The 1,153,433-nt window shown below is 47.2% G+C and overlaps 4 protein-coding genes, 2 long non-coding RNA genes, 3 other non-coding genes and 5 pseudogenes across 17 annotated transcripts; 7 read left to right on the top strand and 7 right to left on the bottom strand.

Moving 5' to 3' along the window:
• Positions 1-69,145: 69,145 nt before the first annotated feature.
• On the bottom strand, positions 69,146-77,798 carry LOC146187745 (uncharacterized; annotated as a pseudogene).
• A 12,668-nt stretch (positions 77,799-90,466) lies between these two features.
• Positions 90,467-95,759, top strand: LOC146187744 (uncharacterized). The gene is made up of 3 exons (XR_014707144.1): positions 90,467-90,748; positions 93,150-93,235; positions 95,603-95,759. It is a non-coding gene; the product is annotated as an uncharacterized LOC146187744 (long non-coding RNA).
• Positions 95,760-134,241: 38,482 nt separating this feature from the next.
• LOC146187743 (uncharacterized) lies at positions 134,242-135,587 on the top strand. The gene has a single exon (XM_084603048.1). It carries the CDS (start codon positions 134,337-134,339, stop codon positions 135,585-135,587), a length of 1,251 nt encoding a protein of 416 aa, XP_084459174.1. The 5' UTR covers positions 134,242-134,336.
• A 53,137-nt stretch (positions 135,588-188,724) lies between these two features.
• On the top strand, positions 188,725-189,710 carry LOC146187742 (uncharacterized; annotated as a pseudogene).
• An 82,009-nt stretch (positions 189,711-271,719) lies between these two features.
• Positions 271,720-273,618, top strand: LOC146187741 (uncharacterized). The gene has a single exon (XM_084603047.1). It carries the CDS (start codon positions 271,780-271,782, stop codon positions 272,710-272,712), a length of 933 nt encoding a protein of 310 aa, XP_084459173.1. The 5' UTR covers positions 271,720-271,779; the 3' UTR covers positions 272,713-273,618.
• Positions 273,619-281,383: 7,765 nt separating this feature from the next.
• Positions 281,384-282,551, bottom strand: LOC146187740 (uncharacterized; annotated as a pseudogene).
• An 8,500-nt stretch (positions 282,552-291,051) lies between these two features.
• Positions 291,052-1,000,250, top strand: LOC146187733 (beta-hexosaminidase subunit alpha-like). 6 transcript variants are annotated; one of them, XM_084603515.1, is made up of 15 exons: positions 291,052-291,247; positions 404,648-404,778; positions 437,492-437,780; positions 463,249-463,364; positions 546,625-546,735; positions 591,914-592,015; positions 612,124-612,232; positions 720,925-721,129; positions 794,407-794,493; positions 799,906-799,978; positions 875,298-875,469; positions 901,621-901,711; positions 931,930-932,034; positions 965,298-965,413; positions 999,966-1,000,098. In XM_084603515.1, the coding sequence occupies exons 1-14, from the start codon at positions 291,067-291,069 to the stop codon at positions 965,401-965,403; spliced, it is 1,878 nt and encodes a 625-aa protein (XP_084459641.1). In that variant the 5' UTR covers positions 291,052-291,066; the 3' UTR covers positions 965,404-965,413; positions 999,966-1,000,098. The 6 variants fall into 6 exon arrangements, 3 of the variants coding, with proteins under 3 accessions (XP_084459641.1, XP_084459640.1, XP_084459642.1); XM_084603514.1 differs by lacking the exon at positions 965,298-965,413 and having other exon boundaries at positions 999,934-1,000,250; XM_084603516.1 differs by lacking the exon at positions 965,298-965,413 and having other exon boundaries at positions 291,100-291,247; positions 999,966-1,000,250.
• On the bottom strand, positions 396,797-397,797 carry LOC146187739 (bifunctional polynucleotide phosphatase/kinase-like; annotated as a pseudogene).
• Positions 474,627-474,699, bottom strand: TRNAK-CUU (transfer RNA lysine (anticodon CUU)). The gene has a single exon. It is a non-coding gene; the product is annotated as a tRNA-Lys (tRNA).
• On the bottom strand, positions 642,614-642,686 carry TRNAT-CGU (transfer RNA threonine (anticodon CGU)). The gene has a single exon. It is a non-coding gene; the product is annotated as a tRNA-Thr (tRNA).
• TRNAT-CGU (transfer RNA threonine (anticodon CGU)) lies at positions 645,372-645,444 on the top strand. The gene has a single exon. It is a non-coding gene; the product is annotated as a tRNA-Thr (tRNA).
• LOC146187735 (uncharacterized) lies at positions 955,408-960,510 on the top strand. Of its 4 annotated transcripts, none has more exons than XR_014707412.1 (4): positions 955,408-957,824; positions 958,058-958,123; positions 959,894-960,073; positions 960,191-960,510. It is a non-coding gene; the product is annotated as an uncharacterized LOC146187735 (long non-coding RNA). The 4 variants fall into 4 exon arrangements; XR_014707413.1 differs by having other exon boundaries at positions 959,894-960,037; positions 960,191-960,508; XR_014707410.1 differs by lacking the exon at positions 960,191-960,510 and having other exon boundaries at positions 955,413-957,824; positions 959,894-960,185.
• LOC146187734 (uncharacterized) lies at positions 960,919-965,977 on the bottom strand. The gene is made up of 3 exons (XM_084603517.1): positions 965,848-965,977; positions 963,132-963,333; positions 960,919-962,757 (listed from the first exon to the last, which is right to left on the bottom strand). Exons 1-3 carry the CDS (start codon positions 965,889-965,891, stop codon positions 962,692-962,694), a joined length of 312 nt encoding a protein of 103 aa, XP_084459643.1. The 5' UTR covers positions 965,892-965,977; the 3' UTR covers positions 960,919-962,691.
• A 29,229-nt stretch (positions 1,000,251-1,029,479) lies between the features above and the next one.
• Positions 1,029,480-1,030,581, bottom strand: LOC146187732 (uncharacterized; annotated as a pseudogene).
• Between the last annotated feature and the right edge of the window lie 122,852 nt (positions 1,030,582-1,153,433).

Raw genomic sequence — 1,153,433 nt, 5'->3', positions numbered from 1 at the left:
GGTATCGCTCAAGAGGAAAGTATACAACAGTTGCATCTTGCCTGTACTCACCTATGGAGCTGAAACGTGGAGGCTAACCAAGAGAGTTCTACTTAAGTTGAGGACAACCCAGAGGGCTATGGAACGAAAAATAGTAGGGGTAACATTAAGAGATAGAAAGCGTGCAAAGTGAGTCAGAGAAATAACTCAAGTTACCGACATTCTAGCAGAAATTAAGAAGAAGAAATGGACATGGGCAGGACATGTAGTGCGAAGAGAGGATAACCGATGGTCTCTAAGGGTAACAAACTGGATTCCAAGGGAAGGAAAGCGTAGCAGGGGCCGGCAGAAAGTTAGGTGGGTGGATGAGATTAAGAAGTTCGCAGGGGTCAAGTGGATGCAGCTAGCACAGAACCGGGTAAATGGAGAAATTGGGAAAGGCCTTTGCCCTGCAGTGGGTATAATCAGGCTGATGATGATGATGATACCTAATCATGCGGTTAGCCTTTCAAGTGATGTGCTTGATGTGACAATTCCAAGAAAGATTATAAGATATGCTAATGCCAAGGTATTTGTAGGATGATATCGATTCGAGACGAGTACTGTTAAGAAAGTAGTCTGGATCTGTTTGTTGGTGAGGAGCGACACGCATGCATTTGCATTAAGATGTGCTTAATTCCATCGTCCATGATTGGCACCAGTCATATATTTTGTTTAAATCAGTTAGTAGGCATGCAATGTCATTCATGTTATTAATTACTCTCTAAATTACGCAGTCGTCGGCAAACAAGCAGATATTAGATGAGATGTTAAGAGGCAAGTCATTTATGTAAATCAAAAATAATAATGGCCCAAGAACCGATCCTTGTGGCATGCCTGAATGCACAGGGGCTGATTGTGAGTCGTGATTGTTTACACAGACGAACTGAGTGCGCTTACTAAGGAAGGCACGAGTCCAATTGAGTATGTTAGGATCAAGGTTAAGGTGGCTTTTGAGAAATCTAATAGGCAATCGGTTGTGAATCCAGAGTCTAGAGAGGCATGAAGGTCGTTAGTGAAGGCCATTAACTGTGTTTCACACCAAAAGAATTTGCGAAATCCATGCTGCTTTGGAGTAAAGAACTGGTTAGATTCTAAAAATTTAACAACATGACTAAATATATGTGCTCAAGAACATTAAATGGGACGGCAGTGAAACCGGCCGATAATTATCTGGATCATGAGTATCTCCAGATTTATGCACTGGAATGACTTTTCCGGTAAGCCAATCATAGGGAAGGATGTGATGATTTACGTTTTGCGAGAAGAGACATTGCAGTGTAATAAAAGAATACTCAACAGTATTTTTAAGGAATTTGATGCTGACGTCATCGATGCCGCATGAGGATGACACTTTAAGTTGGTTATTGACACTCCGAATTGATGATGAACTGATTTTTTTGGCGCAAGGGCACCTTAAACCAAAGAGCGCCAAACACAAGGTGAGGTATCGACGTAAGTTAATAAAATGTATGTGGTGTCCTTAAACAACAGTGGTGTATAGGGCCTAAAAGTTCTTTCGGAGTTTATAGTCTAAAAAAGTGGTGTATATGGCCTAAAACATTGAATTGCGGTGTATAATGGTCTGAGTAAAAAGAAAAAGAAAGCTATCAAAGTAAAAGAAACGGGCTTACACCCAAGTTGATGAATAATTCCGTATAAAGAGTCTATTTTAATAAGCATTTATAAACTATATCTAAAGGGAACATTGCATCATCACCAAGGAAGATGGACGGATGCGTGGGTATATGTTGCTTGTGTAATTCGGGAAAATGATGTCTCCTTTGCTGTTGAAGTCTCGGACATTCAATTAAAACATAGATCACTGTTAGTTGGTCACCGCATCTCGAACAATGTGGCGCAGGAGAGTTTGTTAAAAGGTATGAATGTGTTGTATAATTCGGGAAAATGATGTCTCCTTTGCTGTTGTAGCCTCGGACATTCAATTAAAACATAGATCACTGTTAGTCGGTCACCGCATCTCGAACAATGTGGTGCAGGAGAGTTTGTTAGGAGGTATGAATGTGTTGTATATGTGTGACCTATCCTCAGCCTGCACAAAGCTACTTCTTGGAATCTGTTTCGTTTTTCATTAGTGTACTTTCCTATCCTTGGTTTCATTGTGTGTATTTTATTCTCAATTGCTGTATCCCACTCCTCTTGTTGTCGAATCATGCAGGGTAGCAAACCGGAAGCTTTCCTGGTTAACCTCTCTGCCTTCTCTCTCTCTCATGTTTTTGATGTGTGGCTTGAGGTCCTGATATGTTGTCAATGTCTGTAGTGTTTCGAAGGGCAGCTGATGCTGCAAGCCTATTCTTTACCTGCTATACAGCAGTGGCCTGGTACCCAACACAGTGTAATTATAAGTTCCAGTTTATGGGCAGACATAAGGGTGTTATAAAGGGAATTCAGGACTTGGTCCTTCCAAAAGGATAGCGACGTTAAAACACTGAGCGAGTCTGCGTAGATGATCAATGTCTGTATTTTATTTTCTATAATTTGTCTCACAGCTAAAAGGATACCATGCCATTCAGCGGTAAATATACTTGTATGTCTGTTCTATGTTTTTGACTCTGAAAACTGTGGTCCATGTGCTGCGCAAGAGACTTGAGCAGACTTTGAAGCGTCAGTGTAATACTCATTGCATATGTACTTTGCCTGAAGTGACATGAAGTGCTGCTCTATGACAATAGGGGACGCATGTTTCCCGACTTCAAGGAATGATAGATAAGAATTAACAGCGTGTATTTCCCAAGGAGGAAATAAATCTTTCATGGAAGTTGTATGAAGACTGGTAACCGGAATGTCCAGATATTCAATATGCGTGGCAACTGTGACTGGGTATGGTGGCGTTAGTGATGGTTTTCCTGCGAAAAGTTCTGTGCTAGTTGTGTCAAGCAGAAGCTGGCGACATGGATGATCCAGTTGGCATAGTACCTTCGCTGCATAAGTTACACAAGAAAATTCTCTTCTTCGTTGCAGTGACCGTCGGTTCGCCTCGACGTAAAGGCTAGCAATTGGGCTAGTTCGAAAAGCGCCCATGGCGAGGCGAAGGCCAAAGTGGTGCACGGGATCGAGCAATTTTAGAGCAGAGGATGATGCTGGCCCATAGACCATCGAGCCAAAGTCAATACGTGATAGAACTACACAATTCAGAAGACTCAGAAGGCAGTCGCGGTCTGTGCCCCATGATTGGTGAGAGAGCATTTTTAGCAGATTCATTGTTTTGAGACACTTCAGTCGCAACTGTTTTATGTGGGCAATGAAGGAAAGTTTTTCGTCAACAACTGCGCCAAGAAATTTATGTTCCTTTTTAAAGGCAAGGCTCTGACCATTCAGTGTAATGTTATGGTCAGGTCTGATGCCACGCTGCTTAGAGAAAAGTACGCAACCACTCTTTTCAGAGTTAAATTAAAACCCATTGTCGTCAGCCCACCTGGACAGTTTGTTAACACTTACCTGAACCTGGCATTCACAGATGGCCAGGTTGCAAGATTTGAAGCTTATCTGGACGTCAGCAATATAAACAGAACAAGAAATGGTTTTTGGGAGCACGGTGTTTAGCGAGTTCATTTTGACTGTGAAAATTGTGCAACTGAGAACACCACCTTGAGGGACACCATTTTCCTGTATGTACTGCTTTGAGTATGCATTGCTAACACGAACTTTGAAGGTCGGTTCAGACAAGTAACTTCGTATTGTATTCAACATGTTCCCTGTGATACCAAGAGAGAAGAGGTCGCGGATAATCCATAGCGCCAAGTGGTATCATGTTTTTTCAAGATCGAAAAAGACAGATAAACAATGTTGTTTGCGTACAAAAGCATCCCTTGCATACGGCTCAAATGCAATGAGCTGATCAGCTGTTGACCGCCCAGCTCTAAAACCAGCTTAGTTTTGATGAAGAAGAGCATTGTATTCAAGGAAATGTAGAAGGCGACGATTTATCATTTTCTCAAAAAGCTTGCATAAACAGCTGGTTAGAGCAAGAGGCCGATAACTGGCAGCTAGAGTGGGTTCTTTTTCCGGGTTTTAATATCGGGATAATGATCGCTTCCTCCTATGCTTTAGGAAAGCGTCCTGTGGCCCATATTTTATTATACAGACAAAGTAGGGTTTCAAGCGTGTCCATATGCAGGTGCCTGACCATTCGATTTGTGATCCTGTCAGGACCTGGTGCTGTGTCTAGTGCAATCTTCAGCTCCTGCATGGTGAAAGGGCTATTGTACGTTCCTGTGCACGGTCTTTTATCACATATAGTCTTCCTCTCCTCAATTACCTTGTGCCGGAAAAAGGCATCTGTATAGTGCCCTGAGCTGAATGTGTATTCAAAGTGTTGCCCTAGTGTGTCTGCTTGATGTTCAAGAGAGTCACCACTAGTGCTGACAAGGGATGTTGGGATTGTACTATATCCTTTGAGTGCTCTTATCCTGTTGTATACTTTGTGTGCATCAGAATAAGATTTCACGGAAGAAAGGAATGATGACCAGCTTTCTCGCTTGGAGATTCGGAGATTCGTCGAATACGCCTGCCATTTGCCTTTGCGCGCTTAAATCCTATTAGGGTTTCAGCCGTGGGGTATCGGCGTAACTTTGCCCGTGAAACACAAAACATGACACGGTCGGTCTTACATTCTGCATTCCACCAGGGCCTTCGTTTGTTTCGTGGCTTACTTGATGTTTGTGGAATGTATTTTTCTGCAACATCTATAATGTGCAGCGTGATCAAGAGTTGAGATTCGCCCACGCCTAAGGCAGTAACTGATGAACAGGGCAGAGCTGAGTGTTCCCTGAACCTCTCCCAGTTGGCTGCATATTCTTTAAATTTCCTGGGACTAGACACATTTACATTTTTACTTGCCAGTGTACTTCACAGAGATGGGAAAATGGTCGCTTCCATATATATTGTCAATAACAACCCACTCTGTAGCTGCCAAGAGCATCAGAGAGCAAATGGTTAAATCAATGGCTGTGTACGTATTATGAGCTGAGCTGTAGTATGTTGGCTGTTTTGTGTTGAGCAAACATGATCCGGAGGACAACTTTTCCATTAGTGCACCTCGGAAGTCTGTTCTTGTACATCCCCATAATAGGTGGCGGGCATTAAAGTCTCAAACCAGCAGCCACGGTTCTGGAAGTTGGTCAATCAGCTTTTCAGAATTTTTGTTCCATAGTCTATGATCTGGCGGAATATACAGCGAGCGTACTGTTGTTATCTTACCGAATATTAAGACTTGTATTGCCATTGCTTATAAGTCTGTGTTAAGTGAGATGTTTCGACAAGCAATTGACTTCTGAGTTACAATGGCAACACCACCGGAGGGGTGAGTACTGCCTTGCCTATCTTTCCTGAATACATTATATTGCTTGAGAAAACTTGTGTCTGTTGGTTTCAAATGCGTTTCTTGCAGACAAACTATGTTTGGTTGGTGTTCGGTGAGGATTTCATATACGTCTTCCAGATTTTTTAGGTGTCCTCAACAGTTCCAATAAATGATGCTCTCGGTAGCCATTTTGGTAAGTGTGGAAAGAATATAGAGTAGGATTAAGGCTCTACGCCCTTATCGGGTGGCTTAACTGGTGTATGTTTTTTTATTTGAAGCGGTCCAGCAGGCCCCGCCTCTCGTTGGCGGACTCCCTAGGCGCCACTGACGCTGCGTAGTCTATGCTCACCTCCATCGCCTCTGGTGAAGGCAAGGAGGCAGGAGATTTTTCAAGAGGAACCAAGTTCCTCTCAGATGTCTTTGGTGTCCCGGGCGTCTGGGAGAAAGTGACCTCCGGGACTGCAAAGATTGGTGCAGCCGGTGGCTGCTTAGTGAGGAGCAGTGGTGGGAGCACGTCCGCAGCATTTCATTGCGTGCCCACCGTTACTAGACGCGGCCTGGCCCCTCTACGGGCTGCGTCAGCATAGGGAGCGGAGGAAAGCATTCTGTGTTTTTTCGCGCCTATCCGTATCTTACCTTCTACGTTGCCTTTATATTGATTGCTTCCTTTTCGGCCTGAAAGGCCGCACAGGACCGTGAGTATGCAGGGTGGGTGCCCTCACAGTTCACACATTTGTAGTCAGTTGCCCTGCAGTTATCTGTTGTGTGGTCGTGTGCGCTGCATTTTGCACAGGTAAGGCGCCCTCGGCATGTCTGGCTACCATGCCCGTACCGCTGACACATGAAGAACCTGCGGGGGCTTGGTATGTACGGGCTAACTTTGCCTCGGATGAATTCCACATTGATGAATTCAGGAAGTGTGCTCCGGTTGAAAGTGAGAACAATATATTTCGTTTTTATTTCTTCATTATTTCGCCTGATTGTTATTCTTCGTACTGCTGTTACACCTTGGTTCTGTAGGCCCTCAAGGAGCTCTGATTCTGGTTCGTTTAAGAGGTCTCGCTCAGAAACCACTCTCTGGCAGCTGTTAAGACTGCGGTGGGGCTATACCTGAATGTCAAGGTGAGTAAATGTCTTTGTTATGAGGAGCTTGTCTGACTGGCTTTTGTCTGATACCTCTATTAGTAGGTCACCAGATCCTAGTTTTTGGCTTTATAGTTTGCCCCAATGATGGCCTTCAGCGGGTTGGCAATCAGAAAAACTGATAGCTCGTTTACAGGTTTAGACTGTTATAGAGCGCAGAACAAGAAACTTCGGGAAGTTATCAGTTGGTGCCATGATTTGTTGCGTAACTTCGGTGCGACTCCTTTTCGGAGGTCGATCATGTTTTTTGAAGAGAGTTTTTCCATACAGTATGTATAGTCTAAAGGGTCCTAATATATGTCGCCTATGGTTCATCCTTATACGCAGAGGAAGGTCCCGGAGCCCCTCACCTGGTAGACAGGCGAGGAGCCCATCTGCCGAGACTTGACCACGGCCTCGACCGCCACTGTTCATGGTTTCCTCCCTCGACCTCTCAACCTTTCGCCACGGTATGGATGGCAGCTTCGGTATGGGGCCTCAGGGTCCGTGGTGGCGCCAAGGACCAACACCTCGTTACGCAAGGTGCACCTGCGGGGTGACACTCCGAATTCCTTCTGACGAAATGATAATGGCGTCCATTGGTAAGAAGCGATATGCTTGCTGTGAAGGTAGCGTTGAAGGACCGGCGGAGCTGGACAAAACCTTGATGAAAGTGTAATTGAAAACAGTTGCGCCCAGTGGGTCAGGCACTGGATCAGCCTGCTCAGTAACTAGTACTATGGTGCTAATTCGGTTGCCTTTTACTGTGTTCCAAAACTGTTTTGGATTATTTTTAAGCATAGCTGGGAGAGTCGCATTGAAGAAGGTAAACTTGGTTAACTTTAATTTTTTTGAATAAGCTGTTGAAGAAACTTGATACGCAGACCACCTGATAGCAGACTGCGTTTTGCGAGCTGCCCGGAATAGTCTTTTTTTCTTACTGGGGAGACCGTTAATATAGCGGTTGTATCACGGAGCAGCAGAGTTAGTATATACTCTCTTTAGAGGTATATGCTTCTTTATCAGCTCAGAAACCCTGTTTTTGAATAATTCCCAACTACAATGAACACTGCAGTCAAGGTACGTAGGCAAAACTTTATATAAAAAGGAGCCCAAAATAATGTTATTAGCATGGAAGTCAGCCTTACCGTAAACTCTGATGTGTTTGAAACGCCTACGCGAACGTGTTACTGGCAGAGAGAGAGAGAGTAAAGTGGATTATCTTGTGATCGCTTAGACCAGGTAAGATGATAATAGGGGACTCAATGTTTTCCGACTACGTAAGGACGAGATCAAGAAGGGATGACGTAGAGGGAGTGACATGCGGTGGTAGTTCAACAAGTTGCGACAACCCAAAATCAGAACATATGAGAAGGAAATTTTCAGAATGCGAACATGACGAAACCAAGACTGATTTGTCTTGATTCCATTGAAGGTCTGGGTAGTTGAAATCCCCTAACAGAAAGACAGACATATCCAGAAAGCGAACAGATTTGATTGATGCAATCGTGTAAATCATCACAGAAGCTGGCTGGGCAAGACGGTGGTCAATAGCACACACTAAAATAATTTGTCTGAAACATAATCTTATACAACACACACAATTTCTAAACATGTTGTTAAGGTAACACAAAAGTTCTCAATTTGTTGATTAATAGCACTTAATACGCCGTCACCGTGCCTCTCAGATATGTCGCATCGGAATATGTCGCATCGGAATAGAAACCTCTACCTCACCTCAAACCCAAAAAATATTTGGTGACCTCACTCAACCTAGGCGACCTCACCTCACTCAAACTCAAAATGTGAGGTCGAAGTCGGGCGCTCAACCCCCCCAAAAAAAATGAATCATTAAACAAACCGTGACTTAAAGCAAATATACATTTTTTGGTAATCCTGGGATACATAGGCAAGCCAGAATTTTGTCTAATGAAGGCTGTATTTTACTATTAATTTTATACAAGAATTAATATCCCGGATAAAAGCAGAAAAACTCCGGAGACTACATGTCCACTCTGCACTAAAGTGGCAATCCTCTACCCCTCCTCGCCTACCTTTTTGTGGTCGGTTTCATTCTAAAGCCTGCATGGGTACCACTGTACTACGCAGAGGACCATAATGGAATACAAAGAGTTTATCCCCTCTGACCCACGTGAATAAGATCAGTATTAGAAATAAAACAAGCCAGTTCTTACTATATACTGAAAAGACAAATGCTGTTGACGCTAGTGACGATGACAACAATGACGATATGCTCTTTTTCTTAATTTGAAAAAACAAATTGATGATTGCCAAGCCTTTTTTAATACACTGTGCATTGTCTTGCGACCGAATACATTAAATTAGGAAAACAATAGGAATACAGCCGTGCCTCTTTAGTATGGATGTTTTGGCTTCCAACCAAAACTGTCCATAAAGCGAGTCATCCATAATAACGAGTCATATTAATAAAATCGAAACATATATAATTGAGAAAAAAAAATTAAAAATAATGGCTGCGGTTTTCATTAAATTTGAAATGTAAAACAGCCGAGCTGTCGATGCTACCCCTTCTCCAAGAATCCGTCGACCCGAAACGTCATGTCTGTTTTTATACCTTGTTAGCCATTCTCTTGAGTAGCTAAAGTCAATAATGCCTAGACAGAGCGTAGAATAGTATTTCTCAGTAAACATCACCCTTTTTTACTGAACATAAATTCCATAAGTCATCACAAGTAAAACCTATCAAGACGGAGGAGCAGGAACGGTACGCACCCATAATGTTGCCGAGGCAGCGAGCCTTCTCTTGAAGCATTTCATCGCTCATGACAGCACAATTCGCGCGCACATTCCCGAACCACATTAACAAGGCTGGCTCCATTTCTTCGAACTGTGCTGGGCGCTGTCAGACTGTGGCTTACGCTGTGATGCCGAAGTTGAGCCATTTATCGGAGCCCTGTAGTATAGATGCTATCGTCGACCTGGCGAGGCTGAGGCCTAGCTGAACTTGGGTCCAGTCCCTCACGGCTTGGATTGACTGAGATGGCTTTTGCCGCTTGTATTCACAGATTTCCCGCTTCGCGCCTAAGTTCAGCTCCGTTCTTTTGCGTTTAACTCCCGCCATGACAAAAGTCAGACTAAAGTTGAGGATTACAGGCTCCTGATTCGTTGCACTCTTTTTGCCTAGTTAACCTCCCTGACTTTCCGTTCTTCTGATTCTCTCTTTTTTTTCCTTGTACTGTTTTGTAATGAAGCGAGGAAGTCAAGTTGGCAGGCTACTATACAGAGGGCTATCGAGCAGGCCTTTCCTGTGCCGTTTGTATGTGTTCCTATAAAACAAACACTGCAAACTGAAGTACAGTTTAGAACGACGGCTAGCCGACTGTGAAGAGCTCAGACCTTGTCAAGGCCGCATTGTTGACTCAAGGCGAAGCTGACATGCGGACCGCCTGGGGCACAAAATGTGGCAGTTCGGCTGCGCAACAGTGACGAAACCCAAGAGCATGAAAAGGAACGGCGTCCAGGACGGGATGCCCGGTCCTGGTTGAGTGCTCGTCGACATACTTTTGACGCTCTACTTCGTCAGTGTGTCTTAATCCTGACCGAAAAGCGTTAACGGCTTCATGGAACACACAATTTGTGTTCTGGGATAGAAAATCTTCAGTTCACACCCCCACTTTTCGCGCTTGTCTTTCTTCCTATTCTTTCTTTCACGCGCTTTTACCGGCCTCTCTGTTCACGTTCACAGAAGTTATTGCAACCACATGTTGCTGTTTTCCCGATTGCGGCGCTGCCACTGCACCCAGAAATCTCCCGGTTCCCTCCTTTCGGGATCTTTCTTAGTTAGCTGATCCTCGGTTTGCTGTGTATGATCCCTGCCTTCCGCTCTCCTTTTCTCCTCCTCCTCCCTTCCTTTACGCTCTTGCCCCCCCCTCCCCCTCCTAAAATGACGGCACGCCCGCTTTGGTTCTTTCCAAAAGTGGCCCACTTGGCACTCTCATCGCAGCGGGAGGCCTCAACCCAGAAGGCCTCCCGTACACCCATTGAAAGTTTGAGAATAGGTTGAGGACGTTTCGACCCCAATGTCTCTAATCATTCGCTTTACCAGGTGTGACTGCTCTCCCATCGAGCGCCAGCTATCCTGAGGGAAACTTCGGCGGGAACCAGCTACTACATGGTTCGATTGGTCTTTCGCCCCTATACCCGGATCGAACGATTGATTTGCACGTCAGAATCGCTTCGGACCTCCACCAGAGTTTCCTCTGGCCTCGTCCTGCCCAGACAGTGATCCCTTCATGAATCACTGCCTTGTCGTGGCGGAGGGGCTTGCGAAACTCGTTGAAGTCGTGAGCTCTGCTGTGTAGGGCCACCCAAGATAGACAGGTCACGGCAGAGAGTTCTGACAAAATGTGATTCACTGGAGAAGGTAATGGCAACCCACTCCAGTATTTCCTGCCAAGAAAACCCTATCAGAACTAGGCATGGTCTTACTGATTGGTTTCCGATCGAGAAAGGAGTGAGGCAAGGCTGCATACTGTCGCCCTGCCTATTTGACCTATGCAGAGTGCATCATGAGGAAGGCCGGTCTTGACGAGTCTTCAGCTGGAATGAAGATTGCTGGAAAACGTATCAACAACCTTAGATATGCGGATGATACCACTTTAATGGCAGAAAGTGAAGTGGAGCTCAAGAGACTTCTGATGCGCGTACAAGAAGAGAGTGAGAAGTTTGGGCTTAAACTGAACATTAAAAAGACAAAGATCATGGCGTCTTGCCCTATCAAGGCCTGGAGCATCAATGGACAAGAAGTGGAAGCTGTGACAGATTTTTTGTTCTTGGGCTCCAAGATTACCTCGGAAGGAGACTGCAGCCATGAAATTAGGAGACGCCTGCTTCTGGGAAAGAGAGCAATGGTTAGCCTTGACCGCCTAGTAAAGAGCAGAGACGTTAGTCTGCCAACCAAGATCCGTATAACTCGTGCTATGGTCTTTCCAGTTGTGATGTATGGATGCGAGAGTTGGACTGTGAAAAAGGCTGACCGCCGAAGAATTGACGCGTTTGAATTGTGGTGCTGGCGAAGATTCTTGAGAGTTCCTTGGACTGCCAGAATATCAAATCAGTCGATATTGTCGACCATAAACCCTGACTGCTCATTGGAGGGTCAAATTCTAAAGCTAAAGCTCAGCTACTTTGGTCATCTGATGAGAAGAGAGGAGTCGCTGGAGAAATATTTGATGTTGGGAAAGGTTGAGGGTCGCCGGAGAAGGGGTAGGCAGCGAACGCGATTGTTAGATGGCATCCTTGAGGCACTGCAGATGAAGTTATGTGATGTTAGGAAGATAGTGAGATACTGGAAAGCGTGGCGTGATATGGTCCATAGGGTCACGAAGAGTCGGACACAACTGAACGACTGAACTGAACTGAACTGAACTCCACAGGACTCGTTTAGGCATCCGGCCGTATCAGCTGTCGAACAGGTTCCCGGCCTGCGCACCCTTCTTTAACTTGCTTTCGGGCTCCTCTGCTTTTTTCAAACGATGTCCATATTAACGAGACAAAAATACATGGGCCGAGTGGACTGTGTGCATTCTTCCCCTGTGCATTGTTCAGACAGCGGGTTTGTATATTAACAAGGCATATATACATTGAAAAAGTTTTGCCCCCAGAAAAAAACTGTCCATAATTCTGATCGTCCATATTAGCGGATGTCATATTAACGGTGCACGAATTTTCCATAACAGCCACTCATGAAACGACTTGTCGTGAAGACTAAATCCCCAACAAAATAAATAAAAGAGGAAAAGACAGCAACACACCAAATAATCATAAAACTCGTCCAACGCCGAGCAAACAAATGTACCTTCAGAAAATTTCGAAGAGGAATCCTGTTTATGTTATCAGGTATCAACCGACCACTCCTAGGTGTTTGTCTTTAACTTTGTGATCCCGTGGCGTATTGCAAGATTTGGCAAAATTGCTTGTTCGAACATCACGCTTACATTAAAACATTACAGGGGTCGGAACTGCTAGGAAAGAGGGTTAAACGTGAACCACTTTGCTGTCGCGAACATCGGCTCGCCCGTCAAATTTCGCCGGAGCAAAATGTCCAACTCTCACCCGCCTCAAAAAAAAATAAATAAATAAATAAATAAAACCGATATAAATACCTGCACGTCCGAACAGAATACAGGATACCATTTCGCCAAAAAGTCTGAGACGAGCTTCTTTGTGTTATTCACTTGTTTTAATTCCTTTAAAGACTGAACTAATACATTACACGGTGGTGTCTCCGAAGCTGCTTCGCCGCATCCACCGTACGTGCATTCAGAGAAACCATTTGCCCGCTAGTGTCGTATAGTTACAGCACATAAACGTAAAATAAAGACAAGAATAAAAGAAAGTAGGTGAGCAAGCAGCCCGGAGGGACCGCGCTCCCTGCTGTGCACGCGCTCCCCCCTTCGCCGTCCGTCTCCAGGCATCTGGTTTTCCTCATGCGGTGAATGCCGAACTGTCACCAATACACACCAAAGGCAGTGGCGTATGTGTGTCAGCTCTGAAAGCGGAGCTGACACACATACGCCACTACATCGCGCTTTCCAATACTTGCCAAAAAAAAAGCGAAGAGAAAAACTAAATGACTGCGCCGGTAAGTGGAAAGGAGGGTTGTGCTATGGGCCTCTGAAAATATGTCAAAGAAAGAGCCAAATGTGAGGGAGAAGCCTGCTCTCTGTTCGGCCGTGTACGAGCTTAAATGACATACGAGAAAATTTATATAAAGAAATACCATGTTGACGAAAGTAATAACAAATGTCACACACTAAAAGCAGAAGAGAACCGCGCTTCCCAATGCGTATAGAAGGTTTGAGACATCTACTTAGTACTGCATTCCTCAGTGCTATAGCATGTAATTGGTTTTATTCACGTATATCTAAATTGACGTTTAGAGAAAAAGCGAATCTCTGAAAATATTATTCCGACATCTGACCACACATCCGATTGATTTGTCCGTCTCGAGCAGACGGCAGCAGAAAAGATACACGCTCAGTTCGCCACACCAATTGATCTGTCTAGATACTAAAATGCCGAGCCGGAAACCATCTCAATACTTTCTAGCTCATAAAAAGATCTAGGAGGACGCTTTTCTCTTTTTTTTTTCTGCGCCTAAATAAGAGATTTCAAGAGAGAACTGATATTATGAAGTTGAGAATCTCTTACTCTCCTCCTTGCTCCTGCATTGCTTGATTTCACTAGAATTTGAGAGAGAATCAAGCAGCCTTAGCGATGCAAAAACATTTTTTTTTCAAAGGGCTTGCCCCTCCTGCCTCTTCTATCTAGGCAAATGGTCAACATGCGCAGGCTTCTTTCCTCCATACCAGCTGCGTCTTATAAGCTGTGCCGTCCGTCTCATCCTCTTGCGTGTTTTACCGCTATATTGGTTATGTAAGGAACGCTAGCACCTTAATCCCATGCTGCAATGATTTGGCGTTGTAGTTGTTCAGGGAAACCTGGGAATCTGTTGGAAGGAACAAGCAGCACAAGACCAAAGAGAGGTTATTCTGGGGAATATAGGAATATAAATTTACAGACCGGGATATAGAACGATGGCGTACAATTCGAAAGGGAGCACCTCGATAAAATGCTCAGACGGTATTGTGCGATTTTCCTGTTTTGTTCATGTTTTCCCTTCTTTGCTATCTGTCAGTATTACGTTCCCTAACAACTTCGCTGCACCATTTTCTGTTAAGTTTTCGTGTATTGTACAGCGGGGTCCTTTATCGAATATAAGGCAGCAGCCGTGACATTAGCGCCTGGAAACGGGCATGCACAAGAAAAACAGTTCTGCTCCGCGCCGTCTGCGCAATGACAATTTGCTTCGCCTTTTAGTTTCCATGTTTGTTTGCGGCATCCGACAAAAGCACAGCGGGTGACCGTGAGTTATGTGCTTTGCGCGCTCCTGGGAGTTTGAGCCGGCGGCAAGCATCCGCACAAACAAGTCAGACGAAACGGGGATGGCTGGCGGGGGGCACGAGGAGTTCGTGAAGTAAAAAAAATAAAATATCTCCTTCCAAGAAGACCAGAGGGAAGCTTCCTCGGTCTGCGGGCATAACGGTGGAATATCGAAAGATGGGCAGGGGCTGCGACTTCCGGTTGTCCGAACGGGGGTAACCCAACACCAAGAGTCGGCGGCCACACCGCGGCAGTACGCTTGAACTCTGCGGCAAAAGGGGCGCTCTTCGAAGTAAGCTGCGGCAACAGCAGAAAGCCTGGACCTCACAATTTAGACCTCCGACAATGACGACCTCACTCAACCTCAAACTCACGCGTGAGGTTGAGGTCCAATTTCGTGACCTATCTAAAAAAATTTCGAGCTGTCGCCGACCTCACCTCAACCTCACCTCACTCCGTGAGGTTGAGGTCATTATGAGGTTAAGGTCGACCTCATGAGCTCGAAACCTCATGAGGTTGCCCACCTCTGTGGAATACTGCGCTACTTGATATACAGAGACAAATGGACGACGACACACGAATGAAGCGCAAACTTACAACTATTTATTTTTATCGACAAAACACGTACATATATACAAAAGGCATCCTTGTCAAATCACAGACACATCATTCATGCATGTGATCACGCACGTTATCATTTCGACCACAACTCCGCATCTGCACAGCTATCATATCTAGCTCCTCTTTTGTGAATGATCAACCAACTGGCCCCCGTGTTTGCATTATTGCCCACCTCTGCTTGAGAGTATTGAAAATAAATAAATAAATAAATAAATAAATAAATAAATAAATAAATAAATAAATAAATAAATAAATAAATAAATAATTGGGGGCGAAATCGGGTTTAGTAGTCCTGCTGGTCTGATCGGCGGCGTCTTGCGCCGTTGGCACTCACGACACGTCTTCACGTAGTGGGCAACTTCGGCAGGCAGTCGCGGCCAGGGGTACTTCTCCTGGATTCGACGCAACGTGCGCGCAAATCCGAGATGGCCTGCTGTGGGCTCACCGTGCAAAGCGTGCAGAATTTTCTGCCGGAGGTTTCTAAGTGTTGTAAGCGCCACTGACGACAGCGCCCCAAGCGGCAAGCTAACCAGGCGGACCGCCGGGAGACCCCGGCATGGGCCATCGCGCCATGCAGAGCGAAAACGGGCGCCTTTACCTGATGTATAAATAAACAGTTTTGCTTGTTATATCGGCTACGTCTACCACATGGTGGCAGCGGCGGGATAACCAACGCAGCTTGACACCCAGAAGGACAGCGAGCCCAACGTAAGCGGCCGCAGCGTCATGCCAGACACTCGCGGCGCGAACGAAGAGTGCGCGAGCGGCACTTCGAGAATGACGTTCAACCCGCTCGCCGTGGAACCGCCGACAAAGCTCGATTTTCGCAAGCCCAGAGATTGGACACGATGGCACCGCAGGTGGGAACGCTACCGACTCATCTCCGGTCTGACAGGACAGGGCGAGACGACGCAAATCAACACATTACTCTACGCCATGGGCGAAGAAGGGGAAGACGTGCTCGCTGCTTAGAAACTGACAGACGAACAGATGGCATCATACTCCGCCGTGGTGAGTGCTTTTGAAAAGCATTTCCTACCTCGAAAGAATGTCATCTATGAGAGAGCGCGATTTAACTCTAGGAAACAAGAGCAGCACGAAAACTCGACGCATTTGCGACTTAACTGTACAAGATGGCTGAAAGATGCGATTACGGAACTCTCAAAGACGAACTGATTCGGAACAGGCTTGTGGCCGGCTTGCGAGACGTAAACCTCAGCGAGAGCCTGCAGCTTGACGCAGACCTCACTCTTGAAAGAGCAATCACAGCTACCCGCAATTCAGAGAGCGTGAAACTTCAACACAAGGAAATTCGCTCCATCGAACAGCCAGCTCTCGACATGGGAGAAGTTCGCGGCCAGACAAACGTCAAAACTCGCCGGAACAAAGCGACGGCGCCTTTCAAGTCGCGCCCTCAACGTACACACAAGACGGGAGACGAACGCTGCAAGTGGTGTGGCGATGTGCGTGACCACACGAAGACATAGTGTCCCGCGATAGACAAGACGTGCAACCAGTGTGGGAAAAAAAACCACTACACCCGCGTCTGCATGTCTAAGCCGAAGGACGAGACCTCGAGTATCCGGCAACGACCAAAAGATCTCGGAGAGCTATATCTGGCGAAATCAAAGTGGGAGTGAACACGCCGTGGAGGATTACCGCTACCGTGAACAACTTGTCTTTCACCTTCAAGGTCGACACCGGCGCGGATGTGACTGCAATCGCACACGTCCAGTACGACAGAACCGTCATGGGATCCATCAATCAACGCAACAGCTGTTTATAGGCCCAGGCCAGACAGCGATAGCCACTGTTGGCTACATCGATGCAACACTCATCTGGCGCAACACTGAAGTCCAAGAAAAAGTCTTCATCATCACAGGATTAAAAGAACCGCTGCTCAGTCGACCAGCTATAGAATCACTTATCATTCTAAAGCGCCCTCTTGAGCTAGACGAAACCCTCGCCAAATCAACTGATGTCCCCAACTTCTTGGCGTCATACCCAAAGCTAACGTCTGGGCTTGGAGTCATGAAGAATGAGTACCGCATCAAAGTCAAAAACGATGCTGAGCCATACGCAGTCAGTCATCCTAGGCGCGTGCCTTTTCCACTGCTTCCACTCGTGAAGAAAGAACTAGAAAGGATGGAAGACTTGGAAGTCATCCAGAAGATCGAGCGAGCAACCGAGTGGTGTTTTCCAATGGTTGTCGCACGAAAAAATAACAATGAGCTGCGCATCTGCGTGGACTATGGTCAACTCAACCAACAATTAATACGCGAACGTGTGCTCATGCCTACGGTGGACGAGCGTCTTGCAAAATTAGCAGGTGCCACAGTTTTCAGCCGCCTAGATGCACGAGCAGGGTACTGGCAGGTGCCACTGCCCAAGGACTCTCGCGAATACATAACCTTCATCACACCAGTTGGCAGGTTCCAGTTCCTGAGGCTTCCCTTCGGAATCTCCACAGCGCCAGAGTTCTACCAACGAGAAATGTTCCGTGTGCTCGAAGGACTAGATGGTGTGAGTTGTCTACAAGATGACATCATTGTCTCAGGGAAGACAACTGAGGAACACGACACCAACCTACTGCTGGTGCTGAGGAAGCTGGGAGATGCAGGTGTTACCCTCAACATCGACAAGTGCTCCTTTCGACAAACAGAATTAACATTCTTAAGACACGTCGCAAACTCAACAGGAGTCAGCGCCGACCCGGAAAAGGTCAGGGCCATAGTCCAGCTCGTCCCACCATGTGATACGTCAGAAGTCAGGTCCTTGTTGGGCTCTGAAAACCACCTAGCGAAATTTCTTCCAGAGCTAGCAGACTTTACGAAGAGTCTCAGAGACTAACTCGACCAAGACGCCGACTGGCACTAGGGCCCAGCAAGCACGGCACAAACTTCACTAAGTTATGCCCCCATCTATATTAAAGGGCAGCTCAGCAGCACTTGGAACGCGTCCACAAAATTGAAAAACGCATTTTCAAAACATCACTTTAAACAAAGATAATACAATGTAATATGTTCAAAATCTTATGTCAGGAAGAAAACACCAACAAGTGAAAAGTGAGGCTTCATGGGCTCCGCCTTAAGCCGCCTTTACCGTTGAGATCACCCTTTTCACTAAAGCTTCGGCTGTTCGTTTCACGGAACAACCTTACCTTCCTCTATCTGTAGAAAGAAACACATGGGCATAAATCACTCACTTTTCTGAACAACCTATCCCTCTCGTTACGGGTTGCGCACCAGTCACGCATTTTCTCAGCACGGGCGCATTTGTGCCGCTGGGATAGTCGCTTGTTTTCTTTTTCACGATAGCTTCAATTTGCTCCATTCTTTCTCGCGCCTGCCTTCCTGCTTTTTTCTGCGGCAGCACTGGAACACAGGCTTTCGTTTGAGTTTGCTCTCCTTACGATGGCAGCAATCTTTCTCGCGCCTGCCTTTCCGCGTTTTTTGGTGGCAGCACTTGAATACTAGCGTTCTGCTTTCGTTTAGCGCCATCTCTGACAAGCTAGCGGTAACCGTTCTAGCGGTAACCGGAGCTAGTAGGGCACGGGTGTCGTCGAAGCGGTCAAAGTGCGGCGTCGCGTCTGATTCGCGGCCAGCAGCGCATGACTCACTTTCAGTCAAGTGTGAAGGACAACTGCTCCTGTCAGTCCCCTTGCTAGGAATTTGATCTGGCGGCTCGCCACTCAGTGTGTCGTCTCGCTCAGCGCAAAACGGCGCACGATCAGGCTCCTTCGACAGCTGGGGCGCTTCGGATTGCGCGAGGGCCATGTGTGCCACATATGCGTTCGCACTGGGGTTGCTTTCGCGAATACAACCTAGCGTGGTATTGGGGCATGAACGATTCTGACTCTGCTCTGGTCGCTCGCTGTCGCCTTCGCAAGTCTCGCTCTCTACAGCGGACGCGCACTCCTCGTCGGTCTGCCCTGGCGGATCACAACTCGCGGGCTGCGGTTTCCCTGATCAGCACTTCGTTTTTCTGTGTGCCCTGCTCTACCACACAGTCGATTTCGGAAACCGCAATTTTCTCATCTCCTAGCTTGTTTCCATCTCCGCCGCGATCTACACAAGCTTCTGCTTTCGACTCGAGGGGCGGTTCAGTTACTGATAGTTCCCCATACTCATTTGATGGAACTGTATCTCCTACAGCTACTTGGGTTGGCGTGCAGTTCACCTCGCTTAACGGCGTCACTTCGGACGTCTCGCCGTTGGAGCCGGCGTTAACCTTCTCAGCTAGTGGCTCGACCAAGGTAACAGGATACTCTTCTGTTCGAGGCTTGGCCAGCTCGCCACTGCGGTCACCTTGCTCGGCCGCTTCCCCAAGCTGTAGTTCTGATAGCTTTGACTTTTCAGGCTCACTTGTGTCTACAGCATTGTACGTGGTCTTAATCTCAGCGTGTTGTGCCTTCGGTCCTTTCTCATTGCTTTACCACCTTTCCAGTACTACCACCGTTGCAGCGATCTCTCGAGGTTAAGGCTAGTACGCTACCCTCTCCAAACACAAGCCCCTTTTCGCGCAAGAGGTTATCGGACTTGTTTGAAAATACGTACGGGTACTGAGGAGGAAGCACAGATGACACTGCCTCTTCTGTCTCAAGTGCCCCGAAAGGTCCCTAAATAAGCACTTTGGCTATTGGCAAACGCACACAGCGTGCGAGCCTCCACGGCCTGTTTGATCCACGCGCACTCATCCGTGAACATCTCTGGTTCTACGCATGAGGGGTGAGCCACATCCATGGTAGCCGCAGAATCGCGAAGCACTCGACACTGCTTCCCGTTCACGAGGAGGTCTCGAGTGTACGGTCCGAGAAGCTTCATGTTCTCGTCACTTCTGCATAATGATAAAAACACGATCTTTGGTTTTGTCTCTGGACACTGCGCCGAAAAAGGACCAGGCTTCTGGCACGTATAACAGACGCGCGACTGCCTGCCTCGAACTTCTTTTTCCGTTCGGTTTCGGCTACCACCGTCGCTTTATCGTCGGCCGGAATTCTTTCACTCGCATCCGCACCACGTTTATTCTCCTTGGCTTTAAAAGGCTTGAACTTCGGCCTCTCAAACTTATAGCCAAATTCCCCCTGTTGACTTCCACGAGCCGACGCGTCACAAACTCTTCAGCTCGCTCGGCGTTTCTATCCACCGTACTAACATCTGGCCTATCCATGATCCAGTACCGCACGTTCTCGGGTAACCGACTGTAAAGCTGTTCCAGCCCGAAACACTGCAAAACCTTATCGTGGTTACCATACGCTTTTTCTTCTTTGAGCCACTCATACATGTTTGACATGAGCTTGTAGGCAAACTCTGTATACGACTCAATTTTGCTTTTCTCATACTCCCGAAAATTCCGACGGAATGCTTCTGCTGACAGCCTGTAGTTTTTTAGCAGACTCGATTTCACTTTGTCGTAATCCTCTGCTTCCTGTTTTGTCAAGCGAGCGATTACGTCTGCCGCCTCACCGAGTAACAAAGTGAGCAAGCGCTGTGGCCACGTTTCCCGAGAAAACCCTTGCTTGTCGCACGTTCGTTCGAAGTTAACCAAGAACAAACTAATGTCCTCTGCAAGCTTAAACGGCCGCATCAGGTCACTCATTTTGAACGATTCCCGTTCTCCTGCACCGTGAGCCTGACTTGCACTACCAGCGCGTCCCGCGTCTACTTCGAGACGTTTCATTTCCGTAGCGAGTTGTCGGTCTCGCTCCTCTTTCTCTTGCCTTTCCTTACGGTCACGTTCTTTTCTCTAGACTTTCGTGGTGTTCACGTTCCTCTTTCTCTAGCCTTTCCTTACGTTCACGTTCCTCTTTCTCTATAGCCTTTCCTTAGGTCCAAGTTCCTCTTTTTCGTGACGTTCATGTTGCTCTTCCTCGTGACGTTCGTCAATGATCTCAAGGCATTGCAAGAGCTCGTCATCTTCAGCTTTAAACGCAAGAATAGCCTATAACACTTCTGGTTTTAATAAGTTTGTCTGACAAATTCAGACCCAACTCCTTCGCATGCTCCAGCAATTTCGGTTTGCGCAACGACTCCAATTCCAAATGGCGGTCGCCGAGATGTGTGGACGTGATCCCATCGACTCCGTCATCTTCACATGATTCCGCAGTGATTTCTGTCGATTTTCACCGAAGTTCTTGCACCAGCAGTTTTGTGAAGTTGCAGGGAATTCGTGGATACCCGATTTTGAGGTGGGTCATCATTTTTGAAGAATCTACAAGTACTTTTCTACCACGTCAACGCCGCCGTCGAACTAAGCCTAGGCGTGCACGCCAGACGCTAGCCAGAAACGCGCCAGCTCGGCGAGACGCCAGCCGCCCTTCGAGCTGGGCGCAACATGAAGAGAATGGCAACTTCTACCGATGAAGTTAATGGACAAGAAGACGACACGTTAATGGAAGCTAATGCACAAGACAGCGACACGGGTTGGAAAGTGGTGACCAGCCGGAAAACGAAGAAGGAACGCGCTCAACCTACTGCGCAACTTTCACAGCAAGCACAATATGGGCTTGCTGGAGCTGAAACGTGGAGGCTACCCAAGACAGTTCTACTAACGTTTAGGTCAACCCAGAGGGCTATGGAACGAAAAATGGTAGGGGTAACATTAAGAGATAGGAAGCGTGCACAGTGGGACAGAGATTGGATTGGATTGGTAAAACATTGGTGGCCTGCTGTAGAACGCGCGCTCCGGGCGGGGCCTACGTCGTCCTCTGGGCACCGGCCGCGCGGCCTGGGTCCCCGCTCGCCGTGGCCGGCTCGCTGGTTCCCTGCCGGGCCAGCGCCTTGATGACCTGCTGGACGGCCCAGAGTTGTTCCTCTTGATTGTAGCTCCCTGCGGCTGCTTCCAGTCGCGGCGGGATCCTCCCAGACTTAGCTTCTTCCTGGTACTTGTTGAAATTCCACAGAATGCGTGCGAAGCCAGCCGTCTCAGTTCGGCAGACTCTGCATATGTCTGTCGGGTGTGTCTCGGGATACATTCGGGGTCAGAGAAAATAACTCAAAGAAACAACTAAAGTAACCTCTGGGGTCCCTCAAGGATCGGTTCTTGCTCCGTTACTGTTCCTAATTATCATAAACGATTTGCCATCTGGTATTTCATCATCTGTCCGTCTCCTGAGTCATTTATCGCCGCATCATCAATAGCAGAGATCAGGAAATAATACAAGATGACCTAACCCGAATTCAGATGTGGTGTTCCGACTGGCTAATGCAGCTCAATGTCTCGAAACGTAAATTCATGCACATCTCACGTAAACGTTCCATTCTTCATTTCTCGTACTCCCTGAGCTCCATAGCGCTCTCTCAAACCAATTCATACAGGTACCTCGGCACCGAGATACCTACTTGGGCTGACCACATCACCAAACTATGTGCTAGTGCTTCCAAATCACTCGGATTCATCAGGAGATCACTTTCCATGACCACCGCAGCCACCAGACGACTAGCACATGAAACGTACATTCGGACTAAACTAGAATACGCCCCAAACATACGGAATCCTCACCAGACCTACTTGATAGATTCACTCGAAGCCATCCAAAATCGGGCAGCACGTTTCATCACCTCAGATTATAAATCGCAGTTCAGCATCACAGTCTTGAAATCATATCTCGGTCTCAAGTGATTAGCTTTCCGCAGGAAAATTTCTATTCTTTGTCTTTTTCACAAACTGTATTTTAACTTTCCAGCACTTCGAGAAAACCGTCTACGAGCTCCGGTACGATCATCTCGCCGTTTATTTAACTCTTTAAGCATACAGCGTTTGCACGGCTCCACGAATTCTTCCAATAAATACTTCCTTCCCAGTGCGATAGAAAGCTGGAATAACCTACCCGAACACATTGTCATTGAGGCTAATCCTTCTAGATTCAGACAGCTCCTAATCGACTATCTCAATGAAAAATAATCTTCCTGTACCTTATGTCAGCTACCAAGCCCTGCAAACTGACCAGCCGGTTTTACTTCCTTAGCTGTAATTTGATTTTGTTTTATATTTTTGCCACTCTGCCATGATTTAACTGAATTTGTTACTCTTGTCTTTTTTCACCTTGTTTTACCTGCTGTTTCTATTTTGTGTTTTAATCTTGTTATTTTCTATATATTTTTTCCATACTTCTATATTACTTTTATATTTATGATCACGTATGACTGCTGAACAAACCTGTACCACTCCTCTCTTATGTAATGTCCCGAACGGCACCTTTAAGGGTTATAAAATGATGATGACGATGAAAACAACTGGTGCCGCCCAGGGGCTGTTCGATGGCTGGATTACGTCATCACGCAGCATTTCCCCAACTTGATTGCGTATGGCCTGGTGTTCTCGCGGCGATACACAATAGGGGCTTTGGCGCAGAGGTCGGGCGTGTTTGTCTGTTATAATGCAGTGCTTGGCCAGTGGTGTTTGTCGTGCCTTCGATGATGACGAGAAGCACTCCCTGTAGCTTCGAAGAAGACTGCAAATCTGGTCTTTCCTGCTGTGGGTCAATGCCGGGTTGATGTCAAATGTGGGCTGAAGGGATTGGTTCGGTGCGTCTTCCAGGGGTTGGTCGTAGAGGGCGAATACATCTTTGAGGTCCGCTAATTCGCCGAGAATAGCGATCGTCGTGCCCTTGTTGAGATGCCGGTATCCTTCGGTGAAGTTGGTTACCAGCACCTGAGCTTGTCCTCTCCGGAATTTCGCGATGCCTCTTGCGATGCCGACACCTAGTTCCAAGAGCAATTGGATATTTCCTTCGACGATGCCTTCAGCGGTTTCGACGTCTGCGCTACCTACGCAGACTGCGACGCTTGATCGGGGCGGCACGGTCACGTCGTAGTAGGTATGGCTTTGTCTGCAGAGAGCTTGATGAGCTTGGATTGGAGGTCGATGATAGCCCTATGTTCTTTTAGGAAGTCCATGCCTAAAATCACGTCTCGGGAGCACTGCTGCAAGACTACAAAGCTGGTGGGGTAAGTACGCCTATTTACGATTACTCTTGAAGTGCATCGTCCCGATGGAGTAATCAGGTTGGCACCTGCGGTGCGAATTAGCGGGACATCCCAAGCGGTCGTAACGTTCTTGAGCTGAGCGGCTAACGGTCTACGTATGACTGAATAGTCAGCTCCGGTGTCTACTAGGGCGGTGACTCTGCGACCGTGGACATCAACTTGCAGGTTGCTTGTTCGCGTCCTCGCATTGCACGTGGGCCTTGGTGTCTTGATCTCGGCTCCGTCGTTTCTTCAGGTCATGGCTGGGGCATACCGTTGTTACTTCGCTGGGCGGCGGAGTCGGCTTACGCTCTGGTCGTGTTGTCGTCGATGTCGTCGTGTCGAGTGGCAATGAAATGGCTGTGTCGTCGTTAGTGGTCGTCGGTGGCGGAGGAGCTTCAGCTTTTCGCCTTTGAGGAACCTCAGCTCCAAAGGTTTCTGCCTTTATTTCCCCTACTGGGGCTAGGAGACCGTCCTTGCAAGTGACCGCGGCCCGGTGACGCAAATCGGGCATTGTACGGCGAGGGGGAGCGTGACAGACGCCTTGGCGACGAGTGATCTCCGCTGCGCAGGAAGTCGTTTATTTCCTGTGGTTGGTCGCCAGGACGAGGTCGTGGGCCGTCGACAGCGTAACCACGGAGGCCGATCCGCCTGTACGGGCAGTGACGGAGGATGTGTCCTGCCTCACCACAATGGAAGCAGAGCGGTCGGTTGTTAGATGTCCTCTAGGCGTCGCATTTGTCGCATTTCCTGGGGCTTGGAGATCGTTGGTAGACTTGGCGGGTGGGGGCCAAGGGGCGGCTTTCGGTGGCAGGATGGTAGCGACGAGGGTTTGGGAGGTCGCGTCAGGGTGCAGGACGACATACTGGCTTCTGCTTCTACTGGCTTTTTGCCGGCGCACCCAACATCCTCAAGATGTTAAATAAACATTATTCGTATTCTTATTCTTATAATGCAGCCGCAGAGTTCATGGCTGCTGCTTCTTGCACAGGAACAGTCGAAACGGCCACCTGGGGAACACAGAGTGCCTGCTTTACTTCTTCACGCACGATGTCCTCGAACATCGCCACCTACGGCTGTTGCGATGATGGCAGCAATCGGCGGAGCTCCTCTCGCACGATCTTCCGGATGAGGTCCCGAAGGTTCCTTTTGCTTGCAGATGCGATAGGGTAGTGGGCTGAGTAGTCCGGTTGAAGTGGTCGCTCGTAGTGGCCCATCCGGATGTCCAACGTTTTCTTGATGGTCGGTGCTTCACTTTCAAATTCGCCCACAGTTTTCGGCGGGTTCCGGACAAATCCTGAAAAAACGCGGCTCTTTAGCGCCTCGCATTAAAAATTTTTCGCCCTCACCTTCGTTCATGTTAAAGTCGGCGCGGCGGAAGAGGCGCTTCATCCGCTTAGCTTACGCCAATTACAGGCTCGTTAGGGAGTTGAAGTCTTCATTGGAGTAGGGCCTGAGCTCTTTCTTTTCGGACAGAACTTGCAAAGGCCATCAAAAACTCTGCTTTGAATGTCTCCCAATCCTTTAAATAAGTCTCGTGATTTTCGAACCAAACTCGGGCATGTCCATGAAGAACAAAGTAGACTTGCCTGAGTTTCGCAGCGTCGTTCCAGCCGTTGAATTCTGCCACACGGTCGAAAAGGTCCATGCAGTCTTCCGCATCCTCACTGGTCAGTGCTTGGAAGATGGAGGGCTCCCGGAGCTGCAGAAACACGACTGGGGCTGTTGACTGCGCCATTTCCAAAGTTGATGCCTTCCGGAGTCGAACGGGGGTCAGGCAGCAGACCGTGTTTGGGTTATAAGCATTAAAGTCGGCGGATGGCTCGGTGACCTGTAGGCTGGTCCTCCAGGGCGACAGGACCAAGGCTGAGGTCTTCGCTTGAAAGATCGAGGGCAGTGCCTCCACCAGATGTCACTTGGTGGTGACAATGTCGATGACACAAATGAAGAGTCGGTGATTGCACTGAAGAAACTCTTTGTTGGGCCGACTTGCGCCCGCAAAATAACTAAGCAACTCGGCGGCGGCGGTAGCAACAAACGTGCTCGTCGATCGTCGGCAAAGCTCAATTTAAAGGCTGCTCAGAACAATTTAGATAACGTCGCAAACTGCTATTAGCATAAGGTGGAACATTGTAGAAAGACACACGAGTGGCTGGAATCTTGGAGACATCTCGGTGCATCTTGTGCTACAACGAAACTGATAAAGGTGCGTTTCGCGACATCGAGCATTAACAAACTAAGAATACAGAACTGATACGCGACCCAGAATCAAAGTGATAAGGCCGCATGCCGGCAGCTGGTAAAAAAACAACAAATACAGTTTTAAAAGTTTCGCGGCAATATGCCACGTGGATGCTTCTGGTATGCAGAACATTTTGACGTGCACGATATTCACAGATTCACAACATCACGCAGTGCTACCGTACAAAGAGAAGATCACCGCCACTTCGGCACTCAAAACTCACTGATACCAAAGGTGTGGCACATGGCCTCCAGCTTCAGACTCACAGATATAATAACCTGTTCAGCAACTACCTATTCTTCCCCACCCGCTACAGAGAGAAATTTCCCATCTACCAGAGAACCGACCAGCGTTATATCGCCCTGTTTGGGCCTGCCAAAAGCCTTCCGGTGGTGTTCCAACTCTGCCCACTCCCATCTCTTGGCAAGATGCCTTGTTTGCACAGAGCTGACTGACCAACACCAGCTGATCGAGCGGGCCGAGCGAATAGCTCTAGCCACCGGGGCTATGGACTAAGTGAATACAATACTTCCTGAGACCGCTCTAATCAGAAAAAAAACCAATCACAAAACCAGCGACAGCTGCTCTGGCAGGCCTGCATGATCTTTGCGCCACATGGAGGCCTGGACTGAGGGTTCCACTCAGGAATCCAAGGAAAAAAGACAAAGCTTTTCCTCCTCCTCCACTCGTCTCTATAACGTGAGTATTGTTGGTGGAGGTAAGAAAAAGGCTCAGGGGATATCTTCATCACCACCTGTACCGCTTTGAAGTTAGTTTCCTTACGCAGGGTGCTATAGCACCGGCTTAACTCGAGAACGTTGTTTGTGGTTTTGGTGATTTAGCCGCTCATGCCCTCCTGGAAGACGCCTTCCTTCCAACGCTGGTTAGGCACACGTGACACAGGCACGACGCCACTTTGGGCACAATCCACTATTTTGTCCATAGTAGTCCAAAATATCAGTGTCGAATAGAGGTAAGCCTGTAAGAGTTAAAGGAACCTATTTAGGAAAATGCAGGTGGGATTCTGAAACGACACTGGAGCTTGGTCTTCAATAGGTATATGCTGCAGAGGTTGAAGAACGCTTGTTTCCTTTCATATGAGAGTTTTTTCACGTTTCTTAACACCTTTTCCTCCTGGCAGTATCCTTATTGCCTGCTATTGATTTATAAATTTTTATAATCTGTTGCTTCTGCCTCTTTTTACACTACGACGATGCTGCTTCCAAGAAATCCCTGTTATCCGTACTGTCTTCATGTTTTTTCTGCGTATGTCAGATTCTTTTTAAAAGTGTTATTTGGTTCAGTCGTGATCTGCTGGAAAATATGTCCTTGGTTGTTGTTATATTGCCCCTCTGCTTGGCCTTCGGGCTGCAGTATTTTCTAATAAGTAAACAGATACAAGGCAGCGATGGCGTAGAGGTAGAGCGTCCGCCTCGCATGCAAGAGGACCGTGGTTCGAATTCCTGTGCCGCGCAACTCTCTACATGATTGAAAAACACCGTGTGCTGATGGAATTGCGTAAAAACAGGTTTGGGGTGCGACCAGGTTCAGGTGAACACCTCCGGCTACGCACTTCCTATCGAGAGCAGGAGTGCAGTAATTGGCCACAACCTAACATAATTAGTCCTACCAAACCCCGGCCCTAAGTCACCAGCGGCTGCAGAACAACGAACCTCTGACACAGCTGGGGGTGGCAAGCATTTCTGGCTCCGAGTACAGACCGCATAGTAAAATGACCTTGTCAAAGTTTAATGCAATAACCCTAGCTAGTTAGGCTAGTTTAGCAGTGCTGTTAGAGGAACTAGAGTGTATGCAATGGGATATCATAGGGGGCTTAGTGAGTTGAAGAGGCCAAATGAGGCATGTACCGCTGAAGGGCGGGCATGTACTGTGTTATAGAGGTTTTCGGAGAGACGGCAACTAGGTCTATAGCATTATGAAGAGGGTAGCTGGCATCGTAATTAAGCTATATAAGCGGTTTAAGCTGAAGTCTGTACAACCATATGAACCTCCATGTAGCCATGATAACCAGGCAGTATAAAGCTTCTATGAAGATGTAGAATCGGCTATGGGGAAAGTATAAACACATTACACTCTACTGATGGGCGGCATCAATGCCAAGGTAGGTAGAAAGCAAGCTGGAGACCACGCAGTTCGCAGATATGGCATTGGATTAAGAAATAGCAGGGGGTAGTTTCTAGTTAAGTTTGCTTACCGCAATAACTTACGAATCATGAATACCTTTTTCGGCAAACTGAAGAACCGGAAGTGGACATAGAAAAGCTCTAACAGGGAGACTAAAAATGAAATTGATTGTATACTGTGTTCTAACCCTGGTAATATGCAGGATTTAGAAGCAATCGGAGAGGTGCGATGCAGTGACCACATGATAGTAAGGTCTCGATATAATCTGGATTTGTAGAGGGAGCAAAGCAGATTAGTGAGCAAGAAGTCCATCAACGAATTAGCGGTAAGGGGAAATATAGAAGAATTCAGGTTCTCGCTGAAGAATAGAGACTCGATGCTAAGCGAGAAAATGTGTATACGAGCAGCGCAGTTAACAGGACACACGAAGGAAGGAGACACACACGGGTGCGCTGTGTGTGCGTCTCCTTCCTCCATGTGTCCTGGTAACTGTGCTGCTCGTATACAGATATGCAATATGCCCGTCACATCGCTATTGTAAGCGAGGAAGACGACCTTAGCCTAGAAGAAGTGAACAATAATTTCAAGAGATATCATTACAGAGTACGCGGTAGCAGTAGGCGGTTGAATTGTTAGAGAGTATATACCCGTAAACTGTCGAAGAAGAAGAAAGATTTGATTAAGAATTACGTCAAACTATGAAAGCCTCCATCCCAACAAACCGGATAGAACTGGCAGAGATATCAAAGCTAATCAATTGGCGCAAGGTGGCCGGCATATGAAAGTATAACTTGGGAAAATTGAGCATGCTCTAAGAACGGTCACAGCTGAAAGCGATAAAGAGATAATTAGGCATAGGCTAAAATCAGATGAATGCGCTGAGGGAGAAGACAGGCAATGTAATTACCAACATGGACAAGATAATCAAGGTAGCCGAGGAGTTCCATACGATCCTCTACAGTAGCTATGGTGGTCACAACAAAAATGAAATTGGCTGTAAATGAGCAATTCGACGTTCCACAAGTACGAAAGGACGAGGTTAAGAAAGCCTTAGAAGCTATGAAAAGAAGGAGAGCACCTGGGGAGGATCAGGTAACTTCAGATTTGTTGAAAGACGGATGGGATATTGTGCTAGAAAAATTACCTGTATATGCAATGCCTGATAACAACTAAAGTACCGGAATGGTGGAAGAACGCTAACATTATCTTAATTCATAAGAAAGGGGACGCTAAGGACTTTTAAAGAATACAGACCAATCAGCTTACTATCAGTTACGTATTTACCATGGACCAGGACAACCTTATACTATAATCAACTCAAAAAATCAAGCAGGACTTCGGAAAGGGTACTCTACCATCGATCACAACCAACGCTATCAACCAGGTAATGGAAATATGATCGGAACATAACCAGCCCCTATACATAGCATTCACTGACTACGAGAAAGCATTTTAATCGGTCGAAACCTCAGCACTCATGCAAGAATTACGAGATCAGGGTGTCGGTGAGCCCTATGTATACTGGAAGATATCTATAGTGGCTGGTAGCTGCACAGCAACCATAGTTATTCATAAAGAACATGATAAAATTCCAATTAAGAAAGGTGTTCGATAAAGAGACACGCTCTCTCTCGTGCAGCTTGCTTAGAGGGTATTAAAAGGCATGGAAAGGGAACAGTTAGTCGTCAGGGTCGATGGAGAATATCTCAGTAATGTGCAATTGGCTGATGACATTACCTTGTTAAGTAACTCAGGGGACCAACTACAACTAATGACGAACGATCTGGACAGGAGAAGCAGAAAGGTAAGCCTAAATATAAATCAACTAAGGTAATGCCTAACAGTATGGGAAAGGAACAGCAGTTTAAAATAGGTAGCGAAGCATTGAAAGTGGTAGGCGAATACGTCTACTTAGGAGAGGTAGTGACTGAAGATCCCGACAATGAAACGAAAACAGCTGCGAGAATAAGATTGGGGTGGTGCGCATTTGGAAGGTACATTACGTCTAGCAGCTTATCAATATCACTCAAGACGAAAGTGTACAAGAGTTGCATCCTACTCACTGTTGCATCGTACTCACCTATAGGACTGAAACATGGAGGTTAACGGATAGAGTTGTATTTAAGTTGACCCCAATGCAAAGGGCCATGGAATGGAAAATGGTAGGTGCAACATTAAGAGATAGGAAGCGTGCAGTGTGGGTCACATAAATAACTCAAGTTACTGATATTCGAGTTGAAATTAAGAAGAATAAATGGCATGGACAGGACATGTAGTACAAAGAGAGGATAACCGATGGTCTATTAGAGTAACGAATTGGATTCCAAGGGAAAGTATGCAAGGTATGCGTAGCAGGGGGTGGCAGGAAATTAGGTGGGTGGACGAAATTAACAAATTCGCAGGGGTCAAGGGGACGTAGCTAGCATAGGACCGGGTTAATTGAGGAAAATGGGAGAGGTCTTCACCTTGCACTGGGTATACTCCGGCTGCTGCTGCTGATGATGATGAGCTGATGATGATGAAATAGATATTTGAGGCTCGTAAGACTTTTGCGGATGTCACTCTAGTTGGATTTTAGGTAGTGTTCCGATGAAGATTGATGACAAAGATATTCATACATAAATAATAATACAACTAGCGGAACAAACCCAGACGAGGTGAAAAATAAAGGAGGGCATATCACCCTGTAAAAGAAATAAGTAACTATTGGCAATTTTGAAAGCCTGCCTACAAGAGTTACCGTTAATTCGTCCACTTCTATCTATTTGTTGCGAATATTAGTAAGGACGACATTAAAGCTGGTACTTTAGCTAACGATTTTAGTGATCATCTTCTCATGGGGAGGTCTTCACCTTGCACTGGGTATACTCCGGCTCTGCTGCTGCTGCTGCTGCTGCTGCTGATGATGATGATGATGAAATTGATATTTGAGGCTCGTAAGACCTGTGCTGATGTCACTGTAGTTGGATTTTAGGTAGTGTTCCGATGAAGGTTGATGACAAAGATATTCATACATAGATAATAATACAACTAGCGGAACAAACCCAGACGAGGTGAAAAATAAAGGACGACATATCACCCTGTAAAAGAAATAAGTAACTATTGGCAATTTTGAAAGCCTGCCTACAGGAGTTACCGTTAATTCGTCCACTTCTATCTATTTGTTACGAATATTAGTAAGGACGACATTAAAGCTGGTACTTTAGCTAACAATCTTAGTGATCATCTTCTCATAGGGAGAAGTCTTCACCTTGCACTGGGTATACTCCGGCTGCTGCTGCTGATGATGATTAAATTGATGTTCGAGGCTCGTAAGACCTGTGCTGATGTCACTCTAGTTGGATTTTAGGTAGTGTTCCGATGAAGATTGATGACAAAGATATTCATACATAGATAATTAATACAACTAGCGGAACAAACCCAGACGAGGTGAAAAATAAAGGACGACATATCACCCTGTAAAAGAAGTAAGTAACTATTGGGAATTTTGAAAACCTGCCTACAAGTGTTACCGTTAAAACGTCCACTTCTATCTATTTGTTACGAATATTAGTAAGGACGACATTAAAGCTGGTGCTTTAGCTAACGATCTTAGTGATCATCTTCGCATACCTTTAGTCAATAAGAAGCTCACAAAAAGGGCAATGCCTTACATCTCAAAACGCCATACTTTTTTCTGAGAGCCCTGCATAACTTCCGTCATAAAATAATGAATGCATCATGGACACGCCGTCGCATTTGATAATTTTCTTCGCATTTTTAAGCAAATCTACGATGAAAACTTTGCTAACTGAGCTACCAGTCTAACTGAGCTACCAGTCTGGCAGTGCTAACTGAGCTACCAAGAGCGAGGCGAACGCGCTCCCCGCTGTGCGCGCGGCCCCCTGGGGAGATGCATCACGGGTCGCGGTCCACGCCTCAGAGCGGCCGCGGATTTTAGGAACGGCCGCACGTCTTTATTGAATAAGGTGGAGCTTGGAGCAAGAAGTAGGATGGACAGTTGGGCGAGTTGGTACAATTGCACAGTGGGTGAAACAGCGCGAAAAGACGAACACAAGAAGAGACGCACAACAGACGAGCGCTGACTCGCAACTACTTTTTTTATTAGGAAGAAAGCGGATTCTTATACAAAAAATATGTCACATGATGTTACAAAGAACGAGACAATTCAAGAGATATCTTCTTCCTTCAACAGCCACGTGGAAAACCCTATCAAGCGAGACCAAACATACACCCCCCCCCCCCTCCCCCTCCTCCCCAACGGCCCGTTTCACAAATTATAAATTATCACCAAACATTATCCAGAAAAGAAACCTCTTTCTCGATAAGCACCAATGAAGGCTGGCTGACACACTGCGACTGATTCTTGCTGATGTAATATGCCTCAGTAATTTCTCTCGTAGTTTTGTCCCTATGGCGAAACAAAATCTTTGTTTTTGAAACCAAGGGGCGACAACTTTTATTATTCTACTTTCCTTCTTTCCCACAAGCCCTACAATGATCTTTCAAGTGAGAATATCGTGTGTCCGACAATGAATTGAGGTGTTCACGCAGACGAATATTTATGCACCGACTCGTTTGACCTATGTATACCTTTTTGCATGACAGTGGAATTTCGTAGACGACACCGCATGCGCACTTTACTAATCTCGACCTATGCGAAACCTGGCATTCAAACGGGTTACTCTTCTTTAGCTTTTCCTAGCGGTTCCCGATAGCGCAGCAGAGCCCGCCCAACTTATGCGGCGCCGAAAAAACATTAACTTCGAATCGCCCAGCTACATTTTTTAGGTTATGTGCAATCTTATGCATGTAGGGAATCACTGCTAGTTTTTTCTTCTTCTGTGCGCTGTCCCTTATTCTGACCGGAAAATCCTTTCTAACCATCCGCAAAAACTTTTCACATGTTGCCGATTGATTGATTGATTGATTGATTGATTGATTGATTGTTGGTTCACAGGAAGGGAAAGGCGCTGTATCTGTGACACTTGCTCTGTAGACACCTGAAGGGAAGGGAGGAAGGTGGGAGTGAAAGTGGAAAGAGAGAAAGGGGAGCTGTAGTGGAGGGCTACGGAGTAATTTCGACCATCTGGGGATCTTTAACGTGCGCTGACATCGCACAGCACACGGACGCCACTTCGTTTCGCCTCCATCGAAACGCAGCCGCATGTTGCCGAAATAACGAAATCCGGGAATCCTGCAGTTTTTAGCCTACGAACCTGTAGCAATACACTATCATGAATGCAATGATGACATGAGCTAGGCAAGCTTGAGCGAATGCAACTACTATTCCATTTTTTACAATTTTTGAGTGTCCAGAAGAATAGCTTGTAAAGAAGATGAAGATGGTGTCGTGCCCCAGAGAGTGGTCATTTGCCATAGAAGCATGCGAGGAAACTGTGCAACATTGTTTAAGTAGTTCACTTTTAATTATTTCCGGGATGTGGAAACAAACCCCGGACCGGACTCTGCTGACACCCTCGCTACTGTGGTGGAGACCGTGCAAAGCACAGAATCCGCCTAAGATGGCACTCGAAGTCATATGAGAGAGTTGAAGCAGTGGCAAGCGTCAGCAGACTTTGAACTGAAGCAGTTGTCTTCTAGGCTTAGCAGTGTTGAAGTGGACGTTTCAGGTCTAAAAACAATCCCGTTGAGTCTTCGGCTGATTCTCCCGGTGCAGTTTCCAGTCATCTCCGACCAGCTTAGAACTATTCAATCGCATTGTAATGACGCGGAAAACTAGCTTAGACGCTGCAACTTGTTTTTTTTTTTTTTTTTTTTTTTTTGGCATTCCGATTACATATATGAGACATGGTAAAGTGCTGAAACAAAGTGATTGACCGGTGCAAGAATGAATTGGAAATTACATTACATTCATCGCAAATAGAGCGGGCACACCGCCTTGGTAATTACGACCCGGAAAAGTGCAGGCGAGTGATGGTCAAATTCTCATTCTTTAAAGAAAAAAAACAGATCATTGGGAATGGCATCGAGCTGAAAGCAACAAACGAGATTTTTCCTTTCAGACACGACTGGCTAGAAAGAAGTTGATCGAATTTTCCAAGCATAAAAAGTTCCGTACAAGCTGAATGTCGATAAGCTGAGAATAAACGATAGCGTTTACGTGTACATACGCCGCTACCTTAGAGCTATCTTCAGCATAGGTAAGGTGTTGCTCGGCTACACTTGTCATGAGGAAAGAATTGACGCCTTACCCAATAACACCACGCAATCGCAGCTCTCCTTCTGCTTCACTAACATACGCAGCATTGAGCTTTGTTCATATCTTGACAAGTGCGATATTTTAGTACTAACCGAAACGTGGCTGCATAAAGATATTAGGAATATTGCCTGATATGAACAGTTTCACTTCACTTTATTACCTTAAAGACCCCACATTGGGGGTATTACATCAGGGGTGGGAGTACAAACATTGAATATGATTGCCTACATGATATTTATGAAGTGCATATTTAAACTGTTTACAAAACTTGATGGGCAGGTGATGGCATCAACATCGTGGGGAAGGCCATTCCAGTCTTTTGCAGTGCGAAGAAAGAATGATGAAGAAAAAGTGACGGTGCGGGCGCGCTGGCATGAAAGGATGGCCGGTGCGATGAGATACGCGAGCAGGCGGTGTGATGTAGGGTGGTTGGCCGAGGGAAAAAAACTTAAGGAACAGATTAAGAGAAGCAATGCGACGACGAAGGGCAAGAGTTGATAAACCTGATTGCCGTTTAAGTGACGATACACTGATGTCATACGAATAGGAAGAATGAATGAACCTCGTGGCGCGATTTTGGACAGATTCTAGTGAACTGATGAGATATGCTTGTTGCGGGCTCCAGATAGCAGATGCGTATTCTAGTTTGGGTCGGATGAGCGATTGGTAGGCGAGAAGTTTAATACTTTGAGGGGCGTGCCGTAAATGGCGTCTCAAAAAACCCAATGATCGATTAGCTGATGCGACGATGTTCGTTACATGTGAGCGCCAGGAGAGATCCTGGCACAAGGTGACGCCTACGTACTTGTATGAGCATGCAGATTCTAGTGGAGTGTTAGCAACCGAGTAAGTGAAAATGTGGGGGTTACGCCGGCGGTGAAAAGATAAGAGTTTACATTTATTAGGATTAAGCGACATTAGCCAGTCATCGCACCAGGCATCTATTGCGTTAATGTCGTTTTGGAGCTGTGATTGGTCAGAGGTGTTGGAAATTGTGCGGTAAATAACGCAGTCATCTGCAAACAGACGAACATTGCAAACCAGGTTTGAGAGTAAGTCGTTTATATAGACTAAGAATAGGAGGGGAGCTAATACAGAACCTTGGGGTACGCCTGATGTTACTGGAAGAGGGTTAGAACTGTGTCCATTAACGAGAACAAACTGGGAGCGGTTAGAAAGGAATTCTTCGATCCATAATAAGACGTTAGGATGCAGATTTAGCATGGTTAGTTTCAGCAGTAAACGCTTGTGGGGAAGTTTGTCAAATGCTTTAGCGAAGACTAGAAAAATAGCGTCAGTTTGTAAGTTTAGGTCGAGGTTGGAGTGAACGTCATGAAGAAAGATGGCCATTTGAGTTTCACATGACAGACCCTTGCGAAACCCATGCTGTGAGGGATGAAAGAAGTTGTTACTGTCAAGAAAGTTCATGATTTGAGAATAGATGACGTGTTCCATGATTTTGCAAGGTGTGCTGGTTAATGATATCGGACGGTATTTTAAAAGAGTATCTTTCTTGCCTGATTTATAGACGGGAATGACCTTCCCCACTTTCCAGTCATCCGGAATGCATCCTGTAGAAAGCGACTGTGAAAACAATAACAATAAGTACATTGCAGAAATGCTGTTAGTATTGCCAAGTATTTTGGAGTTAATTTCGTCGACGCCGGCCGATGATGAAGTTTTAAGGTGTTCGATTAGCGAGGAAATGCCAGCTTCAGAAAACACGACAGCAGGCATGTTGGACTGTATATTGGCGGTGGAAGGCGCAGTTGGTGGGTGAATTTCACTAGTGAATACAGATGAAAAGGCATTATTAAAAATCTCAGCGCATTCTTTGTCATCTGCTTCTTCGCCAGACTCCTTAGTAAGAGTGATGGTATGTGCCGGGTGCTCACTTATTACCTGCCAGAACTTTCTGGGATTGGAAGTCAACAATTTTGGGAGGTCTTTGTGAAGGAAAGAGTATTTTGCGTTGTGGATTGCGGAGAGGTACGAGCGTTCGGCTGCATAGTATTTTTCCCACGCGAAAGCGTCGTATTGCTTTAATTTTGCCGCACGGAAAAGGGATTTCTTTTTATTGTCGAGCCTTTTCATTGTTTTGGTATACCATGGTTTTTGGTGGTCGGAGTGGAAGCTTATTTTAGGGATGTATCTGTCTGTTAGTTCGATAATTTTGCTCTTAAAGAGGGACCAGTTATCATTTACTGAGCGATCGTGAAAAGATACTTCCAATGTTGTGAGATATTGGCTTAATTCGAGATTAAAGGCTTCATAGTTTCCTTTGTCGTATAGCCGAATAGTTTTGTTTTGATTTTGGCGTCGTGATGGGTGGAACTCAAATGTGGCGTGGATCACTTTATGGTCGCTGATTTCGCGTAGATAAGGGATAGATGAGAGGGCTTCCGGGTGGGTAGTTAGGATTAAATCGAGGATGTTTGCACACCCTCCTGCAACGCGGGTCGATTCGGATACCACTTGTGTTAAGTTTAGGCAGACCTCAATGAAGTCGTTCGCTTCCCTGTTGCCGACTGCTGTCTGTGTCTGCCAGTTGATTCCTGGAAACTTGAAGTCTCCAAAAACGATGATATGTGCTTTTGCGTATTTTCTCGATAGCTTACTGATCACGTCGTTAAGTATTGGGGAAAAATCAGAGTTTGTATTTGGCGCTCTGTAACAAACGCCTAGCAGTACTGACGCGACAATGTAGCCATACTATCTCGAGGTCTGATGGAATATTTATAACTCTACACGAGAACTGATTGTGAACTGCGATGAGGACACCTCCGCCTCGAGCGGATGTGCGATATTTGCGAAAACGGTTAAAGTTGGGTAAGTCAGCAAGAATTTCAGTATCAGTGACGTCATTAGTGAGCCATGTTTCGGTAAGAATCAGCAAGTTACTAGAAGATGAACACACAAGATTGGAGATGATTTCGCGTTTCGGAAGAAAACTGCGTATGTTAGGAAAAATCACCGAAAGGGAAAGATTAGACTGCATTCACTATCTACCGAAACGATAGAAGCGACAGAAGGGGAGGAGGGGTGCTGATTGCTGCTAAAAAGCGTATAACTTCTTTTCCCGTTGATATTCTTAGTAAACTAGAAATTTTGTGGGTTTACATCACATCGCGATTTTCCAAACATCTTCTTAGTGTTTGTTACAGACCACCAGATAGTCCGCAATCATTCGTCTCCAACTTACATGAAAACGTAGCTGAAGCAAAAGATAAATTTCCAAAAACAAGTATTTGCCTACTTGGTGACTTCAACTTTCCTGAAACTGACTGGCTAGAATCTAGAACACGTGATGGCACTAATTTTGTTCAACTAACTCTCAATTTCTCTTTGTTTCAACTAGTCGTAAAACCTACCCGAGGAAACATTAAGCTTGACCTTATCTTCTCGTCAGTCCCAGACAATATAAGTCCTATCTCTTATTCTGATGGCTTCAGTGATCACGCACTGCTTAATTTCTCGATGTTCACGCCTTCATGCGCACGTGCACGAACACATAAACGTATTTTTGATTATAATCGCGCTGACTACAATGACATTAATATCGGGTTACAATCTTTTTGTGACACATATCTTCCAACTTTTACTCAGGGTTCAGTCAACGATAACTGGGTTTTGTTCAAAATCGTGCTGCGCGTTTTATCTCCAGAAATTATGACCGTCATTCAAGCATCTCAAACTCAAAATTATCGCTCTGTCTTTATATACCTTGAAATCACGAAGATTAATTGCCCTAGTCTGCTTATTTCACAAGATAGTCTATAGTACTAATAATTTGACTCTGCCTCTTGAGCAACATCACCGCACTTCGCGCTGTTTAAACAACTACTTCAGCTTCCAGCGCCTTTCAGGTAAAACCGTTGCATTCAATTCATCCGCTTTGCCGCAGGCTATTGTTCACTGGAATGGTCTTCTGGAACACATCATGAATATTCGTGAACCAGCTTCTTTTAGGACTGAAATAACAGCCATTTTTGTAATTAATGAGGCGGCAATAACTATTGTATAATAATGTTCTTATTGTTTTATGATGAGTACTAACAGTCAGTTAGTATTGTATAATGTTCTTACATTTAAATTTATTTATTTATTTATTACACATACCGACAGCGCCCATTGAGCATTATCGTAGGGGGTTAGTTGCAAACATAAAGAAAAAAAACAAACGGGATGCGGAAGCATACAATCAGTTCTAAAAAAAACAAAACAAAGAAACAGTTTTAACAAAAAGAATGGAAGCATATACAATGCTAAGTGTAAAAGACACACCGCCTGTAATGTAAAACAAATTCATATATTGTTCTCGATGGCAGGTGAAAAATTGGGCGCAGATACGACCTCATCCGGGTGTAAATTCCGGGAGTAAATGAGTACTAACAGTCATTAAGCATTGTATAATCATGTCATTCATGCTCCTGTTTATGTAATCCGCCCCTCACACAATACTCCAACGCTTGGAGCCTGTGAGGCAATACGAATAAATAAATAAGTATAGACAAGCGACTTGGCAAAAACAAGGCGCGAGAAATGCGACTCGGCTGCCGCGCAGAGAGGCCGCACTCTGAAGATGCCCAGCCTTTATTTAGCTTGCATATATTGTAAATAAATGTGTTTTGTACATATCAAGTTGTCGTATACGTGGTCCAGTAGATTCGGGAGTGAAGAAGAAGAAAAAACAAAGAACCTCGTTAGAACTGATGCTTGGGCGAGTTGGTATGACATTTTCTGAAGAACAGCGCGACTTCGACAAGGACGGAAGGAAGACAACACGGACAGGCGCTGTCCGTGTTGTCTTCCTTCCGTCTTGTCGAAGTCGCGCTGATCTTCAGACAAAGAACCTCGTTTTGTGGAACTGGCGCAATCGACACGGATGCCGATTGGAAGCAGACAGGCCATAGCACGGTGCAGACGCTTCTCGGACGCTGACTGGCAGGCCAAGCCAGCTCCCAGTGAGGAGGCAGTGGGATCGGCAAAGGCAACACTGGATAAGGAGGCGAGTTCCTGACCGGGACCACGCGGCAAAGAGACAACCTTCCCTGCCAGTTCGCCCATGCTGGGGCCCCGACAACCTCGTCACCTCGGAGCTACGCTAGCAGGTGAGTGCTTTTCTGTTTCTGTCCGGCTCGTGCTTATGTCAAAGCCTTGGGTTTTAAGGAGTGATAGGAATAAACAGGGAGAGAAGGAGAACGGAGGGGAGGGGGGAAGCGGAGAGTTGGAGAGAGCGACTATGCCTCCTACAGTAATGGCGTCTGCGCAGCAAATGACAGAGCTGCAGATGCAATTACGAATTGAGGAGTTACAGGTAGAAATGGAACGGTTGGCACGGGAGAACGCAACACTGCGCTCCAAGCAGAGTGCAATAGCGAAAGGGCTTGGCGCTAGCGCGGAAGCAAAAGGCAGAACGGATGAGGACAGATTGAAATTTGCACACCTTTTGAACGGGGTCCTCGCACCGATGCCGCTTCAAGAGGATAAAATCGCGCCTCGCACGCAGTAAGCTAGAACTCTTCTGGTGAAGGAGACCGGGAATAAAGATTGGGGAAGAGACGGGAGGGGATTCTTCCGTCAGAGGCAACGCATACACGGCGACGGCCTTTCCCTCATCCCCCCTGCTAGTGTGGCATCTTCAGGGCAGGAGGGGAGGGGGGGGGGGGGGTGTCTCTTGATGCTACTCGCATTGATGAGCGGCACAATAAATCGCGGGCGGGGTCAAGCTCGGGTACAGATTTTGTTGTTAATAATTTTACCCGACCTATACCTTGTACTGTTTACCTATCATTGCTCTCTTTTGTTTCCTCTTACTGTACACTCACTCACTCTTACTGCCAGCCGCGGATCTTGTGCTTGAGGCCGTGGCTCGCACAAAATTTCTCCTTCCCTTTTGCCTTATTGTTATTATAGTATAACCTCTTGCTGCAACTACTTTCCAGCGAAAATGTACAGCTCAGCCACCTAAGTGTCTCCAAAACAGCTCCAAACACTCGCTTATATGTGCGGCCGTGTGCTATCGCCTCTTGGTTCATGGTTGAATAAGAAGGGTATCCAAAAACACACATTATTCGTAGCAAGTTTTAAAATTATTTACTCGCGATTCGGTATACGGACGACTTCCGCACTTTGCTTAGGAACCAAAGTGTAATATATTAAATAAGCATATGAATAACAGCTGTACAATAATTAGTGGACGGCAGAACCGAAGCTTGCGGCTACAGCGATGCCTATGAATGCGTCTGAATGCCATTCTCCACAAATACCTTTGTCAGAAAAATTTTGTGACATAGCTTCTCGAGGCGTGTTAAAATACAGATGTCTAAAAGCCTATTTTGACTTGAAATCATTGCACAATATCTCTTTTATAACTTGTCATAGCCAGGTTTTTAACACAGTACTTAATATATCGGAGCACAACCTACTTGGGCCATCGTCAGCGGTTTTTTTAAAACAGCATGGCCGGTATCAGAAGAACCCGAGACATACAGTTTCATGTAGCCTGTTTTTAGAAACGGCACAGCCGATATTGGGAGGACACGAGACAAGTTGGTGCAATATCACCAATCCCTAAAAGCGGCTGTTCTGATATCAGGAGGAAAGATGACAAATGGTCCAGTATTGCCAGTTTATAAATATTGCTAGGCCAATATTGGAATGACACAAGACAAACTGGCCCAATGTTGACAGTGTCTAAATATGATTGTAGGAACAAGTTGCGCACAGAAAGACACACAAAGGAAAAATAAACACAGGTAGGCAGAAAGGCTTTATCGGCCTACCTGTGTTTATTTTCCTCTATGTGTCTTTCTGTGCGCAACTTGTTCCTACAATAGTATGCACCAACTTGCCCAACAAGAAGTTCTTTTAAACTACCTGTCTAAATATGAATTGCCCAATATCGCAAGGGCACGGGACAAACTGGTAAAATGGTGCCAGGTTCTAAATACGGTTGTCGAATATAGGGAAGGCACAGGACAAGCTGGACAAATGGTAACAGTTTCTAAATATGGCTAATTCATTATCGAGAGAACACAGACCAAATTTGTCCAATCTTGCTCGTATTTCAGAACGGCGTTGCCAACATGAGCAGACACGTGCAACTTGGTCCATTATTGGATGTGTTGTGCCGAACCTATCTGGGAAACCGCCGGAAATCTTGGACCATTGAAGGACCGCCGTTTGCCACTGCATTTTCAATATTCAAATATATTCAAATTGTTAAAACGCATGTTTCCGCATAAGAAATAATTTAATGGAATGCGTTTAATAGAGTTGCATTACATGCACTGGGAGATAACGGAAAAAGTCGTTTTAAGGCACGTTGAGGGCTTCTTAGCCTCCTCATCTAGTGGCCTTGAAATCACGTAAATCCAAATGAGTGATGATACCAAAATATTGGGTATTACCTATTTAGTATCGAGACCCACTCTAGTGTAATAGTGTAATGAAGATCCTACACTAACTATACGTTCCTTGATTATACTTCATTTCGATCATGGTACTTACAGGTCGAACAGCATCATTTTCTTGTCGGCGTCACATCGGTGTGCCTCGCACGGGTCACTGCTCCGGATGGTAGCGCCGTGGTCTATTTTCTTCCCTTCGTGAAAGCATTTTCCTGGAAGCGTTACACACCACATTTATTGCAACAGCATAATTAGTCGGCAAATTCTTAAACGTTGTTTGGGTGAATCATGAAAAAATAATGTATTATAAAAAAAGTTTGTTTCGTTGCTAAAAACCACAGCGGCAGCAAATAAATTGCATTTTGAAGAAAAGAATAATTTCTAAATTTCGAACACCTAAAGTAACAAAAACATACGTCTCTTATTCCATGCGGTCAGCTGTTCGTTGAAAACGCCGCTTCAAATTGACACGCAAGGAGCCCTGCCGAACAGAAAATAAGCTGTCGGCACGCAGCGTATACGAAGCAGACGCAGCCACCTATGGGAAACGGAGCGAGGCAGGCGGCATATGGTGCGCTAGTTTATTCGGAAGAATCAAAAATTCGCGAGCGCTGCCGAATCTGCAGTGGGGAAAGGCCCGAGCCCTGCTGCTACACCGTGTACATCGCGGGCCCCTTGTCGAATAAACCAGCATATCCCCTGAACGCATCAAAATTCATCGGCGTTGTATAATGGGTTTACAGGAAATGAATGCGCAGTACTTGTCACGCGCAATATCGCGGACACACCTGCCGACGCAAGCTTTTCAGTTGTTGTTGTGGCTGTAGGAAGAAGGAAAATAAAATGCACGGGCCTGCTATTGGCTCTGTGGCTGAGCCACCTCATCTGCCTCGTGCGGACAGAAGAGAAAATAGAGAAGAAAGAAAAAGAAGAGGCAGAAAAAGACGCGAGCCGTCGTCCACCACCTAAGCGGTGGCGGGTGCAATGACGGCCTACAACAGATAAAAATTCGGTGGCTGGCTAGTCCCCGCCGCCAGCGGCCTACCATCCCAGCCCCGTAGGGCCAGGAAAAGCCACCGATGAGCCTAAAAAGGCTGGCGCCTTGAAAAAAATTAAAGAGCACTGCAGAATCTACATCGGAGTAATGCGAAAGCCCGAATGCTGCTGCTGGTTGCTTCTGGTTGTTTTTAGTAGCTTAATTCACTTATTGTTTGCCCAATTTAGTCTTTGGTACTTTCAAATTGCCCGCCAATTTCTTCCTATAACCGTTTTCGGCTCTACTTACGGTAGCGCGATGTCACATCCTCCACCTCACATTAATTCACTTCTTGTTTACCCCTTTTAGTCTTTAAAACTTTCAAATTGCGCGCCACTCCCTCTCTATGCCCTTTTTCGGCTCTACTTCGGGTTGCGTGACGTCAGATCTCTACCTCAACAGTTCCACTGTAGAGCACATATTAGTAGAGGTCCTTCCGAGAGAAAGAAATGATAAAAGCCTTTTCATACTCAATATATACAGCTCTCCAGGGGACAGGAAAGCGGACTTCGAAATAATTATTGAGCAGACTCGGAATATTGCAGGAAAGAACAGGCTAGTTATAGCGGGGAACTTCAACACGTCACATCAGCCATGGGGATACCGACAAAACACCGTAAAGGAACTATCCTACTAAAAGCAACGGAAAGGGCCCAGCTGAAGTTGCTAACCGACTGCGGCATCCCGAAGCGACAGGGCAACAGCCTAAACAGAGATAAGTGCCCAGACCTCGCATACGTGACTGAAGAAATAGAAGCGGAGTAGACCAACACGAACCTCAACTTCGGGAGTGACCACTTCATATGCGAGACACTGGTGAACGCAGGAAGGCTGCACAGTGCACTAAGGAAATCCAAAGTAACGGAAGTTCAGGAAAGACCTGGGCGAACAAACGGCAGAGAAACTAACCCAATGAACAGATCAGATTCGAGCCAAACATAAAAAACACACAAACACGATCTCAACCCAACAGGAAGTAGACCGACACCTACTCAACCTATGGGACGCGAGAAAAGGGCTGACCAAACGATGGGAAAACCAAAAACATAACAGGAAACTCAAAATTCGGATTGCAAAGCTCAACGACAAATTTCAGAGCTACGCGCAGACGGTGGCCAGCAACAGCTGGAACCAATTCTGCAACAATCATAACGGAAATCTATGCAATGCTAAGAGCTGGAAACTAATTACACACCTAATTGACCCAAGTCAAAGCAGGAACAAAAATGACAAGGCAATAGAGAGGATGCTTCACCTGAACCAATCGACAGACTCTGAGATCGCGGATCAGATCTGGAATAGGTACATCGGAGAGCCAGATTGAACAGTCAACATCGATCAGAAATACGCAGGAATACCCAACCCAAAGCTGGACGCGGACATTTAAGTAGCGGAAGTATACGCAGCGGCTAGATCCTTCGTCAAAAACACTGCACCCAGCAGAGACTAAGTGATCAACTAAGTCATTAGAAACCTGAGCGAGCAGAAAATGGAGGAAATAACGAAGTTTTTCAATAAAATTTGGTCTAGCGGAAATCTACCGGAGGAATGGAAACATGCGGAAATTGTAACTATTCCCAAACCTTGGAGGAGCTAGGCCTGGACAACTTACGCCCTATCTCGCTTACATCTTGCATAGGAAAATAGCTCGAAAGAATAATCAATAGCCGACACACAGACAACCTGGAAGACGTAGAACTACTGCCAAACTTGATGTTCGGCTTCAAGAAGAATCTGTCTACACAGGACGTGATGCTGCCAATCAAGCACGACATCTTGGACAGAATATCAGCCAAAAACGAAGGTATCCTCAACGCGGTGGACCTATAAGGTGCCTTTGACAACATCAGCCACAAAGAAATTCTCGATAGCATATCGGAAACCGGGTGCGGGGAGAGAACGTACAATTACGTCCGGGACTTTCTCAGGATCCGGACAGCAACCATAAGTGTCGGCGGTATCAGGACCTACAAAAGAGCAACTGCCAGGAAAGGAACCCCGCAGGGATCCGTCATCTCGCCCCTTCTCTTTAATCTGACCATGGTGCCGATAGCGAGGAAATTGGAAAACATACCTGGAATTCGTCACGCACTCTACGCCGACGACAGCACGGTGTGGACGACGACAGGATCAGCGGGAGAAAAGGAAAACAAATTGCAATGAGCCCTGGATGGCACTGAAGAAATTTCAAGAAGAAACGCCATGCAATGCGCCCCTGAAAAAACAGAGTTCATTAGAATCCGCAAGAAAAACTTCCAGGCGGAGCCGATTCAAATACGACTTCCAAGCGAAGAAATCGAGAGAAGTAAAAAAATTGAGGATACTAGGTATGTGGCAACACAGCCACGGGGAAAGAACGCACACAATCAAGCTACTGACTCGGGCCATCAGTCAGGTCTGCGGCATGATTCGAAGATTAGCAAACAAGTACGGAGGGTTAGAGAAGGACGCGATCAGAATATTAACGGCGATGGTAGCCCCCCGCTGGATCTATAGCCTCCCGTACCACAACGTCACCAGAACGGAATCGCAGAAAATTGATGCGCAGTTTCGGAAAGCGTATAAACTAGCACTCGGATTACCAAGCCGTGCATCCAACGAGGCTGTTATGGCAATGGTCATCTCGACTACCTAAGAACAACACAAAGAAGCAATCCTGGTCTGGAACGAACGCAGACTAGAATGAAGTCGTACTGGTAGACACCTACTGAACATCATTGGACGAACCATCGACGAGAAAACTGACCCCCTGAGAGTAACACTCACTGCCGAAAGCAGAGCTGAATATCAGGCCCTTACAATTCCCAAAAACATGGACCCCCTACACAACAGCGAAAGACGAAAAGCGAGAAGTCGCCACACACAAAACAACGTCGTCAGAAACAATAGCGACAGCCGCTTTTCTTCCCAGATATGGACTGGCTTCTACATAGAGAGGTAGAAGCCAGTCCATATCTGGGAAGAAAAGCGGCAGTAGCCACCACACATCACACTTGACCACACCGGAAGAGAGGTGACCAGCTCATCGATCAAGACCAATAACTACATAGAGGATGCAGAGGAAGTCGCAATCGCTCTTGCAGTTAAACACGCCAGCAGCCAAGGTAGAAAACATATAATACTAAGCGATTCCCAAAAGGCCTGTCGTGCCTTCCTCCTGGGACGCGTGTGCAAACAGGCACGCCCAATAATGGAGCAGGAAAAAAAGACGGGTAATATGACGCACACAATCTTGTGGATACCGGCACACGAGAGAATCGACGTCACCGAGGCTGCCGACAGGATAGCCAGAGGGCATACTTTCCGGGCACTTGCGCCAGCTGCCCCAGAGTCTTCAACCCCTCTCACGTATGGCGAACTAATACAATACTTGAAATTAAAAAGAAAACGATACGCAAAATCACACAGAGACCTCAGCAGACAGGAGGCAGTAACCTGAAGGAACATAAATGCAAGAAAATTTGCAAACCTAGCAAAGTATCACGAAATCTGGCCCAAAAATTCAAAAATAACGCATGCACTGCATGAGGGGAAGTCTAGAACATCCTTCACATGATATAGAACTGCAAAGAGCAAATAGAGAAATATAAAGCTCATCCAAGCGGAGTGGGAGGCAGTGCTGGTCCACACGGGTCTCTCTGAGCCGCGCAGCCTGCTCACTAGGGCCTGGGAGGCAGCCCAAGCCAATGGACTGAGGAAACCACCATTCCGTTAAACAAATGAAGTTTACTCTCTCTATCTCCGCTGCCTCGTGCGGACAGAAGAGAGAAGAAAGAAGAGGGAGAAACAATAGCCATCGTCCACCACCTAACCGGTGGCAGGCGCAATGACGGCCTAGCACAGATTAAAATTCGGTGGCTGGCTATCCCCTGCCGCAAGCGGCCTACCATCCCAGCCCCGGAAAAGCCACCGCTCCGTAGGAGCCTAAAAAGGCTGGCGCCTTGAAAAAAATTAGAGCACATTGAAGTAATGCGAAAGCACAGATGCTGCGGTTGGTTGCTTCTGGTTGCTTAATTCACTTCTTGTTTACCCATTTTATTCTTTGGTACTTTCCAATTGCGCGCCAATTCCTTCCTATGACCTTTTTCGGTTCTGCTTCCGGTAGCGTGATGTCACATCCTCTACCTCATATTAATTCACTTCTTGTTTACCCCTTTTAGTCTTCGGTACTTTCAAATTGCGCGCCTCACCTTCCCTATGCCCTCTTTTTGCTCTATGTCCGGTTGCGTGACGTCACATGTTTGACGTCATATCTACAATGGCACCCGTTTATTTCTCTCTTTCCGCTTTCTCTCCCACCTTCCACCCTTCCCTTACAGCGCGGTTCAGGTGTTCACAGAACAAGTGTGGCAGATACTACGCCTTTCCTTTCCTGTGAACCAGTTATTCTAATTAATTACCTAAATAACTTATTGGCGTGATTATTTTTTCTGCAGCAACAATACGTCAGCCTCTATCGACTGACACCACTCATTCAGAGTTGCTTTGTAACTGCTCTGAAAAATAAATGAATTGAATTGAATTAACCTCTGCCACTTCTGAATTATCCGCAACTGCTGCGGACACGGTTTTGCGGATACGGTCTGCGGACAGGGTTTGCCGACAGAAATCTGTGAACATAGCGAAGTAACGCTTTCGGGTTAATAAACATTAAGACTGCAAAGATTGAAGAAAGCCAGACATCGTGGCTACATGGTTTCGGGGACCGTGGGCTCACCAACTAATGGTACTGGGAAGATATATGGGCGCACTGTGTTGAAGATTTTAGCCTGATAGTTGAGAAGGACGAAGAGGAAGCGCGAGGGCGTTGGGCTCGAGAAGTGGGTATGCCCCAAATATCAAGGAAGAAGAAGAAGAAGAAGAAGTGAGCGCCATGTTGGGACCGTAGTAAAGAACGGCTATTAGCGGCTAGTGTTCTTTCCTTCTACAATTTATGGTGCCGAAACCCGGGAGGCCGTCGTGAGCTCCGCCATCGATCCTTTCTGGAGGTTACCAGGAACAACGCATCGACCCTCCAGGAAGGCTACCAGCTGAGCTCTGCTAGCCAACCTCCAAGACAAGAGGAACGCCCTTCTGACACCAGCCGCATTTGGGACTCCAGATGGAGCGCGTCAAAGCCAAGCGTATCGCCCAGCGTGCTTTACATACCCGGCTGCGGATTGAGGTTGTTCAATTCATCGAATCCGGCTTTGGCACTCTGCTCGTCTTCAGGCAGTTTCAGGAGCGCCCCAGAGTATGCAACGATGGCCTGCGATCCCTCAACGAACAGCTAGAGACATTCCTTTCGGACGAAGAGGCGGGACAAGAATTTGCTTTAGTTTTACAGTATGAAGACTCAGCCGCAGAAACTTTGACTCTACTCCGTCACCACATCGAGGGTTTGCAAGCGCCACCTCCTGTTGTCCATGTTCCTAGTCATACTACCGACAATGCTAGTGAGATCCCGACGGCAGACAGTGAACCAACTGCCATGGGTGCTGTTGAACGAGTTGGGTCTCGCCTGTCAAAGCTCGACTTGCTTCACTTTGATGGCAACGTGTCCAACTGGCCAGCTTTTTGGGACATGTACCACCAGGCCGTCCATACTAACGCAGACTTGAGCTATAGAGATCACTTCCATTACTTGAAGAGCCTGTTCAGTGGAATGGCGTCACAAGCAATCGACGACATTCAAGTGTCAGAAACCTCGTACAGCGACGCCATCAGCACATTAATGACCCGCGTCGGAAATCAACAGATTATTATTCAGTGGTACTTGGCCAACCTCCGAGCACGTAAGCCTGTCAATTCTTCTGCCGATGTGGTTGCGTTACGCAGTCTCCTGGACTACGTCACCATCAATATCAGAGGGTTGCAGGCGCTCGGTGTGCATGAGTTATCGTACTCTGCCATGCTGGTAGAGATTCTTGTAAAAGTAATACCGCGTGAAGTCGTGATAGACTAATACAAGCCGCGAAGCATCCAACCAAGAGACAATGAACAACAGTCGGCAGAAGCGGAGCTTCGCCGGATTCTGGATCACCTACGCATCGAGGTGGAAGGTCCAGAACAAGCTGGATACATTGGGCGATCGAACTGTCCAAAGAGGGGGGCATAGCTCACCAGTCGTGACCACCCGCACTGATAATGACGAAACACGCGGCTGGCGTCGGGACTCCTTGTCGGCTTCTGTGCTACACAGCGCCACGTTTAGTCAAAGCGGTGAGTGCTTATTCTGCCGTTCGACGTCGCACAGAACACAATCTTGCACTTTCTACATGAGTCTACAAGAGCGGAGAAGCCTCTTAGCCAGATCCGGCCTTTGTTTTAGATGCACGAATCCAGGGCATAGGTCGAAAGACTGTCGTCGTAACATTCGCTTTTTCCAGTGCAAAGGGAGGCATGCGCCTTCAATGTGCAAGTATACTGATACTTCACGGCAAACAGCTACCCCTGAAAACGACCTCAACTTGATTGCCGCGGCTAATGATGCAACAAGTTACGTACAGACACAAGCGCTGTTACAAACGTTTAGAGCATGGCTGATCACAGAGAGCCACTCCATGTACATCAGAGGCACTTTTGATAACGGCAGCCAACGGATGGAAGGATGGATGGAATATAGGAGCGTCGACGCTCCTATATTCCGGCCTTTGAAACGGGGTGGTAGCAGTAGCTATCATGCCCATTTTTCTCCCTATACCATAATTATTGCTTTAGATTGGTTAACTAAACCATCATTCTATTTCTTAAATCTTTTGTTTCTACATTACTAACATTATTTCACTTCTCTGCTTTTAAGCCACCAATCTTCTAGTCGTTTTTTGCTAGTTTCCACCGCCGGTTTATTCACCCGGCCACAGGTATCTCTAAAAAACCCCAGAGCTTCAGGAACAGTTACTGCGCCTGCATCAACTTCCGGGTGGATACCATTACATTCGAGTATATTATGGTTAATTGTTTCACTGGAGTTACCACATACAGCAAATGCGTCATCTTCATTGTTAAATTTCTTTTTGTAGCTGCGTGTTCCAAGGCACCCTGATCTAGCTTCAAAACCTAGGGCACTGCCTCTTGAGTTATCAAAGAAAGCTTCCTTCCTGATCCGCATTTTCCACTTTCGGTATAATTCCACACTCTGTTTCATTTCCATCGAATTTATCCAATTTTTACCTTCAATGTTTTTCACCTGTTGCTTAATGCTCTTTATTTCTCCGTCCTTGTCACTAACATACTTACTAGTTAGTTTCCTAGTTATTTTTCTCCATTGTGAGTCAACGCTTTTTAACGCTTTAGCTGCCCATCTGTTACTGTCCAATTTCCTCAGGCGATCCTCATATAATATTTTACTCTGAGCTTCCCGTACTTCGAAAGATGCCCAGCCCGTATCTCCTAGCTTTTCCGCAATGTTTCAAAAAGCTTTTGGCGCCCCCGCTTTTGAAACGGTACTTTACCATATATAACATAGATGGCAGCAGGGTTCCCGTTGTTGTCGTTTTTCTTGAATGCGATTTTGAACACTAGATGGCGGAATTCCTGCATCCCGTTCCTAGACACCAGGCAGGCGGTGGAATTAAGCATGGGTAGAAAGCAACAAGATACTTGGAGAACTTCAGAACGGCTTTAGAAATGGTAGGCGCTGAGATGATAGCCTGTTCGTGCTTACCCAATGCATCGAAATATCTAGAGTGGAAAATAGACCTTTGAGTTTGGCCTTCCTGGACATAAACGGGGCGTACGACAACGTTAGCAGGGAACTCCCGTGGAACATATTAAAAGAAGAAGGTATCGGTTATGAGATAACAGAGTTCCTACAGGCAATATACCGGGATAACAAAGTAGAAATTACGTGGGAAGGGATAAGAAGTACGGAGGATGTCAAAGTATGCAAAGGATTAAGACAAGGCTGTCCTCTATCACCTGTGCTGTTCATGCTTTATATGATAAACCTGAAACGGAGGATACAAGGCAGTAACCTAGGTTTTAACCTGTCATATAGATTAGGTGGAAAGGCGGTAGAGCGGCGCCTCTCCGGTTTGATGTATGCAGACGATATTGTGCTGCTAGCTGAGAGTCTGGAAGAATTGCTAATTCTAGTTAAGTATTGCGGAGACGAAGGGGACGCTCTAGGCTTCAGTTTCAGCGCAGTTAAGTCGGGTCTGATGATTTTCAACGGCTCAACTGATCGGAGTCTTAAAATACAAGGCCATGAAATAGCTAGAGTAGCAGAATATAAATATCTGGGGGTATGGGTAAACGAAGGATTGGCATACATTGGAAAGCATGAGCAATCACTTAAGACCAAAGGGCGAAGGAATGCTGGGATAATGAAGCATAAGGCATTGTGGGGATACAATAGGTATGAGGTTTTGAGGGGTATTTGGAAATGAATTATGGTACCCGGACTTACTTTCGGAAGTGCGGTTTTGTGCCTAAAACCAGAGGTACAGTCGACATTAGAAATAAATCAGAGATCCGTTGGACGATTAGCACTAGGTGCCCATGGCAAAACTACAAATATGGGCTGGGCATCTTTCGAAGTACGGGAAGCTCAAAGTAAAATATTATATGAGGAACGCCTGAGGAAATTGGCCAGTAACAGATGGGCAGCTAAAGTATTTAGATACCTGTACTTAAAAAGCGTGGACTCACAATGGAGGAAAAGAACTAGGAAACTAACTAGTAAGTATGCTAGTCACAAGGACGGAGAAATAAAGAGCATTAAGAAACAGGTGAAAAATGCAGAAGGTAAAAATTGGATAAATTCGATGGAAAAGAAACAGAGTGTGGAATTATACCGTAAGTGGAAAATGCTGATCAGGAAGGAAGATATCTTTGATAACTCAAGAGGCAGTGCCCTACTTTTTGAGGCTAGATCAGGGTGCCTTAGAACACGCAGCTACAAAAAGAAATTTAACAATGGAGATGACGCATGTGCTGTATGTAGAAACTCCGGTGAAACAATTGAACATATTATACTCGAATGTAATGGTATCCATCCGGAAGTTGATGCAGGCGCAATCCCTGTTCCTGAAGCTCTGGGGTTTAGAGATACCAGTGGCCGGGTGAATAAACCGGCGGTGGAAACTAGCAAAAAACGACTGGAAGATTGGTGGCTTAAAAGCAGAGAAGTGATACAATGTTAGTAATGTAGGAACAAAGATTTAATAAATAGAAAGATGGTTTACTTAACCAATCCAAATCAATAATTAAGATATAGGGAGAAAAATGAACATGATAGCTACTGCTACCACCCCATTTCAAAGGGGACGCTCCTATATTCATCCATCCATCCATCCGTTCCCCGCATTTTCTAAAGCATGGCATCATGCGTGCGTGGATCTAGTGCGGGAGGATTATTCTGCGTCAGATGATAGCGCAAGTGAGGACGATGCCGTTTTTTGTTCTTCAGGTGAAGAGGATAGTGATGACATTTTTACGGACAGCGAGTCAGAAGCGGAAGACAGCAGCGATGACACGAAGGCGAGCTCCCGTTAATGGTGCCGGATAGACCTGGACCCTCCGCGGTTTGCGTTCCAGGGTCTAGGTTGAATGCTCAAGAAGCAATGGTGCATCTTTTGCACAGCAGTTCTAAGCCATTTCGTACTATCTGTACTTTCAAGAATTTATTATTTTATTTCTCAATGCTCCTCAGAGGTGTAAGGCATGGAGTGTTGCACAAGGGGGCAGGTAATGACTAATAAAATATAATTATCCGCCAGATATTGTTTCTGTGAGTTTTTTGGGGTTTCAAATACCTTACTGAAGCAATTTACATGATAAAAACATTTGGCAATTTGAGAACATTATTTTTTTATTTATTTGGCTTTAGGGGTTTATACAAGGCTTAGTTGGACGTTGCAAGGCCCCGTTTCTTGTCATGGAGGCATTTTATCTCAAGTAGGGACAGTCTGCGTGCTACGAACGAGCTCTGTCGACTCAGAAGTTTTGAATAAATTCCCCCGTTTCTGGGAGCTGGATAGCACTGGCGTATGTGACCCTTCAACCTGCACTTGTGAAGATAGCGTAGTTTTAGAGAATTTTCCCGAGTTGCGAAACGTCGGGTATGAAGTCACATTTCCGGAGCAGACCTTGGATGCTAGCCTCGATGACAGTCGTTCGGTGGCGCCCACTCTGCAGTACAGCTTGGTTCAGCGCCTTGGCTTTGATGACCACTTGCTTCAGCAGTACGGCGCAGCAGTCAGACAATATGAAGTGGACAGCAAACGTACCGTGCGAGCATTATCTCGGAAAGAAGATTTATTATATGCCTCATAAAGCTGCGATTCCAGAATCATATACATCAAAGCAGCTGCCCGTCGTTTCGAATGCGTCATCGCACCCGAATGGTTTTTCATCATGCACGACCGCTCGAGGAAAGTCATTTACCTCAAGGACGGCGACGATGCTAGGGATGTTCATACGGCCTCACCGATGATGTGCCAGACGGTTTACCGCGGTTCGCTTTTCAGTGGCATGACCAAGATGACCTGCGTTTCTTATGGCTTCAGCACGCACCACTGCCCGAGAGTCATTTGCCGGCCATTCAGGAGCACAAAATGACATGTGTGCCCTTGCAACATGTTTAAGCCTCTTTACAACGCACACGGATATCAAGCTACATCACTAACAGTAGTTAACCAGTAACTCGTCTTACCAGTCCACTTAATGCACAAGAACTGCGAGAGGCCAAGATTCTCTTCTGCTGCAACCAAGTTCGGAAAAATGTTTTTGCTATAGAGAACTTCCTCCAACATGCCAAGGGAAAACGTTCTGACGCCTCCTTGAAGATGAGAGATCTTCACCCTTTCATCGATGACAACTTTGTGCTCAGGATTAGCTTCTGAATACTCCAGTGAAGTCCACTGAAGTTGCGCCTGTGGTGCTCCCTGTAGTAGACCCGTCAACACGCCTTGTGGTGTTGCATCCCTATCTCAATGTTCTCCTTGGCGGTGTGTGAGATGCGAGGAAGGATCCGGATGACACGAGCTCGTCAGTGTATCAGTGTGTCCGGGCAAAATATCTGGTGTGTGCGCGTTTTCGGCTGAAAGGGGCTGATGCTCCGACAGCATCTCTTCCGTGCGAAAGGCTGCAGAACACTCAACCTTTCGAAATCGGAGCTGTTGATTTTTCTAATCAGTCAAAAGACCATCTAGGGACGTAGTAAAGTATCAAATTTCTATTAGACAGTGACATGTGAAAGACTACCGTGCTAGTGATAGAAGAACATAGAAGTTCGAGAGAGCTGCTTCGTGGGAAGGGGAAATATTGTTCAGAATCGTTAAGGTATGCCTGTGGAAAACGTTTAAAAAAGCAGATTCTGATACGTCGCAGCTCGGAACACTGCTATCTGAAACTAAAGCTGTTGTTAATTCAAGAACGATCACTTTCATTTACCCCAGTGCTAATGAGCCAGGTGTGTGTCATTCTGAACAATGTGCGAAAGCTGTTAAGAATGGGATAGTCTGCTCGTACTGAATTCGTTTACAGCAAGGATGGGAGCTAGTTAGGCCTATTTGATATCCCTATCTATTACCGGTTGTCACCTCGGAGCCGGAAGTGTGTTGAACATTTGAGCCTGATAGTTGAGAAGGAGGAAGCGCGAGGGCGTTGGGCTCGAGGAGCGCCATCTTGGGACCGCACGGCTATCAGCGGGCTTTTCTTCCACACCTCCAGGAAGGGCGGCGATAACAGCTCCCCAATGCGGAAAGCACGCTGCCCGTCCTATAGGCCGACGCATCGCGGCCTGTTCGTACCTTCGGCCTGTTGTTCGAGATGCACCTTTGATTACGCTTCGGGGACCCCATCGAGACCACATCGTGCGAAATCCCTGATCAGCATCGTCAACACAATTACCGAGTGGAATGTTTTCTACTCTCCCTAATTATTATTACATTGAACGACACTAAACGTTGTAGTTAGAACCATTTGTCATCATCATTAAGCCGACCGGGGGTGGAACTATATGTTGTGTGCATGATTATTGGCGTCCTGGAATATCTTTGCTTTTTGTCTTTGTCGTTTACTTCTATACTAAACATTGTTTTTTGACACCTCTCTAGGTTTCTCGCCTAACGTTCTGGACTTGTGATAAAATATATTGGAGAGCCTGTCAGGGTTCTTTTTGGTTATTTTGTCAGAACGGTAAGGTCAACACGCTTCTGTTCGCCTTGAAACCAAAGAGGTGGACCTCGAAATGCTCACGTTCGCAAAAGAGGAAACAATGACTCTTAATGAAGAGGGGTAAATAAAACAGGGTGAGGAAAAGGGGCTGAGGCTTAAGCAGGTGCTTGACGAAAGCCAAAAGAATTGTAATCAAGCATGCCGCTCCCAAAATCAGTATCGCCAATATTTACATCCCGCCGGGTCCCGAAAGAACTCTCATCCGGAGCACAATCACGACCGGCGTATTGCTAAGACATTTCACAAGCATTACCCTCCGTCCATTCCTACTGTCGATGCCGCCGCTGACAGTCCGCATTCGGGGCTGCAGTGATGAACAATCTTCGCAATTTAGTTATCATCATCATCAGCCTGACTATACCCACTGCAGGGCGAAGGCATTTCCCATAGTTCTCCACTTAACCCGGTTCTGTGCTAGCTGCATCCACTTGACCCCTGCGAACTTCTTAATCTCATCAGCCCACCTAACTTTCTGCCGCCCCCTGCTACGCTTCCCTTTCCTTGGAATCCAGTTTGTTACCCTAAGCGACCATCGGTTATCCTCTCTTCGCACTACATGTCCTGCCCATGTCCATTTCTTCTTAATTTCCACTAGAATGTCGGTAACCTGATTTATTTCTCTGACACACTCTGCACGTTTCCTATTTCTTAATGTTACCCCTACCATTTTTCGTTCCATAGCCCCCTGGGTTGTCCTCAACTTAAGTAGAACTCTCTTGGTTAGCCTCCACGTTTCAGCGCCATAGGTGAGTACAGGTAAGATGCAACTGTTATATACTTTCCTCTTTAGCGATACCAGTAAGCTGCTGGTCATAATCTGCGAGTGCTTGTCAAATGCGCTCCATCCCAATCTTATTCTTGTTAGCTGTTACCTGTTACAGTTACCTGTGATACAACTCGAAAATTGACCCAGCCGTTCAAATAACAGGCGGCCCTTACTCACTTGATCCCCCCAAGATATATTTTCTCTGATTCAAAGATATATATCTCCAATTTTGCTAAATAAAAATCTACGCTCTTGCCGCTAGCATCTTGCAATCTGCTCCCAATCACCGCATCACCCTCCTCTCGGTTCCAGCACACTGCGGAAAACCGGGCAACAGAGCCGCCCACGCACAAGCCCGAGCTCTCGTCAACCGGGCAGTGGACGGCCTGCCCTCGTCCCGCAGAGCGAGGGATCATCTGCTCACCTATCACGATATTGTAACGAAGCGTTCGTCCGTGTCTGGACGGTGGCTCCACCGCATCGAAGAAAGGGGCCAGCAGATGTCGATTGGCGGCATTGGTTTACTTACATTATTAAAGATGATGATCCAATATTTAGGGGAAACCCTCTTGGTGGAGTAGGTTTATAATAAGGGAGTAATTACACCCTTATTATAAATCTACTCCACCTAGAAGGTTTCTTCTAAATATTCGATCAACACCGTTCCCACTTCGAGTTACTGATGAATTAGCTCTCGCCCTACCATCTGATCTGCTGACCATCCTGGTTAGCTCAGTTGGTAGCGCCGTCACGTGCAATGACGCAATGATATGTGATAACCGCCCCTCAGCCCCCAGGGGCCCATGTGTTAACTGAATCCGTTTGGCGGCTGGGATGCGACCTTGCAAGGCTTCGCCCTCCCTCAGTCGGATAACAGTTCTTCGAACCGAAAAGGACATCCCCAAACAGAGGCAAAGAAGACAGTGTCCGATAATCGCCTCGGCGTGTAAGTGAGCCTCTTTAAGGCTCCCCGTACAACAACGTGAGCACCTAACTGGGAGGAGGAGGAGGGGGGGGGGGAGGGATGACAGCAGCAGCCACGCTGCGCGCACAAGAACAGAGTCCGCTTCTCGGCTGTGGGTTAGAAAAATTGGCGCACAAAATCTTAGCTCGGTATGCGACACCTTCCACCAAGTAGGCAGAGTATCCCACTAGATCAGAATATCATCAGCCTGACTATACTCACTGCAGGGCGAAGGCCTCTCCCATATTTCTCCCCTTAACCCGGTTCTGTGCTAGCTGCATCCACTTCACCCCTGCGAACTTCTTAACCTCATCCGCCTACCTAACTTTCTGCCGCCCCCTGCTACGCTTTCCTTTCCTTGGAATCCAGTTTGTTACCCTAAGCGACCATCGGTTATCCTCTCTTCGCACTACATGTCCTGCCCATGTCCATTTCTTCTTAATTTCCACTAGAATGTCGGTAACTTGAGTTATTTCTCTGACCCACTCTGCACGCTTTCTATCTCTTAATGTTACCCCAATCATTTTTTGTTCCATAGCTCTCTGGGTTGTCCTCAACTTAAGTAGAACTCTCTTGGTTAGCTTCCACGTTTCAGCCCCATAGGTGAGTATAGGTGAGTAAATTTAACACAATGAAATGATGTGAACAAGTCATTGCAAGCTTTGAAAATAAAATTAGGTCCGCTGGATAGGGCGGCACAACAATAGGTGGTGATCAAGGATCTTTTCTATTCCCTCCAGCATGACAGATTCTTGAAGTTTGTTAGCGATTGAATTACTGAAGATAATGATGAACAACGCTTTGTAAATTCCTGCGGTATTTCAGTGGCTTTGTTCTTAGAGTTATTATTCTTTTATCTTGCTTCAACCTTTGTTGACTGTAATGGGCGATTGTTTCTCCAAAAAACCGGTGTCTGTATAGGCTCTAAAGTAGCTCCGGTGCTCAGTGACATTTTCATTTCTCAAGTCGACACCAGTGTAAGGCCGCAGGGAAAAGCGACTCGCACGTGGAGTCGAGCTGGCGGTCGAACCCCCCACGCGCCGAGGCCAAGGAGCGAGCGCTGTTGTTTTTTTTTTCTCCTTTTCTCCCCTCTTCTTGGGCGCGGGCGCGCGCGAGGCTTGGTTTGTTTCGTCCCTTTGCCCCGAGGCGTCGCCAAGAAGCGAACGGAAGACGCATCCTTATCAGCCGGAAACAACAGCGGCACGCTTCTGCGAACCACTTTACAGCCAACTCGTCCAGCGATGTCCCGCCGTGGCGCCAAGCATGGGTGCAGGGAGACGCCGTTACTGAAGCTTTTTGCACTGCCACAAGCGCTCACTAAATGTCCTGCAGAAGGCGACAATAGGCGCGACCCTTGGCCCTCCCAAGTAAGCAATTAGCCCAGCGGCCTCCCGCTGTGTCGCGAGACATTGGGCCGAGCAACGGTGACTGTACACTGCTCTGGGACAGTGCCGCCCCCACCCCCCCTTTTTCCTCGAACGGGACGGCTGGGTGGCCTAGTCTCCAGATCCCCCGCGGCGTTTCTTTCACAAAGGCGTCAGCTGCAAGGTCGCGTCGCAAACACGCCGGGGAGAGGAAGGAAAGACAGGCGCCGTGTGAGAGGGTTTGGGGACCAGCGAGTGGAGAGAGTGTGTGTTTTGAATGTTGTATTTTTATTTGGCGTAATTAAGGACCTGGGTCCAAGATTATTCCCAACCCACGGGAGTTGTGGCATGTTTTTAAATAATTTGATTGGCTGCTTTATTTTCGGGGTGGATCACCCAAGGTGACCGCCCTCGGGTCTTTGTTTATGTTTGTCATCAAAAAGCGGTCCTCGGACCATGTTTGGCAGTCAAGATTGAGGCTCCGTGCTTAGCACGTATTTACACGCCGTAGGCTTTAACCGAAACGCTCGGTAGGAAAGTAAGGGCCTGTAAAGTGACTTCTCTGTGTGCGAGTCTTCATTTTCTTTTAAGTTACAGTTGTCTGTGTGACTTGTTGCTGTAACTGTGCCTATGTATACTATTTTGCTTCTGTAAATATATATCTCCTCCTGACCATCATCAGATCATCGTCTTCTGCTTCTTCACTGCCGAATGACCACGTTTGGAGAGGCTTCAGCCCCTCCGAAGATTGGCAACGAACGAGCTAAACATCACTACCAGCATTGAAAGAATTTGTGTGGCTTTCCAAAATGATTTTCAGGTGTGTTGATGATTATCTAATTTTCGTTGATAGACCTGACTTTACTAGACGGGTGGTAGATGTCCTCAAGGGTTTAAAGAAAGTGGATGTGGTCTAGAATTAAATTTGAAACGCTCGCAGAAGAATGTTTGCAGTTCCTGGATATTAGACTTTCTTTCAAGTAGGACCGTGTATGCTGGATGTAAGCCCCAAGGTCGGTTAAGCCCCTTTTAAAGTTTCAGTCGGGTCATTCAAAAATTGTTAAATGTGTTTTTTTAACTGGTTCACAGGAAGGGAAAGGCGCAGTAAATGTGGTTTTGCTGTGGCTGCTTTGTGGTCTTCTTTACTCAAGTCGTGCACTCACTCTTTGAATGATAGTTTTGTGAGCAAGCAAATAGATTAAGATTGGCTGGTTTTCCAGATAATATCTTGTCTCTTGCCTGCAGTAAGGTGTTAAAAAGAATTAAGGATGCCATCACCTAGGAGTGCTGATGAAGAAAATGAAAAGACGGTTCGTCCATATGTTCACCGCTTTTCACTTCAACTAAAAAGTGTGGGCAATGATGTGGACGTAACATTTTGATGCCCGAAAAAAGTTGGGAGTATTTGTGGCAGGGTTGGCAAGCGCTCTGGTTGTGTAGTTCGTGGCAAGCGGATGGTAGGCAATGTGAATCATGTAAACTGGTACATCAAATGCGAAAAAGATGTAGTGTACCAGATTCCGCTGTCTTGTGGGCGCATGTATTTCGATCAAACTGGCCGTTGCCTGAATGCTCGCTTACAAGAGCACACCTTGTTGTTGGGACAACTGCCTTCATCGAATCTTGCCAAGCACTGTTTGGAATGCAGGGGCTGTAAGTTTTTACTCGATAAAACAACTGTTTTGTTTAGGCATCCTAATCAATTGACAAGAGAGGTATCAGAAGAAGCCTATATATCTACAAAAACCAGCCTACATGGGTCAGTGACCCATCTGCTGTCCTGCATGAACGGGAATTTTCATATCTGGACGCGCTTGCGTGATTGCACAAGTTTTTATGTTTTTGTTTTTCCTTTGAGCATATATTTTCTACGTTTGCGAATAAACGATTAGTTGCGAGTCAGCGCTCGTGGTGTTCTCTTCCTTGTTCCATTCCTGTGTGCGCTGGAAATTTTCCAGCATGCTGTACCAACTCGCTCGAATGTTAGTTTCGCTTGGTGGCCTGTACACAGCACAAAGAAGCAATTCCTCGTCACCATTTGTAATATTAAGCGCTATAACTCCGGATTTATCAAAATCAACCTTCATGCGTTCACAAAACCAGCCATGTTTCACAAAAATGAACACTCCTCCACCGCATTTGCCTTTCCTGCATAAGATACGTGATTTAAAATCCTGTGTATTATAAAGAGAAACCTCAGGGTCACAGATATTATTCTCCGTAAATATTATGACCCCCAGGAAAGTTGGTACAATTATGAAATACATTTGTGACATGTTCCAGTGCCTGTGAAGGCTTCTCACATTTACCTGGATGAGATCGAAACATGTACAAGATTGAGCTGACACAAGTTAACGGCATCTATCCATCCAGCCAGAAAATGTTACACAGATCCGCTTCACTCTCAACAAGAATCACAGGGGTACCTTCAAGTTTCCTTATATATGCACGTCCGTTTCGCATCCAGACACCTAGACATACTTGTACTCCATTTCATTTGCCATGCATTTTGCCACCCATCGAAGCTTCTTAGTTAGATCTGTTAAATGTTCATTTATGTCCTCGTCCTTCAGTGTAGTTCGTTTCGCAAGGCACTTTTCCCATGTTTCCTTCTCTGTGAACAACACCAATATCCCAGCCTTGCCATCTACTTTGCCTTTAATCCTGTGCACTGTTTCGATTTCCTCATATTACACAGGTGATAAGTGTTTTGCGTTTTTGGGAAAAAAGGGAGCATAGAAAATTTGAACCGAAGATCCACTGACTTTTGTTAGAAGGATGTTAAAGGACTGCGTTTAAACTTTGTAAGAAATTTTGCACTAGTATTACCTGCGGGGTATAAAACCGAGGCCAGTTGACTCGAAAAAAGGAGGCCGGCTCACAACAAAAAATTGACAGGGAGCGATAGGAATGAGATTCATATATTTTTAAGTAGGTCGTGGCAGTCAATAATTGTAACCTGGCTAATAACAACGGTGGTATTTGGGCTTCAAGGTATAGTACATTGTTGGCCACAAATTTGGGAAGCCCAAGGCATACTCTAAGAGCTTCCCGCTCTAAAAGAAAAAGCGGACGAATTTTGTTAGCAGGAGAACCAGAAAACAACACAGATCCAAATTCTATAATTGTGTATTATAAAACGAAACCTCCAGATTCTATAATTGGCTTGACATACATAACAAAAATCATTAAAAGGCCAACTTGCCGAATTCCAGACCTGTAATTGTTCAACCCGCGCAACATACCCACAGCACGGGCCCCTTTCGCTGCAACATGAGTGGGCTCGGCAGCAGCACATCGAGCACAATGCTCAAGAACCCGTTTTGCTTCATTGCGCAGGTGCTAACCGTATTGCTGGCCACACGACCATCCTGCTTTGGTCAAGGTTCCTCCCGATTGCTTTTACATCAAGCGAGTGACGTTTGCTTTGAGACCACAGCACGTGGCGATGTTTGCTTGATTAAGGACCCCAACGTGCCTATCATCGTCGTTTCTGCGACTGCGCCATCACATCACATCACGGGGACATCGACGCCTATATAAGAAGACTCTCATCACCGCCTGCACCCGGTGGGCTCGGCAGCAGCACATCGAGCACAGTGCCCAAGAACCCGTTTTGCTTCATTGCGCAGGTTGCTAACTCCTTGTGTACATCGTCTTTCTTCGTCCTCGTCCCTTGGCTGGTTTTTATTCTCTGACTATGTACCAACTGACCCAGATTTCAACCCTCCTTATCTGCCCGTTGTTATCGTAGCGACAACCGCTTTCTGTTGCTGCTGCCCTGCCCACTGTGTATGAGGAATGCTTTATCGTTCGTTTATTCTTTCCAAGAGGATCTGTTAAAATGTGGTGACATAGAATCAAATCCAGGCCCAGATATGACGGAAATGCTTCACCAGCTACTGTTGGGCCAAAACACCCTGATGTCGCCTGTCAATGACATTTTGGCAAAACAGGGTTCTTTCGAAGAAAAGATAGATAGCTTGACAGATCGAATTAAAGGTCTTGAAAATGAGGTAGCAACTATCAATACTTTAAAAACGGAAGTAGAGGACCTGAAGTCAACTGTAAATAAACTAGAAGCCACCGTTTCATACCTGTTAAACTAAACTGACGACTTGGAAAACAGGAGCCGTAGGAACAACCTATTGATTTACGTATTAAAAGAAGAGAATGAAGAAACAGAAGCGGAGCTTACAGGCAGAATAACGGAGGAAATTTTTGACGAGAAGTTGGGACTTTAGATAGATAGATAGATAGATAGATAGATAGATAGATAGATAGATAGATAGATAGACAGATAGATAGATAGATAGATAGATAGATAGATAGATAGATAGATAGATAGATAGATAGACAGACAGACAGACAGACAGACAGACAGACAGACAGACAGACAGACAGACAGACAGACAGACAGACAGACAGACAGACAGACAGACAGACAGACAGACAGACAGACAGACAGATAGATAGATAGATAGATAGATAGATAGATAGATAGATAGATAGATAGATAGATAGATAGATAGATAGATAGATAGATAGATAGATAGATAGATAGATAGATAGATAGATAGATAGATAGATAGATAGATAGATAGATAGATAGATAGATAGATAGATAGATAGATAGATAGATAGATAGATAGATAGATAGATAGATAGATAGATAGATAGATAGATAGATAGATAGATAGATAGATAGATAGATAGATAGATAGATAGATAGATAGATAGATAGATAGATAGATAGATAGATAGATAGATAGATAGATAGATAGATAGATAGATAGATAGATAGATAGATAGATAGATAGATAGATAGATAGATAGATAGATAGATAGATAGATAGATAGATAGATAGATAGATAGATAGATAGATAGATAGATAGATAGATAGATAGATAGATAGATAGATAGATAGATAGATAGATAGATAGATAGATAGATAGATAGATAGATAGATCGATCGATCGATCGATCGATCGATCGAATCCGGTACCTTCCGAATGCGAGGCGGATGCTCTACCACAAGGCCCCCGCTTGAGGAAGAATTTAGTTATCTTGTGGAAGAATTTGTGGAAGAATTTAGTTATCTATGAAATTCTTTTTCATTGCTTCTAGGGTAATGTCGCTATCCTCGGTTAGAGCTGAAAATCTATTCTGTAGCGATATCCTGAACTCTTCTACCCTCCCCTTCACCGCTAATTCGTTGATGGGTTTCTTTCTTACTAATCTGCAGCATTCTTTCTTCAGATTTAGGCTAATTCGGGACCTCACCATCCTGTGGTGACTACATCGCACTTCCCCTATTAGCTCTACATCTTGCATAATGGCGGGGGTTGAACACAGTATGAAGACAATTTCATTTTTACTCTCCCCGTAGGAACTTTCCCATGTCCATTTCCGGTTCTGCCTTTTACTAAAGGAGGTATTCATGTTTGATAACTTATTGCGCTCTGCAAATTCAACTAGTAACTCCCCCCTGCTATTCCTAGAACCAATTCCATAGTCACATACTGCCTGGTCTCATGCCTGCTTTTTCCCTACCTTGGCATTGAAGTCGCCCATTAGTGCAGTATACTACGTCTTTACTTTTCGCATTGCCGATTCTACATTTTCGTAGAAGCTTTCAACAGCCTGGTCATCATAAGTACATGTAGGTGCATAGGCCTGTACAACCTTCAGTGTATACCGCTTATTAAGCCTAATTACGATGCCTGCCACCCTCTCATTAATACTATAGAATTCATCTATATTGCCCGCTATGTACTTATTGACAAGGAAATCTACTCCTAGTTGTCGTCTCTCCGGGAAACCTCGATAACACAGTACAAGCCCATCCTTCAGTACAGTATATGCCTCATTCGGCCTCCTATCATCATGTGACATCCCATTTCATAACCTCTAGTTCCTCTAACAGCACTGCTAAACTAGCTTCACTAGCTAGGGTTCTAGCGGGAAACGTTGCCAGGGTCAGTTTCCAATGGCGGCCTGTCCAGCGGAGCCAGGAACTCTTAGCACCCCTTGCTGCGTCACAGGTCTGACCGCCGCCGTGGTCAGTTTTTCCACAGCAGCTGGTGACTGAGGGCCGGGATTTGATAGGACTAATCATAGGAAGTTGCGGCCAATTACTGCGCCAGGGTGGCCAGCTCTTGTTCTGGTGAGGGAGTGCGTTTCCGGAGGTGTTCACCGGCATCAGGTCGCACCCCAAACTTGTTTTATTCAGTTCTATTGACGCTCGTTTTTTTTAATCCGATGGAGAATTGCGCGGCATCGAGATTATAACAATGGTCCTCTTGCAGGCGATGCGGATTCTCTACCACTACGCCTCCGCTGCCATTTAATACCCTGCAATACTCTTCCATGCAATGCCCTGTAGTGAGGGTCTGTAAAGATTTAAAGTGAAAGTATGTATGGATACGTGTTCACCGAAATAAACACTGTTAAAGTGGACGCTTGTTGTGTCGTCCTCTTGTCCTGCACACTGTACGTTTTGCCCTGTTCCCGTTACGTTGTCCGCGCTTTTAACCTATAATAAATCACCAATAAGCCCAATCCGCTGTTCTGGTTCATCTTCCGTGCTCATTTGCAGCGAGAAATTCCTGGCCACGTATCAATTGTGATCCAGCTTTTTTCGTGAATTTTCTTTCGGCTTCAAGCATGGGACCGATGATCACATAGCTGAAATCGCTCAGGGCACCGAGTAACGCCGCACACTATAGCCTGTAAAACTGCTTACGAATCGCACACTGCTGGACCACGGACTGCCGAGTCTACTGGATCGACTAAAACAACACCTAATTCAGCGCTTACTGTGAACGGTGAGCGTATCTTAGCAACTGTAATTCATTTCTTTGTTATTCTCGTTTATTTCTACACTTAAATTTTCGGAACATTTAAGTCGGTATAATATTGTTGTTCTTTTCTTGAATGATTTCGTTTCGCCCGTTTAGATGTGCGATTTCTTAAAATCTTAAAATTGATTTTGTCTGAACATTTGGACCTCTTAAATCCATGATCAGTTCTGTCAAGTACTTTTTTCATTTTTGCTAAGTTTTCAGTAAAGCTAGCGGTCTCGTAGAAATTTCCTTGGGAGAGCTTTTCTTCTGGCCACCAGTGCTTGTTTGCTTCATGAGCGTAGGGTACTATTTTGTTGGTCACTAAGCGCCACTGACCTTGCCCTCCACCCAGTGCGAAATGACTCCGCGTGCGGAGCAGCGCTGCGCAGCAGAAAAGAAAACGGAGCCTTACCTTGGACCACCTGCGCCTCCTCTAGCAGCGTGTAGGCACTCGCTAAGCTCATTACGCCCAGAAAGCATAGCGCAACAGCAGCGCGGCTCATAGCGGCAGGAGATTCTTGCGCACAATGCCGGATCTGCTCGCGAAGAGGTTATTATATAGCAGCGGAATTTGGTTAGCTCGAGTGGCCAGTTCCTAAGAAACCCGTAGGGGTCACGAGATTGCGCACGCGTGAGTGGAATGAAACTTGATTTTCCGGATGCGAAATTTTCGCTCTCGCGACGGCCGCATTGTGCGGCAACCGAGCGCCAAACAGGAGAGCTCTTGAGTTATGCGGAAGCCACAGAGGCCTTGTAGAGATGCAAAAGAGTGCCTTGCTTAAGGAGATACTCTGAAAAGTGGCACGAAGGAGGTGAGTGATAGGCAAAAGTAAACAGCTTTTTCAGCAGATGTGACTGCCAACCTCTAGCCTTTTTCTGCACGAGCGGCACTATGACATCACTGTCTTAGAGCAATCGCCAGATAGTATAAATTCCACGCGCAGACTTGAATAGCCCTGAGGTACATGTCCCAGCGAGTTTAGGTCAAGGCGACAATCATATTGTGGAAAAGCGCGAAAAAGACAAATGACTATGAACTGCTTCCAGTTCGCCCAATACAACGCACTAAAATCATGCATAAAGAAAACCACATTTCATTTCATTTCATTTTATTTCCTTAAAGGCCCCAGGAAGGGGTGTTACATAAGGGGTGGGAAACATTATAAAAACATTGTTATTGTACATATTTTTTGACACTTTCAAGGAACTTGGATGAGCAGGTGATAACAGCGATGTCACCTGGAAGGCCGTTCCAGTCTGCAGCTGCGCGGGGAAAAAAGGAATTCGAAAAGGTAACGGTGCGTGACAATGGACGGGCGACGTGCAGGCGATGACTGGTGCGGGGTGATATGCGTGCTGGGGGAAGAATATAAGGGGCGGCCCGCATGGGACTGTTGAATATTTTATGGAATAAAGAAAGGCTTGAAATGCGACGACGGAGAGATAGTGATGATAAACCTGAGGCTGTTTTTAGGGCAGATACACTGACATCATAAGAATACAGGGCATGGATGAACCTGGCAGCGCGATTTTGAACGGACTCGAGAGAATTAATGAGGTAAGCTTGATGGGGGTTCCAAATGGGTGACGCGAATTCCAGTTTAGACCTGACGAGTGAATTATAGGCTAAGAGTTTAACATGTTGAGGCGCGCAATGTAGATGACGTTTTAGGAATCCTAATGTTTTATTGGCCGATGATATTGTGTTAGTTACATGCAAATTCCAAGAAAGATCACTAGAAAGTGTTACGCCTAAATATTTATATGACTGAACAGGTTGTACGGGCACTCCAGAGATTACGTAGGAAAAAATAAGAGGATTACGACGACGGTGGAAGGATAAAAGTTTACATTTATGTGGGTTAAGTTCCACTAGCCAGTGGTCACACCAGTTATGTACAGCATTAAGGTCATTTTGTAGTGTTGATTGATCAGTGGGACCAGTGATAGTACGATAAACTACACAGTCGTCAGCAAACATGCGTATGTTAGAGGTTACATGTGTTGGTAGGTCATTAATGTATATAAGAAAAAGTAGGGGGCCAAGTACTGATCCCTGGGGGACACCTGACGTCACCGGAAGGGAGTTAGAGAACTTATTGTTAATAGTAACAAACTGAGAACGATTAGTTAGAAACTCTTCAATCCATTTTAAAATGTTGGGGTGCAGATTTAATAGGGAAAGTTTTATCATTAAGCGTTCGTGGGGTACTTTATCGAAGGCTTTAGCAAAATCTAAAAATATGACATCGGACTGTTGATTAGAATCCAGGTTAATGTGCAGGTCATGCACGAAAATAGCCAGTTGGGTTTCACAAGAGTAGCCCCTACGAAACCCATGCTGCGCGGGGTGAAAAAAGTTGTTAGAATCAAGGAAGGCCATGATATGGGTATAGATTACATGCTCCATGATTTTGCAGGGTACGCTGGTTAGAGAAATGGGGCGGTAATTTAATGGCGAGTTCTTGTTACCTGATTTAAAGACTGGAACGACCTTCCCACGTTTCCAATCGTTGGGTAGTTGGCCTGTGACTAGTGACTGCGTGAACAACAATGACAATAAAGACGCACATGTGTCTTTGGTGTTTTTCAGTATTTTAGTGTTGATATTGTCAATACCGGCAGATGATGACAGCTTCATATTTTCTATCAATGATAAGATTCCTGCAGGAAAGAATATTAGGGGAGGCATAGGGTGTTGAATAAATGTCTGTTGTACAGGAAGAGGTGGATCACATTCGTTAGTAAATACGGATGAAAACGCTTCATTAAATATGTTGGCGCAGTCTGTATCAGAGATTGTTTCACCTGACTCATTAGTGATTGAAATGGTACGCGCATGTTGTGGATTAATGAGTTGCCAAAACTTCCGGGGGTTAGTGGTCAGCATTTTAGGTAAATCGGAATGAAAAAAGGTGCGTTTGGCTTCACGAATTTTCTTTAGGTATACTTTCTCGGCCTCGTAATACTTATTCCATGAGTTGTCAGTGTGTTGTTTTTTAGCTGAGCGGTAAAGGCGTTTCGTTTTGTTTTCCAAACGTTTTAATGTGTTGGTGAACCATGGGTTTTGTTGGTTGTTTCGTACGGTCATTTTAGGAATAAATTTTTCAACCAATTCTTCTATTTTCCTTTTGAATAGTGACCAGTTGTCGTGAACTGTTCTTTGGTTATAGTTTGACTCAAAAGAAAGTTGGAACGCGCGAAGACCGTTATTAATGGCAGTATAGTTTCCCTTATCATATAGTTTAATTGTTTGCTTATTGATTATGCGAGAAAGGGGTTTAATGGTGAAACATGCATGTATTATTTTGTGATCACTGATACCTGGATGATATGTGACAGATTTAACATAATCAGGACGGTCCGTCAATATGAGATCGAGGGTATTAGCGCAGTCATGGGTTACACGAGTTGGTTCGGATATTATTTGTACGAGGTTGAAATTAAGGCAAATATCCAGAAATTCGTTAGCATCGCTGTTACTCAAAGCTGTTAGAGTCTCCCAATTAATGGTAGGAAAATTGAAATCGCCAAAGAGTAGAATGGTGGCATTAGGGTGCTTTATTCTGATTTCATTCAAAGCATTGTTAAATTTACGAGGGAAATCTGAACTGTTATTAGGGGGGTTGTAGCAAACGCCAATGAGAACTGAGTGGGGTAAAGAGTGAAGTAAGATCCACAATATTTCGATATCTGATGACAAGTTATAGTATGTGCATGATAGCTCCTGCCTAGTTGCAATGAGTACTCCCCCTCCCCTCTTGTCTTTACGGTCTTTGCGGAAAAGACGAAAATTTGGCAAGTCAGCTAGGACCTCCCTGTCAGAGATGTCAGAGCGTAGCCACGTTTCTGTCAAGATTAGTAAGTTGCTGGATGATGATAAGACCAGATTAGAAACGATGTCGCGCTTTGAAATAAAACTGCGGATATTAGTGAAAATTGCTGATAAAGACAGAATAGGTTGCGGTGCATGTTTAGGACTGTTTGCCGAATGTTGACGGAATGACTGCTATTTAATCTCTTTTATGGTTTGTGAAGCTTCGTCGTAGGTTTAACGCTTAGGACCGATGTGCAGGGTTTTAAAACGCAAGGCGAATTTATCTGTTATTGTTCTTGCGTAGGTAACTAGCTGTTTTCGAATGTTACGGACCGCAGGGGAAAAGTCCTCACCAATGCTATAATTTGTGCCTTTAAGCTTTTTGCCATAAGAGAGGATTGTTTCTTTGGTTTTGGATGATGAGAACTTTACAATGATTGGCCTTATGCGATCTGTGGAATAACGGCCGAGACGGTGAGCGCGCTCGATTTGATTCGGGTCAATTTCATAATCTAGATGCGTGGAGCAGTGGTGAATGATTGTTTGTTCTGAGTCCTGATAGTTTTCGGACGCATTAGTGTCAGGGATATTATAAAATATCAGATTGTTGCGCCGGGAACGATTTTCTGCGTCTTCTACGCGTTCTTCTAGTTTGATGATCTGCTGGCTCAGTTCAGTTGTTAATGTTTTCAGGCTGTCTATTTCAGAGTTAAGGGCAGGAACAGTGGCATAGTGCGATTCGAGGGTAATCATGCGTTTGTTTAAATCGGCTAAGGTTATGTCAGTTGTTTTGAGCTGTGCTTTGATGTCCTGCAAGTCGGAAATTAGCGTTGCTTGTCCAGTTGTCAATTTCTGCAGTTCGAACAGTATAGTCTCAGAGTTCTCGGGCCCAGGGTTGGTCTCCACATCTCCCGACAAGAGTAGTAGTGAACGAATGGCACGTGAACAATCAATAACAACACTAGCGCAGCACTGCAGGCTCGGCAGCTGTATTAGGAAGTAATTACTAGTTTTTTTAGCGAAAAGAGAGAACTTGTTACCAACCTGCATTATGAAGACAAACGGATTAGTAGTCTGCGCTTTTGCACAGCTACCGAGCCCACAGAGCGGCGGCGACAGATGCGACACATTTATAGATGCTTCAGTCGATGATGGTTGCCTCGCTGGGGATGGCCATGCACGATCCAGGATGAGGTAATTCGGCGGCGGCGGCGCATGCAGGTCTGGGGCCGGTGACGTAGCGGGGAGGAAAGCTGCATTTTCATGGTGGCGAGTGGTCGTCGATAAACAAACAGTACATAATCAAAAGAAGAGTTTTATAGACGTTTTTATGTTATTTAGTCATTTATTTAAGCAATACTGCTAGCCTTTTGGTAAAGGCCCTTTTCAGGAGTGGGTGTTATGTAAAATGCACGTTGAAAGGAAAACCTAACCAGGCAGTAATGTACAAGGAAAAGCAATAGCATGTCGCCAACAAACAGCACATCTGAAGGCAGAAAGACAATGAGCCACAATACAAAGTGCAGGCATGGCCAGTGTGAGAACGAACATGCAATGAACGAGCACTTTCAAGAAACATCAATGCGGAAGTGTGCTCAAGAAGAAAATGCAGACATTTGTTGGATTGCCCACCTATAAGGAAATTGCACACATAAGTGAGAAGCGAGTTTATGACTTAAATGGTATTAAAGCATCTTCAAAAAAGATTCGAGTGTTGGAGCTCCATGGCATCACGGCTTAGGTCATTCTGTTCTCGAACGGTTCGTGGGAAGAAGCTTTTGAAAGGCTTCAAATAGTTTTCTGTATTTTAGAATTGTGCGATCGTGTCGGGCGTTGACAGATGTTTTCAAAGTAGTTATTTCAGCTTAGTTTAACTTGCTATGGTAAATTACGTACAAGTATTTTAGCATTTCAAGACGTCTTTTTTCCTGCAATGTTTCTAGGTTTGCTTTGCCTAAACGAACGCTCTATGATATTTTCCAGCCATAATCAAGCTAACAGATTTTCTTTGAACGTTTCAAGATTAGGTACGTTGGCTTGGGTGCATGGACCCCAAGCAACTTATGCTCATTCCAGAATTGGCCCATTTAAGGTGTGGACCATCGCAGGGACTTACTTAAAAACCTGGCTTATATATTGCTTTCTTTTTAAAATAGGTAATAAGGCCATTCCGCTAAAGGTCAGATGTGATCACGACACCTAGATACCTATAAATGTCTGCAAGCTATTAACGCTGCCCACTAGTACTAAATGAAAAACGTTGAAGGCTGCTTTTTGCGAGTTATCCTCATGGATATACTTTTTTTCATTTATCCCCATATGCCATATTGAACACCAAGATTCTATTCATGGTAAAGCTACCTGTAGCAGGACGCGATCATTCGCGCTTTCGATTTCCTGTTAGAGGATGTCCTCAAATAGCTTCACTGGTATTAGCTGAAGAATGTCGTTGGTGAAGACCGAGAAAAGAAGAGGCCCAAGTACGAATTCCTGCGGCACGCAAACTAGTCCTGCCCTTGATCCTACGCCTTCAACAAATACACTCGGTTGCCGATGGGACAGGTACGCTTCTGTCCAGGCAAGATGTATGTATGTATGTATGTATGTATGTATGTATGTATGTATGTATGTATGTATGTATGTATGTATGTATGTATGTATGTATGTATGTATGTATGTATGTATGTATGTATGTATGTATGTATGTATGTATGTATGTATGTATGTATGTATGTATGTATGTATGTATGTATGTATGTATGTATGTATGTATGTATGTATGTATGTATGTATGTATGTATGTATGTGTGTGTGTGTGTGTGTGTGTGTGTGTGTATGTATGTATGTATGTATGTATGTATGTATGTATGTATGTATGTATGTATGTATGTATGTATGTATGTACGTATGTATGTATGTATGTATGTACGTATGTATGTATGTATGTATGTATGTATGTATGTATGTATGTATGTATGTATGTATGTATGTATGTATGTATGTATGTATGTATGTATGTATGTATGTATGTATGTATGTATGTATGAGAAGAAGAAGAAATGGGCATGGGCAGGACATGTAGGGCGAAGAGAGGATAACCGATGGTCGGTTAGGGTAACAAACCGGATTCCAAGGGAAGGAAAGCGTAGCAGGGGGCGCCAGAAAGTTAGGTGGGCGGATGAGGTTAAGGAGTTCGCAGGGGTCAAGTGGATGCAGCTAGCACAGAACCGGGTTAAGTGGAGAAATATGGGAGAGGCCTTCGGCCTGCAGTGGGTATAGTCAGGCTGATGATGATGTATGTATGTATGTATGTATGTATGTATGTATGTATGTATGTATGTATGTATGTATGTATGTATGTATGTATGTATGTATGTATGTATGTATGTATGTATGTATGTATGTATGTATGTATGTATGTATGTATGTATACCCTCTGGGCTTACAGGAAGCATTATAGATGGGATGCGCCTTTATACATTGTTATATATAAAAATACAATGAAGGTGAAGAACACAATTGCATTTGAAAACATACAGACAAATGAGTATGATAGCAATGCAACAAAATAGAAACATAAGAGTACACGAAATAAAAAGAGAAGTAGAGGAAAGAAACAAGCAACAAAAAGGTTTATATAGGGATAAAGTCGCTTTGTAATGTTTTTGTTAGCGCTTTGCGAAAACTATGGGTGTCGGTGATAGGAAATAATGACTTAGGCAGGTGGTATGGAGGTATAAGACGCTGGTGTAATGTCCCGAGACTTGAGTATGTGGTTATGATAGTGAATTTGTGAAAGAGGGAAAGACTTAATAGTTTTCTTCGGAAATACAGAAGGGGGTGGTGAAGCGCAGTTGTATTATTGATGCCAGCAGTAAGATTACAATTGTTGAGAATGAAACGGACAGAACGGTTTTGTACGCTTTCAAGGATTCTTATTAGAGTAGCATGTTCAGTTCAGTTCAGTCGTTCAGTCGTGTCCGACTCTTCGTGACCCTATGGACCATGTCACGCGACACTTTCCGGTCTCTCACTATCTTCCTAACATCACATAACTTCATCTGCAGTGCCTCGAGGATGCCATCTAACCATCGCGTTCGCTGCCATCTACAAGCCATCTGCAAGAACATCTACAAGTCATACAAGAACAACTGCGTACCATCCCCAGACCAATGGACTTACGAAGCGCCTGAACAAAATGATCGGGGACATGATCGCTATGTACGTCGATGCTGAAGACAAGGCTTGGGACGCCATCTTGCCATACGTGATCTTCACGTATAGAGTCCGGAGTACTGGAGAGTAGCATGTACTGGCTGCCAAACTGAGCATGCATATTCGAGGATGAGCATGGCATCAGTGACGTAGAAGAAAAGGAAAAGTTACGTTACGCGCAATGTATCCAGCTTTTATTTCATTTGAGATTGTTAGTGATATGCACGCCTAGATATCTGTATGAAACAATGCGGTCAAGTGGAGTATTATTAAGTACATGAGTGGGGCAAGCTGACTAATTTCGAAAGATTTGTATTGTTTTACATTTGGAAGTATTTAGTTGCGTTAGCCAAAGGTGTGTAATGTTGGATTGTTATTGTATCGTTACAGCTTTAGATCTTGCGGTGTATGAAACAATCTTCAGGAAACAGAAAGATGGAATTTGAGATTTGATTAGGACGATGTAAATTAAGAAAAGTAACGGATCCTTGAGGTACCCTAACCTCCATCGACACATACTGTCATCGATGCCGCAAGAAGAGGATATTTTTATATTATTAATAACTGAGTGGAGTAATAGATGCGTCAAATAAGGTCGGGTCCATTGGAAAGATATTAGGGAATTGAATGGCGGAAATATTCCAGAGGATGCGGGTCAAAATGAATGGCTGAATGCGAGGTTAAGTACAGAAGCCGCGATGACTGCTTGGCATTACATCACCTAATTATTAGTGAGAGTGATAGCCTTACTATTGTGGCTTTTCAAGTCATTCCAAAAGTGCTTTGGGTTAGTTTTAAGTAACGATAGGAGAGTGGTGTCACAGATATTTAATTTTGCTTCCTTCAATGTCCTGGCGTGCTCTTTTGCTGCGACTGCATAGGCGGACCACATATCAGCAGTTGGCAATATTTTCGCTCCACAGAAACGCCTTTCTTTGATTTTTGATAATCGGTTAAGGTTTCCAGTGCACCACGACGCGTTAGATTATCGATAAACCTTCCTTTAGGGACTGTATGCTTTTATTAGGTGCGTAGCTTCACCTTTGTGCTGCGATACTTTCGTTTATCTTCGACTGATGCGTTAGCCTTTAGTCAAACGCTGTCAAGAAAAAAAAAGAAAGATCGGCATGGATAGCAGCGAAGTCAGCTTTATTATAATCCCTGACAAGTCTCCGGCGCTTGATCTTTTACAGGCCGGTACAGAAACAGAAAAAGTAACAGGTCCTGATCAATAAGTGCGGGCAAGTTACTAGTGATGAAGTATTCGATGATAACATCAGTAACAAATGTAATGAAGTTGTGGTAGAAGTAACGCGGGTAGGATTATTGAATTGTGATACATTGAAATCAAAGGAAATGTTAAGAAAGCTAGCACACACACACACACACACACACACACACACACACACACACACACACACACACACACACACACACACACACACACACACACACACACACACACACACACACACACACACACACACACACACACACACACACACACACACACACACACACACACACACACACACACACACACACACACACACACACACACACACACACACACACACACACACACACACACACACACACACACACACACACACACACACACACACACACACACACACACACACACACACACACACACACACACACACACACACACACACACACACACACACACACACACACACACACACACACACACACACACACACACACACACACACACACACACACACACACACACACACACACACACACACACACACACACACACACACACACACACACACACACACACACACACACACACACACACACACACACACACACACACACACACACACACACACACACACACACACACACACACACACACACACACACACACACACACACACACACACACACACACACACACACACACACACACACACACACACACACACACACACACACACACACACACACACACACACACACACACACACACACACACACACACACACACACACACACACACACACACACACACACACACACACACACACACACACACACACACACACACACACACACACACACACACACACACACACACACACACACACACACACACACACACACACACACACACACACACACACACACACACACACACACACACACACACACACACACACACACACACACACACACACACACACACACACACACACACACACACAAAAGATTACAAGCCGTTCTCACCGATGATGCATACACTACCAACTGGCCATTTATTTGTGGTATGAAGAAAAAAATTGAAGTGGGCCGCATATTGCCGCGAAACCTTCAAAACTGTATTTGTTAGTTTTTAGCAGCCGCCGGCATGCGGCCTTATCACTATGATTCTGGGACGCATATCAATTCTGTACTCTTTGAATGCTCGATCTCACGAGACGCGCCCTTATCAGTTTCGTTGTCGCGCAAGATGCGCCGAGATCTGTCTCGAAGATTCCGGCCACTTGCATATGTTTCTACAATGTTCCATGTTGTGCTAGTAGCAGTTTTTCATGTTATCTAGGGGGTCTGAGTGCCTTTAAAAACTGAGCGTTGACGTGTGCGACAGGAATTTTTGTTCAATGATCGACGAGCAGGTTTGTTGCTACCGCAGCCACCCAGTTAATTAGTTCTTTCGCGGCCGCAAGTGAGCCCAATAAAGAATTGATTTCAGTAGTATCCTGCAGTGTCCTCATTTGGTATTTACGGCCTTGGCACCGCTACATGACATCTGGTGGAGATATTGTGACCCCGACACCGTGACGGACCCCGAAGATAGCACCCGTCGAGCAGAAAGCACCCTTGGTTTTCGTCGAACCCCGTGAACCCCCCTGCTTCCAAGGACGACCGGACGAGAATGCAGAAGACTGGCTCGACCTGTTCGAACGCGTGGCAACGTTCAACACCGAAAACGTCGAAGCGAAGCTAAGGCAAGTATATTGTCCTCTTGAAGGGTGTGCCCGTATTTTGTTTGAAAATCACGAGGAAGCTTTGAAAGATTGGATGATTTTCAAGACTACTTTTTTTACTGCCTTTGCAAGTGCCATCCGGAAGGAACAAGCCCAGGCCCTACTTCATTCAAGACTTCAACTCTCAAATGAGCCTCTCCTGGTTTATGTTGAGAAGATGAAGCGCCTCTTTGGTGCGCTGACCCTAACATGACCGAAGGTGAGAGATTGAAATTTTTAATGCGTGGCGTTAAAGGGTCTCTTTTTGCAGGGCTTGTCAGGGATCCGGCAAAAACTATGGCGGAATTTGAAATCGAAGTGTCTACCATGCAGAGAACGATAGACACAACAATGCGCCACTACGATCGACCGGTCCAACAGGTCTACGCAAGCCCCTACAGTAGCGCATCTGCGAGTGGAGAGAGCCTTCGGGACCTGATCCGGGAGATCGTGCGAGAGGAGCTCCGCCGATTGCTATCATCATGCCAGTAGCCCCACTTGGCGATCGACGCTCGCGGATGTCGTCCTTCAAGAAGCCAAGCAGCCACTGGGCGTTCCTCAAGCAACGGCTCCGATGGCTGCAGTTCTAGAAGCAGCTGCAATGAGCAATGCTGCTGCATTACGTCGTCCTGCCACCCGAAACTCCTCCCCCCAAGCTCTCGCCGTACCATCCTGCTACATAAAGCCGCCCATTGGCCCCCGCCTGCCAAGTCTACCAACGGTCCCCAAGCCACAGGAAAGGCGACGCCTGGAGGGTTTCGCCCCCGACGCCCCACGACCTCATCTGGCGAGCGTCCTCAAGACATCGACAACTTCATGCGGAGGGCAGAGCACGTGTTGCCAAGGCGTCTATCGCGCTCACCATCACCGTTCAAGCACCGCTTTCTGCAGCCAGGCCAGAGCTACGTGCGAGGAAGGTCCCCTAACCCGCGCAGGGAAAACTAAATAGAGCAACCTTTGGAGGCGAGGTTACTTCACGGCGAAAACACAAAGGTCCTTCTCCGCCGACGAGTGACGACGATGCAGCCATTAAATCGCCACTCTACAAGAGGACAACGTCGATGAGATCATGACCAGACTTCAAGTTGACATCGCCGCCCACCGAAATGACGACGGTGTACCCCGGCCGCGGCCTGAGCATGAGACGAAGCAGAAATCTAAAACCGAAGAGATGTGCAATACGAGGACGAAAACATGAGACCTTGAGGTTTCTGTCGACGGTCGAACAGTCATGGCCCATTAATCTGCACCGCTGGTGGTAACCTTATTGAGCAGTCCGGGCGATGCACCTCAAGAGTGACAGTGAATGGACGCATTTACCCTTCGGGCTTCGTGGCCTTGCAGCAGTCCTCCCGTAACGTGATTTTGGGTATGGACTTTCTGAAAGAGCATCGGGCGATCATCGACGTGAGCTCAAAGCTCATCAAGCTCTACACGGACAAAGTAATACCTTCCACGACACACTTCGCTCTAAACGTCCTCGATGAAGTATTGAGTATACCGCCCCGATCAAAATCGTCGTCTCCGTGGTTACCAGCGACATCGAAACTGCTGAAGGTGTCGTTGAAGGAAACACCCTGTTGCTTTTGGAGCGTGGAGCCGCAAGAGGCGTCGCCCGTTTCCGTCATGGACAAGCTCAAGTGCTTGTCACGAACTACACCGAAGAATACCTGCACCTTAATAGGGGCACGCCGAGTGAGGTAGCATACACTCGAGAAGTCTTCGCCCTTCCCCGCCAGCTTGAAGCGATGCACGCAACCGAACCAGGCAGCTCAATTTCGACATCAACGCAGCGCTCCCTCCACATAGGCAAGACCAGATTCACACTCTTCTTGAAAGCAAGCTACAGCGAGTGCTTGCCTTCAGCGTCGAAGGTGTGACAAACTCCACTGACAAAGCATCGCATCAAGGCAACCAAGTGTGGGTTTGGACTCCAATGCGCCGACGTGGACTAAGTGAAATGTTGTTGCGTCGATACTTTGGGCCATACAAAATCTTCGCCACGTCGGACAACTCGACTTAAAAGTCATTCCCGACGGTACGACAGCATCACAACGGCGACGCGCGCACCCAGAAATCGTTCATGTTGTTCGTCTGAAGCCTTATTATGCGCGTTAAAGAATCCGTGGTGCTTAAACTTTGTAATGTTAATGTTTAGGTTGCTTTGTTTGTTTTGGAACATCCAGGCGATGTTTTTTAAAGGGAAATTAATACTGCGATACCTAAAAAACTGGTTTTGTTGTTTTTTAGAAACCACCGACATGCGGCCTTATCACTGTGATTCTGGCAAGCATATCAATTCTGTATTCTTTGTTAATGATCTGTGTCGCGAGACGCACCCTTATCAGTTTTTTTGTCGCTCAAGATGCGCCGAGATCGGTCTCGAAAGTTCCGGCCACTCGCGTATGTTTCTACAATGCTCCAGGTGGTGCTAGTAAAATTTTGCGACGTTATCTAGATGGTTCTGAGCTGCCCTTAAATTGAGTGTTTACCTGTGCGACAGGCATTCTTAGTTCGACGATCGACGAGCACTTTGTTGCTATCGCCGCCGCCGAGTTGCTTAGTTCTTTTGTTGGCGCCAGTCAGCCCAATAAAGAATTTATTTCAGTGCTATCACGCCTGTGTCCACTTTTGGTGTTTTCGGCCTTATTGTAACCACTGCGTGACAATATTTGCAGGGAACTTGACAACCCATTGCTCTCGTTGTGGAAATGATGTCACTCAACAGGACCCGAGGGGTAAGCATTGTGTGGCCAGGTGCACGGAAACCAAGGTGCTGGCTCGGCCAAAAGACGCTGTGAGGAGAGAGGTTAATGAATACTTTAAAATGACTGCGGGTCAAAGAGGGGGAATGTGTGAGTGTACTGGCTGTGGCGCTCAGCAGGAAGGAATTGCTACTGCTTCGTTTGGACACTAGGACAAGAAGATAGGCGTAATTTGTCATTATTATCGTTTTATTTTTGCTTCAGAATCTTGTGTCCAAATTTTCCTCCAAGTTTTTTCTTCTTCTTATTGTACTGTGAAGGTTCCCGGGAATAGAGATACGAAATCAACACACGAGGCGGCAGCACTTGAAAATACAAAACAAATCTATAATTTTGAATAAAACCAACACGTACAAGCAAGGAAAGGAAAAGAAACACGCGCAACGAACAGTAAAACAATATACAAAAACAGAAAGGTCCACTCATGTGTTCGTGTCCTTCGAAGTGGTGGTGCGTTCGACGAATTGATGTGGCTGGGCGTCGGTAGAGTCAGTTTCTAAGTGCGTCCCGAATCGCTGAATCGGCTCAACGGCCGCTATAGGAAATCATGTGCACTGCAGCCTGGATCCGACAGCCACGCGTCTCGTAGGCGTACAGTCGAGCGCGATTTGAATGTTATCTCGCGAGCGTCGACCAGCTTAGCACTCTAGGAACCTGGCGGCCGGGTTTGGAACAAGAAAAATTATAATTTCGCACTCTTCTCTCCCTAGTTCGCTGTTCCATACAACCATCACCCCCGCGACAAACTCACCGCCCTTTCGCTCCATTCTAAGCTTTCTATTTGTTGCGATAAAGAGTCCAATTTCAGATGATACCGAAGAATACGTCGTGCGCACAACGGTCACTGCCTGTTCGCAGAACCAAAAGAAAAAAAAAAGAAAGTGACGTCCCTGCAGGGAGTGACGGCTGCTGAAGGAACAGCAAAAAGAGTGCGGGAAGCTGGCCTAATACCTCCCTCGCCTCGGCAGAGAATTCTGGGCCATGGTGCTGTTCATGTTCCCGGTCGACGCTCGAGCAATAATCTTCAAATCGCGCTCGACTGTACTTCAGATGGCCGCCCACCCTTCTGGCGGCCACGTCATCACCGCTGCTGGGAAAGGCCGAGTCCAACTGCGCCTGAGTCATATAGAGCAGGCGGACGCGCCTGCGCTATAGGGTCCATCCCACTCTGAAACCCCCTAAGTCTGTGGCGGAAGCAAAAGCCTTGTCGCTCTGGTCGCAGCAGACAGACGCAGCCGAGAGACGTTTTCTCCCGACTGCTCTGTTTCGTGTCCTCGTCCCCCGCTCTGCCTGCGCTCTCGTCTCCGCCTGCTGCTTGCTTCACGTGGCCCTTTCTTGATGCGCCACGTGTTGGCTGCTTGCTGCAAGTGGCACTTTCTCGATGCGCCACGTGTTTTTACCTCCTCTTCCTCGTCCCCGGCGCCGTATTTATGTGGTGCTTGCTCCTCACAAATCCACCCTTGAAGAGATTTTTCCCCCAGAAAAAATTAAACTCGGCCAGCGACACAGTAAGTAGACGCGAGAAGACGCTACGAAGAGTTGGTCTTCTCTGCCGACTCCGTTGTACACGCACAGCACCGCGAAACACCTCACGCACTATGTCATGATGCACACACGATAAATCATCGGTTGGCACAAATTCACAGTTTTCACCGCAAACACAAACGATAATCTATAATGCAACCGAGATAACATAACGGCTAGATAGGCACTCATGCTCTTTGCATTCGCTCACCATGCAGTTCACGAATAACGGCTGCAATACTGATGACTACACTAACCTCCGTATTCACAAACCGGCCTAACCTTTACCTTCCTGCAAGTGCAAAGGCGACCTTCATAAAGGTAACGGAAAGGGGATGGTAACGCAAAGGCCAAGCCGCGTTTCAAAGACCCACCTTAGGGCAGCCTTCCGGAAGGGGCGCCTTAGCGCGGTTGTAAGCGATATGGTAGCGAGGCTAAACAAATAATAATGTTTCAATCAGCAGCATATGTTCGCTCCTAGAAATTGCAGTTAAATATATACAAGAGCTGCCATGCGCTTCGTGCTGCTTTCTGTGAGCATTCGTTTTTTTCTTCTTTTTTTTTCTGGTGTCTCAAAATGGGAACAAAAAAAAAAAGATGCTCATTTACGGAGAATGAGCGTGGCGTTCTAGTAGACCTTGTCAACAGTACTACAAGACAGTGTGCTAGCCGGAAAACGTAGTACAAGTGGAATCCTGGTTATCATTGCGCGAACGCCAACCTGTCTTTTTTAAAGAAGAATGTAAGGTAAAGTATCGTTTTTATTTTATTCCCTTGAGAATAAGTCGCAGACGGCGAACCACGCAGCGAGATCACCAGTACGCAGATGGTACGGCATACAGCACGGGATCACCTGTCGCAACTTGAAATGTCCCTGCATATATATAGAAGCACAGGGCGATCAGCAGTCACAGGAGCAGACGGGCAGGGTTAACCGCGGTTACGCGAAACCATGCTACGGCGGACCCAACCGCGGTTATCGCAAACCGAGCTTGGCGACCTCGGTTTGCGTCGTTAAGGCCGCTGTACGGTTGCTTTTTAGACCCGCTCCGCACGTGTGCGGGCGCACGTTTTCTGTCCGCTTGCAGACGTGGCGCGGAAGGGGTGTTGTACGATCGTTTTGCTGACTGCCGTTCAGCCGGACGGTTCCAGCGTCCCGATTGGCGTGGCCGGGCATCGCCTTCGGTCCAGTAGCATGCTCCCTCAAATGACATTCAAAGCTGGCGCGCAACCCGTATTTTGGGGTGCTATCGATTTCGGCACCTCGGCGCTATTCGCTTGCCTCAGGATCACCATGGCGTGCTTTTTTCTGTGATCATGGGCTCTCGTCAGCTGCCAAATGAGTAGCGCTTCACTACAGTTCAATAACACGGAAAGTTGAGCTAGTTGGTACTGTCGTGACGCTGGGACTAAGTCGACCCGGCCTTCACTTGGTAGCGTGCAGAGACTCGGGGTTGAAGAAAGACTGAATCTTCGAAGTTGGTAAAATATGTACAAGCAGGTTTAATGGCACTTTGAGAAACTTATTCACAAGATTATTTACACGAAAAAGAAGGGTACATCAGCAAAATGGCAAGCGTTAAGAGTTCATAGCGAGAAGCGACTGGATGAGCCGTTTACCCAGGGCTCAGAGCGACATTTCGTGCTCTGCAGCGTCCTTAAAACCCCCTATGTCCAGCCCCTCTCTGAAGATGCTGACCAACCAAATCCAGGGCACGCCCCTCAGATATCGGCATCCAATCGAACACATCACTGCACTGATGGTCTGAAGCACTGACTGGCCCGGCATTGTTTCGTTGAGCCTGGTCACTTGTTGGCGGGAAAAGCTTGGGAACGGCGAGGAGGTACATTTCTATTCTTCAGCCAAGAATCGATAGACTGGTTCCGGCAAGTGGATTTACTTCTCAGAAACCCAAGTGCACGTGCGCGCCGCATACGCTCCCAGCATTGTCCGTTTTTGACAATTGCAAATCTTTCCTGCATTCCCGGGAAATCATTTAATGGCCGTGTGCGTCATGCTCCTTTCTTGTCCTGCACGTCAGCGGACGTGTCACTCTGTCGTCTCCTTTGGTCAGTAGGCATTCCTCACTGGACGATAAGGCTTCTCGACGGGAAGGGTGAACAATTGAACCAATGCACTTCCCGCTATTTCCCGCAGGGGGACATTTCTTTGTGTTTTTCTAGACGTTCTCTTGACAGGGTCAATTTGGCATTTGCAGGGTGTCCACAAAGCAAAACAGTCTTACAAAACAGGATTCCTGGAAACAGGCTCACTTAGAGCCATTGTACCAACACCACATATCCACAGCACTTATCCATGTCCACAGGCGAACAAAAGAGCGCACAAGTGCGGATGATGCACGGTTGTAACAGCCTCCTCCCCCGCCAGAAGAGTCTCGGAGGGCAGCAGTCGCAGCTGCTGCATGAAGAGACGATTTAATGGCCTGCACATGAACGCTTGAAGCTCGCTGTTGCTTGTCGCGTTGTCTTGATTGTCGTAGGCCAAATTGCTCGAGCTGTCTGAAACTCAACCACATGTCGAAGCAAGTACTCGGCTCCCGTCTGAAGAGACCACGTTAAAAGAAAACTGCCATTGTTGTTCGAGAAAAGCCCACTCTCAAGACGTTAGGACCCACGTATGCCTAGAAAACCAAACGTGCTGCTTTACATAGTCACACATGTACAAGTGCACGAGAAAAAAAAAAAAAACCTGATTATCAATTTGGATACATGGTGAGGAACATCTCGGACCGCTTAGAAAGAACGGCTAAGCGCGTCCGCATTCCCATTTAACTTCCCCTTTTTGTATCTTATTTCAAAATTGTACTGCTGTAAAATCAAGCTCCACCTAAGAAGGCGACTGTTCTTCGATGTCGCAGTTTGCAGCCAAGCCAGGGGACAATGGTCCGTCTCTACGGTGAATTTGGCCCCTCCAAGATAGCATAGCACTGCAATTTTTGAATGGCCCATACAATGCAAGCGCACTCTTTCTCTGACGCGCAATAAGCCCTCTCTCTAGAACTCAGTTTTCTGCTCAGGTAGAGCACGGGGTGCTCATTATCGTCGTCATCTCTCTGGCAGAGAACAGCACCTAACCCTCGATCACTGGCATCACACTGGACCGTGAATTCTCGGCCATAGTCTGGAGCTCGCAATACCGGACGGCTAATCAGCACAGCCTTCAGGTTTACGAAGGAGGCTTCCCTTTGTTCGTCCCAGACTACATTTGTCGGTTCTGTCTTGCGGAGAGCGTCGGTCAGAGGGCTAGCCAAAGCTGAATAGTTAGGGATGTAGTGATTGTAGTACCCAGTCAGACCCAGGAATGCCCGAATTTCCGTCTTCGTGCTCGGCCGCGGGTAGTCTGCTACCGCAGAAATCTTAATCTCGCTGGGTTTCCTGAAACCTTGACCTACATTGTGACCCAAGTAGTCCACAGTCGCCCTTGCCAGGCAACATTTCTCGGCCTTTACGGTTAGTCCAGCTTGACGCAAAAGGCTCAGTACAGCTCTCAGATGTACCATATGGTCCGCCCATGAGTCGGAAAAAACCGCAATGTCGTCTAAATAAGGCACCGCGAATGTTTCACACCCCTTTAAAACCCTATCCATGAGTCGGGAAAAACAAAATGGAGCATTTTTGAGCCCGAAACTCATCATTGTTGGCTGGTAGCTGCCCGTCGGAGTGACGAAAGCCGCGTATCTGCTGGCGCGTTCAGTGAGCGGTATTTGCCAGTATCCTCGAGTAAGGTCCAGCGTAGTCACATATGCCGCTCTACTGACCTGTTCTACTCTCTCCTCAATATTCGGAATAGGATACACTTGATCCCTGGTGGGAGAATTTAGCTTTCGGTAGTCTACCACAGGCCTAGGGTCTTTACCTGGAGCTTCTACTAAGATCATAGGCGAAGCATAATCGCTTTCCGAGGGTTTTATTACTCCTAATTCCAGCATGCAAGTTACTTCCCTATCCAGAATTTCTCTTTGCCTTGGAGAAAATCGGTAGCACCTTGTTCGCACTGGCACGTCTGAAGTCAGCTCAATATCGTGCTCAGTCAAATCAGTCCTGCCTGGCCTGTCCACGAAGCAGGCCTCAAACTCTGTTATTATTTCGCCCAGATCGGACAGCTGGGATTTCTTTAGTTCTCCTCTCTGCTCCGTCTTTCTGAGAAGCTCCTGAGCGTTGCTTCCTTTTCCGCTGAGGCAAATCAAGTTGTCCCCCATCTCCTCGGGAAGGTTTAACGTTAGATTTACCACGGCTTCCCTCTGCACATAAGGCCTCATAAGATTGCAATGATAAATGCGCACTTCTTTACGCCTACCGGGAATTTTCACTGCGTAGTTAGTGTTAGAAAGCTTTGCAACGACTTCAGCCGGTCCTTCCCACTGTACTTCGAGCTTATTCTGCCTTGAACTTCTCAGCAACATCACCTGGTCCCCGATACTAAACGTCCTTTGACGGGCTGACTTATCATAGTACACTTTGGAACGAGCCTGGGCTGACTTCATGCTGGCCTCAACGAGTTCCTTAGTGTTATGTAAGCGATTCAAGAGGTTCAGAATGAATTCAACTACTGTTGGGTCTTCTCCGCGCCCCTCCCAGGCTTCGCGCACCATTCGCAAAGGTGAGCGCAGTGACCTTCCGTACACCAACTCGGCTGGGCTAAATCCAGTGGATTCGTGCGGCACTGACCGCAAAGCGAAAAGCGCTGCAGGCAGGCAGGTATCCCATTCGCGCTTGTTTTCATAGCACAGTCCCCTCAGGACTCGTTTGAGAACAGAGTGCCATCTTTCTACGCTGTTGCTCTGCGGATGATGGATCGAGCTATGCACTACCTTAATGCCGCATCGCTCGAGAAATGAGGTGGTGAGGACACTCGTGAAAACGCTACCCTGATCACTTTGGACCTCGAAAGGGAATCCAACTCGTGCAAACACTGACAGCAGCGAATCCACTACACTCTCGGACGTCACCTCGCGCAGCGGAACAGCCTCTGGAAACTTTGTGGCTGGGCATAACATAGTGAGGATATAACGGTACCCTGACTCTGTCACAGGAAGTGGCCCAACCACATCTATTACTAACCGGTGAAACGGCTCGGTAATGATTGGTACTAACACCATCGGAGCTTTCCACTTATCTTGCGCCTTTCCAACCCGCTGGCACGTGTCGCATGACCGTACAAAATTTTCCGTGTCCTTAAAACATCCAGGCCAATAGTATTCTTGCAACAGCCTCTGCTTTGTTTTCTTTATTCCAAGGTGACATGACCACGAGCTGCCATGGGAAAGTCGCAGTAAGTCTCCGCGGTACCTTTGGGGAACGACTAATTGGTCCCGCTCTACTCCGCGCTTATCCTTGAATAAGCGATACAGCACTCCCTTTCTCATCTCAAAAGAAATATTCTTTGCTGTCTTAGTGGCGCGGTGGCGCTCCCTTATCTCCTGTATCTTGGGATCATTGGCTTGCTCCATAGCTAAGTCCTCTCGGGTTCCACTCAAAAGTCTCGTGAGATTACTAGACACTGGCGGCAAGAGGTTACTCTCAAGAACGTCCTCATTCCGCGTCTCATCAAGCTCACTTTCAAGTTGACTTATCTGAGATGCCTCGCTCTCAAAGTTTTCTGACCCGCTATCTTCCGCATCGACCACTGTTTTAACTGCCGTTTCCTCCGCTGTGGATTCTTCTGGAATGAGCAGTGTAGCTAGTTCTCGCGCCTTTGAACGTGTTAAGGCTTGCACAACTCTGTCTCCGAAAAGGATGCCCCTCTTTCGCAGTAGCATGTCCGATTTGTTGGAGAACAAATACGGATAGCACTTAGGAAGCTTTCCTGAAACGGCAGCCTCGGTTGTCAACTTGCCGAAAGGGCCCTCGATGACCACGTTCGCGATTGGCAATCACACACTCTGTTCCTCCACTACCTGGCGGATCCACGCACACTGTCCTGTATAGTCGGAAGGCGACAAATACGCCGGATGGACAACATCCATCGTTGCGGCCGAATCGCGCAGTACCTTGCAAGGCTTCCCGTTGACTACTAGGTCATGCAGGTAGGGTTCTAAAAGCTGCATATTTTCATCGCAGTCACTGACATACGAGAAAGCAATCTTTTCTTTCCGGCAGTTGACGGCAATGTGACCTTGCTCATTACACCTAAAGCATGTGAGCGGCTTCCTAGCCTCAAACTTATTCTTTGTGTTCTGCGCGTTGGTCACTTCCTCACTTTTCTCACTGCCGTCCTTTCTAGGGCGTTTGCCTGAAGAAGCCTTCCTTTCTTCGTTTGCAAATCTAGCAAAGTGCCTTTTCTGACGGTTATTCACACTCAACTTGGGATTGCGGGGCCTATCCACTGCTGGGTTGCTGAATTGTCGGCGCGAAGCATACTCCTCAATGAGTTCGGCAGCTTCCGTTGCCGACTTAATTTCGCCTCGGTCCTGTAACCAATTTCTTTCTTTTTCTGGGAGGCAGTTATAAAACTGCTCCAAAAGAATTCGCTCGACTACAGAGTCCCTATCACTGTAGAAATCAGTGCTCTTTAGCCACTCGCCCAAATTGACTCTTAAATTATACAGGAATTCAGGGTAACTGTCGTCCCTGTACTTAGTAGCTTTCCGAAAACGTTGTCTGAACGCCTCGGCGCTAAGCCTATACTTTCTCAGAAGGCAAGCTTTGACCTTCTCGTAGTTGTCCGCGTCCTCCTTGCTTAGCCGCGCGACAACCTCCTCTGCCTCGCAGGGCAGAACCGCCAATAATCTCTGAGACCAAGTGTCTCGCTGGAAGGACAGTTTTTCGCAGGTTCGCTCAAAGTTAGCCAGATACAGACCGATATCCCCTGATATCACATATGGCTGCATGTACTTTGACATCTTGAAATCTGCCTCCTTGTTGAGACGAGGTACCGCTAGCTGGGGACAATCGCCCGACCTCTTGCTAAACTCTAGTTCTAATTTCCGGAGCTCAATTTCTAGCTTCTTTTCCTCTTTTTCCCTCTCACGTTCGCGCTCCCTTTCCTCTTTTTCCCTCTCAAGTTCACGCTCACGCCTCTTTTCCTCTTTTTCCCGCTCTTTCTGCTGTCTGAGCTGCTCCTCCTTTTTTTGGGCGATGAGGTTCCATGCTTCACTGAGCTCCTCATCATCGGCTCCCAAATCAGTGATTGCCTTTATAATCAAGGGTTTGCGTGCCAAACCACTTGTATCAATTCCCAATTCCTCACACAATAGCAACAGTTCCGGTTTCTGCAGCTTTTGTAGGTCCATGATCGCTCCGAGTGTCGGCTACTTCCAAAACAACAGTGCAAACTACCAAACCTAAAGGCGTTTCAACACTTTTTACCAGTTCTAAAATCTAACCCTGTTCTAGAACCTGGTCCACATCAGAAGAAAAGCCAAGCACTCACCCACACATGCGATCGATGTTCCGAGCTGCTTTCTTGTTGGCCGATTGTTGCTCCTGCTTGTTGCTTGAAATGCCACCTCCGATCACAAGATGTGGCTTGTAGATTCTGATCCACCTCGAATCACCAGATGTTGTAGCTTGTAGATCCAGATCCCACCTCCAGTCATCAGATGTTGTGGCTTGTAGATTCAGATCCCAACGCTGGTCACCAGTTGTCGTGACGCTGGGACTAAGTCGACCCGGCCTTCACTTGGTAGCGTGCAGAGACTCGGGGTTGAAGAAAGACTGAATCTTCGAAGTTGGTAAAATATGTACAAGCAGGTTTAATGGCACTTTGAGAAACTTATTTACAAAATTATTTACACGAAAAAGAAGGGTACATCAGCAAAATGGCAAGCGTTAAGAGTTCATAGCGAGAAGCGACTGGATGAGCTGTTTACCCAGGGCTCAGAGCGACATTTCGTGCTCTGCAGCGTCCTTAAAACCCCCTATGTCCAGCCCCTCTCTGAAGATGCTGACCAACCAAATCCAGGGCACGCCCCTCAGATATCGGCATCCAATCGAACACATCACTGCACTGATGGTCTGAAGCACTGACTGGCCCGGCATTGTTTCGTTGAGCCTGGTCACTTGTTGGCGGGAAAAGCTTGGGAACGGCGAGGAGGTACATTTCTATTCTTCAGCCAAGAATCGATAGGCTGGTTCCGGCAAGTGGATTTACTTCTCAGAAACCCAAGTGCACGTGCGCGCCGCATACGCTCCCAGCATTGTCCGTTTTCGACAATTGCAAATCTTTCCTGCATTCCCGGGAAATCATTTAATGGCCGTATGCATCATGCTCCTTTCTTGTCCTGCACGTCAGCGGACGTGTCACTCTGTCGTCTCCTTTGGTCAGTAGGCATTCCTCACTGGACGATAAGGCTTCTCGACGGGAAGGGTGAACAATTGAACCAAAGCACTTCCGGCTATTTCCCGCAGGGGGACATTTCTTTGTGTTTTTCTAGACGTTCTCTTGACAGGGTCAATTTGGCATTTGCAGGGTGTCCACAAAGCAAAACAGGCTTACAAAACAGGATTCCTGGAAACAGGCTCACTTAGAGCCATTGTACCAACACCACATATCCACAGCACTTATCCATGTCCACAGGCGAACAAAAGAGCGCGCAAGTGCGGATGATGCACAGTCGTAACAGTACATATTTTTAAGGAATACAGTTCTTGAGTGCTTACATGGCCACCACAGTAAATTTGAATTGACCTTTACTCGCACGGTTCGTAGCCGCCGATTCGCCTGTCCATTTTTCTGACGTTTCTAGTCTGCCTTCGCTGATCTCTTTAGATGTTTCTACGCCCAATTTAAATTGAGCACGGTCGAATGAACGTGCATTCATAGTTCGACGACCGATGAGCACGATTGCTACTATTGATGAAGCCGTTTTGTTTTGGGGGCCCAAGTCGGCCCAGTAAATATATATATATATATATATATATATATATATATATATATATATATATATATATATATATATATATATATATATATATATATATATATGCCAATGTATATGTGTGCAGTAGGGATAAAAGACGAGAATCTGCTATGGCGACATTCACTAGACGTTAAAATCACAAATGCTGAAAGAAACATTCAAAAAGGAATGATATGGTCGACGGTTCCAGCATACAGCTAAAAAAAATGTAGTGAAGACTGAACCAGCGCAACCCAGGAAAGATACCAATTATGGAATATGATCTAACATTGAATAGCCTCTAGTATGAACAAATGCACGATTTCTTACGACTCCCACCTAATCCTCCTAAAGGAAAATTAAAATGAAATATGGGACACAGGTGTGAAAAGGAAATGGAGACTCAACGGCATTACCAGAAGAGAAAAACAGCTCACTCACAACTGATTGATTTCGGCATGAAAGATGTGTAGCTATTGCTATGTGGGACTAAAGCCAGGGTAATTATTTCCCAGGATGGCAGTTAATGTATTTACATTAGCTGCAGTTCGCCCTGTTGTTACTACTTGTTACTACATGTTTGTTCCAAAGGGCTCTCTTAGTGCTGCTGCTTTATGAAAGCATTGATGTGTGCAATAGAATACATTCTTTTAATCATAGAGTTCCAGAAACCAGATCCTAGCATATTGTGTTATGTACTTAAAGGGGCCCACAAACACCTCCCGAGCACTCCTCACAAACTATCTCAGTCGCTAGATTATGCTGCGATACACATTTGAACGCAATAATACACGTCTACGCGCAGTACAGGTCCCACAATCCCATTCGAAAGTTGGCGCGTTCTTTCCTTCGACTTTTGCCAGTCCTCCTCCTCCTCCTCTGTGCAATGCTGCTACGTGCATGCGTTTTCGAATGACTATTGGTCTGCTTCTTTGCGACGTCACACAGCCATTAAACTATCGCTTATGCCAGAAAAATTGAAATACGCTTAACTTTTAGTTATCAGGAAAGAAAATGAGGATGTTCTGTTGACAAACATTTTTTCAAAGCTTTTTTTTTCCTGCACTTCCGGTCTCGCGCGCGCACGCGCGCATCTTTGCCCTTCGCGCAGGCGGCGGCGCAGGCAGCGTAGGCACCACGGCAATCGCGGCGCGGTCGCAAGCGGCGGTCTCGTATCAGTTCCTTGCAGTGTACTTGCGGGTCACGTTCCGCCTGTGAATGTTCTCGTTTCTTGTGTCGCCCATGCGGAATGAACTTCGAAGTCGGCTTACAGGTTTACAGCATTAAGTCGGTGCTTTAAGTGTCGTGCCCCAATCCACTGCTCCTTACGTAGTGCAGCAAAATTTCGGAGGCAACCGCTGCTCCGTTCCTGTGTCCACCAAACCAAAATACGCACCTCGGATCAAGTCAAGGCGACAACGTACGCTGGTAAGTAATGTGTTTACTAGCTTGAACATAGCGCACAGATAAGCGACGGTTTCACAGGTGCAACGAGTTAGTCATTGTTGTGATGCATCATTACTGTGGCGGCTATTAAAATCCTACCGTCTTAACCGTTCACTTGATTGCGTGAAACTACTCAGGGAGGTTGCATTTTGTCTCGTAGTAAGTTTGTAGGTTATAAACGTTTGCCTTATAGTAAATTACCTAAGACAACTGCGCCTACCTGGCTCGGCCGTGCGCCGGCGTTGGCGGCTTTCGGCCCCGATTCCGGTACAGACTGCGGGTTTGCATTGTACGCAGCAGCAACGAATTAAGCACCCTTACCTAACTTCCTACGAGCAAATAAAGTTTACCGTAATATCAAAGCTCCGTGCGCAGTTTCACCACCAACGACTGAGCGGTAGAGCCGGAGAGGTACAAGCCGCCGCGGTAAACATGTAGTATTAGGATACGCATGCTGTATCTGGCCCTTGCAAGGTTTCACATGACGTGCAGTGACGAGGACGCACCGAAAAAACAAAGAAAGCGACTTTATTTCGAGATTCCTAGAGAATTGCTCTCCTCGGCGAAAAACTGTGCTTTCTTAGTTTTATAAGTGACCACCTTGTTTCTTATGCTTGGGCGGTGTACATTCGAATGTATGTGACACTTTAATATTTTTTTTGTCACCATGTCTTTCTTTTATGTTCTGCGCGTTAAAGATACTCAAAGTGTGTACAAGAGTCAGTGGCAAGTGAATGTAAATACATGTACATTTCTCACACTTTGTTTCCGACACAGCACCTGTTCATATTGCACATTTCTTTTACTTGCTGATCTTTTTTTTTTTCGCTAGCAGATCACTGTAAAAATATGACTGTCTGTCGTCCATGTCAAACAGGGGTAAAAACCTCGTCAAGCTACTGCATTAGTAGCCTTTTGTTCCTACCTTAGCACTTGTTTTTCTGTCGACAGGAGGAAAAAAATCTGAATGAAGTTGATTGAGTCGCTCAGCAGTTTAAAAACCTCGTCAAGCTACTGCATTAGTAGCCTTTTGTTCCTACCTTAGCACTTGTTTTTCTGTCGACAGGAGGAAAAAAATCTGAATGAAGTTGATTGAGTCGCTCAGCAGTTTAATTTCCGCTAAGAACACTGTATTATTTCGCGCACATAATAATAATCAGCATAATTACACTGTTGTCTTGTAAACTGTGTAGCTTAACGGATGGGGAACAGCAAGCCCATGAAAAGAGAGATGTTACATGGTCACTTGTGAAGCCGGCTCACTTGAAATTTCCATTTACTTCTAGTTTGGCCTCAAGAAGCTGAAAAACTCTGACTGGCATAATTATTTGCAATCTAGCCTTACATGCCTTGAACCCACAGTTGATCTGCCTTTTTTACTTTTGTTTCAAGCGGCAGCTTTGATATAATACTTGAAAGGCCTGCGAGCGGTCGCACACCATGTGTAGTTGCCGCGATAAGCAAACAGCAACATGTTTTGTGTGCACTTTTGCTTAGCCGCAGCCACAAGGAAAACGCAGAGATATGGGTACAAGATTGCACTCACTCAGACAACAAAAGTCATATGAAACTGCGCTCCAGCTATTGTCAGCCGCAGCAAACATATTGAAACAATTTTCTCGGCTCCAGTGGCCAATGCTTTGCGGCGCTGATGCCAGTCTCAAAAGAACTGTGAGTTGAGCTAGTTGGTGCATCATTTTTTAAAAATACACAGCGCAACAAACATAGGACAAGCGAATAGACGGGAACACCGCTATCAACTGCATGATTTATTGAAAGAACACGAATATATACAAAAATGCTCTGACAACCAAGTGCGCATGTTCGCAGATAAAACTTGAAATGTTGTTTTATCTGCGAACATGCGCACTTGGTTGTCAGAGCATTTTTGTATATATTAGTGTTCTTTCAATAAATCATGCAGTTGATAGTCAGCGCTGTTCCCGTCTACTCGCTTGTCCTATATTTGTTGCGCTGTGTATTTTTAAAAAATGATGCCAGTCTGTTTAGCATTTAGGTTAAGCACACTGACAGTTGTACTGTGTAATTGACTAGTCATTGTGAAGAGCAAATCTGTGTCTGTGAGCAGCAATCAGTTCTTCTTTTGACGGTCTTTCATAGGCATCCGTCATAAAGTGACACTCTGAAGCTGTGCTTGCAGCTCTCTCTCTGTGCGAAGAGCCCTAAGACCGTTTCTCCACATCTTGGAGGAGCTTGTGGACGTACGCTGCATGAAATAGTAATCGAGATTACAACAGTGCACTTAGTTTTTCGTGTAATATTATAAGTAGAACAAACTTTGAACTTACAAAACGTAGGCTGCGTTTTCACTGCAGCGACCCTGAAATGTCCTTTCCTTGCTTTTGCCATCTTTACTTTCCAGCGGTCATCTCCTTTTTTTGTCTGTGCCTGGAGCCTTGAGGAATTTTCATTAAAGTGAATTACAGCCAGATGTGACTAATAAAGAAGGTAAATATGAATTAATTTTTCATACTTTGGAAAAAAAATGTGTTTCTTGTTGCCTACCAGCAAAATTATACAGAAGAGGCTACCATAAGGAACCATTATGCGTTATATTCACAACACTGCAGCAGAAATTGCTTCTGATTTAGCTACTATGTTCAGCGCCTTTAGAATTAAGAATGTGATGCAATGATCTCCAAGCAGCAAAATGAATGTATGACATGGGCTATACAGCATCATATCGTGAATCACCTGTGTTCTCCCTGCTGTTGTATTCTAGCGATCATCATTAGTTCAAGTGGTCAAGTGAACCTTGAGCATTCTTGCAGCTTCAATACAGTAGCCTCGGGACATTCGAGATGGTTCTAGAGGGGTCGGAAACTTGCGCTGTTAACTTCCAGTTCTTTAAAAACTGCCTTTGTCTTGGGACTGCACTAAGATGAGGAGCACAAAAGAGAGACAAGGTGTTTTTTCAGCCTGCGCTTCATGCTTGTCCTCAACTTCGTTCTTTATGTCATCCCATCTGCCTATTCTAACATAAGAGCAGTGACTTCCAATGAGGACCCTTAGATGGCCTGTGCAGTCGGCAGCCTCCTGTCTCACTTTTTCTATGGAAGGGGATTATAGAATGGCTAGTGCTACCATGCTAGCAAATATGTTTTTACGATATTATATGAAGCATTCTTAGAATGTCAGAAGTGTGCACCGCAGTCTCCTCAAAATGTATGAAAACTACCTTTGACATGGCAGCAGTCTTGAGATTCGAAGAGAAAGACACAAGATAGGTTCAGCTAATTTTACAGCAGAGTATTTAATGTCAGGATGGAAGGATTGTGGAAAATTTCTCATTGGGTGCATACTTTGAGCAGGAGTTGGGATTCACTTGACATAGTGGGTGCCCTTTTTTGGCAGATGTCAGAATTGACTCCTGTGAGTCATAATTGTAAGGTCTCATATTACCTTGCCTGATAACATGACAGCTCCAGATCAAGCACTGTACTAAGGGGAGTGCTGGTCGTAGTGGCTATTGTAGCATTAACCAAACGCGATCTGCTTAGTTGGGCTACTTAGCAAGTTGAAGAATCGAAAGGAAGAAAAGGATATGGTGCGAATGAAGCACAGGCTTTCATAGATGAACTTCTGATTTTTTTGTACTGAGTTCTATTTCCTCTGGCCTCTGTTCCTTTTACAATGACAATATTATGAACATACATCAAATGCTTCATGCAAGGATTGATTGTTTGCATATGCAATGCAGAAAAGTTGGAATGCGTACTGGCACTGGAGTAAAAAATAATGTCGTATCCTTCTCTCTCATTCAACTTACCTTGCTTGCATCCCCTCATCCGAGTATGCAATTGATTTGGGAGCAAATCTGATGACCAAATTATGAAATGATTCAAGGGAGGATGTTTCTTGGCTATGTCATGCTGTAATGTGCGGATGTGTAAAAAGTTTTTTCCGTGAAGTTCTATTTGCATTACCTATCTCTTAAATTTATCATTGGTTGACAAATGCCACAAGTGTGAGCCGTGACGCACCTTCCAAACAGCATCAAAGTGAAAACTTTACACAAAAAAAACCTATACAAAACAGATTACCTCTGCTCATCCATTGCCTGTTTGCAAGGAGCTAATGCAGGCATTTGCTGTATGGTCTATCATGGCCATCACGCTTATCGCATAAGTGGTTCAACAGGCTGCACTACATGCTGATGATCAGGTCACCATTACCCTGGCCCAGGGCAGTAACATAGACTTGTGATTGTCTGGATCCATGGTTCTATTGATTCATAGCCCTTTGACCTGCTCACAGCTTCCAACTTCTTAAATGCAGTATAGAATAATGTTATTACCATGTATTCGCCCTAATTATTAAAGCAAGCAACTGCATGCATCTTTAGTAATGCGTCAAGCATCAAAGTAGTGTTGTATGGGCGATTTGCTGCTCTTGCAATATGTCCAGATAGCTGGGTGGCAGCTTGTAGATAGATGAAATTAAAAGCTCATTACATAATAATATATGTCAGCAAATGTACCTCTTCCCCAATGGTTTGCAACGATGAAACATCTTGTAATTCAATTGTTTGTATTATATAATGATTAATTTGATTCTTTTTATATATAGACATGCAAGCAGCACTTGCCAAGAGCACTCTTGGTGAGGCTGAAAATAATTTCTCCTAATAATATGCAGAAATTGTCGCCTTTTGTTAAACACTGCACTGAGACTCGATAAGTTAAGGCCAAGCCCCATACTAGCACTAATGGGCACTACAGCTGACTTCACACAGTTAATATGAATTGCAGCTTGCCAATTTTCGTATCGCAGCATTGCCATTACCTCTCCTATTCTTACCTGTTTCCATTGCAGAATATGGTCAGTATGTATGGTAACGTTGTACGTGCGGTACTTGGCGCTGTAGCCTGGGGAGTCGCAACGCCCATCTCCTGCGAGGTCCACTTCCATTCCATCCAGCTGGCTCTGTACCCGCTGTTCCTGGAAAAGCTGGGACAAAAATAAATGTGCATTTGTGAGCCACTTGTAACATTGTGCCGAACTGTGTCACTCGATCGTTGCACTACTGCATGCGCGCGCTGTTTTTTTTTTTTTTTTTGTTACGCAAGCTTACCATAAGGCATATTATAAGAACCCGTGCAAATTATTTTCGGTTAGGAACCGGAGAAGGCTCCTGCTCTTATTGCTGTCGGTGAGCCATTTGGAGAAGTCCTCTTCCTTTGTTGCGGTTTATCTCTCCCCCCCCGCCCTTTCCGCAGGAAAAATCTAGTTGTGTATAACTCCTGTCTATGCTCCTGTCAAAACCAACTCTTACACTTCCGATCGGCAGCTGATCGCTTAGGGATAAAGAGGCACAACTTTGAGCGACTAAGCCAGTTCACGCCCAGTTCACGCGAGTGATAACGTTTATTTTGCGATCCCCCCTCCCCCCTTTTTGCTGAAGGGTAAAGCCTCTTGGCACGTTTTTTTTTCTGTTTCCATCTCTTCATTCCAGACAGTGTCCCTCCTTTCTTCTCTTTCAGTAAGATGTGTTGTCGGCCTAGTTGGTGTAGTACTTCAGACATCTTATAGTAGCGCGAAAAAACACACACAAGACAGGGTACAGGACGAGCGCTAACTGCCAACTGTTTATTGGAAGGAAAGAGGAACGTATATTTAAACCCTCGGCCACTCAGGTGTTCATAGCCCCAATCGCACTCACCCCACCCGGTATCAAAATTCATCAATGACAAGCCTAGGAATGTGTGAATAAACACAACAAGGAAGCGATAAATAAACGATACAGATCTTAACAACAGTCAAACGTAGCAAAGCAGTGTGAAGACTTGAAGCAAAAGCAGATAAAACTAAACAACGTAAAAATTAGAGCTCACATCAAGGTAATAACCAAAGGTAACAAGCAAAGAGGCAATAGCAGTCAATCCCTCGTAGCAAAAGCAGTGACCATAGCAAAGCAAAAGCAGTCTGACAAAAAGCCGTAAAAAACCAGAACAAAACACCAAGGTAACAAAAGCATTTTAACAAAAAAACCAACAAGGTAAGACCAAGGTAAAAAACCAAACCCAAGGGTAACTAACAAAGGAATTGTAACAATAGCAGTCAATATCTCGTAGCAAAGGCAGTGTCATGTATACAAAGCAAAAGCAGTCAAAATCTAAAAATTAAACAAGGCAAAAAATCTATATATAAAAAAATATATAAAAACGCCACAAATACCAAAGACAGGTCGTCCGAAGCAGGTTACAAACAGTGGACAATGGAATACTCATTTCAGATCATATTATCGAGGAAAGATACCTCACTGCTGTAGAGCACTACGTACAGAAGACTGCGTACTTTATAAAGATAAGAGGAACTAACTATCAGTGAGTCTTCTGTAGTGCTCTACAGCAGTGAGGTATCTTTCCTCGATAATATGATCTGAAATGAGTATTCCATTGTCCACTGTTTGTAACCTGCTTCGGACGACCTGTCTTTGGTATTTGTGGCGTTTTTATATTTTTATATATAAATTTTTTACCTTGTTTAATTTTTAGATTTTGACTGCTTTTGCTTTGTATACATGACACTGCCTTTGCTACGAGATATTGACTGCTATTGTTACAATTGTTTTGTTATTACCCTTGGGTTTGGTTTTTTACCTTGGTTTTACCTTGTTGGTTTTTTTTGTTAAAATGCTTTTGTTACCTTGGTGTTTTGTTCTGGTTTTTTACGGCTTTTTGTCAGACTGCTTTTGCTTTGCTATGGACACTGCTTTTGCTACGAGGGATTGACTGCTATTGCCTCTTTGCTAGTTACCTTTGGTTATTACCTTGATGTGAGCTCTAATTTTTACGTTGTTTAGTTTTGTCTGCTTTTGCTTCAAGTCTTCACACTGCTTTGCTACGTTTGACTGTTGTTAAGATCTGTATCGTTTATTTATCGCTTCCTTGTTGTGTTTATTCACACATGCGTAGGCTTGTCATTGATGAATTTTGATACCGGGTGGGGTGAGTGCGATTGGGGCTATGAACACCTGAGTGGCCGAGGGTTTAAATATACGTTCCTCTTTCCTTCCAATAAACAGTTGGCAGTTAGCGCCCGTCCTGTACCCTGTCATGTGTGTGTTTTTTCGCGCTACTATAAGATGTCTGAAGTTCTTCTCTTTCTTCTTATCAACGCCCATCTCGGTTTCACGTGTTTCTTTCCTGGCTGCCTCGGTTGGTGAACTTGGACGCGGCTCCATTCGCGCGACATTTCAGAGTGCGCTCTGTACAAACACCACATGGCGTAAAAAAAAAGAAAAAAAAAGCTACAGGGCGGGAGTCATGCTGCGATAATAATCGGGCACCGAACAGTTTGTTTACTTCCTGTCGGCGCGCGCGTTCTCCGTTGCAGTCAGCTGACGCCGAACCGCGGCTGACAAACTACACCACAGCGCACAACTACGCAGTCCCCTTCTCCTCATCCCCTTCCTTTTTTTTTTTTTTTCTTTACAATCGATCGTTATCTTTCATGAAGGGGCATCGTATAGTCAAACGCAAGAGGAGCCTAAACACGAAGGTTTCAAGGTTCGGGCGGTTCGGGCAAGGTGCACGAGAGAGTTTCCCTCCGCAACGCCCGGAAGACCGCTCTCTGCGATCTCGATTCTGAATTTCTAGTCTTTCGCTAACATCTCATGCCCTTGCTGCGGTACGGATATTATGGACCCCGAGCTCGAAAAGCGACTTCGGCAAATGAGTACCGAGAAGGGACTCGACCCCCATAAGTACACGCCGTTGAACGCTGCTGAACCCCGACGATGATAGTATACGGCTTATATGGGTGCATTGGTGCGTGGGGTAGACTAGCGTAACATTAAAAAATAAAATCCCATCGTAAGCTCGCCACTGGTTTATTTTGAGCAGTGTAGTTCACAGTGATCATGACAAATCTTGCTATACGCATGCCACAACGCCGAGCAAGATCGCCTGAGTTAAAAAAAAAAAATCCACACTACTGTGATAACGCATCTAAAGCTAATATTATCACAAACTTTTCATTTTACACTTACCGGCAGGGTTGGAAGAAACAGCGTTGGTACCGCTCCTTCACCCAGACTCAGTCTTGTTGGGATCCCCCAATCGCGAACCACATATCCTGGTAAAGCAAACGTAGATAAACGCTTTGTTCACCGATGCTGGCTATCCGATGAGCTGTAGCCACTGTTTCCGGAGGTTGGCGTTTTGAAGCACTTGATGCAGAATTTTTTTCCTCCAGTCACTAGCAATACCTTCGCAGCCAGGGACTGCACACTGTAACAACCTCCCGCTCATGTCCCGTCAACAATTCAGCGCTTCGATAACTGCCTTCGCGAATTCAAGAGAGCGACTAGCCCAAAACTGTCCTGCACCCGTCGCGCACACGACGTAACACAAAATCAAAGGTGAGGTCAACGCCAGGGGTGTATAGCGTGGCAACAAAACTTGAGAGTTCGTGCCGAAGGGCGATGACGATGAAGCAGACAAGAGGCCCCCGGCGGCCCGTCGGCAAGCAAGCGCGACAAAACGGAAGTTGCGGCGTGCGGCGCTAAGCAAAAAAAGTAAAAGCGCAGTTGCGTCAGTTGTGACGTGTCAGTGGGCGAGGCCTTGGAGGAGGGCCAGCCTTTGCGCGCGCTAAAAAGTTGAAAAGAGGAGGAAAGCCGCGAAGGCGCAGATATTCAAAATTTGATTGCAAATAACTCTGCTTCCAAATGCCGCATTTAAAAAATTTTTGCGGGAAGGTTATCTTACATCGACATTCTTTCACACACTAGACATAGGGAAGCTGTATTGCTATGGCTGTTTTGGGCCCCTTTAAAACAGAAGGTGTCTGTGACATTAAAACAAACAAACAAAAAAAAGACCATGCAGTGTGTTATATACCAGGTGTCCTAGCTTTCAGAAAATCGATGTGCCCTAGCCTAATGCATTAATCCAGCTGCGGGCTGTTGAGAGTTGCCTGGCCTAGGCTGGTGTTGCATTATTTAACCTTATAATGATTAAGGCTATATAGTGGGGTTAAACGCCCCAAAGCAATTTGGGCTATGAGAGATGCCGTAGAGGAGGACTTCGGTAATTGAGACCACCTGGGGTTCTGTAACGTGCACTGATATCGCCCAGCACACGGGTGCCTTTCTTTTCGCCTCCATCCAAAAGCGGCTGCCAAGGCCGGGATTCGATCCCGCATCCTTGGGAATAGCAGTCGAGCGCCGTAACCACTGCGCCACCCCAGCGGGGACTTTGAGACCAATGTATAGGAGATGACTAAGTATAATGTGCATTACAAGTATACATACACACTGCTTCCTGTGCTTTCTCCTGTCGCGACTTTGAGTAAATTCTAAAGGGCTTGATCCCAGTGCACTGTGGGGATAGCTTGTGGGAAAAGAAAAGAGGAAACTGCATGAAGAAACAAGGAGATCAAGAATTGCTACATAGTACAATTGCATTTATCCTTTCCTACTGTTCTTGTCCTTTAGCAGTGTTTTTGTCAGCTCCACAAGACCCATTTTAATGTGTTGTGTAAAAGTTTTAAGAGCAAGTTAAGGTGACATATTTTCCGCCGAACAAAGTTTTGTTCCATGAAACACAGTGTTGTAACTATCTTGCACACTTTCCAAAGAGAAATGTCCTTCTTGAGTCCCACAGTTTAAAAACACACAGCCTGGCTGTTTGTGTCATTACTGTAACTAAAGAAGAAATAAGTTCACATATACAGCTACACCTCGTTAAAATGTATTTTTGTGACCCATGTATTTTTCTTTAATAAGCACAGCAATGCTTGCAATAAAACTGCCACTGTGGTACCGAGGTTTATATTATAGTGTGTGAGGGCTTCTAAGGCTCTTTGTATTTGCGTAGGAAAGTAAAACAGACTAAATTACATGGCTGCTACTCTGTGAAACTGCCATCATACCGTTCATTGCACTGTGTATAACATTTTTGTGAATTCATGAATTGTGAAGCACACTGAGACCTTCAGCTCACACACTCTGCTTCCCAAAATCACTCTTTCTTATGTTGAAATAGTTAGCAGTTAGTCACCACTGCAAGGCTTGGCAGCTCATTTGCTAGTCATTGCACAAAATGATTTAAGCTGCCCGCTTAGATTGTAGCCATTCTGTTATGACTTTATCCTGCAAAGCTAAGGTAACACTCTGCATAGATGCAAATCAGAGTAGTGAATCTGTGAATGCAAGCAGCATATCCAATCCAAGCAGAAAAGGAATAAATTCAGGTTAAGTTACATGTGACCTCAGTGTCAACAAGTCAGGTGTTACATCCATGCCTCAGAGTTTCATAGTGGATCAACATCAGCAATATAGAACCAATACCCATGTGATAATGCTTAACACACGATGAAGAGATAAGGTAATTAATCTTTGCAAATGTGGTATGAGACCATCCACAGTGGTGGCCATACAGCAAATGTAAACTGATATGTGAGAAAGCCCAGTTGATCACTTTGCAAGGTGCAAAAAAGTTGAGGCAAGCAGCAAATGTAACAAGGACTAAAAAAATCTGTAATGCATCCTACATTGTTGTAAGGTTCACACACGTACATTATTGATATCACTCAGTAGGAAAGTAATCATGGGCTTCACAGCAAAATGAAAGCAGCAAATAGGCACGGACATGAGCATCGACGACATCTGATTTTGATTCCATCGGAAATATCTCAACTGGTACCCCTTAGCAATGAAATGCAGCTGAATAGATACCTAATACCAATGAAACTGAGTTGGCATGCAGTCTGGCGAGAGTAAAGCTGTCAAAGTAACAAGTGAGGGATGTAATGTGTGCAACTCCATAACAGCATCATGTCAGTATAAAGCCTATATACATCATTTGTTTAAGCAGTTGTCCAAAGAACTTAACTCACCCAAGTTATGCAGGAAGAAAGCAGACTGTAATCACAATAATTTCTTCAATTGTTTTCTTTCTTTCTAACCAAAAATGTTTTCATGCTCAACATGCCTTAGGTACACCAAAGTGTCCATATCATGAGGCACAGTTGCATATGGTGTGCCTTTTTTTCACAAGCATAACCTTCCGCCATACTGTACTTTTTTTTTGGCATCGCGTCTAAATGTTTTTTTTTAAAGACCTGATGTGGTGATAAAGTGTTCAGCCCATCACATACAGAAGTGTTCAGTCGACCGATTCATCGCACAGATACTTATTGCAGACATGGGTGCACATAGCTAGCAGGAAATAAAAATAATCAGGAAGGTACTCTATAAGTCACAGGTGCCGTGAAAGTACACGATATTTTCATAGTTTGCACAGTGCCGTCGAGCACCCCTATCAGAACAAAGCGCAAACCGCGGAATATAGTGACATATTAGTAGCCCGAAAGCCGTGCAGCTAACGTCGTCGAAGGGCTCGGCGCTCGCACGGGAAGGGCTCGGCAAGCGCAGCACATACACGGACCGCGGTCAACACAGGCGATCGACACATCGCGGAAACAACGTCGTGTGCTCGTTTCTGTTGCGGTCACTGCGACCAGCGGAACGGGTGCCAGACTAGCTGTCACCAAGTTAATTTCAGCATTAGGAAAACACAGTGTGTGGAACTTCTCAAACATGGACAGTCCTCTTCCTTGCTAGGTGGCAGTCGCTCAAGTCGTAAACACTTTCGCGACACATGCACGGACACTTTTCGATGCGCTGAGGAGCCGATTCGTGCGCATGAAAATCACTGTGAACTACTGTTGCTGGCTGTCGGCCGTGAAGATCCTCGCGGCTAGCGATAATCACAAACACATCGTGACACCGGTGCGACCTAGTACACTTCGCCGGTTGGAAGATCACTGCCTTCAGCTCAGCGCAGATAACAGTGGCGCATATGATCCGACTTGAGGGGAAATCACAGTCTTCAGGAACACTAGTATTAGCAATGCGCGCTAAGTATATTGGTTTTTACGACTGAGCAACAACCACCATCTACGCTTCGCTTCACACCGCTGGCGGCCATGTTGCCTGGCAAGATAGAGGAGGAGGAGCCAGAAACGTCGCCTACAGCGCAACCAATAGCTGCAATCCGGTCGCCTTGCTGATCAGCCAGATCAGCACGTGCGGGCAAAAAGTTGAGATTGAGTCAACTTTTCTGCGGACGAAGGATGCGGGTGTGCGCTATTGTATGCCCCTCCGAACCGGTCGTCTCGGTGCGGCCGCATGCGTGCGGAACGGGTATAAAAAGTAACCGTACAGCGGCCTTTAACTGCGAGGCGTCTGTTGACGGAGGCTACTCGATCGTCGGCGCCCGAGTGCGCGAAGCATACGAACGGGTCTGCTTCACAATGTTATTCATTTTCCAACTTCATCACGTTTAAAGATCGATGCATGAAACAGGCGGTGTCTACTCTACCGCCCGACGTCTTCGGTTACGGCCGACAGCGCAGCGACGGCGTACTGAAGCCCCGTCCTGCCTGCAGTATCATTTGAAAGGCTTGTTGCTGAACGGAACGTCAAAAAATGTGCGGCCTTAGCTCTATCATGAAAGTACACGAGTTTGCAACGCTTTCAGCACGGGATGCAGCGAGCAGGCTGAGCTACGTTACACTTACCGAGAGCGCGGCGCACGACGGCGCCGTGCGTGACCGTCCCTAGTCGACGCTAGGCCTAAATTGTTTCGCTTCGAAGCCGCGGCGGTCTGCGCTTTGGAACTGATCAACGCTATCGTAAATCGTCTACTTATGAAACTGCCTTATTTTTAACCTGTTCTGCCATAGTAAAAGAATGATAGGATTATGTCTGGTGACGCATTAATCGCAGAGCTAGTACAAGCAGATCGAAAGAACCGCAATGCACCGGCGGCAGCTGGCTTGAGCAGAAACTTGCCTGTATCGCATACCAGCAATTTGCTGCTGGTCAACGATCCTCACGAGTGCTTCATTCTTGATATTCGGCTCAGTATTGCAGACGCCAACAAATTTAGCACTCTTTATTTCGGACATTAGCGCTAGCGATCCGCCGTGCCGTTCGCGCACGGTTTGCGGGAGGAGGGGCTACCACGGTGGTGTTTACTGCGGTCGAGGAGGTGCTGCCATCGTGGGGTGTTTGACAGCGCTGTTGACGCCTCGTCGGACGGCACTCCGGTACTCCTGAAACCACGTTATAAATTATGATATTTGTAAATGCAGCTTCGTTCCACCGATCTCCGAAGCGGTACCGTGGTATAAAGGAGCTGCTGAAAGTAGGTCAGACGCTACCTTAGCGAACGCTCCCTTTCCGATGCCGGAAGGCTTGCTAAAGGTGTAGTTTAAAGGGAAGGTCGCTTTCTATAACGCGATAAGGAGCCGCAAAGATGAGAACCTCGAAAGGGAAGGTAAAGGTTGGTTCGTGAATACGGGGGTAAGTCACTAAATCACCCGCCACGTAAGCACTCCTTTTTCGGCAAGACTTGCACAAACATTCGTCATCCCACAGTGATCAAACATTCCTGGAAACACATATACACAACACGACAAACTTTTGTTCCGCACAGGAATAACTGTCCAGTCCGTCCCTATTCACAGTATCTGAACAATAGTTCACTTTCCCCACTCCAATTTATTGTCTCAGCGTGTAGTTGATGCACAGGAAGAGAATCTTCCCGCTTGTCACAAACAATCAGTGACAAAGTGGGTGAAAACTGAATATATAGGGTTGAGCGCTAACCACCGGGGTCAGACACCTCCTTGACTGTTCGCGTGGCACAGACGTACTGCAGCGTGTAAAATAAACGCACGCGTCCTGCGTCACGGCTATGCCGCTCTCCTACATCATAGAAAGTGCTAGCCGTCTAAGCATACTGCACACAAACGTCCACAAAAGCCTGACCAACGACATAAGCAAAGTGGTTTTCTAGAAATGTCATGACTGGCTCACGCAGTTTATTTTCAGGCGCCTCTAACTTCACAATATGCCTGTCACACATGTCGGCACGTGGGTGTAGTTATTTTCAAAAGTGCGAAGACTTGGGGAATCGATGGCTTCCCTATACAGCAGGTGCTCTTGCTGTTTCTTCTGCTGCCTTCGCTCGTACCGAGTGGTGTTGGTGACCACCGCTGCGTCCGTGGCTCAGTGACACATTGCGGTGCGGAGATGACGACTTCTCTTCTCGGACTGTACACGTTTATTTACACTTTTTACAATTGGCGTATTTACACAAATGTCGTCGGATGCGACATCAAACGTAGAGGGCTAACTGCGACTGGTGAACGATCTGAGGTCAGAGGCTAGCAGAGTCAGGCCTTGGCCTCCTGCTACACTTTAGGCCGGAGTCCCTTGAGATCTCCGTCAGCCTAGCCTCCCTCTCGAACAACCCGTCTGCTCTCCACTCTCGTCCGAGCCCAACCCTGCTCCGAGCCCAACTCTCCTCCAAGCCCAACTGTCTAACGCTCCTTCCTTAGCGCTCAAAATTCCAGTTTAGTCCGTTGACCAATCAACGTATGCCACTCTGTGGCCAATAACATGCAGTCTTTTGAAATGGGCTGGCCAATCATTGTGCCACATATACCCTCTCCTACGCATGTCAAATAAAACACACACAAAGCACGCACTAAGCGGCGAGTGGTTGCGCACACAAACACATACATCTGCAACGTTTCCCTCTCCAAAATCCTCCCACGCAAGAGGCGCCACGCAGTCGCAAAGACAACGGCGTCCCCGGTTACACTTCCGAAAATACATAAAAACACACACGTGCAAACCTCAGGCCCAAACATTCCGATCCCTGCCCTTGGCCGGTCGCGCGCGGGCGGCGGATTCAAAGGGACACACAGGCGTCTTCACGGGAGGACGTGTCAACAGCGCGTTCTCCCAAGGCCCGTGTTACGCCGCGTTTCGGGATTTATGGCCTCCGCGCCCTCTCCACTCGAACTGGGAGACACCGCAGTTAGCGCCGAACCCACAACCACGCGCTTATGCTGTGCGCTCTAACTGCACTGTTCTGCCTCCCTCGCGGCACGGGACGGAGAGAGCCGGCGGCGTCGCCCGCTGCCATGTGTTCTGGGCTCACTTCCGAGAAGCGGTCGCCCGCGCGACCGTCATAAATCTTCCCGCGTCAAACTGCCCCTTGACCTTGGTCGCCCCTTCGGAATCTCGCTTCTGTGCCAAGCCCGCAAACTTAACTGGTGTCAAGGCAGTTCATCCTTCAGTTCTACTTGCGGCGCTGTTGCTTTGCTGCCCACAGAGCATGGGGCGTGATATCTCTCATCGCCGCTGGTACTGCATTCGTCCAGCACGAAGCTAATTTTAGGACTACCCGAACCACAACGTTCCTGCTCGGAATCGGCTCGCCTACTCAGCTATGCTGCTGGCTGCTCGGATACCGCTACTGCTGTTGCTCTCACTGGTTGAACTATGCCACTATCGACACAGCCTGCTTGGCACGCGGTCAATCCGGTAGGCAACAGTGGATCGACGCTCACTCCGGTGAAGCAATTCAAGTCTTCGTGCTCATTGGCATCGCGGGCACGCTCAGCTGCTTCGCAAGGTTCGATTTGCACAGTTAGATCATCGCCATAATTTGGCCTTGGCATTGCCCGTGCCGCTCACCTCCACCTCAGGAATATACTTCCTCTCTATATCAACAACTGAGGAGTCCACCCCTCGCGACTCCATGATACAAACTGCACCTGGTCTGTCCGCATCAGTGAAAACTAGCACAGCACTCTCCGCAAAAACCCAGCATCCCTCTTTGACGTTCTCTACAACAGACTTAATACATCATCAATCACCTCGACGAGTGTTTTATCAGCGCCATTTACGCCAGTGTGACTGCATCTGCACCGGCTCCGGAGGCTGACGCGATGCTGTCCCTAACGCCCGTATTCACAAACGCGCCTCGACTCGACGCTCCACCTCCACTCGTTGGAGCGGAGAATACAGCCGCTACTCCACTCCAGGGCCGATTCGGATTCATAAACGCCCCTCGGCGTTTCCCCCGACAAGTTCTCCTCGAGAATACCTCCTCCACTCGGAGCAGCACAAGTGGCATATGGGGACGAGATTAAGATGCTAAGAGAGCTGATGCTTTAGCGAAAGGTTCGGTGCATCCTTGTCATATCTTCTTTCGTGAAACGTTTGGTATACCGGTAGAACGAATTCTACACAGCGAGCGAGCGATGCGATGTCGTCCATGTTTACAAGCGGAGTGGCGGTCGAGGAGCGGCCAAGGTAGCGTCGTCGCAGACTCTAGATTCTCGAGAAAACTCAAGTTTTCTCCGCCACTGGAGGAGCGATTCGAGTGGAGATTGCTTTCTGAAACGAAAAACAGGCCTCGAGGGCCGCTTGGAGTAGAAGTTCGAGTGAAGGCGTGTTTGTGAATACGGCGGTAAGTGCTCCTCCTAACTTGTAACCCCAAGTCCTATCTCTCCTTTTTCAAGTGTTGTATGCATGTTTTGTGCTCAGCGGCCCAGGCTTCCCGCTCAGCAACCCGTTTAGCGGCCCTCTCAGAGCACGCCCTATTAAGCTCTTTTTGCACCCACTCACGCAGCTCCGCACCTTTCAATCCCATGCACTTTCATGCCACTTTACACAGGTGACACAAACAAGCTGTCACACACATTATCCAAAAATGGATACCAAAAATCCGCGCGTCCTTAAACGCGTAGGTGCCATGAGAAACGTTAATCGCCCCTCAAAATTTAACCGAGTCATTGCCGATGAGTCTGACTTTTCAGAAGATTCCCGCATGTCTGCGCCGGGAACTAGCGGACAGTGCAGTCTTAGCAACGCATGGTCTCCGACCATGGCCCCCAAACCTAAGTCAAGAGTCAGAACAACTCAGCCGCTTACACTAACACAGTGGAATTGCGGAGGTTTCAAGAGCCACAAGAAGCGCGGGCTGAACTCCGCCTCTACCTTGACACCTTTGAAATCCTCGTCGCCTGGTTGCCCTTCAGGAACCTGGCGCAGGTGTCAAGCTCACAAACTACACTACATTTCAGCATGTGGCATGCCATCGTCATCTCGGCGAAGAAGACGACAGCCTCAGCACGCTTGCCAAACACGCGCAGTTCGTTCTACGTGGCTACAGGACTGAATGCCGGCGGTTCGCTGTCCCGTTGCCGCCTGGCACAGCAGGTCCTGCCAAAATATATTTGTGAAGACTGGATGACGAGTGTCTGTGGTTCATCACCACAAATTTGATGACTCCAGGCTTCGCGTCTTCGCTCTCTGCTCTTGCCCTGCGCTTGTATCAGCCCCTTCGCTAGGCCTACCACCGCCCGGAGCTCGAGATCCCACCTACCTTCGATTGTGTAAGCCGTGGTCACGGATTTCCCCACTCATGTACCGTCTCCGTCGCCTCACAAAGCGCCATGTCATGAGTCCGCGAATTCTGCTCTCAAGCTCCTGACTTCTGGTCATCGGACTGGGAACTTTGGTTCCTCACCATCGAGGCCTTGTTCCGCCGACATCGCATCACTTTGCATCTGACCATGTTCGACCACGTCATTGGCGCGCTCACGCCTACTACTGCGGCGATTGTTCGCGACGTCCTGCGTTCTCCGCCTGCCGATCGACTATACGATCATCTCCGGGCGACGCTGATCCGGCGAACTTCTGAAACGGAGCCGCGTCGTCTGCAGCAGCTCCTTCCCTTAGAAGAACTCGAACATTGCAAGCCTACCAAGCTGTTGCGTCGCATGACCACCCTAGCTGGAGCCTCCGCTGCTTCACATGACAGCACACTCCTGCGGGAACTCTTCCTGCAGCGTTTACTACCACAGGTGGGCATGATCCTGAGCGTGTCTTCCTCTCAGACACTAGAATCCCTCGCTACGCTGGCAGATAAAATCATGCCGGTTCCCCTCCGTGACAACAATCATCATCCTCTTACCTCTCAGTTGCCCAGCGCAGCTGCTGACGATCACTATGCCCACCTCACCGATGCTGATGAGGAGCTCACTCGGCAAGTAGCGTGGCTTACAGCTGAAGTTTCAGCCCTTAGAGAGCGGAGGCCGCATTCCTCATCTCCACCTCGCCGTACCAGCCCCACTGCTCCTGGCAACCGTTCTTCGCCCTCCAAAATCTTTTGCTGGTACCACCGCCACTATGGCTCTCGCGCACGCCAATCCCTTTAGCACTGCTCCATCGCGGGAAATGGTCCGGCCGAACATTGAAAGCGACCGGTGTTCTCGGCCCACGATCCAGTCGCCTCTTCCATGTTACTGACCGTATAACGAAAGTCCACTACTTAATCGACACTGATGCCGCGATCTGTGTTCTTCCGCCTACTTTAGCTGAGCGACGCCATCCTTGCGACTTTTCACCCATGATCGCCGTCAGCGGATCGACTATACGGACATACGGCCAGAAGTCGGTGACTCTCGACATCGGACTGCGCCGTACCTTTCGCTGGGTATTTTTCATCGCGGACGTGCCTCGAAAATTATCGGCGCCGACTTTCTATGGCACTACGGGCTCCTAGTTGACATGCGGCAAAGCCGCATACTGGATTCTGAAACGAGTCTAGTCGTCTAAGGCGTCTCTTGCAGCGAGCGATCCACCACTCCGGCTCCTCCCAGCGCACAGCACAGTTCCCGACCCTTGGTCCAGCGTCCTGGCCGAGTTTCCGGATGTTTTCTGACCCCCGTCCCTTCAAGCACTCGTTGCGCACAGCGTGACTCACCATATTGTGACAACTGGGCCACCCGTGTTTGCTCGCGCTCGTCGCCTCGCACCGGATCGCCTCGCAGTTGCCAAAAAAATTCGAGCACATGCTGGAGCTTGACTTTATCCGTCCCTCTTACAGTCCTTGGGCATCACCCCTCCACATGGTGCCCAAAAAGAATGGCGACTGGCACCCGTACGGCGATTACCGGGCTCTCAACAAGGCCACAAGGCCCTGACCGCTACCCGATTTCACATATCCAGGATTTTACATCGGCCCTTCATGGCTGCACAATATCCAACAAGGTTGATTTTGTGAAGGCATATCACCAGATTCCTGGAGAGCCCTCGGATATCCCGAAGACAGCTATTATTATGCCTTTTGGCATGTTTGAATATCTGAGGATGCCTTTCGGTCTTCGCAATGCGGCCCAGACTTTTCGGCGCTTTATTGACCAAGTCCTACGCAGTTTGACGTGCTGCTTTGCCTATCTCGATGACATTCTCTTCAGCTCCACGGCAGAGGACCACAAGCTCCATCTGCGTCAAGTTTTCGCCAGGCTCAGCCGCTTTGGTCTTATGGTCAATGGAGCGAAAAGCGGGTTGGCGTTGCAGAGTTGGACTTTCTCGGCCATCGCGTGAACGCCCATGACATCCGCCTGTTACCGGCCCGTGTCACCGCCATCACTCAATTTCCCCGGCCCACTACCACCCGCCAGTTGCGCAAATTTCTTGGCCTCGCCAACTATTATCGGCGCTTCATTCCTCGTTTTGCTGCAATAGTGCAGCCTCTTCACAACCTTCACTCGGGCCAAAGCAAGCCGACAGCTTTTGTCGCTTGGAGCGATACCACTGACAGCGCATTCAGAGGCATCAGAGCTGCCATCGCTGGCGCCACGCTCCTGATTCTGATATGCGCTGTGACTGCGAGCGGACGCATGCCGCATCGGCTCCGTCAAGTTTAGCTAATTATTGCGGCGCATCAAATCGAGCCCTCTTGAAATTTGTGCTACTGCATTCCTAAGATCATCAGGATACCGTGAACGCCAAATATAGCCAGGTGACCCAATTTTCATTTAGCGAGGGGAGATTTTCACTTTGCCACGAATAATTGGCGCTCGGCCTAACGGCTGCGTCACTCCCGGGGGCAGTGACTCACCCTCGTCACCTATCAAGATGGCTTCTCAAGCTTCCCTGAGGGGCTACAACCCTTCCGAAATGGTCTGGAAGACTGTTTCGACTGTCCAATCTGAAGCTGTGGCGGAACCTGCCCGCTCTTTCAACTTGTCAGCCGGCGCTTCAGAGCCGGCTCTAACATAGCGGCTGCCATATCGGTGGCGTCCCAAACCAAGCAGCAAGCGCCAGCGCACGAATCGCCTCATCGCTTCGAAACCAAGCTAAGCCGTGTCTGTGGAAGCCCGTCCTATGCCACGGATGCACCCTCAAGACTGTTGTTATCTTCAAGCTCAGGGTCACCGCGGATCTGAGGAACACCTTCCGACGCGGTGAGGTGGGCAAGGCACAAAACTCGCACCTAGCCATTTCTGCTGCCGACAACGTTCTCGACATTGTACCCGCATGGGAGCAGAATCTTCTCGTTGTAGGGACACGAAATCCAGACCTCGCCGACCGCCTTATTGGCGAATTTACCTTCCCAAATGGTAAAGGCCCTCTATCAGTGCACGGGAATTTAAAGCTTACCGGAGACGTGTGCCGCGGTATCATCGGGGGCATCGCCGACGATGAAACAAGCGCGACACTCACTGCCCAAATTGTCTGGCGAGGCGGCCAGATCGCCAGCATCCGCCGGCTCGGAAAATCAACCATCGCGCTCATCGCATTTGTCAGAAAGGTTGTCCCGCGATACGTCCGCTACAACAGGGAACTTACCCCTGTCCGAGAACATAAGCAAACTGTGCCGGCATGTGTAAATTGTGGTGCTGTGGGACACCGCTCGGACATTTGCCCCACGCCGAACTCGCCGAGGTGTGGCCTTGCGGCCAAACTGTGACACAGGACGGTCCTGCGCCACACGAATACAACCCGACCTGTGCAATCCGTGGACTAGCCCACCCCACAGGATTGAGAGATTTCACGGCCAAATTTCGCCGACTCCATCTTGCCGGAGCCAAACCTTCACAACCTGAAGGACCTGAGACGCCAGCGTCTGAAAACAAGCAAGGCGGAGCGCCACGTTGCGATCATACCACTGGCTCACACCAGAGTGACTTTAACGCGGCCTCCTCCTCTCCCATACAGTCGTCAACTGAGAAGAAAGGGAAAAGGAAGAGGAAAAACAAGAAAAAGAGGCAGACGCCGCCACCACCCCCCAACGGAGACGATATCAAGCACTTCCCCGCCCTCAAACCAGATGGCGCTGCCGGATCCCGGGCCCTCTTTGCGAGACTCATCTCAGGGATCTAGAAGATCCGCCGTTTATAGAAGGCTACGTCTAGGAAGGGTGCAACAGAACGAGAACGGAAAGAAAGGGTGGAGGCGTAGGTATGTTGATACACCAGGGAACAAATTGGCAAAGAATTAAATCATCTTGTAAAGAACATATCTGGGTTTCAGGAACCATTGCCGGCATAAGGACGTGGCTAGGGGTAGTTTATTTAGGAACAGGACATCAATGCAGGCAAGAAAACAGGGATCTTGTTGAATGTCTCAGTGACGATATAAGCCAGTTTGGAAACGGGGCCAATATTATTCTGCTGGGGGACATGAACGGCCACATCGACGATCTGGATGGATGCACGGATTGTAACGGGAAGCTAATGCTAGATTTCTGCGAGCGACACGATCTAGTTATAGTAAATAGAGAAACAAAATGTGAAGGCCAAATCACGTGGGAATTCCGCAACAGGCAGACGACCATTGACTATTGTCTAATGTCGCAGGAAATTTATAGCAAGGTCACAAAAATGGAAATAGACGAAGAAGGGGAGTGTAGTCTGGGAAGTGATCACAAACGTATTAGTCTGCAGATGGGGCCCTTGATGAAAAGAGAAATGGAACTTAGACAAAACGTAAACGCAAAATTAAACGACGATCAAATAGCGCAGATAGCAGCAGACATAGAGGAAGCAATAGAGAAAAGCCCCATGGAAGACTGGGATTATGAACAGGTAGAACTACTCATAAGGAGTAAAATTCAGGAGGTTAAAGATGCAAACCGCTGGAATGGAAAGAGGAAGCCACGGAGCTGGTGGAATAAGGAAATCAGGGAAGCTATTGAACAACGACGGGCTGCTTCAAGGGAACACCGAATAGCAAAGAAAGCACAGGCTTCTCAGGAGGACATCGACCAAAAATAGGAATCATATCGACAAAAGAAACTTCAAGTGCAGGCCCTCGTCCAAAGTAAAATAAGACAGTCCACCGATCGCTGGATGGCTGATATACACGATACCTCTAGAGGCGGAGCAAGAAAATTCTGGAACCATATAAGCTGGCTAGGGAAGAAGAATCAAAGAAAGCAAGATCGGATTCAAGATAACGAGGGAAATTGTTTAAAGGGGGACAACGCAGTGAACTACATTACATCAGTTATAGCCGAGTCATTTAAGAACGACGATAGGGTAATCTCCGCAAATCAGGAAGCAACACAAGGTAGCAGAATACAAAGCACCTTAGAACTGACCAATCTAAACTGGAAAAAGGCAGAAAAAAATATTCCTAAAAACACATCTACAGGAATAGATGGAATTCCGATCAAGCTGATTAATGAACTCGGTCCAAAAAGTAAGGAAACGTTGTTAAAACTTTGGAAACAGTCATAGCGAATAAGCAAATTCCGGACAGCTGGCGGAAGAGTAAAATGAATTTGATTTATAAAGGGAAAGGAGAAAGGATGCACATAAAATCCTACAGGCCGATTACCATAACATCTGTAATGTACAGGTTAGCCATGCAAGCGGTGAAATTAAAGGTGCAAGCATGGATTGAAAGTAACAAGATACTCGGAGAACTTCAGAACGGCTTTAGAAATGGTAGGCGCTTAGATGATTGCCTGTTCGTGCTTACCCAATGCATCGAAATATCTAGAGTGGAAAATAGACCTTTGTATTTGGCCTTCCTGGACATAAACGGGGCGTACGACAACGTAAGCAGGGAACTCCTGTGGAACATATTAAAAGAAGAAGGTAGCGGTTATGAGATAATAGAGTTCCTACAGGAAATATACCGGGATAACAAAGTAGAAATTACGTGGGAAGGGATAAGAAGTACGGAGGATGTCAAAGTATGCAAAGGATTAAGACAAGGCTGTCCTCTATCACCGGTGCTGTTCATGCTTTATATGATAAACCTGGAACGGAGGATACAAGACAGTAACCTAGGTTTTAACCTGTCATACAGATTAGGTGGAAAGGCGGTAGAGCAGCGCCTCCCCGGTTTGATGTATGCAGACGATATTGTGCTGCTAGCTGAGAGTCTGGAAGAATTGCAAACTCTAGTTAAGTATTGCGGAGACGAAGGGGACGCTCTAGGCTTCAGTTTCAGCGCAGTTAAGTCGGGTCTGATGATTTTCAACGGCTCAACTGATCAGGGTCTTAAAATTCAAGGCCTTGAAATACCTAGAGTAGCAGAATATAAATATTTGGGGGTATGGGTAAACGAAGGATTGGCATACATTGGACAGCATGAGCAATCACTTCAGGCCAAACGGCGAAGGAATGCCGGGATAATTAAGCATAAGGCATTGTGGGGATACAATAGGTATGAGGTATTGAGGGGTATTTGGAAAAGAATTATGGTGCCCGGACTTACTTTCGGAAATGCGGTTTTGTGCCTAAAATCAGAGGTACAGTCGACATTAGAAACAAATCAGAGATCCGTTGGACGATTAGCACTAGGTGCCCACGGCAAAACTACAAATGAGGCGGTACAGGGAGATATGGGTTGGGCATCTTTCGAAGTACGGGAAGCTCAGAGTAAAATATTATGTGAGGAACGCCTGAGGAAACTAGACAGTAACAGATGGGCAGCTAAGGTATTTAAATACCTGTACCTAAAAAGCGTTGACTCACAATGGAGGAAAAGAACTAGGAAACTAACTAGTAAGTATGTTAGTAACAAGGACGGAGAAATAAAGAGCATTAAGCAACATGTGAAAAACACAGAAGGTAAAAATTGGATAAATTCGATGAAAAAAAAAAACAGAGTGTGGAATTATACCGAAAGTGGAAAATGCAGATCAGGAAGGAAGATTTCTTTGATAACTCAAGAGGCAGTGCCCTACTTTTTGAAGCTAGATCAGGGTGCCTTAGAACACTCAGCTACAAAAAGAAGTTTAACAATGGAGATGACGCATGTGCTGTATGTGGAAACTCCAGTGAAACAATTGACCATATTATACTCGAATGCAATGGTATCCATCCGGAAGTTGATGCAGGCGCAATCACTGTTCCTGAAGCTCTGGGGTTTGGAGTTAACAGTGGCCGGGTGAATAAACCGGCGGTGGAAACTAGCAAAAAACGGCTGGGAGATTGGTGGCTTAAAAGCAGAGAAGTGACATAATGTTAGTAATGTAGGAGCAAAATTTAATAAATAGAATGATGGTTTAGTTAACCATTCTAAATCAATAATTAAGATATATGGAGAAAAATGAGCATGATAGCTACTGCTACCACCCCGTTTCAAAGGGGACGCTCCTATATTCCATCCATCCATTCCATCCATCCACCCCTAAAGTGCCTTGATGATTTGAAAGTAGCGACACTCTCCTCCGCGCCGCGCTTTCCTCCGCGATTCTCCTCGCGCGGCGGCGGCAAGCGCTGCGCACGACAAGCTTTTTCTCCTTGTCATCCGTCGGCAGGCCGCAGCAGTGAGTGAAGCGCGAGCTTTTGGGCCAGGTCTGCGCTCCAGGAGTGCACAAAATTTTTGAAAAATTGCGAGAAAAGCATTGAGAATGCCGAAAGTAAAGTTCATGAATTGATTGGTTTCTTCTTTGAACTGTTTGAATAGGCAATACTGATAAACAAAGCTTTCGGGCGAGTTCTGTGCTGCAGACACTTTTCAAGTCACATGATAAGGTTTTACCTTGCGCACCTAATCTGGCACTGCCTCTGACTGTTTTTTTAGAGCGTGAAATCTTTCACCGCGGTAAAACTTCGGAAAACGATCCAGGCTGGTGCTTTGAACTTCAAGATCAGAGAAGGTCAAAGCAGGACTTAGTCTATTTCGCTACTGTCAAGCTATCTCTCTAAGTATAGTATATGTCACGTGACTAACCATGAGATTTGATTATTGGTTAATTGTACATGTATTTTGATCAATTACTGAGCCAAATAATTGATATTTAGTAAATTGCAATTAAAATCTAAATTTTAGCTGCAGCATCGAACCGTATACCGTTGGCAAGCTTAGGCCAAGTGTAATGGCACTGTGCTAGTTAGCGATCCGCGATAATCTGCGTTAATTAGTTAATTTTGTATAAAACCAAATTTTAAGCGGTTCCTTGCCGCTTCGAGGTAAGGAACAGGTTTGCTACGGCAGTCTTGATATGATGCTGATGCAGGAATTAAATAATTTTATGAGTACGCGGCCACTCACTGACTTCGCGTGTGGTTAAAATACAGCAGGGTACACTGGGAGAAGTGGTGGGCTCTATTGCCGACACACTGAAGTTCTGGGGCAAGCATGCTGCGGCCTCATGCGCTATGTAAAAGAGCGTGATTTTATTGAACGCAACAATCAAATAAAAAAATTACAGGGTGCACATAGGTCTTCAACGTGCGGAAATGAGAAAGCATATAACTGCCAAATCATTAACTATTGCTATCCTATCTATCTCTACATCTACTAATGCCAGTGACCTATCGTAACTGTCGCTATCCGCAACGAACACTATGACGTACCTCACTATCCGGGCCTATTACTATCATTTACGATTATTATCCGTAACAGCCACCATCATTACCTATCACTATTCATAACCATCACTATTTAATTTGATGCCGTCCCATGACCCATTGATATACTTCCATTTTCATTGACTTACGTTGTCAGTCATATCTCTATTATCTCATAATATCTGACGAGACAACTATACATTGACTTTTAATTCTTATACTTTCTTGTTTTCTCATAAATGGAGGTGGGAAAAGAGCAAGCCACTGAAATAACATCACTATCAGCGCGAGGTTCATGTCTCTGGCGAGGAGGCTTCCTTTACTTCAGGACAGGTCGGTGAGAGAAAATTGATGGACCTGCGTTGGGCCTCAGTTTTTCTTTCGAGTTCGTGTAATATTGGCGGCTCAAACCGGTCTTCAGTGAAATGTAGCTAGAACATAGAGAGCGATGAGTTAATAACTCATGCAAGGTGAAAAAAAAAAGTCTTCTTGCATACAATTGAAATGAGTCACATGTTACAGTGCTAAGAATAGTTGCTTGCAAAATGTTCCCCTATTTTTTACATCATAACTATAATAATTATTGATTGTTTAAATTTTGTAAATACAGAAAATTGATGCAATGATTCCGGCTGATTTGACATCGATGGGAAAACTTTTCTCGCAGTAAATGAATACGTGGAATCGCGGTTTTAGAGCTCCAGCTTTCAAAGCGAAGGTAACCTGCCAACGCCTAGTAGTCATGGTCAAAGTGAAGCGTGTGTGATCATGTGAACACCCCCTGCACATTGGCCGTATCCCTGATAAAACGAACGCATACTTTTTAACCCACGCGTGTATCGAAGCATGGCAAGACACCTTCAAGAATTGAAAAAAAATTGCCGTACGACCTAACTAGTGCAGATTACCCGCAATACCTCGGGTTTACTTGCCAAAGAGTTTTTCAGGGCCAGCATTCATTGCTCCCGAGTAACCGACGCACACTACAAGTACAAGCTGGAAAGACTAGCTCCTCTGCAAGCCCCAATTTTGAATTTTAGTGAAGGAGGTCAGGGATCCTAGCATAATCGCGACAAATGCAATCGTGAGACTGTATTTTCCAGTTATCTCTGACAGCAAAAAGCAGATTTCTATTTCTGACTGTACAGAAGTCGACAGCGTGTTAATGAATGGAGCCTTGGGGCCTCGCAGAATATTCAGCATGCTGCAGAGGACAACCTTATTTTTTACAATGAACATGTTGCCGCCGCAAAAATATTGAGGAGCAAGTAGGAATAAAAAACGCAGCGTCCTGTGACGCGTTATTACGGGGAGTGAGAAAGGCACCTTACGTCGCAAACTCTGTTCTTTCTACGAATAAACTTCTTTCGACTAATCTTGTGAATCCATTGACTCGTGCGCAAGCCGTCACGCTTGCCTTGAGGTATCATGAGTACCGCATAACCATCTTCAGGCCGCTTGCTGTAGTTGTACGCGCAGCAGCACGGCATAGAGCTTGCACGCTGCAATAAAAGCACAGCGCGCAATATTCGCTCGCCGAGAATAGTAGAAAAATGGCGCGAAGGAAAAAGAAAACACAAGAAAACGCCGGACGCGCGTTGGTTTCCTAGGGCAACGGCAGGGAGACCAATCGTCGCTCAGGAAATCGGGCGGAGAGCCGGCCTTCAGCGAAGGGGCATGCAAGGGCGAGGAGGAGGCGAGGAGGTAGCACGGCAAAGTTCAATCGTTGGCGTAATTTTCAAAGTATCAAGGGGTTTTACCAGGCCCTAAAGTCCCGGGCCCTGGCGCAGCAACAAAACACTCAGGTGAGCAGCTGGGCGCTGGCTGCCTCCTCCCTTCCCTCATCCTCACTCGCTTCCCCTTCTTCGATTTACGGCGTTGATGTCGAAAAGCCGCAGGCAAAATGAGCAGCTTAAGGCGCAGATCGGGCAACTGCTCGCCAAAATTCGAAATTTAGAGAAAAAACTATCCGCTGTGACGGGTGTCTCGAGCCCTGACGCCATGGAGAGTGAGCCCGAATTGCCGCCCGCGCTCGCGTCGGCAATGGCCGCGATGGAGGCGCGCCTCACCTCCCATTTCCAGAAAATGGTAGAAGCGGCCATGGACCGAATGCAGCGCATCGGTCCCTGCAGCCAGCACCGGCTGCATGAAATCAACCACCTGAACGATCCATCGGCTCGAAGGGATCCAAGCCTTCAACAGGCACAAGAAAATTATTGTCAAGCCCACAGACGCGAAATCAGAGGACTTTAAACCAGCACCCTCATACGTTGCTGGCTCTGGGTCGGAGTCTCATAACCCCCATCTCTCATTTCCGTTTCTAATCATGGCAGGACAGCTTAACACGCGTGCCTCTTCTCTCAAATCTCATAATAACGCAATGGCAGTGTAGAGGCTTTCAGGCTCGGCAGACACTCGCGCACCTGCGTCTTACCTCGAACCATTCGAGCCTTTGCCCGCCGTGGTCGCCCTCCAGCATCCAGGAGCGGCAGTCAAGTTGACTAATTACAAGATCAAAAAACAGCGCGGCTACTTGGGACAAACAGAGAGGAGAATAACGGACAAGCGCTGACTAACAACTGAAGTTTATTCGAAAAAAGCACAGGTAATATACACTTTTTTTCCCCAAGAACCAGGACGCATGCGCTCCCAAACAAGCATCAGTCTAATCATGGGAATCCAAATATTCAATCTCAGTGTCATGCAGAAGCACCGATGGCGTGCTCACGCAACTATCCCCTTTTCTATGGATGTGATAAGCTTCCGATAACTCCCTGGTTAGTTGATCCTTATGCCTGTAGATTACATTAGTGTTGTTAAAAAGAGGTGTGCATAGTTTTTTATCAGGATATCTCGGATCATTATTTAAAGGGCAGTCCCTGTAGTGCAGGGCAAGGTTCGAAGACGGGGCATTTTTCAAAGATGCCTTATGTTGGCGTAGACGGGTGTTGATACATTTACCATGTATCAACACCCGTCTACGCCAACATAAGGCATCTTTGAAAAATGCCCCGTCTTCGAACCTTGCCCTGCACTACAGGGACTGCCCTTTAAATAATGATCCGAGATATCCTGATAAAAAACTATGCACACCTCTTTTTAACAACACTAATGTAATCTACAGGCATAAGGATCAACTAACCAGGGAGTTATCGGAAGCTTATCACATCCATAGAAAAGGGGATAGTTGCGTGAGCACGCCATCGGTGCTTCTGCATGACACTGAGATTGAATATTTGGATTCCCATGATTAGACTGATGCTTGTTTGGGAGCGCATGCGTCCTGGTTCTTGAGGAAAAAAAGTGTATATTACCTGTGCTTTTTTCGAATAAACTTCAGTTGTTAGTCAGCGCTTGTCCGTTATTCTCCTCTCTGTTTGTCCCAAGTAGCCGCGCTGTTTTTTTATCTTGCAACGCACCAACTAGCTCAGATTTCCGTTCTTTGACTAATTACGCACCGTTCCAGCAAGACCATTTGTCGTATCTCCTCGCGCACAAATCATACACAGCCACCGAAATTGACCTCAATTTCAACATACTCTATTCATACATGATGGTGAGGATCCTCCCTCTTAGGCGATCGTATCCTCCCCTGCACGTGCTTAACATATACTGCTCCCCGAAACTGAAGCGAGTGACCTTCGCGGGCCTCTTTAGCCATGCACTTAAAGAGACGGGTCGTGATCCCCTGCTGCTTGTGGGTGACTTCAACGCCCTTAGCCAGCTATGAGGCTATCGTAAGGAGGAAGTGCGTGGACGTATGCTGGCAGAACTGGCGTCCACATTGGGCCTTACACTCCACACGGATCCAACATTTACCAACCGCGCAGGCAACTCGGTGACCCGAGACACATGCTCGGACCTCACCTTCACTCGCAACCTAAGACACGCAGACTGGATCAACACCAATGAGATCCTCGATAGCGACCACTGTATCCTCAACACAACCGTTTACACACGCCCCCTGAAGCGCCCCGCAACGAAAGCCCGCATCCCAGATTGGACTACCTTTCGCAAAAATTTCCCAACCAGGAGACCCTCGCTGGCGACCACTGTATACTCAGCACAACCGTTCACACACGCTCCCTGAAGCGCCCCTCAACGAAAGCCCGCATCCCAAATTGGACTACCTTTCGCCAAAATTTCCCAACAAACTAACACGAACATCACAAAGCAGGACTACACGACCTGGTTCCAGTGAGTCATGGCCCACCTTCACTCCCATGAGAAACAAATACAGCCCACAGAGGTAGTTACGGGCGTGAACAATCACCTCCTGCATCTCTGGGAAGCACGCCGTGGCCTCACGCGCCCCTGGAAGCGTCAGAAATACAAGAAGAAGCTCAAAGCTCGCATTGCGGACCTCACCCGGCAGGCAGCAGAGTACGCGGCCCATCTCATGACTCTAACTGGGCGGACCGTTGCGACACGGCGGCGAGGCAGACGTCGAGCCGCAACACGTGGCGGCTCTTCCAAGCCCTTATCAATCCAACACAGACACGTACGGAAACGCAAAAACACCTACACAAAGCCATGCACTCATTCCAAAGAAACACAATGCAGCTGGCAGTGGCGCTACGCGATCGCTACCTGTGCACAATTCAGGACCTCCGCGGATCAGCCTATTTCTGTGCAGGGAGAGAAAACTCGGAATTGGATAACCCATTCCGGCTCCACGATCTGCGAGCCAGTCTGGCCAAAATGAAGGGCACTGCGCCGGGCAGGGACAAGGTTATCGTCAAACCTCTGGCGAACCTCCCTGACACGGCGCACTAGTGCCTTTTTGACTATATCAATGTGATCTGGACGGGGGAAACCCCCTTCCCATTGAATTGAAGACGGCTCTCGTCAACTTTATTCCCAAAGCAGGGAAACCAGTCGACACAGATAACCTCCGACCCATCTCTGTGACCTCGTGTGTGGGCATATTGATGAAGACGATGATGCGGGATCGGCTGTTTGAGTACCTTGAACAACACAACACTTTCGCGGACACCATGTTCGGATTTCGCCCACACAGATCCGCACAGGATGTCCTGCTCCAACTCGACCGCGAAATACTGAACCTCATCATATGCAGAAGAAACGACAAAATCGTCCTTGCCCTGGATCTCAAAGGAGCGTTCGACAATGTAACACACGAGGCCATACTCACGCGCTTGAGTCAAACGCACTGTGGTATGAACACTGAACTACATCAAACAATTTTTCACAGTCAGACTGTCTTATATCCGAATACAGGATCAAGAACACGGACCTTTTTTGCTCGTCACGAGGGGCACTCCGCAAGGCGCAGTGCTGTCCCCTCTGCTATTCAACATTGCAATGATGCGCTTACCTGCTCTGTTGGGTGCGGTCGAAGGGGTGCAACACGGGCTGTACTCCGACGATATCACACTTTTTGCCATGCAAGGACGTCTGGGGGACATGGCGACCAGCATGCAAACGACTTCTAGCATAGTGGACCGCTATGCCTGCGGCTGTGGTCTCCAATGCTCATCGCAGCCGTCTGAATTCGTGCATCTGCGTCCCTCGCGCTCATGCTCGACTCAAATCAATCTCACCTTGCAAAGCGGTCCCATTCAAGAATCTATGGAAATCAGAGTTCTTGGACTCTTTATACACAACCAGCGACGATGCGACTTAATACTCGCCAAGCTCTGGCAGATGGCGGCCCAGGTGGGCCGCATGGTCCGCCGGGTTTCCAACAAGCGCGGTGGGTTACGATGCAAGGACGCCTTGCGACTGGCGAACGCATTCGTGACCAGTCGAATCTTGTATTCGACTCCCTACCTCCACCTGGGAAACAGGAGGAGGATACTCTCAAAGGTATCCTCCGCAAAATCATGAAACGAGTAATGGACCTCCCGGTCTCCACCTCTACCAGCCGTCTCATTGCGCTGGGTGGGGTGAATACTTTCAAGGAGCTTCGGGAGGCCCACCTCACCAATCAGTACACGCGTCTGACAGACACAGTCGGGTTGCCGTCTTCTTGCCCGAATTCACATCCAACACACCAACTCACAGATGAGAGACATCGCATTCCCGAAAAATGGAGATGCGCCCTCCATGTGCGCCCTCTCTCCGCCAACATGTCCAAAGAGGACCATAATGGTCGGCGCCTGGCGCGGGCAGAATCCTTGGACCGCCATTACGGAAGCAAACCAGGAGTTTTCTATGTGGACATCTCCGACCCGAGCCCTAGGAGTTGGTACACAGCCGCGGTCATCCACAAGGGCAAAACAGTAGCTGGCCTTACGTTCAAGGCCCAGTCACCAACCCACGCAGAAGAGGTTGCCATCGCCCTCGCCGCCCCTGACTCCTCCTCCAAATATATCATAACCGACTCGCGAGGGGCTTGTCCGAACGTCCAGCGAGAGTGGACTGCTCCTCTAGCTTAACGCAATACTAAACTTGTAGTCGAGGTTGGGATTCCGCGTACCAATTTCTCGTTTGGGCTCCAGGTCACCAAGGTCTCCAAGGGAATGAGGCAGCCGACGCCGCCGCCCGCAGGCTTTCTCTCCGGGCTATTCCCACAGGACCCGACGCGGACCATGATTTTGATTTCAGCCCAGTTTACAAACTTAAAGAAATATGTGATTATTACAAATCCACGCACCAAGCTCTTCCCACCCCGTGCAAAGGGCTGGGGAAGGCCAACGAGTGGGTGCTCCGGCGCCTGCTCACCAATACAATGTTGTGCCCGGCTACTCTAAAATATTTTGATCCACAGTTCGACGGGCTGTGCTCGCACTGTGGGGAGGTATCTCACTCCGACCACATGGTGTGGGCCTGCCTGAAAAACCCATCTTTGCCCCCTATCCCCAACCCCACCCGAGAGAACTGGGAGGCGACCCTGACCGGCTGCTGCACCCTAGAGGCCCAAAAGGTCTTAACGCAGCGCGCCCGGTGTGCGGCAAACGCCAATGGAGTGCCTGTCTAGGCATCCCACCTAGTGTATATACCTCTCTGTAATATAATAAATGTTTTCACCACCACCACCACCCACGCTCCTCGTCCATCCCAAATGCAATGCGCCCACATCTCATGGTCCCCGCACCGCACTTCGCCGTGACTCTTAAACCTCTGCAGCAGAGTTAACGTTTAGCACCACTCTCCGTGTCCCCGGCGAGTTCTTCGAGCCCTCGCCAACACGCCTCCTGACGTCCCAGATTACGCCTGCCGACTACGTAGCGCTATGGGCAATGCCATTCCACCACATCAGCGCCAGTATTCCCGTCGTGTCCACGTTCCCCCCGACCTGCAGCGGTGCACACATGACATCGTTCGCCCAGACGCTGTACGTACAACGTTACTGCCGCCATACAATGGTCCGTACTAGGGGCTCCGGCGTGCTCCTAAGTACTTTTTACTGTGTATCAAAGGCCGAGAGGACACGATCTCCGTTTATCGCCTTAAACCCGCCCACCTTGACTCAGATGTGATCGCAAACTGTGCTACTGAAACCCCTCCCGATCATGCCACTTCTCGCAGCGTACGGTTCACACTCCCAGCGTCCGCTTTTCGTCATTCTGCTTCGCTCATGGCTTCATCGCTAGAGGGGAGGGGGGGGGCTGTGGCATGCCATCGTCGTCTCGACGAATAAGATGACAGCCTCAGCACGCGCAGTTCGTTCTACGTTTCTACAGGCCCGAATGCCGGCGGTTCGCTGTCCCGGTGCCACCTTGCACAGCGGGTCCAGGCCAAAATATATTTGTGGAGACCCTATGACGAGTGGCTGTGGTTTATCTCCACAAGCACAATCCGCAGACATGTATACTTGTTCACAAGCTGCGCAGGAAGTCACACTCCCCACAACACCTCCCTTTCCGTACACGATGTTGTCGGTGCTTCAACTAAAGCGGTATGATCCACCTATACACATTCTAAACATTTACTGCCCTCCGAAACTTACGAACATTACGTTCAGTGAAATTTTCATGCAAGCTATGCATGTGGTGGGAAGGGACGCCCTCTTGATTGTCGGTGATTGCAATGCTGCAAGCAGGCTCTGGGGGTAGCCTCGGTATGACACACGTGCGAGAAAACTCGCGAAACTTCTTTCCACACTTGGACTTACTATTCACACTGACACTGCTAACCCAACATGTGGCGGAAATTCGATTCAACGAGACACTTGCCCTGACCTCACATTTACCTGCAACATATTTCATGTCGACTGGCTGAGTCCAGAGGAAACTCTTGGTGGTGATCTTTGTATAATGAACACAACAATCTATATACGTCCGCTGAAACGCCCACAAACACGAGCCTGTGTCCCAGACTGGACAACGTTCCGTACATCTCTGTCTATCATAGAACCAGTCGGGATATGACACCCGGTGCAAATCACTCACGTCTGAACTGAGGAAACACGAAAAGCATATACAGCCCAAGGAAACGCAAGCGGACGTGGATAACCACCTGCTTCATTTTTGGAAGGCCCGCCGCAGCCTCACCAATAGATGGAGAAAACAAACATAACAGACAACTAAAGAAGCTCATCATCGAATTCACACAGCAAGCCGCGGAATATGCGGCCTAGTTAGCCGACACTAAGTGGGTGGACAGGTGCTACACGGCTGCACGCCAGATGAATGGTATTCTGGACTGAGGAAACCACCCACGCTATTCCGTTAAACAATTAAAGTTTACTCTCTCTCTCTGTGGCCGCAGTACGTGGCGCCTGTTCCGCGTTCTCATCGATCCAACACAAAGACGCATGCAAAGATGCATAACATCAAAGGAAAGACAACACAGCTAGCCCAAATGCTAGCTGTGTTGTCTTTCCTTTGAAGTTATGCATGACATTATGTAAGTGGCACTCTGCACCACCAAGGACCCCAGGGCGGTTATGTACTCGTATTCAGGCAAAGAAAACACGGAGCTGGACCCCTCGTTCCAGCTGCACGACCTGCAGGCGGCATTAGGCAAGATAATAATAATATTAATAATAATAATAATAATACTTTATTTTTCCTTTACTACAAGGAAAGGAGCAGCCGCTAAAAAGCTGCTTCGAAGAGCAGCTTGACGGGGCGGCTGCCCCTGCATATGACGGCATTTCACAGCAGAGAAAGTCGCGCCCACAAAGTGAATAAACAGTCAAAGGAGAAATAATTAGGCTACAAAAAAGCACAAGGTAAATAAGGAAAAATACATGAAAATAAAACAGAAACGCCGCAAGACAGAACACCTAACTTAAAAAAAAAGATGAAGAGCGGAACCGCACCCGGGCGCGACAACGTATGGTCAAGCTTTTGGCCAACCTTCCCGATGAAGCCTATGCCGTGCTTCTCAAATACTATAATAGCATTTGGCATGGAGAAGCTCCTCTCCCTGTCGACTGGAAGTCGGCTCTCGTGACCTTCATCCCGAAGGCCGGCAAACCTATTGTTGTGGTGAACCCTCGCCCTATCTCCCTCACGTCTTGTGTCGGCAAGCCGATGGAGACAATAGTGCGTGACAGACTATCTGAATTTCTCGAAACGCACATTTTCGCGGACACCATGTTTGGTTTCCGCCCTCATAAATCAGAACAAAATATACTTCTGGTGGTGCAGTGGTGGCATAGCGGTAGAACAACCGCCTCACATACAAGAGGACGGGGCTCGAAACCCGGTGCCACGCAATTCTCCACCGGATAAAATAAAATCCGCGTCTCGGTGGAATTGCAAAGAGGTTTGGGGCGCGATCCGATGCCGGTAAACACCTTCGGCAAAGCACTCCCTCACCAGAAGAGGAGTTGGCCACCCTGGAGCAATAATTGGCCGCAACCTCCCATCATTAGTGCAATAAAATCCCGGCCCTCAGTCACCAGCGGCTGCGGAACAACTGACCACAGCGCGGTCAGGCCTCTAACGCAGCATTGAGTGCTAAGAATTCCTGCCTCCGCTGGACAAGTCGCCATTTGAAACTGACCCTGGGAACGTTTAACGCTAGAACCCTAGCTAGTGAAGCTAGTTCAGCAGTGCTGTGAGAGGAACTAGAGGGTATGAAATGGGGTGTCATAGGGCTCATTGATATTAGGAGGCCGAATGTGGCCTATACTATACTGAAGGATAGGCATGTACTGTGTTATCGAGGTGGAGAGGCGAGAACTAGGAGTAGGCTCTCTTGTCAATACGCATATAGAGTGTAATATAGATGAATTCTATAGTAAGAATGAGAGGGTGGCAGGCATCGTAATTAGGCTTAATGAGCGGTATAAACTGAAGGTTGTACAGGCCTATGGACCTACATGTAGTTATGATCACCAGGCAGTTGAAAGCTTCTACGAAGATGAAGAATCGCCAAAGCGAAAAGTAAAGACGCAGTATACTGTACTATTGGGCTACTTCAATGCCAAGGTAGGGAAAAAGCAGGCATGAGACCAGGCAGTAGGTGACTATGGAATTGGCTCTAGGATTATCAGGGAGGGTTACTAGCTGAGTTTGCAGAGCGCAATAACTTACGAATCATGAATACCTTCTTCAGCAAACGGAAGAACCGGAAGTGGACATGGAAAAGTCCTAACGGGGAGTCTAAAAAGGAAATTGACTTCATACTGTGTTCAACCCCCGCCATTATGCAAGATGTAGAGGTAATCGGGAAAGTGCGATGCAGTGACCACAGAATGGTGACGTCCCGAATTAGCCTAAATCTGAAGAAGGAACGCCACAAATTAGTAAGAAAGAAATTTATCAACGAATTAGAGGTGAGGGGGAGGGTAGAAAGTTCAGAATCTCGCTACAGAATATATATTCAGCTCTGACCGAGGATGGTGACATTACCCTAGAAGCAATGAACAATAATTTCACAGATATCATTACTGAGTGCGCTGCAGAAGCAAGCGGTAGGATAGTTACAGAGGATACCGGTAAGCTGTCTAAGGAGACGAAAGATTTGATTAAGCAACGCCAGAGTATTAAAGCTTCCAATCCAACAGACCAGATAGAATTGGCCGAGATATCAGAGCGCAAAGTGGCCGATATACGGAAGTATAACAAGGAGAAAATTGAGCATGCTGTGAAGGATAGGGGAAGTTTAAAGCGATGGAGAAATTGGGCATAGGCAAAAATCAGATCAGGACAGCAGCTTGAGCATGTTGGTTATTCATTCTTGATGGAACAGCGCAAAACATCGGGACTTGTCTCTTGTCCCGATGTTTTGCGCTGTTCCATCAAGAAGGGAAAAATCAGATGTATGCGCTGAGGGACAAAGCGGGCAACGTCGTCACGAACAGGGACAAGATAGTCGAAGTAGCCGAGGAGTTCTATACTGATCTCTCAGTAGCCAGAGTAGACAGGACCGTAATGAGATTGGCGGTAGGGAAAAGCAGTCACACGTTGCACCAGTGACGAAGGACAAGGTTGAGAAAGTAATAGAAACTATGAAAAGGGGCAAAGCAGCTGGAGAGGATGAGATACCAATAGATTTGTTGAAGGACGGGGGAATATCATGCTAGAAATACTGGCCACCCTATATACGCAGTGCCTGCTGTAATCGACGGTACCGGAAGAATGCAAACGTTATCCTTATTTATAAGAAGGACAATAAAAATTACAGACCAATAAGCTTACTGTCTGTTACGTATAAGGTATTTACTAAGGTAATCGCTAATAGAATCAGGACAACCTTAGACTGCAATCAAGCAAAGGATCAAGCAGATTTTCGCAAACAATACTCTACTATCGATCATATCCACACCATCAACCCGGTGATAGAAAAACGCTCGGAATATAACCAGCCTTTAAACATAGCATTCATTGATTAATAACCAGCCTTTAAACATAGCATTCATTGATTACGGAAAAGCATTGGACTCAGTAGAAACCTCGGCGGTGATGCAGGTATTGCGAAATCAGGGGGTAGACGAGCCGTACGTGAATGTGCAGGAAGATATATATAGTGGCTGCGCAGCAACCATAGATCTGCATAAAGTAAGTAACAAAATTCTCATAAGGAAAGGTGTTAGGCAAGAAGACACGACCTCCCCAGTACTATTCACAGCTTGCTTAGATGAAGTATTCAGAGACTTGGAATGGAAGCAGTTAAGGATAAGGGTAGATGGATAATACCTCAGTAATATCTGATTTGCTGATGACATTGCCCTGCTAAGTAATTCAGGCTATGAACTGCAAAGAACGATTGGTGACCTATACAGGAAAAGTAGAAAGGTAGGCTTGAAAATCAATATGCAGAAGACTAAGGTAATGTTCAACAGCCTCGGGAAGGAACAGCAGTTTACATTAGGCAGCGAAATACTGGAAGTAGTAGGCGAATATGTCTACTTAGGACATTTAGTAACCGCAGATCCGGACCATGAAAAGGAAATAACAAAAAGAATAAGATTGGGATGGAGCGCATTTGGCAAGCACTCGCAGATTATGACTAGCAGCTTACTGGTATCGCTCAAGAGGAAAGTATACAACAGCTGCATCTTACCTGTACTCGCCTATGGGGCTGAAACGTGGAGGCTAACCAAGAGGGTTCTACTTAAGTTGAGGACAACGCAAAATCCTATGGAACGAAAAATGGTAGGAGTAACATTAAGCGATAGGAAGCGTGCAGAGTGGGTCAGAGAAATAATTCAAGTTACCGACATTCTAGTGGAAATCAAGAAGAAATGGACATGGGCAGGACATATGTAGTGCGAAGAGAGGATAACCGGTGGTCGATTAGGGTAGCAAACTGAATTCCAAGGGAAAGTTAGGTTGGCGGATAAGTTTAAGAAGTTCGCAGAGGTCAAGTGGATTCAGCTAGCACAGAACCGGGTTAATATGAAAAATTTGGGAGAGGCCTTCGCCCTGCAGTGGGTATAGTCAGGATGATGATGATGATACTTCCGCAGCTTCACCACGACATCTTAGACCTTACCGAATGTCCCCACAACGACAAGGTAGTCATGGCCTTAGATCTTAAAGGCGCATTGGATAATGTCAAGCATGAAGTAATCCTCGACCACCTCAGTCACACAAACCGCGGCCACAAAACCTTCAGCTACATAAGACAATTCCTTATAGATGCGGAACACGGGCCATACACCACTGGCTCGAGTTGAACACCTCAAGGTGCGGTATTGTCTGCCCTCCTCTTCAATTTGGCTATGCTTCATTATATCCCTTCAAACTGGCTTCTCTTCCAGGGATACATCACGCACTTTACGTGGATGATATCACAATCTGGGCAACGCAAGGTAACCCGGGCCACATAGAGTCTTGCGTGCAAGCCGCGGCGACCGTAGTCGATGACTACGGGACCTACTGCAGACTGCAGTGCGCCCCAGCTAAATCTGAATTTGTACACGTCCGCCCCTCGCCTCGAGACACAACTCTGCTTCGCATAAATCGGCACTCGGGATCTATCCGGGAGGCCAAAGAGATCCGCCTGCTTGGCCTCTTCATAGACCATAAACGCAGGTCTGACACCACCCTGGTCAAACATCGCATGGTGGGAGACCAAGTGGGGTGTATGATCCGGCGGGTCTCCAACAAGCGGGGTAGATTACGAAGCAAGGATGCACTGCGGCTTGCCCATGCTTTTGTAATGACTAGAATTCTCTACTCGATCCCCTACTTGTACCTGCGGAAACACGATGATGACCAATTGGAGGTCGTCCACCGGAAAGTCATCACGCGGGCTCTCAACCTTCCGGTCAGCACGTCGAACCAGAGACTTCTGGCCCTTGGCGTGGTGAACACCTTCCGGGAGCTTCGAAAAGCACACTTACTCAACCAATATACGCGTTTTACGCAGACCACGTCCGTTCGCCGCCTCTTGGACCGGCTACATATCAATGGACCGGCTACATATCAAACACGAATACCACATTGAGGAAAGGGTGAGAGGGCGAGATCCCAGGAGACGCGCCCTCCGGGTGCGACCCCTTCCCTGCAACATGTCCAAAGAAGACCACAGCGGTCGTCGCCAGGCGCGCTCGGAAGCGTTGGAGCGACACCATGGTCGCCAACAACACGTGTATTATGTTGACATTGCCGGCCCACACCACGGGGGTGGTATACGGCTGCAGTCGTGCACAACACAAACACAGTTAACGGCCTAACGCACGCGGAGGAGATTGCTATTGCTCTGGCTCTCAGTATTCCCAAGTCGAAACACGTCGTCACCGACTCGCGAGGGGCCTGTCGGAACTACAGGTTGGGGTGGGCTCCCCTGCTTGCCCGGTGTATACTGCAGCCTAGCTGCCGATATATAGACTCAACTCCGAATAACCTCATTTGGGCACCCGGTCACCAGGGACTCAAGGGAAACGAACAGGCCGATCAGGCCGTCCGCACACTCTCTCCCCGGGCTATGTCCCTGTCCTTGGAAGCCTACTCCCAATCAGACAATCTTGTCCTTACATTCAAAGACATCACCGATTACTACAAGGAGGAGCACAAGTGCTACCCAGCCCCTTGTAAGAGACTGGATCGCGCTGACGAGTGCCTCCTCCTCAAAATTTTTACCAATACTGTACTGTGCCCGGCGCTGCTTAAACATTTCAACCCATCCTTTGATGGTGCGTGCCAGTACTATGGGGAAATGGCTGAAACCTTCCACATGCTCTGGGCGTGCCAGTCAAACCCATCCATTCCCCCAACCCCAATCCCACCACAGAGGACTGGAAGGCGGCCCTGCTAGCCTGTAAAGACCTGAATACTCTAAAGGCCTTGGTTCAACGGACGCGGGCGGCGTGGCTTGCCGATGGGGCAACGGAATAGGGGCTCCAACTAGTATTGTGAGGGGAGGAGAACCCAATCACCTCTCTGTAACTCTTTAACAGTTATTAAATGTCTTAAACACCACAAGTTCTAACGCGCTCCTCTTGCCCGAGAAGGAAACTAATACTTAAATATACAGTAACCGCCAGCCTCGTCATGCCGCGGACGCCAAAACTTGTGAATAGGTTCTCGGGATTAGATATACAAAACCAACACACGAAGTGGCGATACTTGAAAAAAAACAACCCTAATTTAACACTGAAGAAAAAACAACACGTACAAGCAAGAAAATGAAAAAACACCCGCAACGAACAGGAAAATCATCTACAAAAGAAAAGAAAAGGTTAATTCATGTGTTCGTGTCATTAGAAGTGGTGATGCGTTACACCCGCAACGAACAGGAAAATCATCTACAAAAGAAAAGAAAAGGTTAATTCATGTGTTCGTGTCATTAGAAGTGGTGATGCGTTCGACGGAATGGTGTGGGAGGCGTCGATGGAGTCTGCGTTTCTGAATGAGTCCCGAATCGCAGAGTCAGGTCAACAGCCGCTCTACAGCAGGCCTCTACGCTGCAGTCTGGATCCGACAGCTACCCTGTTGCTGGCCACGTCATCACAGCTGCTGGGAAGGTCCGACTCCAGCTGCGCCTGTGTCCTGTAGCGCAGGCAGGTGCGCGCGTGGAATCAGGATCAGGTCAGTCCGGGTCTGAAACCTCGGATGCCTTTGGCGGAAAACCAAGCCTGGCACAAAAAATGGCAAAGAAAGTGCGCTGATAGAGAGAGACGTACTGAACACAAAACATAGGAAAAAAAAGAGACTGGAGGAAAATAGTAAGCAAGGTAGTCCATAAAAATCGAAATGATATAGAAATAAAATGGGGTGTAAAATAGAGATCGGCAGTAGCCCACGGCATTGTATTGGTAGGTTCACGAAATTCCACACACAAAAAAACTAATAAGGAGCCGAAGAATGAAACAAAAAATTAAAGAGCACTGAAGAATCTGCCTTGCAGTAATGCGAAAGCACGGATGCTGCTGTTGGTTGCTTCTGGTTGCTTCTAGCTGCTTAATTTACTTCTTGTTTGCCCATTTTAGTCTGGTACTTTCAAATTGCGCTCCAATGTCTTCCTATGCCCTTTTTCGGCTCTACTTCAGGTTGTGCGACGTCACATCCTTTACAAAATTTCCACTAGGGCACCCCTTTCTCTCTTTCTACTTTCACTCCCACCTTCCTCCCTTCTCTAAGGCGAGGTACAGTTGTCCACATAACGTGTGGCAGATACTGCACCTTTCCTTTTTTGTGCTCCAGTTATTCGAATCAGTTACCTAATTAACGTATTGGCCAAAGTTAGTTTTCGGACACAACATTACGTCACCTATCGATTGACACCACGCATTAACCTCTCAGTTCAGTTCAGTCGTTCAGTCGTGTCCGACTCTTCGTGACCCTATGGGCCATATAACGCCTTGCTTTCCGGTCTCTCACTATCTTCCTAACATCACATAACTTCATCTGCAGCTCCTCGAGGATGCCATTTAACCATCTCGTTCGCTGCCTACCCTTTCTCCGGTGACCTTCAATCTTTCCCAACATCAAAGCTTTCTCCAGCGACCCCTCTCTTCGCATCAGATGACCAATGTAACTGAGCTTTAACTTTAGAATTTGACCCTCCAATGCATTCAGGGTCTAGCCAATATCGACTGATTTGATCTTCTGGCAGTCCAAGAAACTCTCGAGAGTCTCCGCCAGCACCACAATTCAAACGCGTCAATTCGTCGGCGGTCAGCCTTCTTCACAGTCCACCTCTCGCATCCATACCTCACAACTAGAAAGACCATAACACGAATTGTACGGATCTTGGTTGGCAGTCTGATGTCTCTGCTCTTTACTAGGTGGTCAAGGCTAGCCATGGCTCTCTTTCCCAGAAGCAGGCGTCTCCTAATTTCATGGCTGCAGTCACCTTCTGATGTGATCTTGGAGCCCAAGAAAAGAAAATCTGTCATGGCTTCCACTTCTTGTGGCTTGATATTCCAGGACTTGATAGGGCAAGACGCCATGATCTTTGTCTTTTTGATGTTCAGTTTAAGCCCAAACCTCTCACTCTCTTCTTGCATGCGCATCAGAAGTCTCTTGAGTTCCACTTCACTTTCTGCCATTAAAGTGGTATCATCCGCATATCTAAAGTTGTTGATACGTTTTTCAGCAATCTTCACTCCAGCTGAAGACTCGTCGAGACCGGCCTTCTTTATGATGCACTCAGCATATTGGTTGAATAGGCAGAGTGACAGTATGCAGCCTTGTCTCACTCCTTCCTCAATCGGGAACCAAACAGTAACACAGTTCTGACTGTGGTCTCTTGTCCTTCAAATAGGTTCCTGAGGAGACAGATGAGGTGAATTGGAACTCCCATCTCTCGGAGAGCTTGCCACAATCTGTTGTGATCTACGCAGCCAAACTATTTCGCATAATCAATAAAGCAGAAGGAGATGGGTTTCTGGAACTCTCTTGCTTTCTCCATGATCCAGCGAAGATTGGCAATCTGGTCTCTAGTTTCTCTTCCCTTGCGAAAACCAGCTTGCACGTCCGGAAGCTCCCGATCCACATACTGCTGCAGCCTACCTTGGAGGAGTTTCAACATCACCTTGCTAGCATGCGAAATAAGTGCGATCGTGCGGTAGTTGGCACAATCTTTGGTACTGCCTTTCTTTGGAATGGGGATATAAACTGACCTCCTCCAATCCTGTGGCCACTGCAGGGTTGTCCAAATCTTCTGACATAATGTATGCAGAATGTTAACAGCGTCATGGTTGAGGTTTTGAAGCAACTCAGCTGGAATGCCATCAATTCCGCTAGCTTTGTTCTTAGCAAGGCTGGCTAAGGCCCATTCAACTTCACTCTTCAGGATGCCCGGCTCGAGATCAGTAATCAGAACCGTCTTATGTTGGGTTTGCACATCCGGGTCCTTCTTCTACAGTTCTTCTGTGTATTCCTGCCACCTCTTCTTTATCTCTGAGACTTCAGTGAGGTCCTTGCCTCGTTTGTCCTTTATCCCGCCCAGCTTAGCACAGAAGCTTCCTTTGATATCTTTGATTGTCTTATACAGAGCTCTTGTGTTCCTCAATTGGCTGTTGTCCTCAACTGCTTGGCACTGTATGTTCAGGAAGGGATTCTTGTCTCTCTTTGCTATTCTCTGAAAATCCACATTGAGAACTGTTGTATATTTGGTTTCGGTTCGAGTTTGTGATCACCGGCCGCCAGAGGCACCAGTGTTGCTCTGTGTATATAAGTGACATCATGTTGAAATAAAGGGGATTTTTCTTGGTTGCTTGGCAGTCCATGTACATCTGCGGCACACGCCGCTACAACATTGGCGACGAGGATTGGCCGATTTCGGGGGGCGTGACTTTCGCCGCTTGCTCTTCGGTGCCATGAGTGTTTCGGGACTCGCGCCACCGCCCCCGTTCCTGCCCGCGCCTGGCCAACCTGCTGTTGCGTGGCCGCAATGGTTCCGCATCTTCGAGAACTACCTGCTTGCTTCGGGTGCCTCCGACTGCACACCGGATCGTCGCAAGGCACTACTTCACAGTCTCGGGGTAGAAGGTCAGCGCATATTTTACACCCTCCCATCTTTGGACAACGCCAAGCTCGGTGAGCAAATTGCTACTGATAAAGCATCGGGCTCAGGCGATGCAAGGCCTGAAGTATCATCGTATGATATCACAGTGGCCGCTCTGCATGCTCATTTTTCGGCAACAAGCAATGTTGTTGCCGAACGGCATCGTTTTAGTAGGCGTGTCCAACAAGTTGGTGAATCAGTGAATGAGTACATCACTGCATTACGGGAGCTTTCTGCTACATGCTCGTTTCCTGTTGAGGAAGATTCGCTGCGTGACCAGTTCGTTGCGGGTATTTCGTCTCGGAGCTTGCGCGAACGTTTTCTTCTTGAAGGATCGTCTCTCTCGTTCGCTAGAGCGGTACTCCTGGCAAGGCAGTTTGAGCAGGCGTACAATGATCTGCAAGAATTTCCTTCTGAAGTTGTTGGACGTATAAATACTCGTGGAAATACGCCTACGCGCACACCATATTCCGACGAGAGCTCGAAGCAGTCACATAGCCGCCAATCGCGTTGTTATCGCTGCGGTTCATCTCAGCACAGTGCGGCATCATTTCGCTGTCCAGCCAAAAGCAAGCGTTGTCACCATTGCGGTGTTATGGGTCACTTCCGCTCTGTTTGCAAGAAACGACGCTCCGCTCCGGTTCGTGAGGTAGACAGCCAAAATTCTTCTAGCGAGGAAGTTTTGAGCATTCTGGCTGTGACGACGGCCGCTCGCTCCGCAGTTCACGTCACAGTTTCGATATGCCGCACGGACATAACTTTCCTTGTAGATTCTGGGTCATCTGTTTCCATTGTTACACAGGACCTTTTCAAGCAGCATTTTGGAGACCACGTACTTTTTGCCCCAACAGTTCGGTTACTAGACTATTCAAAACAGCCAATTCCGGTTCGTGGCTGTTTCTTCGCTGACGTTACATACAAAGCTGACACAACAAGTCTTCTTTTCTATGTTGTAGAACAAGGCACCTCACCCTTGGGTATTGATGCCATCAAGGCGCTCGGGCTACAGATTGATGGGTCATCTCTTCAATGCCTTGAAACGACGCTAACGTCTAATTCTTGAAGGGAACAGCGTACTGAGCCGACAAAAGCCGTGCAGGAAATTAACCTCCCAAAGGAATTAGTTGAAGAGTTTGGATCTATTTTCGAGCCAGGCCTTGGCCTCGCAAAAGGTTTTGTGCACCACGTCAAAACGCGATCCACAGTGCAGCCATTCCAATCAAAACTTCGGCGCCTTCCGCTCTCACTGCGGCCATTGGTCTCGGAAGAGCTCCGTCTATTGGAAAATATGGAGGTGATAGAGAGGGTGGAGGCACCGGCGAGATTCGAACTCACGATCTCCTGTTTACCAGTAAATCCAGTAAACTCCACACAGACGCTCGCAGTGCCGCAAGGGAAACCAAAGTGGATGTTGGTGACCTTGTACGGGTACGGAGACCTACAACTGCATTTAAAGGCGACTTCGCTTTTAGCAGCCCAAGGAAAGTGATAAGAAAGCAGGGGCAATCGTCCTTCCACCTTGATGATGGAAAAACGTGGAACGCTTCAAAATTGTCCAGGATGCCACAAGCTTCTGCATCCCTTTGTGGGTGGGGTGAAAGGAATGGTACAAATGATACCGCTACGGAAAGCAGCTCACCGCCTACCACGGACGGACCCGTTTCAGAAGCGCCAACCGGGTCTTCAGCTGTGGCTGCTGCTAAGCAGCAACCTATGCCACCAGTGACCTGCTGTGAACCGGAAGAGACTTCGCCTGCAGCCAGTGGGTTCTCTGAAGCATCGGGACCACAGCGTAGGGTACAGCCACCAAGGAACAGGCGACCCCCAGACCGCTATGGACACTAAGTGCAGAAGGACTCGTTGTGCTGCAGTGAACATGAATTTGTCACTCTCCGCACGAATGTTGTGCAGTTTGAAAGATGTGGACATTATTGAAGTTTATCTTGTTTTGTTTGTTTTGTTTTCTATATAGTTTTGTATTAAGTGCTAGGACAAGCACGTTGTCGTTATTGTAAATATAATTCGGTAAACGAGCACTAACATACTACCACTACTAAATTACTAACCAATGTAGCCGTTTTTATAAGGAAGGGAATATGTTGTATATTTGGTTTCGGTTCGAGTTTGTGATCACTGGCCGCCAGAGGCACCAGTGTCGCTCTGTGTATATACGTGACTGCATGTTGAAATAAAGGGGATTTTTCTTGGTTGCTTGGCAGTCCGTGTACATCTGCGGCACACGCCGCTACAACAAGAACCTTGTATATTTCTCTTTCACCCATAACTTTTGCCCTCCTCCTTTCCTCAGCTATTTGCAAAGCCTCTTCAGACAACCAGTTAGCCTCTTAACTACTTATTAACCTCTACTACTTGTCAATTACAACTGGTGCGGACGCGATTTCGCGCACACGTTCTGCGGACATGGTCTGCGCACACTCTGCGGACACAGTCTGCGGACTCGGCCTGCGGACAGAAATCTGTGAACGTAGCGAAGTAATGCTTTCGCATTAAAAAAATTCACAGCGCAATAGCTGTAGTTAAGCCTAGGAGATTGCGAAAGCAGGAGAGGCGAAATGTCTCCCATGGAAGACGGCACCACCTGTTAGGGTGCCTCGATGCGCGCGCCTCGAAAGGTGGAGACAACTTCGCCATATTTTGGCCCACCCTTCTCATAGTGCTTCAGGAGCGTTCCTGTTATCTGCCATCCCAATCTTGAATGCGCGCCAAGGAACGCCACGCGACAGGGGCGATGGCGTACTATCTAAACTCACACTTCTCGGAGAAAGTGTGAGATACTGCGCCTTTTCTGCAGAAGTCTCATCTTAATAACTTTTTATTTTTATTTATTTATTTATTTATTTATTTATTTATTTATTTATTTATTTATTTATAGATACTGCGATCTGGAACAGATCATAGCAGGGTGGGAAAACCAAAAAGAAATACAAGCATATAAACGCACTCAAATTCATAAAATTTGCAGCACTTTTCAAGCATTGGTAAAGAACTCTTGAGATACAGTCTCGTTATTAAGTTTATTCATTCCGTAATTGTCCTTGGAAAGAAAGAATATTTAAAACAGTTATTTCGCGCGTTCACAGGGGTTATTGTTAGTGCATGCCTTTGTCTCGTATTATAACCTGAAGAGTAAGTAATATATTGGAAGTGTTAATATTATAATGACCTTTTACGAGCTGGAAAAGAAACTTTAATCGGCAGATACGATTGCGCTCAGTCACAGAAGGTAATCCACTACGCTTCACAAGCTCGCTGACAGACGCATGGCAATATAAATTAAATACAAACCTAACGACCTTATGCTGTATGCGCTCAAGTTTATGAATGTTAGTTAAGGTGAAAGGGTCCCATATAGTTACGGCATATTCTAACAGTGGACGGATGAGGGAGTTGTAAGCTAATAGGCGGACACTGGGCGGAGATGACTTCAGCGAGCGCCTCAAGAAGAAAAGTTTGCGCAGTGAATTAGCTACAACCGTATCTATGTGTTTTGTCCATGAAAGGTTGTTAGTAATCCATAAGCCCAAATATTTATATTCTGTTACCTCCAATAATGATGTGTTGTTAGTACCGCACACAAAATAAAGAGGACTTTTCTTGTGTGTAATTCTTATGTAAACGGTTTGCTCACAATTATTACACATCTGCCAATCGTTGCACCACGCAATCACCTTTTCTAGATAATTATTCAAACACACCTGGTCATCAACTGAAGAAACATCTTTGTACAATATATAATCATCTGCGTAAAACTTCACGCGGACTGAAAGGCCAGACACAATATCATTAATAAATAACAAAAATAAAAGTGGTCCCAAAACGGACCCCTGGGGGGCGCCGAATAATAAATAATAATTGGTTCACATTAAAGGAAAGGCGCAGTATCTGTCACACTTGCTAAGTGGACACCTGAACCGTGCCGTAAGGGAAGGTATGAAGGTGGGAGTGAAAGTGGAACGAGAGAAAGGGGAGCCGTAGTGGAGGGCTACAGAGTAATTTCGACCACCTGGGGATAATTAACGTGCGCTGACATCGCACAGCACACGGACGCCACTTCGTTTCGGCTCCATCGAAACGCAGCCGCCGGCCCTGCCATCTGCAATCCGAAAGTTGAACGCGCGCCTAGAAACGCCACGTGACAGCCGCCGCAAAAGCGGGACACACTTGCGTGGGCTCAAATATGGAGGCGTAGAGGCGGCAATAACCCTTTCAAAGAATGTCCCCACCGTCCGGTCTTTCTTCAGGTTGTCGGTTACAACCCTACTGAAAGACCGGAGGATATATCCGCCACCGGTTAGATCCCTGAGTAAAAAGGAATCGTACGACTGGAGAAGACTCCAAGCTCGAAATTTCTTTTCGCCCCTGTGGAGGAGTTGGACGGGTGCCAGAGGGCGGAAGAGGGACGGTGCAGAAACCGAAATTCGTAAATTTTGCGGCCATGTGGCAACATTAGATCATATAATATGGAGATGCGTTCGTGCCCCAGGGCGCAACGCGATTAAAACTAGCGATGAATGGGAGACCACGCTAAGAAGAGCTCCGACGAAAAAACGCAGCGATTCGCCGTCCGCCTGGCGGCCGAGGCTGAAGACCTCTTCTCCTAGACGAGGCCGGGTGTCCTCTGGCCGCGGTGCGACAGACTGCCTCCCCGGACGCCTGCGTGCGGACCCGTAGGTGGCTGCTGCACCATATTCGGCGGAAATAAATGTTCTTCCTCCTCCTCCTCCCCACCGTCCGGAGCTGCGGAGGGGGGTGCGCGCATCGAGGCACCCTACTATTCCGGATGGATGGATGGAATATAGGAGCGTCCCCTTTGAAACGGGGTGGTAGCAGTAGCTATCATGCTCATTTTTCTCCATATATCTTAATTATTGATTTAAAATGGTTAACTAAACCATCATTCTATTTATTAAATTTTGCTCCTACATTACTAACATTATGTCACTTCTCTGCTTTTAAGCCACCAATCTTCCACCGTTTTTTGCTAGTTTCCACCGCCGGTTTATTCACCCGGCCACTGTTATCTCTAAACCCCAGAGATTCAGGAACAGTGATTGCGCCTGCATCAACTTCCGGATGGATACCATTGCATTCGAGTATAATATGGTCAATTGTTTCACTGGAGTTTCCACATACAGCACATGCGTCATCTCCATTGTTAAACTTCTTTTTGTAGCTGCGTGTTCTAAGGCACCCTGATCTAGCTTCAAAAAGTAGGGCACTGCCTCTTGAGTTATCAAAGAAATCTTCCTTCCTGATCTGCATTTTCCACTTTCGGTATAATTCCACACTCTGTTTTTTTTCATCGAATTTATCCAATTTTTACCTTGTGTGTTTTTCCCCTGTTGCTTAATGCTCTTTATTTCTCCGTCCTTGTTACTAGCATACTTACTAGTTAGTTTCCTAGTTCTTTTCCTCCATTGTGAGTCAACGCTTTTTAGGTACAGGTATTTAAATACCTTAGCTGCCCATCTGTTACTGTCCAATTTCCTCAGGCGTTCCTCATATAATATTTTACTCTGAGCTTCCCGTACTTCGAAAGATGCCCAGCCCATATCTCCCTGTACCGCCTCGTTTGTAGTTTTGCCGTGGGCACCTAGTGCTAATCGTCCAACGGATCTCTGATTTGTTTCTAATGTCGACTGTACCTCTGATTTTAGGCACAAAACCGCATTTCCGAAAGTAAGTCCGGGCACCATAATTCCTTTCCAAATACCCCTCAATGCCTCATACCTATTGTATCCACCTGTTCCACCTGTTAGACCACAGCGCACCTAGTGGGAGAAGCGCGAAACGCCCGGCGTGGCTATGAGCCATGCTCCGACTTGGTAGCCCATATTTGTTGTTGTTGAAAAACCTTTATTTCCACCGAGAAGAAGCTCCGTTTCGGACTCCCCGGCACGCAGGCCTGATGGAGCCTTACTCAGGAGCCTCGCGAACTAAGGTCTGGTGAAGATACATTGTTGCTTCACGGCCTCAGCCGCCAGGCGGATGGCTTGCTGCTGCTGAGCGGGGTCCTCGCTTCGCAGCAGGGTCTCCCAGGCGTCTCTATCTATATTTTCTTTAGCTCCTGGGCTGCTGTTACATTCCCAAATAATATGATCTAGAGTGCCCCATCTCCCACATGTTATGCAATGTAGATCCTTTTCATCTTTTGAAATTGTTGCATATACCCAAAAGGGACTAATATGATTGCCCCCTTGTAGCCTCCTCCATGCAATTGCCTCCCCGTTTCCGAGGGAACGGTCTGGCGGCGGATAGACCCTTCTGCTTAGTTTATAGTGCTCTGTAACCTCTTTATACGAGATTAGGCTATCTTTTACATCCATGCAAGAGGGCTGCTCGGCAGCCGCCCGGTGATAGAGAGCTCGGGCAAACTCGTGAGCAGCCTCATTCCCTGCGATGGATTCATGTGCTGGTATCCATATAATTTCCACGTTGCGCTCAAGCGGCCTCGATTCGAGGACTCGTTTAGCTTCTTCTGATATTCTTCCCTTCCCAAAATTTCTGACCGCATTTTTGCTATCGCATAGTATGAATTTAGCCTTGGTACCGACACAAGCAAGCGCTACTGCCAATTCCTCCGCCGCGTTGGCGTCTCTCGTGCGGCTTGAAGCCGATACTACAGGTGCTCCTGTTCCGTCGACTACTGCGGATACGGCTGCTCCTTGCCGTCCACATGCAGCATCTACGTAGGCCACTTGTTCTGCTGGTTGTTCTCCCATTCTTTTCTCGTAGGCTCTGGCTCTATGCCCGCGCCTCTCTTTGTTATATTCGGGGTGCATATTTTTTGGCATAGGCGGGACGCGTATCCTGGCTCTTATCTCTTCCGGGATATCCACTGTCTTATGAGCAGTGTATCCCGGTTGGATGTCTATCCATTCTAGTATTTTTCTTCCTGTTTCAGATTGGTAGCCCATATTCGCCTCGCTTATGACGTCACACCACCTGTTAGACTGCATTGCACCTAGTTGGAACAACGCGTCGAATCCCAAAACTATTGGACCTTGAAGAGCCATGAAGTCATCCGGAACGCAGGGAGACCGCTCTTATCCCGGTGGACCGAGTTTTCGACATTTTGGAGCACTTTTGCTGCCATCCGTTGTGGAGCTGTGGCTCAGCCTATCAGCTGAACGCCGGCGTCCCACGGAGAGAAGGCCGCTCCTGGCGAACATGGCAAACGCCAACCAGCAACGCGGCTACGACCCTGAAGGCATGACATGGACAACCTTGCCGCAGAGCAGCCGAGAGCAAGCCTGCAGTGAAAATGTGATCCGGGCTTTTGAAAAGTGAGCCCAGAAACTCCAAGCCAGCGCGCAAAGGAAGGCCACGTCAGCACACGGAGGCCGCCACGCGCAACCCGACTCAGAACCCGGTGAGCGCGCAACCGGAGGCCGAACGCAAGTCAGAGCTGCATGGAAGCCCAAGTTTCTGTGCAGATTCAGACCAGACGACGTGGTGCCAATCATCAAACCACTAACGGCCACAAACGTGAAGAACTTGCAACACGGCGAGTTGGGCCTAGCTCTACGACAGCGAGTCGGGGAGGCCGATGCCGACAACTTTTACTTCACAGTGTCCCCGGACCAAAACCTGATCATTGTGGGCACGTAGAGCATCCATGCGGCAGACAGACTGGTCGGCGACTTTGCAATCCGAACGCAAGGGCAAGACCTCTATCTGCGTGGACACGTAAAGCAAAGTGAGGACAACGTGGTACACGGAGTCATCACTGTGGCCAATCTGGAGACCACCGAATCCCTGCAAGGGAAGGTGAGAAGCTTTCGCGGAGAGAGCAAAATCCTGGAGATACGAAAGTTCGGCACTTCGAACAAAGCAAGGGTCACCTTCGAAGGAAAGTACAAGCCCAGAGCTGTGCTGTATAACGCGGAAGTTATACCGGTAGCCACTTACCGTCGCACCATACCAGCGTGTAACCTGTGTGGCACGGTGGGACGCAGGGCAGACGCCTGCCCGACACCGAGGCAAGAAAACTGCGGACTCTGCCGAACGCAAGCTCCGTTTGTGGAGGGGGTGCGGGCCCCTCACGATTGCAATCCAAAATGTGCGGTATGTGGCGGCGAACACGCCACGAACTCTAAAGACTGCACTGCGAAATTCCGAAGGAACGAGCAGCAACAATCCAGTAACAAGAACAAGAAAAACAAGATAAATAAAAGAAGGAGCGAGAATCTCCCGCCCCTTTCGATTATTATGGAGCCAAATTCTAATCAAAACAATCAAGAGAGGAACTGGGCCTGCAGGGTGAAGAACGGGAAGCAGCCGGTGAGTGGGGTCGCCCCTCCTCCTCCCAATACTACCTCTCCACCTACACCAAATTTGGTAGAAATTGAATTAAGAAAACAGATAGCAGCCCTAAAAGCTCAAGTAGAGCTACTAACCAGCAAACTAGAAACTGCACTAGTGAAATCTCAGCCGCCTCAGCAAGAGGAGGCGATGGAAAGCGACGCAGAGCCTAGCATGGAAAACAAACTAGAAGCTATGATGAGGAAGATACAGGAATCCATTTCCTTCATAGTATAACGACAGATAGCGAAAGCGATGACAATTCGCGAGTATGCTAACACAAGGAGACCCACGAATCCCGTAACTCATAAGATGCGTAGGGTGATCAGTGAGGGTGAGAAGCTGCAGCAGCTCCCCCTCCAGAATAACAATCTTCAGGCACAACATGGCGGGACGAATTAAAGAGAGTCCTATAATTTTAACACACTGGAATAGTCGAGGCTTTAAATCAAAGACTAGGAGAGCGGACCTTAGGATGCACCTTTCCACGTACGAACATACTCCGGCAGTGGTGGCCGCACAGGAGCCAGGCGGGAGTGCGAGCCTCACAAACTACAAAACGTTCCAACTCGTCCCCCTAACATGCATCTTCGTGCACAAAAATTTCACTGCAAATCTGATAGATCTGGAATTACAAGCCAGCTTTTCATACGTGATGGTGACTCTCCTGACCATAAAAAAGGATGATCCGCCGCTCCACATCCTGAACGTGTACTGCCCACCTAAAGCAAAAAATGTTACCTTCTCCACACTCCTCAGTAGGGCTGTCAGGAAAGCGGGACGAGATCCGTTACTAGTGTTAGGAGATTTCAATGCGCAGAGCCTCTCATGGGGCTACAACTGAGGACGTACGAGGACGGAAGCTAGTGGAGGCAGCGTCCACAATAGGCCTAACCCTACACACCGACCCGGCGTACCCCACGCGAATTGGGAACTCGGCGCAAAGGGACACTTGTCCGGACTTTTTTAAAAAACGCGAGCCGAGTGGAGTGGACGAATACGGAGGAAACATTCGGTGGTAACCACTGTCTGATCAACATAACGATCCGCACTAAACCCCGAAAGGCCGCTGTACGGTTGCTTTTTTGACCCGCTCCGCACGCATGCGGCCCGCACGTTTTCTGCCTCAAGCGGACGGGGTGCGGAAAGGGTGTTGTACGATCGTTTTGCTGACTGCCGGTCAGCCGGACGGTTCCAGCGTCCCGATTGGCGCGTTCGGGCGTCGCCTTCTGTCCAATACTATCATTCTCCAACTGCTGCGTGACCACCGCGGAGCTCTTTCGTGTCTTCCTTTCTAGCGCGCTGCATCTCTGGTGCGTCGGAATCGCCATGGCGTGGTTTTTGTCGAGGCTTTTGGTGTGGTCGATGGCTCTCGTCAGCTACCACATGAGTAGCAGTTCAGCAGAGCGCCTGACTACCTACATGGCCGCCAGTAGCGATTAGTTGGTCAGTTCATCGCCGCCGACGTAATCCACCAGCAGCAACGTAAAAGGCGTAGGCCTACAAAACGTCTTTTGAGAGATCGGCGTCGACTCGGCGAGTATTTTACGTTGGTGCGGGACATGAGGAGCGGAGACGGCACAGACTTCTTCCAGTACTTCCGCATGTCTGTGGAAAGGTAAGTAGTACATGTTCATATCATCCTTGCCTGTATTTCGTGAATTTCTTGAGCGCAGTACGCCGGAGCAGGTAGTGTGCTCGCGTCAGGGATGCATGAGATGGGAAGTGCGTTTTCATCCGTCAGAGCATAGAGCGTGTGAAAACTTTATTACTAAGTTTGTTTTACTCATAACTATGAAAGAGACTGGGAATGCAAACGCGGTTACATCTGTGCATTATTAACCTCAACGAAGCATTTCAACGAAGCGAGCCAAAGGCGCGGAAGTGCTCGTCAATGAAAAAAATAAAGTATGGACATCAAGTTCTTGCCTAGTTGGTTCTATTATTATTGTTTTTTTGTGTGTGTGTTTTTTTACCTCAGCTTCGCGGTAATTACCTAGGCTCACCCGATACGAAGGAGTACGGCCAACATCACGTTCATGAATTTCTCAGTCAGTAAAAAGCATGAACTAATTTTAATTTTACCCGTGGCCGCTGTAGCATATCGCACTTGTTACTCAGCATACATGCATCTGCCGTGCTTTTTTGCGTACAGGAAACGTGGGGTTGTCTAACTCATTTTATTCAATAGACAAGTGTTTCATTATGCTGTTGTTATTGTGCAGGTTTGACAGTCTCCTAGAGTTAGTTAGACCTCTGATTGAGCCACTCAAAGCCTCAGTGGTCAGTTTGTCAGCTGGGGAGAAGCTGGCATTCACATTAAAGTACGCGTGTTTTTTTTTTTTTTCCAATCCAGTGACGTGTAAGTAGCATATACCATGTGCAGGTGTATGCAATGCTGTCATCTGTTTAAGGTGCATCCACATTTTAAGCTCTTTAGTTATTGTACCGCATGTATGAAAAAAAAAATGTATTGTTTACTTGTAATTCACAGTGCACAGCGCCTCATGGGCTTTCTTGTTCTACTTGTGTGCGTAGTCACAGCTGTAGTAGTAAGCTTTTTAAGTGCTTATGGTTAGATCCTGCATGTAATCATCCTTTCAGCATTTCAACATCTGCTCAGTCAAGAAGGCAATAATGTCATTTTGGATTATACTAACTTTTGTGGGCGATTCCTCTGCCCGAGGGATGCGCACGACAAACACACAGTGGGCCGTATAACAAACATATTTAATCTCACAGGGATCTTGTCGTCCGGGTGGCTGCGGGTCGTTTCCGTGGAGAGCCGGGAGGGAAGCGGGAGCGACGAGCCAGGGACCAGGAAGCGCCAGGGACCAAGCGGGCGAGGCGGCGGCGCGTGCCTTCTTTTATAGCCCCCTCGCGCGGGACCGGTTATCCCCGCGCGAGCGGGGAGAGGGAAACAGGCACGCGCGCAGGGAGCATTGGGAAGTGGCGCGGCCTTCGAAAGCGCGGCGCGCCACGAGCCCTACATCTTCCCCCCCCTCAGCGTCCGACCCGGGCTCCGCCAACAGCCGGGCCATGTCCATGTCCGAGCCCGGGTCGGCGTAAAATATGAAGCCTTGTCGCCAGGCTCTGGCGGGATGCCATGCCATCTCAGCTGGTCCGTGGAAGCAGCAGGCATGGCGGGACTGTTCCGGCTGGTCCCTCTCCGGCAGCGGCCACATCCTCGGGGTCACAGCGCAGCTGGGCTCGGCCACGGATACGCCTGGCAGCGGCCCTGAGCTGCTATTCTACATCGCTGACCCCTCTCCACGTGGCGCCTTGCTGGATGTACATTGCAGCAGGCGTTTCCGCCATGGGCACACCTGGCTTCCTGAGGCCTGTACTCCAGGCCTGGGCAGCGGGCTCCAATCCAACTCGTTGAAGACGGCCAGCATGGCCGCGCTGGTCACGATGATGGGCCACCAACCACTACAAACTAGGGGGGTACCCCCTGTTTAAGTGGCCCCTCCTTGAACCATGCGCTGGGTGCGGTTTCCCGCCCCAGCGACGGTAGTTCATCTGGCTGCTGCAAAATCTTATCAGAATGCATTCTGAAAGAAGCAAAGACGTTAGACAAAGTAGTGCACTACCTTGGCCTTAGGTTATAGCGTCGGTTGCGAACCGGGTTGCTACCTGTACGCCTTACTTTGGGGGAGATCGCTGCATCACTTTGAGCTTCCCCCGCTTCGCAGTTATCGTCCTTGCGAAGGTGGTAAGCTTTCAAGTCTGCGACGTGCACCGGACCAGCGGTTTCACCGCTCGCCAACAACCGCAGCTGGTAGGTGAGTGGCGTAGTCCGTGCCGTAACTTCGAACGGTCCAACCCACTTGTGCGCTAGCGACGCGGCGAAACCACGCGCTGCGTTACTAAGCGGGTGCGTTCTTTTCAGTACCAAGTCGCCCGTGTTGAAAACGACGTGACGACGACCTTTGTTGTACTGATCCGCTTGCTCCATGCGCGCGACATCGAGGTTTTCACGAGCCGCGCGCTGCGCTGCCTCAAGGCGCTCGCGGAGCTTTGCCGCGTACTGTGTAAGCGGAGGGGGCGCGGGCCCCGCCGCGTCAAGTAGGGCGTTCTCTAGCGGAAAAGCGATCTCTTTCCCAAATTCAAGTAAGCAGGTGTCATACCCACCGACCTGTTCACGGTTGTTCTAGTGGCGAAAGCCAGTTCGGACAACCGTGCGTCCCAATCTCTGTGCTGCTCGGTCGTCGCAACCAGCATACTCTTAACATTCCGATTCACTCTCTCGGTTATGTTGCTCTGAGCGTGGTAGGGACTCGTTTTCCTGTGGCGGATTTGAAGCGCCCGACAGGAATCAACAAAGACTTTGCTTGTGAAATACGAAGCATTGTCTGTAATCAAGTCGGAAGGGAAACCGAAACGAGTGAATGTCTCCAACAGTTTCTCCCAAATCCGTTCTGACACCAGCTTCCTAAGGGGGAAAACCTCAACCCACTTGGAATAGTGGTCCGTTATTACCAGGATATATTGGTGTCCGCGCGCGGAGCGAGGGAGGGGTCCCATGATATCGCACGCGACCACTTGCCACGGATAGTTGCTAACTACCGGCTTCATCATGCCAGCGGGTTTCCCCGCCCGAGGCTTGGCTACCTGGCAAACAGGACATGTACGGGCGTAACCCAGCACATCCTTTCTCATACCTGGCCAGGTCGCGACACGGCATAACTTGTCGTAAGTCTTACTGCCGCTGCCATGGCCTGCCAGCGCTGAGTCATGGAAGTACTGGAGGAATCGTTTCCGCAACTTCCTCGGGACCACGACTCGGAAGGGGGATGCAATCGCCTCTTCCTCGTCAAGTTGGGGGATGTAGCGGAGCAGTAAGCCATCCTCGCCCAGCAGATACGCGTCGTACTTGCCCTCAGCGTTCCCGGTGCAAGCTGCACTACTCGCAAGCTCTGTCAGCACCCGCTGGCATAGACCATCTGCTTTCTGGGCCTCAATTAGCTCTTCCCTACTGACCGCTACTCCCCAAGACAGATTTCTCTCTGCCTCACTTCTTGGCAGGCGAGTAGTCGCCGCCACCAGCTGCTGCGTCTTCTCTCTCTCGCAGCACCGCGCGGCAACTCTGTCCGCCTCCTTTCTCTTTTTACCTACGCAGGGCGCGACACTCGCGTCCGCCCTCTCCTCCTCTCCACTAGCGGCGACGCCGCTTTCATCAATGCTGATCTGCGCCTCTTCTGCGCATCTGCCTGCCTTCAACGGTGCGCGCGATAAAGCATCGGCCACCTTATTCATGCTGCCCCGGCGGTACTCAATGGCGTACGCGTAACGTTGCAACGTCAGCGCCCATCTCGCGAGTCTGCCTGCGGGGTTTTTCAGCCTCTTTAACCACGAAAGTGCCTGATGATCTGTCTGCACGGTGAAAACCGCTCCGTCTAGGTACATGTCGAACTTTGACAATGCGAACATTATCGCCAGGCATTCCTTTTCGGTCAATTCCGCTCCGCCGATGTGAGCGTGCGGCTAGCGAACGCGACAGGGCGCAGTTTGCCCTCGTGTTCCTGCAACAAAACAGCTCCTACACCGGCATCACTAGCATCTGTCTGCAAGACAAACGGCTTGTTCAGGTCGGGGAGGCGCAAACTAGCGGTGTTCGCTATCGCGCGAGCCAAGGCAACAAAAGCGTCGTTCTGTTTCTTGCCCCAGACCCACTTCGAGCCTTTCCGCAACAGCTGGTTCAACGGTCTAGCGAGCTCTGAACAACTAGGGATGAATTGTCTGTAGAAGGCAACCATTCCCAAAAACCTCTGCAAGCTTTTCACGTCCGTCGGGCAGGGGTAGTTCAGAATTGCCTGCAGTTTGTCATCGTTCGGTCTCAAAGTGCCATCATCAACCACAAATCCCAAGAGGTTCACTCTCTTCGATGCCAACTGCACTTTCTTTGGGTTGATCGTTATACCCGCACGTCTCATTCTTTCAAGAACGGAATTCAAGTGAATGAGATGCTCTTCGAACGACTGTGAGAATATCACGACGTCGTCGAGGTACGCCATCGCGTAGTTGAACCTTGCATCGCCCAGCACGATGTCCATCAGTCGCATGAACGTGCTCGGTGCATTAGACAAACCAAACGGGAGTCGAGTAAATTCGAAGAGCCCGCGGTGACAGGTGAATGCGGTTTTCTGAATGTCACCTTCCGCCACCTCAATCTGCAGGTACCCTCTGCTTGCATCCAGGACTGTGAAGAACCTTGCGTTCCCTAACGCGTACATCACAGCCTCGATCGACTGGAAAGGGTACGCAACCGTAGGCGTCAGTGAGTTGAGCTTTCGATAATCAACACACAGCCTGACCGAACCATCTTTCTTTGGCGCTAGAACCACTGGGGACGCCCAGGGACTTTGTGAGGGTCTCACCGCGCCGGTATCAATCATCTCGTCAAGGGCGCTGTCGAGAAGCTGTCTCTTATGCGCGCTTAACGGCCGCGGGTTACATCTGAAAGGGCGCGCATCACCCGTTTCGATCTCGTGCTGAAGCAAGTCGGTCCTGCCTGGTTTCTCTGTGAAACAATCCGAAAACGGGAGTAAAGTTTCTACGAGCCTTCGGCGCTGACTACCGGTTCCCGAGAAGGACGCGATAATTGCTTCTAATGGGCTACCATTCAGTGTCGCGGGGGAGCCCTCTGCGACAAAAGCGTGAACGCTCGCTCGCTCAGCGACGCATTCCTGCTTGGGTGCGCTAACAAAGGGAATGAGGGGGGTGAAGGGGCTGTAGCGATAGCCGTTCTCCCCCATGTCAAGCACAATGCCTTCGCTCGAAAGAAAATCTCTTCCCAGAATAACTGGTATGGTTAAGCCGGGCAGATAGACGAAGCGATGCCTCCGCTTCCTGCCGTCAAAACGCAGGACCAGACGCACCGCTCCTTCCGCTTTTGTCGTCCCTGCTGCTAAGCTCAAAGGGGTTTCTGCTGGCCTGACACGGATGTTACATCTACGGCAGGCCTCGAACACATCATCACCGACCAGTGACAGAGTTGAGCCCGTGTCAATCAGTGCCGAGTAGCTTTGACCAGCTAACCGCACTAGCATAAAAGGGCTAGAGCGCGACAACATTCCTTGCGCTCTACAGGCGAGGGGGACAAAAGCCTCAGCGCCCGGTGACGCGGCGTGGGAGTACATTTCCCATTTTCCGCCGTGGCTACCACGAAATTCTCCCGCCGACGGCGACAGGCTGGTGTTACCAATTATGGCCGCCGGCGGTCCGCGTTTCCCTGCATACGCCTTGCTTGACACTCTCGTGCCACGTGGCCCGGCTGGTTGCAATTCCAGCAAAGCCGGTCGTTCACCTGCCGCGCGGACGGGGGATGCCGCGTTCCACGAAGCTGTTGGGGACGTCTTTCCCCTCTCTCCGCGCCTGTGCGTACGTCGCTGGCGAGCCCAGCTCGACGCCGCTGCTCGAACGCGTACGGGTCAAGAGCGCGAGGAATATCGGAGCCTTCCGCTGGCCTTTCCTGCCCTACCGTCATTACGTCTGCGCCCCTGGCGCGCGGCGCGGAGTCATGGCCTCCGGCCCAGGCGCATTGCGGCTCTAGCGATTCGGCTGGCCTGGGGGGTGGCTGGTAGCGCAATTCAGCGAGTAAATCCGCCTGTACTACCTTCGCTTCCTGTGCTAGGGCCTCGAGGTTTGCAAAACCACGTCCCCGCAAATACGGCTTGAAGCGCGGATGGCATTGCCTCATCACGCGCGCGACCTGTTCAAGATCGGTTGCCGTGGGATCTGCCCTCTTGTAGAGCTCCTGCATTGCGCGTACATACTCGAGGAGGCTCTCCTCTGGGTGCTGTGTGCGCAACGCTAGCTCCTCAAGCATCCGGCGTTCGTAATCGGGCGGCAAGAACTCGGCGCGGAAGCGATCTGTGAAGTCTGCCATCGACTGGAAGGCCGGCTGGCAGCGTCTCCACCGCGCCGCGCTCTCAACAAGTGCCACGGGGATTACCTGCGCTAGCACCACGTCGTCTGGGGAACCCAGTGCCGTCTGATAATCCTCGAGTTCTTGCAAGAACTCGTGGACTGACTTCACGTCCGTGTAGCCGGAAAAGGAGGGAACCTCTACATTTATCCGAGGACGCGAGACTGCCGCCGCAGCTGTGGCTTGGTTGGCGCTAGCCACCGAACCGAGCTGAAGGGCGAACACCGACAACACCTCGTTCATCTGCCTCATCAAGGCGGCCGCATCGGTAACCTGCACAGACTCTACCGCGTCCTTTACCTCACTTCCGGACGCACTGGCGTCCGAAGCGGCGGCCCTATCTGGCACGTCTTTTCTCGGAGGCATTTCACTCAACAACTAAGGCCGGTCGGGAGCCTAAACGCGCACGACTACCACCTAGCCCGCATCAAGAGGCTAGTCACAAAGGCTAAACACTTCATAAAACGAACATATGCACAAAAAAAATTAAAACACAAACCGCCCGACACTAACAAACACGCACATAACCCAAAACAAAATAAAACACTGTACAAACACTACTATACTACACTCCGTGTCATCTGTACACACGATAGCCCTAAACTCAAAATGGCGTCGCGCCTAACATACAAAGGACCGGCCCGTCGTGTTGCCGTGCGCTGCCACGTTGGCAGAAAAATCGTCCACATGGGTGCTAATTCAGCCCCAGTTGGGTGCCAGTTGTGGGCGATTCCTCTGCCCGAGGGATGCGCACGACAAACACACAGTGGGCCGTATAACAAACATATTTAATCTCACAGGGATCTTGTCGTCCGGGTGGCTGCGGGTCGTTTCCGTGGAGAGCCGGGAGGGAAGCGGGAGCGACGAGCCAGGGACCAGGAAGCGCCAGGGACCAAGCGGGCGAGGCGGCGGCGCGTGCCTTCTTTTATAGCCCCCTCGCGCGGGACCGGTTATCCCCGCGCGAGCGGGGAGAGGGAAACAGGCACGCGCGCAGGGAGCATTGGGAAGTGGCGCGGCCTTCGAAAGCGCGGCGCGCCACGAGCCCTACACTTTTTATTGTGGCTGTAAACATTCCTTTACATTTGTGGTCAATTCTATATTGTCAAGTATTGCCATGTCTAGTACACCATGTGCTTTTCGTGAGATCTCCCAGTTTGTTTCTTGATTGCACATCAAGACATCCATCGACCAGTGCTAAGTAGAAATGTGAAAATATGTTAGAATATTGTGAATATTTGCTTCACTGTTTAGCTTGCTGTCAGTATTTTGTAGTCAAGCGGTTCCAAAGCTGCTGAAGAGGAAATGCTGAACGCTGACAAAATTTCACAGCAGAATAATGCTGCAGCAATTATAGTAATCAGCAAACACAGAAAAGTAGTCAGCTCCCCTGATTTATCTTATTGTCTTAGGCTAAAAAAAGGTATAAAAATTCCAGGCCACCATATCATGCTGAACCAATATTTAAGCATACTTCTAGCAGAATGTTGACCATGGCCTATTGACACAAAGGGCTCCCAGCTGCAAAGAAAACATGTATACTTGCTTGAATTTTGATTTAGGTGTGATGATCCTAAGTAAATTACATCTCCATAGCTTGATTGCATGCCTTGAATGTGAGGGTCTATTCATGACTTTTTTTGCAAACATACTGCAATTTTTTATGCATGGCTCGTCCAACATCGAATATGTAGATACTGAATACAAGGAAAACAAAAGGCCATATATTTACATAGCATGTAAACGGACTGTGTAAGTCTAAAAAACAGTCCGATAATAAAATATCTCATGACAGTGCATCGCAAATTTGCGTTGTCGTAAGGGAGCAACAGGTCTTGATACTGTTATTTCAATTTAAGGTGGTGGAAAACTAATATTTATGGATTTTGAGTCCTCTGTTGGGGACTTGCATGCATCCAGCACATTTACGTTACTTCCTTTTATAAGGTTTCACACTCAAATGTCCATACATTAATTTCCTTTGGATCCTCGTTGATCAGATATCTAGAGGCCCAACCATATAGTGAGAATCTGCACTTTGATATTTACCAATTGTAAAGCTGTATACATTTTGCTGGCTTTTTACAAGGCACATGATTCCATTTCTCGTGTATTAATATTGGCAGAGCATATCACATATACTGGGCCTAGCTCACATTCTCAAGCTTATGGATGGGTGAGATAATGTTCGTATTTGCATCAACCAAGCATTCAGTGAAGAACTGAAAGCTAGAATACATGTCATAATCTTTTGACTTTTATAATCTGAGTCGTTTTGGGACGTTTAAACCCTACAAACCGAAACCAAACAGTACAAGTGAACAAGAGCTCAGTGGCCTGGCTCGGTACTGAGGAAACTCATTGCCAAAGTGCCTCTGACTTCAGGCATTGCAGCAAGTGTGTTCCGAGATTTGTTTGCATGTTCCCTTGTTTAGTTAACAGAAACATTAGTGGTGTGAATGCCAGTGGCACTGCACTTTGTGTTCAAAGTAGGCACAACCTATACGAAAGAAAAATACCACTGCCAAGCCTTGCATAGTCTCGTTCTTCGACTACTGCTCCTTGCCCTCAAGGACTTTTATGACATCAGATCAGCTCTGAGATATGAAGCAACGGGGGCAGGTGTAGTAAGACGCCGACTATGGCGATTCTTTTATTACAGCTAATGATTGGTTGCAGATGTAGTGATCTGCTGACTAATAGAATAATAATTCCAAAATTCTTCGTGCTTGTACTAAGTACTTCATTCTTAATCAAAGAGTGGTTCCATGCCTATGTATTGCCTGTTTGAGATTGTGCTTGCATTTCATGCTTTTCAACAATATGAACTAGTATCTCACCACATCAGCTCGGTGATGGACACTTACTCCTGAACTCAAGGATTTGTATTTGATCCAGGCTGTGGTGCCTACTTTTCAATTGAGGCAAAAAGCAAGGCGCCTGTGTACATTGCAATGTTAGCGCACTTTAGCGAGCCCCAGGTAGTCAAAATTTTCGGACCCTCCTAACCTAACAGCATCCCTCATAACCTTGGTTCACTTTGCAACGTTAAACCCGTAAACCAAATTATAAACTGCTTCACTGAATGACATCTGTGCCTAAAAGTTTGTTCCATGTACAAATAGTGCTTTGCATTGGTCCTACTCACTGGGTTTCCTATTTTAGCAGGTACCTGGCACACGGTTCCACGTTGAAGATTATAGCAAAGTCGTACAGGATCTCCGACTCTATAGCAGGCCGTATTGTGAGGCAAACATGCATTGCCTTGCGGCAAGTTCTTCAGCCCTTGTATCTCCCAGAGCCAACCACAGCTGACTAGAGACGAATAGCTTTTGAATTTGAAGACCTTTGTAATTTTCCAAATTGTATTGGGGCAATTGATGGGAAGCACATTAAGATAGAGGCGCCTGCTAACTCTGGAACAATGTTCCACAACTACATGGGTGGCTTCAGCACAGTTCTACTTGCTGTGTGTGATGCCAGATATCGATTCATTAAAGTAGACATTGGGGAATGCGGTTCTCGTAGGGATGCTGGCCTCTTCAACAGCTGTGAACTGGGGAAGGAATTCAGAGCGGGCTCTTGGTCCATACCAGAACCAAGACTGCTCCCAGGCACCTCTGTAGAACTTCCTTATGTCATAACTGGGGATGAGGCCTTCCCACTGTCTTCATATCTCATGAGACCCTTCCCAGGAGCAAGCCTGAACTCAGAAAGTAGGATTTTTAACTATAGGCTATGTCGAGCTAGACATATCGTAGAGAATGCCTTTAGTATTTTGGCTAACCGGTGGAGGATCCTTCGTCAGGAAATCAGGGCCTCTACAAAAACGGTGGATGCAATAGTATGGGTCACTGTGCTTTTGCATAACTACCTGAGGACACTTGATGACGAAGAGGACACCATTTTTCAGTATTGTTCCCCAGCAGATGTTGACAGGGTGGGAGAGGATGGGCGAGTAATTGATGGTGAATGGAGAGCTGATGAGCGCACAGGTCCTGGCTTTACACCTGTTCGCAGGTGCAGCAGCAACAACTATGGAGCTCAGGCAAAGGCAGTGCGAGAAAAGCTCGTGCAGTACTTTCTCTCTCAAGCTGGACGTGTGTCATGGCAGGACAAAGTACTTGATGCTGGCATTGTACTTCCAAAATAGCAAGTTACATTTACCTTGAACGTGAACATGGTGTAGCCATTGTCGAATTCCGGCCTACATTTTATTCTATAGGCATTTTCAGGTTTGCTCGGTTAGCTCACGTTAAATCTACACAAAAGAATTGAGACCTGGCCCACAGCTTGCACTGCAGTGAGTGGTTTCCTGAAACTGGTTCATGTGCTGCATTTAGGAATTCAAGAAATTTCCGGTTTGCAGTGGCAGTACAGCGCTAGGACGCGACATGTGTTGACCATTTGTATGCGGGGTGAAAATCTCGTGAATGCCTAACAGTGCTGCTGTTCTGCTGCCGCTGCCAGGTTCTGGTCTGAATCTGGTTCAGCGGGCCCTCTCATAGCGGTCCGTTTGATCCAGGCCAGCTGGTGACTTTTCATGTACTGGCATGGCACCACAGCTCGCACTGCATTGTGAATGGCTTCCTGCAACTGGTCCGTGTGCTGCATTTGTGAATTCAAGCAATTTCCGGCTTGCAGTGGCAGCCCAGCACTAGGACGCGACATGTGTTGACCATTTTCATGCTGGGTGAAAATCTCTTGAATGCCTAACAGTGCTGCTGTTCTGCTGCCGCTGCCAGGTTCTGGTCTGCATCTGGTTCAGCGGGCCCTCTCATTGCGGTCTGTTTGATCCAGGCCCAGACCAGCCAGTGACGTTTTATGTGCTGGCTTCGCTTCAGAGCTCTCACTGTGCTGCGCTCGTGTAAATGTGTGGCCTTTGCCATTTATAGCAGCTTCTTCATTTATTTTTCTTTCATTCCTTTGCCTGTTTGTGCTTGTGGTTTTCTGTTTTTGTTCTATGTTTCTTTTCAGGCGACTTCAGACTTGTCCAAAAGGCAGCTGTGAAGTTTACAGGCGCATTGCAGCCTGCAGTGCAGTCATGTGCATATCCTAACCGGATATATATATATCCGGTTAGTGAACATATATACCCAACCAAGCGGAGGGGAGGACAGCCGTCGATGTAGCTTAGTTGGAAGAGCACTGAACGCAACATTCGGAGATCGTGGGTTCGACCCCCACCATCGGCGCGTTGTTTTTCCTTCCGCTTTGCATTTAATGCTCTTTATTCCAGTAATCAACACACGACAACATTCCCGTAAATGTCAACAGTATGAATAATAAAAAAAAAGTTTGCCTTGCACTCTGAGACTGTTCGCTCCTTTAAATGCTATATAGCTATATATATATATATATATATATATATATATATATATATATATATATATATATATATATATATATATATATATGGTGATAAAGGAAGTTGTCAAGCAAATCGAGGACTGATATAGGTATATCTATATATGTGTAATATTGCATGCAAGCTAGACCATAAGCATTCATACAGCATATGTACACCCATATGCCGATTTTTATGTGGCGGTATATATAGTTACTGGAAAATAAGGAAATTATGTGCAGTTCACTACACACTGCGTGCTTCCTGCAGGATATGTTCTAGCTGCTGACCCAAATTTGCTCCACGGGGCTAATTGTGCTGCTGTATGAAAATGCTGGTGCGATTTACTGTCAGTCGAGAAGCATATATCTTTTATCACTTCCCACAGATAACAATATTAAATAAAACATCTCGTGTAATGTGTCTAACAGAAGCTAGAATGTTCTCTTAATGTTAACTAATGTACTTCAAAAAGAAGGTCTTAAAAATACTGTCATGTACCCCCTCTCTCTCTCACCATCTAGCCTATTAATTTTAATTTTCTCCAGATAGCCCCCTTCTTACCCCAGATGGCTTCAATGCAAAGTCGCGCAGAGCAGCGGAAGAGTTGTCCAGCGGAAGCGCGTTTTCTTCTCGGCGTGGAAAGGGCAGGGGACGAAAAAACCTTATGTGGTGACATGTTCAGCCTATCACATACAGAAGTTGTGCTCAGTCGTCTATCAAAGAAATATTTTTTTAGGCATATAGATGCGTATATCCAGCAGGCAATAAAAACAAAGCAACAGAAAGGTATTTCTTGAAGTGACAGCTGAAGAAGGATACTGTGAAAGTTCAAGATGTAAACGAAAGGGCAACAAAAACAATGTAATCTAGCCCGGACTGGCCCAGATACAGCCGGGAAAGGTAGCAACATATTGAGAGGGATCTACAGGTGAATAGCCTCAAGTGTGAACAAGTGCAAACTCTCTTTGTCCACCCCCTTCCCCCCTTTTCATGAGGACAAAAAGTACAATATGGAACAGAGGTGTGAAAAGGAAATTGGCAGACCCAAGGACACTACCTGAAGAGCTAGCACGCATGGGCAAACAGCTTATTCTCAACTGACTGATTACTTGGGTGCTGTTCATTTATGATACGTGCAAGCTAAAGCATCAGAATTTCAGCAATATGTATAGCAATTCCTATGTGGGAATAGAGGCTGGATAGTTGCCAAGGCTGGCAATTAAGGTATATTTACATCACCTGCAGTTTGCCCCTGTTGTTGTTGCATATTTGTTCCACAGGGCATTTGTGCTGCTTTATGAAAGCACTAGTTGTTGGGTAAATGCTTTATTTTCTGCTGAGAAATTACTGTGCAACTAAACACATTATTTTAATTCAAGAATTGCAGAAACAAAATCAAAGCATATTGTGTAATGTGTTTAAAACAGAAGCTGGCATGACATTAACAGAACTAAAGGAGAGCCTTGGAGTGTTTTATACACCAGTTGTCCTAGCTTTCAAAAAAAGCTTGTGTGCCTATAGCTAGCCCACTAGCTAGGCGCACCAGCTGTGGCTGTTGAGGGTTACATGGCTCGAGCTTCATTATGCAGCATTCATTATGAACCCTTTAATGATTAAGACTATACAATTACCATTTCAACCATTGGCTTCAAGAAAAACTAGCATCAATAGAAAAGCAGTAAACTATTTAAAAAAAAAAAAAAAGCTGACAGAAATGTGTGCACCCAGGTGCTATTTATTTTGCACTTTTTTCCTGAAATCAATACTTAGCATATTGTGTGATGTACTTAAAACAGAAGGTGACTGTGACAACAAAACAACTAAAAGAGAAAAAAAAACAAGACTGTGCAGTGTGTTATATACCAGGTGTCCTAGCTTTCAGAAAATCGATGTGCCCTAGCTCAGTGAAATAATCCAGCTGTGGACTGTTGAAAGTTGCCTGGCCTAGGCTGGTGTTTCATTATTTAACCTTAAAATGATTAAGGCTATATAGTTAACATTTAAATTATTGGTTTCGAGAACAATTAGTATCAATAAGCAAGTAGAAAACTGTTTTCCAAAACAGCTGACAGAAATGTTTGCACCAAGGTGCCTTCTATTTTGCATAACTCTTTTTTTCTCTGTCTTGAACGGCAACAAACCCAATAAATAAAGTGTCTGCATGACAGCAATTCCTCTTCAATGTCCCAAAACGTGGCTCGGACAACAAAATTGGCTTTTGTCAGAAGTGCTCTCCATGGTGTGGCTTTGCATGATGTGGGTGAGAGATATGTGTGAGCAGCTAGTCATATGAAAGCTCGATTTGGAAGCCAGCTATGGAAATCATGCCATGAAGCAAACATTGCGGGCAGCTGCTTTTTAGCACTATCTGCAACTTTAGAGCTGATGCTTTGCTCCTGGGGCCAATAAATAAGTCACTAATTAGTTTTTACTACCTGCAGAAAAACCATGGCAAATGGAAAGCCACTGGAGACTAGGGCAATCAACTCTGAATAGTTCTCGGTCGGTTTCACTAGCCTAGACCAGTGTACCTAATTTTAGGTTTGATGAAATTTAGCCGGGATACTTGGTATGCATGGTTTGCTGGCATCTCTTGGGGTCAGCTTCAAGTGAAACGGTGATGACGCAGCTGTGGTCTTAACTGATATGGTGGAAGCTGTCCTGTAGTCTCTTATCAGATGGTTTGTATTGTAAGGGGGTGCATGCTTCTGGGATCATGATGAGAATAAGCAGCATTTTGAGGTCAATGGTTTGGTTTGTGGGGTTTAACGTCCCAAAGCAACTCGGGCTATGAGAGACACCGTAAAGGAGGACTCCGGAAATTTCGACCACCTGGGGTTCTTTAATGTGCACTGATATCGCACAGCACACGGGTGCCTTGTTTTTCGCCTCCATCCAAAAGTGACCGCCAAGGCCAGGATTTGATCCCATACCCTTGGGAACAGCAGTCGAGCGCGCCACCTCAGCGGGGACTTTGAGGCCAATGAGATGAGATGGCTAACTATAATGTGCATTACAAGTACACATACACACTGCTTCCTGTACTTTCTCCTGTCGTGACTAAGTAAATTCTAAAGGGCTTGATCCCAGTGCACGGTGGGGATAGCTCGTGGGAAAAGAAAAGAGGAAACTGCATGAAGAAACAAGGAGAACAAGAATTGCTACATAGTACAATTGCATTTATCCTTTCCTACTGTCCTTGTCCTTTAGCAGTGTTTTTGCCAGCTCCACAAGACCCATATTAATGCGTTGTGTAAAAGTTTTAAAAACAAGTTAAGCCGACATATTTCCACTGAACAAATTTTTTTTCCATGAAACACAGTGTTGTAATTAACTTGCACACTTTCCAAAGAGAAATGTCCTTCTTGAGTCCCACAGCCTGGCTGTTTGTGTCATTACCATAACTATAGAAAAATAAGTTCACATATACAGCTTGTTAAAATGTATTTTTGTGACCCACATAATTTTCATTAATAAGCACAGCAATACTTGCAAACAAAACTACCACTGTGGTACCGAGGTTTCTATTATAGTGTGTGAGGGCTTTTAAGGCTCTTTGTATTTGCGTAGGAAAGTAACACAGACTGAATTGCATGGCTGTTACTCTGTGAAAAACTGCCATCATAATACCGTTCATTGCACTGTGTACAATGTTTTCGTGAATTCATGAATTGTGAGGCACACTGAGACCTTCAGCTCACACACTCCGCTTCCCAAATCACTTTTTCTTATGTTAAAATAGTTAGCAGTAAAGTCACCACTGCAAGGCTTGGCAGCTCATTTGCTAGTCATTGCACAAAATGAATTAGGCTGCCCGCTTAGATTGTAACCATTCTGTTATAACCTTATCCTGCAAAGCTAAGGTAACACTCTGCATAGGTGCAAAACAGAGTAGTGAATCTGTGAATGCAAACAGCAAATCCAATCTAAGCAGAAAAGGAATGAATTCAGATTAAGTTACATGTGACCTTAGTGTCAACAAGTCAGGTGTTACATGCATGCCTTACAGCTTTCATAGTGGATCAACATCACCATTATAGAACCAATACCTATGTGATAATGCTCAACACACGATGAAAAGATAAGGTAATGAATCTTTGCAAATGTGGTATGAGACCATGCACAGTGGTGGCCATACAGCAAATGTAAACTGATATGTGAGAAAACTCAGTTGATCACTTTGCAAGGTGCAAAAAATTTAGGCGAGCAGCAAATGCAACAAAGACTAAAAAAATCAGTATTGCATTCTACTTTGTTGTAAAATTTGCACACGCACATCATCAATATCACTCAGTAGGCAAGTAATCATGGGCGTCACAGCAAAATGGAAACAGTAAATAGGCACGGACATGAGCATCGACATCTGATTTTGATGGCATCGAAAATATCTCAATTGGTACCCCTTAGCAAAGAAATGCAGCTGAACAGCTACTCAGTACCAATGAAACTGAGTTGGCATGCAGTCTGGCGAGAGAAGAGCTGTCAAAGGAACAAGTATGGGATGTAATGTGTGCAACTCCATAACAGCATCATGTCAGTATAAAGCCTATATACATCATTTGTCTAAGCAGTTGTCCAATGAACTTAACTCATCCAAGTTATGCAGGAAGAAAGCAGATTTTAACCACAATAATTTCTTCAATTGTTTTCTTTCTTTTTAAACAAATATGTTTTCATGCTCAACATGCCTTAGGTACACCAAAGTGTCCATATCATGAGGCACAGTTGCATATGGTGTGCTTTTTTTTCATTAGCATAACCCCCCGCAATACTGTACTTTTTTTTTTTTAGCATCGCGTCTAAATGTTTTTTTTTTAAGACCTGATGTGGTAATAAAGTGTTTAGCCCATCACATACAGAAGTGTTCAGTCGACCGATTCATCGCACAGATACTTATTGCGGACATAGGTGCACCATAGCTAGCAGGAAATAAAAATAAACAGGAAGGTGCTCTCAAAGTGACAGCTGCCGTGAAAGTACACGATATTTTCACAGTTTGCACAGTGCCGTCGAGCACCCATATCAGCACAAAGCGCAAACCGCGGAATAGTGGCATATTAGTAGCCCGAAAGCCGCGCGGCTACGTCGTCGAAGGGCTCGGCGCTCGCACGGGAAGGGCTCGGCAAGCACAGCACATACACGGACCGCGATCAACACAGGCGATCGACATATCGCGGAGACAAAGTCGTGTGCTCGTTTCTGTTGCGGTCACTGCGACCAGTGGAACGGGTGCCAGACTAGCTGTCACCAAGTTAATTTCAGCATTAGGAAAACACAGTGTGTGACGAACTTTGCAAACATGGACAGTCCTCTTCTAGGTGGCAGTCGCTCAAGTCGTAAACACTTTACACATGCACGGACACTTTTCGATGCGCTGAGGAGCCGATTCGTGCGCATGAAAATTACCGTGAAACTGTTGCTGGCTGTCGGCCGTGAAGATCCTCGCGGCTAGCGATAATCACAAACACATCGTGACACCGGTGCGACCTAGTACACTTCGCCGGTTGGAAAATCACTGTCTTCAGCTCAGCGCAGATAACAGCGGCGCATATGATCCGACTTGAGGGGAAACCACAGTCGATAGGAACACTAGTAAGCAATGCGCGCAAAGTATATTGGTTTTTGCGGCAGAGCAACAACTACCATCTATGCTTCGCTATCACCGCTGGCGGCCTTATTGCCTGGCAAGATCGGGGAGGAGGAGCCAGAGACGTCGCCTACAGCGCAACCAATAGCTGCAATCCGGTCGCCTTGCTGATCAGCAGGTGCGGGCAAAAAGTTGAGATTGAGTCAACTTTTCTGCGGACGACGGATGCGGGTGTGCGCTATTGTATGCCCCGCCGAACCGGTCGTCTCGGTGCGGCCGCATGCGTGCGGAGCGGGTCAAAAAAGCAACCGTACAGCGGCCTTTACCAGACTGACAGGGACAGACTAGGATGCCGGACTGTGCAAACTTTAGAAAAGAATATACTGTTCTATCCAGGAGCAGGGATACCAAGCCTGGACCAAACAACTGCTGACCAGTCTCCGCTCGACGGAAACGCGGGTAAATTTCCCTGAGGCGGTGACGGATGTGGACACCCACCTCCTCCACCTCTGGGAAGCCAGACGCAGCATTGTTAAAAGCCCGGATTGCGGCGATAACAAAAGAGGCGGCAGAATACGCGGCGCAATTCGCGGACGCTAACTGGGTAGAGAGATGAAACGCGGCAGCTAGGCAGATGTCTGGCAAAAACACAGGAGGTCCGTTCGATTCGCCTTGGACGACGTGCACCAGTTCACGTCAGTTCAGAAAAAGTTCCGCGTTCATGCAGCGCCAGTTCAGCAGTGCAGACGTAGCGCAAAACGAACGTCGAAGTGCAGAAGGCGTGCAAGCCTTCTGCTTTGCTGCCCTTGGCACGCTTGGGTGTCGGGACAGTCGGGTCGTTGCGCGGTGCGGTAGTTCGTTGTGTGTGTATATTCCCGTTTGCTGTGAAAAAAAAATGAACTGCGGTTTATTGCCTACTGTCATGCAAGCAGCTATGGAGCTGGTGGACTCCGATAGCGAAGAAGAGGAGTTCGACGGCTTAGTTGCTATGATTGCAATGAAGCTAGTGAGGCTGGACAGGAACCGTGTGCCGCGTTACTGTGAGGACGTTGTGAGCTGATATTTTGACTTCGAGTTCAAACGTCTTTTCCGCCTCTCACGGAGCACGTTTGACGCTCTTGTGGGTTCTTTTAGACAGTCGTCGTTTTTCCCGCAGCCCATTGGAGGCCGTCCACAAATTAGTCCAGAAAAAACGTGTCTCGCCGTTCTCAGTTACCTCGGCACACAATGCAGTATGCATTCATTAGCCGACCGGTTTGATATTTCAGTGTCGTCCGTACATGCTTGCATCGAAAGAGTGCTGGAATTTTTGAACAGCATCAGCTCATCGGTGATCGTTTGGCCGAACCGGCAACAGCAAGAGCGCAGCAAGACTGGCTTCTTGGCGAAAGCTGGCGGCCACGTAACACGATCGGCTGCGTGGACGGCTGCCACATAGAAATTAACAAATCTGAGGAGTCACCGCAGTCGTATTACAATAGGAAAAAGTACCCGTGAGTGATTCTTCAAGGCATATGTGATGACCGAAACAAGTTGATTGATGTCTTCATCGGTTTCCCGGGCTCTGCACACGATGCCAGGGTATTTCGGGAGAGCCCATTTTTCGAAGAGGCTGCCGACAAATGCTCCGATGGATACCTTCTTGGGGACTCTGCGTATCCGCTGTTGCCATGCTTGATGACCCCATATCGCGACAACGGGAGCAGCTTTCCAGCATGGGAAAAAAGGTTCAATAGGTTCCACTCGCAACAGCGTGTTGCCATCGAGAACACGTTTGGCTTGCTAAAGCAACGTTTCAGAAGGTTGTATCTAGTCGACGCGGGAAGCATTAAGCAATGCTGTCTAATAATAATGGCCGCATGCGTACTTCACAACATGTGCAACGACGAGCGAGATTTTTTCGATGAACTGGGCCAGCTGCCTGAGCTGGAAGAAGTGCAGAACGATGAGGACAGTGATCTAGATTTTGACTGCAGCACTGCCAAACAGTGCGAAAGGGTGCGCAAGGCCATCGCCCAAAATCAGTGCTGAATGTGTGCTGTTTCAGTGTGGTGACACAGTTTGCGACTGTTTGTTTGATATATATGGATTCAAGGATTCATGGATAAATAGTGCATGATGTGATTGTGCTGTAATACTGATGAAAAGTCGTAGAAAGGCATTTTCAGGGCTCAACTTGGAGGTTTATTTGCACCCTGCGCCTCTACAGCCATCACAAGTCGCTCAAGTAGAGTCATTTTTTTCTCGAAGCGCTCAGCCCGCTCTCGTTTACATTCCTGGAACGTGTTGAGCAGTTCTTCCAATGAAGTACCATCCTTGCGTTTCTTTTATGTACGCTGAAGCTCGGGTGTCCTCGACGGCCCTGGCTGTTCGTGGTCGGGTGCTGCTTCAGCTGCTGGGCTGGGCTCGGATTGCAATTCGGCATCGTACTGCTGCCCGCTGCTGTTTTGTGTGTCAGTAGACGTACTGTAGGGAATGAAAGGTTAAATTACATGAATTACCGAAGCGTAGAATTAAAATACAGACCCTGAATTTCCCTGTTCAACGACTCTCCCAGGTGCCAAAAGATACGTCGGACTTATGTGGTCCTCCTTCTCAAGCACAGCACTGAGCTCCCTAGAAAAGGAAAATCAACTTGTAAAGAAATGGTGCATAAATATGTTTGGTGCACTTACTCTTCATGCTCGCATGACACACGAGAGTGGCCAGATGCAGAGGTTTTGTTCTTGGCCCTTTTGTATGACCGCTCCAGACTCTTCCATTTATTTTCAATCTGAAGCGCCGTCATTGCTTCTCCGAATTCTGCAATAATGATATCCGCTATTGCCTGCCAGAGGGATTTTTTTGTGCTGAAGGAAACGTGAAAAACCAAGGGGAAAAGAAAGGGTACGGGATGAGCTGACGTCTCGCAAGGACTTTATCTGAACTTTACACTCTGTAAACTTTTCCTTATGTTTCATTTCATTTGCAAGTAATGATACTCTACTATCCCTAGTCGCATGGAAATACATCCTTACAGGAAAATAAATGATGCATGAAAATTTCTGCTTTGGTGCCAAATAATTCCTGCCATTTGTAAGTTTTGTACAAGCACGCAGTTTAATTCTATCATGAAGAAGTAGGTCACTGACCAAGTCCTTGTGAACAAGGAAGCTGTAGGGCTTCCGAAACGTCATGTTTATTAAATGTATTAGATTTTGACTTGGTCAGTGACCCTACTTCTTCATTATGTCACCACCTGACCAGACGATGTTTCGTCAAACTCTAGACTACAGTTTAATTCTAGCGCATCTAACACCATGCTTATATCAACCTTTTTGGCTTTGTTCCCTGTTTGCTGACAATACAATAAAATAGACCTTACCGAAATCCACCCTTCTTCCCGAGAAGGTCCTTTAACTCCTTATATTTTGAAATTAAAAAACGAGTCTTTCGTGGCGGCCATAGCTCCGGTCCAAGGATGTTTCCCTGGTGCTCTGGTTCGGAGTCTTGATCTTGACGCTGCGCAGTTCGGTCTTCGCTGGCATCGTCCCTGAAGACTACGCTTACAGCACTTCCATCTGTAAAAAGATGAAAATGGCGAAACTGTAAACGTCGTGTTGTGCTTGCAGTCACTGCAAAAGTACAAGTCGAGCAGTTCGCATTGCGTTTTCTTTGTTTGGATCAAGTACGCTTGCTCGATACAGCACAAGGATAGCACGAAATCGGACGGCAGCCAATATTCTGTTTCCCACTTACTAATTTTTTAGTCTCTCGAGCCGGCAAAAACAGCGAGCAGACTCGCACATAGGCAGAGAAGGTATGACAGGAACTCCATGCCTAGGTGAAATCAGAAAAAAAACTGCATCCCAGCTTCAGTGCATGTGCATTTCGCGGCAGCTAGCGCGAAACGTACGTGTTCTTGCGCTGAACACGCGTGAAAAGTTCACATACCAAGCTACACAAGTTAGGCGGTTTTTACAACAACGTGCATCATGTCGCATGCACATGTTTGCTTTTTAGTCAACATACCTGGTGCCGAGTACGCGTAGCCGTCCCCTTGGCGAACTCGAGTACCGTTTTTGTCGATGATTGGAGTAATGCGAGTCTCCTCGCCGTCAATCAGAACCAGTAAGCCGTCGTCTGCGTCCATTGCGGTTGCTCGCACGGCTATGGCACGGCCTGCACTATTTCGGCACTGAGCTCTGAGGAAGTGCACAGTTTTCGTGAACTTTTTCTGAACTAGACCTGCACGACGTCGGCACTTTTTTGAAACGAATGGCGTCGTGCAGAGGGCGCCATGTTGCATTGCTGAAACGAATGGCAAAGTGCAGCACCGCGAGAACCAGTTCAGGTAGTGCAGGCGAATCGAACGGACCTATGGCATCTCTTCCGAGCTCTCATAGATTCACACCAGACGCGCACCGTCTCAGAAACACCTGCAGAGAGCAATACACGCGTTTCAAGGAAATACGGCCCAGTTAGCGCTGAAGCTCCGAGACCAGTACTTGAGCACGACCCAAGACCCAAGGGGAGAAGCTTACATGTATAGTGGAGACGAAAATGTTGAGCTAGATGAACCTTTCAAGCTATACGAGCTCAAGGCAGCCCTAGCGAGAATGAAACGCGGAACCGCGCCAGGAAGGGATGGGATCATGGTAAAACTCCTCGCAAACCTACCAGACAACGCGTACCAATCCCTGCTAGAACACTTCAATTCGATCTGGACGGGCGAAGTTCCTCTTCCGACCGAATGGAAGACGGCACTCATAACTTTTATCCCAAAGGCAGGCAAAGCCATAGATACCGACAACCTCAGGCCCATTTCTCTCACCTGCCTCCACCCGACGGGGAAACAGGCGGAACGCGGGCTGCCAACACCAGCGAGACTACCGATACGAATCCCACGGAAAGCACCTTTCAAGGCGAGTGGACAACCGTAGTTTCGAAGCTATGGCAGAAAAAAGCGAAAAAACGGGAGCGTCAGGACAAGATTACCGAGAATACGACAGCAAACACTCAAGTGGGCGAGACGACGACAACGGCGCCACCAGCCAAGATGGCCGCTGCGGCGGTACGTGAATCCAAGATGGCGAGCGGCGCGGAGAGCAGCCGGGGAGGCCGCGGAGGCAGCGCCACCATGCAAGATTCCAGCCAACGTCACGACATAGCTGACGCGCCTGTTCCGAGAGGACGCCGGCCCGGCGCGGAGGAGGGAGCGCGAAATTCGAACCGTTTTAAAGGCGGAGAGGTGGAGTGGCGACTCAGGCGCGCGAAACCACTGCCGATGAATGACGCTAAGGTGATCTTCAGACCCCATCAGGGTCTGGTGGTGAAGAACTTGACAACACTCCAAGCAGCCAAGGCTATAGCGCAAGCCTGCGGAGATCCACAGAATTTTCGTCTGAAAGACTTGTTTTTCCGCCTCCGACCGGGATCCAACATCATCGTCACCAGCACCCCAGACATGCAGATGGCGGAGCGCATGATGAGCATCCGAAGCTTGAATTTCGAGGGAAAAAACCATCCGGTCAACGCTTTCATGTCTACACCGGAAGAGTACCTCAAAGGGGTGGCCGACGGCATCAACCCCGGGGCAATGGAGAAATAATTAATGGAGAACCTGTTCGTCAGGACTCAGGGCGTGAAAATTATCCCGGCCAGAGCAATGGGCAAGTCGAAGTCGGCCCTCATTGTCTTTGAGGGGCCAATCGTACCGAAGTGGGTGTACTACTATGGGGGAGAAATCCCATGCGATCCGTACAAGCCAACGAAGCAATTTTGCTACACCTGCCGAAAGCCAGGACGCCGAACAGACGTATGCTAGAATCCGTCTATCAGGGCATGCAGAAGATGCAACAAGCAAGCTCCGGAGCAAAGTCACGAGTGCGAACTCCAATGCGCTCTCTGTGGAGGAGCACATGAGACTGGAGCCACCGGCTGCCGAAGCAAGCTCAAGGAGATTCCAAAGAAGACAAAGGGACATCCAAAGTCACGTCAGAGCCGCCCAGAAACGAGGGGCATCATGAAGAAGCATCGGAGGTGGCTCAGTTCGGACGGGGAGGAGGAAACATCGCGTGAGCGGTCCAGGTCCCAGTCCAGGTCGGAGGCCAACGCGGAACCCAAGAAGCCAGCGAAGAAAGCAAGCCAGGCGCCTGGGAGAAGAAGAAAGAAGAGAAGAAAAAGGACCTTGATCAGGTGAGCTGGCCAGCATTGCCCTCCCAAAAACAACTAGAGGAGGAAAGAACAGAAATTCTAGCCGAGCTAAAAGGGATAAGAAAGGGGAACGCAATGATTAATCAACAATTAGATCAGATGCAGATCCAAAATAACCTTACACAAAACAAGTTCGAAAAATCCACACCATCGGTAAATCGGACACCCCCTTTGACTGCCGAAGACGTAGGAAGAATAGTAGAGGAAAAGCTAGCACAGCTGCTCCCACACATCACTGAGCAAATCACAAAGAAAGCCATGGAACAAGTCACAGGCTATATAAAGCAAAAGTTTCAGGCGATGCAAATCGAGATGACCAAAATTAGGAAGCAAACAACAGCCACCAAAGTAAGAGAAAGGGCTGAGAAGCCGTATCACAGGCCCGGACTGACCAGCTTGCAATCTGAGACCGATCATGACTAGACACCCGAAGGCGAAGCAAGACCGCCTAGAGATTTGGCAGTGGAATTGTAGAAGCATCAAACGCAAGAAGGATTTGCTGTCACAGCTGCTGGCCTCACAAGCGGAACCACCGGCTGTGATAGCCCTACAGGAGGTTGGCAGTTCCCCTTCAATTAGCGGGTACGAGGTCTTTGCTGCCGATGACGAGAGCTGGAAGGTGGCGACAATGGTGCAGAAGACCATTACAACAATTCGGCATGACCAATTTAAGGGGATTGAAACACCCCATATCCTTGTGGAGGTGGTCCAAAAGAGTGACAAAAAACAGGGCACTTTTATCCTAAATGTATACAGCCCCTTCTTCCAACGAAAGATCGACTTCGACAGGCTTCTCGGAGAAACATTAAACTTGGTAAGAGGAAATCAGCTAATTATATTAGGCGACTTTATTGCAAAAGACCTGGCCTGGGGATACACGCGACAGGACAAGAGAGGCCGCATTATTAGAGAGATAATAGACAGACATGAATTAGCACTGGTAACAGACCCGGGAGTGCCCACGAGAACGGGCAACAGTGTGAGCAAGGCCACTACCCCGGACCTTACGATGGTCAAGAACTGCGGTGATGTTGAGTGGATAAACACGCTTAACGATCTGGGCAGTGATCACTATATAGTGAGCACGACCATCCACACCTACAAGATCAGGCGTCAGGTTGGCGCAGCCAGAATTACCAACTGGCACAAATTCAGAGAAGCGCAAGAGGAGGACCAAGGCGAGATTGAGGATCTTGATAGCTGGTGCGGGGAGCTGCGGAAAACAAGCAGAGATTTACGCAAGAACTGACACGCACAAATGAGACACCAGAAATAGACGCCCATCTAATCCACCTGTGGGAAGCGAGAAGGGGACTGTTAAGAAGATGGAAGAAACAGAGGCACACTCGAAAGCTTAGGATGAAAATCATGGAGATCACAAAGAAGGCAGCGGAGTACGCTGAACAACTGACGAGAGCCAACTGGGGCAAATTCTGCGACTCTCTGCAAGGGACGCTCAGCTCTTCCAAGACATGGCGAATCCTAAACGCCATCATGGACCCCACCAAGACCAAGCGAGAGGGGCAGTCGCTGGAGCGGTTGCTACACACATTCCCAGGCACGAAGGAAGATGTGATCAAGGCCGTCCACGACAAATGCTACGGAGTAGAGCTAGAGAATCCATATTCATACGCAGAAGATTACAAAGAAGACCCAAATCCGAAAATGCACGAGCCGATCAGGGAGTAAGAAGTCCGGACGGCAATAGCAAGTGCCACTCGAAACACAGCGGCTGGCGACGACAAGATCACTAATGGCATAATTCGGAACATGAGCAACAACAATATCAAGGCACTGGCGCATTTCATGAACAAGCATTGGGAAGCAGGAACGGTGCCGGCGCAGTGAAAACACTCGGTGGTTATCATGATCGAGAAACCCGGGAAAAAATTGGCAATAGAGAATTTGTGGCCCATTTCTTTAACTTCGTGCCTTCGTGCGTGGGAAAGATTTTCGAGAGTGTTGTCAATAATAGACTGCAAAATTACTTAGAGGATAGCGCTCAGATGCCGGACACCATGTTTGGCTTCAGAGAAAAGCTACCAGCCCAGGACGTTCTCCTGCAGATCAAAGAAGAGGTCTTGACGGGTATCCCACGCTCGGCAGAACACGTAGTTTTGGCAGTCGGACATTAAAGGTGCATTTGATAATGTTAGTCAGAAGGCGATCTTAGATGGTCTGGCAGACACGAATTGTGGAACCAGAGTCTACGAGTACGTTAGGAGCTTTCTGAGTAACCGGACGGCCGAAATCAAGGTTGGCAATATAAAAACAGAGACCTTCTCCCCGCCCAACAAAGTGACACCTCAAGGAGCAGTCATTTCACCCACGCTGTTTAACGTGGCAATGATTGGCCTGGCCAGGCGCCTCGAGAAGGTGGAGGGCATACAGCACGCTATGTATGCTGATGACGTCACCATCTGGACGACCACAGAATCACTCGGGGACAAGGAAGCGAAATTGCAAGAAGCAGCATCTGTCATCAAAGAATATCTAAAGCAGAGGGCCTTGGAGTGCTCATCAAGAAAATCAGAACTGATTAGATTCTGGCGTGGGAAGGACAACCGCTCTGCTCCCACAGATCAAGGCCACAAGCTCGAGATCCGGCTGCAAGGGGAGACAGTACCCGAAACGACAACCGTGAGGATCCTGGTGATGTGGCTCCGATCGAATCAAAGGTGTCAACACACACTTAATCTGCTCAAGACCTCGACCCAGCAGGTCGCCCGAATGATAGCACGGGGGACCAGCAAAAAGATGGGGATGAAGGAGCCCGCCACGCTCAAACTTGTCCGGAGCCTCGTTATTAGCAGAGTAGCGTATGCTCTACCCTACTTCAATATGACCAAAGGAGAGGAAGGCAGAGCGGACGCCATCATCAAAATGGCTATCAAGACCGCACTCAAGCTCCCCAAGAACACACCGAACCACAAGCTAGCAGCTCTGGGTCTGCATAATACAATACAAGAATTAGCAGAAGCCCAAATCAAGTCACAGCTAAACACACTTCTACAAACGAGGACGGGAAGACGGGTGTTGGAAAGACTGGGATATAGCACACACCTACAGGCTTATAACAAGACAAGAGAGGTATCGCGGGAAGTCAGAAATTGGTACCGAGTTCGGCCCATACCAAGAAACATGGACCCCCGCCTACACCTGGGAAGGAGGCAGGCAAGGGCAGAGTATTATGAAAAAACATTCGGCCAACAAGACACGTCAAGGTTCACCGACGCAGCCTTATACGAAACCAACGCAAAGAGGGCGATTGCCACGGTCACAGACTGCGAAGGCCGGGAGGTAGTTAGCGCCTCGATCCAAAACTGTACAGTCACGGAGGCAGACGAAGTGGCTATCGCACTGGCCATTAGGCAAGGAAGAGAAACAGGAGAGTCTGACGATACTGTCAGACTCTCAGTACGCGTGCAGAAATTTTCAACGGGGTAAATTATCTAAGGTAGCGCACCAAATCCTTTCTTCCACAAGCGAGCCAACAATACAATACACTCAAACACTAGTGTGGATTCGAGGGCATGCAGGGATCACGGAGAATTTGTACGCACACAGGTTAGCCCGAGGACATGCAACCTACCATGCGCCCAACCGTCTCGCGACAGAGGACCTGATTCCGCTTGACCCTGGCTACACCACAATACTACAACACTACAGAGGCTTGCGGAAAGTATGTCCGGAGCCACATAAAAAGCTTAGCAACGAGGAGGCCATATATCTGAGGCGGCTACAGTGGGCACCTTCATTAATTTACACATATTACACATGATGCATCAGACGACATTCAGAGACGAGTGCCCGTGGTGCGGGAAGACCCCTACCCTGTTCCACATAACATGGGAATGCAGCTCACGTCGATTACAAAAAATTGAAAACCCAAATGAAAGCCAGTGGGAGGCTTTGCTGGTGTCACCCGTTAATAATTATGGGGGTATTATTAACGATGCGCCCTTAACGGTGCGCACACTCCCAGACACCCTTTGAGTGAGTGGGGGTAGCTGTTCCGGTCGCAAAGGAGATGCCCTCGACCTGCGTGGCAAGGTCTGCCGGAATTCAACTACCTTGTAGTGACAGAAGGGGGTGGTCGTTTGGTGCCCAGCGGCCGCCGGTTCAAACCAGAGTAAGGATCGGAGTCAGAAGTAAAAAAAAACACAATTTATGTAGAGCAAGAGACGATACAATGAATACACAAGATCACGTGAAATACAACCGACGAGAGGTTCACAGAATACAAACGCTAAGCATGCAACTACAGATTGATTCAATAACCCAGGCTTTACAACAGATCAAACACGAGAGAGTTACATAAACAAACACCAAATTGTTCACCGGGCACTGTTGCAGTCCGACGCCTCAAGAGTCACGATGTGGCCGCCATACGAGACGAGCGCCGCTCCCTTGAAGGTCCGTGGGCTTGCCAGCAGCGGGTGATCCCTGGGAGTCCAGCCGAAGCACAAGCGAGCACGTCGCAAAACGCTGACGAACTGACTGACTGACTCAACAAGCGGCGCGGTCGCTTTAAATAGGGCGCGCCACGTCTGTTTGTTAGCACGCGTCAAAGCTAGCGCGCACACACACATAGCTTCGCTGGTTATAGCTCCCTCTTCTCCTCCCGTCGAGCCGCGCGTCGTCATTGGCTAGGTCCCATAGAAGATTCCGGAATTTTCTGATGTATTCCAGTCCGATGAACCACCGTCCTCCCCGGGCAATGGGAAAGAGGGTGACGGCAACGCGTACAAATCTACGCGCTCTCCCCCGCGGGGAAGGAGGCTTTTCTCTCCATGCTTTTGCACGCGACGCCGCGCGGGCCTCGCGCCGTACCGGCTTGATGAAAATGTGCGCCGATTTCGTGACACTGCCCCTCCCTTAAAGAATATTGTCCCACGATATTCACTACAACCACGAACATCGCGCGCACATGCATGCGGTCACAAGTATATAGGGCAAATGTCTACATCACACACCTTGCACAAATTTCACAAACTGCAATAACACATTACAAAATTCATACATCAATGCCATGAAATTCACAAACATGACAACACACTGCCGTCGAATACACCTAGGAATCAACAACACAGAAACGCACAGCTATTCAAATGTGAAGCGCACAAACCCAGGGCATGCTTTCGCCTGTATTTCCAAAAACGGCTTGTGGCTTTTCCTTCGAACAGGTGAGCCCCTCTCAAACTACCTAGCGCGCCAGTTCTCTTTCTTACGAAGCACTGGTACGTCTTTCTTACGCGTGTCCTAACTCCTTTTCTGGTTCTGATGATATTTCTGATCTGCGATTTTATTTCGCTCCTCCTTCTACTCTGGAGTTCTGCTTTCCGATCGGAAGCTTGGCCAGAACTAACTCTACCTTGCCTAGCGGCGCTTCGAGCAGGCCGTCTCATTCTTTCTCGGTCGGGGCTGCTCTCCATGCGCTTGCGCGTCCAGTCGTTCAGCTGCTTCTTCCTTCTATTTCTATGGGACATTTCCCTGTCGACTTTGCCTGACTTGGCAGGTTTAGATTTGTTTCTTTTCGTTTTCACTTTTATTCGCACCTTTGGCCGAGGAACGTTTGATCCAGTTTTACCCGCATAATCAGAACATTGTTGTCTGAAAGGAGCGTCTTTTAAGAACTTTGTTCTCCCTCAATCCTTTTCATTTTCTTTCTTTTCTTTACGACCTTCAGTCGTACCTTCTTGAAGCAGAGCTCAGTTGCAACTGGAGACTCATCCTCCCTACTTTCAGTTACATCCCGTTCCTTAAAATGTTTCTTGAACCTTTTCATTGCAGTGCAGTCTTCGCTTTCTTCCATTTCTGAATCCTCAAGGTTAGGATCTGCACTGTCACCTTTATCCAAGCTTTCGTGTTCACTGCTATTTGAAAGCTCCTCCTCCCGGTCACTCATGCACTCAGCCATGGTGTGATTTAATAAGGACCTACAATCCTGCCCTTCTTCATCTTCAGGCGTAGAGTACATGAATGAGCATTCTGGCTCGACCACTGCCATTGCAGCTTCTGTGCAACCTGCCGTCTCGGAGGGCACAATCTCATTTTCCTGAGAAATTTTAGTTCCAGTAAAGTCTTTTCTTTCTGAACTTTCTGTTGCGGGAACGGACTGCTCCACAACCTTATTCTGGCTGCTGGAGCTAGTTTCTACAGCACCGGTGGCTGTCAAAGAATCGGTTGTTTCACTGTATTTCCTAATATAAGGAAAGGTAACCTCCGGAGGCTCGGTAATACCTTTCAAACGCCGAACCTCAGCCAGCTTTTTGAGAAGAATATCTCTCTCTTTTAAGAATTCCTTTTCCTTTTCTGCCTGCTTCCTGAGCCATTCTTTCTCTCTTTCTTCTCGTTGCATCTCTTTTTCTTTTTCAGCCTCTTCTCGAACCTCCCTTTCTTTTCGGTCCACCCATTCTCGCAGTTCAGTTCCTTTAAGACCTTCCTCTAGGCCCAACGCAATAATCTCCTTGAGATTCATCTTCAATCTGAACCGCCTAATGCTAACACATAGCACTCTCAATGGACCTTACAAAACCGCTTCAGCGCGGTACCTTTCGCTATCGCTCTGCTGCTACACTGTTTACGACCTCTTCGTAAACTCTTCAAACTCGTTCTCCGTCCTCTGAGCTTGAGTGCACCGAACGTCCTGTCGCGGACGCCAGAATAATTGTCACCCGTTAATAATTATGGGGGTATTATTAACGATGCGCCTTAATGGTGCGCACACTCCCAGACACCCTTTGAGTGAGTGGGGGTAGCTGTTCCGGTCGCAAAGGAGATGCCCTCGACCTGCGTGGCAAGCTCTGCCGGAATTCAACTACCTTGTAGTGACAGCAGGGGGTGGTCGTTTGGTGCCCAGCGGTCGCTGGTTCAAACCAGAGTAAGGATCGGAGTCAGAAGTAACAAACAAAACACAATTTATGTAGAGCAAGAGACGATTCAATGAATACACAAGATCACGTGAAATACAACAGACGAGAGGTTCACAGAATACAAACGCTAAGCATGCAACTACAGAATGATTCAATAACCCAGGCTTTACAACAGATCAAACACGAGAGAGTTACATAAACAAACACCAAATTGTTCACCGGGCACTGTTGCAGTCCGACGCCTCAAGAGTCACGATGTGGCCGCCATACGAGACGAGCGCCGCTCCCTTGAAGGTCCGTGGGCTTGCCAGCAGCGGGTGATCCCTGGGAGTCCAGCCGAAGCACAAGCGAGCACGTCGCAAAACGCTGACGAACTGACTGACTGACTCAACAAGCGGCGCGGTCGCTTTAAATAGGGCGCGCCACGTCTGTTTGTTAGCACGCGTCAAAGCTAGCGCGCACACACACATAGCTTCGCTGGTTATAGCTCCCTCTTCTCCTCCCGTCGAGCCGCGCGTCGTCATTGGCTAGGTCCCATAGAAGATTCCGGAATTTTCTGGGGTATTCCAGTCCGATGAACCACCGTCCTCCCCGGGCAATGGGAAAGAGGGTGACGGCAACGCGTACAAAGCTACGCGTTCTCCCGCGCGGGGAAGGAGGCTTTTCTCTCCATGCTTTTGCACGCGACGCCGCGCGGGCCTCGCGCCGTACCGGCTTGATGAAAATGTGCGCCGATTTCGTGACAGCTGGCCAGCTCTGACCCGGAGGCTCAGCTCTACCTGGTCACAAGAGCTCGCAAACTGGCGAAAGCCAGTGGTGCCCTGAACTGGGGGCGCCAAGTGCAGCCTCGGTTGAAGAGGCGAAGAAAAAGATCCCCGAGCAGTTAATAAAGTTCACTCACTCACTCACTCTCTCACGTCGTGCGTAGGCAAATTGATGGAAACAATGGTTTGAGACAGACTTTCCGGGTATCTTGAAAATAAGCGAGTCTTCGCCGACTCGATGTATGGCTTCAGGCCACATAAATCGGCTCAGGACGTCCTGCTACAGCTTAGCACAGAAATAATAAATCCAATAGAACATATTAATGGAGATAAGAGAGTGCTGGCCCTAGATCTGAAGGGAGCCTTCGATAATATGACACACGAGGCCATCCTGATACACCTTTCGGAGACGGGGTGTGGAAAGAACGCGTTCGAGTACATAAAACGCTTCCTCTCAGACAGACAGGCCTACGTGAGAATCCAGAACGCAGACCACGGTCCCTTTCTATTAGACACGAGAGGTACACCACAGGGAGCGGTGCTATCCCCGCTTCTTTTCAACATGGCAATGAAAAATCTTCCGGTCCACCTGGAGAAAGTCTCGGCTGTGCAGTACGTAAGGGGACGACATCTCCATATGGGCCACGCGGGGCTCTCTCGGAGAAATGGAGGCCAGCTTGCAGGAGGCAGCCACCGCTGTAAATGAATACGCGAAAAAATGCGGCCTTCAATGCTCACCAAAAAAAGCCGAATTCGACCATATTCGTCCCTCCAAAAAATGCACAGACAAGATAGAATTGCGACTTGGATAAGAACCAATACCCGAGAGAGAGGAAATTAGAAGACTGGGCCTTTTCATTCACCAGCGTAAGCTAGCGACGACCACGCTCGACAAGCTAAAAAAGATGGGAGACCAGGTGGCCGAATGGTCCGCAGTCTCAAACAAGAAAGGGGGACTGAGAAGCAAAGATGCTCTGCGGCTGGCCGATGCCTTTGTAACAAGCAGAATCCTGTACTCGGCCCCCTATCTCCACCTCAAGAAACACGACGAGAACATCCTCGAGGTTATCACGTGCAAAATAGCGAAGTAGGCCCTCGACCTCCCTAAACCACGTCGAACCTGAGACTCCAAGGTCTGGGTATGACGGACTAGTTTGAGGAGCTGAGAGAAGCCCACCTCACGAGTCAATACACGCGACTATCGCAGACACCGTCGGGGCGTCGCCTATTAACCCGTCTACACATACAGCACACGACTGTAACCCAGGAAAGAGTAAGGCTTCCCCAGGAGTGGCGATACGCCCTGCACGTAAAACCACTCCCCATTAATATGTCCAAGGACGACCACGAGGGTAGGCGCATAGCCAGGGCAGAGGCCTGAGCTCATCACTACGAAGGAAAACCCGGAGTGTACTATGTGGACGAGTCCGGCCCGCATCAAGGCGGGTGGTACACGGCAGCAGTGATCCACGAGTCCAAAACGGTAAACGGGCTCACATTTAAAGCCCGAAGCGTAACACAGGCCGAGGAGGTCGCCATCGCGTTAGCAGCAACACACTCTGATTCCAAAACAATCATAACGGACTCCCGAGGGGCGTGTAGAAACTTTCAACAGGGCTGGGTCCCGTACCTGGCCTACCGGCTACTAAAAAACAGCTCGGACATGGCCTACCGACTACTGCAAAACAGCTCGTACGGGGAAAGTCCATCCCGCCGCTTCATAGTCTGGGCTCCGACCCATTCTGGGCTAGGAGGAAACGAGGCAGCAGATGCCGCCGCCCGCGCGCTTTCTAACCGGGCAACCTCGTCTCCTTCCTCCTCAGAAGAATTCACACCAGCCTACAGTTTCAGAGAAATTACGCAGCTGTACCAAAACACAGTATTTACCCCCACCAGTGTAAAAGGTTGACAAGAGCGGAGGAACGCGTGTTTCTTCGCCTCCTTACGAATACCATGATGTGCCCGGCGTCACGTAAACACTTTGACAGTGTTTAACAGTCTCCGGGCAGTGCCCGCACAGCGGGGAAATGTCCTCGGACCTTTTCCACATGGTGTGGGCATGCCCCTCCAACCCTGCCTTTGCACCTAACCAAAGCACCACCCGCGAGGGCTGGGAGGCGACCCTACTCGCCTGCTCCGACCTGAAAGCCCAAAAGGCCTTGGTCAAAAGAGCAATGGCGGCAGCGGAATCACTGGGGTCCCGTACTAGGGACTCCACCTAGTGTTTGTGAGGGGAAGGGCACTAAGCCTGACCCCAGAGCAACCTTCATGTAACTCCATATTTTATTAAACGTTTTCACCACCACCACCACCACCTAGTTGGAGAAATGCGAAGCGCCCGGCCTGGCTATGAGCCACGCTACGCTGAAGAGCCGACTTGGTAGCCCAGCTCTCGGGCTGGTATGACGTAAGCAGTCACGTGGTGTAAAGCGTAGCTACCGGAGCATGCTACGCTGAACGCTCGAAACCTGGTGTAGTATTGCTTTCGCAATAAAAATTACATGACACTGGGGAGGTGGTGAAGGGTGGCTGATCCTGGCCCTGACGGGGCTGAAACAGGTAGGTCACCGCCGCTTGCGGCGGGGGCTAGCCTGCCACCGATGTTTATCTGTTGTAGCCGTCATTGCACCCGCCACTTTGGTGGTGGACGACGGCTGTTGTTGCGGCGCGCGTCTTTCTCTCCCTCCTCTCTTTCTTCTCTATTTTCTCTACTGTCCGCACGAGCACGGCCGCTCGATGGAAGCGCACTAGGTGCGGCCTGCTACGTCGCCCGAAACCGGCGGGAGGCGCCTACTTCCCGTCGCCACCGCCGCGGCGCCACCGTTCGGGGACAGCCGCGCGCGGAGAGCTGCGCCTGACTGCGCTTTGCGGGAGGCGTCGGCGTGGTAGAAGCCTATTATTTTAATGATATAAGAGCCCCGCTTCACACAATTTGGCAACAATAATTAGTATATACTGTCATGTCTAGTGTGACCATGTCAGCACTTAGCGCTTGCTCGGCAAGGATGTATACTGGAGTGTACCCCGAAAACCTTACAGTGACGGTGGTTCAAGGCCAATCGATTGGAGAGCGCTCATTACCGTGATGTTGCATTCAAATCCAGAATGTTCAATTGGGCAAGTTGGTAGACGTTCCCGTGTCTTTCTCACCTATACCGTTGTTCGCGCTGTTTTACGATTCGAATCCATTCGTCACATTAAAATGTGACCCGGCTGTGAACAATTCGAAGCTGTTCAGTTGCCATGGTAGCCTAATGCATAACCACTTAATTATGTTGCGAATTCCGTGTGTCATTTTCATACCACTTACTCATTCCTGCATACAGCTTTTATACACAAATTGATATCAACCTGTTCTAAGCTGCCAGCGCTATCCAATAAAAAATGTCCTACTATGACCAACCTCTGTGAAAATTTGAAATGTAACCAACCTTCCTATCTCATTGTAACAAATTTTACGGTTGAAATATGAAGATGATTATTAGGTCAAATCTAGATGATAACCTGGGATCTTCAACTCAGTTGGAGACCTTAAACTTTGTACGCCAGAACGCTATCCGTCATGGCTTCCCGCATTTTGCATGACCGGACAAAGTAAGCGCGCTTGATAGAGCCGGTCTGCCTCAAGGTGCTACGTATATGCGCCGAAAGTTTTTATTACTTTTTTTATTGGCTGCTCGTAAACCCATACAATTTTGCTGGTTCGTAATTTTCAATGGAAGAACGCGCATCGAGTGTTGCTGTTGTGAAACTCTTTGCTGTGATCACAAGAATGTTCACGCGTCAGAGCGCAACTGCAGCTAAGATTCAGCGAGCAGCCGAGTACGCTTATTTAATGGCCACACAAAAAAAAGGAAGAAAATTACCAATCGCAGACGGAAAACCTTTCTTGAGAGAAGCTTATGCTATAACATCGCTCCACTGTTGAGTTGACATTTCCAGCTCAGCTCGCTATCAGTGGGGGCAGCAACTTAACGATATCTTGCATAGCGCCTTAGCATGGGCACGATCATTGTTTTTATAGATTAGCTGCAGGTACAGTGTACAGTGAGAAAACAATGAGGAAACCAAAAGTTTACACAGCCTGCTACGTCGCCGGACCTCTTCAGACTTCATCATCCTGTTAATGAAGGTGCTCGTAAGCTGACAAACCTTGATTTCTTCCTTTGCGGGGTACATCAAGCCTCCATTGTCCTTCGTTTTTATTAACCTGTAACTGGTCCAGTTGACTCATATTTCCTGCAACAGGCTCTTGCATGACTGACATGTCGCCTCAAAACCATTATCAAATATCGCATAAATTAGGCAACAACCTGGTAGTGATAAACAAAACTTGGGGTTCTTAAGTCTCCTTGAGGAGCCTCGTTAGAGTGCCCGCACTTTGCTACCTGCTTATTCACCGTATCCAGTAAATGCTGCCTTTGATGCGTATCACTAGAATGCAGCCTTAAGCCACCGCATTATATGAAATAGCACCCTACACATAGCTATATAAAGCCCCTCTTTACCGAAGCCGTACGAACGTGCCCTATAGGATTATAGTGTGCCTGACTTGGGATCTAAGGGTCCCGCTTTCAGTAATTCCCATTTCACCCTTACATCTTGACTCTCTCTGGTTTGGCAGCTCCTGCCATATTGAACATGTCATGTGTTCTCATTGCGCCAAAGGTCTCTGGCCATATCATCAACTAAAGTGCCTCTTACCAGAGAGGTTTTTTTTCCGACTTTCCGCTGACAGAGCGTGCGCCGGATTTTCTGTGGAACGTGGCTTTTCATTTTATCACATCGGCTCAAACAGTCTCAACAGTATAAACAAATATTGTATGCACAGGCTCCTTTACTTGCAAGGCCACTCAGACTAGCGTGGCAAAATTTAGAACAAATTGCATGCTTATATTAAAAAACCCCTTCGTAGCTTTTTCAGATATGTCCTCGCAACATAACCTGCGAGAAAACCTTCTGGTGCTACCTCGTCATATTCATCTGCTTCACAACACATTGTTAAAAATCCTAGTTCACTGGCCAGCTCCCTGATAACTAAATAGGTTAAATAACGTGACAGGAACACAGGAAAATGGGACGACACAACTAGCGTGGTTGTGCCGTCTTCTTCTCCTGTGTTCCCCTCACGTTGTTTGCACGGTTAACCTATAATTAATCACCAACAAGTCCAATCTGCGGTCCCTTGTAGTAAATTCAATGGCAGCTAATAGGGCATTATGCTACTTTTTAACCTCAGCGCCGCTTTCATTTCAGAGGAAGCGAGTGCATTTCCACACCTCCCTGCTGTGTTTGCCTTGAAGCGAGCTCAGCAGATAAAATTAGAGGGTCTCTTAGATGTCTCTTAAGCGGAGGAAGGCGAAAGCCTACCCTTCTATCATTTGCCTCTCATCGTTGCCACAGTTCGTCATTTCAAGTCGTCGTTTGATATATTGTTCGTTTCTTAGTCATGATGAGTCTGCCTGCGTAGTCATTGTAGCCCTTATCACTCATGACTAAGCACGTTACTCATTTAGAATCAGCAGTGGTCATTACATGTCGTCGTTTCACATGTTGGTCGTTTTGTAGTCATTAACAGTAATGATGAGTCATGCCTAGCTATAGTCATTACCACACATCGCTAAGCACATTTACTCATTTCTAATCAATTGCGGTCATTACATGTTGTAGTTTGATATACTGGTCATTACAAATCATTTTAGTCATTATTAACCATTATTAGTCATTAGCATTAGTCATTACCTCTATCAATGTCTATAACCTTTATTGATTACCTATCACCATCAATCATTTTCATTCCTAATCTCCCTCCTTGCACGTCCGCTTTTGCGACTGGCACACCAGTGCACAGATGCGACGCACAGATAACAAGCACAGCTTCTGCGCATAGATTTTCGGTCCATGAGCCTAGAACGGCTTTCGCCTTAAAAAAACAGACGCATCCAGTCTCAACGTTAACATGCTTGCACACGCGCACACAAGAAAGTTTGCGTTTACCACGCAGACGCGAGGCGAACGCGCCCAGAAAGGAAGCAAACCGCGCGCTCAGAGCCGGCGACCCTGGCGGCGACGTGTCCCCGAACAGTGGCGCCCTCAGCAGAAATAGCGGGCGCAACTGTAAACTCCCCAAGGACGCGCTTGCCCATTGACGGCGGCGCGACGCAGCAGGCCGCACCCAGTGCGCTTCCATCAAGCGGCCGTGGCACGAGGCAGCGTAGGTGTGCCGGGGTGATGCAGTGGTAAGACGCCCGACTACTGTGCCGGAGTACCCGGGTTCGAACCCGACCTCGGCGGCTGCGTTTCGATGGAGGCGAAACGAAGAGGCGTCCGTGTGCTGTGCGATGTCAGCGCACGTTAAAGATCCACAGGTGGTCGAAATTACACCGTAGCCCTCCACTACGGCTCCGCTTTTTCTCTTTCCACCTTCGTCCCTTCCCTTACGGCGCGGTTGCGGTGTCCACAGAAAACAAGTGAGACAGTTACCGCGCCTTTCCCTTCCTATAAAAATAAATAAGTAAAAAATAAACCAGCGTAGGTGGCTCAGCTACTGAGCCAGTAGCAGGCCCGTGCATTTTCTTTTCCTTCTTTCTACAGCCTCAACAACAACAAAACACTTTGACGACGAAAGTGGGGAAAGGCGATAGCCTGAGTGCCGCATTCTGCTACGCATTTGTTGTGAATGTAGTGGTGAATGATGCTTCAAGTGAAGAGGGTGACTACTGTTTTACGTTAGGAAGCGCTCGTTCTGTCGTTGCCTCTGTTTTTGTGTTGTCCTTTTTTGCGCATAGCCTTAATGGCACTACATCCTGGCACATGTGTAGGCGGAAAATTGACAGATACGGCGCCTTTTATATTCTGCAAATCAATTCCAAACGCCGCTGATGCATGCTGTATTAACGCCTCCTAGATATATGGGTCTGCTTCTGTTTGCTGTGTGGTGCGGCGTTCGAGGAAGCGGCAAATGAAAAGGCGTACAGACGCCTGGATAGGACGCCTGGTGGTGTCAGCTTCGTATATGCATTGATGATGATGATTAAACTTTAATTTCCACCGATTTAGGAGGCCCCCTACTCCCCGCTCCTGGCACGCTGGCCTGAGGAACGGGGGCTAGAACCTCTGCGACTAATGACTGGCGAATATACATTGGTTATTCGCGGCCTCAGCCGCCATGCGGACGGCTTTTTGCTGGTCAGCGGGGACGTCTCTTCGCAGCAGGGTTACCCAGGCTTCTCTACTTTTAATGTTGTCCCTAGCACCCGGAGACTTAGGGCATTCCCAAAGTATATGGTCGAGGGTCCCCCTCGCTTCGCAAGCTTTACATTTATCATTTTTTCTCTCATCTATCTGGGTGTGAAACAACCAGATAGGGTTCGGGAAATTTCCGGCTTGTAATCACTGCCAGGCTATGACCTCTTTATTATTTGAGCTAGGATCTGGTGGCGGCATCAGACGTCTTCCTAATCTATAATTTTCAATTACTTCTTTATAGGTTTGCAAAAGTTCGTCCATCGCCGGGCAGTCGGGCGGCTCCGCGTTTGACCGGAAGTAGAGACCTCGGGCTAAATCATGGGCCACCTCTTTGCCGGGGACGGACGTGTGTGCTGGGACCCAAGTTAGGGTAATTTTGCGATCGATTTTAGCTGCAGATGTTATAATTGGGTGTCTTCTCGCGAGACCCTGCCTTTTCCGATATTGCAGAGAGCAGTTTTGCTGTCGCTAAAGATCAATCTAGCCTTCGTTCCGACGCAAGCAGCGCTATTCCAACCGCTTCAGCCGTGTCTATGTTTCTGCTTCGGATGGTGGCGGAGAAGACTGGTGCGCCGCTACCATCGACTACCGCGGCGACTGCCGCCCCTGATCGGCCGCGTGCAGCGTCTACGTAGGCAAATTCTTTTACTCTGAATTCTTTTGCTTATTTGACCAGTGCTTCTGCTCTTTTTTCTTGTTTCTCCTTGTGGTATTCTGGGTGCATGTTGCGGGGGAGAGGACAGACAATGATGTTCTCGCGACATTGTGGCGGTAGGGCAACCTTGTCGGCGGTGCCACTATCTATTTTTCGACCCACCCATTGTAAGATGGTTCGACCCGTGCTGGACCTACTTAATCTCTCATATTGGGCGATTCTCACCGCTTCAGCAAGTTTCGTCCAGCTATTATGCACTCCCATTTCTATGAGGCGTCCCGTAGAGGAGGAGATGGGTAGACCCAGCGCCCTCTTGACGCAACGCCTGATGAGTGCGTCTATCGTATCTTTTTCATTAGTCCTGATGTTGAGGAACGGTGTGGTATAGCATATTCGGCTTATTATGTACGCCTGCATCAGTCTCAAGAGGCTTCTTTTTTTGAGGCCTCTGCCTTTGAATGCAATACTCCTAGATATCCCTGTTGCTTGCGTCGTGTAGGTAGTGAGTTTTTTTATTGTTCCGTCGTTATACCCGTCCTCTTGAATAGAACGTCCGAGGATTCTGATTTGCTGGACTTTGGGTACGGTTTTGCCGTCGACCTTAACTTCTACGTTAAAGTTGCCCTTGCACCTCATTGATTTTGGGTTATATATAAAAAGTTCGGATTTTGGCGGAGAGCACGCAGGACCCCTTTCGGCTGCATAGGACACAATGGTGTCCGCCGCCGCCTGTAGGCGTTCCTCTATGCTGCCGTCGCTGCCATTGTTCATCCAGAGATTAACGCCGTCCGCGTAAATGCTGAACTTTAGATCTTTTATGACTTTAAGAGCGGCGGGAAGGCTTCTCATCACCTAAAGAGGAAGGGCTAGAGCACCCAGCCTTGCGGCGTTCCTTTACTTCTCAGGTGGACAGGATTCTAGGTCCTGAAACTTTCCTTTCAACGTCCTGTTTGTCAGGAAATCCTTTACGTAATTATATGTCCTCTCGCCGACTCCTAACTCCTGCAGTCCCGCGATAATCGCCTGATGTTTTACGTTGTCAAATGATTTTGTTAGATCTAGTGCTAGATTTACCTTCACGTCTCTGGATTTCGAGTCAGTTATGTCATGTTGTAATCGGAGCATTGCGTCTTGTGTGCACAGGCCCGGCCGGAACCCGACCATCTCGAGCGGCCACAGGTCGTTTTTCTCCATGAAATTAGTTAGCCTTGTTTGGATTACGCCTTCCATAAGCTTTCCAATGCATGAGGTTAGAGAAATATGTCTGAGGGTTTCCAATTTCGGTGGCTTGCCAGGCTTTGGAATTAGCACTACGTTTGCAGTTTTCCACTGCTGGGGAAGACGACCGCTACTCGATACTTCTTGCATGTAGTTGGTGAGTGCCGTTATGGAAGCGTCGTCTAGGTTTCTTAGCATTTTATTTGTTATTCCATCGGGGCCGGGAGCTGATCGCGTCATTAAGCTCAGGATTTGGGCTCTAACTTCCGCTTCTGAGATGGGCGCGTCGAGGGCCTCGTTCGGAGGGAAGGCGTATTGCGTAAGAGGGAGGGATGTTGTATCGCCGACATATGTGCCTACAAGTTTAGCTATTAGTTTTGCGTCAGTCCCCTCGAACGCGTGTCTTGCCTTTATTATTGTTGTGTTTGATTGCGTTTTCTAACTGTAGAAGATATCGTAACAGGCTCCACGTCTTTGAAATGCTCATGTTGCCCTCCATTTCATCGCACCTGTTACAACAGTTTTTCTCGCAGAGTTTACTTGCATAATCCTCAATTTCCTTATTGTGCCTGGCTATTTTTCGCCTTAGGGTTTGGTTCCATCTCTGAGACCGGAGGCGTCTTTCCATATTTGTTTTGCTGCCCACGTGTGTAGGAGTTTCCTGTCGACTGTTTTCGGTGCATCGTCCCCCTCTAGGTTAAAGGTAGCGGATTTAACATGGTGCATGATTGTTTCTGTCCAATCGTTGACGTTTAGAATATTTTCGTCCATGTTTGCGGATTCCCTAATTTGTCTGAAATTCTTTCATTCGATTGCGCTGATGATCTTTTCTCATCTTACTATGACTCCCAGTTTAAGCGTTATTTCGAGGACGTAATGATCGCTTCCAAAGTTGAGCTCTGTGTTCTTCCACCTAAACTCCTCTATGTTTTTGGTGAATGTTAAGTCTGGAGTTGTGTCTTTGGTCACACTGTTTCCCACCCTAGTCGGGCAGCCAGAGTCTGTCTGCAGGGTAAGGTTTATTCGTGAAAATCTTCCCATAACTGCCTGCCCTTCAGATCTTGCTTGTTATATCCCCACTCTTGGCGGCAGGCGTTGAAGTCTCCTACAGTTAGCAGGGGATTGGCTCCGGCTGCCTTCATTGCTTTGCGAAATAATGTCTTGAACCTAACTTTGCGCTGCTGAGGAAATCTATATATGTTTAGGACGAAAATACTGGGTTCCTTCTTCCTGCCCATGATGATTTCAACAAAAGCCGCCTCAATGTTGCGAGAACTAATTTCATGTTCGATCACCGCTACGTTCCTTTTGACGAATGTAGTTACCCGGAATTTTTCTCCTCGGCCACTAGCAAACGCTTGATATCCTGATAATTTAATCACTCCTTTGCCAGTTTTCTCTAGTGCTACGGCTAGAGGTTTTTCAACTATTTGCTCGAGATGCTGTTGCACTAACGCTCGCTTGCGCGGGAATCCTTGGCAGTTCCACTGCCATACGGTCGAATTAATCGTTGGTTGCGTTTTTCCCATGTTGGAATTGGTCAAGTACCCCTTCTCTCACCGTTTGCCTTTCTGCCATAGCAGCAAGAGCCGCGTTTGTTTGTTTAGATTGTTCCTGAATTCGGTTTAGGGCGCCTGTCTCGAGCCACTCTAGTCTCGCCCCGTATTTGGCGTCTAGTCTACACTCTATTGCCGCCAGCGGGTCCGTTTCTCCGCATCTCGGTTTTTGCGGGAGGTGGTGTGCACTGTTCAGTGATCATTGCTTCCTCCTCCATTTCTGACGCCGCGGGTGGTGTTAGCACCTTTGGCGTCGCAGGTGGAGGTGTCGATTTGACTACTTGTTTTGCGGGGGGAGCCTGTGGAGTCGGGGGAGACCCGGAATTTGGCCGTTATTTGATTTGGTGGAGGCCCTGGGTGAGTTTCTTAATTATCGCCCTCAGTTCCTCGACTTCCTTTCTTAACTTTTCTATTTCTATATCTTTTGCTTTCTTTTCCTCATCTTTAGCCTAGGCTACCCCACTGCTGAAACTCACTGCTTTACTGTCCCCGCTCGGGCTTCTTGTTTGGGTGGCCGACGGGTTCCTTGGGTCCCTGGAGTTGGCCGTGGCTCTGGATTTGGACCCCGACCTGGACTTGAATCCGGACCGCTCCCTGCTGCTGCGGGAGCTCGAACGGTGACGTCAGTTGGCGTCCTCTAACTGCGGGAAGTCCCTGCTCTGCGACCGGAAGCCTCCGCCCCTGTCTTGAGAGTATCCGCGTTGGTCACGGTGATCTCTTCTGAATTTCGAGCGTCCTCTGCTGCCGCTCTCAGGTGTGGTGTCGGTATATTGCTGCTGCTGCTGCTGTTCGGCGATTTTCTGCTCCCATTGACGTTTCTTGGTCTCGTAGGGAGTCCTGTAGAGCTCTCTGCACTGCTTGTCGTCAAGCGGATGGTCTTTACCGCACAGCTGACATTTTATTTCGCAGGTGTGTCCCTGATCTGGGCGCTCTTCTCCGTATATCATCTGTACTTAGCATTATTGGGATCTGGGCAGACATCTTCGCGGTGCCCTAGGCGCCCGCCTACGTAGCAAACCTCGCATTTCTTTCTATATAATACACGTCTTTTCCATGTAAGTGAGAGTTTTACCCACCTCCCAACCTCTGGTTTTTCAAACAGTATGAGCCCGGTGGTTGAGCTCCGGCCCAGGCGCCTAGCACGGGGGGGGGGGGGGGTTGCCTTTGATCGTGCGTAGCCGTTGGACTATTTCTTCCTCGGTAATGCGAAGGGGAATGTCGTGTACCACCCTCTAGCCGCAGTCTTCGGGCATAGCGACGTACGCCGTGATTTCAATTTCCTGACCCTCGAATTCGAGGACGCGTAGTGCGACGTATTTTCTTGTCCGCTCTTCGCTGTCTGTTGCGATGAGGATAGACTTTTGTTTTGTTTTAACCGAGAAGGTGTCTTCCGCGGCCTCTCTGATGTTTATATTCGCGGTGCGAGCGATAAACTCCGCAAGTTCAATGTTGCCGTACTTAAGTAGGCGGCTGACTTCTCCCCGTGGGCGGAGAATTATTTTGTCAGTTCCGTCGGTTATCTTGATCGATTGCCTTTCAACCGACTTCGCTGCCATTCTCTTTCCGGCGAGCTTGGACGCTGCTCGCTCTCTCCCTTGGTCATCGGTGACGCTGCGTTCCTAGTTCTCAAGTGGCCTTTCCTCTTTTCTTAGTAATAAACCACTGACCAGGGTCTTTCAGCTCCGCAGGGTCTATGCTCGTTCCTTCCACGGTTTCAACAATTTTTGCCGGGCTTCCAAATGGCCGGGGGTGCATTTGTTTGCCTAGGCCTAACTAGGCCTAGTGTCCCCCGTGGCTTGCGAAGTTCTTCAAGGCCCCAAAAATGTGTGAAAGAATCGGCCAACCTTGGAGTGTTGATAATCCGCGGTGAGTGCTTCCTGAATTGAGTCGATTCCCACAAAATTTCCGAAATACAGTGGCCGAAATAGAGCGCGAGCGTTCGTGGTCGATGAAGCCCATCGATTGCACGTCCGCTCTCCAGCTTGGTCGGCGTGGAACTACCGCATATGCATTAATCGCCTAGTGACGTCATGAGCTGTCATGACGGTACATCGAGCGCCCCTTGTCAAACACAACTAGCATTTCATTGGCCGCATTAAATTCACCGGCGTTCTATAATTCATTTAGAGGAAAGGAAAGGCGCTGTATCTGTCACTCGCGGAATATCGCTATCATACTCACTGTAGACAAGGGAAATTATGAAGAGCGTTTCAAGATCCGGGGCGTGACACTGAAAGAGGTCGTTCGGAGCGGCCACGCTTTACAATGCTTTCGCTGGATACAGCGCATCGGCCGTTGGCTGAGGTTTTGCGTCTTCTGAAGACATCGTGGACACCTACAATATTGTGCTGCCTCGTCTGCCTTCCGATAATGTATAGTGCTCCACACTGTATTTTTGCATGGTGACCTAAATGGCCGTCCGTACCGAGCGCCTGACTTCATGGATGCCATGGCCCGTGTTATGTACCTTCGGAATATCGTCTGCATTGTACAATACCAAATGCGCCATCTTTGGATGGTGACTTGTAAGAATAGCATTTCATAACAGAAACTTGTGGACTTGGTGGAGCTACACGTAAAAGGGCTGAAATGCATGATATTTGATCCGGAAACAAGAAATATAAAGTTGAAGCTGCTTTGGCTCCCACGCCACGTGGAACATCGCCGGACTGTTCAATCTTTGGAGCTGTATGGCACTGTTCGGACCGTGGAGTGAGAAAAGTGGCGCTGTCAAGGTATGGAACATATGGAGACAGCAAACCGGGAAGTGTCTATCACGCTGAAAGATGTGACGAAGAACAGAACAAGGGTAAATGGGGTTCGCCTCAGGTCGCAGATGAGCCAACGTTTCCACAAGTAGACTTGCCGAAACGTTGGCTCATCTGCAAACTGAGGCGAACCCCATTTACCCTTGCTCAGTTCTTCATACCGTGTAAACCATCTTCTTCCTTTCGTTCTACCTGGACGCTGAAAGATGGTGTTTCATCTTCCAGCATTCCTCATACCCTGAGTGTGCTTGGGATTCAGGCGTTGGTAATACTTCCGGGCAGGCCTCCACTGTGTCTTCGATGCAGAAGAGTTGGAAATGTCTGGCGGCAGTGCCGCACGCCTCGATGTACCCAGTGTCGTCGTTTCGGTCACACAGTGGATGCCTGTGGTCTGACCTATGCCGACAGGTTGCGTCAGGGCTCCTGGTCTAAAGACGATGATGGAGTGTCTCAGCACATCACGGACATTTCGGATGTTATGGACGCTTCTGGAGAGGTCAACACCGCGGTTCCACATGAAGCAGTGCCCATTAATAATCCGCAGGACATCAAGCCATCACCTGGACAACCTTCGGACCCCAAGCCTCCGGACTCTGGTCAGTTTGGGTATGGTGCGTCTGATCTTGAGCTGAATAAAAAGCTGCTTACTGCTGCAGAGGCACCTCAAGATCTGCCACTGGGGGCTGCCGAGAAGCCAGCGGATGCGCATCCACGCTAGTCCGTCGGTGGTGTGTCGCTGGAGTGTAGTGCGCCACGTATGAAGTCAACTACCGGCGTCTGCAAGGCGCTGCCGACTGGTCTTCGAGCTGCGAGTGACGCAATGCTTCTGATACCATGGGCGGAAGCTTCAGGAACATCAGAGGTCTCCAAGAACAGCAGCTCGCCTTTGAGGCGTCCCGCGGACGAGGATCTTGGTGTCAGCGGAGATCTAAGCAAGGTATTAGAGAAGGGGGGTATAGGAAGATTGGCTTAAAAAAAGAGGCAGTTACAGCTCAAAAAGTCGCTAATTTGCCGACGACCCTCCCCGCTTCGGCGGATGGATTTGAAGAATGTACGCAGACAAAATGGCGGGGATCACAGCTTTTGAGATCGCTACCCTTAAGGTTAAAAGCTTGCGGAATCGGCGGCGCCAGTGCCAGTTAAAGCAACTGTTTGAAAACGGTGTTGTGAGTGTAGCTGCCATTCAGGTAACTAAATTGGTTACGGACGATAATACAGAAACTGCTCTTGAGATGTTTTTATCTCCTTATAATATTATCGTCAGCCATTCGAAAGGATTGTCCGGAGGGTGCATGCTGTTTCTGAGCAATACACTAGACATGACTGACTTGTTATATTTCGTTGATGATGACGGGTGGCTCATATGTTGTGACCATGCCATTTCGGGTCAGCAGTGGCGAATTGTTTGTGTCTGTGCGCCTGAGAAAGAGAGAGAGAGAGAGAGTAAATTTTAATTCATTAACCGTACAGCCTGGGTGGTTTCCTCAGTCGAGAATACCATAAGCTTGGGCTGCCCCCGGGCCCTGGTGAGCAGGCTGCGCTGCTCAGAGAGACCCGTGTGGGCCAGCTCTTCCTCCTACTCCGCTTGGCTGAGTGCTCGAGCTTTATATTTCTCTAATTTCTCTTTGCAGTTCCATATCATGTGAAGGATGTCAGAGACTTCACCGCATGTAGTGCATGTGTTATTTTTTATTTTTTCGGGGCCAGATTTTGTGGTACTTTAGTAGGTTTGGGAATGTTCTAGCCTGTATGTTCCTTCAGGTTGCTGCCTCCTGTCTGCTTAGGATTTTGTGTGGTTCTGCGTATCGTTTTCTCTCTAATTTGAAGTGTTGTATTATTTCCCCGTATGTGAGAGCGCTTGAAGGATTTGAGGCAGCTGGCGCAGGTGCTCGGAAAGTATGCCCTCGGGCTATCCTGTCGGCAGCCTCGTTGCCGTCGATTCCTTCGTGTGCCGATATCCACAGGATTGCGTGCTCCATGTTGCCCGTCTTTTTTTCCTGCTCCATTATTCGGTGTGCCTGTTTGCTTACGCATCCCAGGAGGAAGGCACGACAGGCCTTTTGGCAATCGCTGAGTATTATGTGTTTTCTACCTTGGCTGCTGGCGTGTTTAACTGAAAGGGCGATTGCAACTTCCTCTGCATCTTCTATGTAGTTATTGGTCTTGATCGATGAGCTGGTCACCTCTCTTCCGGTGTGTTCAAGTGTGATCTGTAGTGGCTACCGCCACTTTTCTTCCCAGATATGGACTAGCGTCTACATAGAGTATGTCGCTATTATTTCTGAGTGGCGACTTCTCGCTTTTCATCTTTCGCTGTTGTGTAGGGGTCCATGTTTTTGAAAATTGGAACGGCCTGATATTCAGCTCTGCTTTCGGGAGTGAGTTTTTCTTAGCGGGTTAGTTTTCTCGGCGATGGATCGTCCCATGATGTTCAGTATGTGTCTACCAGTCCGATTTTGTTCTAGTCTGCGTTCTAGGCAGACCAGGATTGTTTCTTTGGATTTTTTGTAGGTGGCCGAGATGCCCATTGACATCAAAGCCTCATTGGATGCATGACTTGGTAATCTGAGTGCTAATTTATAAGCTTTCCGAAACTGCGCATCAACTTTTTGTGATTCCGTTTTGGTGTTGTTGTGATACGGGAGGCTATAGGTCCAGCGGGCGACTATGATCGCCGTTACTATTCTGATCGCGTTCTTCTCCCTTAACCTTCTATTCCTGTTTGCTATTCGGATCATGCCGCAGACCTGACTGGTTGCCGGAGTGAGTAGCTTGATTGTGTGCGTTTTTTCCTCGTGGCTCTGTAGCCACGGTTCAATGTTGTGAGGTTCAATGGTTAAATTTAGATGCTGGCTGCAGTGTTCGATTACTATTTTTTCGGAATCTTGCCACTACTCTTTAAGTGCATCTTTTAAACCTTAAAAAAAACTAGATTGTTCCTTCTTCCGCGATCTTCAGCATCATCCAACCTGGCAGTCAGTTTTGCGATTTCAACTTTGAATTCGGCTGTTGTGGATTTGATATCCTCGACTTTCATTTTTATTGAAGGAAAAGAAGCGCAATCTGCTTCGATTTTTGAAAGCCGAGTGTTTACTTCGGTGAATGCTTTTTCGTGATCACACAGTGATGATCTAATGGATTTCAGCTGTGCAAACATGCTTGATTGTCCGGCCTGAACTTCTTTACTTGCCTTTGGCAGATCTGATGTCGACGGTTCTATGTTATTAGGAGGCCCTGGGTTGGTCTCAACAGCACCAGCTTTCACAAGCAAGTTGAAAATCACACATGCATACTCATATACAATATTACATGTGCAGTGTGGGCTCGGCAGCACAACTAGAAAGCGATTGCCTGTGCGTTTAGCATATAGGGAATGACGATTGCTAACCTGCACAAGCAAGGGGGGAAAATTCCGCAGGTAAGTGTGGCCCATCGTTACGGTGCCGCCGAGCCCACTGAAGGACACGTTGCAGGGGAAGGGCTTTATGATGGTGTTCTGAGGAAGTGATAACATTATCACGAGGCAGGTTCTCGGGTGATGTTGTGGCAGTAGCCAAGGCGATCGATCGAGGCTGAAGGGGCGTAATACCGCGTGCAAGGATGCGCTCGCGGAAGACCCGTTGTGTATGAGACAGAAGCACTCATCCGAAGAGTACACCGGTGGTACGCAGCAAAACTCCAAGGCAGTTGGTGCGGTCGAAAGCAATATACCTTTCAGCATGTCGCCAAAGTGCGGTTCAAACGCTGAAGCATTCCATTCGTTTGCGGATGGTACGTGGAGGTGGCGCGATTTTGCACTCTCGAAGAACAGCTTCGACAACTTGAGCCCCGTGGCGAAGAATATTATGATGTAGGATGAAGGAGGCAATGTCTCCGGCTGTAGCTGATGGCAAAGGCGCCGTTTCGGCGTAGCGTGTGAGATGATCAATTGCAACAATGATCCAGCGATTGGCCGTTGGTGTGCTAGGAAGAGGGCGTACAGGTCAATTTCAACGCGCTCCAAGGGCTTAGGTGGGCAGGCCAGCGGCTAAAAAGAAGCGGCGGACTGGCGAGGTGGGTTCTTTCCGTGCTGAAACTCTGGGCAGGACTGGACGAACCGGTGAACATAACGGTACATCCCACGCCAGTAGTACCGCTGTCACAGGTGAGTGAAGGTTTTTAATACGCCGGCGTGGGCACACTGGGGATCGTCGTGGTAGTGGGAGCAGCCACTTTCGCCCATCCCGAAGTTAATTCCTACGGTAAAGGAGCTCGTCGCTGATGGCAAAATGGCGATACTGGCGACGGAGAGCACGGCAAGGCGGTCGTGACGATCTGCCAGATGAAAAAATCCAGGACTGAAGGGATCCATGCGTCTTTGCGTTGCTTGGAAGTCATATCGGTGGGCATGTTGGTGGGATGTGGGACGGATATAGCAGGCGCGGCTTCAGACGCCAAGGGAGAACGGGAAAGAGCATCAGCATTGGCGTGTTTACGGCCAGAGCGATTGACGACGTTAATGTCGTATTCTTGGAGCCTCAGAGCCCAATGGGCCAGTCAACCGGAAGGATCTTGCAAAGAACATAGCCAGCAGAGAGAGTGATGATCAGTGACGACATCAAATGAACGGCCATACAAGAGGGGCGAAATTTGGCTATTGCCTAGAGGATAGCTGAACACTCTTCCTCGGTGATGAAATAGTTTGCTTCAGCTTTTGTCGGGGTCTGGCTGGCGTAAGCGACAACGTACTCTTCAAAGCTAGACATCCGCTGAGTGAGTACGGCGCTGAGGTCGACGCCGCTGGTATCAGTGTGGATTTCCGTGGAAGAAGAAGGATCTAAATGACGCTGGATTGGCGGAGTCGTCAGAATGTGGCGGAGTGTCGCGAACGTGGTCAGAGCGTCGATGATAGTAGTGAAATTGCGAACGAAGTGGCAGAAGCAAGAGCAGAAGCCGACGAAGCTGCTGCGTTCTATCACAGTAATGGGCTTGGAAATTCTGCCACAGCGCCCAACTTCGCCGAATCGGGAAGAACGACATTCTTGGAGACATGTCCAATAATGTTTAGCTGCCATGATCTGAACCGGCCCTTTTTAAAAATTATTTGGAGGCCAGCGTCGGTCAGGCATCGCAGAACTGTCGCAAGGCGCTGGAGGTGAGAGGAAAAATCCGAGGAAAAGATGACAACGTCGTCCAGGTAACAAAGGCAAGTGTGCCATTTGATCCCTCTGAGCAGGTTGTCCATCATGCGATCGAATGTGGCAGGGGCATTGCACAGTCCGAATGGCGTGACATTAAATTCGTACAGCCCATCGGATGGGACAAAAGCGGTTTTTCGGAGGTCGGCCTCTGCCATCGGCACCTGCCAATAACGGAAGCGCAGGTATAATGAAGAATGAACTCAATTCCCTGCAGGCAGTCAAGGGCGTCGTCGATACGAGGGCGAGGGTAAACGTCCTTGCGCGTGGTCTTGTTCAGTAGGCGGCATCCATACAGAAGAGGACAAGCTGTCGGACTAGTTGGTTTTTCATAGTTACAGCAGCGCGTAGCCGGACAAGGACGAAGATGGAGGAACACGTAAGACGCAGAGGCACTGAACTGCAACTTTATTTTATGTAATCAGCCAACCATGTCATATATATACCAGAGAGAAACGCCCACTAGAGGAACAAAATCTAGACACGTGGCGAAAACCGGTGCAACAAAATCAAACACGAGTAAATAAAATCGATAAATCTAAATGCTTAACACACGATTGACATGATACTGCGACATAACATGATAATAGTGGCCGTAGTGAAAGTGCGTGAAAAATAAACAAAACATCCCAGTCCCTAACAAGCAACAATGGCTAAAAAAGTTGGATGCGCAGAAAACATTTTTTATGTAAGAACTTGTTTAAAAACCGCAGAGAAACTTATGAGACGGGCAAAAAAAATTAAGTAAGTTAAACATCAAAAAAGAAGAGAGAGAGATGCAAATGGTAAAACAAAATTGAAAGCCAACAATTAACACTGCAAAACAAAAACAAACAATGAATTAAACAATGTGACTGACTGCAATTCAAGATGTGTAAAACGAAGGCATGTAAAGAGTGCAAATAAAATCAAAGGTAAAATCAAGCACAATCAGAGAGAAAAGCAATTTCTTTGTTAGAAAGGAAAACTGAGGATGGGCTGACGCATTCATCCTTGTGCTTAGCAATCAAAGCGGCTTCCACTATTTCGCGTGTAAGCTTGTTATGGGATCTGTTTAGAATGGTCGTTTTCTGAAAGACAGGGGAGCATTTTCTATTGCGGTCGCATGTGCGACATTGCACTGGCAGGTGTTTGGACGATGACCCTGAAAATCATTGCTATGCTCCATTAAACGTTTATTAATACATCGGCCACTTTGGCCGATGTATGCCTCTCCACAAGATAGAGGGATGGAGTATACAACCTCTTCTGCGCATGTTACGGCGGGATTCTTGTGCCTTGTGGTGCAGCCATTATCTCTCTTTGTCGTTTTGTTGACCATGCGAAAAAGTCTTGATAGGCGGTGCAGGGCTGAAAAGACCACGTGAACACCTGCCTTCTTACCAATCTTCTTGAGATTATGAGAAATCTTGTAGATATAAGGTATTATTGCTACCTTATCTCGCTGTTGGACTTCAGCTGAAGGGCCTGTCATCTTGCCTTTGGAGTTCTTTATCATTTTTCTAGCGACAGAAGAAAGAAGTTCTTGCGGGTATCCCGACTGCGTCAGCCTGCACACTTGAGCTGAAAAGCTATCCTGAAATTTGTGCTTACATGACTTCGTCAAGGCGTTACTAAGGCCAGATTTTACAATATTCCTTTTAACCAACTTTCAATGAGCAGAACGATAAGCTAAAATGGGTTTATTGCTCCTTGGTTCGAACGCCCAGCAAACATGAATTCGAATGAAAAAGAGCTTTAGCTCGAGAAAACGAATGGAATTCTTGTCTGGCACTTCGTGGGTCAGCTCAAGTGGCGCCAATGTGTTCGCAAACACTGTCAGAACTTGAGGTACCCGACTTAAAATGGTTTCATTATTGCAATCTAAGATCACTAAGTAATCATCTACGAACCGGAAGATCTTTAAAACGCATGACTTATCAAAGCTTTCATTAGGAGCTCTGTCATGCATGCCGAGGTAAAGGTCACTGAGAACTGGGGCAATGCATGATCCTATACAGATCCCCTGCGTTTGTATAAAACGAGACCCATTCCAATCTGCAAAGGTTGGTTTGAGGTAAACCGACAACAATTCCAAAAAAACCATCAACAGTAATGCCACACTTATTCTGAAAAGCCATGGCGCCTTGGGTGTCAATAGAATCACGCATGCATCTCATAAGATCATCCTGCGGTATTGAGTTGAATAAATCTTTTACATCGTTGGAGAATCCGCTAAAAGCCTTGCTGCTATTTTCGCTTAAGGACCTGACTACTTCCTCTGCGTTTTTCACCTGAAAAGGATCGGTAACAGGAAGCAGGTTGAGGTTGTCCTGCAAGACTTTTGCAACATCTTTTTGCCAGGTCATCTTTTCTGAAATAATTACGCGCAGAGGAGATCCTATCTTGTGTGTTGTAACTTTAAAAAACATCTCCAAACTGGTCTTTTTCTTTTCTTCAATTGCTCGAGAAAGCTTGGGAAGGTTCAGTTGGTCGCAAAGTTTTTTTGCGGAATTTCTTATCTTAGATGTAGAAGTATTGGAACATTTGACAAAGGATGACTGGACAGCTTCCACCGCCTTCGAGAGGTACACACACTCTGGAAGAATCACAAACCCTCCTTCCTTGTCGGTAGTTAACAATGACAAGTTGTTTTCCTTCAAATGTGAAATCGTTTTCTTAATTGGAAACCTGTTCCCTTTTTCGCTGCAACGCGTCATCACATCTACGCCCTCCGCAACACATCTTTCGGCTTCACCCTGGGGCGCAAGCCTGGAGACTTGCCTGACCATAGTTAGTAAATCCGGAGCGGTCTTCCTAGGTTCCACATCGTACTTTGGTCCATGGCTGAGGAGCCGCTGCACAGCATCAGGAACTTCCGCGACACCTCCGACGAGATGGACAGGATTCCTGGTAGTATTCTTCCTTTTCGGCACAAGAGCTCGAAGTCCTGGAAGGACCTGCTGCCACAGATCTTCGGTGGCGCGGTCGGCCATGGCGGATAGCTCATGCCGCTTTGGTGACGTTTCCTTCGGCGAAGATGTCAGCACTAACAGCCGACATCTGGTCACGCTACTCGCCTCTGCAAGATTCTGCGTTACGAATGGCAGCACCAGGCTAGTCTTCAGCGGGAACACCTTCGGCTGTTAGTGCTGACAGTAGATATTGTTGACAGTCGTCAACAATATCTAAAAATGCGTTTTACTTTGTCAGTGTTTATCCGCGCAAATATACGTTGGTCACAATAGGCTAAAAATATATCACTAAGTGCTGGGGCGATGCAGGAACCAATGCATATGCCGTCATTCTGAACATATTCTGCATCTTCATGCTTAACAAGAGTCGATGAAAAATAAAACGATACAAGGTTTAAAAAGCTATCGATTGACATTCTAATATCATTCTGGAATGCAACTGCAGTGCCATTTTCAATGCAGTCGCGCAAAGAAGTTATGATATCCCCTTGTGGTATAAAATAAAAAAGGTCTTTTATATCTATGGAAAAAGCAAAATTGAACTGCTAAGATTCTTGGTGAGTCTTAAGATAACTTACTAGCTCATTTGAGTTAGAAATCAAAAAAGGGTCCTTCACTTTCAGGAGACTTAATTTCGCTTGCAAGAATCTAGAAAGAACGCCTTGCCATGCCCCCCTTTCTGTTACAATTGTCCTCAGCTGTACATCATCTTTATGCGTTTTCGCGGTGAAGAAAACGCTGAGCGCCGTTTCCTTACTGTCCCCAATCTGAAAACTGCTGCTGCCCCCAATCTGCTGTCCCCAATCTGACAACAATTTTACACTGACAAAGTAAAACGCATTTTTAGATATGTTGACGAGTACCTTGTGGTAATGAATCTTGAAATGCTTGACAATAGGGAAGAGATGGTGGGAAATGTGCTTGATGTATTCTACTCCAGTAGCCAGGGTTTAACCTTCACAACGGAAATGCCAAGTGACGATAGGTTACAGTTCCTTGACATATGCATAAGATTTGAAAGGGCACGTGTTTGCTGGTGGTATCAGCCGAGGACAAAAAAAGAAATTCTTAACTACCAGTCAGCGCATTCTAAGCTGATTAAGAGAGGAATCGCCATGAATGCCATCCGCGCTGCTCTCAAGTCCTGTCAACATTGCATCCCTGAAAGCGTGGCGTTGCAAAACCTTCGCCTAAAGAACGCTGGGTTTCCTGAAGAAACCATTACATCTGTGGCTGAAAAGCTACTGAAAGAAGTGAGAATCGGACGGCGACAAACCGTGAAGATCCCCATTGGAGTACTCGACTTGTGACTATGCCCTATGTGCACAATGTGTCGCACCGTTTAAAAAAGTTGGCAAAAAAGTGCGGCGTCGATCTTGAATTGACTGCCCCAAGAAAGCTTGTGTGGCTGTGCCCTCTTGTGAACGGTACGGCAAGACAGCCGATTTGTGCTAAAAAGCACCAAACGCAGTTCGTCCCGTGCAAAGTCGGTGTCGTGTACGAAATCCCGCTCACTTGTGGCAAGGTTTAATATGGACAGTCAGGTCGGTGCTTAAATGATAGGCTGAGAGAGCATCGTTTGGCTGCGGGATCGATATCAGCTGGGGGGAATCTCGCTGATCACTGCAAGCGGTGCCTCATCAAAAAACACCCCGGCGACCCAAACCCCGTACCCTGCACACCGATCCTTCAGAACACGCGCGTACTAGCAACCAATAAGCCTCAATCACAAAGGGAAATTGTCGAAGCCCTATGTATAAATAAACAAGGCCAAAACTGTGTCAGCACTCCATCTGTGTATTTATCTGATAAAGAGCTATCGTACCTTAAGCTTGGCACCCTCACTACGCATGTGTGATGTGCACTTTGAGATCGTATATATGACATGTTGCTTAAATAAACGACAGTTGAAGACTAGCGTCCGTCCTGTTCTTATGTGCTCCTCCTTCATCTAATGTCCCTTGTGCGTTAAAGAACCGCTAGAAAAGATGATTTGTTGCACCGGTTTTCGCCACGTGTCTAGATTTTGTTCCTCTAGTGGACGTTTCTCTCTGGTATATATATATGACATGGTTGGAGGTGCAGCGGTGGCGTAGCGGTAGAACATCCGCCTCGCATGCAAGAGAACCGGGGTTCAAATCCCGGTGCCGCGCAATTCTCCACCGGATGACAAAAAAAAAACAAATCCGCGTGTCGATGGAATTGCATATACAGGTTTGGGGTGCAACCTGATGCCGGTAAACACCTCCGGCAACGCACTCCCTCACCAGAACAGGAGTTGGCCACCCTGGTGCAGTAATTGGCCACAACCTCCTATGATAAGCTCCATAAAACCCCGGCCCTCAGTCACCAGCGGCTGCGGAACAACTGACCACGGCGGCGGTCAGACCTGTGACGCAGCAGGGGGTGGTAAAAAGCCTGGCTCCCCTGGACAGGCCGCCATTGGAAACTGACCCTGGCAACGTTTAATGCTAGAACCCTTGCTAGTGAAGCTAGTTTAGCAGTGCTGTTAGAGGAACTAGAGGGCATGAAATGGGATGTCATAGGGCTTAGTGAGGTTAGGAGGCCGAATGAGGCATATACTGTACTGAAGGATGGGCATGTACTGTGTTATCGATGTTTACCAGAGAGGTGACAACTAGGGGCAGGTTTCCTTGTCAATAAGTATATAGAGGGTAATATAGATGAATTCTATAGTATTATTGAGAGGGTTGCAGGCATCGTAATTAGGCTTAATAAGCGGTATAAACTGAAGGTTGTACAGGTCTATGCACCTACATGTAGTTATGATGACCAGGCAGTTGAAAGCTTCTATGAAGATGTAGAAACGGCAATGCGAAAAGTAAAGACGCAGTATACTGTACTAATGGGCGACTTCAATGACAAGGTAGGGAAAAACAGGCAGGAGACAAGGCAGTAGGTGACTATGGCACTGGTTCTAGGAATAGCAGGGGGGAGTTACTAGTTGAGTTTGCAGAGCGCAATAACTTACGAATCAATCATGAATACCTTCTTCAGCAAACGGAAGAACCGGAAATGGACATGGAAAAGTCCTAACGGAGAGACTAAAAATGAAATCGACTTCATAATGTGTTCAACCCCCGCCATAGTGCAGGATGTAGAGGTAATCGGGAAAGTTCGATGTAGTGACCACAGGATGGTGAGGTCCCGAATTCGCCTAAATCTGAAGAAGGAACGCAATAGATTAGTAAGAAAGAAACCCATCAACGAATTAGCGGTGAGGGGGAGGGCAGAAGAGTTCAGGATCTCGCTAAAGAATAGGTATTCAGCTCTAACTGAGGATGGCGACATTACCCTAGAGGCAATGAACAATAATTTCAGAGATATCATTACTGAGTGCGCGGTAGAAGTAGGCGGTAGGATAGTTAGAGAGGATACCGGTAAGCTGTCTAAGGAGACGAAAGATTTGATTAAGAAACGGCACAGTATGAAAGCTTCCAATCCAACAGACCAGATCGAATTGGCCGAGATATCAAAGCTCATCAATAAGCGCAAGGTGGCCGATATAAGGAAGTATAACATGGAGAAAATTGAGCATGCTGTAAAGAACGGGGGAAGCCTTAAAGCGGTAAAGAAGAAATTGGGGATAGGCAAAAACCAGATGTATGCGATAAGGGACAAGGCGGGCAACATCATCACTAATATGGACAAGATAGTCAAAGTAGCCGAGGAGTTCTATACAGATCTCTACAGTAGCCAAAGTAGTTAGGACCGTAATGAGATTGGCGGTAGGGAAAAACAGTCAGACGTTCCACCAGTAACGAAGGACGAGGTCAAGAAAGCACTAGAAACTATGAAAAGGGGGAAATCAGCTGGAGAGGATCAGATAACTACAGATTTGCTGAAGGACGGGGGGGATATCGTGGTAGAAAAACTGGCCACCCTGTATACGCAGTGCCTGGTGTCATCGACGGTACCAGAAGCATGGAAGAATGCCAACATTATCCTCATTCACAAGAAAGGGGACTCTAAGGACCTTAAAAATTACAGACCAATCAGCTTACTGTCTGTTACGTATAAGGTATTTACTAAGGTAATCGCTAATAGAATCAGGAAAACCTTAGACTGCAATCAAGCAAAGGATCAAGCAGGGTTTCGGAAACGGTACTCTACTATCGATCATATCCATACCATCAATCAGGTGATAGAAAAATGCTCGGAATATAACCAGCCCTTATACATAGCATTCATTGATTACGAAAAAGCATTTGACTCAGTTGAAACCTCGGCGGTGATGCAGGCATTGCGAAATCAGGGGGTAGACGAGCCGTACGTGAAAGTGCTGGAAGATATATATAGTGGCTGCACAGCAACCATAGTTCTACATAAAGAAAGCAACAAAATTCCCATAAAGAAAGGTGTTAGGCAAGGAGACACAATCTCCCCAGTACTATTGACAGCTTGTTTAGAGGAAGTATTCAGAGACTTGGAATGGGAGCAGTTAGGGATAAGGGTAGATGGAGAATACCTCAGTAATCTGCGATTTGCTGATGACATTGCCTTGCTAAGCAACTCGGGGGATGAACCGCAAATAATGATTGATGACTTAGACAGAAAAAGTAGAAAGGTAGGCTTGAAAATCAATATGCAGAAGACTAAGGTAATGTTCAACAGCCTCGGGAAGGAACAGCAGTTTACATTAGGTAGCGAAATACTGGAAATCGTAGGCGAATATGTCTACTTAGGACAGATAGTAACCGCAGATCCGGACCATGAAAAGGAAATATCAAGAAGAATAAGATTGGGATGGAGCGCATTTGGCAAGCACTCGCAGATTATGACTAGCAGCTTACCGGTATCGCTCAAGAGGAAAGTATACAACAGTTGCATCTTGCCTGTACTCACCTATGGGGCTGAAACGTGGAGGCTAAGCAAGAGAGTTCTACTTAAGTTGAGGACAACCCAGAAGGCTATGGAACGAAAAATGGTAGGGGTAACATTAAGAGATAGGAAGCCTGCACAGTGGGTCAGAGAAATAACTCAAGTTACCGACATTCTAGTGGAAATTAAGAAGAAGAAATGAACATGGGCAGGACATGTAGTGCGAAGAGAGGATAAGCGATGGTCGCTTATGGTAACAAACTGGATTCCAAGGGAAGGAAAGCGTAGCAGGGGGAAGCAGAAAGTTAGGTGGGCGGATGAGATTAAGAAGTTCGCAGGGGTCAAGTGGATGCAGCTAGCACAGAACCGGGTTAAGTGGAGAAATATGGGAGAGGCCTTCGCCCTGCAGTGGGCATAATCAGGCTGATGATGATGATGATGATGATGGCTGATTACCAAAAATAAAGTTGCAGTTCAGCGCCTCTGCGTCTTGCGTGTTCCTCCGCCTTCGTCCGTCTTCGTCCTTGTCCGGCTACGCGCTGCGATAACTCTCTAAACAGAATCGGCTGGAACCGTCTTTTTTCTTGGCCAGGATGACTGGAGACGCCGAAGGGATGTACGACGGTTGGATCACGTAGCGCTTGAGCATGTCGGTCACCTGTTCGTCAACGATGCGGTGCTCAGCGGCTGAGACACGGTACGGACGCTGGCGCAAAGGGACATGGGTGCCGCTATCAATACAGTGGGTAATGGTATTTGTCCCAACGAAGGTTGCCGGGAGTCGAACGAAGCCGCGAAACGTTGTAGGAAGGCGACAAGCTGGGTCGTTGTAAGGGCCAGCGTCGATGGACCGGTGAAAACCGTCGAGAGTGGCTACAGGAAGAGGCGCTGATGTGAAGCCGGCGGTGGTATCGACGAAGGGATAAGTGGCAGTGGAATCGAGCAAGGCAGCTACCCAGCGACTGGCCTCGGCGCAAAGTGGTAGGGCAGGGGTATGGGTTGCAAACATAAATAGCACTTGAGCTACGAAATATTGTCAGCGCAGTATGGGGCAACAACCCGGAATTTTGGTCAGCGCATCGTAAAGAGGGTGTGTAGATAACAGTGGCATCGGAAAGAGCAGCACAAAAACGAGACACAAGCACTGAGGAGAAAGGCGGAACGTCGGTGTCCTCTACAACATGCATGGTAGCGGCAGCTGCACTCTATGTGTCGAAAGAATTGTCACTGAGGGGTTTTAACTCCCGTTGAGCACGGGCGCAGTCTATTATGGCGTGATTATCGGAGAGGAAGTCCCAACCAAGGATGACGCCGTGTGATCAGCGGGCGAGGACGATGAATTCTATTGTGTATGGAGTGTCGTCGATGCGAAGGCGGGCTGTACAGGTGTCTAATAGTCGAATGTCCTGAGCGCTGGCGATACGAAGAGAAACTGCAGAAAGTGGCCTCATTACCATTTTGAGTCTGCGACAGAGGCGTATTTAAGAACTGAAACGGTTGCGCTAGTGTCCACAACTGCTTCGACAGGAACTCCCTCAATGAATACGGTAATAATGTTGGCTGGTACGGAAACAGGTCTTGAGTTAGTCTCAAATGGCGCAGTTCTTGCCTCCAGAACTGTGGCCGTTAGTTTTCCGTGTGAACGCCTGATTCGCGGCGGAGCATCGGACAACGGGAACGACGGCCAGGAGATTGCGAGTGGTAGAAGCGGCGATCGTAACTTGAAGAGGACTGCGGGGAGGCTCAGGGAACATGGGCGAGGGGGACGGCGGAAGATTGTACGTCGGTTCACGCATATAGTCGTAGGGACGAGGGCCACGACTGGGGTACAAACGAGCCAAATGGCCGGCGACTCCACAGGTGTAGCAAATAGGTCGGTTGTCTTGCGTGCGCCAGGGGTCGGAAGGTTGTGGCTGTGATGTGGCGTGTGTGTTGTGGCGGAGACCGGACAATAAGGGGGGATTGCAGGCTGCTAAGTTTGCTGAGGTCCCTGAGTTTAGTGTAGGAGGGGAGGCCGGCTGTACACAGGGGCGACAGGTGAGGGCCGTGGAGGCACTAAAACATCAGCGTACGTGAGAGGAGCCGCGACCAGTAGCTGCTGTCACGAAATCGGCGCGCATTTTTTATTAAGCCGGCGCGGGGCGAAGCCCGCGCGATGCGGCATCGAAAGTTCGACGAGATCCGAGAGAAACAACTCCTTCCCCGCGCGAGAGGAGCGCGTGGCCTAGTATGGAACGGCGTCATCTATTTTCTCATCACAAGGCAGCCACGGTGACTCAACCGGCCAGAAAGCGCTAGTCTTATCTAGATTTTTCGACGGCGCTTTGATCAATGACGACGCGCGGCTCGGCGGGAGGAAAAGGGACTCCTTCAAAGAACAGAGCTAAGTGTGTGCGTGTCAGCTTTGGCGCAATGCGACTTACAGACGCGCCGCGCCCTATTTATGGAGGTCGCGTAGCTTGTCTTCGTCAGTCAGTGTGTGAGCTAGTATTGCGGCGTGTTCGCAAGTGCTACGGCTCGACTCCCGGGGTTCACCCGCTGCTAGCAATTCCACATACCTTCGAGGGAGCGGCGCTCGTCTTACATGGCGGCCACATCGTGAGTCTGTGGCGTCGGTCTGCGACAGTACCCGGTGAACAATTTGGTGTTTGTTTATTTGACTCTCGTGTATTGCTCTGTGTTATAAAGCCTCTGTGTTATTGAATGCCTCTTTGGTTGCATGCTTAGCGTTGTTTTCTGAGAACCTCTCGTCTGTATATTTGAAGTGTTCTTGTCTATTCCTCTGCATTGTCTCTGGCTGTTTATGAAGTGTTTTGTTTGTTACTTCTGACTCTGACCCTTACTCTGGCTTGAACCGGCGAAAGCTGGGCACCAAACATCAACCCCCTTCTGCCACTACAGTGTGGTTGAATTTCGACTGAGCTTGCCACGCAAGTCGAGGGCATCTCATTTGCGACCGGAGCAGCTACCCCCATTCACTCTAAGGGTGTCTGGTAGTGTGCGCACCGTTAAGGGCGCCTCGTTAATAACCTTTAAATATTAACGGGTGATGGCTGCTGAGGAGGTGATAGCAGGACCTCAGCGACCTGCTCTTATATGACACCCGAAGAATGAGAGTGAGTGGCGGTGCAGGAGCAGGCGCTTTCGGGCAGGCAGACAAGGAAAGCTGGCGTGCGACTTCCTCACGAACAAACTTTTGAATGTGCTCAATGAGCGACTTTTGGTCCGCGGCACCGTCCGCGAAGAGAGCCAAGCTGGAAAGGGTGGCCTGCTGAAAACCAGCACGTCGTGTGGAAAGCCGCTGTTTGCGCAGCTCATCAGAGCTTCGACAGAAGCTTATAACATCGGAAGCAGATTGTGGGTTTTCGGCAACGAGCATCTGGAAGGCATCATCGGCAATGCCTTGCATTATCTCCCTGATCTTATGGGCGTCGCTCATGGTAGAGTTTGCGCGCTTGCAGATATCGACGACATCCTCTATGTAACTGGTGAAGTTTTCGCCGGTTTATGTGTCCGACTTCGCAAGCGTTGCTCGGCGCGAAGCTCACATATAGCGGGACGGCCAAAAACGTCGGTCAGGCTGGTCTTGAGAGCCGTCCAGGTAGAGTTGTCAGACTCATGGTTGCGAAAACATAGATTAGCAGCGTCTTTCAAGTAAAAGAACGTTTGTGAGCTTCACGGTGCCGTTCCACTTGTTCTTCATATGACGCAACCAGTCTTCCACATCGGTGTCGCAGGTGCCACTGAAGATGGCTAGGTCACGCTGCCGCACTGCGCCGGAACAGTTGACAGGCGATGGAGAGGGTGGGGTTGGCGGTTGGTTGGTGGTCTCGGGCATCGCGCAAGTGGTAGGCAATGCTCGGCTGCGGAGCTCCAGTGAGCGGATTGCTGTCACCTCCACCACTTGTAATAGAAGACCTTGCACAGGGCGCTACACCACAAACAGTGAACAGAACGTTCGGCGATCAGTCGTAGCGCTTGTGTCAGCAAACGCGGGAGCGTCGGAGCGAGCGTTGTCGTCGTGATCTTTCCTGACCGTCATGAAATGAACATGTCATCCAACGTCGTTCTCTTTCTTCAGCATCAGACGCTGAACATTTCAGAGCCGAATACCTGTCTTACACCTCTAATTATTAAACATTAGAGCTGCTCACTTTTTCTAACAACTTTATGAACTCGGGTACCCATGACCGAGTTTTTAGAACGTAAATTATCTGTCCGATAGAATCCTCAAAATATTCTTGGATAGATGATACGAAGATCAGCATGGCGAACAGCCATCCGGCACATCCGGGCGCCATGGAAGCCTAATAGTATTATCACGTAATGGTGAAAACGCCGTAGACACCAAATGATGACACAGGCGTGATTAATAACTTAAAGATGGCCGCTCCCGGCATTGACAACATCCATGGAAAACACGTGAAAATTATCCGAACTTTCCTCGCACCTGTTCTGAGTCACATCCTAAATCTTGTTTATTTAGGTGGTTGTTATCCGCGGCAGCTCAAGATAGCGAAAATAATACCAGTGTTCAAAAAAGGCGGTCCTGCTATGCCAAATAATTATCGACCCATTGCCATTCTTCCTTTTTTTTTGACAAAATGTTAGTAAAATTATTTTAAATAAGGTTGTCAGGATTGAAAAATACAACATATTGACTGATACTCAACACGGGTTTCGACGCGGACTATCTACAGATACTGCTATAGCTTTTATCATAGATTATATCAGGCTTGCTATCGATAAAGGAAAGTTTTCCGGCGCAGTTTTTATTGATTTTAGCAAAGCGTTTGATTCCATCGATCACTCCATCTTGTTTCAGAAACTTGAGTTGCACGGCATATCAGGACCTCCACTAATGCTTTTGAAGAGCTTTCTTCGTGACCGAGAGCGCATAGTCTGTATTAATAATTATGCATCTAATAAAGCTCTCATTAACATTGGGGTTCCACAATGTTCTATTCTAGGCCCTGTATTGTTTTTACTCTATGTTAACGATTTACCATCCTGTTTTAGGCATTGTAATAGTATGTTATACGCAGATGACTCTACTATGATAACATCGCACCATGACATTTACCAGCTCCTATCTAACCTTCAAAATGACATTAATTCTCTTGAGCATTGGTGCTATATTAACCGCCTTACTGTGAATGTTACTAAGACTTGCTTTCAGATTTTTCGTCCCCCTCAGAAGCCATTGCCCGTCTCACCACTGCTATACTTCAATTCCACTGCCATCGCGTCGCAAGACCGAATTTGGTTTCTAGGTGTTGTTATTGACGCTCACCTAAAATTCCATTATCATATAGCGGAAACTTCCAAGAAAAGTTCATTTGAGTTACGTGCACTAATCAAAGCCCGATCCTTCTTCCCAATCCATACGTTACTATCACTTTACTACGCTTTCGTCCATAGCTACTTAAACTACGGCGTTTCATCCTGGGATACCGCCTGTCATGTTCATCTTTGGCCATTAATAAAACTGCAAAAGCAAGCCATACGCATCATAACATCCTCCCCTCGAATGTCAGCGTCGCACATTTTACTCATGAATTTAAATGTTCTACCCCTCCCGGCTCTTTATCTTTATAATATCGGTATTCTATTCTTTAAGGTCCCCTTCATGGATCACTGCCTTGTCGTGGAGGAGGGGCTTGCGAAACTCGATGAAGTCGTGAGCTCTGCTGTGTAGGGCCACCCAAGATAGACAGGTCACGGAAGAGAGTTCTGACAAAATGTGATTTACTGGAGAAGGTAATGGCAACCCACTCCAGTATTTCCTGCCGGAAAATGAGCCCCCCAGGTTGGAAGGCGTCCCACATGTTACTGGGGATGAACAAAGGGCGATTCCTAGTAGCTCCAGGACGAATGAAGCGGCTGGGCTAAAGCCAAAAGGACGCTCAGTTGTGGATGTGTCGGGAAGCGATCGGAAAGTCCGATTTTGCAAGGAGATATATCACATAGCAACATGGAATGTAAGATCTATGACGCAAGGTAAACTGGATGTCGTCAAGCGAGAAATGGACAGATTGAACATTGATATCTTGGGTATCAGCGAACTCAAGTGGACCGGAACGGGAGAATTAAACTCCGGCGACCATTATGTCTTTTATTGTGGGCACGCATCCAAGAGAAGGAATGGGGTCGCTCTCATAGTAAACAGAAGAATTGGCAAAGCAGTGCTAGGGTACAACCCCAAAAACGACCGAATGATTTCACTCCGGATCCAAGGCCACCCTTTCAACATAACAGTTATCCAAGTCTATGCACCGACCACTACTGCTGAAGAAGCTGACGTTGAGAGATTTTATGCGGACCTACAATGCCTTTTAGACCGCACCCCATCATCAGACGTTGTTTTTCTCATAGGAGACTGGAATACTAAGGTCGGGTGTGAAGAAATATCCGGAATTGTAGGCAAGTTCGGTCTTGGCGAGCCAAATGAAGCTGGGCAGAGGCTAGTAGAGTTTTGTCAAGAAAACAACCTGACAATAGCGAATACTCATTTTCAACAGCACAAGAGGCGCCTGTACACATGGACTTCACCGGATGGCCTGTACAGGAATCAGATCGATTATATTCTTTGCCAGCAGAGATGGAGAAGCGCTATACAAGCAGTAAAAACAAGGCCTGGGACCGATTGTGGCACCGATCATCAGCTTCTTGTTGCCAAAATTAAGCTTCGATTGAGGAAAACGCAGAAAACTAGAGGGCCTTTAAGGTATGATCTGGATCAAATTCCATTAGAATATGCTGTGGAAGTGAGGAATCGATTTCAAGATTTAGATCTAGAAGACAGAGAGCCCGAAGAGATGTGGACTGATGTCCGTGATATAATACAAGAGGTTGCTGCTAAGGTAGCTCCAACGCAAAAGAAATGCAAGAAAAGAAACTGGTTATCTGAAGAGGCTTTGCAAATAGCTGAGGACAGGATGATGGCAAAAGTTATGGGGGTAAGAGAAAGATACAAGGTTCTCAATGCGGATTTTCAAAAAATAGCAAGGAGAGATAAGAATGCCTTCCTGAACATACAGTGCCAAGCAGTTGAGGACAACACCCAATTAAGGAACACAAGAGCTCTGTATAAGACAATCAAAAATATCAAAGGAAGCTTCTGTGCTAAGCTGGGCGTGATAAAGGACTACGAGGCAAGGACCTCACTGAAGCCTCAGAGATAAAGAAGAGGTGGCAGGAATACACAGAAGAACTGTACTAGAAGGCCCCGAATGTGCAAACCCAACATAAGACGGTTGTGATTACTGATCTTGAGCCGGGCATCCTGAAGAGTGAAGTTGAATGGGCCTTAGCCAGCCTTGCTAAGAACAAAGCTAACGGAATTGATGGCATTCCAGCTGAGTTGCTTCAAAACCTCAAACATGACGCTGTTAACATTCTGCATACATTGTGTCAGAAGATTTGGATAACCCTGCAGTGGCCACTGGATTGGAGGAGGTCAGTTTACATCCCCATTCCAAAGAAAGGCAGTGCCAAAGATTGTTCCAACTACCGCACGATCGCGCTTATTTCGCATGCTAGCAAGGTGATGTTGAAAATCCTCCAAGGTAGGCTGCAGCAGCATGTGGATCGGGAGCTTCCGGACGTGCAAGCTGGGTTTCGCAAGGGCAGAGGAAATAGAGACCAAATTGCCAACCTTCGCTGGATCATGGAAAAAGCAAGAGAGTTCCAGAAACCCATCTACTTCTGCTTTATTGATTATGCAAAAGCGTTTGACTGCGTAGATCACAGCAGATTGTGGCAAGCTCTCCAAGAGATGGGAGTTCCAATTCACCTCATCTGTCTCCTCAGGAACCTGTATGAAGGGCAAGAGGCCACAGTCAGAACTGGGCATGGTCTTACTGATTGGTTTCCGATTGAGAAAGGAGTGAGGCAAGGCTGCATACTGTCGCCCTGCCTATTTAACCTATATGCAGAGTGCATCATGAGGAAGGCCGGCCTGGACGAGTGTTCAGCTGGAGTAAAGATTGCTGGAAAACGTATCAACAACCTTAGATATGCGGATGATACCACTTTAATGGCAGAAAGTGAAGTGGAACTCAAGAGACTTCTCATGCGCGTACAAGCAGAGAGTGAGAAGTTTGGGCTTAGACTGAACATTAAAAAGACAAAGATCATGGCGTCTTGCCCTATCAAGTCCTGGAGCATCAATGGACAAGCAGTGGAAGCTGTGACAGATTTTCTCTTCTTGGACTCCAAGATTACCTCGGAAGGAGACTGCAGCCATGAAATTAGGAGACGCCTGCTTCTGGGAAAGAGAGCAATGGTTAGCCTTGACCGCCTAGTAAAGAGCAGAGACATTAGTCTGCCAACCAAGATTCGTATAACTCGTGTTATGGTCTTTCCAGTTGTGATGTATGGATGCGAGAGTTGGACTGTGAAAAAGGCTGACCGCCGAAGAATTGACGCGTTTGAATTGTGGTGCGGGCGAAGACTCTTGAGAGTTCCTTGGACTGCCAGAAGATCAAATCAGTCTCGATATTTGCGACCATAAACCTTGACTGCTCATTGGAGGGTCAAATTCTAAAGTTAAAGCTCAGTTACTTTGGTCATCTGATGAGAAGAGAGGAGTCGCTGGAGAAAGATTTGATGTTGGGAAAGGTTGAGGGTTGCCGGAGAAGGGGTGGGCAGCGAACGCGATGGTTAGATGGCATCCTCGAGGCACTGCACATGAAGTTATGTGATGTTAGGAAGATAGTGAGAGACCGGAAAGCGTGGCGTGACATGGTCCATAGGGTCACGAAGAGTCGGACACGACTGAACGACTGAACTGAACTGATTCTTTAAGGTTCTTCACAATCAGTTCCCATATAGAATTTTTCCTCCCGGCACGATCAAAAGCAACAGCGTTACACGGTTCGCCCTACATAATAATTTTCTACCACCTAAGGTCAGTACTAACTACGGGAAACAAGGCCTTCAATTTTCGTCCATATCATTCTGGAATTCTTTGAATTTTGAAATTACGCAAACTGATACTCTCTTTGTTCAAGTTGAAATTAACAAAATTTCTTCTTAATTTATGATTTCTTTATGTACCTTTTGTGTCGCTCAATTATTAAGTATTTTTGTACTTTTTTCTGCATTCTGTTTTTGTATCTAAATTTGTTGGCAATGCACTCTTTACTATGTATTTCGTTATTTATTTTCAGAGTTGCTTCATAAATTTTCTTACAATAATATTACTCTTTGTGTTGCCTATCAAAATCTATTACCATGGGAGGTCCCACCTGCGGTCTTGTACCAGGGGACCTCTCGCTGTATATTACTGTACCCTGTTGTTTGATGCAAAAATAAACTTTCAACTTCAACTTCAGCACTGAAATTAACTCCTTATTTGATGACTTGCACCCGCAAAAGAACTAAGCAACTCAGCGGCGATAGCAACAAACATGCTCGCCGAGACAGTTTCCACGTGTCAGCACTGAATTTAAAGACGGCGAGGAAAGATATAGATAAATCCGCAAGGGGCAGTAGCATGACCTGGAACATTGCAGAAACACACGCGACCGGCTGGAATCTTCGAGATACGTATCAACGCATCTTTCGCGACAAAGAAAATGATAAAATGTGGTCTCGAGCCAACGAACACGAACAAACACGGAATACAGAATCGATAAGCGCGCTAGAAGCCCAATGATAAGGGCGCATGCCATCGGCTGTCGAATAAGAACAAATAAAGATTTAAGTAGTTCGCCGAAATTAACCCAACCATTGCGAAGCAAACATGAATAGCCTTTTATCGCGCGTAGTATGGCCTAAGGCGTACAACATGCGCAATTTCTGGTTGCACTCGGCTCCGCTGAGGTGCTCTCGCGCCATCGGAACTGACCTCGTAGCTCCATTGTACGGCGAAGCACCTTGAGCGGGCAGAAGTATCGACGTAACAGCTTTTCGCTCAATTCGCGGCGGCGAATCAGGGTCCAAACCCACACTTGATCGCCCGGCTTATACTCAGTATCGCGCCGTCGTAAGTGGTTACGTCAGGCGTCAGTTCGTTGCTGATATTTGATGCGCATTCAGGCTAGTCTTCGGCCTTCCTCAGCACGTTGAAGGTAGGCGGCGACGTCCAGGTTCTCCTCGTCGGTTACGTGTGGCAGCATTGCGTCGAGCGTCGTCGTGGGCTCCCTGCCGTACACAAGGCTGAACGGGGTCGACTTGGTTGTCTGCGGGGCGGCGGTATTACAAGAGAAGATGACGTAGGGTAGAAAGGCGTCCAATGTCTTGTGTTCGGCGTCGACGTAAATTGCAATCATATCCTCAATCGTTTTGTTGGGATGGTCAGTAAGTCCATTTGTCTGAGAATGGTACGCAGTAGTTCGTCGATGACTTGTATGACTGTATTCCAGGGTGGCTTGCTTCAGCTCTGCCGTAAACGCCGTTCCCCTGTCCGTGATGAGAACTTCTGGGGCACTATGTCGCAAGAGAATTTGTTCAACAAATAACTTGGCGACTTCTGCCGCAGTACCATTGGGCAGTGCGTTTGCTTCGGCGTATCGGGTAAGGTAGTCGGAGGTCACGATGATCCCCTTGTTACCCGCAGATGAAGAGGGAAGTAGGCCGAGGAAATCCATCCACATTTGTTGAAAGGGCAGGGTTGGAGGCGGTATCGGGTTCAGTAGCCCAGCTGGTCTGATCGGCGGCTTCTTGCATTGCTGGCACTCACGGCACGTTTTCACGTAATGGGCAGCTTCGGAAAGCAGTGGTGGCCAGTAGTACTTCTCCTGGATTCTATGTAACGAGCGCGCAAGCCCGAGATGCCCTGCTATTAGCTCGTCGTGTAACGCATGAAGAATTTCCTGCCTGAGACTTTTAGGCACGACAAGAACCTGCGCGGTCTTGTTGGGAGCGAAGTTCTCCTTTACGAGGACGTCATTGTTTAAAGCGAACGACAACAACTGACGCCTGAAAACACCAGGAGGGGAAGCGGTCTTTCCTTCTAAGTAATCGGCTAGCGCTTTCAGCTCAGGGTCTGGTCGCTGTTGTTCTGCGAAACTGCTGGCGCTTACCGGTCCCAAAAAGGCATCGTCGTCATCATCCTTCGGGGGAGCGTTGACGGGAGCGCGGGATAAGCAGTCTGCGTCGGAATACTTGCGGCCCAACAATAGACTACAGTCACGTCAAATTCTTAAAGTCGTAGGCTCTATCGGGCAAGGCAGCCGGAGGGGTTTTTCAAATTAGCCAGCCCGCTGAGCGCGTGGTGGTCGCTTACCACCTTGAATGGTCGACCGCATAGTATAGACGGAGCATAGAAGTGGCCCAGATAATAGCGAGGCACTCCTTCTCGGTCGCCGAATAATTGACTTCTACTTTTTTGAGGGACCTGCTAGCGTAGGCGATTACTTTTTCCTGCCCGGCACTCCTCTGAACGAGAACGGCTTTTAGGCCCACACTGCTCGCGTCGGCGTGAATTTCGGTCTCGGCGTTTTCTTCAAAGTGGTCAAGTACTGGAGGGCACAGCACGTGGCGCTTATGTTCGTCGAAGGCTTCTTCTTGCGGCACTTGCCATTTAAGAGGTACGTCAGATTTTGTAAGCGACTTCAAGGTTCGGCGATGCGCGAAAAGTTTCTGACAAATCGTCGATAATAAGCGCACAGCCCAAAGAATCTGCGAACACCTTTCGTGTCGGCAGGCGGTGCAAATTGTGCGATTGCAGCTGTTTTTTCCGGGTCTAGGCGAACACCATCATTTCTAACAATGTGGCCTAGGAAGCGCAGTTCCTCGTAGGCGAAGTGGCACCTCTCTGGTTTTAAGGTTTTGATGGCATCCAGCACTGTCTGCAGCTGTTTTAGGTGGTCTTCAAAGTTTGGCGAGGAAACAACAACGTCGTCCAAATATACCAAACAAATTTGCCACTTCAAGCCAGCCAGGACTGTGTCCATTACTCGTTGAAACGTGACTGGTGCGGAGCAGAGGCCAAATGGCATCACCTCGAACTCGAATAGACCCGCTGGTGTGATGAATGCGGTCTTCTCGCGATCTTTCTGTCGACCTCAATTTGCCAATAGCCGCTCTTCAGATCCATCGATGAGAAGTAACTTGCATTGCAGAGCCTGTCCAGTGTGTCATCGATGCGAGGGAGATAGTACACATCCTTCTTCATTATGCTGTTTAGGCGGCATTAATCAACGTAGAAACAAAGTGTCCCGTCCTTCTTCTTCATCAAAACCACTGGTGCCGCCCAGGTCAGGATCTTGGATGGCTGGATCAGGTCATCACGGAGTATTTCCTCAACTTGGTCGCGTATGGCCCGGCGTTCTCGGGGCGATACACGGTAAGGGCTTTGACATAGCGGTCGAGCGTGTTCTTCCGTGATGATGCGGTGCTTTGCTAACGGAGTTTGCTGCACCTTCGACGCTGAAGAAAGACACTGGTTAACCTTAGTTTAATTGCGATAGCAACGGCGGAAGCTTCTTTTGCCTGCTACATCATCATCATCATCAGCCTGACTATACCCACTGCAGGGCGAAGGCCTCTCCCATATTTCTCCCCTTAACCCGGTTCTGTGCTAGCTGCATCCACTTGACCCCTGCGAACTTCTTAACCTCATCCGCCCACCTAACTTTCTGCCGCCCCCTGCTACGCTTTCCTTTCTTTGGAATCCAGTTTGTTACCCTAGGCGACCATCGGTTATCCTTTCTTCGCACTACATGTCCTGCCCATGCCCATTTCTTCTTCTTAACTTCCACTAGAATGTCGGTAACCTGAGTTATTTCTCTGACCCACTCTGCACGCTTCCTATCTCTTAATGTTACCCCTACCATTTTTCGTTCCATAGCCCTCTGGGTTGTCCTCAACTTAAGTAGTACTCTCTTGGTTAGCCACCACGTTTCAGCCCCATAGGTGAGTACAAGTAAGATGCAACTGTTATATACTTTCCTCTTTAGCGATACCGCTAAGCTGCTAGTCATAATCTGTGAGTGCATGCCAAATGCGCTCCATCCCAATCTTATTCTTCTTGTTATTTCCTTTTCATGGTCCGGATCTGCGGTTACTACCTGTCCTAAGTAGACATATTCGCCTACTACTTCCAGTACTTCGCTACCTAATGTAATTTGCTGTTCCTTTCCGAGGCTGTTGAACATTACCTTAGTCTTCTGCATATTGATTTTCAAGCCTGCCTTTCTACTGTTCCTGTCTAAGCCATCAATCATTATTTGCAGTTATCCCCCGAGTTGCTTAGCAAGGCAATGCCATCAGCAAATCGCAGATTATTGAGGTATTCTCCATCTACCCTTATCCCTAACTGCTCCCATTCCAAGTCTCTGAATACTTCCTCTAAACAAGCTGTGAATAGTACTGGGAGATTGTGTCTCCTTGCCTAACACCTTTCTTTATGGGAATTTTGTTACTTTCTTTATGCAGAACTATGGTTTCTCTGCAGCCACTATATATATCTTCCAGCACTTTCACGTACGGCTCGTCTACCCCCTGATTTCGCAATGCCTGCATCACCGCCGAGGTTTCAACTGAGTCAAATGCTTTTTCGTAATCAATGATTGCTATGTATAAGGGCTGGTTACATTCCGAGCATTTTTCTATCACCTGATTGATGGTATGGATATGATCGATAATAGAGTACCGTTTCCGAAAACCTGCTTGATCCTTTGCTTGATTGCAGTCTGAGGTTGTCCTGATTCCATCAGCGATTACCTTAGTAAATACCTTATACGTAACAGACAGGAAGCTGATTTGTCTGTAATTTTTAAGGTCCTTAGAGTCCCCTTTCTTATGAATGAGGATAATGTTTGCATTCTTCCATGGTTCCGGTACCGTCGATGACACCAGGCACTGCCTATACAGGGTGGCCAGCTTTTCTAACACGATAACCCCCCCCCCCCCACCGTCCTTCAGCAAATCTGTGGTTATCTGATCCTCTCCAGCTGTTTTCCCCTTTTCATAGTTTCTAATGCTTTCTTGACCTCGTCTTCGTAACTGGTGAAACGTCCGACTGTTTTTCCCTACCGCCAATCTCCTTACGGTCCTGACTACTTTGGCTACTGTAGAGCTCTGTATAGAACTCCTCAGCTACTTTGACTGCATTATTACATTATTCCTGGGACATTATTCCCCTATCACGCCCTATCAGCGTAAGGTGCTACATTATTGGGGACAATTAAGCCCATCCTTTTAGAGTATGACGCGAGTGCGTAAGCTACTAGCCCACATATAAGTGAGTAGGGTTCAATGCTGTTGAACCGAATGTCGAGAAAAAGCATTCTTCTTCCTCATCATCTTCTTCTTCGCGGCTTTTCAAGATCAAACGTGGCCCTTTCAGGGACGACGCGACGGGCAGTATTGGTGCAGTATTGCTGTCGCAATAAAAAGGCACAGGAAGGAATTGGCGCGCAATTTGAAAGTATCAACCCTGTCGATAAAAACTATAGAACGATGTCAAAAATACGACAAAATATTCTGTAGTTCTGTCGTAAACATCAAATTTTTCTGTAGTTCTTTAGTACTATTTTGGAGGTCTGTAGTTTTTCTGCAGTATATTTGTGTGTTCTGTAGTTCTGTACCATTTTTATGTTGTAACTACTGAAATTTCCGATAGTACTACAGAACGTTCTTTTGTCACAACAGGTTTCTCGTCTAAAACCGCGCAGAAATTCCGTCGTAACAACGGAAATTTTTGTGTAGTTTTTCCGACTGGGAAATACTAAAATGGGTAAACAAGAAGTGAATTAAGCAACTAGAAGTAACCAGAAGCAACCAACAGCAGCATCCATGCTTTCGCATTACTCTAGTGCAAATCATGTAGTGCTCTTTGTATTCTTGTTTTTGTTGGCTATGTTAGAGCGCATTAATGCTGTATCTCACCCTGCTAAAATCCCGAATGCTATTGCAGTATTTAAAAATAAATAAGTAAAAACTCTCAGCTGGCTGCGCTGTGGCCGCGTCAAGGACGCACGGTCGCTGCCCCGAACGCCATGTCGAAGCACGCTCGGAGAAGATCCCTTAAGTTCCGCTCTATAAGTGAGGGAAGAGATCTTCTACTGTGTAGGTGTGGCAGCTTATGGCACACTCATGCATAATTTAGGGGCCCCCATCTCTAATGATATATATTGGCGTTTGCACTTCATTAACCTGATATCATTGGCTAATAAAACACTAGGCTTCTTTAAACTACACCTGCGGGAAGCCCCACAACACACAAGACTACAAGGATACATCTCTCTCGTTATAACTAAACGCGCAACCCATCCGGAACTCTCATCAAGAACAAACGCTATCGAAGCTGTTCAAAACAAGGCAACCAGATTCATTTCCTCCTCATACTCGTACGACGTGGGCATATCATCCCTAAAATCGCAATCAGGCCTACCTAATTTTTCTACTTTATTCCAAACAAATCATTCTAATTCTTCCAAACAAAGAAATCTGTCAGTAATACCCTATGTCCATGTTGTGTCCCACAATTTGAAGAGAAAAGGTGAAAAGGCTGGAGTTGACGTTTTTTCGGCACCTGTGAGACTGAGTGGCTTGTGTGCGAGGGTAAATGGCCCGGATAAGAGATCAGAATCTGGTCATGAATGCAAGAAAAACCACAAGATGAAGTATGTGCCATGCAAGATAACGTAGTTTATTCAGTTCCGTTGACGTGTGGTGGACCATACATCGGCCAAACCGGCCATTCTCTAAATGAGAGACTCAGGGAACATGGAAACAACGTTAAGAACGCGGCCCGCCACATAAGTATTCACTGTCGTGATTGTTCATGCTTTCCAGTATTTAAAAACAGCCAAGTAGTTACCAAACGCAAGGATGAACTTACAAGAGAAATTATCGACGCACCCGAAATCATGAAGCTGGGTGCGAATTGTATCAGCACCCCTTCCTTAGCCATCTCGTTGAAAGAGCACAACTATCTGATTTCTAAAAAAGAGCGCGCTTTCGACAGGACACAGGGAGTAAGACAGCAAACAGCGCTTGACTAACAACTCAAGAAAATGTATTGCAAGCTTGCAATAAATTTTTGCAATAAAGCTCGGTTATACACATTCGCCATCAAACATCGCTATATTCCTCCTGAAGTACGATGGTTTGTCGGACCACTGCCACCCTCGGGACAACATGGAAGCAGGCTGTGTCGTTTGCTGCGGTCTGAGGCATGGCATCAAGTGCATTATTTCCGGGACTGCTTGAAAATTGCCTGTTTTCCGGAAGCGCCGCCGGGGACTGGTGACAAAAAACTGCAACAAGCCCTTCGGATGGCGTCGCAATTCACGGACTTCCTCTGGTACAAGATACTGGCATCAATCCCAGGACAGCACGTTTGACCACAAATCAAGAAGACATTACATGTCCTCGGTGACACGCAAGTACCATCAGAAGCAAGAAAACCCCTTGAATTAGGAACGAAATTCTGCATTGAGCCGCGCCTAGACAAGGTACAGCGCCTTTCCTACGTGAGAAGCAGCGGTGGAAAAGCCGATGAAGGAGAGGTGGAAAGGTGCGTAAGTGAAGGTGTCGACATTTTTGAAAACATCAACGAAGAAAAGAAAATTTCAAGCCTCGCCAAGACAGCCACTTCCCTGCGAGTAGCTGACCTGTCCGACAAGGAAGGAGGGTTCGTTGTCATGCCGGCAGCAGCCTTTGGGCAGAAGGCCAATGGTGCAATCGCCAAGAATTTCCGCAAGTTAAAACGGACGTCAAGCCCAAAAAAGCTAAAAGTGAAGCCCTAAGACTCTGTGAGTCCAACAACCTGTCAAAACTTGAGTTAGCTGTGAAGAAAGGCGAGGGTCTTTGCCTGAATGCCTTCTTCGCTGCAAAAACACACAAGGATGATCGGCCTTTTAGAATCAGAATTTATTCGTTGCAATGACGAATACAGAGATTTGGTAAATACAGGAGGAGGCCAAAAGCCAATGGCTGCACAGGGGACCTCCTTTTACAAGTATGCAAAACAAAATGATTCAGTACACACAACAGCGGGTGAAAAACTGCAACTGTTATGTAATATAAATGTAGAACATAAAGAAATACAAGATGACGTAAATATAATCAGAACATAAATTGGGAACATGTTATATAAATGTAAAACAGGGGAAAGAATTGAATGTTGGATAAGTATTTCTTATCAATGAAAAAAAATATATTTAACACGATAGCAGAAATGTACGAAAACTACGCTTAAAAGCATGAATGTTAGATGATTGCTTTATTGTGAATGGTAATAAATTCCACAAACATGAGGCAGATAAATTAACTCTGGATTTGCTGTAATTGGTTTTGGGGTTTGGGAGTAAAAAAATGTTTTGGCATGAAAACCGAGTGAAACTACGTCGTGGGAACTGGATGCTCTTAATTATTGAAATGGGAAGTGATTCATCTATGAATTTAAATATGAGGATGCCAATAGAATAATGAAACATGGATGACACTCCAAGGATGTTTTGAACTTGTAGTAAGGGCGCAGCACTGCACAAATGAATATTAGAAGTAATGATGCGAATGGCTTGATTTTGTATGTGTTGTAGCGGTGCCATGTGTGTTCTGTATGTATTACCCCAAGAAGAAATACAATAGTTAATATGGCTATGGATGAAAACAGAGTAATTTATTTATTTATTTATTTATTTCAACCTCAAAGGCCCCATTTGAAGGGGTATTACATGAGGGAGTGGGTTACAGGGCATAATATTGCTTCGAGTGATGCTTTGAACATTGATGGGTCTGTATGGAGCACGACGTCGGCAGGCAAGTCATTCCAGTCTTTTGCTGTGCGAACGAAAAACGAATATAGATGCGCAGATGTGCGGGCTTGCGGAGGATGGGTTGTCTTTTTGTGGTTCGTGCGGCTGGAGATGCGGTATGCAGGGATGATAACAGATTCGTGCGAAAGGTGATAATAGAATTTATGAAAAAGAGATAGTCTTGCGATGCTACGCGGGTTAGCTAAATTTGATAAATGAGCATTGCATTTTAGTTTCGTTGCGCTTTCATGATAAGAGTATGCAGAGAAGATGAATCTAGCGGCGCGGTTTTGTATTGCTTTTAGCGTGTTAGAAAGATTAAGTTGATTATTGTCCCAAATAGCGCATGCATATTCTAGTTTGGGCGTACAAGTGTTACATAGGCTAGTGATTTTAACGATGGTGGTGCTAGACGTAGTGTTCGCTGAAAATACCCCAGAACTCGATTTGCTTCTTTAGAAATTTGAGTTGCGTGGTATGTCCACTGAAGATCATGTGTAAAGTGAAGGCCAAGGTATTTATATGTGGTTACTGCTACAATTTCTGAATTAGCTATTAGGTACTTAAGAGGTGGTTCAGAGGGACGCCTGTGAAAAGAAAGTAAAGAAGTTTTTTTCACGTTAAGAGACATGAGCCATTTACTGCACCAAGTTAAAATGCAATCAATGTCAGATTGAAGAAGTTGGCGATCACTGTGAGTGATTATGGGACGGTACACAACACAATCGTCATCAAATAGGCGTATGTTAGAGCATATGTTAGTTGGCAGGTCGTTTACATAGATAAGAAAAAGCAGGGGCCCCAGGACTGTGCCTTGGGGTACCCCAGATATAACAGAGGACTGAGAAGAAGAGCATTTATTAGCGAGAACAAACTGTAGCCGGTTAGTTAGAAAGTTACGAAGCCAGTCAAGTACCAAGGAATTGAGATTAAGCCGTGAAAGTTTCAAAAAAAAGCCGCCGGTGGGGAACTTTGTCAAACGCCTTTTCGAAATCTAAGAAGACGGCGTCCACTAGAATGTTGTGATCAAGGTTGGAGCTTAGGCCATTAGTAAATAGAGCTAACTGTGTGTCGCAAGAAAAGCCCTTTATAAAACCATGTTGGCTGACGTGAAAGAAATTAACAGATAAAAGAAATTTCATAACGTGAGAAAAGATTACATGTTCCATTAGTTTAGACGGGATGCTAGTAATGGATATAGGACGGTAATTATGACGGGAAGATGAAGGCCCTTTTTTTGGTACTGGAATGACTTTACCCACTTTCCAGTCGTGCGGTACGATGCCTGATGAAAGCGATTGCTGAAAGATAGGAGACAACAGGACACTTGTGATATGTTTTGTATTTTTTAGTACCTTGGCGTTAATATGATCAATACCTGCTGATGATGTTAGTTTCAAAGAATCCATTAATTTAACAATGCCTTGGGGTTCGAATGATATATCGGGCATAGCAGGAAAACCAAAGGATGGAAAATCCGGTAGGTCCCCATTGGTTCACGAGTAAATACAGAACTAAAGGTCAGATTTAATACTTCAGCAACATCATGTTCCGCAATTGTAGCCATATCATCATCATGAAGTGTTATTGGGTTGCTAGGGTTAGGATTGATACATCTCCAGAATTGACGAGGGTTTGTGCGTAGCATTTCAGGGAGCGTGGTATTAAAAAAAGATTGCTTAGCTTTAAAAACATGGGCGCTAAATTGTTTTTCGGCTACGTAATAAAAAAAAATCAGTTGATGGTCGGCGCTTGTGTCTCGTCTCTTGTCCTTAGTGGTCGTGTGTGTTTGCGCTCTTTCAAAGTTTTCCAAATACTTCTGCCATGTATTAGGGTTGTTATTTCGTCTGGCTGCTCGAAAGAATATTTTCTTCTTGTTATTAAGACTCTTTAATGTATTATTGAACCAAGGGGTATTAACGCGCTCACTTACAGTAATTGTAGGCATGTATTGTTTTACAAGACTATTCATTTTAATCTTAAAAAGAAGCCAGTTAGTCTCTGGTGGACCTTCGCTCAAAGTCGATAAGAAACGAAGTACAGAAAGTTTCGAGTTCGCGGTTAATGTTTAGATAATCGCCTTTATCATAAAGAGTGAGTGTTTTAGTTACTTTCTTAGTTTTTGGTAGGTGGTTGAGAAACGTGGCGTGAATTATTGAATGATCACTAAGTCCAGGAAGATATGAAAGGGATAACAGATTCTCTGGATTTGACGTTAAAATCAGATCAAGCGTGCTAGATGACTGTGCACTTTGCCTTGTTTGTGAAGAGATTAGTTGGGTTAAGGCAAAGGTTTGACATGTGTTCACAAAATGGCACTCGGCGGAATTTGATGCGATCTCAGAAGGGCAAGACCAGTTTATGGCGGGAAAGTTAAATTCCCCTAATATAAATGTCTTTTCAATAGACGTCAAAGATTTGTATTACTCGCTGCTACACTCCGCCCTCTTTGACTCGGTAAGAGATGGCACCGATTCCATGGCGACAGTACGTTTCACAATGAAAGCGGGATAAATTCGGATAGGTTCCTGGAGCCACCAGCGTTCTGCCAGTGCTCGACTGTCGTGAGGTTCCAGGACGAACTTTACATTCAAAGGCAGGGAGTCTGCATCGGTTCATGCGTGGCGTCTATCCTCAGTGATCTTTTGCTAGCCCGCCGTGACCGTCAGTCACAAGAAGCCTTCTGCCACGCCAGCGTAGTGAAGACTTTACGCCACGTTGACGACTTCCTCGTTATATACGAGCTTTCTGGGGCACGCCACCGCATCGCACCTCATCATGCAGACGCCCTTTTTTCATCTGCTGCAGGTTATCCTACTATCTAGTCCCGCCACTTCGTGCTTCAATGCTGAAAGCCGAGGCTTTTTTGTGGCCTACGACGACAACGACGCCGCTTGGCTGCCAGTGGACAGCTACGTTGACGACGGCCACATTGATCTGCCTCCCCTGCTCCCAGCGGTGGACTGGTCCATCGTCTGGAAACCAGGCACGGGAATCGATCACCTTAATAAGCCACTGCCCCAATGGAATCATTTGGGCCACGCCACCGCATCGCACCTCATCATGCAGACGCCCTTTTTTCATCTGCTGCAGGTTATCCTACTATCTAGTCCCGCCACTTCGTGCTTCAATGCTGAAAGCGCAGGCTTTTTTGTGGCCTACGACGACAACGACGCCGCTTGGCTGCCAGTGGACAGCTACGTTGACGACGGCCCCATTGATCTGCCTCCCCTGCTCCCAGCGGTGGACTGGTCCATCGTCTGGAAACCAGGCACGGGAATCGATCACCTTAATAAGCCACTGTTCCACTGGAATCATTTGGGCCACGCCACTGCATCGCACCTCATCATGCAGACGCCCTTTTTTCATCTGCTGCAGGTTATCCTACTATCTAGTCCCGCCACTTCGTGCTTGAATGCTGAAAGCGCAGGCTTTTTTGTGGCCTACGACGACAACGACGCCGCTTGGCTGCCAGTGGACAGCTACGTTGACGACGGCCACATTGATCTGCCTCCCCTGCTCCCAGCGGTGGACCGGGCCATCGTCTGGCAACCAGGCACGGGAATCGATCACCTTAATAAGCCACTGTTCCACTGGAATCATTTGGGCCACGCCACCACATCGCACCTCATTATGCAGACGCCCTTTTTTCATCTGCTGCAGGTTATCCTACTATCTAGTCCCGCCACTTCGTGCTTCAATGCTGAAAGCGCAGGCTTTTTTGTGGCCTACGACGACAACGACGCCGCTTGGCTGCCAGTGGACAGCTACGTTGACGACGGCCACATTGATCTGCCTCCCCTGCTCCCAGCGGTGGACCGGTCCATCGTCTGGCAACCAGGCACGGGAATCGATCACCTTAATAAGCCACTGTTCCATTGGAATCATTTGGGCCACGCCACCGCATCGCACCTCATCATGCAGACGCCCTTTTTTCATCTGCTGCAGGTTATCCTACTATCTAGTCCCGCCACTTCGTGCTTCAATGCTGAAAGCCCAGGCTTTTTTGTGGCCTACGACGACAACGACGCCGCTTGGCTGCCAGTGGACAGCTACGTTGACGACGGCCCCATTGATCTGCCTCCCCTGCTCCCAGCGGTGGACTGGTCCATCGTCTGGAAACCAGGCACGGGAATCGATCACCTTAATAAGCCACTGTTCCATTGGAATCATTTGGGCCACGCCACCGCATCGCACCTCATCATGCAGACGCCCTTTTTTCATCTGCTGCAGGTTATCCTACTATCTAGTCCCGTCCCTTCGTGCTTCAATGCTGAAAGCGCAGGCTTTTTTGTGGCCTACGACGACAACGACGCCGCTTGGCTGCCAGTGGACAGCTACGTTGACGACGGCCCCATTGATCTGCCTCCCCTGCTCCCAGCGGTGGACTGGTCCATCGTCTGGAGACCAGGCGCGGGAATCGATCACCTTAATAAGAAACTGTTACATTGGAATCATTTGGGCCACGCCACCGCATCGCACCTCATCATGCAGACGCCCTTTTTTCATCTGCTGCAGGTTATCCTACTATCTAGTCCCGCCACTTCGTGCTTCAATGCTGAAAGCCCAGGCTTTTTTTGTGGCCTACGACGACAACGACGCCGCTTGGCTGCCAGTGGACAGCTACGTTGACGACGGCCCCATTGATCTGCCTCCCCTGCTCCCAGCGGTGGACTGGTCCATCGTCTGGAAACCAGGCACGGGAATCGATCACCTTAATAAGCCACTGTTCCATTGGAATCATTTGGGCCACGCCACCGCATCGCACCTCATCATGCAGACGCCCTTTTTTCATCTGCTGCAGGTTATCCTACTATCTAGTCCCGTCACTTCGTGCTTCAATGCTGAAAGCCCAGGCTTTTTTGTGGCCTACGACGACAACGACGCCGCCTGGCTGCCAGTGGACAGCTACGTTGACGACGGCCCCATTGATCTGCCTCCCCTGCTCCCAGCGGTGGACTGGTCCATCGTCTGGAAACCAGGCACGGGAATCGATCACCTTAATAAGCCACTGTTCCATTGGAATAATTTGGGCCACGCCACCGCATCGCACCTCATCATGCAGACGCCCTTTTTTCATCTGCTGCAGGTTATCCTACTATCTAGTCCCGTCACTTCGTGCTTCAATGCTGAAAGCCCAGGCTTTTTTGTGGCCTACGACGACAACGACGCCGCTTGGCTGCCAGTGGACAGCTACGTTGACGACGGCCCCATTGATCTGCCTCCCCTGCTCCCAGCGGTGGACCGGTCCATCGTCTGGAAACCAGGCACGGGAATCGATCACCTTAATAAGCCACTGTTCCATTGGAATCATTTGGGCCACGCCACCGCATCGCACCTCATCATGCAGACGCCCTTTTTTTCATCTGCTGCAGGTTATCCTACTATCTAGTCCCGTCACTTCGTGCTTCAATGCTGAAAGCCCAGGCTTTTTTGTGGCCTACGACGACAACGACGCCGCTCTGCTGCCAGTGGACAGCTACGTTGACGACGGCCCCATTGATCTGCCTCCCCTGCTCCCAGCGGTGGACTGGTCCATCGTCTGGAAACCAGGCACGGGAATCGATCACCTTAATAAGAAACTGTTACATTGGAATCATTTGGGCCACGCCACCGCATCGCACCTCATCATGCAGACGCCCTTTTTTCATCTGATGCAGGTTATCCTACTATCTAGTCCCGTCACTTCGTGCTTCAATGCTGAAAGCCCAGGCTTTTTTGTGGCCTACGACGACAACGACGCCGCTTGGCTGCCAGTGGACAGCTACGTTGACGACGGCCCCATTGATCTGCCTCCCCTGCTCCCAGCGGTGGACTGGTCCATCGTCTGGAAACCAGGCACGGGAATCGATCACCTTAATAAGCCACTGTTCCATTGGAATCATTTGGGCCACGCCACCGCATCGCACCTCATCATGCAGACGCCCTTTTTTCATCTGCTGCAGGTTATCCTACTATCTAGTCCCGTCACTTCGTGCTTCAATGCTCAAAGCCCAGGCTTTTTTGTGGCCTACGACGACAACGACGCCGCTTGGCTGCCAGTGGACAGCTACGTTGACGACGGCCACATTGATCTGCCTCCCCTGCTCCCAGCGGTGGACCGGTCCATCGTCTGGCAACCAGGCACGGGAATCGATCACCTTAATAAGCCACTGTTCCATTGGAATCATTTGGGCCACGCCACCGCATCGCACCTCATCATGCAGACGCCCTTTTTTCATCTGCTGCAGGTTATCCTACTATCTAGTCCCGCCACTTCGTGCTTCAATGCTGAAAGCCCAGGCTTTTTTGTGGCCTACGACGACAACGACGCCGCTTGGCTGCCAGTGGACAGCTACGTTGACGACGGCCCCATTGATCTGCCTCCCCTGCTCCCAGCGGTGGACTGGTCCATCGTCTGGAAACCAGGCACGGGAATCGATCACCTTAATAAGCCACTGTTCCATTGGAATCATTTGGGCCACGCCACCGCATCGCACCTCATCATGCAGACGCCCTTTTTTCATCTGCTGCAGGTTATCCTACTATCTAGTCCCGTCCCTTCGTGCTTCAATGCTGAAAGCGCAGGCTTTTTTGTGGCCTACGACGACAACGACGCCGCTTGGCTGCCAGTGGACAGCTACGTTGACGACGGCCCCATTGATCTGCCTCCCCTGCTCCCAGCGGTGGACTGGTCCATCGTCTGGAGACCAGGCGCGGGAATCGATCACCTTAATAAGAAACTGTTACATTGGAATCATTTGGGCCACGCCACCGCATCGCACCTCATCATGCAGACGCCCTTTTTTCATCTGCTGCAGGTTATCCTACTATCTAGTCCCGCCACTTCGTGCTTCAATGCTGAAAGCCCAGGCTTTTTTTGTGGCCTACGACGACAACGACGCCGCTTGGCTGCCAGTGGACAGCTACGTTGACGACGGCCCCATTGATCTGCCTCCCCTGCTCCCAGCGGTGGACTGGTCCATCGTCTGGAAACCAGGCACGGGAATCGATCACCTTAATAAGCCACTGTTCCATTGGAATCATTTGGGCCACGCCACCGCATCGCACCTCATCATGCAGACGCCCTTTTTTCATCTGCTGCAGGTTATCCTACTATCTAGTCCCGTCACTTCGTGCTTCAATGCTGAAAGCCCAGGCTTTTTTGTGGCCTACGACGACAACGACGCCGCCTGGCTGCCAGTGGACAGCTACGTTGACGACGGCCCCATTGATCTGCCTCCCCTGCTCCCAGCGGTGGACTGGTCCATCGTCTGGAAACCAGGCACGGGAATCGATCACCTTAATAAGCCACTGTTCCATTGGAATAATTTGGGCCACGCCACCGCATCGCACCTCATCATGCAGACGCCCTTTTTTCATCTGCTGCAGGTTATCCTACTATCTAGTCCCGCCACTTCGTGCTTCAATGCTGAAAGCCGAGGCTTTTTTGTGGCCTACGACGACAACGACGCCGCTTGGCTGCCAGTGGACAGCTACGTTGACGACGGCCACATTGATCTGCCTCCCCTGCTCCCAGCGGTGGACTGGTCCATCGTCTGGAAACCAGGCACGGGAATCGATCACCTTAATAAGCCACTGCCCCAATGGAATCATTTGGGCCACGCCACCGCATCGCACCTCATCATGCAGACGCCCTTTTTTCATCTGATGCAGGTTATCCTACTATCTAGTCCCGTCACTTCGTGCTTCAATGCTGAAAGCCCAGGCTTTTTTGTGGCCTACGACGACAACGACGCCGCTTGGCTGCCAGTGGACAGCTACGTTGACGACGGCCCCATTGATCTGCCTCCCCTGCTCCCAGCGGTGGACTGGTCCATCGTCTGGAAACCAGGCACGGGAATCGATCACCTTAATAAGCCACTGTTCCATTGGAATCATTTGGGCCACGCCACCGCATCGCACCTCATCATGCAGACGCCCTTTTTTCATCTGCTGCAGGTTATCCTACTATCTAGTCCCGTCACTTCGTGCTTCAATGCTCAAAGCCCAGGCTTTTTTGTGGCCTACGACGACAACGACGCCGCTTGGCTGCCAGTGGACAGCTACGTTGACGACGGCTCCATTCATCTGCCTCCCCTGCTCCCAGCGGTGGACCGGTCCATCGTCTGGAAACCAGGCACGGGAATCGATCACCTTAATAAGCCACTGTTCCATTGGAATCATTTGGGCCACGCCACCGCATCGCACCTCATCATGCAGACGCCCTTTTTTCATCTGCTGCAGGTTATCCTACTATCTAGTCCCGTCACTTCGTGCTTCAATGCTGAAAGCCCAGGCTTTTTTGTGGCCTACGACGACAACGACGCCGCTTGGCTGCCAGTGGACAGCTACGTTGACGACGGCCCCATTGATCTGCCTCCCCTGCTCCCAGCGGTGGACTGGTCCATCGTCTGGAAACCAGGCACGGGAATCGATCACCTTAATAAGAAACTGTTACATTGGAATCATTTGGGCCACGCCACCGCATCGCACCTCATCATGCAGACGCCCTTTTTTCATCTGCTGCAGGTTATCCTACTATCTAGTCCCGCCACTTCGTGCTTCAATGCTGAAAGCCGAGGCTTTTTTGTGGCCTACGACGACAACGACGCCGCTTGGCTGCCAGTGGACAGCTACGTTGACGACGGCCACATTGATCTGCCTCCCCTGCTCCCAGCGGTGGACTGGTCCATCGTCTGGAAACCAGGCACGGGAATCGATCACCTTAATAAGCCACTGCCCCAATGGAATCATTTGGGCCACGCCACCGCATCGCACCTCATCATGCAGACGCCCTTTTTTCATCTGCTGCAGGTTATCCTACTATCTAGTCCCGCCACTTCGTGCTTCAATGCTGAAAGCGCAGGCTTTTTTGTGGCCTACGACGACAACGACGCCGCTTGGCTGCCAGTGGACAGCTACGTTGACGACGGCCCCATTGATCTGCCTCCCCTGCTCCCAGCGGTGGACTGGTCCATCGTCTGGAAACCAGGCACGGGAATCGATCACCTTAATAAGCCACTGTTCCACTGGAATCATTTGGGCCACGCCACTGCATCGCACCTCATCATGCAGACGCCCTTTTTTCATCTGCTGCAGGTTATCCTACTATCTAGTCCCGCCACTTCGTGCTTGAATGCTGAAAGCGCAGGCTTTTTTGTGGCCTACGACGACAACGACGCCGCTTGGCTGCCAGTGGACAGCTACGTTGACGACGGCCACATTGATCTGCCTCCCCTGCTCCCAGCGGTGGACTGGTCCATCGTCTGGAAACCAGGCACGGGAATCGATCACCTTAATAAGCCACTGTTCCATTGGAATCATTTGGGCCACGCCACCTCATCGCACCTCATCATGCAGACGCCCTTTTTTCATCTGCTGCAGGTTATCCTACTATCTAGTCCCGTCACTTCGTGCTTCAATGCTGAAAGCGCAGGCTTTTTTGTGGCCTACGACGACAACGACGCCGCTTGGCTGCCAGTGGACAGCTACGTTGACGACGGCCCCATTGATCTGCCTCCCCTGCTCCCAGCGGTGGACTGGTCCATCGTCTGGAAACCAGGCACGGGAATCGATCACCTTAATAAGCCACTGTTCCATTGGAATCATTTGGGCCACGCCACCGCATCGCACCTCATCATGCAGACGCCCTTTTTTCATCTGCTGCAGGTTATCCTACTATCTAGTCCCGTCACTTCGTGCTTCAATGCTGAAAGCCCAGGCTTTTTTGTGGCCTACGACGACAACGACGCCGCTTGGCTGCCAGTGGACAGCTACGTTGACGACGGCCCCATTGATCTGCCTCCCCTGCTCCAAGCGGTGGACTGGTCCATCGTCTGAAACCAGGCACGGGAATCGATCACCTTAATAAGCCACTGTTCCATTATAATCATTTGGGCCACGCCACCGCATCGCACCTCATCATGCAGACGCCCTTTTTTCATCTGCTGCAGGTTATCCTACTATCTAGTCCCGTCACTTCGTGCTGTCGACTGTCATTTTGCACACAGCAGCGGTGGCAGGCAGCACGCGGTAACCTGCTCCGGTGATCTGCTCTAACTACCACGCAATATTCTTGCAGAAAACGCCTACCTTGCTCTCGTCTCCGCCGATCTGGATCAACTTGATTTCCCATCATTCCCCTGATAAGGACTACTTGCTTGGCTACACGACTGTCGACTTCCGGAACATCGAAGTGCCCTGGCGTTGCTTAAAAGGCGGGATCCACCGGCTGCGCTGACATTTGCACACAGCAGCGGTGGCAGGCAGCACGCGGTAACCTGCTCCGGTGATCTGCTCTAACTACCACGCAATATTCTTGCAGAAAACGCCTACCTTGCTCTCGTCTCCGCCGATCTGGATCAACTTGATTTCCCATCATTCCCCTGATAAGGACTACTTGCTTGGCTACACGACTGTCGACTTCCGGAACATCGAAGTGCCCTGGCGTTGCTTAAAAGGCGGGATCCACCGGCTGCGCTGACATTTGCACACAGCAGCGGTGGCAGGCAGCACGCGGTAACCTGCTCCGGTGATCTGCTCTAACTACCACGCAATATTCTTGCAGGTTGGTGGCTTTAGTATATCTTTTTTAAAACGTCTTTTGGGTAACCGCTGTTGCTGCCGCTGCTGCTGTCGTTGTTTTGTCCTTTTTTATTTTTTATTGTTTTTATGTTTCCTGCCGTTTCTTCAGAGAACCCGCATTTTGCGAACATGTCGCAGTGTTTGTATTGCCATGAGGATGTGACTGATGATGAAATGATTTTAGTATGCTCCGCTTGTAACTATTCTTATCACCTTGGAAAATGTTCCGGTGTGTCTGCGTCGAGCTTTCGTAACAAAGGTGGCTCTTTTAGGTCAACCTGGAAATGCGCAACTTGTGAGTCAGCAATAAAGAAAAGTGGGGGTACTCCTTCAACAGCTGAGAATGCAAATGTTGAACGCCTGCTAAGGGACCTGAATGACAAATTTTCTTTGCTTCTTCCCCTCGTTGCCAAGGTTGACGCACTCAGTGAACTCGTTGCTAAAGTTGACGGTATTGAAAGTTCAATTAAACTCGTTTCCGACCAGTATGACACTGTGCTAGAAAGTCTTGAGAAACAAAAGAATGACATGACTGCCCTTAAGAAAAGGGTAGAAAACATTGAAACTGGAAAATCCCCTGTGACCAGACAAATAAGGCTTCAGATGAATGAACTGGAGCAATACAACCGCAGACTGAACATGGAAGTGCATGGTGTTGTTCAAGAACAGCATGAAAACCTTCTTGAGCAAATGAATAGCTTAGCGGCTTCGCTACAACTCCCATTGCTAAAAGACTCGGATCTTGAAGCTTTACATCGCTTGCCACCAAAGTCTGGTAAGGAACCAGTCATCATTGCTCGATTTCGTCAGGTAGCCCTAAAGCAGAAATGGATGGAATGCCGTAATCTTCTCAGGGAAAAAGACTCAGACGTGAAGCTTCTTGACAACTTAACTCCGGAAAACAAACGGTTACTCTGGCTAGCCCGCTCGAAAGGAACCGAACTTAACTAAGCTTTTGTGTGGCAGAAAGACGGACGCATCTTTGCTCGAAAGGCAGAAGGCGATAAAGTTCTTAGGATCTACGACGAGCATGATCTGGAAAAACTGTAATGATAAGGGGCAAGCATTTTCTGCTGCTGCCCGTTCTTCACAAGAATGGCAGGTCTCGAATCTGGTTGTGTTTATCATAACATAGAATCTTTTCGTAGCATTCCTTTATTAAACAATAAGCAGGCGAAGTACTTTTCCTTTTATCACCTGAATGCGCAGAGTTTACGTAACAAAGATGAAGAAGTTAGCAGTTTTTTGTCTTATTTAGAGCACGAGTTTGATGTTTTGGGCTTTTCAGAAACCTGGTTCAGGAATTATGATGATATAGTACATTTTGAAGGTTATAAATGTGAAGCTTTATGCAGAAAAGATAAAATAGGCGGTGGTGTTGCAGTATACATTAAGCAAAGCCTTTCCTATGAAGTCGTATCTGACTATACTGTTTTGAACCAGAACATTGAATCACTTTTTGTCAAAACCAGGGCATTCATGTATGGCGTTATTTACAGACCACCGTCAAGCTCTAGCGAAGAATTCTTTCGTATTCTTGAATTTATGTTAGATAAACTCTCTGCATTAGGACTTCCTATTATCATTATGGGTGATTTTAATATCAATCTGCTTCGACGCTCCCATGTATCTAACACTTTCGTAGACACTTTGTCTTCTTATGGCTTCAGCAATGTTATCAATACCCCTACCCGCGTCACTGATAATACTGAATCCTTAATAGACCTTTGTTTATTAAGCTGCGTACCCGATAACACGATGTCTGGTGTCCTTGCTAGCGACGTCAGTGATCATTTGTCCCTTTTCTGCTTTATACCAAGAGGGCGGTCTAAAGATTCTCGTTGCACAGACAGAACACACACTACACGAAAGATAACAAATGTCAACATTGAACAATTCCGATCTCTTGTAGCCGCTGTTGATTGGCACGAACTTCTATCAGTCCTAAACCCCAATGACTTATACGAACGATTCCTCGAAAAAATAATTGAATTGTATAATATTGCATTCCCTACCATAACAATAAAAAAGAGCAAAAGGGCTAGGAAACCTTGGGTTACACGCGACTTAGTGATAAGAATAAAAGCGCGAAATGCTCTCTTCCATAAGTTCCTATCATGCAGAGAGAAATTATTATTTCAGGAATACAAAAAGATCCGTAACAAGTTAGGTAACGATATAAAGAAAGCACGTATCCACTACTATGCCAATAAATTTGCTGACATTTATTATGCTCCTCAAAAGACATGGCGCATTGTAAAAAGCTTACTTGGCAAACACCATACAGTTTTACCTGCTGAATTAAAGATTGATAACCAAATGTACGGTGGTGTGGCTCTCAGTAATGTGTTCAATAGACATTTTTTAACTTTTGGATCTTTTACTACTTCTGGTTCTTACGATTTTGATAAGTATATTCAGTGCAACCTGACCAAGTCCATGTTTCTTTATCCAGTCACAGAAACCGAAATTGTCGACCTAGTTAATGACCTTAAAAATAACAGTTCATGTGGTTTCGATGGTATTATGGCAGCACCAATCAAAGCGGTTTCTGATATTCTATCTGAAGTGTTATGCCACTTAACTAATCAGGTGTTATCTACAGGAATATTTCCAGATAAAATGAAAATGGCTAAAGTCATAGTTCTACACAAAGGGGGTGCCGTCGATTGTATCAGTAACTATCGCCCAATATCAGTCCTCCCACTGTTTTCCAAGATAGTAGAAAAAGTAATTAATCTAAGGCTAACTAAGCACTTGACTGAAAATGCCTTGCTCTCTGCAGCCCAGTATGGTTTCCAGAGAGGTAAGTCAACTGAATCTGCTCTATTATTCATTAAAGATAAGATAGCACATAATATAGACATGCAGTTGTGTACTATAGGAATTTTTTTGGATTTCAACAAAGCTTTCGACACAATTAAGCATGAAATACTTTTTGAAAAACTGCCACACTACGGAATAAGAGGTGTCGCACTTCAACTGCTCCAAAGCTACTTGTCAAACCGTTCTCAGTTTGTCGTTATAAATGATTTTGCCTCGGATCCTGAATTCATAAAATACGGTGTTCCTCAAGGTTCCATCCTAGGCCCTCTATTATTTCTTTTATATATAAATGATATAATTGCTATCCCTGGAACTTCCAATATCTTGCTCTATGCCGATGACACGAGCGCCTTTTTTTCCTCGCCAAGCTTACCCTCCCTAGTGTCTGCAGCTAACAAATGGCTTGAAGATCTGTCGAGTTGGCTTTGTGCAAACCAGCTGATGTTAAATGTTAATAAAACAAAATATATACTTTTTTCCGCTGTCAATAAACCAATAAATAAAAATATCACACTTTCGTTCCAATCTGTCTCCTTAGAACGTGTTTCAGTGCATAAGTATTTAGGTGTTCTATTTCACGAAAACCTCCGCTGGTCTTATCATGTAGACTTTGTATCCAGCAAAACAGCCCGATACATAGGCATACTGAATAAATTTCGCCCGCTTCTGCCAATGCACTTGAGGAAGCAACTATATTTTTCCACTGTCCAGTCTCGTGTTCAGTACTGCCTGTTGGTATGGGGAGTGGGTACAAAAACCAACATGGAAAAGATTTATATTTTGCAAAAGAAAGGCCTTCGGTTTATTCACAACCTGTCTAGATATGATTCTGCGTCTGCATACTTTAAACTAAGTAATATATTAAGTATTACAGCCCTCTATAAACAACGACTATCCGAATTTATATACCGACAATACAAAACTGACAGTAATGCGTTTTTAACTACGTTTATCAACACTGATCCACATTACGTCCTTAGAAATGTGAACTTTATAAAACCTCGCATAAGGACCGGGTATGGTATGCAGTTAATTAACTGGCAAATCCCTAACCTCTTGAACTGCTATCCTGACATATTTTGTCTACTTGAAGAATCATCCTCCTTGTTAACATTCAAAAAAAAATTAAGATGTACTTTTTGGAACATACGTGATTATTTGTTTCCTATTTCCGTTGTGTAATACCAATTACTGTTGACACTGTTACCTTGATGTATGTTACAGATTGAATTTTATGTATTTTGCCCCTGGTTTGTGTTTGTATAACATTCTCACATATGACTGACTATTTTGTGCTGCTCTGTGCCTGCTGCGTTGTGTTGCACATGTCATTGTGGTGCCGAAGGCCCCGTCAGGTGACTTGTACGTCACCTTTAGCCTCGGTCCCACGGCAAAAATTGTATTTTTGCTACAAAATGCAATAAATAAATAATGCTGAAAGCGCAGGGTTTTTTGTGGCCTACGACGACAACGACGCCGCTTGGCTGCTAGTGGACAGCTACGTTGACGACGGCCCCATTGATCTGCCTCCCCTGCTCCCAGCGGTGGACTGGTCCATCGTCTGGAAACCAGGCACGGGAATCGATCACCTTAATAAGCCACTGTTCCATTGGAATCATTTGGGCCACGCCACCGCATCGCACCTCATCATGCAGACGCCCTTTTTTCATCTGCTGCAGGTTATCCTACTATCTAGTCCCGCCACTTCGTGCTTCAATGCTGAAAGCGCAGGCTTTTTTGTGGCCTACGACGACAACGACGACGCTTGGCTGCCAGTGGACAGCTACGTTGACGACGGCCCCATTGATCTGCCTCCTCTGCTCCCAGCGGTGGACTGGTCCATCGTCTGGAAACCAGGCACGGGAATCGATCACCTTAATAAGCCACTGTTCCACTGGAATCATTTGGGCCACGCCACCGCATCGCACCTCATCATGCAGACGCCCTTTTTTCATCTGCTGCAGGTTATCCTACTATCTAGTCCCGTCACTTCGTGCTTCAATGCTGAAAGCGCAGGCTTTTTTGTGGCCTACGACGACAACGACGCCGCTTGGCTGCCTGTGGACAGCTACGTTGACGACGGCCCCATTGATCTGCCTCCCCTGCTCCCAGCGGTGGACTGGTCCATCGTCTGGAAACCAGGCACGGGAATCGATCACCTTAATAAGCCACTGTTCCATTGGAATCATTTGGGCCACGCCACCGCATCGCACATCATCATGCAGACGCCCTTTTTTCATCTGCTGCAGGTTATCCTACTATCTAGTCCCGTCACTTCGTGCTTCAATGCTGAAAGCCCAGGCTTTTTTGTGGCCTACGACGACAACGACGCCGCTTAGCTGCCAGTGGACAGCTACGTTGACGACGGCCCCATTGATCTGCCTCCCCTGCTCCCAGCGGTGGACTGGTCCATCGTCTGGAAACCAGGCACGGGAATCGATCACCTTAATAAGAAACTGTTACATTGGAATCATTTGGGCCACGCCACCGCATCGCACATCATCATGCAGACGCCCTTTTTTCATCTGCTGCAGGTTATCCTACTATCTAGTCCCGTCACTTCGTGCTTCAATGCTGAAAGCCCAGGCTTTTTTGTGGCCTACGACGACAACGACGCCGCTTAGCTGCCAGTGGACAGCTACGTTGACGACGGCCCCATTGATCTGCCTCCCCTGCTCCCAGCGGTGGACTGGTCCATCGTCTGGAAACCAGGCACGGGAATCGATCACCTTAATAAGAAACTGTTACATTGGAATCATTTGGGCCACGCCACCGCATCGCACCTCATCATGCAGACGCCCTTTTTTCATCTGATGCAGGTTATCCTACTATCTAGTCCCGTCACTTCGTGCTTCAATGCTGAAAGCCCAGGCTTTTTTGTGGCCTACGACGACAACGACGCCGCTTGGCTGCCAGTGGACAGCTACGTTGACGACGGCCCCATTGATCTTCCTCCCCTGCTCCCAGCGGTGGACTGGTCCATCGTCTGGAAACCAGGCACGGGAATCGATCACCTTAATAAGAAACTGTTACATTGGAATCATTTGGGCCACGCCACCGCATCGCACCTCATCATGCAGACGCCCTTTTTTCATCTGCTGCAGGTTATCCTACTATCTAGTCCCGTCACTTCGTGCTTCAATGCTCAAAGCCCAGGCTTTTTTGTGGCCTACGACGACAACGACGCCGCTTGGCTGCCAGTGGACAGCTACGTTGACGACGACCCCATTGATCTGCCTCCCCTGCTCCCAGCGGTGGACTGGTCCATCGTCTGGAAACCAGGCACGGGAATCGATCACCTTAATAAGAAACTGTTACATTGGAATCATTTGGGCCACGCCACCGCATCGCACCTCATCATGCAGATGCCCTTTTTTCATCTGCTGCAGGTTATCCTACTATCTAGTCCCGTCACTTCGTGCTTCAATGCTGAAAGCCCAGGCTTTTTTGTGGCCTACGACGACAACGACGCCGCTTGGCTGCCAGTGGACAGCTACGTTGACGACGGCCCCATTCATCTGCCTCCCCTGCTCCCAGCGGTGGACTGGTCCATCGTCTGGAAACCAGGCACGGGAATCGACCACCTTAATAAGAAACTGTTACATTGGAATCATTTGGGCCACGCCACCGCATCGCACCTCATCATGCAGACGCCCTTTTTTCATCTGCTGCAGGATATCCTACTATCTGGTCCCGCCACTTCGTGCTTAAATGCTGAAAGCCCAGGCTTTTTTGTGGCCTACGACGACAACGACGCCGCTTGGCTGCCAGTGGACAGCTACGTTGACGACGGCCCCATTGATCTGCCTCCCCTGCTCCCAGCGGTGGACTGGTCCATCGTCTGGAAACCAGGCACGGGAATCGATCACCTTAATAAGCCACTGTTCCATTGGAATCATTTGGGCCACGCCACCGCATCGCACCTCATCATGCAGACGCCCTTTTTTCATCTGCTGCAGGTTATCCTACTATCTAGTCCCGTCACTTCGTGCTTCAATGCTGAAAGCCCAGGCTTTTTTGTGGCCTACGACGACAACGACGCCGCTTGGCTGCCAGTGGACAGCTACGTTGACGACGGCCCCATTGATCTGCCTCCCCTGCTCCCAGCGGTGGACCGGTCCATCGTCTGGAAACCAGGCACGGGAATCGATCACCTTAATAAGCCACTGTTCCATTGGAATCATTTGGGCCACGCCACCGCATCGCACCTCATGATGCAGACGCCCTTCTTTCATCTGCTGCAGGTTATCCTGCTATCTAGTCCCAGTACATACACCCCTGGTTCTGAGGCCTCAAATTTCTCGAGACCTGGCACCGGGGCTCTACACAGCGGACGGCTGCCACATCTCCCACTGGCGGGAAGGTTCTCAACTGGTATGCTGCTCCCCGCGTGTACAGGAGGTGCAGACACCAACGGATGGGAACGGCCAACATGGACCTCGTCATCTCATTGTGTATTACTATCTAGTCCCGTCACTTCGTGCTTCAATGCTGAAAGCCCAGGCTTTTTTGTGGCCTACGACGACAACGACGCCGCTTGGCTGCCAGTGGACAGCTACGTTGACGACGGCCCCATTGATCTGCCTCCCCTGCTCCCAGCGGTGGACTGGTCCATCGTCTGGAAACCAGGCACGGGAATCGATCACCTTAATAAGCCACTGTTCCATTGGAATCATTTGGGCCACGCCACCGCATCGCACCTCATCATGCAGACGCCCTTTTTTCATCTGCTGCAGGTTATCCTACTATCTAGTCCCGTCACTTCGTGCTTCAATGCTGAAAGCCCAGGCTTTTTTGTGGCCTACGACGACAACGACGCCGCTTGGCTGCCAGTGGACAGCTACGTTGACGACGGCCCCATTGATCTGCCTCCCCTGCTCCCAGCGGTGGACTGGTCCATCGTCTGGAAACCAGGCACGGGAATCGACCACCTTAATAAGAAACTGTTACATTGGAATCATTTGGGCCACGCCACCGCATCGCACCTCATCATGCAGACGCCCTTTTTGCATCTGCTGCAGGTTATCCTACTATCTAGTCCCGCCACTTCGTGCTTCAATGCTGAAAGCCCAGGCTTTTTTGTGGCCTACGACGACAACGACGCCGCTTGGCTGCCAGTGGACAGCTACGTTGACGACGGCCCCATTGATCTGCCTCCCCTGCTCCCAGCGGTGGACAGGTCCATCGTCTGGAAACCAGGCACGGGAATCGATCACCTTAATAAGCCACTGTTCCATTGGAATCATTTGGGCCACGCCACCGCATCGCACCTCATCATGCAGACGCCCTTTTTTCATCTGCTGCAGGTTATCCTACTATCTAGTCCCGTCACTTCGTGCTTCAATGCTGAAAGCCCAGGCTTTTTTGTGGCCTACGACGACAACGACGCCGCTTGGCTGCCAGTGGACAGCTACGTTGACGACGGCCCCATTGATCTGCCTCCCCTGCTCCCAGCGGTGGACTGGTCCATCGTCTGGAAACCAGGCACGGGAATCGATCACCTTAATAAGCCACTGTTTCATTGGAATCATTTGGGCCACGCCACCGCATCGCACCTCATCATGCAGACGCCCTTTTTTCATCTGCTGCAGGTTATCCTACTATCTAGTCCCGTCACTTCGTGCTTCAATGCTGAAAGCCCAGGCTTTTTTGTGGCCTACGACGACAACGACGCCGCTTGGCTGCCAGTGGACAGCTACGTTGACGACGGCCACATTGATCTGCCTCCCCTGCTCCCAGCGGTGGACTGGTCCATCGTCTGGAAACCAGGCACGGGAATCGATCACCTTAATAAGCCACTGTCCCAATGGAATCATTTGGGCCACGCCACCGCATCGCACCTCATCATGCAGACGCCCTTTTTTCATCTGCTGCAGGTTATCCTACTATCTAGTCCCGCCACTTCGTGCTTCAATGCTGAAAGCGCAGGCTTTTTTGTGGCCTACGACGACAACGACGCCGCTTGGCTGCCAGTGGACAGCTACGTTGACGACGGCCCCATTGATCTGCCTCCCCTGCTCCCAGCGGTGGACTGGTCCATCGTCTGGAAACCAGGCACGGGAATCGATCACCCTAATAAGCCACTGTTCCATTGGAATCATTTGGGCCACGCCACCGCATCGCACCTCATCATGCAGACGCCCTTTTTTCATCTGCTGCAGGTTATCCTACTATCTAGTCCCGCCACTTCGTGCTTCAATGCTGAAAGCGCAGGCTTTTTTGTGGCCTACGACGACAACAACGCCGCTTGGCTGCCAGTGGACAGCTACGTTGACGACGGCCCCATTGATCTGCCTCCCCTGCTCCCAGCGGTGGACTGGTCCATCGTCTGGAAACCAGGCACGGGAATCGATCACCTTAATAAACCACTGTTCCACTGGAATCATTTGGGCCACGCCACCGCATCGCACCTCATCATGCAGACGCCCTTTTTTCATCTGCTGCAGGTTATCCTACTATCTAGTCCCGCCACTTCGTGCTTCAATGCTGAAAGCGCAGGCTTTTTTGTGGCCTACGACGACAACGACGCCGCTTGGCTGCCAGTGGACAGCTACGTTGACGACGGCCCGATTGATCTGCCTCCCCTGCTCCCAGCGGTGGACTGGTCCATCGTCTGGAAACCAGGCACGGGAATCGATCACCTTATTAAGCCACTGTTCCACTGGAATCATTTGGGCCACGCCACCGCATCGCACCTCATCATGCAGACGCCCTTTTTTCATCTGCTGCAGGTTATCCTACTATCTAGTCCCGCCACTTCGTGCTTCAATGCTGAAAGCGCAGGCTTTTTTGTGGCCTACGACGACAACGACGCCGCTTGGCAGCCAGTGGACAGCTACGTTGACGACGGCCCCATTGATCTGCCTCCCCTGCTCCCAGCGGTGGACTGGTCCATCGTCTGGAAACCAGGCTCGGGAATCGATCACCTTAATAAGCCACTGTTCCATTGGAATCATTTGGGCCACGCTACCGCATCGCACCTCATCATGCAGACGCCCTTTTTTCGTCTGCTGCAGGTTATCCTACTATCTAGTCCCGCCACTTCGTGCTTCAATGCTGAAAGCGCAGGCTTTTTTGTGGCCTACGACGACAACGACGCCGCTTGGCTGCCAGTGGACAGCTACGTTGACGACGGCCCCATTGATCTGCCTCCTCTGCTCCCAGCGGTGGACTGGTCCATCGTCTGGAAACCAGGCACGGGAATCGATCACCTTAATAAGCCACTGTTCCACTGGAATCATTTGGGCCACGCCACCGCATCGCACCTCATCATGCAGACGCCCTTTTTTCATGTGCTGCAGGTTATCCTACTATCTAGTCCCGTCACTTCGTGCTTCAATGCTGAAAGCCCAGGCTTTTTTGTGGCCTACGACGACAAAGACGCCGCTTGGCTGCCAGTGGACAGCTACGTTGACGACGGCCACATTGATCTGCCTCCCCTGCTCCCAGCGGTGGACTGGTCCATCGTCTGGAAACCAGGCACGGGAATCGATCACCTTAATAAGCCACTGTCCCAATGGAATCATTTGGGCCACGCCACCGCATCGCACCTCATCATGCAGACGCCCTTTTTTCATCTGCTGCAGGTTATCCTACTATCTAGTCCCGCCACTTCGTGCTTCAATGCTGAAAGCGCAGGATTTTTTGTGGCCTACGACGACAACGACGCCGCTTGGCTGCCAGTGGACAGCTACGTTGACGACGGCCCCATTGATCTGCCTCCCCTGCTCCCAGCGGTGGACTGGTCCATCGTCTAGAAACCAGGCACGGGAATCGATCACCTTAATAAGCCACTGTTCCATTGGAATCATTTGGGCCACGCCACCGCATCGCACCTCATCATGCAGACGCCCTTTTTTCATCTGCTGCAGGTTATCCTACTATCTAGTCCCGCCACTTCGTGCTTCAATGCTGAAAGCGCAGGCTTTTTTGTGGCCTACGACGACAACGACGCCGCTTGGCTGCCAGTGGACAGCTACGTTGACGACGGCCCCATTGATCTGCCTCCCCTACTCCCAGCGGTGGACTGGTCCATCGTCTGGAAACCAGGCACGGGAATCGATCACCTTAATAAACCACTGTTCCACTGGAATCATTTGGGCCACGCCACCGCATCGCACCTCATCATGCAGACGCCCTTTTTTCATCTGCTGCAGGTTATCCTACTATCTAGTCCCGCCACTTCGTGCTTCAATGCTGAAAGCGCAGGCTTTTTTGTGGCCTACGACGACAACGACGCCGCTTGGCTGCCAGTGGACAGCTACGTTGACGACGGCCCCATTGATCTGCCTCCCCTGCTCCCAGCGGTGGACTGGTCCATCGTCTGGAAACCAGGCACGGGAATCGATCACCTTAATAAGCCACTGTTCCACTGGAATCATTTGGGCCACGCCACCGCATCACACCTCATCATGCAGACGCCCTTTTTTCATCTGCTGCAGGTTATCCTACTATCTAGTCCCGCCACTTCGTGCTTCAATGCTGAAAGCGCAGGCTTTTTTTGTGGCCTACGACGACAACGACGCCGCTTGGCAGCCAGTGGACAGCTACGTTGACGACGGCCCCATTGATCTGCCTCCCCTGCTCCCAGCGGTGGACTGGTCCATCGTCTGGAAACCAGGCACGGGAATCGATCACCTTAATAAGCCACTGTTCCATTGGAATCATTTGGGCCACGCCACCGCATCGCACCACATCATGCAGACGCCCTTTTTTCATCTGCTGCAGGTTATCCTACTATCTAGTCCCGCCACTTCGTGCTTCAATGCTGAAAGCGCAGGCTTTTTTGTGGCCTACGACGACAACGACGCCTCTTGGCTGCCAGTGGACAGCTACGTTGACGACGGCCCCATTGATCTGCCTCCCCTGCTCCCAGCGGTGGACTGGTCCATCGTCTGGAAACCAGGCACGGGAATCGATCACCTTAATAAGCCACTGTTCCATTGGAATCATTTGGGCCACGCCACCGCATCGCACCTCATCATGCAGACGCCCTTTTTTCATCTGCTGCAGGTTATCCTACTATCTAGTCCCGCCACTTCGTGCTTCAATGCTGAAAGCGCAGGCTTTTTTGTGGCCTACGACGACAACAACGCCGCTTGGCTGCCAGTGGACAGCTACGTTTACGACGGCCCCATTGATCTGCCTCCCCTGCTCCCAGCGGTGGACTGGTCCATCGTCTGGAAACCAGGCACGGGAATCGATCACCTTAATAAACCACTGTTCCACTGGAATCATTTGGGCCACGCCACCGCATTGCACCTCATCATGCAGACGCCCTTTTTTCATCTGCTGCAGGTTATCCTACTATCTAGTCCCGCCACTTCGTGCTTCAATGCTGAAAGCGCAGGCTTTTTGTGGCCTACGACGACAACGACGCCGCTTGGCTGCCAGTGGACAGCTAGGTTGACGACGGCCCCATTGATCTGCCTCCCCTGCTCCCAGCGGTGGACTGGTCCATCGTCTGGAAACCAGGCACGGGAATCGATCACCTTAATAAGCCACTGTTCCACTGGAATCATTTGGGCCACGCCACCGCATCGCACCTCATCATGCAGACGCCCTTTTTTCATCTGCTGCAGGATATCCTACTATCTAGTCCCGCCACTTCGTGCTTCAATGCTGAAAGCGCAGGCTTTTTTGTGGCCTACGACGACAACGACGCCGCTTGGCAGCCAGTGGACAGCTACGTTGACGACGGCCACATTGATCTGCCTCCCCTGCTCCCAGCGGTGGACTGGTCCATCGTCTGGAAACCAGGCACGGGAATCGATCACCTTAATAAGCCACTGTTCCATTGGAATCATTTGGGCCACGCCACCGCATCGCACCTCATCATGCAGACGCCCTTTTTTCATCTGCTGCAGGTTATCCTACTATCTAGTCCCGTCACTTCGTGCTTCAATGCTGAAAGCGCAGGCTTTTTTGTGGCCTACGACGACAACGACGCCGCTTGGCTGCCAGTGGACAGCTACGTTGACGACGGCCCCATTGATCTGCCTCCCCTTCTCCCAGCGGTGGACTGGTCCATCGTCTGGAAACCAGGCACGGGAATCGATCACCTTAATAAGCCACTGTTCCATTGGAATCATTTGGGCCACGCCACCGCATCGCACCTCATCATGCAGACTCCCTTTTTTCATCTGCTGCAGGTTATCCTACTATCTAGTCCCGTCACTTCGTGCTTCAATGCTGAAACCGCAGGCTTTTTTGTGGCCTACGACGACAACGACGCCGCTTGGCTGCCAGTGGACAGCTACGTTGACGACGGCCCCATTGATCTGCCTCCCCTGCTCCCAGCGGTGGACTGGTCCATCGTCTGGAAACTAGGCACGGGAATCGATCACCTTAATAAGCCACTGTTCCATTGGAATCATTTGGGCCACGCCACCGCATCGCACCTCATCATGCAGACGCCCTTTTTTCATCTGCTGCAGGTTATCCTACTATCTAGTCCCGCCACTTCGTGCTTCAATGCTGAAAGCGCAGGATTTTTTGTGGCCTACGACGACAACGACGCCGCTTGGCTGCCAGTGGACAGCTACGTTGACGACGGCCCCATTGATCTGCCTCCCCTGCTCCCAGCGGTGGACTGGTCCATCGTCTAGAAACCAGGCACGGGAATCGATCACCTTAATAAGCCACTGTTCCATTGGAATCATTTGGGCCACGCCACCGCATCGCACCTCATCATGCAGACGCCCTTTTTTCATCTGCTGCAGGTTATCCTACTATCTAGTCCCGCCACTTCGTGCTTCAATGCTGAAAGCGCAGGCTTTTTTGTGGCCTACGACGACAACGACGCCGCTTGGCTGCCAGTGGACAGCTACGTTGACGACGGCCCCATTGATCTGCCTCCCCTACTCCCAGCGGTGGACTGGTCCATCGTCTGGAAACCAGGCACGGGAATCGATCACCTTAATAAACCACTGTTCCACTGGAATCATTTGGGCCACGCCACCGCATCGCACCTCATCATGCAGACGCCCTTTTTTCATCTGCTGCAGGTTATCCTACTATCTAGTCCCGCCACTTCGTGCTTCAATGCTGAAAGCGCAGGCTTTTTTGTGGCCTACGACGACAACGACGCCGCTTGGCTGCCAGTGGACAGCTACGTTGACGACGGCCCCATTGATCTGCCTCCCCTGCTCCCAGCGGTGGACTGGTCCATCGTCTGGAAACCAGGCACGGGAATCGATCACCTTAATAAGCCACTGTTCCACTGGAATCATTTGGGCCACGCCACCGCATCGCACCTCATCATGCAGACGCCCTTTTTTCATCTGCTGCAGGTTATCCTACTATCTAGTCCCGCCACTTCGTGCTTCAATGCTGAAAGCGCAGGCTTTTTTTGTGGCCTACGACGACAACGACGCCGCTTGGCAGCCAGTGGACAGCTACGTTGACGACGGCCCCATTGATCTGCCTCCCCTGCTCCCAGCGGTGGACTGGTCCATCGTCTGGAAACCAGGCACGGGAATCGATCACCTTAATAAGCCACTGTTCCATTGGAATCATTTGGGCCACGCCACCGCATCGCACCTCATCATGCAGACGCCCTTTTTTCATCTGCTGCAGGTTATCCTACTATCTAGTCCCGCCACTTCGTGCTTCAATGCTGAAAGCGCAGGCTTTTTTGTGGCCTACGACGACAACGACGCCTCTTGGCTGCCAGTGGACAGCTACGTTGACGACGGCCCCATTGATCTGCCTCCCCTGCTCCCAGCGGTGGACTCGTCCATCGTCTGGAAACCAGGCACGGGAATCGATCACCTTAATAAGCCACTGTTCCATTGGAATCATTTGGGCCACGCCACCGCATCGCACCTCATCATGCAGACGCCCTTTTTTCATCTGCTGCAGGTTATCCTACTATCTAGTCCCGCCACTTCGTGCTTCAATGCTGAAAGCGCAGGCTTTTTTGTGGCCTACGACGACAACAACGCCGCTTGGCTGCCAGTGGACAGCTACGTTTACGACGGCCCCATTGATCTGCCTCCCCTGCTCCCAGCGGTGGACTGGTCCATCGTCTGGAAACCAGGCACGGGAATCGATCACCTTAATAAACCACTGTTCCACTGGAATCATTTGGGCCACGCCACCGCATCGCACCTCATCATGCAGACGCCCTTTTTTCATCTGCTGCAGGTTATCCTACTATCTAGTCCCGCCACTTCGTGCTTCAATGCTGAAAGCGCAGGCTTTTTTGTGGCCTACGACGACAACGACGCCGCTTGGCTGCCAGTGGACAGCTACGTTGACGACGGCCCCATTGATCTGCCTCCCCTGCTCCCAGCGGTGGACTGGTCCATCGTCTGGAAACCAGGCACGGGAATCGATCACCTTAATAAGCCACTGTTCCACTGGAATCATTTGGGCCACGCCACCGCATCGCACCTCATCATGCAGACGCCCTTTTTTCATCTGCTGCAGGATATCCTACTATCTAGTCCCGCCACTTCGTGCTTCAATGCTGAAAGCGCAGGCTTTTTTGTGGCCTACGACGACAACGACGCCGCTTGGCAGCCAGTGGACAGCTACGTTGACGACGGCCACATTGATCTGCCTCCCCTGCTCCCAGCGGTGAACTGGTCCATCGTCTGGAAACCAGGCACGGGAATCGATCACCTTAATAAGCCACTGTTCCATTGGAATCATTTGGGCCATGCCACCGCATCGCACCTCATCATGCAGACGCCCTTTTTTCATCTGCTGCAGGTTATCCTACTATCTAGTCCCGTCACTTCGTGCTTCAATGCTGAAAGCGCAGGCTTTTTTGTGGCCTACGACGACAGCGACGCCGCTTGGCTGCCAGTGGACAGCTACGTTGACGACGGCCCCATTGATCTGCCTCCCCTGCTCCCAGCGGTGGACTGGTCCATCGTCTGGAAACCAGGCACGGGAATCGATCACCTTAATAAGCCACTGTTCCATTGGAATCATTTGGGCCACGCCACCGCATCGCACCTCATCATGCAGACGCCCTTTTTTCATCTGCTGCAGGTTATCCTACTATCTAGTCCCGTCACTTCGTGCTTCAATGCTGAAACCGCAGGCTTTTTTGTGGCCTACGACGACAACGACGCCGCTTGGCTGCCAGTGGACAGCTACGTTGACGACGGCCCCATTGATCTGCCTCCCCTGCTCCCAGCGGTGGACTGGTCCATCGTCTGGAAACCAGGCACGGGAATCGATCACCTTAATAAGCCACTGTTCCATTGGAATCATTTGGGCCACGCTACCGCATCGCAAATCATCATGCAGACGCCCTTTTTTCGTCTGCTGCAGGTTATCCTACTATCTAGTCCCGCCACTTCGTGCTTCAATGCTGAAAGCGCAGGCTTTTTTGTGGCCTACGACGACAACGACGCCGCTTGGCTGCCAGTGGACAGCTACGTTGACGACGGCCCCATTGATCTGCCTCCTCTGCTCCCAGCGGTGGACTGGTCCATCGTCTGGAAACCAGGCACGGGAATCGATCACCTTAATAAGCCACTGTTCCACTGGAATCATTTGGGCCACGCCACCGCATCGCACCTCATCATGCAGACGCCCTTTTTTCATGTGCTGCAGGTTATCCTACTATCTAGTCCCGTCACTTCGTGCTTCAATGCTGAAAGCCCAGGCTTTTTTGTGGCCTACGACGACAACGACGCCGCTTGGCTGCCAGTGGACAGCTACGTTGACGACGGCCACATTGATCTGCCTCCCCTGCTCCCAGCGGTGGACTGGTCCATCGTCTGGAAACCAGGCACGGGAATCGATCACCTTAATAAGCCACTGTCCCAATGGAATCATTTGGGTCACGCCACCGCATCGCACCTCATCATGCAGACGCCCTTTTTTCATCTGCTGCAGGTTATACTACTATCTAGTCCCGCCACTTCGTGCTTCAATGCTGAAAGCGCAGGCTTTTTTTGTGGCCTACGACGACAACGACGCCGCTTGGCAGCCAGTGGACAGCTACGTTGACGACGGCCCCATTGATCTGCCTCCCCTGCTCCCAGCGGTGGACTGGTCCATCGTCTGGAAACCAGGCACGGGAATCGATCACCTTAATAAGCCACTGTTCCATTGGAATCATTTGGGCCACGCCACCGCATCGCACCTCATCATGCAGACGCCCTTTTTTCATCTGCTACAGGTTATCCTACTATCTAGTCCCGCCACTTCGTGCTTCAATGCTGAAAGCGCAGGCTTTTTTGTGGCCTACGACGACAACGACGCCGCTTGGCTGCCAGTGGACAGCTACGTTGACGACGGCCCCATTGATCTGCCTCCCCTGCTCCCAGCGGTGGACTGGTCCATCGTCTGGAAACCAGGCACGGGAATCGATCACCTTAATAAGCCACTGTTCCACTGGAATCATTTGGGCCACGCCACCGCATCGCACCTCATCATGCAGACGCCCTTTTTTCATCTGCTGCAGGTTATCCTACTATCTAGTCCCGCCACTTCGTGCTTCAATGCTGAAAGCGCAGGCTTTTTTGTGGCCTACGACGACAACGACGCCGCTTGGCTGCCAGTGGACAGCTACGTTGACGACGGCCCCATTGATCTGCCTCCCCTGCTCCCAGCGGTGGACTGGTCCATCGTCTGGAAACCAGGCACGGGAATCGATCACCTTAATAAGCCACTGTTCCATTGGAATCATTTGGGCCACGCCACCGCATCGCACCTCATCATGCAGACGCCCTTTTTTCATCTGCTGCAGGTTATCCTACTATCTAGTCCCGTCACTTCGTGCTTCAATGCTGAAAGCGCAGGCTTTTTTGTGGCCTACGACGACAACGACGCCGCTTGGCTGCCAGTGGACAGCTACGTTGACGACGGCCCCATTGATCTGCCTCCCCTGCTCCCAGCGGTGGACTGGTCCATCGTCTGGAAACCAGGCACGGGAATCGATCACCTTAATAAGCCACTGTTCCATTGGAATCATTTGGGCCACGCCACCGCATCGCACCTCATCATGCAGACGCCCTTTTTTCATCTGCTGCAGGTTATCCTACTATCTAGTCCCGCCACTTCGTGCTTCAATGCTGAAAGCGCAGGCTTTTTTGTGGCCTACGACGACAACGACGCCTCTTGGCTGCCAGTGGACAGCTACGTTGACGACGGCCCCATTGATCTGCCTCCCCTGCTCCCAGCGGTGGACTCGTCCATCGTCTGGAAACCAGGCACGGGAATCGATCACCTTAATAAGCCACTGTTCCATTGGAATCATTTGGGCCACGCCACCGCATCGCACCTCATCATGCAGACGCCCTTTTTTCATCTGCTGCAGGTTATCCTACTATCTAGTCCCGCCACTTCGTGCTTCAATGCTGAAAGCGCAGGCTTTTTTGTGGCCTACGACGACAACAACGCCGCTTGGCTGCCAGTGGACAGCTACGTTTACGACGGCCCCATTGATCTGCCTCCCCTGCTCCCAGCGGTGGACTGGTCCATCGTCTGGAAACCAGGCACGGGAATCGATCACCTTAATAAACCACTGTTCCACTGGAATCATTTGGGCCACGCCACCGCATCGCACCTCATCATGCAGACGCCCTTTTTTCATCTGCTGCAGGTTATCCTACTATCTAGTCCCGCCACTTCGTGCTTCAATGCTGAAAGCGCAGGCTTTTTTGTGGCCTACGACGACAACGACGCCGCTTGGCTGCCAGTGGACAGCTACGTTGACGACGGCCCCATTGATCTGCCTCCCCTGCTCCCAGCGGTGGACTGGTCCATCGTCTGGAAACCAGGCACGGGAATCGATCACCTTAATAAGCCACTGTTCCACTGGAATCATTTGGGCCACGCCACCGCATCGCACCTCATCATGCAGACGCCCTTTTTTCATCTGCTGCAGGATATCCTACTATCTAGTCCCGCCACTTCGTGCTTCAATGCTGAAAGCGCAGGCTTTTTTGTGGCCTACGACGACAACGACGCCGCTTGGCAGCCAGTGGACAGCTACGTTGACGACGGCCACATTGATCTGCCTCCCCTGCTCCCAGCGGTGAACTGGTCCAGCGTCTGGAAACCAGGCACGGGAATCGATCACCTTAATAAGCCACTGTTCCATTGGAATCATTTGGGCCACGCCACCGCATCGCACCTCATCATGCAGACGCCCTTTTTTCATCTGCTGCAGGTTATCCTACTATCTAGTCCCGTCACTTCGTGCTTCAATGCTGAAAGCGCAGGCTTTTTTGTGGCCTACGACGACAGCGACGCCGCTTGGCTGCCAGTGGACAGCTACGTTGACGACGGCCCCATTGATCTGCCTCCCCTGCTCCCAGCGGTGGACTGGTCCATCGTCTGGAAACCAGGCACGGGAATCGATCACCTTAATAAGCCACTGTTCCATTGGAATCATTTGGGCCACGCCACCGCATCGCACCTCATCATGCAGACGCCCTTTTTTCATCTGCTGCAGGTTATCCTACTATCTAGTCCCGTCACTTCGTGCTTCAATGCTGAAACCGCAGGCTTTTTTGTGGCCTACGACGACAACGACGCCGCTTGGCTGCCAGTGGACAGCTACGTTGACGACGGCCCCATTGATCTGCCTCCCCTGCTCCCAGCGGTGGACTGGTCCATCGTCTGGAAACCAGGCACGGGAATCGATCACCTTAATAAGCCACTGTTCCATTGGAATCATTTGGGCCACGCCACCGCATCGCACCTCATCATGCAGACGCCCTTTTTTCATCTGCTGCAGGTTATCCTACTATCTAGTCCCGCCATTTCGTGCTTCAATGCTGAAAGCGCAGGCTTTTTTGTTGCCTACGACGACAACGACGCCGCTTGGCTGCCAGTGGACAGCTACGTTGACGACGGCCCCATTGATCTGCTTCCCCTGCTCCAAGCGGTGGACTGGTCCATCGTCTGGAAACCAGGCACGGGAATCGATCACCTTAATAAGCCACTGTTCCATTATAATCATTTGGGCCACGCCACCGCATCGCACCTCATCATGCAGACGCCCTTTTTTCATTTGCTGCAGGTTATCCTACTATCTAGTCCCGTCACTTCGTGCTTCAATGCTGAAAGCGCAGGCTTTTTTGTGGCCTACGACGACAACGACGCCGCTTGGCTGCTAGTGGACAGCTACGTTGACGACGGCCCCATTGATCTGCCTCCCCTGCTCCCAGCGGTGGACTGGTCCATCGTCTGGAAACCAGGCACGGGAATCGATCACCTTAATAAGCCACTGTTCCATTGGAATCATTTGGGCCACGCTACCGCATCGCAAATCATCATGCAGACGCCCTTTTTTCGTCTGCTGCAGGTTATCCTACTATCTAGTCCCGCCACTTCGTGCTTCAATGCTGAAAGCGCAGGCTTTTTTGTGGCCTACGACGACAACGACGCCGCTTGGCTGCCAGTGGACAGCTACGTTGACGACGGCCCCATTGATCTGCCTCCTCTGCTCCCAGCGGTGGACTGGTCCATCGTCTGGAAACCAGGCACGGGAATCGATCACCTTAATAAGCCACTGTTCCACTGGAATCATTTGGGCCACGCCACCGCATCGCACCTCATCATGCAGACGCCCTTTTTTCATGTGCTGCAGGTTATCCTACTATCTAGTCCCGTCACTTCGTGCTTCAATGCTGAAAGCCCAGGCTTTTTTGTGGCCTACGACGACAACGACGCCGCTTGGCTGCCAGTGGACAGCTACGTTGACGACGGCCACATTGATCTGCCTCCCCTGCTCCCAGCGGTGGACTGGTCCATCGTCTGGAAACCAGGCACGGGAATCGATCACCTTAATAAGCCACTGTCCCAATGGAATCATTTGGGTCACGCCACCGCATCGCACCTCATCATGCAGACGCCCTTTTTTCATCTGCTGCAGGTTATACTACTATCTAGTCCCGCCACTTCGTGCTTCAATGCTGAAAGCGCAGGCTTTTTTTGTGGCCTACGACGACAACGACGCCGCTTGGCAGCCAGTGGACAGCTACGTTGACGACGGCCCCATTGATCTGCCTCCCCTGCTCCCAGCGGTGGACTGGTCCATCGTCTGGAAACCAGGCACGGGAATCGATCACCTTAATAAGCCACTGTTCCATTGGAATCATTTGGGCCACGCCACCGCATCGCACCTCATCATGCAGACGCCCTTTTTTCATCTGCTACAGGTTATCCTACTATCTAGTCCCGCCACTTCGTGCTTCAATGCTGAAAGCGCAGGCTTTTTTGTGGCCTACGACGACAACGACGCCGCTTGGCTGCCAGTGGACAGCTACGTTGACGACGGCCCCATTGATCTGCCTCCCCTGCTCCCAGCGGTGGACTGGTCCATCGTCTGGAAACCAGGCACGGGAATCGATCACCTTAATAAGCCACTGTTCCACTGGAATCATTTGGGCCACGCCACCGCATCGCACCTCATCATGCAGACGCCCTTTTTTCATCTGCTGCAGGTTATCCTACTATCTAGTCCCGCCACTTCGTGCTTCAATGCTGAAAGCGCAGGCTTTTTTGTGGCCTACGACGACAACGACGCCGCTTGGCTGCCAGTGGACAGCTACGTTGACGACGGCCCCATTGATCTGCCTCCCCTGCTCCCAGCGGTGGACTGGTCCATCGTCTGGAAACCAGGCACGGGAATCGATCACCTTAATAAGCCACTGTTCCATTGGAATCATTTGGGCCACGCCACCGCATCGCACCTCATCATGCAGACGCCCTTTTTTCATCTGCTGCAGGTTATCCTACTATCTAGTCCCGTCACTTCGTGCTTCAATGCTGAAAGCGCAGGCTTTTTTGTGGCCTACGACGACAACGACGCCGCTTGGCTGCCAGTGGACAGCTACGTTGACGACGGCCCCATTGATCTGCCTCCCCTGCTCCCAGCGGTGGACTGGTCCATCGTCTGGAAACCAGGCACGGGAATCGATCACCTTAATAAGCCACTGTTCCATTGGAATCATTTGGGCCACGCCACCGCATCGCACCTCATCATGCAGACGCCCTTTTTTCATCTGCTGCAGGTTATCCTACTATCTAGTCCCGCCACTTCGTGCTTCAATGCTGAAAGCGCAGGCTTTTTTGTGGCCTACGACGACAACGACGCCGCTTGGCTGCCAGTGGACAGCTACGTTGACGACGGCCCCATTGATCTGCCTCCCCTGCTCCAAGCGGTGGACTGGTCCATCGTCTGGAAACCAGGCACGGGAATCGATCACCTTAATAAGCCACTGTTCCATTATAATCATTTGGGCCACGCCACCGCATCGCACCTCATCATGCAGACGCCCTTTTTTCATCTGCTGCAGGTTATCCTACTATCTAGTCCCGTCACTTCGTGCTTCAATGCTGAAAGCGCAGGCTTTTTTGTGGCCTACGACGACAACGACGCCGCTTGGCTGCTAGTGGACAGCTACGTTGACGACGGCCCCATTGATCTGCCTCCCCTGCTCCCAGCGGTGGACTGGTCCATCGTCTGGAAACCAGGCACGGGAATCGATCACCTTAATAAGCCACTGTTCCATTGGAATCATTTGGGCCACGCCACCGCATCGCACCTCACCATGCAGACGCCCTTTTTTCATCTGCTGCAGGTTATCCTACTATCTAGTCCCGCCACTTCGTGCTTCAATGCTGAAAGCGCAGGCTTTTTTGTGGCCTACGACGACAACGACGCCGCTTGGCTGCCAGTGGACAGCTACGTTGACGACGGCCCCATTGATCTGCCTCCTCTGCTCCCAGCGGTGGACTGGTCCATCGTCTGGAAACCAGGCACGGGAATCGATCACCTTAATAAGCCACTGTTCCACTGGAATCATTTGGGCCACGCCACCGCATCGCACCTCATCATGCAGACGCCCTTTTTTCATCTGCTGCAGGTTATCCTACTATCTAGTCCCGTCACTTCGTGCTTCAATGCTGAAAGCGCAGGCTTTTTTGTGGCCTACGACGACAACGACGCCGCTTGGCTGCCTGTGGACAGCTACGTTGACGACGGCCCCATTGATCTGCCTCCCCTGCTCCCAGCGGTGGACTGGTCCATCGTCTGGAAACCAGGCACGGGAATCGATCACCTTAATAAGCCACTGTTCCATTGGAATCATTTGGGCCACGCCACCGCATCGCACCTCATCATGCAGACGCCCTTTTTTCATCTGCTGCAGGTTATCCTACTATCTAGTCCCGTCACTTCGTGCTTCAATGCTGAAAGCGCAGGCTTTTTTGTGGCCTACGACGACAACGACGCCGCTTGGCTGCCAGTGGACAGCTACGTTGACGACGGCCCCATTGATCTGCCTCCCATGCTCCCAGCGGTGGACTGGTCCATCGTCTGGAAACCAGGCACGGGAATCGATCACCTTAATAAGCCACTGTTCCATTGGAATCATTTGGGCCACGCCACCGCATCGCACATCATCATGCAGACGCCCTTTTTTCATCTGCTGCAGGTTATCCTACTATCTAGTCCCGCCACTTCGTGCTTCAATGCTGAAAGCGCAGGCTTTTTTGTGGCCTACGACGACAACGACGCCGCTTGGCTGCCAGTGGACAGCTACGTTGACGACGGCCCCATTGATCTGCCTCCCCTGCTCCCAGCGGTGGACTGGTCCATCGTCTGGAAACCAGGCACGGGAATCGATCACCTTAATAAGCCACTGTTCCACTGGAATCATTTGGGCCACGCCACCGCATCGCACCTCATCATGCAGACGCCCTTTTTTCATCTGCTGCAGGTTATCCTACTATCTAGTCCCGCCACTTCGTGCTTCAATGCTGAAAGCGCAGGCTTTTTTGTGGCCTACGACGACAACGACGCCGCTTGGCTGCCAGTGGACAGCTACGTTGACGACGGCCCCATTGATCTGCCTCCCCTGCTCCCAGCGGTGGACTGGTCCATCGTCTGGAAACCAGGCACGGGAATCGATCACCTTAATAAGCCACTGTTCCATTGGAATCATTTGGGCCACGCCACCGCATCGCACCTTATCATGCAGACGCCCTTTTTTCATCTGCTGCAGGTTATCCTACTATCTAGTCCCGTCACTTCGTGCTTCAATGCTGAAAGCGCAGGCGTTTTTGTGGCCTACGACGACAACGACGCCGCTTGGCTGCCTGTGGACAGCTACGTTGACGACGGCCCCATTGATCTGCCTCCCCTGCTCCCAGCGGTGGACCGGTCCATCGTCTGGCAACCAGGCACGGGAATCGATCACCTTAATAAGCCACTGTTCCATTGGAATCATTTGGGCCACGCCACCGCATCGCACCTCATCATGCAGACGCCCTTTTTTCATCTGCTGCAGGTTATTCTACTATCTAGTCCCGTCACTTCGTGCTTCAAAGCTGAAAGCGCAGGCTTTTTTGTGGCCTACGACGACAACGACGCCGCTTGGCTGCCAGTGGACAGCTACGTTGACGACGGCCCCATTGATCTGCCTCCCCTGCTCCCAGCGGTGGACCGGTCCCTCGTCTGGCAACCAGGCACGGGAATCGATCACCTTAATAAGCCACTGTTCCATTTGAATCATTTGGGCCACGCCACCGCATCGCACCTCATCATGCAGACGCCCTTTTTTCATCTGCTGCAGGTTATCCTACTATCTAGTCCCGTCACTTCGTGCTTCAATGCTGAAAGCGCAGGCTTTTTTGTGGCCTACGACGACAACGACGCCGCTTGGCTGCCAGTGGACAGCTACGTTGACGACGGCCCCATTGATCTGCCTCCCCTGCTCCCAGCGGTGGACCGGTCCATCGTCTGGCAACCAGGCACGGGAATCGATCACCTTAATAAACCACTGTTCCACTGGAATCATTTGGGCCACGTCTACGCATCGCACCTCATCATGCAGACGCCCTTTTTTCATCTGCTGCAGGTTATCCTGCTATCTAGTCCCGTCACTTCGTGCTTCAATGCTGAAAGCCCAGGCTTTTTTGTGGCCTACGACGACAACGACGCCGCTTGGCTGCCAGTGGACAGCTACGTTGACGACGGCCCCATTGATCTGCCTCCCCTGCTCCCAGCGGTGGACCGGTCCATCGTCTGGCAACCAGGCACGGGAATCGATCACCTTAATAAGCCACTGTTCCATTGGAATCATTTGGGCCACGCCACCGCATCGCACCTCATCATGCAGACGCCCTTTTTTCATCTGCTGCAGGTTATCCTACTATCTAGTCCCGTCACTTCGTGCTTCAATGCTGAAAGCGCAGGCTTTTTTGTGGCCTACGACGACAACGACGCCGCTTGGCTGCCAGTGGACAGCTACGTTGACGACGGCCCCATTGATCTGCCTCCCCTGCTCCCAGCGGTGGACTGGTCCATCGTCTGGAAACCAGGCACGGGAATCGATCACATTAGTAAGCCACTGTTCCATTGGAATCATTTGGGCCACGCCACCGCATCGCACCTCATCATGCAGACGCCCTTTTTTCATCTGCTGCAGGTTATCCTACTATCTAGTCCCGTCACTTCGTGCTTCAATGCTGAAACCGCAGGCTTTTTTGTGGCCTACGACGACAACGACGCCGCTTGGCTGCCAGTGGACAGCTACGTTGACGACGGCCCCATTGATCTGCCTCCCCTGCTCCCAGCGGTGGACTGGTCCATCGTCTGGAAACCAGGCACGGGAATCGATCACCTTAATAAGCCACTGTTCCATTGGAATCATTTGGGCCACGCCACCGCATCGCACCTCATCATGCAGACGCCCTTTTTTCATCTGCTGCAGGTTATCCTACTATCTAGTCCCGCCACTTCGTGCTTCAATGCTGAAAGCGCAGGCTTTTTTGTGGCCTACGACGACAACGACGCCGCTTGGCTGCCAGTGGACAGCTACGTTGACGACGGCCCCATTGATCTGCCTCCCCTGCTCCAAGCGGTGGACTGGTCCATCGTCTGGAAACCAGGCACGGGAATCGATCACCTTAATAAGCCACTGTTCCATTATAATCATTTGGGCCACGCCACCGCATCGCACCTCATCATGCAGACGCCCTTTTTTCATCTGCTGCAGGTTATCCTACTATCTAGTCCCGTCACTTCGTGCTTCAATGCTGAAAGCGCAGGCTTTTTTGTGGCCTACGACGACAACGACGCCGCTTGGCTGCTAGTGGACAGCTACGTTGACGACGGCCCCATTGATCTGCCTCCCCTGCTCCCAGCGGTGGACTGGTCCATCGTCTGGAAACCAGGCACGGGAATCGATCACCTTAATAAGCCACTGTTCCATTGGAATCATTTGGGCCACGCTACCGCATCGCACCTCATCATGCAGACGCCCTTTTTTCGTCTGCTGCAGGTTATCCTACTATCTAGTCCCGCCACTTCGTGCTTCAATGCTGAAAGCGCAGGCTTTTTTGTGGCCTACGACGACAACGACGCCGCTTGGCTGCCAGTGGACAGCTACGTTGACGACGGCCCCATTGATCTGCCTCCTCTGCTCCCAGCGGTGGACTGGTCCATCGTCTGGAAACCAGGCACGGGAATCGATCACCTTAATAAGCCACTGTTCCACTGGAATCATTTGGGCCACGCCACCGCATCGCACCTCATCATGCAGACGCCCTTTTTTCATGTGCTGCAGGTTATCCTACTATCTAGTCCCGTCACTTCGTGCTTCAATGCTGAAAGCCCAGGCTTTTTTGTGGCCTACGACGACAACGACGCCGCTTGGCTGCCAGTGGACAGCTACGTTGACGACGGCCACATTGATCTGCCTCCCCTGCTCCCAGCGGTGGACTGGTCCATCGTCTGGAAACCAGGCACGGGAATCGATCACCTTAATAAGCCACTGTCCCAATGGAATCATTTGGGCCACGCCACCGCATCGCACCTCATCATGCAGACGCCCTTTTTTCATCTGCTGCAGGTTATCCTACTATCTAGTCCCGCCACTTCGTGCTTCAATGCTGAAAGCGCAGGCTTTTTTTGTGGCCTACGACGACAACGACGCCGCTTGGCAGCCAGTGGACAGCTACGTTGACGACGGCCCCATTAATCTGCCTCCCCTGCTCCCAGCGGTGGACTGGTCCATCGTCTGGAAACCAGGCACGGGAATCGATCACCTTAATAAGCCACTGTTCCATTGGAATCATTTGGGCCACGCCACCGCATCGCACCTCATCATGCAGACGCCCTTTTTTCATCTGCTGCAGGTTATCCTACTATCTAGTCCCGCCACTTCGTGCTTCAATGCTGAAAGCGCAGGCTTTTTTGTGGCCTACGACGACAACGACGCCGCTTGGCTGCCAGTGGACAGCTACGTTGACGACGGCCCCATTGATCTGCCTCCCCTGCTCCCAGCGGTGGACTGGTCCATCGTCTGGAAACCAGGCACGGGAATCGATCACCTTAATAAGCCACTGTTCCACTGGAATCATTTGGGCCACGCCACCGCATCGCACCTCATCATGCAGACGCCCTTTTTTCATCTGCTGCAGGTTATCCTACTATCTAGTCCCGCCACTTCGTGCTTCAATGCTGAAAGCGCAGGCTTTTTTGTGGCCTACGACGACAACGACGCCGCTTGGCTGCCAGTGGACAGCTACGTTGACGACGGCCCCATTGATCTGCCTCCCCTGCTCCCAGCGGTGGACTGGTCCATCGTCTGGAAACCAGGCACGGGAATCGATCACCTTAATAAGCCACTGTTCCATTGGAATCATTTGGGCCACGCCACCGCATCGCACCTCATCATGCAGACGCCCTTTTTTCATCTGCTGCAGGTTATCCTACTATCTAGTCCCGTCACTTCGTGCTTCAATGCTGAAAGCGCAGGCTTTTTTGTGGCCTACGACGACAACGACGCCGCTTGGCTGCCAGTGGACAGCTACGTTGACGACGGCCCCATTGATCTGCCTCCCCTGCTCCCAGCGGTGGACTGGTCCATCGTCTGGAAACCAGGCACGGGAATCGATCACCTTAATAAGCCACTGTTCCATTGGAATCATTTGGGCCACGCCACCGCATCGCACCTCATCATGCAGACGCCCTTTTTTCATCTGCTGCAGGTTATCCTACTATCTAGTCCCGCCACTTCGTGCTTCAATGCTGAAAGCGCAGGCTTTTTTGTGGCCTACGACGACAACGACGCCGCTTGGCTGCCAGTGGACAGCTACGTTGACGACGGCCCCATTGATCTGCCTCCCCTGCTCCAAGCGGTGGACTGGTCCATCGTCTGGAAACCAGGCACGGGAATCGATCACCTTAATAAGCCACTGTTCCATTATAATCATTTGGGCCACGCCACCGCATCGCACCTCATCATGCAGACGCCCTTTTTTCATCTGCTGCAGGTTATCCTACTATCTAGTCCCGTCACTTCGTGCTTCAATGCTGAAAGCGCAGGCTTTTTTGTGGCCTACGACGACAACGACGCCGCTTGGCTGCTAGTGGACAGCTACGTTGACGACGGCCCCATTGATCTGCCTCCCCTGCTCCCAGCGGTGGACTGGTCCATCGTCTGGAAACCAGGCACGGGAATCGATCACCTTAATAAGCCACTGTTCCATTGGAATCATTTGGGCCACGCTACCGCCTCGCACCTCATCATGCAGACGCCCTTTTTTCGTCTGCTGCAGGTTATCCTACTAACTAGTCCCGCCACTTCGTGCTTCAATGCTGAAAGCGCAGGCTTTTTTGTGGCCTACGACGACAACGACGCCGCTTGGCTGCCAGTGGACAGCTACGTTGACGACGGCCCCATTGATCTGCCTCCTCTGCTCCCAGCGGTGGACTGGTCCATCGTCTGGAAACCAGGCACGGGAATCGATCACCTTAATAAGCCACTGTTCCACTGGAATCATTTGGGCCACGCCACCGCATCGCACCTCATCATGCAGACGCCCTTTTTTCATGTGCTGCAGGTTATCCTACTATCTAGTCCCGTCACTTCGTGCTTCAATGCTGAAAGCCCAGGCTTTTTTGTGGCCTACGACGACAACGACGCCACTTGGCTGCCAGTGGACAGCTACGTTGACGACGGCCACATTGATCTGCCTCCCCTGCTCCCAGCGGTGGACTGGTCCATCGTCTGGAAACCAGGCACGGGAATCGATCACCTTAATAAGCCACTGTCCCAATGGAATCATTTGGGCCACGCCACCGCATCGCACCTCATCATGCAGACGCCCTTTTTTCATCTGCTGCAGGTTATCCTACTATCTAGTCCCGCCACTTCGTGCTTCAATGCTGAAAGCGCAGGCTTTTTTTGTGGCCTACGACGACAACGACGCCGCTTGGCAGCCAGTGGACAGCTACGTTGACGACGGCCCCATTGATCTGCCTCCCCTGCTCCCAGCGGTGGACTGGTCCATCGTCTGGAAACCAGGCACGGGAATCGATCACCTTAATAAGCCACTGTTCCATTGGAATCATTTGGGCCACGCCACCGCATCGCACCTCATCATGCAGACGCCCTTTTTTCATCTGCTGCAGGTTATCCTACTATCTAGTCCCGCCACTTCGTGCTTCAATGCTGAAAGCGCAGGCTTTTTTGTGGCCTACGACGACAACGACGCCGCTTGGCTGCCAGTGGACAGCTACGTTGACGACGGCCCCATTGATCTGCCTCCCCTGCTCCCAGCGGTGGACTGGTCCATCGTCTGGAAACCAGGCACGGGAATCGATCACCTTAATAAGCCACTGTTCCACTGGAATCATTTGGGCCACGCCACCGCATCGCACCTCATCATGCAGACGCCCTTTTTTCATCTGCTGCAGGTTATCCTACTATCTAGTCCCGCCACTTCGTGCTTCAATGCTGAAAGCGCAGGCTTTTTTGTGGCCTACGACGACAACGACGCCGCTTGGCTGCCAGTGGACAGCTACGTTGACGACGGCCCCATTGATCTGCCTCCCCTGCTCCCAGCGGTGGACTGGTCCATCGTCTGGAAACCAGGCACGGGAATCGATCACCTTAATAAGCCACTGTTCCATTGGAATCATTTGGGCCACGCCACCGCATCGCACCTCATCATGCAGACGCCCTTTTTTCATCTGCTGCAGGTTATCCTACTATCTAGTCCCGTCACTTCGTGCTTCAATGCTGAAAGCGCAGGCTTTTTTGTGGCCTACGACGACAACGACGCCGCTTGGCTGCCAGTGGACAGCTACGTTGACGACGGCCCCATTGATCTGCCTCCCCTGCTCCCAGCGGTGGACTGGTCCATCGTCTGGAAACCAGGCACGGGAATCGATCACCTTAATAAGCCACTGTTCCATTGGAATCATTTGGGCCACGCCACCGCATCGCACCTCATCATGCAGACGCCCTTTTTTCATCTGCTGCAGGTTATCCTACTATCTAGTCCCGCCACTTCGTGCTTCAATGCTGAAAGCGCAGGCTTTTTTGTGGCCTACGACGACAACGACGCCGCTTGGCTGCCAGTGGACAGCTACGTTGACGACGGCCCCATTGATCTGCCTCCCCTGCTCCAAGCGGTGGACTGGTCCATCGTCTGGAAACCAGGCACGGGAATCGATCACCTTAATAAGCCACTGTTCCATTATAATCATTTGGGCCACACCAACGCATCGCACCTCATCATGCAGACGCCCTTTTTTCATCTGCTGCAGGTTATCCTACTATCTAGTCCCGTCACATCGTGCTTCAATGCTGAAAGCGCAGGCTTTTTTGTGGCCTACGACGACAACGACGCCGCTTGGCTGCTAGTGGACAGCTACGTTGACGACGGCCCCATTGATCTGCCTCCCCTGCTCCCAGCGGTGGACTGGTCCATCGTCTGGAAACCAGGCACGGGAATCGATCACCTTAATAAGCCACTGTTCCATTGGAATCATTTGGGCCACGCCACCGCATCGCACCTCACCATGCAGACGCCCTTTTTTCATCTGCTGCAGGTTATCCTACTATCTAGTCCCGCCACTTCGTGCTTCAATGCTGAAAGCGCAGGCTTTTTTGTGGCCTACGACGACAACGACGCCGCTTGGCTGCCAGTGGACAGCTACGTTGACGACGGCCCCATTGATCTGCCTCCTCTGCTCCAAGCGGTGGACTGGTCCATCGTCTGGAAACCAGGCACGGGAATCGATCACCTTAATAAGCCACTGTTCCACTGGAATCATTTGGGCCACGCCACCGCATCGCACCTCATCATGCAGACGCCCTTTTTTCATCTGCTGCAGGTTATCCTACTATCTAGTCCCGTCACTTCGTGCTTCAATGCTGAAAGCGCAGGCTTTTTTGTGGCCTACGACGACAACGACGCCGCTTGGCTGCCTGTGGACAGCTACGTTGACGACGGCCCCATTGATCTGCCTCCCCTGCTCCCAGCGGTGGACTGGTCCATCGTCTGGAAACCAGGCACGGGAATCGATCACCTTAATAAGCCACTGTTCCATTGGAATCATTTGGGCCACGCCACCGCATCGCACCTCATCATGCAGACGCCCTTTTTTCATCTGCTGCAGGTTATCCTACTATCTAGTCCCGTCACTTCGTGCTTCAATGCTGAAAGCGCAGGCTTTTTTGTGGCCTACGACGACAACGACGCCGCTTGGCTGCCAGTGGACAGCTACGTTGACGACGGCCCCATTGATCTGCCTCCCATGCTCCCAGCGGTGGACTGGTCCATCGTCTGGAAACCAGGCACGGGAATCGATCACCTTAATAAGCCACTGTTCCATTGGAATCATTTGGGCCACGCCACCGCATCGCACCTCATCATGCAGACGCCCTTTTTTCATCTGCTGCAGGTTATCCTACTATCTAGTCCCGTCACTTCGTGCTTCAATGCTGAAAGCGCAGGCGTTTTTGTGGCCTACGACGACAACGACGCCGCTTGGCTGCCTGTGGACAGCTACGTTGATGACGGCCCCATTGATCTGCCTCCCCTGCTCCCAGCGGTGGACCGGTCCATCGTCTGGCAACCAGGCACGGGAATCGATCACCTTAATAAGCCACTGTTCCATTGGAATCATTTGGGCCACGCCACCGCATCGCACCTCATCATGCAGACGCCCTTTTTTCATCTGCTGCAGGTTATTCTACTATCTAGTCCCGTCACTTCGTGCTTCAAAGCTGAAAGCGCAGGCTTTTTTGTGGCCTACGACGACAACGACGCCGCTTGGCTGCCAGTGGACAGCTACGTTGACGACGGCCCCATTGATCTGCCTCCCCTGCTCCCAGCGGTGGACCGGTCCCTCGTCTGGCAACCAGGCACGGGAATCGATCACCTTAATAAGCCACGGTTCCATTTGAATCATTTGGGTCACGCCACCGCATCGCACCTCATCATGCAGACGCCCTTTTTTCATCTGCTGCAGGTTATCCTACTATCTAGTCCCGTCACTTCGTGCTTCAATGCTGAAAGCGCAGGCTTTTTTGTGGCCTACGACGACAACGACGCCGCTTGGCTGCCAGTGGACAGCTACGTTGACGACGGCCCCATTGATCTGCCTCCCCTGCTCCCAGCGGTGGACCGGTCCATCGTCTGGCAACCAGGCACGGGAATCGATCACCTTAATAAACCACTGTTCCACTGGAATCATTTGGGCCACGTCACCGCATCGCACCTCATCATGCAGACGCCCTTTTTTCATCTGCTGCAGGTTATCCTACTATCTAGTCCCGTCACTTCGTGCTTCAATGCTGAAAGCCCAGGCTTTTTTGTGGCCTACGACGACAACGACGCCGCTTGGCTGCCAGTGGACAGCTACGTTGACGACGGCCCCATTGATCTGCCTCCCCTGCTCCCAGCGGTGGACCGGTCCATCGTCTGGCAACCAGGCACGGGAATCGATCACCTTAATAAGCCACTGTTCCATTGGAATCATTTGGGCCACGCCACCGCATCGCACCTCATCATGCAGAGGCCCTTTTTTCATCTGCTGCAGGTTATCCTACTATCTAGTCCCGTCACTTCGTGCTTCAATGCTGAAAGCGCAGGCTTTTTTGTGGCCTACGACGACAACGACGCCGCTTGGCTGCCAGTGGACAGCTACGTTGACGACGGCCCCATTGATCTGCCTCCGCTGCTCCCAGCGGTGGACCGGTCCATCGTCTGGCAACCAGGCACGGGAATCGATCACCTTAATAAGCCACTGTTCCATTGGAATCATTTGGGCCACGTCACCGCATCGCACCTCATCATGCAGACGCCCTTTTTTCATCTGCTGCAGGTTATCCTACTATCTAGTCCCGTCACTTCGTGCTTCAATGCTGAAAGCCCAGGCTTTTTTGTGGCCTACGACGACAACGACGCCGCTTGGCTGCCAGTGGACAGCTACGTTGACGACGGCCCCATTGATCTGCCTCCCCTGCTCCCAGCGGTGGACCGGTCCATCTTCTGGCAACCAGGCACGGGAATCGATCACCTTAATAAGCCACTGTTCCATTGGAATCATTTGGGCCACGCCACCGCATCGCACCTCATCATGCAGACGCCCTTTTTTCATCTGCTGCAGGTTATCCTACTATCTAGTCCCGTCACTTCGTGCTTCAATGCTGAAAGCCCAGGCTTTTTTGTGGCCTACGACGACAACGACGCCGCTTGGCTGCCAGTGGACAGCTACGTTGACGACGGCCCCATTGATCTGCCTCCCCTGCTCCCAGCGGTGGACCGGTCCATCGTCTGGCAACCAGGCACGGGAATCGATCACCTTAATAAGCCACTGTTCCATTGGAATCATTTGGGCCACGTCACCGCATCGCACCTCATCATGCAGACGCCCTTTTTTCATCTGCTGCAGGTTATCCTACTATCTAGTCCCGTCACTTCGTGCTTCAATGCTGAAAGCGCAGGCTTTTTTGTGGCCTACGACGACAACGACGCCGCTTGGCTGCCAGTGGACAGCTACGTTGACGACAGCCCCATTGATCTGCCTCCCCTGCTCCCAGCGGTGGACCGGTCCATCGTCTGGCAACCAGGCACGGGAATCGATCACCTTAATAAGCCACTGTTCCATTGGAATCATTTGGGCCACGCCACCGCATCGCACCTCATCATGCAGACGCCCTTTTTTCATCTGCTGCAGGTTATCCTACTATCTAGTCCCGTCACTTCGTGCTTCAATGCTGAAAGCCCAGGCTTTTTTGTGGCCTACGACGACAACGACGCCGCTTGGCTGCCAGTGGACAGCTACGTTGACGACGGCCCCATTGATCTGCCTCCCCTGCTCCCAGCGGTGGACCGGTCCATCGTCTGGCAACCAGGCACGGGAATCGATCACCTTAATAAGCCACTGTTCCATTGGAATCATTTGGGCCACGCCACCGCATCGCACCTCATCATGCAGACGCCCTTTTCTCATCTACTGCAGGTTATCCTACTATCTAGTCCCGTCACTTCGTGCTTCAATGCTGAAAGCCCAGGCTTTTTTTGTGGCCTACGACGACAACGACACCGCTTGGCTGCCAGTGGACAGCTACGTTGACGACGGCCCCATTGATCTGCCTCCCCTGCTCCCAGCGGTGGACCGGTCCATCGTCTGGCAACCAGGCACGGGAATCGATCACCTTAATAAGCCACTGTTCCATTGGAATCATTTGGGCCACGTCACCGCATCGCACCTCATCATGCAGACGCCCTTTTTTCATCTGCTGCAGGTTATCCTACTATCTAGTCCCGTCACTTCGTGCTTCAATGCTGAAAGCGCAGGCTTTTTTGTGGCCTACGACGGCAACGACGCCGCTTGGCTGCCAGTGGACAGCTACGTTGACGACGGCCCCATTGATCTGCCTCCCCTGCTCCCAGCGGTGGACCGGTCCATCGTCTGGCAACCAGGCACGGGAATCGATCACCTTAATAAGCCACTGTTCCATTGGAATCATTTGGGCCACGCCACCGCATCGCACCTCATCATGCAGACGCCCTTTTTTCATCTGCTGCAGGTTATCCTACTATCTAGTCCCGTCACTTCGTGCTTCAATGCTGAAAGCCCAGGCTTTTTTTGTGGCCTACGACGACAACGACGCCGCTTGGCTGCCAGTGGACAGCTACGTTGACGACGGCCCCATTGATCTGCCTCCCCTGCTCCCAGCGGTGGACCGGTCCATCGTCTGGCAACCAGGCACGGGAATCGATCACCTTAATAAGCCACTGTTCCATTGGAATCATTTGGGCCACGCCACCGCATCGCACCTCATCATGCAGACGCCCTTTTTTCATCTGCTGCAGGTTATCCTACTATCTAGTCCCGTCACTTCGTGCTTCAATGCTGAAAGCGCAGGCTTTTTTGTGGCCTACGACGACAACGACGCCGCTTGGCTGCCAGTGGACAGCTACGTTGACGACGGCCCCATTGATCTGCCTCCCCTGCTCCCAGCGGTGGACCGGTCCATCGTCTGGCAACCAGGCACGGGAATCGATCACCTTAATAAGCCACTGTTCCATTGGAATCATTTGGGCCACGCCACCGCATCGAACCTCATCATGCAGACGCCCTTTTTTCATCTGCTGCAGGTTATCCTACTATCTAGTCCCGTCACTTCGTGCTTCAATGCTGAAAGCCCAGGCTTTTTTGTGGCCTACGACGACAACGACGCCGCTTGGCTGCCAGTGGACAGCTACGTTGACGACGGCCCCATTGATCTGCCTCCCCTGCTCCCAGCGGTGGACCGGTCCATCGTCTGGCAACCAGGCACGGGAATCGATCACCTTAATAAGCCACTGTTCCATTGGAATCATTTGGGCCACGTCACCGCATCGCACCTCATCATGCAGACGCCCTTTTTTCATCTGCTGCAGGTTATCCTACTATCTAGTCCCGTCACTTCGTGCTTCAATGCTGAAAGCGCAGGCTTTTTTGTGGCCTACGACGACAACGACGCCGCTTGGCTGCCAGTGGACAGCTACGTTGACGACGGCCCCATTGATCTGCCTCCCCTGCTCCCAGCGGTGGACCGGTCCATCGTCTGGCAACCAGGCACGGGAATCGATCACCTTAATAAGCCACTGTTCCATTGGAATCATTTGGGCCACGCCACCGCATCGCACCTCATCATGCAGACGCCCTTTTTTCATCTGCTGCAGGTTATCCTACTATCTAGTCCCGTCACTTCGTGCTTCAATGCTGAAAGCCCAGGCTTTTTTGTGGCCTACGACGACAACGACGCCGCTTGGCTGCCAGTGGACAGCTACGTTGATGACGGCCCCATTGATCTGCCTCCCCTGCTCCCAGCGGTGGACCGGTCCATCGTCTGGCAACCAGGCACGGGAATCGATCACCTTAATAAGCCACTGTTCCATTGGAATCATTTGGGCCACGCCACCGCATCGCACCTCATCATGCAGACGCCCTTTTTTCATCTGCTGCAGGTTATCCTACTATCTAGTCCCGTGACTTCGTGCTTCAATGCTGAAAGCCCAGGCTTTTTTTGTGGCCTACGACGACAACGACGCCGCTTGGCTGCCAGTGGACAGCTACGTTGACGACGGCCCCATTGATCTGCCTCCCCTGCTCCCAGCGGTGGACCGGTCCATCGTCTGGCAACCAGGCACGGGAATCGATCACCTTAATAAGCCACTGTTCCATTGGAATCATTTGGGCCACGTCACCGCATCGCACCTCATCATGCAGACGCCCTTTTTTCATCTGCTGCAGGTTATCCTACTATCTAGTCCCGTCACTTCGTGCTTCAATGCTGAAAGCGCAGGCTTTTTTGTGGCCTACGACGACAACGACGCCGCTTGGCTGCCAGTGGACAGCTACGTTGACGACGGCCCCATTGATCTGCCTCCCCTGCTCCCAGCGGTGGACCGGTCCATCGTCTGGCAACCAGGCACGGGAATCGATCACCTTAATAAGCCACTGTTCCATTGGAATCATTTGGGCCACGCCACCGCATCGCACCTCATCATGCAGACGCCCTTTTTTCATCTGCTGCAGGTTATCCTACTATCTAGTCCCGTCACTTCGTGCTTCAATGCTGAAAGCCCAGGCTTTTTTGTGGCCTACGACGACAACGACGCCGCTTGGCTGCCAGTGGACAGCTACGTTGACGACGGCCCCATTGATCTGCCTCCCCTGCTCCCAGCGGTGGACCGGTCCATCGTCTGGCAACCAGGCACGGGAATCGATCACCTTAATAAGCCACTGTTCCATTGGAATCATTTGGGCCACGCCACCGCATCGCACCTCATCATGCAGACGCCCTTTTTTCATCTGCTGCAGGTTATCCTACTATCTAGTCCCGTCACTTCGTGCTTCAATGCTGAAAGCGCAGGCTTTTTTGTGGCCTACGACGACAACGACGCCGCTTGGCTGCCAGTGGACAGCTACGTTGACGACGGCCCCATTGATCTGCCTCCCCTGCTCCCAGCGGTGGACCGGTCCATCGTCTGGCAACCAGGCACGGGAATCGATCACCTTAATAAACCACTGTTCCACTGGAATCATTTGGGCCACGTCACCGCATCGCACATCGTCATGCAGACGCCCTTTTTCATCTTCTGCAGGTTAGTTACCTACCCTGTGCCGCGTACTGTGGCTCTAATAACCTATTCTTGCTGACGGTGTCGTGCCCCAAAGACGCCATTGACTGTTGTAAAAGGATGCTATGCATTGCTTGTTTCCACTGCATCAACGCCCACCTCACTTGTCTTCTCCTCGTCTTATCTGGTGACGTTGAACTAAATCCAGGCCCTAACAAAAACAATGCACCACCGTCATTAGAATCAATTGTGTTGTGTTTTATGGCACATAGGCAACTAGGGACATCATGCGCCAAAAGCAAACTTTAAATTTTGGACTTCGTTAAGGGCTTTAAGAAGTATTATAGGTTCTATAACTTATTTAGATACTTTGCTTCTTTTAGGAACGAAATTATGCAGGAAATGTCAACTCGTGACCTTTCTCCTAAAAGTTAGCTTGGGTGGAATGGTATATGTTCATTGTAAAGTTGCGGAAGAGCTTCTGTCGTAGATCTTCAAGTCTTGTACAACTGATTAGGATATGGTTGATTGTGAGCACGTCTCCACATTCTTCACAAGTAGGCTGATCGTGTTTCGTTAGTAAAAAGTTATGTGTAAGGTGTGTGTGACCGATACGAAGACGACATAGAACCACTTCAATGAAACGCTCTTGGTGGCTACATGTTTTTCATTCCTCTACCACGGGCTTCAGTACGTGTAACGCATTGTTGATTTCTTTGTCCCATGAATCCTGCTATTTCTCTTTCAATTTTCTTTGTATTTTATGACATCTCTGTGAGGTACATTTACTTGTTCTATTTTTGCATTCTGGGCGGCTGCAGCACACGCATCCGCTCTTTAAGTTTCATTTATACCTACGTGACTTGGCACCCAGCAGAATTTAATTTCCTGTCCTCGTGTTTCAACTGTTTTTATGCAATGTATTATATTTCCTAATAAGGGTTGGTGTTACATTTCTAGTGTGTAGTGCTGTGATCACACTAAGTGAGTCTGTGTAGATTATACATTTTACGATGTTGCACTTTACTATCTTTTCCACAGCTAATGCGATAGCATAACATTCGGCAGTAAAAACTGTTGCACACAGAGGTAGCCTGACTGTTTTTTCAAGTTTTTCTTCCACGAAACCACTACCAACGTAAAAAGTTGTTTTGGAACCATCTGTATAAAATGCAGAGTGGTTTTTGTACTTTTCCTTCAAGGCTAGGAACGCTTGCATTATGTGATCAGGTGGTGTCTGCTTTTTACGAAACTGTGTTAGTGAGAGGTCGCATACAGAAGGGAAGCTTTACCAAGGGGCAATTTGATCGGGACTATGGACAACGCTTGGAAGTTGAGTTCCTGGCATATCTGTTCTTGGCATATCATGTATGTTTAGTTCCTGGCATATCTGTTCCTAACGGAGAATTAGGAGTCTTATTGCTAGCGGCTTATTGTTAAAAAGTGTTCTAGATAGGCACTGTGTGACTAGAGTGGCAAATGTGTTTTGGAATGGACCTTATTTTTAGCACGTAAGCACACGTAAGCATTGTTCTTCTGTCTGCATACAAATGCCTCATATCACTTATCTATATCTACAAGATCCGTAAACGAAAATTTGTGCCTTTTCAAACACAAAATCCTATCGCTCATTGACGTCTACGTCCCACTTATCTGCATCCGCGGGGATGCCACAAAACCACGGTATTCCAATAAATTAAGAGAACTATCACGTAAAAAGAAACGCCTTTTTTGTGATGCAAAGAATTCCGGATCATCTGTTAAATGGGACAAGTACTTTGAGTGCCTTCGCCAAAACACTACGTTATTGCGGTCATCCAAAAGAAAACTTTATAGCAATGGTCTTCTAGGTATACTGCGAGTTAACCCCAACAAATTTGGAATTTGCTGATGCCCAATAAAACAGGTCCTACAATATATCCTTAAAGAAACACGATGGCACACATGTCCCGCTTTCTGAGCGTTCTGACGCATTTAATTCAAACTTCACCCCTATTTTTCCTCTCGAGCCAGCCGAAAACAGCTTTACTTTACCGCTCAGGAATTTCACTTCAATGCCGCCTGTTACCATTTCATCGGAGGAAATATGAAGACTCATTGACAGCCTCAAGCCGTGTACATCTCCTGGACCTGACTACATTCCTGCTAAGATTCTCAAGGGAACTAAGCATCTCACAAGCCAGATCCTGTAACTCATATTTTTATTTTATTTTATTTACCAAATACTGCAGGCCCTAACTGGGCCCTAGCAGGAGGGGCGAAAAGAATACAATGCAATGCAATAAAATATGAATTCATCAAAAGTAACATACTAAACACAAGTGACAAGCAAATTACGATAAGACACATTCAACACTAACAAGAAAATATACACCAATATGAAACACGACTGTGGTTAAAACGCCAGCAATTTATCAATAGATTCAATGGACATTGTTACATCAGAAGGCAGCTTGTTCCATTCTTCAACAGTACGAGGGAAAAAAGAATACTTAAATATTGATTTTGGCTTGATACGGAGTTACAGATTGTGCATGATGATGTCTTGTTGGACGTGTTGTAAGGGGCATAAGGTAAGGTTCAGGGCTCATAGCAAGTTTGTTGTTTTTTAGCAAAAATAGATACTTTAGTCTCTGAATTTTTCTTCGTATTTGAAATTGTGGGATGGAGTTCTCATTCATTACACTGGAGGGAGAGTCAGATGTGCGGTACTTTGAAAACATGAAGCGTACGGCTTTCCGCTGGATAGCCTCCAATGCCACAATATTCTTCTTGGTGTATGGATCCCAGACTGTACAAGCATACTCTAGTTTGGGTCTAATGAGGCTGTAGTATGCTAACTGCTTTACCTTGGAAGGGACATTTTTAAGTTTGTGGCGAAGAAGGCCAAGTTTTCTGTAGGAGGATGAGCATGTATTGGCAATATGACTGTTCCAACTTAGATTGTTAGTTATGGTAACACCAAGGTATTTATATTCTGTAACTTCTACAAGAGGATGCGATGGGAGGGTGTATGGAAATGAATGTACTAGTTTTTTGTTGGTTATTTTCATAAAAACAGATTTTGCGGCATTAAGCTGCATATCCCAACTACTGCACCATGTGTGAATTTTCTGGAGGTTAGAGTTGAGGAGAATTTGATCTTTAGGGCTATTTATTTCGTTGACCAAAATGCAATCATCAGCAAAGAGCCTGATTTGGACTGGTTCAGATATGACAGTAACGATATCATTTATATAAATGAGAAATAGCAACGGCCCTAGTACACTTCCTTGTGGAACGCCTGAAGTAACTGGTAATGAATTTGAGTGATAACCATCAATGTTAACAAACTGTACACGGTTGGTGAGATATGACGAAACCCACGTGACTACAAATTTAGGAAGACCAATTAGTTTAAGTTTATAGATTAGTTTTGCATATGGTACAACATCAAAATCTTTTTGAAAATCTAAAAAAATGGCATCGACCTGCCCTGAGCGGTCAAGGACTGTTGCAAAGCTGTGGATAACAGATATTAGTTGGGTCACAGTGGATAAACCTTTCCTAAAACCATGTTGAGCAGAAGAGAGTACACTATTGTCATCAAGAAATTTGGTTATATAATTAGCTAAAATATGCTCTGCCAATTTACAACATGTGGAAGTGAGTGAAATGGGACGATAGTTAGCAACAAATGCCATGTCACCCTTTTTAGGAACAGGCACAACGCAAGCTGCTCTCCAGTCGGGAGGTAGCCTTCCTGTGGCAAATGAGGTGGGCTCGGTAGCTGTGCGACAGCGCAGTCTACTAATCCTCTGCTTTTCACAATGCAGGTATTTACCCTCGCACTACACCTGCTTCTCGCCGCTGTGCCGTCTGCAGCCTGCACGTCCGTCTCTCCCGTGACCCTGATGCGCCATGAAGATGAAATTTTTTGTCAACCTGCGCGATCACCATTGTTGCACCTGCCTTCACCGCCGCCAGAGTACGTCATCGAGGATCTTCATTGGCCAGTCCCATCACCAGGAACATCAACACACCTGATCTTTATAAAGAGCATGCTGTCATCACCGCCGCTCTGTGGGCTCGGTAGCTGTGCGACAGCGCAGTCTACTAATCCTCTGCTTTTCACAATGCAGGTATTTACCCTCGCACTACACCTGCTTCTCGCCGCTGTGCCGTCTGCAGCCTGCACGTCCGTCTCTCCCGTGACCCTGATGCGCCATGAAGATGAAATTTTTTGTCAACCTGCGCGATCACCATTGTTGCACCTGCCTTCACCGCCACCAGAGTACGTCATCGAGGATCTTCATTGGCCAGTCCCATCACCAGGAACATCAACACACCTGATCTTTATAAAGAGCATGCTGTCATCACCGCCGCTCTGTGGGCTCGGTAGCTGTGCGACAGCGCAGTCTACTAATCCTCTGCTTTTCACAATGCAGGTTAGTAATAAGTTTTCTCTATTTGCTAAAAAAAACAGTAACTACTTCTTAATGCAGCTGCCGAGCCTTCAGTGCTGCTGTGATATTGTTGCCGAATGTTTGCGTGTTATCCGTCTTCTCTTGCTATTGTCAGGGGATGTTGAAACTAACCCCGGCCCCGACCATACCGACAGCGTACTTTCCGAGCTCCAGAAACTAACTGCCGGCCAAGCTACAGTAATCTGCGATCTACAGGACATTAAAATACAACTGAAGACTACTGAAACAACCTTAAGTGACTTAAACAAACGCATGGACGCTCTGGAATCACGCTACGCTTCACTTTCCACTCTCCATTCCGAAATAGACGCCCTGAAAACTCTGAACTCTGAACTTACCTGCAAGATTGACAAGCTGGAAGCACGTATGGACGATGCTGAAAATCGCTCTCGTCGCAACAACCTCATATTTTACAACATACCCGACACTAACCCCGCTGAAACATATGCAGACTCGGAAGAAACAGTCATTCGCCATTGCTCCACCCAACTAGATTTTGCCATCGAACCTAATCTAATCGAGCGTGCTCACCGCCTTGGACGCCACTCCACTGATCGTAAAAGGCCGATTATCGTGAAATTCACCTCATCCAAAACCAAAGAAAACATCCTTTCCTTAGGCACCAAACTAAAAGGCACTGACTACAGTATTGGCGAAGATTTTTCCCTTCCTGTACGTAACGCTCGCAAACATCTTGTAGCCTTTGCCAGATCGGTAACCGACAAGTTCTCCTTGCGCTTCAAAACTTTACACATTGGTCCCAAACGATACACGTTCGATGAATCCTCACAAACCGTAAAAGAGGTAAAATAGCAACCACCTCATCACCAATCGACAGGCTGTTCTAAACATGCACAACAAGCACTTTCATTGTCAGCGATCTTTACTAACATCCGAAGTTTGATTTCAAAGCGCGACATTATTTCCAATATCGTCACATCATCCTCCAGCAACCTACTAATCTTGACAGAAACGTGGCTGAGTAGTGACGTTTCTGATAGTGAAGTCCTTGCCGACTTGCCCAAATTCCGTGTTTTCCGTAAAGATCGTCCAGATAGAAGGGGAGGGGGGATACTTATTGCAACTGCACAGGAGCTATCATGCACGGCCATTCACCTTTCATCGGATATTGAAATATTATGGGTCTTGTGTCATGCCTCACCAAAGTCAGTTGTGATAGGCGTTTGCTACAGGCCTCCTAGCAGCCCAGACTTTCCTCAAAAACTTAATCACGCATTAAATGAAATTAAAACCAAGCACCCTAACACATGCACTATCCTATTCGGAGATTTTAATTTTCCCAGTATCGACTGGCATAATCTAACCGCTACAGGTAACAGGGATGCTAATGATTTTCTTGACGTTTGCCTTAATTTTAATCTCGTTCAACTAATATCCGAACCAACCCGTGTAACGGATGTCTGCGCTAACATTCTCGACCTAATATTAACGGATAGCCCTGAATGCGTTCATTCTATCACCTATCTACCAGGTATCAGCGATCACCAAGTCATACATGCCGGCTTCACGATTAAACCATCTTCACGCGCAACATGTAAGCGAACAATCCGACTTTACGATAAAGGGAACTATATTGCTATAAATAATGAACTTCGTGCATTTTTACCAGATTTCCAATTTAACTTTCATCAAAGATCCGTCCACGAAAACTGGTTCATGTTTAAGAAGAAAATCGAAGATTTGGTCGACAGGTTTATTCCCAACATAAATATACGAACTAACCCTCAAACCCCTTGGTTCACAAACACACTCAAACGTCTTGAAAATAAAAAGAAGCGTCTTTTCCGTTCGGCCAAGTCACGCCCTAGTCAAAACGCTTGGAACAAATATTACGCAGCTGAAAAAACGTATTTATTAAACATTCGAGAAGCTAAACGCACGTTTTTCCATACCGATCTGCCCAAAATGTTGACTACTAACCCTCGAAGGTTCTGGCAGGTCATTAACCCCCAGCACACGCGCACTATTTCCCTCACCGACGCATCAGGTGCTACCATCTGTGAAACCGAATGCGCCAATATGTTCAACACAGCCTTTTCATCCATATTTACTAATGAAACAGATCCGATATTTCCTTCAAACCCGGTTATTATCCAGGATACCATGCCCTCTCTTACATTTTCTTCAACAGGAATTTTGTCACTAATAGAAAACATTAAACTGTCATCCTCGGCTGGAATTGACAATATCAGTGCCAAAATACTGATTAACACCAAAGGTATATGTTCATCCCTGTTGTGCTTGTTATTCACTCAGTCACTCCTCAAAGGTCAACTGCCCAAAGAATGGAAACATGGGAAGGTTGTTCCAGTCTACAAATCAGGTAACAAGAACTCACCGCTAAATTACCGTCCCATCTCGCTAACTAGTATCCCTTGCAAAATCATGGAACATGTCATCTATACCCACATCATGGCATTTCTTGATTCCAACGACTTTTTCCATCCTGCTCAGCACGGTTTTCGCCGAGGTTACTCCTGCGAGACCCAACTTTCTACATTCATTCATGACCTGCATGTTAACCTTGATTCTAACCTACAAACTGATGTCATATTTTTAGATTTCGCTAAAGCTTTTGATAAAGTACCTCATAAACGCCTACTGATAAAACTTTCCCGATTAAATTTACACCCCGATATATTGAAGTGGATTGAAGAGTTCTTAACTAATCGTTCTCAGTTTGTCTCCGTTAACAATGTGAACTCTAACTCACTCTTAGTAACGTCAGGCGTCCCCCAGGGGTCTGTGCTTGGCCCGCTACTCTTTCTAATATACATTAATGATCTGCCCTCAAACGTAACATCTAGCATACGTATGTTTGCTGACGACTGTGTACTGTATCGTGCTATTCTCACCACCGCTGACCAATCTTCTCTTCAAAACGATCTTAATGCTGTTCAAGACTGGTGTAACGAGTGGCTAATGGAACTTAACCCACGTAAGTGTAATCTTTTGTCTATTAACCGTCGCCGTAACCCTCTTGTTTTTCCTTACGTAATCTCTGAAGTTCCCGTACAGCTAGTTCCATCATATAAGTATTTAGGCATAACAATTTGTAGCGATCTTTCTTGGAGTATGCATGTTACTAACATAATATCGTCAGCTAACAGGACGCTAGGTTTCTTAAAGCGCCATCTTCATCATGCTCCCGAACACGTAAAGTTATTAGCCTACAAATCATTCGTCAGGTCCAAACTAGAATTTGCATCGCCCATTTGGAATCCTCATCAAGCTTACCTCATTAGTGCCCTCGAATCTGTTCAAAATTGCGCCGCTCGTTTTATTCATTCATCATATTCTTATGAAATCAGCGTTTCCTCCTTAAAAACAGCATCCGGATTATCCCCCTTATCGCTCCGTCGTCGCATTGCCAGCCTATCTTTATTTCACAAACTTTTCCACAGTCCTATGCGCATCGCACCTTATATTCTTCCCCCCACACGCATATCTCATCGCAACAGCCATCAGCTACAAGTTGCCCGTCCACGTTCACGTACCGTCACGTTTTCAAATTCCTTTTTTCCTCGAACAGCTGCAGACTGGAACGGCCTTCCGGACAACATTGCTCTCATCACTTGCACACCACAGTTCATCGATAGTGTCAAAACTTTCCTGTTATTGTGATTATGTATTTTTGCTCTTGCCACCCCTTATGTAACACCTCTTTTTAGGGGCCTTTAAGGTAATAAAATGAAATGAAATGAAATGAAAGAAATTTAGAAATAATTTCTGCATAACGACGCAGAAAGATGTTGGGGATTTTATCCGGACCAGGAGAAGATTTAGTCTTGAGATTCAACAACAGTGAAGTTAATCCTTGCAAGGATACAATGTCTGGATCAGGGAAACAAAATGCATCACTGCGCAATCTGCATGGATTTGGAATTGAAAATACACTATGGAAGTGCCTGTTAAAGTGTTCAGCGATGTTAGTTTTGTCAACAAGAATTGCATCCTCATCTATAATACGGTTAATAGGCTTTTTCTTTTCTGCTAGATAATTCCAAAACTATGAGGGGAGTCATGAATAAATCCTGGTAGTGTGTGCTCAAAATAGTACCGTTTTGCTTTCTGAATTTCTTCAGTGAGGTTCAATTTGAGAGTTTGAATTATAGGTAAGCAGGCTCCTCTCCGTTTCAACCGTTTAATTTTCCTCGTAAGATGCACTATGTTTCGATTGATCCAAGGATTTGTTTTACGTATTTTCTTCATTTTCGTCGGAACAAAATTGTCTATGCAGTGGAAACATATTTTTTTTAAACTTTTCCCATAATACAACAACGTCAGATTCATCAAAAAAGTCAAGACAATATTCAAAATAATCTAGTACACTTTCATCATTTGCATGGGAAAAATCCTTGAAAGGAATTGTTATAGCGATAGGATTTTTGTTCATATCACGCACAGGAAATGAAATGTGGACCATACTGTGATCAGACAAGCCGCATTCAACTGATACTGATAAATTCTGGGTGGAAAGACTCAAGAATACAAGATCAAGCACAGACGCGGAATCTCCTTGCACACGTGTTGGTTTCCTGATAACTTGTTGCAGGTCATGACAAAGCATTATGTCACCTAACTTATCAGCATGTGCACCAAAGCCTGAAACAAGAGATGGGCAATCCCAGTCGATTCCTGGCAGGTTGAAGTCTCCCGCCAATATAATCCTGTCATCCTTAAATCTAGACATATGATCAGCAAGTTCGTTTAAGAATGTTACTGGTGAATCTGGAGGTCGATAAACTGCAAAAACTAGGAAAGACTGACCGCAACAGGATGCTTTTAAAGAAATACTTTCATGGCCAGCGATTTGCTTTAGATTAATAGCCCAACAGCCGTTTTTTACAAGAACCGCTACCCCACCCCCACGGGAATGCCTGTCACAACGAAATACTAGATAGCCGGCTGGAAAAACGTCTGTGTCATCAATCTCATCTCGTAGCCAAGTTTCCGTAATTACAGCTATGTGCGGATCATCACTGCGTGCATTAAGGTTTATTAGTCTGAATATGTGATCACTCGGAGCCGCAAGTCAAGGGTGTTTGCGAGCCGCTATGATGATCTGACCTGCCAAATTCTCGCCTGGAAGCCTGGCCTGGCAGCTTCACTCGTGCACTCTTGGCGTCATCCCATGCGTACAGCGTTCCATTCATAAGAAGCTTATCGTTCAGTAGAATCACTTTTTTGCCGTCTTTCTTTTCTTGTTTGGCACTTTCCTACAAGAGCTTGCGTTTTCTGAGTGTGTTACGAGAATAATCACATTGCAGCGATATGTCTTCGCCTTTAAGTTTAGTCGCATTCTTCAAGACTTTCTGTTTTTCGTTATAATCCTGGAAAAAGACAATGACAGGTCTTGTTTTCCCCGGCCTACCAATCCTGTGGATCCTTCCTACAGAAGAACATGAGACTCCAAGTTTCTCGGAAAAAATATCCTGAAGTACTTTTTGCTTAAGATCGTCGTCGTTTTCATCGGATTCTTCTTTTACTCCGAACACTAGCAGATTTGATCGTCTACTTCGATCTTCTAAGTCGTCAATCTTGTTCTGAAGAGAACGCACAGTGTTTTCAAGGGTGTCTATACGTGTTATTTGTTTTTCAAATTCCAAAAATTTAGAGCACAGATCATTGACTCTTTTTTGAACATTAGCCTGCTGTTCCCTAAGGGCTGCTATCTCAGATGTTATTTTATCCTGACCTTCCACCAATTTCTCCAAAAGTTCACGAGTGCCTTGTTTATCGGGGCCAGGATTCAACTCGACATCGCCACAGAGCAATAATTCGCACACACAGTATGCATCACACGCAATTTCTAAGCACTTTTGTGGGCACCGCTCGCTCTTAATGGTAGAATAATAGCCACGAACCAGCACAAGGCAGAAGAAGGGCCTGTTAGGCAACATGCCCATTGTCGATGCGCCGTGCCCACTGAAGAGGAATTCTTGCGGAACGTCTTTTAAAGCAAGATTTGTTGATGTCACGTGGAAGTTCGACGGTAGCGCTCCAGTCGTGAAGTTGATGTGCAGGGGACGATGCGTCATCAGCGGCAACCGTTGACAGAGGCACGTGTCGACAGCTGTTTTCTCGAAGAAGCCTGGCGATCCGGCAAAACTGAGCAGTAGAACCTGCACAAGGCAGAAGAAGGGCCTGTTAGGCAACATGCCCATTGTCGATGCGCCGTGCCCACTCTCTCAACACCAGTCAAATTCCGGATGACTGAAAATCAAGCAAAGTTGTGCCAGTTTTTAAGACCGTACTGACCCCTCGAATTATCATTTCACTGACATGCATCTCATGTAAACGTTTCGAGCATATTCTGTACTCCCATATTGCAAATCACCTCAATCATAACTCTTTCTCCAAGCAGCATGGTTTCAAGGCAGGCTTCTCGTGCGGAACACAACTTTTCGATTTTACAACCGATCTTCACCTAAATCTAGATTCTTTATTTTATTTATTTATTTACCAATACTGCCGCTCTCAACCGAGAGCCTAGCAGACGGACAAAAACATATATGTTATGTTACAAGCATACAATATAAAAGAAATGAAAGAATTCTAAACAATTCCAATAAATGCGGACAACAAAGTATACAATGTTTGGTAAAAACAACCGAACAATACTCGCAACAGTATGGCAGCATTTCACAAAAAACAAACAAGCAAACAAAATAAAAAGCTAACAATAGTCGGTGTACCCCATAATAATCCTACGAATTCTTAGTAACGTGTAAAGGAAACCGGGAATAAAAGTAAGAAGCATTAATGGTCACTTGTGATTAACTCTAGTTGGGTTACGAACTGCGACAATGAATTTGTCTTTTTTAGAGATGAGCTTAGCTGATTCCATTCTCTTATCGCGCGAGGAAAGAAAGAGTACCTGAATACGTCGTTAGAAAAAGAGTATTCCGTTAGCGCATGCTCGTGGTGGTGCCGTGTTATTCTAGACAGTGAATGCGATATGTACGTAGTTGTATCAATTTTGTACTGGCCGTGTAGTAGTTGATAAAGAAATTTTAGTCGGGCTTGTTTTGCTCTAGTCAATAATGTGTTTAAATCTGAACGAGCAAAGAGAAGGGAGGGTAAGTCTGTACGCCTGTATTTGCTGTGAATAAACCTTGCTGCTTTTCTTTGCACGCGTTCGCGTTTAGCTATGTTAGTTGCTGTATAAGGAAACCAAATTGTGTTAGCGTATTCTAAAATTGGTCTGACAAATGTTTTATAGGCTAGAAGCTTAATATTCATTGGTGTGGTCTTTAGGCGTCTTATTAAATAAAATATTTTTTTGTAGTGCTGTAGTCGTAATATTATTTATGTGTGCCTCCCAATTAATATTTGATGTCAGTGTTATTCCCAAGTATTTATATTCATCAACCTTTAAAAGTGGTGTACCATTAACGCTGTAGGTGAAGAGAGAGGATTGCTTTTTTCTTCTAATTGTCATGGGTACTGATTTTTTAACATTAATAGACGTTTGCCAGAGGGAGCACCACTCGGATACCCTGTTGAGGGATTCGGAAAGGATGAGATGGTCATTGTGGCTTTTAATTTCTTTGTATATAACGCAATCATCCGCGAAGAGTTTAATTTTGCACCCTATATTATTCGTTTGTCATTGATATAGATCAAAACTAGAAGTGGGCCGAGAACTGAGCCTTGTGGAACCCCAGATGTGACAGAGACGGTATCAGATGGCGTATGATCGACTATAACGAACTGTGAACGATTTGCTAAAAAATTTGTTATCCAAGCAGAAACTTCTCCCTTTCCAATAATGTTCTCTAATTTTGCAGTTAACTTGTTATGACTCACGCAGTCAAAAGCTTTAGATAAATCTAGTAGAATCATGTCGACTTGTGAACAGTTGTTAATGCAAAGGGTAAGGTCATGAACTACTTCTGTTAGTTGTGTGATGGTTGATAACCCAGCCCGAAAACCATGTTGGTGAGGAGTTGGATGTTTTCACGTTCTAGAAATGTGGTTATATGTTTGAAAATGATATGCTCTAGTATTTTACATGAAGTGCTTGTCTGCTGTCTTGTGAATCGGTATTATTTTAGCCATTTTCCAGTCATGCGGTACGTTACCAGTTGACAGCGGCTTACGAAAGATCTGTCCCAGATATTTGCTACACCATTCAGCATATCTTTTAAGGAATTCGTTCGAAATTCCATCAGGGCGGTTGGATTTTTTGGGGTTAATGTTGAGAAGAAGATTGAGGAATCCGGCATCTGTTATTATTAATGGATCAAGTACCGAGGTATGAGGTAGTGGGAGAGGAGGAAGTGTATCGTTGTCTTTCGTAAAGACTGACTGAAAAAATTTATTGTAGCTATTAGCCATTGTAGCTCTAATTTCTTTTGTTAAGTTTGTTGTAGGCTGGGTATTGCGTAGATGTTTCCAGAATCTTTGTGGGCTATTTTTAAGGAAGTTGGGAAATTTTACACTGTAGTAATGTTGTTTTGAGAGTTTTAGTTTTTCCTTGAATTCTTGTAATACAGGTTTCAACTTGGAAGTCGTAGAGGGTGTCGGGTTGTTTTTGTTGGCCTTGCGAAGCCGTTTTACACGTCGCTTAGCATGGATAACTTCGCGCGTGATCCAGGGATTTTTCCGGTGTTGTTTATTCTGTTTCATTGGAATGTAATTATTTACACAATTTAGCACAATGTTCTTAAAATGAAGCCACAACGAATTCACATCACTGTGTACATGAGTGGCTTTTTCTTGGAAGGATGGAAATTCATGAGCTAGATAGTTTAGTATGCTTACGTCATCTGCTTTAATAAAATTAATGAAACTTTGAACTGTAGGAGGGCTAGTAATGGAGTCACTGAGTGGGAATGTGCACAGAGGTATACTGTGGTCAGATATACCTTCGAGAATGTCCAATTCTGTTTGGTTGATTTGAAAATGGTTGCTGAGAAGTATGAGGTTGAGGATGTTTTTCGTTGCACCTTGAGTGCGAGTGGGATGAGAAACCACTTGATGTAGGTTAAAATTTAGCATCAAGTCTATTAGCGCATCTGAAGCTCCTGGTGCGTGATGCATTGTGTCCCAGTCAATGTCGGCAAGGTCAAAGTCACCCGCAAGAATAACCCTGGATTGATGGACATGACGCTGCATGTACTCTCGAATGGCTGAAAGGCATGTGCTGTCAGAAGATGGACTGCGATAAACGCAACCGGTAACAATCGTCATCCCGTCGCATAATATTTTACAGAAAACGGCTTCAGCGTTAGCCACAAAGGAAACGCATTTTTTTTATCAGTAACGCTACTCCGCCACCCCGTGAAGGCCGGTCTTTCCGAATGATTGCGTAATTTGGTGGGGCAATTTCGTGATCGAATACAGCAGGTGATAACAATGTTTCTGTGATGGCCACTATATCTGGGTTATAGTCAACTAGTAGGTTTTCCAATTCCTCGGTTTTATTTAGAACAGTGCGGGCGTTTGTTTATCAAGGTTAGTCTTTTGATTGTTCGGCTCGGCGGGTTGTTCGACCGATTGTTGTGCTTTCTGTGTCGTTTTTTTGCATCGGCAATTTGTCGTTCTTCTCTTCGTTCCAAATATACGCGCGTTTGTTAATGTATAATTTGTCGTAGGAAAGTGATACCTTTTCTTTTCTGTCGCGGTTTGGTTTCGCACTGTCCCAAAGTTTCTTCCGTATATCTCGCACTCTTTCGGAGAAATCTTCCCCAACTGAGTAGTCGGTTCCTTTAAGTTTGTATCCTCTTCCTAATACTGCTACTTTTTGTCTGTAGTCCAATAATTTCATTATTACTGGCCTAACCTTACCTGTCGCTGGCTTCCCTAGCCTATGTATTCTTTCTATTGCCACTTTTTCGAGGTCTAATGTGTCAACAATAATATCATTAATAACAGTTTCTTCGAGCGACTCGCTTGTTTCTTCGTCATTTTCAGGAAGACCATAAATGATTAGGTTAGACTGCGATTTTCTAAATCGTCAATTTTCTTTTCAAGTGCTTCTATGACTTGATTCATGTCAGTCATTTGTTGCTGGCAAGCCTCAACTTTACTTTCAAGGGCAGCAAGTTTGTCTAGTTTGCTTTCTATGTCGGTCAAACGTTTTTCTTATCTTTTACGTCAGCTGCAATGTCCTTCAGTTGTTTAGCAATTTGGTTTAGGCTGGGGCCAGGGTTAGTTTCAACATCTCCCCTCAGCAGCAATAATTTTTTCAAGGCAAGGGCGACATCAACAACCTCTAACAAAAGAGATGGGCACGGCAGCACTACCAGAAAAGGGTCACTTGAGCGGATGCAATATCTGAAATCTTTACTTACCTGCACAATGAATGCAAACGGGTTGTCAGGGTGCCGCATGTTAGCAGTGCCACCGTGCCCTGTGGCCGAGTACGCCCACGGTAGGCTGTATATAGCTGCGGAGAGCGGTGGCGTTGATGGTAGACCACGTGCCAAGAGTTCCGAGCTTATTGTCGTCCGGTGGTGATGGTGCGGTTTCCACGATGTAAGCTGTGGCAGATCTTGGCTTGTGCTGGCGTAGAATACCTGCGCAGTCCTGGTCACCCGGGCTTGTGTCTCCATGCCGGTATGAAGCAGCAGGCCAAAGGACAGCTGCACAATGAATGCAAACGGGTTGTCAGCGTGCCGCATGCTAGCAGTGCCACCGTGCCCAACTTTACTTCAAACAGACGTCATCTACCTAGATTTTTCCAAAGCATTTGATCGCGTCCTTCATCAGCGTCTCATATGTAAACTTGAATGTCTATCACTTGATCCTCTAATCTTAACCTGGATCCGCTGATTTTTAACCAACCGCTCACAGTTCACCGTCATTGGCGGTCATGCATCCGAAACTACTGATGTTATTTCCGGAGTGCCCCAGGGTTCCGTTCTCGCTCAACTTCTTTTCCTCGTTTTTATCAATGACCTGCCACATGGGATTTCGTCATCCGTCCGCCTTTTTGCGGATGATTGCGTCATTTATCGCCGCATTTCCAATAATGTCGACCGCAATAAAATCCAAAAATGGTGCTCCGACTAACTCATGCAGCTTAATATTTCAAAATGTAAATTCATGCACATTTCACGTAAACGCTCCATTATTACAAATACAAATACAAATAATTTTATTTAGCATCAACACTGATTATACAGTACTCGTGATGCTGCAGGGTGCTAGCAAAAAGCCTGCGATGGCTTGACAAAGGCTAGCACCCCGCTTACAGTGCAATACAGCAGCGGACAAAACACAACAAAACAAGAAAAAGCCCTTATAAACATAACGACGGCTTTATATATTACAAAGTACATTTAGAGGATAGGACTAATATTGGGTGGTACAGAACTGCATGTGTTAACAATATTTTGATTTCATGACATATACTGTTGTATAGATTAGCTGGACTTGTTAAGAGAGGAATTAAGAGCTTGTGGTAGCATGTACATCAACATTTGGCGGCCATAGTTGGTACGGGTATGGGGAATCTTCCAAACCTCACTGCTTCGTGTGCCATACGTTTTTTCAACTGGAGTCAGCGTTGCAAGTGTTTCAAGGAAAGCGTCACTATTTATGCGATAAGTATGATAACGTTTTAGCAGAACTGCGTTGAACAAGTTCGGTAATGGTTCTAATCTAAGGTCATGAAATATAGGTTCTGTGTGTGCGTCATAAGGTTCATTAGAAATGATTCTTACAGCTTTTTTCTGTAGTCGATAGATTTTGGACAGGTTTGTGTAGGTCATTGTTCCCCATACCAAATAACCATACGATAGCGTGGACATGAAAAGGGAATTGTATAAGAGCAATTTAATGTGCCTTGGCAAAAAATAACGAAAGCGTGCAAGAATACCTACTGTTCGCGAAAGTTTGGAGTGAATAAGGTCAGCATGCGCGCTCCACTGCATATTCTTTTGAAAAAGAACACCTAACGTTTTTATAACTGGTACCAACTCTTTGCTTTTGAAAAAAGCAAAAGAAATGCAAGAAAGCAAACTGGTTATCTGAAGAGGCTTTGCAAATAGCTGAGGAAAGGAGGATGGCAAAAGTTATGGGGGAAAGAGAAAGATACAAGGTTCTCAATGCGGATTTTCAGAAAATAGCAAGGAGAGATAAGAATGCCTTCCTGAACATACAGTGCCAAGCAGTTGAGGACAACAGCCAATTAAGGAACACAAGAGCTCTGTATAAGACAATCAAAGATATCAAAGGAAGCTTCTGTGCTAAGCTAGGCGTGATAAAGGACCAACGAGGCAAGGACCTCACTGAAGCCTCAGAGATAAAGAAGAGGTGGCAGGAATACACAGAAGAACTGTACAAGAAGGACCCGAATGTGCAAACCCAACATAAGACGGTTGGGATCACTGATCTCGAGCCGGGAATCCTGAAGAGTGAAGTTGAATGGGCCTTAGCCAGCCTTGCTAAGAACAAAGCTAGCGGAATTGATGGCATTCCAGCTGAGTTGCTTCAAAACCTCAACCATGACGCTGTTAACATTCTGCATACATTATGTCAGAAGATTTGGACAACCCTGCAGTGGCCACAGGATTGGAGGAGGTCAGTTTACATCCCCATTCCAAAGAAAGGCAGTGCCAAAGATTGTTCCAACTACCGCACGATCACGCTTATTTCACATGCTAGCAAGGTAATGTTGAAAATCCTCCAAGGTAGGCTGCAGCAGTATGTGGATCGGGAGCTTCCGGACGTGCAAGCTGGGTTTCGCAAGGGCAGAGGAACTAGAGACCAAATTGCCAACCTTCGCTGGATCATGGAAAAAGCAAGAGAGTTCCAGAAACCCATCTACCTCTGCTTTATTGATTATGCGAAAGCGTTTGACTGCGTAGATCATAGCAGATTGTGGCAAGCTCTCCAAGAGGTGGGAGTTCCAATTCACCTCATCTGTCTCCTCAGGAACCTGTATGAAGGGCAAGAGGCCACAGTCAGAACTGGGCATGATCTTACTGATTGGTTTCCGATTGAGAAAGGAGTGAGGCAAGGCTGCATACTGTCGCCCTGTCTATTTAACCTATATGCAGAGTGCATCATGAGGAAGGCCGGTCTGGACGAGTCTTCAGCTGGAGTGAAGATTGCTGGAAAACGTATCAACAACCTTAGATATGCGGATGATACCACTTTAATGGCAGAAAGTGAAGTGGAACTCAAGAGACTTCTGATGCGCGTACAAGAAGAGAGTGAGAAGTTTGGGCTTAAACTGAACATTAAAAAGACAAAGATCATGGCATCTTGCCCTATCAAGTCCTGAAGCATCAAGGGACAAGAAGTGGAAGCTGTGACAGATTTTCTCTTCTTGGGCTCGAAGATTACCTCGGAAGGAAACTGCAGCCATGAAATTAGGAGACGCCTGCTTCTGGGAAAGAGAGCAATGGTTAGCCTTGACCGCCTAGTAAAGAGCAGAGACATTAGTCTGCCAACCAAGATCCGTATAACTCGTGCTATGGTCTTTCCAGTTGTGATGTATGGATGCGAGAGTTGGACTGTGAAAAAGGCTGACCGCCGAAAAATTGACGCGTTTGAATTGTGGTGCTGGCGAAGACTCTTGAGAGTTCCTTGGACTGCCAGAAGATCAAATCAGTCGATATTGTCGACCATAAACCCTGACTGCTCATTGGAGGGTCAAATTTTAAAGTTAAAGCTCAGCTACTTTGGTCATCTGATGAGAAGAGAGGAGTCACTGGAGAAAGATTTGATGTTGGGAAAGGTTGAGGGTTGCCGGAGAAGGGGTAGGCAGCGAACGCGATGGTTAGATGGCATCCTCGAGGCACTGCAGATGAAGTTATGTGATGTTAGGAAAATAGTGAGAGACCGGAAAGCGTGGCGTGACATGGTCCATAGGGTCACGAAGAGTCGGACACGACTGAACGCCTGAACTGACTGACTGACTGACCAACTCTATGACCGAAAGACCTAGTCGAAGGACAATATTGGAATTAACTGGCTTATTTTTAGGGCGAAAAAGAACTGATTTTGTCTTCGAGACGTCTATAGTTAAAGAATTAGTTTGACTCCAAGTGTTTAGTACATCAAGCACTTCATTCGCTTTCTTAACAAGCAGGGGTAAACTGTGATGTGAGAAAAATAGGCTTGTATCGTCGGCATAAATAACAAATGAAGTGTTTAAATCTATGTTAACAAGGTCGTTAATATATAGGTTGAAAAGCAGCGGCCCGAGAATACTTCCCTGCGGAACGCCGTGTAATAATGGTTTGAAACTGGAGCAAGATTTATTTATGTGTACCCTTTGTTGGCGGTGTTGTAGGTAAGACTTAATGAGAGATAGAAAACAGCCTCTGAAACCATAATATTCCAATTTTTTTAATAACGTGGTGTGATTGATTTTGTCAAATGCTTTTGAATAGTCTACAAATATTCCAAGTGTATAAAATTCACGCTCAAAAGCATTAAGAATGATTTCTTTTTGCGCCAGCAAGGCGCTTTCTGTGGACCGTTTTTTTTGTAAACCCAAACTGATATTGTGTCATGATGTGATGCTTGGTTAGGAATGAGCTCATTCGAACGTGTATTAGTTTTTCAACGACTTTGGAGAAAACAGGGAGTATTGAAATGGGCCTGTAATTAGACATGTTGCATTTCTCACCACCTTTAAAAATGGTAGTAACTTTAGCCACTTGGAGTCGGCGAGGAAACTGACCGCATGAAAATATTTGATTAATGATATACTCTAAAACTGGAGCTATAATAATAGTAACATACTTAAGTGGCCGAATCTGTAAGCCATCTATATCAGTACAATTAGAATTGTTTAAAGACATGATTGTAGACACGACCTCATCTGCAGTCACTGGATATAAAAATGCACTATCTTCTGTTCGTTGGGGCATAAAATCTGTACAGCTGGGGTCATGATGGCTATTTCCTACTGATGTGAAAAAATCATTAAAAGCTACAGCTAAGTTTTCTCCAGCAAGAGTTGTACCATTTACAGTTATCTCGTTGGGGTTATCATTTGAATCAGGGTGGCGGTTTAGGAGCGTATTTAATTTTTTCCAAATTAATTCTGGAGTTTTCTTCGTGTCCTGGACGAAAAGGTTTTCAAAGTACTCTCTTTTAGTTTTCCGTAAGAGACTGTTTGTTCTGTTTCTGTGCTTTTTGAATTTATCTAAATCGGTTTTGTTTCTGTATTTCAAAAACTTTTGATATAGAATATTTTTCAGCTTTATAGCTTTGATACATTCTGCAGTAATCCACTTCTCGTACTCCCTAAACTCCACTGCATTATCACTAACAAACTCGTACAGGTACCTGGGTGTTGAAATAGCGAACAATTTAACTTGGGTGGACCATATCACGAAACTTTGTGCTAGCACCTCCAGAACACTTGGATTCATCCGAATAACGCTGGCTATGTCCGCTCCATCCGTTAGACAACGAAACATACATCCGCCCGAAAATAGAATATGCCTCAGCAATATGAAACCCCCACCAGGCCTACTTGATCCGGTCGCTCGAAGTCATCCAGAATAACGCAGTACGCTTCATAACTTCCCAGTATTCAGCTCGACACAGCGTTACTGACTTGAAATCATCTCTCGGCCTACAGCCCTTAGCGCTTCGTCGGAAACTTGCGATCATTTCTCTTCTACCTAAATTATATTTCAACTTTCCTACACTCCAAGAAAACTTATTACGTGCTCCTTTCGGCTCATCTCGCCGTTTATTTAACTCCCGTAGCATACAACGTTTGCATGGTTCCACACACGCCTTCAACCAATCCTTCCTCCCCATTGCCATAGAGGAACGGAACATACTTCCTGGAAGCATTGTTACTGAGTCTAATCCCTCCCAATTTAGGCAATTACTTCCTGATCATTTCGACCTGCCATAGACAGTTTTTCTAGCGGTCCATTATTAGCAATCCGATTTGCGCGCACTGTTGTGTCAACGTCTAATTTTCAGCAATTCATCTTTTTGCCACTTTTGTTTACTATTGTTGATTATATCGTTATTTTGCTATGCCTTGCTACATAGCTATCTCTATTTTCTGTACACTGTATCGGTTGCCTGACTTTTCTTCTTCACTTGTCAAGCTGTTTCCGCAGCTTTTTTTCTCAAACCTGTCCGTTCACAACTGTACTTTGCAAACGGAAAATAAAGCACTTACTTACTTACTTACTTACTTAACGTTTTTGTTTTACAAATTTGTCAGTTTTATGCATTTTTGTATTCTTTTCCTTTGTTTTTATGCCAATGTATGACACTTTCTCACCGTTGTCTCCCCCCCCCCCCTTATGTAATGTCCTTTATAGGGATCTTTAAGAGAATAATAAATTATGATGATGATAAAGAGGTGGGAAACAGCGGTGTTCAAGACATTTTCAGGGTTTTTTTTAGAGGTTCTAACAGACCTTGAGCTGAGCAAGGAATTTTCATTGAACGGACAGCTTCGGTTTCTCGACCTGCGGCTGGTCATTGAGGGAACCCATCTTTGCTAGTGTTAGGCACCTAGGTCGAAGAAAGCACTTTTATCATATTCCTCGGCTCACACAAAGCTGGTTAAACGAGCTTTGGCTATAGGTGCATTGAAGAACGCCCTATCGAGATCGTGTGTTCACCGTCAGCAAGAAAATGTTAATGGCCAACTATCACAATTGCGTGAGGCAGGTTTTCCTGATGACTTGCTGTGCAGCCTTGGATTCAAGATATTGAAGGAAACCCGACAGCTTGAAATGGCGAGGATTGTTTCGTGTATGTTGCGGCGCAGAAATGCTCGCAGAACAGTGTGATCTCTTGCTGTTGATTTCTGGTGATGTCGAGCTTAACCCGGGCCCTCCCGGACCACCAGAATTCGAAGCCTTGATGGAAACAAAACAATTACAGGAGAATCAGGTGACCATCAAGCGCGAATTTGAAAAGATTTAAACTGCACAGTTCTCTCACGACGACATGCTAAAGTCTATTACCATCCGCGTTGTAGCATTGCAATTGACCCAGCAATCGCCGCAATTCAGCTCTGAACCAAGCATTAACCACTCAGATTAAGAAATATATTGCCGTCCTCAAAGCTCCAAGCACTGATACAAGCAACAGGCTACGTAGGAAGAACCTTATTTTTCATGGTATAAACGACACGAAAGACTAGCCATGGAAAGACTCTGAGCAAGAAGTACTGACCCTCTGTGCTGACAGGCTGAAAATAAATCTTGATCGTAGCACAATTGAACGTGCGCGTCGCATAGGCAGATTCGCGGAATCGAAGTGTCGTCCGATAATAGTTAAATTGACCGATTTCAAAACCAAAGAAAGCATCCTGGCATGTGGAAAGAAACTCAAGGACACCGACTACGCAATTAGAGAAGACTTCGTTTCTGCCACAAGGATCGCGCGATCAAAATTATTGCAGTTTATCCGACCACAGAAATGTCCGTTCAAACTTCGATTCGACAAGCTACACGTTGGCGACAAATGCTCCGTCTATAACCCTGTTACTAGCACTGTCATCGAAAGCACTCAGAACGCTAAAAACGCACCCACAAGCATGCAAGCCAACGGTACCCCTTCACAAAGCAAACAATGCCGCGCCGCTCAGCATCCCATAGTTTCTTCTCGCCACCGGCCTCAATCGTGCAGAAATCTTAACATTGGGCTCACTAATATTCGAAGTATCATGCCCAAACGGGACCAGCTTCTCAGCTTCATCGGAGACATCGACGCTGACATCATACTGTTAACCGGGACATGGCTAAACGATAACATTAGAGACAACGAAGTACTTTCCTGTAACACGGATTGCACTTTATACCGACGCGATAGGCAACGTCGGAGGGGAGGAGGAATTCTCGTGGCAGTTAAAAACTGCTTGCAATCCTCACTCATACGTCATGATGATACCATAGAAATTACATAGGTACACCTTAGCACCACGCCTCCCAGCTTTCATTTACGTCATGAAACGTCATTTTGACATCACCGCATAATTTGTATGCATGACGTGTTTTCCGCTACACAACGCCAGCCAATCAGATTTCAGGAAGCGCCCCCCTTGACAGCAAACAGTACATTTCACCCTATTCGTAAGACAACCACACGTTCTTACCTCTGTACCGTATATAACTTCTTTTTTCCCCTACAGTTACTTATATTTGCCACTCAGGCAGCATAAATACCACCACTGAAAATCCGTTTGCAAAGCCATGTCATTGTGACGTCACCGCAACAAGCGCTTTCTACATCCCAAACTTTCGAGCCACAAATTTGAAACACGTTACTATTCTGAGACCCAATTAGAAAAAGTATGTGGCGCCGAACAGCGGCCATGCGTTAGGGTGCCTGGATGCGCGCGTCTCCCCCCCCCCCCCCCCTCCCCCCTCCGCCCCCGCCGTTGTTGCACGCAGGTCGAGGCACCCTAGCCATGCGTGTCGGAAATACGGCCCCTGGTGGAGAAGCGCGGCGCCGAAGCAGCCCTCGTTTTCGCCGCAATCGCGGCCACCGAGAAAGGGGCCTCCTGGTTCTCAAGCGATCAAGACGCCCATTGTCTGCGATGCCCTAATCGAGGAGTGAGGGCGTGCGCCGGAACAAAGGAGCGGCGCGCGCTGGCCAGTTAAAAGCAGCGTGGCAGCTTCGTGACGCTTTTCGCACCAAGTAAACCTTTCAGGCCTCAATGCATTCCGGTCCGGTTGACGACAGAAGAGTTCGGTGCAGTGGCCCTCTCAGGATTCCCAGACGCTTGACTCCTTACCCGGAGTCTGCGAAAACAAAGCGACATAACCGCATGCGTGCTGAAAGCGGTTGATAAGTCACCGGACACGGTACACCTCGGGCGTTTTAAGGGCATTCACGCATTCTATAAGCTAGTGCAATAGCTGTGTACATTTTCGTGTGAACGTATGCTTTACATGAACCATTTCCATCTTTACTGCTTTCGCAGTCGTTCTCTTGTGTAATGTGAATGTCCCATGTCGTATTGGCTCGGCTTGTAGAAAATACTGTGTGGTCAGTGATCTAAAGGAAGATGCCCCTGCAAGATCGGCTAGCGGTCCGAGGATTTCTGGATGTATTAGCGGACCGCGACCTCCTCGCGTCTCGCATCATCGACGGGTGTTCGCGAACAGCCAAAAGAGGCCACTGGGCGTCCTTCGCTAGGAACGCAGCTGCGTTGTTGAGCGCGTGCTGCGTACGATCGCTTGCGAAACAATGTCTCCTCTCTCCGTCGCTGCGCCCAACCTTCGCCGGACGCTATCGGTGGCGGAAGACGCAAGTGCCAGTCGTCGGAAGAGCGCCGGTTCCGCCCCCGCTCGCGATAAAGTCTCGGCGAGACGAGTGGCATTCTCGCTCTCTGAAGGGTTTCACCTCTGCGCACGGACAGTTCTAACACGTGAGTACACTTCCGCTAATATGGAGAAAGGTATGGGGTTTCGCTTTTCAGCTTGCCGTCATTCGCAACAGTGATGGCTGTCACTCGGGCGCTTTGTCTGATTATTGGTGCCGTAGAGAATGAAGTTGCTCATTTCATTTGTTTCGATAAAATGATGCTCGCTGAAATTACTAGGTTATTAGCCCTCAGTTTCCCCGGTTTGCCAGCAACTGTAAGCAGGTTATCGAACAAAAGTAAAACAGAGAGCCCAAATGGAATCAAATATCGCTGAAATATCAGGGAAATTGTAAGGGATATTCTAGTAATCATTTCATAACTCGGGCTCTTTTCTATGATCAGTAACTTGGTGGTCACATATGTAGACTCCGAGAACGATGGATTATAACATTGCTCTTGAGCATATTCTTTATTTCTTCCTTCTTTCAAATGCTATCCGAGTGTCTATTTTTATACGAAATCGGAATTCACAGCTTTCTTGTCGGGAACCACTTTGTGCGGTCTGCTATCTGCATCTCATTTCTGCGTCAAATGAGAAAGGGTGTTCCGAGTGTGTTCAGAGTAAAAAAACAAAAACAAAAAGAAAAACAAAGCTTACATTACGTAAGCTTTAGCATAGAACGAGAGCAGGCGTGCTGTTTCAAATCACAACACTACAGTGTTGCAAGCTGAAAGCACGCTCTTGGACTGAAGAAAGAAAATTTGGATGAAGTGCTGAAATTTCCTTAACATGCACGCAAAACGATGGCTCCATCATATAAAAGAACCACCTCTCCCCTTTCATTTTGATGATCAGAGGCGTACTATCCAGGGTTCAAATGAACCGGGTCTCAAGGGCCCGCGAAAGCTGAAAAAAAAATTGCGGATTTCGAGGTTACATATGAAAAATAGTCAAATCCACTTCCTAATTTCACACGATTAAAGTTAGAACTTATGTACTGCAATGACGAATGCTTCAAAATCTGTTCGTCGCATCATAAGCTGAATCCCAGAGCCAGCCTCATATTTCGCCAGTGAAAACACAAAGCTTTGTACCCGGCCTAGCTAAATGAAAAATAATGCAAAATGGTTTTATCTTGTTTTAACTGGTTTCAGCTGGCCACAGCTGGTAATGGCCCCAGATGGTAATCAACTTACATTAGCATTAACTGTTTCCAGCTGCCTACCTGTTAGTTGCATCATAGTTGTCATCGTAACTATCATGATCATTAGCAGCGTCGTCACTGTCATCGCTACAATCATCATCACTATCGCTACTATCATTATCATCGCTACTATCCCGCTCTCTCGGACATACTGCCTTTCTTAATTAATGGGTTTTTGGAAAACGCTGTAATACCTGAAGATTTGAAAACTGCTATCGTAAAACCGCTGTTCAAGGGAGGACAAAAGAATGCTATCGACAACTACAGACCGATTTCTATCCTGCCGATTTTATCACAGATGCTAGAGAAATTCCTATTTGAATGTATGACTTCCTTTTTAGACAAATTCGGTGCCATTTCAACCCGTCAATATGGGTTCATTAAGGGAAGAGGTACTACATTTTTGCTTGAGGAATTTGCTGATGAGTTGTACGCTGCTTTCGATGAAAATACATTTAGCTGTGCTCTTTTCCTAGACGTTAAGAAAGCCTTTGATACGGTTAATCATACTATTTTATTAGAAAAACTGTACCTTCTGGGCTTTCGAGGTCCTTTTTATGCTGTTTTAAAGAATTTATTACGCGGACGTTCACAAGTAGTCAGAATTAACAGCCAAATGGAACACAGTGGAAAGCTCCCTGTAAAAGCGGGCGTACCACAGGGATCCATTCTATCTCCATTGCTCTTTAATATATTTATAAATGATCTGAGCTCAGTAACATCCAAGTGCTTGATTTTTCAGTACGCTGACGACACAGTTCTGCTCACGAAGCATATAAACTACGAGACGGCAGTGAATGTGTTGCAGGAAAACATTAATTATGTCATGAAATGGTTTCCGATAATGGAATCTCGGTGAACATAAACAAAACGAAAATGATATGTTTCAGAAATCCTTTAAAGACACTACTTATAGATAGACGAGTATTCTTGCATGATAATGATTCCCTCCCCTGTTGTTGCAAGCCAATAGAATATGTTAACTCGATCAAATATCTCGATGTTGTTTTTGACAGCAGCTTATCTTGGCATGACCACTTGGCATATCTGTGTGCTAAGCTACGGAAAGGTACGTGGTTACTCTTCAATATGAAGTCTTTGGCGCCGATGTCAGTAAAAAAAACTATAATTCATGCACTCGCGTACAGTGTTCTCAGATACGGCATAACTACATTTGGGCCATGTCCTTCACGCTGGCATTGCCGTATTGATAGTATAATAAAAAACATGTTGAAGAGCATTGCGTACAATTGTCACATACTATCCGGCACGGACGTCTTTCACTTCCTAGGCCTTCCGTCATTTCATTCTCTTTTTGTGCAGACCGTTGTTCACCGGCATTTTTGGAATTCTGACTTTTTAATTAATAACACTCCTGAACTGAAGTTAAGGAAAACATTACGTTATTATATACCACGGAGTGTAACTAGATACGGGAAAGCAAGGCGCTGTGCGTATGTACCTGAAATCTTTAATGAGTTACCGGATGAAATATTTGCGGTAACTTCTATGCGTAGGCTAAAGATGCATCTGAAAGCCCTTTGTTGATATTTGTATTCTTTTGTCAGAGTGAAGTTTATGCTTAAAAATATATTGGTTAATTCATTTATTTTTATATTGACGTCTACTCTGGGTTTAGAGTTGAATTTCTCAATACTCATGCTGTTAACCTGTTTTTTTCCACCTTTTTTTCTTCTTTTTTTTTGCTCTCGCTTGGGTATAGCGAGAAGCGTTGCTATATCTACTGCCTTTTTTGTAGTCTTGGCCGTAACTGCCGGGCCCAGTCCCTCAAGCCTCTTGTTGGCTTATGACGGGCCTGAACCATATTGTATCATCTACAAATGGCAATAAACATTATTATTATTATTATTATTATTACTTTATTATTATCATCACCAAGCGTCATTATCATCGCTCTATCATCATTACGCGACAGATCTTTCTTGTTTAGCGGCAGTGGTGCGGACGTTTCCTGATCACACTAACTGTACACGGGGCACATGAGACAAGAATGGCTTTCGCCTTAAAAACTGAAATCCTGGGAAATATTTAACCCATATTTTCTTCATTGTGTAAAGATGTAATTTTTCTGTAAAAAATTACGAGGACGCTGAAGCTTCGCCTTGTAGACGAAATGTGCATCTGCGGGAACGGGGTCGGCATGCATGGGGAGCCGGAAAAAAGCACCCATTAGCGCTGTCCTATAATACACGTAAAGGCGGAGTGTACACCCTCTTTCTTTCGTCCACCGTCTACGGCAGCGGCGGCTTCTCGGTCAAACTTCCTACGCTATCTCGTCAAATGTAAATTTATTCTGCACATTGAAAGCAGGAAAGGTATGTGAAACGTGCAAAGGAGCCTTCTTTAAAAAAAATGGAAATTGTTAAAAATATAAACACACTTTCTGTAAATGTGGAGAATATATAAATGTAAATATATTTTAATGATTATTTGAGCACGTTGAAAGCTTTAATTTTTGCCAGTTCTGAAGCGATCTCATTTTCTACAGGCGCCATAATTTCGAAAAGATTGCGAACAGCAAAAGAAGGCAATGAACTTCATATCGCAAAAGTATAAAAAATTCTAACATACGAGATTGTCAGTATAGGTACTACTGCCGTATTTTTACCCTTTTGGTGCTCTCGGAAATAGCGATAGTTTTCAGCTCACTTGGAACTATATACTTTAGGCAATGATGATGATGTAAATAATAATAATAATAATAATAATAATAATAATAATAATAATAATAATAATAATAATAATAATAATAATAATAATAATAATAATAATAATAATAATAATAATAATAATAATAATAATAATAATAATAATAATAATGTTTATTGCCACTTTGTAGATGATACAATATGGTTCAGGCCCGTCATAAGCCAACAAGAGGCTTGAGGGACTGGGCCCGGCAGTTACGGCCAAGACTACAAAAAGGCAGTAGATATAGCAACGCTTCTCGCTACACCCAAGCGAGAGCAAAAAAAAAAAAAAGGTGGAAAAAAACAGGTTAACAGCATGAGTATTGAGAAATTCAACTCTAAACCCAGAGTAGACGTCCATATAAAAATAAATGAATTAACCAATATATTTTTAAGCATAAACTTCACTCTGAAAAAAGAATACAAATATCAACAAAGGGCTTTCAGATGCATCTTTAGACTACGCATCGAAGTTACCGCAAAAATTTCATCCGGTAACTCATTAAAGATTTCAGGTACATAAGCACAGCGCCTTGCTTTCCCGTATCTAGTTACACTCCGTGGTATATAATAACGTAATGTTTTCCTTAACTTCCGTTCAGGAGTATTAATAATTAAGAAGTCAGAATTCCAAAAATGCCGGTGAACAACGGTCTGCATAAAAAGAGAATGAAATGACGGAAGGCCTAGGAACTGAAAGACGTCCGTGCCGGATGGTATGTGACAATTGTACGCAATGCTCTTCAACATGTTTTTTTAATATACTATCAATACGGCAATGCCAGCGTGAAGGACATGGCCCAAATGTAGTTATGCCGTATCTGAGAACACTGTACGCGAGTGCATGAATTATAGTTTTTTTTACTGACATCGGCGCCAAAGACTTCATATTGAAGAGTAACCACGTAACTTTCCGTAGCTTAGCACACAGATATGCCAAGTGGTCATGCCAAGATAAGCTGCTGTCAAAAACAACACCGAGATATTTGATCGAGTTAACATATTCTATTGGCTTGCAACAACAGGGGAGGGAATCATGATCATGCAAGAATACTTGTCTATCTATAAGTAGTGTCTTTAAAGGATTTCTGAAACATATCATTTTCGTTTTGTTTATGTTCACCGAGATTCCATTATCGGAAACCATTTCATGACATAATTAATGTTTTCCTGCTACACATTCACTGACGTCTCGTGGTTTATATGCTTCGTGAGCAGAACTGTGTCGTCAGCGTACTGAAAAATCAAGCACTTGGATGTTACTGAGCTCAGATCATTTATAAATATATTAAAGAGCAATGGAGATAGAATGGATCCCTGTGGTACACCCGCTTTTACAGGGAGCTTTCCACTGTGTTCCATTTGGCTGTTAATACTGACTACTTGTGAACGTCCGCATAAGAAATTCCTTAAAACAGCATAAAAAGGACCTCGAAAGCCCAGAAGGTACAGTTTTTCTAATAATATAGTATGATTAACCGTATCAAAGGCTTTCTTAACGTCTAGAAAAAGAGCACTGCTAAACGTATTTTCATCGAAAGCAGCGTACAACTCATCAGCAAATTCCTCAAGCAATAATGTAGTACCTCTTCCCTTAATGAACCCATATTCACGGGTTGAAATGGCACCAAATTTGTCTAAGAAGGAAGTCATACATTCAAATAGGAATTTCTCTAGTATAATAATAATAATAATAATAATAATAATAATAATAATAATAATAATAATAATAATAATAATAATAATAATAATAATAATAATAATAATAATAATAATAATAATAATAATAATAATAATAATAATAATAATAATAATAATAATAAAATTAACCAATATTAAGGTTAATGTGCAGATGAACAACCAAAAGGTCTTTGTGCTGCCGCACCAATAATGAAAAATCCACAAGCAAGACTTGCACACACAGATAGAAGGCAAAAGGAACAAATAACCTTAAACAGAATTTAGATAAATGGGTCACGTATAGAATGAAAGCACGCAGGAAGAAGTATTGAAAAACACAGCACAAAATTATCCTAAAGAGAAACGAACAAATACAGTCAAATACAATACATACAATCATTGAAATCGTCAAAAAGTATCAGGTGCGAATACACAGTGTGGAAGTGAAAATATCAATAAAAACTGACTAAAGTAATTTTGAGACCACAGACAATTATGAGCAGGAGGAAAATCACTAGTGAAGTAATTATATGTCTTGAATTGAAATGTCTTGAAATATATGTCTTGAAGGAAGTATATGTGATAAAAAGAGAGCCGATCAGTATAGGACGCTACGAACTTCCAATGGAAAGGAAGAAAGCGAGTTTCCGAAGACATCAATATTGGGACAGAGGATTAAACAAATACAAATACAAAAAATTTTGTTTAGCATCAACACTGATTATACAATACTCGTGATGCTGCAGGGTGCTAGCAAAAAGCCTGCGATGGCTTGACAAAGGCTAGCACCCCGCTTACAGTGCAATACATCGTGCAATACAATACAAACAGCGTCTTCATTCTGTCAGGAGGCGAGTGAGAATGCAGCAGCGGAAAAACTTGAAATGGTGTGAATTCTGTCATGCTATTCCGCGGAATTTGCCGTAGGATGCACTACAGGATCTCAGATAACATAATTGTTGTATTCGGTTTCGTTTTCGATGGGAATTATTTGCTCCCCAGGGGGTGTTTCTTGACCAATGGCCGGGTGAATGAACCTGCGGTGGAAGGTAGCAAAAAACGATTGGAAGATTGGTGGCTTAAAAGCAGAAAAGGGACGTAATGTGATTGATGTAGAAAGAAAAAATCAATAAATAGAATGATGGTATAGTTAACCAATCTAAAATAATAATTAAGATATAGGGGGGAAAATGAGCATCATAGCAACTGCTACCACCTCGTTTCAAAGGGGACACTCCTATATTCCATCCTTCCATCCATCCACCCATATATATCTGAATGTACCGTCTTTGCCAAAAGTAACCAGCCTGCATGTTTGCTTCTCGCTTGTATTGTAAAGCCAGCATGATTTCCCAGACAATCACAACTTGTTAAGAAGTGAGGACAGAAACTCGCCTTTACTTTGCACAGATTTACAGCTTCAGAAGTGGCACGAATTCTGTACTACCCATCCGAGAAGCGGAACAAGCAGCCTGGTTACGTTTGGCAAAGACGGCATGTGGAATAAACGGGTTGTGTTCATTCAGGACGACTGGAGTCCGCTTCCACCTTCGAAAACACCACATTGGCGACGAGGTTGTTGTGAACCTACCCTCGACCTCGCTACATCATCCGGAACCTCCACCATGAGCTTCACCGGGCCTGCTCCGCCACCGTTTTTCTTTCCGACGCCTGGCCGTCCGTCATTGCCATGGGAGCAGTAGGGGCAGATGTTTAACGTGTACTTGGTGGCATCCGGAGCCGCCGAATTTAAGCCAGGGCAACGCAAGGCTATTATTTTTCATTGTTTCGAAAACAATTATTTTTCATTCGAAAACACCACAATAATGTGGCCATGGAGGAGTTTGCGCAAGAAAATAATATTTGCCTTGATCCGACGGCACATAAGACAAGGAAGGTGCGATGCGTTATCCCGTGCGGGGCGAAAGCTGCAATTTGTGCTTGGAAACGATGTTGAAATATGCGTAAAATGCGTAAATATGCGTCCCACACAGTTCGATTGGAAAATAGCGTTCCAAACAACAGACGCATATTCTAATAGCGGCGAACATACAGACAAGTAAAGTTTTAAGACAGGAAGCGCAGATGAATCCGAGTGTGCCCATAGCTCGTAGAGCAGTGCGCCTAGTATGAGAGGAGAAGCCAATGGTACGGTAAAAATGTGCACAGATGTCATTGCATGATGTCATCAACCCTGTACAGCATCACAGAAATCACAGAAGAAATTAAAGAGCACTGCAGAATCTGCATTAGATTAATGTGAAAGCACGGACGCTACTGTTGGTGGCTTCTAGTTGCTTCTAGTTGCTAAATTCACTTCTTGTTTACCAATCCTAGTCTTTGGTACTTTAAAATTGCGCGCCAATCCCTTCGTATGCCCTTTTCGGCTGTACATCCGGTTGCGTGACGTCACATCCTCTACGTCAAATATTTCACTTGTTTACCCATTTTAGTCTTTGGTACTTTCAAATTGCGCATCAATCCTTTCCTATGCCCTTTTTCGGCTCTACTTCCGGTAGCGTACGTCACATCCTTGACGTCACTCTAATTGACTGCCTTAACTACTTTAGTTTGGTACTTTCCAACTGTGCAGCAATCCCTTCCTATGCCTTTTTTTGCTCGACTTCAGGTTGCGTGACGTCACATCCTTGACGTCACCTAATTGACTGATTTAATGATATAATATCTGATTGGTTCAGAGGAAAGCGAAAGCGCAGTATTTGCCAAATTTGTTGCTGTGGACATCTGAACCCCGCCGTAATGGAAGAGAGGAAGCTGGCAGTGAAAGTGGAAAGAGAGAAAGAGGAGCCGTATTGGAGGGCTACGGAGTAATTTCGACCACCTGGGGATCTTTAACGTGCGCTGACATCGCACAGCACACGGACGCCTCTTCGTTTCGCCTGCATCAAAACGTAGCCGCCGAGGTCGAGATCGAGCCCGGGCACTCCGGCACAGTAGTCGGGCGTCTTACCACTGAGCCACTCCGGCTGGGCCTGATATAATTAACTAGTTTAGCATTTGATACATTCAAATGTGGCACCAAGCCATTGGTTAATGAGATCATTTTCGCCTTTAAGTTTACAATTTCTGCCTCTAAAATGACGTAATTACCTTTTTGGCCTAATTATTTTTTCGGTTTTCGGACAGAACATTACGTCACCCTCTATTGATTACCACCACTCATTACCCTCTACCGCTTCTCAATTATTCACAACTGCTGCGGACACGATTTTGCTGACGTAGGGAACATAGCGAAGTAACGCTTTCGGATTAATAAGGGTGAAGAAGAGTATGCGTTTTACGAGTAAATGAAACAAACTTATTTTGAGAAGAACTGAGGGCAAGTCCATTCTTCCTGCACCAATAAGAGAAAGCAGATATGTCCGATTGCTAAGACAAGAATCTTGAAAAGGATATATCACCTTGAATATTTTTAAATCGTCAGCATAAAGGAGGAAAGAAGAATTCTTGACCCCGGAATAAACGTCATTAATAAAAACAGAGAAGATAGGCGGGCCTTATGCTGAACCTTGAGGTTGTAGGGTAAACGAAGGAGCTCTGTCCATTGATGCTGACAAAGCAGGAGTGATCAAGGAGGTAGCTACTCAGGAGGGTTAAGAATGAAATTTCGATTTCAAAATGCAGATGCTATTCGAGAAGTTATGAGTGAGCGACAACGTCGAAAGCTCAGATTACAGTACAGAGCATCGACCGGTCGTCTCTGAAGGACTGCAGCAGAGGTATACATCATAAGCGTGACTAAGTTAGTTGTAGTAGAACGACACGATATGAAGATATGCTGATTATGTATGATGACATGTTTGAGATGAAAGGAAACTAATTTAGGCTAGGGTAATTCAAAATGCTTATACGTTGTACATAGAAAGTGAATGGAACGATAATTGAAAACATCTCATTTGTTTTCTGGTCTGAAGACAGGGAAAACACGTGTTATTTTCCACAGATGGGGAAAGCCTGAAATTTTCAAACAGTTATTAAATATCGTGGTTAAAACGGGTACGAAGATACTACTGAATGCTTTTATTATGGCAGCTGGAATGTCATCAGGTGCAGGGGACCAAGATGGTTTCAGGCACTCAAGGCTCACACCAATCGAATTCTCATGAATTAGGCGCTGCAGATGGAAGGCAAAATGAATCACTGTGTAAAGTTTTGTACTTGGAGGAAAAGTGCTGTGTAAAACCGTAGGCAACATCTCGAAGTTGACACCCGTGAGAGTCAAGCAAGTTAATACGCGAATCAGATTGATTAGAACGCTGGCGAAGATATCGCCAGAACTCAACAGGGCGATTCGAGACATCCGTCTCCGAAGACTCGAGGTAGCAGTCATGATCTGGCTTATACAGCGTTTGCAAAGGGAGCGCAAACGAAGGAACTCCTCTGCCCATATATCAAGCCAAGTGCTCCTTAAGTTTTAGCGCTGTTCCTAGTTCCCCGGAAAACCAGAAAGGGAACTTGCTACGAGTAGGAGTATGCCGTGATATGCACTGACACATGCCATCCAGAACAATTTCATTGAAACGACTTTCTTCGTCAGCATCACTAATTTTGTTTAAAATCGACCAGTCGACAGAAGAGAAGAAATCGAAGAGACCAAAGTAGTCACCAGGTGCATGCGCGAAACGGGACCGACTCCCCACATAATCTGGATCAGTAAAAGGGGATACAGGGACTGAAGTCTAAATTAGAAGTGGAAGATGAAATTTGTCACAACGAGGCAATGATATGTCAGTGCTCGAGATTCGAACACTTTCAACATTAGCTAAACGAGTGTCAACAACATACCATAACAGTTTTTAGGTGGTGTTGCTGTAAATAATTAAAGGCTATAAAATCGAGTAACATGTTGCACTTGGTTATTACATAAAGATTCTAGTGACAATAACGTTATGTATATGCCATTGAAGAAGACAGCGATGGACAACAGAGATAAAGACGACGAAGCTAACGCAACGGTTGGTGCTTGGCAGAACACTCCCCCTGTGTGGGTATGTGCCATCACATTAGAGGAGAACAACAACAACTTGCGCCTGTAATCAGCTGTTGTGTTTTCCGGAAGTAACCTTCTGCCACGCATAATCTTGGTGGAGGTGAATCAAGAACCCCGTGAGCACCAATTTTCGCCCTCTGCCAAAAGCTGGATTTGCGCAGCTGCCGCCACCTGCCTGGGATCACAACGACGTCCAAAATAGCCCCAATGACTTCCTACACAACCATCACGGGAACATCGCCCCAGCCAATATTACTCACGAAAATTCGCCACCCTCCCATCTTTAATGGCGAAGACAACCCAGTCGTTTACGATTGGCTAGATGAGCGCTGCAGCCGGAACGACCACTGGGACGCAACTATCATGCTGTCTATTATCATCTTCTATTTGGCGGGAACAGCTCGCACATGGTTCCAAAATAAGGAACAAAAGCTCGTTATGTGGGAAATCTGCTAGCAAAAGCTTCAGGACTTGTTCGGGAAGCCCATCGGGCAAGCTCTGGCAGCGAAAACGCAACTTTCTTCTCGTGCCCAATCCCCCACGGAGTAGCACATTGCCTGCATTAAAGACGTGCTTGCGTTGTGTCGCAAGGTCAACAGCTCCATGCCAGAAAGTGACAAGGTAGGGCATATACTCAAGGGTATTGCGGATCTTCTCAACATCCTTTCCTGCACAATAGCTCTACCATCGACTCGGTGCTTCAAGTCTGCAGAAAATTCTAGCAGACATCTAGTAGATCGATTTGAGCGCCTTCCGAATACGGCGGCTACATCACCCTGCGATGACCTAACCCCTTTATACCAACCTTCCCATCCCCCTACTGTGACTCGGATCGTTCGAGGAGAACTTGAGGCCTGAACTCCTGCACTACCCGTCTCAGCTGCCCGACACCGGGGTCATGATAGAGGTCGTTGTCCGCCAGGAACTTGCAAACACGGCCTTTGCTCCAGCCCCTTGCCGCACGCCCCCACTACCATTGCACCCTGTTCCTCTAGTGGCTGATGTAACCACCAGCCCAGCCTCCCCACGTCGCTACCTTGATCACAATCCTGCAGTGTGGCTCACCTCAGACGGCAGGCCAATTTGTTTAATTTGCTGTTGAGCTGGCCACACTTAGCGTTATTGCCGTAGCCGTACCTTCCCCATCCCTCGCTCCTATTACAACGCTGATATTCGGTACTATAGACCTCGACGCTTTGCTGTCTAACAAGATGATCTCCGCTCCGCCTAATAGACCTGGACACTTTCTTCATCAACCAGATGAGCCTCGCACCAAAACCGTCCCAAGTGCTCGTCGCTCCAGGCATTCTTCATTTCCCTGGGCTCGTCGATCTCGTTCACCGGTACCTCGTCACAGCTCCTCCCCATCATGCGCTGGCCCCTACTCAGCAAAATAGCGAATGCAGTGCCCTGGAGGGACGCTGCATTACCGACCCGGACTGCCAACTCGTTACTGATCCTCGCACCTAAACGTAACTTCATTGATATTCTTTTGGGCGGAGTCCCAGTTTCTGCACGTATTGACACTGGCGCCAAGATTTCTGCCCTCAGTTTCTCGCTCCGCCGACGCCTCAAGAAAGTCCTCACATCCGCCACCTCATCTACCGTTCGTGTTGCGGATAGCAACATAGCTACTGTGATTTGTATGTTTACTGCACGAATTAGCATTGCCGGCCGCCGTATTCTTGTCTCATTTACAGTCCTCACCAGTCCCCTAAAGATGTTATATTAGGCCTGGACTTTTTAACTGCACACTCCGCTCTCATTGACTATTCTTCTGGGCTGCTTTGTGTAGACCTACCGCTCTGTGCTGAACTTCAACGCTCCATCTCCGCTTCGCTGCATTTACTCGCCTGCCACTTGAAGCCGCTGTGTATATGCTCATGTCGCCTTTTTCCTTCGTTACTGATGGCGACAACGTTTTTTCCCCCTTAACCGACACGACTGCAGCGTATAGCTCTCCCTCAATATCGTGCACGTAGCAAATAACCACACTTATATTCCAGTCTTGAACTTCAACTCTTTTGTACAAGCTCTTTTTGAGTGCATTTCTCTCGCCGAACAGATCCCAGTGTCTGACATTAATGCGTGTGCACTTTTGCCTGACCCTACTGCCGGAGTGTCGACACGACCTGCACCGTCCCCGCCTCCGGAGGCCCCATATCAGGAATGGTTCCTCCTTACTTGTGTCCTGATCGTGCTCAAGCACTTACGAGCCTTCTGATTTCTTAAAGTGACATTTTTTATTTTGGTGACCGACCCTTGTGACAAATGTCCCTCATTACTCCTCGCATCGATACCGGAGACGCCAGCCCAAATCACAGAAGACCTTACCGCGGCGCCATTTCTGAACTTCGTGTCATACAAGACATTATAGAGCCTTCGAGCAGCCCCTGGGCGTTGCCTGTCGTGCTTGTTCAAAAGGACAATACCTGAGATACTGCGTTGATTACCGACACCTTAATAAGGTTACAAAGAAGGACGTTTACCCACTCCCCAGGATAGATGATGCCTTCGACTGCTTGCACGGCGATAGTTATTTCTCTTCGATTGATCTTCGTTCCCTTTATCGGCAAATCGCAGTCGACGAACGAGGCCGAGAGAAGACAGCCTTTTTCACTCCCGATGGCCTGTACCAATTCAAGGTGATGCCTTTTGGCCTATGTAATGCGCCCACTACGTTCGAGCGTATAAAGGACTCTTTTCTACGCGGTTTCAAATGAACGACATACTTATGTTATGTGCAGACGAGCTCAAATAGATATGATGTCCCAGTTCGCCCATGGAGGATGACAGAATTTTTAAATATTCACAAGGAAAAAGAAAAACAGTACCGCAAATGGAAGCAGACCAAAACAAATCATTACTAAAAATAACAGCTTGAGGGGCTAGTTGGTGCTGCATAATACCCAGAAATGGGGCGCAACAAACACAAACACATGCGAAGAGACACAACACACGCGCAAACTACCAACTGTAATATGAATCTGAACACACACTTCCTCTTCACCACTCCTCTTATTCTACACCCAAGTACGTCTTCTCATCATCCTCTTCTTTGAAAGACAATAGGAGCATTTTCTTCCCCGCAGAAAATAAGCATCGTACAAGCATGACAGTCATCCATTCTACACTCACGTACATCTCCACACACCTTTGCTTCGCCCAGCAGATAATACCACGATCGTCCCAGTGTACCACAACCATCATCCAAGCTGGACAGTCACAAAGTCCACCACATAGTCACACAGTCACACACTAAAAACCAACAACCACACTAGTGCAGTAGGACATGTTCATTCAAAACACATCACTTGTGAAGTCCCTATGTAATGAAAAAACTACCCTGCCCAACATGCCTACGAAGCAACGAAGTACATCAGAATGAGAAGTACATGTACTTGAAGGAAAAAAGCATCAACAAACAAACATGGCCACAATACCCCATGAGAGGTGTCTAAGAATAACAGCTTTAGGCCCGATAATAAACTCGATTCTTTCAATTACTCAAGAAGATTCCTCAATAAAAGTAAATTCTTTTCCACGTAAACTCAGCGAGGCTTCGCTAATACATCTGTCTTCTTTCTTCTGTATCCAGAACGCCTCTAAAATTTCGCGCGCCATCTTATCCCGACTCTTCTCTAAAATATTAAGCCTGCTAAATAATGGCTCACACTTGTACTTCTGACAGTGCAGGGGTAAATTTGACCCCTTCCTATTTTCTATGGATTTCTCATGTTTCCTTATTCTATCATTGACACATCTTCCAGTCTGCATTATATATACTTTACCGCAATTCAGTGGAATCTCGTAAATCTTTCCCACCACACATCCAATAAAACTCTTTACATGCTTCTTATCGCATTGTGATTTCTCTCTCCTCCCTATTAATGCACACAGTCTACCCAGGTTTTTTGGCGCAGAAAACACAACTGGCACCTCTTACCTACCTGCCACCTTTTTCAGGCAGTGCGCCACTCTATGAATATAAGGTATCACTTGTGGGCGCTTATTTCTCAACTTATCTGCAGTCCTTTTTTTCCCTTTCATTTTCTGAAGCAGAGACGTGGCTACCCCACAAGGCGTTCCGCATAGCTCGCAGAACTCTTCCACCCCCTTGCTCGGGGCTCAAAAGAGAACAAGCCGTTTTATTCAGACAGCTACAGACGGGCTCACTCCCCAGCCCGTCGCTGATGCACAGAATGTATCCCGAGACGCACCCGACAGACAAATGCAGAGTCTGCCGAACGCAGACGGCCGGCTTCGCACACATGCTGTGGAATTGTAGCAAGTACCAGGAAGAAGCTAAGTCTGGGCGGATCCCGCCGCTACTGGAAGCAGCCGCAGGGAGCGACAATCAAGAGGAACAACTCTGTGCCGTCTAGCAGGTAATCAAGGCGCTGGCCCGGCAGGGAACCAGCGAGCCGGCCACGGCGAGCGGGGACCCAGGCCGCGCGGCCGGTGCCCAGAGGACGACGTAGGCCCCGTCCGGAGCGCGCGCTCGCTCGCGGGATTTATCTTCTATTTCCTCACCCTGGAGCTCCGCAGCCGCCGAATTCCGACCTCAATGACTGAGTCCAGCACAAACACCACCTGCCCCGCCCCCTCGGCCCCTTCTATTCTATGCACCGGGGTGCTTCGACAGCGGGACCCGCCGATCTTCAGCGGTATACCGACGATCAGGACGTAGAGGACTGGATTTCTTCGTATGAACGCGTAAGCACCCACAATATGTGGAATGACATCCTGAAACTAACAGTGATCTTTTACCTGACCCAAGTAGCAAAGTTGTGGTTCACAAATCACGAGGTTGACATTCCAACTTGGGTCTCGTTCTAATCCCGATTTGTGGATGTCTTCGGTCGACCTGCGGTCCGCAAGCTTCGCGCCGAACACCGTTTGCGCGAGCGGGTGCAGCAGACATATATTATGGTGAGGCTACCCCCCAAAAAACAAAATAATGTGCCTCTGCCCGGGGGCGCAGCAGACAGGCGAAACCTTCACTAGCTGCATCGAAGACGTTTTAGATTTGTGCCACCGTGTAAATGCATCGATGAGCGAAGCTGAGAAGATTCGCCACATCATGATGGGAATCAATGAAGGTGTATTCAACATCCTCATTGCAAAAAAGCCCCGCACTGTAAATGATGTTGTCACGATGTGTCAAAGTTACGACGACCTTCGTCGCCAACGCATTGTCCCTCGACAACCTGAACCTACGATCTCGGGTATATCAGGTGCCACTGTAAGTACCACACTTATTCAAGAAATCAAAGACTTCGTACGGGGAGAAGTTGCACGGCAATTATTGCTAATTCCAAACGTTCCGCATTCCAGTTCACACCTGGCTCCGACCATACGCCATGTCATTCAGGAACAAGTTGCCGACGCACTTCCGCCCCCTCGAGAATCTACTCTTCATGCCGACGCTGTTCCGACGTCCGGACCCACTCCAATGTCTTATGCGGAGGTTGCTGCAAGGCCACCCCCTCCTGAGCCTTTACCATCGTAAGGTCCGCCTCAGCGCACATTTTTCACTCAGCGCCATGCGCCACATATTATACGCCCTTGACGCACATCTGACAACCGGCCCATTTGCTTTGCATGTGGTCTCCCTGGCCATGTTGCACGCCTGTGCCGCCGTCGCCCGACCCCGTACGCTTTCGATCGGAGCCCGGTTGCCTACGCACAGCCGCCGTCCCCACCACGTGCGCCACCTCAGCCCTCGTCTCACTTCGACCACTTCTTGCACGACCACCGCTGAACCTCTCCGCGTTGTCACTTTACATCGCCAATGCCAGAAAACCACTAGACGCAGCTCCGCAGGCAAGAACTGCGCTTTCGTCGACAAGTGAAAGTCCTGCTTCGCCACCGAACAATTTAATCGAAGTTACCATTGAAAATGTTTGTACTCTTGCGCTTGTAGATGCTGGTGCTGCTGTGTCGGTTATTAACGTTAGACTGTGCCGCTTGTTACGAAAAGTTGTTCTGTCGTATTCTGGGATTTCTCTGCGCACCGCCACTGCTCAGCACATTTAATCGCTCGGTACCTGCACGGCTCGAGTCACCATTCAGGACGTTCTCTATGTCAGCAGTTTTATCGTTCTCCGTGACTGCTCTCATGGCATTAATTTAGGATGGGACTTCTCGTGTCGCAGTCGCGCCGTAATTCATTGCGCCAGTGCCGAAGTAGAGCTTTCATCGCTGTGCACCGCACCGACCGCCGCTAACATTCTTGGGGAAGCCAAATGCCACGTTGCGGATGCTACTGATATCCTGCCTTCATCTGCTGCGATTGTGCCTATAAACTGCCTCTCTACAAGACTGTACAGTGCTCCCCATCTTCCCTTTTCGTCTCGCGACGCTGTCTTCCCCTCCCCTGCGCCGTCCTTAGCGTACGAAGCGGCTGCACCGAACTCGCCATTAGTAATGATTCGTTCTATCCACTCACGTTGCAACATGGCGAGTGTGTCGGTCATGCCGAGCCTGTTCGATCAGACAATTCTGTGACCGTTTTAGAGAAATTAGAAATTTTAGAGGCGTTCTGGATACAGAAGAAAGAAGACCGATGTATTAGTGAAGCCTCGCTGAGTTTACGTGGAAAAGAATTTACTTTTATTGAGGAATCTTCTTGAGTAATTGAATGAATCGAGTTTATTATCGACCCTAAAGCTGTTATTCTTAGACACCTCTCATGTGTTGCGGCCATGTCTGTTTATTGATCCTTTTTTCCCTCAAGTACATGTACTTCTCATTCTCATGTACTTCGTTGCTTCGTAGACATGTTGGGCGGGGTACAGTTTTTACATTACCTAGGGACTTCACAAGTTATATGTTTTGAATGGACATGTCCTACTGCACATGTGTGGTTGTTGGGTATTAGTGTGTGACTATGTGACTATGTGGTGGACTTTGTGACTGTCCAGCTTGGATGATGGTTGTGGTACGCTGGGACGATCGTGGTATAGCTGCTGGGCAAAGCAAAGGTGTGTGGAGATGTACGTGAGTGTAGAATTGGTGACTGTCATGCTTAGACGATGCTTATTTTCTGCGGGGAAGAAAATGCTCATATTGTCTTGGCAAAGAAGAGGATGATGAGAAGATGTACTTGGGTGTAGAATAAGAGGAGTGGTGAAGAGGAAGTGTGTGTTCACATCCATATTACAGTTGGTAGTGTGCGCGTGTGTTCTGTCTCTTCGCATATGTTTCTGATTGTTGCGCCACATTTGTGGGTATTAAATCATTACTACTTGACCCACTTAAGGTGTTTGAGAAATATTTCAGTTTCTTTATTGCGGAATAGGAAACGAGAGTTTTCTCTTCGCTCATTCAAAGGGCTCAAGGCAGACACAAAAGATGTGGAACATCGTAACAGATGCCCTAGGACTTCGTTCTGAACAGCGTATACTACCTGAATCAATCGATCAGGTTACCACAGATGAATTAAATGAATACTTTATTAATATTGGACCACGGCTTGCTGCGCAACTGCTTCCAGTCCCCGATTGCTTGCAAGCAGCCATTCCGGTTGTAAATAGTTTTTTTGCCCGAGACATTACCAGGGAAGAAATAATAGCAACAGTATAAGCTTTAAGAACAATTAAGGCAACGGGGCTTGATAAAGATCTTGTGAAACTTGTTAAACACAACATTTATATATAATCAAGAGTTCGACAAAACATCGTCTGGTAAGGTGGCGACATAAAGAAAATTATAAGGTCACTAACCAAGTCAAAGTTTAATAAAAACGTAATGACGTTTCGGAAGCCCTACGGCTTCCTTGTTCACGTGGGGAAACCAGACATAAAGCATGCGTTTATAGCTTCTTCAAAATGCATCGTAATGATCTTGCATAACCAGATGGAAGATTCCCTTGCATCCGACTGAGTGTGCCATGAGTGGTCTGAATCATCAGACTCTAGATGCAATCGTCTAGAAGCGATCCGTTCTCTGGCAAGCACACGTGCCCCGTTCCAATTGATGGCGTGTCCTATTTCTTGCACGTGTACGGCCAGAGCGTTAGTAGCACTGCGTCCTTTCGTCACATCATTTTTGTGCTGCTGTATCCATTTGCACCAGTTTCTTGATTCTCCGATATAACTGCGGCCGCAATCTGCGGACGGAATCTTGTACACGACCCCAGGATACTTCTTAAGGGGTAGGGGGTCTTTCATATTGACAAGCTCGTGCCTAAGATTGCTCGTTGGAACGTGCGCAACTTGCACGCCGTACTTTCGGAATACCCGACCAAGCGCTTTACCTATCTGTGGGATGTAAAGGATACTTGCGCGTTTTGGCTTAGAGGCATCGGAAACGTCAGAAGGTGGCAATCGCTGTAGTAGGTTCTTTTTTGTGCTGGCTACAAAGCTTCTTAACCATCGAGTAAAACAGCGCTAGGGGAGACAAAACACGTGAACGACAGACACATGCGCTGACTAGCAACCAAATGATTTATTGTTACCTGTAAGGCAGCAATATAAAGGAAAAATTACAAGAGAGAAACACACAAAAAAACACAAAACTAGTATCCAACAGAGAAAAGGGATGCGAAAATCTGCCCAATGAAGTAAACGTAGTTATTAGCCATTCGCATCGCTGTACTGTCTGCGACCCCACTCAAGGTTCCAATGGACAATTCCCGGTTAACATCGGCTGACTCCGACGACGTCACTGCAGACGTGTGATGTGAAGCCGTTAGGCGGGATCTTGAAAGATGCTCAGTTGCGGCTTAAATCGTCTTGTATCGCACTCTGGCACGTTCCTTGATATTACCAAGGCTTATGTGGTACGTAACAAAACGCTGCATTCGCCATTGGCGTATCCAACAGAGAAAAGGGATGCGAAAATCTGCCCAATGAAGTAAACGTAGTTATTAGCCAATCGCATCGCTGTACTGTCTCCGACCCCACTCAAGGTTCCAATGGACAATTCCCGGTTTACATCGGCTGACTCCGACGACGTCACTGCAGACGTGTGATGTGAAGCCGTTAGGCGGGATCTTGAAAGATGCTCAGTTGCGGCTTAAATCGTCTTGTATCGCACTCTGGCACGTTCCTTGATATTACCAAGGCTTATGTGGTACGTAACAAAACGCTGCATTCGCCATTGGCGTATCCAACAGAGAAAAGGGATGCGAAAATCTGCCCAATGAAGTAAACGTAGTTATTAGCCAATCGCATCGCTGTACTGTCTCCGACCCCACTCAAGGTTCCAATGGACAATTCCCGGTTTACATCGGCTGACATCACTGCAGACGTGTGATGTGAAGCTGTTAGGCGGGATCTTGAAAGATGCTCAGTTGCGGCTTAAATCGTCTTGTATCGCACTCTGGCACGTTCCTTGATATTCCTAAGGCTTATGTGGTACGTAACAAACGCTGCATTCGCCATTGGCGTATCCAACAGAGAAAAGGGATGCGAAAATCTGCCGAATGAAGTAAACGTAGTTATTAGCCATTCGCATCGCTGTACTGTCTCCGACCCCACTCAAGGTTCCAATGGACAATTCCCGGTTTACATCGGCTGACTCCGACGACGTCACTGCAGACGTGTGATGTGAAGCCGTTAGGCGGGATCTTGCAAGATGCTCAGTTGCGGCTTAAATCGTCTTGTATCGCCCTCTGGCACGTTCCTTGATATTACCAAGGCTTATGTGGTACGTAACAAAACGCTGCATTCGCCATTGGCGTATCCAACAGAGAAAAGGGATGCGAAAATCTGCCCAATGAAGTAAACGTAGTTATTAGCCATTCGCATCGCTGTACTGTCTCCGACCCCACTCAAGGTTCCAATGGACAATTCACGGTTTACATCGGCTGACTCCGACGACATCACTGCAGACGTGTGATGTGAAGCTGTTAGGCGGGATCTTGAAAGATGCTCAGTTGCGGCTTAAATCGTCTTGTATCGCACTCTGGCACGTTCCTTGATATTCCCAAGGCTTATGTGGTACGTAACAAACGCTGCATTCGCCATTGGCGTATCCAACAGAGAAAAGGGATGCGAAAATCTGCCCAATGAAGTAAACGTAGTTATTAGCCATTCGCATCGCTGTACTGTCTCCGACCCCACTCAAGGTTCCAATGGACAATTCCCGGTTTACATCGGCTGACTCCGACGACGTCACTGCAGACGTGTGATGTGAAGCCGTTAGGCGGGATCTTGAAAGATGCTCAGTTGCGGCTTAAATCGTCTTGTATCGCACTCTGGCACGTTCCTTGATATTCCCAAGGCTTATGTGGTACGTAACAAACGCTGCATTCGCCATTGGCGTATCCAACAGAGAAAAGGGATGCGAAAATCTGCCCAATGAAGTAAACGTAGTTATTAGCCATTCGCATCGCTGTACTGTCTCCGACCCCACTCAAGGTGCCAATGGACAATTCCCGGTTTACATCGGCTGACTCCGACGACATCACTGCAGACGTGTGATGTGAAGCTGATAGGCGGGATCTTGAAAGATGCTCAGTTGCGGCTTAAATCGTCTTGTATCGCACTCTGGCACGTTCCTTGATATTCCCAAGGCTTATGTGGTACGTAACAAACGCTGCATTCGCCATTGGCGTATCCAACAGAAAAAAGGGATGCGAAAATCTGCCCAATGAAGTAAACGTAGTTATTAGCCATTCGCATCGCTGTACTGTCTCCGACCCCACTCAAGGTTCCAATGGACAATTCCCGGTTTACATCGGCTGACTCCGACGACGTCACTGCAGACGTGTGATGTGAAGCCGTTAGGCGGGATCTTGAAAGATGCTCAGTTGCGGCTTAAATCGTCTTGTATCGCACTCTGGCACGTTCCTTGATATTCCCAAGGCTTATGTGGTACGTAACAAACGCTGCATTCACCATTGGCGTATCCAGCAGAGAAAAGGGATGCGAAAATCTGCCCAATGAAGTAAACGTAGTTATTAGCCATTCGCATCGCTGTACGGTCTCCGACCCCACTCAAGGTTCCAATGGACAATTCCCGGTTTACATCGGCTGACTCCGACGACGTCACTGCTAGCGTGTGATGTGAAGCTGTTAGGCGGGATCTTGAAAGATGCTCAGTTGCGGCTTAAATCGTCTTGTATCGCACTCTGGCACGTTCCTTGATATTCCCAAGGCTTATGTGGTACGTAACAAACGCTGCATTCGCCATTGGCGTATCCAACAGAGAAAAGGGATGCGAAAATCTGCCCAATGAAGTAAACGTAGTTATTAGCCATTCGCATCGCTGTACTGTCTCCGACCCCACTCAAGGTGCCAATGGACAATTCCCGGTTTACATCGGCTGACTCCGACGACATCACTGCAGACGTGTGATGTGAAGCTGATAGGCGGGATCTTGAAAGATGCTCAGTTGCGGCTTAAATCGTCTTGTATCGCACTCTGGCACGTTCCTTGATATTCCCAAGGCTTATGTGGTACGTAACAAACGCTGCATTCGCCATTGGCGTATCCAACAGAAAAAAGGGATGCGAAAATCTGCCCAATGAAGTAAACGTAGTTATTAGCCATTCGCATCGCTGTACTGTCTCCGACCCCACTCAAGGTTCCAATGGACAATTCCCGGTTTACATCGGCTGACTCCGACGACGTCACTGCAGACGTGTGATGTGAAGCCGTTAGGCGGGATCTTGAAAGATGCTCAGTTGCGGCTTAAATCGTCTTGTATCGCACTCTGGCACGTTCCTTGATATTCCCAAGGCTTATGTGGTACGTAACAAACGCTGCATTCGCCATTGGCGTATCCAGCAGAGAAAAGGGATGCGAAAATCTGCCCAATGAAGTAAACGTAGTTATTAGCCATTCGCATCGCTGTACGGTCTCCGACCCCACTCAAGGTTCCAATGGACAATTCCCGGTTTACATCGGCTGACTCCGACGACGTCACTGCTAGCGTGTGATGTGAAGCTGTTAGGCGGGATCTTGAAAGATGCTCAGTTGCGGCTTAAATCGTCTTGTATCGCACTCTGGCACGTTCCTTGATATTCCCAAGGCTTATGTGGTACGTAACAAACGCTGCATTCGCCATTGGCGTATCCAACAAAGAAAAGGGATGCGAAAATCTGCCCAATGAAGTAAACGTAGTTATTAGCCATTCGCATCGCTGTACTGTCTCCGACCCCACTCAAGGTTCCAATGGACAATTCCCGGTTTACATCGGCTGACTCCGACGACGTCCCTGCTAGCGTGTGATGTGAAGCTGTTAGGCGGGATCTTGAAAGATGCTCAGTTGCGGCTTAAATCGTCTTGTATCGCACTCTGGCACGTTCCTTGATATTCCCAAGGCTTATGTGGTACGTAACAAACGCTGCATTCGCCATTGGCGTATCCAACAAAGAAAAGGGATGCGAAAATCTGCCCAATGAAGTAAACGTAGTTATCAGCCATTCGCATCGCTGTACTGTCTCCGACCCCACTCAAGGTTCCAATGGACAATTCCCGGTTTACATCGGCTGACATCACTGCAGACGTGTGATGTGAAGCTGTTAGGCGGGATCTTGAAAGATGCTCAGTTGCGGCTTAAATCGTCTTGTATCGCACTCTGGCACGTTCCTTGATATTCCCAAGGCTTATGTGGTACGTAACAAACGCTGCATTCGCCATTGGCGTATCCAGCAGAGAAAAGGAATGCGAAAATCTGCCCAATGAAGTAAACGTAGTTATTAGCCATTCGCATCGCTGTACTGTCTCCGACCCCACTCAAGGTTCCAATGGACAATTCCCGGTTTACATCGGCTGACATCACTGCAGACGTGTGATGTGAAGCTGTTAGGCGGGATCTTGAAAGATGCTCAGTTGCGGCTTAAATCGTCTTGTATCGCACTCTGGCACGTTCCTTGATATTCCCAAGGCTTATGTGGTACGTAACAAACGCTGCATTCGCCATTGGTGTATCCAACAAAGAAAAGGGATGCGAAAATCTGCCCAATGAAGTAAACGTAGTTATTAGCGATTCGCATCGCTGTACTGTCTCCGACCCCACTCAAGGTTCCAATGGACAATTCCCGGTTTACATCGGCTGACATCACTGCAGACGTGTGATGTGAAGCTGTTAGGCGGGATCTTGAAAGATGCTCAGTTGCGGCTTAAATCGTCTTGTATCGCACTCTGGCACGTTCCTTGATATTCCCAAGGCTTATGTGGTACGTAACAAACGCTGCATCCGCCATTGGCGTATCCAACAGAAAAAAGGGATGCGAAAATCTGCCCAATGAAGTAAACGTAGTTATTAGTCATTCGCATCGCTGTACTGTCTCCGACCCCACTCAAGGTTCCAATGGACAATTCCCGGTTTACATCGGCTGACTCCGACGACGTCACTGCAGACGTGTGATGTGAAGCCGTTAGGCGGGATCTTGAAAGATGTTCAGTTGCGGCTTAAATCGTCTTGTATCGCACTCTGGCACGTTCCTTGATATTCCCAAGGCTTATGTGGTACGTAACAAACGCTGCATTCGCCATTGGCGTATCCAGCAGAGAAAAGGGATGCGAAAATCTGCCCAATGAAGTAAACGTAGTTATTAGCCATTCGCATCGCTGTACTGTCTCCGACCCCACTCAAGGTTCCAATGGACAATTCCCGGTTTACATCGGCTGACTCCGACGACGTCACTGCTAGCGTGTGATGTGAAGCTGTTAGGCGGGATCTTGAAAGATGCTCAGTTGCGGCTTTAATCGTCTTGTATCGCACTCTGGCACGTTCCTTGATATTCCCAAGGCTTATGTGGTACGTAACAAACGCTGCATTCGCCATTGGCGTATCCAACAAAGAAAAGGGATGCGAAAATCTGCCCAATGAAGTAAACGTAGTTATTAGCCATTCGCATCGCTGTACTGTCTCCGACCCCACACAAGGTTCCAATGGACAATTCCCGGTTTACATCGGCTGACTCCGACGACGTCACTGCAGACGTGTGATGTGAAGCCGTTAGGCGGGATCTTGAAAGATGCTCAGTTGCGGCTTAAATCGTCTTGTATCGCACTCTGGCACGTTCCTTGATATTACCAAGGCTTATGTGGCACGTAACAAAACGCTGCATTCGCCATTGGCGTATCCAACAGAGAAAAGGGATGCGAAAATCTGCCCAATGAAGTAAACGTAGTTATTAGCCAATCGCATCGCTGTACTGTCTCCGACCCCACTCAAGGTTCCAATGGACAATTCCCGGTTTACATCGGCTGACATCACTGCAGACGTGTGATGTGAAGCTGTTAGGCGGGATCTTGAAAGATGCTCAGTTGCGGCTTAAATCGTCTTGTATCGCACTCTGGCACGTTCCTTGATATTCCCAAGGCTTATGTGGTACGTAACAAACGCTGCATTCGCCATTGGCGTATCCAACAGAGAAAAGGGATGCGAAAATCTGCCGAATGAAGTAAACGTAGTTATTAGCCATTCGCATCGCTGTACTGTCTCCGACCCCACTCAAGGTTCCAATGGACAATTCCCGGTTTACATCGGCTGACTCCGACGACGTCACTGCAGACGTGTGATGTGAAGCCGTTAGGCGGGATCTTGCAAGATGCTCAGTTGCGGCTTAAATCGTCTTGTATCGCACTCTGGCACGTTCCTTGATATTACCAAGGCTTATGTGGTACGTAACAAAACGCTGCATTCGCCATTGGAGTATCCAACAGAGAAAAGGGATGCGAAAATCTGCCCAATGAAGTAAACGTAGTTATTAGCCATTCGCATCGCTGTACTGTCTCCGACCCCACTCAAGGTTCCAATGGACAATTCCCGGTTTACATCGGCTGACTCCGACGACATCACTGCAGACGTGTGATGTGAAGCTGTTAGGCGGGATCTTGAAAGATGCTCAGTTGCGGCTTAAATCGTCTTGTATCGCACTCTGGCACGTTCCTTGATATTCACAAGGCTTATGTGGTACGTAACAAACGCTGCATTCGCCATTGGCGTATCCAACAGAGAAAAGGGATGCGAAAATCTGCCCAATGAAGTAAACGTAGTTATTAGCCATTCGCATCGCTGTACTGTCTCCGACCCCACTCAAGGTTCCAATGGACAATTCCCGGTTTACATCGGCTGACTCCGACGACGTCACTGCAGACGTGTGATGTGAAGCCGTTAGGCGGGATCTTGAAAGATGCTCAGTTGCGGCTTAAATCGTCTTGTATCGCACTCTGGCACGTTCCTTGATATTCCCAAGGCTTATGTGGTACGTAACAAACGCTGCATTCGCCATTGGCGTATCCAACAGAGAAAAGGGATGCGAAAATCTGCCCAATGAAGTAAACGTAGTTATTAGCCATTCGCATCGCTGTACTGTCTCCGACCCCACTCAAGGTTCTAATGGACAATTCCCGATTTACATCGGCTGACTCAGACGACATCACTGCAGACGTGTGATGTGAAGCTGTTAGGCGGGATCTTGAAAGATGCTCAGTTGCGGCTTAAATCGTCTTGTATCACACTCTGGCACGTTCCTTGATATTCCCAAGGCTTATGTGGTACGTAACAAACGCTGCATTCGCCATTGGCGTATCCAACAGAGAAAAGGGATGCGAAAATCTGCCCAATGAAGTAAACGTAGTTATTAGCCATTCGCATCGCTGTACTGTCTCCGACCCCACTCAAGGTTCTAATGGACAATTCCCGATTTACATCGGCTGACTCAGACGACATCACTGCAGACGTGTGATGTGAAGCTGTTAGGCGGGATCTTGAAAGATGCTCAGTTGCGGCTTAAATCGTCTTGTATCACACTCTGGCACGTTCCTTGATATTCCCAAGGCTTATGTGGTACGTAATAAACGCTGCATTCGCCATTGGCGTATCCAACAGAGAAAAGGGATGCGAAAATCTGCCCAATGAAGTAAACGTAGTTATTAGCCATTCGCATCGCTGTACTGTCTCCGACCCCACTCAAGGTTCCAATGGACAATTCCCGGTTTACATCGGCTGACTCCGACGACGTCACTGCAGACGTGTGATGTGAAGCCGTTAGGCGGGATCTTGAAAGATGCTCAGTTGCGGCTTAAATCGTCTTGTATCGCACTCTGGCACGTTCCTTGATATTCCCAAGGCTTATGTGGTACGTAACAAACGCTGCATTCGCCATTGGCGTATCCAACAGAGAAAAGGGATGCGAAAATCTGCCCAATGAAGTAAACGTAGTTATTAGCCATTCGCATCGCTGTACTGTCTCCGACCCCACTCAAGGTTCTAATGGACAATTCCCGATTTACATCGGCTGACTCAGACGACATCACTGCAGACGTGTGATGTGAAGCTGTTAGGCGGGATCTTGAAAGATGCTCAGTTGCGGCTTAAATCGTCTTGTATCACACTCTGGCACGTTCCTTGATATTCCCAAGGCTTATGTGGTACGTAACAAACGCTGCATTCGCCATTGGCGTATCCAACAGAGAAAAGGGATGCGAAAATCTGCCCAATGAAGTAAACGTAGTTATTAGCCATTCGCATCGCTGTACTGTCTCCGACCCCACTCAAGGTTCCAATGGACAATTCCCGGTTTACATCGGCTGACTCCGACGACATCACTGCAGACGTGTGATGTGAAGCTGTTAGGCGGGATCTTGAAAGATGCTCAGTTGCGGCTTAAATCGTCTTGTATCGCACTCTGGCACGTTCCTTGATATTCCCAAGGCTTATGTGGTACGTAACAAACGCTGCATTCGCCATTGGCGTATCCAACAGAGAAAAGGGATGCGAAAATCTGCCCAATGAAGTAAACGTAGTTATTAGCCATTCGCATCGCTGTACTGTCTCCGACCCCACTCAAGGTTCCAATGGACAATTCCCGGTTTACATCGGCTGACTCCGACTACGTCACTGCAGACGTGTGATGTGAAGCCGTTAGGCGGGATCTTGAAAGATGCTCAGTTGCGGCTTAAATCGTCTTGTATCGCACTCTGGCACGTTCCTTGATATTCCCAAGGCTTATGTGGTACGTAACAAACGCTGCATTCGCCATTGGCGTATCCAACAGAGAAAAGGGATGCGAAAATCTGCCCTATGAAGTAAACGTAGTTATTAGCCATTCGCATCGCTGTACTGTCTCCGACCCCACTCAAGGTTCCAATGGACAATTCCCGGTTTACATCGGCTGACTCCGACGACATCACTGCAGACGTGTGATGTGAAGCTGTTAGGCGGGATCTTGAAAGATGCTCAGTTGCGGCTTAAATCGTCTTGTATCGCACTCTGGCACGTTCCTTGATATTCACAAGGCTTATGTGGTACGTAACAAACGCTGCATTCGCCATTGGCGTATCCAACAGAGAAAAGGGATGCGAAAATCTGCCCAATGAAGTAAACGTAGTTATTAGCCATTCGCATCGCTGTACTGTCTCCGACCCCACTCAAGGTTCCAATGGACAATTCCCGGTTTACATCGGCTGACTTCGACGAGGTCACTGCAGACGTGTGATGTGAAGCCGTTAGGCGGGATCTTGAAAGATGCTCAGTTGCGGCTTAAATCGTCTTGTATCGCACTCTGGCACGTTCCTTGATATTCCCAAGGCTTATGTGGTACGTAACAAACGCTGCATTCGCCATTGGCGTATCCAACAGAGAAAAGGGATGCGAAAATCTGCCCTATGAAGTAAACGTAGTTATTAGCCATTCGCATCGCTGTACTGTCTCCGACCCCACTCAAGGTTCCAATGGACAATTCCCGGTTTACATCGGCTGACTCCGACGACATCACTGCAGACGTGTGATGTGAAGCTGTTAGGCGGGATCTTGAAAGATGCTCAGTTGCGGCTTAAATCGTCTTGTATCGCACTCTGGCACGTTCCTTGATATTCACAAGGCTTATGTGGTACGTAACAAACGCTGCATTCGCCATTGGCGTATCCAACAGAGAAAAGGGATGCGAAAATCTGCCCAATGAAGTAAACGTAGTTATTAGCCATTCGCATCGCTGTACTGTCTCCGACCCCACTCAAGGTTCCAATGGACAATTCCCGGTTTACATCGGCTGACTCCGACGACATCACTGCAGACGTGTGATGTGAAGCTGTTAGGCGGGATCTTGAAAGATGCTCAATTGCGGATTAAATCGTCTTGTATCGCACTCTGGCACGTTCCTTGATATTCCCAAGGCTTATGTGGTACGTAACAAACGCTGCATTCGCCATTGGCGTATCCAACAGAGAAAAGGGAATCGAAAATCTGCCCAATGAAGTAAACGTAGTTATTAGCCATTCGCATCGCTGTACTGTCTCCGACCCCACTCAAGGTTCCAATGGACAATTCTCGATTTACATCGGCTGACTCCGACGACGTCACTGCAGACGTGTGATGTGAAGCCGTTAGGCGGGATCTTGAAAGATGCTCAGTTGCGGCTTAAATCGTCTTGTATCGCACTCTGGCACGTTCCTTGATATTCCCAAGGCTTATGTGGTACGTAACAAACGCTGCATTCGCCATTGGCGTATCCAACAGAGAAAAGGGATGGGAAAATCTGCCCTATGAAGTAATCGTAGTTATTAGCCATTCGCATCGCTGTACTGTCTCCGACCCCACTCAAGGTTCCAATGGACAATTCCCGGTTTACATCGGCTGACTCCGACGACATCACTGCAGACGTGTGATGTGAAGCTGTTAGGCGGGATCTTGAAAGATGCTCAGTTGCGGCTTAAATCGTCTTGTATCGCACTCTGGCACGTTCCTTGATATTCCCAAGGCTTATGTGGTACGTAACAAACGCTGCATTCGCCATTGGCGTATCCAACAGAGAAAAGGGATGCGAAAATCTGCCCAATGAAGTAAACGTAGTTATTAGCCATTCGCATCGCTGTACTGTCTCCGACCCCACTCAAGGTTCTAATGGACAATTCCCGGTTTACATCGGCTGACTCAGACGACATCACTGCAGACGTGTGATGTGAAGCTGTTAGGCGGGATCTTGAAAGATGCTCAGTTGCGGCTTAAATCGTCTTGTATCACACTCTGGCACGTTCCTTGATATTCCCAAGGCTTATGTGGTACGTAACAAACGCTGCATTCGCCATTGGCGTATCCAACAGAGAAAAGGGATGCGAAAATCTGCCCAATGAAGTAAACGTAGTTATTAGCCATTCGCATCGCTGTACTGTCTCCGACCCCACTCAAGGTTCCAATGGACAATTCCCGGTTTACATCGGCTGACTCCGACGACATCACTGCAGACGTGTGATGTGAAGCTGTTAGGCGGGATCTTGAAAGATGCTCAGTTGCGGCTTAAATCGTCTTGTATCGCACTCTGGCACGATCCTTGATATTCCCAAGGCTTATGTGGTACGTAACAAACGCTGCATTCGCCATTGGCGTATCCAACAGAGAAAAGGGAATCGAAAATCTGCCCAATGAAGTAAACGTAGTTATTAGCCATTCGCATCGCTGTACTGTCTCCGACCCCACTCAAGGTTCCAATGGACAATTCTCGATTTACATCGGCTGACTCCGACGACGTCACTGCAGACGTGTGATGTGAAGCCGTTAGGCGGGATCTTGAAAGATGCTCAGTTGCGGCTTAAATCGTCTTGTATCGCACTCTGGCACGTTCCTTGATATTACCAAGGCTTATGTGGTACGTAACAAAACGCTGCATTCGCCATTGGCGTATCCAACAGAGAAAAGGGATGCGAAAATCTGCCCAATGAAGTAAACGTATTTATTAGCCATTCGCATCGCTGTACTGTCTCCGACCCCACTCAAGGTTCCAATGGACAATTCCCGGTTTACATCGGCTGACTCCGACGACATCACTGCAGACGTGTGATGTGAAGCTGTTAGGCGGGATCTTGAAAGATGCTCAGTTGCGGCTTAAATCGTCTTGTATCACACTCTGGCACGTTCCTTGATATTCCCAAGGCTTATGTGGTACGTAACAAACGCTGCATTCGCCATTGGCGTATCCAACAGAGAAAAGGGATGCGAAAATCTGCCCAATGAAGTAAACGTAGTTATTAGCCATTCGCATCGCTGTACTGTCTCCGACCCCACTCAAGGTTCCAATGGACAATTCCCGGTTTACATCGGCTGACTGCGACGACATCTCTGCAGACGTGTGATGTGAAGCTGTTAGGCGGGATCTTGAAAGATGCTCAGTTGCGGCTTAAATCGTCTTGTATCACACTCTGGCACGTTCCTTGATATTCCCAAGGCTTATGTGGTACGTAACAAACGCTGCATTCGCCATTGGCGTATCCAACAGAGAAAAGGGATGCGAAAATCTGCCCAATGAAGTAAACGTAGTTATTAGCCATTCGCATCGCTGTACTGTCTCCGACCCCACTCAAGGTTCCAATGGACAATTCTCGATTTACATCGGCTGACTCCGACGACGTCACTGCAGACGTGTGATGTGAAGCCGTTAGGCGGGATCTTGAAAGATGCTCAGTTGCGGCTTAAATCGTCTTGTATCGCACTCTGGCACGTTCCTTGATATTACCAAGGCTTATGTGGTACGTAACAAAACGCTGCATTCGCCATTGGCGTATCCAACAAAGGGATGCGAAAATCTGCCCAATGAAGTAAACGTAGTTATTAGCCATTCGCATCGCTGTACTGTCTCCGACCCCACTCAAGGTTCCAATGGACAATTCCCGGTTTACATCGGCTGACTTCGACGACGTCACTGCAGACGTGTGATGTGAAGCCGTTAGGCGGGATCTTGAAAGATGCTCAGTTGCGGCTTAAATCGTCTTGTATCGCACTCTGGCACGTTCCTTGATATTCCCAAGGCTTATGTGGTACGTAATAAACGCTGCATTCGCCATTGGCGTATCCAACAGAGAAAAGGGATGCGAAAATCTGCCCAATGAAGTAAACGTAGTTATTAGCCATTCGCATCGCTGTACTGTCTCCGACCCCACTCAAGGTTTCAATGGACAATTCCCGGTTTACATCAGCTGACTCCGACGACATCACTGCAGACGTGTGATGTGAAGCTGTTAGGCGGGATCTTGAAAGATGCTCAGTTGCGGCTTAAATCGTCTTGTATCGCACTCTGGCACGTTCCTTGATATTCCCAAGGCTTATGTGGTACGTAACAAACGCTGCATTCGCCATTGGCGTATCCAACAGAGAAAAGGGATGCGAAAATCTGCCCAATGAAGTAAACGTAGTTATTAGCCATTCGCATCGCTGTACTGTCTCCGACCCCACTCAAGGTTCCAATGGACAATTCTCGATTTACATCGGCTGACTCCGACGACGTCACTGCAGACGTGTGATGTGAAGCCGTTAGGCGGGATCTTGAAAGATGCTCAGTTGCGGCTTAAATCGTCTTGTATCGCACTCTGGCACGTTCCTTGATATTACCAAGGCTTATGTGGTACGTAACAAAACGCTGCATTCGCCATTGGCGTATCCAACAGAGAAAAGGGATGCGAAAATCTGCCCAATGAAGTAAACGCAGTTATTAGCCATTCGCATCGCTGTACTGTCTCCGACCCCACTCAAGGTTCCAATGGACAATTCCCGGTTTACATCGGCTGACTTCGACGACGTCACTGCAGACGTGTGATGTGAAGCCATTAGGCGGGATCTTGAAAGATGCTCAGTTGCGGCTTAAATCGTCTTGTATCGCACTCTGGCACGTTCCTTGATATTCCCAAGGCTTATGTGGTACGTAATAAACGCTGCATTCGCCATTGGCGTATCCAACAGAGAAAAGGGATGCGAAAATCTGCCCAATGAAGTAAACGTAGTTATTAGCCATTCGCATCGCTGTACTGTCTCCGACCGCACTCAAGGTTTCAATGGACAATTCCCGGTTTACATCGGCTGACTCCGACGACGTCACTGCAGACGTGTGATGTGAAGCCGTTAGGCGGGATCTTGAAAGATGCTCAGTTGCGGCTTAAATCGTCTTGTATCGCACTCTGGCACGTTCCTTGATATTCCCAAGGCTTATGTGGTACGTAACAAACGCTGCATTCGCCATTGGCGTATCCAACAGAGAAAAGGGATGCGAAAATCTGCCCAATGAAGTAAACGTAGTTATTAGCCATTCGCATCGCTGTACTGTCTCCGACCCCACTCAAGGTTCTAATGGACAATTCCCGGTTTACATCGGCTGACTCAGACAACATCACTGCAGACGTGTGATGTGAAGCTGTTAGGCGGGATCTTGAAAGATGCTCAGTTGCGGCTTAAATCGTCTTGTATCACACTCTGGCACGTTCCTTGATATTCCCAAGGCTTATGTGGTACGTAACAAACGCTGCATTCGCCATTGGCGTATCCAACAGAGAAAAGGGATGCGAAAATCTGCCCAATGAAGTAAACGTAGTTATTAGCCATTCGCATCGCTGTACTGTCTCCGACCCCACTCAAGGTTCCAATGGACAATTCCCGGTTTACATCGGCTGACTCCGACGACATCACTGCAGACGTGTGATGTGAAGCCGTTAGGCGGGATCTTGAAAGATGCTCAGTTGCGGCTTAAATCGTCTTGTATCGCACTCTGGCACGTTCCTTGATATTACCAAGGCTTATGTGGTACGTAACCAAACGCTGCATTCGCCATTGGCGTATCCAACAGAGAAAAGGGATGCGAAAATCTGCCCAATGAAGTAAACGTAGTTATTAGCCATTCGCATCGCTGTACTGTCTCCGACCCCACTCAAGGTTCCAATGGACAATTCCCGGTTTACATCGGCTGACTCCGACAACATCACTGCAGACGTGTGATGTGAAGCTGTTAGGCGGGATCTTGAAAGATGCTCAGTTGCGGCTTAAATCGTCTTGTATCGCACTCTGGCACGTTCCTTGATATTCCCATGGCTTATGTGGTACGTAACAAACGCTGCATTCGCCATTGGCGTATCCAACAGAGAAAAGGGATGCGAAAATCTGCCCAATGAAGTAAAGGTAGTTATTAGCCATTCGCATTGCTGTACTGTCTCCGACCCCACTCAAGGTTCCAATGGACAATTCCCGGTTTACATCGGCTGACTCCGACGACGTCACTGCAGACGTGTGATGTGAAGCCGTTAGGCGGGATCTTGAAAGATGCTCAGTTACGGCTTAAATCGTCTTGTATCGCACTCTGGCACGTTCCTTGATATTCCCAAGGCTTATGTGGTACGTAACAAACGCTGCATTCGCCATTGGCGTATCCAACAGAGAAAAGTGATGGGAAAATCTGCCCTATGAAGTAAACGTAGTTATTAGCCATTCGCATCGCTGTACTGTCTCCGACCCCACTCAAGGTTCCAATGGAGAATTCCCGGTTTACATCGGCTGACTCCGACGACATCACTGCAGACGTGTGATGTGAAGCTGTTAGGCGGGATCTTGAAAGATGCTCAGTTGCGGCTTAAATCGTCTTGTATCGCACTCTGGCACGTTCCTTGATATTCCCAAGGCTTATGTGGTACGTAACAAACGCTGCATTCGCCATTGGCGTATCCAACAGAGAAAAGGGATGCGAAAATCTGCCCAATGAAGTAAACGTAGTTATTAGCCATTCGCATCGCTGTACTGTCTCCGACCCCACTCAAGGTTCCAATGGACAATTCCCGGTTTACATCGGCTGACTCCGACGACATCACTGCAGACGTGTGATGTGAAGCTGTTAGGCGGGATCTTGAAAGATGCTCAGTTGCGGCTTAAATCGTCTTGTATCGCACTCTGGCACGTTCCTTGATATTCACAAGGCTTATGTGGTACGTAACAAACGCTGCATTCGCCATTGGCGTATCCAACAGAGAAAAGGGATGCGAAAATCTGCCCAATGAATTAAACGTAGTTATTAGCCATTCGCATCGCTGTACTGTCTCCGACCCCACTCAAGGTTCCAATGGACAATTCCCGGTTTACATCGGCTGACTCAGACAACATCACTGCAGACGTGTGATGTGAAGCTGTTAGGCGGGATCTTGAAAGATGCTCAGTTGCGGCTTAAATCGTCTTGTATCACACTCTGGCACGTTCCTTGATATTCCCAAGGCTTATGTGGTACGTAACAAACGCTGCATTCGCCATTGGCGTATCCAACAGAGAAAAGGGATGCGAAAATCTGCCCAATGAAGTAAACGTAGTTATTAGCCATTCGCATCGCTGTACTGTCTCCGACCCCACTCAAGGTTCCAATGGACAATTCCCGGTTTACATCGGCTGACTCCGACGACATCACTGCAGACGTGTGATGTGAAGCCGTTAGGCGGGATCTTGAAAGATGCTCAGTTGCGGCTTAAATCGTCTTGTATCGCACTCTGGCACGTTCCTTGATATTACCAAGGCTTATGTGGTACGTAACCAAACGCTGCATTCGCCATTGGCGTATCCAACAGAGAAAAGGGATGCGAAAATCTGCCCAATGAAGTAAACGTAGTTATTAGCCATTCGCATCGCTGTACTGTCTCCGACCCCACTCAAGGTTCCAATGGACAATTCCCGGTTTACATCGGCTGACTCCGACAACATCACTGCAGACGTGTGATGTGAAGCTGTTAGGCGGGATCTTGAAAGATGCTCAGTTGCGGCTTAAATCGTCTTGTATCGCACTCTGGCACGTTCCTTGATATTCCCATGGCTTATGTGGTACGTAACAAACGCTGCATTCGCCATTGGCGTATCCAACAGAGAAAAGGGATGCGAAAATCTGCCCAATGAAGTAAAGGTAGTTATTAGCCATTCGCATTGCTGTACTGTCTCCGACCCCACTCAAGGTTCCAATGGACAATTCCCGGTTTACATCGGCTGACTCCGACGACGTCACTGCAGACGTGTGATGTGAAGCCGTTAGGCGGGATCTTGAAAGATGCTCAGTTACGGCTTAAATCGTCTTGTATCGCACTCTGGCACGTTCCTTGATATTCCCAAGGCTTATGTGGTACGTAACAAACGCTGCATTCGCCATTGGCGTATCCAACAGAGAAAAGTGATGGGAAAATCTGCCCTATGAAGTAAACGTAGTTATTAGCCATTCGCATCGCTGTACTGTCTCCGACCCCACTCAAGGTTCCAATGGAGAATTTCCGGTTTACATCGGCTGACTCCGACGACATCACTGCAGACGTGTGATGTGAAGCTGTTAGGCGGGATCTTGAAAGATGCTCAGTTGCGGCTTAAATCGTCTTGTATCGCACTCTGGCACGTTCCTTGATATTCCCAAGGCTTATGTGGTACGTAACAAACGCTGCATTCGCCATTGGCGTATCCAACAGAGAAAAGGGATGCGAAAATCTGCCCAATGAAGTAAACGTAGTTATTAGCCATTCGCATCGCTGTACTGTCTCCGACCCCACTCAAGGTTCCAATGGACAATTCCCGGTTTACATCGGCTGACTCCGACGACATCACTGCAGACGTGTGATGTGAAGCTGTTAGGCGGGATCTTGAAAGATGCTCAGTTGCGGCTTAAATCGTCTTGTATCGCACTCTGGCACGTTCCTTGATATTCACAAGGCTTATGTGGTACGTAACAAACGCTGCATTCGCCATTGGCGTATCCAACAGAGAAAAGGGATGCGAAAATCTGCCCAATGAATTAAACGTAGTTATTAGCCATTCGCATCGCTGTACTGTCTCCGACCCCACTCAAGGTTCCAATGGACAATTCCCGGTTTACATCGGCTGACTTCGACGAGGTCACTGCAGACGTGTGATGTGAAGCCGTTAGGCGGGATCTTGAAAGATGCTCAGTTGCGGCTTAAATCGTCTTGTATCGCACTCTGGCACGTTCCTTGATATTCCCAAGGCTTATGTGGTACGTAACAAACGCTGCATTCGCCATTGGCGTATCCAACAGAGAAAAGGGATGCGAAAATCTGCCCTATGAAGTAAACGTAGTTATTAGCCATTCGCATCGCTGTACTGTCTCCGACCCCACTCAAGGTTCCAATGGACAATTCCCGGTTTACATCGGCTGACTCCGACGACATCACTGCAGACGTGTGATGTGAAGCTGTTAGGCGGGATCTTGAAAGATGCTCAGTTGCGGCTTAAATCGTCTTGTATTGCACTCTGGCACGTTCCTTGATATTCACAAGGCTTATGTGGTACGTAACAAACGCTGCATTCGCCATTGGCGTATCCAACAGAGAAAAGGGATGCGAAAATCTGCCCAATGAAGTAAACATAGTTATTAGCCATTCGCATCGCTGTACTGTCTCCGACCCCACTCAAGGTTCCAATGGACAATTCCCGGTTTACATCGGCTGACTCCGACGACATCACTGCAGACGTGTGATGTGAAGCCGTTAGGCGGGATCTTGAAAGATGCTCAATTGCGGATTAAATCGTCTTGTATCGCACTCTGGCACGTTCCTTGATATTCCCAAGACTTATGTGGTACGTAACAAACGCTGCATTCGCCATTGGCGTATCCAACAGAGAAAAGGGAATCGAAAATCTGCCCAATGAAGTAAACGTAGTTATTAGCCATTCGCATCGCTGTACTGTCTCCGACCCCACTCAAGGTTCCAATGGACAATTCTCGATTTACATCGGCTGACTCCGACGACGTCACTGCAGACGTGTGATGTGAAGCCGTTAGGCGGGATCTTGAAAGATGCTCAGTTGCGGCTTAAATCGTCTTGTATCGCACTCTGGCACGTTCCTTGATATTCCCAAGGCTTATGTGGTACGTAACAAACGCTGCATTCGCCATTGGCGTATCCAACAGAGAAAAGGGATGGGAAAATCTGCCCTATGAAGTAATCGTAGTTATTAGCCATTCGCATCGCTGTACTGTCTCCGACCCCACTCAAGGTTCCAATGGACAATTCCCGGTTTACATCGGCTGACTCCGACGACATCACTGCAGACGTGTGATGTGAAGCTGTTAGGCGGGATCTTGAAAGATGCTCAGTTGCGGCTTAAATCGTCTTGTATCGCACTCTGGCACGTTCCTTGATATTCCCAAGGCTTATGTGGTACGTAACAAACGCTGCATTCGCCATTGGCGTATCCAACAGAGAAAAGGGATGCGAAAATCTGCCCAATGAAGTAAACGTAGTTATTAGCCATTCGCATCGCTGTACTGTCTCCGACCCCACTCAAGGTTCTAATGGACAATTCCCGGTTTACATCGGCTGACTCAGACGACATCACTGCAGACGTGTGATGTGAAGCTGTTAGGCGGGATCTTGAAAGATGCTCAGTTGCGGCTTAAATCGTCTTGTATCACACTCTGGCACGTTCCTTGATATTCCCAAGGCTTATGTGGTACGTAACAAACGCTGCATTCGCCATTGGCGTATCCAACAGAGAAAAGGGATGCGAAAATCTGCCCAATGAAGTAAACGTAGTTATTAGCCATTCGCATCGCTGTACTGTCTCCGACCCCACTCAAGGTTCCAATGGACAATTCCCGGTTTACATCGGCTGACTCCGACGACATCACTGCAGACGTGTGATGTGAAGCTGTTAGGCGGGATCTTGAAAGATGCTCAGTTGCGGCTTAAATCGTCTTGTATCGCACTCTGGCACGATCCTTGATATTCCCAAGGCTTATGTGGTACGTAACAAACGCTGCATTCGCCATTGGCGTATCCAACAGAGAAAAGGGAATCGAAAATCTGCCCAATGAAGTAAACGTAGTTATTAGCCATTCGCATCGCTGTACTGTCTCCGACCCCACTCAAGGTTCCAATGGACAATTCTCGATTTACATCGGCTGACTCCGACGACGTCACTGCAGACGTGTGATGTGAAGCCGTTAGGCGGGATCTTGAAAGATGCTCAGTTGCGGCTTAAATCGTCTTGTATCGCACTCTGGCACGTTCCTTGATATTACCAAGGCTTATGTGGTACGTAACAAAACGCTGCATTCGCCATTGGCGTATCCAACAGAGAAAAGGGATGCGAAAATCTGCCCAATGAAGTAAACGTATTTATTAGCCATTCGCATCGCTGTACTGTCTCCGACCCCACTCAAGGTTCCAATGGACAATTCCCGGTTTACATCGGCTGACTCCGACGACATCACTGCAGACGTGTGATGTGAAGCTGTTAGGCGGGATCTTGAAAGATGCTCAGTTGCGGCTTAAATCGTCTTGTATCACACTCTGGCACGTTCCTTGATATTCCCAAGGCTTATGTGGTACGTAACAAACGCTGCATTCGCCATTGGCGTATCCAACAGAGAAAAGGGATGCGAAAATCTGCCCAATGAAGTAAACGTAGTTATTAGCCATTCGCATCGCTGTACTGTCTCCGACCCCACTCAAGGTTCCAATGGACAATTCCCGGTTTACATCGGCTGACTCCGACGACATCTCTGCAGACGTGTGATGTGAAGCTGTTAGGCGGGATCTTGAAAGATGCTCAGTTGCGGCTTAAATCGTCTTGTATCACACTCTGGCACGTTCCTTGATATTCCCAAGGCTTATGTGGTACGTAACAAACGCTGCATTCGCCATTGGCGTATCCAACAGAGAAAAGGGATGCGAAAATCTGCCCAATGAAGTAAACGTAGTTATTAGCCATTCGCATCGCTGTACTGTCTCCGACCCCACTCAAGGTTCCAATGGACAATTCTCGATTTACATCGGCTGACTCCGACGACGTCACTGCAGACGTGTGATGTGAAGCCGTTAGGCGGGATCTTGAAAGATGCTCAGTTGCGGCTTAAATCGTCTTGTATCGCACTCTGGCACGTTCCTTGATATCACCAAGGCTTATGTGGTACGTAACAAAACGCTGCATTCGCCATTGGCGTATCCAACAAAGGGATGCGAAAATCTGCCCAATGAAGTAAACGTAGTTATTAGCCATTCGCATCGCTGTACTGTCTCCGACCCCACTCAAGGTTCCAATGGACAATTCCCGGTTTACATCGGCTGACTTCGACGACGTCACTGCAGACGTGTGATGTGAAGCCGTTAGGCGGGATCTTGAAAGATGCTCAGTTGCGGCTTAAATCGTCTTGTATCGCACTCTGGCACGTTCCTTGATATTCCCAAGGCTTATGTGGTACGTAATAAACGCTGCATTCGCCATTGGCGTATCCAACAGAGAAAAGGGATGCGAAAATCTGCCCAATGAAGTAAACGTAGTTATTAGCCATTCGCATCGCTGTACTGTCTCCGACCCCACTCAAGGTTTCAATGGACAATTCCCGGTTTACATCAGCTGACTCCGACGACATCACTGCAGACGTGTGATGTGAAGCTGTTAGGCGGGATCTTGAAAGATGCTCAGTTGCGGCTTAAATCGTCTTGTATCGCACTCTGGCACGTTCCTTGATATTCCCAAGGCTTATGTGGTACGTAACAAACGCTGCATTCGCCATTGGCGTATCCAACAGAGAAAAGGGATGCGAAAATCTGCCCAATGAAGTAAACGTAGTTATTAGCCATTCGCATCGCTGTACTGTCTCCGACCCCACTCAAGGTTCCAATGGACAATTCCCGGTTTACATCGGCTGACTCAGACGACATCACTGCAGACGTGTGATGTGAAGCTGTTAGGCGGGATCTTGAAAGATGCTCAGTTGCGGCTTAAATCGTCTTGTATCGCACTCTGGCACGTTCCTTGATATTCCCAAGGCTTATGTGGTACGTAACAAACGCTGCATTCGCCATTGGCGTATCCAACAGAGAAAAGGGATGCGAAAATCTGCCCAATGAAGTAAACGTAGTTATTAGCCATTCGCATCGCTGTACTGTCTCCGACCCCACTCAAGGTTCCAATGGACAATTCCCGGTTTACATCGGCTGACTTCGACGACGTCACTGCAGACGTGTGATGTGAAGCCGTTAGGCGGGATCTTGAAAGATGCTCAGTTGCGGCTTAAATCGTCTTGTATCGCACTCTGGCACGTTCCTTGATATTCCCAAGGCTTATGTGGTACGTAATAAACGCTGCATTCGCCATTGGCGTATCCAACAGAGAAAAGGGATGCGAAAATCTGCCCAATGAAGTAAACGTAGTTATTAGCCATTCGCATCGCTGTACTGTCTCCGACCCCACTCAAGGTTCCAATGGACAATTCCCGGTTTACATCGGCTGACTCCGACGACGTCACTGCAGACGTGTGATGTGAAGCTGTTAGGCGGGATCTTGAAAGATGCTCAGTTGCGGCTTAAATCGTCTTGTATCGCACTCTGGCACGTTCCTTGATATTCCCATGGCTTATGTGGTACGTAACAAACGCTGCATTCGCCATTGGCGTATCCAACAGAGAAAAGGGATGCGAAAATCTGCCCAATGAAGTAAAGGTAGTTATTAGCCATTCGCATTGCTGTACTGTCTCCGACCCCACTCAAGGTTCCAATGGACAATTCCCGGTTTACATCGGCTGACTCCGACGACGTCACTGCAGACGTGTGATGTGAAGCCGTTAGGCGGGATCTTGAAAGATGCTCAGTTACGGCTTAAATCGTCTTGTATCGCACTCTGGCACGTTCCTTGATATTCCCAAGGCTTATGTGGTACGTAACAAACGCTGCATTCGCCATTGGCGTATCCAACAGAGAAAAGGGATGGGAAAATCTGCCCTATGAAGTAAACGTAGTTATTAGCCATTCGCATCGCTGTACTGTCTCCGACCCCACTCAAGGTTCCAATGGACAATTCCCGGTTTACATCGGCTGACTCCGACGACATCACTGCAGACGTGTGATGTGAAGCTGTTAGGCGGGATCTTGAAAGATGCTCAGTTGCGGCTTAAATCGTCTTGTATCGCACTCTGGCACGTTCCTTGATATTCCCAAGGCTTATGTGGTACGTAACAAACGCTGCATTCGCCATTGGCGTATCCAACAGAGAAAAGGGATGCGAAAATCTGCCCAATGAAGTAAACGTAGTTATTAGCCATTCGCATCGCTGTACTGTCTCCGACCCCACTCAAGGTTCCAATGGACAATTCCCGGTTTACATCGGCTGACTCCGACGACGTCACTGCAGACGTGTGATGTGAAGCCGTTAGGCGGGATCTTGAAAGATGCTCAGTTGCGGCTTAAATCGTCTTGTATCGCACTCTGGCACGTTCCTTGATATTCCCAAGGCTTATGTGGTACGTAACAAACGCTGCATTCGCCATTGGCGTATCCAACAAAGGGATGCGAAAATCTGCCCTATGAAGTAAACGTAGTTATTAGCCATTCGCATCGCTGTACTGTCTCTGACCCCACTCAAGGTTCCAATGGACAATTCCCGGTTTACATCGGCTGACTCCGACGACATCACTGCAGACGTGTGATGTGAAGCTGTTAGGCGGGATCTTGAAAGATGCTCAGTTGCGGCTTAAATCGTCTTGTATCGCACTCTGGCACGTTCCTTGATATTCACAAGGCTTATGTGGTACGTAACAAACGCTGCATTCGCCATTGGCGTATCCAACAGAGAAAAGGGATGCGAAAATCTGCCCAATGAAGTAAACGTAGTTATTAGCCATTCGCATCGCTGTACTGTCTCCGACCCCACTCAAGGTTCCAATGGACAATTCCCGGTTTACATCGACTGACTCCGACGACATCACTGCAGACGTGTGATGTGAAGCTGTTAGGCGGGATCTTGAAAGATGCTCAGTTGCGGCTTAAATCGTCTTGTATCGCACTCTGGCACGTTCCTTGATATTCACAAGGCTTATGTGGTACGTAACAAACGCTGCATTCGCCATTGGCGTATCCAACAGAGAAAAGGGATGCGAAAATCTGCCCAATGAAGTAAACGTAGTTATTAGCCATTCGCATCGCTGTACTGTCTCCGACCCCACTCAAGGTTCCAATGGACAATTCCCGGTTTACATCGGCTGACTTCGACGACGTCACTGCAGACGTGTGATGTGAAGCCGTTAGGCGGGATCTTGAAAGATGCTCAGTTGCGGCTTAAATCGTCTTGTATCGCACTCTGGCACGTTCCTTGATATTCCCAAGGCTTATGTGGTACGTAATAAACGCTGCATTCGCCATTGGCGTATCCAACAGAGAAAAGGGATGCGAAAATCTGCCCAATGAAGTAAACGTAGTTATTAGCCATTCGCATCGCTGTACTGTCTCCGACCCCACTCAAGGTTTCAATGGACAATTCCCGGTTTACATCGGCTGACTCCGACGACATCACTGCAGACGTGTGATGTGAAGCTGTTAGGCGGGATCTTGAAAGATGCTCAGTTGCGGCTTAAATCGTCTTGTATCGCACTCTGGCACGTTCCTTGATATTCCCAAGGCTTATGTGGTACGTAACAAACGATGCATTCGCCATTGGCGTATCCAACAGAGAAAAGGGATGCGAAAATCTGCCCAATGAAGTAAACGTAGTTATTAGCCATTCGCATCGCTGTACTGTCTCCGACCCCACTCAAGGTTCCAATGGACAATTCCCGGTTTACATCGGCTGACTCCGACGACATCACTGCAGACGTGTGATGTGAAGCTGTTAGGCGGGATCTTGAAAGATGCTCAGTTGCGGCTTAAATCGTCTTGTATCGCACTCTGGCACGTGCCTTGATATTCCCAAGGCTTATGTGGTACGTAACAAACGCTGCATTCGCCATTGGCGTATCCAACAGAGAAAAGGGATGCGAAAATCTGCCCAATGAAGTAAAGGTAGTTATTAGCCATTCGCATTGCTGTACTGTCTCCGACCCCACTCAAGGTTCCAATGGACAATTCCCGGTTTACATCGGCTGACTCCGACGACGTCACTGCAGACGTGTGATGTGAAGCCGTTAGGCGGGATCTTGAAAGATGCTCAGTTACGGCTTAAATCGTCTTGTATCGCACTCTGGCACGTTCCTTGATATTCCCAAGGCTTATGTGGTACGTAACAAACGCTGCATTCGCCATTGGCGTATCCAACAGAGAAAAGGGATGGGAAAATCTGCCCTATGAAGTAAACGTAGTTATTAGCCATTCGCATCGCTGTACTGTCTCCGACCCCACTCAAGGTTCCAATGGACAATTCCCGGTTTACATCGGCTGACTCCGACGACATCACTGCAGACGTGTGATGTGAAGCTGTTAGGCGGGATCTTGAAAGATGCTCAGTTGCGGCTTAAATCGTCTTGTATCGCACTCTGGCACGTTCCTTGATATTCACAAGGCTTATGTGGTACGTAACAAACGCTGCATTCGCCATTGGCGTATCCAACAGAGAAAAGGGATGCGAAAATCTGCCCAATGAAGTAAACGTAGTTATTAGCCATTCGCATCGCTGTACTGTCTCCGACCCCACTCAAGGTTCCAATGGACAATTCCCGGTTTACATCGGCTGACTTCGACGACGTCACTGCAGACGTGTGATGTGAAGCCGTTAGGCGGGATCTTGAAAGATGCTCAGTTGCGGCTTAAATCGTCTTGTATCGCACTCTGGCACGTTCCTTGATATTCCCAAGGCTTATGTGGTACGTAATAAACGCTGCATTCGCCATTGGCGTATCCAACAGAGAAAAGGGATGCGAAAATCTGCCCAATGAAGTAAACGTAGTTATTAGCCATTCGCATCGCTGTACTGTCTCCGACCCCACTCAAGGTTTCAATGGACAATTCCCGGTTTACATCGGCTGACTCCGACGACATCACTGCAGACGTGTGATGTGAAGCTGTTAGGCGGGATCTTGAAAGATGCTCAGTTGCGGCTTAAATCGTCTTGTATCACACTCTGGCACGTTCCTTGATATTCCCAAGGCTTATGTTGTACGTAACAAACGCTGCATTCGCCATTGGCGTATCCAACAGAGAAAAGGGATGCGAAAATCTGCCCAATGAAGTAAACGTAGTTATTAGCCATTCGCATCGCTGTACTGTCTCCGACCCCACTCAAGGTTCCAATGGACAATTCCCGGTTTACATCGGCTGACTCCGACGACGTCACTGCAGGCGTGTGATGTGAAGCCGTTAGGCGGGATCTTGAAAGATGCTCAGTTGCGGCTTAAATCGTCTTGTATCGCACTCTGGCACGTTCCTTGATATTCCCAAGGCTTATGTGGTACGTAACAAACGCTGCATTCGCCATTGGCGTATCCAACAGAGAAAAGCGGTGCGAAAATCTGCCGAATGAAGTAAACGTAGTTATTAGCCATTCGCATCGCTGTACTGTCTCCGACCGCACTCAAGGTTCCAATGGACAATTCTCGATTTACATCGGCTGACTCCGACGACGTCACTGCAGGCGTGTGATGTGAAGCCGTTAGGCGGGATCTTGAAAGATGCTCAGTTGCGGCTTAAATCGTCTTGTATCGCACTCTGGCACGTTCCTTGATATTACCAAGGCTTATGTGGTACGTAACAAAACGCTGCATTCGCCATTGGCGTATCCAACAGAGAAAAGGGATGCGAAAATCTGTCCAATGAAGTAAACGTAGTTATTAGCCATTCGCATCGCTGTACTGTCTCCGACCCCACTCAAGGTTCCAATGGACAATTCCCGGTTTACATCGGCTGACTTCGACGACGTCACTGCAGACGTGTGATGTGAAGCCGTTAGGCGGGATCTTGAAAGATGCTCAGTTGCGGCTTAAATCGTCTTGTATCGCACTCTGGCACGTTCCTTGATATTCCCAAGGCTTATGTGGTACGTAATAAATGCTGCATTCGCCATTGGCGTATCCAACAGAGAAAAGGGATGCGAAAATCTGCCCAATGAAGTAAACGTAGTTATTCGCCATTCGCATCGCTGTACTGTCTCCGACCCCACTCAAGGTTTCAATGGACAATTCCCGGTTTACATCGGCTGACTCCGACGACATCACTGCAGACGTGTGATGTGAAGCTGTTAGGCGGGATCTTGAAAGATGCTCAGTTGCGGCTTAAATCGTCTTGTATCGCACTCTGGCACGTTCCTCGATATTCCCAAGGCTTATGTGGTACGTAACAAACGATGCATTCGCCATTGGCGTATCCAACAGAGAAAAGGGATGCGAAAATCTGCCCAATGAAGTAAACGTAGTTATTAGCCATTCGCATCGCTGTACTGTCTCCGACCCCACTCAAGGTTCCAATGGACAATTCCCGGTTTACATCGGCTGACTCCGACGACGTCACTGCAGACGTGTGATGTGAAGCCGTTAGGCGGGATCTTGAAAGATGGTCAGTTGCGGCTTAAATCGTCTTGTATCGCACTCTGGCACGTTTCTTGATATTCCCAAGGCTTATGTGGTACGTAACAAACGCTGCATTCGCCATTGGCGTATCCAACAGAGAAAAGGGATGCGAAAATCTGCCCAATGAAGTAAACGTAGTTATTAGCCATTCGCATCGCTGTACTGTCTCCGACCCCACTCAAGGTTCTAATGGACAATTCCCGGTTTACATCGGCTGACTCAGACGACATCACTGCAGACGTGTGATGTGAAGCTGTTAGGCGGGATCTTGAAAGATGCTCAGTTGCGGCTTAAATCGTCTTGTATCACACTCTGGCACGTTCCTTGATATTCCCAAGGCTTATGTGGTACGTAACAAACGCTGCATTCGCCATTGGCGTATCCAACAGAGAAAAGGGATGCGAAAATCTGCCCAATGAAGTAAACGTAGTTATTAGCCATTCGCATCGCTGTACTGTCTCCGACCCCACTCAAGGTTCCAATGGACAATTCCCGGTTTACATCGGCTGACTCCGACGACATCACTGCAGACGTGTGATGTGAAGCTGTTAGGCGGGATCTTGAAAGATGCTCAGTTGCGGCTTAAATCGTCTTGTATCGCACTCTGGCACGTTCCTTGATATTCCCAAGGCTTATGTGGTACGTAACAAACGCTGCATTCGCCATTGGCATATCCAACAGAGAAAAGGGATGCGAAAATCTGCCCAATGAAGTAAACGTAGTTATTAGCCATTCGCATCGCTGTACTGTCTCCGACCCCACTCAAGGTTCCAATGGACAATTCTCGATTTACATCGGCTGACTCCGACGACGTCACTGCAGATGTGTGATGTGAAGCCGTTAGGCGGGATCTTGAAAGATGCTCAGTTGCGGCTTAAATCGTCTTGTATCGCACTCTGGCACGTTCCTTGATATTCCCAAGGCTTATGTGGTACGTAGCAAACGCTGCATTCGCCATTGGCGTATCCAACAGAGAAAAGGGGTGCGAAAATCTGCCCAATGAAGTAAACGTAGTTATTAGCCATTCGCATCGCTGTACTGCCTCCGACCCCACTCAAGGTTCCAATGGACTATTCCCGGTTTACATCGGCTGACTTCGACGACGTCACTGCAGACGTGTGATGTGAAGCCGTTAGGCGGGACCTTGAAAGATGCTCAGTTGCGGCTTAAATCGTCTTGTATCGCACTCTGGCACGTTCCTTGATATTCCCAAGGCTTATGTGGTACGTAACAAACGCTGCATTCGCCATTGGCGTATCCAACAGAGAAAAGGGATGCGAAAATCTGCCCAATGAAGTAAACGTAGTTATTAGCCATTCGCATCGCTGTACTGTCTCCGACCCCACTCAAGGTTTCAATGGACAATTCCCGGTTTACATCGGCTGACTCCGACGACATCACTGCAGACGTGTGATGTGAAGCTGTTAGGCGGGATCTTGAAAGATGCTCAGTTGCAGCTTAAAGCGTTTTGTATCGCACTCTGGCACGTTCCTTGATATTCCCAAGGCTTATGTGGTACGTAACAAACGCTGCATTCGCCATTGGCGTATCCAAGAGAGAAAAGGAATGCGAAAATCTGCCCAATGAAGTAAACGTAGTTATTAGCCATTCGCATCGCTGTACTGTCTCCGACCCCACTCAAGGTTCCAATGGACAATTCCCGGTTTACATCGGCTGACTCCGACGATATCACTGCAGACGTGTGAAGTGAAGCTGTTAGGCGGGATCTTGAAAGATGCTCAGTTGCGGCTTAAATCGTCTTGTATCACACTCTGGGACGTTCCTTGATATTCCCAAGGCTTTATGGTACGTAACAAACGCTGCATTCGCCATTGGCGTATCCAACAGAGAAAAGGGATGCGAAAATCTGCCCAATGAAGTAAACGTAGTTATTAGCCATTCGCATCGCTGTACTGTCTCCGACCCCACTCAAGGTTCCAATGGACAATTCCCGGTTTACATCGGCTGACTCCGACGACGTCACTGCAGACGTGTGATGTGAAGCCGTTAGGCGGGATCTTGAAAGATGCTCAGTTGCGGCTTAAATCGTCTTGTATCGCACTCTGGCACGTTCCTTGATATTCCCAAGGCTTATGTGGTACGTAGCAAACGCTGCATTCGCCATTGGCGTATCCAACAGAGAAAAGGGGTGCGAAAATCTGCCCAATGAAGTAAACGTAGTTATTAGCCCTTCGCATCGCTGTACTGTCTCCGACCCCACTCAAGGTTCCAATGGACTATTCCCGGTTTACATCGGCTGACTTCGACGACGTCACTGCAGACGTGTGATGTGAAGCCGTTAGGCGGGATCTTGAAAGATGCTCAGTTGCGGCTTAAATCGTCTTGTATCGCACTCTGGCACGTTCCTTGATATTCCCAAGGCTTATGTGGTACGTAACAAACGCTGCATTCGCCATTGGCGTATCCAACAGAGAAAAGGGATGCGAAAATCTGCCCAATGAAGTAAACGTAGTTATTAGCCATTCGCATCGCTGTACTGTCTCCGACCCCACTCAAGGTTCCAATGGACAATTCCCGGTTTACATCGGCTGACTCCGACGACATCACTGCAGACGTGTGATGTGAAGCTGTTAGGCGGGATCTTGAAAGATGCTCAGTTGCGGCTTAAATCGTCTTGTATCGCACTCTGGCACGTTCCTTGATATTCCCAAGGCTTATGTGGTACGTAACAAACGCTGCATTCGCCATTGGCGTATCCAACAGAGAAAAGGGATGCGAAAATCTGCCCAATGAAGTAAACGTAGTTATTAGCCATTCGCATCGCTGTACTGTCTCCGACCCCACTCAAGGTTCCAATGGACAATTCCCGGTTTACATCGGCTGACTCCGACGACGTCACTGCAGACGTGTGATGTGAAGCCGTTAGGCGGGATCTTGAAAGATGCTCAGTTGCGGCTTAAATCGTCTTGTATCGCACTCTGGCACGTTCCTTGATATTACCAAGGCTTATGTGGTACGTAACAAAACGCTGCATTCGCCATTGGCGTATCCAACAGAGAAAAGGGATGCGAAAATCTGCCCAATGAAGTAAACGTAGTTATTAGCCATTCGCATCGCTGTACTGTCTCCGACCCCACTCAAGGTTCCAATGGACAATTCCCGGTTTACATCGGCTGACTCCGACGACATCACTGCAGACGTGTGATGTGAAGCTGTTAGGCGGGATCTTGAAAGATGCTCAGTTGCGGCTTAAATCGTCTTGTATCGCACTCTGGCACGTTCTTTGATATTCCCAAGGCTTATGTGGTACGTAACAAAACGCTGCATTCGCCATTGGCGTATCCAACAGAGAAAAGGGATGCAAAAATCTGCCCAATGAAGTAAACGTAGTTATTAGCCATTCGCATCGCTGTACTGTCTCCGACCCCACTCAAGGTTCCAATGGACAATTCCCGGTTTACATCGGCTGACTCCGACGACGTCACTGCAGACGTGTGATGTGAAGCCGTTAGGCGGGATCTTGAAAGATGCTCAGTTGCGGCTTAAATCGTCTTGTATCGCACTCTGGCACGTTCCTTGATATTACCAAGGCTTATGTGGTACGTAACAAAACGCTGCATTCGCCATTGGCGTATCCAACAGAGAAAAGGGATGCGAAAATCTGCCCAATGAAGTAAACGTAGTTATTAGCCATTCGCATCGCTGTACTGTCTCCGACCCCACTCAAGGTTCCAATGGACAATTCCCGGTTTACATCGGCTGACTCCGACGACATCACTGCAGACGTGTGATGTGAAGCTGTTAGGCGGGATCTTGAAAGATGCTCAGTTGCGGCTTAAATCGTCTTGTATCGCACTCTGGCCCGTTCCTTGATATTCCCAACGCTTATGTGGTACGTAACAAACGCTGCATTCGCCATTGGCGTATCCAACAGAGAAAAGGGATGCGAAAATCTGCCCAATGAAGTAAACGTAGTTATTAGCATTCGCATCGCTGTACTGTCTCCGACCCCACTCAAGGTTCCAATGGACAATTCCCGGTTTACATCGGCTGACTCCGACGACGTCACTGCAGACGTGTGATGTGAAGCCGTTAGGCGGGATCTTGAAAGATGCTCAGTTGCGGCTTAAATCGTCTTGTATCGCACTCTGGCACGTTCCTTGATATTCCCAAGGCTTATGTGGTACGTAAAAAACGCTGCATTCGCCATTGGCGTATCCAACAGAGAAAAGGGATGCGAAAATCTGCCCAATGAAGTAAACGTAGTTATTAGCCATTCGGATCGCTGTACTGTCTCCGACCCCACTCAAGGTTCCAATGGACAATTCCCGGTTTACATCGGCTGACTCCGACGACGTCACTGCAGACGTGTGATGTGAAGCCGTTAGGCGGGATCTTGAAAGATGCTCAGTTGCGGCTTGAATCGTCTCGTATCGCACTCTGGCACGTTCCTTGATATTACCAAGGCTTATGTGGTACGTAGCAAAACGCTGCATTCGCCATTGGCGTATCCAACAGAGAAAAGGGATGCGAAAATCTGCCCAATGAAGTAAACGTAGTTATTAGCCATTCGCATCGCTGTACTGTCTCCGACCCCACTCAAGGTTCCAATGGACAATTCCCGGTTTACATCGGCTGACTCCGACGACGTCACTGCAGACGTGTGATGTGAAGCCGTTAGGCGGGATCTTGAAAGATGCTCAGTTGCGGCTTAAATCGTCTTGTATCGCACTCTGGCACGTTCCTTGATATTCCCAAGGCTTATGTGGTACGTAACAAACGCTGCATTCGCCATTGGCGTATCCAACAGAGAAAAGGGATGCGAAAACCTGCCCAATGAAGTAAACGTAGTTATTAGCTATTCGCATCGCTGTACTGTCTCCGACCCCACTCAAGGTTCCAATGGAATATTCCCGGTTTACATCGGCTGACTCCGGCGACGTCACTGCAGATGTGTGATGTGAAGCCGTTAGGCGGGATCTTGAAAGATGCTCAGTTGCGGCTTAAATCGTCTTGTATCGCACTCTGGCACGTTCCTTGATATTCCCAAGGCTTATGTGGTACGTAACAAACGCTGCATTCGCCATTGGCGTATCCAACAGAGAAAAGGGATGCGAAAATCTGCCCAATGAAGTAAAGGTAGTTATTAGCCATTCGCATCGCTGTACTGTCTACGACCCTACTCAAGGTTCCAATGGACAATTCCCGGTTTACATCGGCTGACTCCGACGACGTCACTGCAGACGTGTGATGTGAAGCCGTTAGGCGGGATCTTGAAAGATTCTCAGTTGCGGCTTAAATCGTCTTGTATCGCACTCTGGCACGTTCCTTGATATTCCCAAGGCTTATGTGGTACGTAACGAACGCTGCATTCGCCATTGGCGTTCCCAACAGAGAAAAGGGATGCGAAAATCTGCCCTATGAAGTAAACGTAGTTATTAGCCATTCGCATCGCTGTACTGTCTCCGACCCCACTCAAGGTTCCAATGGACAATTCCCGGTTTACATCGGCTGACTCCGACGACATCACTGCAGACGTGTGATGTGAAGCTGTTAGGCGGGATCTTGAAAGATGCTCTGTTGCGGCTTAAATCGTCTTGTATCGCACTCTGGCATGTTCCTTGATATTCCCAAGGCTTATGTAGTACTTAACAAACGCTGCATTCGCCATTGGCGTATCCAACAGAGAAAAGGGATGCGAAAATCTGCCCAATGAAGTAAACGTAGTTATTAGCCATTCGGATCGCTGTACTGTCTCCGACCCCACTCAAGGTTCCAATGGACAATTCCCGGTTTACATCGGCTGACTCCGACGACGTCACTGCAGACGTGTGATGTGAAGCCGTTAGGCGGGATCTTGAAAGATGCTCAGTTGCGGCTTGAATCGTCTCGTATCGCACTCTGGCACGTTCCTTGATATTACCAAGGCTTATGTGGTACGTAACAAAACGCTGCATTCGCCATTGGCGTATCCAACAGAGAAAAGGGATGCGAAAATCTGCCCAATGAAGTAAACGTAGTTATCAGCCATTCGCATCGCTGTACTGTCTCCGACCCCACTCAAGGTTCCAATGGACAATTCCCGGTTTACATCGGCTGACTCCGACGACGTCACTGCAGACGTGTGATGTGAAGCCGTTAGGCGGGATCTTGAAAGATGCTCAGTTGCGGCTTAAATCGTCTTGTATCGCACTCTGGCACGTTCCTTGATATTCCCAAGGCTTATGTGGTACGTAACAAACGCTGCATTCGCCATTGGCGTATCCAACAGAGAAAAGGGATGCGAAAATCTGCCCAATGAAGTAAACGTAGTTATTAGCTATTCGCATCGCTGTACTGTCTCCGACCCCACTCAAGGTTCCAATGGAATATTCCCGGTTTACATCGGCTGACTCCGGCGACGTCACTGCAGATGTGTGATGTGAAGCCGTTAGGCGGGATCTTGAAAGATGCTCAGTTGCGGCTTAAATCGTCTTGTATCGCACTCTGGCACGTTCCTTGATATTCCCAAGGCTTATGTGGTACGTAACAAACGCTGCATTCGCCATTGGCGTATCCAACAGAGAAAAGGGATGCGAAAATCTGCCCAATGAAGTAAAGGTAGTTATTAGCCATTCGCATCGCTGTACTGTCTACGACCCTACTCAAGGTTCCAATGGACAATTCCCGGTTTACATCGGCTGACTCCGACGACGTCACTGCAGACGTGTGATGTGAAGCCGTTAGGCGGGATCTTGAAAGATTCTCAGTTGCGGCTTAAATCGTCTTGTATCGCACTCTGGCACGTTCCTTGATATTCCCAAGGCTTATGTGGTACGTAACGAACGCTGCATTCGCCATTGGCGTTCCCAACAGAGAAAAGGGATGCGAAAATCTGCCCTATGAAGTAAACGTAGTTATTAGCCATTCGCATCGCTGTACTGTCTCCGACCCCACTCAAGGTTCCAATGGACAATTCCCGGTTTACATCGGCTGACTCCGACGACATCACTGCAGACGTGTGATGTGAAGCTGTTAGGCGGGATCTTGAAAGATGCTCTGTTGCGGCTTAAATCGTCTTGTATCGCACTCTGGCATGTTCCTTGATATTCCCAAGGCTTATGTAGTACTTAACAAACGCTGCATTCGCCATTGGCGTATCCAACAGAGAAAAGGGATGCGAAAATCTGCCCAATGAAGTAAACGTAGTTATTAGCCATTCGCATCGCTGTACTGTCTCCGACCCCACTCAAGGTTTCAATGGACAATTCCCGGTTTACATCGGCTGACTCCGACGACATCACTGCAGACGTGTGATGTGAAGCTGTTAGGCGGGATCTTGAAAGATGCTCAGTTGCGGCTTAAATCGTCTTGTATCGCACTCTGGCACGTTCCTTGATATTCCCAAGGCTTATGTGGTACGTAACAAACGATGCATTCGCCATTGGCGTATCCAACAGAGAAAAGGGATGCGAAAATCTGCCCAATGAAGTAAACGTAGTTATTAGCCATTCGCATCGCTGTACTGTCTCCGACCCCACTCAAGGTTCCATTGGACAATTCCCGGTTTACATCGGCTGACTCCGACGACGTCACTGCAGACGTGTGATGTGAAGCCGTTAGGCGGGATCTTGAAAGATGCTCAGTTGCGGCTTAAATCGTCTTGTATCGCACTCTGGCACGTTCCTTGATATTCCCAAGGCTTATGTGGTACGTAACAAACGCTGCATTCGCCATTGGCGTATCCAACAGAGAAAAGGGATGCGAAAATCTGCCCAATGAAGTAAACGTAGTTATTAGCCATTCGCATCGCTGTACTGTCTCCGACCCCACTCAAGGTTCTAATGGACAATTCCCGGTTTACATCGGCTGACTCAGACGACATCACTGCAGACGTGTGATGTGAAGCTGTTAGGCGGGATCTTGAAAGATGCTCAGTTGCGGCTTAAATCGTCTTGTATCGCACTCTGGCACGTTCCTTGATATTCCCAAGGCTTATGTGGTACGTAACAAACGCTGCATTCGCCATTGGCGTATCCAACAGAGAAAAGGGATGCGAAAATCTGCCCAATGAAGTAAAGGTAGTTATTAGCCATTCGCATCGCTGTGCTGTCTCCGACCCTACTCAAGGTTCCAATGGACAATTCCCGGTTTACATCGGCTGACTCCGACGACATCACTGCAGACGTGTGATGTGAAGCTGTTAGGCGGGATCTTGAAATATGCTCAGTTGCGGCTTAAATCGTCTTGTATCGCACTCTGGCACGTTCCTTGATATTCCCAAGGCTTATGTGGTACGTAACAAACGCTGCATTCGCCATTGGCGTATCCAACAGAGAAAAGGGATGCGAAAATCTGCCCAATGAAGTAAACGTAGTTATTAGCCATTCGCATCGCTGTACTGTCTCCGACCCCACTCAAGGTTCCAATGGACAATTCTCGATTTACATCGGCTGACTCCGACGACGTCACTGCAGACGTGTGATGTGAAGCCGTTAGGCGGGATCTTGAAAGATGCTCAGTTGCGGCTTAAATCGTCTTGTATCGCACTCTGACACGTTCCTTGATATTACCAAGGCTTATGTGGTACGTAACAAAACGCTGCATTCGCCATTGGCGTATCCAACAGAGAAAAGGGATGCGATAATCTGCCCAATGAAGTAAACGTAGTTATTAGCCAGTCGCATCGCTGTACTGTCTCCGACCCCACTCAAGGTTCCAATGGACAATTCCCGGTTTACATCGGCTGACTCCGACGACATCACTGCAGACGTGTGATGTGAAGCTGTTAGGCGGGATCTTGAAAGATGCTCAGTTGCGGCTTAAATCGTCTTGTATCGCACTCTGGCACGTTCCTTGATATTCCCAAGGCTTATGTGGTACGTAACAAACGCTGCATTCGCCATTGGCGTATCCAACAGAGAAAAGGGATGCGAAAATCTGCCCAATGAAGTAAAGGTAGTTATTAGCCATTCGCATCGCTGTACTGTCTCCGACCCCACTCAAGGTTCCAATGGACAATTCCCGGTTTACATCGGCTGACTCCGACGACGTCACTGCAGACGTGTGATGTGAAGCCGTTAGGCGGGATCTTGAAAGATGCTCAGTTACGGCTTAAATCGTCTTGTATCGCACTCTGGCACGTTCCTTGATATTCCCAAGGCTTATGTGGTACGTAACAAACGCTGCATTCGCCATTGGCGTATCCAACAGAGAAAAGGGATGGGAAAATCTGCCCTATGAAGTAAACGTAGTTATTAGCCATTCGTATCGCTGTACTGTATCCGACCCCACTCAAGGTTCCAATGGACAATTCCCGGTTTACATCGGCTGACTCCGACGACATCACTGCAGACGTGTGATGTGAAGCTGTTAGGCGGGATCTTGAAAGATGCTCAGTTGCGGCTTAAATCGTCTTGTATCGCACTCTGGCACGTTCCTTGATATTCCCAAGGCTTATGTGGTACGTAGCAAACGCTGCATTCGCCATTGGCGTATCCAACAGAGAAAAGGGGTGCGAAAATCTGCCCAATGAAGTAAACGTAGTTATTAGCCATTCGCATCGCTGTACTGTCTCCGACCCCACTCAAGGTTCCAATGGACTATTCCCGGTTTCCATCGGCTGACTTCGACGACGTCACTGCAGACGTGTGATGTGAAGCCGTTAGGCGGGATCTTGAAAGATGCTCAGTTGCGGCTTAAATCGTCTTGTATCGCACTCTGGCATGTTCCTTGATATTCCCAAGGCTTATGTGGTACGTAACAAACGCTGCATTCGCCATTGGCGTATCCAACAGAGAAAAGGGATGCGAAAATCTGCCCAATGAAGTAAACGTAGTTATTAGCCATTCGCATCGCTGTACTGTCTCCGACCCCACTCAAGGTTTCAATGGACAATTCCCGGTTTACATCGGCTGACTCCGACGACATCACTGCAGACGTGTGATGTGAAGCTGTTAGGCGGGATCTTGAAAGATGCTCAGTTGCAGCTTAAATCGTTTTGTATCGCACTCTGGCACGTTTCTTGATATTCCCAAGGCTTATGTGGTACGTAACAAACGCTGCATTCGCCATTGGCGTATCCAACAGAGAAAAGGAATGCGAAAATCTGCCCAATGAAGTAAACGTAGTTATTAGCCATTCGCATCGCTGTACTGTCTCCGACCCCACTCAAGGTTCCAATGGACAATTCCCGGTTTACATCGGCTGACTCCGACGATATCACTGCAGACGTGTGATGTGAAGCTGTTAGGCGGGATCTTGAAAGATGCTCAGTTGCGGCTTAAATCGTCTTGTATCACACTCTGGCACGTTCCTTGATATTCCCAAGGCTTATATGGTACGTAACAAACGCTGCATTCGCCATTGGCGTATCCAACAGAGAAAAGGGATGCGAAAATCTGCCCAATGAAGTAAAGGTAGTTATTAGCCATTCGCATCGCTGTACTGTCTACGACCCTACTCAAGGTTCCAATGGACAATTCCCGGTTTACATCGGCTGACTCCGACGACGTCACTGCAGACGTGTGATGTGAAGCCGTTAGGCGGGATCTTGAAAGATTCTCAGTTGCGGCTTAAATCGTCTTGTATCGCACTCTGGCACGTTCCTTGATATTCCCAAGGCTTATGTGGTACGTAACGAACGCTGCATTCGCCATTGGCGTTCCCAACAGAGAAAAGGGATGCGAAAATCTGCCCTATGAAGTAAACGTAGTTATTAGCCATTCGCATCGCTGTACTGTCTCCGACCCCACTCAAGGTTCCAATGGACAATTCCCGGTTTACATCGGCTGACTCCGACGACATCACTGCAGACGTGTGATGTGAAGCTGTTAGGCGGGATCTTGAAAGATGCTCTGTTGCGGCTTAAATCGTCTTGTATCGCACTCTGGCATGTTCCTTGATATTCCCAAGGCTTATGTAGTACTTAACAAACGCTGCATTCGCCATTGGCGTATCCAACAGAGAAAAGGGATGCGAAAATCTGCCCAATGAAGTAAACGTAGTTATTAGCCATTCGGATCGCTGTACTGTCTCCGACCCCACTCAAGGTTCCAATGGACAATTCCCGGTTTACATCGGCTGACTCCGACGACGTCACTGCAGACGTGTGATGTGAAGCCGTTAGGCGGGATCTTGAAAGATGCTCAGTTGCGGCTTGAATCGTCTCGTATCGCACTCTGGCACGTTCCTTGATATTACCAAGGCTTATGTGGTACGTAACAAAACGCTGCATTCGCCATTGGCGTATCCAACAGAGAAAAGGGATGCGAAAATCTGCCCAATGAAGTAAACGTAGTTATCAGCCATTCGCATCGCTGTACTGTCTCCGACCCCACTCAAGGTTCCAATGGACAATTCCCGGTTTACATCGGCTGACTCCGACGACGTCACTGCAGACGTGTGATGTGAAGCCGTTAGGCGGGATCTTGAAAGATGCTCAGTTGCGGCTTAAATCGTCTTGTATCGCACTCTGGCACGTTCCTTGATATTCCCAAGGCTTATGTGGTACGTAACAAACGCTGCATTCGCCATTGGCGTATCCAACAGAGAAAAGGGATGCGAAAATCTGCCCAATGAAGTAAACGTAGTTATTAGCTATTCGCATCGCTGTACTGTCTCCGACCCCACTCAAGGTTCCAATGGAATATTCCCGGTTTACATCGGCTGACTCCGGCGACGTCACTGCAGATGTGTGATGTGAAGCCGTTAGGCGGGATCTTGAAAGATGCTCAGTTGCGGCTTAAATCGTCTTGTATCGCACTCTGGCACGTTCCTTGATATTCCCAAGGCTTATGTGGTACGTAACAAACGCTGCATTCGCCATTGGCGTATCCAACAGAGAAAAGGGATGCGAAAATCTGCCCAATGAAGTAAAGGTAGTTATTAGCCATTCGCATCGCTGTACTGTCTACGACCCTACTCAAGGTTCCAATGGACAATTCCCGGTTTACATCGGCTGACTCCGACGACGTCACTGCAGACGTGTGATGTGAAGCCGTTAGGCGGGATCTTGAAAGATTCTCAGTTGCGGCTTAAATCGTCTTGTATCGCACTCTGGCACGTTCCTTGATATTCCCAAGGCTTATGTGGTACGTAACGAACGCTGCATTCGCCATTGGCGTTCCCAACAGAGAAAAGGGATGCGAAAATCTGCCCTATGAAGTAAACGTAGTTATTAGCCATTCGCATCGCTGTACTGTCTCCGACCCCACTCAAGGTTCCAATGGACAATTCCCGGTTTACATCGGCTGACTCCGACGACATCACTGCAGACGTGTGATGTGAAGCTGTTAGGCGGGATCTTGAAAGATGCTCTGTTGCGGCTTAAATCGTCTTGTATCGCACTCTGGCATGTTCCTTGATATTCCCAAGGCTTATGTAGTACTTAACAAACGCTGCATTCGCCATTGGCGTATCCAACAGAGAAAAGGGATGCGAAAATCTGCCCAATGAAGTAAACGTAGTTATTAGCCATTCGCATCGCTGTACTGTCTCCGACCCCACTCAAGGTTTCAATGGACAATTCCCGGTTTACATCGGCTGACTCCGACGACATCACTGCAGACGTGTGATGTGAAGCTGTTAGGCGGGATCTTGAAAGATGCTCAGTTGCGGCTTAAATCGTCTTGTATCGCACTCTGGCACGTTCCTTGATATTCCCAAGGCTTATGTGGTACGTAACAAACGATGCATTCGCCATTGGCGTATCCAACAGAGAAAAGGGATGCGAAAATCTGCCCAATGAAGTAAACGTAGTTATTAGCCATTCGCATCGCTGTACTGTCTCCGACCCCACTCAAGGTTCCATTGGACAATTCCCGGTTTACATCGGCTGACTCCGACGACGTCACTGCAGACGTGTGATGTGAAGCCGTTAGGCGGGATCTTGAAAGATGCTCAGTTGCGGCTTAAATCGTCTTGTATCGCACTCTGGCACGTTCCTTGATATTCCCAAGGCTTATGTGGTACGTAACAAACGCTGCATTCGCCATTGGCGTATCCAACAGAGAAAAGGGATGCGAAAATCTGCCCAATGAAGTAAACGTAGTTATTAGCCATTCGCATCGCTGTACTGTCTCCGACCCCACTCAAGGTTCTAATGGACAATTCCCGGTTTACATCGGCTGACTCAGACGACATCACTGCAGACGTGTGATGTGAAGCTGTTAGGCGGGATCTTGAAAGATGCTCAGTTGCGGCTTAAATCGTCTTGTATCGCACTCTGGCACGTTCCTTGATATTCCCAAGGCTTATGTGGTACGTAACAAACGCTGCATTCGCCATTGGCGTATCCAACAGAGAAAAGGGATGCGAAAATCTGCCCAATGAAGTAAAGGTAGTTATTAGCCATTCGCATCGCTGTGCTGTCTCCGACCCTACTCAAGGTTCCAATGGACAATTCCCGGTTTACATCGGCTGACTCCGACGACATCACTGCAGACGTGTGATGTGAAGCTGTTAGGCGGGATCTTGAAATATGCTCAGTTGCGGCTTAAATCGTCTTGTATCGCACTCTGGCACGTTCCTTGATATTCCCAAGGCTTATGTGGTACGTAACAAACGCTGCATTCGCCATTGGCGTATCCAACAGAGAAAAGGGATGCGAAAATCTGCCCAATGAAGTAAACGTAGTTATTAGCCATTCGCATCGCTGTACTGTCTCCGACCCCACTCAAGGTTCCAATGGACAATTCTCGATTTACATCGGCTGACTCCGACGACGTCACTGCAGACGTGTGATGTGAAGCCGTTAGGCGGGATCTTGAAAGATGCTCAGTTGCGGCTTAAATCGTCTTGTATCGCACTCTGACACGTTCCTTGATATTACCAAGGCTTATGTGGTACGTAACAAAACGCTGCATTCGCCATTGGCGTATCCAACAGAGAAAAGGGATGCGATAATCTGCCCAATGAAGTAAACGTAGTTATTAGCCAGTCGCATCGCTGTACTGTCTCCGACCCCACTCAAGGTTCCAATGGACAATTCCCGGTTTACATCGGCTGACTCCGACGACATCACTGCAGACGTGTGATGTGAAGCTGTTAGGCGGGATCTTGAAAGATGCTCAGTTGCGGCTTAAATCGTCTTGTATCGCACTCTGGCACGTTCCTTGATATTCCCAAGGCTTATGTGGTACGTAACAAACGCTGCATTCGCCATTGGCGTATCCAACAGAGAAAAGGGATGCGAAAATCTGCCCAATGAAGTAAAGGTAGTTATTAGCCATTCGCATCGCTGTACTGTCTCCGACCCCACTCAAGGTTCCAATGGACAATTCCCGGTTTACATCGGCTGACTCCGACGACGTCACTGCAGACGTGTGATGTGAAGCCGTTAGGCGGGATCTTGAAAGATGCTCAGTTACGGCTTAAATCGTCTTGTATCGCACTCTGGCACGTTCCTTGATATTCCCAAGGCTTATGTGGTACGTAACAAACGCTGCATTCGCCATTGGCGTATCCAACAGAGAAAAGGGATGGGAAAATCTGCCCTATGAAGTAAACGTAGTTATTAGCCATTCGTATCGCTGTACTGTATCCGACCCCACTCAAGGTTCCAATGGACAATTCCCGGTTTACATCGGCTGACTCCGACGACATCACTGCAGACGTGTGATGTGAAGCTGTTAGGCGGGATCTTGAAAGATGCTCAGTTGCGGCTTAAATCGTCTTGTATCGCACTCTGGCACGTTCCTTGATATTCCCAAGGCTTATGTGGTACGTAGCAAACGCTGCATTCGCCATTGGCGTATCCAACAGAGAAAAGGGGTGCGAAAATCTGCCCAATGAAGTAAACGTAGTTATTAGCCATTCGCATCGCTGTACTGTCTCCGACCCCACTCAAGGTTCCAATGGACTATTCCCGGTTTCCATCGGCTGACTTCGACGACGTCACTGCAGACGTGTGATGTGAAGCCGTTAGGCGGGATCTTGAAAGATGCTCAGTTGCGGCTTAAATCGTCTTGTATCGCACTCTGGCATGTTCCTTGATATTCCCAAGGCTTATGTGGTACGTAACAAACGCTGCATTCGCCATTGGCGTATCCAACAGAGAAAAGGGATGCGAAAATCTGCCCAATGAAGTAAACGTAGTTATTAGCCATTCGCATCGCTGTACTGTCTCCGACCCCACTCAAGGTTTCAATGGACAATTCCCGGTTTACATCGGCTGACTCCGACGACATCACTGCAGACGTGTGATGTGAAGCTGTTAGGCGGGATCTTGAAAGATGCTCAGTTGCAGCTTAAATCGTTTTGTATCGCACTCTGGCACGTTTCTTGATATTCCCAAGGCTTATGTGGTACGTAACAAACGCTGCATTCGCCATTGGCGTATCCAACAGAGAAAAGGAATGCGAAAATCTGCCCAATGAAGTAAACGTAGTTATTAGCCATTCGCATCGCTGTACTGTCTCCGACCCCACTCAAGGTTCCAATGGACAATTCCCGGTTTACATCGGCTGACTCCGACGATATCACTGCAGACGTGTGATGTGAAGCTGTTAGGCGGGATCTTGAAAGATGCTCAGTTGCGGCTTAAATCGTCTTGTATCACACTCTGGCACGTTCCTTGATATTCCCAAGGCTTATATGGTACGTAACAAACGCTGCATTCGCCATTGGCGTATCCAACAGAGAAAAGGGATGCGAAAATCTGCCCAATGAAGTAAAGGTAGTTATTAGCCATTCGCATCGCTGTACTGTCTACGACCCTACTCAAGGTTCCAATGGACAATTCCCGGTTTACATCGGCTGACTCCGACGACGTCACTGCAGACGTGTGATGTGAAGCCGTTAGGCGGGATCTTGAAAGATTCTCAGTTGCGGCTTAAATCGTCTTGTATCGCACTCTGGCACGTTCCTTGATATTCCCAAGGCTTATGTGGTACGTAACGAACGCTGCATTCGCCATTGGCGTTCCCAACAGAGAAAAGGGATGCGAAAATCTGCCCTATGAAGTAAACGTAGTTATTAGCCATTCGCATCGCTGTACTGTCTCCGACCCCACTCAAGGTTCCAATGGACAATTCCCGGTTTACATCGGCTGACTCCGACGACATCACTGCAGACGTGTGATGTGAAGCTGTTAGGCGGGATCTTGAAAGATGCTCTGTTGCGGCTTAAATCGTCTTGTATCGCACTCTGGCATGTTCCTTGATATTCCCAAGGCTTATGTAGTACTTAACAAACGCTGCATTCGCCATTGGCGTATCCAACAGAGAAAAGGGATGCGAAAATCTGCCCAATGAAGTAAACGTAGTTATTAGCCATTCGGATCGCTGTACTGTCTCCGACCCCACTCAAGGTTCCAATGGACAATTCCCGGTTTACATCGGCTGACTCCGACGACGTCACTGCAGACGTGTGATGTGAAGCCGTTAGGCGGGATCTTGAAAGATGCTCAGTTGCGGCTTGAATCGTCTCGTATCGCACTCTGGCACGTTCCTTGATATTACCAAGGCTTATGTGGTACGTAACAAAACGCTGCATTCGCCATTGGCGTATCCAACAGAGAAAAGGGATGCGAAAATCTGCCCAATGAAGTAAACGTAGTTATCAGCCATTCGCATCGCTGTACTGTCTCCGACCCCACTCAAGGTTCCAATGGACAATTCCCGGTTTACATCGGCTGACTCCGACGACGTCACTGCAGACGTGTGATGTGAAGCCGTTAGGCGGGATCTTGAAAGATGCTCAGTTGCGGCTTAAATCGTCTTGTATCGCACTCTGGCACGTTCCTTGATATTCCCAAGGCTTATGTGGTACGTAACAAACGCTGCATTCGCCATTGGCGTATCCAACAGAGAAAAGGGATGCGAAAATCTGCCCAATGAAGTAAACGTAGTTATTAGCTATTCGCATCGCTGTACTGTCTCCGACCCCACTCAAGGTTCCAATGGAATATTCCCGGTTTACATCGGCTGACTCCGGCGACGTCACTGCAGATGTGTGATGTGAAGCCGTTAGGCGGGATCTTGAAAGATGCTCAGTTGCGGCTTAAATCGTCTTGTATCGCACTCTGGCACGTTCCTTGATATTCCCAAGGCTTATGTGGTACGTAACAAACGCTGCATTCGCCATTGGCGTATCCAACAGAGAAAAGGGATGCGAAAATCTGCCCAATGAAGTAAAGGTAGTTATTAGCCATTCGCATCGCTGTACTGTCTACGACCCTACTCAAGGTTCCAATGGACAATTCCCGGTTTACATCGGCTGACTCCGACGACGTCACTGCAGACGTGTGATGTGAAGCCGTTAGGCGGGATCTTGAAAGATTCTCAGTTGCGGCTTAAATCGTCTTGTATCGCACTCTGGCACGTTCCTTGATATTCCCAAGGCTTATGTGGTACGTAACGAACGCTGCATTCGCCATTGGCGTTCCCAACAGAGAAAAGGGATGCGAAAATCTGCCCTATGAAGTAAACGTAGTTATTAGCCATTCGCATCGCTGTACTGTCTCCGACCCCACTCAAGGTTCCAATGGACAATTCCCGGTTTACATCGGCTGACTCCGACGACATCACTGCAGACGTGTGATGTGAAGCTGTTAGGCGGGATCTTGAAAGATGCTCTGTTGCGGCTTAAATCGTCTTGTATCGCACTCTGGCATGTTCCTTGATATTCCCAAGGCTTATGTAGTACTTAACAAACGCTGCATTCGCCATTGGCGTATCCAACAGAGAAAAGGGATGCGAAAATCTGCCCAATGAAGTAAACGTAGTTATTAGCCATTCGCATCGCTGTACTGTCTCCGACCCCACTCAAGGTTTCAATGGACAATTCCCGGTTTACATCGGCTGACTCCGACGACATCACTGCAGACGTGTGATGTGAAGCTGTTAGGCGGGATCTTGAAAGATGCTCAGTTGCGGCTTAAATCGTCTTGTATCGCACTCTGGCACGTTCCTTGATATTCCCAAGGCTTATGTGGTACGTAACAAACGATGCATTCGCCATTGGCGTATCCAACAGAGAAAAGGGATGCGAAAATCTGCCCAATGAAGTAAACGTAGTTATTAGCCATTCGCATCGCTGTACTGTCTCCGACCCCACTCAAGGTTCCATTGGACAATTCCCGGTTTACATCGGCTGACTCCGACGACGTCACTGCAGACGTGTGATGTGAAGCCGTTAGGCGGGATCTTGAAAGATGCTCAGTTGCGGCTTAAATCGTCTTGTATCGCACTCTGGCACGTTCCTTGATATTCCCAAGGCTTATGTGGTACGTAACAAACGCTGCATTCGCCATTGGCGTATCCAACAGAGAAAAGGGATGCGAAAATCTGCCCAATGAAGTAAACGTAGTTATTAGCCATTCGCATCGCTGTACTGTCTCCGACCCCACTCAAGGTTCTAATGGACAATTCCCGGTTTACATCGGCTGACTCAGACGACATCACTGCAGACGTGTGATGTGAAGCTGTTAGGCGGGATCTTGAAAGATGCTCAGTTGCGGCTTAAATCGTCTTGTATCGCACTCTGGCACGTTCCTTGATATTCCCAAGGCTTATGTGGTACGTAACAAACGCTGCATTCGCCATTGGCGTATCCAACAGAGAAAAGGGATGCGAAAATCTGCCCAATGAAGTAAAGGTAGTTATTAGCCATTCGCATCGCTGTGCTGTCTCCGACCCTACTCAAGGTTCCAATGGACAATTCCCGGTTTACATCGGCTGACTCCGACGACATCACTGCAGACGTGTGATGTGAAGCTGTTAGGCGGGATCTTGAAATATGCTCAGTTGCGGCTTAAATCGTCTTGTATCGCACTCTGGCACGTTCCTTGATATTCCCAAGGCTTATGTGGTACGTAACAAACGCTGCATTCGCCATTGGCGTATCCAACAGAGAAAAGGGATGCGAAAATCTGCCCAATGAAGTAAACGTAGTTATTAGCCATTCGCATCGCTGTACTGTCTCCGACCCCACTCAAGGTTCCAATGGACAATTCTCGATTTACATCGGCTGACTCCGACGACGTCACTGCAGACGTGTGATGTGAAGCCGTTAGGCGGGATCTTGAAAGATGCTCAGTTGCGGCTTAAATCGTCTTGTATCGCACTCTGACACGTTCCTTGATATTACCAAGGCTTATGTGGTACGTAACAAAACGCTGCATTCGCCATTGGCGTATCCAACAGAGAAAAGGGATGCGATAATCTGCCCAATGAAGTAAACGTAGTTATTAGCCAGTCGCATCGCTGTACTGTCTCCGACCCCACTCAAGGTTCCAATGGACAATTCCCGGTTTACATCGGCTGACTCCGACGACATCACTGCAGACGTGTGATGTGAAGCTGTTAGGCGGGATCTTGAAAGATGCTCAGTTGCGGCTTAAATCGTCTTGTATCGCACTCTGGCACGTTCCTTGATATTCCCAAGGCTTATGTGGTACGTAACAAACGCTGCATTCGCCATTGGCGTATCCAACAGAGAAAAGGGATGCGAAAATCTGCCCAATGAAGTAAAGGTAGTTATTAGCCATTCGCATCGCTGTACTGTCTCCGACCCCACTCAAGGTTCCAATGGACAATTCCCGGTTTACATCGGCTGACTCCGACGACGTCACTGCAGACGTGTGATGTGAAGCCGTTAGGCGGGATCTTGAAAGATGCTCAGTTACGGCTTAAATCGTCTTGTATCGCACTCTGGCACGTTCCTTGATATTCCCAAGGCTTATGTGGTACGTAACAAACGCTGCATTCGCCATTGGCGTATCCAACAGAGAAAAGGGATGGGAAAATCTGCCCTATGAAGTAAACGTAGTTATTAGCCATTCGTATCGCTGTACTGTATCCGACCCCACTCAAGGTTCCAATGGACAATTCCCGGTTTACATCGGCTGACTCCGACGACATCACTGCAGACGTGTGATGTGAAGCTGTTAGGCGGGATCTTGAAAGATGCTCAGTTGCGGCTTAAATCGTCTTGTATCGCACTCTGGCACGTTCCTTGATATTCCCAAGGCTTATGTGGTACGTAGCAAACGCTGCATTCGCCATTGGCGTATCCAACAGAGAAAAGGGGTGCGAAAATCTGCCCAATGAAGTAAACGTAGTTATTAGCCATTCGCATCGCTGTACTGTCTCCGACCCCACTCAAGGTTCCAATGGACTATTCCCGGTTTCCATCGGCTGACTTCGACGACGTCACTGCAGACGTGTGATGTGAAGCCGTTAGGCGGGATCTTGAAAGATGCTCAGTTGCGGCTTAAATCGTCTTGTATCGCACTCTGGCATGTTCCTTGATATTCCCAAGGCTTATGTGGTACGTAACAAACGCTGCATTCGCCATTGGCGTATCCAACAGAGAAAAGGGATGCGAAAATCTGCCCAATGAAGTAAACGTAGTTATTAGCCATTCGCATCGCTGTACTGTCTCCGACCCCACTCAAGGTTTCAATGGACAATTCCCGGTTTACATCGGCTGACTCCGACGACATCACTGCAGACGTGTGATGTGAAGCTGTTAGGCGGGATCTTGAAAGATGCTCAGTTGCAGCTTAAATCGTTTTGTATCGCACTCTGGCACGTTTCTTGATATTCCCAAGGCTTATGTGGTACGTAACAAACGCTGCATTCGCCATTGGCGTATCCAACAGAGAAAAGGAATGCGAAAATCTGCCCAATGAAGTAAACGTAGTTATTAGCCATTCGCATCGCTGTACTGTCTCCGACCCCACTCAAGGTTCCAATGGACAATTCCCGGTTTACATCGGCTGACTCCGACGATATCACTGCAGACGTGTGATGTGAAGCTGTTAGGCGGGATCTTGAAAGATGCTCAGTTGCGGCTTAAATCGTCTTGTATCACACTCTGGCACGTTCCTTGATATTCCCAAGGCTTATATGGTACGTAACAAACGCTGCATTCGCCATTGGCGTATCCAAAGAAAAGGGATGCGAAAATCTGCCCAATGAAGTAAACGTAGTTATTAGCCATTCGCATCGCTGTACTGTCTCCGACTCCACTCAAGGTTCCAATGGACAATTCCCGGTTTACATCGGCTGACTCCGACGACGTCACTGCAGACGTGTGATGTGAAGTCGTTAGGCGGGATCTTGAAAGATGCTCAGTTGCGGCTTAAATCGTCTTGTATCGCACTCTGGCACGTTCCTTGATATTACCAAGGCTTATGTGGTACGTAACAAAACGCTGCATTCGCCATTGGCGTATCCAACAGAGAAAAGGGATGCGAAAATCTGCCCAATGAAGTAAACGTAGTTATAAGCCATTCGCATCGCTGTACTGTCTCCGACCCCACTCAAGGTTCCAATGGACAATTCCCGGTTTACATCGGCTGACTCCGACGACATCACTGCAGACGTGTGATGTGAAGCTGTTAGGCGGGATCTTGAAAGATGCTCAGTTGCGGCTTAAATCGTCTTGTATCGCACTCTGGCACGTTCCTTGATATTCCCAAGGCTTATGTGGTACGTAACAAACGCTGCATTCGCCATTGGCGTATCCAACAGAGAAAAGGGATGCAAAAATCTGCCCAATGAAGTAAACGTAGTTAGTAGCCATTCGCATCGCTGTACTGTCTCCGACCCCACTCAAGGTTCCAATGGACAATTCCCGGTTTACATCGGCTGACTCCGACGACGTCACTGCAGACGTGTGATGTGAAGCCGTTAGGCGGGATCTTGAAAGATGCTCAGTTGCGGCTTAAATCGTCTTGTATCGCACTCTGGCACGTTCCTTGATATTACCAAGGCTTATGTGGTACGTAACAAAACGCTGCATTCGCCATTGGCGTATCCAACAGAGAAAAGGGATGCGAAAATCTGCCCAATGAAGTAAACGTAGTTATTAGCCATTCGCATCGCTGTACTGTCTCCGACCCCACTCAAGGTTCCAATGGACAATTCCCGGTTTACATCGGCTGACTCCGACGACATCACTGCAGACGTGTGATGTGAAGCTGTTAGGCGGGATCTTGAAAGATGCTCAGTTGCGGCTTAAATCGTCTTGTATCGCACTCTGGCCCGTTCCTTGATATTCCCAACGCTTATGTGGTACGTAACAAACGCTGCATTCGCCATTGGCGTATCCAACAGAGAAAATGGATGCGAAAATCTGCCCAATGAATTAAACGTAGTTATTAGCATTCGCATCGCTGTACTGTCTCCGACCCCACTCAAGGTTCCAATGGACAATTCCCGGTTTACATCGGCTGACTCCGACGACGTCACTGCAGACGTGTGATGTGAAGCCGTTAGGCGGGATCTTGAAAGATGCTCAGTTGCGGCTTAAATCGTCTTGTATCGCACTCTGGCACGTTCCTTGATATTCCCAAGGCTTATGTGGTACGTAACAAACGCTGCATTCGCCATTGGCGTATCCAACAGAGAAAAGGGATGCGAAAATCTGCCCAATGAAGTAAACGTAGTTATTAGCCATTCGCATCGCTGTACTGTCTTCGACCCCACTCAAGGTTCCAATGGACAATTCCCGGTTTACATCGGCTGACTCCGACGACGTCACTGCAGACGTGTGATGTGAAGCCGTTAGGCGGGATCTTGAAAGATGCTCAGTTGCGGCTTGAATCGTCTTGTATCGCACTCTGGCAGGTTCCTTGATATTACCAAGGCTTATGTGGTACGTAACAAAACGCTGCATTCGCCATTGGCGTATCCAACAGAGAAAAGGGATGCGAAAATCTGCCCTATGAAGTAAACGTAGTTATTAGCCATTCGCATCGCTGTACTGTCTCCGACCCCACTCAAGGTTCCAATGGACAATTCCCGGTTTACATCGGCTGACTCCGACGACGTCACTGCAGACGTGTGATGTGAAGCCGTTAGGCGGGATCTTGAAAGATGCTCAGTTGCGGCTTAAATCGTCTTGTATCGCACTCTGGCACGTTCCTTGATATTCCCAAGGCTTATGTGGTACGTAACAAACGCTGCATTCGCCATTGGCGTATCCAACAGAGAAAAGGGATGCGAAAATCTGCCCAATGAAGTAAACGTAGTTATTAGCCATTCGCATCGCTGTACTGTCTCCGACCCCACTCAAGGTTCCAATGGAATATTCCCGGTTTACATCGGCTGACTCCGACGACGTCACTGCAGATGTGTGATGTGAAGCCGTTAGGCGGGATCTTGAAAGATGCTCAGTTGCGGCTTAAATCGTCTTGTATCGCACTCTGGCACGTTCCTTGATATTCCCAAGGCTTATGTGGTACGTAACAAACGCTGCATTCGCCATTGGCGTATCCAACAGAGAAAAGGGATGCGAAAATCTGCCCAATGAAGTAAAGGTAGTTATTAGCCATTCGCATCGCTGTACTGTCTCCGACCCTACTCAAGGTTCCAATGGACAATTCCCGGTTTACATCGGCTGACTCCGACGACGTCACTGCAGACGTGTGATGTGAAGCCGTTAGGCGGGATCTTGAAAGATGCTCAGTTGCGGCTTAAATCGTCTTGTATCGCACTCTGGCACGTTCCTTGATATTCCCAAGGCTTATGTGGTACGTAACAAACGCTGCATTCGCCATTGGCGTACCCAACAGAGAAAAGGGATGCGAAAATCTGCCCTATGAAGTAAACGTAGTTATTAGCCATTCGCATCGCTGTACTGTCTCCGACCCCACTCAAGGTTCCAATGGACAATTCCCGGTTTACATCGGCTGACTCCGACGACATCACTGCAGACGTGTGATGTGAAGCTGTTAGGCGGGATCTTGAAAGATGCTCAGTTGCGGCTTAAATCGTCTTGTATCGCACTCTGACACGTTCCTTGATATTCCCAAGGCTTATGTGGTACGTAACAAATGCTGCATTCGCCATTGCCGTATCCAACAGAGAAAAGGGATGCGATAATCTGCCCAATGAAGTAAACGTAGTTATTAGCCAGTCGCATCGCTGTACTGTCTCCGACCCCACTCAAGGTTCCAATGGACAATTCCCGGTTTACGTCGGCTGACTCCGACGACATCACTGCAGACGTGTTATGTGAAGCTGTTAGGCGGGATCTTGAAAGATGCTCAGTTGCGGCTTAAATCGTCTTGTATCGCACTCTGGCACGTTCCTTGATATTCCCAAGGCTTATGTGGTACGTAACAAACGCTGCATTCGCCATTGGCGTATCCAACAGAGAAAAGGGATGCGAAAATCTGCCCAATGAAGTAAACGTAGTTATTAGCCATTCGCATCGCTGTACTGTCTCCGACCCCACTCAAGGTTCCAATGGACAATTCCCGGTTTACATCGGCTGAATCCGACGACATCACTGCAGACGTGTGATGTGAAGCTGTTAGGCGGGATCTTGAAAGATGCTCAGTTGCGGCTTAAATCGTCTTGTATCGCACTCTGGCACGTTCCTTTATATTCCCAAGGCTTATGTGGTACGTAACAAACGCTGCATTCGCCATTGGCGTATCCAACAGAGAAAAGGGATGCGAAAATCTGCCCAATGAAGTAAACGTAGTTATTAGCCATTCGCATCGCTGTACTGTCTCCGACCCCACTCAAGGTTCCAATGGACAATTCCCGGTTTACATCGGCTGACTCCGACGACTTCACTGCAGACGTGTGATGTGAAGCCGTTAGGCGGGATCTTGAAACATGCTCAGTTGCGGCTTAAATCGTCTTGTATCGCACTCTGGCACGTTCCTTGATATTCGCAAGGCTTATGTGGTACGTAACAAACGCTGCATTCGCCATTGGCGTATCCAACAGAGAAAAGGGATGCGAAAATCTACCCAATGAAGTAAACGTAGTTATTAGCCATTCGCATCGCTGTACTGTCTCCGACCCCACTCAAGGTTCCAATGGACAATTCCCGGTTTACATCGGCTGAATCCGACGACATCACTGCAGACGTGTGATGTGAAGCTGTTAGGCGGGATCTTGAAAGATGCTCAGTTGCGGCTTAAATCGTCTTGTATCGCACTCTGGCACGTTCCTTTATATTCCCAAGGCTTATGTGGTACGTAACAAACGCTGCATTCGCCATTGGCGTATCCAACAGAGAAAAGGGATGCGAAAATCTGCCCAATGAAGTAAACGTAGTTATTAGCCATTCGCATCGCTGTACTGTCTCCGACCCCACTCAAGGTTCCAATGGACAATTCCCGGTTTACATCGGCTGACTCCGACGACTTCACTGCAGACGTGTGATGTGAAGCCGTTAGGCGGGATCTTGAAACATGCTCAGTTGCGGCTTAAATCGTCTTGTATCGCACTCTGGCACGTTCCTTGATATTCCCAAGGCTTATGTGGTACGTAACAAACGCTGCATTCGCCATTGGCGTATCCAACAGAGAAAAGGGATGCGAAAATCTGCCCAATGAAGTAAACGTAGTTATTAGCCATTCGCATCGCTGTACTGTCTCCGACCCCACTCAAGGTTCCAATGGACAATTCCCGGTTTACATCGGCTGACTCCGACGACGTCGCTGCAGACGTGTGATGTGAAGCCGTTAGGCGGGATCTTGAAAGATGCTCAGTTGCGGCTTGAATCGTCTTGTATCGCACTCTTGCACGTTCCTTGATATTACCAAGGCTTATGTGGTACGTAACAAAACGCTGCATTCGCCATTGGCGTATCCAACAGAGAAAAGGGATGCGAAAATCTGCCCAATGTAGTAAACGTAGTTATTAGCCATTCGCATCGCTGTACTGTCTCCGACCCCACTCAAGGTTCCAATGGACAATTCCCGGTTTACATCGGCTGACTCCGACGACGTCACTGCAGACGTGTGATGTGAAGCCGTTAGGCGGGATCTTGAAAGATGCTCAGTTGCGGCTTAAATCGTCTTGTATCGCACTCTGGCACGTTCCTTGATATTCCCAAGGCTTATGTGGTACGTAACAAACGCTGCATTCGCCATTGGCGTATCCAACAGAGAAAAGGGATGCGAAAATCTGCCCAATGAAGTAAACGTAGTTATTAGCCATTCGCATCGCTGTACTGTCTCCGACCCCACTCAAGGTTCCAATGGACAATTCCCGGTTTACATCGGCTGAGTCCGACGACTTCACTGCAGACGTGTGATGTGAAGCCGTTAGGCGGGATCTTGAAAGATGCTCAGTTGCGGCTTAAATCGTCTTGTGTCGCACTCTGGCATGTTCCTTGATATTCCCAAGGCTTATGTGGTACGTAACAAACGCTGCATTCGCCATTGGCGTATCCAACAGAGAAAAGGTATGCGAAAATCTACCCAATGAAGTAAACGTAGTTATTAGCCATTCGCATCGCTGTACTGTCTCCGACCCCACTCAAGGTTCCAGTGAACAATTCCCGGTTTACATCGGCTGACTCCGACGACGTCACTGCAGACGTGTGATGTGAAGCCGTTAGGCGGGATCTTGAAAGATGCTCAGTTGCGGCTTAAATCGTCTTGTATCGCACTCTGGCACGTTCCTTGATATTCCCAAGGCTTATGTGGTACGTAACAAACGCTGCATTCGCCATTGGCGTATCCAACAGAGAAAAGGGATGCGAAAATCTGCCCAATGAAGTAAAGGTAGTTATTAGCCATTCGCATCGCTGTGCTGTCTCCGACCCTACTCAAGGTTCCAATGGACAATTCCCGGTTTACATCGGCTGACTCCGACGACGTCACTGCAGACGTGTGATGTGAAGCCGTTAGGCGGGATCTTGAAAGATGCTCAGTTGCGGCTTAAATCGTCTTGTATCGCACTCTGGCACGTTCCTTGATATTCCCAAGGCTTATTTGGTACGTAACAAACGCTGCATTCGCCATTGGCGTACCCAACAGAGAAAAGGGATGCGAAAATCTGCCCTATGAAGTAAACGTAGTTATTAGCCATTCGCATCGCTGTACTGTCTCCGACCCCACTCAAGGTTCCAATGGACAATTCCCGGTTTACATCGGCTGACTCCGACGACATCACTGCAGACGTGTGATGTGAAGCTGTTAGGCGGGATCTTGAAAGATGCTCTGTTGCGGCTTAAATCGTCTTGTATCGCACTCTGGCACGTTCCTTGAAATTCCCAAGGCTTATGTGGTACGTAACAAACGCTGCATTCGCCATTGGCGTATCCAACAGAGAAAAAGGATGCGAAAATCTGCCCAATGAAGTAAACGTAGTTATTAGCCATTCGCATCGCTGTACTGTCTCCGACCCCACTCAAGGTTCCAATGGACAATTCCCGGTTTACGTCGGCTGACTCCGACGACATCACTGCAGACGTGCAGACGTGTGATGTGAAGCTGTTAGGCGGGATCTTGAAAGATGCTCAGTTGCGGCTTAAATCGTCTTGTATCGCACTCTGGCACGTTCCTTGATATTCCCAAGGCTTATGTGGTACGTAACAAACGCTGCATTCGCCATTGGCGTATCCAACAGAGAAAAGGGATGCGAAAATCTGCCCAACGAAGTAAACGTAGTTATTAGCCATTCGCATCGCTGTACTGTCTCCGACCCCACTCAAGGTTTCAATGGACAATTCCCTGTTTACATCGGCTGACTCCGACGACATCACTGCAGACGTGTGATGTGAAGCTGTTAGGCGGGATCTTGAAAGATGCTCAGTTGCGGCTTAAATCGTCTTGTATCGCACTCTGGCACGTTCCTTGATATTCCCAAGGCTTATGTGGTACGTAACAAACGCTGCATTCGCCATTGGCGTACCCAACAGAGAAAAGGGATGCGAAAATCTGCCCAATGAAGTAAACGTAGTTATTAGCCATTCGCATCGCAGTACTGTCTCCGACCCCACTCAAGGTTCCAATGGACAATTCCCGGTTTACATCGGCTGACTCCGACGACATCACTGCAGATGTGTGATGTGAAGCTGTTAGGCGGGATCTTGAAAGATGCTCAGTTGCGGCTTAAATCGTCTTGTATCGCACTCTGGCACGTTCCTTGATATTCCCAAGGCTTATGTGGTACGTAACAAACGCTGCATTCGCCATTGGCGTACCCAACAGAGAAAAGGGATGCGAAAATCTGCCCTATGAAGTAAACGTAGTTATTAGCCATTCGCATCGCTGTACTGTCTCCGACCCCACTCAAGGTTCCAATGGACAATTCCCGGTTTACGTCGGCTGACTTCGACGACGTCACTGCAGACGTGTGATGTGAAGCCGTTAGGCGGGATCTTGAAACATGCTCAGTTGCGGCTTAAATCGTCTTGTATCGCACTCTGCACGTTCCTTGATATTCCCAAGGCTTATGTGGTACGTAACAAATGCTGCATTCGCCATTGCCGTATCCAACAAAGAAAAGGGATGCGAAAATCTGCCCAATGAAGTAAACGTAGTTATTAGCCATTCGCATCGCTGTACTGTCTCCGACCCCACTCAAGGTTCCAATGGACAATTCCCGGTTTACGTCGGCTGACTCCGACGACATCACTGCAGACGTGCAGACGTGTGATGTGAAGCTGTTAGGCGGGATCTTGAAAGATGCTCAGTTGCGGCTTAAATCGTCTTGTATCGCACTCTGGCACGTTCCTTGATATTCCCAAGGCTTATGTGGTACGTAACAAACGCTGCATTCGCCATTGGCGTATCCAACAAAGAAAAGGGATACGAAAATCTGCCCAATGAAGTAAACGTAGTTATTAGCGATTCGCATCGCTGTACTGTCTCCGACCCCACTCAAGGTTCCAATGGACAATTCCCGGTTTACATCGGCTGACTCCGACGACATCACTGCAGACGTGTGATGTGAAGCTGTTAGGCGGGATCTTGAAAGATGCTCAGTTGCGGCTTAAATCGTCTTGTATCACACTCTGGCACGTTCCTTGATATTCCCAAGGCTTATGTGGTACGTAACAAACGCTGCCTTCGCCATTGGCGTATCCAACAGATAAAAGGGATGCGAAAATCTGCCCAATGAAGTAAACGTAGTTATTAGCCATTCGCATCGCTGTACTGTCTCCGACCCCACTCAAGGTTCCAATGGACAATTCCCGGTTTACATCGGCTGACTCCGACGACGTCACTGCAGTCGTGTGATGTGAAGCTGTTAGGCGGGATCTTGAAAGATGCTCAGTTGCGGCTTAAATCGTCTTGTATCACACTCTGGCACGTTCCTTGATATTCCCAAGGCTTATGTGGTACGTAACAAACGCTGCATTCGCCATTGGCGTATCCAACAGAGAAAAGGGATGCGAAAATCTGCCCAATGAAGTAAACGTAGTTATTAGCCATTCGCATCGCTGTACTGTCTCCGACCCCACTCAAGGTTCCAATGGACAATTCCCGGTTTACATCGGCTGACTCCGACGACGTCACTGCAGACGTGTGATGTGAAGCCGTTAGGCGGGATCTTGAAAGATGCTCAGTTGCGGCTTGAATCGTCTTGTATCGCACTCTGGCACGTTCCTTGATATTACCAAGGCTTATGTGGTACGTAACAAAACGCTGCATTCGCCATTGGCGTATCCAACAGAGAAAAGGGATGCGAAAATCTGCCCAATGTAGTAAACGTAGTTATTAGCCATTCGCATCGCTGTACTGTCTCCGACCCCACTCAAGGTTCCAATGGACAATTCCCGGTTTACATCGGCTGACTCCGACGACGTCACTGCAGACGTGTGATGTGAAGCCGTTAGGCGGGATCTTGAAAGATGCTCAGTTGCAGCTTAAATCGTCTTGTATCGCACTCTGGCACGTTCCTTGATATTCCCAAGGCTTATGTGGTACGTAACAAACGCTGCATTCGCCATTGGCGTATCCAACAGAGAAAAGGGATGCGAAAATCTGCCCAATGAAGTAAACGTAGTTATTAGCCATTCGCATCGCTGTACTGTCTCCGACCCCACTCAAGGTTCCAATGGACAATTCCCGGTTTACATCGGCTGAGTCCGACGACTTCACTGCAGACGTGTGATGTGAAGCCGTTAGGCGGGATCTTGAAAGATGCTCAGTTGCGGCTTAAATCGTCTTGTATCGCACTCTGGCACGTTCCTTGATATTCCCAAGGCTTATGTGGTACGTAACAAACGCTGCATTCGCCATTGGCGTATCCAACAGAGAAAAGGTATGCGAAAATCTACCCAATGAAGTAAACGTAGTTATTAGCCATTCGCATCGCTGTACTGTCTCCGACCCCACTCAAGGTTCCAGTGGACAATTCCCGGTTTACATCGGCTGACTCCGACGACGTCACTGCAGACGTGTGATGTGAAGCCGTTAGGCGGGATCTTGAAAGATGCTCAGTTGCGGCTTAAATCGTCTTGTATCGCACTCTGGCACGTTCCTTGATATTCCCGAGGCTTATGTGGTACGTAACAAACGCTGCATTCGCCATTGGCGTATCCAACAGAGAAAAGGGATGCGAAAATCTGCCCAATGAAGTAAAGGTAGTTATTAGCCATTCGCATCGCTGTGCTGTCTCCGACCCTACTCAAGGTTCCAATGGACAATTCCCGGTTTACATCGGCTGACTCCGACGACGTCACTGCAGACGTGTGATGTGAAGCCGTTAGGCGGGATCTTGAAAGATGCTCAGTTGCGGCTTAAATCGTCTTGTATCGCACTCTGGCACGTTCCTTGATATTCCCAAGGCTTATGTGGTACGTAACAAACGCTGCATTCGCCATTGGCGTACCCAACAGAGAAAAGGGATGCGAAAATCTGCCCTATGAAGTAAACGTAGTTATTAGCCATTCGCATCGCTGTACTGTCTCCGACCCCACTCAAGGTTCCAATGGACAATTCCCGGTTTACATCGGCTGACTCCGACGACATCACTGCAGACGTGTGATGTGAAGCTGTTAGGCGGGATCTTGAAAGATGCTCAGTTGCGGCTTAAATCGTCTTGTATCGCACTCTGGCACGTTCCTTGATATTCCCAAGGCTTATGTGGTACGTAACAAACGCTGCATTCGCCATTGGCGTACCCAACAGAGAAAAGGGATGCGAAAATCTGCCCAATGAAGTAAACGTAGTTATTAGCCATTCGCATCGCTGTACTGTCTCCGACCCCACTCAAGGTTCCAATGGACAATTCCCGGTTTACATCGGCTGACTCCGACGACATCACTGCAGATGTGTGATGTGAAGCTGTTAGGCGGGATCTTGAAAGATGCTCAGTTGCGGCTTAAATCGTCTTGTATCGCACTCTGGCACGTTCCTTGATATTCCCAAGGCTTATGTGGTACGTAACAAACGCTGCATTCGCCATTGGCGTATCCAACAAAGAAAAGGGATGCGAAAATCTGCCCAATGAAGTAAACGTAGTTATTAGCGATTCGCATCGCTGTACTGTCTCCGACCCCACTCAAGGTTCCAATGGACAATTCCCGGTTTACATCGGCTGACTCCGACGACATCACTGCAGACGTGTGATGTGAAGCTGTTAGGCGGGATCTTGAAAGATGCTCAGTTGCGGCTTAAATCGTCTTGTATCACACTCTGGCACGTTCCTTGATATTCCCAAGGCTTATGTGGTACGTAACAAACGCTGCCTTCGCCATTGGCGTATCCAACAGATAAAAGGGATGCGAAAATCTGCCCAATGAAGTAAACGTAGTTATTAGCCATTCGCATCGCTGTACTGTCTCCGACCCCACTCAAGGTTCCAATGGACAATTCCCGGTTTACATCGGCTGACTCCGACGACGTCACTGCAGTCGTGTGATGTGAAGCTGTTAGGCGGGATCTTGAAAGATGCTCAGTTGCGGCTTAAATCGTCTTGTATCACACTCTGGCACGTTCCTTGATATTCCCAAGGCTTATGTGGTACGTAACAAACGCTGCATTCGCCATTGGCGTATCCAACAGAGAAAAAGGATGCGAAAATCTGCCCAATGAAGTAAACGTAGTTATTAGCCATTCGCATCGCTGTACTGTCTCCGACCCCACTCAAGGTTCCAATGGACAATTCCCGGTTTACGTCGGCTGACTCCGACGACATCACTGCAGACGTGAACGTGTGATGTGAAGCTGTTAGGCGGGATCTTGAAAGATGCTCAATTGCGGCTTAAATCGTCTTGTATCGCACTCTGGCACGTTCCTTGATATTCCAAAGGCTTATGTGGTACGTAACAAACGCTGCATTCGCCATTGGCGTATCCAACAGAGAAAAGGGATGCGAAAATCTGCCCAATGAAGTAAACGTAGTTATTAGCCATTCGCATCGCTGTACTGTCTCCGACCCCACTCAAGGTTTCAATGGACAATTCCCTGTTTACATCGGCTGACTCCGACGACATCACTGCAGACGTGTGATGTGAAGCTGTTAGGCGGGATCTTGAAAGATGCTCAGTTGCGGCTTAAATCGTCTTGTATCGCACTCTGGCACGTTCCTTGATATTCCCAAGGCTTATGTGGTACGTAACAAACGCTGCTTTCGCCATTGGCGTACCCAACAGAGAAAAGGGATGCGAAAATCTGCCCAATGAAGTAAACGTAGTTATTAGCCATTCGCATCGCTGTACTGTCTCCGACCCCACTCAAGGTTCCAATGGACAATTCCCGGTTTACATCGGCTGACTCCGACGACATCACTGCAGATGTGTGATGTGAAGCTGTTAGGCGGGATCTTGAAAGATGCTCAGTTGCGGCTTAAATCGTCTTGTATCGCACTCTGGCACGTTCCTTGATATTCCCAAGGCTTATGTGGTACGTAACAAACGCTGCATTCGCCATTGGCGTACCCAACAGAGAAAAGGGATGCGAAAATCTGCCCTATGAAGTAAACGTAGTTATTAGCCATTCGCATCGCTGTACTGTCTCCGACCCCACTCAAGGTTCCAATGGACAATTCCCGGTTTACGTCGGCTGACTTCGACGACGTCACTGCAGACGTGTGATGTGAAGCCGTTAGGCGGGATCTTGAAATATGCTCAGTTGCGGCTTAAATCGTCTTGTATCGCACTCTGCACGTTCCTTGATATTCCCAAGGCTTATGTGGTACGTAACAAATGCTGCATTCGCCATTGCCGTATCCAACAGAGAAAAGGGATGCGAAAATCTGCCCAATGAAGTAAACGTAGTTATTAGCCATTCGCATCGCTGTACTGTCTCCGACCCCACTCAAGGTTCCAATGGACAATTCCCGGTTTACGTCGGCTGACTCCGACGACATCACTGCAGACGTGCAGACGTGTGATGTGAAGCTGTTAGGCGGGATCTTGAAAGATGCTCAGTTGCGGCTTAAATCGTCTTGTATCGCACTCTGGCACGTTCCTTGATATTCCCAAGGCTTATGTGGTACGTAACAAACGCTGCATTCGCCATTGGCGTATCCAACAAAGAAAAGGGATGCGAAAATCTGCCCAATGAAGTAAACGTAGTTATTAGCGATTCGCATCGCTGTACTGTCTCCGACCCCACTCAAGGTTCCAATGGACAATTCCCGGTTTACATCGGCTGACTCCGACGACATCACTGCAGACGTGTGATGTGAAGCTGTTAGGCGGGATCTTGAAAGATGCTCAGTTGCGGCTTAAATCGTCTTGTATCACACTCTGGCACGTTCCTTGATATTCCCAAGGCTTATGTGGTACGTAACAAACGCTGCCTTCGCCATTGGCGTATCCAACAGATAAAAGGGATGCGAAAATCTGCCCAATGAAGTAAACGTAGTTATTAGCCATTCGCATCGCTGTACTGTCTCCGACCCCACTCAAGGTTCCAATGGACAATTCCCGGTTTACATCGGCTGACTCCGACGACGTCACTGCAGTCGTGTGATGTGAAGCTGTTAGGCGGGATCTTGAAAGATGCTCAGTTGCGGCTTAAATCGTCTTGTATCACACTCTGGCACGTTCCTTGATATTCCCAAGGCTTATGTGGTACGTAACAAACGCTGCATTCGCCATTGGCGTATCCAACAGAGAAAAAGGATGCGAAAATCTGCCCAATGAAGTAAACGTAGTTATTAGCCATTCGCATCGCTGTACTGTCTCCGACCCCACTCAAGGTTCCAATGGACAATTCCCGGTTTACGTCGGCTGACTCCGACGACATCACTGCAGACGTGAACGTGTGATGTGAAGCTGTTAGGCGGGATCTTGAAAGATGCTCAATTGCGGCTTAAATCGTCTTGTATCGCACTCTGGCACGTTCCTTGATATTCCCAAGGCTTATGTGGTACGTAACAAACGCTGCATTCGCCATTGGCGTATCCAACAGAGAAAAGGGATGCGAAAATCTGCCCAATGAAGTAAACGTAGTTATTAGCCATTCGCATCGCTGTACTGTCTCCGACCCCACTCAAGGTTTCAATGGACAATTCCCTGTTTACATCGGCTGACTCCGACGACATCACTGCAGACGTGTGATGTGAAGCTGTTAGGCGGGATCTTGAAAGATGCTCAGTTGCGGCTTAAATCGTCTTGTATCGCACTCTGGCACGTTCCTTGATATTCCCAAGGCTTATGTGGTACGTAACAAACGCTGCTTTCGCCATTGGCGTACCCAACAGAGAAAAGGGATGCGAAAATCTGCCCAATGAAGTAAACGTAGTTATTAGCCATTCGCATCGCTGTACTGTCTCCGACCCCACTCAAGGTTCCAATGGACAATTCCCGGTTTACATCGGCTGACTCCGACGACATCACTGCAGATGTGTGATGTGAAGCTGTTAGGCGGGATCTTGAAAGATGCTCAGTTGCGGCTTAAATCGTCTTGTATCGCACTCTGGCACGTTCCTTGATATTCCCAAGGCTTATGTGGTACGTAACAAACGCTGCATTCGCCATTGGCGTACCCAACAGAGAAAAGGGATGCGAAAATCTGCCCTATGAAGTAAACGTAGTTATTAGCCATTCGCATCGCTGTACTGTCTCCGACCCCACTCAAGGTTCCAATGGACAATTCCCGGTTTACGTCGGCTGACTTCGACGACGTCACTGCAGACGTGTGATGTGAAGCCGTTAGGCGGGATCTTGAAACATGCTCAGTTGCGGCTTAAATCGTCTTGTATCGCACTCTGCACGTTCCTTGATATTCCCAAGGCTTATGTGGTACGTAACAAATGCTGCATTCGCCATTGCCGTATCCAACAGAGAAAAGGGATGCGAAAATCTGCCCAATGAAGTAAACGTAGTTATTAGCCATTCGCATCGCTGTACTGTCTCCGACCCCACTCAAGGTTCCAATGGACAATTCCCGGTTTACGTCGGCTGACTCCGACGACATCACTGCAGACGTGCAGACGTGTGATGTGAAGCTGTTAGGCGGGATCTTGAAAGATGCTCAGTTGCGGCTTAAATCGTCTTGTATCGCACTCTGGCACGTTCCTTGATATTCCCAAGGCTTATGTGGTACGTAACAAACGCTGCATTCGCCATTGGCGTATCCAACAAAGAAAAGGGATGCGAAAATCTGCCCAATGAAGTAAACGTAGTTATTAGCGATTCGCATCGCTGTACTGTCTCCGACCCCACTCAAGGTTCCAATGGACAATTCCCGGTTTACATCGGCTGACTCCGACGACATCACTGCAGACGTGTGATGTGAAGCTGTTAGGCGGGATCTTGAAAGATGCTCAGTTGCGGCTTAAATCGTCTTGTATCACACTCTGGCACGTTCCTTGATATTCCCAAGGCTTATGTGGTACGTAACAAACGCTGCCTTCGCCATTGGCGTATCCAACAGATAAAAGGGATGCGAAAATCTGCCCAATGAAGTAAACGTAGTTATTAGCCATTCGCATCGCTGTACTGTCTCCGACCCCACTCAAGGTTCCAATGGACAATTCCCGGTTTACATTGGCTGACTCCGACGACGTCACTGCAGTCGTGTGATGTGAAGCTGTTAGGCGGGATCTTGAAAGATGCTCAGTTGCGGCTTAAATCGTCTTGTATCACACTCTGGCACGTTCCTTGATATTCCCAAGGCTTATGTGGTACGTAACAAACGCTGCATTCGCCATTGGCGTATCCAACAGAGAAAAGGGATGCGAAAATCTGCCCAATGAAGTAAACGTAGTTATTAGCCATTCGCATCGCTGTACTGTCTCCGACCCCACTCAAGGTTCCAATGGACAATTCCCGGTTTACATCGGCTGACTCCGACGACGTCACTGCAGACGTGTGATGTGAAGCCGTTAGGCGGGATCTTGAAAGATGCTCAGTTGCGGCTTGAATCGTCTTGTATCGCACTCTGGCACGTTCCTTGATATTACCAAGGCTTATGTGGTACGTAACAAAACGCTGCATTCGCCATTGGCGTATCCAACAGAGAAAAGGGATGCGAAAATCTGCCCAATGTAGTAAACGTAGTTATTAGCCATTCGCATCGCTGTACTGTCTCCGACCCCACTCAAGGTTCCAATGGACAATTCCCGGTTTACATCGGCTGACTCCGACGACGTCACTGCAGACGTGTGATGTGAAGCCGTTAGGCGGGATCTTGAAAGATGCTCAGTTGCGGCTTAAATCGTCTTGTATCGCACTCTGGCACGTTCCTTGATATTCCCAAGGCTTATGTGGTACGTAACAAACGCTGCATTCGCCATTGGCGTATCCAACAGAGAAAAGGGATGCGAAAATCTGCCCAATGAAGTAAACGTAGTTATTAGCCATTCGCATCGCTGTACTGTCTCCGACCCCACTCAAGGTTCCAATGGACAATTCCCGGTTTACATCGGCTGAGTCCGACGACTTCACTGCAGACGTGTGATGTGAAGCCGTTAGGCGGGATCTTGAAAGACGCTCAGTTGCGGCTTAAATCGTCTTGTATCGCACTCTGGCACGTTCCTTGATATTCCCAAGGCTTATGTGGTACGTAACAAACGCTGCATTCGTCATTGGCGTATCCAACAGAGAAAAGGTATGCGAAAATCTACCCAATGAAGTAAACGTAGTTATTAGCCATTCGCATCGCTGTACTGTCTCCGACCCCACTCAAGGTTCCAGTGGACAATTCCCGGTTTACATCGGCTGACTCCGACGACGTCACTGCAGACGTGTGATGTGAAGCCGTTAGGCGGGATCTTGAAAGATGCTCAGTTGCGGCTTAAATCGTCTTGTATCGCACTCTGGCACGTTCCTTGATATTCCCAAGGCTTATGTGGTACGTAACAAACGCTGCATTCGCCATTGGCGTATCCAACAGAGAAAAGGGATGCGAAAATCTGCCCAATGAAGTAAAGGTAGTTATTAGCCATTCGCATCGCTGTGCTGTCTCCGACCCTACTCAAGGTTCCAATGGACAATTCCCGGTTTACATCGGCTGACTCCGACGACGTCACTGCAGACGTGTGATGTGAAGCCGTTAGGCGGGATCTTGAAAGATGCTCAGTTGCGGCTTAAATCGTCTTGTATCGCACTCAGGCACGTTCCTTGATATTCCCAAGGCTTATGTGGTACGTAACAAACGCTGCATTCGCCATTGGCGTACCCAACAGAGAAAAGGGATGCGAAAATCTGCCCTATGAAGTAAACGTAGTTATTAGCCATTCGCATCGCTGTACTGTCTCCGACCCCACTCAAGGTTCCAATGGACAATTCCCGGTTTACATCGGCTGACTCCGACGACATCACTGCAGACGTGTGATGTGAAGCTGTTAGGCGGGATCTTGAAAGATGCTCTGTTGCGGCTTAAATCGTCTTGTATCGCACTCTGGCACGTTCCTTGATATTCCCAAGGCTTATGTGGTACGTAACAAACGCTGCATTCGCCATTGGCGTATCCAACAGAGAAAAAGGATGCGAAAATCTGCCCAATGAAGTAAACGTAGTTATTAGCCATTCGCATCGCTGTACTGTCTCCGACCCCACTCAAGGTTCCAATGGACAATTCCCGGTTTACGTCGGCTGACTCCGACGACATCACTGCAGACGTGCAGACGTGTGATGTGAAGCTATTAGGCAGGATCTTGAAAGATGCTCAGTTGCGGCTTAAATCGTCTTGTATCGCACTCTGGCACGTTCCTTGATATTCCCAAGGCTTATGTGGTACGTAACAAACGCTGTATTCGCCATTGGCGTATCCAACAGAGAAAAGGGATGCGAAAATCTGCCCAATGAAGTAAACGTAGTTATTAGCCATTCGCATCGCTGTACTGTCTCCGACCCCACTCAAGGTTTCAATGGACAATTCCCGGTTTACATCGGCTGACTCCGACAAAATCACTGCAGACGTGTGATGTGAAGCTGTTAGGCGGGATCTTGAAAGATGCTCAGTTGCGGCTTAAATCGTCTTGTATCGCACTCTGGCACGTTCCTTGATATTCCCAAGGCTTATGTGGTACGTAACAAACGCTGCATTCGCCATTGGCGTACCCAACAGAGAAAAGGGATGCGAAAATCTGCCCAATGAAGTAAACGTAGTTATTAGCCATAAGCATCGCTGTACTGTCTCCGACCCCACTCAAGGTTCCAATGGACAATTCCCGGTTTACATCGGCTGACTCCGACGACATCACTGCAAATGTGTGATGTGAAGCTGTTAGGCGGGATCTTGAAAGATGCTCAGTTGCGGCTTAAATCGTCTTGTATCGCACTCTGGCACGTTCCTTGATATTCCCAAGGCTTATGTGGTACGTAACAAACGCTGCATTCGCCATTGGCGTACCCAACAGAGAAAAGGGATGCGAAAATCTGCCCTATGAAGTAAACGTAGTTATTAGCCATTCGCATCGCTGTACTGTCTCCGACCCCACTCAAGGTTCCAATGGACAATTCCCGGTTTACGTCGGCTGACTTCGACGACGTCACTGCAGACGTGTGATGTGAAGCCGTTAGGTGGGATCTTGAAAGATGCTCAGTTGCGGCTTAAATCGTCTTGTATCGCACTCTGGCACGTTCCTTGATATTCCCAAGGCTTATGTGGTACGTAACAAATGCTGCATTCGCCATTGCCGTATCCAACAGAGAAAAGGGATGCGAAAATCTGCCCAATGAAGTAAACGTAGTTATTAGCCATTCGCATCGCTGTACTGTCTCCGACCCCACTCAAGGTTCCAATGGACAATTCCCGGTTTACGTCGGCTGACTCCGACGACATCACTGCAGACGTGCAGACGTGTGATGTGAAGCTGTTAGGCGGGATCTTGAAAGATGCTCAGTTGCGGCTTAAATCGTCTTGTATCGCACTCTGGCACATTCCTTGATATTCCCAAGGCTTATGTGGTACGTAACAAACGCTGCATTCGCCATTGGCGTATCCAACAAAGAAAAGGGATGCGAAAATCTGCCCAATGAAGTAAACGTAGTTATTAGCGATTCGCATCGCTGTACTGTCTCCGACCCCACTCAAGGTTCCAATGGACAATTCCCGGTTTACATCGGCTGACTCCGACGACATCACTGCAGACGTGTGATGTGAAGCTGTTAGGCGGGATCTTGAAAGATGCTCAGTTGCGGCTTAAATCGTCTTGTATCACACTCTGGCACGTTCCTTGATATTGCCAAGGCTTATGTGGTACGTAACAAACGCTGCCTTCGCCATTGGCGTATCCAACAGAGAAAAGGGATGCGAAAATCTGCCCAATGAAGTAAACGTAGTTATTAGCCATTCGCATCGCTGTACTGTCTCCGACCCCACTCAAGGTTCCAATGGACAATTCCCGGTTTACATCGGCTGACTCCGACGACGTCACTGCAGACGTGTGATGTGAAGCCGTTAGGCGGGATCTTGAAAGATGCTCAGTTGCGGCTTGAATCGTCTTGTATCGCACTCTGGCACGTTCCTTGATATTACCAAGGCTTATGTGGTACGTAACAAAACGCTGCATTCGCCATTGGCGTATCCAACAGAGAAAAGGGATGCGAAAATCTGCCCAATGTAGTAAACGTAGTTATTAGCCATTCGCATCGCTGTACTGTCTCCGACCCCACTCAAGGTTCCAATGGACAATTCCCGGTTTACATCGGCTGACTCCGACGACGTCACTGCAGACGTGTGATGTGAAGCCGTTAGGCGGGATCTTGAAAGATGCTCAGTTGCGGCTTAAATCGTCTTGTATCGCACTCTGGCACGTTCCTTGATATTCCCAAGGCTTATGTGGTACGTAACAAACGCTGCATTCGCCATTGGCGTATCCAACAGAGAAAAGGGTTGCGAAAATCTGCCCAATGAAGTAAACGTAGTTATTAGCCATTCGCATCGCTGTACTGTCTCCGACCCCACTCAAGGTTCCAATGGACAATTCCCGGTTTACATCGGCTGAGTCCGACGACTTCACTGCAGACGTGTGATGTGAAGCCGTTAGGCGGGATCTTGAAAGATGCTCAGTTGCGGCTTAAATCGTCTTGTATCGCACTCTGGCACGTTCCTTGATATTCCCAAGGCTTATGTGGTACGTAACAAACGCTGCATTCGCCATTGGCGTATCCAACAGAGAAAAGGTATGCGAAAATCTACCCAATGAAGTAAACGTAGTTATTAGCCATTCGCATCGCTGTACTGTCTCCGACCCCACTCAAGGTTCCAGTGGACAATTCCCGGTTTACATCGGCTGACTCCGACGACGTCACTGCAGACGTGTGATGTGAAGCCGTTAGGCGGGATCTTGAAAGATGCTCAGTTGCGGCTTAAATCGTCTTGTATCGCACTCTGGCACGTTCCTTGATATTCCCAAGGCTTATGTGGTACGTAACAAACGCTGCATTCGCCATTGGCGTATCCAACAGAGAAAAGGGATGCGAAAATCTGCCCAATGAAGTAAAGGTAGTTATTAGCCATTCGCATCGCTGTGCTGTCTCCGACCCTACTCAAGGTTCCAATGGACAATTCCCGGTTTACATCGGCTGACTCTGACGACGTCACTGCAGACGTGTGATGTGAAGCCGTTAGGCGGGATCTTGAAAGATGCTCAGTTGCGGCTTAAATCGTCTTGTATCGCACTCTGGCACGTTCCTTGATATTCCCAAGGCTTATGTGGTACGTAACAAACGCTGCATTCGCCATTGGCGTACCCAACAGAGAAAAGGGATGCGAAAATCTGCCCTATGAAGTAAACGTAGTTATTAGCCATTCGCATCGCTGTACTGTCTCCGACCCCACTCAAGGTTCCAATGGACAATTCCCGGTTTACATCGGCTGACTCCGACGACATCACTGCAGACGTGTGATGTGAAGCTGTTAGGCGGGATCTTGAAAGATGCTCTGTTGCGGCTTAAATCGTCTTGTATCGCACTCTGGCACGTTCCTTGATATTCCCAAGGCTTATGTGGTACGTAACAAACGCTGCATTCGCCATTGGCGTATCCAACAGAGAAAAAGGATGCGAAAATCTGCCCAATGAAGTAAACGTAGTTATTAGCCATTCGCATCGCTGTACTGTCTCCGACCCCACTCAAGGTTCCAATGGACAATTCCCGGTTTACGTCGGCTGACTCCGACGACATCACTGCAGACGTGCAGACGTGTGATGTGAAGCTATTAGGCGGGATCTTGAAAGATGCTCAGTTGCGGCTTAAATCGTCTTGTATCGCACTCTGGCACGTTCCTTGATATTCCCAAGGCTTATGTGGTACGTAACAAACGCTGCATTCGCCATTGGCGTACCCAACAGAGAAAAGGGATGCGAAAATCTGCCCAATGAAGTAAACGTAGTTATTAGCCATTCGCATCGCTGTACTGTCTCCGACCCCACTCAAGGTTCCAATGGACAATTCCCGGTTTACATCGGCTGACTCCGACGACATCACTGCAGATGTGTGATGTGAAGCTGTTAGGCGGGATCTTGAAAGATGCTCAGTTGCGGCTTAAATCGTCTTGTATCGCACTCTGGCACGTTCCTTGATATTCCCAAGGCTTATGTGGTACGTAACAAACGCTGCATTCGCCATTGGCGTACCCAACAGAGAAAAGGGATGCGAAAATCTGCCCTATGAAGTAAACGTAGTTATTAGCCATTCGCATCGCTGTACTGTCTCCGACCCCACTCAAGGTTCCAATGGACAATTCCCGGTTTACGTCGGCTGACTTCGACGACGTCACTGCAGACGTGTGATGTGAAGCCGTTAGGCAGGATCTTGAAAGATGCTCAGTTGCGGCTTAAATCGTCTTGTATCGCACTCTGGCACGTTCCTTGATATTCCCAAGGCTTATGTGGTACGTAACAAATGCTGCATTCGCCATTGCCGTATCCAACAGAGAAAAGGGATGCGAAAATCTGCCCAATGAAGTAAACGTAGTTATTAGCCATTCGCATCGCTGTACTGTCTCCGACCCCACTCAAGGTTCCAATGGACAATTCCCGGTTTACGTCGGCTGACTCCGACGACATCACTGCAGACGTGCAGACGTGTGATGTGAAGCTGTTAGGCGGGATCTTGAAAGATGCTCAGTTGCGGCTTAAATCGTCTTGTATCGCACTCTGGCACGTTCCTTGATATTCCCAAGGCTTATGTGGTACGTAACAAACGCTGCATTCGCCATTGGCGTATCCAACAAAGAAAAGGGATGCGAAAATCTGCCCAATGAAGTAAACGTAGTTATTAGCGATTCGCATCGCTGTACTGTCTCCGACCCCACTCAAGGTTCCAATGGACAATTCCCGGTTTACATCGGCTGACTCCGACGACATCACTGCAGACGTGTGATGTGAAGCTGTTAGGCGGGATCTTGAAAGATGCTCAGTTGCGGCTTAAATCGTCTTGTATCACACTCTGGCACGTTCCTTGATATTCCCAAGGCTTATGTGGTACGTAACAAACGCTGCCTTCGCCATTGGCGTATCCAACAGATAAAAGGGATGCGAAAATCTGCCCAATGAAGTAAACGTAGTTATTAGCCATTCGCATCGCTGTACTGTCTCCGACCCCACTCAAGGTTCCAATGGACAATTCCCGGTTTACATCGGCTGACTCCGACGACGTCACTGCAGTCGTGTGATGTGAAGCTGTTAGGCGGGATCTTGAAAGATGCTCAGTTGCGGCTTAAATCGTCTTGTATCACACTCTGGCACGTTCCTTGATATTCCCAAGGCTTATGTGGTACGTAACAAACGCTGCATTCGCCATTGGCGTATCCAACAGAGAAAAGGGATGCGAAAATCTGCCCAATGAAGTAAACGTAGTTATTAGCCATTCGCATCGCTGTACTGTCTCCGACCCCACTCAAGGTTCCAATGGACAATTCCCGGTTTACATCGGCTGACTCCGACGACGTCACTGCAGACGTGTGATGTGAAGCCGTTAGGCGGGATCTTGAAAGATGCTCAGTTGCGGCTTGAATCGTCTTGTATCGCACTCTGGCACGTTCCTTGATATTACCAAGGCTTATGTGGTACGTAACAAAACGCTGCATTCGCCATTGGCGTATCCAACAGAGAAAAGGGATGCGAAAATCTGCCCAATGTAGTAAACGTAGTTATTAGCCATTCGCATCGCTGTACTGTCTCCGACCCCACTCAAGGTTCCAATGGACAATTCCCGGTTTACATCGGCTGACTCCGACGACGTCACTGCAGACGTGTGATGTGAAGCCGTTAGGCGGGATCTTGAAAGATGCTCAGTTGCGGCTTAAATCGTCTTGTATCGCACTCTGGCACGTTCCTTGATATTCCCAAGGCTTATGTGGTACGTAACAAACGCTGCATTCGCCATTGGCGTATCCAACAGAGAAAAGGGATGCGAAAATCTGCCCAATGAAGTAAACGTAGTTATTAGCCATTCGCATCGCTGTACTGTCTCCGACCCCACTCAAGGTTCCAATGGACAATTCCCGGTTTACATCGGCTGAGTCCGACGACTTCACTGCAGACGTGTGATGTGAAGCCGTTAGGCGGGATCTTGAAAGATGCTCAGTTGCGGCTTAAATCGTCTTGTATCGCACTCTGGCACGTTCCTTGATATTCCCAAGGCTTATGTGGTACGTAACAAACGCTGCATTCGCCATTGGCGTATCCAACAGAGAAAAGGTATGCGAAAATCTACCCAATGAAGTAAACGTAGTTATTAGCCATTCGCATCGCTGTACTGTCTCCGACCCCACTCAAGGTTCCAGTGGACAATTCCCGGTTTACATCGGCTGACTCCGACGACGTCACTGCAGACGTGTGATGTGAAGCCGTTCGGCGGGATCTTGAAAGATGCTCAGTTGCGGCTTAAATCGTCTTGTATCGCACTCTGGCACGTTCCTTGATATTCCCAAGGCTTATGTGGTACGTAACAAACGCTGCATTCGCCATTGGCGTATCCAACAGAGAAAAGGGATGCGAAAATCTGCCCAATGAAGTAAAGGTAGTTATTAGCCATTCGCATCGCTGTGCTGTCTCCGACCCTACTCAAGGTTCCAATGGACAATTCCCGGTTTACATCGGCTGACTCCGACGACGTCACTGCAGACGTGTGATGTGAAGCCGTTAGGCGGGATCTTGAAAGATGCTCAGTTGCGGCTTAAATCGTCTTGTATCGCACTCTGGCACGTTCCTTGATATTCCCAAGGCTTATGTGGTACGTAACAAACGCTGCATTCGCCATTGGCGTACCCAACAGAGAAAAGGGATGCGAAAATCTGCCCTATGAAGTAAACGTAGTTATTAGCCATTCGCATCGCTGTACTGTCTCCGACCCCACTCAAGGTTCCAATGGACAATTCCCGGTTTACATCGGCTGACTCCGACGACATCACTGCAGACGTGTGATGTGAAGCTGTTAGGCGGGATCTTGAAAGATGCTCTGTTGCGGCTTAAATCGTCTTGTATCGCACTCTGGCACGTTCCTTGATATTCCCAAGGCTTATGTGGTACGTAACAAACGCTGCATTCGCCATTGGCGTATCCAACAGAGAAAAAGGATGCGAAAATCTGCCCAATGAAGTAAACGTAGTTATTAGCCATTCGCATCGCTGTACTGTCTCCGACCCCACTCAAGGTTCCAATGGACAATTCCCGGTTTACGTCGGCTGACTCCGACGACATCACTGCAGACGTGCAGACGTGTGATGTGAAGCTATTAGGCGGGATCTTGAAAGATGCTCAGTTGCGGCTTAAATCGTCTTGTATCGCACTCTGGCACGTTCCTTGATATTCCCAAGGCTTATGTGGTACGTAACAAACGCTGCATTCGCCATTGGCGTATCCAACAGAGAAAAGGGATGCGAAAATCTGCCCAATGAAGTAAACGTAGTTATTAGCCATTCGCATCGCTGTACTGTCTCCGACCCCACTCAAGGTTTCAATGGACAATTCCCGGTTTACATCGGCTGACTCCGACGACATCACTGCAGACGTGTGATGTGAAGCTGTTAGGCGGGATCTTGAAAGATGCTCAGTTGCGGCTTAAATCGTCTTGTATCGCACTCTGGCACGTTCCTTGATATTCCCAAGGCTTATGTGGTACGTAACAAACGCTGCATTCGCCATTGGCGTACCCAACAGAGAAAAGGGATGCGAAAATCTGCCCAATGAAGTAAACGTAGTTATTAGCCATTCGCATCGCTGTACTGTCTCCGACCCCACTCAAGGTTCCAATGGACAATTCCCGGTTTACATCGGCTGACTCCGACGACATCACTGCAGATGTGTGATGTGAAGCTGTTAGGCGGGATCTTGAAAGATGCTCAGTTGCGGCTTAAATCGTCTTGTATCGCACTCTGGCACGTTCCTTGATATTCCCAAGGCTTATGTGGTACGTAACAAACGCTGCATTCGCCATTGGCGTACCCAACAGAGAAAAGGGATGCGAAAATCTGCCCTATGAAGTAAACGTAGTTATTAGCCATTCGCATCGCTGTACTGTCTCCGACCCCACTCAAGGTTCCAATGGACAATTCCCGGTTTACGTCGGCTGACTTCGACGACGTCACTGCAGACGTGTGATGTGAAGCCGTTAGGCGGGATCTTGAAAGATGCTCAGTTGCGGCTTAAATCGTCTTGTATCGCACTCTGGCACGTTCCTTGATATTCCCAAGGCTTATGTGGTACGTAACAAATGCTGCATTCGCCATTGCCGTATCCAACAGAGAAAAGGGATGCGAAAATCTGCCCAATGAAGTAAACGTAGTTATTAGCCATTCGCATCGCTGTACTGTCTCCGACCCCACTCAAGGTTCCAATGGACAATTCCCGGTTTACGTCGGCTGACTCCGACGACATCACTGCAGACGTGCAGACGTGTGATGTGAAGCTGTTAGGCGGGATCTTGAAAGATGCTCAGTTGCGGCTTAAATCGTCTTGTATCGCACTCTGGCACGTTCCTTGATATTCCCAAGGCTTATGTGGTACGTAACAAACGCTGCATTCGCCATTGGCGTATCCAACAGAGAAAAGGGATGCGAAAATCTGCCCAATGAAGTAAACGTAGTTATTAGCCATTCGCATCGCTGTACTGTCTCCGACCCCACTCAAGGTTTCAATGGACAATTCCCGGTTTACATCGGCTGAATCCGACGACATCACTGCAGACGTGTGATGTGAAGCTGTTAGGCGGGATCTTGAAAGATGCTCAGTTGCGGCTTAAATCGTCTTGTATCGCACTCTGGCACGTTCCTTGATATTCCCAAGGCTTATGTGGTACGTAACAAACGCTGCATTCGCCATTGGCGTATCCAACAGAGAAAAGGGATGCGAAAATCTGCCCAATGAAGTAAACGTAGTTATTAGCCATTCGCATCGCTGTACTGTCTCCGACCCCACTCAAGGTTCCAATGGACAATTCCCGGTTTACATCGGCTGACTCCGACGACATCACTGCAGACGTGTGATGTGAAGCTGTTAGGCGGGATCTTGAAAGATGCTCAGTTGCGGCTTAAATCGTCTTGTATCACACTCTGGCACGTTCCTTGATATTCCCAAGGCTTATGTGGTACGTAACAAACGCTGCATTCGCCATTGGCGTATCCAACAGATAAAAGGGATGCGAAAATCTGCCCAATGAAGTAAACGTAGTTATTAGCCATTCGCATCGCTGTACTGTCTCCGACCCCACTCAAGGTTCCAATGGACAATTCCCGGTTTACATCGGCTGACTCCGACGACGTCACTGCAGTCGTGTGATGTGAAGATGTTAGGCGGGATCCTGAAAGATGCTCAGGTGCGGCTTAAATCGTCTTGTATCACACTCTGGCACGTTCCTTGATATTCCCAAGGCTTATGTGGTACGTAACAAAACGCTGCATTCGCCATTGGCGTATCCAACAGAGAAAAGGGATGCGAAAATCTGCCCAATGAAGTAAACGTAGTTATTAGCCATTCGCATCGCTGTACTGTCTCCGACCCCACTCAAGGTTCCAATGGACAATTCCCGGTTTACATCGGCTGACTCCGACGACGTCACTGCAGACGTGTGATGTGAAGCCGTTAGGCGGGATCTTGAAAGATGCTCAGTTGCGGCTTAAATCGTCTTGTATCGCACTCTGGCACGTTCCTTGATATTCCCAAGGCTTATGTGGTACGTAACAAACGCTGCATTCGCCATTGGCGTATCCAACAGAGAAAAGGGATGCGAAAATCTGCCCAATGAAGTAAACTTAGTTATTAGCCATTCGCATCGCTGTACTGTCTCCGACCCCACTCAAGCTTCCAATGGACAATTCCCGGTTTACATCGGCTGACTCCGACGACGTCACTGCAGACGTGTGATGTGAAGCCGTTAGGCGGGATCTTGAAAGATGCTCAGTTGCGGCTTAAATCGTCTTGTATCGCACTCTGGCACGTTCCTTGATATTCCCAAGGCTTATGTGGTACGTAACAAACGCTGCATTCGCCATTGGCGTATCCAACAGAGAAAAGGGATGCGAAAATCTGCCCAATGAAGTAAACGTAGTTATTAGCCATTCGCATCGCTGTACTGTCTCCGACCCCACTCAAGGTTCCAATGGACAATTCCCGGTTTACATCGGCTGACTCCGACGACGTCACTGCAGACGTGTGATGTGAAGCCGTTAGGCGGGATCTTGAAAGATGCTCAGTTGCGGCTTAAATCGTCTTGTATCGCACTCTGGCACGTTCCTTGATATTCCCAAGGCTTATGTGGTACGTAACAAACGCTGCATTCGCCATTGGCGTATCCAACAGAGAAAAGGGATGCGAAAATCTGCCCAATGAAGTAAGCGTAGTTATTAGCCATTCGCATCGCTGTACTGTCTCCGACCCCACTCAAGGTTCCAATGGACAATTCCCGGTTTACATCGGCTGACTCCGACGACGTCACTGCAGACGTGTGATGTGAAGCTGTTAGGCGGGATCTTGAAAGATGCTCAGTTGCGGCTTAAATCGTCTTGTATCGCACTCTGGCACGTTCCTTGATATTCCCAAGGCTTATGTGGTACGTAACAAACGCTGCATTCGCCATTGGCGTATCCAACAGAGAAAAGGGATGCGAAAATCTGCCCAATGAAGTAAACGTAGTTATTAGCCATTCGCATCGCTGTACTGTCTCCGACCCCACTCAAGGTTCCAATGGACAATTCCCGGTTTACATCGGCTGACTCCGACGACGTCACTGCAGATGTGTGATGTGAAGCCGTTAGGCGGGATCTTGAAAGATGCTCAGTTGTGGCTTAAATCGTCTTGTATCGCACTCTGGCATGTTCCTTGATATTACCAAGGCTTATGTGGTACGTAACAAAACGCTGCATTCGCCATTGGCGTATCCAACAGAGAAAAGGGATGCGAAAATCTGCCCAATGAAGTAAACGTAGTTATTAGCCATTCGCATCGCTGTACTGTCTCCGACCCCACTCAAGGTTCCAATGGACAATTCCCGGTTTACATCGGCTGACTCCGACGACGTCACTGCAGACGTGTGATGTGAAGCCGTTAGGCGGGATCTTGAAAGATGCTCAGTTGCGGCTTAAATCGTCTTGTATCGCACTCTGGCACGTTCCTTGATATTCCCAAGGCTTATGTGGTACGTAACAAACGCTGCATTCGCCATTGGCGTATCCAACAGAGAAAAGGGATGCGAAAATCTGCCCTATGAAGTAAACGTAGTTATTAGCCATTCGCATCGCTGTACTGTCTCCGACCCCACTCAAGGTTGCAATGGACAATTCCCGGTTTACATCGGCTGACTCCGACGACATCACTGCAGACGTGTGATGTGAAGCTGTTAGGCGGGATCTTGAAAGATGCTCAGTTGCGGCTTAAATCGTCTTGTATCGCACTCTGGCACGTTCCTTGATATTCCCAAGGCTTATGTGGTACGTAACAAACGCTGCATTCGCCATTGGCGTATCCAACAGAGAAAAGGGATGCGAAAATCTGCCCAATGAAGTAAACGTAGTAATTAGCAATTCGCATCGCTGTACTGTCTCCGACCCCACTCAAGGTGCCAATGGACAATTCCCGGTTTACATCGGCTGACTCCGACGACGTCACTGCAGACGTGTGATGTGAAGCCGTTAGGCGGGATCTTGAAAGATGCTCAGTTGCGGCTTAAATCGTCTTGTATCGCACTCTGGCACGTTCCTTGATATTCCCAAGGCTTATGTGGTACGTAACAAACGCTGCATTCGCCATTGGCGTATCCAACAGAGAAAAGGGATGCGAAAATCTGCCCAATGAAGTAAAGGTAGTTATTAGCCATTCGCATCGCTGTACTGTCTCCGACCCCACTCAAGGTTCCAATGGACAATTCGCGGTTTACATCGGCTGACTCCGACGACGTCACTGCAGACGTGTGATGTGAAGCCGTTAGGCGGGATCTTGAAAGATGCTCAGTTGCGGCTTAAATCGTCTTGTATCGCACTCTGGCACGTTCCTTGATATTCCCAAGGCTGGTTATTTGGCGCGTAGTGGACGGTTGTTTCACCATAAACGTATCCAAGCGAAAATTAGTTTCATTTTTATTTATTATATAATTTAATTGCTTATTTATTCAAGCTGCATTCACCAGCCGGTGAATTTATCAGCATGATGCAAGCACGATTGAAACAAAACAATGCCATGTCCAGAAAAAAACGCACTAAGCACTGGTTATACCTTAGAAAGCAGAATTATACGCAAGGCCCAGCTAAACTCAAGTTCATAACAAATAAATAGGCACCGAGCTTTTAAACCCCAAAAGAAAAATATCACACACAAGGTTACAGTGCAAAATCAAAGTCGCAAATTATACAAAAAAAGGGTTATTCTGAATTTGAGAGAAAGGAAGTTATTGTTGGTGCAGATACGGTGATGTTTTCAGCTGATACCATTCCAATATTGGGCGGGGGAAGAATGATTATTTGAAAGTATTTTTATGCGAGGAAAACCGGGTTATAGTGAAGGGCTTAAAACTTCCTGCTGGGCGAGTTGGTAGTTCAACTTGATATAGGGGTTTTTTTGCGCAAACAAAGACAACGACAGGAAAGGCGAGACGTACACACACAAGCGCTAACTATCAACTGAGTTTATTCGTGGAAGGTAGCATCATATACAGGCCGAAGGGTGGCAGATAATGAATCGAGAGCTAATATTTATGAAAAAAGAAATGAATAAAGAGTCACATGGTAAAAGCCAGCAAATCAAGACGCATGCGCGGGTGGCCGTGTGTTACGCTTGAAAATACTTTTGCCAAAGTCAACAGGTAGTGGCGTTGAAAAAGTCAATCTCAGCCGCGAACAGAGATAACGAGGGTTCGCTGATGCATTCGTTCCCATGTTTCTTAATGTGATAGGCTTCTAGGCTACTCCGCGCCGTCCTGTCTTTACTTTTGCCAAGAACCTTCGTCTCCTCAAGCCGGGCAACACATGCATAACATTTACTGACGTGAGCAACAAGGTGCTTATAATTGTCATCATTATTTTTTTTTAATTTTCGGGCATGTTCCCCCGGGCGGTCATTGACACAACGTCCAGTTTGACCAACGTAATACTTTCCAAATGACATGGGTATGGAATAAACTGCTCCAGTGGAACATTTAACAAACAGCTTATCATGCTTCTTCAGGCACTCACGTTTTTTTGGCATTACAAATGCGTGGGCAAAGCTTTCCCAGCTTTTTGGGTGCCGAGAACAATACACGTACCAGCGACTTCTTTGAACTTGTGCGACATTTTGTGAATGTATGGTGTAACCTCAGGCCTAGGGTCCTTATGTTGAGCGCCAGGCGTTGTTTGTTTCGGTCCACGTTTGCTCTTCTGAAGCATGGCCTCGGCGACGGCTGTCAGAATCGACCAGGGGAACCCTGCAGCCAGAAATCGGCTTATCTGATGGTCAAAAGTCTGATACATCTGATGTGGGCACGACTTTCGGAGAGCAGATTCCAAGCTCATTAACGCTATCCCTCTCTTGATGGTCTTGGAGTGCGCCGAGTCAAATGGCAACGACTCCTTTTTTGCCCCAGCAGACGTGCCCTTCACCGAAAGTTAATTTAAGATCTAAAAACTGTAAAACCGAAACTTTGGGCAGTTCATGGGTTAAATACAATCCAAGGCCATGTGTGTTAAAAGTATTTAAAACTTCGCATACTGTAGAGGGGTAGGTGAAGGAGTTCTGCTTTCTTAAAAGAACTTAAAAGTCATCTACATACCCAAAAACCTTTAAAACCGTCCCCCCCCCCCCCCGCATTAGGACTCTGCTCCAAGTGCTTATCTACCTTTGCTAGAAAGATGTCGCAAAGAATGGGAGCCACACATGATCCTATGGAGATTCCATTTCGCTGCAAAAAAGGCTGGTCTTTAAAAACAATAAAAGTTGAATTCTAATAAAACTGCAATAAAGCTGAACAATTATCTACAGACAGACCAGCTAAGTTTTGGACGACACAATGCCGTTTTCTTCAATGCATTCCTTAACAGACAGTAAAATTTGATCTTTGGGCCCAGAATAAAAAAGGTCTTGAATATCTATTGAAAAACCAAAGCCAATGTTCTCATTGGACTCAATGAACTTCGCGACATAATTTTTGATTTATGTCTTATTTCATTGTTATTAGCTTTCGATTCATTATCTCCTACCCTTCGGCCTATATATGATGCTACCTTCCATGAATAAGTTGGTAGTTAGCGCTTGTGTGTTGCGCTAAAATAACCCTAGATCAAGATAGTGAAGTTATGGCTGTGGCGGGCAGCGCATCCGGAAGAGAATAATATTGTTACGGGGATGTACGTAATGTAACGGCACTGCGATGGGCTGAACTCGACGCTAAGACTTCAGTAACCGTGCAGTATTCACACTGTCAGCGTCGTCCTCTTTTTCAACGCTTCGCCGTGCCCGCGTTCCTTGGTCGTCGTCTTTGTCAGTGAGCACATAACTTTGGTCCCGCGTTTCCAGGTAACACTACACCCCTCGGCAAAAGGCAACGTCCCGGTGCGTATTAGGCGTGCAATGTGGAGGGGGAGTAATATGGCTTTAGGCGGGCGACATGTACGATTTCGGAAGTGGGCGTAGCAGTCGGTGACGTTGGGTGGAGCGGTGTAATTTCATAGGTCACGTCGGTCACGGCGTAATACACGGTAAAGACCTGTGTAGTGGGGCAGAAGTTTTTGACACAACCCCACACGACGGCACGGAAGCCAGAGCAACACCAGAGATGCGGGAGGATAGTGCACATCGCTGTGGTGAGCGTCGTAGCTGCGTTTTTGAGCTTCTTGAGAGATGATGAGATTTTGACGAACAATCTGGCGAGCAGCGTCGGCTCGGGCGATGGTATCGCGGGCATAGGTTGTGACGGGGCCAGCGGCGGGAAGCAAAGTGTCGAAGGGCAGTAAGGGGTCTCTTCCAAAGAGAAGATAGAATGGAGAGAACCCAGCAGTGTCATGACGAGAAGAGTTATATGCAAAGTTGACAAATGGCAGACTAATATCCCAGTCGCGATGACTCTCGGATACGTACATTGCGAGCATGTTGGCGAGTGTGCGTTTAAAGCGCTCCGAAAAGCTGTTCGTCTGAGGGTGATACGCAGTGGTGAACTTGTGCCGAACGGAGCAAGAACGAAGTATTTCCTCAACAACTCGGGAAAGGAAACAGCGGCCACGGTCGGTAAGCAGTTGACAGGGAGCACCATGGTGAAGTATGACGTCGTACAAAAGGAAGTCAGCAACGTCTGTGGCGCAGCTGGTTGGAATGGCGCGAGTGATCACGTACCGCGTGACATAATCGGTGGCCACAGCGATCCATTTGTTTCCTGACAAGGACTCGGGGAAGGGCCTTAGGAGGTCAAGGCCAGCACGAGAAAATGGCTCAGTCGGGATAGCAATCGGCTGCAGGTGTCCAGGTGGTAGCACAGGGGGTTACTTCCGGCGTTGACAGAGGTCGCAAGCGGCTACATAACGTTGGACAGAGCGGTAGAGTCCAAGCCAGAAGAAACGCCGGCGCAAGTAGTCGTATGTGCGTGAGAGGCCAAGATGACCAGCTTTAGGGGCGTCGTGCATTTGTTCGAGAACGGCAGAGGGTAGGTGTTGTGAAACGACCAGCAAGTGCTCAGCGCCATCAGGTCGCATGTTGCGGCGGTATAGCGTATTCCCATGAAGGAAGAAGAGGGCGAGGGAAGAGCCACGGCTGTGTGTGCGGAGGCGGTCGATAAGAGAACTGAGGGTTAAGTCCAAGCGCTGTTTCTCGGCTATGTGGGAACAGTCCGATATAGAGAAGACACAGGGGTCCGACTCATGGTCAGTAGAGGAAGGGGGATCGACGGGATAACGGGACAGACAGTCTGCATCCTGGTGGAGCCGACCTGATTTGTATACAACGGAAAAAGTATACTCCTATAAGCGCAGTGCCCAGCGGCCGAGGCGGCCAGCAGGATTCTAGAGGAAAGAGAGCCAACATAAGGCGTGGTGATCGGTAATTACAGTGAAGGGTCGGCCAAACAAGTAGGGTTTGAATTTTCCAACGACCCAAACGAGAGCCAGGCACTCCCGTTCCGTAATAGAATAGTTCTGTTCTGCTGATGACAGGAGACGACTGGCGTAGGCAATAACGCAATGTTGGCCGCGTTGTCGCTGTGCAAGAATGGCACCAATCCCGTGGCCACTGGCGTCGGTGCGAAGTTCCGTCGGGGCAGACGGGTTGAAATGGGCCGACACAGGATTGGTGAGAACAGCGATGAGGGTGGAGAATGAGTTAGCCTGCTCTGGTCCCCATGAGAAAGGAACGCCTTTCTTCAGCAGATTGGTGAGAGGACGAGCAACAGCGGCTAAGTTTGGGACAAACTGGCGAAAATAAGAGCACGGTCCTATAAAGCTGCGGACATCACGGGGTGAACGGGGAGATGGAAAAGCACTGACAGCGCGAACTTTTTCGGGATCGGGTTGCACGCCGGTGGCATTCACCAGATGGCCAAGCACTTAAGTTCGCGGCGAACAAAACTGCACTTCTTTGAGTTCATTTGAAGTCCGGCATGACGGAAAAGTGCCAAGATGGAAGAAAGGCGACGAAGATGGCTTTCGAATGAGGGCGAGAAGACAATCACGTCATCCAAGTAACATAGACAAGTCGTCCATTTGAAACCGCGGAGTAAGGAGTCCATAATTTGTTCAAACGTAGCAGGGGCGTTGCAAAGTCCAAAAGGCATAACCTTAAATTGGTAAAGTCCATCGGGTGTGACAAAAGCTGTCTTCTCGCGGTCTTGTTCGTCAACAGAGATCTGCCAGTAGCCGCTACGAAGTTCGATGGAGGAAAAGTAGCGGGCTCCATGTAAACAGTCCAAGGCATCGTCTATTCGCGGCAGCGGGTAAACATCTTTCTTTGTAATCCTGTTCAGATGTCGATAGTCGGCGCAAAAGCGCCAACTGTTGTCTTTCTTTCTAACGAGCACGACAGGAGATGCCCAGGGGCTGTTCGAAGGTTCGATCATATTTATTTATTTATTTATTTTATTTTCGATGCCCTCAAGCGCCGAGGCATTACAGAGGGGAGTGGGCAAGCAAACAACGCAAGAAAAAAATTATTTTTTGTTAAAGGCGGCACAACAACGTAGTTAAAATGTAGCAACACACAGTATTCGAAAAAGTACAGAAACAACAACTGTAACAAATGCAACGCAAGAAACTGAACAAACATAGCAGAAAAAAAAGTAATAAAAAACGAAGAAAATAACAAAGCAACAAAGAAACTAACTATTCGCATCAGGTAAAAGCATCGTCATCAGAGACTGACGATAAGCAGCATAATCCTGTATACAAGCCACGGCAGCGGGAAGGTGGTTCCACTCTTTCGATGTGCGAGGAATGAAAGAATGCAAAAAAGTGTCAGTACGGTAAAAAATAGATCCAGTCTTATGTTGATGGTCGACACGAGAAGAGCGATAGGGGGGTGTAGTGATAAAATGAGAGTGCAGTAACTGGTGATGATAAATTTTATGAAAAAAGCATAGGCGTAAAAATTTTCTACGTTGTGCGAGAGACGGTAAGGAAAGGTTAGATTCCATAGCTGTGACACTCGGGGTCCGGTTAAAATTAGAAAGTATAAAACGAACTTCATTATTCTGAACAAGTTCCAGTGAAGTACAAAGCGAAACATGATGAGGGTCCCAAAGGGGGCGGTATATTCTAATTTAGGAAGAACAAGTGTTTTATAAAGAAGTAGTTTTAAGGAGACAGGTGCTTTGATGAAGTTACGACGTAAATACCCTAGCATGCGGTTAGCGCTGCTAATAATTAGTTCGATATGCGGTTTCCAGGATAATGACGAACTGATGATAACACTCAAGTACCGGTATGATGTTACAGGTGCAATCTGAATATTATCCAAAGCGTAAGCGGAGGTAGTAGTATTTTGTCTGGAAACTCTCATTAAAGCACACTTGCGAGGGTTTAGTTGCATTTGCCATTTTTTACAGCAAAGAGAAATGTTATCGAGATCAGTCTGAAGGTAGTGTTTGTCGTCTTCGGTGCAAATTTCACGATATAAAACACAGTCATCCACGTATAAATGTATGTTAGAAGAAACGCAATTAGGCAAGTCATTGATGTATATCAAAAAAAAGAAGTGGGCCTAGTACAGAACCTTGGGGGACACCTGATGTTACTTCAGTTACAGGGGAATCGTAGTCATTAAGCGTTACATATTGTGAACGATTAGCAAGAAAACATTCAAGCCAGGCTAAAACATTATGATCTAGGTTTAGAGCAGAAAGCTTAAGCATGAGTAGTTTGTGGTTCACCTTATCAAATGCCTTTGAAAAATCTAGAAATATGCAGTCGGCCTGTGAATTTTTATCGATAATTACATGCAGGAAGTGTGAGAAGAGAAGGAGTTGCGTTTCACAAGAATAAGTTCGCCGGAAACCATGCTGGGCCGAAGTAAAAAATGAGTCTGATTCCAGGAAGTTGAATATGTTAGAATAGAGAATATGTTCCATTAGTTTGCAGGGAATACTTGTTAGTGAAATGGGTCTGTAGTTCGAAGGTGAATATTTGTTACCTGATTTGTGTAAGGGAACCACCTTCCCTATTTTCCAGTCCGAGGGCAGCGTTTCATTCTGCAATGACTGCTGAAAAATTTTTGCTAAATAAAGGGATGAGTATATCTTAGTTTGTTTCAAGAACTTTGAATTAATGCCGTCGACACCACATGATGAAGAAATTTTGAATGAATCTATTATTTTCCCAATACCACCAGGATCAATTATAATAGGAAACATACAGCAAAAGTTATTGCGCGGCACAGTGCATGTCGTATTCATATTAGACGGGATAAAACTGAGTGAAAATACTTTGTTAAGCACAACGGGGCATTCTGCTGGGTGGAGAGGCTCACCAGAGTCGTCCTGAAGTGAAATCGCATTATTTTTAGAAGAGTTGACAACATTCCAGAATTTCTTTGGGTTACTTGATAGCATGTCTGGCAAAGTGGTATTAAAAAAGTAAATTTTTGTGTCATGTACAGCTTTCGTGTAATCGGCTTCTGCTGCAAAATAGGCTTCCCAGCGGTTACTTGCTTTTGCGGAACGAAAAAGGCGTTTCTTTTTATTCAAGAGACGTTTAAGTGTTTGGTTAAACCATGGAGTATTAGTATTAGATGAGATACGTCGAACAGGCACATGTTCCTCGGTGAGTTCCTGCACTTTTATCTTGAATAATTCCCAGTTATCCTGTACACTACGTAGTTCGAAGCCTTCCAGATATGTGTCTAAATACCTGCCTAGTTTTTTGTTGATAACATTGAAGTTTGCTTTACTGTAGTCACGAATGACTTTCTGGCGCGAAACGGCCCGTGGAGATGAAACTGTTATCTCGAAGTGCAGCATGGAATGATCACTTATACCTGGAAGACATATAATGGGAGATACAAGTTCCGGATGGGTCGTTAGGATCAAATCTAGCGTGTTAGCCGAACCTGCTGTTTGTCTGGTTGGTGAAGTGACAAGTTGAGTTAAATGAAAGCACGCACATAGATCTAAAAATTGCTGACAAATTGATGAAGCTGGTTTTACAACAGGAATGGGGCCAGACCATGTAATATTAGGGAGATTAAAGTCACCTACTAGGACAACCGGATGCGATGGGAAACGACAAACAATGTTATTCAGGGCGTCATGCAAACTGTCAAAGAACGCAGCTGCAGAATTTGGGGGGCGGTAGCAAACACCCAACACGATTCTCGTATGACCCAGCGTGACGCAGACCCATACCATTTCCAAATTGGAAACATGCGATATCAGGAAAGAGTGGATGCTTTGTGATATCGCAATCAGCGTTCCACCACCGTATCTGCCTTCTCTATCGGAACGGTAAATATCGTATGTTTTGGGACCATAAAAAATTTCGCTGCTTTCAATTTTTGCGTTCAACCAGGTCTCCGTTAGAATGAAGCTTGCGCGCGTTAGGCTCAGAACTGTGATTCAAGTTTGCCCATAGCGGCTAAATCGAATCGCAACAAGTTAATACACACAAAGCCTTACAGGCACTTTTAGGCATGATGTACAAATAGGCGTCACTCAAGCTTGCGCGCATTAGGCTCAGAACTGCGATTCAAGTTTGCATGTAGCGGCTCAAACGAATCGCAACAAGTTTATTTATTTATTTATTTATTTATTTATTAACGACAAGATGTTGTTGCCCAACATCTTGTCGACCTCCTGCTGGATCACCTGGCGCTCAGAAAGGGACACACGATAAGGCCTCCGATGTATAGGTTTTGCATCGCCGGTGTCAATGCGATGAGTCACATCTGATGTTTGGCCCAGAGAACCAGCAGCAAAGTCAAAAAAGTCGGAGAAGGATAACAAAAGGTTGTGCAGGTCCTGAGCGTGTTCGGGGCTGAGGCCAGAGGCAATAATTGCAGAAATAGGGTCGCTAATTGTGGTGGGGAGTACGGGTGTTGGAAGGACGCTTGAATGTGGGCCAGGAGTGAGTGCACAAATGGTGCAGTCTGTGAGAGGAGACAGGTAGCAAGGGATATTCCTTCGGGGAGAACTTGGGGTGACAGACTGAAGTTCAGGATAGGAAGGTAGGTGCTGTTCTGTGTAACGCGTACGATGAGATGATGAAGAACGACGCTGCGGTCAAGAAAGACCTCGATGATAGGGCAAGCAACATAGTCACCGTCAGGCACAGGCGGGAAAAGTGACAGAGGTAGGTAAACAGCAGAGTCAGGGGTTGAAAATCAAACTAGCGCACTTCAAAACAAGGACACAGAGAGAGAACGACAACACAGCGCTGTGTTGTCGTTCTCTCTCTGTGTCCTTGTTTTGAAGTGCGCTAGTTTGATTTTCAACATGAATTACCAACTAGCCCGTTCTTCCACCCTTGAGAGTCAGGGGGTAGGCGAGCGAACTCGGTGGAGCGAAGGCTCCACCGAGTAGATGAAGGATGTTCTGAGCAGACAGGTAGGTCCAAACGAAGAAGGCCGCTGGAGCAGTCGATAAGGGCAGAGTGTGCCGTTGAAAAGTCAAGGCCGAGGATCGCATTGTGAGGGCACTGGTTGAGGACGGTGAACAAAACAGGGATGTGATGACCGGCAAGGGTGACTCCTGCAATGCACAGCCCAGTGACGGCAGCAGTACGGCCATCGGCAACACGAACGGTGGGCGAAGCGGCTGGGGTCTGTACTTTCTTGAGGTGGCGGCAAAACGATGAGCTCATGATCGAGACTTGGGCAACAGTGTCAATGAGGGCAGAGACGGGAACACTATCCACGAACAGGGAGAGGAGGTTACAGGGCGAAGAAATGGGCGATAGAGGATTTCCAGGTCGGGGTACCAATGCAGCGTCACCTCCGGGAGCTGCATTGGCTAGTTTCCCGTGAAGCGGCCTGCAGAGGAAGGCGAGGAACTGCGGCTAGAAAGAGGTGAACGGGAACGGCGGGCTGGCGAGGAAGGAGAGCGATTGGACACAGGAGGAGGCGGTGTGGTATCGGTGCGGGGCGGCTCATAACGAGGCGTGAAACGGCGGTGACCGTAATCAGAGTAGCGGTCAACGTAAGGAAAACGTCGAGGTGGTGGTGATGTCCAGCAGCTGCGGCAGTGGCGAGAGATGTGGCCAATACGCGAGCACGTGAAACAGATCGGCCTGTCGTCAGGGGTGCGCCACTCATCAGGATTGCGGTATCGGTAGCGTGGCGTGTAGGTATTGCGGGGCGTAGCGGTGGCGACCATGGGAGGGACGGGGCTCGAACTGTGGTGTTCCACGGTGTGGCTATAGGGGACGCCCAAGTTGGCAACCTCTTGACGAACGACGGCTTCAATGAGGGATATCGTCGCTAGGTTGCTGTCCGAGGAGGGCGGGGTGGATGCAGCAGGAGCGAGCGCTTCCAGTTCACGACGCACGATGCGGGTCACATTTTCAGTGTTGGAAGGTTGCCTTAGGGTCGACCAATCCTCGCACGTGGAGCTAGGGGCAGTGTTGGGGAGCCGATCGAAGCGATGTGCAATGCGTCTGTGTTTGGCCTGCTCGAAATGTCAACAAACCTGCAGAACGGAGTCAACCGTAGAACTGTCCCGACAACGTAGAAGATTGACGGCATCGTCGGCTATGCCTTTGAGGATGTGCCCCACCTTATCAGGTTCCGTCATGTCTATATCAACTTTTCGGCAGAGGGCCAGAACGTCATGTATATACGTAATATAAGGCTCGGTAGATATCTGGGCACGTATGGCGAGGGACCTCTTGGCGGGAAGTTGACGGCCAACCGGTTTTCCGAACAGGTCACGAAGTTTTTGTTTGCAAACATCCCAGGAGAGTAAATCTGCTTCATGAGTTTCGAACAACAAGCGTGCCGTGCCAGTAAGGTAAAAGATGACATTGGCTAGCATCAGCGTGGCGTCCCACCTGTTGTGCTGGCTAACACGCTCATAAAGCGAAAGCCAGTCTTCGGCATCGACCTCATCTTTACCGCAGAATGGGCCAGGGTCACGGGGGTGGGCTACGACGACAGTTGGAGTTGCGGAGGTTGTCCTTTAAGTTTAATTTCTCGAAACTAATTATTATGTTTTGCCCTCTCCAAGGAGCAGTCAAATACAAAACATCTGCATTCACGGCCGTGTTTTTTTGCAACGTCAATAAACCTTTTCCGGCTTTCAAGATCTGGGTCTGTATTAACCCTGACTGCGCTCCAGCCACGCTCCAGTGCTTTTTCACATTCTCCCACACATTTCTGCCATGACTTTAACATGTCGCGATTAATGTGAGCATACTGCTTTGATACAAGGTACTCTTTGCAAAGTGGCTCTTAACAGACGCGGGGTATCCAACAAGCACCACAACCTCAGTGTGGCCTGCTGGGAGATCATCACCGTTCAAATATTTACTTCGATTAGGCCTTGCAGTTGCTACAATTTCTGCAAGCGGTACATCTGGCACTCGACGAGGGTCAAAAGATGGGAGCTCAAACTTAGCTACGGGGCGTTTCAAGAAGAACTCTTCTGGAGTGTAAAATGTAATTCCAATATTCAGAGCGAACAGCCTGTCTGAACATGAAAATCTTTCTTGCGCTTTGGTTCCCAGTTTGCTGGTCTCCCTGCAGCATCTCCAACATAAAAGGACTCCTCTAATGTTATAGGAATGCCTCCATTTGCCACTGCTTCCAAGTGGTGCCATATTTCTGGTGCTGGCTTGCGATAGAACCCATGACCAACAGACACATATACTTGAGCCGGAACAGCCAGCTTCTTCAGGATACGCTCCACTTTGGCCTTGAAATCTGCTTCATGGCTGTGGCTCTTAGCAAGCCCTCTTTGGTTGGTAATGATAACAAGCTTGTGCCCCTCTTCTATGAGGCTACGCAGGCGTGCCTCACACTGTGGCAATAGTATGCGCCAATCATGCGAGTTGACAGGAAACACCTTGCCAGATTTAGTGAAAAGAGTACCATCAAGGTCCAATGCAGCAATCTTCGGCTTATGTTCAAGTCTGTCCGAATTAAACATCAGAACGTTATGGTCAATCAGTTCTGTCCATCCGCCCGGTAACAACATGATTCCCGGTAACAGTTCCCGGTAACAATTTGATTGTAGCTATGTCAGTCTTGTAATGGCCATTAATTGGTTGATATAAAAAATTTAGTCGTGAGTAACGATTCCTTTACGTCAAGGGAGGAAGATTCGCCCTTTTTGAAAAGTCTGTAATGGAAGCTCGGACGAATATGTTTTAAATGAAATGCACCGCTCATCTTCTTTTTTTTTCATTTGAAACAATAATTTTACAACAACAGAATAATCAAGAATAATCACTAAGATTTTGTACCTATAGCCAAGGGCTAGTGTCGGGTCCATACACAATATAATACAAAGCAATTCATAACTGCAGCACGGGAAGACGAACACATTCCATTCGTGAAATAAACGTCAGAAGTTCGTAACACCCCAAGAGAACATTTTCGGAAAAAAGCAGCAGAGCAGGTAACAACACAAAGCATAAGAAGCACACACAAACACAAAGACAATGCTCTGCTGCTTTCTTCCAAGAATTGTGCGACCAACTAGCTCAACATTCGACTCTATTATTGTATATCAAGAGAAAACAAGGAAAGCGAACACAATACCTTTGTCTTCAAAACAAAAAACAAAAACACACAGAAGTCACACCACAACTGTAAACATTCATCAGGAACGTTTTCAGAGTTTGCAAAAAATTTGTTCCCATTTTAATGTCATTATTAATGCCATTTCAAATCAAAGCTCCACTCAACTCGGTTAGACGTTGGCCATATCTATAGGGAACCAAAGCTGGAGTTTGCTCCGCGACGCCAGCGCTCGGTTTCCAGCGGAGCGGAGAGGAACTACAAAACCTACGCGCATCCGCGCCCGCGCTGTGCGCGGCTGTCTGTGGAGTCTGCGCAGCCCGCTCGCTCGGGAGCGCGTGCTACAGGCAGCCGCACGTGCACGCGGAGCGGGAGAAGGAGAGTGAGGACGAGGGGGGATGGTCGTGCGTCTGTGCGCGCACAGCCGGCGCTCTTTGCCAGTGGGGTTTCTTATTTTTGCTTTTTGTTCTGTGCCCGGCTGACATAGAGGCTGGCTGGAAGCATGTTTTTATCTTTGCCTTCGAAAGCGAGAAATTATGATTATTTGATCGTCGCGGACATTGTTTTCAAAGAGCGCTTGTTGGCAAGATCAGGCATTAAAAAAAAAACATGAACGCGAATTCGCTGCTCGAAGGTAGAGGCAAGTGAGAGGTATTTTGAAGGACTTGAGGCGGCACCTCTTGATGTCTCAGTCCATGTTGTTCACAGAATGAAGGGTCCAGCCATCTCATTGAGAATTGATACGCGTGTACACAGTGACGAGTGCTCCGGGGCTGGTTGGGGAGCTTTCTTTCCATTTGTGACTGCTCATTTGAAAGGGGCCTATTCAACTCTTTGGGGACACGTTTTAGGCGATGCTACTGGCGCCATGGTGCCTGCTTTCGGCGCGTTTAGGACGCATTCCCTACAAAAACACAATGCATGCCGCCTCACCCTTTGGTTCCTGCTGACAGCGGTCAGGGGGAGTTCGCTGCTGCGGCACTGACATCCGAAATCAATGACCTATCTATCTTTAAGGATGAGGGATTTCTTAACGACCTAGGTCACTGACGAGAAGCTGAGGCATGCCATATTTGCAGCAGTTTCCTCTCTCCACGAGACGAAGAGCGAGGAAATGCCTGACGACTTTCCATGCAGGCGGGGACATCTCTCCACGGAAACCTTTGTATTCCTGATTCCACAGTTACGTACGCTATACAATTCCTAGTTCAGTTATCTCCTCTAGCGAATTCGCAGTTTTTGAGCTCCCGAAGCAGGATAGTGTACGAGAATAGATCGAACGATTGACCAATGTTTTTTTTTCCTTTATAAGCACCAAGTTATGGCATTAATGACGTATATCTGTTTCTTGAGGCCGACTTGGTTCCGCGATGTCTACTGCGGCACCGCCAGTTACAAACAGAGGTGCGAGATACGAGCGGCACGAGATATCTAAAAAAATAAAGCCGACAACCATTCCGTTAACATTTACACACAAGTATTGCGATAAAGCGCGCCGTCACTTTTTCATTCCAGTTTTTTTTCCCCTTTGTTAGAACGCGACGGCGGCCGGAGGAGGAGAGAAACAACCGAGCGCGCGCGCGCAAACACGTGCTGGAAAGCAGCGCGGAGCAGACGCAGCATGCTTTTCGATGCGGCGGGGAGCAGACGACGCAGCCGCGTTGCGCGGAGGTTTTGACGGGGTCTCCATGGAGGGCGCTGACGGAGGAATGGATGGAATATAGGAGCGTCTCCTTTGAAACGGGGTGGTAGCAGTAGCTGTCATGCTCATTTTTCTCCCTATATCTTAATTATTGATTTAGAATGGTTAACTAAACCATCATTCTATTTATTAAATTTTGTTCCTACATTACTAACATTATGTCACTTCTCTGCTTTTAAGCCACCAATCTTCCAGTCGTTTTTTGCTAGTTTACACCGCCGGTTTATTCACCCGGCCACTGTTATCTCTAAAGCCCAGAGCTTCAGGAACAGTGATTACGCCTGCACCAACTTCCGGATGGATACCACAGAGCGGCGCAGCGTCCCTTGGCCCAGGTTTTCTCCCCTATTGCGACACACTGCTAAATTGAAGTGTTTGGCTCTAGTTGCTTTTGTCTCTCTTTTCGGAAGAACAAATATAATATAAGGAAGTGATTCATTAAATTGTAAAAATTTGTGGATTGTCTGCTCAACCTTTAAACTGTATAGGGGGTATTCACGTGACGTCACAGCTGACGTCAGTATGCAGTCGACGCCATATTTGCGCCCTGTTTTGACTAGTACTATACGTGGCGGCGGTTAGCTTAGCTGTTCGCGCGCGTCCGTTTGCTCTGCCACTCTGCCTCATGCCAGCGCCGTTAGTCGGTATTATGAGTGACAGTTTGATTTATCGGCAAAGTGTGCGCGATGCGGACAGAGACCTGTACGAAACAAAACTTTGGTATCAACCCGTGTGCAGTCGATATGCGCAACTGCACGGTAAGCGTCGGCATGTGCCCACGCATAGATACGTGCGACATTCATGAATTCCTTGTCCTACGGACCAGCTTCGTCACAAGAAACCAATCGCAATCCTACTGACCACTCGAAAAATTCAACTACGTTACAAGCGGCTGGGTTAAGAGCCGCGGTTGAAGCAGACGAACTCGCTCTTTGTGCAATTACGTGCGTGTCGTCCAACGTTTATACCAACTAAACCGCTTAGTGTTTGTAGCTGATATTCTGCATAGAAATGGCGTTTGGTAGTCAGTATCTTTTGTATAAAATTTGTTTCGAGTACTTGCCTCAATCGATCAGAAGAAGTCGGATGTTTGCATCGTCTGTGGCGGTAAGGAAGGAAAAGAAACCGCTGCCACAGCCCACAGCGATGACACCGGTGGCGCCACCTCGTTGCCTTGCGGGCTCGAAATAACTTTTTGCAACAAAGCTCTTGAAATACAGCGCAGTTTTGGCCAAGCTAAACTTGATTTGTTATTAGAGATAAATAAGTTTGTAAAGTTCTTCAAACCTTCTGCAAAAAAACTCTGCCTGTGTTTGTTTGTGTTTTTGTCCTTCTGATCTTCGTCCTCGTCCTTCGCGCTGTTATTCCAAAATGTATAACCAACTAGCCGGCACCTCAACGCTTGTTAACTCTGCCCGCCTACGTTCCTTCGCCGAATCTGCATGCGGTCTGCTTTGATTAGCAGCCGACACAGACGATGCGAACATCCGACTTCTTCTAATCGAATGAGGAAATTACGACAAACACAAAGTTTAGCGAGCCCTCTATGAAGAATTTTATTGCAGCAAAACAAGACGAGGAGGTGTTGGCGGCGCGCTGCATGCATGCGCATGACTGGAAGCGATACCGCACTGCTTTTTTACCGGGAATGCCTCTTCCGAGTGCGTGAAGGACTGTCGTGCACGGATAGTGACAAGAGCTGGCTGCTAAGGCACATCCGGAAGTTTCAAGTCCAGCCCATTTTGACATATATTTCTCATATTCCATGATACTTGTGCGGTTGAGCCGTGCCAGCCATACGTGACGTCGCATCTCGGTGAGGTATCTCGTTCGAGTGGAGCTGTTCGTATGTACTCCCGGAACCTTAAAATGCCGAGGTCGTTCGCGCAGCTCTTCAGCTTCCGTTGTTTACACTGTGCACGCGTCTATTACAGTCTACCATAGCTCAGTAAACAACATATAGCTGCGGATGCCATGCTTGTAGACCCGCACGACAGCACTTGATACGTACGTTCGCCCTGTTCGTTCCGTGGACACAAAAATGGCCGACTGTGCCTCAATTACCCACAATGCAGCGCGTCAGTGAATACCCCCTATATGGAATGAAATGGAAGAATGCAGGTTGAATAAAGATTGGTTTGCTAGAGTGAGACAATTTTGAGTGAGTAATAATTTTTACCGCTCTCTTCTGCGGACGGTTAACCGGCTCAAGATATGTTGGGGTATGTGTTACCCCATGACTGTGTGCAATACATTAGTTCGTTCTGTAAAACAGCAAAGTAAAACATGGGGAGGATAAATAAATCGAAGCATTCTAGCGCTTGCAATAAAATTGGCAACCTTTTCGTGTTTAGCATTGTTCGTTTTTGTGAACCTTCCCAAATCATTAGGGCGCAGTCTAAAATAGGTAGTACAATTGATTTCTAAGCCCAAAGACCTACAGGTGGAGTAGAAAACGTAAGCGAGCCTCTGAGGAAAAAAAGTTTCCTGTTAGCATTCGCAGCTACGTAGTTAACATGAGTAGTCCAGTTAAGGTCATTAGAAATCCACAGGCCTAAGTACTTACAGCTGCTTACTTCAGAAAGCAAGGTATTATTAATGCTGTAGTAAAAAAGCAATGGTTTCTTTCTATGTGTTATTCTCATGAAAATAGCTTCTGCCAGTTGTGTCTCCAAAAAAGAACTTTTTGAAGTGCACTGTTTGAAAATATTTGGTCCGATAGGCTATTAATTTCGGAGTACAAAAAACAGTCCTCAGACAAAAGTTTAATGATCCCTAGAATATCTTGCACAATATTAGTATTATATAACAAAAACAAAAGTGGTCCTAACAGATCCCTGCGGCACTCTCGAATCCACCGTTACTGATGTGGAGGATGCGTCACGAAAAGAAACAAATTGTTATCTGTGAGTTTGGTCAACTGATTGTTTTGGAAACATCTATGTAATTTGTATAGTAGCTTTTTATGAGAAACTTTGTCAAATGCCTTTGCGAAATCTATGAATATTGCGTCTATTTGCACATCATTATTAATTGAGGATGCTAAATCATGGATGCTAAGTCTGCACAATGAAGCAAAAGTAGACATTAGCCATCCGTATTGCTATGCTGTCTCCGCCCCCCTGAAGGCTCCAAGTGACGAAGCCCAGTTTATATCGGCTGACACGGAAGACGTCACTGTAGACGGATCACCGTCTACAGTGACGGATCACCGTCACAGTGATCAAAAGCCTTTCAAAAGCCTTCACATCAGTGAAGGCTTTTGAAGGTGAATGAAAAGAGGCAGGATTTGGAAAGCTGCTCAGTTGCTGCTTGCATCGTCTTCTATCGTGCTGTGTCGCGTTCCTTGATATTCCTAAGGCGTGTTATGGGTGACGCATATGAAACTATGCTTTCGCCGTTGGCGTATCCAACAGCGAAAATAGATCCGAGAATGTGCACAATGAAGAAGTGTCTCTGTCACGGATGACGTCATCGTAGACGGTCATGTGAAGGAGTCTGGATTCTCTGTTGCTGGTTACATCGTCCTGTACCGTGTTGTGTTATTTCCAAGCCTTCTTATGTGGCGTGGTATAAACGGTGCTTTCGTCGTAGGCGCCACAAAAGGGAAATCTGCATAATGAGTAAATATTAACCATCACAGTGCTGTCTCTGTGCCCGTAACTATCTCATGTTTTGATCTACTCTCGATTAGTAGAGTGTCTTTTAAAAATTATTACTTAATTAGTGATATTGTCTGGGGGGGGGGGGGGGATTTATAGGGCTCTCCTGCGCCGTTCAAACAAGAATCGCAGTGGTGGTCGAAATTCACGTATCTCGAGTCAATTGAGCGTATGTACCCAACTGGTGCTAGTTTTTGAACGACCAATTTTGATTTCTATATCTCATTCGCAACTGCGAAGAGATATCTAAGATGTTGTACCCTCGTCGTCTGGCGTCGTCTTCCGTGAAACCTTCCACGCGTATTGTGCCGGTCGCCGAGAGCGCTATCGCCAAGAATGGGATGGTCTTAAGAAGTGACAGGCAAGAACGCTGAAAATGGTGGAGTACTTAAAAGCGCGACCGCCTAAGGATGCGTCAGGCGCATCTCTTTGGGGACAAAAGAGGAGTGAGGGCAACGACGCCTTCAAAAACGATAAGCGAGAGCTTTGAATCTTAATATACAACGAGAACAAGAATGGCCTCAGAAGCAACCAGCCTGAGCGTTTACCTGGATGTAGATTGTTTATGCAACAGAAGATGAGTCAACCCATATGTATTCCTCACTCGCATCTCATTCGCGATTTACCCCGCTAATTTGAGCATTTTTTCCTGTGCAGAGTAATATGTAGGTAGGAAAAAAGAATCAAAGAAATTGTTTTTTCAGCTTTCATTTTGTCAAGCAGACATCTCGCAGTAATGAGAAATGTTGTTTCTTGGCCTAGTGGGGGCTATAAGCCTCGTTTTGAATGCACAAGTTTTCATTCGAGTAAATTCACATTTTAAAGGAACAGATCTGGGTCGACCACTAGCATTCGCTGTTTAAAGAAACTCGAATTGGAGAGCTTGCTCCTTCATTACGCCCTTATTTGCTTCTTTATGCAGCTGTCTGCGAAGTAGACATGAAAAAGGGCTGGAAGAACTCCGTGGAGCTGATGTTCTTCCTTGTGTTCGCCACGCAGATGGCGCTGGCTCAACACCCCAGGAAAGCGGGCTTCGTCAGTCGACCGGGAGTGGTGAGTGAGACTAACTTCCGACGGCCCTCTATGACGCAGGCTTAAATGGCCTGTTCTCGATATTGAACAAAATCATTATTATCATTATTTGCACAGAACCGCACGCAACTTCATAAAGTGGCGGTCCGGTCGACGCAAGCGTAGAACATGTTCGGCCTAGACTAAAAATCAGATGGAGCAGATATAATTAGTCGCAGCGCCAGGTAAAAATCGAAAAAAAAAAAGGATTCACTGTGCTGTTGAAAACCTGTGTAGATTAAAAGTCAGCTCTTAGGTAGTCAGCTAAAATTAAATTCGAGGCAAAAAGCGTCAGCACACGAAAAATATATTATTTACGCGGTCTGGTTATCGTAACATACAGATGGGAAAACTCAGTGCAAACCTTTAAGGAATGAACTAATCTTGGACTGAAAATCAGCTTTTATGCCATCTGGATAGAGTGAAGACAGCCAGATTATAGTATAAAGGCTGGTTTAAGAAAAATTAATAGAAGGACACGGCTCAGCAAATCGAAAGAATTCCCTTAATTTACGCGAATAAAATCAGTGCTGTAAATGTAGAGTGAGGTGACCGAGTCCTAAATAAAAGTAAGGCATTCAAAGAAGCCGAATCATGGCAGTGCGTTCAAACAGTCAATCTTCTTTGCCACGTAGTAGGACATACATTAGCAGTGTCGTGGTTATTGACTTGCAAACAAGAGCGAAAGTGACCTGAGAGAGAAATTTGATACGACTTTTTTTCAAACAGTGCCCGAATAGCGCTTTTTCACGAACGGATCAAAGTGCGAACCATTGATGCGCGAGCAGCGTCTTTACGAACGAATCGTGGCGCCGCAGGAGCCTGGGAATTAAAAGTAAGCTCGATTGGGATACATTGTAAGGAAAGTTTTCAAATCAGTTGTCTCATTGCACGGGGCCTCCATAATGTCGTGTTTTGGTAGAACGATGAACGTTCTAGAACAGACTGCAAAAGTATAAACCGAAAGTTCATATGCGCAGTTTATTAAAACTCCACGACACCTCACTGTATCAGGAAAACCTTAGACATCAAACAACCAAAGGATCAAGCAGGAGTTCGGAAAGGATATGATACCATTATTCGCACTCACACTAGGTGAAAGAAAAGTTGGTTTGGTTTGTTTGGTTTGTGGGGTTTAACGTCCGAAGGCGACTCAGGCTATGAAAGACGCTTTAATGGAGGACTCCTAAAATTTTGGCCACCTGGGGTTTTCTACCATGCACTGAACTCGCACAGCACACGGACGCCACACAGGTGAAAGAAAAGTGCACTTAATATAACCAGCCCTTATACATAGCAACCATTGACTGCGAGAAAGCATTTCACTCGGTCAAAACCTCAGAAGCCATGCAGGCGTTGCGAGATCAGGGTGTAGATGAGCCATATGTGAAAGCGCTGGAAGATATCTATAGGGGCGGCACAGCAACCATAGTTCTACATAAATAAAGTCTTAAAATGTCAATTAAGAAAGATGTTAGGCAAGGAGGCACGATCTTTCCAGTGCTATCTATAACTTGCATAAAGGCTGTATTCCAAGGAATGGAATGCGAGCAGTTAGACATCTGGGTCGATGGAGAATATCTCAGTAATCTGTGATTCGCTGATGACATTGCTATGTTTAGTAACTCAGGGGACAAATTGCAACTAATGATTAATAACCTAGACAGGAGAAACAGAATGGCGGGCCTAAAGAATAATATTGTCACGTAGTGGTGACAAGCCGTTGACACCAAAAAAAGACACAGGCTTGATGGTACTGAAAGTAACTCTTTATTGGGCTGACTTGCGCCCGCAAAAGAACTAAGCAAATCGATGGCGGCGATAGTAACAAACGTGATCGTCGAACAAAGAAAGCCCGTCGCACTCGTCAACGCTCAATTTAAAAGCTGCTTAGAACAATCTAGACAACGTCGCAAACTGCTACTAGTACAACCTGGAACATTGTAGAAACATACGCGAGTGATCGGAATCTTCGAAACAGATCTCGGCACATCGTTCGCGACAAAGAAAATGATAACGCGTCGTATCGCGACAACGAGCATGAACAAACACGGGATACAGAATTGATAAGCGCGCCAGAATAACAATGATAAGGCCGCACGCCAGCGGCTGTCGAACAGGAACAAATAAAGATTTAAATAGTTCGCGGCAAGGTGCAGCGGTGGCGTAGCGGTAGAACATCCGCCTCGCATGCAAGAGGACCGGGGCTCAAATCCCGGTGCCGCGCAATTCTCCACCGGATGAAAAAAAAAAAAAATCCGCGTGTTGATGGAATTTCATAAACAGGCTTGGGGTGCGACCTGATGTCGGTGAACACCTCCGGCAACACACTCCCTCACCAGAACAGGAGTTGGCCACCCTGGTGCAGTAATTGGCCGCAACCTCCTATGATAAGCTCCATAAAACCCCGGCCCTCAGTCACCAGCGGCTGCGGAACAACTGAACACGGCGGCGGTCAGACCTGTGACGCAGCAGGGGGTGCTAAGAAAGTCTGGCTCCGCTGGACAGGCCGCCATTGGAAACTGACCCTGGCAACGTTTATTGCTAGAACCCTAGCTAGTGAAGCTAGCTTAGCAGTGCTGTTAGAGGAACTAGAGGGCATGGAATGGGATGTTATAGGGCTTAGTGAGGTTAGGAGGCCGAATGAGGCATATACTGTACTGAAAGATGGGCATGTACTATGTTATCGAGGCTTACCAGAGAGGCGACAACTAGGAGTAGGTTTCCTTGTCAATAAGTATATAGCGGGTAATATAGATGAATTCTATAGCATTAATGAGAGGGCTGCAGGCATCGTAATTCGGCTTAATAAGCGGTATAAACTGAAGGTTGTACAGGCCTATGCACCTACATGTAGTTATGATGACCAGGCAGTTGAAAGCTTCTACGAAGATGTAGAATCGGCAATGCGAAAAGTAAAGACGCAGTATACTGTACTAATGGGCGACTTCAATGCCAAGGTAGGGAAAAAACAGGCAGGAGACAAGGTAGTAGGTGACTATGGCATTGGTTCTAGGAATAGCAGGGGGGAGTTACTAGTTGAGTTTGCAGAGCGCAATAACTTACGAATCATGAATACCTTCTTCAGCAAACGGAAGAACCGGAAATGGACATGGAAAAGTCCTAACGGAGAGACTAAAAATGAAATCGACTTCATAATGTGTTCAACCCCCGCCATTATGCAAGATGTAGAGGTAATCGGGAAAGTGCGATGCAGTGACCACAGGATGGTGAGGTCCCGAATTAGCCTAAATCTGAAGAAAGAACGCAACAGATTAGTAAGAAAGAAACCCATCAACGAATTAGCGATGAGGGGGAGGGCAGAAGAGTTCAGGATCTCACTACAGAATGGGCTTTCAGCTCTAACTGAGGATGGCGACATTACCCTAGAGGCAAGGAACAATAATTTCAGAGATATCATTACTGAGTGCGCGGTAGAAGTAGGCGGTAGGATAGTTAGAGAGGATACCGGTAAGCTGTCTAAGGAGACGAAAGATTTGATTAAGAAACGCCAGAGTATGAAAGCTTCCAATCCAACAGACCACATCGAATTGGCCGAGATATCAAAGCTAATCAATAAGCGCAAGGTTGGCGATATTAGGAAGTATAACATGGAGAAAATTGAGCATGCTGTAAAGAACGGGGGAAGCCTTAAAGCGGTAAAGAAGAAATTGGGCATAGGCAAAAACCAGATGTATGCGATAAGGGACAAGGCGGGCAACGTCATCACTAATATGGAAAAGATAGTCAAAGTAGCCGAGGAGTTCTATACAGATCTCTACAGTAGCCAAAGTAGTCAGGACCGTAATGAGATTGGCGGTAGGGAAAAACAGTCAGACGTTCCACCAGTGACGAAGGACGAGGTCAAGAAAGCACTTGAAACTACGAAAAGGGGGAAATCAGCTGGAGAGGATCAGATAACTACAGATTTGCTGAAGGACGGGGGGGATATCGTGCTAGAAAACCTGGCCACCCTGTATACGCAGTGCCTGGTGTCATCGACGGTACCGGAACCATGGAAGAATGCAAACATTATCCTCATTCACAAGAAAGGGGACTCTAAGGACCTTAAAAATTACAGACCAATCAGCTTACTGTCTGTTACGTATAAGGTATTTACTAAGGTAATCGCTAATAGAATCAGGACAACCTTAGACTGCAATCAAGCAAAGGATCAAGCAGGGTTTCGGAAACGGTACTCTACTATCGATCATATCCATACCATCAATCAGGTGATAGAAAAATGCTCGGAATATAGCCAGCCCTTATACATAGCATTCATTGATTACGAAAAACCATTTGACTCAGTTGAAACCTCGGCGGTGATGCAGGCATTGCGAAATCAGGGGGTAGACGAGCCATACGTGAAAGTGCTGGAAGATATATATAGCGGCTGCACAGCAACAATAGTTCTGCATAAAGAAAGTAACAAAATTCCCATAGGGAGAGGTGTTGGGCAAGGAGACACAATCTCCCCAGTACTATTCACAGCTTGTTTAGAGGAAGTATTCAGAGACTTGGAATGGGAGCAGTTAGGGATAAGGGTAGATGGAGAATACCTCAGTAATCTGCGATTTGCTGATGACATTGCCTTGCTAAGCAACTCGGGGGATGAACTGCAAATAATGATTGATGACCTAGACAGGAAAAGTAGAAAGGTAGGCTTGAAAATCAATATGCAGAAGACTAAGGTAATGTTCAACAGCCTCGGGAAGAAACAGCAGTTTACATTAGGTAGCGAAATACTGGAAGTAGTAGGCGAATATGTCTACTTAGGACAGGTAGTAATCGCAGACGCGGACCACGAAAAGGAAATAACAAGAAGAATACGATTGGGATGGAGCGCATTTGGCAAGCACTCGCAGATTATGACTAGCAGCTTACCGGTATAAAGTATACAAGAGTTGCATCTTGCCTGTACTCACCTATGGGGCTGAAACGTGGAGGCTAACCAAGAGAGTTCTACTTAAGTTGAGGACAACCCAGAGGGCTATGGAACGAAAAATGGTATGGGTAACATTAAGAGATAGAAAGCGTGCAGAGTGGGTCAGAGAAATAACTCAAGTTACCGACATTCTAGTAGAAATTAAGAAGAAGAAATGGACATGGGCAGGACATGTAGTGCGAAGAGAGGATAACCGATGGTCGCTGAGGGTAACAAACTGGATTCCAAGGGAAGGAAAGCGTAGCAGGGGGCGGCAGAAAGTTAGGTGGGCGGATGAGATTAAGAAGTTCGCAGGGGTTAAGTGGATGCAGCTAGCACAGAACCGGGTTAAGTGGAGAAATATGGGAGAGGCCTTCGCCCTGCAGTGGGTATAATCAGGCTGATGATGATGATGATGAGTTCGCGGCATTACTCCCCCCTAAAAACATCGCCACGATGTTTCAAAATAAACAGACAAGAATCAACATAAACATTGCAAAGCAAACATGAATAGCCTTTAGCGCGCATAATATATGGCTTAAGACGTACAACATGCACAATTTCTGGATGCACTCAGCGCCGCTGCTATGCTGCCGCGCCATCGGGAACGACCTCGTAGTTCAATTGTCCTAGTCGGCGATACTTCGGCACCTTGTAGGGGCCGAAGTATCGGCATAAAAGCTTTTCGCTCAGTCCGCGGAAGCGAATTGGCGTGCAAACCCAGACTTCATCTCCCGACTTGTACTCCGCATCGCGTCGTCGTAAGTTGTAACGTCGGGCGTCGGTTTGTTGCTGACCTTTAATGCGCATTTGGGCGAGTGTTCGGGCTTCCTCTGCGCGTTGAAGGTAGGTGGCGACGTGTAGGTTATCGTCGTCGGTTACGTGTGGCACCATTGCGTCAAGCGTCGTCGTGGGCTCCCTGCCGCACACGAGGCCGAACGGGGTCGACCTGGTTGTCTCCAGGACGGCGGTATTATAAGCGAAGATGAGGTAGGGTAGAATGGCGTCCCATACCTTGTGCTCGGCGCCGACGTACATTGCTATCAGATCCACAATAGTTTTGTTGAGACGCTCCGTAAGTCCATTTGTCGGGGGTTGTTAAGCAGTAATTCGTCACTCCGCCTGGGTGGCGCAGTGGGTACGGCACTCGACTACTGTTACCAAGGTAGCGGGATCGAATCTCGGCCTCGGCGGCGGCTTTTCAGTGGAGGCGAAAAGCAATGCGCCCGTATGCGGTGCGATGTCAGCGCACATTAAAGAACCACAGGTGGTCGAATACCCCGGAGTCCTCCACTACGGCGTCTATCACAGCCTGAGTCGCTTTGGGACGTGAAACCCGAAAAACCAAACCAAACCAAGTAGTTCGTCAATGACTTGTATGACTGTATTCCACAATGGCTTGCGTCAACTCTGCCGCAAACGCCGTTCCCATATCGGTGATGAGCACTTCTGAGGCGCCGTGTCGCAAGAGAATTTGCTCGACTAGAAATTTGGCGACGCCTGCCGCGTTACCATTGGGCAGTGCTTTTGCTTCGGCGTAATGGGTAAGGTAGTCAGTGGGCACGATGATCCACTTGTTACCCATAGACGAAGCTGTAAAGGGGCCGAGGAGATCCGTCCTAATTTATTTAAAGGGCAAGAATGGGGTTAGAATCGGGTTTAGTAGTCCTGCTGGTCTGATCGGCGGCGTCTTGCGTCGTTGGCACTCACGACATGTCCATGTTGTGGGAAACTTCGGCAGGCAGTCGCGGCCAGTAGTACTTCTCCTGAATTCGACGCAACGTGCGAGCAAACCCGAGATGGCCTACTGTGGTCTCATCGTGCAACGCCTGCAGAATTTCCTGCCGGAGGCTTTTAGGCACAACAAGAAGCAGCGCGCTCCTGTTGGGTGCGAAGTTCGTAACGAGAAGGCCATTGCTTAACGCGAACGAAGATAATTGTCGTCTGAACACACCAAGAGGGGAAGCGGTCTTTCCTTCTAAGTAATCGGCTAGCGCTTACAGCCTAGAGTCTGATCGGCGTCGTTCTGCGAAACTGCTGGCGCTTACCGGTCCCAAAAAGGCGTCGTCGTCATCGTTCTTCGGGGAGCGTCGACGGGAGCGCGTTATAAGCAGTCTGCGTCGGAATGCTTCCGGCCCGACTTATAGACTACAGTCTAGCCAAATCCTTGAAGTCGTAGGCTCTATCTGACAAGGCGGCCGGAGGGACCTTTTGAATTAGCCAGCCAGCAGAGCGCGTGATGATCGCTTAACCTTGAATGGTCGGCCATAAAGGTATGGACCAAACTCAGAAGTGACCCAGATGATCGCGAGGCACTCCTTCTCGGTCGTCGAGACTTTTCGGCTTTTGTGAGGGACCTGCTAGCGTAGGCGATTACTTTCTCCTGTCCTTCACTCTTCTGGACGAGAACGGCTCCTAGGCCCACACTGCTCGCGTCGGTGTGAATTTCGGTCTCAGCGTTTTCATCAAAGTGGCCAAGTACAGGAGGGCACTGCAGGCGGCGCTTGAGTTCAAACAATGCTTTTGCTTGCGGCGCTTCCCATCTAAAATATACGTCAGCATTTGTAATCTGCGTCAACGGTTCGGCGATGCGCGAAAACTTTCTGATAAATTGTCGATAATAAGCACACAACCCAAGGAATCGGCGCACAACTTTCTTGTCGACAGGTGGTGGGAATTGTGCGATTGCAGATGTTTTCTCCGGGTCTCGGCGAATACCGTCCTTGCTAACGATGTGACCTAGGAACCGGAGTTCTTCGTAGGCGAAGTGACACTTCTCTGCTTTTAGCATTAGTCCCGATGACTTGATGGCTTCCAGCACTGTCTGCAGTTGTTTTAGGTGGTCCTCAAAGTTTGACGAGAAGACAGCGTCGTCCAATAATACCAAACGAATTTGCCACTTCAAGCCTGCCAGGACTGTGTCCATTACTCGTTGAAACGTGGCTGGGGCGGAACAGAGGCCAAATGGCATCACCTTGAACTCAAAAAGGCCGTCCGGTGTGATGAATACGGTCTTCTCGCGATCTCTTTCGTCGACCTCAATTTGCCAATATCCGCTCTTCAGGTCCATCGATGAGAAGTACCTTGCGTTGCAGAGCCGGTCGAGAGTGTCGTCGATGCGGGGAAGCGGGCGGACATCCTTCTTAGTTATGCAATTCAAGCGGCGGTAATCAGCGCAGAAGCGAAGTGTGCCGTCTTTCTTCTTCAGCAAAACGACTGGTGCCGGCAAGGGGCTGTTTGACGGCTGGATTACATCATCACGCAGTATTTCCACAACTTGACCGCGAATGACCTGGCGTTGCCGCGGCGATACACGATAAGGGCTTTGGCGCAATGGTCGGGCGTGTTCGTCCGTTATTTATTTATTTATTTATTTCAAAATACTGCAGGCCAATATTTTGGCCCAGGCAGGAGTGGATATACAAGGCATTAACAACAAATAAAAATAAAAATCAAAACACGGGATTAGAGTAAAGGAACAAGTCAAAATACAACACTGTATCATTCAAAAAAATGTAACTCTAGAGCTTTATTGAAATTGGAAGACTGGAGAATGGCCTCAGGAAGACAGTTCCAGTCGGAAATGGTCCGTGGAAAAAAGCTGTGCTTGAAAGAGTTAGTCCTTGCAAAAATGGGTTCGAACAGGTTACTTCTTGAATGATGTGTCCTGCGCGACAATTGTTTAAGAATTTCAGGGCGAGGTATGTTTAATTTGTGTGTTAAGAGGTTGTGCATAAACAATAAACGGGACATTTTTCTGCGTAGTTCAAGTAGTGGAATATGATTAGCTTTCATTAGTGTAGTAGGTGAGTCTGACCTCTTGTATTTACTGTAAATGAACCTAACCGCTTTCCTTTGCACCATCTCTATTTTATGTATGTCTTTTTTTAGATAAGGATCCCATAAAACTGAAGCATACTCTTATTTAGACCTAATAAATGATGTGTATGCAAGAAGTTTGAGTTTACTTGGAGCATCATTAAGTTTCCGCCTCAAGTAGCACAGCTTGGAAAATGCGGAGGAACAAATGTCGGAAATATGAGAAGACCAAGTTAAATCATGAGTTAAGGTTACCCCTAAATATTTATAATGTGTAGTCTCCTCAATTAAATGATTAAGCAGGCTGTAAGAGAAATGACTGATATGTTTTTTACGTGAAATTCGCAATAGGACTGTTTTGTCGAGGTTTAATTTCATGTCCCATTTAAGACACCATTGGTGAACAGCCAATAGCGAATTTTGCAAGGTGTAGTGATCGTTGGGCTCATTTATGGTCTTAAAATGTATGCAGTCATCTGCAAAAAGCCTTAAAGAGACATTATCAGGAAGAGAAACAGACAGATCATTAATATAAATTATGAAAAGCAGCGGCCCTAACACGCTCCCTTGGGGTACACCTGATGTGACTGGAAGCTCGTTTGATTTGAAACCATTAACCTCTACGTATTGTTTCCTGTTTGTAAGATAAGCATTAATCCAATTAACAAGGTAGTTAGGGACGCCGATACTTACTAATTTATAAATGAGTTTACTATGGGAAACTGTGTCAAAGGCCTTGCAGAAGTCTAAAATGAGGACATCAATCTGCCCAGATTTATCGAGAACTACTTGAAATTCATTAACTGTAGTTACCAACTGCGTGACAGTGGACATACCCTTTCTGAAGCCGTGTTGCAAGGAGGATAAAATGTTATTTTCAGCTAGAAAGGAGTTAAGATAACCAGAGACTATGTGTTCTAATAACTTGCAACAAGAAGAAGTGATAGAAATTGGACGGTAATTAGAAATGGTTAGCTTATCGCCTTTCTAATGAATTGGAACAACACGGGCCATTCTCCAGTCTTCCGGCACTTCACCAGAAAGTAAAGAAGCTTGAAAGATTTTTGCTAAAAACTCGGATAATTGCGCCGCAAAACGTTTAAGAAACACATTTGAGAGCCCATCAGGGCCCGCAGATTTTTTATCGCCGAGTTTACGCAGCATAGACAGAACACCATTTACAGAAATATTTGGTATGTTACCTTGGTCTTCAATTCGAACTCTAGCTGTGGTTGCCGTCACCGTCAGAAACACGCTTTGAAAGTGCTGGTTAAAACCTTGTGCTATTTTCGTTCAGTCGGTGACAATGTCATTATTAATGCGAACCTTACTCAACTGCTCAACCTTTCGATCTAGAAAATTCCCAAATTTCTGGGGGTCACTTCTGATGAATTCTGGGAGCGTCGTATTGAAATAATGAGACCTCGCTAGTTTTAATTTTGAGGCAAGTTTCTGTTTCAAAACTTGGAAGTGCTGTAAGGAAGCTGTTTTTTTCTTCCTACATCGCTTCACTTTGCGCTTGATTTGAACAATTTCACGAGTTACCCAAGGATTGTGACGGTGAGTGCGAACCTTTCTAAGCGGAACGAAATGTTCAGTACAGTACTGCACTGCATTCTTGAAATGCAGCCATAAGCTATGAACGTCATTCCCGCCACAGCTGTTCAACAGTGATTGTAAGGCGTCGATAACTGCATTATCATCAGCACGAGCGTAGTCCTTTATCAATTTAACTGGACGCATCCCGGAAGCAGTAGGCGAAGTACAAGAAAACTGTAATAGACGATGATCAGAGATTCCCGGTTCAACATCAAGCACTCCATCAAAAAAGGTTTCGCTAACAAAGAATAGGTCAAGAACAGATGACTCTCTGGTGTATTCACGAACAGCTTGCTTAAGGTTTAATGAGAACATAATATCTAAAATAACATCACATGAGGCACATATGGCATACGACGGTTTGTCCCAGTCGATGGCAGGGAGGTTGAAATCACCGGTAAGCATTAAATTCCGACTCTGGTAATGCATCAAACGATCGAAAAGACTAGACATAAAATCATCCGTAGCATCAGGTGGGCGATACACAGCACAAAGGTAAAAGGTGTAGCCATGTGTTATCAGGCGCAAAAACAAGCTTTCATGCTGATCAATTTGACCAAGGAGCGTTACGTTCACTTCACGCTTGGCAATCACAGCAACCCCTCCACCACGTGAACCGCGATCACGTCTGTATATGACGTAGCCCGGAGGCACAATTTCTTCGTCAAAAATACCACTGTGCAACCACGTCTCGGTTATAACCAGTAGATGGGGATCATATGAAAAGAGCAGTACCTCAAGCCTATCTAATTTATTCACAATGCTCCTGGCGTTCAAAGATATGACACGTAATTGGCTATGTTCAGGTGGACGTTTCGCCTGACTACCAAGGGAATTTCTAACGGTATTCTCTATACATGACGGTATCTTTTTAGTTTGATGATGAGTACTAAGGGCGTTGAAAGACGACCGAGCTGAACTGGCAGCTTGTCAAGTAGAAGCATGAGCACATTTCCTTCGCGGACGCCCGGCACTTTTCATCAATTCAGGGGTTGCTGCTGCATCACTCTGAGAGCTATGACCAATATCATGTGAACCGGCACGACTTACTTTATATCTTCGGTTTTTCTTTTCATCCCAAGCATACACCACTTGATTGACAACTAATTTGTCATACTTGAGGTACACTTTATCTTCAGGCTTCTTAACATCCTTAACAGTAGCCCATAGTAGCTTTCTCGTTTTCCGTAGCCTAGGCGAGAAGTCCTCTGAAATGGACGTTTGGGAACCCTTCAATTTTGAAGCATTCCGGAGAACCTCTTCTTTTTCAGCGACATCAAAGAACCTCATAATCACGGGACGTTTTTTATCTTCAGCTTTCTTTCCCAAGCGGTGTATCCTCTCCAAACTGCTTACTTTGATTTCAAGTTTACCTTCAAAGATTTCGGTTAGAACATGCTTCCTAAGGTCATCTACTGTTTCTGTTTCTGACTCTTCAATGCCATAAATGAGTAGATTGTTTCGACGAGAGTAGTTCTCAAGATAGTCCACCTTTGTTCTTAGCGGAACTATGTCCCTGTTCAATTCTGCCAACGAGTGCTCACAGGCTTCAACCCTTTGAGCTGTTTGTGATAGTACTTCCAGTTTGCTTTCAATTGAAGCAAGTCTCTGATTTGTCTCTGATATATGTAGGTCAAGCTTTGCTCCTAGAGATTGTAGTTCGCATGAAGAAACCTTTTGATTCTCGATAATTTCATCGAGCTTTTTTGCTACCTCTGGGCTTGGATTGAGCTCAACGTCACCGCTAAGCAAAAGTGCAAGCAAACAAAATGAGTCAAAACACTCTGCAACTGTTTCAAGCAAAATGCCTGGGCAAGGCAGCACGACCAAACAAAGAGAATCACTTTTAAATTCATAGGAGTAGCGATATCTACTGACCTGCATAAAAAAGACGAAAGGATTTAGCTGCGACTGCATCCCACGGGTGCTGCCTTGCCCACTGGCAAAGAAAACCTCAGGGGCGGTTCCCGAAGGATCTGATGATGTCGATGTTCCTTGGGATAGCCAGTGCGGACGTCGAAAAAGTTCCGGACAACGGCCGTCGCTGTCGTTGAAAAAGCCGGCGTTGGCGGGGAAAAGCACTGTCACTGGCACATGCCGATATCGTTCACTCCAAGAAGCAGCACATTCGCCGCCGACGAGCTGAACAGAAACAGGGTCGATGCACGAGGCAAAGACCTGCATAAAAAAGACGAAAGGATTTAGCTGCGACTGCATCCCACGGGTGCTGCCTTGCCCACTGCGGTGCTTGGCCAGTGGTGTTTGCAGTACCTTCGATGATGACGAGAAGCACTCCCTGTAGCTTGTTAGAGGACTGCGAATCTGGTATTTCCTGCTGTGGGTTAATGCCGGGTTGATGTCAAATGTGGGCTGACAGAATTGGTCCGGTGCGTCTTCCAGTGGTTGGTCGTGGAGGGCGAATACGTCTTTGAGGTCCGCTAGTTCGTCGAGAAAAGCGATCTTCGTGCCCTTATTGAGATGCCGGTATTCTTCGGTGAAGTTGTTACCAGCACCTGAGCTTGTCCTCTCCGAAATTTCGCGCTGCCTCTTGCGTTGCCGACACCTCGTTCCATGAACAATAATTGCATATTTCCTTCGACGATGCCTTCAGCGGTTTCGATATCTGCGCTACCTACACTGACTGCGACGCTTGATCGGGGCGGCATGGTCAATTCTCCGTCGAGGACGCTTAGAGCGACGTGTTGCGTCGAAGTCGTCGTAGCAGGTATGGCTTTGTCGGTCGAGATTTTGATGAACTTGGATCGGAGGTCGATGATTGCCCTATGTTCATTTAGGACGTCCATGCCTAAAATCACGTCTCGGGAGCACTGCTGCAAGACCACAAACCTGGTTATTCTTGCAGTGCATTGTCCGAAGGAGTATATCAGGTTGCCTCCTGCGGGGCGAATCAGCGGGCATTCCCAAGCGGTGGTAATTTTCCTGAGCTGAGAGGCTAACGGTTCACTGATGTCTGAATAGTCAGCTCAGGTGTCTACTAAGGCAGTCACTCTGCGACCGTCGATATCAACTTCAAGGTCGCTTATTCGCGTCCTCGCATTGCACGTGGGCCTTGGTGTCCTATCTCAGCTCCGTCGCTTTTTCAGGTCATGGTCGGGGCATACCGTTGTTATTTCGCTGGGCGGTGATGTCGGCTTGTACTCTGATCGTGTGGTCGTCGATGTCGTCGTATGAAGCAGCAATAAAATGGCAGCGTCGTCGTTAGTGGTCGTTGGCGGCGGAGGATCTTCGTCTTTTCGGCGTTGCGCAACCTCACCTCTAAAGGCTGCTTACTTTATATTCCCCTACGGGGGCTAGGAGACCGCTCTTGCAAGTAACCGCGGCCCGGCGACGAAAATCGGGCATTGCACGGCGATGGGGAGCCTGACGTTGTGACGTTTTTATGGCTTCTTTAGACAGACGCCTAGAAAAAGAGCTTTCAAAGCACCCTGTATCACGTGTATTTCATTGTGTCGATGACGTTCTAGTGTTTTTAGACAATTCTTCTAACTATGACCTTGAGAGCGCTGTCACTAACATTATTAACGCCTTCTCCTCGGAGGGGTAAGGCTTGATATTTTCTCAGGAATTGACAACGGACAACCGTATTTAGTTTTTAGACATAAATCTCCACTTCACTGCTGACCACGTTTGCTGGCCGTATAGCCCAAGGTCTAACAGAAGTCTTCTACCCTTTAAAAGCGCTCATTCAAAACTAGTAAAACGTGGCATCATCATGTCTACTTACCAGCCCTGCAGAAATCCTGTACCCACACCATTTCATCCAGTTTTCAGTGTCAAGTTGATCGCCTTCTTTCTGCTGGCTATCCCCGTCATCTCCTCCTCAGCACCTGCGAAAGCCTGCTTCAAAGGCTAAAATCGTCACCTGAAAATGAAAAAGGATGCTCGGAATCCAAGCCTTCATTTGTCATGCCGTATTTTCATTGCATTTCCCATAACATCAAGAAGGTAGCGGAAATGTATGGGATTCACGTTGTTTTTTCGGCGCCCTGCAAACGGAAAATAGTGTGCCCTCTACTGACTGGTACGAGAAAGGAATCAGCAAGTTGCAAGAAGAGCAACCGGAGCAAGTTCACAAAATGCGTTTCCGCAGTTATTTATGAAACTCCTCTGTCATGCGGTCGTTTCTACATAGACCAGACTGGCCGTTGTTTTAATGAGCGCGCCTTGGAACATAGGCGATCCATCAGCAGCGGCACTGGCAGCAATCTGCCCTTGCATTGTAAAAGCTGCGACACCAAAAATTGTTCTCCTTTCCTGGAAAAAACGAAGTTGCTTTCTAAGGCTAAAACAAAAACCGAAAGAGAAGTTATCAAGGCTTTTTTCATCTCAAATATGTGCGATAAGTGCGTTAGCGCGCCTTCTATATCTCTTTCAAGGCAAGGGACTAACTTCTTAGGTGGTCACATCCGAGCTTTCCATGGGTCGTAACCATACGTGGTCTTGTTGACACTGTCATTGCTGTGCGCACGTTGCTTTTTCTTGTCTCTTCATTTTTTTGTGATAACCTTTATAAGCATTCTGCTTTCGCTAAATAAAGTCAGTTGGAAGTCCGCTTTGTTTGTGTGTATTCGTGCCTTCTTGTCCCGTTGCCTTCGCGCAGTTCAGTTTGGTTATAACCATAAACCGACTAGCCCAACATCACGTCTTATCGCATTAAAAATTTCACTCTCTCTCCTTTGGTCATGTTAGGGTCGGCGCGGCAAAACAGGCGCTTCATCTCCTCTACGTTTACCAGGACGGGCTCGTTTGGGAGTTGAAGTCTTGATTGGAGGAGGGCATGAGCTGTTTCCTTTCGTACAAAACTCTGCATTGAATATCTCCCAATCTTTTAAAGAACTCTCCTGATTTTGAACCAAATTCGGGCATGTCCATGAAGAACAAAGTAGACTTGCCTGAGTTTCGCGGCGTTGAACTCTGCCACATGGTCAAAAAGGTCCATCTAGTCTTCCGCATGCAATCCTTGGAAGATGGGGGGGGGGGGGGGAGGGGTCTCCCTGAGCTGCACGAAGACGACTGGTGCTGTTAACTGGGGCATTTCTAAAGTTGATGCCTTCCGGAGTCGAACGGTGTCAGGCAGCAGACCGCGTTCGGCTTTTAGGCCTTGGAGTCGGCGCCTCGCTCGGTGACCCGTAGGCTGGTCTTCCAGGGCGACCGGAACAAGGCTGAGGTCTTCGCTTGAAGGATCAAGGGCAGCCCCTCCACCAGATGTCACGTGGTGGTGACAAGGCCATTGACACCAAAAGAATACACAGGCTTGATAGTACTGAAAGTAACTCTTCATTGGCGAACTTGCGCCCGCAAAAGAACTAAGCAACTCGGTGGCGGCGATAGCAACAAACGTGCTCGTCGATCGTCGAACAAAGAATGCCCGTCGCACTCGTCAACGCTTAATTTAAAGGCTGCTCAGAACAATCTAGATAACGTGGCAAACTGCTAGTAGCACAACCTGGAACATCGTAGAAACATACGCGAGTGATCGAAATCTTCGAGACAGATCTCGGCGCATCGTTCGCTACAAAGGAAATGATAACTCGTCGTATCGCGACAACGAGCATGAACAAACACGGGATACAGAATTGATGACCGCGCCAGAATAACAATGATAAGGCCGCATGCCAGCGGCTGTCATACAGGAACAAATAAAGATTTAAATATATCGCGGCAATATCTAGAAGACTAAAGCATTGTTAAACAGCAAGGGGGGCGAAAAGCTGTTTCCAATAGGTAGCGATGCGCTGGATTATATAGGTGAATTGGTCTATTTAGGACATGTAGGAACCGCAGATCCGGACCACTGAAGGGAAGTAAGTAGGATAATAAGATTAGAATGGGGCGCATTTGGAAGGTATTCAAACGTTATGAAGTCTAAAGTTTGACGAAATCTCGTCTGATCGGGCAGCAAAGTTTTTATTAGTACTAAAAAGGACAAACGCCGACCAAATGTTTGGCTCCAAAAAGTAGACGTTTCGAAGCCTTGTTCACTGAAAGACCATCGCTCAAAGAGCGCTGCTTAAGAACGTTTCCATAATCCTCCGAGGAATCTTGCATACGCAGGTGGTAGACTGCCATCATTGTGATTAAGCTTCTTTTTCGTCGTCTGTATCAGCGGAGACTCGAGATACTGGCGCGAAAGCCCATTCCTCTCCTTGGCAATGACGGAATTAAGACTCTTCCCACCAGATATCATGTCCAGTTGATATGGCGTGCTCTGCAAGTGCACTGAAACCGATGTCCTTGTCTTCTGCGTCTTTCATGTCTTCGTTCAAGCGCTTGTTAAAATTCCCAATTTCGCCTATGTAAACATGGTCGCATCCAGTGCAAGGAATCTTGTACACGACGCAGGGAAATTTTTCTTTTCTTAGTTTGGGTCCTTCACGCTCACCAGGTCGTGTAGTAATTTGCGGATGGGAACCTGGGCAAAGTGAACATTGTATTTAAGGCTGCTATTCAGGAGAGTTGGTACTGATTCATAGTGAAAACGGCCCGGGAAAACGAGACCAACGAAGAAAGACACAACACAAGCGCTGACTCACAACTGAATTTTTATCCGAAGAGAACGTTCTTAAAATGTTTTCCTAACCAGGAAAACACGAAAAGCCAAGGAAGGCAACAAAAACTACTAATCAAAAATGATGGTGACAAGACACACATCATCGCCATGGCGCATACACGTGACACAGATATCCTTTCCGGATATATAAGAAACATCTTTATTATTGACAGCGATAGAAGGATGATGACTGATGAACCCGCCACTGTTATCGTGAATATGAAATGTCTATGATTTCGCGCGTTAACCTATCTTTATGTTTGGCGAGGATAATGGTGTTGTCTTTTCTTCGCTTGTGTTGTGGCTTTCTTTGTTCGTCTCGTTTTCCCGCGCTGGTTTCACTGTGAACATTGTATGTACGCAGCACACGTCCCATTGCCTCACTTATGCCGGTACGTACGGAATGGCGACACGTGACTGGCAACGGCTACGGCCTCGGTTCATTGGGCGCACAGAGCAGCGCTCCACAGGGTCCACAAATGTTCTGGAGTAGCCACAACTGGCCAGCTCACGGCGTACTTGGGTCAGGTCTTCAGAAGACTTTGCGGGATCGTTGAATTAATGAGGCCGGAACGGCGCGTTTATGGCAGGACGGGATCACAGAGTTGAAATGCAGGTACCTGCTCGTGTTGGTGTTCCTTCTAAAGATTCGGAAGGAAAGGTTGTTGCCAGCTCGTTCAAGTAAAACGTCCAAAAAAGGCACGCGCTTGGCAACCTCCTGCTTGGCCGTGAAGTAAAAAAAAAAACAGACGCTTGGCAACCTCCTTCTCGGTCGTGAACTCTATGGCCTCTTCAATACAGTTGAGGTGCTCCGTAAAGGTGGTCAGTGCGTCCTTTCTGATTACGCAAAATCAGTCATCAATATAATAAAAGAAAATTTTTGGCCGGGGTTGGAAAGAAGCCAGAGCCCGGTTTTCTATGGCTTGAATTGTCAAGTCAGCGGTAGTGACAGAAATGGAAGCACCCATAGCAGGTCCGTGCACCTGTTTGTAGAATGTGCCTCGAAAGACGAAGTATGTGTTTTCGAGGCAACATTTGAGCAGCCTCAGTAGGTCCTGCACCTCGAAAGGTGTCTTCTCGCTGAGGTTCTCGTCCTTCTCGAGTGCGACCGCGCACACCTCTACCGCCAAGTTCACTGGCACGCTTGTGAACAGAGACTTAACGTCGGAAAACACCAAGAAGTCGTCTTCGTTCGCCATGAGGCCAAGCACCTTTGCAATGAACTCGTACGAGTTTCGTATAAACGTAGACCCTTTTCCAACTAGCGGCGCGAACACACGGTGGAAGTAGCCCGAGAGCCTGTACTATAGGAACTTGTGCTGTAGAGGCCCGAAGCGGAAAATGTGGGCGAGAAGCATTTGCAGTTCTCGTTCTATCGTCAGCGTAAAATATTTCTTGAGAACGACGTACGTACTCTTGTCTTCCAGGAGCTCCGTCATTTTTTGTCGTAATCGGTGCTGTTCAAGATGACGGTTGCATTACCCGTGTCAGCAGGAAGGATAACAATTTCTTAGTTTCTGCGCAGGTTGTTGACTGCATGGCGCTCTTCATCCAGCATGTGGGTGGGCTGTCAGCGCGGAAGGTTAGCAAGAACACTCACTGTTTGTGTTTGAGCCTCATCACGGTGACTATAGTCAACACGGCTAATTCCACGTTGAACTGCACAAATCACTTGCTCTGTGTCCGGTGCATATCCGGCGTTGAAGTTTAACCCAAGTTCAAGCACGACTAGCTCGGGTGGGGTGGCCTATAGCTAGAAAGATTGTAAACCGTGGAACTTGTGCAGACAGCGGAATTAACCGCACTGGCATGGGATCCTTGCGGCAGGAGATCAGTCTCATCAACTTAGTACTTTGAGTCGCTTGTCGTCGGAGGGTCTCTGACCATGTAGTTGGCATGCAGTTGGATGGTGCCGAACTCATTCGGGCATATGCACTCAAGGTGGCGACAAGCCAAGAAAAGTTGATTCTAAAGAATCCCAGTCGTGTCTCAGAAATCTAGAATCCTGGCCTGCAGTAGCTGGCGTTCAGCTCTGATATTACGTGGTGTCCAAATGCAGAGTCGACGGGTCGAAGCAAGTGGAGCGAGGTCGGAATCAGGTTCTTTCCTTTGCAGGCAAGGTCGAATTTGAAATGATCATTGAAGAATGATAGTTGGACGATCATGGAACCTTATTGGCGTACTTGAGTTACTAAAGGTTGGCCATACGACCGACGTAACTGGATGAAGTCTAAGGTTTGACAAAATCTTGTCTGGTCGGGTTGCAAAGTCCTTATTAGTCCCCAAAAATGAAAAACACTGGCCAAAGGTTAGGGTCAAAAAGTAGACGTTTCGACTTCCATACAGAAGCCTTGCTCACTGAAAAAACTTCGCTCGACGAGCGCTGCTTAAGACATTTTCCAAAATCGACCGAGGAATCTTGCATACGTAGGTGATAGGTTGCCATCGTTGCGATTAAGCGTCTTTTTCGTCTTCTGTATGAGCAGAGACTCGAGATACTGGCGTGAAAGCCCGTTCCTCTCCTTGGCAATGACGGAATTAAGACTCTTCCCACCAGATATAATGTCCAGTTGATATGGCGTGTTCTGCAAGTGCACTGGAACCGACTTTCTTGTTTTCGACGTCTTTCATGTGTTCGTTCAAGCGCATTTCATGCTCGTATCCAGCGCAGCTCGTATCCAACATGCTCGTATCCAGCGCAGGGAATCTTGTACACGACGCCGGGAAATTCTTCTTAGTTTGGTCCTTCACGCTTACCGGCTCGTGTCGTAACTTGTGGGTGGGAACGTGGGCAACGTGAACATTGTATGTACGCAGCACACGTCCCAGTGCCTCACTTATGCCCGGTACATAAGCAATGGCGACAAGTCATTGGTAATGGGTACGGTCCGGGTTTATTGGGCGGTCAGTGCGGCACTCCACGGACTCCACAAATGTTTTGGGGTAGCCAGAAATGGCAAGCTCACGTCGTGCTTGCGTCAGGTCTGAGGCAAGGTCCTCAGGTCTTTTTTGGTATTAATAATGACTCAACATTATGACTAGCAGCTTTTCGGTATCACTCAAGAGGAAAAAAGTGTATAACAGTTGTATCCTACCGGCACTCACCTATGCGGCTGAAACATTGAGGTTAACGAAAAGGGTTGCACTTAATTTGAGGACAACGCGGAGGGCTGTGGATGGCAGTTGATGTAACGTTAAGAGTGCAGAGGGGTTCAGAGGAGTAACTTCAGTTACTGACATTGCAATCGAAATTAAAAAAAATAAACGGGCATGGGCAGGACATGTAGTGCAAAGAGAGGACGACCGGTGGTTTCAATGGTAACCAAATGGATTCCAAGGGAAGGTAAGCGTACTAGGAGGAGGCAGGAAATTAGTTGGGTAGATGGGGTTGATTAATTCGCAGGGGTCAAGCGAATGCAGCTAGGACAGTTCAGTTCAGTTCAGTCGTTCAGTGGCGTCCGATTTTCGTGACCCTATCACGCCATGTTTTCCGGTCTCCCACTATCTTCCTAACATCACATAACCCTAAGCTAGGACAGGACCAGGTTAAAAAGAGGAAAATGGCGAGGTCTTTGCCCTGCAATTGATATAGTCCGGTTGATGAGGATGATGATGACCTACGGGAGTGCGAGCTGGATTACCCATAGAATCAGATGTAAACACAACTTCCCGCAATATTTCTGTCGTTTCATAGAGCAGCAACAAAGATGGCCGGTCGGTAAACGTTGACGAGAGCTTTGGAGTAGTGTGAAAAGTATGCTAGCTCTTTCCAGTGGCAATCTATTTTAAAACACTGCTAAATATGTATTGTGAAGCCATACATACAGCCGACAGGCCTTCCATCCACTGTGTTTTTCCGAATCGCTGGAGTTTCTCGTATAGCCTGGTATACTGCACACAATCTGCTTAATCATTCAAGGTATACATCCCAAACACCTACGTCCAAAAGAGCATTTCTGAAACGTAGCGTCAAGGGAAGGAAAGAGACAGACCCATTAGTGGGCGCGAGCGCCGCCACTGGAGCGAACGGCGCTAGCGTCGACCAAGGGGGACAAATTGGGATCACGTGATTCCTCTTGCTGCTGCTGATGCAGACGTTCGAATGCATTTTTGCGTTTTAAAAGCTAATAGTCGAGTTTATTTCTGTAATTTTGGTTGACAATGACTGCCAGCATTGCACTTGTGATCTTGCATCGTTGCTCAAATTGCTGAAGTTTATTTAGCTTTTGCCACTCTATACGGCGTAGGCTACCTTGCTATCCTTAAGATCATGGAATCTTCCTTATTCACGAATTGAATGGGCGAAGAAGCGAGTAATAATTCTTATATGCGCAGCAGAGATTTCAGTGAGCAAAGTTTTGTCCATGCATCAGCTGGCACCGAACAGTTCGGCAAATAGCGGATGAAGGAACGAATGCGCGTTTTAATTTGCTCTTATCACTTGTGTATCTAATGAAGACCTATTGTGGCAAGATGAAAAAGCTGTCAGCCTCTTAATGTAGCAGAACGCTTCCAGAGTAAGGAATATTGGGGCAAAAGCGAGAAGATCTCATCCTTTTGAATGAAGGCTTTGACACGGACGTTTCACGGAAGTGAACTAGAACGTTCTGCCGCTGCGGGCAATGAGCTATCTCGGGAAGCGTCTGCAGTTCTAATCAAATCGCAGAGTTCTTAATAAACGAGAGGTAATGCGTTACATGTGGTAGTGTGCTGAGGTATTGCGCGCGGAAATCAAATATCCGCCCGAACCAAGAGCGCCAATGACGATAGGCAGTGCACAAGAATTTGCTGCGTGAAACGCACTTCTTCACACTTGCTATAAACATTAATCCACGCCTTTACCACTGTCCAACTTTTTTGCTGTACTATATTCCCAGGAGCAAGTGCACGGTGCCGCTTCCGACGGCGTTATTCGAAGGAGCTCAGCATCTGTGAGGCACCTGACAGCTCCGCCGCTCTTGTAGATGATTCTCATTATCTGGATCCAATGACCACTTACCTCGAACTGATTGTAGGGCAGCTCAGTTTTTTTTCCATAGCAGCAACAACGAAGGTGAACCCGGTGGTGAGCGTCTTCGCCGGAAGTTAAAACTCGTCAACTTCAACGACCCGCTGATTCGACGTTTTTTGCCTAATGAGTGCGTGTAATAGTTCCAATTAAGCTCTGCAGTCCCAGATCTAGGTGTCTGTTAAATAAATAAATGAACGTAATACTATCGCGCAATTAAACTGCCAAGGAAAGCGTCCTACAGCAGCATTTCAACGCGAGTTATCCCAATTACTGCGTCACACGGCCCTTCCAAGAGGTGGCGCCACGGTATGTCCTATGCGTATGGGTCAACGAAGGATTGGAATACATCGGAAAGCATGAGCAATTACTTAAGGCCAAAGGACGAAGGAATGCCGGGATAATGAAGCGTAGTGCATTGTGGGGATACAACAGGTATAAGGTATTGAGGGGTACTTGGAAAGGAATTATGGCGCCCGGACTCATTTTCGGAAATGCGGTTTTGTGCCTTAAATCAGAGGTACAGTCGACGTTAGAAATAAACCAGAGAGCGGTTGGACGATTAGCACTAGGTGCCCACGGCAAAACTACAAACGAGGCGGTACAGGGAGATATGGGCTGGGCATCTTTCGAAGTACGGGAAGCTCAGAGTAAAATATTATATGAGGAACGCCTGAGGAAATTGGACAGTAACAGATGGCCAGCTAAAGTATTTAAATACCTGTACTTAAACGGGTTGACTCACAATGGAGGAAAATAACTAGGAAACGAACTAGTAAGTATGCTAGTCACAAGGACGGAGAAATAAAGAGCATAAAGCAATATGTGCAAAACACAAAAGGTAAAAATTGGATAAAATCGATGCAGAAGAAACAGTGTGTAATTATACCGAAAGTGGAAAATGCAGATCAGGAAGGAGGCTTTCTTTGATAACTTAAGAGGTAGTGCCCTACTTTTTAAAGGTAGATCAGGGTGCCTTAGAACACGAAGCTACAAAAAGAAATTTAACAATGAAAATGACGCATGTGTTGTATGTGGTAACTCCAGTGAAACAATTGACCATATTCTACTCGAATGTAATGAAATCCACCCGGAAGTTGATGTAGGTGCAGTAACTGTTCCTGAAGCTCTGGGGTTTAGAGATACCAGTGGCCGGATGAATGAACCATCAGTGGAAACAAGCAAAAAACGACTGGAAGATTGGTGGCTTAAAAGCAGAGAAGTGACATACTGTTAGTAATGTAGGAACAAAAATTTAATAAATAGAATGATGGTTTAGTTAACCATTCTAAATCAATAATTAAGATATAGGGAGAAAAATGAGCATGAGAGCTATTGCTACCACCCCGTTTCAAAGGGGACGCTCCTATATTCCATCCATATATCCATCTAGCCCCCAATAGCAGACGGCGGCGACGGCGCAGATGACACTCTATTCGAACGCACACGGCGCCGTCGTCCACTAACGGAACTGTGAGCAGTCGGGGGAATTTAGGTCGTCTGCAGCTGTACGCGATTCGTTTTTCGTGCTGAGTGAGTACTGCCTTCAGCTTATAGTATGTGTCATTTAAATGGCACTATTCAAGAGGATAGCCCTCGCGGCAGCATGTCGGACAGCTCGTGAAGCCGTCTTACTTGCTAAATGTATTCGGCTTATAATCAGTTTTCTTTTAGTTCTGGCCACCAGATAACATGCTGTTGCGAGGTGCAGGCTACAAATTCGATGAAAGTTTTTAATCGGGTCGTTATTTAGACAGTTAGGACGCAAAATACACGAAGAGGGCCCTTAAGAGGTAGCGGGCTCCCCGAACAGCAGTTTTTGTCCGCTGCCGAAAGAAGACTTGACCGCTGCCAGCCGCACATCGTGGTCACGTGAACCAGTCGCGGTTCCAGGAAGCGATGGTCTTTGAATGGCCGAGCCAGGGTACTCCCCCCCCCCCCCCCCCCTCCCTGAGCTCCAATGCGGGAAGGGCACCCTTGACGACCCTTATAGGTAAATATGTCAAGGACTAGCAGGAGAAGCACAGCACCCTGTGGCGCGGAGGGTCGGCTGGCGCACTCGCAGCACAATTCCAAGAGTTTTGGGTACTCATAACCACCAGCGACTCGGAACGTAACAGACTCCTCCCCCCGATCAAGTCCTTCGCCAAGGCTGCGTCCGCAGATGCAGGGTAGACAGAAGGCGTACACAAGGCACGACACTCGCGCTCGCTTTACACGCGCACATGACGTCACATTGTCTCACAAAATCTCACTCAGTTAGTAAGTGCTTTATTTTCCGTTTGCAAAACAAAAAATCTCACTCAATTCGCATAAGAAATCACATACAAGTCACATATAATTGCATAAGATCTCATAGTTTCTTTGACATTATCGTAAACTATGGGAAATATTTTATGATAATGATGTGAACTGTATGAGAGTCTATGCGATTAGATGAGATTGTATGAGGTTATTGCCACGTAGAAGTTTTGGTTTTTCAGTAGGGTAGGCCCACACTGCTCGCGTCAATGTGAATTTCGGTCTCGGCGTTTTCATCAAAGTGGCCAAGTACAGCAGGGCACTGCAGGCGGCGCTTGAGTTCATCAAAGGCTTCCCCTTGCGGCACTTCCCATTTGAAAGGTACGTCAGCCTTTGTGAGCTGCGTCAACGGTTCGGCGATGCGCGAAAGGTTTCTGACAAATCGTCGATAATAAGCGCACAGCCCAAGGAATCGGCGCACAGCTTTCTTGTCGGCAGGCGGTGGGAATTGTGAGACTGCAGCTGTTTTCTACGGGTCTGGGCGAATACCATCCTTGCTAACGATGTGACTTAGGAGCCGCAGTTCTTCGTAGGCGAAGTGACACTTCTGTGCTTTTAGCGTTAGCCCCAATAGCTTGATGGCTTCCAGCACTGTCTGCAGTCGTTTTAGGTAGTCTTCAAAATTTGACGTGAAGGCAACAACATCGTCCAAGCATACAAAAGAAATTTGCCCCTTCAAGCCTGCCAGGACTGTGTCCATTACTCGTTTAAATGTGGCTGGTGTGGAGGAGAGGCCAAATGGCATCAACTTGAACTCAAAAAGACCGTCTGGTGTGATGAATGCGGTCTTCTCGCGATCTCTTTGGTCGACCTCAATTTGCCAATAACCGCTCTTCAGGTCCATAGATGAGAAGTACCTTGCATTGCAGAGCCGGTCCAGAGTGTCGTCGATGCGGGGAAGCGGGTAGACATCATTCTTAATAATGCTATTCAAGCGGCGGTAATCAACGCAGAAGCGAAGTTTGCCGCCTTTCTTCTACACCAGAACGACTGGTGCCGCCCAGGGACTGTTCGATGGCTGGATTACGTCATCACGTAGCATTTCCTCAACTTGATCGCGAATGGCCTGGCGTTCTCGCGGTGATACAAGATAAGGGCTTTGGCGCAGAGGTCGGGCGTGTTCGTCCATTATAATGCGGTGCTTGGCCAGTGGTGTTTGCCGTACCTTCGATGCTGACGAGAAGCACTCCCTGTAGCTTCGAAGAAGACTGCGAATCTGGTTTTTCGTGCTGTGGGTTAATGCCGCGTTGATGTCAAATGTGCGCTGACGGAATTGGTCCGGTGCGTTTTCCAGTGTTGGTCGTAGAGGGCGAATACGTCTTTGAGGTCCGCTAATTGGTCGAGAAAAGCGATCGTCGTGCCCTTGTTGAGATTTCGGAATTCTTCGGTGAAGTTTCTTACAAGCACCTGAGCTCGTCCTCTCCGGAATTTCGCGATGCCTCTTGCGATGCCGACACCTCGTTCCAAGAGCAATTGGATATTTGCTTCGACGATGCCTTCAGCGGCTTCGATGTCTGTGCTACCTACGCTGACTGCGTCGCTTGATCGGGGCGGCACGGTCAATTCTTCGTCGAGGACGTTTAGAGCGACGTGTTGCGTCGAAGTCGTTGTAGCAGGTATGGCATTGTCTGCAGAGAGCTTGGTGAGCTTGGATCGGAGGTCGATGATAGCCCTATGTTCAATTAGGAAGTCCATGCCTAAAATCACGTCTCGGGAGCATTGCTGCAAGACCACAAAGTTGGTGGGGTAAGTACGCCGATTTACGGTTATTCTTGCAGTGCATCGTTCCGATGGAGTAATCAGGTTGCAGCGTGCGGTGCGAATCAGCAGGTCATCCCAAGCGGTGGTAACTTTCCTAAGCTGAGAGGCTAACGGTCCACTGATGACTGAATAGTCAGCTCCTGTGTCTACATAGGGCAGTGACTCTGCGACCGTCAACATCAACTTCAAGGTCACTTGTTCACGTCCTCGCATTGCACGTGGGCCTTGGTGTCCGATCTCGGCTCCGTCGTTTCTTCAGGTCATAGCCGGGGCATACCGTCATTATTTCGCTGGGCGGCGGTGTCGGCTTGCACTCTGGTCGTGTTGTAGTCGTGTGGAGCGACAATGAAATAGCTGTGTCGTTGTTAGTGGTCGTCGTCGGCGGAGGATGTTCGTCTTTTTGCCGTTGAGCAACCTCACCTCCAAAGGTTGCTGCATTTAGTTTTCCTTACGGGGGCTAAGAGACCGTCCTTGCACGTAACTGTGGCCCGGCGACGCAAATCGGGCATTGTGCGGCGATGGGAAGCGTGATAGACGTCTTGGCGACGAGTTCTCTCTGCTGCGCAGGAAGTCGTTGATTTCCTGTTGTCGCTCGCCAGGACGGGGACGTGGGGCGTCGACAGCGAAACCATGGAGGCCGATCCGCATGTACGGGCAGAGACGGAGGATGTGTCCTGCCTCACCACAATGGAAGCAGAGCGGTCGGTTGTTTGTTGTCCTCCAGGCATCGCACTTTCTGGGGCTTGGGGGTCGTTGGTAGGCTTGGCGGACGGGAGCCAAGGGGCGGTTTTCAGGAACAGGACGGTAGCGGCGAGGGCTCGGCAAGTCATCACGTCGGGGCACAGGGCGACGTAATACAGCAGAGTAGTTCATCGCTGTTGCCTCTTGTGCTGGAACAGTCGCAGCCGTCGCTTGAGGGACGCCCAGCGCCTGCTGGAATTCTTCACGGACGACGTCCGCAAGCGCCGCCACCTGGGGTTGTTTGGAGGATGGCATAAATCGGCGGAGCTCCTCTCGCATGATCTCCCGAATGAGGTCCCGAAGGTTCTCTCCGCTTGCCGATGCGATGGGGTTGTGGCTTAAGTAGTCCAGCTGAAGTGGTCGCTCGTAGTGGCGCATCTGGGTTTCAAACGTCTTCTCGATGGCAGACGCTTCCGTTTCAAATTTCACCACGGTTTTAGGCGGATTTCTGACAAGACTTGCAAAAAACGATTCTTTATCGCCTCGCATTAAAAATTTGACTCTCACACCTTCGGTGATGTTATGGTGGGCGCGGCGAAAGAGGCGCTTCATCTCCTGAACGTACGCCAGGACAGGCTCGTTGGGAAGTTGAAGTCTTGACTGAAGGAGGGCCTGGGCTCTTTCCTTTCGGACGACGCTTGAAGAGGCAGTCAAAAACGCTTCCTTGAAAATCTCTCAATCCATCATAGCTGCCTCATGATTTTCGAACCAAACTCGGGCATGTCCTTGAAGAATAAAGTAGACTTGCCTGAGTTTCGCGGTGTTGGTCCAGCCATTGAATTCTGCCACCCGGTCGAAAAGGTCCATCCAGTCTTCTGCATCTTCGTCCAAGGAAGCGGGGGGGGGGGGGGCTCACGGGGTTGAACGAAAACAACCGGTGCTGTAGGCTGGGCCATTGTCAGCCTCAATGCCTTCCGAGATCGAATGGGGTCCGGCAGCAGACCGTTTTCAGGTTGGAGCCCTTGGAGTCGGCGGCTGGTTCGATGGCCTGTTGGCTGTTCCTCCAGGGTAACAGGAACAAGGCTGGGGTCTTCGCTTGAAGGATCAAAGGCAGCACCTCCACCAGATGTCACGTAGTGGTGATAAGGTCGATGACACAAATGAAGGGTCGATAATTGCAGTGAAGAAACTCTTTATTGGGCTGACTTGCGCCCGCAAAAGAACTAAGCAACTCGACGGCGGCGTTAGCAACAAACGTGCTCGTTGATCGTCGAACAAAGAATTCCCGTCACACTCGTCAGCGCTCAATATAAAGGCTGCTGAGAAGAATCTAGATGACGTCGAAAACTGCTACTAGTGTCCTCTGGAACATTGTGGAAACATACGCAAGTGATCGGAATCTTCGAGACAGATCTCGGCGCATCTTTCGCGACAAAGAAAATGAAACGCGTCGTATCGCAACAACGAGCATGAACGAACACAGGATACAGAAATGATAGGCGTGCCAGAATCCAGAGATAAGGCCGCATGCCGGCGGATGTTAAAAAAACAACAAATACAGTTTTGAAGGTCTCGCTGCAATATGTGCATAAGGAGGTTGCATTGCACGACGTCACAGGAATTTGTTATACAATTTACTGCTACTAACGACTTAGAAAATTAATTTTTTTGAACAATATACTCGTTTTTTTTTTTTTTTATGAACAATTGCCCATAAAACAAGGCAAAGCTTTTGGCCGTGCCTATTAGTATCCCATTGGTTCTTTTCGTAAAAAGTCACGCCTTGACGCCATGGTGCGCCATTTCCACGTCATCACCGGTGGAATGGAATCCATTTTGGAATCGTTTTATTATTCCACCCCTGCAGTCAAATCTTTTCGCTCGTTTCATTCCTAGCGCTAAGCCTTCTTTTTACCTTCAGTCGGCCCAACCTGGTGACAGCAGCACCACCGCATCTTGCTTACGTCACAGATTGCTGTATGTCTTTAGGTGCTGTGAATTCAAAAACGCTATTCTACTTTCTACTTCCTTCTACTTCCTTTCTACTTTTCCTGTCTAGGTCACCAATCATTATTTGCAATTCATCCCCCTGTTGCTTAGCAAGGCAATGTCATCAGCAAATCGCAGATTACTGAGGCATTCTCCTGATGGAAAAATACAGCGCAGAGAAGGACTGCGCTGTATTTGAATAACCAACACGCCCAGACTGCTACGGTATTGAGGTATTCTCCATCTACCCTTATCCCTAACTGCCCCCATTCCAAGTCTCTGAATACTTCCTCTAAGCAAGCTGTGAATAGTACTTGGGAGATCGTGTCTCCTTGCCTAACACCTTTCGTTATGGGAATTTTGTTACTTTCTTTATGCAGAACTATAGTTGCTGTGCAGCCACTATATATATCTTCCAGCACTTTCACGTACGGCTCGTCTACCCCCTGATTTCGCATTGCCTGCATCACCGCCGAGGTTTCAACTCAGTCCAATGCTTTTTCGTAATCAATGAATGCTATGTATAAGGGCTGGTTATATTCCGAGCATTTTTCTATCACCTGGTTTATGATAAGGATATGATCGATAGTAGAGTATCGTTTCCAAAAACCTGCTTTATCGTTTGCTTGATTGCAGTCTAAGGTTGTCCTGATTCTATTCAGTTCAGTTCAGGCGTTCAGTCGTGTCCGACTGTTCGTGACCCTATGGACCATGTCACGCCACGCTTTCCGGTCTCTCACTATCTTCTTAACATCACATAGCTTCATCTGCAATGCCTCGAGAATGCCATCTAACCATCGCGTTCGCTGCCTACCCCTTCTCCGGCGACCCTCAACCTTTCCCAACATCAAATCTTTCTCCAGCGACTCCTCTCTTCTCATCAGATGACCAAAGTAGCTGAGCTTTAACTTTAGAATTTGACCCTCGAATGAGCAGTCAGGGTTTATGGTCGACAATATCGACTGATTTGATCTTCTGGCAGTCCAAGGAACTCTTAAGAGTCTTCGCCAGCACCACAATCCAAACGCGTCAATTCTTCGGCGGTCAGCCTTTTTCACAGTCCAACTCTCGCATCCATACATCACAACTGGAAAGACCATAGCACGGGTTATACGGATCTTGGTTGGCAGACTAATGTCTCTGCTCTTTACTAGGCGGTCAAGGCTAACCATTGTTATCTTTCCTAGAAGCAGGCGTCTCCTAATTTCATGACTGCAGTCTCCTTCCGAGGTAATCTTGGCGCCCAAGAACAGAAAATCTGTCACAGCTTCCACTTCTTGTCCATTGATGCTCCAGGACTTGATAGGGCAAGACGCCATGATCTTCGTCTTTTTAATGTTCAGTTTAAGCCCAAACTTCTCACTCTCTTCTTGTACGCGCATCAGAAGTCTCTTGAGTTCCACTTCACTTTCTGCCATTAAAGTGGTATCATCCGCATATCTAAGGTTGTTGATACGTTTTCCAGCAATCTTCACTCCAGCTGAAGACTCGTCCAGACCGGCCTTCCTCATGATGCACTCTGCATATAGGTTAAATAGGCAGGGCGACAGTATGCAGCCTTGACTCACCCCTTTCTCAATCGGAAACCAATCAGTAAGACCATGCCTGATTCTATTAGCGATTACCTTAGTAAATACCTTATACGTAACAGACATTAGGCTGATTGCTCTGTAATTTTTAAGGTCCTTAGAGACCCCTTTCTTATGAATGAGGATAATGTTTGCATTCTTCCATGGTGCCGGCACCGTCTATGACAGCAGGCACTGCGTATACAAGATGGCCCAGTTGTTCTAGCGCAATATCCCTCCCGTCCTTTAACAAATCTGCAGTTATCTGATCCTCTCCAGCTGATTTCCTTTCATACTTTCTATTGCTTCTTAACCTCGTCCTTTGTTACTGATGAACGTCTGACGGCTTTTCCCTACCGCCAATCTCATTACGGTCATGACTACTTCGGGTACTGTAGAGATTTGTATAGAACTGCTCGGCGACTTTGACTGTCTTGTTCATATTCGCGATGACGTTGCCCGCCTTGTCGCTTATCGCATACATCTGATTTTTGCCTATGCCCAATTTCTTCTTCACCGCTTTTAGGCTTCCCTCGTTCTTTACAGCATGCTCAATTTTCTCCATGTTATACTTCCTTATATCGGCCACTTTGCGCTTATTGATCAGCTTTGATATCTCTGCAATTCTATCTGGTCTGTTGGATTAGAAGCTTTCATACTCTGGCGTTCTTTAATCAAATATTTAATCTCCTTAGACAGCTTACCGGTATGCTCTCTAACTATCATACCGCCTACTTCTACAGCACACTCAGTAATGATATCTCTGAAATTATGGTTCATTGCTTCTACGGTAATGTCACCATCCTCGGTTAGAGCTGAATATCTATTCTGTAGCCAGATCCTGAACTCTTCCCCCTTACCGCTAATTCGTTGATGGACTGCTTTCGTACTAATCTGTTGTGTTCCTTCTTCAGATTTAGACTCAGTTTGGGACCTCACCATCCTATGGTCACTGCATCGCACTTTCCCGATTACCTCTACATCTTGCATAATGGCGAGAGTTGAACACAGTATGAAGTCAATTTCATTTTTAATCTCCCCGTTAGGACTTTTCCATGTCCATTCCCGGTTCTTCCGTTTGCTGAAGAAGGTATTCATGATTCTTAAGTTATTGCGCTCTTGAAATTCAACCAGTAACCCCCCCCCCCCCCCCCCCTGCTATTCCTAGACTCAATGCCATAGTCATCTACTGCCTGGTCTCCGGCCTGCTTTTTTCCTACCTTGGCATTGAAGTCGCCCATTAGTACAGTATACGGCGTCTTTACTTTTCGCATTGCCGATTCTACATCTTCATGGAAGCTTTCAATTTCCTGGTTATCCTGACTATATGTAGGAGCATAGGCCTATACAATCTTCAGTTTATATCGCTTATTAAGCTAAATTACGATGCCTGCCACCCTCTCACCTACTCTTTAAAAATTCCAGCTCTTTTGGTGACAACACAACCGAGCTACTGCTGACACAATTATTACCTTGATTGTGAATTTCAAGGGCCTCAAATATCTCCCTGCTCAACTGCTGCTTGAAGCTGCGCAGCACACGTGTGTCGCTCAACGCAGGAGTGCATGATGGACTGGTAGGGCTAGGGCAACGGCTGCAGTGCAGGACTAAATGGCTAATCTTTACAAGGGATCCGACTGCTCTTTGGTGCTCTCGCAATCTGTCGTTTATGCATCTGCCCGTCTGTCCCACGTAGGTGTTGCCACACGACAGAGGAATGATACTAGCCTCGTTCTACAGGGGACGAAGCAGGTTTCATGCTTTTTCTTGCATGCATCAATGCCACTCTTTTGCCCATTCACCTTATTACAAATCCGCCACAACTTTTCAGGTGCAGAGAAGACGACAGGGACGCCGCGCTTCCCTGCAACCTTAATCAGGCGGTGGGAGAAACCATGAATGTAAAGGAACGTTAACAGGCCTTGCTTTCTGGCGTTTGGATTGTTGTGACCGCTCTCGTTCCTCACTCTCCCCTTCCCGCAACAACTTGTTCATTACCGAATCCAGGAGTTCGTTCAGGTAGCCGGCGGCGTTCGATCTGGCCCTGCACGCTGATGGTCAGAAAGTGTGCACACGACGTGCAAGGGCAGATCGAACAAAATTTACTGCTAAAATAGATCCGGTGAGGAACTTTTGCAACTGTAATAAAGTGGGTAGAAACATGTGCACCATGTGCACATCTTTATACCTGGCAGATTATTCGGCTCCTCTGCTGTCCCTGTCCCGTCCGTCTTTCTGTGTGGTTCGTCTAAAACTTAGCGCTGTAGTTCCTTTGGTTTACGCAACGTCACACCAACTAGCCCAGCAAGAGATATTGTTGTCCTCTGCTTGAGCATCAATGAATCACAGCAGCGCAGAAAACACGAAAACAACGGAGGCATGGCAGGCGCTGATCCAATTTGCTTCTTCCAGGGGGCAGCTTGTGCCAATTTCTTCATTGACCTATGCTCGAAACAATATGTGGCATGACCCAGGTGGTGCCAACGCGCGGTGAGCCGTGGCCTCGACCACTGAACCAGACCACGGGGCCTGGCCTCATCCTACTAGACCCAGGCACCTTCGCGTTCGTGTTTGTGGGTCCCCCGGGCGGCTGCGAAGTGGCGGACCGGGCGCTCAAGCGCTACCGGGACCGCCTCCTGTTCGAAGGCTGCGTCAGTGGCGGCCGTCGTCGAGCGCTGCGCGGAAGGGCCAGCATCAGCTCGCTCTTAGTCCACCTGCGGGGACCATGCGAGCGTACGCCGCAGCACGGCATGGACGAGGCGTGTGAGTAGTGGAAGCCCAGTGTTGCAGTGCGAAATGAAGGCATGGTCAGGACTAGAGGATGTCCAAAAAGTTATTAATCAAATGCATTCTTTTCAGTGTTTCGCATCGTAGTTGACATCGTGTTTAAGAGCTTCAACTTGCACTGTGTTTGCATTCTAGTTTAGGCTGCTTCGTTAAACTGCGCTTGGTTCATTTTTTCAAACCTTCTATATAAATAAATAGCCAACTAAATCAGTCATGTTAATCGTGAAGCTAGTTAACTGAATTATAATACAAAATGGCTGGATTTGAGCTCGTTGGTAGAATGCTCACGTGGTGCCATTTCGGCCAGGCTGAAATTTATTCTTCACTCCCGTTTTAAAAATAGCAGTAAGAAAATATAGCTCGTCCCGTTTAAAAAAAATGCTGTTAACAATGTCACGGTGTTTCGGCTGCCATGTATTTCCGTCTATTCTTGAGCGGACGCTGCGCAAGGAATTTCAATAGCCAACCTAATAAGTTTCACGCGCTTGTGGCAATTAAAAAATGTGAGGAATTGTCATTAGTGCTTCCCGTTACAGGTGACAAAATTTCAAAAACCGTTGGCGACGTGACTGATCAGATTTTGCAATGAGACCACGTGGCCTTGTCTGTTCCGCCTGCGCTGCAATTCCTCCTGTGCTCCCGCCGCGGCGGCAACTGCAAGGTCACGTGGTATGTGCTTCGCGGAGTGGCGCTCACTGGCAGACATTGGTTTGCGCCTAACGTTTTGAGAAGGGCAAAAAGAGTTAAAAGTGAGTAAATTTTGTTGACCAGCAGCGCCGGGGATAATGGTGTTTTCGAATTTCAGGGCACATTTGTTGAAAACTGTTATTACTCATGCTAGCAAATATTCATTAATTGCAACCTGGCTTGAAATTAACTCTTAGAGCTTCGAGCACAAAAAAAAATTACGAGAACACTGGAGAATCTACACCGGAAAAATGCGAATGCCTCAGCATTGCTGCTGCACGCGGTAAATCGTGCTCCCCACGTCTTGCTATGACGTCACAGTGGAAATTCAACTTATTGCGTTGCCATGGAGTCGGTACAGCAGAAGGAAAACTCATCTCGCGGGCGAACTGAATTGGTGAAAAACTGCGCCGAGGAAGAAGACGCGCCTCTGTCTTTTTCCTTGTGGTGTGTTTTGTTCGGCGCAGTTTTTCACCAATTCGAGTACGCACCAAAAAGCGGTGTTAATGCTAACGAACTGGTCTCGCGCACGCGAGATTTTCACCATAAGCTTATAAAGCCCTAAAACCTATATATTGAAATCACCACGAAGCTTCTGTAAACACATCCAAGTTCTGAGGTGAGGGGAAATGGGCCGGAAAAATGAATTTCCGGCTGACAAAAATCGCAATTCATACAATTAAGTTTAGAAGAACTTCTTGTTGGGCGAGTTGGCGCATAATTTTGTAGGAACAAGTTGCGCACAGAAAGACACACATAGGAAAAATAAACACAGGTAGGGAGAAAGAGCGCAAACTCAAATGATTCATTTATTCGTTTCAGCCTGCATTCATAGGCAGTGTGCACACATGCCTACAAAAAGGGAGCTGCAAAAAAAAAATGAGACGGCAAATCACAACCTGCGCAACAGTCGCCCAAACCCGCTCAAATTTTAGTTTCAAAATAATAAAAGGAAACAGAAGTGTCACTAACACAATTATCGCGTTTTTTTCTATATGATACACTTCTAGAATTTCACAGGATACTTTGTCATTGCTCCTGCCTAGAATTCTAATGCTTGCAAACACTGGTTCACAACAGACGCATGCAATTCAATGACCAGGCAAATTTGCTCCTTCTCTATTTCTAATTGAACGCTCATACCCCCTGCACGTTCATTGACGTAGCGCCCTCTCTGACCCACATACACGCGTCCGCACTTAAATGCGATCTGGTAAACTACGCCCTTGGCACATTTGACGAATATTTCGGCATGTTTAACATCACATGCTCTTCGTCGAGCGCCTTCCGCACTGATCCTAGGGCATAACCCTGCGAGCGTACGTGGAGCTGAAAAAACCACAGGGTTTGCCACTTTTTTATATTGTGGGCGACCTTGAGCATATACGGGACGACCGTAGTAGTTGTTTAGGGTAATCGCTCCGTACTTTTGGCGCTGTGTTCTGTTTTCACCTTCTTACGAAGGTTCTCAGCCATAGCTGAGATGACCTCACAGGGGAAGCCGGCTGAAAGCAGCCTGTTTATCTGGTTATCAAAGCTGGTCTTCACTGCATGCGGGCATGTCTTCGTGAGAGAATATTCTAGGCCCGAGCTGCTATGGCTCTCTCAACTATATCTTTGAATGGGCAGAATATTAAGGAAGGAGCCCTTTCTGCGCTCTTTGAGCGTAGTCCCAGCAGACGTGATAAAAACTTCTCCAAGGTAATATCTAAAAGCTGCAGTGCACCTTTCGACGGAAGTTAATGCGTAAACTTTAAACCCTTCACATAACGTTTAAAAATAGTTCAAATGCTATTCATTGACTGAGTGCGAGTCAAAGTTTTTGTTCAAATAAAACAATTAAAAAATCGACAACGTATCTAAACGCCCTATGTACCGTCTGGTTAGTAAACCCCGGATTCAGGGATCGGTCATTAGCGGCTAAAAATATATTTAAAGGGTCTTGTCGTTGAATACAGAAGCCATCGTTAAAAGAAATAAAAGTGGCTTGCAAATAAAATTCTAGCAAAGACATGAAGCGGTCTGCTGACACACCGGCTGAGTTCTGAAACCTTACTTCGCCATTCGCTTCAATGCATTCTCTAACTGCAACGAACAGATCTTCTTGTGGCACTGAATAAAACAGTGCCTGAAAAATGGGTTAGTGACACTTCTTGTATAATTTGGAAAGGAATTTGTTTAGCGGCTTTGGGTGACTGTCAGGCAGGTTGTGATTTGCCCTCTATTTATCCTGCACCTCCCGTTTTGTAGGCATGTGTGTACACTGCCTATGAATGCAGGCTGAAACGAATAAATGAACCAGTTGATAGATTCCGATCTTTCTGCCTACCTGTGTTTATTATTTTTCCTGCGTGTGTCTTTCTGTGCGCAACTCGTACCTACATTAGGATAGAATTAATATGTTTGTGTTAAGATAGCAACGATAATTGAGGTCACATGGCCATTTTTTTGTTTTGAATGAAGAATTTGCATGTGGTGGGCGAATGTTTCGGCTCAAGTTTTATGGCATAATTTTCTCGGAAAGAAATCGCATATCAGTAAAAGGGCTGTTTTAGCCATTTCAAAAAATTGCTAGTTCGGAGACATGCTGTAGCCGCACTAAGATATTGTTATGTATTAATTTTCACGCATAAACCCTATGCAGCTTTTATTTTTGTAAAGAATATTAGAAACCCGTTTCATTTTTACAGTTCATTTAGTTAACAATCGTAAACATTGCTTCAGGAACGACGCGCTGCAAAAATGTTCATTTTCAACCTTACATACCTGCACGATATCTTAAATTGTGTGTACTAAAAGCTTTTATCTTTCGTATATGAATTACGTTATCAATTTCACATGAAATTTGAAGCTCTAACATGCTAGATGGGCTCTCCACAACGCATCGAAATTGGCGAAAATTTGAAAACAGCCATAAAGGGCAACTTTGATTCCAGTTAAAAAAAGATCCTCTTCGATTGTTAATTCTGTCCCTCTCAGGAATTCTCAGTACCTCATAATTAATAAGGACTAAAACGTACTCATTATATTCCTTAAATTGTAGAAATAAACGTAAAACTAAGGGCTTGTCCTGAATGTTGCCAATATTCAGCCCTACATTCTGGCAGGACTCAATGAAGTGTTGACACTGAAACTTTTTGTCTATATTATATAGCCTTTGTTCTTTATTTCTAAAAAATTTGAAGCTCTAGAGACATTCGTTCTTTCTCCATATTATTTTGAAATCGGCCAAAATTCCAAAATATAAAAAATGGACTACTTTGATTCGAATTTAAACACTATCCCAACTTTTGATTTTTATCGAAATCTCTTACAAGGAATCCTAAGTACTTTATAAATATCAGGTACTAAAACTATTACATTATGTAAAATAAAATACAAAAGAATATAGAACTGAAAGCGCGCTTTTAACGTATAGAAGTGCTTATTGCATCTCCTTAAGGAGTAGATGTCAAAACTTCGATTTATTATTTGTTAGATTTAGCTCCCCTCACCAGAACAGGAGTTCGCCACCCTGGTGCAATCATCATCATCATCCTCAGACTGAATATACCCACTGCAGGCGGAAGGCCTCTCCAGTGTTTCTCCACTTAACCCGGTTCTGTGCTAGCTGCATCCACTTGTCCCCTGCGAACTTCTTAATCTCATCAGCCCACCTAACTTTCTGCCGCCCCCTGCTACGCTGTCCTTTCCTTGGAATCCAGTTTGTTACCCTAAGCGACCATCGGTTATCCTCTCCTCGCACTACATGTCCTGCCCATGTCCATTTCTTCTTCTTAATTTCCACTAGAATGTCGGTAACTTGAATTACATCTCTGACCCACTCTGCAGGCTTCCTATCTCTTAATGTTACCCCTACCATTTTTCGTTCCATAGCCCTCTGGGTTGTCCTCAACTTAACTAGAACTCTCTTGGTTAGCCTCCACGTTTCAGCCCCAAAGGTGAGTACAGATAAGGTGCAACTGTTGTGTACTTTCCTCTTGAGCGATACCGGTAAGCTGCTAGTCAAATCTGCGAGTGCTTGCCAAATACGCACCATCCCAACCTTATTCTTCGTGTTATTTCCTTTTCATGGTTCGGATCTGCGGTTACTACCGGTCCTAAGTAAACATATTCGCTTACTACTTCCAGTACTTCGCTACCTAATGTAAACTGCTGTTCCTTCCCGAGGCTGTTGAACATTACGTTAGTCTTTTGCATATTGCTTTTCAAGCCTACCTTTCTACTTTTCCTGTCTAGGTCATCAATCAGTATTTGCAGCTCGTCCCCCGAGTTGCTTAGCAAGGCAATGTCATCAGCAAATCGCAGATTACTGAGGTATTCTCCATCTACCCTTATCCCTAACTGCTCCCATTCCAAGTCTCTGAATACTTCCTCTAAGCAAGCTGTGAATAGTACTGGGGAGATTGTGTCTCCTTTCCTAACACCTTTCTTTATGGGCATTTTGTTGCTTTCTTTATGCAGAACTATGGTTGCTGTGCAGCCACTATATCTTTCAGCACTGTCACGTACGGCTCGTCTACCCCCTGATTTCGCAATGCCTGCATCACCGCCGAGGTTTCAACTGAGTCAAATGCTTTTTCGTAATCAATGAATGCTATGTATAAGGGCTGGTTATATTCCGAGCACTTTTCTATCACCTGGTTTATGATATGGATATGATCGATAGTAGAGTACCGTTTCCAAAAACCTGCTTTATCGTTTGCTTGATTGCAGTCTAAGGTTGTTCTGATTCTATTAGTGATTACCTTAGTAAATACCTTATGCGTAACAGACAGTAAGCTGATTGGTCTGTTAATTTTAAGGTCCTTGGAGTTCCCTTTCTTATGAATGAGGATAATGTTTGCATTCTTCCATGGTTCCGGTACCGTCGACGACACCAGGCACTGCGTATACAGGGTGACCAGTTTTTCTAGCACGATATGCCCCCCGTCCTTCAGCAAATCCGTAGTTATGTGATCCTCTCCAGCTGATTTCTGCCTTTTCATAGTTTCCAATGCTTCCTTACCTTCGTCCTTCGTCACTGGCGGAACGTCTGAATGCATTTCCCTACCGCCAATCTCATTACGGTCCTGACTACTTTGGCTACTGTAGAGATCTGTATAGAACTCCTCGGCTACTTTGACTATCTTGTACATATTCTTGATGACGTTGCCCGCCTTGTCCCTTATCGCATACATCTGGTTTTTGCCTGTGCCCAATTTCCTTACCGCTTTAAGGCTTCCCCCGTTCTTTGCAGTATGCTCAATTTTTTCTATGTTATACTTCCTTATATCGGCCACCTTATGCTTATTGATTAGCTCTGATATCTCGGCCAATTCAATCCGGTCTGTTGGATTGGAAGCTTTCACACTCTTTCGCCTCCTTAGACAGCTTACCGGTATCCTCTCTAACTATCCTACCGCCTACTTTTACAGCGCACTCAGTAATAATATCTCCGAAATGATTGTTCATTGCTTCTAGGGTATAATGTCTTCGTCCTCGGTTAGAGCTGGATATCTATCCTATAGCGAGATCCTGAACTGTTCTGCCCTCCCCCTCACTGCTTATTCGTTGATGGGTTTCTTTCTCACTAATCATTTGCGTTCCTTCTTCAGATGAAGGCTAATTCGGGACCTTACCATCCTGTGGTCACTGCATCGCCCTTTCCCGATTACCTCTACATCTTGCATAATGGCGGGGGTTGAACACAGCATGTACTGAATTTTATTTTTAGTCTCTCCGTTAGGACTTTTCTATGTCCTTTTCCGGTTCTTCCGTTTGCTGAAGAAGGTATTCATGATTCTTAAGTTATTGCGCTCTTGAAGGTCAACCAGGAACTCCCCCACCTGCTATTCCTTAAATCAATGCCATAGTCACCTACTGCCTGGTCTGCTGCCGGCTTTTTCCCTACCTTGGCATTGAAGTCGCCCATTAGTACAATAGACTGCGTCTTTACTTTTCGCATTGCGGATTCTACATCTTCATAGAAGCTTTCGACTGCCTGGTGATCATAACTACATGTAGGTGCATAGGCCTGTAGAACCTTCAGTTTATACCGCTTATTTAAGCCTAATTACGATGCCTCACACCCTCTCATTAATACTATAGAATTCATCTATACTACCCGCTATGTGCTTATTGACAAGGAAATCTGCTCCTAGTTGTCGCCTCTCCGGTAAGCCTCGATAACACAGTACATGGCCATCCTTCAGTACAGTATATGCCTCATTCGGCCTCCTAACCTCACTAAGCCCTATGACATCCCATTTCATGCCCTCTAGTTCCTCTAACAGCACTGCTAAACTAGCTTCACTAGCTAGGGTTCTAGCATTAAACGTTGCCAGGGTCAGTTTCCAATGGCGGCCTGTCCAGCGGAGCCAGACTTTCTTAGCACCCCCTGCTGCGTCACAGGTCTGACCGCCGCCGTGGTCAGTTGTTCCGCAGCCGCTGGTGAATGAGGGCCGGGGTTGTATGGAATTAATCTTGAGAGGTTGCAGCGAATTACTGCACCAGGGTGGCTAACTCCTGTTCTCGTGAGGGAGCGCGTTGCCGGTAGTGTTCACCGGCATCAGGTCGCACCCCAAACCTCTTTTATGCAACTGCATCGACTCTCAGATTTTTTTTTAATCCGGTGGAGAATTCTGCGGCACCAGGATTTGAACTCCGGTTCTCTTGCATGCGAAGCAGATGTTCTACCGCTACGCCGCCGCTGCGTTGGGTCATCAATCATTCTTTGAACTTCATCTCCTGAGTTACTTAGCAAGGCAATGTCATCAGCGAATCACGGATTACTGGGCAACGATCCTTATCCCTAAGCGCTCCAAGTTTCTGAATACTTCCTCTAAGCAAGCTGTGAACAATACTGGGGAAGGCGTATTTGCTTGCCTAACACCTTTCTTTATGGGAATTTTGTTACTTTCTTTATACAGAACTATGGTTGCTGTGCAGCCAATATATATATCTTCCAGTACTTTCACATACGGCTAATCTACATCCCAATTTCGCAATCCCTGTATGACTGCCGAGGCTTCTACTGAGTCAAATGCTTTTTCGTAATAAATGAATGCTACGTTTAAGGGCTGGTTATATTCCGAACATTTTTCTGTCCCCTGGTTGATGGTATGGATATAAAGTATAGTAGAGCACCCTTTTCGAAAGCCTATTTTAACATTTGTTTGACTGAAGTCTAAGATTGTCCTAATTTTATTAGCGATCACCTTTGTAAACACCTTCTATATAACAGACAGTAAGCTGATTGGCCTGTAATTGTTTGAGTCCTTAGCGTCTCCTTTCTTATGAATTAAAATAATGTTAGCGTTCTTCCATGACTTTGTGGTACTGTCGATGGCAACAAGGCATTCAGTATGCAGGGTGGCCAATTTTTTCTAGCATGATCCCTCCACCCACCCCCCCTTCTTCATCAAATCTGTTGTTAACTGATCCTCCCCATCTGCTTTCCCTCTTTTCATAGTTTCGAATGCTTTCTAAACATCGCCCTTTGTCACTGGCCGAACATCGGACTGCTTTTCATTACTGCCTCTCTCATTATTGTCCTGACTACTTCGGCTACTATAGAGATCAGTATAGAACTCCATGACTACTATGACTATGATGTCCATATTCCTGACGACACTGCCCGCCTTGCCTCTTAGCGCATATATCTGATCTTTGCCTTTGCCCAATTTTCTCTCCCCCTCCTAAAGGCTGCCCCGTTCTTTAGAGCATCCTCAATTTTTCCTATGTTATAATTCCTTATATCGGCCACATTATGCTTATTGATTAACATTGATATATCTCTGCCAGTTCTGTCCCGTCTGTTGGGTTGAACGCTTTCAGACTTTGGCTTTGCTTAATCATGCCAATCTTTCGTCTCCCTAAATAGTTTACCGGCATCCTATCTATTCTACCGCCTAGTTCTACCACGCACTCAGTAACGATATCTCTGAAATAATTGCTCATTATTTCTACGATGAAGTCATCATCCTCGGTTAAAGCAGAATATCTATTCTTTAGCGAGATCCTGAATTGCTCTACCATCCCCTTCACTGCTAATTCATTGATGGACTTCTTTCTTACTAATCTCTTCCGTTTCCTCTTCAAATCTAGAGTAATTCGATACCTTACCATCCTGTGGTGACTGCATCGCACCTATCGTTTCTATATCATGCATAATGCCGGGGTTTGAACAGAGCATGAAGTCAATTTCATTTTCAGTCTCCCCGTTAGGGCTTTTTCATGTCCACTTCCAGTTCCTCTGTTTGCTGAAGAAGGTATCATGATTCTGAAGTTACTCTCATCTGATATTCCTAGAACCAATGCGATGGTCACCCACTACCTGGTGTCCAGCCTTGTTTTTTCCTACCGTTGAATTGAAGTCACCAATTAGTAATGCATACAACGTCTTTACTTTCCCTATAGCCAATCAAGTCTGCCGACTGCCTGATCATCATGACTACGTTTAGGCGTATGGGCCGCCCCAACCTTTAGTTTATATCGCTTATTAAGCTTAATTACTATGCTATCACCCTCTCAATAATGTCATATAATTCCTCTATATTACCCGTTATATCCTTATCGGCTAGTAACCAAAGGTCTAGTTCTCATTTCTACGGTGAGCCTCGATAACACAATACATATCCGCCTTTCCTCATTTGAAACCTCATTAGGTCCTTCACATCTCAATTCCTCTAACAGTACCCAAGTAGCACACATTACATAGCCCACCGGGGGCCCGTATGGGCAAGTTGGGCTTGGGCAACCACAATAACACCCACGAGGGCCCGCTTTAGGGATCAAGCGGGCAAGCCCAAATTGGGCTTGCCCCTGTTTTTTCCATTTGGGCATTATATAGGCGTGAAAAGGGCTAACTGAGTATATATTCCCACATCTGGCCCTCAAGTGTCCCACTTGGGAAATTTTAGGGCCGATGCAAATGAAATTTGGGCTTTGTGTAGGAAACGCATGGGGCTGCCCACTCAAAAGCCGAATAGGTCCCGCATGGGCCGCAGCGGGGCTAAATACGGGTATGCCCGCACATTGCCTACATGGGACCCTTGAGGGGTACTTGAGGGAAGGTGAGACGAAAATCTGGAATTCATGCAGAAAATTCCTGGGCTCCCCAAATAGGGTTGCCCACCAAAAACCTAGATAATTTCCGCGTGGGCCGTAGCGGGGCAGGCAATTGCTCCTTCCCACTTCTGCCCGCATCGGTCTCTTGCTGGGCAATTTAGGGCAGATGCGATGCAAATGTGGGCCTAAAGCAAATAGATGACGGGCTAGTCCGATTGGGGCTGCCCACGCAAAAACCGAATAGGTCCCGCATGGTTTGCGGCTGGGCTGAAAAGCGACCACAACGCCACGCTGCCCACACGGGTATTTCTTGGGGTACTTGCGGGAAATTGCAATATATATTCGTAGTCCATGCGGTAAAATCAAGATCAGCCCAATTGGGGCGGCCCATGAAATGCCGCAGTGGGCCCCAAATTGGCCGTAGGCGGGCTTACCGCTCTGAAACGTCTCCACCCTATCTTTAAGGCACCATTTTATTTATGTAAATCATGTTATACCGGCTACTAATTGCCTCTTCTGGAGGTTTCACATAACTGTCCTAAGCATACCTATGCAATGAATAAAGACTATTTATTTTTACTCTAACAACTACGTTAATTATGCAGTGTCGACAGAAAATATGCAACAGTAACTGTTCCGCTTTACGTGTATGCACTGAACGACCTCCAAATGTTTCCTGCGGCATTACTATTCTACACGCACCACCGAAATAAATATTCAGACCAACATGTTGGGGTTGGTGTGGACCAGCCCACATTAGTGTAGTGTTGGGAATAAATTTCTCTCGTGTTACTGAGTGTCGCATACAAGGAAAAAAAATAGCGCATAATGTTTCACAATTGATTATTGGAATTTGGGCAGCCCCGAAAATGCCAGATTCAACCCATCAGGGCAGCACGTGGGCCAGCCCAAAACGAACTGGCTTTCGCAAATCCCGCGCCTGTATAATTTAGGTATTGGAGGGATTAATCGACTTAAAAACTAAAACCTTGATCAATGGGATGACATTGCCTGCACAAATGTGGGACCCATTAATGATTCTGGTGTGCTGCCCACATTCGTCTACCTGGGCTGAATGCGGGCAGCCCTATTTGGGCTGCCCACACGGATACAGATTGGGACCGATAGCGGCAGAATTGGGCAGCCCATGCGGGTCCCCTCTGGGCACGTGTTGCAAATCCCGCATGGGGCCCGTATGGGCTGCCCTCACGGGCCCAACGCGGGCCCCCACGTCATAGCCCACTTTGTGCTACTTGGGTACCCTCACTAGCTAGGGTTCTAGCATTAAACGTTGCCAAGGTCGGTTTCCAATGGGGGCCTGTCCGGAGCCAGAGATTCTTAGCACCCATTGCTGCGTTGCGTGTTTGACCGCCGCCGTGGCCAGTTGCTCCGCAGCCGCTGGGGACTGAGGGCCGGGGGTTTGTTAGACTATTTCATAGGAGGTTGTGGTCACTACACCAGTGGGGCCAAATCCTGTTCAGGTGAGGCAGCGCGTTTCCGGAGGTGTTTACCGGATAGGTCGTACCCCAAACCTATTTAAAGAATTCCAGTGCTATGCGGATTTTCTTTTTTTAATCTAGTGGTGAATTGCGCGGTACCGGGATTCGAACCACAGTCTACTTACACGCGAGGCGGATATTCTACCTCTACTCCTCTACAGCGTTTTATTAGTATTCAACTGTAATCTGCTTAGAAAGGCGGAAAGTGACTCCATATATTCATTCACAATCGCCTGCAGCTCAGAAAGGGTGCGTGCAGTGAAGAAACTATTTATGTGACTGCGTAGTTTATTACTTTAGGAGAATTATGGATGCTTCAAAGACCATTAATATAGACTACGAATAATAGCAGTCCAAGAATAGAACCATGAGGAACGCCTTGTTTAATTATTGTTTTTGCGGTCGTTTCTTGGCTTACGCTAACATATTGAAGCCTGTTTCTTAGATAGCTTTCTATCAGTTTGAGGGCGACCCAACGAACACCGTACATTTTAGACTGACTAATTGCACGTTGTGACACACTCAGTCGAATGCTTTCCTTCAATTGACAAAGAATCATAACGTGTAAAACATGTGCTCAAAATTAAGCGCGTCTTTGATGGATTTACCTTTTCGGAATTGCGAACTGCCTGTTACTTATGGCCCTATATTTTGCGAAACATTTTTCTAGTCTTATATAAATGGCTCCTTCAAATACTTTCGATAAAACAGGCAGGACTGAAATGCTTATAGTTATCTCCTTCCGCGCCATAGGACAGATGCGAGTTATCGTGAGGAAATCCAGAAAGATTCCGGTCTCAAACGTTTAATACTTATATATCTGCTATGACGCGGGATAAGATTTCAGATACATGCTTTATAGGCATCGCCTTAATTTAATCAAAGCCACAAGAAACGTCATTTCTAAACCCATGAACAGGTCAATAATTTCGTGTGGTGTAACTGGTGCCAGTGCTATAGAGTTCACTATCACTATCACGGTGTTATCAACCCCGTTGTTTCGCTCTTCATCAATGTTATGATCATACACTGCGGTTGTGGTAGAATAGGCGTTGAGCGCTGTGGCTGCTTCAAGCCGCGATCAGTGTGCCTGTGGGTGTGATTATTTTGGGAACGGAAATTTGTTCTTTCATCAAAGTTAGGTTTTTTACCTCCTTCCATATTTTTGCGGGGATCCTTGCCTATTTTGAAAAAAAACTTGTTCATAATATTCTCTCTTGGCTTTTTTAATTTTACTATTCAGCTTGTTTCTATACATGTTTGAAAGTGACGATAGTTTCTTCCAGCGTTTTTATAAATTATGAAATGGATGGTTCTTTATTTGTATTTTCTTTAATAATAAGTTGTTAATTCATGGCTGCCGTATTCCTTTCCAACGTGATTTACTTAGCTTCTTTGGAAACACTGGAGTGTAGCATATGATAAGTTTATTAAAAAAATTTCGTACGCCCAGTTGAGATCATTTTGTTAAACGCATGCCCACTCAACGGCTGCAACTATATTGCAAAAACGTTTTAAAGACATCGTTTTTTCTAGGGATGATCCTCTTTAGTTCATGACAATGTTTGCCACGCAGAGAAGGGATAATACAAAAACTTGGAAGGTGTTCACTAATTTCTAACGTCAACAATCCAGCGGCACAATTTGGTGGGTGTACATTTGTGATACATCATGTAAATATGCAGTGTTAGGTCTCACACTTACTGCTTCGACAATGCTGTTTATGCATGCGTAAGACGTGACTAAATCTGTGATTTGTCGAGCAGGGGCATTGTGCGATATCATGTCTGCGTTAACGTCATCCATGATCACGAAAGAAAGACCAGTGCCGATAAGATGGCGCTGTCTAGGAACCCACATAAATTAATTTTTTTTTACCTGCAGGCGGCCTACAGACCATAGCAGCTAGTCTATTTTCCACACGTACAGTAAGGCATCCAACGTTGTTATCAATAAGATAAAAATCAGAAACCACTTCATGCGACATAGGTCTTTTGATGTACGCGGATACATATCCGACTCCTCCGTGCGGCTTTTTAGCATAGTTTTGAAAGAATGCAGGTTGTTTATGTGCCCTTAACAAGATTTTTGTGAATACAACAAAAAACAATTAACGGGCAATGAGATGAGCCAGTCATGTAATTCGTGTTTCTTTCGTATACTGCGCACGTTCGGGTGGAACACTCGCAAATGGTTATGAGCAGCCTGTGTCAAGGAACTGAAGGTGTTCATTGTATATTAATGAGAAGAGTTGAAAGTTGCTACCCTAGAGCTTCTTGCTATTTCTGGCATGTTGGTATACAGTTCACTCAGTATCCCGGGACATTTTTTATAGTTCAGTCGTAGCGCTTAACCGCAAAGTTGAAGACTGTTACACCCTCCGAGCGAAGGTTTTCTCGCCGTTTGTCCATACAAACACTTGACGTCTTTCTTTGTCGACGCACCGAGAAAATGCTTAACATGACAGGTAAGGAGCTCATTCCATTGTCTTCGAAGTCGGCACTCTGTGGCACAAATCTATGTCCGCATCTTTAATTTCTTCTTCGACAAGCGCACCAATCTGTTTATATGGTCACTGACTCGCCCTCAAGTGATCCTCCATTGGTTTCCAGAATAGTGTCCGTCTGGTATTGTTACTACTCCTCAATCCGACGTGACAGTAATGCATTGTCAGCATTCAGATCTTTATTTTCTTGAAGCACAGTCTGAATGTCATCTTTTAGTGTCTTTAGGTTCTGAATGTCATCCTTCAGTGTCTTTATCCTGCAAACTGTCTTTGATTGTCCTGAGCTCAGCTCCTAACTCCACCTTAAAGGCCCAATGACCACCCTGCGGTCGAAAATATTGTCTTCCCCGGTGACTGTGAGACTTCGCCCCTAGAACACAAGGCCGCAAAATGTTTTTGAAAAGAGTAACTAATAACCATACATGGCACAATTACTTTTCAAAAGGAATAAATTACATTACTAGTTACTTCGCTGAAAATCGCAGAAAAATATTTAAATTACATTATTCATTACTGCCCTTAAAAGTAATGAAATTACATTACAATTACTTCTACTGAGTAATTAAATTACTTTTATATTACTTTCTAGTTTCCATCCATGCAAAAACGAAGTAAAGCTAGTGAACAAAACAACAACGTCTTCTCCAGACGCGAATCACACACCTACTTTCGTCTTCCCGCTGAATTCAATTCCGTCTCAGAGACTTATTCCTTCCCTCTTTCCTAAAGCCCTTGCCATTACCAGAACAAGACAACCGCAAAAAAAAAGAAACAAATAGCAGAAGCAGGGTCGAACAGTCGTGAAATGACCGGCAAACCCAGCGTCTTGCTGGCCCGCAGCTGTCTGCGCCATTTCAAGGGCCCGAAGAAGCTAGCTTATTTATTGCTTCCGTTGTCCCAAGAATCGACGTCGGCACCTTGTACTCACTGCTCGGTAATGCTCAAGCCATGGCGGCTCACGCCATGAACCCTTCCACCTATCTTTCCCCACGTCAATCCTCCGTCGCCCTGTGGCGACGAGTGTAACCAAGCCCCACTGTGCCCTAGCCGAAGCAACAGGAAGGGCCACTGCGCCGCGCTCCCAACTAGTTTTAAACTCCAGCCTTCTTTCACCATCTCTCCCTTCGGCATACCCTTGACGCCTTGTATCCTGCTGTTTGGAGAATGGTTGTCATGGGATAGCCGCACTAAGTGACCCTGCTACACACGAGGTCTCACACGCACTGTTCTGCTCAATTCTATCTCTTTTTGCCGATGCGTTACGCTGGCTTTGGCTGGCCGCTCGTCGTTCCTGCTTTCGCGGCACTCTACTTTGTTGTATATTGGAGGAGTAGTGGCGCCCTTTAGTAAAAGTATTTTCGAAAGAAATGAATTACTTTTTCTGTTAAATTACTACCAAAAAGTAATTCATAACATTACTAAATTACCAACCCGAAAAAGTAACTTATAACATTATAACTTACCACAGAAAGTAATTAAATTGCAGTAATTTCATTACTGTAATTCAATTACTGGCATGTCTGCTAATAACGCAGTTACAGCCACCGCAATCACCCGATTCTGTCATGCTTCTCTCCTTCCGTTCCCTCGCAAAGGTTTTTCACTCTCCTGCCCGAGGTCCTCTAGCTCAGATCCACCTAGAATTATTCTAGATGGCCCTGTCTAGCTCCGCAAGACAGTTGACAGCTGACAGCCGTGTGGTGCGGACGCGTGTTCCATCGCTCCTCCGATTGCACGTGGCTACCGGAAACGGACAGACTGGCGACAGCTGGAGTTTCCGAAGCGTCGAATAGATGACTTCTTCCTTTTATTAACTTTATTTCGTTTTCAGCTAGTTAGGTTAGGCGCAGCCAAAGAATAGATTTTAGCTCTTGGTCCTAGCGGCCTGGATTTTCGTGCCAGCAGCTAGGTTTTCTTGCCGTTCATTATTTAGCTATCTTGTTTAGATAAATATTTTTTTCTAGGCTATTGGCATTCGCAGAATTGGTTTTTAACGCGTGTTTGCTAGTCGTTTCTTGTGTCTTCTTTTGGCAATCTGTATATTCTGACAATTCGTAATAGGTATAGTTCAGTCGATGAGCGCTTAAGATGTGCAATCAAAAGAAGGTAAAGTGTACTCAGTGTGAGGCGCAGGTTAATATCAAGGAAACGCGTTTTGACTCTGTAGGTGAAGCTGAAGGCAGCGACTTTTTGTGTCGGTGTTGCGTACTGAGTGCGCGTCTGGATAGATCTGATCAAGAAAGGGGCAGTTTAGTGTCTCGTGTGGATGATTTAAAAATGAAGTAAGTTTGTTAAGAGCGGAAAATCAGAAACTGCTTGGACAGCTTACTCAAATTGAAAAAAAAAGGGGCCGACTTTATCCTTGGAAGCAACGAGGATGAACATTTCAATGCGGCCACGTGGCAGGGGCCAGCACTGGCATGGAAGGCATAAGCAAAGTAGGTCAGGCGGATCCGAACCGTAAGAGTTATTTAGAAGCAGCTAAGACGCCGGAAAAAAAGGAATAAGTAAGGAAGAATGAAAATCCCAGAGATAAGGACACAGATAACCGAAAGCAGGAGCCAACAGTTGGGAGAGGGAGAGAGAATGCCCAGGTGCTTATCACCGGAGATAATAACACGAACAGGTGAAAGCGAGATATCTTGCAACGTGTAAAGGGTGATAAGAGAGTGTTGGTTGGAGCCTTCCCAGGGAGAACAATGAGGGCAGTGCTAAAAGAGAGTAAAAATAGGCTGTTGAAGAATTCCGCAGAGTGAAGTCTGGTAATAGTAGCCGCGGGGCTAAACGATGTCCTAAATGGTGACGCTGCAGGAGCGGTGGAAAGTTTAGCTAAGGTAGTAGATGAGATCAGGGAGATAGCACAGCAGACGCAGATAGTTGTATGCACAGTACCAGAGGTGCTAGGATTGAACGGAAAGATGGAAAAGGACGTGGTGACAGTTAACCAGGACATAAGAAAGTTAAGCCTGGAGAAGCGTTTCGAAGTGGTTGAGGTAAACAGGGAGGTACATAAAGCAGGTTTTGGTAGGGCTTTTCAGCTAGATGGCGTTCATTTTAACAGCAGGGTCGGAGCAGAGATCGGCTGGCGCCTGGCAGGCAGGGCTGTAGCTTTTTTAGGGGGTCCGCGAGAACTCCGTGCACAGAGGTAGTTAGAAGTGAAGCAGAAGAAAGTGTAATAATGGAGGCTGAGCCCCGAAAAATGGCAAAGAGTAGGTCGAGAAAGAAAAGTACTACAAAGACATTTAACACTAGGATCAGCTACATAAACATGCAAAGAGGTAGAAAAACAGCGAAATGGCTAGATAGAACAGCAGTTAAAGGATGACAAAATAGGTGTGTACGCTCTTTGCGAGACTCATCTCAGGGATCAAGAAGATCCGCCGTTTATAGAAGGCTACGTCTGGGAAGGGTGCAACAGAACGAGAACGGAAAAAAAGGGTGGAGGGGTAGGTATGTTGATACACCAGGGAACAAATTGGCAAATAATTAAATCATCTTGTAAAGAGCATATCTGGGTTTCAGGAACAATTGCCGGCATAAGGACATGGCTAGGGGTAGTTTATTTAGGAACAGGACATCAATGCAGGCAAGAAAACAGGGATCTTGTTTAATGTCTCAGTGACGATATAAGCCAGTTTGGAAACGGGGCCAATATTATTCTACTGGAGGACATGAACGGCCACATCGACGATCTGGATGGATACACGGATTGTAACGGCAAGCTAATGCTAGATTTCTGTGAGCGACACGATCTAGTTATAATAAATAGAGAAACAAAATGTGAAGGCCAAATCACGTGGGAATTCCGCAACAGACAGACGACCATTGACAATTGTTTAATGTCGCAGAAAATTTATAGCAAGGTCACAAAAATTGAAATAGATGAAGAAGGGGAGTGTAGTCTGGGAAGTGATCATAAACGTATTAGTCTGCAGATGGGGCCCTTGATGAAAAGAGAAATGGAACTTATACAAAACGTAAACGCAAAATTAAACGACGATCAAATAGCGCAGATAGCAGCAGACATAGAGGAAGCAATAGAGAAAAGCCCCATGGAAGACTGGGATTATGAACAGGTAGAACTGCTCATAAGGAGGAAAATTCAGGAGCTTAAAGTAGCAAACCGCTGGAATGGAAAGAGGAAGCCACGGGGCTAGTGGAATAAGGAAATCAGGGAAGCTATTGAACAACGACGGGCAGCTTCAAGGGAACACCGAATGGCAAAGAAGGCACAGGTACCTCAGGAGGAAATCGACCAAAAATGGGAATCATATCGACAAAAAAAGCTTCAGGTGCAGGCCCTCGTCCAAAGTAAAATAAAGCAGTCCACTGATCGCTGGATGGCTGATATACACGATGCCTCTAGAGGCGGAGCAAGAAAATTCTGGAACCATATAAGCTGGCTAGGGAAGAAGAATCAAAGAAAGCAAGATCGGATTCAAGATAACGAGGGAAATTGTTTAAAGGGAGACAATGCAGTGTACTACATTACATCAGTTATAGCCGAGTCATTTAAGAACGACGATAGGGTAACCTCCGCAAATCAGGAAGCAACACAAGGTAGCAGAATACAAAGCACCTTAGAACTGACTAATCTAAACTGGAAAAAGGCAGAAAAAATATTCCTAAAAACACATCTACAGGAATAGATGGAATTCCGATCAAGCTGATTAATGAACTCGGTCCAAAAAGTAAGGAAACGTTGTTAAAAGCTCTGGAAACAGTCATAACGAATAAGCAAATTCCGCACAGCTGGCGGCAGAGTAAAATGAATTTGATTTATAAAGGGAAAGGAGACAGGATGCAGATAAAATCCTACAGGCCGATTACCATAACATCTGTTATGTACAGGTCAGCCATGCAGGCGGTGAAATTAATGGTGCAAGCATGGGTTGAAAGTAACAAGATACTCGGAGAACTTCAGAACGGCTTTAGAAATGGTAGGCGCTGAGATGATAGACTGTTCGGGCTTACCCAATGCATCGAAATATCTGGAGTGGAAAATAGACCTTTGTATTTGGCCTTCCTGGACATAAACGGGGCGTACGGCAACGTAAGCAGGGAACTCCTGTGGAACATATTAAAAGAAGAAGGTATCGGTTATGATATAATAGAGTTCCTACAGGAAATATACCGGGATAACAAAGTAGAAATTACGTGGGAAGGGATAAGAAGTACGGAGGATGTCAAAGTATGCAAAGGATTAAGACAAGGCTGTCCTCTATCACCGGTGCTGTTCATGCTTTATATGATAAACCTGGAACGGAGGATACAAGACAGTAACCTAGGTTTTAACCTGTCATATAGATTAGGCGGAAAGGCGGTAGAGCAGCGCATCCCCGGTTTGATGTATGCATACGATATTGTGCTGCTAGCTGAGAGTCTGGAAGAATTGCAAACTTTAGTTAAGTATTGTGGATACGAAGGGGACGCTCTAGGCATCAGTTTCAGCGCAGTTAAGTCCGGTCTGATGATTTTCAACGGCTCAACTGATCAGGGTCTCAAAATACAAGGCCTTGAAATACCTACAGTAGCAGAATATAAATATCTGGGGGTATGGGTAAACGAAGGATTGGCATACATTGCAAAGCATGAGCAATCACTTAAGGCCAAAGGGCGAAGGAATGCCGGGATAATGAAGCATAAGGCATTGTGGGGATACAATAGGTATGAGGTTTTGAGGGGTATTTGGAAAGGAATTATGGTGCCCGGACTTACTTCCGGAAATGCGGTTTTGTGCCTAAAATCAGAGGTACAGTCGACATTAGAAACAAATCAGAGATCCGTTGGACGATTAGCACTAGGTGCCCACGGCAAAACTACAAATGAGGCGGTACAGGGAGATATGGGCTGGGCATGTTTCGAAGTGCGGGAAGCTCAGAGTAAAATGTTTTATGAGGAACGCCTGAGGAAATTGGACAGTAACAGATGTGCAGCTAAAGTATTTAAATACCTGTATGTAAAAAGCGTTGACTCACAATGGAGGAAAAGAACTAGGAAACTAATTAGTAAGTATGCTAGTCACAAGGATGGAGAAATAAAGAGCATTAGGCAACAGGTGAAAAACACAGAAGGTAAAAATTAGATAAATTCAATGGAAAAGAAACAGTGTGGAATTATACAGAAAGTGGAAAATGCAGATCAGGAAGGAAGATTTCTTTGATAACTCAAGAGGCAGTGCCGTATTTTTTGAAGCTAGATCAGGGTGCCTTAGAACACGCAACTACAAAAAGAAATTTAACAATGGTGATGACGCATGTGCTCTATGTGGAAACTCCAGTGAAACAATTGCCCATATTATACTCGAATGTAATGGTATCCATCCGGAAGTGGGTGCAGGCGCAATCATTGTTCCTGAAGCTCTGGGGTTTAGAGATATCAGTGGCCGGGTGAATAAACCGGCGGTGGAAACTAGCAAAAAAACGACTGGAAGATTGGTGGCTTAAAAGCAGAGAAGTGACATAATGTTAGTAATGTAGGAAAAAAATTTAATAAATAGAATGATGGTTTAGTTAACCATTCTAAATCAATAATTAAGATATAGGGAGAAAGATGAACATGATAGCTACTGCCACCACCCCGTTTCAAAGGGGACGCTCCTATATTCCATCCATCCATCCATCCATCCAGACAAATTACCCTTCCTCTTCCGTGTTTGGCGAGAGGTGGGGATGGCACTCCGCGCGCAAAAAAAAAAAATAAATAAACGGGGGAGGGAGCTCGCGCCTCTGGATTCAGTCTGGCCGTGGCGAGGGAAAATCGAGCAGCGAGCGGTAGACACCCATCCTTCTCCCGTCAGTCAGCGAGACGGACCAATGGACGTCGTTCTCAGGAACTACGTCATAATTGTGGCTCGATCGGGCCAGCACAGGAAATGGGGAAGCTGGCTTCCCTAAAGTCCCTTGATAATTTGAAAGTAGCGACACTCTCCTCCACGCCGCGCTTTCCTCCTCGATTCTCCTCGCGCGGCGACGGCGAGCGCTGCGCACGACACGCTTTTTCTCCTTGACGCCCGCCGGCCGGCCGCAGCAGTGAGTGAAGCGCGAGCTTTTGGGCCAGGTCTGCGCTCCAGGAGTGCACAAAATTTTAGAAAAATTGCTAGAAAAGCATTGACAATGCCGAAAGTAACGTTCATGAATTGATTGGTTTCTTCTTAGAAGTGTTTGAATGGGGAATACTGATAAACAAAGCTTTCAGGTGAGTTCTGTGCTGCAGACACCTTTTAAGTCACATGATAAGGTGTTTTACTTTGTGCACCTAATCTAGTACTGCCTCTGACTTTGTGTTTGTTTTTTTAGAGTGTGAAATCTGTCACCGCGGTAAAACTTCGGAAAACGATCCAGGCTGGTGCTTTGAACTTCCACATCAGAGAAGGTCAAAGCAGGACTTAGTCTATTTCGCTACTGTCAAGCTATCTGTCTAAGCATAGTATATGTCACGTGATCAACCACGAGATTGGATTATTGGTTAATTGTACATGTATTTTGATCAATTACTGGGCCAAAATAATTAATATTTAGTAAATTGCAATTAAAATCTCAATTTTAGCTGCGACATCAAACCGTATACCTCACAGCCTGAGTCGCTTTGGGACGTTAAACCCCACAAACCAAACCAAACCGTATACCGTTGAAAAGCTTAGGCCAAGTGTAATGGCACTGTGCTAGTTAGCGATCCGCGATTTCGGCGTTAATTAGTTAATTTTGTATAAAACCAAGCTTTGAGCCAAGGAACAGGTTTGCCACGGCTGTCGTGATATGATGCTGATGGATGAATTAAATATTTTATGAGTACGCGGCCAAGCACTGACTTCGCGTGTGGTTAAAAGACAGCAGGGTACACTGGGAGAAGTGGTGGGTCCTATTGCCGACACACTCAAGTTCTTGGGCAAGCATGCTGTAGCCTCATGCGCTATGTAAAACAGCGTAATTTCATTGAACGCAACAATCAAATAAAAAAACAGGGGGAACGTAAGTCTTCAACGTGCGGAAATGAGAAAGCGTATAACTGCCAATTAATTAACTATCGCTATCCTATCTATCACTATATCTACTAATGCCGTCAAGTGACCTATCATAACTGTCACTATTCGCAACGAACACTATCACCTCACTATCCGGACCTATTACTATCATTTACTATTATATCCGTAACAGTCACCATCATTAGCTATCACTATTCATAACCATCACTATTTAATCTGATGCCGTCCCATGACCTATTCATCATCACCATCATCAGCCTGATTATACCCACTGCAGGGCGAAGACCTCTCCCATATTTCTCCACTTAACCCGGTTCTGTGCTAGCTGCATCCACTTGACCCCTGCGAACTTCTTAATCTCGTCCGCCCACCTAACTTTCTGCCGCCCCCTGCTACGCTTTCCTTCCCTTGGAATCCAGTTTGTTACCCTCAGCGACCATCGGTTATCCTCTCTTCCTATTGTTATCCATCCCTATTGTTATCCTTCCGGTTATCCATGACCTATTGATATACTTCAATTTTCATTGACTTACTTTGTAAGTCATATCTCTGTTACCTCATAATATCTGACTAGACAACTATACATGGACTTTTAATTCTTATACTTTCTTATTTTCTCATAAATGGAGGTGGGAAAAGAGCCAGCCACAGAAATAACCGACTACTATTAGCGCGAGGTTCATGTCTCTGTCGAGGAGGCTTCCTTTGCTTCAGGACAGGTCGGTGAGAGAAAATTGATGGAACTGCGTTGGGCCTCAGTTTTTTTTTCGAGTTCGTGTAATATTGGCGGCTCATACCGGTCTTCAGTGAAATGTAGCTAGAACATAGAGCGCTGAGTTAATCACTCAGGCTAGGTGAAAAAAAAATTCTTGCATACAATTGAAATGAGTAATATGTTACAGTGCTAAGAATTGTTGCTCGCAAAATGTTCCCCTATTTTTACATCATAACTATATTCATTATTGATTGTTTAAGTTTCGTAAATACAGAAAATTGATGCAATGATTACGGCTGATTTGACATCGATGGGAAAACGTTTCTCGCAGTAAATGAATACGCGGAATCGCGGTTTTAGAGCTCCAGCGAGGGGGCGCACAAGGAACGAGGAGGAGGCGAGGAGGTAGCGCGGCGGCGGCAAAGTTCAATCGTTGGCTTAACTTTCAAAGTATCAAGGGGTTTTAGGCTTCCCGAAGGAGAGCATGAGAGAGCTTTGATTTGTATTTTCGTTGCTTTGCGGCGCGCGTGTCACTTTAGCATTTTGCACAGACTATCTCCGGTACCTGATCGAAACACTGTTTTTTTTTTTTGCTTAAAAGCCTTCCCTGTACAGTGCCCCTTTAAGTGCTCAATCTCTTTAGCCTTCTCCCCTGGCATAATATCGAAAAACAGAAAGAAAAAAAAAGCGAAGGGTTCAACGCTGCTGAACCGAACGTAGAGGGAAAGCATTAGCTGCAGGTGACTGAGAGTTATACTTCGTCTTCCCCTTCTTCGTCTTCCACAATGCCACAGTGCCAAGCCAACGGCTTCAAAACCTAGCGCCGTGTAGCTTTCACTATCAAACCCAGGTTACAAAATATGAAGCAAGAACAGCCTCGACCCCATGAGGTATGGCAGGTGCGTTCCGCAGCGTTGCACAGTTAACAGAAGTTCACTGTACCAAAGAGCAGTGCTTACCTTAAAAAGCAGCTACAGATTTTAGACGCTGCGCAAAGGTACATTGCTGCCGATCCGGCCTGAGGATAAACCGACGATTCTTTTAAGCCGAGCAGAAGGTGCCTGCAGCTTTGCAAGAATCGAGGCCTGCGGTAGGCAACTGATGTCCGGGCTGTGTTGGTGTCGGCTTCGCCTTGCTTTTCTCGATTATGTCTATGCTGACTGATAGCAATCTTCCACTGCTTTCACGATGAAAAGCTACACAGCAGCAAAGCACGCATAGGGATTTTAGACGCTGCGCAAAGGTGCTGCCGTTCCGCCCTGAGGATGAAATCAACGATCTATTTTAACCCCAGCTGAAGGTACCTGCAGCCCTCTGTCGTCGCGTGAATCAAGGCCCGCAGTGGGCAACGGATGTCCGGGAGCGTCAGTATCGGCTCCGCCTCGCTTTCCACGAAGCTGTCCATGCTGGCAATCTTCCACTGCTTTCAGGATGAAAAGCTGCAAAGCGCAGATACGGATTTTAGACGCTGCGCAAAGGTGCACCGCTGCCGATCCGCCCTGAGGATAAACCGACGATACTTTCTATTGCTGCAAGAATCGAGGCTCCGCTTTGCTTTCCTCGATGCTGGCTATATTTGGTCTTAAGCTATCAACAACCCTGTCAACAAGCATAAAGTGGCTTTATAGGCATTGAGATGGCTTTGAATATTGCATAAGTTAAAATGCAACTACATTCATCAAATAGCAAGCCCAAAGTTTGGCTCCTACTCCTTAAGGGGCAGACCTAAGCACTTTTATTTATTAAACACATGCCTTCAGTTTTATATTCATTTTTATATTTTATTTTAATGGTTTTAAAAGTGGCAGATATTTATGTTGTACTAGGGATTGCGTTTAGGAGCTTCCGATAAAAATTGACGTTGGGGTAGTTTCTGAATTAAAATAAAAGTTGCCCATTTTTTATATTTTTGAATTTTGACCGAATTCAAGATAATATGGAGAAAGAAGGAACAACTCTAGAGCGTCCAATATTTTCAGAAATAAAGAATATAGAGAACTAGAGCATTAGAATATACACCTGAAATTTCATTACCAAACCTTTATTTAGTCATGCCAGAATATTGAGCTTAATATCAGCAATTTTCAGGACGAGCCCTAAGTTTCATATTTATTTTTATAATAATAAAAAATACAATGAACACCTTTTTTGTACATATTTCTGAAGTACTGAGGAGTCTTATAGAAATATTATTAAAAATCGAAGAAGCTGTTTTTTTTAAACTGGAAACAAAGTTTCCCCTTTTTTGCTATTTTCAAATTTCTGAGCATATTGAAGAACTGGAGTATTGAATTGGCTTGTTGGTGGGAATACATATAGACACGGACACGGACGAATTGTTGGTGCTTTGTCGAGAATAAACCTAGAAATATTTTCCAATATCTGTGCGAACTTATGACGTAGCTCGGGTAATAAATTGAATACGTTTTAGTGCAGAAAACTTAAGACATCATGCCAGTATAAGGTTGAAAATGAACATTTTTGCAGCGCGGCGCTGCTCAAGCAATCTTTGCGACTTTTACCTAAATCAATTGTAAAAGCAAGACGGGTTTGTAATAATGTGTATAAACGTACCAGTAGTACAGAATTAGTGAGCAAAAAATAATGGATGACAATACCTTAGTGCGGAACTAGCAGGTCTCTCCAAAGATGCTACTTTTTGAAATTAAAAAACGGCGTTTTCCACCTCTTGATATACGATTTTTTGGCGAAAAAACTACGCCGTATCTTGCAAAAATTAAGGTACATTCCTCTGTGTTGAGAGATTTTCCGACCACATATAAAAAGTTAATTGAAAACTAAAAGTGGTCATTCGACCTCGAATACCGTCCCTATCTGAACATACCCATAATACCAAGTGTCAAGGTTTGAATTTGATTAGATATGACCTTCGGCTGTGTATCCTTTTACCGCCACCAGCGGGGCAGTCTGACAAACAATGCTCGTACCGCTGAGTACGCACTAAAGCAGTCTGAACTGAGTGGAAATTTTGTGCGGCGCAGACTCCCTCCAGTTGACGGCGGCGTCACAGCCCTCCCTCTCCGCCAGCTCGGTGTGGGGTTTACTTCGAGGCCTGGAGACGTTCAGCCAGATCGTCTACCCATACGACGACGCAAAGGTCCTTGCTCTGTTTTCTTGTCTCTCCCCGCTTCTCGCAATGGATGAACATTGGCTAGTTTGCAGAGGCGCTCGTTCCTGGCGGCGCATTACCAAACCAATAGAAGCACTCGAGCAGATGACACCTTGGCATTCGATCACGCAGTATGGATGTTTTACGCCCAAGATGGCGTGACGCACTTCGCTGCGGCTTCGCAGCCACGTGAGTGGTTCTGTCGAGCTGTAAACGCAGCTAACGCAATGCTGAAACCTTTGGATGCTGGATACTGTGCACGATCCCAGGTAGCACAAAGTGGGCTATGAAGAGTGGGCCCCGTTGGGCCCGATGTAGGCAATGCAGGACAGCCCCGGTGGGCTCAATGTGGGTGCTGCAAGAGGGGCGGACGTAGGCCCGAAGGGGGCTGTCGACAAAGCCCCAATGGGCCCCACTAGGGGCCGATGCAGGCAGCCCTTGCGGGGCTGCCCACCTTTTTCCGGCGTTGTTAAAAGGGCACATCCCGCCAACTCCCCACGCTGGTCCTACTTTGGACCGATTAGGGCAGCCGCTTTGGAGGAACATTTTTTTTATTTCAGTTAGCCCCTCAGATAATGACATAGAACCAATGCGGGTTCTATAGCGCTAGCCGCACTTGGGCTTGCCCACTTTATTCTCATAGGTGTCCGACGTCCAAGTTTTCCCAATCAATATTTATGCACGTAATTAATTATTTTATACATGTCTGCGCTTTCTAAACAGTCACAATATTAAATTTTACAATAATTCATCATTCATCTAGCCGAAATGACTTCATGTACATCTTGTTCAGGCTGTGGAGATGTGTGTTCTGAACAGCAATATTGTGCTGGGAGTTGCAGGCTGTCCAAAGCAACCCCATTAGGATCAATAGTTAGCAATCAGTATGTTTTAGTATTTGTAGCGCAATTTGCATGAGCGCAAGAACTAAAGCCATGTAAATTTCTAATCGACTAAACATGGCAACAACTGTTATACAAATAATCTATAATAATAATTTAGGGCAACATCTAATGCAAATAAAGGTTGGAAACAATGATTACGCAATTGCACGCATGCCTTCTAGCCCCATTACGGCCAATGTGGGACCTACAGCGGTTTTGTGTGGGCAGCCCCAATTGGGCTGGACGTTGTTTTTGAACCTAGAGCCCACCTGCTGTTGCACGGGCCTTCAAAGTCCCCACAAAGGACCGATTTTGGTACCATGCGGGCACGCCCGCCTTCCAGCCCCATTACAGCCTATGTGGGACCTAAAGCGGTTTAGCTCAGGCTGCCTCATTTCGGCTTCACGAGGGCTTGCCCAAATTGAGCCTTTATTCATATTTCACCTGCCCTCAAGTAACCTACAAGGGGCCGATTGGGGCAGCATGTGGGTATGTCCGTTTTCGTGCCCCACCACGGCCGATGTTGGTCCCACAAAGATTTAATGGGGACGGCCTCATTTCGGATCTATGAGGGCTTTCCCATAACAAGCCCACATTTAGGTTGGATTGCCCTCAAATATCCGGAAAGGGACCCTTGTGGTCTGGATGCAGGAGTGTGCTCTGCATTAGCCCAAGAAACGCTGCTATGGGACCTATGCAGGAGGAGCAGGGGCAAGCCCAAATGGGGCATGCCCACTTTTGCCCCATCGGGGACCGATGCAGGTTTTATGATGGTTGCCAAAGCCCCATTTGCCTGCATCGGACCTACTGGGGCCCCACATTCTGTGCTTCCTGGGATGCTCAAAGTACGTAGTCAGAAAAGTGGAGAGTTGGTCTTGATCGTTTACGACCATGGTGGAAACAACGCTAACACAGGGCAGAGCTACAACACATGCGCTGACTAGCAACTACCGTTTATATCAAAATTAGAAAAAAATATGTATATATACATATGTATATATATATATATATATATTGAGAGAGAGAGAGAGAGAGAGAGAGAGAGAGGCAGGGCCTTTTTGTGGACCCGGAATAAACCGGTGTGTTTTACTCAAACTGCGGATTTGCGACTCTTCGGGCAAGACCACTCCTCAAGACAAGACCAAGACCGCAAGACCATATACCTATATATATATATATATATATATATATATATATATATATATATATATATATATATATATATATATATATATCTGCCTTCTAGGACACGGGTCCGCGAGGTATGGTCTCGCCCGACGAGTCACAAATCCGCAGTTTGTGTAAAAACACCTGGGATGGATGGATGGAATATAAGAGCGTCCCCTTTGAAGCGGGGTGGTAGCAGTAGCTATCATGGTCATTTTTCTCCCTATATCTTAATTATTGATTTAGGTGTGTTAACTGAACCAGAATTCTATTTATTAAATTTTTGTTTCTACATTACTAACATTATGTCAATTCTCTGCTTTTAAGCCACCAATCTTCCAGTCGTTTTTTGCTAGTTTCCACCGCCGGTTTATTCACCCGGCTACTGGTATTTTGATGGACAGTAATATACGTGCGTAAAAAAACGAGACAAAGAGAAGTGGACAACTCTTTGTCTCGTTTTTGTGCGCACGTATATTACTGTCCATCATGGTTCACTAACTCGCCCAATCAGCCGTTCTTCGACTGGTATCTCTAAACTCCAGAGCTTCAGGAACAGCGACTGCGCCTGCATTAACTTCCTGATGGATACCATTACATTCGATTATAATATGGTCATTTGTTTCACTGGAGTTACCACATACAGCACATGTGTCATCTCCATTGTTAAATTTCTTTTTGTAGCTGCGTGTTCTAAGGCACCCTGATCTAGCTTCAAAAAGTAGGGCACTGCCTCTTGAGTTATCAAAGAAATATTCCTTCCTAATCTGCATTTTCCACTTTCGGTATAATTCCACATTCTGTTTCTTTTCCATGGAACTTATCCAAATTTTACCTTCTGTGTTGTTCACCTGTTGCTTAATGCTCTTTATTTCTCCGTCCTTGTGACTAGCATAGTTAGTTTCCTAGTTCTTTTTCTCCATTGTGAGTCAACGCTTTTTTAGTACAGGTATTTAAATACTTTAGCTGCGCAACTGTTACTGTCCAATTTCCTCAGGCGTTCCTCATATAATATTTTACTCTGAGCTTCCCGTACTTCGAAAGATGCCCAACCCATATCTCCCTGTACCGCCTCATTTGTAGTTTTGCCGTGGGCACCTAGTGCTAATCGTCCAACGGATCTCTGAATTATTTCTAATGTCGACTCTACCTCTCATTTTAGGCACAAAACCGCATTTTTGAAAGTAGGTCCGGGCACCATAATTCCTTTCCAAATACCCCTCAAAACCTCGTACCTATTGTATCCCCACAATGCCTTATGCTTAATTATCCCGGCATTCCTTCGTCTTTTGGCCTTAAGTGATTGCTCATGCTTTCCAATGTATGCCAATCCTTCGTTTACCAATACCCCCAGATATTTATATTCAGCTACTCTAGGTATTTTATGGCCTTGAATTTTAACACCCTGGTCAGTTGAGCCGCTGAAAATCATCAGACCCGACTTAACTGCGCTGAAACTGAAGCCTAGAGCGCCCCCTTCGTCTCCGCAATACTTAACTAGAGTTTGAAATTCCAGACTCTCAGCTAGCAGCACAATATCGTCCGCATACATCAAACCGGGGAGGCGCTGCTCTACCGCCTTTCCACCTAATCTATATGACAGGTTAAAACCTAGGTTACTGTCTTGTATCCTCCGTTCCTGGTTTATCATATGATGCATGAACAGCACCGGTGATAGAGGACAGCCTTGTCTTAATCCTTTGCACACTTTGACATCCTCCGTACTTCTTATCCCTTCCCACGTAAACGTTTCCTGGATGGATGGATGGATGGATGGATGGATGGATGGATGGATGGATGGATGGATGGATGGATGGATGGATGAAATATAGGAGCGTCCCCTTTGAAACGGGGTGGTAGCAGTAGCTATCATGCTGATGTTTCTCCCTATATCTTAATTATTGATTTAGAATTGTTCACTAAACCATCATTCTATTTATTAAATTTTGCTCCTACATTACTAACATTATGTCACTTCTCTGCTTTTAAGCCACCAATCTTCCAGCCGTTTTTTGCTGTTTCCACCGCCGGTTTATTCACCCGGCCATTGTTATCTCTAAACCCCAGGCTTCAGGAACAGTGATTGCGCCTGCATCAACTTCCGGATGGATACCATTGCATTCGAGTATAATATGGTCAATTGTTTCACTGGAGTTTCCACATACAGCACATGCGTCATCTCCATTGTTAAACTTCTTTTTGTAGCTGCGTGTTCTAAGGCACCCTGATCTAGCTTCAAAAAGTAGGGCACTGCCTCTTGAGTTATCAAAGAAATCAAAGAAATCTTGGCGCTGGTGAGCGTTCACCAGCGCCACCCTTGTCCCTTGCGGCGGATGTGGCAGATCTTATACAAGAATGCTGAATTGGGCGAGTTGGTGCGTTTGCATTGTGGAAAATGTTGCGCAAAGAAGACAAGACTAAAAAAAGGGGTACACACACAAGCGCTTACACAAATCCGCAGATCCGCTTACTCAAATCTTCTACCGCGAGCTACCGCCCTCCCCAATGATCACGTGCTACGTGACGCTCGCGGTATAAGGTGTGCCGCATCCGCCGCAAGGAACAAAGGTGGTGCAGGTGAATGCTCACAGCTTTCGGTTAGTCAACATAAATACCCAAGCAAGCGGAGGGTTGGACAGCCGTCGACGAGGCTCAGTTGGAAGAGCACTGGACGCGGCATTATGAGATCGAGCGTTCGACTCCCAGCATCGACTCGTTGTTTTTCCTTCCGCTTGTCGTTTAATATTCTTTATCCCGATAATCACCACAAGACTAATCCTTGTCAAATACCAACAACTAAACATAAAAAAAATCCCCAACGTTTGCCTTAGACTCGTTGACTGTCAGCTCCTTTGAAAGCTCTGTAATAACGAGCCGCTCATTTCCCTTTCAATTATCGCCACACATGCACATACACACATATATATATTGAATGCTCCGCCTTCTAGAATACGGGTCCGCGAGCGATGGTCTCGCCCGACGAGTGAAAACCAAGTCTTTCATAAAAACACCGGTTTATTCCGGATCAACGGAATAGTATAAAAGAGAAAAGAAACAGCATTGGTCAAAACTGCGCTGGAAACATGCCGTCGAAGTGCGCGACAATGGACTATGCAGAATAAAACGGAACATGGGTCAGGGCTTCACCGCGACAACACAAAACACACTGCAGCGCGGATAGGGCGAGTACAAAGCGTTGATTACGGTACAAAAGCATTGCTACTCGCGTGGCAGCACTCACTCTAACACTCCTAAGGCTTTCTTGTAGGCTCCGCTTCAGTCTTTCCTTCGCAGGGCTCCGCTCCGTCGTCCGTGTACATCCCGCCGGCTTGGGACGCTGCCACGCCGCCCTTCGCTGGCCGGCCGCCCGGCGAAAAAGCCCCGAGCCATGCTTCCGACGCGCTTATCTACCCTCTGTCTCGCGCTGATAACATGCCGCCCCCGCTCCGGGCAGCTCGCTCATGCGTACTCGCGCTGCCCGGGCGGACACCAACACAAACAGAAAAAAGCGCGCGCGGTTTGAAACGCTAAAAGGGGCTGTGGGGCCCCACACTCCCCCCCTCTCAAGACGGGACACCTCCCGAGGTGTAAAAAAAATAACGCGGGATAAGGACGGAACTGGTACTGCTGCTGTCGGGGCGCATGCTTGGAGATTTCCGCCGAGCGTGGGTACCCGTAGTGCCTGGTAGGTCAAGTGGTTCTATGTGGCTAGTGGACGGTCGTGGTAAGCTCGGAGATCGGCCACGTTGACTGGTCCGGCTTCTCGACCAACCTGTACATGACCAATAAAGTAAGAAAGCCGAGACGCGCGCTTTGTTATCGTGTAAGGGCCAGTCCATCGTGGAGCGAAAGAAGCAGCAAACCCTTTTGCTGCATCAATTAGTGGGTGCTTGCGGCGAAGGACTTTGTCGCCGACTGTAAACTCCAAAGGTCGCCTTCCCTTGTACTGGTTACAGTGTTCCAGGCGGGCAAGCCCTTGCCTCCTTCAGAGTCTCGGCCAAGCGGCTGGAACGATCATGCGCGAATTTAGAATGGCTAAGACTCGGTAAATCAGAGCCATTCAGAGCATGCTGAATAGGGAACCTTAGCTCACGACCAAAGAGAATGGCCGCTGGCGTAAAGCCTGTTGACCGGTTTACCGTAGTTCTTGTGGCGAAGGCCATCTCCTGGATACGAGCGTCCCAGTCCTTGTGCTGCTACGTGAATGCCACCATCATAGTCTTGAGATTTCGATTCACTCGCTCTGTAATGTTTGCTTGAGGGTGGTAGGGCGTAGTCTTTTTGTGCTGCACGCCAAGAACTTTGCAGGTGTCACAGAATATACTACCGGTGAAATACGTGGCATTATCAGAGATAAGAATAAGAATAAGATTGGGATGGAGCGCATTTGGCAAGCACTCGCAGATTATGACTAGCAGCTTACCAGTATCGCTCAAGAGGAAAGTATACAACAGTTGCATCTTGCCTGTACTCACCTACGGGGCTGAAACGTGGAGGCTAACTAAGAGAGTTCTACTTAAGTTGAGGACAACCCAGAGGGCTATGGAACGAAAAATGGCAGGCGTAACATTAAGATATAGAAAGCGTGCAGAGTGGGTCAGAGAAATAACTCAAGTGACCGACATTCTAGTGGAAATTAAGAAGAAATGGACATGGGCAGGACATGTAGTGCGAAGAGAGGATAACCGATGGTCGCTAAGGGTAACAAACTGGATTCTAAGGGAACGAAAGCGTAGCAGAGGGCGGCAGAAAGTTAGATCGGCGGATGAGATTAAGAAGTTCGCAGGGGTCAAGTGGATGCAGCTAGCACAGAACCGGGTTAAGTGGAGAAATATGGGAGAGGCCTTCGCCCTGCAGTGGATATCCTCAGGCTGATGATGATGATGATGATCAGTGATAAGCTGAGCTGGGAAACCAAAGCGAGTGAATGTTTCTAGTAGCTTATCCCAAATTATTTTCGAGTCTAGCCTACTCAGGGGATACAATTCTACCCATTTCGAGAAATGATCAGTGATTACTAACAAGTAGCGATTCCCTTTCGCTGATCTGGGATAGGGACCCTTTATGTCGCAAGCTACAATTTCCCATGGGTATCGGCTCTCTACAGGTTGCATGAGGCCCGGTGGTTCCCCTCCCCTCGGCTTCGCGGTCTGGCAGGTATGACAAGTGCGGACGTATGTCAGGACATCCCTTCTCATGTGGGGCCATGTTGCGACGCGACACAATTTGTCATGTTTTCTTGCTATCGCTGTGGCCTGCGAGGCATTTATCGTGGAAGTACTCTAAAAAATGCTTACGTAGGCCCTTAGGAACGACCACACGAAATGCGGACTCCCCACTCTCGGTGCCCGCAATAGGTATATACCGCAGGATCAAGCCATCTTCTGCTTCCACGAAGCTGTCGTAGCTTCCATTAGGCGCCCGGCTCCCTGCAGGGTTGGCGCTGTTCAGGCTTTGGCGTATCTGGTTGCACTGGTCGTCTGAGAGCTGAGCGTCAAGGAGCTGTTGACGGGACATCAGCGTGCCCCAGGTGTCGTCGGGAGCTCTCACAGCATGGACCGCGAGTGCTCGCTCTCCCTCACCAGGAAGTGGAGCTCGTGACAGGGCATCGGCCACTTTGCTGAAGGTGCCTCTTCTGTATTCTACCCTATAATTATACTTTTGGAGAGCGAGTGACCAGCGGGCTAGACAGCCAGCCGGATTTTGCAACCTTGAAAGCCACGATAGGGCCTGGTGGTCGGTCTGAATAGTGAATTCTGCGCCATCCAAATACATGTCAAATTTCTTGAGGGCAAACACAATCGCGAGACTCTTTCTCTGTCACAGTATAGTTCCTTTCCGGTGCCGTCAGTGTATGACTAGCAAACGCCAATGGGCAAAGCTTTCCTTGATGTTCTTGAAGCAATACCGCACCAATTCCCTACTCACTTGCACCCCTTTGTACTGTGAATAGCCGGTTAAGGTCTCGAAGCCGCAGGCGTGCAGTATCCGCGATGGCTCCAGACAGTGAACGGAATGATCCCTGCTCGGCTTCTGTCCATGACCAGCGGGCAACCTTCCGGAGGAGCTGATGGAGGGGTCACGCCAGGTCAGCGCAGTTCGGGATGAAGTGGCGGTAGAATCCCACCATGCCCAAGAAACGCTGGAGCTCTTTATGTTGGTTGGTGGTGGGAGCTGCAGAATGGCCTGAAGCTTCTTTTCATGCGGGCGAACTGTGCCCTGTTCCACAATGAAACCAAAGAGGTTGATTGTGCTTGTCGCCAACTGAACCTTGCCGGGGTTAATGGTGATGCCCGCATTCTGCATTCGTTGAAGGACACTCGTTAGATGAAGGAGGTGCTCTTCTAAGCGTTCTGAGAACACTACTACGTCGTCTAGACTGCAATCAAGAAAATGATCAAGCAGGGTTTCGGAAACTGTACTCTACTATCGATCATATCCATACCATCAATCAGGTGATAGAAAAATGCTCGGAATATAACCAGCCCTTATACATAGCATTCATTGATTACGAAAAAGCATTTGATTCAGTTGAAACCTCGGCGGTGATGCAGGCATTGCGAAATCAGGGGGTAGACGAGCCATACGTGAAAGTGCTGGAAGATATATATAGCGACTGCACAGCAACCATAGTTCTGCATAAAGAAAGTAACAAAATTCCCATAAAGAGAGGTGTTAGGCAAGGAGACACAATCTGCCCAGTACTATTCACAGCTTGTTTAGAGGAAGTATTCAGAGACTTGGAATGGGAGCAGTTAGGGATAAGGGTAGATGGAGAATACCTCAGTAATCTGCGATTTGCTGATGACATTGCCTTGCTAAGCAACTCGGGGGATGAACTGCAAATAATGATTGATGACCTAGACAGGAAAAGTAGAAAGGTAGGCTTGAAAATCGATATGCAGAAGACTAAGGTAATGTTCAGCAGCCTCGGGAAGGAACAGCAGTTTACATTAGGTAGCGAAATACTGGAAGTAGTAGGCGAATATGTCTACTTAGGACAGGTAGTAACCGCAGACTGGGACCACGAAAAGGAAATAACAAGAAGAATACGATTGGGATGGAGCGAATTTGGCAAGCACTCGCAGATTATGACTAGCAGCTTACCGGTATCGCTCAAGAGGAAAGTATACAACAGTTGCATCTTGCCTGTACTCACCTATAGGGCTGAAACGTGGAGGCTAACCAAGAGAGTTCTACTTAAGTTGAGGACAACCCAGAGGGCTATGGAACGAAAAAGGGTAGGGGTAACATTAAGAGATAGAAAGCGTGCAGAGTGGGTCAGAGAAATAACTCAAGTTACCGACATTCTAGTAGAAATTAAGAAGAAGAAATGGACATGGGCAGGACATGTAGTGCGAAGAGAGGATAACCGATGGTCGCTGAGGGTAAAAAACTGGATTCCAAGGGAAGGAAAGCGTAGCAGGGGGCGGCAGAAAGTTAGGTGGGCGGATGAGATTAAGAAGTTCGCAGGGGTCAAGTGGATGCAGCTAGCACAGAACCGGGTTAAGTGGAGAAATATGGGAGAGGCCTTCGCCCTGCAGTGGGTATAATCAGGCTGATGATGATGATGACTACGTCATCCATGTAGGCCATAGCGTAGTTAAATTTAGCGTCTCCGACCACAATATCCATTACCCATTGAAAAGTAGCAGGTGAATTGCACAACGCGAAAGGCAATCGCACAAATTCGAACAGTCCCCGGTGGCAAGTGAAAGCCGTTTCCTCAATGTCGCAGCGGTCAATCGGGATTTGCAGAAATCCCCTACTGCAGTCAAGAGTTGTAAAAAAATTTGCTGACCCAAGTGAGTACATGACAGAATCAACAGATGGGAAAGGGCAAGAATGTCGCACTGTCACAGCAATCAGACGTCGATAATCGACACACAACCGTGCTGTTCCATCCTTCTTAGGCGCGAGAACACCAGGAAACGCCCAGGGGCTTTTTGATGGTCTCACCGCACCGGTAGCCACCATTTCGTCGAGGGCCCCATCCAGCAGCGCTCGCTTGTGGACACTCAAGGGCATGGATTGAATCGGATAGGACGAGCACCGTCGGTGTCGATCCTGTGGGTTAGTACGCTGGCCATTCCCGGAGCCTCAGTGAACATTGCTGCAAAGGGCCTGAGCATTGTCTCGATTCTGCATTTTTCCGCTGGTGACCCCGTGAAGGAATTCAAAGCGGAACTTCCTGTGATATTGGCCGAATGGCCGTTCGTGGCAAGCAACTGTGACTGTGGCTCAGCGGCCTTGGCCTTGAAGTGAAATGCTTCTGTACCAGTGCCGTACAGGTAGATTCCCTTACTGAGATCCGTCACGATTCCTGCCTTCACTATGAAGTTACGGCCTAGTATGACTGTCCAGGATAGTCCGGGGAAGTGTAAGAAACGCTGTCTAATCTTTCGACCCTTTATAGTAACTGTTAGGCGGGCTGCTGAGGTTCCGGGTACTATGTGAGTCGACGCCATACGAAGGTTAGTGTTTACACTCCGCCACCGGACACGTTTTGTCTCACAGGAATTCTTCACCTGATCGCCAAAGACTGACACCGTAGAGCCTGTGTCTAAAAGGGCTGGAAGTGCCAGTCCGCCATTTTGACCAAGACCAGCGGGGTCTTGTCTGGTTGGCTTTCCTCAAAAGAAGTGGACGGGACTGCACTCACCGGGTGTTTATAGGGTTTCTCGGGGTCTGCCTCATGCATAGCAGGTGCTGATGATGGTACCTGGGTCGAAGGCACCTGGGTCAGTTCAGGCCGGAAGGGTAGTGACTGGATCAGCTTTCCCGGTGGTTGGCCACGTCTGTGCGGCCTGGCCGCTGGATGGTGTGATGACCAAAACACCCTCCCCTGCGTTGTCCTGAATCTGCGAGTCGTAGGACAAGTTGTGCTCGGGGGCGACACCCACTTCTCACCTGATGGCGACACCGTTGCACCCGTAGGTGACGTCAACGTTGCACCCGGGGGTGACACCCACACTGCGCCCGTAGGTGACGCCCACGCTGCACCCGTAGGTGAATGGTAGCCGGCAGCCGCTGAAGGTGATGTTCGGGATTTGCACGCTCCGACGTGGGCTGTCCCAACTGCTGCCACACAAGGAGTCCCAGCGCCTGCGTATGGCAAGAACACACGGGGCCCCGTGTGTTCGTCGGGCGAGGCCATCACTCGCGGACCCGTATTCTAGAAGGCGGAGCCTTCATTTGGCGCCCAACGTGGGGCTCGAACCCACGACCCTGAGATTAAGAGTCTCATGCTCTACCGACTGAGCTAGCCGGGCACCCGGCGAAAAAGCCCCGAGCCATGCTTCCGACGCGCTTATCTACCCTCTGTCTCGCGCCGATAACATGCCGCTCCCGCTCCGGGCAGCTCGCTCATGCGTACTCGCGCTGCCCGGGCGGACACCGACACAAACAGAAAAAAGCGCGTGCGGTTTGAAACGCTAAAAGGGGCTGTGGGGCCCCACCCACAATATATATATATATATATATATATATATATATATATATATATATATATATATATATATATATATATATATATATATATATATATATATATATATATCATCATCATCATCAGCCTGATTATACCCACTGCAGGGCGAAGGTCTCTCCCATATCTCTCCACTTAACCCGGTTCCGTGCTAGCTGCATCCACTTGACCCCTGCGAACTTAATCTCATCCGCCCACCTAACTTTCTGCCGCCCCCTGCTACGCTTTCCTTCCCTTGGAATCCAGTTTGTTACCCTCAGCGACCATCGGTTATCCTCTCTTCGCACTACATATATATATATATATATATATATATATATATATATATATATATATATATATATATATATATATATATATATATATATTGAAAGGGGGTTTTTACGGTCCTTTAACAGGGATAATAGCCCTCTCCAAGTTGCACAGAGAACCACACAAGAGCACAGCCAGTCTAGGCCTCCACAAGCGAGCTCGAGCAGCGCAGCGGCACTTCGTCGTTCTTTTCCTCGTCTTTGTGATATACTCGCCTAGTTCATCCTCGTCTTCATAATATCTTCGCAGAGTTCACTGCAATTTCCCCCGGAGCGAAGAGGAGCCATCCTGGCGACTTAGGGTGAGGGCAAGAGGAGCAGATCGTAGTGGCGAAGGATTTGTGGCGAAGTCAAAAGACGGCGCAATGCGGTGAACGCTTCGTCGCATTCGACCGACCACGCAGTTAAGTCACTGTTTCCCCCGAGTAGCTCCGTAAGGGGAGCAATTATAGAAGCGAAATTCTGCACGAAGCGCCGAAAATAGGAGCATAGACCAATGAAGCTTCGAAGTTGCTTGAGCGAGACCGGCTTAGGAAACTCCGCCACTGCGCGCAGCTTGGCCGGATCAGGGCGAACACCTTCCTTAGAGACGATGTGCTCGAAAATGGTCAACTCCCGGGCATCGAAGTGACACTTCTTGAGATTTAGTTGTAGGCCGGCGTCAGTAAGACAAACCAAAACTTGCCACAAGCGCTCTAGGTGCGTGGCGAAGTCGGCGGAAAAGACAACAATGTCGTCCAGGTAGCAGAGGCAGATGTGCCACTTGAACTAGCGCAAGATGTTATCCATCATCCTCTCAAATGTGGCGGGCGCGTTGCACAAACCGAAGGGCATTACATTAAATTCATAGAGGCCATCCGGGGTCACAAATGCGGTCTTCTCTCTGTCACAGGCGGCCATTGGAACTTGCCAGTAACCGGAACGTAAATCAAGAGACGAAAAGTACTCGGCACCTTGGAGGCAATCAAGAGCGTCGTCTATACGCGGCAGGGGGTAATTGTCCTTGTGGGTAATTTTGTTCAGGCGCCGGTAATCAACACAAAAGCGAACTGAGCCATCTTTCTTCTTTACTAGCACCACTGGTGAAGACCAGGGGCTTTGAGATGGGCGGATCACACCACGTTTTAGCATGTCCTCAACTTGCTCATTGATCACGCGGCGCTCTGCCGCTGACACACGATAGGGGCGCTGTCGAAAAGGCGTGTTAGAGCCGGTCTGAATGTGATGCGTGACTATGGAAGTGCGGCTGAGAGGTGTGTGGGAGGCGTCGAACGCGGAGCGAAACGTCTGTAAAAGGGCCACAAGCTGCGCCCGGTAGGTGGAAGGAAGGGCGTCTTCGATGGCGGTTCGGAAGAAGTCGCCTGGCAACGAATCAGGCGTCGGATCGGACTGCAGAGCATCGATGTAGTTACCACGGTTGGTCTCGGAGGCATCCAGGTCAGAGAGAAGGTGGGCTGGTTCAATAGAACCGGGAGATCCCCCACGTAGTAAAGTAATAGGGCGCGGAGACGGATTGTAGATGAGTAGCTTTGTGAAGTCAACGTGAACATCGAGAACAGCAGACGGCAGCGGCAGGTGCTTGCGGTGGATGAAGGATACAGACGGCGTAAATAGAACACTAATGGCTGACACGGCAGGACACGAAAGAGGCACAAGGGCACAAGCTTCTGGAGCTACGTCGACATCTTCAGCGATGGTGAGCTTTTGAGGACACACTGAACGGTTGTCGTCGTGCAGTACGCCGCACAGTGCAGAAAATTCCACTTCAGCTCGGGCGCAATCGCTCACGGCGTTATTTTTAGACAAGAAGTCCCATCCAAGGATCACATCGTGAGAGCAAGACGACAAAACTACGAACTCTACACTGTATAAAAGACCTTGCTGCTAAAGGTGCAATCCTCTCTTCGCTGGCAGTGCGGAGCGACAAACCGTTAAATGGCGTTGTAACTTTTCGTAATCGTCGGCAAAGTCGCTCATGAATCATAGACACTGCAGCACCAGTATCGACCAGCGCATGTACAGACAGACCATCGATAGAGATTAATATAACGTTCGTGGGCAAAATATGAGGCCTTGAGCTTTTCGCAGAGCACGCAGTTCTCGCCTCATGAACCGCAGAACTTAGTTTCCCTCATCAGCAGGGGGTGGTCGCCGGCGCATTGGTGACAGTGACCTGCGACGTGGAGAAGGAGAACGATTGGTCTTGAACGAACGCTGTTCGGCGGCGTATGCCGGCGAAGACTGAGCAGAACTAAGCAGCGGTGGGGAGTACTCCGAAGACGCAGGCTCGGGACGCGCAGCCATGCGGCGACGGCACCGACGGGCCACGTGTCCAGGGCAACCACAGAAGTAACAAATTGGGCGATTGTCAGAAGTGCGCCACGGGTTGTAATAGCGCGGAGTCGCAGGATGAAGCGGAGCCGTTTGAGGAAGTGGTGCATGGCGTAGGACAGGCTGCACGGGTGGTAACGGCTCAGGCGGAGGCCGCGCAGCCACTGCCGCGTAGGTCAAAGGGGCTGGGACAGATGGTTGGCTATATTGTAGTGGAGCTCCGACGTATGCCAAGGGAGCGACGGCAGGAGCTTCAGGAAGCGTGGGAAGTGCTTCTGCGACTTGTTCGCGGATGACTTGCTGCAACTTTGGCGCCAAAGGAGAGGAAGCGTCAGGACGATGGGGAACGAGGGACAGTTGACGGGCAACTTCTTCTCGAACGACCTGCTTGATTTGTTGCAGCAAGGGGGACTGTTCTGCGTCAGCTGTTAAAGCTGCAAGAGGCTCCTGGTGTGAGAGCGAAGAACGAGTGATTTGACGGCGCTTGCGTAATTCCTCAAAGTTTTAGCATGCATTGATGACGTCGACCACGGTTGCTGGGTTTCTGGCCAGAAGCATCTGGCACGCGTCATCGTCGATTTCTTGTAAAATATGACCAATCTTGAGCTGTTCTGTCATTGAAGCGTCCACGCGCTTGCACAGGTCTACAACATCATCAATATAACTCGTAAAATTTTAGCCGGGTAGCTGTGCACGGCAGCGCAAGCGTTGCTCAGCGCGCAGCTTGCGCACTACAGGCCTGCCGAAGATATCGGAAAAAGTAGTCTTGAAAGCAGACCACGAGGAGATATCGGCCTCGTGGTTGCGGAACCACAGGTTGGCAACGTCCGTCAGGTAGAATATGACGTTATTTAATTTGAGACCGTCGTCCCATTTGTTGTGCGTACTGACCAGCTCATATGATGAATCTTCTGGCAGTTGACACCCTAACCGCGGTCGCTACTGAACGCCTTTTACAAATACGATCAATAGCAGGAATTGCAGTGCAAGCATACGAGCCCCGACCAAACAACTGTGGCGTAGGAGTAATCAAGGGTGTGCCTCTGGATCTTTCTCAAGAAGATATCTACTCGGCGCTACTGCAGAAAGTTCCGATAAAATCAGTGCGCCGTCTGGGAAATTCCGAAAATATCCGCATTGTTTTTGTGACAGAATCTGCGCCAGAATACGTTATTCTTGGATATACAAGATACCGTGTGCATGAATACATCCAAAAACCACGACAATGTGGTAGATGTCATCGCTTCGGCCATGTGACTACTGCTTGCCGACTAGCCTTGCGCTGCCCACGCTGTGGGGGAAATCATGACCGTACCACGTGCCCAAGTGACATCCTCATTTGTCCCAACTGCGGAAAGCAGCATGAGGCAACGTTTTCCAGCTGCACTGCCTACCAAAAGGAGAAACTAATCTACAAGTACAAGGTATCCAACAATACCGACTACAAGTCAGCAAAAGCTGCTTTAATTGACCAAAATCAAATCAGGAGTAGTCATCACAGAAAAAAAACATTGACGGGAAAGAAATCACAAGGACAGTCACAGAAAGATGCTGCTGGTCATCCAAGAATTAATGACGTGGTTGAATTTCCTCCTCTACCACAACAATCAGAGGTTCAACAACCATCTGTACGAAGCCCACAAAAAATTACTGCACAGCAGCCTCATTCGAGGTGTGCATCCCGGAACCGCTCATGCGAAACCTCTATTCGCAGAAACTCTGACATTTCTAGTTCCCAACTGTGCTCACTTGTTGAGACTGTTCGTGCTTTTCTTATACCACTCTCCTCGCCGGTGGCGAAAGCCATCCTTACAATTCTTGATTTCATATCTCCTCTCCTCGCGCAATGGCGGTAGCAGACAATCAGTCGTCTGCTCCACTCAGCGTGCAAGCCATCCGAAATAAGGCCACCATCTTTCAATGGAATGCCTGCAGCCTCCGCCCCCGTCTCCCTGACTTTCGACACTTCGTCTTCAAGCATCGTTTTCCTATAATTGCTATATCAGAATCTCGGCTTAATACTACAATCCGTCTCTCAGGCTACACAGTACTGCAATCAACAACTGGTACAGACCTCAGTAAAGTTCTTCTGGCTATCCGGAAAGACGTGAACTTCATCCAGCATCCCATACCAACTGATCCACATAATGAGTACGTTGCAGTCACTTTAAAGTGCATGAACATGCAATTTACAGTAATTCCTGCCTACATACCACCTCGTGCTAATTTCAATTTTGAACGCCTACAAGATATCATGCGAAGTACCCCTGTGCCACACATTATAACGGGAGATTTCAACGCGCATCATCCTGCTTGGGGAGGCGTCAGATCGACAGCCAGAGGCCGGCAGCTATTCGACTTCGCACTTTCCAACAATTTATTATTTCTCAACGACGGCCAAGCAACTTACCATCAAGGAGCACGGTCCAGTGCTCTTGACATCTCCATGATCTCTGCTGATCTGTCAGCTTCAACAACCTGGTCTGTGGACATCGAGACTCATGGCAGCGATCACCTACCTACATATATTGAGGTTTGTGGCTTTTCTCTCGCCTCTCAGCGGCATAAAGTTCGCTACACGAACTGGGAAGCTTTCGCTGATGCCGTAGAAAAGCAGGATCTGTCAACCTAAATTATGACTCCTTCATTGCTGCAGTAGCACATGCTGAAACATTGCTCACGAGAGTCCTCTACCTGCCAAAGGTGTACTCAGCTGTTGACGCCGAATATGAAAAACTTCGAGCAATACGTCGCAGAGCAGAAAGACGAGCACGCAAGACACTTTATAGAAACGATATCCGGACTTCTAGGCGAGCACAAAAACACGTCCAACGCCATTTGGACAAGCTAGAAAGAAGGAAATGGACATCTTTTTGTGCAAAATTAGATCCTAGAAAGCCACTATCTAAAGTATGGAGTATTGTACGAAGCTTAAGAAGTCAGCCTTCACAACTACATCCTTTCGAGTGCGTGGCTCTAAATGCCAATACCACTTGTCTTCATTTAGCAGAGACCTTCTGTTCAAAGATGATTGCTCCATTACCAGCTCCTTCACTGCAAAATGTGCTCCCCACCTTTGTCCCGTCCCCCAACACTTCTTTCCTAGACGAATTGTTCACGATGGAAGAACTTCAAGCTGCGCTAGCAGTTACCGACAAAAAATCTTGCCCAGGGCCTGACCGTGTTAGCTACATTTCGCGGTCGCGTCTTGGAAGAAAAGCCAAAACTCAGCTGCTTACCATCTATAACAACTCTTGGATAGCTGGCAGCCTTGTAGAGAGCTGGAAGACTGCGCGCGTAATACCCGTCCTTAAAGCTGGTTAGCCATCAATTGATCTAAACGCTTATTGTCCTATTGCACTGCTAAGCTGTGTTGGGAAATTGTTGGAAAAAATGGTTCATTCACGCCTTACCTAGGACTTGACGAATAGGGGAATTTACCCTCCATCAATGTCTGGCTTCCGAAAAGCCCGAAGCAGTATTGATAATGTTATTGCTCTTGCCAACTTTGTCAGGCGCAGCAAAGCTGAGCTATCTTTAATTATTGCCGTTTTCCTTGACGTTAAAGGAGCATTTGGTAATGTCACGCACGAGGCGATTCATTCAGCCTTGAGTTCAATTGGCATTGCTGGACGAATGTATAACTGGCTTTCTGATTATCTTCGTGATAGGACCATTTACATGTCAACGGATCAAGGTGACACGTCCTTACATCATGTGTCTCATGGCGTTCCTCAGGGAGGGATTTTAAGTCCAACCCTCTTCAATATATCTCTTCTTGGTTTGGACAAGTCCTTGCCACCTACTGTTGAAATTTCCCTCTACGCAGATGACATCTGCATATGGTGCTCCGGAAGAAACAGGCGCATTGTGCATGCCCGGCTACAAAAAGCAATAGTTGGCATTGCATTATTTTTAAACAAGCGAGGTCTTGTTATATCTCCAGAAAAGTGCGCAGAAATTTCATTTTCACGACATGATCTCTCCCGTTATGTACTGAAAGTTGCTGGCACTCTTATACCGTATGTCAACCATCAAAAATTTCTAGGTGTGACCTTTGATAGGTCTCTTTCATGGTCACCACACCTTCAACAACTTAAGACCAAACTCTCCTCATCATCATCATCATCATCAGCCTGATTATACCCACTGCAGGGCGAAGGCCTCTCCCATATTTCTCCACTTAACCCGGATCTGTGCTAGCTGCATCCACTTGACCCCTGCGAACTTCTTAATCTCATCCGCCCACCTAACTTTCTGCCGCCCCCTGCTACGCTTTCCTTCCCTTGGAATCCAGTTTGTTACCCTCAGCGACCATCGGTTATCCTCTCTTCGCACTACATGTCCTGCCCATGTCCATTTCTTCTTTTAATTTCCACTAGAATGTCGGTAACTTGAGTTATTTCTCTGACCCACTCTGCACGCTTTCTATCTCTTAATGTTACCCCTACCCTTTTTCGTTCCATAGCCATCTGGGTTGTCCTCAACTTAAGTAGAACTCTCTTGGTTAGCCTCCACGTTTCAGCCCCATAGGTGAGTACAGGCAAGATGCAACTGTTGTATACTTTCCTCTTGAGCGATACCGGTAAGCTGCTAGTCATAATCTGCGAGTGCTTGCCAAATGCGCTCCATCCCAATCTTATTCTTCTTGTTATTTCCTTTTCATGGTCCGGATCTGCGGTTACTACCTGTCCTAAGTAGACATATTCGCCTACTACTTCCAGTATTTCGCTACCTAATGTAAACTGCTGTTCCTTCCCGAGGCTGTTGAACATTACCTTAGTCTTCTGCATATTGATTTTCAAGCCTACCTTTCTACTTTTTCTGTCTAGGTCATCAATCATTATTTGCAGTTCATCCCCCGAGTTGCTTAGCAAGGCAATGTCATCAGCAAATCACCGATTACTGAGGTATTCTCCATCTACCCTTATCCCTAACTGCTCCCATTCCAAGTCTCTGAATACTTCCTTTAAACAAGCTGTGAATAGTACTGGGGAGATTGTCTATATAGGAGATTGACTCTCCTCATACGTATCTATATTCCGTATGCTCTCAACGACCAGAAGAGGCTGCTCTACCGATTCCTTATTACGGCTTTATGGAGCACTTTGTGAAGGTCTCCTGCGTTATAGCCTCCCTGTTCTTCAAGGCCTCTCGCGTCAAGCATTAAACTACTTGAAGCCATGCAGGCCAAAGCTTTGAGAGTGTGCCTTGGCCTTCCAAAGAACACTTCCACAGTGGGCACTCTGGCGGAGAGCAGACGTCTATCTGTAACCGTGCTCATACCGCAGGAGCTGCTTCGCACCCAGCTGCGCTTTGCACGTGAACCTACCCACCCGTTTTCAGAGGAAAGTATGACATCACTCTCTCATCTACTGCCTGCGCAATATCAACGCGCAGTACCGTCATCTTTCCCGCCATGGAGGTTTGCTTCATGGCAAATTTGGACAACTATACCTGACATCAAAAGAAAAGCCCACACCCCAGGACCCGCACTTAAATACTTCGCCCTTGAGCACATCTGTGCACGCTACAGTAATCATTGCCACATCTATACTGATGGCTCTGTCACAGCTATTTCTTCATCCATCGGCGTGTGGATACCATCAATGCACACTACAATCTCGGCAACACTCAGTCATCGCACTTCAGCTGCGGCTACTGAGTTAACAGCTCTGAGAAAGCAATTATATATATTCTACAACAACACCCTGCAGCATGGGTTATCTTCAGCGATTGTCGCGCTGCACTACAATTGCTTAAATCATCAAGAATTCAGGAAGAGCTCGTCATTGACATAAATAAGCTACACACAGAGGCCTATGACCTGAGTCACAGCATTGTGCTACAGTGGTTACCTGCTCACTGCGGCATCGCGGGCAACGACTTCGCTGACGCCGCTGCAAAAGAACTAAAAGATTCCACAAGGACAATTTCAGTACCATGCTCACGAAGAGATGCAGCAAGACTTGTAGCAACTGAATCATGGCGATTGCAACGCTCTCTGTGGTGTGACCCGAACCATCAATATCGACCTCTACACCGAATAGATCCCACTTGCGTCTTTCGAATTCCTCACAATTTGAACAGGTGGCATCGAAACTGTCTACACCGAATCCGCTTGAATGTGTCATACACAAACTACTTCCTGCATAAAGTAGGCATAGCGAGCAGGCCTCTGTGCTCTACATGTGATGTGTCTGAAAATTTTGAACATTTGGTAACCTCCTGTCAACGGTTTACTGCACATCGCAGGACACTGCGCAATAATTTAAGCTTACCTAGAGACACAACCTTGCGCCTTGAACATGTCCTGGGTCCTTGGTGCGACGGATCGTCTGCTGCGCGAGCTACCAAGGCCTTACTAACTTTTCTGAAGGAGACAGGGTTGATTAATACCATTTAAAACTCATATGTGTGTGATCATGTGCGTGTGAAAGTTAACTTTTCTTAAGGACACAGGGTTGATCAATACCCTTTAAAACTCATATGTGTGTGATTATGTGCGCGTGAAAGTGTGCGACACCAATTCTCTTTTTTTCTCATTTATTTTCCCTTTAGAAGAACGGCTGATTGGGCGAGTTGGTGAACCATGATGGACAGTAATGTATAGTGCGCAAAAAGACGAGACAAAGAGAAGTGGACAACGACGGCGCAGATCTGCGCCGTCGTTGTTCACTTCTCTTTGTCTCGTCTTTTTGCGCACTATACATTATTTTCCCTTTTCCTCCCACACTCTGTCACCCTCATCCCTCAACCCTCATCAGGAGTAGCATGCTAGGCTTTCCACCAGGCAGACACCTCCTGTTGCCATTAAAATATCTCTCTCTCTCTCTCCGCTCATATGATGACAGCCAATCTTCCACGTCGTGGTCGCCGGTTCCGCTGAAGATAGGAGGGTCCCGTTGGCGCAAAGCTCCAGCGCAGAAGACGGGGGACGAGGAGGCGGTTGGACTAGGAGTGGTAGCATCGGTCATGACTGTTGTCGGGAGTGTGCGGCTTCGAAGCTCCAGGACGGCAGGAAATCCTGACCTCCACCAAGTGAAATGGGGTGTTTACTGTCCTTTAACAGGGATAATAGCCCTCTCCAAGTTGCACAGAGAACCACGCAAGAGCACAGCCAGTCTAGGCCTCCACAAGCGAGCTCGAGCAGCGCAGCGGCACTTCGTCGTTCTTTTCCTCGTCTTTGTGATATCCTCGCCTAGTTCATCCTCGTCTTCATAATATCTTCGCTGAGTTCACTACAATATATATATATATATATATAGTATGCGAGAACATTTAACGTACTTGGCCGCTTAAAAATTTATAGAGCGAAGTGTAGACTTTATTTAAAGAAACATTTTAGACCAGACTCTGGCCTTCATCAGGAGTGCAAATGCAAGCGATGGGGGTAGGTTCTATATGCAACGAGTGGAAAAAGAAACAGGTGCGCAGAGGAGTACAATGTCATTGTAGTGGTGGGCGGGGTAAAAAGCAGGTGCAGGCGGAGAGTGAAAGAAAGTGCAGGTGGGGAGAGCAAAAAAAAAAAAGAGGACAGCACATGGAGTGAGTGAGTGAAAAACTTTATTAAGTATATTAAGGGAGGGGGATGTGTAGGTGGGGTCCCTAGTCCGGGACTCCAGCGGCTGCCGTTGCTACCCGCGCACGTGTCACGAGGGCCCGTTGGGCCTCTAGTCCAGAGCTGGATAGGGCAGCCTCCCACCCCTCAATTGTTGGCACTGCATTCGGATCATCTGGATGATTGTGTGGGCAGATCCACACCATGTGGTGCAGGCCTGCCTTTTCCCCGCAATGTTTGCATTTGGGGTCGCAAAACCCGTTGTGTATTGTGTTTAAACGGGCTGGTGTGTTATATGTACCTGTCTGTAGGCGTCGCCATCTAAAGCCGCGTTCAGACTACGTGCGCAACGCACGTATCGTTCGTAAGGATCGTAAGCGTAAGCGCAAAAAACGTAACGTGTCTGTTCAGACTGCTGTCGTATTGAGCGTAAAATGCGCAACGTACGCAGCCAGCGTGGGCGTAAATGTCGGAGGACCCGCGACTTTTACGACTAGCACAGATACGTCTGTTACGCGCGACCAATGCGCACAGCCGTTTCGGTTTTCCCTTTCCGGTCACAGGGCTTCCGGTCCTCCCAGATTTCGCGCGCAAACCACTAGTAGGCGACATCATCCAACGCTCCTACTCTGCTTCAGTGTCTCGGTTCGCCGGTTTTATTGGTGTTGTGTCGGTGATTGTGTCTGTCCGCAGCTTGATCATGTGCAGTGCGGAATCTTCGCTGTGGAATTATCAGCCTCTCATAAAAAAAAGTTCGGCAGAGGCCGGCTCTCTACTACGAGTAGCTGAAATCGCACAAAGAGAAGTGCAAAACGATGCCTGGCTGCAAATTGCCAGTGCGCTGAGTCAAAGTAGTAAGTGGTTTATCAATCCGTTTTTTCATGCGCGAACAAGCTCTCAACAAGCAAATGTTTCCTCTAGTTTAGAAAAGTGAGGTTATGGAGGCGGGGGATGCCCGCTTCATCCCCGTGCATCTCGCAGCCCATCGGCTCCGTTGACAAGTGAGGAAACAGTTGGCCTGCAGCGAAAGGCCGATGCGGGGCGACGTTGCGGTCGGGCCGCAGAACGGAGCTGGTGCGGACTCGTCGAAGTTTGAAAGAAGCTCACCGTAAAAGAGAAAAAGAAAACAGCATTTTCTGAGGGGCGACGAGGTTCCGCGGACGTTTCCGTGTCTGCCGCGCGCCCCGGCTCATTGTTTGGAGTCAGTAGTACGGCCTTTGAGTCACCGCCCCGGCCCGTCTCCAAGATCGCTCCGGGGCACTGGTAAAATCGCAAGCAGGGATGCAGGCGGACCGTACGCCTGGTTTGTTGCGAGAGAGTGCGATCACGGGACACCGAGCAGGAGTGCGCGATATGTCGACAATGAGAACGGGCGCGTGAAGAAATGTGCGAAGGAGTGAGCGGTGCGGTGCGTCAGTACGGTGAGCGGACTTTGAAAACTGCGTGCGAACGTGCGTGTGTGAAACGAAGTGTATTTATAATCGAGTTGTTAATTCTTAATATACCCATTGTTCTTTTTCGTATTTTATTTGTGTGTCCAGCCTTTTCTTTCACATCTCATTTTGAGCTTGAAGAGCCCAGACCTCCGCTATCAGCCGCTTGCTAACCGGCGCCATGTTGAGAGCACTGATTGGCCGGTCGTAAAGAACGCATCTCACCGAACGGCCCAGTGTGAACATGCGCGGTCGCAAGCTACGTAAACGGGAGTTTCAGCCACTATGCGCACTGCGATAAATACCATACTTACGACGGATGCGCACGTAGTCCGAACGCGGCTTAACTTCCTCCGCTTTGGAGAGCCCCTTGGCTGGGGGTGGATATTTTCTGCGAGAGAGTCTGCAGTGCTGTAACCTCTCCGCATACGTCGCCAGAGGACCGGGATAGGGGGTGTGGAGGATGGAGGGGTCGAGTCCCGGGGGAGGCGAGCTCGGGCAGCGGCATGGACGCACTCGTTCCCTTCCACGCCTTGATGTCCCGGTGTCCAGACGCGGCATTTGTCTTGTTCGGGGTGTCCATAATTTTTCAATATTCTGGCAGCCTGGGGACATATTCGCCCTTTGATGTAGTTGCGGTAGGCAGCCATAGAGTCTGTTATTATATAGGCGCAGGTGGTATGCGTGGCGGCTAAAGCAATGGCCACCTCCTCCGCCATTTATATATTGTCATCGCAGATGGTGAGGGCATCAACCAGTTGTTGTTGGTGAATCACAACCGCTACCGTGCACCCCGCTTCTGACTTTGCTGCGTATACGCAGTAGGACTCAGTGTCCGTCCCGTACTTTTCCTGGATGTATTTGGCCCGCGCCTTCCGGCGCCCTTGGTGGAACAGAGGATGCATATTGCGGGGTAGGGGATTGGCTATGAACGAGTCTGAGCACCCGGGCGGTATAGCCTGTTTTTGTACGAGACCTTGCGGGCTAGTCAGGTTAAGGTCCATAAGAACGGTCTGGCCCGTGCAGGTTGCTGCTAGTCGATTTATCTGGGTGGCGCGTTGGGCGGCAAGGAGTTCTTCGGCTGTATTGTGCACCCCTAATTGCAAAAGACGTTCTGTGGAAGTGCTTTGGGCAGGCCCAGCGCCTTTTTAACTGCGTTTCGTATAATGAAGTCGATTTGCTTATAGTCTCCCGTTTTGAGGTGCAGATACGGTGTCGAATACACAATTGTATTAATGATGAATGCTTGAGGAAGCACAGCAATAGGTATGGCCCCAGGCGACAAAAGCAGGAATTGTGTGACCTTCATTGTGTGTATAGTGGGGGAGCCTGACATTCCTTTGGGCCACCTGCAGTAATTTAGACTTGGCCGTTTTGGGTGTGCTTGAGGAAGGAATTTACGGGTAACTGAACTTTGAAGTGGAGAAAGAATACCAGGGCTCTCATTTATACCGGCCTGCAGGGCATTAAATTTAAACATAAAGTATGATTCTCGTTGCTCCCTTTCGCGGTTGCGGTGGAAGCCGCTCTGGAGCAGGAAAACTTTAAGTTTGTCGAATTCGCGACTTTTCTGTTGCAGGTGTTTGGACAGGGAAAGGTGGGGGAGAGATTTGCTGTGCGCGCGATGGTTGTTGAAACGAATTCGAAAGGGGTTCTCGGTCTGCCCTATGTATTGAATTTGACACTCGCCACACTCGAGCATATGTACCACGTTCCTGGAGTCACAATTCAAATTTCCGCGGATGGAGTGTTTAAAATCAGAGTGTGTGCTCTCTGCCGTGGTCGTTGTTTGCATGTGTTTGCAAACTTGACATCTATTCTTTCCGCACGGCATACAACTCAATATCTGCTTTATCCATAGTAGAGTGTACTACATAGTTTTGTAAATTTTTTAGTCGTCTGTATGTAACCTGCGGAAACACAGAAAATTTTTTGGAGAGACTATCACTTTGTTCGATGATGTTAAATTTGTTTTTTTTTTAGTATTTTGTTGATGTTCGGAAGGTTGTTTGCGAAAGTTAAGATCAGATTTGAGCGGTGTTCATTTTGTGCTGCCGGCCGGCCTTCCCCAAATGTTTCATTGCGATCAATTAATCCCGCTTTTTGGATGGCATCATCAATAATAGTTGGCGGATAGTGCTGGTGTTTCAGAACCTCCTGCATAAGGTTGGAAGTTTCCTCGAAATCTTCTGAGCGTGACCAGATTCGTTTGAATCTTAATGCCTGAGCGTATGGAATTGATGTTTTGCAGTTGCGCGGGTGGCAGCTTTTAAAATGAAGGTATTGTAGTATGTCCGTGGGTTTTCTGTAGACATTGGTGATTAGTGCCCCGTCTGCAAATTGAATTTATTTATTTATGATTACCCTCAAGGCCAGGGGCATTTCAGAGGGGAGTGGTTACAAAAATAATAGAACAGAGATTAAAGAACAAAAATGAAAAATGCAAGCGTCATGTTCCTGGTTATACATTTTTAGCTGCTATAGTAAGAATATAGTTGTAAGGCAAAAATAACATTGGTGATTGTAACAGCAATGAATACAATTGTTAAGGGCCTGAGTATACAATGTAAGCTAAGTTGACACGCAGGCTGTCTTGAAAGCTGGCTGTCGATCCGGGATTCCAATCTGCTGATGTGCGAGGAATAAACGACTGCGAACCAGCTTTGGTCTTGTATGATGTGATGTCGACTTTGTGTGCATGATCAAGCCGGGATGAGATGAAATATGGCACAGAAATTAGTTCATCTCGTAGAATGGTGCAATTCTAGAAAAGTTTATGAAATAAGCATGTTTTTCATGTAGGTGACACTTGCTGTACGATTGTAGTTAAGCAGGATGAACCGGGCAGAGTTGTTTTGCACTAGCTCGAGTGAATTAGTTAAGTTAGTGGAGCTTGGGTCCCAATTGCTGATGCGTATTCGAGTTTAGTGCGGACAAGCGTTTTATACAGCGTTAGTTTTAATGAAGTAGGAGCGGCGGAGAAGTTGCGGCGCAGGTAGCCTAACATGCTGTTAGCGTTGTTAATTACGGTGGTAATGTGGAGTGACCAAGTGAGAGAAGAAGTTATATGGACGCCAAGATATCGATATGACGTGACAGCCTCGAGGGCAGTGTTATTCAGATGATAAGTATTAGTAGCAGGTGATGTGCGGGAAACACGTAAAACTTTGCATTTTGAAGAATTTAGTTGCATTAGCCATAATTTACACCACGCGGATATGGAATTGAGATTATCTTGTAGAGCACAGAAATCGTTAATGTCGTTAATTTCCCGAAAAATAACGCAATCATCAGCAAAAAGGTGAATGATAAAGATACACAATTAGGTAAGTCGTTAATATAAGTTAGAAAGAGGAGAGGGCCTAAAACCGAACCCTGGGGTACGCCAGATTCGACGGGACGTAATGGGGAAGATGTATTGTTAATAGATACGAACTGAGAGCGGTTACAAAGAAAATATTCAAGCCAGGAAAAAAGATTTGTATCGGGGTTAAGTTTACTTAGCTTGAGGAGTAGTAGTTTATGGGGTGCTTTTTCAAACGCCTTTGCGAAGTCGAGAAAGACGCAATCGGCTAATGAGCGGCGATCGAGGATGGAATGAAGTTTATGTGTGAATGATACTGTGTTTCGCAAGACAACCGCTTACGGAAACCGTGCTGTGTATTAGTAAAAAATTAATTGGAATCCAGAAAGTTTGCAATGCCTGAGTATAATATGTGTTCTAAAACTTTACATGGAATGCTTGTTAAGGAGATGGGGCGGTAATTCAGGGGTGAATTCTTGCTACCTGATTTATAGATGGGGATCACCTTCCCGACCGTCCAGTCAGCAGGTAGGGCACCAGTGTGGAGGGACTGCTGAAATATCTTAGACAGTAGTAATGAACAGTAAGTTTTAGCACCCTTTAGAAATTTTGAATTGATGAAGTCACTGCCTGGGCTAGAACATAATTTAAGGGAGTCGATTATCTTCTCAATACCCCAGGGTTCGATTATTATTGGATCCATAGTTAGGTAATTATAGTTTTTAGTTTGCGGAAATTTGGTGTCGTTACACTGAACGAAATTGCTGCAGAAGGCGGAGTTCAAAACTGTTGCGCATTCTTCATCCGGGATGAAAAGGCCGTTAGCGTCTAATAAAGAAATGGTGTTATTATCGGTTGGATTAACCACCCTCCAAAACCTTTTTGGGTCCGTGGTAAGAATGTTGGGAAGCGCATTATGAAGAAAATTATGCCTCGCGTTTTCAAGTGCAGATACGTAAGCATTGTTAGCCCCGTAATGCGCCTCCCATTTGTCTTGACTGCCGGACCTTTTGGCAATTCGGTAGAAGCGCTTTTTCCTATTTGACAGCCGTTTTAGGTATGAGTTATACCATGGAGCTTTTGAGTGGGAAGATATCGACCGTAACGGAATATAAGTATTTGTCAAGTCATTGATTTTAGTAAGAAAGAGATTCCAGTTAGTTTCAACAGAGCGGTTATCAAAGCCCAAGGAAAAAAAGTCAAGAAATTCAGCGAGTTCCACGTTAATAGCCGGAAAATTAGCCTTTTTGTAGTCACGGATCTGTTTGGTGATTTTGCGAGCGGGTGATGTACGCAAATGTCAAACGAGAGCGATAAGTGGTCACTAAGTCCAGGCAGGTACGTAATTTTTGAGGCAATATCGGGATGTGTGGTCAGTATTAAATCAAGGGTGTTGGCGGTAGTGTCGGTAATTCTTGTCGGTTGAGATGCTAGTTGGGAAAATGAAAAAGTGGAACAAAGGTTTATGAAGTCGGTGCTTAGGCTTGAAATTGGGCTCTGAACAGGGGCTTCAGAGGATCAAGATATGTTGGGAAAGTTGAAGTCACCCAGAAGGAAAATAGGCGCCGTTGGGTGATGAGTAGAAACTGCATTTATTGCACCGTGTAAGTCATCGATGAAGTTAATAGAATGACCGGGAGGGCGGTAGCATACACCGAAAATGAGCTTTAAGTGACCAAGTTCTATGCATGCCCAGACAATCTCGAGGTTTGTAATGATGTTCAGTGCGTATGACCGGATTATTTTAGAAACAGCAAGTGATACGCCACCACCCTGACGTGATGTGCGGTCGCAGCGATAAAACGTGTAGAGGGATGAGTCGTTAAAGATTTCTGTGTTACGTATATTAGAATGAAGCCAGGTTTCGGTGAGCGCGATAACATCTGGATTACAAGTGTCAGCTACAGAATGAAAAAAGTCACGCTTGTTAACAATGCTTCTCACGTTAGCTAGTAGGATAGATATTCGTGGTTTAGGTGGCTGTCCACGTCCCCTCACGTGATGCTACGGGACGTTATCGGAATGTTCGGCATGTACTGTGGCTCGCCGAGGTGTGTGTTCATGTGATGATTCAACTGGCAAGTTCTTTATCAGTTTGATGTTGTTGGTGATGTGGTCACGCATGTAGCATTTGTTGTTAACGTAAAGTTTGTTGTGACGCAGTTGGAACTTAGGTGATTGCGGCAGGCTTTTAGCGAAATCAGTAAGCTGCTAGCGCGCTTTGCGGGTGGCGGGCAAAAAATCTTCCGACACGGAAATGTTGTCAGATTTAAGTTTGGATCGCGATGCCAGTATCAAAGAACGAACTTTAAACGAACGGAAGCGGACAACTATGGGCCGACACCTGTTCACTGAAAATGAGCCTATGCGGTGAGCACGCTCTATAAACGAATCGGGAAGTTCATTGTCAAAGGCATTTGAAAAGACGGCAGACACCTTGCGTTCCGTTTCATCCCAGGTTTCGCGTTCGTCGGGTATACCTCGCAAGATTAAATTGTTGCGACGTGAGCGGTCCTCAAGGTTGTCTATACGGGCCTGTAATTCATGTTGGTGCAAGGTTAGCTGGCTGACAGTATCTTGAGTTGAGGCGATATCAAGTTCTAGGGCCTCCACAGTTTTGCACGTGTTTTCAACCTGTTCCAGACGGTTGGATGCATCGAGCAACTTAATTTCTAATGCTTCTTGGTTTGTTTTGATTGCATTGACGTCAGCGCTTAGTTTCACTAGTCCAGTCGTGAGTTCCGTCGTTTTTTTGTCAATGTCTTTAAGTAATTTAATCACTTCGCTCATATGCTCGGGCTCAAGCTCCGTCACTGAGGACCCAGTGCCAGCCCGCGTGTTGGCACCGGGGTTTGACTCGACATCACCGCAGCATAGCAATAAAAGAGCAGAATCAAGGCACTCGCGGGCAACAATACAAACTACACTTGGGCAAGGAAGCGATAAAAGGAATCTATTGTCGCATTTTTTACCGAAAAGACAGAGCTGATTACACACCTGTGGTGCGAAGAACAGAAGAGGGTTAGCCATGCTGCTGCGATGGCTGCTTCCTTGCCCACTATTAATACGTCCAGGAAGTTAATTTCAGTGGAGGAGTAGGTATGTGTGAATGAGATGTTGGGATGTATGTTGTTGAATGAGGTAATGAATTCGATGAGTTCATGCTCGTTTTCTGTCCATATGATAAATATGTCTTCTAGGAAGCGTTTATAAAAAGGAGCTTTTTTTGGGTACGAGCGTAGGAAGTCAGATTCAATGTGATCCATGAATATGTTAGCATTGTTTGGCGCCATTTTCGGTTCCATGGCTCTACCACTGATTTGTAGGTAATACGAGTTGTTGAATTTGAAGGAATTGAGTTTTAGAACCAGATTAGCACGCGATGGCGGTTGGGCTAGGGGAGTTTGGGGCTTTGTGTTTTTCGTATGATGCGATCAGAGCCTGGATCCCGTCCTCGTGCGGAATGTTCGTGTAAAGGGACACCACGTCAAGGGTCACTAAAAGGGCATCATTGGGGACAGTGAATTTAGATAACTCTTTCAGGAAGTGATTAGTGTCGCGTATGTAAGATGTATGTTTGGGAGGGATATGTTTGATGAGGGAATCGATGTAGTTAGATATCGGTTCTTTGAGCGTGCCATTGCCGGATACGATTGGACGACCGGGATGATTTCCTTTGTGCACTTTCCGGAGCATGTAGAAACGCCCAGGGGACGGATCTATTGCCTCTAGTGCCTTACTTACTCGCGGTAGTATTTCCCCTTTCTCGGTGAGTTGCTTTAGAGTTTGTGTTATAATTTCCTGGTGTTCGGCAGTTTCTATGGGAATAATTCATAGAAATTTGAGAGTTGGCGATATCTCTCGTTAATGTAATCGTCTTTGTTTAAAATTACTATACCAGCTCCTTTATGGGCAGGTTTGATGAGGATTTCCGTTCGCTGCCTAAGTGATGTTAAGGCGTCACGTTCTTTTTTTGAAATGGTAGACGGTCCGGGTCTGTAGGTCTCGACAGCGCGAAGGATGTCCCGCTGTGCAGCTTTTATGTACAAATCCAGATGTTTTTCCCTCCCAGACCTAGGGGTCCACTGTTCCTGAGACCGGGGAAGTGAGGCAGGATTACTGTTAGGTTTTTCGAAAATTCGTGAAAAATTGTCTAGATCCTTAAGTAATTTGTATTGGTCATATCGTCCCATATTTGGGCAGAATTTCAGTCCACGGGATAGGAGTGCTGTTTCTTCCGGGGTAAGTGTTGCGTTTGAGAAGTCAAGAATGTTCTGCTGAAAGTGTGGTCTGTCCGGTGTTTGGGTAGAAGTGGGTTCTTGAATCGTTTGCTTTATGATTAGACTGATTTAAAACATTACTCGGTTGTGGTGTCGCGCCATGCTCAAGGTGTATATAAGAAGGGACGTCATCTCTTTGAAATTATTTACACTTCTTAGTCCACATTTCTGTAGCTCTCCTGCACTGGACGACCTCAAGCTCGTTGCCCTCAGTTGTTGATAGTGTAATGTTGCGACGAACCCGCCCCTCCTCCCGACTCAGCGATGCCAACGTCTCCTCGCAGTGATTTATGGTTATTTTCAGAAGGTTAAGGGATGCATTGTGGAGTTCTTGGCTCCAAGCCAATTTATGGGCATTCGAAAGGTTGTTCATTGACGGAATTAAATCTACAGAAAGGCCCTTCGGTACCATATTCGACTGGAGATAAATTTTAAGGGCTTTTACATGGAGCTGGTGCCTGACTCGTTTGTCTAAAATTTTTCTTGCTTTTAAGAAATGCTTGGAGTGCTTGGCATCATCTAAGGAGGGCGCAGTAGGCGGGCGAGCTCGGTCAGCCAGCAAGTCCCGCTTAATCCGCTGGGCTGAGCCACAGCGTCGCCTGAGGTCATACCTTTGTTTCGGTGTAGCGGCGCTCTCCTATGATAAGCTCCATAAAACCCCGGCCCTCAGTCACCAGCGGCTGCGGAACAACTGACCACGGCGGCGGTCAGACCTGTGACGCAGCAGGGGGTGCTAAGAAAGTCTGGCTCCGCTGGACAGGCCGCCATTGGAAACTGACCCTGGCAACGTTTAATGCTAGAACCCTAGCTAGTGAAGCTAGCTTAGCAGTGCTGTTAGAGGAACTAGAGGGCATGAAATGGGATGTCATAGGGCTTAGTGAGGTTAGGAGGCCGAATGAGGCATATACTGTACTGAAAGATGGGCATGTACTGTGTTATCGAGGCTTACCAGAGAGGCGACAACTAGGAGTAGGTTTCCTTGTCAATAAGTATATATCGGGTAATATAGATGAATTCTATAGTATTAATGAGAGGGTTGCAGGCATCATAATTCGGCTTAATAAGCGGTATAAACTGAAGGTTGTACAGGCCTATGCACCTACATGTAGTTATGATGACCAGCCAGTTGAAAGCTTCTACGAAGATGTAGAATCGGCAATGCGAAAAGTAAAGACGCAGTATACTGTACTAATGGGCGATTTCAATGCCAAGGTAGGGAAAAAACAGGCAGGAGACAAGGTAGTAGGTGACTATGGCATTGGTTCTGGGAATAGCAGGGGGGAGTTACTAGTTGAGTTTGCAGAGCGCAATAACTTACGAATCATGAATACCTTCTTCAGCAAACGGAAGAACCGGAAATGGACATGGAAAAGTCCTAACGGAGAGACTAAAAATGAAATCGACTTCATAATGTGTTCAACCCCCGCCATTATGCAAGATGTAGAGGTAATCGGGAAAGTGTGATGCAGTGACCACAGGATGGTGAGGTCCCACATTAGCCTAAATCTCAAGAAGGAACGCAACAGATTAGTAAGAAAGAAACCCATCAACGAATTAGCGGTGAGGGGGAGGGCAGAAGAGTTCAGGATCTCGCTACAGAATAGGTTTTCAGCTCTAACTGAGGATGGCGACATTACCCTAGAGGTAAGGAACAATAATTTCAGAGATATCATTACTTATGCGCGGTAGAAGTAGGCGGTAGGATAGTTAGAGAGGATACCGGTAAGCTGTCTAAGGAGACGAAAGATTTGATTAAGAAACGCCAGAGTATGAAAGCTTCCAATCCAACAGGCCAGATCGAATTGGCCGAGATATCGAAGCTAATCAATAAGCGCAAGGTGGCCGATATTAGGAAGTATAACATGGAGAAAATTGAGCATGCTGTAAAGAACGGGGGAAGCCTTAAAGCGGTAAAGAAGAAATTGGGCATAGGCAAAAACCAGATGTATGCGATAAGGGACAAGGCGGGCAACGTCATCACTAATATGGAAAAGATAGTCAAAGTAGCCGAGGAGCTCTATACAGATCTCTACAGTAGCCAAAGTAGTCAGGACCGTAATGAGATTGGCGGTAGGGAAAAACAGTCAGACGTTCCACCAGTGACGAAGGACGAGGTCAAGAAAGCACTAGAAACTATGAAAAGGGGGAAATCAGCTGGAGAGGATCAGATAACTACAGATTTGCTGAAGGACTGGGGGGATATCGTGCTAGAAAACCTGGCCACCCTGTATACGCAGTGCCTGGTGTCATCGACGGTACCGGAACCATGGAAGAATTCAAACATTATCCTCATTCACGAGAAAGGAGACTCTAAGGACCTTAAAAATTACAGACCAATCAGCTTACTGTCTGTTACGTATAAGGTATTTACTAAGGTAATCGCTAATAGAATCAGGACAACCTTAGACTGCAATCAAGCAAAGGATCAAGCAGGGTTTCGGAAACGGTACTCTACTATCGATCATATCCATACCATCAATCAGGTGATAGAAAAATGCTCGGAATATAACCAGCCCTTATACATAGCATTCATTGATTACGAAAAAGCATTTGACTCAGTTGAAACCTCGGCGGTGATGCAGGCATTGCGAAATCAGGGGGTAGACGAGCCATACGTGAAAGTGCTGGAAGATATATATAGCGGCTGCACAGCAACCATAGTTCTGCATAAAGAAAGTAACAAAATTCCCATAAAGATAGGTGTTAGGTAAGGAGACACAATCTCCCCAGTATTATTCACAGCTTGTTTAGAGGAAGTATTCAGAGGCTTGGAATGGGAGCAGTTAGGGATAAGGGTAGATGGAGAATACCTCAGTAATCTGCGATTTGCTGATGACATTGCCTTGCTAAGCAACTCGGGGGATGAACTGCAAATAATGATTGATGACCTAGACAGGAAAAGTAGAAAGGTAGGCTTGAAAATCAATATGCAGAAGACTAAGGTTATGTTCAACAGCCTCTGGAAGGAACAGCAGTTTACATTAGGTAGCGAATTACTGGAAGTAGTAGGCGAATATGTCTACTTAGGACAGGTAGTAACCGCAGACCCGGACCACGAAAAGGAAATAACAAGAGGAATACGATTGGGATGGAGCGCATTTGGCAAGCACTCGCAGATTATGACTAGCAGCTTACCGGTATCGCTCAAGAGGAAAGTATACAACAGTTGCATCTTGCCTGTACTCACCTATGGGGCTGAAACGTGGAGGCTAATCAAGAGAGTTCTACTTAAGTTGAGGACAACCCAGAGGGCTGTGGAACGAAAAATGGTAGGGGTAACATTAAGAGATAGAAAGCGTGCAGAGTGGGTCAGAGAAATAACTCAAGTTACCGACATTCTAGTAGAAATTAAGAAGAAGAAATGGACATGGGCAGGACATGTAGTGCGAAGAGAGGATAACCGATGGTCGCTGAGGGTAACAAACTGGATTCCAAGGGAAGGAAAGCGTAGCAGGGGGCGGCAGAAAGTTAGGTGGGCGGATGAGATTAAGAAGTTCGCAGGGGTCAAGTGGATGCAGCTAGCACAGAACCGGGTTAAGTGGAGAAATATGGGGAAGGCCTTCGCCCTGCAGTGGGTATAATCAGGCTGATGATGATGATGAGCGGCGCTCTCTGGACGCTCATTTTCATTGGAAGGAGGCTGTTTGTGTCCTCTTGTGTCTTTTGTAGTGGGTGTGCTGACGTCATTTCCGATGCCCTGCATGGTGGAGTAAGCTTGTTGGGATCCAAGTGTTGCAGCTGAGACTGGACCCATCCATGATGGGGGCCTCGTCGAAGTGGAGGCCGGGGATGTACCGCCTTGCACAGCAGGCGTCGGTAGTAGGGACGGGCGGTTTGATGATGGGCAGGTGTGGTTATCCGGTGTGGGATTTCCTGTTGTTCAGGATGGTTTGGCGGCGGCTGGAGGTGCAGGGAAATGTGCTGCTCTTGAAGTTGGCAGCAGAGCTTTGCGAGGGGGTGTAGTTGTCTTCGTGAGTGTGGTGTAGCCTGAACCACTTGGTGGTAGGTTATGCTTGGCACGGCGGCATTTGAACCCAGATGTCCGTCCTTGGTTGATCAGATGCTCTGCTTCCTCAATGGTTGGGAAATCTCGTGTTGCGGGTGGACTAGAATCTTCACTGTTTTGGGATGGGACCACCTCAAAACAGCTGGCAGCTATTCGGGTGCTGTGCTCGATAGTGGGTTGGTGGGTCTTATCCGAGGTTGGCAGGTGGTCTTTCCATGGAGCCATGTAGTGCCGTTGAGCACTGAGGAGGAGGTTGAAGATATTCCAGGCGAGCACCGAAACACCTCCAAAACTTGGGTGCACTCCATCCGCAGCCAGAACTTTGGTAGCGGGAAAGGCCTAGAAGGAATGGTGGACGTAGAACACGTTTTTGCTTTGAGAACACAATTCAATGAGTCCATTGTTGAACTGCATGGCGCGTTGATTAAATTGGTTCACCATCCGCCAATTCCCGGAACCTCTTTGGCGGTTAGGAGCCAGTGGTAGCACCAAAGTGGCATATACTGCCTCGATTTCAGGCCGTGTGGCGCGGATGAGTTTCAGTGCTCTCGCGTAGCGGTTGAGGGCATCATCGATACTTGTACGGGAGAGGTCGCTGGTGCCCAAATGAAGAATGAGTCCACTTACACTCGGAGGCACGAAGTCCAGGAGGTTTGTTATGTCGTTGATTTCAGTACCGGGTTTGGAAATGAAGGCTGGAGAATATCGGCTTGATGCATCGAAGTGGTTGTAGAGATGTTTCGTTTGGGAGTCGTCAATCAGAGCCCATGTTGGCGCGTGGAGTGGAAATTTCAAGAGGATGTTTCTTGAAGCGTTAGTGGCGGCCATTGTAGAAGGTAGGATACGAGAACATTTAACGTACTTGGCCGCTTGAAAACTTATAGAGCGAAGTGTACGCTTCATTTAAAGAAACATTTTATTGGACTCGACATTTCGACCAGAAGCTGGCATTCATCAGGAGTGCGAATGCAAGCGATGGGGGTAGGTTCTATATGCAAAGAGTGGAAAAAGAAACAGGTGCGCCGAGGAGTACAATGGAATTGTAGTGGTGGGTGGGGTGAAACGCAGGTGCAGGCGGAGAGTGAAAGAAAGTGCAGGTGCGGAGAGCAAACGAAAAAAAAAAGAGAAGACCGCACATGGAAAGAAGCACAGTAATAGGTATGATGACCCCAGGCGACAAAAGCAGGAATTGTGTGGCCTTCATTGTGTGTTTAGTGGGGTAGGCTGACATTCCTTCGGGCCACCTGCAGTGAGCTTGACTTGGCCGTTTTGGGTGCGTTTGAGCAAGGAATTTACGGGGTAACTGAACTTTGAAGTAGAGAAAGAATACCAGGGCTCTCATTTATAAGGAAGGGAAAATGTTTGGGCGTGTTGGTTCATCGTCAATACAGCGAAGCGCTCAAAATCAAAAGGACGAGGAGGGAACAGGACAAATCATTTATACCGGCCTGCAGGGCATTGAATTTAAATATAAAGAATGATTCTCGTTGTTCCCGTTCGCGGTTGCTGTGGAAGCCGCTGTGTTGCAGGAAAACTTTCATAAAGTCTAATCATAAAGCAAACGATTCAAGAACCCACCTAAACCCTTCTAATCAAACACCGGACAGACCACACTTTCAGTAGAACATTCTTGACTTCTCAAACGCAACACTTACATAGCGAGACTGTAGCGCAAAGCAGACAGGACACACGAGACACGAGCGCTCGTGTTGTTCGTTCTTCTCGTGTGTCCTGTCTGCTTTGCGCTACTGTCTCGCTATGTTCACGCACCAACAAGCCCAAAAAGCCACCCTTTTGCAACACTTACCCCGGAAGAAACAGCACTCCTATCCCGTGGACTGAAATTCTGCCCAAATATGGGACGATATGACCAATACAAATTACTTAAGGATCTAGACAATTTTTCACGAATTTTCGAAAAACCTAACAGTAATCCTGCCTCACTTCCCCGGTCTCAGGAACAGTGGACCCCTAGATCTGGGAGGGAAAAACATCTGGATTTGTACATAAAAGCTGCACAGCGGGACATCCTTCGCGCTGTCGAGACCTACAGACCCGGACCGTCTACCATTTCAAAAAAAGAACGTGACGCCTTAACATCACTTAGGCAGCGAACGGAAATCCTCATCAAACCTGCCCATAAAGGAGCTGGTATAGTAATTTTAAACAAAGACGATTACATTAACGAGAGATATCGCCAACTCTCAAATTTCTATGAATTATTCCCATAGAAACTGCCGAACACCAGGAAATTATAACACAAACTCTAAAGCAACTCACCGAGAAAGGGGAAATACTACCGCGAGTAAGTAAGGCACTAGAGGCAATAGATCCGTTCCCTGGGCGTTTCTACATGCTCCGGAAAGTGCACAAAGGAAATCATCCCGGTCGTCCAATCGTATCCGGCAATGGCACGCTCAAAGAACCGATATCTAACTACATCGATTCCCTCATCAAACATATCCCTCCCAAACATACATCTTACATACGCGACACTAATCACTTCCTGAAAGAGTTATCTAAATTCACTGTCCCCAATGGTGCCCTTTTAGTGACCCTTGACGTGGTGTCCCTTTACACGAACATTCCGCACGAGGACGGGATCCAGGCTCTGATCGCATCATACGAAAAACACAAAGCCCCAAACTCCCCTAGCCCAACCGCCATCGCGTGCTAATCTGGTTCTAAAACTCAATTCCTTCAAATTCAACAACTCGTATTACCTACAAATCAGTGGTAGAGCCATGGAACCGAAAATGGCGCCAAACAATGCTAACATATTCATGGATCACATTGAATCTGACTTCCTACGCTCGTGCCCAAAAAAAGCTCCTTTTTATAAACGCTTCCTAGAAGACATATTTATCATATGGACAGAAAACGAGCATGAACTCATCCAATTCATTACCTCATTCAACAACATACATCCCAACATCTCATTCACACATACCTACTCCTCCACTGAAATTAACTTCCTGGACGTATTAATTCAATTTGCAGATGGGGCACTAATCACCAATGTCTACAGAAAACCCACGGACAGACAACAATACCTTCATTTTAAAAGCTGCCACCCGCGCCACTGCAAAACACCAATTCTATACTCTCAGGCAATAAGATTCAAACCATTCTGCTCACGCTCAGAAGATTTTGAGGAAAATTCCAACCGTATGCGGGAGGTTCTGAAACACCAGCACTATACGCCAACTATTATTGATGATGCCATCCAAAAAGCGGGATTAATTGATCGCAGTGAAAAATTTGGGGAAGGCCGGCCGGCAGCACAAAATGAACACCGCTCAAATTTGATCTTAACTTTCGCAAACAACCTTCCGAACATCAACAAAATACTAAAAAAGCACTTTAACATCATCGAACAAAATGATCACCTCTCCAAAATTTTTTCTGTGGTTCCGCGGGTTACATACCGGCAAAAAAAATTTACAAAATTATGTAGTACACTCTACTATGGATAAAGCAGATATTGTGAGTTGTATGCCGTGCGGAAAGAATAGATGTCAAGTTTGCAAACACATGCAAACAACGACCACGGCAGAGAGCACACACTCTGATTTTAAACACTCCATCCGCGGAAATTTGAATTGCGACTCCAGGAACGTGGTATACATGCTCGAGTGTGGCGAGTGTCAAATTCAATACATAGGGCAGACTGAGAACCCCTTTCGAATTCGTTTCAACAACCATCGCGCGCACAGCAAATCTCTCCCCCACCTTCCCCAGTCCAAACACCTGCAACAGAAAAGTCACGAATTCGACAAACTTAAAGTTTTCCTGCTCCAGAGCGGCTTCCACCGCAACCGCGAACGGGAGCAACGAGAATCATACTTTATATTTAAATTCAATGCCCTGCAGGCCGGTATAAATGAGAGCCCTGGTATTCTTTCTCCACTTCAAAGTTCAGTTACCCGTAAATTGCTTGCTCAAACACACCCAAAACGGCCAAGTCTAACTTACTGCAGGTGGCAGGTGGCCCAAAGGAATGTCAGCCTCCCCCACCATACACACAATGAAGGTCACACAATTCCTGCTTTTGTTGTCTGGGGCCATACCTATTACTGTGCTTCCTTCCATGTGCCGTCTTCTCTTTTTTTTTTGCTCTCCGCACCTGCACTTTCTTTCACTCTCCGCCTGTACCTGCGTTTCACCCCACCCACCACTACAATTCCATTGTACTCCTCTGCGCACCTGTTTCTTTTTCCACTCTTTGCATATAGAACCTACCCCCATCGCTTGCATTCGCACTCCTGATGAATGCCAGCTTCTGGTCTAAAATGTTTCTTTAAATGAAGCGTACACTTCGCTCTCTCTCTCTCTCTCTATATATATATATATATATATGTATATATATATATATATATATATATATATATATATATATATATATATATATATATATATATATATATATATATATATATATATATATATATATATATATATATATATATATATATATATATTGTAGGGGTGTGTTTATTCGGTGAACCCAGGTGATTCCAGCCGCTCAGGGGAGACTCGCAGCGAAGCGTCAGGCGTGGCGAAAGAGCAAGGCAGCGAACAACTTCTTCGTCCTTGAGAGCGGCAGCACGCGACGCATGTCAGTGGTTATATCGATGAAGATTACCACACTACAATATATATATATATAGGTTGGATATGCTTGAAAGAAAATAGTCGAGGAGAAGCACACTATACTTCTCTTGACGTTTCGACCGGGGACTGACCTTCGTCTGAAGAACCTGAGCGGCAGGCAATCTCTTAAATTATACGATCGCTATCAGCACCAATGAAAGTGAATCTATAAGAAAAAAACAGAATGGGGTGGAAATTGTGCAATTGGAAAGGCGCTAAAGACATGTGGTACACTCTAAAGGTGCAGAGTAATGCGGAGCGCACACATGCGAAAGTGCGCCGTATAAAAAAGAAAAAAAAAGTGACCAGGCGAAGCTACATTCTATATGATAATGCTTGGCCTCAGATATGTACACATCTTGCAATAAAATGAACAAAAAAAAGCGAAAGAGGAATGATTCACATTGGCACGCTACCACAATACCTACGTCCTGTCTGGTTGCGCATAACGCATTCCATTAACGAATTAAAAGATACCAGTCACGTCCCCGTTATTCTCAAGTTTGTCGGAAAATGGGGCGATTAAGACAGACAAGTTAGCTTACCTACGCTTTGGTTTATACCTGATGAGACGGCTTTAAACTTGTGAAATAAATACGATTCTGTGACTTCTCGGTCGTAGTGTTTTTGAAGCCCAGATTCCAAGATGGTGGCTTTTAGGTTGTCAAATGAGTGAGGCGGTACATTTACATGCTTAGATATGGGCAGGTTAGGTAGACTTTATGGTTGTTAAAGCGCACTCTGAAAGACGGCGCAGTGTGGCTGGCAGACGGAACATTCTAGTAGATAAATTACGTTTTCACTGTCGCAAGTGAAGTTACCTCTCATTTGTACGCTGTAGCTGGAAGCAGTGCTAACAGCTTACTGCGACGTCCTCATCTGTAGGCAAAGTTCACAGCAAGATTTGCAGCGAGGTTTACAAGTTTACAGCGTGTTTACAGCCGACAGCGACGACGCTCGTTCAGCACGTTAGCACTAACGACCTTAGTTCAAGCCACGGTGCAAGATATAGGTGGGGACACAGCGGGCCGCGCCGGTTCCAGATGAAGTCGCCTAGTTCGTCTAAGACGCAGGAAATGGCAGTTCGCTCAGTGACCTGTGAAGCTAGATCGGGGTGCCTTAAAACACGTAGGTACAAAAAGAAATTTAACAATGGAGATGACGCATATGCTGTATGTGGTAACTCCAGTGAAACAATTGCCCATATTATACTCGAATGTAATGGTATCCATCCGGAAGTTGATGCCGGCGCAATCACTGTTCCTGAAGCTCTATGGTTTAGAGATACCAGTGGCCGGGTGTATAAACCGGCGGTGGAAGCTAGCAAAAAACGACTGGAAGATTGGTGGCTTAAATGCGGAGAAGTGACATAATGTTAGTAATGTAGAAACAAAAGATTTAAGAAATAGAATGATGGTTTAGTTAACCAATCTAAATCAATAATAATAGTATAGGGAAAAAAATGGACATGATAGTTGCTGCTCCCGCCCCGTTTCATAGGTGACGCTCCTATATTCCATCCATCCATCCATCCATCCATCCATCCATCCATCCATCCATCCATCCATCCATCCATCCATCCATCCATCCATCCATCCATCCATCCATCCATCCATCCATCCATCCATGTGACGTCGTGTTAGGCAATACCTTTCTAAGGTGAATACAGGCTTTTTGAGAGCCAATTTCTCGTAAACTGTGGCCAATGATGAGAGAAAAATATTTTTACCACGTTGTTTTTGTCTCGGTACACTATTAAAAGCAGTTTTGTGATTCTGTGGCTTGGTGAATGCTTAAATAAAAGCGTAGGCGGCGAAGAGTTTTTTGCGCGGAATTTGAACCTTCTGCACGAATAAGCGGTGCCACTTTGACAACAAAGCATTAACCATCGGTCGTTTCATTCGTTCTTTGATTTCGCATCTTTGGTTCGCCCATCAGTGTGCCCATCTTTTCTTCCTCTCGACGCGCACTCGCTGGATCCAGACGCCATTCTCAGCGCTAAAGATACACACGTACACGGAAGAAAAGGAAGGACATGGGACAGGCGTGTCCTTCCTTTTTTGTGTGTGCGTGTGTATTTTGAGCGCTGAAAATGGCGTCTGAAGCTGAGAACCATCTAGCCCGTCTACAAGTTCTTTTAAACCACTCGATTGATCCTTAGTTTGCTCCTTACTTTATTCCTTCCTTAAATTAAAGGCCCTCTGACTGGGTTCTGCTAGCTCCTACTAGTGAATGGTGGCGGCAGGCGAAGACTTCGGACTAAGTGCCTGATTGAGAACGCTTTTCATTTAAAGCCTGTCAGTAAGCAAGCATTTTAGAGTGAGCAGAAATGATTCAGCGGAGTGCAAGAAAGAGGTTGTGGCATTATTGCATAACTTTGGGCATGAGAATTTGGCAAGCAAAGTAAAGAACGCTGAACTTCCACTTCTTGAAATTTTTCTTTTCAGCAAAAACGCATAAGCCGGGCATACCTTTCCTGGCAATAGTTTCTGAGCGCCAGACTTGGCAAGTAGTCGTATCGTCTTACCTTAACAATCATTTGTCTGTACTTTCCGTTATTGACCCGTTTCTTGTGCCTAACTCAGAGACCGTTGTAAAGCATCTTTTGAACGAGAATATGGCTTCTTGCTCTCGCTTTAGCGTAGATGTGGTTGGCTTGTTTTATTCTCTTCCCCATAGTCAACTTCTACAACGTGTGAAAAATTGCATCACAGAAGATAATGATGAGTGTTTGTTTCGAAATGGGTGCGTTATAACTGTTGGATCCTTCCTGGAACATTTGTCATTTTATCTTCTGAACACCTATGTAATGTGGGAAGATAAGTTACTCATGCAAAAATCTGGTGTGTGTATAAGTGCTAAAGTAGCCCCCCGTTCTCAACAATATTTATCGTAGCTATGTCGACAGAAAAATAGAGAGCGACCTAACCGAAAAGTCATTCGTATATTTCGATACGTGGATGATTTCTTTGTTTTAGTTAGATCCTTGAATGCTATAAGTGTGCCTCAGATCCTTGCCATTTTTGCTCGGAATGGTTCTGGACTGGAGTTCACCTTCGAGGTTCCTCAGAAAAACGTATTGCAATCATCATCATCATCATCATCATCATCATCATCATCATCATCATCATCATCATCAGCCTGATTATACCCACTGCAGGGCGAAGGCCTCTCCCTTATTTCTCCACTTAACCCGGTCCTGTGCTAGCTGCATCCACTTGACCCCTGCGAACTTCTTAACCTCATCCGCCCACCTAACTTTCTGGCGCCCCCTGCTACGCTTTCCTTCCCTTGGAATCCAATTTGTTACTCTCAGTGACCATCGGTTATCCTCTCTTCGCACTACATGTCCTGCCCATGTCCATTTCTTCTTCTTAATTTCCACTAGAATGTCGGTAACTTGAGATATTTCTCTGACCCACTCTGCACGCTTTCTATCTCCTAATGTTACCCCTACCATTCTTCGTTCCATAGCCCTCTGGGTTGTCCTCAACTTAAGTAGAACTCTCTTGGTTAGCCTCCACGTTTCAGCCCCATAAGTGAGTACAGGCAAGATGCAACTGTTGTATACTTTCCTCTTGAGCGATACCGGTAAGCTGCTAGTCATAATCTGCGAGTGCTTGCCAAATGCGCTCCATCCCAATCGTATTCTTCTTGTTATTTCCTTTTCGTGGTCCGGGTCTGCGGTTACTACCTGTCCTAAGTAGACATATTCGCCTACTACTTCCAGTATTTCGCTACCTAATGTAAACTGTTGTTCCTTCCCGAAGCTGTTGAACATTACCTTAGTCTTCTGCATATTGATTTTCAAGCCTACCTTTCTACTTTTTCTGTCTAGGTCATCAATCATTATTTGCAGTTCATCCCCCGAGTTGCTTAGCAAGGCAATGTCATCAGCAAATCGCAGATTACTGAGGTATTCTCCATCTTCCCTTATCCCTAACTGCTCCCATTCCAAGTCTCTGAATACCTCCTCTAAGCAAGCTGTGAATAGTACTGGGGAGATTGTGTCTCCTTGCCTAACACCTTTCTTTATGGGAATTTTGTTACTTTCCTTATGCAGAACTATGGTTGCTATGCAGCCACTATATATATCTTCCAGCACTTTCACGTATGGCTCGTCTACCCCCTGATTTCGCAATGCCTGCATCACCGCCGAGGTTTCAACTGAGTCAAATGCTTTTTCGTAATCAATGAATGCTATGTATAAGGGCTGGTTATATTCCGAGAATTTTTCTGTCACCTGATTGATGGTATGGATATGATCGATAGTAGAGTACCGTTGATCCTTTGCTTGATTGCAGTCTAAGGTTGTCCTGATTCTGTTAGCGATTAACTTAGTAAATACCTTGTACGTAACAGACAGTAAGCTGATTGTTCTGTAATTTTTAAGGTCCTTAGAGTCCCCTTTCTTGTGAATGAGGATAATGTTTGCATTCTTCCATGGTTCCGGTACCGTCGATGACATCAGGCACTGCGTATACAGGGTGGCCAGTTTTTCTAGCACGATATCCCCCCCGTCCTTCAGCAAATCTGTAGTTATCTGATCCTCTCCAGCTGATTTCCCCCTTTTCATAGTTTCTAGTGCTTTCTTGACCTCGTCCTTCGTCACTGGTGGAACGTCTGACTGTTTTTCCCTACCGCCAATCTCATTACGGTCTTGACTACTTTGGCTACTGTAGAGATCTGTGTAGAACTCCTCGGCTACTTTGACTATCTTGTCCATATTAGTGATGACGTTGCCCGCCTTGTCCCTTATCGCATACATCTGGTTTTTGCCTATGCCCAATTTCTTCTTTACCGCTTTAAGGCTTCCCCCGTTCTTTACAGCATGCTCAATTTTCTCCATGTTATACTTCCTTATATCGGCCACCTTGCGCTTATTGATTAGCTTTGATATCTCGGCCAATTCGATCTGGTCTGTTGGATTGGAAGCTTTCATACTACGGCGTTTCTTAATCAAATCTTTTGTCTCCTTAGACAGCTTACCGGTATCCTCTCTAGCTATCCTACCGCCTACTTCTACCGCGCACTCAGTAGTGATATCTCTGAAATTATTGTTCCTTGCCTCTAGGGTAATGTCGCCATCCTCAGTTAGAGCTGAATACCTATTCTGTAGCGAGATCCTGAACTCTTCTGCCCTCCCCCTCACTGCTAATTCGTTGATGGGTTTCTTTCTTACTAATCTGTTGCGTTCTTTCTTCAGATTTAGGCTAATTCGGGACCTCACCATCCTGTGGTCACTACATCGCACTTTCCCGATTACCTCTACATCCTGCACAATGGCGGGGGTTGAACACATTATGAAGTCGATTTCATTTTTAGTCTCTCCGTTAGGACTTTTCCATGTCCATTTCCGGTTCTTCCGTTTGCTGAAGAAGGTATTCATGATTCGTAAGTTATTGCGCTCTGCAAACTCAACTAGTAACTCCCCCCTGCTATTCCTAGAACCAATGCCATAGTCACCTACTGCCTTGTCTCCTGCCTGTTTTTTCCCTACCTTGGCATTGAAGTCATCCATTAGTACAGTATACTGCGTCTTTACTTTTCGGATTGCCGATTCTACATCTTCATAGAAGCTTTCAACTGCCTGGTCATCATAACTACATGTAGGTGCATAGGCCTGTACAACCTTCAGTTTATACCGCTTATTAAGCCTAATTACGATGCCTGCAACCCTCTCATTAATACTATAGAATTCATCGATATTACCCGCTATATACTTACTGACAAGGAAACCTACTCCTAGCTGTCGCCTCTCTGGTAAACCTCGATAACACAGTACATGCCCATCCTTCAGTACAGTATATGCCTCATTCGGCCTCCTAACCTCACTAAGCCCTATGACATCCCATTTCATGCCCTCTAGTTCCTCTAACAGCACTGCTAAACTAGCTTCACTAGCTAGGGTTCTAGCATTAAACGTTGCCAGGGTCAGTTTCCAATGGCGGCCTGTCCAGCGGAGCCAGACTTTCTTAGCACCCCCTGCTGCGTCACAGGTCTGACCGCCGCCGTGGTCAGTTGTTCCGCAGCCGCTGGTGACTGAGGGCCGGGGTTTTATGGAGCTTATCATAGGAGGTTGTGGCCAGTTACTGCACCAGGGTGGCCAACTCCTGTTCTGGTGAGGGAGTGCGTTGCCGGAAGTGTTCACCGGCATCAGGTCGCACCCCAAACCTGTTTATGCAATTCCATCGACACGCGGATTTTTTTTTTTTCATCCGGTGGAGAATTGCGCGGCACCGGGATTTGAACCCCGGTCCTCTTGCATGCGAGGCGGATGTTCTACCGCTACGCCACCGCTGCACCGCTGTATTGCAATGCTTAGATTTAAAGTTGACTTTTAATATGAATCATGTGTGTTGGCAGTACTCTACTAGGAGTGTAAAGCCTCTCTTACTCTACAAGTCATTTCGCTCCAAACTGTATTAAATCCGAAATAGTAACAGGCTGTTTTAGAATGGCTGTCAATAAGTCGAAGGGAACAAAATGTAGCGCACCACGGCAAGGACAGAGAAAGAAGACACACACAGTGCTATGTGTGTGTCTTCTTTCTCTGTCCTTGTCTTTGTGCGCTGCATTTTATTCCCTTCGATCATGTACCAACAAGCCCAAGTATCTACTCGTCAATAAGTCTTGTGCTCATCAAATGTTTAATAGCCTTGAAATCCAAGATAATAGATGTAAGGAGGCTGGTTATCCAGATCCTGTGCTTGTAGCTAGTGCCGATAAGGTTCTGCGTTCTCTGAAGTATTCCGGACAGATAGAAAGAAAAAAAAATGAAAGAAATACAATTGCAGTTGTGCCTTATATACATGCATTGTCACATCGGTCTAAAAAAATAGGCGCAAAATATGGCGTACAGGTGTTGTTTTCAGCCCCTAATAAGATTGGCAAGGTAGGCAGCAGTTCAAAGAAAGCTGGGGGGCACAAGAAGTTAGAACAGATTCCAGGTCAATCACGCTAAGATTTTCATTAGTTGTAGGATGGGTGTAGTGTATCAAGTACCTGTTGTCCTGTGGCCGTACGTATATTGGGCAGACAGGCCGTTGCATCAACATTAGGCTGATGGAGCATGCGCAGTCCTTAAAAAAAGAATGAAACAAACTTAGCAAACGAGTGTGAGTGGGTACCTTTGTTTGTTGATACTAATACACTGTTTCTTCATAAAGACCAGACTACTCGATAAATCGCGAGGCTTTCCATATTAACCGGAAGCAAAATGTTTGTGTCAGAAAACGTCCGTAGCGCTAGCAATAAAAAAAGATGACCGTGCTGCACAATAGATAGTGCGTCGGCAGGTTTCATCACGTGCGTGTGATGAGGGGCTTGTTACATGTGCTGGTATATGTATATATATATATATATATATATATATATATATATATATATATATATATATATATATATATATATATATATATATATATATATATATATATGCGGATTTTCAGAAAATAGCAAGGAGAGATAAGAATGCCTTCCTGAACATACAGTGCCAAGCAGTTGAGGACAACAGCCAATTAAGGAACACTGGAGCTCTGTATAAGACAATCAAAGATATCAAAGGAAGCTTCTGTGCTAAGCTGGGCGTGATAAAGGACAAACAAGGCAAGGGCCTCACTGAAGCCTCAGAGATAAAGAAGAGGTGGCAGGAATACACAGAAGAACTGTACAAGGAGGACCCGAATGTGCAAACCCAACATAAGACGGTTGTGATTACTGATCTCGAGCCGGGCATTCTGAAGGGTGAAGTTGAATGGGCCTTAGCCAGCCTTGCTAAGAACAAAGCTAGCGGAATTGATGGCATTCCAGCTGAGTTGCTTCAAAACCTCAACCATGACGCTGTTAACATTCTGCATACATTATGTCAGAAGATTTGGACAACCCTGCAGTGGCCACAGGATTGGAGGAGGTCAGTTTGTATCCCCATTCCAAAGAAAGGCAGTGCCAAAGATTGTTCCAACTACCGCACTATCGCGCTTATTTCGCATGCTAGCAAGGTGATTTTGAAAATCCTCCAAGGTAGGCTGCAGCAGTATGTGGATCGGGAGCTTCTGGACGTGCAAGCTGGGTTTCGCAAGGGCAGAGGAACTAGAGACCAAATTGCTAACCTTCGCTGGATCATGGAAAAAGCAAGAGAGTTCCAGAAACCCATCTACTTCTGCTTTATTGATTATGCGAAAGCGTTTGACTGCGTAGATCACAGCAGATTGTGGCAAGCTCTCCAAGAGATGGGAGTTCCAATTCACCTCATCTGTCTCCTCAGGAACCTGTATGGAGGGCAAGAGGCCACAGTCAGAACTGGGCATGGTCTTACTGATTGGTTTCCGATCGAGAAAGGAGTGAGGCAAGGCTGCATACTGTCGCCCTGCCTATTTAACCTATATGCAGAGTGCATCATGAGGAAGGCCGGTCTGGACGAGTCTTCAGCTGGAGTGAAGATTGCTGGAAAACGTATCAACAACCTTAGATATGCGGATGATACCACTTTAATGGCAGAAAGTGAAGTGGAACTCAAGAGACTTCTGATCCGCGTACAAGAAGAGAGTGAGAAGTTTGTGCTTAAACTGAACATTAAAAAGATAAAGATCATGGCGTCTTGCCCTATCAAGTCCTGGAGCATCAATGGACAAGAAGTGGAAGCTGTGACAGATTTTCTGTTCTTGAGCTACAAGATTACCTCGGAAGGAGACTGCAGCCATGAAATTAGGAGACGCCTGCTTCTGGGAAAGAGAGCAATGGTTAGCCTTGACCGCCTAGTAAAGAGCAGAGACATTAGTCTGCCAACCAAGATCCGTATAACTCGTGCTATGGTCTTTCCAGTTGTGATGTATGGATGCGAGAGTTGGACTGTGAAAAAGGCTGACCGCCGAAGAATTGACGCGTTTGAATTGTGGTGCTGGCGAAGACTCTTGAGAGTTCCTTGGACTGCCAGAAGATCAAATCAGTCGATATTGTCGACCATAAACCCTGAATGCTCATTGGAGGGTCAAATTTTAAAGTTAAAGCTCAGCTACTTTGGTCATCTGATGAGAAGAGAGGAGTCGCTGGAGAAAGATTTGATGTTGGGAAAGGTTGAGGGTCGCCGGAGAAGGGGTAGGCAGCGAACGCGATGGTTAGATGGCATTCTCGAGGCATTGCAGATGAAGCTATGTGATGTTAAGAAGATAGTGAGAGACCGGAAAGCGTGGCGTGACATGGTCCATAGGGTCACGAAGAGTCGGACACGACTGAACGCCTGAACTGAACTGATATATATTTAATTTTGATTATGCGCATGTGCGTACGCCAATGTGTATGTGTATATATGCTCTTCCGTTCTTTCATTAAATTAGTTGTCTGTTCTGCGCCGTCGTTGTCCACTTCTCCTCTTTGTCACGTCTTTGTTGCACACATATATTATTGTACGTCATGGCTCACCAACTCGCCCAATCAGCCGTTCTTCTGAATTCACCCCCCCCCCCCTTATCTAACTTCATCTATACCATTACTTCTCTTAGCTTCTTTTTTCCTTTCTCTATTTCTTTTATCCTCGGAGTACCAGGGTACAGTACAGAGGGGAAGAGAATTTCACAACTGTGGCCCAAGAACACAAAGCATAATTTATTCAATACAAAACAATAGAGGCAAAATAATGGTTAACAACTTTATTGAATCTACATTAGCAATTGACGAACAGTGATGTGATGTGGTGCGCCGAAGCAGCATATAATTCCAATACACTATAGCGCAGCAAAAGACGAGGACACAAGAGCGAGAGACGAACACCACGAGCGCTAACTTCCAACACATTTTATTTTCCTGAAGCATCATATATAAACGCCAGAAAAACAGGCATCACATGTGCCAACAGTATCAATTTCTTAGAAAGACAAGCTCTTTATCTGAGAGGAGAATGGAAGGTGTGCTTACACACGAGCATCCTGAACTATTTATCTTTTCGGCTTCAATTATTTCGCGCGTTACTCTTTCTCTGCTTTTTCCTATTACCACACATTTATCAAAGAAAGGCTTACAGGTTTTTGAGTTGCATTCGAGAATGTGGTCAACTAGCGATCCGCCTTGCCGGCCGTTTCTGACGTTGCGAGCGTGTTCCATTAGGCGCTCGTTCAGACATCTCCCCGTCTGGCCGATATAGTGTTTCCCGCATGACAAGGGAATTTTATATACAACACCTTCATAGCACTAGACGTACGGCTTCTGGTGCTGAATTGCGCATCCGCCCGCTTTTTTGGTGTTGGTTTCTTTCAGCTTGCACAACGTAGAAAGTTTCTTCGGCGCCGAGAACACTACGGTCGCATTTGCTCGTTGACCAATTCTTTTCAAATTGTGAGAAATCTTGTGCAGATATGGTAAAACAACAAGGTTTTTCCTTTCCCGAGGAACCGGATTTGGGTGGCATTGATTTTATGGTTTCATTTTTTAAAGAAGTTTTTCGGCAACAGAAACTTGAACATGGGCGGGATATCCAGCATTAGTCAGCCTCCTGGACTGCTCTTGAAAACTATCGCTCATCATGTGTGGACAAGATTTCCGGAGAGCATTTTAGAAACATAAATTGACAATACCTCTTTTCACAAGTTTAGAATGAGCGGAGTGATATGGCAGCATCGGCTTGTCGCTACGCGGCTGATAGGCCCAGCATATGTGATGAGCGTGAAAGGTGAAGTTAATATCTAAAAATCTAATGGAGTTATTAATGGGCAATTCGCATGTTAGAACAAGCGGTTTAAAATGCTCTTTCATGATAGTTACAATGGTTTGAGCCTTTGGCTCAAGAGAGCCATGGTCACACTTAACAAGAATAAAAAAATCATCAACAAATCTAAAGACCTTGATTACGTCCAAACTGTCAAGGTGGCTGGAAACAGCCGTGTCAAGTTTGGATAAAAACAGATTACTCAGAATCGGCGCTATGCACGACCCGATGCATATCCCTTCTTTCTGAAGGTAGGGTTTTCCTTCCCAGTTAATAAACGTTGACTGCAAGTAAATAGCTAAAATTTCTAAAAAAACTGCTTCACAGGCGAATCTAACCCAATAAAAAGACTGGCGACAAGCTCCGAAATTATTATAAAGCCGGCAAACAAAGGTGGTGATATAGTTATTATGAATACGTCTGATTATATCCGCGAGGGCCACAGACAACTAGATGACAGCTCTTTTTATAAGAGCCTTGATTATGATCCGACGTCACAATATAAATCGGAAGTCACTGACATCCTGGAAAGCCTCTTGAAACCTGGAAAGATTACAGCTAAAATGCGTCAATCGCTAGTTCCGCTTAATCCACTTCCCGGTAGATTTTACTTATTACCTAAAATACATAAGGCTAATAACCCAGGGTGACTCATTGTCTCCGATGTTGGAACGGTTACTGAAAATATTTCATGTTTTGTAGATTCCATGATTACCAATATTCCTCCTAAGTTGTCCTCTTTCATTACGGATACCACTCACTCTCTTTCAGACATCAAATAACTTGATATCCCTCCAGGCGCGCTGCTTGTCACCTTGGATGTGGCTTCACTGTATGCAAATACACCTCACATAGATGGTGTTCAGTCTGTGATAACCGCCTGTGATGAATACTGCCATTGAAAATTCGCCGATAGCTCCACTTTAGGCACTCTGTTAAAACTTATAGTAGAGTTTAACAATTTTGAATTTAACGGAATGCACTACGTTCAGGTTAGCGGGACTTCAATGCGCACCAAAATAGAACCGAATTATGCTAATATTTTCATGGGCTGTCTAGAAACTAAATTCCTCGAGAGCCGTCCTCTAAAACCGTTCTTTTACAGATGGTTTATTGATGATACTTTTATAATTTGGCACCATGGATGAAAAGAACTCCTTACGTTTATTGCAGAATTTAATAGTTTTTAATCCGTCAATCTCCTTCTAGCACGCGTAATCAGCTTCAACTATTAATTTTCTTGATGTCACAATGTATTTTGATAATAACAAACTAAGTACCAGCCTTTATCGGGAAGCCTACGGATTGCCAGCAGTACCTTCACTTTAACAGCAGCCATGTAAAACAGTAAAACTAGCATTCCCTACAGTCAGGCTATCCGCTTTAAAAGAATATTCTCAGAGCCATCGGCGTTTTATAAGAAATGCGCGGAACTTCGCAATGTTCTCACGGAACAGAATTACCCAGCAAAGATAATTGACGACGCCGTGAAACGCGCAGATGCGTGTGTCCGCGAGTCATTGCTATGCCAAACAAAAGAACATATCTTAAAAACCAACTTAGTCTTAACATACTCGGCATCTGCCACTAACGTAACGAGCATTCTAAGCAGGCATCCTAATATTACGATGCAAAGTGACCGTTCGAACGGCATCTTTAACCGCGAGCTGTATTCCGACGTGCACAGAATTTGCGAGATCTTTTAACTTCTTCCAAAGTCACCCGTCGAATGTTTACCGGCTGTAGATCTTGCAAAACATCTCGTTGTAAACTTTGCCACAGATGAGGACGTCGCAGTAAGCTGTTAGCACTGCTTCCAGCTAGAGCGTACAAATGAGAGGTAACTTCACTTGCGACAGTGAAAACGTAATTTATCTACTAGAATGTTCCGTCTGCCAGCCACACTGCGCCGTCTTTCAGAGTGCGCTTTAACAACCATAAAGTCTACCTAACCTGCCCATATCTAAGCATGTAAATGTTCCGCCTCACTCATTTGACATACTAAAAGCCACCATCTTGGAATCTGGGCTTCAAAAACACTACGACCGAGAAGTCACAGAATCGTATTTATTTCAGAAGTTTAAAGCCGTCTCATCAGGTATAAACCAAAGCGTAGGTAAGCTAACTTGTCTGTCTTAATCGCCCCATTTTCCGACAAACTTGAGAATAACGGGGACGTGACTGGTATCTTTTAATTCGTTAATGGAATGCGTTATGCGCAACCAGACAAGACGTAGGTATTGTGGTAGCGTGCCAATGTGAATCATTCCTCTTTCGCGTGTTTTTGTTCATTTTATTGCAATATGTGTACAAATCTGAGGCCAAGCATTATCATATAGAATGTAGCTTCGCCTGGTCACTTTTTTTTTTCTTTTCTATACGGCGCACTTTCGCATGTGTGCGCTCCGCATTACTCTGCACCTTTAGAGTGTACCACGCGTCAGGGGAAGGCTTACCAAAAGAGTTCTACTTAAGTTGAGGACAATCAAGATAGCTGTGGAACGAAAAGTGAGGGGGGGGGGGTAACATTGAGAGATAGGAAGCGTGCAGAGTGGGTCAGAGAAATAACTCAAGTTACCTATATTCTAGCGGAAATTAAGAAGAAATGGGCATGGGCAGGACATATAGGGCGAAGAGAGGATACCCGATTGTCGCTTAGGGTAACAAACTGGATGCCAAGGGAAGGAAAGCATAGCAGGGGGCGGCAGAAAGTTAAGTGGGCGGATGAGGTTAAGAAGTTCACAGGGGTCAAGTGGATGCAGCTAGCACAGGACCGGGTTAAGTGGAGAAGTACGCGAGAGGCCTTCGCCCTGCAGTGGGTATACTCAGGCTGCTGCTGCTGCTGATGATGATGATGACGTGTCTTTAGTGCCTTTGCAATTGCATGATTTTGACCCCATTCTGTTTTTTTTTTGTATTTTCTTATATCTACACTGTCATTGGTGGTGATAGCGATAACAGAATCGTATAAATTTAAGAGAGTGTCTGCAGCTCAGGTTCTTCAGACGAAGTTCGGTCCCCGGCCGAAACGAAGTATAGTGTTCTTCACCTCGTCCATTTTCTGTGAAGTATATAAATATATATATATATATATATATATATATATATATATATATATATATATATATATATATTCGCTACGTTACGCTTCACTATCCTCGGAACTGGATTCCAATGGAAGGAAAGCGCAGTAGGGCGGCATAAATTTAGGTGGGCGGATGAGGTTAAGAAGTTCGTAGTGGATGCAACTTGAACAGGGCCGGGTTAATTGGAGGAATATGGGAGAGAACTTCGCCCTGCAGTGGGTATAGTCATGTTGATGATGATGATGAGGATGTTATCAGGATCTGATGTGACGCGCAGAAAAAAGTAAAATACCTGGGGTAATGATCATCGAAATACTCAGTTGGGAAATCCATATAGGCAACATATGTACAAATGTATACCGACCACTTGGATTCATCTGAGGGAAATTATCAGCTCCACCCTCACTTTTAAAGCTAAACGCCTAAACGACATTAGTTCGACCCCTTCCCGAGTAGAGTGCCATAGTTTGTAACCCTCATCTATCGTATCTTAGCAAAAAACTGGAATAAATTCAAAACCTGGCACTCGGCTTTGTATATTTCCGTTACTCGCGTTACGACAGCGTGACAGTTCTGCGTGAAAGGGCGGGCGTCTCGGCGTTAGAATGCTGGAGACAGACTGCTGCACGAAGTTTCTTTAATATTGTATCACGACTGTATACGCAGAAACATTTGTACCTAAATCACCTTATTATTGTTCTAAAAGGATTAACCTTGACATGTGTATAAGACCATTTTCTGCTTAATAAGACTTGTTCAATGTTTTAATTATTTATTTAAATACCCTAAAACCCCAACTGGGCATTACGTAGGGGAGGGGGGGGGGGGGCTGCATAAAAGCAACACAATACATAATCTTGAAGCGTATTAGTTAACAAATACACTTGAGAATTATACATAACATATAGACCAAAGTACACAGCACAACATTCACTAATGGATACATTGGCGTTCAGAGAACACCACATAACGCTTAAAAAGACAATAGTGAAAACAATACTACGGTGATTACAGACAACCAAGTTTCCCTGAATGTTTTATACTACTGAAGGTAGTTGCAGTAGCTATATCACTCGGTAATGATATATCCTCGAGGCACAGCAGATGAAGTTATGGGATGTTAGGTAAATAGTGAGAGACCGGAAAGCGTGGCGTGACATGGTCCATAGGGTCACGAAAAGTCGGACACGACTGAACGACTGAACTGAACTGAATGAGATAAAAGCAGGGTGAAGATTGATATTTTATCGTTCGTGCGAATATTGGCCGGACATTGTAGGGATGACCTGTCCGGGATGAAATATGATGGGTAGGAGCGATGCGATTAGCTGCAATCTGGGCAGTCACCGTGGAGAGAACGACAGAATGATTAACGAGAGAAGTTGCGTCGAGTCAGGAATATTGAGAGATTGTTTAAGAATAGACACAATGTGATACGGTGAGTATGACGAAAGGATGAACCTGGCCGCTTTATTTTGGACAGACTCAAGACGGTTAATTAATGAAACGGTGCTTGGATTCCATATTATGGAGACAGTAGCTATATCACTCGGTAATGAGATAAAAGCAGGGTGAAGATTGATATTTTAGCGTTCTTGTGAATATTGGCCGGACATTGTAGGGATGACCAGTCCGGGATGAAATATGATGGGTAGGAGCGATGCGATTAGCTGAAATCTGGGCAGTCACCGTGGAGAGAATGACAGAATGATGAACGAGAGAAGTTGCGTCGAGTCAGGAATATTGAGAGATTGTTTAAGATTAGACACAATGTGATACGGTGAGTATGACAAAAGGATGAACCTGGCCGCTTTATTTTGGACAGACTCAAGACGGTTAATTAATGAAATGGTGCTTGGATTCCATATTATGGAGGCAGTAGCTATATCACTCGGTAATAAGATAAAAGCAGGGTGAAGATTGATATTTTAGCGTTCGTGTGAATATTGGCCGGACATTGTAGGGATGACCTGTCCGGGATGAAATATGATGGGTAGGAGCGATGCGATTAGCTGCAATCTGGGCAGTCACCGTGGAGAGAATGACAGAATGATGAACGAGAGAAGTTGCGTCGAGTCAGGAATATTGAGAGATTGTTTAAGATTAGACACAATGTGATACGGTGAGTATGACGAAAGGATGAACCTGGCCGCTTTATTTTGGACAGACTCAAGACGGTTAATTAATGAAACGGTGCTTGGATTCCATATTATGGAGGCATACTCTAAACCTGACCTTATGAGAGCAGTGTATGCGTGAAGATTTGCTTAAAGGGGTCGTGAAACGAAAATGTAGCAGCCCAGTTGCAATATTCCTTGCTTCGGTAAACATTAGGTATGCCTATTCCAAAATATCTCGTCGAAATATTGCTTCTGCATTTAATAATACCATTCTGAAATCAAAGCATTTTTGCGTTCCTGAAGCGACCATGCGACCCTGTAGGCCGGAATTAGAAGTATCGCCTACGTCATGTTTAGCCGCTTGGAAACGCAGATATAATCATTATTTCCCATACAATAATAGGTTGCTGTTAAAGTTAGCAAATAAAAATATATTATATCAATTATTCGCTCACGCAAGCGCATTTCTTCAACAATACTGTCACGTGACGCGCGGTCGGCGGCGGCGGCGGAGCAGGACGGGTGGTAAAGCTCACTTTACGGGTGGTGTCTGCTTCTCGCTGCGCTCTGGAACAGAGCGAGAGGTGACGCTCAAGTTCAGATTTTCGGTAACGACGGCTATACCTCGCTCCGCCGGGTACTCCAAATGACAATGGTTCCAATCTAATTTGTTGTTGTTATTTTCTTTTTCTTTTTTTTTTTTTTGAACATTCGTGATGGAGCACAACGTCTTGAGCAGTCTCATACCACCGGTACAACTTGGTTGTGCGGCCGCTGCTGTAATTTTTTTTTATTATTATTATTCTTGGCGTCATTAAAGATACGATCTAAATACGGTTCCAGGTCAAAGAAATCGACAAGTGTGTTCAATCCGAGTGGTGGGTGGAGTGTTTCAGGAGCGGGCGCCGCGGCGCGTACTCGTATATTAGTTGCTCGCCTCCGCGCTGCATCACTGAGAATAGCGTGTCGAGCTTCGCTTCCTTTATTTCGGCCGGATGACCTGAACTATGGCACTACACGGAAAGCCGGAAACCGAAAAAAGAAAAAAAGGTTGCTACAATGTACATGGGTGGCCCTTTCACCCTACGCGTTGTCGCAGCTTTGCTCCCCACCTTCCCGACGCCTCTCTCGTAACCTTTCTAAAAAAAAAAAAAAAGAGGAAGCATACTTCCTACAACGTCTACAGTGCTCAGACTTCGCCTATTTTTCCTGTCACCGTTAGGTTCCGGGTTTAGGCGTGTTGTGCGGGTTTGAGTGCTCACTATGCCAACCGTGTACGTCGCGATCGATTGCAGCACGGCTTCTCCGAGTGGAAGTAACGTTCGCTTTCACAAGTTTTGGCACACCGATTGGGTTCATGTGTTCGTACTACTTTCTACTGGAAGTCCTAAACGAACCTCGGCGTCATTCGAAGCCTCGGCATGGACCGGAAACGAAGAAAGCTCACCTCAAACGATGCGTCGTACGACGCAAAATCGCTGGCCCAGTGCATTGGCAAAAAAAAGTGTAGGTCGCGTGATAAAGGCAGTAAACGTAGTTGCGATTTGTAGCCTTACAGATATGTTTATTTGAGAACTACTCGACTCGCAGAAGCCACCAGTTCTATTTGATTGTTTCCTGCCAGATTGCCCTCATAGCAGCAATATGCGCATTTTGGATTTTTTTTTTATTTTGAACGATACCGTGAGGCCAGCACAACAGGTGCCCCTACCAGCATATCGTACCACCCAGAACAGGCCCCTTGGTTCCACTTCGATCACGTTCTTTCCACAGCACTCATCTAGTCCCATAGAACCTGATGAAGACTCCAAAGAGGAGGATCATGTTGAGCAGAGCTCAGAATCCTTCACATCATTTAAAAGACATTTCTAGGGTAAAAATTGTTCACCTCAAAAGCTCATACGCCCCATGTCCTTGCATTACAATGGTGTGATTACCAGATCAACCATCCAGGAGAAATGCATTCACGCAAGTGTTATTGATTGGAAAGACGGATAGATTGGCTTAAAAGTTTAATATCTGACCTGCTAGAGAAAGAGAAGAACAAAGAGGGTCATGACTTGATTAAAATATATACAGGAATAGTAACTTGCACCACAGTCACGAGTCAAGTCCTGTGTCATGCAAGAAGCAGCAGAAAGCCTGCACTGCCTGTAGAGCTTTCCATTTCTGGCCAACCGGCCAATAAGTCCTCTGAGAGAGGCCTGTTGCCAAAACACTTCAAAGAAGTTTAGTTATTTATTTATTTATTTAGTACATACTGCAGGCCGTGAGGCCCAAGCAGGAGTGGATTACACACAAGTTATTACGGGTGAGCAATAATACCAAGATGCGAACAAAACAAAGCACAAACAGCGGTAAATGAAAAAGATAATGGCACAGCATAACCAGAGCTAAACATGGTCATAGATCAGGTCAAGAGACTGTAGGCAGGTAGCTGGCAAGTTATTCCAATCACTGATGGTCTGCGGAAAGAAAGAGTGTTGAAATAACCTAGTCTTAGTAACTCGAGTTATTGTTTTGCACGCATATACTGGGACACACCACTAGTACACACTCCACAGTCTCCGTAATGTCACATGTGGAACATTCTGGGCAGTCCGCCTGTCCAATTAAGTATAAATATTTGTGTGTGAAACCACATTTAGATGCAGTCTATGGAGAAAGCATGCATAATGGCATATAATTGGCAAGTGGGTATGGATCCACTAAAGCACTACCTTGTGGCCTTGAGCACAAGTAGATATAAGGAACTCAGTGATGTATAGTGCCAAAGGCTGGTAAGGGTGTGGTGTTGAAAACTTCCAAAAATTTGTAATGCAGGCTTTGAAACTGTGAATTCACACCACTTCTAAAGTGGTTTCCCACAGATGTGGAAAGCCTCTTACCAAGGGGCCACAAGCTCAGCAGAGGTTTGTGGAGAATTATGCCCTTAAAAAAAAGATGAGTCATGTTCTGAGCGGCATCACCACAATTGTAGGCGACGCTTGCGGTGATACAGATCTGTGTATACATGGATAGAGTTGTAATATTCTCACCAGATGTATGTCAGATTAAGTTGCTTGAATCTACTAATTGATATCTTGGATTTCTCCAGTATCCCGAGAACATGCAAACGCACCAAAGGTTGAGTCATTACACACAGAGGTTAGGTGGGGTGGTATGGGAAGTCGTAGCGTGATAGCATTTGTAATTAATGGCAGCGGAGTGTACGTGAAAAACTGCTGTTCAGCTGCTCATCATCAGTGGGTGGCAATGGTGTTGTGCAAGTAGTCGTAAATACAGACAAAGTGGTTCGTGTGACAATTATGTAGATATTGGGCAGGCACGTGACATTCTGAAGTAACAGCACAAAACGTGGATGGGAGCACAAGATGAGAAGACGACACAATGTCTCATCGTCTTCTCGTCTTGTGCTCCCGTCCACATTTTGCGCTGTTACCTCAGGATGGAAAACCAACAAGCCCAACCTGCTATTCTGGCTAACATGCCATTGTTTGAGGTTCATTGCGGCAGCCAAGGTTTATCCCAAGCACCTGCACTTCTATGTACATGTTAAAGAGTACTGGCAGTGGTGCTCATATGGGTGTGTACCATTTTCCTGGCTCGGGCGATCAGATTGCAGGCGGGCTAGCACACACAGCCCAAAGCACATGTAGTAGAAGTTTGGACTGTCGAACCGCGAAGTCTTCAGTTCAATTCCTTCCCTTATATTTTTCAATTTGTATGAGTATCATACAGTCTGTGCTTGTATGGTTAAATTGCGAGGGTGTACATATCACCTGCGCTCCTGACCAACCTCACTCTGCATAAGTATTCACCAAGCAGTTTTCGTTCCATCAAAAGGCTTTCACAATATTCAGCGACACAAGCAGCTACTCAGACAGCATCAGTGTAGCATTCTTGGAGCTTCGCAAATCTGTGGTTACATTGTTTACTAGCAAAACATGCACGGTATGTAGATATGTGTACTAGGACGCATAAGATGCCGTGACAATGTGGACTGCCCTTACGCCTACAGCTGCCCTTTAATCCTGTTACATTCTAGCCTGCAGTGAATTCAGCAGCAAGGTTTCACAATTAAATCATCCCAACTTTATATTTCTAGACTTGACCCCAGCACCGACAAAGTTCATTGTATTACCAGCATTTTGGTGGCATATTCAACCAGCAGGCCAATTAACTCAACGTCATGCAGGTTCTAGTGCAGATGTTTTCATGCAAACTACGGGTATCATCAACGAAGGAGGCTTTACTATACATACCTTTTCAGCACGCTGTTTTATGACTGGTTAAAGTCTGGTACATTTCAAAGTATAAGGCACATATTATTGTATGCATGTCTACAGATTGCAGATTATGCTGGCTTGCTTCTGAATGAGACTGCAAAATGCTGAAAACAGTGGCCACCTTTCAAAGCAGCTTTTGCAGAAAACGGTTTGATTTTTCTATTCCCCATGAGCCACTATTTTTCGAGGTCGTGTAAAGGTGAACGCGGCAACTAGAAAATCTAGGTTTGTCAGTGCCACAAGGACCACCACTTTGTAGTACATTTGGGCATTATCTAATGTTACCAAATGAGTGTTAGAGACATGTTGCTTTCAAAATAATTTATTGGTTGGCCGCAGGTTCATCAGTGCATACAAAATTTTTAGGCTAGAAGGAAGTTGACCTAGAGCAAGACAACTTTTATTCACGCTTCTTTGCTGTCTCCCTCTCTCCTAAATATACAAATGTGTATATACAGCTTCACAATCATGATGTGTTGAGGTCAGTGCTAAATAAAAAAAATGCATCCGACAAAGGTATAATTAGAGATTGAGTACACAAAATTCATTCTAAGTGAGCCTATATATGTCTTGTAGATTCCAAGGGAAGGCAAGTATAGCAGGGGGCAGCAGAAACTCAGGCAGGCAGATAAAAAGTTTGCGGGGATCAGATGGATGCAGCTGACAGAGGATCGGGTTATTTGGATAGATATGGGAGAGACATCTATACAAGCAGGTATATACACAACTGCACAATTATGATGCATTTGCGGTCAGTGCTAAAAAAAATTCCACCCATTAAAGGTATAGGTGGGGAGTGAGCACACAAAATTCATTCTAAGTGAGCCTATATATGTCTTGTAGATTCCAGGGGAAGGCAAGCGTAGCAGGGGGCGGCAGAAATTCGGGCAGACAGATGAGATTAGGAAGTTTGCGGGGATCATATGGATGCAGCTGATGTATCTGCGGTCAGTTCCAAAAGAAGAAAAATTCTACCCGTCAAAGGTAAAGGAAGGGAGTGAGTACACAAAATTCATTCTAAGTGAGCCTATATATGTCTTTTAGATTCCAAGGGAAGGCAAGTTTAGCAGGGGGCGGCAGAAACTCGGGCAAGCAGATGAAATTAGGAAGTTTGCGAGAATCATGCACCTGGCACAGGATCGGGTTATTCGGATGGATATGGGAGAAGCATTTGCCCAGCAGTGGGTGCAGTCAGGCTAGTGATATCAACAAGACTAACAACTGGATGAGTTGGTACTGATTCATCTTAAAACCAGCCAGAAGACGAAACACGTGAGAGGAGCACAAGACAAAGTTTGACTAACAACTGAAATGTTACTGAAGGAAAGAGGCAAAAGAAGATTCGCACAGAAATGCACGTGCACGAAAAACCCCCAAAGCAGTGAAAGCGTGGAAAGCAGAAAGGGTCTAAAAAATCAAAATCTAAAAAAAGCAAATTCCTTATGGTCAAGAACCACTCATTACAAAAGGGAAGCCACAGATCCAAGTCCAAAGGCACACTATACTGCAAAGGCTAAGGACGTGTGTGTGGCTAAGAAATCGGTCAACAGTCTTTTGGGGCCTTTTTTACATGTGCATCTCTGTGCAAGTCTTCTTTTGCCTCTATCCTTTAGTAAAGTCCAGCTGTCCTGCAATTCTCTCTTCTCATATTTTTCGGCTTGTTTCAGAATGAATAAGGTGATGACTCTACAAACCTTGCACAAACTGGAAACCAGTGTAACTGTCAGATGGAAACCTTTCCCTTATTTGGCTTGCATTACAAATAGGGAGGACTTTACTGTGATGTCTGCCGAGGCATCCCCAAAGCCAGTGCGCAAGCTGGCTGTAGCAGATGTAGTGGTGCCTCCTGTTGACAAGAGAAAAAGCAATATTCACTTTTCAGCATAGCAAAATGAAAATATGATTTAGGTCTTTTACAAATTTGAAAGTTATTCATGCATCTGTACAATTAATTCCCGTCTAACAGAAGCTGTACAGTGTAACTTTCACTGTCAATTTATTCTCCCTGGAAGTATGGCAAACTTTGAATTCTGCTGCAGGTGATTGAGAGAGAATGAGACCCACCCAATATTAGAACTCCAGTGCAATCACAATTTGCTACTGCAGCAAAATAATGCCTGAAGGCAATGCAGCTTTTGACTGACAAAACCTGGTAGTCGTCTTACACCCTCTATACTAGTGTTGTGGCCGATGTCAATGTCCACGCTGATATCATCCGCATAGCACGAAGATGTTAAGTATGCGACTTATGCATTAAGCAGCTCTGTGCATGGAGTCATTCTATTCGAAGGAGCCATAAAGTACAAGTGCACTTCTGTCAACAGCTCTCAGTTGTTTTCCCACAACACGGCACGTGCCAAACTTTCTGCAAGTGCCGCAAAACTACTCTATAACTTCATTTGCTAACTGTAAAATTTCCAACACTTACTCAAACTGTGGAAGTTTCGGTGTACTGGCCTTTGGGAGAACGTCTTTTTTTTTTTTTTTGGTTGTTACATTTCAGCACATGTAAAATGTCAGTGTCAAAGCATTTTGGAGAGGTTTACTGTGTGCAGGTGTTGATGATGGTATCAGTGAAGTCAATTTTTTTAATTATATTTGCACACTATACAACACTCACCTAATGCAAGTGGGTAAAAAAAAACTAGCAAATAAAACTTTGAGTGCTGGTATGGTGATTGTTCTGGCAGCAAGTGGGGACAGGCTATAACAAGAGTTGTCGGGCTAGTTAGTGATCGTCTGCAGAAGCCAGTCCTGCTCTGTGTGTTTTTCTTTTCTGTGTCGTTTTTTAGTGCATTTACCCACGGCTTCCGCAGGAGACAGGCTACTTCACTGCATGCAATTTCACTTAGCACAGAGTCCTCCGAAATGAGATTGCTTTTGTACTTATTTACTGCATTTCTTGTGGCATTCCTTATGTATTTATGTTTTGAAGTGCTGCACTTGCTGAAGGTCATACCTGGCTAATATAACAAGCAAATGTGTCCGGACAGCGCCCCCCCCCCCCCCCCCTCGTTACTTCACATCAATGTGCATGCCCTTTCCATTTAGCAAGTTCACACTATCAGATCATGCGTGTTTTCTCATTTACTCGTGCATGGAATTAAGCAAACCAGTAATTTGCATGGTGAAACGTCATGCTCATGCGCTTCTACGAAAACAAGAAAAATATGAAAACCAGCGATGTGTTCGCGCTAACGTGGCGCAATATCAACACTGTAGACAGTGTAGATGATCGCAGGTAAGTAACGTTAAAGGGGAAGCTTTATTTTATTAACACTGCCTTCCGCAATAGATTTCATTACAGCATTTCTTGCTCGAGAAAATGAAAAACAGGTGCCGCTTGTTCAAGTTATGTCGCCTTTCGCTCAAGGTTCTTACCTTGTGTTCTCGACTAGCAGTCCATGATCAAGAAGCATTTGGAGTAAATGCGGATGATCTGTAACACCCAGACGGCTGCTTCAACTACGTAGTCGCCGCCGGGATCTCGCCAGGTGATCTCAAGAGCAGTCGGCATCGGCACGCACCGCCCGCAGCTGCACCTGTTCGAAAGCTTCGGTTAGCGATTGCGCACTCTCGCAACGGTCAAACGTAGGCTAGGCTGCAAGACTCGGACATACATACCAATGCGTATTTCCGAAACGGCTGGGATCGGGAGGCTGACGGTCGGGGCTTCTGCAAGCCGGAGTTGTGCCGCGGTTACCGCGGCCTCTCGACACAAGTGTTACTGTACCGGTCGCTCGCAGGGTCCATCTTCGCCGACCTGGCACCCGAAAAGTTGCGTCGGCGTAAGGCTCAAAGCCCACGATGTAACCATGTTTTAACAGTAGCGACTATATTCTAGTTCACTATAGCAGCACAGCGACGCTGGAACCCACGGAGGAACCTAGGCGTCGGCCATATTAAAAAACCCTGTGTGAGCGTAGAGTAGGGCGCAATTATAACCTCTGAAATACACCGAGCTTGGTCAACTTTGGCTCAGCAGGCTCCGGCAACGGGAGCTTCTGATTGGCTTAGCGCTATGACGTATCTGTTGAGTTGAGGAGGACGCGCGCTAGGAAACCGAAATTCTGTTTTTGTCGCTATTAAATCAACGCGGGCGATGAAACGAATCGAGGTATATTATATGATGCAGGACAAGGATTCCATTTAACTAAGCCGTGCAAAATTTCCGGAAAACGTTTCACGACCCCTTTAATAGTTGGCAAGGTGTAAACGACGTTTCGTAAGCAACAGTTTTCGAAATGCTTTGTTCGTGATGTGATCTACATGGGCGCTCCAGCTTAAATCAGAATTGGAAAAAACACCGAGGTACTTAAACAAATCTGTTCTTTCAACTAAACTGCCATTAATCTTATTAACATTAGTAGGCGTATTATTACGCGTGGGAAAGGTCATTAGCTCGTTTTTTTATATTTTTCTATCTGCCATATGTGACACCACTCATTTAGATGCGCTAAGTCAGTTTGTAGGATAACTGCGTCAGTGGTATCAACTATCTTTCTATAAATTACGCAATCATCAGCGAAGAGCCAGATAATATATTAGATGTTATGTCATTATTATAAATAAAAAATAACAAAGGCCCTAAAACTGATCCCTGTGGAAGTCCGGATATGACGCGTGAACAATTAGACGAATACTCTAATTTTGACACATTGGGAGCAATTTCTTAGGAATTCTTCGATCCATCGGGTAATGTCGCGATGCAGCTGAAGGTTATCAACTTCTTTCAATAATATTTGATGGGGAACGCGGTCAAAAGGTTTTGAAAAATCTCTAAATATCCTTTAGTATATGTTAATTCATGTGTCGATTCATGAAGATCTGTTACGAGCTCGAATAATTGTGTTTGACAAGACTTCTTTTGCCTAAAGCCATGCTGGTTGTCGATAAGCACGTTGCCGTCGTTTAGATGGGTCATCATGCGCGAGTAAAGAACATGTTAAAGTAATTTGCAACAAACCGAGGTTAGTGATATGGAGCGATAATTTTCCGGAGACGTGCTGTCACCCGATTTAAAAACTGGGCTGACGTTTGCTGTTTTCCAGTGATCTGAAATGCACCCGGTATCTAAACACTGCTGAAATGTGATAGGTAATATGGTAGCCGACGCATGTGTTGCAAGTTGTACAAGTTTCGTGTTGATACCGTCCGGGCTACAATAAAGTGGCAATCGCTCCATATCACGGGGAACGCCAGATACGTCAGTGACGACCGGTTCTGATGGATGAAGATCTAATGACTCCAGAGGTTCAGGAAAATAAAAAGGCACAGATTCGGTAGTAATGATTTATGTAAAGTGCTTGTTAAATAAATCAGGCGTTGCCTCTGGAGCCACCAAAAGTCCTCCCAAATCTTTCAATACAGGAATCTCGGGGCTATTCTTGTGGTTAATTACTTGCCAAAAGTCCGCAGAGTTGCTTCTGAGCAAACTGGGAAATGTATGGCTGAAAACGTTGTTTTCAGCCTCATTAATAGCGACTGCGGGTATAGCTGATACGGCTTTGTACTTCTGCCAGGCGTCGTCGGAGTCAATTTCTTTTGCTCTGCGGTACACTCTGTCCTTTTGGTTAAAACATTTCTTAACATCTTTTGTGAATCATCAGTTTGGAAAGCAGACATGCTCAATACCTTCAGCTTATCGCGAAATAACACCCAATTTTCGTTCGTCGTGCGAATCTCAAAGGCGGCTTCGAAAATGTGCGAAAGGTTCCTTAGCATGCAGTTCTTTTTTCATTGCCACGCTTTCGGTAGTTCACTACACATTTGGTTGCAATCTCCTTGACAGGAAGGGTATGAAACTGTGAGCGAATCTGTGATCGCTTAATTCTTCCTGTACGTAGGTGCGGGAAGGAGCGGAGAGGTTAGTAAATAATTAATCTAGAACGTGATTACCTCGGGCAGGCTCTTAAGCCAGCTGGTTTAGATCGAATTCAGCCATTCTATAGAATAGACGTGAACAGATTGGGTCCAGTGGTGACGGATAGTTTTATCCAGTTAATAGCAGGATAATTCAAGTCCCCACCTAATAGTACAATGTTTTGGTGGTAATTAGTAGCAAAAAGGTATTCTAATGCATCGTGCAGATGGTCAATGAAATCCGGATGAGCCGTCCGGATTCTGGGGGTGATAGCATGCACATATGATATATGTCGCACATTTGAGTCAAACCATGACCCGCAACAGCTCGAGGCGCGTGTCGAAGGTGACATGACATGACTGATAATCGCTTCTTACGGCGACAATTACGCATCCTCCCCTTCCCTCTTTCCTGCTTTTACGAAAAATGCATAGAAAATGAAATAATAGTTCGGTGTTGGCAATTTTAGAACTGTCCTAAAATTAGGAACGATAGACGTATACTAAAGAAGATGGTGCGAGACAACTCGACTCATCAAGAAGCGGCTGCATCTATTCGTCGTAGCAAACACCATTCCCGACGCCGACACAAGGAATCGGAAGGCAAGCCTAGCCTGGATTAGTCAACTTCAGAGTTAACGTCAGCTCAGGTGTCACAACAGATTGAGTCTAATCCCGTTAAGGATACTCTTGTTGTAATGTCACAGGTAATGTCACAGGCAATGTCAAAGGCCAAGGATCAGACAGAAGCTGTTGTATTATCTGCCGCCTCTGATGTTGAGTGACCAGCTCTACCATCAAAGGCCATCACGAGGCCTCATCCCAGTTTGGTTGCCACACGTGCTGAAATTTCCGACAACCTCGATAGCCAGCATATGAAAGAAATGCTGAAACAGCTGGTTCGTTCAATGCGGGTGCTACTCTCCAGCATCAACACGCAAGCAGCAAAGTTTGCTGTTCAGTTTTTGGACACATTTGAGCCGCTCTTCGCGGCATTGCAAAATTCACAATGTCGCAACAAACTAATGCCACCTCTGTGACGATGAACTTGCGCCGCAGTGTAGTGATGCAGTGGAATGCCCGAGGCCTGCGTGGTCGGCTGAGTGACTTCCGACAGCGGGTACAGAAGTACCGATTTCCCGTGATTGTGATCTGTGAGCCCAACATGCCGGCTGCTTTCCGCCTTTCTGGATATGTTCTGCTGTGGTCTCGAGAAGCAGACGAAACAAGCAAAGTGCTGGTGTGTGTACGCCAAGACATTGCGCACGTCCGCCATGCTCTGCAGCCCCACAGCACGAACCACTACATTTGTTTGACATTAACCCTGAAAAACCATGGAAAAGTCCTAACGGAGAGACTAAAAATGAAATTGACTTCATAATGTGTTCAACCCCCGCCATTGCGCAGGATATAGAGATAATCGTGAAAGTACGATGCAGTGACCACAGGATGGTGAGGTCCCGAATTAGCCTAAATCTGAAGAAGGAACGCAACAGATCAGTAAGAAAGAAACCCATCAACGAATTAGCGGTGAGGGGGAGGGCAGAAGAGTTCAGGATCTCGCTACAGAATAGGTATTCAGCTCTAACTGAGGACAGCGATATTACCCTAGAGGCAAGGAACAATAATTTCAGAGATATCATTACTGAGTGCGCTGTAGAAGTAGGCGGTAGGATAGTTAGAGAGGATACCGGTAAGCTGTCTAAGGAGACGAAAGATTTGATTAAGAAACGCCAGAGTATGAAAGCTTCCAATCCAACAGACCAGATCGAATTGGCCGAGATATCAAAGCTAATCAATAAGCGCAAAGTGGCCGATATAAGGAAGTATAACATGGAGAAAATTGAGCATGCTGTAAAGAACGGGGGAAGCCTTAAAGCGGTAAAGAAGAAATTGGGCATAGGCAAAAACCAGATGTATGCAATAAGGGACAAGGCGGGCAACGTCATCACTAATATGGAAAAGATAGTCAAAGTAGCCGAGGAGTTCTATACAGATCTCTACAGTAGCCAAAGTAGTCAGGACAGTAATGAGATTGGCGGTAGGGAAAAACAGTCAGACGTTCCACCAGTGACGAAGGACGAGGTCAAGAAAGCACTAGAAACTATGAAAAGGGGGAAATCAGCTGGAGAGGATCAGATAACTACAGATTTGCTGAAGGACGGGGGGGATATCGTGCTAGAAAAACTGGCCACCCTGTATACGCAGTGCCTGGTGTCATCGACGGTACCGGAACCATGGAAGAATGCAAGCATTATCCTCATTCACAAGAAAGGGGACTCTAAGGACCTTAAAAATTACAGACCAATCAGCTTACTGTCTGTTACGTATAAGGTATTTACTAAGGTAATCGCTAATAGAATCAGTACAACCTTAGACTGCAATCAAGCAAAGGATCAAGCAGGGTTTCGGAAACGGTACTCTACTATCGATCATATCCATACCATCAATCAGGTGATAGAAAAATGCTCGGAATATAACCAGCCCTTATACATAGCATTCATTGATTACGAAAAAGCATTTGACTCAGTTGAAACCTCGGCGGTGATGCAGGCATTGCGAAATCAGGGGGTAGACGAGCCGTACGTGAAAGTGCTGGAAGATATATATAGTGGCTGCACAGCAACCATAGTTCTGCATAAAGAAAGTAACAAAATTCCCATAAAGAAAGGTGTTAGGCAAGGAGACGCAATCTCCGCAGTACTATTCACAGCTTGTTTAGAGGAAGTATTCAGAGACTTGGAATGGGAGCAGTTAGGGATAAGGGTAGATGGAGAATACCTCAGTAATCTGAGATTTGCTGATGACATTGCTTTGCTAAGCAACTCGGGGGATGAACTGCAAATAATGATTGATGACCTAGACAGAAAAAGTAGAAAGGTAGGCTTGAAAATCAATATGCAGAAGACTAAGGTAATGTTCAACAGCCTCGGGAAGGAACAGCAGTTTACATTAGGTAGCGAAATACTGGAAGTAGTAGGCGAATATGTCTACTTAGGACAGGTAGTAACCGCAGATCCAGACCATGAAAAGGAAATAACAAGAAGAATAAGATCGGGATGGAGCGCATTTGGCAAGCACTCGCAGATTATGACTAGCAGCTTACCGGTATCGCTCAAGAGGAAAGTATACAACAGTTGCATCTTGCCTGTACTCACCTATGGGGCTGAAACGTGGAGGCTAACCAAGAGAGTTCTACTTAAGTTGAGGACAACCCAGAGGGCTATGGAACGAAAAATGGTAGGGGTAACATTAAGAGATAGGAAGCGAGCAGAGTGGGTCAGAGAAATAACTCAAGTTACCGACATTCTAGTGGAAATTAAGAAGAAATGGACATGGGGAGGACATGTAGTGCGAAGAGAGGATAACCGATGGTCGCTGAGGGTAACAAACTGGATTCCAAGGGAAGGAAAGCGTAGCAGGGGGCGGCAGAAAGTTAGGTGGGCGGATGAGATTAAGAAGTTCGCAGGGGTCAAGTGGATGCAGCTAGCACAGAACCGGGTTAAGTGGAGAAATATGGGAGAGGCCTTCGCCCTGCAGTGGGTATAATCAGGCTGATGGTGATGATGATGATGATGATGAACCCTGAAAGGACGCGTATGTTCTGTAATTGGCGCCTATATTCCACCGAGAGATGGCTTGGACAAGTCATATCTATTTTCAACAATCCAGTGCTGTGCAGCTCCTCGTATTATTGTGGGGAACTTTAATGCTCACCACCCTCAGTGGGGTAGTGCCATAATGAGCAATCGAGGAAGAGACCTGGCAGACTTTATGCAAACGCAAGATCTCGTCAATATAAACGACGGCTCACCGACGTTTCTACGCGGAACAACCTACAGCAGCTGCTTGGATGTGGCGTTTGTTTCCAGAAGCCTCCATCCCTCTGTTTCTTGGTGTAGTGATGTGGTAACACAGGGGAGTGATCACATACCAACGTACATATGCATAAAGTGGTTTGTACCTGCCACTTCGCCTCGTGTTCAATACACAGACTGGCCCGCATTTAGGGCATCGGTGGAGATTTCCAGCGTGGACCTCCGGTCACCATCTCAAATAGAGGGCCTCATTACTTCCTCTCTAAGTGAGAACACTTGCTATATTTGTGTGCCGATGTCAGTGTCCAGCATCGACGTGGAATTCGAGCGACTTCGCGCAATCCGTCGGCGAGCTGAAAGGAATTACAGAACAAAATCCGCGCAAAATCTCGCACTTTGTCGCGAAGCTAAACGACACGTTCTACGCCACCTGGAGAGGTTAGGACGACAACTTTGGAGGCAGTTCTGCTCATCACTGGATCCCCGTAAGCCCCTGTCGCGTATCTGGCATGTTGTAAGCAGCTTGCGCACACCTCCGCGAGAAAGGCACCCTTTTCGTGCCCTGGCCCTTTATCAAAGCCGCAATGAAGTTGACGTAGCTGAAGATTTCTGTAAAATGATTGTGGGCACAAACCATGCACAGTTACTAATTTCAGAGGTTTTCGCGCCACCTTCGCCGAATGATCAATACGACGTGCCCTTAACAATAGCTGAATTAGACGCCGCTCTTGCTTCTTGTCGGCATTCATCTGCACCTGGTCCTGACGGGATTACTTATACAACCTTATCAAACCTAGGCAAGGATGGCAGAACTGCACTACTTAATTACTTCAATGATATATGGGCTTCTAGTACTGTTCCTGAACACTGGAAGATTAGCCGCCTGGTTGCTCATTTGAAGCCTGGAAAGCCTCCTCTCGAACTTACCTCACATCGGCCAGTTGCCCTAGCAAGCTGTGTTGGAAAAGTTATGGAGCGAATGGTGCTGACAAGACTGGAGTGGTATCTAGAGAGTAATGATCTTTATCCGAATATGATGATTGGATTTCGCCGCGGACGCTCTTCCATTGATAGCGTCATCGACCTTGTGGCGACAGTAGAACACGAAAAGCGTCACCGTCGACTAGTAGCTGCTGTCATTTTAGATATAAAGGGAGCTTACGACAACATCCTACATAATGCTATTGTTGATGCACTTGACGACATGGGAGTTGGTGGCCGGCTGTACTTGTGGATTGCAAGCTATCTCAGTGGCCGCTCTGTTTACATGACTACGCCTGAAGGAGATACTACCCACTTTCAGGTCGGTCACGGAGTTCCACAGGGAGGAGTCCTCAGCCCAACTTTATATAACGTTGCTCTAATTGGCCTGGTGAGTTAACTGCCAGCTAACATCCACATGAGTGCATATGCTGACGACATCTGCATCTGGGCCTCTGGTTCGACGCGCCCACAACTACGTGCGAGATTGCAACGAGCTGTGTCATCGGCATCGATGTACTTACGGCGTCAAGGTTTATACTTAGCGGCAGAAAAGTGTGCAGTGATTGCGTTTAAGGGGAAATATGTCTGCCGCAACCCGATTACCCTTCATGGAGTCGTAATACCATACGTCTCCAGGCATCGATTCTTGGGAGTAATTATCGACCACCGACTATCTTGGTCGAAACATGTTACTATGGTGAAGAAAAGGCTAATTAATTTTTGCCATGTACTTCGTTACATAGCTGGCATCAAATGGGGTCCAACTGAGCGCTCCTTAATACGGCTTTACGAGACCCTGTTTGTTGGATACATCCGGTACAGTCTTCCTGTACTCTCTAGTATGAGCATTTCATGCTTGCGGACTTTAGAGAACAAAGGTACAATTGAAGAGGCACATGCTCGCCCAATATCCATATACTTGTCACACGAACCACTTCGTGTATATTTACGAGCACTTACAAGACACAGTTTTCACCCACTCAGCAAGATTCTGGATGAAAAGCCGGACTGCAGTTTTACAAGTGCACTCCGCTGCCATCAGTCGCAAGTACCGACAGGATATGCCCTCCCATATCGTCCCGCCCAACCACCTTGGACGATGGATAAACCTTTGGTGCACCTTCGTGTTCCCGGAATACTAAATAAATCAGAGGTACCAATTAGTGGACTCAAACAACTTACTCTGGCGAGCATCTGGTCAGAATATCCTCATTATATTCACGTATACACCGATTAATCTGTGTCACCACAGGCATCCGCTGCAGCTGTGGTCATACCAACTCAGAAAACGACTCTGCATTTCCTTTTGGGACATACCTCTACATCAACCGCTGCTGAACTTGTAGCCATTCGGGAAGCTATTCGCTACAAATGTGGGGAACGCACCTCAAAAATGGTGTATATTCACGGACTCAAAAACGGCATTTCAAATTTTGGAAAACTTCTTGCGCCACACTGCCTATCAGTCCCTGGCACTAAACATTATGGAGCTCCTCACATCTGCCCAGCTGCAAGGCCACATGATAATGTTTCAGTGGATCCCTGCCCACTGCGGGCTCCATGGGAATGAACAGGCCGATGTTAAAGCGAAAAGCGCACTCATCAATGGCCTCCAAACACCTGTGCCTTTTTCAAAAGGTGACACGACGTGCCTTCTTACGAGCTGTATGAATAATGCTACAGCAGCTTACTGGGCCCAGCCAAACGCCCGACACATTCGTTTAAGAAGGCTCGATCAAACATTAAAATTTTATGTTCCGCGTGATATTCCGCGTCATCAGGCATGCTTACTACATAGACTTCGTTTGAACATGGCTTTCACGCACAAGAACTTACGTTTAATTGGACAGGTGGACTCGCCGGAATGTTCACCTAGTGGCATCCCAGAGACTATGGACCATATATTATTGGTGTGCCCAGCGTATGCGCACGAAAGAAGTGTGCTAGCGGCTTCCTTGAAGCGTTTAGACTAGAGGCCTCTGTCGGAAGAACTGCTGCTGGGCGCTTAATTGGCAGGACAAGGGGAAGGGTGCCCAGGCAGTGCGTGCTCTTTGCCGTTTTTTGTGTGCCAGCGGACTTGATTCGCGCTTGTAAAACAAGCTACTGTGTCTGTATATGTATTTCATATGCATTCTCCCACATCGTTACCCATCATGACCTTCTTTCATCTCTCCTTCCCCTTCCCCAGTGCAGAGTAGCAGGCCAGATTTAAATTATTCCGGCTAACCTCTCTGCCTTTTCCTTTCAATAAATACATCTATCTATCTATCTATCTATCTATCTATCTATCTATCTATCTATCTATCTATCTATCTATCTATCTATCTATCTATCTATCTATCTATCTATCTATCTATCTATCTATCTATCTATCTATCTATCTATCTATCTATCTATCTATCTATCTATCTATCTATCTATCTATCTATCTATCTATCTATCTATCCATCCATCCATCCATCCATCCATCCATCCATCCATCCATCCATCCATCCATCCATCCATCCATCCATCCATCCATCCATCCATCCATCCATCCATCCATCCATCCATCCATCCATCCATCCATCCATCCATCCATCCATCCATCCATCCATCCATCCATCCATCCATCCATCCATCCATCCATCCATCCATCCATCCATCCATCCATCCATCCATCCATCCATCCATCCATCCATCCATCCATCCATCCATCCATCCATCCATCCATCCATCCATCCATCCATCCATCCATCCATCCATCCATCCATCCATCCATCCATCCATCCATCCATCCATCCATCCATCCATCCATCCATCCATCCATCCATCCATCCATCCATCCATCCATCCATCCATCCATCCATCCATCCATCCATCCATCCATCCATCCATCCATCCATCCATCCATCCATCCATCCATCCATCCATCCATCCATCCATCCATCCATCCATCCATCTATCTATCTATCTATCTATCTATCTATCTATCTATCTATCTATCTATCTATCTATCTATCTATCTATCTATCTATCTATCTATCTATCTATCTATCTATCTATCTATCTATCTATCTATCTATCTATCTATCTATCTATCTATCTATCTATCTATCTATCTATCTATCTATCTATCTATCTATCTATCTATCTATCTATCTATCTATCTATCTATCTATCTATCTATCTATCTATCTATCTATCTATCTATCTATCTATCTATCTATCTATCTATCTATCTATCTATCTATCTATCTATCTATCTATCTATCTATCTATCTATCTATCTATCTATCTATCTATCTATCTATCTATCTATCTATCTATCTATCTATCTATCTATCTATCTATCTATCTATCTATCTATCTATCTATCTATCTATCTATCTATCTATCTATCTATCTATCTATCTATCTATCTATCTATCTATCTATCTATCTATCTATCTATCTATCTATCTATCTATCTATCTATCTATCTATCTATCTATCTATCTATCTATCTTCAGGAGCTAGCCATGTTTCAGTGCCAAGAATGACAACCGGACAGCAAGTGAAAATTATGCCTTTTACGAGGTCAAGTTTAGAAACAATACTGCGGAAACTAGCAAGAAACACAGCAATTTCGTGAACCTTTCCGGATAATTCTTTGCTTTGAGCTTTTGTTCATTTAGTACTGCGCACATCCTGTTCGCTTACCTTCACGACTCGTTCCAAATTTGGGCCATATTTGTAAGTCACATCACACAATTGAAGCTTATTAAACCTTACTAATTAACAAGAATTTAGGCCAATTACTTTTAATTATTATTAAAAAGTTCTCATTTTTTCCTCGTGCCATAGGGATATGGAAGAACCTGCCCCACCAATTTATAAATTATGCATCACTTTATGCTTTTTCTACCAGTGTTGAATCTTTTTTTTCAAGAAATGTCACTGTAGTAAAGTTGTTGTTCCCACTGTCCTCTTTTTGTTCACTAGTGTCAACAATTGCGTAGCTTTTACATGTCCGCACTATTGATACAATGATTGCTGTGTATCCTTTCCCTTACTGCCTTGGAGCACCATGGTTGCTATTTGTACTTATTTTTTTAACTGCTGTCAAAGCATGAAAACAGCTCACATTATTGGGAAATAAATAAGAAAAAAATTTAGCTAGATTCTGCCCACTGCAGGCCGAACGCCTCTCCTATATTCCTTCAATTAGTCCGGTCCTGTGTTAGCTGCATCAACTTAACCCTCGCAAACGTGTCCGTATCCGCCCACCTGACTTTCTGCTGCCCTCTGTTATGCTTTCCTTCCTTTGGTATCCGATTTGTTACCCTTTTAGACAATCGGTTAAACTCTATTCGCACTAAATGCCCAGCCCATCCCCATTTCTTTTTGACTTCAACTGGATTGTCAGCAACTTGAGTTATTTCTTTGGACAGCTCTGCACGCTTCCTATCTCTTAATGTTGGTTCACACTGGCGACTCGAGGAGGTCGCGCGGCTCGAATAGTCATGGAGGTGCAGACAAGCGCAGATCGACACCGGGTGTTCATACCGGCTCGCTTCACGACAACTCCCTCTCCGAACGAGATTTGAATGAAGAGCCGACTTTCGCGCCTTTACGGCCTCTGCTACCGCGCTCGGGGACTCATTTAAGGTATGAACACGAGCAATTATCAGGGAGGACGAAAATCTTATGCTCATGTTTAGGGCTGTTTCGACAGCCAAAGCGCTCTATTTCGACGAAGACGGAAGCGGCGGTGATGTGTGCGCTGTTGTTTGCCGTCTCGCGAAAAAGCAGATCACAAAGTCGCCTCATGTCCTAGCGTCGAGCACATGACTAAGAATACGAGTACAAATATTTTCTTCCCCGGTGACTGTGATACTTCGCCTCCAGAACGCAAGGCCACAAAATGTTTTGAAAAGAGTAATTAATAACGCAGTTATAGCCACCGCAGTCACCGATTCTGTCGTGTTTCTCTCCTCCCGTTCCCTCGCAAAGGTTTTTTACTCTCCTGCCCGGTCGTCTATAGCCTCCTCAAGACAAATTCCCCTTCCTCCTCCGCGTTTGGCGGGAGGTGGAGCATGGTATGCACTCTTGAATTTTCCCGCCTTGGAAGGAGGCAGAAGTGCTGCGGATTGGCTCAATCGGTGGCTCAGACTAATCGCCCCCTCCGTCACGAATCGTGTCGCGCGACCTCCGCAAGTCGCCAGTGTGAACCAGCCTGCACGTTTGAACACTATAGACGAGTACAGGTAAGATGTAACTTTTATATACTTTACTCTTGAGCGATACCGGTTACCATTGAAACACCGAAAAGGTTATTGTTTAAATTTTCTCTTCTCTTATCTGGGCAATTCACTCTAATTACAGAATAAAGACTTTATTTACAACTATACACAAATTGCAGCTAGACTCCTCTGACGGTCTCTCTTCTCTTTTCTGTTGAGTTTATCGGAGTCTCCCTCTCCTTCCTTCATTCGCTGTTAGCGGCGGGTGCAGGCTGTTGACCGCCCGTCAAAATTCTCAGAAACCGACTCGCTGGCGAAGGATGGTTGCGGGAGGATCGGAAGCGACGCTTTTCGGCAGCCGATACTATTCTTCCATTGGCCGTCTGTGCGGCGCCAGCCCTCCAAAAAAGTTGGAACCATTCAGAACGTCTGCCGCTCCATTTGCACGTACCCAAACGCAAACCAACACAACGACTCTTTCCAGCCCACGATCAGGGCGATGCACACCTCCGCCGCCACTGTTGTGCGTCGCGCAACATCACTGCGCGGCTGATTCCGCTCCGGTGCGCCATGAAAACAAACACTAACGCAAAACGAAAGTGCCCGCGCTCCTTCTGAGTAGTAGATCTGGTGCTACAAGCTTCGGCAGCGCATCAGACTCCGAACCCCTGCGGTGGAGGACGGTCTATCGGTTCAGCCTCAAACTTTGCATCCCACCGGGCAGTTTGCACTGTTCGCCCCTGTATGTTGTTCATGCCCTGGACTTCATGCGTCCTTTGTAAAGAATTAGATCGAACACACTTTGTGTTGTTTTTCGTCGTGCTGCGTGCGCGTTTCATCCCTTGATGAGAATATCCGTCACCCTGGTGACCGGGCCACCAGTAATAGTTCGAAACGCGCCTCATTTTTGCCCTGTGCGACTGTTATGGTGCCTGCGGGGCCTGCGACTTCATATCCAAACAAAGTTCCTGATGCTGCCCCTTAGTGAAGCCACACACCGCTGCCAGTTAGCATGAAATCCTTACTTTCCCTTTCATGTGAGGAGTGAGCTATTTCTGCGCATTCGCTACTCTTCTGCTCTGCTGCGATCGCCGTCACAGCCGGATTTGCCTCAGCGCACCTCCCACCACTGTTGCGATCCTCACTCAGCGCCGTCATGCCAACGCGCACTACGGCCGTCGCTTCTATCCGATCCGGATGCGTGGCATGTCCCTTGGATGCCAGCGTGCTCTTCATAGCACCAAGAAACGCAGTGTCAACCGTGTCTACCTCTGTCGCCTCGTCAGAACGCATCTCAAACAAGTGCTTTCTCCTTCTCAACTTCGGCCTCATTGCCGCCTTTCGAATCTTACAGCCTGCGGTCTAAACCGTCCCTTTGTCTGGACTCAGCGCTTGTTTTCTGCCGGCCACCGCTGCCCTGACAGCTACCTCGTATTGCAAATTTGCAATCTCCTATTCTATTTCTTCAATTTTCAGTTTTATTTTCAACCTCGCCATCTCGTCTGCCTATAGCTCCGAACCTCCGCTTACGCCCTCCACCTTTGCGCTCACCACCAGCTCCATTTTCCGATCTCCTGCACCCCGACCCCTCCATCACCGCTGTGGCCCCGCAAACTATGCCCCACAATTGTCATAGTGCGCCGTGGAAGAGGAACCTTCAAGACATCCACCTATGTCATACTCCGGAGATGGCTTGGTCAGCGCCCGAGATTCATGACTCAGCTCTGGCTCCTTTCTTGTCCCGCCGAGTCCGATGGCCGGCCCGCTTCCAATCAGGACATCCTACCGACTGCACCAGTTAAACCCCGAAGAGGTTCTTCCAACCGTTCCTTCTGCCCGCGATCAGGGCGATGCAACCGCGCACTTAACACTGCATGTTCTAAGTAGGCATGTTCGCCTACCAATCCCAGTGCTTCGCTAGCTGTTTGAAATGCTGTTCCTTCCCGGGGCTAATAAACATTACATTAGTCTTCTGCATATTAATTTTAGGCCTACCTTTCTGCTTTTCATCAATAATTTGATTTTAGGCCTACCTTTCTGCTTTTCATCCAGTCATCAATCATTTTTTTGCAGTTCGTCGCCTCAGTTACCTACAAAGGCGATATCATCAGCAAATAGCAGATCACTGAGGCAGTTTCCATCAACCCTTATGCCTAACTGGCTTCAATACAAGTGTCTGAATACTTCCTCTAAGCAATTCGTAAATAGCACTGAGAAGATTGTGTCTTCTTGTCTAACACATTTCTTTATGTAAATTTGATTACTTTCTTTACGCAGAACTATGGTTGCTGTACAGTCGATTGGGGTTGGGAACAAAGTCATCATCATCATCAGCCAGACTATATCCACTGCAGTGTGAAGGCCTCTCCCATATTCATCGAATTAACCCCGTCCTGCGCTAGCTGCACCCACTTTACCCCTGTGAACATAACCTCATCCGCCCACCTAACTTTCTGCCGTCCTCTGCTGAGCTTTCCTTCCCTTGGAATCCAATTTATAACCCTTAGCGACCATCGGGTATCCTCTCTACGCGCTACATGTCCTGCCCATGCCCAGTTCTTCTTCTTGATTTCCACTAGAATGTCATTATTTCATTTCATTTATTTACTCTCAGGGTTGTTCGGCGTTACAGATAGGCGTGGGTATAGTTCAAAACAACTCAGCAACAAAGATTACCGACGTACTGGGCAGGTTAATGCAGGTGATCAAATACAGCAGACTTGGGGCAGTCTGGTGCGGTGATGGACAAGATGGAGGCGGGAAGGTGGTTGCAGTCCGTGATAGCCATAGGAACAAAATATTCGAAATAAAGATTAGTTGCGCAGCTTGGCACGCCAACTTTGAATCTGTGGTCCGTGCGGGATGAAAAATCAGCAGTACTACTACTTCAGCTTTTCATTGGTAAAATAAATTTTGTGAATGCCATAAACGAGAAATGCGTTGAGGGAAAGCAGCGCAAAAAAGACGAGGATGAACGAAGTACACAAACGAGCGCTGGCTGTTTTTTTTTTTTTTGCGCTGTTTACCCTCAATGGATGACCAACTTGCCCAAGCGTCTGTTTTAGCGAGAAATGCAACGGCGTTAAGAAAGCTCAGGAAGATTTATTGTTTTCCTCACAAGTGTTACACTGGCCAAACGAGAATAGTTAGACAGAATGAGACGAGCAGAGCGATTTTGAATGGATTCGAGAGCATGTATGAGTGATTTAGTATTGGGGATCCCAAAAAATGATCCATACTCAAATTTCGGGCGCACAGGAAACTTATAAAGAAGTACTTGTAGGGTCACAGGATAGCAGGATACGTTGTTGGGCGAGTTGGTTAATGACGATAGGAAGGAATGGGCGCAAAAAAGACGATCACGAGAGTAGAGGAGACAGGACGGAACGAGCGCAAACTGTTAACCGAGATTCCTGTATGTCAACAGGAATCTCGGTTGACAGTTTGCGCTCGTTCCACCCAGTCTCCTCTACTCTCGTGATGGTCTTTTTTTGAGCACACTCCTTCCCAGGGTCACAGGAGCAAGGGAAAAATTGTGGCGAAGGAAACCAAGCGTTCGGTTAGCGTTATGAGTAATATGTTCAACATGCGCTCTCCATGATATGTTGTTAGTAATGTATACGCCAAGGTACTTATGTATTTATTTATTTATTTGTTTATTTGCAATACTGCCAGTCTCTAGTTGAGACCATAGCAGGTGGGCATTACATTCATAATATCGACGAAATGATGATGACAAGAAATAAAGCAGCTCTACAAAAATACAGTATTAGGCAATTCTTAATGCACAAAAAACTGAAATTGTGTTATCAAATTCACGCAAACAGCTCGCAAATAAAGAACACACATAAGTTCAAAAACGAAACAATGGGATAACAGGCTGTCGACTGCGTTAAACAAGCGAACGAAAAAGGAAAGCGAAATTTGTAACCGAATAATGTCAGCTCACACCGTGGCCTGTAGTTTGGAACAAAAAATGAGCCAGCGTTAGTAACAGATGAGTGCAGGCAATTCGATTCGCTTGTTGCCAACGGGAAGAAAGAATGTTTAAGCGCATCACTGTGACATGAAAATTCGGTTAGCGTGAACGCGTGATGGCTTCTTAACTCTCGCTTATGTGATAATGAAACATACTGTGATAAGTGGATGTTAAAGGCGTTATGTAGTAGCTGATATAAAAATTTTAGTCGCGCCAACTTCGCTCTTGCTGATAGCGTTTCGAGCCCGGATATTACAGCTAGTTCGGTTGGTGAATCTGTTCGCTTGTATTTGTTACGAATGAATCTTAGTGCTTTACGCTGTATTCTTTCAAGCCTCGAAATGTTAGTAAGAGACTGGGGAAACCAAACGGTGTTAGCATATTCTAGTACTGGTCTAATAAAAGTCTTATAAGCTAAAAGTTTAGTTTGTGCAGGGGCTACGCGAATACATCTTCTAAGAAAAAATAACTTGCGCAATGCTGTAGCAGTGATGTTACTAATGTGTTCGTTCCATCTAAGAACTGAAGTCAGTGTGACACCTAAATGTTTGTGTTTGTTAACAAAGGTAAGTGGAATGTCATTCATTTTATACACGAAATTAGGAGGCTGTTTTTTCCTGGTTGCTGCCATTGCTACGGATTTCTTTGTGTTGATTGACATCTGCCAGTTGTTGCACCATTCAGCGATTTTTTCTAATGACCTGTTAAGAATGACGTGATCTTCGTGGCTTCTTATTTCTCTGTATATTATGCAGTCGTCAGCAAAGAGTTTGATCTTACAAATAATATTGGCAGTAATATCGTTAATAAAGATAAGAAATAACAGGGGTCCCAGAACAGAGGCTTGAGGAACTCCGGATGTGACCGATCTGGATTGCACGTGGTGGTAGAATACGAATTGTGACCATTGATGCAAAAAGTCCTCTATCCAAGCCAATATTTCGCTATCACCAATGAAGCCTCGCAACTTTGCGATTAGTTTCGAATGACACACGCAGTCAAATGCTTTAGCGAAATCGAGTAATATAATGTCAGTTTGGCTGCAGTTATCAATATTTAAAGCAACGTCGTGAACAACTTCCGTTAATTGAGTAATGGTAGATAGGCCGCGGCGAAACCCATGCTGATTACGTGATAATAAGTTAAAGCATTCTAAGAACTCAGTTAGGTGTTTAGAAATTATATGTTCCAACAATTTACACGCAGTGCTAGTCAGTGATATTGGCCTAAAATTCGATACTAAAGAAGTACTGCCTGATTTATGGATTGGGAATACCTTGGCTATTTTCCAGTCATCTGGCAGTTTGCAGGTACTAAAAGATTTACGGTAGATGAGACCTAGGAACTTGCTGCATGGTTCGGCGTATCGTTTTAAAAAGGCGTTTGGAATTTCATCGGGACCGGTTGCTTTCTTATTGTCCAGGCCAAGAAGAAGAATAAAAATGCCGGCGTCGGTAATGACAAGAGGATCAATTTTTGGAACATCATATATTTCTGTAACGGGTGTAGAGCAGTCATCGACTGTAAACACTGAGCGAAAAAAATCATTATGCGCATTTGCCACTTTAACCCTCTCCCCGACTGGTAGATGAGAGCATCGCTTTTATCCCCGCCAAAATGTTTCCAGAACCGTTGTGGGTTATTGGTGAGGAAATAATTAGAGAGAGAAGTTAAAGGAGAGTTATTGAGGAAATAGGCGCATGAAGAGTGGTTAAACGCACGTGTTACTCTCGTCGCTTTGCACTTATCAACATTTAGTTTCATAGATCAGGTGTGACACCAAGTAGAGATGTTATCAAGGTCATACTGAAGAGCAAGTTTATCTGAGGGGTTAGATATTTGTCGATGTAATACCCAATCACCCGCGTAGAGTCTTATTTTTGAGTCAATTGAATCAGAAAGGTCGTTAACATATATTAGGAAGAGCAGAGGACCTAGTACGGAACATTGAGGAATGCCGGATGTTGCAGGACTAACGGGTGAGTCGGTCGTTAATGGGGACGTCTTGGGTACCACCCTTCAAAGAGCATTCAATCCCCTCTATAACATTAGTATCGTGATTAAGTTTGCTAAGCTTAAAGAGTAGAAGTTGATATCAGACAGTATCAAATGTCTTCGCAAAAGCGATAAAAATGCAATCCACAGCCCTCTGCGTAGTCCTCACTAATCCTCACAAAGTGATCACTAGTAGCCACTAACAAGCGTGAGAAATGCACCTATAATGAGTTCTACTGGAATTAAATGTCGACTGACCAGGCGGGGGCTCCCATAAAATCTACCCCATGTCGAAGACTTTTAGGGTAATCCCTAGCGCACCCTTAAGATATGCATCTGAGCACTTTCCACTTTTCGCAGAGCAGGCAGTTTTATCCTCGAAATACTTGGAGCTCTTTATTCACGAAAACGGACGACAAGAATTTCCTGCGGGTTATGTAAAGACTGCTGAGACAGACCTCAGGAAGTAACAGCTCAGTAATGTCGAATTCTTGGCTAGTTGGTAGCGATCCATCTAAAACAGCGCACATAAAACACGAAACACAGAGAAGAGCAGGACGGACAAGAGCTCTTGTCCGTCCTGCTTTTCTCTGTGTTTCGTGTTTTATGTGCGCTGTTTTAGATTGAAGTAACAGCTGTAAATGTTACAGTGCTGGTCGTAACGTCGAATGGGGGACGCCGGATATTCGCACCGCTTCTCTAACGTGCACTTAGTCACATGGCCGCTTTGCTTTTTGCCTCCATCGAAAAGCCAGTATTCGCTTCCGCATCTTTGGGCGCAGCAGTCGAGTGCCCTAACCGCATGGTGGGGCGTACCTAACATGTATTGGCTAACTGTATGCACAACATATTTGATAGCTCATCAATATTTGGCCGTCGCATCCTGCGAGTATTTCATGGATGTCCACGCTCGTCAAAGTGGGCATTATATGCACACATGAATTGACTTTTGTAGACATAGCAGCTAACACTTTGTGGCAGTTACTTGCTGTATCTCCACTGAATTAGCTCGTTGGCTGAGATGTTGCTTTGGCAGTCTGATTTTGGAATTATTTAGGGAAAGTTAATTACTTTGAGAACAATGACAAGCGCATTTTTGCAGTGAGGTAGAGAGTAAATGCTTCGATTGAGCAGATAACTTCCACAAGACTCCTGTCGCGCTTGTCAGCAATCTACATAGTTCCGAAAATACATATCGCGCTCGTGCTTTCCGCCTCATTGCAACAAGCTGTGGAAGGGGGCTGTAGTAGCTCCGCACAATATTCAAGTATGAGCGGGGCGACTCCAACTTTTCTTTAGAGATTCTTTATTTCTACTCGTTTTTACTACAGCGCTACATGCACGCTTGCCTTTGGCATAAAGGAGCAGAAATGCATTGAAAATGCCTGAAATACAAAGGTGAGAGCATTACTTCCTCCTTCGTTTTGGATCTTGTGCACGATCCAGGACGATATGGGGATAGTGGCGTCTATACAACTGACGGAAGTGACGTCAGGTCACCTGATTGCATGATAGGGCGTCGTATGCTCGAGTGCTCGCACGCGATATCGTTTGGGCGCAGGGGTGCTTTAGGCATCTGAGCTTGGCTGTGTGCGTGTCCAAGCCCATTCGCGTGTCAGGTTGTAAAGGAGCCACCGTATGTGTCTACACCGTAGCGGAAATCCCTGCTACAAGGCGGGCGACAACGGAAGAACATGTCGCTGAAAATGCAGTAGTGGCGGGTACACATGATTGCATGCTTTAGCAGCGAATTATCGCGGAGAAAAATGCCTCAGGCCCTGTATACCTTGTGCAGTTTGCCCTGAACGAGACGGTCGTCTACGATGCGCCCAGATTTGAGCACCGTGGCCTCCTGATTGACACTTCGAGGCACTTCCTTCCGCTCAAGTCCATCATCGAAACATTGGTGAGCCCAATATTCGCTCATAGGTTGGGGGGAATAAATATTGCAAAGATGGATGGATGGAGACATTTTTGGACGACATCTCAATCGAGTACTGTACATGTGCAACGGAGCGATCAAGTGAATGGGTAATTTAGTTTGTCTAAAATACCGAGAGCGCCTTAACAAGCAAATAAAAATGCCATTGCATGGCGCTGGTGTCTGTAGCAGCCTAAAGGATCTATATAAAGTCCACCGTGAGTGGCACTTGGGTGACAGACCGCGTGCATTGTTCATACTGAGCATGTGCGTTGGCGTACGCTGAACATTCGAGGAGAATATGAAGTACAGTCTCAATTGAGCTGCAACTGTCAATATATCGCCTGAGTGCTTGCTTGAAACGGTATCATAGGATTGTAAAGGCAGCGCTAAGACGGAGACAATAATAAATTGTTTCTAGATGCAGCCGAATTCTGAGAGGTAGTTTTGATTTTGAAATGTCGGTAGATGGAATAGAAAAAGGGGTAACGATGACTTGGCAAGTTCCATAGGCGGTTCTTCTCATTCTGGGTATATTGTTTGGCGAGTTGAGATGGGTTTGATATTTTAAGGATGGGCTTGACGCAGCAGATATTTTCATGGTTTACAGCGCCTAAATACACAGACAGAGAGAAGAAAACAGAAAGGACGACGACACAGGAGCTGAAATTTACTTTATCCTAGAATCGCCGTTACACTGCTGAAGGGAACGGATGGAATATAGGAGCGTCCCCTTTGAAACAGGGTGCTAGTAGTACATATCATGCTCATTTTTCGCCCTATATCTTAATTATTGTTTTAGATTTGTTAAATATACCATCATTCTATTTATTAAATGTTTGTTTCTACATTACTAACATTATGTCACTTCTCTGCTTTTAAGCCACCAATCTTCCAGTCGTTTTAAGCTAGCTTCCACCACCGGTTTATTCACCCGACCACTGGTATCTCTAAACCCCAGAGCTTCAGGAACAGTGATTGCGCCTGCATCAACTTCCGGATGGATACCATTACGTTCGAGTATAATATGGTCAATTGTTTCACTGGAGTTACCACATACAGCACATGCGTCATCTCCATGTTAAATTTCTTTTTGTAGCGGCGTGTTCTAAGGCACCCTGATCTAGCTTCAAAAATCAGGGCACTGCCCCTTGAGTTATCAAAGAAAGCTTCCTTCCTGATCTGCCCTTTGCACTTTTGGTATACTTCCGCACCCAGTTTCTTTTCCATCGAATTTATCCAAGTTTTCAGTTGAGTTCAGTTCAGGCGTTCAGTCGTGTCCGACTCTTCGTGACCCTATGGACCATGTCACGCCACGCTTTCCGGTCTCTCACTATCTTCTTAACATCACATAACTTCATCTGCAGTGCCTCGAGGATGCCATCTAACCATCGCGTTCGCTGCCTACCCCTTCTCCGGCGACCCTCAACCTTTCCCAACATCAAATCTTTCTCCAGCGACTCCTCTCTTCTCATCAGATGACCAAAGTAGCTGAGGTTTAACTTTAGAATTTGACCCTCCAATGGGTAGTCAGGGTTTACGGTCGACAATATCGACTGATTTGATCTTCTGGCATTCCAAGGAACTATCAAAAGTCTTCGCCAGCACCACAATTCAAACGCGTCAATTCTTCGGCGATCAGCCTTTTTCACAGTCCAACTCTCGCATCCATACATCACAACTGGAAAGACCATAGCACGAGTTATACGGATCTTGGTTGGTTGACTAATGTCTCTGCTCTTTACTAGGCGGTCAAGGCTAACCATTGCTCTCTTTCCCAGAAGCAGACGTCTCCTAATTTCATGGCTGCAGTCTCCTTCCGAGGTAATCTTGGAGCCCAAGAACAGAAAGTCTGTCACAGCTTCCACTTCTTGTCCATTGATGCTCCAGGACTTGATAGGGGAAGACGCCATGATCTTTGTCTTTTTAATGTTCAGTTTAAGCCCAAACTTCTCACTCTCTTCTTGTACGCGCATCAGAAGTCTCTTGAGTTCCACTTCACTTTCTGCCATTAAAGTGGTATCATCCGCATATCTAAGGTTGTTGATATGTTTTCCAGCAATCTTCACTCCAGCTGAAGACTCGTCCAGACCGGCCTTCCTCATGATGCACTCTGCATATAGGTTAAATAGGCAGGGCGACAGTATGCAGCCATGACTCACCCCTTTCTCAATCGGAAACCAATCAGTAAGACCATGCCCAGTTCTGACTGTGGCCTCTTGCCCTTCATACAGGTTCCTGAGGAGACAGATGAGGTGAATTGGAACTCCCATCTCTTGGAGAGCTTGCCACAATCTGCTGTGATCTACGCAGTCGAACGCTTTCGCATAATCAATAAAGCAGAAGTAAATGGGTTTCTGGAACTCTCTTGCTTTTTCCATGATCCAGCGAAGGTTGGAAATTTGGTCTCTAGTTCCTCTGCCGTTGCGAAACCCAGCTTGCACATCCGGAAGCTCCCGATCCACATACTGCTGCAGCCTACCTTGGAGGATTTTCAACATCACCTTGCTAACATGCGAAATAAGCGCGATCGTGCGGTAGTTGGAACAATCTTTGGCACTGCCTTTCTTTGGAATGGGGATGTAGACTGACCTCCTCCAATCCTGTGGCCACTGCAGGGTTGTCCAAATCTTCTGACATAATGTATGCAGAGTGTTAACACCGTCGTGGTTGAGGTTTTGAAGCAACTCAGCAGGAATATCATCAATTCCGCTAGCTTTGTTCTTAGCAAGGCTGGCTAAGGCCCATTCAACTTCACTCTTCGGGATGCCTGGCTCGAGATCAGTAATCACAACCGTCTTATGTTGTGTTTGCACATCCGGGTCCTTCTTGTACAGTTCTTCTGTGTATTCCTGCCACCTCTTCTTTATCTCTGAGGCTTCAGTGAGGTCCTTGCCTCGTTTGTCCTTTATCACGCCCAGCTTAGCACAGAAGCTTCCTTTGATATCTTTGATTGTCTTATACAGAGCTCTTGTGTTCCTTAACTGGCTGTTGTCCTCAACTGCTTGGCACTGTATGTTCAGGAAGGCATTCTTATCTCTCCTTGCTATTTTCTGAAAATCCGCATTGAGAACCTTGAATCTTTCTCTTTCCCCCATAACTTTTTCCATTCTCCTTTCCTCAGCTATTTGCAAAGCCTCTTCAGATAACCAGTTTGCTTTCTTGCATTTCTTTTGCTTTGGAACTACCTTAGTAGCAACTTCTTGTATTATATCACGAACATCAGTCCACATCTCTTCGGGCTCTCTGTCTTCTAGATCTAATTCTTGAAATCGATTCCTCACTTCCACAGCATATTCTAATGGAATTTGATCCAGATCATACCTGAAAAGCCTTCTAGGTTTCTGCGTTTTCCTCAATCGAAGCTTAATTTTGGCAACAAGAAGCTGATGATTGGTGCCACAATCGGCCCCAGGCCTTGTTTTTACTGCTTGTATAGCGCTTATCCATCTCTGCCGGCAAATAATATAATCGATCTGATTCCTGTACAGACCGTCTGGTGAAATCCATGTGTACAGGCGCCTCTTGTGCTGTTGAAAATGAGTATTCGCTATGGTCAGGTTGTTTTCTTGACAAAACTCTACTAGCCTCTGCCCAGCTTCATTTGGCTCACCAAGACCGAACTTGCCTGTAATTCCGGATATTTCTTCACTCCCGACCTTAGCATTCCAGTCTCCTATGAGAAAAACGACGTCTGATGACGGGGTGCGGTCTAAAAGGCATTGTAGGTCCGCATAAAATCTCTCAACATCAGCTTCTTCAGCAGTAGTGGTCGGTGCATAGACTTGGATAACTGTCATGTTCAAAGGGTGACTTTGGATCCGAAGTGACATCATTCGGTCGTTTTTGGGGTTGTACCCTATCCCTGCTTTGCCCATTCTTCTGTTTACTATGAGAGCGACCCCATTCCTTCTCTTGGATTCGTGCCCACAATAAAAGACATAATAGTCGCCGGAGTTAAATTCTCCCATTCCGGTCCACTTGAGCTCGCTGATACCCAAGATATCAATGTTCAATCTGTCCATTTCTCGCTTGACGACATCCAGTTTACCTTGTGTCATAGATCTTACATTCCATGTTTCTATGTGATATATCTCCTTACAACATCGGACTTTCCGGTCGCTTCCCGACACATCCACAACTGAGCGTCCTTTTGGCTTTAGCCCAGCCGCTTCATTCGTCCTGGAGATACTAGGAATCGCCCTTTGTTCATCCCCAGTAACATGTTGGACGCCTTCCAACCTGGGGGGCTCATCTTCCGGCGCCATATCATTAATGGTATTGTGACTGGCCATAGGGTTTTCTTGGCAGGAAATACTGGAGTGGGTTGCCATTACCTTCTCCAGTGAATCACATTTTGTCAGAACTCTCTGCCGTGACCTGTCTATCTTGGGTGGCCCTACACAGCAGAGCTCACGACTTCATCGAGTTTCGCAAGCCCCTCCGCCACGACAAGGCAGTGATCCATGAAGGGGTATCCAATTAAAACAATCCAAGATTTACCTTCAGTGTTTTTCACCTGTTGCTTAACGCTCTTTATTTCTCCGTCCTTGTGACTAGCATACTTACTAGTTAGTTTCCTAGCTATTTTCCTCCATTTTCAGTCAACGCTTTTAAGTATAGGTATTTAAATACTTTAGCTACCCATCTGATACTCTCCAACTTCCTCAGGCGTTCCTCATATAATATTTTACTCTGAGCTTCTCGTACTTCGAAAGATGCCCAGTCCATATCTCCATGTACCGCCTCATTTGTAGTTTTGCCGTGGGCACCTAGTGCTAATCTTCCAACGGATCTCTTATTTATTTCTAATGTCGACTGTACCTCTGATTTTAGGCACAAAATCTCATTTCCGTAAGTAAGTCCGGGCACCATAATTCCTTTCCAAATACCCCTCAAAACCTCATACCACAATGCCATATGCTTCATTATCCCGGCATTTCTTCGCCCTTTGGCCTTAAGTGATTGCTCATGATTTCCAACGTATGCCAATCCTTCGTTTACCCATACCCCCAGATATTTATATTCTGCTACTCTAGGTATTTCATGGCCTTGTATTTTAAGACCCTGATCAGTTGAGCCGTTGAAAATCATCTGACCCACTTAACTGCGCTAACACTGAAGCCTAGAGCGTCCCCTTCGTCTCCGCAATACTTAAATAGGGTTTGCAATTCTTCCAGACTCTCAGCTAGCAGCACAATATCGTTTGCATACATCAAACCGTTGAGGCGCTGCTCTACCGCCTTTCCACCTAATCCATCATCATCATCATCATCATCAGCCTGATTATACCCACTGCAGGGCGAAGGCCTCTCCCATATTTCTCCACTTAACCCGGTCCTGTGCTAGCTGCATCCACTTGACCCCTGCGAACTTCTTAATCTCATCCGCCCACCTAACTTTCTGCCGCCCCCTGCTACGCTTTCCTTCCCTTGGAATCCAGTTTGTTACCCTCAGCGACCATCGGTTATCCTCTCTTCGCACTACATGTCCTGCCCATGTCCATTTCTTCTTCTTAATTTCTACTAGAATGTCGGTAACTTGAGTTATTTCTCTGACCCACTCTGCACGCTTTCTATCTCTTAATGTTACCCATACCATTCTTCGTTCCATAGCCCTCTGGGTTGTCCTCAACTTAAGTAGAACTCTCCTGGTTAGCCTCCACGTTTCAGCCCCCTAGGTGAGTACAGGCAAGATGCAACTGTTGTATACTTTCCTCTTGAGCGATACCGGTAAGCTGCTAGTCATAATCTGCGAGTGCTTGCCAAATGCGCTCCATCCCAATCGTATTCTTCTTGTTATTTCCTTTTCGTGGTCCGGGTCTGCGGTTACTACCTGTCCTAAGTAGACATATTCGCCCACTACTTCCAGTATTTCGCTACCTAATGTAAACTGCTGTTCCTTCCCGAGGCTGTTGAACATTACCTTAGTCTTCTGCATATTGATTTTCAAGCTTACCTTTCTACTTTTCCTGTCTAGGTCATCAATCATTATTTGCAGTTCATCCCCCGAGTTGCTTAGCAAGGCAATGTCATCAGCAAATCGCAGATTACTAAGGTATTCTCCATCTACCCTTATCCCTAACTGCTCCCATTCCAAGTCTCTGAATACTTCCTCTAAACAAGCTGTGAATAGTACTGGGGAGATTGTGTCTCCTTGCCTAACACCTCTCTTTATGGGAATTTTGTTACTTTCTTTATGCAGAACTATGGTTGCTGTGCAGCCGCTATATATATCTTCCAGCACTTTCACGTATGGCTCGTCTACCCCCTGATTTCGCAATGCCTGCATCACCGCCGAGGTTTCAACTGAGTCAAATGCTTTTTCGTAATCAATGAATGCTATGTATAAGGGCTGGTTATATTCCGAGCATTTTTCTTTTACCTGATTGATGGTATGGATATGATCGATAGTAGAGTACCGTTTCCGAAACCCTGCTTGATCCTTTGCTTGATTGCAGTCTAAGGTTGTCCTGATTCTATTAGCGATTACCTTAGTAAATACCTTATACGTAACAGACAGTAAGCTGATTGGTCTGTAATTTTTAAGGCCCTTAGAGTCCCCTTTCTTGTGAATGAGGATAATGTTTGCATTCTTCCATGGTTCCGGTACCGTCGATGACACCAGGCACTGCGTATACAGGGTGGCCAGGTTTTCTAGCACGATATCCCCCCCGTCCTTCAGCAAATCTGTAGTTATCTGATCCTCTCCAGCTGATTTCCCCCTTTTCATAGTTTCTATATGACAGGTTAAAACCTATGTTACTTTCTTGTATCCTCCTTATTTCCAGGTTTATCATATAAAGCATGAACAGCACCGGTGATAGAGGACAGCCTTGTCTTAATCCTTTGCATACTTTCACATCTTCCGTACTTCTTATCCCTTTCCATGTAATTTCTACTTTGTTATGCCGGTATATTTCCTGTAGGAACTCTATTATCTCATAACCGATACCTTCTTTTTTTTATTATGTTCCACAGGAGTTCCCTGTTTACGTTGTCGTACGCCCCGTTTATGTCCAGTAAGGCCAAATACAGAGGTCTATTTTCTACTCTAGATATTTCGATGCATTGGGTAAGCACGAACAGGTCATTATCTAAGCGCCTACAATTTCTAAAGCCGTTCTGAAGTTCTCCGAGTATCAAGTTACTTTGTACCCATCCTTGCACCTTTATCTTGACATACCCAATATACCAATATACCCAAACCTAGCGCCAACTGGCGTCGATTTTTGAATCTCGTGGCAAAAAAAAACGTAACATGACGAATGAAAAAGAAAAAATTAAAAAATTTTAATTACTGATACTTCCATCAAACTCTACCGAAGGGAAATATGTTTTCTTGACGCCAGTTTAAATATCTTCCGTTTACCTACCTAGTTTATCTGTTGCCTTTGTCCCTGCTTGTGATTCATCATTGCGCCTGTGCGAGGGCGACGTATATAAAGATGCGTGTGGTGGCAAAAAAAAAAATTGTTGAAGTATGTGCCAGCCCTGTGTTGTCCTCTAAGTGATCGTCCCTTTGCGCATTTAATTTCTTTGTCCAGTATGAACCAACTCGCCCAACATTAAGCTATAATTCAAAAACATAGTACCGTGTCACAAACCCCCGCCTTTACGGCCAACAAAGGCACAGAATCCCCTTTAGGGCTTTCCCGTCGTCCATCTAACAGGTGTGAGAACACAGTAAAAGATAGGCCAGTCAACCTGTGAAGTACATGTGTCGGTGTGTGATTGAGGAATAAGTTCGAGAAATGGGACTTTCTTTACAAACAATTGAATTTATATAGATAGTAGTCTAAATTACACTTCATACTAATAGAATACAATACAGATATAAAACGCCACGACGACACGATAGTGATAAGAGAACGACTCGGTAAATGACAAGGAAAAAAAAAAGACAATGAATCAACACTGCGATAAAAGAGAACTATAAAGTTAACAAGGCAAGTATTCAGATACAGTAAGTAAGGGCAGCAGTTACACAGAAACATAGCGTAAAAACATTAAGTAAGATGAAGGTTAAACAAAGACGAAAACAATATTCTGATAACTGACAGTCTGTGGCAAAAAAGAAATATCACGGTTTTCTTGTTGGTGTGTGGGTTTTAACATCCCAAAACGACTCAGGCTAAGAAAGCGCTGTAGGGGAGGACTCCGGAAATTTCGACCACCTGGTGTTGTTTTACATGCACTGACATCGCAAAGCACATGGGCGCCTTGCTTTTCGCCTCCACCGAAAAGCGGCCGCCGAGGCCGGGATTCGATTCCGCTTCCTTGGGAACAGTAGTCGAGCGCCGTAACCACTGCGCCACGTCGGCGGGGTGGCTTTCTTGTTAGACGAGACGTCGAAGTTGCAGAGTTGATCGGTAGCGGCGGCCGTACTAGAGGAGAAACGATGATCGGTGGAAAGGAAGACGCTTTCCCAGAGCGGGCGCGAGAGAGGCCCGGAAGACTGAATCTTCGCAGAGCGCACGGCCGCGGGCATGCTGCGGTCTGCCTTTTTATACTCTCGGCTGTTTGCGCTGTGGCCGCGTCAAGGACGTGCGGTTGCTGCCCCTAACGTCATGCCGAAGCATGCTCGGAGGAGCAGGGATATCCCGTAAGTTCCGCTCTATATGTGAGGCCGGAGATCCCGTAACTTCCACTCTCTAGGTGAGGCAGCTTGTGACACTGCCCTCCACCGAAGAATATTGTCTCGGAATATTCTAGACATCCACAAGCGCCGATAACGTCGTTATTCCCCCCCCCCCCCTCCGCCCTCCGCAGAGGGGTGCAGTAGATTGGGTCCGTCCGATGCACTGAAGATTGTTTACGAGTACGACTCACCGCGGTCATGAAGCGCACCATATACTCACTGATCAAAACCCGTACAGCACCACAACACTCTAGTTCGGCAGTCATGTCTTGGCACATGTGACTAGTCGCTGATCATTGGTAACTATAAAGCAAATACAAATATATAGGCACGTCATGCACGATTTCATTGCACCAACCAAAACGCAATGCAGCTAGGCAGTAGTGCAAGCTTAACAACTATTCCAGCCGGCTCATGTAATCTGTTCCTACGTTCTCGTTGCGTTTAATATCCTCGACACGGAAGTTGTATTCCTGAAGCTTAAGGGTAGGGACACACTAGCGGGAAGACGCGCGCGGCATGCCGCCGGCGGCAAGCAGCTTGCCGCAAAACCTGCAGCAGCGGCAGGTAGACTTGCCGCGCGCCGAATGGGTCGATGAGCCATTTTCGGCGGCTTGCCGCGTGCCTCGAATCGGAAGAGCCAATGAGAGACGTCCGGCTCAGCGACGTGCGCGTCAGTGTCACCATCTCGTGCCTGCTACTGAAGTTAACTCAAGCGCTTCGTGCAATCAACGACGAAGCGAGCATTCTCCTTTTGTGTCTCCATGTTGAAACCTTCGCCTCAGTGAGAGAATAATGAACACTTTCTTGAGGCTCAGAAGTGCAAGATGCCGGGCTAGTTGGTACTCCATAATGAAATAAAACAGCGCAACGAACGGGACGAAACACGAAGAAAAGGAGACAAAGACACAGGCGCTGACTAACAACTGAAATTTTATTCCGAAGCAGGACGCATATATAAGGTACAAAGAGGGGGGTGTGGCCAAATGCGATCCTGCACAATCACCGAAACAGTGTAGTCATGTCCAAGAGTAAAAAACGATAAAAAAGTGAAAAGCCGAAAAGACTAAAAGCGATGAAAACCACGGTATAGGAGGCCGGGACGGAAAGTAAAACCGGTAAAACAGATATATACATAGCCAAAAATGCAAGTAAAAGCATTAAAATATAACGGTAAAAAACAAAAACACGGGACTAAAATCGTGGCACAAGGTGATTGACAAAAGTAGCGGAGAGGGGCATTCAAGAAAAAAGTTAAACATTTACCCTGCCTCTGAGAAAATCCAATTCTTTTTGCGACAAGCACAGGGAGGGTGCACTCACACATTGCTCATTTGCGCTGTGGATTTCGAACGCTTCTGCGATTTCCCTGGATATTCTATCCCGTCCTCTAGCAAGAATTGTGCAGCGATTGAAATGTGGGTGACAGGTTTTGTCCGGATCATCATCGTTATGTTTACACTTTTTGCAGTGCATGGCGAGGTGGCCGGAAATTGTAGTGCTGTTTACGTACAGGCAGGTGTCTCAACATTAGGCTTCAAGAGCACAAGAAAAACGTAAACAGCATTACAATTTCCGGCCACCTCGCCATGCACTGCAAAAAGTGTAAACATAACGATGATGATCCGGACAAAACGTTGCTGTTTTGCCAAAAAGACTGTACATGAAAAAAGCCCTTGAAGCCATCGGTACGTCCTTCGATGAGTGCAGCAATGTGTCCTTAAATAAGGTAAAAAACAGAGCTAAGAAACTGTGTGAACATTTGAACCTAGCAAAACTGTGTAGTGCGATTGAAAGCAGCAAACACCTGAGCTTGGAGATGTTTTTCTCGGTAAAAACCCATAAGGTGGATCGTCCATTTCGTGTAAGAGTTTCAGAGACGGAGACCTGGCAGAAGTCTGTTGCTTCATTTTTACAGACACAACTCAAGCTACTAACTGTTGACGACCCATTTTTGGTAAAAAATGCAGGACCTGTGGTTGACTTTCTAAAAGCTAACTCCGAATTGACATTGATAGGATGTTCTATCGACGTAAAGGACTTATATTATTCCATCCCCCATTACGACTTAGTAATTGCATTAAGGATTGTATCGACCAGCATGGAGCTGTAAGATTTCAGAATGCGAGTTGTGTCTCAACTGCCGGCTTCCTTGAGCTACTGTCAACATACCTGAGATCCACCTTCGCGGAATGGAACGGTTCACTTTTTATTCAGAAGAATGGCATCTGTATTGGTTCATCCATTGCACTCATCCTCAGTGATCTTTACTTGGCCATGAAAGATAGAGCGCTACTCAGGTCCATTCAGGGAAGCAATGTGAAACAAATCTTTAGATTTGTGGATGATTATCTTGTGTTGTTACAGTGTGAACAGGACGTCTTCTCTTCCGAAACTTCCGAAGTTCTAAGCAATTTTGCATGCACTCTGAGCCCATTGATTGTCACTCATGAACTTCCTACTAATGGCTTCATATGGTTTTTAGAATTGGGAATTTATTTTAACCCCAGTCACGTGTGCTGGGCCTTTGAGCCTCGAACCAACAAATCACTCCTTCCTTTTGACTCAGCACACTCAAAGTTAGTTAAGCGCAGTATCATCAATTCATGTTTTGACAATTCATTCAAAAAATCCTGCAACCACAAACTGGAAAACAGCTTTTTAACCCATACGAGCCGATTACTACAGGCTGGATACCCGCTAACCCTCATAACCTCAGTGGCTGAGGCCTTGTTGAAAGCAAAAGAAAAAAGAATCAGAGATAAGGGCAAGATCGCGGTCATCCCCTACGTACACGGGATTTCTCACAACTTAAGAAAAATAGGAAAAAGAGTAGGAATAGACGTTTTATTCTCAGCCCCGGATCGCTTGTCCAGCCTCTGCAAGCGTGTTAATCAGATGGCGGGTCGCAAGCAAACAGGATGCACAGTTAATCATCGCGACCAGTTCGTTTCCTGCGCTCAGGGTGTTGTATATTCCATCCCCTTGTCTTGCGGCCATGCATATGTAGGCCAAACCGGCAGATGCCTCAACAAGAGATTGTCTGAGCATAATTATAATGTTACGCAACGAATCTTGGGCCATCTGGGCATTCATTGCCGAGATTGCAAATGTACCCCTGAGTTGGGCAACACGAGCGTGATAAGCAGGTGTGGTGACAAAACCACGCGAGAAATTATTGAAGCTTTAAACATTGCGCATCTTAAAGAGCATTGTGTCAGCGCCCCCTCCATAGCCCTTATAGATAAAGAATTGCAGTTCTTATCGAGAGCTGGATGATCTGTGTTTACCTGTATGTTTTCTGATGGCGATGACTGTTCCCAACCAGGTTTCTGTTGTTTCCCTTGATACTACTGTATATTTACCGACGTGTCTGAAATAAACATTCAGTTGTAAGTCAGCGCTGTGTGTGTCTCGTCCTCCTCTTTGTCCGTGTTTAGCTTGCGCTGTTTCCCCCTTGCGATGGACCAACTAGCCCGCGACGTTTTGTTCTAAAAGCTGTTCCCACTGGTCGCGAGGCCACCTGTGACTCCAAGCGACGCCCTCTAAATTCATCAGGTAAGCGTGAAGGTCGTCCCTGCCCTCATTAAAAGCCGGCATCAGTTTGCGGGGCTTTATGCGTTCAAGCCGAGCAACTTGACCCTCCCTGTTTCAGACCTTGTCTATCCGGTGCTATCAGCCTCAGTTGCCGGACTATTTCAGTAGGCCTCGTCGGAGCATCAGTAACTCCTTTTCTTTGTTCATCTCCGCCATCCGGAGTTGGGCCTTCTGCGACTCTAGTTCCTTGTCTTTCTCCATCTCCGCCATCTGAAGTATAGATGTTCGTGGGCCTTCTGCGACTCTAGCTCTGCCTCCTCTTTACGTCGCGCACGTTCCTCATTGCCTTCCTCTCTGTGACGTGCTCGCTCCTGGTCTACCCATTTGAGCAGCTCTTGCCCTCAAAACCAAAATTTCGGCCATACTCAACAGGTCGTTCTAACTCTGCATTGGCAATGTTAGGTGGTAAGCGCTATGCAGTGCTAGGATGTAACACTAAAAAAAATTGCACCTACTTCTCTCTCTCTCACCGACACTTGATTGACCAGTGCTGTTCGCAGACGCCAGTTATCTCACAAACCCCCTTTGCGGTCAATAGAGGCGCGGGATCCCCTTTACGGTTACCCGTCGTCCCTCTATGAGGTTTGAGAATACAGTTAAAGGTTAGCCCGGTCAACCCGCGGAAGTTCAAGAAAGTCACTTTTTTTAATATTTGAATATTTATAGCTAGTAGTCCAAGTTACACTGCATAATATTAGAAAAAAAAAACGAATACGCCCCGACACGATTTGGATAAAAGCCAACTCGATAACTGACAAGAGGGAAAACCCCGACAATGAACAAAACACTGTCCAATATATGATTTTCAAGAAGACAATGAAATTTCGTAGAAGACACTGCATGGTGGCCAACTTAGCGAACTCCTGGAAATGCTTCTTCTGACAAGCCACCTTTTTGGCTTTTGCGCATTATGCGACGGCTTAGCTGTGCTAGCTTGCGGGGGGGGGGGGGGGGGGGGGGGTAGAAAATACCACCGGTACATTATAACTGGTGCACTGAGCAAACAATTTGGTCACGCGCTATTTAATGAGATGCCTTCTTTGATACATTGTACCCGTGCGCATTAGCTGAGGAGGCTATATAGTTGAGTTACTTTCCCTTGATTAAACAATTGGAGTAATTGGCCGTGGTGTCCTCTTTCTTGCTTGCGTCTGTGTTGCGCTGAATGCTCTGTAATTATGTCTGACAACCAACTAACTCAGCAGTTAACTCTTTTAATGGAGAGCAATACTTCACTAAGCAGCTAACGGGTGCGCCGTGGCGAAGAACAAAATGATGCAGCAGGAACAGAACACCTTCACAGGCAGCAGCGGCGGATAGGGTGGCGGTCTCGGCATATCGGGTGAATAGCAGCTTGGGCATGTTGGTTATGCATCTTGAGGATAACAGCGCGGAACACAGGACGGGAGCCAGGACAGCAGCTTGAGCATGTTGGTTATTCATTCTTGATGGAACAGCGCAAAACATCGGGACAAGAGACAAGCGCTGACTTACAACTGGTTTTTATTTCGAAGAAACATTGCTTCTTATACCTTCATCACCCTCTCAAAAATCACATGCGTCGCACCCATATCGTTCAAGCGTCCACAAAAAAGCATAAGACACATAATCGCAGATATTTATAATCACATTTTTAACATGTCAAATTCTTTCTTAGTCAAAGCAACGGACGGTGTGCTGACACAATCGTCGCGCAGACTCGCTATCGAAGCTGCCTCGATTATTTCCCGGACTAGCTGGTCTTTGTGATTAGCCAAAGCTTTGCATTTTTGGAAAACGCACAACTAGTTGTAGGGCAATCTCTACAATGGATTCCCAGGTTCCTGCAAGCTTGCTCGAAATTATTTTTGTGTTCTAGCAGCCTTTCATTCATGCACCTGCCAGTCTGCCCAATGTACTGTTTACCGCAAGTCACTGGCAACGAATAAACAAGGCCTTCGGTGCACTCCACAAAGGGGGTTCTATGCTTTATCGTGCATCCCTGCTTCTTTTTGGTCGGATCGGAGTTGACTCGTCTGCACAGACTTTTGAGTTTATTAGGAGCAGTCATCACTACATTCACGCCAGCTTTTCGACCTATGCCTTTCAGGCGATGGGAAATATTGTGAAGATACGGAATTGCTACTACCGGCCTCCTTTCTTTCTGTTTCTGTGCATCATTTTGCTGCTCGGGCCTAGCCTGCATCAGGTGCTTTTTCACCTGCTTGGCAACAGATACCAGCAAGTGCGAGGGGTAACCCGAGTTGCCAAGCCGTTCCGCCTGGCGACGAAAGCTCACATTCATTTTGTGAACACAGGATTTCCTCAAGGCATTCGTGAAGCACAAGTTCACAATAGCCCTCTTGGTCAGCTTAGAGTGAGCTGATTGGAAGGGCATTGGCGCTTTCTCCGCTCTGGGCTCATAGGCCCAGCAGGCGTGCCCTCTAGTGAACTCAAGTCTCAGGTCTAAAAACCTGAGTGACCCTTGAGCAGGAAGCTCGTGCGTGGTAATAAGTGGCTGCAAAGCCTGCGCAAAGCGACCCACCTCCTCCATTACTACTTCTTTGTGATGGCCAAAGGGCGAATACGCTAGAAGTAGTAATGGAGGAGGTGGGTCGCTTTGCGCAGGCTTTGCAGCCACTTATTACCACGCACGAGCTTCCTGCTCAAGGGTCACTCAGGTTTTTAGACCTGAGACTTGAGTTCACTAGAGGGCACGCCTGCTGGGCCTATGAGCCCAGAGCGGAGAAAGCGCCAATGCCCTTCCAATCAGCTCACTCTAAGCTGACCAAGAGGGCTATTGTGAACTTGTGCTTCACGAATGCCTTGAGGAAATCCTGTGTTCACAAAATGAATGTGAGCTTTCGTCGCCAGGCGGAACGGCTTGGCAACTCGGGTTACCCCTCGCACTTGCTGGTATCTGTTGCCAAACAGGTGAAAAAGCACCTGATGCAGGCTAGGCCCGAGCAGCAAAATGATGCACAGAAACAGAAAGAAAGGAGGCCGGTAGTAGCAATTCCGTATCTTCACAATATTTCCCATCGCCTGAAAGGCATAGGTCGAAAAGCTGGCGTGAATGTAGTGATGACTGCTCCTAATAAACTCAAAAGTCTGTGCAGACGAGTCAACTCCGATCCGACCAAAAAGAAGCAGGGATGCACGATAAAGCATAGAACCCCCTTTGTGGAGTGCACCGAAGGCCTTGTTTATTCGTTGCCAGTGACTTGCGGTAAACAGTACATTGGGCAGACTAGCAGGTGCATGAATGAAAGGCTGCTAGAACACAAAAATAATTTCGAGCAAGCTTGCAGGAACCTGGGAATCCATTGTAGAGATTGCCCTACAACTAGTTGTGCACCGGTTTTCCAAAAATGCAAAGCTTTGGCTAATCACAAAGACCAGCTAGTCCGGGAAATAATCGAGGCAGCTTCGATAGCGAGTCTGCGCGACGATTGTGTCAGCACACCGTCCGTTGCTTTGACTAAGAAAGAATTTGACATGTTAAAAATGTGATTATAAATATCTGCGATTATGTGTCTTATGCTTTTTTGTGGACGCTTGAACGATATGGGTGCGACGCATGTGATTTTTGAGAGGGTGATGAAGGTATAAGAAGCAATGTTTCTTCGAAATAAAAACCAGTTGTAAGTCAGCGCTTGTCTCTTGTCCCGATGTTTTGCGCTGTTCCATCAAGACAGGACGGGAGCACAAGATTAGAGGACGACACAACGAGCGCTCGTTGTGTCGTCCTCTAATCTTGTGCTCCCGTCCTGTGTTCCGCGCTGTTATCCTCAAGATACCGGGTGAGGTGGTCAATGACGACAATAATACAGCGGTTCCCAGAGACCGCGCAGGGAATGGCCCGTAGCGGTTAACGTCAACGCGGTCTAAAGGACGTGCCTGAAATTGGAGTGGTTGTAAGGGCTCGGTCGCATGAGGCACGGATAACTTTCGCCGCGGATAGGGGATGGAGGAGCGGACGTATTTGTGAATGTAGCCGTACATGCCCCACCGGTCATAGTTGAGACATTCTTTTAAATGTATTTTATCACACCAGGATAGGTACACTGAGGGTTGGCGTGGAAAGAGGCGTAAATCTCAGATCGTAAATGGAGAGTAAATGGAGAGGAATGGCGAGAAGCCGCCGTCGGCCATCAGGCTGGTAGTTGCGGCGTATAGGAGGCCGTCTCGTATGGCAAAGTATGGTTTTGTTAGAAAGAGTAAATGGTAGATCTCACATAGAAGCCTGCGTGTCGACTCTGAGTGAGGCTTTAGTTTCTTGGTGCCCCCTGCGAACTACGTGGCAAAACAAACACGTGACGTTGTGACGTCACAGTGATGCGCCATTGGCGGGGAATTTGATCGTTTTTTTTTTTTACTTTTCGACGAAAAATAGGCCAGCGACGACGAAGGCAGAACCATGCTTGGATAAAGTGGAAACATGGACACCGTACTGTTCAGCCAACATTGCTTGACAGAGATTTCTACTGTCAAGTTTTACGTTAACTGAAATGTTACGGCATCTTCAACCACATTATCATAGTATCGTTCTGGCTCCGTCGTCGTTAACCTAGTCTTTCGTCGCGCGTCATGTAAACGCATTCTGGGGCTTATTTCTACTGGCATGTTTGTGAACATAAAGGACCTTCAAGTGAATTCGGCAAGCGCTTGGACAGAATCACATGGCTTGAGGGATTTCATTAAGGGCATAAATGAGTGAAGTTGTGCTGCATCGAAAGTCAGGCTTTATTAATTCAAGATTACTTACATAGACACTTCACGACAATGCAAATCTTTAAGTGTAGGAAAGCGACCACCGTTCATTCGTCTGTCATGGTCTTCATGCAATCCTCGTGATAACAAAATCACCTGTGCGTAGGTCTTAAAACAAGACACGGTGAGAAAATATCACCCTCACCGTTCAATTAAAATAGATGCAGCGAGACGCCGCTCGTGCAGACGTTTATCCCTAAAATAAGCCACCACTTTTGCGACGTGCCTGGCAGTACGAGCTGGCCAAGCCCCCGAGCTGTGACGCAGCATTGTTCCATGGTCCCATCATCCGAAAACAGCACATCCAGCGGCAATTAGTTTCTCATCGAGCAATCACAGTCTTCGCCTTGCTGTAAAGCTCTACTACAACCAGCAGAACGAAATACGAACCAGCAGAACGCCTGTTTTACACGGATAACCCACTTTGCACTCAGCACGCAACGCTGAACGTTGAACCGGGGTCTATGACGCACCCACCTCGCGGGTAAAAAAGCTTCGGTCGGAGCATCACAGGTCTGAGGCATATCTGAGTTTTGCGCAACTACGCAGCGGATACTAAATGGCCGAGAGAGGTCGATAAAAACAAGTTAAAATAATATTGTCACGTGCTTCGGGGCGTCAGAAAGGAAGAAGCTGAAGAGAAGAAGAAAACAGAAGCCATAGTGGTGTACGCTGGTGTTCCTTGGGGGACTCGCAGCGCTTTAGACGACAAATAAACACCCCCGTTACGTACTGAGTACGTAACATTTGTGGTGGAATTTGTGGTGTAGATCAACACGGATCCCCGTTGTCTTCAACAAAGCCGCCGACTCGCTGGTTTGCCACCCCTACCATCTAACATGGCTCAAGACGGCGACGCTGATCGAACTACACCTGCGGTGAGCAACTGGCAGCACTACCTTGAGCTGCGCACATTTGGCGGAAAATCTGACCAGGACGTCGACGAGTGGCTAACCAACTACGAACGGGTGAGCCGGTACAATCTTTGGGATGCGACCGTGAAACTAGCGAACGTAGTGTCCTTCTTGGAAGGCACTGCCCTAGTTTGGTTTGATAATCATGAAGACTCACTTACTAACTGGAATTATTTCACAGAAGAGATAAAGGAGTGTTCGGCGACGGATCCGCGAAGAAGAAACGCGCAGAGCAAACGTTGATACAGCGGGCCCAGATACCTGGCCCGCTGCATCTTGCACCGCATATATCAACGGTGCAACTTGCACCGCATATATCGAGGAAATTGTGAAATTGTGCAAGATTGTAAACCCTCGAATGTCCGAGGAAGATGAAGTGGGGCACTTGCCCAAAGGTATCGCTGTAGGTGTCTATAATTTTCTTAGCAGCAAAGACAATTTGACTTCTACAGCTGACTTCATCAGGCACTGCCGCACTTTCGAAACCTTGAAGTTGCGTCGCATCACTCCTAAATTTGGGCGACTGGCCAACGTCACATCTGTTGCGAGTGTTTATGTCAGTGCTCCTGAGTCCATGGCTGATCTGATACGCCGGATATTACGGGTAGAATTACTGCGTGACAAAGATTCTGCGTGCCGGGACGACCACCAGTATGACGGTTGCGCTCTGCAAACAGAACCCCCACCCCCTTCAACTTCCTGGACTCCAGCATTAAATGCGTCACGCTTTGGCGAGAGCAGACGGCATAACGATTTAAGCACTTCTCAGCCACGGATGGGCCGAAGGACCACCTACAAACTCCAGGTGGTTCGTCAGCAACGCCGTCCCGATTACTACCGGCAACCAGAACGAGTTTCCATCCGCATTTACTCGGACCGGTGGCGCCAGCAACCTGTTTGTTATAGCTGCGGTATGACCGGACACATCTCCCGATATTGCCGTCGGCGGGGCCTGCGACCACAAGATCATCGCCAGTGGCCCAACGTTTCTGATCATTTCGACACTGAATTTTATCCGAAACCGGCTCTGGATACATACAGGCCGGCACAGATGCGAAGCGAATCGCCTGCTTCGAACCGCAGCTTGACGCCGCCAACCCAAAGACAGCGACAATCACCGTCTCCTCGGCGCCGTTCTTGCCCTTCGGGAAACTAGAAGACGCGGCCGATGGGGATGAGGTCGCCGGAAAATCAACGTTCCCAATACCTCTGTCTGTGTTTATGTTAAAGAACAACTCGAAGTGTCCATTGACGGCATTCACACTATGGCATAATTGACACTGGAGCAACAGTCTCTGGTATGAGTTTAGCATTCAAGAATCGATTAGGACATAAAGTGATGTTTAGCGTGAGTCAAGCTGTGGTATTCCGTGGTGTTGGCGGTGAATCATTGGTGCCTTTGGGTGTGTGCTATGCGAAAGTTGTGATTGGGGGCCAAGCGTTTCAAACCGAATTCACAGTGTTGCGTCGTTTCACGCATGAAGTAATTTTAGCTATAGACCTTTTGCAACAGTGTGGTGCAACGTTAGACTGCCGTAGTGGACAGATCTCGCTTAATGCTGCGTTCATGTCGGCTCTTGTAGAAACCTCGTCGCTCGATTTAGGAGCTATGTCCTGCTATGTCCGGAGAATTCATTCAAGTTATTTCATCTACGGATTTATGCGACAAGTTTGACGCCGTAGTGGAACCTACAACACTGGCTTTGCGAAGAAGAGTATCGTGGTGCCTCGTTGCATAGTTTCAGTCACCTGAGGCCACACTCTGCTGTGGACTGTAAACTATTCAGACGAGCCAGCCGTCTTGCCTCGTGGCATGAGGCTCGCTCATTACGAAGAAGCTGTGTCGAAGTACGTGGCGGCACTAAGTAACTATGCTCCTGAACAGAACACATCCCATTTTGCAGAGTTTCGAATCCAGGCAATGATAAACACATCTTTGGGAGCACAGGATCGCCGAATTTTGACTGACCTGCTTTCCAAGCATGTTTCGGTTCTCGACTTCGCCAGAGATCATCAGCCACCGATTCCAAATTCTCGCATCCATTATTCGATTGATACTGGAATCTCTCGCCCGATCAGACAGAAGCCCTATCGTGTGTCTCCGACCGAACGTCAGCTTACTGACGAACAAGTTCATGACATGCTCCAACGAGGCGTTATCCAGGAATCTTCAAGTCCTTGGACGGCTCCAGTTATTCTTGTTAAAAAAAAGACAACACATGGCGTTTCTGCGTGGACTATCGTCGCCTTAACGTCGTCACCAAAAAAGATGTATATCCGCTTTCACGTATTGACGATGTAATCGACTGTCTTCAATCGGCGTCATACTTCTCTTCGGTAGACTTAAGACCGGGGTACTGGCAGATACCGATGAACCCAAGCGACAAAGAAAAGACGCTTTTGTGACCCCCGATAGTCTCTATGAGTTCAACGTAATGCCCTTTGGATTGTGCAAGCGCCTGCCACGTTCGAACGATTCATGGACACCATTCTGCGCGGACTCGAGTGTAAAATTTGTGCTATTTGGACGACATTGTCATCTTCGGCAAGACCTTTCAAGAACACAATAGCCGCGTCGCCATCGTTCTTGATTGCATTGAGAGAGCAGGCCTCGTCCTCAACTCCAAGAAGTGCCACTTTGGCGAACGCCAAACAATTGTTCTTGGTCACTTGGTCGAGAAGGGTGGTGTTCGGCCGGATCCTCAGACGATTGCGGCTGTAACCAGCTTTACAGCACCGAAACGAGTGAAGCAGCTTCGGAGCTTTTTAGAACTGTGCTCCTATTTTCGTCGTTTTGTGCCCAGATTCGCTGACATCGCATACCCGCTCACGTGCCTTTTGCACAAAGATGCACCGTTCAATCTGACTACTGACTGCGACTCTGCCTTCCGCCACCTCAAATTCCTTCTGACATCAGGACCTATCCTACGTCACTTCTGTCCATCGAAGTTCGCACCGATGCTAGTGGCGCAGTGCTCATCCATCGTCATGGCAGAACGTGATAGCTTATGCTAGTCGTTCGTTGAGCAAGGCGCAGCGTAACTACACCGTTACTGAACAAGAGTGCCTCGCAGTGGTTTTTGCGGTGCAACGATTCCGTTCCTACCTATATGGCAATGTTTATACCATCGTCACTGACCACCATTCGCTCTGTTGGCTCTTAAGTCTGCGTGACACTTACGGCCGGCTCGCTCGATGGGCATTGCGGTTACAGGATCCAAAAAAAGCAGCGCGAACAAACGGGGACGACAGGAAGAAACCACAGGAACAAGCGCTGACTCTCAACTAAAGTTTAATCGCAGAAACCACATTTATATAAGGTACAGAAACAATAAAACACCAAAACCAGACAGCACGAGTTACTATGTGATGTCCAGATATGCATCTTCGCAGTCACGTAGGAGCAGGGGAGGTTTGCCGACTAATCTTTCTTTCTTAGCCATATTATACTCCTCAATGATTTCCCTGGTCAACTGCACGGGGTGTTTGTACAAAATATCAGTAAAATGCAAAGACGGAAAACAGGATTGACAATCACGGCAATGATCAACTAGATTAGTGGAATGATTAGATTAAAATGAGTTCAGATGTTCTCTGAGACGTGTGTTAATACATCGTCCCGTTTTAGGGAATTTTATAAACTACCCCTTTGGAGCACGGCACAAATCTTTTATTGTGTTTAACAGCAGAAGACGCTACAGATTTATTAGGATTGCGGGACTTATTTTCTACCACTGAAAGTATTTTATTTAGCTTATTAGGGGCCGAAAAAAATTCATACCTACGGGCAACATTTTTAAGACCATGAGAAAGGCGATGTACATTCTGTGTTGAGCCGCACCTACGCAGGCAAGATAAGGTGACCCTGCCGCGATCGATTTCTCGCCTGGCACCTGATGAGTCACGTTCCAGGAGCGTAGAAGAGTGTACAGCGGTGTTAGCCAGGACTTCTACGGGGGTCAAGCATGGGAAGGGATTCGGGTCACTGATCAACTTCCTTGTCTCGAATAACTTGCGACTGGTAACTGCGGATAAAGAGGGTTGTTATGTAGTTTTACCTGAATCGTTGTTTTTGTATAAAGCATTAGTAGCCATCGAGAAGAAATTTCAGCCGATCTCGGCTAAGTTACAGAAGGTAAAAAGCAGGGCTGTGCAACTGCTTGAACAATTGAATCTGAAGCGACTTAAAGGCAGTGTAATCAAGGCAAAAAGTAATTGTTTTGCAAGGGTACGTTGAAGCTCAGGTCGGTGTTCCGGTCGACCGTTTAACTAGCGCATCAGTCTCTTGCGTCATTTTCTTTTTTCTGGCGTCTTCTTTTTAGCACCCGCCTTTCGACATACGCTCGTCGTCTTTGTCACCGACGACAGTCACCAAGCGTTGGTGTGACACTACAATTATTCCCGGGAGGAAAAGAAGGCATCCTGCCGACTCATGGTGTGGACGCAACAGGCGGGTCGTAACAGGGCTTGAGGCGGTCAACGTGCTCTGGTTCACGCCCGCGGCGACGCATATCCGGTGTCGGTACAAGCGGTTCTATAACGTAGTTCACCGGAGAGGTCTGACAAATAACCCGATATGGGCCATGGTATCTGGAAGCAAGTTTGGTAGAGAGGCCGGAGGGGGTGGCAGGAACCAAAAGCCACACCAGGGAGTCTGTGCTGTATGAAGGAGCTGGACAAGACTGTGCGCGAAGGAACTGCTGGTGACCTTGGTTCTGGGTTGTAAATGATCGGGCCAACTGGCGACATTCTTCTCCATATGCTGTTGCTTGAGAGACGGTGGTCGCTTCGGAGGTGTCAGGGCGATAAGGAAGTATCGTGCCCATAGTTGAGGGGGGTTCACGGCCGTATAGAAGGTAAAAGGGGGAGAAGCCGGTCGTGCTTTGTATGGCAGTATTATAAGCGTACGTTACGAATGGGAGAAGCCGGTCCCAGTTTGAGTGGTCGGACGCGACATACATGGCCAGCATGTCACTTAAGGTGTGGTTAAAACTTTCGGTCATACCATTTGTCTGCGGATGGTAGGCCGAGGTAGAACGGTGGACAATGCGGCACTGCTGAAGAAGGGCTTCAATGGTCTCGGAAAGAAAAACACGGCCACGGTCACTGAGCAAATCTTTAGGTGAACCGTGGCACAGAACGAGATGGTGCAGGACGAAAGACGCAACGTCTGGCGCCGACTCAGAAGGTAAAGAAGATGTTTCTGCGTAGCGGGTAAGGTGGTCAACAGCCACGATGACCCAATGGTTACCAGCTGGAGTGACTGGTAGTGGACCGTAAAGATCAATACCAACACGATCTAATGGTCGGCTGGGGCAGGGCAAGGGCAGCATCGGAACGGTGGAGTGGTGTGGAGGGTGTTTGCGGCGTTGGCATTCCTGGCATGCGCGGACGTAATGACGCACGAAGCGGTACATACCCTGCCAGTAATAGCGGAGGCTAAGACGAGTGTAAGTTTTCAACACTCCGGCGTGGGCACACTGAGGATCGGCGTGAAAAGCGGCGCATATTTCCGAACGGAGGTGCCGAGGAATGACAAGGAGCCACTTGCGTCCGTCGGAAAGGTAGTTTCAGCGGCAAAGCCTGCCGTCGCGGATGGAAAAATGACGAGCTTGGCGGCGAAGCGTTCGTGAAACTGGGCGCAGAGAAGGTGTAGATGGAAGCGTGAGAAGAGAAGTAATCCAAGGGTCTTGCCTTTGTTCATTGGGCATGTCGGCAATTTCTAGCGAAGATGAGTCACAAATGGTTATAGCTATCGAGTAAGAGCCGCATTGAAGAGGTGACCTAGACAGGGCATCGGCATCAGAATGCTTACGGCCAGACCAGTAGGTGACCTGAATGTCGTACTCTTGTAAGCGGAGGGCCAAACGAGCAAGACGGCCGGATGGGTCTCTAAGGGTGGACAACCAGCAGAGTGCGTGATGGTCCATAACAACAGAAAAGGGACGACCGTAGAGATATGTGCGGAACTTCCCAATGGCCCAAATGATGGCCAAGCACTCCTTTTCGGTTACAGAATAATTTTTTTCGGCATTTGTTAAGGTGCGGCTGGCATAAGCAACAACTTACTCTGGGTTGCAGGGCTTTCGTTGTGCAAGGACAGCGCCCCGCTGGCATCAGTGCGAACTTTGGTAGGCGCCGCAGGGTCAAAATGGCGGAGAATCGGAGGCGACACTAGAAGGCGCCGAAGCGTCGAATAGGCCTCATCCCAGTCGGATGTCCAAGACGAAAGAATGGCGTCAGAGATCAGTCAGCGGCGAGGTGATCGACGCGAAATTGCGGAAGAAACGACGAAAATACGAGCACAGCCCGATAAAACTACGCAGCTTCTTTAGAGAAGTTGTGCGTGGACACTCAGCTACTGCACGGAGTTTCGCAGGATCTAGACGAACACCGTCTGTCGAAACAACGTGTCCCAATATAGGAAGCTGGCAAGCCCCGAAGCAGTACTTTTTCAAATTTAGTTGCAGGCCGGCATCAGTCAAACACTTTAGCTCACGCTCGAGACGGTCCAAATGTGACGTAAAATCTTTTGAAAGCACGACAACATCATCCAGGTAACAAAGACAGTCATGACACGTGAGTCCGCACAGAATTGTGTCCATCATACGCTCGAAGATGGCCGGCGCGTTGCACAATCCAAACAGCATGACGTCAAATTCATAGAGACCATCCGGTGTCACAAAAGCGGTTTTTGGTCGATCGTCAGCTGCCATGGGTACCTGCCAGTAGCCCGAGCGATGATCCAGAGATGAAAAGAATTCGGCACCTTGAAGGCAATCGACAGCGTCATCAATACGTGGAAGGGGTATACGTCTTTTCGCGTTATCTTGTTCAAACGCCTGTAATCAACAGAACCGTATAGAGCCATCCTTTTTCCTCACGAGAACAACTGGAGAAACCCAAGGGCTGTGCGAAGGCTGGATGACGCCACGCTGAAGCATGTCACTAACGTGCTCGGTGATAACTTGACGTTCTGCAGCCTATACCCGATAAGGGCGCTGGCGTTCCGCGGCGTGCGTACCGGTGTCGATGCAGTGAGTCACTACGGATGCGCGCCCCAAAGACGTCCGAGGAGGGTCGAATGAGGAACGGAAGCGCCGCAGCAAGCTGACAAGCTGGTCGCGTTGATCTGTTGAAAGGCTGGCATCCAGACAGCCAGAAAAAGCTGCAGTGGGGTCGTCGTTTTGTACAGAAGCAGGCAAGTCAGTTGTATCAAGCTGAAGTGGGGTTGGGTCTTCTGAGACGGCAGATGTCATAGCGTCATCAAAGGACTCGACATGACCAAGACGTTCTCCACGAAGAAGTGTTGACGGACAAGGCGACGGGTTAGAGACGTATATGGCGCGGTAGCCACCACAGAAAGTCAGAGGGGCGAAAGGCAGAACTAAACAATGGCGACGATTAGCGGCATGACTCGAAGTGAAAAGAACTGCCGAACCAGAAAAGCAGGCGCAGGAAACCGGCACGAGGACGGTAGAGCAGGCGGGGATGTCAGTATCTTCAGCCACGGTTATCTTATCGACCTGGAGCGGTGTGTCAGACGAGGCGGCCGATGAAAGCGGAGACAATTCGATGCTGGCTCGGGCACAATCAATAATTGGATGATGACTGGTAAGAAAATCGCAACCCAGAATCAGTTCGTGAGAGCAGTGAGACAGCACAAGAAATTCAGCGACGTACCAAACACCCTGAATGACAATTCGAGCTGTGCACGCCGCAAGCGGTTGAATGCGATGTGAGCTGGCAGTTCGGAGAAAAAATTTCGAAATAGGTGTCGTAACTTTACGAAGTCGGCGGCAAAGGTTACCACTTATAACAGACACAGCGGCGCCAGTGTCCACAATCGCGAGAACTGCGACGCCATCAAGAAACACTGCGATAACATTGAACGGGGAAGACGGAGGACTTGCACAAGTAGAAGAAAACGCAGTTCTTGCCGCCGGAACTGCGGCTGTTAGTTTTCCTCCGGGCCAGCAGGAGAGCGATGGCGCAGCGGCGAGAGGGAACGACGGCGGGGAGACGGCGAGCGGCGGGAGGAGCGGTCAGGATAAAATGCGTCTGTAGAAGTGCCAGCAGGGACAGGGGGAGGGGGAGGTTCATAGTATGAACTGTAGTTGTAATTGTACAGGCGGGGGCCATTACGGTATGACTGCACGCGCTGGCGACAAAGCCGGGCGACGTGGCCAGGGACGCCACATGAATAAGAGATTGGGCGGTTGTCGGCGGTCCGCCATGGATTGTTGACCGGACGTCGAGGAGGCAGATAGGGGCGGGGCGGAGGTGGTGGCGGTGGTAACGGCGCAGCACACGCGACAGGGCAGGGTGGTAGTCTGGCCGCGACAGCGGCGTACGTTAACGGGGCTGTGACAGGCGTAATTTGAGAGCTTGGCGGTAAAACTTCTCCAACTTGCTCCTGGATGGCGCGTCGAAGTGCAGAATCTATCGTTGGGGTGGTTGCGGCAGAAGCAGGGTGGAGCGACAGTTGGCGAGCCACTTCCTCCCGTATAAAGGCCTTGATCTCGGGAAGGAGGGACGGTGGTTCAGAAGTGAGACCGCATGCTGTCGGAGGCACGAATAACCGATCGTTCACGAGAGAAAGCCGAGTAGAAGCTCGTTGCCTCTTGAAGTCGTCGTAACTCTGACAGAGCTGAACCACTTCGACGACGGTTTCAGAGTTTCTGGCCGTCAACATGTGAAATGCATCGTTCAGAATTCAGAATTTTAGTGATCTTGTCAGCTTCGGACAAAGAAGTATCAACACGCCTACATAGATCCACAATGTCCTCTATGTAGCTGGTGAACGTTTCATCGGGATTCTGAGCGCGGGCTTCGAGGCGTTGTTCGGCGCGCAGTTTGCGCACAGCGGGGCAGCCGAACACCTCGGAAAAGCTCGTTTTGAAGGCCGACCAGTTGGGCAGGTCGGGTTCGTGGTTACGGAACCATAAATTTGCTACATCGGTCAGGTAAAAGAGGACGTTGGCTAACTTGGTTGTGTCGTCCCACTTGTTGTAGCCGCTTACGCGTTCGTAGGAGGATAGCCAATCATCTACATCTTGGTCGTCGGCGCCACTGAAAAAGCTGGGGTCACGCTGGCGAAGCCCACCAGAGCACAGAATGGTAGGGGCAGCGGTGGGATCAGTCGAGCGTGTAGTGGCGGTCTGACCTGTTACCTCAGGCATAGCGGATGGCGGTGCGAGTGTGCGGCTGCGAAGCTCCAGCGTGAGAGGAGGGAACAAAGAGCAGCCTCCACCAAATGGAAGGGTACAGTCGAGCGCGATTTGAAGGTTATCGCGCGAGTGTCAACTGGGAACATGAACAGCGCTATGGCCCAGAATTCTCTGCCGAGGCGAGGGAGGTATTAGGCCAGCTTCCGTCACTCTTTTTGTTGTTCCTTCAGCAGTCATCACTCCCTGCAGGGACGTCACTTTGTTTGTTTTTTTCTTTTGGCTCTGCGAACAGGCAGTGACCGTTGTGCGCGCGACGTATTCTTTGGTATTATCTGAAATTGGACTCTTTATCGCAACAAATAGAAAGCTTAGAACAGAGAGAAAGGGCGGTGAGTTTGTCGCGGGGGTGATGGTTGTTGTATGGAACAGCGAACGAGGGAGAGAAGAGTGCGAAATGATAATTTTTTTTTGTTCCAAACCCGGCCGCCAGGTGCCTAGAGTGCTAGGCTGGTCGACGCTCGCGAGATAACATTCAAATCGCGCTCGACTGTACGTTGAAGCTTAGGTCGGTGTTCCGGTCAACCGTTTAACTAGCGCGTCAGTCTCTTGCGTCTTCTTCTTTATTAGCACGCGCCTTTCGACATACGCTCGTCGTCTTTGTCACCGTCGACAGTCACCGAGCGTTGGTGTGACACTAGAGTTTAAAGATTTTCTTCTCTGCTAAGACACATAAAACAGGATTACCATTTAGGGCCATTGTGACGGAGAAGAGTACCTGGCAACATGAAATTTCTGGCTAATTACAGAAACATTTACGTGCTGTTAAATACGATAAAAGATTTGTGCCGTGCTCCAAAGGGGTTGTTTATAAAATTCCCTTGTCCTGTGGTTAGATATACATTGGGAAAACGGGACGATGTATTAACACACGTCTCAGAGAACATCTGAACTCATTTTAATCTAATCGCTCCACTAATCTAGTTGATCATTGCCGTGAGTGTCAATCCTGTTTTCCATCTTTGCATTTTACTGATATTTTGTACAAACACCCCGACCAGTTGACCAAGGAAATCATCGAGGAGTATAATATGGCTAAGAAAGAAAGGTTAGTCAGCAAACCTTCCCTGCTCCTGCGTGACTGCGAAGTTTCATATCTGGACATCGCATAGTAATTCGTGCTGTCTGGTTTTGGTGTTTTATTGTTTCTGTGCCTTATATAAATATGTTTTCTGCGATTAAACTTTAGGTAGTCAGCGCTTGTTCCTGTGGTTTCTTCCTGTCGTCCCGTTTGTTTGCGCTGTTTTTTTGGATGATGTATCACCAACTCGCCCGCTTAACTATCCGGTTACAGGAGTTTAACTTCACTGTGGCATACAAAAGCGGCCGTCAACATGCTGACGCTGACTGTCTGTCACGCTTGCCGCTTTCGTCAACTGGTAGTGCTGATGACAACTTTGATGACTACCTGGCGCCTATCTCGGCAACGTTTCCTGACCTTCAACTGTTCCAGACAGAACAACACAACGATCAGACTTTGGCACCGCTCTTCTCTGCCGCTCAAGGTTCAAGAGATGCGCCTTTCTGCGTTCGGGCCGACCTGCTTTACAAGAAATATTTCAACCCCGGAGGTGCACGCTTTCTTCTCGCCGTGCCGGAAAACCTCCGTATTCCCGTTCTTGAAATGATGCACGACGATACCACGTCGGGCCACTTGGGTGTCGCCCGGACCCTTCTTCGCACACAGGAACGCTTTTACTGGCCGAAAATGCGTCAAGCCATTCAGAGCTATGTAGCTAGTTGTGTCAAGTGCAAGCAGTACAAGCTCCCTACTTCCCGTCCACCGGGAACGCTGCACCCTATTGCGCCTCCGACCGCACCCTTTGAGCAGGTGGGCATCGACCTCTTGGGTCCTTTTCCGCGATCTTCGAACGGTAACCCATGGACAGTGGTATGTGGTGACCACCTCACTCGATATTCAGGAACAGCCGCAATACCCTCAGCCACTGCTTACAAAGTATCCCTTTTCTTCTGCGATTTCTCGTCGTGCGCCATGGCCCTCCTCGAGTTCTGATCAGTAACCGCGGGCGCCAATTTACAGCTGAAGTTATCGAAGAACTCCTTCGTCTATGCGCCTGCGATTGCCGCCATTCAACACCGTATCACCCGCAATCGAATGGACTCGTTGAGGAGACCAACCGCACTCTGACCACTATGTTGGCGATGTACGTGGACTCTGGATCACAAGAACTAGGACGACATCCTCCCTTTTATTACATACGCGTAAAACACTGCACAGCATGAGACGACTGGCCACAATCTGTTTTACCTCCTGTATGCTCGAGTTCCTCGCAGTTGTCTTGATACCATCCTTCCTTTCTCCCTCCACAACGAGCCTTCTATCGCCACTACTTCATGTCGAGCCGAAGAAGCTCGCCGCGTTGCCCGCCTCCGCATCCTGGACTCACAGGAACGTTCTAAGGAGCGTTATGACAGCCGGCGCCCACATGTCTCTTACGTGCCCGGTGATTTAGTGTTGCTGTGGACGCCGCTGCGCAAGCGTGGTTTAGCCCAGAAGCTGCTGTTTCGCTATAGCGGCCCTTTTGTCGTTTTGGAGCGCCTGAGTGACATGAACTATGTAATTTCACGCCGCACCGAAAATGGCCAATGCTCACGCCGACGAACTCAGGTGGTGCATGTGGCTCGGCTAAAAAGGTTCCATCCCCGGCACCCTCCTTAAACTGCTTGCCATGGGACTTCGTCTGGAAGGGGGGAAGTGTCACGTGCTTCGGGGCGTCAGAAAGGAAGAAGAAGAAAACAGAAGCCATAGTGGTGTTCGCTGGTGTTTCTTGGGTGACTCGCAGCGCTTTAGACGACAAATAAACACCCCCGTTACGTACTGAGTACGTAACAATATTACAAATGTGAGATGTTGTTTTATTATGCAAGGAACGAAAACTGTATTCATTTCTGAGCGTGAACATTATATTCTAGTCTTTTGCAGTAATCCTATTTTTTGTGCTTTCGTATTGCTACGGGGGTAGTTCAGCTTGAGGTTTCAGAGAGCGGAGACGGGAGACAAGGCTTTCACAGAACAGGCACCAGCCGACACTGCTCGAACGTCGTCGTCTTCGCCCAAACTACTCAGATTCTTTTTTCTTATGCGCATCAGCGCATGCATCGCCTAACGTAACAATACTTTACCGCACAGTTCGCAGGGGCCCGTTGCATCGTTCATCATCATCATCAAGTTGATGCCGCTGGCAATAGGCAGCTGCACGCATTTTCTTCCAAGTAGCGCGACCTTTTGCATTGACCCTGGTGTGGTGTCTGATGCCGCGAAGTCGGAGAAGGAACAACGCTAGAAGAAATGGGCACCATATCGATAAGAGATGTAAGCCACGGGTCTTTGCGCTGCTCTGCAGGCATATCAGCGATGGTAAGAGATGAGAGGATGGGATCAGCCGCCGAGCAGCAAGCAGTGCCGCTAGATAGGGGAGAACGGAACTAAACAAAGCGTCGGCATCCATGTGTTTGCTGCCAGTGCGATAGATAATGTCAAATTCCTGAAGGCGGAGAGCCCATCGTGCGAAGCGGCCGGACGAGTCTTTATGAGAGGAAGTTCAAGTACAGGATAAAACGCGGTTGACGACTGGGCGAGTTGGTAAGCATTCATTATAAACCAGCCAAAAGACAAGGCACAGAATAGAAGCTCCTGCCGGGGTGGCGCAGTGGTTATAGCACTCGACTGCTGTTCTCGAGGGTGTGGGATCCAATGCCGGCCTCCGCGGCGGCTTTTCGATGGAGGCGAAAAGCAAGGCGCCCGTGTGCTGTGCGATGTCAGCGCACTTACGTTAACCATACCCTAAAGGGGTCTAAATTTCTGGAGTCATTCACTACGGCTTCTCTCATGCCTGAGTCGCTTTGGGATGTTAAACCCCACAAACCAAACCAGAATAGAAGCGAGGAAGATGAGGCTATACTAGTTAAGCGCCCTTTCAATAGCAGGAATAAATTAGACAATGACACTGTTTCACAGCCATCTGTAAACTTATTTTGTTCACGCCTTAATCTGTCCGGTTTTGTGTAATCATTACAACCATCTGTTTTGCCATGACTTACTTTGTTTGTTGTTTCCGCCTCTTATTGAACTTTGTATTCTTGTTGTTGTTGCCTATGTTATTGTCTATAAGGATGTATCCCACCCTGCTAAAATCCCGCATGGGATTGCAGTATTCATAAATAAATAAAATAAATAAATAAATAATCATAGTAATATGCAAGAAAGTTGAGCAGAAACTTGACTAAAATGCAAATACTAGGCATACAAATGGTGGTGGGCCTAGCCTAAAAGAGCACGTTACTTTTACAATGTGCACACCAAGTTGTCTTCAAGTTGGCATGCACCAAAGGCTTGAGGAGGCTTATATCGGTTGTCTAGGATTACTTTAGCCATTAGTAAAAAAAAAAAATTGACACTTTGGCGATTAAAGTGGTGAAAGGCGAAAGCTTGAGTGCCGCATTCCGCTACGCATTTGTTGCGAATGTGGCGGTGAATGATGCTTCGAGTAAAGAGGGTGACTACTATTTCAAATTACTCCCTTCCTTTATGGCATGATACATGTGTACGCGAAGAATCGTGACAGATACTGCGCCTTTTCTATCCTGTAAATCAATTTCAAACGCCGTTGATGCCTGCTGTACTAACACCTCCTAGACATCCGCTGTTTGGTGCGGCGTTCGAGGAAGCGGCAAATGAAAGGGCTCACGGATGCCTGGATCGGACGCCCGGTGGGACCAGCTTCGTATATAAATTGATTGGCTGGTTGCACAGCTTTTATTTCCATCAGAAATTGTCGTCCTCTTCTCCGCCCTCGGCACGCATGGCGGGGAAGATGGGGAATCGTGCGCCCGCTGATTAGAGGCTGGTGGGTAGCTCTTGGCTTGCTGCGGCCTTTTCCGCCAGATGGACGATGCGGTGCTGGATGACAGGGTCCGCACTTCGCAGCAGAGTATCCCAGGCTTCTCTATATGTTATATTTAGTCTTATGCCTGGGGATTGTGGGTACTCCCAAATTATGTGGTCGAGAGTCCCTCTCACCCCACAGTGTTTGCACAGATCATTGTCCCTAAGGTCTGGTAGCACGTGAAAGCGTCAAAGCGTTTCTGATTTCCCTACTAATTGTGATTTTTAATAACGGGGAGTTTTATATTCAGGTAGAGGGCACACCGGTGCCAAAAGTAGATCAGATTAGGATTCTAGGGATGGTCATCCATTCTCACGGCTATAACGGAGAGGTACTGAAGAAATTAGAAAGTTGCGCGATGCAAACCCTCGGGCTCTTGAGGAGGGTCGCGACTAAAGGAAGAGGCCTCAAGGAGAGAAATTTACTAAACCTAATGCAGGCATACGTAAGTAACAGAATCAGTTACGCCATGCCCTACCAGGACATCAAGACCGCAGAAAAAGGGGAAATTAGACTGCCTGATCCGAAGATGCGTTAAGACGGCGGTAGGCGAGGCGCCCATGGATACCTCGAGCCAACGGCTGTTCGAACAGGGGTGCATAACAAGTGGGCAGAATCGGCGGATGCAGTGCAAGTATCGCAATTTGAGAGACTAAGCACGACCGAGACGGGCAGGATGATCCTTGCAAAAGAAGGCCTCAACCCAGACAGAGGAGTTCGTATACATGAATCGCATTGTGACGTCATGACCTGTTATGACGGTACATCGCGCGCCCCTTGTCGAACAAACCAGACGAGGTGGTGAAGGGTGGCTGTACCTGGCCCTACGAGGCTGGGACTGGTATGTCAACGCCGCTTGTGGCGAGGGCTAGCCTGCCACCGATATCTGTTGTAGGCTGTCATTGCACCCGGCACCGCTTCGATGGTCGACGACGGCTGTGGCAGCGCGCGTCTTTCTCTCCCTCTTGTTTTTCTTCTCCATTTTCTCTTCTGTCCGCACGAGTCAGCAGAGGTGGCTCACCTACAGGGCCAGCAGCAGGCCCGTGCATTTTCTTTTCCTTCTTCCTACAGCCACAACAACAGCAACGAACACAACCAGCATTTAATTGAACGCATTAAAGTGCACCGGCGTTCTGTTATTCGTCTACAGGAAAGGAAAGACGCAGTATTTGTCACTCGCGGAATCTTGCTATCATTCTCACTGTAGATAAGGGGGAATTGGCTTATTACTTTCTAAATAATGTATATATCTCTGTTCTCTATGTAAACGCGTGTAATAAATACCATGACGATAAAAAATAGATGAGGGGAATTGTGAAGAGCACTTCCCGATCCGGGGCGTGGCGCAGTGGTATAACGCTGGGGATCCAAGGAATAGTGGTGCGATTCCCCGGTTGGAGGCAAGGTATATTAATGTATTTTTAAGCATCAGAGCCGCTGCAAAGGCGTAACACTTTTGCTGACAGCGATGAGTCATTAAAAGATTTCGCCTTAATAAAACATCGGAGGTCGGCCAAGCGAACCCTTTGCATACAGCTACCAGCCGTATCTGCGGCGCCCCTCAAGCTTGTATTGCAATTGAATAATTCATCATTACCACCATAATCATCATCATTCTGAATATACCCGCTGCAGGACGATGGCCTCTCCCACATTTCTCCACTTAACCCGGTTCTGTGCTAGCTGCATCCACTTGACCCCTGCGAACTTCTTAATCTCATCCGCCCACCTAACTTTCTGCCGCCCCCTGCTACGCTTTCCTTCCCTTGGAATCCAGTTTGTTACCCTCAGCGACCATCGGTTATCCTCTCTTCGCACTACATGTCCTGCCCATGTCCATTTCTTCTTCTTAATTTCCACTATAATGTCGGTAACTTGAGTTATTTCTCTGACCCACTCTGCACGCTTTCTATCTCTTAATGTTACACCTACCATTTTTCTTTCCATACCCTACTGAAAAACCAAACGTTCTACGGGGCAATAACCTCATAAAATCTCATTTAATCGCATAGATTCTTATACGGTGCATATCATTATCATAAAATATCGTACATAATGTATGATAATATACAAGAAACTATGAGAACTTGTGCAATTATATGCGACTTGTACGTGATTTCTTATCGGAATTGAGTGAAATTGTGCGAGAAAATGTGAGGTTATTGCCCCTTACAGTTTTTTCAGTAGGGTAGCCCTCTGAGCTGTCCTCAACTTAAGTAAAACTCTCTTGGTTAGCCTCCAAGTTTCAGCCCCATAGGTGAGTACAGGCAAGATGCAACTGTTGTATACTTTCCTCTTGAGCGATACCGGTAAGCTGCTAGTCATAATCTGCGAGTGCTTGCCAAATGCGCTCCATCCCAATCTTATTCTTCTTGTTATTTCCTTTTCATGGTCCGGATCTGCGGTTACTACCTGTCCTAAGTAGACATATTCGCCTACTACTTCCAGTATTTCGCTACCTAATGTAAACTGCTGTTCCTTCCCGAGGCTGTTGAACATTACCTTAGTCTTCTGCATATATTGATTTTCAAGCCTACCTTTCTACGTTTCCTGTCTAGGTCATCAATCGTTATTTGCAGTTCATCCCCCTAGTTGCTTAGCAAGGCAATATCATCAGCAAATCGCAGATTATTGAGGTATTCTCGATCTACCCTTATCCCTAACTGCTCCCATTCCAAGTCTCTGAATACTTCCTCTAAGCAAGCTGTGAATAGTACTGGGGAGATTGTGTCTCCTTGCCTAACACCTTTCTTTATGGGAATTTTGTTACTTTCTTTATGCAGAACTATGGTTGCTGGATTGATTGGTGCATAGCGCTAAAAAGACAAGGACACAGCGAGACACACAGCGAGACACACACCGTCCTGTGTGTCTCGCTGTGTCCTTGTCTTTTTAGCGCTATGCACCAATCGAACCATCACCAACTCGTCCACGCTTCCACTCTTGCATGGTTGCTATGCAGCCACTATATATATATATCTTGCAGCACTTTCACGTACGGCTCGTCTACCCCCTGATTTCGCAATGCCTGCATCACCACCAAGGTTTCAAAAGAGCCAAATGCTTTTTCGTTGTCAATGAATGCTATGCATAAGAGCTGGTTATATTCCGAGCATTTTTCTATCACCTGACTGATGGTATGGATATCATCGATAGCAGAGTACCGTTTCTGAAAACCTTCCTTTGCTTGATTGCAGTCTAAGTTTGTCCTGGTTCTATTAGCGATTACCTTAGTAAATACCTTATACGTAACAGACCGTAAGCTGATGGTCTGTAAATTTTAAGGTCCTTAGAGTCCCCTTTCTTGTGAATGAGGATAATGTTTGCGTTCTTCCATGGTTCCGGTACCGTCGATGACACCGGGCACTGCGTATACAGGGTGGCCAGTTTTCCTAGCAGGATATTACCCCCGTCGATCCGCAAATCTGTAGTTATCTCATCCTCTCCAGCTGATTTCCCCCTTTTCATAGTTTCTAATGCTTTCCTGACCTCGTCCTTCGTCACTGGTGGAAAGTCTGACTGTTTTTCCCTACCGCCAATAATATCGTTACGGTCATGACTACTTTGGCTACTATAGAGATCTGTATTGACCTTTACGGCTACTTTCGTTTCCATATTCGTGATGACGCTGCCCGCCTTGTCCCTTATCGAATACATCTGGTTTTTGCCTATGCCCAATTTCTTCTTTACCGCTTTAAGGCTTCCCCCGTTCTTTACAGCATGCTCAATTTTCTCCATGTTATATTACCTTATATCGGCCACCTTGCCCTTATTGATTAATTTTGATATCTCGACCAATTCGATCTGGTCTGTTGGATTGGAAGCTCTCATACTCTGGCGTTTCTTAATCAAACCTTTCGTCTCCTTAGACAGCTTACCGGCATTTTCTCTAACTATCCTGCCGCCTACGTCTACCGCACACTCAGTAATGATATCTCTGAAATTATTGTTCATTGCTTTAGGGTAATGTCGCCATCCTCGGTTAGAGCTGAATATCTATTCTGTAGCGAGATCCTGAACTCTTCCGCCCTCCCCCTCACCGCTAATTCGTTGAATAGCTTCTCTCTTGCTAATCTGTTGCGTTCCTTCTTCAGATTTAGGCTATTTCGGGACCTCACCATCCTGTGGTCACTACATCGCACTTTCCCGATTACCTCTACATCTTGCATAATGGCGGGGGTTGAACACATTATGAAGTCAATTTCATTTTTAGTCTCCCCTTTAGGACTTTTGCATGTCCATTTCCGGTTCTTCCGTTTGCTGAAGAAGGTATTTATGATTCTTAAGTTATTACGCTCTGCAAACTTTCCAGTAACTCCCCCTGCTATTCCTAGAACCAATGCTATAGTCACCTACGACCTGGTCTCCTGCCTGCTCCCTACCTTGTCATTGAAGTTGCCCATTAGTACAGTATACTGCGTCTTTACTTTTCGCATTGCCGATTCTACATCTTCGTAGAAGCTTTTAACTCCCTGGTCATCATAACTACATGTAGGTGCATAGGCCTGTACAAGCTTCAGTTTATACCGCTTATTAAGCTTAATTACGATGTCTACCACCCTCCCATTAATACTATAGAATTCATCTATATTTCCCGCTATATACGTATTGACAATGAAACCTGCTCCTAGTTGTCGCCTCTCTGGTAAACCTCGATAACACTGTACATGCCTATCCTTCAGTACAGTATTTGCCTCATTCGGCCTCCTAACCTCACTAAGCCCTATGGCATCCCATTTCATACCGTATTGCAATTGAATAATTAGTTATTTATATTGAAGGCATCACCTTCAGAATAAGGGTCCGCGAGCCATGGACAAGTGACATTTGGTTCCAGTCTCTTTTAAAAACACCGGTTTATTTTCGGATAAACGCAAGAACATTCAATAAAAAGTACAACAAACAAAAGAAACGCCACTGGGCTGTGATGTCAACTAGCACGACAGTACACTGCCAAGGATAAAACCGAACGAGGGTCATGGTTTAAAAATAAAACAGCGCAAAACACACAGACGAAAGAATAGAAACAGACACCACAAGCGCTTTGAAACAAAACACACTGCGGCGCGAACAGGGTGAGCGATGGCGCCAAAGCTGTGGCTAGAGTCGCTTGAAAATTTTCAGAGTACCGCAAAGGAGCCCGCGCCATTTCCCTTTCAGACCGCCGGGCCCGGCCGGTGTCTAAACGGCGAGTGACCGCATTCGTAGGCTTTCAAAGTGTTTTTAAACTCGCGAGTGACCGCATTCGTAGGCTTTCAAAGTGTTTTTAAACTCAGCAAAACGGGAAGGCACTGGTACGCTTATTCATAACAGTGCCAACACTGATTGTGCGGTTGCTAACTTTAATACGGCAGTCAGCAATCGATGGGAAAAATAAGTGCGTGGGTGGATCGGCGAAAACTGCAGGTCGCCTGCTATTCCTAATCCCCGGCCCTTTGAAGCGACTTGTTTTCTACGCGCAGTGATGGGGCGTTACAACATTATAAAATCATCGAGTGTGAAATGGCATGTTAGCAAAGGTCGCAGGAACGTGTGTGTATATTGTCAAGTCGTGGAGAATGCCGTCCGTCGGCGCCGCGGGGCCGGACAAGGTAAAATACGGAGTGAGTTGCGGATTGTTATCACGCTCTGAAACGATGAATCGCTTTATATAAGCAGCATAAACTGAAGCAGCAGGTTCGCCGAGACAGCCTAAACAAAATAACATACAATTTAGTGTCACCGTCACTGCGCCAAACGGGCTTGGTTGAAGCATATTGTTTTGCGTGAACTTAGCTTTTTTCTTTTTTTTTTTTGCGGCACCGTTTTTAAGCGAAGGAAAATAAAGCACTGGTCTCGCCCATTTTCAGCGTGAAGAAATAAAAAACTTTGGCTTACTGTATCATCGCTATCACCGCGCGGCCGTGAATATTGCACTTTTCATTGTTTCATGGCATCGTTTCATCGCCATACGCCTTGTGCCGCCAGTTTGCCAGAACCTCGCACATTTACTGCCAAAAAAAATTGAAATGACATCAACATCGTACATCGATGGTTGACACGCATTGTCCAGAAGTCGCCAGCTGCAAACACACAACAAATATGGTTGGTTTGTTAAGTTTATGGGGTTTAACATCCCGAAGTGGCTCAGACTATGAAACACCGTTGTGGAGAGCTTCGGAAATTTCCACCACCTGGGTTTCTTTAACGTGCCACTAGAAATAAATAATAAATATGTACATAAAGCTTTATGTACCCCCATGGACAAAAGTGGTATATTTCACGCGCTGCGAGAAAACTGCCCGCCAGACTGTTCCGACGGAGGAGTTATTTCTGAGATGTGCATATATAACATACCCTCCTTGGTATACTTTCCATCTAGTCCGAGCAAGTTTGTGTGGCACATTTTTTATACTGAAAAAAATGCAATCGTTGCGATTCGCGTGGAATATACCACTTTTGTCCACGGCTGTCGAAAAGGAAGAGGTGCGGCCGGTCATCGATCTGCACACGAACACGCGCCCACACGCATTCATACACGAGTGGAGTGTGTGATTTCGCATAACTTAATATAGGTGTATGTGCTGCCCGCTGGTTAAATATTTACCTTACTGTGAGGGTAGCTTTTGCTGAATTCCGCATGTAAAACTGCACGTTCCTGTGCTGGAAGGTAAACACATAAATTGCGTTGGAAGGTAAACACATGTTGCGATCAGGCGCACCATGTTCACGTTGAGTATTTCCTACGCTTCTTTCGCGGCTAAACGAAAATAATTTGAAACCAATCAACCAGCGTATCTCGCACAAGAGGGCGTTCCTTGATGGCACGGATTTTCGCCGGCCGGTTCTGTGAAGCCACAATGACCACCAATGCAAATCAGAATATGTTGCTGGGCGAGTTGGTTATTCATTGTCAGAGAAAGAACGCTAGCAGACGTGTGCGTCCTCCTCCTCCTTGTCCGTCGTCTGCTAGCGTTCTTTCTCTGACAATGCAGATCACTTTTTTCGTTCAGGCACAGAGAACACACCTTTCGTAACTCAGGCCTGGTGCCGTACCCAAAAGCACAACATAATATGTCACGTGTACACTGCGAGAAGCAATCGAAGAGAGAGTAACTGCAGCACACGACACGCATTCCGCGCGCGCGCTTGGAAGGGATATGGCGACACGAGGTCACGTGACGTGCATCAGCCAGTAGGCGAGCCGGCGGCGCGCGGAAAACGAATGCGGTACTCTGAAAATTTTCCAGTGATTCTAAGCTGTGGCACCGGCGACATTGCTCCTCGCGTGTCAACAACTCACGCGAATACGCCTAGGCCATTTCTGCAGGCATTCCTTTCATCTTACTGCCGCCGATCTTCTTTCCGACATCCATGCACGCCCCGCTGGCCCGTGCCGCTCGCTGGCCTCCCCGCCGGAGCACATTTCTTCCGCCGCCCTTATCTACCCTCGTCTTTTTGCTGCTAACAACCCGCCCGCAAGATGGGTGCTCGCTCATGGGCGCTCGCACGAACACAATATAAATAGAAACACGCGCGCGCCGGTTTAAAACACTTAAAGGGGCTGCGGAGCCCCACAATATATACTAAATATTGGCTTTAGCCAATACATGATTCTCAAAGTTGGAGAGCACCTTCAGAAGCCCACATTGCTTTTATTTGGGATAAAGTAAGCTTCACGCGGATCTTTTTTCGGATCCTCAAGGAACGCCCACGAAATATAAATATTATCACTTGACTATCGCATTTGCACGCCGCGATTATTGTGCTACCAATCGTGGTTTGAGTGATCGATACAAATTAGTTGCGGCCGTGACGCCTCACTTCCAGCGGAAAGCTGAATTGCTTGCAATGGTTGCAGCGAGCTCGACGCACTCACTGCCACTTGCACCGTCACGTGTGCCGACTGGGTGACACGAAGTAAGAAATCACCGCAGTCATCAGGCTGCCGCTGCAATGGCGTCTTGGAGGTTATTTCGTTCACTGAAACCCCGACTCGGAGCAGCACAAATGCGTCAGTCCCGTGATACTTTTCGTGTTGTATTTCGCGGGCTTTCTTTGGATATGGGAAAAAAGATACGCGTGAGGCTTTCTTTATCGCAAATAAATGGAATGAGGGTTTCTGAAGGTGCTCTCCAACTTTGCGAGTCACATTTGTTGGCTAAAATTATTTATTAATTTAGAAAAATAATCTGAATTAGTAATTAATTTACAGCAAGAAAATTGCCTATAGTGCGCAAGACGGCTTGCAGCTCTTGCAACTGGTTTCCCGGCCCAGCCTCAACTGTCATTTTTTAACCCTTGGCTAAAGCTGGCTTGTGCTCTCTGTATATTAGCATACTATAAATAAAAATTTCCTACCCAAAGACGTCTCCACCACGAAGTTTCATTGCTCGAATCACAGAACGCAATGCATGGCACTGCCTTGGCATGGCTTGCTTCCGAGGAGGCTGGAACGCGTAAAAAGTTCAGAATATCCACATTTACGTCCGCTTGAAATCGAGGAGGGTCCCCCTAAATTCAAATTGATCCTGCTGTGGAGCTGTAACAATGAAGATTAGCTGGAAGCGGAATCACTTTTCTCACGCAAGAACACTAGTTCAACAAGAGTTGTTGTCGGGCTAGTTGGCTTGAATCATGTAATGCCATTAAGGCTATGCGAAAAAAAAGAACAACACATAAAACAGAGGCCACGACAGGACGAGCGCGACAGGACAGGATTGCGCTCGTCCTGTCGTGGCCTCTGTGTTTAGTGTTGTCTTTTTTTGAGCATAGCCTTAATGGCATTACAAGAACGCTAGTCGACGAACATATAAACTCCCTATGCTAGGTAGCAATATTCCAGGCAAGCCTGTCGAGAAGAAAAGCTCAGTTTACACACGTCTAAAATATGCGCCGTTCTAACAAGTCGAACTGATCATCTTGATAAAAGCAGAGCAAAAACAAAACAAAAAAAAAACGTGATGAAGGAAGAGAGATGCGCACGCGTTGACTACCAGCTGCTTTTATTTATAGCAGAGCGAATAAATGCACAGACCGACCGATACGCAGAAGCAGAAACGAGGAAACAACAAAGAAAGGAAAAGCATTCACTCGAGGTGTTTAGATACGCCAACTCGTGACGTTTGCATGAGGGTCGCGATGGTAAGGGTTTCCCTCTTGCGCTGGTCTTGTTGAGGATAGCGCAATGCTGAACGCATGCTTGGCGCAATCGACAATGGCGAATCAGATTGGTTTTGGGAACCATCAAGAGGCGATCAGCAATGCATCGTCCAGTCCGTCTAAAATATGATGCACGACAAGAAAAAGGCACCTCGTTAACTACATGGGTACGGCAAGCAACAATAACGCTTTTCATACCTCTTGCCCCTTCGACGTCCTCAAAAGTTGATTCTTCTGCGCACACGCTGCAGCGTGTACTCCCACTCCTGCTGTACATAATCGACCACTGCAAAATTTTCCTTACTCCTGGGATCCCATTTTTTTGTAGCCAGTAAAATTCTGAGACTTCCTTAGTGCCTTTCCTCTCTTTGTTGATTTCTCGTTTCTGCTTCTGCGCATCTGTCGGCCTGTGTATTTATTTGCTCAGCAATAAGTAAAATTAGTTGCTAGTCAGCACTCGTGTATGTCTCTCTTCCTTCGTCCCATTTTTTTTTCGCGCTGCTTTTTCCAAGATGATCTGTAGCCATCTTGCCCAGCAACACAACTTGGTGCACTTCGAACTGACCAGCCTTGTATACCAAATGTGCGTACAGGTGCTGTTTCATTATAAAAATGAATAGGCGACGTTGTTAACATTCTATCACAAAGTTGAATAGCCTACCTCTCATATCTTCGCAGTGTTCGTCGGTGGCCATCTGTGGCGTTTCGCTTGCTATGCCCATTTCTTCCTTCGTTGGGAGTCGCAGGGTAAACAGATACTACTTGCCGTTTTAGTGTATAAAGGCCGATCATTCCTTGTTAAAAGCACGCATATTCCCAGACTCAACAAAGGACAAGCGCTTACGCTCCTCACTTCCACAAAGGCAGCCAACAGAAAGCACGCACGCACACACGTCCTTCAGGCCGACAGCCGACGGGAAATAACCAACATGGCGCCCAGATGCGGCGCGGTGTGGTTCAAAGTTTGTCCCCACACTGAAAAGGGGAGCTGGATCGAGTCATCCTACGCCGAACAAAAACGGGTTAATAGAGCACTGGTCGGTAAGAACTCATTGCTACACCTGCCCCCCCCCCCCCCCCCCCCCCCCCACCACCGATCACAAATGATAGCCGTCTATTCAATGCAGCTTTATAGTCGTGAAACTTCCATGTCGCTCTTTTATTTATTTATTCATGAAGGAAAACACAGACAGGAGGAATTGGAACAACCACTTTACCGTCATAGCAGAGAGGGGGAGGGGGGCTTGGGTTGTAGCGTTCTCCTTTCACAGCGTTTTAACTGACACAGTGTCGAAGCGAACGTGCTTGTCCTTTTTCTTTTCTTTTAGAAGCCATTGCGTTCTGTGAAACAGCACTGAGCAAAGGCTGAGGGGCCGAACCAGCGTTTCGAAAAGGATACTTGTCTCTATGATTCCGTCAGCGTTTTGAGTCGTGGGCTCTGGGAGGAGTGACGAAAAGTTGCCACTATCTTGCTTTCCGTCTGATACTGGCCTACTAAATGTATGGAGACGCGCCATCCGGCGAAAAGAAGGTGGGGGCCCCTGATTTGATTCCCCTAACGTGCGCATTTGTGAGAAATATTTCGGCTCCATTGCGATTGTCCGGCGCGATGAGTCCGTAGTGAATTAGAAAGTTGTGCTTTATGGAAAGCTGCCGCAACTGAGAAGCCATTATCAGCTCCAAAAACGTTCGAAGGGCTCTCACGATATTCAACGCTGACAAAGCCATGCCCTCGGTCATTTTCAATGTTACCCAATTTTTTTTTTTTTTTGCAGCCAACATTTTCTCACTTGGGCAAAACTCATGCCCTCGATTGTGCCAGTCAAATACCCACCCAGCAGATGGAAAGCATGGACAGGTTATATTTTGTGCTTAGCCTTTCTACTTTCTGTTGGCGCAGAGCGTTGGGCTGTTTGTCCACGCTCAAAGGTCACGCAGCTTCATCCCTTTGCGACTCACTCGAGATGCGACCAGATATCAGACTTATCTTGATCGATCAAAGCCTCACTACTTTCAAACTGTTCCAGGTTGTTGTGGCTGCCTTTGGTATTCTGCCTGAATAGTGCCAGGTCAATATTCATTGAGCACGGCCGAGAGGAGCAGGCATTCCTTTCCTCGACGACTGCAATGCACTTTGTTTCCACCGAGTTTCTGTGTGGTTAGCTCGATGAAGCGTATATCTTCGAAACCATTCGCTGCTTCTTTCACTTGTGAACGTCTGTCACTACCACGCCGGAGTATATATGAATATAATTTTCGTTTTATAGCTTTTTTTTAGTTTCGGCAAATCCATTGTCGATGACAGCGGATGTTAAGTTGGAGAAAATAACTTGCATAGCTGCGGTAAAGACCATTCACGTCGAAATGCTGTCGGAGAAGTTAGCGACACCATGTTATAACTTTACAAACAGTGGAACCATGCTGCAAGATGCCAAAGCTACGTCCGCTAAAATGCACAATAATAATCAGTGAAAGTGCTATCTGCTGTGCAATGTTATCGCGAGCCAGATATAACGCACTGTGCTTCGCAGAAGCCAGCCAGTGTATGGCGGGCTAAGCACAAACCAATGCAACAATTTTTGAGCGTTCATCGGCTACATGCGGTCTCAGACAATTAGACATTTATTTATTAAACCTTACGGTAAAGTCCCATGCCGTCTAGTGTTGCTGCCCGATGAAGCGAGGTCAGATCGGCTGGACGAGAAACATAAGCTCAGTAGGAATTCAGTCTGCGATCACGCCCTTTACCTTTCCGCTCACTTGTCCACGGTTATTTCTGTGTTCTAAGTTAACTACCAAAACACACATTTCACAATGTTTGCGCGTGCCAATATAAGCACGAGAAATTTCCCCGCAGTAGCCAGGCGACCATAGCCAGCTGTGGCTCTGCCGGCAGTGCCTCCTTCATAGAAGACTGAAGCGGAGTACGGTAAACAGGGTATACGCTGCAGGTCTGTTATCGCTCGAAGTAATAAAAGATGTCAACAACAGCACTGGTGAGAAAGAAAGCATTTGATGTGCAACTGCACCGCAAGCCGTCGTCTGTTCGCGGATAGGTGGTGGCCCCCCTCGTGGCCGCTTTTGTCCCCGAGAAAAACTTCAACGGAGTTTCATGGCTCTGTTGAGTACTGAAGGACTGTGACAATAGACATCCCCACCTCCCGCACGCAACGCAGCCAACGCTGAAGAGTGGTCACCAAAGAGCCAACACTGCGGACGCATGAACGTCGTGACTTCGTTACCGATTCTTGAAGACTAAATGAATCTGAAATGGATAATGATAGACGGTTAATACTTTATGGTTTATGAGGTTTAATGTCCCAGAGCGACGAAGGTTATGAGAGACGCTGTAGTGATGGGCTCCGGAACTTTCTACCACCTGAGGTTCTTTAACTTGCACTGACATCGCACAGCACGCTGGTGCCTTGCTTTTCGCCAGCATCGAAAAGCGGCCGCCGAGGCCGGGATTCGATCCGGCATCCTTGAGTACAGTAGTCGAGCGACCTAACCACAGCGCCCCCCCCCCCTCCCACCCCCCGCCCTGCGGGCGAAATGGATAATGGAGCTTTACAGAGTAGAACCCCAGCAAATTCGTTAGGCAGGGTACCTCTGAAGCAGTAAACAGAGTATACGCATGATAGGTTGGCCCGACGAGTGTTGCGTGATTACAATTTCCGAGATGAAATGCGTGCATTTACGCCGGTAAGAGTTACGGTTTGTCCATCTCGAGAAACCAGGACCAACTTAAGAGTAGATCTAAAGCTGCCCAACACTAATGCTTCGGTGGCGTCGGGACTATTGGTACGCCACTAACACTCTATAGAATAAGAGATACACACAGTCCTCGGCCCGACGGTGGTAGCACAAATCGTGCCACCAGGGGGGGGGGGGGGGGGGGGAGTGAATAAAAGTCTAAAAAATGTGACGCTAAATATTGCAGAAAATGACGCTCCGATTGAATGGTGAACCATCTGCTTATTCGCAGGACGCCATGGCATACAACAAGATGAATGTGCTGCACTGGCACGTGACGGACGACCAGTCTTTCCCATACGTCAGCACTACTTTCCCGACTCTGAGCGAGAAGGTACGTCTTTGTGCGGTTCATTCGCCTTGAGCCGCCGTGGAGCAGTCGCTGTGTGTCTCTGCATTTGGTGCACTCACTGAACGCCGTCAGGGCGTATTCTATGGCGATGGCCTCAAGGCTGTTCAGTGAAAAATGACGCCATGTGTGAGAAATCGGGATTGGTCGAAAAGGTGCAGCGGAAATATTACATAAATTGTGACTACAATGCCGCGGCATAATTTGTTGTAAAGTCATTTGAAATCAGCCTAATTGATTGCGCGGAAAAAAATCGCAACTTTCCGGGCTCATCATCATCATCAGCCGACTATACCCATTGCAGGGTGAAGGCCTCTCCCATATTTCTCCAATTAACCGGTTTCTGTGCTAGCTGCATCCACTTGACAACTGCGAACTTCTTCACCTCATCCGCCCACCTAACTTTCTGCCGCCCCCTGCTACGCTTCGTTCCCTTGGAATCCAGTTTGTTACACTAAGCGACCATCGGTTATCCTCTCTTCGCACTACATGTCCTGCCCGGGCTTATTAGTTCATAATTCGTTTGTGTGAGCCTCGCTCTTTGTCCTGGCATCGTAGCTAAATTTTCTTGCGCCAAAGATTTTCAAGGATTTACTCGACAGGGCTCTCATTTAGTCGTTTCAGGATGAACTTCCTATAATGTTATAAGGTGCAGAAAAAGTGGATGCACACCTGAATAATTAAAACTGGTATTTGTACCGGCCTTTGATATTCATGTCAAACGTTCCTTACGAAAGTAAAATAAGCAGCACACTGTCAATCTCAACTGTCGGGTAACATAGAGATCTGTACTGTGAAGCGTTCTTGCAGAGCATTCGGCGATTCGCCATGTATACCGTGTGGCTCTTATGGCGAATTCGAGTGGGAGAGCAAGTGCACTCGAGAGCACTTCGAAAGTGCTCTCAGACAAGCGGGCGCCGTCCAGTGGGAGAGCAGGAGTAGAATCACTGGCTTCCAATGGTAGAGGAGGAGGGCATTTCCTCCGTTGCGAGCAGCCGAGTGCATTCCCGGCTGCTCTCGTCTCAAGCGAGTGTAAAGGAAGTCACATGGCATAAAGCGTCTTATCCGCGCCATTTTTTTTCCCTTGAGTCGGCGACGCTCAAAATGACGGCTGCAAAGCGTCGGTGATCGGCGTGCTCATCGGAATGAAGCGAACCCGCGTTAGGAGCGGAAAGCATTGCTCAGGTGCTGTATGCATGTTTGAGAGTCGCTGCTGGCATTAAAAGGGCCAAAGGGGGCAAATCTCCGCGGTGTCAGAACAAAGGCATACAAAACAAGCTGTTCTTCACGGAGTGTTGGCCTCTCTTCGGGCTGCAACTGCCGCCACTGTAGGCTGACGGATAATGCTGGGGAGAGAAGTGCGGTCACGTGATCGTGGCGCGCTGCTCTCGAAACGCAGAGAGGACAGTTACACCCATGGGAGGACAGTTACACCCTCGCTCGGCGTGCTCCTGTACAGCTCTGCAATGCTCTGCGCCTCTGCTCTCGTCTCCCCTACCGAATGCGCCATGAGTAGAAGCACCTGGGCAGAACTTTTCTTTGCGCAAGTGACGCTTTATAGGCAGTCATCACGGCTTCAGGCAGCAAGCATCGCTAGACTCAGTGAGGGGAGCTTTACGAGACTCTGAGGTAAGTAGTAGGGTATAGGATTGTTTGACAATTCACTTCCGCCAAACATAGCCGCCGCAGTCGAGATTAACTGGTCAACTCACATAGGGCTAGAACGCTGTTTGGAACTAATAATGATTCAGTAGGATGTGTTCTCGGGCTAGCAGGTGGAATATTTCAGACATGATGGTTGTGCGAAAAAGGCACTCACAAGACAGGGTACGAGACGAGCGCTAACTGACAAATGACCTTACTGTATAAACGCTGCACATGTCTGAGCTCAAAAAGACTCACTGAGATCATACAGAGGTCACGCAAGTGACAATCAGTAGATACCGAGCCTCGAAACCTACATCATGTTATTGAGATCGGTTAGCAAGCCTTCTTCCGCGAGAATGCAACACTAAATTGGAGCCGTGGTTCGTTTCTTCAGGCAAAATGACCTACAACTGATGCAGGCTGACATGCAGCGAGGATTTATCATTATACACACCGGTGGCTACAACGAGAAGGCGGTCCAAGCACTAAGGATGAACTTCGGACAGGTCAGGAGCAGCGCTACAAAGATCGAGAGCAAGGCGGGACGGTTTGTGCAAAAGACTTGGGCCTTTCACAACTGGCAACAGCGATTACCAAGTGCAAATCTGACTCGCTAAGTGTATTGTTTACAGAAATGATGCATAAACCGGACATACCATCTTGAACAATTGTTGGCAGATCCAGGTCAGCCAGTTCCTTCTTAAACAGTTGAACAAACTGCATGTTAATTACCCTTTTGTCACAAAAAGTTCAAATGATGTCATACAGTATCTTGGGCACAACCAGTCACTTCGGTTCGCGTTTTCAGTGAATGTCGAAGACCTTTTAAACTCTATAGTGCACGCGGATATATCGCCACAATACATTCAAACCTTTATTTGCTCTTTTTTCGACAGCCGCCTCATGCGGCCTTAACTGATTCTAGCACGCTGATCAATTCTGTTGCTTTGCAATCAATTCTGTCTCCTTTGTTCATGCTCGTTGTCGCGAGACGTTGCGTTTCTTTGTCGCGCAAGTGTCTCGAAGATTCTGGCCACTTGCGCCTGTTTCTGCAATGTTCTAGGTTGTGCTAGTCACCGTCTGCAGCTTTATCTATATGTTTCTCGTCTCCTTTATATTGAGCGTTCAATGGGAATTCGTAGAACGACGACCGCCGATTGCTTAGTTCTTTTTCGGGCACGTGTCAGCCCAATTAATTGTTTATTCCAGTGAAGTTAAAGCCTCTCACTATTCGTCTAAGGCATTGTCACCATCGCGTGACATCTGGTGGAAGTGCTGTATCCCGACATCGTGACGTGTCTCCGAAGATGGCACCCGTCGAGCAAACACAACCCTTTGTTTTCGTCGAACCCCGTGAGCCACCCCTACTTCCAAGGACGACCGGTCAAGGAGGCTGAAGACTGACTCGACCTGTTCGAACGCGTGGCAACGTTAAATGCCTGGAACGACGAAGTGAAGCTAAGGCAAGCCTACTTTGCTCTTGAAGGATCTGCTCGAATATGGTTCTAAAATCAAGAGGCAACTTTGAATGATTAGGAGATTTTCAAGACAAGTTTTTGACCGCCTTTGCAAGTGTCGCCTAGAAGGAAAGAGCCTAGGCCATCCTTCAATCAAGATTTCAACTCTATAATGTACCCGTTAGTTTACTTTGAGATGAAGCGCCTCTTTCGGTGCTTCGACTCTAACACGACCGAAGGGGAGAAAGCGAAATTTTTGATGCGAGGCTTAAACAATCGCTTTTTGCAGGACTTGTCAAAAATCCGCCACAAATCCTGGTCGAGTTTGAAAGCGAAGCATCCACCATCGGGAGGTCAATGGACACTCGGATGCGCCACTACGATCGACCACTCCAACAGGACTGCTCAAGCCACTACAGCAGCGCATCTGGCCCCGGAGACAGCCTTCGAGACCTCATTCGAGAGATTGCCCGTGAGGAGCTCTGTCAATTGCTGCCATCATCCCAACCCTAGGCGGCGACGCTCGTGGACGTCGTCCGTTAAGGAGTCCAGCAGGAACTGGACGTTCCTCAAGCGACGGCTCCGACGGCTCAAGTGCAATAAGCAGCAGCGATGAACTATGGTGCTGCATTACGTCGTCCTGCACGCCGACGTCACCTTCCAAGACCTCGTCGCTACCGTCCTGTTCCCGAAAGCCGTACCTTGGCCCCCACCCACCAAGACTACCAACGACTTGCAACCGCTATGAAATAAGAAGCCTGGAGGACGGCTAACAACCGATCACTGTGATTCCATTGTACTTTAGGATGGGCACATCCTCCGTCAACTGTTCGTATCAGCGTGTCGGCCTCGACGTTTCGCCCTCGACACCCCACGACCCGTCCTTGTAAGAGACCACAGGAAATCGACGCCTTTCTGCCCAGAGTGGAGCATGCGTCATCAACCCGTCTGTCCCGCTCACCATCGCCGCTAGGGGCCCGCTTTTCGTCGCCGAGCTGAAGTAATTCGCAAGGAAGGTTTCTTAACCCCTATAGGAGAAATTAAAGACAGCAATCTTTGGAGGTGAGGTTTCTCAGCGGCGAAAAATTAAAGATCCTACGCCGAAGACGACAACCCCACTTTTACGACGACGCACTCTATGAAGACTGCCTCGATGATCTCCCGCCCATGCCCTAAATTAATCCCAGCGCTACACACGACGGCAGCATCGATGACAACACGACCAGAATGCAAGCCAACCCTCTCGCACAGAGAAGTTACAACGGTGTGCCCAGGCTGTCACCTAAGGAAACGACGGAGCCGAGATCGGAAACCAAGGCTCACGTGCAATGCGAGGACGCGTACAAATGACCTCGCATTTGCTGTCGGCGGTCGCACAGTCACTACCCTAGTATACACCGGAGCTTAATATTCAGTCATCAGTTGACCATTGATCTCCCAGCTTAGGAAAGTAATGACCACTTAGGATGGCCCACTGATTCGCACCGCTGGCGGCAACCTCATTATTCCGTCGGGGTGATGCACAGCAAGAATGACCGTAAATGGGCACACTTACCACACGAGTTTCGTCGTTCTACAGCAGCGGTCGCACGACGTGACTTTGAGCACGGACTTTCAAAAATAACATAGTGCGATCATCGATCTCCGATCCAGGCTCATCAAGCTCTCGGCGGACAAATCCATACCTGCTACGGCGATTTCGACGCAACATATTTCTCTAAACGTACAGACAACTGACCATGCCGCCCCGATCGAGCGTTGTAGCCTGCGTGGCCAACGCAGACATCGAAACCGCTGAAGAAGCCATCGTTGGAAACATCAAGTTTCTTTTGGAACGATGTCTCGGCATCGCGAGAGGCATTGCCAACTTCTGGAGTGGACAAGTTAAGGTGCTGGTAACACATTTCACAGAAGAATACCGCCATATCAACAAGGGCACGGCGATTTTTCTCGACGAATTAGCGGACATACAAGATATGTTCGCCCTCTCCGACCAAGCTCTGGAAGATGCACGTGACGAAGTTTGCCAGTCTAATTTTGACATCAACCTGCATTACCCCACAGAAAAAAGGCCATATTCGCAGTTTTCTTCAAAGCTACAGCGAGTGCTTCTCGTGAGCATCAAAGCTGCGACAAATACCACTTACCAAGCACCATATTACAACGGAAGAACACACCCAACCTCTGCGCCTAAACTCCCACCGCGTATCGTCGCGAGAAGGCCAAGCCATTCCGGAGCTAGTTGAGGACATGCTTCGTGATGACGTCATCCATACATCAAAGAGCTCCTGGGCCAGTCGTTTTGGTGAAGATGAAAGACGGGACACTAGGTTTCCGCGTCGATTACCACCGCCTAACAGCATAACGAAGTAGGATTTATACCCTCGCCCACGTATCGACGATACAATGGACTGGTACTGCAATGCAAGATACTTCCCATCGATGGACCTGAAGAGCGGTTATTGGGAAAATTGATGTCGACGAGAGAGATCGCGAGAAGACCGCATTCATCACACCGGACGGCCTATACAAATTCAAGCTGTTGCCATTTGGTCTCTGCTCCGCACCTGCGTCGTTTCAGCAAGTAATGTACACTGTGCTGGTGTATTTTAAATGGCAGATGTGTCTCGTATACTTGTATGTTGTAGCTTGTCTTCTCCTCAAGCTTCAAAGACCGCCTGAAAACGCTGCGGACAGTGCTCGAAGCAATAACATCACCGGGACTAACGTTGAAACCAATAAGTACTTTCTTCTGGGCGAGTTGGTTCATATTAGCAAAAGGTAAAAGACTTGCGCAAAAAGTAGATGAAGAAAGAGACGTGACAACAAGACAGAGCGCAGAGAAAAGCCACTTCGCCTACAAGGAACTGCGGTTCCTAGGTCACATCTTTAGCAAAGATGATGTTCGTCAAGACCGGGAGAAAAACGCTGCGATCGCAGTTTCCACCGCCTGCAGACAAGATAGCCTTGCGGGGATTCCTTGGGCTGTGCGCTTACAGGGACTTTTCGCGAAGCGCCGAACCGCAGACGCAACTTAAAATGGTTGATGCGGCTTTTCGCAGTCGTGTATAAGCCCGGCTGCAAGCATTCCCAAGCACACTACTTTTTACGAGCCACATCGGCCTGCCGCAGAGAGAAGACGACTTCTAGGGACCGGTAAGCACCAGCTGTTTGCACAGCAACAGCGCTCGGACCCTGAATTGAAAGACGTGGCAGAATACCTGGAAATAAAGATTGGTTCTCCTCCTGCTATGTTCAGGCGTCATTTACCGTCATTCGCCTTAGACAATGACGTCACCATCAGGAATAATTTCGCAGTCAATAAAACCGCGCAGCCTCTTGTTGTGCCCAAGAACCTCAGAAAGGAGATTCTGCGGGCGCTGCACGACGTGTCGACAGCGGGACATCTCGGGTTTGCGCGCACGTTGCACCAGATACAGGAGAGATATTACTAATCACTGTTACTTGCCGACGGTGCTCTTTATGTGAAAATATGCCACGAGTGTCAGCGACGCAAGACGCCCCTAATTAGACCAGCTGTTCTACTCAACCCAATACCGCCCCCGATAAAGCCCTTTCAAGAAATTGGGATGAATCTTCTCGGTCTCTTCCCAACTTCATGAGCGGGGATCAAATTGATCGTTGTGGCAACCGATTACATGACCCTGTACACCGAAGCGAAAGCCCTGCTACAGCAAAGTACCGCAACAGACGTTGCTAAGTTGTTCGTCCAACGGATTCCCCTGCGACACGGCACTTCTGAAGTGCTCATCACGTACAGACGAACAGCATTTACGGCGTAGCTTACGCAGGCCTTCTTGCACTAGAGTCAAACGAGCCACCGGAGGACGACTGCATACTATCCCCAGACCAACGGACTTACCAAACGCCACAACAAAATGATCGCAGACAGTATCGTCATGTTTTCCACGCCGAACACAAAACTTGGGACGCCATCCAGTTGCACGTTATCTTCGCGCATAACACGGCCGTTCAGGAGACAACCAGCGCGACCCCGTTTAAGCTTGTGCGTGGCAGGGAACCCACGACGACGCTCGACGCAATGCTGCCTCACGTAACCGACGATAGAACCTGGACGCGCCGCCTACCTTCAGTGTGCAGAGGAAGCCCAAAGGCTTGCCCGGCTGCGCATAAAAATCCAGTAACACACTGTCGCCCCAGGATGCAACTTGCGACGATGTGATGCAGAGTACGGGCCGGGGTACCAAGTATGGGTTCGTACGCCGTACGGCGCCGCGGACTGAGTGAAAAGATCTCGCGGCGGTACTCCGGATCATACATCCGATACGTCCTTCGACGCATCGGAAAGATTGACTACGAGGTTATCTCCGACGGCATGACCACATTCCAGTGGTGCCGGGCGCTCCAAGAAGTCGTGCATGTTGTGCGCCGTAAACCATATTACGTGTGCTAAAGTTATTTTAATATCTTGTTTTTGTTTACTTTCCTCGTTTATTTTGTAAGCATTGGGTAGATGCTTTTAGGGGGAAGTAATCCCGCAACCATTCAAGTCATTTTTCTTTTTTTCGAGAGCCGCCAGTATGCGGCCTTAACTCTGAATCTGGCGCGAGCATCATTTTTGTTTTGTTTTTTCATGCTCGTTGTCTAGAGACGCAGCTTTATCCGTTTCTTTGTCGCGCAAGATGCGCCGAGATGTGTCTTGAAGATTCTGGCCACTCGCGCATGTTTCTGCAATGGTGTAGGTTTTGCTAGCCGCCGTTTGCGGCGCTATCTAGATGTTTGTTCATTAAATTGAGCGTTGACGGGTTCGATGGGCATTCGTACATCAACGAACGAAGGGCAGGCTTGCTGCTATCGCCGCCGCCGATTGCTTAGCTCTTTTGCGGGCACAAGTCAGCCCCAATAAATTGTTTATTCCAGTGAAAATAAAGACTTCTCATTGGTTTGCAACGGCAACAAATGTCATCATTGCGTGATAATAGTCGCATCCGTAAGGGCATGGGTGAAAGAACATGGAGACTTATCGTTCCAAAACTCTGCAGGCATGTCCCCAGGTGATTTTATGACTCATTCGGCGTTTTAACTCAGCAGCATCTTCCTTTCTTTTGATAAAGGTCATGATCAGCAACGCCTCGGCATATGCATTTATTCATGCGTAGCACTAACCGACGGAGGTTTTTATCACATATTGACCAGACATTGGCGGCAACCCTAGATTTTACAAGTTTTCAGGTACGTGGAAGATTTGTTTAGTACTTCTAAGAAATAGCCACGTTATGACGTATCAGGATATGGTGAATGAGCTTTTAATACGTTTAGTCGTCATGCTAAATGTTCATCTTTTACCTATGAACTGCCTTCGATAGAATCCCTGCTGCTTTTAGACATTCACATCATCTTTTCCAAGTACAATATTTGCTGCTTGTATCGCCCCAGAGCCCAGAAAGGTCGTTCGCCTACAGTTCGGCGCACTAGAAAATAGTTAAGAGGGGGGCGGTCACTGTGCCTAGAATCCGCCCTCCCGAAGTCGTGTCGACAAACAATGCAGGAAAGGTTTAATGATCAGGAGGGCAGGGTTTCCTCTGCCGGATTGTCCTGTGCATTCACAGCGGCTGTGGCTGAGACGCTGCTGCAAAAGATGAAGGAAAAAGCGCGGCGAAGGGCTGAAAGCAAAGGTAAACCTGTAGTCATGCCGTATGTGCACAAGTTGTCGGTTAACTGAATAAGGTGGCGGGCAAGTAAAAAGTGCCGATGGTGTTTACAGCACCGTCCAAACTGGCAAAGCTATGCTCCCGTATCGCCAAACAAGGAGCAAATAAGAGCGGTTGTGGCAAGAAGCATGCTAGGCCCTTTGCGGAATGTGCCGTCGCAGTTATCTATGCAACTTCACTTTCTTGTGGGAAAGTGTACGTAGGCCAGACTGGACTGTGCGTGAGGGATCGTGCACGGGAGCAGAACCTATCGGTAACAACGGGGGAAAGTTCTAATTTGGCTGACCATGGCGTGGCCTGCAGCGGCTGTCAGCCTAGGCTGAATGAGATTAGGATTCTGGGAAAGAGCCGCAATTCACTCGCACGTGAACTAAGGGAAGCGTATCTTATAAAAAAACGAGGGAATCTCTGTATCAGCTATTCTACGTCGGTAACATGATCTAGGTTTCAAGGCATTGGCTGCGCATGCTCTGTCTTTTTTCGTTAAAAAATGTACAGCGTATGCACAGTAAAATAACTTGCAGTTTGCGCTTGTGACGTACACTGTGTTTTGCTTTTCTATTTCGCGCAACTATCATGTTCGAACTAATAATGACTTTGCAGCTAAGAAAAAATGCACTGGCGACTCAAGCACGTAGGGTTTGGCCTTGTGCGGTTACTTTTTTAATCAATCAATCAATCAATCAATCAATCAATCAATCAATCAATTTTTATTTTCACCGAAACAAAAAACACATGGCGAAAAAAGGAGGTGGGAGAAAAAGCTGCACAATAGCAGCTTGACAAAGCTCCAACCCCCCTGACAACAATGACAGCACTGTAACATTTCAGATTTTTTGTTCAGTGTACTAGGAACTGTACAAAACGAAAGTACAAAGAAACATCTAGTTACACTAATGCTAGTTTATAAATAACTGCTCTATGTCCCTTTTGTTAAGTTTCGTAGTGAATATGTCTTGCTTCGCAAAGTCATTGAGTGTGTGGGGGAGTGTGTATTCAACGCGTTGGCGGCCATAACCTGTGCGCGTGACGGGAAATTTCCCTGGTAGTTTATGGCGATGAGGGCATATGTATTCTTGCTTATGGAGATTGGCGAGTGAGAGGAATGTATCTAAATTGCCCTGCATTGCTGCATTGTAACTTTTTATTAGTTTGAACTTGTATATGCTATCGGCTTTCATTATTTTGTACTTGTAGAATAGAGGTTTAGTATGCTCGTTGAATGAAACACTTTCTATCGCCCTAACAGCATTTTTTTGTAGTAAGATTAGTTTGTTTAAATTATGCGCACTAGTGTTTCCCCACACCAGTGCGCAGTAACTGAGCACGGAATGGAATAAGGAATTATTAAATGTGCTTTACTGTGTACTTTCGGTATTGTAACATGCTCATTTTAGGTATTTTTTTCCGTTATTGCCCCCCCTGCTATAATGCCCCTGGGCGCTGCAGGTACTTGTATAAATAAATGTATAAATAAATAAATACAAAAGCTGTTTAATTTTGGCAGGAAATAAATGTCGATTTCTATTGAGAATTCCAACTACCTTTCGCGCTTTTGAGCAAAGATGATCGACATGGTCGTTCCAAAGCATGTGTTCAGAGAAAATAACGCCAAGTGTTTTCACAGATGTCTCTCTATTTATTATATATGGACCAATGATGATGGTTTCAGGCATTTCTAGACATGTACTGGGTGCGCGGAACAAAACACATTTTGTTTTCGATTCATTTAATAAGAGGTTGTTTTTCTCAGTCCAATCCTGCAGCCGAAAACAAACTGAGCTTGCGAGAGGTAGAATATCCGTCACATTTTTTCCACTAAAAAATATGTTACAATCATCAGCGTAGATGACAAATTTGGACACATTATCTATTAGCACTATATCATTTATATAAAACAGAAAAAGGACTGGACCAAGAATGCTGCCCTGAGGCACACCGCTTTGTATGGATCGTATTTGTGACTTATGGTCATTAATTTCAACGAACTGTGAGCGTGAGGATAAGTATGAACGAATTAGTCGAGTGCACTTACCACGGAAACCATATTTTTCTATCTTGTCTATTACCAGGTTGTGATTAGCACGATCAAAGGCTTTGCTGAAATCAATATAGATTCCCAAAGTCATTAGTTTCTTTTCTATGTTTTCCAAGATGATGTCTTTTTGGGTGAGCAAAGCATTTTCTGTGGAACGCTTTTTCCTGAATCCAAACTGACATTCAGTCAACAGACTGTGTTTTTGAGAAAAATTATCCATTCGAATACTAATTGTTTTTTCTAGCCCTTTAGAAAATATTGGTAAAATGGATATTGGACGGTAGTTATTTATATTATTTCTGTCACCTCCCTTATGAATTACGATAACTAGGTGCCTAGGTGGGGAACGAAAAAGCCAGCAGTCTTACTTCAGGGACGAAGTAATTAAGTTATTTAAATCCTTTAGCAAGAGCTGTTCTCGGGCTAGTTTAACATTGCGTACAGCGAGACACACGGAAAAAGAAAAGCGCTTGTCTGTTTGCGTTTTTCTCCCCCTGTCTTCGTTTTTCGCGCTTTACATAATGTTGAATCTTCACCAACTCGCCCAGTGTTCGGTTCTGTCGGAATAGTTGGTGAATGTCTGCCGAAGCCATGGCAAATATCCGCTAAAAACAGAGCACAAAAGAAGGACACGTAGCACAGGATGAGCGCAAAGTATCAAATGATTTACCAGGGACGGAACCCTTAAATATGGAAAAGTCAGCGCATTCGCGCAACGTACTACATGCGCAACAGGCCATGAAACACGTGCTTACTCATCACACCCTAAAGGACGGAGTTCAGAAAAGGTATTTCGTGTTTGTACAGGCCAACTGAGGCCTCACCAACACAGTTGCTATCATTCTTTATAAAATGCGCTTCCAAAATTTCACGTGCTATCCACAGCGCAAAGTCTGTTCTAGAGAAGTTTGAAGAAGCAAAGCAGAATCGTGGTCAAGACAGGCAGTTGATGTGTGACGTCACGAGACGGCCTAGCTAGCAGGAACTGCAAACTCTTATTTGAGATGGGAGGGTGATCCAAAGGGGATTCCGGGTCAGATACGCTAAACCACGCAGGCCCCCTTGGTTAGAGAGGAAGCGTTATGGTAATGCGTGAAATGATAGAGGCACAAATTACGAGATTAGGGTAAATGTACGCGAACGGGGACCCAGCACTGCCGCACATAACAGCGGACCTTAATTTTGGAACCCCTTCCTTTGGTCCACTTACTATTGCCGCGAAACCTTCAAAACAGTATTTGTTGTTTTTTAACAGCCGCCGCCGCACGGCCTTATCACTCTGATTCTGGATCGCGTATCAGTTCTGTATTCTTTCTTTGTTAATGCTCGATGTCGCGAGTGACACCTTTATCAATTTTGTTGTAGCGCATGATGCACCGAGATCTGTCCCGAAGATTCCGGCCACTCGTGTGTCTTTCTACAATGTTCCAGCTTGTGCTGGCAGCTGTTTGCGACGTTATCTAGATTGTTCTGAGCAGCCTTTATATCGAGCGTTGACGAGTGTGACGAGCATTCTTTGTCCGACGACCGATGAGCACGTTTATTGCTATCGCCGCCGCCGATTTGCTTAGTTCTTTTGAGGGCGCAAGTCAGCCGCAATAAAGAGTTATTTCAGTACCATCACGCCTGTGTCTTCTTTTGGCGTGTATGACCTTGTCACCACTACGTGACATCTAGTGGAGGTGCTGCCTTTGATCCTTCAAGCGAAGGCCCAAGCCGTGTTCCGGTCGCCCTGGAAGACCAGCCTACAGGTCACCGAGCCAGCCGCCGACTTCAAGGCCTACAACCCGAACACGGTCTGCTGCCTGACCCCATTTGATCTCGGAAGGCATCGACGCTGACAATGGCCCAGCCTACAGCACCGGTTGTTTTCGTCCAACCCCGTGAGCGCCCCTGCTCCCATGGACAACCGGATGAAGATGCTGGAGACTGGATGGACCTTTTCGACCATGAGGCAGAATTCAAAGGCTGGAACGACACTGCGAAACTCAGGCAGGTATACTTTGTTCTTCAAGGACATGCCCGAGTTTGGTTCGAAAATCATGAGGCAGCTATGAAGGATTGGGAGATTTTCAAAGAAGCGTTTTGACTGCCTTTTCAAGCTTCGTCCGAAAGGAAAGAGCCCAGGCCCTCCTTCAGTCAAGACTTCAACTTCCTAACGAGCCTGTCCTGGCGTACGTTGAGGAGATGAAGCGTCTCTTTCGCCGCGCCGACTCTAACATGACCGAAGGTGAGAGAGTCCTATTTTTATAGCGAGGCGTTAAAGAATCGCTTTTTGCAAGTCTTGTCCGAAATCCGCCAAAAACCGTTGCGGAATTTGAAACGGAGGCGTCTACTATCGAGAAGACGTTGGCTACCCGGATGCTCCACTACGAGCGACCACTTCAGCCGGACTGCTCAACCCACTACCCAAGCGCATTTGCAAGCGGAGAGAACCTTCAGGACCTCATCCGGGAGATCGTGTGAGAGGAGCTCCGCCGATTGATGCCATCACCATACCAACTCGCCCAGATGTCTCTTCTTCTACCAACAACCCCCAAGCCCCAGGAAGTGCGACGCCCGGAGGAAAACAAACAACCGGCCATTATGCTTCCACTGCGGTGAGGCCGGCCACATTCTGCGCCACTGCCCGTACCGACGAATCGGTCTCCGCGGACTTGCAGTCGACGCTCCACTGCCACGCCCAGGTGAACGACCGCAAGAAATCGACAACTATCTGCGTAGCGGTGAGACTGCGCCACCAAGCCGTCGGTTCAGGTTTCCATCGCCGTACAGGGCCCGCTTTGCGTCGCCAGGCCGTAACTGCGATGAAAGTGTGCGCGGAAGGTCTCCAAGCCCGCGCAGGGGAAACTAAAGGCAGCAACCTTTGGAGGTGAGGTTGCTCAACAGCGAAAAGACGAACATTCTCCGCCGCAGACGACCACTAACGACGACGCAGCCATTTCACCGCCGCTCCACACGAAAACATCGACGACAACACGACCACATTCCAAGCCGACACCGTACCCAGCGAAGTAACAACGGTATACCCCGGCCATGACCTGAAGAAACGACGGAGCCGAGATCGGACACCAAGGCCCACGTGCAATGTGAGGACGCGAACAAGTGACCTTGAAGTTGATATCGACGGTCGCAGAGTCACTGCCCTAGTAGACACCGGCGTTGACTATTCAGTCATTACTGGACTGTTGGCCTCTCAGCTCAGGAAAGTTACCACCGCTTGCGATGGCCCGCTGATTCGCACCGCAGGTGGCAACCTGATTACTCCATCGGGACGATGCACTCCAAGAATAACTGTAAATGAGCGTACTTACGCCACCAGCTTTGTGGTCTTGCAGCAGTGCTCCCGCGACGTGATTTTAGGCATGGACTTCCTAAATGAACACAGGGCTATCATCGACCTGCGATCCAAGCTCTCTGCAGGCAAAGCCATTCGTGCTACGACGACGTCGATGACACATCGCTCTAAACGTCCTCGATGAAGAATTGACCGTCCCGCCGCGATCAAGCATCGCAGTCTGCGTAGGTAGTGCTAATATCGAAACCGCTGAAGGCATCGTCGAAGGAAATATCGAATTGCTCTTAGAACGAGGTGTCGGCATCGCAAGAGGCATCGCGAAATTCCGGAGAGGTCAAGCTCAGGTTTTGGTAACAAACTTCACCGAAGAATACCGGCATCTCAACAAGGGCACGACGATCGCTTTTCTCGACGAATTAGCCGACCTCAAAGATGTATTCGCCCTCCAAGACCAAACGCTGGAAGACGCACCGGACCTATTCCGTCAGCCTACATTTGACATCAACCCGGCATTGACCCACAGCAGGAAAGACCAGATTCTCAGTCTTCTTCGAAGCTACGGGGATTACTTCTCCTCATCATCGAAGGTGCGACAAACACCACTGGCCAAGCACCGCATTATAACGGGCAAACACGCCCGACCTCTGCGCCAAAGCCCTTATCGTGTATCGCCGCGAGAACGCCAGGCCATTCGTGATCAAGTTGAGAAAATGCTGCGTGAGGACGTAATCCAGCTATCGAACAGCCCCTGGGCGGCACCAGTCGTTTTGGGGAAGAAGAAAGACTGTACACTTTGCTTCTCCGTTGAATACCGCCGCTTGAATAGCGTAACGAAGAAGGATGTCTACCCGCTCCCCCCATCGACGACACTCTCAATCGGCTCTGCAATGCAAGGTACTTCTCATCGATGGACCTGAAGAGCGGATATTGGCAAATTGAGGTCGACGAAAGAGATAGCGAGACGGCCGCATTCATCACACCGGACAGTCTTTTTTTAGTTCTAGGTGATGCCATTTGGCCTCTGCTCCGCACCAGCCGCATTTCAACCAGTAATGGACACAGTCCTGGCAGGCTTGAAGCGGCACATTTGTTTGGTATATTTGGACGACGTTGTTGTCTTCTCGCAAAACTTTGAAGACCACCTAAAACGATTACAGACAGTGCTGGAAGGCATCAAGTCATCGGGACTAACGCTAAAAGCAGGGAAGTGTCACTTCGCCTACGAAGAACTCCAGTTCCTAGGTCACATCGTTAGCAAGGACGGTATCCGCCCAGACCCGGAGAAAACAGCTGCAATCACACAATTCCCACCGCCTGCCTACAAGAAAGCTGTGCGTCGATTCCTTGGGCTGCGCGCTTATTATCGACGATTTGTCAGAAACTTTTCGCGGATCGCCTAACCATTGACGCAGCTTACAAAGGCTGACGTACTTTTTAAATGGGAAGCGCCGCAAGGAGAAGCCTTCGACGAGCTTAAGCACCGCCTGCAATGCCCCCCTGTACTTGGCCACTTTGATGAAAACGCCGAGACCGAAATTCACACCGACGCGAGCAGTGTGGGCCTAGGAGCCGTTCTCGTCCAGAAGAGTGCCGGACAGGAGAAAGTAATCGCCTATGCTAGCAGGTTCCTCACAAAAGCCGGTCAATTAGTCGACGACCGCGAAGGATTGCCTTGCGATCATCTGGGCCACTTCTAAGTTTAGTCCATACCTATACGGCCGACCATTCAAGGTGGTAAGCGACCATCACGTGCTCTGCTGACTGGCTAATTTGAAAGATCCCTCCGGCCGCCTTGCCAGGTGAAGCCTACGACTTAAGAATTTGACTTGACTGTAGCCTATAAGTCGGGCCGGAAGCATTCCGACGCAGACTGCTTATCACGCGCTCCCGTCGACGCTCCCCCGAAGGACGACGACGCCTTTATGAGACCGGTAAGCGCCAGCAGTTTCGCAGAACAACATCGATCAGACCCTGAGCTGAAAGCGCTAGCCGATTACTTAGAAGGAAAGATCACTTCCCCTCCTGGTATGTTAAGGCGACATTTATCTTCGTTCGCGTTAAGCAATGGCCTCCTCGTGAAGAAGAACTTCGCACCCAACAGGACTGCGCAACTTCTTGTAGTGCCTAAAAACCTCCGGCAGGAAATTCTGCAGGCGTTGCATGATGAGCCCACAGCAGGCCATCTCTGATTTGCACGCACGTTGCGTCGAATCCAGGAGAAGTACTACATTCCGCGACTGCCTGCCGAAGTTGCCCACTACGTGAAGACATCTCGTGAGTGCCAACGACGCAAGACGCCACCTATCAGACCAGCAGGACTAAATCAGACTAAATCCGATTCCGCCCCCAGACCTGCCCTTTCAACAAATTGGGATGGATCTCCTCGGCCCCTTCCCAGCTTCGTCTATGGGTAACAAGTGGAGCATCGTGGCCACTGACTACCTTACCCGTTACGCCGAAGCAAAAGCCCTACCAAATGGTACCGCGGCAGAAGTCGCCAAATTTTTTGTCGAACAAATTCTTTTGCGACACGGCGCCCCAGAAGTGCTCATCACAGACAGGGGAATGGCGTTCATGGCATAGTTTACGCAAGCCATCCTGGAATACAGTCACACAAGCCATCGACGAACAACTGCGTACCATCCCCAGACCAATGGTCTTACGGAGCGCCTGAATAAAACGATCGCGAACATGATCGCCATGTACGTCGACGCTGAACACAGGACGTTGTACGCCATCTTGCCGTACGTGATCTTCGCGTATAACACGGCAGTCCAGCAGACGACCAGAGCGACCCCGTTCAAGGTTGTGTACGGCAGGGAGCCCACGACGCTCGACGCAATGCTGCCGCACGTAACAAACGAGGACAACCTTGACGTCGCCGCCTACCTGCAGCGTGCAGAGGAAGCCCGACGACTCGCACGTCTGCGTATTAAAGACCAACAGCGCACCGACAGCCGACGATACAGCTTACGACGACGCCACGCAGAGTACAATCCAGGAGACTAAGTGTGGGTTTGGACACCTGTTCGCCGTCGCGGACTAAGTGAAAAGTTGTTGCGTCGATACTTTGGGCCATAAAAAATCATTCGCCGCGTCGGACCACTGGACTATGAAGTCATGCACTACGGAACGTCAGCATCACAACGGCGACGCGCACGCCCAGAAATTGTGCATGTTGTACGACTGAAGCCATATTACGCGCGGGAAAGATTCTGAGGTGTTTAAACTTTGCAGTGTTTATGTTTAAGTTCCTTTGTTTTGGAACATCGAGGCGATGTTTTTTTTTAAGGGGGGAGTAGTGCCGCGAAACCTTCAAAACTACTGTATTTGTTGTCTTTTAACAGCAGCTCCCACACGGCCTTATCACTCTGATTCTGGATCGCGTATCAGTTCTGTATTCTTTGTTTGTTAATGCTCGATGTCGCGAGTGACACCTTTATCAGTTTTGTTGTAGCGCATGATGCACCGAGATCTGTCCCGAAGATTCCGGCCACTCGTGTGCCTTTCTACAATGTTCCAGCTTGTGCTGGTAGCTGTTTGCGACGTTACCTTTTTGTTCTGAGCAGCCTTTAAATTGAGCGTTGACGAGTCTGACGAGCATTTTTTGTCCAACGACCGGCGACCACGTTTGTTGCTATCGCCGTCGGGTTGCTTAGTTCTTTTGCGGGCTCAAGTCAGCCCCAATAAATAGTTATTTCAGTACCATCACGCCTGTGTCTTCTTTTGGCGGGTACGGCCTTGTCACCACGACGTGACACTATGTACTCCTTACTATGGAGCCATCCTCCTTTCTCCCGATGTTTTTTGAGGAAATGCAACGATGCATTCAATGCTTGCTTACTTCACTTCTTTACCGTATACATGGTTTGATGCACACCCACTGACTGCGTTTTCTAGGGTGTCTCGTCCGGCTCGGGCCACGCCCACTTCGAAGTGGCAGAGCGAGTATTCGCTACCCTTCCTGCTACAAAATATGTTTTCCAAACCAAAAAATTTAGACCATTGAAACAGTCGCCGTATGCAACACAACAAACGCAGATATGAGCGCCTCTTGCGACAGGTAGAAAGTTGAACGGTTGCACTGACTTTATTAGCAATCTGGACAAGTATGCTTCAAGTATTAAGCGTCGAGACAACGCCAGAAGCATATAAGCCGCTCCTCGTCTCTGTGAGTGCCTCCTTCTTAGGAGCAACTGTGAAGTGTTGCTAAATTAGACAGCTCACTTCAACGCTGCTTTGATTTGAAGAAGCGTGGTAAGCTACTTGTGCGAGGTAACGACACCACGTAAGTTGGAGCGGTCATTCAATATATTAGTTTTTTTGTTTGGCACACAATACTGGACCTTATTATTCTATTTCCGAAATTTTAGCGCCCTAGACGCATTCATTATATCGAAATAAGTGGCTGAAGTTGGCACTGCGAACCTCCTCCCGCCTACAGCGATCGCCCTGTTGAGATAATTGATGACGTCACAGAACGACACCAGCCACCGCATCGTCTGCTGCTGTGCACGCGCCGATAAGCTGTCGATACGTACTGTGCTAACATGACTTCCAATAAATGTACTCAGCATGTTTCTCAAAACAGAACACAGTGGAGCGCGATTCAGTTCTTGTTCAGGCATCCACCTTCGGAGCGTCCGCTGGCAGCACTTCCCCCACCGCCGTAAACAACGTCGCGCCGACCGGGCCGCTACGGCGGATCCTTTGTGTCAGAAAAGCATGCTAAAATTTGTTTTTTCCCACAATCATAAGAGGCCCTCGAAAAAATGAATTTAAAAAATGAGTGCTTTTTGAGAAATACCGACTCGTGCGGGGGGAGTTGCTCACAGCCAGTGAGGAGTCCGCGTTCTTGTACGATAGCTCCGCTCCTAAGGCGTCGCTGGGAATAATAATTTCCTTCACTACAAACCAATGGGGTTGAGAGTAAAGAAGTTTCATGATCGAGTAGTCCATTTACTAAAACGCCTCACTGGTCTATTACAAAGTGCCGTTCAAAGTAATTTAGGCCTAGTGAGAATTGGGGAGAAGCCAGAGTCCTTCGCGGGCGCCGTTACTGCACGGTTGTGGCATTTGGTGATTCGAAAAAAAGCGCCCTCGGACGGTACTATATAGGCTTATGAGTTGCTTTTGAGGGGTATTCCGACGTGCACCTGAATCCCGCTGCCGCTAGTCCATATGTTAAAATCACTAACAGAGATCGACGAAAAGCTCAGTTGGCGGCATGACTGCTGTTTGGCCGACATAATCGCGGCTTCGCGGTTGACGCTGCTCGTGCACAGAACATGCAGCAGATGACGCGGCCTATGTCGTCACCGACTGCCACATCAACAAGCTGTTCACGAAGAAACAAAAATGCTAGTTTTAACAATATCTGCTGCTCCGATGCGGCTTAAACTTTAAGGTTTCTTGGCACATCAAGAATAAGATGCAATAAACAGTTTATATTCCAAATTGGTGTCATGACTACGTCAAGGAGAAAACTGAATTTTTTCTGTATGGGTTACCTCAAATTCTTTCTCTTGGGAATCAAAATAAATAAAAACGCAACTTGAAAAGACCCTTTTCTTAACCAGGCACGTAATGCACTTTCTAGTCAGGTGAATTTGTTCCGTTTATGCAGTATTATGATTTAAACAAACGCAAAACCACGAATAACTCTGGCGACTGCAGAAGGCATGAAACATTTCGTTTCGTCTAATCAAATATCCATTGAGACCGCAATAAACTTCCTAATCGCGCCATTTTGCGAATTAATGGATTCCGTAAGTGTTGTTGATGTGACTATAATCTAATTTATTGACCACCTGTGTTAAGGTGGCGTTTAAGTACTGGCAAGCCGAGGTCTACTTACTTAAGAAACAAGTGGCAGTATTTTAAGGGAAGCTCGCCTTGTTGCACCTTGTTTTCTTTCAGTTGGTTTGCGCATGCGGAATAATGCGTCCGCTGTCTTTCAGGGCGCCTTCGACCCCGAGACGCACGTGTACAAGCCTGCTGACGTGCAGTACATCATCGACGAGGCCGCTGTCAGGGGCATCCGCATTATGGCCGAATTCGACACACCAGGTAGGGGGCTCCCTAGCCAAACTTTTTCGGAAGGAAAATAGAATACTAAGTCTGCAGCAGTGCCAGCTGGCAAGCTACAGGAAGTACAGTGGTAGGTCTTGGATTCTGATTTCAGGAAATAGTCGTGATAAATTTCATATGTGGAAATCGTAGTTTCTCACAGGCAATCCCCTTCATAAACAAGAGTCCTATGGATCCGATCTGGTTCGCAGTATTGAATAGTGGCTCTCTTATAGTGTACAAAACGGCTTACATGCCGGTGATGTTCTAGTTTCTGTGCCTTCTTGCGGGGAAGTTAAAGTCGAGCGTGAGCTAAGCTATAGGAAAAATAGAACGAGCGATCATCATCATCATCACCATCAACCTGACTATACCCACTGCATAGCGAAGGCCTTTCCCATATTACTATAAACAACCCAGTCCTGTGCTAGCTGTATCCACTTGAACCATGCGAACTTCTTAACCATATACGCCTACCTAACTTTCTGCCACAACTGCTACGCTTTCCTTCCCTGGGAATCCAATTTGTTATCCTAAGCGACCATCGGTAATCCTCTCTTCGCACTACATGCCCTACCAATGCCGATTTCTTCTCATTGATCTCCACTAGATCATCAGTAACCCGAGTTCTTTCTGCGACCCACTCTGCACTCTTCCTATCTCTTAACGTTCCACCGTTTTTCGTTCCATAGCCCTCTGGGTTGTCCTCAAGTTTATTAGAACCCCTTTCGTTAGCCTCCACGGTCCCTTAGGTGAGTACAGGCAAAATGCTACTGCTGTATAATTTCCTCTTGAGCGATACCGGTAAACTGCTAGTCATAATCTGCGAGAACTTGCCAAACGCGCTTCATCCCAATTTTATTCATCTAGTTATTCCCCTCTCTTGGTCCGGATCTGCGGCTACTACCTCTCCTAAGAAGACATATTCGCCTACAAGTTCCAGTAATTCGCCAGCTATTGGAAACTGGTGTTCCTTCCCGATGCTGTTAAACATTGCCGTAATCTTTTGCATATTGATTTTGAAGCCTACCTTTCTGCTTTTCTTGTCCAAGTCCTCAATCATTCCTTGCAATTCGTCCCATGAGTTACTTAGCAAGGCAATGCCATCAGCAGCGAATCGCAGATTACAGGGATATTTTCCAACAACTGTTATCCATAATTGCTCCCATTCCTAGTCTGAATACTTCTTCTAATTAGAGCTAGTTGTTGGTATTCTAGATTTAAGAGCATAGTTCTCAGCGCAAATACACGCGGCCAAAGGAAAGAACGAAGACTATGGACGAACATAGCGCTGTGTTCGTCCCTAGTCTTCGTTCTGCTTCTTCTAAGCAAGTACTGGTGAGATCTGTCTCCATGCCAAACACCTTTCTTTATATGATTTTTGTTACTTTATTTATGCATAACTATAGTTACTGAGCAGCTATATATATATATATATATATATATATATATATATATATATATATATGAAGGAAAGAAGCCAACAGTCGGCGAGGCCAAGGAAAGCGTTGGAGATGGTACTTTGTCTTTTTTTTTTTTAATGTTTACTTGGATTATCACAGAGATTAGTAATGTAATCTGTTTAGGGGAAAGATAATTAAACACAAAGTAGAAAAAAAAAAAAAACGTGCCGATGGTGGGAACCGAACCCACGACCTCCGAATAACGCGTCCGATGCTCTTCCAACTGAGCTACATCGGCCGCTGTCCCCCCTGCTACTTTCTTGGGTATTTATGTTGTCTGTATACGAACCTTGAGAGTGTTCACCAGCGCCACCCTCAGCCAAGGCGGCGGACGTGGAACGTCCTTTGTTACCGCCAGCGTCACGTAGAACGTGATCAAGAACGAGGGCGAATATTTATATATATATATATATATATATATATATATATATATATATATACATATATGAAGGAAAGAAGCCAACAGTCGGCGAGGCCAAGGAAAGCGTTGGGGATGGTACTTTTATTTCTTTTTTTTTCTTTTTTTTTTTTTTAATGTTTACTTGGATAAGCACAGAAATTAGTAATGTAATCTGTTTTAGGGGAAAGATAGTTAGACACAAAGTAGAAGAAAAAACAACGTGCCGATGGTGGGATCCGAACCCACGACCTCCGAATAACGCGTCCGGTGCTCTACCAACTGAGCTACATCGGCCGCTGTCCCCCCTGCTACTTTCTTGGGTATTTATGTTGTCTGTATACGAACCTTGAGAGTGTTCACCACCGCCACCCTCAGCCATAGCGGCGGACGTGGGACGTCCTTTGTTACCGCCAGTGTCACGTAGAACGTGATCAAGAGCGAGGGCGAAAGCTGTGCTAGAACCCTCTTACGCTACCTATGGCTTCAAGACTGCCAGAACCGAGACCCCCGTAAGCTACAAGCAGATCAATCAAGGGGAAATGAGGGGGCTCGTTATAATACATGAAGGAAAGAAGCCAACAGTCGGCGAGGCCAAGGAAAGCGTTGGGGATGGTACTTTTATTTCTTTTTTTTTTTTTTTTTTTTTTTAATGTTTACTTGGATAAGCACAGAAATTAGTAATGTAATCTGTTTTAGGGGAAAGATAGTTAGACACAAAGTAGAAGAAAAAACAACGTGCCGATGGTGGGATCCGAACCCACGACCTCCGAATAACGCGTCCGGTGCTCTACCAACTGAGCTACATCGGCCGCTGTCCCCCCTGCTACTTTCTTGGGTATTTATGTTGTCTGTATACGAACCTTGAGAGTGTTCACCACCGCCACCCTCAGCCATAGCGGCGGACGTGGGACGTCCTTTGTTACCGCCAGTGTCACGTAGAGCGTGATCAAGAGCGAGGGCGAAAGCTGTGCTAGAACCCTCTTACGCTACCTATGGCTTCAAGACTGCCAGAACCGAGACCCCCGTAAGCTACAAGCAGATCAATCAAGGGGAAATGAGGGGGCTCGTTATAATACATGAAGGAAAGAAGCCAACAGTCGGCGAGGCCAAGGAAAGCGTTGGGGATGGTACTTTTATTTCTTTTTTTTTTTTTAATGTTTACTTGGATAAGCACAGAAATTAGTAATGTAATCTGTTTTAGGGGAAAGATAGTTAGACACAAAGTAGAAGAAAAAACAACGTGCCGATGGTGGGATCCGAACCCACGACCTCCGAATAACGCGTCCGGTGCTCTACCAACTGAGCTACATCGGCCGCTGTCCCCCCTGCTACTTTCTTGGGTATTTATGTTGTCTGTATACGAGCCTTGAGAGTGTTCACCACCGCCACCCTCAGCCATAGCGGCGGACGTGGGACGTCCTTTGTTACCGCCAGTGTCACGTAGAACGTGATCAAGAGCGAGGGCGAAAGCTGTGCTAGAACCCTCTTACGCTACCTATGGCTTCAAGACTGCCAGAACCGAGACCCCCGTAAGCTACAAGCAGATCAATCAAGGGGAAATGAGGGGGCTCGTTATAATACATGAGGGAAAGAAGCCAACAGTCGGCGAGGCCAAGGAAAGCGTTGGGGATGGTACTTTTATTTCTTTTTTTTTTTAATGTTTACTTGGATAAGCACAGAAATTAGTAATGTAATCTGTTTTAGGGGAAAGATAGTTAGACACAAAGTAGAAGAAAAAACAACGTGCCGATGGTGGGATCCGAACCCACGACCTCCGAATAACGCGTCCGGTGCTCTACCAACTGAGCTACATCGGCCGCTGTCCCCCCTGCTACTTTCTTGGGTATTTATGTTGTCTGTATACGAACCTTGAGAGTGTTCACCACCGCCACCCTCAGCCATAGCGGCGGACGTGGGACGTCCTTTGTTACCGCCAGTGTCACGTAGAACGTGATCAAGAGCGAGGGCGAAAGCTGTGCTAGAACCCTCTTACGCTACCTATGGCTTCAAGACTGCCAGAACCGAGACCCCCGTAAGCTACAAGCAGATCAATCAAGGGGAAATGAGGGGGCTCGTTATAATACATGAAGGAAAGAAGCCAACAGTCGGCGAGGCCAAGGAAAGCGTTGGGGATGGTACTTTTATTTCTTTTTTTTTTTTAATGTTTACTTGGATAAGCACAGAAATTAGTAATGTAATCTGTTTTAGGGGAAAGATAGTTAGACACAAAGTAGAAGAAAAAACAACGTGCCGATGGTGGGATCCGAACCCACGACCTCCGAATAACGCGTCCGGTGCTCTACCAACTGAGCTACATCGGCCGCTGTCCCCCCTGCTACTTTCTTGGGTATTTATGTTGTCTGTATACGAACCTTGAGAGTGTTCACCACCGCCACCCTCAGCCATAGCGGCGGACGTGGGACGTCCTTTGTTACCGCCAGTGTCACGTAGAACGTGATCAAGAGCGAGGGCGAAAGCTGTGCTAGAACCCTCTTACGCTACCTATGGCTTCAAGACTGCCAGAACCGAGACCCCCGTAAGCTACAAGCAGATCAATCAAGGGGAAATGAGGGGGCTCGTTATAATACATGAAGGAAAGAAGCCAACAGTCGGCGAGGCCAAGGAAAGCGTTGGGGATGGTACTTTTATTTCTTTTTTTTTTTTTTTTAATGTTTACTTGGATAAGCACAGAAATTAGTAATGTAATCTGTTTTAGGGGAAAGATAGTTAGACACAAAGTAGAAGAAAAAACAACGTGCCGATGGTGGGATCCGAACCCACGACGTCCGAATAACGCGTCCGGTGCTCTACCAACTGAGCTACATCGGCCGCTGTCCCCCCTGCTACTTTCTTGGGTATTTATGTTGTCTGTATACGAACCTTGAGAGTGTTCACCACCGCCACCCTCAGCCATAGCGGCGGACGTGGGACGTCCTTTGTTACCGCCAGTGTCACGTAGAACGTGATCAAGAGCGAGGGCGAAAGCTGTGCTAGAACCCTCTTACGCTACCTATGGCTTCAAGACTGCCAGAACCGAGACCCCCGTAAGCTACAAGCAGATCAATCAAGGGGAAATGAGGGGGCTCGTTATAATACATGAAGGAAAGAAGCCAACAGTCGGCGAGGCCAAGGAAAGCGTTGGGGATGGTACTTTTATTTCTTTTTTTTTTTTAATGTTTACTTGGATAAGCACAGAAATTAGTAATGTAATCTGTTTTAGGGGAAAGATAGTTAGACACAAAGTAGAAGAAAAAACAACGTGCCGATGGTGGGATCCGAACCCACGACCTCCGAATAACGCGTCCGGTGCTCTACCAACTGAGCTACATCGGCCGCTGTCCCCCCTGCTACTTTCTTGGGTATTTATGTTGTCTGTATACGAACCTTGAGAGTGTTCACCACCGCCACCCTCAGCCATAGCGGCGGACGTGGGACGTCCTTTGTTACCGCCAGTGTCACGTAGAACGTGATCAAGAGCGAGGGCGAAAGCTGTGCTAGAACCCTCTTACGCTACCTATGGCTTCAAGACTGCCAGAACCGAGACCCCCGTAAGCTACAAGCAGATCAATCAAGGGGAAATGAGGGGGCTCGTTATAATACATGAAGGAAAGAAGCCAACAGTCGGCGAGGCCAAGGAAAGCGTTGGGGATGGTACTTTTATTTCTTTTTTTTTTTAATGTTTACTTGGATAAGCACAGAAATTAGTAATGTAATCTGTTTTAGGGGAAAGATAGTTAGACACAAAGTAGAAGAAAAAACAACGTGCCGATGGTGGGATCCGAACCCACGACCTCCGAATAACGCGTCCGGTGCTCTACCAACTGAGCTACATCGGCCGCTGTCCCCCCTGCTACTTTCTTGGGTATTTATGTTGTCTGTATACGAACCTTGAGAGTGTTCACCACCGCCACCCTCAGCCATAGCGGCGGACGTGGGACGTCCTTTGTTACCGCCAGTGTCACGTAGAACGTGATCAAGAGCGAGGGCGAAAGCTGTGCTAGAACCCTCTTACGCTACCTATGGCTTCAAGACTGCCAGAACCGAGACCCCCGTAAGCTACAAGCAGATCAATCAAGGGGAAATGAGGGGGCTCGTTATAATACATGAAGGAAAGAAGCCAACAGTCGGCGAGGCCAAGGAAAGCGTTGGGGATGGTACTTTTATTTCTTTTTTATTTTTTTTTTTAATGTTTACTTGGATAAGCACAGAAATTAGTAATGTAATCTGTTTTAGGGGAAAGATAGTTAGACACAAAGTAGAAGAAAAAACAACGTGCCGATGGTGGGATCCGAACCCACGACCTCCGAATAACGCGTCCGGTGCTCTACCAACTGAGCTACATCGGCCGCTGTCCCCCCTGCTACTTTCTTGGGTATTTATGTTGTCTGTATACGAACCTTGAGAGTGTTCACCACCGCCACCCTCAGCCATAGCGGCGGACGTGGGACGTCCTTTGTTACCGCCAGTGTCACGTAGAACGTGATCAAGAGCGAGGGCGAAAGCTGTGCTAGAACCCTCTTACGCTACCTATGGCTTCAAGACTGCCAGAACCGAGACCCCCGTAAGCTACCAGCAGATCAATCAAGGGGAAATGAGGGGGCTCGTTATAATACATGAAGGAAAGAAGCCAACAGTCGGCGAGGCCAAGGAAAGCGTTGGGGATGGTACTTTTATTTCTTTTTTTTTTTTTTTTAATGTTTACTTGGATAAGCACAGAAATTAGTAATGTAATCTGTTTTAGGGGAAAGATAGTTAGACACAAAGTAGAAGAAAAAACAACGTGCCGATGGTGGGATCCGAACCCACGACCTCCGAATAACGCGTCCGGTGCTCTACCAACTGAGCTACATCGGCCGCTGTCCCCCCTGCTACTTTCTTGGGTATTTATGTTGTCTGTATAGGAACTTGAGAGTGTTCACCACCGCCACCCTCAGCCATAGCGGCGGACGTGGGACGTCCTTTGTTACCGCCAGTGTCACGTAGAACGTGATCAAGAGCGAGGGCGAAAGCTGTGCTAGAACCCTCTTACGCTACCTATGGCTTCAAGACTGCCAGAACCGAGACCCCCGTAAGCTACAAGCAGATCAATCAAGGGGAAATGAGGGGGCTCGTTATAATACATGAAGGAAAGAAGCCAACAGTCGGCGAGGCCAAGGAAAGCGTTGGGATGGTACTTTTATTTCTTTTTTTTTTTTTTTTAATGTTTACTTGGATAAGCACAGAAATTAGTAATGTAATCTGTTTTAGGGGAAAGATAGTTAGACACAAAGTAGAAGAAAAAACAACGTGCCGATGGTGGGATCCGAACCCACGACCTCCGAATAACGCGTCCGGTGCTCTACCAACTGAGCTACATCGGCCGCTGTCCCCCCTGCTACTTTCTTGGGTATTTATGTTGTCTGTATACGAACCTTGAGAGTGTTCACCACCGCCACCCTCAGCCATAGCGGCGGACGTGGGACGTCCTTTGTTACCGCCAGTGTCACGTAGAACGTGATCAAGAGCGAGGGCGAAAGCTGTGCTAGAACCCTCTTACGCTACCTATGGCTTCAAGACTGCCAGAACCGAGACCCCCGTAAGCTACAAGCAGATCAATCAAGGGGAAATGAGGGGGCTCGTTATAATACATGAAGGAAAGAAGCCAACAGTCGGCGAGGCCAAGGAAAGCGTTGGGGATGGTACTTTTATTTCTTTTTTTTTTTAATGTTTACTTGGATAAGCACGGAAATTAGTAATGTAATCTGTTTTAGGGGAAAGATAGTTAGACACAAAGTAGAAGAAAAAACAACGTGCCGATGGTGGGATCCGAACCCACGACCTCCGAATAACGCGTCCGGTGCTCTACCAACTGAGCTACATCGGCCGCTGTCCCCCCTGCTACTTTCTTGGGTATTTATGTTGTCTGTATACGAACCTTGAGAGTGTTCACCACCGCCACCCTCAGCCATAGCGGCGGACGTGGGACGTCCTTTGTTACCGCCAGTGTCACGTAGAACGTGATCAAGAGCGAGGGCGAAAGCTGTGCTAGAACCCTCTTACGCTACCTATGGCTTCAAGACTGCCAGAACCGAGACCCCCGTAAGCTACAAGCAGATCAATCAAGGGGAAATGAGGGGGCTCGTTATAATACATGAAGGAAAGAAGCCAACAGTCGGCGAGGCCAAGGAAAGCGTTGGGGATGGTACTTTTATTTCTTTTTTTTTTGTTTTAATGTTTACTTGGATAAGCACAGAAATTAGTAATGTAATCTGTTTTAGGGGAAAGATAGTTAGACACAAAGTAGAAGAAAAAACAACGTGCCGATGGTGGGATCCGAACCCACGACCTCCGAATAACGCGTCCGGTGCTCTACCAACTGAGCTACATCGGCCGCTGTCCCCCCTGCTACTTTCTTGGGTATTTATGTTGTCTGTATACGAACCTTGAGAGTGTTCACCACCGCCACCCTCAGCCATAGCGGCGGACGTGGGACGTCCTTTGTTACCGCCAGTGTCACGTAGAACGTGATCAAGAGCGAGGGCGAAAGCTGTGCTAGAACCCTCTTACGCTACCTATGGCTTCAAGATTGCCAGAACCGAGACCCCCGTAAGCTACAAGCAGATCAATCAAGGGGAAATGAGGGGGCTCGTTATAATACATGAAGGAAAGAAGCCAACAGTCGGCGAGGCCAAGGAAAGCGTTGGGGATGGTACTTTTATTTCTTTTTTTTTTTTTAATGTTTACTTGGATAAGCACAGAAATTAGTAATGTAATCTGTTTTAGGGGAAAGATAGTTAGACACAAAGTAGAAGAAAAAACAACGTGCCGATGGTTGGATCCGAACCCACGACCTCCGAATAACGCGTCCGGTGCTCTACCAACTGAGCTACATCGGCCGCTGTCCCCCCTGCTACTTTCTTGGGTATTTATGTTGTCTGTATACGAACCTTGAGAGTGTTCACCACCGCCACCCTCAGCCATAGCGGCGGACGTGGGACGTCCTTTGTTACCGCCAGTGTCACGTAGAACGTGATCAAGAGCGAGGGCGAAAGCTGTGCTAGAACCCTCTTACGCTACCTATGGCTTCAAGACTGCCAGAACCGAGACCCCCGTAAGCTACAAGCAGATCAATCAAGGGGAAATGAGGGGGCTCGTTATAATACATGAAGGAAAGAAGCCAACAGTCGGCGAGGCCAAGGAAAGCGTTGGGGATGGTACTTTTATTTCTTTTTTTTTTTTTTAATGTTTACTTGGATAAGCACAGAAATTAGTAATGTAATCTGTTTTAGGGGAAAGATAGTTAGACACAAAGTAGAAGAAAAAACAACGTGCCGATGGTGGGATCCGAACCCACGACCTCCGAATAACGCGTCCGGTGCTCTACCAACTGAGCTACATCGGCCGCTGTCCCCCCTGCTACTTTCTTGGGTATTTATGTTGTCTGTATACGAACCTTGAGAGTGTTCACCACCGCCACCCTCAGCCATAGCGGCGGACGTGGGACGTCCTTTGTTACCGCCAGTGTCACGTAGAACGTGATCAAGAGCGAGGGCGAAAGCTGTGCTAGAACCCTCTTACGCTACCTATGGCTTCAAGACTGCCAGAACCGAGACCCCCGTAAGCTACAAGCAGATCAATCAAGGGGAAATGAGGGGGCTCGTTATAATACATGAAGGAAAGAAGCCAACAGTCGGCGAGGCCAAGGAAAGCGTTGGGGATGGTACTTTTATTTCTTTTTTTTTTTTTAATGTTTACTTAGATAAGCACAGAAATTAGTAATGTAATCTGTTTTAGGGGAAAGATAGTTAGACACAAAGTAGAAGAAAAAACAACGTGCCGATGGTGGGATCCGAACCCACGACCTCCGAATAACGCGTCCGGTGCTCTACCAACTGAGCTACATCGGCCGCTGTCCCCCCTGCTACTTTCTTGGGTATTTATGTTGTCTGTATACGAACCTTGAGAGTGTTCACCACCGCCACCCTCAGCCATAGCGGCGGACGTGGGACGTCCTTTGTTACCGCCAGTGTCACGTAGAACGTGATCAAGAGCGGGGGCGAAAGCTGTGCTAGAACCCTCTTACGCTACCTATGGCTTCAAGATTGCCAGAACCGAGACCCCCGTAAGCTACAAGCAGATCAATCAAGGGGAAATGAGGGGGCTCGTTATAATACATGAAGGAAAGAAGCCAACAGTCGGCGAGGCCAAGGAAAGCGTTGGGGATGGTACTTTTATTTCTTTTTTTTTTTTAATGTTTACTTGGATAAGCACAGAAATTAGTAATGTAATCTGTTTTAGGGGAAAGATAGTTAGACACAAAGTAGAAGAAAAAACAACGTGCCGATGGTTGGATCCGAACCCACGACCTCCGAATAACGCGTCCGGTGCTCTACCAACTGAGCTACATCGGCCGCTGTCCCCCCTGCTACTTTCTTGGGTATTTATGTTGTCTGTATACGAACCTTGAGAGTGTTCACCACCGCCACCCTCAGCCATAGCGGCGGACGTGGGACGTCCTTTGTTACCGCCAGTGTCACGTAGAACGTGATCAAGAGCGAGGGCGAAAGCTGTGCTAGAACCCTCTTACGCTACCTATGGCTTCAAGACTGCCAGAACCGAGACCCCCGTAAGCTACAAGCAGATCAATCAAGGGGAAATGAGGGGGCTCGTTATAATACATGAAGGAAAGAAGCCAACAGTCGGCGAGGCCAAGGAAAGCGTTGGGGATGGTACTTTGTTTCTTTTTTTTTTTTTTTAATGTTTACTTGGATAAGCACAGAAATTAGTAATGTAATCTGTTTCAGGGGAAAGATAGTTAGACACAAAGTAGAAGAAAAAACAACGTGCCGATGGTGGGATCCGAACCCAGGACCTCCGAATAACGCGTCCGGTGCTCTACCAACTGAGCTACATCGGCCGCTGTCCCCCCTGCTACTTTCTTGGGTATTTATGTTGTCTGTATACGAATCTTGAGAGTGTTCACCACCGCCACCCTCAGCCATAGCGGCGGACGGACGTCCTTTGTTACCGCCAGTGTCACGTAGAACGTGATCAAGAGCGAGGGCGAAAGCTGTGCTAGAACCCTCTTACGCTACCTATGGCTTCAAGACTGCCAGAACCGAGACCCCCGTAAGCTACAAGCAGATCAATCAAGGGGAAATGAGGGGGCTCGTTATAATACATGAAGGAAAGAAGCCAACAGTCGGCGAGGCCAAGGAAAGCGTTGGGGATGGTACTTTTATTTCTTTTTTTTTTTTTAATGTTTACTTGGATAAGCACAGAAATTAGTAATGTAATCTGTTTTAGGGGAAAGATAGTTAGACACAAAGTAGAAGAAAAAACAACGTGCCGATGGTGGGATCCGAACCCACGACCTCCGAATAACGCGTCCGGTGCTCTACCAACTGAGCTACATCGGCCGCTGTCCCCCCTGCTACTTTCTTGGGTATTTATGTTGTCTGTATACGAACCTTGAGAGTGTTCACCACCGCCACCCTCAGCCATAGCGGCGGACGTGGGACGTCCTTTGTTACCGCCAGTGTCACGTAGAACGTGATCAAGAGCGAGGGCGAAAGCTGTGCTAGAACCCTCTTACGCTACCTATGGCTTCAAGACTGCCAGAACCGAGACCCCCGTAAGCTACAAGCAGATCAATCAAGGGGAAATGAGGGGGCTCGTTATAATACATGAAGGAAAGAAGCCAACAGTCGGCGAGGCCAAGGAAAGCGTTGGGGATGATACTTTTATTTCTTTTTTTTTTTTTTTAATGTTTACTTGGATAAGCACAGAAATTAGTAATGTAATCTGTTTTAGGGGAAAGATAGTTAGACACAAAGTAGAAGAAAAAACAACGTGCCGATGGTGGGATCCGAACCCACGACCTCCGAATAACGCGTCCGGTGCTCTACCAACTGAGCTACATCGGCCGCTGTCCCCCCTGCTACTTTCTTGGGTATTTATGTTGTCTGTATACGACCTTGAGAGTGTTCACCACCGCCACCCTCAGCCATAGCGGCGGACGTGGGACGTCCTTTGTTACCGCCAGTGTCACGTAGAACGTGATCAAGAGCGAGGGCGAAAGCTGTGCTAGAACCCTCTTACGCTACCTATGGCTTCAAGACTGCCAGAACCGAGACCCCCGTAAGCTACCAGCAGATCAATCAAGGGGAAATGAGGGGGCTCGTTATAATACATGAAGGAAAGAAGCCAACAGTCGGCGAGGCCAAGGAAAGCGTTGGGGATGGTACTTTTATTTCTTTTTTTTTTTAATGTTTACTTGGATAAGCACAGAAATTAGTAATGTAATCTGTTTTAGGGGAAAGATAGTTAGACACAAAGTAGAAGAAAAAACAACGTGCCGATGGTGGGATCCGAACCCACGACCTCCGAATAACGCGTCCGGTGCTCTACCAACTGAGCTACATCGGCCGCTGTCCCCCCTGCTACTTTCTTGGGTATTTATGTTGTCTGTATACGAACCTTGAGAGTGTTCACCACCGCCACCCTCAGCCATAGCGGCGGACGTGGGACGTCCTTTGTTACCGCCAGTGTCACGTAGAACGTGATCAAGAGCGAGGGCGAAAGCTGTGCTAGAACCCTCTTACGCTACCTATGGCTTCAAGACTGCCAGAACCGAGACCCCCGTAAGCTACAAGCAGATCAATCAAGGGGAAATGAGGGGGCTCGTTATAATACATGAAGGAAAGAAGCCAACAGTCGGCGAGGCCAAGGAAAGCGTTGGGGATGGTACTTTTATTTCTTTTTTTTTTTTTTAATGTTTACTTGGATAAGCACAGAAATTAGTAATGTAATCTGTTTTAGGGGAAAGATAGTTAGACACAAAGTAGAAGAAAAAACAACGTGCCGATGGTGGGATCCGAACCCACGACCTCCGAATAACGCGTCCGGTGCTCTACCAACTGAGCTACATCGGCCGCTGTCCCCCCTGCTACTTTCTTGGGTATTTATGTTGTCTGTATACGAACCTTGAGAGTGTTCACCACCGCCACCCTCAGCCATAGCGGCGGACGTGGGACGTCCTTTGTTACCGCCAGTGTCACGTAGAACGTGATCAAGAGCGAGGGCGAAAGCTGTGCTAGAACCCTCTTACGCTACCTATGGCTTCAAGACTGCCAGAACCGAGACCCCCGTAAGCTACAAGCAGATCAATCAAGGGGAAATGAGGGGGCTCGTTATAATACATGAAGGAAAGAAGCCAACAGTCGGCGAGGCCAAGGAAAGCGTTGGGGATGGTACTTTTATCTCTTTTTTTTTTTTTTTAATGTTTACTTGGATAAGCACAGAAATTAGTAATGTAATCTGTTTTAGGGGAAAGATAGTTAGACACAAAGTAGAAGAAAAAACAACGTGCCGATGGTGGGATCCGAACCCACGACCTCCGAATAACGCGTCCGGTGCTCTACCAACTGAGCTACATCGGCCGCTGTCCCCCCTGCTACTTTCTTGGGTATTTATGTTGTCTGTATACGAACCTTGAGAGTGTTCACCACCGCCACCCTCAGCCATAGCGGCGGACGTGGGACGTCCTTTGTTACCGCCAGTGTCACGTAGAACGTGATCAAGAGCGAGGGCGAAAGCTGTGCTAGAACCCTCTTACGCTACCTATGGCTTCAAGACTGCCAGAACCGAGGCCCCCGTAAGCTACAAGCAGATCAATCAAGGGGAAATGAGGGGGCTCGTTATAATACATGAAGGAAAGAAGCCAACAGTCGGCGAGGCCAAGGAAAGCGTTGGGGATGGTACTTTTATTTCTTTTTTTTTTTTTTTAATGTTTACTTGGATAAGCACAGAAATTAGTAATGTAATCTGTTTTAGGGGAAAGATAGTTAGACACAAAGTAGAAGGAAAAACAACGTGCCGATGGTGGGATCCGATCCCACGACCTCCGAATAACGCGTCCGGTGCTCTACCAACTGAGCTACATCGGCCGCTGTCCCCCCTGCTACTTTCTTGGGTATTTATGTTGTCTGTATACGAACCTTCAGAGTGTTCACCACCGCCACCCTCAGCCATAGCGGCGGACGTGGGACGTCCTTTGTTACCGCCAGTGTCACGTAGAACGTGATCAAGAGCGAGGGCGAAAGCTGTGCTAGAACCCTCTTACGCTACCTATGGCTTCAAGACTGCCAGAACCGAGACCCCCGTAAGCTACAAGCAGATCAATCAAGGGGAAATGAGGGGGCTCGTTATAATACATGAAGGAAAGAAGCCAACAGTCGGCGAGGCCAAGGAAAGCGTTGGGGATGGTACTTTTATTTCTTTTTTTTTTGTTTAATTGTTTACTTGGATAAGCACAGAAATTAGTAATGTAATCTGTTTTAGGGGAAAGATAGTTAGACACAAAGTAGAAGAAAAAACAACGTGCCGATGGTGGGATCCGAACCCACGACCTCCGAATAACGCGTCCGGTGCTCTACCAACTGAGCTACATCGGCCGCTGTCCCCCCTGCTACTTTCTTGGGTATTTATGTTGTCTGTATACGAACCTTGAGATAGTTCACCACCGCCACCCTCAGCCATAGCGGCGGACGTGGGACGTCCTTTGTTACCGCCAGTGTCACGTAGAACGTGATCAAGAGCGAGGGCGAAAGCTGTGCTAGAACCCTCTTACGCTACCTATGGCTTCAAGATTGCCAGAACCGAGACCCCCGTAAGCTACAAGCAGATCAATCAAGGGGAAATGAGGGGGCTCGTTATAATACATGAAGGAAAGAAGCCAACAGTCGGCGAGGCCAAGGAAAGCGTTGGGGATGGTACTTTTATTTCTTTTTTTTTTTTTTTTTAATGTTTACTTGGATAAGCACAGAAATTTGTAATGTAATCTGTTTTAGGGGAAAGATAGTTAGACACAAAGTAGAAGAAAAAACAACGTGCCGATGGTGGGATCCGAACCCACGACCTCCGAATAACGCGTCCGGTGCTCTACCAACTGAGCTACATCGGCCGCTGTCCCCCCTGCTACTTTCTTGGGTATTTATGTTGTCTGTATACGAACCTTGAGAGTGTTCACCACCGCCACCCTCAGCCATAGCGGCGGACGTGGGACGTCCTTTGTTACCGCCAGTGTCACGTAGAACGTGATCAAGAGCGAGGGCGAAAGCTGTGCTAGAACCCTCTTACGCTACCTATGGCTTCAAGACTGCCAGAACCGAGACCCCCGTAAGCTACAAGCAGATCAATCAAGGGGAAATGAGGGGGCTCATTATAATACATGAAGGAAAGAAGCCAACAGTCGGCGAGGCCAAGGAAAGCGTTGGGGATGGTACTTTTATTTCTTTTTTTTTTGTTTTAATGTTTACTTGGATAAGCACAGAAATTAGTAATGTAATCTGTTTTAGGGGAAAGATAGTTAGACACAAAGTAGAGAAAAAACAACGTGCCGATGGTGGGATCCGAACCCACGACCTCCGAATAACGCGTCCGGTGCTCTACCAACTGAGCTACATCGGCCGCTGTCCCCCCTGCTACTTTCTTGGGTATTTATGTTGTCTGTATACGAACCTTGAGAGTGTTCACCACCGCCACCCTCAGCCATAGCGGCGGACGTGGGACGTCCTTTGTTACCGCCAGTGTCACGTAGAACGTGATCAAGAGCGAGGGCGAAAGCTGTGCTAGAACCCTCTTACGCTACCTATGGCTTCAAGATTGCCAGAACCGAGACCCCCGTAAGCTACAAGCAGATCAATCAAGGGGAAATGAGGGGGCTCGTTATAATACATGAAGGAAAGAAGCCAACAGTCGGCGAGGCCAAGGAAAGCGTTGCGGATGGTACTTTTATTTCTTTTTTTGTTTTTTTAATGTTTACTTGGATAAGCACAGAAATTAGTAATGTAATCTGTTTTAGGGGAAAGATAGTTAGACACAAAGTAGAAGAAAAAACAACGTGCCGATGGTTGGATCCGAACCCACGACCTCCGAATAACGCGTCCGGTGCTCTACCAACTGAGCTACATCGGCCGCTGTCCCCCCTGCTACTTTCTTGGGTATTTATGTTGTCTGTATACGAACCTTGAGAGTGTTCACCACCGCCACCCTCAGCCATAGCGGCGGACGTGGGACGTCCTTTGTTACCGCCAGTGTCACGTAGAACGTGATCAAGAGCGAGGGCGAAAGCTGTGCTAGAACCCTCTTACGCTACCTATGCCTTCAAGACTGCCAGAACCGAGACCCCCGTAAGCTACAAGCAGATCAATCAAGGGGAAATGAGGGGGCTCGTTATAATACATGAAGGAAAGAAGCCAACAGTCGGCGAGGCCAAGGAAAGCGTTGGGGATGGTACTTTTATTTCTTTTTTTTTTTAATGTTTACTTGGATAAGCACAGAAATTAGTAATGTAATCTGTTTTAGGGGAAAGATAGTTAGACACAAAGTAGAAGAAAAAACAACGTGCCGATGGTGGGATCCGAACCCACGACCTCCGAATAACGCGTCCGGTGCTCTACCAACTGAGCTACATCGGCCGCTGTCCCCCCTGCTACTTTCTTGGGTATTTATGTTGTCTGTATACGAACCTTGAGAGTGTTCACCACCGCCACCCTCAGCCATAGCGGCGGACGTGGGACGTCCTTTGTTACCGCCAGTGTCACGTAGAACGTGATCAAGAGCGAGGGCGAAAGCTGTGCTAGAACCCTCTTACGCTACCTATGGCTTCAAGACTGCCAGAACCGAGGCCCCCGTAAGCTACAAGCAGATCAATCAAGGGGAAATGAGGGGGCTCGTTATAATACATGAAGGAAAGAAGCCAACAGTCGGCGAGGCCAAGGAAAGCGTTGGGGATGGTACTTTTATTTCTTTTTTTTTTTTTTTTAATGTTTACTTGGATAAGCACAGAAATTAGTAATGTAATCTGTTTTAGGGGAAAGATAGTTAGACACAAAGTAGAAGGAAAAACAACGTGCCGATGGTGGGATCCGATCCCACGACCTCCGAATAACGCGTCCGGTGCTCTACCAACTGAGCTACATCGGCCGCTGTCCCCCCTGCTACTTTCTTGGGTATTTATGTTGTCTGTATACGAACCTTCAGAGTGTTCACCACCGCCACCCTCAGCCATAGCGGCGGACGTGGGACGTCCTTTGTTACCGCCAGTGTCACGTAGAACGTGATCAAGAGCGAGGGCGAAAGCTGTGCTAGAACCCTCTTACGCTACCTATGGCTTCAAGACTGCCAGAACCGAGACCCCCGTAAGCTACAAGCAGATCAATCAAGGGGAAATGAGGGGGCTCGTTATAATACATGAAGGAAAGAAGCCAACAGTCGGCGAGGCCAAGGAAAGCGTTGGGGATGGTACTTTTATCTCTTTTTTTTTATGTTTACTTGGATAAGCACAGAAATTAGTAATGTAATCTGTTTTAGGGGAAAGATAGTTAGACACAAAGTAGAAGAAAAAACAACGTGCCGATGGTGGGATCCGAACCCACGACCTCCGAATAACGCGTCCGGTGCTCTACCAACTGAGCTACATCGGCCGCTGTCCCCCCTGCTACTTTCTTGGGTATTTATGTTGTCTGTATACCAACCTTGAGAGTGTTCACCACCGCCACCCTCAGCCATAGTGGCGGACGTGGGACGTCCTTTGTTACCGCCAGTGTCACGTAGAACGTGATCAAGAGCGAGGGCGAAAGCTGTGCTAGAGCCCTCTTACGCTACCTATGGCTTCAAGACTGCCAGAACCGAGACCCCCGTAAGCTACAAGCAGATCAATCAAGGGGAAATGAGGGGGCTCGTTATAATACATGAAGGAAAGAAGCCAACAGTCGGCGAGGCCAAGGAAAGCGTTGGGGATGGTACTTTTATTTCTTTTTTTTTTTAATATTTACTTGGATAAGCACAGAAATTAGTAATGTAATCTGTTTTAGGGGAAAGATAGTTAGACACAAAGTAGAAGAAAAAACAACGTGCCGATGGTGGGATCCGAACCCACGACCTCCGAATAACGCGTCCGGTGCTCTACCAACTGAGCTACATCGGCCGCTGTCCCCCCTGCTACTTTCTTGGGTATTTATGTTGTCTGTATACGAACCTTGAGAGTGTTCACCACCGCCACCCTCAGCCATAGCGGCGGACGTGGGACGTCCTTTGTTACCGCCAGTGTCACGTAGAACGTGATCAAGAGCGAGGGCGAAAGCTGTGCTAGAACCCTCTTACGCTACCTATGGCTTCAAGACTGCCAGAACCGAGACCCCCGTAAGCTACAAGCAGATCAATCAAGGGGAAATGAGGGGGCTCGTTATAATACATGAAGGAAAGAAGCCAACAGTCGGCGAGGCCAAGGAAAGCGTTGGGGATGGTACTTTGTTTCTTTTTTTTTTTTAATGTTTACTTGGATAAGCACGGAAATTAGTAATGTAATCTGTTTTAGGGGAAAGATAGTTAGACACAAAGTAGAAGAAAAAACAACGTGCCGATGGTGGGATCCGAACCCACGACCTCCGAATAACGCGTCCGGTGCTCTACCAACTGAGCTACATCGGCCGCTGTCCCCCCTGCTACTTTCTTGGGTATTTATGTTGTCTGTATACGAACCTTGAGAGTGTTCACCACCGCCACCCTCAGCCATAGCGGCGGACGTGGGACGTCCTTTGTTACCGCCAGTGTCACGTAGAACGTGATCAAGAGCGAGGGCGAAAGCTGTGCTAGAACCCTCTTACGCTACCTATGGCTTCAAGACTGCCAGAACCGAGACCCCCGTAAGCTACAAGCAGATCAATCAAGGGGAAATGAGGGGGCTCGTTATAATACATGACGGAAAGAAGCCAACAGTCGGCGAGGCCAAGGAAAGCGTTGGGGATGGTACTTTTATTTCTTTTTTTTTTGTTTTAATGTTTACTTGGATAAGCACAGAAATTAGTAATGTAATCTGTTTTAGGGGAAAGATAGTTAGACACAAAGTAGAAGAAAAAACAACGTGCCGATGGTGGGATCCGAACCCACGACCTCCGAATAACGCGTCCGGTGCTCTACCAACTGAGCTACATCGGCCGCTGTCCCCCCTGCTACTTTCTTGGGTATTTATGTTGTCTGTATACGAACCTTGAGATAGTTCACCACCGCCACCCTCAGCCATAGCGGCGGACGTGGGACGTCCTTTGTTACCGCCAGTGTCACGTAGAACGTGATCAAGAGCGAGGGCGAAAGCTGTGCTAGAACCCTCTTACGCTACCTATGGCTTCAAGATTGCCAGAACCGAGACCCCCGTAAGCTACAAGCAGATCAATCAAGGGGAAATGAGGGGGCTCGTTATAATACATGAAGGAAAGAAGCCAACAGTCGGCGAGGCCAAGGAAAGCGTTGGGGATGGTACTTTTATTTCTTTTTTTTTTTTTTTAATGTTTACTTGGATAAGCACAGAAATTAGTAATGTAATCTGTTTTAGGGGAAAGATAGTTAGACACAAAGTAGAAGAAAAAACAACGTGCCGATGGTGGGATCCGAACCCACGACCTCCGAATAACGCGTCCGGTGCTCTACCAACTGAGCTACATCGGCCGCTGTCCCCCCTGCTACTTTCTTGGGTATTTATGTTGTCTGTATACGAACCTTGAGAGTGTTCACCACCGCCACCCTCAGCCATAGCGGCGGACGTGGGACGTCCTTTGTTACCGCCAGTGTCACGTAGAACGTGATCAAGAGCGAGGGCGAAAGCTGTGCTAGAACCCTCTTACGCTACCTATGGCTTCAAGACTGCCAGAACCGAGACCCCCGTAAGCTACAAGCAGATCAATCAAGGGGAAATGAGGGGGCTCGTTATAATACATGAAGGAAAGAAGCCAACAGTCGGCGAGGCCAAGGAAAGCGTTGGGGATGGTACTTTTATTTCTTTTTTTTTTGTTTTAATGTTTACTTGGATAAGCACAGAAATTAGTAATCTAATCTGTTTTAGGGGAAAGATAGTTAGACACAAAGTAGAGAAAAAACAACGTGCCGATGGTGGGATCCGAACCCACGACCTCCGAATAACGCGTCCGGTGCTCTACCAACTGAGCTACATCGGCCGCTGTCCCCCCTGCTACTTTCTTGGGTATTTATGTTGTCTGTATACGAACCTTGAGAGTGTTCACCACCGCCACCCTCAGCCATAGCGGCGGACGTGGGACGTCCTTTGTTACCGCCAGTGTCACGTAGAACGTGATCAAGAGCGAGGGCGAAAGCTGTGCTAGAACCCTCTTACGCTACCTATGGCTTCAAGATTGCCAGAACCGAGACCCCCGTAAGCTACAAGCAGATCAATCAAGGGGAAATGAGGGGGCTCGTTATAATACATGAAGGAAAGAAGCCAACAGTCGGCGAGGCCAAGGAAAGCGTTGCGGATGGTACTTTTATTTCTTTTTTTGTTTTTTTAATGTTTACTTGGATAAGCACAGAAATTAGTAATGTAATCTGTTTTAGGGGAAAGATAGTTAGACACAAAGTAGAAGAAAAAACAACGTGCCGATGGTTGGATCCGAACCCACGACCTCCGAATAACGCGTCCGGTGCTCTACCAACTGAGCTACATCGGCCGCTGTCCCCCCTGCTACTTTCTTGGGTATTTATGTTGTCTGTATACGAACCTTGAGAGTGTTCACCACCGCCACCCTCAGCCATAGCGGCGGACGTCGGACGTCCTTTGTTACCGCCAGTGTCACGTAGAACGTGATCAAGAGCGAGGGCGAAAGCTGTGCTAGAACCCTCTTACGCTACCTATGCCTTCAAGACTGCCAGAACCGAGACCCCCGTAAGCTACAAGCAGATCAATCAAGGGGAAATGAGGGGGCTCGTTATAATACATGAAGGAAAGAAGCCAACAGTCGGCGAGGCCAAGGAAAGCGTTGGGGATGGTACTTTTATTTCTTTTTTTTTTTTAATGTTTACTTGGATAAGCACAGAAATTAGTAATGTAATCTGTTTTAGGGGAAAGATAGTTAGACACAAAGTAGAAGAAAAAACAACGTGCCGATGGTGGGATCCGAACCCACGACCTCCGAATAACGCGTCCGGTGCTCTACCAACTGAGCTACATCGGCCGCTGTCCCCCCTGCTACTTTCTTGGGTATTTATGTTGTCTGTATACGAACCTTGAGAGTGTTCACCACCGCCACCCTCAGCCATAGCGGCGGACGTGGGACGTCCTTTGTTACCGCCAGTGTCACGTAGAACGTGATCAAGAGCGAGGGCGAAAGCTGTGCTAGAACCCTCTTACGCTACCTATGGCTTCAAGACTGCCAGAACCGAGGCCCCCGTAAGCTACAAGCAGATCAATCAAGGGGAAATGAGGGGGCTCGTTATAATACATGAAGGAAAGAAGCCAACAGTCGGCGAGGCCAAGGAAAGCGTTGGGGATGGTACTTTTATTTCTTTTTTTTTTTAATGTTTACTTGGATAAGCACAGAAATTAGTAATGTAATCTGTTTTAGGGGAAAGATAGTTAGACACAAAGTAGAAGGAAAAACAACGTGCCGATGGTGGGATCCGATCCCACGACCTCCGAATAACGCGTCCGGTGCTCTACCAACTGAGCTACATCGGCCGCTGTCCCCCCTGCTACTTTCTTGGGTATTTATGTTGTCTGTATACGAACCTTCAGAGTGTTCACCACCGCCACCCTCAGCCATAGCGGCGGACGTGGGACGTCCTTTGTTACCGCCAGTGTCACGTAGAACGTGATCAAGAGCGAGGGCGAAAGCTGTGCTAGAACCCTCTTACGCTACCTATGGCTTCAAGACTGCCAGAACCGAGACCCCCGTAAGCTACAAGCAGATCAATCAAGGGGAAATGAGGGGGCTCGTTATAATACATGAAGGAAAGAAGCCAACAGTCGGCGAGGCCAAGGAAAGCGTTGGGGATGGTACTTTTATTTCTTTTTTTTTTGTTTAATTGTTTACTTGGATAAGCACAGAAATTAGTAATGTAATCTGTTTTAGGGGAAAGATAGTTAGACACAAAGTAGAAGAAAAAACAACGTGCCGATGGTGGGATCCGAACCCACGACCTCCGAATAACGCGTCCGGTGCTCTACCAACTGAGCTACATCGGCCGCTGTCCCCCCTGCTACTTTCTTGGGTATTTATGTTGTCTGTATACGAACCTTGAGATAGTTCACCACCGCCACCCTCAGCCATAGCGGCGGACGTGGGACGTCCTTTGTTACCGCCAGTGTCACGTAGAACGTGATCAAGAGCGAGGGCGAAAGCTGTGCTAGAACCCTCTTACGCTACCTATGGCTTCAAGATTGCCAGAACCGAGACCCCCGTAAGCTACAAGCAGATCAATCAAGGGGAAATGAGGGGGCTCGTTATAATACATGAAGGAAAGAAGCCAACAGTCGGCGAGGCCAAGGAAAGCGTTGGGGATGGTACTTTTATTTCTTTTTTTTTTTTTTTTTAATGTTTACTTGGATAAGCACAGAAATTTGTAATGTAATCTGTTTTAGGGGAAAGATAGTTAGACACAAAGTAGAAGAAAAAACAACGTGCCGATGGTGGGATCCGAACCCACGACCTCCGAATAACGCGTCCGGTGCTCTACCAACTGAGCTACATCGGCCGCTGTCCCCCCTGCTACTTTCTTGGGTATTTATGTTGTCTGTATACGAACCTTGAGAGTGTTCACCACCGCCACCCTCAGCCATAGCGGCGGACGTGGGACGTCCTTTGTTACCGCCAGTGTCACGTAGAACGTGATCAAGAGCGAGGGCGAAAGCTGTGCTAGAACCCTCTTACGCTACCTATGGCTTCAAGACTGCCAGAACCGAGACCCCCGTAAGCTACAAGCAGATCAATCAAGGGGAAATGAGGGGGCTCATTATAATACATGAAGGAAAGAAGCCAACAGTCGGCGAGGCCAAGGAAAGCGTTGGGGATGGTACTTTTATTTCTTTTTTTTTTGTTTTAATGTTTACTTGGATAAGCACAGAAATTAGTAATGTAATCTGTTTTAGGGGAAAGATAGTTAGACACAAAGTAGAGAAAAAACAACGTGCCGATGGTGGGATCCGAACCCACGACCTCCGAATAACGCGTCCGGTGCTCTACCAACTGAGCTACATCGGCCGCTGTCCCCCCTGCTACTTTCTTGGGTATTTATGTTGTCTGTATACGAACCTTGAGAGTGTTCACCACCGCCACCCTCAGCCATAGCGGCGGACGTGGGACGTCCTTTGTTACCGCCAGTGTCACGTAGAACGTGATCAAGAGCGAGGGCGAAAGCTGTGCTAGAACCCTCTTACGCTACCTATGGCTTCAAGATTGCCAGAACCGAGACCCCCGTAAGCTACAAGCAGATCAATCAAGGGGAAATGAGGGGGCTCGTTATAATACATGAAGGAAAGAAGCCAACAGTCGGCGAGGCCAAGGAAAGCGTTGCGGATGGTACTTTTATTTCTTTTTTTGTTTTTTTAATGTTTACTTGGATAAGCACAGAAATTAGTAATGTAATCTGTTTTAGGGGAAAGATAGTTAGACACAAAGTAGAAGAAAAAACAACGTGCCGATGGTTGGATCCGAACCCACGACCTCCGAATAACGCGTCCGGTGCTCTACCAACTGAGCTACATCGGCCGCTGTCCCCCCTGCTACTTTCTTGGGTATTTATGTTGTCTGTATACGAACCTTGAGAGTGTTCACCACCGCCACCCTCAGCCATAGCGGCGGACGTGGGACGTCCTTTGTTACCGCCAGTGTCACGTAGAACGTGATCAAGAGCGAGGGCGAAAGCTGTGCTAGAACCCTCTTACGCTACCTATGCCTTCAAGACTGCCAGAACCGAGACCCCCGTAAGCTACAAGCAGATCAATCAAGGGGAAATGAGGGGGCTCGTTATAATACATGAAGGAAAGAAGCCAACAGTCGGCGAGGCCAAGGAAAGCGTTGGGGATGGTACTTTTATTTCTTTTTTTTTTTAATGTTTACTTGGATAAGCACAGAAATTAGTAATGTAATCTGTTTTAGGGGAAAGATAGTTAGACACAAAGTAGAAGAAAAAACAACGTGCCGATGGTGGGATCCGAACCCACGACCTCCGAATAACGCGTCCGGTGCTCTACCAACTGAGCTACATCGGCCGCTGTCCCCCCTGCTACTTTCTTGGGTATTTATGTTGTCTGTATACGAACCTTGAGAGTGTTCACCACCGCCACCCTCAGCCATAGCGGCGGACGTGGGACGTCCTTTGTTACCGCCAGTGTCACGTAGAACGTGATCAAGAGCGAGGGCGAAAGCTGTGCTAGAACCCTCTTACGCTACCTATGGCTTCAAGACTGCCAGAACCGAGGCCCCCGTAAGCTACAAGCAGATCAATCAAGGGGAAATGAGGGGGCTCGTTATAATACATGAAGGAAAGAAGCCAACAGTCGGCGAGGCCAAGGAAAGCGTTGGGGATGGTACTTTTATTTCTTTTTTTTTTTTTTTTAATGTTTACTTGGATAAGCACAGAAATTAGTAATGTAATCTGTTTTAGGGGAAAGATAGTTAGACACAAAGTAGAAGGAAAAACAACGTGCCGATGGTGGGATCCGATCCCACGACCTCCGAATAACGCGTCCGGTGCTCTACCAACTGAGCTACATCGGCCGCTGTCCCCCCTGCTACTTTCTTGGGTATTTATGTTGTCTGTATACGAACCTTCAGAGTGTTCACCACCGCCACCCTCAGCCATAGCGGCGGACGTGGGACGTCCTTTGTTACCGCCAGTGTCACGTAGAACGTGATCAAGAGCGAGGGCGAAAGCTGTGCTAGAACCCTCTTACGCTACCTATGGCTTCAAGACTGCCAGAACCGAGACCCCCGTAAGCTACAAGCAGATCAATCAAGGGGAAATGAGGGGGCTCGTTATAATACATGAAGGAAAGAAGCCAACAGTCGGCGAGGCCAAGGAAAGCGTTGGGGATGGTACTTTTATCTCTTTTTTTTTATGTTTACTTGGATAAGCACAGAAATTAGTAATGTAATCTGTTTTAGGGGAAAGATAGTTAGACACAAAGTAGAAGAAAAAACAACGTGCCGATGGTGGGATCCGAACCCACGACCTCCGAATAACGCGTCCGGTGCTCTACCAACTGAGCTACATCGGCCGCTGTCCCCCCTGCTACTTTCTTGGGTATTTATGTTGTCTGTATACCAACCTTGAGAGTGTTCACCACCGCCACCCTCAGCCATAGTGGCGGACGTGGGACGTCCTTTGTTACCGCCAGTGTCACGTAGAACGTGATCAAGAGCGAGGGCGAAAGCTGTGCTAGAGCCCTCTTACGCTACCTATGGCTTCAAGACTGCCAGAACCGAGACCCCCGTAAGCTACAAGCAGATCAATCAAGGGGAAATGAGGGGGCTCGTTATAATACATGAAGGAAAGAAGCCAACAGTCGGCGAGGCCAAGGAAAGCGTTGGGGATGGTACTTTTATTTCTTTTTTTTTTAATATTTACTTGGATAAGCACAGAAATTAGTAATGTAATCTGTTTTAGGGGAAAGATAGTTAGACACAAAGTAGAAGAAAAAACAACGTGCCGATGGTGGGATCCGAACCCACGACCTCCGAATAACGCGTCCGGTGCTCTACCAACTGAGCTACATCGGCCGCTGTCCCCCCTGCTACTTTCTTGGGTATTTATGTTGTCTGTATACGAACCTTGAGAGTGTTCACCACCGCCACCCTCAGCCATAGCGGCGGACGTGGGACGTCCTTTGTTACCGCCAGTGTCACGTAGAACGTGATCAAGAGCGAGGGCGAAAGCTGTGCTAGAACCCTCTTACGCTACCTATGGCTTCAAGACTGCCAGAACCGAGACCCCCGTAAGCTACAAGCAGATCAATCAAGGGGAAATGAGGGGGCTCGTTATAATACATGAAGGAAAGAAGCCAACAGTCGGCGAGGCCAAGGAAAGCGTTGGGGATGGTACTTTGTTTCTTTTTTTTTTTTAATGTTTACTTGGATAAGCACGGAAATTAGTAATGTAATCTGTTTTAGGGGAAAGATAGTTAGACACAAAGTAGAAGAAAAAACAACGTGCCGATGGTGGGATCCGAACCCACGACCTCCGAATAACGCGTCCGGTGCTCTACCAACTGAGCTACATCGGCCGCTGTCCCCCCTGCTACTTTCTTGGGTATTTATGTTGTCTGTATACGAACCTTGAGAGTGTTCACCACCGCCACCCTCAGCCATAGCGGCGGACGTGGGACGTCCTTTGTTACCGCCAGTGTCACGTAGAACGTGATCAAGAGCGAGGGCGAAAGCTGTGCTAGAACCCTCTTACGCTACCTATGGCTTCAAGACTGCCAGAACCGAGACCCCCGTAAGCTACAAGCAGATCAATCAAGGGGAAATGAGGGGGCTCGTTATAATACATGACGGAAAGAAGCCAACAGTCGGCGAGGCCAAGGAAAGCGTTGGGGATGGTACTTTTATTTCTTTTTTTTTTGTTTTAATGTTTACTTGGATAAGCACAGAAATTAGTAATGTAATCTGTTTTAGGGGAAAGATAGTTAGACACAAAGTAGAAGAAAAAACAACGTGCCGATGGTGGGATCCGAACCCACGACCTCCGAATAACGCGTCCGGTGCTCTACCAACTGAGCTACATCGGCCGCTGTCCCCCCTGCTACTTTCTTGGGTATTTATGTTGTCTGTATACGAACCTTGAGATAGTTCACCACCGCCACCCTCAGCCATAGCGGCGGACGTGGGACGTCCTTTGTTACCGCCAGTGTCACGTAGAACGTGATCAAGAGCGAGGGCGAAAGCTGTGCTAGAACCCTCTTACGCTACCTATGGCTTCAAGATTGCCAGAACCGAGACCCCCGTAAGCTACAAGCAGATCAATCAAGGGGAAATGAGGGGGCTCGTTATAATACATGAAGGAAAGAAGCCAACAGTCGGCGAGGCCAAGGAAAGCGTTGGGGATGGTACTTTTATTTCTTTTTTTTTTTTTTAATGTTTACTTGGATAAGCACAGAAATTAGTAATGTAATCTGTTTTAGGGGAAAGATAGTTAGACACAAAGTAGAAGAAAAAACAACGTGCCGATGGTGGGATCCGAACCCACGACCTCCGAATAACGCGTCCGGTGCTCTACCAACTGAGCTACATCGGCCGCTGTCCCCCCTGCTACTTTCTTGGGTATTTATGTTGTCTGTATACGAACCTTGAGAGTGTTCACCACCGCCACCCTCAGCCATAGCGGCGGACGTGGGACGTCCTTTGTTACCGCCAGTGTCACGTAGAACGTGATCAAGAGCGAGGGCGAAAGCTGTGCTAGAACCCTCTTACGCTACCTATGGCTTCAAGACTGCCAGAACCGAGACCCCCGTAAGCTACAAGCAGATCAATCAAGGGGAAATGAGGGGGCTCGTTATAATACATGAAGGAAAGGAGCCAACAGTCGGCGAGGCCAAGGAAAGCGTTGGGGATGGTACTTTTATTTCTTTTTTTTTTGTTTTAATGTTTACTTGGATAAGCACAGAAATTAGTAATCTAATCTGTTTTAGGGGAAAGATAGTTAGACACAAAGTAGAGAAAAAACAACGTGCCGATGGTGGGATCCGAACCCACGACCTCCGAATAACGCGTCCGGTGCTCTACCAACTGAGCTACATCGGCCGCTGTCCCCCCTGCTACTTTCTTGGGTATTTATGTTGTCTGTATACGAACCTTGAGAGTGTTCACCACCGCCACCCTCAGCCATAGCGGCGGACGTGGGACGTCCTTTGTTACCGCCAGTGTCACGTAGAACGTGATCAAGAGCGAGGGCGAAAGCTGTGCTAGAACCCTCTTACGCTACCTATGGCTTCAAGATTGCCAGAACCGAGACCCCCGTAAGCTACAAGCAGATCAATCAAGGGGAAATGAGGGGGCTCGTTATAATACATGAAGGAAAGAAGCCAACAGTCGGCGAGGCCAAGGAAAGCGTTGCGGATGGTACTTTTATTTCTTTTTTTGTTTTTTTAATGTTTACTTGGATAAGCACAGAAATTAGTAATGTAATCTGTTTTAGGGGAAAGATAGTTAGACACAAAGTAGAAGAAAAAACAACGTGCCGATGGTTGGATCCGAACCCACGACCTCCGAATAACGCGTCCGGTGCTCTACCAACTGAGCTACATCGGCCGCTGTCCCCCCTGCTACTTTCTTGGGTATTTATGTTGTCTGTATACGAACCTTGAGAGTGTTCACCACCGCCACCCTCAGCCATAGCGGCGGACGTCGGACGTCCTTTGTTACCGCCAGTGTCACGTAGAACGTGATCAAGAGCGAGGGCGAAAGCTGTGCTAGAACCCTCTTACGCTACCTATGCCTTCAAGACTGCCAGAACCGAGACCCCCGTAAGCTACAAGCAGATCAATCAAGGGGAAATGAGGGGGCTCGTTATAATACATGAAGGAAAGAAGCCAACAGTCGGCGAGGCCAAGGAAAGCGTTGGGGATGGTACTTTTATTTCTTTTTTTTTTTAATGTTTACTTGGATAAGCACAGAAATTAGTAATGTAATCTGTTTTAGGGGAAAGATAGTTAGACACAAAGTAGAAGAAAAAACAACGTGCCGATGGTGGGATCCGAACCCACGACCTCCGAATAACGCGTCCGGTGCTCTACCAACTGAGCTACATCGGCCGCTGTCCCCCCTGCTACTTTCTTGGGTATTTATGTTGTCTGTATACGAACCTTGAGAGTGTTCACCACCGCCACCCTCAGCCATAGCGGCGGACGTGGGACGTCCTTTGTTACCGCCAGTGTCACGTAGAACGTGATCAAGAGCGAGGGCGAAAGCTGTGCTAGAACCCTCTTACGCTACCTATGGCTTCAAGACTGCCAGAACCGAGGCCCCCGTAAGCTACAAGCAGATCAATCAAGGGGAAATGAGGGGGCTCGTTATAATACATGAAGGAAAGAAGCCAACAGTCGGCGAGGCCAAGGAAAGCGTTGGGGATGGTACTTTTATTTCTTTTTTTTTTTAATGTTTACTTGGATAAGCACAGAAATTAGTAATGTAATCTGTTTTAGGGGAAAGATAGTTAGACACAAAGTAGAAGGAAAAACAACGTGCCGATGGTGGGATCCGATCCCACGACCTCCGAATAACGCGTCCGGTGCTCTACCAACTGAGCTACATCGGCCGCTGTCCCCCCTGCTACTTTCTTGGGTATTTATGTTGTCTGTATACGAACCTTGAGAGTGTTCACCACCGCCACCCTCAGCCATAGCGGCGGACGTGGGACGTCCTTTGTTACCGCCAGTGTCACGTAGAACGTGATCAAGAGCGAGGGCGAAAGCTGTGCTAGAACCCTCTTACGCTACCTATGGCTTCAAGACTGCCAGAACCGAGACTCCCGTAAGCTACAAGCAGATCAATCAAGGGGAAATGAGGGGGCTCGTTATAATACATGAAGGAAAGAAGCCAACAGTCGGCGAGGCCAAGGAAAGCGTTGGGGATGGTACTTTTATCTCTTTTTTTTTATGTTTACTTGGATAAGCACAGAAATTAGTAATGTAATCTGTTTTAGGGGAAAGATAGTTAGACACAAAGTAGAAGAAAAAACAACGTGCCGATGGTGGGATCCGAACCCACGACCTCCGAATAACGCGTCCGGTGCTCTACCAACTGAGCTACATCGGCCGCTGTCCCCCCTGCTACTTTCTTGGGTATTTATGTTGTCTGTATACCAACCTTGAGAGTGTTCACCACCGCCACCCTCAGCCATAGTGGCGGACGTGGGACGTCCTTTGTTACCGCCAGTGTCACGTAGAACGTGATCAAGAGCGAGGGCGAAAGCTGTGCTAGAGCCCTCTTACGCTACCTATGGCTTCAAGACTGCCAGAACCGAGACCCCCGTAAGCTACAAGCAGATCAATCAAGGGGAAATGAGGGGGCTCGTTATAATACATGAAGGAAAGAAGCCAACAGTCGGCGAGGCCAAGGAAAGCGTTGGGGATGGTACTTTTATTTCTTTTTTTTTTTTAATATTTACTTGGATAAGCACAGAAATTAGTAATGTAATCTGTTTTAGGGGAAAGATAGTTAGACACAAAGTAGAAGAAAAAACAACGTGCCGATGGTGGGATCCGAACCCACGACCTCCGAATAACGCGTCCGGTGCTCTACCAACTGAGCTACATCGGCCGCTGTCCCCCCTGCTACTTTCTTGGGTATTTATGTTGTCTGTATACGAACCTTGAGAGTGTTCACCACCGCCACCCTCAGCCATAGCGGCGGACGTGGGACGTCCTTTGTTACCGCCAGTGTCACGTAGAACGTGATCAAGAGCGAGGGCGAAAGCTGTGCTAGAACCCTCTTACGCTACCTATGGCTTCAAGACTGCCAGAACCGAGACCCCCGTAAGCTACAAGCAGATCAATCAAGGGGAAATGAGGGGGCTCGTTATAATACATGAAGGAAAGAAGCCAACAGTCGGCGAGGCCAAGGAAAGCGTTGGGGATGGTACTTTTATTTCTTTTTTTTTTTAATGTTTACTTGGATAAGCACAGAAATTAGTAATGTAATCTGTTTTAGGGGAAAGATAGTTAGACACAAAGTAGAAGAAAAAACAACGTGCCGATGGTGGGATCCGAACCCACGACCTCCGAATGACGCGTCCGGTGCTCTACCAACTGAGCTACATCGGCCGCTGTCCCCCCTGCTACTTTCTTGGGTATTTATGTTGTCTGTATACGAACCTTGAGAGTGTTCACCACCGCCACCCTCAGCCATAGCGGCGGACGTGGGACGTCCTTTGTTACCGCCAGTGTCACGTAGAACGTGATCAAGAGCGAGGGCGAAAGCTGTGCTAGAACCCTCTTACGCTACCTATGGCTTCAAGACTGCCAGAACCGAGACCCCCGTAAGCTACAAGCAGATCAATCAAGGGGAAATGAGGGGGCTCGTTCCCACCATCGGCACGTTGTTTTTTCTTCTACTTTGTGTCTAACTATCTTTCCCCTAAAACAGATTACATTACTAATTTCTGTGCTTATCCAAGTAAACATTAAAAAAAAAAAGAAAAAAAGAAATAAAAGTACCATCCCCAACGCTTTCCTTCGCCTCGCCGACTGTTGGCTTCTTTCCTTCATGTATTATAACGAGCCCCCTCATTTCCCCTTGATTGATCTGCTTGTAGCTTACGGGGGTCTCGGTTCTGGCAGTCTTGAAGCCATAGGTAGCGTAAGAGGGTTCTAGCACAGCTTTCGCCCTCGCTCTTGATCAAGTTCTACGTGACACTGGCGGTAACAAAGGACGTCCCACGTCCGCCGCTATGGCTGAGGGTGGCGGTGGTGAACACTCTCAAGGTTCGTATACAGACAACATAAATACCCAAGAAAGTAGCAGGGGGGACAGCGGCCGATGTAGCTCAGTTGGTAGAGCACCGGACGCGTTATTCGGAGGTCGTGGGTTCGGATCCCACCATCGGCACGTTGTTTTTTCTTCTACTTTGTGTCTAACTATCTTTCCCCTAAAACAGATTACATTACTAATTTCTGTGCTTATCCAAGTAAACATTAAAAAAAAAAAAGAAATAAAAGTACCATCCCCAACGGTATTATAACGAGCCCCCTCATTTCCCCTTGATTGATCTGCTTGTAGCTTACGGGGGTCTCGGTTCTGGCAGTCTTGAAGCCATAGGTAGCGTAAGAGGGTTCTAGCACAGCTTTCGCCCTCGCTCTTGATCACGTTCTACGTGACACTGGCGGTAACAAAGGACGTCCCACGTCCGCCGCTATGGCTGAGGGTGGCGGTGGTGAACACTCTCAAGGTTCGTATACAGACAACATAAATACCCAGGAAAGTAGCAGGGGGGAGCGCGGCCGATGTAGCTCAGTTGGTAGAGCACCGGACGCGTTATTCGGAGGTCGTGGGTTCGGATCCCACCATCGGCACGTTGTTTTTTCTTCTACTTTGTGTCTAACTATCTTTCCCCTAAAACAGATTACATTACTAATTTCTGTGCTTATCCAAGTAAACATTAAAAAAAAAAAAGAAATAAAAGTACCATCCCCAGCGCTTTCCTTGGCCTCGCCGACTGTTGGCTTCTTTCCTTCATGTATTATAACGAGCCCCCTCATTTCCCCTTGATTGATCTGCTTGTAGCTTACGGGGGTCTCGGTTCTGGCAGTCTTGAAGCCATAGGTAGCGTAAGAGGGTTCTAGCACAGCTTTCGCCCTCGCTCTTGATCACGTTCTACGTGACACTGGCGGTAACAAAGGACGTCCCACGTCCGCCGCTATGGCTGAGGGTGGCGGTGGTGAACACTCTCAAGGTTCGTATACAGACAACATAAATACCCAAGAAAGTAGCAGGGGGGACAGCGGCCGATGTAGCTCAGTTGGTAGAGCACCGGACGCGTTATTCGGAGGTCGTGGGTTCGGATCCCACCATCGGCACGTTGTTTTTTCTTCTACTTTGTGTCTAACTATCTTTCCCCTAAAACAGATTACATTACTAATTTCTGTGCTTATCCAAGTAAACATTAAAAAAAAAAAGAAATAAAAGTACCATCCCCAACGCTTTCCTTGGCCTCGCCGACTGTTGGCTTCTTTCCTTCATGTATTTTAACGAGCCCCCTCATTTCCCCTTGATTGATCTGCTTGTAGCTTACGGGGGTCTCGGTTCTGGCAGTCTTGAAGCCATAGGTAGCGTAAGAGGGTTCTAGCACTCCTTTCGCCCTCGCTCTTGATCACGTTCTACGTGACACTGGCGGTAACAAAGGACGTCCCACGTCCGCCGCTATGGCTGAGGGTGGCGGTGGTGAACACTCTCAAGGTTCGTATACAGACAACATAAATACCCAAGAAAGTAGCAGGGGGGACAGCGGCCGATGTAGCTCAGTTGGTAGAGCACCGGACGCGTTATTCGGAGATCGTGGGTTCGGATCCCACCATCGGCACGTTGTTTTTTCTTCTACTTTGTGTCTAACTATCTTTCCCCTAAAACAGATTACATTACTAATTTCTGTGCTTATCCAAGTAAACATTAAAAAAAAAAAGAAATAAAAGTACCATCCCCAACGCTTTCCTTGGCCTCGCCGACTGTTGGCTTCTTTCCTTCATGTATTATAACGAGCCCCCTCATTTCCCCTTGATTGATCTGCTTGTAGCTTACGGGGGTCTCGGTTCTGGCAGTCTTGAAGCCATAGGTAGCGTAAGAGGGTTCTAGCACAGCTTTCGCCCTCGCTCTTGATCACGTTCTACGTGACACTGGCGGTAACAAAGGACGTCCCACGTCCGCCGCTATGGCTGAGGGTGGCGGTGGTGAACACTCTCAAGGTTCGTATACAGACAACATAAATACCCAAGAAAGTAGCAGGGGGGACAGCGGCCGATGTAGCTCAGTTGGTAGAGCACCGGACGCGTGTTTCGGAGGTCGTGGGTTCGGATCCCACCATCGGCACGTTGTTTTTTCTTCTACTTTGTGTCTAACTATCTTTCCCCTAAAACAGATTACATTACTAATTTCTGTGCTTATCCAAGTAAACATTAAAAAAAAAAAAAAAGTACCATCCCCAACGCTTTCCTTGGCCTCGCCGACTGTTGGCTTCTTTCCTTCATGTATTATAACGAGCCCCCTCATTTCCCCTTGATTGATCTGCTTGTAGCTTACGGGGGTCTCGGTTCTGGCAGTCTTGAAGCCATAGGTAGCGTAAGAGGGTTCTAGCACAGCTTTCGCCCTCGCTCTTGATCACGTTCTACGTGACACTGGCGGTAACAAAGGACGTCCCACGTCCGCCGCTATGGCTGAGGGTGGCGGTGGTGAACACTCTCAAGGTTCGTATACAGACAACATAAATACCCAAGAAAGTAGCAGGGGGGACAGCGGCCGATGTAGCTCAGTTGGTAGAGCATCGGACGCGTTATTCGGAGGTCGTGGGTTCGGATCCCACCATCGGCACGTTGTTTTTTCTTCTACTTTGTGTCTATCTTTCCCCTAAAACAGATTACATTACTAATTTCTGTGCTTATCCAAGTAAACATTAAAAAAAAAAAAAAGAAATAAAAGTACCATCCCCAACGCTTTCCTTGGCCTCGCCGACTGTTGGCTTCTTTCCTTCATGTATTATAACGAGCCCCCTCATTTCCCCTTGATTGATCTGCTTGTAGCTTACGGGGGTCTCGGTTCTGGCAGTCTTGAAGCCATAGGTAGCGTAAGAGGGTTCTAGCACAGCTTTCGCCCTCGCTCTTGATCACGTTCTACGTGACACTGGCGGTAACAAAGGACGTCCCACGTCCGCCGCTATGGCTGAGGGTGGCGGTGGTGAACACTCTCAAGGTTCGTATACAGACAACATAAATACCCAAGAAAGTAGCAGGGGGGACAGCGGCCGATGTAGCTCAGTTGGTAGAGCACCGGACGCGTTATTCGGAGGTCGTGGGTTCGGATCCACCATCGGCACGTTGTTTTTTCTTCTACTTTGTGTCTAACTATCTTTCCCCTAAAACAGATTACATTACTAATTTCTGTGCTTATCCAAGTAAACATTAAAAAAAAAAAGAAATAAAAGTACCATCCCCAACGCTTTCCTTGGCCTCGCCGACTGTTGGCTTCTTTCCTTCATGTATTATAACGAGCCCCCTCATTTCCCCTTGATTGATCTGCTTATATACATACATATATATATATATATATATATATATATATATATATATGTATGTATATAAGCAGATCAATCAAGGGGAAATGAGGGGGCTCGTTATAATACATATAATAGGGGGCTCGTTATATATATATATATATATATATATATATTCCAGCCATTTCACATACGGCTCTTCTACACCCTCATTTCGCAGTGCCTGCATGATTTTCGATGTTTATAATGCTTTTTCGTAATCAATGAAGGTCATGTATAAGGGCTGGTTACATTCCAACCTTATTTGTATCAAGTTTGTATATGATCGATAGCAGAGTACTCTTTCCGAAATCCTGCTTGATCTGTTGATGGATTGAAGTCTAAGGTTGTCCTCATTCCAGTAGCGGTTACCTTAGTAAATACCTTATACGTAGCAGACAGTAAGCTGATTGGTCTGCAATTTTTCAAGTCCTTAGCGTTCCCCTTTTTATGAAGTAAGATAATCTTCCTCGATTCAGGTACTGTCGATGACACCAGACATTGCGTGTTATGTTTGTTGGGACTACATCCCAAGATCGGTTAAGCCCTTGCTAAGTTCCAGTTCGGGGCATTCCAATTTAGTGAAAAATGGTATGATCAACACATGCTTGCTCAGTGCATTGAAGAAATCTTGCTACCACGGGATGGGCAACAGTTTTGAACGGCAATTGACAAGAATTGCAAAGGCCGGTTATGGAATTCCGTGATTAATGAGGCCTGTTCTCGGCTAATAAGAGCCTAAAAGGAACGTTCAGGCAGAAGTGCCTGCCCAGTATGGGTGAGAAGAAGAGGAAAGTTGCGGTGGTACCTTATGTGCATAGGATTTCACATGGCCTCAAGAATGTTGGCAAGAGTCATGGTGTTGATGTTACATTGACCGCCCAGCTCAAGATGAAGAGGATCTGCCCGCCTATAAAAAGGGAACGAGAATCTAAAATGCAGGAATGGGGTGTTAAACATAGAGACCCATTTGTCAGCTGCAAGACTGGTGTTGTGTACAGGTTTCCGCTCTCTTGTGGAGCCTGTTATATAGGAAAGATAGGGCGGCGTATAAACAGAAGGCTACAGGAACACCGCAACAACTTGAACAGTGGCAAAAACAAAACTTTTCTGGTCTTCCATTGCCGTTTTTGTGAGGCAATGAAGAAAGAGATGAAGAAGTGTACTCCCCTATTTGACCAGGTTAGAATATTGTATCGGCAGAAAGAAAAGTTGACGAGGGAACTCTTTGAAGCATATTTTATTTCAAGGGATATCAAGTGCATCAGCAGGACTTCTCTCGCTCTTTCGAGCAAAAAGGTTCCTTTTTTGAGTAACGTTTTGTTCAGCAGACGAACCCAGGGATGTTTTATGAAAAAGCTTTTTTTTCGTCACATTTGTTTTTGTCTCGGCCTTGGATTAAATGCCGAGGCTGCGTTGTGAGTCAGCGCTTCCTGTAGCTTCCTGTCCTGTTCGCGCTGTTTTGATAACAATTGAGAGCAGCGTCACCTCCAGACGCTGCAGGCATCAGTTTCCAGAATTACATTGAGCTACGCGTTAGGAGATGACGGGCGGCGAGATCAGGGCGACGGAGAACGATGGCGGTAAAACGGCGACGAACGGTTTGTGGGCAGAGTCTGAGCTTGAGAAGTTCTCTTCAGAGGGCGATTAAAAAAGTCGGAAATGTAATCCGGGTAGCGGCGGCAAGTCGATGGCGGACGAGTTTGGCAGTGTCGAGAGATGTTTCCGACTCGGGAGCAGTTAAAGCAGATAGGCCTGTTGTCAGGTGTTCTCCACTCATCTGAGTTGCGGCTGCGGTGAAGGTGGTAGGATGTCCAGAACCAAGTACCGGGGACACAAGGCAAGCATCTGGGGAGCTAATGAAGCATATAGGTTGGATTTTGAGATTTGCGAATTCTTGCCGGACAACACTCTGTATAAGGGATACCGCACGGGCACTGTCCAGTACCGATAGTTGGGAAAGTGTGGGAGCCACTGCTTCTACGGCCGGCGCACAAGCTGTGTCAGGCTGTCGAGTGTTGGCAGAGGTCAAGGTGGGGTTGAGTCCACGCAGGAAGACGTGGCAAGCCGTGTTCGGCAGCCGCGTGAACTAAGAGGAAATGCGGCGGTTTTTAGCTTGTTCAAACCTCAGGCATTCATTTAGAATCGCGTCAACCATTCCGCAGTCCTTGTACACGAGCAACTTGAAGGTGTCGTCTGCTATCCCCTTTTATACACGACCTACTTTATCACTTTCTGACATTGCGGTGTCAATAACGTTGACGCAGAGAGCCAAAATGTCCTGAATATACGACACATACGACTCTGTGTACGATTGTTTTAGGCATGCAAGCTCCTTGTGCGTAGCCAGGTGACGTCCGATTCGCTTAACTAACAAGTCAGAAAATTTCCGCTTGCAGAGATCTCAACTGGTTAGTCCCTCCTCGAGGGTCTCGAACCAGACCCTAGCAGTGCCTGTCAGGTAGAAAATGAGGTTAGCCAACTTCATGGTCGGGTCCCACCTGTTGTGTGAGCTCACACGCTCGTACATAGCGAGCGAGTCCTCCACATCAGCACAGCCCACTTCATTGAAGGTTCCGGGATCATGCGGGTGCGCAATGACGATAGCCGGGGTGGAGAACGCTGATGGCGCGGCCTCGTCGCTGGGCATGGCTAAAGAGCCGGGAAGTCGAAAACCGCTGCGGAATTCCGGTGTTTTCTGTCGGCCATCCCGCACCTCCAACCAATAATGTAGCTTAGATATTCACAAAGGGATTGCTGACCACAGCACAGACGAACAACTTCAGGCCAGCGGCGCCCAGCACGAACCGTCCACATTTCGTCGTCCTCGTGTTCCACACATTCCACACATATCTGAATACGATTCCACACGCGAGCACAGCACTTTGTCCTCGTCGTTGTCCCTTGACAATGTCTATTCTGTATCGAGATCCTAATTCTTCTGCCCTCCTCTTATCGCTAATTCTTTTATGGACTTTTTTCTTGCTACTATTTTGTTTCGTTCCCTCTTCAGATCTAGACTGTAGACCTTACCATCCTGTGGTAACTGTATTGCACCTTTCCAATTACATCTACATTTTTTATTACGCAAGCTTGCCATAAGTCATATTATAAAAACCCGCGTAAATTATTTTCCGTTACGAACTGGAGAAGGCTCCTGCTCTTATGATTGTCGGTGAGCCATTTGAAGAAGTCCTCTTCCCTTGTTGAGGTTAGTCCCACTTCCTGCAGAATCTTTATCCTTGATGTCGTTGTCCCTCATGCTTCTTAATATCGGGGTTATAACACAGCATGAAGTCAATTTATTTTTAGTCTCCCCTTTACTGCTTTTCATTCTCCACCTCTGGTTCTTGCATTTGCTGAAGAGGGTATTCATTAGTCTTAAGTTAGTGCGCTTTGGAAACTCAACTAGTAATTCCCCTCTGCTAATCTAGAAGCAATGTCAGTCGCCCACTGCCTGGTCTCCAGCACTGTTTATTTATTTTTGTTTTATAAATGAAGGCACTTCAGAGGTTCCTCCTTGATGTATGCTAGTCATTGAGAGAAGGACATCAAGCGTTTGGGGGTTACTCTTGAAATAACTCACCAAAGGAGGCTAGGTGAAGAATTCGTCTTCTAGCCTCAGCGTGTCTGCCCTGACTGTGACTCCCAGCCAGTGTTGCACGAAGTCGCCACTGCGTCAATTCCGGGCAAGAGGGGATAGTCGCGTATTCAAAGTCAGTAAGCCAGTTAGACTCATATAGATAACCCACTTTACAGAGCGGAAGCTCGATTAAGCATGAACACAGACGGTTTGCTGTGGTTTAACTCCTCCAGGGCTGCCTGCGAACGTAAAGTAAACGCAGCCGTGTCGAGGGCATATCGAAGGGGGAGGTCTCAGGAGGTTTGCCAGGTGGGCAGCGGAGGAGTAAAAGGATAGGCACCGAACTTGAAGGCTGCGGACATTGTCTCAGGCAATATTTGTGGATATATGTACCCGTGCAGCAGTGGTGTAGGTCCAGCGGTAGCGCAGAGGCAGAGCATCCGCCTCGCATTCAAGAAGACCGTCGTTCGAATCCCGGCTCCGCACAGCTCTCTACTGGATTAACAAAAGCCGCATCTCGACGGAATTGCATATGGACAGGTTTGGGGTCCGACCTGATGCCGGTGAATACCTCCGGCAACTCCCTCCCTCCCAAGAACAGACGCTGGCCACACAGGGGCAGTAATTGGCAGCAACATCCAATGATTAGTCTCACAACACCCCGGCCGTCAGTCACCAGCGAATGCGGAGCAACTCACTACGGCGGCGATTAGACCTGTAATGCAGCGGGGGGTGCTAAGGCTTTCTGGCTCCGAGGACAGGCCGCCATTAGACAACTGATCCTGAAAACGTTTAACGGGAGAACGCAAGCCAGTGAGGCTAGTTTAGCAGTGTTGTTAGAAAAATCTGAGGGTAAGAAACGGGATGTTATTGGGTTTAGTTAGGTTAGGAGACCGAATGAGGCATATACTGTACTGCGGGCATGTACTGCGTTTTCGAGGTTTACCGCAGAGACGAGAACTAGGAGTATGTTTTCTTATCAGTAATTATATAGCTAGTAATATAAATTATAGCATGAATGAGAGGGTAGCCTATATCGTAATTAGGATAAATAAGCGGCATAAGCTGAATGTTATACAAGCATGCGCTCCTACATGTAGTCTTGATGACCAGGCAGTCGTAAGCTTCAATGAAGATTTATACCTCTTATATAATCTGCAATAGGCAAAGTAAAACACATTATACTGTACTTCAGTGCCAAGGTAGGTATAAAGCAAGCTGAAGACCAAGCAGCGGGCAATTATGGCATAGAATTAAGAAATACCAGGGGGGGGGGGGGGGGGTTACTAGTTGAGTTTGCCGAACGCAAAAACTTGCGAATCATAAATACCTTCTGCAGCAAACGGAAAAACTGAAAGGGGACATGGAAAGACTCTAACGGGGAGACTAAAAAAGAAATTGATTTGATACTGTGCTTTAACCTCAGTAATATGCAGATGTAGAAGTAATCGGAAAGGTTCGATGCAATGACCACAGGATGGTAAGGTGTCGAATTAATCTGAATTTGAATAGAAAACGGAACAGATTAGTCAGGAAAAAGTCCATCACGAATTAGCGGTGCGTAAAGGCAGAAGAGATCAGGCTCTCGCAGCCGAATAGATACTCAGTGCTAACCGCGGCAGCCAACTTCAGCCTATAAGCAATAAAAAATAGTTTCAGAGCTATCGTTACAGAGTGCGCGGTAGAAGTAGGCTGTAACTGTTAGAGATGATACCGGTAAGCTGTATAAGATGTCGAAATATTTATACTCATCATCATCATCATCAGCCTGACTATACCCACTGCAGGGCGAAGGCCTCTCCCATATTTCTCCACTTCACCCGGTTCTGTGCTAGCTGCATCCACTTGACCCCTGCGAACTTCTTCATCTCATCCGCCCACCTAACTTTCTGCCGCCCTCTGCAATGCTTTCCTTCCCTTGGAATCCAGTTTGTTACCCTAAGCGACCATCGGTTATCCTCTCTTCGCACTACATGTCCTGCCCATGTCCATGTCTTCTTCTGAATTTCCACTAGAATGTCGGTAACTTGAACTACATCTCTGACACACTGTGCAGGCTTCCTATCTCTTAATGTTACCCCTACCATTTTTCGTTCCATAGCCCTCTGGGTTGTCCTCAACTTAAGTAGAACTCTCTTGGTTAGCCTCCACGTTTCAGCCCCATAGGTGAGTACAGATAAGGTGCAACTGTTGTGTACTTTCCTCTTGAGCGATACCGGTAAGCTGCTAGTCATAATCTGCGAGTGCTTGCCAAATGCGCACCATCCCAATCTTACTCTTCGTGTTATTTCCTTTTCATGGTCCGGATCTGCGGTTACTACCTGTCATAAGTGAACATATTCGCTTACTACTTCCAGTACTTCGCTACCTAATGTAAACTGCTGTTTCTTCCCGAGGCTGTTGAACATTAACTTAGTGTTTTGCGTATTGCTTTTCAAGCCTACCTTTCTACTTTTCCTGTCTAGGTCATCAATCATTATTTGCAGTTCGTCCCCCGAGTTGCTTAGTAAGGCAATGTCATCAGCAAATCGCAGAATACAGAGATATTCTCCATCTACCTTTATCCCTAACTGCTCCCATTCCAAGTCTCCGAATACTTCCTCTAAGCAAGCTGTGAATATTACTGGGGAGATTGTGTCTCCTTGTCTAACACCTTTCTTTATGGGAATTTTGTTACTTTCTTTATGCAGAACTATGGTTGCTGTGCAGCCACTATATATATCTTCCAGCACTTCCACGTACGGCTCGTCTACCCCCTGATTTCGCAATGCCTGCATCACCGCCGAGGTTTCAACTGAGTCAAATGCTTTTTCGTAATCAATGAATGCTATGTATGAGGGCTGGTTATATTCCGAGCATTTTTCTATCACCTGATTGATGGTATGGATATGATCGATAGAAGTGTCAGTTCAGTTCAGTCGTTCAGTCGTGTCCGACTCTTCGTGACCCTATTGACCATGTCACGCCACGCTTTCCGGTCTCTCACTATCTTCCTAACATCACATAACTTCATCTGCAGTGCCTCGAGGATGCCATCTAACCATCGCGTTCGCTGCCTACCCCTTCTCCGGCGACCGTCAACCTTTCCCAGCATCAAATCTTTCTCCAGCGACTCCTCTCTTCTCATCAGAACACCAAAGTAGCTGAGCTTTAACTTTAGAATTTGACCCTTCAATGAGCAGTCAGGGTTTATGGTCGACAATATTGACTGATTTGATCTTCTGGCAGTCCAAGGAACTCTCAAGAGTCTTCGCCAGCACCACAATTCAAACGCGTCAATTCTTCGGCGGTCAGCCTTTTTCACAGTCCAACTCTCGCATCCAACATCACAACTAGAAAGACCATAGCACGAGTTACTAGAAGAGTACCGTTTCCGAAACCCTGCTTGATCCTTTGCTTGATTGAAGTCTAAGGTTGTCCTGATCCTATTAGCGATTACCTTAGTAAATACCTTATACGTAACAGACAGTAAGCTGATTGGTCTGTAATTTTTAAGGTCCTTAGAGTCCCCTTTCTTGTGAATGAGGATAATGTTTGCATTCTTCCATGGTTCCGGTACCGTCGATGACACCAGGCACTGCGTATACAGGGCGGCCAGCTTTTCTAGCACGATATCCCCCCCCCCCCGTCCTTCAGCAAATCTGTAGTTATCTTCTCCTTTCCAGCTGTTTTCCCCCTTTTCATAGGTTCTAATGCTTTCTTGACCTCGTCCTTCGTAACTGGTGGAACGTCTGACTGTTTTTTCCTACCGCTAATCTCATTACAGTCCTGACTACTTTGGCTACTGTAGAGATCTGTACAGAACTCCTCGGCTACTTTGACTATCTTATCCATATTCGTGATGACGTTGCCTGCCTTTTCCCTTATCGCATACATCTGGTTTTTGCCTATGCCCAATTTCTTCTTTACCGCTTTAAGGCTTCCCTCGTTCTTTACAGCATGCTCAATTTTCTTCATGTTATACTTCCTTATATCGGCCACCTTGCGCTTATTGGTTAGCTTTGATATCTCGGCCAATTCGATCCGTCTGTTGGATTGGAAGCTTTCATACTCTGTCGTTTCTTAATCAAATATTTCGTCTCCTTAGACAGCTTACCGGTATTCTCTCTAACAGTCCTATCGCCTACTTCTACCCCGCACTCAGTAATGATATCTCTGAAATTATTGTTCCTTGCCTCTATAGTAATATCGCTGTCCTCAGTTAGAGCTGAATACCTATTCTGTAGCGAGATCCTGAACTCTTCTGCCCTCCCCCTCACTGCTAATTCGTTGATGGGTTTCTTTCTTACTAATCTGTTGCGTTTCTTATTTATCTGTCGCGTAATATTTAATTCAGAAACGCTAAAGTATGAAAGCCTCTAAACCAACAGACCGGATAGAACTTGCAGAGATATCAAAGCTAATCAATAGGCTCAACGCGGGCGACATAGAAAAGTATAACATGGAGAAAATTGAGCATGCTGTAAAGAACAGTCATAGGTAGAGAGCAAATTAGACAGGCGAAAATCATTAGTATGCCCTGAGGGACAAGGAGAGCAATGCTATTACTAACATTAACAAGATAATTGAGGTAGCCGAGGAGTTCTATACGGAACTCTACAGTAGCCATACTAGGCAGGACAAGATTAACATTGGCCGTAATCAGCAATCAGACGTTCCGCTAGTAACAAGGACGAGGTTAAGAATGCCTTAGAAGCTAAAAGGCAGAATTTGGCTTCTGTACGAGTAAAATGGTAGTGAAATGAAACAGTGTAACGAAAGAAGCAGCTAAACGCATAGACTGTATGCATCTCTTCGATGAAAATAATATCCGAGCAGAAAAAGAAATTTTCTATGGTTGGGGAACACGCATAAAGAAGATTTAGCGTACACGTAGTAAGTTTCGGCGCTGTGGCTTATAAAAAAACTTTTTTGACGTATCGTCAAAGCCGCATGTGACTTGAAAATTACATTACACTGTTGAAATTCATGAACCTTGTTGGTGTGATCATGGTAAATGCTAATTTACCATATATATCTTCCAACTCCCAATTGCTTCATTTAATTGCTGTGTTACAATATAGAGGAAGTAAAAAAAATGTAATATTTGGCAAATAGATAAGCTCCATATAACCCAGGCCCTCAGTCACCAGCGGCTGCGGAACAACTGACCACGGCGGCGGTCAGACCTGTGACGCAGCAGGGGGTGCTAAGAAAGCCTGGTTCCGCTGGACAGGCCGCCATTGGAAACTGACCCTGGCAACGTTTAATGCTAGAACCCTAGCTAGTGAAGCTAGCTTAGCAGTGCTGTTAGAGGAACTAGAGGGCATGAAATGGGATGTCATAGGGCTTAGTGAGGTTAGGAGGCCGAATGAGGCATATACTGTACTGAAAGATGGGCATGTACTGTGTTATCGAGGCTTACCAGAGAGGCGACAACTAGGAGTAGGTTTCCTTGTCAATAAGTATATATCGGGTAATATAGATGAATTCTATAGTATTAATGAGAGGGTTGCAGGCATCATAATTCGGCTTAATAAGCGGTATAAACTGAAGGTTGTACAGGCCTATGCACCTACATGTAGTTATGATGACCAGCCAGTTGAAAGCTTCTACGAAGATGTAGAATCGGCAATGCGAAAAGTAAAGACGCAGTATACTGTACTAATGGGCGATTTCAATGCCAAGGTAGGGAAAAAACAGGCAGGAGACAAGGTAGTAGGTGACTATGGCATTGGTTCTGGGAATAGCAGGGGGGAGTTACTAGTTGAGTTTGCAGAGCGCAATAACTTACGAATCATGAATACCTTCTTCAGCAAACGGAAGAACCGGAAATGGACATGGAAAAGTCCTAACGGAGAGACTAAAAATGAAATCGACTTCATAATGTGTTCAACCCCCGCCATTATGCAAGATGTAGAGGTAATCGGGAAAGTGTGATGCAGTGACCACAGGATGGTGAGGTCCCACATTAGCCTAAATCTCAAGAAGGAACGCAACAGATTAGTAAGAAAGAAACCCATCAACGAATTAGCGGTGAGGGGGAGGGCAGAAGAGTTCAGGATCTCGCTACAGAATAGGTTTTCAGCTCTAACTGAGGATGGCGACATTACCCTAGAGGTAAGGAACAATAATTTCAGAGATATCATTACTTATGCGCGGTAGAAGTAGGCGGTAGGATAGTTAGAGAGGATACCGGTAAGCTGTCTAAGGAGACGAAAGATTTGATTAAGAAACGCCAGAGTATGAAAGCTTCCAATCCAACAGGCCAGATCGAATTGGCCGAGATATCAAAGCTAATCATTAAGCGCAAGGTGGCCGATATAAGGAAGTATAACATGGAGAAAATTGAGCATGCTGCCAAGAACGGGGGAAGCCTTAAAGCGGTTAAGAAGAAATTGGGCATAGGCAAAAACCAGATGTGTGTGATAAGGGACAAGGAGGGCAACGTCATCATGAATATGGACAAGATAGTCAAAGTAGCCGAGGAGTTCTTTACAGATCTCTACAGTAGCCAAAGTAGTCACAACCGTAAGGAGATTGGCGGTAGGGAAAAACAGTCAGACGTTCCACCAGTTACGAAGGACGAGGTCAAGAAAGCATTAGAAACTATGAAAAGGGGGAAACCAGCTGGAGAGGATCAGACAACTGCAGATTTGCTGAAGGACGGGGGGATATCGTGTTAGAAAAGCTGGCCACCCTGTATACGCAGTGCCTGGTGTCATCAACTGTACCGGAACCATGGAAGAATGGAAACATTATCCTCATTCATAAGAAAGGGGACTCTAAGGACCTTACAAATTACAGACCAATCAGCTTACTGTTTGTTACGTATAAGGTATTTACTAAGGTAATCGCTAATAGAATCAGGACAACCTTAGACTGCAATCAAGCAAAGTATCAAGCAGGGTTTCGTAAACGGTATTCTACTATCGATCATATCCATACCATCAATCAGATGATAGTAAAATGCTCGGAATATAACCAGCCCTTATACATAGCATTCATTGATTACGAAAAAGCATTTGACTCAGTTGAAACCTCGGCGGTGATGCAGGCATTGCGAAATCAGGGGGTAGACGAGCCATACGTGAAAGTGCTGGAAGATATATATAGCGGCTGCACAGCAACCATAGTTCTGCATAAAGAAAGTAGCAAAATTCCCATAAAGAGAGGTGTTAGGCAAGGAGACACAATCTCCCCAGTACTATTCACAGCTTGCTTAGAGGGAGTATTCAGACTTGGAATGGGAGCAGTTAGGGATAAGGGTAGATGGAGAATGCCTCAGTAATCTGCGATTTGCTGATTACATTGCCTTGCTAAGCAACTCTGGGATGAACTGCAAATAATGATTGGGGACCTAGACAGGAAAAGTAGAAAGGTAGGCTTGAAAATCAATATGCAGAAGACTAAGGTAATGTTCGACAGCCTCGGAAAGGAACAGCAATTTACATTAGGTAGCGAAGTACTGGAAGTAGTAGGCGAATATGTCTACTTAAGACAGGTAGTAACCGCAGATCCGGACCATGAAAAAGAAATAAGAATAAGATTGGGATGGAGCGCATTTGGCAAGCACTCACAGATTATGACTAGCAGCTTACCGGTATCGCTAAAGAGGAAAGTATATAAGAGTTGCATGTTACCTGTACTCACCTATGGGGCTGAAACGTGGAGGCTAACCAAGAGAGTTCTACTTAAGTTGAGGACAACTGAGAGGGCTATGGAACGAAAAATGGTAGGGGTAACATTAAGAGATAGGAAGAGTGCAGAGTGGGTCAGAGAAATAACTCAGGTTACTGACATTCTAGTGGAAATTAAGAATAAGAAATGGGCTTGGGAAGGACATGTAGTGCAAAGAGAGGATAACCGATGGTCGCTTAGAGTAACAAACTGGATTCCAAGGGAAGAAAAGCGTAGCAGGGGGCAGCAGAAAGTTAGGTGGGCGGATGAGGTTAAGAAGTTCACAGGGGTCAAATGGATGCAGCTAACACAAAACCGGGTTAAGTGGAGAAATATGAGAGAGGCCTTCATCCTGCAGTGGATATAGTCAGGCTGATGTTGATGATGAATATGATGATGACGACTAAATAATAATTTTGTTACTCTTAAAAGCATGCGAGTTTTGTTATACGTTGTTTGCAAATGAGACGTCACACGCATAAAAATTAAATTAACATTGTAGAAACGTTTTGTGTTTATCACGCATTACTTTTGCAGCAGCTGATCGAATTCCGGCGCTCTTAGATGTGTGGGATGTCGTTTCTGGCGAAGGACGAATCGCAGCATAAAAACGTAACGACTGCTTATTCCATTAACAGTGGTAGCGGATGAGTATAGGAACACCACACTCGACTCCGAAACGGGATGCGGTGCTTTCCAGCCGGGCATCCTGTTTTGTAGTCGCCGTCGGTGCGCAGCGGTGGCGCTCTTTTATCGATGAGGTAGTCCAGCGTGTTGCCATGTTACGCTGGGACGGAGGATAACAAAGCGGAGGCTGCGTGGAAATATGCTGAGTGGGTGTCGCCACATCACCCCCAGCGGAGTGGCTTGATAAATCTGAAGCGACTGAAGCGCCGAGCGTGCTCTTTGGGACGTTGACGAGTAGGCCGTGTTCATGGGGGCGTTGGAAAATGGGACGAAGATGCGTTTGGTGTTCGTCGGTGTGGCGGGAAAAGACCAATATGTCGTCAAGGTAGAAGAAGCGGAAGTCGAGGCCGCCGACGACTTCGTCGATGAAGCGTTGAAAGGTTTGTCCAGCGCTCCTGAGGCCAAAGCTCATGAAGTGAAACTCGAACAAGCCGAAAGGGGTAATGATTGCAGCTTTCGGGACGTCGTCCGGATTGACGGGTATCTGCGTGGAGGCCTTCACCATGTCTAGCACGGAGAAAACGTGGCAGCCATAAATTCGATGGGCGAAGTCATGTATGTAGTGAACGGGGTACCTGTCCGGAATGGGGCGGGCGTTGAGGGCATGGTTGTCCCCACAGGGCCGCCAGCCTTCGGTCTTCGTCGGGATAAGGTGTAGTGGCGAGGCCCATGGATCGTCGGAGTGACGGGCGATTCCTTCACGGAGCATGACTTCCAACTCTGCTTTGGCTACGCACATGCGGTGTGGGGCAAGGCGACGGGCGCGGCAAAAAACCGGGGGGCCTAGGGTGGTCCGGATGTAGTGCACAGTGTTATTCTGCACCTAACTTGGCAACCCGCTAGTGCTCGTCAAACCGGAAAATTCGGCGAGGATGTCATGGTAACGGTGAGTGATTTTCAACGCTGAGTACTTTGATCCTAGGCTGGTACCCACCAGCCTAGCATCGTTCGCTGTCCTGGTGAAGAATGTCCCGTTGTCGCGTCGATGAGACGGTCGTGGCGGCAGTCCAGAAGGAGCCTGTAGTGCGCCAAAAATCTGAACCGATGATTGGCTCGATGACGTCAACGATGACAAAATTCGAATGAAGGCCACGGCGTAGGTTTTTAAACTGGACGTGCAGGCGGAGCGAGGCCGTAAGTCTTGATTGTGGACTGATTTCGCTCAGCTTGAACGACGTAGGAGGACGGGTACCTTAAAGTTGAAACAGAAGCTTGGGCACGTGGGAAATTTATTGCGTAGAACAGCGCTAAAAAACGACAGGGACGAAGGAAGACAACAAAACGAGCGCTGACTTTCAACTGAAAAGTTTACTGCATGCCTGCATCCATATATATGAACACGTTCACAATAAAAGAACAAAGAACAATTAAACAATACACCAGAAAACGTAAGATATGCAAGAAAAACACGTGCCATACAGGATTTCACACCGCATCATTTTCTCGTATTCATAAATCTTACTTCACGTTCCGATAACGCTATAGACGGGGTGCTGATACAAGTTTCCTTTATCTTGTTGATTTTTTTTGCTTCTAAAATTTCCCGAACTTTCTTGTCATTAAGCCTATTGGTTATTTTGGCTTCCGAAAGGGCTGGCAAGTGTAGCTTTTACAGTCCCTGCAGTGTATGCCCATAGTTTCTTTTACCGTGATGATTATTGTGATGCTCCATTAATATTTCGTTAATACAACGCTCCGTCTGTCCGACATAATGTTTTCCACAAGACAGTAGAATAGAGTACACCACCTCCTTCTGGCAAACCACATAAGGGTCCTTGTGTTTTATGGTACAGCCCTGACCAATGCCTCTCGTACCATTAACTTTTTTGCACATTTTCCCTAATTTATCGGGAGCCGAAAGCACAACTTTCACACCTGCCCGACTTCCTATGCGTTTTAGTCTAGCCAGAGGTGATGAATATACGGAATGACCGCTATCTTTTCTTATCTTACGTTTTCTGGTGTATTGTTTATTTGTTCTTGTTTCTTTTATTGTATGAACGTGTTCATATATATGAATGCAGGCATGCAGTAAAGTTGTCAGTTGAAAGTCAGCTCTCGTCTTGTTGTCTTCCTTCGCCCCTGTCGTTTTTTCGCGCTGTTCTACACAAAATACCTGGAAGGTGGGCAGCAGCAGATGTCGTAACCGCTGTCGACAAGGAACCGCTGCATTGCATTTTGGTCGGTGACGAAGATGCGACGGCCTCCAGGTTGGCAGCCATCACTACGAGCTGCCGTTGGCGTTTCCATTATGTCTGGCGGAGGTCGACATTATCATGCTCTGTCTTCGAAGCGTCGATGGTAGTAGCACCGGTCGTCGTCACCAGGCTGCTGCGACGGGGTGGTGTTACGGTCACGGCTTTGCAGGTGACGCGCCGGCAAGTGTTGATCCAGGCAGCGTTGAAGGGAGCTAAGCTGTCGACTGATGTCGGTACGGCGCGCAAGCTCTGTGGTGTTCAGCTGTGCGGCGACAGCCTGTACGGTCGGCGACAACTGCAGCACAGAGACCTCGATAACGAGATCAGCGATCCCGGCAAGTTGGTTGAGATGTAGCTTAAGCTGAGCCTGCAGAATTGCCGGGACGTGCGTTGGAAGTCGTTGAAGCCAAGTGCTCGCTGTAAGGAATGGTGGACTTCCATGTTGGCCGCGAGAGCACGCATGTGGTGGAGGAGCTGCGAAGGCTGGCGCTCGGCAAGGTCTGCTGACTGTAGTTGTCGCACCTGCTTCATTGGAGAGTGGCAGGTGATATCAGTCTTGGGGTGTTCGTAAAGGTTGGTCGTTGGCGGGTTGATATCCCGAATCTCGTTGGCGTAGCGGGCATCGAGGTGGCAGACGACATAATCATAGCGGGTCCGGTCGTGCGTTGTGTGTGTAAGGGAGAACTCTTCTAGGGCCAAAACGGCGGAATCTGGACTGCGACGCGGCAGACGTGTGGGGGAGCGCGCCGGATGCCGTCTACAGGGTTCCGACGTCCTCGGCGGAGCCGGCTGCTGCACGGAAGCGTTGCCGTTCGTGAAGCTTTCTTGCTCATCCATGGCGATGCATATTGTTCGTTGTCCGGGTCACCAGATGTCGTTTCTGCCGAAGGACGAATCGCAGCATAAAAACGTAACGACTGTTTATTCCATTAACAGTGGTAGCGGATGAGTATACGAACACCACACTCGACTCCGAAGCGGAATGAAAAAGCGGCGCTTTCCAGCCGGGCATCCTGTTTTGTAGCCGCTGTCGGTGACGCAGCGGTGGCGCTGTTTTATCGATGAGGTAGTCCAGCGTGATACGCTGGGACGGATGATGACAAAGCGGAGGCTGCGCGGAAATATGCGGAGTGGGTGTCGCCACAGGTGTACTAGTGCCCACAAAATTAAGCGGAGCAAGAGTTTGGGGGAAAAGCGGTATCCTTCGTCCGGGCTGCTGACGATCGGGGCCAAAAGTGTCAAGCTGAAATTCCGGGTTACCCACACAAATCTAAGCTATACATATGCGCATCCGCAGGGTGCGCCGCGATACGAAATTTTTGTTCGTTCGTGTGCTCCTTTTTATCTTTAGGGCACTAGTACATTTAAAATATTAATTGGGCAAGCTGGATGATTACATTAAGTCTACATTATGAAACGGAGCTATAAAGTGCGCTAAATGCAAGCCTACTTGAAAAGCGTACGTCACGCGGTCAGCTAGCAGGAGGTAAGAAAGAGATGGAATAATAAACAATGGCCAAAATTATCCTCACGTTCCGGGGAAAGGAGTGCAAACAGAAATCAAATCCGCACCCACCTCCCCGTGAGTCTGCCATTCCGGGAGATCGGTATTTAAAAGATGACATACTGTGTGCTGTTCATTCGTTATAATTAGAATTCTACCCTCCGAGTGTGCAGCGTCGTCGTGCGTGGGGAAAACGAAGAATGTGGCGAAAGAGAACAAAGTTTCACAAAGATGAAACCTGCGCCGCAGCTCAACCACGAGAAAGTACGACACAATGTTTTGAAATGTCCGATGTTATTTAAAAATTTACCGGTGGGTTCTTGCTTCTATAAGTGCGCTTCACTTTCAGACAAGCCTCCATCGAATCTTATATTTTGAGATGAGGCACGCATTATGTTCAGTGATTACGACACACACAGCTCCCTTAAAGTACCATCACCTTGATTTTATAACATTCTTTTATTCACATGCAGAGCGCTATGAAGCGCAATGTATATTCAAGCACTTAACTCACAGAGCCTTGTGTTTCTCGTGGGTGAAAAGTTATCCCGCTTTATCCTAGTGGACAAAACAGCATGTCCTTCATACCGCTCGGAATGGTAAACAAGGCTTTCCCTGGTGGTTGCTGAATCCTACAGAGCAGCAACCGGGCCTACTTGTGCATTTAAACCCCTTTGATTTTGCAATACGCTCAGAGAGAGAGGGCACGTTCTGGCGCAAGCCGTTTCCCTACTGGACCACTAGCGCCCGGGAAGCCGACGGAACATCTATATCAGCACGCGACCACGTGACCGCTGGGAATCACTCGGAGGCGCTGATCGGCTCGGCGGCGGATAGAAAACGGATGCAGCACTTTCCCAGTTCCAGGGACTCGACAAGGCCAATAAAGGTTTCGCTTTAATCATTTAAGCTACGCCTGAAGGGTATGCCTAGCCGCGTTTACACGAAGGCGACAGCATCGCATCGAACCGAACTTCGTGTCGCCTCACGATATGTGATGCGACAGCGTTTACATGTAGCGGGTCATCGCTAGCGCTGTAGTGGCTGCACGCGGTGTCGCATATTGAAAGTAACGGTGGCATCAAGTTATACATTTCTTTAATTTGGTTTAATATTTATTTTACTTATACCAGAGTAAGTGAACAGCTTTATTAAATAATAAAAACCGCGTAGGAAGAGAAATAAATACTTCACCGCCTTTGTTTATTCAACCCGAAGCTATTTGAATACTCCGCGCTTTTTGGTCATGATGCCCAACATCGTTTACTCACTAAGCCTGACAGCTGTCTGATTCCAGAAGCTATCTTAAAATTTGAGACGTTTTGTCGCCAGAATTGCGTGGTGTGGTCCTCTTTAGACAAATAAAAGCTTATTTCATCATGCGTTTGCAGCGAACGCGAAGCATAGTGGAGCGGCAACGACGTAATGGTGGTGAGGCGACCGGCCGCTGCCTTGGCCTTAAGTTGATGCAACCGCGTTTACATGCACGGAGAAAATGGACTTGCCTCTCTCAATGCAGCACTGCCTGGCACATTATTGCGATACGCTCTCCTAGCGCATTACCTCTGTTTACATGAATGCGATATGTTTGAACCTGGTGCGATATGCGATGTGATGCGCTATTGTCCCATTCATGTAAACACTGCTTCCGTTGAAAATCGACGCAGACTCTGTGTTAGGTTAAGAGCCCCTCCCGTCCTTAGCTCCCTGGCTGTCGTGCGCATCCGGCGGGACAGTCCCCGTTGAGATAACGGTCGTTACTTGAGCCCGGAGTGTTTGGCGCCGAAGTACGCGAACGAGAACAGCTAGCCGGCTCCACGAGCCCTTCGTGTTTTGAGAACGGAAGCTTTTTATGGAACACCGGAGATGCGCGTCGCGCAGATGCACCGTAAACAGAGCGGCAATTGGAATAGCGAATGCCTCTGTACCTGTGTCCCCTGCTGCGCCCTTGTATTCTTCATAAAGTGCTTTTTCTTGTCTGTCCTCGGAGCAGCAGTCATGAGTTAAGATGCTCAACAGTTTCAAAGAACCCATGGTGTGGGAAAGTAAAACAGCTTGATTACACTCGCATGCGATTGGCCTATTTAGGTTGCTCTAAGATCATCAAATCGGCCATAAAAAACAACCTGATTATTGTGAAGTATGTTCCCCAGTATACTGGGAAAACAGATTAAGGGGACGATTTGGGGCGAAATTGGGAGAGCGCGTCGAGTCTCGGCCGCCTGGTCTGCCCTGATTTTGGTCTGCTCTGAATAGACCACCTTAATCAATAGTTCGGCTCCAACCTGCAGCGTGTTCCCGGACGAGCAGCCGGAGGAGCCTGGTGCTCATCGTCCGACGCCCTACACTAGCCTACGACCACATCCTTTTGAATTTAACTACTGTTTTATGATGATGGTGATGATAACGAGGTCTTGGCCTTTTCATCGAGTGGAGGGCTGTTTAAACGAGTCCAACCAAAATCAAAACAAACAGACTTAAGCATAAGAAATGAAAACAGTGTGCTACGCATGTTGGTTCCCGGTCAATAATGCACTGGACTGCACACCAATCAGTAATGCCAGTAATGCCACTGCCCACCACTCAGCCACGCGAAACCTACATGCGGCCACTGCTGCCGGTTTCACTTGCCCAAAGCCGAGCGGCTTCGATAGCTTTCCGCCCTCCACGGGTGGTGTCGCGAGTCCGCTAGAGCAGAGCTCAAGGTTCTCCACTGTTTCTGCATTTCGCCCGCACATTCTACACATCGTGCACGGCACCACTGCATCAAAGCGGCTGCAATACCGCCGCGTCCAGAGAGCGCCAGCCCGGGCCTCGAACAGGAGGCTGCCAACACCGCTGTTTTAATGCAGGGGCACTGACTAGATGTCTGCCTTGGGGGGGCTCTAGGTCAGCGTCGATATTTCTCCATATTTGTGGCCCACACCTACCGCTCAGCTTGCTATGCACGACCACGCCCCTCGACTGTCCACTTGGTCTGGGTCGACCCTAATCCGCTCCTGGAAAATGCCGCGCATTTCTTCTTCAACTGGTAGAGTAGGCTTGTCCATGTCGTTGGGAAGCGCGTTGTCACCAAATGTTCAAAACTCGGCGGGACCACCGGCTCAGCACAGGAGCGGCAGGCAGCCGAGGAAGATAGAGCAACTTGCTCGTTGCCTCACGGGCTTCAAAGGTCGACCACAGCAGGTCACCCTGAATGGCATCGTTCGCACCCGGCAATGGCATCCTAGAGCAGTGAGCCCCCCCCCCCCCCCCCCCCCCCCTCGCTGTCGCCGCTCCAGCCAATGCCCTGTAGTGTCTGAGGCACACCACCGCGCTTGCGAATGTGAGGCCCAGAACATAAACAAGCCTTTGCAGATCTTTAACCATGAGATAGTGGTTGCAGCCCCAGAGGCAGCGGCGAAGAAATATGTACTATGCCTTAAGAGCGACCTGCCTAAGGTGCGCCTCGTGGAGGTGCCACATATCCGCTCCTGCACAGATTCATACTCCGAGGTACTAGAATGCACTGCCCACTGGGGCACACTCCGCGTCCAGTGTCACATCCGCTGTATCCACGCCTTCTCCCGCCAGTCAAACGACAGCGGACTTCCAACTTCTGGTCAGGCCCAGCTGCTTGATTTTGACGGAGCAGACGTCCAGCAGAGCTTGCCTGTCCCCCTCCAATTCCGGCGTTAGCACAGGTCATCCGCTAAGGCAAGGCCAAGTCCTCGTCGAAACCGCTGGTGAAATATGGCAAGCGCGAGCCAAACTGTGCCAGGATTTTGGCCATACAAAATGTACAAGAGTGGGGAGATGGGCATATTTGGCGTAGGCCCTTCGCTATGGCATGGGTCGCCGAAGTAGACGATTTCATTCCTGACATAGAGATGGGGAGTGGAGCTCAGCAGCAGCTGGTCATGCATCCCCAGCTTATGCAGGCGCTTGATCAGGGCGGAATGTGGAACATTATCATAGGCCTGCTCCATACCAAAGAAGCACCGCAGTAAGGAGCGCCTTTCCCGTCTACCAATTTTGGCACACTGAGTGAGGACCAAGAGGTTATCCTCTAAGCGGCGGCCCGTGTGGAAGCCGTTCTGTAGTTCAGTGAGAACACCAGCCGCCTCGGCCAATCCGCTAAGCCTCTCCTTCATGACGCGCCCTAATAGCCGGGTCATGACACTCGTGACATACTAACCCTCGGCCGTTATGGATTCTGATTTTCCGGTCGTGTTCTACAATTCTTACTTCCACGAGCCTCTGCATCTCGTGTTTAATGGCGATGTATTGCTGCCATGCAACCATGCATGACTCTTCGTCACTGTATTTATGGATCCTGCCATGTTCGTGATTGCCCTCGTGGCGTGCCCGATATGCGTTCTCAGCCTCAACATCCTATATTCTCCGCCTTCCACGCACTGTCAATGATGGTGAGTAAGGTCGACAAATATTCTTCGTACGATGAGCAGCCCGTCGTACAAGGCTATTCCCGAAAGCTTCGGCAAACACACTCGATGGCCTTGCTTGGGAAGAACACGCCGACTTGCCTTCGGCGAGGAAGGCGAATGACGAAATTGGTTGAGAGCGCAAACACAGGAAACAGCGAAGCGGCAGATAGAGCTCTTCCTGTCACTTCGTTCTTTCCTGTTTTGGCCCGTGTGCGCTGAATTAATTTCAGTGACGCACAAATTAGCCTGCAAAATTTCTCGCGAGTGGAATGCCACTTGTGCAGGAGCGGCTAAAAACGAGCATCAATCTATTTTGGTCACTCCCAAGGCTATGCAGACCGTCTTTTTCGATGGCCATGAAGGAGGAGAAAAAAACTTTATTTAACGCAATACTAAGCGTCAAGAATGTCCTGAGCCAGGGTCACCAAGGCCAACTGACTTTTCAGCTTGTTGGAGGCTAACGAAGCTCGCCACGTTGGGGGAGCAGGGTGTGGAAAATGTGGAGATTTAATTGTGACAGGGCATGAAAACATGCAATGTTCTAAGTTTGCATAGTGTTCATAACAATATTTTGCATGCGGGAGAATGTCTGATTCGGTAAATGATCGGGTAGGAGTAAAGGGTATATTTAGGTTTATGCGTCTAAGAACGCGTATTGGCGTGGGGGTGAGAGATTTATCAGGAAGAGGAAGTGTACGAAGAGTTTCTCGAATGTTGTCATAGTGAATGTTGATTTCTTTTTTGTAGCAAAAAGCTTCACTAGGCTAGTCAACTCCGAGTCTCGCGTGTGCTCCGTCGTTACAAAATGCCACAGCTGCGCATGCGCAAACCAAGTGACGTCACAGGAGAAAAAGAAGTATGATGCATTATTTCAAGCGGTTGGCGTGGCACCGTGACACCGTATGCCGGGAAAGAGAAGAAGAATGACAGGAGAGGAAGCGGCGGGTGCTGCTGCTCAGGCCGAAGCCACTGATGAACAGCGGAATGAAAACAAGAGGAGGCGGCGGACCGAAGAAACTCAAGAACAGCGTGCCGAGCGGTTGGAAAAGAGACGTATGAGTGACTCAGCAAGACGGGCGCGTTTTACTTCTGAGAAGAACACTGGATGTGACGATGAGGTTAACCGTTTACGAAAAGTGGAGCTTGACGTTCGGGTGAGTGAGCTTGGCTATGCTACTCGCTTCCCAGATAATCCATTTTAAATTGTGTGTAGTGGGCCAAGTACGCTAAGGAACCACAAGCTAATCCATGGCACCGTCGAACCTTTTCGCTTCTGATACCCAGCCACCACCAATTTTTTGCCATTGTCTGCAGACTGGTACTAAGGCGAGAGGACAGCAACTCATAATCGATTAATGTAGACCTATGCAGCGGGAGTCTACGTTGATAAACGCCAGGTGCAGATCCTCAGAGCTGCAGCAACAATTGCCTATTCTTATATGCAGGAACATCAAGTTCATCGAGGTGTCCATTGAAGTTACCAAGCATGATTATCTCTCTCCGCCACCCTCCTAGTTTAGTCCTGGCGCACGCTGGGTATTTGCCCAGTCTCTGGGTTTGTAGGTGCACAATGGCCACTGGCAACTCCATCACATCGTCTAATGCCAGCAGGTGGTCGCTTCAATCTTGCTCAGGCGATGGCACTTGCCAGTGAAACTCCCCGCTCCGTAGTGTTCCAACACCCCCACCTCTGCGACCTTGCCCCCGCCTACTGCTGCCTGCCCAGCACTATTCCGGGTGTATGGGTGCTCATGCAGCTCCAGAAGGTGTGTTTATGCGCCCGCGTAGACAAAAAGTTGTTCTGCGTCCAGTGCACGGTACAGCTCCGTGGCGACCTCCATTTAGGTTTAGAAACCCACTATTAAGCACTCTTGCCGCTTGCGCTTTCCAGTGCGACAGGAATGGAGCTGGCTCATTGCCGCTGTTGCGGCCACTGGTAGATCATAAAGTGCTGAAAAAGGTCGCTGATTATCCGGACCAGCTCGGGGCCTGCGCTGAGTAACGCCGTCACATGAGCCATCTTTACCGCATGCAGTGCAGTTCAGAAGGGAAAATGTTTGGGCTTGTTGGTTCATCGTCAACTCAGCGAAGCGCTCAAAATCACAAAGGACGAGGAGGGGACAGGACAATAGCGCCAACATACCGTTGATGAGAGTCTTAGCTCACAGGTGGCTCGATTAGATTACCCCAGGCACGTGATAGTTTCTGTAGCGGAGGCCCTGAATCGCAAACGGAAATCAGAGGCGAGCCTGGGTAACGAGCAGACAGCAGAAGATAGAAAAGAAAGACATGATAAAGAGAAGGTAGCTGTCATTCCGTACGTGCATGGTTTCTCGCACAATCTGAAGAAAGTTGGGCAGCGATCCGGAGTAAAAGTTTTGTTTTCGGCACCAAAGAAGCTGATGAGCCTTTGTAGGTTAAGTTGTCCCACATGTACGCAAAAACCAGCATGCAATATCACACATCGGGAACCCTTGGTATCTTGCCAGAAGGATGTTGTGTACAAGATCCCGCTTTCGTGTGATAGACACTACATCGGCCAAACTGGAAGATGTCTGAACGTTCGGCTGCAAGAGCACTCTAAAAAGGTCGGCAATATTGCCATAGACGGACAGTTAGCTGCGCATTGCAAAAAGTGTGACAGCGAGACACCTTGCCAGCCTTTGTTCGACAAAACTATTGCTTTGTATCGCCACCGTACCAGCCTAACTAGGGAGATTGTGGAAGCATCGCAGATAGCACGATCAGGGGATGAATGCGTCAGCAAACCGTCGGTGGCTCTATCAAAAACTGAACTGGATTTCTTAGCTTAGGCGTTTTAGACGTTAGGCGTTTTTCCTTCTTTCTTTTTGTGATTCTGAAGTGTATATACATATGCTCCGTTACCGCAATAAACAATTAAAAAAAGCGCTATTGTCCTGTCCCCTCCTCGTCCTTTGTGATTTTGAGCGCTTCGCTGAGTTGCAGTGCAGCTTGCGGATGATGTAACATCTGTATGGGCGGCAACGGGTTAAGTGAGGCACCTATAGCCCGGTTCACACTGCGAGAACCCAATAGCGGCATTGACAAAACACGTCCCCCTGTCGAGCCAGAATCTTGTTTCCCAAGACACTTGTTTCTAAACAGCTTGTCAGAATGCACAAGCAGCTAAGAAACAAGGCAGGTTGCCTGGGTGTTACTTAGGTATGACAGACATGTGCAACTTGGGCAGCATTATTGTTTATTATTGACATTATTACATGTCTTTCAGTCCGTGTTAAGCTGTGCGTGGATTATTGTATTTTGTACAAAAAGGTGCCTTCAGTTGATGACCAAGTGTGTCTAAATAGAGATTTCGCGAAAGTAATTGCGTGGTGTAATGAAAGGCAAATGTGTGCTAATTTTGAAAAAAAAAAAACAGTTTTTATGATAAGAAAAGGCCTCTTCACTATGTATACGGTACTAGCAACATGTCATTAATGGCGGTGACAGAGTAATACTAACAACCTTTCCTGGACAAAACACACATGTATATATATATATATATATATATATATATATATATATATATATATATATATATATACATGTGCGTGTTTTGTCCAGGAAAGGTTGTTAGTATTACTATATATACTAGTATTACTATATATATATATATATATATATATATATATATATATATATATATATATATATATATATATATATATATATAAGTAAAGGTCAAAGGTTCTTCCCGTTCTTCTTTAAATCTTCCGCACCTCTCCAAGGTGCTCGTCGATTCGGCGGGCGACGTGTAGTTCACGAACAAACACACTCAGACGAAGGCCGACGAACTTGCCGTATCAAAACGAACATTAACTTTATGTAACAAGAACACGAAGCGCAGGGTACAGTAAACTTATTTACACGAGACAGAGAGGCGACACACTTTACAAAAGAGACTGAGTGAATAACTAATGGCAAAACGAGCGCATAGCTCTTTTAACAACTTCTCAGTCGGGGCCTGCCTGCTACGTTCTCTTCTTCTCCGAGCGAGAATTGAATCAGACCCAGAACCGTCAATGGCTGCGCGGCGCGCTCTTAAATAGTCGGCGCAGAAGCTTCTAGGCGCGGAGGAGGAACAGAAAACAGCTTAGCGCTGCCAAAGCTATGTCTTCCCCCCTTGGGATTCTGGAGAGGCCTCGAATTTACTCGAACATGGTCAGCACGCGTGGCCCTCCCGAGCGAAGCGAGGAGGAGGGCCGGGACCTTGTGGGGGAATGCACGCGTGACTCTGCGCATGACGACGCGGGCGAGGAGGCGCAGTGCGGTGGCCGAGATTACGTAATCGGTCGCGTCGCATTCTCATAGCTTGTAGAACATTCCATCGCCGTTTTCTGCGGCGCGCGCGCCGAAACATTAAAGAAAGGGCCAGCGCGGCCTTACAATATATATATATATATATATATATATATATATATATATATATATATATATAGTGTCACGCACTTCCCGCGGTCCTTATTGAAGGAAGATGAGGTTTGGCGGAATAAGCAGAAGAGGACGAGGAAGCTGGGTCTGTCCGCTGTGGTGTGCTAATCTCCAGCGTATCCTACCATCTGTGTAAATAAACGTCGTAACAAGTGTGGTGGAGTTTGCGGGGTACAGATCACCACGGAACCTCTCCTACTTTGCCGGAGCAGAAGAATTGCTGGGCTACCCCCCCTTCGGACGGAGATGGCGCAAGCAGATGGTTCAACGCAGCCCACGCCAGCAGCTCATCCGACCACCGCACAGCCTTATCGGGAACCCCGGCACTTCTATGGCAAGCCCGGGGAAGACGTGGATGACTATCTCACCCGCTACAATCGGGTGAGCAAATACAGCCGCTGGGATGCGACTACCAAGTTGGCGAATGCGGTATTTTTTCTTGAAGAAACTGCGCTAACATGGTTTGACAATCATGAAGCATCTCTTACCACCTAGGATTGCTTCATGGAAGAAATGAGAGCGGGATTTGGTGATGCCGATGCTCGAAAAAAGAGCGCCGAACAGACTCTGGCTCAACGAGCGCAAGTACCGGGGGAGACCTGCACAACTAACATAGAAGAAGTCCTCAAGCTGTGCAGAATAGTTGATGCTCGGATGACTGAGGAAGACAGAGTGGGTCATCTCCTGAAAGGAATAGCGCAAGACGTGTACAACTTTCTTATCTGCAGGGACGATTCGAATGCCACCGCTGATGTAACACGACACTGCCGCACGTTTGAATCTTTGAAGCGACGCCGTATCATTCCGAAGTTTGGTCGGCTGCCTAATGTGACAACTGTCGCTAGTGTGGATGTGTCTGAAACGACAAGCCTGGCAGATACAATTCGCCAGATTGTCCGCGAAGAGCTTCGGAGGCATCAAGATATTGGGGGCCACGTCAGACCCGTCTACAGTGGCACCTCTTCGTCAGACAATAGCCCATCTTCTACCTGTTATGATCCCTCTGTTACGTCTCCTTCGGACACCCGATGCTCTGCTGCTCATCGCCCGAACATCCAGCCTCTCACCATCAACGCCTACAACAGCGAGCACTCTCGTCCTCCTCGTCGACTACATCCAGAACATGAAACGTTTAATACAAGCGACGATGAGCCTTATTCATCGAACGAACGTGAGCCGCCAGTGTGTTATGTCTGTGGAATGATCGGCCACATTTCCCGCTTTTGCCGCAACCGTCGTCCGTACCAGCAGTATCGCCGACAGTGGGTGAACTCCCGTACAAGGCTTCCTGTTGACAATGATGATTCATATAGAAGAACACCTGGCCGGAATGAGTACAGTACAACAGCTAGCCGACAAGAACGCAGAATGGTGCTGAACCGAAACGAATCACCGGCCTCTGACCGTAGCCTGACACCACCATCTCGGCGCCTACGACGCTCCCTTTCTCCCCGATGAAGGTCGCCACCTCCGGGAAACTAGTGAGTGCGGCCGATGGAGGTGAGGTCGCAAATGATTCTAGCTTACCCATGCCTCTGCCCATTTCGATGTTAAAAAACCGAATTGAAGTGTTTGTGGACGGTGTGCGTGCTATGGCGTTGTTGGACACAGGTGCAACTATTTCTATTATAAGTCTCGCTTTTAAAAACTGCCTTGGTCGTAAAATTATGTTTGCTTGGGATAGTGCGACAACATTATGTGGTGTTGGTGGCGAACCGCTTAACCCACTTGGAGTCTGTTCCGTGAATCTTGTTATCGCCGGCCACACATTCCGAACTGAATTCGCAGTACTTACTCGATCAACGCATGACGTAATTCTTGGATTCGATTTTCTGGAGCAATGTGGGGCCACTCTCGACTTTCGCAATGGAGACATTTCTGTGAGCACTCGAATTGAATCTGCTTTGCGTGAAAATTCGCGGACCCATCCTAGCACGCTTTCGGTTTCGGAAGACATAGTCATTCCTGCAATGTCAGCAGAGTTTATGCGAGTTGTTAGTTCCAGCTGTGCCAGTGATGCGTTCGACGCTGTGGTTGAACCACTCACCCTCAACTGCGCGAAGAAAAGTATTCTGATTCCCCGCTGCATCATCTCAGTCATGAATGGCCATTCTTCTTTGTGGACGACTAACTGCTCTAACGAACCTGTTGTATTACCACGCGGTCTAAAACTTGCCAGCTTTGACGAAGACACTTTTAAATCAGTGGCCGTGCTCAGCACAGACAATTCCCAGCCTACCGCATGCTCAGAAGAAGATGAGACAAACTTTCTTGCCATGAAAAACAAATCCCTGCCAACAAGTGACCGTTACAGTTTAGTGGAAGTTCTGGCGAAACATACTGAGGCTTTCGATTTCTCTCGGGACTCACCACCACGGATTCTCATTTCCCGTACTCAGCACCGAATCAATACAGGAACTGCTGATCCAATCCGCCAGAAGCCTTATCGTGTATCCCCATCAGAGCGCCAAACAATCGAAGAACAAGTTCGTGACATGCTGCATAAGGGCGTATTTCAGGAATCGTCCAGTCCGTGGGCTGCCCCTGTGATTCTAGTCAAAAAGAAAGATGGCACATGGCGATTTTGTGCTGATTATCGACGTCTGAATACTGTTACCAAGAAGGACGTGTATCCCCTGCCACGTATTGATGACGCCATTGATTGCTTACATTCCGCCTCCTATTTTTCCTCAGTCGACCTGCGATCAGGCTATTGGCAGATCCCCATGCACCCGGAAGATAAAGAAAAGACGGCATTCATCACCCCAAACGGGCTGTATGAATTTAATTTGATGCCGTTTGGATTATGTAACGCTCCAGCCACGTTCGAAAGATTCATGGATACAATTTTGCGCGGGCTGAAGTGGCACATTTGTATGTGTTATTTGGACGATGTAGTGATATTCGGGACAACTTTTCATGAACACAACAGTCGATTAGAGATTGTCTTGGAGTGTATTGAGAAAGCTGGTCTGGTACTCAATTCCAAGAAATGTCGTTTTGGGGAACGCCAGACTGTGGTACTTGGACATCTCATAGACAAGGATGGAATCAGGCCTGATCCGAAAAAGATCGAAGCTGTCACTTGTTTTAAACCGCCGAAATTGTTAAAACAGCTCAGGAGTTTTTTGGGGCTTTGCTCCTATTTTCGGCGTTTTGTTCCGAAGTTTGCTGATCTAGCATATCCACTTACTTGTCTTCTGCAAAAAGATGTGCCTTTCAAGTGGACTGCCGATCGTGACTCCGCCTTTCGTCAGTTAAAGTTTATTTTGACATCAGGACCAGTACTACGCCACTTCTGTCCATCAGCTCCAACAGAACTTCACACTGACGCCAGCGCAGTTGGAATTGGTGCTGTGCTCATACAGCGCCACAATGGCGATGAACATTTCGTTGCATATGCAAGCCGTTCTTTGAGCAAGGCTGAGCGTAATTACACTGTAACTGAAAAGGAATGCTTAGCTGTTGTATTCGGTGTGCAACGGTTTAGGTCATATCTTTATGGATGTGCATTTAAAATTGTGACGCACCATCATTCCTTATGTTGGCTTGTAAACCTTCGTGACCCCTGTGGACGCCTTGCGCGGTGGGCTTTGCGCCTTCAAGAATTCAATTTTACTGTGTCTTTTAAGAGTGGTCGTAAGCACGGTGATGCTGACTGCTTGTCACGGTTGCCACTTGAAACTACTGATTGCGACAATGAGGTCCTAGATGAATATATAGCTGCTATCTCTACAAGTTTCCCTGATGTTGGTGAATTCAAGATTGCGCAGCGGCACGACAACGAGTTGGCGCCGCTTTTTGAGGCAGCAAGTTCCCGGAACCCTACGACCTCATTCTGCATTCGTGACGGTGTACTGTACAGGAAGAACTACTCGTCAGTAGGTGCGCGGCTTCTTCTGGTAGTTCCTACAAGTCTTAGGTGTCAGGTTCTTCGGGTAATGCACGACGATGCCACAGCTGGACACTTGGGTTTCGCGAGGACATTGCACAGGACTAAGGAACGTTTTTATTGGCCGAAGATGCGTCAAACTACTCAACGTTATGTGGCCAGCTGCCTTTAGTGCCAGCGTTTCAAGCACCCAACCTGCTCACCGCCGGGTCATCTTCAGCCTATAACGCCACCACGAACCCCATTCGAACAGGCAGGAATTGATCTTCTAGGACCGTTTCCCCGTTCCTCCAACGGAAACCGCTGGGTCATAGTGTGCGTAGACTACCTTACGCGGTACTATGAGACTGCTGCTATACCGTCAGCCACTGCTTCTGATGTCTCGGCATTCCTACTACGATCCATCATTCTTCGACATGGGCCTCCTCGTGTGTTAATAAGCGATCGTGGCCGACAGTTTACGGCAGAAGTTGTAGAAGAACTTCTTCGCCTCTGCTCATCCCATTTTCGCCATTCAACTCCTTACCACCCACAAACAAATGGTCTTACCGAACGCACCAATCGGACGCTTAGCAATATGATCGCAATGTATGTCGACTCCCGCCACAAAAACTGGGATGAAGTCCTTCCGTTTATAACATACGCATTTAACACTGCTAACCACAAAACGACAGCCTACAGTCCGTTTTTTCTTCTCTATGCACGACCTCCACGAAGCACTTTGGACATGTTTCTGCCTTTCTCACTCCCTGCTGAAACTTCACTAGCGCATACTCTCTCTATGGCTGAAGAAGCTCGTCGACTCGCTAGACTTCGCACTCTAGCCTCCCAGGAACGCTACAAGCAACGCTACGACAAGCGTCATCAAGATGTTAATTATGTCCCTGGTGACTTGGTGCGGCTTTGGACGCCGTTGCGTAAGCGCGGCTTGTGCCAGAAAATGTTGCACCACTATACTGGCCCTTTCGTTGTATTGGAACGCCTCAGCGCAGTAAAATTTGTAGTCTCTCGCGTGACCACCCAAGGGCGTCGTTCTGGAACACTCAAGTAGTCCAAGGGGCCCGCATGAAGCCCTTCTATCAACGTGACGAACCTTGACTCGCCCGGCGGGCATCGTCTGCGAAGGGGGCAGTGTCACGCACTTCCCTGCACTTCACGCACTATTGAAGGAAGATGAGGTTTGGCGGAATAAGCAGAAGAGGACGAGGAAGCTGGGTCTGTCCGCTGTGGTGTGCTAATCTCCAGCGTATCCTACCATCTGTGTAAATAAACGTCGTAACAATATATATATATATATATATATAGCGAAGTATAGGCTTCATTAAAGGAAACATTTTTTATTTTTGATTTCACTCGACGTTTCGACCGGAGACCGATCTTTCTCAAGAGTGAATCCTCTTGGATCGTGTTGCCGCTTTTAAGCGTTTGGACACAGACCACACCTGGGGAGGAAAACAAAACGTGAGAGACACACGAAAGAGACAGATGCAGTAGGGAAGGGTGATGTGCAGGTGTGCCATCCCAGGCGCAGCTCTGAGCTCGACAGGCCTGTGGAATTGCGCTGGCATAGGTGCCTGGATGCATAGCCTCTGCTGCGAAAGAATGCGGGCTATTGTCACTCTTCCTGGCCACGACGGCCAAAGAGTGGGGGTAGGGAGAAAGAGATCGCCACAATTGTTGCCGCTGCAACAAAAAAAAAGGGGGGGGGGGGATAAGGAAGGGTGTTAGCTTAGAAATAAGTCGGAAGGAAGCGAAAGAAAACAGAAAGGGGGGAGGGCGGCAGGAGTTAAGAGGCCTTGACAAGACGAGAACACACAAACAATTTGGCATTCAAAAAAGGTGATGACCTCAGACGACTTGGCTAGGTGTGCTTTGTGCATTACAGTTGGAATTTTCCTGCGTTCGTGACATCGGAAGAGAGGACAGGACCCCATGGTTTTCATTTAAGCCCTGTTGTAGAGTATTAAATTTAAAAATGAAATATGATTCTCGTTGTTCGCGCTCACGAGTGTTTTTGAAGCCACTCTATAATATTGTGACTTTAAGATTATTGAACTCATGTCCTTCCTTGCGAAGGTGCTTCGAAAGGGGGAGGTTGGGAAAGGTTTGAGCGAACGAGCGGTGGTAATTAAACCTCAATCGGAAGGAATTATCTGTTTGGCCAATGTACTGCATACCACTGTTACCACACTCGAACATGTAAACAACGTTGCTAGAATCGCAATTTAAATCTTCTCGTATAAAATGTTGCAAATTTGAGTGGGTGCTTTTAGCCAGTGCTGTGGACTGCATGTGTTTACAGATTTGACATCGGCTTTTTCCGCATGACGTGCAGCCCAAAGGTCTCGGTTTATTGACAGTTGAGTGGTGGCAGTGGTTGATTTATTTTTTGTTAAATAATCAAAAAGAAAGAAAAGAGTATTGCCGGCCGCGGCAACTGCTATCTAAAAAACTGAAGCACTTAATCTGCGGCCGGCGGGAAGGAAAAGGTGATAGGGAGTGGATGGCTAGGGGAAGTAGAGAGGGGAGCGATAAGAAAAAAGGACAGGGGGAGCTTTTGTACATTATTTACAAAGCAAAGACGGTCAACGAGTTCGCATCGCTCGCGCGCAAGTGTCCGAGCACTGTCCACAAATGCCTGCGCGCGAGCGGCCACTGCAATTGTTTACAAAATATATACACACATATATATATATATATATATATATATATATATATATATATAATACCATTGATGTATATACATAGTCGCGCGCACGTAGCATCCTGTCGCAGACATATCGCGCGCGCGACACAATGCACCAGCTGCCGGGGTGGGGCGCCCGGCAGCATACGTCCAAGGTAGCACAAACGGAGCGTTCAGGTCACGCGCGCACTACCTGGCAAAGAGCAAGCGAGGCTTCAAGCCCGCCCGCCTGATGAACACACAGACGCTAACCATTGCCCTGTTACAGGTGCGCGCACTGCCTCGCGGCCACAGGAGCGTCTCGATGCTGTCCGGGATGACTCCGAGCGCCCTATAAGCCGCGAGCATCTCGCGACGTGGCTCTGCGGATGCGGTTATGCGAAGCAGCATGTGCTCCAATGGCTCCACTGTAACGCAATCACAACACACGTCGCTCGACGATATTCCGTGGCGCACCAGTCTTACCCCGGGCCACACTCAGTAGACGTGCACTCGGATGAGCATTGTAGGCTGTAGGCACGACAATGAGCGCGCGCCGACAGCAGGGATGCGCTCTCCTCGCGCGATGCGTGGGTCCGGGTGTTGCTGACGGAGGGGGTCATAGATTACCGCGCGCACGTCCTCCAAAGCGAGAAGTCCGTCGCTGGGAGGGAGTTGATGTGCGGCGCTGGCGAGTTCATCGGCTTGCTCATTGCCGTGTATGCCGCAGTGGCATGGCACCCACTGCGCACGAATGCTGCATTTTTGCTCAGCGAGGTGCTCGAGGCGCTCCAGTATCGCGCACAGCAGCGGTGAGCCACGGCCGGGAGTCTGCAGGCGGCTGAGGGCGGCGCGGGAGTCACACAGCAGTGCACACTTGGGTGGTGGCGGAGCAATGGTGAGCAATAGGTCCAGGCCCAGGTGAAGGCCCAGTAGTTCCGCCGTGGTCGAAGAGCCCAGGTGTGTCACTCTTTGCTGGCGGTGCAACTACAGGGCACGGATGGTGGCCGCTGCGGCGAGCGAGCAGCTTTGTCTCGCCACGGAGCCGTCAGTGAAAACAAGCAGGTGGTCGCTTAGTTGCTCGTGTATGACGCCTCTGGCAAACTGTTGCACCGCACAGAGTGGTGTGCTGCGTTTTCCCGCGATGCCGATGATCTCGCGCTGTACCTCCGTCGTGAGGGGCCAGGGGGAGCAGAGGCAGTAGGGGGCGTGGCACGCGTCAGCTGGTCATACTCCTGTAGCGCCGCACCCATTCTAGAGCGTGGGAAATTACGAAGGCGCTGCAGGAGTTCGCCGCCTTCAGGTGCGCGGTGAAGGCGGTCGATGTGGTGCAGCGCTCGCTGTGTGGCCTGTAGCTGCAGTGGCCACGCACCTTTATCGGCGAGTGTCGCTTCGCATTGAGAGTTATCCGGCAGGCCAAGGCAGGTTCGCAGCGCTTTGCGATGCTGCACCTCCAGTGCTCTCCACGATGGTTTGCGCACCGTCACGAGTGACAGTGCGTAGAGAATCGCCCCCACGGCTGCTGTGTTGTAGAGGCGCAGCGCAGTCTTCTGGGAAATCCCCTGGCCCCGGGCGGTGAGCTTGTTCACGGCGGCGGTGGTCCTCTTCATCTGCTGGCATGCCCTGGTCGCCGCGGGACGGAAGGTAAGGCGCTGGTCGATATCTAGGCCTAGGTACCGCACGGAGCTTTTCCACGGCAGCGGCATCCCAGCCAACGTTAGCGGTGAAAGACGGGCGCCCCTGCGGGCACCGCAGGCCATGGCCGCGGGCTTGCCCGAGTAGAGCGCCAGACCGAGATCCCGCAACCGGGCGTCTATCGCGCAAAGGGCCCCCTGAAGGCACCCTGAAGGCCCGGCGGCCCCAGGCACCAGAGTGCGATGTCGTCCGCGCACATGGAGATGTACACACTGTGCCGGTTGACTGCGGGCAGACAGCCCGGCACCGCCGACATCGCCACATTGAATAGAAACGGCGACAACACCGATCCTTGCGGAACGCCCAGATCCACCGGACGGGGTCGCGAGAGAGCCCCTCCTACACTCACGCGAATAGTGCGCGCGTTGAGGAAGCCCTGCACATAGCGCAACAAGCGCCCGTTCACGCCTGCCTCTTCCAGCCTCGCGAGGATCACCGCACGGTGGACGTTGTCAAACGCACTCGACACGTCAAGCAGCAACAGCAGTGCGACCTGCCGCGCCGCTACGGCGTGCTCGAGCGCAGAAACCGCGTCTGCGATTGAGTCCGCCGTGCAGCGCATCCTTCGAAACCCTGTCTGACACTCATCGAACAAGTCCGCCTCCGCGGCCCGCGTGTGTAACCGCTGATGCGCCATATGCTCCATCACCTTACAGGCCGCCGACGTCAGCGCCAAAGGGAGATATCCGCTGAGCTCCGTGGGTGGGCGACCTGGCTTCGGTAGCGGGCAGAGACGACCGCTGTGCGCCACTCCTCCGGTAGCTCCCCGCGTTCCCACACCAGGTTCAGTTGCCACAGAAGGACTTGACGTTGCTCCGCGTCCAGGTTGCGCAGCATCTGGTAGGTCACCCCGTCGGGCCCGGGCGCTGAGCGGCGGGTACAGCGGCGCAGGGCGTCATTCAGTTCCACCGCTGTGAAGAGCGCGTTGCACGGGCCGTCGTCCGGGGCGGAGGAAAGGACATTGGCATCGGGACTCGGGCTCGGTGTAGTCGCTGCGATGGCAGCGGCGCTCGCGGGGCGTTGCGGCGCAAACCGGTCAGCGAACCGCTCAGCTAGTTGTTGGGTTGTTTGGCCGCTTGAGACGGCGAGAGCGGCGAGGGGCTGAGGGTTCGCCTGAGGTGTAGTGTTGCACCGCAGGGTGGTGAAGAGCCACCGGGAGCTGCGATCCTTCTCCATCGTATTGCACAGAGAAGCCCACTGCCGGCGGTAGAGCTTGTAGCGTGCCGCCTTGCTGCCGCGTCCAGCCGATTGTAAACCGTCCAGTCTTCCGGTCCGTCCGTCCGTAGCGCCCTCCGTTCTGCCATGTCTTGTCACGCAAATCGAGCAGCTTCTTGTCGGGTGTTGGCTGACCAGCTCGCACTTCTGCGTGGCTGCGAGAGCGCTCCGGACTAGACTGGTGAAGAAATCGGCACCGGATGCAGCGGCGGCGTCTACCTCGCGGGCCGGATGGGGAGACGCCGCCTGTATATCGATACATGTGACGGCGGCGTCGGCGCTGCAAACCGGAGAAGCAGCGTGCTTCCCGACAGCGACGCCGACGTCACAGCCACTGTCGACTCCGTAGCGGCAAGCAGCTGATCTGCCGAGCGACGCGCGTCAACGCCGAATACGAGTCCGGTAGACTGATTGCGAGGGGCCGGTTCCTTAGCGTGCACTGCCAGGCCATGGATCACAGTTGTGGCGAGCAGCAAGCCAAAGGTGATCTCACACCCAACGTCCACCGCTACCACGTTCCGGCGTGTGTTAACGCGAACCGCCAGCACACCCGAGCGTGGGCTCAGCTCCTCAGCAATCTCCCATCCCTGTTCCTTTGTGATGGCAGCGCCGCGGTCCTCCGGCCGGAACAGAACTGTCCAGTGCGGCCCCTCGTGAGATGGCACAGCAGCAGCAGCTTTCTGGAGGGCAGCCCTGCGTCTCCGTTCGGCTCGGGTTGAGACCTGGCGCCAGGGAATCAGGCCGGTGGCCTCCTGTGAGCACGCGGATGCCATGGGGGAGTGGCTCTCTTCACTGTCAAGCGGGCGTACGAATGGACGGCTGTTAGTCTGGTCCCGCGTCGGGCTCAGGCTGGCTGCAGCACACTCACGGGCGGTGTCCGTTGGCGCCTGCTGCTCCTCCTCAGCCTGTGTCCTCGCCATTAGCTGATCATCCATAGTGCTGGTTCCCCTTCCTTCGAGAGCGGATTGAAGACGGCCGGCAGGTGTGAGAGGGGAGGCTGAAGGGGTTACGCATAGCGCTTCGCGATTAGCAGCAGCTTCCCCCCGACTGCTGCCATTGTCCTCCTCTATCTTTCCTGAGCTGGTGGAACGAGGCCTCTTGCGATGGGTCGTCTCATCCATGACATTGTCCGCATTGTTGAGGGCCTCCTGAACAATAGCTGCCCCTGCTGCAAGAATGTGGTCCCCGCTGGCTGGTGGCTGCAGGCGCTGCGCCGAGCTGGCAATGGCGGCTTCCTCGTACACACCCGCTTGCGCCACCATCTCTGCAACACGTGGTGAAAGGGCCATGGTTCGCAGCGTCTCCTTTGCCGTCTCCGGGGTTAGGGCAGCGGGCTGAGCTGCACGCAGCACGCACTCGATCCATCTCCCCAAAAGCGGTGACGCATCGAAAGACCCGTCGCGGCGGGCGCTGTGCGAGCGAAATCCACCTTGGTGTATTTTCGCCTGCTTTCGCAGCCCGCGGCGGCGGGTTTCTTGGGAGGGCTCCATGGCCGGGGCCCCCGGGAGGTGATTATCCCAGGTCCAGGCCAGGGGCGTGCGAGACGATCGGACGCGAGGTGGAGGCCCAACACGAGGCGCCGAAGCGCGCGGCCAGTGCAGTCCGAAGTCGAGGGAGCATGAAAAACACGTCCTGCTCTCTCGGAGGGGAAACAGACGGGAGAGAGGTTTCATGCTCTCTCGACTTCGGACTGACGGATATCCACCAGCGCCTTTCCTTCCGTCCCGCGGCGACTAGGGCATGCCAGCAGATGAAGAGGACCACCACCGCCGTGCACAAGCTCACCGCCCGGAGCCAGGGGATTTCCCAGAAAGCTGCGCTGCGCCTCTACAACGCAGCAGCCGTGGGGGCGATTCTCTACGCACTGCCACTCGTGACGGTGCGCAAACCATCGTGGAGAGCACTGGAGGGGCAGCATCGCAAAGCTCTGCGAACCTGCCTTGGCCTGCCGGGTAACTCTCAATGCGAAGCGACACTCGCCGAGGCAGGCGCGTGGCCACTGCAGCTACAGGCCACACAGCGAGCGCTGCACCACATCGACCGCCTTCACCGCGCACCAGACGGCGGCGAACTCCTGCAACGCCTTCGGAATTTCCCACGCTCTAGAATGGGTGCGGCGCTGCAGGAGTATGACCAGATGACGCGTGCCACGCCCCCCTACGGCCTCTTCTCATCTGGCCCCTCACGACGGAGGTACAGCGCGAGATCATCGGCATCGCGGGAAAACGCAGCACACCACTCTGTGCGGTGCAACAGCTAGCCAGAGCCGTCATACACGAGCAACTAAGCGACCACCAGCTTGTTTTCACTGACGGCTCCGTGGCGAGAGAGAGCTGCTCGCTCGCCGCAGCGGCCACCATCCCTGCCCTGCAGTTGCACCGCCAGCAAAGAGTGACACACCTGGGCTCTTCGACCACGGCGGAACTACTGGGCCTTCGCCTGGGCCTGGACCTATTGCTCACCATTGCTCCGCCACCACCCAGGTGTGCACTGCTGTGTGACTCCCGCGCCGCCCTCAGCCGCCTGCAGACTCCCGGCCGTGGCACACCGCTGCTGTGCGCGATACGCGAGTGCCTCGAGAACCTCGCAGAGCGAAATTGCAGCATTCGCGCGCAGTGGGTGCCCGGCCACTGCGGCATACACGGCAATGAGCAAGCCGATGAACTCGCCACCGCCGCACATCAACTCCCTCCCAGCGACGAACTTCTCGCTTTGGAGGACGTGCGCGCGGTAATCTATGACCACCTCCGTCAGCAACACCCGGGCCCCACGCATCGCGCGAGGAGAGCGCACCCCTGCGGTCGGCGCACCCTCATTGTCGCGCCTACAGCGTGCAATGCTCATTTGAGTGCGCGTCGGCTGCGTGTGGCCCGGGGTAAGACGGGTGCGCCACGGACTTTCGTCGAGCGACGTGTGTGGTGATTGCGGCGCAGTGGAGACATTGGAGCACATGCTGCTTCGCTGTACCGCATCCGCAGAGCCACGTCGCGAGATGCTCGCGGCTTATAGGGCGCTCGGAGTCATCCCGGACAGCATCGAGACGCTCCTGTGGCCGCGAGGTAGTGCGCGCACCCGTGACAGGGCAATGGTGAGCCTCTGTGCGTTCATCGAGCGGGCGGGCTTGAAGCCTCGCTTGCTCTTCGCCAGGTAGTGCGTGCGTGACCTGAACGCTCCGTGTGTGCTACCTTGGACGTATGCTGCCGGGCGCCCCACCCCGGCAGCTGGGGCATTATGTCGCGCGCGCGATCTGTCTACGACATTAACACTTCTTTTTGGGCGAGTTGGTTCATTTTTGGAAAACTTTGAAAGAGCGAAAACACACACGACCACTAAGGACAAGAGACGAGACACAAGCGCCGAGACACAAGACGTTGCGCCGTCTGCGACAGGACGCTACGTGCGCGCGACTATGTATATACATCAATGGTATTACATATTTATATGTGTATATATTTGTAAACAATTGCAGAGGCCGCTCGCGCGCAGGCATTTGTGGACAGTGCTGGGACACTTGCGCGCGAGCAATGCGAACTCGGTGACCTTCTTTTCTTTGTAAATAATGTACAAAGCTCCCCCTGTCCTTTCTTCCTACCGCTCCCCTTCTACTTCCCCTCTCTATCCTCTCCCTATCCCCTTTTCCTTCCCGCCGGCCGCAGCTCAAGTGCTTCAGTTTTTTAGATAGCACTTGCCGCGGCCGGCAATACTCTTTTCCTTCTTTTTGATTATTTAAAAAAAAAAATAAATCAACCACTTCCACCACCACCGTCGGAGGTCGGCGAGAGTCTCAGTTGAGTGGACAACGTGGTTTTGTATATTCTTTGGTCTTCTGTATGTTACCTGAGGAGCCGTCGAGAATATTTTGGATGGTCGTCGACTTTGTTCTATGATATTGCAATGTTTGTTAAGGATTTTGTTAACATTCGGGATATTGTCTGCGAAGGTTAGAATGAGATTACAGTGTTGTGGTGTTGGCTGTGATTCCACAAGGATGTGATGACGATTACTTATTACAGCCCTTTTTATGGCATCTTCGATGATAGAGGGCGGGTAGTGTTGTTTCTTTAGTGTTACTCGCATGCGATTAGCATTTCTTGAAAATCTACGGATTTTCAGCAAATGCGTTTGAATCTGATAGCCTGCGAGTATGGGATTGAAGTCTTGCAGTGGCGTGGATGGCAGCTTTTGAAGTGAAGGTATTGTTGTCTGTCTGTGGGTTTTTTGTAAACGCTAGTGATTAATGCGCCCCCTTCAACTCGAACCAGAACATCTAAGAAGTTGATTTTACTAGTTGAGTAGGTGTGTGTGAAAGAGATGTTAGGGTGTATGTTGTTGAATGAGGCGATAAACTTAACGAGTTCGTCCTCTGTTTCGGTCCAAATCATGAATATGCCATCCAGAAAGCGTTTGTAAAAAATTGGTTTGATTGCACATGAGGACAGAAAGTCGGACTCAATTTTACTCATAAATATGTTTGCGTAATTTAGAGCCATTTTGGTGCCCATAGCAGTACCACTAGTTTGAAGATAGTATGAGTTGTTGAATTCAAAAGTGTTAAGTTTAAGGACCAGATTGGCTAGTGTCTCGATGGTACTTGGACTAGGAGAGTCTAAAATTTTATATTTCTCGTATGCTCCGATGATCGGAGCACAAGAGAAATACAAAATCCTTAAAAAACATTTCAATATCATAGAGCAAAGTCAATGACTGTCCAAAATATTCTCGACGGCTCCTCAGGTAACATACAGAAGACCAAAGAATTTACAAAACCACGTTGTCCACTCAACTGTCAGTAAACCGAGACCTTTGGGTTGCACGTCATGCGGAAAAAGCCGATGTCAAATCTGTAAATACATGCAGTCCACAGCACTGGCTAAAAGCACCCACTCAAATTTCAAACATTTTACACGAGATTTAAATTGCGATTCTAGCAACGTTGTTTACATGCTCGAGTGTGGTGACTGTGGTATGCAGTACATTGGCAAAACAGATAATTCCTTCAGATTGAGATTTAATAACCACCGCTCGTACGCTCAAACCCTTCCCAACCTCCCCCTTTCGAAGCACCTTCGCAAGGAGGGATATGAGTTCGATAATCTTAAAATCACAATATTACAGAGTGGCTTCAAAAACACTCGTGAGCGCGAACAACGAGAATCATATTTAAGAGAGAACGTTGTTGGGCTAGTCGGTCATACATACTTAAAAAAGGGAATTGCGCTAAAAAAAAGACACGGACGAGGAGAGGACATGGACGGGCGCCCGTCCATTTCCTCTCCTCGTCCGTGTCTTTTTTTTTGCGCCCGTCCATGTCCTCTCCTCGTCCGTGTCTTTTTTTTAGCGCAATTCCCTTTTTTAAGTTTTTAAGAACAAGAATCATATTTCATTTTTAAATTTAATACTCTACAACAAGGGTTAAACGAAAACCAGGGGGTCCTGTCCTCACTTCCGATGTCACGAACACAGGAAAATTCCAACTGTAATGCACAAAGCACACCTAGCCAAGTCCTCTGAGGTCATCACCTTTTTTGAATGCAAAATTGTTTGAGTGTTCTCGTCTTGTCAAGGCCTCTTACCTCTTACCGCCCTCCCCCCTTTCTGTTTTCTTTCGCTTGCTTCCGACTTTTTTCTAAGCTAACACCCTTCTTTATCTACCTCCACTCCCCCCCCCCCCCCCCTCCTTTTTTTTTTGTTGCAGCGGCAACAATGGTGGCGATCTCTTTCTCCCTACCCCCCCTCTTCGGCCGTCGTGGCCAGGAAGAGTGACAATAGCCCGCATTCTTTCGCAGCAGAGGCTATGCATCCAGGCACCTATGTCAGGGCAATTCGATAGGCCTGTCGCGCTCAGAGTTACGCCTGGGATGGCACACCTGGACATCATCCTTCCCTACTGCATCTGTCTCTTTCCTCTGTCTCTCATGTTTTGTTTTCCTACCCAGGTGTGGTCTGTGTCCAAACGCTTAAAAGCGGCAACACGATCCAAGAAGATTCACTCTTGAGAAAGATCGGTCTTGGATCGAAGCGTCGAGTGAAATGAAAAATAAAAAATGTTTCCTTTAATGAAGAGTATACTTCGCTATATACTGTTTTAGCAGTCTAGTACGTTATGTTCTCGCAACCTATATATATATATATATATATATATATATATATATATATATATATATATATATATATATATATATATATATATATATATGTGCTTGTGTGTGTGTGTACTGTTATAGCAAATTCAATTGCCAAACCCTTTTTTTTAGGTGCTAACAGAAGTCTGCCCCCTCTAGTGTTCGTCTATTAGCATTCAATTCCCTCATCCAGCCGATCTTAGAATATGTCGTAATTATATGGGAGCCTTTCACATTAACCAACATTCATAAACTAAAGGCTTTCCCTCTGAATTTAATCCTAGCGCCAGCGGAAATAATCTGAGCGCCGACTGATATAATCTAAGCGCCATGTAATTTAATTCGAATGCCAAGCATTTAACCATAGCGCCAGCATATTTAATCCAAGCGCCAACTCGAATAATGTCAACGCCAGCGAATTTAATCCGGGTGCCAACCAATTTATTCCACATGTGGAAAATGAATGTGGTGGAGGGCTCCAAAGCACGAAACATGAGTTCCAGAAATAAATAGTAATTGAGATCCCTTTCCAGACCATGCGACGAGTAAGCGTCACATCTGCATGCACTATTTCGCTTTGTTCTTATATCTTGAAGCAACCAAGAACCGCGTGCAGCTGAAAAAAAATGCGGTGTGTGACACGTCTCTTGCAGCTTTTAGCTTAGATGCATGGCAAGTGAATAAATATACCTCTCATCTTCTAATTATTTGGTTAGGCAATGCTTATCATGGGTTGTCATATGCACTGAATCTGCATGCCGATGGCAAGTGCGGCCTTCACACAACAGCCGGCTTTTTTAGAAATTGCAACCGGTGCGGAAATGTATTTGTGTTTCTAATCATGATTTAACACCACTAGCAGAAAAGGATCAGTGTAACGCACAGTTGGTTTCGGCGTGAAGATTTAGAGTAACAGAGAGCGCGCCGCTGCATTCAGTCTGGCCGCGACACGGTAGAGTGAATGAAACTATGTACAGCGGAGCTTACAACCGAGGCCAGTAATAGCTACTGGCTTCTCACTGTGGTCACCTTAGCAGCAGTACTTGGAATGGAATTGAATGGAATGGAATATAGGAGCGTCCCATTTGAAACGGGGTGGTAGCAGTAGCTATCATGCTCATTTTTCTCCCTATATCTTAATTATTGATTTAGAATGGTTAACCAAACCGTCATTCCATTTATTAAATTTTGTTCCTACATTACTAACATTATGTCACTTCTCTGCTTTTAAGCCACCAATCTTCCAGTCGTTTTTTGCTAGTTTCCACCGCCGGTTTATTCACCCGGCCACTGTTATCTCTAAAGCCCAGAGCTTCAGGAACAGTGATTGCGCCTGCACCAACTTCCGGATGGATACCATTATATACGAGTATAATATGGGCAATTGTTTCACTGGAGTTTCCACATACAGCACATGCGTCATCTCCATTGTCAAATTTCTTTTTGTAGCTGCGTGTTCTAAGGCACCCTGATCTAGCTTCAAAAAGTAGGGCACTGCCTCTTGAGTTATCAAAGGAATCTTCCTTCTTGATGTGCATTTTCCTCTTTCGGTATAATTCCACACTGTTTCTTTTCCATCGCATTAATGCAATTTTTAGGTTCTGTGTTTTTCACCTGTTGCTTAATGCTCGTTATTTCTCCGTCCTTGTTACTAGCATACTTACTAGTTAATTTCCTAGTTCTTTTCCTCCATTGTGAGTCAACGCATTTTAGGCCAAGGTATTTAAATACTTTAGCTGCACATCTGTTTCTGTCCAATTTTCTCAGGCGTTCCCCATATAATATTTTACTCTGAGCTTCCCGTACTTCGAAAGATGCCCAGCCCATATCTCCCTGTACCGCCTCATTTGTAGTTTTGCTGTGGGCACCTAGTGCTAATCGTCCAACGGATCTCTGATTTGTTTCTAATGCCGACTGTACCTCTGATTTTAGGCACAAAACCGCATTTCCGAAAGTAAGTCCGGGCACCATAATTCCTTTCCAAATGCCCCTCAAAACCTCATACCTATTGTATCCCCACAATACCTTATGCTTCATTATCCCGGCATTCCTTCGCCATTTGGCCTTAAGTGATTGCTCATGCTTTCCAATGTATGCCAATCCTTCGTTTACCCATACCCCCAGATATTTATATTCTGCTACTCTAGGTATTTCATGGCCTTGTATTTTAAGACCCTGGTCAGTTGAGCCGCTGAAAATCATCAGACCCGACTTAACTGCGCTGAAACTGAAGCCTAGAGCGTCCCCTTCGTCTCCGCAATATTTAAATAGAGTTTGCAATTCTTCCAGACTCTCAGCTAGCAGCACAATATCGTCTGCATACATCAAACCGGGGAGGCGCTGCTCTACCGCCTTTCCACCTAATCTATATGACAGGTTAAAACCTAGGTTACTTTCTTGTATCCTCCGTTTCAGGTTTATCATATAAAGTATGAACAGCACCGGTGATAGAGGACAGCCTTGTCTTAATCCTTTGCATACTCTGACATCCTCCGCACTTCTTATCTCTTCCCACGTAAGTTCTACTTTGTTATCCCGGTATATTTCCTGCAGGAACTCTATTATCTCATAACCGATACCTTCCTCTTTTAATATGTTCCACAGGAGTTCCCTGCTTATGTGGTCGTACGCCCCGTTTATGTCCAGGAAGGCCAAATACAACGGTCTATTTTCCACTCTAGATATTTCGATGCATTGGGTAAGCACGAACAGGCTATCATCTAAGGGCCTACCATTTCTAAAGCCGTTCTGAAGTTCTCCGAGTATCTTGTTACTTTCAACCCATGCTTGCCCCTTTTATTTCACCGCCTGCATGGCTAACCTGTACATAACAGATGGTATGGTAATCGGCCTGTAGGATTTTATGTGCATCCTGTCTCCTTTCCCTTTATAAATCAAATTCATTTTACTCTCCGCCATCTGTCCGGAATTTGCTTATTCGTTATGACTGTTTCCAGAGCTTTTAACAACGTTTCCTTACTTTTTGGACCCAGTTCATTGATCAGCTTGATCGGAATTCCATCTATTCCTGAAGATGTGTTTTTAGGAATATTTTTTTCTGCCTTTTTCCAGTTTAGATTGGTCAGTTCTAAGCTGCTTTGTATTGTGCTACCTTGTGTTGCTTCCTGATTTGAGGCGATTACCCTATCGTCGCTCTTAAATGACTCGGCTATAACTGATGTAATGTAGTTCACTGCATTGTCTCCCTTTAAACAATTTCCCTCGTTATCTTGAATCCGATCTTGCTTTCTTTGATTCTTCTTCCCTAGCCAGCTTATATGGTTCCAGAATTTTCTTGCTTCGCACCTAGAGGCATCGTCTATATATCAGCCATCCAGCGATCGGTGGACTGTCTTATTTTACTTTGGACTAGGGCCTGCACTTGAAGTTTCTTTTGTCGATATGATTCCCATTTTTGGTCGATTTCCTCCTGAGATACCTGTGCCTACTTTGCCATTCGGTGTTCCCTTGAAGCAGCCCGTCGTTGTTCAATAGCTTCCCTGATTTCCTTATTCCACCAGCTCCGTGGCTTCCTCTTTCCATTCCAGCGGTTTGCTACTTTAACCTCCTGAATTTTCCTCCTTATGAGTAGTTCTACCTGTTCATAAATCCAGTCTTCCATGGGGCTTTTTTCTATTGCTTCCTCTATGTCTGCTGCTATCTGCGCTATTTGATCGTCGTTTAATTTTGTGTTTACGTTTTGTCTAAGTTCCACTTCTCTTTTCATCAAGGACCCCATCTGCAGACTAATACGTTTATGATCACTTCCCAAACTACACTCCCCTTCTTCGTCTATTTCCAGTTTTGTGAACTTGCTATAAATTTCCTGCGACATTAGACAATAGTCAATGGTCGTCTGCCTGTTGCGGAATTCCCACGTGATTTGGCCTTCACATTTTGTTTCTCTATTTGCTATAACTAGATCGTGTCGCTCACAGAAATCTAGCATTAGCTTGCCGTTACAATCCGTGTATCCATCCAGATCGTCGATGTGGCCGTTCATGTCCCCCAGTAGAATAATTTTGGCCCCGTTAGCAAACTGGCTTATATCGTCACTGAGACATTCAACAAGATCCCTGTTTTCTTGCCTGCATTGATGTCCTGTTCCTAAATAAACTACCCGTAGCCATGTCCTTATGCCGGCAATTGTTCCTGAAACCCAGATATGCTCTTTACAAGATGATTTAATTCTTTGCCAATTTGTTCCCTGGTGTATCAACATACCTACCCCTCCACCCTTTTTTCCGTTCTCGTTCTGTTGCACCCTTCCCAGACGTAGCCTTCTATAAACGGCGAATCTTCTAGATCCCTGAGATGAGTCTCGCAAAGTTCGTACACACCTATTTTGTCATCCTTCAACTGCTGTTCTATCTCTAGCCATTTCGGCCTTTTTCTACCTCCTTGCATGTTTATGTAGCTGATCGTAGTGTTAAATTTCTTTTTTGTACTTTTCTTTCTCGACCTACTCTTTGCCATTTTTGGGGGGCCCAGCCTCCATTATTACACTTTCTTCTGCTTTACTTCTAACTACCTCTGAGCACGGAGTCCTCCCGGACCCCCTAAAAAAGCTACAGCCCTGCCTGCCAGACGCCAGCCGATCTCTGCTCCCACCCTTCTGTTAAAATGAATGCCATCTCGCTGAAAAGCCCTACCAAAACCTGCTTTATGTACCTCCCTGTTTACCTCAACCACTTCGAAACGCTTCTCCAGGCTTAACTTTCTTATGTCCTGATTAACTGTCATCACGTCCTTTTCCACCTTTCCGTTCAGTCCTAGCACCTCTGGTACTGCGCATACAACTATCTGCGTCTGCTGTGCTATCTCCCTGATCTCGTCAACTCCCTTAGCTAAACTTTCTACCACTCCTGCAGCGTCACCATTTAGGACATCGTTTAGCCCCGCGGCTACAGCGCTCTGCGGACCATACTGCGCTCTGCGGACTTCTTCAACAGCCTATTTTTACTCTCTTTTAGCACTGCCCTCATTGTTCTCCCTGGGAAGGCTCCAACCCACACTCTCTTATCACCCCTTACACGTTCCAAGATATCTCGCTTGCGCCTGTCCATGTTAGAATCTCCGGCGATAAGCACCTAGGCCTTCTCTCTCCCTCTCCCAACTGTTGGCTCCTGCTTTCGGTTATCTGTGTCCTTATCTCTGCGATTTTCATTCTGCCATATTTCTTCCTTTTTTTTCGGCGTCTTAGCTGCTTCTAAATAACTCTGACGGTTCGGATCCGCCTGACCTACTTTGCTTATGCCTTCCATGCCAGTGCTGGCCCCAGCCACGTGGCCCACATTGGAATGTTCATCCTCGTTGGTTCCAAGGATAAAGTCGGCCCCCTTTTTTTTTCAATTTGAGTAAGCTGTGCAAGCAGTTTCTGATTTTCCGCTCATAACAAACGAACTTCATTTTCTAAATCATCCACACGAGACACTAAACTGCCCCTTTCTTGATCAAATCTATCTAGACGCGCACTCAGTACGCAACACCGACACAAAATGTCGCTGCCTTCCGCTTCACCTACAGAGTCAAAACGCGTTTCCTTTAGATTAACCTGCGGCTCACACTTAGTACACTTTACCTTCTTTTGATTGCACATCTTAAGCGTTCATCGACTGAACTATATCTATTACGATTTCTCGGAATATACAAATTGCCAAAAGAAGACACAAGAAACGAGTAGCAAACGCGCGCTAAAAAGCAATTCTGCGAATGCCAATAGCCTAGAAAAAAAAATATTTATCTAAACAAGATAGCTAAATAATGAACGCCAAGAAAACCTAGCTGCCGGCACGAAAAACCAGGCCGCTAGGACCAAGAGCTAAAATCTATTCTTCAGGCTGCACCTAACCTAACTAGCTGAAAACGAAATAAAGTTAATAAAAGAAAGAACTCATCTATTTGACGCTTCGGAAGCTCCCGCTGTCGCCAGTCCGTCCGTTTCCGGTAGCCACGTGCAATCGGAGGAGCGACGGAACACGCGTCCGCACCACACGGCTGTCAACTGTCAACTTTTGTCTTAATTTGCCTGGGCAGCAATCCTAGCGGCGTAGGTTGCCAACAAAATATAAGCACGTACAAGCACAGAAGTAGCCGACTGAAATGCAATTTTATTTTCTAGGAGACATTAGGCAGATCTAAGTGTAACTCGGAACGTTTTGCATATCGTCTTCATGCAAAGCTGCCCGTATAAAAGAAAAGTTATGGCGGTCAAAAGCAGCACACTCTACCCTTTGTATTTCTGCATAGAGTGTCGGGAAGCGTCGAGCAACAAACTGCGCCGATGGTCCTTTTTAGTCATTCCGGGAGGAGTGATTAGCACCAGGTCTCACCGCTCGCTGAGGAAAGCTTTGACTTCCGACTTGAACTTCGAAAAGACTTCCTCTATAGGGTTGAAAAATGGACTGTAAGGAGGCAGCCGCTTGATCGAGTGCATCTGACTGGCCAGGCTTGCTTGTTCCGCACTGCTGTGAGCTGGAGCGTTGTCAAAAATAAAAACCGCTTCAGAACCAGGTTCTTCACTTTCGACACGGGCTGATATGTCGCTCAAAAATTCATTGAAAACGACCCAGTGAACCTTGTCTACGGCCTTCCAATGAATGACACCATTTGCGCACATGCAGGCGAGAATGTTAAGGTTTGCTCCTTTGGTGCCAGTCGTCGTCTGCACCGCAGGCTGTCCCTTCACTGCACGGCCGAAGCTCCTTGAACACCATATGTTATGGTTGGTCTCATCGATGTAAAACCTGCACAAGCGAGGTCCTTCACACTGCAACCATTGCGCGTGTGTTTTGCGGCTGCGTTTCACGTCGTCTCTGTTGCGGTCATCGGCCTCTGAGTCATCAACTTCACATCGTAACCGTGCGAATCCAGTAGGCGATCAATGCTACTTGTGCTGATGGCGATTCCCGGCAATTCGTCTTCCATTGCTTGCTTTATTTGCTTTAGCGTGAAAGCAGTGTTGTTATCCACAATATACTTTAGAGCCGTTACTACCTTACTTCCGGATTTATTCGATGTTCCGCCTTTCTTCAACGCATCTCTATCGCTCGCTGCAATGGATCTCGCCGTCTTTAAATTGATGCCCAGCCAAGTTTTTCACATCTGCTCCACGCCTCGACACTTCGAGAATTCTGTCACGCCCGGAGACTTTGCTGTTCTTTCTTCTGGTGCACCTGGAGGCTCGAACGTGGTCCCCGTTTTTGGTGCCCGATTAGGATGTCAGGACACTGCTCGTCAGCTTCCATGGAAGAAAAAAATGCGCGTTAAAGTTCATGCGAAATTAATGAAAACACGCAGACCTGCCTATAGTATACGAGTATGCACCACCACCTTCCGGCTCTACTCCGTCGTGCAAATGCAGACAACGCGGCACACACAACGGAGGCGCGAAGATTGCCGGCTGCTTTGAAATCTCTTGTCTTCCGCGTTTCTAGCAGTTTTTGTTTTATGCTCTTGAGAAAACATTTCTATTTAATAGTGGATTCACGTATCTGTACTTTCATCCATTCTCCTAACATAGCGCAAAAACAGACGACAATTCGGCACCGAGTAAACGGAGGCGGAAAACTTGTCGTCTGCTTTGGAACTTTTTGGCATTGGCTGTGTAATGTTTGGCTGATGAAATTACATGTAGCTAAATTAGATACGGTTGCTTAAAACGTTTTTTAATTGTGTGATAAAATATTTGTGTTTCATCGAAGACATTTTAATTCTGTGTATATTCTGTAATCAGCAGTGCGCACATTTGTGGGATAAATTGTCATCTTGGAATATAGAGCCATTAAGCCACAGCTCTGGGACAATTCAGTATTTCAGTGCCGAGAAAGTGCGTTTGTCATGATATTGACGAAAGTCATCCCATAAGCTGATGCTTCGCTACGTCGCATGGTCTGGAATGTGATCTCAATTTCTATTTATTTCTGGAATTCATGTTTCGTGCTTTGGAGCCCTCCACCACATTCATTTTTCATGTTGATTAAATTGGTTGGTACCCGGATTAAATTCGCTGGCGCTTGTATTGGCGACCGCAAGAAGTCGCCAATATGACCTCGGTCGAATCCTTTGCGTCTGCTGTGCACTCTTTGCAATGAAGTATGTTAATTTTAGAGTGTCCAGTCTCCTGTTTTTGCAGTTTGCAGATGTGTGTGTGTGTTTTTTTTTTTTTTTTTTGTTCTTTTTAATGTTCTTTTTTGTAATTTTGTATAAGCTGCTTTTGCCCGCGCAATAATCTGTATTGCAAGTCATTTCCTTATGTTTTCTTGTCACTCACATTCTTGTTTACCTTGATTTGTAGTGCCGACTGTACTTACTCACTCCTGCTTGGACTGCCAAGAGGCAGTTGGCAGTATCAAATAAATAAATAAATAAATAAATAAATTGCGTTGGCACCCGGATTAAATTGGTTGGCGCTGACATTATTCGAGTTGGCGTTTGGATTAAATATGCTGGCGTTATGATTAAATGCTTGGCATTCGAATTAAATTACATGGCGCTTAGATTATATCAGTCGGGGCTCAGATTATTTCCGCTGGCGCTAGGATTAAATTCAGAGGGAAAACCTGTAGAGCGAATTCAGCACAAGGTAGTTAGGTGTTTGTCTAACTCATACGGCCGTGCATCTGTCAGTGAGCTCGTGAAACGCAGCGGATTACCCTCAGTCAGTCAGCACAATCGTGTCTGCCAAATAAATTTTCTATTTCTGGTAAAAAAAGGTAACTATGATATAATACTTCTATTTATTTTGTTTACTCCTGAGGTTATAACACGAGACAAAGGCACGCACTGACAATAACTTCCTTAAACGCGCAAAGTAACTTCTTCAAATATTCTTTTTTTGCAAGGATAATTACTGTGTGGAACAAGCTTAACAACGAGTCTGTTACCCAGAGTAGTGTAGTAATTTTTGAAAAGTACCTGCAAATGTTATGAATTTTATAAATTTGAGTTGTGTTTAATGCTCGTATTTCATTTTTTTCTTCCCACCCTGCTATGATTTGTACTGGATCGCAGTATCTATTGTTAAAATAAAAAATGCAAGCCGCGGCCGTCAACAGCCCGTTTGCTTGCCGAGCGAAAATCCTGGTGACAGCACACCACCCCAGCACGGAACCGTGATTGATTACTTTTTAATGGTGTTCGTGCTGGAAAACAGAACTTGAAAAAATGCTTCCCTCCATCGGTGTGTTTGCTGCGGTACGCCGTCTTCCAAGCAGTCGGGCGGGGTGCCGTAATTGGTACCAGCTGTGGGGGGGTAGCGCCATGGCTGCCCTCCTCATTTGTGCGCCGGAGTCACCCGCGGTTGGAAAGGAGCGTCGCTGAAGTTATTTTTGCTGTGCGACAAGGAGTTTGCCAAAGATTCCTGCAAAAGTTTTCGTTCCATGTAGCCGGGCGACAAATACGCACTTCCGGACAATTGTTTAGCCCCAGCGATTTACGGCCTGCCAAAGATTCACAAACCTGACGTCCCTCTGCACCCTATGGCCCTAGTGCGCTGGTATTAGCTCCCCTCCTCCGGCCAGCGCCGGCGCGATGGAGGCGACGGAGGAGAGAAAATCGGCTGTGTCTCGGACCGATCGCCCTCGCCGCGCCGCTTTCCGCCCTCGTCGCGGGAAATTTGGTGTAGTGTGAACGTGAACGCGCACGTTCACACTACACCAAATTTCCGGCAAGCGAAGCGAATTCGGCCGCTTTTGACGCCGACGAGGGCGGAAAGCGGCGCGACGAGGGCGAAATCGTCGGAGAGAGGCGACGGAGTGAACGCGGAGTCTAGGCTTCTCGACAGCAAACTTGTTAGAACGAAACTTTGTTTGGTCATTTCCTGCCTTGTGCCACATGCGCACGTAAGAGACACATGTACCATGAGTGTGTGTGTGTGTTGAAAAATAAACCTAACGCAAAACGAAGAAAGCCGCTACCTGTTTATGTCGTCTGGTAGAAGGCCCCTGGTGCTTGGAGCGTAGCGCATCGTCGGCGCGCGAGCGCTTCTGCTGGCGACTCTTCGTTTTTTTTTTCTTTGAAGTAGGAATTCGGAACCCGCGCAATTTGGCCCTTTGAAAGTAGGGAGACAAATAAAACAAAAACTAAGCCACTGTGCAATGCGCACCACTGGCGTTTCCCCTCAATCGGGGGCAGTGTATGTGTAGGCGGCATATGCTTGACCCCCCAGAAGCGAGAGCCAAGTACAGATGGGCACCGTCGGTCAATAGAATCGCCCTTCAAAAAAAAAAAAGCGAGCTCTTCCGCAGGACGGGACGAGCCCAGGTTGTATCTAGAGATGTGCCCTAAGGCGCCGGGCCATGCGTGAACGAGCTTTTTCGCCGCTCGGCAGTTCTGCCGGAGTTTTTATTTTCTACTCGATGCGTCTAAATGAGTTGTGAGTTTTGACAGTGCAGTGCGCGGAAAAACAGGCACGTAGCTGAGCAAGCTCCGAAGCGCATGCTGTTCTGGTGATTTCGGGCGATCCTAGAATGTTGAGACTTAATTTAAGAATAAATGCTTGGTGTGCGATCGGGAACTGTACGAAGCCAGCACGTGTATGGAGTGCGCGAGGAACTTCACAGTGCAGAGGAGCCCTCGGATATCTTCGGAAAATGCGATATGAAATGCGCCTTCTACGACGTCAGCTTGGAGGTGAGTTTTATTCGGCCTTTCGGCGTCTCTTCACCACATATTGTGACCGATTCCTCTGCCCGAGGGATGCGTACGACAACTACACAGCGGGCCGTGTAACAAACATATTTAATCTCACATGGGGTCGTCCAAGGCGGTGCGGGGTTGTCCGGGGGGCTGCAGCCTGCGGGTCGCCTTCCGTGGAGAAGCGCCAGGAGCGATGCAGGAACGAAGAGCAGGAGCGGAGAGAGAGCGAGACGGCGGCGCGTGCCTTCCTTTATAGCCCCCTCGCGCGGGACCGGTTATCCCCGAACGAGCGGGGAGAGGGAAACAGGCAGCGCGCAGGGAGCATTGGGAAGTGGCGCGGCCTTCGAATGCGCGGCGCGCCACGGGCCCTACATCTCCCCCCACCCCTCAGCGTCCGACCCGGGCTCCGCCAATAGCCGGGCCATGCCCATTTCCGAGCCCGGGTCGCCGTAAAATATGAAGGCTTGTCGTCAGGCTCTGGCGGGATGCCATCTCAGCTGGTCCGTGGGACGGGAGAAGCAGCAGGCATGGCGGAACTGTTCCGGCTGGTCCCTCTCCGGCAGCGGCCACATCCTCGGGGTCACAGCGAATCTGGGCTCTGCCACGGATACGCCTGGCAGCGGCCCTGAGCTGCTGCTCTACATCGTTGACCCCTTTCCACGTGGCGCCGTGCTGGATGCACATTACAGCAGGCGTTTCCGCCCCGGGCACGCCTGGCTTCCTGAGGCCCGTAATCCAGGCCTGGACAGCGGGCTCCAATCCAGACTCGTTGAAGACGGCCAGCATGGCTGCGCTGGTCACAGTGATGGGCCACAAACCACTACAAACTAGGGGGGTACCCCCTGTTTAAGTGGCCCCAACTTGAACCATGCGCTGGGTGCGGTTTCCCGCCCCAGCGATGGTGGTTCATCTGGCTGCTGCAAAATCTTATTAGAATGCATTCTGAAAGAAGCGAAGACGTAAGACAAAGTAGTGCACTACCTTGGCCTTAGGTTATAGCGTCGGTTGCGAACCGGGTTGCTATCTGTACGCCTTACTTTGGGGGAGATCGCTGCATCGCTTTGAGCTTCCCCCGCTTCGCAGTTATCGTCCTTGCGAAGGTGGTAAGCTTTCAGGTCTGCGACGTGCACCGGACCAGCGGTTTCACCGCTCGCCAACAACACAGCTGCCCAAACAGCACGCCGTCAATGGACCGCCAATGGTCCAATATTGGGATATATTGGTCCCAATATTGGTCAATATTGGCGTCTGATTGGGGCGCACAAAGAGCCAAGATATATGCCAACCAATTTGATCGGCTCTCCTATCAAAACCAGTATTGGCTACTACCTTGTTTACTGGCATTCAACGGCACTCAATGGCTACTCAATATCTTCCACCCAAGCTTACTCACTGGTTGTTATATCACGGCCATCCCGCCAAGCTCACTGGCCATCCAATATCTTGTATCCATGCTTATTCACTGGATATTCACAACTGGCATCCAGCCAGACTTATCGGCTACCCAATATTTCTAATCCAATCTTGCCCAGTGGTTTTGCATTATTGGCATCCAGCCAGAGCAATTGGCAATCTGGCTAGTCGCTTTTTCGTGCTATGACTAATAGGCACCTGCAAAGCCATCCCCTACTTATGCAGTGAAGACATTTTTCATGCAGCTTTTCATTCAAATAAAGCATGCTGAGAATATCCATGCACAGAAAATAATACAGTTGAAAGGTTCACTGCATGGTGATTTATTAGGTGTGCACGTGTTACAGGGCATGGAAACATTTAGGCAGAACTCGTAGACTTCAGTGGTCCTCCTGTCTTTGCGTCCCTTGGCAAGGTGTTCTCAGGTCCCAGGTTGGAGGAAGGCGCTGCGTTCATCGCAGCTTCTTTTGTGGTCGGTTGTAGGGGCAGCAGCTCCATGCAGCCTTTAAAGATATGGACTTGAGCAGCGTGCATAACAATGTATTTCCTTTCGCAGATGGCACCTGGAAATAAAAGCAACATTCATAAATCCCATTAAGACAGAAAGCTTTTGGAAAGTGGAAGTGCAGCTAGACCATGGAGTAAAAATGCAAAATAAAGCACTACCTGTTGGCCCTCAGGCAACTTTGTCTGATTTACTCAGGTTGAAATAAGCTGCATGCTCAGTGAGGCCGGCCATATTAACTTGGTTACATTGGTTGCGACATCTGGCAGTGCACGGCTTCCCACGTGGATGTGTTGTTGACGCTGGAAACATAAAACAAAATGACATTTGCCGTTATCTATTCGTTAAACGGTAGTCAGTGCTTGTCCCCTTATACTTGTAGTGCCTTTGTGATCGAACACCTGTAGAAGAAAGACGTCGTCATAACTGGAAGCTTCAAATCAATAGCTTTCCTTCGAATAGATTGCCGCAAGAACTAAAAAGAAACTACAAAGGAAAAAACAGACACAAAAAATGGCAGTCGCACTCCGACCGCGGCTACTAAATTTAGTGTGCACCGCATCATTACTGCAAACAGATCGTTTTAAAAGTTGTCAAAGCTGCAGCCAAAACAACGTACGACACAGATGCTTTGGGGTTTGTATGATACACTCGAACTGAAAAAAATAAAGAAATCCGTAACTTAGCATCACGTTTGTTGTGGGAACAACTTTGTACGTGTGGTAAAGTATAAGAACTATGGTAGCAACTGTAAATAACCTATTTTAAGCGGCTATTTTATGACACTTCTACTACTCGGAATTAGCGCAAGAGAAAGATCAAACATGTGAATAAGCTACGCGTCGTTTAGACCATTCCAATAGCGCATTCATAACGGCAAATTACAATATTAAATATTCGCTCGCAACTAAAAATCATGTCCCAGAAAGCTAGACTTAACTCTGAGTTTTGAATATAGTTTGTAAAAGAAACTGACCACTTCAGACACACAACACACGCGCGATGAAGTTGTAACCTGAAAATCACACAAAACACGCGTCATGTTTTACAGGACCACGTTTTTCTTTTGCAATACAAATTGGCCACCTCTGCGCCGTAAATTTTGTCATTATGACCAGAGTTTATGCATACAAAATAGTGCGCTGAAAATACAGTTCAGAACTGACTGGCGTGGTGCGGTCGAAATAAATGACTTTCCGTTCTCGCAAGCATATCGGTTATTGACATGATGATCAAGGCTGACAACATACAGCACCAAATAATGCAAAAAAAAAGTATCTTACCATACGGCTAGCGCAGATTTGCAGACCTCAGTTGCAACAATCCAAAATGAATGCTGCCACGCAAAGTACATCCCAGGGATCTGATGCTTTATACACCTGGTAAGAAAAAGTAGCGATTTTACAAGGAGACAAAGCAAGAAATAATCTCAGAGAGCTCAGTTATGAACAAACAACTTAAAATGCTGGTGGTACTCACAAATATCCTCTTTCAGGCATGGCCATTAAGACGAATCGGAACTTTCACAAGGCTTGGTTTTTCGGTTCTGCTGTCCAAAGCTGCGGGAGCTCGAGCGGCCCAAGCGGGTGGGGATTGTGTGGCCGACCAGACGCCTCTGAATCAGCGGCTTGTGTCGAGTTTTGAGGCACGGTTGGAAGAGGGCAGAATATGGTTGTGTTTTCTCTCCCTCTTTTTTTTTTTTTTGCTTGAGATCTGTCGAAAGAGTAGGCATAAAGCTCGAAAGGGGGTGAGAGAAATGAAACAGGTCCCGCAGGACCACGTGAGCCCAGAAGGCTGCCGGCCAGGAAAGTTGGCGGGAAGGAAGGGAAGAGTGAGGAGGAGTAGAGTGGGGGGCATTGTGAGCAACGCCTGCCTAGCCGGGAGGAAAGAGAGGGCAGTGAAGGTCGCTGCCCCTCCGCGATGACTGCTTTACGGGGAGAAAAGGCTACAAGACGGGAAGTTGAAAACGGTTTGAGAATTGCTTTAGTCAAGGCCCTCGGGCGGAGAGGCGACAAAAGGACGAGAGAATGGAAACCATATGTTCTTTGCGCCAAGCGTGTGAGGAGGAATGCGCAGAGTTTTACCCTTGGTTTCGCTAAAACAACGAGGAGTGCGTTCGGAGCTCTTTGGTCGCCTCGACTATTGGCTCGGTAACATTTTCAGTGGAATGATAATTTCGCTATATTTTTTTGTTAATGCAAAATACGTTTTACCTCATAGTTTCAAATAATAATCACATACGTAAAACAATCTTCAGTTTTCACGGAATCGTCCTCGGTTCGAACAAATGGACATATCTTTTTTTATTAAAGATGGCACGCAGGTCGCTGTTCATGACGGAGTGCTCTTGAAACGTCATCACGCGCAACTGAGCGATTCAACAGCCCGTATACTTGCTGTATTCCTATTAAGGAAAAGAAAAGCGAAAACGACCATAACTACGAGCACTTCAAGGTTAAAAATTCCCATGTTATTCTTTTTTTTTTTCAAATCAGGTGGACATTTAGAGCAAGAAAAAATCCGCGCAGAACTAAGCGTGGGCATATCAAGAAATATAAAATACTCGACGAGCTAAGATCTGAAGAACTAAATGGGCAGTAAAGAAAGAATAGAAAGAAAGCAAGGGTCAACATTGAAACTATATCTATGAACTTGGGACAATGTTGTCCTCAGAAAGAAGCGCGGTATAATCATTTTTCAGCCCGCGGAAGCAGCACTTGTGAAAGCGGCAGAATATTTCACAAAGGAACCCTAATTCTAATCGTGTTAAATTCTTCGAGAATGGTGTTCTCTAAAAATGCCTCAAAACTGCTAAAGTAACGCACTCGGATTACTTTTAATCTATATGAATTGCAATTAGCTGCCTGGTTGACATGATGGGATAGAATTATGTAGTTATCTGAAGGGAAACGCCTTCGGTGTGGTGATTATATGGTTGGATAATAAGGCAATGAACGTTTTAAGAATAGTTTCTGAACAATGCTTAGGAGAGCGCTGTCAAACGCTGTGGTCAAATGCATCATTACGAGCCATATATTACAGCTTTCGAACAAAAATAACTTCCGTAAAGAACATCGTTATTATGCAATTTCAATTTTGTTACCATATATGCTGGCGACACATGTGCGCGCATTCATTACACTGTAGGTAATTGTTTTAAATTTTTATTTTTTTTCCTTTGCCTTGCCCCATGCAGTGCTGTTGATTTTTTTTATTATCTTTTACATGTACACTATTTTTTGGCAGTGTGCGATTTACGCCGCATTAGAATACGAACCATTCCAGGACAGTTCAGATTTGTTTTCTTGCCAAGTGAATTAGCTAGACATAGCGTAGAATATATGTTGCTTGTATTTTTTCTTTGAGCTGAAATATTTTATGCGCTGCTGCACCGATGGCCAAAGTCGTTCAGTCTTTGTCTGTTGCTGAAGCCCACAGCAGAGCGCAAAAGAGTACAGTACAAATTTGTGTTTAGTAGATATTAGAACTCGAAGGCCCTGAAAGCAGCCCAACATATCTGTCTATAAGAACAGCTAGTACTGAGGCGTGGTATAGTCGGTGCTTATGCTGAATGCCGGAAACAGCTAGGGTAATGGCGAATCATGCAGTGCGTGTTTGATTGGCTAGCGCGATCGATCTCTCCCACCTCTGCTTAGCTTGAACATGTTGGGTTTCTTTCCATCACGTAAAAAAAAGGCGGAAATAATGATGCTACGCGCGCGTGTTTCCAATCATGGACAAACGTTTATAGGATGTGGATTCACCGGATATATTCGATCGTTTCTGCGTTTACTATCCAAACGTAACCCCTGGTGTTTGTTCAAGCGACACACACGTTCTGTTGCGTTTTTTGCATTTGAGTACCTTGCGTTTCTTGACTGCGCAGGATTTTTTTCGCGGACACGCATCTATTAAACATTTGCTTGTCAGATCAGATGTGTGCTCGAGCGCGCGCATGTGCTTGTACTCGTATGCGTATAAATAGGCCCATGGAACGAAATCCCGTGCGCGAGAGTTGTGCGCGAGATGTGTTCGAGATCTGTGCATGGATATATCTGTGCATCGGATCTGTGCATTGATGTGTCAATCACTTTCAATCATCCTGATTTGACGAGATCAGAAAAACAAATCGTCTCCACCGGAAATCGAATTCCTAGCCTAGTTAACGCTTTAACCAACTGCGCTAAACCCTGGATCGCGAAACTAGCACCATACATAATTATCATTGTCTACCGCGAGGATAGCGACGAGAATGACGCTGCAATTAGTGAAAATGACAATGATGACAGAATCAATGGTAATGACGCTGCGTTTAGTTGATAACGATAATGATACGTAATGCACCGTATGCAGTAGCATTGATCTCGCCTTCGCTAATTTCTGCAGTGTAGATTCCACGTGCTGTCAGAATTTTTTCAACACTTGGCTAAAGTTTGGAACGCTATCTGTGTTAGCTACGTCCACGCGTGATCGACATCCGGGCCTCTAGTCTGCAGAAATTGTCTCGAAGATATTATATGCAGAATTTTACATAACAATTAATCGTGCCTAAAGTCGTAAATAAAAGAGTTCTCTACCAAAATTGTCAATTATAATCGCAGGTCATCCACAACAATTAGCGAATCACGAAAAATGTACTCAGAAAAATATATTCTACATTTTCCGTGATGGGCACTTCTGTTCATTTTGTCTGGTCAGCTCAGTCAAACAATTTTAGGACAATCTATACATTAATCCCAATAAACATTATATATATGGTGGCCCAAATTACATATAGCATATGAATATCTTTACAGTTGAACGTAAACTGACGTCCGGGACAGCGAAAAATTTAGTTGCGACGAAATTAGCCCCCACCCACTGTCATATTGAGATGCAAGTATTAGAAATGTCTCTGTCGGTCAGAGCTGCTTCTACTGTTTTTTTAGCGCCGCCGCAGCCTGAAATGTGCAAAGGTGGCCAGCCATCAAAGCTCGTTAGACAATATCGACCACTAGAAACCATGATATATACAATGTTGGGATGCCATCAAAGCTGATGGGACAATATTGACCAATCTATGTCAAGATATATGCAATGTTGACAAGCCATCCATATTGGCAGAACATTATTGCCCAACCTATGTCATTAGGGTGCAATGCTGGCTAGCCATCACAGTCCATCGAACAATATTGAACAATATAATGCATATGTATACATTGTTGGCAGACCGCCATGACAGGCGGGTCACTATTGACCAATATATGCCATGATTTATTTATTGCTGACAAGACAACCATAATGGCCGGACAATATTAACCTATTTATGCCATTATATGTGCAATGCTGGCCAGCCATCAGACCTCATTAGGCAATATTGACCGCTATAATACAAGATATATACAATGTTAGGATGCCACCAAAGCTGGTGGGGCAATATTGACCAATGTATGCCAAGATATATTCAATGTTGACGAGGCAACCATAATGGCCGGACAATATTAGCCAAGCTATGCCATGATATGTGCAATGCTGGTCAGCTATCCCAGCTCATTAGACAATATCGACCACTAGAAGCCAAGATATTACAATGTTAGGAAGCCGCCAAAGTTGGTTGGACATTATTGACCACTGTATGCCTAGATATATTCAATATTGAGAAGCCGTTGTTATTGACCGGACAATATTTACCAGGTTATACCATGGTGTGGAAGATATTGGCAAACAATTGCAGCTGGTGGGCCAATAATGACCAGGCTGCCTCATTGTGTATACAATAATGGCAAACTGTTCAATATGAAAGGGCATTATTGACCGCTCTTAGCCGGTTGAATGCCAATAACGGATATGGGTGAAGTTCACTGGGCCAGTAATGATTATGGTATAGCGTGGCTGCACATTATTGGTAGCTCAATGGCACCATTGGGCCACTTGTGGGCCAGTAATCCCCAATCAATCCCCATTATTGGGCCGATGAAATGTGCTGCCTGGGTGGTAGGTAAGTGGCGTAGTCCGTGCCGTAACTTCGAACGGTACAACCCACTTGTGCGCTAGCGACGCGGCGAAACCACGCGCTGCGTTACAAATCAGATGCGTTCTTTTCAGTACCAAGTCGCCCGTGTTGAAAACGACGTTACGACGACCTTTGTTGTACTGATCCGCTTGCTCCATGCGCGTGACATCGAGGTTTTCACGAGCCGAGCGCTGCACTGCCTCAAGGCGCTCGCGGAGCTTTGCCGCGTACTGCGTAAGCGGAGGGGGCGCGGGCCCCGCCGCGTCAAGTAGGGCGTTCTGTAGCGGAAAAGCGATCTCTTTCCCAAAATTCCAGTAAGCAGGTGTCATACCCACCGACCTGTTCACGGTTGTTCTAGTGGCGAAAGCCAGTTCGGACAGCCGTGCGTCCCAACCTCTGTGCTGCTCGGTCGTCGCGACCAGCATACTCTTAACATTCCGATTCACTCTCTCGGTTATGTTGCTCTGAGCGTGGTAAGGACTCGTTTTCCTGTGGCGGATTTGAAGCTCCCGACAGGAATCAACGAAGACTTTGCTTGTGAAATACGAGGCATTGTCTGTAATCAGGTCGGAAGGGAAACCGAAACGAGTGAATGTCTCCAACAGTTTCTCCCAAATCCGTTCTGACACAAGCTTAAGGGGGAAAACCTCCACCCACTTGGAATAGTGGTCCGTTATTACCAGGATATATTGGTGTCCGCGCGCGGAGCGAGGGAGGGGTCCCATGATATCGCACGCGACCACTTGCCACGGATAGTTGCTAACTACCGGCTGCATCATGCCAGCGGGTTTCCCCGCCCGAGGCTTGGCTACCTGGCAAACAGGACATGTACGGGCGTAACCCAGCACATCCTTTCTCATACCTGGCCAGGTCGCGACACGGCATAACTTGTCATAAGTCTTACTGCCGCTGCCATGGCCTGCCAGCGCTGAGTCATGAAATACTGGAGGAATCCTTTCCGCAACTTCCTCGGGACCACGACTCGGAAGGGGGATGCAATCGCCTCTTCCTCGTCAAGTTGGGGGATGTAGCGAAGCAGTAAGCCATCATCGCCCAGCAGATACTCGTCGTACTTGCCCTCAGCGTTCCCGGTGCAAGCTGCACTACTCGCAAGCTTTGTCAGCACCCGCTGGCATAGACCGTCTGCTTTCTGGGCCTCAATTACTCTTCCCTACTGACCGCTACTCCCCAAGACAGATTTCTCTCTGCCTCGCTTCTTGGCAGGCGAGTAGTCGCCGCCACCAGCTGCTGCGCCTTCTCTCTCTCGCAGCACAGCATGGCAACTCTGTCCACCTCCTTTCTCTCTTTAACTACGCAGGGCGCGAAACTCGCGTCCGCCCTCTCCTCCTCTCCACTAGCAGCGACGCCGCTTTCAGCAATGCTGGTCTGCGCCTCTTCTGCGCTTCTGCAGCCTTCAACGGTCCGCGCGATAACGCATCGGCCACCTTATTCATGCTGCCCCGGCGGTACTCAATGGCCTACGCGTAACGTTGCAACGTCAGCGCCCATCTCGCGAGTCTGCCTGCGGGGTTTTTCAGCCTCTTTAACCACGAAAGTGCCTGGTGATCTGTCTACACGGTGAAAACCGCTCCGTCTAGGTACATGTCGAACTTTGACAATGCGAACATTATTGCCAGGCATTCCTTTTCGGTCACGGAGTAATTCCGCTCCGCCGATGTGAGCGTGCGCCTAGCGAACGCGACAGGGCGCAGCTTTCCCTCGTGTTTCTGCAACAAAACAGCTTCTAAACCGGCATCACTAGCATCTGTCTGCAAGACAAACGGCTTGTTCAGGTCGGGGAGGCGCAAACTAGCGCTGTTCGCTATCGCGCGAGCCAAGGCAACAAAAGCGTCGTTCTGTTCCTTGCCCCAGACCCACTTCGAGCATTTCCGCAACAGCTGGTTCAACGGCCTAGCGAGCTCTGAACAACTAAGGCTGAATTGTCTGTAGAAGGCAACCATTCCCAAAAACCTCTGCAAGCTTTTCAAGTCCATCGGGCAAGGGTAGTTCAGAATTGCCCGCAGTTTGTCATCGTTCGGTCTCAAAGTGCCATCATCAACTACAAATCCCGAGATTCACCCTCTTTGATGCCAACTGCACTTTCTTTGGGTTGATCGGTATACCCGCACATCTCATTCTTTCAAGAACGGAATTCAGGTGAATGAGATGTTCTTTGAACGACTGTGAGAATATCACGACGTCGTCGAGGTACGCCAACGCGTAGTTGAACCTTGCATCGCCCAGCACGATGTCCATCAATCGCATGAACGTGCTCGGTGCATTAGACAAACCAAACGAGAGTCAAGTAAATTCGAAGAGCCCGCGGTGACAGGTGAATGCGGTTTTCTGAATGTCACCTTCCGCCACCTCAATCTGCAGGTACCCTCTACTTGCATCCAGGACAGTGAAGAACCTTGCGTTCCCAAACGCGTACATCACAGCCTCGATCGACTGGAAAGGGTACGCAACCGTAGGCGTCAGTGAGTTGACCTTTCGATAATCAACACACAGCCTGACCGAACCATCTTTCTTTGGCGCTAGAACCACTGGGGACGCCCAGGGCCTTTGTGAGGGTCTCACCGCGCCGGTATCGATCATCTCGTCAAGGGCGCTGTCGAGAAGCTGTCTCTTATGCGCGCTTAACGGCCGCTGGTTACATTTGAAAGGGCGCGCATCACCCGTTTCGATCTCATGCTGAAGCAAGTCGGTTCTGTCTGGTTTCGCTGTGAAGCAATCCGAAAACGGCAGTAAAATTTCCACGAGCCTTCAGCCCTGAGTACCGGTTCCTGAGAAGGACGCGATAATTGCTTCTAATGGGCTACCATTCAGTGTCGCGGGGGAGCCGTCGGCCACAAAAGCGTGGGCGCTCGCTCGCTGGGCGACGCATTCCTGTTTGGGTGCGCTAACAAAGGGAATGAGGAGGGTGAAGGGACTGTAGCGATAGCCGTTCTCCCCCATGTCAAGCACAATGCCTTCGCTCGAAAGAAAATCTCTTCCCAGAATAACTGGTATGGCTAAGCCGGGCAGATAGACGAAGCGATGCCTCCGCTTCCTGCCGTCAAAACGCAGGACCAGACGTACCGCTCCCTCCGCTTTTGTCGTCCCTGCTGCTAAGCTCAAAGGGGTTTCTGCTGGACTGACACGGATGTTACATCTATGGCTGGCCTCGAACACATCATCACCGACCAGTGACAGAGTTGAGCCCGTGTCAATGAGTGCCGAGTAGCTTTGACCAGCTAACGGCACTAGCATAAAAGGGCTCGAGCGGGACAACATTCCTTGCGCTCTACAGGCGAGGCGGACAAAAGCTTCTGCGCCCCCGGGGCGGTCGCAAGGTGACGCGGCGTGGGAGTACATTTCTCATTTTCCGCCTTTCCCGCCGACGGCGACAGGCTGGTGTTACCAATTATTGCCGCCGGCGGTCCGCGTTTCCCTGCATACTCCTAACTTGACACTCTCGTGCCACGTGGCCCGGCTGGTTGCAATTCCAGCAAAGCCGATCGTTCACCTGCCGCGCGGTCGGGGGATGCCGCGTTCCACGAAGCGGTTGGGGACGTGTTCCCCTAACTCCGCGCCTATGCGGACGTCGCTGGCGAGCCCAACTCGACGCCGCTGCTCGAACGCGTACGGGTCAAGAGCCCGAGGAATCGCGGAGCCTTCCGCTGACCTTTCCTGCCCTACCGTCGTTACTGCTGCGCCTCTCGCGCTCGGCGCGGAGTCTTGGCCTCCGGCCCAGGCGCATCGCGACTCTAGCGATTCGGCTGGCCTGGGGGGTGGCTGGTAGCGCAATTCAGCTAGTAGATCCGCCTGTACTACCTTCGCTTCCTGTGCTAGGGCCTCGAGGTTTGCAAAACCACGTCCCCGCAAATACGGCTTGAAGAGCGGATGGCATTGCCTGATCATGCGCGCGACCTGTTCAGGATCGGTTGCCGTGGGATCTGCCCTCTTGTAGAGCGCCTGCATTGTGCGTACATACTCGATGAGGCTCTCCTCTGGGTGCTGTGTGCGCAACGCTACCTCCTCAAGCATCCGGCGCTCGTAATCGGGCGGCAAGAACTCGGCGCGGAAGCGATCTGTGAAGTCTGCCATCGACTGGAAGGTCAGCTGGCAGCATCTCCATCGCGCCGCGCTCTCAACTGCTACGGGAATTACCTGCGCTAGCCCCACGTCATCTGGGGAACCCAGTGCCGTCTGATAATCCTCGAGTTCTTACAAGAACTCGTGGACTGACTTCACGTCCATGTAGCCGGAAAAGGAGGGAACCTCTACATTTACCCGCGGACGCGAGACTGTCCCCGCAGCTGTGGCTTGGTTGGCGCTAGCCACCGAACCGAGCATACGGGTGAACACCGACAACATTTCGTTCACCTGCCTCATCAGGGCGGCCGCATCGGTAACCTGCGCAGACTACCGCGTCCCTCACCTCCCTTCCGGACGCACTGGCGTCCGAAGCGGCGGCCCTATCTGGCGCCGCTTTTCTCGGAGGCATTGCACTCAACAACTAAGGCCGGCCGGGAGTCGCAGAACAACTGCACGCGCACGACTACCACCTAGCCCGCATCAAGAGGCTAGTCACAAAGGCTAATCGCGGCGACAACCCTTCATAAAACTAACATATGCACAAAAAAAAATTTAAACACAAACCGCCCGACACTAAAAATCACACACATAACAAAAAACAAAATTAAAACACTGTACAAACACTACTATACTACACTCCGCGTCGTCTGCACACACGATAGCCCTAAACTCAAAATGGCGTCACGCCTAACATACAAAGAACCGGCCCGTCGTGTTGCCGTGTGCTGCCACGTTTGCAGAAAAATCGTCCACATGGGTGTTAATTCAGCCCCACGTTGGGCGCCAGTTGTGGGCGATTCCTCTGCCCGAGGGATGCGTACGACAACTACACAGCGGGCCGCGTAACAAACATCTTTAATCTCACAGGGGGTCGTCCAAGGCGGTGCGGGTTTGTCGTCCGGGGGGCTGCAGCCTGCGGGTCGTCTTCCGTGGAGAAGCGCCAGGAGTGAAGCAGGAACGAAGAGCAGGATCGAAGAGAGAGCGAGACGGCGGCGCGTGCCTTCTTTTGTAGCCCCCTCGCGCGGGACCGGTTATCCCCGAACGAGCGGGGAGAGGGAAACAGGCAGCGCGCAGGGAGCATTGGGAAGTGGCGCGGCCATCGAGTGCGCAGCGCGCCACGGGCCCTACAATATGTAATTCGTTTTCTTTTTAAATATAGTTGTTGGCAAACCCACGCAATATGACGGGTGCCAGTTGCATCTGCAAGGCCGGATGCCACTGTTAACGATGAGTCGCATCACTCTCGTTTGATTTCCAAGGAAACTGAAAACACTTCATTTTCGGTTGGTTCCCGGCGGTTTTTTGATATCTATTATGGCACCCATAAACACAGCAGTAAATCGAGCTGTAAGTTTTAAACGACGTTTTCTCTTTGCGAGGAGCCATGAACGCGTGGCAAGAGCGCGCACTTCAAATGTGCTTCGATCTCAATGTCGTGCTTCCCCAAGCCAGTCTTCCCAAAAGCGAGCGCCGAAAACAGCTGAAAACTATCATTACGAAGTCGTTAAAAAATAAAAAAGAAAACTGCCCGCTGGGAAGGCTACGCGCTCTCTACAACACACAGGCCGTATCCGAAGAGCTGTGGAACACTGGTTCCAAGCATGCACGCATAGTACAACTCTTGGGGCTTCAGCTGAGTCCAGAAGGGGAAAAAAAAGCTACACTGTTTTTTTTTGTTTTGTCTTTTTTTTGCGCGTGCCGCGCGCTCGATACAAAACAAGCGATCGGTTGTGCATGCTTGAATAAACCTAGCGTGCAGTCCTGGAAAAAACAAACAAAAAAACATGGGAGATGCGCAGCCGAAACAAAAAGCAATGGGTGCGATATGAGGTGCCAAAGACAGCAGTAAGTAGAGGCTCTTGTTTCAGTCGGCGTTCATTTTTTTATTCTTACCGGGATCAGGAACAAATCGGAACACAGCGTCAGCACTACCCACGGCTGCAGATCCAGACAGCCGCCATTTTTGACCGCACCTCCCAGATGGCGCCACATGTACGGCGCCACATTGTTGTACGCACAGTACCAGAGGTGCTAGGATTGAACGGAAAGATGGGAAACGACGTGGTGACAGTTAACCGGGACATACGAAAGTTAAGCCTGGAGAAGCGTTTCGAAGTGGTTAAGATAAACAGGGAGGTACATAAAGCAGGTTTTGGTAGGGCTTTTCAGCGAGATGGCATTCATTTTAACAGAAGGGTGGGAGCAGAAATCGGCTGGAGCCTGGCAGGCAGGGCTGTAGCTTTTTTAGGGGGTCCGCGATGACTCCGTGCACAGAGGTAGTTAGAAGTGAAGCATAAGAAATTGTAATAATGGAGGCTGAGCCCCCAAAAATGGCAAAGAGTAGGTCGAGAAAGAAAAGTACAAAAAAGAAATTTAACACTAGGATCAGCTACATAAACATGCAAGGAAGTAGAAAAAGAGCGAAATGGCTAGAGATAGAACAGCAGGTTAAGGATGACAAAATAGGTGTGTACGCTCTTTGCGAGACTCATCTCAGTGATCTAGAAGATCCGCCGTTTATAGAAGGCTACGTCTGGGAAGGGTGCAACAGAACGAGAACGGAAAAAAAGGGTGGAGGGGTAGGTATGTTGATACACCAGGGAACAAATTGGCAAAGAATTAAATCATCTTGTAAAGAGCATATCTGGGTTTCAGGAACAATTGCCGGCATAAGGACATGGCTAGGGGTAGTTTATTTAGAAACAGGACATCAATGAAGGCAAGAAAACAGGGAAGATATCTTGTTGAATGTCTCAGTGACGATATAAGCCAGTTTGGAAACGGGGCCAATATTATTCTACTGGGGGACATGAACGGCCACATCGACGATCTGGATGGATACACGAATTGTAACGGCAAGCTAATGCTAGATTTCTGTGAGCGACACGGTCTAGTCGCTCACAGAAAGAGAAACAAAATGTGAAGACCAAATCACGTGGGAATTCCGCCACAGGCAGACGACCATTGACTATTGTCTAATGTCGCAGGAAATTTATAGCAAGGTCACAAAAATGGAAATAGACGAAGAAGGGGAGTGTAGTCTGGGAAGTGATCATAAACGTATTAGTCTGCAGATGGGGCCCTTGATGAAAAGAGAAATGTAACTTAGACAAAACGTAAACGCAAAATTAAACGACGATCAAATAGCGCAGATAGCAGCTGACATAGAGGAAGCAATAGAGAAAAGCCCCATGGAAGACTGGGATTATGAACAGGTAGAACAACTCATAAGGAGTAAAATTCAGGAGGTTAAAGATGCAAACCGCTGGAATGGAAAGAGGAAGCCACGGAGCTGGTGGAATAAGGAAATCAGGGAAGCTTTTGAACAATGACGGGCTGCTTCAAGGGAACACCGAATGGCAAAGAAAGCACAGGTATCTCAGGAGGAAATCAACCAAAAATGGGAATTATATCGACAAAAGAAACTTCAGGTGCAGGCCCTCGTCAAAAGTAAAATAAGACAGTCCACCGATCGCTGGATGGCTGATATACATGATGCCTCTAGAGGCGGAGCAATAAAATTCTGGAACCATATAAGCTGGCTAGGGAAGAAGAATCAAAGTAAGCAGGATCGGATTCAAGGTAACGAGGGAAATTGTTTAAAGGAAGATAACGCAGTGAACTACATTACATCAGTTATAGCCGAGTCATTTAAGAGCGACGATAGGGTAATCTCCGCAAATCAGGAAGCAACACAAGGTAGCACAATACAAAGCAGCTTAGAACTGACCAATCTAAACTGGAAAAAGGCAGAAAAAAATATTCCTAAAAACACATCTACAGGAATAGATGGAATTCCGATCAAGCTGATAAATGAACTCGGTCCAAAAAGTAAGGAAACGTTGTTAAAAGCTCTGGAAACAGTCATAACGAATAAGCAAATTCCGGACAGCTGGCGGCAGATTAAAATGAATTTGGTTTATAAAGGGAAAGGAGACAGGATGCACATAAAATCCTACAGGCCGATTACCATAACATCTGTTATGTACAGGTTAGCCATGCAGGCGGTGAAATAAAAGGGGCAAGCTTGGGTTGAAAGTAACAAGATACTCGGAGAACTTCAGAACAGCTTTAGAAATGGTTGGCGCTTTGATGATAGCCTGTTCGTGCTTACCCAATGTATCGAAATATCTAGAGTGGAAAATAGACCTTTGTATTTGGCCTTCCTGGACATAAACGGAGCGTACGACAACGTAAGCAGGGAACTCCTGTGGAACATATTAAAAGAAGAAGGTATCGGTTATGAGATAATAGTGTTCCTACAGGAAATATACCGGGATAACAAAGTAGAAATTACGTGGGAAGGGATAAGAAGTACGGAGGATGTCAAAGTATGCAAAGGATTAAGACAAGGCCTTCCTCTATCACCGGTGCTGTTCATGCTTTATATGATAAACCTGGAACGGAGGATACAAGACAGTAACCTTGGTTTTAACCTGTCATATAGATTAGGTGGAAAGGCGGTAGAGCAGCGCCTCCCCGGTTTGATGTATGCAGACGATATTGTGCTGCTAGCTGAGAGTCTGGAAGAATTGCAAACTCTAGTTAAATATTGCGGAGACGAAGGGGACGCTCTAGGCTTCAGTTTCAGCGCAGTTAAGTCGGGTCTGATGATTTTCAGCGGCTCAACTGACCAGGGTCTTAAAATACAAGGCCTTGAAATACCTAGAGTAGCAGAATATAAATATCTGGGGTATGGGTAAACGAAGGATTGGCATACATTGGAAAGCATGAGCAATCACTTAAGGCCAAATGGCGAAGGAATGCCGGGATAATGAAGCATAAGGCATTGTGGGGATACAATAGGTATGAGGTTTTGAGGGGCATTTGGAAAGGAATTATGGTGCCCGGACTTACTTTCGGAAATGCGGTTTTGTGCCTAGAATCAGAGGTACAGTCGGCATTAGAAACAAATCAGAGATCCGTTGGACGATTAGCACTAGGTGCCCACGGCAAAACTACAAATGAGGCGGTACAGGGAGATATGGGCATCTTTCGAAGTGCGGGAAGCTCAGAGTAAAATATTATATGAGGAACGCCTGAGGAAATTGGACAGTAACAGATGGCCAGCTAAAGTATTTAAATACCTGTACCTAAAAAGCGTTGACTCACAATGGAGGAAAAGAACTAGGAAACTAACTAGTAAGTATGCTAGTAACAAGGACGGAGAAATAAAGAGCATTAAGCAACAGGTGAAAAACACAGAAATTAAAAATTGGATAAATTCAATGGAAAAGAAACAGAGTGTGGAATTATACCGAAAGTAGAAAATGCAGATCAGGAAGGAAGATTCCTTTGATAACTCAAGAGGCAGTGCCCTACTTTTTGAAGCCAGATCAGGGTGCCTTAGAACGCGCAGCTACAAAAAGAAATTTAAGAATGGAGATGACGCATGTGCTGTATGTGGAAACTCCAGTGAAACAATTGCCCATATTATACTCGAATGTAATGGTATCCATCCGGAGGTTGGTGCAGGCGCAATCACTGTTCCTGAAGCTCTGGGGTTTAGAGATAACAGTGGCCGGGTGAATAAACTGGCGGTAGAAACTAGCAAAAAACGACTGGAAGATTGGTGGCTTAAAAGCAGAGAAGTGACAATGTTAGTAATGTAGGTACATAATTTCATAAATAGAATGATGGTTTAGTTAACCATTATAAATCAATAATTAGGATATAGGGAGAAAAATGAGCATGATAGCTACTTGCTACCACCCCGTTTCAAAGGGGACGCTCCTATATTCCATCCATCCATCCATCCATCCATCCATCCATCCATCCATCCATCCATCCATCCATCCATCCATCCATCCATCCATCCGTCCGTCCGTCCGTCCGTCCGTCTATCCATCCATCCATCCATCCGTCCGTCCGTCCGTCCGTCCGTCCATCCATCCATCCATCCATCCATCCATCCATCCATCCATCCGTCCGTCCGTCCGTCCGTCCGTCCGTCCATCCATCCATCCATCCATCCATCCATCCATCCATCCGTCCGTCCGTCCGTCCGTCCGTCCGTCCGTCCGTCCGTCCGTCCGTCCGTCCGTCCGTCCGTCCATCCATCCATCCATCCATCCATCCATCCATCCATCCGTCCGTCCGTCCGTCCGTCCGTCCGTCCATCCATCCATCCATCCATCCATCCATCCATCCATCCATCCATCCATCCATCCATCCATCCATCCATCCATCCATCCATCCATCCATCCATCCATCCATCCATCCATCCATCCATCCAAGCTGCAGCGCACCAGGCCCATAGTGCATTTTACGCGTTTGCCGCTTCTGAATCTGTCCAACCTTCTGTACAGAGTTATCTCTCCTCTCGTTGGCAGGAGCTCTACCCACTTATGCAACACTCATCACTTCATCGAAAAGGTTCAAAATCGTGAAATCAACAGCGGAGAAATCATGGTTTCATTCGATTTCAAGTCACTCTTCACAGCTGTCCCGATTGACCTTGCCGAGGAAGTAGGCACCGCCGCCTTGAATCATCACTACCGGAAATATCTCCTGACTTCACTTTTGAGGATGTCCCGTCCAGGCAGATTCATGAAGCCGCCATTGGTTCATCTGTGACAGTCGCTAGTTTTACCATGGAAGCAATCGAAGGCCGCGCTCTTGCATCCTTCACGCCTGCCCTAAAAGTTTTCCTGATGTATGTGGACGATTGCTTTTGTATCCTGAAGAAGGAAGCATTACATAACTTTAGTAGACACTTTAACAGTTTGGAGCCTAGCATACAATCCACAGTTGAAGAGGAAATCGACGGCCACCTCCCGTTCTTAGACATACTTGTTTCGAGACAGTCCTCACTTCTAAATCTTACCGTCAACAGGAACCCCACGTACACCGGCTGTTATCTCAATTTTAAGGCCGTTCACCCTGATTATCAGAACCGTTCTGTGGTGTCATCGCTCCTCCGACGAAAAGAAATGTGTTCCAGGGGAGTAGATTGGATTGCTGAAGATGTGCGTATACGGTGTGATATACCTATCTGTGGCTTTCCTGCACACGTCATGAACTCTGTACAGCGCCAATCGGAACGTCCTAGGCTGCAAGCTAATCCCGCTACCCAGAAACGAGGCGCGATTCCCTATGTTGCTGGCATCAGCGAACCTTTGGGGCGCATATTACGGTCCTATGTAGTAAGGACCGCGCATGTGCCAGCCCGAAAGGAGTCAGCATGTGCAAGACAAGCTTAAGAAGGAAAAGTTCCCAGGTGTTGTGTATTTCATGCCATGGACGGACCATCTGTGCACGCAGACGAGTCGGGTGGCTTTGAGTGAAGATTACGCGATCACTAGAGTGACGTCAGAAACTGGCGCGTAGATAAAACGCGCTTGCCGAGCACCCCGCGTCCGCCGCTCACAACATAGACTGGGCAGAGGCACGTGTAATCGCAAAAGAAAGAAACAAGAAGTCATGGCTCTATATGAAATCGCTGATTACTTAGGCGACAGCTCAACCGCTTAATCGGAATGATGGAAACTTGCTCCCAATCTACGCCAGGTGTCTGAGTTCGCTCATGCGCCAGGAATAAAATGAACAACGCAGCTACATTGTGCTTGTTCGCGTGGGGGAGCTGAAACGTCATCTCATTCTTTTCTTTTGGTTCACGCCATATAAATTTCGTCAGAGAGAGTCGACCAAATGTTTCCGCAGTGTGAACCAGGTGCTTTGTTGGAGCTAATGTATGTGCTCCGAAGAACTGAGCCTTCCAGCGTGTCCTCTGGGTCCACGGCGGTGGCTGCGAGACGGGGACTGGTATCACTACCCGTGCTATGTCTTTGTAAGACATGCCCTGTGTCGCCGACGCCATGCCCACATGGCAAAGGGGCTTGCATTTTCGGCCCGGGCGCGAGGCTGGGCTTGAGTCTTCAATGTCGGCAATCGATTGCTGATTTCAGCTGATGTTCGCGAATGGTCTTTCTCTCGCTGTTAGAGGCTCTTGCAACCCTAAAGTCCGGTTCACACTGCGGAAACATTTGGTTGACTCTCTCGTTACCCTGTCACACTGCTTCAACATGAACTGTCGGGAAGTACGTATTTTCCGCCCGGCTACACGGAACGGAAACTTTTCTAGGAATTCTTGGCGAAGCCCTTGTCACACCGAAAAAATAACTTCGGCGACGCTCCTCTGCAGCCGCAAGCGATTCGGGCGTACAAATGAGGAGGGCAGCCATGGCGCTACCCCACCACAGCTGGTACCAATTACGGCCCCCCGCCCGACTGCTTCCAAGACGCCGCACCGCGGCAGATAAAGCGATGGAAGGGAGCTTTTTTTCAAGTGGTGTTTGTGAGCACGCACACTATTAAAAAATTACGAGACACTGGCGACTAAAGTGGTGAAAGGTCTGAGAGCCGCATTCTGCTACGCATTTGCTGCGAATGTGGCGGCGAATGATGCTTCGAGTAAAAACATGATTACTGGTTCACATTCCTCCCTTCCGTTATGGCATGTATACATGTGTATGCGGAGAATTGTGACAGATACTGCGCCTTTTCTATCCTGTAAATCAATTTCAAACGCCGCTGATGCCTGCTGTACTTAACACCTTCTATCGACATCTGCTTCTGTTTGCTGCATGGTGCGGCGTTCAAAGAAGCGGCAAATGAAAGGGCGCACGAACGCCTGGATCGGACGTCTGGCGCGGTCAGCTTCATATATGCTACTTAATAAGGCGGAAACATGGGCGAGTTGGAAAGCATTTGAACTCATCTTTTCTAGCGCTTCTTTAACACACAAGGGACATTAGATGAAGGAGGAACACATAAGAACTAGCGTCCGTCCTGTTCTTATGTGTTCCTCCTTCATCTAGTGTCCCTTGTGTGTTAAAGAAGCGCTAGAAAAGATGAGTTCATATATGCATTATTCGCCTTGTGACGTCATGACCTGTCGTGACGGTGCATCTCGCGCCCCTTGTCGAACACAACCAGCATTTCATTCAAAGCATTAAAGTTGTGGGCGATTCCTCTGCCCGAGGGATACGAAAGACAAACACACAGCGGGCCGTGTAAAGAAACACCTTTATCTCACTCCAGAAAGTCCATGGCGGTGCGGGAGATCAGCGGGGTCGTCTATAAGGAGCGAAGAGGGCCGAAGCGACGGCGTACGCCTTCCTTTATTACCCTCGCGCGGGACTAGTTATCCCGAAAACGAGCGGGGAAAGGGAAGGGGTAAAGAGGCGGTCTTTCAATGTGGCTGGCGCGGTCCCCACAAAGTTCACCGACATTCTTAGTTCTACACAACGTTCTTAGATACAGTTGGAAAACTGCGTGGTGCGAAGTGGGCCAAAACAATCGCCGATCTGGCGTGAGTTGATCGCAAACAAACCGCAGCTCCCCTCTCCCCCACTGCGATAGATAGGTGAGGCCATAGTGCTAATACACAGGCGAAATTTTTTAAATATTGCGAACCCTTTCTTTTCAGCAGCGCAACAGAAAAAAAATTACGAGGGACTTTAGCGACTAAAGCTGTGAAAGGCGAAAACTGACAAGTCTCATCTTGTCTAGCGTTCCTGCCAGTTGCAATCCCACACTTGAACACGCGCCAAGTAACGCCACGCGACAGGAGCGATGGCGTAGTATCCAAACGCACATTTGTCAGAGAAAGTATGACAGATACTGCGCCTCCAGAAGTCTCATCTAGCATAACGTTCTTGCCATCTGCAATCCCACAATTGAACGCGCGCAAAGAACGACACGCGCAGCGCCATCTGCCGCTAAAGCGGGACACACTTTGTCCGTATGAGCCATTAAAGTCTTTCGCCTTAATAAAACTCCTCCTGCATTTTTTTAAATGCATCTTTGCACGCACGAAAGGCCACCGCGTTTGCAGTCGTATCTCAAGCTGCAGGCAGGTAGCAGACGACCCGCTTTTGCCGCGTCTGCAACCTCCTTGCTTCAGACGCGGTGGCTTTCATATACGTACAAAAGCGTGTTTAAAAACGCAAACTCAATTTTATCATCCGTTGCACAGCGTCAAATCACGGAGGCTATTTACATTTCAAGACAAAGGAGTACATGCATAAGCGCACCGTTGATTGCTTATAACACAAAAAGCACTGGCATATCTAGAGCGCACATGGAACTAATCTCTCCCGTCGCTTCCTTCCCCTTTTTTTTGGTAACTGTTGTTTGCTTTTGTGACTGTGAAGCTCTTTTCTTTTGCACCTTATCTTAGTTAATAAACAGCCCCACCAGCTGTATCGTGCCCTACACTTTTCCTTTACTTGATGATATCACGTTTGTTTTCTCCTGTTTTAGTTATGTGAGATGGGTATTTATTCCGTTTTTCATTAATAGGTTCAGTTTGGAAAAAGCGCTCGTGCTGTGTGCTTCTACTCCTTGGTCCTCGTTTTTTGCGCTACCTTCAATATGAAAATAATAATGGTGATAATCCACTTTGCTCACAGGTAAGTACAGGCGCATTATCTGTCATACTTTTTTGTGGACACCTGTACTGCGCCATAAGGAAAGGAAGAAGGGTGAGAGTGAAAGTGGAAGAGAGAAAGAGGAGCCGTAGTGGAGGGCTAGGGGGTGTTTTATGACTACCATGGAACCTTTAACGCGCACGGACGCCTCTTCGTTTCGCCTCCAAGACGTATCAGGTCTGGATGCAGTTCCGGTACCGCATTACTCTTGCGTGCTCTGACTCGTCCTTGCAAGATCTCTCTCAAACTAGGTACGGCGACGGCCTTTCGATACAAATATACGCTTTCTCGTAAAACAGTGAGAGCGGTCATAACATGAAAAAATAAGCGCTTTCATTGTTAATTCAGGAGATTTCACTGTTTTTTTCAAAACATAAATTTTGTCGATGTACACACGGCCAAATTTTCAGAATATCGCGCGACCATCGACTGTCCGGCGCAGCGGCACCAAGGGCGTAGCCTTGCGGCTCGAGCAAGTGTCGTAGGCTTTACTCTTCCGCTACGTCGGAAGCAACCCATCGACTAAAATTCCAGGCCTGAGTTCCAGAGTACTCATTATATCTTATGTGTACTTGTGGCTCATATTCGGTGTTGACCGAGGACAAGTGTTGACTACACTTGTCCTCGGTTCCCTTTGCGGGTGCTGCCTCGAAAAGGTTTCTTTCGAAATTAATAATGTGCCGATACTAAATGCCCAACTTTGCATATTGTGGATATTTGTTGATTATTTATTACAGATGTTATCTGCAGGCAGTGGGTCAGAACAAGCACGGCCAGCTTCTTGGGGCTCCGATGCATGACAACCGAGTGTGCAAGGGGCTGCTTCGCACTAATCATAACAGCCTAGCATACGACGCTCGCTACAGCAGCATGAATTTGTCTATCTGCTAGGTAGTCGTTGGTAGCGCGGTGTTAAAGAATTGGTCGGGTGTACTCTGCCCGATAACTATCATTTCAGACTTGATTTTTCATACTCCCACATCTTGCCGTAGCATTGGAAGCAGCCTCTATAAATAAATAAATACACACAACTTTGCCAGGCGCCGTGCAGTTAAAAGTGTCTATACATTGCGGCAATTTCGAGACCTCTACTTGCTGGCACAGGTCACACCCGTTCGTGGGGCGAGGCGTTCCCGGCGCTACTGACCGCTTGCTACGACGGCCATGTGCCAAACGGCCGCCTGGGACCCGTGGACCCGACGCGCAACGAGTCCTACACCTTCCTGGCGCACTTCTTCGCAGAAGTGGCCAGGGTGTTCCCGGACCAGTATGTGCACCTAGGTGGCGACGAAGTCAGCTTCCTCTGCTGGTGAGGGAAGACTCCTTTACTGAGAGGCATGCAGCAATTGCTGGGTCATTCACCGGCATATGCCACTTTTCCGTAAATGCTTTTTGTGTACTTAAGACGGACTATTTGTTATCGAACACGCCCCTCGATTAGAACAGCAACGCCACAAACACTATCGCTACTCGAATGTTTAGAATTGCTGGAGGCACGCTCAGTGCGCAGGTCGAACCAACGTTTCTACGCGTCCACTTGTCGAACCGTTGGCTCGACCTGCGTACTGAGGCTTACTCCCTCTCTACCCTCTTTCAGTGTTTCCTCTCGTCCTAGCTGCAGTCACGCTTGTGTTTGTGCCTCCGCAGGCGCAATTCCAGTTCCGGCTTTGTTTTAGAGTTCATTTTATGATTTTTGTCGATAAAATGTTGCAAGGAATTTGAATATGAACAGCGCACACGACGCTGGGGTCGCCAGTTAGCTGAAACTATCTATTACGCACGACAAACAAATGAATGAACAACTGCGGGTAGTGGTTGACGTGACACAGCCGGGTTGATATGATCGAATGACCGGGGCCTATAGGACTTCACCGCAAGGCGTTGAGGAAGGCAGGAGTTGTTAGGAGAAGAGTAAACTGAAGATTTATTTTACATATTTACAACATTGATAACGTACAAGCCCATCAAAGGGAGCGAGATAGCTCTTAATCAACTGAGAGCCCAGGCGATTAACACCAAAGCAGCCCTCGTAGGCTGCTTAAATATTTTTTCAGTCCAACTGTGGAACCCGCAGCTTACCATACGTCCAATGGGCGCTGAGCTGCTTCTTTTGGCTCCGCCCATGGCTTCTTTGGCTCCGCCCAACTGTTCCACCAGCACCTCACGCACAAACGAGCACAAAAACACACACCTCTTCGCACTTGTACAGGGAATACTGTATACCACTGTAGAACAGCCAAACCGTCCCCGTTGTTAACGATGAAGCGGCGATGTCCCATATGGTATCAGCCATCTTCAAAGGGGCCGGTCAGGCGAAGGTGCACACAACCTCAGCGGCACACAGCCTGGTATTAATCGCCACCGAGCGGCGCGTGCAGCAGCTCCTTTGAATTGAACACCGCCTCCCTGAGAGCAATTAGGGAGCAAGCTTCCGCAGTGAAGTCACAATACGACGAGTGCAGCTGCTCCATTTCACCCCGCCGACCCGGTCCATTGTCCACAAGTTTCCCGTCACTTGCTGCAACGCGCCGGCCAGACGACAGGGCACCCATTTCCCCGCCGTAACCGGAGCTTGGAAGAACCACACCCTGGTCCAAGCCAGTATGCCTTAATGATCACGGGTTGACACGAGCAGCATCTTTGAGTCAATTCAGTCACTTCCCTAAGAACGGCTAAGGAAGCCGTCTGCCGCTGCTAGATCACAACACGATGGCGTGCCGCGGCTCCTGGATCGCCCCGCCGCCCTGGTCCATTGTTCACAAGAGGGGTGCCGGAGATCAAAGGATGCCCGTTTCGGCTGCCGTCAAAAGCGCTTGATTTCAATTAACTTGTACAAGACGCGCCCCTCCATGTCGGGAAGATAAGGATCCGTGCTCTTTTGTCCTGATGTCCCCGATCAACACACCTCGGTCCGCTGCCGCATTCTCGAAAAACCACAGCCGGCTCTCCAGCGACCCTCTCCGAATGCGCGGATTCTCTGGGACGATTTATGGCCGATGGCTCGGGTATAACAGCTTGACCTCCGCCGATGAGACGCTACGAAGTGGCTGCAGCCGATGGGTGCACCACGAATATGCGTCGCTCTCCGAGCAGAAGGGGCAAAGTTGTCAGCCAGGGTACTCTGCATAGCTTGCCATGACCCTCAATTCGGAGCTTTAGTGGTAAAGTCTGCACCCAGCCTCCACCACCAGCTAGGAAGCACACAGCCAGCCTCTGAGATATGCCAGGCGCTAAGTCGTAGCAAAATTGCTCCACACACAATTAAAAAAAAAATAGAGAATTAAAAACGGCTACCCAGCCGTCGCTACGAAAGCACATGGGCGGATAAGTGGCACGACGAGCCTGGTTTGTATGCTGAATTTGGATTTTCACATTTTTTTTTCTGAGGTGAAAGTGAAAGTTTATTAGCTTGAACATATTTAAAAAGTGCATAAAATACAGACGAGGGTCCCATAGTCAGAAGACTGCACCGGGACCTTCAATCTCTCGCGCTCGAGTTTGTGCTCTTGATTTTTTTTTGGCTTTCATTTCCTTCCCAAAAGAAAACCGCTCGCAGTTTACACAAAGACAGAAACCGGAAAACACACAGCTTAACTATTTGCAATGCGCAAAATGAAAGCAATTGAAAAAGAAAAAACAGCTTGTCTTCCAAGTGTCCTGTGCTCTTTTGCGCTGTTACTGGGGGAAATCCTCGGCGGAGGCCATCGGCATTACCGTCTTCTCGCCCTCAACGGTACCTGACTTCGAGGTTGTACTCTTGGAGTGCTAGGCTCCAGCGCAGCAGCATCCCATTTTTAGGGGACATATTATGTAGCCCCGTCAAAGGGCAGTGATCAGTCTCGGTAAAGAGAATCGCCGCCTTTGGGTTGCCCAAACCAAACAAGCACACTCTTTCTCTGATGTGCTGTAAGCCTGCTCTCGGTTGGTCAGCTTGCGGCTGACAAACAATACAGGATACCCTTCGCCCGCATGTCGCTCTGACTAAGCACTGCTCCCATACCCCTATCGCTTGCATCGCATTGGTGAATGAAAGGACGGTCATAGACTGGAGCCCTCAGAATTGGCTTGCTCATCAGTGTCATCTTTAACGCTACGAATGAACTCTCCTTAGCCTTCTTCCACGCAACCCGAACAGGTTCGGTCTTTCTTAAACTGTCGGTGAGAGGACAAGCTGTCTCTGAGTAGTTGGGAATGTAGGCGTGGTAATAGCCCGTCAAGCCCAGTAGTGCCCGGACGTCGGTTTTGGTAACTGGTCGAACGTAGTCCTGAATGGCATAAACCTTTGCATCTAGAGGCCTCCGGGATCCTCCGCCAATGACATGACCAAGGTATTCGACTTCGGCCTTTGCAAGATGGCACTTTTCGGCTCTGACAGTCAGGCCTGCCTGCCGCAGGCGGGTCAGGACTTGGCGCAAATGACACAAATGCTCCTTTCAGCTGTTAGAGAAAACCGCAATTTCGTCAAGGTAAGGCAACGCGAAAACTTCTGTTCCTTTTAGGACATGGTCCATAAGTCGAGAGCAACAAAATGGGGCATTTTTCAACCCGAAGCTCATCGCGAGCGACCGAAAACTGCCTACGGGCGAGGTGAACGCCGCGTAACGGCTCATTCTTTCGATTAAAGGAACCTGCCAGTATCCTCGCGTGAGATCAAATGTTGAAACATAGGCAGCCCTGCTGACAGTCTCTACGCGTTCCTCCAGATTAGGAATTGGGTAGAGTTGGCCCCTGGTGACAGCATTCAATTTATGGTAATCAATGCAAGGTCTTTGGTGTTTTCCAGGCACCTGTACCAGTACGAGCGGAGGCGCATATTCACTGTCGGAAGGTGCAATGACTCCCAGCTCCTGCATGCGCTGGATCTCTGCTGCTAGTATCTCTTTCTGCTTTGGAGAGACTCGGTAGGCGCGACAGCGAATGGGTCGGTTTGAAGTTAGCTGAATGTCGTGCTATAACACATCCGTCCTTCCGGGCCGATCAGCAAATGTTTTCGTACTCTAGAAGTAGTTGTTGAAGAGGGTCCTGGTGTTCTTTTTTAACCTATCGTTTACGTTGATTTTCTCTAGCAGGTCCCTGAATGAAAGCGATTCGGCGTCACCACTCGGAAAAACGAACACCGTATCAACCTCCTCCGGTACGTTAAAGGGGCCCACAAACACCTCCCGAGCACTCCTCACAAACTATCTCAGTCGCTAGATTATGCTGCGACACACATTTGAACGCAATAATACACGTCTACGCGCAGTGCAGGTCCCACAATCCCATTCGAAAGTTGGCGCGTTCTTTCCTTCGACTTTTGCCAGTCCTCCTTCTCCTCTGTGCAACGCTGCTACGTGCATGCGTTTTCGAATGACTATTGGTCTGCTTCTTTGCGACGTCACACAGCCATTAAACTATCGCTTATGCCAGAAAAATTGAAATACGCTTAACTTTTAATTATCAGGAAAGAAAATTAGGATGTTCTGTAGACAGAAACACTTTTTCAAAGCTTTTTTTTTCCTGCACTTCCGGTCTCGCGCGCGCACGCGCGCATCTTTGCCCTTCGCGCAGGCACCACGGCAATCGCGGCGCGGTCGCAAGCGGCGGCCTCGTTTCAGTTCCTTGCAGTGTACTTGCGGGTCACTTTCCGCCTGTGAATGTTCTCGTTTCTTGTGTCGCCCATGCGAAATGAACTTCGAAGTCGGCTTACAGGTTTACAACATTAAGTCGGTGCTTTAAATGTCGGGCCCCAATCCACTGCGCCTTACGTAGTGCAGCAAAATTTCGGAGGCAACCGCTGCTCCGTTCCTGTGTCCACCAAACCAAAATACGCACCTCGGATCAAGTCAAGGCGACAACATACGCTGGTAAGTAATGTGTTTACTAGCTTGAACACAGCGCACAGATAAGCGACGGTTTCACAGGTGCAATGAGTTAGTCATTGTTGTGATGCATCATTACTGTGGCGGCTATTAAAATCCTACCGTCTTAACCGTTGACTTGATTGCGTGAAACTACTCACGGAGGTTGCATTTTGTCTCGTAGTAGGTTATAAACTTTTGCCTTATAGTAAATTACCTAAGACAACTGCGCCTACCTGGCTCGGCCGTGCGCGAACTCGCGGAATCGTGCGCCGGCGTTGGCGGCTTTCGGCCCCGATCCCGGTACAGACTGCGGGTTTGCATTGTACGCAGCAGCAACGAATTAAGCACCCTTACCTAACTTCCTACGAGCAAATAAAGTTTACCGTAATATCAAAGCTCCGTGCGCAGTTTCACCACCAACGACTGAGCGGTAGAGCCGGAGAGGTACAAGCCGCCGCGGTAAACATGTAGTATTAGGATACGCATGCTGTATCTGGCCCTTGCAAGGTTTCACATGACGTGCAGTGACGAGGACGCACCGAAGAAACAAAGAAAGCGACTTTATTTCGAGATTCCTAGAGAATTGCTCTCCTCGGCGAAAAACTGTGCTTTCTTAGTTTTATAAGTGACCACCTTGTTTCTTATGCTTGGGCGGTGTACATTCGAATGTATGTGACACTTTAATATTTTTTTTTGTCACCATGTCTTTCTTTTATGTTCTGCGCGTTAAAGATACTCCAAGTGTGTACAAGAGTCAGTGGCAAGTGAATGTAAATACATGTACATTTCTCACACTTTGTTTCCGACACAGCACCTGTCCATATTACACATTTCTTTTACTTGCTGATGTTTTCTTTTTTTCGCTAGCAGATCACTGTAAAAATATGACTGTCTGTCGTCCATGTCAAACAGTGGTAAAAACCTCGTCAAGCTACTGTATTAGTAGCCTTTTGTTCCTACCTTAGCATTTGTTTTTCTGTCGACAGGAGAAAAAAAATCTGAATGAAGTTGATTGAGTCGCTCAGCAGTTTAAATTGCCGCTAAGAACACTGTATTATTTCGCGCACATAATAATAATCAGCATAATTACACTGTTGTCTTGTAAACTGTGTAGCTTAACGGATGGGGAACAGCAAGCCCATGAAAAGAGAGATGTTACATGGTCACTTGTGAAGCCGGCTCACTTGAAATTTCCATTTACTTCTAGTTTGGCCTCAAGAAGCTGAAAAACTCTGACTGGCATAATTATTCGCAATCTAGCCTTACACACCTTGAACCCACAGTTGCTCTGCCTTTTTTACTTTTGATTGATATAATACTTGAAAGGCCTGCGAGCGGTCGCACACCATGTGTAGTTGCCGCGATAAGCAAACAGCAACATGTTTTGTGTGCAATTTTGCTTAGCCGCAGCCACAAGGAAAACGCAGAGATATGGGTACAAGATTGCACTCACTCAGACAACAAAAGTCATATGAAACTGCGCTCCAGCTATTGTCAGCCGCAGCAAACATATTGAAACATTTTTCTTGGCTCCAGTGGCCAATGCTTTGCGGCGCTGATGCCAGTCTCAAAAGAACTGTGAGTTGAGCTAGTTGGTGCATCATTTTTTAAAAATACACAGCGCAACAAACATAGGACAAGCGAGTAGACGGGAACAGCGCTGACTATCAACTGCATGATTTATTGAAAGAACACGAATATATACAAAAATGCTCTGACAACCAAGTGTGCATGTTCGCAAATAAAACTTGAAATGTTGTTTTATCTGCGAACATGCGCACTTGGTTGTCAGAGCATTTTTGTATATATTAGTGTTCTTTCAATAAATCATGCAGTTGATAGTCAGCGCTGTTCCCGTCTACTCGCTTGTCCTATGTTTGTTGCGCTGTGTATTTTAAAAAAATGATGCCAGTCTGTTTAGCATTTAGGTTAAGCACACTGACAGTTGTACTGTGTAATTGACTAGTCATTGTGAAGAGCAAATCTGTGTCTGTGAGCAGCAATCAGTTCTACTTTTGACGGTCTTTCATAGGCATCCGTCATAAAGTGACGCTCTGAAGCTGTGCTTGCAGCTCTCTGTGCGAAGAGCCCTCAGACCGTTTCTCCACATCTTGGAGGAGCTTGTGGACGTACGCTGCATGAAATAGTCATCGAGATTACAACAGTGCACTTAGTTTTTCGTGTAATATTATAAGTAGAACAAACTTTGAACTTACAAAATGTAGGCTGCGTTTTCACTGGAGCGACACTGAAATGTCCTTTCCTTGCTTTTGCCATCTTTACTTTCCAGCGGTCATCTCCTTTTTTTCGTCTGTGCCTGGAGCCTTGAGGAATTTTCATTAAAGTGAATTACAGCCAGATGTGACCTATAAAGAAGGTAAATATGAATTAATTTTTCATACTTTGGAAAAAAATGTGTTTCTTGTTGCCTACCAGCAAAATTATACAGAAGAGGCTACCATAAGGAACCATTATGCGTTATATTCACAACACTGCAGCAGAAATTGCTTCTGATTTAGCTACTATGTTCAGCGCCTTTAGAAATAAGAATGTGATGCAATGATCTCCAAGCAGCAAAATGACCAAGCAGCAAAATGAATGTATGACATGGGCTATACAACATCATATCGTGAATCACATGTGTTCTCCCTGCTGTTGTATTCTAGCGATCATCATTAGTTCAAGTGGTCAAGTGAACCTTGAGCATTCTTGCAGCTTCAATACAGTAGCCTCGGGACATTCGAGATGGTTCTAGAGGGGTCGGAAACTTGCGCTGATAACTTCCAGTTCTTTAAAAACTACCTTTGTCTTGGGACTGCACTAAGATGAGGCGCACAAAAGAGAGACGACGTGTTTTTTCAGCATGCGCTTCATGCTTGTCCTCAACTTCGTTCTTTATGCCATCCCATCTGCCTATTCTAACATAAGAGCAGTGACTTCCAATGAGGACCCTTAGATGGCCTGTGCAGTCTGCAACCTCCTGTCTCACTTTTTCTATGGAAGGGGATTATAGAATGGCTAGTGCTACCATGCTAGCAAATATGTTTTTACGATATTATATGAAGCATTCTTAGAATGTCAGAAGTGTGCACCGCAGTCTCCTCAAAATGTATGAAAACTACCTTTGACATGGCAGCAGTCTTGAGATTCGAAGAGAAAGACACAAGATAGGTTCAGCTAATTTTACAGCAGAGTATTTAATGTCAGGATGGATGGATCGTCGAAAATTTCTCATTGGGTGCATACTTTGAGCAGGAGTTGGGATTCACTTGACATAGTGGGTGCCCTTTTTTGGCAGATGTCAGAATTGACTCCTGTGAGTCGTAATTGTAAGGTCTCATATTACCTGGCCTGATAACATGACAGCTCCAGATCAAGCACTGTACTAAGGGGAGTGCTGGTCGTAGTGGCTATTGTAGCATTAACTAAACACGATCTGCTTAGTTGGGCTACTTAGCAAGTTGAAGAATCGAAAGGAGGAAAAGGATATGGTGCGAATGAAACACAGGCTTTCATAGATGAACTTCTGATTTTTTTTTTTTACTGAGTTCTATTTCCTCTGGCCTCTGTTCCTTTTACAATGACAATATTATGAACATACATTAAATGCTTCATGCAAGGATTGATTGTTTGCATATGCAATGCAGAAAAGTTGGAATGCGTACTGGCACTGGAGTAAAAAATAATGTCGTATCCTTCTCTTTCATTCAACTTACCTTGCTTGAATCCCATCATCCGAGTATGCAATTGATTTGGGAGCAAATCTGATGACCAAATTATGAAATGATTCAAGGGAGGATGTTTGGGCTTTAGGGGAGAGTTGTCGAATGTCCTTCAGGAACAGGGAGTTCATGAGAATGCAGTTTAGCTTCCTGAAAGCACATGAATCTGTAAAAAATGTACACACATATATATATATATATATATATATATATATATATATATATATATATATATATATATATATATATATATAGCATTTAAAGGAGCGAACAGTCTGCGAGTGCAAGGCAAACATTTTTTTTTATGTTTATACTGTTGACATTTACAAGAATTCCTCTTATGATGATTATTGGAATAAAGAGCATTAAATGCAAAGCGGAAGGAAAAACAACGCGCCGACGGTATATATATATATATATATATATTTGACTGATGAGTTGGTAGTGTTGGTGTGTATTCTAGTCAATCATAGATGCTGAACCTGCTTACAGCTGCTGCATTGCAGTTGAAAACAGTTTTAGCAACATATTCGTTAAAAGACACCTGGTCTTGTACTGCTATTTTACTGTGACAAGAAATCTAAGAGGTGTTGTTGACCAAACAGTTGTCAGTATAAGAAAGTATAGAACATCCCATTGTTTTTGTGTTTCTTACTGGCGTTATAACCAAGCTGCCTCAGTATTAAATTAATCTCGCAGTCTCAGCACTCACATTTACGTTATGTTGTTTCTTCACTTCATTATGGGTTTCTTTCTTCGCTATGTCTTGCTGTAATGTGCGGATGTGTAAAAAGTTTTTTCCGTGAAGTTCTATTTGCATTACCTATCTCTTAAATTTATCATTGGTTGACAAATGCCACAAGTGTGAGCCGTGCACCTTCCAAACAACATCAAAGTGAAAAACTTTACAAAAAAAAACCTATACAAAACAGATTACCTCTGCTCATCCATTGCCTGTTTGCAAGGAGCTAATGCAGGCATTTGCTGTATGGTCTATCATGGCCATCACGCTTATCGCATATGTGGTTCAACAAGCTGCACTACATGCTGATGATCAGGTCACCATTACCCTGGCCCAGGGCAGCAACATTGACTTGTGATTGTCTGGATCCATGGTTCTATTGCTTCACAGCCCTTTGACCTGCTCACAGCTTTTAACTTAGTAAATGCAGTATAGAATAATGTTATTACCATGTATTCGCCCTAATTATTAAAGCAAGCAACTGCATGCATCTTTAGTAATGCGCCAAGCATCAAAGTAGTGTTGTATGGGCGATTTGCTGCTCTTGCAATATGTCCAGATAGCTGGGTGGCAGTTTGTAGATAGATGAAATTAAAACCTCATTACATAATAATATTTGTCAGCAAATGTACCTCTTCCCCAATGGTTTGCAACGATGAAACATCTTGTAATTCAATTGTTTGTATTATATAATGATTAATTTGATTCTTTTTATATATAGACATGCAAGCAGCACTTGCCAAGTGCACTCTTGGTGAGGCTGAAATAAATTTCTCCTAATAATATGCAGAAATTGGCGCCTTTTGTTAAAGACTGCACTGAGACTCGTTAGTTGAGGCCAGGCCCCATGCTGGCACTATTGGGCACTACAGCTGACTTCACACAGTTAATAGGAATTGCAGCTTGCCAATTTTCGTATCGCAGCATTGCTTTACCTCTCCTATTTTTACCTGTTCTCATTGTAGAATATGGTCAGTCTGAATGATAACAACGTTGTACGTGCAGTCACTTGGCGCTGTAGCCCGGGGAGTCGCAACGACCATCTCCTGCGAGGTCCACTTCCATTCCATCCAGCTGGCTGATGATCTGTACCCGCTGTTCCTGGAAAATCTGGGACAAAAATAAATGTGCATTTGTGAGCCACTGGTAACATTGTGCCGAACTGTGTCACTCGATCGTTGCACTACTGCATGCGCGCGCTGTTTTTTCTTTTTTTTTTTATTACGCAAGCTTGCCATAAGGCATATTATAAGAACCCGTGCAAATTATTTTCCGTTAGGAACCGGAGAAGGCTCCTGCTCTTATTGCTGTCGGTGAGCCATTTGGAGAAGTCCTCTTCCCTTGCTGCGGTTTATCTCCCCCCCCCCCCCCCGCCCTTTCCGCAGGAAAAATCTAGTTGTGTACAACTCCTGTCTATGCTCCTGTCAAAACCAACTCTTACACTTCCGATCGGCAGCTGATCGCTTAGGGATAAAGAGGCACAACTTTGAGCGACTGAGCCAGTTCACGCGAGTGATAACTTTTATTTTGCGATCCCCCCCCTCCCCCCTTTTTGCTGAAGGGTAAAGCCTCTTGGCACTTTTCTTTTTCTGTTTCCATCTCTTCATTCCTGACAGTGTCCCTCCTTTCTTCTATTTCTTCTTATCAACGCCCATCTCGGTTTCACGTGTTTCTTTCCTGGTTGCCTCGGTTGGTGAACTTGGACGCGGCTCCATTCGCGCGACATTTCAGAGTGCGCTCTGTACAAACACCACATGGCGTAAAAAAAAAACGAAAAAAAAAATGCTACAGGGCGGGAGTCATGCTGCGATAATAATCGGGCACCGAACAGAGTTTGTTCACCTCCTGTCGGCGCGCGCATTCTCCGTTGCAGTCAGCTGACGCCGAACCGCGGCTGACAAACTACACCACAGCGCACAACTACGCAGTCCCCTTCTCCTCATCCCCTTCATTTTCTTTACAATCGATCGTTATCTTTCACGAAGGGGCATCGTATAGTCAAACGCAAGAGGAGCCTAAACACGAAGGTTTCAAGGTTCGGGCGGTTCGGGCAAGGTGCACGAGAGAGTTTCCCTCCGCGACGCCCGGAAGACCGCTCTCTGCGATCTCGATTCTGAATTTCTAGTCTTTCGCTAACATCTCATGCCCTTGCTGCGGTACGGATATTATGGACCCCGAGCTCGAAAAGCGACTTCGGCGAATGAGTACCGAGAAGGGACTCGACCCCCATAAGTACACGCCGTTGAAGAATCCGCTGCTGAACCCCGACGATGATAGTATACGGCTTATATGGGTGCATTGGTGCGTGGGGTCGACTAGCGTAACATTAAAAAATAAAATCCCATCGTAAGCTCGCCACTGGTTTATTTTGAGCAGTGTAGTTCACAGTGATCATGACAAATCTTGCTATATGCATGCCACAACGTCGAGCAAGATCGCCTGAGTTAAAAAAAAAAAAATCCACACTACTGTGATAACGCGTCTAAAGCTAATATTACCACAATCTTTTCATTTTACACTTACCGGCAGGGTTGGAAGAAACAGCGTTGGTACCGCTCCTTCACGCAGACTCAGTCTTGTTGGGATCCCCCAATCGCGAACCACATATCCTGGTAAAGCAAACGTAGATAAACGCTTTGTTCACCGATGCTGGCTATCCGATGAGTTGTAGCCACTGTTTCCGGAGGTTGGCGTTTTGAAGCACTTTATGCAGAATGTTTTTCCTGCCGTCACTAGCAATACATTCGCAGCCAGGGACTGCACGCTTTAACAACCTCCCGCTCATGTCCCGTCAACAACAATTCAGCGCTTCGATAACTGCCTTCGCGAATTCAAGAGAGCGACCAGTCTAGCCCAAAACTGTCCTGCACCCGTCGCGCACACGACGTAACACAAAATCAAAGGTGAGGTCAACGCCAGGGATGTATAGCGTGGCAACAAAACTTGCGAGTTCGTGCCGAAGGGCGATGACGATGAAGCAGACGACAAGAGGCCCCCGGCGGCGCATCGGCAAGCAAGCGCGACAAAACGGAAGTTGCGGCGTGCGGCGCTAAGCAAAAAAAGTAAAAGCGCAGATGCGTCAGTTGTGACGTGTCAGTGGGCGAGGCCTTGGAGGAGGGCCAGCCTTTGCGCGCGCTAAAAAGTTGAAAAGAGGAGGAAGCCGCGAAGGCGCACATATTCAAAATTTGATTGCAAATAACTCTGCTTCCAAATGCCGCATTTAAAAAATTTTTGCGGGAAGGTTATCTTACATCGACATTCTTTCACATACTAGGCATAGGGAAACTGTATTGCTATGGCTGTTTTGGGCCCCTTTAAGTGCAAGCTGAGCTATATATAGCTTAACGCTCTCGGTAGGGTTTCATAAGGTTCGAGTGGTAAATTCTAGTTTCCTTTCTCTTACCGGGTAAATTTACCACGTAGTTAATGGCAGACAGCTATGGTCGAATTTTCCGGAGTCCTCCACTACGGCGTCTCTCATGGCCTAAAGTCGCTTAGGGACGTTAAACTCCACAAACCAACCAGCCTTACTGGCTGCCTCAGCCGGTCCCTCCCATTGGGCGTCCAACCTGTTGCCCTTGGAAGCCACCAGAAGCAACACCTTATCGCCCACCGTAAACGTACGTTGGCGCGCCTTTCTGTCGTAGTACCGCTTTGCCATCTCCTGTGCGGACCTCATGTTACTCTCTACTAGCTCCCTGCATGACCTCAGCCTTTCAAGCAGCCTTAATACATTTTCTACCACGGTTCCGTCGTCGTCGGTACCCTCCCAGGCCTCTCTGACCATCTTTAGGGGCGATCACAGCGATCGTCCATAGCCAGTTCTGCTGGGCTATGGGCCTGTGGTCTCACGAGACACTGACCGCAGCGCGAACATAGTTGCAGGCAGACAGGCCTCCCAGTCTTTGCAATGCTCGTAGCACATGGCCCTTAGCACCCGTTTTAGAACGGAGTGCCACGCTTCGACGCGGTTGCTTTGAGGGTGCCTGACTGAACTGTGAATAATGTGGATGCCGCACATTTCCAAGAAAATAGCGGTTAGTTGCGCTTGTTAAAACGCTTCCTTGGTCGCTCTGTACCTCAGCTGGAAAGCCTACCCGAGGAAAGGCCGACAACAACCCGCCCACAATATTCACTGAGTTCAGCTCCTTGAGCGAAACTGCCTCTGGGAACTTGGTCGCTGGGCAAATCTTTGTCAAAATGTATCGACATCCAGACTGAATCACAGGGAGCAGATCTACTACGTCTACCACGAGGCGACGAAAAGGTTCACTAATTACCGGTATAGCTTCATGGGAGCCTTCCGTACTTCGCCCTGTTTCCCGACCCTCTGCCAAGTATCGCAACTTTTGACAAATTCATCGACCTCCCTGAAGCACCCGGGCCAGTAAAATTCCTGTAGCAATCTTGCCTTCATTTTCTTCACACCAAGGTCGCCCGTCCATCCACCCCCGTGGCACAAATTAAAGATGCTTGCCCGGTACTTTTGTGGCACTATGAGCTGGTCGAACCAAACTCCCGTGGAGTCTCTACACTGGCGATACAAAACTCCGGATCGCTCCTGAAGACATATGTTCTTCTTTGCCATCGCCTCTAGGTTGGTTATAGGTTTGAGTGTAACATCAGCCGCTTGCTCCGCTGCAATCTTTTCTCGGTTTACCTTTGCGAGATCTTACAAGGAATTCAATCTCGGTGGCACAAGGTACGACACAGCTTCTGGCGGTTCATTTGGCGACCTCGCGCTATGTGGCTCACTGTTCAGGTTCGCTTTCACTGGTGGCTCGGTTATGATCGCGCCTACTGTGTTCTTCCTCCCCTGTCTGCTCCGCCGCAGCCACATGTCCCTTTTTCCCCGACTCACTCCTACCTATTGCATAAACAGTTTTGGGGTGCGACCTGATGCCGGTGAACACCTCCGGCAACGCACTCCCTCGCCAGAACAGGAGTTGGCCACCCTGGTGCAGTAATTGGCCGTAACCTCTCATGATAAGCTCAACAAAACCCCGGCCCTCAGTCACCAGCGGCTACGGAACAACTGACCACGGCGGCGGTCAGACCTGTGACGCAGCAAGGGGTGCTAACAATTCCTGGCTCCGCTGGACAGGCCGCCATTGGAAACTGAACCTGGCAACGTTTAATGCTAGAACCCTAGCTAGTGAAGCTAGTTTAGCAGTGCTCTTACAGGAACTATAAGGTATGAAATGGGATGTCATAGGGCTTAGTGAGGTTAGGAGGCCGAATGAGGCATATACTGTACTGAAGGATGGGCATGTACTGTGTTGCAAAAGTACTGTGAGTTGAGCTAGTTGGTGCATCATTTTTTTTTTAAATACACAGCGCAACAAACATAGGACAAGCGAGTAGACGGCAACAGCGCTGTTCCCGTCTACTCGCTTGTCCTATGTTTGTTGCGCTGTGTATTTAAAAAAAAATAAATAAAAAATAAAAAAAATGTACTGTGTTATCGAGGTTTACCGGAGAGGCGAGAACTAGGAGTAGGTTTCCTTGTCAATAAGTATATAGCGGGTAATATCGATGAATTCTATAGTATTAACACGTTCACTGCGTCGTGGCCCACCGGTGGGTCACGCAACGCAGTCCAACCGTGCTGGCGCAAACAACGAGGCGTTTCTTGCAGTGCGGCGACGATATGTTTCCACAAATGCATGAAAATGAGTTTCCACTATCATATCACAGATGGCGGTAGAGATATAAAGAGCGCCTGTATTTATTGAGATTGACGCTTTGCAATGCGTCTGATGATAGAGCTTACAGCTATCAGGAAACGGCGCAGAAAATGTTCCAGCTATCCGCTCCACCCTTTTGTTCGGGCGCTTTCCACATGCGCAACGAACTTTTGAAAAGCGCTCACAATGTGTTCAAGAGCTCAGCTGAAGAATGTCTGTCCTATTCGAAGTAACGTGGTTCATTCTCAGCGTCAAGCCTCGCGGTCCTCATCCTTGTTCTTGTGCTTTCCATTTTTTACGAGCGTTCAAAAATCGTGATGTACTGTCAAAAATTCGACGGAGGTACAGAAAAGCAGAAGAAAAGACCCTGCGGTGGATGCGGATCCGCCGGGACACACGGCGGCAGCCCAAATACGTTGCCATCCACTTCGTGCGGCACAACTTCTGCTCCAGCGAACGTTGAGTGCTCAAGCAGCGACGATGACAGCCTCCTCGAAGAGTTATTGGAAAGTTCTTCCGAACTGTGGGATGGTGAGTCAAGCGTTCGCGGTGAGGCGTTATCTGAGGATTCGGAAAATGATGTTCAGGCTGCATTACCTGCCGAAAGCTGGAATGCGATAACCACTAGAGTTAGAGCGATGTCGTATTCGAGCCCTCCTGTGCTAATCAGCCTCCCGACTAGCAACGATGCTCTCAGCTTGTTTTCTCTTTTTTTGACTGATGACATTTGGGACATGATGGTTCATGAGACAAACAGGTATGGGAAGCAGTACATAGACTCGAACGTCCTACAAGAGAAATCGCGCGTAAAGAAATGGACTGAGGCAAACGTGCAAGAAATGAAAGTGTTCGTTGGCGTACTCATCTGCATGGGTCTAGTAAGGCTTCCTAATCTGCAGCACTATTGGGCAAGAAGTGATCTTTACGACGTAAACTGCATTCGCCGGAGCATGTCCCGCGACCGGTTTCTGCTCCTACTAAGGTTCTGGCATTTCGCAGATAACGAGGAACCGAGCGCACAGCAGGATCGTCTCTATCGTATTCGACCCTTGATGGATAAAATGAATAGAAATTTCTGCTCAGTGTTGGAGCCAGGCAAAGAGATTGTCATTGACGAAACGATGATTCCGTGGCGGGGGCGCCTCGCCTCCAGGCAATACATTCCAGGTAAAGCTCACAAGTATGGAGTCAAGCTATACAAGGCCTGCACGAAGGAAGGCTATACATTGAAAGTGCAAATATATGCCGGAAAATCTGACGCCATAGCGGGCATGGGGCATGCCGCAGAAGTAGTAGTAAATTTGATGGCTGGCTTCACCGGCTGTGGTGGCACACTTTTCGTAGACAACTTTTACGCGAGCATGCCGCTTGCGTCACGCCTGTTGAAGGATGATACATTTTTATGTGGCACTCTCCGGTCGAACCGAAAGGGGCTTCCGAAAGAAGTTACAGAAGCTAGAGTAAAAAAAGGGGAAGTCGTTGGTCTTGACTCCCACAACGGCATAAAGGTGCTGAAGTGGTTGGATAAACGGCCCGTTCTCATGATGACAACGGTTGCTGACCATGACGCCAGCCTTGTTGATACCGAAAAAAAAAACGAGAAAGGGTGAGCCCATCATGAAACCGCACACAGTCCTCGACTACAACTCGGCGAAAAAGGGCGTTGAATACAGTGACCAAATGACGTCCTGCTACTCCTGCCTACGGAAAGGGCTCAAGTGGTATAGGAAAGCTGCGGTGGAGCTCATCGTTGGAACTGTAGTTGTGAACGCATGGGTTGTCCGTTCAATTAAGGACGGTAAAGCATCGCCAATCATCGAATTCCGCGAGGACTTGGCACGCGCACTTTTCGCCACAGCTAAGATTGACACTGAAAGGACACGCGGAACAAAGCGCGCCCATACGCTGGAACATGCCGATGGACCTGCACGGTCTGTCCGAAGGAGATGTACTGGATGCTACGCATCGCTGAGAGCTCGCAGAAGCCCAGAGCAGGCAAGGGTAATGGCGAAGAAAGTTCTTCCATTCTGCGCAAATTGCGAGGGAAGGCCATTTATGTGTTTGCCATGTTTCAATCTTCTGCAAGAGTAGAACTCCTGAACATAGACTGCGTTTTAGACATCGTGAGCTGGTGGCACGTAAGACGTTTAGTTGCAAAGGCTGTGACTTTAACTGTTCTTTTTTCTTCGGAAAATTATTCTGGAAATATTTCAATAAAATGTCGAGTTTGAGGTCTAATTCTTATCTCTTGGTGCTTAGTGAATGCTGAAACGCAGGGTCACGTGGCGTTGCCCACAAAGAGGAGCTGGTCGGTGCGTAGTAAACGTAGCCGGCAGCGGCTTCAAAACGCAAACTCTTTTATTGTGGAAATTCGTGCATGCCCAGTAAAAGAAAGAAGAATCGAGGGCGCGAGAGCAACAAGCGCCTCTGGCACTTGTTCGGACCAGAACGACCGAAACTCTTGGCCGCGATCTAATTACATAAAGCAGAAATTTTGTCGACAGAAAGGGCGCCGTTTTTCAAAGACATCCTTGAGAACTTGCTTCAGTCACGTTCATTGGGGATGAAGCGAGCAGAGTTGCGGTAATAAATGACTCGATAAATTCTCCAGGTGCCGTATGCTACAAGGATCCTTGATCCATTTCGTTCTTTAAATCAGGTCATTTTTGTTCGATGATGTAGCCGTGCTATTCAAACGTTCGTGGGAAGCGACCTGACTATTGGTTCATTGGCGACCGGACCTCGCTATTGGACGCACCTTGCAGCCAATATTGAACCACAGCGCGCAACGAATGGCGAAAGCTATCGTCAACGCAGGTATTTGCTGCTTTTCATTTCTGTGATTGGTCGATCGCCTGTCAGGCTTAATTGCGTCACGCGAAAACGCGAAACAGAGTGGAAAAGGGGCAATAGATTCTTATAAAATGCGGCCCCAGAGGAAGCAACTTCCTGGAAATGCACGGGCCAAGTGAACCACTTGATGATTTTCTGCGCTAGCATACATGATTGAAGTAGCCCGCGCAAACTGCGACTGAGAATGCCAGTACAGCCACCTTTCAGCAGGCGGAAAAAACAGCCTCATAAGTGTGCCCCACCGGTGTGTCACGCCGCACCCGCGGAAAGCGTCGGGTGACCCACCGGTGGGCCACAACGCAAAGATCAAAACTATGATAAGGGGCTACGCAGTGAACGTGTTAATGAGAGGGTGGCAGGCATCGTAATTAGGCTTAATAAGCTGTATAAACTGAAGGTTGTACAGGCCTATGCACCTACGTGTAGTTATGATGACCAGGCAGTTGAAAGCTACTACGAAGATGTAGAATCGGCAATGCGAAAAGTAAAGACGCAGTATACTGTACTAATGGGCGACTTCATGCCAAGGTAGGGAAAAATCAGGCAGGAGACAAGGCAGTAGGTGACTATGGCGTTGATTCTAGGAATAGCAGGGGGGAGTTGCTAGTTGAGTTTGCAGAGCGCAATAACTAGCGAATCATGAATACCTTCTTCAGCAAACGGAAGAACCGGAAATGGACATGGAAAAGTCCGAACGGGGAGACTAAAAAATGAAATCGACTTCATAATGTGTTCAACCCCCGCCATTATGCAAGGTGTAGAGGTAATCGGGAAAGTGCGATGCAGTGACCACAGGATGGTGAGGTCCCGAATTAACCTAAATATGAAGAAGGAACGCAACAGATTAGTAAGAAAGAAACCCATCAACGAATTAGCGGTGAGGGGGAGGGCAGAAGAGTTCAGGATTCGCTACAGAATAGGTATTCAGCTCTAACCGAGGATGGCGACATTACCCTAGAAGCAAGGAACAATAATTTCAGAGATATCATTACTGAGTGCGGGGTAGAAGTAGGCGATAGGACTGTTAGAGAGAATACCGGTAAGCTGTCTAAGGAGACGAAAGATTTGATTAAGAAACGCCAGAGAACGAAAGCTTCCAATCCAACAGACCAGATCGAATTGGCCCAGATATCAAAGCTAATCAATAAGGGCAAAGTGGCCGATATAAGGAAGTATAACATGGAGAAAATTGAGCATGCTGTAAAGAACGGGGGAAGCCTTAAAGCGGTAAAGAAGAAATTGGGCATAGGCAAAAACCAGATGTATGCGATAAGGGACAAGGCGGGCAACGTCATCACGAATATGGATAAGATAGTCAAAGTAGCCGAGGAGTTCTATACAAATCTCTACAGTAGCCAAAGTAGTCAGGACCGTAATGAGATTGGCGGCAGGAACAAACATTCAGACGTTCCACCAGTGACTAAGGACGAGGTCAAGAAAGCATTAGAAACTATGAAAAGGGGGAAATCAGCTGGAGAGGATCAGATAACTACGGATTTGCTGAAGGACGGGGGGGATATCGTGTTAGAAAAACTGGCCACCTTGTATACGCAATGCCTGGTGTCATCGGCGGTACCGGAACCATGGAAGAATGCAAACATTATCCTTATTCATAAGAAATGGGACTCTAATGACCTTAAAAATTACAGACCAATCAGCTTGCTGTCTGTTACGTATAAGATATTTACTAAGGTAATCGCTAATAGAATCAGGACAACCTTAGACTTCAATCAAGTAAAGGATCAAGCAGGGTTTCGGAAACGGTACTCTACTATCGATCATACCCATACCATCAACCAGGTGATAGAAAAATGCTCGGAATATAACCAGCCCTTATACATAGCATTCATTGATTACGAAAAAAGCATTTGACTCAGTTGAAACCTCGGCGGTGATGCAGGCATTGCGAAATCAAGGGGGTAGACGAGCCGTACGTGAAAGTGCTGGAAGTATATACAGTGGCTGCACAGCAACCATAGTTCTGCATAAAGAAAGTAACAAAATTCCCATAAAGAAAGGTGTTAGGCAAGGAGACACACTCTCCCCAGTACTATTCACAGCTTGCTTAGAGGAAGTATTTAGAGACTTGGAATGGGAGCAGTTAGGGATAAGGGTAGATGGAGAATACCTCAGTAATCTGCGATTTGTTGATGACATTGCCTTGCTAAGCAACTCAGGAGATGAACTGCAAATAATGATTGATGACCTAGACAGGAAAAGTAGAAAGGTAGGCTTGACAATTAATATGCAGAAGACTAAGGTGATGTTCAACAGCCTCGGGAAGGAACAGCAGTTTACATTAGGTAGCGAAGTACTGGAAGTAGTAGGCGAATATGTCTACTTAGGACAGGTAGTAACCGCAGATCCGGACCATGAAAAGGAAATAACAAAAAGAATAAGATTGGGATGGAGTGCATTTGGCAAGCACTCGCAGATTATGTCTAGCAGCTTACCGGTATCGCTAAAGAGGAAAGTATATAACAGTTGCATCTTACCTGTACTCACCTACGGCGCTGAAACGTGGAGGCTAACCAAGAGAGTTCTACTTAAGTTGAGGACAACCCAGAGGGCTATGGAACGAAAAATGGTAGGGGTAACATTAAGAGATAGGAAGCGTGCAGAGTGGGTCAGAGAAATAACTCAAGTTACCGACAATATGGTGGAAATTAAGAAGAAATGGACGTGGGCAGGACATGTAGTGCGAAGAGAGGATAACCGATGGTCGCTGAGGGTAACAAACTGGATTCCAAGGGAAGGAAAGCGTAGCAGGGGGCGGCAGAAAGTTAGGTGGGCGGATGAGGTTAAGAAGTTCGTAGGGGTCAAGTGGATGCAGCTAGCACAGAAACGGGTTAAGTGGAGAAATATGGGAGAGGCCTTCGCCCTGCAGTGGGTATAGTCAGGCTGATGATGGTGATGATGATGATGACTCCTACCGCTATCTCTCGAGCCTTGGCACGAGTCAGCGCAGAACAGGGCGGTCCCCGAAACTAAGACCTCTATCCTGTAGCTTCTGCTCTGAGTGATTAGAGAAAAGGTACAGGAATTGTTCCGGCAGATTTCGCGACACCGCTGCTTCCGTGCTGAAAACACTAAAAGGGCCTTCAGTCTTAACACGTGAGATTGGCAAGCACACGCTTTGTTCTTGCGCCACCTGCCTGATCTAGGCACACTCCTTGTAAAATCTTCGGGATTTACATATGTAGGGTGAACCACGTCCATGGTGGCCGCCGAGTCTCTACGTACGCGGCAGAGGCTGCCATTTACTTTCAGGTCACGCAGGTATGGCTCCAACAACCGCAGGTTAAATTCATTAGCCTCTACCAATGAGAAAACAACCTTTGGGTTATTGCAAGGACTCGCGAAGAGCCCCGGCTCCTTACATTCGTAGCACATTGCCGGTTTTCTGGATTCAAAGGCTTCTTTCCTTTGTTGACTGTCGCCTTAGAATACTTTTTTAACTCCGACTTCCTTGGGTAGTCTCCGCTCGATGTTTCGCCTTTGGGTTTGCCGTAATGTTCTCTCAGACTTTTCATCGGCTTAGGGATTGGACGGGTGCTATCCCTCGCGGTCTTGCGTCTAGAACAAAACTCTTCTGCCAACTCTGCGGCGCATTATAGGGTTTTCTCGCCCGGTCTATCCTGCACCGACGCGTGCATTTCTTCTCTCAGAGAGTTATAAAACTGCTCTAGGCAGATTACCTCGACTACCTTATCATGCGTCCCGAACGCCCTTCTCCCTTCAGCCACTCAGCAAGGTCGACCTTCATGTTATAGGAAAAATCTGGGAAAGATTCGCTAGGCCGCTTTTGAGACTCTTTGAAACGGCGACGGAAGGCGTCCGGGGACAGGTGGTACTTCTTCTGCTGCACTGCCTTGGCTTAAGTGTAGTCGTCTGCTTCTTCCTTCTTTAGTTGAGCAGCACTTGGGCCGCTTCACACGGTAGCACCGTTAGCAATTTCTGAGACCACAATGCAGAGGGAATGCCTAGTGACTCACACGTACATTCAAAATTAACCAGAAATAGTCCTATGTCCTCACCGAGCTTGTACGGTTGTATGAGATCCTTCATCCTGGCATTTTGTGTCCCGTGTACTCTTACGGAGTCGGATGTCTCACGACCCTTAGACTCGGCTAACTGTAGGGTGAGCCGCTTGCTCACCAGTTCATACTGGCGCTCCTTTTCACGCTCCTCAAGAGCTTTTCTCTCGCGTTCTTCTTCCCTTTCTCTATCTAGCCTCTCCTGTTCCTGTGTTTTCTTAAGAACTTCCTGAATATCTTCCCAGCATTCATTTATTTTCTCTTCAACTGCTCCGCTTTCCTCAATTGCCTGCACTATGGGCGGCTTCCTAGAATCGATCCCCAATTCTCTGCATATCGAAACCAGGCTCACTTTGCGCAGCTGTTTCCAGTCGATGACTGCTCCGAAGCGACGGCTATACACTCTACTCTAGTGGTTAAACGAGATCACTAAGCAGCTCTAACCACAAGCAATCAACTAAGCTTCACAAGTGTTGTAAAACCTGGCAAATCTCAAGAAACAGACCATGCACTCACACAAATAGAGCCAGGACACTGCGCAGATGACCACACCGCTGCCATCCAGATGATATGATCGGATGACCGGGACCTGTAAGACTTCACCGCAAGGCGTTGAGGAAGGCAGACGACGGCAGGAGTAGTAAGAAGAGTAAACAGAAGATTTATTATACATATTTAAAACAATGCTAACGTACAAGCCCATCAAAGGGAGCGAGATAGCTCTTAATCAACTGAGAGCACAGGCGATTCACACTCAAGCAGCCCTCCTAGGCGGCTTAAATCCCTGTTCAGTCTAAGTGTAGAACCCGCAGCTTCCCAAACGTCCAGTGGACGCTGAGCCGCTTTATTTGGCTCCGCCCATGGCTTCTTTGGCTCCGACGAACTGTTCTACCAGCACCTCACGCACAAACGTGCGCACATACACACACCTACTTGCACTTGTGCAGGGAATACTGTATACCACTGTAGAACAGCCAAACCGTCCCCGTTGTTATCGATGAAGCGGCGATGTCCCATCTGGTATCAGCCATCTTCAATGGGGCCGGTCAGGCGATGGTGCACACATCCTCAGCAGCCTGGTATTAATCGCCATCGAGTGGTGCGTGCAGCAGCTCCTTTGAAGTCACCGCCGCCTCCCTGAGAGCAATTAAGGGAGCAAGCTTCGCACTGAAGTCACAATACGACGAGTGCAGCTGCTCCATTTCGCCTCGCCTACCCGGTCCATTGTCCACAAGTTTCCCATCACTTGCTGCAACGCGCCGGCCAGACGACAGGGTACCCATCTCCCCGCCGTAACCGGAGCTTGGAAGAGCCACACCCTGGTCCAAGCCAGTATGCCTCAATGATCACGGGTTGAAACAAGCAGCATCTTTGTGTCAACAGTCGCTTCCCTAAGAACGGCTAAGGAAGCCGTCTCCCGCTGCTCGGTCACAACACGACGGCGTGCCGTGGCTCCTGGATCGCCCCGCTGCCCTGGTCCATTGTTCAGAATAGGGGTGCCGGAGATCAAAGGATGCCCATTTCGGCTATCGGCAAAAGTGCTTGACTTCAATTAACTTGTACAAGACGCGCCTCTCCATGTCGGGAAGATAAGGATCCGTGCTCCTTTTGTCCTGATTTCCCCGATCAACGCACCTCGGTCCGCTGCCGCATTCTAGAAAAACCACAGCCGGCTCTCCAGCGACCCTCTCCGAATGCGCGGGCTCCTTGGGACGATTTATGGCCAATGTCTCGGGCATAACAGGGTGCCGTGCTCCTGCAAGCCAGCGTAGCTCCACAAACGGTGGTCGTGAACATTACAAAGGTGACGGCCCGTTTCATTCCAATGAATAGAAGTTATCGAACTAGTCGCAAGTAGTGCTAATGAAGCGAGACTGCATATTCTAGCTGTGATTTACATAGTAAGCATATTAGGCCTCATCTTATAGCCGTCATCATACCTGGCTGGGCGACTGATGCTCGCGCGATCGGAGTTCCAGCTTGAGGAAAACGTAGCTCGGATAGCTCGAACGTGGATATAGCTGGCAGCTTTGCGAACGGCCACGGTGGGATAGGATTCCTAAAAAAGGAAATTGCGCTAGAAAAGACACGGACGAGAAGAGCACATGGACGGGCGCTAACTCGCGACTGACTTTATTCAGAAAGAACACAAATATATGTACCTTGATGCTTATCCAATCATTGCCTAGGCACACATGCAAGAAAAGGTTTCTCTTTGTTATACAATTTGGTTGTCGAATCGCTTACGCATTCATCACCTGACTTATCAATGAAAAAGGCCTCTGCGAGTTCACGTGCCATCTGGTTACGACTACGCCTTAAGATTTTGGTTCTAGCCAGCCGCTGACATACTTTATCAGGCGTAGCCAAAGGGCATGCGCCGCAATGTAAGGGCAAATGACCCTTTTCCGTTATTCATAGGAGGAGGAAGAGGAGGAAAGGCAGGGAGGTTAACCAGTAAAAGTAACCGGTTTGCTACCCTTCACTCGGGGAAGGGATCAGTTGATATAAAAGTTGTGAGAGAGGGATAGTTGAGGTTAGTACAATCTCATAACAGACACACCACATCACATCACGTCAAAGTCATATCATAGCAAACTCATAGTCTTTCGATTAGGCCTGTGCTTTCCATAAAGCGGAGAAGTGCCTCGAAGGCCTTCACCTCAGGCCACCACCGTGGCCAGGAACCTAAAACCTTAATTTCAGTCAATGGGCGTCCATCTAGATGCTCCAGCGAACGGCACAGACACTGCCTTTCCTCAATGTATATCGGGCACTGACAAAGAATGTGGGCTATATACTCGTCGCAACCACAATTTGTACACGTAGGGCTGTTTGTCATGCCTTTCATAAAAGAATACGAGTTTGTGAATGCTACACCAACCCACAGGCGGCACAGCAAAGTTCCTTCGCGTCGGGGTAGGCCAGGTGGAACGCGGAGCTTCAGGTCAGGGTCCAGGGATTTTAGGCGGCAGTTCGCAAACTGGCCAGAATTCCATAAGGAGAGTGTGTGTTCCCGCGCAAGTGCGCGAAGCCTGGCCGCTGCGTCTGCCCTGGAAAAGGGAATCAACACACAATCGCCGTCTTGGTGGGCTGTTCGTGCGACTTCGTCCGCCCGAAGATTGCCCACTATGCCGCTGTGTCCTGGAAGCCACTGGAAGATGATGTCATGTCCTCCATTAATTGCACAGTGATGACTTTGTCGTATTTCCGCAACGAGTTTTTCATGGGCTTCACGACGAAGAGCTGCTTTTAAGGCTTGCAGGGCTGCTTTTGAATCTGTGAAATAGACCACCGCTGGGGGCTCTGCTGACTGATATGCCTAATTGCGACCAGAAGAGCAGTTAGCTCTGCAGCTGTTGAAGCAGTCTGGGGAATTGTCTTAACTTTTATTTCTGCATTAATTGAAGGTATGACCATGGAGCGGTGTAGACGTGCAAACGATTTGCTTGATGCTCTGAGAAGTATTCAATAGTAATCTGTTTTAGTTTTGTCGGCGATAGCTCGACCTTCTTCCTGATGCTGGGTATTGAAAGAAGCACGCGTGATTTATGCAGGCTCCATAGTGGAGAGGACGATCTAGCTGCGGGTGTAAACTGGGACGGCAATATAGCGCGATGCGCATCAACGGGCTTTGTAAACGATGTACGCAGCCTGGTAATGGGAAGACTGGCCAAATAATGACAGTGAACCCAAGAGAGGTGTCGGAAATGTGCCCTCAGGACGTCAACTGTTAGGTAGGTAGATATGGGATGCTCCTGTGCAATTAAAATTGTAGCGGCCGTAGAGGCACATTTCGGCAATCCCATGCAGGTTCGCAGAGCTTGAGCTTGAACGCTCTGTAGAATTCCTAAGTTGGTTTTCTTGATATTTCCATGTCCAGGTAAGCTGTATCGAATAAATCATATAAATAATGCACGGTATAGTTGGTCGACCGCACAGACGCTCCCCATGACTTTCCCCCAATAAAGGCAAGTACGTGAGTAATTGCTGTCAGCCTCTTTTTCATGATTTCATGATTTCATGTCAGCCTCTTTTCATGATTGAAAGATTTCGGTCAATTATAACTCCCAGAAAGCGATGGCGGCTTTCGTAGGGTATTGTTTTTCTATCAATGCGTACGGTGTAAGGTGACATGTCATCATCATCATCATCATCATCATCAGCCTGATTATACCCACTGCAGGGCGAAGGACTCTCCCAAATTTCTACACTTAACCCGGTTCTGTGCTAGCTGCATCCACTTGACCCCTGCGAACTTCTTAATCTCATCCGTCCACCTAACTTACTGCCGCCCCATGCTACGCTTTCCTTCCATTGGAATCCAGTTTGTTACCCTCAGCGACCATCGGTTATCCTCTCTTCGCACTACATGTCCTGCCCGTGTCCATTTCTTCTTAATTTCCACTAGAATGTCGGTAACTTGAGTTATTTCTCTGACCCACTCTGCACGCTTTCTATCTCTGAATGTTACCCCTACCATTTTTCGCTCCATAGCCCTCTGGGTTGTCCTCAACTTAAGTAGAACTCTCTTGGTTAGCCTCCACGTTTCAGCCTCATAGGTGAGTACAGGCAAGATGCAACTGTTGTATACTTTCCTCTTGAGCGATACCGGTAAGATGCTAGTCATAATTTTCGAGTGCTTGCCAAAGGCACTCCATCCCAATCTTATTCTTCTTGTTATTTCCTTTTCATGGTCCGGATCGGCGGTTACTACCGGTCCTAAGTAGACATATTCACCTACTACCAGTATTTCGCTACCTAATGTAAACTGCTGTTCCTTCCCGAGGCTGTTGAACATTACCTTAGTCTTCTGCATATTGATTTTCAAGCCTACCTTTGTTGGGAGCGCATGCGTCCTGGTTCTTGAAGAAAAAAAGTGTATATTACCTGTGCTTTTTTCGAATAAACTTCAGTTGTTAGTCAGCGCTTGTCCGTTATTCTCCCTTCTCTGTTTGTCCCAAGTAGCCGCGCTGTTTTTTGATCTTGTATTTGCAGTTCATCCCCCGAGTTGCTTAGCAAGGCAATGTCATCAGCAAATCGCAGATTACTGAGGTATTCTCCATCTACCCTTATCCCTAACTGCTCCCATTCCAAGTCTCTGAATACTTCCTCTAAACAAGCTGTGAATAGTACTGGGGAGATTGTGTCTCCTTGCCTAACACCTTTCTTTATGGGAATTTTGTTACTTTCTTTATGCAAAACTATGGTTGCTGTGCAGCCACTATATATATCTTCCAGCACTTCCACGTACGGCTCGTCTATCCCCTGATTTCGCAATGCCTGCATCACCGCCGAGGTTTCAACTGAGTCAAATGCTTTTTCGTAATCAATGAATGCTATGTATAAGGGCTGGTTATATTCCGAGCATTTTTCTATTACCTGATTGATGGTATGGATATGATCGTTAGTAGAGTACCGTTTCCGAAACCCTGCTTTATCCTTTGCTTGATTCCATTCTAAGGTTGTCCTGATTCTATTAGCGATTACCTTAGTAAATACCTTATACGTAACAGACAGTATGCTGATTGGTCTGCAATTTTTAAGGTCCTCAGAGTTCCCTTTCTTGTGAATGAGGATAATGCTTGCATTCTTCCATGGTCCCGGTACCTTCTATGACACCAGGCACTGCGTATACAGGGTGGCCAGTTTTTCTAGCACGATATCCCCCCCCCCGTCCTTCAGCAAGTCTGTAGTTATCTGGTCCTCTCCAGCTGATTTGCCCCTTTTCATAGTTTCTAGGTGACATGTTCTTGCATGTAAATGCAACTAGCGAACACTTTTCAGTTGATATCTGTAGACCTTGCTGGTGGAGGTAGGACACAACTATACTTGCCGCCTTTTGAAGTCTCGCTCTAACCTGTGGGCGCGTAACTCCTGATGCCCAGATACAGATGTCGTCTGCATATATTGAAAGTTGCGCCGATAGTGGTATTAAGTCGACAAGCCCGGCAAGAGTAAGACTGAAAAGCGTTGGGCTTAGTACTCCGCTCTGTGGGACTCCACGGGAAGTGAAATGAGATGTTGTGCCATGCTCCGTCTGCATAAAGTGAGATCTGTTGGATAAATAACTGCGTATTCAGCAAAAACAACGACCGCCAAGCTCGGCAGCTTCCAGAGCGTCCAAATGGCCTTGGGAGTGACTTTTCATATGCGCTCTTTATATCCAGGAGCAACGCCGCGGCTAAGCGCTTCAAAATATTTTGGCGTTGTACAGATGATACCAGGTCCACCACGTTGTCAATCGAAGAGCGTCCACGTCGAAACCCTGACATTATATCCGGATATATGCGGTAGCGCTCCAGGTACCACTCAATACATGTAAGCAGCATTCTTTTAATTTACCAACGCAACTAGCCAGTGCAATAGGATGGTATGATGTCAAGTCCAGAGGCGATTTGCCAAGTTTTAGGAGCGGAACTAAACGACTGCACTTCCTCTCGTCTGGAACTGTACCCTCACTCCATGATTTGTTGTAATATTCCAAAAGAGCATGCCTAGCTTCTTGTCCAAGGTTTGCAAGCGCAGTGTATGTTACACCATTGGGACCCGGCGAGGATGACCGTCTGCAAGAAGCCAGCGCCGCGTCAAGGAAGGGAAGGTTCATTCGTGAATCCCGTCAATCTGGAACATAGTTGAAATGTAGGGCTGCCGTTGGGGTCGATTGGCCTGCTACCCTAGCGCGGAAATGTTCTGCTACCTCGACCTCACTACGTCTTTGATAGAGTGCGAGAGATTTTAATGGGTAGAGCTGTTCAGGGGATGTTCGGAGACCACGAACGACATTCGAGATGCGTGATAAAGGCCAGCGGTGATCAAGCGTTTCAATGAATGACCGCCAACGTTTTGCCTGGAGGGCTTGAATTCGGCGCTGAGTTTTCTTTTGCAGGCGCCTCGCATCTCTGAGGTCGAGGCGCGACTTCGTGCGTCGGTATCTACGCTTTGCCCTCCGTCGCAATGCTCGCAGGCGCCGTAATTCCGTATCAAATCTGTGTAGGTAGGCACTGGGGTGAAGAAGGACGTCGCGTTTATCATGGCATCCTTAATTTTCTCTTCAATACTTGTAGAGAAGCCTGCTGTGCAAGCATCTTCCATAAGTGCTTGAAATGCCGACCAATCTATGTGGCGCATTCGTGGGACATACGTGGATGTGGAAAGGCAATTAATGATCAAGGCCCGGGGACATTACAGAGGGGAGTGGGATACATAAAAGTATATGAAAGTACAGCAAAGTTGCACAAAAAATACAGTACAAGTACACAAAAAACATGCGCAAAAAGAAAAAGGAAAACAAAACTTCACAATGCAGTGGGGATAAGTAAAAACTATGCCAGGAAGTAAAGGGCAAACAACATCGTAACAAGCATAGATACATTCAAAGAAAAACAATGGCTTTGCGAAATGCGTCGTTATCTGTTATACATACGATATCTTGGGGAAGGTGATTCCAACTGACACAAGTTCTAGGTATGAATGAGTCATGGAAACATTTTGTGTGACTAGATGGAACCCCAACTTTATGGCGGTGATCAATGTGCACTGATATGTAAGATGGTCTTGTTAGTAATCTTTCGTTCAGGTAGCTGTTGTGGTGAATTTTATGAAAAAGGGATAATGATGCTACTGATCTGCGGTGAGATAGAAGTGGAAGGGACAAACCTGAGTTCATGGCAGTTACACTACTTGTTCTGTGATAGTTTGGCAGTATGAAGTGACAGGCGCGGTTCTGCACAGCTTCCAAATCGGAAACGAGTGAATCAATGCCAGGGCTCCAGACAGATGCAGAATATTCTAATTTGGAGCGTACCAGAGTTTTATAAAGCAATAATTTTAAAGAACTAGATGAACGAGAGAAATTTCTCCGAATGTACCCTAGCATGCGGTTTGCGTTATTTTATAGTCAACGTGGGGTTTCCAAGATATGTTAGAAGAAACGTAAGCACCTAGATACTTGTAAGAGTACACAGTCTCAAGAGAAACATTGTTAATCTGACAAGTAGTGGGTATGCTGGAACTACGAGAAATGTGGACATGCTTACGCTTATTAACATTTAATTCCATATTCCATTCCTTACACCAATCAAGAACCTTGCTAATATCAGACTGAAGGCAAGAGGCATCATTATCATCATTAATTACACGGTAAATAACGCAGTCATCAGCAAAAAGGTTAATTGATAAAGAAATGTTAGTCGGTAAGTAATTTATATAGATGGGAAAAAGGAGGGGCCCGAGAACGGACCGCTGAGGTACGCCAGAACGGACAGGTATAGAATGTGAATCAACGTTATTTGCTGTAACGTATTGTGAACGGTTTGAAAGAAAACTCTTCAGCCATGCAAGCACCTTAGGGTCAATGTTCAGGTTATTTAATTTAAGGAAGAGAAGCGCATGAGAGACCTTGTCAAACGCTTTAGAAACGTCAATAAATATGCAATCTGCCTGAAGCCCGCGATCAATAATGCAATGAAGGTCATGTGTGAAGCATATTAGCCGTGTTTCGCATGAAAATGACTTACGAAATCCATGCTGGGTTATGCTGAAAAAGGAATTCGACTCTAAAAAAGAAACAAGATGCGAGTATATAACATGTTACATGATCTTACAAGGGATACTAGTGAGTAATATAGGACGAAAGTTGTGAGGACAATGTTTATTCCTAGACTTATGCAGAGGAATCACCTTCCCAACTTTCCAATCATTGGGAATACAACCTGTTTCAAGAGACTGATCAAATAATTTAGTAAGGATCATGGAGCAGGATGACTTTCTGTTTACCAAAAACTTAGAATTAATATTGTCAACACCGCAGGAGGAGGAGACCTTAAGATTTTCAATAAGATATAGAACGCCTGATACGTCAAATAGAACTGGATCCATGGGAGCAACATCAAAAACAGGGCCCTCGCGATTAGCAATAGAAATATTGTCAGAAAAAACTTCCGCGAAAACATTGTTACGAATACAAGCACATTCGTTAGGTGAAAACGCAACACCATCAGAAGATGTGAGTAATATTGTGGATGTCTCTTTCTTGCTGACAATGTTCCAAAATTGTTTAGGATTGTTAATGAACATAGCAGGTAAAGTATGGTTAAAGAATGAGTCCTTGGCGCTTTTTAGCGCAGCTTTGAACTCTACTGCCGCGAGGAAATAGGATTCCCATCGTTGCTTAGAATTCGACAACTTGGCAGAGCGAAACAAACGCTTCTTTTTATTGGAAAGTCTTTTTAAAAGATTAATAAACCAAGGAGATTCCCTGTTGCACCTCAAGGACTTAAGCGGCACGAAAGTTTTAGTGAGACGTTTGACGGTGTACTTAAATTATTTCCAGTTAGTGTCAACAGAACGCAGTGAGAACCCAGGTAAGTATTCGTTCAGAAAAAGAGCTAATTCGCGGTTAATGGTGTCAAAGTGGGCCCGTTTATAATCTCTAATGCGCTTAATCTGATTGAGGTGGCTACAAGCAGGAATTTGCACATCAAAGTGCAGCAAGGAATGATCACTGAGGCCAGGCAGGTGGAAACCCGAAGAGATAAAATGTGGTACGTTAGTTAGAACAAGATCTAAACGCTAGATGTGGATGAAATAGTTCGAGTAGGTTTAGAGACTAACTGTGACAGGTTGAAGTCCAAACACGTCATCAAAAAAGGGCTCAGATAAGGCGTAGTATCAGTCCACACGGTAGTTAAAGTATCCAGCTAAGAGGATAGGCATGCTCGGAAAACGTACAGTGATTAGGTTAAGGGCGTCATGTAATTCGTCAACGAAAGTCTGGCTCGAAGATGGGGGACGGTAACATATACCCAAACTCATCCTCTTAAAATGTGCACAAAGTTCTACCGAAACCAACTCAAAGCTATTAGAAAAATTATTAGGTGATGCAACAAAATTTTCCGCGACAGCTATTAAAACTCCTCCGCCACATTTCTGACCTCTATCTAATCTAAACACAATATAACGCTTTCTACAATCAAACAGTTCCTTGTTGGTTATCATGGAAGGAAGCCATGTTTCCGTTAATAACACAACGTCAGCATCACACGAATCAATGTCAGAATTAAGTTCATCGCGCTTAGGTAATAGGCTTCTTATATTGGTAAAAAGAACATAAAGCGAGTTTACAGTACCAGGTGCCGACCCACCGCCCTTCGCACAACCCTACGACGCGGGACCTGTCAGGTCAGGTAAGATCAAAAAACAGCGCGGCTACTTGGGACAAACAGAGAGGAGAATAACGGACAAGCGCTGACTAACAACTGAACTTTATTCGAAAAAAAGCACAGGTAATATACACTTTTTTTTTCTCAAGAACCAGGACGCATGCGCTCCCAAACAAGCATCAGTCTAATCATGGGAATCCAAGTATACAATCTCAGTGTTATGCAGAAGCACCGATGGCGTGCTCACGCAACTATCCCCTTTTCTATGGATGTGATAGGCTTCTGATAACTCCCTGGTTAGTTGATCTTTATGCCTGTAGATTACATTAGTGTTGTTAAAAAGAGGTGTGCATAGTTTTTTATCAGGATATCTCGGATCATTATTTAAAGGGCAGTCCCTGTAGTGCAGGGCAAGGTTCGAAGATGGGGCATTTTTCAAAGATGCCTTATGTTGGCGTAGACGGGTGTTGGTACATTTACCTGTTTGGCCTATATACCTCTTTCCGCAAGAAAATTCAATGTCATACACCACGCCTTCAGCACATGGTACGAACTTATCCTGGTGATTTATTTTACACGACCTCCTCTCGCTTATTTTTTGTTGATTCTTCATTCTTCTGTCCACTATGGCACTTATCTTGGCAAGTTTTTTGGGGGCTGAAAATACTACATCAACACCATATCTTGATCCTATGTTCCTTCACCTATGCGATCAACCGGTGTACGTACGGGATGACTGCGTACTTCTTTTTACTGCCCTGCTCCTGTGGCTGAGAGCTATCTACCGACTTTAGTCTTCTTAAAATTTTTTTACAGGCAAGCGAGATTACCTGATCCGGATATGCCGCCAATCTTAATCTGTCAATCTGCTGTCCAAAACTACTAATAATTTCATGCTCACACGATTTTGAAAGGGCAGACCCCAAGCACGCGACAGCTATACCACATTTTACCAATTTTGAGTGGGCTGATTTGCAACTAAGTAACGGCTTCTCCGAACGCTGCCGGAAAGCCCAGCATACATGATCTAACTTTAATACTAACCTTAAATCTAAAAATTGCAACTCCTTGGCGCTCGGTACCTCGAAAGTAAACGTCAAACCCTGCCCGCAACTATCAAAGACCCTCAAAATTTCACCAACCTGCCCCATTAAGTCCCCCTGTACAAAAATTAAATAATCATCAACATACCTAAAAACCTGTTTTACACCTACCCCCAAGCTACTTTTTATTGCCCTATCCACATAGCAAAGAAAAATATTACTTAGTACGGGTGCTACTTTTGAACCAATGCACACCCCCGCTTTTTGAGCATACAGTTCACCCTCCCATTCCACAAAAGTCGACTGCAAATAAAACATTAACAGTTCCAAAAAAGATTCAACAGACACCCCACAAGCCGAAATAAACTCTTCTTCATCATTATCAATCGTTATACAATTTCTAACATACTGCAGGAGCCTATCCTGAGGAAGAGAATAAAACAAATCTTGGACGTCAATGCTGAACATTCCACTTGAACCAGGGTTATGACACTGCAAATACTCTACAATGGCCACTGAATTAGAAACCAAAAAAGAGTCATCAACTACAAGCGTGTCCAAACATTTCTGCAAGAAACCCGATACGGAGTGTTGCCATGAGGCGCGTTCCGTAACTATGCATATGAAAGGAATTCCCGGCTTGTGGGTTTTGGCAGAAAAGAAAATTTCTAAACAGTTTCTCTCTGACTTGTTAACAGACTCCCGAAGGCGTTCCAAATTCATTTCCTGCAATAACCTCAAAGCTTCACTCTTTTGCCTATTAATGTCTGCCTAAGTTCCATAACGCAGAGTGTTATGGAACTGAAAAAGATATTGCCGCATAGAAGACGATGCCAAAGATGACGACTGGGACCACAAGTGCAAGCTTGGAAGAGAAGGAAGCTTGAGCGCAAGACTCGTTCTGGCCGACTATTAAAACCATCCTATCTTTAGGCGCGCCTTGGCGTTCTATCGAGACGTGACACTGGTTGAGGGCGCTGGGGTATGCATAAGACTCCTTCCGGCAGTCCACAGCGGATCAAAGACATCGATACGCCTGTCCATCGCGCTTTTAAGCCTAGCCCCGGAGTACAGCACTCTCCGCCTTTTGGATCTCCTAGATCAATTGCGAGACTGTTTTGCTTCACAATCGCGCGTCGGCCAAACGCCTTTGACAAAACATCGAATTGTCACTGATGACTCGATTCGCCCGATTCGACAAAGTCCTTACCATGTGGCTCCGAAAGAACGTGAAGCCATTCAGCGCCAGGCGGCCGAAAGGCTTACAGACGGCGTTATCCAGCCGTCACAGAGTCCCTGGGCTTCCCATGTAGTACTTGATAAAAAGAAGGACGGCAACTTATGATTTTGCATAGACTATCGCAAGCTCGACCAAGTGGACAAAAAAGACGTGTACCATCTTCCTCGCATCTACGATTCCCTTGATCGCCTACGAAATGCACGTTACTTCTCATCAATGGACTTGAAAACCCTAGTGAAAAATCCCGTATCGCGACAAACGGGTTTAACCGGTCCTGTATTATCCCAGAAAATTTCATACCGGTGCGACCAGCCCATATGCAGCTTAAACGGGTTTATATCGGACAGGTCATGTCTGGTATGAATCTCAATCAGGACGGTCCAGTCCTGTACAGAGTTAATACAGGGCACACCATTTCCAGTATGCAACTTATACGTGACATCCCAGTCCGGTATGGATATGAAACAGGGCGGACCAATCCTGTATTGAGCTCATATACAGGGCAGGTCATGTCCCGGACAAACCTGATATGAATGAAACTGATACGGGACAGAGTATTTCCGCTTCTGAACACAATTCGGGCGGATCGTGAAGGACAACCAGGATGATCACGTCGGAACATGCCTTCGCGGTAAATAAGCATGAAACCATGCATATTATACGTTACAACTTATCGGTATAGTGGAGTACGCGCTGTTTCGCAAATACCTAGAAGATATGAAGCCGCGGATGTGTGCGCTAGCAAGTGTATACACGCACCGCGTCTAGCTTTTGCGTGTGCAACAGTCGCTGCAGCTTGTAAGATCTTGCGGTGCATCTTCACAATCTGCGACTGAAGATCTGCCACCTACAACGCGAAAGTGCAAGCAAGAACGTAGCGTTTCGTTAGCGAGGATAAAATACGCTCGAGAATAAATGAAAAACATCGCTGACCATCGAAATATGCACAGGTCAGCCGGACATTGGGAGTCGCTTCCTCGAGTGTTTACGCATGCAAAGCACTTGGTCAGAAGTAAATTCATTGACGTCGCGGCTCCGCTGGCAGCAGGTGAAGCTAAAACAAGCAGTATTACAAGTGTTGGAGCACCGCATAATTTTATATGTAGCAAAAAATGCATGCGTTCGAAGACAATGACAAAACACATCAGCACTAGTAAATTGTGACATTCGGAGGTTTGTCTGCTAGAAAGCGATACATTATAAAGATGCGGGACACGGATAACCCTTCGTGATAGCCAGAAAAAAGATGCAGCGTGTTTAAAGGGCGATCGTTCAATTACGGCCACAAATTCTACACCCTACAAAAATACAAACTGCAAAAGCGCAATGTCGACAACATAAGCAGATCCTTGCTGGCTAGACTACTTGAAAAAGAAAGCGAAGAGCCTGGTAAATGGATGGACGATATTAGGAAAATAAAAAACAGGATTGAACTATTCGAAGAAGAGCGCTATCGCGGTGCGCTTGTGCGGGCGAAGACGCAAGATATAGCTGCTGGGGAGACACCGTCGAAACGAGCACTAGGAATCGAGAAGACGCATGCTCAGAGAAACCACATTGAACTGATCGAATGGGGTGGGACGTTATCTGGAGAAGTGGTCATATCCAGCAGGCGTTTCTTGAATATTATCGAAAGCTGTTTACAAAGCAAGACGTGGAAGTAAACGCATTCAAAGGAAAGTTTCTGGGCGCTTTACCGCGATTAGATGATGAGCAGAAAGATAGGCTGGAGCTGTCAATAACCGCGTCGGAGGTCGAGCTTGCCATAGAGAAATTGAACCCGGGAAAATCTCCCGGCCCCGACGGGTTAAGCGCGGCGTTCTACAAAGCATACAAACATGAAATAGTGCCGGTACTGACAGCCGTGTATAACGAGTCCTACAAAGTAAATGTATTGCCCCCGTCTTATGGCAAATCCCACACAGTGTTGATTCTTAAATACAAAGAAGCAGATAAGTTACAACAGGTTACAGCATATCGCCCTATCGCACTCACCCCGAATGTAGACTACAAAGTATTTATGAAAATTCTAGCCCGTATACTACAGCCAGTAATTCAATAGTTAGTTGGACCACACCAGACGTGTGGGATCAAGGGTTGCTCCATTGTTTCCAATGTGCATAAAGTGAGCAGTGTGCTTGAGTGCTGTGATCACACAAACAGTTGTGTAGCCATCCTTTAGTTGGATCTGCATAAAGCATTTGATTGTGTCTCACATGAAATCCTGTTCTGCATACTCGACCATGTGAATGTAGGGTCCGTTATTCGCGAGGGAGTGGCCATGGCGTACCGAAGCTGCACAACAAGATTAATTGTAAATAAGAGTGTGGGGGCCCCCATAAACGTGCAGCGATCGGTGCGCCAGGGTTGTCCCCTCAGCTCTCTGCTATTCTGCATTTACATCGAGACACTGTGCTTAAATATCATAGAAAACGACAAAATTCGTGGCTTCCAATTGCAAGCTGCAGAAGTTAAGCTGCTGGCGTATGCGGACGATGTGGCTGTATTCGCAGTGAATCACGAAGGGGTAATCGAGGCCGTGTCGTCTGTAAAATAATTCACAAAGGTTTCCGGTAATACTCTTGTTTGGGCGAGTTGGTTCATCTTTGAAAGGTTATGTATACTTGCGCAAAAAACGGGACACAAAAAGGCACATAAACGACATGTACATAAACGACACATAAACGACATGTCGGCACATAACGGCACATAAACGACATGTCGTTTATGTGCCTTTTTGTGTCCTGTTTTTTGCGCAAGTATACATAACCTTTCAAAGGTTACCGGCAGTAAAGTTAATTGGTCAAAGTCCCTGGGGCTTTGGCACAGAGAATGGCCAACGACGCCCGAGAAGTTCGCAAACATGTCCTGGGTGACAACACCAGTAAAGTACTTGGGCGTCCCACTAGATAGTTATCGCGATAGCGAATCGTACTGGAGGGCACAGACTCAAGCCACGCGGGAAAAGGTGGAGGGGTGGAAAGGGCAACAATTGTCAGTTTTCGCCAGGCCCACAGTGTGCAATATGTTTTTTATGTCGAAGCTGTGGTACGTGATGCAAGTGTTGCATTGTGCAAGGATGAAAGTGCAGAGACTGCACCGGATATTTTCCATTTTTGTGTGGGCAGCAGAATGGGAACGATGTAGCCGGACAAGTTTGTTTAGGCGGGTGAAGGACGGTGGACTGGGTTTGGGGCATTTATTTCTACGACAGATTGTCAGCAGATTTCTTTTTGTTCACGATGTAAAAGATCCATTTTTGCGTATTGTGTGCCAATTAAGGCTCGGAAACGCACTGCCGGACTTTGTTGTCTCGACCGAAAGTATATCGGGACGAAGTTTTGGTTATTTTAGAGAAGCTGTCGCTAGTGTGGGATTTCTGTCTGTTCGATTTTCTTATGAATATTTATCTTTAGTTAGCAGGAAGAAGCTGTACAAGGATTTGTGCGACGTAGTTCTACCCATACCAATTTACAGGGCCTTATACAGTGGAGGACCAGGACGCGGCGTACTTAAGCGGGTGAAGGCGATGCAGGTGCCGTCAAATGCAAAAACTTTTTTCTTTAGGTTACACACGGAAACACTGCCAGTAAAGAAGTTCTTGGAAGGGAAGAAGTTATTTTTACCTTGGGGTTCGCATTGCTTAATTTGTAAACAGCCAGAAACTATAGACCACGTTTTCCTACATTGTTAGGAAGGGGTATACTTTTGGGATATTTTACAAAGGACATTAAACAAGGAATTTCCATTAGACTCGCATGGTATTAGGTACTTGCCAGTAGAGAATGAGGATGGGGTGCCATTTGACCTTATTATGCTAATGGCCCTCTACTGTATTTGGCGCTCGAGAATGGCAGGATACCATTGCGATCCTGACGCACGGCCAGCACGGATCTATTTTCGGGAAGGCATGAATAGATATATGGAAATTCAGAAACTTGCTCCTGAAGCTCCCGAGTGGCTCGGAAGACTGGAGCCATTAGTGACCCTAAGAGAATTTTTAGCATGACGACACCACAACCCACCTGGCTGATTGTTGTATTAATGATTGCTCATTGTGTCCTGTAAGTGGTTTTGTGTATTGTGGTCCCTGCCGAAGTCAGGCAATAAATAAAATATTGCCGTGGTGTAGTGGTTAAGGCGCGCGCTTGCTGGCTGAAAACACCGAAGTTCGAATCACATGTAAAAATATTGTCCATTTCTTTCTTTTTCTTTTTCAAATGTAGTGGTGTTATTGTATAGCTAATAAGTGGGAGGCTTAGCGCGGAACAGACAAGGACAGGAGAGGCGCTCGTCCTGTGTGCCTCTCCTGTCCTTGTCTGTTCCGCGCTAAGCCTCCCACTTATCATGTATTACCAACTAGCCCAGAACTCTACTTTGCTCAAGTTTATTTTATAGCTCTGGGTGCTTTTTCCAGCCTGGCGTCGTTTTTTGTTCTGAAAGAAGCGCTACGGACCATACAGGAATTTCCGGAAATAGAGCTCCGCGCCGTTTCATTTCGGTTCAGCCTGTATAAATTAACCAGAAACCGGACGAACGCGTCATTTCTGGAATTGATACCGGACAGAGTATTCCGCTTCTGAACAGAAGTCGGGCCGATCGACGAAGCTCACCCAGAATGACCATGCCGAACGCGTCATTTCTGGAATTGATACCGGACAGAGTATTCCGCTTCTGAACAGAAGCCGGGCCGATCGACGAAGCTCACCCAGAATGACCATGCCGGACACGCCAGCGCACTAAATAAGTATGATACTAAACATATTGTTACTTAACTGTATTCGCTGTTCGTGATGAGGATGAAGAAGTGCAACAGACTCCGAGAAGACGACGACGCTGAGTGTCGTGAAATCAGTGCCCTCATCAACGTTAGCTGTGCGGAGAGCTTTCAGACTGTAGATCTTCCACGTAACATCTCTTGGTGGAGGTCAATCAATTCGATCCCCTGTCACAAGCTGGATCTCCGCAGCGGCCGCCACGTCGGAACCACTACAATGACTACAGACGCCTCTACCTCTACAGCCGCCGCACCTGCTGTTGTCATGGCCCATCCCCGTGACCCCGGAACCTTCTGCGGGACCGACGACGTCGACGTAGACGACTGGCTAGCCCTATACGAGCGCGTGAGCAAGCACAACCGGTGGGATCCCACACTCATGCTTGCGAATGTAATCTTCTACTTGGCTGGGACCGCGCGGGTGTGGTTTGAAACCCACGAAGACGACCTAACATCTTGGGATATCTGCAAACAGAAGCTACACGACCTGTTCGGAAAGCCTATTGGCCGCCACATCGCCGCCAAGAAAGCGCTCGCCTCTCGCGCCCAAACATCTGCGGAGTCTTATCTCACCTACATTCAAGACGTCCTGTCTCTATGCCGCAAAGTCGACCAAGGCATGTCTGAGGAGGATAAAGTCGGCCATATAGTAAAAGGCATTGCCGACGATGCCTTTAACCTCCTGTTGTGCAGGGATTGCTCCACCGTGGACTCTGTGCTGCAGGTGTGCCGACGTTTCGAGCAGGCGAAACAGAGGCGAATATGTCACCGTTTCGACCGGCTGCCGAACACGGCTGCGAGCTCCTCCTGTATCGATCTTCCGACCCCTCGACCGCCTGCTAACGACAACACTTTTACACGCATTGTCCGCCAAGAGCTTGAGGCAATGACTCCCGCGGCCTCAATATCGCCTACACCCGACAACACCCTGGTTACTATATCACTTATTAAGGCTGTTGTTCGCCAAGAAGTTGCGAATATGGGCCTGCCTTCTGCCAGCGCCACCGACACCGTGGATTCAGGACCTGCACCTCCAGTGATTGCTGCTGCTTCATCCAGCGCCGGTTTCTCGCCCCGATATCGGTACCGCAACCCAAATGAATGGCGTACCCATGACAATCGCCCCATCTGTTTTACTTGTTCTCGCTAGGCCACATTTCCCGTCACTGCCGTAGCCGCTGGTATACGCAATCTCGTCAGTTCACCTACGTCGACCACCGCGGACACTATGCCCCTCGCTATACATCACCTCGCCCCGACCAGACCCGTGCTGACCCTGTTTCCACTGTCCGTCCTGCCAACCGTTCACCATCCCCGCAAGCACGACGTTCGCGTTCTCCTCATCCTCGCCGCAGTTCGCCAACGTCCTACTCTGGCCACTTACCGGAAAACTAGCCAATGCAGCTCCCGGAGGTGACGCTGCATTTATGACCCGGACTGAAAAGCCTCTGTTGACCCCTGCCCTACAATATAACCGTATCGACGTCCTTGTGGATGGAGTTCCCGTTTCTGCTCTAATTGATGCAGGCGCCCAACTGTCCGTTCTAAGCTCCTCATTTGGTCGTCGCCTCAAGAAAGTCCTTACGCCAGCCGTCTCGTCCACAGTTCGCGTCGCCAATGGCAGCCCTGCTGCCGTGGTTGGCATGTGTACGGCGCGAGTTACAATTGCTGACCGTCATGCCCCGGTGTTGTTCACCGTCCTACATGAATGCCCCCACGACGTTATCCTTGGCATTGATTTCTTAACAGCCCACTCTGCCCTTATCGACTGCTCTAGTGGCCTACTTCGCTTGGACCTCCCGCTCTGCTCTGAAGACCCCTCCTGCTCACCCCGACTTCGATCAGCACAGTTTAGCCGCCTTCCTCCAGAAACTGCCGTTTACATCCCTATGTCGCCATTCCCACCCGTCCCAGATGGCGACTATCTCGCTTGTCCCATTACTGATGTCATGCTGCAGCGGCACGTCACCCTTCCTCATCTAATTGTGCACATCTCCCAGAACCGCACCACTCTCCCAGTCCTCAACTTCAGCTTTTCAACTCAAGTTCTGCCCGAGGGAATTTCATTAGCTTCGCTGTCCCCGATGACCGATTGTGCCATTTCAGCTCTGTCTACAGATCATACAACTGCCGTCCCTGCCAACACCCCCTCGTCGTCCACATCGCGCCCTGATCCGCTTGACAGCATGATATCAGCTGATCTGCAACCTGAATTCGTCGCTGATTTACACAAGCTTTTGTTTACCTACAGTGACCTTTTTGACTTCGGCACCCGCCCATTGGGTCAAACGACAGTTGTAACCCACCGCATTGACACCGGGGACGCCAGTCCTATCCACAGGCGGCCCTATCGTGTTTCGCTTGCCGAGCGACGCGAAATTCAAACGGAGGTCGAAAAGATGTTAACGAATGACATAATCGAGCCTTCCAGTAGCCCCTGGGCATCCCCTGTTGTGTTGGTCAAGAAGAAGATAACAGTTGGAGACTCTGCGTTGACTACCGAAGCGGTGGCCTTGTGGTAGAGCATCCGCCTCGCATTCGGGAGGTACCGGGTTCGATACCTGGTGCCGCCGGTTACCCACCGGTTTTTAAATGGGTACAAGCTTTCCCCCGGCCTGGTGCTCGGCTCTTCTGGGGTGAAATGCTTGGGAAAAGGGGTCACGGCCCAAATAGTTGCGCCGATGTGGCAGTGATTCGTTCCGCCATCGGACAACAATAAGTCCGCCTTGCGCGGCAACAGCCCATTATGTGGCCCTTTTTTTTTCTTGTTCTTGAACCAACATTTTGGTTCATGGCCCCTTTTCCCAAGCATTTCACCCCCAAAGAGCCGAGCACCAGGCCGGGGGAAATCTTGTACCCATTGGAAACCGGTGGGTACCCGGCGGCACTGGGGATCGATCCCCGTACCTCCCGAACACGGCTGCGAGCTCCTCCTGTATCGATCTTCCGACCCCTCGACCGCCTGCTAACGACAACACTTTTACACGCATTGTCCGCCAAGAGCTTGAGGCAATGACTCCCGCGGCCTCAATATCGCCTACACCCGACAACACCCTGGCTACTATATCACTTATTAAGGCTGTTGTTCGCCAAGAAGTTGCGAATATGGGCCTGCCTTCTGCCAGCGCCACCGACACCGTGGATTCAGGACCTGCACCTCCAGTGATTGCTGCTGCTTCATCCAGCGCCGGTTTCTCGCCCCGATATCGGTACCGCAACCCAAATGAATGGCGTACCCATGACAATCGCCCCATCTGTTTTACTTGTTCTCGCTAGGCCACATTTCCCGTCACTGCCGTAGCCGCTGGTATACGCAATCTCGTCAGTTCACCTACGTCGACCACCGCGGACACTATGCCCCTCGCTATACATCACCTCGCCCCGACCAGACCCGTGCTGACCCTGTTTCCACTGTCCGTCCTGCCAACCGTTCACCATCCCCGCAAGCACGACGTTCGCGTTCTCCTCATCCTCGCCGCAGTTCGCCAACGTCCTACTCTGGCCACTTACCGGAAAACTAGCCAATGCAGCTCCCGGAGGTGACGCTGCATTTATGACCCGGACTGAAAAGCCTCTGTTGACCCCTGCCCTACAATATAACCGTATCGACGTCCTTGTGGATGGAGTTCCCGTTTCTGCTCTAATTGATGCAGGCGCCCAACTGTCCGTTCTAAGCTCCTCATTTGGTCGTCGCCTCAAGAAAGTCCTTACGCCAGCCGTCTCGTCCACAGTTCGCGTCGCCAATGGCAGCCCTGCTGCCGTGGTTGGCATGTGTACGGCGCGAGTTACAATTGCTGACCGTCATGCCCCGGTGTTGTTCACCGTCCTACATGAATGCCCCCACGACGTTATCCTTGGCATTGATTTCTTAACAGCCCACTCTGCCCTTATCGACTGCTCTAGTGGCCTACTTCGCTTGGACCTCCCGCTCTGCTCTGAAGACCCCTCCTGCTCACCCCGACTTCGATCAGCACAGTTTAGCCGCCTTCCTCCAGAAACTGCCGTTTACATCCCTATGTCGCCATTCCCACCCGTCCCAGATGGCGACTATCTCGCTTGTCCCATTACTGATGTCATGCTGCAGCGGCACGTCACCCTTCCTCATCTAATTGTGCACATCTCCCAGAACCGCACCACTCTCCCAGTCCTCAACTTCAGCTTTTCAACTCAAGTTCTGCCCGAGGGAATTTCATTAGCTTCGCTGTCCCCGATGACCGATTGTGCCATTTCAGCTCTGTCTACAGATCATACAACTGCCGTCCCTGCCAACACCCCCTCGTCGTCCACATCGCGCCCTGATCCGCTTGACAGCATGATATCAGCTGATCTGCAACCTGAATTCGTCGCTGATTTACACAAGCTTTTGTTTACCTACAGTGACCTTTTTGACTTCGGCACCCGCCCATTGGGTCAAACGACAGTTGTAACCCACCGCATTGACACCGGGGACGCCAGTCCTATCCACAGGCGGCCCTATCGTGTTTCGCTTGCCGAGCGACGCGAAATTCAAACGGAGGTCGAAAAGATGTTAACGAATGACATAATCGAGCCTTCCAGTAGCCCCTGGGCATCCCCTGTTGTGTTGGTCAAGAAGAAGATAACAGTTGGAGATTCTGCGTTGACTACCGTCATTTGAATAAGATAACCAAAAAAGATGTGTATCCTCTTCCGCGCATCGACGACGCGCTTGATAGTTTGCACGGAGCCAGCTACTTTTCATCCATCGACCTTCGTTCCGGCTACTGGCAGATTTCTGTCGACGAGAGAGACCGTGAAAAGACAGCGTTCATCACCCCTGACGGCCTCTATCAACTTAAAGTCATGCCTTTTGGCCTATGTAACGCCCCTGCAACTTTCGAACGGATGATGGACTCATTGCTGCGCGGCTTCAAGTGGACGACTTGTCTGTTACTTAGACGACGTCATTGTTTTCTCGTCCACTTTTGACAGACACCTCTCTCGCCTTTCTACCATTCTCGAGCTATTCCGTCGCGCCGGCCTTCAACTCAACTCAAAGAAATGCAGTTTCGGTCATCGGGAAATCAAAGTGCTTGGTCACTTGGTTAATGCTTCCGGTGTTCAGCCTGACCCTGACAAGATACGTGCCGTCAGAGATTTTCCCACTCCGCGTTCATCCAGCGATGTCCGAAGCTTTATTGGCCTATGTTCCTACTTCCGACGATTCGTCCCGAACTTCGCAGTCCTCGCTCGTCCGCTCACCCAACTCCTCAAGAAAGACGTTTCATTCTATTGGGGGCCTGAACAAGTTGCAGCTTTCTCAGAGCTTATTGCTGCTCTAACTACTCCACCAGTCTTGGCCCACTTCAACCCTTCCGCTAATACCAAACTCCGTACCGACGCAAGTGGTCATGGAATAGGAGCTATTCTCGGTCAGCAACAACACGGCCGTACAAGGGTGATTGCATGCCAGCCGCCTCCTCTCAACACCCGAACAAAATTATTCTATTACAGAGCGAGAGTGCCTGGCGCTTGTCTGGGCTATTACGAAATTCCACCCTTATTTGTTTGGCCGCCATTTTACTGTGATAACAGACCATCATGCCTTGTGCTGGCTTTCCTCTCTCAAAGATCCTACTGGCCGTTTGGGGCGCTGGGCGCTACGATTACAAGAATACACCTTTTCCGTCGTCTACAAGTCCGACCGGCTTCACCAAGATGCAGACTGTTTGTCACGTCATCCCGTCGACTCCCCTAGTCCTACAGACTCAGACGATGATGCATGTGTCTTGTCTGTCTCCGCCTTTGCTAACATTGCCAAGGAGCAGCACCTAGATCCTTCTCTGCATTCCATTATCCTCCGTCTTACCTCCGACCGCCCTGACCCATCTCTCGCCTTATTTGTGCTCCACGAGAACACCCTATACCGACGTAATATGCGACCAGATGGCACAGACCTTTTGCTCGTCGTTCCACAACACCTGCGTTCCACCATCCTTGAACAGTTCCATGATGCTCCCACGGCTGGCCACTTGGGTGTCTCTCGCACATACGACAGCCTGCGCCGACGTTTCTACTGGCCGGGGCTCTACCGTTCTGTCCAGCAGTACATTGTCGCGTGTGAACTGTGTCAGCGTCGGAAGAAGCCCACAATTTTGCCTTCAGGTCATCTGCAGCCGATACCCATACCAACTGACCCGTTTTCCCGTATAGGCGTTGATCTCCTTGGCCCCTTTCCAGTTTCCGTATCGGGGAACAAATGGATCGCCGTCGCCACCGATTACGCTACTCGGTATGCTATTACCCGAGCCATCCCGACCAGCTGCGCCACAGACGTCGCTGACTTCCTTCTAGAAAACGTAATTCTTCATCATGGTGCTCCTCGTGAACTACTAACTGACCGTGGCCGCTGTTTCCTGTCGCGAGTGGTTGACGAAATTCTCCGTTCGTGCTCCGTCCGCCACAAATTCACCACCGCATATCACCCCCAGACCAATGGCCTCACGGAACGTCTAAACCGTACCCTCACAGACATGCTGGCCATGTATGTATCTGACGACCATCGAGATTGGGACGTTCATCTCCCCTTTGTCACATTCGCCTACAATTCACCTGTCTATTCTACCGCTGGATACTCCCCATTTTATTTATTATTTGGCCGACAACCGTTACTACCCTTCGACACCTCCTTACCCGCGGCAGACGCCACAAGTATTTACACCAGTGATGCCGTCACCCGCGCTCATGATGCCCGCCGGATAGCTCATGCCAGGCTCTCTGCATCCCAAGACTCCCAAAAGATCCGGTACGACAGCCGCCACCGTGATGTCCACTACACTCCTGGATCTCTTGTTTTGTTGTGGCTCCCGTGCCGTCGAGTGGGCTTGTGTGAAAAACTTTTGCACCGTTACGCTGGCCCTTACCGTGTTTTGCGCCCCGTGACCGACGTCACCTACGAAGTTGAATCTGTGGTTCCGAAGTCCCCGTCCACAGCTCCAACCTCCGAAATAGTACATGTGTCCCGTCTAAAGCCCTATTATCAACGTTCTATTTCGCTAACATAGACCGCACCGGGACTGTGCTTTTCCCGCGGGGGGGGGGGGGTAGTGTTACTTAGCTGTATTCGCTGTTCGTGATGAGGATGAAGAAGTGCAACAGACTCCGAGAAGACGACGACGCTGAGTGTCGTGAAATCAGTGCCCTCATCAACGTTAGCTGTGCGGAGAGCTTTCAGACTGTAGATCTTCCACGTAACAATATTATACAACTATTGTGTATATAAAGAGCACGCTTCGTTTCCCAAATACCTCGAAAATACGAAGCCGTTGAAGTGTGCGCTAGCAAGCATATACGCGCGTCGCGTCGCTTTTGCACGTACAACAGTAGCTGCAGCTCGTGCGATCTTGCGGTGCGTCTTCATATCTGCGACTAAAGATCAGCCGCCTTCAACGCGAAAGTGGAAGCACGAACGTATCGTTTCGCTAGCGATGACAAAAAACTGTTCGAGAAAAAATAAACAACATCACTGACTATTGAAAGATGCGCAGATAGCCGCACACCGGGCTACGCGTTCTCGAATGTTTACATATTGAAACCGCTATGTCGGAAATGTATTCATTGACATCGATGCTCCGATGGTAGCACGTGAAGCTAAAACGCCCAGTATTACAAGTATTAGTGCACCGTATATCTCTCTGTGTAGGAAAACTTACAAGCGTTCGTAGACGATGAAAAACACATCAGCACTAGTAAATTATGATATCTTGAGGTTTGCCTTCAATAAAGCGACGCATGATAAAGATACGGCACACTTGTGAACCCTCGTGATAGCCTGGAAAAATATTCAGCTTGTTTAAAGGGCGATCGGTGAATTACGGCCACAAATTCTACAGCCAAGAAAAATACAAAGTACGAAAGAGCAAAAGTAGCTACATATGCTGAATAATAACAACTGCAAAGAAAACCCGCCGTACAGTAGTAGTTTTTGTGCCCGTCTGAAGACCATGAGGACCGAGGTTCGATTGCGCACTTGGTAGTAAAAGATATTTGTTTATTTCGACGCATTTCTTTCCGGAAACGAGGGCCATCAACCATACAGGTCATTCCGGTATCAGAGCTCCGCGTGGTTTCATTCTGGACTTTCCAGGGCTGTGCAGGAATTTTCTGAAATAGCCCATAATCCTGTATCTCAGCTCCTGTACAGTAAACCTGTATACGATTTCCTGTGCGAATTTTATACAGGATTTTGCAGTAGGGAAGTGGATATTGGCAGATTTATGGGGTTTAACGTCCCAGAGCGACTCAGGCTATGAGAGACACCATAGTGGAGGACTCCGGAAATTTCGACCAACTGGGGTTCTTTCACGAGCACTGACATAGCGCAGCACACGGGCGCCTTGCTTTTCGCCTCCATCGAAAAGCGGCCGCCGAGGCCGGAATTAGATCCCGCGTCGTTTGGCGAAGTAGATGATAGGTATCGGGAGAAGACAGCATTCGTCTCTCCCGACGGATTGTATGAGCTTAAGGTCCTTTCATTCTGTTTATGCTCGGCACCAGCAACATCTCAGAGGGTGATGGACACTGTGCTTTCGGAACTTAAGTGGCAAACATGCCTGGTGTATCTTGATGACGTGATCGTGTTTTCGGCCACATTTGAAGAGCATCTACGCCGTTTGCTAGCTGTGATTCTGGCCATACGATCTGCGGGCCTCACACTAAAACCCGAGAAGTGACACTTCGGTTACGAGGACCTGCAGTTTTTAGGTCACGTCGTTAGCTAAAAAGGTCTCCGGTCTGATCCTGAAAAGCCCTCCGCAGTCGCCAAGTTCCCAACACCTACGGACAAAAAGACATTGCGACGCTTCCTGGGTCTTTTCGCCTATTACCGTCAGTTTATTGCTAGCTTCTCACGAATTGCCTGGCCATTAATTTCACTGACACGTGGAAACGCTGCCTTTTGCTGGGGTAAAGAACAGCACCAAGCTTTTAATGAGCTGCGGAGGCGTCTACAGACACCACCTGTCCTGGCGCACTTTGATGACGACGCCCCTACACTGCTTTTAGGGATACCAGCAACATGGGCTTCGGTGCTGTGTTGGTGCAGCGCCAGGATGGTGTGGAAAAAGTAATTGTTTACGCCAGCAGGACCCTATCTAAAGCATAAGCGAACTACTCGACAACCGAAAAAGAATGCCTTGCAGTGGTATGGGCGGTTATGAAGTTCCGCCCTTACATGTACGCTCGTTCCTTTCAAGTCGTTAGCGACCATCACTCTCTCTGTTGGCTGACGAACTTAAAGGACCCTTCAGGGAGACTCGCGCGTTGGAGCCTTCGATTACAAGAATTCGACATGGTAGTTATTTACAAATCTGGAAAGAAGCACATGGATGCTGATTGCCTTTCGAGAGCGCCGGTGGAACCTTCCACTATGAACGATTAAGAAACTGCGTTTTTAGGTGGCATAGATGACGAAACGCTTCCCCAATAGCAGTGAGATGACCAGGAATTGTTCCCTCTTATTGATTTCTTGAAAAAGCGAACTACGGTTGTGCCTAAGATTTTCGCCCGAGTAATCTCTTCATTCTTTATTCGCAACAACGTACTTTACAAGAAGAACATCCGTCCTGCGGGAAAGATTCATCTACTCGTCGTCCCATCGGCTCTCCGCAGTGAAGTTTTGCAAGGGTGCCACGACGAGCCAACCGCCGGTCACCTAGGCTACACCCGCACGTTGGCTAGAGTACAGCACGAATACTACTGGCCAAAACTGCCGGCGACAGTGAAACACCATGTACGTACGTGCATAGACTACCAGCACCTTAAATCACCCCCTGTAAAACCAACCGGCCTATTCCACCCTCCTCAACTGCCAACGACACCCTTTAGAAAATTGGCATGGACCTCTTGGGACCATTTCCGACGTCTACAGCCGGGAATAAATGGATAATTGTCGCTACCGATTATCTGACCCGCTACGCGGAGACCAAGTCTCTGCCAATGGGTACCGCCACCGAATCAGCTAGGTTTACGTTGAGAACATTGTCCTGAGGCATGGCGCTCCGACACTCATTATAACTGGCCGAGGAACTGCATTTACTGGCGATCTTTGGAAACCGTTCTTCGCTTCAATGGTACCCATCACCGTAGAACTACCGCTTACTATTCTCAAACCATTGGGTTGACAGAACGCCTCAATAAAACCATCGCAGACATGCTTTGCATGTACGTCGACGTGAACCACTAGAAATGGGACGAAATATTTCCCTACGTCCCATTCGCCTACAATACGGCCGGCCAAGACCCCACTCGCATGACACCATTCAGCCTTCTTCACGGGTGACCAGTAACCACTATGCTGGATGCAATGCTGCTGTCGAATGCCAACACACATGATCTCGATCAGGACGCCTAGGAAGTCGCTCAGCGTGCAGAGGAAGCTCGCAAACTAGCCCGTGTGCGGATCAAAAATCAGCAGGAGCATGATACACGACGCTACAATCATAGACACCAACATGTAATGTACGAACCTGGCGACAAAGTGTGGGTCTGGACGCCTATTCGCCACCGTGGACTCTCCGAACAACTATTGCGGTAATACTTCGGGCCCTATGTTGTTAAGCGACATTTAACCGACGTCACCTATGAGGTGGTGCCATACGGGGTGTCGACATCAAAGCGACGCCAGCACCAAGCCGACGTCGTCCATGTTGTACGTATGAAGCCGTACCACAAGAACTGACCTTAACCTCCTACTTCATTTTATTCTCATCAGGACGATGCTTCCTGAAAAGAAAATGGCGCATAGAAGACGACGCCAAAGATGACTGGGACCCCAAGCGCGAGCTTGGAAGAGAAGGAAGCTTGAGCGCAAGACTCGTTCTGGTCGACTAATTAAACCGTCCTATCTTTAGGCCCTCCTTGGCGTTTTATCGCGAGGTGACAATATGTGTAACTTTAAGAGATGGGAAGCGTTCAGTGTGGGTCAGAGAAGAAACTCGAGTTATTTTTATTCTAGCCGAAGTCAAGAAGAAATGGAGACGGACAGGACACGTATTGCGAAGAGAGGACAACCGATGGTCGCTAAAAGTAACCATTTGGATTCCAAGAAAGGAGTGTGGCAGGAGGCGAAAAATTTTGGTTCGTGGATGAAGTTAAGAATTTTGCAGGGGTGAAGAGGATGCAGCTAGCAGTAGCCTGGGTTAATTGGAGGAAAATGGAAAAGCCGCTTGCCTTGCCGTGGGTACAGAACGGCTGACGATGATGATGGGCAAGCTACAAAGTAGGTTTCTACACCTGTATATCAAATGGGAATATTTTCTTAACTTTGGAACTACTGTCAAAATTTGGAAAATATATTGTTGCTTTGTAGAATAATAAAACAGAAACACTTATATATTATTTTGATATTAAAATTAGAACCGTTCATGGTTCATTAGACCTATATCTCCTGATTATTCCCGCCAAGTGGTACTTTGAGGGCACTGACGGACCAACAAACCTTTCACTGAAATTCATTTAATTGAAATGGTAGGGCAAAAACTCAAAGTTTAATAGAATCGCTGCAAATTGAGTTCATTCACTCCTAGAAATTGTAGTGAGGAAGTCGGTTATAAGACGCAATGACGCATTTGTTTATAATTACCAAGCCATTCGAGTTGTAGCATGAGTCTATCGAAAGGTCGCCCGATTATTTACCAGCAAAAGAAATAACGTAAGCCAAAGACAATTCGCCCTAAGAGAAAAATAATTAGTCGGAAATGCAGCCAGAACAATTTTATCATATTGCCACAGAAGCAGTGGAACTGGTTAAGCAGATTTACTCACAACTGAGCAAAAGCACCGGCAAGATAAGGCACCGAACCGACTGGCGGGCGAGCACCGAGAGCGAAGAAGACGCGCGCGTGCCAGTCTCCCGAGCTCGCCACATGGCGGCGCCAGTAAGATAACTTGCGTAAAGCCCCTCCAAGGAAAGTAGCGCCAACCATTCATCTCCTCCTCCGTTCCACTCTCCCACTCGGCGAGGCTGCGCGCTGCCTCGACGGTGGCGCCGACTATGACGGACCTGCCGTAGCAGACGACGGCTGGCGCGCTACGAAGGAAAAACGCGGAAAGCAATGATCGAGCCGCGCGGAATTTTTGAAGCGAGATTTTATTCGTCTAACCTGAACTGGCAATACTGGGCATAGATTCCGAAAAAAAAAACTATTCCCCCATTAGCACAAGTGACGCTTTCTTTAAAGTGCTAAGCCAACTGTCAGAGGGAAAATTGTGACGAAAGGAAAATTGGACATGTGGACAGCAGTGCACTGCATTTAAAATAATACTTTATTTATTTGTATAACTAAAATGTGTCACATAACATCATACAACACAAAAGGAATGCATGAAGGAATACAAGGCTAGAAACAACTTTAAGGCAAAGCAATAAGAGGGCTCTACAACCAAACAGTTCTCAAATAGCTTTAATAAATATTCTTATCAGTCTCACACACAAAGAAAGTTCACAGTACAGGTACACGTCATCCACGGAACTGTCAGGCTTCCACAAGCAATGAAACCCGAACCAAAAGGAAGTATTGTTAAGTGTATTGCAACAAATACATTAATGTTATATCTTGGCAATGTTATGCAAACGTGGTAAACACAAGCAAGTGCACGTGGTATTGGAGATCACTTTTTTCCATTATACATGTTCGAACCCGATCATGGCGGCTGCGTTTCGATGGAGGCGAAATGCAAATGTGTTCATGTGCTGTTCAGTTCAGTTTAAATTCCTTAAAAACCTCCTGCGGGGTGTATCACTGTATGATGCCAGAGCACATGTTAAAGATCACCAGTGGCCAAATTAATTCAGAGCCCACCACTAAAGCATATTTTTCTTTCTCCTTTCACTTTCTACCTTCGCTTACAGCCCGCAATTCAGGTGTACACAAAGATATGTGACAGATGCTGCAACTTTTTTTTCCTATAAAGAAATTTACATTTTTACATTTACAAAAACAAAGTACCATTTGCATGACAATGCACATCACGGCCGCATGTAGGCCAGCCTTGTTAAGAAAATCTACATCCGAGATAAGTAAAATGAGGTCTTCCATGTGCAAGTTATTTTACGTTTGTAGTAGCTACCTGTTTTCCGATGCTGCGACTACCACATTTGGGATTTGCACTTTGAGCCGCTCGCTCGTTTTCTTTACGGAGGAGAATATGAACCCTAGTTTTCAAAAACACTCGAAGCAGCGAAGCAGCGAGGGGCTTTAGCTAAAGCCCCTCTATCGTGCAGCTGCTTCGCCGTGCTGGTCCGAAAATGGCAGCCGGCGCGCGCCGGGAAGAAAAAATACACAAAAGCGCAACACGCGATTCCACGTGACACGCATCGGCGAATGGGTGAGCGGAGGAGGCTGGGGAGACAGAGGTGGCGAGGAGGAAATTTTGAGGGGGAGCGCGGAGGCGGCAAGATCTAATAATGGCGGTACTTTGGAAGGATAGAGGGGCTTTAAACTTGCGGCATTGCCCCTCCCGGTGGGAAAGGCATCGTCCCGATGCCGAGTGGCGAGGTCGAGGATAGCCGTAGTCGGTGAGGATGCGCGTTCACATCAAGCAGTGAAAGGAAGCAAAAAAAAAAAAAACACATGTAGCTTGACCTAGCTGGAGTAGAAGGGCTTCATCCTGGCGAAATGTACGACTTCTGATTGTGTTTGCCGTCGGGATGAGCGAACAGTTTCTTGCAGGGTCACTTCGTAGGTGACGTCGCTGAGTTTGATTTGTACTTCGTACGGGCCGAAGTAGCGGCGCAGAAGCTTCTCGGAGCGACCCCGCTGGCGAACAGGTGTCCACACCCAAACCTGATCGCCACAGTTGTAAATTACCTGTTTGTGACGAAGGTTATAACATCGAGCATCTTTAACTTGCTGTGTCCGGACTCAGTCTAGCCAGCTGGCAAGCGGCCTTGGCATGCTGCACGAATTGGTCAGCACCGGCAATCGATGGGTGGGCAACATCTGGCAGTAGCATTGCGTCCAGCATGGTGACAGCTTTGCGGCCGTACACCAAACGAAACGGCGTAAAGAGGGTCGTTTCCTGGACTGCGGTGTTATAAGCAAATGTTGCATACGGTAGTATCTGGTCCCAGTTGTTATGGTCTTCGTCGACGTACATAGAAAGCATATCGGCGATGGTCTTATTGAGTCGCTCAGTAAGGCCATTCGTCTGAGGGTGATAAGCTGTTGTTCTGCGATGATAAGTGCCACTGAGCCGCGTCACTTCCTGGGTTAGAGCGGAAGTGTCGTGCATCTGTCAGTTAAAACGATCGCAGGGTCACCGTGACGAAGGACTAGACTAAAAATGAAAAAGTTCGCAATATCAGTAGACGTGCCGCTGGGAAGAGCTTTCGTCTCACAATAGCGGGTTAGATAATCTGTGGCGACTATAATGTACCGGTTGCCCAATGATGACGTAGGAAATGGCCCGAGCAAGTCCATACCGACTTGGTGAAAAGGTACTCGCGGAGAAACAATAGGCTACAGCATGCCGGCCGGCTTGACAGGTGGTATCTTCTGACGTTGGCAATCACGGCACGTCTTGATATAGCGCGGAACCATAGCGGCAAGCTTGGGCCAGTAGTACTTTTGCCGTACTCGTGCCAAGGTGCGTGAAAAACCGAGATGTCCGGCAGAAAGCTCGTCGTGGCATGCCTGCAAAACGTTCAGAAGAGCGCGTTGTCGGGCTAGTTGGTTCTGCATAGTATACAAGAGAAATGTGCAATAACTTAGACAGGACACAGAAACTGTTGTATGTGTTTCTTCCTGAGTCCTGTCTTAGTTATTGCGCATTTCTCTTAAATACTCTGCAAAACTTCGGCACGGAGCGGCGTTGGGACAACCAGTAGATGCTGAATGTATGTGGAAGCGTAGTTTTTCTTGTAGAGGACGCCGTCACGCAAGCAGAACGACGACAGGCCACGCGTGAAAAAGGCGGTTCCTTCTAGGTAATCGATGAGGAGCGGCTGTTCGGTGCCGTCTCGCTGCTGTTGAGCGAGATCTGGCGTCGAGAGAGCTGTAGAAGAACGGCTGATTGGGCGAGTTGGTGAACCATGATGGACAGTAATATACGTGCGCAAAAAGACGAGACAAAGAGGAGAAGTGGACAACGACCGCGCCGTCGTTGTCTACTTCTCCTCTTTGCCTCGTCTTTTTGCGCACGTATATTACTTACTGTCCGTCGAGAGAGCGCCGAGAAAAACGGAGTCATATCTGTTTCAATTGGAGAACACGGGATAGGGTTTCGGGATAGGCAGTCCGCGTCACTGTGTTTCTTGCCGGACTTGTACACCATAGTGACGTCGAACTCCTGTAAGCGGAAACTCCAGCGGGCTAACCTGCCTGAAGGATCTTTAAGTTTCGCTAACCAACAGAGTGAGTGGTGGTCGCTGACCACTCTAAAAAGCCGACCATACAAATACGGCCGAAATTTTGTTACCTCCCACACAACTGCAAGGCACTCCTTTTCAGTAGTAGAATAATTCGCTTCGGAACGAGACAGGGTGCGGCTGGCGTAAGCAATCACCCGCTCAAAGCCTTCTTGCCACTGAACGAGAACTGCACCGAGGCCAGCATTACTGGCGTCGGTATGCAATTCTGTGTCGGCCTCCTCGTCGAAGTGGCCAAGTACGGTCGTTGTTTGCAGGTGCTTGCGAAGCTCCTCGAAGGCCCTTTGCTGCTCGTCGGCCCAGATGAAAGGCTGGTCGTCCTTTGTTAGACGAGTCATTGGTTCCGCAATTCGGGAGACGTCGTGCACAAATCTCCTGTAATATGCACAGAGGCCCAAAATCGACGCACGGCACTTTTATCAGTGGGGGTCTGGAAAGCAGCTACGGCAGCCGTCTTCTGTGGATAAGGGCTAATTCCTTCAGCACTCACGAAGTGACCCAGGAACTTGAGCTGTTGGAATGCAAAGTGGCATTTTCATGGTTTTAGTGAGAATCCGGCCCCGCGAATGGCATTTAGGACGGCCGTCAATCGTTTGAGGTGCCCCTCGTAGGTCGCAGAGAAAATGACAACGTCGTCAAGGTAGACGAGGCACGTCTGCCATTTCAGGCCGGCTAGGACAGTGTCCATCATTCTTTGAAAGGTTGCGGGAGCGGGACACAAACCGAATGGAAGCACCTTAAATTCGTACAGTTGGTCAGGAGTAATGAATGCGGTCTTCTCTCGATCACGTTCATCTACTTCGATCTACCAGTACCCACTGCGTAGATCGAGCGATGAAAAGTATCGGGAGTGGCGGAGTCGGTCGAACGAGTCATCGATTCGAGGCAATAGGTAGACGTCCTTTTTCGTTTTTTGTTAAGCCTCCTATAATCATCATCATCATCATCATCATCATCAGCGAAGGCCTCTCCCATATTTCTCCAAATAACCCGGTTCTGTGCTAGCTGCATCCACTTGACCCCCGCGAATTTCTTAACCTCATCCGCCCACCTAACTTTCTGCCACCCCATGCTACGCTTTCCTTCTCTTGGAATCCAGTTTGTTACCCTAAGCGACATCGGTTATCCTCTCTTCGCTCTACATGTCCTGCCCATTCCCATTTCTTCTTCTTAATTTCCACGTGAAAGCGCTGGAAGATATATATAGTGGCTGCACAGCAACCATAGTTCTGAACAAAGAAAGTAAAAAAATTCCCATAAAGAAAGGTGTTAGTCAAGGAGACACAATCTCCCCAGCACTATTCACAGCTTGCTTAGAGGAAGTAATCAGAGACATGGAATGGGAGCAGTTAGGGATAAGGGTAGATGGAGAATACCTCAGTAATCTGCGATTTGCTGATGACATTGCCTTGCTAAGCAACTCGGGAGATGAACTGCAAATAATGATTGATGACGTAGACAGGAAAAGTAGAAAGGTAGGCTTGGAAATCAATATGCAGAAGACTAAGGTAATGTTCAACAGCCTCGTGAAGGAACAGCAGTTTACATTAGGTATCGAGGTACTGGAAGTAGTAGGCGATTATGTCTACTTAGGACAGGTAGTAACCGCAGACCCGGACCATGAAAAGGAAATAACAAGAAGAATAAGAGTGGGTTATGGAGCGCATTTTGCAAGCACTCGCAGATTATGACTAGCAGCTTACCGGTATCGCTCAAGAGGAAAGTATACAACAGTTGCATCTTACCTGTACTCACCTATGGGCTGAAACGTGGAGGCTAACCAAGAGAGTTCTACTTAAGTTGAGGACAACTCAAAGGGCTAGGAACGAAAAATGGTAGGGGTAACATTAAGAGATAGCAAGCGTGCAGAGTGGGTCAGAGAAATAACTTAAGTTACCGACATTCTACTGGAAATTAAGCCTTCTATAGTCGACGCAGAATCTGAGTGCTCCATCCTTTTTAGCGACGAGCACAACTGGTGAGGTTCATGGGCTTGTGGACGGCTGGATCACATCATCGCGGATCATTTTATCAGTCTGCGCCCGAATAGCCTCTCGTTCGTTCGCCGATACTCGGTAGGGGTGTTGGCGGATAGGGAACTCGGTGGGATCAACTATAATTCGATGTTTGGTTACTGACGTCCGTTTCACTTTGGAAGTGATGGCAAAGCAGTCACTGTAAGTGTCCAGAACTCCTTGAAGGCGGCGTTTCTGGGTAAGAGACAAAGCAGGATTCACGTCAGTTTGAACAGTATGTCCAGCGCTCTCGGGAGGGTTCTCGTTGGCCAGCGAAAGGGCGCAATGGGCGGATGGCGCACTCACTTCGTCAAAATAAGCGACAGCTGTACCTTGCGGTAAATGGCGGTATTAGGCACTAAAGTTCGTTAAAAGCAGTTCAGTTCGTTTATTTCTTAAGGCAAAGATCCCCCGGGTGACGCAGACTTGCAGGCTCAACAAAAAATTCACGTTCGTTTCCGCGAGGCTTTGAAAGGCGGGGGGTTGTCGCAGTGCACTGTAACAAACAAGCTGGTGCGTGGAGGCAGAGTGACATGATCGTCGCACACTCGAAAAACTGGCCTGCCTGTGTAGTCGTCGCTGTGCTGTCTGTAGTCGACGTAAATTGCGCGGTCAGTGGAAAAAGTCACCACGAAGTCACGCAGGTTGATGATTGCGTCATTTTCCCTAAGAAAATCAAGGCCGAGAATTAGGTCTTTAAAACACTCTGCTAGCACAACAAAGCAACACGAGAAAGTTACGTGGTGAATCTCTTCGCGAGCGGCGCACACTCCGAGCGGCGTTACCACACGCATTTTAGGAAACGTAGCGCAAAGAAGACAAGGACAAAAAAGAAGGAAACACACACGAGCGCTTACTCACAACTGATTTTTTATTAGAAAAGCTAACAGAATGTATAGGGTACAAAAATTATCAAATACATGTAATAAAGGGGTGAAATTGACAAGAAATAGACAAAAATGTGGAAAAAGGCAAGTCTGCAAAGATACACAAAAAAAAAACACGTGAAAAAAACTACTTGACCACTGATTCAAGGTATGTAATCTCTACTTTTGTTAAGTTAATAGAAGCTTCGCTAACACACTTATCCCCTCCTTTCATGATATTATATGCCTCTATAATTTCTCGTGTACGTTGATTGCGCGATGTGCCGAGAACGATAGTTTTATCGAAAATGGATTGATGGAAGAGTTGACTAGTTTTCCATGAATTGGTTGGTGAAGGAAGGAGAGGCGGGCTATTTATTTTTTATTTATTTATTTATTTATACATACTGCGGTCTTGTTCAAGACCTTAGCAGGGTAGGCACATAAATATAACATACATAAAGGCAGAACAATTTCAGTAAATTATTTCAAATGCTCGTTAAATAATTTTAATGACTTCTGCGTGACTGCGTCGTTAGTGAGGTTATTCCAGTCAACTATGATTCGTGGGAAGTAAGAATACTTAAAGGAATTAACTCTTCAGGTTAGAGGTGTTACTGTTTTGTCGTGTCGTTGTCTTGTTTTGTAACCTGTCGATGCGTTCCAGTTTGTCGATATTCGATGCGGTGAACGGGTCCCGAATTATGACGGCATATTCAAGTTTTGGGCGAATTATTCTGTTGTATGCGAGAGAGCGAACAGTTGGTGTAGCTGATTTTAAAGATTGTCTAAGAAAAAACAGTTTACGGGGGGCGTTAGCTGGGACAGTGCTCTCTCTTACCTCTGTTTGCTGCCATTAACGAAGATGGCGAATTAGTTCTGTTGTACTTATTAAATATAAAACGTACTGCACATATCTGTATTTTTCTTATACCCTTATGTCTTGCTCTGAATGGGGGTCCCAAATAATGGCGGCATATTCTAGTTTTGGCCTTATGAGCGTATCGTAGGCTAATAGCTTGCAGCAGCTATAATGCACCCCTAAGTTTATGGCTAAGAAAGAGAAGTTTACGCAAAGCTGAGAATTTAACGTGGTCTATATGGTCATTCCATTTTAGTTGCGAGTTAAGTAAAATGCCACGATTCTTATACCTTGGCACTTCTTTAACTTAATGGCAATTAATACAATAGTTGAAAAAAACGAATTTCTCTTCCTTGTTGTCGGCAAGAGCACAGTCTTCTTTGTATTTATTTCCATGCCCCATTTTTCACTCCAGGAAAGGACGCTAAGCAGAGCATTATCTAGATGTTCCCAGTCAGAAACGGAAGATTAAGAGTATATATCATGCAGTTATCGGCAAATGGAGCAATCTTCACAACTGGAATAATGTCGGAAACTAAATTATTTACACCAATTAAAAAAAAAAGTAGGGGGCCAAGAACACTTCCCTGAGGGACACCAGCTGTAACAGGGAGTGGATAAGAATAGCCAATCTCCACAGACTGCGTTGCAGATAAGCTGCAATCCAAGCAATGAGCGGAGGGGGCACACCAATGAGTTTTAAAAGAAGCTTCTTATGCGGCAGCTTGTCAAAGGCTTTGGCGAAATCTAGAAATAAAATATCAATTTGGCCTGACGTGTTTAAAGCTGCACTGAAATTATGAGTGGCTTGTTTACACAGCGTCGATCATGAAGGGTTAAGGTGCGCCGACCAAAAAGGTAATTGTCAAAAAACAAGACGTTTCGGCTTCCACACGGAAGCCTTGTTCACTGGATGAAATGTTCAAAACACGAAGCTTACGTGCGTCGTCCCAGGCATCTCGCGTACGAGGACGGAAGATTACCGGTGTAGCGATTAAGTGTATGTTTCGTCGTTTGAATCAACAGGAATCCCAGATATTGGCGTCATGACCCGTTCTTTTCCGATGATTGACGCATCGTCCCAAGCGATCTTACGCTGCGTTGCTTCCACGTGTTCCGCAAGTGCGTTAGAACTGACCTTCTTACTTGTATTACAGCGCGAACCACAACAAGGGACGACGACAGACAGAGTGAAAAGAGCGCTGACTTCCAACTGTTTATTATTCTGATATGCCACGCAATTTATACACATTTGAAGTTTCAGCAGGAAAGAGCAGGAAAAGCAATCAGCATGAAAGGCATAGGCGATAGGACAAGGCCCTAATCACCATCGATCCAGAAACTTCAGCTTTTTCTTGGTTAGTGCGACTGATGGCATGCTTACACACCTTTCCTCTGTACTAGCAATTTTCACCGCCTCAATTATCTCCCTGACACACTGATCATTGTGTCGAGCCACGATTGTGCTTTTTTGGAACTCGGGCACTTCCAGAATTCAAGTTAGATATGAACCAACTAGCCTGCCAAGCAACCGTTCTGATCTTCTTGTTTTTGACGTCGTTCGCGTGGTCCCTTAATCGTTGTGCAAAGTTCCCGCTCTCCCTTATATATGAGTAATCGCAGTCTGCGCAGGGGATTTCATAGATGACTCCGGGAAACTTTTCTCTGTCTATCCTGTCTTTGACGGACACCAACTGGTGACGAAGTTTGCACGCGGAAACGTGAGACACTTGCACATCATATATGCGAAGAACCCGCGCCAAAGACTCACTCACATCAGGCACATAAGGGATGGCAGCTCTGGCACGGCGAGAAGGAACAACGGGTTCAGATGAGCTCGATGACCGCCGGGTCACGGCGTCCACAATATGCTTGGGGTAGCCGCACTCGTTGAGCTCGCGGCGCACTTGGCGAAGGTCACAGGCCTTATCCTCAGGTCTCAAGCAGATTCTTTCTACACGACGGACGAGGGAAGCAACAACAGAGCGCTTGTGGCAAGCCGGATGCATGGAATTAAAATGAAGGTACCGGCCTGTGTGTGTGTCCTTTCTGTACACCTTGAAAGAAAGCATGTCAACACGTCGCTCAACCAAATCGTCCAGAAAAGCAAGACGGCCAGAAACCTCCTCCTCAACGGTGAATGGAATCTTCCATGCTGTTCAAATGATCAGTGAAAGCAGTTAAAGCATTCTTCTTAATAATACGAAAACAATCGTCGATGTACCGCAAAAAGACCTTTGGGCGCGGCTGAAACGATGCCAATGCGCGGTTTTGCAATGCCTCCATGGTCAGGTTAGCAGCAGTGACCGAAATTGAAGCACCCATGGCAGTGCCACGAACCTGTTTGTAGAACGTTCCCCGGAAGATGAAATAGGTGTTCTCTAGGCAAAACTGCAGCAGCTTCAAAAGATCTGGAGCGTCGATAGGCGTTCTTTCACACAACCCGTCGTCATTCTCCAGCGCCGATAGACCCACCTCCACCGCCAAATCGACTGGGACACTGGTGAACAGCGACTTTACATCAAAGGACACCATAATTTTATCGCTGTCCACCGTGACTTCACGCGCCATTTCCATACAATCAAAGGAGTTGCGTAGAAACGCCGGCCGCTTACCGACGAACGGCGCAAAAACTTTGCGTAGGTAACCCGAAAGACGGCACAAGGGTGAGGGCGTAAAGTCTACAATCGGTCTCATCAGCACTTTAGGCTTATGGATCTTCGGCAGGCCATATAAAGCAGGTGCTGATCCATTGCGGCAAAAGAGCGTGAAGTACAACGACTTGTGCTGTGGGGGAACAAATTGGAAGTCTCTTTCTACCTTGAGTGTGGGGTCCCGCTTGCCATCCTCGAGAAGCTATTTTTCCAAAGTAGTCGCAATCGGACGACGGTGGCGTTGCCTTTGTCTGCGGGGTATCCGCGTTTATTCGCGGGCTCTTGATTGCATCCTCAGCTACGAGGGGAGTGGAACAAGAATGCTGATCGCAAGCCTCATCTCTGCGATTGTTTTCCACGCGTCCCATATAGCCTGTTCGACAGCACAAATCACCTTCCGGTGCTGCTCTCGTGTTGAAGTTCAAACCGAGCTCCAGCACGGCGAGCTGTGGTCGAGTAGGCTTATAAGAGGACAGGTTGCAGACTGTAGAGGTGGGCCTGCTAGAAGCACTCACGTTTTGGCAGGGCAACAGCCTTGATAGCTTCTTTTCATGTGACAGTTCACGTTGGCGAGACTGAATGCCTGCGACGTAGTTAGCATGCAACTGGATGCTGACGAATTCGCTCGGACACTGATGCTCGAGGCGGTGACGAGCAAAGAAGACTTGATTTTGCAGGCCCTTGATCGAGTCTTTGCATTCTATGATCACAGCAGCTGCCGCTCCGCTCTTGACACCACGCTGTGACCGAGGGACGTATCGACCGGCCCCAGCAAGCCGAGAGATTTCGGAATTAGGTTCCTGGCTTTGCAGTTTCAAATCCAAATGAGTCTTGAAAGCAGAGAGCCGGGCGGTTAGGGAAACGTACTCATGCACTTGAGTAATGAAAGGCTGACCATAAGACCGTCGCAACATGATGAAATCTAAAGTTTGACGAAATCTCGTCGGGTAAATTCATTTCATCAGCGTCGACCATCATTCCTATAAATAAGAATAACCTTCCCTGTGAGCCAGTCAGGCGGCAAGGAAAAATAAAAAAGAGAGCCCGAAATATGTTGGACAAACAACGAGATACTTTTTAAGCATAGCGCCGCAAATATGCATTAGGGATGCCATCTGGGCCGGAAGAACACTACGTATCTAACCGGAGCACCATTTAAATGACACCTTCATCAGATACAATATCTAAAGTTTCAAAAAATCGCAAACAAAACCACCAATATTTTCATTGTCATCAGCTGAGAATCCAGACTGGAAATAATGATTTTCATCATCATCATCATCATCATCATCATCATCATCATCATCATCATCATCATCATCGGCCCGATTATACCCACTGCAGGGCGAAGGCCTCTCCCATATTTCTCCACTTAACCCGGTTCCGTGCTAGCTGCATCCATTTGACCCCTGCGAACTACTTAATCTCATCCGCCCACCTAACTTTCTGCCGCCCACTGCTACGCTTTCCTTCCCTTGGAATACAGTTTGTTACCCTAAGCGACCATCGGTTATCCTCTCTTCGCAATACATGCCATGCCCATGTCCATTTCTTCTTCTTAATTTCTACTAGAATGTCGGTAACTTGAGTTATTTCTCTGACCCACTCTGCACGCTTTCTATCTCTTGATGTTACCCCTACCATTTTTCGTTCCATAGCCCTCTGGGTTGTCCTCAACTTAAGTAGAGCTCTCTTGGTTAGCCTCCACGTTTCAGCCCCATAGGTGAGTACAGGCAAGATGCAACTGTTGTATACCTTCCTCTTCAGCGATACCGGTAAGCTGCTAGTCATAATCTGCAAGTGCTTGCCAAATGCGCTCCATTCCAATCGTATTCTTCTTGTTATTTTTTTTTTTGCGTGGTCCGGATCTGCGGTTACTACCTGTCCTAAGTAGACATATTCGCCTACTACTTCCAGTATTTCGCTACCTAATGTAAACTGCTGTTCCTTCCCGAGGCTGTTGTACATTACCTTAGTCTTCTGCATATTGATTTTCAAGCCTACCTTTCTACTTTTCCTGTCTAGGTCATCAATCATTATTTGCAGTTCATCCCCCGAGTTGCTTAGCAAGGCAATGTCATCAGCAAATCGCAGATTACTGAGGTATTCTCCATCTACCCTTATCCCTAAGTGCTCCCATTCCAAGTCTCTGAATACTTCCTCTAAACAAGCTGTGAATAGTACTGGGGAGATTGTGTCTCCTTGCCTAACACCTTTCTTTATGGGAATTTTGTTACTTTCTTTATGCAGAACTATAGTTGCTGTGCAGCCACTATATATATCTTCCAGCACTTTCACGTACGGCTCGTCTACCCCCTGATTTCGCAATGCCTGCATCACCGCTGAGGTTTCAACTGAGTCAAATGCTTTTTCGTAATCAATGAATGCTATGTATAAGGGTTGGTTATATTCCGAACATTTTTCTATCACCTGATTGATGGTATGGATATGATCGATAGTAGAGTACCGTTTCCGAAACCCTGCTTGATCCTCTGCTTGATTGCAGTCTAAGGTTGTCCTGATTCTATTAGCGATTACCTTAGTAAATACCTTATACGTAACAGACAGTAAGCTGATTGGTTTGTAATTTTTAAGGTCCTTAGAGTCCCCTTTCTTGTGAATGAGGATAATGTTTGCATTCTTCCATGGTTCCGGTACCGTCGATGACACCAAGCACTGCGTATACAGGGTGGCCAGTTTTTCTAGCACGATATCCCCGCCGTCCTTCAGCAAATCTGTAGTTATCTGATCCTCTCCAGCTGATTTCCCCCTTTTCATAGTTTCTAGTGCTTTCTTGACCTCGTCCTTCGTCACTGGTGGAACGTCTGACTGTTTTTCCCTACCGCCAATCTCATTACGGTCCTGACTACTTTGGCTACTGTAGAGATCTGTATAGAACTCCTCGGCTACTTTGACTATCTTTTCCATATTAGTGATGACGTTGCCCGCCTTGTCCCTTATCGCATACATCTGGTTTTTGCCTATGCCCAATTTCTTCTTTACCGCTTTAAGGCTTCCACCGTTCTTTACAGCATGCTCAATTTTCTCCATGTTATACTTCCTTATATCGGCCACCTTGCGCTTATTGATTAGCTTTGATATCTCGGCCAATTCGATCTGGTCTGTTGGATTGGAAGCTTTCATACTCTGGCGTGTCTTAATCAAATCTTTCGTCTCCTTAGACAACTTGCCGGTATCCTCTCTAACTATCCTACCGCCTGTGATGATTTTAAGCTGTGGCAATATTCTTTTGGGACGTAACAAGACTATTTGATTATTTGACTATTCATGATTTACGAGACTCTCTGATATGATTCCAAAACTTAGCAGCATTACGGTTTATTAATTCCGGAACACAATCTGTGAATTAGCGTTTTCTGAAAAATATAATATTCGAAGGACGTTGTCGTGACGCTGGGGCTAAGTCGACCCGGCCTTCACTTGGTAGCGTGCAGAGACTCCGGGTTCATGAAGGATTGAATCTTCGAAGTTGGTAAAATATATGCAAGCAGGTTTAATGGCACTTTGAGAAAACTTATTTACATGAAAAAGAAGGGTATATTAACAAAATGGCAAGCGTAAAGAGTTCATAGCGAGAAGCGTCTGGATGAGCCGTTTACCCAGGGCTCAGAGCGTCTTTTCGTGCTCTGCAATGTCCTTAAAACCCCCTATGTCCAGCCCCTCTCTGAAGATGCTGACCAACCAGTTCCAGGGCACGCCCCTCAGATATCGGCATCCAATCGAACACATCACGGCACTGATGGTCTGATGCACTGACTGGTCCGGCATTGTTTCGTTGGGCGTGGTCACTTGTTGGCGGGAAGAGCTTGGGAACGGCGAGGAGGTACATTTCTATTCTTCAGCAAAGATTCGATATGCTGGTTCCGGTAAGTGGATTTCCTTCTCAGAAACCCAAGTGCACGTGCGCGCCGCATACTGCTCCCAGCATTGTCCCTTTCCAACAATTGCAAATCTTTCCTGCATTCCCGGGAAATCCTCTAATGGCCGTAATCACCTTGCTCCTTTCTGGTCCTGTATGTCAGCGGACGTGTCACTTTGTCGTCTCCTTTGGACAGTAGGCATTCCTCACTGGACGATAGCGCTTCTCGACGGGAAGGGTGAACAATAGAACGAAAGCACTTCCGGCTATTTCCCGCAGCGGGACATTTCTTTGTATTTTTCTAGAGGTTCCCTTGACAGGGCCAATTTGGCATTTGCAGGGTCTCAACAAAGCAAAACAGGCTTACACAAAAGGATTCATGGAAACAGGCTCACTTAGAGCCCTTGTACCAACAGCACATATCCACAGCACTTATCCATGCCCCCAGGCGAACAATAGAGCGCGCAAGTGCGGATGATGCACGGTCATAACAACGTTCAGCTGGAAGTTCTGCTAAAAGATCTCTTTACCTGTTTCGAACACTTCAGGTGGTGGACTTTACGTTTGAGACGAATAATGTGGCAATTAATCCACGGATTGGTTTTCCTTACGCGTTTTTTCTTCTTTTTGCAGTGTTCCTTGAAAGTTTCCCACAAAACCGAGGCACCGTCACCCAAAAATTTGTCAAAAGCAATGTCTAAATAATCAATTACTGATTCATCATTTGCACGTGAAAAGCCTTTTATAACTTTAAGCAAACTTTCGCGTCATTTATTACACGAAGAAAACATTATAGAAACAAATACCAGTCTGTTATCTGATATTCCTTCCAATACAGATGATATGTGCAACAAAAAATAAGCAGCTGAAAAATACTAACTCTAAAACAGAACGGCACATCCCTCTTACCCTTGTTGGCTCACTGATAACTTGTACAAGGTCATAGACAATCATTAGGTCTAAAATTATGTCTGCATTTTCCGAAGGTTCGAAAGATCCAGTATACTTATTCATATTTGAAATATTAATCTTCCTAAATGAATGCATATGATCCTGCAACTTGTACTTCATATAGTCAGGATCTGGAGGCCTATAGAGCGCGCCCAGAAGAATTAATCTTTACTGTCTATTTGCTGCAATACGTCACCTTTAATATTGTCACGTAGTGGTGACGAGGTCGACGACACAAATGAATTGGTCGATAATTGCACTAAAGAAACTCTTTATTTGGGCTGACTTGCGCCCGAAAAAGAACTAAGCAACTCGGCGGCGGCGATAGAAACAAACGTGCTCGTCGATCGTCGAGCAAAGAATGCTCGTCACACTCGGCAACGCTCAATTTAAAGGCTGCACAGAACAATCTAGATAACGTCGCAAACAGCTACCAGCACGGGCTGGAACATTGTGGAAAGACACCCAAGTGGCCGGAACCTTCGAGACAGATATCGGTGCGTCTTGCGCTACAACAAAACTGATAAAGGTGTGACTCGCGACATCGAGCAGTAACAAAAAAAGATTACGGAACTGATACGCGGTCCAGAATCAGAGTGATAAGCCTGTATGCCGGCGGCTGTTAAAAAACAACAAATACTGTTTTGAAGGTTTCGCGGCATTACTCCACCCTTAAAAAAAACATCGCCTCGATGTTTCAAAACAAAGAAACTTAAACATAAACACTGCAAAGTTTAAGCACCACAGGTTCTTTAACGCGCGTAATATGGCTTCAGTCGTACATGTACAATTTCTGGGTGTGCGCGTCGCCGTTGTGATGCTGATGTTCCGTCGGGAATGACTTCATTGTCCAGTGGTCCGACGCGGCGAAGGATTTTGTATGGCCCAAAGTATCGACGCAACAACTTTTCACTTAATCCGCGACGGCGAATTGGTGTCCAAACCCACACTTGGTCTCCTGGATTGTACTCTGCGTGGCGTCGTCGTAAATTGTATCGTCGGCTGTCTGTGCGCTGTTGGTCTTTAATACGCAGCCGTGCGAGTCGTTGGGCTTCCTCTGCACGCTGCAGGTAGGCGGTGACGTCAAGGTTGTCTTCGCTGGTTACGTGCGGCAGCATTGCGTCGAGCGTCGTCGTGGACTCCCTGCCGTACACAAGCTTAAACGGGATCACTCTGGTCGTCTCCTGGACTGCCGTGTTATACGCGAAGATCAAGTACGGCAAGATGGCGTCCCAGGTCTTGTGTTCAGCGTCGACGTACATAGCGATCATGTCCGCGATCGTTTTGTTCAGGCGCTCCGTAAGGCCATTGGTCTGGGGATGGTACGCAGTTGTTCGTCGATGGCTTGTGTGACTGTATTCCAGGATGGCTGGCGTCAACTCTGCCGTAAACGCCGTTCACCTGTCCGTGATGAGCACTTCTGGGTGCGCCATGTCGCAAGAGAATTTGTGCGACAAAAAATTTGGCGACTTCTGCCGCGGTACCATTTGGTAGTGCTCTTGCTTCGGCGTAACGGGTAAGGTAGTCAGTGGCCACGATGATCCACTTGTTACCCATAGACGAAGATGGAAAGGGGCCGAGGAGATCCATCCCAATTTGTTGAAAGGGCAGGATTGGGGGCGGAATCGGGTTTAGTAGTCCTGCTGGTCTGTTCGGCGGCATCTTGCTTCGTTGGCACTCACGACACGTCTTCACGTAGTGGGCAACTTCGGCAGGCAGTCGCGGCCAGTAATACTTCTCCTGGATTCGACGCAACGTGCGCGCAAATCCGAGGTGGCCTGCTGTGGGCTGATCGTGCAACGCCTGCAGAATTTCTTGCCGAAGGGTTTTAGGCACTACGAGAAGCTGCGCGGTCTTGTTGGCTGCGAAGTTCTTCACGAGGAGGCCATTGCTTAACGTGAAGAATGATAAATGTCGCCAGAACACACCAGGAGGGGAAGCGGTCTTTCCTTCCAAGTAATCGGCTAGCGCTTTCAGCTCAGGGTCTGATCGCTGTTGTTCTGCGAAACTGCTGGCGCTTACCGGTCCCAAAAAGGCGTCGTCGTCATCGTCCTTCGAGGGAGCATCGAGCGGAGCGCGGGATAAGCAGTCTGCGTCGGAATGCTTCCGGCCCGACTTATAGACTACAGTCATGTCAAATTCTTGAAGTCGTAGGCTCCATCTGGCAAGGCGGCCGGAAGGATCTTTCAACTTAGCCAGCCAGCAGAGCGCGTGATGGTCGCTTACCACCTTGAATGGTCGGTCGTATAGGTATGGACGAAACTTAGAAGTGGCCCAGATGATTGCAAGTCACTCCTTCTCGGTCGTCGAGTAATTGACTTCGGCTTTTGTGAGGGATCTGCTAGCGTAGGCGATTACTTTCTCCTGTCCGGCACTCTTCTGGACGAGAATGGCTCCTAGGCCCACACTGCTCGCGTCGGTGTGAATTTCGGTCTCGGCGTTTTCATCAAAGTGGCCAAGTACAGGAGGGCATTGCAGGCGGCGCTTAAGTTCGTCGAAGGCTTCTCCTTGCGGCGCTTCCCATTTAAAAGGCACGTCAGCCTTTGTAAGCTGCGTCAACGGTTCGGCAATCCGCGAAAAGTTTCTGACAAATCGTCGATAATAAGCGCACAGCCCAAGCAATCGGCACACAGCTTTCTTGTCGGCAGGCGGTGGGAATTGTGTGATTGCAGCTGTTTTCTCCGGGTCTGGGCGAATACCGTCCTTGCTAACGATGTGACCTAGGAACCGGAGTTCTTCGTAGGCGAAGTGACACTTCCCTGCTTTTAGCGTTAGTCCCGATGACTTGATGCCTTCCAGCACTGTCTGTAATCGTTTTAGGTGGTCTTCAAAGTTTTGCGAGAAGACAACAACGTCGTCCAAATATACCAAACAAATGTGCCGCTTCAAGCCTGCCAGGACTGTGTCCATTACTGGTTGAAATGCGGCTGGTGCGGAGCAGAGGCCAAATGGCATCACCTTGAACTCATAAAGGCCGTCCGGTGTGTTGATTGCGGTCTTCTCGCGATCTCTTTCGCCGACCTCAATTTGCCAATATCCGCTCTTCAGGTCCATCGATGAGAAGTACCTTGCATTGCAGAGCCGGTCGAGAGTGTCGTCGATGCGGGGAAGCGGGTAGACATCCTTCTTTGTTATGCTATTCAAGCGGTGGTAATCAACGCAGAAGCGAAGTGTGCTGTCTTTCTTCTTGACCAAAACGACTGGTGCCGCCCAGGGGCTGTTCGAGGGCTGGATTACGTCATTACGCAGCATTTCCTCAACTTGATCGCGAATGGCCTGGCGTTCTCGCGGCGATACACGATAAGGGCTTTGGCGCAGAGGTCGGGCGTGTTCGTCCGTTATAATGCGGTGCTTGGCCAATGGTGTTTGTCGTACCTTCGATGATGACGAGAAGCACTCCCCGTAGCTTGGAAGAAGACTGATAATCTGGTCTTTCCTGCTGTGTGTCAATGCCGGGTTGATGTCAAATTTGGGCTAACGGAATTGGTCCGGTGAGTCTTCCAGCGTTTGGTCGTGAAGAGCGAATACATCTTCGAGGTCGGCTAATTCGTCGAGAAAAGCGATCGTCGTGCCCTTGTTGAGATGCCGGTATTCTTCGTTAAAGTTTGTTGCCAGCACCTGAGCTTGACCTCTCCGGAATTTTGCGATGCCTCTTGCGATGCCGACACCTCGTTCTAAAAGCAATTGGATATTTCCTTCTTTCGATGCCTTCAGCGGTTTCGATGTTTGCGCTACCTACGCAGACTGCTATGCTTGATCGGGGCGGGATGGTCAATTCTTCATCGAGGACGTTTAGAGCGATGTGTTGCACAGACGTCGTCGTAGCAGGAATGGCTTTGTCTGCAGTGAGCTTGATGAGCTTGGATCGCAGGTCGATGATAGCCCTGTGTTCATTTAGGAAGTCCATGCCTAAAATCACGTCGCGGGAGCACTGCTGCAAGACCACAAAGCTGGTGGGGTAAGTACGCTCATTTACAGTTATTCTTGGAGTGCATCGTCCCGATGGAGTAATCAGGTTGCCACCTGCGGTGCGAATCAGCGGGCCATCGCAAGCGGTGGTAACTTTTCTGAGCTGAGAGGCTAACTAACGGTCCACTAATGACTGAATAGTCAGCTCCGGTGTCTACTAGGCCAGTGACTCTGCGACCGTCGATATCAACTTAAAGGTCACTTGTTCGCATCTTCGCATTGCACGTGGGCCTTAGTGTCCGATCTCGGCTCCGTCGTTTCTTCAGGTCATGGCCGGGGCATACCGTTGTTACTTCGCTGGGCGGCGTTGTCTGCTTGCAGTATGGTCGTGATGTCGTCGATGACGTCGTGTGGAGCGGCGGTGAAATGGCTGCGTCGTCGTTAGTGGTCGTCGGCGGCGGAGGATGTTCGTCTTTTCGCTGTTGAGCAACCTCACCTCCAAAGGTTGCTCTGTTCAGATTCCCCTGCGCGGGCTTGGGGACCTTCAGCGCCCACTCTCATCATAGGTACGGCCTGGCGACGCAAAGCGGGCCCTGTACGGCGATGGAGATCTGAACCGACGGCTTGGTGGCGCAATCTCACCGCTACGCAGATAGTTGTCAATTTCTTGTGGTCGTTCACCTGGGCGTGGTCGTGGAACGTCGACTGCAAATCCGCGGAGGCCGATTCGTCGGTACGGGCAGTGGCGCAGAATGTGGCCGGCCTCACCGCAGTGGAAGCATAATGGCCGGTTGTTTGCAGTGCTCCAGGCGTCGCACTTCCTGGGGCTTGGGGGTCGTTGGTAGGCTTGGCGGGCGGGGGCCAAGGGGCGGCTTTCAGGAACAGGACGGTAGCGGCGAGGGCTCGGAAAGTCATCACGTCGGGGCGCAGGGCGACGTAATGCACCAGCGTAGTTCATTGCTGTTGCCTCTTGAGCTGGAACAGTCGTAGTCGTCGCTTGAGGAACGCCCAGCGCCTGCTGAACTTCTTCACGGACGGCGTCCGCGAGCGTCGCCACCTGGGGTTGTTGCGATGATGGCAGCATTCGGCGGAGCTCCTCTCGCACGATCTCCCGGATGAAGTCCCGAAGGTTCGCTCCGCTTGCAGACGCGCTGGGGTAGTGGCTTACGTAGTCTGGCTGAAGTGGTCGCTCGAAGTGGCGCATCCAGGTGTACAACGTCTCCTCGATGGTCGATGCTTCACTTTCAAATTCTTCCACAGTTTTCGGCGGGTTCCGGACAAGCCCCGTAAAAAGCGACTCTTTAACTCCTCGCATTAGGAATTTCACTCTCTCACCTTCGGTCATGTTAGGGTCGGCGCGGCGAAACAGGCGTTCCATCTCCTCTACGTAGACCAGGACGGGCTCGTTTGGTAGTTGAATTCTTGATTGGAGGAGGGCCTGAGCTCTTTCTTTTCGGACAGAACTTGTAAAGGCCGTCAAGAACTGTGCTTTGAATGTCTCCCAATCCTTGAAAGAAGTCTCGCTATTTTCAAACCAAATTCGGGCATGTCATTGAAGAACAAAGCAGACCTGCCTGAGTTTCGCAGCGTCGTTCCAGCCGTTGAAATCTGCCACACGGTCGAAAAGGTCCATCAAATCTCCCGCATCTTCATCCGGTAGTCCATGGAAGCAGGGGGGTTCACGGGGTTGGACGAAAACAACCGGTGATGTAGGCTGGGCCATTGTCAGCGTCGATGCCTTCCGAGATCGAATGGGGTCAGGCAGCAGACCATGTTTGGGTTGTAGGCCTTGAAGTCGGCGGCTGGCTCAGTGACCTGTAGGCTGGTCTTCCAGTGCGTCAGGAACACGGCTTGGGCCTTCGCTTGAAGGATCAAAGGCAGCACCTCCACCAGATGTCACGTAGTGGTGACGAGGTCGACGACACAAATGAAGGGGTCGATAATTGCACTACAGAAACTCTTTATTTGGGCTGACTTGCGCCCTAAAAAGAACTAAGCAACTCGGCGGCGGCGATAGAAACAAACGTGCTCGTCGATCGTCGAACAAAGAATGCTCGTCACACTCGGCAACGCTCAATTTAAAGGCTGCACAGAACAATCTAGATAACGTCGCAAACAGCTACCAGCGCGGGCTGGAACATTGTGGAAAGACACCCGAGTGGCCGGAACCTTCGACACAGATCTCGGTGCGTCTTGCGCTACAACAAAACTGATAAAGGTGTGACTCGCGACATCGAGCAGTTACAAACAAAGATTATGGAACTGATACGCGGTCCAGAATCAGAGTGATAAGCCTGTATGCCGGCGGCTGTTAAAAAACAACAAATACTGTTTTGAAGGTTTCGCGGCAATATCATGTTTTATTAGGATAGCGGCACCCCTATAACGAAGTTGTGATTTCCCTTCAGTCTGCCATTGATTTCTTATTGCGGCAATTTATTCCTTCGCGGCTTCTGACAATTTCTGAATTAAACCATCCGAAGAAGTTACATTACCTTTTCTCTGATATTCCTCATTAAGAAGACTTTTGGAATAATTTCACAATGAGGAGAAAATCATGATATGTGTCTATTAAAAAAACAAAAACAAATTTTATTATCAATAAAGGGAACCAGCCAGCTTCGGTGAAATATATTGTGAGTAGATTTTTTTTTTTTTTTTTGCTGACCAATTTCTCAAATTTTCATCGCGTTCAGCGGAGACTTATTAGAAGTTATTCAGGGTTAGATTTGCTGCTTTTGCTGCCAGATTTATTACTATCGTATTAATACCAGACACTAGCGCCTCTCCCTGGATTATTAAACACCATGGTTCCGTCAAGGAAACGAACGAAAACCTTTACAAAAGAGCTGAAAAATCAACAGGCCAGGTGGGCAACAGCTTGGGCTAGTCGCTAAATCATCGTAGTTTTCATGTGTTAGCCTGCCATTAGAAGGGTAAACACACAGGACGGAACGGTACTAAGAAATGTTTATTTTGCGATTAAACATGCGTGCACTACAACATATTGTCATGCAGTGGTAAGAACGCCGTTGGTAACAAATGGGGAGGCTTGAACTTGCTTGTGAACTTCACTAGAATAAACTTTTCAGTGGACTGACTTGCGCCCGCAAAAGAACTAAGAAATAGGCGGTGGCTATAGCTACAATCGTGGTCGGCGGTGGTCGAACAAAGAGTACCCGTCGCACGTGCCAATGCTCCATTTAAAGACGGCAATGAAACGTTTAAAGTCACAGACTGTGAGTGGCAGAACCTGGAGCATTGCAGAAACATACGTGAGTGGCTGGAATCTTCTAGAAACATATCGACACATTCTGCAAGACAAAGAAAATGATAAAGCAGTATCTCGCGACAACGACATGAGCAACAAGAAGAATACAGAATCGGTCTCTGCGCTAGGATCACAGTGATATGGTCGAATGCCGGCGGCAGTCGGAAAGCAACAAAACAGATTTGAATCGTGCGCGCATTATCATACCCAAAAATGGGTGTGGCAGACGTATCTCCGTTTTCATTGTTAAACAAAATGGGGAGGGGGGCGATAAAAAGTGGTTCATCTAGAAAAGCACCAACTCAAATCCTCCCAAAGAATGCGATAACAAAATCAGTTCGGCGCTGATGTTGATACTTCTTTGCACCATTCTTGTTCGCCATCGGAAGTTGTGGACTAAACGTGCTTGTTTACCAGTGCAGACGAAGAAGGTGATGCGACAAAGCTGTGAATAGCGCACGGAGGTCAGTTTCGAAAACTCTTGAGCCCCACAACTGGAAACAACCTAAAGAATAATGGTCAAGTTTCACATATTTTAATTGGTTTAGTTTATGGGGTTTAACGAACCATAGCAACATTTTAGCCCTTCGCACCTTGAGGCGAAGGGCTCCGGATAAAGTTTGACCGCGAAAAGTTCTTTACCGTGAGCTAACATCGCATAAAAAACATTGGTGCTTTCCTTGCAGGATGTCGAACCCAAATGTCACCAGCTTCATGAGAAAAATGGGCATCCCACTGCGCTTCGACAAGCTCGAAGAATACTATATACAAAGGTTGGTATCCTCTACTTCTTGCGCGCAGAGCTGAAGGTCAAATCAGATATGGAAATGAACTCCCCTTACAGCGCGATTCACTGTTGTCTGCCAACCCGTTGACCACTGCACTGCCGACACTCGAGCTTTTCAGTGTGCAGTCTGCTCTTCGGCTGCCCTCGTCCCACTGTGCTCTTCCGGCTCTGCTCCCCTGCAGTAGTCAATATTTATATAATAATAATCTTTATTCGACCATTATATCGTACTTAACGACAGGGGGCCTGGAGTAAAAGCTACTCGGTGAAAGCTAGACAAAGCCCTGGACCCCCAACGCTTTCTTGCCAGCAGCAAGGAACATAAAATGAACACTTGTCATGAAAGAAAAAAGAGAGCACAAAGGCAGTGCAAGTGATAATGAAGTAGCACTCCGAGGTGAAAGGTACACCTTCGAAAAGAGAGAGATGAGAAGAAAACAATCGTATAGAAATGGCGTTTTTTGACATTATTAGATTATGGGAAAACACTAAAGAACACAATATGCATTTAAATGGAACAAGGGTGTACTGGCGCATGAGCAACAAGGCTAAACAAGAAATAAGACTAAGGTGTTGGAGCTGTGTGCGAACACCTTTGCTGCACACTCGAGCCAACACAAATTGAAAGGTGATACAAACCACAGAAAAGCAGACCGATCATCGTCAAGTTCGAACACTACAAGGACAAACAGCAGATCATAGATAAGTTCAAAGACACGCTGTATGTCGTTCGCGAAGATTTTTTTTTTTCCAACACGCCAGGAAAAAACCTGTCAGATTTGGCAAAGTCGGAGGGTGGATCGTCTAGAGTCGATAAACTACGTATGAACGATAATGTGTGCATGTACTTCCAAAACTGTCAAACAATGCACCCGATAGCAAAAACTGGGAGCGGTTGTACACAAGCCAGACTATCATCCAGAGCCTTCATACGGCGGCAGTGCCCACCCTTTGCTTTCCATATCATTTACTAACATACGTAGCATTCTCCCAAAGCGCACCGAACTCTACTAGCATCGAGAAGATAATAACCCTAACATGTTAACTGAAACAGAAAAGTGGCTGCACTCGGATATAACTGAAGACGAAATCTTAACTCATTCACCCGATTTTGTCATTTACCGGAATGACAAAACAAATAAAAGAGTTGATGGTTTAATATTCGCCATAAAATATACATTCCTTCCTTTCTTGTCAACATTTCGTCCCCTCTAGAAATTTCATCAGTTTGCATCACGTCCTCACCTCTTAAGTCTTTTCTTGGTATATGTTACCTACCACCAGATAGCTCAGAAACGTTCGTAACAAATCTGTGCTCTAACCTCTCGGATATAAGAAACGACTTCCCAAAGGCCGACATTTATTTATTCGGTGATTTTAATTACCTACCCGAATATCAAATGGAATACATTAACTGCATCGGCACATGACCCGGTTAATTTCATTTACCTAATATTAGACTTTTCTTTAGCTCAACTTGTTTCTATACCTACGCGCGGCCTTAACATTTTAGACCTTGTTTTCACATTGGGTCCATGACAATGTTAGCCCGATCTCCTTCACGGATGGTTTCAGTAATCACACAGTCCTCCATTTCACTCTAAAAATGTCGTCACGCCAACGCAACCCACCTCAGAAATAGGTCTTCGACTATAACAGAGCGAACTATGATGCCATTAACCTCGGCTTACAAACCTTCTGCGATTCCTTTCTGCAATGTTTTCCTAATCAATCTGTTAACGAAAACTGGCGTCAGTTCAAAGATAAACTCATGCAGTTAATGAGCATCTATATACCCCGCATATGTTTACGTGCTAGTGCATCTAAGTCGTGGTACCACAATATTCTTCCTACGCTAATGAACAAAAACAAAACGACTTTTCAGAACAGCTAAACGGCTGAGAACACCCGCATGATAGGAAAAACGCCGATAAAGAATACTGCGCGGCCATATGGAAAGCTAGGCATAAATTCATGGCTCACAATTTGCAATCCCTCCTTAAGCACAATCCAAAAAAATTTTGGAAAACATTAGCATCTTCCGAAACTTCTTCGGATTTTACGTTGATCGAGGAGGCTGGAGATCCCATTGCTCAATACGAACGCCCTCAGACTTCCAATAACGTTTTCGCCAATATGCTCACGAAGGAAGACTATTCCAATATTCTATTGGCCCCTGATATAACTACGACTGCATGAGCCTAATAGACTTTACTGTTGATAGTGTTGCGACATTCAATAACAATCTAAAATTACCTACATCATGTGGTGTTGATGGGATTAATTCAAACATTTTAAAACATACCGTGGCTCATTCCAGCCTCATGCTCACTCATATACTTCGCCAATCCCTTTCAACAGGAGCGATACCACCATCATCATCAGCCTGACTATACCCACTGCAGGGCGAAGGCCTCTTCCATATTTCTCCACTTAACCCGTTTCTGTGCTAGCTGCATCCACTTGACCCCTGCGAACTTCTTAACCTCATTAGAATATTTTTGCGGGCGAGTTGGTTCATTGCAGATCAAAATGTAAACTGCGCGAAAAAACGGGACATAGGCGAAGGAACACAAACAAGACAACACGGGCGCAGACTTCCAGCTGTTTATTGGTGAACGAAAGCCCATGCTAAATACATGAGGGAACTCAGGCGCGTAACCACTGCTATCTTTAACACGAGGCGTGATAAACATAAGACGGTAAAATTTTATCGTAAACTTCTTTCATACTATGAGAAAACATATTGCAGATAACAAGATAAAAGGTCTAGCACTCAGACACCATGTTCTAAAAAGGCAAACCACAATCAGACGGTGTTTAAATCAGAAGAAACAAAAAAAATTTTGGAAAGGCTATGAAACAATGTATAGGCGTAAGGAGAAACAACGGTGGCGTGAAAATTTTTGACAGAGATGAAAAGAAACGGTGAACATTAAAGGAGGAAAAAGCTTTTGGAGAAACGACAACAGGGGTAAACGGAAAAGAGGGTACAATTATGGAGGGGAAGATTAAAACCAGCTAAAAGAATCATGTGAAAAAATGACTGGGTGGAAAAACAAGAAACAGTTGTAAAGGTGAATCTAAAACCATTAAAATCAGCTAAAAGAATCATATCAAAAGAACAATTAACAAAGAACAGTTGTAAAGGTGAACCTAAAACCATTAAAACCAGGTAAAAGAACGAGGTAAAAGAATCATGTGCAACAATGACAGGATGGAAAACAAAACGCAGCTGCAAAGGTGAACAATAAAGGTAGGCAACGAATTGCATTTTGGAAAACTGAAAACCGTTTAAGACAAGATTAGTACATGAAAAGGTACCAGAAAATTTACAGGTGGCCTTCGAAAAACGCAATTTCACGCGATGAAAGCAGAATAGATAGTGTGCTCATACATCTGTCGCCTGTTTTTAAGATATGAAAAGTTTGAACAACCTCCCTTTCTGTCTTTTCTCTTGACTTAAACAAAAACGTGGTTTCGCGCCAAATTGGTGTGCAGGGTGCTTTGTTCTTTCGCCTCCCCTTACCTACACAGTTCCCACAATGGAGTGCAAAATGCCCTCCAGCATTGTTCCTTATTGCCAAATTATGTTCTCGTGCCCGTTCGTTGAAACATCTACCCGTCTGCCCAATGTAAAATCTGCCGCATGTGAGGGGAATTTTGTATACCAGTCCTGAAGCACACTCGGTGAACTTTTTTTCGTGATTCTTTTTGCACTGGTGCTCTGTTCTCTTTCCTGTAGACGCCAAGGGGCAGACGCTACTCAGCTTGATCGGTGCCGAGAAATCCATCTTGACACCACACCGGTTCGCCACTTTTTTCATATTGTGGGAAACACGATGAATGTAGGGCATCACTTGCAACGGTTTTTCCTTAACATTCTCTTCCTTCTTCTTCTGTCCTTTCAGTTTGTGCAACAAGCTTTCAGATGCTGCTTTGATCATATGGTCTGGGTAACCTGCGGGATGAAAGCGTTGAACTTGCTGGTTGAAGCATGACTCGATTTTATGGATGGATAATTTTTCGAGGGCAGATTGGCAGGCTAAGTTTACATTGGCACGTTTTACAAGCTTGGAGCTTCCAAATGGCAATGGGTTCGGTTCTGGGATTATACGACCAGCAAATGTGTTCCGAAGTAAACTCAAGATGCATTATCGACGTTATATTTCTCAAACCCAAAATGCACCAGCTAGCCCAAGAAGATTTAATCAGTGGGACTCGTTCGCTCTTTTGAGCTCACTTCGGCGCGTCTATCCAAGCCTGCTGTGCTGAAAACTTACAGCGGTTCGCAGATTACCGCTTCATGAGGTTTACATCATTGTCGAAAACTTCCAAAAGCAGCACCACACCCATTACTAGGACTTTTGCGTATTTCTTTAAATAACCCATTCCTTTACTAGCAGCGGCCATGTAATGAACGTCAACTTCCTAATCTCAGCTTACAAGCGAACTTTCTGCGACGCCTTCTATTTTCCTGGAATCCAGTTAGTTGCAATTGACAACCGCTTTAAATTTACGAGAACAGCTGGCCGAATCGGGGAATTATTATTCATGCAAGGAGGAAAGGCAGGGAGGTTAACCGGTAAAGGAACTGATTTGCTACCCTGCACTGGGGAAGATGGGTAAGTGGGTATAAAAGTTGTGGGTGAGAGAGGGATTGGTGATGACAGTACAGTCACATCAAAAGTTTTTCTTGCCCTATGGGCTGCGGAAATGTTGGCAGGAAGTGTTACCAGAAACGTTTCGCACCAACTGGCACCGATACACAGCAGAGCTCGAAAACCACTGCCCGGATCGTGAGAAATTGTAACTCTCCTTGTCTAGTGATTGCAAAGTCGATGCAGCTAGTGGTAACAATAATAACGATAGTAGCGAAGCTGCAGTTAAATCACAGCTGCAGTGATCGTCGTCTTTCCTTTATGTCATCACATAATGCGATGCTGACGGCTGCTGTCTCTCAAGCACAGAAATATGTGTCATTACGAGACTACTGTCTTGTCAGGTTAGTGCGGCGCATGCGCGCCGAAAGAATTTAACACGCCAATTTGTGTGAGGTCTTTCACGACCAACCTTTAGGGCATTGTGAGGAGAAATTTGCGCTTGTCAGGACTAGTTAAAGCTGTTTATAAGCGGCAAGACCGCTCGACCGCCTTCCACTAATGTTTCAAACTCATCACATAGCGACCTTCAATAATTAGCTGTACAATATGTCAACATGTGCTGTCAAAGGTTTCTACTTGGGAGAGGACTTCTGGATATCGTCACAAGCTAGCCGGTTTTGTACGAAACTAGAGCTGGAAAAAAATAAAACGGTTGCGCAAAGCTGCGATTAAAAAAAGGTACGCTTTCTTGCTTAGCGGCGCTTATTCCACTTCAAAGTGTTTTGCGTCCGCAGGTTGCTGGAAATCATCCAGGCGCTGCGCAAGAGCTACATGGTGTGGCAGGAAGTGTTCGACAACAAGGTTCGGGTGAGTGCGACACTAGACGTCGATGTGAGAGCCCAATAACCAGGCTTCAGTGCATCCCTTTCCTCGGGTGCTGTATGGCATGTTTTTCTCTAAAGTGTAAATGGAGTTCGATTTGTTTTATCCCCGGGGCTATATTAGGGGCTACGGCAGACACCAGGTAAAAAGGCAGGATGCTTCAATTAATTTGCAAAGTAACTAAATACAACTATTTATTTTTCTTATTTCAGGAGATATGTTCTATTTGCAGAATTAAAACTTTATTGGATGAGGAGCTTTTTCCATACAGTGCGGGGCTAGTTTATCAAATTTCCTGTCCTTAGGCAAGACTTACGTTGGGCAGAAGGGGCGATGCCTGACTGAATGCTTGATACAGCACAGTGGTTCTCTAGGCAAACTACCCAGTTCCAAGTTTGTTCTTCACTCTCAAAACTGCAGACGGTGCCATAGAGACTTTAAAGGCAAGCGAATTATGCACCGAAATACTACTCAAGTATCGCATTAGGAACTGAAGTATTTCTTATTTGGCAACACATGTGTGGCAAAGCATCGATTAACCTTTACAAGAATCAGGTTGCGTGGTGGCAATCAGTGCTCGCTCGGCGGAGTTGATCGTTTTTCACTCACAAGTCGTACTTTACTGTGGCTAAGGAAACATTTAGGAATCTTATGTGGTACTATCTTTTTATTTTTATCAATGCTACGTTTTTTAGCGTATAAAAGCAGTCTTTCCTGAAAAAAAAAATAATTTGGTAGTCAGCGCCGTGTGTTCTCACTTCTAGTCTCCCCGTCTGTTACATTCGCGCTGTTAAACCATGTATCATTTGTACTTCTCTGAACAACTGGGACACGCTCATTCTGGAGCTGTTAAGAGTTTTACTATGTCCTCGGGAATAAAAGATTCACTCCCTCCTTCAATCAAGAATTAAACTCCGCAATAAGTCCATAAAGTGCTTCTTTCGTCGAACTGACCCTAATATGGCCGAAGAAGAAATGAACCGTTTGATGTGAGGCTTTGCGGAGTTACTTTTGGCCTCCTAAAGATCTGCCCGAAACCGAGTCGGAATTTGAAAGGGAAGCGTCCTCCATGGAGAGAACTATGGACGCTTGCATAGTGCAATCGATCCCTTGAAGCCTCAACAATGCCTAATCGGCAAGCCCAGCCTGCAGGGCATTATCCACGAGTTGGTGCGAGAACTGCGTAGGCTGTTACCTTAATCCCAAAAGCCTCAAGCAGCGAAGCTCTCGGACATCGTCGGAGGAAAGCCCAACAGGCGCTTGGTGCAACACTGACACTACTGACTGCACCTCAAGAACCACCGACAGCGTAAGCTACGTCGCCACATTACGCCGTCCGCACCCTCAGTGACCCTGCAATACAACTTTACGTGATGTATGTAGGTATGTATGTACGTACGTACGTACGTACGTACGTATGTATGTATGTATGTATGTATGTATGTATGTATGTATGTATGTATGTATGTATGTATGTATGTATGTATGTATGTATGTATGTATGTATGTATGTATGTAAGTACGTACGTACGTACGTACGTACGTACCGTCTGTTGCAGAAGTTTGCGGCCCAACGCGCCGGGCAGAGGAGCAGTATCGCTCCCGAGAGGCGGCGCTGCGCCCGCCGGCGCTGCCTGGTGACGTTGCTATAAAGAGTGAGGAGGCTTGTTCTCTTCTCCTCATCCCGCGGTTGATATCGCACATCTTTGCTCTCAGCCGCGGGATGAAGGGAAGAGAACAAGCCTCCTCACTCTTTATAGCTGCGTCACCAGGCAGCGCCGGCGGGCGCAGCGCCGCCTCTCGGGAGCGATACTGCTCCTCTGCACGGCGCGTTGGGCCGCAAACTTCTGCAACAGACGGTACGTACGTATGTATGTATGTATGTATGTATGTATGTATGTATGTATGTATGTATGTATGTATGTATGTATGTATGTATGTATGTATGTATGTATGTATGTATGTATGTATGTATGTATGTATGTATGTATGTATGTATGTATGTATGTATGTATGTATGTATGTATGTATGTATGTATGTTAGGAGCGTTCCCTTTGAAACGGGTTGGCGGCAGTCATCACCATGCTGAACATTCGTTTTTATGATTTTAACTTAGCTTGCACTTCAACTTTACCGACTACTTTTAGACTCCAGTCATCTTTAAAGGCCCGCATTTAATTTCGATTTAGCTTCCACGCGTCCCCTCCCTGCTATTTATCCACCAATCTTCCAAACGTCTCTTGCAAACCTCCACTGCCAAGTCCTTCATGCATCCTTTGTTACCTCTAAACGACAGGGCCTCGGCACGGGTGAATGTGTCCCCATCGACATCTGGAAGGATAGTGCCACACTCCAGTAAAATATTGTTACGCTGCTTTGCGGCTTACTGAGGAGTTCGAGTTGAAAGAAGACGCGCGCCGACCGTATATGCTTCACCTTTATTAAAACCATTTTATCCGGTACATTTGGTGGATGTGCGGGGCGAAAACGTCCTGGATTTGCCAGTACCTGGCCACATCCGCCATGTAGAAGGTTTACCACCATTACCGCCTCAAGAGTTTTTTCCAATGGCTACCACGCAAGGTACAGCCAACTGAAAAAGCGACGACCTTCTACCATCAGCTAGAGCCACGTACATTCCATGGTGAGTTTGTGACGTGCACCGGACCGGCCGTTTCATCGCTCGTCAACAACCGCAGCTGATAGGTGAGCGGCGTAGTCCGTGTCGTAATTTCGAACAGTCCAATCCACTTGTGCGATAGCTGCGTTACTTAACGGGTGCGTTCTTTTCAGTACCAGTCTCCCGTACTGAAAGCGACATGACGACGACCTTTGCTGTACTGATCGGCTCCATGCGCACGACATCGAGGTTTTCACGAGCCACGCGCTGCGCTGCCTCACGGCGCTCGCGGAGCCTTTCTGCGTACTGCGTAAGCGGAGGGGGCACCGACCCCGCCGTGTCAAGCAGGGCATTCTCTAGCGGAAAAGCGATATATTTCCCAAAATTCAAATATGCGGGTGTCATACCCACCGACTTGTTTGCTGTTGTTCTAGTGGCAAACGCCAGTTCGGACAGCCGTGCGTTCCAATCTCTGTGCTGGTAGGTGGTCGCGACCAGCATACTCTTAACATTCCGATTCACTTTCTCGGTTATGTTGTTCTGAGCGTGGTCGTGACTCGTTCTCCTGTGGCGGATTTGAAGCGCCCGACAGGAATCCACAAAGACTTTGCTTGTGAAATGCGAAGCATTGTCTGTGATCTGGTTGGAAGGAAAACCGAAATGAGTGAATGCCTCCAACAGTCTCTTCTAAATCCGTTCCGACACAAGCTTATTAAGAAGGAATACATCAACCCAATTGGAAGAGTGGTCCGTTATTACCAGGATATATTGGTTTCTGCGCGCGGACCGAGGGAAGGGTCCCATAATATCGCACGCGACCACTTGCCACGGGTAGTTGCTAACTACCGGCTTCAAATGCCAGACCTGGCAAACAGGGCATGTACGGGTGTATCCCAGCAGATCCTTTCTCATACCTGGCCAGGTCGCGACACCACCACATAACTTGCCGTGAGTCTTACTGGCGCTGCCATGGCATGCCAGCGCTGAGTCATGAAATTAGCGGAGGAATTGTTTCCGCAACTTCCTCGGGACCACGACCCCACGACTTGGAAAGGGGATGTAATCGCCTCTCCCTCGTCAAGTTGGGGGATGTAGCGGATCACTAAACCATCATCGCCCAGCAGATACGCGTCGTACTTGCCCTCAGCGTTCCCGATGGAAGCTGCACTACTCGCAAGCTCTGTCAGCACCCGCTGGCATAGATCATCTGCTTTATGGGCCTCCATCACCTCTTCCCTACTGAACGCTACGCCTCAAGAAAAATTTATCTGTCTCGCTCCTTGGCAGGCAAGTAGTCGCCGCCAACAGCTGCGGCGCATTCTTTCTCGCAGCGCTTGCGTGGGACCTCTGTCCGCCTCCTCGCTCTCTTTGACTAAGCATGGCCCGACACTAGCGGCAACGCCGGTTTCAGTAGTGCCGGACAGCGCCTCTGCAGCGCTTCCGCCAGCTTTCCACCGTGCGATAAAGCTTCGGTCGCCTTATTCCTGTTGCCCCGGCGGTACTCAATGGCGTACGCGTAACGTTGCAACGTCAGCGCACATATCGCCAGTCTGCCTACGGGGTTTTTCAGCCTCTTTATAACAACGAAAGTGCCTGGTGATCTGTCTGCACGGTGAAAACCGCTCCAAGTACATGTAGAGCTTTGACAATGCGGACATTATCGCCAGGTATTCCTTTTCGGTCGCAGAGTAATTCCGCTCCGCCGATGTGAGCATGCGTCCAGCGAACGCGACAGGGCGCAGCTTGCCCTCGTGTTCCTGCAATAAAACAGCTCCAACACCGGCAGCAAGACTGTCTCAAAGACAAACTGCTTGTTCAGGTCGGGGAGGCGCAAACTAGCGGTATTCGCTATCGCGCTAGCCAAGGCAACAAATACGTCATTCTGTTGCTTACCCCAGACCAGACCCACCTCGAGCCTTTACGCAACAGCAGGTTCAACGCCCTTGCGAGCTCCGAACGGGGTTGAATTGCCTGCAGATTGCAACCACATGCGGTGTTTGGGATGAGCACACAAAAACTAATATAAGTGCTCTTGAAAGAATTCAACGCAAGATTTTCGGTTCATATTTTATAAATATCGCATCACTTACTCACCATTTGTCCTAATGCTCCAACATAACATACAGTCCCTTGAAGGCTAAAGTTTCTCTTTCTACTGAAAAATAATAAATTGTCAATGGCTCCTGAGCAGCATCTTAAACAGGTAACTGAAGTAAATCTTGTTGCTGGGCTAGTTTGTTCATGATCGTACGGGAGAAAAGTAAGCGCAAAAAAGACAAACACAAGAAAGGAGACAGGAAAACGCGCTACTGGCAACCATGTTTCATTTTGTTTTTAAAGTCATTGGTGTTTTTATCGGTATTAGTGCATCCGGTATTAAACATTAAATTTATTGGTTATTGATTTATTTTATGTTACTTTGGCCCTTTACGTACAACTTGTCATTTTGTTTGTAAAGAGTAAGGTGTTTTTATCGGGTTTAGGTCACCATATGTTAAACATGGAATTTATTGGTAGACAATAAAATTGCCTTCTGACGTACACGGAGCTGATAGGTGGCGTGACGATGTCCCTATATATTGTGTGTGATTTCAATAAAAGAATCAGTTGCGAGTAGCACGTTGTCCTGTCTCCGCTCTTGTGTTTGTCTTTTTTTGCGCTTACTTTTCTCCCGTATAAAGAGGCAACGTCTGGGGCAACAAGAAATACACACACCGAATCATTAACACCTTAGAATAACGGCCTGGGGGGCGAGTTGGTGCAGGATTCTGGGCACGAGTCGCGATCAGGTGGCACGGGAAATTCTTGAAGCCTTCATGATCAAAAAGAAGGGTAGCATTTGTGTTAGCGACTCGTCTGTATCCCTCCGTAGAAATGAAGTTTCATTCCTTGATAATTTTTTGTGACGGCATGCACTGTGCGACTTTAAGCCCGGAATTTTTAACGGCCTTGTGATGTTTAGTTAGGCGGGTTGTTAATTTCGTCGCTCGTTTGATTCTGCATTTGATACCAGTGCTTTTTGTTGCTGTTGTTTTAGGTTTGACCGCTGTTGTTTTCTTTTGTTTTGACTCTGCTTTTGCTACGATCGTTTTTAGTTGCTTTTAGGTTCCTGACTGTTTTTGCCCCCCCTTTTTTGACTATGCCTTTGGTATACGATTGTGTTTGACTGCTTTTGCTTCATTTCTTTGACTCTCCTTGAGCTACAAATGTTGGTGTTGGTTTAGGTTTTTGACTGCTTTTGCTTCCTTTGTTTGACTCGGCCTTTGCTATGATCGTCTTTTGTTGTTGTTGGCCTAGTTTCTTCTACTGCTTTTGCTTCATTTGTTTTGACTCTGCTTTTGCTACGATCATCTTTTGTTGTTGGCTTAGGGTTCTGACTGCTTTTGCTTAACTGTTTTGACTCTGCTTTTGCTACGATTGTTTTATCGTGTTATTTTATATTTGTTAGGGTTCGGGCTGGTCGCTTCTAATGTCTTACTCTGCTGTTGTCGGTCCACACTGCATTTGCTATGAGATATGGCCTGCCTTCCGTTTTTAAAAAAAGGAAAAAAAATGTTTTTTTTTTTTTGTTTTTGATAGTTTATCTACTGAGGTTAGAAATATCTTGTCTGATTTCCTGTTGGTGCTGCTCGGAGTTCACGTGTTGGGTTTGGAGCGGACTATGGCGATGAGTGTGATGCTTGAGATGGACGTATAAATATGCCACCTTTCCGTTTAATAAATAGTTGGTAGTGTGCGCATGTGGTGTCCCCTTCTTGTCTGTCTCCGTTTCCGTGTTGCGCCGCCGTTCTATTCCATTAACACCTTACTTTGCAAGAACTAACATCATCAGGTTTTCCTTTTTCCCGCGCGTCATTACCGAATGGAATAAGCTACAGTTATCATCACTTCTTGAAGAAGGATAGACAATTGGGCAAGTTGGTATTTGTTCGTACTGGAAGGTACAGCGCAAAAAGACACAAGACGAAAGGTACAGCGCAAGTCTGTCCGTCCCCTTCCTTTCGTCTTGTGTCTTTTTGCGCTGTACCTTTCTACTATGAATCAGTTCTTGATATTGACAACATAGAAAAGGCCATTCACTGATGCCGTTTTTCTGCATCTTGCTTTGTACTTCTCTAAATTATATGTTCATGTTTTGTACTTTATGTTTTGCTCTTTGTTTTGCAATTGTTGCCCCTCCTGCCGGGGCCCTTCACTGGGCCTGCAGTATGCTCAAGTAAATAAATAAATAAACTATTCCCATAAACCTCTGCAGGCTTTTCCTGTCAATTGGGCAGGGGCAGTTCAGAATTGCCTGCAGGTTGTCATTGTTCGCTCTCAAAGTGCCATCGTCAGCCACAAAGACTAAGAAGTTCTTTCTCCTTGATGCCAACTCCACTTTCTTTGGGTTGATCGTTAGAACCGCATGTCTCATTCTTTTAAGAACTGAGTTCAGGTGAATGAGGTGCTCTTCAAAGGACTGTGGGAATATCATGACGTCGTCGAGGTACGCCATCACGTAGTTGCCCCTTGCATCGCCCAGCACGATGTCTATCAGTCGTATGAACGTGCTCCAGGCATTAGGCAAATCAAACGGGAGTAGAATAAGTTCGAATAGCCCGCTGTGGCAGGTGAATGCGGTCTTCTGAATGTCACCTTCCGCCATTTCAATCAAACTGGCACCCACTGCTTGCATCCAGGACTGTGAAGAACCTTGTGTTCCCTAACGCGTACATATCACAGCCTCGATCGACAGGAAAGGGTACGAAACCGTAGGCGTCAGTGAGTTGAGCTTTCGATAATCAACACACAGCCTGACCGAACCATCTTTCTTTGGCGCTAGAACCACTGGGGACGCCCAGGGACTTTGTGAGGGTCTCACCGCTCCAGTATCAATCATCTCGTCAAGGGCGCTGTCGAGAAGCTGTCTCTTATACACGCCTAACGGCCGCGGGTGACATCTGAAAGGGCGCGCAACACCCGTTTCAGTCTCCTGATGAGGCACGTCAGTTCTGCCCGGTTTCTCTGTGAAGCAATTAGAAAACGGGAGTAAACTTTCCGCAGGCCTTCGGCGCTGACTACCGGGTCCTTAGCAAGGCGCGAAAATTGCTTCTAATGGGCCACCGTCTTTCAGCGTCTCGGGGGAGCCGTCTGCCACACAAGCCTGGACGCCCATGTTGAAACCCATTCGCAGCACAAATTAAAAAACGACAAGAAAATACACAAGACAGAACGAATGCTGACGAAGGGCAGCATTCGTCCTGTCGTGTGTATTTTCTTGTCGTTGTTTTATTTGTGCTGCGAATGGGTTTTATTATGGATCATTACCAACTGGCCCAAGCATCGGTGCTTTTGCCTGGACGTCCGCTCGCTAAGCGGCGCATTCCTGCCCTGCTGCGCTAACAAAGAGAATTAGGGGGTTGAAGGGGCCGCAGCCATAGCCGTTTCCCCCATGTCAAGCATAATGCCCTCGCTAGAAAGAAAATCCCTCCCCTGAATAACTGGTATGGCCAAGCCTGGCAGGTAGCGGTGCCTCCGTTTTCGGCCCTCAAAGCGCACCACGAGACGCACTGCCCGCTTTTGCCGTCCCGGCTGCTAAGCTGAATGGGCCTGACACGGATGTCACATCTATGGCACACGTCGTCACCGATCAGGAACAACGCCGAGCCCGTGAGTGCTTTGACCAACTAACCGCAACACTGGCTGCGCTCTACAAGCGAGGGGAACAAAGATCGCTGTGCCACTGGTGCGGTTACGCGGTGTACCCTTCCCAATATCCGCCATGGCCCCGGCGAAATTCTCCCGCCAACTGCGACAGGCCGGTGCTACCACTTATCGCCGCCGGCGATCAGCGTTTCCCTGTATACACATTGCTTGACACTCGCGTGCAACGTGGCCAGGCTGGTTTCAGTTCTAGCAAAGCCGACCGTACGCCTGCCGCTCGGTTGAGGGATCCCGCGTTCCACGAAGTGGTTGGCGACGTCTTTCCGCGCCTACACGGGCATCGCTGATGATCCCAGCCGCTGATCGAACCCGTAGTGGTCAAGAGCGCGAGGAATAGCGAAGCCTTCCGCTGGTCTTTCTTACCATACTGTCCTTGTGTCTGCGCCACTGGCGCGCGGCGCGGAGTCTTGACCACCGGCCCAGGCGCATCGCGGCTCTAGCGATACGGCTGGCCTTGGAGGTGGCTGGTAGCACAATTCATATTGGAAGGGCACAGCGCTAAAAGACACGGGAAAAAAGGAAGAAGCACGTGTGTACGTCTTCTTCTTTTCGTCTGGTGTCTTTTCGCGCCCTTCCAATATGAATCGATACCAACTCGCTCTTCCGTCTTCAAAGCACAATTCGGCGAGTAAATCCGCCTCCTCAGCCTTCGATTCCGGTGTCTCGAGGTTTGAAAAACCCGCAAATACGGCTTAAAGCGCGGATTTCTGATCACGCGCGCTACCTGATAAAGACCGGTTGCCGGGGACCTGCGCTCTTGTAGAACTTCTGCATAGCGCGTATGCACTCGAGGTGTTGGGTGCGCAACACGAGCTCCTCAAGCATCTAGCGCTCGTATTCAGGCGACAAGGACTTGGCGCGGAAGCGATCTTTAAAGTCTGCCATCGACTGGAAAGCCGGTTTGCAGCGTCTCTATCGCGCCGCGCTCTCGAAAAGTGCTACTGACAGCACTTGCCCTAGCATCCCGTCATCTGGGGGACCCAGTGCCGGTCTTGTAAGAACTCGTAGACTGACTTCACGTCCGTGTAGCTGAAAAATACGGGGAACTCTACATTTATCCGCGGACGCAAGACTATCGCCGCAGCTGCAGATTGGTTGGCGCTAGCCACCTAACCGAGCTGACTGGTTAACACCGAAAACATTTCGGTTACCTGCCTCATCAGGGCGGCCGCATCGGTAACCTGCGCAGGCTCTACCGCGTCCTTCATCTGAACTTCCGGACACACTGGCGTCCAAAGCGGTGGCCCTATCTGGAACATCCCTTTTCGGCGGCATTCCCGCTCAACAACAAAGGCCGGCCGAAAGGGACTGTTCGCGCACGACTATCACAAAGGCTAATCGCGGCGACTCACGTCTATCTAAAAAATACAAATTACATCTCTATCTACAACTATGCAAAAAACCACTCTCAGAACCAAAAAAGGACCGCACACAACCCAGAACAAAATAAACAATGCTCTGTGCATTATTACACTGCATTCCGGCAGTTCAGCTGCGCAAGCCTAAAATCAAAACGGCGTCACGCCTATTGAACGAAGGACAACCACCTTGAGCTCACCCGTGCGTTTCCTGGTCGGCAGAGAATCGTCCACGTGGATGCTAATCAAGCCCCACGTTGGCCGCCATTTCTAGGCGATTCCTCCGCCCGAGGGCACTCGAACTGACTCGAGGCGGGTGATGTAAACACAGGGGTTTATTTCTCCCATGTCAGGGGTGGTCAGGAGCCAGCATCAGGAGCACCCGCACTGAAGACTGTGCCGGCCAGTCTATGCCATCACTGAAGACTATGCCGGCCAGAGAACGCAGGCGACGGCATGCGCCTCCATTTATTATAGCCCCCGCGCCGGGCCTGGTTATCAAGGCATGCGCGGGAGAGGGAAGGGGTAAATGAGCGGCGCATCGGCAGACGGAGGAAAGGCGCTTTGTTGCTGGCGCTGTTTTTCTAAGTGCGCAAAAGATCGCTGCAGTACGAAACTTGGAAACTCCACGCACTCTTCACAGCCTTCATCGGACTCTCGTCTTATTTCCGTCGCTTCATTGCTGGCTTTGCACAATTGCCCATCTCATCGCTTCTCTCCTGCATAAGGATTCCTCGGGGTGTGAATCCACTTTCAACTTTCTCAAGTATTCTATAACCACTCTTGCGCCACTTCAGCAGTGACACTGACGCTGGTCTTGGGGCGGTGCTTTTCAAAGCTGCATAGTGGGCTGAGTATCTTGTTGCCAACCCCAGTCGCACGTTAACAAAATGTGAACGCAAGTACACAGTCACCTAATAGGAGGGCCTAGCAGTTTTGTTCGCTGTGCACAAGTTCCGACCGTACCAGACATGGCAGTAATTGAATTACAGTAATGAAATTACTGTAATTTAATTACTTTTTGTGGTAATTTGTAATCTAATAAATTACTTTTTCGGGTTGGTAATTTAATAATGTTATGAATTACTTTTCGGTAGTAATTTAGCAGCAAAAGTAATTGATTTCTTTCAAAAATACTTTTACTAAAGTGCGCCACTACTCCTCCAATATACAACAAAGTAGAGTGCCGCGAAAGCAGGAACGACGAGCGGCCAGCCAAAGCCAGCGTAACGCATCGGCAAAAGGAGATAGAATTGAGCAGAACAGTGCGTGTGAGACCTCGTGTGTAGCAGGGTCACTTAGTGCGGCTATCCCATGACAACCATTCTCCAAACAGCAGGATACGAGGCGTCAAGGGTATGCCGAAGGGAGAGATGGTGCAAGAAGGCTGGAGTTTAAAACTAGTTGGGAGCGCGGCGCAGTGGCCCTTCCTGTTGCTTCGGCTAGGGCACAGTGGGGCTTGGTTACACTCGTCGCCACTGGGCGAGGGAGGATTGATGTGGGAAAAGATAGGAGGAAGGGTTCATGGCGTGAGCCGCCATGGCTTGAGCATTACTGAGCAGTGAGTACAAGGTCCCGACGTCGATTCTTAGGACAGCGGAAGCAATAAATAAGCTAGCTTCTTCGGGCCCTTGAAATGGCGCAGACAGCTGCGGGCCAGCAAGACGCTGTTCACGACCGTTCGACCCTGCTTCTGCTATTTGTTTCTTTTTTGTTGCGTTTGTCTTGTTCTGGTAATGGCAAGGGCTTTAGGAAAGAGGGAAGGAATAAGTCTCTTGGACGTAATTTGGCGGGAAGACGAAAGTAGGTGTGTGATTTGCGCCTGGAGAAGAAGTTGTGTTTTTTTCACTAGCTTTACTTCGTTTTTGCATGGATGGAAACTAGAAAGTAATATAAAAGTAATTTAATTACTCAGTAGAAGTAATTGTAATGTAATTTCATTACTTTTGGGGGCAGTAATGAGTAATGTAATTTAAATATTTTTCTGCGATTTTCAGCGAAGTAATTAGTAATGTAATCTAATTCCTTTTGAAAAGCTCCTGTATGGACGCCACTTGACTATCGTTACCGACCATCATTGTATGCTGGCTCATCGGACTTCGCGATCCATATGGTTGTCTGTCGCGCTGAGCATTAAACCTACAAGAACATAACTTTGGTGTCGCGTACAAACGTGGGTGACATCAGAGTGATTCAGACTCACGCCACCCATTGGCGACTTTATTCAACGGTTTCGATGGGGGATTAGCCTTGTTCGCTCCGACGTTTTCCAGTATGGCGACCTTTAGGCGAGAGCAGCGCAGCGACCTGTCATTGCATCCTTTTATAGAATAGGCAGAAGAGGAGGAGATTCAACGCCATTTAGCCTCAAAGAGGGTATTTTGTTCAAGAACTACTCAGTTGACGGTGCTTCTCTGCTTTCGGTCGCCCCGAAAAGTCTCCGCGCGCATGCTATGCAAGATAAGATCACGTTTATAAGAGCAAGTTTATAAGACAACCAAGCAGTACTTTGCCACATGTGATCAATGCTAACGACTTAAGGCATGTACCACCACGCCTGCGGTTCTTTGCAGCCCGTCATATTACCTATTCCACCTTTAGAAAAGGTTGGAATTGACCTGCTTGGTTCTTTTGCAAAGACATTAGAGGGCCGCCGCTGGGTCATTGTCTGCTTCTACTATCTCACCAGATCCGCGGAGGTCGTTGTTCTCGTTACTGTAAAGGGTGCTGACGTTCCGTCGTTCCTTCTACACTCTGTTATTATTCACCATGGCGCACCCTGTGATATAAGCGACCGTAGACGACAATTTACTGCTGATATCGTGGAAGAAATTCTACAGATTTGTGGATTAGACTACCAACACTTCACACCGTATCACCCGCAGACAATGGTCTCACCTAGCGCACCAACCGCACCCTGACATCCATGTTGTCCATGTATGTCTCGCCTGACCATCGCACTCAAGGCAGAAAGCTGGGCTAGTTGGTATGTCATCATTAATAAAAATACTAGCGCCTGTCGTCCTGTCTTCTTCTATATCTGTGTCCGTGTTAAATGTACTAGTATTTTTAATGGTGAACTTCGCAACCTGGATGCTGTGCTACAGTATGTCACGTACGCATACAACATCGCGAATAATGAGGTTACGTGGTATTTCCTTTCTATTTTCTGGGTGCCAATACTCTCTGCGTTTTCCTCGATACCATCTTACACCGCATCGGTTGGTAAGATACTATGCCATTCCGAAGAAGCCCATCGTACAGCCCGCGTAGGCACAGTGGCCTCTCAGAGCCTCGCGAAAGGCTACTGCGACCTGTGTCATCGTGATACTCTCCCGGAGACTTCGTCTGGCTTTGGACCCGCAACCCAGGAGCGTACGAGAAGTTTCTGCACAAGAACGATGGTCCTGAATGACGTGAATTATGTCGTCGCCAAAGTAACGGCGGATAACCGCCATTTTCGCAAGACACAAGTCGTTCATGTGGATCTCCTGAAACCCTGCTATCGTCGATCGGGCTAATTTTCTCGAGGAAAAAAATCATCGGCCCCTGGGGAAATGGGAGACTTGCGCTGACCAGGGGGCGCCACAAAAAAGGCGCTAAAAAGCGCCTTCTAGGCGTCTGCACCGATTGCATAAAGTCGGTATGGATCCACTGCTTTAATTTGTGTTATGCACGACTTGCAAAGAAGTTAAGGCACATAAAATACTTTAATCGTTGTCACGATGCGAAAACGCAATAAATAAACCAATGTATACGACGCGCAGAAATCGGAGTCTGGGCGCTCAGCCAGTCGATATATAGCCAGGCGTGTGTCATGCGAATTCGTGGAGATCGATCTTCGAAAGCTTCCATGCAAATAAGCTTAAGCACGTGAATATACGAAACCGCAATAGGAATAGGCAGCGTAATTAACCCCTCTGAGGCGCAGTCTTTCTGATAGACACCTTACGCGGACATGAGTCGCTGGTGACTGCATTCAAGGTATGCTTGTCCCTTAACATGTAAGTTGATCCTGTGCTGGTTTTCGCTTTTTACGCCCCGTTTAGCTGATACCTCGCACACGTAATGCTTCGAAATACCGAGTCCACATACTGGAAGGTAACACAGAAAGCTTAAGCATCCCGGAATTTAAAAGCCTTGGAGTGTATTTTAATGAACATTTATCATGGAATAAACATGTAGATACTACGATTATCAAAATAGCTAAGGTAGCGGGTATTCTTTCCAGGCTTCGGTATTGCTTACCGCAATCTGTAAAAAAAATTATCTTTCAGTCCCTATTTTCTTCTGTTATAGGATACTGCTTTTTGGTTTGGGGGACCACCACCTTTTCGATTGTTAGCAAGCTTCATAGATTACAAAAACGAGCCCTTAGAATCATCGTCAACGTTTCTCGAGATGCACCAACAGAAGCGATTTTTTTTGTAAATTGAATATAATTCCTATCCCGCAGCAATATGAACAAACTTTATTAAGGCGCTACAGGACTACAGCCATAAACACAGCTATCTTCTTCAAGGAACTCTACAGACTTGAAAGCAAGTCTCACAATTACAGCACTCGTACAAAAAATCATTTCGTCATTCCAGAAACCCGAACAAATTACGGACGGCAGAGCATTAGTTACACCTTGCCTCTTCTTCTAAACACAATTCAATAGTTACAGTGTGCAGATAACGCTATTATTTTTATTACCTCACTGAAAGTGTGCAGTTCTGTAAATATGTTTTCCACACTGCGTGTATGTTTTTTCTTCCTTGCCGCAATCGTATGTCACCTTTTCTACAGTATTTAGTTAAACCTTATATGAAAGTGCCATTTCGCCCTGTTGTTTCTGTTAAAATTATATTTCATTGCATAGTCAAGTCATACGCCGAAGTTACCAAGTTTTTGTAAGGGGCGCAGCCCCTCGTCAAGCCGTTAATAGGCTTTTCGGCTGCGCCCCTAGCATCCTTGTGATGTTGAAATAAAGATGACTTGACTTGACTTGACTGCAGAAACGTTCGAATTAGCCGCGGCAGGAGTTTCGGTGTTCGTCGTTAGGTATCGCTGACCGTGTTCTGCTGCTGAGCTGCCTATCGTCCTTAACTTATATGCTTGAAGCTCTCTAGCCAGAGCTTTTTCCTAGGGACATCGCGCATTAGAAGCGAAATGCCAGCTCAGGATACTGATTGAAATGCTATTGACGGCTGCTCAGTAATTATAAATCTGCATCAAATGCTGTCTATTGCTGAAAGTTTCCTTTTTAAACCTACTGGCGGTTATCATTGAGACAACGAATGTTTTAAGGTAGCTCTAGTTTGCCGTCCTCACGTTTCGTTTCGTTGCTTGACGTACGTGTAATTTTTATACTTGTGCAGCTGCCGAAAAGAGTAACATAACTGATGGTTTTTACCGCGATCACAAATTAAACGCGCACATATTTCAGATTGAGCCGGTTAGCAGCCAGCGGAGGGCGTTTTTCTTGAACTAGAGCATGCATACGCACTGTAATCACACGGTAATTTAGCCTCGTTTCGTGCGGCTGTGAAAGAGTCAAACAATGAAATTGTTAACTAGTCCGCGGCACCCTATGCCGCAAGCGACAATATAGCGGCGGTGACGTTTCCACGCGAAAGGGTACACGGTACGTAAGATCGTTGGCACTTGCGTTGAACATTTCGCTAGAAGGCAGCCGCAGTTTTTTTTTTTACTTTAGCCTACTGCCGGTTCACAATGAGGCCCATGATACATGATTCATACTCACCAAGGGGCAGAAAGAAGCTTGCGTCGACGTAGAAAGACTGCGAGATACGCGCTGCAGCACAGGCAGAGCCGCCGACCCAGTCAGGTTTTTCTTGGCCGCCACGAGGAGGGTGCCGCCTTATCCAAAAGTCAGGCGCTGCTTAGTGGCTATACTGAGGAGTTGGAGTTAAGGGCTCTGATGCTGTTGCAACCAGCTTTCATTAGTAAATCCTTCACCTTTCATCGGCGTAAATATGCTCAGCATCTATTGCACATAGCACAAGTTTCATCTTCTTGATTAAACTTTCTTTTGTAGCTTTGAGTTATAAAACAACCTGATCTAGCTTCAAAGAGAAAGCCACTGCCTCTTGAGATCTGATACAAGTTTTCTGTTGTATTTGTGCCAGTCTAAGTCAGACCTGGCGATGGCTCTCCCTCCTGCATAACTCTGGGACGGTTTTGAATGTTAGGCACCAATACCCGTGATGTCCAGCATAGTTGGTGGTGGCTTCATGCACCTCACCCGGACGGGGGGTACTCTACTTTAAGTCCTCGCTGTTGGAAAAGGCAGGACGGGACGACTTTTAGGATGCTTTGTTTGTACTCCTGAGCCATCCCGATACACCCACAACGGCTGTGCTTCATACTCGAAGTGGGACATGCGCTCCAGATCTTGAGTAGTGATCAGGACCCGGCACTCCCTCGTGGCACTTGGAGCCAGACTCCTGGGGGAGAGGCCATCATCCTATCATCATCGACCTCTATCCATCACTGGCTCGACGATTATCTTGAAAGTATACTGCGCACACAAAACTAAGGACGAGAAAGGTACACACAACAAGCGCAGACTCGTGACTGAATTCATACGGAAGGAAACACATCTTACATGCCTTCAAGCGTCATATCTAGACCCATGCTCAGTTCTTCAAAGTTACTCTGTGGAGTCGAGACCATTGCTTCTAGACCACATAAAAAGCGCACTGAAGGAGGCTACAATCATCACCTGGGAGGAGGTTGGTCGACCATCACCGGTTGTGCCTTTGCTCAACTTGTAGGCTGGTTGTCGACAAGCGGAATTGACTGCAACTATAGAGACCCAACTTTTGCGTAAGCACGCACAAGACTGAATTACATTACTGCTAAGGCTCGAAGGTATGAGCGCGATCTCTCATGACGGCACCTGTGGTGCGAGCAGTTCTCCACACATTCATCGAATGCGTATTTCTGGCGAACTTTCCATGCCGTGGAGCACGCCTGTCGTCGTCTTGATGCAGAGCACGCTTTGAAGCAAGCTTGTCTCCGAATGATTTCGCAAGGAAAGCAGCGCGCAAGTTTTCCCCCAAGTATGACATCTTGCCTGCACCAGTTATACATAAGAACTTCCTTTTGGGACATGCAAGCTCATGTCGATAAGCTGCCATCTGCTGGCGACGCCGAGGGAATCGCGAGAATATTTTCCATGCCTGAATAAATTGCAGCTATAGATGAAGCCAACTGAAAGACAGTGCCTGGGCCGGACTCCGTTGAGTACGAGGTTTACAAGAACCTTAGTTGTGAGGCACTTCCTCAACTCCTTGACACCATAAACAAGGTATGGCTAGACGGCGATGTAGCAGAGAGCTGGAAATCGGCTATTGTGATTCCTATTCCAAAGCCGGGGAAAACGCCAACAGTAAAATTTCGGTTGGGCCTAGTTGGTTCATGATTTTCTACGGAACTGAAGAGCGCAAACAGAAGACAATCCACAGAGAAGAAGCAGAGAACACAAGGACAGGTACAAGGATAGCGCCTGTCCTTGTGTTCTCTGCTTCTTTTCTGTGAATTGTCTTCTGTTTGCGCTCTTCAGTTCCGTAGAAAACGCCAAAAGACCTTAGCAACCTTCCATCTATATCCTTAACGCCAACAATTTGCAAGCTTGCTGAGAAAATGCTCGCCACGCGAATATCCTGGTGGCTTGAACATCACGGTTTCTACCACCTGGCCCAAATTGGCTTTAGACCATCTATAGGCACAGACGACGAGTTGGCTATCTTGGCGTCCACAGTATTATCATCCAACCGCAGCCACAATGTACGCACCGTCCTCACCATGGATGTCAAAAAGGCGTATGAAAATATCAGTCATGCTGCCATTCTGGATTCAATTGAAATGCTCCATTTTTCACGCAGTTTTGTAGAATCTTTCTTTGAAGCAAAGGATTATTTGTACCTCTTCTCGGCGTAGCGTTGTCGCCAACATTATATAATATTGAATTTATCTCCCAAGTATGCCGATTATATGAAATGTCTGATGTTATATTCCTCATATACGCTGACGACATCACGGTGTGGAGCACACAAAGCGACCTACTGACTCAATCCAATGCCCTGCAATCAGCTTTAGATATTACGTCTACATACACGTCTTCCACTGGGCTTGAACTTTCCGCCAGTAAAACTACGTCATATTGCTACGTGAAGAATCTATTTACTGTATATTTACAAGACGGTTGTGACTGGCATAGCAGCACCATGGAAAAGAGCTTCGGAGGATTAGAGTTGGGGTGTGTCTGACACAGGTGGTGATTCGAAATTGGCCTCAATTCCGGTATTTGTATCCACACCCTGGGTGCCCCGTCTGGAGGTCAAGAAATACCGAAGCTGGCATCCATTACCTGCTGTGGGAATGCCCAGCGCTGAAGCCGACTCGGATCCGGCACCTGGTGGCAGCTGGCCTCTCCCCCCATAATCCGCTGTCATATGCCACTTGGACGCAGGGACCGCATCTTCTTTCACTCGTCGACCTCATTGCATCAGCCAACCTTTTTTCATTTATTTGACCACACCCTTCATCCGTCATAGCATTCTTTTTATGCCATGAGGCAATAAACATAGCAAAAAAACAGTCCCACTTCGTCGTGATCTCCTTGTTCCTTCCGCGAGGCAAGGGCTGGAAACACTTGGTCGTCTTCTCGTAACATGACCCCCGGCGATGTAAGCGCCTTCCCGGCGCTAAACTGGCAAAGAAGGCATGAGTTCGTATGGCTTCTGGCGGGAAACATGGACCATGTCATTTGTGAGGTGAGAGGAGCAGGATGCAGGCACGAGAAGGGCAAGTTCATACGTCACATCGGTGACTTGGAGCATAATACGATAAGAGCCACTGTACGGGAACAAAAGTTTCTCCGAGAGAGAGAGACACCACAAAGGAACCAAGGACCCAGGGTCATAAAATACGCGACGATGTCGCCTATCGTAAGAAGACTTCTGATTAGTCTGAGAGGCGACGAGCCCACTACGGGCTACTTGGCGCGCTGCAGTGGCTTGTGCAATTGCGTCACATGCGTAGGTGATTATGGGGCAGCCAGCAGACGGGGTCAGCGTGTCCAGAGGTATTTTTATTTTATTTATTTATTTATTGATACTGCGATCTTTTACAAGACCTTCACAGGGTGGGCACACAATATGGAAGTACATCGGTGCTGGAAACAACACAAGGATCTTAAATATGAACAACACAATTGCAAAAGTACAAACGAAACACAGGAATGTAGCGGTACAATAATATAAAAAAGTTAAAGGTGGTTTTCAAACCTTTTTAGTGAACTTTGCGTTACTACATCATTAGTTAGATTATTCCAGGCTGTAATGGTTCTGGGGAAAAATGAATACTTAAAGGTGTTAACTCGTGCGTGTAATGGTGTGACTGTAAAATCATGCCGTTGTCTAGTGTTGTACCCCGAGGAGAACGATATAATGTTGGATGTTTCAATATTGTACTGGCCTTTGATTAACTGAAAAAAGAACTTTAGGCGACAGATGCGGTTTCTGTGAGAGACTGGAAGCAAACCACTTTGATTAAGAAGAGCAGTGATAGATGTGCGGTTATATGAATTGTAAATAAACCGTACTGCTTTCTTTCGGACACTGTCTAATTTAGCAATGTTAGATTTAGTGAACGGATCCCATATTATGACGGCATATTCTAGCATAGGGCGAATAATAGTGTTATATGAAAGTAAACGTACACTGGGGGGGCTGAGCTTCAGAGCACGACGGAGAAAAAATAGTTTGCGTAGGGCATTTGCTACAACGTTGTCAACATGCTCTGTCCAGGAGAGGTTATGGCAGATCCGCAGGCCAAGGTACTTGTATGTATACACTTGAGAGAGAACATTGTTTTTAGCAGTATAGTTAAACAAGAGAGGCTTCTTTTTCTGAGTTATGCGCATGAATACTGTTTTATCATAATTAACACACATTTGCCATTGGTCACACCACGCTATTACCTTAGTGAAATTGTTATTTAATCGCACTTGGTCCTGAGCAGTAGAAATCTTTTCATATAACACACAATCATCAGCATACAATCTAACAGAAACTGAGATGTTATCGACAATATCATTAATAAAAATCAAGAAAAGGAGTGGCCCAAGAACAGATCCTTGGGGAACGCCGGAATCTACAGGAACTGGAGAGGAAGAGGAATTATTTACTATTACAAACTGACGACGGTTTCTTAAGTAGGCTGCAATCCAAGCGAGTAATTTGTCATTTTTTTAGTATATTGCCTAATTTGTGAAGAAGCTTGTTATGCGAAACTTTATCAAATGCAAAGTCCATAAATATAGCGTCAGTCTGCTTTCCTTCATTTATTGCCTGCGCAAAATCATGTATAGTTTGTACTAGCTGAGTGGCAGTGGAAAATCCTCGTCTGAAGCCATGCTGTGCATTAGTTAGAAAATCGTTTTGTTCAAGAAAATCTGCTATATGTCTATGAATGATGTGTTCTAAAACCTTGCATGCTGTAGATGTTAATGATATCGGACGGTAATTCTGAATAGATGTTTTGTCTCCAGTTTTATGGATTGGTTTAATTCTTGCCGTTCTCCATTCATCCGGTAATGAGCCTTCATTTAATGATTTGTTAAATAAGATGCATAAATACTTGGCACACCATTCTGCATAACGCTTCAGAAATGCGTTGGGAATGTCATCTGGTCCGGGAGATTTTTTTAAATCAAGCTTCAATAATATATTGAGCACACCTGCCTCGGAAATCACAACATTAGGATTGAAGGCAAATTCACGGAATAGCAAGGAAGAGAGCCGTCATCCTGCGTAAACACAGATTTAAAGTAATCATTGAAAGCCGTGGACACCAAAGCATCATCACGCTCACACATATCATTTATTTTAAAAGTATCATGAGATCGTGAAGCTGGAGTTATCTGCCTCCAGAATTTCTCAGGGGATGTTTTAATGAAGGTAGGTAGCTGAGTAGAAAAGTACCTTTCCTTATCATGGGCAATCAGCTGTTTTAGTTTTTCTGTTTGTTCATCGATGATCGTTTGGGAACAGTTTCCTACTCTTAATCTTTTTTTTCATTCTTTTTAGTTTTCGTTGTGAGCGTAATGTCTCTCGTGTAATCCACGGGTTACATTTTGGAGACTTTTTGGCAATTTTTGGAACGAAGCGTTCAATGCACTGAAAGACAACACTTTTGAAAAATAGCCACAAGTCAGTCATATTTCCATTAAAATTTATAAAGCGGTCATAATGAAAGTCAAGCATATCAAGAATAGATTCATCATGTGCACGAGAAAAATTAGGAAAGAAACTGACAGTATTTCGGCGATCAAAGTTTGAATTCATCAATGTTAGTACAACAGCTTTGTGATCAGAAATACCGGTCGTTACATAGCATTCGACGTTTCCTTTGATAACACCATTTACAAAAAATAGATCAAGAATTGAATGTGAACCATTGTGAACTCTAGTACAATCTTTAACTACCTGAAGCAGGTCAAAGTCAATGGAAATATCAAGCATAGTTTGCTCAATGATGTTATTAGAATACGAAAAGGCAGTCCAGTCTATGTTTGGTAAATTAAAATCACCAGTCAAGATTAGCCTATCATTCTGTTTTATATGGCGCTCAATGTATTTTTTTAGATTCAGTAGGAGTTCCACAGAGGAATTAGGTGGCCTGTACACGGCTCCTAAAATGTAACGAACATTATTCTTGTAAAATTTACAAAAGATGCCTTCTACATCGTCAATATCTGGCATTCTAAAGATTTGCAATGAAGATTTGAACAGTATGGCCACTCCACCGCCCCTTCCATCTCGGTCTTTTCGAAAAACTTCGTAGTTTTATGGCACGAATTCGCTGTCAAAAATATGTTTTCCCAACCATGTTTCAGTGAGTGCAGCGATTTCTACATCATGTGTGAAAAGCAGGCCCTCAAGTTGCGTAGCTTTGCTGACAATACTTCGACAGTTGACGTTTATCAGTGTGCACTTTCTGTTCGTAATATGTCTCCGTCATTCCCTCTTTTTTGATATACGATAGCACTCATTCTTCACTTCGTCCCATCCGAACATAGAACCGTCAACAACTAGCTTATCAAATATCAATTTGGCTTTAGCGCCGTTACCCTTCTCCAGTGAGCAGCTTTGCCACAGCTTTTTTCTAATTTCACGAACTCGACTGGAGAAGTCTTCAGCCACAGAGAATTTGGTTCCTTTCAGCTTCGAACATGCCTGTAACACCGCAAGTTTTTCTCTGTAGTCCTGAAACTTCATAATTATGGGACGGCTTTGATTTTTCTTCTTTTTTCCCAGCCTGTGACACCTCTCTACGCTATTGATTTCAACTTCCAATTTTTCTTCAAAGAGTTCTTTCCTGATCGCGTTCTGAAGACTGGTAGGATTTTCTTCGTCGTCCTCCTCCAAACCATAAACAATCAAGTTGTTTCTCCTACTTCTGTTTTCTAAATCATCAATTTTTTTTAGCATGTATGAATTATCTTCTTCAAGCTGAGCTACCGTTTCTTTTAGATCACTGACCACTTTGTTTATTGTTGCCAGGCAGGATAGTCTGTCTTCCAGGTTGGTAATCCGAACTGTTAAACCGCCGATTTTATTCTCGAACGTATTCTGTTTTTCCAGTAACATGTTAATAGAGGCAGTCATATTGGTTTGGCCTGCAACAAGCTGAAGCAACATTTCTTCCTGCGTTGGACCGGTGTTAGATTCAATGTCACCGCATAATAATAGATCCTTTGAGAATGAACAGACATCCGACAAAAAATACGCAATGCATAGTGGGCAAGGCAGCAGCAATAAGCAGCGGTTATCGCTGCGGAAGCATTTAGTAGGCATATAAGAACAAACCTGAAGAACGAAGCAAAAATGGTTCCTGAACATCGTTTCCGATGCGCTGCTGCCCACTGAAGATGAACGCAGATGCAGGGCTCCTTTTAAAGGCTAGGTGGACCACGTGCTCTTCCGTCCCAGACGTCGGGGAATGCGCATCAATCCTGACTGCCGTTTCGATGATTCCGCTGACTCTTGTCACATCAGCACGTGTCGACAGTTCGTTGTTGGCATCCTCGATGACGGTAGGCATTCCAGGCAAGCAGAAGACGGGGTTCCTGCCAGAGAGCAGGAAGAAGGGTGAATAAGCTGTCGTGCTTTGCTTACAATAATTGTAGGCAAATCTCACATATGGTAGTGCGAGGTCCCAGTAGTGAGAATCAGGTGATATGGACATAGACAGCGTGTTCGTTAGTGTGCGGTTGAAGCGCTCGGTTAGGATGTCGTTTGGGTATGGTACGCAGTCGCGAGCACATGCTTCGCAGAACACGAAGGTAGGATATCTTCAATAACTCTGGATAGAAGGTAGCGACCGCAGTCAGTGAGTTATTGACGAGGAGCGCCGTGATGCAGAATGACGCTGTGTAGAATTAAAGACAGCGACATCTGTAGAGCAGCTCGTGGGTGAAGCTTGTGTGATGGCGTAGCGTGTCGCATAATCAGTTGCTACTGCAATCCATTTGTGACCTGACAGTGACGTCAGGAACGTGCCAAGAAGGTCGAGCCCGACGCAATGAAACGATACCAGGGCACGTCAGTAGGTTGGAGAAGGCCAGCAGGTGGCCTCGATAGTTTCTTCCTACGCTTACACGTGTCGCAAGCTGCGATGTAGAGCCGGGTGCTGCGCTATAGTCCAAGCCTAAAAAATGACGCCATACCCGGTCGTAAGGGCGACACACGCCGCGGGGTCGCCCGCTGTGGTCAGGTCGTTGAGTTCTTCAATAACAGAGCAGCGGAGCTTTTTTGGAAATCACCAACAGAAGGGGCGAACCATCATAATGAAAGTTACGGCGGTATAGGACACCATCCTTCAGAACAAAACGCTATAGAGAAGAATCCAATCTTACAGATGTCAGGTTTTCAATTATGTATCTTAAATGTATGTCACTGCGCTGTTCATCTCCTATGTTGGCGATAATGGAGAGGGCGAAGGAGCATGGAATGGCCTCTGTGTCACCGAAATCAGCGGACTCTACAGGATAGCGAGGCAAACATTCGGCGTCTTGATGAAGGCGCCCCGACTTGTTCACCATGTTGTAGAAGTATTCTTAAAGGCGCAGGGCCCAGCGCCCAAGACGGCCGGAGGGATCCTTCAGGGATGACAACCAACAAAGCGCGTGATGGTTAGTTACAACTGAGAGAACGGGCGGAATTTTGCAACAGCCCATACAAGGGCGAGACACTCGCGCTCAGTGATCGAATAATTGCGTTCGGCGTTGGAGAGAACGCGGCTAGCATATGCGATGACGCGGTCTTTGCCATGGTGGCGTTGGGCCAGCACTGCACCGATTCCATATCGGCAGGCGTCTGTTGGAACTTCAGTGGAAGCTGAGGGATCGAAGTGAACCAAGACGGGTGAAGACATCAGTAAGCTTATAAGCGTTGAAAACGCACCTTGTTGGTGAGAGCCTCACGTGAAAGCAGCGTCAGTTTTAAGTAGGTCGCTGAGAGAAGGAGAGATACGGGCAAAAGGTTTGGTGAAGCGGCGAAAGTAGGAACAGAGGCCAACAAAGCTGCGCACATCTTTCGAAGACTTGAGACGCGGAAACTCTTTGATGGCTTGAAATTTAGCCGGATCAGGTCGCACTCCAGAGGCAGCTACCATGTGTCTACAAATTGTAAAATGGCGGGGACCAAGCTGGTATTTCGATGAACTGAGCTGGAGGCCCACTGAACGGAACAAGTTGAGAATACTGGTGAGGCTTTCCAGGTGCAAAGAAAATGTCGGCGAGAAAATGACGACATCGTCGAGGTAGCGCAAGCAGGTTGTCCATTTTAGTCCGCGAAGAAGGGAGTTCATAACTTGTTCAAAAGTCGCCGAAGCATTGCAGAGACCAAACGGAATGACTTTAAAGTGGTACAAGCCGTCTGGTGTGACAAAGGCTGTTTTTTCATGGTCCTGCTCGTCAAAAACGACCCAGACCATAAATCGATGGAGGAAAAGTATTTAGCTCCATGGAGATAATCTAGGACATCATGAATTTTGGGAAGAGGGTACACGTCTTTCTTAGTGATGCTGTTGAGATGGCGATAATCAACTCACAAGCGCCAGCTGCCGTCTTTCTTTTAAACCTGAACGACTGGGGACGCCCACGGGCTCTTAGATGGTTCGAGGATGTCTTGAGCGCGCATCTTGTCAACCTCCATTTGAATTACCTTACGTTGAGCACCGGATACGCGATAAGGACGGCGATAAATAGGAGATGCGTCGCCGGTGTGTATGAACCTGAGGGCATGAACCTCTAAAGGAACTATTTTCCGCTTTAAGCAAAAAGTGACCATTCGTGATTGGCAAGTAGTTACGGCAATAAGGTTAGCACAAACAATTGCAATGTCGGTGCGGAAACTGATACATGAAACGGCCCGATGCAGGAAAAATATGCTAGATAATTACTTTGGTTTATGCTAGTTAGTTCATAACTGATGTTGATTCTCTGGATGGCGGAAACGAGGCGAGGACAAAGAAGGAACATGAAAACCCTCTTTTGTTTTTTTCGTGTTCCTGCTTTGTTTTTGTCCTTTTCGCCAGGGCACGAAAAGGGTGCCTTTCTTGCGGAGGTGTGCGCAAGCTTCTCGCAACATGCCAAATACGCAACAGGGGCTTACGGGGATCCAGTGATGAGCAGAACTTTCTCCAACGTTGTTGCCCAAACCTCTCTATGTGGCTTAAAACTTGTCGTTTAGCTTTGCGAGAAAGTGCGAGATCTTGCGCGGATATAGGTCTTTTGTACTTCCTCTCACCCCGCCGACAGATTGCGCGAAGCCGCTCGAATTCCACGTCGATGCTGGACCCTAACGCCGGCACACAAACATAGTGAGCGTTCTCACTGAGAGAGGAAGTAATGAGGCGCTCTATTTGAGATGGTGACTGGGGGTCCACGCTGGAAGTCTCCACCGATGCCCTAAAGGCGGGCCAGTCTGTGTATTGACACGAGGTGAAGTGGCAGGTGCGAACCACTTGATGCATGCGTACCTTGGTATCTGGTCACTCCCATGTGTTTCCACATCTCTACACCAAGAAACAGGGGGATGGAGGCTTCTGCAAACAAACACCACATCCAAGCAGCTGCTGTAGGTCGTTCCGCGTAGAAACGTCGGTGAGCCGTCGTTTATATTCAAGATTCAAGATTCAAGTTTATTTTCATTTCAAGAAGAAATGAGGGACCCGAGACAAAAAGTGAACGTTAATTCACTTGACGGCGCTCGGGCCCCAATACATGGCAACGGCGAGGGGTTAGTAATTACAATATCGGTGCATCCAAAATTCAGATTGTGGTTTCAAACAAGAGTTACAAACATCTTTCTTTTCCACATAATTCAGTCTGCGGAAAAGCTTAATATAACTGCACATGAAATATCAACAGGGCCAGTGAATACCATCAAAATGAATGCAGCATGAAATCCAGAAAATACAAAAGAATGAAAGAAAACAGCAAAGCATATTTACATCTGTGACATAAAAAATAAATGTATTGTTCTCTTATTAACCTTTTCAATATCAACTTTATTTTGGAGAAGATAATTTAAGAGAGAGGGCAGAAGATATGCGAGCATTTGCTGGCCAAATGTTGTTCTCGCAAAAGGCACAATCCAAGTATCTGTAGAACGTGAAGGGTATGTTCGTGTAAGTGCTCTTAAATTGGCGATGGAAAGTACTGCAGATTCAGAGGTAGTTATGTGCTGTTTGTAGCGAACGGCTAAGTTGTATGAATAGAGATGGGCCACTGGCATTATTCTAAAATTCTTGAAAAGCGGCATGGTATGAGTGTAGTAGTCTGCTCCAGCTATATGGCGGACCGCCTTTTTCTGAAGTACATATAATCGATTTAAATTAGTTTGTGTAGTTTTACCCCATACAAGGAAACAGTAGTTTAGTGTAGACAAGAACAATGAATTGTATATATGAAGCTTAATTTTGGCCGGTAGAAAGAAATGGAATTTTGCTAACATACCCACTACTTTTGACAGGCGTGAAATTGTTTCATTTATGTGCCTATCCCAGGACATATTTTTGTGAAAATAAACACCGAGTGTTTTTACTTCATCAACGATTTCAATAGGAGCATGGCCAAAAATTATGCTATTATTTAGAGACATTATTGGCAACGATGACTGTCTTACGGAAAATAACATTGCTTTTGTTTTGGTTACATTTATTTCTAATGAATTAAGTTTGCTCCATGTGCTCAAATGATTCAACGATTCATTTATGTCGTTTACAAGCTCGTTGTAGTCATTGCTTCGAAATAAGAGTGTTGTGTCATCCGCATATATTATATACTCTGGCCTTGCACTAATGTTTACAATATCATTGACATAAAAATTAAACAAGAGGGGCCCCAGGATGCTCCCTTGAGGCACGCCCATAGTAACACGCTTTGAGGAAGAAAGATTTTCGCCTATTCTAACACTTTGTGTACGATGCTCCAGATATGAACGTATTAAGTCTAGGGGCACACCTCGGATTCCGTATGCTTCTAACTTTTTGAGCAATGTCCTATGATTTAAACGATCAAATGCTTTGGAGTAATCAATGTAAATACCAGCGACTAACTCTTTGTTTTCAAAGCTTCGTAGAATGAATTCTTTTTGTGTTAATAGAGCTAGTTCGGTAGATCGGCCTTTACGAAAACCATATTGTGCGGGAGTAATAAGACAACATTTATCAGCAAATGCAGTAATTCTAGTTTGTATTAATTTTTCTAAGGGCTTAGAAAAAACTGGTAGAATAGATATTGGACGGTAGTTTGACAAGTTATTTTTATCGCCTCCTTTAAACAGCACTATTACCTTTGATGCCTGCATTTTCCGAGGAAAGGTTCCTGTTGAAAGGACCAAGTTATATATAAACAAAAGCAGCGGTAAGATCAAATCTAAAACGTATATAACAGGCTTGATTTGTATGTCATCAATATCGCAAACCGTACTATTATTCATAGAAATTAATTCTGCATGAATCTCACTCTCATCTGTCGGCCCTAAGTACAAACTATCGCTGTTTCTGGTAATTCCATTTATTGCCTCAGAATGATGTGAACTCGAAACTATGTTGACAAAATGATGATTGAAAGCTTCCGCCAACTCAACACCAGATACCAGAGAGGCATTTAATGTTAATTCGGAAACGCTGTGATCTGTAAGAGAACGGTTTAAAATCTTGTTTATGTTTTTCCACAAAGCATCCGGTTTAGAGTTGTACTCTGGCTGAAAAAGATTAAAAAGGTATTCTCGCTTCTTATTCCGTATCACAGCATTGGTTTTGTTTCTATGGCGTTTAAAAATCTTCCAGTCATTTGTGTCTCGTGTGGTTATGAACTTTTTGAACAATTTATCCTTCCTTTTTATCATCTTAAGGCATTCTTTCGTTATCCAAGGTTTCTTTGATTTGCTAGTCTTTCGCTTAGAGACTAAAATAAATGACGATAGGTAAGACTTTAAAAATAGAGACAAAAAAGTATTATATGCTTCATCAGACGTTTGCGAGCAATACACTGCATCCCAGTCTGTTTCTGAGATAATAGTGCGAAATTTTTCCAATGTGTTGTCGTTTATATTCTGCATTTTCTGGCAAACGTCCGGTTTCTTTACCCTCTTTCTAGGGGTCGATCGACTAAATAAAAAAATTGGCATGTGATCACTGATATGTGAGGCGAGAACGCCGGCGGTAGTATCTTGTATGGCTTGGTTCGTTATAAACAGGTCTATCAAAGTACTACTGTTTGGTGTTACACGTGTAGCAGATTTAATTAGGTTGTTGAAGCCATGCGAGTCCAGGAGTGTTTCAAAATTGTGTTGTAGTGTAGATGGATTTAATAGGTCAATATTCAGATCACCTCCGAGTATAAGCAGTATAAGCAGAAGAGATCTTGCGTATGCATAAAATCTGCTAGGTCTCTTCCTCGATTGCTCATTATGGCACTACTCCACTGAGGGTGGTGAGCATTAAAGTCACCCACAATAATATGAGGAGCTGCACAACACGTAGCTGAAGATTTTTGTAAAATGGTTGTGGGCCCTAACCAGCCACAGTTAGAAATTTCAGAGTTTTTTGCGCCACCTTCGCCGAATGATCAATACGACTTGCCCTTTTCAATAGCTGAATTAGACGCCGTTCTTGCTTCTTGTCGGCATTCATCTGCACCTGCTCCTGACGGGATTACTTACTCAACATTATCAAATCTAGGCAAGAATGGTAGAACTGCACTACTTATTTCAATGATATATGGGCTTCTAGTACTGTTCCTGAACACTGGAAGATTAGCCGCCTGATTCCTCTTTTGAAGCCTGGAAAGCCCCCTCTCTAACTTACCTCATACCGGCCAGTTGCCCTGGCAAGCTGTGTTGGAAAAGTTATGGAGCGAATGGTGCTGGCAAGACTTGAGTGGTTTCTAGAGAGTAATTATCTTTATCCGAATATGATGACTGGAGTTCGCCGGGGACGCTCTACCATCGACAGCGTCATCGACCTTGTGGCGACAGTAGAACACGAAAAGCATCACCGTCGACGAGTAGCTGCTGTCTTTTTAGATATAAAGGGGGCTTACGACAACGTCCTCCATGATGCTATTCTTGATGGAGTTGGTGGCCGGCTGTACTTGTGGATTGTGAGCTATCTCAGTGGCCGTTCTGTTTACATGACTACGCCTGAAGGATATACTACCTGCTATCAGGTCGGTCGTGGAGTTCCTCAGGGAGGAGTCCTCAGACCAACTTTATTTAACGTTGCGCTAATTAGCCTGGTGAGTGAACTGCCAACTAACATTCATATCATTGCATATGCTGACGACATCTGCATCGGGGCTTCTGGTTCGACGCGCCCACAACTATGTGCGAGATTGCATCGAGCTGTGTAATCGACATCGATATTCCTACCGCGTCAAGGTTTACTTTTAGCGGCAGAAAAGTATGCAGCGATCGCATTTACGCGAAAATGTGTCAGCCGCTACCCGATTGCTCTTCATGGAGTCGTAATACCGTACGTATACAGGCACAGATTCTTGGGGGTAATTATTGACCACCGACTATCTTGGTCGAAACATATTAACATGGTGAAGAAAAGGCTAATTAATTTTTGCCATGTACTTCGTTTCATAGCTGGCATCAAATGGGGACCAACTGAGCGCTCCTTAATACGGCTTTACAAGACTGTTTGTGGGCTACATCCCGTACAGCCTCCCAGTACTCTCTAGTATGAGCATTTTCTGATCGCGGGCTTTAGCGAGCGTGCAAGCACAAGCACTGAAAATAGGCCTTGGACTGCCCAGATGCACCTCTAACAAAGGCACAATTGAAGAGGCACACGCTCGCCCAATATCCATATACTTGTCACACGAACCACTTGGTGTATATTTACGAGCACTTACTAGACACCGTTTTCATCCAGTCAGCAAGATCCTGGATGTGCGGCCGGACTGCAGTTTTACAAGTGCACTCCGCTGCCATCGGTATCAAGTACCGACAGTATATGCCCTCCCATATCGTCCCGCCTAACCACCTTGGACGATGGATAAACCTTTGGTGCACCTTCGTGTTCCCGGAATACTAAAGAAATCAATGGTGCCACTTAGTGGACTCACACAACTTACTCTGGCGCACATCTGGTCAGAATAGCCAAATTATATTCACGTATACACCGATGGATATGTGTCAGCACCGGAATCTGCTGCAGCTGTGGTCATACCAGCTCAGAAAACGACTCTACATTTCCTTTTGGGACATACTTCCACATCAACCGCTGCTGAACTTGTAGCCATTCGGGAATCTATTCGCTACATATGTGGGGAATCACCTCAAAAATGGTGTATATTCACGGACTCAGAGACAGCATTACAAATTTTGGAAAACTTCTTACGCCACACTGCCTATCAGTCCCTGGCACTAAACATTATGGAGCTGCTCACACCTGCCCAGCTCCAAGGTCACAGGATAAAGTTTCAATGGATCCCTGCCCACTGCGGGCTCCATGGGAATGAACAGGCCGATGTTGAAGTGAAAAGCGCACTCAGCAATGGCCTCCAAAGAGCTGTGCCTTTTTCAAGAGTGGATACGACATGCCTTCTTACGAGTTGTATGTAGAATGCTACAGCAGCTTACTAGGCCCAGCCAGACGCCCGACACATTCGTCTAAAAAGGCTCGATCGAACATTGAAATTGTATGTTTCGCGTGATATTCCGCATCATCAGGCATGCTTGCTACATAGACTTCGTTTAAACGTGGCTTTCATGCGCAAGTACTTCCATTTAATTGAACAGGTGGACTCGCCGGAATGTTCAACTTGTGGCATCCCAGAGACTGTGGACCATATATTATTTGTGTGCCCAGTGTATGCGAGCGAAAAAAGTGTGTTAGCCGCTACCTTGAAGCGTTTGAACAAGAGGCCTTTGTCGGTGGAACTGCCGCTGGTCGCTTGGCAGGAAAAGGGGAAGGGTGTCCAGGGAGTGCGTGTTCTTTGGCATTTTTTGTGCGCCAGCGGGCTTGATTCGCTCTTGTGAGGCAAGCTACTGTGCCTGTATATATAATTCATATGGCTTCACCCAAATCGTCACCCATCATGATCTTCTTTCTTCTCCCCTTCCCCTTCCCCAGTGCAGAGTAGCAGGCCAGATTTCAATTATTCCGGCCAAACTCTCTGCCTTTCCATTCAATAAATCCATCTACCTATCTATCCCTTTCGCGCCGTCCTCAGAATCAACGTCAGCTATGAACCAAAAGTACTTCTGTAGCGATCATCTTGGCGTAGTCGTGGAGACTGGAAACTTCATGTGAAGAGCAGTCAGAAGAGGATGGTAAACCTGTGGCCACAAACGAGATATCACATTCAGGACACGGAGAGGCTTGTGGGATGCCTTGTGGGACAGTTTGAGATTTTTCGAATGGGCTAAAACGACATAGAAGGAAAAGAAACAGACAGGGGCAAGCGCTACTTCCAATTGTTTATTTCATGAGATATCAAGTGCTATGTACTGTCTACAATCGCTTCAAGGACATGGCAAAAGTCAGCACGTGCGACGATAACAATGTGTAGTGGTCGAGATTCATAGAAACAAGGAAGCCGTGTGCAAGATTACGTCGATAGAGTAAGGAATGCAAGTTCTTTCTTCGGCAATAAAATAGAAGGTGCGCTAACACAGGTGCTTCCCAGTGATGCTACTTTCTGGGCTTTTATAGTCTCTCGGGTGAGTTGATCCCGACTACGCCCGACGATGTGGCACTAATTTAACAAGAAGCGCAATTGCGACACTTAGTGCATTGAATGGCTAGGTTGCGTCTTGAAGAATTCTTAACATTATTGTTGTGCTTGCGTAGCCGATCGTTGAGACGACTAGTTCGTTCAACATACGTTTTGCCACAAGATAGAGAGATACAATAAACAACGCAATTTAATGTTTGATGTTTAATATCACACATTTGTTTGAATGAAGGGTAGTTTACAAAGCTTCTTTAGCTTATGAGGGGCCGTACACACAACTGTCACGTCTGCCTTTTGCGCTATCTTTTTTAAGTTGTGGGAAACGGTGTGTACGTAAAGGAGCGCAGCCACCTTTTTCCTTTCTCTAGATTTCTGTGCATTTTGTGGGCGAGCGCTAAGGTACCTAAGTAATCGTTTTACCACCGAGACCTGAAGCGGAACAGGGTAGTCCGCGGAAGATAATCGGTTCACTTGTTTCCGGAAACTAATGGGCGTGGAGTGGTGACAAGGCATTTTTGAAGCAAACTGCGATGACTCCACACTTTACCAGCTTAGAGTGGGCGGAGCGAAAAGCTAAGAGCGGCTTATTGCCTCGAGGTTCATAGCACCAGCAAAGGTGGTTGTCAAGAAATTGTCACAAATGTCAAGAAATTGTATTTCCCCGTCAGATGGTAGTTCATGTGTTAGTTTTAGTGGCTTTAGTGGTTTTAGTGGCGTGGAGCCATCCATCTTTGCTCAATTACCTGTTTAATTCACTCTTCCACCAGGTTCGAGAAGTCCTACATTTCCACCAATTTGAGTCTTTTACTTCTCAAATTCTTGTACCGATGAGTTTTGCTAACTTATTATAATCGCACTTCTCCATGGGGTATTCTCTATCTGCTATTAGCTCTAGCTGTTTGTCGGTTAAATTGGCGCTTGCCTTTGTGTTTCCTGATTTTTGCTTTCAACCAGATGTCTCACCTGCAGACTATTAGGTTTATGGTCGCTTTCAAGGCTGTATGGGCCTTCCTTATCTATTTCCATCCTCGCGAGCTTATTGTAGATTCCTGATGATAGCAAGTTGTAATCAATGGTCCCTTGCCTGTTCCGGAATTCCCACGTGATCTGGTCTTCAACCCCATTTACTTTCTCTATTCACAATAACAAGCTTAAACTGCTCGCAGATTTCTAGCATTATAGCGCCCGCCGACGCTATAAAGCGAAGGCGCTGATATCAGCGCTACCAGCCCGAGTTAGAGGAAAATAAAGATGTACAGCACGGACTCGGAGCGCAAGCACGGCACGAGCTGTTCAGAAAGAGAAGCCTGCCACGCTGGCCATCTTGCTCTGGTGCTCCGCTGCGACCCTGCAAAATCGCAACAGTGGTCATCATCATCGTCATCATCATCAGCCTGACTATGCCCACTGCAGGGCGAAGGCCTCTCCCATATTTCTCCAATTAGCCCTGTGGTGACTCCGGCCAAAGAAATGACAGACCCCAGCAACCTACCGCCATCAGGCGACCCTCCGCCTGACGCTACCTTGCGCCAACGGGACGTCGCAGCTCTCCAGCTCCGCCTACCAACATTCTGGCCCAAGTGTCCGCAGATCTGGTTCGCCCAAGCGGAAGCCATCTTCCATCTGCACCACATCACCTGGGAGGCATCTCGGTTTCGTCATTTAAATTCCAACCTGCATAGTTGCTCAAAAGGGGGCGGACATTATCGCTGGACCCTAGAGCGATGCCCCGTACCAGCGACTAAAGGAGGGCCTTCTGGACCGCACCACGGCGTCCGAGAGTGCGCGCCTGCAGCAGCTGCTCACCTACAAAGAGCTCAGAGAGCGCCGCCCCTCCCAGCTACTCACTAGCATGCGGCAGCTCCTGGGCGAAAGCAACGCCGACTCGAATGGCGCACTGTTGAGGCAGCTCTTCCTCGCTTCCCGCAGGGAAACCGCCTCATCTTGGCTGCTGCGGGGGGCTTGACCCTTGACCGCCTCGCCCAGCTCGCTGATCGAGTCCACGATGCGACTTCTTCCGTTTCTGCCCTCTCTTCTCCACCAGAGACCTCCGTCATTTCACGGTTAGAGGCCCAGATCGATCAACTGGCGGCTTCTATCGATGCCCTTCGGACGTCCTCTCATGCCCAGCATTGTTTCTCCTCAAAACCTCGCCGCCGTTCGTCTTCGCCGAGCGGTTCTCACTGGTCCAGTCCTCGCAGTCCGCGTCTCTGCTGGTATCACCGAACTTTCCAGCACCGCGCCCGCCAGTGCACTCCACCATGAAACTGGTAGGGAAACGCGGAGCGAGATCACTGACGGCGGCGTGTGACCTCGCTCTTCAACCTGACCGCCTTTTCATCGTCATGGACCGCATTTCTGGTCTGGGCTTCCTTGCCGACACTGGTGCCGAAGTCAGCGTCCTGTCGTCCTCCAAGGCCGACCGCGCTCCAAGTCACATGGACCTATTATCCGTGCGGCCAACTCAGCCTCCATCGCAACGTTCGGTCTCCAATCCCTCACTCTGGACATTGGCCTGCGGCGCACATTTCGATGGGTCTTCATCGTCGCTGATGTACATCAACCCATCCTCGGATCCGACTTCCTGACGCATTTTAATCTGGATGTCAGCATCCGTCGCCATCGTCTCATTGACAGCAAGACGCGCCTTTCCATCACTGGTGTTATATCGGCTGGGGCTTCCACTGGCATTCTAACTCTGATTCCGTCATGCCCGTACGCCCAAGTCCTCACAAACTTTCTCGTGGTAACGAGGCCTCGTAATCTCCATCAGCCACCCAAGCATGGTATAACCCACCACATTGTCACGCGTGGTCCACCTGTCGCAGCTCGTCCGCGCCGCCTCTTCGGTGAGCGTCTGGCTATTGCGAAACGGGAATTCGACCACATGCTCCAGCTGGGTATTATTCGCCCTTCATCCAGCGCTGGGGCCTCACCACTCCATCTGGTGCCTAAAAAAGAACCGGGTGACTGGCCTCCGTGCGGCGACTACCGGGCTCTCAACGCTCACATGGTCCACGACAGCTATCCCCTTCCACACGTTCAAGACTTCACTGGACATCTGGAAAGCTGCAAGATCTTGAGCAAAGTGGACCTTGTCAAGGCGTACCAGCAAATCCCTGTTGAGCCGGCCGATATTCCGAAGACGGCCATCACTACACCCTTCGCACTGTTTGAGTACGTGCGCATGCCATTTGGCCTACGCAACGTAGCTCAAACTTTCCAAAGATTCATTGCTGAAGTGACGCGTGGACTCCCAGCGGTATTTGCTTACATCGACGACATTCTCGTCGCGAGTCGTTCTCCACAGGATCACGAGCGTCACCTCCGGGAAATCTTTCAGCGTCTCCAAGAGTTTGGCTAGGTCGTCAATGCCCAGAAATGTGTTTTCGGTTCTTCTCAGCCCGAGTTCTTGTTCCACCACATCTCGGCGCTGGGAATTCGTCCATTGCCTTTTCACGTCCAGGCTGTTAAGGACTTTCCAGCACTCACTACCGTACGCAAGCTCCGTGAGTTCCTGGACCTAGTGCATTTTTCACGGCGCTTTATTCCGCACTGCGCCGAGCTTCTTCACCCCCTGACGGACATTCTCCGCACCACCAAGTCCTCATCCTCCGCGATTTCCTGGTCTCCCGAAGTTCAGGCCGCTTTCACGGCTGCAAAACAAGCCCTTGCCGATTCAGTCGTCCTCATCCAGCCTAGGACTTCCGCGCCCACTCGCATCATGGTGGATGCTTCTAGCGTGGCCCTGTGTCCTTAAGAAAAGTTAACTTTCACACGCACATAATCACACACAGATGAGTTTTAAAGGGTATTAATCAACCCTGTGTCCTTCAGAAAAGTTAGTAAGGCCTTGATAGCTCGCGCAGCAGACGATCCGTCGCACCAAGGACCCAGGACATGTTCAAGGCGCAAGGTTGTTTCTTTAGGTAAGCTTAAATTATACCCCTTTAAAACTCATCTGTGTGTGCTTATGTGCGTGTGAAAGTGTGCGACACCGATTCTCTTTTTTTCTCATTTATTTCCCCTTCCCCTCCCACACTCTGTCACCCTCATCCCTCAACCCTCATCAGGAGTATCATGCTAGGCTTACCACCAGGCAGACATCTCCTGTTGCCATTAAAATATATCTCTCTCTCTCTTCTAGCGTGGCCATTGGTGCGGTTCTCCAGCAGCAGATCGACTCTGAGTGGCACCCACCGGGTTTCTTCTCTCGGAAGCTCCAGCCTGCCGAGATTCACTGCAGCGTATTTGGCCGTGAGCTGCTTGCCATCTACTCCACCATCCAGCACTATCGCCACTTCTTGGAGGGCCAGCCATTTTACGTTCTCACGGACCATAAGCCTTTATTGTATGTGTTCCGTACGAACTCTTAGAAGTAACTCAAGTAGAACTTGTTTCTGGGCTAGTTGGGTCATGATCGTACGGGAAAGTAAGCGAAAAAAAAGACAAACACAAGAGAGGAGACAGGACAACGCGTTGTCCAGTCTCCTCTCTTGTGTTTGTCTTTTTTTTTACGCTTACTTTCCCGTACGATCTTCGAAGTAAGTCGCCAGTGAACTTCATCAGCTGACCTACATATCGGAGTTCACAACCGATATTCGACATATCAGAGGCACCGACAACGAGGCAGATGACGCACTTTCACGCATTACCACCATCTGCGTGTCTCCACCTGCTGTGGACTGGCAACCTCTGGCTCGGGCGCAGCTTGAAGACCCTGAGCTGCAAGCCCTGCGTGCCCACCCCCGAGCCCTCCGTCGACAGCTCGTGCCTCATCCGTTTGTACCCGGATCGCTCTGGTGCGACATATAATCAGCTCTACCGCGACCGTTCATCCCGGAGGCCTTTCGTCGTGCCATTTTTCCTTCCTTCCACGACATCTGTCATCCTAGCATTCGAGCCACGCAGCGCCTCGTTACCCAGCGGTATGTCTGGCCGAACATTAACACCTGAGCTCGTGCCTTGCTTGCATGTCCGCCAGTGACATGCCATACCAAGACTCCCCCTCAGTCTTTCCTGCCGCCTGGATCGCGCTTTGACCATATTCATCTTGACCTGGCTGGATCGCTTCCCCCCTCTCAGGGCAAGAAGTATATCCTGGCGATTGTTGACCGCTTCACCCGTTGGCCCGAAGCCGTGCCAATTCCGGACATTACTGCGCAAACAGTTACCAGAGCTTTCGTTTCAGCCTGGGTTTCCCGCTTCTGCTGCCCCGGCATTGTTACCACGGATCGCGGCCGCCAGTTTGAATGCGCCCTCTTCACTTTGCTCACGCGGCTACTCGGCACTAAACACTGCCGCACCACATCATACCATCTCTGTGCCAACGGCATAGTCGAGCGGCTCCATCGCCAGCTCAAGGCTGCCCTCACTGCGCGCCTCGACCGCGAGCACTGGGTCAACCACCTCCCTATGATGCTCCTAGGCCTACGTGCCGTCCTGCGTCATGACCTTGGCTGTTCGGCGGCCCAACTCGTCTTCGGTACATCCCTGCGGCTTCCCGGAGACTTGTTCGTACCTTCGGCTCCCTCGTCCCAACCCCTACAATACCTTCATCGCCTACAAGACTGTCTTCAGCATCTGCGCCCACTACCGCCTCGCTAAGCTGCCCATCAAGTCTTTGTGCACCCAGACCTTGCTTCCTCGACGCATGTGTTTCTCAGGCGGGACGCTGTAAAGGCGCCTCTTCCCCCTCATACGACACCCCATACCGCGTCCTCAACAGGACGCCAAAGTTAGCGACAATCCTGCTGAATGGTCGTGAAGAGGTCGTCTCTCTAGATCGCCTTAAACCCGCGTACCTCGAGACACCTCCCCATGAGCTCCCCTCAGATGTTTCCGGCTTATCTGCACACCTGCTTGCCGCCGTGGCACCCCCATCTCTGCCTCGTCGGCGCGTAAATTTCGCCGTTCCGTCTAGGCGGGGGGTCGTATAGTGCCCGCCGACGCTATAAAGCGGAGGCGCTGATATCAGCGCTACCAGCCCGAGTTAAAGGAAAATGAAGCTGTACAGCATGTGCTCGGAGCGCAAGCACGGCACGCGCTGTTCAGAATGAGAAGCCTGCCACGCTGGTCATCTTGCTCTGGTGCTCCGCTGCGAACCTGCAAATTCGCAACAGTATTAACTTCCCGTTGCCCTCGTTGTATCCATCCAGATCCTGAATCTGCTATTCATCACCCAGTAAGACTATCCTAAGGAAATACAAAACTGAGCAAAAAAGACGGGACAAGAAGAACAGAGAGGCACACACGAAGCGCCTTTCTGTTCTTCTTGTCCCGTCTTTTTTGCGCAGTTTTGTATTTCCTTACGACATGAACCGACTAGCCCAATATCACATTTTACTTAAGACTATCCGTCCGCGTCTAAAAACTGTTTGATATCTTCAGCGAGACATTTAGCTAGATCCCTGTTCTCCTGTTTGCATTTGTCCTCTGTCATGTTGCCACACCTTTTTGCCTGCTATTGTTCCTGAAACCCAGATATGTTCTTTGTATGCTGACAAGGTAGACGCTTGGGCATGTTATCGCAGCAGCGCATTTACGACGAGGACGAGAGGAGACACAGACAGCGTCTCCTCTCGTCCTCGTCCGTAAATACGCTGCGCCGATAATTTTGTAAGACGATTTTGCCCTTTCCAGTTGGTCATTTGGAGCATCAGCATACGGACCCTGTACCCCTATTTTCCACTGTTGTTTGTTGCACCTTCTCAAACATAGCCTTCGATAACCGGTGGTTCTTCCGGGTCCCCAAGGTGTGCCTCGCACATAGCATATACCCCTACTTCACCATCTGTTAACTGCTGTTTTATTTCTAACCACTTTGTTATTTTTCTACCCCCTTGCATGTTTATGTAATGGATAGTGAAGTTAACTCTTTTTTGCTTAGCATTCTTCCTAAGTACTCTTTTGGTCACCACAGGACATTTTCTGCTTCACTGCGACGCCCTGGGCTCGGAATTTCCCTGAACTCCCTAAAAAAGCTACCGCACGCCCTGCCAGGCGCCAGTCGATCTGAGCGCCCATCTTTTCCCTGAAATGGATTCCATATCACTGAAATCCCTTGCCAGGGCCTGCTCTGTGTACTTTCCTGCTGATGTCTGTTACCTCGAAACGCATCTCTAGGCTTAATTCTCTTATTTTCTGGATAATACTGTTCACTTCAATTTCAAGCTCTGCGCTTTATCCGAGCAAATCTGGCACTGCGAATACTACAATCTGTAGCCTTGAAGCTACTGCCCACAAACCTTCCACGCCCTGCAGCAACCACTCCCCTACTTTCGCCCAGTCACCGGTCAAAACATAATTTAATCGTGCCGCTACTGCTACTGCTACTACTCTGCAGATTTCTAGTTAGTCTCTCCCTATCTCTAGCACTTGGCTTTCAACTCGGCTATCTTGTTTCACCCTTTTCTTGATAGAGTGGCTGAACCTTTTCATTTTGGAGTTACCACTAATCAACACCAGCTGGCTGCGCTTACTTTCTTTCTCTTTCTCTTGTTCCAAAACCGGTTCGCGGTCCCTCTTCTGGCACTGTTTACCAGCCTCCTAACTCACCCCACGACATATTTGCAGGGATCCGCCCTGATATTGTGCAGGTCGTCCAGATATAACCTCTCCTCTAGTGTGTCTTTGTGCAGCCTATTCGTATCCCACCCATTTCTCGGAGCTTATCCATTTGGAAGCAATTAACACAACGTGGAGCATGTTTTTGTAGAGAAAACTATAGTTCGGTAGTTTTTCTAGCCATCGGCGTGTAACCGCTGCACCGTGGAAGACGAAGAGGGAGAAGAAAGAAAACGAAGAGAAAAAAGGAGAAGACAGAGACGAACGACAACAGCGAGTTGCTAGGACAGAAAGTTTGCTTGAACGTTGTGACGGCGGCACAATACATCCAGATGTCCGCAGAAAAATTCGCTGCAACACTCACGGATTTCGCTCTACCACTAATTCAAGCCATGCTTAAACCTCCACATTTTTGTTTTCGATAATGGTATCCGGCAATGTTTCCTCCATATCGGCCACTTGCCTCCTGAGCCCGCCATTTTCCGCCCTTTCCAGCTCCAGCTGCCTTTCGATGGCTACCAAACGTGCCATCAGTGTGGCATTTTCCCCATCTATTCAGATATGTGGAGCAAACAAACACAAACACAGGAGAAGATACACACCACACGCGCACACTACCAACTGTAAGAAGAACCGGAAAACACTTCCTCTTCTACTCTCAGGCACGTCTCAACTTCCTCTTCTTCTCATTTTCCTCTTCTTTGCCAAGGGGAAAAATGGCACTCTCTTCCTCGCAGACAATAACCTTGTCCAAACATGGCGGTGACCAATCTCTTCTTCCTCTTCTTCTATTCTTCCTCTTCTTTCCCAAGGGGATAGTGACACTTTCTTCCTCTCAGCCCAAAAACGTCAACCAAACATGACAGTCACAAATTCTATACTGTCTTGTAAATCCACACCTCTGCTTTGCCCAGTAACTCCTACCACACTGGACAGGCAAATATCACCACATAGTCACAAGTCATACACTAAAAACACCACCACACATATACAGTAGGACATGTCTATCTACACCCCATAACTTAAGTAGTCCCTATGTATTGAGAAACTTTAGTGTAGTGTGCGCGTGTGGTGTGTATCTTCTCCTTTGTTTGTGTTTGTTTGCGCCACATATCTGAATACGATGATGCACCAACTAGCCCTTCAAGCCGTTATTTTGAGATCCCCATGTACTCTTTCTATGCGATCGTACAGCATGCACCTAAAATCGTTACCCGCCTCATGAACCGATTTGCGGCGCATGTCATCGACATTCACCCACCCGTCCGTGCACTTCGTTTTATTCAGGCGAAAGCCTTTCTACACTCATGGAACGCAGCGAGAGTTGTGCTCGAGATTCCGCGAGATGTGTTCTCTTTGTCTAGCCATCTGCAATCTCATACTTTACCGCGCTGCTACGTTACAGTAGCTATGGTGTACCGTCGAAAAGCTCACTTGCCGGAGAAAGTGTGACAAATGCTGTGCCTTTCCTTTCCTGTAAACCAGTTGTAATTATACGTGGCACTGCAAAAACACCGATAAGAAGCAAATATGATAGGAGAGGAAGGATAGGCTTTCGCCATCTTCCTCTTAAAAGACATCTAAGAGACCCTCTATTTTTTATTTATTTAGCCATATAAGACTAAAATATTGGTGGTGGTCTAACTCTGGTTAACCCTATAGTTGGATTGCGATAGCAACGGTGGAAGCTTCTTTTGTCTTCATGTTGTTGTGGCACCACAGGGACGAGGCCAGGAGCGGAGAAAGACAGAGCACCTGTTCCCTCCCTCTCCGCTTGTCCTCGTCCCTGTGGTGCCACAGCAAGATGAATCCATACCAACTAGCCCAGTTTTCCACCCTTTTACAATTCTTTGCCTGCTACATTATTCCCCTATCACGCCCTATTAGTGTAAGGTGGTATATTACTGGGGACATTTAAAGGGGCCCACAAACACCTCCCGAGCACTCCTCACAAACTATCTAAGTCGCTAGATTATGCTGCGATACACATTTGAACGCAATAATACACGTCTACGCGCAGTGCAGGTCCCACAATCCCATTCGAAAGTTGGCGCGTTCTTTCCTTCGACTTTTGCCAGTCCTCCTTCTCCTCTGTGCAACGCTGCTACGTGCATGCGTTTTCGAATGACTATTGGTCTGCTTCTTTGCGACGTCACACAGCCATTAAACTATCGCTTATGCCAGAAAAATTGAAATACGCTTAACTTTTAATTATCAGGAAAGAAAATTAGGATGTTCTGTAGACAGAAACATTTTTTCAAAGCTTTTTTTTCCTGGACTTCCGGTCTCGCGCATCTTTGCCCTTCGCGCAGGCACCACGGCAATCGCGGCGCGGTCGCAAGCGGCGGTCTCGTTTCAGTTCCTTGCAGTGTACTTGCGGGGCACTTTCCGCCTGTGAATGTTCTCGTTTCTTGTGTCGCCCATGCGAAATGAACTTCGAAGTCGGCTTACAGGTTTACAGCATTAAGTCGGTGCTTTAAATGTCGGGCCCCAATCCACTGCGCCTTACGTAGTGCAGCAAAATTTCGGAGGCAACCGCTGCTCCGTTCCTGTGTCCACCAAACCAAAATACGCACCTCGGATCAAGTCAAGGCGACAACATACGCTGGTAAGTAATGTGTTTACTAGCTTGAACATAGCGCACAGATAAGCGACGGTTTCACAGGTGCAATGAGTTAGTCATTGTTGTGATGCATCATTACTGTGGCGGCTATTAAAATCCTACCGTCTTAACCGTTGACTTGATTGCGTGAAACTACTCACGGAGGTTGCATTTTGTCTCGTAGTAGGTTATAAACTTTTGCCTTATAGTAAATTACCTAAGACAACTGCGCCTACCTGGCTCGGCCGTGCGCGAACTCGCGGAATCGTGCGCCGGCGTTGGCGGCTTTCGGCCCCGATCCCGGTACAGACTGCGGGTTTGCATTGTACGCAGCAGCAACGAATTCAGCACCCTTACCTAACTTCCTACGAGCAAATAAAGTTTACCGTAATATCAAAGCTCCGTGCGCAGTTTCACCACAAACGACTGAGCGGTAGAGCCGGAGAGGTACAAGCCGCCGCGGTAAGCATGTAGTATTAGGATACGCATGCTGTATCTGGCCCTTGCAAGGTTTCAGTATGACGTGCAGTGATGAGGACGCACAGAAGAAACAAAGAAAACGACTTTATTTCGAGATTATTCCTAGAGACTTGCTCTCCTCGGCGAAAAACTGTGCTTTCTTAGTTTTATAACTGACCACCTTGTTGTTTCTGATGCTTGAGCCGGTGTACATTCGAATGTATGTGACACTTTAATATTTTTTTTTGTCACCATGTCTTTCTTTTATGTTCTGCGCGTTAAAGATACTCAAAGTGTGTACAAGAGTCAGTGGCAAGTGAATGTAAATACATGTACATTTCTCACACTTTGTTTCCGACACAGCACCTGTCCATATTGCACATTTCTTTTACTTGCTGATGTTTTCTTTTTTTCGCTAGCAGATCACTGTAAAAATATGGCTGTCTGTCGTCCATGTCAAACAGGGGTAAAAACCTCGTCAAGCTACTGTATTAGTAGCCTTTTGTTCCTACCTTAGCATTTGTTTTTCTGTCGACAGGAGGAAAAAAATCTGAATGAAGTTGATTGAGTCGCTCAGCAGTTTAAATTGCCGCTAAGAACACTGTATTATTTCGCGCACATAATAATAAGCAGCATAATTACACTGTTGTCTTGTAAACTGTGTAGCTTAACGGATGGGGAACAGCAAGCCCATGAAAAGAGAGATGTTACATGGTCACTTGTGAAGCTGGCTCACTTGAAATTTCCATTTACTTCTAGTTTGGCCTCAAGAAGCTGAAAAACTCTGACTGGCATAATTATTCGCAATCTAGCCTTACACACCTTGAACCCACAGTTGCTCTGCCTTTTTTACTTTTGTTTCAAGCGGCAGCTTTGATATAATACTTGAAAGGCCTGCGAGCGGTCGCACACCATGTGTAGTTGCCGCGATAAGCAAACAGCAACATGTTTTGTGTGCAATTTTGCTTAGCCGCAGCCACAAGGAAAACGCAGAGATATGGGTACAAGATTGCACTCACTCAGACAACAAAAGTCATATGAAACTGTGCTCCAGCTATTGTCAGCCGCAGCAAACATATTGAAACAATTTTCTTGGCTCCAGTGGCCAATGCTTTGCGGCGCTGATGCCAGTCTCAAAAGAACTGTGAGTTGAGCTAGTTGGTGCATCATTTTAAAAATACACAGCGCAACAAACATAGGACAAGCGAGTAGACGGGAACAGCGCTGACTATCAACTGCATGATTTATTGAAAGAACACGAATATATACAAAAATGCTCTGACAACCAAGTGTGCATGTTCGCAAATAAAACTTGAAATGTTGTTTTATCTGCGAACATGCGCACTTGGTTGTCAGAGCATTTTTGTATATATTAGTGTTCTTTCAATAAATCATGCAGTTGATAGTCAGCGCTGTTCCCGTCTACTCGCTTGTCCTATGTTTGTTGCGCTGTGTATTTTTATAAAATGATGCCAGTCTGTTTAGCATTTAGGTTAAACACACTGACAGTTGTACTGTGTAATTGACTAGTCATTGTAAAGAGCAAATCTGTGTCTGTGTGACGACCTTTCATAGGCATCCGTCATAAAGTGACGTTCTGAAGCTGTGCTTGCAGCTGTCTCTCTGTGCGAAGAGCCCTCAGACCGTTTCTCCACATCTTGGAGGAGCTTGTGGACGTACGCTGCATGAAATAGTCATCGAGATTACAACAGTGCACTTAGTTTTTCGTGTAATATTATAAGTAGAACAAACTTTGAACTTACAAAATGTAGGCTGCGTTTTCACTGCAGCGACACTGAAATGTCCTTTCCTTGCTTTTGCCATCTTTACTTTCCAGCGGTCATCTCCTTTTTTTGTCTGTGCCTGGAGCCTTGAGGAATTTTCATTAAAGTGAATTACAGCCAGATGTGACCTATAAAGAAGGTAAATATGAATTAATTTTTCATACTTTGGAAAAAAATGTGTTTCTTGTTGCCTACCAGCAAAATTATGCAGAAGAGGCTACCATAAGGAACCATTATGCATTATATTCACAACACTGCAGCAGAAATTGCTTCTGATTTAGCTACTATATTCAGCGCCTTTAGAAATAAGAATGTGATGCAATGATCTCCAAGCAGCAAAATGAATGTATGACATGGGCTATACAACATCATATCGTGAATCACATGTGTTCTCCCTTCTGTTGTATTCTAGCGATCGTCATTAGTTCAAGTGGTCAAGTGAACCTTGAGCATTCTTGCAGCTTCAATACAGTAGCCTCGGGACATTCGAGATGGTTCTAGAGGGGTCGGAAACTTGCGCTGATAACTTCCAGTTCTTTAAAAACTGCCTTTGTCTTGGGACTGCACTAAGATGAGGCGCACAAAAGAGAGACGAGGTGTTTTTTCAGCCTGCGCTTCATGCTTGTCCTCAACCTCATTCTTTATGTCATCCCATATGCCTATTCTAACATAAGAGCAGTGATTTCCAATGAGGACCCTCAGATGGCCTGTGCAGTCTGCAGCCTCCTGTCTCACTTTTTCTATGGAAGGGGATTATAGAATGGCTAGTGCTACCATGCTAGCAAATATGTTTTTACGATATTATATGAAGCATTCTTAGAATGTCAGAAGTGTGCACCGCAGTCTCCTCAAAATGTATGAAAACTACCTTTGACATGGCAGCAGCCTTGAGATTCGAAGAGAAAGACACAAGATAGGTTCAGCTAATTTTACAGCAGAGTATTTAATGTCAGGATGGAAGGATCGTCGAAAATTTCTCATTGGGTGCATACTTTGAGCAGGAGTTGGGATTCACTTGACATAGTGGGTGCCCTTTTTTGGCAGATGTCAGAATTGACTCCTGTGAGTCGTAATTGTAAGGTCTCATATTACCTGGCCTGCTAACATGACAGCTCCAGATCAAGCACTGTACTAAGGGGAGTGCTGGTCATAGTGGCTATTGTAGCATTAACTAAACGCGATCTGCTTAGTTGGGCTACTTAGCAAGTTGAAGAATCGAAAGGAGGAAAAGGATATGGTGCGAATGAAGCACAGGCTTTCATAGATGAACTTCTGATTTTTTTTTTTTTTTACTGAGTTCTATTTCTTCTGGCCTCTGTTCCTTTTACAATGACAATATTATGAACATACATTAAATGATTCATGCAAGGATTGATTGTTTGCATATGCAATGCAGAAAAGTTGGAATGCGTACTGGCACTGGAGTAAAAAATAATGTCGTATCCTTCTCTTTCATTCAACTTACCTTGCTTGCATCCCATCATCCGAGTATGCAATTGATTTGGGAGCAAATCTGATGACCAAATTATGAAATGATTCAAGGGAGGATGTTTGGGCTTTAGGGGAGAGTTGTCGAATGTCCTTCAGGAACAGGGAGTTCATGAGAATGCAGTTTAGCTTCCTGAAAGCACATGAATCTGTAAAAAATGTACATATATACATATATAATATAGCATTTAAAGGAGCGAACAGTCTGCGAGTGCAAGGCAAACATTTTTTTTATGTTTATACTGTTGACATTTACAGGAATTCCTCTTATGATGATTATTGGAATAAAGAGCATTAAATGCAAAGCGGAAGGAAAAACAACGCGCCGACGGTATATATATATTTGACTGATGAGTTGGTAGTGTTGGTGTGTATTCTAGTCAATCATAGATGCTGAACCTGCTTACAGCTGCTGCATTGCAGTTGAAAACAGTTTTAGCAACATATTCGTTAAAAGACACCTGGTCTTGTACTGCTATTTTACTGTGACAAGAAATCTAAGAGGTGTTGTTGACCAAACAATTGTCAGATAAGAAAGTATAGAACATCCCATTGTTTTTGTGTTTCTTACTGGCGTTATAACCAAGCTGCCTCAGTATTAAATTATTCTCGCAGTCTCAGTACTCACATTTACGTTATGTTGTTTCTTCACTTCATTATGGGTTTCTTTCTTTGCTATGTCTTGCTGTAATGTGCGGATGTGTAAAAAGTTTTTTCCGTGAAGTTCTATTTGCATTACCTATCTCTTAAATTTATCATTGGTTGACAGATGCCACAAGTGTGAGCCGTGCACCTCCCAAACAACATCAAAGTGAAAAACTTTACAAAAAAAATCCTATACAAAACAGATTACCTCTGTTCATCCATTGCCTGTTTGCAAGGAGCTAATGCAGGCATTTGCTGTATGGTCTATCATGGCCATCACGCTTATCGCATATGTGGTTCAACAAGCTGCACTACATGCTGATGATCAGGTCACCATTACCCTGGCCCAGGGCAGCAACATTGACTTGTGATTGTCTGGATCCATGGTTCTATTGCTTCACAGCCCTTTGACCTGCTCACAGCTTTTAACTTAGTAAATGCAGTATAGAATAATGTTATTACCATGTATTCGCCCTAATTATTAAAGCAAGCAACTGCATGCATCTTTAGTAATGCGCCAAGCATCAAAGTAGTGTTGTATGGGCGATTTGCTGCTCTTGCAATATGTCCAGATAGCTGGGTGGCAGTTTGTAGATAGATGAAATTAAAACCTCATTACATAATAATATTTGTCAGCAAATGTACCTCTTCCCCAATGGTTTGCAACGATGAAACATCTTGTAATTCAATTGTTTGTATTATATAATGATTAATTTGATTCTTTTTATATATAGACATGCAAGCAGCACTTGCCAAGTGCACTCTTGGTGAGGCTGAAATAAATTTCTCCTAATAATATGCAGAAATTGGCGCCTTTTGTTAAAGACTGCACTGAGACTCGTTAGTTGAGGCCAGGCCCCATGCTGGCACTATTGGGCACTACAGCTGACTTCACACAGTTAATAGGAATTGCAGCTTGCCAATTTTCGTATCGCAGCATTGCTTTACCTCTCCTATTTTTACCTGTTCTCATTGTAGAATATGGTCAGTCTGAATGATAACAACGTTGTACGTGCAGTCACTTGGCGCTGTAGCCCGGGGAGTCGCAACGCCCATCTCCTGCGAGGTCCACTTCCATTCCATCCAGCTGGCTCTGTACCCGCTGTTCCTGGAAAAGCTGGGACAAAAATAAATGTGCATTTGTGAGCCACTTGTAACATTGTGCCGAACTGTGTCACTCGATCGTTGCACTACTGCATGCGCGCGCTGTTTTTTCTTTTTTTATTACGCAAGCTTGCCATAAGACATATTATAAGAACCCGTGCAAATTATTTTCCTGCTCTTATTGCTGCCGGTGAGCCATTTGGAGAAGTCCTCTTCCCTTGTTGCGGTTTATCTCTCTTCCCCCCCCCCCCCCCGCCCTTTCCGCAGGAAAAATCTAGTTGTGTACAACTCCTGTCTATGCTCCTGTCAAAACCAACTCTTACACTTCCGATCGGCAAGGGATAAAGAGGCACAACTTTGAGCGACTAAGCCAGTTCACGCGAGTGATAACGTTTATTTTGCGATCCCCCCCCCCTCCCCCTTTTTGCTGAAGGGTAAAGCCTCTTGGCACTTTTTTTTTCTGTTTCCATCTCTTCATTCCTCACAGTGTCCCTCCTTTCTTCTCTTTCTTCTTATCAACGCCCATCTCGGTTTCACGTGTTTCTTTCCTGGTTGCCTCGGTTGGTGAACTTGGACGCGGCTCCATTCGCGCGACATTTCAGAGTGCGCTCTGTACAAACACCACATGGCGTAAAAAAAAACGAAAAAAAAAATGCTACAGGGCGGGAGTCATACTGCGATAATAATCGGGCACCGAACAGAGTTTGTTCACTTCCTGTAGGCGCGCGCGTTCTCCGTTGCAGTCAGCTGACGCCGAACCGCGGCTGACAAACTACACCACAGCGCACAACTACGCATTCCCCTTCTCCTCATCCCCTTCCTTTTTTTTTTCTTTACAATCGATCGTTATCTTTCACGAAGGGGCATCGTATAGTCAAACGCAAGAGGAGCCTAAACACGAAGGTTTCAAGGTTCGGGCGGTTCGGGCAAGGTGCACGAGAGAGTTTCCCTCCGCAACGCCCGGAAGACCGCTCTCTGCGATCTCGATTCTGAATTTCTAGTCTTAAGCTAACATCTCATGCCCTTGCTGCGGTACGGATATTATGGACCCCGAGCTCGAAAAGCGACTTCGGCGAATGAGTTCCGAGAAGGGACTCGACCCCCATAAGTACACGCCGTTGAAGAATCCGCTGCTGAACCCCGACGATGATAGTATACGGCTTATATGGGTGCATTGGTGCGTGGGGTCGACTAGCGTAACATTAAACAATAAAATCCCATCGTAAGCTCGCCACTGGTTTATTTTGAGCAGTGTAGCTCACAGTGATCATGACAAATCTTGCTATATGCATGCCACAACGTCGAGCAAGATCGCCTGAGTTAAAAAAAAAAAATCCACACTACTGTGATAACGCGTCTAAAGCTAATATTATCACAATCTTTTCATTTTACACTTACCGGCAGGGTTGGAAGAAACAGCGTTGGTACCGCTCCTTCACGCAGACTCAGTCTTGTTGGGATCCCCCAATCGCGAACCCCATATCCTGGTAAAGCAAACGTAGATAAACGCTTTGTTCACCGATGCTGGCTATCCGATGAGCTGTAGCCACTGTTTCCGGAGGTTGGCGTTTTGAAGCACTTGATGCAGAATTTTTTTCCTCCCGTCACTAGCAATACCTTCGCAGCCAGGGACTGCACACTGTAACAACCTCCCGCTCATGTCCCGTCAACAACAATTCCGCGCTTCGATAACTGCCTTCGCGAATTCAAGAGAGCGACTAGTCTAGCCCAAAACTGTCCTGCACCCGTCGCGCACACGACGTAACACAAAATCAAAGGTGAGGTCAACGCCAGGGATGTATAGCGTGGCAACAAAACTTGCGAGTTCGTGCCGAAGGGCGATGACGATGAAGCAGACGACAAGAGGCCCCCGGCGGCGCATCGGCAAGCAAGCGCGACAAAACGGAAGTTGCGGCGTGCGGTGCTAAGCAAAAAAAAGTAAAAGCGCAGATGCGTCAGTTGTGACGTGTCAGTAGGCGAGGCCTTGGAGGAGGGCCAGCCTTTGCGCGCGCTAGAAAGTTGAAAAGAGGAGGAAGCCGCGAAGGCGCAGATATTCAAAATTTGATTGCAAATAACTCTGCTTCCAAATGCCGCATTTAAAAAATTTTTGCGGGAAGGTTATCTTACATCGACATTCTTTCACATACTAGGCATAGGGAAACTGTATTGCTATGGCTGTTTTGGGCCCCTTTAAGCTGATCCGTTAAGAGTATGTCGCGAGAGCGTAAGCTACCAGCCCACATATAAATGAGATGGGTTCAAGTGGGATATTTAGGGGTTCATTGCTGCTGAACCGAATGCGGAGCAAGAGAATTAGCTGCCGGTGATGATGATGATGATGGTGATGACCTCGGACAAAATGGCCCATACCCACGGCGAGGAATTGGCCAGGGAAGCAGCCGGTGACCGAGCGCTGTTCTTTTTCTATTTCTTGTTGTTCTCCTCCTTCTTCTCCTTCTTTTTCTTCGTGTTCTTCTCCTGACTTCTTTTTCTTTTCTTCGCCTTCCTCCTCTTCTTCTTCGCGGCGGTTCAAGGTCAACCATGTCGAGCGGTCGTGAGCTACGCGACGGCTCGAAACCTGCGCAATATTGCTATCGCAGTAAAAATTTTAGGCATGAATTTGGCAATTTGAATTTAAACTAATTTAGACACTAAACTTTTCAGCAATGCCGAGCGACCAGTTATAGTTAGCTGCTAGGACGCCCAACACCTTAGCCTACAGCAAATATATTAAATATTAGAAGAATCAACTCCTCCATGTAGCGCTGTTCAGTCGCTCCGTTGTGGCCAGCCAGCCTGGTCCCGGTAAGCACGTGGTGCTCCGAGAGCGCCCCAAAACTGCATCTGCGCTGCACGAAAGCCAACTGCTAACAGGGTGCTCATGAGCGCCGCGCCTTGGCGCCTGCCTGCAAAACCGAGGAACTGCACTGCAGCCCCAAGAATTGCGACTCCCGGAGGAATGCGAACTGCTCAACATGCTTCAACTGTAGCGAAGCAGGCCACATCCTACGACATTGCCAGCGCAGCAAGAAATTGGTTTTCTGCGCAAGGTTTTCTTGGTTTTGTGCACGTAGTCAAGCCGTCTGTCCCGCTTCTCATCCCCGTTCGGGGCTCGCTTTGCGTTATGTAGAATGAAAGTCCTCCACAGGGGAAAATAATGAGAGCGACCTTTGTAGCTGACAAAAATATCTTCCGCCGACGAGAAGTAAAGGCGCCGAAGCCGACGCTCCTTATGAAGTCGTGCTTGATGATCACGCACTCAGACTTCAATGCTGCCGCCCAGCGAAATTACGAAGACGTGCCCGCAACGTCGGTACACGATGAAGCCGGGACCGAACGCAAAAGCCAACATGTAATGCGAGGGCATGAACAAGCGACTTTGAAGTTGCTGCCGACTGTCAAATGGTTATCACCTTAGTAGACACAGCAGCCGATTACTGCCCAGCTCAAAAACAAGACGAGCACTTGGGATGGCCCGCTTATCCGCCCAGCTGGTGGCCACCTTATTATGCCCTCTGTACGACGCAACACAAGAAAACAGTGAATAAAAGCACTTATCCTACCAATTTTTGGGGGGTCCCCGCAACGTAATTTCGGGCATGGATTTTCTGAGCGAACAGCGGGTGGTCATCGACCCTCGCTGAAAGCTTACCAAGCTTTCCATACACAACGCCATACCTATTGCGGCAACTTCGATGCGTCCCGGTACTCTGCAGATCCTCGATGAAGAATTGAGTAACGTCGTATCTGTGTGTGCCTGAGGCATCGAAGCCCAGACGGTGTCGTTGAAGCAAACATCCCGCTGCTCTCGCATTGTGGACGGGGAATTGCAAATGGCATCGCCTATTCTCATATGCTGTTCACAATCTTCACACACCTGGCACCTCAATAAGGGCAAGACGGTCGCTTTCTTGATGTAGGGGTTTTTTAGCGCAAACAAAGAGAAAGAAAAGGGGGAAATCAGCTGGAGAGGATCAGATAACTACAGATTTGCTGAAGGACGGGGAGGATATCGTGCTAGAAAACCTGGCCACCCTGTATACGCAGTGCCTGGTGTCATCGACGGTACCGGAACCATGGAAGAATGCAAACATTATCCTCATTCATAAGAAAGGGGACTCTAAGGACCTTAAAAATTACAGACCAATCAGCTTACTGTTTGTTACGTATAAGATATTTACTAAGGTAATCGCTAATAGAATCAGGACAACCTTAGACTGCAATCAAGCAAAGGATCAAGCAGGGTTTCGGAAACGGTACTCTACTATCGATCATATCCATACCATCAATCAGGTGATAGAAAAATGCTCGGAATATAACCAGCCCTTATACATAGCATTCATTGCTTACGAAAAAGCATTTGACTCAGTTGAAAACTCGGCGGTGATGCAGGCATTGCGAAATCAGGGGGTAGACGAGCCATACGTGAAAGTGCTGGAAAATATATATAGCGGCTGCACAGCAACCATAGTTCTGCATAAAGAAAGTAACAAAATTCCCATAAAGAGAGGTGTTAGGCAAGGAGACACAATCTCTCCAGTACTATTCACAGCTTGTTTAGAGGAAGTATTCAGAGACTTGGAATGGGAGCAGTTAGGGATAAGGGTAGATGGAGAATACCTCAGTAATCTGCGATTTGCTGATGACATTGCCTTGCTAAGCAACTCCGGGGATGAACTGCAAATAATGATTGATGACCTAGACAGGAAAAGTAGAAAGGTAGGCTTGAAAATCAATATGCAGAAGACTAAGGTAATGTTCAACAACCTCGGGAAGGAACAGCAGTTTACATTAGGTAGCGAAATACTGGAAGTAGTAGGCGAATATGTCTACTTAGGACAGGTAGTAACCGCAGACACGGACCACGAAAAGGAAATAACAAGAAGAATACGATTGGGATGGAGCGCATTTGGCAAGCACTCGCAGATTATGACTAGCAGCTTACCGATATCGCTCAAGAGGAAAGTATACAACAGTTGCATCTTGCCTGTACTCACCTATGGGGCTGAAACGTGGAGGCTAACCAAGAGAGTTCTACTTAAGTTGAGGACAACCCACAGGGCTATGGAACGAAAAATGGTAGGGGTAACATTAAGAGATAGAAAGCGTGCAGAGTGGGTCAGAGAAATAACTCAAGTTACCGACATTCTAGTAGAAATTAAGAAGAAGAAATGGACATGGGCAGGACATGTAGTGCGAAGAGAGGATAACCGATGGTCGCTGAGGGTAACAAACTGGATTCCAAGGGAAGGAAAGCGTAGCAGGGGGCGGCAGAAAGTTGGGTGGGCGGATGAGATTACGAAGTTCGCAGGGGACAAGTGGATGCAGCTAGCACAGAACCGGGTTAAGTGGAGAAATATGGGAGAGGCCTTCGCCCTGCAGTGGGTATAATCAGGCTGATGATGATGATGATGATGAAAGAGAAAGAAAGGCGAGACGTACACACACAAGCGCTATCAACTGCGTTTATTCGTGGAAGGCAGCAACAAATATAGGCGGAAGGGTGGAAGGTAATGAATCGAAAGCTAATAACAATGAAAAAGAAATAAATAAAAAATCACAAGGTAAAAACCAGGAAATCAAGACGCATGCGCGGGTGGCCGTGTGTTACGCTTGAAAAGATACTTTTTCCAGAGTCAGCAGTGAAGACACTGTTGACTCTGGCAAAGTGAAGGCGGCTGTTAGCTCACCGCAGTATGGTAGACAGTTTGGTGGGTGGTGAAGTGCGCTGACACATCTTGTTGTAATTGTATGAAGCACTGAAACGACGTTATAAGAGAAATTTTCAGTTGCGTCATCTTTTAGAGGATTAATAATGAAGACGCAGATTTACAGCAGCACGAGGGTCGTAGCTGCCCTCCGGTTGCAAATGCTTTGCTCTCATAGAGAAACCATCGATCCGCGCCGTCGATGCCAAGCGCAGCAATGCGCTAACTGAAGCGGCTGATCTGCGCGAGACCAGGCATTTCAGAGAGCAACAGAAGGGGAAGTTGGACGAGTTGTAGGTTAATTGTTCATGATGGTTTCGTGGGCGCTCTTTAACACAGAGACAAAGAAAAGAAGAGAAATAAAAGTGCCAGTCCCGTGCTTTCTTCTCTTTGCCTGTGTGTTAAACAGCGCCCACCACACCATCATGGATTTCGGAGAGCACCCCGATGCTTTCTAATTATGTGTCTGATCGGTTCGTAAGTACAACCCGAGGGGACATATGGTTCGATGGCTGTGCAGGAATTTTGCGCGACAGGTACCGAGGGATCACCAAACACTGTCTTAAACGTCGGCCCTAAGCACTGCCTTTTTTTGCTTTGCACTCACTGCAATGTTGTTGAATTGAGCAGCCTTTCCACGATTGGAAAAGCAAGGAAAAATACTCACAGCTTCTATTATAATTACGGAATGTATGTTCCATGTACATGGCACATGTTTGCTTGCCACATGTGATGTGTTTCATATATTAAGTTTTGTTGTTATATGCATGCGGGCTCACTATTTGCTTATTTTTTAGAAAAGAAAAGTGCACCGGAGCACGTTATGACGGTATGCTCTAATCCTATGATGTTGTTGAGTGATATTTTGGGTTTGATTGCTTTTTTTAATACAGCCGGAAAACAATCTCCTTCTATTGATTTGCATTTTACCATTTCGACAGTAAGTAATACGCGCGCGCGGCGCTCTTCATACCACAATTTCCTCAGTCATCTTTCGCTTTCTTTCCTCATTCTCCGTTTATCCCCCTCTGCACGTGTACGGTAGCCTAGGCATCGCCTAATTAACCTGCCTGCTATTTCGTTCTTCTGTTTCTTTTTCTCGGACGTCTTTTGCGTTTCGCAAGAGCCTTTCGCAGGTCAGCGAATGAAAATTTAACCACTAGCCAGCGTATGCCTTCCACTCCCTGTGTGTGTGGAAGACTCTCTTTCTCTCTGTCTCCCTCTATCTTTCTCTCTGCGCTGCTTTCCGCGCTGTAAACAACTCATGCCGACAAAATATGTTAGCAACTTAAGCAGACTTGGGGACCTGACGGCAGCTGGTCATAACGTGGCTTTTCGAAAAAGGTGGGTAGTACAGCCAGTAGCTAACTACTACTTTGAGACTGCGAGCGCTGTCCTCAGACATCGACAATGCCGGCTGCGCCTCTTCGTCAGTGATGGAGCTACTTTGTCGATTCCTTCTGTTTACGACCAAGTCCTTAAACGTTTTAGTTCTTGCCTTTAAAGGCCGCTGATAAGTGAGAGGTCATCGGCACTTCATGCTACTTTCCGCTCCCATTTTGCACCATGCGAGTATTCCATTGCCGTTCTTGCTCTTCAGCTGACCTTTCCTTGCGTAGCTGATGCCGAATGTGTGTCATGACACTTCGCCTCACTGCAATTCGAGGCTTCCGAATTGCGGAAGACGCCCGACTACTGTGCCGGAGTTCCCGGGATCGAATCCCGGCCACGGCGGCTGCGTTTCGATGGAGGCGAAACGAAGTGGCGTCCGTGTGCTGTGCGATGTCAGCGCACGTTAAAGATCCCCAGGTGGTCGAAATTACTCCGTAGCCCTCCACTACGCCCCCCCCCCCCCCCCCCTTTCTCTCTATCCACTTTCACTCCCACCTTCATCCCTTCCCTTACGGCGCGGTTCAGGTGTCCACAGAGCAAGTGTGACAGATACTGCGCCTTTCCCTTCCCATGAACCAACCAACCAACCCCGCAGCGGTTCCTGCAGGAGCACAGTCGTTTTTCATATTTGCCGCCAATGTATACAATAGCAGATGACAACGCGTTTTTTTTCTGTCACTTTATTTCTCTTTTTCTTCAGAATGCGTAAGACGATTGTGTGCTTACGTAACCTGGAACCGTCCTACTGCACACGTCACGCGTACGTCACAATTTAAACAAAATGGCGAATTGTCGAGAATAGGGCCCCTGGTTGAAGCTCAGCAGCGTTAAACGCTGTGGTAGCCTTTGCAGCAGCTGCAACAAAGCATATAATCTGCAACTTCAGTTTCATTCCAAAGGGGCTATAGACAGTTTTCCATGTGAACATATGGCAGGACACTGCAGCTCTGGTTTAAAGTGTCTTCTCTTCAAAATAGGTTTTTCCCTAAATATAAGCAGAAAGCCTCGCTTTCGGCACTCGGGCGTGCATGCTCTGTCCTTCGAGGGCATTGTGGAATACTGTGGCATGCAGGAGCAGTAACGCTGCGATAAGGCACTGGCGCTCATGGCTAGAAATAATAATAAGGAATTGCTTCACAGGAAGGGAAAGGCGCAGTATCTGTCACACTTGTGTCTGTGGACACCTGAACCGCGCCGTAAGGGAAGGGAGGAAGGTGGGAGTGAAAGTGGAAAGAGAGAAAGAGGAGCCGTAGTGGAGGGCTACGGAGTAATTTCGACCACCTGGGGATCTTCAACGTGCGCTGACATCGCACAGCACACGGACGCCTCTTCGTTTCGCCTCCATCGAAACGCAGCCGCCGAGGTCGGGTTCAAACCCGGGTACTCCGGCACAGTAGTCGGGCGTCTTACCACTGCACCAGCCCGGCGGGGCATTGGAACATAATGGGATCAGCTTCTTGCTTATTTTGGGTGAATGCCTTTTTAGGGCTTTTGAGAGACCTGTGTCCAGAGACAATATCGGTCAAGTGATCGTTCCTTGATGAAAAACTACGGTGTATATGATGAAATGTTTTCCTTCTTCACACGAGTTAGGCTTCATTGGCTTGCGAGGCAAATAAAGGCAAAATTTTGTTATGTGGCTGCTCATGCGAAGGCAGCACACAAAGCTAAATACTTGAGTCTATTCAGATGTCCGACGTTTCATTGCGCTTGTTAGTGAAGGGTTGTTTGGCGGCATGCATAATTCCATTTGCATAATACAAATGTTGATGGAAATCTAGTGTCTTGGCATGATGTGTGTAAGCTGACTGCTATTTGTAAACAGATCATTCCACCAAATACAATACGGTTTCATGTAATGTGTATTGGTACAGAATGCTGCCAATAATTATTGTGGAGGCTCCGATGCGTTCGCTTCCATGCGGGCTTCCCTTGCTTGTATCCCCTAATTCTGTGGACACAAAGCGGTGCGCAATTTAACTTGTAAATAACTATACATACGAAAAAGAGATGTGTGAACTGTACAGGCTTTGTTATGTGTATTTTCATCTTTATGCTGGGCCGTACTGCTGATGCGGCGTACTACTGTTGGAGCTGTATATTTGATCTTGTTTTTTATGTCCATGTGTCCCATTTACTGCACCACGTTGCTTCTGGATCACGCGTCCGAGAGCTGACATTAAAGTGCATCTATTCTGCCTTTGTGTTTTTCGTGGTGTGCAAGCACTACGGCACATTTGTGGCTCATATCAGACCAGTGCGTGCCTGAAGAATGGATGTAACTAGCGGTGTAAATCGCCATCCTTTTACATCACTCGCACAGAAAGGCCAACGACGACGGAGACTGAACGATGCTTGGACAAGTCGGCAGAGAATAGACCCTGTTCAACATTAAGGGCTGCCTTTAATTGGTTGTCAAATTTTCTGCCAAACTAAATTTCCGCAACAGTCACGGGGTCAATTTTTAGCCGACTTGGCCCGGCATCGTTCAGTCTTCGTCGTCGTTGGCCTTGTCTTTCGGGTGTGCGAGAAAAAAAGATTTTAAATCCGCGCCAAGCGTACGTCACTGTGACCTCATGTATATATTTTTTTAATTAGCACTAGTATTTAGAACCATTCGCAGATGGCCTGGCGGTGAAAAGGAACTCGTGCCTCACTCATTCGGTCCCCATGGGGTCTATGTAAGTTTCGCTACCATGAGATCTACCTTGGACGTGACACTGACTACAAGCCAGGAGACGAACTCTCGGTTTAAACGTAGTTGGGCGTGGTGGGCTGAGGAAACGTCCTTACGGTGGTACGTTGGCCCCTACAAAGGCCCTCGACGCACCGGTAAACTGGACTGCGAAGTCATCGCCAACGGCAAAACCGCATCCCAGCAGCCCTCGGCGCGCCCAGAAATTGTTCATAATAATAATAATAATAATAATAATAATAATAATAATAATAATAATAATAATAATAATAATAATAATAATAATAATAATAATAATAATACTTTATTCACTTCAATGAAACAATACAGGACGCGGACGCGCCAAAGCCGCAATTGGGCTTGTAGGGCGCCGTCCGGCAGCAGCAACAACCTCTGTTACCAAATCACAAAATTATTTTTTTTGTGGACGAAAACAGCATGAACTAGAGCTGCTCAAGCTCGGCAATAGCACCCCGTAGCTGCCTGCGAGTGTTCAAGTTGAAAACGTCATCAGGCAGCTCATTGAATATACATGGGATATAATATGACCTCACAGACATACCAAAATGAGTTCGCACTGCAGGCACGAAGTATCTAGGAATGTTCCGTAGTGGAATAGGTTTAACATTAGGCAACCTAAATTCGGAGTTCCAGAAATATCTAAGTACAGTGATTTGTTTGAACACAGTGTCAAAGAATGGTAGACCTGAAGAAAGGAATACACTTAGCAGTTTATGGGGTGTTGAATAGATTACACTCTTAGCCATATTCTTGAGAATACGATTTATCCTATTTTTCCATGTTTCAGAACAGTTAAGGAAACAGCACATGCCATATCTCAGCAAAGAATATCCCAAGGACTGTGCAATCAAACGTCTTATGGCAAACGGCAGGTAGGCCCTTAGAGCATAGAGCAAGCATGCGACGCCTCTAAGCTTCCTACTGAGGTGCGCCATGTGTGTGTTCCAGGATAAATCGCTGTCCATGTAAATCCCAAGATATTTCACGGTCGGAACACATGTAATGGGGCAGCAAAAACATGCAGTGCACCTGGAGCTGTGCAAAACAACCGCTGCGTTTTTCGGGATTGGTTTGTGTGCATTGCAAAAGCACACTAGTTGAGTTTTTTGGGGCTTTATTTCAATCAAGTTACATTGAAACCAATCATATAGCTTGGTGGCATCCTCTTGAAGTTGTCGGAGTGCGCACGAAAAATCTGCATTAGCTGAGATGAGGAGGGTGTCATCAGCATATTGATAAATCTCTGATGAAGTTATAACACTTGGAAGGCCACTAACATAGAGATTAAATAAGAGAGGTGATAAGATGGATCCCTGAGGAACACCACTATGTAAGTCTATAATACTGCTTTGCACAGGTCAAAGTTCCACCATTTGGGATCGCAGAGACAAATAATTTCTTAGTAACATTTGAAAAGGACCACGAAACCCATAGCAATACAACTTTTCACATAGAATGTCGTGGTGTACAGAATTAAACGCCTTCTTAACATCAAGAAAAAGACCAAATGCCAATTCATATCTATCAAAATTAGAATGAATAGAATCCGACATGTTTTCTAATAATGTTTGGGTACCAGAACCAGCAACAAATCCATATTGATGCGGGCTGAGCAAATTATGCCTCAGCAAAAATGCTGACATAGTAGATGAGATATGTTTTTCTAAGATTTGAGATATTGTCACGTAATGGTGACGAGGCCGACGACACAAATGAAGGGTCGATGATTGCACTAAAGAAACTCTTTATTTGGGCTGACTTGCGCCCACAAAAGAACTAAGCAACTCGGCGGCTTCGATAGAAACAAACGTGCTCGTCGATCGTCGAACAAAGAATGCCCGTCACACTCGTCAACGCTCAATTTAAAGGCTGCACAGAACAATCTAGATAACGTCGCAAACAGCTACCAGCACGGGCTGGAACATTCTGGAAAGACACCCGAGTGGCCGGAACCTTCGAGACAGATCTCGGTGCATTTTGCGCTACAACAAAACTGATAAAGGTGTGACTGGCGACATCGAGCATTAACAAACAAAGATTACGGAACTGATACGCGGTCCAGAATCAGAGTGATAAGCCTGTACGCCGGCGGCTGTTAAAAAACAACAAATACAGTTTCGAAGGTTTCGCGGCTTTACTCCCCCCTCAAAAAAAACATCGCCTCGATGTTCCAAAGCAAAGAAACTTAAACTTAAACACTGCAAATTTTATACACCACAGATTCTTTAACGCGCGTAATATGGCTTCAGTCGTACAACATGTACAATTTCTGGGCGCGCGCGTCGCCGTTGTGATGCTGACGTTCCGTCGGGAATGACTTCATAGTCCAGTGGTCCGACGCGGCGAAGGATTTTGTACGGCCCAAAGTATCGACGCAACAACTTTTCACCTAATCCGCGACGGCGAATTGGTGTCCAAACCCACACTTGGTCTCCTGTATTGTACTCTGCTTGGCGTCGTCGTAAATTGTATCGTCGGCTGTCGGTGCGCTGTTGGTCTTTAATACGCAGCCGTGCGAGTCGTCGGGCTTACTCTGCACGCTGCAGGTAGGCGGCGACGTCAAGGTTGTCTTCGCCGGTTACGTGCGGCAGCATTGCGTCGAGCGTCGTCGTGGGCTCCCTGCCGTACACAAGCTTAAACGGTGTCGCTCTGGTCGTCTCCTGGACTGCCGTGTTATACGCGAAGATCACGTATGGCAAGATGGCGTCCCAGGTCTTGTGTTCAGCGTCGACGTACATAGCGATCATGTCCGCGATCGTTTTGTTCAGGCGCTCCGTAAGGCCATTGGACTGGGGATGGTACGCAGTTGTTCGTCGATGGCTTGTGTGAATGTATTCCAGGATGGCTTGCGTCAACTCTGCCGTAAACACCGTTCCCCTGTCCGTGATGAGCACTTCTGGGGCGCCCTGTCGCAAGAAAATTTGTTCGACAAAAAATTTGGCGACTTCTACCGCGGTACCATTTGGTAGCACTCTTGCTTCGGCGTAACGGGTAAGGTAGTCAGTGGCCACGATGATCCACTTGTTACCCATAGACGAAGATGGAAAGGGGCCGAGAAGATCCATCCCAAATTGTTGAAAGGGCAGGATTGGGGGCGGAATCGGGTTTAGTAGTCCTGCTGGTCTGATCGGCGGCGTCTTGCGTCGTTGGCACTCACGACAGGTCTTCACGTAGTGGGCAACTTCGGCAGGCAGTCGCTTCCAGTAATACTTCTCCTGGATTCGACGCAATATGCGCGCAAATCCGAGATGGCCTGCTGTGGGCTCATCGTGCAACGCCTGCAGAATTTCCTGCCGGAGGTTTTTAGGCACTACAAGAAGCTGCGCGGTCTTGTTGGTTGCAAAGTTCTTCTTCACTAGGAGGCCATTGCTTAACGCGAACGATGATAAGTGTCGCCTGAACATACCAGGAGGGGAAGTGGTTTTTCCTTCTAAATAATCGGCTAGCGCTTTCAGCTCAGGATCTGATCGCGGTTGTTCTGCGAAACTGCTGGCACTTACCGGCCCCAAAAAGGCGTCGTCGTCATCGTCCTTCGGGGGAGCGTCGACGGGAGCGCGTGATAGGCAGTCTGCGTCGGAGTGCTTCCGGCTTGACTTATAGACTACAGTCAAGTCAAATTCTTGAAGTCGTAGGCTCCATCTGGCAAGGCGGCCGGAGGGACCTTTCCAATTAGCCAGCCAGCAGAGCGCATGATGGTCGCTAACAACCTTTAATGGTCGGCCGTATAGGTATGGACGAAACTTAGAAGTAGCCCAGATGATCGCAAGGCACTCCTTCTCGGTCGTCAAGTAATTGACTTCGGCTTTTGTGAGGGACCTGCTAGCGTAGGCGATTACTTTTTCCTGTCCGGCACTCTTCTGGACGAGAATGGCTCCTAGGCCCACACTGCTCGCGTCGGTGTGAATTTCGGTCTCGGCGTTTTCATCAAAGTGGCCAAGTACAGGAGGGCATTGCAGGCGGCGCTTAAGTTCGTTGAAGGCTTCTCCTTGCGGCGCTTCCCATTTAAAAGGCACGTCAGCCTTTGTAAGCTGCGTCAACGGTTCGGCGATCCGCGAAAAGCTTCTGACAGATCGTCGATAATAAGCGCACAGCCCAAGGAATCGGCGCACAGCTTTAATGTCGGCAGGCGGTGGGAATTGTGCGATTGCAGCTGTTTTCTCCGGGTCTGGGCGAATACCGTCCTTGCTAACGATGTGACCCAGGAACCGGAGTTCTTCGTAGGCGAAGTGACACTTCTCTGCTTTTAGCGTTAGTCCCGATGACTTGATGGCTTCCAGCACTGTCTGTAGTCGTTTTAGGTGGTCGTCAAAGTTTGACGAGAAGACAACAACGTCATCCAAATATACCAAACAAATTTGCCACTTCAAGCCTGCCAGGACTGTGTCCATTACTGGTTGAAATGTGGCTGGTGCGGCGCAGAGGCCAAATGGCATCACCTTGCACTCAAAAAGACCGTCCGGTGTGATGAATGCGGTCTTCTCGCGATCTCTTTCGTCGACCTCAATTTGCCAATATCCGCTTTTCAGGTCCATCGATGAGAAGTACCTTGCATTGCAGAGCCGGTCGAGAGTGTCGTCGATGCGGGGAAGCGGGTAGACATCCTTCTTCGTTATGCTATTCAAGCGGCGGTAATCAACGCAGAAGCGAAGTGTGCCGTCTTTCTTCTTCACCAAAACGACTGGTGCGGCCCAGGGGCTGTTCGATGGCTGGATTACGTCATCACGCAGCATTTCCTCAACTTGATCGCGAATGGCCTGGCGTTCTCGTGGCGATACACGATAAGGGCTTTGGCGCAGAGGTCGGGCGTGTTCGTCCGTTGTTATGCGGTGCTTGGCCAGTGGTGTTTTTCGTACCTTCGATGACGATGAGAAGCACTCCCCGTAGCTTCGAAGCAGACTGAGAATCTGGTCTTTCCTGCTGTGGGTGAATGCCGGGTTCATGTCAAATGTAGGCTGACGGAATAGGTCCGGTGCGTCTTCCAGCGTTTGGTCGTGGAGGGCGAATACATCTTTGAGGTCCGCTTATTCGTCGAGAAAAGCAATCGTCGTGCCCTTGTTGAGATGCCGGTATTCTTCGGTGAAGTTTGTTACCAGAACCTGAGCTTGACCTCTCCGGAAGTTCGTGATGCCTCTTGCAATGCCGACACCTCGTTCTAAGAGCAATTGGATATTTCCTTCGACGATGCCTTCAGCGGTTTCGATATTTGCGCTACCTACGCAAACTGCGATGCTTGATCGGGGCGGGACGGTCAATTCTTCATCGAGGACGTTTAGAGGGATGTGTTGCATCGACGTCGTCGTAGCAGGAACGGCTTTGTCTGCAGAGAGCTTGATGAGCTTGGATCGCAGATCGATGATAGCCCTATGTTCATTTTGGAAGTCCGTGCCTAAAATCCCGTCGCGGGAGCACTGCTGCAAGACCGTAAAGCTGGTGGGGTAAGTACGCCAATTTACGGTTATTCTTGCAGTGCATCGTCCCGATGGAGTAATCACGTTGCCACCTGCGGTGCCAATAAGTGGGCCATCCCAAGCGGTGGTAACTTTTCTGAGCTGAGGGGCTAGCGTTCCACTAATGACTGAATAGTCAGCTCCGGTGTCTACTAGGGCAGTGACTCTGTGACCGTCGATATCCACTTCAAGGTCACTTGTTCGCGTCCTCGCATTGCACGTGGTCCTTAGCGTCCGATCTCGGCTCCGTCGTTTCTTCAGGTCATGGCCGGGGCATACCGTTGTTACTTCGCTGGGCGGCGGTGTCTGCTTGCACTCTGGTCGTGTTGTCGTCGATGACGTCGTGTGGAGCGGCGGTGAAATGGCTGCGTCGTCGTTAGTGGCCGTCTGCTGCGGAGGATGTTCGTCTTTTCGCCATTGAGCAACCTCACCTCCAAAGGTTGCTCTGTTTATTTATTTATTTATTTATTCAATATACCTTACAGGCTCCTAAGGCGGAGCATTGGGTAAGGGGGGCACATGAACAGTGAAGCACAAAATTAATTACTTACAGGCAACGGCAAGATACAAGATTATACAAAAGCAAAATACATCAAGGTCATGAAAAAGAATGAAAAACACGAATAACACCCAATGACATGTTCTATTTATTTCCTATACAACTTTTCCAGCGCTTTTCGAAACAGCGCCTGGTCAACTTCAGAAGCGATTGTGTCGGGAAGACTATTCCACAGTGAAATGGCTCGTGGGAGTGCAGATGAATTGAACGCCAGCGTTTTGCCAGAAATGCGTCGAAAGCTGAGATTATTATGTAGCCGCGATGATGTGCGCAATGGAGCTTCAAGGGGAAAGGGGCATGGTCTCGGGCTATGAACATATTTCTGAAAGAGGCATAAAAGGGCGAGTTGTCGACGAAGTTCTAATGGCTGAAGCGAAATGTCCTGTTTAATTACTGTAATGCTGGAGTATGGTTTGTAATTGCCTGAAATGAAGCGAGCGGCTCTATTCTGCACAGATTCTAGTTGGCAAGTTAAATATTTTTGATACGGTGACCAAACAGCTGAAGCAAATTCTAGCTGCGGACGGACGAAAGTTAAGTAAGAGAGGCTACGTACGGTGGGCGGAGACTTGTGCAAATTACGGCGGAAATACCCTAGCGTCTTTGATGCTTTGCTACGAATGTTGGAAATGTGCAAGGACCACGATAGGTTGGGCGTGAAATGAATACCTAGGTATTTGTAAGATGAGGCTTGGGATACAACAGAGTCATTTAATAAATAATTAAGTTTGGATACGGTCTTCTTGCGGGTGAACGTCATAACCTTGCACTTATTAACGTTAAGAGTCATTTGCCAGGTCTGGCACCAGTTAGAAATGGTGTTAAGATCAGCCTGAAGAGCTAGATGATCGTCGGTGTTGTTAATCGTGCGATAGATAATACAATCATCCGCAAAGAGCCTCAGTTGAGAAGAAATATTACTAGGCAAATCATTAATATATATCAAAAAAAGTAAAGGGCCGAGTACGCTGCCTTGCGGGACACCGGAAGTTACATCGGATAGGGGCGAGGAAAAGCCATTAACCACAGTAAACTGCTGACGCAGCGTTAAAAAGTTACGGAGCCAAGATAGCGTATGGTCATCGATTCTAAGAGCGACTAGTTTTTCTATTAGGCGACAATGGGCTACTTTATCGAAGGCTTTCGAAAAATCCAGAAAAAAACAATCTGTTTGCTGGTTATTATTCATATTGAAGTGTATATCAGTAGAAAATTCCAATAACTGTGATTCGCAAGAGTACCCCTTCCTAAATCCATGCTGATTAGCGAAGAAAAAGTGATTAGATTCCAGGTGACGGTAAACATGGGATGCAATTATATGTTCGAGTAATTTGCAGGAAATGCACGTGAGTGAAATCGGTCGGTAGTTGTCCGGTAAATGTTTGTTTCCAGACTTAAACGCGGGGATTACCTTAGAGATTTTCCAATCCAAAGGTAGCTGACCAACGGATAATGATTGGCGAAAAATATGACATAAAATGAGGCTGGAAGCATTAACGGTGTTCTTTAAAAATTTTGAGTTGATGTTGTCGATGCCAGAAGATGTGGATACTTTAAGATTGTTAATGATACATGCGATTCCTTCTGCAGTAACGTCGATTGGTGCCATGAATGGGTAATCAAGTTCGGCTACCATGGGCACATTGGAATAGTCTTCCCTTGTAAAAACAGATGTAAAAAACGCATTAAATGCAGATGAGCATGCACTGTCGGACAATGGTGTTTGACTATCATCATGCAAGGAAATAGGAACTGGGTCATTGTTGGGGGATATCAACCGCCAGAATTTCCTAGGATTGGATTTCATAAGTGATGGTACATCGCGTGAAAAATATTTCTCTTTAGCGCTACGCAGGGCGGAAATATAGGATTTTAGGCAACATTTGTATTTAGCCCACGTGGATGTGTTTACCACGCGTTTGGCATTCCGGTAGAGCCTCTTTTTCTTATTTCTTAACTGTCGAAGATGTTTAGTGAACCACGGATTTGTTTTGTCGTTAGAAATTGAAATGAGTGGTATGTACTTGGTAACCAATACAGAAATCCTGTCTTTAAACAGCATCCAATTTTCGTCAACAGAACGATTAGAGAACGAGGGCAGGAATTCCTCGCTGATGAACTTGTCTAGGTCGGCATTGATAAGATCGAATTTACCCTTATTATAGTCTCTAATTACCTTCGATGACTTGCCTGCATGCGTCAAGGGGATATGAAGGTCTAAATTAAGCAGCTTGTGGTCACTGAAACCGTCATGATGTGCAATAGAACCCAGTGTTTCGGGAACAGAAGTGAAAATTAAATCCAAAATATTAGAGCCACGCGTAGGCTGGCATACCACTTGGAACAGATTAAAATCTAATAAAACGTCGATAAAGTCAGAAGAAACTTTGCATGGTGATGTCAAAAGGGACCAGTCAATATTTGGAAAATTGAAGTCACCGAATAAGTAAACGTTATCAGTAAGGAACAGCTCAGAAGCTGCAGTTACGCTGTTACGCAGATCACTGACAAATGAATGGCCAGAGTTTGGTGGACGGTAGCAAGCGCCTATCAAGAATCTATTTGCTGATGATGTGCAAGCAACCCAGAGTATTTCTAAAGGTGAATTCAGGTCTAAAATAAAGGACGAAATTGTATTTCTTATGGCTATCAGGACCCCACCACCTCTTTTGTCACTGCGATCACGCCGGTGTATGCTGAAACTGTTGTTTTCGGGGAGGATTTCTTTATCCGCTATATCAGCATGCAACCAAGTCTCGGTTAAAATGAGAATGTCAGTGTCATTGTCGGTTAGCAATGAACAGATCTGGTCACGCTTAGGCATGAGGCTTCGAATGTTAGTATATGATATGGATAGCGAACGTGCCGTCTCAGGCCTGTGAGGGTGCTCATGAGCGCAGCTGCCGACAATAGATCGTTGCTATCTGTTTGAGGTTACTACCTTATCTGTCTCAGGGTCGTAGGTGTAGGTGGAGTTACCGATACGCAGCTTGTCAACAGACAATTTGAAAGGTTTGTCTTGCAAGCCAGCGAAATCGATTAACCTTTTTCTAGCATGCCGCGTGGGCATCGAAAAGTCCTGGCTGATTGAAAATGAAGTACCCTTCAAATTGCGTGCTGAGGCCAGAACGTATTCTTTATCTTTATAATGAGCAAACTTTGCTATAATAGGCCTGATTTTGTGTGGTGAAAACCGACCTAGCCTGTGAACACGCTCAAACTGGTTACCACTCATTGATATGCCAAGGTATTCCGAGCAGAGCTTTGTAATTTTATGCTCGGACGCAGCCCAGTCCTCTTTACTGTCATCTTTGAGGCCAAAAAACAGAAGATTAGACCGTCGCATTCGGTTCTCAGCATCGTCACATTTTTGTGAAACATTTCTTAGTTGTTTATATATGCTAGAGAGTGCAATTTGAGGTGCAGCGCTATTTGAAATATGGAGAGAAGTGAGGGTAGCCTCTAACGTGGTTACTCTATCTGCTAGACGTTTAAGTTCGCTGTCAGTTACGTCGTGTTGTTCTTTAACACATTTGAGCTCGTTTAATATCGATGCCTGTACTAATACAAGTCGGCTCACAGCTGCTAACAGAGTGGAAAGCACATCCGTGGTATCCTCGGCGTTTGGCCCAGGATTAGATTCAACATCTCCGGATAACAACAAAATATCAAGAAAAGCAAGACACAGGCTCAATGGAAGCGAGATAACTCGCCTTAACGCAGAACACACATCGTATGGGCACGACACCGCAAACAAAAAGTAGTCACTAGACTTTGGACAGACTGCACCATTTAGGTAACCAACCTGTAAGTACAGTAACGGTGAATGCCACATGCTGACTGCGGCGTCGTGCCCGAAGGGAACGGCTGTTGATGGGCGATTATATCCCGCGCCGGTTGCGTCCGAGATAGCCAGGGTTCCGCGTGGCCAGACGAATGCGTCAGCAGCAGTCAAATCCGGCCAAGCGCGCATCGGTGAAGGTGGTAGTCGGGCGTGATTGTCGATTCCGGGAGGCCATGGTTCTTCAGCGCAGGAGTGAAGGCCACAAAGGATGGCTGCCTGTAAGTACAGTAACGGTGAATGCCACATGCTGACTGCGGCGTCGTGCCCGAAGGGAACGGCTGTTGATGGGCGATTATATCCCGCGCCGGTTGCGTCCGAGATAGCCAGGGTTCCGCGTGGCCAGACGAATGCGTCAGCAGCAGTCAAATCCGGCCAAGCGCGCATCGGTGAAGGTGGTAGTCGGGCGTGATTGTCGATTCCGGGAGGCCATGGTTCTTCAGCGCAGGAGTGAAGGCCACAAAGGATGGCTGCCTGTAAGTACAGTAACGGTGAATGCCACATGCTGACTGCGGCGTCGTGCCCGAAGGGAACGGCTGTTGATGGGCGATTATATCCCGCGCCGGTTGCGTCCGAGATAGCCAGGGTTCCGCGTGGCCAGACGAATGCGTCAGCAGCAGTCAAATCCGGCCAAGCGCGCATCGGTGAAGGTGGTAGTCGGGCGTGATTGTCGATTCCGGGAGGCCATGGTTCTTCAGCGCAGGAGTGAAGGCCACAAAGGATGGCTGCCTGTAAGTACAGTAACGGTGAATGCCACATGCTGACTGCGGCGTCGTGCCCCTTTTAGTTTAGTTTCCCCTGCGCGGGCTTGGGGATCTTCCGCGCATACTCTCATCATAGGTACGGCCTGGCGACGCAAAGTGGGCCCTGTACGTAGATGAAGATCTGAACCGACGGCTTGGGGGCGCAACCTCACCGCTACGCAGATAGTTGTCAATTTCTTGTGGTCGTTCACTTGGGCGTGGTCGTGGAACGCCGACTGCAAATCCGCGGAGACCGATTGATTCGTTGGTACGGGCAGTGGCGCAGAATGTGGCCGGCCTCACCGTAGTGGAAGCATAATGGCCGGTTGTTTGCAGTCCTCCAGGCGTCGCACTTCCTGGCGTTTGGGGGTCGTTGGTAGGCTTGGCGGGCGTGGGCCAAGGGGCGGTTTTCAGGAACAGGGCGGTAGCGGCGAGGGCTCGGAAAGTCATCACGTCGGGGCGCAGGGCGACGTAATGCACCAGCGTAGTTCATTGCTGTTACCGCTTGTGCTGGAACAGTCGCAGCCGTCGCTTCAGGAACGCCCAGCGCCTGCTGGACTTCTTCAGGGACGACGTCCGCGAGCGTCGCTACCTGGGGTTGTTGTGATGATGGCATCAATCGGCGGAGCTCCTCTCGCACGATCTCCCGGATGAGGTCCCGAAGGTTCTCTCCACTTGCAGATGCGCTGGGGTAGTGGCTTGAGTAGTCTGGTTGAAGTGGTCGCTCGTAGTGGCATATCCGGGTGTACAACGTCCTCTCGATGGCAGACGCTTCCGTTTCAAATTCCGCCACGGCTTTTGGTGGATTTCGGACAAGATTTGCAAAAACAAAAAGCGATTCTTGCGACGCCTCGCATTAAAAATTTGACTCTCTCACCTTCAGTAATGTTAGGGTCGGCGCGGCGAAAGAGGCGCTTCATCTCTTCAACGTACGCCAGGACAGGCACGTTAGGAATTGAAGTCTTGACTGAAGGAGGGCCTGGGCTCTTTCTTTTCGGACGACGCTTGAAAAGGCATTCAAAAACGCTTCCTTGAAAATATCTCAATCCTTCATATCTGCCTCATGATTTTCGAACCTAACTCGGGCATGTCCTTGAAGAACAAAGTAGACTTGCCTGAGTTTCGCGGCGTCGTACTAACCGTTGAATTCTGCCACACGGTCGAAAAGGTCCATCCAGTCTCTAGCATCTTCATCCGGTCGTCCATGGAAGCAGGGGGGCTCACGGGGTTGGACGAAAACAACCGGTGCTATAGGCTGGGCCATTGTCAGCGTCAATGCCTTCCGAGATCGAATGGGGTCAGGCAGCAGACCGTGTCTGGTTTGTAGGCTTTGAAGTCGGCGGCTGGCTCGGTGACCTGTAGGCTGGTCTTCCAGGGCGACAGGAACACGGCTTGGGTCTTCGCTTGAAGGATCAAAGGCAGCACCTCCACCTGATGTCACGTAGTGGTGACGAGGTCGAGGACACAAATGAAGGGTCGATGATTGCACTAAAGAAACTCTTTATTTGGGCTGACTTGCGCCCGCAAAAGAACTAAGCAACTCGGCGGCGGCGATAGAAACAAACGTGCTCGTCGATCGTCGAACAAAGAATGCTCGTCACACTCGTCAACGCTCAATTTAAAGGCTGCACAGAACAATCTAGATAACGTCGCAAACAGCTACCAGCACGGGCTGGAACCTTGTGGAAAGACACCCGAGTGGCCGGAACCTTCGAGACAGATCTCGGTGCATCATGCGCTACAACGAAACTGATAAAGGTGTGACTCGCGACATCGAGCTTAAAAACAAAGATTACGGAATTGATACGCGGTCCAGAACCAGAGTGATAAGCATGTATGCCGGCGGCTGTCAAAAAACAACAAATACAGTTTTTGAAGGTTTCGCGGTAATATCGAGGCTATGCCGTGCACCACTCAAAGCTTTATTTGTTTTTATCTGCAGCCAGAACCGGAGCCTTCATATTAACGCACTCAACCACCTTGTTGACGCTCAGTGTCCGGGGCTTTGTCATCTTCTTTGTCGCGCAAGATGCGTCGAGATGTATCTCGAATGATGTCCGTTTCAGCAAGGTTCTATGTCATTTTTTGCGTGTTTATCTAACTGCTCTTTGCAGACTATAAATTGCGCACTAACGAATGCAACGGGCACCCTTACTTCGACGACCGCCGAATTGCTTAGTTGTCTGACGGACGCTGGTCAGCCCAATATTACCACGTGACACTATTGTTGAGTACTGTCACTATGTGCACGGGATTCTAAACGCTACTAAATAGAAATTTATGCCCTCAGGCGGTAAGGATGCTTCTATCTTCAGCTGCCTTTCTTATCCAACGTTTTCACGCGTACGTATCTCTGGATTCAGTTGGCATCAAATCTTTCATTGTCTGACATTTCAACACTCTGCAGCAAAGCATCAAGGACATGAGGAATTTCATAATCCGCAACCTCGGTTCACATACCTAATATACGTTTGCCTACCGGGGGTGTTTGTCTCATCTGTATAAGTGAACAATGCCCCCGTTATGGGAGCCGAAATGTCAACATCACAGTTCATTATACTGGTTTAGCGTCTGTGCTTTCTCGAATTTCATCCGCTCGGCCAGACAGGATTCTGTCATACTTTCGACTTCACCATATGTATGGTATCTGCGTCATACGTACGTTATAGAAATGCTTGAACCCATCCAAACAGGAGTTGCCAAGGTACTTCTGAAACGTTTATATTCCCCTCGCCGATGTCTCCCAGCTTAAAATCATTAAGGATATAAGGATACTTTGAATTCGCCGTTCAATTTCCCTTCTGTGTGTGTGTTTTTTTTTTAGAAATATATTTACGTCAGCCCTTCGTTTTCTTTTGCCTCTGGAATCAAGTGCCCGCTCTTCACTGCGCTTACGTAACCATCTTAGCTTCAAACGCACGTATGACAAAACTCAGTCATGTAATTCATCTGCTTTAGAGACGGAAATTAGTCTCTGGAATGATCTTCCTGACAACATAGCATAGTTCCCTTACGTGACACTAGAGAATTTAAAAAGCACCTGTGTATGCATTTCTCGCTTCCTCATTGTTCCAAATGTTCTACAAGTTTCAGTTCTTCCTACTGTTGTTCTCGTATGTTTCTGTTACAGCTCTTTTTTCACGTTCGTTGTCGAGATCACAGAGCTCTGTGATCTTGAGGGTCGTATGGACGAAGCAGAAAACCATTCACGCCGAAGTAACCTGATTTTCTACAATATTCCTGACCCTGATCCATCTGAAACGCGTGCCGATTCTGAAAAACTACTAATTCGCCATTGCTCCGAATTTTTGGACATCACCCTCGACCCCAGAACAATAGACCGCACTCACCGTCTTGGGCGCCACGAACCTGGCCGCTGCCGTCCCCTAATTCCCAAATTCGCGCTCTTCAAAACAAAAAGAATATCTAGCTAATGGCCACAAATTCAAGGACACTGACTACTCCGTCGGCGAAGATTTTTCACGCGCAAGCACCTAATTACAGTTGCCAAAAGCAAGACTAACCGTTTTTCTTTGCGGTACAAAACCCTGCTCATCGGTGCCCGTCGATATATTTTCGTCGAACCATCGCAATCTGTAAAAGAGATACAATAGCAGTTGCTGCGCCGCAAGCTTCCAGCCGCTCACGTATCTACCACCCCCCAGTCTAATCTTTCCCTTTCGGTGATTTTCTTCCGCAGTTTTCTTCCGAAACGCGAAATCATCTCCAATCTTGTGTGTTCATCTTCCAGTAACTTGCTGATTCTTACCGAAACATGGCTCACTAATGACGTCACTGATACTGAAATTCTTGCTGACTTACCCAACTTTAACCTTTTTCGCAAATATCGCACATCCGCTCGAGGCGGAGGTGTCCTCATCGCAGTTCACAATCAGTTCTCGTGTAGAGTTATAAATATTCCATCAGACCTCGAGATAGTATGGCTACATTGTCGCGCCCGTACTGCTAGGCGTTTGTTACAGAGCGCCAAATACCAACTCTGATTTTTCCCCAATACTTAACGACGTGACCAGTAAGCTGTCGAGGAAATACGCAAAAGCACATATCATCGTTTTTGGAGACCAAGTTTCCAGGAATCAACTGGCAGACACAGACAGCAGTCGGCAACAGGGAAGCGAACGACTTCATTGAGGCCTGCAAGTGGTATCCGAACTGACCCGCGTTGCAGAAGGGTGTGCAAACATCCTCGATTTAATCCTAACTACCCACCCGGAAGCCCTCTCATCTATCCCTTATCTACGCGAAATCAGCGACCATAAAGTGATCCACGCCACATTTGAGTTCCACCCATCACGACGCCAAAATCAAAACAAAACTATTCGGCTATACGACAAAGGAAACTATGAAGCCTTTAATCTCGAATTAAGCCAATATCTCACAACATTTGAAGTATCTTTTCACGATCGCTCAGTAAATGATAACTGGTCCCTCTTTAAGAGCAAAATTATCGAACCAGCAGACAGATACATCCCTAAAATAAGCTTCCACTCCGACCACCAAAAACCATGGTATACCAAAACAATGAAAAGGCTCGACAATAAAAAGAAACGCCTTTTCCGTGCGGCAAAATTAAAGCAATACAGCAATACGACGCTTTCGCGTGGGAAAAATACTATGCAGCCGAACGCTCGTACCTCTCCGCAATCCACAACGCAAAATACTCTTTCCTTCACAACGACCTCCCGAAATTGTTGACTTCCAATCCCAGAAAGTTCTGGCAGGTAATAAGTGAGCACCCGGCACATACCATAACTCTTACTAAAGAGTCTGGCGAAGAAGCAGATGGCAAAGAATGCGCTGATATTTTTAATAATGCCTTTTCATCTGTATTCACTAGTGAAATTCACCCACCAACTGCGCCTTCCACCGCCAATATACAGTCCAACATGCCTGCTGTCGTGTTTTCTGAAGCTGGCATTTCCTCGCTAATCGAACACCTTAAAACTTCATCATCGGCCGGCTTCAACGAAATTAACTCCAAAATACTTGGCAATACTAACAGCATTTATGCAATGTACTTATTGTTATTGTTTTCACAGTCGCTTTCTACAGGATGCATTCCGGATGACTGGAAAGTGGGGAAGGTCATTCCCGTCTAATAATCAGGCAAGAAAGATACTTTTAAATTACCGTCCGATATCATTAACCAGCATACCTTGCAAATCATGGAACACGTCATCTATTCTCAAATCATGAACTTTCGTGACAGTAACAACTTCTTTCATCCCTCACAGCACGGGTTTCGCAAGGGTCTGTCATGTGAAACTCAAATGGCCATCTTTCTTCATGATGTTCACTCCAACCTCGACCTAAACTTACAAACTGACGCTATTTTTCTAGTCTTCGCTAAAGCATTTGACAAACTTCCCCACAAGCATTTACTGCTGAAACTAACCATGCTAAATCTGCATCCTAACGTCTTATTATGGATCGAAGAATTACTTTATAACCGTTCCCAGTTTGTTCTCGTTAATGGACACAGTTCTAACCCTCCTCCAGAAACATCAGGCGTACCCCAAGGTTCTGTATTAGCCCCCTCCTATTCTTAGTCTATATAAACGACTTACCCTCAAACCTGGTTTGCAATGTTCGTCTGTTTGCAGATGACTGCGTTATTTACCGCACAATTTCCAACACCTCTGACCAATCACAGCTCCAAAACGACATTAACGCAATAGATGCCTGGTGCGATGACTGGCTAATGTCGCTTAATCCTAATAAATGTAAACTCTTATCTTTTCACCGCCGGCGTAACCCCCACATTTTCACTTACTCGGTTGCTAACACTCCACTAGAATCTGCATGCTCATACAAGTACGTAGGCGTCACCTTGTGCCAGGATCTCTCCTGGCGCTCACATGTAACGAACATCGTCGCATCAGCTAACCGATCATTGGGTTTTTTGAGACGCCATTTACGGCACGCCCCTCAAAGTATTAAACTTCTCGCCTACCAATCGCTCATCCGACCCAAACTAGAATACGCATCTGCTATCTGGAGCCCGCAACAAGCATATCTCATCAGTTCACTAGAATCTGTCCAAAATCGCGCCACGAGGTTCATTCATTCTTCCTATTCGTATGACATCAATGTATCGTCACTTAAACGGCAGTCAGGTTTATCAACTCTTGCCCTTCGTCGTCGCATTGCTTCTCTTAATCTGTTCCTTAAGTTTTTTTACAGCTCCCTCGGCCAACCACTCTACATCACACCGCCTGCTCGCGTATCTCATCGCACCGGCCATCCTTTCATGCCCGCGCGCCCGCACCGTCACTTTTTCTTCATCATTCTTTCTTTGCACTGCAAAAGACTGGAATGGCCTTCCCCACGATGTTGATGCCATCACCTGCCCATCAAGTTTTGTAAACAGTTTAAATATGCACTTCATAAATATCATGTAGGCAATCATATTAAATCAATGTTTCTACTCCCACCCCTGATGTAATACACCCAATGGGGGTCTTTAAGGTAATAAAGTGAAGTGAAGTTTGTATTTTTTATTTTCGTGTTTGGTTTCATCATTTTTTATATGCCCCCACACCAAGTGTTCTTCAGGGCCTGGAAGGTACAGATAAATAAATAAACTATGGAGATAAACGATTAGAAAAAGGAAGAAGAAAAACAACTGCTTTGGTTAGGAGGGCAACGAAAACAACAATGTCGCCGGTGGTAGTTTTATAACGCATGCTTCCGTTTCATTGTTTGTTTGCTCAACAGCTTAATGAGCACCTCGAATCCGACAGCCTTCATGTCAGACGTAGGGTAATCACAAAGCTTTACATTATGTTCCATACTTGTCACAGCGTCCGCCGCTGTGGATGACGCTGGCGAACATTCGAGAAGAGCTTGCATGCAATACAAGTACTTAAGAGAGTACAGGATTGAAGAGCTCCGTTGGTACAGCGATCGCGTGTCTTCTCTTCTTTGCTGTGTCCTCGAGTTTCGCTCTGTTTTAGTATGGTTGGTAGAGCCACGGTTGAGAAATTTGGAGGTCATCGGCTGGAATCCTACCAGCAGCGTGCGGTAGTTTTCTTTCTGTTTTGTAATAGTTTATCCCTATAATTGCGCTATTTCACGTGAAAAACAATTCATTTTGCTTTTCTTGGTGAAAGTGGCTGTTACCTCTTTTTAAAAACAAGCGCCTCATTTTTCCTGGTATTTCATTACCACTCGGGAGAAGAGCTTCTCAACGCTTTTACTTCTCCTAACCAATGTCGAGAGATGAAAAATTAGGAGATTAACTGCATTTCTTCCTAATCGCTTTGCCACAGATTGCCCCGCACACAGTGGTCCACGTGTGGAAGCAGCCACAGGAGCTGGAGCTGGCTTCGGTGACGGCCGCAGGCTACCGTGCCCTGCTGTCCGCCTGCTGGTACCTGGACCACATATCGTACGGCAGCGACTGGAAGAAGTACTACATCTGCGACCCGCACAACTTCCCCGGTAAGCGTCCCAGAGTAGCCAATCAGCATGACCTACCTTCAGCTTTACCCAGAGTCTAGTGAAGTAAGATTTGACGGAAGTGTGAGATGCCTGACAAAATTAAGACACGTCTATCATCTGCTGCATTTCAGGAGGATTAAGGGGGTTAAAACAGAAGCTTGGGCAAGTTGGCAATCCATTGAGGCAGAGAGCGCAAAAAAGAGAAAAGAAGCACACAAACGAGCGCTGTCAACTTCGGATGCAGGTGCCATCCGTTCAGCTGAAGACGTTCTGGGACCGAAGTTCGCTCCGGAACCCAGGAAGTCTTCAGCTGAACTTCTAGGGATGACCAGGCAAGTCTCCAGGTTGACAGGTGTGTGTCCGAAGGAGTGGACGCTGTACTTCGTCACAAACCCCCAGTACAGCGCTCGTTTCAGTACTTCTTTTGTCCTCGTCTTTTTTATTGCGAAAGCAATACTGCTCTTGGTTTCGAGCCTTCAACGTGGCTCGGCCGCACCCAAGTGACACTGTGACGTCACACCCCACGTGACACTAAGGTGAGAGCTAGGCTACCAACTCAACGGTCGGCGTAGCGTGGCCGCACCCACGTGACGCTGTGACGCCACACTTCACGTGACACTAGGGTGAGAGCTGGGCTACCAAATCAAGCGGTCGGCGTAGCGTGGCCGCACCCACGTGATGCTATGACACCACACTTCACGTGACACTAAGGTGAGAGCTGGGCTACCAACTCAAGCGGTCGCCGCAGCGCGGTTGCAGCACGGCGCAGCGCGTGACGTCACACCGAACCTGACACAAAAGCGGTCGGCGTGGCGCACTAGAGGAGCAGCTGGTGCTCCCGTGATACGTGACGTCAGACATGTTTTTACGGCTTGGTTAAAGCGGGGCGTTATATTTGCGCTGGAAGGAGCTGCCAACGTGGGTCTCTCGTTTCACAAGGGACGGTGATGTCAGAATCAGCCTTCTAGGACCCTGGCGTTCATACAGGTTAGTTAAAGCGGGGCTTTCTATGTGGGCTGAGGAAGAAGAAAAAGAGAAGAAGAACGCTCGGTAACCAGCAGCTAAAGCTTTCGCTCAATATTTGATTCAGCAGCGTTGAACCCTCATAATTTTTTTTTTGCGCCGTCTACCCTCAATGTTCTACCGGGGGCACCAGTGAGCCCGTGCAACCTTCGCCAGCATGAGGTCTTGTTGTGCACGTGCACAACAGTAAACTACATCATCTTCTGGTTTGCACGTTCCGGATTGTCTGCAACTGTGACGCGAAAGATTCAAGAAATAGAAAACAAAGCGGAGCAATGGAAACGGCTGGTTAAAGTGTCGTACCTGTACGGCATCCTTTGCTAGCAGACGATGCAAAGCATTGGTCACCACATCGCAGTTCTTTCCAACTTTTATGTGTATGTTGATCTTCGCGCCGCCAAGTCTCTTTGATAACAACTATTATAGCGATCATAACCTAAAATGACACCTTCCAGTGAGCGCATTTATGTTTATCAACCTCAATGTCTTCACACGGGTTGGCGGAAGTCATTACGTTTGGCTTTTCTGCCTATCAGGCAGCCTTAATCTGCAATTTTTATTCTCATCCCACTTTTAATGAAGTTTTCTTTTCATGCTTTTTTTTCAAGCTTCTAGCTGTCACACAGAAATTATCAAATCCTCATTGTGGTCTTCGAGTAATCATTTTTGGGCGGATACATTTCAACCATTAAGTTTACGACCTCATGATATGTTGTCTTTCATTATAATGTTGAAAATATACTAATTCTAGCATCTGATCGACCAATTTTCCAAGCCTGTGGATTCTCCCAAGTGAGCGGCATGAGACGCCTAGTTTCTTTGAGCAGATCTCAGTGTAAATCTTTTCTTTTGAAACAGAGCCAGTTCCGTCGGATTCTTCTGTTACACCAAGAACGACGCGATGCCATCTCTTTCTCTATGATGTTGCTCGCATAGGTATGGCCACCCTTTCTCACGCAACGTGCGCTCTGGGGGCTAATGCTTCGTCGTATTCAATCCTACCGCTGCCACTGCCAGTTATTACTCCTTGGCGCTTTGTACATCTGAGTAATAACAAGCCAACTGATTTACAACGACCGAGAACACAAGAATCAGCGTCTTCACTTCGCGACCGAATTATGAAACAAGACGCCCGCCTGCCGCAAGGTTTCATCGTAATATACGTCGACGCAAGCATCTAAGCCTGCGAAGTGAAAATTTCAGTATAATTCCCTAGCAAGTCGACATCAACGCTTCAATTACCGGAACCTCCATCTTCTTTTTGCGCGGAGCTGCTTGCTGTGCAAGAGTCGCTTCGCTCTGGGAGCGCCATTCCCATGCTTCGCACGCTCCGCATTGTGATACGCACTGATGCCCTCCAGGTGACAAAGCTACTTATACGGGTCAATCAGTTCAGTTCAGGCGTTCAGTCGTGTCCGAATCTTCGTGACCCTATGGACCATGTCACGCCACGCTTTCCGGTCTCTCACTATCTTCTTAACATCACATAGCTTCATCTGCAATGCCTCGAGAATGCCATCTAACCATCGCGTTCGGTGCCTACCCCTTCTCCGGCGACCCTCAACCTTTCCCAACATCAAATCTTTCTCCAGCGACTCCTCTCTTCTCATCAGATGACCAAAGTAGCTGAGCTTTAACTTTAGAATTTGACCCTCCAATGAGCAGTCAGGGTTTATGGTCGACAATATCGACTGATTTGATCTTCTGGCAGTCCAAGGAACTCTTAAGAGTCTTCGCCAGCACCACAATTCAAACGCGTCAATTCTTCGGCGGTCAGCCTTTTTCACAGTCCAACTCTCGCATCCATACATCACAACTGGAAAGACCATAGCACGGGTGTTACGGATCTTGGTTGGCAGACTAATGTCTCTGCTCTTTACTAGGCGGTCAAGGCTAACCATTGCTGTCTTTCCCAGAAGCAGGCGTCTCCTAATTTCATGGCTGCAGTCTCCTTCCGAGGTAATCTTGGCGCCCAAGAACAGAAAATCTGTCACAGCTTCCACTTCTTGTCCATTGATGCTCCAGGACTTGATAGGGCAAGACGCCATGATCTTCGTCTTTTTAATGTTCAGTTTAAGCCCAAACTTCTCACTCTCTTCTTGTACGCGCATCAGAAGTCTCTTGAGTTCCACTTCACTTTCTGCCATTAAAGTGGTATCATCCGCATATCTAAGGTTGTTGATACGTTTTCCAGCAATCTTCACTCCAGCTGAAGACTCGCCCAGACCGGCCTTCCTCATAATGCACTCTGCATATAGGTTAAATAGGCAGGGCGACAGTATGCAGCCTTGCCTCACCCCTTTCTCAATCGGAAACCAATCAGTAAGACGGGTCAATAGCAGCACAAAAATCAGCCGAAACATACACAGTGTAGCGGCACGCATACTGCAGCCAATTCGTATTGAATGGACTCTGCGTGACCTTTTAAGTGCTCAAATTTTTGGAAAACTTTGATAGAGCGCAAACACACACGACCACTAAGGACAAGAGACGAGACACAAGCGCCGACTGTCAACTGATTTTTATTGGAGCAAGGCAACACCTATATACACAGCAGCTTACAAAGATAAGAAGTTTCAGTAACGCACGTGCGAGCAAGAGATACTGGGAAAAAAACAAAAAACCAAAAAAGCAAGATGCTCAAGGGGTGAACATATTAGTCGCATCTAAAAAACAGACCTCAGCGTTTAAGAGAGATATCGAAGGCTTGCTAATGCATCTGTTGCCATATTTCGTGATATGAAAGGCTTCCAAGCTGAGACGTGCTGTCTTATCAGTGCTCTTGCCGAGAATCTTCGTCTCATTAAATCGGGCCACGCAACCACTGCAATTACTGATATGCGCAACTAAATGTGCGTACTTGTCTTTAAAATTCTTAACATTTCTTGAATGGTACCCTAATCGATCATTGATGCAACGGCCAGATTGGCCGACATACACCTTCCCGCACGTTAAGGGAATAGCGTAGACCACTCCCGTGGAACAGGTCACAAACCGACATTTATGATTAATTTGGCACCCACTCTTTTTCTGGCCACAGATGCGGGGCATAGCCCTCCCAGCTTACTGGGTGCCGAAAACACAACCGGCACACCGTGCCTGTTGGCCACTTTTTTTAGGTTGTGAGTGGTCTTGTGAAGGCACGGCACAACCAAAGGTTTTTCGGCCTTTTCCCGATTACAGCCGCTCTTTCCTGTTCCATGTTTCAACTTCAAAAAATTGAGTACCGAATGTGGAATCGAACCTCGGTCCTTATGGTCTTCTGACGAGCACCTTAATCACTACTCTACGGCGGCTCTACGGAACAGGAAAGAGCGGCTGTAATCGGGAAAAGGCCGAAAAACCTTTGGTTGTGCCGTACCTTCACAAGACCACTCACAACCTAAAAAAATGTGGCCAACAGGCACGGTGTGCCGGTTGTGTTTTCGGCACCCAATAAGCTGGGAGGGCTATGCCCCCGCATCTGTGGCCAGAAAAAGAGTGGGTGCCAAATTAATCATAAACGTCGGTTTGTGACCTGTTCCACGGGAGTGGTCTACGCTATTCCATTAACGTGCGGGAAGGTGTATGTCGGCCAATCTGGCCGTTGCATCAATGATCGATTAGGGGACCATTCAAGAAATGTTAAGAATTTTAAAGACAAGTACGCACATTTAGTTGCGCATATCAGTAATTGCAGTGGTTGCGTGGCCCGATTTAATGAGACGAAGATTCTCGGCAAGAGCACTGATAAGACAGCACGTCTCAGCTTGGAAGCCTTTCATATCACGAAATATGGCAACAGATGCATTAGCAAGCCTTCGATATCTCTCTTAAACGCTGAGGTCTGTTTTTTAGATGCGACTAATATGTTCACCCCTTGAGCATCTTGCTTTTTTGGTTTTTTGTTTTTTTCCCAGTATCTCTTGCTCGCACGTGCGTTACTGAAACTTCTTATCTTTGTAAGCTGCTGTGTATATAGGTGTTGCCTTGCTCCAATAAAAATCAGTTGACAGTCGGCGCTTGTGTCTCGTCTCTTGTCCTTAGTGGTCGTGTGTGTTTGCGCTCTATCAAAGTTTTCCAAAAATGAACCAACTCGCCCAAAAAGAAGTGTTAATAAGTGCTCAAAGCCAACTGGATGCTGCGACCCGCCTTTCCATCTCAACCTCGACAATGCCAAACCGGATAAAACTGGATAATGCTACCCTACTTTTAACTAGAAAGGAGCAAATCCGACGCCGTAAACGTGCTCTCATGCCTCCGTGTAAGATAAGCCTCCCCCTCGGTCTAACCCGTGCAGAGGAGGTGGCGCTTCAGAGGATTTGAGTCTAACACCGGCAGGGACTCGAAAGTGGCCTCAATTTTGTGATTTGTATCCCCCCCCCCCCCCCCCCCTGGCTGCCCAATGTGCAAGTCGAGAGATACAGAAGCCAATATTCACCACCTGCTGTGGTAATTCCCAGCGCTGAAGCCGATGCGGATCCGGCACCTGGTGACAGCTGGCCTCTCCCCCCGTCGACATATGCCGCTTGAACACAGGGACCGCATCATCGTTCACCCCTCCGGGCAGCTTTTTTTCATTTATGTAATCATACCCTTCAGCCTCCATAACATTATTTTCATTCCCCGAGGCAATAAACATTGCAAAAAAAAACATTGACCGCCTACTTCTGTCCTGGATATCATTAACTTTAGCTCGAAGCCTGGTTTTTGTTTATTGGAATGCATCTTTTTTTTCCTTTCATCATTTTTCCAGCTGAACAACTTTTGCACGGAAGCCAGTTATCAGCGCTTCTATATTAGTCTGCTGAATTCCAAGAGCCGCTATATCTTCCGCAAGTTATTTTCTCCTGCAATAATTGCTTGAGTAGGTTCTGAGCACTGGGTTAATCCGTGAGTTGTCAGGAATTTGTCTGACTATCGCCACAAATGACAACAAGTACAAACACAACACTCATATTATGCAATGCATATGCATCGTTGTGGGCACGGCAGAACCAAAAGACAAGAGCGATTGCTTGCAATTGTGCTTTAAGAAGTACAAGCCTAGATAATGCATAAGAAAGGCGCATGAGGCCTATTCAGCCGTGCCTTCTCAAAGCACACAAAGAATGCAACCAAAATTGAGGGGAGTCTGATTCTGCTCTGCTTGTATTGGGGTGTATGTGTGTGCAGGATAACAAGGCAAATTCACACTTAAGCGAGCAGCAAAATCCGCTTAGGAGTCGAGGAAAGAGAGCGCCAGAGGGAAGCCATTGCAGATGACGCGTCTTGCCTTTGAAGGCAATTTATTTTTTAATTTTGTTTAGCATATATCGTTATCTAGTAGAGTGAGACAACACTGCAGTGGGTAAATACGCAATGATCACAATATAGCAAAAACATGTGCGAAGGAAAACAAAGAACATAAAGACAGTAATACATTGGATATAAGAGAAGCCACAATCAGATATAACTCAGATATAATCAGATATAATATGATATATATAGTGGATTTTCAAAATATTCATGCGGCAATGCACGAAAGGAATCATCCAGTGAACTCGACATTTCTGCATTGCACAAAAAAAAGAATGTTTATAAAAATCAATTGATACTAGCGTCGCGTGCGTGGCGCAGAATTGGATAACTGAATTGGTGCTTCTAGAGATAAAGTGCAATTTGTGGAAGATAATAATGCTGTCATGCGGGCGGCTGTCAGCAAGAAAGGGAAGCGATTAGATGGTGGCAGGTGTCTAGGGCGAGATGTTGCTATCATAAGGGGGATAAATAAACCTCAATGCTTTTTTAGTGCGTAGCACTACTAGCCGCAATCACGGATTTCGCCGGGGTCTATCCGAAGCCGCTCACTCTCTCTCTCTATCTCTCTCTTCGTGAACTTGAAGCGGAGAAAGAGAAGGTGGCTACGCGCGCGCCTCAGCATTGAGGAGGTGGAGCAGCCGCGGAGCTGTAGTAGAAGCTTCTCTCTTTCTCTGTCCATCCATCTCTCCGTGAACTTGAGAGGAGGAAGAGAAAGTGGCGATGCCTACATCCAGCGATCTAACACTGAGGGGGCGGAGCGACAGCATGATGCACCCAGTTAGAGAGTAAGACAGTGAGAGAGGGGCGTGTCAGTTGTGGACGTGGCGGCCGTCCCATAGCAGCGTTGCACAAGCGTTTGTGCGTTTGCTTCACGTCGCAATGGGCGAAGCCGGTCCATCTGGCATTGCGGCGCAGGTTCGCCGGGCTCGACGTGCTGAAGCACAACAATTACGAAGGCAGCGGGAACGCGAGTCTACTGAATTTGGTATTGCAGCTAAACGGTGCAAGAATTTAGAAGCACAAAGAACGAGGAAACGTGCCGCACGTGTTTCGGTTCGGCGCTAACTGCTCTCGGTTTGAGGGGCGCGGAGGCCATAAATCTCTGAAACGCGGCGAAACACGGGCTGTGGAGAATGCGCGGCAGAGGGAGCTGCTTTTGGTGCCTTCTCGGCAAGATGCCTGGACATACGTCCCTTTGAAACCGCCGCCCGGGTGCAACCGACCAATGGCAGCGATCGGGATGTTTGGGCCTTAGGTTTGTGTGTTGTGTGAGCGCAACCACCGGCGCTGTTTGTCTTTGTGACTGCTGGCCACCTCTTACGTGAGCTGAGGAAAGATTTTGGAGAGAGTGTAAATCGCTGAAGTGTATGCATGAAAGGTATAGCGGGGATAAGCCGTGCTACGCACCTACTTCGTGTTTTATTAACTATTCAAATCGGCCATATTTTTTTTAAAGACTCAAGCTGTTTTATGTCGCCTAAATGAATAGGGTGACTGACCAAACGGGACATGCATATTCAAGAAGGCGTCTAATCAAAGATTTATACGTCGTAATCTTGCACTCTTTGGGGGCTATTTTTCAAGCTACGTGTCAGAAAACCCAGTTTTCTCCGCGCTTTTGGGCAAATTATTTCTGTATGCCTGGCCCAGTTCAGATTTGAACTCACTTACCTGTGTTAGACTATTTGTTTATTTATTGGCTACTATCAGCGCATTTGAGGCATTACAGATAGGAGTGGTAACTAACTATACAAAATCAAAGATAAGAATTTTTAACATAGGTGCATGATGAAGCGCAGATTTGAATGCTTCGGGTTCAAGAATGGAGACGATGCAGGCGGTTCCAGTATGAGCTGGGGGGAAAGAGCAGAAATGTTAGTGATGCATCCTGAAACATTCCCTTTAAACGATGATCAATCATACGTAACTCAAAGCACTAAAAATGCTTAGTTTCAACGATTCATTCGTGCAATATTTTTTGTGGAATGTGGAAAGTCTGGAAACATGACACCGCCCGAAAATATCTGGGAGATCTTGCGTTCTTTTCATGACTGTGACACTACATGTAAGGGGGTAGCTATTCAAAATAAAACCAAGTTGAACGTTTATTACAGGTACACTTAATTGTTTTTTTTTTTGTTCGTAAACGTCATGGAGAAAGTTTTCTTGCAATTAATCGACATCGCCACTTATCGCTTCTGTCGCAGAGCCTTGAAAATACATTATTTAGCTTGTCTTCATCAGTATTGAGGATGTTTTAAGGGGCCCAATAACTGTAATAAAATCATTGATGTAGATAATAAATAAAAGTGGCCCTAAAACAGACCCTTGAGTCACCCCGGAAAGTACCCGAATACGAGATGAGTTCGACTGGTTATAGAAAGCGAACTGCGAGCGTAAGTAAAAGTAATCAGTTAGACAAAGAAGTTAGGAATGATCCCTAAGTTCCCCAGAATCGCTGCCACGTTGTAGTTGCTATCGTTAAAGTGTACGATCTCCAGAAAATGCAGCGTCGCCGCCCGCTTTGCGAGCGAAAAAGCCTCTGAAAGGTGGTACTTCATCAGCCTGATTATACCCACTGCAGGGCGAAGGCCTCTCCCATATTTCTCCACTTAACCCGGTTCTGTGCTAGCTGCATCCACTTCACCCCTGCGAACTTCTTAATCTCATCCGCCCACCTAACTTACTGCCGCCCCATGCTACGCTTTCCTTCCCTTGGAATCCAGTTTGTTACCCTAACCGACCATCGGTTATCCTCTCTTCGCACCACATGTCCTGCCCATGTCCATTTCTTCTTCTTAATTTCCACTAGAATGTCGGTAACTTGAGTTATTTCTCTGACCCACTCTGCACGCTTTCAATCTCTTAATGTTACCCCTACCATTTTTCGTTCCATAGCCTTCCATAGGACTTTCAATTGACTGTGTATAAGTTGGTACATGGTGTTACGTTCGGGGCGTGAGTGCCCCGTGAGCGAGAACCTCTGAATTCGGTTGCTGTGTAGAGACTACATTTATTGTGCTTTGAGAGAGGAGAAGAGAAGGAAAGAGAGAAGCCCGAGCACTTGTGAAGAAGGCATTGCTTCTCGTGCCCTGGTCGCGCACATGGTCCGAGGACTGTCCAGCTCCGAGGCAACGCACGGCTCGTGTTTCGTGGCTCGGGTTTCGTCGGCCGCGCGTGCTCGTCGGCGCGGGTTGGGGGGACCCCCCGCTGGTCTCTCCGAAGTGGCCGGCTCACACGTGCAAGGAGGCATTGCAACTGGAGCGGCCGTGCGTCCGTTTGCTAGGAGGCGGTGTGGCTGTGCGTCGGTTCACGTACACAACACATGGTTTTAAGGCGCGCTAGTTTTACTCTGTTTTGAAGGGTTAGTAGCCTTGCGTGTCGAAGTAGTTTTGTTGGTGAGTCTGTCAACTTGTGTTTGTTAAATATACATCTCACTGCCTTGCTCTGCATTGTTTCTAATTGTTTAATCAGCTTGTTCAGTTCAGTTCAGTCGTGTCCGATTCTTCGCGACCCTATGGACGATATCACGCCACGCTTTCCGGTCTCTCACTATCTTCCTAACATCACATAACTTCATCTGCAGCGCCTCAAGGATGCCATCTAACCGTCGCGTTCGCTGCCTATCCCTTCTCCGGGGACCCTCAACCTTTCCCAACATCAAATCTTTCTCCAGCGACTCCTCTCTTCTCATCAGATCAGCTTGTTAGTGGAAGAAAACCAAACAACATTGGCATATTCTAGAACTGGCCTGACAAATGTCGTACAGAAGTAATCTTGCTTCCGATGGCGCCATTTCGAGGTGCCTGTTAATCAAATATAACTGATGTAAGGCGACTGATGCGACATTATTAACATGAGAATCCCATCTTCGGTCAGAGGTCACTGCTATGCCTAGATATTTGTATTCGGAGACCGATGCAAGAGGAATCTTGTTTAATGTCTGTCACGATATGCGAGAGAGGGGGTTCGTGGACGAGAGGCCACTGCCAATGTCTCCCCGCACTCTCAGTATTACCAGTTCTGGTGGGAAGAGGGACAAACACCTCTACCCGTGTGTTAAATCTAATGCAGGACCAGGTGGCTAACAGGCGATAGGTCCACGCCTGATCAGCAACCGACCGGAGGCACGACACAGGAGTCGGAAATGAAAGGAAAAGGATTTAATTTCTAAACAAAAATCAGCACATTTAAAACTGTTAAATCCTAATCCAAAAAAAAGGTGGCACAGAATAAACAGAACAGAATAACAGCATTCAAATATACAGATGAAACAATATACAACACCGAACAATTTGGAAGGGAAGAATTAAAGAAAGAGTTCCCAAGATGACAGTGTAGCGAGTGCTTAGCTGTTCGGGGTGGTAGGGTCCGATCCGAGGTGAGCGTCATGCTGTCGTCGTCGGCTCGCCTGAGACATTCCTCGCTGGGCCCGACACCTTGCGACGAGCAGACGCTCCCTGGCTGACGCACCACACACACGCGCGGTTAGCGAGCACACCACCACCACTTTCAGAGTCTCGATCCCGACTGAAGTCTGGCCGTCCCCCGCCGCCGGCTGCCCTCGCAGACGCTCGTATTCCGGGAAACACCGCTTTCCCGGAGTCGGGAGCCAGACAGTGGGGGTTGGGGGACGGAACTTTCGAGACGGCGTCCCCGGCGCTGGGTTCAACAACCGCGTCTGGCAGTCGCAACACGGGCGAATTCTGCTTTAATGTCTACGGAAAAAAACAGATCGATGTTTATTTCTGGTTAAGGATAAAGTAACAGATTTTTTAGCATTAATAGTCACTGTCATTCTTCGCGCTACTTGGTCACTGCTTTAAAGCGTTATTTAAAGCTTGGTGGTCACTGATAGAGTTAATTTCCTGCTAAAGTACACAGTAATCGGCAAAAACATTATTAGTGTGAGAAATACTAGTAGGTAAGTCGTTTATATAAATTAAAAATAAAGTGGGGCTACAATACTTCCTTCTGGTACACCGGATGTTACATTGCCTGTTTTGTACTACGCGTTGTTAATTTTGACGAACTGAGTACGGCTGGTCAGATAGTCAATAATCCAATATTCAATGGCGCCATCCCCAAAGGTTGCATTATGTTTCATAATACGCACAATAAAGTGTGATACGTGGTTGAAAGCTCTCGAAAAGTCTATGAAAATGAGGTCGATTTGTTTCTATTGATCAATAGCGAAGTCATGTGCCAGTTGTGTGACTGTAGAACCTCATTTACGGAAGCCACGCTGAAAAGGTGTTTCTTCTAAGTAGGTTGCTATAATGTGCTCGCGAGTAGCTTGCTCGTTAGTGAAATTGGTCTCAAGCTTGAGGGATCCGATTTGCTTCCTGTTTTGTGTATTGGTTGTGAGATGACAATGACTTGTTAAAAAGTATTACTAAAATGTTTGCTATCATTCGGCATACCTACTCAAGAAAATGTTAGAGATGCTCAGAGAGGAGGCCCTGATCCTTTCTTTGTGCCCAAGTTTAGCAAGAGGTTTAGGACTCTTGCTTCTCTTACGGTAAGGGGTTCTAGGTAATTTCCTGCGTAAAAACTAGTACGCGGCGTATTTTTGTTGTCTGTTAAAAATAGGAGAAAAATAGTTATTCAGCGTACGGTTGTAATATTTCGGTTTTCCTTTGCAGAAGCTAGGTTATTTCGTGATTTGGGGTTTAGGTGACGCCAAATATTTTGGGGAGCACATTTTGAGAAACGAGTGAGCGCATTTGTAAAGTAAAATCTTTTAGCGGTTTTTAGTTTCAATCTCAGATCAGTGATGACCAACGTTAATTTGGCAACTCTTCTTTGTGATAGGCGGCGTTTCTACGCTTTTTTCACTCGTCCAACGTTTGGCTTGGCATGCATTACGGTTCGAGTTAATTACGTACTTTCTCATTCATATAATTAGTAACGCAATATGATACAACGCTTTTGAACATCTGCCACAATGTTTCTATATCGGTGTTTATGTTATCTAAGAGTAGCAAAAAACTTGGGTACCCATCCCGAAAGAAGAACAAATAAAGATATGACTATAGACGAAGTCAATAACCCCGAGATGGCCTTAATGATGAATTTTCCGCCCCAGTTTTGGTAATTTACGGGAAAGTGTGCGGCTGACATCGCCCAGTGAAAACCAATATAAAAAAGGAGTAAGTTTCACAATACACTCAGCTTCCACTACGAAAATGTCCGTGGTTTAAGGGGCAAAGCGAAAATGTCAGGAAACGTTTGCTATTGAACTCAGACGTGGCTGACCTCCTATGTCTATTATTCATCGCAGGGGGCGGCGTCCTTTGTGTCCATCGACTCGGTCGGTCTGACCTCGAATGTCAAGCCGAATGTGTATTCTTGTTCAGGGCGGGAGCTACTTGGGAATTGTTTTTTTCCGCCGGCTTCAACTGTTTCAGCGCTTAGAAACTGCCTCAGCAAATACGACGCACCTATTGTTGGTGATTTTAATTTATCCGGATTAGACTCACCTTCTGGTAGCCAAGCCTTGCGTGAAAAAAAGTGAGATTTGCTCTAATTTGCTAGCTTTGACCGATTGGAGCACAAAAGTTATTTCTGCATCGTACATTTAGCCTTGACAAACGTCTGTGAATGCGTTTTTTTTTTTCTAAGCCAAAGCTAGCGCTTTTGGCACATGGCATCGTCCCTTTGAGGCAGAGATTGTCTACATGCGTCGCTCTGAAGAAAATGAAGCGCTACGATTATAGCAAAGATGACTAGTTTTTATTATGTGTTCATCTATCGAAAGTCCTCGCGTCTTAAAATTTAGCGTTTACCGAAAACCTACGCACACTGGTACTTAGCTTCATTTCAAGTCTGTGCACCCTGATTCCCCTAAACGTTCAGTTGTTTCCGCACTCGTCGCCGAAGAGACGTCGGTTCCAGAAGGGAAGACCAGGTAGATGGGGAGCGCGTAGACCGCCATTTGCCCTCTTGTGGTTACCCTGAGTCTGTCGTTGACTCGGTAAAACGCCAGCTAATACGTCCGATGCTTCAGCCAACCAAAGGTGCACAGAAACGAGCTGCGATTCCTTATGTTCTAGGCATCAGTGAAACTCTGGCACGCATCTTGCGTTCTTATGACGTACAGACCGCGCATGTGCCAGCCAAGAAACTGGGGAATCAGGTGGTGCAAGTAAAGGATAAATTAAAACAGAAAATTTTCCCGGCGTTGTGCACGAAAGGGCCGACTGCCCATCGGGTGCCCTCGTCACAGTGAGGGAGCACCCAAGTGCCGTGTAGGGGGCTTCGCCTCACTATTCATATCATTGGCATTAAATGTTTTTACCACCACCGCCCATCGGTATATATTGGCGAGTCAAACGAAGACTGCTCGTTCACAAGAGTGACATCAAAAATCGGCATGTAGATCAAAATACACTTGCCAGTCATACACAACATAATCACCAAAAGGCACAAGTTGCGGCTCCATGTTGAGTCATTGATCTTCAAGACGTACGCTAAATCGGAATGACTCAAGATGCATCTGCTCGCTCATGCGCCGTGTTTAAAAAGCGACGCTACTAAGTTTTGGCTCATTGTGAGTCTGAAGCTGGAACCTAGCACCAACAAGGCAGCAGAAACCGCCACTAGTATTATACAAAAGTTTGTACCGAAAACGATTCCCTAAACGACTGCCTATCCGCGCTGGTTTTCGAATGAACTTATAAAGCCATTGCGTCAGAAACGGCGCCATCATAGACAATAGAGAGTTTTAGAATAGGGGGCCCCAAGCTTTGGGGCCCCCAAGGAGCTTGGGGCGTCGAAATGCGCATGCGCAGAACGTAAGGCGCGCTTGGGGTCTTGGGTTAACGCTTGGGGCGGCCCCTATTTTTCCAAAATAGCGTTCGCCCCAAGCCGCCGTTGGGTCGCTTGGGTTACGGCAACATGGCGGCGCTCGGCCAAGCGGCGGCCGTCGCCTCGGCACACATTCGTCGTCACCGCTCCATGGTGTCACGCGTTCATGGCAAACGAAAGGCCAACGAAGCTTATGCTATGTCTCATGATGCCCGCACAACCAAATTTTAGCGATAAAACGCCCTATATTTTCTGATTGCTTCCGGATTTACCGAGCTGCTAGGCCTAGCGAGTTCGCCTCGTTTGGTTGCCATGGGGACCAGACGGCGGAAAGCGCGGAAGGTTCAAATGAGTTTTCCCGGCCTCGGCCTGGATTGACAATTGGCCGATTTCGTCTTGTATGACAAAAACAGTTTATATAACTGGTAGTTTCAATATAGTTTTGTGCAATAGTAGCACTTTTTGATGAACAAAATAGCGTTGTTGGCTCTTATATATTTAAATGCTTTTTCTTGGTTTACCGTCGTGGCGCTGCAATCGACGAACGCAAGCCCGGCTCCGCTGCGTCGGGAAAACCCCTATTCTAAAACTCGCCGCTCGACTGGCACGTTGCGCAGCCGCACGCTATTTCCTTGGGGGCCCCAAGCCTTGGGTCCCCCTATTCTAAAACTCCCTAATAGAAAGTTTTAGAATAGGGGGCCCCAAGCTTTGGGGCCCCCAAGGAGCTTGGGGCGTCGAAATGCGCATGCGCAGAACGTAAGGCGCGCTTGGGGTCTTGGGTTATAGGGTGCCTCGATGTCAGCGCCGCCGTTCAGGGTGGTGCCATCCTTTGACGGGCCCCACGCCGCTTCTTTCGCGCTGCGGCGCCATGTTGAATCACGACGGGCGATCGGTGCGGTCGCAGTTGCATGGTGCAAGCAGCTAAGCTTGCGTTGTTCGAGGCTGCGGATAACTCGCTGGTGGTTTTACTTATTTGAAATTGTTAGACCACGTGTCTTACGAGCTTGTCAGGTCAACAAAATGAGCATTACAAAAATTTGAGTGTGCCGATATGCACTAGGTTGTTTTCATTTCCCCTGGGGTTGAAAGGGAAGATAGAAGTGGGACCGACGGAAAATAACTAAGTCATATACCGGCGATGTAAGTTTCAAGACAGTTTTGACCTATATTTTGTTTTGAACATTGTTTTTCTATTCGTGTAGTGTCATAGCTAGGGTCGAATGAAGATGCTGTTTGGTAGCGATGTCTCGCGGATCTCAAGTCAAGGCTTCTAGCTTATTTCTTTAGATAAGTACGTATTTCACCGTTGTAATCGCAAGCGATGTAGCGAACACGATAAATGCACTGTTCATTCATTGCCGTGCTTTCTATTATGTTGCGGAGCAAAATGCCTAAGCATGATGTGACATATGTAAACATGCCGTCAACACGCGTTATATTACTGAAATTTTTCCTTGGTTTTCTGGATCGACATTTGTCGTAGACTGCGCATTGTTTATAAATATGCGAGGTTCGGTAATGTTCAGCAAAATTTTTATGAAAACGTTCTCTTCAATACTTTGGGTAATATTTTTCAAAGTATTTCTTTGTATGACTTTGAATTAACCTTACTAATCACGCTTGGTGTTTTATCTTTCCTTAGTAGCACTTTGATGAGGACGAGTTTGGAGAGAAATTGATAGGGCGGAAGCCGTCTGTTAAATTTCAGAGCTTTTACCATGCTCTTTTACTGTAGATGTTAGTGGAGAGTATAATTTCTTCAATTTCCAGTGATTCAAAACAACAGCACTTGTTTTTAATTATTTATTCAGCTCAACAGAAGCCGAGTAAACTCTCTGCGAGACGGCCTGCCTAATGTACACCTCCTGGAAAGGAAGACAGCAGCTCCTCCTCAACTGTTGGTGCAGAGGCCGGCTAAGCGAATTTGAGGATTGTGACGACTATTATGGCAGCTATACTGTGCTGATGTCAGCTTGGTGTAGAGTGCTTTGTTTTAACTGTTATACCACACTCTACACATCAAATTTACCAGTCTTTCTTGCTCGCTAGTTCGTGATTGACGTATTTCCTTTTTTTTTTCATTTTCATTATTGCTGCGAATGCTTTCACACTGCGCACATAAAAAATGTTTGCTCTAAGTTTGTTACATAATTCGTGATTTGCATCTCTTTTCACGCTTTGCTTTCATATCTTCTCTACAAGAGTTACAATCGACTATGCATACACAATATATATGTCCTTCCGGCTCGGTAATTTATATTACACTTTGCATTTTTTCCATGTTCGACTGCACTCAACAGTAGAAAAATTATTTGCATTCTACGTAAAAAAAAAAAGAAAACAGCGGAAGCGATGTGTTCATAAGAGTACAAAGGCGGCGCTGGAAACACAAAATAAAATTTCATGGAAAAACAATTCAGTGGTGTTTCCAGCGTCAACCGGTGTACTTGTTTTCATTATGAATATGTCGTTTCGGCTGTTCTTTTTTCAGATACCAGGCATCAACTGGATCAACAAGCTACGCCTTTTCAAATTCGCATCGTATTCGGCTTTGTTGTCTTTACTGTCTGCTAGGGGTGAGGTTGATAAGTTAAGTTACATACTTGTCTGCATCAGCAATAAACATCAACTTTTAGGCGTCTAGCATTTATTTTTACAGCAGTCTGACTGTTCAGTACCCAATCAGAAAATGTAGTTCAGGCACAGCCAAAATAATGCTGCTTTTTCAATCAAACCGTTTATGGTTGCTTTATTTTTGCAATGAATGATTTTTTAAAGTCGATTACTCTTAATTTCGGATTAAAAATTTTCAGAAAACACCATCTATAGTTTATGATGACCTCAAATTAATCATTTGTGTAGGTTCACTTGCATAGTTTAATAATCACTAGAGATCGCCATGAATAAATTAAAGCAGAGGAATAGCAGTCGAGCAACCGCTGCATAAGTCCATGGTGCAAGCGAACTCGACATGCGAGCAAGTTCACGGACTTCCGGCGAGTGGGCGCCCAGGAGGAAACCGAAACGAGTGAAAACCTTACTTAATCATGTATGCTATCAACAACTAGAGAAGTCGGTTTTCGAGGGAGCCGAGAAAAAAAAAAACCGCTGCCGCAACGTTCGTATACTGAAGTTCACGCATCATTAGTATATACCAGCGTCTGCCTGCAAACAGATTTAATTGCTCCTTGTAAGCAATATACGGCCATACAACTCGCATTTTCACTTCGAATGATTAGAAAGAGACCGACATCAGTTTCTGCGAGCTCATAAAAGAGAAACAGCCCGCGCAAAGAAAGCAAATCCAACCGCAGGGCGCGAGCGGCTGTCAACAAAACTACGGATAAAAAAAAAAGGCCATGTGGAAAACAATAAGATGATTTCTTCAACCCGCATAGGGCAGCAGAACATGCTGGCGAAAGGATCTGTTAAATATTAACAGGTTTTCCAATCCCACAGCCGCACAAGTTCGGCCACTTGAGGCCGTAAAATTAAGTTGTACAATTACGTACTCGACAATCCGATATGTAAAATGGCTATTGAGAGTGAAATTCCACACAGTGCGATACTTATGGAAAAGACAGTTCGACTCAAAGCCCCCTGAAGCGCCGAAATCAAAAACGGCGCCGTTACGTATGCTAGCGCAGTGGGTCCCGTGTGCTTCAATATGGCGGCGTCGGCGAGGTTGTCTCCACCCTGGACGCAAGCGCTGACATTGAGGCACCCTATTTGGGTTAACGCTAGGAGCGGCCCCTATTTTTCGGAAATAGCGTTCGCCCCAAGCCGCCGTTGGGTCGCTTGGGTTACGGCAACATGGCGGCGACCGGCCAAGCGGCGGCCGCTCGCCTCGGCACACATTCGTCGTCACCGCTCCATGGTGTCACGCGTTCATGGCAAACGAAAGGCCAACGAAGCTTATGCTATGTCTCATGATGCCCGCACAACCAAATTTTAGCGATAAAACGCACTATATTTTCAGATTGCTTCCGGATTTACCGAGCTGCTAGGCTTAGCGAGTTCGCCTCCTTTGGTTGCCATGGGGACCAGACGGCGGAAAGCGCGGAAGGTTCAAATGAGGTTTCCCGGTCTCGGCCTGGATTGACAATTGGCCGAATTCGTCTTGTATGACGAAAACGGTTTATATAACCGGTAGTCTTAAGATAGTGTTTGCACAATAAATATACTTTTTGATGAATAAGAGAGCGTTGTTGGCTTTTATATATTAAAATGCTTTTCCTTGGCTACCGTCGTGGCGCTGCAATCGACGAACGCAAGCCCGGCTCCGCTGCGTCGGGAAAACCCCTATTCTAAAACTCGCCGCTCGGCTAGCACGTTGGGCCGCCGCACGCTATTTCCTTGGGGGCCCCAAGCCTTGGGTCCCCCTATTCTAAAACTCCCTAATTTCGGACTACGCAACGTTCCTCCAGGTACGAAAAATAACGCTCTTGTAGAAAGGAATGCTAACGCCTTTACTGCCGTGACCCCACTGCTGTACAATAAAAGCTTATTTACTGCCCTAATGCAGTTTGGCGGTTTTCACAAGGCTCACGGGGTCGTCAGGGGCCCAATGAAGATATTTATTTATTTTATTTATTTATTTCAAAATACTGCAGGCCAATATTTTGGCCCAGGCAGGAGCGGATATACAAGGCATTAAAACAACAAATAAAAATAAAAATCAAAACACGGGATTAGAGTAAATGAACAAGTCAACAAAATACAACACTGTATCATTCAAAAAAATGCAACTCTAGAGCTTTAATGAAATTGGAAGACTGGAGAATGGCCTCAGGAAGACAGTTCCAGTCGGAAATGGTCCGTGGAAAATAACTGTGCTTGAAAGAGTTAGTCCTTGCAAAAATGGGTTCGAGCAGGTTACTTCTTGAATGATGTGTACTGCGCGACAATTGTTTAAGAATTTCAGGGCGAGGTATGTTTAATTTGTGTGTTAAGAGGTTGTGCATAAACAATAAACGGGACATTTTTCTGCGTAGTTCAAGTAGTGGAAAATGGTTAGCTTTCATTAGTGTAGTAGGTGAGTCTTGTATTTACTGTAAATGAACCTAACCGCTTTCCTTTGCACCATCTCTATTTTATGTATGTCTTTTTTTAAATAAGGATCCCATAAAACTGAAGCATACTCTAATTTAGACCTAATAAATGATGTGTATGCAAGAACTTTGAGTTTACTTGGAGCATCATTAAGTTTCCGCCTCAAGTAGCACAGCTTGGAAAATGCGGAGGAACAAATGTCGGAAATATGAGAAGACCAAGTTAAATCATGAGTTAAGGTTACCCCTAAATATTTATAATGTGTAGTCTCCTCAATTAAGTGATTAAGCAGGCTGTAAGAGAAATGACTGATATGTTTTTTACGTGAAATTCGCAATAGGACTGTTTTGTCGATGTTTAATTTCATGTCCCATTTAAGACACCATTGGTGAACAGCTAATAGCGAATTTTGCAAGGTGTAGTGATCGTTGGGCACATTTATGGTCTTAAAAAGTATGCAGTCATCTGCAAAAAGCCTTAAAGAGACATTATCAGGAAGAGAAACCGACAGATCATTAATATAAATTATGAAAAGCAGCGGTCCTGACACGCTCCCTTGGGGTACACCTGATGTGACTGGAAGCTCGTTTGATTTGAAACCATTAACCTCTACGTATTGTTTCCTGTATGTAAGATAAGCATTAATCCAATTAACAAGGTAGTTAGGGACGCCGATACTTACTAATTTATAAATGAGTTTACTATGGGAAACTGTGTCAAAGGCCTTGCAGAAGTCTAAAATGAGGACATCAATCTGCCCAGATTTATCGAGAACTACTTGAAATTCATTAACTGTAGTTACCAACTGCGCGACAGTGGACATACCCTTTCTGAAGCCGTGTTGCAAGGATAAAATGTTATTTTCAGCTAGAAAGGAGTTAAGATAACCAGAGACTATGTGTTCTAATAACTTGCAACAAGAAGAAGTGATAGAAATGGGACGGTAATTAGAAATGGTTAGCTTATCGCCTTTCTTATGAATTGGAACAACACGGGCCATTCTCCAGTCTTCCGGCACTTCACCAGAAAGTAAAGAAACTTGAAAGATTTTTGCTAAAAACTCGGATAATTGCGCCGCAAAACGTTTAAGAAACACATTTGAGAGCCCATCAGGGCCCGCAGATTTTTTATCGCCGAGTTTACGCAGCATAGACAGAACACCATTTACAGAAATATTTGGTATGTTACCTTGGTCTTCAATTCGAACTCTAGCTGTGGTTGCCGTCACCGTCAGAAACACGCTTTGAAAGTACTGGTTAAAACCTTGTGCTATTTTCGTGCAGTCGGTGACAATGTCATTATCAATGCGAACCTTACTCAACTGCTCAACCTTTCGATCTAGAAAATTCCAAAATTTCTGGGGGTCACTTCTGATGAATTCTGGGAGCGTCGTATTGAAATAATGAGACCTCGCTAGTTTTAATTTTGAGGCAAGTTTCTGTTTCAAAACTTGGAAGTGCTGTAAGGAAGCTGTTTTTTTCTTCCTACATCGCTTCCCTTTGCGCTTGATTTGAACAATTTCACGAGTTACCCAAGGATTGTGACGGTGGGTGCGAACCTTTCTAAGCGGAACGAAATGTTCAGTACAGTACTGCACTGTATTCTTGAAATGCAGCCATAAGCTATGAACGTCATTCCCGCCACAGCTGTTCAACAGTGATTGTAAGGCGTCGATAACTGCATTATCATCAGCACGAGCGTAGTCCTTTATCAATTTAACTGGACGCATCCCGGAAGCAGTAGGCGAAGTACAAGAGAACTGTAATAGACGATGATCAGAGATTCCCGGTTCAACGTCAAGCACTCCATCAAAAAAGGTTTCGCTAACAAAGAATAGGTCAAGAACAGATGACTCTCTGGTGTATTCACGAACAGCTTGCTTAAGGTTTAATGAGATCATAATATCTAAAATAACATCACATGAGGCACATATGCCATACGACGGCTTGTCCCAGTCGATGGCAGGGAGGTTGAAATCACCGGTAAGCATTAAATTCCGACTCTGGTAATGCATTAAACGATCGAAAAGACTAGACATAAAATCATCCGTAGCATCAGGTGGGCGATACACAGCACAAAGGTAAAAGGTGAAGCCATGTGTTATCAGGCGCAAAAACAAGCTTTCATGCTGATCAATTTGATCAAGGAGCGTTACGTTCACTTCACGCTTGGCAATCACAGCAACCCCTCCACCACGTGAACCGCGGTCACGTCTGTATATGACGTAGCCCGGAGGCACAATTTCTTCGTCAAAAATACCACTGTGCAACCACGTCTGGGTTATAACCAGTAGATGGGGATCATATGAAAAGAGCAGTACCTGCCTATCTAATTTATTCACAATGCTCCTGGCGTTCAAAGATATGACACGTAATTGGCTATGTTCAGGTGGACGTTTCGCCTGACTACCAAGGGAATTTTTAACGGTATTCTCTATCTTTTTAGTTTGATGATGAGTACTAAGGGCGTTGAAAGACGACCGAACTGAACTGGCAGCTTGTCAAGTAGAAGCATGAGCACATTTCCTTCGCGAACGCCCGGCACTTTTCATCGATTCAGAGGTTGCTGCTGCATCACTCTGAGAGCTATGACCAATATCATGTGAACCGGCACGACTTACTTTATACCTTCGATTTTTCTTTTCATCCCAAGCATACACCACTTGATTGACAACAAATTTGTCATACTTGAGGTACACTTTATCTTCAGGCTTCTTAACATCCTTAACAGTAGCCCATAGTAGCTTTCTCGTTTTCCGTAGCCTAGGCGAGAAGTCCTCTGAAATGGACGTTTGGGAACCCTTCAATTTTGAAGCATTCCGGAGAACCTCTTCTTTTTCAGCGAAATCAAAGAACCTCATAATCACGGGACGTTTTTTATCTTCAGCTTTTTTTCCCAAGCGGTGTATCCCCTCCAAACTGCTTACTTTGATTTCAAGTTTACCTTCAAAGATTTCGGTTAGAACATGCTTCCTAAGGTCATCTACTGTTTCTGTTTCTGACTCTTCAATGCCATAAACAAGTAGGTTGTTTCGACGAGAGTAGTTCTCAAGATAGTCCACCTTTGTTCTTAGCGAAACTATGTCCCTGTTCAATTCTGCAAACGAGTGCTCACAGGCTTCAACCCTTTGAGCTGTTTGTGATAGTACTTCCAGTTTGCTTTCAATTGAAGCAAGTCTCTGATTTGTCTCTGGTATATGTAGGTCAAGTTTTGCTCCTAGAGATTGTAGTCCGCATGAAGAAACCTTTTGATTCTCGATAATTTCACCGAGCTTTTTTGCTACCTCTGGGCCTGGATTGAGCTCAACGTCACCGCTAAGCAAAAGTACAAGCAAACAAAATGAGTCAAAACACTCTGCAACTGTTTCAAGCAAAACGCCTGGGCAAGGCAGCACGACCAAACAAAGAGAATCACTTTTAAATTCATAGGAGTAGCGATATCTACTGACCTGCATAAAAAAGACGAAATGGTTTAGCTGCGACTGCATCCCACTGGCAAAGAAAACCTCAGGGGCGGTTCCCGAAGGATCTGATGATGTCGATGTTCCTTGGGATAGCCAGTGCGGACGTCGAAAAAGTTCCGGACAACGGCCGTCGCTGTCGTTGAAAAAGCCGGCGTTGGCGGGGAAAAGCACTGTCACTGGCACATGCCGATATCGTTCACTCCAAGAAGCAGCACATTCGCCGCCGACGAACTGAACAGAAACAGGGTCGATGCACGAGGCAAAGACCTGCATAAAAAAGACCAAAGGGTTGAGCTGCGACTGCATCCCACCGGTGCTGCCTTGCCCACTAGTTTTATCCAAAGGTACTGACGCAATCTTCGACGCTCAGGCAGTGGAGAACGCGTTCGCCAAACACTCCGCCTCAGTATAATCGAGCGTTCTAACTGCAGCTACAATAACACTTGCTGTTCTCTTTCCTGGGGTTTGTGAGGTAGCTGCAGCTATTCATGGGCAGTCGGCGTCACCCTTGTGTAGAGCATGGCTACAAAAGCCAAAATTAGACTACCTTGGCCATCTGTGGCACCACTTTCACTCGAGTATTGCCGCCTACCAGCTGCGGCGATATATGGACTTATTTGCAGAGACGTCTCCGGAGCGCTCTACACAAGGGTGACGTCGACTGTACCTCCTCCCAAAGAAGGTGGAGGAGGTGCAATTCCAATGTTCGTAATCAAGGGTTGTGGTAATTTACTCACGCCTGTCCTGACAAACGTTTTCAACCTGCATTTACGCACAAAAGCATTTCCGTCTTGCCCAAAATAGCACCAGCACACAAACATGTGCCAGGAATGATGTCCGGAACGGCACACCTTGCTACTATCATGACTAAAGAAACATTTTGAGCGTGTGTTGCCCATCAGTGTGCTGTTTTATTAAAAAAAATTAATTCAACGCCATTTATTAAATTAATTTAACACAAAAAAGCCATACTGTTGAGTATGGCTTTATTTTTTCCTGGTAGTTGTGTCAAGACAAATCTTGCTAGCTTTTTGAACTTCGTTGCCCCAAGGATCGCAGCAACAGGACAGGTGCATGACATATTTTTTTACTTCTAATCTTGAAAGTCTCGGTTTTGCTGTTGTGCAAAATACAACAATACAATTTTCACCTTCTTTGTGCGAATGGATTGCAAGTTACCTTTGCGATCGCGTAAATATTGTCGCAACGGCGGATGCTTCTTTCTTTCTTTCTTTCTTTGTTCCTTTCTATTACAGAAAGCCGGAGCGAAAGCTAAAGGCTACAGAGCCTGACAAAGGCTTCCGCTCCGGATGACGTTCAGCGTGCAGTTTAAAAAAAACGTATACAAAACATACAAAAGACTTAGAATCATACTCACCTGCAAACATACTCACCTGCATATCCTGCTAAAACTGGTGTACCGCAGACATTTAATCTATCGCCTTTACTTTTCAATCTCTTTATTAATGACGTTATGTACTGCGTCAGATATTCTGACATACTACAGTTTGCTGGTGACCTGAAGGGTTTTCGCTCTGTGAACCAAAAATAGACTGTAACCAGTTACAGAAAGATGTCAGCTCAAATGCGAGTGGTGTGTACGAAATACTCTTACGCTCAAATGCAACAAAACTGCAGCTATTGCCTTCACTAGAAGGAAGACGCTAATATTGTGTAACTACAGTGTAGATGGCAATTTCGTACGTCGTGTACGATATCCGTACTTGGATGTATACCTGTTTTCCTAGTTCACATTTAACGCCTAGGTTAACAACGTAATATACTCGAGTTTCCGGTCTTCAGGCATCACTACACGTGCTACAAGGAATTTCAGGTCGAAAGAGAGCTTTCTGCTCCTGTAAAAATCGCTTGTCTTGTCAAGAATGTTTTGCAGTGTGCTCCGGAACTCTTTCACAATTACGCAGTGTGCCGCAGTTGATCGTGCACAAAAGTGCTTTATTCGGATTCTTTATGGTGGGCATTTAGGCTGGCGAGACTACTTTGACTGCAATAGCATGTTGTTGTCTCTAAAGCTTGTTTCACTCTCTACACGACGCAAATTACGTGACGTTATCTTCTTGCAGAAATGTTTGCATTGTGCATTTCATTTTCCCCCGCTGACAACCGCGCTTTATCGCAATATGCTCAGACCAAACGCCCAAAGCAGACGGCCATTCTAGATAGCCGGTGCGAAAGTATGTGCATTCAGCATGTGTTTAATAAATCTGCCATGTATGAACTAACGCTGTGGACATTTTTATAAAAATAGTTTGACACTGCGTAAGCTGGCCTCTCTATTGTGCTAGCTTATTTTGACCCTTTCTTTAATTATACTCTCCCTGGATGATGAAATAAGATAAGCTACGCATGTCCCTACGTACCTTCTATATTGACGTGTATGTATAACGTACAAATTCACTAGGTAAATGTGTAGAATGCATTTGTTTCTAAAACAGCGCGAAGACACAGGACGAAGTAGAAGAAAAAGACGCACACGGAGCTTCTTCCTGTGTCTTGGCGCTGTTTTAGAAAAAAATATGCACAACCAACATGCCCAAACTGCCGTTCTATTACAGTGTAGAATGCGTAAGCTGACCTTTATTGACAAATATATTTTTCATGTATCATGGTGCACCACTCTTCAGGCAGAACTGCAGTTTGCGCGCAATTAAGGTCTTCAATAAATAAATATGGCTTACCAACGCGGTGGTCAGATGCCGTGGCTGCTGGAAACTCAGGGCCCAATACTTCGCAAGAAAACAGCTCAAAAAGAAACAACCACAGGAGAAGACACAACCCAAAACAGTTCTGTGTCGTGTCCTTTCCTGTGAGTCTTTTTTGCGCTGTTTTCTTACCATGTATGATTAATCAACTAGCCCAGCACCATGTTTTATTCAGAGCCTAATGTTAATTAGTGCTATAATATAGAAGATTATGGCCGTTTATTTTACTTTACTAAAGCGTACTGAAGCGTATTTATTTTAGTTTTACTAAACACGGGTGGTCAAATCCTGTTCTCGAGAGAGAGTTTTATTTCTCGGCTTTAGTCACCGGGTTGATGTCCCGTCTGTCTTGTTCGTGCAATACAGTGACACGCGTATTTTGGTTTTACAATCTGGTAAAGAATTCCGCGGTGCTCTTGCAGGCGAGGCGGATGTTCTGCCTCTGCACCACCCGTGCACAGTTTAAGGGGTGATTACGCTGTCAAAAGGACCTCTTCAATGTTTAGCGAACTTGGGAGGTTGAGACTGTGGGCTAGTATAGGTACAGCACTGTAAACCAGCGTATGGAACGACGAAGAACGGGAGGAGAACATTAAGAAGTGCATGTTTACATACTCCGAGGAAGGGTTCTGTCAGTTTCTCATTCTGGTAAGGAGGCTTGAGAAGGAGGCAGCGCTTAACAACGTGAACTCTTTTGTCCTGTGCAATGAACGGATCCTATCACTTCCAATCGAGAGCAATCAAACCGCCGCGCTGGCTTTCCAGCCATTCAGACAAGTGATGTGCGGCTTCCACCGACAGGCACTCCCGCTCAAAAGGCCCTGGTGATCGGAGGGGAGGCTTGCGTCTGGGGCGAGTACGTGGATGCCACCAACCTAATCAGTCGAACATGGTGAGTGCCCTGTTAGAACGACAGCTCTGCTGAACACAAAAGCCGAGTTTGTCTCTGCAACAGTTTGACCTTGTGCCAACCTCAAACCTTCAAGTTAAATCACAGTGATTTTAGTGTTGATCCTCCAACTGAAACTTCGATCTTGACTGTTGACCTTGACAGTACACGACGTCATCTAGAAAGACACTATATCTCACAAAATGGCATGATTCATGACGTCAGGAGATGGCGTAGCTCTGTTGTATAAAGATGATGTAGAGTTGCCCTCAAGTCAGTCATGGATCGAGAGCCGACCACGTCCAACCGTAAAGCTCGCAGTGACATCATAGCAAAACATAACAACGAAGAGTCATGGCTCGACCTTGGGTAGGGTACAACCAGATTGAACTTGTGTAATATTTGTTCTCATCGCTCAGTCATTGTCGTTTAATGTTTGCACCCATTAGCTTACTTGTAAATCATAATCTCGTTGATATAGATAGAAGGCACACACCAAGCAGACTAACAGAAGTTGTGATCAATAAAACGACGTCATACAAGTGGAAATACAAAAGCAATTCTAGCCTGAAACGGATCTGTGGCCTGTGCAGCTGGATCTTGGTGTATTATTTAGATTAATTATAAGACTGCTGTTCATCTACACCCAAGTAATAAACTTTTTATATCTTAAATTAAACATTATACTGCGAAAGTGAAAGCCCTTAAAATAAAAAAGCCCCCTTTTTAACCTTTGTCAGCCGGCAGTGCAGCTTGCAACGTCGAATGTTAATGAGGCGCATTTGAAAGATCATTGAGTTGGCTTTCCCTCAATGCATAATAAAATTATGGTTCTGATTGTGGTAGTTAGCGAAGGATCATGTTTAGCATTCTTTATATTTTTGTAATTTTTGCTTTAACATTTAAGGCGTTTATTCCAAAGTTTAATTTTCTACTTGTGTTTGTGTTTTGCTCACTTTTCTTTTATTTGTACGTTCTCTTTGCGTTTTATTTTTGTAATGTTTTTGTTGCTTCCCGGAGTAAAGAAGTTGAAGTGAGTACTTGTTCTGTTTCATGTTCGTGTTTTGTCCGAGTTCCGGCGCTTATGTAAGGGAACAAAATCACCTTCATGTTTTAATTATTCTAGGCCAGCAGTCGATAGCAAATGACTGCTGTTGAAGGGTTATTTCACCCAGGAAATAGCACGTGTTGCCATTTTCCCAAATATATTTTACACATAACATGCTCATATGAAACGCGATCAATATCTCATGCAAAATTATAACGATAGCGTGAATTCGTTGAAATTTGCGCTTCGCTTAGAGCGGTTATTTCCAATACGCGCGAGGTGCACGCCATGCTAATCTTGAAGGCTCGTTTCCGGCCGCTCGATGCTGCCCGTTACTTGTACACCGGGCCGTGTCAAAGTGGAGCATCAACGGACAGCGAGTTTTCTTGGTTGCATTCGCTTATTCACGGGCCAACAACAAAGCAAACATTTCGCGAAGGCCGTGAATCTAGAGTCCGTCGAACTGCAACATGGGGCATTAAATATTCTTACAATGTGCCCAATAAAACAAGCCCCTGTTAGGTTGTGCTAAGGAAACAATAGAATAAAATCTTTTTCCGGCATTTTCGCGGCCCTGCCGTGGTGGGGCAGTGGTTAAGGCGCTCGACTTCTGTGCAAACGTATGCAGCGTCGAATCTTTGCATCGGCGGCCGATTTTCGATGCAGGCGATAGACGCCCTTTAAAGCGCAACTTAAAGAACCCCCGGTGGTCGAAGTTTCCGGATTCCTCCACCACGGCGCTTCTCTCGATTCACTCGGTTTGGGATACTATTCCGACTAGTCAAGCCAAACCAAATATTTTCGTGGTGCTGAAAAACTTCTACGCCAAGAACATCCACACACGTTTATATGCAGAAGTTAATAAGTTTATGTCCACTAATTGTTCAAGCAAGTGGAAGAAAAACCATATTAACCTGTAAATTACAGCAACAAATCATTTAGGTTCACTTTGTAACGATTCTTAAGAATTTTAATATCTTGGTGGATCTTAGCAGGGATTTCCGCTATATAGGCTTTAAGGCTCGCACTCCACTTGCGCAATCGGCCGGCGATGAGAACACGTATTTACTTTTTACTATCGCGTCGCTCGCTGAAAGTCTGCTTTCCTGATGGAGTGTCTTTTTTCCTCAGAACGCCGTATTCAATTGATACCATCATAATCACCATCAACAGCGACAGCCTCGTTATACCCACTGCAGGGCGAAGACCTCTCCTATATTCCTAAAATTAACCCGGTCATGTGCTAGCTGCACCCACTTTACCTCGGCGAACGTCTTAACCTGATCCACCCCCTAACTTTCTGCCGCCCCCTGCTATGCTTTCCTTCCCTTGAAATCCAGTTTGTTACCCTCAGCGACCATCGGTTATTTTCTCTTCGCATTTCCTGCCCATGCCCATTCCTTCCTGATTTCCACTAGAATGTCAGTAACTTGAGTTATTCCTCTGACCCACTCTGCACTCTTCATATCTCCTAATGTTACCCCAACCAGTTTTCGTTCCATAGCCCTCTGCATTGTCCTCAACTTTAGTAGAACCCTCTCCGTAAGCCTCCACGTTTCAGCCCCATAGGTGAGTGAAGGTAAGACGCAACTGTTTTATACTTTCCTCTTGAGTGATACCGGTAAGCTGCTAGTCGTAATCTGCGAGTGCTTGCTAAATGCGCTACATCGCAATCTTATTCTTGTTGTTATTTCGCTTTCATGGTCCGTATCTGCGGTTACTACCTGTCCTAAGTAGACAGTTAAGGAGGACATAGTTTTCAGCGCAAAGGCACGCGGCCAAAGGAAAGAAGAAGGAAGACTATAGCTGCTGTTCCTTCCCGAGGCTGTTGAACATTACCTTAGCCTTCTGCATATTGATTTTCAAGCCTACCTTTCTACTTTTCCTGTCTAGGTCATCAACCAATATTTGTAGTTCATCTCCCGAGTTTCTTAGCAAGGCAATGTCATCAGCAAATCGCAGATTACTGAGGTATTCTCCATCTACCCTTATGCCTAACTGCTCCCATTCCAAGTCTCTGAATACTTCCTCTAAGCAAGCTGTGAATAGTACTGGGGAGATTGTGTCTCCTTGCCTAACACCTCTCTTTATGGGAATTTTGTTACTTTCTTTATGCAGAACTATGGTTGCTGTGCAGTTACTATATATGTATCTTTAAGTACGGTCACTTAGGTCTCATCTACACACTGATTTCGCAATGCCTGCGTGAACGCCGTGGTTTCTACTGAGTCAAATGCATTTTCGTAATCAATAAACGCTATGTATAAGGGCTGGTTATATTCCGAGCATTTTTCTATCACCTGGCGACGGTATGGATATGATCGATAGTAGAGTGCCCTTTCCGAAAGCCTGCTCGATCTTTTGTTTGATTGCAGGTATAAGTTGTCATGATTGTATTAGTGATTACCTTAGTAAATGCCTTATACGCAACAGACAGTAAGCTGATTGGTCTGTGATATCTGAGGTCCTTATAGTCCCCTTCTTATGATCTAAGATAATACTTGCGTTCTTCCATGGTTCCGGTACCGTCGATGACAGCAGGCACTGCGTATACAGGGTGACCAACTAGTGTTCCTAGCACGATATCACCCCTGTCCTTTAAGGAATCTACAGTTACCTGATCCTCTCCAGCTGCTTTCCCCCTTTTCATAGTTTCTAATGCTTTCTTAACCTCGTCCTTTGTCACAGGCGTAACGTTGTACTGGTTTTCCCTGCTGCCAATCGCATTATTGTCCTGACCACTTTGCCTACTGTAGAGATCAGTATAGAACTCCTCGGCTACTTTGACTATCTTGTCCATATTCACGATGACATTACCCGCCTTGTCCCTTAGCGCGTGCATCTGATTTTTGCCTATGGCGAATTTCTTAACCGCGTTAAGGCTTCTCCCGTTCTTTGCAGCATGCTCAATTTTTTCCATGTTATACTTCCTTATATCGGCCACTTTGCACTTGTTGACTAGCTTTGATACCTCTGCCGATTATACCTGATTGTAAGCTTTCATACTTTGGACGTTTCTTTATCAAATCTTTCGTCTCTTTAGACAACTTACCGGTATCCTTTCTAATTATCCTACCGCCTACTTTTACAGAGCACTCAGTAATGATATCTCTGAAATTATTGTTCATTGCTTCTAGGCTAATGTCGTCATCCTCAGTTAGAGCTGAATATCTATTCCGTGGCGAGATCCTGAACTCCTCCCTCCTCCTCACTGCTAATTTGTTGATGAACTTCTTTCCTACTTGTCTGTCTCGTTCCCTCTTCAGATTTAGACTAATTCGAGACCTCACCATCCTGTGGTCACTGCATCGCCATTTTCCGATTACCTCTACATCCTGCATAATGGCGGGGTTAGAACATTGTATAGAGTCAATTTATGTTTCTTTTATTTTATTTATTTCATACTGCAAACCCCGCTCAGGTCTAAGCAGGATGGTAAAATACAACAATGTTACAAATATGCAATGCATAAATTAATGGAACAGGCAACAGCGAGTCATTCCAATCTGCTATAGTTCTGGGAAAAAACAAAAACTTGAATGCATCAGTCGGTGCAAAATAAGGTGTTACTGGATTCGGATGATGGTGCCGAGTAAGCTTAGATGTTTAAAGAGACAGATAAGAAGCACCGTCGACTCGGTGCTTCAAGTCTGCCGAAAATTCGAGCAGGCTAAACAAAGACGTCTAGTACATCGCTTTGAGCGTCTTCCGAACACGGCGGCTACTTCATCCTGCGATGACCTGGCCCCTTTGCACCAGCCCTCCCATCCCACGACCGTTACTCAGATCGTCCGGAGAGAACTCGAGGCCCAACTCCTGCACCACTTCCGCCTCCGCTGCCGGACACCGTGGCCAAGATACAGGCCGCCGTCCGCCAGGTACTTGCAAACGTCGGCCTCACCTCTAGCTCCGTGCCGCCCCCGCCACCATCGCACCCTGTTATTTAGTGGATGCTACAACCACCAGTGCAGCCTCCCCACGTCGACACCTTATCACAGTGCTGCAGAGTGGCGCACCTCAGACGACAGGCCAATCTGTTTCATTTGCTGTCGAGCCGGCCACACTTCGCGGTATTGCCGTAGCCGCACATTCCCCACCCCTCGTTCCTATTACAACGCTGACCGTCGGTATTACTATGGACCTCGTCGCTTTGCTGCCCCACCAGAGGAGCCCCGCCCCGCCTATGGTCAACCTGAACACTTTCCTCCTCACCCTGATGAGCCTCGCAACTAAACCAACCCCACTCATCGATCTCGTTCACCGGTACCTCGTCGCGGCTCCTTCCCATCATACGCCGGCACCTACTCGGCAAAGTAGCAAATGCAGCGCCCGGAAGTGACGCTGCATTACCGACCCGGACTGCCATCTCGGTTCTGAGCCCCGCACCTAGACGTAATCTTATTGATATTCTGTGGATGGAGGCCCGAGTTCTGCACTTATTGACACTGGCGCCCACATTTCTGTCCTCAGTTCCTCGCTCCGCCGACGCCTCAAGAAAGTCCTCACACCCACACCTCATCTACCGTTCGTTTTGCGGATGGCAACACAGCTACTGTGATTGGCACGTGTACTGCACACATTAGCATTGCCAGCTGCAACATCCCTGTGTTATTTACAGTCCTCACCACTTGCCCTGAAGACGTTATCTTAGGCCTCGACTTTTAACTGCACACTCCGCTCTTATTTACTGTTCTTCTGGACTGCTTCATCTAGACCTGCCGATTTGTCCCGATGAACAAGCTCATGCAACTTCAATTAAGCGGTAAAGAAGAAATTGGGCATAGGCAAAAACCAGATGTATGCGATAAGGGACAAGGCGGGCAACGTCATCACGAATATGGATAAGATAGTCAAAGCAGCCGAGGAGTTCTATACAAATCTCTACAGTAGCCAAAGTAGTCAGGACCGTAATGAGATTGGCGGTAGGGAAAAACAGTCAAACGTTCCACCAGTGACGAAGGACGAGGTCAAGAAAGCATTAGAAACTATGAAAAGGGGGAAATCAGCTGGAGAGGATCATATAACTACAGATATGCTGAAGGAAGGGGGAGATATCGTGCTAGAAAAACTGGCCACCCTGTATACGCAGTGCCTGGTGTCATCGACGGTACCGGAACCATGGAAGAATGCAAACATTATCCCCATTCATAAGAAAGGGGACTCTAAGGACCTTAAAAATTACAAACCAATCAGCTTACTGTCTGTTACGTATAAGGTATTTACTAAGGTAATCGCTAATAGAATCAGTGCAACCTTAGACTTCAATCGAGCAAAGGATCAAGCAGGGTTTCGGAAAAAGTACTCTACTATCGATCCTATCCATACCATCAATCAGGTGATAGAAAAATGCTCGGAATATAACCAGCCCTTATACATAGCATTCATTGATTACGAAAAAGCATTTGACTCAGTTGAAACCTCGGTGGTGATGCAGGCATTGCGAAATCAGGGGGTAGATGAGCCGTACGTGAAAGTGCTGCAAGGTATATGTAGTGGCTGCACAGCAACCATAGTTCTGCATAAAGAAAGTAACAAAATTCCCATAAAGAAAGGTGTTAGGCAAGGAGACACAATCTCCCCAGCACTATTCACAGCTTGCTTAGAGAAAGTATTCAGAGACTTGGAATGGGAGCAGTTAGGGATAAGGGTACATGGAGAATACCTCAGTAATCTGCGATTTGCTGATGACATTGCCTTGCTAAGCAACTCGGGAGATGAACTGCAAATAATGATTGATGACGTAGATAGGAAAAGTAGAAGGGTAGGCTTGAAAATCATTATGCAGAAGACTAACGTAATGTTCAACAGCCTCGGGAAGGAACAGCAGTTTACATTAGGTAGCGAAGTACTGGATGTAGTAGGCGAATATGTCTACTTAGGACGGGTATTAACCGCAGATCCGGGCCATGAAAAAGAAATAACAAGAAGAATAAGATTGGGATGGAGCGCATTTGGCAAGCACTCGCAGATTATGTCTAGCAGCTTACCGGTATCGCTAAAGAGGAAATTATATAACAGTTGCATCTTACCTGTGCTCACCTATGGGGCTGAAACGTGGAGGCTAACCAAAAGGGTTCTACTTAAATTGAGGACAATTCAGAGGGCTGTGGAACGAAAAATGGTAGGGGTAACATTAAGAGATAGGAAGCGTGCAGAGTAGGTCAGAGAAATAACTCAAGTTACTGACACTCTAGTGGAAATTAAGAAGAAGAAATGAGCATGGGCAGGACATGTAGAGCGAAGAGAAGATAACCGATGGTCGCTTAGGGCAACAAACTGGATTCCAAGGGGAGGAAAGCGCGTAGCAGGGGGCGGCAGAAAGTTAGGTGGGCGGATGAGGTTAAGAAGTTCGCAGGGGTCAAGTGGATGCAGCTAGCACATAACCAGGTTTAGTGGATAAATATGGGAGATGCCTTCGCCCTGCAGTGGGTATTGTCGGGCTGATGATAATGATGCGGTATGCCTCGTTCATGACAAACTTGTATATTTTTTTACCCTCAACTTTCTCGGCTTCTGCGCTGTCTCCCAGGAGCTTCCTTTTTTTAGTGTAGGTTTAGTGCAGCGCTTTTTTTAGTTTTGACTACCCGTTACGACTTTTCCATGTCCATTTGCGGTTCTTCCGTTTGCTGAAGAAGGTATTCACGATTCTTAAGTTATTCCGGTTTGCAAACTCAACTAGTAACACCCCTGCTATTCCTAGAACCAATGCCATAGTCAACCACTGCCTCGTCTCCTGCCTGCTTTTTTCATACCTTCGCGCTTGTCCCTCTTCTTGTCTATGAGTTTCCTGGTGCGCTGCCTCATGATAAATGGCATACCAAATAACCCAATTATCCGCTTTACTTCATCCACTTGGCATTGAAGTCATGCATTAGTACAGTACTCTGCGTGTTTTCTGTCCGCATTGCCGAGTCTACATCTCCGTAGAAGCTTTCAATCATTTCGTCATCATTACTACATCTAGATGAGTAGGCCCGTACAACGTTCAGTTTACACCGCTTAATAAGCTTAAGTACGATGCCTGCCACCCTCTCAATAATGCTATAAAATTCAGCTATATTACCAGCTATATACTTACTGACAAGAAAACCTGCTGTTAGTCTTCGCTTCTCCGGCAAACCTCGATAAAAGAGTACATTCCCGTCCTTTAGTACAGTATACGCCTCATTCGGCCTCCTAACCTCACTAAGCCCTATGACATCCCATTTCATACCTTCTAGTTCCTCTAACAGCAGTGTTAAACTGAATTCACTAGCTAGGATTCTAGCGTTGAACGTTGCCAGGGTCAGTTTCCTACGGCGGCTTGTCCAGCGGAGCCAGAAATTCTTAGCATGCTCCGCTGCGTCACAGGTCTGACCGTCGCCGCGGTCATTTGCTCCGTAGCCGCTGGTGACTGAGGTCCGGGGTTTTATAGGGCTATTCATGGGAGGCTGTGGTCAATTACTGCACCAGGGTGGCCAACTCCTACTCTGGTGAGGGAGTTCGTTGCCATAGGTGTTCACCGGCATCAGGTCGCGCCACAAACCTGTTTATGCAATTCCATTGACACGCGGATATTTTTTTTTTGGTTCCGGCGGAGAATTGCGCAGCACCGGAATTATAACCAAGGCTTGCATGCGAGGCGGATGTTATGCTTCTACGCCACCGTTGTAATTGATATAGGGAAACTTAAATTGTCCTTCGTAGATAGAGGGAGCTTATCACCACACCTGTATGGCACCAAATGCTCAGCTTTCCGATCAGAAATATAGCTACTGTCAAGAGACTGCTATGAGTATCAACGAGCAGTGGAGCTGCACTGTCTTCAGAAGGATTCCATCGGGGTCTCGGTCGAAGTGTGAATGCGAACACTCAATGGCTTTAGAAAGGGCACTGAAAGGGGTCTTACCGAGGGTAAGAAAAGGCGATGGTACTGATATATATTGAATAACCTATGATCTTCCCTTAAACCTAGCACCAGAGAGAGGGAGAGAGAGACATTACCGACCAGCCGCAGCCGTGTCGCCTGCCAGACCGCTTAGATTGTTTTGCTGCTTTCTCCGCAGCAACAGGCGCACAGCAGTGAGATACGCTGCCTCGGGCGAGCATTCATCGCTGCGGCGAACCTATGATTGCAGTGCTAAGAGCTAAGTTCTGAACCTCCGGATTAGCATATGTAACAGACGAAGGTGGGCTAGTTAGTGGTAGACTGTGGAATGCAGATTGCAACCGACCTCGCCAAGGAACCTCGATGCCCACCGATGCACCGCCCATGTGCTGAACCTGTAGCTTTGCCATACTTACACCAGACTTTCCATCGCCTCCAAAAGTGGCCATGGAGTGTGACGTCCCGATGGTCTTCACGGCCCCCAAAAAGCTTTCGGGCATGTGCAATATTGTGCAGGGCAAGGGGAAAAAGAACGAGTGCCGCACTAAGTACGTAAACAGGTTCGTCCGCTGCAAACCAGGGGTGGTGTACAAAAGAATCCTCACATGTGGGAACTGGCACATAGGACAAACTGGACGTTTCTTGAATGTCCGACTTCAGGAGCACCGCGCAGACGTTGAATCATTGGGGGAGGGGGGGGGGGGACGGTTAACTGGCAAAACATTGTCGCCATTGCCGTAACGACCCGTCCAGGTTCCATGACACAATTGTCCTGAAAAAATTACCAAACCAGCTCAGCAGAGAAATTTTTCAAGCCTATAGCATAAAAAATAGAATGACCGTTATTTAAGCACTACTTCAGTTTCACTTTCCATGAAGGAATTCAACTATCTAGATGCTAACTTGTGCCACGTCTTCACCGCGCATGTATGATATGATGTCTGCTGTTTATAAGTAGTGATTAGGAAACGTGTATAAATTTGGAGGAAGTATTCAGAGACTTGGAATGGGAGCAGTTAGGGATAAGGGTAGATGGAGAATACCTCAGTAATCTGCGATTTGCTGATGACATTGCCTTGCTAAGCAACTCGGGGGATGAACTGCAAATAATGATTGATGACCTAGACAGGAAAAGTAGAAAGGTAGGCTTGAAAATCAATATGCAGAAGACTAAGGTAATGTTCAACAGCCTCGGGAAGGAACAGCAGTTTACATTAGGTAGCGAAATACTGGAAGTAGTAGGCGAATATGTCTACTTAGGACAGGTAGTAACCGCAGACCCGGACCACGAAAAGGAAATAACAAGAAGAATACGATTGGGATGGAGCGCATTTGGCAAGCACTCGCAGATTATGACTAGCAGCTTACCGGTATCGCTCAAGAGGAAAGTATACAAGAGTTGCATCTTGCCTGTACTCACCTATGGGGCTGAAACGTGGAGGCTAACCAAGAGAGTTCTACTTAAGTTGAGGACAACCCAGAGGGCTATGGAACGAAAAATGGTAGGGGTAACATTTAGGGATAGAAAGCGTGCAGAGTGGGTCAGAGAAATAACTCAAGTTACCGACATTCTAGTAGAAATTAAGAAGAAGAAATGGACATGGGCAAGACATGTAGTGCGAAGAGGGGATAACCGATGGTCGCTGAGGGTAACAAACTGGATTCCAAGGGAAGGAAAGCGTAGCAGAGGGCGGCAGAAAGTTAGGTGGGCGGATGAGATTAAGAAGTTCGCAGGGGTCAAGTGGATGCAGCTAGCACAGAACCGGGTTAAGTGGAGAAATATGGGAGAGGCCTTCGCCCTGCAGTGGGTATAATCAGGCTGATGATGATGATGATGATAAATTTGGTTTTCCTTGTAGTAAGCCTTAGTTGAAGTTCCTCGTTTTTGTCCTGTACTTGCTTCTCTTCGTCCCTGTCGCTTCGCGCGGTTGCAATATGCATTCCATATTCCGGATTCCATATTCCGGAGACATCAGCTCCGGCTTTAAGGGTATCACGCAGTACCGCAGGCTACCATCCCAGATATAAAACTCCGCTTTAAACAAGCCGTATGACGTGCTTGCGTGGTCAAAGCGTAACGCGAATGAAACGGTCCTGGCATGCTGATTCTGATAACACCCTCTCTTGTTGAAGGACTTGTCAGCTCCTGCCAAACATGATCTTTTGCTCACAACGCCAACGCCGGCGGACGACTGGCGACGCCGGATTTTCGGTGAATGGTGCCTTTAATCCTGTCGCATTAAAACAGCTCTGCAGGAGGCGCTTTTCATTAACCGGTTCTTTTCCGGTCCGCGATTGACGAATACTTCTCGATGCGGCCGCAGAGCACTAGGATTTAGACCTCTTAAGCCTCTCAATATGGAAAGCATGAAATAAATTATTACACCTTCATTGCATATAGGAGAAAAATAACGTGTTGTCTTCGAGCTAATTGTTTCCTTCCATGCTGAGCAAGCATGCATCGCAGGGGCACACTTAGCTTGATCGCAGCGTCTTCACAGCGCCTTTGCATGCGACCTTCAATGCAGCCAAGCGGCAGGCGAAGCGCTAGCTATGTTCACCTCACTTTGCTCCTTCATGCCACCGCGTTGAGCACAATGACTCTGAAGGCAGTGATCAAATTATGAGTGGATGAAGCTGCAGGTAGAGACATTATCACAGGCGTTTGTTTTCAAGCCGTCTAGCAGCGCTCCTTTAGCAACTGGAAAGATTTCATTTGCAATAGCATTGCAGACGTCTAACAGGCGAGGATCTGAAACGAAGCCGAGTAAGGTTTCAGTAGAGCGGGGTGATTCCCGTTTCGCCGCCCAAGAGAAAGCGTTCGTAGTACACGCCGCTGCTCGAGGCTTTCCAAATGCTCTCTCCGCAGCCGAATAGGAAAAAAAATTAAAATAAAAATAACGATCGTGTCAACGCCAGTTGTACGCAGTGATGGTGTGATTGTGGGTCTCCACTGTCGTCATATGACCAGATTCGAGCCGCGTGCAAAAAGCGGGTCCAAACCTTTGTCGTTTGCGTTTATATGGCACAACGCAATTGACGGGACACAAGAAAACGAGGGAGGATACACACAGGCACTGACTGTGACTGGGTATTCAGACTGTGAGTGTGTCCATCCTCGTTTCCTTGTGTCAATTGCACGGTTCCATTTCAACAAGCAGCCAACTAGTCCGCCAACTCTTTCTTACTCTGTCGCCTGGCAGCATTCAACATTATTACTCCGCCCAAAGGTGGTGGTTATAGAAATTCCGTGTGAATATCAGGGCCGGCGACGTCCTTTCTCCCAGCCCTTTCTCCCATTGAAGTTTGCCCGTGTGAGCCCCTTTTGAAGCCGGCAGAATATCAAGCGCAGAGCTAAAATTGGAACGCTAGCCGCGTGTGCACTAGAACGAGGTGTTGCCGCGCACTGCACGCTTGCGACTCGTAGAGGTTGTGCGACCATTTTGGTCTAAAAGCGCATGCTGTTCGAACACTGCTCGATTTTCCAGCCTTGTAGCATGCTGTTCGAAAGCCAAATCACCGGCGCAGCTGAATTGAACCGAAATTAGTTTTACGTCCAACTTCTTGCTGCTGGTGAACAGTCAAGGTCGACAAGTCACGTTACGAACGAGACAATTCCGGAGCATCGACCCGCGGGCCGCCTTTATTTTGTAGGTCGACCGATGCTAAGTCAGTCAAGCTAAGCGTCTCATTGGTCGCCCGGGACAGCCGTTCGCACGACCTATGTCCTATGCATGTGCACAGGTTTTCACACAATATGAAGAATGTGGCAAAGCGCTACGGTGTGCCGGTGATTTATTCAGCCCCGCGCAAGTTCGCCTCTTTGGGCTGTCGGATTATCTCCTGAGGGAAGGCGGACTGCGTCAAGCGTCGTGCCACTCGTTTGGTCAGGCGCGTGATAGGTGTTGTCTATGAAGTCACCCTCACCTCTGGCTGGGCCTATATCAAACAGACATGCCGTTGTCTGAATGAACACCTAAAAGAACACCAGCTTTCAATAAAATCAGGGTCAAATTTACCCCTCCACTGTGGCGCATGCCCAGACGTTACACGTGATAAGCCTTGCCTGCCTTTGTTAGCAGATATTACAGTTTTGAAGAGGAGCCGTAACCAAGTGGCACGTAAGTTGGCCGAGGCATTCTGTATAAAGAAGAAAGGCGAAGTTTGCGTACGTGACCCATCAATCATGTCGTATCAAAATGAAGGAAGGTGTTTAGGCGGCGCTTAGTACGTCACTTGGCAGGTTGAAGCTATATAAGTTGTGTTTTTTTTTTAATAACATTAGTCGCGGGTCGCGCTAGTGGCGTTCACTTCTCGTCCTTGTCTTTTTGTGTGCAGTACCCCCCTCTTATTTATCATGACCTTAGCGAATCACAAGTGTGAATGGACTATAGAAAACTATCGGAAAATTACGACATTTTGCGACGGCCGACAACATAGCCTGGCAACAATAAACAAAGTGGTCAGTGATCTAAAAGCAACGGTAGCTAAGCTTGAAGAAGATAATTCATACAAGCTAAAAAAAAATTGATGACTTAGAAAACAGAAGTAGGAGAAACAACTTTATTGTTTATGGTTTGGAGGAGGACGACGAAGAAAATCCTACCAGTCTTCAGAATGCGATCAGGAAACAACTCTTTGAAGAAAAATTGGAAGTTGAAATCAATAGCGTAGAGAGGTGTCACAGGCTGGGAAAAAAGGAGAAAGATCAAAGCCGTCCCATAATTATGAAGTTTCAGGACTACAGAGAAAAACTTGCGGTGTTACAGGCATGTTCGAAGATGAAAGGAACGAAATTCTCTATGGCTGAAGACTTCTCCAGCCGAGTTCGTGAAATTAGAAAAACGCTGTGGCAAAGCTGCTGACTGGAGAAGGGTAACGGCGCTAAAGCCAAACTGATATTTGATAAGCTAGTTGTTAACGGTTCTATGTTCGGATGGGACGAAGTGAAGAATGAGCGCTATCGTATATCAAAAAAGAGGGAATGACGGAACCATATTACGAACAAAAAGTTCACACTGATAAACGTCAACTGTCGAAGTATTGTCAGCAAAGCTACGCAACTTGAGGGCCTGCTTTTCACACATGATGTATAAATCGCTGCACTCACTGAAACATGGTTGGGAAAACATATTTTTGACAGCAAAGTCGTGCCACAAAACTACGAAGTTTTTCGAAAAGACCGAGATGGAAGGGGCGGTGGAGTGGCCATACTGTTCAAATCTTCATTGCAAATCTTTAGAATGCCAGATATTAACAATGTAGAAGGCATCTTTTGTAAATTTTACAAGAGTAATGTTCGTTACATTTTAGCAGCCCTGTACAGGCCACCTAATTCCTCTGTGGAACTCCTACTGAATGTAAAAAAATATATTGAGCGCCATATAAAACAGAATGATAGGCTAATCTTGACTGGCGATTTTAATTTACCAAACATAGACTCGACTGCCTTTTCGTATTCTAATAACATCATTGAGCAACCTATGCTTGATATTTCCATTGACTTTGACCTGCTTCAGGTAGTTAAAGATTGTACTAGAGTTCACAATGGTTCACATTCAATTCTTGATCTATTTTTTGTAAATGGTATTATCAAAGGAAACGTCGAATGCTATGTAACGACCGGTATTTCTGATCACAAAGCTGTTGTACTAACATTGATGAATTCAAACTTTGATCGCCGAAATACTGTCAGTTTCTTTCCTAATTTTTCTCGTGCACACGATGAATCTATTCTTGATATGCTTGACTTTCATTATGACCGCTTTATAAATTTTAATGAAAATGTGAATGACTTGTGGCTATTTTTCAAAAGTGTCGTCTTTCAGTGCATTGAACGCTTGGTTCCAAAAATTGCCAAAAAGTCTCCAAAATGTAACCCGTGGATTGCACGAGAGACATTACGCTCACAACGAAACTAAAAAGAATGAAAAAAAGATTAAGAGTAGGAAACTGTTCCCAAATGATCATTGATGAACAAACAGAAAAAATAAAACAGCTGATTGCCCATGATAAGGAAAGGTACTTTTCTACTCAGCTACCTACCTTCATTAAAACATCCCCTGAGAAATTCTGGAGGCAGATAACTCCAGCTTCACGATCTCATGATACTTTTAAAATAAATGGTATGTGTGAGCGTGATGATGCTTTGGTGTCCACGACTTTCAATGATTATTTCAAATTGGTGTTTACGCAGGATGACGGCTCTCTTCCTTGCTATTCCGTGAATTTGCCTTCAATTCCTGATGTTGTGATTTCCGAGGCAGGTGTTCTCAATTTATATTTGAAGCTTGATTTAAAAAACTCTCCCCGACCAGATGAGATTCCCAACGCATTCCTGAAGCGTTATGCAGAATGGTGTGCCAAGTATTTATGCATCTTATTTAACAAATCATTAAATGAAGGCTCATTACCGGATGACTGGAGAACGGCAAGAATTAAACCAATCCATAAAACTGGAGACAAAACATCTATTCAGAATTACCGTCCGATATCATTAACATCTACAGCATGCAAGGTTTTAGAACACATCATTCATAAACATATAGCAGATTTTCTTGAACAAAACGAGTGTCTAACTAATGCACAGCATGGCTTCAGACGAGGATTTTCCACTGCCACTCAGCTAGTACAAACTATACATGATTTTACGCAGGCAATAAATGAAGGAAAGCAGACTGACGCTATATTTATGGACATTAAAAAAGCATTTGATAAAGTTTCGCACAACAAGCTTCTTTACAAATTAGGCAATGTACTAAAAAATGACAAATTACTGACAAATGACAAATGTCCGGGCAGGTGGACGGTAAACGGTCTTTTCATGGCGCGTGCGGCTGGATGTATGGTGGGCGGGGCTGATGACAGACTTGAGCAGGGGGTGATGGTAAAACTTGTGAAAGAGGCAAAGTCTAGCAATTTTGCGTCTGTGCGCTAAGTTAGTAAGGTGAGCATTTTGTTTTAGTTCAGTGACACTTACATGATAGGAATAAGCCGAGTATATGAATCTTGCCGCGCGATTTTGTGTTGCTTCTAGTATGCTGGAAAGGTTATTTTGGTAAGGATCCCACACAGCGCATGCATACTCTAGTTTGGGACGAATAAATGTTAGATAAGCTAGTAACCTAACTGATGGGGGAGTTGCGCGCAGTGTCGCCGAAAAAAGCCGAGCACGCGATTAGCATCGTTTGTTACCTGCGTTATATGATGGGACCAATTTAGATCGCGGGTTAAATAAATGCCTAGGTATTTATACGTTGATGCAGCGACGATTTCGGAGTTGGAGATAAAGTATTTTGATGATGGCAGGGAGCGACGACGATGGAAAGATAGTAATGATGTTTTCTTCGTGTTTAATTACATTAATCAATTATTGCACCAGGTTGTTACGCTTTCGATGTCCAGTTGAAAAGTTTGGGGGTCATTGCTATTAATTATAGGACGGTAAATAACGCAGTCATCTGCAAACATCCGGATGTTAGAGCGTTCGTTAGATGGTAAGTCATTTATATAAATAAGAAAAAAGCAGAGGCCCCAGGACGGTGTCCTGGGGAACGCCGGACATAACAGATGTACGTGAAGATGAATATTTATTAGCTAGAACAAATTGCTGCCGGTTAGTGAGGAAGTTGCGAATCCATTCTAAAACAAAGGAATTAAGGTTCAGGCGGGTAAGTTTTAATAAAAGCCGGTTATGATGAACTTTGTCGAATGCCACTTCAAAGTCTAGGAACAGGGCGTCAACAGGAATGTTAAGATCAATGTTAGAGCTTAAGTCTTTAATGAACAATGCTAACTCAGTGTCGCAGGATAAAACTTTGAGAAAGCCGTGTTGACTGGGGTGAAAAAAGTTGACCGATACTAGGAAATTCATAATATGAGAAGAGAGGACATGTTCCATCAACTTTGAAGGAATGGAAGAAGTGATAGATATGGGTCGGTAATTATGACGTGAAGATGAAGAACCCTTTTTTGGAACTGGAATGACTTTGCCCACTTTCCAGTCATGTGGTACAACACCTGATGACAAAGATTGTTGAAAGATATGAGACAGTATGATACTAGTAGTATGCTTCGTGTTTTTCAATACCTTTGCATTGATGCCGTCAGTGCCTGCTGATGACAGTAGTTTTAATGAGTCAATAAGTTTCAGAATACCATTGTGTTCAAAACTGATAGCAGGCATTAGCGGGTAATCAAAGAAAGGGAAATTAGGGAGATCACTGTATGGTTCGTGGGTGAAGACAGAACTGAATGTTGAGTTCAGAACTTCCGCTACGTCTTGTTCTGCGATAGGGTTACTGTCTTCGTCGCAAAGTGTAAGGGTATTGTTGGAGTCGGGATTCATGTGTTTCCAGAATTGACTAGGGTTTGTGCGAAGCATGTTAGGCAGTGTAGATGAGTGAAATGAATGCTTGGCTTGGAAAACTTCAGAGGTGTAAGATTTTTCGGCATCGTGGTATTTTTGCCATGTGTTGGGAATGTTTGTTCTCGTGGCGGATCGAAAAAGCCTTTTGTTCTTGTTGTTGAGACGCCTGAGAGTGTTAGTAAACCATTGTGAAGTAATGCGCTCAGTTATTGTGATTGTGGGAATGTATATTGAAATCAATTCGCGCATTTTGTCCTTAAAAAGGGACCAGTTAGTTTCGAGTGTGCGTTGTTCAGTCGATTAAAAATCTGGTACAAAATGTTTCGAGTTCATTGTTAATGCTTTTGTAATCGCCTTTATCATAAAGTGTTATTATTTTGGTAGGTTTTTTTGGTTTGGGCAGGTGGCTAAGAAACGTGGCGTAGATTACTGAATGATCACTAAGTCCCGGAAGATATGATAGCATCGATAGAGATTCTGGGCGAGAATTTAGAATCAGATCTAGAATGTTAGACGATTGTGTAGTTTGCCTTGTAGGGGTGGTGATCAGTTGAGTTAAAGCAAATGTCTCGCACGTGTTGATAAAATCACACTCTGAAGAATTTGGAGACGACTGAGTTGGGCTAGACCAGTCTATTGCGGGGAAGTTAAAATTGCCTAGTATGAAAATAGAAGCATGTGAAAGTTTCGAAGTTGCTATATGAAGGGCACTGTGGAATTGGGGAACGAACGAAATGTCACTATCGGGGGGGGGGGGGGGGGGCGGTAGCAAGCGCAGATTACTGTTCGCGGAAACGAGGCATTTGAGCAGATAAATAATATTTCGAGAGAGGACTCTACATTTAATTTGTAGCACTGAAGGTTGCGGTGTGTGGCTACTAAGACACCCCCGCCTCGTTTGCCAACACGATCGCAGCGGAAAACATCAATATTTGGAAATATGGGATGTACTTCGTTATTGTGTATTGATTCATTTAACCAGGGTTCAGGTAGTACGACAATGTTGCATCCAGTGGTGTCAATGAGACTTGCGATTGCATCGCGTTTTGGCAGAAGGCTTCGAATGTTAGTGTGCAGAAACGAGATTGAATGAGGTAGCGAACAATGATGGGAACTGGCTGAATGCTACTGGGAGTTGCTTGTGCGATCACGCGTGTTGATAGGTACTACCTGTTGTGACTCGTGATGGAATATATATGTAGTATTTCCTATTTTCATCGTCTTGTGTCGGAGAGTCAATTTTCCTGGCTGGGTTTTTGCAAATCGGATGAGTTTCTTACGGCCTAGGCGGGTATTTGGGGAATAGTCTTCAGAAAGGCTGTAGTCGGTTCCTTTTAGTTTCTTTGCATTAGTGAGGACTTGTTCCTTGACCTTGAAGTGTGCGAATTTTACTATTAGTGGTCTATCTTTGTTTTCGTCATACCGGCCAAGCCTGCGTGCCCTTTCTATGTCAATCGGCGCGATTGAAACATTGAGGTTAGTGCAGCAGAGATCAATTATCAGTTTTTCTGACTCCACCCACGTTTCGCGGTCGGTGTCTTTAAGGCCAAAGAACACAAGGTTAGATCGACGAGCACAGTCTTCAGCGTCATCTACTCTATGCATCATATATTCTATTTTTTTTGCGAATTGTTTGCAGCCAGACACTGGACGTTATCAAGCTGGGCTTTGAGCGTGCTCAATGAAGCGCAGTCGTCTTCAATTGTTGTCAGCCTTATTTTAATTTCGTCGAAAGTTTTGTCATGTTCAGCCAATTTAGCACGGATAGCTTTCATTTCATTTAAAAGCGTTTCTTGCCCGGCTTTAATTTCGTCCAGTGCGAGCAGCATGTCACTCTCATCACTACTGTTGCCCTTATCACCCCCGCCGAAGCGATTAGCACATGTGCACATTCAATTGCAAGAGCAGCACAGCACGATTAGACCAGCATAACCAGTTCGCTTTGCGTAAAGAGTGTAACAATTGTTTACCTGCACAAGGTGAGGCATGTTAGCGTGTCTGGCCTATGCAATGCCGCCGAGTCCACTGCCGATTACGGGGAGGCTTTTATGCGGTGACGATGATGTAATGCGTGGAGAGGTGGTTTCCGGGGATGGTGCGACAGAGCATGAATGCGGGTCTGGGGCGGGCGGTTCCTGCGGCGACGACAGGCGATGTAGCTGGAGTAGCATTCCTTCGGAAACGGGGGGACTGCGTAGTCGCAGCGCAACAGCACACCGGGATGGAAAGGAACACAACAGCTGCACAAGGCAAAGGTGAGGCATGTCTGGCCGATGCAATGCCGCCGCGCAGCACGCAGCAGGATGAGATGCGGCTCGAAATGATGCTCACACACTGCCAATGTTTCTGTGAGAGGCTTTTCCTGCCTTCACAAGCTTCGTTTCTACTTTGTGCGATGTTTGTTGTCCCTCGGAGCAGCAAACAAAGGTGACTGGAGCATCCGGATAGCCGCGCTTCGGCATCTCGAAGCAAAACAGTGCGAGTTCGTCTTTTTCCTGGCAATTTCGAACATCGCATGGTGCTTTTGAAGAGCTGAGATGTCTTAGTTGCTGTGATGGAAGGCAGAACTGAAGGGCAAAATCGCAAGAATGTGCAGACTGCACGGCGCGCCAAGCCTTGACTTCCCTTTGCGGACGCGGTCCTAGTAAACTTGTGTTCCTGTATATATGCTCCCGCTGGGAGCAGAGTTGCGCGAAGGTCCGCCATTATGTTCCAAGCTCTGCGGGAAAGCCGCTCCTTGCGTCTACAGGGGGGCTCTGCGGGAAAGCCACTCCTTGGGCCGCACAGGGGCTGTGATCACGGCGGGGCAGACGTTCGCTTTCTTTTATTGGCATGTACATCGCGCTCTATTTACAGGCATCCTTTTTCCTTGCGCTGTATAAAGGCGCAGGCATCGATGCCAAGCGCATCGTGCATTTTCTGAAAATCATAACATCGAAAACTCATCTGATTCGCATAACATGCTAGCACAGCATCAATTGTCAGAGATGGCGAAACGGTTGCAGTAGCTCGTAGTTATGACATTAATGATGTAAAAATACAAGTAATGACAATACTACGCAAGTTTTGCGTGGAAACGTTTTGCATCCCCCGGCAGAAAGAACATTACAATGCACGATTCTGTAGGGATCGTCTGCAATATTAGACGAAGCTTACAACAAAACCCCGCTGCACGTCGTTCAAAGCCAGGCCGTCTAAAGCAATGCAATTGACAGACAGGTGAAATGAACCAATAGCACAGGTCGCCGACTTGCTCGCGCTCCATTATCTTGCAATATATTACCTATAGCACCATATTCGTTCACTCGTTCAGCATTCGTTCACTGAAAATTTTTCATGCTGCGATCGTTCAAACTGCCCTTATTCAGTCGCGTGCTTTTTGTAAGCATCATTCCATTTTTAATATATGAATTTGTCTTTTTCTAACGGCTGCATACACTGTAACGCAAAATGATACGATTGTAGTGTTCCAATTTGTATTTTATATTCATCTCCATTTCTATCCCCCCGCCCCTGAATACCATCGTTATCAGAGGGTCCTTCAGGGTTTTTTGATAAGTAGAACAGTTAACCAAAGTAGGCAAATCTAGTTAGCATGCAGACATAGACTGGCAACCTACTTCTGTGCAGGATATAGGGATTAGAAAAACACTTTACAAATAGCTTGTATTTAGATCTTTATTGTATACAGCCGACTAGTGCTCCTGTAACAGGTGCACTACATAACCCCATTACTGCAGAATAAGTAGAGAGGCTAAAGAGATTGCACTTGACAATCACTGTACACTTCACTGTAATGCTGAACACACAGAGGGACATGCAGGCCCTGTGCAGAAACACTGGCAGTCATTCAAGGCCATAACACCATAAAGGGGTAGACACTAGTTTTCATTGTCTTCTTTTATTTGGGATAATGCATGGTGTAGAAAGACAAAGGTTATTTCTGAAAGGTAAGCATGAGTCACCACATTGGAGTTTGTGTGTGGCTGGTTAATAATATAGGGCATCTATTTTCAGTTTCAGACTAAGCTGCCAAATGGTGGTTGCAGCATCAGGGGGAAGTAGACAATGTCAGCCATACAAATATCATTTGAGTACAATGCTGGAGTAAATCGTAGGCGCTGCACTGTTATAAAAGAAAAGAGAAACCAGGAAAGACGTCCAACTTGGTTAAGTGTCTTCAGCTGAAAGCTGTTTGAGGAGGTCCAGGCTGAGTGGTCACTCCAGCTCTAGCACCCGGTCTTCTTTCGAGGTTCCTGCACACAGATAAAAATATGTTGCCTGAAGACACATTTCATGCTTAACCACAATGCGAGAAGTGCAATAGTTTAAGTGATAGAAGGAGAACCTGTGGCACAATAAGGGTCGGCTACTCAACAGTGCCAAGCAGTTGAGGACAACAGCCAATTGAGGAACACAAGAGCTCTGTATAAGACAATCAAAGATATCAACGGAAGCTTTTCTGCTAAGCTGGGCGTGATAAAGAAAAAACGAGGCAGGGTCCTCACTGAAGCGTTACAGATAAAGAAGAGGTGGCGAGAATACACAGAACTGTAAAAGAAAGACCCGGATGTGCAAACCCAACATAAGACGGTTGTGATCACTGATCTCGAGCCAGGCATCCTCAAGAGTGAAGTTGAATGGGCCTTAGCCAGGCTTGCTAAGAACAAAGCTAGCGGAATTGATGGCATTCCAGCTGAGTTGCATCAAAACCTCAACCATGACGCTGTTAACATTCTGCATACATTATGTCAGAAGATTTGGACAACCCTGCAGTGGCCACAGGATTGGAGGAGGTCAGTTTACATCCCCATTAAAAAGAAAGGCAGTGCCAAAGATTGTTCCAACTACCGCACGATCGCGCTTATTTCGCATGCTAGCAAGGTGATGTTGAAAATCCTCCAAGGTAGGCTGCAGCAGTATGTGGATCGGGAGCTTCCGGACGTGCAAGCTGGGTTTCGCAAGGGCAGAGGAACTAGAGACCAAATTGCGAACCTTCGCTGGATCATGGAAAAAGCAAGAGAGTTCCAGAAACACATCTACTTCTGCTTTATTGATTATGCGAAAGCGTTTGACTGCGTAGCTCACATCAGATTGTGGCAAGCTCTCCAAGAGATGGGAGTTCCAATTCACCTCATCTGTCTCCTCGGGAACCTGTATGAAGGACAAGAGGCCAAATTCAGAACTGAGCATGGTCTTATTGCTGGGTTCCTGATTGAGAAAGGAGTGATACAAGGCTGCATACTGTCGCCCTGCCTATTTAACCTATATGCTGAGTGCATCATGAGGAAGGCCAGTCTGGACGATTCTTCAGCTGGAGTGATTATTGCTGGAAAACTTATCAACAACCTTAGATATGCAGATGATACCACTTTAATGACAGAAAGTAAAGTGGAATTCAAGAGACGTCTCATGCGCGTACAAGAATAGAGTGAGAAGTTTGGGCTTAAACTGAACATTAAAAAGACAAAGATCATGGCGTCTTGCCCTATCAAGTCCTGGAGCATCAAAGGACAAGAAGTGGAAGCCGTGACAGATTTTCTCTTCCTGGGCTCCAAGATCAACCCGCAATGTGACTGCAGCCATGAAATTAGGAGACGCCTGCTTTTGGGAAAGAGAGCCATGGCTAACCTTGACCAGCTAGTAAAGAGTAGAGACATCAGACTGCCAACAAAGATCCAACTCGTGCTATAGTCTTTCCAGTTGTGATGTATGGATGCGAGATTCGGACTGTGAAGAAGGCTGACCGCCGAAGAATTGACGCATTTGAATTGTGGTGCTGGCGGAAACTCTTGAAAGTTCCTTGGATTGTCAGAAGATCAAATCAGTCGATATTGTCGACCATAAACCCTGACTGCTCATTGCAGGGTCAAATTCTAAAGTTACAGCTTAGCTACTTTGGCCATCTGATGAGAAGAGAGGAGTCACTGGAGGAAGCTTTGATCTTGGGAAAGGTTGAGGGTTACCGGAGAAGGGGTAGGCAGCGAACGCGATGGTTACATGGCATCCTCACAAGCCATCACAAGCACAGCACACCGATACGTCTTTTCAGGTGAAAAAGGCAGAATGAAAACTTCGCACCTCATAATTTTCATGCACGTCACAGCTACTGCGTGATCGAGCTTAATGTATTAACCTAACGTCGGTGGGGACCGCTCATCAGCCATGCTATTTTCCAGTGCCTGCAAAGGCGTGTCTGCATGAACAAGAGTACATTGTTGACATTGCAATGAATTAAGAGTTAGGTCTAAGCCTGAATAATTAGTATTATGGAAAGAAAATCCTAATGTTCAGTATTCATATCGTTCACTGTACACTAAAAGACCTCATATGTTGGTACTGAATGCATGTTCTGGGCAGTCACAAGCGCAGCACACTGATATGGCTGTTCAAGTGAAAAAGGCAGAATGAAAACTTTGCACCTCATAATTTTCATGCACGTCACAGTTACTGCGTGATCGAGCTGAATGTATTAACCTAACGTCGGTGGGGACAGCTTATCAGCCATGCTGTTTTACCAGTGCCTGCAACGGCATGTCTGCATGAACAAGAGCACATTGTTGACATTGTAATGAATGAAGAGTTAGTTCCAAGCCTGCAGAATTAGTATTATACAAAGAAAATCCTAATGTTCAGTATTCATATCGTGCATTGGACACTAAAAGATCTCATATGCTGATACTGAATGCATGTTCTGGGCAGTCACAGGTGCAGCACACTTATCTGGCTGTTCAGGTGAAAAAGGCAGAATGAAAAATGTGCACCTCACAATTTTCATGCACGACACAGCTATTGCGTGATCGAGCTGAATGTATTCACCTATTGTCGGTGTGGACGGCTCAACAGCCATGCTTGTTTTCAGTGCCTGCAAAGGCGTGCCTGCATGAGCAAGAGTACACTATTGGTATCCCAATGAATGGAGAGTTAACAGCAATGCGAGCTTGAAATTTCCAAATGGTTCGCTCACCAGTAAAGATGGTAGGCACAACATCTGGCTAGAGTCGTTTCCTTCCTTTGAAGTAGGACCACTCAAACTGGTCTGCTGTGAAATGATCCTGCATAGAGTTATGTGCGGAAGAAAACATGTACAAACACTGTTGACTGGATTTGTATTTAAAAAAGGTCGATGTGCAACAGGTGACGCACAGTGCAATCATGGTTCGTTTGTGGGGTTTAACGTCTCACAGGGACTCAGGTTATGAGAGACGCGACAGTGCAATCATGAATTCATGACAATTTTCTATGACCCCCGCAATGGAAGTGTGCAAAAAATAGCAGTAATCATGCATTACCACATTCCGCGCAATTTTCCACCCTCCCGCTGGCGAATTTACGATCAGAATTTTAACCGCAGCTTCGCGGTGACAATAACTGTTCTTACCTGTTAAAACCACACCCGGCCAGAGAAAAAGCCAGCACAACAGATAGTTTTCGTGCAAGTTATGAATCGCGTTGCTTAGTTACTTTCAGAAATACATTAGCTTCGCGTTAAATTCTGCACTACACTGTCTTTCGTGACCCGGCGATACTAGAGTGAAAGCAGACTTACATTAGTGGAAGTTAGGGGGAAATATAAGGAAGGCCAGTAGAATATTGCACGGGAAGTAATAACGTGGTTCCCGAAACGATGAGGTGACAGTCAGTAAAAGCAGGAGATGTAGCATTATATACCGCCAGCATATTATACTGCAAGAGCTGGTGTCTTACACTCAGAAAAAGAGCAGTTCTCAAGTGCACCGCGAGCAATTCGAGCAATGAAGTCGGCAGATGCGCAAGCAAATTAACGTGGCTAGGGATCACCCAAAAGTTAATAAACAAAGCCATTTTACGAAAAATAAGCGCAAAGGATGCATTCAGATGAAATGAAAAGAACTTACCTTGCATATTCGAGCTCCTTTCGGGGCTGATTCACGCGGCCCATACTTAAAAGCCACTGTAGTCGCCGACGTAGGACTAACCTTTCGCAGGGCACTGAATAAAACACTTTGCCGCTTTCGGTGCGGTTTGTGCAGTTTGACGCACTGCACCCCGTCATATTTGAAGAGAACGTTCTGCACTGCACAGCCATGCCATTAGAGCGCACAAAAAAGGCGGGAACACGCTGTAGAAACCGATTCGACGACAGCTGACGGCACTGCAAGCGGAGAGAAAAATGTTTCGCCTGTAAAGTTGGCTCCTCCTGTTGCGTTTAGCAAGTTGACTCCTCCTTCGAATGGAACGTTTGACGTCATCGCCAAGAGCGGCGCAGGGATGTCAGTCGCGCAACTCTGCTCCCTAGAAAGCATATACAGGAACACTATAGTAAACTAAAGCAGCGCCACCAGCGGCGGTCAGTGGCGTCCGGCGTGCAAGAGCACGGCCGGTCTCGAGGGAGAGAGTGCTTCTCTTCTCTTACGGCCTCTCCAATGGGGTCTGTTTCTACCGCCCGCCGCGCCTCGGTGGGGTCGCCACCGCCCCACTGCTGCTGCTCCGCTACAGCCGTTCACGCGCAAGGGAAACGCGTGCTCGCTTTTAGCTTCGTCCGCGTCAGTTGCAACCGGCAGGTCCTGATATTTCGCCCCTTATGGTTTATACAAAATCCGTAATCAACATCGAATATTTATCGTGTACGAGGTATAAAATACAGTCAACGATCCGCTCACGCGCGCGCTCTTTCGTCAGTGCGGCCTTGCACGGTCGAATGAAGCTTCGGGAACACTTCAACATTTTTAACCCTAAGTTTTGTACAGAACTAAATTTACCAGGCTATGCAATGTGCCTTTGAATGTTTTAAGCAGGTGTAGCGCGACCTGACGTGAGTGCATGGTGAACTGTTGGGTGGAGATTCTGTCAACCACTACCGTTTTCGTTTAGATCAGAATAGGCACGGGAAAAAATTCATGGCGCGTCTCAGATGCAGAGTAAAGAACAAAAATTTACTCATATAGTAAAAATTTCACTTGTCTAGTGGACTGGGCTGTTCTAGCTTCGTTCAAAACATATCAGTCGGTTGAAAGACCGAAGACGTATATGTAGTCTCGCGACTTCTTTTAATCAATGAAATGGGCATAAACAGTTAAGCAGAATCGAAAAGAGCAGCAAACAATAAAAAACTTTTCTTTCAAAGTTACACATTGCACTATATATTCATCAAAATGCGACCTGCGTCTACAAAATTCAGGCTCAAAATCTTCCTGCACGGCTTGTGCACATAAGGAGTTAGCCTCTCGGTCTTCTCTGTCACTTTCCTGGTATAATTAATTGAGAATAAGAATTCTGAGAAATGTTTCAAATATCAAAGAAGCGGACCTAATAACATAGCTGTTGTCAATTCCTTTCGGGCATCTCAGTGTTGAATTCTGATATGCTGGCTGAATCAGGATCTTAAGTACTTCGAGAACATTTGTGTGTATAGTAGGTGCGCGGCAGCTTTTTCTAAAAAAAAAAGCTTGTCCAATAGGGCAACAAGCTCTGGTTTCGGATAATGCAGTCCACTAGAATATTGTCCTCGTAGAAGAGCGTACTACATGGGGCTGCTTCTTTCGCTAGTTTCAAGAAGAATAGAGCAAGCGTCACACCCGAAGTAGATTAACTAAAAGATATATCCAGCGGCGTAAGGTAGACCGGAATATGTGACAGTGGGAAATGGGATGGTAGGAGATGCTATCACTTCCTTCAGGGCCTTGATTTTGCTCTCAGATGAAACGTCTGTCTTGACAATGTAGTCATGTGCCGCTAGCTGTTACGGCCCTCGCATCTAGCATATGTCATTCCCTTCCGTACATTAACCTTACTTTCCCGAAGAGAGCCTCAATGGGTCGCTATATAGGGCTTGAAATGAGTCTTCAGTGAGAGTGTCCTTCTTTAACGCTTTAAAGTTTCTTGGATATTTCGATATAGCAGGTGAACTAATTTGTAAGTCATTGCATCGAGTATCACCTTCATCATTTATTGGCCTCTTTTTACCACTTCGAGCACAAGTGGTGTAATGAATATCAAACCATTTTTAGTGCTTTCATAACAAGCTTAATATAATGTAAAAATTTCATTAAAACAATGTTTATTTGCAAAATTAAAATAATGTGTATAATACCACACATTGGCTAATATATGAATTGTAATAACATTTAAAACTCAACCCTACAACGTTAACTTTGACTGTCATACTAATCTTTTATATCATGCAAGCATTTTGCAATTTGCATTACATTTTTATGAAATTATTTTCATCTTCGGTGTTACATGAATGGTTTCGCATCTAGCGCTAAAGACGGTTTTGCTGTAGCAGACGAGTTGCTGTCATGTTAGCCTTGAAGAAGCTTCGATGTGATCCCTTCTCATTCAGTTTTTTTTTTTTGTTTGTTCCTATTCTTGTACAGGCTTGGGAAAAATTCGGACTAAAATGGACAAAAGTAGCTACCATGCCGCAATGTATGCCATGCTTGTCGAACGTTTGCTGAACGACAGTGTTTTTTATATCCGTTCACGTGTGTAGTAAGTTGACGACATGCCGCTGCATCATCTACGTTCTGTATTCATTAATTTCAGGGCTGCACTAACCACGAAGCGACAGCGCGAAACCAGGCAAAAGCCACCCGCCGCCGCTGAAGCAGACGCGGAGTGAACAGTGAGCAGGTCGCGCCCCTTGCGGTGGCGGAGAGCGCAACTCAAGGAGAAACATTCCCATTGTTACCGCGGCGATTGAGAAGGCCGTAAGAAAGAGCGCGCTCTCCCCCGAGACCGGCCGTGGCAAGAGGCGCCCATTTTCCTTCCGTTCGCGCCACTAGAAAATATTCTAGTTCACTATAGTTCGAGCTGGGGCTGAACCAAGGGGCTATGGGGCTGAAACGTGGAGGCTAACCAAGAGAGTTCTACTTAAGTTGAGGACAACCCAGAGGGCTATGGAACGAAAAATGGTAGGGGTAACATTAAGAGATAGAAAGCGTGCAGAGTGGGTCAGAGAAATAGCTCAAGTTACCGACATTCTAGCGGAAATTAAGAAGAAGAAATGGACATGGGCAGGACATGTAGTGCGAAGAGAGGATAACCGATGGTCGCTGAGGGTAACAAACTGGATTCCAAGGGAAGGAAAGCGTAGCAGGAGGCGGCAGAAAGTTAGGTGGGCGGATGAGGTAAAGAAGTTCGCAGGGGTCAAGTGGAAGCAGCTAGCACAGAACCGGGTTAAGTGGAGAAATATGGGAGAGGCCTTCGCCCTGCAGTGGGTATAATCAGGCTGATGATGATGATGATGATGATAGTTCGAGCAGCGCACGAGCAGACGACTTTCGCACCTACCGGAAGTGTGTCCGTGACGTTATGGCTGCAGTGGCCGCAGCGAATGGCAGCTTCTAGCAATCCTTGCCAGTCAACTTACCCGTGACGTCACGGGTTAAGGAAATATCTCCATGCGACACCGCGAAACGACGACTTCTCTGCCCGCGAATTTCAAGAAACGCTGCTTTTAAAAATTATTAATAAATCGCTGACTTTGTTCCTAGGAGTTATGCTTTGGTTTAGTGCTCAAAAGTATTTGTTCTACACACTGAACACGTTTATCAGTGGCTGCTTCATGGTGGCCGAACTTTGCTGTGCCGCCTGTGGGTTGGTGTAGCATTCACAAACTCGTGCTCCTTTATGATAGGCATGGCAAACAGCCCTGCATGTACAAACTGTGGATGCGACGAGTTTATAGGCCACATTCTTTGTGAGTGCCCGATATACAGTGAGGAAAGGCAGTGTCTGTGCCGTACGCTGGATCATCTAGATGGACGCCCATTGAGTGAAATTAAGGTTTTAGGTCCCTTGCCACAGCGATCGTCTGCGGTGAAGGCCTCCCAGGCACTGCTCCGCTTTATGAGAAGCACAGGCCTAATCGAAAGACTATGAGTGTGCTATGACATGACTGTGATGTGATGTGGCGTGTCTGTTATGTGACTGTACTAACTTCAACTATCCTTCTCTCACAACTTTTATATCCACTCATCCCCATTCCCCAGTGCAGGGTAGCAAACCCGTTGCTTTTACTGGTTAACCTCCCTGCCTTTCCTCCTCATCTTCCTCCTCCTCCTCTTGGTGGCCGTTTCAGTGGACCTTTAATGGAGGTAATTCAAGGTCCAATCTTACAACTAACTATGCATACATTGATAGTCGTTTATATTATGATACATTTATATCGCCACCCAGTGTTTCATTACTTTTTACTATTCAGACGCACGATCGCGTTGCTTTTGAGTCACTGGTCATGTTCGCACACCTACTAAATGATTTATAAGACATTGTTCCAAATTGTGCTTAGCCTTGTCGGCAATGGTAGAGACGCTCGTTGTCTGGAAACTGAGTACCACATATCGAGCGAGGGTACAACGAGAGAAGAATGGTGGCTACACGACCTGAAAGAGCAAGGGTGTAGCGATCGCTAGGCAGGGGCGGCCGCGGCCACATTGATTTGAGGAGAAGCTGAAGAGGTGACGACGGCAGCGTCCGGCCGAGGCGAAGGTCGCGAGCGTTCCTCAGCTCTCCTGCCGGCGATGCTTCCTTCGGCACGTGCCGAACGTATGCCACGCGAGTCACTACAAGGGTAAAGAGGGGCGGAGCCTCAGGTCGCAAGTTGATCCAACGTTTCGACAAGTCTACTTGTCGAAACGTTGTCTCAACTTGCGAACTGAGGCACCCCCACATATCGAGCTAGTTAATCACGATGAAAAACAGCCTGATAGCGGAAGACAAGCCACATCGCCTTCCTTTGTCATTGTGGAGTCGACGCTGTATTTAAGGGTGGAAACCGGCCAACCGTGTTTGCTTGTTAAATATTCGGAGCGTTTGCATCAGGAGTGTTTTTGCAGTGAAGTCCATTGTATTTCTCGGTGGATTTCTCATTTAGACCATTAACAAGCTGGAAATGCTTCAAATATTCCCCAATAGAACGCAAGACCTGATCACCGGCTCTTTCATGCACGCAGGCCTCGAGCGTCTGCAGCAGCCGAACGTCTCTGGAGTCCCTCGACAGTAAAGAGTACAGAGAAGGCTGCGCAAAGGCTCGAAGAACATCGATGCAGGATGCTGAGGTGAGCGGGCTGTTCTGGTGATTTAGGTGTGTTCAGGAGACCAGTGACCTACATTCGAATGTTGTGCTGACCAGCGCAAAGCGAGCACCACGTATTTATTTCGTGGTTAACGAAGCCAGCCACTCACTCTCTTTCACGATATGCACAGTACCACTCACGAAAACCGCTGATGTGTAGACGATAAACTCCCACGCACAGAGGCTAGCTAAGGACCACAACAATTTCATCGCGCACTATTGTCATCATCAGCCTGACTACAGCAAAGGCCTCCCCAATATCCGACTGATCAACTCAGCTCTGTGCTCGCAATTCTGCTTTGCGTGCCATTGACCATGGTTAGCAGTTCGTTACTGACAGAGATAATTAGCAAGGCACTGCCAGCATATCGCAGGGCTCTAAGCTGACCTCTTTGTAACCCCTACTGTTCCTAGTCCAGGTTTCTGAATTCCGCCGAACACTCTTGTTTATTTCTGTTTTATTACCATAGAAGCTGCAGTACGGGGCATTGGTTTTGGCAATCAAACCTAACAGAGTCCACCCTCTTATATTCTGGTCATTGACATTGAAGCTAAGGCAGCCTTGCAACAAGAGGATGGTTGCAGTCAACATGCGCACCATGATGTTGCGACGCTCGTATGCCTCTTATTATTCTGGAAATACGGGTTGGTTTCAGGGCCAATTTCCCCCTCTCCGCTAATATTGAACGGATATACCAGAACGTGGAGACTAAATTGAACCCCGCCAGTTTGAGCGCACTAAAAAACACGCTTTAACGAGTTGTTCAATTTAATATGCACGCCCAACCATTTGGCATATAATACCTAAACCTAGCAGCTTACCGGTATCGCTCAAGAGGAAAGTATATAACAGTTGCGTCTTGCCTATACTCACCTGAGGGACTGAAACGTGGAGGCTAACCAAGAGAGTTCTACTTAAGTTGAGGACAACCCAGATGGCTATGGTACTAAAAATGGTAGGGGTAGCAATAAGAGATGGGAAGCGTGCAGAGTGGGTCAGAGAAATAACTCAAGTTACCGACATTATAGTGGAAATTAAGAAGAAGAAATGGACATGGGCAGGACATGTAGTGCGAAGAGAGGATAACCGATGGTCGCTTAGGGTAACAAACTGGGAAGGAAAGCGTAGCAGGGGGCGGCAGAAAGCTAGGTGGGCGGATGAGGTTAAGAAGTTCGCAGGGGTAAAGTGGGTGCAGCTAGCCCAGGACCGGGTTAGTTGGAGTAATATGGGAGAGGCTTTCAACTTGCAGTGGGTATAATAATGTTGCTGCTGATGACGATCAAAACCCTTGCAATACGTATATAGGCAAGTTATCTTGCAATCTTTTGATGCAGATATTCGTTGCAGCTCACACCTCACAAACAGGCGACATGCCTCAAGTGCGAGTAAACATGTCGCATTTGTGCTGATTCCCTCGTGTCCCTGTTTTTGTTTCAGCAGAACATTCGAGCTGAGCTGTAGCTAATAGGAAGTATAATAATGCGAATAATTGTTTAGCTAGTTGGTCCCACATGATAAAAAAAAAGCAGTGGAACACAGGACACAGAACACACGCCGAGGGAGATATATATATATATATATATATATATATATATATATATATATATATATATATATATATATATATATATATATATATATATATAGACAAGAACGATGCCACACTGGAATGGAGGTATTTAGATCCGCGCATCTCTTCACTTCATCTTCTTTCTTCTTCTACCATGTTAAATGGCGCATACCCACGAAGGAGGATTGGCCAGGGTTAAGTGTGGACTGTCAATTGTACTACAGATACTGAATCAGTGTTATAAATTAATTATCACCGAAACAAAAACCTAAGATTTAGGCTCACAGAATTGAATGAAAGGAAAAAAAAGTACTGAGCAAAAATTTTGAACTTGATACCTGCAGCTAATTGTCCTGCCGGTACGCGTAGGAGTTCCATTTATTTCCTCAATAGGGATACAGAAAGCGTACAATGCATCAGACTTGTTAATTGACCAGGCGTTTAAAATCTCCTGCGTCAAAGGCCAGGTAGTCATTTTTGCATATCTTCTTTGGTATTTACCGCAGGGTAGACTTCTCCGTCAGTGCTGCGGCGTGCTCTATAACACATCTCTTCCGGATGTGACATTGCGGCGACGTTTAAAAAAAAAAACTTCCAAAAATCACCAACGCACTCATCTGGTGCTAATTAAACAAAACGTACACACTAGGGAACCATTTGTATCAGCAGCGCACCCAATCAGGAAAAAAAGGGGAAGGCGATAGGACTCGTGTGCGCTGCTGGTACAAATGGATCCCAGCCCGGCAGTTCGTGGTATACACTAGAGAATCGGCGCAAATGCGGCGTGTTTACTCGCACTTGCGGCACTGTTGTGAAGCCCGGGCTGCAACGAAAGTTTTTGAAACATCACATGAAGGTGAGATATATTGCGTATGTACAGCCACAGTTTCGACAGTGCATGGTAGATTATTCGGCATGCAAATCAAATTGAAATGTCATGGTCGCAGCATTTTTGCTTACAAAGGTACCATATACTTATTCGAGCCATCCGCTCCGTTTAGTCCGCTTTGCCGCTGCTGTTGCCATCTGTCGCCTGCCACGAATATGAACTGCGCATGGCCCTAGAGTCTATTTCGGAGTCTGGCGCCCTGACTTAACCCACCCATTTCATCCATAGGCCTCAGGTTCTTAACGAAAATTTATGAATGAATGAATCGGCTCCGGCTGTGCCGATAAAGGAGGCCAAGAACTGCGCATGCGCAGCTTGGGTCTTCAACCAGGGCAGGACCTTGTGCAAAAGGTGCATTCAATTTTGGCGGCTTTAAGTGCAGCCAGCCGCGAAAACTTGAAGGAGTTGCGGGCATCAGTAAACTGAGCACGCTTTCGCATTCTGATTAACGTGAGGCCTCCTACAATGCAGTTAGGAGCAGCATTTGTTAGGCGAATGGGCACTAGCGTCTACTACCGGTTCGCATATACCACGACTACCAGTTTCAAAAATTCAACGCGTGTAAAATTTTAGAAGGAAATAGCGTGCTCCATTCACTTTTGTCCGCACCGGCATATGCGTGGTCACCTCGCTTGGCAGCGCACAGCTGTCGTTTTGCTGCGTTGCTTGCGGGATGCGCTACAGCACGCTCAAAATTCCGGCGTTCAAGTAGCCTCCGCGCAGGGGCCTAGCTAGCAGCGGGGGGGGGGGGGGGGGGGGGGGAGGGGGGGGACGGTGTCAGAACACTCTCGAAAATGACTTAGCTCTAAATACCCCCCCCCCCCCCCCCTCACACACACCTTGCGACTTTTTTTCGACCGGCGACTCATCCCCACCCTTGAAGTCGATTTGTGGCAACACCACTGACTCCGTTTTCTGGTGCCTCCACTGCCCTGGGGCGCACCAAAATTCAGAAGGTTCTAAGATGAGCGATCGCAATGTACACAGGAGGCGCCGGGGCGTGGTTGCGCTGGTCGCTGGAGCATTCTCTTTCGTGCATCATGTCTAAACGAAACTTTAATGAGTGGAACATTTGCAGTTTCTGGATATTTACTTAAAAGCGCAACCTGACTGCTGCAGCGCTGCCAAGCTGACTGCGAGCCGTACTGTTGCTTCATTGCGGAAACTTAGGGTACTAGGGTACCTCGCTACGCCTAGGGTTAAAACTGAAACTGTTGTCTTGAGGTTTCCTTTTATATATATATATATATATATATATATATATATATATATATATATATATATATATATATATATATATGCGATGTGTGCAGTGACGTCACACATGCATATATATGTGTGACGTCACTGCACACCAAATTGCGTGTACCGTTCCGGGCATATATGATTCAGCTGCGATGTTCCGTCGCTATTTGAGGCGAAATATGACACAGCTATGAAACTGCATGCATGCGCCAGGTGAAGCGTTAAGCGTGCAGAATAGGTTCGAAAAATACCTAGAGTTAATGATAGTCCAGTGTAAATACGAAAAAAATGGGCATGTGAAGAGAATGCAGTATCGAGAAAGTGACAAATTTCGAAAGCCGCAAGGTTTTAGGCAAGGAGACACGATATCCGTGGCTTGCTTAGAGGCAGTATACAGATTTGAAATGGCAGTAGTTAGGGACAAAACTTGATGGAGTAATCTGCGGTTTGCTAATGAGATTGCCTTGAAAAGTAACTCGTTAGATGAACTACAAAGAGTGATTGTTGACCTAGATAGAAAAAGCAGAAAGGTAGGCTTTAAAATCAATATGCAGGAAGGCTAAGGTAATGTTCAACAGCCTGGTGAAGGAGCCGCAAATTAAAATATGTAGCGAAGCGCTGGATTAGGTAAGGGAATATGCCGGCTTAGGACAGGATCTGTGTCAACGCAGATCTGCACCACGAAAGGAAAACTGGCAGAATAAGATTTGGATGAAGCGTATTTGGAAGGTACTCAAACGTTATGACTAGCAGTGTATCGGTATCAATCAAGAGGAAAATGCATAACGGTTGCATCCTACCAGTGTAGCTGAAGCATAGAGGTTAACGAAAAGAGTTCTATTTAAGTTGAGGACAACGCAGAGGGCTATGGAACGAAACCTGGTAGGTGTAACGCTTAGAGATAGGAAGCGTGCAGAGTTGGTCAGGGAAACAACTGAAGTTACTGACATTCTAGTTGAAATTAAGAACAAGAAATGGGCATGCGTAGGGCATGTGGCGCGAAGAGAGGACAACCGATGGTAACTTAGAGTAACAAATTGGATAGCAAGGGAAGGAAAGAGTAGCAAAGGGCGGCATAGAGTCGGGTTAGCGAATGTGGTTTAAAAATTTTGCAAGGGTCAAGCGGATCAGGAACTGGTTGATTGGAGGAGAAAAGGAGATGCCATCGCCCTGCAGTGGGTATAGTCAGGCTGCTGGTGATCTCAGCTAAGTAAAATTATCTTTCTAGCATTCAGAGAGATTTTCCTGTAGTTAATGTGCTAAGCACAGTGAATATTTGTAATGCTTCTCTACTGCCTTTCGCAAGGGATGTGGTAGGTAGATCAAAAAAATAACCCACGAGACTTATATTTCTTGCGTCGAAATATTGCCGTGTACATTTGAAAACATTGTTGTTTTCAACAGCCAACATAATGCTGCCTTATCACTGTGATTGCAGTGCTCGGGCCGATGTTACGCTCTTTGATCACGCTAGGGTGTCGCGAAACGTGCTCATCTTTTTTCTGAGAAGCGCCAAGATTAGTATCGAATAATTGCCGGCTAGCACAACTGATTCCAGATTTCTGCATATTTTGCGGATTTTTCCGGTCTGCCTTAGCGGGCTTGTCTACATGTTTCTGCGACGACTTTAAATTTAGCGCTGCGACGACCGACGAGCCCGCTTCCTGCTATCGCCGAATTGCGTAGCTTCTTTTGCGACTGCGAGTCAGCCCAATAAAGAGTTCAGTCAGTTCCAACGCCAGGTTTTCATTTGATGGTGATATATATATATATATATATATATATATATATATATATATATATATATATATATATATATATATATATATATATATATTGTAGGGGTGTGTTTATTCGGTAAACCCAGATGGATCCAGCCGCTCAGGAGGAACTCGCTGCGGAGCGTCAGGCGTCGCGAATCAGCAAGGCAGCGACCAACTTCTTCGTCCTCGAGTGTCTCAGCACGCGATGCATGGCAGTGGCTATGAAGACCACTGATTACCACACTACATCCCCCCCCCCCCCCCCGGGTAGAGAAGGAGCCATCCTGGCGGCTTATGGAGCCAAGAAAAAAGACGGATAGTAGTAGGGCTTGATTCGGTTCACATGAGCTGTTTCGCGTCCACGGCGACGCAAGTCCTCAAAAGGCGTAACAGGCTCAACTACGTAGTTGACAGGAGCTGTTTTTTGATGGACTCGGTTATGGACCGTGATACCGAGCAAGAAGCTTCTTTGAAAGGCCGGTGGTTGTGGTAGGAACCCAGAGCCAGACCAGGGAGTTAGGTGCATATGAAGGCGCCTCGCCAGTGTCACGATGGTGTTTTTGTTGCCACTGGTTTTCCTTTGTAAGTGAACGAGCGAGCTGACGGCATTCTTCTGCGTACAGGGCGGCATCCGAGATGTGGCGTCGATTCAGAAACATCAGGGCGGTAGGGAAAAAGCCCGTCCATTGTGCAGGTTGGCTCGCGCCCGTATAGAAGGAAGAAGGGAGAGAATCCAGTGGTTGTCTGTATCGCAGTGTTGTACGTGTAGGTTACGAAGGGAAGAACCTGGTCCCAGTTGGAATGAGCGTCGTTGACGTACATGGCCAGCATGTCAGTCAGAGTACGGTTGAAGCGTCAGGCCATTCGTCTGAGGGTGGTAACGGTGCGATGAATGATGCGGCATTCTTTCAGTAGGGCCTCAAGAGCGTCGGACAAGGAAACGCGTCTGCGGTCACTGAGCAGTTCCTTCGGGGTCCCGTGGCGAAGAATCAAGTTGTTGAGAAGGAACAAAGCAATGTCTCTTGCAGTAGCACAAGGTAACGGTGATGTTTCAGTGTAACGAGTAAGATGGTCTACTGCCACGATAATCCACCAGTTTCCAGCGGGAGTAGTAGGAAGAGGGCCATAGAGATCTATGCCAACGCGGTCAAACGGACGAGCAGGACAGGGTAACGGCTGCAACGAAACAGGGGACTTCTGAGGAGTTTTTCGGCGCTGACAAGATTCGCAAGAGCGCATGAAATGTCGTACAAAGCGGTACATTCCACGCCAGTAAAATCGCAGACGTAGGCGCGTGTAGGTTTTCAATACGCCACCGGGAGCACATTGTGGGTCACCATAGTACGCAGCACAAATGTCGGCACGGAAATGACGCGGGATGACTAGAAGCCACTTCCGTCCATGAAGCAAATAATTGCGGCGATAGAGAAGGCCGTCACGAATGGAGAAGTGGTGTACGTGCTTGCCGGATGAGTGCTTTGGATGAATGACCGGGAGTAGGACGTGAGAGAAAATCAAAAAGGGCATTGATCCAGGGGTCATTCCGCTGCTCGGTAGCCATGTCGATAGTGGCAACAGTCGACAACTTGTAAGCACAGACGTGGTGAGACGAGGTATCACTTGGCAACGGCGAGCTGGAAAGAGCATCCGCGTCCGTATGCTTCAGACCTGATCGATAAATGGCATGGATGTCATACTCCTGGAGGCGGAGAGCCCAGCGAGCAAGGCGACCGGATGGGTGTTTCGGAGAGGCCAGCCAGCATAAAGCGTGGTGATCGGTCACAACATAAAACGGTCGGCCATACACATAGGGACGAAATTTTTCGATGGCCCAAATAATGACCAAACATTCCCTTTACTGAATAATTGGACTCTGCTTTCGTCAATGTTAGGCTGGCGTATGCCACAACATACTCGTTGTAACCAGGCTTACGTTGTGTAAGGACGGCACCAAGCCCGAGACCACTGGCATCAGTGTGGATCTCCGTAGGTGCAGTCGGATCAAAGTGGCGTAGAATGGGAGGCGAAACCAAAAGGTGGCGTAAAGTGTCGAAGGCTTTATCGCAGGCTGGAGTCCAGGCGGAAAGGTCGGAGCTGCCGGCAAAGAGCCGGGTCAGAGGAGCGATGATAGAGGCGAAGTTCAAGATGAAGCGTCGAAAGTAGGAGCAGAGGCCGATAAAGCTCCGAAGCTGCTTCAGAGAGGTTGGCTTCGGGAACTCTACAACTGCGCGAAGTTTGGTGGGGTCGGGAAGAATGTCGTCTTTAGAGACTATGTGGCCTAAAATTGTGAGTTTTCGAGCGGCAAAGTGGCACTTCTTCAAGTTCAACTGAAGCCCAGCGTCGGCGAGACACGTGAGGACATGCTTTAGGCGGAGAAGGAGAAGGTGGTCGGCAGCACTGGGTTGGGCGGGAGCACGGAACTGGGCGGAAGGACGTCACGCCGTATGGTAGGGGCCAAAGATGGAGCCATGTCAGGAACAAGGCGGCCAGTATCTTGTAACTGAGGGGCCAGTGATAGCTGGCGGGCGACCTCTTCTCGAACGAAGGCTTTGATTTGTTGAATCAAAGGGCTGTCCTCTGATGGAGTAGAACTGCCCAGAGCTAGTGCAGAGATGGTGGCGTCTCTAACACCGGACCGCCGGGTAGAAGCGCGCTTCTTACGAAGCACGTCGTAGCACTGACAAAGTTTGATTACGTCACTGACTGTGGCAGGATTTTTCACCCATAGCATCTGGCACGCGTCGTCAGATATGCCTTTCATGATGTTTTCTATCTTATCCGCTTCGGACATTAAGGGGTCGACACGATTGCACAATTCAACGATGTCTTCTATGTAACTGGTGAACGACACTTCGGCCTGCTGAGTGCGCTCGCGCAAGAGTTGTTCTGCTCGGAGCTTGCGAACTGCAGGGCGGCCGAACACTTCCGAAAAATTCTTCTTAAATGCAGACCAAGATGGCAGGTCTGCCTCATGGTTGCGAAACCAGAAGTTCGCCACGTCAGTCAGATAAAAGATTACGTTACCTAATTTGGTAGTGTCGTCCCATCGGTTGTAAGTACTGACACGCTCGTACGTCGACGTCTTGATCGGCCGTGCCACTGAAGAGGCATGGGTCACGCTGCCGTAGAGCTCCAGAACAGAGGACCGTGGTTGGGAGGGGCGGCGATGTTGAGGCAGTATCGTCCGGCTTGGTGGAAGCAGATGGCAATGACGCGGCTTCTTAGTTCCAGGGTGGACGGGAACCACCCAGCACCTCCACCAATTGTAGGGGTGTGTTTATTCGGTAAACCCAGATGAATCCAGCCGCTCAGGAGGAACTAACTGCGGAGCGTCAGGCGTCGCGAATCAGCAAGGCAGCGACCAACTTCTTCGTCCTCGAGTGTGTCAGCACGAGATGCATGGCAGTGGCTATGAAGACGAAGATTACCACACTACAATATATATATATATATATAGGTTGCGAGAACATAACGTACTAGACTAAAAGAGTATATAGCGAAGTATACGCTTCATTAAAGGAAACATTTTTTATTTTTCATTTCACTCGACATTTCGATCAGAGACCGATCTTTCTCAAGAGTGAATCTTGGATCGTGTTGCCGCTTTTAAGCGTTTGGACACAGACAATACCTGGGTAGGAAAACAAAACGTGAGAGACAGACAGTAGGGAAGGATGATGTCAGTTCGTTTGTCGAGTGAGCCTAATGCATTACGTTCTTTCCTTGTGGGGTTAGGTGGGCCAGATCTGCGTGTCCCAAAGGCCTTAAGAATATCCCCTTGTACTGCTTTTATATACAGGCCCAGATATTTTTCCCTACCAGGTTTGGGCGTCCACGGTTCCTGAGGTCGGGGGAAGTACATATTACTCGAGTTTGGTCTATAGAAAAAAATATTCACGTAGTCTATGATTTCGAGAAAAGTTATCCAGATCTTTCAATAATTGAAATTTATTATACTTTCTATTACTTGGACAGAATTTTAGGCCGCGGGACAAAAGGGACTTTTCATCGGAGGTGAGTTCAGAGTTTGAGAGGTTAATTATAATTTCTGGAAGGTGTGGTTCCTCGGGTGTTTGGTCTAATGTGGTTAGGTGTTCGGTTACGTTCTTGAGGTTTACGTTGGATGGGTGTATGTGGCTCACTGGTTGTAATTCTTTTGTAGGGACTATGTGTGCATCAACAATTATGTTATCCCGGGAGAACTTTTTGAAGTTTCTTTGTCCAAATTTGCTCAGTTTTGCAAGACTGGAAGACCTCAAGCTCAGTTGCCTGTGATATTGAAAGGAACATGTTGTGACGCGCCCGCCCCTCCTCGAAGTTTATTGATGCCGACGTTTGTTCGAAGTGCTCAGTTGTTATTTTTAAAAGTTTAAAAGATGCCCCGAGTATTTCTTTGGTCCATGCTAGTCGATGGGATTCCGAAAGGTTATTCATCGATGGGGTTAGGGATAGAGTAAGTCCTCTCGGTACAATTTCCCATTTCCGATATATTCGAAGCGATTTTACGTGGAGCTCGTGCCTGATTCGTTTGTCTATTATTTTTCTTAACTTTAAAAAATTCCGACAGTGTATGTCATCGCCAGAAGAACTGTGGGGCGCGTGAGCCTGGTCGGCCTGTCAGTATTGCTTCAGCTGTTGGGCTGAGCCACAGCGTCGTCTGAGGTCATACCTTTGTTTTGGCGTGGTGGCTTCATCCCCGAAGCACTGCACGGTGATTGATGTTTGCTGGGATCCAAGTGCCGGCTCCATTGGTGCCGACATTGGAGCCATCCGTGGTCCCAGGGTTGTCGGCGTGGCAACCGGCGACGTGTCGCCCTTCCCCATGGGCGTCGGCAGTAGGGACGGACAGTTTGATGTAGAGCTCTGTTTCCGGAGTGTGGTGTCTCGTGCTGCAACACTGGATAATTTTGCGGCGTCTTGAGACACAGTGCAACGCGATTGTCGGCTTTCTGGAGTTGGCAGCAGGGCTTGGCGAGGGGTCGTAGTTGCCTTATTGAGCCTGGTGTCACCTGAAAATCTTGGGAGTGAATTCTGGGAGGCTCTATTCGGGAGACACATCCGACGGCGGTCTTGCAATACAGGAGACCGGCTTTGGTGGATCAGGTCCTCTGCTTCCGCAATGGTCGGGAAATCAGGGGATGCGGGTGTCCTGGCGTCTTCATTGTTTTTCTTGGTCTCCTCAAAATAGCTGTCGGCTATTCGGGTGCTGTGCTGCATCGTGCGCCGGTGGATCCTCTCTGGTGCTAGGAGATGATCTTGCCACGGGGAAAGGCAGTGTCGTCGAGCACTGAGAATAAGGTTGAAGATGTTCCAGGCGAGCACCGAAACGCCTCCAAAGCTTGGGTGCACTCCATCAGCAGCTAGAACCCTGGTCGCGGGGAAGGCTTTCAGGTAGTGATAGAGGTAGAACACGTTTTACTTTGAGCGCCCAATTCAACCAGTTTGTTGTTGAACAAGATGGCACGTTGGTTACATTTCTCCACCATCCACCGATTTCCGGAACTTCGTCGGCGATTAGGGGCCCGCGGAAGTACTAATGTGGAATAAACCACCTTTATATCAGGCCGTGAGGCGCGGATGAGCTTTAGTGCTTCCTCATAACGAGCGAGGGCAACATCAGTGCTTGTTCGGTAGAGGTCGTTGGTTCCCAAGTGAAGAATCAGTCCTCTAACACTGGGGGGCACAAAGTCCAGGAGGTTTCTCACCTCGGTGATCTCGGCTCCGGGTTGCGAGATGAAGGCAGGTGCGCGCAGGCTTGATGCTTCGAAGAGGTTGTAGAAGTGTTTGGTCTGGGAATCTCTAATTAAAGCCCATGTCGGCGCGTTGAGTGGAAATTTCCTGAAAACGTTCCTTGAAGCGTTAGTTTCAGCCATTGAAGAAAACAGGTTGCGAGAACATAACGTACTAGACTGCTAAAAGAGTATATAGCGAAGTATACGCTTCATTAAAGGAAACATTTTTTATTTTTCATTTTACTCGACGTTTCGATCGGAGACCGATCTTTCTCAAGAATGAATCTTCTTGGATCGTGTTGCCGCTTTTAAGCGTTTGGACACAGACCACGCCTGGGTAGGAAAACAAAACGTGAGAGACAGACGAAAGAGACAGATGCAGTAGGGAAGGATGATGTCCAGGTGTGCCATCCCAGGCGCAGCTCTGAGCTCGACAGGCCTGTCGAATTGCGCTGACATAGGTGCCTGGATGCATAGCCTCTGCTGCGAAGGAATGCGGGCTATTGTCACTCTTCCTGGCCATGACGGCCGAAGAGTGGGGGTAGGAAAAAAGAGATCGCCACAATCGTTGCCGCTGCAACTGAAAAAAAAAAGGCGGGGGGGGGGGGGGTGGAGGTGGGTAAAGAAGGGTGTTAGCTTAGAAAAAAGTCCGAAGCAAGCGAAAGAAAACAGAAAGGGGGGAGGTTGGTAGGAGGTAAGTGGCCCTGACAAGACCAGAACATACAAACAATTTGGCATTCAAAAACAGTGATGACCTCAGACGACTTGGCTAGGGGTGCTTTGGGCATTACAGTTGGAATTTTCCTGTGTTCGTGACATCGGAAGAGAGGACAGGACCCCCTGGTTTTCGTTTAAGCCCTGTTGTAGAGTATTAAATTTAAAAATGAAATATGATTCTCGTTGTTCGCGCTCACGAGTGTTTTTGAAGCCACTCTGTAATATTGTGATTTTAAGATGATCGAACTCATGTCCTTCCTTGCGAAGGTGCTTCGAAAGGGGGAGGTTGGGAAGGGTTAGAGCGTACGAGCGGTGGTTATTAAATCTCATTTGGAAGGAATTATCTGTTTGGCCATAGTACTGTATACCACAGTACACAGTCCTTAAACTTAACACTTTTGAATTAAACAACTCATACTATCTTCAAACTAGTGGTACAGCTATGGGCACCAAAATGGCTCCAAATTGCGCAAACATATTTATGAGCAAAATTGAGTCCAACTTTCTGTCCTCATGTGCAATCAAACCAATTTTTTACAAACGCTTTCTGGATGACATATTCATGATTTGGGCCGAAACAGGACAAACTCGTTAAGTTTATCGCCTCATTCAACAACATACACCCTATTATCTCTTTCACACACCTACTCAACTAGTAAAATCAACTTCTTAGATGTTCTGGTTCGAGTTGAAGAGGGCGCATTAATGACTAGCGTTTACAAAAAACCAACAGACAGACAACAATACCTTCACTTCAAAAGCTGCCATCCACGCCACTGCAAGACTTCAATCCCATACTCGCAGGCTATCAGATTCAAACGCATTTGCTCAAAATCCGTAGATTTTCAAGAAAATGCTAATCGCATGCGAGAAACACTAGAGAAACAACACTACCCGCCCTCTATCATCGAAGATGCCATCAAAAGGGCTGCAATAAGTAATCTTCATCACATCCTTGCGGAATCACAGCCAACACCACAACACTGTAATCTCATTCTAACCTTCGCAGACAATATCCCGAATATTAACAAAATCCTTAAAAAACATTTCAATATCATAGAGCAAAGTCGATGACTGTCCAAAATATTCTCGACGGCTCCTCAGGTAACATACAGAAGACCAAAGAATTTACAAAACCACGTTGTCCACTCAAGTGTCAATAAACCGAGACCTTTGGGTTGCGCGTCATGCGGAAAAAGCCGATGTCAAATCTGTAAACACATGCAGTCCACAGCCCTGGCTAAAAGCACCCACTCAAATTTCAAACATTTTATACGAGAACATTTAAATTGCGATTCTAGCAACGTTGTTTACATGCTCGAGTGTGGTGACTATGGTATGCAGTACATTGGCCAAACAGATAATCCTTCCGATTGAGATTTAATTACCACCGCTCGCACGCTCAAACCCTTCCCAACCTTCGAAGCACCTTCGCGAGGCAGGATATGAGTTCGATAATCTTAAAATCACAATATTACAGAGTGGCTTCAAAAAGACTCGTGAGCGCGAACAACGAGAATCATATTTCATATTTAAATTTAATACTCTACAACAAGGAATAAACGAAAACCACCGGGTCCTGTCCTCTCTTCCGATGTCACGAACACAGGAAAATTCCAACTGTAATGCAGAATGCACACCTAGCCAAGTCGTCTGAGGTCATCACGTGTTTTGAATGCCACAGTGTTTGCATGATCTCGTCTTGTCAAGGCCACTTACCTCCTACCCCCCCCCCCCTTTCCGTTTTCTTTCACTTGCTTCCGACTTTTTTCCAAGCTAACACCCTTCCTTATCCACCTACCCCCCCCCCCCCCCCCCCCCCTCTTTTTTTTTCAGTTGCAGCGGCAATGATTGTGGCGATCTCTTTCTCCCTACCCCCACTCTTTGGCCGTCGTGGCCAGGAAGAGTGACAATAGCCCGCATTCCTTCGCAGCAGAGGCTATGCATCCAGGCACCTATGTCAGCGCAATTCGACAGGCCTGTCGAGCTCAGAGCTGCGCCTGGGATGGCACACCTGGACATCATCCTTCCCTACTGCATCTGTCTCGTCTGTCTCTCACGTTTTGTTTTCCTACCCAGGTGTGGTCTGTGTCCAAACGCTTAAAAGCGGCAACACGATCCTAGAAGATTCAGTCTTGAGAAAGATCGGTCTCCGATCAGAACATCGAGTGAAATGAAAAATAAAAAAATGTTTCGTTTAATGAAGCGCATACTTTGCTATATATATATATATATATATATATATATATATATAGCAAAGTATGCGCTTCATTAAACGAAACATTTTTTATTTTATATATATATATATATATATATATATATATATATATATATATATATATATATAAACTTGAAGTAGGTGACACACGGTGAAAAAACAACACTTTAATCCGACGTTTCGGCCGGGGTCCGGCCTTTTTCAAGGAATTCCTTGACAAAGGCCGGACCCCGACCGAAACGTCGGGTTAAAGTGTTGTTTTTTCACCGTGTGTCACCTACTTCAAGTTTATGACCTACGGGACCCATTCGAGCTTCAACCCCCCCCCCTATATATGTATATATATATATATATATATATATATATATATATATATATATATATATATATATATATATATATATATATATATATATATTGATACAAACTATAGTCGACGACGAAGCGGAGACAATCAGTGGCTAGTTGACGTAGACGATGAAGTGGTTGCTGGTTGGCGTAGACGACGAAGTTGGTTGCCTGGAACCACGCTCAGACGGCTGCTCGGACCGCTCTCGGACTTCGTCAGTCTTCTAGGCTCAGGTCGTTGCCTGGACGTTTGGCGCAATACCCGTTACAGTCTGGTGGAGTGCGCTGGGTATGCTTTCCCACGTTTACACGCTTCACGACGGATCTGACTCCGGTCCACAAGCGACTCAGTCGCCGCCTCCGCGGACAGTCTGCCTGAGGTTGGGCCTCTTTCCACCCCTAAGAGGATCACGCAACCGCAACTCTCGAGCCACCTCGACATGGCCACTGATCCCAGGCTCTCAGCTCCGATCCTTTGCCACCCGCCGCGAACACCACCAACTTTTCACGGCGACGTCTTCGATGACGCTGAGGATTGGCTGGAGACCTTCGAGCGAGTGGTTCGCTACAATGGCTGGAGTGACGAGCGAAAGCTATAATGTTTACTTCGCCCTAGAAGGGTCTGCGCGTACGTGGTTCGAAAACCACGAGGGTGCCCTTACCACCTGGCAAGCATTTTGCCGTGAACTTCTGACCACCTTCCCCAACGCCGACCGCCGCAAGAAAGCTGCAGCTGCACTTCAGTCCAGAAACCAGCGGCCAAATGAAAGTGTGCGCATGTACTGTGAAGACATGACCCATTTTTTCCAGCGCGCAGATCCCAATTTGAAAGAGGAGAAGAAGCTTCGCCACCTCATGCATGGCGTCAAGCAGGAGCTGTTTGTGGACCTCGTTCGCAGTCCACTGCGTACCGTTGCTGAATTCCTCGCGGAGGCAACGACCCTGGAAACGACGCTCCAACAACGGCCCGGCAGTACAACCGAGATGTCAGCAGCTTGGTCCCAGATGTTTTTAGCCGTGCCATGGAGGCGGTGCGGACGCCTTACGTGACCTCATTCGGTCGGTTGTTCGAGAGGAACTCTAACGTTTCCGTCTGCCTCAGAGTGCGCCAGTGACATCACTGACCGAAGTCGTCAGAGATGAAATACGCCAGGCTGCTCATGAATTCCCGGTCACCAACGTACTGCAGCGCGTCGATGAAATGCCCACGGACACATCCGTTGTTCGTCAGGCAGCTGCCTGCGATCCTGTCGCTACCATGCCTTCACGGGTCGACGACAAACGAACGTACGCGTTCGTTGCACGTCAATCAGCTGCCTGTGGTCCTATTGACCCGACACCGTTGGTTAGCCACATCAGTCCGTATGACGCATCGGTTCAAGCTGTGGTGCCTCAATTCTGCTAGCTTTGTTCTTAGCAAGGCTGGCTAAGGCCCATTCAACCTCACTCTGCAGGATGCCCGGCTCGAGGTCAGTAATCAGCTAACTTGAACCGGGGCCTGTCTATCTTGGTTAGCCCTACACAGCAGAACTCACGACTTGATCGAGTTTCGTAAGCCCCTCCACCACGACAAAACAGTGATCCATGAAAGGGTCTGGCCCTTTAGTAACAAGCAAACCATGTGTATATATATATATATATATATATATATATATATATATATATATAGCTAACTTGAACCGTGCTAAATTGAACCAAGGGTTACAAAATGTTATATTTTAGGTAGGTCAGTGCAACGAGTTGCATAAATTGCCAGACTCCTTGTGCACCACAGGCAATTTTTTTGTTTCGTAATTACTTAATTAGCTAATTATGGTAATTTATCTAACTTACTAAATATGCACCTTAGACCAAAAATGTGAATTGGAAAGTTGTAGAGCACGTTTTAAAACCCCCATTCCATTAAGTGCGATAAAGAGTGTCACGTGAATCCTTTTTTTTTCAGGCTCAAAAGAAAGCCCGCGAAATGCAAATAATACCACGTGACTAGCGCATTGGAGCGCCACGATTTTGGTGCTCTCAGTCGTGGTTTGAGCGAACGAAATCAGCTGCGGCCGTGACCTGATGGTCCCGTTGCAGTGGCTGGCTGAAATGTTGGCGATGGTTGGAGCGAGCTCACCCGTCGCCACCGAGATCTTGGCAAGACCTGCGCACCCCAACAGCCTACGTCATGACAGGCGGTTGGCAATAAAGTACCAGCAAATGAAGGTGCGAGCGCGAATCTGAGTCGAGTCACATGATGGCGTCTCGCCCCTTAACCCAAGCCTGTACACGCAGATTCAGTGGCTGGTACCTTATCGCTCATCCGCTTGTCGTGACGTTGGCTGATGGGAGAGCAGGTGATGCAAAGGCCTAGTTAGAATCTCGGTGGTGTCGGCTCGCCGCGCTCGCTGCTACGTACTTGCACCATCGGCATATCGGCCTACCGCTTTAACGGGGTCGAGGAGACACGGCCGCAGCTGATTTTGTTCACTCAAACCACGACTGAGGGCACCACAATTGTGGCGCGCGGATGGTATAGTTACGTGGTTTTATTTGTATTTTGCGGGCTTTCTTCTGAGCCTGGAAAAAAAGATATACGTGATGCTTTCGTTATCACAATTACTGGAATGGGAGTTTCTGAAGGCGCTCTCCAGCTTTCCCATTCACATTTTTGGTCTAAGGTCGATATTTCATAAATTGGAAAAATTAATATATTTGCCAATTACGTAATTGCAAAACAAAAAATTGCCTCTAGTGCGCAAGTAGGCTGGCAGTTTTATGCATTTCGTTTCATTGAGCTGCCCTAAATATATTATTTTGTAACCCTTTGTTTAAGTTACCTGGGACACCCAGTATATATTGTAGCGTGTGCCAAAGCAGCCGCTAGGCGGCTGCTCATCGCGAGTCTCGTGCGCGGACTTGAAGAAGTGGCCCCATGGCGTTCGATAAGAAGAGACTGAAGTTGGCTGCTGTCTCTCGGTGCTCTGGACCTGCTCTCTTGTGCCTATTAAATCAACGCCCCATTAAAATCCAACCCTCTGGTTACGAGCTTAAACGGCTACGTGACAATATATATCTGCAGATAATTGAAAGGAAAATGAGGGGCTCAGTATTAGAGTTTCTAGAGGAGCTCGCAGTCCCGAGTCTAAAGCAAACGTTGTTGAGTTTTTTTACTGTTTGGTTGTTAGTATTTGACAAGAATTAGTCTTATGGTGATTATCGTGATAAACAATAATAAATGAAAAGTGGAAGGAAAAACAACGCGTTGATGGTTTGATTCGAACTCACGACCTCCGAATACCGCGTCCGGTGCGTCCAACTGAGCTACGTCGACGGCTATGCTACCTTCCACTTGCTTGGGTATTTATGTTGACTAACCGAAACATGGATGGATGGATGGATGGATGGATGGATGGATGGATGGATGGATGGATGGATGGATGGATGGATGGATGGATGGATGGATGGATGGATGGATGGATGGATGGATGGATGGACGGACGGATGGATGGATGGATGGAATATAAGAGCGTCCCCTTTGAAAAGGGGTGGAAGCAGTTGCTACTATGCTCATTTTCCCCCTATATCTTAATTCTTGTTTTTGAGTGGTTACGCATACCATCATTGTGTTTATTGAATTTTTGTTTCTACATTACAAACATTGTCACTTTTCTGCTTTTAAGCCACCAATCTTCCAGTCGTTTTTTTGCTAGCTTCCCTCGCTGGTTTATTCACCCGGCCACTGGTATCTCAACCCCAGAGCTACAGGAAGTGATACTGCGCCTGTATCGAATTCCGGATGGATACCATTACATTCGAGTATAATATGGTCAATGTTTCAGTGGAGTTACCACAGACTGCACATGCATCTTCTTCATTGTTAAATTTCTTTTTGTAGCCGCGTGTTCTAAGACACCCTGATATAGCTTCAAAAGTAGGGCACTGCCTCTTCAGTTATCAAAGAAATCTTCCTTCCTGATCTGCATTTTCCACTTTCTGTATAATTCCACACTCTGTTTCTTTTCCATCGAATTTATCCAATTTTTACCTTCTGTGTTTTTCACCTGTTGCTTAATGCTCTTCATTTCTTCGTTCTTGTGACTAGCATACTTACTAGTTAGTTTCCTAGTTCTTTTCCTCCATTTTGAGTCAACGCTTTTTAGGTACAGGTATTTAAATACTTTAGCTGCCCATCTGTTACTGTCCAATTTCCTCAGGCGTTCCTCATATAATATTTTACTCTGAGCTTCCCCTACTTCGAAAGATGCCCAGCCCATATCTCCCTGTATTGCCTCATTTGTGGTTTTGCCGTGGGCACCCGGTACTAATTGTCCGAAGGCTCTCTGATTTATTCTTAATGTCGACTGTACCTCTGATTTTAGGTACAAAAACGCATTTCTGAAAGTAAGCCCGGGCACCATACTTCCTTTCCATATACCCCTCAAAACCTCATACCTACTGTATCCCAACAATGCCCTATGCTTCATTATCACGGCATTTCTTCGCCTTTTTGCCTTTTTGATTGCTCATGCTTTCAAATGTATGCCAATCCTTCGTTTACCCATACCCCCAGATATTTTTATTCTGCTACTCTAGCTATTACATGGCCTTGAATTTTAAGACCCTGATCAGTTGAGCCGTTGAAAATCATCAGCCCCAACTTAACTGCGCTGAAACTGAAACCTAGAGAGTCCCCTTCGTCTCCGCAATACTTAACTAGAGTTTGCAATTCTTCCAGACTCTCAGCTAGCAGCACAATATCGTCTGCATACATCAAACCGGGGAGGCGATGCTCTACCGCCTTTCCACCTAATCTATATGACAGGTTAAAGCCTCGGTTACTGTCTTGTATCCTCCGTTCCAAGTTTATCATATAAAGCATGAACAGCACCGGTGATAGAGGACAGCCTTGTCCTAATCCTTTGCATACTTTGACATCCTCCGTACTTCTTATCCCTTCCCATGTAATTTCTACTCTGTTATCCCGGTATATTTCCTGTAGAAACTCTGTTATCTCATAACCGATACCTTCTTCTTTTAATATGTTCCACAGGAGTTCCCTGCTTACGTTGTCGTACGCCCCGTTTATGTCCAGGAAGGTCAAATACAAAGGTCTATTTTCTACTCTAGATATTTCGTTGTATTGGGTAACCACGAACAGACTATCATCTAAGCGCCTACCATTTCTAAATCCGTTCTGGAGTTTCCTGAGTATCTTGTTACTTTCTACCCATGCTTGCACCTTTAATTTCACCGCTTGCATGGCCAACCTGTACATAACAGATGTTATGGTAATCGGCCTGTAGGATGCTTTGTGCATCCTTCCTCATTTCCCTTTATAAATCAAATTCATTTTACTCTGCCGCCAGCTGTCCGGAATTTGCTTATTCGTTATGACTGTTTCCAAATCTTTTAACAACGTTTCCTTACTTCTTGGACCAAGTTCATTAACCAGCTTGATCGGAATTCGATCTATTCCAGTAGATGTGTTTTTAGGAATATTTTTTCTCTGCCTTTTTCCAGTTTAGATTGGTCAGTTCTAGGCTGCTTTGTATTCTGATATCTTGTATTGCTTCCTGATTTGCGGAGATTGCCCTATCGTCGCTCTTAAATGACTCGGCTATAACTTATGTAATGTAGTTCACTGCATTGTCACCTATTAAATAATTTCCCTTGTTAACTTGAATCCGATCGTGCTTTCTTTGATTCTTTTTCCCTAGCCAGCTTATATGGTTTCAGATTTTTCTTGGTCCGCCTCTAGTAGCATCGTGCATGTTAGCCTCCAGCGATGGGTGGACTTCTTTATTTTACTTTGGACGAGAGCCTGTACATTGTCTTTTTTTTTTGTCGGTATGATTCCCATTTTTGGTCGATTTCCTCCCTAGATACCTGTACTTTCTTTGCCTCTCGGTGCTCCCTTGAAGCGGTCCGTCGTTATTCAATAGCTTCCCTGATTTCTTTAATCCACCAGCTCCGTGGCTTCCTCTTTCTATTCCAGCAGTTTGCTACTTAAACCTCCCTAATTTTCCTCCTTATGAGTTGTTCTACCTGTTCATAATCCCTGTCTTCCATGGAGCTTTTCTCTATTGCTTCCTCTATGTCTGCTGCTATCTGCGCTATTTGATCGCCGTTTAATTTTGCGTTTACTTTTTGCCTAAGTTCCATTTCTCTTTTCATCAAGGGCCCCATCTGAGGACTAATACCCTAGTTACACGGCCATCTTAACCACGGTTATGCTTAACCGCGGTTACTGAACTTAACCACGGTTAACCGCCAATCGCGGTTCGCTGCTGTTACACAGCTCACCGCCGTTCTCGGTTATGGCGGCCCTTGCCCATTACGGCGATCGGCGGAACGAAGCTGCATTTACAAACATCCTATTTATATATGGTGCCCGGAGTGTCGTCCGACGAGGCGTGAACATCGCGGTCAAGCACCGCACGATGGCAGCACCTCCTCGACCGCCGTAAACACCGCCGCGGCGGTGGCCCCTCCTCCCGCAAGCCGTACGCGAACGACACGGCGTATCGCTAGCGCCGATGTCAGAAATAAAGCGACCAAAATTTGTTGATGTCTGTAACACTGCGCAGAATATCAAGAGTGAATCACTCTTGATAATGGTTGACCAGCGGCAAATTGCTGGTAAGAACGATAACCGCGACACAAGCAAGTTTTTGCTCAAGCTATAGCTGCCGCCCGTGCATTGGGCTCAACCGCTATGCTTGTGCTAGCTTTGCAGTTAATGCGTCGCCAAAGTTAATCATATCGTTCTTTTACTATGCAGAATAGGATTCACAAAAAGTTAGTTTTGTGAGTAGACCATTTACGAAAGCGTCGATGAATTCCAAAGCGCCGACCGCCGCGGCTTCGAAGCGAAACAAATTAGCCCTAGCTACGACTAGGGGGTTACGCACGGCGCCGTCGTTCGCCGCGCTAGCGCGCTCCACCGCCGCGGTAAAACTCGGCCTGCTCGCAGCAGCCAATGCTTCAAGCGTTGCGAACTTGTGCACTTGCAAGATACAGGTAAGGCCGCGCATATATATAGTCGGCAAGGCCAAGGAAAGCGTTGGGGATATGGTACTTAATGTCTCTTTTTTTTTCTTCTACTTTGTGTTCAATTATATTTCCCCTAAATAGATTACATTACTAATTTCTGTGGTTATCCAAGTAAACATTAAAAAAAAAAGAGACATAATGTACAATCCCCAACGCTTTCCTTGGCCTCGCCGACTGTTGGCTTCTTTCCTTCATGTATCATAACGAGCACCCTCATTTCCCCTTAATTGATCTGCTTGTAGCTTACGGGGGTCTCGGTTCTGGCAGTCTTGAAGCCATAGGTAGCGTAAGAGGGTTCTAGCACAGCTTTCGCCCTCGCTCTTGATCACGTTCTACGTGACGCTGGTGGTAACAAAGGACATTCCACGTCCGCTGGTATGGCTGAGGGTGGGGGTAGTGAACACTCTCAAGGTTCGTATACAGACAACATAAATACCCAAGCAAGTAGCAGGGGGAACAGCGGCCGATCAAGCTCTGTTGGAAGAGCACGAGACGCGATATTCGGAGGTCGTGGGCTCGGTTCCCGCCATCGGCACGTTGTTTTTTCTTCTGCTTTGTGTTTATTAATCTTTCCCCTAAACAGATTACATTACTAATTTCTGTGGTTATCCAAGTAAACATTAAAAAAAAGAGACATAAAGTACCATCACCAACGCTTTCCTTGGCCTCGCTGACTGTTGGCTTCTTCCCTTCATGTATATATATATTATGTTTCGCTCAGCGACAAGCCCCGAAAACGATTCTGCATGAGACAGGACGGAGCTTCAGTACGGTGTCGCTGCGCTGTCGGCCGTAACCGATGACTTCGGGTGGCACGGTAGGCAACGGCCATTCTATACGCCTGTCTTTAAACGTGATATAGTAGGCAAATGAGTAGAAGCAGACCCGCTCGTACGCGTCGCGCAATCGGGCGCCGACGAGCAGCCTCCGTGCACAGACGCCGCCATAACCTCGGTTACCGACACAAACCGAGGTCGCCAAGCTCGGTTTGCGATAACCGCGGTTAAGGGTGTAACCATGGTTTGGTCCGCCATGTAACATGGATTAACCACGGCTTCACGTAACCCCGGTTAGCATAACCGCGGTTAACCCTGCCCGTGTAACAAGAGGCAGGGTTTATGATCACTTCCTAGACTACACTCCCCTTCTTGGTCTATTTCCGTTTTTGTGACCTTGCTATAAATTCTCTGCGACATTAGACAGTAGTCAATGGTGGTCTGCCTGTTGCAGAATTCCCACGTGATTTGTCCTTCGCATTTTGTTTCTCTATTTACTATAATTAGGTCGTGTCGCTCAGAGAAATCTGGCATTAGCTTCCTGTTACAATCTGTGTATCCATCCAGATCGTCGATGTGGCCGTTCATGTCCCCTAGCAGAATAATATCGCCCCGTCTCCAAACTGGCTTATATTGTCACTGAGAAATTCAACGAGGTCCTTATTTTCTTGCCTGCATTGGTGTATTCTAAATAAACTACCCCTGTCCATGTCCTGATGCCGGCAATTGTCCCTGATACCCAGATATGTTCTTTACAAGATGACTTTATTTTTTGCCAATTTGTTCCCTGATGTATCAACATACCTACCCCTCCACCTTTTTTTTCCGTTCTCGTTCTGTTGCACCCTTCCCAGACGTAGCCTTCTATAAACGGCGGATTTTCTAGATCCCTGAGATGAGTCTCGCATAGAGCGTACACACATATTTTGCCATCCTTCATCTGCTCTTCTATCTCTAGCCATTTCGCTCTTTTTCTACCTCCTTGCATGTTTATGTAGCTGATCCTGTGAGCGTTCCCCAGCGCCACCCTTGTCCCTAGCGGCGGACGTGGCTCATCTTATAGCACGTGATCATTAGGGAAGGCGGCAGCTGTGAAAGAGCCCACTTACGCTACCTTTTCGACCTCCAGATTGTCAAAACCGAGACCCTCGCAAGCTATTATGCAGATAATTGAAAGGGAAATGAGGGGATCGTTATTACAGGGTTTAAAGGAGCTAACAGTCTTGATCCGTAGACCAACAGTCTACGATGCCAATGTAAACGCATAGGGATAAGACATTTTTTTAGTGTTTTGTAGTTGATCTTTATCGGAATTAGTCCTGTGATATTAGTTTACAGTCGCGTTTGCACACTTGCCTGTTTACAATAGCGCGCGATTATAATTCCATAGATATGCCGCGAATTAATTGCTCATCTGGAAGAATCGCTTCGGTGTCACTTTAAGCAGTGACGTAGCCGAAATCGGTAAATGACCTACAATGGGGTTACCACAAATAATAATCTTATTATCTTCCTCCGTTCGCGCTCTCTATATGTAAAGGGCGACAATGAATTGCTTCTATAGATAGGGTTACAATCAGCTCAGATGCACGCAAAAGAAAAAAACAAAGCTGCTATGCATGGTTCATAAACAGGATGACATCTGCGGCAGGCTTCTTCTAACGGTACGGTTTGTGCGAAATGCATTAACCTACGCCGCACCGCTCCGTGTTCCCGCTGTGACCAAAAAAAAAATCGGAATATGAAACTTTGCAGAATTAAAACAAGGAAAAGACACGGAGATGCATCGCTTAGCAGCATGCCTGTTTTAAATCAGCCGTTCGTTCTGAAGAAGCTAGCCCACATCACGAGCTGTACGACAGGCGGATTTTGTCTGGTGAAAATCAGTTGAATCTCCAGAGATTCGTTCTTACGTATACAGATGCAAGTAATGCGCGAACGTTTTTAGAGAGATTTAGCTTACCGGAGACGTATTACGTCTCCCGGAGACGTACAGACGTAGACGTATCGGACGCCTACTGCGCATGCGTGAAAACTGCCGATACGTACAGGCGCTGGAGACGTACTCCGGAGACGTATGCCGCGTGACGTCCAGCTTGCCGTAATCTCGCGAGATCTCACGAGATTTCAGCAGCCATGGAGCCAAGCCGCCAAGCTAAGCCAAGCGCCGATGGGATGGTGCTACGAGTGCTTGTAGAGTGCTGCTGTGCGCAACGGGCCACATAGTTCTCCCGTTTTCACATTGGCGTCATCAAATGCTGTAAACCCTTGCCCCGGCCGTGCCAAGAAAACATCATGCGCAAGCGTTTCAGTGCGGCGGACGACCAGCAAGTAGCTCGAGATCGCCACCATCCTGTGCATACACAGTACAGCGCAGGGAGAAGGCGCCGTCGAAAGAAGTTGCAACGATTTCTAGGGATCCGCCGACGGCGAACGAGCGCTCGCTCCGCTGCGCAATGAAGGCGTTCGCAAAGGCCTTTGCAAGCCATCCAGTGTCAGAAAAAAAAAAAAAATGATTCTGGTAAGTCACTACTCACTACCTTCTCTGTTCAGACGATCGGACTGGACAGCGGACTGTCCGAGCGGAACAGTTAGTTATCATATGTGACGAAAACGGCACTTTCGGGTAGCTCGGAATGGCAGTGACTCGGCGCCTGCCGATCGCGTGCGCTCCGAGTAGGAGTGGTGGTGGATGATGCTTTTTCCCACGATACATACGGCCCGCCCGTCTGAACACCGCCTAGTCGATTGCTGGGGAATAGCAGCGCAAAGTAAAAAGCCACTTACGTTGTGCGAATTAGATACATGATATTTCAGCATTTTTGCTAAGCATGGCTCGAGTTGCATAATATAATACACGTCGTGTAGCTGCTTTTGTTTACATGTGCATGTAAATGTGCACAGCCACCAGGAGCCACAATAAATGAAAATTGTTTGCAAGATGATTTACTTTATCTTCTCAGACAATTGTCTGGCACCATTAGCTAACAGCACATGCTGAATGCAGTGCCAAAGCCAAATATTGCAAGAGGTCATTTATTTTATTATTTTTTTTCCCCCAAGCTTATGAACTTGTGTCCCTGTGTCAGCACGTGAAATGAAGTGCGCCAATATTTTATGCTGTTGGACAAAACATTCAGGCACTGGAAGTCCTATTAGCATTTACAAGTCGCAGAGGCTGAACTGGTTTGCTCATTGTGTTATAAAAACACCTGAAACTTAAAAAAGGATCCTTGTTAAGGACCATTGCATTGAATGAAGGCAACAGTGTCTGCGTCGTGGCACTTTTCTAGTGTCCTGGCGCAACTTTCAGCTGCACAATTAGATCCTGTATTATGTTGGCAAGTTAATTACCAATCATCTGTGTCTCATATGGTTATTCCCTTTCAGATGAAAATGAGCCTGCAAGTGCCTGAATGACATGGTGCCCAGAGAGACTCATGATGATGAAAGCAATCATGACAACTCCCGGAATAGTAAGCGACAACACTTCTTATATTACTTTCTTCAATGTTCTTGTTGAACATGTTACAGCTATTTACAAAGCACTGCAATGTTCAGTCTTGATTCTCTTACTGCTGTGTACAAGGTCTAGCCAGAGTGCTAAAGTAAGCTCGTGCATGTTGTTATGCGCCGGAAAACAGCCCAAGATCTCATGGCTGCAGAAATAATTATTTCTTTCATTTGTTTGTTTGCTTCCATGGCACAGCCACAAGTCTGCACAGTGTGGAGCCGCTGCCGTCAACACCAAGCCTGCAGTCAGTGCCCCTGAGGGGTGAGGACATATTTACGTTATTTAGAGCAGCACCAATTTGTAAAAAGTTTTATTTATCTCAATGCCTTAGCAACTTACTATAGTTTAAAACTCAAGACTGCTTAGTACAACTGCACTAGAACCTAGTTGTTAGCTTTTGCATTCATGCCAAAACTATGCAAGGACCAGCAGCAGCAACAGTGCATTATACAAAATGCAATGGCCTATGAAAGCAGCGGTAAATGAAATAAATGAGTAGGAAAACAAATTATTCACAAATTTTCATGTTCATGGTGCACACTCACGAGACCATCGCAATACTTTGTGTATTGTTATGCTTGTCTCACTGTTTTGAACCTACACTCCATTTGGTGGCATGACTGAGTCTTCGGTTTGAGAGAAGAATGACGTTTCGAAGATGAGAGAACAAAAGCAATGAAATTTGATTGCACTTCTGCAGACTTATGTACATACTTCAAAGGTCTTAACAGCAAAAGGTCAAAAGCAAGTTCATAGCAATGATAGACTATTGAGCCTCTTGCCCAGGGCCGGTATTTTTTTACTCCACAAGAAGCCTTTAAACAATCAATCCAGCCCTCTCACAGAACTTTGGCCAATAAAACATGGCACATCTCTCTGGGTCAATCAGCCAGTCAATCAAACAGTATTGGTAAGCAATGTTCCTGCAGTCATACCTTGGGAACAAGCGAGGAGACATAGAAACTTCCATTTTCACTTCGATAGCGTTGCAATAGTCGAACAAGGAGTCTGTCTGCCAGAAAAACACAGGGCATGTCTGATGTCACATACAGCGAATCAAAACAGCATCTGTAGAACTCAACTCCTAATGGATCAGTGTAATGGTTTTATGGCCATGTCCCTTCTCCCAAACAGCCACCGTATCTTCCTGTGCGGTGTGCCCTCAGGCATCCCTCTCCAGAATGTATTCATCATCGGGCAAAGCGTGGGAAGTTCCCACATGCTTTTTCTTTTTGCGGCTTCACACTTTTGTGTGATGTTTGCCTGGACGCGTGATGCATTTCTAGCTCTTAGGTCATTGACCATGACCTAAGAGCATAATGTGCATAATCAACGCAAAAGCTCAGAAGTAATATTTTATAGAGACATTTCTACCGCAATTACCCATTTGGTGAATTTTATTTATCCTCAAGAAAAGGATGGCAAAATTATATTATTGTTTACTCCACCCTCCACTGTGGTCTTAATGCATTGGTTGATGTGAAAAAATGATTCAATTTGTTTTCAATGTGCATCAGAAGGAGCGTTCACTGACATAAAATAACATCAAATACCATGGAAAATCTTTTGCATATGCCAGCAACAGGCAAGTCCTAGTATAGATTGCTGTTGAACGTGACACTTAGTATTCTCTGCGAGCCTACAATTGTAATGTTCCGACTCTCATTGCTGACAGCACGATTAAAAAGAAAATTTCTTTCTGGGAAAATAATTAGCGTTGTCTTTGAACAATTTATATTAAGTTTGTTTGATTGAAGCCACAACAATAATGTTAACAGGAAGGCTTTGCTTTGTCAACGTGTCTGCATCTGTGCCGGTCATAATAGAACAGTCATCTGCATGTGGTGGTGGCAAAACTAATAAATATCCAACAGGCGCAAGATAGGTGTCAACTTATCCGCAAAGATGACGGCCTGGAGTCCTTGGACATGGGCGACGTCAGCTAGTCGGATTAGACCTAGCAGAGTTTCAGGGCGTGAGCTCGACAGTAGTTTCCCAAAATTATTTTTTGTCTCTCGATTTATATTTTAGATTTCTGGACACGCTCATATCATATTTACCAGATCCACCCTATATATGTACGGGAGCAGAATGGAGCAAATGGAGCGGCAATTCCACCCCCGATAGGTGCATTCACAAGAGGAGACTGCTGCACTTCTGTGCCATGATATAGGGGTATGCCATATGCCCAGACATTTCATGAATAATCATGTGCGTAGTTATTCACTGCAATACCAGCTGGAGAGCAATATTAAACAACCTCCAGCTTTCTCATAACAGCTTTAATTTTACAGTAATTTCTGTGAACACTGCACCTTTTCATTCCAGGAAGGTAAAAGAATACAACACGGATTTTTTATGCAGCACATGGTGAAGAACACTGCCCCATGTGAAGATGGACGTGTGAAGATCAGCTGGTGAAATCTTGGCAATCAGTTGACAAGATGCTGATTGCGCTGATGAAAGAATGAAAGTTATTTATGTTGGCACTATATCACATTGCAGATAGCACCAGTTTATTTTCTCCGAAACTCTCTCGACCATGTTCACTTTGCCAAATAAATCCCAAATACATTTTTGCAACACAAATGCTGTCAGTGTGTTTCTGTTCTTGCATTTTATGGTGCATAAGTAGCTAAGGCTACAGTTTCGCAAATACAGGTCTAAAATTATCTGCAAAGGGCATTACACTAATTTTAAATTGCATATTTTAAGAAATATTTCAATTGTTAGAATTGTAAACATATGCAATGACTCGAAAAAAAAAAATATGTGCACAACCTCTCTCAAGTGAGCCTCAGCTACAATGTTGAAAACACTGTTAGTGGCCTGTGGTCACCACTTCACCAAAAGAAATTCAAAATGTCCCGTCACATAGTGGTAATTGCTAAAAGCATATCATAGGTCAGTGTTTCTCAAATAAGGGCTCACGAAATGATTTTCAGGGTCCACGAAACCCACAGCTGCAAAAAAAAGAAAAGAAATATATGCGTGATAGCTTTGGCCTGCCTAGACACAGTTTTGCAAGGTTAAAATCTAGGAGATTCAAAGGCGGCTTTAGTTTATAAAAAAAAAAAAAAAAAAAAGTGCGGAAACAGAGGGAGAGGGCATCTGCGGCATTCGTTGATGCCAACTATGGTAAAACTCTAGCTCTGGCTGCACTACTGGATGGGGCTACAATGCAAAGCGTCTCGGGCATGATGACAACATGACGCCCAATGAGAGTACAATTAATTCAGTAGTGTACAGAAAACTCTGAATAATGACTCTAGCAGCACATGCGATCAATGAATATATGAGCTGTGAATTAGCGGCATGGTGAAAAACCATAAAATGGCATCATCACTTTTTGCATCTGGTAGCACAGGTTCTCACTGAAGCCGTCAGACAGCCTGACAAAGACAAGCTGTGGTGGTTCGCCAAAGCAGATGGCACTTCACACATACAGACACTTTTATAACTCAGATGCCACCTTTCCTTAATCTAGACAATACACAAATGCACACACAACCGTTCGGGTGAAACACTAGAGACTGCCCACGCAGCACAACTCAAGTACAGCGTTCAGACTGGTGGTCTAGTACATATTTGCGGTCACAAGCATCTCGTGCCACTAACAGTTCGAAGTTAGCGTTGGGAACAAGTGAAGCCGTTGGTCCGGAGCGCAGCTGTCAGGTGTTCACCGGTAGACAGTCACGCAGTCAAAGGAGCATGGGAGACAATGCCGAACCAAAGTCATCGCGTCCATTCAGTTCGCCAAGTAGCGAGATGGCAAACCGAAGCTGTCATATCGCTGCACACAACACTCGGGCAAAAACCCCTGCATTTGAACACGAACACTATCACACGCCACCCTAAATGCCACCACGCACACACCATGCCATGTTGAACACTGTGAGACGAGAACAACGAGAAAGTAGTCATGCACTGCTGCAATCAATCGAGATAAATATTGCTGCATCTCGCATAAAAAAAAATTCATAAAGCTGCATCTCGGCATAACAGCGTCAACAAATGAACAGCATAAATCTTTGGGTAGCATTGTTGCATGCAGTGATGCTCATCTTGGAAATGGAGTAACTGTTCTAGAAAACACGGACAACAGAAACAGAAGTGGACATGGACGTACACAGGCTCACAACTGTATTTTACTAACCGAAAGAGGACATATATACAGCAAGCAAAAGTATAGCGTTGAGCATGCGGTTTTGTGCACTTTATATATGTCATCGTTACTTAGTAAAATCCAGTTGTGAGTCTGCAAGCCTCCTGTCCACTTGTTTCTGATGTCCAAGTTTCCTAGTGCACTTACCCTATTTACAAGATATGCACCACTGCATGCTGCAATTATTGCTGTAAGGAATACAGAGATGAATTCTGCGACTGTTGACAAATGCCTCAACTATGAAGGTCACTGCTTGCCATGCTTGTCCATATTTTACTGAAAAAGGCAGCCTAAAAAAAAAAAAGATGTTCCAAATTTTTGGACCGCAGGACGTAGGCCGACACTTATGTCTGAAAAGGCACAAGGTATTGACCAACTGAGGCAGACACAAGACAAAGTAGATAGACACATGACAGCTGTACAAAGATGTTCGGCAGTTCATTGCACAACTTTATACATGCGCCCTACCTGTTACCATCTCAAAGTTTGGTTCTTGAAATAGTCAGTAAAAGCAAAATCCCATGCTATGCTGCCAAACCCCCCTCTACAGCTTTCCTAACACTGCTAATTGCCTTGTTGAAGGCAACATGATGAGGTTGCAGTACGGCACCTCCAAACAGCTTGTAGAGTAGAGGCCATCGGGGGTAGGCTGCATCACTATAGATCACATATTTATGACCCATGGTGATCTTCTGCAGGTTCTCAAAGTGCACCGTCTCCTTGAGGATCCCTAAAAGATAGCAAGAATTAAAAATATAACCAATGCGGGTCTACACAGGTGCCTCTTCTTTTTGTATAATGAGATGTAATTACAGTTGCAAGTTTTTAGATACAATTTTTTCCTACAAATTTATAAAATGCCACATGCTAACACAATCTTGCATCACATACTTAAGTGCCACGTTTCTTTACAGATGAAATGCTGTTTTTCATGAGGTGAGTCATTGAGTACCCTTTCCCAAAAACCAACTCAAAAAATATAAAAGTACTTGTGGAATTTTCGCAGCAGAGATGTTAGGCTTTAATTTGGAAATTCACTCCCCTGAATATGAAAAACATATTACAGCTAGTTACTGCAATGAAGACATGACTGAACAGGCTTACCTGCATCGTGACGTCTGCCTTTAAATGGCCCACTGGCAGACTATGGCACTGGTACACATTAGTGCCTGATATTTCTGCACAGGCTCCACTTGTGCCCAGAGAGGTCCTCCTTCTGAACCACAGACGGTCGACAAATTTGCCTTGCTGTGCCATGATGAAACCCCAGCAGTTGAGCATGGGGGCCTTCCTTTGCAAGCACCGCCTGAGGAGGAAAAATTGGAGCGGCTGCAAGCAACGATCGCTTATAGAGCCCTTATAAAGTGGTCATGAGAAAATAATCTTTCAGTGTGCACCTTCTTTACTGTGCCGTAGCATAATACTTATTGCATTGCTTTTGGAAGAGTTCACTAGCGTTACCTCGTACAGGCCCATCAATTTTAAGGTGAAAATCTTTAATGGCTCATACTGTCGGCATTCGTTTGTTTGGTCACACTATAGCTGTCAAACAAATGACGTCATGATGATGCCATCAGAAAAAATTAAAATCCTGTTTCCGCTGGGAGCCGAACCTCTATCCCTCGCATCCCCATCCGAGCGCTTTAGCCAACTGTGCAACGTTCGGGATCTTGAAACACACATCAAAATTCTCCTTGTCTACTGTAAGGATGATAGTAGTGATGACAATGAAGTTGGAATTATCAGTGATGACATTAGCAATGATAATGACGGTGCATTTAATTCATAATGATGAGAGCAAACGTGATGCACCGTGTGCACCAGCAACGCTTAGATTTTCACATTTCTGCAGTGTAGATTCCGCAGTGCTCCCGGATTTTTTCAACACTATCATCGACACTTGATTTTTTTTTTCAAAGCAAGCGAAATTCAGAAACCTACACTAGGTTATTTTATTTATTTTTTTTTGTAATTGAAAGATCATATATACATCTCACTTTTGCAAACGGTTTGAGACAGTAAGGATGTAAATAAAGACCAGAAATTTCACAGAAATCATGTGCCAAATCAAAAATGAGCCAGATTCTGCTGATGTGCAGATGGAAATGAGCCAAATCTATTTTATTCTTGACAGCTTTCTTTCTCAGCTTTAGCACGATAGGGTGGACTACTGCGAGTGTAAATTCAATTATTGCTTCTCCATAGCTACTTCCTTATCACTGTCTAGGATACGAAGAGATCACAGGAAAATCTGAAGCCAGAAGATAAAAACACTGGGAACATAGGCCTGCAGCAGACGAAGCAGTTTGTGCATAAAGCTAGCAAAATAACTTATAAAAGACTACATTCAGTTTAGCCTGTTGGCAGCGGCTTTCTGCATTTAGCAACATAAGCAAATAGCCGAAACTGGCAAGAAACGACAATATTTGCCGCTGTCTTGTCGCTTTGCATCCTATGTGCATCTACCATTCCCCGGCAATACAATGGTGCACTGAATGAAAATAGCTCTTCATTAAACACATTCCAACTAATTTCTACCAACAGAAAATAGCCTCACATCTTTGCTTGAAGCAGAAGCCCACTAAGCATTTATTTGCTCACTTTAGAGCAAATCAGTGCTGCTGATTGTGTGACAATGAATATTACAACTCTTCATCAGCTGTATTCACAGTATGATCGTTTACAGGTATTATTTTCACAAAGAGACTAGAAACGACTCTGAAAAAAATTTCCTTCAGTCAAAGTAGGGTCAAATATAGATTTTCATATCGATAAGGGCCAAATCCAAAATTGCTTACATTTTTTAAATTATTGCATAAAATTTTATGAAATTTCTGTGTTGAGTATTTCTAATACATGAAGCAAATTAAAAAATAACTTGTGCTGATAACAACCTTTTGCGTATTTCTCAGTTTGTGTTTCCGTGGACTTCCCTAATTTAATAAAAAAAAAATATTGACTTGTAAGTGCGCTAGTGTTTATGTTGATGACCTTATGCTGTGCTAGTAGGCAAGATCGAAAAGCAGCATAGCACTGGTTGCATTCGGGACGTTAAACAGTTTCACTAAATTCGATGTCGACAAGAGAGCACCTTCCCAAAGCTCTACAACCGAGTTGGAGAGCAGGGGTATATATATATATATGCCTTTGCACAAGTGTGCCTAAGTTAATTGACGTAAAAAAAAAAAAAAAAAAATCAATGATTACAGCAGACGTTCGGTGACTGGGCAAGAGTCAACTGCAATCGTTAATGTATATTATGTTTTACAGTTGCCAAAACTGCTCGCCTGCTAGAAACGACACAACGTCGTTACGCGCCAGAGAGCATCGGTCCCATGCCATCATCCCTCGGAGCATGAGCGCTGGTGCCTTTTGACTACAAAATGGTAGGGTTTTGACGTAGTTATATCGAGTAGAAGGCTTGGTAGCGTTCATGCACACATGGAAGCTGATGGGGATGATGTGCAATGAGTAGCGCGAGAGTGCGTAGCAGTGTGCACGCGGGATGATACGACATCCCGCCCCGCTTCTCACAAGGAATTTATCGCTTTAAATCCGCTCCGGCCTTTTCTTTTTTTTTTTTTTTTTTAATTTGAAAGCGCTATAAGCGGCCGCACAAGTGTTAGACTGTTTTGATAAGCTCTGAACCTCAGGATTAGCGCTAATTCGCATTCAAAGATGACTACTGAAACGCCACAGCCAGTCAGCTTTGCTTTACATGTTTCGGCGGGCATATTTATTTGACACAGAAAGCACTGCTATCAATAATTTGGCTTGTAACCGTCAAGCCACCACAGCCACCACACCATGCGCTACTTACCTCGGAGAATCGCTGAAGAGCTTGCAGATCAAGCCACTTGTCATATCGTAGAGTAGATGACCGAAGTAAAAATCGAGCTGTGCCAAGGTGCCTCGGAGCCGGAGACCCTGACACGCTGCGCACTGATGACCTCATTTGAAATTAGGAGGGCTAACTGCAGCTCTCCGAAATCCTCTTTCTAGAATCTAAAAATCCTGTTGAACACTATGTTGTTGTTGGCGCCGATGTTGAAGGGTACCACGCTCACGTAAGTTCCTTCGAGGCTTTGGAATATCGCGCTCCCGTTGAAATCGATGCATGTCTTCAAATTCATCCCATGATAGGGTGCTCAAAAAAGCTGCCTGTCGTGAAGGGTGAAGGATGCTGTCGGCATGATGTAACGTAACGTGGGCAGGTTGCACCGATAGCACGAGCAAATTCTAGCACACGACCGAACACCAGCAAACACGAGCAGTTGTTTCCTTCCTCCATGCGAGCACCAAAACAAACGGATTTAATGCAACTAGGCTTGGATTGTTCAGGCTTGCTGCAGGTGGCAAAGTGGTTAAAAGTGAGCTCAAATTAATAATTATTCGAAACACAGCTAACACGTCAACATCATGACTTCGGGGGATCTGCATGTGACATTTTTGTGACATTATTTGAAGCATTTATTACAAATTGCTTCTATCTTTTTTTACTGGATAGCATCATCATCATCTGCATGTACGTCTAGCGATACGTCTTACGTATGGGCGATACGTACAGCTAAAACGTGTTTTGCCCGGTGTCAGCCGAATACGTCTACATCAATTTTCACGCATGCGCAGTAGGCGTCCGATACGTCTACGTCTGTACGTCTCCGGGAGACGTAATACGTCTCCGGTAAGCTAAATCTCTCTTTTAACGGTGCGTACGCAATCACATTCAAACATCAAAGTAATTTAAATTCCCTTTTAGTGAAGCAGTATACCTTTTATTCGAAACAAACAATGAGCTAATCTGCCAGTTGTTTTCAACCAATGCTCAATTACAGCGCGTCTCCAAAATTTTCAAGCTAGCTTAATTGCGAACAGTTTACTGCAGGAAGAATTTTCAACGCATGCCGTTTCTGCAGTATACTCTTAGCGTTTATACATGCTATGTATTCGCATAGGTCTTCCTCGGTGGGCCTCAACATTCTTACTAGAATTTCATGTGCGCATACGTCAGCCTTTCAACCTCTTTTTTATTGCGACTTCATCCGTACATTTCGCACTGGCTCACGCAAGCGCACTAGCCGCACTCCAGCATCTCATGCTCGAGCGGAACTTTCGTGCTAAGCACCACTAAGAACAGGCTTCCTTCACACAGCGAGTTTGTAGCGCAGAGCAAGACAGGACACAAGAAGAAATGAACAGCACGAGTGCTTCACACCGCCTTCTTAACTTAAAGAAATCAAGACGCTCTTTCTGGTACGACAAGATAAGTATTTTTATGAAGCGTAATAAAGCAGCCCACAAACGAGAAGCAAAACAATATATCGCAGTCATTGAGTCCCAGGAATGAAGAAACGAATAAAGAGCAAACTTTTCATCACAGCATTCGTCGTCGCTATGACTTGATGCGCCTACATCTAAGGTAGCTCTGCCCAGAAATCGGCCACTCGCTGTGGTACGCGGAACACTGCAGCGCAGGCTCGCTATGGCAGTTCACGGTAGCAGTAGAATGCGCGGATGAACGTGGCAACAAGAATAGCAAACGAAGCATCAGCAATGCAACGAAAAAGGATTGAGTGCCAGTTGAATTTGGCTATAAGGAACAATAGAAAGTTAGCTCAGACTGTACTATTTTAAAACTAAATACCTGGAGAAGTGTGCTCCAATTTCGCATTACGTAGTGCCGCAATCTCTTGGCATTTTGTCTTCAGCTACAATGTTGCTAAGAAGGTTTCCTCTCCTTGGTATGGTGGATGATAATGAGACTGCCTTTTCACAAATATAATTCATGCACTGCGATTTCCCTCTAATGAATCTGTGCAGTTCATGGTCATAAATCAAGCTGATGACTCCAGCAGATTTGAAGTCGTTCCTGGGCACAAAACAAAACACCGAATTTTTCTAAGGCAAAAGCATTTCTTCGGTCATGGGTGGAGTACACGAAAGCGTCAGCCGAATGTGTCCGCATATGCCACCACAGGTATGTCCGCGGAAACTCAGTCATTACATGGCTAGTGCTATAGTGTGAGGTTCTTTTTGAATCTTCTGGCCACCTTATTTTGTGGCTTATTCAGAAACAGCAATCTAAATAGACTACCAGACTGACCAAGCTAACAACGAATACTTTTATGTACAGACATGGACGGGACGAAAGTAGAACGAGCAAGTGGGACGATGGCAAAACACAAATTGTCAAAAAGTCACCAAGTTGTTGGATGGAGAAGCCGGTGCAGACGCTACGGGTAGTCAGAGTTTTGAAGGGTCGGTGCAGTATGGCCTCGGTAAGCCCAGCAGAAGGCTAGGCCACCGGACGGGGCTCAGTAGAGGCAAGAGGCCTCGGGTTGCCTTTCCACGGCCGATGCCGCAGGCCTCCCCGACGTACCTGGGCTCAGCACGGCGCCGAACGCTCGTGCCAGTGAAGAGCTGGCGCTGTGGCACTCCCGGGCCCGACCATTGTTCCGAGTTTCGTGGACGACAGGAGAACAGGACAGGATACGGCCGGCAGGCCCCAGGTCTGGATCCCCGGGTCAGGCCTGGCAGAAGACGCACCGCTCCGAGCTCCTTGGACAGCCGATCGGCTCAGCTGCTCGCCTGTTCTCCCCTGCTCGTGTCTCGCGTTCCTCAAGCCAACCTTCACGTTTTCCTCTTTTTCTTTCTCCTTTCTTCGTTTCTTTCTTCGTATTTGATCAAATTATCACATTTTCTTCACAAATATGCCCCCCCCCCCCCCCCCCCCTTTGAGAAGTTTTTTTTTTCGGGAAAAAAAAACTTGGGGCCATGACACTGATGCACTCTTTCGGAGGACGACGGCACACCACAACACTGCTGCACCCATCACTGCACACCCCACAGAGTGGCCACACCATTGCTATTGTCTGCTGAGAGTCTGAGTCACTCGCGCACACAAAAAAAATAAAAAAAAAACATTCGTACTAATACAAGTAACATTAACACTGAACACTTGTCAGAAGAAATAAACTCTTAGAAACATACTATGAACAGCACGACGACACCTCCAGAAGACAGCAGAGAGATTAACATTGTCTCCCGTATCATTCTCGATTCACCAGTTCACTATTCTGTATCGAGTCTCAGTTCCCCAGTCCACTCTGGGACAAAGGTTCTTCACTGAACGTTGACAACGGAGTTTTCGACTCGACGTTATCAAGAACTACAAAGGATGAAGCTTGTAGGGCATTCACTGGCTGGCGCTCTTCGTAGCTTTTTGTGTTAATGGACATGCGTCCTAATGGAGCGTTCCTCAGGTTTCCTTTCGGGACAGTCCTCTGACATGCATCGCACGACCTCACAAACCGCTTAATGTCAGCTTGCACCCCTGGCCAGTAAAAGTCATCAAGCACTCTTGCGGTAGTTTTTCTGACGCCCTGGTGGCCGACAAGTGCACTCCCATGTGCCTGCACGAGGACCTGACGGCGCAAAACCTTCGGAACGACCACTTGTTTAATTGTTTTTCCTGGACAAAGTTGATACGTCCGGTACAAAAGGCCGTCACTTAGATGGAAGGTTTAGGCCGTCTGCCCTTTTCCGTGATAGGTTTTCTTAAGCTTGCGACGACACACGTCTAAGCTGGCGTCTTCTTCTTGTTTCTTGCGAAAAACAGACCGAGATAAGTGGAGTACGGTTTGAGTGGCATCCAAAGCAGTCCCTGAAACTTTCGCCGCCAGAACCTGGAAAGAAGCACTGGACCCATCATCACTGGCAGGTATGCTTCTCTGGCCCGTCAAGACTGTTGGAGCGTCGGCGAATGGACGCTTGCACCCGGAACGTTGCCAATAATTACGTCATATGATGGCGTCGGCAAGCACCTAGCAATAGCTTTGCCTGCGAAGTATGGCGACTTGATAATAACCTCCGCCTCAGGCGCTTCGATGTCAGAACCATCCGCTAAACGTAAAGAAGCTCGTTCACCGGTATATGCAGCCTCGGGCACCAAAGCCTGACGCACCACGATGCTATTAGAACCAGTGTCGCGCAGCACCGACACTGCTTGTCTGAACACTTCTCCATGCTCCACTGTCATGTTGTTAATAATCTGAGATGGACTAAGAGCCGAATCGTCCCTTCGAACATCTAGGCATGTTCTTCCCAGCTGACGACCAGGGCGGGAATCTCGAGGGGACGTGTAACAAGCAGACGTCCCCCGGTCATTTGACTTTCCGTATCGACAGAACTGGGTTTCATGCCCAGATTTGCGACATAATGTGCAATATGGGGGCTTCGGTTTCGTACGGCAATCCGCCGACCTATGTCCGATCTCTTCACAGATGAAGCATCGAATTCTAGTCTTTGGGTTTGGGGCTGCGTCCTGCGGTTTCGCAGAATTCTGCTCAGCTCTATCTTTAAAAATCGCGAGGTTATTCTGTCGCTGAGCCTCAAGAAAGTGATCGGCGGCCTCAGCAATCTCGTCCACCATTTTACAATCACGTTCTCGCAAGAAGCGAACTAAACGATTGTGGCAGCTGTTTAAAAACTGCTCAGCCACTATCATGTCCCGAACCACTTGAAACGTGCGACCTTCTCCTCGCATCTCGACCCAGCGGTCAAAAAAACTTAACAGCCTTGTGGTGTACTGGGAAGCTGTCTCACCATCTTGCAGCTTGCTTCCACGAAACTTCTCTCTGTAGCCCTCAGCCGTGAACCGAAACCTCCGAAGTAAGGCAAGTTTCGCTACATCGTAATTGACTGAGTCCTCAGGAGAGAGTCGTCCAAAGACTCTGAGAGCTTCTCCGCCGAGGCACAGACTCAAAGCCGTGCCCCACTTCTCTTTCGGCCAGCCTTGGCCAATGGCGACATGTTCAAAACGCTTCAAATACGCGTCCAAATCGTCCCTTTCCTCATTAAACAGTGGAATCAATCCATGAGGACTAATGGGGAAAGACGGAGCTGGTACGGTACCGTGCTCAGCGCTTCCAGCAGTAGGGGCGTTTTCTCCCAATTCCGCAAGTCGTACACTCGTAGCTGCAAATTCTGGTTTTCTTTCTCCAAGCTCTGCTTCGCCGCTAAACGTTCTGCAGCTCTCTCTTCGCGTTCCGCAGCTCTCTCTTCTCGTTCGGCAGCTTTGTCTTCCCTTGCCTTCTGCAATTCTTTCTCTACCCACTCGCGCAACTCGATTCCCTGCAAACCTATACGTTCCCCTACCGCGAGCAGCTCTGGTGCACTCATTTTTCTCAAATCTCTAGCCGCGGGAAAATGTTGCTTGGCCGGCCTGGTCCTGCCGTGGACGCTAAAATTGTGAGGTTCTTTTCTTTGAATCTTCTGGCCACCTTATTTTGTGGCTTATTCAGAAACAGCAATCTAAATAGACGACCAGACTGACCAAGCTAACAACGAATACTTTTATGTACAGACATGGACGGGACGAAAGTAGAACGAGCAAGTGGGACGATGGCAAAACACAAATTGTCAAAAAGTCACCAAGTTGTTGGATAGAGAAGCCGGTGCAGACGCTCTGGGTAGTTAGAGTTTTGAAGGGTCGGTGCAGTAGGGCCTCGGTAAGCCCAGCGGAAGGCTAGGCCACCGGACGGGGCCCAGTAGAGGCAAGAGGCCTCGGGTTGCCTTTCCACGGCCGATGCGTCAGGCCTCCCCGACATACCTGGGCTCAGCACGGCGCCGAACGCTCGTGCCAGTGAAGAGCTGGCGCTGTGGCACTCCCGGGCCCGACCACCGTTCCAAGTTTCGTGGACGACAGGAGAACAGGACAGGATACGGCCGGCAGGCCCCAGGTCTGGATCCCCGGGTCAGGCCTGGCAGAAGACGCACCACTCCGAGCTCCTTGGACAGCCGACCGGCTCCGCTGCTCGCCTGTTCTCCCCTGCTGTTTTTGTTGTTGTTGTTGTCCAAATAACTTATGGCACATACCCACAGAGGGGGATCGGCCAAGAATTGGGTAGCAAAAAAATTTTTTTTTGCTCGTGTCTCGCGTTCCTCAAGCCAACCTTCACGTTTTCCTCTTCTTCTTTCTCCTTTCTTCGTTTCTTTCTTCGTCTTTGATCAAATTATCACATGTTCTTCACATATAGGTAGTGATGTATGTAGAGTGCTTATAAAGGCACACACACCGTGTCTGACAGTGAAGAGGCCGCTATTTAGCAATCACTGAGCGCAACATGTTCGGGCGTTCTCTAGTTATTATTCTTACTGATTCACAAGACGCTAACCAGGGGCTCACCAATGATAAGCTAGGCAGAAGCGGCTGCTATCTTCAAAGCCGGAGGGGAGAGCACTGAAAACACTGCATAATTTGGGTTCCGGGCACGGCGGCCTTACCAGCAACCTCCAGGTCGATCTCACAGTTCTAAGACATGCAAACCGAGTGAGGTCGGAGACCGCACGGACCGAGGCGGTGACCTGTACCTACGGAGACATTTTGCCTCACTTCCGGGAGACCAGAACTCGAAACAGGGAGCAGTTGGTCTCATGGTGGCAGCTACAAATAAAATCGTATGCTATACTCCGTTTCAGACATCAGGTGCAACGCAGCGAAAGCTACGCAAGTAGTCCGCAAGAAAAAAAAAAACGGGAGGCGTATCACTACGCACTCGTTCTGTAGGCGAGTGGTTCCTGCCAAAACGGGCTCTATTCCGAGCATACACGTTTGCAATAACATGCTTCGCATGCTTAGACATCTTCACAGAGCGGATCTTATAGAAAAAATGCGCACCAAAGAACCATTTTCTCAAAAAGAGATGCGCAGCGTGGAGGGCACAGCCAGCGCCATCTGGTGGCACAGCTGGCAAGGTTGCGGGGCAGCAAAACGCGGCACGAACAAAAACGACATAAAGAAACATACAAATTAGCCGAATCCGACCTTTTCTCCCTAAAAAAGGTGCTTTTTATGAAGTTGATGACAAATGTAAAATGTATTAAGCTTGCAGACAAAGCAACTATTATTTTCTCTCGTCAAGAGCAGACACTATTTTTTATAGCGGATGCGGAGAGCGCAAACAAGAGCTGTAGCTTTGGTAGTGTTGCACTTGATGTATTAAACGGAGTATAGTTGTTCGATATACAAGATATACCCGGCCATATACAGGGGCACACGTCCCTGTTACGGAGTTAAGCCCACATTTTATCGCACAACATGGGCCTGTCAGAAAATTGATGCAGTACCCCAACGCCACGCCGGATCAGTGGCAGGATGTGCTATCAATCAGGGACTCTGAAGACCAGCTTTGACTAGTTGAAGGGGCCAGCCGGGCAGCAAATGCCTCCAATGTCATGAAATGAGGACCCAACCACGAGAGCTCTAAATATTTCGGAGTTATCATTTTTTCTCTCTCTCCCATTGTCTTTATCCTTTTCTTCTGCCCCTCTTTTCTCTCTTCTTCACGACTGCATGCTACAGTTCCCCCCTGGACAGCCGAAGCGCCCCGGCCGGGGTAGTTAGTCGTTCGCACGGGAGCGACACTGCTTCATCCGCGGGCAACATGGGTGATTTTGGTTATGGCTGAGCGAACACCACTTGCGGTCATACGCGCTGTTCTATACTTCACGTCGCATACGCAGTCGGTGACGACATAAGGCAAGCGTAAAGCACCAACATTTTCACGACTAAACCGCGCTACCGGAGAGTTCGCCAAAGCCACACTAAACCTCTAGGGGCGGTCGTACCGAGGATTGGAACGCTCTTGCGAAGCGAGTATCCTCAAACGGGTGAGGCGGTGAGCTCCTTCGGGTCATCAAAGAGTTTCGGCGCTGCAAAGTTCTCATGGACAGAATAGGGGAGACTGGTGCCTAGAGAACACCGAGGAACACGGCAATGAAGAAGAAACGGCTGCAGCTGGTCGTCTTATGTGTTACAATGCATAGGCGAACGCTAACAATGGCAGTATAATATACAAGTTTTCGTTATCTGATGCGATGTGCATAGCATGCTGACGAGTGTGCGGTTTGTCCGCTCTTCATATCGTTGGTTTGAGGGTGATTCGTTGGTATGGTGAGTCGAAAATGCGGCGCGCACGAACGGAGAAGCTCTATCTGCCGTAAACTGGCGAACTCGGTCACTGATGATCATTCGTGGAGGCACAAGGCGCAGGTTTACAAAGCAGAGCAAAGACAGCGGCGAGCAGAGCGGCCGTTTTATAAGTGATAGTAGGTAAAATCATGATCGAACGATTTCCGTCGGAAGCCTTCAGGAAAAGGCCCATAACGTCAACCACGTGGTGGAATCACAGGATGCAGCAGGCCCTGTAACGTGGACCTTTGTGCTGCTGACACTAAGTGCAGCTCGTCACATGTTCAGTCGTCTGATGCATCTTCGGCCAATAAAAGCGGTCGTGGGCATGGTGCACCGTTCGCGTAGAACGCAGGTGATCGGAAGTGCGGTCTTTGTGCATGGCACTCAGGACGCACGAGTGGTGGTTCTAAGGAACCACAAGTAGAAAATTCGATCCGGTATTTGAGTAAGCTATTCTACACAGGAGGCATACTACAGGGAATTCAGCGCTCTACAAACACATTAAAGAAAGAGGACACCACGGGCGCTTACTCCAACTATGTCTGACAACCAACTAGCTCTTCAGTTGACTCTCCTAATGTACAGGAGGCCATCACAGAGACAAAAAGGACTGGGGACTCGAATCTCATGAACCGCAAGGAGTGTATCCCCGAGGACCATACAATATGTGGCCCCCCTGGGCTTATATGGGCAAGTTCGGCTAAGGCAAACCCAAAATGCTCATCAGGGGCTTTTTGGAATCACACAGGAAAGCATAAATTGGGCTTCCCTGTTTTTCCTTCTTCCCTGATTTCCCATTTAGGCATAATACAGGCGTGGCTAGGGCTATCTGAGCACATATTTTCATATCTGGCCCTCAATGCTTCCCCGTGAGGAATTTTAGGGCAGATGCAGAGCACATTTCGAATTTATGTAGAGAAAGCTTGGGATAAACTAAATGGGGCTGCTCACTAAAAGGCCGAATAGTTCCTACATGGGCCGCACCGGGGCTAAAAACGGGCATGTCCGCACATTTTCTACGTGGGTCCCTTGAGGGGTACTCGAGGTAAGATCCGACGGAACTGTTGGCTTCATGCAAAAAACTTCTAGACTACCCCGAATAGGCCTGCCCACCAAAAACCTGTCTACTTTCCTTGCGTTTCCGCATGGGCTGTTGCGAGGTAAGTGGTCATACTCGCTTCTGCCCACTTCGGTCTCTTGCGGGGCGCTTTAGTGCTGATTTGACGCGAATGTGGGACTAAAGCAGATAAAATATGAGTTAGCCTAAATGGGGGCGCCCATTCAAAAGTCGAATAGATCCCGCTTGGGTCGCGGCCAGGCTGAAAAGCGGGCATGCCCTAAGATTCCCAAACGGTTTTTTGGGTACTTGCGGCCAAAGGCAACATAATTTCCTATTCTATGCGCTAAAAATAAGATGAGACCAAATGGAGCTGCTCATGGAATGCCGTAGTGGGCCCCAAATTGGCCGCAGCCGGGCTTAACACTGAAATTCTCCATCCTGTTTTAAGGGTGCCATTTTATTTATGTAATTCATATTATACGCGCCGTTAACTGCCTCTTATGGAGGTTTCATATAAACGCGTTCTAATGATATCGTCACGTGATAGTGACAAGGCCAGATGCATCCCAATCATCTGCCGCAACGAGATAATGATAAAGCCGCGTCTCGCAACGAGCATGAATAAGCAAAGAACACAGAAGTTATCCGCGCGCTAGGTTCACAATGATAAGAAAGCGTGCCAGCGGCTCTTGAAAAAGAACAAAGCGTGGTATTATTCTCTCCTATCAAGGCATCGTCCCGATGCTTAGAAATTAAACAGAAAAGGTAAACAAAATACGAGACAATAAAATAACTAGGGCTTTTAGCGCGCATAGTAAGGCTTTAGGTGCACAACATGGACCATTCCTTAGCGCGCCTGTCGCCGTTAAAATGTGGTCGTGCCATCGGGGATGACTTCATAATTATGCTATCCGATGCGTCGCAGGACTTTGTATGGGCCGAAGCCACTCAGTCCTCGATGGCGTATCTGGGTCCAAACACAAAATTGATCTCCTGGTTTCTACTCTGCGTCGCGCCGTTGCAAGTTATAGAAGTCGGGTGTCGGTGTGTTGCTGGTCTTTGATGTGCATCCGTGCGAGTCATCGGGCTTCCACTGCACGCTGCAGGTAGGCGGCGACGTCGAGGTTGTTTTCTGTCAGGTGCGGAATCATCGCGTCGAGCGTCATTGTGGGCTCCCTGCTGTATACAAGCATGAACGGGGTCGCTCTGGTTTTCTCCTGGAAGCCCTATTATACGCGAAGATCACGTACGGCAGGATGGTGTTCCAGAACTTGTGTTCGGCGTCGACATACATAGCAATCATGTCCGCAATCATTGGTTTGTGGATGATATGCTGTTGTACGTTGGTGACTTATATGATGGTAGACCAAGATGGCCTGCGTGAGCTCTGCCGTAAATGATGGTCCCCTGTCCGTTATGAGTACTTCGGGAGCGCCATGTCGCAGTAGAATACGTTGCGAAGGCGTAGCCAGTAATGTAGCCTGCGGCTACGATGACCCACTTGTCACACGCAGAAGCTGGAAATGAGCCGAGGAGATCCATCCCAATTTGTTGAAATGGCCTATTCGGGGGTGGTATGGGCTTTAGTAGTCCGGCAGGTCTGATAGAGGGCGTCTTACATCGCTAACATTCACGGCGTGGTATTACGTAATGAGCAACGTTGGTAGGCAACCGTCGCTAGAGTACTTCTTCTGGATTCACTGCAATGTGCGCATAAACCCAAGATGCCCTGCTGTCGGCTCATCGTGCAGCGCCTGCAGATTCTCCTGTCGGAGGTTTTTAGGCGCAACAAGAAGCTGCGTGGTCCTGTCGGGTGCAAGGTTCTTCACGAGAACATCACTGCGAACGACGGCAAATGAGGCCTGAATGCAGCAGGAGGGGAAACGGTCTTGCCTTCCAGGTAATCGGCCAGGTCTTTCAAGTCAGGGTTCGAGCGCTGCTGCTGCGCATTACTGCTGGCGCTTACCGGTCCGAAAAAGGCGTCGTCATCACCGTCTTTCGGGGGAGCGTCGACGGGTGTGCGGGTCAAGGAGTCTGCGTCGGAATGCTTTCGGCATGAATTATGGACTACGTCACGTCCAATTCTTGCAAACGTAGGCTTCATCAGGTAATGCGGCTAGAGGAGTCTTTCAAATTATCGAGCCAGCACAGCGCATGGTGGTCGCTTACTACCTTGAATTGTCGACAATATATAGGTACCGACAGAACTTGGACGTGGCCCAGATTGCCGAGAGACACTCCTCAGTAGTCGGGTAATTTTTTCGGCTTTTGAGAGAAACCTGTTAGCCGTAAGCGACAACTTTTTCCACACAGGCACTGCTCTGAACAAGGACTGCGGATAGCCCACGTTGTTTGTGTCGGTTTGAATTCCGGTTAGGGCGTTTTCATAAAAGTGCCGAGGATAGGTGAAGACTGCAGGCGGTGCTTAAGTTTCTCGAAGGCGTCCGCCTGTGGCGCTTTCCATTCAAACGGAACATTTACATCAAAGGTTCGGCGATGCGCGAAAGGCTTTTGAGAAATCGCCGTTAATACACGCACAGCCCAAGGAATCCGCGCACTGCTTTCTTATCACCGGCCTGTGGAAACCGTGCAATCGCAGCTGTCCTCTGTAGGGCTGGACGAATTTCCTCCTTGCTTACGATATAATCCAGTAACAACAGCTCCTCGTGAATGAAGTGACACTTCCTGGCTTTCAACGTTAGCCCTGTCGACTTGATTGCGTCCAGCACTGTCTGAAGCCTTTTCAGGCGGTCTTCAAAGTTTGAAGGGAATACAACGATGTCATTTAAGTAGACCAGACAAATCTGCCACTTCAAGTCAGCCAGTACAGTATCGCTATCCGCAGGAATGCGGCTGATGCGGAGCAAAAGCCAAAGCCCAAATTTCTGGTGTGATGAACGCTGTCTTCTCGCAGTGTCTTTCGTCGACCTCACATTTCCGCACCGAGAGGAAAGGTGCAGACTGGCAGAACCGCACCCCGAACTCACCAGGCAAAAACAAACGATTCTGCGTCGAGCGCTTGCGCATCCCGTACTGATGAACCGCATGTACCCCCCGGAACACAATATGCTCTGTCCTTTTTGCAAAAAAGAAAAAGGCACCCTGCCGCACGTTTTGGCAGAATGCCCAAAACTCAAGACCTCCCTCCTCCCCTTCCCGGCAACACCCCCAATCCCCAACCCCTTGAGCGATGGAAGACCTTGTTATCCAGCCCCGCCCTATCCACCCAGCTCGCACTGACGGACAGGGGCCAGGAGCTGCTGGAAGCATATGGGTCCCGAAACTAGGGGACCATCCTATCTGGTGCAAGCATGCACCACCGAATTATTTCGGGCACAATAAATGTTGATTCCCCCTCCTCTTCAAGTCCATGGAAGAGAAATACTTAGCGTTGCAGAGACGGTCTACAATGGCATCGTTGGGAGAGAGCAGGTAGATATCCTTTTTCTTTACGTGGTTCAAGCGGCGGTAATCGACACAGAAGGGAGGAGTGCCGTCTTCACTAAAACGGCCGGTGCCGCCCAGGGGCTGTTCGATGGCTGGATATATCATCACGAAGCATTTCCTCAACTTGGTCGCGTATCGTCTGGCGTTCTCGTGGCGATACATGGCAGGGACTTTGACGAAGCGGCCGGGCGTGTTCGTGATGATGCGATGCTTTGTGCCGCACCTTCGAACCTGAAGAAATGCATTCACTGTTCCTTTCGAGAAGAGTGCGAATCCGGTCTTGCCTGTCCTGGAGTGGTGCTGTGTTGATGTCGAATTGGGACTGCTTGGCTCGGTTGGGTGCACCATCCTCAGGTTGGCTGGGGTGGGCGAAGAAAACTCCCGTGTCCGCTATCTCATCAAGGCAAGCGATCGTCATGCCTTTCTTCAGGTGCCGGTATTTGGTGAAGTTCATGACCAGCACTTGAGCATGTCCATGACCAAAATGGGCGACGCCTCTTGCGATTCCCAGTCCACGCTCCTAAAGCAACTGGGTATTTCCCTTGACGACGCCCCGGCGGTTTCGAAGTCTGCACTGCCAAAGAAGTCGACAATGCTTGATCGCGGCGGCACGTTCAAATCACCGTCGAGAACGTTTAAATTGCGTGATGCGTCGATGTCGTCGTGAAAGGTATGGCGTTGTCAATTGTGAGCGTGATGAGTTTTGGGCGAAAGTCGATGATAGCCCTATGTTCATTTAGGAAGTCCATACCCAAATGAGTTCGCTGTAGAAGTAGTCGGTAGGATAGTTAGTGAGGATACCGGTAAGCTGTCTAAGGAGACAAAAGATTTGATTAAGAAACGCCAGAGTATGAAAGCTTCCAATCCAACAGACCAGATATAATTGGCAGAGATATCAAAGCTAGTCAATAAGCGCAAAGTGGCCGATATAAGGAAGTATAACATGTAGAAAATTGAACATGCTGTAAAGAACGGGGGAACCCTTAAAGCGGTGAAGAAGAAATTGGACATAGGCAGAAATCAGATGTATGCGCTAAGGGACAAGGCGGGCAACGTCATTACGAATATGGGCAAGATAGTCAAAGTAGCCGAGGAATTCTATACTGATCTCTAAAGTAGCCAAAGTAGTCACGACCGTAATGAGATTGGCAGTAGGGAAAAACCGTCGGACGTTCCACCAGTGACGAAGGACGAGGTTAAGAAATTATGGAAAGGGGGAAAGCAGCTGGAGGCAAAGCCCCAGCTGGAGGGGATCAGATAACTATAGATTTGTTGAAGGACGGGGATATATCGTGCTAGAAAAACTGGCCACCCTGTATACGCAGTGCCTGGTGTCATCCAAGGTACCGGAACCATGGAAGAATGCAAACATTATCCTCATTCACAAGAAAGGGGACTCTAAGGCCCTTAAAACTTACAGACCAATCAGCTTACTGTCTGTTACGTATAAGGTATTTACTAAGGTAATCGCTAATAGAATCAGGACAACCTTAGACTGCAATCAAGCAAAGGATCAAGCAGGGTTTCGGAAACGGTACTCTACTATCGATCATATCCATACCATCAATGAGGTGATAGAAAATGCTCGGAATATAACCAGCCCTTATACATAGCATTCATTGATTACGAAAAAGCATTTGACTCAGTAGAAACCTCGGCGGGGATGCAGGCATTGCGAAATCAGGGGGTAGACGGGCCGTACTTGAAAGTGCTGGAAGATAACTTTAGCTAACTTTATCTAAGGATTATAAAATTAAACATTTGTGATAGGCCAGAGAAACTACCTGTACGCAGCTGCCAGCCATCTTGCGCACGATATGATATATTTTTTGTTTTGCAATTAACTAATCAGTAATTAATATATTTTTCTAATTTAGCAACTGTTGCCTTTAGACAACAGATGTGATTTGCAGAGTTGGCGAGCATCTTCTAAAACACCCATTCCATCTATTTCTGAAAAAGATAGATAGCCTCACGGTATCGTTTTTCCAAGCCCTAAAGAAAGCCCGCGAAATGCAAAAAAAAAAAAAATACCACGCGACTGGCAGCATTTGCGCGCCACGATTGTGGTGCTCTCAATCGTGGCCCGTGTGAACGAAATCAGCTGCGGCCGTGACTCGAAACCCCAGTCCCAGCAGCAGGCTGATATGTTGGCGTTGATTGCAGCCGGCGCGGTGAGCTCGTTGTGACTTGCATCGTCACGCGCGTCGACTGCGTGAAGCGGACAAAGAACCACCGCAGACATATCGGCCTGCCGCAGCTGATTTCGTTCACTGAAAGTCAGGTTGAGAGCAGCACAATCGTGGCGCACGGTTGCGCCAGTCATGTGATATTTTTTCTATTTCGCTGGATTCCTGCAAGGCTTGGAAAAACGATACACGTGAGGCTTTCTTTATCGGAAATAGTTGGAATGGGGGTTTTAGAAGATGCTCTTCAACTCTGCAAATCAGCATTTTTGCCTGAAGGCAATAGTTAGTACATTAGGTAAATTATCTTAATTACTAATTAGTAAATACAAAACAAAAAAATTGTCAGTGATGCACCAGATGGCTGGCAGCTGTATACATCATATACATCATACATCATATACATCAAGGCAATGTTCAGTAACTCAGGAGATGAACTGCAAAGAATGATTGCTGACCTAGAGAGGAAAAGTAGAAAGATAGACTCGAAAATCAATATGCAGAAGACTAAGGTAATGTTCAACAGCCTCGGGAAGGAACAGCAGTTTACGTTGGGTAGCGAAGCACTGGAAGTAGTAAGCGAATATGTCTACTTAGGACAGGTAGTAACCGCAGATGCGGACTATGAAGAGAACATAACAAGAAGAATAAGATTGGGATGGAGCGGATTTGGCAAGCGCTCGCATATTATGACTAGCAGCTTACCGGTATCGCTCAAGAGGAAAGTATACAACAGTTGCATCTTACCTGTACTCACCTATGGGGCTGAAACGTGGAGGCTAACCAAGAGGGTTCTACTTAAGTTGAGGGAAACGCAGAGGGCTATGGTACTAAAAATGGTAGGGGTAGCAATAAGAGATAGGAAGCGTGCAGAGTTGGTCAGAGAAATAACTCAAGTTACCGACATTCTAGCGGAAATTAATAAGAAGAAATGGGCATGGGCAGGGCAGTTAGTGCGAAGAGAGGATAACGGGTGGTCGCTTAGGGTAACAAACTGGATTACAAGAGAAGGAAAGCGTAGCAGGGGGTGGCAGAAAGTTAGGTGGACGGATGAGGTTAAGGAGTTCGCAGGGGTGAAGTGGATGCAGCTAGCACAGGACCGGGTTAATTGGAGAAATATGGGAGAGGCCTTCGCCCTGCAGTGGGTATAGTCAGGCTGCTGCTGCTGCTGCTGCTGCTGCTGCTGCTGCTGCTGCTACTACTACTACTGCTGCTGCTGCTGCTGATGATACCCAAATAACGTCGCGCGAACACTGCTGTAGAATCACGGAGCTCGTGGATTTGTACGCCCATTTACGCTTACTATTGTAGTGCACCGCCCCTACGCAGTAATAAGCTTACTACCAGCGGTGTGAATCAGCGACCCATTCCAAGCGTTCGTTGCTTTCCTGAGCTGCGAAGCCAACGGTCTACTGATGACTGAATAGTCAGCTCAGACGTCTACTAGGGCAGTGACTGTGCGACCGTTGACAGCAAAATTAAGGTCGCTTGTTCGCGTCATTGCGTTGCGCGCGGGCCTTGGTGTCCGATCTGGACTGATCGTTTATTGGGGAGACGACCGGGGCACACCGTTGTAACTTCGCTGAGCAGCGGTGCCGGCTTGTACTCTGGTCGTGTTGTCGTCGATGTTTGCCGTACGTAGCAGCGGTTTAACATTAGAGCCGTGATCGTCGAGGGCGTCTTCTTAAGGAGCGTCAGCGTAGAGCGGCATTGTCTTTGTCGCCGTCGGCGGATCTTCGTTAGTTTTCCGTGTAGCAGCCTCACCTCCAAAGGTTGCTGCCTTTAATTTCCCTTAAGGGGGCTAGGAGACATTCCTTGGAAATAACTGCTATCCGGCGACGCAAATCTGTAGGGCGATGGAGAGCGTACCGACGACTTCATAACTCTGCCTTGCGCTAGTAGTGCTCGAGTTCTTCGGGCTTCATGGGGCGTCGATGGCAAATCCGGCAGACCGATGCGTCTGTATGGGCGTAGGACGTGATCGGCCTCACAGCAGTGGAAGCAGAGTGGTCAGTTGTTAGACGTCCTCCAGGCGTCGCATTTGCTGGAGCTTGGAGGTCGTTGGTAGGCCTTTCGGGCGGAGGTCAAGAGCAGCGTTCAAACGTGGCTTGTTCGCGTTGACGGGGGCTTGGGGTTGTTGTCTTGGCGCAGGATGGCTCAATATGGTATCGTTATTTCATCGCAGTCGGCTCACTTCAAAGCCGTGGGAGCTGTCGTTTGAGGGCAGTGCCTGCTGGAATTCACGGACGACGTCCGCGAGAGTAGCTACCTGGAGTTGTTGGGATGAAAGCAGCAACTGGCAATGTTGCTCTCGCACGATCTCCCGGATGAAGCCCCAGAAGCTCTCTCCGCTCGCAAATGCGCCGCTCTAGGGATTTTCGCAGTCATGTTGGAGTGAGAGATCCTAGTGGTGCATTCGGGCGTCCTCCGTCTTCTCGATTGTTGACGCTTCAGTTTCAAATTCACCCGCAGCTTTCGGTGGTTGTGGATAAGTCCTGCGAAAAGCGACTCTTTAACGCCTCGCATTGGCAGTTTAACTTTCTCCTCATCTGTTATGTTTGGGTTAGCGCGGCGGAAGAGGCACTTTATTTTCTCGACATGAGGATATACTTGTTAGGGAGCTGCGCGTTTTTACTGAAGAATCAATTTTGTTCATTCTTTCCTTGACCTGCTGGTGAACTTTTTCAACAGTTCCTTCGTGAAGTTCTCCCACATCATTAGCGAGGACAGGTGGTTTTCATACCACGTCCCGCTCTTCCATCAGAGCAATAAATACATTCTGAAGCTTCAAGACGTCCCAGAATGCGGCAACCCACGCGTACTGGTCCAGCCAATCGTCAGGATCTTGACCCGCTGAAAATGGGAGGCTGTCGGGGCTGCTGGATCACGACAGGTGCCATAGACTGGGAAATTGTCGATGTCGGGCCCTTCCGAGGTAGAACTAGGTACGGCAGCAGACTGTATTCGGGTTGAGGTCGGCGGCTGACTCGGTGAATAGTGGGTTGGTCCCGCAGGGCGGCAGGAACAAGACCGAGGTATCCACTTTAAGGTTAGATTGTCGCTCAAAAGGCAGCACCTCCACGAGATGCCACGTGGTTGTGACAAGGCCATAAGCACAAAAGATAAGAAAAGGCGTAATAGCGCTGAGATCAACTCTTGATTGGGCTGACTTGCACTCGCAAAAGAATTGAGCAACTTGGCGGCGGCGATGACGAGAAACGTGCTCATCGGTCGTCGAAGTAGGAATGCCCGTTCCACTCGTCAATGCTCAATTTAAAAGCGACGTAGAAACATCTAGATAAAAACTCGAACAGTGATAACCGGGAACATTGTAGAAATACAAGCGCTTGGCTAGAGTCCTTCGGGATACATCATCTGCCGCTACAAGGAAAGGATTAAGCCGCGTCTCGCGACAACGAGCATGAACAAAGAATACAGAAGTGTTCAGCGCGCTAGAATCATAATGATAAGACCACATGCCGGCACCTGTCAAAAAAGAACAAATAAAGATTTGAATAGTTCTCGGCATTATTATTATTATGCTGTTACTTAATACTAGATATCTTTACTCTGCACCAATGTCAGCCGTGCAGTATTGGTGGAAGACAAGCAGCAGTAACTGTTCCGATTTACGAGTATGTATGAACTACCTTCGAATCTTCCCTGTGCTATTATTATTCGCAACAAAGCACCCAATTATATTTTAAAACCAACAGTTATACGAGAAAATACGGACCAGCCTATATTATGAAAGTTGAGGGGGAAAATATTTTGTGTTGATGATTTGCTAAGCATAAAATACCAGGCAAAACAAATAGCTCAATATTTCACACTTCATGTCTAATGACACGGGCTGCCCCGAAAACGCCAATTTGAACCAGGGAAGGCGACACGTGGGCCATCCCAAATCGGGCAGGTGTTCGTAAAGCGCGTGTCGCTATTATTCATATTGTGAGCACTGTGTGGCGCTTCATCTTCCACACGGCTGAACGTGCTGCTTCATCTTCATCCTGCTCCCTCTTGTAGATACCCATCGTCATCACGGAGTGTGTTTGGCTGCAGTGTGCGACCAAGGTTTTAGGTCTGCAATAAAGCCTGATCCCCCAAGTCCGACCTTCGCGTTACCTTACACGTGGTGGAGGTGCGCCTTGATTTCCCCGCTGCTTCGTCACCTGCATCCACCTGCAGCTTCGTTCTGGCCGCCGTTTGACCCCGACCACCATCGTCATGACTCAAGAGGGCCACTCCGCTACTTCGGCTTCTACCAACTCGACTCCAGCTCCCCTACTTGGACTGTCAGCAGCCGTCAGCGCGACCCGCAGATTTTCGCCGGTCTCCGCGGCGACGACGCTGATGACTGGCTCGACAGCTACGACCGGGTCAGTGCTTTCAACCGGTGGGACGATTCGCTTAAACTAATTAATGTGTCCTTTTATTTGACGGATGTGGCCAAAACGTGGTTCCTAAATCACGAATCGACGATTCCGGACTGGGCTACCTTTAAACAAAAGTTACGGCAGATTTTCTGCGCTCCTACTGTTCGGACGGAGTCCGCCAAGAAGAAGCTAGAAGCCCGACTTCAGCGGCCCAATGAGACCTACACCTCTTATATAGAAGATGTACTTTCACTTTGTCGGCGCATAAATGACACCATGCCAGAGGCCGAGCGGGTTCGGCACGTCCTTAAAGGTATTAGGCCACTCGCCTACAACGCCCTGGCCGTGCAGAACCCTACCACAATTGATGCCATCATATCGACTTGTCAACGGCTTGACGAACTACAGTCAATACGCCTGCAGCCTGATCCCACTTCATTTGGTTTCACTGCCAACGCTGACCTCCGTGCGCTTATTCGCGAATTAATTCGTGAAGAGCTCTCGGCTCAAGGTAATTTGTGCCGCCCTGCATCTGAACCACATCCTTCAAGTGCCGGCTTGCATAGCATTGTCAGAGGAGAGCTGGCCTCAATGACCTATTCGCCCCCAACATCGGTCGCTCCTACCATCTGTCAGGTACCAACGTACGCCCACGTCACGTCCTTACCGCCTGCAGTTGGAGCGCCTGCGCCACCGGCGCCTACCACTGCTCATGTCGCTGCATTGGCACTACCTGCCGCGGCGCCGACATACTTTGGACCCCATTACGCACTCCTGGCCTTTGTGACAAGTTACAGCACCGTTACATTGGTCCTTACACAGTTCTTGCAAAAACCTCCCCGGTCAACTATCGCGTCTCCCCTGTTTACCCTCCTCCGGACAGTCGTTACCGTGGCACTGAAGTTGTCCACGTTTCACGTATGAAACCTTTTATTTGGCGCAATCCTGCGGACTAACTGGGGCCAGGCTGGCCGCTTGAACTGCGCGGGCGAAATAGTGTGAGCACTGTGTGGCGCTTCATCTTCCACACGGCTGAACGTGCTGCTTCATCTTCATCCTGCTCCCTCTTGTAGATACCCATCGTCATCGCGGAGTGTGTTTGGCTGCAGTGTGCGACCAAGGTTTTAGGTCTGCAATAAAGCCTGATCCCCCAAGTCCGACCTTCGCGTTACCTTAGGAGAGATTAACCGATATGAGCTAAAACGTTAATCACTGGGGCACCACCCGCCTGTGCAAAAGTAGAGCCTATTATTGATTTTGGTATGCTGCCCATATTGGCTGTCTGGGCAGAATGCGGGCAGCACTGTTTTGGCTGCCCACATGGATATATGAATTTAGGAATTTTGACCGATCGTGGCGAATTTGGGCAGCCCACGCGGGGTGCTAATTCCTGAACTTCCGCTGGAGCGGAGGGGTTGAAGGGGCGGAGACTGGGATGTGACGGCATGGGCGTGGGGCCCCGCTTATAGCTTACTTAGTGCTACTTGGTTAATGCTTGCGTCGGTTGCTAGCGCAGTCAGTAGCGCCGAGGCGTCCTAAAACCCAGGTATGATGTATATATCGAAGTTGGCAGAGTCACATTCTATTCTAGGAATGGGGAAGGCGCCCAAGAGAGTGCATCGGCTTGTCTGTGGCCCATCTCGTACAAACAAGTAAGGCAGATGAAGGGCCCAAAGTGCCAGACGTCCAGTTGGATCATGAAGCTCAGGGCACGATGGTTCAGAACTCTGAAATGGCGTTCATATAGTAGTACCAAAATCACTGCACAGCGAAAACAACAGCCAGGCAGTCCTGGTTCGTAACTGTTGTAGGGGTTTCTAACGGGGCTCGGGCTACGCTTTCCCCAACACATCACCGCTAGCTCTGGCCACGTCATGGAAGTGAACACACCGAAACACAGCCAGCGGGTCAAGCTGTATATTTAGAGTTCCCAACATTCTTTCTCGCTCGTAGCAGCATCCGCGCGCTTCAACGTCGCGTCGTCGTCTCTCACATGATGCAGAAGCTGTCCGTCGAGATGCGAGCAGAGGGGAAAGAGGGCCACCCGTCCCGTCAAGGCAGTTCCTTTCACTGCCGCCATCTCCGCAGCAGTTCCAGGAAATTGAGGCCATGAGGGGAAGGGTGAGAGCTCTCCACAAAAGAGAGGGAAAGGGTTTTCACTGAGTCATATGGTGGCGAGGGCAAAATGAATCCCCACACTCTGTCGTTGCGCTCAGGTTCGGTGAGGGAACGACTAGCATACGCAATTACATTATTGCCGGTTTCCGAGCGTTGTACGAGCACAGCACCTACAGCAATCCCACTTGCGGCAGTGTGAACTTCCGCCGGAGCGCGGGGGGGGGGGGGGGGGGGGGGGGTTGACGTGCGGAGAATGTGATATGGGCGTGAGCAGAAACTGCAGCTGGTGAAAAAGGCGTGAAAGGCTGGTAAGAAGGGCCAGACGAAAGAGACTTCATTTTGGAGAAGGGACTTCAGAGGGTAGGCTAAATCCGGATATCGTAGGATGAACCGTCAACAGTTAGAACACCCGGACAGCAGCTTGAGCATGTTGGTTATTCATTCTTGATGGAACAGCGCAAAACATCGGGACAAGAGACAAGCGCTGACTTACAACTGGTTTTTATTTCGAAGAAACATTGCTTCTTATACCTTCATCACCCTCTCAAAAAGCACATGCGTCGCACCCATATCGTTCAAGCGTCCACAAAAAAGCATAAGACACATAATCGCAGATATTTATAATCAGATTTTTAACATGTCAAATTCTTTCTTAGTCAAAGCAACGGACGGTGTGCTGACACAATCGTCGCGCAGACTCGCTATCGAAGCTGCCTCGATTATTTCCCGGACTAGCTGGTCTTTGTGATTAGCCAAAGCTTTGCATTTTTGGAAAACCGGTGCACAACTAGTTGAAGGGTAATCTCTACAATGGATTCCCAGGTTCCTGCAAGCTTGCTCGAAATTATTTTTGTGTTCTAGCAGCCTTTCATTCATGCACCTGCCAGTCTGCCCAATGTACTGTTTACCGCAAGTCACTGGCAACGAATAAACAAGGCCTTCGGTGCACTCCACAAAGGGGGTTCGATGCTTTATCGTGCATCCCTGCTTCTTTTTGGTCGGATCGGAGTTGACTCGTCTGCACAGACTTTTGAGTTTATTAGGAGCAGTCATCACTACATTCACGCCAGCTTTTCGACCTATGCCTTTCAGGCGATGGGAAATATTGTGAAGATACGGAATTGCTACTACCGGCCTCCTTACTTGTGCTTCACGAATTCCTTGAGGAAATCCTATGTTCACAAAATGAATGTGAGCTTTCGTCGCCAGGCGGAACGGCTTGGCAACTCGGGTTACCCCTCGCACTTGCTGGTATCTGTTGCCAAGCAGGTGAAAAAGCACCTGATGCAGGCTAGGCCCGAGCAGCAAAATGATGCACAGAAACAGAAAGAAAGGAGGCCGGTAGTAGCAATTCCGTATCTTCACAATATTTCCCATCGCCTGAAAGGCATAGGTCGAAAAGCTGGCGTGAATGTAGTGATGACTGCTCCTAATAAACTCAAAAGTCTGTGCAGACGAGTCAACTCCGATCCGACCAAAAAGAAGCAGGGATGCACGATAAAGCATCGAACCCCCTTTGTGGAGTGCACCGAAGGCCTTGTTTATTCGTTGCCAGTGACTTGCGGTAAACAGTACATTGGGCAGACTGGCAGGTGCATGAATGAAAGGCTGCTAGAACACAAAAATAATTTCGAGCAAGCTTGCAGGAACCTGGGAATCCATTGTAGAGATTGCCCTTCAACTAGTTGTGCACCGGTTTTCCAAAAATGCAAAGCTTTGGCTAATCACAAAGACCAGCTAGTCCGGGAAATAATCGAGGCAGCTTCGATAGCGAGTCTGCGCGACGATTGTGTCAGCACACCGTCCGTTGCTTTGACTAAGAAAGAATTTGACATGTTAAAAATCTGATTATAAATATCTGCGATTATGTGTCTTATGCTTTTTTGTGGACGCTTGAACGATATGGGTGCGACGCATGTGCTTTTTGAGAGGGTGATGAAGGTATAAGAAGCAATGTTTCTTCGAAATAAAAACCAGTTGTAAGTCAGCGCTTGTCTCTTGTCCCGATGTTTTGCGCTGTTCCATCAAGAAGGAGTTAGAACACAGCCGCAAAAAACTACGGAGCTGATTTGAGTCTGTGGTCATTGGAATGCATCAACTGCCGTAGGCTTCTGTGGGTCGAGCTGAAGGCCGTCGGGGGCGATGAGGTGTTCGGTGTTCGTGTATCAGCGCTTGATGTTCCCCAAATCGGAACTTTTTACAGTTCAGAACAAGCTCAGCTTTCTGCACGGAGTCCAGGACAATAGCGAACCATGTGTTATGCTCGGTATATGTCTGGGAAAAAAAAAAAACGTCACCTAAGTAACACTTGCAGATTTCCCACTTGAGGACACGATCTATGGTGTTCATAAATCTTTCAATGTAGCCGGCGCATTCCAGAGTCCGAAGGACATAAAATTCAGAGGCCTTTTGGCGTAAAAATGCTTTTTTACTTGTCCGCAGAGTCTATCTGAGTCTGCCAATACCCCGATCGGAAATCGAGAGGAGAAAAATAAGACGCGGAGAAAGGCTATTTATGGTATCGCCGAGGGGCGGGAGAGGATATACATCCTTTTTCGTGACTCAGTTGAGGTGACAGTAATCATTGCAGACTTTCCATTTTCCGTCATTCTTTTTTACCAATATCACGGGAGCAACCCAAGATCTGGGGGACTCCTGAATTACGCCGGTTCAACATGCCTTGAACTTCCTTGGTGATGACCTTACGCTCTGACGGCGACACGCGGTACATACCTTTAACTTGCTTGGTGATGACCTTACGGTCTGACGGCGACACGTGGTACGGCTTTTGGCGGATGGAATGAGTAGGTCCCATATCAATCTTATGGCGTGCGAGAGACCACGGAAAACGTTGCCAGCCGTCGGACTGTGCGAAATCGAAGAAAGGTATACTGAGACAAGTGTTGCTTCGAGTTCTGGCGTTATGTGGCGTTCCACGATGCGCGGATCTTCAGAAGAAGCTTCTGGTCAGTAGGCGAGTGAGTAGCAGGGTTTCCAGGGGAAGAAATAACGAAATTCACATAGTTCAGCATATCTGCGCTACATGACGCTTGTTTCGAGCCCACCGTAAAAGCAGCTGGTACCGGCAAGTAATTTATAGTCCACATTGCGGTACGGCCCTCTTTCACGGAAACCAAGGGTCACACACAAATCTGCTTACGATGTAGCATGGTAAGGGTTCTTTGTGCGTTCCAGCTTAAAAAGCAGAGAGAAGGCTTCGAAGGGAAAAGTCAAGCCGGCCCACTTCATATATGACTGAAAAACAAACAAAACAGCGCACTAAGCATACGCGCAAATAACGCTGCAGAAAACACCGCACTCCTACCACATTAATGATCTTGACGCGTAATTCATAAAGTCACGCTCATACTATCCTGCCAAAAAGCGCGGCTATTCCGTACGCAATCTCGAACGCTGAGTACGAACCAAAACTCCAGGTGGCAGGAGGTACTGTCTCAAGCGACGCCGCTGTTCCACAAGAGGAGCTTTGAGGAGGACTAGGTGAAGAGATTCGCTGCTGCCATGTGGCCTAAAGCTAGATGTCGGCATTGGAGCGTCGTCACACAAGGCCTCGGAAGTCCTGGTCGGTAGGCCTCACGAACGAACCACTACTGTAGCAGCTGACGGCCGTCCAATAACATGTGCACCTTGAACTTTCCTCTTGTCTCCACATCACCACTCCTCGTTTTATGTGTCTACTTCATTTTCTTCTTTCGCCCCGTTTTCGGCTTCGTAGCCATCTTTTCCATCTTCCAAAAATAACACGTCAGTCTTTTCTACCCTCTTCATTTCTGTCGTGACACCAAGCAATGCGGCCCTAATACGTTTTTCATGACGCGTTCTCGATGAAGAGGCGCCAAAGTAGCCTCAAAGCAATCGTTAATGGCACGGGTGCAGGACACCTGGACGTCCATTCTTAAAATGGAGCGGTACGACGACATCAGCGCACACACACAGAACGTCTTCATGATTTGAGGACTCTCTAAGAAGAGAAGCACTAACGCTTAGTGCGCCAGACTGTATCGCCGCACATATGCAGGAACTCAATTCTCAAGATTATGACATGTGTAGATTGGGGCAGTGCTGCAAATTCCACCGAAAATATTATGACACCAAGGAAACTTTTATGCTGGGCGCCCCAACAGGATACACTATGTTCAAAGAACAGAGCAGAAAAGAACAAGACACTTGAGGGAACACACCACGAGCGCATTGTAACAACGAAGGTGTTTTTTCCAACGCATCGGAATAAATACGGAGCAAGAAAAAGAACATCAAAAACCAAGGAACAAAATCAGAAGACAGCCTAGAAAAAAAGTTTCTTTTACCTTCAGCGCAAGGGATGGCTCACTGACACAGTGATCTCTCCTAGCATGCTTCTGCAATCTGCCGAGTCCCCTTAGTAAAGATTACTGTTGTTAGGTCCAGGCGGGCTTCGCAAGATTTATCAGTTTCCCGGTGGTTTTGCACATGGCATCCGAGATGTGTGCCTATGCCATTCTTAATATCTCTACGGTGTTCCGTGAGTCGTGCCATGCAACAGCCAGTTTGGCCGATGAATGCAGCACCGTATGACACATAGGAATCTTGTAAACTACATTTTTCCTGCAGGCTACCATCGGCTTGGCATGATTAATGTCGCATTTTTTGCGAGCGCTCGAGCATAACTTTTTGGCGGCCTTTTTTCCACGGCGCGAATAAAACGGCTGAGTTTGTTCGGCGCTTAAAACAAAACGTCAACCTTGTAGTGTGCAGCCATATTTTAAGCCCATGAGCAGTGCGGTATGCTATCCTTCCTCTGGGGAACGCTTGAATTTTCCACGACATATCTCAGCAATCTTGCCATCTTCTCGCAGGCCCAGGTAATGACATGATGTGATAGCCAGAGGCTGACAGCCGAGAGACCTGTGCTTCGAGACTTGCCTTTACTACACTGTGGCAGTATTGAATAATTCTCCTCTGATTCATGGCTGAGTGACGCCATTCTTGACAAGTTTAGAGTGCCCTGAGGAGAAGTGGAGCAATGGTTTAAGAGACCTTGGATTGTATGCCCAGCAAATATGGTGGTCCTGAAATTGAAGGCGTAGGTCGAGGAACTGCAGCACATTGCCTTTGGAAATCTCGAAGGTGAAGCTCAGACCGAATTCTCTTTCCTTAAATAATTTCAGTGCGTCAACAAGGTGGCCTTTAAAAGTGTTTTTCACAGTAAAGACAATGCAATCGTCAACGAGACTCAAAACCTTCAGCACCATTCCACAGATCTGAACATCAATAAGACCGTCAACCCTACACAAAAAGATGGCACACGTTTCCTTCCCATTCCACACACATTGAAAAGAGGTAGAATGCGAGCAATTCTAAGAAGGCGTCGACTGTAATTCCGCACCTTGTCATGAAGGTCACTTCGTCATTGAATCCACCAGGTTGAAAGAAGGGTTACTGGCACACAAGAACACACATCTTGTGTTCCTAGAGTGCGAACAGGACGCCCTCCCGTCCGAAGCTGCCAATGTTGTTCGTAGTTTTTCAAGCATTCTGAGCCCTTTAATTGTCACGCACGCACTGCCTACTAATGGACTCACACGGTTTTTAGAACTAGGACTATATTTCAACCCCAATCATGTGTGCTGGGCCTTTGAGCCTCGCGCCAACAAACCCCTTCTGCCATTTACTTCAGCGCACTCGAAGTTGGTTAAGCGCAGCATCATCAATTCTTGCTTCTACAATTCAGTGATGAAATCGTGCAACCACAAGCTGGAAGATAGCTTTTTAAACCAGACGCGCCGACTTGTTCAGGCTGGTTATCCACCGGCGCTATTATCCTCAGTAGCGGAGGCTATGTTAAAAACTAAAGAAACAGTCAGTAGAGACAGGGATAAGAAGATCGCAGTCATTCCCTACGCGCAGGGGATTTCACATAACTTGAGAAAGATAGGAAGAAGGGTTGGAGTAGATGTTGTTTTTTCGGCTCCGGACCGCTTGTCAAGTCTTTGCAAGCGAGTGAATGGGATGGGTCGAAAACACATCGGCTGCACCACAAACCATCGCGACTGATTCGTCTCGTGTGCGGAAGGCGTCGTTTATTCGATCCCTTTGTCTTGTGGCCATGCGTACATAGGCCAAACCGGCAGATGTCTTAATAAAAGATTATTGGAGCACAACTACAATGTGACAGAGCGGATCTCGGGCCATCTGGGTGTGCACTGCCGAGATTTTAAATGCGCACCTGATTTGCGTAACACGAGCGTGCTGCGCAGGTGCGGTGACAAGACCACTCGAGAAATAATCGAGGCCGAAAAAATTGCAAACCTAAAAGACAGCTGTGTAAGCATTCCCTCCATAGCCCTTCTAGATAAGGAGTTGCTTTTACTATCGGGTGTTGGATGATCATGGTGCTCCTGCTTGATGTCTGGCTGAGATGAGTGTCTATCAGGCTTTGTTGTTGTTCTTGTTTTTGATGCTTGCTGTGTATATACCGAGGTGTCAGAACAATAAACCTTCAGTTGTTAGTCAGCGCCTGTGTCTCGTCTGCCCTTCTCTGTCCATTGTGAAGTTCGCGCTGTTTTGCTCTGTGATGAACCAACTAGCTCGAGATGTTTTCTTCTTGCTTATAATAAGTATTCAGAGACTTGGAATGGGAGCAGTTAGGGATAAGGATAAAGGAAGAATACATCAGTAATCTGCGATTTGCTAACGACATAGCCTTGCTAAGTGACCATGGGGACGAACTACAAAGACTTATTGATGACCTGCCACGAAAAGTAGAACGTTACGCTTGAAAATCAATATGCAGAAGACTAAGGTAATGGTCAACAGCCACGGGGAGGAACAGCAGTTGACGTTAGGTAGCGAAGCAGGGGAAGTAGTAGGTGAATATGTCTACTTGGCACAGGTAGTTACCGCAGATCCGGACCTTGAAAGGTAAATACGAAGGAAATAAGATTGGGATCGAGTGTATTTGGCATGCACTCGCAGATTATGGCTAGCAGCTTGCCGGCGTCGCTCAACAAGAAAGTGTACAATAGTTGCGTCGTACCTGTACTTACCTATGGGGCTGAAACGTGGAGGCTAGCGAAAAGGGTTCTACTTAAGTTGACGAGAACGAAGAGGGCTATGGAACGAAACTGGTAGGGGTAACATTAAGAGATAGGAAGTGTGCACAGTGGGTAAGAGAAATAACTCAAGTTACATGCTAGTGGAAATCAAGAAGAAATGGGCATGGGCTGGACATGTAGTGCGAAGAGAGGATAACCAATGGTCGCTTAGGGTAACAAACTGGATTCCGAAGGAAGGAAAGTGTAGCAGGGGTGGCAGAATGTTAGATGGGCGGATGAGATTAGAAGTTCGCAGGGGCCAAGTGGATGCAGCTAGCACAGGAGCGGGTTAATTGGAGGAATATGGGAAAGGCATTCGCTCTGCAGTAGGTATAGTTAGGCTGAGGATGATGATGATCTTTATCTTTCACCTTTATTTTCACTGTGAGGTACATGTGCATGGATTATCAGTATTACAGAAGGAGGTCCCGAAGTATAAACTGTCCGGGGGACCTCCTATGACAGAATGGATAAGATTAGCAGGTAACATACTAGGCAGTGAAGACAAGAATATACATGCGTGCAGAGAAAACTATAATACAATACTAACGAGAAACAGTGCAAGTAAATTCAAAATAAACAGGAACTTCAAACAAAAATGCACGAATTGCAGAAATTAGCGCATTATTAGTACAAGAATAAATAAAATGTAAACACGGAAATTATGATCCAGACAAACTTTAGTCGGTGGAACAAAACAAGGTAGAAAATAAATAGGTCTTTAATGAACGATGAAATGAATGAATTGTACGCTGTGCTTTAATTTCAGGAGGCAGTGAATTCCAAACAGATATGCCTGAGAAGTATGCAGTTTGTTTCCCATAATTGGTCCTGATTTTAGGTAGTAGTAGATTGTGATGTTCAGCAAATCTGGTGTTATTTTTGTTAAAAAGCTACACTAAGGACGACATGTTTATTACGCGTTTTAAAGATGGTTGATGAAAACCTAAAATTAAGCTTTAGCGACAATGGAAGTATGTTAAGTGTGCGATAATAATTGAAAACGGATGCACGGAAGGGCTGAAGGTAAGTATGCGGAATGCTTGATTTTGAAGGTTGCGAACACATGAAAGGTGAGTGTTGTATGTGTTACCCCATGATGATATGCAATACGAGAGGTGGCTATGTATGAAGGAGAAATACAACATGTGAAGTGTAGGTAGGTCAAACTAATGTCGGGCTTTAATTATTTCGTGAATCCCGAAGGCTGCTTTAGATTTAATGAATTTGGTAGGCTGATGAAACTTTAGTTGATTATCTAGGACGACACCAAGAAATTTAGTAGATTCTGACGGGTAAATTGTGTCCGTGCCTAAATGTACCTGAAGAGCAGGAACTGCCTCTTTAATGCGTGAGTGAAAAATCATAAAGGTGGTCTTTTTTGGATTAATTAGTAGATGGTTGCTTTGGCACCAAAGGTGAATACTCATAAGGTCAGCGTTCAAATTGGCGGTTAGTACAGAAACATCGCTAGCGTGAGAAAAAATGGTAGTATCGTCAGCGTAAAGATTTGAACTAGAGTAGTTGAGGCATTTTGGCAAGTCATTAATATAGATAAGGAAGAGAAGAGGGCCTAAAATGGATCCCTGTGGAACACAGCGATTAATTAGCTTAGGGTCAGAAAATGTGCCACCGATTTCAACAACTTGAAGTCTGTCAGTGAGATAGCTACGTATTAGTTTAAGCGCAGGACCAGAAACGCCAAGGCATTCTAATTTTTTTTAAGAGAATGTTATGGATAATTGTGTCGAATGCTTTTGTGAAATCTATAAAAGGGCGCCAACAAAGTAACCACGATCAAGGGAATGTTTAATTTTGTCAGTGAATTCTATTAATGCAGGTTCGGTGGAGTAGTTCGGACGAAATCCAAATTGGTATGGAGTTAAGAGATCGAATTTAAGAAGATAATTTGTTAGCCGAATGACAATTAGTTTTTCAATCAGTTTACTGAAAAACGGTAGTATAGTATTGGGACGGTAGTTGGTTATTATAGTACGGTCGCCTTTTTTGAAAACGTACCACTTTTCCTCGTTTCAGCTGATTTGGAAAACTACCAGTTTTAAACATTGAGTTAATTAAGTGAGCCAAAACAGGTGAAATGTCCTCGGCAATATGCTTCATTTTAGCTGGGGCGATCCCACCTACCCGGAGCCTGGATTTTTTAATTGCCTCATGGTTAAAAGTACTTCGTTAGCAGAAGTTGGGTATAGAAAGAAAGAATGGAGGGTGCGAGTTAACGACAGCTGTGTCAGAACTGAAGATACGATTAAAAGCATTGGCGATATCTATAGCATTTGAGAAAGTGTCGGTTCCATCGCTAAGGGTAGTCATGGTAGGTTCACGGGCAGCCAGATTTAAGCACTCTTTAATTAGTTCCCAGTTTTTACGCGTGTTGTTCCCATTAGCTTTATTTTGTTTTGGTAATAAGTACGCTTGGCAGTCTTAAGCACAGCTGTTAGAGTGTGACAATACTTTTTGAAGCGGTTACAAAGTTCGAGGTTAAAAGGCTGCTTTTTAAGTTTTTTCCTAAGATTATCTTTTTTGCGAATGGAACGCAATAACCCTCCCGTAATCTATGGATTTCTAGGCATGCAGAATTTCTTCTCGTGAATAAAAGTCGTTGTAGAAGAGCTAAGGCACTCTGTTATTAAACTGATGAACTTGTCAAACGCTGCATCAGGACAACTTTCATTCAGGACGTGGCTCCAGTCTGCGAGAGTTATATTCTGAGCGAATTTGATGTTATCAAGTGACTGTCTCGTAAGGAATGTTTCTTTAATGTTCCGAACACCATCCAGCATAAGGAAAATAGGAAAATGATCAGTATCAACCACTCCAGCAATATGAGATGAAATTATGTTCGTTAGAATGTGGTCGATAAGTGTGGTTGAGCCGCCAGGAATAATACGCGTAGGTGAACTGATAAGTGATTGTAGACCATGACCAAGGAAACAGTTGTTATAATTCACGCTGTAGACGTCATTTTCGTCAATAATATTTATGTTGATGTCTCCCATAATGATAATGTTTTTGTTTTCGTGATTCAGCATGGTAAGTATTCGGTCAAGCTCAAAACAGAAATCAGAATAAGATGAGGAAGGAGAGCGATATATTGTTTCGATTATTGTGTTCCTGTTGGAAAGGAATGGTTTGTGAACTTCTATCCCAACAGATTCACAACTGTCAGTGGAAAATGCAATGTCATGCCGGCGATGATATGTTAGAGAACTAGAAATGAAAATGGCAGACCCGCCATAACGGCTATCATGGCGATGGGCGTATTCTTCTCGGTAATTTTAAATATGAAAAAGTTTATCAGTAGCGGGCGAGAGCCAGGAAAGGCATATAAGAGAAAATGCATAATCAGTAAGCGTTAAGAAATTTATTAAATCATCGTAATGACAGGGCAGGCTGCGTATGTTCAGATGGATAATAGATTACGAAGAAGGAGTGGCGTCACGAAGAAGTGATTTGAATTCTTCGAGAGAATAAGATGCCGTAGTTAAGGGAAGAAAAAGCTAGATAGATTAGGTGAAGATAGAAAGGTCACTGTGGCTGGAGATACGAAAAACGTGGCTGTCTGCTGTCTTTCGGTCCTTGATCCGGCAGTTGTCCACCCATACAAAGCAATTATGTTAGGCTCATCATTATTTCTTGTTGGGACACGGTGTACAACATCAATGTCAGTCTCTGCAACAGGGCAGCCAACCTAATCACCTATGCGCTGAAGAATCGCGGTGCAGCTCTCACCCTGAGTGACTGGTACTCCTTTGATTTCGACGTTGTTCTGCAGAGAGTACTGCTCGAGCTCAGAAACTCGCTGCCGGAGCTGCTCGTTTTTGTCAGCCAAGTCTTTGTTTTCTTTTATGAGAGCCTCTTGTTGTTGCTTCATAGTTTTGTACTGGTCATTGAAAAGGGTGAGACTGCTACGCAATGCTTCAACTTCCTTGCGTAGTTCATCTACGTCTTTGGCAAGTTCCGCATTTGTGGGCATTTTCAATCGCAGAAGTATGTACAATAGGCAGCAAATGGCACGGCAGCAAAAAGAGGAACGTGGTTTGAAAATGCAGTTGTAACAAACCTGTGTGGAATGACAGGATGCAGTTAGAGCGTTGCCGCTCTGCCGCGTCCACTGCTGCCTAGTGAAGCCTTTCCGGGGGCGTCTCGGCTTTAAATAGCTCAGGCGGTGTGGTAGCGGTGGCACTCGGTGTCCGCGATGATGTCGGCGATGCGATGCATACTTACCAACAGATACTTTTAGTGGTTGTTGAGATAGTCATAGTAAAATAAGTCATAATGGTAATTACCCATAGTTACTTACTGTGGTCAAATATTTAGGGGAATCCCCCAAGGTGGAGTAGATTTGTAATAAGGGAGTAAAAACTCATTGCATCCACCCAAGCGCAGCCAAACGGCTACAAAGGGTGGATGCAATGAGTTTTTACTCCCTTATTACAAATCTACTCCACCTTGGGGGATTCCCCTAAATATTTGACCAACACCATTCCCACTTCGAGTTATAGATCAATTCGCTCTCGCCCTACCATCTGATCTGCTGACCGTCCTGGTTAGCTCAGTCGGTAGAGCGACTGCCCCGGAAAGGCGGTGGTGCCGGGTTCGATTCCCGGATCAGGACGAATTTTTCTTTAACTACGAAGTTTCTGAGAAAGCTGTATAGCTTTCCTTTGTAGCCGTTTGGCTGCGCTTGGGTGGATGCAATGAGTTTTTACTCCCTTATTAGTTACTTACTGTGTATGGCGAAGCCATTAATGTAGATAGTAGTACAATGGTAGTGCCGCTGCTGATGATAGCGCCGATGGCCATGAAGATGATAGTTGAGAATAGGGGTCATGGTGATAGGGATAGTTCTCATGACCATGATGGAGTGTTGCTAATGATAGGGATCGTTGATGAGTGTAGTACTTACAAGTAATGCTGATGGTAGTGGTGATGACGATGTAGTTAGGGATGGTTATGGTATTCATGGCGAGGCTTTCGCCATTTCCGCTTTAAAGGGCAGGTAAAGGGTTTGGGACTTGAACTGGCTTGAAGGTGATAAGTGGGAAATTTGTAGGTAAGGAATGCGAAGTGCTTGTGCACTTCGCATTCCTTACCTATTGAAGTACCAATGTAATCGCAGAATAAAGGACTTCTTCATAGTGCATCGTAGAGCAACTAGGACGCAATGTATTTATTTCAAGCGAAGAAATGGTTGCTTGAAGAAAGGAAAACAATGCCACCGAATATATAGCTCATAAAGAGTTTGGTAGAATCGGATGATGCGCCACAGCATGTGGGCAAAGCAAAGGGAAATAAAAACATTAGGCAACAGTTATGTCATTAGGAGTTTATCTCTCCTCCATCGCTTTGGGAATACTTCACTTTGAATCTGTGATTGCGTCATAATTTTGAATGCAAGCGCAAAACTAGTGGACATGATTTTGCTATAAACATCGTAAATTCGAATTGCTCTATTTCGCATAACATCAAAACACAATTTCAGCTTCGCATTATGAGGACGTCAGCACAACCGTGTAATTTTTTGCTCTTCGTGCACGAAGGTGATATATGTTCACTTAGTTATGGAAGCAGTAGGTACTATTTTTCCCAGCATTCTCGCGTCTGATACCAGCGCAATATTCTGGAAAAAGTTGTTGCAATTGTTTTGTTGTTTCTCCACCAGGCGGGGCCTCGCTGTTGAACCTCAAAACGGGCCTGGCTTCTGCGAGTGTGACTACTCCATTTAGTTTTTTAGCAGGGTTGCTTACGCAAGCGGACGACCGATACGTTGACTACTTAACATGCCCACTGTCGCAGGAAGAAAAGCCACTCCAGGAGGCCTCTCCTAAAGGACAAGCTCGCCAATTGATGGCTTGGTGTCGTGGCGTGCCTTTGTTACTATAAGAACAACTGTGTCAGACATGAAAGGCCGCAGTAGCCAAAAAATAAATGTAAATTTCGGCACTCATTCGAGAGTTGTGTTATTTTGGAAGGAAAAAAAAGAAGGCGCTTTAAGAGGAAGCTCGACGCATCCAGTGACAACCATTAAGAAAAAGCTAGCACATGTTGCGAACGTCTGTGTGCAATATTACCGCAATGAATGCCACGAGTGAAGTTCCTTGACTGTAAATTCTCGATCGTTAGGAACACGCCGAAACAATTTTTGTCACCGGAGCGAGGGCTATGCACTCTCTGCATCGTCCTTAGTATAACTCTTTTCTTTAAGAAGCGCTTGTGACTGGGTTCGATGGATAGACATAATTTGAAAAGTTTAGACGTGGAGGAATTTGTCAACTAAACGGACAGAGACGTTGCGCTTAATTTCTCTGTCCGTTTTTTTGACACATATCCCTACGCGCCTAAGCTGCGCATCCTTTCATATTATCTTTTCTTTAGTCTTATATTTCGGCCACGTCGGTGAGTATCACGAAGCTGGTATTTATTTTCTCTTAAGGAATATTTCAAAGCTGCCTTGAATGTGATTTAAATACTTGCCAAATGTTACTCTCCTAGTTAGTTCCCTTGTGTGGTCCCGATCTGCAGTCATCACTCGAGTAGATGTACTTTCTTACCCCTCTACCTGTCGCAGACTGCTTGTCAATTAAGAGAAATGGTCGCCTTGCAATTTCATCACACGTACAGCCTTCCCAATTTAGTGGTATCAAAATTCCAAAGTAGAGCAAAACCGCTTCTTTTGGACAACCTGGAAAGCTTATTAGGGTGTGAAAGCCGCCGAAACCTTGCGGTTATGAACATTATGCGCGCCTCGACCACAAGCATAACTGCTCAGCACTACCCTCTATAGCTCTGCGGTCCGTTGTCAGTTTCAGACTGTTTTTTTTTTTTTGGAGCATCCGCCTGGCGTGCAAGAGAACCGTTGCTCGGATCTCGGTTCCGCGCAATACTCCACCAGATTAAAAGAAAATTCGCGTTGGATAGAATTGCATAAACAGGCTTGTGGTAAGACCTGATGGCGATGAAGGGAAAGGCTACCGCGTATAGGCACTGGCTGCAATCTCATGAATAATAAACAAAAACTGGCCTTTACTCATCAGCAGTTGCGGCGCAACTGACCACGGCTGCTGTCGGACCTGTAACTCAGTGAAGGGTGCTAAGTATCTCTGGCTTCGGACAGACCGCCACTGTAAACTGACCTTGACAACATTTTACAATAGGAATACAGCGCTCTTCGAGGAGCTAGCAAGCATCACGTGGGATATATCATAGGGCTCAATGACGTTAGGAGGAAAAATAAAGCATATACTGTATACAATGGATAGAATTCTTATGCAATGTTTATAGCCTTGGGGTATACATATAATGTTATGAAGGTTGAAGGGTGATAAAGTAAAGGAGTGATAGGCAGACTTGTATTGTGTCATCGAGGTTTACCGCAAAGACGAGAGCTATAGGAGTAGGGTTCCTTGTCAATAAGACTGGCTGACTCCTATGCCATTAATAAAGTGATGGCAGGAATCGTAATCATGCTAAATAAGCGGTACAAACTAAAGGTTGTACAGCCGTACGCGTCTACATGTAGTCATGATGACCATACAGTTAAAAGGCTTCTACGAAGATGCAGAATCGGAAAGGAGGAAAGTAAAAACGCATTATACTGTACTGATGAGCCACATAAATGCCAAAGTGTATTTTGGATTTTCGCACAGCATTCGACAAGGTGCACATCCAAAATGGCTGTTTAAATTAGAGAAAATTGGTCTGCTGCACCATATAATTCAGTGGATAAAAGCATGTAGTAAGTAAGTAAGCACTTTATTTTCCGTTTGCAAAATACAGTTGTGAACGGACAGGCTCGAGGAAAAAAGCTGCGGAAACAGCTTGACAGGTCCTAAAACCCGTTTGTTGGCAGCAGCAGCCGTGCGGAATGGCAATGCTTTCAATACAATAAAGCACAAGCATGAAGAAAGAAATAAAAATAACAAACAAAAAAGGTGAATCTGCAAAGCTACATAGGTTAGTATACACACTCAATATTAGTGGCAAAAATAATTGTGTAGAGTAGATAATCAAACATGTAGAACATCAATATTTTCCGAGATTAGTACATTGAGTAAGGCAGGTAGGGTGTGAGCAATCATTTGCTTACCGATAGCGTCTTAGCGATCAGCAGCAGTAGCAGCAGCAGCGGCAGCGGCGGCGGCGGCGGCGGCGGCGGCGGCGGCGAGAAACCATCAAAAGGAGTGAGTAGTGAGTCTCAGGACTCAGCTGAGGTTCAGGCTCTAAAAAAACAGAATCAGTTGTTACAGGCGCAAGTTAAGGCACTGCAGGAACAAATCATTGCGATAGGCAAAATTTCACAGCCGATGGAGACCGAAGTGCCGGTAGCGGAGGCACCGCAGAAGGAACAGGAAAAGGCCCCTAGGGACAATCCTCCTGCATTAAAAAAGAAAAGAGGTCCCGAGCCGGACCTCGAAACCTGCGTCCAAGGATTGGAAAGGTAGTTTAACAAAACTTGAAGTTGGGCTAGATGGTGCATTGTAACTTGACCGAAGATAAAGCGCACGGGAAGACACACACAAGAGAAGAAGACACAGGACAGGCGCTAACTCACATCTGGTTTATTGCAGCAATAACAGCAAATATATGCTGAAAAGGGGTCATGCGCAGTACATAACAATCACATAAAGACAGAGAAAAAAATATAAGGAATATTACAAAGCATGATCAAGGAATATCACAAAACCCGGTCAAGAAAACTGATCTCTGCCTTCCAGAGCCGCACCGGCGTATCGCTGACACGCCTATCTCCCCTTTTTCCGATAGGGAATGCCTCCAAAAGCTCACGCGCTGTCTTATCACGGCCTCTGCCCAGAATCTTAATGTTAGCCAGACGCGGCTCGCACGCGGTGCAGTTCGCGCAATGCGCTGCCAAATTTGTCCCTCCACACCTTAAAGCCCGCAAATGATCCCCTGCTCGATCATTAATACAGCGCCCGATCTGGCCAATGTAGGCCTTCCCACAGGTCAGCGGGATCTCATATACGACCCCCATGCAGCAGTCGACAAACCGCTTAGCATGTTTTTTCTCACAATCGCTCGATTTTCCAACACGCGAAATGCGTGAGCAAACCTCCGCCATCTTCTTCGGAGCAAAGAACACCACCGGAACGCCATGTCTGTTCGCCACTTTCTTCGCGTGGTGCGCAACCTTATGCATATACGGTACCACAACAGGTTTAGCCGTATTTCTCACCGGAGCAGTTTTCTTCCCAAACATGGCTCGCTTGGTTTTCCGGAGCAGGGCTTCCGCCACTGACATAATGACCGCGCAGGGGTAACCAGCAGACAGCAACCGCTGTATTTGCCATTTAAACCTCGACTGCACAGCATGCGGGCACGACTTCGTGAGGGCAGACCATAAGCATTGGCTGGCGATAGCTCTTTTAACAGTTTTAGAATGTGCCGAAGAGTAGGGCAAAAGTTGTTTCTGTGCCCGCGGAGCGTAGGACCAACAAACATGACCATTCCCTAAAGTAACGTTAATATCTAAAAACTGCAATGAACCCTGTGAAGGAAGTTCATGAGTGAAAACCAGACCTCTCCCATTCTGCCGAAAGTTGTCCAAAATCCCACCCACCGCGTCAGTGTACGTCGAGGTTGGTAGCTTGTTAAGAACAATCAGAAAATCATCCACGTACCGAAATACCTTTAGCACACCTTTCCCATTAAAGCTCTGCTCAAGGGCGCGGTCAACAAAAGCTAAAAACACATTACAAAGAACCGGGGCAACACAAGAACCAATACATATCCCTTGTTTCTGGCGATAAAATCTGTTCTCAAAAGAGATAAACATAACACTAATATAAAATTCAAGCACACGTATAAAATTATCCACTGTTAGACACTAGAGTTCTGAATTGCACAACCCCACTTTCTTCAATAGCCTCTCTCACAGCAACGAACAGGGCAGCATGAGGCACCGAATAATATAAATCTTCCACTTCTACAGAGAGTACATAGCCAATCGACGTATTATCCTCGAGAAAGCTCACCACTTCATTCGAATTCTTCGTTAATTTTTTTTTTCTCTGTCTTTATGTGATTGTTATGTACTGCGCATGACCCCTTTTCAGCATATATTTGCTGTTATTGCTGCAATAAACCAGATGTGAGTTAGCGCCTGTCCTGTGTCTTCTTCTCTTGTGTGTGTCTTCCCGTGCGCTTTATCTTCGGTCAAGTTACAATGCACCATCTAGCCCAACTTCAAGTTTTGTTAAACTACCTTTCAAGCAATGAGGGCTCTTTTATATGTGCTTCTTCTAATTCTCCGTCACAAGTCAACATGTGTGTTTCCTTCATTGCCGTCTTAACCTGCCGTGCAAGATTCATTGGTTTCTGCCTTCGGAAGGGTCTGTTGCCGATGGACGTGAGTGCATTTCTGGGTTTTCTGAGACCGCCTGGATACTTTTTGAAAAGTTTTTTTAAATTGTTGAGGTCTGAGCTGTGGCGACAAGTGCGAAGATATCAGGACCATTTCCGGGCCCTGTGTTATGCGTTAGACCCTGGTTGGTTAGCCGAGATCAAGCTACGTGCCATTAGACGCCATGCGGTTAATCTGACGGAATGCATCTGGGCCCAGACCTTGTACCAAGCCTTGCATTCGACTGAGGGCAGGCAGAGCTGTGTTCGTCGGGCTACTGATGTGGCAGTGGTTGGTGATGCGGTGTTGCCGGGGGACATTTCCAATATTTTAAGCAAGGGTCCCAAATTCTGTCAGGAACCAAGTTTACCGGGCCATGAATTGCTCGCGCTTAATCGGCAAATAGCTAGGAAGGCTGCAGGAGAAGACCAAGAAAGATGCCTACTTGATGGTGTGGACGCGCTGATGAAAACTGTCAGGACCTCCGCGGGCCGTTCCAAGGATGGGTGGGGGAAGGTTGTATCCTTCTTCCAGCACAATAAGTTACGACTGCTTCAGTCGGACAAGGAAGGAGGCTTCGTGGCGTTGACTGAAGAGGAATAGCACAGGAGAGCGCAAGATGCGATCGCCAAGAATTTCGAGGAAGTAAAGTCCAGCGCCACTAGAGTGAAGGGTGAAGCGGCTGCCTTGTGCAAAAACTTGGTTCTCGACAGGTTAGCAAATGATATTGTTAGTACTAGGTGCAATGCCCTCTCAGTGTTTTTTACGGCTAAAACACATAAGCTGAATGTGCCTTTTAGGTCTGTTGTTAGTGAAAATGGTACTCGGCAGCACGTATTAAGCAAGTACCTTCAGAAGCATTTAAATTCACTGCAGTTTCAAGACCCATTTTTAACGAAGATTTCGAATGAAGTGGTGAGCTTTCTCGAGGATAATACGTCGATTGGCTATGTATTCTCTGTAGACGTGGAAGATTTATATTATTCGGTGCCTCATGCTGCCCTGTTCGTTGCTGTGAGAGAGGCTATTGAAGAAAGTGGGGTTGTGCAATTCAGAACTCTAGTGTCTAACAGTGGATAATTTTATACGTGTGCTTGAATTTTATATTAGTGTTGTGTTTATCTCTTTTGAGAACAGATTTTATCGCCAGAAACAAGGGATATGTATTGGTTCTTGTGTTGCCCCGGTTCTTTGTAATGTGTTTTTAGCTTTTGTTGACCGCGCCCTTGAGCAGAGCTTTAATGGGAAAGGTGTGCTAAAGGTATTTCGGTACATGGATGTTTTCCTGATTGTTCTTAACAAGCTACCAAACTCGACGTACACTGACGCGGTGGGTGGGATTTTGGACAACTTTCGGCAGAATGGGAGAGGTCTGGTTTTCACTCATGAACTTCCTTCACAGGGTTCATTGCAGTTTTTAGATATTAATGTTACTTTAGGGAATGGTCATCTTTGTTGGTCCTACGCTCTGCGGGCACAGAAACAACTTTTGCCCTACTCTTCGGCACATTCTAAAACTGTTAAAAGAGCTATCGCCAGCCAATGCTTAGGGTCTGCCCTCACGAAGTCGTGCCCGCATGCTGTGCAGTCGAGGTTTAAATGGCAAATACAGCGGTTGCTGTCTGCTGGTTACCCCTGCGCGGTCATTATGTCAGTGGCGGAAGCCCTGCTCCGGAAAACCAAGCGAGCCATGTTTGGGAAGAAAACTGCTCCGGTAAGAAATACGGCTAAACCTGTTGTGGTACCATATATGCATAAGGTTGCGCACCACGTGAAGAAAGTGGCGAACAGACATGGCGTGCCGGTGGTGTTCTCCGCTCCGAAGAAGACGGCGGAGCTTTGCTCACGCATTTCACGTGTTGGAAAATCGAGCGGTTGTGAGAAAAAACATGCTAAGCGGTTTGTCGACTGCTGCATGGGGGTCGTATATGAGATCCCGCTGACCTGTGGGAAGGCCTACAATGGCCAGACCGGGCGCTGTATTAATAATCGAGCAGGGGATCATTTGCTGGCTTTAAGGTGTGGAGGGACAAATTTGGCAGCGCATTGCGCGAACTGCACTGCGTGCGAGCCGCGTCTGGCTGACATTAAGATTCTGGGCAGAGGCCGTGATAAGACAGCGCATGAGCTTTTGGAGGCATTCCCTATCGGAAAAAGGGGAGATAGGTGTGTCAGCGATACGTCGGTGCGGCTCTGGAAGGCAGAGATCAGTTTTCTTGACCGGGTTTTGAATATTCCTTGATCATGTTTTGTAATATTCCTTATATTTTTTCTCTGTCTTTATGTGATTGTTATGTACTGCGCATGACCCCTTTACAGCATATATTTGCTGTTATTGCTGCAATAAACCAGATGTGAGTTAGCGCCTGTCCTGTGTTTTCTTCTGTTGTGTGTGTCTTCGCGTGCGCTTTATCTTCGGTCAAGGATTGGAAAAACGATTCGCTAAAAAAGAAGACGACGACAAATTTTTCCAACAAGTTATGACCGCGTTAGAACGCATGAACAGTGCTATGGCAGAGATGCGTGTCGAAATGGCTAGAGAGACGAGAGAATTCAGTTGGTTTACCAAGAGATTCAAAACATTAAAAATGGCTCTGCATCACCGTAGAAATACCATTTGGCAGTGGAACTGTAGGGGCTTCAGTCGCAAACGCGCGGTACTGGAAACTTTTTTGACCAACATTGACAAACCCGAAGTAATCGCATTGCAGGAGTGCAGCAAGCACGCTAAGCTAGCGAGTTACAAATCATACGCGGGACGAGATGACAACACGGGAGTGGTCACCCTTGTCAAAACGATTATAACGGTGCTACAGCATAATACCGGGACAACAAATGTTGACCATATACTAATCGAGATAATCCCACAAAAAAGAAAATGCAAAAGTCTATTCATTCTCAATGTATATAGCCCGCCTCGACAAAAACATCAATGCAACATCAATGAGCTATTCGCCAAAGCGCGAGTGATTGCGAAAGGAGGACCTCTGTTGATAGTAGGGGACTTTAACGCGCGTCACATGGCATGAGGGTATAGATACACGCAGGTAAAAGGACGCGAACTATGGAACAGCATTCAGCAGAATGGCTTATTGCTTCTGACGGATCCTCTGAAACCAACCCGCCAGGATAACAGCGTTTCGATATACACATCTCCGGACTTAGCTCTAACCGGAGGCTGCATTTACGCCACGTGATGCAACACAAGTGAAAATTTAGGCAGCGACCATACAATTATAGAAATCGTAGTAGATAACGGCCCACCGGTCGTCCGCACCAAAAAGGCAACGTTAGTGAACTGGGAGGCTTTCCGAAATGGCCGCACAGGTGACGAGGAAGGCATAAGTAACATTGACGATTGGAATAAAAAGCTCATTCAGTCGGTCAACGAAGCAATGGAGGAGTTGGAGGTTGACGAAGACATTGAAGGAGTAGACCGTAACATGGTCAGTCTCTGGCATAAAAAGAAGGATCTAGAAACGAGACACACAGAAAAGAGGGAATAGGAACTTGCGCAGAGAATTGGCAGTGCTCAACAAAGGAATTGAAGAATATGCGCTCATTTTAACGAGGCAAAACTGGGGCAGCATTTGTGAAAAACTGGACAGGAATATCGGGAAGGCAAGTACGTGGCACTTACTTCGGCATCTTCTAGATCCCGACAAATGTAAACTGGAGGCCAGGCAGCAAATTCACAGACTAATACATACCTTTGACGGGACCGCGGCTACTCTCATAGGCCAAGTCCGAGACCGGTATTTGAACTGTGCAGAGGGTAAAGGCCAACAAATGCCTGATTACAAGGGCCAGGAAAACCCGGAGCTAGATAGACCGATAACGGTTGCCGAAGTCCGGGCAGAAATAAATAGACTGAGAACAAAGACTGCTGCAGGTCCGGACAGAGTCAACAATCGAATGCTAAGAAACTTGGACGACGCGTCGATTCGACACCTCGCAGCATTCATGCAGGAGTTTTGGGAGGCCGGTCGGCTGCCGGCGACATGGAAAACCGCAAACCTCGTATTCCTCCCGAAGCCGCGGAAGCGGCCGGGGTTTGAACACTTGCGTCCGATCTCGCTCAGGTCATTCGTGGGGAAACTAATGGAGCATGTTGTTCAGGCCCGGCTGAGCCGGTTTTTGGAGGACACCGATATCTATCCGAACACCATGATAGGATTTCGACCGCATTTGGCCGCATGCGATGTCATGCTGCAGCTAAAAGAACAGATCATATACAATTCAACAGTAGACACCAGGGTGATCGTTGGTCTAGACGTGTCAAAAGCTTTTGACAACGTGAAGCACTCGGCTATTCTGCAGAATCTCAGTGCATTAGATGTTGGAGCTCGCACGTACAACTACATACGCGACTTCCTCAGCCATAGAACGGCAACTATCAGTATGGGGGGACACACAATAGAAGGTATTCGACTGGGAAACAAAGCCACACCACAGGGATCGGGGTTGTCCCCGACGCTGTTTAATATCGCCATGATTGCTCTCCTCGCAAAACTAGAGGAAATTCAAGGGCTACACCATATATTATATGCAGATGACCTGACTCTGCGGATGTGCAGGGGCAGTGACGGTGAAATTGAACAGACACTCCAGCGGGCAATCGAAGTTATAGAAAGATACTTAGAACCGATCGGGCTCAGATGTTCGGCTGAGAAATCGGAAGCGCTCGTTCTCACGTCAATGCGATCGCCCCATCGTCGGCGTAGAAAGCAGGATAACCCGGAAATAACACTCATGGTCAACGGTAACGGTGGCAACCATTAGATTTCTGGGATTACGAATTCAGGCCAACGGCAGGAACTCGGAAACGATACAGAGGCTAGACGCTAGCACCAGTCAAACCTGTAGACTGCTGAAGCGGATCGCAAACAAACATGCGGGCATGAAAGAAGCTAACCTCCTTAGGCTAGTCCAGTCTTTTATAATCAGTAGGATAGTCTACGTGGCGCCGTATTTACGGCTTCACAAGGCAGAAAAGGAGAAACTTGACGTTCTCATTCGTAAAGGGATAAAAACGGCACTAGGTTTACCACCCAATACATCGACAAACAAGATTATGAGACTAGGGGTCTCCAATAGCCTCGAAGAGCTCACTGAAGCTGCAAGGACATCACAATACCAGAGACTGTTGCGCAGTCGTACTCATCGGAGCATTTTGGAAAAACTGGGGTATGAGCCGCAAGCATGCTCCATACGTACAGAAAAAGTACCTCAAGAGGTTAGGGACAAATTAAAAATACCTCAGCTCTCCAAAAACATGCACCCCGTTTACCATGAGAGCCGGAGGAGTGATATAGCAACAGCGCTGGAAGCCCGTTTTGAGGGAAGACAGGACGTCAGAAGCCGCACAATGCGCGAGCGGTAGGGGACGTGTTTTAGTAGCAACTAGAGAAGACGGGGGATCGGTAGTTAGCTGCAGCACCCGAAATTCGACCACAACGGAGGCGGAAGATGTGGCCATCGCGCTAGCTCTAACACAACAACAGGTCAAAATTATAGTTACAGACTCGAAATCAGCGATTAGAAACTTTGACGCGGGCCGCATTTCGGCCATAGCAGCAAGAGTGTTGGCCAGTGGTCCATCACCGGCAGAGCAGGTCGCGCTCATTTGGACACCGGCGCACCAGGGTTTCAGGGGGAACGAGAAAGCGCGCGTTCCGGGATCCCAGTGACGACTTATGCGCAATCCCGTACCCCTTGCGCGATGAGGAGCCCCTGCAGTTCGACGATGACCTTAACACCTACCAAGGTATCCTAAATCATTACAAATTATGCAGATCAGTACTACCAAAAGCGTGTAAGCAACTGACCAAAAGCGATGAGGTTATGTGGCGTAAACTACAGGCTGGAGTATTCCCGAACCCCCAGCTTTACAGCAAGTGGCACCCGGAAATGTTTAGCCCCAGGTGCAAACGTTGCGATGGCATAGCGGACATGATCCATACGATATGGACGTGTCCTATATTTGGAGAACATGACAGAACAGATGAGTCCTAGGAGGCACTACTTCTCAAGCAGGAAGAAAAAGGGCAACGAGAAGTCATCCGTCTTGCTCTGGCCGCTGCTCAGATCCAAGGGATCCAGGTCGACGGCTGAGGGGGAGGACATGGTTGGGACGGAGCTTCGCCTCGGATCCTCACCAACCTTTCTACGGGTGCAATAAATGTTATTTCTCTCTCTCTCTCTCTCTAGATGCAGAGTACTGTTTACTGTAATATCCTGGCTAAGGGGACGAAAAAAGACTGCTTTGGTCCTGTTAGAGTTAACTACCAAACCATTAGCTGTGGACCATTTGTGGAGAGCACAAAGAACCAGATTTGCACTATTGATTAGTTCATCGGCAGAAGATCCCCTAAGAAAAAAACTTGTGTCGTCAGCGTACTGAATACAACTTGTATGATAAGCTATATGCTTGGGAGGTCGTTAGCATATACATTAAAGAGGAACGGTCCAAGAAGGCTACCGTGCGGGACACCACATTCAATGAGAAGGGAGCTAGACTTATGATTATCGACCGAAACGACCTGCTGGCGCATGTTTAAATAAGAACGAAAGAGTTGGAGGGAAAGACCACGGACACCATAGCTTTCAAGTTTACAGAGTAGTTAGTATTCCATGATTAGGAAGGTCGAAAGCTTTGGCAAAGTCGATGATAATAAGGTTCAAAGTTCTAGCTTCGATATTATTTAAAATAATTTCCTTTTGCAAGAGTAAAGCAGATTCCGTGGACTTGGCCTTCCGAAATCCAAACTAACTGGCATTTATTAAGGCATGTTTAGAAAAAAACCCATCGATTCTCTTTTTCAAGAGCCTTTGAAAAAACAGGGAGAATAGAAATCGGCCTATAGTTTGTCATCTTGTTTCTATCGCCTCCTTTGAAAATAACAGTTAGGTTTGCATATTTCATTCGTGCAGGAAAAATTCCTGATGTGAGCGACAAGTTAAAGCTGTAGCTTAAGCATGGTGCTAAGAGATCCGAAACAAATTTAACTGGTTTAATTTGGAAGCCATCGAAATCGGTGCAACTTGTTGCTTTTAGGTTCATTATAACGCTAAAAACTTCCTCGCTGGTCGTTAAATGAAAAGCAAGTCTCTAAACCTGTATTTTTGAGATACCGAAGTGCTTCGACCGCGGAACCACTCGGTCTAAAGCTTGTGAAGAAGGCATTGAATTTTTCTGCCAGCAAAGAGCGGGAATAAGGCAAGCCATCGATCACAAGCGGACCTAAGTGCGTATTTTTATTCTTCTTTAGAAACGATTCATTTAAAAGTTTCCAGAATGCTTTCAGACCTTCCCTGCTAGTGAGGATACGCGATTGATAGGCATATTTAGATCTTCGCAGTTCGTTGGTTAACATTTTGCGATGTTTTTTGAAAGCTGTAAGGTGATCAGGGTTCCGAGTGTACATAAAGCGTTTGAAGAGCCTAGACTTATGATTCATCATTTTGACGTGTGTTGGAGTCATCCCAGGTTTACGGAGTTTCGTGTTTGATTTCTTTGTTTTCTAGTGAAAACACCTATTGTAAATGTCTTTCAAAGTACTTAGAGCTCATAAGATTCATCAACGGAAGAAAAGGCAAAAACACAGTTCAAATCTGCAACGCGTACAGATTCGCGAAATCGGGCAAGTGTCACATCAGTTATACATTGATAAGCTATTTGGTTGTGCGTAACTTGGTGAGCAGCCATGTGGCAGGGATACGAAGATGGCACAGTGGTCACTATGGTCACAAGCAATAGTACCAGCAGAAATGACGGGGGAGACAATATCTACTATAAAAAGGTCAATTGTACTGATTGACGTCGTTGTTATCCTTGTGGGTGTAGTGATAAGATTTGTAAAACCATTGGAAGCAATTGTGTGATTCAAATGGCGATTTATACTAGAAGGTGCAAGTGTATTAATGTTGAGGTCACCACCAATAATAGTAGAGTATTGAACTTCAGCGGCAAAATCAAGAAATTTATCGAGATGTGTTAAGAACTTATCTGGGTCACCTGACGGCGGCCTGTAAACGACAGAAACCATTTTGTCCGCAGTCTTCAGCGCGAGCATTTCACAGTCAGGAGTCATTATAGAGAACTCAGGTAATACTTCGAGGCCACTGTTCTTCACGTAAATGGCAACACCCCCTCCACGAGAAGGGCCATTCAGGAAACAAGGATCATAGCCGGGAAGTTTCACCAAGTCAGCATCGCATACGGCCCACGTTTCAGTTAGCAGAATTGCATCAAAATTGTGCTGCAGACTGTCAACAAAATATGAGAAGTCATCAGACTTGTTACGCAGAGACCGGACATTAATATGTAAGGCAGAGAAATTATTTAGGTCGAGACAACCGTTTACTTTATGGGGAAGTAGTAATTCGTGATACTCCATATTTAGTTTTCATTTTACGGCGAGTTATTGGGCTAGCAGAGCAAGGTCACTCTCTGACCGAATGGCAAAGGCGGAGTCCCCTTCCTTCCTTCTAACCAATATTTTGCCGTTGACATGCCAAGCAAATTTGAAGCCAAATCGTTTCGCCTGCTCTTTCACGATTCCAAGGAAGTCTCGCGAATACTTGGTCATGTTCTCTTTGAAAAAGACAGAGCTGTCTACATCACGGAAGGCGCTCCTTTTGGCGAACCATTTGTCCCTTAGCTCCTGACGAGAAAATTGGACAAGAATGATAGGGGTTCTGTACTTTTTCGCGGGCAGTCTATGCATGGTCATGACATCCTGTTGCAGTAGTGGTTCAAGAGAAACCTCGGCCCCCACTTCATTAATTTTAGCCAGTAGGCCTTCCTGTTCGCTCTGAATAACAGCATGAAATTCTAGGTTTAAACGCCGACTACGCCAATCCAGGTCATTGACAATAGACTTGATCTCGGTCAAATCAGACCCAGCAGAGTTGCTTTCCAGCACTGTAACTCCAACTTTGAGCTCTTTTGTTTCCTTCTCTAGGGCATCGAGTCGTTCTTTGAACTTGTCGAACTCACCCGAAAGCAAGTCAATTGCCTTTTCGATTCCGTCCACTTCTTAAAGGAGGCAATGGAGAGAGCTAAGCTTTCTGATTATGTCTAACAGAATTGTAGGTATATTAACTTCTGCCTGGTTGGCTTTCCCTGTGATAGCGCCATTACTTGTATTCGGTCTGCAAGACCCACACTTCCATGTTTTTCTAAACGATTCTCGTTTCCCCTTGAGGGTTTCATCAGTCACACCCGAGCAAGCGCCTGAGTGGAAGGAAAAGTCGCACGCGCAGCATGTCAGTTGTGAGTGCTCTTCAGACACGCACAACAACAGGACATGTCAAAAACTAGACCGCTAAAAGCAGAAATGCAACAACAATTTTTGTTTTTTGGCAGCAGCGGCAGGTTTGGACTGAAGGTATAAGAAAAGTGACCAACCTGGGAAATCACAGAGGAGCGTTAGGCGAGGTGCGTCACACGAGCAGCCGCTACCAAATGCGAGCAAAAAACGCCCACAGTAGACGAAGCCGATAAGGCAAAGATGTGTCACCGCTGTCGCCCAGGGATGCCACGAATGGTAAAGAAGCTTCTTGTTGCGTGAAGAAAGGCGCCAACTTCAAAACGGCAGTCCCGAAGTAGCAGCCTCCAGAACAGCGCACGTCCAAGGGGCACACAGATGCAGAGGCCAGGAAAGCGGCAGCAACACGAACTGGGAAATCACAGAGGAGCGTTAGGCGAGGTGCGTCGCACGAGCTGTCGCTGCTGCCAAATGAATTAAGCAGTTTTTCAGAGATCCCTTTAATTACATGCATAGGAAACCCTGATTCTATTAAACGTTGCTCTTACTGCAGAAAGCTATCTTGCACGGCGTGAAAGCAGCTTTTCTGCAACGCGTTCATGAGACATAGGTTAGCTATACTAATATTAGTTAACATTGAATGACATGAGCTGTATGGTAGTAAGACCTTCTTTGTATGTGGAGCCTAGGCCCAGCAAAGGTGCCCGTTGTTATGATATGCCAGAAAAATGTATAAAAATCTAATACTCTTGTACTGTTGCGGTCTGGTATCGTGAGTGAATGTTATACCTTTAGAACATGATCTAGAGCAGTCCAAAATGTCAGGGCGACATCATGCCGATTGTCATTGGGAGGAATATTCAATAGTATTAAGGAGTCATCAACATATCTGAAAATTTTACTCGCACCGGTAATTTCCAAACGTCTTTCAAGTAGGGTGACAAAACTTTCTAAATCAATGTTGGCTAAAACTGGCGCTACACGGCATCTTAAACATATTCCCCTCTTCTGTACAAACACGTTACCAATAAAGTCAATCAGCGTCAAAGACATAGAGGTATTGGGAAGTACTTATACTCTCAAGTACAAGTACTTGTGCGACAAGAAGTACGTGAAGTAAGAGTAACCAGACAAGAAGACGCACACACGAAAAAACAGATGCAGAAAGAGAGAGGCTGGACTACCAACTGATTTATTTGCAAGATTGGGGCTCAAATATATACACACGCTCAGTCACATGGCGTTCTCACAATAGCACCCCATCACAACCTTCAGTCCTGGAAACACAATTTTCCCAGAAAGAAAGAGACTGGACTACCAACTGGCTTATTTCCAAGATCGAGGTTCAAATATATAGACCCGCTCAGTCACATGACCTTCAAAAAATCGCCATCACAACCTTTCGTCGTGGAAACACATTTTTCCCAGAAAGAAAGAGGCTGGACTGCGAACTGATTTATTTGCAAGATCGGGGCTCAAATATATAGAGGTGCTCAGTCACATCACCTTCTCACAATCGCCATCACAACCTTCCGTCGTGGATACACAATTTTCACAGAATAAAGAGCCTGGAATGCCAACTGACTTATTTGCAAGATCGGGGCTCAAATATATAGAGGCGCTCAGTCACATAACCTTCTCACAATCGCCATCACAACCTTCCGTCGTGAAACACAATTTTCACAGAATAAAGACGCTGGAATGCCAACTAACTAATGGGGGCTCAAATATATAGAGGCGCTCAGTCACATAACCTTCTCACAATCGCCATCACAACCTTCCGTCGTGAAACACAATTTTCACTGCATAAAGAGGCTGGAATGCCAACTAACATATCGCGGCTCAAATATATAGAGGCGCTATGTCACATGACCTTCTCACAATCGCCATCACAACCTTCCGTCGTGGAAACACAATTTTCACAGAATAAAGAGGCTGGAATGCCAACTGACTTATTTGCAAGATCGGGGCTCAAATGTATAGAGGCGCTCAGTCACATGACCTTCTCACAATCGCCGTCACAACCTTCCATCGTGGAAACACAATTTTCCCAGAAAGAAAGAGGCTGGACTGCCAACTGATTTATTTGCAAGATCGGGGCTAAAATATATAGATGCGCTCAGTCACATGACCTTCTCACAGTCGTCATCACAACCTTCCGTCGTGGAAACACAATTTTCACAGAATAAAGAGGCTGGAATGCCAACTGACTTATTTGCAAGATCGAGGCTCAAATATATACAGGCGCTCAGTCACATAACCTTCTCACAATCACCATCACAACCTTCTGTCGTGGAAACACAATTTTCCCAGAAAGAAGGAGGCTGGACTGCTAACTGATTTATTTGCACGATCGGGGCTAAAATATATAGAGGCGCTCAGTCACATGACCTTCTCACAATGGCCATCACAACCTTCCGTCGTGGAAACACAATTTTCACAGAGTAAAGAGGCTGGAATGCCAGCTGACTCATTTGCAAGATCGGGGCTCAAATATATAAAGGCGCTCAGTCACATGACCTTCTCACAATCGCCATCACCACCTTCCATCGTGGAAACACAATTTTCCCAGCAAGAAAGAGGCTGGACTGCTAACTGATTTATTTGCAAGATCGGGGCTCAAATATATAGAAACGCTCAGTCACATTACCTTCTCACAATCGCCATCACAACCTTCCGTCGTGGAAACACAATTTTCACAGAATAAAGCGGCTGGAATGCGACTGACTTATTTGCAAGATCGGGGCTCAAATATATAGAGGCGCTCAGTCACATGACCTTCTCACAATCGCCATCACAACCTTCCATCGTGGAAATTCAATTTTCCCAGAAAGAAATAGGCTGGACTGCTAACTGATTTATTTGCAAGATCGGGGCTCAAATATATAGAGGCGCTCAGTCACATGACCTTCTCACAATCGCCACCACAACCTTCCATCGTGGAAACACAATTTTCTCAGAATAAAGAGGCTAGAATGCCAACTGACTTATTTGGAAGATCGATGCTAAAATATATAGAGGCGCTCAGTCACATGACCTTCGCACAATCGCCATCATAACTTTCCGTCGTGGAAACACAATATTCACAGAATAAAGAGGCTGGAATGCCAACTGACTTATTTGCAATATCGGGGCTCAAATATATAGAGGCGCTCAGTCACACGACCTTCTCACAATGGCCATCACAACCTTCCGTCGTGGAAACACAATTTTCACAGAATAAAGAGGCTGGAATGCCAGCTGACTTATTTGCAAGATCGGGGCTCAAATATATAAAGGCGCTCAGTCACATGACCTTCTCACAATCGCCATCACAACCTTCCATCGTGGAAACACAATTTTCCCAGAAAGAAAGAGGCTGGACTGCCAACTGATTTATTTGCAAGATCGGGGCTAAAATATATAGAGGCGCTCAGTCACATGACCTTCTCACAATCGCCATCACAACCTTCCGTCGTGGAAACACAATTTTCACAGAATAAAGAGGCTGGAATGCCAACTGACTTATTTGCAAGATCGAGGCTCAAATATATACAGGCGCTCAGTCACATAACCTTCTCACAATCACCATCACAACCTTCTGTCGTGGAAACACAATTTTCCCAGAAAGAAGGAGGCTGGACTGCTAACTGATTTATTTGCACGATCGGGGCTAAAATATATAGAGGCGCTCAGTCACATGACCTTCTCACAATGGCCATCACAACCTTCCGTCGTGGAAACACAATTTTCACAGAGTAAAGAGGCTGGAATGCCAGCTGACTCATTTGCAAGATCGGGGCTCAAATATATAAAGGCGCTCAGTCACATGACCTTCTCACAATCGCCATCACCACCTTCCATCGTGGAAACACAATTTTCCCAGCAAGAAAGAGGCTGGACTGCTAACTGATTTATTTGCAAGATCGGGGCTCAAATATATAGAAACGCTCAGTCACATTACCTTCTCACAATCGCCATCACAACCTTCCGTCGTGGAAACACAATTTTCACAGAATAAAGCGGCTGGAATGCGACTGACTTATTTGCAAGATCGGGGCTCAAATATATAGAGGCGCTCAGTCACATGACCTTCTCACAATCGCCATCACAACCTTCCATCGTGGAAATTCAATTTTCCCAGAAAGAAATAGGCTGGACTGCTAACTGATTTATTTGCAAGATCGGGGCTCAAATATATAGAGGCGCTCAGTCACATGACCTTCTCACAATCGCCACCACAACCTTCCATCGTGGAAACACAATTTTCTCAGAATAAAGAGGCTAGAATGCCAACTGACTTATTTGGAAGATCGATGCTAAAATATATAGAGGCGCTCAGTCACATGACCTTCGCACAATCGCCATCATAACTTTCCGTCGTGGAAACACAATATTCACAGAATAAAGAGGCTGGAATGCCAACTGACTTATTTGCAATATCGGGGCTCAAATATATAGAGGCGCTCAGTCACACGACCTTCTCACAATGGCCATCACAACCTTCCGTCGTGGAAACACAATTTTCACAGAATAAAGAGGCTGGAATGCCAGCTGACTTATTTGCAAGATCGGGGCTCAAATATATAAAGGCGCTCAGTCACATGACCTTCTCACAATCGCCATCACAACCTTCCATCGTGGAAACACAATTTTCCCAGAAAGAAAGAGGCTGGACTGCCAACTGATTTATTTGCAAGATCGGGGCTAAAATATATAGAGGCGCTCAGTCACATGACCTTCTCACAATCGCCATCACAACCTTCCGTCGTGGAAACACAATTTTCACAGAATAAAGAGGCTGGAATGCCAACTGACTTATTTGCAAGATCGGGGCTCAAATATATAGAGGCGCACAGTCACATGACCTTCTCACAATCGCCATCACAACCTTCCGTCGTGGAAACACAATTTCCCCAGAAAGAAAGAGGATGGACTGCTAACTGATTTATTTGCAAGATCGGGGCACAAATATATAGAGGCGCTGAGTCACATTACCTTCTCACAATCGCCATCACAACCTTCCGTCGTGGAAACACAATTTTCACAGAATAAAGAGGCTGGAATGCCAACTGACTTATTTGCAAGATCGGGGCTCAGATATATAGATGCGCTCAGTCAAATGACCTTCTCATAATCGCCATCACAACTTTCCGTCGTGGAAACACAATTTTCACAGAATAAAGCGGCTGGAATGCCAACTGACTTATTTGCAAGATCGGGGCTCAAATATATAGAGGCGCTCAGTCACATGACCTTCTCACAATCGCCATCATAACCTTCCGTCGTGGAAACACAATTTTCATAGAATAAAGAGGCTGGAATGCCAGCTGACTTATTTGCAAGATCGGGGCTCAAATATATAGAGGCGCTCAGTCACATGACCTTCTCACAATCGCCATCACAACCTTCCGTCGTGGAAACACAATTTTTACAGAATAAAGAGGCTGGAATGCCAACTGACTTATTTGCAAGATCGGGGATCAAATATATAGAGGCGCTCAGTCACATGACCTTCTCACAATCGCCATCACAACCTTCCGTCGTGGAAACACAATTTTCACAGCAAAAAAAGGCCGGACTGCCAACTGATTTGTTTCCAAGATCGGGGCTTAAATAGTTTTTTTTTCAAAGTGTTTCAAAGTTTTTTTCAAAGTTTTTTTCAACTGTAACTGTTGTTTTCTGAAATAATTCAGAAAACAACAGTTACAGTTGTCTAGGGAAGACCAAAAGACAAATAAGTGCCTGACGAAGAGTCTGCCCCCCTATTGCTCCAACTCAGGAGCACAAGACATTCAAAGCAGAAGGCACACACTCATTGCATAATTCGTAATCAGACATAATGAAACATCTTTACGGTGAGGAACAAAAAAGCACACAGACACAAAAACTATATAAGTGAATAGAATTATTACGCCTGGAGTGACAACGGGCACAAAACGATATTCTTTTTGCAAGCTTTCAAAGACTTGCTTTCATAAATAATGTTTAAAGCCGGATGATAATCATTTAAAAAAAATGAAAATTCTGTATGTGAGTTTCTGGGTGCCGTAGTTATGCGAATTGCTGCTTTATTGAAATTTGTAAGTCGCGTGTTGTAGTTATGTACTTTGGCGATGCACTTGTGGTAAAATTCGAAAGGATCGAAACGCATTTTTAAATAAGCTACTAACGCTGACTTTTTGTTTGTGACCTTCTATATTATAAGCAACTGGTATTTTCTAAACAATGGATGAGTATGGCTGAGGTAAGGTGCATTTTCTATCAACCATGTAAATGTCCTTTGGAGTAAGTATATGCGTTCTAAGATTGTTTTAGGAGCTGTGAACCAAACAAGAAGACAGTAGTGAAAACGCGAATGAACCATTGTACAATATTGCTGTTTTATTAGCCAGGTGGGCAATACATTCTCAATTTTGTATATAATACCGATAGATTTAGTATACCTGTATGTACTTTATCAATGTGAGGTGACCAGTCTAAGTGGTGATGGAATATGACGCCAAGAAATTTATGTGTTATGACACGTTCGATAACTTCACCGCGAAATTAAATCACTGCTACTTGTTACGTGCTCTGAAAACAATGTACTTGGCTTTCTTTATATTTAATTCCAGTTTTTTCGCATATAGCCATACATATAAATTTTCCAAACATGTGTTTGCATCTACCTACAGAGCATCCAGATCTTGTCCCGAATAAAATACATCAGTGTCATCAGCATGCAATATTATTTCTGGTGTAGATGTCACGTCAACTATATCGTTTATATAAAGTAAAAATAACAGTGGCCCAAGAACAGATCCTTGTGGTCCTCCATAATGTATTCAACCTGTACTTGATTTCGCATGGGTGATATCTGTGTACTGCTGCCGATTTGACCGGTAACTTCTTATTAGTGTAAGAGTGACTCTTCTAATACCGTATTTGCATAATTTGTGAAATAATATTGGGTGCCTAATAGAATCGAAAGCTTTTTTAAAGTCTAAACATATTCCTATTGTGTACATTTTCTCTTCAAATTTTTCCAGTATCGTATCCTTGACTTTTATTAGTGTCATTTCTGTATATTTCTTCTTCTGAAAGCCATATTGCTAATCAGCTATGATGCTGTTTTTCTGACAGAAGTCAAGAAGCCTAATGTTTATAACTTGTGCAATTGTCTTCGAGAAAATTGGCAGCACTGAAATTGGCCTATAGTTGTTTAGGTCATTAAAACGTCAAGTTGGGCTAGTTGGTAATTTATTGTTGGAATCATTTTGTAGCGGTAAAAACACGGACATAAAGAACACGAAACACAAGGGACTAGCGGGTGTCCCTTGTGTTTGGTGTTCTTTATGTCCGTGCTTTTACCGCTACAAAATGATTGTTTAAGTCATTTTTGTCACCCCCCTTGTGTATGGCAGATACTTTCGCAATTTTTAATTTATCTGGAAACACTCCGGTATTCAAGATTAGGTTGCATATGCGTGTAAGTGGCTAGCTAAGCAAATTGCTGACGGATTTTATAGGTTTAGCTTTTATGTCATCAGCCCCGCAGGCACTACTGTTTAAGTTTTGTTTGCCTTTTGGTTTTGGTTTTATCGACTTCAGTGTGACGTAGAATATATTGTCTTTCTTTTAGAGGCGCCAAGTTTTGGCATTAAAACTTAGTTGAGAGTCAGTGCTCGTCCCGTGTCTTTCTCGCTCTTGTCTACCGTTAATCGCGCTGTTTTACATTTATGAACGTCTACCAACTTGCCCAATTGAACATTCTGCTTAGCCATGTTTTGTATGCGTATGCACCGCCTAATGTGACAATATTATTGATTTCAAACTCTGTTGTTGGAAACGGGAACATTGATCTATTGTTGCTGGATGCGACCTGTGCTGTGCAATCACAGTGGTTTGTCTGTGATGAACCTGAAGCCCCTGATTCGAGAAAATGCTGGTTGAGTACGTCAGCAAGCAAAGTTCCAGTGTAAGACAAACCATTTATTAAAAGCTCTTAAATGCCATTCCTTTTGTTTTTCTACAATAAATTATTTACAGTGTTTCATACTTGTTTAGGATTATTCCAGATTTCAGCAAACTTACGCTCGTAATAAATGGTCTTAGCCTTTTTTAATAATATAGGTCGATTTGTTCGGATTATGGAGCTTATCATTACTGAGTGCGCGGTAGAAGTAGGCGGTAGGATAATTAGAGAGGATACCGGTAAGCTGTCTAAGGAGACGAAAGATTTGATTAAGAAACGACAGAGTATGAAAGCTTCCAATCCAACAGACCAGATCGAATTGGCCGAGATATCAAAGCTAATCAATAAGCGCGAGGTGGCCGATATAAGGAAGTATAACATAGAGAAAATCGAGCATGCTGCAAAGAACGGGGGAAACCTTAAAGCAGTAAAGAAGAAATTGGGCATAGGCAGAAACCAGATGTATGCGATAAGGGGCAAGGCAGGCAACGTCATCACTAATATTTCCAAGCGCGAAGAAATCTCCAGTCTTGTTCGCTCATCCAATAGCGACATCCTCGTTTTAACCGAAACATGGCTAACTAGCGAAATTAACGACAGTGAGGTTCTGTCAGACTTACCGAACTTTAGGCTTTTTCGTAAAGACCGTCAAGGGTCCCGTGGCGGAGGAGTGCTCATTGCCTTTTCTGATTATTTACCATTTTCAATCATTTTTTTTCATACTGATCTCGAAATAATGTGGCTTTTCTGCCGTTGTGCTCCTCAGTCGGTTCTTCTTTGTGTTCGTTACAGGCCCCCGCACAACAACCCGAATTTCTCTGAGAAGCTTAATAACTTGCTGTGTGAACTCACTGCTAAATATAGAAAGTCACATATACTTCTCTTTGGCGATTTTAATTTTCCGGACATTGACTGGACTACTAACACTGTTACAGCATCAGGCACATTGGAAGCAAAGAATTTCATAGAAGTCTGTCTGAACTTTGGTCTTACACAAGTTATTTCGACCCCAACCAGAATAACACAAACGAGCGCTAACCTCTTAGACCTGTTACTTGTCAGCCACTCCGAAAGTGTTAAATCAGTTGCGATCCTTCCCGGAATAAGTGATCACGAAGTATTTCATGCCGATATAGCCCTAACTTTGCTTCGAACCGAAAGCTTAAAAACAAAATCCATCCGTTTGTACGACAAGGGCAACTATGCAGATATTAATCGTGACGCTTTCTTTCCACCTTTCCAAATTAATTTTCATAGGCGGTCTATTGAAGAAAATTGGACAATGCTTAAGAATAAAATTACTGAACTAACTAATCAGTTTATTCCTAAGTTCACCTTTCGAGAGAATTCGCAGAAACCATGGTTCACTAAAACACTAAAACGTTTGGAAAATCGAAAGAAACGTCTTTTTCGCGCCGCCAAAGCACAAACTAACCAAAAAGCCTGGGATAAATACTACGCTGCCGAAAAGGCATATACGTCAACCGCTCGGAAGGCTAAACATTCTTTTTTTAACAAGGACTTGCCCAAAATACTTAATACCAATCCTCGAAAATTCTGGAACATCATCAACCCTAAACACAAAAACGATGTCACTATCACAAATGAAGCGGGAGAAGTGCTTAGTCATGCAGATTGTGCTCACATGTTTAATATTGCATTTCAATCAGTGTTCACTAACGAATCTGATGTGCCATTCCTGTGCTAGACAACTTTTTTGATAATATTATGTCACCTGTTGAATTTAACACCTCTGGGGTCCTATCGCTGATTGATAAAATGAAACTTTCATCCTCAGCCGGCTTTGATAATATCAACGCTAAATTCCTTAAGAGTACTAAACCCATCAGTGCCGCATATTTATGCTTGCTATTCCAGCAATCACTTGCTACAGGCCAACTTCCACTTGACTGGAAAGTTGGGAAGGTCATTCCAGTCTTCAAATCCGGTAACACCAATTCTACATTAAATTATCGGCCCATTTCTTTAACAAGTGTGCCTTGTAAGATCATGGAACACGTCATATTCTCCCATATCATTGCCTTCCTGGATTCAAACAATTTTTTTTCATTCTGCGCAGCACGGGTTCCGGAAAGGCTTTTCCTGTGATACTCAACTAGCGCTTTTTATACATGACCTGCTTGCCAACCTAGATCTTAACCTACAAACTGACGCTATCTTTCTTGATTTAAAAAAAAAGCTTTCGATAAAGGTCCTCACAAACGCCTGTTACACAAGTTATCTCACATTAACCTCGATCCAAATGTGGTTATATGGATTACCGAATTTCTAACTAACCGCACTCAATCCGTCTTCGTAAATGAATATAATTCCAGCTCCCTTTCTGTAACATCTGGCGTCCCTCAAGGTTTCGTACTAGGTCCCCTTCTGTTTTTAATATACATAAATGATTTACCCTTTCAAGTGTCCTGTAAAATCCACATGTTCGCTGATGATTGTGTTCTTTATCAAACAGTTAATAACACCTCTGATCAATTATACCTTCAAAACGACCTTAACAAGATTCAGGAGTGGTGTGAAATTTGGCAAATGGAACTAAACCCTCACAAATGCAGTGTACTGTCTTTTCATCGCCGCCGCAACCCACTCATATACCTTTACCAAATTGCCTCCGTTCCCGTGCTACCAGTGCTATCATACAAATATGTAGGCTAGAATATGCATCACCCATTTGGCACCCAAATCAAGCTTACCTCACTAATGCACTAGAACTTTTGCAGAATCGCGCCGCCAGATTTATTTATTCGTCATACCATTACAGCACCAGTGTATCATATCTGAAATACCTTTCAGGTTTACAGCCACTCGAGATACGCCGCCGCATAGCCAGTCTTTCCCTGTTTCACAAGTTTTTTTACAGCCATCTACAAACTGCACCCTATATGGTCCCACCAGCACGCATATCTCACCGCACTCTCCACCATCTCCAGATCAGCCGCCCACGTGCACGAACCGTCACCTTCGTAAACTCATTTTTTTTCACGCGCCGCTGCGGACTGGAATGGCCTTCCCGAAGAGATTGCAACAACAACCTGTCCAATAATCTTCGAAAAAAAGCCTACAGCTATTTATCATCATAGCACATGACTTTGTACCATCTCATCCAAAATTTGTATCCACTCCTTATGTAATGCCCCTCAAAAGGGGTCCTTAAGGAAATAAAAATGAAATTAAATGAAGGTAGTCAAAGTAGCCGAGGAGTTCTATCCAGATCTCTATAACCAAAGTAGTCAAGACCGTAATGAGATTGGCTTTAGGGAAAAACAGTCAGACGTTCCACCAGTGACGAAGCACGAGGTAAAGAAAGCACTAGAAACTATGAAAAGGGGGAAATCAGCTGGAGAGGATCAGATCACTACAGATTTGCTGAAGGACGGGGGGACATCGTGCTAGAAAAACTGGCCACCCTGTATACGCAGTAACTGGTGTCATCCACGGTACCGGAACCATGGAAGAATGCAAACATTATCCTCATTCACAAGAAAGGGGACTCTATCAGGACCTTAAAAATTACAGACCACTCAGCTTACTGTCTGTTACGTATAAGGTATTTACTAAGGTAATCGCTAATAGAATCATGACAACCTTAGAGTGCAATCAAGCAAAAGATCAAGCAGGGTTTCGGAAACGGTACGCTACTATCAATCATATCCATACCATCAATCAGGTGATAGAAAAATGCTCGGAATATAACCAGCCCTTATACATAGCATTCATTGATTACGAAAAAGCATTTGACTCAGTTGAAACCTCGGCGGTGATGCAGGCATTGCGAAATCAGGGGGTAGACGGGCCGTACGTGAAAGTGCTGGAAGATATATATAGTGGCTGCACAGCAACCATAGTTCTACATAAAGAAAGTAACGAAATTCCCATAAAGAAAGGTGTTAGGCAAGGAGACATAATTTCCCCAGTACTATTCACAGCTTGTATAGAGGAAGTATTCAGAGACTTGGAATGGGAGCAGTTAGGGATAAGGGTAGATGGAGAATACCTCAGTAATCTGCGATTTGCTGATGACATTACCTTGCTAAGCAACTCGGGGGATGAACTGCAAATAATGATTGATGACCTAGACAGAAAAAGTAGAAAGGTAGGCTTGAAAATCAATATGCAGAAAACTAAGGTAATGTTCAACAGTATTTTGTAAAAATACACAGCGCAACAAACATAGGACAAGCGAGTAGACGGGAACAGCGCTGACTATCAACTGCATGATTTATTGAAAAAACACGAATATATACAAAAATGTTCTGACAACCAAGTGAGCATGTTCGCAGATAAAACAACATTTCACTTTAACCAGTTTCGTCAAGATATGAGATTTCTCGGGGATGAATGATAACAGATGGAGTGCTTACGCATGTGTCAGAATTCTTGTGAATCAGATAGGCTTCTTTTAATTCTCGTGTTTATTTCTCTCTGTGTTTGTACAACACTGAAGTTTCTTTGAACAGGGGAGTGCAAGGAGGGTGCAAAGGGGGCTTTTGACTACATTCCTTGTGGTGTAGTGCCAGGTTCGATGACGGGGCTTTTTCTAGGGAGTTTTCATGTTCTTTTAGCCTTATGTTAAGACACCTTCCGGACTGACCAATGTAATCTTTTCCGCAAGTAAAAGGCACTCTGTATACCACTCCTTCTGTGCACGGAAGAAAAGCTACATTATGTTTTACCTGGCATCCCCCCCGGCCTCCACGTCGTTTTTTGTCATTTATTTTTCGGTCTACTTTAGCGCAATGGCCTGCGGTAATGGCCTAAACTTCACATTCGATACCCCGTCTTGTGATATTCTTCCCTTTCTAGATTTAAGGTTAAATTTAGGGCAAAATCATGTCTGCTGGGCGTTTGCACCAAAATCGAAAAAGCCTTTGCTCAATTTTAAATCTGGCCATTCGAAATTAGTGAAGTGTGGTATAGCTGTGCCATGCATAGGGTCATCAATTGTAAAATCCTGCCACCATGCCATCAAGTATAGCTTCAAAGATCAGATAGACAGATTGAGATCAGCAGGCTTCCCCGATGACGTAATCTTGCTTGCTTGCAACAAGGTCCTGAAAAAAGTAAAGGCCTCTAGAACACGACAGGATCCTGAGACACCCCGTAAAAAGAAAAATATTGCCGTCATACCGTATGTGCATGGAATTTCGCATCGCCTACGGCAAGTTGGACATAGGTATGGAGTGCAGGTCATGTTTTCTGCGCCCATAAAACTTGGCAGCATTTGCGCTAAAGTAGACCGAAAAATAAATGACAAAAAACGACGTGGAGGCCGGGGGGGATGCCAGGCAAAACATAATGTAGCTTTTCTTCCGTGCACAGAAGGAGTGGTATACAGAGTGCCTTTTACTTGCGGAAAAGATTACATTGGTCAGTCCGGAAGGTGTCTTAACATAAGGCTAAGAGAACATGAAAACTCCCTAGAAAAAGCCCCGTCATCGAACCTGGCACTACACCACAAGGAATGTAGTCAAAAGCCCCCTTTGCACCCTCCTTGCACTCCCCTGTTCAAAGAAACTTCAGTGTTGCACAAACACAGAGAGAAATTAACACGAGAATTAAAAGAAGCCTATCTGATTCACAAGAATTCTGACACATGCGTAAGCACTCCATCTGTTATCATTCATCCCCGAGAAATCTCATATCTTGACGAAACTGGTTAAAGTGAAATGTTGTTTTATCTGCGAACATGCGCACTTGGTTGTCAGAACATTTTTGTATATATTCGTGTTTTTTCAATAAATCATGCAGTTGATAGTCAGCGCTGTTCCCGTCTACTCGCTTGTCCTATGTTTGTTGCGCTGTGTATTTTTACAAAATGAAGCACCAACTAGCTCAACTCACAGTCCTTTTGCATGTTCAACAGCCTCGGCAAGGAACAGCACTTTACATTAGGTAGCTAAATACTGGAAGTGTTATGCGAATATGTGTACTTAGACAGGTAGTAACCGCAGATCCGGACCATGAAAAGGAAATAACAAGAAGAATAAGATTGGGATGGAGCGCATTTGGCAAGCACTCGCAGATTATGACTAGCAGCTTACCGGTATCGCTCAAGAGGAAAGTGTACAACAGTTGCATCATGACTGTACTCACCTATGGGGCTGAAATGTAGAGGCTAACCAAGAGAGTTCTACTTAAGTTCAGGACAATCTAGAGGGCTATGGAACGAAAAATGGTAGGGGTAACATTAAGAGATAGAAAGCGTGCACAGTGGGTCAGAGAAATAACTCAAGTTACCGACATTCTAGTGGAAATTAAGAAGAAGAAATGGACGTGGGCAGGACATGTAGTGCGGAGAGAGGATAACCGATGGTCGCTTAGGGTATCAAACTGGATTCCAAGGGAAGGAAAGCGTAGCAGGGGGCGGCAGAAAGTTAGGTGGGCGGATGATATTAAGAAGTTCGCAGGGGTCAAGTGGATGCAGCCAGCACAGAACCGGGTTAAGTGGAGAAATATGGGAGAGGCCTTCGCCCTGCAGTGGGTATAATCAGGCTGATGATGATGATGATGTTGCGGATTTTCTTACATTCAATCAAACAGTGTTCGTGTTCTGATAAAACAGGTAAACATTCTTTCACATTTTTTAATTCTCTCTAGAAGGTCAGCATTTATCTATGGCTTGCTGGCTTTTTTATTTCTTCTAAATTCAGCTATAGGGAATGCTTTATTGTAGAAATTCGTAATTGTTTGTATGAAAAAAATCATATGCTGAAACAGGGTCGGAAGTTAAAGAACATCTATCCAACTTGTTTCTGCTCCTTTGAAAAATCGCGATCTTATCATCAATTATGATCCGTTATCTAACGGGTGCACATGTAGAATGTCTACATATGGTGTAAAGAACATGAAAATTGGTAAATGGTCGCTAATATGCTAATATGCGGTTGCTCGCACATATTCTTTTTTGTAGATAGTGAAGCCTAAGTCTAACAAAGTATGGGACATGTTGGTCACTCTAGTCGGCACCTCTATCACGTTTTCTCAAGCATATGAGAGAAAAATATCAAGCATTATTGGCCTATTATGGTCAAAAGAAAATAAATCGGTAATAAAATAGCCACAGATGACAACAGGTGTCTTGAAATTCATGGAATACTCTAACATATTTTCCAAAATTCTTAAAAGTACTTCCATAGACCCAGAAGGAGGTCTGTAAACAACTGTTAATATAGTACCAACACAATTGATCATCAGGCATTCATAGTGCTGATTTATCACACAAACCTTTTTTATGGCGACGAAACTCAAGCAGTTCTTTACATAAATGGCCACACCTCCCCCTTTTTTATCACACCTTGAAATTGATACACATCTGTATTCTGGAAACTGCACAACATCACAATCGTTGGTGAAACAAGTCTCAGTGAAAATTAAAAAATCAAATTCATGGTCCAAGGCACTAAAAAGCATTTCCACGGAATCTCGCATTTCTAAGACTGTGCATTTAGACGGAATAAAGAAACCTGCTTTTTATCTTGTAGGAACATAGCGCGCCTAAACTTATCAGCATCGTGATAAGGAGCAGTGTTCCGATCTGTCATTTTGAGCATGCTTCTTAAAGTAGAATCAAAGCGCTCGGGCCCGCACTCAGCGTATCTTGTTCAAGACATCTGTCGTTCTAATCCAGATAACTCTGCTGCGGGGGCCGCGGCGGACAAACACGTTTCCATTTTTTTGCCAGGCAAACTCGTATTCTTTTGCTTTCGCTGTTTTCTTCATCTTCCAAATAATCTCTTTGTTTAGAGCCGTCAGATTTTTATTGAAGTATACTTTAGATTTCGATTCATTTAGCTGAACGTTTTTGCAAGTCATACGTCTCTGATTGAGCGTTTTATGAAGCGTACAAGAACAGGAGCAACCCTACTAGAAACGTCTCTGATTTCACTATCACTGCCTGTACTGTCGGTAGCATTCGCCTTGACGGGCCGAGCGGGTAATCGATGAAAAGCTTCAATATCTGCCTTGGACAGGAAGGGAAGCTCGAGGTCAGTGGCCAAAATATTAAGTTTCTCAGGCAGGTTCTCATTGACATGGTGAGGTAGCCCAGGTATCTCTAAATTTTGGCGCCTACTGTATTATTTCAATTCGTTTAGTTGTTGTTTTTCAGTTCCTCGGTTTTATCGTCTTTGGCCAGAGCCTGAAGTATCTTCGCTCGCTTGCCAAGGGCAGTTGTGTCTGCATCTTGTTGTTCCATTTTTGAAAGAACCTCTTCGCATTTTGTTGACATTTCCCGCTTGGACTGCTGAATGTAATCGACAGCGGTCTTTATTTCCTCCTATTTATTTCCTTTATATTCGATTTAATGGTTAGCGCCTCTGTAAGCATGCGACGGATTTCAGCAATTTCACCTGCAAGATTTAAATCTGGTTCCTCGCTTGGTTTCTTTCCGCTCTGGTTACCTCGCGCTTTAGCTGTCTACATATTTGGCATTTTCATGCTTTCTTCCTTTGAAAGGTTACGTATACTTGCGCGAAGAAGACGGGACACAAAAAGGCACACATACGACATGTTCGGAGCGCAAGATGAAGCAACTCGCCCGAACAAGAGTATTACTTGCTTTTTTCCTGTATGTGTTTTCATTTACCCCCGAACATGCGTCAATATGATACTGATATTCACATTTTGAGCACGGTAGAAACACTTTATCATTTGTAAAATCTTCGTTACATAAAAGACACGTGTCAGCCATATTTTTATTAGTCACTTCTTCGCGATAGACCGAACAACAGGAGAGCACTCAGCAGCAGCGCCTACCAGAAAAGCTTAGCTAGCGATACATTCGGAAACAGACCAACCTGCAAAACGGGCGAAGGTTTAGCCTCCTGGGCAGCACAATAGCTGGTGCCGCTACTGCCGAATGCCGAATAGACGCGCTCAGTCACATGCCCTCCTCACAATCGCCATCTCAACCTTCCATCGTGGAAACAAAATTTTCACGGAAAGAAAGAGGGTAGACTGCTAACTGATTTATTTGCAAGATTGAGGCTAAAATATATAGAGGCGCTGAGTCACATGACGTTATCACAGTCACCATGACAACCTTCGGTAGTAGAAACACAATTTTCTCAGAAAGAAAGAAACTGGACTGCCAACTAATTTATTTGCAAGATCGAGGCTCAAATATTGCCGCGAAACCTTCAAGACTGTGTTTGTTGTTTTTTTAACAGCCGTCGGCATGCGGCCTTATCACTGTGATTCTGGCACGCGAATCAATTCTGTATCCCGTGTTTGTTCATGCTCGTTGTCGCGATACGACGCGTTATCATTTTCTTTGTCGCGAAAGATGCGCCGAGATCTGTCTCGAAGATTCCGATCACTTGCGTATGTTTCCACAATGTTCCAGGATGTACTAGTAGCAGTTTGCGACGTTATCTAGATAGTTCTGAGCAGCCTTTAAATTGAGCGTTGACAAGTGTGACGGGCATTATTTGTTCGACGATAGACGAGAATGTTTGTTGCTATCGCCGCCGCCGAGTTGCTTAGTTCTTTTGCGGGCGCAAGTCAGCCCAATAAAGAGTTAATTTCAGTACCATCAAGTCTGTGTCTTCTTTTGGGGCCAACTGCCTTGTCACCACTACGTGACATCTGGTGGAGGTGCTGCCTTTGATCCTTCAAGCGAGGACCCCAGCCTTGTTCCTGTTACCCTGGCGGAACAGCCAACAGGCCATTGGGCTTAGCAGCAGCGCATCGTAAACGATGTTCAGTAGCCATTTTTGCTTCGTTCTTCAGGTGCTGGTGGGACTGATGCAAGTACAGCCACCCGTCTTCTGCTTGCCTGGAATGCCTACCGTCATCGAGGATACCAACAACGAACTGTCGACACGTGCTGATGTGACAAGAGTAAGCGGAATCATCGAAACGGCAGTCAGGATTTCTGCGCATTCCCCGATGTCTGGGACGGAAGAGCACGTGGTCCACCTAGCCTCTAAAAGGAGCCCTGCATCTGCGTTCATCTTCAGTGGGCAGCAGCGCATCGCAAACGACGTTCAGGAGCCATTTTTGCTTCGTTCTTCAGGTTTGTTCTCATATGCCTACTAAATGCTTCCGCAGCGATAACCGCTGCTTATTGCTGCTGCCTTGCCTACTATGCATTGCGTATTTTTTGTCGGATGTCTGTGCATTCTCAAGGGATCTATTATTATGCGGTGACATTGAATCTAACACCGGTCCAACGCAGGAAGAAATGTTGCTTCAGCTTGTTGCAGGCCAAACCAATATGACTGCCTCTATTAAATGTTACTGGAAAAACAGAATACGCTCGAGAATAAAATCGGCGGTTTAACAGTTCGGATTACCAACCTGACTATCCTGCCTGGCAACAATAAACAAAGTGGTCAATGATCTAAAAGCAACGGTAGCTAAGCTTGAAGAAGATAATTCATACAAGCTAAAAAAATTGATGATTTAGAAAACAGAAGTAGGAGAAACAACTTTATTGTTTATAGTTTGGAGGAGGACGACGAAGAAAATCCTACCAGTCTTCAGAATGCGATCAGGAAACAACTCTTTGAAGAAAAATTGGAAGTTGAAATCAATAGCGTAGAGAGGTGTCACAGGCTGGGAAAAAAGGAGAAAGATCAAAGCCGTCCCATAATTATGAAGTTTCAGGACTACAGAGAAAAACTTGCGGTGTTACAGGCATGTTCGAAGATGAAAGGAACGAAATTCTCTGTGGCTGAAGACTTCTCCAGCCGAGTTCGTGAAATTAGAAAAAAGCTGTGGCAAAGCTGCTCACTGGAGAAGGGTAACGGCGCTAAAGCCAAACTGATATTTGATAAGCTAGTTGTTAACGGTTCTATGTTCGGATGGGACGAAGTGAAGAATGAGCGCTATCGTATATCAAAAAAGAGGGAATGACGGAACCATATTACGAACAAAAAGTTCACACTGATAAACGTCAACTGTCGAAGTATTGTCAGCAAAGCTACGCAACTTGAGGGCCTGCTTTTCGCACATGATGTAGAAATCGCTGCACTCACTGAAACATGGTTGGGAAAACATATTTTTGACAGCAAATTCGTGCCACAAAACTACGAAGTTTTTCGAAAAGACCGAGATGGAAGGGGCGGTGGAGTGGCCATACTGTTCAAATCTTCATTGCAAATCTTTAGAATGCCAGATATTGACGACGTAGAAGGCATCTTTTGTAAATTTTACAAGAATAATGTTCGTTACATTTTAGGAGCCGTGTACAGGCCACCTAATTTCTCTGTGGAACTCCTACTGAATCTAAAAAAATATATTGAGCGCCATATAAAACAGAATAATAGGCTAATCTTGACTGGTGATTTTAATTTACCAAACATAGACTGGACTGCCTTTTCGTATTCTAATAACATCATTGAGAAAACTATGCTTGATATTTCCATTGACTTTGACCTGCTTCAGGTAGTTAAAGATTGTACTAGAGTTCACAATGGTTCACATTCAATTCTTGATCTATTTTTTGTAAATGGTGTTATCAAAGGAAACGTCGAATGCATGTAACGACCGGTATTTCTGATCACAAAGCTGTTGTACTAACATTGATGAATTCAAACTTTGATCGCCGAAATACTGTCAGTTTCTTTCCTAATTTTTCTCGTGCACATGATGAATCTATTCTTGATATGCTTGACTTTCATTATGACCGCTTTATAAATTTTAATGGAAATGTGAATGACTTGTGGCTATTTTTCAAAAGTGTCGTCTTTCAGTGCATTGAACGCTTGGTTCCAAAAATTGCCAAAAAGTCTCCAAAATGTAACCCGTGGATTGCACGAGAGACATTACGCTCACAACGAAACTAAAAAGAATGAAAAAAAGATTAAGAGTAGGAAACTGTTCCCAAATGATCATTGATGAACAAACAGAAAAAATAAAACAGCTGATTGCCCATGATAAGGAAAGGTACTTTTCTACTCAGCTACCTAGCTTCATTAAAACATCCCCTGAGAAATTCTGGAGGCAGATAACTCCAGCTTCACGATCTCATGATACTTTTAAAATAAATGGTATGTGCGAGCGTGATGATGCTTTGGTGTCCACGGCTTTCAATGATTACTTTAAATCGGTGTTTACGCAGGATGACGGCTCTCTTCCTTGCTATTCCGTGAATTTGCCTTCAATTCCTGATGTGAGTTCCGAGGCAGGTGTTCTCAATTTATATTTGAAGCTAGATTTAAAAAAATCTCCCCGACCAGATGAGATTCCCAACGCATTCCTGAAGCGTTATGCAGAATGGTGTGCCAAGTATTTATGCATCTTATTTAACAAATCATTAAATGAAGGCTCATTACCGGATGACTGGAGAACGGCAAGAATTAAACCAATCCATAAAACTGGAGACAAAACATCTATTCAGAATTACCGTCCGATATCATTAACATCTACAGCATGCAAGGTTTTAGAACACATCATTCATACACATATAGCAGATTTTCTTGAACAAAACGATTTTCTAACTAATGCACAGCATGGCTTCAGACGAGGATTTTCCACTGCCACTCAGCTAGTACAAACCATACATCATTTTGCGCAGGCAATAAATGAAGGAAAGCAGACTGACGCTATATTTATGGACATTAAAAAAGCATTTGATAAAGTTTCGCATAACAAGCTTCTTCACAAATTAGGCAATGTACCAAAAAATGACAAATTACTCGCTTGGATTGCAGCCTACTTAAGAAACCGTCGTCAGTTTGTAATAGTAAATAATTCCTCTTCCTCCTCAGTTCCTGTAGATTCCGGCGTTCCCCAAGGATCTGTTCTTGGGCCACTCCTCTTCTTGATTTTTATTAATGATATTGTCGATAACATCTCAGTTTCTGTTAGATTGTATGCTGATGATTGTGTGTTATATGAAAAGATTTCTACTGCTGAGGACCAAGTCCGGTTAAATAACAATTTCACTAAGGTAATAGCGTGGTGTGACCAATGGCAAATGTGTGTTAATTATGATAAAACAGTGTTCATGCGTATAACTCAGAAAAAGAAGCCTCTCTTGTTTAACTATACTGCTAAAAACAATGTTCTCTCTCAAGTGTATACATAGAAGTACCTCGGCCTGCGGATCTGCCAAAACCTCTCCTGGACAGAGCATGATGACAACGTTGCAGCAAATGCCCTACGCAAACTATTTTTCCTCCGACGTGCTCTGAAGCTCAGCCCCTCCAGTGTACGTTTACTTTCATATAACACTATTATTCGCCCTATGCTAGAATATGCCGTCATAATATGGGATCCTTTCACTAAATCTAACATTGCTAAATTAGACAGTGTCCGAAAGAAAGCAGTACGGTTTATTTACAATTCATATAACCGCACATCTATCACTGCTCTTCTTAACCAAAGTGGTTTGCTTCTAGTCTCTCACAGAAACCGCATCTGTCGCCTAAAGTTCTTTTTTCAGTTAATCAAAGGCCAGTACAATATTGAAACATCCAACATTATATCGTTCTCCTCGGGGTACAACACTAGACAACGGCATGATTTTACAGTCACACCATTACACGCACGAGTTAACACCTTTAAGTATTCCTTTTTCCCCAGAACCATTACAGACTGGAATAACCTAACTAATGATGCAGTAACGCAAACTTCACTAAAAAGGTTTGAAAACCACCTTTAACTTTTTTATATTGTTGTACCGCTACATTCCTGTGTTTCGTTTGTACTTTTGCAATTGTGTTGTTCATATTTAAGATCGTTGTGTTGTTTCCAGCCCTGATGTACTTCCATGTTGTGTGCCCACCCTGCGAAGGTCTTGTAAAAGATCGCAGTATCAATAGATAAAAATAAATAAAAAACCAATCAATGGCTTCAAGGGCTCCAACCTGAACACGGTCTGCTGCCGGATACCAATCGATCAGGGAAGGCATCGACGCTGACAATGGCCTAGCCTACAGCACCGGTTGTTTTCGTTCAACCCCGTGAGGCCCCCTGCTTTCATGGACGAGTGGACGAAGATTCAGAAGACTGGAGGGGCCTTTTCGATCGTATGGCAGAATTCGACGGCTGGAACGACGCCACGAAACTGAGGCAAGTCTACTTTGTTCTTCAAGGACATGCCCAAGTTTGGTTCGAATATCATTAGGCAGCTATGAAGGATTGGGAGATTTTCAAGGAAGCGTTTTTGACTGCTTTTTCAAGCGTCGTCCGAAAGAAAAGAGCCCAGGCCCTCCTTCAGTCAAAACTTGAACTTCCCAACGAACCTGTCCTGGCGTACGTTGAGGAGATGAAGCGACTCTTTCGCCGCGCCGACCCTAACATGACCGAAGGTGAGATCATCAAATTTTTAATGCAAGGCGTTAAAAAATCGCGTTTTGCAAGTCTTGCCCGAAACCACCAAATATCGTGGCGGAATTTGAAACGAAAGCGTCTGCCATCGAGAAGACGTTGGACACCCGATGCGCCACTACGAGCGACCACTTCAGCCGGACTACTCAAGCCACTACCCCAACGCATCTACAAGCGGAGAGGACCTTCGGGACCTCATCCGGGAGATCGAGCGAGAGGAGCTCCGCCGATTGATGGCATCATCGCAACAACCCCAGATGGCGACGCTCGCGGACTTCGTCCGTGAAAAAGTCCAGCAGGCGCTCGGCGTTCCTCAAGCGACGGCTGCGACTGTTCCATCAAAAGAGGCAACATCGATGAACTATGCTGCTGCATTACGTCGCGCTGCGCCCCGACGTGATGACTTTCGGAGCCCTCGCCGCTACCGTCCAGTTCCTAAAAACCGCCCCTTGCCCCCCGCTCGCCAAGCCTACCACGACCCCCAAGCCCCAGGCAGTGCGACGCCTGGAGGACAGCAAACAACCGGCCATTATGCTTCCACTGCGGTGAGGCCGGCCACATTCTGCGCCACTGCCCGGACCGACGAATCGGTCTCCGCGGATTTTCAGGCGACGCTCCACGACCACGCCCACGTGAACGACCGGAAGAAATCGACAACTATCTGCGTAGCGGTGAGATTGCGCCACGAAGCCGTCCGCTCAGGCCTCCATCGCCGTACAGTGCCCGCTTTGCGTCGCCAGGCCGTACCTACGATGAAAGTGTGCGCGGAAAGTCTCCAAGCCCGCGCAGGGGAAACTAAAGAGAGCAACCTTTGGAGGTGAGGTTGCTCAACGGCGAAAAGACGAACATTCTCCGCCGCCGACGACCACTAAAGACGACTCAGCCATTTCAGCGCCACTCCACACGACATCGACGACAACACGACCAGAGTGCAAGCCGACACTGCCGCCCAGTGAAGTAACAACGGTATGTCCCGGCCATGACCTGAAGAAACGACGAAGCCGAGATCGAACACCAAGGCCCACGTGCAATGCGCGGCCACGAACAAGTGACCTTGAAGTTGATGTCGACGTTCGCAGAGTCACTGTCCTAGTAGACACCGGAGCTGACTATTCAGTCATCAGCCGTTAGCTTCCCATCTCAGGAAAGTTACCATCGCTTGGGATGGCCCGGTGATTCGCACCGCAGGTGGCAACCTGATTACTCCATCAGGACGATGTGCTGCAAGAATAACCGTAAATGGGCTTACTTACCCCAACAGCTTTGAGGTCTTGCAGCAGTGCTCCCGCGACGTGATTTTAGGTATGGACTTCTTAAATGAACATAGGGCTATCATCGACCTGCGATCAAACTTCATCAAGCTCTCTGCAAACAAAGCCATTCCTGCTATGACGACTTCGACGCAACACATCGCTCTTAGCGTCCTCGATAGAGAATTGACAGTGCCGCCCCGATCAAGCGTCTCAGCCTGCGTAGGTACCGCCAACATCGAAACCGCTGAACGCATCGTCGAAGGCAATCTCCAATTGCTCTTATGACGAGGTGTCGGCATCGCAAGAGGCATCGCGAATTTCCGGAGAGGTCAAGCTCAGGTGCTGGTAACAACCTTCACCGAAGAATACCGGCATCTCAACAAGGGCTCGACGATCGCTTTTCTCGACGAATTAACGGACCTCAAAGATGTATTCACCCTCCACGACCAAACGCTGGAGTACGCACCGGAACAATTCTGTCAGCCCGCATTTGACATCAACCCAGCATTCACCCACAGCAGGAAAGACCAGATTCTCAGTCTTCTTCGAAGCTACGGGGAGTGCTTCTCGTCATCATGGAAGGTACAAAAAACACCACTGGCAAAGCACCGCATTAGAACGGACGAACACGACCAACCTCTGCGCCAAAGCCCGTATACTGTATCGCCGCGAGAACGCCAGGCCATACGCGATCAAGGTGAGGAAATGCTGCGTGATGACGTAATACAGTTATCGAAAAGCCCCGGGCGGCACCAGTCGTTTTGGTGAAGAAAGACGGCACACTTCCCTTCTGCGTTGATTACCGCCGCTTGAATAGCATTACTAAGAAGGATGTCTGCCCGCTTTCTCGCATCGACGACACTCTCGACCGGCTCTGCAATGCAAGGTACTTCTCATTGATGGACCTGAAGAGCGTATATTGGCAAATTGAGGGCGATGAAACAGATCGTGAGAAGACCGAATTCATTACACAAGACGGTCTTTTTGAGTTCAAGGTGATGCCATTTGGCCTCGGCTCCGCACTAGCCACATTTCAACGAGTAATGGACACAGCCCTGGCAGTCTTGAAGTGGCAAATTTGTTTGGTATATTTACACGACGTTGTTGTCTTCTCGTCAGACTTTGAAGACCATCTAAAACGACTGCAGATAGTGCTCGAAGCCATCAAGTCATCTGGACTAACGCTAAAAGCAGAGAATTGTCACTTCGCCTACGAAGAACTGCGGTTCCTAGGTCACATCGTTAGCAAGGATGGTATTCGCCCAGACCCGGAGAAAACAGCTGCAATCGCACATTTCCCACCGCCTGCCGACAAGAAAGCTTTGCGCCGATTCCTTCGGCTGTGCGCTTATTATCGACGATTTGTGGGAAGCTTTTCGCGAATCGCCGAACCGTTGACGCAGCTTACAAAGGCTGACGTACCTTTTAAATGGGAAGTGCCGCAAGCGGAAGCCTTTGTCGAACTAAAGCGCCAACTGCTGTGCCCTCCTGCACTTGGCCACTTTGAGGAAAACGCCGAGATCGAAATTCACACCGACGCGAGTAGTGCGGCCTAGGAGCTGTTCTCGTCCAGAAGAGCGCCGGACAGGAGAAAGTAATCGCATACGCTAGCAGGTCCCTCATAAAAGCCGAAGTCAATTACTCGACGACCGAGAAGGAGAGCCTAGCGATCATCTGGGCCACTTCTACGTTTCGTCCATACCTATACGGCCGACCATTTAAGGTGGTAAGCGACCATCCCGCGCTATGCTGGCTGACTAATTTGAAAGATCCCTCCGGCCGCCTTGCCAGATGGAGCCTACGACTTCAAGAATTCGACTTGACTGTAGTCTATTAGTCGGGTCGGAAGCATTCCGATGCAGACTGCTTATCACGCGCTCCCGTCGACGCTCCCCGAAGGACGATGACGACGACGCCTTTTTGGGACGGGTAAGTGCCAGCAGTTTCGCAGAATAGCGATCAGACCCTGAACTAAACGCGCTAGCCGATTACTTAGAAGGAAAGACCGCTTCTCCTCCTGGTGTGTTCAGGCGACATTTATCTTCGTTCGCGTTAAGCAATGGCCTTCTCGTGAAGAACCTCGCACCCAACAGGACTGCGCAACTCCTTGCAGTGCCTAAAAACTTCCGGCAGGAAATTCTGCAGGCGCTGCATGATGAGCCCACAGCAGGCCATCTCGGATTTGCAAGCACGTTGCGTCGAATCCAGGAGAAGTACTAATGGCCGCGACTGCCTGCCGAAGTCGCCCTCTACGTGAAGTCATGTCGTGAGTGCTAACGACGCAAGACGCCGCCTATCAGACCAGCAGGACTGCTAAACCCGATTCCGCCCCCAGACATGCCCTTTCAACAAATTGGGATGGATCTCCTTGGCCCTTTTCCAGCTTCGTCTATGGGTAACAAGTGGATCAGTGTGGCCACTGACTACCTTACCCGTTACGCCGAAGCTAAAGCACTACCAAATGGTACCGCGGGAGAAGTCGCCATATTTTTTATCGAACAAATTGTTTTGCGACACGGGGCCCCAGAAGTGCTCATCATGGACAGGGGAACGGCGTTTACGGCAGAGTTGACGCGAGTCATCCTGGATTACAGTCATACAAGCCATCGACGAACAACTTCGTACCATCTCCAGACCAATGGCCTTACGGAGCGCCTGAACAAAACAATTGCGGACATGATCGCCATGTACGCCGACGCTGAACACAAGACATGGGACGCCATCTTGCCGTACGTGATTTTCGCGTTTAAACACGGCAGTCCAGGAGACCACCAGAGCGACCCCGTTCAAGCTTGTGTACGGCAGGGAGTCCCCGACGACGCTCGACGCATTGCTGCCGCACGTATCCAACAAGGACGATCTCTATGTCGCCGCCTACCTGCAGCGTGCAGAGGAAGCCCGACGACTCGCACGTCTGCGTAATTAAGGCCTACAGCGCACCCACAGTCGAAGATACAACTTACGACAAGGCCACGCAGAGTACAACCCAGGAGACCAAGTGTGGATTTCGACACCAATTCGCCGTCGCAGACTAAGTGAATGGTTGTTGCGTCGATACTTTGGGCCGTACAAAATCATTCGCCGTGTCGGACCACTGGAAGTCATTCCCGACGGAACGTCAGCATCACAACGGCGACGCGCACGCCCAGAAATTGTACGTGTTGTACGACTGAAGCCATAGTACGCGCGTTAAAGAATCTGTGGTGTTTAAACTTTGCATTATTTATGTTTAAGTTGCTTTGTTTTGGAAAATCGAGGCGATGTTTTTTTAAGGGGAGAGTAATGCCGCGAAACCTTCAAAACTGTATTTGTTGTTTTTTTAACAGCCGCCGCACGCGGCCTTATCACTGTGATTCTGGCACGCGTATCAATTCTGTATCCCGTGTTTGTTGATGCTCGTTGTCGCGATACGACGCGTTATCGTTTTCTTTTTCGGGAAAGATGCGCCGAGATCTGTTGGAAGATTCCAATGTTCCAGGGTGTACTAGTAGCAGTTTGCGACGTTATCTAGATAGTTCTGAGCAGCCTCTAAATTGAGCGTTAAAAAGTGTGAGGGTCATTCTTTGTTCGACGATCGACGAGCACGTTTGTTGCTATCGCCGGCGCCGAGTTGCTTAGTTCTTTTGCGGGCGCAAGTCAGCCCTAATAAAGAGGTAATTTCAGTACCATCAATCCTGTGTCTTCTTTTGGTACCAACGGCCTTGTCACCACTATGTGACAATATATAGACGTGCTCTGTCACAAGACCTTGTTGCAATCGCCGTCTCATCCGTCATTTCATTTATTTTCCCTAAATGCCCGAGGGCATTACATAAGGGGGGAGCAAACTCGATATACAGTGCGGACAAGAACGGGAATACATTGAAACTACAAGAAAAGAAAACAGAAACAAGAGAAAGAATGCAAGGGTTAAACGAAACAATATGAAAAACAAAAATAATATACCATAAGGAAATGACGCCGAAAAGGTTATACAAACCTGCATGAGAAAAACGCTTTCACGAAACTAGTGAAACTTAAGCCGGTTGGTACGTCATCCATGACCACGTCAGCAGAACTACAAACACGCGCAAAAAAAATCACGACAAGGTAATCGCTTTCTTCCCCGCGCGCCCACAATTGCCGACGTCATCAGCAATGCCTTCACGAAAGATGGTCGTTTAATTTCATCCTGAATGATTTGCGATCAGTGCATGATAAAATGGTGTTTGGCAGGGCGTTCCACACTACTATTGCGTCCGGAAAAAATGAAGAATTTAGTGCTAAGGTGTGACAGTTGATACGTGCAATGCTATGATTATGGTTTTGGCTGCTAGATGTCCTGTGGGGGGGGGGGGGGGGCTGTAGCTTTGCATGTCTCGTACGGGGATGGTAATAGAAGTGATGTAGAAGACATAGGCGAGATATGATACGGCGTGACATGAGCGATGGAATGGATGGACTGTTTCAGTGTTGTGATACTGGTTTTCTTTGAATAGCAAGATGAAATCGGATGGCGCGATTCTGAACGGCTTCAAGGTCGGTGGCGAGAAACGCTTGTGATGGGTGCCAAACGGAGGACGCATATTCTAGTTTGGGCCGAATGAACGTTATATAGGCTAGTTTATTTCCGGGGATGCGGCCTTCAAGTTACGTCGCAGATAACCGAGTGTGCGTGGGGATTCAGCGCAAATGTTTTGAATGTGGGTTGCCCATGATAAGGATGGTGTTAGGTGGGGGCCAATATATGCAAAAACGTGCAATAAGAAATATTACTAAAGCTTCTTACCTCGAACATACACGACCAATATTTAGGCAGCTAAATATAGTTAAAATAACATCTTTGTATAACTACAGGCTTTTGCGATTATATAAACAAGGCATCAGTGAAAAGGACAACACACTAACACTCATAGCAGCGCTTCAACACAAAATGAACACATACGACACCCGTAACCCGAAGCATTGCCACGTTACAGCGTGCCTGACGAACTATGGCAGGCAGATGCTTCGCTTCAGGCTTCCGACCATAATAAATCAATACTTTGCTAATAGTGATCAAGATTTCTCTCTTCCTCCCATTAAATTAATCCGCGAAATGTTTCTATAAATATATATTTTTAAGTTAGGTGTTTTGTCTGGCAGAGTGTGTTTTATTTTTCATGTATTTTTCCAGATTTACCTTGTGCTTTTTTGTAGTCTAATTATTTCTTCATTGAATGTTTATTCACTGTGTGGGTGTGACTTTCTCTGCTGTGAAATGCCGTCATATGCAGGGGCAGCCGTCCCGTCAAGCTGCTCTTCGAAGCAGCTTTTTAGCGGCTGCTCCTTTCCTTGTAGTGAAGGAAAAATAAAATATTATTATTATATTATTATTATATCTGTAGGATAATGCGGGGATAATGAAAAGCGAGCCAATAGTATACTGATGCTGATTCACAGTGCGTTTCATCGTAAAAGTCACGGATTTGCGCTTGCTAACGTTCAAGGAAAGGAAGAATTTATTAAACCAAGAGGCGTATGTATTAAGATCAGATTGAAGCGGACATGAGTTGTTGGTCGCCCTAATCTTTCTGTATATGAAGCAATCATCCGCAAAAAGATGCAATTTTGATTTTATATTACAAGGGAGATAATTATTGCAAATTAGGAATAGTAGCGGTGACAGTCCGGTGCCTTTTGGGACTCCCGATGTTACATTGGTGAGAGGTGAGCGGCTATCATTTGCGGAAGTGAACTGCTTGCGTACTGAAAGAAACTTTCTGAACACAATTTCCACAGAATAAAGAGGCTGGAATGCCAACTGACTTATTTGCAAGATCGGGGCTCAAATATATAGAGGCGCTCAGTCACATGACCTTCTGACAATCGCCATCAAAACCTTTAGTCGTAGAAAAACAATTTTCACAGAATAAAGAGGCTAGAATGCCAACTGATTTATTTGCAAGATCGGGGCTCAAATATATAGAGGCGCTCAGTCACATAACCTTCTCAAAATCGCCATCACAACCTTCCGTCGTGGAAACACAATTTTCACAGAATAAAGAGGCTGGAATGCCAACTAACTTATTTGCAAGCTCTGGGCTCGAATATATACAGGCGCTCAGTCACATGACCTTCTCACAATCGCAAAAACAACCTTCCGTCGTGGAAACACAATTTTCACAGAATAAAGATGCTGGAATGCCAACTGACTTTTTTGCAAGATCGGGGCTCAAATATATAGAGGCGCTCAGTCACATGACCTTCTCACAATCGCCATCACAACCTTCCGTCGTGGAAACACAATTTTCACAGAAAAAGAGGCTGGAATGCCAACTGACTCATTTGCAAGATTGGGGCTCAAATGTATAGAGGCGCTCAGTCACATGACCTTCTCACAATCGCCATCACAACCTGCCACCGTGGAAACACTATTTCCACAGAATAAAGAGGCTGGAATTCCAACTGCCTTATTTGCAAGATCGGGGCTCAAATATATAGAGGCGCTCAGTCATATGACCTTCTCACAATCGCCATCACAACCTTCCGTCGTGGAAACATAATTTTCACAGAATAAAGAGGCTGGAATGCCAACTGACTTATTTTCAAGATCGGGGCTGAAATACATAGAGGCGCTCAGTCACATGACCTTCTCACAATCGCAATCACAACCTTCCGTCGTGGAAACAGAATTTTCACAGAATAAAGAGGCTGGAATGCCAACTGACTTATTTGCAAGATCGGGGCTCAAATATATAGAGGCGCTCAGTCACATGACCTTCTCACCATCGCCATCACAACCTTCCGTCGTGAAAACACAATTTTCGCAGAATAAAGAGGCTGGAATGCCAACTGACTTATTTGCAAGATCGGGGCTCAAATATATAGAGGTGCTCAGTCACATAACCTTCTCACAATCGCCATCACAACCTTCCGTCGTGGAAACACAATTTTCGCAGAATAAAGAGGCTGGAATGCCAACTGACTTATTTGCAAGATCGGGGCTCAAATATATAGAGGTGCTCAGTCACATAACCTTCTCACAATCGCCATGACAACCTTCCTTCGTGGAACACAATTTTCACAGAATAAAGAGGCTGGAATGCCAACTTACTTATTTTCAAGATCGGGGCTCAAATATATAGAGGCGCTCAGTCACGTGACCTTCTCACAATCGCAATCACAACCTTCTGTCGTGGAAACACAATTTTCACAGAATAAAGAGGCTGGAATACCAACTGACTTATTTGCAAGATCGGGGTTCAAATATATAGAGGCGCTCAGTCACATGACCTTCTCACAATCGCCATCACAGCCTTCCGTCGTGGAAACACAATTTTCACAGAATAAAGAGGCTGGAATTCCAACTGACTTATTTGCAAGATCGCGGCTCAAATATATAGAGGCGCTCAGTCACATGACCTTCTCACAATCGCCATCACAACCTTCTGTCGTGGAAACACAATTTTCACAGAATAAAGAGGCTGGAATGCCAACTGACTTATTTGCAAGATCGGGGCTCAAATATAGAGGTGCTCAGTCACATAACCTTCTCACAATCGCCATTACAACATTCCTTCGTGGAACACAATTTTCGCAGAATAAAGAGGCTGCAATGCCAACTTACTTATTTTCAAGATCGGAGCTCAAATATATAGAGGCGCTCAGTCACGTGACCTTCTCACAATTGCAATCACAACCTTCTGTCGTGGAAACACAATTTTCACAGAATAAAGAGGCTGGAATGCCAACTGACTTATTTGCAAGATCGGGGCTCAAATATATAGAGGCGCTCAGTCACATGACCTTCTCACAATCGCCATCACAACCTGCCGTTGTGGAAACACAATTTCCACAGAATAAAGAGGCTGGAATGCCAACTGACTTATTTGCAAGATCAGGGCTCAAATATATAGAGGCGCTCATTCACATGACCTTCTCACAATCTCCATCACAAACTTCCGTCGTGGAAACACCATTTTCACAGAATAAAGAGGCTGCAATGCCAACTGACCTATTTTCAAGATCGGGGCTCAAATATATAGAGGCGCTCAGTCACATAACCTTCTCACAATCGCCATCACAACCTTCCGTCGTGGAAACACAATTTTCACAGAATAAAGAGGCTGGAATGCCAACTGACTTATTTGCAAGATCGGGGCTCGAATATATAGAGGCGCTCAGTCACATGACCTTTTCACAATCGCCATAACAACCTTCCGTCGTGGAAACACCATTTTCATAGAATAAAGAGGCTGCAATGCCAACTGACTTATTTGCAAGATCGGGGCTCAAATATATAGAGGCCCTTGTCACATAACCTTCTCACAATCGCCATCACAACCTTCCGTCGTGAAACACAATTTTCACAGAATAAAGAGGCTGGAATGCCAACTAACATATCGGGGCTCAAATATATAAAGGCGCTCAGTCACATGACCTTCTCACAATCGCCATCACAACCTGCCGTCGTGGAAACACAATTTCCGCAGTATAAAGAGGCTGGAATGCCAACTGACTTATTTGCAAGATCGGGGCTCAAATATATAGAGGCGCTCAGACACATGACCTTCTCCCAATCGCCGTCACAACCTTCCGTCGTGGGAACAAAATTTTCATAGAATAAAGAGGCTGGAATGCCAACTGACTTATTTGCAAGATCGGGGCTCAAATATATAAAGGCGCTCAGTCACATGACCTTCGCACAATCGCCATCACAACCTTCCGTCGTGGAAACAAAATTTCCACAGAATAGAGGCTGGAATGCCAACTGACTTATTTGCAAGATCGGGGCTCAAATATATAGAGGCGCTATGTCACATGACCTTCTCACAATCGCCATCACAACCTTCCGTCGTGGAAACATAATTCACAGAATAAAGAGGCTGGACTGCCAACTGACTTATTTGCAAGATCGGGGCTCAAATACATAGAGGCGCTCAGTCACATGACCTTCTCACAATCGCCATCACAACCTGCCGTCGTGGAAACACAATTTCCGCAGTATAAAGAGGCTGGAATGCCAACTGACTTATTTTCAAGATCGGGGCTGAAATACATAGAGGCGCTCAGTCACATGACCTTCTCACAATCGCAATCACAACCTTCCGTCGTGGAAACACAATTTTCACAGAATAAAGAGGCTGGAATGCCAACTGACTTATTTGCAAGATCGGGGCTCAAATATATAGAGGCGCTCAGTCACATGACCTTCTCACAATCGCCATCACAACCTTCCGTCGTGGAAATACAATTTTCGCAGAATAAAGAGGCTGGAATGCCAACCGAGTTATTTGCAAGATCGGGGCTCAAATATATAGAGGCCCTCGTCACAACCTTCTCACAATCGCTATCACAACCTTCCGTCGTGAAACCCAATTTTCACAGAATAAAGAGGCTGGAATGCCAAGTAACATATCGGGGCTCAAATATATAAAGGCGCTCAGTCACATGACCTTCTCACAATCGCCATCACAACCTGCCGTCGTGGAAACATAATTTTCACAGAATAAAGAGGCTGGAATGCCAACTGACTTATTTGCAAGATCGGGGCTCAAATATATAGAGGCGCTCAGTCACATGACCTTCTCACAATCGCCATCACAACCTTCCGTCGTGGAAACATAATTTTCACAGAATAAAGAGGCTGGAATGCCAACTGACTTATTTGCAAGATTGGGGCTCAAATATATAGAGGCGCTCAGTCATATGACCTTCTCACAATCGCCATCACAACCTTCCGTCGTGGAAACACAATTTTCACAGAATAAAGAGGCTGGAATGCCAACTGACTTATTGCAAGATCGGGGCTGAAATATATAGAGGCGCTCAGTCACATGACCTTCTCACAATCGCCATCACAACCTTCCGTCGTGGAAACATAATTTTCACAGAATAAAGAGGCTGGAATGCCAACTGACTTATTTGCAAGATGGGGCTCGAATATATAGAGGCGCTCAGTCACATGACCTTCTCACAATCGCCATCACAACCTGCCGTCGTGGAAGCACAATTTCCACAGAATAAAGAGGCTGGAATGCCAACTGACTTATTTGCAAGATCAGGGCTCAATTATATAGAGGCGCTCAGTCACGTGACCTTCTCACAATCGCCATCACAACCTTCCGTCGTGGAAACACAATTTTCACAGAATAAAGAGGCTGCAATGCCAACTGACGTATTTGCAAGATCGGGGCTCAAATATATAGAGGCGCTCATTCACATGACCTTCTCACAATCTCCATCACAAACTTCCGTCGTGGAAACACCATTTTCACAGAATAAAGAGGCTACAATGCCAACTGACCTATTTTCAAGATCGGGGCTCAAATATATAGAGGCGCTCAGCCACATAACTTTCTCACAATCGCCATCACAACCTTCCGTCGTGGAAACACAATTTTCACAGAATAAAGAGGCTGGAATGCCAACTGACTTATTTGCAAGATCGGGGCTCAAATATATGGAGGCGCTCAGTCACATGACCTTTTCACAATCGCCATAACAACCTTCCGTCGTGAAAACACAATTTTCACAGAATAAAGAGGCTGGAATGCCAACCGACTTATTTGCAAGATCGAGGCTCAAATATATAGAGGCGCTAAGTCACATGACCTTTTTACAATCGCCATCACAACCTTCCGTCGTAGAAACACAATTTTCACAGAATAAAGAGGCTGGAATGCCAACTGACTTTTTTGCAAGATCTGGGCTCAAATATATAGAGGCGCTCAGTCACATGACCTTCTCACAATCGCCATCACAACCTTCCGTCGTGGAAACACAATTTTCACAGAATAAAAAGGCTGGAATGCACTTGACTTATTTGCAAGATCGGGGATCAAATATATAAAGGCGCTCAGTCACATCACCTTCTCACAATCGCCATCACAACCTTCCGTCGTGGAAACACCATTTTCATAGAATAAATAGGCTGCAATGCCAACTGACTTATTTGCAAGATCGGGGCTCAAATATATAGAGGCCCTCGTCACAACCTTCTCACAATCGCTATCACAACCTTCAGTCGTGAAACCCAATTTTCACAGAATAAAGAGGCTGGAATGCCAAGTAACATATCGGGGCTCAAATATATAAAGGCGCTCAGTCACATGACCTTCTCACAATCGCCATCACAACCTGCCGTCGTGGAAACACAATTTCCGCAGTAAAAAGAGGCTGGAATGCCAACTGACTTATTTGCAAGATCGGGGCTCAAATATATAGAGGCGCTAAGACACATGACCTTCTCCCAGTCGCCGTCACAACCTTCCGTCGTGGAAACAAAATTTTCATAGAATAAAGAGGCTGCAATGCCAACTGACTTATTTGCAAGATCGGGGCTCAAATATATAGAGGCCCTTGTCACATAACCTTCTCACAATCGCCATCACAACCTTCCGTCGTGAAACACAATTTTCACAGAATAAAGAGGCTGGAATGCCAACTAACATATCGGGGCTCAAATATATAAAGGCGCTCAGTCACATGACCTTCTCACAATCGCCATCACAACCTGCCGTCGTGGAAACACAATTTCCGCAGTATAAAGAGGCTGGAATGCCAACTGACTTATTTGCAAGATCGGGGCTCAAATATATAGAGGCGCTCAGACACATGACCTTCTCCCAATCGCCGTCACAACCTTCCGTCGTGGGAACAAAATTTTCATAGAATAAAGAGGCTGGAATGCCAACTGACTTATTTGCAAGATCGGGGCTCAAATATATAAAGGCGCTCAGTCACATGACCTTCGCACAATCGCCATCACAACCTTCCGTCGTGGAAACAAAATTTCCACAGAATAGAGGCTGGAATGCCAACTGACTTATTTGCAAGATCGGGGCTCAAATATATAGAGGCGCTATGTCACATGACCTTCTCACAATCGCCATCACAACCTTCCGTCGTGGAAACATAATTCACAGAATAAAGAGGCTGGACTGCCAACTGACTTATTTGCAAGATCGGGGCTCAAATACATAGAGGCGCTCAGTCACATGACCTTCTCACAATCGCCATCACAACCTGCCGTCGTGGAAACACAATTTCCGCAGTATAAAGAGGCTGGAATGCCAACTGACTTCTTCAAGATCGGGGCTGAAATACATAGAGGCGCTCAGTCACATGACCTTCTCACAATCGCAATCACAACCTTCCGTCGTGGAAACACAATTTTCACAGAATAAAGAGGCTGGAATGCCAACTGACTTATTTGCAAGATCGGGGCTCAAATATATAGAGGCGCTCAGTCACATGACCTTCTCACAATCGCCATCACAACCTTCCGTCGTGGAAATACAATTTTCGCAGAATAAAGAGGCTGGAATGCCAACCGAGTTATTTGCAAGATCGGGGCTCAAATATATAGAGGCCCTCGTCACAACCTTCTCACAATCGCTATCACAACCTTCCGTCGTGAAACCCAATTTTCACAGAATAAAGAGGCTGGAATGCCAAGTAACATATCGGGGCTCAAATATATAAAGGCGCTCAGTCACATGACCTTCTCACAATCGCCATCACAACCTGCCGTCGTGGAAACATAATTTTCACAGAATAAAGAGGCTGGAATGCCAACTGACTTATTTGCAAGATCGGGGCTCAAATATATAGAGGCGCTCAGTCACATGACCTTCTCACAATCGCCATCACAACCTTCCGTCGTGGAAACATAATTTTCACAGAATAAAGAGGCTGGAATGCCAACTGACTTATTGCAAGATCGGGGCTGAAATATATAGAGGCGCTCAGTCACATGACCTTCTCACAATCGCCATCACAACCTTCCGTCGTGGAAACATAATTTTCACAGAATAAAGAGGCTGGAATGCCAACTGACTTATTTGCAAGATGGGGCTCGAATATATAGAGGCGCTCAGTCACATGACCTTCTCACAATCGCCATCACAACCTGCCGTCGTGGAAGCACAATTTCCACAGAATAAAGAGGCTGGAATGCCAACTGACTTATTTGCAAGATCAGGGCTCAATTATATAGAGGCGCTCAGTCACGTGACCTTCTCACAATCGCCATCACAACCTTCCGTCGTGGAAACATAATTTTCACAGAATAAAGAGGCTGGAATGCCAACTGACTTATTTGCAAGATCGGGGCTCAAATATATAGAGGCGCTCAGTCACATGACCTTCTCACAATCGCCATCACAACCTTCCGTCGTGGAAACATAATTTTCACAGAATAAAGAGGCTGGAATGCCAACTGACTTATTTGCAAGATTGGGGCTCAAATATATAGAGGCGCTCAGTCATATGACCTTCTCACAATCGCCATCACAACCTTCCGTCGTGGAAACACAATTTTCACAGAATAAAGAGGCTGGAATGCCAACTGACTTATTGCAAGATCGGGGCTGAAATATATAGAGGCGCTCAGTCACATGACCTTCTCACAATCGCCATCACAACCTTCCGTCGTGGAAACATAATTTTCACAGAATAAAGAGGCTGGAATGCCAACTGACTTATTTGCAAGATGGGGCTCGAATATATAGAGGCGCTCAGTCACATGACCTTCTCACAATCGCCATCACAACCTGCCGTCGTGGAAGCACAATTTCCACAGAATAAAGAGGCTGGAATGCCAACTGACTTATTTGCAAGATCAGGGCTCAATTATATAGAGGCGCTCAGTCACGTGACCTTCTCACAATCGCCATCACAACCTTCCGTCGTGGAAACACAATTTTCACAGAATAAAGAGGCTGCAATGCCAACTGACGTATTTGCAAGATCGGGGCTCAAATATATAGAGGCGCTCATTCACATGACCTTCTCACAATCTCCATCACAAACTTCCGTCGTGGAAACACCATTTTCACAGAATAAAGAGGCTACAATGCCAACTGACCTATTTTCAAGATCGGGGCTCAAATATATAGAGGCGCTCAGCCACATAACTTTCTCACAATCGCCATCACAACCTTCCGTCGTGGAAACACAATTTTCACAGAATAAAGAGGCTGGAATGCCAACTGACTTATTTGCAAGATCGGGGCTCAAATATATAGAGGCGCTCAGTCACATGACCTTTTCACAATCGCCATAACAACCTTCCGTCGTGAAAACACAATTTTCACAGAATAAAGAGGCTGGAATGCCAACCGACTTATTTGCAAGATCGAGGCTCAAATATATAGAGGCGCTAAGTCACATGACCTTTTTACAATCGCCATCACAACCTTCCGTCGTAGAAACACAATTTTCACAGAATAAAGAGGCTGGAATGCCAACTGACTTTTTTGCAAGATCTGGGCTCAAATATATAGAGGCGCTCAGTCACATGACCTTCTCACAATCGCCATCACAACCTTCCGTCGTGGAAACACAATTTTCACAGAATAAAAAGGCTGGAATGCACTTGACTTATTTGCAAGATCGGGGATCAAATATATAAAGGCGCTCAGTCACATCACCTTCTCACAATCGCCATCACAACCTTCCGTCGTGGAAACACCATTTTCATAGAATAAATAGGCTGCAATGCCAACTGACTTATTTGCAAGATCGGGGCTCAAATATATAGAGGCCCTCGTCACAACCTTCTCACAATCGCTATCACAACCTTCAGTCGTGAAACCCAATTTTCACAGAATAAAGAGGCTGGAATGCCAAGTAACATATCGGGGCTCAAATATATAAAGGCGCTCAGTCACATGACCTTCTCACAATCGCCATCACAACCTGCCGTCGTGGAAACACAATTTCCGCAGTAAAAAGAGGCTGGAATGCCAACTGACTTATTTGCAAGATCGGGGCTCAAATATATAGAGGCGCTAAGACACATGACCTTCTCCCAGTCGCCGTCACAACCTTCCGTCGTGGAAACAAAATTTTCATAGAATAAAGAGGCTGCAATGCCAACTGACTTATTTGCAAGATCGGGGCTCAAATATATAGAGGCCCTTGTCACATAACCTTCTCACAATCGCCATCACAACCTTCCGTCGTGAAACACAATTTTCACAGAATAAAGAGGCTGGAATGCCAACTAACATATCGGGGCTCAAATATATAAAGGCGCTCAGTCACATGACCTTCTCACAATCGCCATCACAACCTGCCGTCGTGGAAACACAATTTCCGCAGTATAAAGAGGCTGGAATGCCAACTGACTTATTTGCAAGATCGGGGCTCAAATATATAGAGGCGCTCAGACACATGACCTTCTCCCAATCGCCGTCACAACCTTCCGTCGTGGGAACAAAATTTTCATAGAATAAAGAGGCTGGAATGCCAACTGACTTATTTGCAAGATCGGGGCTCAAATATATAAAGGCGCTCAGTCACATGACCTTCGCACAATCGCCATCACAACCTTCCGTCGTGGAAACAAAATTTCCACAGAATATAGGCTGGAATGCCAACTGACTTATTTGCAAGATCGGGGCTCAAATATATAGAGGCGCTATGTCACATGACCTTCTCACAATCGCCATCACAACCTTCCGTCGTGGAAACATAATTCACAGAATAAAGAGGCTGGACTGCCAACTGACTTATTTGCAAGATCGGGGCTCAAATACATAGAGGCGCTCAGTCACATGACCTTCTCACAATCGCCATCACAACCTGCCGTCGTGGAAACACAATTTCCGCAGTATAAAGAGGCTGGAATGCCAACTGACTTTTTCAAGATCGGGGCTGAAATACATAGAGGCGCTCAGTCACATGACCTTCTCACAATCGCAATCACAACCTTCCGTCGTGGAAACACAATTTTCACAGAATAAAGAGGCTGGAATGCCAACTGACTTATTTGCAAGATCGGGGCTCAAATATATAGAGGCGCTCAGTCACATGACCTTCTCACAATCGCCATCACAACCTTCCGTCGTGGAAATACAATTTTCGCAGAATAAAGAGGCTGGAATGCCAACCGAGTTATTTGCAAGATCGGGGCTCAAATATATAGAGGCCCTCGTCACAACCTTCTCACAATCGCTATCACAACCTTCCGTCGTGAAACCCAATTTTCACAGAATAAAGAGGCTGGAATGCCAAGTAACATATCGGGGCTCAAATATATAAAGGCGCTCAGTCACATGACCTTCTCACAATCGCCATCACAACCTGCCGTCGTGGAAACATAATTTTCACAGAATAAAGAGGCTGGAATGCCAACTGACTTATTTGCAAGATCGGGGCTCAAATATATAGAGGCGCTCAGTCACATGACCTTCTCACAATCGCCATCACAACCTTCCGTCGTGGAAACATAATTTTCACAGAATAAAGAGGCTGGAATGCCAACTGACTTATTGCAAGATCGGGGCTGAAATATATAGAGGCGCTCAGTCACATGACCTTCTCACAATCGCCATCACAACCTTCCGTCGTGGAAACATAATTTTCACAGAATAAAGAGGCTGGAATGCCAACTGACTTATTTGCAAGATGGGGCTCGAATATATAGAGGCGCTCAGTCACATGACCTTCTCACAATCGCCATCACAACCTGCCGTCGTGGAAGCACAATTTCCACAGAATAAAGAGGCTGGAATGCCAACTGACTTATTTGCAAGATCAGGGCTCAATTATATAGAGGCGCTCAGTCACGTGACCTTCTCACAATCGCCATCACAACCTTCCGTCGTGGAAACACAATTTTCACAGAATAAAGAGGCTGCAATGCCAACTGACGTATTTGCAAGATCGGGGCTCAAATATATAGAGGCGCTCATTCACATGACCTTCTCACAATCTCCATCACAAACTTCCGTCGTGGAAACACCATTTTCACAGAATAAAGAGGCTACAATGCCAACTGACCTATTTTCAAGATCGGGGCTCAAATATATAGAGGCGCTCAGCCACATAACTTTCTCACAATCGCCATCACAACCTTCCGTCGTGGAAACACAATTTTCACAGAATAAAGAGGCTGGAATGCCAACTGACTTATTTGCAAGATCGGGGCTCAAATATATAGAGGCGCTCAGTCACATGACCTTTTCACAATCGCCATAACAACCTTCCGTCGTGAAAACACAATTTTCACAGAATAAAGAGGCTGGAATGCCAACCGACTTATTTGCAAGATCGAGGCTCAAATATATAGAGGCGCTAAGTCACATGACCTTTTTACAATCGCCATCACAACCTTCCGTCGTAGAAACACAATTTTCACAGAATAAAGAGGCTGGAATGCCAACTGACTTTTTTGCAAGATCTGGGCTCAAATATATAGAGGCGCTCAGTCACATGACCTTCTCACAATCGCCATCACAACCTTCCGTCGTGGAAACACAATTTTCACAGAATAAAAAGGCTGGAATGCACTTGACTTATTTGCAAGATCGGGGATCAAATATATAAAGGCGCTCAGTCACATCACCTTCTCACAATCGCCATCACAACCTTCCGTCGTGGAAACACCATTTTCATAGAATAAATAGGCTGCAATGCCAACTGACTTATTTGCAAGATCGGGGCTCAAATATATAGAGGCCCTCGTCACAACCTTCTCACAATCGCTATCACAACCTTCAGTCGTGAAACCCAATTTTCACAGAATAAAGAGGCTGGAATGCCAAGTAACATATCGGGGCTCAAATATATAAAGGCGCTCAGTCACATGACCTTCTCACAATCGCCATCACAACCTGCCGTCGTGGAAACACAATTTCCGCAGTAAAAAGAGGCTGGAATGCCAACTGACTTATTTGCAAGATCGGGGCTCAAATATATAGAGGCGCTAAGACACATGACCTTCTCCCAGTCGCCGTCACAACCTTCCGTCGTGGAAACAAAATTTTCATAGAATAAAGAGGCTGGAATGCCAACTGACTTATTTGCAAGATCGGGGCTCAAATATATGAAGGCGCTCAGTCACATGACCTTCTCACAATCGCCATCACAACCTTCCGTCGTGGAAACATAATTTTCACAGAATAAAGAGGCTGGAATGCCAACTGACTTAATTGCAAGATCGAGGCTCAAACATATAGAGGCGCTCAGTCACACGATCTTCTCACAATCGCCATCACAACCTGCTGTCGTGGAAACACAATTTTCACAGAATAAAGAGGTTGGAATGCCAACTGACTTATTTGTAAGATCGGGGCTCAAACATATAGAGGCGCTCGTCACACGACCTTCTCACAATAGCCCTCACAACCTTACGTCGTGGAAACACAATTTTCACAGAATAAAGGGGCTGGAATGCCAACTAACATATCGGGGCTCAAATATATAAAGGCGCTCAGTCACATGACCTTCTCACAATCGCCATCACAACCTGCCGTCGTGGAAACACAATTTCCGCAGTATAAAGAGGCTGGAATGCCAACTGACTTATTTGCAAGATCGGGGCTCAAATATATAGAGGCGCTCAGACACATGACCTTCTCCCAATCGCCGTCACAACCTTCCGTCGTGGGAACAAAATTTTCATAGAATAAAGAGGCTGGAATGCCAACTGACTTATTTGCAAGATCGGGGCTCAAATATATAAAGGCGCTCAGTCACATGACCTTCGCACAATCGCCATCACAACCTTCCGTCGTGGAAACAAAATTTCCACAGAATAGAGGCTGGAATGCCAACTGACTTATTTGCAAGATCGGGGCTCAAATATATAGAGGCGCTATGTCACATGACCTTCTCACAATCGCCATCACAACCTTCCGTCGTGGAAACATAATTCACAGAATAAAGAGGCTGGACTGCCAACTGACTTATTTGCAAGATCGGGGCTCAAATACATAGAGGCGCTCAGTCACATGACCTTCTCACAAGCGCCATCACAACCTGCCGTCGTGGAAACACAATTTCCGCAGTATAAAGAGGCTGGAATGCCAACTGACTTATTTTCAAGATCGGGGCTGAAATACATAGAGGCGCTCAGTCACATGACCTTCTCACAATCGCAATCACAACCTTCCGTCGTGGAAACACAATTTTCACAGAATAAAGAGGCTGGAATGCCAACTGACTTATTTGCAAGATCGGGGCTCAAATATATAGAGGCGCTCAGTCACATGACCTTCTCACAATCGCCATCACAACCTTCCGTCGTGGAAATACAATTTTCGCAGAATAAAGAGGCTGGAATGCCAACCGAGTTATTTGCAAGATCGGGGCTCAAATATATAGAGGCCCTCGTCACAACCTTCTCACAATCGCTATCACAACCTTCCGTCGTGAAACCCAATTTTCACAGAATAAAGAGGCTGGAATGCCAAGTAACATATCGGGGCTCAAATATATAAAGGCGCTCAGTCACATGACCTTCTCACAATCGCCATCACAACCTGCCGTCGTGGAAACATAATTTTCACAGAATAAAGAGGCTGGAATGCCAACTGACTTATTTGCAAGATCGGGGCTCAAATATATAGAGGCGCTCAGTCACATGACCTTCTCACAATCGCCATCACAACCTTCCGTCGTGGAAACATAATTTTCACAGAATAAAGAGGCTGGAATGCCAACTGACTTATTTGCAAGATTGGGGCTCAAATATATAGAGGCGCTCAGTCATATGACCTTCTCACAATCGCCATCACAACCTTCCGTCGTGGAAACACAATTTTCACAGAATAAAGAGGCTGGAATGCCAACTGACTTATTGCAAGATCGGGGCTGAAATATATAGAGGCGCTCAGTCACATGACCTTCTCACAATCGCCATCACAACCTTCCGTCGTGGAAACATAATTTTCACAGAATAAAGAGGCTGGAATGCCAACTGACTTATTTGCAAGATGGGGCTCGAATATATAGAGGCGCTCAGTCACATGACCTTCTCACAATCGCCATCACAACCTGCCGTCGTGGAAGCACAATTTCCACAGAATAAAGAGGCTGGAATGCCAACTGACTTATTTGCAAGATCAGGGCTCAATTATATAGAGGCGCTCAGTCACGTGACCTTCTCACAATCGCCATCACAACCTTCCGTCGTGGAAACACAATTTTCACAGAATAAAGAGGCTGCAATGCCAACTGACGTATTTGCAAGATCGGGGCTCAAATATATAGAGGCGCTCATTCACATGACCTTCTCACAATCTCCATCACAAACTTCCGTCGTGGAAACACCATTTTCACAGAATAAAGAGGCTACAATGCCAACTGACCTATTTTCAAGATCGGGGCTCAAATATATAGAGGCGCTCAGCCACATAACTTTCTCACAATCGCCATCACAACCTTCCGTCGTGGAAACACAATTTTCACAGAATAAAGAGGCTGGAATGCCAACTGACTTATTTGCAAGATCGGGGCTCAAATATATAGAGGCGCTCAGTCACATGACCTTTTCACAATCGCCATAACAACCTTCCGTCGTGAAAACACAATTTTCACAGAATAAAGAGGCTGGAATGCCAACCGACTTATTTGCAAGATCGAGGCTCAAATATATAGAGGCGCTAAGTCACATGACCTTTTTACAATCGCCATCACAACCTTCCGTCGTAGAAACACAATTTTCACAGAATAAAGAGGCTGGAATGCCAACTGACTTTTTTGCAAGATCTGGGCTCAAATATATAGAGGCGCTCAGTCACATGACCTTCTCACAATCGCCATCACAACCTTCCGTCGTGGAAACACAATTTTCACAGAATAAAAAGGCTGGAATGCACTTGACTTATTTGCAAGATCGGGGATCAAATATATAAAGGCGCTCAGTCACATCACCTTCTCACAATCGCCATCACAACCTTCCGTCGTGGAAACACCATTTTCATAGAATAAATAGGCTGCAATGCCAACTGACTTATTTGCAAGATCGGGGCTCAAATATATAGAGGCCCTCGTCACAACCTTCTCACAATCGCTATCACAACCTTCAGTCGTGAAACCCAATTTTCACAGAATAAAGAGGCTGGAATGCCAAGTAACATATCGGGGCTCAAATATATAAAGGCGCTCAGTCACATGACCTTCTCACAATCGCCATCACAACCTGCCGTCGTGGAAACACAATTTCCGCAGTAAAAAGAGGCTGGAATGCCAACTGACTTATTTGCAAGATCGGGGCTCAAATATATAGAGGCGCTAAGACACATGACCTTCTCCCAGTCGCCGTCACAACCTTCCGTCGTGGAAACAAAATTTTCATAGAATAAAGAGGCTGGAATGCCAACTGACTTATTTGCAAGATCGGGGCTCAAATATATGAAGGCGCTCAGTCACATGACCTTCTCACAATCGCCATCACAACCTTCCGTCGTGGAAACATAATTTTCACAGAATAAAGAGGCTGGAATGCCAACTGACTTAATTGCAAGATCGAGGCTCAAACATATAGAGGCGCTCAGTCACACGATCTTCTCACAATCGCCATCACAACCTGCTGTCGTGGAAACACAATTTTCACAGAATAAAGAGGCTGGAATGCCAACTGACTTATTTGCAAGATCGGGGTTCAAATATATAGAGGCGCTCAGTCACATGACCTTTTCACAATCGCCATCACAACCTTCCGTCGTGAAAACGCAATTTTCACAGAATAAAGAGGCTGGAATGCCAACTGACTTATTTGTAAGATCGGGGCTCAAACATATAGAGGCGCTCGTCACACGACCTTCTCACAATAGCCCTCACAACCTTACGTCGTGGAAACACAATTTTCACAGAATAAAGGGGCTGGAATGCCAACTGACTTCTTTGCAAGATCGGGGCTCAAATATATAGAGGCGCTCAGTCACATGACCTTCTCACAATCGCCATCACAACCTTCCGTCGTGGAAACACAATTTTCACAGAATTAATAGGTTGGAATGCCAACTGACTTATTTGCATATCGGGGCTCAAATATATCAGTTCAGCTCAGTCGTTCAGTCTTGTCCGACTCTTCGTGACCCTATGGACCATGTCACGCCACGCTTTCTGGTCTCTCACTATCTTCCTAAAATCCCATAACGTCATCTGCAGTGCCTCGAGGATGCCATCTAACCATCGCTCATATATATATAGGCGCTCAGACACTGACCTTCTCCCAATCGCCATCACAACCTTCCGTCGTGGAAACAAAATTTTCATAGAATAAAGAGGCTGGAATGCCGACTGACTTATTTGCAAGATCGGGGCTCAAATATATAGAGGCGCTCAGTCACATGACCTTCTCACAATCGCCATCACAACCTTCCGTCGTGGAAACACCATTTTCATAGAATAAATAGGCTGCAATGCCAACTGACTTATTTGCAAGATCGGGGCTCAAATATATAGAGGCCCTCGTCACAACCTTCTCACAATCGCTATCACAACCTTCCGTCGTGAAACCCAATTTTCACAGAATAAAGAGGCTGGAATGCCAAGTAACATATCGGGGCTCAAATATATAAAGGCGCTCAGTCACATGACCTTCTCACAATCGCCATCACAACCTGCCGTCGTGGAAACACAATTTCCACAGAATAAAGAGGCTGGAATGCCAACTGACTTAATTGCAAGATCGAGGCTCAAACATATAGAGGCGCTCAGTCACACGATCTTCTCACAATCGCCATCACAACCTGCCGTCGTGGAAACACAATTTCCACAGAATAAAGAGGCTGGAATGCCAACTGACTTATTTGCAAGATCGGGGCTCAAATATATAGAGGCGCTCAGTCACTTAACCTTCTCACAATCGCCATCACAACCTTCCGTCGTGAAAACACAATTTTCAGAGAATAAAGAGGCTGGAATGCCAACTTATTTGCAAGATCGGGGCTCAAATATATAGAGACGCTCAGTCACATGACCTTCTCCCAATCGCCATCACAACCTTCCGTCGTGGAAACAAAATTTTCATAGAATAAAGAGGCTGGAATGCCGACTGACTTATTTGCAAGATCGGGGCTCAAATATATAGAGGCGCTCAGTCACATGACCTTCTCACAATCGCCATCACAACCTTCCTTCGTGGAAACACAATTTTCACAGAATAAGAGGCTGGAATGCCAACTGACTTATTTGTAAGATCGGGGCTCAAATATATAGAGGCGCTCAGTCACATGACCTTCTCCCAATCGCCATCACAACCTTCCGTCGTGGAAACAAATTTTTCATAGAAAGAAAGAGACTGGACTGTCAACTGATTTATTTGCAAGATCGGAGCTCATATATAAAGACGCGCTCAGTCACATGACCTTCTCAGAATCGCCATCACAACCTTCCGTCTTCTTGGCTGGTTAGTTTTTCTTCATGCTATGCACCAACTAGCCCAACAACGTGTTTTAATTGTGGCGTGTTTCTACAGAAGACGGGAATATGTATAGGATGCAGTGTGGCGCCAGTTTTGGCCATTTATTTGGCCGGCTTTGACAACCTACTTGAACGACGACTGTGAATAACCTTTGCAACTGAAGTCTTCAGATATGTTGATGACTTCTTAGTACTTTTGAATATTCCTCCCGATGACACTCTAGGTGATGCAGCCGCTGATATTTTCGACTGCTTTAGATCATGTTCTAAAGCTCTATATTCACACACGAAATACCAGACCTCAACAGTATTAGGTTTTTAGGCATTCTTCTTACGCATCATGACAACGGGCACCTTTACTGGGTCTATGCTCCACGTATAAAGAAGGCCTTGCTACCATAAAGATCATGTCATTAGAAGTTTACTAAACGGAGTATAGCGTGTCTCAAACAACGCGTTGCAGAAAAGCTCCTTTCACACCGTGCAAGATAGCTTTCTGGAACAAGAGCACCGTTTAATATAATCAGGGTTTCCTATACATGTAATTAAAGGAATCTCTTAAAAACTGCTGAAGGCAGTAAAGACGAAGCAAACGAAGGTGACTGATCAAATGGAAAAAAGAAGGATCGAAGTCATGCCTTACGTGCTCACGCTTTCACACAACATAAAAAAGGTCGGTAATCGTTGAGATGTCCAAGTGTCTTTTTCCGCTACACGTAAATTGGCTATTTTGGCCAGGAGAATTAGTAATAAGGCAAAGTCACACTGCACGATGAACCATGAAACGAAGTTCGTGCCCTGTGCAACTCGAGTTGTGCATTGCATTCCATTATCATGCGGAAATATGTATGTTTTACCATTTAGGTTAAAGCTAGAAGATTTGTCAAGTAATTGTTGCCTGTAAAGTACTGAAAGGTAAGTGTATTTTTCTTCCTGGGAATATGCGTGAAAGTTGTTTTACCGTAAATAACTTGCAATTTTAATTTTGACACCAGCCATTGAAAGCACCTTGAATGCCCGACTTCGTGAGCATGAAAGATCTGTACTCTCCGACGAAGCGACCAGTTTGCCTAAACACTGCCGGAAGCATAAATGCAGGCAGCTGCTTAAGGAAACAGTCATCCTGGGACGGGGTAAAACAAAGAGCAAACGCGATATCCTTGAAGCTTTTTACATTATTAAAAATGATGTGAATTGTGTCAGCGAAACATCTGTCACCTTGTACGACAAAAAATTTCAGTTTCTAATTTGTTTACAGCGCACATAGATAGCGTGCTGTTAAGGTAATTTTGCCAATGATTACCATTCTTCTCTTGCCACGTGCGCATGTGTTGCTTCTTTGCTGAAGGGTATATATGAATGTCAGTTTCTTAGCAATGCACTCAGTTGTCAGTCCAGCATTGGGCTGTGTGCTTCTCTCTTTGTCTGCGTCTTTCCGCTGGCTTTGATCTTTACCTATTTGTACCAACTGGTCCGGCTCTCCTGAAGCGCGCTTCAACATGCATGCGACAATTTAAGTCAAAGCTAGACAGATTTCTCAAGTAATTGTTGGTTATAGAGTACTGGAAGGTAGGTAGGTTTTTCTTCCTGGGAACATGTGTGAAAGTTGTTTTACCGTATATAACCTGCAATTTTAATTTTGACACTAGTCATTAAACGCATCGAGGCATTGGTTCATTTTAATCTGGTCTTCCGTAGAAGATACTGGTCCTTAAATTAAACAATCATCAGCAAAAAGTTTGATTTTTTACAGGTATTTCAACAGTGTCATTTATATAGACCAGAGAAAGCAATGGTCCGAGCACGGACCCTTGTGGTACGCGAGAGTGCCCATCCACTAATCCTAAATCACAGCCGTTAACACGCGCAACCTGCTTATGGCCAGACCCTTCTTTCCCCTTCATTTATCTGCTTGTAGCTTACGGGGGTCTCGGTTCTGGCAGTCTTGAAGCCATAGGTAGCGTAAGAGGGTTCTAGAACAGCTTCCGCCCTCGCTCTAGGTCACGTTCTACGTGACGCTGTCGGTTTTGTTGTTGTTGAAAAAAACCTTTATTTCCACCGAGAAGAAGCTCCGTTTCGGACTCCCCGGCGCGCAGGCCTGATGGAGCCTTACTCAGGAGCCTCGCGAACTAAGGTCTGGTGAAGATACATTGTTGCTTCACGGCCTCAGCCGCCAGGCGGATGGCTTGCTGCTGCTGAGCGGGGTCCTCGCTTCGCAGCAGGGTCTCCCAGGCGTCTCTATCTATATTTTCTTTAGCTCCTGGGCTGCTGTTACATTCCCAAATAATATGATCTAGAGTGCCCCATCTCCCACATGTTATGCAATGTAGATCATCTTTTCATCTTTTGAAATTGTTGCACATACCCAAAAGGGACTAATATGATTGCCCCCTTGTAGCCTCCTCCATGCAATTGCCTCCCCGTTTCCGAGGGAACGGTCTGGCGGCGGATAGACCCTTCTGCTTAGTTTATAGTGCTCTGTAACCTCTTTATACGAGATCGTAGCACAGGACGTTCCACGTCAATCGCTATGGTTGAGGGTGGCGCTGGTGAGCGCTCTCAAGGTTCGTATACATTCAATATTAATACCCAAGAAAGTAGCAGGTGGGACAGCGGCCGATTTTGCTCAGTTGGTAGAGCACCGGACGCGATATTCGGAGGTCGTGGGTTTGGTTCCCACCATCGGCATGTTGCTTTTTCTTCTACTTTGCGATTATCTTCCGCCTAAACAGATTACATTACAAATTTTGTGATTACCGAAGTAAAAAAAAAAAGCAAAGTACAATCCCCAATGCTTTCCTTGGCCTCACCGACTGCTGGCTTTTTTCCTTCATGTATTACAACGAGCACCCTTCTTTCCCCTTTACAAGTAATTCGGGAATATATATATATATATATATATATATTCCCGCATTTCTTGTCAATCTTGTGGCGGTGACATGCGGCCGGACTGCATTCCGGGCGTTTTAGCTGGCCTTGGGCATCTTCGTCTTCGTTTTCCCCTCTCGAGCGCCCGGTTGTCTTGGCCACCTACGTTCGCTCATTAAACCTGCCTTCGTGATGAACCTCCTTTGGCTGCTCTGGCTTTTTGACGGTGACATTTTGTGCAGCCGTGCAGGGTATCGTCCCTTGTAAGCTGACTTCGAAAGTACCTTTAAAGCCAGTCCCAAGTGCGTGGATACAACACCTGTCCGCAAGGCGAACCATCGCCTGCGAGGCCTACAGTCTGAGTTCAGTGGCCTGAGTGCACCTCCAAGAGCAATCACGTCTACCCCAAGTAGCCATACTTCTCAGCCGTCTGGAACAGTCCAAGTATTTGTCCTTCACAAACCTCGGTGACGACCTTCATTCCATGGTGAAAGGTTCGAGGACGGCCTTCAACCAGTGGGACGGTGAGCGCAAGCTACAAAACGTCTATTTTTCATTGCTTGATTCGGCCAAAACATGTTACTAAAATCACGAAGCTTCTTTTTGTACAGACGAGCGGAAAGAGAAAGCTCAACTTTCTCTGCAGTCCAGATCGCAACAGCAGAATGAAAATGTTGCCATGTTCATTGAAGACATGACACGACTCTTCAACCAGGCTGACCAGCTATGCCCGAGGCCAAGAAGGTGCGCCACCTAATGCGTGGTGTAAAGGAGCAGTTGTTTGCTGGACTTGTACGTGACCCTCTGAGAACTGTGGCGGAATTTGCAAAAGAGACAACGGATATAGAGCACTCCTTGCAAGAGCGGGGCGCGGAGTACGGCCGACTGGCTTCAGTAGCAACTGCTCATGGCACGCCTACGCCTCTGCCCGCTGAGGAACTTCAAGAGTTTATCAGGAGCATTTTGCGTGAAGAGCTCCAGAAACTACGCATAGAAGCTCCACAGGCAAGAGTCGTTTCAGTAGCGGACGTGGTCCGGGATGAATTCCGACGAGTGGTGCCGCCACCACCAGTAACCCCGCAACCGGAGCCCTACATGATGACTCACAGTGACGTGTTACGAAAATCTCAACCAGTGCCACAAGCCGTTCGTTCTGTTGCTACTTACCCACATATCCAGTACCAAGTCCTAGCTGTGCCCGTCCCACAGCAGGAATTCAGACCCGCTGTTTGTAAGGCACACGTGGGGCGAACGGGAAACAAACGGCCATTTTTCTACCTCTGATGGGATCTCGGCCACGTTCGGCGTGACTGCCCCTACCGCCAAATGGGTCTCAGGCTTTTCTCCCGACGCACTTCGACCACGCTACGATGGGCGACCACAGGAGATTGAGAACTACCTGGCGGCTAACGTGCAGCCCCTGGCCGCACAACGACGCTAGTCGATCCCAGTCTCCAAGAAGATTCTCTTCTCCCAACCGCCCGTCGACCTCTGCCCGGTTCAGAGGAACGTCCCCACGGCGGGAAAACTAGACTGCGTCCTCCGGGGGTGGGACCGCCGCAGCTGTACAAAATGAAGAGCCTCCACCCGACGTTTTACCGCGAAGTGCCGATCGACCGCGAAACAACCCGACGAGCCTAACGACGAGCTGCGAAAAAATTGGTATCCGCCGAAATTACATTAGCTGCCTGCAACCGTTACATCAATGCGCTCGTTGGCACTGGGATTGATTTTTCGGTAATGAGCAGCCGGCTAGCCACGACCTTCAAAAAAGTTTTGGCGCCTTGGAGTGGGCCGCAGATCCGGAGAACTGGCGGCCATGTCGGTACACCGATTGGTGTCTGTACCTCGCGAATACAGGTCCGAGGTGTAACTTTCCCCAGCTGCTTCGCTGTGCTCCCCGAGTGCTCCAAGACCTGATACTCGTTTTGTATTTCTTCAGTGAGTATAGCACTTTTATCGATTCTTAAGCCCTAATCATGTTGTTTGCCGCCGACCGCACTCTTGACACTGAACCCCAGCAACACATGCCGATGCTGCGAATTTGTGACGATCACGTTGTGATACCGTCAAGATCCAGCATGTTTGTGACTGTTGAGTGCGATAGCAGCCCCGGAACACGTGGCATCGCCGATGCCAACATGTCGCTGCTGCTGGGTCAGCAAGTCTGTGTAGCTCGATGATTTATTGGTACCTTTTTGGCCCTTATTGGGACAGGCGAACCGAACTTTTGGTGACGAACTTCGGTTGTGAACCGAATGTTTGGCAGCAACACAATGATTGCGTATTTTGAAGATCTCGCGTAATGCACAGCATGGTACGCGTTGTCCAAAATCACAGTCATTAGAAAAGCCGACTACACCATTTAAATCCGACGTCAACCCGGACCTCCGACCTAATTAAAAACGCTGCCTAGAAATCATTATCGACTCCTTCCGGGACTGTTTTGCCCCAACCTGTAGGGTAAGACAGACACCGCTCACAAAGCATTGAATTATAGTCGTCGAAAACAAGAGACCATTATGTCAGTCACCTTATTGTTTCTCTCCAAAGAAGCGGGATGCAATTCACCGGCAAGTTCAGGAAATGCTCCAGGACGACGTGATCCAGCCGTCGACCAGCCCATGGGCGCCGCCTGTCGTCCTAGTGGCGAAGAAAGAAACGGACCTATACTTCTGCGTTGACTACCAGCGTTTAAACAAAGTTACTGTAAGGCCACAGTGAAAAGCGACTCGCACGTGGAGTCGAGCTGGCGGTCGAACCCCCCACGCGCCGAGGCCAAGGAGCGAGCGCTGTTGTTGTTTTTTCTCCTTTTCTCCCCTTTTCTTGGGCGCGGGCGCGCATGCGCGCGGGAGGCCTGGTTTGATTCGTCCTTTCGCCCCGAGGCATCGCCAAGAAGCGAACGACAGACGCATCCAATTGTCAGCCGGGAACAACAGTGGCACGCTTCTGCGAACAACTTTACGGCCAGCTCGTCCAGCGATCTCCCACCGTGGCGCCAAGCATGGGTGCAGGGAGACGCCCTTAATGAAGCTTTTTGCACTGCCACAAGCGCTCACTAAATGTCCTGCAGAAGGCGACAATAGGCGCGACCCTTGGCCCTCCCAAGTAGGCAATCAGCCCAGCGGCCTCCCGCTGTGTCACGAGACATTGGGTCAGAGCGACGGCGACTGTACACTGCTCTGGGACAGTGACCGCCCCCCCCCCCTTTTCCTCGAACGGGACGGCTGAGTGGCCTCGTCTCCAGATCCCCCGCGGCGTTTCTTTCACAACGGCGCCAGCTGCAAGGTCTCGTCGCAAACACGCTGAGGAGGGGAGGCAAAGACAGGCGCCGTGTAAGAGGGTTTGGGGACCAGCGAGTGGAGAGAATGTGTGTTTTGAATGTTGTATTTTTATTTGGCGTAATTAAGGACCTGAATCCAAGATTATTCCCAACCCACGGGGGTTGTGGCATGTTTTTAAATAATTTGATTGGCTGCTTCATTTTCGGGGCGGATCACCTAAGGTGACCGCCCTTGGGTCTTTGTTGATGTCTTGTATCAAAAAGCGGTCCTCGGACCATGTTCGACAGTCAAGATTGAGGCTCCGTGCTTAGCACGTATTTACAGTCCCTAGGCTTTAACCTAAATGCTCGGTAGAAAAGTAAGGGCTTGTAGAGTGACTTCTCTGTGTGAGAGTCTATTTTGTCTTAAGTTGCAGTTGTCTGTGTGACTCTTATTACTGTAACTATTTGCGAATGTATAATATTTTGCTTCTGTAAATATATATCTTCTACTGACCATCATCAGATCATCGTCTACTGTTTCCTCACTACCTGCCGAAGACAGATATTCATTACTGGCGCAGTACGACAGGATTCGGCACCCTACCACAAAGAAGGAAGCAACAAGGCCTCAGGCAGCAGCAGCGGCAGCCAAAGGACGACTGCAAGCTACCTGCCGAGGACGACCAGCCAAGGCGTGACTCCTGGGCTCGGTGCTACTACCCGCAGCGACGCTGGTGACGGGTGAGTGGGATTTCTCGCGTCTGGTCGAGGTTGGCTTGGCTTGTGCTAGGCAGTAAGCACGCCAGATATGATTGAAAGCAAAGCTTACGCATATCCCCTGACGGAGGAGGAGCGTCTGGTAATTCGGCAACTTGAATTGGATTTTGAGCGAAAAAAACGGGAAATTCTGAGAGAAGAAGAGATTGATGAGAGCGCTGATGCGTGAGCATGCCGGCGGCGGAAAGGCTAAAACTGCGTCCGAAGCAACGGAGCAGCGACAGTTAGACCTTGGCCCCGTGGCAGAAAGCACTAGTGCAGTTGAGGGCTGCCCCTCCCGGGTATTCGACGAATACAGATAGCCTGGACGAGCGAAGCGTTGCTAGCTCAGGGCAGGGAGCGGCGGAAACTGCTAGTGCATCCCCACAGGCGCAGCTAGAGGAGCTAGCGTTAGGGGGCGAGACGAACTGCCCGAGCAGTGTCGTGGCGCGATTGGAAATGCGCGAAAAAACGGACGAGCCGTTAGCAGGATTGGAGCCCGACAGCAGCGGCGCGGATCCCGCGCACAGAAATTTCGCTCCCGAAGTGCGAGCTGATCAGCCGACGGAGACGGAGTGCGCCCCGTGTGGGGATCTACGCGCAACAGGTGTCGAGGCTGAGCTTACGGTGAGGGCGCCCGCTCCATTTGATACAGAGGGTGCAGTAACGGATTCTGGCCAGTTTGATATATATGGTCAAAAGAGCGAACACGCTAAATTACAGCACTGTAGTAGCAAGGAGTACGCAGGTGGGCCTCTCAAAATTCGTGTAGGCACGACAACAGTACGCGGCCTCAGAAAGTCGAGGCCGCCAAAGGTAAGGCGCGACGACGTTTCTGTTTTGGGAAGCAGTCTCCCATCGACGGTCAGTGCAAGGATCTCTAGTGCTGGCGCCGCGAGAGGCTGCAACGATGCGCCGCAGGCGCTAAAGGCCACTGCTACACGACAACGCGGGCGCCGAGCTGCGCACGAGATCTATAGTGTTCCGGCGTATAGCAGCAGCCGCGTGCCAAACTCACTTCGCCAGCGCAAGAAACTGCATGGGCTAGCCTCGTCATTGGAGCCCCCGTACAAATCTTGCGCAAAGTACAGGGACGAAGAAAGCCTCACTGTCCAATTTTGTATCTGGTTGTTTGGCATAGCCATGCTGGCCTCACCAGACGTGAGGGTTTCTGCTTACCCAACGGGTGGCGTGCACGGAACTGTTTGGCGGCACCAAAAAGTGGTGTAAAGACAGTTGCATGAAGGAGCGGGAACTGTGCAGTGGCGTGAGTGTTCCCGCTACCCGCCGTGTTTTGTGATGTGAACGGTGACGCGTGCTACAACTGTGCGCCGTGGGAGGGTGCTTTGTGCTGAAAGTCGGACTATGGCGAACTCTGCGTAGCCAACACGCGCTCTTGTAGTGCAATTTTTTTTTCGTGTGTCTCTACATATGCCTCATGTATAGCAAATATAGGGCGCACTGCTGTGCGCAATGCAGGATGTGGCGGGCTGTCTTGAAGAACTTTCGTGTCTTCAGTGCCGTTGTTTGTATTGGTTTTATTTCCCGACTTCGAGTGTACGGTTTCCCTCAGTGGGGACGGATTTAGGTGCACTGTAGCCTGGCGAAATGGTCGCCTGAGGGGGAATGTTGCAGCCTGTGTTTTTGTTCTGTGTAAATCAGCGGATTCCAAGCTCATTTACCCGGCGCGCGGGCGCGCGGGAGGCCTGGTTTGTTTCGCCCTTTCGCCCCGAGGGGTCGCCAAGAAGCGAACGACAGGCGCATCCAATTATCAGCCGGGAACGACAGTGGCACGCTTCTGCGAACCACTTTACGGCCAGCTCGTCCAGCAATCTCCCGCCGTGGCGCCAAGCATGGGTGCAGGGAGACGCCGTTAATGAAGCTTTTTGCACTGCACTTTTTTTTAAGCATGGGAAAGGTTGAGGGTCGTCGGAGAAGGGGTAGGCAGCGAACGCGATGGTTAGATGGCATCCTCGAGGCACTGCAGATGAAGTTATGTGATGTTAGGAAGATTGTGAGAGACCGGAAAGCGTGGCGTGACATGGTCCATAGGGTCACGAAGAGTCGGACACGACTGAACGACTGACTGAACGACTGAACGACTGAACGACTGAACTGAAGCGCTCACTAAATGTCCTGCAGAAGGCGACAATAGCCGCGACCCTCGGCCCTCCCAAGTAGCGGCCTCCCGCTGTGTCGCGAGACATTGGGTCCGAGCGACGGCGACTGTACACTGCTCTGGGACAGTGCACCCCCCCTTTTCCTCGAACGGGACGGCTGAGTGGCCTCGTCTCCAGATCCCCCGCGGCGTTTCTTTCACAAAGGCGCCAGCTGCAAGGTCGCGTCGCAAACACGCTGAGGAGGGGAGGCAAGGACAGGCGCCGTGTGAGAGGGTTTGGGGACCAACGAGTGGAAAGAATGTGTGTTTTGAATGTTGTATTTTTATTTGGCGTAATTAAGGACCTGGGTCCAAGATTATTCCCAACCCACGGGGGTTGTGGCCTGTTTTTAAATAATTTGATTGGCTGCTTCATTTTCTGGGCGGATCACCTAAAGTGACCGCCCTTGGGTCTTTGTTGATGTCTGGTATCAAAAAGCGGTCCTCGGACCATGTTCGACAGTCAAGATTGAGGCTCCGTGCTTAGCACATATTTACAGCCCCTAGGCTTTAACCGAAATGCTCGGTAGAAAAGTAAGGGCTTGTAGAGTGACTTATCTGTGTGAGAGTCTATTTTGTCTTAAGTTGCAGTTGTCTGTGTGACTCTTGTTACTGTAACTGTTTGTCAATGTATAATATTTTGCTTCTGTAAATATATATCTTCTCCTGACCATCATCAGATCATCTTCTGCTTCTCTATCTGCCGAACTCGAACTTAACATCACTGTTACCAAGAAAGACGATTATCTTCTACCGCTCATTGATGACTCCCTAGACCATTTGCGCCACACCAAATATCATAGCCCCCTTTATACTGTCTGTGCCTGTCAACGCGCCGCGCAAACAATAGAGCGGCGCCGTCAGGTAAAGTTGCGCGGCGCTGCCGCTCCCCTCGGTGAGGACGCCGCTGACGTAGGGGTCGAGCCGCGCGGGTACGAACGTCGGCGCGCGGCGGGAGCGCTGTTATTCGTTAGCGGGAGAACTGTTTCTAAGCAATGAATCGTGCATATTCAGCATATTTAGTTTGTGGGCAATTACTCTGCCCGAGGGATGCGCACGACAAATACACAGCGGGCTGTATAACAAACATCTTTAATCTCACAGGGGGTCGTCCAAGGCAGTGCGGGGCTGTCGTCCGGGGGGCTGCAGCCTGCGGGTGGTCTTCCGTGGAGAAGGAACGAAGCAGGAACCAAGAGAGGCGAGACGGCGGCGCGTGCCTTCCTTCATAGCCCCCTTGCGCAGGACCGGTTATCCCCGAATGAGCGGGGAGAGGGAAACAGGCAGCGCGCAGGGAGCATTGGGAAGTGGCGCGGCCTTCGAATGCGCGGCGCGCCACGGACCCTAAAGATATGTGACGCAGGGGCCCACATCTTCCCCTCCCTCTCAGCGTCCGACCCAGGCTCCGCCAACAGCCGGGCCATGTTCATGTCCGAGCCCGGGTCGGCGTAAAATATGAAGGCTTGTCACCTGGTTCTGGCGGGATGCCATCTCAGCTGGTCCGTGGGACGGGACAAGCAGCAGGCATGGCGGGACTGTTCCGGCTGGTCCCTCTCCGACAGCGGCCACATCCTCGCGGTCACAGTGCAGCTGGGCTCGGCCACGGATATGCCTGGCAGCGGCCCTAAGCTACTACTCTACATCGCTGACCCCTTTCCACGTGGCGCCGTGCTGGATGCACTAGGACCCCTTTGCAGCAAGCGTTTCCGCCCCGGGCACACCTGGCTTCCTGAGGCCCGTACTCTAGGCCTGGGCAGCGGGCTCCAATCCAGACTCGTTGAAGACGGCCAGCATGGCCGCGCTGGTCACAATGATGGGCCACAAACCACGACAAATTAGGGGGGTACCTCCTGTTTACGTGGCCCATCCTTGAACCACGCGCTGGGGGCGGTTTCCCGCCCCAGCGACGGTGGTTCATCTGGCTGCTGCAAAATCTTATCAGAATGCATTCTGAAAGAAGCAAAGACGTTAGACAATGTAGTGCACTACCTTGGCCTTAGGTTATAGCGTCGGCTGCGAACCGGGTTGCTACCTGTACGCCTTACTTTGGGGGAGATCGCTGCATCGCTTTGAGCTTCCCCCGCTTCGCAGTTACCGTCCTTGCGAAGGTGGCAAGCTTTCAGGTCAGCGACGTGCACCGGACCAGCGATTTCACCGCCCGCCAACAACCGCATCTGGTAGGTGAGTGGCGTAGTCCGTGCCGTAACTTCGAACGGTCCAACCCACTTGTGCGCTAGCAACGCGGCGAAACGACGCGCTGCGTTACTAAGCGGGTGCGTTCTTTTCAGTACCAAGTCGCCCGTGTTGAAAACGACGTGACGACGACCTTTGATGTACTGATCCGCTTGCTCCATGCGCGCGACATCGAGGTTTTCACGAGCCGCGCTGCCTCAAGGCGCTCGCGGAGCTTTGCCGCGTACTGCGTAAGCGGAGGTGGCGCGGGCCCCGCCGCGTCAAATAGGGCGTTCTCTAGCGGAAAAGCGATCTCTTTCCCAAGTAAGCAGGTGTCATACCCACCGACCTGTTCACGGTTGTTCTAGGGGCGAAAGCCAGTTCGGACAGCCGTGCGTCCCAATCTCTGTGCTGCTCGGTCGTCGCGACCAGCATACTCTTAACATTCCGATTCAGTCTCTCGGTTATGTTGCTCTGAGCGTGGTAGGGACTCGTTTTCCTGTGGCGGATTTGAAGAGCCCGACAGGAATCAACAAAGACTTTGCTTGTGAAGCACGAAGCATTGTCTAATCAGGTCGGAAGGGAAACCGAAATGAGTGAATGTCTCTAACAGTTTCTCCCAAATCCGTTCTGACACAAGCTTCCTAAGGGGGAAAACCTCAACCCACTTGGAATAGTGGTCCGTTATTACCAGGATATATTGGTGTCCGCGCGCGGAGCGAGGGAGGGGTCCCATGATATCGCACGCGACCACTTGCCACGGATAGTTGCTAACTACCGGCTTCATCATGCCAGCGGGTTTCCCCGCCCGAGGCTTGGCTACCTGACAAACAGGACATGTACGGGCGTAGCCCAGCACATCCTTTCTCATACCTGGCCAGGTCGCGACACGGCATAAAATGTCGTAAGTCTTACAGCCGCTGCCATGGCCTGCCAGTGCTGAGTCATAGAAGTACTGTAGGAATCGTTTCCGCAACTTCCTCGGGACCACGACTCGGACAGGGGATGCAATCAACTCTTCCTCGTCAAGTTGGGGGATGTAGCGGAGCAGTAAGCCATCATCGCCCAGCAGATACGCGTCGTGCTTGCCCTGAGAGTTCCCCGTGCAAGCTGCACTACTCGCAAGCTCTGTCAGCACCCACTGGCGTAGACCGTCTGCTTTCTGGGCCTCAATTAGCTCTTCCCTACTGACCGCTACTCCCCAAGACAGATTTCTCTCTGCTTCGCTTCTTGGCAGCCGCCGCCACCAGCTGCTGCGCCTTCTCTCTCTCGCAGCACAGCGCGGCGCCTCTGTCCGCCTCCTTTCTTTCTTTAGCTACGCAGGGCGCGACTCTCGCGTCCGCCCTCTCCTCCTCTCCACTAGCGGCCACGCCGCTTTCAGCAATGCTGGTCTGCGCCTCTTCTGCGCTTCTGCGAGCCTTCAACGGTGCGCGCGATAAAGCATCGGCCACCTTATTCATGCTGCCCCGGCGGTACTCAATGGCGTACGCGTAACGTTGCAACGTCAGCGCCCATCTCGCGACTCTGCCTGCGGGGTTCTTCAGCCTCTTTAACCACGAAAGCGCCTGGTGATCCGTCTGCACAGTGAAAACCGCTCCGTCTAGGTACATGTCGAACTTTTACAATGCGAACATTATCGCCAGGCATTCCTTCTCGGTCACGGAGTAATTCCGCTCCGTCGATGTGAGCGTGCGGCTAGCGAACGCGACAGGGCGCAGCTTGCCCTCGTGTTCCTGCAACAAAACAGCTCCTACACCGGCATCACTAGCATCTGTCTCCAAGACAAACTGCTTGTTCAGGTCGGGGAGGCGCAAACTAGCTGTGTTCGCTATCGCGCGAGCCAAGGAAACAAAAGCGTCGTTCTGCTCCTTGCGCCAGACCCACTTCGAGCCTTTCCGCAACAGCTGGTTCAACGGCCCTAGTGAGCTCTGAACAACTAGGGATGAATTGTCTGTAGAAGGCAACCATTCCCAAAAACCTCTGCAAGCTTTTCACGTCCGTCGGGCAGGGGTAGTTCAGAATTGCCGGCAGTTTGTCATCGTTCGGTCTCAAAGTGCCATCATCAACGACAAATCCCAAGAGGTTCACTCTCTTTGATGCCAACTGCACTTTCTTTGGGTTGATCGTTATACCCGCACGTCTCATTCTTTCAAGAACGGAATTCAGGTGAATGAGGTGCTCTTCGAACGACTGTGAGAATATCACGACGTCGTCGGGGTACGCCATCGCGTAGTTGAACCTTGCATCGCCCAGCACGATGTCCATCAATCGCATGAACGTGCTCGGTGCATTAGACAAACCAAACGGGAGTCGAGTAAATTCGAAGAGCCCGCGGTGACAGGTGAATGCGGTTTTCTGAATGTCACCTTCCACCACCTCAATCTGCAGGTACCCTCTGCTTGCATCCAATACTGTGGAGAACCTTGCGTTCCCTAACGCGTACATTACAGCCTCGATCGACTGGAAAGGGTACGCAACCGTAGGCGTCACTGAGTTGAGCTTTCGATAATCAACACACAGCCTGACCGAACCATCTTTCTTTGGCGCTAGAACCACTGGGGACGCCCCAGGGACTTTGTGAGGGTCTCACCGCGCCGGTATCTATCATCTCGTCAAGGGCGCTGTCGAGAAGCTGTCTCTTATGCGTGCTTAACGGCCGCGGGTTACATCTGAAAGGGCGCGCATCACCCGTTTCGATCTCGTGCTGAAGCAAGTCGGTTCTGCCTGGTTTCTCTGTGAAGCAGTCCGAAAACGGGAGTAAAGTTTCCACAAGCCTTCGGCGCTGACTACCGGTTCCTGAGAAGGACGCGATAATTTCTTCTAGTGGGCTACCATTCAGTGTTCTGGAGAAGCCGTCTACCACAAAAGCGTGGACGCTCGCTTGCTGGGCGACGCATTCCTGTTTGGGTGCGCTAACAAAGGGAATGAGGGGGGGGGTGAAGGAGCTGTAGAGACAGCCGTTCTCCCCCATGTCAAGCACAGTGTCTTCGCTCGAAAGAAAATCTCTTCCCAGAATAACTGGTATGGCTAAGCCGGGCAGATAGACGAAGCGGTGCCTCCGCTTCCTGCCTTCAAAACGCAGGACCAGACATACCGCTCCCTCCGCTTTTGCTGTCCCTGCTGCTAAGCTCAAAGGGGTTTCGGCTGGCCTGACACGGATGTTACATCTACGGCAGGCCTCGAACACATCATCACCAACCAGTGACAGAGTTGAGCCCGTGTCAACGAGTGCCGAGTAGCTTTGACCAGCTAACCGCACTAGCATAAAAGGGCTCGAGCGCGACAACATTCCTTGCGCTCTACAGGCGAGGGGGACAAAAGCCTCTGCGCCCCCGGGGCGGTCACCCGGTGACGCGGCGTGTGAATACATTTCCCATTTTCCGCCGTGGCTACCACGAAATTTTCCCGCCGACGGCGACAGGCTGGTGTTACCAATTATAGCCGCCGGCGGTCCGCGTTTCCCTGCATACGCCTTGCTTGACACTCTCGTGCCACGTGGCCCGGCTGGTTGCAATTCCAGCAAAGCCGATCGTTCCCCTGCCGCGCGGTCGGGGGATGCCGCGTTCCACGAAGCGGTTGGGGACGTCTTTCCCCTCTCTCCGTGCCTATGCGGACGTCGCTGGCGAGCCCAGCTCGACGCCGCTGCTCGAACGCGTACGGGTCAAGAGCGCGAGGAGTCTCGGAGCCTTCCGCTGGCCTTTCCTGCCCTACCGTCATTACGTCTGCGCCTCTGGTGCGCGGCGCGGAGTCTTGGACTCCGGCCAGGCGCATCGCGGCTCTAGTGATTCGGCTGGCCTGGGGTGTGGCTGGTAGCGCAATTCAGCGGGTAGATCCGCCTGTACTACCTTCGCTCCCTGTGCTAGGGCCTCGAGGTTTGCAACACCACGTCCCCTCAAATACGCTTGAAGCGCGGATGGCACTGCCTCATCACGCGCGCGACCTGTGCTAGATCGGTTGCCGTGGGATATGCCCTACATTGTGCCTACATACTCGAGGAGGCTCTCCTCTGGGTGCTGTGTGCACAACGCTAGCTCCTCAAGCATCCGGCGCTCGTAATCGGGCGGCAAGAACTCGGCGCGGAAGCGATCTGTGAAGTCTGCCATCGACTGGAAGGCCGGCTGGCAGCGTCTCCATCGCGCCGCGCTCTCAACATGTGCCACGGGAATCAACTGCGCTAGCACCACGTCGTCTGGGGAACCCAGTGGCGTCTGATAATCCTCGAGGTCTTGCAAGAACTCGTGGACTGACTTCACGTCCGTGTAGCCGGAAAAGGAGGGAACCTCTACATTTATCCGCGGATGCGAGACTGTCGCCGCAGCTGCATATTGGTTGGCGCTAGCCACCGGACCGAGCTGACGGGTGAACACAGACAATATTTCGTTCATCTGCCTCATCAGGGCGGCCGCATCGGTAACCTGCGCAGACTCTACCGCGTCCCTTACCTCACTTCCGGACGCACTGGCGTCCGAAGCGGCGGCCCTATCTCGCACGTCTTTTCTCGGAGGCATTGAACTCAACAACTAAGGCCGGCCGGGAGCCGCAGAACAACTGCGCGCGCACGACTACCACCTAGCCCGCATCAAGAGGCTAGTCACAAAGGCTAATCGCGGCGACAACCCTTCATAAAACTAACATATGCAAAGAAAAAATTAAAACACAAACCGCCCGACACTAAAAAACACATAACCCAAAACAAAATTAAAACACTGTACAAACACTACTATACTACACTCCGCCTCATATACACACACGCTAACACTAAACTCAAAATGTCGTCGCGCCTAACATACAAAGAACCGGCCCGTCGTGTTGCCGTGCGCTGCCACGTCGGCAGAGAAATCGTCCATATGGGTGCTAATTCAGCCCCAGTTGGGTGCCTGTTGTGGGCGATTCCTCTGCCCGAGGGATGCGCACGACAAATGCACAGTGGGCCGTATAACAAACATCTTTAATCTCACAGGGGGTCGTCCAAGGCAGTGCGGGGTTGTCGTCCGGGGGGCTGCAGCCTGCGGGTCGTCTTCCGTGGAGAAGCGCCAGGAGGGAAGCAGGTACGAAGAGAGGCGAGAAGGCGGCGCGTGCCTTCCTTTATAGCCCCCTCGCGCAGGACCGGTTATCCCCGAACGAGCGGTGAAAGGGAAACAGGCAGCGCGCAGGGAGCATTGGGAAATGGCGCGGCCTTCGAATGCGCGGCGCGCCACGGGCCCTAAAGATATGTGGCGCAGGGCCTCACAAGTTGTAGGGCCGAAATCCACTAAGCATAACAAGTGATCATATTTGTTAGGCAATAACACCAATGCTATATGACATTTTATGTCAGGCAGTTTCAATAAATTGCTCATGGCTCGAAAAACTGCACGATTGTTCCACAAGCTCTAATGGTAATAGAAAAATTACAATGCTAGTCTACGTTGCAATAAAACAAAATTTAATAAGTAAGGCACCAGCATTTATTTACACATTTCACAACAGCAATTGGGCTACAAGAGTACCATGTAGAAGTGGTGTGATAGATAGTTACCTCAAGTAAGGAAAAATGTTCACGGTGACTTCTGTCACTGATAGCACTTCAGAAGCCACCTTGATTTACAGATGGTTGGAAAAACTGCATCATGTATGCCATTGAGATCTGTAAGGAGAAACATTTTGGTATCAGCTGTTACTTGCAATGATTCAGGGCGTCGTACAAACGTTTTTTTTTAACTTGAAAAGCAAGGCAAGACAAATATACGCGTTGCATCTTTCTGTTTAGATCACTCTAAAATAAGCGTCACAATAGGCAGAGCTTGTGTTTTTATTTTTCACAGAATTGCGCAGTTAGCGAAACAAAAACTACTGCGCTGGAGCACATGTGACATATCACACAGATGAGCTAACCAGGGAGGAAGTTATAACCCCAGTCCAGAAAATACACGTGCACATTCAATATTTTTACGGTACGCAGTGAAAGAGACGATGACGAAGTGCTGGGCTAGTAGAGAAAGACGACGCTGCAGCTACGTCTGGTTCTCCTGTGAGTGTGTCCCTGACTGTGAACTGTTGCGGCTACGACGTACCATCGCCTCCTAATATCTCGACGTGCCTCGTAACATCTTGGTGGAGCTGCTGGGTTAGACACCAATACCACAAGCTGGATCTTCGTAGTGGCCGCCAACTTGGTGCTAGCACTATCTCAGTCCGAGCGCAATTATTCCATTACGGAGCGCGAATGCCTTGCACTTGTTTGGGCGTTGACCAAATTCCGCCCTTATTTGTTTGGGCGGCCCTTCAGCGTAGTGACGGACCATCATGCCTTGTGTTGGTTGTCATCGCTTAAGGACCCTACTGGCCGCTTAGGTCGCTGGGCCTTGCGATTACAAGAATACACGTTTACTGTTGTGTACAAGTCAGGCCGTCTACATCAAGACGCCGACTGCTTGTCCCGCCACCCCGTTGACCCTCCTGAACTTCCTGACAATACTGCTGACGACTGCGTTTTGTCCATTTCGAACTTTCTCCACATCGGCGTCGAACAGAGTCGTGATCCTTCCCTGCGCCCCATTATTGATCACCTGCGCAACGACAGCACCGATCCGCCCATCAGTATGTTTGTGCTTCCTAATAACACATTATACCGACGCAATATGCGCCCAGATGGTGTAGACCTTTTGCTTGTTGTCCCGACACATCTACGCTCTGCTGTTCTTGCGCACCTTCATGATGCTCCTACAGCAGGGCACCTAGGAGTGTCTCGCACATACGACAATGTTCGACGGCGATTCTACTGGCCTGGCCTCTACCGCTCCGTTCGTCGCTACGTCGCCGCCTGTGAGCTGTGCCAGCACAGGAAGACCCCGTCTCTTCAACCTAGTGGGCCCCTGCAACCACTCGCAGTTCCAACTGAGCCCTTTTCTCGAGTTGGTCTCGACCTACTCGGGCCATTCCCCACATCGACTTCAGGGAACAAATGGATTGCCGTAGCGACCGATTACGCCACCCGGTATGCCATAACCAGAGCTATCCCCACCAGCTGTGCCTCCGACGTTGCAGACTTTCTTTTGCATGACGTCATCTTGCTTCATGGTGCTCCTCGTCAGCTGCTCACCGATCGCGGTCGCTGCTTCCTTTCCAAAGTTGTTAATGACCTTCTGCGCTCATGCGCTACGCGCCACAACTTCACAACGGCCTACCATCCGCAAACGAACGGTCTTACTGAGCGCATTAATCGTACCCTGACCGATATGATGTCAATGTATGTTTCTGACCATCACCGTGACTGGGACATCTCTTTACCTTTCATAACATTCGCTTATAACTCCTCACGACATGATACCGCCGGATACTCTCCCTTTTATCTACTCTTCGGCCGCGACCCTCTACTTCCCTTCGACACCTTAGTGCCTCTTGACGATTCCTCCTGCAGTTACGCTTCTGATGCCATCGCCCGCGCTGATGCCGCCCGTCATATTGCTCGAGACCGGCTTCGTGCGTCCCAGCGTTCTCAAAAGCACCGTTACGATCTCCAGCACCGAGACGCCTACTACCCTCCTGGCTCCCTCGTACTCCTCTGGCTCCCTGCTCGACGTGTAGGCATGTGCGAGAAACTTCTGCCCCGCTACGTGGGCCCTTACCAGGTCTTGCGGCAACTTACCGACGTGACGTACGAGATTATCCCTGTGAACCGCCACTCTCCGGCAAACCATCATCCAGAAGTCGTGCATGTCGCCCGTCTCAAACCTTATATCTCGCGCTCACCTGTGTAGTCTATTATTATTATCACCTTAATACGCGTAATAAACGCACTTCGGGTGCTGCCATTATTTTTCACAGGCCTTAATGCAGTTGAGTACGAGTTTTGTGCTTTCCGATCCTAGAGAGGGACAAAGATTTAGTTGATAAGGAAAGCTAATATAGGCTTTCCACGATTCGGTCTAACTCCCTTTAAAGTAGTCATCTTCACAATAGGTAAATTTTGTGTTTCTATTTTATCACAAAGTTTCGTAATTAGCGTATACTGCAAAAAAACTTCGCAGGAGCACATCTAACACCCTACGCAGGCGAGCTAGGCAGGGAAGCAATTAGCGTTGCAGTCCAGAAAGCACAGGTGCATATCTAACATTACTGTTGTAGTATTGACGCCTAATAAACACAGTGTTTAGTGCTGTCACTATTTTTACAAGCCTCAAAGCAGCTGAATACTACGCAGCGATCGCCGGAAGGACAAAGAAAAGCTGGCACTTACCAGTTGGTGCAATGCTGTATTTCTGCAGCACCCGAAGGCAGAGAAAAGTAGAAGCATGACCTTGCACACTGCAAAACAGTCCACGAAACAGCGAGAAAGCGGCAGTGCGTGGCTGTCCGGACCGCTTTGCAACACGGCGCACCCGACAGTCGCCTGGCGAGGGTGACCTTACGTCGCTGCATAAAGGATGGCGTCCATTTTCACTTTGTGAGCGCTCACAAACGAATTGTGAGCGGCTCGCGTCGCTCACAATCCCCGCTCACAATTGGCCCGTAGGCGTATATCTGATCCCAACAAACGGATGCGGCGCGAGGGTGAAAACGAAGATGGAGAGGGAGAAGAGGCCGTCGGCTGGCTGTTACGAGCTGCGGCCGGCACCCCCATTCCACGCTAGCGACCCGTGGGCCTCTGCGCCCGTGTTGTGGTGGCAGTGCGCGATGCGCGTTGTCGCGTGGATGTGTGTGCGCGCTCTTGTGCTATACTTGTGCCGCGAGCCTTCTCCAAAGACCGCATGAGGCTAGTCATCTTGTCTTGCCCCGGATGAACTAAATGTGATTTGTGCATTGATTCAATCGCTGGCGCACGACCGCTCCACGAAGCCCTTCGTGCCTCAGACGCAGGTTTGTTACATACCGCTTACATGCAAATCGGCCCCGAAATGCGATCTATTTTATGAGGTAACCCAAGCCTTGTATTTCGGCAAGATCCCCACTAAGGTACGACTGTATTACTTACGCCGTCCGGTGAAGAAAAGACCTGCATTTAAAAAAAGCAAACCGTCCGCAGCTGTGCTTTCTTGCCGCCTCTACTGCGTGCAGACACGTTCCGCCGTGCATGCAGTGAGAATGATTTGTGCATTTCGCAAGGCGACAATGAAATGAAAGTGCGGAGGTCAAAAGCACTTGGCTGCTTTCGGGATGACGTGTTTTGTTCTACTGACAGTAATGTGCGGCTTCTGCGAGCTTTCAAGTGAGTTCTGTTGTTGGAACTCTAAATGAAACAGCTGTGATTGAAGTTTGGTTATGTGTAAAGCACGAATTTCGTTACTCGTCCGCTTTCATGAATGACATGCACGCCCTTTTTTATTTGATCTTGGAAACCAATTCCAAAATTTGGAGATCGCCCGCATTATCATCAGAGGAAGTGACCTTTACAGTATGAAACATTGTTTTTGTATGCTACTTTTTCGATAAATGACAGCCATGTGGCACTTTTCAGAACAATCTTGTTTGCGTTATGCCCCGTCGCCATCTGCTGCCTCTGAGTGCACTCGCGAGTTTTGTTTCGTTAATTTGGTTACTAAACAGCGTTTTGTTGCTCTTTTGGTGTGGTATAAGGGGTTAAACTTCTAAAAGCAAGTTTCTTTTTTTTTTGCAATGTAAGGGATAAAAGTTTAATGACAATTTGTTGCTACAATATATTAAGCCATTTCTCTCCGTCACCAGCCCAAAGTGCCATGTCTGGTGAAGATATATGTCTATACTGATCAGTTAAGCGAGACAGAATGCATGAAACAGTCAGTGACTGTTTTCACATAGAGGAATAGAGAAGAAGTAATTCATTTGTAGCCAATGTGCATGAAGCAAAAAAGGTACTATCATTGGCATGTTTTAACCTTTGCAGCATACCTGCGCTCTTGCTGCCCATGCAGCCACTAGTTGCTACTGTTACGATATGGACAAACTGTCCCGATGAACTAGAATTCTGGCAGGATTATCCACAATCACTATAATATTTGGCTTCTGCTGTGCCTTGGTTGTATAGTCCTTCCCCCTAGCAATAGCAACACACTTTCACCACTAGTACATCAAGTGAAAGTTGCTGGTTTGCATCATGCACCTTACAGCAGCAACCTTGTGCCACTCTTAGGATAAATTAAATTTGAAGGGAATAAACACTGCATGTGATGAATAAGACACCAGTGGAGTGCACATCAATAGAGTGCCCAGATGTACCATTCACAGTAGCATACTGCACCAGTGAAAACTGTCAAAAAGTGTGAGAAGCTCATAGCCAACTTTATTATAAGCGGAACGTATTTCAGCTCCATCATGTAATGAGTTGCAAGACGAGAAGCGAAACTTTTCCATAGCCGTATCATCAATAGTGGTCTTTAGTTAGAAATGTTGCAGTAAGGTGTTCACTTGGCACATATGGTCTGAGGCTAAGGTTGATGGAAACTGCCTAGCTGGTGTCATCGTCCAGAAGAGCCAGACTTTTTTCATGGCCACAGTGGAAAATGTGAAGTGCTTCCGAGCTTTTCCTTTCCTACTTTTTTACCCTCCGTCTTTGTTTATACATAACTTATTTTTCATTTTCAACTCAGTTTCATTGCTTCATTAACATAAACCTGTATTTTTCACATTGAGAAAAAGATCCATGAGCAATTTCATTGCTTTAAAATATGGACCTCTGTTAAGAACTTATTCCTGCTTCATTTCTTCACATGCACCAAGCAAAAACCATTAAGCTCTGGTGTCGTAATTTCTGGATGCATATACAATACTGCCCTACACTGTCACTATCTGCAAAAAAATCTGTTATTGTGTCCTGTAAAGCTGGAAAAAAGGTACAAAATTCTTGTGATGCTCAAGTTGGCAGACAATCTCTGCATATTGTCGATTTCAGTCGTACTCCATGTCTGTCATCTTAAAGTAGAAGGGTATGAAAAGTGAACCAGATATGATTAACGCAGCCTTTTTGATATATTTTGTTCTCAGTGACTTATGAATACACAGCTTTCTAAATATATTTTCTGCCACATATGGCACATATAGCCAACATGATTAAAAGAATGTCAATTTGGGCTAAATAGTGCATACTGTTCGTGACTGAAAATAATAGTGCTAAGAAGTGACACAAGAGAGAATGACGCAGGACGAGCGCTAAATTCATCTGACCTTTATTCACTGCTAAGGCAGCAAATATATAGAAATTTTAAGGCATGCGCATGAACAACAACACGACGCATTAAACAAACCGTTCAAGATATATGTCATCTCGGTCTTGAAAAGGTGAACCGATGTACCACTCACACGCTTTCCCTCTCTTTCTTATGTGAAACGCCTCCAAGACCTCGCGTGCCTTCAAATCTCTACTTCTGCCCAGAATCTTTATCTCATGAAGCCGTGGTTCACATATCTTTCAGTGCACGCATAATTGTTCCCCCGGCGCATGTTTTGCCGCTCGGTTGCACACGAAGCAATTTGCACAATGCTGTGAAAGATGTGCACCTCCTGGTTCTTTTTGTGATAGTGCATGTTCAGGTGCACGGTCATTCACACGGCGCCTCGATTGGCCCACATAGCCTTTTCCGCAGGCCAGTGGTATCTCATATACTACTCCTATGCAGCTCTATGGCACGTACTGCTTGCCATGTTTTTTGCTGCAAGCGCCCTCCTTTTCATTGCTCGCAATGCGCGCGCATAATTGGCGCAAACTTTCGTGGAACCTTTTTCACATTGTGCGGAACCCTGTGAACATAGGGTACCACTTCTGGTTTCACGCTTGGCTTTCTTGTCTCGCACGACTTTTTGAACATCACACGTTTGGTTTTCCTTAGGAAGGTTTCAGCATCACCAGTGATTACCGAGCTTGGAAACCCCGCCATAGCAAATCAATCCACTTGCTTTTCAAAGCTGGCCTGCAGAGTATGTTCACACGACTTCACAAGAGCAGACCCAAGGCAGAGGTTAGCCATAGCGCGTTTCACAGTCTTTGAATGAGCCGAGGAATAAGGCAGCAGCTCCTTCCGTGCTCGAGGCGAGTATTGCCAACACACATGATGCTCGCCCAAGGTAATACTTAAATCTATACTTAAACTGAAAACATCCTCGCAAAGGGAGTTCACGGGTAAAACACAATCCCTGCCCCTCTTCTTGAAAGTTGGCTAAAACTGGGCTTACAGCATCTGTGTAGGTCGAATCTTTCTGTTCTTTAATAACTATTAGAAAATCATCAACATACCTGAAAACGTTTAGTACTTCCTTCTCAGTCAAACTGAGTTCTAGGGTGCGGTCATTAAAGGCTAAAAAAATGTTAGCACAGGGGCTACGCAGGATCCTTTGTCTTTGTCGGTAAAAGCGGTTATCAAAAGATACAAACGTCACACTGAGATGAAATTATAGCAGCTTCATAAAATTACTAATTGACACACCTGAGGAGTTCTGAAATCAACTGTGCCGCTACTCTCTATGGCATCCCTAACAGAAGTGAACAAGGAAGGCATCATGGGGCACAGAATAAAACAAGTTCTCGACATCGACTGAAAACACATATCCAATGGATACATTTCCCTCGAGAAACTTAACATGTTTTGAACTTTTGGTATCAAATGGATAATGAACATTAAGAAATGTGAGCTGCTTCTGCAGTATTTGCTGAGAACATGCTGCCAAGTACCATTCTCACCGACTACTGTTCTAAAGAGAACCGAATGTGAGAATGGTACTTGCCATGTTGCTGGAGAGTCTGGGGCTTTTTGGCATGTTTCTGATGGGTTTAGTCATGGCTGCAATCATCCTTTCATGAACAGAACACCTGCCCTGTTGGCTGATAGACAGGCACCTTATAATATGTGGCATGCAAGTATCAACACAGTTGCTTCTATTCACAGTTCCCTTAAGGAGGCTATGACAGCTCATGTGAGTTAGGTCTTGACAAATGCACACTTGACGTTTGATGCAGGATTCTTCATGCACTGCAAAGTTATCCTGAGTATATATGATATTCTCAAAGATCCAAACTGTATGAGTCTTCACAGCATCACCTTTTATTTCAATCAGCCAGGGTGCCGACAACCGAGTTTTAACCTTTACTGATCTGGACTTGTACTCCCGTCTTGCAGACTTTAAGAGCGATGGTGAAGTTAAGGAAAGTCTTGGGCTCCAAAGTAGTACACAAACCAAATTATCAAAGCAATCAAATTACATAATGGAAAAACCTCGCCACAAGACATGGTAAAAACAGAAGATCATGACTGCTGTTTCTTTTTTGTTGACAATGCAAATTCGGTTCTCATAAACTAAGAACCTAGTAGGGTGATAGAAATTTTGTACTTTATAAAAGCAGTACTCATAGCCATATCATAGGACATACCCTCTTCCACTTTGTGCTAACCACCTGAACTTTTTAATATGATGCGTTATCCAATCAATTTATGTCCTATGAGACCTGCAGAAAGGGGAAATTTTTTGTCTGCAATGCACATACAAAGCCAATGTGAAAGCAATACCTTTGCAGAATGTGCACATTTCTTGCAGCTTAAAAAGGTTAGACTTTTTTCGAACACAATGGAAAACATAGGTCTAAATTATTCAGTTCCACTATAGTTTTATTATAAACACTAGAAAACTTTTGTCAATTTTATTGTATGGTGAAGGAACAGTGCAAGGGACGGGACCCAGTGACACGAGGAAGCGCAAACACTCACACACCTCGTGTCACTGTGTCCCATGCCTTGCGCTGTTCTTTCATCATGCAAAACCAACTAGCCCGCCAATTCGCTCTTATAGATTTTATTGTGTTGCTCACTGAAAATTTCGCAATGCAATTATTGTTAATCTGAGAAATGAAAGATTAAAATTAGAACAAAAGACAATCACATGCCTTTGAAGGGATCTGAACTAGGAATGCTAAATATCCATAAATTTTGTATGGCTTAAGAAATTTTTTTCCCCAAGTTCTTCTAACAAATTAAACATTTTGGAAAAAACATGACAAGAACAGCAAGAAATTATTTGCTAAAAAGCATGACTTAATAATGACAAGCTTTATCAGATCATTCATAAGCAAGTTTAGGCCATGAGACACATATTCAAAACATGTGATATGCACTTGCAACAATACCACAGGCTGCTTTTATGCTGCTGGCCTTGCTGCGATTAATGCCACTACTATATTCTCAGCATTTCAGTCACTTAAAGCATCTCCCCAGCTGCATAAACCACTACATTTCAGTGTGATGATTGTTGCCTGTTTTGACTATCACTTGATTAATGGTTTTGGTTTATGCATTCACAACCAAATTTATGAGTGCCTCACTGTGCAGTTAGTCAATCTGGCTTTCAAAACCATTTGAAATGAAGCATTTTTCAAGGTCCCCTTTATATGATTCTTCACTCACGTGTACTTCAGGTCAAGCAAAGTTCCACTTAGTAGGTACTCAGAAGCTTGAGCTAACGTGGCGTCAATCTGTGGCACCAACCAGAATGAGGCTGGCGCAATGAAGGCAAACCTTTCAGCCAGTCAGAACTGAAAGGCAGGAACTCAGTTCGACTGCACTTCGGTGTTATTGGCAGCTGGTGCCGCTTGTGCTGCAAGAGACCATTGCTGCTGGTACATCACACCCACAAAGTTGCACTCGGAAAGTATCGAGAAGCTTGAGCTAAGGAAGCATCCATCTGGCTTTGCGGCTCTGGAGTGATAAGACCTAGAAAAAATGCAGCCACCTTGATTTTTGGGGGCAATGGGTGCTGTTCTTTGACTCTACAATGTAAAAGATCACTTCTTGGCAGCTGCGCTGATAAATAATATTGTTCACCCTTGTAATTTGTTAAACTGAAGTCAATGTCCTTCATGTCCAGCCAAAATCTCTTACACAACAGGTGCCTTGTGAAACTCGTCGCATAAGGAAATCCATGCTCAGCATTACTGTACTTGGATACTGTCCTCTTCCTTCCAACCTCGGCTGTGTCACTCACAAAAAGTACTTCTTGATGTTAAAAGGGGCAAACCTTTCCCAGCATTGACAAGAATATACCACGCTAACCAACTCTCATGCCCTGTCAGCATTAACGTTCTTGTGTATGCTTTGTAAAAGTAAATAAGATGAAACTTTTGCCTAGTTCTGCTGATACAGTAGAACCCCTCCCTAGTATAGTCACTCGAACTGGCAAAAATCCGCTATATTGGGGTCCTTACAATATTAGTTTTTGATGACGACATGGGCCTGAAGATGCTATCTAGTAAATAAATGGCTGCTTATTAACATGTCGTCGGTTTATAAAAAAAATGAAAGCTTAGCATGAACACAATGTTGTCTTCTGCTTTTTCTCTCATTCAAGAGGCATTAGCTGAGAAATGCGCGTGACATAGTCAAGTGTAGCAAAACTGTACATGTCACGTCTCCACTTGCTACCCTCGTGCTGCGAGCTTTCAGTTGTTCTGTCCCCTTCTTTACAGTAGTGTACGGAAGACAAGCTGAGATATTTCACTTCACTATATTGAGTTTTTACTACAGCAGAGTTTACTACTGTAGTTATTAGACGGCAGTGCGAAACTATCTTGCACAGCATTACTGTATAGCCCGCCGAAGAGAACTTTCCCAGAAAGAACCCATCTCGCCCGCCAAGAAGACTTGTATTTTTTGTCGTGTCGTGTGCATTGTACAGCAACATGTCCAGCAATTCTGTTTGACTTGCACCGTGAATAAAAGCATTAAATTTTACTTATGCTCAGCCTGGCATATCCATGTGACCTGCCTTCAGCCCAAGTCCTTGCAGCACTAAAGTCTGAGAAATGCGGTCTTCAACATGCGATGACAACTCTGCAGCAGTGGCTCAGTGGTTAGGCATTCAAGTACCGAGTCGGGGGACATAGGTTTGATCCTGGTCGCAGTGGCTGCATTTCAATGGAGCGAGAAGCAAGGTGCCCATGCAATTTCGGATATCAGTGCAGGTTAGAGTCCCATGTTCTCAAAATTAATTGGGGCCCTCCACTACGGCATCGCTCAAACATAAAAAATTTCACGGAATGGAAAGGCGGTACTAAAGGCACTATCACATTTACTCTTAAGGTGAAGTTTGAGTGTCTCTACTTTTTCTCACATGTTTGATTTGTTATTCAAGGATCCCAGTGGGTTTAATTAACTGCACTCATCTTTAAAGGAGCTGCCCAATCAGTGCCTAGCCATGTCACCTGCCAACTACCATCAGCTTGTAATTTTTTGCTCACAACACAGTTGGAAGGATTTTCTAGACAAGAGGGTCTCTAAGGCTGTCACATGAATATGCATTCATGCACTTTGAACTCGGGTGAGTACAGTTTCTAGACCAAAAAGGTAAATTTAACCTAGCAGCAATGAACAATTGTCAGTATCCTTCCTTTAACTGTGCTTTGTAGGCCATATCTGTTAGCAGCTTCCTAGCACCCTCTACAGACAAAATCTTGCGGATGTGTGTTATCAAACAGCCTGGTAGGTACCATAGGCTTTGATGGAACCAATAAGCTTGAATTGGTTGTGAAAATGTTATGAACTCTGGGGCTATGGTTTCTGGGCCAAAAAGGACATTTAACCTAGCAGCAATGAACAATTGTCAGCATCCTTCCTTTAACTGTGCTTTGTAGGCCATATCTGTTAGCAGCTTCCTAGCACCCTCTACAGACAAAAGCTTGTGGATGTGTGTTATCAAACAGCCTGGTAGGTACCATAGGTTTTGATGGAACCAATAAGCTTGAATTGGTTGGGAAAATGCTATGAACTCTGGGGACTATGGTTTCTGGGCCAAAAAAGTACATTTAACCTAGCAGCAATGAACAAAAATTGGTGGCATTCTTCGCTGAACTGTGCTTTGTAGGCCATATCCTACCTGCAACTCAAGTCTGAAGAGGTCTGTACCCACATTATGGCAGTTGTCCAGCTGTCCCCTTTCTTAGCAACCGAACTCTCGTCTTCATTCATGCTGCATATACATTTAGTATGTTTCCTTTTTGTTGTGGCATGAAAGGATTGGATAACCACAATATTTAAGATGACTACTGGCATGAGCACTCCAGTATTAAACTTAACAAGGACTTTATTACATCTTAAATTACACAGCAGAAGTCAAACTGATTGAAGCACTATTGATTTGCTAATGTACTGGTGAAAAACACAAGAACACACAATTTCAACAAAGACAGGCAATTTCCTTCAATTTGCTTACTGCACGGCAATGACATCTGAACAGCGCGCACGAGCTGTTATAATTCGGTTAAAAAAAAAAGTTGCATGCATCTGCTCAGGTGTATGTATGTAGGGTATGCTGTATAGCTATTTCTAAAGAAAAAAAACACTTTGACCAAAATGTGGCTTCCCTGGCTTATGGAGAGTGAACCACTTTGCGGCTCTTCATCTATTTACAGACAAACACTATTACCATCAAGCAAAAAGCCAGGCTTGCTAACCAAGTGTACATATGTTTTACAAAGCTAGAATTTGCATGTTTTGATTGTAGTTTGTACTGCCTCGCAGTGGATATCTAATGGGGGAGGCAGTAAGTTACACTGATGGTATCCACAACTGGTCGGCCCCACAGCTACAAATAAAAATAGCAACGACATACCAAACCCCCACAAAAATACTTATCATTGATGTGTGAGCGCTTACAGAGTAAAGGATAAAAAATAATGATTTAGGCAACCAGCGCCAAGGCAACGACGAAATTGAGTCGTGTGCGTTGTCCATTTTGGCCTTGAAGTCGAACCAACTTGCCCAACAGCACAAGTCTCAATCGAACAGTTTGAAGCATGAGCGCTCAAATCTCGAAGCAGTAGTACAACAGTAGAAACTTCAATTAATGACGCACATTTCGTGGCACCACCAAAGAACTATATGGATCTAGCGCCAGTGCAGTCAAACCAGACAGGCAGACACTTTAAAACTCGGATCAACATTATGCTACTAGCCAGAGCCAAGTACTTGCGGGCAACACATGCGGCAACAGCCGTAGACACCCTATGGTAACAGCGGACCGCGTCCGTGAAAACCGCATACATTCAGAACATTAATATCTGTAGTGCATTTCCGTAAGCACAAGACAATTCACGAAAGCCAATAGTTTAAAATCCGGCTTAATGTGGAAGCAGACGGTGCCTGAAGTGGTCATCAGAAAACCAACATCGCTTCAGCATTATTGCTGGGAAAAAATGTGAACTTGCAGCGCAACTGTTTCCACACTCGTTTAAGGTTAATTTCAAAAGAAATGCTTTGCAAACCGGGAGGAGCAAAACAAACCTCTGAGATATTCTGAGGAGATAGCGAGCTCGCTATACTGGGCGCAGCCATCTTGCAAAATAACATCAATGACACTAGGAGAAAAAACAAAATCTGTCAAATATAGCCACATTTAACTGTTCCAAAACTGCACGCAAAGTAGTGAATTATATTGCATTTGTGTTATGAGGAGTAAACAAAATAATTTGTAATGTGTCTAAAGGCACATGATTGTATGTGAACAGTAGCAGTAAGCAGCGTAGCAACACAACGCAACCACAGCGACATTAGCAGCATGGCGCATTGTGGCGCAGCACCTTGCGCAGCACGGGAAAAAACTTGTACACGGTGGTTTTGAATTCGGACATCATCAAAGTGGAGCCATGGAGCTTTCATCATCAGGAACGTTGTAAACTTCGGCTGTGGATCATGGTTCGGACCAGCGGACGGAGACCCGAGGACGACGAGCAGCGTAGGCGCGATGTGTTCCATGCAGTTATAACTAAAAGATGACCCTTCGTTTAGGACTCCATACGGGTGTTGTAGCTAGAACGCAGCTCAGGGCTTATTCCGAAGCACACGTCTCTGGCAAGGCTGTAAACAACCTAATATTTGAGACGGGGCCCGCTGTCCTAAAAAGACTAGGGTACTGCAGCTTTTTTCAGATGCCTGCGGCTGTTTCGTTGGTGATACTGTGACGATGCGCGAGTGCTGCCATGGCTTTGTGCAAACTTTCAAAAGCTGCATTTCAAATGCGCAAAATAAGAGAGCTAGATAATGCGACCATGGTACATGCTCTCTAGGTAAGTATGAACTTCATGCTGAAAACTGAATTATAGCTCAATTATTCAGCAATCTTGATTCAAAGGTAATTGCGTGAAATGTAGGGACAACGAAGAAATAATCAAGCCACCATCTTCCACAACTGCACAAATGTAACGAGCGCTCATATTTTGCACAGTTTTGCATAAAATTCTCACAAGCAAGCTTCTTTCACCTCCCAGTTATGAGCATGCATTGTGTGCCTGTTATTGCTTCCAAAGCATTTTATAACACCAGTACAATTAGTCATACCTTGCTAACAGGTACACATTAATTCTAGACTCAAACTGACTCATAAAAACTTTCCTGTTTAACAAATCTTGATGAAACAAAGATTAAATGCAGTGTCAAGCCAAGTTTGTAGCAATCAATTGTTCAGTTCTTTCATGTGCAATATCGTGGTTGACATTTCATGCAAATGATTTAACACCTTGACGTGCCTAGTGAGTTATGACAAAACATGGCATAGGCTACATTCTTATATCTTTACAGTGGAACTGTGTTTGTTAAATAAGTGTCTCGTCTCACATAATTGCTTTGCAATTGTTACTGAAAGGGCCCACGAAGCGCCATTTATTAAAACTAGAAAACGCGTGCAAGCCATGCAAACATTTTCAAGCTACCTGCATTAGCACTGATCGTATCGGTGCAAAAAATTACTCTTGTCCCCGTCAACTCAGCGCATGCCACCATGCCCTGTCCCGCCTGCCTGCCTGCATCACCTGGGAGTGTCCAGTTATTTTATGCACCCAGCAGACCCCAATAACATCATTGAAGAGTGAGCGCACGAGAGGCGTCACCCTAATTGATTGCGAGCAGTTGCCAGGAGCAGTTTTTAAACATTATCTGCAAAGCTTTGAAATTTGACTTGAGTGCTCACAAAGACCACCTCCGTGAACTTCTTGCATTAGAATATTACCATAGGTACCATTTCAGAGACCATTGAAGCACTCATCAGCTCAGCATGTTTATCAGCTTCAAGCAGGCAGGACAACTTTATAGACTGTGACTGTACTAGCTTAATCAAGCAATTCTTGAAGCTTTGTGAGGGGTGCGACGATACCTCTGAGCATGTACATCTGCTTCATTCTTTTGCTTGCCTGTGCCCGCAATGAACATGAATTCTTCCCTGCTTAATGATAGTCATAAAGGACCTATGAAAATGCCATTCTGGATTGTGTTAAATGCTTCACAAATTTTCCTGATCGTCGTTGCGTTTGTCACATGTCAAAACCTACTTTCTCAAGCACTGACGCACATTTACCCCCATTTTTCAATGATATGCTAGGTCTCCTAGGGCTCCACTCACATCACACTTGTTTGTGTTCAACAGCCCCACTTCCACACAGTATTAACATTACAGCGGGCCTGACATAACGGAGACAATGTTTAGTTCGGGGTCATTTCCTTCTTGCATTAACTGGAATAGTCCTTTCCGCTTGCAAAGGTAACCATTTTTTTTCCAACGGATTCCAAGCGTTGCCCTTAAGTGGACTGATGAAGCTAAGACATTTGCAGGGGTCAAGTGGATTCAACTAGTGCAGGACCTGGTTAATTCGAGAAATATGGCAGAGACCTTTGTCCTACCTGGGCCTAGAAGCAGTGTGTCCTACTCAAGATCCAAGGGTCTTGGAGGGCTGGATTTCGATCTCACCCTCTTATCTCAAAGGCAAAGTCTGAGTTTTCAGCACTTGCCAAAGTGGCCATGCAGTATATATAGTCTTCTGCCATCAGACAACCTGATACCCAGTAAGCGCCCGGCCATGACAGCTGCCAACTACTTTCTGACAAAGTTAAAGTGGAAAGACGGGCTAGTTGGTATTGGTATGACGACTGCGAGTGCAAAAACACAGGATGAAGGAAGGAGACAGACGCAGGATGAACGCTTCGTCCTGCATCCTTTGAAGCATTTGCCCTGCGTCTGTCTCCTTTCTTCGCCCTGTGTTTTTTGCACTGAGATGCATATTTTTCTCTGGCATTGGCATGTGACTTTTCGCTCATGATGCTGACACATCTCATAACGCGGACAGCAAATTTTCTCCAAAACACTGCAAAAATTTTGTTGTGTTAAACGTTTTACAGGCTTCCCACGCAAATTCAGTTGAGTGGTACCTTCTCGTGAGTGCAGAATAAAGCTCGCTTGATGGCCGATTGGCTGCTGTTGCCTTTTTGTCCTACCAAAATGTTTGCTCACCTATGCCAATGTCAAAATGACATTGCGGCAAAGCGAGCCAGTTCCAAGTCAAACAGTTTCATGGTGTAGCGCCTTCCCTTGGCTGCGCAAAGACTGCGGCCAAAGCATGGCCGCTGGAAAAATGAAAAAGGACGCCGGCTGGCAGTGGCACATGAAACCACAGTTGGCTGGTCTGTTCTAGTCTAGATCCTTATCAGCTGTCTCGTCCTTCGCTCCTGAGGTCTTCAGCCTACAATGTATTCGGCCACTGTTCCTTTTTGCATAATGCCAGCCTTGCCTCGAGCCCAAGTAGCATTTAGCTTCCGCGGCATTGTTTTGATATGATAGCTTAAAGACTTCGTTTTCCAAAAAATCAAGCAACAGCAGCAATATTGATGTCAGCGAAAAATCATGGTGATGCCCCTGGCAGGTAGCAGTTGGCAGGTGAGAAGGCCGTGCACTGACTGGTCAGCAGGTTGTCTGTCGCCACGAAGCCACAAGACATGGCCGACTTGGAACTCCTGACTCCAGCAGCTCCTTTGAGAGGGAGGGGGAAACGAGAATCGGACCCACCGGAAGCCTTCCATACTGTAACAAGAAGCTCCCATTGATGGCGCAAGCTACAACAGCGATGCATCGTATCCTCATCGATCGGAGCAGCCAGCTGGGAGCCCCAACCGAGTGCCGTGCGCCGAGTGGAGTGGTTGGCAGCCATTGTCTCCCTCCTCACACAGAGCAGACAACTGACGTTACATGGCATCTCTTCTCTAGCTGCAACACAGCAGGCCCACACCTGTGTAGCCTAGACTAGTTGAACTATGCCCATTTAAAAACTGCTCGAGTAATTCATCCGTACTAAACAGGCATGAAACAGATAACGAGTCAAGCACATTACTCCTATGCCATGCAGACACGTTCTTGGTTAAAGCAGGTCTTTTAAGCTATAGCTGTTAGTGTTTCACGTAATGTGGTAGCTCACGAGTATAAGCTAATGAGTAGGTGGGCGATGATAGTGACAGAAATTCAGGAATTGGTGATTCAGCGAGTTGTAAAGTAATGAGGATCTGCAGGGGAAGCCATTAAAACTATCGCATTAGGGCTGATGTCTTCCAGGTTTTTTCTCATTTCTTGCGTTTTTTTTTAAGGTTTGATTTTTTTTTTATTTTTGAGGAAATATGCTAAAAGGAACCTATGAAGGTAATTATTGTCATTGTAATGCAGTACATTTCTAGGATTTTCTTTGTTGGTATTCAAGTCAAATTTTAAATGTCTCTGCATACCCCCTTTAATTTACAAATTTCTCAAAATTGCTTTTCGCAGTCTATTTGGACATCATCTCACGCCCTACTCTTAGCTGCCCCCTACTGACATAAACTTGGCCATCTGGGACCAAATGATGCAGGCGAAATAGGCCACAGTGGGGAATGGTTGTGACATTTTCTTTACTTTTCTCATCGGCATGTGTCGAGTTGAAGGGAAAGGAGGGGTATTATTTTTTACCTGCATCTGTGTAGTAAAGCCAGCTTAAGAATTTGTGTCGTGGAAATGAGTGATGAAATACTAATCGTTAGTGCACCTTTTCTAGCAACAGCAAATACCTTTTCATTGTTCCTTTAATCGAGCTGAACTAGTTCGTTCATTATCACAAAAATGTATGCAGCTTTGCTTTCATCTATTTGTTCCTTCTTTGTTGTGGTTTCCATGCTGCAGTTTTATAACAACTTTATTCCTTTTGTGCACAGACAAGGGTAGGAAAATGAATGGCTCGTGACGGCATGCATATGAAAAAAGCCAAAAGTGATTGAAATCAAGTAAAGCATATGGAAATTTTTATTATTGTTGTTTCACAGGATATTCAATGGAAAATTAATACTTTAATCGTTTTTTACCTCGAAGATTACGGTGGAAGTAGGAGAGACGGCAACTATATGTTAATAGAGAGATCCAAAGCTACAGCAGTGGCTGTTATACCTTGTTCTTCCGAGTATACTAATTCGGTTGTGCATAGCCGAATATTGAGATTGCTCACAAGGGTAACCCCCAACCAAAGCGGCAATAGGTCTAATACCACAAGTGCCACTTGGAATGCGATTGAGTGGTGAGAGTAGCAGCTGTACCAGAACCCTTTAGTCCTCCTCTAGGAGTACCAAAGGGTTCTAGCCAGAGCCATTGTTAAAGGTATACTGCAGGGAATTTGCAACTTTCTCTGAAATCGCTGAAATTGCATTCGGGAGATGCAGTTATCAAAAGCTGCTTTTGTGCACTGCTTTGAGATTATTGTAGTGGCAAGTTATATTTTGTAGAAGATGGTTGTAAAAGTGCGAACTTTCCTTAGAGCTAGTGTTAGGTAGTTTTTAATGATGAATTATATACAACTCTGAAAAGTTTTACTATCTTCTCTTGGTCAGATGTCAGTGTATGTTGTGCTTCCGAGGCTCCTGTATTGTGCTCTTTCTGTGATGGGTTCCTTGCGACGTAGGCAAGTGGCTTTGCCTTATGAGTGACCTTAAAGCAACTCGCACTTCCTTTAGGTTTGCACTTGTACAATCAAGCACAAGAGACGAATTATAGGGTCATTCAGCACTACACATCTTGCATCTACAGCACACCTAATGTGGAAAGCCTGGAGTGCTGCCAGCAATCTCTCTGTTATGCTTTTCTCACTCCGATTTTTTTTATACCATCCTCAACAGTTGAAAACGCAGCAGAGTTGATGCAGAGAATTTTCGGATAATGATTGGGTTTGTCCGCACATTCACGAAGCATGCTTGGGTAGAAATACAGGAAAATACCGAGTTCTCACTATACACTAACCATCTTAAACGCAGTTGCGAACTGATTGTAATCTTCATTTATCGGAATTTGTTTTTGGCAGAATCACAAAGTGGCGGAAATATGTGTAGGTGGTTTCTTCACATTCACATTCAAGAGACTAACAGACCAAAATGTGTCATAGATTATGATGGAAATGGCAAGCTCTTGCCTTGCAATTGAGGACAGCAGTATAGGAAGCAAAAGGATTTATTTATCACTGAAAATCTTATCAAATGAGCTAGAGTGTTACATTGCTGTGAAACCTTGCCGTTACAGGTGCATCCCACCATATGACCACATCTCGGTGAAGTATTAGAGTGCACATAATTTTTTCTTTTTCTTTCACGAGTGTTCATGTTCTATTTTAGTTTATGCACTCTCTGGCCATCATGCTGATTAGAAATGCTCCCTTCACTTCGCCAGTGAAGTGCGTCTAGCTTTTGTCACTCAGTGGAACCACAATGTTTTGCATTTCTTGGCTGCAATGGCGACCACGGTCATTTAATGCTTGCATTGACTGAGGCGTTTGTCAAAGTGCCATAACGGCTGGGTGCGGGAACTCATATATATATTATTCTCTTCTGTAAAAAAAAAATGAATGTCTGGCAGCAGAGCTGTTTTTATATTAGCTTTCAATACATCCTTTTTGCCGGCCTGTGAATGACATTGTGCTCATTTATCATGGTTTCCAGCTTCTTCATACAAAAGACATCAGTAATATCTACTGATGAAAATATTCTTGGTAAAAACTTTTATACAGCATTTCTAACAAAAATTTCATGGAATGATTACCTTAGAAGTATGTTTTTCGTTGTGCCGAAAAGATTAGGTGTTTAAACTTTTGTAAGGTGTGAGAAATGTACTCATTTTGCAAAGCCATTGTTGTTGCACGTTGCAGCCATAAAAAGTTTGCAATCTGCAGTTCTCATAGGACGTAAATTCACTAAGGTGTAAACAAAAAAAATGAGAGATATAAATAGCTGAGGAGGAAAAACTCGAAAGCCCATCATATTCTCCACTGTAGCCATAGAAAAAAGTCTAGCTCTTCCGCACGATGACACAGCTAGGCAGCTCCGAATAGCTTTATTAACCACTGGCTGTTTGTGTCACAGCAACACTTTTGTTCCTAATACACTGTGCATTAAAAAACGTATTGCTTTTTGTCCTGTAACTCATTACATGATGGAACTGAAAGAATTTACATTTAAAATAACGCTTAGAAATGAGCTCAGTCCTACTTCACACATTTTGATTCAGTCTTCACTGGTGGCAGCACGCTAACTGTTACTGGTGCATCTGTTGACTAAACTATCAGTGAACAGCAGTTGATGATTTAATTTAGTCTAGGAAGCAGCTAGAAGTTCAATGGCACAAAGTTGGTCCTGTGGGGGGGCACGAGGTAAACCAGCAACTTTTGATGTACAGACTGATGTACAGACATCAGCAAGTCTGCCCGGAGTGCTCGAACACCAACCTACCGCACAAGGAAAATGACATTTTTGAGCAGGGGCCCAATTCTAGGAACAATGATGGCGCTATACTGAAGGTGCATAGGCATAATACTTGCACTGACAACTGCACTTTACCACTAATAGAGCAGCCCAGACAAAATTTCACTTTGTTCGCTCCGCAGCACACCTCTCCAGCATTATAGACGTGCCGACGACTGCACTAGTGGTGAAAGTGTGTTGCTATAGCTAGGAGGAAGGACTATACAACCAAGGCACAGCAGAAGCCAAATATTATAGTGATTGTGTTCAGCCAGCTCGCTGCTATTATGTTATTATTATGCTATTATGAATCAAATCATACAAGAATACCCAAGTACAGATGCAGATCTGCTAAGCGAACTCCGAAGCAGATATCTCAATACCGGTAGCAACCCCAATGCCACCTATGAGTACAAAAGGGTTCCTAATGAAGACTTTGACAGAGAGATCGCGGAAGCGGAAATTTGGGCCGCGATTGGCCATTTACATACTACCTCGGCGCCAGGGCCAGATGGCGTAACCAATAAAATGTTAAGAAACTTACACCTAAAGTCACTCTCAGCAAGTAACGACTTAATGAATGAATATTGGAACAAAGGTGAACTTTCGCAGATGTGGAAAAACGTGAAGGTTGTCTTTAATCCTAAACACAAAAAGAAACTAAGCATAGAGAACTTAAGGCCCATCTCTCTTACGTCGTGCTTAGGTAAACTTATGGAACATGTTATTCTAAATAGGCTTTAGAACTACGCAGAAGAGAATGACCTTCTGCCCAGCTCAATGATTGACTTCAAAACTCAGCTCTCTACTCAGGACGTAATGCTTCAGTTGCATGCAGAAGTGATAGATCCCCCTAACAAAACCGGAACCAAAGCGATTTTTGCTTGGATCTGGAAAACGCCTTCGACAATGTCTCTCATGAAGCCATTCTCCAAACCCTCGCCAACATAAACGCAGGGAACAAAACCTTTAATTACATTCCTTCCTTTCTCTCGAAAAGGACTGCGGAGCTAAGTATCGCAGGACTTGCATCGGACAAAATAGCAATAGGAGACAGAGGAAGCCCGCAAGGATCAGTCCTCCCTCCCTTCTTGTTCAACCTAGAAATGATAGGTCTGCCTCCCAAACCTGAAGAAATCCAAGATCATCATCATCATCATCATCATCATCATCATCATCATCATCATCATCATCATCATCAGCCTGACTATACCCACTGCAGGGCGAAGGCCTCTCCCATATTTCTCCACTTAATCCGGTTCTGTGCTAGCTCCATCCACTTGACCCCTGCGAACTTCTTAATCTCATCCGCCCACCTAACTTTCTGCCGCCCCCTGCTACGCTTTCCTTCCCTTGGAATCCAGTTGGTTACCCTAAGCGACCATCGGTTATCCTCTCTTCGCACTACATGTCCTACCCATGTCCATTTCTTCTCCTTAATGTCCACTAGAATGTCGGTAACTTGAGTTATTTCTCTGACCCACTCTGCACGCTTCCGATCTCTTAATGTTACCCCTACCATTTTTCGTTCCATAGCCCTCTGGGTTGTCCTCAACTTAAGTAGAACTCTCTTGGTTAGCCTCCACGTTTCAGCGCCATAGGTGAGTACAGGTAAGATGCAATTGTTATATACTTTCCTCTTTAGCGATACCGGTAAGCTGCTAGACATAATCTGCGAGTGCTTGCCAAATGCGCTCCATCCCAATCTTATTCTTCTTGTTATTTCCTTTTCATGGTCCGGATCTGCGGTTATTACCTGTCCTAAGTAGACATATTCGCCTACTACTTCCAGTACTTCGCTACCTAATGTAAATTGCTGTTCCTTCCCGAGGCTGTTGAACATTACCTTAGTCTTCTGCATATTGATTTTCAAGCCTACCTTTCTACTTTTCCTGTCTAGGCCATCAATCATTATTTGTAGTTCATCTCCCACGTTGCTTAGCAAGGCAATGTCGTCAGCAAATCGCAGATTACTGAGGTATTCTCCATCTACCCTTATCCCTAACTCCTCCCATTTCAAGTCTTCAACACTCCCTAAATGCTGACGATGTCTCCTTGTGGGTAGCAAAAGGTTCGGACGCTCACATAGAGGAAACGCTTCAAGAAGCAGTGAATGTAGTCCAGTCATACACTAACCAGATTGGGCTGAAATGCTCACAACATAAGTCTGAACTACTAGCAGTGAGAAGGAAAACGCAAGACAAAGTAGAGATAAAAGTCTGCCTGCACGGACTACCCACAGTCGATACTATTGGAGTGCTCGGGCTCTACATCCAGAGCAATAGGAAGAGCAATGTTACTATCAACAGGCTGGAAATGACTGTGCGATAAATCACTAGACTGATACACAGAGTAATGGCAAGAGGCTGACATTTGTCGTCTTATCCATGCCTTTGTACTAACTCGATTCACATCATCATCATCAGCCTGATTATACCCACTGCAGGGCGAAGGCCTCTCCCATATTTCTCCACTTAACCCGGTTCTGTGCTAGCTGCATCCACTTGAACCCTGCGAACTTCTCAATCTCGTCCGCCCACCTAACTTTCTGCCACTCCTGCTACGCTTTCCTTCCCTTGGAATCCAGTTTGTTACCCTAAGCGACCATCGGTTATCCTCTCTTCGCACTACATGTCCTGCCCATGTCCATTTCTTCTTCTTAATTTCTACTAGAATGTCGGTAACTTGAGTTATTTCTCTGACCCACTCTGCACGCTTTCTATCTCTTAATGTTACCCCTACCATTTTTCGTTCCATAGCCCTCTGTCGATTCACATACTCTGTCCCTTATCTCCGCCTCATTCAATCTGATGAGAAATTAGACACTCATTAGAAGCACCTACAAGGCTGGGCTAGGTCTACCCAGAAACACTGCAACCGAAAAACTTCTCTCACTTGGGATACACAACAATGTAGAGGAGCTGATTGCAGCTACAAAGACTAACAAACTCTAAAGCAGGCAGACAAATTCTCAACCGCATGGGAATTAATGCCGAACCACTAGCCAACCACCTGGACCACTACCAAGAGGAGCTGGCGACAAAATTATCTCCAAACCTGTGCCCAAAAACATGCATCCCTCCTTCCATGAAGGCAGGAGGAAAGCTAGAGCTAGGGCCCTAAACAGAAAATACCGAAATCACGATGGGGTGGTGTATACCGACGCCTTGGATTACTATATGGCTGACGGTGCCGTTGCTATCTTTCTAATTAAGCAGTACAGTAAGTAAAAGCGTATCAGCCGCTTCGGTCAAAGTCCGCTACTCGGACCAGGAGGAAGAAGGCGCAATCGCTTTAGCCATCGCTACAGCAGATGCGGACATAATAGTTACTGATTCATAAACTGCTATACGTAACTTCTCGCGTAGCAGAATATCAAATACTGCCAGAAACTACCTCACGGATATCAGACTCGACAGAGAGATAGAACTCGTATGGACACCTGCCCACTCAGGGTACCGAGGCAATGAGGCTGCTCATCAACACGCTCGAGGTTTTGTCGGCCGAGCGGTGAGACCTAATTCCGAGGAACTTGAAATGGAAGGATTGCTCACATGCAGCGACATACCCCTGCCAACATTTTAGTTCATCGGGACAGTTTGCCCATATGATAACAGTAGCAACTAGTGCAGCTCCCTCATGACTGCATGGGCAGCAAGAGCGCAAGTATGCTGCAAGGGAATAAAACATGCCAAAGTTAATATTTTTCTTGCTTCGTGCACACTGACTACAAATGAATTACTTCTCCTCTATGTGAAAACAGTAATAGACTTTGTTTCATGCATTTTGCCTCGCTTAACTGATCAGTATTAGACACATACCTTCACCAGACATTGCACTTCGGGCTGGTAGCAGAAATAAATGGATTAATATATTGTACCATTAATTATTATTAAACTTTTACCACTTTGTTCGCAAGAAAAAAATCATTTTTGCAAATGTGTGTAACATACAAGGCTGATTTTGTTAATGCCCACATCACATTGACACAGATAAAGTAACATAGTGTGTACCAGTGAAAAAAGTGATTTCTAGTCTGTGTTTGTGCTAGGCTTTGTTTCTGCTGCTGTCTGCAATCAACAAACTACATTTCTAAGGATTGCATTTGCAAAAGAAAATAGTACTCATATTAAGACATGCTAGGCCGAGGACCTGGGTTCAGTTCCAGCCATAGTGGTCGTTACATATCAATGAAGGTGAAATGCAAGACACACTTGCAATGTCAGTGCACACGAAGAACCTCAAATCAATGGCATTAATGCAGAGCTGTCCACTGTGACGTCTCTTATAGCCAGTTTTTCTATATCACTTATGGAAGTTAAACACCATATACCACACCGAAGGAGGAACAACACTTTCTTTACTGACCAAATAAATGAAAAAGAAACGAAACTCGCGATTGCCCTGGCCTTTAACCCTTATGTTGAAGGAAAGAAAGTGTATTCAGAGGCAGCAGCTGGTGGTGGCAATTTCCACCTGGGCATGGATATTCAATGAATGCTTGTTTTAATCTGAAAGTAAATCTCTAGAAAGAAAATTGTTGATGAAGGGCGACATCTGCAGGTTTTGTTGATGCTATATTGCCATTTATGACACTGTGAGCACTCTTTCACTCTTATCTGCTACCCTGCGAACCTAAGAAGCAAACAAGATAGCTTTGAAAAGTGCCACATTGCTGCAATACCTAAGCAACAGCTGCAAGAGCTGTTTAAAGGCACTGCAAAATACACAAACCATTTTCACTACATGCACGGCGGAAGGTGTTAGCACGCAGTAGAGGCACTCAGAAAAGCAATGTATCAGCTTTTGGGGTTGAAGCACAGTTACGGACGGTCACCCTTTTTCTTTTTTTTTTTGATGCAGGCCTTTGCTTCACCGGACGGTTTAGGTGGGGTTCTCACCTAAATACAAGGCATGCGATAGCATTTCGGAGCCGATTTGCATATGTTAACGATATGTAACACAAACCTGCGTCTGAGCGCCACGACGGGTTTCATGGCGCGGCCGTGCGCCAGCGATTGAATACATGCACAAATAAACCGCAGTGGCAAGACTAGCCACTAGAGCACTAGCCTCATGCAGTCTTTGGGGTAGTCTCGCGGCACATCACGCACGCACATCTAACGGCTAGCAGCAACGTTACTAGAACAAACTCTAGCAGTCAGCACAAGGGATCTTGCGGAAATACAAGGCTTGCGTTCCCTCATAAAATAGATCGCATTCGGGGCCGATTTGCATGTAAGCGGTATGTACCAAACCTGCGTCTGAGCCACGAAGGGCTTCGTGGAGCGGCCGTGCGCCAGCGATTGAATCAATGCACAAATCGCATTTAACTCATCCGGGGCAAGACAAGACGACTAGCCTCATGTGGTCTTTGGAGAAGACTCGCGGCACAAGTATAGCACAAGAGCGCGCACACACGTCCACGCGACAACGCGCATCGCGCACTGCCACCACAACACGGGCGCAGAGGCCCACGGGTCGCTAGCGTTGAATGGGGGTGCCGGCCGCAGCTCGTAACAGCCAGCCGACGGCCTCTTCTCCCTCTCCATCTTCGTTTTCCCCCTCGCGCCGCATCCGTTTGTTGGGATCAGATATACGCGGCCCGTCGTCGACGTCATCACTTCAAGTGTGTTCATCACGTAAAAAGCAGACGTCGATGACATGTAGAAAGGCCACTCCCGCCGTTTTGCCGCTTGCCAAAAGCGAGATTGTGAGTGTGAGTGTGATTGCGAGTGTGAGCCGTCTGTAATTCGGCCGCTGGTGACACGTTCAGTCGTCACATTAGCTCCTTGTTCTTCTGGCGTTTGGTGTTGGGGAATCCGGCGTCCGCTGTCGCTTTCCCGTCACGGTTGCTACTAACAGCTCTGCCCCCCCCCCCCCCCCATCCCCCCGCCAGTGCGCCGGTTTCTAAGGGGCAGAGGAGGTTGCGCCGCTGCGCGGAGGAGAAGCCCCAGTTGGCACGGTTACAGAGCGCCATGGAGGAAGGAAAGAACTTAGGTGAGGCTATAGTGCCTAGAATATACTGGCTAGTGTGCCGAGGGCGCGCGCTCGCGTGGCCGCCGCGGTGATGCCTTCCCGCCGCCACCGCGGGGCGGCGCTAACAATAGCTAAGGTGCTATCGCTCCGCGTTCGCGGCGGCGGCATATAGGTATGGATAGCGCGCTGCGCTTTTCACTGCGAAACCTGTCTCGTGACGGTTTGAGCGCACTGTTTGTCTAAAAACAGTCTTGGTGGAAGACAATCGTACCGTCCTAGAACTGTGCGGAGAAAATCATACGCTGAAATAGCGCTCGAGGAAGCGTTTAACAAATACTGTCTGGTCCATGTTTGCTATATCTAACTGTTTTATTTATTCAGCTGAAACGTTTAAGGTCTTAAGCAGAACACATATTGACTTCCTGATATCCAGCGAGAGAAGAAATTTGAAACAACCACCTAAAGTTGACACGTTGGTTGCAATAGTTTGTTTTGATTAAACGATCGAGTCCGGGCCGGGTTCGATATATTGCTATGAAATATTCCGATGACGATTTTATTTGATCTAGAGCCACTCGATTGCGATCCACGCATCGCGATCGCGGATGTAGGGTATCATATCTATCTTCCTTCTGGGTGAGCGCTCAGTCAGCTCATTTGACTTGGGTTGTCCCAAATTATGGCAACTATATTCTCAATCGCGATCTACCCCGGAACGGATCGACGACGACTGTTATTGTCCGTGTGACACAGGTATCAGAAAATAGCTTTAATATTTTACACTGTTCATTAATGCAACTTTGAATTTTATTTACTCTTCGGTCTGTATTCTTATGGTCCATGGTATATCGCGATGCCGCAGTCAAGTGCTACGAACGTCAATACGGGCCTCATGCTTTCGGATAGGTTACGTCGACGTTTTTGCAATTCAGTCATGCTTATTGCTAAGGTGATATATATCAGGTTAGTGACGTTTCATAGCGCCACATATAGGCTACAGAAAAGAAGGGCGATCTTGCTTTTTCGTAACATATATTGCACGCGCGCACGTTTTCAAAGATCGCATGCCGCACGATATACACAATGCTTCAGTTTGAATCTGACTTCAGTTTTTGTTCTTACTCTTTATTCATGTGTTTTATTAGGAAGTCACTTAATTGTTGCTTCATGCATAAATGATTATTGTGCGGTGTACTTCCTTTTGTAACAGAAGGAAAGGCAAGAAATAAAAGTGGGGATTGTATCATTGATTCTTTTTTTTTACAAAGTCTATGATACTGTAAAATTTGAGCAAAAAGGCGCAGCAACAATAAACAAGTATAAATATAGAAATGCACCGCTAAAGGTTTAGGAGAAAGGCCGCACATATGACACCGCAATAATTTCAATTTTAAAGTAGTATTGGTAGTATGATACCAATTTTGGTGTTTTTTTTTTCACTTGCTAATGATGCGCTAGATATTCTTGTATAATTCTCCACGTGGTTTTTCGCTTACCACCGCTAAGTAATTTATAATTGATTTTACTTCCTTCATCAGTTTCGACTTCGCGGTTTCAGCAGCCGAGCTTTTGTTGTACGGTCACAATTGTCTAGGTCACGCGCGCGATTTAAAAAAAAAGCTTCAACCGCAGACTCACTTAATTATTAGCGCCTCATTTTGCGCTTTCAATAGAGCCACTTGCTTCTGCGCTCCATGCCAGTTTTCTCTTAACTCTTCTCAGAGCGCGAGAAATGTTCCAGCATTTCTTTGGCTGGTTGCATGCTTTTTCCCTCTTCCTGCTCATGTTGTTCTGTGTAAGCCTCCGCTGGTATTTGCATTAAGCGCAGCTAACCCCTTCAGAGCTGACGGTCAAGCGACACTATTTCTGCCAAATACATTCCCATGAATGATATTGCTTCCTGAATCAGCTGGTTGCAGGCTACATCCGGACCAAAGACGTACCCTCCAGTGCACTCGGCCTATTATAGCTCTTCAGCTTTAGATATTGTTGTATTGTACGTGCTATTGTTTTTTCTTTTCCGAGAATATACACTGGTAGCGCCCACAGAACTGCGTTCAGGCTTAAAGCTTCCAAAAGTTAACATTTTTTCTATGTACAAAGTGGCAAAGTTCCTTTTTTTTTTTCTCTCGGCTCGATAACGCGCGTAGGCTACAGAGCCAGCAGGTGCTTGGGTTAATTTCGTCCAAGTTGCAGGGATGTAAATTGAGTCAAACAGATCCTGAGGTTCAAAGCTGCACATCTGCTGCTGCGGGCATGAGTTCTCGCTCGGCTCTTCTGCTGCCGGCTCCTTGGAAGCATTGTCAAACATCCTTGACGGTCCGTGGCTGTCGTCTGCCCCACTGGCATTATATACTGGCACTGCGCTTTTGTCGTTTAGCGGCCGGTGGGTCACAGACGTTCCTCAACTTCCTTTTCGATGTCTTCTTAGGCAGAAGATGGTTCGGATAATGGTCGAATAGCATTGGCACGGTTTCGGGCTTAAGGCGTGGTCTATCTGTAGCGAGCTCGTTGACGATGCCGTCCACCGTCACTTTGAACGTTCTCTCGATGTAGCTCTCCTCAAAATATTTTTCGCAGACAACACACGTTGAAGTCAACTTGCGGTCCTGTCTTTTAATCAGCCGCTTCCACTACGCAAGCTGCGCAGGGTCCTATGGCACACCGAACATAGAAACCTAGTCCTGATTCGAGTGGTAGCCACTCCGACAGAGCGACACGAAACATATGTCTTTTCCCTGCCCTGATGCTTCATTTTTAGCATCATTATTTGTTGCAAATTTAATTCTCTAACATGAATGCAAGGAACAGAACGACTAAAACAAAAGAACACCGTAGACGCGTCCAAAGCGCTCGAGCCACTGAAGGCTCGGCCAGCGCAACTACGGCAAATCAAGGGCGCGCCGGCGGCCCTTGACTTGCGTCGACGGCACCTTTACGATGCACCTTTACGACGGCACCTTTACGATGAGCAGCGCCCCTGGCGGCCAAAGTTGGAATGCATCGCCGGTGCGGCCACCTATTCGGATTGAGAGAGCCCTCCGGACGGCACACTAGCAAGTATATTCTAGGCACTATAGCCGCGGAGCGCGGAGTTGCCAGGCGCAGAGTGTATAAAGGAGGCTATTCAAATACTTATCGCTTAATTTACGCAGTGGTTATTGGCAGATAGAGGTGGACGAACGCGACTGGGAGAAGACCGCCTTTGTTACCCCGGACGGTTTGTACTAATTCAGGGTGTTCTGCTCGACTCCTGTGACCTTCCAGCCGATGATGGAAACTCTGCGTTCTGACCTGAAATGGCCTCATGTGTTTGGATAATGTTATTTTCTTTCGAGGCCATTTGTGCAGCCTGATGCCATTTCGCTTTCCAAGAGCTCACGTTTCAGGGGCACACTGTGAGTGCCCAGACAGTGACCGTCCCTATCTCAACTGACTGCAGTGGAGGAACCGCCCTCCCGTGCGAGGTGGTCGCCCATACCACGCTGTAGCTGTTGCTTCTCGATCCACTCTCACAGCTCCCTCCCAAAGCACACCAGCCACTCCGAGTGGGCCAGACCAGCCTGCAGGTAACAAACGCTCCAGCAGCTCCCGCTCCTCTCATACTCGGCCAACAACCTCTCTTCCAGGCTCTGTATTGCCTTCGCGTGCCTGGTCTTCAGCGTCTCCAACTCCGTGCTTTGCATTCGTATGCCTGCATGGCATTTGGCATGCAGGTCTCTGTTTTTGGCCCATTGGTCATATAGCTCATAAATCACCTCCTCCACAGCAGCCGCATGTGCCTGTTCAAGCCGCTGTTTGACCTCTCGGCCTCCCACTTCTTGCGTGACAGCTCCCCCTTATGAGTGTGTAAAGTATGTGTTCCAGTTGTTTACTTAAGTAAAGTGAATCAATAAATGTCTCACAAAAAGGACACACAAATGTTGTTGATATCCAGTCCACACCTATCAAATAGTTGCACTCCCAATTGTTGACTGGGTGTACTTAAGTTGTTAACTGACAAATTGTATTGAAGTTGTTGACTTAGCACAGGTTGTCAACACAGAACTAATTCTGCGATTAACATTCAAGTTGTTGACTTATTGTGTTGCTGTTGTGGAGTTTACAAGTTATATCGTAGTTGTTGACTGCAGATAAAATGTCAACCTTGCTGTAAAAGCAGACTACGTAAACTATTGTACAGTAGTAACCAAGTGACGTATATATAAATAATTCAATTTATATGAGGCAGGTGTGATCAGTTATCTTTTTCTTTTTGTCGAAGAATATTTATTGGAGTAAAGTGACATTTTTGAACATAGCCACAAAGGTTTCATTGCAGAGTGATAAAACCACAGATAACACCACCATACCAATATACCAGCTACTACGGGATTACTGCATGACGCGGTAGGCGACAGGTATCAACCGCCAGTGAATGCGTTTCCTGGATCAGGAGCCACAGTGGAGTTCCATCACACGAACCGTATTAACCTGAACAGTTGTACACCGAATTCGGTTCGAAAGTATAACCCTATGGTTTGTGGTATACAAATAAAATTACATTTGAATAAAATCTACACATTGATTACTTCGAAGTATTAATTAAAACGTAAACATATCAAATTAGCTACCGAATCCTGGACCGCCGAAACCACTAAAACGACTCCAATTTTGATTTGGGACGTTTAGTAAGGGGGGCATAACTCTGTAACGGGTAGCCGTAAACAAACGGGAGTGGTACGAAACGATTTGTCGTGATGACATCTATCGGAAATGATGCATCGTATATGTCAATCACGTAAGCATATTTTCGCTACTAGGCGGCGCTAGACGGCGTATGCGTGACGGCGTATGCGTATGCGACGTATGCGTATGCGCTAGACGGCGTGTGAGTTGACAGTTGACAGCCATGTGGTGCGGACGCGTGTTCCATCGCTCCTCCGATTGCACGTGACTAGCGGAAACGGACGGACTGGCGACAGCGGGAGCTTCCGAAGCGTCAAATAGATGAGTTCTTTCTTTTTAACTTTATTTCGTTTACAGCTAGTTAGGTTAGGTGCAGCCTAAAGAATAGATTTTAGCTCTTGGTCCTAGCGGCCTGGTTTTTCGTGCCGGCAGCTAGGTTTTCTTGGCGTTCATTTTTTAACTATTTTGTGTAGATAAATACTTTTTTTCTAGGCTATTGGCATTCGTAGAATTGGTTTTTAACGCGTGTTTGCTAGTCGTTTTTTGTGTCTTCTTTTGGCAATTTGTATATTCTGAGAATTTGTGATAGATATAGTTCAGTCGATGAGCGCTTAAGATGTGCAATCAAAAGAAGGTAAAGTGTACTCAGTGTGAGGCGCAGGTTAATCTCAAAGAAACGCGTTTTGACTCTGTACGTGAAGCGGAAGGCAGCGACTTTTTGTGTCGGTGTTGCGTACTAAGTGCGCGTCTAGATAGATTTGATCAAGAAAGGGGCAGTTTAGTGTCTCGTGTGGATGATTTAGAAAAGGAAGTACGGTTGCTAAGGGCGGCAAATCAGAAACTGCTTGGACAGCTTCCTGAAAAAAAAAAAGGGGGCCGACTTTATCCTTGGAACCAACGAGGACGAACATTCCAATGCGGGCCACATGGCTGGGGCCAGCACTGGCATGGAAGGCATAAGCAAAGTAGGTCAGGCGGATCCGAACCGTCAGAGCCGGAAAAAAAGGAAGAAGTAAGGAAGAATGAAAATCCCAGAGATAAGGACACAGATAACCGAAAACAGGAGCCAACAGTTGGGAGACGGAGAGAGAAGGCCCAGGTGCTTATCGCCGGAGATTCTAACATGAAAAGGTGCAAGCAAGATATCTTGGAGCATGTAAAGGGTGATAAGAGAGTGTTGGTTGGAGCCTTTCCAGGGAGAACAATGAGGGCAGTACTGAAAGAGAGTAAAAATATGCTATTGAAGAATTCCGCAGAGCGCAGTATGGTAATAGTAGCCGCGGGATTAAACGATGTCCTAAATGGTGACGCTGCAGCAGTGGTGGAAAGTTTAGCTAAGGGAGTTGACGAGATCAGGGAGATAGCACAGCAGACGCAGATAGTTGTATGCACAGTACCAGAGGTGCTAGGATTGAACGGAAAGATGGAAAAGGGCGTGGTGACAGTTAATCAGGACATAAGAAAGTTAAGCCTGGAGAAGCGTTTCGGAGTGGTTGAGGCAAACAGGGAGGTACGTAAAGCAGGTTTTGGTAGGGCTTTTCAGCTAGCTGGCATTCATTTTACAAGAAGGGTGGGAGCAGAGAACGGCTGGCGCCTGGCAGGCAGGGCTGTAGCTTTTTTATGTGGTCCGCGAGGACTCCGTGCACAGAGGTAGTTAGAAGTGAAGCAGAAGAAAGTGTAGTAATGATGGCTGAGCCCCCAATATTGGCGTAGAGTAGGTCAAGAAAGAAAAGTACACAAAAGAAATTTAACACTAGGATCAGCTACATAAACATGCAAGGAGGTAGAAAAAGAGCAAAATGGCTAGAGATAGAACAGCAGTTTAAGGATGACAAAATAGGTGTGTACGCTCTTTGCGAGACTCATCTCAGGGATATAGAAGATCCGCCGTTTGTAGAAGGCTACGTGTGGGAAGGGTGCAACAGAACGAGAACGGGAAAAAAGGGTGGAGGGGTAGGCATGTTGATACACCAGGGAACAAATTGGCAAAAAATTAAATCATCTTGTAAAGAACATATCTGGGTTTCAGGAACAATTGCCGTCATAAGGACATGGCTAGGGGTAGTTTATTTAGTAACAGGACATCAATGCAGGCAAGAGAACAAGGACCTTGTTGAATGTATCAGTGACGATATAAGCCAGTTGGGAAACGGGGCCAATATTATTCTACTGGGGGACATGAACGGCCACATCGACGATCTGGATGGATACACGGATTGTAACGGGAAGCTAATGCTAGATTTCTGCGAGCGACACGATCTAGTTATAGTAAATAGAGAAACAAAATGTGAAGGCCAAATCACGTGGGAATTCCGCAACAGGCAGATGTCCATTGACTATTGTCTAATGTCGCAGGAAATTTATAGCAAGGCCACAAAAATGGAAATAGACGAAGAAGGGGAGTGTAGTCTGGGAAGTGATCATAAACGTATTAGTCTGCAGATGGGGCCCTTGATGAAAAGAGAAATGGAACTTAGGCAAAACGTAAACGAAAAATTAAACGACGATCAAATAGCGCAGATAGCAGCAGACATAGAGGAAGCAATAGAGAAAAGCCCCACGGAAGACTGGGATTATGAACAGGTAGAACTGCTCATAAGGAGGAAAATTCAGGAGGTTAATGTAGCAAACCGCTGGAATGGAAAGAGGAAGCCACGGAGCTGGTGGAATAAGGAAATCAGGGAAGCTATTGAACAACGACGGGCTGCTTCAAGAAAACACCGAATGGCAAAGAAAGCAAAAATATCTCAGGAGGAAATCGACCAAAAATGGGAATCATATCAAGAAAAGAAACTTTACAGGCCCTCGTCCAAAGTAAAATATGGCAGTCCACCGATCGCTGGATGGCTGACATACACGATGCCTCTAGAGGCGGAGCAAGAAAATTCTGGAACCATACAAGCTGGCTAGGGAAGAAGAATCAAAGAAAGCAGGATCGGATTCAAGATAACGAGGGAAATTGTTTAAAGGGAGATAACGCAGTGAACTACATTACATCAGTTATAGCCGAGTCATTTAAGAGCGACGATAGGGTAATCTCCGCAAATCAGGAAGCAACACAAGGTAGCAGAATACAAAGCAGCTTAGAACTGACCAATCTAAACTGGAAAAAGGCAGAAAAAATATTCCTAAAAACACATATACAAGAATAGATGGAATTCTGATCAAGCTAATTAATGAACTCGGTCCAAAAAGTAAGGAAACGTTGTTAAAAGCTTTGGAAACAGTCATAGCGAATAAGCAAATTCCGGACAGCTGGCGGCAGAGTAAAATGAATTTGATTTTTAAAGCGAAAGGAGAAAGGATGCACATAAAATCCTACAGGCCGATTACCATAACATCTGTTATGTACAGGTTAGCCATGCAGGCAGTGAAATGAAGGTGCAAGCATGGGTAGAAAGTAACAAGAAACTCGGAGAACTTCAGAACGGCTTTCGAAATGGTAGGCGCTTCGATGACAGCCTGTTCGTGCTTACCCAATGCATCGAAATATCTAGAGTGGAAAATGGACCTTTGTATTTGGCCTTCCTGGACATAAACGGGGCTTACGACAACGTAAGCAGGGAACTCCTGTGGAACATATTAAAAGAAGAAGGTATCGGTTATGAGATAATAGAGTTCCTACAGGAAATATACCGGGATAACAAAGTAGAAATTACGTGGGAAGGGATAAGAAGTACGGAGGATGTCAAAGTATCTAAAGAATTAAGACAAGGCTGTCCTCTATCACCGGTGCTGTTCATGCTTTATATGATAAACCTGGAACGGAGGATACAAGAAAGTAACCTAGGTTTTAACCTGTCATATAGATTATGTGGAAAGGCGGTAGAGCAGCGCCTCCCCGGTTTGATGTATGCAGACGATATTGTGCTGCTAGCTGAGAGTCTGGAAGAATTGCAAACTCTAGTTAAGTATTGTGGATACGAAGGGGACGCTCTATGCTTCAGTTTCAGCGCAGTTAAGTCGGGTCTGATGATTTTCAACTGCTCAACTGATCAGGGTCTTAAAATACAAGGCCATGAAATACTTAGAGTAGCAGAATATAAATATCTGGGGGTATGGGTAAACGAAGGATTGGCATACATTGGAAAGCATGAGCAATCACTTAAGGCCAAAGGGCGAAGGAATGCCGGGATCATGAAGCATAAGGCATTGTGGGGATACAATAGGTATGAGGTTTTGAGGGGTATTTGGAAATGAATTATGGTGCCCGGACCTACTTTCGGAAATGCGGTTTTGTGCCTAAAATCAGAGGTACAGTCGACATTAGAAACAAATCAGAGATCTGTTGGACGATTAGCACTAGGTGCCCACGGCAAAACTACAAATGAGGCGGTACAGGGAGATATGGGCATCTTTCGAAGTGCGGGAAGCTCAGAGTAAAATATTATATGAGGAACGCCTGAGGAAATTGGACAGTAACAGATGGCCAGCTAAAGTATTTAAATACCTGTACCTAAAAAGCGTTGACTCACAATGGAGGAAAAGAACTAAGAAACTAACTAGTAAGTATGTTAGTAACAAGGACGGAGAAATAAATAGCATTAAACAACAGGTGAAAAACACAGAAGGTAAAAATTGGATAAATTCGATGGAAAAAAAAAACAGAGTGTGGAATTATACCGAAAGTGGAAAATGCAGACCAGGAAGGAAGATTTCTTTGATAACTGAAGAGGCAGTGCCCTACTTTTTGAAGCTAGATCAGGGTGCCTTAGAACACGCAGCTACAAAAATAATAACAATGGAGATGACGCATGTGCTGTATGTGGAAACTCCAGTGAAACAGTTGACCATATTATACTCGAATGCAATGGTATCCATCCGGAAGTTGATGCAGGCGCAATCACTGTTCCTGAAGCTCTGGGGTATAGAGATAACAGTGGCCGGGTGAATAAACCGGCGGTGGAAACTAGCAAAAAACGGCTGGAAGACTGCTGGCTTAAAAGCAGAGAAGTGACATAATGTTAGTGATGTGGGAGCAAAATTTAATAAATAGAATGATGGTTTAGTTAACAATTCTAAATCAATAGTTAAGATATATGGAGAAAAATGAGCATGATAGCTACTGCTACCACCCCGTTTCAAAGGGGACGCTCCTATATTCCATCCATCCATCCGTGGAAACTGCAGTGAAACAATTGATCATATTATACTCGAATGCAATGGTATTCATCCGGAAGTTGATGCAGGCGCAATCACGGTTCCTGAAGCTCTGGTGTTTAGAGATACCAGTGGCTGGGTGAATAAACCGGCGGTGGAAACTAGCATAAAACGACTGGAAGATTGGTGGCTTAAAAGCAGAGAAGTGACATAATGTTAGTAATGTAGAAACAAAAATTTAATAAATATAATGATGGTTTAGTTAACCATTCTAAATCAATAATTAAGATATAGGGAGAAAAATGAGCATGATAGCTACTGCTACCACCCTGTTTCAAAGGGGACGCTCCTATATTCCATCCATCCATCCGTGGGTATATAGAGCTGCCTTCTCGGGAGCTCAATTTTTTCTCAGCATAATAAACGATAATTTACTTGTTAACAGGCTATCACATTGAAACTGAGTCTATTATTTTTTGCGTAAGTAAAATGCGAGAAAACCCAAACATCTGTTCTCATTTGCAACGCGAATTTGGTTTTTTTGTGCTAGAAGGGTAAAATGAATATAGACATGGAAGCAGACTAATCAGCAGACAAAAAGCGCTAAAGGAAGAAAGAGAAAATCACTAGCAAGAAAAAATGTTAACGGAGTGAAGCTATCAACTAAGGTGTCCCTGAAAAGAAGATCATCCGTATATGCTTCAGCCAGGCTACAAATAGTTAATAAAATTTACACACATGTTAGTCAACCACTATATTGCCACCTGGTGTCCCCATGTTCTTGCTGCGCCTGAAAGAAGAGGACACTGCAGTTGGCTTGCGTGCTGTGCGCCGAACTTTGCCTGCTGATACAGCTTCGTCCCGTCGTCTGTCACGTCTAGCCCTGTTGTCAGTGAGATATTTTGGTGGAGGTGCTGGGTATGCGGAGGAGTGCGGGACATATACTGGGATCGATGCCCTGCGCCGACATCGGCCTTCGGGGCTAGTCCGGAGCTTCTTCGCGACATCATGCGCTCCATTTTGCGTGAAGAGCTCCAGACGCTCCTCGGTGCTCCCCAGCCGACGGTCGGCTCTATCGCTAGTATTGTCCGAGAAGAGCTCCAACAAGCATTTCGGCCTTCGGTACCATCTGCTAACCCGCCATCCTTTTCCACCGAGTCCTGTTGTCCAACCTATGCGGACATCTTGCGACGTCCCCCACTGATTCCACATAATTACCGCCACCCGAACAAGGCTCGCTGTATTCAGCCCACCCCGAGCCGTACATCGACAACCGCCGACACCCCCACCGAAAGGCAGACCTGTGGCGTGCCCCAAATCGGCAGTGTCTGTGCTTCCACTGCGGAGAACCAGGTCACCTGTATCGACAGTGCCCATATCGACAACTGGGACTGAAGGGTTTCCCCATCGACATGCGTAGCCCTCCTTTAGGCCAACAACCCGGGATATTGAGGACTACGTAGCCCAGCAGCGCATGGCGCCAACTTCTAGACGGCAGTCACGATCTCCGTCTCCACGCCGACTATCCTCGCAGCCCAGCTCTTCCTGGATGGCGCAGCTACGGCCGTCTAGTCCGAGCCGGGAAAACTAAAGACAGCGACCTCAGGGGGCGAGGCCGCTTCAAATCGACACGAAGAAGACCCCCCGACAACGCAACCTACGAGCGACCGCGACTTGACAGCCCCGACGACAGTTCGTACACGTGAAGATAGATTCTCGCTGGATATACCCGTGGTCCTCGACGGCTATAAGGTTAGCGCATTGGTAGACACTGGTGCTGATTTTTCGATTTTAAGCGGGAAGCTAGCGGCGCTTCTAAAAAAAGTGATGACGCCATGGTCTGGCACGCAGATTTTGAACCGCTGGAGGACATGTCGAAACTCCGAGCGGTCAGTACACGGCGAGAGTCCAAATTCGCAACTCCGCGTTTGTTGTAAGCTGCCTTGTGATACCTGACTGCTCCCGCGACTGTATCCTTGGGGTCGATTTTCTCCGGGAGTATGGGGCCATTATCGATCTCCGGAAGCGTACCGCGACCTTTTCGACCGAGAAAGCGGATGATACTCACACCGCAGACCGCCAAAGCCACGCCCCTCTTCGAATTTCCGCCGAGAGCGTTTCTATTCCGCCACGTTCCAGTGTTTTTGTGACTGTTAACTGCGATGAACTGCGTGACGGAACGGCGGTCGCTGAGGGCAACCAGTCCCTTTTGCTCACTCACGGCATCACCTCGGCGCGGAGTCTCATCCATCTCCGTAATGGCCGATCTGAGCTCCTGGTGACTAACTTCACGAAAGAGCCCCGCCATCTTTTCCGCGCTACCGCGATCGCATTCGCCGACGCCTTAGCGGACGTTTCTGAATGTTTTACGTTCGGAGAAGTTGAAAATGTGCAGCCATCCCTTGATCGTCTGGACGCTAGTACAGATCTCTCGGAAACACAGCAGCACGACCTACGTTCTCTCCTCCTAAAATACAGTGCTTGTTTCGCGACATCATCGAAAATTCGGCAGACGCCTCTCGTGAAGCACCGTATAATTACTCGCGACGATGCCCGCCCTATACGCCAGCAGCCGTACCGCATCTCAACGACGGAACGTGAAGCGATTCACAAACAGGTTCAGGAGATGCTTCGTGATGGTGTCATCCAACCCTCCAACAGTCCGTGGTCGTCCCCTGTCGTGCTTGTGAAAAAAAAAGGATGGCACCCTTCGCTTCTGTGTTGATTATCGAAAGTTGAACGACATCACAAAACAAAGACGTCTACCCGCGGCCACGTATCGACGATTCACTCGACAGGCTTCGTCGCGCCCAGTAATTCTCCTTCATTGACTTCAAGAGCGGGTACTGGCAAATTGAGGTCGATGAGCGGGACCGCGAAAAAACAGCTTTTGTCACCCCTGATGGACTGTATGAGTTTAAAGTGCTGCCATTCGGCCTATGTTCAGCGCCGGCTACTTTTCAGCGCATGATGGACACCGTTCTCGCCGGCCTCAAATGGCAAATCTGTTTAGTTTATCTCGACGACGTTGTCGTGTTCTCTGAAACCTTTGGAGAACACTTCGAACGCCTTCGCGCAGTATTAGATGTCCTCCGGTCAGCTGACTTGACGCTCAAGCCCGAGAAGTGCCACTTTGGCTACAAAGAGTTGAAGTTTCTTGGTCATCTTGTGAGTGCCGCAGGCGTTAGGCCAGACCCAGAGAAAACTGCCGCTGTCGCAAAATTTCCCGTTCCTGCCACGAAGAGGAGTTTAAAACGTTTCCTGGGTTTGTGTGCGTACTACCGCCGCTTCATCGCCGATTTTTCCAAGATAGCCGCACCCCTCACCCGCCTCACGCGGGATGATACACAGTTCGTGTCGGCCGCCGAGCAACAGGAATATTTTGCAGAGCTACGCAGACGACTGCAAACTACCCCTGTTCTTGCGCACTTTGATGAAGATGCTGCCACCGAAATCCACACCGACGCCAGCAACATCGGCCTTGGCGCTGTACTTGTTCAACACCACGCTGGCGTGGAAAGGGTCATTGCGTATGCCAGCCGCACGCTCTCCCGCGCTGAAACAAATTATTCCACTTCGGAAAAGGAATGCTCGCAGTTGTATGGGCAACTATGAAATTTAGGCCTTACCTCTATGGCCACACGTTTAAAGTCGTTACTGACCACCATTCTTTGTGCTGGCTGGCCAATCTCCGTGATCCATCGGGGCGCCTAGCACGATGGAGCCTTCGCCTTCAAGAATTTGATTACTCCATTGTGTACAAATCTGGTCAGAAGCACGAAGATGCTGACGCGCTCTCGCGGGCACCCGTCGGATTCGTCGGTAACGTCACGGATGACAGAGGTTTTTTTGGACTACTGAATGCCTCAGACATAATGACCCGACAGCGAGCTGACCCAGAAATTCGACCTGTCATCGACCATCTGGAGGGTCGCGCTGCTGACGTCCCCTGCCAGTTTGGAAGGCACCTGTCTGCATTCTGTCTTCGGAATGGCGTTTTATTCAAGAAAAAATCCAGCACTGTTCATCGAGCGCACCTCCTTGTCGTGCCGGCCGACCTTCGCGACGATATCCTTTTTGCTTGCCACGATGAGCCCACCTCCGGCCACTTGGGCTTTGCACGAACACTCGCTCGAGTTCGTCAAGACTATTATTGGCCTAAACTTTCTGACGCCGTCCATCGCTACGTGAGAGGCTGCCGCGAGTGTCAACGTCGAAGGGTCCTCCTCTCAAACCCGCGGGTTTGCTACAACCTATTATTCCACCTCGGACGCCGTTTGACCAAGTCGGCATCGACCTACTGAGCCCATTTCCGCTGTCATCGATGGGTAACAAAAGATATATGGAGAAAAATGAGCATGATAGCTACTGCTACCACCCCGTTTCAAAGGGGACGCTCCTATATTCCATCCATCCATCCGTGGAAACTGCAGTGAAACAATTGATCATATTATACTCGAATGCAATGGTATTCATCCAGGAGTTGATGCAGGCGCAATCACGGTTCCTGAAGCTCTGGTGTTTAGAGATACCAGTGGCTGGGTGAATAAACCGGCGGTGGAAACTAGCATAAAACGACTGGAAGATTGGTGCCTTAAAAGCAGAGAAGTGACATAATGTTAGTAATGTAGAAACAAAAATTTAATAAATATAATGATGGTTTAGTTAACCATTCTAAATCAATAATTAAGATATAGGGAGAAAAATGAGCATGATAGCTACTGCTACCACCCTGTTTCAAAGGGGACGCTCCTATATTCCATCCATCCATCCGTGGGTATATAGAGCTGCCTTCTCGGGAGCTCAATTTTTTCTCAGCATAATAAACGATAATTTACTTGTTAACAGGCTATCACATTGAAACTGAGTCTATTATTTTTTGCGTAAGTAAAATGCGAGAAAACCCAAACATCTGTTCTCATTTGCAACGCGAATTTGGTTTTTTTGTGCTAGAAGGGTAAAATGAATATAGACATGGAAGCAGACTAATCAGCAGACAAAAAGCGCTAAAGGAAGAAAGAGAAAATCACTAGCAAGAAAAAATGTTAACGGAGTGAAGCTATCAACTAAGGTGTCCCTGAAAAGAAGATCATCCGTATATGCTTCAGCCAGGCTACAAATAGTTAATAAAATTTACACACATGTTAGTCAACCACTATATTGCCACCTGGTGTCCCCATGTTCTTGCTGCGCCTGAAAGAAGAGGACACTGCAGTTGGCTTGCGTGCTGTGCGCCGAACTTTGCCTGCTGATACAGCTTCGTCCCGTCGTCTGTCACGTCTAGCCCTGTTGTCAGTGAGATATTTTGGTGGAGGTGCTGGGTATGCGGAGGAGTGCGGGACATATACTGGGATCGATGCCCTGCGCCGACATCGGCCTTCGGGGCTAGTCCGGAGCTTCTTCGCGACATCATGCGCTCCATTTTGCGTGAAGAGCTCCAGACGCTCCTCGGTGCTCCCCAGCCGACGGTCGGCTCTATCGCTAGTATTGTCCGAGAAGAGCTCCAACAAGCATTTCGGCCTTCGGTACCATCTGCTAACCCGCCATCCTTTTCCACCGAGTCCTGTTGTCCAACCTATGCGGACATCTTGCGACGTCCCCCACTGATTCCACATAATTACCGCCACCCGAACAAGGCTCGCTGTATTCAGCCCACCCCGAGCCGTACATCGACAACCGCCGACACCCCCACCGAAAGGCAGACCTGTGGCGTGCCCCAAATCGGCAGTGTCTGTGCTTCCACTGCGGAGAACCAGGTCACCTGTATCGACAGTGCCCATATCGACAACTGGGACTGAAGGGTTTCCCCATCGACATGCGTAGCCCTCCTTTAGGCCAACAACCCGGGATATTGAGGACTACGTAGCCCAGCAGCGCATGGCGCCAACTTCTAGACGGCAGTCACGATCTCCGTCTCCACGCCGACTATCCTCGCAGCCCAGCTCTTCCTGGATGGCGCAGCTACGGCCGTCTAGTCCGAGCCGGGAAAACTAAAGACAGCGACCTCAGGGGGCGAGGCCGCTTCAAATCGACACGAAGAAGACCCCCCGACAACGCAACCTACGAGCGACCGCGACTTGACAGCCCCGACGACAGTTCGTACACGTGAAGATAGATTCTCGCTGGATATACCCGTGGTCCTCGACGGCTATAAGGTTAGCGCATTGGTAGACACTGGTGCTGATTTTTCGATTTTAAGCGGGAAGCTAGCGGCGCTTCTAAAAAAAGTGATGACGCCATGGTCTGGCACGCAGATTTTGAACCGCTGGAGGACATGTCGAAACTCCGAGCGGTCAGTACACGGCGAGAGTCCAAATTCGCAACTCCGCGTTTGTTGTAAGCTGCCTTGTGATACCTGACTGCTCCCGCGACTGTATCCTTGGGGTCGATTTTCTCCGGGAGTATGGGGCCATTATCGATCTCCGGAAGCGTACCGCGACCTTTTCGACCGAGAAAGCGGATGATACTCACACCGCAGACCGCCAAAGCCACGCCCCTCTTCGAATTTCCGCCGAGAGCGTTTCTATTCCGCCACGTTCCAGTGTTTTTGTGACTGTTAACTGCGATGAACTGCGTGACGGAACGGCGGTCGCTGAGGGCAACCAGTCCCTTTTGCTCACTCACGGCATCACCTCGGCGCGGAGTCTCATCCATCTCCGTAATGGCCGATCTGAGCTCCTGGTGACTAACTTCACGAAAGAGCCCCGCCATCTTTTCCGCGCTACCGCGATCGCATTCGCCGACGCCTTAGCGGACGTTTCTGAATGTTTTACGTTCGGAGAAGTTGAAAATGTGCAGCCATCCCTTGATCGTCTGGACGCTAGTACAGATCTCTCGGAAACACAGCAGCACGACCTACGTTCTCTCCTCCTAAAATACAGTGCTTGTTTCGCGACATCATCGAAAATTCGGCAGACGCCTCTCGTGAAGCACCGTATAATTACTCGCGACGATGCCCGCCCTATACGCCAGCAGCCGTACCGCATCTCAACGACGGAACGTGAAGCGATTCACAAACAGGTTCAGGAGATGCTTCGTGATGGTGTCATCCAACCCTCCAACAGTCCGTGGTCGTCCCCTGTCGTGCTTGTGAAAAAAAAAGGATGGCACCCTTCGCTTCTGTGTTGATTATCGAAAGTTGAACGACATCACAAAACAAAGACGTCTACCCGCGGCCACGTATCGACGATTCACTCGACAGGCTTCGTCGCGCCCAGTAATTCTCCTTCATTGACTTCAAGAGCGGGTACTGGCAAATTGAGGTCGATGAGCGGGACCGCGAAAAAACAGCTTTTGTCACCCCTGATGGACTGTATGAGTTTAAAGTGCTGCCATTCGGCCTATGTTCAGCGCCGGCTACTTTTCAGCGCATGATGGACACCGTTCTCGCCGGCCTCAAATGGCAAATCTGTTTAGTTTATCTCGACGACGTTGTCGTGTTCTCTGAAACCTTTGGAGAACACTTCGAACGCCTTCGCGCAGTATTAGATGTCCTCCGGTCAGCTGACTTGACGCTCAAGCCCGAGAAGTGCCACTTTGGCTACAAAGAGTTGAAGTTTCTTGGTCATCTTGTGAGTGCCGCAGGCGTTAGGCCAGACCCAGAGAAAACTGCCGCTGTCGCAAAATTTCCCGTTCCTGCCACGAAGAGGAGTTTAAAACGTTTCCTGGGTTTGTGTGCGTACTACCGCCGCTTCATCGCCGATTTTTCCAAGATAGCCGCACCCCTCACCCGCCTCACGCGGGATGATACACAGTTCGTGTCGGCCGCCGAGCAACAGGAATATTTTGCAGAGCTACGCAGACGACTGCAAACTACCCCTGTTCTTGCGCACTTTGATGAAGATGCTGCCACCGAAATCCACACCGACGCCAGCAACATCGGCCTTGGCGCTGTACTTGTTCAACACCACGCTGGCGTGGAAAGGGTCATTGCGTATGCCAGCCGCACGCTCTCCCGCGCTGAAACAAATTATTCCACTTCGGAAAAGGAATGCTCGCAGTTGTATGGGCAACTATGAAATTTAGGCCTTACCTCTATGGCCACACGTTTAAAGTCGTTACTGACCACCATTCTTTGTGCTGGCTGGCCAATCTCCGTGATCCATCGGGGCGCCTAGCACGATGGAGCCTTCGCCTTCAAGAATTTGATTACTCCATTGTGTACAAATCTGGTCAGAAGCACGAAGATGCTGACGCGCTCTCGCGGGCACCCGTCGGATTCGTCGGTAACGTCACGGATGACAGAGGTTTTTTTGGACTACTGAATGCCTCAGACATAATGACCCGACAGCGAGCTGACCCAGAAATTCGACCTGTCATCGACCATCTGGAGGGTCGCGCTGCTGACGTCCCCTGCCAGTTTGGAAGGCACCTGTCTGCATTCTGTCTTCGGAATGGCGTTTTATTCAAGAAAAAATCCAGCACTGTTCATCGAGCGCACCTCCTTGTCGTGCCGGCCGACCTTCGCGACGATATCCTTTTTGCTTGCCACGATGAGCCCACCTCCGGCCACTTGGGCTTTGCACGAACACTCGCTCGAGTTCGTCAAGACTATTATTGGCCTAAACTTTCTGACGCCGTCCATCGCTACGTGAGAGGCTGCCGCGAGTGTCAACGTCGAAGGGTCCTCCTCTCAAACCCGCGGGTTTGCTACAACCTATTATTCCACCTCGGACGCCGTTTGACCAAGTCGGCATCGACCTACTGAGCCCATTTCCGCTGTCATCGATGGGTAACAAAAGATATATGGAGAAAAATGAGCATGATAGCTACTGCTACCACCCCGTTTCAAAGGGGACGCTCCTATATTCCATCCATCCATCCGTGGAAACTGCAGTGAAACAATTGATCATATTATACTCGAATGCAATGGTATTCATCCAGGAGTTGATGCAGGCGCAATCACGGTTCCTGAAGCTCTGGTGTTTAGAGATACCAGTGGCTGGGTGAATAAACCGGCGGTGGAAACTAGCATAAAACGACTGGAAGATTGGTGCCTTAAAAGCAGAGAAGTGACATAATGTTAGTAATGTAGAAACAAAAATTTAATAAATATAATGATGGTTTAGTTAACCATTCTAAATCAATAATTAAGATATAGGGAGAAAAATGAGCATGATAGCTACTGCTACCACCCTGTTTCAAAGGGGACGCTCCTATATTCCATCCATCCATCCGTGGGTATATAGAGCTGCCTTCTCGGGAGCTCAATTTTTTCTCAGCATAATAAACGATAATTTACTTGTTAACAGGCTATCACATTGAAACTGAGTCTATTATTTTTTGCGTAAGTAAAATGCGAGAAAACCCAAACATCTGTTCTCATTTGCAACGCGAATTTGGTTTTTTTGTGCTAGAAGGGTAAAATGAATATAGACATGGAAGCAGACTAATCAGCAGACAAAAAGCGCTAAAGGAAGAAAGAGAAAATCACTAGCAAGAAAAAATGTTAACGGAGTGAAGCTATCAACTAAGGTGTCGCTGAAAAGAAGATCATCCGTATATGCTTCAGCCAGGCTACAAATAGTTAATAAAATTTACACACATGTTAGTCAACCACTATATAGCCACCTGGTGTCCCCATGTTCTTGCTGCGCCTGAAAGAAGAGGACACTGAAATTGGCTTGCGTGCTGTGCGCCGAACTTTGCCTGCTGATACAGCTTCGTCCCGTCGTCTGTCACGTCTAGCCCTGTTGTCAGTTAGATATTTTGGTGGAGGTGCTGGGTATGCGGAGGAGTGCGGGACATATACTGGGATCGATGCCCTGCGCCGACATCGGCCTTCGGGGCTAGTCCGGAGCTTCTTCGCGACATCATCCGCTCCATTTTGCGTGAAGAGCTCCAGACGCTCCTCGGTGCTCCCCAGCCGACGGTCGGCTCTATCGCTAGTATTGTCCGAGAAGAGCTCCAACAAGCATTTCGGCCTTCGGTACCATCTGCTAACCCGCCATCCTTTTCCACCGAGTCCTGTTGGCCAACCTATGCGGACATCTTGCGACGTCCCCCACTGATTCCACATAATTACCGCCACCCGAACAAGGCTCGCTGTATTCAGCCCACCCCGAGCCGTACATCGACAACCGCCGACACCCCCACCGAAAGGCAGACCTGTGGCGTGCCCCAAATCGGCAGTGTCTGTGCTTCCACTGCGGAGAACCAGGTCACCTGTATCGACAGTGCCCATATCGACAACTGGGACTGAAGGGTTTCCCCATCGACATGCGTAGCCCTCCTTTAGGCCAACAACCCGGGATATTGAGGACTACGTAGCCCAGCAGCGCATGGCGCCAACTTCTAGACGGCAGTCACGATCTCCGTCTCCACGCCGACTATCCTCGCAGCCCAGCTCTTCCTGGATGGCGCAGCTACGGCCGTCTAGTCCGAGCCGGGAAAACTAAAGACAGCGACCTCAGGGGGCGAGGCCGCTTCAAATCGACACGAAGAAGACCCCCCGACAACGCAACCTACGAGCGACCGCGACTTGACAGCCCCGACGACAGTTCGTACACGTGAAGATAGATTCTCGCTGGATATACCCGTGGTCCTCGACGGCTATAAGGTTAGCGCATTGGTAGACACTGGTGCTGATTTTTCGATTTTAAGCGGGAAGCTAGCGGCGCTTCTAAAAAAAGTGATGACGCCATGGTCTGGCACGCAGATTTTGAACCGCTGGAGGACATGTCGAAACTCCGAGCGGTCAGTACACGGCGAGAGTCCAAATTCGCAACTCCGCGTTTGTTGTAAGCTGCCTTGTGATACCTGACTGCTCCCGCGACTGTATCCTTGGGGTCGATTTTCTCCGGGAGTATGGGGCCATTATCGATCTCCGGAAGCGTACCGCGACCTTTTCGACCGAGAAAGCGGATGATACTCACACCGCAGACCGCCAAAGCCACGCCCCTCTTCGAATTTCCGCCGAGAGCGTTTCTATTCCGCCACGTTCCAGTGTTTTTGTGACTGTTAACTGCGATGAACTGCGTGACGGAACGGCGGTCGCTGAGGGCAACCAGTCCCTTTTGCTCACTCACGGCATCACCTCGGCGCGGAGTCTCATCCATCTCCGTAATGGCCGATCTGAGCTCCTGGTGACTAACTTCACGAAAGAGCCCCGCCATCTTTTCCGCGCTACCGCGATCGCATTCGCCGACGCCTTAGCGGACGTTTCTGAATGTTTTACGTTCGGAGAAGTTGAAAATGTGCAGCCATCCCTTGATCGTCTGGACGCTAGTACAGATCTCTCGGAAACACAGCAGCACGACCTACGTTCTCTCCTCCTAAAATACAGTGCTTGTTTCGCGACATCATCGAAAATTCGGCAGACGCCTCTCGTGAAGCACCGTATAATTACTCGCGACGATGCCCGCCCTATACGCCAGCAGCCGTACCGCATCTCAACGACGGAACGTGAAGCGATTCACAAACAGGTTCAGGAGATGCTTCGTGATGGTGTCATCCAACCCTCCAACAGTCCGTGGTCGTCCCCTGTCGTGCTTGTGAAAAAAAAAGGATGGCACCCTTCGCTTCTGTGTTGATTATCGAAAGTTGAACGACATCACAAAACAAAGACGTCTACCCGCGGCCACGTATCGACGATTCACTCGACAGGCTTCGTCGCGCCCAGTAATTCTCCTTCATTGACTTCAAGAGCGGGTACTGGCAAATTGAGGTCGATGAGCGGGACCGCGAAAAAACAGCTTTTGTCACCCCTGATGGACTGTATGAGTTTAAAGTGCTGCCATTCGGCCTATGTTCAGCGCCGGCTACTTTTCAGCGCATGATGGACACCGTTCTCGCCGGCCTCAAATGGCAAATCTGTTTAGTTTATCTCGACGACGTTGTCGTGTTCTCTGAAACCTTTGGAGAACACTTCGAACGCCTTCGCGCAGTATTAGATGTCCTCCGGTCAGCTGACTTGACGCTCAAGCCCGAGAAGTGCCACTTTGGCTACAAAGAGTTGAAGTTTCTTGGTCATCTTGTGAGTGCCGCAGGCGTTAGGCCAGACCCAGAGAAAACTGCCGCTGTCGCAAAATTTCCCGTTCCTGCCACGAAGAGGAGTTTAAAACGTTTCCTGGGTTTGTGTGCGTACTACCGCCGCTTCATCGCCGATTTTTCCAAGATAGCCGCACCCCTCACCCGCCTCACGCGGGATGATACACAGTTCGTGTCGGCCGCCGAGCAACAGGAATATTTTGCAGAGCTACGCAGACGACTGCAAACTACCCCTGTTCTTGCGCACTTTGATGAAGATGCTGCCACCGAAATCCACACCGACGCCAGCAACATCGGCCTTGGCGCTGTACTTGTTCAACACCACGCTGGCGTGGAAAGGGTCATTGCGTATGCCAGCCGCACGCTCTCCCGCGCTGAAACAAATTATTCCACTTCGGAAAAGGAATGCTCGCAGTTGTATGGGCAACTATGAAATTTAGGCCTTACCTCTATGGCCACACGTTTAAAGTCGTTACTGACCACCATTCTTTGTGCTGGCTGGCCAATCTCCGTGATCCATCGGGGCGCCTAGCACGATGGAGCCTTCGCCTTCAAGAATTTGATTACTCCATTGTGTACAAATCTGGTCAGAAGCACGAAGATGCTGACGCGCTCTCGCGGGCACCCGTCGGATTCGTCGGTAACGTCACGGATGACAGAGGTTTTTTTGGACTACTGAATGCCTCAGACATAATGACCCGACAGCGAGCTGACCCAGAAATTCGACCTGTCATCGACCATCTGGAGGGTCGCGCTGCTGACGTCCCCTGCCAGTTTGGAAGGCACCTGTCTGCATTCTGTCTTCGGAATGGCGTTTTATTCAAGAAAAAATCCAGCACTGTTCATCGAGCGCACCTCCTTGTCGTGCCGGCCGACCTTCGCGACGATATCCTTTTTGCTTGCCACGATGAGCCCACCTCCGGCCACTTGGGCTTTGCACGAACACTCGCTCGAGTTCGTCAAGACTATTATTGGCCTAAACTTTCTGACGCCGTCCATCGCTACGTGAGAGGCTGCCGCGAGTGTCAACGTCGAAGGGTCCTCCTCTCAAACCCGCGGGTTTGCTACAACCTATTATTCCACCTCGGACGCCGTTTGACCAAGTCGGCATCGACCTACTGAGCCCATTTCCGCTGTCATCGATGGGTAACAAAAGATATATGGAGAAAAATGAGCATGATAGCTACTGCTACCACCCCGTTTCAAAGGGGACGCTCCTATATTCCATCCATCCATCCGTGGAAACTGCAGTGAAACAATTGATCATATTATACTCGAATGCAATGGTATTCATCCAGGAGTTGATGCAGGCGCAATCACGGTTCCTGAATCTCTGGTGTTTAGAGATACCAGTGGCTGGGTGAATAAACCGGCGGTGGAAACTAGCATAAAACGACTGGAAGATTGGTGCCTTAAAAGCAGAGAAGTGACATAATGTTAGTAATGTAGAAACAAAAATTTAATAAATATAATGATGGTTTAGTTAACCATTCTAAATCAATAATTAAGATATAGGGAGAAAAATGAGCATGATAGCTACTGCTACCACCCTGTTTCAAAGGGGACGCTCCTATATTCCATCCATCCATCCGTGGGTATATAGAGCTGCCTTCTCGGGAGCTCAATTTTTTCTCAGCATAATAAACGATAATTTACTTGTTAACAGGCTATCACATTGAAACTGAGTCTATTATTTTTTGCGTAAGTAAAATGCGAGAAAACCCAAACATCTGTTCTCATTTGCAACGCGAATTTGGTTTTTTTGTGCTAGAAGGGTAAAATGAATATAGACATGGAAGCAGACTAATCAGCAGACAAAAAGCGCTAAAGGAAGAAAGAGAAAATCACTAGCAAGAAAAAATGTTAACGGAGTGAAGCTATCAACTAAGGTGTCGCTGAAAAGAAGATCATCCGTATATGCTTCAGCCAGGCTACAAATAGTTAATAAAATTTACACACATGTTAGTCAACCACTATATAGCCACCTGGTGTCCCCATGTTCTTGCTGCGCCTGAAAGAAGAGGACACTGAAATTGGCTTGCGTGCTGTGCGCCGAACTTTGCCTGCTGATACAGCTTCGTCCCGTCGTCTGTCACGTCTAGCCCTGTTGTCAGTTAGATATTTTGGTGGAGGTGCTGGGTATGCGGAGGAGTGCGGGACATATACTGGGATCGATGCCCTGCGCCGACATCGGCCTTCGGGGCTAGTCCGGAGCTTCTTCGCGACATCATCCGCTCCATTTTGCGTGAAGAGCTCCAGACGCTCCTCGGTGCTCCCCAGCCGACGGTCGGCTCTATCGCTAGTATTGTCCGAGAAGAGCTCCAACAAGCATTTCGGCCTTCGGTACCATCTGCTAACCCGCCATCCTTTTCCACCGAGTCCTGTTGGCCAACCTATGCGGACATCTTGCGACGTCCCCCACTGATTCCACATAATTACCACCACCCGAACAAGGCTCGCTGTATTCAGCCCACCCCGAGCCGTACATCGACAACCGCCGACACCCCCACCGAAAGGCAGACCTGTGGCGTGCCCCAAATCGGCAGTGTCTGTGCTTCCACTGCGGAGAACCTGGTCACCTGTATCGACAGTGCCCATATCGACAACTGGGACTGAAGGGTTTCCCCATCGACATGCGTAGCCCTCCTTTAGGCCAACAACCCGGGATATTGAGGACTACGTAGCCCAGCAGCGCATGGCGCCAACTTCTAGACGGCAGTCACGATCTCCGTCTCCACGCCGACTATCCTCGCAGCCCAGCTCTTCCTGGATGGCGCAGCGACGGCCGTCTAGTCCGAGCCGGGAAAACTAAAGACAGCGACCTCAGGGGGCGAGGCCGCTTCAAATCGACACGAAGAAGACCCCCCGACAACGCAACCTACGAGCGACCGCGACTTGACAGCCCCGACGACAGTTCGTACACGTGAAGATAGATTCTCGCTGGATATACCCGTGGTCCTCGACGGCTATAAGGTTAGCGCATTGGTAGACACTGGTGCTGATTTTTCGATTTTAAGCGGGAAGCTAGCGGCGCTTCTAAAAAAAGTGATGACGCCATGGTCTGGCACGCAGATTTGAACCGCTGGAGGACATGTCGAAACTCCGAGCGGTCAGTACACGGCGAGAGTCCAAATTCGCAACTCCGCGTTTGTTGTAAGCTGTCTTGTGATACCTGACTGCTCCCGCGACTGTATCCTTGGGGTCGATTTTCTCCGGGAGTATGGGGCCATTATCGATCTCCGGAAGCGTACCGCGACCTTTTCGACCGAGAAAGCGGATGATACTGACACTGCAGACCGCCAAAGCCACGCCCCTCTTCGAATTTCCGCCGAGAGCGTTTCTATTCCGCCACGTTCCAGTGTTTTTGGGACTGTTAACTGCGATGAACTGCGTGACGGAACGGCGGTCGCTGAGGGCAACCAGTCCCTTTTGCTCACTCACGGCATCACCTCGGCGCGGAGTCTCATCCATCTCCGTAATGGCCGATCTGAGCTCCTGGTGACTAACTTCACGAAAGAGCCCCGCCATCTTTTCCGCGCTACCGCAATCGCATTCGCCGACGCCTTAGCGGACGTTTCTGAATGTTTTACGTTCGGAGAAGTTGAAAATGTGCAGCCATCCCTTGATCGTCTGGACGCTAGTACAGATCTCTCGGAAACACAGCAGCACGACCTACGTTCTCTCCTCCTAAAATACAGTGCTTGTTTCGCGACATCATCGAAAATTCGGCAGACGCCTCTTGTGAAGCACCGTATAATTACTCGCGACGATGCCCGCCCTATACGCTAGCAGCCGTACCGCATCTCAACGACGGAACGTGAAGCGATTCACAAACAGGTTCAGGAGATGCTTCGTGATGGTGTCATCCAACCCTCCAACAGTCCGTGGTCGTCCCCTGTCGTGCTTGTGAAAAAAAAGGATGGCACCCTTCGCTTCTGTGTTGATTATCGAAAGTTGAACGACATCACAAAACAAAGACGTCTACCCGCGGCCACGTATCGACGATTCGCTCGACAGGCTTCGTCGCGCCCAGTACTTCTCCTTCATTGACTTCAAGAGCGGGTACTGGCAAATTGAGGTCGATGAGCGGGACCGCGAAAAAACAGCTTTTGTCACCCCTGATGGACTGTATGAGTTTAAAGTGCTGCCATTCGGCCTATGTTCAGCGCCGGCTACTTTTCAGCGCATGATGGACACCGTTCTCGCCGGCCTCAAATGGCAAATCTGTTTAGTTTATCTCGACGACGTTGTCGTGTTCTCTGAAACGTTTGGAGAACACCTCGAACGCCTTCGCGCAGTATTAGATGTCCTCCGGTCAGCTGACTTGACGCTCAAGCCCGAGAAGTGCCACTTTGGCTACAAAGAGTTGAAGTTTCTTGGTCATCTTGTGAGTGCCGCAGGCGTTAGGCCAGACCCAGAGAAAACTGCCGCTGTCGCAAAATTTCCCGTTCCTGCCACGAAGAGGAGTTTAAAACGTTTCCTGGGTTTGTGTGCGTACTACCGCCGCTTCATCGCCGATTTTTCCAAGATAGCCGCACCCCTCACCCGCCTCACGCGGGATGATACACAGTTCGTGTCGGCCGCCGAGCAACAGGAATATTTTGCAGAGCTACGCAGACGACTGCAAACTACCCCTGTTCTTGCGCACTTTGATGAAGATGCTGCCACCGAAATCCACACCGACGCCAGCAACATCGGCCTTGGCGCTGTACTTGTTCAACACCACGCTGGCGTGGAAAGGGTCATTGCGTATGCCAGCCGCACGCTCTCCCGCGCTGAAACAAATTATTCCACTTCGGAAAAGGAATGCTCGCAGTTGTATGGGCAACTATGAAATTTAGGCCTTACCTCTATGGCCACACGTTTAAAGTCGTTACTGACCACCATTCTTTGTGCTGGCTGGCCAATCTCCGTGATCCATCGGGGCGCCTAGCACGATGGAGCCTTCGCCTTCAAGAATTTGATTACTCCATTGTGTACAAATCTGGTCAGAAGCACGAAGATGCTGACGCGCTCTCGCGGGCACCCGTCGGATTCGTCGGTAACGTCACGGATGACAGAGGTTTTCTTGGACTACTGAATGCCTCAGACATAATGACCCGACAGCGAGCTGACCCAGAACTTCGACCTGTCATCGACCATCTGGAGGGTCGCGCTGCTGACGTCCCCTGCCAGTTTGGAAGGCACCTGTCTGCATTCTGTCTTCGGAATGGCGTTTTATTCAAGAAAAAATCCAGCACTGTTCATCGAGCGCACCTCCTTGTCGTGCCGGCCGACCTTCGCGACGATATCCTTTTTGCTTGCCACGATGAGCCCACCTCCGGCCACTTGGGCTTTGCACGAACACTCGCTCGAGTTCGTCAAGACTATTATTGGCCTAAACTTTCTGACGCCGTCCATCGCTACGTGAGAGGCTGCCGCGAGTGTCAACGTCGAAGGGTCCTCCTCTCAAACCCGCGGGTTTGCTCCAACCTATTATTCCACCTCGGACGCCGTTTGACCAAGTCGGCATCGACCTACTGAGCCCATTTCCGCTGCCATAATGGGTAACAAATGATTATAGTCGCGACCGACTATCTCACACGTTATGCGGAAACCAAGGCAGTGCAGCGGGGCACATCAATTGAGATCGTTCAATTCTTTATGCAGCAAATCGTGTTGCGTCATGGCGCACCGTCCCTAGTCGTAACCGATCGAGGCACCGCGTTTACGGCACAGCTCATGCACGACGTACTCGAGCTTAGTCATACCAGCCACCGAAAAACTACTGCATATAACCCGCAGACGAATGGCCTCACGGAGAGACTCAACAAAACCATCGCCGACATGATCGCAATGTACATAGACTCGCAGCACAAAAACTGGGATGAAATTCTCCTCTACATCACATATGACTGCAACACGGCCACCCAAGAGACAACGCGTTTTACACCATTTCGCCTAGTCTACGGACGTGACGTTCAGACGATGTTGGATGCTATGCTTCCGAGCTGCACAGATGATCATCCACTCATGCCAGACGCCGAACAGTTTGCTCAGCGCGCTGAGGAAGCACGTCAACTTGCCAGCATTCACGTTCAGCAACAGCAGGGCACGGATGCACGCCGCTACAACCTCCCTCATCGACACGCCGCCTACCATCCCGGAGAGAAAGTTTGGGTGTGGACCCCGGTGCGTCGGCCCGGCTTGTGTGATAAACTGATTTCCCGTTACTTCGGACCTTACGAAGTTCTGCGCCGAGTCACGGATGTAACATACGAAGTTCTTCCAGTGGGTACTGTGCAGCCCTCGCGTCGGCAACCACGCTCCGGGGTCGTGCACGTCGTCCGCATGAAGCCCTATTTTACGCGGTAGTGCGCTATGCGCTTGTTTCGTTGTCGCGTAGGACACCTTACCTCGCGCTCCGTCCCTTATTTCTCTTTTTTAAGAGGGGGAGTAATGCCACCTGGTGTCCCCATGTTCTTGCTGCGCCTGGAAGAAGAGGACACTGAAGTTGACTCGCGTGCTGTGCGCCGAACTTTGCCTGCTGGTACAGCTTCGTCCCGTCGTCTGTCACGTCTAGCCCTGTTGTCCGTGACAATATGTATTTACTTAGGTCAAAACATGGTTAAGAAACTTTACACAAAGGTTAGTCAACAACTACGCTGTTGACTAAACGTAAATACCCATTTTGTTTACACTTGTTGACCACAGTCAACAACCTGTGTGGAAGCCGTTGACTCCACAAGTTCCCGACAGTCTGTCAACTCTTTGTCAATGCTCATTTTTGTAAGGGCCCTCACCTACCAGCTGTGGGTCTCGATGGCCTCGCACAGGCGCTCACGAAACTCTTCGGCCAGGTGAGTCTTCTCCTCACAGCGCCGCTCCAGAGTGTCCAGCCTACGCCGGTGCTCCACCTCCAGCTCCACTTGGTGTACCTTGCTCACTTCTTTTACTTTCTCCTCGAAGGAATTGCATTGGGCAGCCAGTTTCTGGCCCGCCAGGTTGTGCCGCAGTTGCACGCATAGAGCCTCTAGGGGTTCGGTAAGCCCCTGAGTCTGAGCCAGGCGAGCCTCCACCTCCTGCCACTCGCACTCCAGGGTCTTCCTATAGGAGTGCTCCAGCTCCTCCTCTCGCGAACGTAACCGCTCACGCAATGAGGCCCATGCCATCTGTAGCTCCACCTACAGCTAGTTCACCTGCCGCTGCAGCTGTGCCGCACTCCTCACCAAGTTTCTGTTGGGCCTTGAAGCTCTCCTCCTGTTGCTGCACGTTCGTGCAGCTCCTTCACTTTGTCGGCGTGCGAGATGGTGCGCTGGCGCTCAGCCTCCAGGTCGCACTTCCGATCGGGCAGCTGCCTCCGTAAGTAGGCCTCTTGATCGGGACCTCGCTTGCGCCTTTTGCTGGTCACCTAGAGGGTGAGACTCAAAGGGGTGGGGATTGACTCAGGGCGCTCGAGACGTACCTGGCGCTGGACCTCTGGATCCCCGATGGTGTCAAAAAAAGCCTCAGTGCCGACCAAAGCCAGGGCGCTCAGAGGCGCCCCCGCAGACTGTAACATCAGCAGCTCGATATCAGCGGCGAGGTCCTGCAGTTTTAGGAAAACGTAGCGCAAAGAAGACAAGGACAAAAAAAGAAGGAAACACACATGAGCGCTTTCTCACAACTGATTTTTTATTAGAAAAGCTAACAGCATATATAGGATACAAAAAATTGTCAAATACATCTAATAAAGTGGTGAAATTGACAAGAAATTGACAAAAATGTGGAGAAAGGCAAGTCTGCAAAGATACACACGTGAAAAAAACTACTTGACCACTGATTCTAGGTATGTAATCTCTACTTTTGTTAAGTTATTAGAAGCTTCGCTGACACACTTATCCCCTCCTTTCATGATATGATATGCCTCTATAATTTCTCGTGTGCGTTGATTGCGCGATGTGCCAAGAATGATAGTTCTATCGAAAATGGGGCGGCATTTACACTTCGTGCAATGTTTAGGCAAATTATCTTGTGATGTAGGGGTTAAAGAATTTCTATGTTCGAAGAGCCGGATATTCAAACAACGGCCAGTCTGCTCTATGTAGTATTTTTTACAAGAAAGAGGAATTTTGTAGATTACCTGCGTTCTGCACTGTACAAACCTAGATTTATGGTTGACATAGCAGCGATGCTCCCTTTTTAACGCGTCTGCCTTTCTTCTTACCAAGGCACACACACCTGACAATTTCGTGGGGGCTGACATTACTGTGCCTACATCATAGCGATTGGCGACATTCCGCAAGCCATGTGAAAAACGGTGCACGTACGGCAGAACCACTGGTTTGCTTCAATTGCTGCAACACTTAGACTTTTTTGTGTCCTTTCCTTTCACCCAAAGCAGGAGTTTATCACATCTGCTACTGATTAAAGAAAGCGGATAACCAGAATTGCTCAATCTATTGACTTGATCGAGAAAACTTTTACAAATTTTATGCTCGCAAGATTTAATTAAAGCAGAGCGCAATCAAGACGAGACAATTGCGTTTTTCACCACTTTGGAATGTCCGGAGCGAAAATGTAGTAAAGGCTTAGATGATCTAGGGTGATAACCCCAACACACATGCTTATTCCCAAAATGAAGAGATAAGTCAAGAAATTGTAGAACATCATCAATGGGCAACTCAAAAGTAAAGTTCAAACAATGAGCACTATCTTTGAAAACCTTTAAAATATTAACAACAGAAAGATTGAACCGATTGGAAGGGAGAAGGACTAAATAATCATCAACGTAACGAAAAATACTCAATGAAAGGCCATCTAGATTCTTTTGAATAGCTTTGTCTATTTGGCTAAGAAAAATGTCTGAAAGAACTGGCGCTACACGCGAACCGATGCAAACGCCAGATTTTTGTAAGTATAAAGAACCCTTCCACCCAACAAAAGTTGACTTAAGGTAAAAAGAAACTATTTCTAAAAAAGATTCTACAGGAATGCCACAATGATTTATGAACCGTGCTTCATCATTAAAGTCAGAAATGCACGCCCTCACACTTTGCATAAGGGCGTTGTGGGGGATGTCATAATAAAGATTTTCTACGTCTATGCTGAAAGCCCGCAGCCCCTCCGTGTCGGAAATCTGTAGATGCTGGACAATTTTTTCTGAATTGGGAATTAGGAAAGGGTCATCGATTGCTAAAGCTGAAAGGCACCTGAGCAGGAAACCTGAAATGACATGTTGCCACGAACCAGCTTCGGACACAATCGCGCGGAAGGGTGAGTCAGGCTTATGTGTTTTTACAGAGAAAAAAATGTCTAAATGTAATGCCTTAGTTGCCTTAACTGCAGTCGAAAGACAATCTAGTTTCATTTCTTCGAGAAGGGATATCGCCCTTTGCTTGACCTTGGCTGTTTTTACAGAAACCTGGTGGAAATTGTTATGTACTGCAACGTGGGCCTTTGTCAAAAACATGTGATCAGGGAGTACGACAAAGAAGCCCTCCTTATCCGAAATAAGCGCTCTCATTTTCGAAGAAGCCATGAAATGCACCAAATCCCGAACTGGGGACTTACATCTGTCTAGGTTGCAAGTCTTAGCTACGACATCAACACATTCCTCGACACAACGAGCACGCACTTCATCCCGGGTCCGAGCCGATATAGACCTTGCCAAAGCCAGCTTGTCAAAAGGGGTCAAAGCAGGTTGAAAGGCGTATTTCGGTCCAAGCTGTAGTGTCTCGAGGTGCTTCTCTGGCAATTGTTGATCCCCTAGTCATGCAGGCTTTCCCAAGGACCCTGCCGGCGCGCTCACAGGAGATGGTATTGTTGCCTAGGCAGCAGAGATCTGCCGACAGTCTCGTATGGAGCTCGGCGCAAGGCGGGAGTGAGCGCGATCCCACCGCTGCCACCAAAGTGTTACGGGATAGGGATGACACTCAGATAATTGACGCATACAGGGTTGACTCACATAGACACAGCCACGGAGACAGACAGTCAATCCCGAGCACCGGCTCTATCCTTGACCTCTTTCTCATCTACCCACGTATTTTCCCCGCGCGCTAGAACCGCGGTTCCTTTTCTTTCTTTATTCAATACTGCCAACCTTGTACAGGTCCAAGCAGGATGGTAACATGGCAACAAAACAATAATAACAAAAGTAATAAACATCAAAGTGTGGAGAAAGGCAACAATGAATCATTCCAGTCGGTTACTGTGCGAGGAAAAAATGAAAACTTGAATAAATCAGTTCGTGCAAAATACGCCGTCAGCGAGTTAGGATGACGGTGGCGCGTATGCCTCGATGATAAAAGCGACAGATATGGTGAAGGGTTAATAGCTAGGTCTCGATTCCAGAGCGCGGAAAGAAATTGCATGCGTAAATTTTTTCCTCGTTGCTCAAGACGTTCAATACCATTAACCTGCATTAATTCAGAGGGTGAGTCATACGGAAAAAATGTAGAGTAAATGAATCTCACAGCTTTTCTTTGTACCTTTTCTAAACGGGCGATATTGTGTGTAGTAAACGGGTCCCAAACAACGCAAGCATATTCAAGTTTCGGTCTAATTAGTGAATTGTAAGCACGTAGTTTCAAACTCGAGGGAGAAGTTTTAAGCTTGTGTCTTAAAATGTATAGTTTACGTAAAGCGGAAGAGCAGATGTTATCTATATGTAAGTTCCATGACAAAGTATTAGTAAGCGTGACACCTAAATACTTGTACTTGGCCTCTTCCAACAAAGGAGAAGAACCTAGCCTGTAGATAAAAGAGAGCGGAGCTTTTCTGCGAGCGAAGCGAAGAATAACGGTCTTATCAGTGTTAACTTTCATGTCCCACGTTTTACACCATTCATAAATCTTAGCCAGAGAGGAGTTAAGATGAATTTGGTCATTAATAGAAGTTATTTCTTGAAAAAGCATACAATCATCTGCAAACAGCCTGATATGCACGTTGTGATAAAGGTCAGTTGTAAGATCATTATTATTTATTAAAAACAATAATGGCCCCGGCACGCTTCTTTGGGGCACCGCATACCGTAACATTACATTCCAAACCGTAACATCACATATATATTGTTACGTGGAAACTCGATGTATTTACAGTATATTTACAGCACAGTTTGAACTTGCATAGCAGCAAGCAAAACACGGAATCAGTCCCACTTTGTCGTCTTCACCTTGTCCCTTCCGCTAGGCAAGAGAAGGACACACTTCGTCGTCATCGCGTAACAGTATATATTGTCACGACTGAAGTCACAGGGAGCCGTGAAGGTACACGTAGCCGAGGACCAGAGAATAAGGTCGGCTTGTCGTTCCGATCACAGTCTAGCACCAGCGCGCCGCTCGTGCCATCAACAACCGCTTCGTCGTCGTCGGCGCCAAACACGGCTGTCGCGCGGCGCTAGGCACGTGGCATTGTTCCCCCCCGTGAAAGAAAACATCGTCCCGGTGACAAGGTGAGAGAAAAAAAAATTAGGCGTGAGGTGAACTGTACAATAACGCAAGGTTTCACTTGCAGGAAGCGCTCAGTCATGCGAAAAGTACGGATTTAAGCACACCACATGCATAATTTCAGGCCGCTGGCGTCGAACACTGACGGTCACAGCTCCATCTGGCATGACTTCGTAATTAACGCGGTTTAAGCGGCGCAGGACTTTATAGGGTCCGAAATAGCGGTGGAGTAGTTTCTCGCTCAAGCCTTTGTGGCGCACGGGGGTCCACACCCACACTTGGTCCCCTGGTTTGTAGTGGACTTCCCTGTGCCGGAGGTTATAGTGCCGAGCGTCGGTGGCATGCTGCTCCTTGATGTGCAAGCGGGCCAGCTGACGGGCTTGCTCGGCTTGTTCTGCGAAAAGGGCGGCATCGGGTTCAACCGCTTCTTCCCCGCACGGGAGCATAGCGTCCAACATCGTGTGGGCCTCTCTGCCATTTTCTGAAGAACAGCGCGACTTCGACAAGGACGGAAGGAAGACAACACGGACAGGCGCTGACTTGCAACTGAAGTTTATTGCTCGGAACGTGGTAATATATATATCAGGCTCCAAACAACAAGAGAAAACAGAGAAGCGATACACATTTGATTAAACACTTGAAAACTCGTGCGATGCCACCACGTCACTTCCCTGTAGCTAGATAACTAAGCTCCTTTGCTGACAACGCCAAGGACGGGCTGCTGACACAGGCGTCATTTGACCATGCGATTTGTGCGGCCTCAATAATTTCACGGGTTATCTTGTCCCGATGCCCATTTAACACTTTTGTTTTGTGGAAATAAGGTTGGCAGTCGTTACTTTCGCAATCTCTGCAATGAATGCCGAGATGCCCTTTAACGGAGTTGAAAACATTATTATTGTGTTCTCTTAGGCGCTCATTAAGGCATCTGCCCGTCTGGCCGACGTACAGCTTGCCGCAAGATAGTGGGATGGAGTAGATAACACCATCTTTGCATGCAACAAATTGATTCTCATGTTTTATAGTGCACTTTTCTCGTAAAGATTCAGCGTTAACCAGCTTGCACAATTTCCCAAGCTTTTCGGGAGCCGAGAAGACAACTCTGACATTAGCTCGGTGGCCTATCTTCTTTAGCCTGTGGGAAAATTTGTGGATGTAGGGAACGACTGTCGTCTTTTGTTTTTCTTTGGCGGATTCGGCCGTTTCCTTTTTTTTGGTTTTGCCTAAACACGCAAGCAACGATTCAGAAACAGACACGAGCAGTTGCTTGGGATATCCTGCCTTCACAAGGCGATCGGTTTGACGGTTGAAACTTTCTTTTACTGAATGAAGGCATGATTTGTTTAAGGCATTTGTATAGCACGACTTAGCCACGGCGCGTTTTACGAGCTTAGAGTGCGACGACGCAAACGGAAGCAATGGCTTGTTGCTACGTGGTTCATAAGACCAGCAGGTGTGATTTGGCCGGAAGCTGAGTCTGAGATCAAGAAATCTTATCTCGTTATCTTGAGGTACTTCATGAGTCAACGTGAGCGGGTGAAGGCACTGAACAAAGATATCTTGAACCTGGTGCATGACGGAATCAAACTCTTTGTCATCGGTATTTAACAAAACAAGAAAGTCATCAACAAACCGAAAACACTGTAAACATTTCGATCCTTCTAATAGTCGTTGGAGCATTCTGTCTTTTTTTGCGAGTAATAGATCACTGAGCACGGGCGCTACACATGAGCCAATGCACACTCCTTTTTTCTGCAGGTAAAGTTCACCATCCCATGTCGCATAAGTTGATTTTATATACACTTGTAGTAATTCTAAGAAGCCAGCAACGGAGAGGCCTGCCTCGTTTTGGAAGGCGACAACTCCGTACTTGTCAATACACTCTTCGATGCACGAAAACAGCTCGTCATGCGGCAGTGAATAATAAAGATCTTTGACGTCAAATGAGCAAGCCATGAGATTTTTGTTCTTTTGGGTTTTCAAAACCTGGATTACATCCTGTGACTTTTTCACCAGAAATGGATCGTCTATGGTCAATGAATTTAAAATCTTCTTAAGAAACACAGCTACAGTTTTTTGCCATGTGCCGTTTTCGGATACTATAACCCGGAAGGGACATTCCGGTTTGTGCGTCTTTGCACTGAAGAATAGCTGCAGACTGAGTCGTTTACATTTGTCGATAGAATTTTTCAAGGCATAAAGGTTATGCTTTTCACATAGTTTCTTGGCTTTAGCCTTGACTTTAGCCAAGGAGACCTTCTTTTCAACGCTAAAGCATGACAGAACGGCTTCGCGACCCTTAGTTGCATAAAGATGCGACGGGATCACTAGGAAACCTCCTTCTTTGTCAGCCATAAGCAAACGCAGCGAATGTTCTTTCAAGTAGGACACAGTTCTCCGGACAGGAACAAAATTCACATGAGCCTTACACCGTAGCAATGCATCGACCCCTTCGGACACACACCTGTCTGATTCGGCCACGGGTGCCAAACTGGATACTTGTCTCACCATGCCCAGCAGTTCTGCTCGTGACCTTCTGGGTGCGGTGGCGAACTTCGGTCCCTGGGAAAGGACACGACGCACATCGGTGGGCAGTGAAACGTTCCCTGAGGTGTGGATGACGTTTTCCGCCTTGCGCTTCTTTTCCGGCTGTGAGGCTCGGAGCTGAAGAAGTGTCTGCTGCCAAAGGAAGTCAGCAGTAGAGTTGGCCAGGTCAGAGTATTCTTTCCATTTTCTCCTTGCTTGGGCCGGGGCCCAAACGTTGTGAAGGTGGAGATAAATGCAGTGCCGGTAAAACCGAGTTTGTCTATTCCATTCAGATTTCAGGATCTGGCAGATTCGTGAGCAGTGACCTTGCGATGGCTGGAAACCCCCAAACAACTGCAGAATTTGTCTTGGAAAGCGCCTTTCCCTTACGACGAAGGCAAGGGTTCGAGCTTGGCACAGGGCGATGGCGACGTAGGTGACAAGAACACAAGGATGGACAGACAAACAGTTAATAGGGCCCGATGTACTAGAAATGAAGGTTGTTAGAACTGATGCTTGGGCGAGTTGGTATGACATTTTCTGAAGAACAGCGCGACTTCGACAAGGACGGAAGGAAGACAACACGGACAGGCGCTGACTTGCAACTGAAGTTTATTGCTCGGAACGTGGTAATATATATATCAGGCTCCAAACAACAAGAGAAAACAGAGAAGCGATACACATTTGATTAAACACTTGAAAACTCGTGCGATGCCACCACGTCACTTCCCTGTAGCTAGATAACTAAGCTCCTTTGCTGACAACGCCAAGGATGGGCTGCTGACACAGGCGTCATTTGACCATGCGATTTGTGCGGCCTCAAGCTGGTTAACGCTGAATCTTTACGAGAAAAGTGCACTATAAAACATGAGAATCAATTTGTTGCATGCAAAGATGGTGTTATCTACTCCATCCCACTATCTTGCGGCAAGCTGTACGTCGGCCAGACGGGCAGATGCCTTAATGAGCGCCTAAGAGAACACAATAACAATGTTTTCAACTCCGTTAAAGGGCATCTCGGCATTCATTGCAGAGATTGCGAAAGTAACGACTGCCAACCTTATTTCCACAAAACAAAAGTGTTAAATAGGCATCGGGACAAGATAACCCGTGAAATTATTGAGGCCGCACAAATCGCGTGGTCAAATGACGCCTGTGTCAGCAGCCCGTCCTTGGCGTTGTCAGCAAAGGAGCTTAGTTATCTAGCTACAGGGAAGTGACGTGGTGGCATCGCACGAGTTTTCAAGTGGTTAATCAAATGTGTATCGCTTCTCTGTTTTCTCTTGTTGTTTGGAGCCTGATATATATATTACCACGTTCCGAGCAATAAACTTCAGTTGCAAGTCAGCGCCTGTCCGTGTTGTCTTCCTTCCGTCCTTATCGAAGTCGCGCTGTTCTTCAGAAAATGTCATACCAACTCGCCCAAGCATCAGTTCTAACAACCTCTCTGCCATATACGGACGGAACAGCGTAAACTTCGTGGTTTCCTGCGGCGCCGTATTGTAGGCGAAGGTGACATACGGCAGGATCTCGTCCCACATTTTATGTTCGACGTCGATGTACATTGAGATCATGTCCGCCAAAGTTTTGTTTAGTCGTTCCGTTAATCCATTTGTCTGAGGGTGATACGCTGTTGTTGTGCGATGCTCGGTATGACTGAGAGTTAAGGTGTCCCGTAGTAGCCGAGCTGTAAACGCTTTTCCTCGGTCTGTAATGATGGTCGACGGTGCCCCGTGTCTGAGCACAATGTCGTTCATAAAGAATCGAGCAACTTCGCCGGCAGTACCTCGGGCAAGGGCCTTTGTTTCAGCGTAGTGTGTTAAGTAGTCTGTGGCGACTATGATCCATTTGTGTCCGTTTGAGGATAAAGGAAATGGGCCTAAAAGGTCCATGCCCACTTGCTCGAAGGGTGTGAGGGGGCCTCGCCCCCAAAGGGCGCCGGAGCTATTTTTCCCGATGAGGGCTCGAGGAACCATGGCGTCCAGCGGTATATCGTGGCCCAAAGGGCGAAGAGCGACGAGGCGACGGCGAGCGCGATTCGCGACGAGGAGAATGTGGCAGACTACGCTGGCGGGTGACGTACTCGGCGATATCCTGAGGCCGCTGACCAGGCCGTGGACGAGGGTTTTCGGGGCAAAATCCTCTAAGGCACATCGGAAGATAAGGGCACTGCCGGTAGAAGTGACCTGCCTCGCCACAGTGGTAGCAGAGAGGGTGCTTATCTGGAGCGCGCCAGAGATCGGTCTTCCGGGGCGCCTGGCGCCGATCTGCCCAATGGGGCAGCGGTTCCGCAGCGTGCACAGCGACCTGTGGCGGCGTGTAAGGCGGAGGGGTAGGTAGCAGGGCTGGGCGGCGTGTGACATCAGCATGTCATCCGCTGGGCGAGGCCCGGGGGTGGTGGTGGAACGACTGTACTTGTCAGTGGCGTGAATGCGTTCTGGACCTCCTCACGGGTTATGCTGGCCAGGGAAGCCGCGCCAGGAGTAAATGATCCATGAAGTTGCTGGAGCTCCTCGCGAACCACGGTGCGAATGAGGTCGCGAAGGGAGCTCATATCTGCCCCGGGATTGTAGTCGGTTCGGTCAGACGGCGGTAGTGTGGAGATGGAATTCAGCGGCCGAGCGTACTGGCTGCATCGCTGCTGTAGCAGTTTCTCCATGATCACAGCTTCAGCCAGAAACGCCACGACGGTGGTGGGCGGGTTCCGCACGAGGCCGGAAAAAAGGTGCTCTTTGACGCCGTGCATCAGGTGCCCCACCTTCTTCTCCTCACTCATGGACGCATCGGCGCGATGGCAAAGGCGCATGACGTCTTCAACGTACATTGCGACCCCTTCGTTCTGACGCTGAACTCGAGAGGTCAGGGCACGCTCGGCATTCTCTCGGCGGTCACTGTTGGCGTACGTACCGAGGAGCTGGCTTCGGAAGGCCGGCCACGTAGAGAATGTGGCCTCGCGGTTCTCAAACCATGTCCGAGCAGCGTCTTCAAGGCTGAAGTAGACGTTCCGCATTTTCGCAGCGTCGTCCCAGCCGTTAAACGTCACGACCCTTTCGTAGTGAGCTAGCCAGTCCTCGGCGTCTTCAAACTGCTCACCGTGAAATGGTTCAGGGGTACGTGGGGTCTGAAGGATGAGACAGGACGAAGGGGTGGAAGGGACAGTCATGGTACGGGCAGGCGGTGTCGTTGCCACAGCTAGGGTCTCTTCGTCAAGAGCGAAGGCCTCGGGGGGCAAGCCTCGGAGCCGTCGGTTGGTACGATGAACAGGAGTGCACACGAGAGGCGGCCGCGTAGGATCGTCCGCCGGAGAAGGGATCATCGATGGCACCTCCACCAGTGTCACTACTGAAGCCACAGGGAGCCGTGAAGGTACACGTAGCCGAGGACCAGAGAATAAGGTCGGCTTGTCGTTCCGATCACAGAGTCCAGCACCAGCGCGCCGCTCGTGCCAACAACAACCGCTTCGTCGTCGTCGGCGCCAAACACGGCTGTCGCGCGGCGCTAGGCACGTGGCAATATATATATATATATATATATATATATATATATATATATATATATATATATATATATATATATATATATATATATATATATATATATATATATATATAAACAAGATGTCACACCACTTTCCCGAATATCTATTTGATTCCAACAGTTTCGGATGATGACCCGAACTTCTTCAAGGTAGAATTGAGTAGGATTTTAAATTCTATCTTGAAGAAGGACGGTCCACCGTCCGAAACTGTTGGAATAAAATAGATAATCGGGAAAGTTGTGTGACATCCTGTTTGAATTTAACTCTGGCCCATTAGTAACAAGCAATCCATGTCTATATATATATATATATATTGACACATGCCATTCATAGACGACGAAGATTTGAACGAGCAATTCGGAGAAGACGACGAAGCGTAACGGTGCTCCGCTTTTGTGCTGCCTTGTCTGGCTGTTGGTGTTCTTCGGTGCCAGAGCGCCTTCTGTGTAACGTTACGTTACAAATCTGGTGGAATTGCCGGGTATCGATCCATTCCTGCATAATCAACCTGACAATACGGAGCTTACCCCCGTACATCAACGCCTCGGCCGCCGCCTACATGGAGAGCCTCCTGAATTCGGACCGCTTCCGGCCGCTACCAGGACGACGCACCCTCAGACGGCCGTAGAACCTGCTGCAAAGACATCTGAGAGCAAGCTTCCCACCAACATCCTGTGTCATCAGCCGCGAACACCCCCCTCCTTTCATGGCGACGTGTTCGAGGACGACGAGGACTGGCTTGAGAACTACGAGCGAGTTGCTCGTTACAACGGGTGGACTGACGATCGCAAGCTCCACAACGTGTACTTCGCTCTTGAAGAGTCTGCACGGACATGGTTTGAAAACCATGAGGCTTCCTTTCCATCCTGGGCAGCCTTCTGTCGTGATTTGAAAGCCACCTTTCCTAGCGCCGACCGCCGGGAGCGAGCAGAAGCTGCGCTACACTCGCGCAATCAGCGCCAGAACGAGAGCGTGCGTATGTTCTTTGAGGACATGACACGCCTTTTCAAGCGTGCAGACCCACAAATGCCTGAAGATAAGAAACCGCGTCACCTGATGCTCGGCGTTAAACAAGAACTTTTCGCGGGACTGGTGCGCAGTCGACCGCGCACTGTGGCGGAGTTTCTCAGCGAGGCAGCGACCATGGAGACAACGCTGCAACACCGAGCCCGTCAGTACAACCGTAACGTGAACGTCATTGGGTCCGACGCACCCCCTGTGCATGTCGGCAGCGACATGGACGCACTACGAAATCTCATCCGTTCTGTTGTGTGGGAGGAACTGCAAGCGCTTCGGATGCCTTGCAACACAACAGCTTTTCCTTCACTGGCTGAAGTCGTCCGGGACGAGGTGCGTATGGCAGCTCAGCAAGTTGCTGACGTTCCCCAGCAACGCGTTCCCCACCAGATGTTCGACGCGAGGCCCACCTACGCGTCCGTCTTACGTAGGGCTCCCCCGCCGGACCATAGTATCAACGCCGCAGCTCCAGCAATGGAGCCGCAGGGTCCTCGCATGGAGGGACTCGCATGGAGCCTCACTACTCCCCTCCGCCAATCTACCAGCGACCCCGTAAAAGTCAAGTATTGCGGCCCCGGGACCGTCGGCCCCTGTGCTATCATTGCGGGGAAGCCAGTCACCTTTACCGGGCGTGCCCGTACCGCCGCGTCAACATGAGGGGTTTCGCCTCGGAGGAACTCTACCCTCGGAATGACGAACGGCCTACTGAGATTGCAAGCGACCTTGCAGCGCGACAGTATCCCGTCACGTCCGGTTACCAAGAGCGTTGGTCTATGTCCCCGACGAGCTACCTTTCGACAAGTCCCCACTCTTCCCGACGCTGCTCCTCTCCCAGCCATAGCCGGGAAAACTAATACCAGCGGCCTTCGGAGGCAGGGTCGCTGATGTCGGGAAATGTGAAGATCCTCCGTAATCGTCAGGCCGACCCGACGATATTTCGCTTGTGTCAGCTAGCGACAGCATCCGGCATACTACCTCCGATTTATGTGTAACGATTGATGGAGTGGATGTCACCGAGTTACTCGACACTGGTGCCGATTATTCAGTACTGAGCCGTGGTCTCGCCCGAGAACTGAAGAAAGTTTTGACACATTGGTCCGGCCCGAAAATTCGCACGGCGGGAAGTCACTTGATCGAACCTGCAGGTAAGTGCACAGCGCGAGTCGGCATCCGTGGTTTTGTGTATGTCGGAGAATTTATCGTGCTTCCTGAATGTTCGAAAGACTTGATCCTTGGTCTAGACTTCCTGCAGACCAACGGCACTGTCATTGACCTGAAAGAAGCGCGTGTGTCCTTTTCGACGAAACGAGCCGTGGCGCGTATTGAAAATGAAGATCCGGGTCTGAACGTTTTGCGTATAGTCGACGACGACGTGAGGGTTCCAGCACGTTCTAGTGTGTTGGTTCTTGTAAAGCATGACTTATTCCACGATTACGAGGGCATCGCGGATGGGCACCTTCCGCTACTACTCGAGAAGGAATTAGCCGTTGCTCGAGGACTCGTACAACTCCAGAACAGCTGTGCTACTGTCCTCCTGACAAAGTTTGCTAAGGAGATGCGGCATCTCGCCAAGGACACGGCTGTTGCCGTCCTTCACGATGTTATTGCCTTGCCTCATTTATGCACCGCCGGAGCGAACCCTAAAAAAGATGCCGCACATTGTCATGCTCTGCAAACCGTTAAAATTAACCCCGACTTGAGGCCCGATAAGAGGAATCTTCTCTCGGCTCTGCTGAGCGATTTCGCAGACTGCTTCGCCACAGGCTCTAAGGTCGGTCGTACTCCTGTCGCCAAGCACCGCATCATCACCGGTGAGACCACGTTACCGGTATGCCAGCGCCCGTACCGGGTTTCTCCTAAGGAACGTGACGCCATTAAAGCGCAAGTGGATGAAATGCTTGCGGACGACGTGATCCAGCCTTCGACGAGCTCATGGGCATCGCCAGTGGTCCTTGTCAAAAGGAAAGGTGGCACCTTGAGATTCTGTGTCGATTACCGAAAGTTAAATAACGTGACCAAAAAGGACGTCTATCCGCTGCCCAGGATTGATGATGCCCTCGACCGACTACGCGACGCCAGGTACTTCTCCTCATTAGACCTCAAAAGCGGATACTGGCAAATCGAGGTGGATCAGAGAGACCGAAAGAAGACTCGGCCTATACGAGTTTAAGGTGCTTCCGTTTGGTCTTTGCTCTGCACCGGCCACGTTCCAACGTATGATGGACACTGTTTTATCAGGTCTGAAGTGGCAGTCGTGCTTGGTGTACTTAGATGATGTCGTTATTTTCTTGCCTACTTTCGAGCAACACTTGGACCGGTTACGCATCGTGCTTCAAGCACTCAAAGACGCGCAACTAACGATAAAGCCTGAGAAATGCCACTTTGCTTTCAAGGAACTACGCTTTTTGGCCATGTTGTCAGTGCACAGGGCGTTCTCCCTGATCCCGAGAAGACTACCGCAGTGTCATATTTTCCACGTCCCACCGACAAAAAGGCACTTCGACGATTTCTAGGTCTCTGTTCATACTACCGACGCTTCGTCCATGATTTTTCTAAGATAGCTGAACCACTGACACTACTAACCAGAGAAGACATACCCTTCCTGTGGGGAGACGATAAAGAACAAGCCTTCCAGGAGCTTAGTAGCCGCCTACACAGACCCCTAATACTCGCCCGTTTTGATGAAGACGCCGCAACCGACGTACATACTGATGCCAGCAACGTTGGCCTCGGCGCGGTACTCATTCAGTGGCAAGGCGGAGTAGAACGGGTTATCGCCTACGCGAGCCGAACACTCTCACGATCGGAGGCGAACTACTTGACAACGGAGAAAGAGTGCCTTGCGGTAATCTGGGCCATCAGCAAGTTTCGACCATATTTGTATGGACGACCCTTCCGTATTGTCAGCGACCATCATTCCTTGTGCTGGCTGGCAAGCCTTCAAGACCCGTCTGGACGCTTAGCTCGTTGGAGCCTCCGTCTTCAAGAGTATGACGTCACTCTTGTCTATAAGTCGGGACATAAACACCAAGATGCGGATTGCTTGTCACGCGCGCCATTGGACTCCACTACAGTGGGAAACGCCGACGATTTTCCTTTCATTGGGGCCATTACCCAATCCCATATGGCTGACCTTCAACGCAAGGACACGGAGCTGGCGCCGCTGATCGATTATTTGGAAGGACGCGGTGGTAGAGTACCGCTTGTTTTTCGTCGTGGCTTGCAGTCATACGCTCTACGAAGTGGAGTTCTCTACAAGCGCAATTTTGAAAGATCCAAAGAGACATTTCTACTCGTAGTGCCTACGCAACTACGGCCCGACATCTTAAGCGCTTGTCAAGACGAACCGTCCTCCGGCCACTTGGGAGTTAGTCGTATGCTTGCAAGAATTCAGGAGAAATACTATTGGCCGAAATTATTACCTTCAGTGCGATCTTACGTTAAAACCTGCCGTGATTGTCAACGCCGAAAGACTCCACCCGTGAAACCAGCTGGATTTCTTCAGCCGATCGCTCCACCGAAAACTCCTTTCCAACAAGTGGGGATGGATCTTCTTGGTTCTTTCCCGAAGTCAACTAATGGAAAGCGTTGGATTGTTGTCGCGACAGACTACTTGACCCGATATGCTGAGACCGGGTCCCTCACAAATGGAACTGCCACCGAGGTCGCAGAGTTTTTTGTCCACGACATCGTGTTGCGTCATGGCGCTCCGGCTGTTATCATTACCGATCGCGGGGCAGCTTTTACGGCCCGCCTGACTAAGGCTGTAGTGAACATTACACACACTAGCCATAGACGGGCCACGGCATGCCACCCGCAAACTAATGGCTTGGTGGAACGGCTAAACAGAACTCTGGCCGACATGCTGTCTATGTACGTTAATATAGAGCATAAGACCTGGGATCAAATCCTCCAATATGCCACGTTCGCATATAATACGGCACTTCAGGAGACGACGCGGCTCACACCCTTCGAGCTTGTCTTCTGCCGTCGAGTGACCACTCCACTGGATACAATGCTGCCCGTATACACCGACGACGAAGATGAGCTTGACCTGGACATTGCTAGTTTTACTCAGCGTGCGGAAGAAGCGCGGCAGCTGGCAAGACAGCGCATATACCTACAAGAGCAACTAGACGCTGACCGTTACAACAGGGGACGGCGCTTCGCTGTCTACGAGCCTGGAGACTACGTCTGGATTTGGACACCCGTTCGTCATCGTGGGCTCTCTGAAAAATTGCTGCGCCGGTACTTCGGCCCATATCGTGTCCTCCGCCGCCTCAGCGACGTTACTTACGAAGTTGAATCCGCGACCCAAGATCCCTCAAGCCGCAGACGACGCAAGTTCACTGATGTTGTACACGTCGTCCGGATGAAACCCTATCACGATCGCCCCGCTGACTATTCTTGAGACTGATGGTGCCCCGTTTTGTTTTGTGGTATCCCACAGCAACCTAGCATAATATCTTTCAGCTCATCGCATCAAGCAGCATTTGCAGCATCGAGGCGATGCTGCCAAGAAGGGGGGCAATGACACATGCCATTCATAGACGAGGAAGATTTGAACGGGCGATTCGGAGAAGACGACGAAGCGAAACGGGGCTCCGCTTATGTGCTGCCCTGACTGACTGTTGGTGTTCTTCGGTGCCAGAGTGCCAGAGCGCCTTCTGTGTAACGTTACGTTACAATACATATATATATATATATATATATATATATATATATATATATGTATATAGGGAGGGGGTTGAAGCTCGAATGGGTTCCGTAGGGGATAAACGTAAAGAAGGTGACACACGGTGGATAAGCAGTAAACTTTAATCCACTGTTTTCCCACCGTGTGTCACACCTCCTTTATGTTTAATACATATATATATGGTTAGTAGGCAAGTGCAGATTAATCGGTGTGTAGTGCCAGTTCACAGCTTCATTATGCCCGTCATGCAAGCTTTTAGGCTTAGTAATGCTGGTTGTGTCAGTGCGCTGGTCGGGTTTATTATTTAGAGCAATATTTCTTTTTTTGAAACATCGGAAGCTTTGTTTTTAGTCTTTCGGTTTTCACAATACTGAATTTAATGGTTACTCAGGTTTGTTGCATGTATTGTTTTTCTCATTGGAAATACATTGATATTGAAAACTTAATTGACTGTTCGTTTCTGCATAACAAGAGAGTGCGTTAAAGAATGTCAAGAAACGTAAATTGCTGTGCATTTTAATTTCTATATAGACCAGTGCTTTAGAGGCGGCTTGTAAATTCAGCCGCAATGAGCCTTGGCAAAGCCATCCACATGCTAATCCACACGTCATCCACGTCCAGCACAGTCAGGGTAGAACATCATTGCTCGCTTCATTTCCCGCACTAAAAGAAACGACTTCTTGGAAAAAGTTCGCAAGGCACGCTATACACTGGTACCTCATGCGTAAAAGGTGAGGAAAAGGCTCCTGTACACGTTAATTACCACTTGACCATAGAAAATAAGACACTTCTCACTAGGTGAATATTCCAGTGAAAATTCCTACGTTCCGCAAACACGCACTAATTATGGATGCCGGTGATCAGCCACACTTAGCCAGATACTTTTAAACCATCAGAAAACTCACAGTCTCCAAAGTTCATTTTTCAATGCAGTCGAGCCCAAGCGTTGTATTTCCTTAAAATATGTCTGTACATTACATATACGTTCCATTTTATATTGTCATGTGCCTAGCGCTGCGCGGCCACCATGCTTGGTGCTGTTGTGACCGTGCATGGTCCGCGCTTGCGCGCACTATTGTGCACCTGTGGGCATGGCATTGATATGTGCTGTTTGTGCAAGGGCTCTAAGTGAACGTGTTCACATGAATCTTTTTGTGTGAGCATTCTTTGCTTTGTCGTGACCCTACAACTGCCAAGTTGGTCCTGTCAAGGGAACGTCAAGAAAAATACAAAGAAACGTCGCCCTGTGAGAAATAGCCGGAAGTGCTTTTGTTCAACTGTTCACCCTTCCCGTCGAGAGGCGCTATTGTCAAGTGAGGAATGCCTATTGTCCAAAGGAGACGATCGGAGTGACACGTCCTGTGACGTACAGGAGAAGAAAGGAGCATGAGGATTACGGCCATTGGAGGATTTCCCGTGAATGCAGGAAAGAGTTGCAATTGCCGGAAAGGGACAATGCTGGGAGCAGTATTCGTGGCGCGCACGTACACTTGTGTTTCTGAGAAGGAAATCCACTTGCCGGAACCAACATAGCGTATCTTTGCAGAAGAAACGAAATTTACCTCCTCGCCGTTCCCAAGCTGTACCCGACAACAAGTGACCACGCCCGACGAAACAATACAGGACCAGTCAGTGCATCAGACCACCAGTGCAGTGATGTGTTCGATTGGTTGCCGATATCTGAGGGGTGTGCGCTGGAACTGATTGGTCAGCATCTTCAGAGAGGGGCTGGACATAGGGGGTTTAAGGACGTTGCAGAGCACGAAATGAGGCTCTGAGCCCTGGGTAAACGGCTCATCCAGACGCTTCTCGCTATGAACTCTTAACGCTTGCCATTTTTCATGTAAATAAGTTTTCTCAAAGTGCCATTAAACCTGCTTGTATATATTTTACCAACTTCGAAGATTCAATCCTTCATCAACCCGGAGTCTCTGCATGCTACCAAGTGAAGGCCCAGCGTCACGACAGTGCCGAGGTCGACGAAGCGGTTGTTGGCTCAAGAGGTGCGCTGGTGCTGGACACTGTCATCGGACCTGAATCCCGGGTCTTACTTCACGGTACCGTGTCCTTTCACGGCTCCCTGTGGCTTGAGTCGTGACACTGGTGGAGGTGCCATTGATGATCCCTGATTGCTTCTCCTGCGGACTACCCGACGTGACCACCTCTCGTGACCACTCCAGTTCATCATTCAAGCCGGCGGCTCCAAGGCTTGCCGCTCTCTAAACGAAGAGCCCCTAGCTTCCACCCCAGCTATGTCAACGACACCAGCCTTTCGTAACACGACTGTCCCTTCCACCCCTTCGTCCTTTCTCATCCTTCAGACCCCACGTACCCCTGGCCAGTTCACGGTGAGCAGTTATAAGACGCCGAGGACTGGCTAGCTCACTACGAAAGGTTCGCGGCATTTAACGTCTGCGTCGATGCTGCAAAAATGCGAAACATCTACTTCAGCCTTGAAGATGCTGCTCGAGCGTGGTTCGAGAACCGCGAGGCCACATTCTCTACGTGGCCGGCCTTCCGAAGCCAGCTTCTAAATACGTGCGTCAACAGTGACCACCGGGAGAACGCGGAGCGTGCCCTTGATATCTCGGGTTCAGCGTCCGAACGAAGGGGTCGCAATGTACGTTGAAGATGTCATGCGTTTTGGCCATCGTATCGATTTGTCCATGAATTAAGAGAAGGTGCGGCACCTATGCACGGCGTCAGAAATCAGCTTTGTTCCGGCCTCGTGAGGAACCCGCCCACCACCGTCGCGACGTTTCTGGCTGAGGCTGTGATCATGGAGAAACTGGTACAGCAATGATGCAGTCAGTACGCTCGGCCATTGAATTCCCTCTCCGCACCACCGCCAACTGATCGCACCGACTACAATCCCGGGGCAGATCTGAGCTCATTCGCACCGTGGTTCGCGAGGATCTCCAAACACTTCATAGGACATTTATTCCTGACGCGGCTTCTCTGGCCAGCGTCATCCGTGAGGAGGTCCAGAACGCACTTACGCCACCGATAAGTGCAGTCGTTCCACCTCCGCACCCGGGTCTCACACAGCCGATGACTTATGCTGATGTCACACGCCGCCCAGCCCTGCTTCCTACTCCTCCGCCTTACAATCCACCCGTGGTCGCTGTACACGCTGCGGAACCGCTGCCTCTCTCGGCAGATCGGCGCCAGGCGCCCCGAAAGGCCTATATCTGGCGCGCTCCAGATAAGCGCCCTCTATGCTACCATTGTGGTGAGGCTGGTCACCTCTACCGGCAGTGCCCTTATCGCCAGATGGGCCTGAGAGGATTTGCTCCCCACAGCCCTCGTCCACGTCCTGGTAAACGGCCTCAGGATATCGCCGAGTACGTCCGCCAGCGTAGTACGCCACATTCTTCTCGTCGTGAGTCGCGATCGCCTTCGCCACGCCGCTCTTCGCCCTCTCGGCCACATTATACCGCTGCACACCGTGGTTCCTCGAGCCCTCGTCGGCAAAACTAACTCCGGCGACCTTGGGGGCGAGGCCGTCGCACACCGACTCGCCGCAAACCTTCCACCGCCGCACCGCTCGATTCGCCCCGACATCGAACGCCGAATTCCCGTCCAGTTTTCGCCGCACAGACCAGATCGCCCCGATGTCGTCCGCATTGCCGACCAGATATCACCGCCGTGTCGACTGAATCACCCCGACGCAGACCACACATCTGCCACCCTGCTTCCGCCGCCGCACCGCTCGCTTCCTACCCGCCGTGAATATTGAATCGCCCCGAAGCCGACATCCCAGCTGCCACCCAGCTTCCGCCGCCACACCGCTCGCTTCACTCCGAACCGACGTCGACAGGCCCTGGTCGGGGCCGGGTCTCCCTGGACATCCCTGTTATCGTCGACATGAAGGAGATCAGTGCTTTAGTCGATACGGGAGCCGATTATTCTATCATTAGCGGGCGGCTTACAAGGACGCTCAGAAAAGGGAAGACGCCATTGAACGGACCAGACATACGTACTGCAAGCGGACCTGTAGTTGCACCACTGGGTATGTGTACGGCTCGGGTTACGGTGCGAGGCTACACATTTGTCGCAACGTTTCTTGTTCTATGCGAATGTTCTCGCGATGTTATTCTTGGCATCGACTTCCTTCGTGAGCACGGTGCAACTATAGATCTCCGGAATCGCTTGGTGACATTTTCTTCTAAACTAGCCACCGAAAAGCATGAGTACCGTGGGTCGCACTCCACGCTGGTTGTCGCCGATGATAGCCTCACAGTGCCACCACGCCCCAGCATCCTCGCGAGAGTTACCTGTGACGAGCAACATCACGGCCGGCCTCCGGGTTGTTGAGCTTAATGTGCCCTTCTCACTCGCCTTGGGAGTTTCTGTGGCAAGAGGTCTTTTTTCTTCCGTGGCAGAGAGACGGAGGTTCTCGTCCCCAATTTCTCCAATGAACATCGACATCTGTTCCATGGGACTGCGATCGCTTACGTTGGCCATCTACAAGAAGTCGCCGAATGTTTTGCTTCCGAGGAAGCTACGCCTAGCACCGAACCGGATGATGCCGTACACGCTGTCGACATCAATTCTAGCCTTTCCTCTGTTGAAAAGAGGCAACTCCAGGATCTATTGCTGAAGTTTCGTGCGTGCTTCACGTCTTCGTCTAAAGTGCAGCAAACGTCGGTCATTAAACCGGATTATCACGCATGAAGGCACTCGACCTTTCCATCAACAGCCCTATCGTGTGTCTCCTCGGGAAAGAGAAGCTATCCAACAGCAAGTCAAAGAGATGCGTGCCGATGGCGTCATTCAACCTTCAAGCAGCCCATGGTCGTCCCCGTTCGTCCTCGTCAAAAAGAAATACGGAACACTGTGTTTCTGCGTTGACTACGGGAAGCTTAACAGTATGACAAAGAATGATGTCTATCCGCTGCCACGGATTGACGACTCTCTCGACCGACTTCGCCCTGGCAAGTACTTCTCCTCGATTGACCTCAGGAGTGGTTATTGGCAAATCGAAGTTGATGAGAGGGACCATGAGCTCTATGAATTCCGCGTCCTCCCATTCGGGCTCTGCTATGCTCCTGCTACCTTCCAGCGGATGATGAACACTGTTCTCACAGGTCGGAAGTGGCGGACATGCCTTGTTTATCCCAACGACGTGATAATCTTTTAGCCATCGTTCACGGAACACCTACGCCTGCTGAGAACTGTTCTCGAAGCTGGTCGGTCTGCCAACCTTTCTCTCAAGCCTCAAAAGTGTCACTTCGGGTTCACCGAATTGAAATTCCTAGGAC

Source organism: Amblyomma maculatum, chromosome 5 (assembly GCF_055883805.1).
Source record: "Amblyomma maculatum isolate TAMU_Amacu chromosome 5, ASM5588380v1, whole genome shotgun sequence".
Lineage (NCBI taxonomy): Eukaryota > Metazoa > Arthropoda > Arachnida > Ixodida > Ixodidae > Amblyomma > Amblyomma maculatum.
This window is presented reverse-complemented; position numbering and strand designations above follow the sequence as displayed.

What these genes read in the sequence shown, in the direction of transcription:
- LOC146187733 (XM_084603514.1), top strand. Translation starts at nt 291,067, where the DNA reads ATGTCTCCTCTCTCCGTCGCTGCGCCCAACCTTCGCCGGACGCTATCG. An exon ending in GGCCGAATTCGACACACCAG is followed by an intron (nt 612,233 to 720,924) that starts GTAGGGGGCTCC and finishes TTGCTGGCACAG; the next exon opens with GTCACACCCGTTCGTGGGGC. An exon ending in GAAGTCAGCTTCCTCTGCTG is followed by an intron (nt 721,130 to 794,406) that starts GTGAGGGAAGAC and finishes CTTTCCTTGCAG; the next exon opens with GATGTCGAACCCAAATGTCA.
- LOC146187743 (XM_084603048.1), top strand. Translation starts at nt 134,337, where the DNA reads ATGAGTGTTTCGGGACTCGCGCCACCGCCCCCGTTCCTGCCCGCGCCT.
- LOC146187734 (XM_084603517.1), bottom strand. Translation starts at nt 965,891, where the DNA reads ATGACAAGTGGCTTGATCTGCAAGCTCTTCAGCGATTCTCCGAG. An exon ending in CTCTTCAGCGATTCTCCGAG is followed by an intron (nt 963,334 to 965,847) that starts GTAAGTAGCGCA and finishes TTTCCTCCTCAG; the next exon opens with GCGGTGCTTGCAAAGGAAGG. An exon ending in AGGCAGACGTCACGATGCAG is followed by an intron (nt 962,758 to 963,131) that starts GTAAGCCTGTTC and finishes GCTATCTTTTAG; the next exon opens with GGATCCTCAAGGAGACGGTG.
- LOC146187741 (XM_084603047.1), top strand. Translation starts at nt 271,780, where the DNA reads ATGCTGTCATCACCGCCGCTCTGTGGGCTCGGTAGCTGTGCGACAGCG.